General features: G+C 48.1%; 12 protein-coding genes, 2 long non-coding RNA genes, 1 other non-coding gene and 9 pseudogenes across 36 annotated transcripts; 7 read left to right on the top strand and 17 right to left on the bottom strand.

Annotated features, from left to right (window-relative positions):
- Nucleotides 1–14,895: 14,895 nt before the first annotated feature.
- On the bottom strand, nucleotides 14,896–17,281 carry LOC149352423 (uncharacterized). Its single transcript, XR_016289529.1, has 2 exons — nucleotides 15,748–17,281; nucleotides 14,896–15,021 (listed from the first exon to the last, which is right to left on the bottom strand). It is a non-coding gene; the product is annotated as an uncharacterized LOC149352423 (long non-coding RNA).
- An 11,024-nt stretch (nucleotides 17,282–28,305) lies between these two features.
- Nucleotides 28,306–101,719, top strand: Usp20-33 (Ubiquitin specific protease 20/33). 12 transcript variants are annotated; one of them, XM_089581582.1, is made up of 27 exons: nucleotides 28,306–28,488; nucleotides 28,956–29,011; nucleotides 30,975–31,028; nucleotides 31,478–31,687; nucleotides 37,449–37,586; nucleotides 37,782–37,901; nucleotides 38,444–38,663; nucleotides 40,443–40,512; nucleotides 41,713–41,826; nucleotides 42,084–42,162; nucleotides 42,878–43,114; nucleotides 45,780–45,971; nucleotides 49,537–49,727; nucleotides 53,385–53,420; nucleotides 59,207–59,230; nucleotides 60,959–61,109; nucleotides 64,320–64,434; nucleotides 68,066–68,131; nucleotides 73,803–73,929; nucleotides 77,463–77,532; nucleotides 79,880–79,985; nucleotides 84,032–84,113; nucleotides 87,978–88,086; nucleotides 90,295–90,400; nucleotides 93,483–93,563; nucleotides 97,518–97,649; nucleotides 101,589–101,719. In XM_089581582.1, the coding sequence occupies exons 5-27, from the start codon at nucleotides 37,506–37,508 to the stop codon at nucleotides 101,636–101,638; spliced, it is 2,559 nt and encodes an 852-aa protein (XP_089437708.1). In that variant the 5' UTR covers nucleotides 28,306–28,488; nucleotides 28,956–29,011; nucleotides 30,975–31,028; nucleotides 31,478–31,687; nucleotides 37,449–37,505; the 3' UTR covers nucleotides 101,639–101,719. The 12 variants fall into 12 exon arrangements, with proteins under 12 accessions (XP_089437708.1, XP_089437706.1, XP_089437707.1 ...); XM_089581580.1 differs by lacking the exon at nucleotides 30,975–31,028 and having other exon boundaries at nucleotides 31,551–31,687; XM_089581581.1 differs by lacking the exon at nucleotides 30,975–31,028 and having other exon boundaries at nucleotides 31,499–31,687.
- Nucleotides 101,720–110,121: 8,402 nt separating this feature from the next.
- On the bottom strand, nucleotides 110,122–111,148 carry LOC149352421 (uncharacterized; annotated as a pseudogene).
- Nucleotides 111,149–132,636: 21,488 nt separating this feature from the next.
- On the bottom strand, nucleotides 132,637–157,573 carry LOC149352419 (uncharacterized). Of its 2 annotated transcripts, none has more exons than XR_016290792.1 (2): nucleotides 157,357–157,573; nucleotides 132,637–132,836 (listed from the first exon to the last, which is right to left on the bottom strand). It is a non-coding gene; the product is annotated as an uncharacterized LOC149352419 (long non-coding RNA). The 2 variants fall into 2 exon arrangements; XR_016290793.1 differs by having other exon boundaries at nucleotides 132,637–132,819.
- LOC149352420 (uncharacterized) lies at nucleotides 135,273–157,164 on the top strand (annotated as a pseudogene).
- Nucleotides 157,574–174,060: 16,487 nt separating the features above from the next.
- On the bottom strand, nucleotides 174,061–185,931 carry LOC149352418 (uncharacterized). The gene is made up of 2 exons (XM_089581592.1): nucleotides 185,284–185,931; nucleotides 174,061–175,289 (listed from the first exon to the last, which is right to left on the bottom strand). The coding sequence occupies exons 1-2, from the start codon at nucleotides 185,645–185,647 to the stop codon at nucleotides 174,748–174,750; spliced, it is 906 nt and encodes a 301-aa protein (XP_089437718.1). The 5' UTR covers nucleotides 185,648–185,931; the 3' UTR covers nucleotides 174,061–174,747.
- Nucleotides 185,932–189,105: 3,174 nt separating this feature from the next.
- Nucleotides 189,106–236,264, bottom strand: LOC149352417 (uncharacterized). Its single transcript, XM_089581591.1, has 5 exons — nucleotides 235,980–236,264; nucleotides 227,521–227,582; nucleotides 196,644–196,887; nucleotides 196,419–196,557; nucleotides 189,106–190,778 (listed from the first exon to the last, which is right to left on the bottom strand). Exons 1-5 carry the CDS (start codon nucleotides 236,108–236,110, stop codon nucleotides 190,584–190,586), a joined length of 771 nt encoding a protein of 256 aa, XP_089437717.1. The 5' UTR covers nucleotides 236,111–236,264; the 3' UTR covers nucleotides 189,106–190,583.
- A 27,239-nt stretch (nucleotides 236,265–263,503) lies between these two features.
- Nucleotides 263,504–316,289, bottom strand: Sec24CD (COPII coat complex component secretory 24CD). 3 transcript variants are annotated; one of them, XM_089581576.1, is made up of 24 exons: nucleotides 316,130–316,289; nucleotides 311,225–311,409; nucleotides 309,914–310,404; nucleotides 309,581–309,745; nucleotides 307,961–308,116; nucleotides 301,217–301,325; nucleotides 298,119–298,246; nucleotides 296,943–297,081; nucleotides 295,547–295,662; nucleotides 288,748–288,872; nucleotides 288,531–288,609; nucleotides 286,893–287,005; nucleotides 284,823–284,916; nucleotides 283,590–283,706; nucleotides 280,951–281,121; nucleotides 279,478–279,531; nucleotides 274,056–274,250; nucleotides 273,319–273,505; nucleotides 272,390–272,584; nucleotides 271,388–271,491; nucleotides 271,174–271,261; nucleotides 269,525–269,628; nucleotides 267,701–267,790; nucleotides 263,504–264,712 (listed from the first exon to the last, which is right to left on the bottom strand). In XM_089581576.1, exons 2-24 carry the CDS (start codon nucleotides 311,406–311,408, stop codon nucleotides 264,572–264,574), a joined length of 3,345 nt encoding a protein of 1,114 aa, XP_089437702.1. In that variant the 5' UTR covers nucleotide 311,409; nucleotides 316,130–316,289; the 3' UTR covers nucleotides 263,504–264,571. The 3 variants fall into 3 exon arrangements, with proteins under 3 accessions (XP_089437702.1, XP_089437701.1, XP_089437703.1); XM_089581575.1 differs by lacking the exon at nucleotides 316,130–316,289 and having other exon boundaries at nucleotides 309,581–309,742; XM_089581577.1 differs by lacking the exons at nucleotides 279,478–279,531; nucleotides 316,130–316,289 and having other exon boundaries at nucleotides 274,056–274,257; nucleotides 280,958–281,121.
- Nucleotides 316,290–317,381: 1,092 nt separating this feature from the next.
- LOC149352415 (uncharacterized) lies at nucleotides 317,382–335,434 on the bottom strand. The gene is made up of 4 exons (XM_089581574.1): nucleotides 335,289–335,434; nucleotides 332,226–332,667; nucleotides 328,289–328,398; nucleotides 317,382–317,511 (listed from the first exon to the last, which is right to left on the bottom strand). The coding sequence occupies exons 2-4, from the start codon at nucleotides 332,612–332,614 to the stop codon at nucleotides 317,456–317,458; spliced, it is 555 nt and encodes a 184-aa protein (XP_089437700.1). The 5' UTR covers nucleotides 332,615–332,667; nucleotides 335,289–335,434; the 3' UTR covers nucleotides 317,382–317,455.
- A 55,226-nt stretch (nucleotides 335,435–390,660) lies between these two features.
- LOC149352414 (integrator complex subunit 14-like) lies at nucleotides 390,661–396,569 on the bottom strand. Of its 2 annotated transcripts, none has more exons than XM_089577160.1 (4): nucleotides 396,371–396,569; nucleotides 395,032–395,202; nucleotides 393,054–393,407; nucleotides 390,661–391,716 (listed from the first exon to the last, which is right to left on the bottom strand). In XM_089577160.1, exons 1-4 carry the CDS (start codon nucleotides 396,392–396,394, stop codon nucleotides 390,964–390,966), a joined length of 1,302 nt encoding a protein of 433 aa, XP_089433286.1. In that variant the 5' UTR covers nucleotides 396,395–396,569; the 3' UTR covers nucleotides 390,661–390,963. The 2 variants fall into 2 exon arrangements, with proteins under 2 accessions (XP_089433286.1, XP_089433285.1); XM_089577159.1 differs by having other exon boundaries at nucleotides 396,102–396,564.
- A 19,748-nt stretch (nucleotides 396,570–416,317) lies between these two features.
- LOC149352402 (uncharacterized) lies at nucleotides 416,318–977,855 on the top strand. Of its 6 annotated transcripts, none has more exons than XM_089581568.1 (30): nucleotides 416,318–416,618; nucleotides 546,991–547,308; nucleotides 569,280–569,460; nucleotides 570,567–570,639; nucleotides 573,798–573,887; nucleotides 574,131–574,263; nucleotides 576,355–576,682; nucleotides 582,546–582,722; nucleotides 589,072–589,167; nucleotides 591,374–591,508; nucleotides 593,107–593,256; nucleotides 594,175–594,307; nucleotides 598,125–598,195; nucleotides 600,788–600,977; nucleotides 604,390–604,542; nucleotides 605,351–605,440; nucleotides 605,995–606,119; nucleotides 611,458–611,668; nucleotides 952,994–953,173; nucleotides 955,044–955,184; nucleotides 958,099–958,165; nucleotides 959,124–959,215; nucleotides 960,391–960,488; nucleotides 961,507–961,624; nucleotides 964,944–965,077; nucleotides 966,722–966,920; nucleotides 967,962–968,147; nucleotides 968,492–969,729; nucleotides 969,844–969,931; nucleotides 971,526–977,855. In XM_089581568.1, exons 2-30 carry the CDS (start codon nucleotides 547,215–547,217, stop codon nucleotides 971,817–971,819), a joined length of 5,265 nt encoding a protein of 1,754 aa, XP_089437694.1. In that variant the 5' UTR covers nucleotides 416,318–416,618; nucleotides 546,991–547,214; the 3' UTR covers nucleotides 971,820–977,855. The 6 variants fall into 6 exon arrangements, with proteins under 6 accessions (XP_089437694.1, XP_089437697.1, XP_089437695.1 ...); XM_089581569.1 differs by lacking the exon at nucleotides 416,318–416,618 and adding an exon at nucleotides 433,631–434,248; XM_089581571.1 differs by lacking the exon at nucleotides 546,991–547,308 and having other exon boundaries at nucleotides 570,572–570,639.
- Nucleotides 459,132–460,369, top strand: LOC149352413 (uncharacterized; annotated as a pseudogene).
- Nucleotides 469,473–470,414, bottom strand: LOC149352412 (uncharacterized; annotated as a pseudogene).
- Nucleotides 470,533–472,176, bottom strand: LOC149352411 (uncharacterized; annotated as a pseudogene).
- LOC149352410 (uncharacterized) lies at nucleotides 472,192–478,799 on the bottom strand (annotated as a pseudogene).
- Nucleotides 487,458–489,042, bottom strand: LOC149352409 (uncharacterized; annotated as a pseudogene).
- Nucleotides 489,183–489,881, bottom strand: LOC149352408 (uncharacterized). The gene is made up of 2 exons (XM_089581564.1): nucleotides 489,528–489,881; nucleotides 489,183–489,480 (listed from the first exon to the last, which is right to left on the bottom strand). Exons 1-2 carry the CDS (start codon nucleotides 489,650–489,652, stop codon nucleotides 489,381–489,383), a joined length of 225 nt encoding a protein of 74 aa, XP_089437690.1. The 5' UTR covers nucleotides 489,653–489,881; the 3' UTR covers nucleotides 489,183–489,380.
- LOC149352407 (5S ribosomal RNA) lies at nucleotides 512,782–512,900 on the bottom strand (annotated as a pseudogene).
- Nucleotides 565,099–566,475, top strand: LOC149352406 (meiotic recombination protein DMC1 homolog). The gene has a single exon (XM_089581573.1). It carries the CDS (start codon nucleotides 565,310–565,312, stop codon nucleotides 566,330–566,332), a length of 1,023 nt encoding a protein of 340 aa, XP_089437699.1. The 5' UTR covers nucleotides 565,099–565,309; the 3' UTR covers nucleotides 566,333–566,475.
- Nucleotides 578,160–580,849, top strand: LOC149352405 (uncharacterized; annotated as a pseudogene).
- Nucleotides 617,321–666,359, bottom strand: LOC149352404 (uncharacterized). The gene is made up of 5 exons (XM_089581572.1): nucleotides 665,352–666,359; nucleotides 627,454–627,522; nucleotides 626,065–626,149; nucleotides 622,890–623,756; nucleotides 617,321–622,083 (listed from the first exon to the last, which is right to left on the bottom strand). Exons 1-5 carry the CDS (start codon nucleotides 666,171–666,173, stop codon nucleotides 621,425–621,427), a joined length of 2,502 nt encoding a protein of 833 aa, XP_089437698.1. The 5' UTR covers nucleotides 666,174–666,359; the 3' UTR covers nucleotides 617,321–621,424.
- Nucleotides 878,956–879,027, top strand: TRNAA-CGC (transfer RNA alanine (anticodon CGC)). The gene has a single exon. It is a non-coding gene; the product is annotated as a tRNA-Ala (tRNA).
- An 8,580-nt stretch (nucleotides 977,856–986,435) lies between the features above and the next one.
- Nucleotides 986,436–1,058,234, bottom strand: LOC149352401 (uncharacterized). Of its 2 annotated transcripts, none has more exons than XM_089577156.1 (8): nucleotides 1,058,101–1,058,234; nucleotides 995,556–995,721; nucleotides 994,819–994,910; nucleotides 994,178–994,247; nucleotides 992,248–992,323; nucleotides 991,218–991,571; nucleotides 990,621–991,092; nucleotides 986,436–987,452 (listed from the first exon to the last, which is right to left on the bottom strand). In XM_089577156.1, exons 2-8 carry the CDS (start codon nucleotides 995,713–995,715, stop codon nucleotides 987,426–987,428), a joined length of 1,251 nt encoding a protein of 416 aa, XP_089433282.1. In that variant the 5' UTR covers nucleotides 995,716–995,721; nucleotides 1,058,101–1,058,234; the 3' UTR covers nucleotides 986,436–987,425. The 2 variants fall into 2 exon arrangements, with proteins under 2 accessions (XP_089433282.1, XP_089433284.1); XM_089577158.1 differs by lacking the exon at nucleotides 1,058,101–1,058,234 and adding an exon at nucleotides 1,007,381–1,007,709.
- A 5,404-nt stretch (nucleotides 1,058,235–1,063,638) lies between these two features.
- On the bottom strand, nucleotides 1,063,639–1,081,104 carry LOC149352400 (pancreatic lipase-related protein 2-like). Its single transcript, XM_089577155.1, has 7 exons — nucleotides 1,080,940–1,081,104; nucleotides 1,078,867–1,078,904; nucleotides 1,075,111–1,075,223; nucleotides 1,073,361–1,073,687; nucleotides 1,071,422–1,071,674; nucleotides 1,066,917–1,067,114; nucleotides 1,063,639–1,063,985 (listed from the first exon to the last, which is right to left on the bottom strand). Exons 2-7 carry the CDS (start codon nucleotides 1,078,886–1,078,888, stop codon nucleotides 1,063,714–1,063,716), a joined length of 1,185 nt encoding a protein of 394 aa, XP_089433281.1. The 5' UTR covers nucleotides 1,078,889–1,078,904; nucleotides 1,080,940–1,081,104; the 3' UTR covers nucleotides 1,063,639–1,063,713.
- Between the last annotated feature and the right edge of the window lie 4,310 nt (nucleotides 1,081,105–1,085,414).

The following is a 1,085,414-nucleotide window of genomic DNA, read 5'->3' as shown; positions in this document are numbered from 1 at the left end:
TGCCTTCTTGTTGTTCTCTTATAGTTGGATTTGTTTGTTTTTGTATTGTCTGTCTCCTACTTGTCGCGTTTCGTGTTTTGTATAGTTTCTGCTACTCCTCTGTTCGTTTTTACCTGTTTTTGTGTTTCCCTGCATGCGAGTAAATATTTGTTTTAACCCATCAACCCCTTGAGTTCCTTTGGAGGACTGACGCACCGACACACGTGCACCGCGCACGGGCTGACCGACCTCAACAAATAATGTTGTACAACGCTCGCTTTTAGGCCACAGGGAAGCGTAAAGCGGCCCCTGTGCCTCAACAGCTTGCACCAGGCAGCCGGTTGATGGGCGATAGTTGTGACAAAACCAAATCCATGAAAACAAATGAAAACAAACATCGAGCTGCACCATGCTACCATGCAGCAACACTTTTATGAAAACTTGACATTGTAAATTCGTAATGTGCCGATTCGACATAGAATCTCAGAACAGGCTGTCGCGACTCAACAAGTCGCGACAGCCTGTTCGCGCGTGATATGCGTTATGCGCGTGATGCGCGTGCGTTATGCGCGTGATAAAAGCGTCTTACATCATACTGCCACAGATATGGCGTCTAACATAGCTGCACCGACAGCGCCAGCACATTTCTATAATTTAACCTGTATGTCTAACGAATTTTCTGTTTCAAAAGGAGCAAGACTAAGCGGGCATACTCCGCTATAATAATAGAGAGTTTTAGCAGAGCGGGTTTACTGTCCACTCGCAGTTCCCAGCGGAGCCACAGCGGAGCGTCGCGCAGGAGTAGACTTATAGCGCTGCGTCTCCTCACGGTCTTCCCCGTCCGCTCAAGCGAGGTAGAGCCTCCTAGTGGTGGTAACTGCACTTTCCAGAAAATGGTTATAAGTAAGCCTCTCTGATTTATGAGCGAATAAATAATTAATAGCTCTTTACGTTTGGCCGCCGCGGTGGCTCAGTGGTTATGGTGCTCGGCTGCTGACCCGAAAGACGCGGGTTCGATCCCGGCCGCGGTTTTTGAATTTCTTTGGAGGAGAAATTCTAGAGGCCCGTGTACTGTGCGATGTCAGTGCACGTGAAAGAATCCCAGGTGGTCGAAATTTCCGGAGCCCTCCACTACGGCGTCTCGCATAGCCTTAGTCGCTTTGGGACGTTAAACCCCATAAACCAAACCATCTTTACGTTTGCTGTATGCGTTTTGGTAACAGTGATGCTTTGGAGTGGTTTTCGTATTACGAAAAATATAAAAGCTTGCCACTGCTAGAGCCAAGTCAAGACCACGCAAGCCATCCCTCGCAGCGTGCGCGTGTACGCATGTGTAGCGTTGTCTAGCGTGTGTATTCATCCTCTTTGCGTGCGAGCGTCGATCGTGATCGAGTTGCGTTCGCAAGCCTGCAACTTGTTCGCCGTGCCGAAAAGTGTCCCGCAAGACCCGCTCGTATTGTCACAGAAGTAGCGCTGGCGGCTGCCATGTTGAATGTTTACGTTTGGTTCGGTTAGCACGAGCCCAGAAGGCTTTGTGCCAGGCCCGCTCATCTGGTTCCGCTCGGTTCGCGCGGGAGTTGGGCCGAGGAGCCTTTCCGCTCGCGCGCTCCCGCCTGAGCGTTTCGCGCCATGGGCGTCCGGAAGGGGGGGCAAGGGGGAGCGGTTGCACCCCCCTGGAATTGCATATATTATTTAAGCACTAGTAAAAACAAACTGCACAGCTTGATTAGCACATTTAGGTGATATTAACTTATCGGATTTTGCTTATTGAGTTCAATTCTTTGTACATTAATAAATTCTAATGTTTGTTCTCCAAGCCTAGCACTAATTTGCTGCTTCTAATTTTTGTTTCATGTGCGCAGTTTAGACGTGCTAACCTACCGCCTCCCCCATACCCGGTCATCGGGTGCCCCCCCCCCCTGGAAAAAGTTCTGCGGACGCCCCTGTTTCGCGCATGCACAGTAGCGCTCCCTATAGGAGGTATTCACTGAGGCCGCGCTACCAGACGGCGCGAGCGTCGTCGCGGCAGGCGCGCCATGTTTGCGGTCGTTTCAGGCCAGCTCGCGCAGTGTCACGGTGCGCCGTGAGGTACCCGGCCTGAACTGTTAGTGATCCGTAACATATTTGTACGCTGTTGAATACGTCAGCGACCACTTATCTTTGTGGAGCGCGTATTGTGCATGAAGTTTGCAGCAGAATTCTTCTGCGCCGTGATATAACCGAGCTGTCTCAGCTCGGCAGCAAAATTGGCTGGCTGCGCTGCACGCAAGAACGTACACGACTTGCAGCTTTTAATATCAGTTGATAACTGTCAGCTAGTCATGCAGGGCACATCGTGGATAAACAGCACGATTAATTACCGAAATTCCAGAACTGCCACCGCAGAAATTGATAATTCAAGCGCCTAGCTGTAGTCCGCGAACTGCTGACGCTTCTAAGACGTACGGTCTTTCAGCAGAAAGGCAAAGCGTCATAGCTGCCTTATTTACCCGACAGAACGGCCAAACAAATACTGCCATGCGCTCGCAGCACGAACGGCAGACACAGCGAGAATGTTTTGCAGTTTTGATTGTAGCTACGTAGCGCTGCTTTGTATGCACAAGACCGTTTTCGCAGCAACGCAGTGTGCAGCCATTCCGCTAGATTCAGTTGTAACACGTCACTTTCAGCAGATAGAGATGACAAGTTAAGCTACAGCTAAGTGAACAGACCCTTCGAATTACTCACCTCTTCAAAAACGGCACTTTGGCCGTCGGCACCGCGGACGTCGGCACCCACAGCACGGCTCTTGGACTCACCCGCTTGTCAAGTAATTGCACCCTCTCATAGGTTTATATCCTTTAATTCCTTGGCCTGCCAGCAAACTTAAGCCGTGCACAAGGTGGGCCTCGATACCGGTGAATTCAACGCGCGGCAGCAGTCTTGTATACGTCGCACACCATGCCGGCGCCTCCGCATTCCTACGGGGGGTCGACCTTAATTTTCACAAAGTAGAACCTTCTGAGCGTGCCCGCTCTTTTCTGCTTCGCACAGTTCACGGAATATTCACTCAGTCACGCGGCGGCACGGGTCGGACAGAAATTACGTGCGGCGAGACGCGAAATACACTCACATTTCACCCATCACCAGCTATTCAAACGCTGCGGCTGGCTGCGGCGGCCGCGCGCGCGACCACCAACATGGCGAATGCCGCGCCGGCCGCTAGCGCCCCTTGCGGATGACGTCATGTGAATACCTCCTATAGCTCGCTGAGCGCAGCGAGCGCGCAAACCCGCTCAGCTAAAACTCTCTAAAAATGTAAGCGTAGATAGAGCGATATATACCCGAATAAGCCCCCAAAAAGGCTGGAACTGTCCACGGAGGTTGACAAACGGCGCCGGCCTTCCTTGATCGCGGTGCAAGCTTCCGCCAAGCTCCGTAAAGGTCAACTCCCAAGGCCCTTCCCAAGCGCTTCTTTATATAGAGCCACTGGAATGGACCACTTTCCAAGTAACGTCCTGCGCATGCGCAAAGCCTCCTCGTCCGCCAATTTTAACGACTGAATTTTTTAATAGGAGAGGAGTTCGCTGAACGTGCTTTTCCACGACGTCCCCTCGACGCGACAAACTCCTGCACAATAATGGACCATTTGGAGAAATCTGTAAGTCAACTCTCCGCAAGGCTTGTTTTCCAACCAAAAGGTCTCGTTTCGAGACGACACTCTCGCATTTTTTGTGCAGTCGGGTTCCCCCTTCTGAGTAACTTCTGGAATATCGCCATTTGACTTCAAGATGGCCCTGAGAGAGGGGGACCACTGTAAACCTCCTGTAGCACCGCTGTAGAGGTTAGACAGGAAATGCAAGGAAACGGGCTTTGCTTCCGTGACGGCAGGAGTGGGCTACCTCATACAGGAACTCTGCTCAGAGCATACGAAACTTTCTTCGAATTTTCTGCTGAACAAATTGGACTGACCCATACCGTCGCGCCAATTTCCTCCCTTCACCCCTCTGTACCTGTAGCCCGAACAATGAACAGCCCTACAGCCCACCAACCACTTCGCGACGACAAAGACCGGTCTCGCCCCTTTTCGTGCGCCACGCTGAGCTATGACACATCCGACTAACAAAGACGACGGTGATTGGGACTCCGGGAAAACTTCCCTTCACATACTGCGAATTCCAGTCACTCCTGAAGAAGGGACGGAGTTGGTGCCGGAACCTTGGATTGAAAATAAAAGGTTTTCTACATGAAGGATGAGATATGCTTGGCTCGGTCATACTACTTACCTTATTTGCATTTCAGCGCAGCATGAAACTAGCGAGCAAGTGGCGCTCGGCATGGTACCTGCGCCAGAGTGTTTTTATTGTCAAAATTACCGTTCTATGAAAACCAAAATGAGGGCTAACGCTCTAATCGTGCCTGTTCCAGATACCTGGGGGTGTCTTCAACGTGTAGTTTCCTACTGGGACGTCATGGGAACGCGGAGGTCGTAAGTTAGGTTACAACAAAAAAAAATGTAAACAAGGCAGGAATTCAGGTGGGGAGGGGCTGAGCCCCCTCATGCGAATACTTGGGGGGGGGGGGGGGGGGGGGGACTCTGGTCCAGCTGCGTTAGGAGGGACTCCGCACCTTCCACTCAGCAAATAAAGTTTGTCTGTCTGTCATCAGTTGTTGAGAAGGCGATGGTGCCCCTGTCTACAAATTAAGGCAGTTATGCGCATTTCCTTCTCTCAAAACCAGCGGAAGGTTTAGATTGTTGATTTTGAGGAAAGGAAAGGCGCATATAACTGCCTCCCTGGGTCAGTGTACACCTCAGTCGCCTCCAAGAAGCCATCGGTTTCTTGGAGCAATCATCGACAGAAATCTATCGTAGAACCCCCATATTTCATACATAAAAAAGAGACTGACAGTGATTGCTCACGTTCTCGCCTTTCTTGGAGGAAAGTCCTGGGAAGCGTGCATGCAGTGGTGCAGCCCTACAACGCATTTTTCAAGGAATTTCTTCGGCAAAGCCTCCTTGCACTTGGAAGCATTAGAAAAACCAACATACGAAGTCTACAAAGCGTTCAAGTTCGAGTTCACCGGACCTGGCTCGAATTGCCGAAATGTGCCTCTGCGGCCGCAGCTGTACTAATCGCTCAGGAGGATCCAGCCACTGCCTACCTAACAGTTGGCGCACTGAGGACAAATTTTCGACATGTATTCCGGGTGCCCTCCCAACATCTTGCCAGTCTTCCTTTTACCAGGCCACGCACGTCGTTTACAAACTCCGTTGATGCACAACGCGCCATTCTGCCGTCCCAGTTTACGCCCGTCTCTAGACTGTCCCCTCCACTATGGAGCCTACACCAATCCCGAGTGCTTCTGTCAAAACTTGGCATCAGGAAGAAGGTCGATTTATCGCCTATAGAACTAAAACAAGTTACTCTTGTATATTTCCATGAGCACCATGTTAACCGGCTGCACGCCTACATCGACAGTTCAGTGAATTCCCCATCAGTTCTTCGTGCTCCGTGGTCATCCCCATGAACCAGAGTTAGAATGTGCAGAACTAACCGCTCTTCGTGCCACCGTCACCGTCAACAACCAGCACAGCCTCCATGGTAGTGGTCTATTTTCACCAATTCCAAAGCTGCCCTCCAAGGCTTACAAGCTGCTCTTCGCCGTGGAGCCCTAGAACAAAGGTCGCGGAAATCCGAGAACTACATCGCTGCCATCAGTAATGAGCACTAAATTATGCGCCAATGGCTGCCAGGACATAGCAGCATAGCAGGCAGTCACCGCGCGGACGAGATCGCACGATCTGCTCACCACGATGGCGATTGTGTGTCGATCCCATTTCGAGAGCAGACCGGGCAGGCTTCGCGCACTTGAGCGGGAGATCACGCTTGCCGGGCGGGATTCCGGCCAATTTTTGAATTCACGTTTAAAATCCCTGGACCCTGATCTCAAGCTCCAGCTTCCACTCGGCCTACCTCGACGTGAACCAATTTTGCTGAGTTGCCTGTGCCTTGGTGTCGCTTTCACTACCCCTTACTCCTTTGTAATCGGTATGGCTAATAGCCTTGCATGTATCATCTGCGGGTGCGACGAGACTATAGCCCACATTCTTTGTGAATGCCCAGCATACAGTGCCGAAACGCACCCTATCTGCCGTGCGCTCGAGCGTCTAGATCCACGCCCACTGGCGGTAATGATTCTCGGCTACTGGACGCTGCGATCATCGGCGGTGAAGGCCTTACACCCAGGCACAGCTCCGCTTCTTGAGAACTTCGGTCCTGCGGAGTAGACTGTGATTTCACCGCGCGCTTACTGACTTTGCACGCTGTCTTCATTTTCCTGCTACTCATCTTTATATCCCCTCCTCCCTTTCTCCCAATGCAGGGTAGCAAACTGGTTTATTCTTCCGGTTAACCTCCCTGCCTTTCCTCTTATTCCTCCTCCTCCTCCTCAATCACGCTTAGAGGTACGTTGCGGTGTTGTCCACCTGCAAAAAACCGTGCTTTCGGGCAATATTTCGTGCTTAGCAATGTTAAACCACACCCATTTCTTCGTTAATATACCGTTCCTGGCTCAGCAGTATATTTGAACCGGCTGTTCTCACTGCCTCTCGACTTATATTCCACCAATATCCCAGCCTTTTCCGTTTGGTAACGTCTACTACTGCTCAATTTACTTTCCCGTTCCTATGAAGGCTCCGTAGCGAACCTAGGGTTCATGTGAAGGCTCCCTAAGGGTCGCAGTCGTGTAGCGCCATCTGGCCGAGCGCCAAGAACTGCGAGGGGTTCTGTGCCGCCTGCGGAGCGCTCGTTCATACACCTTTCATATTCTTACACCATGGCTTGGACGATAGTTTGTGCGTGCTTGCTCAATGTACTATTTCTGAAATAGCTAGGGCGTAAAGCAGGCCTTTGTTTGTAGCTTTCTTGGACATCAGTGGTGCATATGACAATGTAAGGAGCCCTTATGGAATATACTCAAAGATGTAGGGATTATGGAGGAGAAAAAAGATGTACCGGGATAATATGGTTCAGGTAGCATGGTATGCAGTAAGCAAAAAAGCACGGTCAAAGTACCCAAGGGGTAAAGACAGAGTTGTCCGGTAACCATTGCTGTTCATGATTTACATTATAAAAATGGAAAGTAGGCTACACAGATGTAATTTAGGGTATAGTCTCTCTTAATCTAGGCACAGTGGTGGAGCAGCTGCTCCTGGGTTTGATGTACAAAGACGATATTGTACTTTTAGCTGACTGGGAAAGATATCTATACAGACCCTCGTAAATTTTTGTGGAAGCGAAGGCAAAGCGCTATGCTTTAAATTCGACCCAAATAAATCAGGCCTAACGATACTCAACGATAACACGAATGAGCCGCTGACAATACAAGGGTGTGGAATTCCCATAACTGGAGAGTACAGAAGCTCTGAGTAGTACAAGCGTGGCCACAAGTAAATCAAAGAATGGTTGGAAGATTATCATTAGGTGCGCACTGATGAGGCAGGGCAGTGGGATGGACACCGTTCCAAGCTCGGGGAGCTCAGAGTAAAATCTTGCACAAAGGTGTTTGTACAAAAAAGAGCATTGACTCGCAGTAGAGTAAGAGAACTAAAAACAAACAAGTAAGCACGCTTGTTACCAAAACGTGATAATAAAAACGCCAAAAGGATGATCAAAGAGTAGAGGAAAAGAACTGGGTAAACTATGGACGCATGTAGAAGGGGGAAAAGCGAAGTCAGAAAGACATCACTGTATGATAATTCAAAAGGCAGCGCCCTATTTAAAGCGAGATCGTGGTGCCTTAAAACGTGCAGACACAAGAAAAAATGTACTCGAGGGGATGATTCATGTAGAGAGTGCGATATATATCTGAAGAGGCAATTCTGCTGCAGTATCGTAGTATCAGTCCCTATGTCAGAACCAGCCAGGTCAGCATATCCGAGGCACTATAGGATTGAGAGATAACGAAGGTAACGTGAGTGTGTCAAGGCAAAGGTCAGTAAAAAAAAACGATTTGAAAATTGATGGTTTAAAAGAAGGACCGGGTTTTTAAGAATAGAAATCGGCGCATCCTGAAAGCAAGTGGAAGTTGTAGGTAAAAGAAGTGTTAATTTCATGATAATGATTGAGGTGAAGAAAAAAGTTCAAAAATTAATAAACCATAGCCTGGTGGCTGCCGCCACCGGCCCGTTTCAATAGGGAAGCTTATACCATTCCATTTGCCCACAAACCCGCTTGGTGCAGCACTATAGTGAAGACTTTCTGGACTTGTGCCAGAATTACCAATCATAAACTCACTTTATGTCCCCTTGGCCGCACAACTTATGTGCAGAGGTGGTTCTCACGCACCTATCAGTACCTAATTTAAAAGAAATCTGCAAAGCGTAATTTTGAACACCCTGTATATGTACTGGCCCAGTTTTGTGAATGGGGATTACTTTGCCAGTTTTTAAAACGCATGGTATGGTGCCAGCGTTCTATGATTGCAAAAAAATGCATTGTAGTATGATCAAACAGTATTCCACAGTATTTTGTAAGACTATGTTATTGATTCCGTCTGCCCCACATGATAATTTGGGTTTTAATTTTTTGATTACGGCTTTGATGCCAGTTGTATCGAATAGTATCGGATCCATGAAATGATAGTAGGACTTTTTGCAGGGATCTAAGCCGACGAGAATGATTGAGTGAATGTATTATTAAGCATAGTAGTGCACAAATGGACAGGTACCGAGTCCCCAGAACTTGGCAGCAATGATATTACTGGTCTATTAGTATTCCATTGTATGGTGTCTTAAAATCGCTTTGGGTTAGTTTTAATAGTATTGGAAGGGTACAATTCAGAAATGTGGATTTGACTGACCTCAAGGCACTCAGATGTGATTTCGCAGCTTCTTTATATGCTACCCAATATGTCAGTTTAGAAGAATGTTTCATACTCCGGTAAAAACGTTTCCTTGTTTGATAAACGAGTGAGATAAGTGTTATACCATGGTGATTTATTGCCAGTGCGAACAGTTCAAAGAAGAATGTGTTTGGTGATTAACTCAGCGATTTTGTTTTTGAAAATCGGCCAGTTAGTTTACACGCAGCGTTCCAGGTGAAGTGGTAAGAAAGTGCCAAGAAATGAGCAAAGTTCCCTATTGATAGAGGGGTAATCTTTTTTTTGGAATCTGGAAATTTTTTCTCTGTCGGCGTGTTTTTGGTACCTGAGCAACGCTGCATGCCTATTTTTGACGGTAGCATATACAGGCTCTTCCAGCGAAGTTGAACCAGAATTTTTAAAAATAGACCTTTTTAGTTATAGGGATGGCTTCTGCGGCGTTCTACGAGTAATGCCATGGCTGGCGGACGCCAGAAAACCGATGAATCATGTTAACTAGTAAACTGGTTGACTAATTTTTAATATTTACTATATAGCTACTACAACTAGGTACTTGGTCGCGACAGGAAATTTGCAGCCGGCCGTTCGAAAACGGAACTTCGGAAACGTGATTACCCTCAGCGCTATGGAGCTACAAGCTTTCGTCGTCGTGCGTCCCTTTCGAAAAGCGCGCGTCTTTGGCGTGCACGAAGCGACATGTATCACTACACGTCGGTGCAGTGATTTCGCAGTGAAGGCACATGCCCTTTTAATTCGTAACGATTGTTTGTTTGCCGCCGCGGTGGCTCAGTGGCTATGGTGCTCGGCTGCTGTCCCGAAAGACGCGGGTTCGATCCCGGCTGCGGCGGTTGAATTTTTTTGGCGGAGAAATTCGAGGCCCGTGTACTGTGCGATGTCAGTGCACGTTAAAGAACCCCAGGTGGTCGAAATTTCCGGAGCCCTCCACTACGGCGTCTCTCATAGCCTCAGTCGCTTTGGGACGTTAAACCCCATAAACCAACCAACCACCATTGTTTGTTTACACTCGACGGGGAATTTTTGTCATCCTTGTCACCAGTGCTGAAGTCATAAACGCTGTAGTCCTACACGACACATCGACACAAATAAAAAATTTAAAATGACTGCCGCTTCTTCTATACAATCCCCCCGCCCCTAGTTTCAATTCCTGACGAAACCGCTGCGTCAGCCAGTGCCTCAAGTGTCATATGAACGACTCTCTCCTGTGTGGTGTGAGCATCGGTATGGGCATCCAGCTTTCCTTTCCATGGTGGTAACATCTCCATTTTGGGGCACGGGCTCATTTGTTCACATAAAAATATTTTTGCGGAAATGAGCGTTCTCGCGTCTATGACCCATGAGGGAGTCCAATGCTGCTTTCAGACATCTAACTTCTACTTCGCATTAAAATTCAGAAGAAGGCATTTCTTGAATATTATCAGGCGCTGTTTGCAAAGCAAGAAGTGGATGTGAGCGCATTCAAGGAAAAGTTTCTTGGCGCTTTGCCGCGATTAGATGACGAACAGAAAGAAAGGCTGCAGCTGTCGATAACTGCGTCGGAGGTCGAGCAAGCGATAGAAAATTTGAACCTGGGAAAATCTCCTGGACCTGATGGGTTAAGCGCCGCTTTTTACAAAGCATATAAACGCGAAATAGTGCCAGTACTGACAGCAGTTTTTAACGAAGCCTACAAAGAAAATGAATTGCCCCCGTCTTATGGTAAATCCCATACAGTGTTAATCCCTAAATCCGATGACGCAGAAAAGTTAAAGCAGGTCACAGCATATCGTCCTATCGCCCTCACAAACGTGGATTATAAAGTTTTCATGAAGATTTTAGCCTGTAGACTACAGTCAGTAATTCAGGATATAGTCGGTCCCCACCAGACGTGTGGGATCAAGGGACGCTCTATTGTTTCCAATATTCATAAAGCGAGGTGTGTGCTGGAATGTTGTGATTACACAAATAGCTGTGTAGCCATCCTTCAGCTAGATCTTGAGAAGGCATTCGATTGTGTTTCGCACGATATCCTGTTCTGCATACTCGACCATGTGAATTTAGGGTCCATTATTTGTGAGGGAGTGGCCTTGGCGTACCGGAGCTGCACGACAAGATTAATTGTAAATAAGAGTTTGGGGGCCCCCATTAGCCTGCAGCGTTCGGTGCGCCAGGGTTGTCCCCTCAGCCCTCTTCTATTCTGCATTTACATTGAAGCGTTGTGTTTGAATATCATGGAAAGTGAAAAAATTCGAGGATTCCAGCTACAGGCAGCAGAAGTTAAGCTGCTGGCTTATGCGGATGATGTCGCGGTGTTCACAGTGAACCGGGAAGGTATAACCGAGGCCGTGGCATGCGTAAAAGAATTCACCAAGATCACCGGTAGTAAAGTGAATTGGTCAAAGTCCCTGGGGCTTTGGCACGGAGAATGGCCAACGAAGCCCGGCAATTTTGCAAACGTGTCCTGGGTGACGACCCCAGTAAAGTACTTAGGCGTTCCACTGGACGGTTATCGCGATAGCGATTCGTACTGGAAAGCACAGACGCAAGCTACGCGTGAAAAGGTGGAAAGGTGGAAAGGGCGACACCTTTCAATTTTCGCAAGGGCCACAGTGTGCAATCTGTTTTTTATGTCTAGGCTGTGGTACGTGATGCAAGTGTTGCATTGTGCAAGGATGAACGTACAGAGACTGCACCGGATCTTTGCCGTTTTTGTGTGGGCTGCGGACTGGGAACGCTGTAGCCGGACCAATTTGTTTAGGCGGGTGAAGGATGGCGGCCTGAGTCTGGGACACTTATTTCTGCGGCAGATTGTAAGCATATTTTGTTTTGTGCGCGATGTAAGCGATCCGTTTTTGCGCACTGTGTGCCAATTAAGGCTCGGAAATGCACTGCCGGACTTTGTTGTCACAACCGACAGTTTCTCGGGACGTATTTTTGGTTACTTTAGAGAGGTTGTCGCGAGTGTTCGATTCCTGTCTGTTCGATTTTCGTATGAATATTTATCTTCTGTTAGCAGGAAGAAGTTGTATAAAGATTTGTGCGATGTAGTTCTTCCACAACCTATGTACAGGGCCTTATACAATGGAGGCCAGGGACGCGACGTACTTAAGCGTGTGAAGGCGATGCAGGTGCCGCCAAGTGCAAAAACTTTTTTCTTTAAATTACATACCGGAACACTACCAGTAAAGGAATTCTTGGAAAGGAAGCAGTTATTTCTACCTTGGGGATCACATTGTTTAATTTGTAAACAACCAGAAATAATAGACCACGTTTTTTTGCACTGTTGGGAGGGGGTATACTTTTGGGACATCTTGCAACGGACTTTAAAAAAGGAATTTCCGCTCGACGCTCATGGTATTCGGTACTTGCCTGTAGAGAGTGAGGATGGGACACCATTCGACCTCATTATGCTAATGGGCCTCCATTGTATTTGGCGCTCCAGAATGGCAGGATATCATTGCGATCCTGATGCACGGCCAGCACGGATCTATTTTCGGGAGTGCATGCATAAGTATATTGAAGTTCAGAAACTTGCTCCTGAAGCTCCCGAGTGGCTCGAAAGAGTCGAGCCTTTGGTGACGCTTAAGGAGTTTTAATATGATGAAGCCACGCACCCCCGGGCGGATAGTGTTGTTAATTATTGCTCATTGCGCTCTGTAAGTGTATTTGTGTACTGTGGTTCTTGCCGAAGTCAGGCAATAAATAAAAAAAAAAAGCGGTGGCTCAGTGGCTATGGTGCTCGGCTGCTGTCCCGAAAGACGCGGGTTCGATCCCGGCTGCGGCGGCTGAATTTTTTTGGCGGAGAAATTCGAGGCCCGTGTACTGTGCGATGTCAGTGCACGTTAAAGAACCCCAGGTGGTCGAAATTTCCGGAGCCCTCCACTACGGCGTCTCTCATAGCCTCAGTCGCTTTGGGACGTTAAACCCCATAAACCAACCAACCACCATTGTTTGTTTACACTCGACGGGGAATTTTTGTCATCCTTGTCACCAGTGCTGAAGTCATAAACGCTGTAGTCCTACACGACACATCGACACAAATAAAAAATTTAAAATGACTGCCGCTTCTTCTATACAATCCCCCCGCCCCTAGTTTCAATTCCTGACGAAACCGCTGCGTCAGCCAGTGCCTCAAGTGTCATATGAACGACTCTCTCCTGTGTGGTGTGAGCATCGGTATGGGCATCCAGCTTTCCTTTCCATGGTGGTAACATCTCCATTTTGGGGCACGGGCTCATTTGTTCACATAAAAATATTTTTGCGGAAATGAGCGTTCTCGCGTCTATGACCCATGAGGGAGTCCAATGCTGCTTTCAGACATCTAACTTCTACTTCGCATTAAAATTCAGAAGAAGGCATTTCTTGAATATTATCAGGCGCTGTTTGCAAAGCAAGAAGTGGATGTGAGCGCATTCAAGGAAAAGTTTCTTGGCGCTTTGCCGCGATTAGATGACGAACAGAAAGAAAGGCTGCAGCTGTCGATAACTGCGTCGGAGGTCGAGCAAGCGATAGAAAATTTGAACCTGGGAAAATCTCCTGGACCTGATGGGTTAAGCGCCGCTTTTTACAAAGCATATAAACGCGAAATAGTGCCAGTACTGACAGCAGTTTTTAACGAAGCCTACAAAGAAAATGAATTGCCCCCGTCTTATGGTAAATCCCATACAGTGTTAATCCCTAAATCCGATGACGCAGAAAAGTTAAAGCAGGTCACAGCATATCGTCCTATCGCCCTCACAAACGTGGATTATAAAGTTTTCATGAAGATTTTAGCCTGTAGACTACAGTCAGTAATTCAGGATATAGTCGGTCCCCACCAGACGTGTGGGATCAAGGGACGCTCTATTGTTTCCAATATTCATAAAGCGAGGTGTGTGCTGGAATGTTGTGATTACACAAATAGCTGTGTAGCCATCCTTCAGCTAGATCTTGAGAAGGCATTCGATTGTGTTTCGCACGATATCCTGTTCTGCATACTCGACCATGTGAATTTAGGGTCCATTATTTGTGAGGGAGTGGCCTTGGCGTACCGGAGCTGCACGACAAGATTAATTGTAAATAAGAGTTTGGGGGCCCCCATTAGCCTGCAGCGTTCGGTGCGCCAGGGTTGTCCCCTCAGCCCTCTTCTATTCTGCATTTACATTGAAGCGTTGTGTTTGAATATCATGGAAAGTGAAAAAATTCGAGGATTCCAGCTACAGGCAGCAGAAGTTAAGCTGCTGGCTTATGCGGATGATGTCGCGGTGTTCACAGTGAACCGGGAAGGTATAACCGAGGCCGTGGCATGCGTAAAAGAATTCACCAAGATCACCGGTAGTAAAGTGAATTGGTCAAAGTCCCTGGGGCTTTGGCACGGAGAATGGCCAACGAAGCCCGGCAATTTTGCAAACGTGTCCTGGGTGACGACCCCAGTAAAGTACTTAGGCGTTCCACTGGACGGTTATCGCGATAGCGATTCGTACTGGAAAGCACAGACGCAAGCTACGCGTGAAAAGGTGGAAAGGTGGAAAGGGCGACACCTTTCAATTTTCGCAAGGGCCACAGTGTGCCCAGTAAACCATAAAACGTACCATAGACATCAGCAAGATATTTACGCTGGACATTAGACACCTCCATTAGACATCCATATTAGTACCGTTTACGAAAAATCTACGTACCTACAACATGAAAATTGGGGTCCAGTTCACGTTGCAGGTACGTACTGCAGACATCACGCTCTACATTTATCAGATATTTGTGAACATGTAAGTACGCCGTCTACGTAGCCTAGACGTCTATATAAAGAGAATATGACTATACACAGATCAATATCCAGGTGAAAATTTCTAACTGGTTCCAGTCCTACTGTTTTAAGAGACACATTTCCAGACTGGAACCAGCTGCAATACGAGATGCAGCTGACACCTGTTACAATTCCAGATGGAACGGAGACCTACTGCATCCCAGCCACAGACTTCCCTATGGAGTCGTCGGGACGTCCAAGCACTCCAGCTAGCTCAAATACAGTTGAGTAAGCGAGTACATGGCCATCATGGGAGCCCAAAACACTGCAATGACTTCCTAGTGCGTTAGTATTTTATTGCGCTCGGCGCTTTCACTGAATCTTCTCGTTGAGCATAATCGTCAGGTTAACAGCTGCGGTGGCATCAATACTCTTCTGCCGAGCCCAATAGGCCAGGGTTGCTGCAAAAGAAAGCATAATTGTTCACTTTTACAGGTGACAAGAGAATGGCACAGCAACCACAACAAACAAACCCAGTAATTTACGCCACTTTTACCGACGCAAGTCTATGAAGCGTGAAAGGTTGCCCTTGCAGCACTAAAAGGCAGTCGTGCTGAGCGGAGTGTGCTTAGATAGATAGATAGATAGATAGATAGATAGATACTTGAGGCCGTACCCTTTGTAACGGGCGGGCACCACTAAAGTGAGCACCCAAACCAAAAAAACAAAAAATCACAAAAAAAACGAGATGAAAGCGCACAAGAAAGGAGAGAAAAAATAAAAAAAAACGCAAAGTTCAAAGCAAGGAGTTCGCTCATCGACCGCGTTCACATCCGACTCTGCGGTTTCGCGCGGTTAGACACAGTGCGCCACCAAAGAGTCAGTCGACGCTTGGTTCGCAGCACACCCTCGCTCTTGTGCTTGGAGTTGTCTCCCTCGTCGTCCACCGCAGGGTCGTCCACACGCACTTCGGCACACCATCCGAACGCATGCCCACATTTCGGTAGTAGAGGCCAGTTGCATACATCACCAGCCTTTGTTCCAATACACAGCGAGTTTGGCGAAAACAGCCAAACGAATGAGCGTAAAAATATAACGTGCCGATAAATGCGTTAGAATTTTTTCATTACGAACGCAAAAATAGCATAAAATACACTTCAATGAGTAAACTGAGACTGAGTACGCACCAAGAAAGGTCACGATCCCAGCCGGTGAAAACGAGTTGTAGTCCTAATTCGTACTGACGGGTCCACTTCGCCGAGTAGTAAAAGCAAGCAAACTGTCTTCCTTCAGCTCCATCAAGGAAAGAACGGTTGAACAATCTCGCCAGCAATAATAAGAGAATAATTAATTCTGTGTCGAGGTTCTTCAAACACAATGTTCCCACGGAACACGACTGAAATCGCACACGCCCTGCGCTCTACCACTGCCACCATGGCTGAACCTAGCCTCGTGGGGATGTGCGAAACTGTCACATATTTTGTATCGTCTCTTTTTTGTACTTAGTAGCAGGCTTGGTGTGGCATGAAAAATAAGTTAATTATTTTTAAATTGTAGCATATTACTTTTTCACAGCTGCAATTGCCATGCGCAGTTTGCGCTATTATTGATAAAATACGATACGAACTACAACGCGATGGCGGCTTAGACAATTCACCGCAGTTTCCCCGCCGCCGCCTGTCCGCAGCATAGAACAGGCATATGGGCAGCGCATGTAGCATGAAGGCAAGATGACCAATTATCATTAGGGTAACGGGCTGGATTCAGAGAGAATGCAAGCACAGCAGAGAGGATCAGGGCAGGTGGGCAGATGAGGTTCGGAAGTTTGCTGGGATAAGGGGGCCGCCGCTGGCACAGGGTTAACTGGAGAAATTTTTGGCCTGCACTGGACATGATTACAGTGTTGACATGATGATAAAAAGCGGGACTCAAGAAGTTTATTCTCAAGAAATATGAGGTCACACATTCAGCAACACAAATGCCTAAGCTTTCCTCAGCTCAACATTCCAATAGTTATCATTGCTAGCGCGATTAGCAGATTTAAGACATTTTTGAAAAAAAAACATAACTCCCAAAAATTGCACTGAACCAATTCTTGTATTTTAAATAGTTGGATAAGTTGGATAAAACATGCTTAATCAGAAAAAATGGTTATTATATAGTCCTGGCTGCTAAATAACAAAAAGGTTTTAGTGTGTCCTCACTTTTCAGTGTGGTTGAGATAGCTTGCAGGCTGTAGCACAAGGTATAAATTGAATGTAAGAATAGTAATGAAATAACAATGCGAATCCTGACCAAAGTGACTGGCATTTCAAACACTCTAGTACAGTTGAGTCAGAAACCTGATGCGTGTGCATTCAGATTTGTCTTTACTACTTCCCGTATTTTTCATCTTTCTAGGCAGGATAATGTTGCCGTGAAGCGAGCACGAAAAAACGCAAAAACACAGGCAGCGCTGGTCATGCCTCCAATTTGTAGTCAATAGCGATTTCAAACTTTAAATGCAGTAAGGCAACACGAAATATCGAACGATTGAAAAATATGGAATTCTTAAATTATATATCTCGCTTACATACCCAGGACGTGACAAGTAATATCTACGAGAAGTCTAGGTTAAGGCAGATATGATGTCGTGGGTATGTTTGCAGCTTTTCCACGAAAAAAGGTTGGTAGATAAGACGTCTGAGAGATTTAGGTTTGGTACATAGACGTTAAGACTTAATCTGGACATCTATGGGAGGTTTGTGGTTTGCTGGGTGCAATCTGTTTTTTATGTCTAGGCTGTGGTACGTGATGCAAGTGTTGCATTGTGCAAGGATGAACGTACAGAGACTGCACCGGATCTTTGCCGTTTTTGTGTGGGCTGCGGACTGGGAACGCTGTAGCCGGACCAATTTGTTTAGGCGGGTGAAGGATGGCGGCCTGAGTCTGGGACACTTATTTCTGCGGCAGATTGTAAGCATATTTTGTTTTGTGCGCGATGTAAGCGATCCGTTTTTGCGCACTGTGTGCCAATTAAGGCTCGGAAATGCACTGCCGGACTTTGTTGTCACAACCGACAGTTTCTCGGGACGTATTTTTGGTTACTTTAGAGAGGTTGTCGCGAGTGTTCGATTCCTGTCTGTTCGATTTTCGTATGAATATTTATCTTCTGTTAGCAGGAAGAAGTTGTATAAAGATTTGTGCGATGTAGTTCTTCCACAACCTATGTACAGGGCCTTATACAATGGAGGCCAGGGACGCGACGTACTTAAGCGTGTGAAGGCGATGCAGGTGCCGCCAAGTGCAAAAACTTTTTTCTTTAAATTACATACCGGAACACTACCAGTAAAGGAATTCTTGGAAAGGAAGCAGTTATTTCTACCTTGGGGATCACATTGTTTAATTTGTAAACAACCAGAAATAATAGACCACGTTTTTTTGCACTGTTGGGAGGGGGTATACTTTTGGGACATCTTGCAACGGACTTTAAAAAAGGAATTTCCGCTCGACGCTCATGGTATTCGGTACTTGCCTGTAGAGAGTGAGGATGGGACACCATTCGACCTCATTATGCTAATGGGCCTCCATTGTATTTGGCGCTCCAGAATGGCAGGATATCATTGCGATCCTGATGCACGGCCAGCACGGATCTATTTTCGGGAGTGCATGCATAAGTATATTGAAGTTCAGAAACTTGCTCCTGAAGCTCCCGAGTGGCTCGAAAGAGTCGAGCCTTTGGTGACGCTTAAGGAGTTTTAATATGATGAAGCCACGCACCCCCGGGCGGATAGTGTTGTTAATTATTGCTCATTGCGCTCTGTAAGTGTATTTGTGTACTGTGGTTCTTGCCGAAGTCAGGCAGTAAATAAAAAAAAAAAGCGGTGGCTCAGTGGCTATGGTGCTCGGCTGCTGTCCCGAAAGACGCGGGTTCGATCCCGGCTGCGGCGGCTGAATTTTTTTGGCGGAGAAATTCGAGGCCCGTGTACTGTGCGATGTCAGTGCACGTTAAAGAACCCCAGGTGGTCGAAATTTCCGGAGCCCTCCACTACGGCGTCTCTCATAGCCTCAGTCGCTTTGGGACGTTAAACCCCATAAACCAACCAACCACCATTGTTTGTTTACACTCGACGGGGAATTTGTGTCATCCTTGTCACCAGTGCTGAAGTCATAAACGCTGTAGTCCTACACGACACATCGACACAAATAAAAAATTTAAAATGACTGCCGCTTCTTCTATACAATCCCCCCGCCCCTAGTTTCAATTCCTGACGAAACCGCTGCGTCAGCCAGTGCCTCAAGTGTCATATGAACGACTCTCTCCTGTGTGGTGTGAGCATCGGTATGGGCATCCAGCTTTCCTTTCCATGGTGGTAACATCTCCATTTTGGGGCACGGGCTCATTTGTTCACATAAAAATATTTTTGCGGAAATGAGCGTTCTCGCGTCTATGACCCATGAGGGAGTCCAATGCTGCTTTCAGACATCTAACTTCTACTTCGCATTAAAATTCAGAAGTCTTCTATGCATTTCAGGGGTCGGCGCAATCTTTGTAACCCAAACAGGAGAACCGCGTCGTCACCGTGCACACTGGAAAGGAACGGAGAATCGAGACAGGCTGGAGCAGCGAGCAACACTGCAGCGGTGATGGAACAGAGGAGGTCACGTGGCACTAGTACGGTGGCTCGATACAACTTCCTTTGAGGGGTGAAGACAACCACTGTCCGGTTGAGAGACGTCATTTTGAATCACAGGGTTTGTGCGCCGACCCCTATAACAAACAGAAAGGTGCTAAAATTTATTCTTGAATAAGACGTCGATGTGTTAATGCAGTATTGAACACCAAGGACGCATAAATGTTTCATTCAAGAAAAAAAATTGCAGGCGGAGATGCCCCCACCTTACCAAAAAAAAAACTGTATCGAGGCACTTGCGCAGTGGAGTGACGCGTAGTGGTGAGCGCGGTTTAGCGTGCGCCAAGCGTGCGCCAAAGAAGTTCTCTTTTCAAAAAGGGCGCGCGGCGGCCGAAATGCGTTTAGCGGCAGAGCTAAAGGCAGCCACGTTTTTGAAATTCCAAAAAAATGGTAACGCTATTACTAACGGCCGGCTACAAATTTCCTATCGCAGACAAACGCCTACCTGCGATAATCAAAAAAGTAAACTATTTGAAATTTGTTAACCATTTTACTAGTTAACATGATTCACCTGTTTTCGGAAGCCCGCCAACACAGATATCACAATGCGACAGAAGCCATCTGTATAGCTCAAAAAACCTATACAAACCATATTTAAGCTATCAGTCAGGTGATAGAGAAATGTGCTGAATATAACCAACCGCTGTATATCGCTTTTATAGATTACGAGAAAGCGTAGTCGAAACCAAGTTCAACAGTCATGCAGGCACCGCGAAATAAGGGTGTAGAAGAGCTTTATGTAAAAATACTAGGAGATATCTACAACTGCTGCACAGCTGCCATAGTCCTCCATAAAGTCAGCGACACATTTTAAATAAAGAAGGGTGTCAGGCAGGGAGACGCGATCTCCTATTCACCGCGTGTTTACAGGAACTATTCAGAGGCTTGGATTGGGAACAGTTGTAGGTAAGAGTTAATGGATAATACCTTAGTAGTCTGCGATTTGCTGATGACATTGCGTTGCTAAGTCACTCAGGATATAAGCTGCAAAATATGATCAGTGAGTTAGACAGGCAGATCAGAACGGCAGGTCTTAAAATTAACACGCAGAAAACCAAAGTAATGTTCAGCAGTCTAGGATGGGAGCAGTTAACAATTGGCATAGCGGGGTGCTGGAAGTGGTAAGGGAATACGTCTACTTAGGGCAGGTAGTGACCGCAGAGCCGGATCACGACAGGGAAAAAACGTTAGAGATCACTGAGGCGACCCGCATTGGGAGAATACGAAAGCACTGACGCCTCCACGGCACTCGTCGTCTCTCTTTGCTTCTCTTTGTTACTCTTTGCCCCTCTTTGATTCGTCACTGGGCACGTCAGCTAGCTTTCGGTCAGCACCGCCTCAAGGCTGTTCATGTTAATAACCTTAATTAATCACCTAATTCATTAATTTCACTCTGATTACATCCCTTCACCTCAATCACACATTTTGGTTTTCAAATTTGGCGCCAACGCTGCTTTTCCGTCACCCACTATATCCTCGTCCAGCCTATCCAACCGTTCAATGGTTTTTGCTCATAATTAATTCACTAATTAATCTGTCAACCAGACTTTTTATTCGATTAATTATCACTCATCAAGCACATTTCAATTCATTTCAAACTTTATTTTCACTCCTTTGCCCATTTTTTCACTCTTTTGCCGTCCGCGGTTGTTTTCCTGTCCGCTCACTATATCGACGTCCGCGCTATTTCGACGGCTTTTCGACATTTTTGGGTCTAGTTCATTACTAATCATCCTATTGACATCAAATTTGTTGTGCATTATCCTCACATCATCTTCTATCGATTACAACCATTTGTTTGATCCTACCTCTTCTGAAAACACCACAACTGCTGCCGACACGTTTTGATGACACGACCCCGCCGACATAGCCTTGTAATGCTTTCGCATTAAAGGGGCCCAGAAACAGAATATTAGTTAACTGTTTTGCCTGTTGATTGCATACGGTGAGTTATAATGGTGCTATTAGCGTCGGTAATGCCGCGTATATTCCGTTTTTTAATATTTTAATGTCCTCCCAAAAACAACTTCATGGCTCTGACGGTGTCGCCACAAAGTGGCGGGTTTTTAGCAGCGGATATGACATCACCTGGCGCGAGCTTGATGATCGGACAAACAGTAAATATACTGCAAATTGTGTGATAAATAGAGACACATTTTGTCACCTGTCTGCGTTTTATATTAGATCAACAAAAACAACTTGTTTGTCATAGATAAAAGCCCTGCAAAGCAAGTAAAATAAAAATACACCACCAGGGGCGCTCTGGCATGGAAACAACTGCCCGTCTCAGCAAGAACGAGTTACAGAGAGCAGGCAACCATGGAGTACAAACTTCCGCGACGTGCTCTGGCTGGCTGTTTTGATTGGTTGCGCCAGGTGCCGTCATTGGGAGAGCGAAATAGGAGTGGGAAGCCCCGCCAAAATCGAGTTGAGGGCAGCGTTTTGTTTGCTTGTATTTTGAAATTTCTTCACTGAATAACTCCCGTTCCTGTGCATCGATTCCTGTAATTCTTTTTAAGTCAGCATCTGTGTGACATAAAGAACCCACCTTAAGTATAGCCGGTATCCCCCCAAGCAGTGTTTCGCAGCCCCTTTAATAACTAGAAAAGTAAGAACGAGGTGGAGCGCATATGGCAGGTTCTCTCAGCTCATGAATGGCAGTTTACCAATATTCCTCAGGAGGAATGTATATACATCAGCTGTATCTTACGGTACTCACCTATGGGGCTGCAGAAACGTGGATGATAACGAAAAGGGTTCAGCGAGCTATGGAAAGGAAAATGATAGGTGTAACGATCCGAGACAGGAAGAGGGCAGAGTGGGTCAGTGATCAAATACGGGTTAATGACGTCCTAGTCGAAATCAAGAGGAAGAAGTGGGCTTGGGCAGGGCATGTAATTCGAAGGCAAGATAACCGATGATCCTTGACGGTAACGGAGTAGATTCCACTAGAAGGCAAGCGTAGAGAGGGCAGGCAGAAAGTTAGGTGGGTGGATTAGATTAATAAGTTTGCGGGGATAGGGGGCCGCAGCTGGCAAAGGACAGGATTAATTGGAGAGATGTGGGAGAGGCCTTTACTCTGCAGTGGACATAGCCAGGTTGATGATGATTGAAAAAATTCGCTCTGAAACAGCCTATGTATGAGATGACGCCGTACCTTCGCATGTACAAACTCCACGCGGTTAGTTCTTGCCGGCACTGTTTCCTCTTACGGCAATGAGTCAACAAGCTGCAGTGCTTAATGCTGCCCATCTCATCAGTCATTGCCAATCGGCAGCTTTTAATCTATGCCGCGCTACACGGAATAAAACGAGAGCGAGTGATTATCTTGCAATATGCATGCAACGTTATAATATCGCGCCATGGACAGAGATAACGCAGGAAGTGAGACAACCAGAAAGAAAGAAGCACAGAGATAGAGTAGCCCAAAAGGTCAGAGATTACGCGTTAATCGAGAAGCACAGGCCAGTGACACCGATTGCGTTGTCAGCGATTATCTCCGTTTCTATATTTTATTAAAAGCCAATGAGGGAACTGGGACACGACCAGATAATGTAATACTCTCTTGTAGATTACTGTACAGCCTTACTGTACAGATTACTGTACAGTACAGTAGTAGTAGTAGTAGAAGACGTTTATTCGGCCAAAATTTACAGGCCGAGCTTGTCGACCGCCTGGGCGACCAGAATTCGCTGTTCTTCCTCCCCTTCAGCGCCAAGCCAGTCGAGCCAGGTGGTGATGGATAAAGAAGGTGGGGGGTAGGAACCCGACTGCTGAGCATCCGGGCAATAGAAGAGGCAATGGGCAAGGTCCGCATAGATACAGGGGCAGTTGGGACAGGAAGGGTCCGATCGATAGCGATAGAGAAAGAGGCGAGACGGGGTGATGATTGCATTCATTTGAACGTGCCGAAGAAGGCGAGCCTCCGGCACTGTGAGTGATGGATGAGGGGGAGGGTAAAGGCTTTTGTCGAGGCGGAGCTCGAGGTAGACCTCTTTTATGGTGCGGCGAAGGGTGAGTCTCCCACCGTCCTCCGAGGGCTTGGGCCAGGGGATCAACGGTGCCCGGAAAAGTGTGTCACGGGCGAGCTGATGAGCCAGCTCATTGCCGTCAATCCCTGAATGCCCAGGGACCCAGCGGAGGAAAACGATGGAAGGCTGCAATGCGGAGACCGCTCGTTCGACCTCCTGTTGAAGAGAAGGGGTTAGGGTGCGTTTCTGTATGTAGTGTATAGCGGCTTGTGAGTCTGTAATGAAACTATGGTTCATTCCACTGTCCTGAATGGGCCTGTCGCTGCGTATGAACTTGTTGCGGCCACGGCACCTATACCAGCTAGCACAAACTGAGATATAAGGCGTCTTCAAAGCAAATATCCGAAACGAAACAAACGGCTAGGAAACGGCATGGAAAATCCGTTTTCTGCTGGTTAACGTTTTAAATCAGTCATATAGCTCGTCTAATGGCCGGGTCAAAAGGCGTTTCAAGATCCCTCTATTAGGCGTACTCAAGAAACATCTAAAAATGGTCTACAGAATACCTCATGCAAACGTCGTAAAAAAACGTCTGGAAATGAGCAACAGGAAGACCTTTTCTATACGAATGCATGTAGTTTAGAAGATGTGTGCATTACGATTTGTAGGCCGCATTTTGTTCCATCAAATTTTGTTCGTTTTGTTCTGCAGAAGAGGAGCTAAAACACTTTGGGCCCACATCAAGCTTGCACTGTACACTGCACAACACTATTTTGATTTGTAATGCAACAGCTCAACGACACGAGGCCACAGGAAAAGAAGACACGAGACACAGCGCTGTCTATCTGTTGTTAGTCAGCGCTGTGTCTCATACCTTCTCTTCCTGTGGCCTCGTGCCATTGCGCTGTTGCACTACAAATCATGTCCCAGCAAACCAAAAACCTCTCAGAGACGTCTAGCTAGACGTCTCTGAGAGGTTTTTGGTTTGCTGGGGTCTGACCAACGTGTCCATTAGTTCATGTTGTACAACAACACTGCTGCACGCTGCAAACTTAACGCTGGCGTCAACTGCTGCTATTCCGCGTAAATGAAGAGAAAAAGTATCACAGCAACGCGATCTTTATTACGATTAAGAAAAGATCTTATTCAAAACAAACGGCACAAGCTGCATCTGAGCAGGTAGCACTAAATGGGGTAGCGGAGGAAAAAAGAGCGTACCTGGAATAAGTCATATCACCAGCATCTGATGCAGACGAATGGTGCATTAGAAAAAAAGAAAGCATCTAAGATCCCATTCAGGATCTCGTCAGACGCGCTACTTTTCCTAGTCGCGGTGACATGCACATGTACGCCCGCGCTTGTTATGTGGCGAAACATTCGTTAAATGGTGGGCAGCCCACGAAAAAACAAAAATAAAAATGGCCCCCTTGCACTGACTGTGTGGTCCACCGATTGTTCTTTCATCCCGCAACCCATTCTATAAACCGTAAAGTTACTGTCAAATAGGCTACAACTCAAAAACAGAACAGTTCAGCGAAACTTGCGCAAGGAAATGCGTCGATATTGTTTTGACTCAGATGTTTAATGCGCCCTCTGCTTGGCATGCACATGGTGGCTTCGCCTCTGAGAAAAACAGTAATGGCGTTTTAAGTACAGCTCTGGTCCAGTGTAAATAAAATGTGCGCACATTCTGCGCCTGTACGGATACTGATTTGCCGTGCTTATGTAGTCTTCTCGCCCTCGTAGTCGAGGAGACTACATAAGTACGTCGAATCAATTATCTTAGCAAGAGCGACAGCAGAGTCTGTAATTTTCAAAGAAGCGAATCAAGCCATACACATGTTTGCGAACAAGATAAAAGTACTGTGACAATATTGGAACATAAAGACTCACAGTTCTGCTGCCCTTTAAAACGAGCACTGCTCGGAACTAAAGATTGGAGAACGGGATTGTGGGTGGATTGGGTGCGTAAAAGGCACAGAGGCAGACGGAGACGCGGAGCGAGTAGGAGGGGTTGAGGTTCCTGAGTGATAATCCAGGACACATGGGACAGTTGAGTCGAATGACAGAGTTAGCGGCGGGCACCCCAGCTGGTACATGACACTGAGAACGGGCGGGGGGACATGCGGTGGTAGTTAAGTCCATATCACACCCGCAAGAGCAGAGGGGCCTCCAGGCCCACATCCGTTGGTATCTGCTGCAGTTAGCTGGCGACCTCATCTGCTACAGCGGCACCAGCCCACGGAGGCGTTAGAGAGTTCTGCTGCCCTTTAAAACGAGCACTGCTCGGAACTCAAGATTGGATAACGGGATTGTGGGTGGATTGGGTGCGTAAAAGGCCAGACGGAGACGCGGAGGTTCCTGAGTGATAATCCAGGACACATGGGACAGTTGAGTCGAATGACAGAGTTAGCGGCGGGCACCCCAGCTGGCACAAGACACTGACAACGGGCGGGGGGACATGCGGTGGTAGTTAAGTCCATATCACACCCGCAAGAGCAGAGGGGCCTCCAGGCCCACATCCGTTGGTATCCGCTGCAGTTAGCTGGCGACCTCATCTGCTGCAGCGGCACCAGCCCACGGAGGCGTTAGAGAGTCGCTGCGGCATGCACGATGCACCATAGAGCCACCACCATCAGCTTCTCCCAGGTAGCAGCCGAGCACGGAGACACCTAAAGCCCAATGAGACGCTGCAGCTGCAACAGCTCCAGAGGACGGCATGTGAGCGAGGCGCACGTTGCGGTGGCCACAGTTCCCTGAGGTCGCACAGCAGCACTGGTAAGTGGTATGCACTCAGAGGCGCGCGGACGCAGCAAGATCGCCGAGGAACCACTACACAGCGATGGTGCAAAGAAATGTGAGCACTCGATGGTCGCTGCACGGCGGGAAGGTCGAACAGAGACAGAGTCAGTTGGACACCACCGCGCAGCGGAGGCGCGAAGGGATGAACGCGCCATATCCATCGTACAGCGCGGAAACTGCACGAAGGACAAAGGAACTACCGGTTTAGCCTTGCTATAGCAGCGACGTGGATAGGCCTGCAGGGACGCGAAGGTTCTCACGAAGACCACTGCAGGACGAGTACCGGGTGACGATGGGAGGTCCACAGGGTGCTCACGCATAGCGATGACGCGAAGAGCAGGGCGAGCGCACGAAGGCGCAAGCCACGGCCGCCGTGCAGCGGAAAAGCCAGACGAGCGACGAGGGATCCGCTGCTGAAACACGGCAGGGTTGCGGTAAGGGTTACGTGCGAACACAGGCACCCCCAAAGTTAGCACCGCGATGAGGAATCTGCACATCGTGAATCAGGCTTGGTGCAGGAATTCAGAAGAGAGCGCACGTCGTTTCAGGCGTGCGAATGCACCGTGGAGGCAGCAAAGATAGTGGGACCGTCGCCGCCTTCCAGCATCAAGACAGGAAGCTGCCCACTGAGAAAAACGCCTTAAAGAGGGCAGTACAAGAAGCCGTTCTCAAACCCGTACGTACACTACAAGAAGCCAACCAAACCTTGTGTCGTCTATAAGACGTCTAAGTAGGGCTAACATAGAACCGGTCTTCAGCCCCGTGTCCACAATGAGGCCAAAAAGCCCGCCAAAATAATATGCCTTTCCCGCCAAAACTTCAATCGGCTTTAAGACGCCTTTGAGAGGGCAGAGATACGACCCATCTTCTAAAGTCTTCGTTTAAGCGTATAGCTAGGACAGATCGAATCCCGACGGTAAAAGACGTCTTGAAAGCGTTTATTTCGGCCGAAAATCCTTTTCATCAGTTTTATCTCTGAAACAAACGCTTTGAAGACCTTGCGTGCTACCGGGGTTACGACGTCTCATCTCTCCTAGGTATATTTTCTAACGAAAATCCTCATAGCAGAACTAATAGCCTATTTGCTTACCGACGACTAATAAGCAAAAAGTTAATAAGAAATGCACCAATAAGAATATCTGATAGGCTAGTAGATTCTCTAGCTGACGCTGGGAAGCATGTGCAGGGCTTTCACAGTGGCAGAGGTCTACATTTGAAGCACGCGTAAAGTCTGTTGGGAAGACATGATCAGGAAAAACTGAGCACACATCCTTTAATACACTTACCGTATACAAATAGCGAGCCTTCACTGGCCTTCACAGACGCCGCATGAACGAGCGCAGTGACGCTGGGAAGCATGTGCAGGGCTTTCACAGTGGCAGAGGTCTACATTTGAAGCACGCGTAAAGTCTGTTGGGAAGACATGATCAGGAAAAGCTGAGCACACATCCTTTAATACACTTACCGTATACAAATAGCGAGCCTTCACTGGCCTTCACAGACGCCGCATGAACGAGCGCAGACTTAGAACTTTCAGAACGCCAGACAAGGAGAATTTTGAATCAACTGGGATGTATATTCCTTTTCGTCACGTGCGCAAACACTGCCAAGTACTATCGAAGTTACTCCAAGTAATATCCAAATACCATCGAAGCCGCCACTCTTTGAAGTTTTTCCTTGGCGCCGTCACTAAATGTTACTGTGGTCAAGAGTCTGTATGTCGTTCACTGTTTTTGGAAGCAAAAAGAGAAGGATGCATGGTGGAGGTTGGGAAAAAAAAGCATAGAATTTATTTGACAGCTCTGATCGCCTCATTTCAGCTCACCCAAAAGTGCCGGAAACGTAAAATTACAAGCAATATACAATTTTTAAAATTTGCTAAATTTTTCTGAAGCGTTTTTGTAAGTTTAGCATATTGCGCAGTTTTACAAATTTTGCAATTAAAACACAATCTTTAGTAACTGTACAAGCTGTTTTCTACATATTGGTTTTAATATAAACTGTAAAATGCTGTTTGATTTTACTTTATTGCAGAGTTAAGCCGTATCTTACATTCATAGCTGGCGCCTGCACTTGTTCTAAAAGTTTGGTCAGCCATTGTAGTTTTTTCGCGTAGAAACCAGAACCGAACCTGACCTCTGCAAAAGATTGCTTATGATTCTATCTTTCCTTCAGTGCTTTTTGTGTTTATTCAATATTTGAACGATTTTAAGGCAAAAAAAATTGTTCTTGCAAACGTCATTGGCTTTGCATTGAGTTGGCTACGGATAGCTGCAGGAAATGCGGCTTTGCCTTTATTTTCGACTGCCGAATGCAAGAGGATACGCTTGGCGGCTAGGCTGGCTAGTCTACTCAGCCTTAGAAACTGACTGTTCAGGAAGGCCAAAGCAACAAAAGTTTTCCTTTGACTTTGGGTGCTCGTGTGTTGCTTTTATGCGTTGCCAGTGGCATTTATTGCATGACTAGTCGCATCTACACCGAGGTAAGTGCAATCGATACGTCCCAAGTGCTGTTATCGAGCGAAGCAGCGGCGGCGCCCATTGCTTCGCTGACTGGAATGGAACACCAACCATTCAGGCCCTAGAAACGGTGTCGGGAAATATCGTAGCAACCCCACGAACGCGTCCTAAAAACATAGGGCCAGGGTATTTTCTCAGTGTAATGGTGCTTGTGGCTGTGTTCGTTCGCGCGAAGCGGCAAATTTAGTGGAATTTGGCTTTTCTTGTATAAACTTGCGATCTCGGGGCACAAGCCCATGTCAGTTCTAGCTTCGGTGATGTGCGAATTCTGAATGCCCTCTGTGCAGGTAAATACAAAGAGAATAGCTGTATTGTTACTTGCGTTTACTGACATGAAGGGAATTTTGCCGCAAATGCTTGTCTCAACGACGATAAAAAAAAAGAAAGAAAACAACGTGCAGCGTTCGGTTTTCCTTTCCTTGTTTTGCAGCGTCTGCCTGGTTGATCCTCGTTCCATAAAACCGAACAGGCCTTCGCAAAAACAAGGTAAGGGCTGCGTTCTTTTCATTTTTCACTTCCAGTGATGTAAAATTTCGCCATTCGTCCTGTTCTTCCGTTACCAGCGCGCGCGCCGCGGGCCTGACTATTAGCGGCGCTGTTCGAACCGCAGGGCACCTTCATTGAGCTTCGGCAGAACGGCCTCTCTCTGTCATGTTCCTCGATGGTGTGACTGCAATCGAAAAGTGATATGCTGCTGTTATGTCTGTTCTGCTTTGCAACTGCGGAGCGTTACCGTTATCTTGCCAGTGGGAAATTGGGAGCCTGAACATGTCTAAAACTAAAGAGAATAAATTTAGAGTTATACTTTATCTTGCCAAATTCGTAAGTTTATTGCGTATTCAACGCCTAATAATCTGTTGTCTTTTTGGTGTGTATCCAACTACAAAAATCCAACAAGTTTTAACTTGTTGGATTTTTTTTGTTTGTGTGTGTGTGTTCCGTGCTCTTGCATGAAATACACCTCTGCGAAAGTACACCATGTATGTACAGAGGCTTGAGTATATGTCATCACTGACGGCGTGCAAAGGCCTCGAGAAAGCAATTCGTGTGCATTTGCGTTTGTGGCAGGTTTCATGCCACATAGAGGGCAAATTGACCTCATGGTGGACCAGAGGGCTTGCATAGCACGTTTTTTTTTTCTGTCTTTTTTATTGTCGGCCTTATTGTCTTTTTTTCTTGTACCCATGGAAACATCAGATTCATGCATTGTCTGATGTGGCTGATTTGCCACAGGCCTCATATTTTTGGCTCAGCCTAGGTGCAGATATGAATGTTATTGATGGTACTTGATCACCTGTAGAAAACAGATTTAATTATTTGCATAGCATACTGCAGCAGTGGCACAGGTAAAGGAGAGCAACTGAAAGGAACACAGAAATGTTTGAATGAGATCATTTCATAGCTCCACCAAAGCCACACATTGCCATGTGCCATCTGTCATGAAAGTTTCCAGGTGAGCATATCCATGGCTGGGGTGCGATTGTATGCATCTTTTGCCAATGCAGAATTGTGAAATGTCATGCTCATTGTTCATGAAGTTATTCCCATTTCCTCCGGTTACATACTTATTAAATCATTTCAAATCGAGCATGCAAGTCTGAATTGCTTGCACCTCAAAAACTCCATGAACATCATGGTTTTATTTTCCTAATTTATCTAGTCTGTAGCATTTATTTTCTCTTTCCTGCAGAGTTGAGCATTGGTGCATTACTGATCTGGTTAGTTACATGTGCTCTGTTTGTTTAGTTGTTTGCAGAAGGGCTGATATGGGAAGTGTAAGTGTGTTCTGTACAGCTGTCAGTTTATATATTCATTTATCCCATCACACTTGGAGTGTAAGGGCATTGTTATACACTGATTGTGAATGAGGGTCATTCCTTAGCGAATGGAATTATTAAGGCGTATAATGACCTAGCATTCTGGGTTACAGACTGCCACGGTGGCTCAGTGTAAATTTATGGTGCTCGGCTGCTGACCTGAAAGATGCGGGTTTGATCCCGGCTGCGGTGGTCGCATTTCAATGAAGCCGAAATGCTGGAGACTTGTGTACTGTGCGATGTCAGTGCACGGTGGTCGAAATTTCCAAAGCCCTTCATTATGATGTCCCTCATAGCTTGGGTCACTTTGGGACGTTAAATCCTCATAAATCAAACCAAACCATTCTGGGCTACAAAAGTTTTTACACAGTCTACACAGAGTAGAACGTACTGCATTACTCATAGGGACATCTGTCCTTCACGTCTTCTAGTAGCCATTTCATGAGCATGTACCCTGAAAGTAGTCCAAAATTTTGTGAATAAATATTTCTCCATATAATGCTGTTGTCTACAGTCAGTTGAAAGTTATTCTTCAGGTCGTGAAACAAATCTAGCACTGGCCAGTTGACATTCCGCTCACAGTTGAACCATACATGGTCATGCTTCACTTATTTAATTTGTTTTACAAACAGATGTAGAGAAAATGCATGAGCTGCTGTTGCATGACTTCCATGATGGAATAATAGGTCACAGTGTTTTTCATGTTATCTTAACCAGTAGCCCATGTTAGCTAAGCCATTATGACTAAGTCAAGCCAAAAAAATGGCCTTTGTTACAGCAAACGACACCAAAACTCTCCTTTCAAGGTCTCTATAATGATATCGCCAATCACACCGAAGCTATCAGATGTGCAGGGGATCTGGGAGTCTGAACTTTCTAGAGGCGAACGAACGGATGGTTGTGGGAAATAGACTTAAGTTTTGGTTCTAGAAAATATAATGCTCTTTTGAAAAATTAGGCTTACTGTTTCTGGAGGTCATGACTTTGCAAGTAGGAGAATTTTTGCTTTCCAATTATTTAATCAGTGAACATCTTCACTCACTGAATATGCACAAAATGTTGCAGTTGGAAAGTTGTGGGGCATTAGATGAAGGCCCTGATGTTGCAGTTTCCAGAAATGCCCTGTTGTTTCCAGACTTTTTTCACACTTGGACAGAACACACAAAACACTGGAGAAGAAGCTGATTGCTGTCTCACACTGCACACAGCTGCAGATGTGCACACACTGCTACTCTATGGGGAATCTGCGCTGGCCACACGGTGCTGCAGTTGCTCAACTGTATCTCTAAAAGCTTCCAGCGGTGGCCACAAGGGTCTCAATGAAACGGAGACCACATTCACAATGGTGAGAGACACACATCTGATTCATAGCATTGCTTGTCTTGTTACGGTCAGTGCAGCTTACTCACGCAGATGTGCTCTACACATGGCCTCGGCAGAGCGAAGGTATTCATGCTTCAAGTGTGCCACTAAATGTGCTTCCTTCACTCACTGAGCTGCGTGTTGCAGCCCTGCGGTCAGCATGGAAACCTCCAGCGCAGGTTCCCTGTGGCAGGAACTAGTTGCAGGCTCTGTAAAGCATGCCATATTCAAGCGGTGTGCTCAGGCGACAAAATGCTTCACAGCAGTAGCTGTAGGAAGCGTTTACGCTGAGTGATGTTGTCTAGATGGGGACGGGGAGTTGGAGCATGTGTGAGTGGTGACGCACAACTATTACTGTCACTATAGGAAGGTGGCAAGTCTGAGAGTCTTTATTCATTTTATTTTTTTCTTGTATGCTTGAACAAAACTTGCAGATAAACATACTGTATTTTGGAAACTGGGACATAGTCTTTTCTTTGATGTTACAAAGCATTATAGTTGCAATTTGTTCCATATAAAGCGGCTAGAAAGTGCCATACAGTGACCGAGTTTGAGAACTGATTGCTGCATATAGTCTTTGTTAGTGGCAAGGGTTTAAGAGTGAGGAATAGCATAGAGCATCTTAGAACTTATTGCAGCTCTTATGCTAGCTCCCATTGTGAAAAGAGACGATAGATTTCTCTACTAGCTGGTTATTTATTACAGGATATCCTAGCATTACCACAGTTGAATTTGTAAAGGCCACATGTTTGTGGACAAAGTACAGGTCTTCAGTATGAAAAGGAACAGCCAGTTTGCACAAAAGGTGAATTTTTTTTGTTATTTCTCAGCTACAGGTGAAATGACTTTTGGATATTGTACTGCAAGAGGGAAACTAGTTAGGCAACATGAAAAAGTGTGCTTGTTACACTTAATTATGGAGTAATCATTAATTGAATTCTTAAACTTTCTCCTATTTCATATTGGAAGGGACGTGTACATTGCTTACAATTTGTTTGGTCAGTCTTTCTTTGGGCTGTGGAAGTGTAGGGAGAATATGTATTTCTGTAGTATTATTGGGCAATATATCAAAGTTACACAAAATCTTGAAGGTGGATCGAATAGTATAAGATAAGTCAGCATGAAGAAACTCAAAACTGTAAGTCCTGCCCCAAAATAGCTCAAGGTGATATGGGTTTCAGAGCACATAGCGTACATTAAGTTGGCAACAAAAAGCAATGCACTTAATTGGGATCTGGTTTTCATAATTTAAATCAGTGACATGTTCTGAATATTGTCACTGGTGTGGAAGGGATCCACTATGTGCTCAAGGTGTCCATAGATGACATGAACAGTTTGAATACATAGGACATGTCTGTGAAGAGAAGAGGTCAGACCCTTCTAGCATGTCTGAGCATAGTTCCACATCTTGTGCTAGGTTCAAATCAGCCATTGCACTGACTGCTATTGTACTGGTTTTGTAAGGTGCTTAACAAAGTCTAAAAGTTATAATGCTTCACATATTAACTCCTAATGGACAGTGACATGAGGAAACAGTAATTTTCGGCTTATGATGAGTCCAGTTCGTAGTGTTTTTGTTCCAAGTGACAGATGGCTGTACAGGTGCTGAAAGAACATTTTGGTGCGAAGTTTAAAAAAAAAGAAAAATGTCCATTGGGGGTTAAGGTTGCGCGATGAGAAAAAGAACTGAAATTGAGCCACTTTGAGTAATGAGCGATGACTGCCAGTTTTGCTTTATGCTTGCTGTTTATATATTGTACAAATTTTAATTTCTGTGGCAAGGTACGCTTTCTCAGTGCATTTGTCTAGGGCATCGAAAGTTCACGGGCTGTAGTTGAACATATAGCAGGAGAAGTGAAAGTCTTATGTGCGGTGAGGAGAAAGAGTGGCCCAGCACGTGCTATCCAGTAGCACTGCTGAACTGGTCTGTCTCTTCCTCGAAGGGGGTGCGCTGTTATTGGTGCGGTCAAACTAGACCTGACAATTTTATTATTGTCTTTGCATTTCATTTTGACTCAATTATTTTTTTTTTTTTAGATTAAATGAAATATACCGTATTTGTGCCAGGTACTGCCTACAATTATGCAGTAGGTGAAAGTTTGGATTTTTGTTGGTGTCTGTTTTGTGACAGTGGATATGCTGGATAGTGTATAGCAAGAATACACTACTGTCTTGATGTTATCTTTAAGGCATGCCTGTATAGCATGCCTTCCAGTGTCTTGCATAAGCATTGGTTGTATTGCAAAAGAAACAAAGCCACTTCCACCAGTTGTCAGGGTTGGCTTTCAGTTCGCATTATTGTGTGCAGTTTTTGCGCACAATCCCCATTTCTTTGCATTCACTTTTCCCACTAATTTCAAAATTTGAAAATAAATTATGACTGATAGCTTAAAAAGAAAAAGTTGGCGGAAAGGCAAGATACTTAGCTGACGGCAAAGTGGGCCCTACGGTCACACGTTGTTCAATGCTTCCCTAGATAGTGTTGCCTGGATTGCCTCTGGTGTCATAGCATTGTCCTGGTGTCTGGTTCTTTACATAACCAAACAGATGAAAGTTCAGATCAGGGCTGTAGGCCTGGTGGGGAAGAAGCTGTCGCTTCATTTGGTCCGTTTCCTTCTGTGTTATATAAGCGGTGGGAGGGTGTGCGTTATTGTGCTGCAAGTTGACTTTTTTTCTCATGTCACTCATTGCATGAGACTCAGCAGAGCTTGTGGAGTGTTCCAACATAATGATTTGTGTTTGATTTAGCCAGGAGCAAGGAGATAAATAAAAGTCAAATGCTTCACATTCTTTACGAATGTGCACATTTCTATGCCAACTGATGCCACCATATGTTTTTTAGTGATCATTTGATAATATTCATATATCAAGAGTCAGCTGTGGTATGTAGCACTTGGTACTTGTGTGACACAAGTGACCTCCACGTTGATTGCTTATGTATTTTCTGATCACCAACTTACCATATTTTTCTGTCTGTAAGTCGCACCCTCTTGTAAATGGCAGTTTCTCCGAAAAAAAAAGTCTCACAAGTTGCACCTGTGTAAAAGTCACACCCTCCTGCTAATGGCAGTTTTTCCAAAAAAAAATCAGGCATAAGTCACACTGTTGTATAAGACACACCTGTTCGTTTTGTAAGCACTGTAAAAACCTGCTGAGGATTCCTTCTTCAGAGAGTGCAACTAAAATACTCACTTGCAGCAGCGACAGTGTACCGAGGATTCTTGAGCTCTGGCGAGCGTGCCTTTGAGGACTCACTGGCTTCGCATTCTACCACTGGCGAGGAGCTGTTGTACACAGCAACCCTAGACACATGAGTTCTCATACTGTGCAGGGCTCCAACTGCCAAAGCATATAACCCAGCTTCTCTGGCTAGTCGGGTGCAGCAACAGGGCTTATTTTAAAAAAAAAATGTTTGTGAAAAATGCTCAAGTTGCTGGGGTCTAGGTAAAACACGTTGCGGGGCTAGTTGGTTATGCATTTCCTTCAAATTTAAGCAGTGCTAACTTTTAAGACGAATACACAGAGGACATGACAGGACGGGCGATGGGGTCTAGGCTTTCTTGCTTTTGTTTTTCATCATGGTGTTGCCCTTATTGTAAAACTCAATGCCACTGAGATCCATTATCTAAGATGTTGAGCACTGGAACTCTTGGACGATAGGTTCTGGATGTCTCTGGTTGGTTGCTGGGACAGAAAAGCAAGGCTCAGAGAATGAAATTGAGAACTACAATAGAGGCTAAGATTTAGTTTGACTGTCGTGAACTAATCAATGGGTGCAGCTTTGTTAAACTGTAATAAGCTATGAAAATGTTAATTTTGATCTTATGGCCTGATTTCTGGGCATTATTTGATAAAAGCCAAATGTCAGTTTGCTAAGAAGGAAGAGGTCTCATTCAGGCTGTGTGTACGTGGTGGAAAAAGAATTTGTTTCGGAGCAATGAGGCAAGCAGTGTCAGCAGTTGCTCAAGCCTCTTAGACTGTCGACTTCGCTCACTGACAGCAGCATAATAGCAAAACTCTTCCATAGTAGGTACAACCCATAAGGTTTTTTTCTGTAGTTTCTAGTTTTGAGATCTTTTGACTGTTCCTTAAACTTTAATGAAGCTGATGTAAAGCATCATTGCTTATTAAAATCTATAACATTAACCAGGCTTTCTAAATGTTTTTTTGCGGCAGGATAGTGAGGATCTAACTTCATCTGAATTGACAAAGAAGCATTTGACACTGTAGGCTGATACACACGATAGCCAGAGCTGCATATGTTATTTGAATAATTAGAATTATAGTGTATAAGTAATGGCTTGCTGTATCGGGGGTGAAAAGCGTCTTTAAGGCTATTATTTATTTTCATGCAGAAAGCTGAAGAAATTAAGAAAAAAGCTTTTCACAGTATTGTATTTTGTGACAAACTGCAACACTTTAAAATCTAGTAGTACGTCAACACAGTGAGGAAATCTTTACAACTCTATGTTGGAGCATGTTAGCTTGAGCTGCTTATGCATCATAAAATCCAACATCTCACCATCATTACTAATTATTGCTGTTTTGTTTGGAAATGAAATGCAAGGTTGCTAAAATGCTCACTCTATCAGCTATTCTTAGTGCAGTGACAGTATATGCGCTTGAATCATGTTTTTACAATGCTTTTCAAAATCTACATTAGCCAACAAATTCGGTGTTCTTGATGTGTGTCTCGTTTTTTGTGGAAATCTGCTTTATTTATTGTTATTTATAGAAAAACCATGGGTTGAAAGGGGCTCAGTGATATTCCATTCAGTGAATTTTTTTCCTTTTTCAGGGAATTTAAGAAGTAAAATTATTTCTAAAAAGAGAAGTTTGTTAAAAGTTTCAGAGAACTTTTGAGACCAAAATTGTCTCACTTTTTCCAAATTTTGTGGAGCTTTTAAGCTGCTGGAGGGAAAAAGTGCCTGAAATAGGAATTTTTGGGTCTGGTGTAGGGAAGTTTTGGCTACATCATACAGCATCACTGAAGAGGCTGAAAATACTATGCAAAAAGTACCTACTAGACCATAGGCATGCTCAGGTCTCTCCATAAGAAGGGACCAAAGTTCGCAGTAGTGCTTGTTTGTGTCTTGTGGATAGCAGGGAGCAATGCGGTACAAAATTTGCATCCCCTCCCCTGTCCCCATGTCTATTGGGGGGGGCGCCCCCCTTTCTTTCCCCTGTGCGCACACCTATGCCCCAGACTGCAATGGGTGTCTGCATATGTGCCATCATTGCTTGGCAGTGGAGCTAGCAACTTTCACGCGTTGTTGAGTGGTCAGTTGATGTTGTGAAGGAAAAGTTCATGTAGGTTTCTCTTGTTAGTATGTCGTTTCATTTAAACATTTCTTTGCAAAATGTCGAAGACTTCCGTACTAGTACTTAGTGATTTCTTGTTTGTGCACTATTAAACACAGGTCTGGTCTGCTTCTTGTAATTGCTAGAAACACAAGAAACAAGTGTCCCACTTTCCATATGTTCTAAGTTTCTGCGTTCTCAAGACTCGCATTTGTTGAGTCTTCGAGTGTATGAAATATGATGGTGTTTACCTTAGTTCTTGACAGATTTAGTAGCCTTTGGCTACGGTGAATTACTATTTTGCATGGACATCTTGCCTCAAATTCAGATTTTATTTGATCATTCGCCTCCGTTTTTCGTCCCAGATTTTTTTAGAAGCCAAAATGTGTTGGCACACTTGGCATAAAAATCTTTAAAAGTGTTCGTGGCTTCCCTTTGTTTAGTTTGCAGTGATGCAAGTAGGTGTGACACACTGGCCTTGAGGCTGCTGTGGAGACGCAATGGCAGGCCCTCTCAGCGCATGCCCTCATGTCACCACCGTTGGAGACTTCACCAAGGAGGATATTGCCCGCAAACAGGAGGCAAGTGGCCAGTGTGTTGCTTCCTGTTTAGAAATAAGCTGCTGGGATCCTGTGGCGAACCCTCCCTCTTCTGAGAATGGGCTGCTAAATTTACTGTTCCATGGACAGCCCAGTGCCGTGTCAGTAATTGCATCGGTTGTGCGTGGCAGAGAAAAGTGCATGGTCTGACGCAGCTTTGTCCTTGCATGTGTGCAGCAATGGCGCTGCGAATCATGTGGTGCAAGTGGGCCCAGCCTGTGGGCTTGCCTCTACCGTGACTGCTTATATGTGGGGTGTGGCGAGGCATTCAAAGACCACAGCACCCAACATTTCCAGGTAGGTTTTTACATATGTATGTAGAACAGTGCCGGTCGCTTGCTGTGCGCCTGTGCCTTCTTGTGTGTCAAGTGCAGTTTTCTGTAGGCTAGAGAGCAGCTATTGGCAGCACTCTTATACAGTGGTCAGCTGCTAATTCTAGGTGAAAACAGCGGTTCAAGCCTTCAAAGATGGTTTTCATCTAATTTCAGTCGAGCTGTTTTTTAGATTTATCGTTAAATCATTTATTTTTTTGGTTAGTCTAAATACTGCCTTTTACCATTTAATTAGCCTAGGTGTGCACATATTTCAGAAACAACAGTTTTCAAAAACTCAATTTTTTAAACCATTTTTTTGTGATGTCAAAGCTGCATCCCCCCTAGCCTTGTTCCAAATGTTTTATTCATTCTGTATTTCTTGTTCTCTGCAAATGGAATTCAAATGAAGCAGATCTCATAAGACATTATCAGCGAGCTGACTTACATTTGTTAAGGGCAAAACTGTAGATGTGTCATGACATGTCAGTGCATTGCGAAAAGAAATGTGTGCTTGTGCTTCCACAGGGCTGTTGTGAACATTCTGTGACTCTGAACCTGAGCACGCTGCGAGTCTGGTGCTATCTCTGTGAAAGTGAGGTGTTTCTGGAGAATAATCGACCCCCACTGCTGGGAGCATCGCCCCGCGTTAGTAGCCAGGCTGCCAGCCATACACGCCGAGCACCGGCTGCTGCTGCCCCTGACTCGGATGATGAAGCTGACAGGGAGAACAGCCTCAAGCCAAGAGGTGGGCCCCTTTGCCTGTTGTGCTTGCAACATTATCAAACTGAGTTTTTTTGTAGCTTTCTCTAATTGTTAATTGCTTCGGGGGAGAAATTCGTATGGCAATAACTATTTTTTGCAGTTCTGCCAAACAGTGCAATGCACGCATGCTGTCAGATGAACGAGCACATACGTTCTCTAGGACAATCGGGGCATGAAGTGCCTCCCCCTTGCCCCCTACACGTACACACCGGCAAAAAATAAAGCACACCCGGTGTACAAACACTACATGATGTAAAATGATTACAGGCTTCGTGATAGCACAAGCAATGCTGACAGCACGCTCCACGATGCTCACGTAATGAAAACAAAGGAAAAAATGGCAGAACAGAGCACAAAACATAAAAAAAGCTTCCCATCATGCCTTCTCAACTGATCATTGAAATGAATACTGTGCCTTGACATTTCGATTGCACACTAGTGCCACTCATACTATAGTGGCCAGACATCCGTGTCGCTCAAAGCATCATCACCACCCTGTGCGCGGCGCCCTGTGCATATGTGGGCCCTTCAACAGAAATGCTTCCAAATTCCTCAGATTAACTGGTTTCATGACATAGAATTGTACATTCTATGTTGTGAAACCGGATTAGTATCTCATTTTCCAAATTAATGGGGTCAAATTAACATGGTTTTACTGTAGGTACGTGAGTTGAGGGAACAAATTTGCATTTTTGCTTTTATCGTAAGGTTTTTGTTGCAAGGAGAATAAATTAACGAAGTGCTGTGAGCAGAATTGTACTCTTATGGAGATTTCAGTGCATAAATTTTTTCTTTGAGATATCTTATGAATTACCTCTGTACTGTGCACAGTTTTATGTCATTACAGATCATTTCCTGCCTAGAGTGCTATTGCTATTACTTTGCTTGTTACTGTGAGGGTGCAGAGATCAATCTTTTGCTGTAATGTGCAGTTGTCAGTGGAAGCTCCTCAGTATTAGTGACACTCGTGGAATGCACTTGCCCCTTAGTGAGTTAGGCGATCTCACTCCACTTGGTCCAGCAAGGCGAGTGTGTTGGCTCAACAGTAGCACTCTCACATAAAAAAAAAAATGAAAATGAAAATGAAAAATGAAAAACAAAATTTTTTGTTTTTTAAATGTGTCTTTCAGTGGGGACTTGTTTTAAGCCATTAGCAACTAAAAATAGTGAGCACGCTTGAACACTACTCTCGCTCTCATTGCTAGTGTGGTCAAGTTGTTTTGCTGTTTCACTCGATGGCTTGTGACTCGCTTGCTTGCAAATCAGTCTCAAGCCGCATCATTGCAGTGCGAGCCTGGGCTAGGATGCAACATTTTACTGCTGCAACACGCTTGCATTCTTCCATCGGCAATGAAGTTGCCCTGTCTCTGCATTCTGCCATGTTTACCCTGTGGGCGTATTGTGGATTGACCTCTTAATTGTTTTGGATTGTTGGTTTGGCTGGTTGGTAATACTTTTTGTTGTTAACATGTTATCAGATGCTCATACAAACTCTATAAAGCAACATGGAGTATTATATTTGCGATAAGATCGTATTCTTAAAGTATTTGCACAAAAACAAATTGATTTCCACGGAGTACTACAACATCCGTTGTCACTGACCATTTCCAAGTGGCACTTCTTTCTTCCATGTGACAGCGTGCACTGAAAGTGTCATTTTAATCAAGGGAAGTGCACTTCGTGAAAGTGTCTCTAAACTTGCTCATGTGACGGGGGTAATTGTCACTGGTGTTATTGACGGACAATAACATTCATGCTGCAGGACTTACTGGTCTGCAGAACCTGGGCAATACCTGTTACATGAATGCAGCTCTACAGGCTCTTTCTAACTGGTGAGTGATTTGATTTTTAAAAAAGTCTTAGAAAGCTTATGTCATTTGCTACTCACACACAATCAACACAGACACCCTTATGAAATTTTTTTTTGATATTTTTGCAGCTACCCACCACCTACTCACGTCATTTTTCCCGAAAATAATAAACGAATGGATTGAGTGGCCCCAAGAAGTTGTGTTCACAATGGCAAACGAATCTTTTGCCTCACTGCTATAATATTTAATGTTTTGTTTGTTGGTTTCAAATGATGCTTTATTGTATTTCCTGCATTGTGTTCTTTTTACATGCAACTTTGTTATTCTGCTTATGTAATAATTTCCCCCCACTGTAATGCCAAACCAAAATGGCACTGTGGGTAAAGTGATAAATCAAATAAATAAATAGAATCTAGTCAGTGCTAAATAGAACACTTACGTCATATTTTGATACTAATCTGCTTCATCATATTTTTTTTTTTTGGCCACCCAATCCTGAAGTTGGGGTTTGTAGCGATTTGCTCCATGTTTTTGAAGTAACAATAGCTTGGAACATTTAGGTCCTTGTAGGTATATGGTGAAGTGCATAACAACGGTGCCGCATAAAAAATCGGACGGCAGGGCAGAAGCTATCGTCGTTTTCACCACCTCCGCTTCGTGACAGTAGATGTGAGCTGAGGATGGCTGCTCAAAATCTACAAAAACCGACCGTGTCGCTGATTCTGGGGCACTATTGATGGGTACACGAAAGGCACAAACGAATGCTAACTACCTGGCTACTAACTGTTCTCGCCGCTATATCTTCTGAGGCGCTGCTGACAAATGCGAGATAAAGCGCGAACCGTGGCGCGAATGCTTGCCACATCACCACCAGTCACCTGTGTAGTGAGGCAAAGCCTACCACCTGCTTTCTGAGTGGGCACAGCTTGACGCTCGGCAGTTTGGTGTATCTGTTTTATGGCAAACCGGGTTTGATATGTAAAGTAGGAAATACATGTGTCTGTTAAAAATATTCATAAGCAGTTCGACATAGCCAATAATTCGTAATATCCGTTTTTGCTGTAACCAGGTTTGACTGTGGGTCACTGCTTCGCTTGTGTGTGTGTGTTAGTCTTGAAAGCAACTGTCTTGTGCCTTTGGCACATGTCTGAATAATTTTAGTGTGCGTACGAAAAACAGGATACCTGACTGTAAGCTGTTCTGGTTGTTTCTTGGCATTAGCCCCCAGCTGACCAACTTCTTCTTGGACTGTGGTGGATTCGTGCAATGTGACAAGAAACCGGGTCTTTCCAAAAGCTACATGCGCCTAGTGAGAGAAATGTGGCACAAGCGCAGGTAAGCTTTAACTAATTTCAGCAAATAAGTCTGCGGACCGGGCTTCAGATTCAACAGCAAGGTTCTCATTAATTTCATTTCGTGATTGATGCTTGGTCTTTAACAGACTGCATGGTTTAGAGTTGCTTGAAGTGAATGTGAATATTTTCATTGTGTACTTTATTCGTGGGCCACTTAAATAAGCAAAGTGACATAATGTGACTTTGGCACTGATGTGAAAAAAAAAGGGCATTCTAATTCTCAATTCTCTTGTCCAGGCCTAGCTATGTGGTTCCTTCTGGAATTGCATATGGAATAAAAATGGTCTACCCAGTGTTTCGTGGCTACAGCCAGCAGGTAAGTGTGTCTCATCATTGTGGGCCTCTTAAAAACCAGTTTTCTTTACTACTCTATCACATTCTATGTGAAGGCCTAGTGTGCCCTTTGCTGGTAACATGCAGGCCATTTTGCAAGGGGCCCTTGCAGTTTCTGGACCAACATTAGCACCGCTGGACAAGGCTGGGAAGCAGTTTTAACGGGTGGCCCGAAGTAGTTTGTGTGTTTAAAGTGACGGCCATTAGACTAAACAAGCACTAACGCCTTGCATTGCGTTAGTGTCTTGCCCCTCACACTTAGCACTCACTTTCGTGCTCTCTTTCGCTTTCGCTTTGCCAGTAGGTTGTTGCTTTGGTGTTCACATTCCATTGGCAAGCAGTAGACTATTTGGAGTCCTTGTGAGAAGAATAAACATAAGTGGTGACAAAAACCTACATTTATTTGTATGTGTTTAATGTTATGTACCTTATTAGGAGCATTGCGATAAGTGGCTCTTTGTTATGGCAAGTTTATCTGCAATCTACCGTCTACTGCAAGCTGACATCTCCTTGAATTCTCACTTCTCATTGGCTTTGCTTGAAACAAAGATCATGCATTAAGTGTAGGTGCTTTGTGAATTAAAAAAAGCATAAAAGTCTGGGATCATTTCTTTATTGGTGCAGGGGCACTCTCTATGCTTGGGCTAATTTCGTTGGCTGCCGTTTCTGGCCAGTTCTCATACAGCCTTGCCATGCAGGATGCTCAGGAATTCCTGCGCTGCTTCCTAGACCAGCTGCATGAGGAGTTGAAGGCACCCGTGGGGTCATTTGCACGGCTGCCTCTTGGACGGCCAAGGTCACCAACTGCAGAATCTTCAGAGTCCAGCCTTTCTGAGGATGAGGAGGACTTTGAGACATGCGACTCCGGCCTGAGCAGTGAGAAGAGCTCTTGTGGGGATGATCAGGACCTCCTGCTCAGGACCCATGGTGGACAGGTAGGGCTCATTGTTCTCTGGGTTCACAGGTAGTGGTCATTGCTCTTAGCTTCATGGTCATTGCTCTTAGCTTCACGTAGTGCTCATAGTTGGCAACACCGCAAAAGAGACGGGAAAAAAATAGACAGGACAAGCGCAAAAATATTACTGGTCCTTTGTCTACTTTTTACTGTCTTGTTGGCTACTGATAGAAATTTCTGTGATGCTTTACACATTGCTGGTATATCAAGATTGCCAATATGTGTTTGCTGTTGAGATACTAGAAAGAAACGTAAAGGTTTGGGCGAGTTGGTGACTCATGTTGAGGGGGTGACCCTGGTCTTTAAACAGATTTTTTGTCATTGTAGTCAGTTATGCAATTTGAAGACGTATTTTTTTTTTGTGCTGATTCTAAATATGTCATTTAAATTAATGTAAAAAAAAAGTCCTTATGCATTTGTTCATTATGCTGTATAATTTTTTGGAGAGAGCTTTTAAGAAATTTTGTTGCAAGAAGCTTGCTTAAATGCATGCCATTGGTTTGTCTCTCGACATCAAGGAATACTATAAGGGTAAAATTATCATCCTGCCTGTCATAGAACTTGAGTTATAGGTTTTTAAGTTACCACTCAAGAAACAGGGATTCAAACTTTTCTTTCCATTTCTGAAGTGGCAACTTCAAAACTCGAAAACTCAACTTCTGTTATAGGCAGGATATATTGTATTGTAATCCTTGATGTTGTGGGGTTGAAATCGGGGGATAAATACGTATTCCCCGTTTAAGCGCGGCTGAGCCAGTTCAAAACCGCGCTGACCCCACCCCGTGGTCGCGTACGCTACTGAGCGCACGCCGACCACGGCGGGCCGTGCTCTGCGGGAACAAAGGAACGACACACTGGCTGACACAAACAAGGCATTTATTGCTATAGCAACAATAACGCCAGCTAGCAACAAAATACACTGAGGAATCTAGGATGTCCGACTCACCAGCACGGCTACGAGCGAACGTCCGCCCACGGTAGGGCAAAGGGATAAACTCCGAGGCCCGACGGAACGAGCTGAGGGGAAGACGTTTCCACCACGAGGACGCCCGCGGCCAAGAGCGGAGCTTTGCGCGTGAACGTCCAACACGCTTCCCGATGCGGAGCCGAAGAGAGCTAGCCTTCCCCCGCGCGCGAGCGGCCAAACACGCCATCCGTGGCGCTGCTGTCGCTGCGACGCGAGCGCCCTCCCCTGTTAGCTAGAGTAACCAAACTAAAGGGAGTGCTTTTCGGGGGCAGCTAACAACAGTGGGGTGCAGTGCGGGAAAGTGAACGCAGGGGACGAAGGCGTCCCCACAATGTCAAGAGAAACCAATGGCATGCAGTTCAGCAACTTATCTGCACCAAACATTCTTCAATTTTCTCTCCAAAAGACTTGCATAACGTATTACATGAGTGCACAAGGACTTGTTTTACATGAAATTAAATGAGTTATTTAGAATCAGCACACAAAAATACATGTTCTCTGAAGATTGCATAATTGTGACTTCGTTAATAAAAATCTTCTTTCAGAGACCAAGGAAAGACGAGGACGAGAGGTGTATGGCGCTTGTGTGCTTGTGTGATACCTCTCATCCTCGTCTTTTTCTGCCACGCCATTTTTCGCTTAACATGTTTGAAGGCTTCAGCTATCTGGTTTCACCAGCTAGCGCATTAGTAGATAGGGAAACAGCTTTGTAGGCAGCCCGTGTCACACTGCAGGCATTAAAAGTGCACTAAAGAGGAATCTGAAATCGTCTTTTTACTGTGGGAACTCTATCTACTCTCCGAGCATTCTTAGAAACTTCAAATTACTGTCCTATGTGGTCGATTTCCGTATTAAATTAAATTGAACGTCCCGGCTCCCGACTTTTTTTTTTTCTACTTACCTCCTGAAAGAGGAGAAGTCAGCCAATGCTTGAAGTTCCTTTCAGCCAGTTGTGTGGTGGCTTCGCTTTCGCTTTTATTTTGTTTTTGTTTTTTTAGCTTTTCATAAATAAACAGCTTCAGTCACAGATTACAGAGCCACACGTTAGGTCTACGGAAATAAAAACACGCGTGGACTCCTTGCTTTCACTGATCACTGTGTATTGCTCCGCCGATGGCAGAGTGGCAAGCTGCCACGCGGCTGTCTGAAAGGCACTTCACACATTGGCTGACTCCTCCTCTTTTCGGAGGTGAGTTAAAAAAAAAAACGGGGAGCCGGGACCTTTAATTTGATTTAATAGGGAAATCGGTTGCACAGGACAATAATTCGAAGTTTCTTAGTATGCTCGGAGCATGCAGATCTAGTTACCACGGTAAAAAGACAGGGCTCAGAATCCTCTTTAGTGTACCTTTAAATGTTAAAGGCAGGGGAGCTATAAAAAGGCTGTAGTAATGTCTTGGTAGACCGTAGCTTGTCACGTTTATAAAAGCACTTGGGTGTTTTTTGTCTTTCCTACTAGAGTAAACAGCCATTAAGGTGGCATTGCTTCATTGGGAATACAACGTTGTTAGTTTTTTTTTGCGGTATGTGCGTGCTTTCACCTCATTTGTATTAGCTCCATTTTTGTTTAGCCATTTTTTTTTTTTGCCATTAGCTTTGTTGTAATGAGTATATATACTCCATATACTGAAAGCTGAGCAGTCGCAACTTCTGTTGCATTGTGCTTTACTACATCCAGCAGGAAGGTATCCGGTTGATGGTGGAAGAAAAGGCTGGTGGTGACTGGCCCACCCTGGATTCTTCTGCCCCTGGAGGGAGTAAGGGCCATCGGGCGCGCAAGATGGCTGCTGCTCATCGCCTCTGCAGTATTGTCTCCGACGTCTTCGATGGCCGCATCCTGAGCTCAGTACAGTGCCTCACATGCGACACTGTAAGTGTGGTGCTTGGCTTGTGCACCTGCCTTATATTACAGCTTATAAGCTGACCTTTGAAGGAGTTTCACCTATACCCAGAGCTGGCCTATTTGCAGTGCCTAAGGCAGTTTTGGCCGAGCTGTGGATAGTACAAGACCCACACCGGTACACGTTGTGGCCAGGGTGCATGGAGCTCCATGTCCCAAGAATAAAAGTCGTTAATATGTATGCGGATCGGTTTCGCTATTGAAATGCACAAGTGCATGCTGTTTGCCTGGCTCACTTATGCTGATATAGTAACTTTTGTGGCCGTGCGGTGGGTAGCATGAAAACAAACTACCGGCAGCCTTCAGAGCGTGCGTCACACCATAATCCCAGACTATAAGACTGTTGGCTGTGCTAGTCATCCAGGCTCGTACGCGACTGTGGCAGGCAGGAATGTGCACCATGGTCAACAGAGCATGCATACCATACCATATCATACTAGATTGTTAAAGGGACCCTGAATTGATTTTGATGGTCTTAATCTTGTGCAGCAGAACTGTACAGGGGGTGTTTGTTGTATTTGAGTCAAATTTAAAAGCTCTTCATGGACCTGTAGTTTACGAGTAGAGTAATTTAAAAAATTTTGAGAGGACACATTTAAGGGTATGACACGATAGCGGAGTGGGTTAGGCTTTCCATTCTGAGCAGTTTGACACCTTTGAATGCATTTTTCAATTGTTTTAATTGATTAATTGATCAATTACACTCTAAATTTTCTTAATCTCAGTCTTCATATATGGCGCCCCGGATCAACTCCACTACCAGAAGCAAAGATACAAAAGGCAAAAACTTTCAATGTCTCACCATGTGATTGCCGTGTGTCAGCATTGCTCTTCTCCGCGGTTGTCCCCTAGCAACCAGCGGATTCTACCTGGGAGTCCATGAAGCTGCATGTGCTTTTGCACTGGGTTGGCTACGCTCGCTCGGTAGTCTCTTATCATATTGTTTTGGCAGTGCCATAAACTAGAGGAGGCGCTGGTTTTGGATTTCAGCGTCTGTCCTTATAGACCAACCCTCCTTTAATAAGTTCAAAAGGGCGCATTGTTGCGGCAGCCAGAAGCAGAAGACACTGATGGCCAAGAATGGAAATAATACTATCGCCAAAAGTGTCATGGATGCCAAGCTCCACTGGCTGAGCGTGTGCGGAAAGTGGCTTGCTCGTTGGATGCTGTGGATGTGCAATGCAGTTCTTCGTGCACTAGCAGGCAACAGCCAATTGCAGCCAGCTGAAAAGCATGCCATGGAAGCAGAGGCCAAACACTGTTTAAAAGAGACGCTAAGGACTGCTACTGATGTGCCATCAGGAGAAATATATGTGGTGGTCAACTTTGAGTGCGTTTTTCTCGGTGTTGTTTTCCTCTCTTGTTCCTCATTTTGTGCATCAAATTTCTTTGCGACAATTTCGTTTATTTTGATGGCATTTGTTTATTGTAACTCCTACAACCATACTGCCAGTCGAGACAATCTTTGTTTTTCAATTCTGTGACTTGTGAATTTTTTGCACGAAATTTTCTTTGCAAGAATTGAAGACTGTAAATTTGTGTTCTGCTGAAAAAAAAAATGGTGGTTGATTTGCATAGTTAGGCCAAATGCGAATTAGGTGTTTTCCCTTCGCTTCCGGTGTTCAGATCCAGTGTTCAGGGATGGCAGTTGTTCGGAAAGTGATAAGAGGTTGATATTAATATATGCGAGATTGGTCATTCTCTACATGCATAGATCCCTGGGAGTCTTCCTATATCTCCTGGCACGGTGGTGCAGCGGTCAAGTGATGCGCCACTGCACTTCTGGGGCAGGTGCTGCCATAGGTGGGACTTGGGTTGTTTGGGTTGGGTTGCAACCCAGGTTGCTCTTCAGGAGCAGCCTGTCACGATTAAACTGAGCTGCCACCTGACACACTGGGAAGGCTGATCACCTGCCCACCACTTGGTGGACAAAAATTTTCAGTTTTCAGTTTGGAGAAGGAAACTTTATACAAGGAATTTATAGTTCACAGAACAGGAAAACCAAGATGTTTTGACCCGCAGTATGGTTTTAGGAGTGCAACAAAACAAATGCAGTCAAAATAAACGAAATAACTGCAAAGAAATTTGCACAAAATGAGCAGTAAGCGAGAAAAACAGTATTGAGAAAAAGGCATTCAAAGTTGACCACCACATTTATTTCTTCTCATGGCGCATCAGTTGCAGTTTTTAGTGTCTTTTTGATGCAGTGTTTTTTGGCTGCCTCTTTCTGTGCATGGCGTGCTTTTCAGCTGGTTGTAATTGGCTGTTGCATTCTAGCAGCAGTGCATGAAGAACTCTGTTGCAAATCCATAGCGTCCTACCGAGCAAGCCATTTTCTGCACATGCGTAGCTAGTGTAGTTTGAAGAGCTTGGATGCACATCCATGATGCCCTCCATGATAAATTCACTCGCAGCAGCCTGCAGAGAACTCTTCTTACCATTTTTGGCCATTGGTAACTTTTGCTTGCAGCTACTGTAACAGTGCATCATTTTCTATGATTGCTGAAGTCTAAACCCAAAACCAGCGCTTCCTCTCTTTTATGGTGCTGCCAAAACACTATAATCTGAGATGATTGAACAAATGCAGCTGACCGATCGCAAGAGCAGACGCTGCTTCATATATCCCCTCATAGAATTCACCGGTTGCTAGGGGCAACCACATAGAAGACCGATGCTAATGCATGACAGTCACATGTAAGACCTTGAAACTTTTGGTTTTTGTGTCATTGCATCTGGAGGTGGGGTCGATCTGGAGCACCAAATTTGAAGGCAAGGAAACAAGCTTTTCGCCGAGTTCAAGAAGTTGCTGATCGATTGCGGTGCCGCTAAGACACCAAGGTTAAAAAAAAAACTTTCTACCCGTTCAAGATATACAGCATGCATCACTGCGGTTGGTAAAGCAAATTTTTTTTTTTTTTGGTACTTCCAGATAGGTTTCCACTAAGAAACTTCGTGACAGCATAGAAGACAAGTCGTACAAATTTGTGGTCTTTTTTCGTGATTTTAAAGCCACATCTCCCTTCAACGGATTAATAGAGGAGAGGTGGTTAGCTTCTGCTCATAGTTTTACACTTCGGCTGTCAATCCTAAGGTCGCGGGATCAGATCCCAGCCTTGACGGCTGCATTTTGGTTGAGGTAAAATGCAATAACACCTGTGTGCTGCGTGATGCCAGTGAGCCTTAAAAGAACCTTAAGTGGTTGAATGTTAATCTGGATCCCTCGACTATGGCGTTCATCATAACTCATATGCAGCTGCTGCTACTACTACTTAGAAAGTTGCACTCTGTAGACTCTCTCCTTTTATTTTTTCCCTGATTTCAGCGTGTGCTTGGCCTGGGTTAGGACATTAGTGAAAGTCAGCTGTCCAGACCACATATTTGCACTTATTTCAGTTTTTATTTTCTGTTTTACTTTTGGGTCATAAATGTGTGGTAGCGTGTGCATTTTTGTGTGGTTGAGTGGGCACTTTGAAGTGAAGTCCATACAGCAGTGCGTCAAGAGTGGCTGGCGAGTGAGCAGTGACCCTGTCCACAGGTGTCAACGACGCGAGAGACATTCCAGGACCTGTCGCTGCCCATCCCAAGTCGGGACCATCTGGCCGTGCTGCACGCAGCGCAGGGCAGCAGCACCTCTGGTGTTCCAGGGACCCACACACGGGGCACCCTGGAGCCCCAGCAGGGCTGGCTGTCTTGGATTCTTGGGCGCATGTTTTCCTGGGTTTTTGGGCAAGTATTCTTACGTCTCTTGTAATGAACACACCCAGCTGCATGTCTGCTTAATGCCATGAATGGAGGGTTCCTTTGTTGAAACAGTGAAGGTCAGCTGAACATTGCTTTTATGAGGCTTATTGTGCAGATTTCTGAAATGGCACTGGAGCAAGGCTGTTAACAAACATGCAACATGGGCAGTGACTGACAACTGACAAGTTTGTTTGCGTAAAACAAAATGCGACATACAGAGAGGAAAACCCAAAACCACACCAGGCTCTTGAAAGTACTGGAATGTCTACTGCAGAGTGTTGTTCTAAAGATTATCCCAGCGCGAAAAAAAAAAAAAAAAGGTGGTAAATGGTGCAGCGGTCACCCTCTTAGTCTGTTCTTGTATTCTCTATTCTCTCTGCTGCATTTTGTGGCTTGTAAAGTAGAAATTGCCATACCACATCCTAGTACTTAACAGTATTACGGTGTTGAAACATGCATTGTCCTAGTATTTGGAGCATGACAGTGCAGAAGGTTGGGCGAGTTGGTGGCAGACCATCGTAAAACAGCGCAACCAAGACAAGGGCACAAGACCTGCATGCTGTACATATGACACCACACCAACTACAGTAGGCTACAACTCTTAAGAATGCAGCAGCAAATGCCCCTCAAAGGAGATCCTCCAGCCAATGGCATTGACCGATTGTCATGACAGTACTGTCAATCCTGTTAATCCATGGTTAATCTACTTGCACCTGCTAGCCCCCGTGGGATGTCACAGTAGCAATGCAACGGGATTAACTTTGGAGTCGTGGCATTGACAGTCAGCTGACAACATTGGTTCTCCAGGAGGGCTTCCTTTGACGGGCGTTTGCTGCTGCGTTCTTGAGTTGTATCAGGCAGCAGATGACTTTTGAAACAGCTTGATGAAGGGCAGATTGGAGGCGAACAAAGCAGGTTGGACATGTGCTCTCCCATCAGCTTTAATCCAAATAGCTGAACTTCAAACCCTTGTAACTTTCTTGTACATCATTTTTCTTCCTTCTGCTTCTCATAGCCCAGCTTTTTGCACCAGCCTTCTTGTCTCTGTGATGTGCCAAGCTTATCTTTTCATTTCGGTTTCCTTTCCTTTTTTCTTTTTTGCTGCCTCTGTTATCTGCGGGGCAACTGCTGTAGAGATGGTGTAGTATCATCCTTTCTTGCGTGCTTTTGGGTCTTCCTTTCCATCTGCTATATTTTTCAGCGCACAAAATAAACCTATTGGCACTTTTTAAGGGACCCCCTCGTTTTGAAGACTTGGCGTAGATGCTGTGCTTCTATGGCACATAGCTATGCTGAGAGCTCAAGTTCGTAAGGTTGAAGGCCATGGCGGCTGCATTTTGATAGAGGTGAAATACCATAACGTCCGTGTTCTGTGTGATTCCAGTTGACTTTTAAAGATCCTTGAGTGGAGCCCTCCACTACAGCATCTCTTACAGTCCATGTGGAGCTTTTGGATGTTAAACCTCACATACCTTACCGTATTATTTTTGAAGCCCGGCAATAGCAATGTTTTCTGAAAAGTTTTCTATACAACTTTTTTTACTGTAGACTCCTGTCAGACATCAGGGAACAGTTGGAGGGGCTGATGCTAAATGCGAAAAATGGCACGTTCTCTTGAATTCCTAGTGCAGTGCAAATGTGCTGTACTGTTTGAAGCAGTGAAAATACGATAAGAATAGGAGATTGCAGACCCTCGTTAAACATTGAAGGTTGGGGCATGGGCGTGTAGTCAAAAGAGGTGTGTACTTTTGGATTCTTGTGTTGTGCAATAAAATTAGCATGCTGTACTGAGCAGATCAAAGCAGCACACTGGCAGGACACCATAGGGTGACCAAAGGCATGCCAGGTGTGCCAGACTAGGGTTTGTGGTGCTTGCTTGCTGTAGGGCTGGGGAATAGAAAAGCCAAACGCAGTCAAAACTGGATATTGTCAAGTCAGGTGTTTTGATTGATTGGCATGTCCCTTTGAAAATTTTATGCAAGTGTGCAGGCGTCTTCGCGCCTGTAGCAAATTCCCAGTGGTGGTCAGTACATACAATATGCCGGACAACACGTCGTGCAGTGCTCCCAACTGAAACAGTTTTTCTCAGAACAATTACCTATTGCCTGTCACTGTCCCCTTTCATGAGGGAAGATTTGCTTGGAAGGGCGCCAGTCATATTGTTCACGTAACTTTGAGCTGATCTTTACCAAAATTTAGCCATTTGAAAGCATCAAAAGGAACTGACAAGAGGCTGCAGGAGTGCAAGGAACAGCTGGAAGACAGATCACAGGCAACCACAGGCAGAACAGTGATCACAGGCAGAACAGTGATCTGTGACCAACATACCCAGCAGGTTCATCTTGCTCTAGCTCGTGCGTGCTGAGGCCAGAAGCTTTCTAAACTCACCCCTTCATTGCTGGCTATCTAGGCAATTGCAGTATTAATGTGGTGATGAGTAATTGAAGACCTCTTTCAGCTGCACTAAGCCTGCTGACCACTGGTGCTGATTGCGCGCATGTACAGTAGAGTCCCTTTATAGTAAACTCGCTTGGACCATTAGCGATTTTTACTATATCGGTGCCTTTACTGTCACTTCTGAATGTGTTGTTAATGATGCAGTGGCTTCAAGGATGGGGTCTGGTAATTTGAACATTGTTTGGTTCAGGAAAGAAACACACGGAGGCGCTTTATTGCTTTAATTATTGCATAATTCTGTACTATAGTTCCATTCTGCCATCCTCAGGTGCAGGATGAACTGCTTCACACATTTCATCTGTCAGAGCTCCTGATGTTGTCATTGCACTATCAAACCACACCAGTTTCTGATTGATTCCTTCAGTTGAAGCCTTGAAGGCATGCATACTAAATAGATGTCCTTTAATAAGACAATTTTTAAGGGTAAACAGAAGGAAATGTATGGGAGTTCGGATAGGGTAGCAGTTTCACTTTACTGTACCGTTTTTTTTGTTTGTTTGTTTGTTTTTCATCTTACTGCATTTGGGTTTACTATAGTTGGGTTCTTCTGTAGTAGTAATCTACTTTCATTTTGTTAAGGTGCCCTCTTTTGGTGAGTAGGTAACCACGGGCTGAATTACGGAACGCTGTCAAACTGAAGGCAGTCTCAAAACAGTCTCAAAGCCTGAGTGTGGTCAGGACCGACGAATAAGAGCGTCCACCTTGTATGCGGGAGGTGCAAGGTGTGATCCCCAGTGTAAACGGGTACCCACTTGTTTGGAATGGGCACAAACTTTCCCCTGGCCTGCTGCTTGGCTTCTCTGGAGTGAAATGCTTGGAAAGGGGGTCGCACCTTGTGTAGTCAAACATCTTGCGCTATGGCACTCTTTGGCCAAGCTGCCCTTGCATCATTAAAATTTCGTTATCACCATTAGAAGTCGTGGGTAGCCGTGGTAGTGCCACAGCCGTTGGATGACCATCAAAGCATGCTGCACTACAGCATGCGGACGGTGTGCACAAAGTTGGTGCTTGCTGTTCGTGCCATATTCTTTCTTGCAGGGTTGTTAGTCTTTGCACCACAGGAATGCATTCTGTACGCATCTCTTTAGTCATACGTGCTCTGCTTTGTGTGTTCTTTGTTGGTGGGGCTGCCCTCCTTTCTTTGCTTGCAGTGTGCATGAAACTGTTAACTGTTGCTGTTAACAGGTTGCTTCCCCTCTGGCCTGCCCTCCACATTCCACGGTATTGACCTTACATTTATTTCATTTTGTTATTTTGCAAGACTTGCTTGCATTATATTTTGCTGAACAAAAAATATGCATAGGGTTTGAAAAATGTATTCTGTTCATGCATGGCTTGCTCGTGTGGGGCCAGTTCAGTTTAAATATAAATGGTTGCATTGATATGCAACATTTAGTAGTTTACTTTCATTCTGTCTGGAAACGTACCGTGTGTGTCATGTAAATATTGCTTGTTCTATTCATGCTTCTAAAGAACATCTTTTATGTTCCTTAAAGTAGAAGTGTGTTTAGTGTGCCTCTGCTGGTAACAGAAAAAAAAAAATTGCGCAATTCAGGACAGCTTTTAAGTAGGGGTGTGTAAATATTGAGATTTTCAAATACGATTATGAAGAAAGAGTGTAGTCATATATCGAATCTAATATCTGTTCTGCACGAAAAAAGAATATAAGAAAAAGATAAATAGCCAAATGCTGTTGTCCCCTTACTTGTTTCGAAATAGTGTGTGGTCTTTGCAACCAAAATAAATAAAACTAGGCTGAGTCAGCGCCATACTAAAAAAATGCAGCACGCACAGAAACACTGTGTGACTGGACAACATAACAGTATGCAGTCTGTAATGTGGTCATGCAAAGTAAATGACAAAGTGAAATGCATGAATGATTCTTGACTGGCAACTAAAAGGCACTGGAAGAAATGCCTGAAATATCCGAAGGTCAAACCCAAGCTACAAAATGCCCCACCCCCGGAAAAGAGAAAAAAGAAAACTGCTGAAAATGCAGAAGTGGGATGAAGCCCAGTGAGAAAGCGTAATCGCGAAAAGACAGCGACAAGCACGCAATTTTCGCATGCTGGAAGAACAGCATGGATGTCAGTGAGGGGAACGCACATTGAAAGCAAAAAAAAAATGACCCAGGACGTACCACTCTGTCATTTCTTTCAGTCACTAATGTGCAGTCCTTAGCTGCCGCTGGCTGGCGAGGGAGCACAGAAACTAACTGCATGCTCAGTCACAGCCTAGCATGGCCACACCTGCTGTTACAAACGCATCAGAGGTGCATGGGCTGCAGTGCACTATGCAATTCTGTCTGGAAACATTCCGTGTGTGTCATGTAAATATTGCTTGTTCTATTCATGCTTCTGAAGAACATATTTTATGTTCCTTAAAGTACAAGTGTGTTTAGTGTGCCTCTGCTGGTAACAGAAAAAAAAAAATTGCGCAATTCAGGACAGCTTTTAAGTAGGGGTGTGTAAATATTGAAATTTTCAAATACGATTGTGAAGAAAGAGTGCCGTCATATATCGAATCTAATATCTGTTCTGTACGAAAAAAGAATATAAGAAAAAGATAAATAGCCAAATGCTGTTGTCCTTACTTGTTTCAAAATAGTGCGTGGTCTTTGCAACCAAAATAAATGAAACTAGGCTGAGTCAGCGCCATACTAAAAAAATGCAGCATGCACAGAAACACTGTGTGACTGGACAACATAACAGTATGCAGTCTGTAATGTGGTCAAGGAAAATAAATGACAAAGTGAAATCCTTGAATGATTCTTGATTGGCAACTAAAAGTAACCTGATGGATAGCAAGACCTTATTAATTCAGACTTCAAGGTACTGGAAGAAATGCCTGAATTATCCGAAGGTCAAACCCAAGCTATAAAATGCCCCACCCCCGGAAAAGCGAAAAAAAAAAACTGCTGAAAATGCAGAAGTGGGTTGAAGCCCAGTGAGAAGGCTTAATCATGAAAAGACAGCGACAAGCACGCAATTTTCGCATGCTGAATGCTGGAGAACAGCGCATGCTGGAGAACAGCGTGGATGTCAGCGAGGGGAACGCACGTTGAAAGCAAAAAAAAAAAAAATGACTAAGGACGTACCACTCTGTCATTTCTTTCATTCACTAATGTGCAGTCCTTAGCTGCCATCACCGCTGGCTGGCGAGAGAGCACAGAAACTAACTGCATGGTCGGTCACAGCCAAGCATGGCCACATCTGCTGTTACAAATGCATCATAGGTGCATCGGCTGCAGTGCACAATCCAATACGCGGGATTTTGCTTGCTCTGCCTGTGACACCTCAACTCTGTCCCCTTTCGGGAGTCCATGCAAAATTTTGCAATTGGGCTTATGCACATATCGCAGTTGACCAAAACAAGTTGGCAGAGGTCATGTTAGAAGAGTTCTGAAGGCGTGGAAGAAGGAAAGCTTAGGAAATGCCCTCGCCATCCAAGCTGCATGACAAAGTGTGTGCCGGAAGTCATGTGTTGGCTAGGACTACTGGCAGTTTTTGTCCGATGGCGCGCAACCAGTAGTAACGTTGAGTGCGTTATCTGCGTCATCGGCGCGTCTTTCTGTTGCCGGTGGCCCGGCGCAATGGTAGAGTGCCATGCACAAGTGCACTGAGACAGCGTCCAACTAGCAAGGGGGAGCCCTCACATCTGGCTTCGAAAATGATATAACGGCCTCTCCTGAATTCTTTCCTTCCTCCATGTCTGGAGGCAACAGGGTGAGTGCCATGGGTGTGGGAGTTATGTAACGCATTATGGAAGGATCAAACAGAAAGCTGCGCACTTTCGCATTGTGACCGTTCGAAGCAAATGGTCGGCCATCTTGTTCTTCTCATGGGCAATGTAGGAAAGTCCACTTGAGGAATTTCGCACAAAGTCGAAGCCTGGCAGTGTCCAAATGTGACCGGTCCACACAATAAAGGATAGAGAAGTGAGCAGAAAGGACACCTTTCACGGTTTTCCTGGCACTTTAAAGTCAGTCTTCACATAATCTTCCCAGATATTGTGGTTTTGCTGCAGTCAGATTTGTGATAGTCAGAGAGATTCGACTGCTGTCAAAGATTCTGAGATTTTCGAATGTTAGGAAGTTAGCCCTCTTATAACGGCCGCAGTTATAGCGAACGCTCGCTTATTACAAACAAGGAAGGCGCTACCGTCAAAATATGCATTAGGGCTATGGCACTGTATCTCAGATAAAACGAACAACCATGACCACACCAACCGGTAAAAGAAACGAATAGGTGCCATAAACTTGCCCCCGCAGTTGAAAAAGCCGCACTTCCCACCAGTGCGATGGCGAAAGCACGTCTCCGAGTTCCCGTGTCAAATTAGGTGCGCCGACCCCCCTCCCCCCCAAAAAAAGAAAAAAAGCAGCGGAATTGAAACTGCAGTTGACCGCCGGCTACGCACACCCCTACAGGTTACAAGTTTCAGTGTGTGTGCTGGCTGGGCAAAGCCTATTAAATGGACGTTGAAGCATATTGTAATGAAGACTTGCCACAGTCGCACTGGCACAGCAGAGAAGACTGCACAAGATGGCTGACTCACCCACAGGCCAACTTTGTCCTCGTCATCTGCTCTCATTCATGAGCACGCGGCAGTATGGTAAGCATGAGAGCGGCAACTTCGAAACTGAAACTACTGCGCACGGCAGTGATCAGCCGATGACAGCGATGTGAGAAGTTTGAATACCTGTCAAGAGGCATGCCTTGCTGGTCCACTTGGACACACGTCGAGTGTGTCACCTGCCCAATCGTAACTCCGCCTTCGGCGCAGCTGCCGCATGCAGCAAAGTGTAGATGGCAGTCTGCGTCGCACTATTGTATAGCGGTGGGGCAGTGCGCACCAATCAATGAGAACTGAAGTCATACTGCAGTCGATGGTTTTCGAGTAAAGTGCTAGTTCCCACCTGACTTGTAGGTCTGTGCGGCTCTACTTCTGTGCGAAGGTTGCTTCAAGAACGGAGTAGCTGCGACAAGATATCACTTTACTTGGAGTCCAGTGCACTGCTCAAGCACAATTTACACAAGGGTAATGCATACTGTGTTTACATTCTGCGCACACATACGCTGCGGGAGGTTTACCACTGCATCCTTACAACGTTGTCTATTATCGAAGACTAGGATGTTTGCATAACACCAGCTGCCATGAATGCCTCAACTGCTGTTGGTATTATCACATCCCTGAAGAAGCTCATCCACAGCAGGGGTCTCAGCCAGGGGCACATGACTGCGCTGAAGAACTTGGAAAGAGGCTTAATTAAATCTTCTTTGAAGGAACAAACATGCACATTGGGCTTTTTTAAAGAATTAAACACCACTTTTGTTTATTTTTTGGCTGTAGTAGGGTGAGTCCATTTATTACGAACTTCAGATATAACGAACGGAATCCGCATAACCATCAGGTTCGTTATAAGTGGCCTCGACTGTATCAGTTCCTCAAATCAAATATGAACTGAATAAGAAACATATTGTATTCGTATTCGAAAATTCAAATATTCACACACCCTTATTTTTAAGGTAAGCCTTTAGGTTTTCATTGTTGTGACTACATTGCAACTACATCTTAGCTGCTGGTTGGTGACATTGTGGTTCTAACCCTTTCGCTGCCACCCCTGAGATAATGCAGGCGCATTCTTGCCTACCCCTTGCTGCTTCCATATAAATAGTTGTTGGAAAAATAGTTGTGGGCAAGTCATACCATCTGTACAGGAACCTTTAACAGAAAGGCTCGGCAGGTTTGTGGTCTGTTTAGTGCAGAATATAATTTATGAATTTGTGGCAAATTTGATGGAATGGCAAGATTTTGTTAATTGATGTGGCATGAAATGTCCACTGCAGCGTCACACAAAAAATGCAGCAATGTGTGTCCGGGTGTCTAAATTAATTCAGAATTGAAGGGGTTAAAGACTCGACTGCACATATCTGAAACTTGTGCTTATTTGCCCTATTTTTTTCTAGTTCTAGGCTACATGGCATTAATGCTTTACGTGACTACTGTATAAACGCATGTAAGGACTGCACCCTGCTTTCCCGAAGGAATATTTAAAAAAAGAAAAGATTCTTGTAAAGGCCACACCCAGCCTTTCCACAACCCGCGCGGGAATAGCCTTCCAAATGTGGTCACACGGGAGCTTCCAGGGGCCGCCCACGGAGTGTGCGAGGCCATGGTCATCATCATCATCATGAATTTTTTTCCTCCTCTGCGAACTTCTGTTATCCATTTTAGCGTGAGCACCACTAGCACCAGCTTTTTTTGGCTGTCACCCACACGTATTTTGTGGCTTTCGTTTGCCATTTGCCGGTTTTTTTTTTTTCATGAACTACCTCTGAGCATGGGAATTTTAGTATGACAGGCAAGCACCATAATAGTTATACGGCTGGCTTTAAATTGAAGTTCGCTCTCGAGAATGGCAAGTGTGCAGCGGCAGAAAATTCGATATGGATGAGAAGTGTGTTCGACAATGGTGCAACCAAAAGGATGCATTGAGGAACACAAGCTGCAGAAAGTTCGCTCTCTGAGGCAAGCTGTGCAAGCTTCCTGAATTGAAAGAAGAGCTGCTCTGCTATGTGATAGAAGTGCGGAACAACGGCTACGTATTAACAACAGATGTGCTGCACGTGAAGGCACAAGCCTTGTCATGTGCAAAAAGCTTACTGCACGAGAACTTCAAATTGCCAGCTGGGCACATTGGTGCATTGTTTTTACTTGAAAAGAAATTAAAAATTTCGCACATCACATACTTAGGCCGTACGCCGAAAATTGGCCTCAAATCAGGGAAAAAAAGAGTGCGGCTTTTACACGTGTTTATACGATATTTGTTAAACCCTGTCATCAATGGGTACCTGCCATTAGCACAAATATGTTCTTTTGCTGTTGTAAAAGTGACAACGCTTGCCAAGTTTGACAGTCTTGGTGTAGTCTGCCCAATGCTTAGCTTATCTCTTAAGCCTCTTTGGGAGAATATAATTTTGACATCTTTGATTTTTCTGTGTGTGCAGCATCAAGAAAGAAGTTGGAAAACTGTAAGTAGGGACCCTTTGCAAACCTTTCCAAGTTGGCTTTCCTGCACATTGGTTACCCCTTTGTTTGGGCAGTGTGCCTATGTTGTGATGGCAGTAGATGAAGTGCCACAAGCCACTGCACAGCTGGTGCATGCAGGGGCCACGCACAGTTCCGCTTTGGACTGAAATATACCTGGATTGCATATAATTTATGCCTAAAGAGTGGACTGCAACACCAAGACGAAGGGGTTGGTCTGTGCAGAACAGCTGGCTTAGGAGCGTTGCAAGAGGTCTATCACCATTGCAGCAACCGCATGTGATATGTGTGTTGTGCATTGCTGGGAGTTATCAACATGTTGATAACGCATCATTTATTAACCTCATATCTTTACTAACACGCATGTCATTGAGCACATTAGGCATGCCACTTTTATGGCAAGCATCCGAGTTTGAATGCTTTTTGAGTTTTTATTATGACCAGTTAGTTGAAGACTGCAGTCATTGACGATGCAAGAAGGAATCTGTTTTCTCCCATCTTATATTCCTCTTCTTGATTTTTCCTGTCATAATCAACTAAGCGCAACCTGTGCATGATTTTTAACTTTCTTGAATGCACTCCTAAAGCATTGAAGAGTTTATTATTGCAATTGTACTCATGTTTTGAACACAAAACTTCATTGAGAGAACTATTTACTTGAGCTATTTACTTCCGCTGTCTAGTCTGCTTTTGTTTCTTTTGTTGGTTTGTTTTTTCTCTCTTTGTGTAGCTGTCATTTTTATGCTCAGTATATTGAAATGTAATTGGGGTAGAAAGCAATGTTGCCCAAGCTTTGAAGTTCTATCCTGTACAGTCAGCCGCTGTCTTGCTTCTGGAATGCATGCGCCACCTGCATGCGTCAAGTTAAGGAAGGATCCCATGTGAACGACAAAGGCAGCAATGCGACCAACACTGTCATGTGCGTTAGTTAACCAGTGCAGCCCCAAATGAGCTATGGCTGTTGCCACACAGCACACTGTCAAAAGGTTTTATCAGAGGTTTCTTCAAAGGTTATGCATGTATTCGGTTGCGCCATTTTTGTACTTGAGTAATCCTCAATATCAGACAGTTTTGTGAAGGGCTTTCTCATAGATGCAGTGCTAATTTGATCACTCGCAAGCTTGCAGTAGTCAGCAGTTGTTTCAACATATTTAACATCAACTTCTCAAGTTTAATGGTTTCACAAGGATCAGGCGACAAATTGTTTGGCTCACCTAGTATTGTACATTTCCGTAGCCTATGTGTAATGTTGTCATGTGAAGTTATTGTAAGGAGCCAAGCAGAATTTTTTTTTTTCTTCAACTTGTCAAAGACACAAAGACAGAATAGTTTTCCTGGCTTTTAGTGAGCTTAGCACACCACTGCAAAGTGCATATTCAGACAGCCAGGATTTCATTCGCGTCACTTGGAACGTGCACTTTCGGCTTATAGGGGACTGAGTGTAAGGCAAGCAGTGACAGCTGATCTGCTTGCACAATGGGCCAGATTGTTGCTGTCCCTTGTTCTACTCCACATGAAATTGCTCACATGGGACGCGGGGCATAGTCATTACGGTTCAGCCATCAGCTTGCAAAAACAAGTGTCCTTGCACTCATTCTCACTTATGAGCCTGCGCTGCTGCTGCACGTAATCACCTCCAGATAAAGCCTTTGCGTAGCATCTAGATTTTGCACTGTATTGCTGAAGGCTTGTTTATTGTCTTGTGTTTGCAGGTGGTTGTGGGGTCCTGGTGTTGCTCTACAAGATTGCTTATCTGCGTTCTTTTCTGCGGATGAGCTGAAGGGTGACAACATGTACAGCTGTGACAAGTGCTGCAAGCTTCGTAATGGCATAAAGTATTCACGGGTACTTCAGCTACCAGAGGTAAGTATTTTTTTTTTGCAAGGGCTTTATTTTTTTTTTGTGACTCAAAAGCTAATGTGTGCATTTTGTGGTTTTTTGCCGTGCTTATCTTTCTGTATACAGTGTGTATTGGCAGTGTATATGTTACTTTACAGTGAGGTTTTAAAGTATTGAATAGAAATTAAATAATAAGCTCTTGAAAATTTGATAGCATTCACCCCATTAGCCAGTGGGTGACACCAAGGTGACTTTGGGCCACATGTTACTGCACATGCAAAACACATGCTTACAGCAGTGCACAAGCCTTCTATGACAAACAGGCCAGAACCATTACAGGGCTTGCATGGATGAGTGGAGCCGAACTGCATGATGCAGGGGTGGAACTGCTGCACCATTTGCACCATTCTGCACCATAAGGATTTCTTTGCACCATCCTGCTCCGCAGAGGGCAAATTGCACCTTAAATAATTAACAGGCGCACATAGAGTGTCACCCATAACTAGCCTTTATGTCAAAACTAATTAGCCTCCCCTTGAATATAGGACTGTGCTAGGATGCGCCACCTCTGCTACTGCGCCTCCAAAACAGTGTTCTGTAAAAAACCGTGAGCAGTCGGGCTGTTGAACTGGAATTACTGGAAACACCTCCAGGTATGATGCACAAGCCCAACCCACTTCCCCATGATTCAGCTTCCCCACAGTGTGCAATTTAACATACTTTATAAGAAACAAACCCCACAGGAACACATCATACAAGAATACCTTGCACTGGAAGAGAATTATAGGAAATACAGTGCAATCCGCTTATACCGATATTGAGAAAAACTAGGAAAGCCGAACATTATTACTGATTATCATTATATCTGGACTGGAAAAAAAGATTAAAAAAGCAAAAAGAATGCCCACTTATTCTCCCATGCATGTAGCCACTGCCCCTGGGGCTCCTGTCGAAGGCACACAGTGTCTTGGAGCTCTGCCAAGCTTGCCAAGGGAGCCCCACCAAAGCTCCCATCTAAAGATAAACACTCCGTGATATCATTGGCACACAGCATCATGGCGCACTGCCAAGGTCTGCGCTGTGGACAGCACAAAACAGGAACTCATTAAGAAAAGCTAATTCTCAAGGTCAAAAGTGGAGGGTGGGTTCAGAGATACCACCTTGCGCTTAGTCCCCTCCATTTTTACCCAGTTCTTGAACACACAAATAGGCGGAACCAGTGGAAACTTGGAAACTGCGTTTGTGTGATGAAGCGTTGTGCTGCAAAGAAAAAAAAAAGGAATATCTTCGTAGTCATGTGACAACAAGCAATTTTGATTTCGAACGCTGTGCAAACATGTCACCTGCATAGCTCCTGCCCGTTGACGATGGTATAAAAGCCTTTTGCCAAAGTGTAGACGACATATGTAATAGTCTGTCAAGCTTGATAGTATCTTTTGTCTCATGCAGCTATTGAGGAGATTGCTGGCATTATGGAATAGTTGCAGCGAGGGTTGTACCTGTGTGAACTTTGTGAGGGCACATATGTATTATGGTGCTCATGCTGTGAACTCACTTCAGTGGCTGTGCATGCTGTGAACATATGAGCTGACCTATACTATCTTCCAAAATGCAGTGTATACTATTTCAAAGATAAAAAACCGTGCTTCAGGGGCACCCAACTTGCTCCAAATTCTGTTTTCCTGCTCCCGTGGTTGCACCAAGCCACAGTTCACCAGCTCCACCCTTGATGATGTAGTTGTTGAGAACAGCTCCTACTGCAGCGTATTTGATCATAGAGTGGAAGTTTCTATTCGCTACTGAAATCGAAAGGCTAAGGGGGATGAGAAGCCATAGTATTGAGCAGCCATGCAAATCTTATCAAATCTGTGTGCACTCGCAGTGCAAGCAGTCTTGATCGGGATCACAACATGCGCATGTCACAAGTCACAACCATTTGCATGCAGTCGCAATGCATTTCTAACCCCTGCTCCCCCTTTTTTTTTATTCTTCCACATGTGCTTCATTGAGAATTGTCGTGCTATGCAGGGACACCAGTCTGTAAAGCACAGCTCATGAAGGTTGGCAGCCCTGAGGGTGCAGCTGAAAATAGAAAAAAAAAATGCCAATTTGCAAGTCAGTAGACGAGAACAGCTGATCTGGGCATGGCCAGATGGGCTGGATGCATTTGGCTATGCCTACATCAGCTGTTCTCGTTCACTGTTTTGCAGGCTGGGATTTTTTTTTTTTTTCTAATTTATTAATTGCATCATCAGGGCCGCTAGCCTCCATAAGCTTTGCTTTACAGAAAACAGCTTTTTTTTGGCTCAGTCAAATGTGTCTAGACCATTTGGCTGTGCCTGAAAAGGGGGAATTGAGAGTTCAGCAGCCCTCTGCATGTTTGTCTCACTCATCCAGCCTTCGGCATGAGTTAACTCTGCTTCTCACCACCGCTGCCTTGCCTAGCATTTTTCCTCCATTCATGGCTACGTTTTCATGACGCCCTGGGTGGATACACATCCGCATCACTCATGCTGCTTCAAGATCTTCTAGTCAGCCATGATTAGAGCACTTGCTCCAAATGCGAGCTTTCAAAAAACCGCATTTGCCCTACCTAAACATACCTAAAACTATAATAGATGCGCAGTCTTTGTCAAAAGTATACAGCTCAAGGGGTGTGCTTCTGAGCCCTTCAGTGCAGCTCCTCTTGCATTCTCAGGGGCCCTAATCTCCCGAAAGCTGGAAGAATTTAAGTCCTCAACCCTCCCAAGCTTAGAACTGTCAGATGTGTTTGAGAGCCCCGTTACATTGCTTGGAAGCGAACCACTTGGGCTGTATATTTTTCCGACAAAGACTGTGCGTACTGTCCACATCGGGATTTGGAAACAGGACTATATGAGTGGCAAATGAACTGCTTGACTGTGCATCAAAGTGGGGCCAGCTAAAACTGATAACTGTTAAGTATGTGCAGCTGTCATTTCCTGAATGGCATTTGGTAAACCTTTTAAGTTCCTGTAAATTTCTTGGTATTGAATATTTGATCTTCATTTTGAAAGCTCTTGTTCAGTATTAATGTACTCCTAATTTTAAATAAGTTTCAAAAGTTGTCTGGTCTTTGTAAATATGAAGTGCTGAATTGCCTTGAGACAAGTCTCCTTGCAAGCAGATCCATCATTCCCTTGCACTTTGCTGAGTAGTGAGCAATGCCCTGATATCCTTTCATGTGTACTGAGTGAGGCATGTATGATTATGCAGGTGCTGTGTATTCATCTAAAGCGATTTCGGCATGAGGTGATGTTCTCAAGCAAGATCAGCAGTTATGTCTCCTTTCCACTGGAGGGCCTTGACATGGCACCGTTCTTGCATACTGGTGAGTAACAGCTGGCCTCTTGAAGTGACAAGATTTTTACTCATTCCTCGCAGAATTCTCATGCATTTTTGCACTTTTACTGCTCTAGTTGAAAGGTTGACTTTGCCTTTCTATGCCAGGGGCTTGTCGCATGCCTTGTATATTTTTTCTGCTGTAAACGGTCAGTATACAGTAGACTCCCATAAGGACGAACTCAGTTAAAATGAATTCTTGTGTATTGTGGCCAATGAGACAAAATTTTATTGATTTCTCATGGACTCAGTGTAAAAAAAAAGTCAGCTTGAGACAAACCACGTTAGATGTTTCTAGGTCAAGGCAAGCTTTCGCACCAACAGCAGACAATGCTGACACTGTGCAGTGGTACTCGCAGAGCATCCACACAGTTCTCTCGAAGCAAGGAATAAAGAAAAAAAGATAAAAGAATACTTCCCTGCACCTTCATGACTGCCTGAATGGAGTGCAGCAGGTGATGTGCATGCTGGCCATATACCATATGTATTTACTCAAATATAATGTTCCCATGATTGTTACATGAGGGTCGACTTAGTGGGCACAAAACAGGGAGCAAAAAAGCGCACAAGTGTAATGCAAGGGTTGCTTTCACAGGTGTGAAACAGCAAAAGAATGTCCAGAAATGTAATGCGAGCAATGTGGCTGCAGTAAACGGAAAGTTTGGTAGAAGTTTATAAACAAAAAATTGCTTTCCTGTGGCTTGTCTTCAGAGGAAGGCTAGGCCTTTCTTTTCTTCTTTTTTTTTTGAGAATTGAGGTCATTCAACGGTTCAAATGAATGACGCTTCGAGGTGAAGCATGCCAAGCAGTTCTGTGCCAGCATATAAAATAGTGACATAATTGCCTATTAAAGCATCAAGGATGTTCAGGCTTCTCCTCACTGCATTGGTAGAGTGCGGAGAAACTTGTGGTGACGTCATGGTTGTCAAAATTTCAAATTTGCACTGCCTTCACCCACATGATCCTATGTGTCATCTGATGCCTCCAGACAACACTTCATGGGCTTTACTTTAAGTGGCGTTAGTTTCTTTCTTCATGGAATCGTTTCTTTGTTGTAAACTCTGCACCATCATACATGACGTCGTGATTGCGACCCCCAACCAGAGCTGTGTACTGCAGGGAAGCCTGAATGCTTGCACGGCTTGATTCAGCAGTTATGTCACCATTTCAAACGCTAGCGCAAAAAGACTTTGCATTCTTTACCTGCAAGTTTCAAACATTCGAACCCTTCTAAAATCTAATCTAAAATCTAAATTTTGAAATCTCTTCAGTTGCCTTTTATCTCTTTCCTTACCGTGAAAAAAATGACCAACTTTAACTGATTTAATTAAAAATTGTCTTAAAAAAGTGCAAAATGCACTGCACATTGTTAGGCATCAAACTGTAGCTTATTGTTTATACTTCCGAATGAAAAAAATGCCATTGCTGTGTGCGCAAAACCTTTTGAAGAATTATTGGTTAAATATGCTGGTAACACAAAATACATTATACAAGCAAAACAAAAATGAACCACTGCACTGAGCCAGAAGTTTATCGCAAGATTGAAATATGCAAAACTCTGCACATGTTTAGCTACCATCCTTGTCATTTTCAGCTGCATATGTAATACAGTGCACTTTCCGTGACCTTTCAAGTTGGGGAATATGACTTCTTTTTACCACTAGAGAAAGCAGTTGCTTGAGGACGTGAAGTGGAGAGAGATCTGTAATGTGCTGCAAATTACACTTGTTCTGACTTCTGTTCTTGCTTTTCCTTTTCTCCATTGTTCTTTTCTTTTCAGTTGGTAGCAGCTGGGTTTTATGGGTGAAAAGGGCCGTGGCCTTTTTTGACATCATCATAATGAAAATTCTGCTGGTGCATTTGGTAAAATATTGCGGCAGTATGTTGCGAAGACCCTAAAGCACCAGACAAACCACTCTTATCATTTACAAGTCAAGTGCACTACATAAACTGTAATGTGAATGGTAAAACGAAACAAGTGCGAGCACGCGCTGATGTCCCCGGGCCACTGACATGGTCTCGGTATCGGAACTGAAATCTGATCATTTCACATCATTGTCTAGCTCACCACTGCTGCTGTAAACAAAAAAGACTGCATCAGAACCAACTAAAGTACTCGGTGTAGTCTTTGGCCTTTGAAGAGTGCGCAGCGAAACGGATGCCACGATCCTGGATTGGCGGACTACATCCAGTCAAAGTTTCATATTTCACGGTGCCTCCTTGTGTTAGTAAATGAAAAAAACAAAACTGGAACAATGAGTTGGTGTTATAGAAGCAAACTAGATGACGCAGCTTGTCCAGGAGCGCAGGCTTGAATTCTTGGCGGCAGGTTTAAAATGTCAGTCATGTATGTTTGACCGAGCGCCTGTGGCACAGCAGCGAAAGAGTTAAGGTGGGGGAAGCTGGTTTTTAAAAAAAAAAAGCTTTAAGTCACCTCAAAGGGCATCAATGTAGAAGAAAGTGGAGAATGCCTTTTGGTGTGCATTGCCAAGCTTTCAGTGTACCCAGAGTGGATTAACTTCTGCTAACGTGCAACATCAGTGGCGCTGTCTGTGTTCAGGGTGTCTGCTGAACTTTAATAGAAAGAAGTGGAGGCCATTGCACCTCTCATGTGCTGTTGCGCTTTCCTTGTAACGAAGTGTCAAATTTGCGCTTGGTGCGCAAGCGCAGTCTCGAGTGACAAGTTTCTTGCTGCACCGCCACTGCTGTGATATGATGTGCCATGCTTAGTTGAATGTTTATGGCCTGGAGCTTCTGTTGGTCAACCTGTACAAAGTTCCAACTTCCTTTTTGTGTCTTCCTTCATTTCCTGAAGTTGGGGGCTGACTTATGCAACACATGAACAGAATACGATTATAACTTGAGGGATGACTTTTCACTTCTGTTTTTTAGGTAAAAAAGAACTCCTTATGTTCGAGTAAATATGGCATATCCTAGTACTGTACACGTGCACCTGTCTTAGTCAGTCTGCAACGAATGATAAGCCATGCAGGCACGCAACGTACCTACTTGTGGATTTTGGGCTTTCGAATTGCAGCATGGGGAAAGCAGAGTTTTCAGCTGGCATAGTGTTGCATTACGCGCTTTTGCACCACGCGTCTTCACGCCTCCCTTTCACGCCAGCAGGACACTTTCAGGAAAGGCAGAAAACAAATGAGAACAGAAAAGGGGTTGGTGGCGGAACAAACAGGGAGAAAGAAAAGGTGAAAAAGAAACTGGACAAATGCTATCTCAAAGCAGGATCACTTGAGCTTGTGTCCGCTTTCCATTGCCTTTGGTCATGCATAGGGCAGTAAGTGCTCTTTTTGCAGTTATCTGCAAAGCCATTTCATTCACTGTTTTCATGTAGCCGGTTTTTATACAAACCTGGCACAGACACTTTTTCGGAGAATTTCTGATAACGGTTCCTTGAAATTCGCTTCAGAGGGAGTCTACTGTATTTTGACTCAGTTTAGAGTTCCAGGCTCTTACTCAGTGCCTAACTAGTACATTGTTTATCCTCTAGAGGAGACAAATTCAAAGAGCACCATTTGGCAGCACATATTGTAGCGTCCCATAGCAGAACTGTGTTCCATTGTTTTTAATTATCTGTATGCTCTGGTCATTGTGCCATGTTCCAGAGTGTCCACGTACCGCCACGAGCTATGACCTAATGGCTGTCATCTGCCATCATGGAACTGCAGGCTGTAAGTATTCGTAATACTTCCCACATCTTGCATCCCGTGTTCAGATGGATTGTTTTAGAATGTTCACTGAACTCTATTGCAGGGGTGAATTTCTCTATTTGCTTTTATGTGGAATACCATGATTGGAATATTGATTGTGGAATATTGATTGTTAACAGCAATGGCCTAATCACACTAAGACTGTGTCAGGGAACGAAAAGCAGATTTCACAGTTAGGAACTTCTATTTTCATTGCACTCCTCTGGAAAGCAATCATACATTAGTTTTGCAAAGGAGTTCACAGGTAGCTTGTTGAAAAGAATGCGTATTTCAGCGTAGAAATTGTGATTTTGGTTGTGAGTTTGTGAATGGTTGAGAGCATTGTAGTATGAATTCATAATGAGAGCAACCCTTCCCATTCATTTTACATTAGTACCGTATTTACTCGCATAATAGGCGCACTCGCATAAAAGGCGCACCCCTAGTTTGGTCGCGAAATATCAGATTTTTTTATTTCCGCGCATAATAGGCGCACCCCGAACTTGACACTGTGATCAATACTGTATTTACACGATTGCAAGCCGACGCCTCGCTGCCCCCCACCCCCAATCTTTATTTTAACAAAGTTTTTGCTGAACTGACTACTGGTCCACACTAGTGCTGCTGACCCACAGCACGTACAACGACATCATGTAGAACAGCCGCACTCAGTTTTCAGGGATGCTCACTTTAAACGTCTGTTTGGAAAGTTTCATCTCCAGCCGGAAACGTTCCCGACTTAGGCCCGCGAAAACCTCGGCGCCTGGAGTCACGTACGAAAATTTAGGCACGCCGCAGACGCAACTGCCGCACTTCTCGGCCACGTCGAGTTTCCGACCTGCCGCACGCTTGCCGTGTTCGAGAGCAAACTCCCAGCCGTGTAGCTATTAAGGTGCTTGCCCGTCGAGCTAAAACAGCAATGCTCGGCAGCAAAGCCACAAACCACGATGAACTACGCGCTACCGCAGATCCCGGCACTTGATAGCAACAACAAAAAAAAAAAAACTTGGAGCTGGTGATGCTGATGGCGATATAGATAGTGAACGCTTGCAGCGGAAGAAAACATTGATGATGATGATAAGCTTGGCCTTGGGCGCACTTCGCGGGCGGCGGCGGCGTCTAGAAGCTCCTTTGCGCGTGTGTGGCCTCCGCGATGAAGCGCCCGTTGCGCGCAGCCGGAGCTGATCGCGGAGGCCTCGACGCGTGCATTTCAAAGGCTATTCCCGCGTGGGTCGTGGAAAGTTTCGGTGCGGCCCTTACACGTTTTTTTTTTTATATTTTCTTCGGGAAAACGGGGTGCGGCCCGTACACGAGTGTGTTTATGCGGTATGTTCAATTTTGCGAGTCGAAAAATTTCCGGAAATTTTACCCCGCGTAATAGGCGCACCCCGAACTTTGACCCGGATTTTCTGGAAAAAAAGTGCGCCTATTATGCGAGTAAATACGGTACTTCATCCTTGCCTTCCTTGTACAGCTGAAATTGACTATGGTGATACACTGAGGATAATTGTATTTTCATTGTGATAAGTTTTTGCGGCAGAAGTAGTCCAATACACAGGCTGACAGCACCTGTAATCGGATTTTATTACTTAATATTGTTGAAAGCTTGATGTAGGCTTGATTCACTGCGTGATTTCAGACAGCTGGACTTTACTGACAATTGGAACTCTTTTGCAAAATCTTTTTTTTTTTTTTCCCCCAAAGATTTGTTTGTCAAAATCATGCATGCAGTGAGGGAGCAGCTGTATGCACATGTTCATGCACACACGTACACACAAACACACAAAAGGTTGTCCAGTATAATTTAGCATATTGTAGGAGAACGAAAGCTGTGGAAAGTTCATTGCAGTCATCGTGCGCATGTGACACGCTGTGCATTCCAAGAGCAGTTACACACACTTGTGTTAAAAGTGTTTTGATCTTGGGCTGTGTTAAATGGACAGAATACAATATATTCTAATATCTGCACTGCTATAAGATATCAGAATAGTGATAACATGAGCAATCATTATCATTGTTACTGGAGGATAACAGTCCTTAGGGATTGGTTTACAAGTCACTTTTTTCTCAGCTGTCATAGGACAACACTCCGCATCAGAGCTGTTTTGTCGAGCTCTTCAAATTTGCATTTTTTAGTGCAGTAGCACTGCTACCTGCATTTTCGCAAAAACCCATGTCTGGAGCCTGCTTTGTGGCATGTGTTCCACCTCCCCACCGGTTTGTGGGCAATCTGCCAGGTGCATGTGTGCGTAAAATACAGGGCGTACTACGTCCGCCGTTATGGATGAGGGTGATGCCGGTGAACACACTCAAGGTTTAGTTGCATGCAATGTAAATATCCCAAAAAAGCAGAACATTGAACAGCCGTCGCCGTAGCTCAATTGGTAGATCATGGGATACAAAATTCGGAGGTTGGGGGTTCGGAACCCACCGGCAGCATGTGGTTGTTTTTCCTTCTGCTTCTAATCAATTGTTTTCATGCGATTAAATATTTACACTATTAATCTCCTTTTGATCAACATTACAAATTACGTTGTGTTTGGCGCATGATGGCCTTATACCCGTGCCACACGCGCACAAGAAATGGCAGTAAATGCTTAAGGCCTTAAGTTTGTTAATGCCATTATCGAAAGTGACGATGGCGATAACGCTTGCAAGGTAGTCAAAAGTTTCATCTTATTATAAACATTCCTAATGAGCAGAATATATCGGGAATGATGTTCAAATGTAATGGAAAAACGATTTTCCAGAAAATACGGCTGTTCCTGCTTTACAAGTCGAAAAAGTAGCCATAAACTCGCATGTCAGCACATAAGTCGAGAGTACCAGTCAATAAGGCTGGTTAAAATGGCGCTCTTCGCATCAAAAATGCGGTTTAGGTGCCTCATCTGGCTGAAAGTTAAGAATTAACCATTTTATAGTGGGCTAGGCAGTTGTAACTGACAAAGCTGCATGCTTTTCTGCGTGTGGAATGGGAACGAGAGTACACATTGCACGGGCGAATGAGTTGTGGCGAACTCAGTAGGTCGCGAATGGCAGTAAGGCTAATGCCATTAAATTTATGCATGTGGCACCGCACGAATGCCATTAAAACTTAAGGCAGTAAGCACTTAATGGCATTAAATCTGTCCGTGTGGCACGGGTATTAGTTGCCTATGTGCCATAAAACCCGACAGAACACAACAAGTTTTCTTTAAAAATCCCCTCTGCTCCTTGGTTTCAGTGACTGTTGGCTTCCTTCACGCGCACACACTCTGCCCGCCGTAGCAGGTGGCAGTTCAGCTAATTGGTCTTGGTCGCAAGAGGTTGCGTGGGGAGAGCAACCTGGGTCTCGCAAGCCCCACTGAGCGCAGGTGCTGCCTTAACAGGGCAGTGGCGCAACGCTTAACCGCTGCACCAGAATGCTATAAGGACTCCTTGCGACTCAGGAGTGTAAAGTAGAGAATGACTGTATATAGGCATTAATCCATTAACACTATCGCACCATGCCCTTCAGGCGGAGCTTAAGTCTAATAATTTTGCTGATCTTTGTCTGAAGCCTGCCTGACCTTGAAAAATGAGCCTCTAACTGAAACAGAGCGAAAACTAAAGTGCTAGTGCACCAAATTCGCATTTCACCTAACTACGCTAAATCAGTCTTTTTTTTTTTTTTTTTTTCTGCCTTGTGAACAGGACCTGTGCAGTTCACCATCATGTGGCACCGTTTCTGGAGTATATTGCAGAAGTAGACTGTAAAGAGAGCCCTTCTATTGAGTTCTCGCCCGTATATTAGGCTTGTCAATCTGTTCGTGAGGCTGTGGGCCCGATTTATCCAAAGGATGTCAAGCATTTTGGACTGTTATTTGCATCATGCCTTTCATATGCATGGCTGTGTATACTCATAGTTATGCTAGGAAAGGCTTTGTGTAAACTTACATGCAGTATTTCTGAACTTACTAGTTGAAATATGTGGCATGTTTATGGTAGCAGTGCTTTCAGCCTTTTTCTCTATACTTCCCACGTGTGATACTTGGTCCATCTCAAGCTTTTATTTTACAGTATGAATACAGCCCAGTGCAGTAGAACCTTGTTAATGCTTTTGCTAAAAATGCAGAGGGAAAGCATGTTAACCGAAAAAACTGAGCAGCCTCTAGGGTTTGAAAAATGGGAGTGAAGAATAAGCACACGTGCATTTATTGACACTTTCATGTAGTATAAAGGCCAGTCAGTGTTGGTGCAAGATCTGAAGAGCTTATCTGGTGTTTGTAGACTTCTGTTCTTATTTGCTTTGTCATTAGCAGTGTGAAACTTCGCAGCATATCCAGTCTGGCAACAGCAAAGGAAAAAGTAGCATGAATCTTAGTTGTCATCATTGTTTTGTTTTGTTTTGTTTTTTTTTGGGGGGGGGGGGGAAGCTTCGCCTCATTGCCCTGATGCATTGCAAAGAAGCTGCCCTGGTGGCTGTCTGCCACTGAACTGATGTTGCATGTAGCCAGGCTTGGCTGATTCCTATGTTAAAACCGCTACGGTTGGTCGCTAAATGTATCATATGGTCAGAATTTGGTGAAATATGTTATATTTGCTGGGAAATTGTATAATCCAGGAGCGTATTAACCAGAGCTAAAACAGCGTAACTCTGTTAGATAATTCTATTGCTCACAATTTTTAACGTATATACCAGAAAATACAGTAAAAACTCATTAATTCTAACTTCAGGGGACCAGAAAAATGTTCACATATTTTGAATGACCCTTAAAAAAGCCAAGAACTGCTTGCATCGCGGTAAATTTATTTTATGAAAGACTGGGCAAAGGTTGCCTTATTTTAAGATGAGAACGATTTTTCACTTTTTGATCAATGCTTTAGTGCTTACATAATTTTAGGAGAATCAAAACAGAAGTGTTCAAAGACTGTAAGGGCCTCCCGCAGTCTTTGTGGTGCAACACGGTGGAGCTCCACAGCTCCCATGTCACACCCATCATAAGCGGCACCATTGCTTGTGCAGGGACTTCGCCACACAAAGAACGAATGGCACATGACAAGCGCGCAGTTTCGGTGCACTGAAAGAATGGAACCACACGGACACAAGCAAAGAAAACTGTGCCGTAGCTGCGAGAGAAAAAAAAATGGGAAAGGAAACACAAGCAATATGGCAATCTGCATCCAAAATATTGCTTAGCTCAGTAAGGTTGGCTGGGTGATGCTGGCTAGTCGAGTCGTCATCCCTGTGGGCTGGCGCGAAGTTCGGAAAAGTGCTAAACAGAAACTAAGCTGTCAGACTGTTCTCGGAGATGGGGCTATCCATTTTTCGTCACACGCACATCAGAGGTGTGATAGAGACTCTGCGACTTCAAACTCGGGTTTTGATTAAGGGCTATTTCAAGGATCTCTTTGCCACACTGGTCGTACCTAGATGCAGCCTCGCTTTGGGAGCTCATTTGAATTAACCAGTGCGAGACCCATAGCGTCCAACGCCCTAGACTTGTAGGGGCATTGGGCGGGACCGAGCCAGCCGCTCGAATTATCTGGATTTTTCGAATTAATGGGGGTCGAATTAATGAGCTTTTACTGTAGTACCGACTGGGTATGTATCAACAAGGTTCTACTGTACTATGACCTCTTTCATGCAACATATGACATAGCTTGGAGCTTATTGGATACATGTTTCTTGTAGTTGGTCACTACACGACGTATGCCCTGAACCACCTCAACGACCAGTGGTACGAGTTTGATGACCAGTATGTTACCTCGGTCGAGCCTCAGGTGGTGCAGAACTGCGAAGCCTATGTCCTGTTCTACAGGTTTGCAACTTTCTATTTATTAGTTTTTTTTTCTTTACTTAATGCAGTCATCGTGAAAAATCTGTTTCTCAGTGTCGAAAACAGCATTAAATGTTGCTCTGTATGTGAGAGCACTCTGATGTTGCATTTAGACTATCGCAGCTTAACAGTGCTGTTTATTTGCTGAAATAATTTACTAATTAACTAGCAGTGCACTTTGTCATCTTATCCACTAACAGCTGGCTGTGTTTGTTGCCATTGTTGCTGTAATTATCCTCACTGCTCGAGAATTCATTGATAAACTCAGTACATATATTAATGCGGAATATTTCGTAAACGATCTTACAGTACACGTAGCAAAAGCAAAAGGTAACTACAATGGAATCTTGGCTATATGTAAAGGACCATGCAGATGCACTGCGCAATTAATATGTCATAATTTAGAAAAGCAATAACTTGCCGGCTTCACATGACAGAGGTACAGTTCCTACCGAAGCTAGTGGGACATAGAGGCCACAAGAAAGCCAAGTTTCTTGGCAGGCTACGCCAAGGGTGTGGTCTGCACTTCCTACATAGCCTGCACAGTGCACCTCTCAGTGTCAGACTGTGCCTCCAGGCAGCAAGGAAATTAGGTGTCTTCATGGCTTCGGTGTTCCGAAAATTTTTTCAGGCACCTGTACATGAAACATTTACAAACGACTACTCTTAAGATGAACCCTGTTCAGTCTTTCAGATGCTACTTTATCATTTCAGTTCAAAACAAATATTTATTAGCCTGATTAGCATATCCAGGCTTAAAGAAAACCAATTCATTAGTTTTGCAATGGAAAGCAACAGTAGTTAATTTTTTGACACGCTCATACAAAATTTCTTCAAAGCGTCAAGTAGTTAGACAATGTAATAGTAAAATGCCAGGATTTGTGAAATCAACATCTTAACGACCATGGAATTATTTTGTGTTGCAAAGAGATGCACGGGACAAGAAATACAGAAAAATAAGACATTTGCACTGGTGGCAAAATCTGTCGGCAAGAAAATGGCATAAGATGTGGCGCGCACAGCAAAATATATTTTGCTGCATTTGCTAGTTGGCATAAATAAGCATTCTGGAGTTGAGCCCACTTATAACAGCCCAAGCTATAATGAATACTCGCTTATTACGAATGAGAGCATTGTTGCCGTCAAAATATGTATTATGGCTATGGCACTGCGATAAAACGAACAACCGTGACAACACCACTCAGTTAAAACGAACATGGAGGGGCCGTAAACTCTCCTGCAAAGTTGAAAAATGTACACTCCCTGCCAGCGTGCAAAACGAAGAGCGCCTTCCAGCTCCCATGATCTCTCTCAAAGAAAGTGTCAACCCGCAAAAAATAATAGAAAAGAAGACATTGAAATTGCAGTTAACCATCGGCTGAATGCACCCAGACAGTCTACAAGGTCATTTAGTGCATTTGAAGTGGAAGCAGAAGTAAGGCAAGAGCGGGACAGGGGCAGCTTTGAAAGTGAAACATAAACGAATAGCATTAGTAGGCGATATTGGAGTACCTTTCATGTCTTCTGGCCCATCTGGTCAAGTGGTACACGTCGCCTACCCAGTGGGATCTCCGCCTTCTGTGCTGCTGCCGTGTGCAGGCAGCACACAGACGGCATGCAGACGGCAGCCAGGCTGTGTAATCATTGTGTAGAGCGGTCAAGCAGTGCACACCAATCAATAAACCTCAATTGGACAGTAGCCGGTGGTTTTCTTGTAAAGCGCTAGTTCTCACCTGGTTCGTAGGTTTGTGCGGCTCTACCTCCGCTTGCTTCAAGAACCTAGTAACTGTAGTGAGGTGTCACTTTATTTAGGGTCCAATGCACTGCTCGAGCGCTTCATAAACAAGGGCGGCACATACTGTATGTTCTGCATGCACGTGCACTGCTGTCGCTTTGTCGCTGGATCCTTGCAACTTTACCAAGGATTGAAGACAAGGATGCTGACTCACCACGGCTCAATCCATAAAGTGGCTCGTCCGCAACATGGTTCTCAGCCAGGAGCACATGACCGCATTGGAGAGCTTAGAAAGCAGCTTGATAGGGTCTGCGTTGAAGAAACAGACGTGCACAATGGACTTTAAATAAACGCCACTCTTGTCTGAATGTGTTTTGGCACTAACAGGGCAGGTCCACTTCAAACTTTGAATCAATAACGCAGTCCGAGTGACCGCCATGTTCATTATAAGTGGGCTCGACTTTACAGTTGACGACCGATTTTTCGGACACTCTAGGAACCGCAAAAACGTCCGGAAAATCACAGTCCAAAAAATGAAATTTCACTGAAAAAATTATTCTATTTATAGCCAGTGTGTCGGAATAAGGGGTCAGTTATGTTGTGCACATTCTGAAGGTCCTCATGACTATATCTTGTCACATGTCATGTACACAGACAATGAGCAGCGACCACTTTCACGAGCTCGGCCTACAATGGCTGTGCTGCCTTCGGCATGTCGCCGACAAATGCAAGGGTTGGGTCAAAGTCTATATGCGAAAGTGAACCTACCGCTGTGGGAACTGCATTATGCCTAATGTACGAAGGGTCTGGGACGAGAAGGCGAAGATGGAGAAACAATAAGAACTGACAAATGGCCAAAACAAGCGCTCCATCAGTGTTGCCCTTCGTAATTAGGTCTAGCAACTGGAGCCAAAATTGGCATCGTAGCCACTCTGCATTGACTTGCGTATAGTGAGAGGCATCTTGCCTGTCATTGAACCGCCAATTGTTGACAGTTTTATGATAGAAAAGTCAGAGTTGCGGTGCGTTTTGTTCGGGTATGTTGACCTCACTTTGAAATGCACCACCATTTTCTTTCGTGCTCACCGCCTCCACAAAGCTGTAAGCTTCTCATGCGCTTCGCAGCTGCCTCTTCCCGTATTCGGAAAGAAAGACGATGAGTTCCACAAACTGCGGCTACTGTTCAAGTTTGTGTGGCGGGCAACGTCCGAGAATGGAACGAATTCGAAACTGTGCATGCGCAATGTGCCGACTTGTATAAAATTTCACTCCGCAATTTGAGAGGCTCCCATTAAGCTTGAATTTTGTTTTGTTTGATCAAATTTTCGATCTCTCTTGCAGTTTTAATTAACGAGGTTCCACTGTATACATTATATGGCATCTTGAGTATTGACAGTGAGCATGAACAGTGAGCATGAATCGAGCACTCAGTTGCGATGAGTCCGAAATTTCAGGCACTCTTATACATTGGGTTCATGGGCCATGTCGCAGTGCCGTGAAAAAATCCAAATAGTCAAGCATGTCCAAAAAATAGGGGTTCCGAATTTTCAGTCGTTGAGTGTATATGCAAGGTGAGGGATGCTGAATTCACTAGCAGCAAAGGAATTAGTGCTAGCTAGAGCACACTGTGACAAAAAGCTGCAAAAATCTACAAAACTGTGCATGAAGCGCCTTAAAGGGTTAAGCTGAACAGTTCAAGGACCACTGTTTGGTTTTCCATAATTGAAGTTTTGTGCAGTGTTGTTTATTTGATGGGAAAATGTCTGTGGCTTACTTGCAGGAAGTCCTCGGAAGAAATGCTGAATCGGCGGACTAGAACTTATGAGCTCATGGAGCGCAGCCGCAGTGAGGTAACAATTTTTCCACTTACGTTTACGATGAACAGTTCACAGATTGTTCACTGTTTCGGATCCCAGATGATTTCGAGGTCATTCAGAGGGCCCTTGTTGACATAGAATCGGACTTTTCCCTCCACACTTTTGCAACACTTCAGAAATGCATTGACATTATCAAGTGCTGCAAAGAGCTTTCTTTCCACAAGAAGTGGCTGCCACTGGACTTTCATTAACAAATTCATTCTGATTATGAAGCTAATGCAATTTTATTTTAGCCCATTATCTGCAGGTGGCCATTTCATATGTTCTGAACCCCGTTCTATTGGCAGGCTGATTATATGGCCTATATGGATTTGAAATGCAGTTATCAAACACATGTAGCTTTCATTGACTGCACCAGTCTTTGGTACTTAGTGCAAAGAGCTGAAAAACTGAGCCCAAGTTCTTGGCCTGTTAATGACTACTAGTTTCCAGCATAATTTCTGACATCACAAATTTTGTGCCACACTGTTTGGCATGCAGTTTCTGTTACCATATTCTGCTGGATTTCTGATGACGTCCTTGTAGCATAAGGGTAGCAAGAGCAGTTAGCATGAAAATAGGTTGCCATCAGCTGGCTACGTCTGCTACAAGAACAACGCTGAAACGAGCAGTATAGTGGCAGATAAGACATGAAATGCAGTACTGTCATTGCGTGAAACTCAGTGACCACAGATTTTTGTTTGGATTATCAGAAGTGTACCTTAACATGATCACAGACCAAATGTGGTTTGCTTTATGGGTATCTATGCATACAAACAGCGTTTTAGACCCTTTTCTCTGTGCAGACTGTGCTGTAAGCATTACTACAACATAAAACACAAGTGAAAGGCACTGATTTGTTTATACACCCAGCAGTCACCAACTGATTTTGTGGTTGAAAAAAAAAAGTTATCAATGTGCTGGTTTCCCAGTAGAGTAAAACCATGTTAATTGGGACTATGGGAGTGGAAAAAAAACGCCCGAAGTATCTGAAAGTTCAGTTATGAAATGGCCCCTAAAAACATTGCCAAAAATTATCTTGCATCGTAGTAAATTTAATTGGCAAAAAATTGATGATAGTCGTCTGCTCCTGTGTGGAAACGCGTGTCAAGAACGATTTTTTCCTTCCCTTCAATGCCTCATCGCATGCACACAGTTGGGAGTGTCAGTGCAGAACTGCTCCAAAATGATAAGGGCCTCCACGGCCTCTTTCACAGTGCAGCGCATAGCGGTGTGGCCTTTCAGAGTGGCAGCATCTATGTGAGGAGGCTTCACCGCACACACATTGAATAGCTCGTGATAAGCCCGCATTTTTGGCACACTGGAAAATCCACACGGACAGAAGAAAAGTACAAAAAAAAAAAAGACAAGTGACATGCTTATCAGCATCCACAACTGCACACAGCTGGGTTTGGTTGACTGATGTGCGGCGATGAGGCCCTCCAATCATCGTCACGACTGCCGTGGTCAGCAGTGTGCAGTGCAGTTTAGGCTTGAGGCGGGACATTCGAACGATCGCTTGACATGTTGAGGTATGACCAGCTATTTTTCATCTGCAGCGATGCCACTAACCTGATATATCCAATCTCGGCCACCACTCTTTCCTGTGCCAAGAGAATTGGAGCCAGACAAAAAGTTTGAATTAAATGTAACCATGGTACAGATTAAGCGGCTTTAAAATGCATTGAAAATATAGCCGGCCAATCAAAATCTTGAAATTTTTTAATTAATCGAAAGTAATTATCCTAGCTTGAATTATCGCGAGTCTACTGTAGTGGAAGAAAAGTGTTGAAAGCTGTGGAAGGCAGACTTTTGCCTTAGCCAAGCAAGTTCCTTACGAAAATTCTTGCTGGGGAATGCTTCTTATGTTCAGTAAGCACTCCCACGCTCCGTTCGCAGTTTAATGAAAAGGAAAATGATTTAGGGCCTCATGAATGTAATCATGATATTGAGCTGAGTTGAGTGCACTCAGTGTTAAGTCTGGTTCTTTGGTTGACCTGAAACACAATACATGCAGCTCATTCTCGTGCCTAGCTCCGCCACGGTGGCTCAGGGGTTACGGCGGTCGGCTGCTGACCCAAAAGACGTGGGTTCGATCTCGGCCGCCGCGGCTGAATTTCGATGGAGGTGAAATTCTAGAGGCCCGTGTACTGTGCGGTGTCAGTGCACGTTAAAGAACCCCAGGTGGTCGAAATTTCCGGAGCCCTTCACTACGGCGTCCCTCATAGCCTGAGTTGCTTTGGGACGTTAAACCCCAGTAAACCAATCATTCTCATGCGATTGGTCCCCATCATGTGTACTTGATGGCTGAGTTGATTTTGATCACTGGTTTCTGTTGCAGCCCTGTCTGTTGAGCTTCTTCATATCCAAACAGTGGGTTAACCGGTTTAACACATTTGCGGATCCAGGCCCTATTGACAATGGTGACTTCCTCTGCATTCATGGAGGTAAGCTCCAGGTTCAGCATGTTTTTAAAAATACAAGAACTTCACTTTTGGTGAAATTTTGGTTCTTGTTCTCATAGCATCAATGTGTTTGTGGCATTGACTTTATTGTTACTTACGACTGATTATTGTTCTTACTCCAAATGCCCAAATATAGTATGACCAGAGCCCTTCAATACTCCTCATGGTCATAGAACTCCTGTTGAATCGCCGATGGCCAGGTAGTCAAGACACGGGTTATCCGAAGTGTCCACTGCTATGCAGGCATCCGATGCTATACGGCGTCGTTTTGTTAATGGCCGAGAACGTGGTTTGGGCTCGGTTATGTATTGTGGAGCCCTTCGAATATCCTAGGAACAGTGTCAGGCTTCAGCTTGGGCAGCTCACGTCGCAGCGACACAACGTCCCCATTCACTGCATAATCATCGTGCCGAACGATATCCATGGGATTGAAATGCTTCTCACAAACACTCGCATTCGTCCAATTCCACCAACTTCTTTTCGGGGGCTGGCGTGTCTCCACTTCTCTTGCAGCTATCGTCGGACAGGAAACAAAAAAGAGGGCACCTTTGCGTCATTGCTCCTGTAGCCAGAGCAGCAACCCATCACACAAGGTGAAGGCATCATTCACAGACAGTGGTCGCTTATTCATAGAAACACACGTATTCACACACTTTCACACAGTGCCTGATAAAATGCCAGAACAAGAAAAGAACACACCACACAAAACATCGCTTTCTACGCTGTTAGGCAGCCTCCCGCTCCACAAAACGGGCTCTGTGATTGACGCCAGCGCCGCTGTGCAGCTGCTTTAAAGGGCAACTGCAGCACTTTTTTGAGAATTTTGCGATATTCAAGGATTCAAATCTATGTAGGCTGTAGGTAAAGCATGCCGAGTGTTTTTGCACTAGCATTTAAAATAGTGACGTAATCAACGATTGAATTTTGCGCTTCTCCTCAATGTACCGAAGGAGTGCAGAGAAATTTAGCATGACGTCACGGAAGGTATGATTTCAAATTACCGCTGTCGTCAGCCGCACCCTGCCCTGACTCGTTAGACGCTGCCAAACAACTCCCGGCACGGTTTGCCTTCGGTGGTGTTGGTTTTTTTCTTTCAAAGAAGGCGTTTGTGCGTTAGCAATGTACCAATACCTTCGATGACGTCATCATGCGTCCCCCACTTGGCGGTGTGCGCTGCGGAGAAGCTTGAAGGGCGTCCGGATTTGAATCGACGATTACTTCACTATTTCAAGTGCTAGCCCAAAAAGACTTCGCATGCTTTGCCTGCAAGTTTCACACATTCGACCCTCCCAAGCTCTTTATTTCTAAAACCTATGCGGTTTCCCTTTAAGCAGTGCACCAAGCTCTTCCCATATAGTTAAAGAAGTTTCATGACCATAAAGCAGTATTGAAAGACTCTGGTATGACCGAGCTTTCTCTAAATATGGGATTGAGTTTCAAAGTCGCAGTTGTATTCTTCTCTTAGTTTGAAATCATTGGTGCAACTGAATTGTAGCAGTAACTCATGATTTAACTGCAAGATTTTTTTAAGTATGGTATTGCTCACTTATATAATTTACTTGTTTTACAGACTTGTAGCAATGTTGTTTTTACTTAACGAGCTGTGTGATAAAAATGCCATAAAATTGATGCCTATGCTGCAGTGGAATTTGAATGGGAGAAGAAATCGGGGACTTCATTTGCAATTTTCTTAGGAACGCTGTCATCCTTTCATGCAGTGAAAACACTGGTAGTGTTCCCAAATGGTAATCTATTAGTCTAGCATGGCTTTTTGTTTCTGTTAATATTATTATTTAGTGTCCCCATGCCAAGTTTTCAGGCAGTTGAATGGGGCATAATTACCCCACTTCATGGCCAGCTCAGCCATGAGCCTTGAAGTCCTTGTCTTCTTTTTTGGGGATTGTTTGAAGGATGTTATATTCAAAAAGAGACCGTTGGTTGCATGAAGTTCAAGTGAAACATTGGAGAGGCTGTGACAAACTGTAGGCATGAATATACAGCACCTGGACAGTTTATCATGAGCCTTAATCGTGCAGGGTACTGGGTAAAAACTGATTGAATGGATAACCTTGCTTGATGAATGCCTTTTTAGCTATTAATTATAATTACGTAAGTATCTACTCGATTCTAAGCACCCCTTTTTTTTTCACGGTCGCAATCCTCGAAGTGAGGGGAGGTAAAGAAAAACCTAAAATGGCCCTCTCCCCCACTCCCTTCTTGTTGGGTGATATCTCAACGAGACCGGCACGAGAAATAACATTTTACTTGGTAAACATTCAAAAGGAAAATAGGTGGAGACAGTAAACCCGCTGCTTGTGTCTGATATTCAGTCACTCTCACTGCCATTAGAGTCCGTCACACCACTTGAGCCGCTGCTCTCAGTATTCAACAGCAAGTCGTCTTCCATTCTGTTTAACTCTTTTAAAATGACTTGGCCACAACGTCAACTTGGACCCGCTTCCACGCGTCCGAAATCCACCTTGCGATGGTTGACAGAGATGCTTTCTGCAGCTTTCCCGTTGGCGTCTTCTTCTGGTCAGGGTTTCGCACCCACCCTTCGTACTCCTGTTGAAGATTAGCTTTGAAAGGTTTTTTGACATCGAGGGGTTGCAGCACTGGCGTCATGCCACCTGGAATCAAAACCTGGTCAGAAGTTTGGTCTCTACCTCCGGGGTAAGACGCAAAATGCGTCCAACAGAAGCATCGACCGCGTGCCTGCAGGTCTGTCGAGCAGTGCTCCCGGGCGCTGCTGCCACATGACTCGAATTCAGTCGGACACCAGCTCTGCTGCAATCCACCCTTTTTCCTGGACTCTTACGATGACACCTTTAGGAAAATATTTTTTGGCCTATTTTTTCTTTTGAGGATGATGTATAGCGGAAGCTTTTGGCCATCAGCTGTTATGCACAGCATCACTGTGACGCACTGCTTCTTGTACCTGTTGTCTTCACCTTCAATTCTTGGGCTCCTGCTCCTGCTTCAATAGCTGTGCATGCCCTCGACATGTCAAAATACACCGGCATCTCATCAACGTTGCCAACCTGGCTGAGCTCGTAATTGTGTTCCCTGCGGAGCTTCATCACATACCACTGAAAAGCGACAAGTTTTTCCTCGAAATCGGCTGGCAGGCTCTGGCATATTGTTGTCCGGTGTTTCAAAGAAAATTAATTTCTTCTCTTCATACACTCTACCCAGCCCTGGCTTGCATGAAACACCGTGCAGGGAATCTGCATTCTTTTGTGATCTTCATCACTTTCATCTGGATTGCACCGGCAGTGACAGCGAAGTGCCTGCATTGTTCACTGCAAAGAAATTGCGGATGTCGGCCCTTGTGCAGTCCCGTGAACTAATTTGGTCGCGCTGCTTCCTCCACCTGATAATGTAGGCTCGGTCCATGCCAAACTCCACAGTGACACTGTGGTTGCCATTATCTTCGGCAAATGTGATTGCAGTTCACTTGAACTTTAAGGTGTAGGCAGCCCTCTTCCAACTCATTCTGACTTCCATTCGGGCAGTCTGACACCAAACAAAGCAACGTGATCCTGCCATGCCACCGATACTAGGCCCACATGACAACACGCTGATAGTCATCGGGGTCGCTTTCGGCCGGTTTTTGGCATTCTGTGCTGCCATCTGTCTTGTAATGTCTGATTGCAGCAACACAAGAAGCTGGCTTGACGACAGAGTGAGCAAGCACACTTGGCAGCCTTGGTGACACCCTCTTCCTCGCAAAAAAAGGGGTGCTTAGATTCACATGCAAACTTCTTTTCCATTTTTTTTTCGCGAAAATGAAGGGGGGGGGGGGGGGGGGGTTGCTTAGAATCACAAAAATGCTGTACTTGTTTTTCCCAAATTGTTCCTGCAATAAGTCTTTGTAATTGACTACAGAGCGAATACTTGGCTGTTTCACTGTACTCATATGCATCATTGAGCCCACATCGTTGTATGAGGGTGCACATTTGGTCTCGAGGCCACTTTTGCTTCAGAATTACACGGTACTTTGAGCAGGTTGTTTTTTTGTTTTGCAGGTGTGCAACCAGCCAAAGCCCATATAGCAGAGGAACTCTGTGTGCGACTATCCCAGTCAGTCTGGGAATATCTGCATGACTCGTAAGTAGCCCCAGGGCACACGGACAAGCTTTCACATTATGGCTTAGACTCAGCATGGCATCTCAGGTCCACTTACTTATACTGACAGCAGCGGCACTGCTTTGCATCCTAGCATAGGTGTAAGTGAGGCAGTATGCCCACTCTTTCAGATGGCTGCTTGCATCACCATCACCAAAATTCTGTGCAGCTTGGAAAGGCTTCATTTGCATTTGTATCTTGTAGCATTTGCACAACTAAATTTTAGTGTGCTTTTAGCATGTCTGCGTTCATTATTTTACTCGAAAAAGTGCATACATTTTCAAAGTAAGGTAGTTCTGTTTATGTGAGCTAGGTCATGCAGGTTCAGTCTGTGCAGTGTCTTCATGTCTGGTTGAGTGTTAAAAAAAACCTTTGCACACCCCTTTAGACTTTGTCTTTGTTTACCTTACATACTGACCTTGCACACGTGACAGAAAATATTTCACTGTGTGGACAATATTCTTATGCCTTGATCAACACAGCACCTCTGTTGAACCAAACAAAACCTCCATCAACTTTTCATTGTACCTAGTTGACCAAATTAACTTGTGCTACATGTGGACAATAACTGCTAACAATAGCTGCTAAATTTTGATATGCTGTGCTGGTTTTTTGTGAGCACTGATAGACTCCCAATTGATTTCTATGCCATTACTTAGGTAGGTGCCTTCTCATTCTAGATAACTGCTGCACAGGAACAGCAGGTGCATTCCTGCATCCTTTAAATGTTGTAAAGGGCAGCACGTATTGTATTATGGGCATTGACAATGAATCCTGCAGTGAATCCGTGTCAAAGTTCTGCAAAAATATAACGTCGGCAACACTAAGCACAAATATTGATGGCAGGCAAAAACGAGCAACGCGAAGGGCCCGTGAAGGTGCTCGGGTGTATGAGCTCTTTTATTTGCGCCTTATGAATTTTTTAGTGCCATGCTAAACCATAGTGTGTGAATTGCACAGAAAGTACCGTCTTGCTTGCGTAATGAATGCAGTTGCTATATTTTGTTGATTAAAAAAATAAGTTCTTGCTGATATATTACCCCACATGATGAACGAAACCTCCTTTTCAAACTTCTCTGTTTTTGTTGTTTTGTTTTGTGAAAAAAATTTGCCAATGGTTACCACGCCTGTGTAACGCCACACTCTGCGCTAGCAGTTTGCGTTGGTGATTGTATCTTTATTAATTTCTATTTGCTCTAGAATATTCCTTTATACGTAATGTCAGTCTTGGCGCAACCAATCTAACTGCGCCATAGCGGAAGCAACAAACACTAGGTCGCGCCATTGCGCAAAGAGGACGCCACGAATCCGTGCAGCGGCAGTTTGCGCAAGCGCTACTTTGCTCTGCTGCGCACAGAGGGCACCACGGATCCTGACTTGGTGCTCGGCCAGCTCGGCGGCGCAGTGCCGCTCAGCTTTCCGCCTCTCCTTCTCTCGCTCTCCTTCGTTCTCTACGCCAATGCCGCCAACGCTGCAGAACCGGGAAACGTGCCCTTAAGTGCTGTCGCACTAAAAAATGCATTCATTGGGTAAATAAATATGGTAAGTACTAGCGCCAGCCTGATATGAAATTTGGTGCCCAAAGAAAGGAAGTTTGGGATAAGTTCATGTTTCAACACTTATCTATGAGCGCCTTTGGCTTGGCTGCAATTGGCTCAGGCTGTTCCTTTGTTCGAGAAGTATGGCAGAATTCCATGAGAAGTAGCTTCGGTGGCAGCAGGCATCTTTATGCACAGGGAACCTAGCTTGCTAAAAAATGAGCAGCTGCTCTCACATCTGCTGCAAGCGCTCTGCTACTGGAAAGAATTATAACAGGATCGCTGCTTTTGCTGGTGCAGAACAGGAAAGCGAAAGGGACGTTTGCTCTTGTGGTAATGTGAACTTCAATAACATCTGGAGTGGCGTGAAATGCTGATGCCAACGAGTTTTTAGTAACTATGGTATGGCAATAGGGGTGTAGGGTAAGTGTGCATCATGCACAATTGCTCATCTATCCATTTCAGGTAGGAATGCGATGTTACAGGCATAGTGAGGAAGGATGTGAGGCTGGGGTGGGGAGGGTGCAACATTGGCAGTGTTGGGAGTGGCTGGATGCAGTAAGCAGGCATGGGGTGTGGGTGTTGGAGGAAGGGGAATATGGGGTACTCTAATGACGCCAGCTAAAGTGCCACGATTGCATTGAAGGAAAGTAAGGAACTCAGCCACAATATACTGAAAGCTGGGCAAAAGTTTGGGCAGGAGTACCTAGAAAATTCACATTCTGTATTCACTGTCATCACAGACAGAGATTTCCTTGGTATTCTCTCATAATAATTTATGCTCGCATTTTTTAAGTGGATACAAAATCAGGCACTTCTTAAGCATACAGGCGACTGTTTCCTGAGGCACTCCGTGCCAGGTGGCACACGGTCACTCAGCAGCAGTGCATTTACATGGACATCGCAATCTTCCAGCAGGTGTTGAGATATGTCTTTTGTCCAGATGGGAACGTCAGAAGCATCCAGGAGCTCCTTTTGATCAGTTGATAGGAATGATTTCGTGGTGGTAAATTGCATCTATTTTTTTTTTTCCTGACATCCTGGTAAGCAATTTGCCTTCGTTACAGGCGTAGTGCTAATCCAACTCTCGGTTCCTAATTTAAGAGAGCACGTTGTTGGGCAAGTTGGTCATACATACTTAAACAAGGGAATTGCGCTAAAAAAGACATGCCCGTCCATGTCCTCTTCTCGTCCGTGTCTTTTTTACCGCAATTCCCTTGTTTTTCTCAGTTTCTAGATGGTGCAACTAGTCTCCTTATACTTCATCAACCAACCCACACTTCACACCTCTCTTGCAGGGCGCTTTCATTTGAATGTTACGAAGGAAGTTCATTTCTGAAGGTTGATTCCAGACGGGATATAAAAAATGAAGCACTGTTTTACAAAGTTGCGTGATTTTAGTTATTGTGCTTCGAACCTATTTTACCTAGTGTTTACAAATGCCTTTGTATATGATTCAGTTTCAACATAAAAGTGACTTTTCTCTTCCATTATGAATAAAGATAACTCATGTTACATAGGAATAACTATGGTATTTCATATTGTAGCTAGACTGTGAGCCACACAAAGGCATCAGTAATTTTATCTAGCCCAGCTTGCATTTTGGAAATGTGAAACAAGTAGTTGGCCTCTCTGGCTTCAACTGAAAAGCCACAGAAAATTGTCCTTGAGGGTCAGTTCTCGTTTTTCGGTGCGCATGGCAGTGACGTTTCAGTGGTGGTTAATAGATTCCAGAAAACACATCACAGATTGCCGAATTACTTCAGGTCAAGTGTTTTCTCGGTTTCCACTAGTGGTCCAATGCGCGTGTTGTCAGTTCCACCCCTGAGATGGCACGTGATGAGGCAGGTGGCATGGGAGAGGGGGTGGGAACATGCAGCAGCCTGCAGTTGATGCTAAATGATGTGATGTTCGTCGACCAAGAGCACTTCTAGCAGCTTTGGTTGAGTGTCTGTGTGCTCGGTACTGAGGCGGCTTGACACTTTCAAGTGCAGAGAGGAACGTCGGGCTGCAGAGTAGCTCAAGGTAGCAGTGATGTGGGCATCGCATACTCTGTTAAGCTTAAGTGGGACCTGTGCTGTCAAGAGTGCACGGTTAGAATGCCTGGTGTAGTTCAGAGGAATGCCATCTCATGCAAGCTTGTAGCTACTTAACGAAGCAGGCCCGGCAAGCGGAGTGCCTAAGTGTCCACTTAGAATTTGCGAAGGGGGGCTATAAAGGGTGTGGCGAGAGTCTTGTTATTTTCTGGTTTACCGTGTGAAGTATCTTTTCTGAGTTTCTAGAATCACTTGCATTTATGCCAATGCAGGTTTGGAGGAGGTCCTGCCTGCACACACCTCTACACCTGTCCCACGTGCACCAGTGAGCGCGAAGCCCTAGAGCGGAGACGCAAAGCTGAGCTCGACACTTTCATCGCGGTAAGCAAGGCTGCTTCCAGAAAAAGTATGTCCTTGACACTTCAAGTGTAGGTCAAAGCTTTTGCATTGATGCGATTTCCAAATTCAACATAACATTTCAAATTCAGTTATTCTATGCTGTATTTCACAGCTATTTGCTCCAAGTTCACCGACTTTAAAACATTTGACAAGTAGAGTAAAGAAAAAGGAAAGGGCATTGTTATATCGAGTAGTACAACCGTATTTACTTGTGTAATTTGCACATGCTTAATACATTACCCAGGTTTATAAAGAAGACCTTTGTTCGCATATTTTATTCGCCCTGCTGCAGCTGACCACCAGCATGCATGCCAGTGCATGCTAGATAGGCTTGGAAAGATCGGTGCGGCCACATTGCCATGTGCGGCTGCGAAAGGTGCAAGTGGTGAGGAGGGGAATTGTGCGCCATTCACTATGCTCGCTCACGCTGGCGGTCTCTTTCCCAGACGAACAGTTGCACCCGCGCCAAAATCCAAAACTGCCGAACCGTTTGCTGTTTGGTTTGCCGCTAGTCAGCTGAGCCGCACGTGAGGGCGCTATTTTATCGCCTGTTATTTGTTAGTTGTCCCAGTTCACTTTGGAGTCGTCGGACTTTTAACCTATTTGCTTCCACCGTCTGTCCGCTGGGGCACAGCATAACCTGGGTTGCTGACTGCTGGCTTCGTGGTTGTATTGCGCGTTTATTGCCTTGGGTTGTGCACACACCATCATGCCACCCCGCGGGGAGCTACATTAAGTAGGGCGGGACAGGAGAGAGTATGCATCTTATATTTAAAGTCAACTTTTTTTTGGCCCATTAGTACAAGTTGAGGGGTCGACGTATAGGTGGCAGTATGCAGTGCAGTCTAGCCCAGTTATAGTGAAGTTGGTGGAATCAGAAATCGCTTTGCTATATCCACTATTTTGTTATATCTGGACTATGAAAAAAAAATACAAATATCAGCAGATTGATTTATTGCCACTGGAAGAACTGGCCCAGCGTTCCCTGAACACGTTTCACGAGTGTGGACTTCTGGATTGCGGCCTCCTTGCCATCCAACTGCGAACCAAAGTTCTGGTCGAACTCTGAACTCCCGAGGAACATGCACAGAGTGTCAACGTCACTGGAATAGACAGCATCTTGGCGAAGCCGTGCGGTTTCTTGGATTTGCCAATGACCAAAAAGTCTCTCTTGTCCGAACCATCCATGTTTGCGTAGATCGGCACAGTGATCCGGTTCTTGCTGTCCTTTACGCCTTTGCTGTCCTTTTCTATCAAATTTTCTTATGGTATGGAGCCTAATAGGATGCCACTTGCAATTGCCATGGCGATACATAAGATGTGGTATGTTCAAACAGAATGGAAAGATATAAGGAGAGAAGGAAAGAGAAAACGTATTAATGACCGACGTCAGTGTGGCAGAAAATTTAAAGATGCCCTTGCAAGGAAAACTCAGCCGTGTAAAGCATGTCAGCTCATGTTGAATGAGTGGAGTTTATTACTCACTCACTTATTTATAGTCTTCTGTGCAAGGTAAAGTGAAGGGCTCATTGTGGACATTGAATGAAAATACGAGAAGCATGCGTTCGGGCACTTGTTGCTTCACTGTCTGTGGCCGTGTGTTTGTGCTTTTTGAAGACAAATTGCGCAGAGGTAAAAGGCGAACACAAGACGAGGCAGACAGGACAGGCATGTATGCATGGGCATCTGCATGTTTACATAACCAGAGAACACCGTTTTTGAAGAGTGATTGTTCGGGCTAGTGAGTAATTCACATCAGTTTGGGTTATCTGACCAGGTGAATACCTCACTGAAGCCGCCGCGGTGGCTCAGTGGTTATGGTGCTCGGCTGCTGACCCAAAAGATGCGGGTTCGATCCCGGCCGCGGCGGCTAGAATTTCTTTGGAAGAGAAATTCTAGAGGCCCGTGTACTGTGCGATTTCAGTGCACGTTAAAGAACCCCAGGTGGTCGAAATTTCCGGAGCCCTTCACTACGGCGTCTCTCATAGCCTGAGTTGCTTTGGGACGTTAAACCCCATAAACCAAACCAAACCGAATACCTCACTGAAGCATACTAATTACCTAGCACATTTAAATTTGATTTGCCTGTTCTAATGAATCTGGGTGAATAAAATGGAACACCCTATATAAGTGTGATGTTGCTGTGGGTGTGTGCATGTCTTGCTAACTTTGTGGTGCTTCGTGGTGCAGCTGAACCGAGAGTTTCAGCAAAGCCAGGACAGCCCAGGAGTTGTCTATGCAGTCAGCATGGCTTGGTTCAAGCAGTGGGAAGCCTTTGTGCGACGCAAGGACACAGGTGAGAACTAAATAGACATTTGCCACCATCGCCCACCGAAGGTAGCTCATAGCACATTCACCTCCTCGCTCAGAAATCTGTGCACTTTTTGCTGGGCTATCGTTGAAAGTGACATGCAATGAAAACCGGTTTCTAAATTTCCTTGTGTTGAGTAGCAGTAATACTTCCATTCTCTGGCATGGTCGAGTAGATACAGTCGAACCTCGTTATAACGAAACTGTTTCCAATGAAATAACGGATATAATGAAGGAATGACAATTCCTCTTGGAAGCTTGGTCTGCACAGGATATGACGAAGTAATTACCGGGCCCCTTCAACTTCGTTATAACTAGCTTTAACTGTAATTCATTGCTTTCTACTTTCCATGTAACCAAGGTAGATGCAGACAACATCTAAACTTTTCTGCTCGAGAAGAGCAACATACCTAGTACTTTTTTTCTGCCTTTCACAGGGCTGTGGTACATAAGTGACTAAAATTGCTGTTAAACATAACTACAGTAAAACCTTGTTAATACATACCCGCTTACCAAGTAGTTGCAGCTAAAATGTAGTTGTGAGAATTCCCCAGCTTAGCCACTATTGAAACCCATGTATTGGCGGCCCACTTAAGGCGTAGGGGCTCATGAAATACCTACCACTTAATGCATACTTGCTGTCGCAGTTTGGCAGGCTGTGAGGCAAAGCACTGCGTCTCCCTCCCCCTGACTTCTTGAGGGAACTCGAAGCATCTTAAACCATCTATCCACGCACCGCTTTGCCAAGGTCACGGGGAGAGGAGGACCAGGGCAGTGAGTTGAGACGCTCAAATGAGAGCCCGCACCTTCATGCGTTCTCCAGAACAACCTTTTTCTTCATTTTTGCTATGGGTCACCGTCGTGTGTCTACCTTCATGCTACTGCCGTACTCTCCTCAGCCGCTGTCCTCCTTGCGCTCTTTGCTATCTCAGTCATTCATCTTCCACTGCACTCAGAGCTCGGTTACACCAAGGCACGCCACTCAGCCTGGGAACAGGCACCTAAGAGCTGTGCTCCTCTAAAAAAATATTTACCGTATAGACGCGTGTAAGGGCCGCACCCGTGTATGGGCCGCACCCTGTTTTTCCGAAGGAAATATTTTTAATAAAATATTCATGTAAGGGTCGCACCCAAACTTTCCACAACCCATGCGGGAATAGCCTTTGAAATGCACGCACCATGGCTTTCGCGATCAGCTCCGGCTGCGAGCAACGGCGTACTTGATCGCAGAGACCACGCACATACACACAGGAGCTTCCAGGTGCCGCCAACGGATAGCGCCCGAGGCCACGGTTCATCATCATCATCGTCAACTTTTTCCTCCACCACGAGCTCCCGCTATCCTTATTGGCATCAGGTATCACCAGCTCCAGCTGCCAAAGGCACGGGAATTGGGGTAGCATGTTAATTCACCGTAGTTGTGACTTTCGCATGCTGGCACCGAGCGTTGCAGTTTTTGCATGATGGGCAAGCACTTAATAGCTACACGGCTGGGAGCTAGCTCTCGAACACGGCAAGTGTGCAGTGGGCAGGAAATTCGACTGGCTGAGAAATGCGTCCAACAATATTGCAACCAAAAGGATGCATTGAGAAACACAAGCTGCAAAAAGTGCGCTTTTTGAGGCAAGCTGTACAAGTTTCCCGAACTGGAAGAAGAGCTGCTCTGTTATGTGATGGAAGCGCGGAACAACGGCTACGCGTTGACAGCTGACATATTGCGTGCCTTCTTGTGGGATGAGCATGCACCAGAGCACAGCACCAGCTCGGGGAGAGTGACAACTGAACTTAGAATAAATGCCGCTCATTCCCTGATTGGTGTGTTTTTACTTGAAAAAAAAATATTGCACGTTGCTGCATATATGGGCCACGCCCCAAAAATTGGCCTTCGAATCTGGCAAAAAAAGTGCGGCCCTTACATGTGTTTATACAGTACTTATTGTATATACAAGGGGTGGTTAAACTGCGACTCCTCGCGGGTCCATGTGCAGCTCACGACTCTCAGGCATCTGTGTCCCCCATCCCTTTTCTGCCTATAATGACAGTTTCCCTTATGTTTTAAAAGAGGTGCTTGCTTCACCAATGGGGCATCGCAGTGCAGAGGCACAATGAGCAATCGCTGCATGAATGTGATTAACTGTTGCCACCAGCTTTGTTGCAAGGAAAAAAATTGCCATGCCCAGTTGATATTGCGACTCTTCACTGAAGAGACTATTTTTTTATGGCTCTTTGCATATGCCTGTCTGGGCACCCCTGGTATATACTGTTGCTGCCATACTGGCAGTGTGCTGCTGGCTGGGTGCCACTAGGCCTAGCTCGTTATTTCATTGAAGCTGCTCCTGAAAGTGCCTTGGAACCAGTCACTGTGTGTCATAAGATGCCCCATCTCATTCAAAATTAAGGTACAGTTGATTTCTGCATCACCTTTAACAGTGAAGCAGGCCATGCAAGAGCAAGCCTCCGGTTAGCTAGGTTGTCTTCGTCACATGACAACTGGTGCATCGAACGCCGGCTTCACCACATGGCAGCGGCGGTGCTTTGAAAATGGGCACGCCAGCCTGAAAGCTATCCACAACCCCACATTCCTTTCGTCATGTGTCATCGTCATCACGCAACACCGAAATAAAAATTTTTTCATTGCAGCATGAATTTTATCCATTAATATTTGTCACTGATTGCTTCATTGTAGCAGACATTGCATTATCTTCTTATCTTATGCTTATTTTATTCATTGCCATTTTTTTTTAATTATGCAACACAATCGTGTATAGCCAATTGTGGTTGCCTCTGTTTGGAGGTACGTTGTTTTATCAGCTATCACTTTTCATTGATCTTTATAAGTTACAAGTGTAATGTTTCATGAATGGTTTTGTTAATCACTGTACATACTGAAATGTAGCTCAAACACCTTTGGTGAGAAATACTGATTAGGGTGAAATTTTTTGTGGCCTCCCTCTTTGATTCTATTTAACTAGATTCTTCTGCGCCTTGGGGTGGTGCAGTAATTCATTGTTTAATTCCAATGAAAATCTCATTGTGTCTTACACGGGAGGGCACATTCTTTTCTTCAGAGGCGCCTGGTCCCATAGACAACTGGTGCATCTGTGCAGCTCCTAGAGGTTCGGGTTCCCTCCAGCAGAGCTTGCGTCCTGGTGAGAGTTTTCTTCGTTCTTTGCTTTCATTGGAACGAGGCTGGTGTTTTAAATGTCATCATCGAGTATGTGCCAAAATCAGATGTTCTTGCAGGGACACTAAAGTGAAATTCAGTTATGTCTGTATGTCGTAGCAGGTGTCTTGGGCATATTTAACCAGGTGTAAAGTATCCCCCTCATTTAATATTTATAGGCGTCACGAAGTGTCCTTGTGCACATTTATTTTCGCATCGTGGGGGTTCAGGCATTATTAAAATTTTCAAATTACATTGTAGCTTGTCCAGCATCAGTTCTGCAAGCAGCAAAAATCCTGGCCCTGTACATTGGACGCTGACGTCTTATGAACAGTACCTATTTTCTTATGTGTGTCACTTTTTTTTCTGAATTTCTTGGCGGTGCATCTTGCACAATGGTATGACTTATATATATGGTGAAAAACGATGCACCACCTTTTGTCGTACCCAGTAGATATTTTTGAAATAGAGGTACGAATATCAAATTTTTGATAGCGAAATGAATGTGAATAATTAAAATTGGTTGCGAATGAAATTGAGTAGCTTCAAATATTTTCAACTTATTTCGGTTGTCAGTACAGATAGCTCAAACTAAAGACAAATACTTTTTCACAGAGCGCAGCTATGAAGAGAAACATTGACATTGCAAACAAATATTGTTTTAACCCATCATCAGCTTAACTTGCTAGGCCTGTAAGGCCTACCAGGCATTAAATAGAGGAATCGTAGTAGTAATAGTAATAAACTTTATTTCATTGAGTAATGCCTTTTTACAATTGTTGAATAAAAAACTTCGTTCAGTGAAAAAAAAAAAGAAAGTCTAGTGTGGTAGTTTGGCTTAGTGCTCACATGACAAAGGAGCTTACTGGATGCTGTCACGAAGCATCGTAACATGACTGCATAACTTCTTACTGGAGGAGTGACATCAGCAGTCAGTTATCAGAGGGGGCAGGGTGCAAGGCACAGCTGGCAAAACGCAACAAGACTGCTGGTGAAACAGACACAAGAGCAGCAACTTGAGCTGCAACACAAGCGGGGCCATCCCTTCCATGCACACTCGCGACGCCTGAAGACAAAGCGCCGGTTGTTATATGCCGCCCGCACCAGACGCAGCATTCATGGCAAGGCATAGCCCGCTTATTCCTTGTGTATAGGTTTCTCCAGACTGCAAGCCCCATGATGGGCTCAAACACTGTCACGAACCAATGGTCCGAAAATGAAACCACGCCAGTACACCCTTCAGTGCGTGGGCCACCATGTACGTGTTGTGGTTGCACGGGCTGGCTTCAAGCCTTCTTGTCCACTTTGGACTGAAAAAAATTGGGAACAATCAAAGCAGTTGTCATGGAACAACCACAGCAGCGCATGCGGCCTGCAACTTCATCCCTTCCACTTCATTCACAAGCCAGGCCGCTTCCGTGCGCTCTACATTTCTAATCTTAGTGATCTAAAACCAGAGGATTGCTGCCTGTCAGGTTCACAGCCAGCTGTGGGCTGCGTTGGGGCACGACGCTAGGAAGTGCCGCATGGGGCTGTGCTTCATTTTTCAATGTGCAAGAGCGCAGCAGCCGCACCATGGTGGCTCTCGATGGTCATCAACGCATTGACTTTATGCAAGACCTAGCTTTTGCCGTGTGCTGGCAGTCGTGATGTCGTGATGTTTCGCTGCATGTTTAGCAAAGAAATCGTAAGTTCTGAATGTTTAGGAGGTTCAAATAGGGAAAGTGCAATGTGAATCAAATAGTAAATACTATTCTCCAACTATTCAAAGTTTTGAATGTTCACACACCCCTGGTTTCAAAGGAAATCAATGTGTAAAAGAGGAAAAAAATCTTTTTCTTTTTTTTTAATACTGCATCATATGGGTAGAATTGCATAATCTTTCCACTGTCCATAGCCGAAATGATTGCAGTACGAAGCACACGCCACTGCCACATCCAGCCTAGTCGGTCCAGCCATATTCTCGAAAGTTTCGATTTCGGCGTCACATTTGTTTGGCTTCGCACGTGTCATGCATTGTTCTTGCTCCACATGATTCTGCCTGCAAAGTGAAGGAGCTATGGTGCAGAACTCAAGTTGCATGCCACTGAATGTGTGCTGGAGAATGGACACCAGGCAGCAGGGAGAGCATTCGACTTAATGAAAAGATTTTCCGGGACTGGCGCAAAGGTGCAAGAGCACTCGTGTCACAGCACAGCAGCTGCTGCATACGTGTATTTTTGTCCCATTCTCTAACGAAAGGACCGTGAGCACGTTTTTATAACTCTTACTGAATGAGCACATGCTTCTTATAGTACATCAGTGCAACTTACGCTTTTTTTTTTCTTTTTCTTTTTTTGGACAGGCGTGCGACTTATAATCAGGAAATGTATTCTTTTAGTAGTCCCAGGTGCAAAGATCTAAAACGGACAGGGTTCATGTGCTGTAAAGCACTCGTAGTGATGGCCTTTTGCAGCTGCAGCATAAACAGTGGAAGCCACTTCATGCTGAAAATAACATCTGTCTGGGATCTGAGCTATATCATATTTTTGTGCCATGTCAGGATCAGCAGAAATAGGCTTTTAGGCAGAAATAGAGGAGCTTGTCTCATGTTGCCCTGTCAGTCCATTAACTTTCAGTCATACATTAAAGGTTTCTCCTTTGGGAATGCATGGCCAGTTGTGCGCTTCTTCAGCATCTGCTTTGCAGAAAGCCATCTTGCAGGGTGTAATTCTGGGTGTAGCTCTCGAACAGCTGGACTTTGCGGGCAGACTGCTATAGCTTCTTACGCAAAACTTCATAGACAATGAACTTTAGTATCCCAAGCTCTCAGTTTAAATAGAGAATCAACTTGTACAGACTGGTTTGGAGTGCTTGATTAATTGTGTCCACTGTAAAGCAAGTCAGCAATAGGCATTCCATCACATGTCTCCCCACCGCAAGGATTTTTGAGCCAGCTCCATTAAAACCGAAGGTATTGAGTTGTTGGCGATTAAAAATGACTCTCCTCTTCTCCCTCCTCAACTCATGCTTGCGGAGACACCAGACAAAAATAAACAAAACAGCTTGAGGGCTGCGCCCCGCCGGTCCCATCCATGAAAACGTCATTGGTTGATGCTTACCGACGTCCGGTTATCGCACCTGTTTTCCCCCTGTATGGGTATTCGTCTTCCTGGTCTTTCCGCACATACTTCGGTCATTGCTGCTTACCTCCTCTTTCTCTTGTATCCTTGTCTGCAAGACTCCGGAACCACCGACAGAGAGATGCGGCAGCAGCAAATTGGAACCATGCACACGCGAAAGCATTGACCTTGCTCGCACATGCCCGAGGTGTTCGCGCAGCAACACAAGCAGACGACTTTCACTGCTCATGCCATCAGCTGCCAAGAATTTTTACAGTCACATAAGTGATGTTAAAATGAAATTTGGAAATGTTGCCGCCAGTTTATCTGTGCGAAGTTTCGGGCTTTGTTGTGTACAAGGAGTTAAGAGAATTTTTAACAGGGTAGTTTTTTTTGCCTGCAGGAATAGTGAAAATCTAGCAGCATCGCCAGCACTAACAGGAACTACTTGCATGGAATAATATAGATTCCTTGTCATCGTCGTCATGCTGGCTCAACCGGTAGTCCGTGCAGTTAGCTAAGGAAACATGGCCGTGGCTGTTAAATGAGCACCACAGGTGACATCAACAGTGGTATTGAGAGTGCAGGCAGTATAAATGGCATCGTTGAAGGTGCATTTCATGCGAAAAAGTGCGTCTAAATATTCATGTAAAAAGTACACATAAAATGCAGTAAATATGGTCTGATATCCTGGACGGCACACTCTGGCAGCAGTGGAGGATGTATGAAATCATGTTTAGCATTTTTTTTTTTTAATGAGCAGTAGTCTTTTCATATCATATACATATATATCCTTTTCTTGTTCTGCACTTTTAACCAACGATCGTTCTTCCACCCAGGCAGTGATTATGGCTCCCTCTCGGAGGCCATGTGGCAGTTCCTGCAGGGCAGCTACGGAGGGGGACCGCAGGTAGTCTTGCACACACGCACTGCAAACCCTCCTAGTCAGCAGGCCGCACCAGGTGAGCAAGGTACTTGTCTTTTTCTGGCGTACAGGCAAGTGGTGAGAAGCCATTAGGGCCAACACCTCTATCTGCTTCTTTCGTGTCCTACTTTTTCTCATCTTGGCAAGACAGAATGTTGTGGCAGTCAGTGTCGCAGGCAGAAATTACCTCCATCAAGCGCTTTTGAGAGGGAAAAACTAGTGCTTCTTCAACTGTGTGAACTGAGTGGCTACAGAGAGAGCAGTGCAAGTGGGGGGGTAATGCATTAATGCACGAGGCTACAGTGTGCAGTTTCATTACAAATGCATCAGCAGCCAAGCATTCTGTGCAGTTTATAGTATGTGCTATGTTTGTGTGGGTGTGTCTACGTGCATGCGCACACACGCACACGCATACTCACAGGGCTCTGCTAGCAAGTTGTTTTAGTGTTCTGTCCATTTTCACTGTGGCTTTAGAATTTTTCACAATTTCTGCATTTTAATTGCATGATAACATGCAGGAACAGCTTGGGACAGCTACATTTTCAGTGAAAACTTGATGCACGGGAGTCTGCAGGCATTTTATCATGACAAGGTTTCTTCTATGTAAGGAACAGTAAAACACAGCAAGGAGCATATTGGTGGGTCTCTGCTTTGTTTAATCAAATCTGCGATTCTGCTGGAACTGGAGCAGTAAACGAGGAAATGAAATAAAGCATAGCGATGGGAACATTGCAGTGAGGGCCGGGGCTGTACTTTAGTAAAATGATCGTGATTCCACACAAACTGGAGCATACATGCCTAGCGTCCTACATGTAGGACACCGCTTTTTTGCGCAGTAACTCAGTTTATTGTGTAAAAGCTTGTGCCCACTAGCATAGGTTCAAGAGATTCTAAACAGTTTTGTGCAATATGTGCGTTAAGAATGATCCACCTGTCTTCTGTGGACACCATTTTTTTAATTCAACCTAATTGACTACATTTTAATTCTGCAATAAAAACAAATTTTTGCACATTGTCGGTAAGAAAACCATCGTGCGTGATGAGAAATGTAATTTTTGAAGTCAATTTCAAATGTTTGAAGCTTTGCTGTACATAACAAGTAGTGAATTTGCCTAGTGTCCCACATGTTAGGGCGGCAGAAGTCGCTGTTGAGAAAAATATTTCCAGCAATAAAAGGATGATTCCAAATTGTGGTGCGAAGTAAACATTTTATATCGAAAAATGTTTTAATTTCTTGAATCGGAGCTGTACATGCCATATGGATGTAGCATCCCTTGAGCCAGAGCTGAAGATTAACAAAAATTAAAATGGAATGGGATTGGAATGGAATATTTTTATTATCCCAGCCCACTTCTTTCAACCATGATATGTCCCAGTTCTACACTACATTGCTCTGACTGTGGGGGCACATTTTAAAGGGACACTGAGGAGAAATTGAAGTTGGCTTGTATCGACAGAATACCAGCTCCTGATTACAAAAACGCCACTCATACTGACAACAAAGCTCTTGTAACGTAGAAAAGAGCAAGAACCAAAATACAGGTATCGCCGCCACAGGCCAAACTCGCAAGTACAAGCGTCATGACGTCATATAACAAAACAGTGTTGCTAGAACCAATGGTTCTAGCACCGCTAGGGCACGAGAAGCACAAATCACTGAGGCGCAGCCAATGCATGCGCAAATCTCCTTGACGTCGCCAGATGGCGCCACGTGCCGGGAAGCTAAGCGCTCGCCTGAAGCATCGGGACCAATCAGCGCCTGCTCGCCGGCGTTAGGCGGGCTCCCGGTAGTCCGCTAGCGGTATCAAGGTACACGGTATGCTAAAGGTGTCTATTTGCGAGAACTTCGTTGACGACTTCGAGAACGAGATCCATCGTAACGCTCGCAAAACGCCGGTGCAAACGTAAGCGAAGCGACTGTAGCGACGGCCGCAATAGCCGATAGATGCCTTCAACGTGCGGCCGGCGGTAGCTTTCTTTTCGGCTGCTGCTAGGCCGCACTGCTGGCGCCAGAAATCACGGAGTCTGCATCATGTCATGTCACGTCATGTTTCACGTCACTTAGTCCTCTGTCGTCATAGCCGAATCCCAGGTTTGAATCACAGCGGCGGGAAAAACCTTTTCAACTTCGAATCCAAATTTCTTAGAAATAAATGCATTTTTCGCTGCCGGCCAAGTGGCAACAAAGCCATGACATGCCGAACTATCGGATTTTGCTATAAAAAATATATTAATAGTGCTCTCCTCAGTGTCCCTTTAAGAGATTTATCAAAAACAGAGATGTGCTGACTCAATAGGATGGTTTGTAATGCAGGCATGTGTACACTTCTTGAGTCTGTGCTTTCTATGTAGTGAGTGCTTATTTGGACCATTTTCAGCGCCTTATCACCGCACAGCTGCCACTCTACATTCTACCTTTCCGTGTAAACTGTAGAGCGTGGTTCAGGTGTACGTCCTTGCCACCGTGCACACTGCATGGTTGCTGCGCATACTGTTTTAAGCCAAAATTGGTGGGATGCCAGATCTGGAAGAAATGCAGATTGTCATGCATCCTGCGCAGACATCCTGGAATTGATGGATGTATTGCACAGTCTGCTTATCTTAGTGTGCAACTGACCATTTAATTCCATGTTACTCACTCGCAGCTCACGACAATGGATTTTTTGATGGATGTGGCATCCCACACTTTCAGCACCCAGCAGAAGCATTTCAGTAGGATTGGACTGAATTCAGTCAGTTCTGATTCTTGTAGAAAACAGTGGTGGGCAACTGTCTTAATTTCAGGCATTCATAGCATAACAGCCATAGTGTGGTGGTTGGTCTCAAGTAAAGCAGTAAAAGTTGTCATGCTGATGTTTCGTCCCTTCTGGGGAAACTTAATATTAAAGCTCTTATTTATTCTTATGCAACGCATTTTGGCAAACCCCTGCCCCATCCCCTTGTTTCTGGCATTTTTTTTTTTAATTTTAACTGATTTTGTGGCAGTTTTCACAACAGTGTGCTGCAAAAAGAGCATCGTTTTGAAAAAGCTGTCCCCTTAGGTGATGTTCTATTAGAGGTAACTATCTCGGTGCTTCACTGAGTGTGTTGCATTATTTAATAGTTATTGTGGCTTTATAAAGGCAGTGGTTTCTATTATGTGGGCTTCAGTGAGATAGGATTACGGTCCCGAAAACTTCTAGAACTCTCATTCTTATGCAGCAGCCTGCAGTTCTTAAACGCCTTTTCATAGTAACTACGCAGTGAAGTTGTGAAATTGTGTTAGAAACCATACTTGCTGCGAGCGCACTTTTCATGGTTGGGGCAGCGGATACAAGGAAGAGCTGTAAGAGGTCAGTTAGCAGCCTGATGATGATATGATACAAGTGTTTGATCCCAGTCAGAACTGTCTTCTACGTGTCACTGTAAGCTGATCAGTGAAGTGTCTTGGTGTGAGGAAGCAAAAGGTGAACACCTGGTGCCATGAATTCTGACGAGAAAGATTTTGTGCAGTCCATTTGTGTTTGCCTTGCAGTGTTTTCATGCACTCAGCATCTGAACAAACAGTCGTCATATGTAATTTCCTTCAGGGCAAAGCCAAGTGTGCAAAGCCAACAGGCTTTGCACACTTGAATATTTGTTCCCTATGGGGATCTTCTCGGAACTTTTTGTTCTTGTCGCAATGTTTGACTTGGTATAGCAGTTCAGAATTATATAGTTACGTAAACGGTTCCCTGAAGGCAGTGTACCTTCCCTCTACACAGCAGTGCATAATTGCAAATGTGTGCCTTTAGGGAAGTGGTGATTATAGTGTAAAGGTTGTCACCACCTTTCCACTTCTATTGAAATAGATACTTGCATATGGTGCATGATGCACATGCATCATGTGCAGAAACTTTTGGTGTAGGTACCAATAATGGTTTTCATTGTCTTTAGTAGCGCAAATGGCAGCAGGTCAAGTAAGCTTGCAAATAATAGTCATCTTGGATGTGGTCTTTTTCCTTAGGTGTTGTCCGGCAAACAAGCAATGAAGACACTCCTGAAGAGTCCTTGTAGGCAGCAAACCTCGGCAGAGCATTTTCTTTGTACATAGATGTCCACAATAAATCTACACAGACAGTTCCTCAGTACACAGCAGTTGGCCTGCTTAAAGTTCATTGCCCTCTTTAATTTTCCTTTTCACGTACTTGTTCTAGAATTATAGGTCTGAGTAACTGTTTACCTATTTTAGGTGGAGGCATTTCAGCAACCATTGAAGAGGAAGGGGAAAGGAACCGCCTGATGTATGTAACCCTAGTTATTACCATTGGTGAAGAACAAAAAATGGAATTCACTGCAGTTATAATTAGTATTGACTTCCTGCAGCAGATGGCAACAGTAGAAATGTGTGTTAAAGGGACGATCTACTGTTGGAAACAAGTATAAAAGTAATGGCATATTTGGTAGATCTTGTCACATGGTAGCAATAGCGAGGGCTGAACTCTCGGCATAGGGGAGGGAGAATTTTTATTTTAAATTGGCAAAGAAAGTCAGATCTGAGCGGATGGTAGTGCCACGCTGTGTTCTCTCATTTCAGCATACATGGAAGATGCCTGGAGTGAATATATACTGCATTTCATGACTATGCCCCAGCGTCATACAATTATTTTTGTTCATATTAACTTAAGGCAGCATACTTTCCATGCATGAGCATTACTACTGGCAATTCAAAATCTGTCCATCTAATGTAATGTTATGTGATGCCGCTAAGTGGAATTGGAAAGGGAGAGTGGAGAGGAGGAAAGCGTTGTTGGTGAGTAGTGTGTGGAGAGGGTAGATGTACCAAGTGGAAGGAACAGTGACACCCACCACCAGGTGCATGGGTTCTGCAAAGAATGTACAGCCACATCAATCTCATTGATCATCTGTGAATTTTTCAATAAATTGCACCTGCTTTTATTGTTTAACCTTGCATCTTTTAAAATGTTTTAGAAAAAGTCTCACAGCCGACACTGCCACCAAGCTTGCAGTGCTGTTTGCGGCAAAAGTAGTTATTAGCACCTGTGCTATATGTCACCTGTATTATTTTGTTAATGGTATTTTTAAACCACCTTAATGCTCTCAATTAGAGTTTCAACAAAACATATCCATATCGTTTAATGGAATGCTTATTGCCATCACATACCACCTTGGTAACGCAGTAGTCGCGTCCAAGGGGTTGCATAGTCTCTTCTCTGTACTTACTGTTTTGTGTCACTAGCCTTGCCTTCTACCATGAGAAAACAAGGCTACCATATGGAAAAAAATTAGGTTTTAAACGTGTAGTGAAGAGAAATCTGAACTCTTCTTTTTGCCGCGGGAACTCGGTCTACACGTTCTGAGCATTCTTAGAAACTTCGATTTATTGACCTGTGTGGCCGATTTCCCTAATTAAATCGAATTACTGTCCGGCTCCCGCTTTTCTTTTTTAATTCTCCCTCGTACGGTGGGCGGAGTCGACCAATGCGCGGAGTGCCTTTCACGCAGTCCCGTGGCGGCTTGCCGCTCTGCCATCGGCGGAGTAATACGTAGTAATCCACAGAAGCAAATAGTCCGCGCGTATTTTTATTTCTGCGGGCTTATTTTGCGGCTATATTATCTGCAAATGAAACTATTTATTCACGGAAACCTAAAAAACAACAAAGCGAAAGCAAAGCCTCCACGGAGCTGGCTGAAAGGCACTCCACGCGTTGGTCGACTCCGCCCACCGTATGAGGGAGAATTCAAAAATAAAGGCGGGAGCCGGACGTTAATTCGATTTAATTAGAGAAATCGGCCACACAGGGCAATAAATCGAAGTTCCTAAGAATGCTCGGAACGTGTAGATCGAGCTCCCGCGGCAAAAAGGCGAGTTCAGATTCCTCTTCAGTGCACCTTTAAGTTGTTCTGCAGCACTTCTCAGCGCCATAGCCAGGGTATTCATTTAATTGGGCGAGGAGCTTTTTTTTTTATTTCATCAACAAAAGTCAGTAGACTGTCCCTTTAAACAAGATAGAATGCTTTCTGACAAACAGCTAAGCCTGATTAGCTCTGGGTTAAATTTAAATTGGTGGCCTAGTATGCTTGCTCAGTATCAGCCTTTACCAAACAGTTTCTGTTCCAGGAAAGAAACTTAGCGCAGAAAAAAAGACAAGGACTGAGAAAAACGGACACACATACCAATTTCGGTTATGTGCTATGTTATGTTTACCCTTGTGATAGTGAAAATTTCAGTGACCGCTGGTGTGGTGTGAAATGGTAGTGTCAGTACTCCGAGTGTTCAGTAAGTCAGGTTAGTGGTGTGGAATGTCTGTTGCATTTGTGCTAATACACTTGCATAGCATCACGGGTAAGCTCTAATGCATGCCTTTTGCTTAGCATGTGCATCACAGACATTTCCTCATCTATCTAGGTATATACAGTCGTGCCTTCTTTATATGGACACTTTTGTTCCCAGGCAAAATTGTTCATAAAGCAAGTCGTACGTAATGGCAAATCTTAAAGAATTAAGATCTGCTTCTAACATGCATGATTAATAGTAAAGTTGAAATCTGACGAAATAATGTGAGCTAGAAGTGCATTAGCGTAGTCACCATTATCACTTACAACTGTTCACATCCCACGAACTGATAGTACATAGCTGCAGAAGTTTTTTTTTTTTTTTTCCACAGCCGTTGATGCTGTACAGAAATTCTTACGGTGCATCGACTGGGCCCCTTGGCACTGTACAGCTGGAAAAAAGCCATCATTCAGACATTTCCACTTTTGCACTGCCCTATGGTGATGTCTTGCATTCAAAGTACAGGGAAAGAAAGGTGTGATTGAGGCAGTCGAGGTTTTCTTTTCATCGCTGTCCATATATTAATTCGGCAAAAATACATGGGCCCCAATGGTCTCTGGTCATCTCCACCATGTCTATTTTCCGCGCACCGCGAGTGTCGAGTTTCCGTATTAACGAGGCATAAATACATTGAAAAAGATGTGCCCCCGGAAAAATTTTCTACAATTAGAATCGTCCATATTAGCGGGGGTCATATTGCCACGTGCGTGACCCGCGCCACCTCCGCGCTGAGCCGCGAGGACGATGAAGCGGACACAGTTGCGTGAGGAGCTCTTGGGCTGGGCTAGGTTTTTGAGCTTAAACTCGACTGCTCTGAGGCCCCATTCTACGTCTACGTCTGCAGCTGCCCTCCTCCTGGTTCGTGACAGTATAATCGGCAATCTGGAGCAAGTTTTCTTGCTCCGTGAAACCGAAGAGCGTGTTTCAATGGGCGATTTGGATTCACCTTGAGGTGTGATTGGACCGCAACGGTATGTTCCATGCACAGATCTTGCTCCTTCGGGGACTGTGAGAGCTGCTCCGGTTCGCCGATGTACTGGAAACATGTACTGGAAGGGATCAAGGATGGAAAACTGGGCAAGCGCCATGCATGTACAGTACGGTCCACTGTTAAAGGGAACATGCGATCGCGTGGCTTCCGCGCTTCGCGAAGCGCTGCCGCCTAGACCATACGAGAATTGACGGCACAAGTTGCATGCACAGTAAGCATGGCGGCTCGTCTTTCCGCGCATCCGCTTGATGCCGCCTATTCTCGCCGCATCTTGGCAACAGGGCTTCGCAAAGCGGGGAGGCCACGCGATCGCATGTTCCCTTTAACAATGGACCGTACTGTACTCCTTGAAGCGACTTATGATGGGATAGAAAACACTGAAATCGGGCCTGTACAGTACAGGATTATCTGGGTGCCCGGACATGCAGGGATGGTGGGGAAACAAGAGGCGGATCGGGTAGTTCGAGGATACGTATGGTACCGAGCACCCGGGACATGCCTCGAGGGACCTACGCCGGTGCCTGCGAGTACTCGGCAACCCTCGAACATAAAATGGGGCGAAGCAGAGATACGCACCGCGGCATAAAGAATTAAGCAAAGAAGAGGTTGGTATAAAACTCCAGACTGGGACATACCCGAATCTGTATGAACATCATTAACCCCACAGTATATCCAGGTGTATGCCCTTGGTGTGGGGGAAGACCCACGATAAATCATATAACATGGGCGTGCCAAAAGATTGACGTGGTACAAGTAATACACAACCCTCGTGAGAAACAATGGGGTGTAATGCTGGCCAGCGAGAGCTGTGCAGACCAACGAGGTCTGCACAGCGTGCTGTACGGGCGGCGGAAGCAAGTGGAGCCCTGGAATAGGGGCACCAACCAGCGCTCGAGGTTCCACGAAGGAGCTACCGCTAAGAAATACTTTCAGCAATAAACAATCACCCACGCTCGCTGCCTCACTCACTCACTCACTCACTCACTCACTCACTCACTCACTCACTCACTCACTCACTCACTCACTCACTCACATTCACTCACTCTCGCTGGCTGGCGCGTTTTCGCGAGTATTTTATTTTGGTTATGAAAAGTTGAGCATCGCGCGTATCGCGGTCAAAAGGGCGATCGACACGGTGCCTTTTAAGCCGAATGCATTAAGCGATAAAAGCCCGCTTTTGGTTATGCAAACAGGGCCGTTCGTGCGTCTACGGCGATTTATCTTCACCAGATTGTCATCTTTGCTGAGCGGCATGCAGTTTCTTTTGCTTCGTCGCTCACCAATATAACGGCCAAGTAGCTGGCGACCACTATCCTTTTCTTTGCACCACGCGACGCAAGAAAAAAGAATACACATGACGTGATACAGTGGCGCAGGCAGCTCGAACTCATGCGTTCGCCTCAGCGCCTCATGCGTTCAGTTTCGGTTGTGTGTAGATAATGCACTGGATTTCTTCGCGCTGCAGTGCTTAGAGAATGACTTTTTCTTTTTTTTTTTCAGAAACTGACTGGCATCGTCTTGTACGAGGCTACGAAGTGTGCACTGGTACTAACCACCTGTGTTCATTAAAAATTGATAAATCTTGGTTAATTATAGCAACACTTATAATTACTATGCCTTTTTAAGTTACGAGTCGACGTCCGCCGCGGCTGATAGTGCGTTCTAAAAACACTATTTTTATTTCAGACACCCTGTCACCGCTAATTGATTTAGAATTGAATTTATTTCATGTGTCGGTTTCAGTTCCAGCAACCGGACGGTGACTGTGGCGTGTGGTTGATAGGTTGATCTTTAGGTCACGTGAGGCACGCAAAAACCTGCAATATAGACGCTTACATGTATTTTCAATTCACTGCAAGCCTGCTGCAATTAAGAGCTGGAATAACAACAAACTACATATCAGTAGTTATATTGTTGCTTTCTTTGTGCCTCGCGTGACCTGCCGAGTTGAACTGTTCTAAAATGACAAAAGATAGGAAACTCAAACTGTGTTTCGTCCAAAAAACGACGGAGTTGCCCTTTAAAGGGGCACTGCAACGGTTTTTATTGAGGGCATGAAAAACCGAAATACTGATAGATATGAATCGCCTATCATCCTCCCGCAAACATTTTCAACTTATACTCCATCTTCAGTACCTTGCAGCACTACCAAAGCTGCGATGAGTGCAGAGACGACGTTCTGACGCTGCGGAAGTCGGTATAAAATAGGCATATGGGATAGCATGTCTTCAAATGCGCATGCTCCAAATGCTATTTCAAATCGAGCCTTAACGTACGTTCTCGTTACGCGCGCTATTTCCCGAGTTTAGTGTGCGCAAATCTTGAGTATGTTTCCAACATGACGGCGCTCTTCGAAACAGGACCCCTCGCTTTGGAGTGAACCCGTAATTACTAGGTTTTCGGTACGTTCACTGGTCATAAATTGGGCATCGGGCTTTCTTTTTGTCTCATCTCACCTACAGCAAAATGCATGAGCGATAAATCTTTTTCTTTACATTCCAAGTGACTATACTGCCGCTACTAGGCTTAAAGACGAATTTCGGTTTCGTGACATAAATTGTTTCCGGTCTAAAAACCAGGTTGCGCCCCTAGCTGAAGTTATGTAGAGTTACCTTTGGTAGCATATATACAGTAACTCTAAAGTTATGATTGCGTCTCCGTAAGCAGCGTAACGTCCCGCAAAATTCGCGCTCTCCTGATCGGCTGAGGTCTCTAGCTTATAGTGCTGCAAGGAACTTATGAGATGGAGTGGAGCAGATGATATCGGCGATTAAAAACGGTCCTCCACGTTTTCCCTCTCGACTCGTATATCGGACTGAGCAAGAGGAAAAAAGATTACAGACCGGAACAGCACTCCGCTAACGAAAGCGTCTCCCAGCCAACGCATCTCAGCTTTCTATAATACTTTTTTTTTTTGCCGCTCGCTCCTCCTTCACGGCTAGACAACCGAGGAGAGTGGTAGGGATGCACGTGCCGCAATATCCTACTGGCCGTGCACCCCGCCTTCTTCGCTGCTTCGTCTACCAGCGTCGATCGGCGCTGTTTTCGGCGAGCCATTGACAGCACCTTACTACTGACAGCGCGTGCATTACGATCAGTAAGGTATGCTGCCGGACTAGTTTAACTTGTGAAACAGTATACAATAACACACACAAAAAGACAGAGCCCTGTGATTGTCGTCCTGTCTTTTTGTGTCAGTAAATGTAGCGCCTTGTTTCACAAGTTAACGTGCATTACGATCTGACCTTCAAAGGCGCGAGAGGCCGGCACCGGACGGTGCCGCGAGGGGCGGGAATGAGAAATCTAATGCGCTAGCACTAGAACCCCCAATCTCAGATTTGTTCGTCTGTCCGAAGCCTCTCTCTATGACCTTGAGGTTGCTCTGGAAGAGCAACCTGGGTCTCACAAGCCACCTGCCATCACAGGGCAGTGGCGCATCGCTTAACCGCTGCACCACTGCGTCAGGATGGTATGAGGACTCCTAGCGATCTGTGAATGTCAAGTAGACAATGACCAATTCTGCATATCTGGGAATTTACCCATTAACGCATTAAAGCGGAGCGTAAGTCCGATTTCGCCGATCTGTGTCTGAAGCCTGCTTGACCTTGAAAACTGGGCTTCGAACCGAAACTGAAGTGAAAACGAAGTGAGTGTCAGTGCACCTAATTCACATTTGGCCTAACCACGAAAAATCGTTCGCCTTTTCTTTACTATTTGTAAATTATCGGCTTCATTTTGAGGACTTATACGCGGCATGAACGCTGAGTAGTCTTTATGTAATGCACGGATAAGGCGAAGACGGCCACCCTCGGGACTTTCTCGGATATAGCGTCGACAGTTTGGGCGGATCGTGTATCCTTCACATACTGAGAATCGGTGCGGCGACCGCCGGTCGCTGCAGCGCGCGCAATGTGTCGTCGCGCAGGGCATTTACGCTACCGCTCTGTTTTTACCTGGTCACGTGATTGATAACGTTACTTTGTGTGGACCAAAAAAAAAACCTGAAAAACACGTCTACCGCACTGAACACAGTAAGTCTCGGATAACTACAAAGAGCTAAAATAAACCTTTCTAAAGCGACTCAGGTCGTCGTGCATAAGAGATTTTTCAGCTGACAATAAGACATCTCTCCCTGACATTACACATTTTTATAAGACCTTTTGAGTGTACAATATGCGTCTGCTTTGCCCATACAAGAACACATTTCGCTTTTGAGTTAATTTTTGTGTGTGTGTGTTATGCAGGCAGGAACCAAGGATTTTAGTGAAGAGAACGTCGGATTCAATCTTACTAATTCTATCGCAATCAATAGTAAGTTCAGATACTATGATTGCCCAGGTGAAAATCTTTCCCAGCTCAACTGGTTTATGAAACAATTTCCAGTTGGTTCCAACTGGAACCATCTGGAAATTGTTCCATAAACCATTTGGGCTGGGAAAGATTTTCGCCAGGGTGCCGCAAGCAGTTGTATAACAAATCAATGATTCTTCCATTTGGTTTATTGCACCACTTAAAAATATTTATATGTGTTCACAAGATAGTAAGACACAACCGCCCCTTTCATGTATTAATATAATTCATCCCCCAGTTCGGTCTACTAGGAACATTTCCTTCACGGGAAGGCGAGCTTCCGTGCCGGCTACACGCTGGCGTTTACTCGTACGCGACTCGTTTCCCCAACCCGTGGCGAAGAGTCGCAGCCACGGCAGGTTCGGACGAAATAGGCAACGGCAGAGCACGCTAGGAAACAGTTTATTAACCTAGCGCAAGGCAAAGCACACACGGAAGAATGTTCTATCCGATAAAAATAGGGGGTCAGCGGCTCACCAAGTCGTCGGCGACCGGCGTTAGGTTATTAGGTCGTCCGGGAGGCGCAGGCAGGAAGTGGGTCCGTCGGCAAGAGTACCGCGGCGAGAAAGAGCGTTTCCGCCGCGAGCCCCTCCTTTTAACCCCTCTGGCATTCCTCTGTTGAGGCAACCGGTTGCACTCAAGGTAAGGCGTTCACCCCTTTCCCTACGGGGCCAGTACGTAGTCGTGCCGTCACGCCAGAGTTGGGAACGAGAAGAGTGGCCGAAGTGCCTTCTCTGCACATGCCCGGCGGCGCGCGCGCTCGTCTCGTGACTCTGGCGCGGGGGCGATGAAAGATACCCGTGTATCCCACATCCTACCCTTAAGAAGCCTCCCGAACGGAGAAGCAGACGCAACATGATTTTATTGAATCTCGGTGGACAAAATGTCTAGGTCCATCCCTAGACTGTCCTCGGCGGACGTGGCCTCCGCCGCTCCGTCGGTCGCCGGTGGATCCGCGGCGACCAGCACGGGGGCCGCCGACTCGGGGTCCGGGGCCGGCGTCGAGACGTCCAGGGCCGCAGGCGCAGCTGCCGTGGGCGAGGGAGCCGCCGCGGCCAAGGTTGGGGTGCCCGGGCGGGGAGCAGGGGTGGCGCTGGCGTGGCGGGCGGCGACGTTTAGGGGCCATTCAGCAAATTCAGCGTCCTGGCCCGCCCGCTCCACCATCTGACGGGGCGCTGCGCTAGGGGCTGCCACCGCCCGCCGTTCTTCTGCCGGAGCTGGAGCCCCCTGTGTCCTGCGATAGTGCAGGGCCCCTGCCTCGTGGGACCCATCATGTAACCGCAGCCCCGCTCGGGCACAGCTGAGAGTCCGGAGGCAGGGGCAGGGTCACGCCCTCGGCTCGCTGGTCCGCGTCCGCGACGGTGCGCCCTCGGAATAGATTGAAAAGCCTCCCCGGGGGCATGTTCTTGTTCGCCTACTTCTGCCACTTCCACGGCCGCCACGAGACATAGCCCACCGGTGCGTCCCGGCCCTCTTGGTAGGTCCAGGTCGCCACGTCCCAGGGCGGCAAACGCGGGACCGATGGCTGGACAGGTGCCGGTGGCTCCGAGCTTCGGGGTTGTCGACAGGCGGCGGCGGAGCGGCGAGAGAGCCGGCGGGGGGCCCATGGACCCTGGGCGGCCGGTCCCAGCCCAGGCGGGGTCAGCTGGCCGCGGCGCGGCGACGGCCAGAGGTGGGGGCCCAGGTGCCGCGGGGGAGTCCGTCCGGGTCCCGGTGGGGTGGCCGCCTGTTGGCGGCGATGCGGCGACTGACGTTGAGGGCCTTGGCCGCCGGTCGAGGGCGACCGGCGGCGCCTGCTTCTCTATCAGCGTCGAGGAAAAGGTCGACACAGATGTAACCAACTCCCGCAGCGCGTGCTACGTAGCTGTTCGGCCCTCACGAGAGTCATGAGGGTTAACGCAAGTGAGTCTTACGTAACACTGATCGGCATGAGCGGCCCGTACGTTCATGCATCTAACGAGACTGCGGGCCGGCCTGCGCCCTCGCTTAAGGCCGGAATACATGGAGCGTTTTTACCGCGGCGAGTCGTCGATTTTCGCCCGACGGTGCAGATTTGACGCCCGGCGTCGAAAAAACGCCCGCCGCCGCCGATCAGGACCAACACCACCTAGAGTCAGGACCGGCTAGATTTTGACGCGCGGCGTCCGATGAGACCGGAAGCGGCGGCTGAAGCGAGCCAATAGCAGCGCAGCAAGCCCGCTTTTCCGGTCCTCTGCCTGCCGCCGCCAACATGGCCGCCACGGCCATCGAGCTACGCAGTGTTTTTGGCACGGAAATGTTATTGTCGTGAAAATAAACGCTTCATCAGGCTTGAAATGTCGCTTTTTTTGGAGTACACGGCCGAATCTTGGATCGGAATGCCTGCGCTCCCTCCCTGAAGCGAATGTGTCGAAGAAAACCGCAGCCGCTGGTGTCCGCGGCTGAGCGGGCGTCCAAAGGTACGCGACGGCATGCATTCGAGCACGCAAATCTTTATAGATACTTAAGCGCGCGTGCTAAAATTTGTACAATGGTGTCGAAGTGAAACTTTCCTGATTTTAACAGAATGGTCAGCGTCGCTGTTCTCACAGACCTCCTTGCACAGTGGTGTTTGCCACTTGTTGATCACATTTGCTTTCGCGTCGAGGGATACGCGGCGGCGCGCCGCCGCTTCAACGCTCCATGTATCTCCAGCCGGGCGTCGCGCCGCCGCGTCGTTTTCTGCCGCGCGAATGTCGTCGAAAAAAACGTCGCATGTATCCCGGCCTTTAGTCTGCGCAGGCAGATTTTGTTTTTAAGCATGAAATGCTTTTAGCTCCCGTTGTCGGCAGTGTGGTGACGTCACGCCGAGACCGAGAGCCATCATCCGGGCACTGAAATCCACTCATCCGGGCACTGAAATCCACTCATCCGGGCACTGAATTCCAGTCATCCGGGCACTGAAATCCACTCATCCGGGCACTGAATTCCACTCATCCGGGCTCTAAAACGAGAACATCCGGGCACCGTACGAGACTTAACGAGATTTAACGAGACTCTCTAAGCCCTCCTACGCGACCGGCATGCAAGCGCCGGTTGGTCTCCAAACGAGACAAAAAATAACTGCTGCCAGTGCCTTCTCAATGTTTATCAAGATATCAGTGGAGCTGTGGGTTTGATAATGCACGGAATTATAATTTCCGATTTCTAATAACGCGTGCAAAAAGCACATAAATGCCATGTTACACTTCGTTGTCATACGTGATCCGGGGGAGAAGCGCTGCGTTCAAAGGGCAAGGCATCGCGCCGAACGGGTGGTGGCGTTCCTCCCTTCCTTTACGGTGCGGTTCGGGTGTCCACCGAGATGGCAGAGAATTACTGCGCCATTTCCTTTCCTCAAAAAACCTTGCGTTCAAATGGCAAGGCATCGCGCTGAACGGGTGGTGGCGTTCCTCCCTTCCTGTACGGTGCGGTTCGGGTGTCCACCGAGATGACATTAGGCCCGTAAACATTTCATGCTTACTCTACTCTCGTTTACGGGAGAGGCAGATATTTTTTGCCTACGGCGCAAGTTATAGCGGGACGCGGAGTTCGCCGGCTGATCGCAGCGCTCGTTTTCCGACTGCGCCACGGGTAGATGTGGGTTTTTAATTGGAGAGATATAAATACGTTCTCCCCGTTTAACCGCGGCTGACACAGTTCGAAACCGACGGACCCCACCCCGTGGTCCCGTACGCTACCGAGCGCACGCCGACCACGGCGGGCCTTGCTCTGATGGAACAAAGGAACGACACACTGGCTGACACAAACAAGGCATTTATTGCTATAACAACAATAACGCCAGCTAGCAACAAAATACGCTGAGGAATCGAGGACGTCCGACTCATCAGTACGGTTACGAGTGAATGCCTAGTGGCTCAGTGGTTAGGGCGCTCGCCTACTGAGCCGGAGGACCGGGATTCGATACTGGCCGCGCGGCGGCCGCGCTTTCATGAAAGCGAAACGCAAAAGGCGCCCATGTGCTGCGCGATGATGATGATGATGGTGAAGAAACTTTATTTCCGCCAAAAGAAGACCCGTGCACCTTCGGGTCCGCACGCAGGCGTCCGGGGAGGGGCAGCGTCGCAGCTGGAAGACTAGCAACGATATAGTCACGCAGCTTCTGCTGCCAGGCAAGTAGCGTATCGTTGTATGCTAAGGTCGGCACTTATGAGTATGGTCTCCCATTCCTCTGCATTATTAATTCTGCCATATCCTGGGGCACTGGGGCATCTCTATAGTATGTGTTCGAGTGTAGCGGTATGCCCGCAGAACTCGCACACCTCCGCATCCTCCCTCGTGTCACCTCCTGTCCAACTCCTCCAGAGCGGGGGTGCGAAGTTTCTAGCCCGGAGTCTTCTCCAGTCATAGGCCTCAGCCGAGCTAAGCGATCTATCCGGAGGAGGATAGATCATTTTGTTCTTGTCAGTGCACAGGTGGGCGAAATTATTCCAGAGCCTGCCATTATGACACCTCTTTCTGTCTTCATTCAATCCTTCCTTCACCTCTTCCCTCACGGCGTGGTTGAGGTGTCCACCGAGAAGTGAGAGTTACTGAACCCTCTCCTTTCCTCAAAACTCATTTTCACTTTTTCGTTTGAAGCTTTATGACCAGCTCCCGGCGCTCCGTAGAAGGGTTCAACGAAATGTGACGAATTTTTCATAATTGGCGAAGTTCAGAAACCGAAACTAAGTAAAATTATACTGTAATGGCCAGCAAATCCATACATCTTTCCATTGGAACAACTATGATAACGAAGAGGCCTCGTAACGCCTAGAAAACCTGCACGCAAATCCTATGTCAAATCGGAAATGAGCCAGATGCTGCTGATGAAAACGAGCCAAATCCACTCATGGGAGCCTTCTTTGTGAGCTTGCGCCTCAAGCTTGGACTGTTTCCGGAGTTCTTCTTATTTATTCCTTCTCCAGCGCTACTTTACAATCGAATGCATATACAGGGTATTCCACCTAAGACTTTGCACAATGTTTAAAAATAAGCTTTTGAGTTAGCAATGCTCTTTTTTCAGCATAACGTTGTCAGCGATGTAGTACGTCAGAATAGAGCTAAGATGTGTTAATTAGCAGACTGGTTGACTAATATCGAATAGTTAACTTTTTACTTGTTATCGTTAGGCTCCTTAATTATTGAGAGGCGTATCGCCCATCGTATGTAATATCCATATCAGTTTTTTTTAGAATTAACGCGATTGCCCTCGGCTCTGTGGCCAAACAAATTTTGGCTCTTTCGACGCGTCACGTGCTCTGGAGAGGTTGCTTTGTCTGAAAGCCTCTCGAAAGCGCTTTATTTTGGCGCGTTGTAGACAGAATTGGTTTGGTCCCAGCGTCGAGGGTAAACGCCTTTTCGAAATTCTAAAAAATGATATGGATATTGCTTATACGGTGGGCTACACGCATCTCAATAATTAAGGAGCTTAACTGTAATAGTTAAAAAGTTAACTACTCGATATTCGTTAACCATCCTGCTAGTTAGCACAATGCAAAAAAAAACAGAGCGAACAAACGGAGACGAGACGAAGAATGCACAGGAACAAGCGCTGACTCTCAACTAAAGTTTAATCACAGGAAACACGCTTATAAAAGAAAACAGAAAACAAAAAAAAAACACCAAAATCAGAACGCATGTGTTACTATGTGATGTCCAGATATGCAACCTCACAGTCACGCAGGAGCAGGGATGGTTTGCTGACACACAATCTTGCTTTCTTTGCCATGTTGTACGCCTCGATAATTTCCCTGGTCAACTGGTCGGGGTGTTTGTACAAAATGTCAGTAAAATGTAAGGACGGAAAACATGATTGACACTCTCGGCAATGATCAACTAGATTAGTGGAGCGATTAGATTCTAATGAATTGAGATGTTCACCGAGTCGTGTGTTGATACAACGTCCCGTTTGCCCAATGTATATCTGACCACAGGATAGGGGGATTTTATAAACTACCCCTTTGGAGCACGGCACAAAACTTTTAGCGTGCTTAACACCACAGGACGCTACAGATTTCTTGGGGTTGCGGGACTTATTTTCTACTGCTGAACAAATTTTACTGAGCTTATTCGGAACACGTCTTAGCTGCATTCTGATGTACTCCACGGCTGACAATGCTGTGCCATAAAAGGCGGTGTTCTAACTCAAAAAGCCTGTTTTTTTTTTAATTATGTAAAGTCTTAGTCTCCCCTGTCCTTTCTTGCTATCGCTCCCCTCTATACTTCTCCTCACTATCCTCTCCCTTTTCCCTTTCATTTCCTCCAGCTGCAGCTCGGGTGCTTAAGATATTAGACAGCAATTGCCGCGGCCGGCAACACTCTTTTTCTTCACCTTTTTTTTCTTTTTTTAAGAATGAACCGTTACCACCCACCAAGTCTTAGGTGAAACACTCTGTATATGAAGAGATCGGTGGAAGATCTGAACCCAGAAGACGACGATAAAGAAGGGATCGTTATCCTCTTCGCCGAGGAAGCAATGATGTGCCTCTGCTACATTGAATTTTAGAGTGTATAGCTGGGCTAATTGGTATCGGCTTCCTAAATTCGCTGACATACGCAGACAGGAAACAATAGGACGAGCGGTTGTCCTGTCGTTTTCCTTCCTGTCTGCGTCTGTAGTAGAATCTGGAGTAGAATAAATTCTTGACGCCATGCATTCTAGTTTTAGTTTACTTTCCCGCTGCCGAAGTGGGAACATACAAAAATAAGGCTAGTCACGTCTGCGCTTATGACAGAAGCTGCTATTCAGATTTACTTGCTTGTGTTGGCAATCACCACAGTACCCCTGATTGCAAACAAAGAATGGTCTAATTGTTTTTCTGCTCCATTCACAGCATAATGATTTTAAGCACTATTTTCATAAACCGAGTATGAATTAGGACTTTAGAAATAAGGCTTCTGGAACAAAACTGGTTCAGATATAGAGTTTCATATCGAAATAGATCCAAATTCAAAGTTTATATGCTGATACTGACCAAATTGTTTGCATGGTTTTGAGTGTAGAGTTGCTCGGATAGCGCTACGGTTTATGCGGATAAGAAAATTTCGCGTTTTTCCCAGTTCCTTTTTAGGTGGATTTGGCTCATTTCTAAAAAAAAAAAAAAGTCTCATATGCCCATTACCCCAAGGACCTAATACTTTGTAAAGCATGACAGGAGAGTGTCCGTAGTAATCTGACTTCATGCTGTGCGGCAAATTGGTGGCGAAAGCGGTGTCCTTGAACTTTTGCGAAAGCTGCATACGGTGCACATATACAGCTATGGCGCGACAACCAACGTGCGGTTGTGAGAAACTGAAGTAGCTTGCGGACGCTCTGTTTAAATTGAGCAAACAGTTTGTGCTCTTCAAGGCTGTTGGTCAGCGCCTGAAGTCTGGCTCCGTCGATAAGAGGTATTGCAGCATAGTTGGACTAAGAAAGAGCGCGTCTGAATTTTAGCCCACATACCTGGCGTTAAAAACTCAAAGTGATTGCGTAGACAAACTGAATTTTCATAAGTGCCGTAATTTCTTTTTCTACGTCGTCCATCAATGCTGCTGAAAGTGCACCCTCTTGCTTGTAGTCGGCCCGGATATTTGGAATTATTGATTATATCGAACCCACAGATTACCCGCTTGAAAATCCCGTGCAAATTTATAGGAAAGTCGCGCAGTTTATATATAGTTTCACCTGTCGTTCCATATATCAACTGCACGCGCGCCTCTGCAATTATCACTTTTCCTAACGGCGCTTTTCTATCACTGTTAGCGTGCGGTTATAGATTGGTTGCGCGGCCCCTCGGGCATCTGCTGCCAGTGCTAGCGCTGTGGACCGTATGAAGAGATGAATGTGGAGTGTGCTTGAGGGTGGTCGTCAGTCTCTTGTACTGATTTTTCCCGCCTCATCGCTGTCATGCGTTGAAGCCAAGCTAACAAAAGCCTAGCGGCGGCCCGCGCGTGGCAGTGCATCCCTCGTTTCGCTGCCGAAGGCGTTGCGGAAACCTGCTGTACCTTGATTTTAATGCGCGATGCTTGCTACGGGCGTGCACCACCCGGCTGGAGCAGCGAGGAGCGGCGAGAACCGCAACGCGGTCGGGACGCCATGGAGAGACGTGCGCGTCTCCTTGCCCGCACCACCGGCGCGAAATTTCGAGTCTAAAACTTTGTTCAGACCTATTTGGTGATAATCGCGCCTTCTAAAAACTGAAAAGGTTATTGCGAATCGCCAAATACAAGGAGGAGGAAGAGGAGGAGGAAAGGCTGGGGAGATTAACCGGTAGATGAAACCATTTTGCTACCCTGCACTGGGGCAAAGGGATGAGGGGATATAAAGGTGGAGATCTTGAACTCCGTTAGCGGGCGTGAAGCGGTGGGCTCCAGCGCAAAGCGGAGAGAATGTCTGGCAGAACTGGAGCAAAATCGTGGTTTGAGCTAGTTGGTACATCTCACGACCGGCAGTAATAAAGCCGGTCGTGGTACATCTTCACAACTTCACCAGCGCTGCGACGAGGAACAAAGACAAAGAAGGAAGTACAAGGACAAGCGCTACTAACAACTGAAAGTTTATTTGAAAAAACACAGATTATATGCACACAACTGCAGATTATATGCAGATTATATGCACACAACCCTTCTGACAACCTTATTGCCCTGACAACCTTATATTCACACAACTGACAAACTTTCAGTTGTTAGTATAGCGCTTGTCCTTGTACTTCCTTCTCTGTCTTTGTTCCTCGTCGCAGCGCTGGTGTGAAGTTGTCTAGCAGAACTGCACGCTGGACATTCACAAAGAATATGAGATATGGTCTCATCGCGGCCACAGATGCCACATGCAGGGTTATCAGCCATGCCGATCACAGTACAAATTTCTAATTGCGACAAGGTGCCTGTTTGAAAAAGTTTAAATGTTTCGTTAGCACGATTCACCAGTCATCTGGTGTCCGCCAACGTTGGCATTAATATATGCTGCAAAAGCCATCTTTTGATAAAACCTCTAAAAATAAACAAGCAAAAACGGATTTGTCACAGGATGGAACGTTTGAAGAAACTTAGGCAAAAGTGTCGTTCGAAATTCTCTCTACATTACAGCCGTTACATAAACTAACGAACGGGCGCTTGTCCAGTGGGGAGAGATTGCTGTCCAGCGTACATATTTCCCGCTCTCTCTCTCTTTCCTTTTTCCCGACAAGCGGTAAAAGAAGCGGACGCATGCATACTGACCAACATCAGTATGCATCATATGCATGGTACACATATAGCAACGTTGCCGTGTGCAGCTGTGTGTACCAACGTTTCATTAAACTGTCAACGGATGGCGCCACATATCTGGAAAACAATCCTGCCGCGATTTTCGAAATTGGTAAAATGTTTTCCTGCGGCCAAGGGTGGGGCTCTCGGTGTAAATACAGAACAAAATGCCCACATTGCCATAATACTGGTATGTGTGCTAGCTCGAATTGCTGCTGCCTACTGGGATCGAATCGGCGACAAAGCGGAAGACGCTTGTGTGCTGTCACTGCGTTGCGACCGCTTCGCCTGGCTCTTGCTCCTGCTACGCCTCTGGTGTCATGCCCTGGTGTCATGACGGCCTCAACAACCCGCGACAATACATCCCTTCATATCTTACAAGTGATCACTAGCGGGAAAACTCCCACAAACCACATCACAGGTTAATGGCCACCGTAACACCCGCCTTCCTTCTTTAGAAACTGGCCTATAAAACTGCACCTCTCCTAACAAAGAAGTCGTTGTGCATTGGCACGCTGAGTGCACGGAGAAAAGTTTTTCCACTGAAATAGGCGGGTAGACCAATTCCATTAACGTTCCAGAAAGAACACTTCGTAGCGCTTAAACAGTGCGATGAGAAAGAGGTCAAGAGCTTCGTAGGACCTGCCATTTACTCGTGCTCTAGTATAGTAAATATGACACACTATGATTTCGCTCCGTAGCAGGCACGTATAGCTAATATTTGATTGTCCAAATGCATTCTAATGTTGACGTCGGAACTTGCCCTCACGCCGTTAATGCATCGTCTGGTTGGCGCAATGGCTGTTTCATGGCATTTTGCCGTCCCGTGCAAAGACATATTACTGCGTCCCGTTTGATACAGAAGTTAAACCACATCGAAAAATTCCAGCGGTACTTTGTAAGATATGAATGATCCTAGTGGAAAAAACGACGTGAGTGATTAAATATACGGGAAGTGTATCAATTGAAGTACTCAAAACTGGCACTATAAAACAGTTAACACGAGAAGAATTACACATGCAGTCGAGGAAAGTATATGCGAATATTAGTACACATCCGGCAAAGAATTCAACACATATATAACACGGAAAGAGCGATGCATATGCTGAAAGTGGACCTATTTAGTATCGAAATACATGATTAAGCAAACCGACGAAACCGTAACAACCGTTTACGTCATGGTGATAAAACGGTGGTGTTGAGGCTTCTCGAATATATTCCACGAAACACAAACCGTCTTAAAAACGTCTTGAAACAATCCAAACGGCTACGGACGTTTTACGTTAGATCGAAACGTCTCATAGATGTCGGCAGCGAGAAACTTTCTCAAAAACTTTTTTAAAACGTCTGTAGAAAGACTTTTTTCTTGGAAACTTTTCTAAAATGTCTCACCAAAGACCACGTTAAAGAGATTCACCTATACGTTCAAGCAGTTAGCAGAGTTTGCCGCCGTGGATTAAAGATGTAGATTACGGCAAGCGTTTTTAACCTTCACGTGTTTGATTCCGTGTCACCGCTCTCTTAAGTGTACCAGACAAGCAGACTGGGCCAAAATATCGGGCAACGCATCCTGGATGCAAGTAAACTAAATTTATCTGCCAAAGTCGCGTTCCAGATACTTATGAAGGGAGGTATGTAAAATTGCTCTTAGTTGATGGCGCGCTGTTTGATGTAGAAAGGAGATATATCATCCAAATGATATAAGGGCATTTGAAAGACAGGTGCTCTGAGAAATTTACTTTTGTTATTGGTTAGGGGTTAGCGTTTGATTAGATGTCCTTGAGGGAAGGGAGTTTGTCACGAGGCCGACAGAAAATGCAAGAAATTGTAAACTCCTGCAATTGTTCTTTTTGTCGACGACTGCATTACCTGTTGCGAGGTAACCATTACTGACGGCAACCAACTCTCTTCAGTCTGATGCAAGTAGCGTTGTCCGCTTGTATAACACTGGCTAATGGAACCAAGTATAACAAATGTAAAGTCACATGCGTATTTAGAACCTCTGATAGCCCGCGTATACGCAATACCTAGACATTGATTGATTGATTGATTGATTGATTGATTGATTGATTGATTGATTGATTGATTGATTGATTGATTGATTGATTGATTGATAATCTCAGACGGCTCGATGGATCCGCCTCATGTAGTTTGGCTTTGTGGTTTTATGGGGTTTAACGTCCCAAAGCGACTGAGGCTATGAGGGACGGCGTAGTGAAGGGCTCCGGAAATTTCGACCACCTGGGATTCTTCAACGTGCACTGACGTCGCACAGTACACGGTCCTCTAGAATTTCGCCTCCATCGAAATTCGACCGCCGCGGCCGGGATCGAACCCGCGTCTTTAGGGTCAGCAGCCGAGCGCCATAACCGATGAGCCCCCGCGTCGGCGCCCGCCTCCGGTAGATCTGGTTGCGTCTCCCTCTCTTGAACAATGGGAAGCTGTTCTCGCCAGTTTGGACTCCGACATTCAGTCCAGGGCGACCACGAGAGCGCAAGAGGTCGCCGACAAACTACAACTGCCGGCTACCTGGAGCGGCTGAAGAGACCCAGTAGACCCGCCATTTGATTTGCTGACAAATAGTTGTTTCTCTCTCTCTCTCTCTAGCGACAGCCTGAACATCCTCTTGAATGTATTTTATATTATGTTGCATATTGAAATTTATTTTCATGGGAGGTCCCGCCCGCGGTCTTGTACCATGGGACCTCTCGCTGTATACAATTGTAACATTTATTGCATTACTCAATAAACTTTCAACTTCAACTTCAATTCAAAGTGAAGTATACGAGGTATTCACTCAAGCGATAGTGGTCGCCATTTTGACGTCGATGCAGCGAGGCGAAAAGCTGCAGTGCGTGTCTAATCGGGCTTATCCGCCTCTCCTCCAGCCTGTATACACCGCTGAAGCTGGGTGTTGAACACCAAAATGGCGCCCGTGACTCGGTGATGGTCGACCCGCGCCACTTTGCCCAACGTCACACAAAGGTGTATCGACTAGTTCCAAGGACGCTGCCAAGAAATACGCCATTTCGAACAAATGCACAGTGGTGAATAAAGCCAGCACCATCCGTGCATCTGTAAAAGCACGCGGATACACGTAGCCAAAATCAACACGCCGACCGCAGGAGACGAAGGCTAGCACGTTTCTCCGATTTTGCGCTCTATTTGGCCGCTGCACCGAAAGCGTTAGCGTAGGGCTACACTCGCACCTCAAAAACTGACGCTGTACTAGCACGGCATTTCGTGAACTGGTGAAGAAAGTGCAGCCAAATCGAGACCTAAAAAAGCGGCGACTGCGCACGCACACTTGCACACCCTCTGCAACCGTAGTGGCAGCCATTATGGTACGCGGCTCTAAGCCCCTCTCCCTGGCAGCGCCTGAGTGACGTCATGACCGGACAGCGCCGTCGTCTGCAACAAAACTGCAATGCGCACGGTTGGTACGGAGCAGAGCGAGGGCCTACTCGAGTCCGGCCACTCGGGCCGTGGAACACTGCGGTGAAGCCGCCGAGATCGGGCAGAAGCTAGACAGAAAGGGGAGGACACAGGCCTGTGCTCTCTTGGTACCCTATTCGTGCGGTGTGCATCGTCTCTCCAACTTCCCCCTTCACCCATCCGCACCCCTTGCCTGTACAACGAACAACAATGACAAATTACTCGCTTCACCGAATGAGCTACGAAACTTATCAATTGAGTATTGAAGAAGCGTAGCTTGTTGGGCCAGTTGGTGCATGGTATGTAGAAAACCAGCGAAAAGGACGCAATCACAAGGAGGAGAAGTACACAGGACAACGCTGGACAATGCTTCAGTTTTCACTGAAGCCTCTGAAGGGCGGTGCAAATGCATGCTTTCAGCCTCATTCTCGCCATATGTCCCAGGTGTTTTCGCCTCCACTGCACGGAAGGCACTGAACGGAAGTGGTTAAAGGTTGTTTTTACGCTCAGTCCATCAACTACTTTCAGCGTTCGTTAGAAACGCACTCGGACAGCGCGCCGTGCGTTCGTTGTTTCCAAAGCTTCTTGGAGGAATCGTACAGTCCGCGTAGCAGTTCGAAGATAACGGACCATCACCAGTCAATAATATACTACGAGTCTTTCCTTCATGCGACGATAACGCGTATGTTGGCTTCCACGTCCTCGCTCCTATACGTCGATAGCCGTCACAGCGGCATCGTCGAAGCGCCCGATCAGCATGCACGGTCCGCCACCTGCCTCGTCGCGGCGCCTTCGCGGTCTGCATACGTATTCGCTCGCCGTAGGGCGTCGCGCAGCAGCCTGCGGAGGCGTCCCAAGAATGCTGAAAAGTATTAAGTCAAGGCAGGGGATGGCTGTCGTGGCTTGAGTCGCCGAGAGAGAAGTTTTGCCGCAACGTTTTCTCGTTAAGCTGCAGGCAGAACTGAAACAGATTTAGGAGCTGAAGGAGCGAGTGAGCTCTCGTAACGTGTGTGCAAGATTAATGCGAACTTCGGCTGCGGAGATAAGCAAAGAAGGAGCGTTCTTACGTGTGCCACGTGTTCCCGTGACGCATCTTCAGCAAAATAAAATTCTCTATCAAATGTCCACACTGAGACTGCTGTCACCTTCAAGACGCAGAGAGCGTAACGAGTCATGCAGACAGCAGAGGGCGCAAGAGCGCTCAGATGACTCATCCTAGAACAAGCAAGAATACAGAAAACACTTACAGCTTTCCGATCAATTTTTTTTATTGCATATAGCCAGTTTCCTGCAGTACAGTAAACAATAACAAAAATTTGGGGACGCTTAAGCTTCGCCTTCCAGACTAGAACGTGGCAGCGTTATCGGGTCCCGTTCGCATCGCTATACTCAATTACCTAATTCCTAATCAGCGCAATAGGTTTGAACAGATTTGCTACGCTTCCTCCCCACTTTCCTAGTGCCTCGGAGACAGTAACTAATTGACCGCAATCCGTCGCGCGACGTTTGAGACTCTCCAGTGTGAATCGTTAGAATTGTAGCGAAAAGAAAAAGGCAGTTGGCATCAAAGGTTTTTTGTCCAGCTAAGCTGCCTCTCCAGACCACATGGGTTACCTTGGAACCTGACCCAAACACAAGGCAGCGTTTCTTTGGCGTCGCGTCTACTGGCGTTGTCGCTCGGCGCCCGCAGGCAAGGGCGACCAAACACATGAGGGCATATGAATTGGCATGTCCGGACGTGGGTGTGGAGACCTTGCACTGAACATACGAGTATCAGTAACATACTCTGTTCACATACATACTGCCAGGTGTTGGCATTTTACTGCGATACAACTTAAAAAAAAAGGATACAACTTAAAAAAAAACAGCAGTTGGTAACACTGGCCACAGCCCGCGGCGTCCTGTATTACTCCACTTGTCAGTTACAACAGTGAACAAAATCAGCTTTTTAATCTTGGACTGTATGAAACGAGCCAGTAGAATCAAAATTTTTGCGCTCATAATTTTGTCTCGTGATTAGCTTCTAACAGGAAGTGCTTTAACAATGGGCTACTTTCTGCAACGGACTATTTCTGTTAGGCGGTCCTGAATGTGGTTGGAGCTTCACTGCAGACTTGAGTCCGACTATAGTGCTCGACAACGTGGAAAATCCGACGTCTGTCTGTAGCGAAGCAGAGTGAAGCCTCCACCTTCCAGAAGCACCACCAACCTCTCCACCACACCACCGTTGCTTGGGCACTGCCCACCTATCCACTGCAACCCTCGATCCACCATCCCAGCCCTCCCCCACCCACCTTCACACTCCAGAAGTCCTATCTATCGCCCACCCAATCAACAATACCGTCCAGAAGGGCCGCCCACCATCAACCCACCTACCTCCACAAGTCCTCCGTCCACTTAAAGCCCACGCAGCTGCAAACAAAAAAACGACGGCGAAATCAAATTCAATGATGCAATGGGAAAGCCGCCTGCCCTCCAGAAGCACTACATCCACTTACCACCACCCACGACCCACCATTGCCCTCCAGAAGTTCCAACCAACACCCACCACTCACTTTTGCCCTCAAAAAGAAATTGTTGCGCGTGTGAAGCCTCAGCTAGAGTGAAAACATTCATAAGAGTAAAAACATCAAAGTAATCATCGAGGGTAAATCCAAATGCTATCGCAGATTTCTCGCGTCATGTTTAATGATCGCCCTGTCATTTTTTTATCTGCTGTAAACAGTCTACTTCAGTATGCGATGTACCATTGCTCTCTTCTTCCTTTCTGAGCATAAATCCTTCATCATTCCTGTGCAGAAAATATTATTTTACTGCGTATTTCGTGTCCTCTCATAACTACGTTTGTGTGCATATTGGCGTTGATATTTTGATAACTTATTTCCAAAATACTTTATTTAAAACCTTTAATATTATTTAGCCCCTCCTTTCTTTTGTCTAACTCCATCAAAAACTATTCCTTGCGCACAATACGAGTACAAGGTCTGTTGCCAAATGGTTCCTTACCAATGACCCCCCTCTTTCGAGTGAAACACAGCTCTCTTCGCAGACCATGCATGTGAAAGTTTTCATGGATGGCTCGGTGGACAGAAATTACGAAGTTAGTACGGCAACCTTTCATATTTTACTGCTTAATGCTGTCTGGGCTGTCCGCATTACTCGCCTGGTCTCCTCTTGTCTGCACACGGCACATCAACTACACAACGGGGATTTACTGTGCTTTTAGTGGACGACCTCGTGCCAGACCTGTAAAGCAGTGCCGTGGCTGACAGCACTGTACATGAAAAGCTGTCTGCAGAACCAAACAAAGTACCAAATGATGCCTCGAACTATTAAAAAAAAAGAAAATGACTAGCGATTCTAGATCACTGCAGTCTCCGTCCAATGAACAATGCATAACGGAGGGGGCAAAAAGGGCCAGACACCATGCTGCTATGCCGCACTCACATGGGTTCTGCTTGTTCTTCAGCGTGCATGCACAATACGGGCTGGCAACGCCGATACTTTTGTGTTTTTCGTGCAGGGCTTACGATGATCTACACCACCATGTTTCGTGTTCTGCAGAACATGACAGGGTGTTAGTTAAAATGTCTTCTCTACGGCTGCGCCAATTGAAATCCTCTCTTAAGATCTCGTAGAGGGAAATTACACAAAGGATGATTTTTGTAGGTTTCTTGACGTCTTGCAGATTCAAATTGCGCAATCACATTGCAAGAGGACACTTCTGGAGAGGTTAACCTTTTATAACAATTAAAAGCACAAGGGAAGATACAAGCAAGGAGAAAACATATTTACACTTGACTGACTCGATGTGACGAAACCAGCCCTCGGTCCTGCCGAAACAGCTGGTTTTAAACTCTATGTCCCCGCCCTCGGTGGGGAGAATAACCAATCAGGTACTGTACAAACATCCACCCAATAACTTATTGGGGAAAGGAAAACATCAACAATCAGCAATTGGGGAAAGAAGGTAACTCATAGCGATACTGTACACATATGTACAATTTCCACCATCACGATTTGAGAATTACGCTTTCCTGCTGCGAGCTTCGCGAACACTCTCACTTTCCCAATGTCGGGTTGACCCAAGTTCCAGGAAAGCCACTTCAACCCATCTGTTCCGCATCGTCGCTCCTCATGCCTGCAGCTAGCGTGGCAATATCCTGTTGACCGCGCTTCAAACTGTCAAAGCACACCGCTGCAGACATGGCACAAAAGCCGGGTCCGCCTCGCCGTAAACACATGCACATAGGATGCGACCTAACGACTCCGTCCATGAGGGGAGTTTGACCTTTCCCGTAACGGCGCCCCCCGTATCTCGCTGGGTTGAGCTCACCTCTTTCTCGGCGGTTGTGCGGAGGGCCCAAGAGAAAGAACGTAATGGGCATTCCACTAACGCGACCGGATGCGGCAAACAAAATACAGCACCGCGAACTTCACTGTGTTCTTCAATGGCTGCGAGGTGCGATCTTCGACAAACGCTGACCAGACAACGAGGGACTTGTGAACTGATAACAATGCCGTGAACCAACGCAGCGCATTGCAGATGCATTAGTACCAAGTGGACGCAACGAACGGAGCGTCTCTCGGAGAAATACGACGTGCAAGCTGCCCATACCTCGACACCATGAGAGGTGGCTCACTCATACGTCCGCACTCGCACCCACTCACTCAACCACTGACTCGCGCTCATGTCCGCTAACACTCACAACCACTCATTCACATTCATTCACACTCACGCTCACGCTCACTCGGACTTACAACCACTCACTCGCACCCATGTCCACTCACAGCCGCCGCAGCGGCTTAGTGATTATGGTTCTCGGGTGCTGATCCGAAAAACGTGGGTTCGATCCCGGGCGCGGCGGTCGCATTACGATGGCGGCGAAATCTGAAGTCTCGTGTACTGTGCGATGACAGTGCACGTAATACCCGTGCTATACGGGCACTTTCGAAATGGCATCTGAGTCGAATGGCGTTCGATGTTTGGATTGGCATTAGGACACGACGGAGTCCCGCTGTGCTTCACGACAATTTGCAAGCGCATTCGAAAGCTTCAGCATGCAGGCTGAAATTTGGTCGCGCGACGGCAGCACCGCATTTCTCCCCTGGCGACGTGCGCAAGCTGCCTGAGGACGTAGTGTCCATATCATCAAATGATTCATTTTCTTCCTAGCTTTGTCATTTTTTGATGTATAATAATTCCGTATTGTTTTTATCGCCATGTTATTTCTTCTTCCTCACCATCTGCACGCGGTAGTATTTGTATACATTTTCTTTTTCACCCCCCCCCCCCCCCCCCTGTAATGCTGGGCAGTGTAACTGTCGGTCTTCTGATAATAAATAAATGAACTGCGATCTGTGATATGACGGGGCGCCGCGAGAGCAGACACTCTGCTAGCTTCATGTGCATGTGGGACAGGCGAGCTGCGCGAGGCGATATTTCGCGATGACAGGAGCTGTCGTGACGGAGCAAAAGCGTAAGTATGAAGTCCTGTTATATAGTGGACTGCCACAGCAGTGCACGGAACACTGCAAAACAAGATGCACTTGTACAACTGCACCGATTCCCGGGCTAGTTGTGCGAGAAAGAACGGCGACAAGCGTGGGTCACCGCAGTAAGGAGAAGCAAATATTTCCCGACGGTTTTATCTCTCTTTCTGCGAGATAAATAAAGCCATCGCTACTACAGCCTATTCTAATTTCTCAGTGCACATGTGCCAAGGCGGTTTAATAATTAGGATGGCAGGTTGGTTGCGTGAGGTGACATTCGTTTTGTTTGTTTGTTTGTTTTTGTGGGGTTTAACGTCCCAAAGCGACTAAGGCTATGAGAGACGCCGTAGTGAAGGGCTCCGGAAATTTCGACCACCTGGGGTTCTTTAACGTGCACTGACATCGCACAGCACACGGGCCTCTAGAATTTCTCCTCCAAAGAAATTCTAGCCGCCGCGGCCGGGATCGAACCCGCGTCTTTTGGGCCAGCAGCCGAGCACCATAGCCACTGAGCCACCGCGGCGGCCATTCGTTTTGAAGGGACAACACAGCGCTTGTAGTGTGTGCCTGTTTACTATTCGACGTTCGTCGACTGTCCCCTTTCGCGCTGTGTTGTCCCTTCAAAATGAAGTTTAATAAGTGTGGCGCTGTTATTAGGCGTACGTTGTTAAATGCTCGGCCCCATGCAGTTTAGATGTCAAGAACGCTGTCCAATCACGTCGAAACAGACTGGCTTGTAATGAAAAAAGTTGCTGTTTTTTTTTCAACATTATTATGTCGGTATTAATTTGCGAATAGCGCTGATAAACTATTCGGTTCTTTCACAGTAGTTACTTTCCGATGTTGCATGCACGATACCACAGCGTACCTGGGGTTCGGCATCACTCACACGGAACACCACATTCGCGCCACAAGTTTTATGAGCGCAAAATATTCTCACATAAATGAAGTGCAAGTATCGCGTAAGAACCGAGATAAACGAAAGTAATACGCCTAAAGTTCATCTGCCTCACGACCTAGTTAGTGGATTATGTCCCAGTGCACGGAACTCGCATTTCCCATATTGCACCAAATTTTTCAGTCGCCTGCAGAATGCTCGCGGCCAACAAGCAGAAACATTTTTTTTTTTCTCAGCTGCGTATATTTCCCCAAATGTACGCAATTTCCTTTAGTAAGGTCGTAGTATATATACCAGGTGTCCCAGCTAAATGTAACCAAGCTTTTAAAAAACACGGGGTGTCCTAGGCGTCTGAAACAAAATGAGGGTTGTTTATAGTCGCGTGACCTAGTCTGCAGCATTTTTTTCGTTCTTTAAGGTTGACTAATTAGTTGAGCTTAATTAACTAACTTTTTAATTATTGACTTGAGGAACAAAGTGTCAATGGAAAAGTTGTAGATCGCTTTGAGAAACAGCTTACTGAGACATTTGCAGCCAAGTAGTTTTTTTACCGGCCTTTAACCATAACCCGCACAATAAGAAAACGCTTCCACATGACAGCTGTGCCACTTAAACGTCCCAAGACGCGCAAATCCATTTTTTCTGAAGTCCTCTCCTCTATGAGACTTTGGGTGCACATTAGGGCAGAGAAGTGAGTGAGCAGCTGGTCACGTGACAACTTTCTTTTAAGGCCAATAAATGAAGCTACGTAAGTCGTAACTTGACGGAAACAGCACTACTAGCGGTTTTTCGAGGTGATCTAAAACTTTTGCATTGACACTTTCTTCCTGAAGTTAATAATTAAAAAGTTAGCTAATTAAACTTAACTAATTAATTAACTTTGAAGACCGAAAAAAATACTCAAGACTAGGCCACGCGACTATAAACAACCCTGAGTTGGTTTCACAGGACTAGGACACTTCGCCTTTTTTAAAAGTTTTGTTACATTTAGCTGGGACACCCGGTGTACATATATATATATATATATATATATATATATATATATATATATATATATATATATATATATATATATATATATATATATATATACATAGATAGGCGGCAGCGTCTTCCCTTTTGTTGCGGGAGGGAAGAGGTCCTTCCCACCTTGCGTGACCGCCAGACAGCGCGAGGGGAAAACAATGGCCTTCATCTCTCTACTGGCAACAGCGACGGCAGGGGGAGGAAGCCATGGTGTCCCACGGCGACGCTGCAGACAGAAGAAGACGACCTCGTCGGAGGCAGGTAACCTCCCAAGAAATGACGATTTACATTGACCTTGGTCATCGCCGGGTTCCCGCGGGTCTGTTTGACGTGGTGGAGAACATCCGTCGCAGTCAGAAGTGCTGAGTAACCGTGGCCTCATCGCCAGCGCAACTGCTGCGAGAACCACCGGTTCCGCCTCCTGTTTTGACCGGTACCGGTGCGCCAGCTCAAAACTTGTGAAAGGAACTGCAGCCCCCTCTGGAGACCTAGATGTGCGGAAAGCTTTAAAAGGAGAAGTGGTGCGTGTGCTAAGCAGTCCCTCTCGAGGCTTTCTGCCTCCCTCTCCTCTCATTCTGACTTCAGACTGACCATCACGTAAATATTTTGTATAAAACTGTGTCGTTTCCTCATGGCGACCACGTATGCGGCTTCCTCGTCCCTTCTCCTGCCCGACCACACTACCCGAGTCCCAACAACGGAGAGGTAGCTTCTGCTCACACCTCTGGGAAAGAGAAGGGTACTACTTGAATCAGTAGACAATGATCGTCTTCCTGCGGGGGAACAGCTTGTTACGATCGGAAGCTTCCCGGCTTTTTACATCTTTTCGAGACGTGTGTACTGGACCAGAAGTGGTGGCGGTGAGAGCTCTAAACGTTTCTAGCTGCTTACGCGAGAAGCGAACAACATCTTTAGGACCGCGCTGTGCCACGAATTAATGGTGACGGCATTTATTTAACCTTTACCAGTGTCGCTGCGGCACAAGAACTGCCGGCAGACTATTACACACGCCTCGTGCGCTCGTAAGGCGCGCCACTGTTTTGGAACAACCAGAGCATCCTCTATAGGCCGTGCTGCGAAATTTCCCGTCGTTACGCATTGCCCGCGCCACTTGCCGGCTGCTGTGGCTGCCCAGCGACATGGCAACGCTGTGGATTTCGTCAAATTGAAAACGCTGAAGGATATTTTAAAAGGTACCTTGCGTGGTTGCTCCTCAAGTGCACTTTTTTTCTCTGAAGGACTTAAACCTTATTGATGCTGACCACGAAGTTAGCTATATATATTCGTTCACTATGTAAATGAAGAGGTTTTGGTTGCTTTATGGGGTATAACGCCACAAAGCGACCCAGGCTATAAGAGACGCCGTAGAGGAGGGCTGCGGATAATTTATACCACCTGGGGTTCTTTAACGAACAGTACACGGGTCCCTACCATTTCGCCTCCATCGAAATTCTACCTCCGCGGCCGCGATCGAACCCGCGTCTTTCGGGACAGCAGCCGAGCACCATATCCGCTGTGCCACCGCGGCGACTTAAATGGAAAGCTTACCCTAAGAAAAAGCCACCAATATTAAACACAGGTGATGATTATATTGTCTGTTTAAATATTTGATGGAGCGAATTTGTTTGTGTGCTCAAGGAAGCAGAGTGTGAGCATAACTGTTGAGAGGGATGAAAAAATTCCCTCCGCGTACATCCCTGACCTTGCAGGATACTATTTCAAGTATTTTTAAGAAGGCTGACAACTTGTCACGAGTAAATATTGGGGACTAATACCCTGTCCACCTAATTTCATGTCCCTTGTCTGAAAGTATTGTGTTCTTGCTGTATGGGCACAATTAAAAAGGCTGAGTTGACAATGGAAACAATGTTTATTGCAGTGAATGTATGCGTAATGTATACTTCGTGGTAACGGAACAAAAACTTTTCCAAGTCTCAGCGTGAGGTTTTGGAAATGTTCAGATGAACACTCAGTTCGGCTCATTTCTTCCAAACTATGACCGGCCTAGGATCTCGACTCTCCTCTACGTTGTCAGGCTTTTCGGCACTACTGATTGGTGGCTGCAGGTCGGTCAGAATACAACACATCCGTGTGATACTACTCATGTGAGGAATCAATTCAACGAGCACTCTTGCACTGAGGATTTTGAACATCTTCACACGCTGAATTACCCTTCGTACGTGTATGCGTACTTGGGTCGACGTTGTATGGATTGCCACAGTCCACTTTCCGCACTAACAGAGAAAGAAATGCGGTGTTATCTCCACTTGTGACCTGGGAGAACACCAAAAACAGCTCAAGACGAAATGGGCACCTGTTTACCTTGCTCGTAGCACCGCTCTGATCCATCGTTTCCGTCGCCCTTTTCCATAGGTTTCACACGAAAATCCGCAGATATTCATATTCGCAATCTTCCCTGCAACATTTCTACAGGCTCTGTGGCAACCGTAGACGCAACACAAAACGGTGCCACTTTTTCTTCTTCCGCGATTCGGTGCTGCCTGAGCGAGACGCCATGCTGACTGCACGGAGACTGGCCGGACTGGCTGATTCGGGACGACGGGAAAGTTCCGCCATGTTTTACAGGTGGCGCCACTTGTTGGGCTCAGAGCTGCACCTCAACCTCTCAAATGAGCCACCCCATGACAAATACTAATAGGCGTCCTATACGTACGGCACCGGACATGCGCTGGATGGTATTGCTTTCAAGGACGCACACTTGAATGCGAGTGATTAGGAGCGCGAAGTGACAAACCAAGTAAAAAAACTTACCCTCGCCGTGCTTTGTTTTCGGCCACAAGTGGGACAGCGGCGAAATTTATTTCACTACGCTCCCATTTCGAACACTTCTGAGGATTCATTCTTGAAGCATGCACCCTTACCTTTTCAGAGCTCTCTCAGACAGCAAATGCCAAAAACCATTTCTGAAAGAAAGAGAGAGAGAAAAAAAAGACGGAATGGATATCCCCTACTCTATATTTAAATTATATTGGGCTATGCGCCCTCTTCGTGTACTTTTTTATATTAACGACGCATGCATTCGTAATGGTTCAATGTTTTATTCGCACTGTATATTTAAAAAAGTCTGAGTCTATTCTGGAAAGGAGGATAAAAGGAGGCCAGTGTCACCGAAATGCTGTGGTAGTGCACTGCGCGCCTTCGGGGGGGGGGGGGGGGGGGAGGGCTATCTCCGACGACATCTTCACATTGCGGGACCTCGGAGGTGCTCGAACAAGAGACTGCACGGCGCCAGAAATTGTCGGGTCATTATTGTCAAGACTCATTATTGACCTAAAGGGTGACAGCCTGGCCGTCATCTTTATTCCCACACCAAAAAGCATTCAACTGGTCAAGCACACCCCGCTAGAGTGACAGCGGTGCCGGCCGGAGGAGAAAAGGCCCAAGCCGGTGGGAAGATACAGGGAAGACGGGGAATGCCGCAGGCGCCGGTGCTGAGAGGAGGGCGGGGGAGACGCTCCAGCCTGGAAAGAAGGGTAGCCTGAATGGACGGGAAAACGAGGAAAGCGAATCAATGGAGTGACGAGCAAAACCTGAGACGACACCGCTGGCAGTCGGTCCTCCGGCGCCAGAGGCGCCCAAGCCATCAGCCATAAGCTGATCCTCAGCGAACGGACAAGGTCCACTCCCCTGTCCTGCGCTGACGAAGACTTCGGCGCCAACGCAGCGGCATGTAAAGCTGGGCACCCCAGCCTCTGCATCGTGTACATGATAACATGCCATTCTTGAATATATCCGTTTTTTCAACTAATTCTTGTGATGTCTCTGCCTCTCCGTCCCGTGTGGACTCGCGCAGTATGTGGTGTCGTCACAATCTTCAGTTAAAGTACGAAAAAGCAAACCTGAAACAAAAGGCAGTAAGGAAGATACATTTACGCCATTGTCTTGGAAAGAAAACAAAAACAGGACAGCTAGCTATCCACCTCTTAGTTTCTTCAACATGATTAACAAAGTTACTGGATGGCGGACTCTGTTGTAATGAGGCACGCGTTCTGAACTGACAGCAGCCAAAGGCAGCGCGCCGCGCCGACAGGTAACTGGCCACGAGTAAAAGCGTGCACGGGCCGGTAACTACGACTGCGTTAATGGATAGGCAGCAGCAGCGCCTTGCTTGTTCGTGACTCTTTCTGGATGTGGGCAAACGGCCCTCAATGGAGGGTTAATAGAACGACCAAACAAACAAGCTAATAAATAAATAAGCGCACTTAAAACTCTTGACAATTGCGAACTGATAGAGGTACCTAATACGTGTACATGCACGACTTTGCATGTGCATAGGTATGAACATAAAAGCAGGCGCAAATACAATGCGCACCGAACTCACAAATAGCCTCACATTGCACTATTGGCTCGCGCTCAAAAGCGTTCTCAACTTCAGCAGTTGTTAGTAATGTCATCAGCGCCAGCAACTCGTCATTTCATAAAAGCGTATCCAGTATCCTTCTCACTCCCGTCTTTTTTACTCTTCGTCTGCAGGACTTATTGTCTCAGTAAAGCTGTTCCAACGAACCACGCGTTCGGTGTCCTTCGCAGAAGGACAAGACCTCTATCGAGACGGGCATCAAAGCGTTGGCGAGCGTGACGGCCGTCCGCGCGCTGCGGCCGCGCATCCTGGGCGCGCTGCCGGAGAACCTCGAGGCCACCACGCCGCCCCGTGCGCGCGAGGCAGCCATTTCGCGCCGGCCAACAGGCTGCGCAGCCGTCCCCCGCGGATGCCTGCACGCGCGGCCGAGGCGACCGCGGCGGCGTTGGTCCCGAGAGGGGCTCGGCGAGGCGGAAGAAGGGCCGACACGCGTGTCACCGCACGGGGCAGGCGGCCGCGCGAGTGCGCCGTCGCCAGACGGCCAGACCCAGCGCGTGTGGCAAGAGCGCAGCTCAGATACCTGCCAGTGAGCGGGAAAGATCGCCGCCCGCACCTTAGTGGGAAAATAAATGGCAGGGTTTTAACGTTGTTAAACTGAGTACACACGCGAAATCATGTATTCAGCCTGATTGGCTCAAGATTTTGCTTTGCTGGGTCGCCGGCACGTTTGATGACGATATTACACTCAGGTTAAGCTAATATCCAGGTTAAGCTGATCTGATCTGTTCGCGCCGCAGATGGAAATTGATGAATACTACGATGTGCAAATGCACAGTGCGTGATTGTGCTGCACTTTCATACGAGGCGTGATCGGCTGCGGCGATAGCATAGTGCTCCCGTGCAACGGCCAGAGAAGCTGATTTGTTCGCGCCGCCGCGGTTTCGAATCTCAATCGCGGCAATAGTTATTTATTTATTCAAGGTAAAGGTCAAGGCTTCAGCGATGGCCCGGCTTTTGCAGCTTTAGTCGTGAAGTACAGCTTTAGCTCTAAAAATCGGGATATTAAATAACTATTGAAACCAACATGCTGAGGCTGCAGACAGATGCAGAATTGTGAGAGAGAGAAAAATATATGCACTGCACATTTTGCAGACCGCAGCAATACTTAAGCCCCGCGAAAAAAAAAAAAAAAATCTTGCGTCACCGGTGAGCGCCCCGCTTCGACTTCGATTAATGTCCGTGGAGAAGATTTTCCAAGCATTTCGCAGTAGCGGTGCGTGAGCTATAAAATGACAGTTAGTGTGTTCATTGCCTATGCTGTCAACAAAGTATCAAAAGATGAAAAGATGATGCTAAAACATCTTTTCAGAGCATTAAGAATAGACATTTGAAGCTATTCAATATTTAGAGCATGCTTTTTAGAAAGGACTACCATCAAGATAATGCCGAATCAGCGCATGCAATATTCCTGAACAAGTTTGTATTTGTTCATCGAAGCCATCTCCAATACAAATAGAACCACCATCAGACTTTTCGAAAGCCTTTGATCACAACACAGTTTGGGGGAAAAAAATGTTAAAGCATAAGGTGAGGGAAGCAACGAAGAGCGCAAGAATGGGTGAGTGTGAAAAACGAAAAACCCGGTAGAATACTAAAACTACGGCATAAAACGGTTACAGACAAGAATGGTGAAAACAGCGCGTGAGAAGTTGAGAACAGTTATAAGTGGTCTTTCAGAAAAGCGAGTTAGTTCAGTAAAAGCAAATTAGACAGCGTGCCGACACACTTGTCGCTAGTTTTAATCATGTGAAATGCTTCCACGACCTCCCTTTCGGTCTCGCCTTTCGATCTGAACTAAAGGGCCGTGTTTTCGAAAGACTAGTTTGCAAGGAACCTTACTCTCGCTCTAGCCCTTGCCGTTACATCCATTAAGGCGCGGTTATACTCCGACGTAGCGCGCGCGCGCGTGCGCGCGCGGCACGGCGACGTCACGTCGGCGAAACGCGACCCTCTATACTCCAGCGGCGCCCGATCGCCGGCGTGTTCGGCGGCTTCCGGCGCGGTCTGACGGCGCCCGGCGCGGAATGCAACCGGCTGCATTTCGCGCGGGCCGCGCCGAGAACGCGCCGAAGCCGCCCACCCAGAATGCACCGCGCGCGCCTCCCACTCAACTCCTCCCCTCTACCCCCTTCGCCACTCGCCTCCTCTCCCAGCCGGTTTTCGAACGAAGAACGTTCTGCGCATGCGCTGCCTCGCGTCGGAGCGGCTTGAGTGTAGAGCTCCCGAACTGAGCCTGGCGTACCGTCGCCGATCTGACGTATCCGACCACAACCGGCTCTCGCCCGCGCGCGCGCTACGTCGGAGTATAACCGCGCCTTTACAATGCTGCGCTAAGTGGCCTCCTGAATTATTCTTTATTGCTAAACTATGTTCACGTGTCCTTTCATTAAAAAAAATATCTACTAGTTTGTCCAATGTAGTACCTTCCGCAAGTCTTTGAAAACACGACCTATTTGTTCACGTCGAAAGACAAGACCGAAAGGGAGGTCGTGGAAGCATCATCTGGAACTCCCCGACTCTCTTCAACGTGGCCATGGCCAAATTACCTCCGTTACTCGATCAAATTCCCTGAATAATCCACACCCTCTACGCGGAGGACATAACAACATGGACGACAAAAGGCTCCGACGGGCAGAGACAAGACGCGTTACAAGATGTCATAGACGTGGTCCAAGGCTATGCGAGAGCCTGCGGCTTCACGTGTGCAGCCGAAAAGTCGTAGCTACTCAACGTCCGGTCAAAACAACCGCTGAGAAGCGGTCCCACAACAGGAATCACACTGCACCTAGAAGGCGAACTCGTACCTCAGGTGGAAAGACTAAGGGTCCTGGGCCTTTACCTACAAGCCAATGGACGTGCATCCTACACGGTGCAATTACTGTAAAAGCATATCACGCAGATCACGCATTTGATACGATGCGTCTCTATCATGCGCGGAGGGCTCAAAGAAAATGATACTTTGCATATAGTCAGGCCCTAATAGTCGACCCAATAATATTTCTACTGGTCGAAATGCAGCGACGTAACGTTCTTTTGTTAAGGCTCGAAGGCTTTTCCAGCTGGGTGTACACAATTCGGTGGAGGAAATGATCGAAGCACAGAAAGTTGGACATTCGACTCGCCTCCGAAACACGGGGGCTGGACAAGCCCTCCTGAACAGACTACGCTACCTCGTGCCAAACACCCTCTTACCTCAAGAAGCAGTAGCATTGGCACCTCCAATCCGGGTCAAAATACACGTAGCTCCGACTGAAACAAAAAATTCACAAGGAACAAAACATGTCCAGGCGGCGTGCGCGAGCCCAAGCCCTCATTCAGGAATTCGGGGCGGACCCTCACGTGTTCTTATATACACGATGCAGCCATATACCCGGCACAAACAGACGCTATGAGCATCGTGGCCACGGACGAAACAGGCAGAATTCAAATCACCGGTTCCAGCATGGGTGTACTCGAGCAAGACGGCGGAAGAAGCCGCCATTGCACTCGCGACACAACACAGTACGCTACTGAAGCCGAGAGAGAAATACGCAATGAAATTGACGTCATATAAACTGTCATCACCGAGTCGCAGGCAGCATGCCGAGAGAGCATAGGAATGGGGCATCGTATCCGCACAGGTAGGGCACATTCTAGAGCACTGCCACGTCAGCAACCTTCCCCGTATTCGCATTGTTTGGGCACCTGGCTATGCCTCTCTCCCTGGCAATGAGTGCGCACACGCGCTCGCCCGAGTTCTGACTCTCCGGGCACCAGCGAAGGAAGACGCTAGAACACCGGAACAGCAGGCCTAGCCCGGACTGCAGACAAATAAAACGGTGAGGAAGCACAAGACATCCCCCCCCCCCCCCCCCCCCCCCCCCCCCGCTCAGAACCGCTCACTTGCACGAACATAACCGAGTACTACAAAATACAACGAAGAACGCCTCCACCACCCTACAAAACCCTCAACAGGACCAACGCCCGCCTGGACTGAGGTCGCCGCCCATCATTGACGGCTATAACTATCCTTAAATAAATGTTTTTACACCACCACTATTTCGCATTAATAAAACTAGCGCCAAGTGTGTCGGAACGCCGTCTATTTCACTTTTGCTAAACTAAATCGCTTTTGTAATATAAAGGCGCCAAAACCACATACACACACACACAAGACAAGAGAACGGGACAGAGCGCCACTTACAAAAAAAAAAATACCGAAACATATCAGATCCTGCCCTTCGCGCTCTTGTGAGCCATGCTTCTCAGCCGTGCGGATCCTTGCCAGAAGTAGCAGTATCAAAGCCAGAGAACTGATTTAAGCGTTCTATATTATTAAGGAAGGCAGTTTGTGTGTCAGCGAAACATCTGTATCTCTGCATCAGGCGGAAAAAAAGTTTTTTGAGCGATCTTTATCACGCAGAAACTTATGCGTAAATTTGTTCCTTACGCAGGCGCTGGCTGTGTATATATGCACGTGGGTTCTGCAAAATAAACCAGTTGTGAGTGGCGCTCTGTCCGGTTCTCTTGTCTTGTGTGTATGTGTGTGTGGTTTTGGCGCCTTTATATTACAATGAATTACCAACTAGCCCTGCAAGAAGTTCTCTTAAATCACTTTTCTGGAAGGATACTGATTAACTTTTCGCAACTTATCAAGCGCTGTTTTCCTCATGCTTGCCTGTAACTGTTTAAGGCCGTGGTTTTAATCGTTTGACGCGTTTTTCGTACTCTCCCGTATACTCACGCTTTTCATCGTATCCCTCCCCTCACGCTTGCTTCCATTTTCTAACGTATCGCGTTTTAGTCCGCCACTTTCGCCATTGTTTGCTCATGGAGAGGTTGTTTGTTCCTTTCCACCTATTGCCTCCGCTCATCTGTTGTATGTGTAAACCTTCTGGCTACAGCAACGTGTCGGGCACGTCTCCTCACGTGCTCGTTGAAGAATTCCTTTCTGCCTCCGGACGTTCTTCGTCTAATCGGGGGTCTCATTCCTTCGGAAGGCCATGCCAAGCGGACGTGCCGCATCTTGCGCTCCGAAACGTGGAGACAAGCGAGGTTTTACACGGAGTGCCTGAGCATTGCGTGCAGAAGCAACGTCCCCCCTGAACAAGGGGATAGAAGATTCAGTCAAGACCTGCGTGTAGCTTGGCAGACGGCGGACTTCATGTGGCGACAGGTTCTTCCTAGGCTCCCTCGCCGAAGAAGCCTCCTACCTCGCCCCAACAAGACGTCGTCGTGCTGGGGAACGCAAGTATCCCCCCGAAGGTGAATAACCTGCTCGTGCTGGGGCCAAAATACTGCGAGCATCCGCGACTCGACAAAACGAAGCTCCTCTCTCTTGTTAGGACTGCTGCCAGAAGAGTAAGAACGGATGAAGCTGGGAGATGCATCAAGGAAGGCGTGGATTCCCTCCCCCCGGAGATGAAGAAAGGAAGCACGCGCCGGCTCACTGCTGCAGTATCGGCCCTCAAAGACGCTTGCGTCTAGCTCCTGCAGTCGGACAAAGAGGGTGGTTCTGTCGTCGTGGCAAACGACCTCTACAAAGATAAGGCTCAAGCTGCAGTCGCTGCCAACTTCAGACAAGTGAAAACTGTCAAGCCGTCGAAAGTGCAAGAGCAGGCAGCACAGCTTTGTGAGCGTGCTGGCCTTTCAAGACTGGCCTCTTCTGTCAAGGCGTCGAAGGCATCCAGCCTCACCGTCTTCTTCAGCGCCAAGACGCACGAAGTAAGCTGCCCCTTCCGTGTCATTGTGTCTGAACGAGGAACGTGGCAGCGCGAGGTAGCGGTGTTCCTGCAGAAGTGCCTGTCGCACCTTGAGGTCGAAGATCCTTTCCTCATCAGAAAGCCTGAGACCGTGTCGAAATTCCTTCAAAACGAGTGTCCTGCCCACGTTAGCGCGTTTTCGGTGGATGTCAAGGACTTGTACTACTCCCTGCCGCAAAGCGCAGTGATCAAAGTTACAAAGTTCCAGAACTCTAGTGGTATGAACGTTAGCGTGTTTCTAGAAATGCTCCATTTTTATTTACAGTCCATGTTTGCTAGAGTTGACGATAGTTTTTTCATCCAAAAACAAGGTGTTTGTATTGGATCCAGCCTCGCTCCCGTTCTCAGCGATCTTCGTGCGATAGACAACTTCAAGCCAAGCTTGACGGCACCGTTGTTAAGGTTATGCGTTATGTAGATGACTTTTTAGTATTTTATCACAAAGGTGACGCCCAACAAACTGTTGCTCAGATTTTCGACGTGTTCAGTACTGAACTTAACAACCTACAATTGACCACAGAGCTACCTACTAACAACAAACTAAGGTTTTTAGATCTGGAACTTGAGCTATCGTGTGACCATGTCTGTTGGATGTACTCCCCGCGATCCCAGAAGAGTCTGCTCCCCTTCCGGTCGGCCCACTCTAAGATAGTTAAGCGCGGGATAGGGAAAACATGCATGAAAGCCGCTCTGTTTAGATCATGTGCCCATAAAACCCAAGCCAGCTTTGACGCGCAGGTTACTAGGCTTACCGCTGCAGGCTACCCGAAATATCAGCGCATGTGTTTGTCTCTTCTTCCGTCCCGTCCGTCAGTGCTGTTTTGCCGTACCATTCTTTGTTCATCTACATTTTTCCATCTACGTACCTTGTTCCTGTTTGTTTTTGTTTTTTTTGCCTATGAAGCGCTTGGCGGTGTGATATCTGGTTTCCCCTTTTGATTCATCCGGCTCGAGTGCGAGTGACAAAGGTGGCTGCACGTTTGGGCTCCCGCCTTATGTATATAGTCTTGTGCTTTCGCTCAGTTAGCAGTCTTTACCCGTGGTGTTGTATTCGTTTCTTAACCTTTTGTCCGCGTTCTATTCGCACAGTCTTAACTTTCCTCGCAATGAACCAACTAGCCCGCAAGAACGTTTGACTGTCCATCGGAATATTTGCGTTTTCTGTGTCGCATCCTAGGCCCGGAGGCATTTGCTACAGCCATAGCTATAATAATATAGTATGCAGTGCAAATTAACTCCTTGAAAAACGGTTTCTCATTATACAGCATCAGTTACATAAGGTTCCGGGAAACAACGCAAAACATATTATTATTACTGTAGTTACAACTTCTGCAGAAAGATGGCTCCGTCCATACCCAACAACTCTGGATAAAAGCATTTTTGAGCGGGAAACCGTGTATGAACGTAATTTTTTCATAAAATGTAAGATTTCACTACAACAAACACTATACCCGCAGATCACCCGACGGCAGTCTTCCATTTTTTTTCCTATTAACGTCTTTGCTGTCGTCAAAAGCGTTCCCCATTGGTTTTCTATGGCATCCTTAAAGGCCGTTGTACGATCGTTTTTGGGCGGATCCGCCAGCGAGCGAACCGCTCGCTTTCGGCCTTCGCTCGGGCGTTGGGCGGAATGGGTGTTGTACGATCATTTTGGAGCTGGCGGACGAGGCGGATGGTTTAAAGCGTTCCGATTGGCGCGCCCGGGATTGCCGTCTGTCCAATAGCATGCTCCTGTTGGCAACCTAGACGGCGCGAAAACGTGGTCTTTTTTTGCTCCTCGGCGACCGGCACCTAGGCTGAACTTCGGCATAGCCATGGCGTGCCGAAGTTCAGCCGGCAACAGGACGAAGAACTTTGCACACGCAAAGGTGACGCCACGCGGCGAACCGCGGAGATGCGAACCGGTTTCAAAGTGAATCGTCTCGTGGGTTGATGCCTTGATTCCCCGCTGTGCCCGCGCATTGAGCCGCTGCGAAAGAGCTTCCGTACTACTGGGGCACGTGATGGAGGGCGAAGAAACGGGCGCATGTACAGTATGGTAGCACTCGAAATTAAGGCAGGCTGTGACCTGTACATATCCGCGTGAGCGAATTCGGAAGCACATATTTGCGGAATCTGTAACGCGTACCAATCCCACGGATGCCGCGATGGATGCGCGCAATGTCAAGACCGCATACTAGGGGTATTTAAAATGAAGGATGTCAAATTTTCAGAAAGGAATGCTGCGACGGTCATACAATGACAAAGGATAACAATTTAACTGACAAAAGAGATTATGAAGTCTGCATTTATTGGGAGAAGCCCAAAAAACAACTAAGACAGGTGGAAAATGACATTATGGAGGAACATGTACCAGTGAACAGCCTCAAGAGGGAACAGTTATTGATGGATGAACAGAGGGGGCTAATTAGAAGCACTGTCCCCATAATGGGACAGAGGTGTGAAAAGGCCCAGGGAAAGTACCTGAAGGCATTCCTGAGGTTATAATTGAAAAGCAGGATTAATGATAGCCATCATGGGTGAACTGCTGACACTTACTGGGAATTCTTGTATGCAGTGCTGTACAGTTGGATACTAATTACCGCACATGCATTTGAGCATTGATCTTGCATAGTGATGGAAATGGGGCAATAGCTGCTGGGTGGTAACTGGCAAAGGCCAGCATTCTGAAGTAAGAAACAGTACGTGCAGCATGCACTCCATACATGCGTATACACAGTGGTTCCTGCACTCTGTCGTTTGTTGCCACAAAATTGTTGCATAGGGTTCTCTGTGCTGCTGAATGATAGCAGTGATGTCGGGTGAATATGACTGTTATTATTTTCAACTGGTAACCGTCTGTGCAATCAAACACATGCTTTTAGTGAGTTTCCATTGTTTGCAGAAACAAACCGACATCCTGAGTGGAGTACTTTAACACAGACGTTGGCTACCTACCTACAACATAACTGCAAGTAAAAAAATAATGGTGCATTTCATGACAATGGTTTGCTGGATTTGAGGATGGTGACCTTGTGGGACACACATCAAACATCTGAGCAAGATGAAATTGCTGTGACTGAAATTTTATGATTCTGGTTCACATACCGCGTACCTCATGTATAGTAGGATAAAACTTAAAAGAAACAGCAGTTGTTAGCACTCGGTCATGGCCCGAGGCATCCTGTATTACTCCACTAACCAATAACAGTAAACAAAATAAGTTGTTCGATGTTTGACACTTTATTAATCTATCCAGGTATCAGAATTCTAGAGCTTATCATTTTTTCTTGTAATAAGCTTCTTATGGTAGTATACAATAAAAGTTTTAACAGCGGACTACTTTTTTTGGCGCGGAAGAATTCTGTGCGGCGGTCCAGATGGCAGAGCTTCACTGCAGACTTAAATTGAATCTGACTATAGTGTTCGGTGATAACACGTTCTGACAGCCAAAAACCAAAACTGAACATTGGTTGTTGACTGAGCTTAGATGCCAATTCAATGCAAACAAAAATATTTGTTGTAGGAATAGATACGCATAGTTAACATGAAACAAAAAGAGACAACCCGCAACAAACACCTCACTGATACTGCCAACTGTCCAAAGCGATATCACGAACAGTGTATGCTGCACTGTCCTACACAAGAGGTGACGTAGAGCAGATACCTCTGTGTGCTCTTAGATAAAAGGGAATAGTACCGAGGCTTAGTCCATGCTACTGCTTCTGACGTCAAGGTGACCTTGACAAGATTGGTTGTTGCATCTGTAGAGAGGGCATCTGCTGCTGCTGATGTGGACTGCTTGTTCACAGCCTTTAACAATGCTCTGTCATAGCACGTTAAAGAACCCCAGGTGGTCGAAATTTCCGGAGCCCTCCACTACGGCGTCCCTCATAGCCTTAGTCGCTTTGGGACGTTAAACCCCATAAACCAAACCAAACCAGATCATTTTTGCCCAGCTTGGTTCTTCAGCTGTGGGAAATCCAGCATCACCTGTATATCATTCTTCTTGTGTCCCTGTTCACTCCCGCCGCACTTCAACTCTATCCACATCATAGTATGTGTGGTCAAATGACATCAAACACGCCACTGTCTCTCATTAAAGAAAAGGTGTATGTGTATGTGTGTATTATGCATGCATGAAAAAATCAGCATATTTTAGCATGTTACCATCAGATATGAATGCATCTATACATGAGGAAATTACAATGTTCCCAACCTTTACTAATATGGAAGATCAGTGTTAAGTGCAGGTGTTTACAATATCAGAGAAAAATGACGACGCAATAATACTGATTTCTTTTCTGATTTTTTTTCGTCATGTTTTTCACACCATTACGAAAATAGAAATAGAAATACCGCTCAGTGGCTTCAAAGCGGATATGGTGCGCATCACTGTACTAAAGTGCACGCTTTTGTTCTGCAGTGACAGTGGGCAGGCCGCTTCCTTTTACCAGTGCTTCCTGAGGTGACATTGCAGTGAACATTGTGCAAACCAGTATGCATCATAGTAAACAAGTGTGGAAAGTTCTGTTGAGAGCCAATCAATGTTGACATGCACAGAAACAAGGTGGCGTATTGTGCGTACGACCACAATGCATTCATAACTGTCCCATGAATTTAAAACAAAGTGGTTGCTCCGTATTTCAGAAAAGTATACATGTGCCACCCTCATTAATCCATACATAATTAGATAAGGGAGTAAGTATACTGGCCTAGAGGTTAAGGAAATGCAAGAACCGATTTGGAAAGTTTACATAGCAAATATTGGCGGAGACTAGGATAGAATGCTTTGTATAGTCAAGGGAACGGGAACTGCTTCATATTTTGCAGTTACCTCAAACAAACACAATCATATCAAGCAGAATGCGAAAAAGTTAATTTTCAGAAATAAGAGCTATGATGTCTCAGGACAGAATGAATTGAAAAATAAGCCATTGAAGTATGTGTGGGCCATAGATGCTTAAGTTCTCCAGTAAAGCTCTACAGCAATCTTGAAGGTACGTCCTTTCTGATCAGTAAAAAATAATGAGAAATTTTAAGGGCAACTCTGATTCCCAAAGCAGCAAGCAAAAGAGAGAATCTGTATTTGTTAATCGATATCCGCACCACTTGTTATATATAGAATAATGTCGTACTAGTTACTAATTACCAATTTCTTAGCAAAATATCCTTATTCCACTGCCAGTCTGGGTTGCAAGGAAACGAATTAACTGAGCCATCAGTAGTCATAAGGAAGTTGGAAAAAAACCAAGTTGAAGTCAGGCCGAAGGATGACGAAGAAAAACAGAAAGGCAGTGATGACTTTTGTCTTTTATTGCTATCTCTTTGCTGCAATCTGATGATGAGAGCTTTTAAGCTGAACCAATTGCCCAGTTAGTACTATCCTTAGTACATGTGACTATATACAAGTTACATGCATAAGCATACAGATGTAGAATTCTCACTGAGCCACATCATGAAGTCAGTGTGTTGCTCAGCTGAGCAGAACAGACGAGCACAAAGAGAAGCCTGGTCAACAACAGGTGGGTGCACTAATGCATGTTTAGCTTTGCAGTGAGCGAATGTAGGTAGCTAGAGCTAGCTTGCGCAAAGTTAGCCCAAATGCTACTATTGTGTAAATCTGGCCCGATATAGTTTGAAATAAATTATGAACAAAGTTCTAAATGAACACGTTATGCATAAGAGAGCATTGTACTGGTTTGCCGAGGTGACCGAGTGACTGAGCACTATATCAGATCTATTTGTTTTCATATTTATCACACCTCAGTGGTCCTAAATGACGTTACATTAGTAGCGAGCTTTAAAATGGTGTGCCAGGTAGGAGCTCAGTGAGTTCGTAATTTATAGCATGATTTCTGTAGTAACCACTTCGCAGGACAGTAAGATACACAGCCTTGTGGGATGCAAGACCGTTACAGCCTTCTGTGGCATGAACAAAAACGAATCTTGAAATTCAGTGGCATATGAGCTAAACGAGGCACAAGAGTGTTAGTGCACCTAGTGCACGAGAGACTACGACTGATTAGTTGGGGACGTGTTGGTAAGGAGCAAAAAAAACCTGCATAAGATGAAGACATTCAAATATGCACTTTTGGTGCTGTCACACTGGACCTTCAAAAATGGCCTGAGAAAATAAAACAAGCGGCTCAGGACTGAACTAATTCAAGGATTCTAGTTAAGTTAGATTTGTGCCATGTGCCATTAGAATACCCAAGTTGATGACACACAGGGGAATTGAATGCAAGTAACTTGGAAGACGGTGATACTAACAACACGTCATGGTGTAAATATCCTAGGTTGTGGGTGGGTGTATGAGGATTATTAGGTATTTGAACCAGTATACAGTGAATATACCTTTATCGGAAGGCCTTATAAGTTGGCAAAATGTAATGCTGACAATAAAAAACAATATTGCTGCATTCTTAGTAACATTAGCAAACAGGACAATCCAGGGCATGCTAATTGTTGTTTTGAACAACTGAAATGCTGGTATTGATTGCAATATGGCATACACCATATGGCTGTCAGTGAAGGCATATGACAAAACACTGAAGGGACGGTAATAATGCAAGTAATGAAAAGCTGAGGCCCAAAGGAGTGCCTTGGCAGACGTCCGAGATTGCAGGAAAAGGCAAGATACATAAGAATTGGCAAGGGAAATCTGCCGAAGGCTGGCTGTTTAAGCTTGGATCCAGTTTAGAGCTATTGGATGCAAGTTAAAGCACGAGAAAACCAGCCTCACATAAATAGGGGGAATGCATGCTTTTTCAAAGCAAAGAACAAAAGCATCATAGGGGGATGTTGCGGTCACGGTGCATGTCGTGAAGAACAAAAAAAAGTTGGCTATTGCAGAAATGTCTTCTAAAAGCTTGCCGATTTGAATCAAACAACTTAATGGGCCAAAACAATCTAGCAGGGTCAAGAGTATGAAATGTGTTTGGTGATTTGCAGCACATGCCAATAACACAAATAGGGCCATAGGTGCTGGGTGATGAAGGGTTAAAAACAGGGGCCAGGCTATAATAAGGCAGGAAGCTATCTGTACAGCATGCACTAGATATGCCTATACAACCTACTTCCTCTCCCGTTGTTGCTTTCTGTAAATTTCGCAGAACTTGATCATAGCGTACTGTGGGGTGCACTGGTGGCAAGTTGGCATGTCGAAACTGTGCTAAGGGACGACGACAGAGCAAGAATTGCTACCCTGTGCAGTGATGTTGTTACCATCGTCTTTGTTCCTAGCGTAGCTTTACCAGCTCCACAGGGCTTATTTTGCAGTCTGCAAGTAGTCATGTCTGTAGCAAGCAGTCACAGGCAAATGAAGGTGGTAGCAGACAGACATATGCAAGTGCATCGACGAGATCTTCTCAAAGCTTTGAGAATGGCTTGTTAAACAAAGTGCTGCGGCTGACCCAGGAAGCACCGCTGAACAACCACTTAACACCAATAAGGCCGATTTCACAAGCAGCTCTGCAACAATAGCATTGCGAACACATCCAGTTTCGTACCACTGATCCCCGGATCGAAAAGGACCATGAGCAAAATCAACAACAGACACTGTCATTGCCTATGAGGTGCTTCAAGACCACTGTATTTTTCTGATTGCAGTGGAAACCAACATCCCACTTAAACTGAATGCTGCCAAGCATTTGTCAATATTGACTTAACACTGCTATGCAAAAAGAGAAAAAAAGCAATGGCAAAGGTTTTCGCAATATTTTTTTCTTCTTTTTCATCAAGACTCGTTATGCTCAACTTGCTCTGTGGTCAGTTTTGATTGCATAAGCTGCTGCCACACATTTTTTTTCTGCGCTACATCAATTGAAATGCTCATGAAAAACAGACTTATGAGTTGGCACATATTAGAGATTTGTACACTGTCAATCAGTCGTGATTCAAAAGCGGCAATGATTCTTGTTTCCATGTTGTTACAACCTAAACCGAAATGGCTAGCGGAAGTGTTCAGTCACCCATTCATCACGCCGATATGTTTATTGCAGGCAAATGTGCGCACAGCCGGCAGGAAATAAAAAGAAATGACGCTCCCGAAGATACATTTGCACTGCACCGATGTTTTAACACAGGTTACACAGTTTCTCCGGCGAGTCGTAACCCGAGCACCCATCATCACAAAACGTACTGAATGGAGCACCAAAGCGCAGAGGATGGCGACATCGCTGTTGTCGCCGCAAAACAGTCCTACGGCCGTGCAGCCAAGCTCGCGTCGCGTCACGTCGCACACACGGCAATTCTCAAGCACAGTGCCAATACGAATCGCGAACAAAATGGTAACGAATGCGTAGCCAGCAACAACGTCGTGTGCACGCTTCGGTCGCGATCACTGCAACCATCGCAACGAATGCGACTAGCTGCACAACGCCACGTTCATTTCAGCATTCGGAAAGCACGGCGTGCGTAGTGAGCTCTCGAAGGTGCACATTTCACTGCCTTGACGTAAAAGCACTCGATTCGATCGCAATCACTTTCACTACGCGGACACTAGTCACTGTGCTAGGCAGCTCATGCACGCACAGAAGTTCACCGTGAGCAGCTTTTGCTCGCCGCTGTGCGTGATGATCCTCGCAGGAATTAGGAACGCTTGTAGCAACCACAAACAGCTCCATATAAACACTTCGTGACACCACCAACGCGTAGGTCTTGCGTCTGTTTGAAGAGGCGCTCTGTCAACTACATCAGCGTCGATTTCAACTCGGGAAACTGTCGCTGCTCGCCGCTGCTGCACGCGGAGAAGTTCGCAGTTGCTCTGAACACTCGTAATATCAACATGTGGTCAATATAGTATGCCTCGCAGCATAGGTGCCATCTCTACAGCCACGACCTATGCCTCGCTCCCCAGTTCAGTCGACGGACGGCCATCTTGCCCCGGCAGGAGCGGATGCCTACGTCACGTAAAAAGCAGCCAATCGCTGCAATTCGGTCGCCGGGCGGTTCGCTCGTCCGCCCCAAAGTTGAAATTCACCAACTTTCCTTTCGCCTGCCGAACGGGGCGAATGCCTATTGTCTGGTCGTTCGGTCCGCCAGTCCGCCTGCCTGGCGGATCCGCTTAAAAGCGATCGTACAACGGCCTTAAAGGCCGTTGTACGATCGCTTTTGAGCGGATCCGCCAGGCAGGCGGACTGGCGGACCGAACGACCAGACAATAGGCATTCGCCCCGTTCGGCAGGCGAAAGGAAAGTTGGTGAACTTCAACTTTGGGGCGGACGAGCGAACCGCCCGGCGACCGAATTGCAGCGATTGGCTGCTTTTTACGTGACGTAGGCATCCGCTCCTGCCGGGCAAGATGGCCGTCCGTCGACTGAACTGGGGAGCGAGGCATAGGTCGTGACTGTAGTGGTGGCACCTATGCCGCGAGGCATACTATATTGGCCACATGTTGATATTACGAGTGTGCAGAGCGACTGCGAACTTCTCCGCTTGCAGCAGCGGCGAGCAGCGACAGTTTCCCGAGTTGAAATCGACGCTGATGTAGTTGACAGAGCGCCTCTTCAAACCGTCGCAAGACCGCCTACGCGTTCGCGGTGTCACGAAGTGTTTATATGGAGCTGTTTGTGATTGCTGCAAGCGTTCCTAATTCCTGCGAGGATCATCACGCACAGCGGCGAACAACAGCTGCTCACGGTGAACTTTTGTGCGTGCATGAGCTGCGTAGCACAGTGACTAGTGTCCGCGTAGTGAAAGTGATTGCGATCGAAGCGAGTGCTTTTACGTCAAGGCAGTGAAATGTGCGCCTTCGAGAGCTCACTACGCACGCCGTGCTTTCCGAATGCTGAAATGAACGTGGCGTTGTGCAGCTAGTCGCATTCGTTTCGATGGTTGCAGTGATCGCGACCGAAGCGTGCACATGACGTTGTTGCTGGCCACGCATTCGTTACCATTTTGTTCGCGATTCGTGTTGGCACTGTGCTTGAGAATTGCAGTGTGTGCGACGTGACGCGACGCGAGCTTGGCTGCACGGCCGTAGGACTGTTTTGCGGCGACAACAGCGATGTCGCCATCCTTCTGCGCTTTGGTGCTCCATTCAGTACGTTTTGTGATGATGGGTGCTCGGTTTACGACTCGCCGGAGAAACTGTGTAACCTGTGTGAAAACATCGGTGCAGTGCAAATGTATCTTCGGGAGCGTCATTTATTTTTATTTCCTGCCGGCTGTGCGCACATTTGCCTGCAATAAACATATCGGCGTGATGATTGGGTGACTGAACAGTTCCGCTAGCCATTTCGGTTTAGGTTGTAACAACATGGTATTCCGCGATTACAAACAAGAATCATTGCCGCTTTTAAATCACGACTGATTGACAGTGTACAAATCTCTAATATGTGCCAACTCATAAGTCTGTTTTTCATTAGCATTTCAATTGATGTAGTGCAGAAAAAAAAAAGTGTGGCAGCAGCTTATGCAATCAAAACTGACCACAGAGCAAGTTGAGCATAACGAGTCTTGATGAAAAAGAAGAAAAAAATGTTGAGAAAACCTTTGCCATTGCTTTTTTTCTCTTTTTGCTCAGCAGTGTTAAGTCAATATTGACAAATGCTTGGCAGTATTCAGTTTAAGTGGGATGTTGGTTTCCACTGCAATCAGAAAAATACAGTGGTCTTGAAGCACCTCATAGGCAATGACAGTGTCTGTTGTTGATTTTGCTCATGGTCCTTTTCGATCCGGGGATCAGTGGTACGAAACTGGATGTGTTCGCAATTCTATTGTTGCAGAGCTGCTCGCGAAATCGGCCTTATTGGTGTTAAGCGGTTGTTCAGCGGCGCTTCCTGGGTCAGCCGCAGCACTTTGTTTAACAAGCCATTCTCGAAGCTTTGAGAAGATCTCGTCGATGCACTTGCATATGTCTGTCTGCTACCACCTTCATTTGCCTGTGACTGCTTGCTACAGACATGACTACTTGCAGACTGCAAAATAAGCCCTGTGGAGCTGGTAAAGCTACGCTAGGAACAAAGACGATGGTAACAACATCACTGTACAGGGTAGCAATTCTTGCTCTGTTGTCGTCCCTTAGCACAGTTTCGACATGCCAACTTGCCACCGGTGCACCCCACAGTACGCTATGATCAAGTTCTGTGAAATTTACAGAAAGCAACAACGGGAGAGGAAGTAGGTTGTATAGGCATATCTAGTGCATGCTGTACAGATAGCTTCCTGCCTTATTATAGCCTGGCCCCTCTGTTTTTAACCCTTCATCACCCAGCACCTGTGGCCCTATTTGTGTTATTGGCATGTGCTGCAAATCACCAAACACATTTCATACTCTTGACCCTGTTAGATTGTTTTGGCCCATTAAGTTGTTTGATTCAAATCGGCAAGCTTTTAGAAGACATTTCTGCAATAGCCAACTTTTTCTTGTTCTTCACGACATGCATCTTGACTGCAACATCCCCCTATGATGCTTTTGTTCTTTGCTTTGAAAAAGCATGCGATTCCCCTATTTATGTGAGGCTGGTTTTCTTGTGCTTTAACTTGCATCCAATAGCTCTAAACTGGATCCAAGCTTAAACAGCCAGCCTTCGGCAGATTTCCCTTGCCAATTCTTATGTATCTTGCCTTTTCCTGCAATCTCGGACGTCCGCCAAGGCACTCCTTTGGGCCTCAGCTTTTCATTACTTGCATTCTAACTGTCCCTTCAGTGTTTTGTCATATGCCTTCACTGACAGCCATATGGGGTGTGCCATATTGCAATCAATACCAGCATTTCAGTTGTTCAAAACAACAATTAGCATGCCCTGGATTGTCCTGTTTGCTAATGTTACTAAGAATGCAGTAATATTGTTTTTTATTGTCAGCATTACATTTTGCCAACTTATAAGGACTTCCGATAAAGGTATATTCACTGTATACTGGTTCAAATACCTAATAATCCTCATACACCCACCCACAACCTAGGATATTTACACCATGACGTGTTGTTAGTATCACCGTCTTCCAAGTTACTTGCATTCAATTCCCCTGTGTGTCATCAACTTGGGTATTGTAATGGCACATGGCACAAATCTAATTTAACTAGAATCCTTGAATTAGTTCAGTCCTGAGCCGCTTGTTTTATTTTCTCAGGCCATTTTTGAAGGTCCAGTGTGACAGCACTAAAAGTGCATATTTGAATGTCTTCATCTTATGCAGGTTTTTTTTGCTCCTTACCAACACGTCCCCAACTAATCAGTCCCAACTTGTAGTCTCTCGTGCACTAGGTGCACTAACACTCTTGTGCCTCATTTAGCTCATATGCCACTGAATTTCAAGATTCGTTTTTGTTCGTGCCACAGAAGGCTGTAACGGTCTTGCATCACACAAGGCTGTGTATCTTACTGTCCTTCGAAGTGGTTACTACAGAAGTCATGCTATAAATTACGAACTCACTGAGCTCCTACCTGGCACACCATTTTAAAGCTCGCTACTAAACTAACGTCATTTAGGACCACTGAGGTGTGATAAATATGAAAACAAATAGATCTGATATAGTGCTCAGTCACTCGGTCACCTCGGCAAACCAGTACAATGCTCTCTTATGCATAACGTGTTCATAGAGAACTTTGTTCATAATTTATTTCAAACTATATCGGGGCAGATTTACACAATAGTAGCATTTGGGCTAACTTTGCACAAGCTAGCTCTAGCTACCTACATTCGCTCACTGCAAAGCTAAACATGCATTAGTGCACCCACCTGTTGTTGACCAGGCTTCTCTTTGTGCTTGTCTGTTCTGCTCAGCTGAGCAACACACTGACTTCATGATGTGGCTCAGTGAGAATTCTACATGTGTATGCTTATGCATGTAACTTGTATATAGTCACATGTACTAAGGATAGTATTAACTGGGCAATTGGTTCAGCTTAAAAGCTCTCATCATCAGATTGCAGCAAAGAGATAGCAATAAAAGACAAAAGTCATCACTGCCTTTCTGTTTTTCTTCGTCATCCTTCGGCCTGACTTCAACTTGGTTTTTTTCCAACTTCCTTATGACTACTGATGGCTCAGTTAATTTGTTTCCTTGCAACCCAGACTGGCAGTGGAATAAGGATATTTTGCTAAGAAATTGGTAATTAGTAACTAGTACGACATTATTCTATAGATAACAAGTGGTGCGGATATCGATTAACAAATACAGATTCTCTCTCTTGCTTGCTGCTTTGGGAATCAGAGTAGCCCTTAAAATTTCTCATATTTTTTACTCATCAGAAAGGACGTACCTTCAAGATTTCTGTAGAGCTTTACTGGAGAACTTAAGCATCTATGGCCCACACATACTTCAATGGCTTATTTTTCAATTCATTCTGTCCTGAGACATCATAGCTCTTATTTCTGAAAAATAACTTTTTCGCATTCTGCTTCATATGATTGTGTTTGTTTGAGGCAACTGCAAAATATGAAGCAGTTCCCGTTCCCTTGACTATACAAAGCATTCTATCCTAGTCTCCGCCAATATTTGCTATGTAAACTTTCCAAATCGGTTCTTGCATTTCCTTAACCTCTAGGCCAGTGTACTTACTCCCTTATCTAATTATGTATGGATTAATGAGGATGGCACATGTATACTTTTCTGAAATACGGAGCAACCACTTTGTTTTAAATTCATGGGACAGTTAAGAATGCTTTGTGGTCATACGCACAATACGCCACCTTGTTTCTGTGCATGTCAACATTGATTGGCTCTCAACAGAACTTTCCACACTTGTTTACTATGCTGCATACTGGTTTGCACAATGTTCACTGCAATGTCACCTCAGGAAGCACTGGTAAAAGGAAGCGGCCTGCCGACTGTCACTGCAGAACAAAAGCGTGCACTTTAGTACAGTGATGCGCACCATATCTGAAGCCACTGAGTGGTATTTCTATTTAGATTTTCGTAATGGTGTGAAAAACATGACGAAAAAAAATCAGAAAAGAAATCAGTATTATTGCGTCGTCATTTTTCTGTGATATTGTAAACACCTGCAGTTAACACTGATATTCCATATTAGTAAAGGTTGGAAACATTGTAATTTCCTCATGTATAGATGCATTCATATCTGATGGTAACATGCTAAAATATGCTGATTTTTTCATGCATGCATAGTACACACATACACATACACCTTTTCTTTAATGAGAGACAGTGGCGTGTTTGATGTCATTTGACCACACATACTATGATGTGGATAGAGTTGAAGTGCGGCGGGAGTGAACAGGGACACAAGAAGAATGATATACAGGTGATGCTGGATTTCCCACAGCTGAAGAACCAAGCTGGGCAAAAATGATCTGGTCTGGTTTGGTTTGGTTTGGTTTATGGGGTTTAACGTCCCAAAGCGACTAAGCCTATGAGAGACGCCGTAGTGGAGGGCTCCGGAAATTTCGACCACCTGGGGTTCTTTAACGTGCTATGACAGAGCATTGTTAAAGGCTGTGAACAAGCAGTCCACATCAGCAGCAGCAGATGCCCTCTCTACAGATGCAACAACCAATCTTGTCAAGGTCACCTTGACGTCAGAAGCAGTAGCATGGACTAAGCCTCGGTACTATTCCCTTTTATCTAAGAGCACACAGAGGCATCTGCTCTACGTCATCTCTTGTGTAGGACAGTCCAGCATACACTGTTCGTGATATCGCTTTGGACAGTTGGCAGTATCAGTGAGGTGTTTGTTGCGGGTTGTCTCTTTTTGTTTCATGTTAACTATGCGTATCTATTCCTACAACAAATATTTTTGTTTGCATTGAATTGGCATCTAAGCTCAGCCAACAACCAATGTTCAGTTTTGGTTTTTGGCTGTCAGAACATGTTATCACCGAACACTACAGTCAGATTCAATTTAAGTCTGCAGTGAAGCTCTGCCATTTGCACCGCCGCACAGAATTCTTCCGCGCCAAAAAAAGTAGTCCGCTGTTAAAACTTTTATTGTATACTACCATAAGTAGCTTATTACAAGAAAAAATGATAAGCTCTAGAATTTTTATACCTGGATAGATTAATAAAGTCAAACATCGAACAACTTATTTTGTTTACTGTTATTGGTTAGTGGAGTAATACAGGATGCCTGGGGCCATGACCGAGTGCTAACAACTGCTGTTTCTTTTAAGTTTTATCCTACTATACATGAGGTACGCGGTATGTGAACCAGAGTCATAAAATTTCAGTCACAGCAATTTCATCTTATTCAGATGTTTGATGTGTGTTCCACAAGGTCACCATCCTCAAATCTAGCAAACCATTGTCATGAAATGCACCATTATTTTTTTACTTGCAGTTATGTTGTAGGTAGGCAGCCAACGTCTGTGTTAAAGTACTCCACTCAGGATGTCGGTTTGCTTCTGCAAACAATGGAAACTCACTAAATGCATGTGTTTGACTACACAGACGGTTACCAGTTGAAAATAATAACAGTCATATTCCCCCGACATCACTGCTATCATTCAGCAGCACAGAGAACCCTACGCTTACGCTGCTGCTGAATGACTGCGTCGGCAGCGACGAACTGCGCGACTAATGGCCAGTTCACCCTGTTTGTGTTGCCCATGTAAGCAGTCAAGACCTCTAAAGCCGAGCTACTCATCTGGTAGCTGACGAGAGCCGCGTACAAGAGCAAGAACTTCAAAAACCACGCCATGGCTATGCCGAAGTTCAGCCTAAGTGCCGGTCGCCGAGGAGCAAAAAAAGACCACGTTTTCGCGCCGTCTAGGTTGCCAACAGGAGCATGCTATTGGACAGACGGCAATCCCGGGCGCGCCAATCGGAACGCTTTAAACCATCCGCCTCGTCCGCCAGCTCCAAAATGATCGTACAACACCCATTCCGCCCCACGCCCGAGCGAAGGCCGAAAGCGAGAGGTTCGCTCGCTGGCGGATCCGCCCAAAAACGATCGTACAACGGCCTTAACTGTTCGATGCGGTCGATGGAAACGCTTTAAAAGAAAGGTTTTGCTACATATAAGAAGAATGGACCATTACCTTGAATATTTACATAACAGTATCGTACAATTTTCCCATTTTCACAATTTCTGTCCGAGAATGTTGCACATGAATACATGCGCGAGTGGACTGAAAAAAAAAAACGAACAAACTGCGCGATGTGATTCAGTCCTACTTTCATGACGATGATCGACACGATGATGTAGCGTCTTTGTCAAAAGTAAGCAGGCAACGGTGTTTGTTTCGTAGTCGTGTAGTGCAACACTTAATCCGTGTAAGGGAAGGAGAAACACTTGTCTTCACCTTTCGAGACCTGTCGCCACTTAACGGCGGAGAAGAAAACCGCGTCGCCTGGTTACATCTGGCAAATACGGCACGTGCTGGAGTCGAAGGATGAGGTCGTCACGCAAGCAGGGGTAGCGGTATATTTTATGAAGAACAGTCTGGCGACAAATTTTACGGCAGGACGACAAAAACTGACAACTTTAGTTCCCAAGTTTGGTCACGTTCCAGTCCTGTTATGATTGAAATAAATAAAACGAACAAAACTATCTTGAACAAATTCCGGCGATATAATGAGTTTGATATGCCCAGAGTCCTATCGATGCTAGCATATCCTAGTTTTCAATGTATTACTAAAAAAAATGTTTGAGGTGCACGTAGCAGACGAGCTCCTGTTCCACAAGCATTCAGACTGCTGCTTGGAATCAGAGATTCGGTCAGTACTCGCGTGGTGCGATAGCCGCACGCATCTACGCCGTAAATGAACGCCTCTTCGATTGGGCAGCTGGGCTTGTTAGAGCTGCTCGAGCCAGTCGAGAGAACGGTCTCAGCGACGAAAGTTGGTGGCGGATTTGGTTCCCCTCGATTCTGGGATCGAAGTTCAGGCAGCGGTCAATGACAGCAGCGCTTCCGTCAAATCGGAGAGCCACATGTAGTTCAGGCCCATTCATGTGGAAGAGATCGAAGAGAATTTCGTCAATATGGCGCACAGAGCAAAAGTGAACTACCTAGCCCAGTTTGCTGCCTTATGAGCGGCTGTTGTGACAATATGGGACCACCTTTGTGTACAATAACGACCGCTCCAATGTGGTAACAAGGCTTCCTAAGTTCGGTCATGTGTATGCGTTGTGTGTAAGGGTCTTCCACACAAGGCAGAATCGGTGCCCTCCGAGATTCACCTAGTGTGCCGCAGACGCCGTAGCTATAGTGGATCACGATCTCTTCCCGTGAATGTGCCCAAACTACATGCGGCCCTCCGGTTTGACGGAATCGCTGCTATCATTGACCACTGTCCCAGCTTCGATCCCAGAATCGAGGACAACCAAACCCGCGACCAACTTTCTTCGCTGCGCCCGTTTTCCCGACCGGCTCGAGCACCGCTAACAAGCGAAGCTGCCCAATCGAAGAGGTGTTCGTATAAGACGTAGTTAAATGCGGCTACCATCCCCGCTGACTGCCGTCCAAATCTCCGATATTCGCGGATTCCAAGCGGCAGTGCGACACGCGAAGAAAACGTGCTTTCGGAGCAGAAGTTCGTCTGCTATGTGCACCCCAAGCAAGGCGGCCAGTGGCTACCAAAGGCCTACAGCAACTACAGCAACTCTACAGGCATACAGCATACAGCAACTCTAGGTGGCGCTGCACCGCAGCGCCGCGGTGCGCCTGTGATGGCTAACCTCTGTCGTTGCGAGTAAATTACCATAACGTTGTGTAATGCGCACGGGTCAGCCCGTGTATCTGTATACATTCGATGTTTGTGTGATAGTAATCCAATGTTACGTGTGCATTTTTCTGCGTGGATCCCAGTTTCCAGCTAGCGATTCAGATGAGTTGTACATGTTTCTTATCTTGTTTCAAGATAAAAATTAATAAAACAAATACGCCTCTCGTCCCATTTCTTCCTTTGCATCTTCCGCTTTGTCAGGTATCTGTTCTCTTCGTTTCCTCTGTACTACAGCCCACCCGTTGTTGTATTCGCGTATCTTTGGCGCCGCGCAGCATACGCGTACCGTGGGGGCGACGTCGTCCGTCGCGCATTCCCCCTGCGGCAGGAAGGCTCGCTCGCGCGTCGGCGCGCGGGCCCGCGCCGGAGTCCGAAGTCCAGCCCAGTCGGGGGTCTGGCGTTCGGGGCGCGCCGGCAGACTCGCACCCGCCATGCCCGACGTCGCGGGCTGTTTCCGCCGCCCCGGGCTCCTCCTCCTCCTCCTCTCAAGCGCGCGAGGAAACCTGAGATCGAGCCAGAGGAGCAGCGAGTCAGCAGAGATGGCGGAAGAATGCGGGGCCGAAAACACGCTCTCAGTGGGCAGACAAGCAGGCTTTTTCCTCGCTATCGCTGCCACCGCTCCTATCCGGCTTTGTGGAGCCGAACGGTGTTCGATCGGAGATTACTGCCCGACACGCAGCCCGTTTCTTGATACCAAATTGCACTAATACGTACCGTATCGCAAATACTACAGCCATAGCTGTATATATGGAGCTTGATCCAGAATAAGCGTCGTCGTACTATTTCGTGACCCAGAGCTGCCGCTTTCACTTGCTGCTACCTCCGGGACACGCCACTTGGCCCGGAAAGCGAATGCTTTGGACAATGTTATGTATCTAGGGGTTGCACTTTTCGGTTTAAACCGAAAATAAGTGCGTCGAATTAAATTTCCGAAATTCGGCTTTAACCGAAAAAGGTCAGTATCCTTGATATGCACGCCGAAACTAGCTGGCTACTGAGTAGGACTTATACTCAGTCAAATGAGAAAATTGGTTTGGTTTGGTTTGATTTATGGGGTTTAACGTCCCAAAGAGACTCAGACTATGAGGGACGCCGTAGTGAAGGGCTCCGGAAATTTCGACCACCTGGGGTTCTTTAACGTGCACTGACAACGCACAGTACATGGGCCTCTAGAATTTCGCCTCCATCGTAATTCGACCGACACGGCCGGGATCGAACCCGCGTCTTTTGGGTCAGCAGCCGAGCACCATAACCACTGAGCCACCGCGGTGGCTAAATGAGAAAATTAATGAAACGCAGAAGCCACGGGAGTGGCGAGATGGTGTACCTTTTTGTTAATTAATGCAGCCGGGCGTTTTGAGGTATTGGTCCGCTATTTTAATCGCCTTTCCAAACTGAGGGGCTCCACCTCGTCGTCAAACGTCCTCGGCTAGCGTAGCGTTTTTCACTGTCATCACCCGCTCAGGGCGGTACCACTGCATGTAAGGACACTCGAAACCAAGCACAAGAGTCCTAAAGAAGGGACATGTTCTTGTTACCGCTGCGGTTAAGAGGCAGTTTCCTAGCTATTGTCAACACTCAGACCACATGATGCCGCGCCCTCTCGCTCAAAGGACCAAGCAATAACATGGCAATCCAGATTTTAAAAATCAACTTCCATTTGCGTTTGTCTAACAGTTCCTCAATTTAACTTCCGTTACTTTTTTTATTGGCGCTACTATTTCCTCCCGCAAGCGCTTTTATTGCGCTGCAATAAATTAACGATCATTTGTGTTTTAATCACTGGTAAATCAAATACTTAGGCCGACAAGAAAGCTAAGATAAAATCTATGTAACTTTTGACCACATAGGAATACCACAAAATGTCACCGAAAAAAAAAAACTGGTAATTCAACCTTCGGAAATAATATCTGCCACAAAAAAAAAAAATTGCACTGTGTAATAAACATAGAAAAAAGTCCGCAAAATTTTCAGGACATCACAAATCGAAAAGCCTAGCCCAAAGATATATACGAACTTGAGAGTGGACGTCCTCGCGGAATGTGCTGCTCAACTACTTCCGTCATCTCTTCGACGCAGGGGACGGTGAACAGCATGGCAGCCTTCCTCTTGAGATGCTGAAAAGTAATTTAATTATTTCTTTCAAAATAATCCCCTGCAAATATCCTCTGACGCGGGAAAGCGTGGTGCTGCTGTCTATACGGCACAAAAGAACCGAAAATACTGCCACTGCGTCACTTTGCAGTCAGAGCCAGCAATGCAGCGGACGTCCGCAAAGCCTTCATGTGGCCGCTGCCAGACACCATATATAATCAGTGGATGGATGGATGGATGGATGGATGGATGGATAGGAGCGCCCCCTTTGAAACGGGGTGGTGGCAATTGCCACCATGCTCAGCTTCAGCTGCATCAGCTGCAGGTATACAGCGCGATCTAGCGCACATCCCCTTTTATTTTCTTGTCGTCATGCCAACGACTTCTAGACTACAGAGCCCTAATCTGAACTGACAGAGGGAAGAAGGGGTCACTTCAAAGGTGCTGGCAGCGACAGAAGAAAGGCGGAATCAGTTCGAGTTCAGATACTGAGTCAAGGCTTATATACGCTGTGAAATACAACGCGAATTTCCAAGCAACCGCAGTGGCTTATAAAAAAAAAAAAAAGCTACTTGTTATGGTGCTCGGCTGCTGTCCCCAAAAGATGCGGGCTCCATCTCGGCCGCCGCGGACGCATTTTGAAGGGGGAGAAATACTATAGTACCGTGTACTTTGCGATGCTAATGCACATTAAAGAACCTCAGATGGTAGAAGTCATCCGGACCCTCCACTATGGCGTACTTCATAGCCCGAGTCGCTTTGGGACGTTAAAACCCCATAAACCATACACTAAGGAAAATGGCGTCTAAGGCTTTTCTTTTTTTCGTCAAGAAGAGAAAGAAAATGGTATAGAGAAAACCAGCCACAGGGCGCATTTTGTAACGTTTCGTTTTCCTTTTTTTTTTCTCTGGTCCTCCTCATCGGTCGCGGCTTCCCGAGGATGTAGGCCGTGGCAGACGACAGCAGTTACAGAGGAACAAAAGACGGACAAACTAAAGGAGACGTTACAACGTACGGCACCGGAACAGTGTTTGCTAGCACGCTTTGTAACAAACGTGGCACTACGTCGGTCACACCTCCGGCCGATAGGGTGGGTAGCGGACCCGATAACGGTGTCGCGATAAGGAAGGCTCGGCCTAAGGCGTAGTCGGTACGATGCAACAAAAAAGATAAAGGCCACGGGGACTGGCAGCAAGCGAAGACTATACGTCATCGTACCATATATGGTGGTGCCTGTGCCGGGAGAAGAGGGTTTCATTGCGCAAAAACAAGGCAGTGCGAATTTAGCCCAAGACAGGTCATGAAAAAAATAATGGCCGAAGAAAGGGGTGAGAAAGCACCCCTTGCTTGAAAGCTATACGAAAGCAAGGAACCTTGAGGGTGACCTCACCCTACCATTGGTGACAGCTGGGGCGACGCTCCTCCGAACTAACCTGAGCTTACCCTTTTTTTTTAGTTACATCGAGGCTTCACACAAGATTCTTGGTTGGGACCGTGTCAAGTAGTGCTTTTGCACGACAAAATAAATGTCTACTCAGGTCCATAATACCGTTGTGCGCTTCATTTCAGTACGGTACCTAAATCACGCTGCCTTATCTAACTAAGCAAACTAAGAAGTCTCGCACCCATCACCTCGCGTGGGCGCCACGGGCAGTGGCAGAGCGGAACAGCTAGAACAAAACTGAACTCTTGCAGCCTTCACTTCTCAATATTTGCTGTTGATCTCTCTGTTGGTCCACATGGCAGAAGAAAAGAGGGAGAGAGGCAGTGGCGGTCCCAGCGATTGGTTATAGGGGGGGCAATGGGCTTCCGTACATAAAAAAAGGGAAAAAAAATAGAAACAACGATTTTTATTTACACTTTATTTGTACAACAATTTTTGTGAACTTCGTTGCTGAAAAATCAATGGCGAACGATACGATGTTATACCGTAACTCATGCTTTGAATGCTAACGGTTACATGAACAATATTCATGTGTAATTCATATCTATTCATGATTTATATATAAATATTGATCACGTAACCATTAACTTACATAATTCATATATATTTACGCAGCGGTCCAATTTCGATCGAGGAAAAATTCTAGCGGCCCGTGTACTGTGCGATGTCAGTGCACGTTAAGGAACCCCAGGTGGTCGAAATTGCCGGAACCCTTCACTACGGCGTCCCTAATAGCTTGAGTCGCTTTGGGACATTAAACCCCCAAAAAACATACAAACAAAACAGGTATATTTATATCACAATATTTCAAATTGAATGATAGTGTCAGTCATGAAGCGCAAAAAGTAACTGTGAGGGCACGGCAGGACCAGGATACCTCGACAGTCACGTGCGAATTGCACTCGTATAACTGCCAACCTGTTGTATAACTAATACTGTTGTAAGACAGTATTAGCTTACAACGTGACTTGCTATAGCAGTAGGAAAATGGTGTGAAAAATGACAAATGTCTTTAAATAAAGTGTAAGGTCTCGCTTTTCTGTACACGCTCCAACTTAGTACCACATAGCTACTTTATCTGCGGTTCTCATTTACATGCTACTAAAGCATGCAAATATCTTGGATTACACCTGTGTGGGGATCTTAGGTGGTCAACGCTCATGAATAACATCACTGAAGGATCCAGCCGATCCGTTGGGTATCATCAACGCTCAATAAAGCTTGACCCAGCACATGTAAAATTACTAGCCTACACCACATTAATGCGCCGAAAATTACAGTATGCATCCGTCATTTCGAACCCACATGAGGAATACCTTTCTAAGAGCATAGAAACTATCAAAATCACGCCATTAGATTTGTTCATGCCGATTATTCATCCTACACAAGTGCAACCGATCTGAAGAACCGATCCAGCTTGCCATTATTAAAGGTTCAGTGAAGAGGAATCTGAACTCGTCTTTTTGCCGCGGGAACTCAATCCACACGTTCCGAGCATTCTTAGAAACGTCGGTTTATTGCCCTGTGTGGCCGATTTCCCTAATTAAATCGAATTAAAAGTCCGGCTCCCGCCGTTTTTTTTTTAATTCTCCCCGTACGGTGGGCGGAGTCGACCAACGCGTGGAGTGCCTTTCAGCCAGCTCCGTGGAGACTTCCCGCTCTGCAATCGGCGGAGTAATACGTAGTAACCCGTAGTAGCAAATAGTCAGTGCGTATTTTTATTTCTGCGGGCTTATTTTGCGGCTGCGAATGAAACTATTTATTCACGGAAACCTAAAAAACAAAATAAAGCGAAAGCAAAGCCTCCACGGAGCTGGCTGAAAGGCACTCCACGCGTTGGTCGACTCCGCCCACCGTACGGGGCGAATTCAAAAAATAAAGGCGGGAGCCGGACGTTAATTCGATTTAATTTGGGAAATCGGCCGCACAGGGCAATAAGTGGAGGTTTCTAAGAATGCTCGGAACGTGTAGATCGAGTTCCCGCAGCAAAAAGACGAGTTCAGATTCCTCTTCAGTGCACCTTTAAAGCACCGTAGGAAAACTAGCCAGTTCAGCCCTTTTTCATCGTTTCTACCATTCATTTCCGTTAAGCACCTACGTCACAAAACACTCCCTGTTTTCATCTCGTCAGAAGAACAGTCAACAGGTGTCATACCCTTGCCCAAAAACACAAACATTTAGGCAGTCTTTCTTCATCCGCACAGCGAAAGATTGGACCAGCCTTCCCAATGCCGCTGTAATAATAGAAGACACACTTGCATTCAAAGATAAGCTTAAATCTTTGGACACATTTTAGGTTTCTGTGTACCTTTCCCCTCTAACGTTGACCTATCGCACTTTGTTTTACTAAGTGGTTTTTATTGTTCTCTAATCTGTTATTGAATTCTCACCCAACGTTCAGCGCTTTTTCCTCTTTTATTCTTGTCTTGTTTTTTCTTTTCTATTCAAAAGCATTTGAGCGTTTTGCATTTTGATTTTCTCAGCCGTTTGCCTGTTTCATTTGTATTCTGAACCTTTATGTTGGCATTGTACAGTATGTTCGTTTTTTGTTGGTATTCCTGTAAAACCCAACCCTCACGTAATGCCACTTGTTTGCGGTCTTTGAGGTACTAAAATAAATAAATAAATAATCCTTTAGAACGCAGAATTGTGTGAAATAAGGCAGCGGCTAACACGGTGAACGTACAAAGTAGTGTACTGCTTGACGCATCACAGGAAAAAAGCGTTCCATTGCTACATCAAAAATCACATCTCGCCCTATGAGAGCCCGAAAACGGACGTTCGGGAAAATGTGCAAAGGCTTTTATTAGGGGGCGACCGCCCCCCCCCCCCCGTTAGGACTGCCACTGGAGAGAGGGGACAAACAATGTGCCGGGGCCGTAGATGCCAGCAGGCAACACAGCTGAGCATAAGCTGAAGAAAGTAAAGGGTGGATGAAAAAAAAATGGCTGAGGCTTAACTTGGTTAAGCCTGGAGAATGCGAAGCATCATCGTGTCGCGTAATTTGGAGGCGCACAACCACAGCGACGGCGCGAGGTGGGCCCCCGTTTCTCCACTGTCGTGACGTCATCGTGTCACGTGGTGTGACGTCATGCATCACGTGATTTGGAGGCGCACAACCACAGCGACGGCGCGAGGTGGGCCCTCGTTTCTCCACTGTCGTGACGTCATCGTGTCACGTGGTGTGACGTCATGTATCACGTGATTTGGAGGCGCACAGCGACGGCGCGAGGTGGGCCCCCGTTTCTCCACTGCCGTGACGTCATCGTGTCACGTGGTGTGGCATCATCGTGTCACGTGATTTGGAGGCGCACAACCACAGCGACGGCGCGAGGTGGGCCCCCGTTTCTCTACTGTCGTGACGTCATCGTGTCACGTGGTGTGACGTCATGTATCACGTGATTTGGAGGCGCATAACCACGGTGAAGGGCTGAAGTGGTAGCTAAAGTAGTATGCTTCGCATAAAATGAAAAATTAATAACGCGGATGAATGAATGATGTGACAGATTGCATGAAGTTGGCACGTGACAGATGGCGAAGTAATATCGTGCGACCTTCCCACTTCCTCCTCCAACTTTGAAAAATCATCTATTGTGTTCTAGGTGGGGGAGCTGGGTGTAGGGAGATTACGGGGAGCCCCCAAAAGTTAATTTCAAAAGAACAAATAATTATCAAAAGAAATAATTATTTATATGCAGTCAGTCACTATATGTAATTATTAACTCTTTTTAAATCTGTTCCCCCTTTAGGGGGATTGCCTAGACACCACACACCTGTTCCCCACCTCTAGCCGTTGACTGATTCTGTCTCACCTAGGCTACCTATTTTGAAAAAATTCTGTTTTGCTCTCATCACGCTAAACGGGCAGCCGAAACCGATGAAGAGCGGGAGCTTCGAAAGCAAAGGAAAGGCGCATAACTGGCCCCTGGAACAGTGGACACCTCACAGAGGTGCGCTGCATGCGCTGCCATTCACAGTTTTGCGGCAGAAACGCGGCACTGAAGCTATAGGCCGTCGGCGTTCATTGCGTTCATTGGCGTTGGCGTTGACAGCGTTCTAGACACCGATGATTTTGAGGAAAGGAAGGGCGCAGAACTGGCTCCCTCGGTCAATGGACGCCTCAATCGCGCTTTGAGGTTCGTGGCGGTGGTGAGAGAGAGAGAGTGGGCTGCATGCGTTAGCGCAGACAACGTTGTGGCAAACACGCGGCACTGCAGCAATAGGCCACAGCGTGACTTCACGCTGGTTATGCAAGCGTGACTTTCGCTTGCATAACCAGGGTTAGCTGAGCAAAGCCGCAGCCATTTTTTTTTAATTATAGTAGGGTGCAACTTAAAAAAAAAGCTGTTCATTGTTAACATTGGTCTGCGTCCCGCACGGTACTCTATTAATCGGCTGACCAATCACAACAGTCACAAAACCAGCATTTTCATTTTGCTCTACTGAACAAGTCAGCCACATAAAAAAATTTTGCGATTATGATTTCCTCTTGTGATCAACTTATTGTTCTGGTAAACAAGAAGTTATAACAACAGGCTATTTCCTTTTCGCGGAGGAACAGTGTGTGGCGGTCGCGAATGCGGGTGAAACTTCCCTACAGACCTAAGTTGTATCCGACTATATTCATTTTTCGGCCGACCCGCATCCCGTAAACTTTTGCTGACGACTGTCGCCTCAATCGAAATGCGCCCACCGCGATCGGAATTGAGCAACAGAAGAAGGCACTCATGATTGCTTTTCGTATCCGCATGACCGACACCGTAACTTCAGATAGTTATACACGATTAGTCTCAAATAACAGTCATCAACTCAATGTAAAGTAGCCATCATCATCATCATCAGCCTGACTACACCCACTGCGGGGCAAAGGCCTCTCCCATGTCTCTCCAATTAACCCTGTCCTTTGTCAGTTGCCGCCACTGTATCCCCGCAAGTAGCCATCACATGGGTCTTATTTTTTTTTTTTTTTCAAGATGCACGGAACTGAACGTGGGAGCATTTGGGACGTCCAGGTAAAAAAAAAAAAAAAAGATTGAAAGCTACTTTTTCAATGGCCTGAGGGCACGCAGGGACATCAGCAGCCACATCTGATTTCATTGTCTCTTCCTGGAAGACGCTACCTGGAAGACCGCCGTGTCCGAACAGGGTCCTTGCAACTCAAGCAGGACATCCTATGGGCAGGTAGAGAAACAACGGACAAAACACTTCGCAGTCGCGAAGGCGGCGGGTGTTTTCTCTTCCCGAGAAGGCAGGCGTCGGTGCCAAACTGAGGTAGGGTACCTCAATGCGCCCATTCCCCCAGAGGGCACGCGCATCGGGGCACCCTAAACTGAGCAGGCGCGTTCCTTGTGGTGCCCGACATTGGCACCCCCTCCCCACCGGACGCCTTCCGAGAAGCGCTCGTACGCTCGGCCACACCTCGCACCTCCTCGACCTCCCTGCCCGCCGGACAACCCGCGCCTTTCAAGTCTTTCGGCCGCCCATACATTCTAACAAGCTCAAGGCTGGAGCTTCACTCCTCGGACGGCGAACACATTCAGCGTAACTGTGAGCGTGCGGCGCTCTGTCTCACACGTGGAAAGTCTTGCGCGATTTGAAGGTCGCCGCGTTCGTTACGGCCAAAATGGGCTAATAATTTTTTCGTGGCGTGGCATTCGTGCAATCTGCAATATTCGGCTAGCTAAACTCAAGTACTCCTTTTAGCCTTTCTGCTAAATTAAACCGGGTAAGAGCTTTTATCCTGAGTAGATCAACCCTGAAATGCCCCCCCCCCCCCCTTCCCAACGAGTCAGGAGTTTAATCAGGGTCAAAGGACGGACAGCAAGAGCATGACACAGTCGCTAACTCCCACCACATACATTGCACAGTGCGCAGGCGTTTAACATGCGCAGTTTACATTACCATGAGTAGGGCCCGGAAATTTAGGCATTTGCCTAAACATGCCTATAAATGCCTAAACGGGGGATTTTCGCACTTGCCTGCCTTTTTGTCATTTTTAGTAAATACTACCTATTTAACCGCATTTTCTGCCTATAAATGCCTAAATCCGGCACTTTGGTCCTCGGTGCCGTTTTTCAATAGTGAGACATCTGTCTAATTGCGGTGAAAGGCGCGCGCCGATGCACGCACAAAGGGTGCGGGTCTCGCCGAACGTTTTTCTCGAATTGTAACTTGAACGCAGTGTAACGAACTGTTTATCTCGAAGCGTAGCAAGAGACGAGTTTGGAAAGAGACCTGACATACATTAGTGCAAACTTCTCAAAATTGTCGGAAAAGATGACAAAGTTGGAAAAGGCTGGACTCGCAATAGATGAATCGTTGAAGGTAGTGGCAGAAGTACCCGCAGCACTTCAGGGACTGGAAGGAAAGGTATCTACTGCTTCTACGAAGATGCAACAATTGGTAGAAAAAAATAGATGCCTAGAAACAATTTCCCAAATCAGAGACTTTCTACGCGGAGACGATACGGCCACATCACCTGCAGGCCTAAGCCTTTATCAACTCTCATGTTTTAGGATCGCGCCACTAACTTAATGTGATGTCAAAAGAAGCCTTTTAAAGTACATACAAAGCTATGCTTAGCGAAAACCGAAGGAGCTTCAAGTTCGAAAACCTGATAATGCGCTTTATTGCTTCAGTTGATCAGTTGAGGACTGCCTACGCTCCGTGCTTGATTTACAAATCTTGTACATATGAATAGAGAGTATTATTCAAAGCGCCTATTTTTGCTTTATAGCGCCTATTTCAATATTTTTTAGAGCCTAGATGCCTGCCTATTTCGGGGTTCTTTAGCGCCTAAATTTCCGGGCCCTAATCATGAGACAGCGGAGCTGCTTATTGTCCCCGTAGAGGCCTTGGACGAGCTCTGTTCATTCCCGACCAAAATAGTTACGTTGGCTTTTGACGCACCTGCCTGTGCAGTGTGTTTTGGAGCTGTTAGCATGGTTTCTGGCTGAGTGCATAGAACGGTTCTATAGATACCATTGGATGCAATAGACGGTGGTACGGGTTCTGGCGAGCACCTACAGCCGTCCAACTTAGGGCTACCCGCAGAGGAACAGTATGATTCACGCCGCGAAATGGCTGGAAGACAGCGTGATCCCGACACTCCGTGTGCAGTTACATGGTTTGAACGCTATCACGAAACTGAAGAGTTGGGTTGACAGGCAGAAAGTTGAATTTCTATGGTTGTGGCATGACTGAACCCCTAAGCATTTCCCTCAAAGTATTAGGGACCGTTCAGCAATATTCGCATAAAGTGGTCTGGTATTCGTAGTATGAACAAAAAAGCTCTTTACTCCGCTTACGCAGTCCGCGTCATGTTTTCCAATCTTCGAGAGGCATAGTTTGTAGCTTAAAGCTGTAAAATTTAGGGCCGTGTTAGCATCGTTTTGGTCCGAAACATTGGCCGTTAGAGGAGTACGGAGGGCGTACTCACACATGCGTCTCCAAACTTTGCAATCCTTCTTGCCTCAGTAGCATCAGGTGTAAGCCCATGTTGCTTTTTCTAACAAAAAGGCTCTTCGTAAAGAGTGACTCGCACCCATGCGATTGACAACGTTGCGCAAACAAGCCACCTCGTGCGTTTCTGACGTTGCATGTATGTTCACATGGACGATCATTTGCACGCCGGCAGCTCCGATGCGCGTAGTGGCACAACCGCGCTTTGTGACGTGGTCTGACTTGCTCGTTTCGCGGGTCTTTGGCAGATTACCGGCGGCCGAAAAAAGTGACACTTATACAGGTTCGCTGTGCGCTCAAATTTTTTCCAGATTATGTGATGTGACATGGAAGCAAGGAGTTGAGTGGCATAGGCTTGCATAGCTTCTTGAGGAGCCATTTGAGATCAGATATCAATATCAAATGATTTGCCACTTAATGTTTCTTCTCGCTTACGTATTTTCGCTGATGACTGCATTATTTACAGATCAATTAACAGTACTGACGACCACCTGGCCCTTCAAAATGACCTTAGCCTAATTCATAGTTGGTGTAACACCTGGTTAATGGCTTTAAATGTGTCAAAATGTCAGGTAATTTCTTTTAGTCGTAAGCGTGATAACTCACATTTTTTATACAACGTCAATAATAAAGAATTGTTACATACAGTATCGTATAAATATTTGGGTGTTCAACTAACCGAAAACCTCTCCTGGACAGACCATATTGCAGCCGTTTGCGCAAAAGCTTCAAGGACATTAGGTTACCTACGTCGTAATCTGGGTAATTCACCTTCCAACATCCGAAAATTGGCCTATCAGACATTTGTTCGTCCACAGCTCGAATATGCATCATCCATTTGGTCCCCACATCCTACATACTTAACCGACATGCTTGAATCAGTCCAGAACCGAGCTGCCCGTTTCATTTCACGTAATTATAGCCATCACTCCAGCGTAACGCAAATGAAACTCGATCATTCCATACAGCCTTTAGTTCTTCGCCGTTATATCGCTCTGTTATCCTTGTTTCACAAATATGTTTATAATGCCACACAATCCACACTTCATACCCAGACCGCCTCGAACACGTCTCGTCGATTAAATAACCACTTAAGTTTTGAGCGCATGTACGGTACGACACATGCTTTTAACTTTTCTGCACTCCCTACCGCCATTCGCTTGTGGAACAATCTGCCTGATCACATTGCTTCCGAGTCAGATCAAGAAAAATTTCGTCATCTCCTACACGAGCATTTTTCACAATAGCACTTACAAATCACTTTATCTTGTCTCTTACACTTGGCAATCTGCTTTGAACTTCTTGTGATTTTCTTTTTTCATTGCTACCTCGCTCTTGTGAATTGCTATTTTATGCTGCGTCGTGTGTTCACTTGTATGCCTTGTATATATTATTGCTTTTTTGCGTCTTTTTCCCTGAATATCACTTCACGAATTGTACTCTCTGATATGGTCATTTTTTGTGTTTTTTGCGTTTTTCTTTTTTTTTTTTACTTTCTAGTATTAATGCCTTACGTTAAGTTTTACTCATGTTATTTCCTTAAGTGTACCTTTGTGGCCTTTCATTACTACAGTTGTTCCTGTTTCATGTTTTGCTGCTTACTCTGTAACCCCCCTTACACAATGCCCCTATGGGGCCTGTAAGGTATTTTAAATAAATATGAAGGATAACCAGCGTCAGAAAGCATTTACGATTGCTGCTCAAAGCTGCTTGTCATAAGGTGTGAGCGGGATTTCGCAATGGTGCTGTTGAAATTAAGATTGGCACTCTCTCTTTAACTGGCCTCGTACCCAGAATGTTTGTATGCCAGTAAATGCTTGCTGCTTGACATCATGCCTCTCGAACAAAAGCAATCTGCAGAAAAGTAACAACTATGTCTAGAAATCTCATTTTATTACCCTGAGAAAGTTCACGTGTCAATGCATTTCCAGAACAAAGCTAGAACGTTGCATGTTTTAGGTCTGAAGCAGCTCAGGTTATCGACAGAGACAAAAAAAAATTCGACAAACCGAAAAATCCCCCCCTTTCCCCCTATCAGATCAATGTCAAACACGGATAAACGGAGGTAACATGAACAGGTACTATGCATTAGCCGATGCGTATTACATCGTAAAGCACAAGGTTTCTTTTTTTTTTTTTGCATTTCATCCCCAGGGAAATGCGGGTGCCGCGGCTGGGATGCGATTCCGAGACCTCGTGCTCAGCAGCCGAACGCCACAGCCATTGATCCATCGTGGCGGGTATGTGGGTGCAAATTCGCATTTAAGAAGTGCACTTTTGGTGAAAAAGCTGCCAAGTGTTTACGCTGTGCGCCGCAATGAGCTGAAAAGAGCTAAACTTCAAAGGCAATGCGCTGTTAGAGCGCCGCCTTGTGGTATGTGAAATGGTTTGGTTTGGTTTATTGGGGTTTAACGTCCCAAAGCAACTCAGGCTATGAGGGACGCCGTAGTGGAGGGCTCCGGAAATTTCAACCACCTGGGGTTCTTTAACGTGCACTGACATCGCACAGTACACGGGCCTCTAGAATTTCGCCTCCATCGAAATTCGACCGCCGCGGCCGGGGTCGACCCCGCGTCTTTTGGGTCAACAGCCGAGTGCCGTAACCACTGAGCCACCGCGGCGGGGCGTACGTGAAATGAGCGCTCATACTATCATACAACATTCGATGCAAACTCTCCAAATTCGAGCCAGTTTCGCAATGCCTACAGCTTTCGGCATCACATATACCTCGGAATTTCCACCGAGCCGTTAACTAAGCCATCTACGACCACATTCAGGTTATCATGCAAGGTTGTCGTATGCAGAGCTTATGGATACCCTGTTTGACCTCAGCTCTGAGGCGCAGAGAAGGTAAAGCGGCCACGGGCGCGTGCGGTGCGCTCAGCCTAGTCACGTAATCTTGCTGCAACACCAGCACCGACATCATCTGACAAACTGCCAAAAGCCTATGCTCACGCGACTTCCGTTCTGAGGCGCAAAGACGAAACGGCGCTAGAGCTACGGTGAGGCACCGCCGGGCTGGGCTACGTATAACGGCTTTCGCTGTAAAAGGCAGGGTAGCCTTACAAGGGCGACTATCGAGGCGGGACGAATTGAAAAGCTACGAGACGTGTTTTCGTATACGCTATGTGCTGCTCTCAGATAAGGTACTCAACTATAGGTCTCTTCGATGTGGCTGCACTTTTCGTGATAAGGAACTCAACTATAGGGTCTTGGATTTGGCTGCACTCGCTGCATGTTCCGTGAAGTTCCCGGACGGTGCCGCGAGCGTGCAGCGTCAGTTCAGGCTGTTCAAGTTTAACTTGGCACGAACTGCTTCCAAAACGAATGGTCGAGTCGGTCGACAGCAGGCCTAGCCGTGTATAAGACTTGGTGTCGCCCCCAAATTACAGACAGCTGCGTGCCGCCGACTCATAAACAGCCGCCTTTTCCCGAACCGTGTGAAAAATTGTCAAGCAGCAAATCGGAACGAAGTGTTGCCATGAACCAGCCCCAGGAAGTGGACGTTTCACTGAAAAAAAAAAAAGTATTTGCATGTCTACACACAGATGAGTTGCGAATATGCGCTGAAATGCTTCCTGTCATCATTTCATTACGACTGCGGTCATATCTTCTCCGACCTACACATGGGCGCCGCCTAATTGCTGCACTATACAGCTGCACTTCCAACTCTGAGGCTGCAAGCCAGCCAAGAACTCGTGCTGAACTAGGCTGACAGTTTTGCAAAACGAAGACGGAAGCGCAGCAGGCACGCGCTGCACTGGCAAAACGAATGCGAAAGGGCTGCACTCATTGAACTGGTGCAGCAAGTGTAGCCAAATCGAGACCTTATATCGCACACCAATCTCAATTTCACATGTTCAAAGTGGCCCACCTGCGCATATACGTACAAAGCTGCGCATTCTGCAATTCATTTTTGGATTTTAGGTGCTCTGTCATGCTCTTGCTGTCCATGCTTTGGTCCTGGTGCTGCGCTAAATTCCTCAAAGCTGTCCAACCTTACAACGGTCCGTTATTAGACGACGCTCTCGCTACCTTTTTTCTTGCATTTAACGAGCTACGTGCACAGCGAATTTTATGCGTTAGTTTGTCCCTGCCTTTGTTCCTTTTAGGTTGCAATGCATCTCCAACTCCATTTGACCTGCATGTACTGCAACTTGTTTGCAATTCACATCAGAAGCGTCAATTCTTTCTTGCATTACTAGCACCGTATTTAATTTGCCACCGCTGTGAAATGTGAAAATATTCGCTGCTACAACCGCCAAGTAAACGTGCGTAGTACCAGTTAAGCCTGTATTTTGGCGGCGTCTCCCTTCAGCAGGGTACTGATGTTAAAGATATTTAGTAAAGAACCGCACGCAGAGCTATCACTGATTCCGAAGTCACGGACGCGAGCAACTCAAGCACCGCTGTTACGTGCGACATGCTTTGACAGTTCGGCCCTCGATCTTCCCGCAGTAGCTGCGCCTTCAATTTGAGTACCGGCAGGCCGTGAGACGCCGTTCTGCCGCTCGGGATGCCCTGCGGCGAGACTCATGCAGCGTACATGTATGTGAGCCATGAAGACCGAGAAAAGGTAAACTTGAAGAGGAAAGCAAGTTTCAGAGAAAGTTTATTCCAGAAGTAAAATGCCTTTATAAACCGTTGTAAGAGATACACGGGGCTTCTGAAGAGGTCAAAACGAAGATATTTTACAATTCCAAAACACAAGTTCTTTACTTTGTGAACCTGTAGGGGTGGGTGCTTGAGGAAGAAACGCCCCAACAAAAAAAAAAAAAAAGAGGTACGAAGACCATAATACTCGTAGCAGCCACGTGCGAAACCATGGAGTATCCCAATTCTGAGTAAGGCCCTCAAACTCTGTATGGTCGAGGGAACGACTGAGATCAGGGAAAAGTTAGGACGTAGAGCCGACTTCATGAGAAAACAACTTGATGAAATGTTTGAAGTTTGTTTAGGAAGGCGAAAAAAAAAACGAAAAGCTAGAAAGTGGCTGCACATTTGGAAAAAGAACTGCCGTGGACTGAGGCAGCCAGCGCTCATTTGCCAGATGACAACCGTTCTCACCCTTTAAACTCATAGGCCACTATATTAACACCTGCAGACGCCACTTACCCGAGAGTTCAGCTGTTCTCTGGGCTAAGTTGCCGGACGCTTAGCTGGTACATACTTGCAGTTATCGCTAAGACTGACAACATGCATGAATTGACGAAGGAATAGTGCCACACCATCAGCTGAGTTCACTGGGGATAGAAGCCCTACCCTCCTCCTCGCTTATGAGAAATGCAAGCGCATCATACCGAAAAGACTGATTTGCGCTCCCGTGATAAAATGCAGAGAAACGTGCACCACGGCCACCACCCGCACAAGAATGTCTGTTCATGGCGCAACCATAGAAACACCTGCGTGGTCGGGTAGGTCGTCGATTGCCAGTACAATCAACCTAACTGCAAGAAGCGCTGTTGTGCGATCACGGAGAAAGGCGTGCGGCACTATTGTCTTTCATGTGCCCACTCCGGGGAAAGGCCATCTCTGGGAACATTTTTCCTTTACTTCCTCCGCGAAAAATCAAGTTTATATCTTTCAGTCTAACCAATGATGCGCGAAACACTCCCTATGTAAAAACCAGTCTCTAAACCAAGAATCAACAATAACAACCAGGCATTTTGACTTTAGCGTTATCACGTTAAAAATGAAAAAAAAAAAGAAACTATTTTGTACGTTATTACGGTAGATTGCAATTGCACCTTACCTTCGCGCACAAACACTCGGCGCTCTTCGAACCTGGAATCCATGAGGGAAGCAAAAGTCACTGGCAGTGAATCTTCAAGCGATAGCAGTCGCGGCTGCATCCACTTGTGGTACCTCGTTTCATGCAGGCACCGGGGACTAGACAGCACAGCCGCAATAAGGACCAAGGGCCCCAGCGCACCGTTTGGCCAGCCAGCAACGTCGTACTCGCTTAGCCGGCTCAAGCACAGTGCACGTACGTTGACTTGGAAAAATATGTTTTATAATACGCATAAACACACTTCAATGGAGTAGAGAAATGGACGGAATGCCTCTTCATTGTTTTATGCCGACGTTAGAAAGACGACATCACGGCGACAAATTAGTCGAAAATAACGTTACTACAGTGAGAAAGCACTTCACAACATCACGTGATACCCACGGTGGTATGACTCATGGCAAAAGCAGACACTACACCTTTAATGTGGAAGATGAGTTCAATAGCCGGTGCAAAATGCAACGGGCGAAAAGTGACTTCGCTCCATTTCATTAGCAAATGTCAATGACCGCGTCTGCTTTAGAGTTTCAAATGAGCTAAACAATCGTTGCTCTCCGAAACGAGTCCTCTGTGCCCTCATCGGCCATTACATTCTTTTATCGTGGCCGGTGAGCCTCGTCTTGACAGCGGCGGACAGTACCAAACACAAACTAGACAAAGCAAACACGGAGACAGGCGAAGGCAGCGTCCATGCCTCCCGCAACTTGTAGCGTCTGCCCGCGGCCGCTGTTGGCTCGACACGGGGCTGGAGTCTCTGCTGCCCGTGAGGCGGCGCCAGAGATCGCCTTTTATTGCGCGGTGAGGTGAGGTTAAAAGAGGGCCCCGAGTCACTGGGGTCGAGTCATCACAAGTGCAGCTGGAATGTTGACGTAGGCAGCGCGGGGCCCGCGTCACGAGCCCGCCGGCGGCTCGCTGCTGCTGCTGTTGAGGTTCACGCTGGAAGACGAGTTGTTGTTGTTGAAGAGCGACGCCAGCACGCTCATGAGGCGCAGCTCGTGGTCCATCTCCTCACGGCGCATGCGCTCGAGCCGCTCGAGTTCCTCGTGGCGCAGCCGCTCGAGCAGGTCCAGCTCGAGCCGCATGCGCTTGTGCTCCAACTCGACGAACTTGTCGATGCCGCGCGTGATGAGGTCGGTGAGCGTGGAGGCGGCCAGCGTGGGCGGCGAGGGCGCGTCGGGCAGCTTGCGTTTCAGCGCCGCCCGGGGGCCCCCCGCGCCGGCCGCCGGGAACCGCGCGCCGTCCCCCGGCTCGGCGGTGGTCGTTGTGATGGTGGGGAAGTTGTCGGCCGGGAACCGCAGCGCCGTGGCGCACTCGACGGGCGGCGAGCCCGGCGACCGGCTGTAGTCCAGCCCCTGGTTGCTTCCGCGGAAGAACCCCTGGGCGCGCTCGTCGTTGCCGTTGCCCTCGGCCGGCGGCGCCGAGCAGCCTGGTCCTGCGAGCGAGAGAGCCATTGTTGCGCTGCAGGGCCAACAACCTCCGCTGCCCTCGCGGGAGCGCCCGAGCGCGTCGCCCGAGCCCGCTCCGCTCGGCAGCCGCCCCCCGCGGAAGGCCTAATGGACGCCGCTCGGACGCGCGCCCCGGAGGGCCCCCCCGGGGGATCCCCCCCCCCTCCCGAAACTCGTATGCGGCCGCTGACTCAGGGACTTCCGAGAGACCGTGCGCGAGGAGACAGGCCCAAGGCTCGCCCCAATAAAACCTGTTTCCAGGCTGCAGCCACCGAGCCAAACTGCGGCGCTCGAACATTCTCGAAGCGCCGGCTTTTTTCCTCCCCGGGACACTCACGATGACGCTACTTGGCGACCCACAAGCTCGGTAACGCCACTGGGCAGAGGGGGAGCGCGCGCTGCCAGACCGACGCCTGCCAAACAGCACCGGGGCCCAGGAAGCGTTTCGAAGGGCACGCTATCGCAGCGCTCCCCCCCCGCCGCCACAAAACGGCAACCGTCTTTTCGCCACGGCAGATGCAACTGCTGCAGCCGCTCAAACTAGCGCCGGATCAGAGAAAAAAAAATCAGCACACGAATCAGCCTACACTCGAGAGCAGTCGAAACAATTAGCCTTCGAATTATCCTCGGCAAGCACACAAACGAAATGCGGACTAGTTCGAATAGTAGGGCCCCAAGTCAGCAAATCTACTCACTGAACATGCATAGGTGCGTACAACTAATATGACCGGAAATGATAACTTAAACCGCCGTGAACCTTAACTATATCCAGATTTAAATTTGAGTTGCGACCTACCGAGCAAAACCAAAGCAAGCCAGTGCGCATCAATTCATGTAGTGTACAGCTGACACTCGTCAAGATTCGAAACAGCGAGGCTCCATTCCCCTGTTTGGAATATGGACGTTTGTCAACGTAGTCGCACACGTCATGCCAGTCGTGTTCGCCTCAAGTTCTAATGCTGACGCGCCGGTTTATGCGGGCCGGAAACAACTAATCGCGAATATAACTCTGAATTTAACAAAAAGTTGAAACACACTGCTTTGCTCCTTAAATTTATGAAAAACTGCTAAGAAGACGCAAAATATGCGGAAAAGTTGACAGGACGCGCGCTGTCTTGTATTTTGCGTCCCCTTAGAACTGTTATCCATTCTAGAACTCTTCACACTGCAACTGTGAAATAGCCCAAGAGACTGTTTGGCTACGTCCACACGTGGGAAACTGTGCATGCACTCAGGGAAAATAAAGTAAAAGAAATGGGCCCATGACGTACTGTCAGGATGGAATCAAATGCGAACATCTTTTTTCATTTTTATGTTCCGCTATAGGAAGCTGGAAGCGCGATTCATGTTTTTATTTAAAAGGTCCCGCGAAGTATACTATAATCATGTGACTGCAAATCGACGCCGCGCTACACAGCTAGGGAATGAAGCATAGCAGCGTTCGCATTTGAATTCGGCCTCGTAGATCAAAGACATGACTGGCCTAGGTGTACCCTGCTAAAAGGCGCCGATGTTCAATATTTATCAGCAGGTTTTGACCCAACATTGATGTAAAAAAACTGCAAAGTGTTTAAGTACTGCTGCGTAACGCGCTGATGTCAACTAAAGCTGTCGCCGTGCTGATGGCTGTCTTTGATGCCTAAAACCTACAGTAAAGTTAAAACCTAAACTTTGTGCCAACCTGGGGTACCACAGCGATAGCAACGGGTGCACATTCATGTGCCTAACGGTGGCCATGTGATGACACGTGACAGTGACCATCAACATCCACTAATACCGGAAAGGACTTTCGCTGTAAAAACATTATCAAGCAGGCCAACCTTCATCTTCACAGCATGCAGTAAATCGTGTATGGCCCACAGAGATCAAGGAGACCACAAAGTGCTGCTGACTGCACCGTGGTACTGTGCAAAGTTGAACCTTAAAGAAAAGGCACAGAGGTGCCCTGCCAGACACGAAATGGTAGTCTAGCCTGCAGGCACAGAATGAACTACTAAGGCCATCAACAAGTCTATGCGAGATCAGATTTAACCAGGTGGCTTATAAAAGGACCACGCAAAACCCTATAAATATTTCCTGATACCATCCATTTTAGGAAGTCCCTCTGAGTATGGTGCATATGGCGCGGTGTTGCTTTCGCGAAAAAAGGGTAGCCGATGTGCCTTCAGCATTTCGTACTCTTTTTCTCCCGTTGCGCACAAATGTAACGCAGAATGCAGTCACCTGGGACGACGCCAGTCTTTCGAGTTCTTAGTAGTAGCCTGTGGACTTATTGTGAGCTATCAATACTGCCAAAAGAATTGACGTACTCAGCTGCTAACCGACCCGACGCACTCCAGCTTCGACTGAACAGAAAGCTGCTCTCGTGGAAACTGCTTGCGACTACTACAGCCGCTGAAAGTATGGTTGGCATGAGAACAAAGGTATAGTTTATTGGGGCTTAACGTCCCAAAGCGACTCAGGCTATGAGGGACGCCGTAGTGAAGGGCTCCGGAAATTTCTACCACCGGGGTTCTTTAACGTGCACTGACATCGCACAGTACACGGGCCTCTAGAATTTCGCCTCCATCGAAATTCGTCCGCGCGACCAGGATCGAACCCGCGTCTTTCGGGTCAGCAGCCGAGCGTCGTAACCACTAAGCCACCGTGGCGGAGTGCATGGGAACAAAGGGTCGCACATGAGCGAGAACAGCTCGTATTTGGTTCGTTCCTCTAGTGAATCCTAAACTCGCCTCGTGAAACTAGTTTACAAAAACGAAAAAGAAATCGAGAAAAACTGATGGACTTTCGCTGACAGATAGCAAGATGGCGCCACGCACGCTAAGTGGCGAATTAACACGCGGTGTGACAGCAAACGCACATTTTCATCAACGGCCCTCAGTAAGACTCCAAAAGGATCTATCTAAGCTACCACCACGTGTGCTTTCACGACTGCATTCGCGTCGACGGAATCCAGTTCAACAACTAGAAAAGGAGCCCGGCGAAGCAGACAAGGACCTAAGGATGACACGTGAAGAGCGCAACTCCTCGTGTTCACTTAATTTTTACTTCTTGCTTTTGCGTGCTCCGATTTATATTCCTTTCTTCGCCTCTGTTAACCACGCCTCACTTTTCATTCGTATCACGCCATACCCTCATGTCGCCACGTTCAATGCTCCCTCTAAGGTTGCGCTTGATATGTACAGATTCCCGCGCAAGTTTTCGGAACATGGACACCATCAAAAAGCTGAACTTCCTCTCTGACTAGAGGCGCGTCCTGGCATTGAGGGGTGCACGTGTAGAGGTCACAGCACGCACCCTTCACTTCGCTTGTGGCAAAAAATTTAGCCCTTTTGTGGATTGCGTGTTGCAAAAACTTCTCCAGGTACCTGTAAGTAGCGGTTGGCTTTCTCAAAGTTGGAGTCAGCGCTCTGTGCGCTGTCCATCGGTCCCCGTCTATTTCGTTGCGCTCCCTCTTTTTAGCTGAAACCCCTAAAGTGGCTGCGAATACGGAGGATCGCGACATTCAGACACTCATTAAACGATCGATTTATGTTTCTGCATCGTATAGCTTGCACGCGTCTTTAGGGGCATACACGATGGTGCACCGCGCATTAGCTTCCACGGGGCAGGTGGCTAGACGAACGAACAGGCTTTCGCCATGCCCCTGGTCGACATACGCAGCGGCCAGTATGATGTCGGTCCAAGTCATCTACGCTTAACGCAAAGGCATGCGCACAGAAAGGATAAGGTAGCGTGTCCCCGCGTATGGGATGCGAGATAAAGCTTATGTTCAAGCCTGGTTTAAGCATAGCCAGCTGCTCGCCGGGTATCTGAGGAGGCGTCACAGGTGACACTGGTAAGCTCGTACCTTAGGTAGCCAGACCGCAGTTCCAGACTAATGTGTAGGGCGGAACGACCTGGCCACGCCCACTTACTGAAAGCCAGCAAGTGCACATGCTTCGTAGCCGGGAGTGAAGCTGATAATGCTGTAAGCACGCCTTCCTAAATTCGCCACCCTCTCGGTTATATACACAGAACTGTGTCGACAACGCAGTCTCATCCTTTCGCGTAACTTCCACGCTATATTCGACGACAGTGAAGTGTTAACAGGAAGTCGCAACTTTTGTTTGTAGTGCTTTCGTCACGGCTATATAGTGTGCACGTAATAAAAAAAAATGCCGATGTCCCAGATTAACAGAAAAATATGCAGCATCGACGAGACAATGAGCGAGAAGACAGACACCCTGCACGCTGCGTGACGCACTATCGGACAAGGCATGAGAGGACACGTGAAATGGACATGCCTCGTCTGCTCAGCAGAAAAATTAGTGCGCGACTCATGGGCACCCTGCAAGATTCCATCCGCAAGGATGTTCTCCAACCTAAAGGTATCGTTCATAGGCGCCATTCTCGCATTCCTTTCCTGGAAGGTTGCCACGACCTGCTTTCAAGACCGCGCGTAGAGGGCAGCTGTCGAAACAGCACAACAGCACCTGCGCCACTTTACCAACATGCCTCACCAGCACCTGCCTCGACTTACCCTCAATAAAAAAAAAAAAAGTCAACTAGAGGCTACTTTAGCTACACGAGTTTCAGAAATGTTGCAATAGAGGGCGACTGGCACCTCGCGCTCTGCCCTTTTGTGCGCAGAGCGGTCTGAGAACGAGGCATTTTAGTTGGAAAACTCCGCGGCGAATCTTAATTGGTTTTTGTAAGTTGTCAACTGTCTTGCGCGACACGACCAGTTCGAAGCAACTGCGCCTGGCAACGCTGCGCAACAAACACTGCGCAGTACAGCTTAGTCGTACAGATAACCACATGTATCTCGGTTTCGGCGTTTTCATCCACTAAATGCCCCTGACACTTCTTCACAAGCTACGACTATACCTCACGTTTGCACGTCACTTATGTTTATGCAAAAAGAAAAAGGCCTTCACGAAATATGTGACGGACTTTCCAGGTAGCACAGCATTAATCGCCATTAAGAACGTTTCTCGTGTGTAACCCCTATCGCAAGGACACTGGAGCGGTAACAAGTGCCGGAGTCATGTTTGTTTCGCTGCGGGCATGCCATTATCCGTGGATATTGTCGTCACATTTGTCTTTAGTGCAGTTCTGATTTTTGTCAAGACTAAGGGCCAGACAATGCTTCGCACACTCAGTTTTTGTATCTCGTTAAACTTTTTTAGGTACGTTTACTGAAGACTGAAAGCTTCGGTTCGACGTTCCAACTTCCCAGTTAACTGATAAATCTGACCCAGGAAAGAGCCTTGTTGATAACAACGGCACCATTATCACTAGTTTCAACTCTGTATAAAGTTAAGCTTTAGAAAGACGACGTATTATCTAAACTTTAAACGCATATTTTTTCGTTATTTTTGCTGTGCTTGCGTCAATAGCTCGTGAAACGCCACCCAGAACTTAACCCGGATCGTACAGTAAAACCTCCGCCAAATAAATAGTTCGCTTGTTCTACTGCAGGCAGCATAAATAAAAGCTCTACGTTCTGAGAAACCGCCGGGATGGCTCAGTGGTTATGGCGCTCGGCTGCTGACCCGAAAGACGCGGGTTCGATCCCGGCCGCGGCGGTCGAATTTCTATGGAGGCGAAATTCTAGAGGCCCGTGTACTGTGCGATGTCAGTGCACGTTAAAGAACCCAGGTGGTCGAAATTTCCGGAGCCCTTCACTACGGCGTCCCTCATAGCCTGAGTCACTTTGGAACGTTAAACCCCAATAAACCAAACCAATAAACCATCTACGTTCTGAGAGGGAAGACATATCGCATGATGGAGCTAGAAGACCACGTTAACGTCAGCAGCACTCGTCGTCTGCTGCCGGGACGCAGGGGGCGTGGCCACAAAGCCAAGAGAGTCAGCTTGACGATGACCACGCCCATTTCCCTTTCACAGACTGCAGCAGCCACACATTTCACCTGCCCATGAAAGCGAAATTAGACAGCAAGTAGCAATAATAAAATAGAAGTATCTGCTTACAGCTGCACAGGTGAGCAGTGTGCATTTTACCACCTACGTGACCAAGGGTGCCAGCGTCAGTAACGTCCAGCATGACGTTAAAGGCCCTTTCTAGTGAGAACACTGAAGACCAACCAGTGCGGCAGACAAAATATGATGGGAAGTGCCCAGAAAAAACGCCAAATGCTCAGGCCGGGCTACTGTTCGTCCTATGCACCTCTTACTCGATATCCCGCACTTTGTGCCTGTTAAAACATTCAAGACAGCCCAAATATCCAGCTACTATACTTTTCAACGCTCACCGAAGTCTCGAGCCCCTGTCCCTGTCACGGTGAGTGTCGATAGGAAACTAATCAGCGAGCCAGCGCATTGTGCAATGAGGTCCATACCCCTGAGAGCAAACTTTCTGTACTCGGTTTTGTTTTCTGTACTGCAATTGTATCTGAATGTAAATCCGTGCTTAGGTATTACCTACGCCGTTGACAAAATAACATAAAAGCGTCCTTATTTTTTAAGCAAATGAAGCTCGCCACAGGAGGGGGGAGGACACTTGCTTTTGCTCACCGGGGTACAAAACAAGGCAGCAGTCAGTAGCATGGCAAACTTAATGTGGCCGAATAACGTGTTCGGCGACGACCGGCGCCTTCACGCGCCTAGTTCAATATACTGGTCTCAACATCGACAGAAAAATGAGGTAATGCTAGACACACATTACGTGTACGCAGTTGCGCGAACTGTACATAATAGCACGCCAATGTCTTATTTTCCATCTCACGACCGCACTCGCATCGCTGCGACCCGGAGTTTTAGAAACGAGGCGAGTTGTGGAGAATATCTTCGGAACAGCTACGAAGGGTTGCAAGTGTCACTGCAACGACGCACGACATTGATCACAAAGCAAGTGCGCGTGAGTTCGAGCAGCCTGTTCCCTCAAATGCGACGGCTCGTCCTGCTCTCTCCACGAGTAAGCGCGCTGGGAAACTGCAGCAGGCGAAGAAACTCGGTGGTGAGTGGGAGCGTAGCCCGTCGCGCAGCCATATGTTTTCAATGCGACGCTAATCAAGTCCAGACACCGCCAGCGAAAACGGCAAGTGTACGCAGATAGATTAGGGTTCGTAAAACCTCAGCAATGTAGGAAGCAGAGCTTAAGTTGCTTTTCTAGCTCATTACCGTCGATGCCGTAAAGCGTACAATCGAAAGTACGACCTTCAAGCTAAACTCCCTCGCCTGTCTCATACATTGCGAGTATTCGCAAGAAATGCCTCTTGAAATACTGCTCCAGGGATCTTCGAATAAAAAAAAATACACAAGCCGTTTGCTGGCGTTAATCATTTATTCAGGAGTCAAGTGGCGCCTATTTATACTTCCAGCCTTCGCTTAGGCGAGGACAAGCACGGCCATGGCTAGCAACGATCACTCCAGAGGACTTCGGAATGTTCAGCAGGCATCCTCGCGGCCTCGGATAATGGGCGGGACCAGGACGTACACTGCCTTCACTGAAGGGTTAGCACGGCGGCAGTTTTACAGAAGCAAATTCAGAGGGAGCAGGACTTACTCATAAAGGTCCAAACCGCGGACACTGCCATTAGTCGGGGCGAACGCGTTTCGCTAAATTCCTATGCACAGAACGCAGCCCCTGAATTAACCTCAGACGATTCCCAACGAAATGATGACGTATTTTAATGGCGCAGGGGAAGCTTTGGTTAACCAGCGTCATGGCACAAGATGTTTCACTCCACTCCAAGTGAGGGCAGGGCCCATTTCCCAAGAATTTCACTCGAGATAAGCAGAGCACCAGGCCAGGGTTAAGTTCGTACCCTCACAGTATCACCTAGCAGCACTAGGCATCGAGCCCCGCATGCGAGGCAGATGCACAAACCACTAGGCTACCGTCGCAGCGAAACCAAATGGGGATCGTTCTAATACAGGATCCTGTTTTCACAGTATGCGCTTGCGCAGTTCACGCTCAATCTGGACTGGCCATAATCTCCCGGTAAGCGCATCCAGCCTCCAGAGGCAAAACACCTCCACAGGGGCTAATTGTTTACTCCCTCATCAATTATGGCAAACAAACTTCTTACAGCTTAAAAAATTGGGTACTCCCTCCCAACTGAGGTGAAGTTTATCCTTGGGTGTTTTTTAAACACATACTTTTACCGGACTGTCAACCGCAACAAACTGTTCTATACTTAAAGCATCATTATTTATGGGCTTATTTTCCGGCCGCAGTCGACAGCTTTAAGATTATTTGATCTTTCACACTGAGCTGTTTTTGACGTGCTGTTTTGTTACAATGTTCTGCGTACACTTACTAACACGAGGTATTTCTACAGCCCATGTGCTTTTTTTTTTCTTCATCTGCATATTTACCGGTATCCTGACCAATAAAACAATCTTCGGATTCTGATTCCATTCGCTTTTATACCTCCTCAATCTCGGGAACTCAGCTGGTGCCAGTTGCTATGTTCGGTGCGCTATATTTTGCTGCGTGCCCATAATGGAACTGTATGCGTCATTCTGGCGCAGGAGCTTTGATACGTTTCGCATGATCGGAATGGCCCTAAACTTGTAAGGTTGAGGTAAGCGGTTCGAAATTCGTTCTAGAAAAAAAAATGTAACTACCATAATATCAGTCGTAAACAGCAAATTTCGTGAAATTCCGTCCTTTTTCGTATCGCCTTTCGTCAACACAGCGCACAGCACAAAAATGAACGAAAACTTGCCAGCCGAACTTTGTCCCTTCTGCTAAATGTTTTATTTTTGTGCTAAGCTTTATCATTACGCAGCTGCAGCACAGTGAACGATGGCACGTAATACTGCTACATACGATATACACTACGCAGGATACATCTATGCCAACGCTCTCCGCGTACAATCAGCATTGCCTGTTGCCTATTTGTCAAGCACATGCGGCACTGATCGCTGGCGATGGCAAAAGAAAAAAAAAGGCCGACCAGTTTGCGGCAAACCCAGAAAGGCTCTCGGTGATAACAAGCGACCCAGAACCCTGGGGCGAGCAGCCAAGGCGGCCGCCCGCTCGGCGCGCACCCTGGGATGCTGATACTATCGGCTGCGCGAGAGAAAGTGGCCCCTCACCGAACAAGCTGCTTTTTCCGCGCACTTCGAGCAGCCCCGGCTAGGCACAGGCCATCTCGAAGGCCAATTGTAGCGGCCAGGAATAATACGCCACAATGCGCGCGGCGAGCTCGACGGTTTTGGTTCATGGCATACACATTCGGTGCAAGCACAAACGTGACATTTTTCACGTTTGTGCTTATTATCACGCTTGCTTACACCCCGACACGAGGAACATGACACGCATCAACATAAACAGCACTGAACGGCAGCACGCTTTTAAACAGCTGATGTCAGCCATATGCACACACCGATAAGCTTCGTTTCACTGTCAAGCAACGAAACGTATTTACACATCGCTGCGTGCGAAACTGGCGTCAAGAGCAGCGCAGCGGCGGAAGTGACGTCGGCTACACAAAACAAAACGTCGTGCCGGCGATCTGCACGCGCGACAGCTTTCAAACTGATGTTTTGGAAAGCAGCCATGCGGCGACAAACAGCGTGGCGGGGCCGGGGAAAGCGTCCCGGGGCGCTTTCGCCAGCCCCGAGCCCCGCGGCGGCGGCTGGGAGCGGCCACGTGCGGAACCGAAACCTGCGGCGGAATGCGGGGGGAGGCGGTCCCACTCGATCGCGCGCTGGGCCCGGAGAGGGGGAGCTCTTTCTGCGAACGCGGGTCGGCAGGTGCCCGGGCCTGCGGGCACCTGTCGGCGGCGGCCGCCGCGCAGCGTGGGCCCGCGACCTGGCAGGTCGTCGCCACTCGCCGGAACCGGTTCTCGGGGCCGCGGCCCAGTTGCGGCCGCCCGAGGGGCCGCTCGGCCGGGGGGCCCGGACCCGCAACATGGCGCCTGGGAGCGAGTCCAAGGCCGCGCCCGGCAACCGGTTCCGTCGCGCCGCGGCCCGGGCGCGCCGCCCGTTTCCTGGTCGCGCCCCAAGGCCGCATTCCGCACTTACCGTCCTCCATGTAGTTTGTCTCGGAGTCCGTGCCGGCGAATTCCTCGGAGCCCAGGCTCTCGTCCACCTCGCTCTTGATGAACAGCGCGCCGCCCTTGGCCCCCTGGGCGAGCACAGTGGCTAGCGCTTCGTGGTAGGTGGCGATCTTCTTGCTCCGCTTGCCGTACTTGTACTCCTTGCGTAGTCGTTTCATCTTCTCCTTGACCTGGAGCGCGGTGCGCAGGTAGCCCAGGCTGCGCATCTGCGCCGCCATGCTCTCGTACACCTTGTTGTTTCGTGACGTGCCGTCCAGGAGGTCTCGGTCCGCAGCCCAGATGCGGATGAGCTCGTACGTCTCCTGGTCGCTCCACGTGAGTCCCGCCATGCCGTCTGCTGCCGCCAGCTCGCGGCCCGGCCCCGCCAACCTTGAGCGGGCAGGGTTCAAGGAACTCGGCCCGCCGCCGCCGCTGATAGCTGGGTCCGGACTTGTCGCTCCGACGCTCGGGCTCCGCGCCTCTGCTGCTGCGCCATACGCGGCCCAACCCGAGCCAACGGGGACACTGACGGCGGCGACCACGCGTCCGCCGGCCGCGAGCTCCGCGCTCGCCACCGCGAGAGAGGAGGTCTTCGCTGCTGGCCCGCCGCCGGAAGACACACGTGACGGCGGCCGGCTCCTTGCGCTGCGCCGACCACTTGCCAGGGGGCGCCGGCAACCTGTTGCCGCGGCGCGCGCTTCGAACGCGCACCTGCGCTGGTGTGGCCCCGTGGCCCGCCGCTCGCGCTCGAAAGAATCTTGGGCCCAGACGGGCCTTCTTTTTTCTCCGAGACCGCCTGGAGGTTCAAGAAAGTTGGAGTGTCCTCTAAACCCAACTCCCCTTAGTCCTTTATGTTTCTATTTGGGGAGGGGGTCCGGATCGCTTTGTATAGGTCACTCTTCAGTAAAGAATTCACATCTGTGAAATGCTTGAGAGGGGAGTGACGAATAAAATAAGCATAATAGCCATTTTAGGCGTACCGCGCAAGATACACAAAAGCGGAAACGTCTTCTGAGTAATGTATATCACGCTGCCTCGCGCAAAGTCAACCGAAACAGCTTTGCCTCAAGACGTCGCGATGAAGGGTCAGTAGTGTCTCAGTTGTGGCGTCCAAAGAAAGAGGCCAGTTGACGCATATTTCTGACACGTACTCATACTCAGCTGGAAGCAGCCGCAAAAGAGTGTTTCAGGCTACGGCAGGGTAGCCGGTAGAAAAAGAGAGGCAGGCATATGCAACTGCTGGCATAGAAGCCTCATAAAAAGCTTTAGAACTCGAGCTCTCAAGTGCAGCCAGACGAACACTGCCTATCAGGTAGTTAAAGCGCATGGAGAGCATTGACAAGACCGTAATATCGCGAAAAAAAACAGGTTAGCTTGTTAACAGAGCTCCGTGATAACAAAATAATTATTAGTGATGGGCCAGCGCAGAACAGGAGACAAGCGCTACAAATGAATAAGCAACATGCCCAAACTGCTGTCCTGGCAAAATAATCAGTATGTGCTGGCACTGTTCCGGCATGCAGAAACAGATGATGAAATTGTTGTTAAAAGTAATCAGAGCGCTATAGACCGAAAAAAAGCCGGCGGACAGCATAGGGAGTGACACTAAATTGGCAGTTTTCCGTCTCATGTTGAATACACAGAAAAAGCGGTAGACACGTGTTCGCTTGTGTGAACAAACGCCGGGGCTTGCTTGCGCGGTCACTTAAGGGGGGGGGGGGGGGGGGGGGGAGGTAACAGTTTGCGCTTGAAACGGGCACACTGATTAGATACTAAGCTGATTAAGCGTCGGTGCACCCAGTAATGTGGCATTTTTGTCACGTGCAAAATCTCGTGGAAGTTCCTGAAAGGCGTACCCATATATTGCCCAAAATCGGCCAGCGCAGTCTTAAAGGCAGTAAACAGCGAAAAGAATAAGCCAGACAAATAGTACAACCTCAGGGTAAATATGGCAGAGTGGTGCCAGCTTTTCTAAGCATTTCACCGCGTCACCGCACCGTTGAAGCACGTGGGTCTCTTCAGCGAAACACCTGGCGCAGAGCAACGCATATGAAAGCTGTCGGAATATGTCATTACGTGGCACTGAATAGACCGATTTCACAAGCAGTTGCGCTACGCCACCGCCGCCGCGATGCACTCTGGGAGTTGTGGTACTCCGGCCGTCGGCCGCGTCGGCGCGGTGCGTGGCGCACGTGAAAGCAGCAGCCCTGTTTGCGTCGCCACACGATGTTTCTCTGCATGAATGCTAGATTTGCGGCACTGTGGACACCTGAGGGGTGTCATGAGCTCCGACAACTGTGCGAAGCAGAGGGTCCCGGATTTTCCGTTTTATAGAAGAGAAAAAGTACCCAAGACATTGCGTAGAAGCTGTTCACGAAAGGCAGGTGAAGACGTCCTGTTCAGTGCATTTAGCCGTATTGTCCCTGTTGATCAGTGGACATTGAAAAATTTTCAAGTTCTGAAGCTGTATGAAATGTCTTTTACGCGCCGCTCAGCTTTGAGGCGGTCCCTTAAATTGTTGAAAAGAAGGCGATCGGATTTGCCTTCGTGCTGCGTCGTCAAGCCGTCCTTGCAGAGATCTCTGCCCGGCGCAAGGTTGTAAGGGAAGAAGTGTGCTCAGATTTATTGTCATATTCAGGAACCCACAATGTTCTTTTGATACACGTATTCACTCCTGATGTCTCGAGCTGCCATACTAGCGATAATGCTTTCTCTATTTCACGAAATGAGAAAGCGAAGCTATAAAACTGTAGAAATGTGGAATAATTCCAGCTCACTGGTCGTTGAGCATAAGTGGGATTGCAGTATCAGCCACATACCATTTATGCCGGGATATCATCCACATTTTGCCCGTTGTTTTCGAAAAAAAAGGCCATCTACTGTACTCGTACTGCGAAAATAGCGAGAGTGAGTCGTACGGGAGACGCCCTGGCAGAAGATTATATTAACCTAAATAAAAAAGTAATTAGTGTAGCAATAATCAAAATAAAACTATTGGTCACGAAATTAAAAACCCCTGAGCCCTAATTAAGCGTACTCAAAAGCTCCCCGATTGGCTTGTCTTTTTCTCATTCTGTACTGAACACAAGCATTTGTCACATCTTCATTTAGAAAAACGGCATAGCTCGCTCGAATGCTCATCTTTCCTGCTGGTGACCCGCCGAGCACGTCGTGATACACTTATGTGTTTATGTGAATAAAAAAAACTATCGCATGGCCAGTTTTCAGCAAGGGCTATGACGAAAAAATAAAGACAACAAACGCTGTGTGAGACGTCTATAGCGAATGCCTAGATGAATACAGCGAATGCCTAGATGAATACAGCGAATACTGGAACAGCTAAATGTGGTGGCAAGAAATGTAAATACTGTCCGAAGACGTTAATAAAATCGCGTGCATCGCTATGCGTTGAAATATTCTGCTGACAAAATTAACGAAAACGGCGGTCAAGCGCGTTTGCATCGTCACCTGCAGCATTTTCCAAAGCAAGGTTCTAGTAACAAGAGCAGCGTCGCCACCACGTTCACTCCACTTCAAGGGGCAACTGACCACCCTCTCTGCGCTGCTCCTACCGCGATCAACATTGCACCCCTCGAAACTCCGCCATGGAGCCTCTGTTTCCTTTATAGAGCTCAACACAATAAACGGAACTGCGGAAAGTGCGGCCGGGTATAATGCTTGTCAAGGCGCAAAGTAATGTGGGCTGTCGTGCAGACGACGCCACGAAGGACTACAACCAAGATGGCGGCTGGCTACTTCCGGTAAACGCGCGCATGCGCAGTAGGCTTTGTGAAATCGGTCTATTGCACGCCGTAATGTATGCGTAGTAGCCTGTTGGCCATGGCGTTCTGCAACTAAGTACGCGGTCGTTCATGCCATCCCGGCCGTGGCGGCCGCATTTAGGTGCAGGCAAAAGCCAAGCACGGTTGTGTGCCGAGATTTCTGTGCGCGATGAAGAACCCGACATAGAGAAGTTCATACGCAGCCCTCCATTATGCGGCGTGCATCGTAATCATCCGCTATGCATCTCGGCACGTAAAGCTTAATTAGTAGTTATGCGTGAACGGTGTAGGTGGCGGTGCTATTGCGGGATTTATCTAGGCTAAACCTTGCCGAGATTGAATACGACGTGCACGTAGTGTCGTTGCCACATAACCGTCAAGACGAGTGGTTTTTTAGCTGTTTTAAATGCTTTTTAAATGTTATTGTGCAACGCTTACATTGGGGGGCAAAACATTTATACCACAGAATGAGCAGAGGCCGACGCTTAGACAGCCATGCAAGTCGAACTGCCAGGGCAGTTATAGACTGCTGGATGCACTTTCCAGTCCAGACGGAAACTCATCTTTAACCATGACAGTGAGAGATCATCTCCCGCTAGACTTAAAAAGAAAAAAAAAAAAGAAGGACTTGTCCACTTAGTATTCACCTGGCGGTATTCGTGCGCCAAAATGACGCTAGCCCGGCTTTCGTGCATCATTCCCTGACGCATGCGTCCATTCAATAACGCCGCTGCGTTCTCTTCCTCTTTGGTGACGAGCAGGATGGAGAAAGGATAGAGGCCACTCTGTATTGCCACCGGTTTGCATTCACCGTGAAACTCCACTCTGTTTCGGTCCCTGTCACCTCAGGAGCAAAGTATTATTAGTGGTTCATTGTTCAAAAAATAAAATACAAAAGCAAGGAAACATTTTTTGTTGGCCGCGGCATCTGCCATCGTAGCTAGAAGCGCCTGAGCTGCAGTCAACGGAAATAAAAGGGACAGGAGGGGCAAAGAAGATGGCAGGAAGGAAGGACAGGGGACTGAGGGATAATATAGTACTGTAGGGTATATATAGCACCAACGAGTAAAACTACGCCTTTGGACGACCTCGTGCTTAATATTCCCCTCGTCGAAACAACGGTAACTGGCCTAGCACAATAGTGCTACAAGATCTCGCGAATTGGCGTACTTGTACTCGATCGTTCAGCCTCATTCGCGCGCAGAAATTGCGGATGAATGGAATTCAGACACAAACGATAAGAATGCGGTGTACCGGGTTGCGCAGTGAAGTTCGGTGCAGGCCCATTTCACCGTGAGAGTGACGGGGTGCGATTAAGCAAGAAAGTCACGAGATGCGTCAAGCACCGTTTGCTCGCCGCCAGAGGAGTGGGTCCCAGCAGCTCGCGTCCGCAAGCAGCGTAAGCCGTTGTCAAGAGAGAGCAGGTGAAATTCCGTGCACTGACCTTATATTAGCCATGCGGGAAGGTCATATCCAGACGGCCAGTGCACGGTCAATGCCAATTCTACGCACGGTTGCAGATTGCCAAAACAGACCCAGCACTGACGACTAGTAAACGCTTTCTTGCAGGTTCGTTCACGTGCTCAGTTTCCGTCTGGGGCGAGATCGCTGGTATCAGCAGCGTGCAATCTTCAGTGTCCGTGATAGATTGCAGGGTATGAGGGCGCGGCGTTGTCAATGCGGGGCTTGGACATGTGCGCTGCGAGTGAGTGCGGCCGCAGTTACTGCCCATTACAGGACATAAATGTCAAGGCGCCAATGATGTTCAGGCTGGCTCTGCTAACATCCAACACCTTAGTCAACCGGCATGCTTTTCCAAAGGTTAATGGGCGCCGCATTGTATCACTGTAGCAACCGTTTCGTAAGAACCTTGTACACTCTAGCTCGATTTGAAGGTTGTCACATTCATTCCGGCTGAAACGGACCAAGAAATTTCTCCTGGCGTGGCGGTCGCTCAGTGCGCTATAAACATGACAGTGCAAGATAAAGGACTCCTAACTAAGCTTTTGCATTCGTTGAAGCGTTCTTGCGAAAATTAACCGTGTTAGAGGAGTTTAATCGTCGAGTAGGTTAAGCCAGATGTGGTCACCTTCAAATCGAGTTAGACTGTACATTACTAAACCGCGTCACGTGTACCCTGATTCGATGGCATGTGCGCAGACAGCTGCAGGGCGTTGCCTCGCATGTGTCCTAGCAAAGCGCGTGTGGTGCGTGCACCGCATTTGAATAAACGCTCGAAAATGGAACCACCATGGCGCACGCAGTTTACGAATTGGATAAATGTTTTCTAAAGACACCAATGTCATTTGTACATGGCGTTCTTCCTTTGTGTTCTTCGACATAGTTTTCCAAAGGACTGGATAACTACAGACAAAACTTACGCACCAGGTATCTCAATAGCATAGTCTATCATAGTGAAATTGTCTCGCGTCTCTATTGTTGCGAAATTCCCCGAGGCTTCACATCGGAACACAGCCGGCCACCAGAGGAAGCGTCCACAGGGAAGGAAGCTTCCAGCCAGTCAGCAGCCCTAATGGCAGAACCTTCGCGTATGTTGAGGGGTTGCTGTGCTATTAGTGTTACAGAAAAAAATGGCTAGTTCAATAGCTTTAAAGCAGCCACGCTCACTGCAACTACCTACACGCGAGCAGGGCCAAACTATCTTCGAATATAGGACTTGGGATAATTGGTATATGCTTAGGAAGTCTACACATGCTTACACGCATGCTTTGTTCATCTGCCATGCACCACGGCGCGGTTACTTCGGGCGTCGTGCAAAGCACTCCCATAGTTCACTTTTGGCGTAAAGGCACCAAAATGGGACAGAACACGAAAGAAGACTATTATAGCGGTACATAGAAACGCCATGGACAGAAACCATCGTCATTGCAATCACAAACATTCGATGGTTCAAGCACTAACCTTTTGGAACGCGTTGTGCGCGTCCTGATTTCACTATTTATTATGCCACTGCCATGCAAGGCAGCGAAACATTGGTCGATGTCTTTTTTTTAGAGCTCCTCCCCACTTCTCCTGATGCCCATGGTTTGCCAACAGCGAGAGGTCCGTATCGCTTTTATTATTATTTTTTTTGCAAAAATAAACATTATATTAAACGGGTGCTGTGACACCTACGGGTGACCATTGCGTTCCAAAGGGTTTCTGGCGCACCGCAGACGAACAAAATGCAAGCTGAGTAAAGGGTCGCATTTTACTCGCGCATTTCACTTATTTAGTGGCGATACCGGCCGCTGCCCAATCAGTACGTCGCTTCCAACACACGTGGCGGGAGTTAGAATACTATGAGATATTTACCAGACCGAGCCGCTGCCCATGCCACCGCGTAGCGTTGTGCTGGCGTCTTTTTGTCCCAATGCTTAGGCGTACAGGCACCCCAGGCACGTGAGGTAGGGCTAGCTTGTTTTTTTCCTTTCGTGTTCGCGCTATCAGCAACTCCTGCACCATCGCTCACCCCCACGTTATTTATTACTTTGGATCAAAGTGGCAGACGCCGCCCTTGACGTTATTTCTATCTCATTCATTTCTTTGCAGCAAATCGTCAGACTTAGGTAAAAAAAAAAAGGCTACAAAGCGCACGCCTAACCAATTATCGCGGGAGCAGCCTATGACAGCGACGTCACATCAGCGTCAACAAATAGCCATTACGTGCTGACAAACGCCACTCCAATATGCGCATTCCTGGAGCAGGTTAAATATTTCAGCTATGTGGCTGATGTCGAGGCACGACATGCCCCTCACTGTGTAAAAAAAAAGAAAAAGCTCAGGCTGGATTTGCGTAGTAGTGCCTTTTACTGAAGCGATTTTTGTTGTTTATCACTCACCCCAAGTGAAGATGAAGAGAAATGACATTTTGGACGTGACGCATGCGAGCCTTTTTATGCCCAGAAAAATACTTTAACACAACTTGAGCATCAAACTGATATTGTCATGCGTCTGGGACAATATCATTGTGATGAACTGTCACTTCTTTCAAAAATCCGTCGTGGTTTGTGCCGGGGTGTTTTAGGGAGGCGACAGTCCCCACCCCCCGCCGCAGCCACGGCATGTGTACGCGCCACCAGGGTCACAAACTGCAGAGAAAAATGTTCTTCGCAGCGGCAGCGTCCAAGCGCTGTCCCCGAACGGAGCAGGGGAGAGCGAGCGCTGGTAGCGGGAAGGGGGGGGGGGAGTCGTTTCAGCGACGGTCGCCGCCACGTGCAGCGGGCGCTGGCGGCACGTAGGCCGGACCCCGGCCCCTCGCAGCGGGCGCGGAGACGCGGCGAAACAGGTCCTGGGAACAAAAGGACGCCCCGGGGGCGAGGAGGGCCGGCCGACCCCCTCCTCCTCCCAGCGTAGTGCTGCGGCGTGGCCTCGAGGCAAATTATCGCAGCCAGCCGGGACTTCGGCCGCGGGGGAGCGTGACACTGGCGGCGAGCGCGCACCTTCCGAGAACGCGGGGCCAGCACGAGAAGAATGGGAAGATGGCCACGGGGCTCCGGCGCGCGATGCGTCTTCCGCCCATTACCGCTGCGAACGCGTGTCCCAAACGCGCCGACAAAACTTTCCCGAAGCAGCGGAAGCCACGTAAACAGCGCCTCGCTTGCCGAGTGAATGTGCTGACGTGTTTGTTCTGTTTTTGCGTCGAGTGTGTTCGTACCTGCATCAAAGTGCGAATGCGGAAGGCGGAAAGAAATGGGAAATAGTAAAAGGAAGAAAAAGAAGACGAGACGAGAAATTCTGAGCGTGCTTTGTGCGACATGACGCTTTCGATCTTTAAGTCGGCAATTATTCGCTATCGTGGCTGTGATTCTACCCACGACCCAACTGCCGTGACAGCCCCCATCCATTACTAAGAATGAACTCGGTGTTGCGTTAGCTTCGCTTTGCGAAGCACGTGGTGTAGCTTATGCAAGCAAATGTTCATCAACAAGCCCGTTCATTTTTGGCGAGCTCGGGCGCGCACTTGGAGTGAGCCATGTGAATTTGCAAGGGCTGGGCTGTTGGTGTGCAAGTGCCAGAACTTTTAATATCGTGAGAAAGCTTTTGGACAGAAAGGTCAGCGCATGAGGGCTAGAAATCCAAGGCGAGAATCAGCGGCGGGAAGCGAGAGACACGATTTCACCAAGAGCAGTAATCTCGGAAAAAGGGGAAGGCAATCGCCGCAAGGACGTCGCTTGCTTAGTCGCGGGAGGATGGACGCTTCCCCTCTATCTCTGGCATATCCGGTGCCCTAGCCTCCATCCCCTCGGGTCGACTCAGCCCGTGACGAGGCAGCTGCAGCTGATATTCCAGTGCCGATGGCTTCAGGGTCACGCGTTTCTTGGGGTGGGGAAAAGGGCAAGCTGTTTTTTTTTTTTTTTTTGTGACGGGTCGCGGAAAAAAAAAAACGCATGGCATTCATTTTAGTTGCAGTGGCGCTTGTCAGCGGCAGAAGAAATCTGTACAGCCCACCAAGCTTTTTACTGCTAGACAGCGATGATTTTGCACGGACTCGGCTACGAATTCGTACGAAGTGGTTTTAGTAATTTTTTTTTCACTGAAACTGGTGCTTGCACTTTCCTTCAAAAAGCAACTATCTTGTTTATTCTTTGTAGAAGCCCAGGTCTGGTCCAGGCCCCAGGTCAAGTCGGAGAAATGGTTGAATGGAACGGACCAGGGGCGTAGCCAGGGGGGTGCTTACGGGGCTTCAGCAACCCCCGAAATTTTTTCGAACTGTCACCGACTGCAGCATGGCTCAAGTACATATCGCGACTTCTGCTGTCATAGTTTTGTCCTTGCCCAGATCATCTGTCTTTCCGTGTGTAAAGTTTACTGTCTGTGATTGTACAAGATGCATATTTGCCTTGTTTGACGCATTATATAGAGTGACTTTTGATTACGTAGATTTAAAGGGACATACGAGTGTTTAAATATCTTGTTGCGCGGTTTTTGTGTAAACATACAGTGACTTTGTTTCCAGTGACACTTTTTTGTACTTTATCCAGTTGTATCTTCGCATTCCTAATACTCCATTTTATCTTCTCACTTCTAATGTATATTTTGCAGAACTCCTCGTTTATACATGTGCTCGCTGTTGCGACTAAAATTGCGGTGCAATTACTCGCAATGCATGACCGGTGACAGCTGCTGCTGCGCAGTACACTGGAACGAAGGACAGCGCCATTGAGATTTTTCCCTCGCCGTTGCATATGTACAAAATGTAAAGGTTCTTAAACGACGAAGATTCCTTAAAATATTTGTCCTCTACTTGCTCATTCCATGGCATTTGCGTTTTTCATATCAGCGGCTTGCACTGTCTTGCTGGTTTCGAATTGATACGAGTATAGTTCTAGACTTCATGTGATATTTATTAAATACTCAAAAACATAGAAGCATTGGTATCAGTTATGTCTGCCACGATTTTTAAGGCATACGAATACATTCTTTTATTTAAAAAAAAAAGTACATATTTCACTTCTCTAGACAGTGCGTAGCATTATCTAATACACAATCGCATTGTCAATGTCAATTCAGTTATTATTCTTGCATTTGATTCCTCCACAAATTCTATGAGGAGGCCGCGCTGCAACATGAGCTCCCCCCGAACAAGGCACCCTGCGCATCTAACTCCCGCGCGACGCGCGCGCCACTGCGGCGGCGCGCGCCGTCGCGAAGCAGTTGTGCGCCTCCTTTCCGAGCACAAAATGACTAACAACAACAGCAGGACACATTGCTGTGTAGTAGGATGTAGTAGTAGGATGTAATTAAAATGTAGACGTTCCAATTGTCTGGCTTGAAACAGCAAAAGAAAATTAGAGCTTAGAATTAGAGCCAAAACGATATTTCTGCGCCAAGGGCAAGTTTACTCACATTATCACAATTTTGTTTGCTCACAGCGAACTGCTATTTCCAACCTTTTACTCTGGTATGCGAAAGTTCTTTTATTTGGTAGTGAGTCCTCCGAATCCCCTTTTTTTGGTGTTTTTTTTTTTCCACCATTGGTGGTCGGCGGGTTTTACTTGGAATTTGAGGCCCTCGGCGGAGCTCGTTCGGCTCCGCAGCTGCCATTCCAAGGACTGTGCAACTGCGGGGCCCACCCTTCGCGAGGGCCAACACGCGCGCGCGCGGTTTCTGGTCTAACAATGGTCAAACCCGTGCGGAAGGCGTTTGCTTGACTCTTGCATTACCTCCTAGACAGGTTTTTAACTCATGGCACATTCAACAGACGCCGAGGAATGCTAATGGATCTCTGGGAACCCTTCCCTCTTCTTGCACCTGCGATTTCCGGTCATTGACTTCGCAACTCGTCCGAGCTCACACCTGAGGAAGCCCAAATTTTGCACAGCAAAGAATCACTTACCTTTGTTCCGGTTATGCGCGGAATCCTAGCACGCTTCCACTGCGCCTTGTCGTCCAGCGTCTTTTTGGACAGTGAAGGCACGTTTTCAGGGGCAACAGCAACATGTTCCTCATAAATCTTTGCCTCCACATCTGAAAGACTGGGTGATAATTTAGTACAGTAATCACATATCCTAATGTCGAAGAATCAGGGCACTTGTCCTAACTGTGTAGAAATTAAACAAACCTTGCAGTGAAGTTCCGCTTTTTTAGCACAAGCTTTCCGCAAGAATCCTGCATGAAGTAGCTGGGGTACTCCTTTTCTGAACAATCCCAGTCAAACAGTTTTACGTTGCCGGCAGGAGTTTCAGTGCGCACAGGCGCTTCACCACAGCTTTCATCCTCTTCTGCTTGTAAAAGCTCGTTTATTGGACATTTGATATCCCCAAAATATTGGCGCACGTGTTCCAGCGATAACGACCTAGCAGTTGCTGAAAAAATGAAAAAAATATGAGTGGCAGATTACACAGCGGGTACATCATTTCAAGGGATAGTTTTAACAGGGAATTTCATATCGAAAACCGAAGGTGCTGCAAACGAGAATGTTATCAAGTCAGGTTTGCGCCGTTCGCTCAAAAACTGGAGTTTTCTAGTTACCTTCAATGTTATACCGCTTGGCCGTCTTCGAAAGTTTAGGGTAAACCTTCTTACATGTAGGAACACCCCAGGCTTGCGGTTGGCTCGTTTTAGAGAGCGTTTCACACTGCTCCAAATACACGGCAACGGCAGCAGCGTGTTTGCATTTGCCTGCGACGCCTGCCTTGCAACTGCAGCTCGCGGCAACAAGCTGTCTACTTGAAGATAGCTACATAAAAAAAAAAGTAAGATCGCAGCGCTAACAGACATTAGATAGAAATATTACCGTTAATTTGATGGTTTTCGGTGGCGCAGTGATGCTCGTCTGCGCAATGCACCGGGCTGCAACTTCGCTCCCGTCGCACGATACAACCTCTTTCACGTTGTGTACGTGTCCTGCTTCAAAAAGCTTCGTGCCTTTCTTGATGTTTGCTCCTCTAAAGAATTTTCCCGCATCGTGAATAGCGCGAAATCCCGCCTCTACAATAAGCGGCACGCCGCTGGCAGACGCCATCCCTTCGAAGACGCGAGGCGAGCCTTCCTGACAGGGACGAGGAACTGGCCGCGAGGGGCGCTGAACGCAGCGTCGACGGTGGCGGTGCCTGGCGGGTGCAGGGTGCCTTATACGCCACTGGAACGGACCATTTGCGGAAATCTGTAATTCAGCTTCTCCGCAAGGTTTTCTTTCCAACCAAAAGTTCTTGTCCCCAGACGAAACTCTCGCATCGTTTGTGGAAACGAAAAGAGACAACGTACAATAGGTGGGATCACGGTGAACCTTCTGTAGCACTGCAGTAGAGGCAAGGCAGGAAATGTAAGGAAACGGGCCTTTATTTCCCTGTAGGCAGGAGTGGGCTTACTCATACCATAGTCATCATACTAAACTTTCTGCTGCTCAAATTAGACCCATACCCCACATGTCGTGGGGTATGGGTTGGCTTTGTTGGGGCTACGGGTACGGCAGGATGAAAGGCCCGTTCACACTTGCGAGTCGCAGAGGTCGCGCGACTGTTTTGGTCGAAAAGCGACAGTCGCGGGCCAGTCGCTCGCTGCTCGATTTTTCAGCCTTGCGACTGCGAGTCGCAAACCGCTGAACCAATCAGCGAGCGAGCCAAGTTTCCGGCAACGACACCGCTCGCGGGTGCGCCGGGCGACGACCAGCGCTGCTCCCAGCTGGCTGCCCTAGTCGTCGCTAAGCCTAGCTGGTTTCATATCGATGTCGCAAATGAGGGCGCTTCGGATCCTGGCCAGCGGTAGTAATTAAGATGCTGCTTTCGTCACCGCTTTATTGTAGACCTTGTATCATAATAATATCAAGACATGCTCGACTTCCGCGACGCCTTCAGCAGCGGGGCAAGCAGACAACAGTCGAGCCGCATGGAGCAGCAGCAGCAAAGCGGCTCTGGGAAGAAATTTGCTTTTGTCGCTCTTATCCCTTCTACCAGCAACTCGGTACTGGCCAGCGATCTTCAAAAATGATTCATTTTTTACATTCATGTACCCAAGGGCTTGGTATGAACGCGAACAAGCAATATTGACGCATTTTTTTGACGCCGCGGCGGCCGGCATACTGCAGGCCGGTAGGCCGACCCTGCAGAGAAGCGCGCCTCTGTCATCATGACGCTTGTACGACCGCGGTGCGCATCAAAACCGTCACGACAACCTAATCTTCGTTCGGGTAGTTGCAGTACATTGCGAATAGCAGTTTAGACGACCGAGCGCGAGTACAGGAGGCGCGGCCAAAACAGACGAAACTCTCGAAAGCACGCGAACAACGTCATTCCCGAGAGTACCAGAAACGAGCTGTCCGCCTGGCGGCTGAAGCCGCGAAGAGCCAATGTATCTTCGCCAGTCTTTAGTCGCGGAGGTCCCGTCCCCCGTCCCCTAGGCCTGCGTGCCAGGGACGGGGAGTAGGGGGCCTCCTACATCGGTGGAAATAAAAGTTATCAATCAATCAATTTCGCTTCAAACGAGAATCTAACGAGAAAGCGACCCGCTGGTCGCGCTTGCAAGTGTGAACAACGGTGTTGTCGAGCTGCTGCTTGGTCGCAAGCTACTGCTGGTCGCGTGCCCTTTGCGACTCGCAAGTGTGAATGGGCCTGAAGGGGGAGATGGTGTGGAGTCGCTAGGGTGGAAATAGGCCACTCACCACGACAATGGGAAAAGCCCGGCCGTCTCATTCCCTTTCCTGCCCAGCCATAGTACCATCGCGCAGGCGCAGCTGGGTCTCCGCCGAAGCGGATCACTGGAGCGGCAAATAGTCGGATACAACTCAAGAAAGAAGTGGCAAATGCCACTCAAAAGAGGCCTTCCAGCCAATGGCGTCGACCGATTCTCATGAAGCCGCGCTAGCCTTGTGCTGTGCTGGACTACGCTGCGTGAGGCTGCATTAAAATGTTAAAATTAAAAAGCTCTAAACGCAGGCATCGTTGTGTGCTGTGGGGCGAAAATGTGCACTATATTATGCCGGATACAACTTAACAACGAAGCGGATTTACCCCGTCAAAGATCTCCCTCCCAGCCAATGGCGGGGGCTGATTCTCATGAAACTGCTAGCGTGGCAATGCAGGGAGCGGCGTAACAATTGAGCGGGGAGACCATCCCTGACTATGGAGGGAGCGGATTATGCCCTTTCATCTGCCACTCCTTGCACAGTTACCCTAGCAGGCTCATAACAATCGACCGACGCCATTGGCTGGAAGGGGGTCCCTTGATGGGGAAAAAGCTGCTTCGTTTTTGAGTTGTATCCGGCTAAATTATATAGGGTAGCGCGATCCGCTACCATGACCCGCTTCCATCATGGGGCGCCATTGCGCATGCGCAGATCGCCTTGAGGACGCCACATGACGCCATGGGCCGGGTCAGTGCACGCACGGCTGCCGCGTCAGGACCAGCTATTGAGTGCGCCCACTGGCAGTTCGAGGACTGCGGTATCATATAGCTCTCTACTGTCTGTCGCCGTACAAACCTCTGGGCTCAGGCATCGCAGATGTGGTTGGCCTGGTATGCAAAATATTCGGTCGCTGACGGTGTAGAGCAGCAGATGGGCACACACCAGAACGACTCTAATCGCGGAGAGAAAGAGCAAACACTGATATCAAGAAAATTTGCGGCTCTTATCAGACTCAAGGTTCTCGCAGACGCCCGCATTCATGCACGTAGTACGTATATATGCCAAGTTCGCAATCAGTTTTGCACTTGATTTGAACACATACACCGTCGCATCTGGCTGCCTAGTCATAAATAATACCCGTGCTCATACCTCGGCACCATGAGAGGTGGCTCACTCACACTCACACTCATGATCACTCGCACTCACTACCACTCACACTCATGTCCACTCACACTCACAACCACTCACTCACACTCGCACTCATGTCCACTCACACTCACACTCATCATCACTCACTCTCACAACCACTTACTCACATTCGCACTCACACTCATGACCACTCGCACTCACAACCACTCACTCACACTCATTTCCACTCACACATCATACTCATGTCCGCTCACTCTCATTCCCGTTCACTGTTTCCTTGTTTGCTGACAACGGAGTTGATGAGAGATTTACTGTCGCGGCCGACTGCCCTCGTGGCTCCCCTAGCATTAGCCTGAGTCGCAAAGATGTGGTGGTGAGCCGCCCAGGCTTTGTCGGGCTATTTGGCCAATTTACACAGTTTCGATGCTCGAAGAAAGTGGTCACTCATCACTCATATTCCATGCACCAAATGCTACGCACGTGTGCTCCTGCGCTTGCTGCTGAGACGATGGGTGTCTGTATAGCGTCAGCAGCTAAGACGCTTAGACAAGTTTTTGAACGGTGTCCATAGGCGTGCGCAGGGTTCTCCATGAGAATGAGCCAAGTTTCAGCGCAGTGCCCCCGCCCCCCACCCCAACCACCTCTCACCTCAGCCCCTACCGCCAAAACGGAGCGCAAAGATGAGGAATGATTATAAAACATTTATTTCCATGTGATGGAATTGCAAAGTATACAAGTTATTGTAGAGGTGTAGTTTTTATTATAATCTGTAACATCGGGAGAGGAATATAGGGTATAGAGAGGATAAGCAGCTGGTTTTATGATGCTCAAAATGTGATCAAGTGAGGGGAAAGATTCAGAGTATTGCCAGCGTTTCCACAAGAGGTCTTATCTCCACCCAGACGAAGACAGTCCTCTTGTTGAAACGTTCGCAAGCAACCTGAGGCTTTCCCCTCCCTTGTTCACCACGTGAGTACCGGCAGAGGAAGGCAGTCACTGCGTCGCTGAAGCATTAATGGTTGGTTGGTTGGTTTATAGGGTTTAACGTCCCAAAGCGACTAAGGCTATGAGAGACGCCGTAGTGGAGGGCTCCGGAAATTTCGACCACCTGGGGTTCTTTTACGTGCACTGACATCGCACAGTACACGGGCCTCGAATTTCTCCTCCAAAGAAATTCAGCCGCCACGGCCGGGATCGAACCCGCGTCTTTCGGGCCAGCAGCCGAGCACCATAGCCACTGAGCCACCGCGGCGGCGTCTGAAGCATTAATGTAGCATCGCACTTCCGGAGTCATTTCTATTCTCTCTAGACCACAGAAAATATGACAGATTTGTTTTTTGGTTACTGTCACAGCAAAAAAGAAACGGAAAAGATTGCCTCCAAATGACCCGGCCAGTAAACAGTTCTTAGAACGCAATATCACGGGTCTTTGGCCGTTATGAAACTAGCTTGGCCATAGCACTGCACTGTAAAGAATGACAGAAGAGGTCCGACAGATTAAATGTATGGGGCAGACTTGGCGATTAGGGAGGCGCACCCCCCTCCCTTGTGCGTGTGCCTATGAGGGTGTGCAAGTAATAATAATGAGTTTTCCTGGACAATAGCCTTGGATGGTGTCTAATTACCAAGATTTGGTCTTCCTTGAAAATGACGTGTCCGTGACTGTGCATGAACTCATTGGACTCAAGTGGCGACTATGAGTACTTTTCGCGGCATGGAAAATGGAGCGTGTTTTTCAAACGATCAAGTGATTTCCTTATGCAAAGAAAAATGGCTGGAATGGGTCACAAGTAAAGGATTATCCCGCGTAATAACGATGCAAGGGGAAGTTGCCATTATCAATCCATTTACAAAACCTACTAAGCTTACTATCTGTGACCGATCTGTGGATATGTCTACAGGGCAGTACATTTTCTGCATTGCGCATATTCCTTGCCTGAAGGAAGTTTTACAAACCAACGCAGTGTTTTTGAGGCCAGTGCATGCGGGGACCACGTGCGCATTCGCGTGGTAATAGGGGGTGCTTACATTGCACCAGATTATTCTCCAACGTCGTTCGCGGAAGAATGCGTATGCAGCTAACTTGTGAGCCAATTTGAGCTAATCTGTAACGATATGACTTTACTGGAAAAAAGCACTATCCAGAAGTTCTTGGAGGAAATCGTTATTTCTGGTTCAAAGGATACCTCATGCTGTCCAGATATCAGTGAGGGTAAGATTGCTGAAATCGGTGCTTGCGAACAGAAGTTATTCCCCTTACTGTACTAAAACACGAAAAATAAACAAAATCGCATTTCACAAGCTCATTTCGGTTTGACTCGCCAAATACCAAAGATTAGGCGGCACAAATCAGAACCACGCCTCGCATACATAGAGCGGGAGCTTGTATGCAGTTGCTGACTAGCCAGGGCAGCCTCCAGCCCCTCATATTGCCAACGGTGTAGTTCTGCTTACATGACGCTGACGGGAGCCTTTTCATGATAAAAAAAAAAAAGGTTTTTTTTTTTGGACTCCGGGGAGAGCGTGGGGGAGCTTAATTTTCAGCTCTTTCCTGTTCTACGAGCACAGTCCAGTGTCGAACATGTTGGCACCCTTCGACCTGTTTATGAAAAGCTCCTGGCCCCCCTTCCGCCCGCCGCCCTCAGTTTTCTGTTCTCATCTGGCCACATTTTTGGCTGTGGCGTCGTACGTTTTTTTCTTCAGTGCCTTCTCGGTATTGGCAGTTTGAACAGCAGCACTCACTTGCGCGATAATTTTAAGCGAAACGAAAACTGTCGTCCTAGCTTGATTCTTATTAACTTTCAATCGCATGTACTGCTTTTCTATTGTAGTTTTTTTCCTCGAGTGAAACGGTGACAACACTTAGAAACATTTCATTTTATATCCCCTTTCCCGAGTACATAAAAATTAAGTTCGAACTGTACGTCCAAACAATCAAAAAAGGTCCGGCAATTTAGTTGCCACCTCATATCCACTGCCGAAAATCACCGCAACGTTTCATCACAGTTGAGTTTCCCTCTCAACCTTGTAGAGGGAAATTGCACTGACGGTGATCATTGCAGGATGCTTCAAATCTTGAAGATTCGATATTGCTCGATCACGTTGCTAGAGGACACTTCTGGAGAGGTTAACTTTTTATTAACAATTAATAAAACAAAGAAGGATACAAGCAAAGAGAAAACTTATTTACACATTTGACTGACTAGTAGCTTTACGTGACGAAACCAGCCCTCGGTCCCGCCCAAACAGCTGATTTTAAATCTTATGACACCGCCCTCGGTGGAGACAGTAACCAATCAGGTAACTCCACAAACGTCAACCCAATAAATCATTGGGAAAAGGAAAACGTCACCAATCAACAAGTGGGAAAGTACAACACAGCCAATCAGCGATTTTAGAAAGAAGATAACTCACCTCCACAAACATTGCACAAATATGTATATTTTCCACCGTGAAGATTTCGGAGGATTCTCCCTTCCTCCCGCGAGCTTCGCGAACATTCTCGATTTCCCACAGTGCAGGTTGTTTCAACCTCTGGTAAACCCAGGTTCGGGGAAAGTCACCTCAAGGCCCAACTGTTCAGTACCATCACTTACAAACTGTCTTCATGCCTGCAGCTAGCGTGGCAATGTCCTGTTGACCGCGCCTCAAGCTGTCAACACGTGCTGCCATAGACATGGGACAAAAGCCACACGACGAGGACCTGCCTCTCCGCAAGAACGTGCACAGTGGGATGCGACCTGACGTATATGTTCCCGGAGGGTATTTGACCTTTCCCTTATACTCGGAATCCGCCACCATCCGGCTCCCCTTATACCGCTGGGTAGCCAGTGTGACTCACCCCCTTCTCTGAAGTTATGCGGAGGGCAGAAAAAAAAAACTTTATCGCGAACCCGGACGCGGCAAACAATGCACAGGACCGCGAACTTCACCATCACCATCAGCACGAAACAATAATTTCTGGCGCAAATTAAAACATAAAATATTAAGGCGGAAGCCTTTAATGCTCATCGTTGTAAGCAGCAGTTGTCGACAGAAAATGTCACGCTTTTCAATTGGTGGAAACGGTCGTGACGTCACAGTGCGCGAATTTCAAACGGGGCCAATTGTACTTTGGCTAGTAACCATGCGACCAATTGAAGGGATCGTATAGTGATGCTCCAAGTAAGTGGGACTGAGCTTAGTTAATTGCTTAATTACCCAATTAGCCTAATTAGCTTTACTAGTCAGGTCATATAAATAAATAAAACTGATTAAGAAATTGGTCGAGCTCAGGAATCGAACCCCGGTCTTCGGCGTGAGAGACGAGCATGCTATCCACTCCGCCATGCCAGCTCGATGGTTTGGAATGAACAAAGGCGCGTCTAGTGAATACGGTGTCTTCACTCACTCTCATCCTCCTCCATTCCCTTCCGGCGAGGTTTAGGTGTCCACCGACAAATGAGAGACAGATACATTTCCTTTCCTCAAAAACCAATTTACCGACGAGCGCCGCCGCGGTGGCTCAGCGGTTACGGTGCTCGGCTGCTGACCCGAAAGACGCGGGTTCGATCCCGGCCGCGGCGGCTAGAATTTCTTTGGAGGAGAAATTCTAGAGGCCCGTGTACTGTGCGATGTCAGTGCACGTTAAAGATCCCCAGGTGGTCGAAATTTCCGGAGCCCTCCACTACGGCGTCTCTCATAGCCTTAGTCGCTTTGGGACGTTAAACCCCATAAACCAAACCAAACCAAACCAATTTACCAACGAGCGAGGCGTACAACCGAATGGGCGATGGCGTTCTATGGACTCCTTGGCAGCGTTGCAAGACGCTGTCGCGTTCCACTCTTAGGGGCGAAGCTTAACATCTTAACCACACATCAGTGACCACACTTAAGGTCAAAAAAGTGCCTCCCTGAATTTTGTGAGGCAGTTACTGCGTAATTTCCTTTCTTCAAATACAATTTTCATTTTCTTCATTACGGCTCCTCTTTATCTATCTTCTTTCACTCCCACTTCCTCCCTTCCTCTACGGTGCGGTTCAGGTGTCCACCGAGATGACAGAGAATTACTGCGCCATTTCCTTTCCTCAAAAAGCGTTGCGTTCAAAGGGCAAGGCATCGCGCCGGACGGGTGGTGGCGTTCCGTGGACTCCCTGGCAGCGCTACAACGCGCTGTCGCGTTCCACTCCTAAAGGCGAAGCTTAAGCGTTGTTAATTAGCAGTTAATTAGTATTCAGACATTAATCAGTAATTAACCATTAATTAGTGATTTGTCATCACTTAATAATTAGTACTCAATTATATGTGACGCCACCAGTGCCCCAGAAACAGCGAAGGTGGTGCGGAAAACGCTTCCGCCTCTACCCACTTTAGACAGTCAAAGTGCCCCCTGAATTTTGCCGTTTCGGATATCTCGTTGGGCGTCAAAGGCATTACCTTGCCTGAAGCTATGCATACAAAAAATAAATCATAAAAACCACATGCTTGATTTGCGACGCTGGGCTCTTTCAGGTACATGACAGAAACAAGAATCCTCTGTCGTTACGAAAAGCGCACTTGGTTTACGCGTCATTTCCGGGCTTGAGCTGGGCTTGTGCAGTTCAACAGCTGGGCCAAGCAGGTCGGGTTACCGCGTGGGTCAGGGCCTATGAACAAAGTATGGCCAGAGGAGAGCTCTGCAATTTGCACACCTGGGCAAAGAAAAAAGAAAAGTCCACTGCAGCACTCGAGATCCCAACTTGCGGTAGTTATTGCCGAGAAGCGTACAGGCGTTGTTTCAGCAGTAAGCATTGTAACTCATGTGTATACGAGATAGAGCCATGCGGAGAGCGTGGCAAGACACATATATCTATATTTTCAAGACTGGCAATGCGAAATTCGCTAAAGTGTCGCACAAAACTCGTAGCGGCTCATTGCATCCGCGAAGGGCCTGCGCCCGTGCCAACGGTGAACTAAAAAAGCAACGAAAGATTGTCGTTCCCTTGCCAGCGGAATCCTTTCCTTCGGTTGTCCAAAGACACCGGCATGATGCCTTATGCTGCCTCGGGCGCCCTCAGTTGTGAAAGTTTGCTTCCCTCAGCTGTCAACATAAAAACAGCTAAGCGAGTATCGGCATCGCGAAACATAGGCGACCGACTTCGCTCTCGCGTCTACCCACCACTCACATCCACTCATTGCCACTCACAACCACTCATTGCCACTCATATCCACTCATATCCACTCACAACCACTCACTGCCACTCACGCCCACTCATATCCACTCATCAATCATGTCCCCTCAACTCTACTCACGCTCACATCCACTCAATCGCACTCGCACTCATGTCCACTCACACTCACAACCAGTCACTCACACTCATGACCACCCACACTCACATCCACTCACTCGCACTCACACTCACGTCCACTCGCACTCACAACCATTCACTCACACTCATACTCATGACAACCCACACTCATATCCACTCACCAGCACTCACACTCACGACCACTCACTCGCACTCACACTCATGACCACCCACACTCACATCCACTCACTCGCACTCACACTCACGTCCACTCGCACTCACGACCACTCACGCATACTCACACTCACAGACGTGAGTGTGAGTGAGGCGATATGAGTGCACTCATGAGTGAGTGTGCCGACCTATGCTGACTTGAATGGCATTCGGAATCGACGGGCTCCCGCGGTGCTTCACGGCACTTTCCAAACGAATTCGAATGCTTCAGCTCGTTTTCAGTGTACAACGACGTCGGCGGTCACCGCGGTTACACTAGTCCGAAAACTCCACTATCACGGTCAACAGCAGCATGCCTCTGTATTGTGACATATTTTTCGGGCCAACGACACTGACATATCCGATCGACGGACGCTCATCCTTCACGTCCTCGGCAGGTCGGAGGCTAAGTGAAAACTTCACGCTGACGCGGTGACATTGTGTAAATATATCCGCGCTTGTCTGTACTTTAGTCGTATTGAAAATAAGCTATACGGGCGGCTAAATTTCGCATGTGCACACTTCAACACTCATCGGTGAATGTCAGTGAGAGATGATTTCCAAATTTTTAAATTTTAATGGACGACGACCGCCCCAAGACGACTAGTCCTAGCGAGTTCGCAGGGTTCGGTGTGTCATTTCGGTGGCTGTGTAGAGCGAATTCACAAGCTTTAGTAAATGCAAATAGCCATCGAGTGTAGCCTTGACAACAGTGACCTGAAATCGACTATTGCTTACATCGCAAGACCCCCATACAATGAACGGGATGCGCCGGTGTGATCCAGACTGCCGTGAATGCTTTAGGTGGCCAGCTGTAGTCATCGGTTGTGGCTAACAACTTAGGCCGTTTCACTTAATGCGAATGGTCACCGAACATTCTTCTGGATAAATGGATTTAACATCTACTATTGGACACGTCGGAGAAAGCAGAAACAATTATCGAGAAGCGTCGGCCGTATACGCGATGTTAACAACCTGGCTATCAAATGTTTCCCATACAGGCGATCGCAATGGCGCTTCCCGCAAATTGTCGTACTGCGTAAACAAGCACGGGTGAAACCGGTACAAAAGAGAAAAGATTTTTTAATACAATTGAAGCGCAGATTGCGTTTTATGTCACGCAGACGTGCACTAGCTGTTCGTACGCAGCGATGTAAACAAGAGAATGAGTTCAGTGGCCCTCATCGGCGCTCTCCTGGGGAAATTTGCTTACGCGGGAAGTGTTCAGTGCTGTACTATTATCTTCAAGCACTTACTTAGCGAGCACACGATCTATTTTATTTTCTAACCAAACAGCACAATAAAGGGAACTGCGGATATCAGGATGAACAGTCACAGAACAGAAGCAGTCGCGCGGAGCGGCTGTGGGCGGTGCTATTGGTCGGTGCGGGCTGTGTTCGCATTTCGAAGGCATTCCAAAATCTCAAGTTCTGTTGACTCGCTTGCTATCTGGACCGAATGCTGCTGCAAAACTTCGTGTAGTCGCGTCAGTTCGGCAGTCGAGTGGAATAACATTCGGTTGGAAGGCATTCGAAATGCCCGTGTAGCGGGGATGCTGGTGTGGGCAGTTAAAAAAAAAAATTAACCAAGACACAAAGATTTGTGGTTCTGGGCGCAACAACAAAGGGAGCATACAAAGTGGCAAGGACGGTCTGTAGCGCGCATTTCAGCCCCCTGATTTATTCTGGCGCACCGCAGGTAGGCAACGAGCCTGACATAAATCATGAACAAGCTTCGATAAAAATGTAGATCACTGTTCACCAGTAGTGCTTTGAAAAAATCATTGGGGTAGAAAAGTTCACTGAAAATTATCACTCTCTTGGTCAAAAGTCTTCCAATGCAAACGTAGACTATTGCTTTAATTTTTCGTGAGTAACCAACATGCCTACACTAACATTTCAATTAATTTAAAACTTTTAATTATCCACTCCTTCCTGAGCTGAGAATCTAGAAAAAACGTATGCAGGTTTATTTCGCCTTTGACCCCACAGACAGAAAACACGATTGCTTTTATGTTTTCTGTCTATGTTGTGTGCTTTACACGCGCACTTGGATGTTTAATTAGCCTGTTGCCATGGTATTGCGTAAAGAGCAATTCGAAGTACAATGACTCGCTAAGAGCGTTGAGCGACAAAACAAATACAGAAGTTTGCGGAGCGACACTGGAATATATCCGGAAAAATGGCACCAGGGAAAACAGTGCGTGAATTAAAGCGACATGTAAAGGTAAAATTAATTCGTGCGACACAATTCAAGTTATAGAATGTATGAATAAAAGCGACATCAAAAGGTAAAGGTGATTCGTGCGACATTATTCAAGTCAGAGAAATAAAGGAAATCCAAATGAGATAACAGACAGGAGGGGCATTTCAACCTTCACGTTTCATTAGACAGCCTTATAGAATTACGAGTCTTTAAGTTGTTTAAGTTATTGTTCGGGTCGAGAATGAGGCAGAAACTTGGATGCTAACGAAGAGGCTTGTAATTAAATGACCGTTTTTCCAGTAGTGCACACCTCTAGCGGTGCTAGGCGAACCAAGCGACCTGCTGGGCCCGTCCCTGGCATTTTTTCTGGAAAAAAATCTTTTACAATGGTGGGTTGGGCCGACATTCGGGAAATAGTTAAGGGCAGCCATGGCCGCTTCCTGGAGGGCTTCCTTTGATGGGCATCCGATGCTTCGTTCTTGAGTTGTACAGCCTTTGTCAAAAGTTACGAGCCGGGCGGAATTTGCTTTTAAGGAGTGCAGTGGGAACTAGTAGCACCCGTGGGAGTCCTAACCATTGGAGCGGTGAGCATGAAAATATATCTAGCCTTCAAGAGGAACGCTGGGGATGTGCAACAAGCCACACAGCGTAGACCAGAAGCAAACTCCTCGGGCTCTCAACTTCTGACAAAGGATGTACGCGGCCCTTTGCAAAACTCTGGAATTTGGCTTTTCTGCACAAGAAAAAACCCTTCACCGTGGGCCCGACCGGTTTTCGAAAAGGGGGGGGGGGGGGGGGGGGGGGGTTGGAAAGCAGCGCACATTTTCTGCCTGCTTCTGCGGCTCTCTGCTTCGAAGGAATCACGAAGGAAGGGTGGAACGCAGCTGTACCTAGTTTGCGCTCGCCAGATGCGTGCACAACATAAGGCTGGAATGGAAGTCTCCTGCGCTGCACCCAACTCCTGACCCTGGGACGGGCCGCGCTGCCATAGTAAATGAGTCTTTGCTATGCAGTAAAGCTGACTTTCGGAGTTTCGCGGGACGGGGTTAATTGGAAATAAACGGGAGAAACTTTCGTCCTGCACTGCACGTAGCTGGGACGATGATAAGGAGGGTGATGTCGCGAATGTCATGTTAGTGTTGGGATGTCGCCATCCTTGGGTGCTCATTGGCATTTTATATCTGTATGCAGCCGTCCAGTGAATGCATGCTCTGATCAGCTACGTTGGCATGAAGATTGCTGACAAGTAGAATATGTTTAACTGTTCGTGCCTTATCCTGTAATATGATGAATTAAGTTGTGTGAGCATTGCCTTGTCGCTGCGTAACCGGCTTATGGAAAGGTGAGCCAAAGCTCGGCGCTCTGTATCTTTTCTGCCTAACTAGAACTGCGGCTCTGACGCCGGTGCAGTGGGTGAATTTTTCCTGAGCGAATGGTGATCGTGCTTGAGCATTCATTTTGCCCTGCTCGTAAATGTAATCTCCTTAATGTTATGCGGTGAGATTTAGTATTTGCCTTCATAAAAATGGCAAGGTTGTGTTCAGCTACATGATCCCTCTCAGCGAACCCGTTCAGTGCGACACACAAAACGTTACAGAAAAATATGTACGAGATGTGTGGCACGGCATTCTTTGAACGCGGGATATCATATAGCTCAATACCTCGCGCATCTAACCCTTTCGCTTTGCTTCTTTAGTTTTTAGTGCTTCTTAGTTGCACGAATACAATGAAATATTAATTGTTTTCGAGCATTCAGTCAACGAGGAAGATTTTAATGCAGTTCCGTGCATATAATTTAAAGCAAACTTGAGCAATATTTCAGTTAATATGGACACTCGTTAATATAGACACACTGGCTCCTGAGAAAGCCTGTCCCTAAAGCCAGTCGCCAGTAATAATGATGAGCACAGAAAAACAAATATTCAGAGCACATATTTCGCATTTAATGTATCTTTTGTGCAGATTAGTTTGCAGTAAAGTAGAAATTAAAAAAAAAACGTATTGGGAGATCCGAGTGCATTACACTGGTTGTCATTATCCTAAGATATGCACAGTTAGAAGCGCCTAACGGTCCATGAGATACATGGTGGTGTCTCGTGGCATGGTGATGTGTTCACATGTCTCCTAACACGACTGTTCACATCCCGCGAACCGTAGTACGCATCTGTACCCGGACGGCTGACCGCTGCTTAACGCATATTTCAACGTCGCAGTAGCTGTTGCACAGTCATTCATGTAATACGGCAAATGGGAAGATGCATCGACTAGGCACCTTACCACTTTAATTTGCAGTTTCGCGCTACTTTTTGCTGGTGTCCTGCATTCCGAAGCCCAGGAAAGGAACCAGCTGGTTGGCTAAGTCGAGCTTTGGTTCTGATCGTTGGCTCCAATGTGCTGTGTGCATTTTCACCCTGTCCTTTCTCCGAACGACAAATTTCCATATTAAAGAACCGAAAATTAATTTCAAAAGTTTCGTCCCCCAAGAACCGGTCCGCAACTCGAGTCATCCCTATTAACGGCAGCCATATATTACGGAGCACGATTATTTTATCTGACAATTACAGCGGTAAATACATCTTTGTTCATATTGAACTATGCGTGCAAGACCCAACCACATTCATGCGCCGTCATTCACAGTGACTTCAAAAAGAACACATCTTCACTGACTTCAAAAAAACTTCGCCGATGTGGTGCGACAGGGCGATGAACCACGCAGGCCTTCGGCACCTGCCCAGGTCACACGCAGTGTGAACCTGTGGCAGGGCTATCCACGAACCTGGCGGAAGTAGCTAATACTACTCCGCCACCTTCAAAGCTATGTGTCTTCCTTCAGTCCTCGTCCAAGTTCGCGCTGTTATTCAGGAAAATGTCGTACCAACTCGCCCAAGCATCTGCTTTAACGTCCTACTTTAACGTCCTGCTTTAACGCGGGCACGCCAGCCGGGGTGCCCGCGTAGCCTGCTTGGGCGTGCCAAAGGCCTTACGCACACTGCACTGCACAGGCGAGGTCAAACTCAGATCTGCACTTGATCTATGCGCGATTCTCCTGCGCTTCTGAAAAGGCGGTGAACATAAAGCAAGGTAACACCGTGCTGTCGACGTCGGAGAGACGGCGCAACTCTTCGGATCGTCCCAAAAAGGTAAGCCCAGAATCAAGGGGCCGAAAACAACAACCTAGTTGCCTACTTTACACCCATAGTATACGATGACAATCATAGTGCACTGAAATTGTAGGAGACTTTTAAATAAGTTCAGTGGCATGAAAGACATCTTAGCTACACTCTGCACCGTTGCTCTATGTTTACAGAAAACAATCCTAGGTCCTCAGCAAACGAATGCACTCAAGAAATACTATAGCGAATTCTGCCGCGACCGAGAGCAGGCAAGCAGGCTCTGATTGGCATTGCCATCATAGTAAAAAGTGGCGTTGCAACTCGTTAACACAAGCTTATAAAACCAGATTCGAAGACGTGACAGCCACCCTACTTAAAACAATTACAGTGTGCTGTGTATATATCGAGCAACAATTCAGAGTAACCCGTCATGAATTAGAAGTCATTTTATAGAAGCTACCAGAGCCGTATCTGGTAGCTGAGAATTTTGATGCTCACTCCAGTCTTCGGGGGTTCAAAAAACTGACACTAGAGCACACGTTACGGATAATTTTATTCTGTGTAATAATCTTTGTATGCTGAACACCTGTAAACCAACGTACTGCTCTCCGAATTCAGGGAAAATTTGTTGTATAGATTTAGCTTTTGGTTAACCCTCCATTTTTATTAGTTTTAAATTCGATGTCTTAGACAAGCCATGTGGAGGTCATCACTGCTTGTCGCAATCGGCTTGTTATCCTCACCGGAAGCAATCCCGACAAAGCCACGACGTCGGAAGCTGCATTTAGCTGACTGGGCCTTGTTTAGAGCAGATGCCAGTTTAGACAAACCATCTTGCGAAAATCTTAGCAAAGATGAACTCAGTGAAAGATTCACAGCATGTATCCTTGCTGCTGCACACTTAGCTATTCCTCGGTCATAGGGAGCAATATGACAGACCCACGAATTATGGCACACACGAAAATGCAAGAGCGAGCAAACAAACGAATAAAGCTTGAGGTATATTTCGTAGATACCCCACATAGGAGAATTAGCCTGCCTTCTACATTTTTAAAGGCAAGAGCTAAAACACAGTATGTTCGTCGCAATGCCGAAAAAGTACCATGGCAGAGGCATGTTTCATCCATTGAAGAGCTCAATCGCATCTAAAAACATCTGGGAGCAGGTTCGTAAACAAAGTGGCATATAATCCCGATTCACGGTTCCTTTTCTGACAGCACCTGGTATGCAAACAAGTATAGAAGAAAAGGCGAATAGTTTAGATGAACGTTTTTAAGGCGGAAGCCTTTAATGCCTCATCGTTGTAAGCAGGAGCTGTCGACAAGAAATGTCACGCTTTTCAGTTGGTCGAAACGGTCGTAACGTCACAGTGCGCGAATTTCAAACGGGGCCAATTGTACTTTGGCTACTAACCATGCAACCAATTAAAGGGATCATATAGTGATGCTCCAAGTAAGTTTGAGTTTAGTTAATTGCTTACTTAACCATTTAGTCAAATTAACCTTTCTAGTCAGACCAGATAAATAAATAAAACCGACTAAGAAATTGGCCGAGCTTGGGAATCGAACCCCGGTCTCCGGAGTGCGAGTCGAGCACGCTACCACTCCGCTATGCCAGCTCGATGGTTTGGAATGAACAAAGGTGCGTCTAGTGAATACGGTGTCTTCGTTCACTCCCATCTTCCTCCCTTCCCGTTACGGCGAGGTTCAGGTGTGCCCCGAGATATGCGAGACAGATACATTTCCTTTCCTCAAAAAACAATTTACTGACGAGCAAGGCGTATTTGTCCGCGTTTCAGATTGGTCCAAATTGTCGTGATGTCACCACGCGCGAATTTTGACGGGTGTCCACCGAAATATGTGAGACAGTTACTGCGCAACTTTCTTTCGTCAAATACAATTTTCGACTAGTGCTACTGAGATATGCGAGACAGTTAATGCGTAATTTCCTTTCCTCAAATACAATTTTCATTTTCTTCATTACGGCCCCTCTTTCTTCTTTCACTCTACTTCCTCCCTTCATGTACAGTGCGGCTCAGGTGTCCACCGAGACGACAGAGAATTACTGCGCCATTTACTTTCCTTAAAAAGCGTTGCGTTCAAAGGGCAAGGCATCGCGCCGAGCGGGTGGTGGCGTTCAATGGACTCCGTGGCAGCGCTACAACACGCTGTCGCGTTCCACTCCTAAAGGCGAAGCTTAAGCGTCATTAATTGGCAGTTAATTAATGCACCAACAAAATGTGAAGTGAACAATCGTGTAGCAGAATGCTGCACTCAGGCTTTCGCCTTTCAGCACTTTAGCAGCTAAAGTTCCTCGTAATTTTTTCAGAGCTTCTAGTTCTTCACACCCTGCAGAATCATTTTTAAAATACAATTCAGACGAAATGCTGACTTCAAGCAAATGGTGGCTCAATAGAACCGTCTAATAGTTTAATTGCTCTCCAAGAAATTAACATAGTTCTGTCTTCCGGTAAAGATAGGAGGCCCTGATGAAACACATTATAAAATGCTGCCCTTATTTCGAAACTCGCTGTCGAGGAACTTCTGAATTCCACGGAGTGAGTTGCTAGCCGCTGCGTTATCCTGCATTGAAAAGAATGATGCCATTTCTTTCCAGAACTCCGCCGGTATTTCTGTCGCCAATTTCATGGCGCTGTTAGAGTATTACCTATCCTCTACTGTTGTCATATCTCAAGGTCAGCTATTTGTTCAAAAACGGGTAATCTGTATTGGACCTTGCGTGGTTCCTGTGCTATGTAATATATTTCTTGCGGAACTAGACAGAGCTTTGACGAATGCTTTTGACGAGGCTGAAGTGATGAAGACTTTTAGATATTTTGACAATTTTTAAATTATTTTAAGGAAACAGGTACCCTCGTCTTACCCACAGAAAGCGGAAGAAGTTTTATCTAGTTTTAAAATACTTGGGAACTATTTGGACTTCACCCACGAGCTTGCCGAAGACAAATTTTGATCCCTGGCCAGTACCCATAGGGTTCATAGTTCTCATCAACCCGAAATAACTAAACAAACGAACGCCACACCCGATCTAACAAAGTTTATCCGGGAAGACATGAGTAAAACAACATCTCGCAGCTTGTTGGCAGTGGGCCAGCGGTAAAATCTAGGCGCCCAAGTTATGGTCCTAGTTTTGTTTTGCTGGGGCTGCACGCTGCGCCGCTGCTCGGACTCGGTTAACAACGGACTCTGAAGTCGGCGGCGCGGTTCCCCCCTTGGCTTCGAATCCGTTTTACCAGATGGCGCTTTCATGCACAAGTGATTCGGGACTCCTTCGAGGACTTCTTACAGGCGCAGGCGGGGGTTATCGGCAAATACGATGCCACGGTAGCTTTTTGGAGCCGCTACATTACGATTTTACATTTCGAAGGGCCGAAAAAGGCCTTTCCACTTTTACGAATTTCCCGATTTAAAGAGAAGCCGCATAGGTTTTAGAAATCAACGAGCTTAAGAGGGTCGAATGTGTGGAACTTGCAGGTAAAGCATGCGAAGTCTTTTGGGGCTAGCACTTGAAACAGTGAAGTAATCGCCGATTAAAATCCGGACGCCCTTCAAGCTCCTCCGCAGCGCACAACGCCAAGTGGGGAGGAGGGGGGGGGGGGGACGCATGATGACGTCATCGAAGGTATCAATACATTTCCAACGCACAAACGCCTGCTCTGAAGGAAAAATATTCGCTGTGGCTTAGCTTGGTTAAGCCCGGTAATTGCGAAAGCAATATCCGTACCTACGCCATGGTTCAGCTGGTAGTGTAGCTGGTGGTGGTGCTTGTGGTTAGACTTGTGGCGATGCATCTGTTATACAATCCAATCCAATCCAATGCAATCCATTGTAATTTAATGTAATATAATCTATTTTAATCCAATCCAATCCAGTCCAGTCAGGCCGCCGTTCATGTGCACCGCCTTCGCACACGGACGGCGCGAGATCGCGAAGCAATGTTAAGCCGCTGGTGGTTGGCACAGTGTCACAAAGTGCGCGCATGCTTTATTTTTCTTCTTTCTTCTCCGACCAAAGTGGCCACGGCTGGCCACGGCGCCGGTAGTATGCGGGCATGTCGCGACGCAGCGGCGATGACTTTGCCTCCCCCCGCGTGGGCGTTGACCCCTCGCGACGCTGGGGGGTCAAGACTACGCCGCCCCCCTCCTCAGGATTATCGCCGGGAAGCGAGTGCTTTCGCGAGGGGGGGACGGGAAGCGGCCGGTGAATGCCCTAGCACCCGTCCCAACCTTGGGAAGTTAACATCGCTCCTCGTTAGGACCATACCTTTCCTTCGCATCCCCTTCAGTTTCTTCATGTTTCTTCTCCCCCCTTCTCAACACCTGTAAATCGTTGGTGCACGGGGCCGAGAGGATTCGTTTGCTTTTATTTGTTTTTTTTTGTGGTTTGTCACGTGAACACGGTGGCGGGAAAATCACGACCGAGTTAGTTGGTTTAGAGATTTCGGTGCGTGCCGACGTGTGTAGGGTCAGCCAGGGCAGTGGTCGGCAAGCGAGCCTAGGCGGTGTCTGACGCGTAGAGCGCGGCGACGGCGGCCCCGAAAGACGCGTGGAAGACGCGTAACCCGTGGCCCAAGTTCGCCCGTATCCGCACCCCCCCATCAGCACCGCGCGCTTCCGCAGCCCGACGCTCCCTGCGACCGGACCTTGCCACTACGCAGCTAAGCCACCGATTCTCACCACTCGCTTAGCTCTTTTCTTTGTTCTGTCGCTGTTCTCGTCCTATTCTTTTGTATATTGCTTTAATCGTGTAACTTTGTTGCATAGTTCTCGCCCTGTTGTTTTCCTTCTTCTTGTTAATAGTTTGTGTTTGTGTTCTGATTTTGTGCTTGTTGTTCGCATCGCGCCTGTGCATTACCGCTATTTTGCTTGGCTTGTTTCGTAGCCGTTGTTCTTGTTCTTACCCGAGTAAAAGGGTTGCTGAGAAACTTGCCTATACGCCTCATGCCTCCGGTCAACGGCTAATCAGGCGTGGCCCCTATCGCCGGTCAGCAGTCTAACCTCATCTTCCGCACGCGGGGTGGAGAAATTTGTCGCTCCACCCCCTCCTAATTTACGGAGAGTGCAGTGGTGGGCAGGTTGGCCCGATTAATTATAACTTCGGCGCCAATCAAACATCGAGCCGCCCACCATATCGTGACACACAGCTACTGCTTTCTAGCGACGTGAGTCGAGCCTAATCTCTTCAGCGTAACGCCACAATCGCGCTCCTAGCGGAGAGCGCAGGAGTTAGGCGCCGGTGGTGGCACCGCCGCGGCTTGCGACGGCGCGAGTCGGTCGCCGTTCTCTTCGACGTGACGTCACAAAGCACCTGTTGCGCTCCTAGCGGAGAGCGCAGGAGTTAGGCGCCGGTGGTGGCACCGCCGCGGCTTGCGACTGCGGGAGTCGGTCGCCCTTCTCTTCGGCGTGATGTCACACATGACGTCTCACAGAGGTCAACTAAAGGTCAATGGTGGCACCGCCGCGCCACGGCAAAGGCTGAAAGTGCAAGTAGTAAAGCTTTCGCATTAAGGAGGAGGAGGAGGAGGATATAGAAGAGGAAAGGCAGGGAGGTTAACCGAAATAATAATCGGTTTGCTACCCTACACGGGGGGAAGGGGGTGAGGGGATAAAAAAAAAAGAAAGAGAAAGGAGAGTAACAGAAAATTGAAGTCACTATAAAACGTCACTGTTCGTTAAAGTCACAAAAACCAACGCCACCGAAGGCAAACCCTGCTGAGAGTTGTTTGGCAGCTTCTAACGAGTCAGGGCAGGGTGTGGCTGATGACAGCGGTAATTTGAAATCATACCTTCCGTGACGTAACGCTGAATTTCCCTGCACTCCTCCGGTGTATTGAGGAGAAGCGCAAAATTCATTCGGTGATTACGTCACTATTTTAAATGCTAGTGCAAAAACACTTGGCATGCTTTACCTACAGCCTATGTAGATTTGAATCCTTGGATATTACGAAATTCTCAAACAAGTGCTGCAGTTGCCCTTTAAAGGCCCCCTGCCCACCCGCGGCCAGCAGACACTCTCTACCTCACTTTGAGCGAGCCTCCTCTCCTTCCATTCCCTCCTCGAAATTTTTCTCTCCCGCTCCTCGTCGAGTAGGCTCGGCAAGGCAAAATCACCCCTTCCTTCTCCGGTGTAAGCCGGAGGCGTGGTGTCTGTGGAGTGCGTCACAGGGCGACGTCATGGCCCCGCCTTCAATAGAATTCTTTTCTTGGTTTTTGCATTTTCTCCGCACACTGAACGATCGAGAGGCGCGATCGGCTCGACCACCTAGACTTGTTAGCGAGCGCATCCTTTCATACATCTGTTTGTCATTCCCAGTTAACGAGCCACCTTATCATTTTCTTTTAGGCCTCCCCCACCGTTTCACGAGCGGAGGGGCGGAAGTCGGTTGTGTTCGAAACACACGGCGAAGCGCGGACCCGGCAACCGCCCGTTTGCTTTTCTCCATGCGTGTTTGTGTTCTGTGTGTTTGTGTCTTTTCTCGGCTCCAAAGCATATGTCATTCATTGGAGTCAAGGCGTACGCAAGATGCACGAAAGATAAGCGGTATGTGTGCGGAGCGGTCAAGTAGGCGAGCGAGGGAAAGGCTCTGCTGCACTACTAATTAAAACCTAGTTTTGGGGGGCTCGCATAGAAGAAAAGAAACTGAGAAGGGAGCGCGCACGCAGAGCGTCTCGTGACGGGATCACGGCGGCGGGGGGAGGGGGGGGGGGGGCAGCGAGCCAACTCCCTCAGTTTTACTGTTTTTTTACTTTTTATGGCTAGGGTTCAAGGCGGTCGCCGCACGCTCCCTCCGCAGTTTTTTTTTTTTTTGTTCCTTCATGCGGGTTTGTAGGCATGAGCCAGAACAGAAGGCGCTGCGGAAAGCGTTGTGCAGACGACGCGACGCCAAGGCTACGCCCAACCTTCTCCCGTCAGTCAGAACGATGCACCAATGGAGTGTCTTTAGCGAAGTAGCCCCCCTTGACGTCAGTGGGGTGCAGAGTAGTGGGCCGGGCCCGTTTTTGAAGGAAGGAAAGAACGAACGGGCTTTGATTTGAATTTTCGCAGCTTTTCGGGGCGCGCATGGCTCTAGTATTTTGCAGAGGTTATCTTCGATGCCTCATCTATGCAGTGGGCTTGTTTTTCAAAAATGTCCGGACCCTGGTCAGTGGCCCTTTAACGAAATAGTTCACGGCTGCTCTTCACTTCGTTAAATCGAGTTTTAACTGTATTGACATCACCATTAATGACGAAACCGTTTGTTAGATGTGTTGCCCTCGCGCGCAGATGGAATTATTTCCCTGTTATTCTGCCATCTGATGACTGTTACGGGCACGATTGCACAAATGTGCCTGGAAGCGTCACTGAAAAAAATCATGCTGCCATAAAGCGGAGGGCAACTTTCAGGCGCAGGTTCGGAAGTTGGAACAAGCTGGCTATCCGACTTCGGCCATAAGCGCAGTCGCAGAAGCCTTACTGAAAAAGTTGAAACAAGAAAGGAATGAAAAAAGCACTCCAAGCGAAGTTACCAAACAGAAAAAGTAGACCGGCCTTATACCCATAAGGTAGCGCATAATTTGAAGAAAGTTGCAGCGAAGTACAAAGTATACCTGTGACTTTTTCCGTCCCCAAAAAACTGGCCTCATTTTGCTGTAAACCTGACCCCAACAATACAAAGACCACAAAATGTAAAAGAAACATGCTGTTCTGTTTGCGAAGTGTGCTGTGGGCGTCGTGTATCAGATACCTCTTACGTACGGGAAAACGTACATCGGCTAAACCGCGGCCACTGTTTTAATGGTCGCCTAGTAGACCATAATCGCGATTTAAGGAATGGTACGGGATATCATTTACCACATCATTGTAAAGCCTGTGGTGAAGAAGATAACATGTGTGAAGCGAAATTGAAGGAAACCAGGGCTGCTCGAGGCATTCCACATCGAAGGAAACGGCAATGATCGTGTAAGCACCTCGTCGCTTATCATTTATAATATTGAAAGTGCGTTTTTAAACAGAATGCGGCGAGACACATGTCTGGCTACCATCTCTGCTCTGAGTTGCATACCCCCGGCGTGCATGAATGGTGCCGCCTTTCCCTCTTGATTCCGTGTCTTATATTTGCAAGCATACGCTGAGAATAAGCAAGTCGCGCTTGTACCGCCTCTTTTACTGTGTGCTGTCTGTTTTGGCGCTAAGCCCTCTTACGGAAAAAAAAGTTCTGAAAATAAAAAAAAATGCTGGTTTTAGGAATTTATTTCTTATTTATTTATTGCTACTCTCAGGGTAAAAACGCATTACAGAGAGGAGCGGGTTCGGTGCAAAAACACAAATATGCACAGAAAAACAAAAAAAATAAACAAACAAATAACATGTAAGCATAGGTGAGGTCCGCATTATAAAGTGCAATGCTTATTGTGCATGTAGGAATTCGTGTAACAAAATATAACATAACACAGGCCCTAAATTCGAAGCATTTCAGAACACAGAATGGCGTATCATCATGAAAAAACATGAGAGGCAGATTTTACACAATATTAAGGATTGTTTACATGCGCTATACTGCATACGGCAGAATGAATTAATAAAGATTGATGGATTGTTGTAATAGGAGAGGGAAGAAGATTTCAGTCTTTCGATGTGCGGGCGATGAATGAATCGGATAAAATTTTAGTATTGCATGGAGTGATGCCAACTTTGTGAATATGGTCTATGCGTGATGACACATATGCAGGCGGAAAGAGCAGCTCATCGTGTAAATTATCATGGTGAAAGATCTTTCGACGTGACGGGAGAGGAAACAGGCTGAGCAGTGCGATGATAATTAGAAATGATGAAACGAGTAGCATTGTTCTGAATAATTTCGAAGTTTCTGAGAAAGCTGTATAGCTTTCCTTTGTAGCCGTATGGCTGCGCTCAGGTGGACGTCAATGAGTAATTACTCCCTTATTACAAATCTACTCCACCTTGGGTGATTCCCCTAAACATTTTTCGTCAACACTGTTCCCACTTTGAGTTGTTGATCAATTCGCTCTCGCCCTACCATAAGCTTGCTGTGCCTTATGATCTGTTTGTGTTGATGGGACTATTCAGTCTTTGGAAAAGCCGTATGATGGACAGACATGCCGTGCCACCAAGATCGTCCAAATCTGTGTTTCGTGAACAGTGTGCTTTGGTGAGGAGTGTATATGCTGCACGCGAAGAACCTCCAAGCTGGCTGCCGTGCCTAGATGCATGTGTGTGCCTCCCTGAATTTTGATGTTTTGATGGGGATGCAGTGTTGAGTTACGGCTATGGCGGGCTCGTATTAAGCAGCCAGGTAACTTGAGACGCGAACCAGTTTGATTGAAGTTTTCCCCCTTTTTACGGAAGTTCTTCCATGCAATAAAGAAGAAAAAAAAACGTCCCGGTTAGCTCAATTGGTAGAGCGACTGCTCCGGTGAAGCGGTGGTCCCGGGTTCGACCCCCGGACCAGGACGAATTTTTCTATAACTACGAAGTTTCTGAGAAAGCTGTATAGCTTTCCTTTGTAGCCGTATGGGTGCGCTCAGGTGGACGTAAATGAGTAATTACTCCCTTATTGAATAATTCCTAGTTGGTTAATGAGATCGGTAGTGCTTGGGTCCCAAACTGACGATGCGTACTCAAGCTGCGAGCGAACTATTGTTTTGTGCCTGTAAAAGAGAAGCTTGGGGTTAACAAGGGCAGAGTGAAAGTTCCGTTTTAAGTAGCCTAGTATGCGGTTTGCTCAAATTCGACGTGAGTTTTCCAGCTAAGATTGGAAGTGATATGAATCCCTAGGTATACTTGTAAGATGCATCAGATTCGAGAGCGACGTTAAGATAATATACTAAGCGGCCAGAAGACCTTGATACGCGCAAGAATTTGCATTTGTTAACGTTTAGTGTCATTTGCCATGATTGGCACCGAGAGGAAATATTGCTAATATCGGGTTGGATTGCGTGAATGTCGTCGTAGGTTTTTATTTCGCGGAAAAGGACACAATCATCGGCAAATGAGCGAATTGATAAAGTAGTGCAATTAGGCAAGTTATTAATAAATATTAAGAAAAGTAATGGCCCAAGGACCGTACCTTGTAGAACACTGGAAAGAACGGGGTGTAAACGTGAGTTGGTACCATTAGCTGCTATGAACTGCTGATGACCTGTTAGAAAGCACTCAAGCCATTTTAGCATGTTAGTATCAAGCCCTATTATGCGCTGTTTTAGTAGCAAAATCTGCTGGCAAACCTCATCAAAAGCCTTGGCAAAGACTAAAAAAGTACAATCTGCAATAGAACGATGATCAAGAATAGCACGCCATCTACGAGTAAAAAGGAAAAGTTGTGTTTCGCACGAATACGAATTACGAAACCCATGTTGTGCATTATGAAAAAACGAGTTTGAGTCTAAGAAATTAACTATATGTGAAAAAAGGGCATGTTCCAGAATCTTAGAAGCGATGGTGGTGATTGAAATAAGGCTATAGTTATGAGGTGAGTGCTTGTTTCCAGATTTATGTACTGGAATCACCGTCCTTCTCTTCCAGCTTGTCTGTATATCGTACTATTTTCTGAATATTGTTCAAACATTCTAAGAAACGCTTTAGACACAATAATAGGTGAATAAACATGAGCGCATTTTAAAAACTTTGAGTTGATGCAGTCGATTCCGGCAGCTGAAAATGATTTCAAGCCACAGATAATTTTCGCGATTCCATCCGGGTTGATCTTAACAGGGTACATTGGTAAATAATTATGGGCGCTACAATCTGGAAAGTCGTTTGCCACGGTTGTGGTGAAATTACTGGAGAGAACATCACTTAATACCGATGAGCAATCATCATCAGCAATAGGCGTATCATTAGAGCTTGTTAGCCCAATTTTAGAGTTATCTGTAGCCCAATTTTAGAGTTATCTGTCGGAATAATAACTTTCCAAAATTTTCTAGGGTTTGCTAGCAACATATCTGGTAAAGTCTTTGCAAGAAACTTTTTTTAGCACCTAATAACAGCTGAAATATAGGCATCATTTGCATACCGATATGATGACCAGAGAAACTGGCTACGTGAGGTTTTAGCAAGTCGATATAAGCATTTCTTTGGGCTAGATAAGCGTCTTATGAATGAGTTAGACCATGGTGCCTTTGGATTGTACGAGATAGGTCGAATGGGAATAAAACGGTCTGTGAGCTCGGTAACCTTGTTCTTGAATATTGTCCAGTTAGTTTCAACGGAGCGTAGCTCGAAGCCATCTGAGAGCTCTGTTAGGAAGAGACCTAACTCGATGTTGATTTCGTTAAAATCTGCGCGACGATAATTGTGCACGATTTTAGTCTTCTTTACTGTTTTCTGTTTGGGTATGGCAATAGAAAAATTCAGTGCAAGGCGACCGCTCAGTCCTGGTAAGTATGTTATTTCTGATCATAATTCAGGGCTCGAGCAGATAACTATAGGTCCAGTATATTAGCGGTAATGTGTGTTATTCGTGTGGGCTGCGTGACAATTTGAGTGAGGTTAAAGCGCTAACATAAGTCTGTGAATTCTTTGCAAGTAGAGGAACTCGGAGCAGGGCCGGATTATCAAGGGTTCACAGGGTTCAAATGAACCGGGCCCTCCGTGCTTAGGAGGCCCCCCGAGGGTTGTACAAAATGGCGGATTTCATGCTTCGGCCCGGAAAGTCAAATCACTTTCCTGCTCGTTTCCCATGATTGAAACAAAGATTATCTATTGAAATATTGAATGTGTAGAGGGCGCGAAGAGGAATCCACGCGGCCGCACCGGCGCTGTTTTGGCTGCGGTATGTTCGGTCACTCGAGAACGACAAGCACCATTCCGAGCTGCGGCATCACTCTCTCTCCCTCTTTCTTCCTCACTCTCTACCTCCGCGCAAAAAAGCTTTTCATCGCATCATATGCCTAATGCCGAAGTCAGCTCATAGTTCCCCCAGTCGAAAGAAAAAATTTCACTAGGTCAAAAACCCATGCATCGCGCAGAGCGATGGAGCGGACGGGGCTGATCAAGCTGATCAACTCCCAGACTAGCTCCTAGGCGTTCTGGGCAGCAAAGGTTCAACAGTTTCGGAACACGCAATCCGAAGGCGCATAAAGAGCGGTTTCGGTTTGAAACCTCGTTTCATGTGCTGACAACAAAACAAAATCATCGGAACTATATAAGTGAACGTAGAGGTTTCTAAATTATATTGCCTTTTCATGATAACTCAAACTCCTATAAAAATTTAGGTGACAGCAATACGCTGGATACTCGATGAAAGATAACTGTTTATTAAAACTTAACGATGGTTCTATGAGGATCTGCCGGGCGGGAAGTACGTTGCATCTGTGTCGTCACTCGGCCGCGTCTCCCGTTCGCCTCTCCCTCCCAGCCCGCCTCGCACGGACCCTCGTGTTTGGGATGTGTTAAGGTAACCTTGGATCGGCAGCTCTTGTTCTCGTGCGTTTGGTTCTTCCTGCCGCTCACCTCGTGATCCGTGGAGAGCCGTAGATGCGGGGTGCACAGTCCGATGCTGGGCGACTCGCGATCGCCGCGCCAGAGCTTTAAGTGTTTTAGGCCCTTGACAGGTCCGTGTGACGTATAGCAAGAGCGTCAGGTATCCCGGACCGCAGTCCTTACAGAACCTTACAGAAAACTCAGCGTCGGCGGTGGCCCAGTCAATGTACTCGGTGGCCCAGTCAATGTACTCAGAGTGGCGGCGGCGCGAAGCTCGCATTTTGTCCGGAGGTTGACTCGTCGGTGTGCGCGAGCAGTGCAACCTTTGTGCTCTGCAGTCTTCCCTGTTCTTTGTATTCGTCATAACACGGTTGTCTAAGAGGGCAATCACACCATCTGCTGACCCAAAGGGTAAGAGATTCAAAAATTTCATCGAATATGTAGTTATCGGAAAGCGTTGGAAAAGCATTTATTATACTTGATACCTAGCTATTGACGCAGGAAGTTTAAGGTATCGTTAAAACACCGTATGCACTTTTTCTATAAATAGTTTTATACATAAGTATTGTTACGTTTCTCCACCGTGCCCCCGTCGTGTGGGAATGCTGCAGCGAACGCCGGGGCTTCATTCAAGCCGGCGGACATTTTGGGCCGGCTCCGCGCCAGGGACGCCGCCGGCTGGCGCTTCCCGCGACGGGCTTGCTTTCTTCAAATTCGGCAGAAGTTCTCGGCAGAAGTTCTCGGCAGAAGTTCAGTCGAGATTAGACTTAAATCAGAGAGCTGTTGGAAGATTAGCACTAGGTGCCCACGGCAAAACCACAAACGAGGCAGTACAAGGGGATATGGGCTGGGCATCGTTCGAAGCACGGGAAGCTAAGAGTAAAATACTATATGAAGAACGCCTGAGGAAATTGGACGATAACAGGTGGGCAGCTAAGGTATTTAAATATTTATACAGAAAGAGCGTTGACTCACAGTGGCGGAAAAGAACTAGAAAACTAACCAGTAAGTATGCAGGTCATGAGGACGGAGAAAGAAAGAGCATTAAACGACGGGTTAAAAACGCGGAAGTTAAAAATTGGATGAATTCAATGGAAAAGAAACATAGTGTAGAACTATATCGATACTGGAAAAGGCAGATCAGGAAAGAATTTTGCTATGATAACTCAAGAGGCAGTGCCCTACTTTTTGAAGCTAGGTCAGGGTGTCTTAGAACGCGCAGCTACAAAAAGAAATTTAACGAAGAAGATGACACATGTGCAGTGTGCGTTGTAGATCTGTGGAAACAATTGAACACCTCATAATCAAATGTGATGGTATCCATCCGGATGTCAATGCAGGCGCAGTCACTCTTCCTGAGGCCCTAGGGTTTAAAGATAACAATGGTCATGTAAATAAATCTGCAGTGGTAGTTAGCAAAAAGCGATTGGAGGATTGGTGGCTGAAAAGCAGAGATGTGGCATAAGGTTAGAATTGTAGGAAACCGTAGGTAAAGATGATGGCGATTCTTAATGAGAATTGCCAACACAGTAAACAAAAAAAATTAAAAAAAAGAAAAGCTGAGCATGGTGGCAATTGCCACCACCCCGTTTCAAAGGGGGCGCTCCCATCCATCCATCCATCCATCCATCCATCCATCCATCCATCCATCCATCCATCCATCCATCCATCCATCCATCCATCCATCCATCCATCCATCCATCCATCCATCCATCCATCCATCCATCCACCCACCCACCCACCCATCCACCCACCCACCCACCCATCCATCCATCCATCCATCCATCCATCCATCCATCCATCCATCCATCCATCCATCCATCCATCCATCCATCCATCCATCCATACATATCCATCCATCCATATCCATATCCATCCATCCATATCCATCCATCCATCCATCCATATCCATCCATCCATCCATCCATCCATCCATCCATCCATCCATCCATCCATCCATCCATCCATCCATCCATCCATCCATCCATCCATCCATCCGTCCGTCCGTCCGTCCGTCCGTCCGTCCGTCCGTCCGTCCATCCATCCATCCATCCATCCATCCATCCGTCCATCCATCCATCCATCCATCCATCCGTCCATCCATCCATCCATCCATCCGTCCATCCATCCGTCCATCCGTCCATCCATCCATCCGTCCATCCATCCGTCCATCCGTCCATCCATCCATCCATCCGTCCGTCCGTCCGTCCGTTGCCCGAGCGTGCTTCGCTGTCACGTGTGCTGATGAGCGTGCGTGTGTTCGTGCAAACGCTTGTGTAGGCACGGCTATGGAGCACGGACGGACGGACGGACGGATGGGAGCGCCCCCTTTGAAACGGGGTGGTGGCAATTTCCACCATGCTCAGCTTTTCTTTCTTTACTATTTTTTTTTGTTTACTGTGTTGGTTCACATGGCCCTGATTGGCACGGCGCCCGGGGAGAGACGCCCTCTGGCTGGTGCGAGGAGTATTCTGCGATGCCGTGTGGTGGCGACCGCGCGTCACGTTAAAGGGAGAGTGAGGAGAGCTCTATTAATATTTTTTTGATAGCAAAATCCGATAGTTCGGCATTTCATGGCTTTGTTGCCACTTGGCCGGCAGCGAAAGATGCATTTATTTCTAAGAAATTTGGATTCAAAGTTGAAAAAGTTTTTCCCGCCGCTGATGCCCAGAATACTACACACTAATCGTCGAAAATTCTGGGACACCATCAACCCAAAACACAAAGGCGATATCAGTGTCACAAATGAAGCGGGAGACTTGCTTAGTCATGCAGAGTGTGCTCACATGCTCAATGTTGCATTTCAGTCAGTGTTCACTAATGAATCCGATGCCCCATTTTCTGTGCCAAACACTTTTCTTTATAATGTTATGTCACCTGTTGAATTTAACGCGTCGGGAATTCCGTCACTCGTCGATAAAATGAAACTTTCATTTTCGGCCGGTTTCGATAATATCAACGCCAAATTTCTTAAGAATACGAAACTCACCAGTGCCAGTTACTTGTGTTTGCGATTCCAGAGTCACTCTCTTCTGGCCAACTTCCTCGTGACTGGAAAAATGGGAAGGTCATTCCAGTCTTCAAATCCGGTAACACAAATTCTCCATTAAATTATCGCCCCATTTCTTTAACAAGTGTGCCTTGCAAGCTAATGGAACACGTCATATTCTCCCATGTCATTGCCTTCTTGGATTCGAACAATTTTTTTCATCCTGCGCAGCACGGGTTCCGGGAAGGCTTTTCTTGCGACACTCAGCTAGCCCTTTTTATTCATGACTTGCATGCCTACCTAGATCTTAACCTGCAAACTGACGCTATATTTCTTGATTTTAAAAAAGCTTTCGATAAAGTTTCCCACAAACGCCTGTTGTACAAGTTATCTAACCTTAATATCGATCCTAATGTTGTTGCATGGATTAAAGAATTCCTAACTGGTTGGTTGGTTTATGGGGTTTAACGTCCCAAAGCGCCTAAGGCTATGAGGGACGCCGTAGTGAAGGGCTCCGGAAATTTCGACCACCTGGGGTTCTTTAACGTGCACTGACATCGCACAGTACACGGGCCTCTAGAATTTCTCCTCCAAAGAAATTCCAGCCGCCGCGGCCGGGATCGAACCCGCGTCTTTTGGGTCAGCAGCCGAGCACCATAACCGCTGAGCCACCGCGGCGGCAAAAGAATTCCTAACTAACCGCACTCAGTTCCTCTTTGTAAATGAACACACTTCCAGCTTCCTTCCTGTAACATCTGGCGTCCCTCAAGGTTCCGTACTAGGTCCCTTTTTGTTTTTAATATACATAAATGATTTGCCCTCGCAGTGTCCTGTAAAATTCGCATGTTTGCTGACGATTGTGTTATTTACGAAACAGTTAATAACAATTCTGATCAATTATCTCTCCAAAACAACCTTAACAAGATTCAGGATTGGTGTAAAATTTTGCTAATGGAGCTTAACCATCACAAATGCAACGTACTCTCTTTTCATCGCCGCCGTAACCCGCTCGCGGCCTTCTATCCCATAGACTCCGTTCCCATGCTGCCAGTAGAATCATACAAATATTTAGGCGTAACCTTGTGCGCTGACCTCTCCTGGAAAACGCATATAACTAACACCATTTCTTCAGCTAACAAATCCCTGTGTTTTCTAAAACGTCATCTCCGCGATGCGCCCATGCATGTTGTCCAGTGTTGCCAGAACCATTGGTTCTAGCAACACTGTTTTGTCCTATGACATCATCACGCTTGTACTTGCGAGTTTGGCCTGTGGCGGCGATACCTGTATTTTGGTTCTTGCTCTTTTCTACGTTACAATACCTTTGTTGTCAGTATGGGTGGCGTTTTTGTAATCAGGAGCGGGTAATTTATCGATACAAGCCAACTTCAATTTCTCCTCAGTGTTGCCCTCTGTCGGAGCGGACTGAGCGGTCTCGATCAGAGGATCGTCTGCTCTCCTCGAGAGGCGATGGGTGTTGACGCCTCTCTTTTCTGTGGGTCATGTGGCCTCTCTTACGCGATGCTAAATTAAACAAGTCGTTCTTGTTACTCGACGCCTCGTCTTTCGCCTGGACCCTCGATGCTTTCTGCTCGGCCTCGGGCCGCTCGGCTGACGCTACCCCTGTGGCCCCGGACCGTCTTGCAACAACTGATGCCAGCGGTCGGACGCCACATGTAACAACTGGTGGCAGTGGTCTGGGGTGCCACTTCTAACAGCATCAGACGTAATTAATAGGTACGAGCTTTTCTAACTACTGCTGCGAGTTTCGGCACGCTTAGACTTTTCTTCATCTATTTTTACCGTCTTAGAGTCTGTCGGGATTTGCCCATTAGAGTGAGTGAGCGCCGCCGCGAATAACTTGAATTAAGATGCTTGAAGGTGCATCCCGTTCTGAAGAGATGCGGACAGTAATAGCCTAGCGGTCAATATTGTAATCTGAATTACCGCTGTATTGTCTTATTCTGTGAACTTCTCTCAGGACACAGACCCAGGTCATGTCGTGACAACAGTTGGTAGACAGGAAGCAGCAGAACCTTGGATTCTCATTGCCCTGTTCAATTCCGGTAATATAACTCAAAAATATGTTTTCAAATTATTTGTCATTGTTGCGCTTAATTAATTCTTCGTAAATTTGGTTTGCAGGTTCTGTGGCTCTGTACCATGCCACAGAAAAAGGGCTCTCTGTCGCTCACAAGCGCCATTTGGCAACAGTGAAGGAAAAGCACCTTAGCGACACTTTAGAAAAAATGTCTAAGCTTTCTAGCTATTTTGCCTCCGACAAGAGCACGAACAGCGTTCCGTCGACCAGTGAGCTAGGCGAGTGAAGGTGCCCAAGCAGACCGTGCACTTAGCGTGACTGTTTGTGACGAAACAGACGCAAGAGAGGCACTCTCGTCAATGGCGTTGAAGTCAACTGCCTCAACGAGTACATTCGAACAACCAGCTTCGTCGGACACTGCGATGGAGCCTGTTCCTCGAGACACAAGCAGCTCGACCGAGAAATCAGCCAGTGCTTGTTGACAGTCCTTGCACGTCCATGGATCCCGCTGACTGGTTTCTCCTGCGCGCAGTTACTATCAACTTTTGGGTAGAAAAAAACCAGGATGTATGTGATAATGCTAGAAGCATGAAAGGTGATTACTCTCGCTCGAAGAGGTACTTTCAGCCAACAGACGCGACACCTAATGGCTACCACCGCTACTTCAAGCAAGAAATGTTCTATGTTCACCGTACCAACGGCGAAGTTGTCTTACGCGAATGGATGCTCTACAGTCCCTCCAAAGGATCCGTATACTGCTTTCCTTGTACCCTGATGTCGGCAGGAAAGGTCCAGTGTTCGAAGCCATATGGGTGCAGTTTATGGAACAAAGCATATGCGAACCTGAAGGCACATGAGGGAAGTCAATGTCACAGACAATGTGTGCTTGACCTGTGCAAGCGACGTTCTGCTGAAGCCTCAATCGTTCGATCCCTTGAAGAACACTGCTCGGAACGGGCAACTTACTGGAGAAATATCCTTCAGCGCGTGGTTGCTGTTGTAATGTTTCTGGGAGAACGATGGCTCTCTCTTAGGGGATCTAATGATTTAATCGAATCTTCCCAAAATGGCAACTTCCTAGGGTGTCTTGAACTAATCGCCAAGTTTGATCCTTTTCTCGCTGCCCATATAAAAAACTTTGGTAATGTTGGACGCGGCAAGACATCCTATCTTTCCTCAACCATTGTGGAAGAGGTTGTAGAAGCTCTGGGAACTGAAGTCCGAAAGAAAATCACTTGCGAGATTGCGAGTGCCAAGTACTTCTCTCTTTCGGATGATTCTACACCTTATTCGAGTCACAAGGACCAGCTTACAGTGGTCGTTCACTACGTCACTAAGGCTGAGCCTGAAGAACACTTTCTCGGGTTTTTACCCATTACCAGCCACAAAGGGGAACATCTCGCGAAGTCAACGCTTGACTTCCTAAAAAATCTTGGAGTTAACTTCCAAGACTGTCGTGGACAATCATACGACAACGCAAGCAACATGGCTGGCAAGTACTCCGGCATGCAGGCGCAATTGAAAAAAATCAACCCTCAAGCTAATTTTATCCCTTGCGCGCACTCACTGAACCTGGTCGGGGTACATATGCTGTAGATTCTTGTGTGCAAGCCGTTAGTTTTTTCGGGTTTGTACAGCGTGTATACGTTTTCTTTGCTGCACCTACTCATCGCTGGGCTGTACTCAAGACCCACGTGAGACAAAACGCGACAGCGGTAACCCCAAAGCAAGTCTCATACACTCGGTGGTCAGCTCGAGCGGATGCAACGAGGGCTGTCGTGGCCGGCTCTAAAGAAATCATAGCCGCCTTGATGCAACTATCCGAAGGTCAAGATGAGAGAGTAGAAACGAAGCACGAGGCAAAGTGTTTGCTGAAGAGAATGACAACGTTGGAAACTGCACTGATGTCCGAGTTTTGGGATAAAGTTTTGCAACGTTTCAACGCCACCAGCAAGGCACTTCAAAGCCCAACGCTCTCATTGAATGCTGCTGTCAGCCTGATGAAATCGGTGTGTGATTATGTATCCGGCTTAAGAGAGAGGTTCGATGAAATTGAAAAACTTGCGAAGGAAGCGTCGGACAATGCTTCATACAAGGCAAGCACTCAGAGAAAACCAAAACAGTCGACACGACATGACAGCGCTGAATGTACAAGCACACCAGAGACGCAAGATCCTTCAGCTAAATTTCGCTATGAGACCTTCTTCGTCATGATCGACAACCTCCTGCATGCGCTCACAGCTCGCTTGAGCGTTTAGACCGAAGTCTGCTCGCAATTTGGTGTTATTGCGGATTGGAAGAGCTTTTCCCCAGCACAGCGGCGGCTTAAGGCAATGGAACTCGTCACAAAGTATCCTTCTGATCTGGCCGGCACATTTCCTGATGAGCTTGAGGAATTTATTTCATTTGCGAGCAACGAAAGCTGTTCTTCTGCGACACACATGCTGAAACTTCTGATTCGAGAAAAGCTTGAAGGTTCATTTCCGGATGTTAATGTCGCTATTAGACTTTTCTTGTGCTTGATGGTTACGAATTGCACAGGCAAACGATCATTCAGCAAACTAAAACTCATCAAGAACAGGCTTCGATCAACGATGACTGACAGCCGCCTGAGCGATTTGTCGCTGCTAAGCGTGGAGATGGAGATTCTGAGGCGGGTCAATGCTGAACATCTGATCAACAAACTCTCCCTGCAAAAAGCCCGAAAACGCTTGTAGAAATGTGAATGCCTTTCTTCCTTTGCTTAGAAGAGGAATAGAAAGAGTAAACTTCTTATCAAAATTCTTATTACGTTTGCAAGTCCCAGTTAAGGGTTGAATTTCTGGGAAATGCGTAAAGTATTTTCTACATTATGTAAAAGTGTAAAATGTCTGCAAAAATAAATTTATTCTCTAAGTTCAAAGGAGAAAAGGGGGTGCGAAATACGAATGCGCTTCCTTCTATTCTAAAATTATATATTGTGTGTAAAAATGTGTATGTATTGCATATTTAAAAATGGACAAGATGTGTATAAATTTAAATGCGTACACTGTGTATTTCAGCGTGTTATTAAAACATTCTTGTGGAAGTTCAGTATCGATCTAATTTTCTGCAGGGGCCACCTTTTCGAATAGGTTCAGCCGTCCCGCATGAAGAAAGCATTTGTATAATAAACCATTTACAATACGTTTTGCTCTAAGTCGGCATATAGGATATGCATAATATCACAGCTCAACGAAACACTGCTTTGGAGAGCTTAAATTCGTGCTTCTGGATGAACTCAACAAGTAGCCAGACGATTCATAGTGAATTAGTTATACGAATTTGCAAACAGTTAATGAAACGATCCACCTCTCTACTTCAACAGTGCTCACACGCAGGTAATCAAAGCGCACACTACCGAATTGGCAAAGCAAATAACTACTCGAGAAATCGGTTTTTCAGTGTGCGTTCTGATTTTCGATGGAGGACGTTTTTAATGTCCCGTTATCACCTAGAATAGTTCAATCCCGATCACAGTCTGTCCACGTGCTCTACGGGAATGTAGACGTCCAGGCGATATGTTCATAAACATCGTGGAGATTCTTCGAGTAAATGCGGCATGTGTTCTCTGTACAGAATTATTAAAAGCGTCAAGTCTCAAGAACGACGAGAGGGGAGGGGGGGGGGGGGGGCTCTTTTGTTTCTTGAACCGGGCCCTCAGCACTGTTAATGCGGCCATGACTCGGAGCAATAAAATTAGCGCTCATCAACCAGTCAATTCCGGGAAAAGTAAAATCCCCCAGTAAAAATATAGATGTCTTCGGGAATCGTGTCGTTACGGTGTTGATGGTGTCATGAAGCTCAGAGACAAATTCCGATGATGCGTTTGGAGCAAGCCTCTGGTATCAACTGGCTGTGCGTTAGCTTCATGTATACCCATATGATTTCCAAACCGGACGTGATATTTAGGGCGAAAGATTCGAACTGTTTGTTAATGGCTATAAGGACACCACCGCTTTGCCTTGCGGTCCTATCACATCGATAAAATTGAAACTTGTTAGCTGAGTGAAGTATTTCACTGTCGCGAATATGGTCATGGAGCCAAGTTTCGGTTAGTAATAGAATGTCAGCAGAACATGTATCAACAAGAGATGAAAGTTCGGTGTACTTTTTGTTTACACTTCTCACATTCATGTACAAAATAGGCACATGTGTTGGGGAGGAATGATAGCCACTGCCCCTCTGTAATCGTTAATCAGATGATGACGTATCTTCTCGTTCAAAGGAGGCAGGCCGCGGCGACAGGCTAGAAAGCGGGCTATCAGCGACAGAAGACTTAGGGGCAGTGTAAGTTCACTCGTATTTATTCTCTGTTATATTATACATTATACATGAGGCTTGAAAAGAAACCATTATTGTATACTTTGTGAAACCTGGAAAGTCACCAACCTCTCCTAGCAGTTTTTTTTTTATAGACCGATAGCCCTTATCATTGTCTCGCCAAATCATTTGAAAGTGTTCTGAATAACAGATTAACCTTCATCCTTGAATCCTAGTGAACTTCTCGACGTTCATCAACGTATAGCTTTAAAAAAGCGGGCTCAACAACTGACCATCTAGTTCGCGTTGAAAATATTGTCCGAGAAGAGTTCATACACAGGCAACACTGTCTTGCTGTCTTCTTCGATCTGGAGAGAGCATACGACACAACCTGAAAGTCCGGAATCCGCGAAAGGATGAACTGTTTGAACGGCTTCTTGTGCTACCGCTCATTTCATGTCCGTCTAGGTACTACCTTTTCAAAGAACTTTATCCAGGAGAATGGAATACCGCAGGGGTGTATTCTAAGAACCGCTATTTTTAAGGTGGGTTCAGACGAGCGGACCGGATCGCGGACGATCCGCGCGGACCGCCTACCACGTGAAGCAATTGACGTCCCTCCGGTCCGCCCGTCTGAACCCACATTTAGAGTGAAAATGAGCCCAATAGCTGTATCGATCGCTTCAGGCAGAGACACGGCACATCAGTAGCTAGGCCAGGAAAGACGCCCGGTCCTTTATTGCGCAAAGATTTATAGCTGCGGCTGCAGCGAGGGAAAGGGAAAGGAAGAAGGGGCGTTGGCACGTTATCGGTCCGCTTGCCTGACAGCCACTCTGATACATCTGCTTTCCTCTGTGAAGAGATCAGTTTCGACAATGCTCTAAGAAATTTGCCGAAATTTGTGATCATAAGTCAGCCGTTTAGGTTCCGGGCGTGGCCGGGTTGTCCTGCGTGCAATAGTTGGCAAGCTTGATCCAGCAGCTGCACCTGATGCTGTGAGCTGAGAGCTTGTGGCAAGTCCATCACGTGGCTCACCCTGACCGTCGGCGGTACTAGGACTTGAAGGCCTGCCAGCTTCGGAGCGGTTGCCGGCGTCGTCGTCGCTGCCATCGATGATGTTGTAGTGTTCTTGGGTTCGCAGCAGATGTTGCCTATTTCGCCTTAGCAGACGATCGTTGTCCGTTCTCCCGATGTGCGATCGTGGAGCCACCTTCTGGAGAATCATCGCTTTGCGCGACCATTGGCGGCAGTAGTTTGCACTTGGAAGACTAGCGGTGCTTGACTACCGGGCGCTCCTTTTTCGATGCTGCATTCAGGCAGAGTAGTGCGCAGCCGACGACCCTGCAACAATTCTCCCGTTGATTGACCGTCCTCTAATGGGGACGCGCGATATGACAAAAGACCCATCTAGAAATCGTCACTAGACTCTGCAGTTTTCTTCATAATGCGCTTCACTATTTGTACTCCTTTCTCGGCCAAACCATTCGACCACGGAAATTCAGGGCTCGAAGTAATGGACAAAGTCATAGCGACGTGCAAACTTCGCGAACTCTTGGGAGGCAAACTGAGGTCCATTGTCGGTACACACTTGGGCAGAAATTCCGTACCACGCGAAAATAGTCGCAACCTTTGTAACGACTTCGCGCGCAGTGGTGACGGCGAGTTTCTCAACGTCTGGAAAGTTTGAATGCGCATCAAACACCACTACGTAGTACATGTCACCAGCGAAATGAGAGAGATCGATTCCCACCCGGTGCCATGGCACTCTGGGTAGTGGCCACAAAATAAAAGGCTCAGAAGCTTGCTTGTATGTATACTTTTGGCATGCGCTGCATTTGCGAATGAGCGTTTCAATGGCACTGCCCATTCCTGGCCAGACCAGGCCCCGAGCTCTAGCCTTACTTTTATTCAGTCCAAGATGCGCGTGGAACTTCTGCAGCATGTCTACTCTCATTGTCTTCGGTACGACAATTTTGCATCCTTTCAGCAGTACTCAATCAATTACCGATAGTTCTGCTGCAAATGGCTTTAACTCTGCTTCAATCTTAGCTCCTTGTGCCACCTGCTCTAAGACTTTGCTCAAGTATGGATCCGCTAAAGTCGCACTTTGCAGGCGCCGTTTTGTTGGTGTACTTACTATGCTTGAGAGGACTTGTACAGCATGAACGTCGACGTCTTCGGTTGACTCCAGGATGGCACGAAGGGCTGGAGCACGGGACAACATGTCCGCCAAAAGCAGGTCCTTGCCAGGAACAAACTGCAGTTCATAGTCGTAACGAAGAAGACGAATAAAGAAACGCTACAGCCTTGGTGGCATATCTCCAATGGCCTTTTTCGCGATTGGCTGCTCAGGTATGTGATCCGTTTCAATAGGCCATATACCAGCTGGTGAAACTTCTCGCATGCGAAAACAATTCCCAAAGATTTATAGCTGCGGCTGCAGCGAGGGAAAGGGAAAGGAAGAAGGGGCGTTGGCACGTTATCGGGCCGCTTGCCTGATAGCCACATCTGATACAATAGCCAAAACAATTGACAAGTCCATTATGTATTCAGTTTATGTTCACGACTTCCAGATAGCATAAACATCATCCAGCGTATCAACCCACGAGAAACAAGTGCAGTCGTCCACAAGAGCGCTCGAGCCCCGCCGCGGTGGCTCATTGGTTATGGCGCCGGGCTGCTGACCCAAAAGACGCGGGTTCGATCCCAGGCGCGGTGTTCGAACTTCGATGGAGGCGAAATTCTAGAGGCCCGTGTACTGTGCGACGTCAGTGCACGTTACAGAACCCCAGGTGGTCGAAATTCCCGGAACCCTTTACTACGGCGTATGGCATATGGAGTTGAAAAGGGTTCATGATAATGTGCATGCGTGATAAGGTCAGGTTTCAAGCCCTAGGTCACTCGTAAATGACACAAGTGTACCCCCCGGACTTTCGTCGAGCGACGCGTGCGCTGACTGCGGCGCAGTGGAGACATTGGAGCACATGCTCCTTCGCTGTACCGCTTCTGCAGTGCCGCGTCGCGAGATGCTCGCGGCCTACAGGGCGCTGGGAATCATCCCGGACAGTCTCGAAGCGCTCCTGTGGCCGCGCGGCAGTGCGCGCACCCGCGACAGAACAATGGTGAGCCTCTGTGTGTTCATCGAGCAGGCAGGCTTGACTTCCCGCTTGCTCTTCGCCAGGTAGTGCACGCGTGACAGGAACGCTCCGTTGGTGCTACCTCGGACGGTATACGCGGCCGGGCGCCCCACCCCGGCCGCTAGTGCAGTGTGTCGCGCGCGCGATTAGTCCGTGACAGGACGCTATGTGTGCGCGCGGCTATGTACATTGTGTTTACATCTTTTGTGATTGTGCGCAGTGGTCGCTCGCGCGCACTTATTTTCGGACAATGTTGGGACATTAGCGCGCGAGCGGCGCGAACTTGATTACTTTTGTATTTTGTAAATAGTGTACAAAGCTCTCCCCTATCCTTTCTTGCTGTCGCTCCCCTCTATACTTCTCCTCACTATCCTCTCCCTTTCCCTTTCATTTCCGCCGGCTGCAGCTCGGGTGCTTAAGATATTAGATAGCAATTGCCGCGGCCGGCAACACTCTTTTGCTTCACTTTTTATTTATTTATTTATTTATCTTTTTTTAAATAAACCACTACTACTACTACTACCCCCCGGTGGGCCGTCCGAGCGCTGTATAGACAGGTGTGTGGGTGACTGTACAGGTAACAATAAACTAGCGGCTTGAGCAGGTTGGAATGGATTTTAGTTTTTCTCACAAAAAAACAGTCGCTGCTGTTTTCACTCAAGCGAAGCCCACAGGCCAACCTCACCATACACCTAAATGAAACTGTATACCAGTAAAAAAGTGAACATAAATTTCTAGGCAAAAATTTTGACAAACAGATGATGAATTTTTATCCTCGTGGGCTGCTTTCCCACGAGGTATTCTTTTTCTACTCACGGTGAGGTCAAAGGCACATATCCAAAGCATCAAACCCCGGATAAGCCTAGCACCAGGTCAGGAGAAAGCTTGTACTGTTGTGTTTCTACCCCCCCCCCCCCCCCCCCCCCCCCCCCTTGTGCATTCCTGTCATGGTCGTCTTCACTTGGGCAATTTCCAAAAGCAGTGCTTGGTTGTGCTACAGCAGTGCGTTCTCCGAGTACGCGCTCCCATACAATGCTTGCAAAGAACAGTGGCGCCCGACACGACGGACGGAGACTGAGTTTAGACGACTGCTTTCTTCAAGTGCGGCGTCACTGCCACCCCGTTTTCTCGGCTTAAGCGGGTTTCCTCGAGCCGTACCCAACGACATGGCAATGAACCCCCAAGAATGCACCACCACCAGGGAGACACCACGACGCCTGCCGCCAACGCACCGTGACGAGGGGGCTGTCAATCTTCTGCGCCACTGCCTTTGTGGACGGCGCTCTGCCCGTATTCGTCTTCGGGCGCCCCCTTAGACCAAGACCTGGGACCCATGGCCGGCTTCTTGAAGGGTCATCGACTGCGCGTCCAACTGCGGGTGAGGAGGTGATCTGTGGAAAAGACACCTTCGGGAGTGACTCAGCCGAGGAAGACGCTGGAGAGGGGAGCCCCGTTAATGAGTGCCCGTTTTCGACGAAATGGATCCAAAGGCGGTGCCCAAGACGGAGTCCCAGTGATTGGACCAAAAAGGCGGGAAGTCAACTGGAGAGGCTATTAAAAGCGCTCGACATGTTCATCGAGCAGCGATTCCCTGAGCGATTCCCTCAGCGATTTTCTTGAGACTCTTCTCAGCTTTTACTCTGTTTGTAAATAATGTTGTAATTATGTTTGTCACGTATCTTGTAAATATGTGAATGCAGTTTTCCCCTTATTTTCCTTCTACTCCCCGTCTCCGGCCAAAGCCTCTCCGGCCCACGTTCCTTCCCTCATCGGCACAGCGGCGGTGTTCCTGGACCCGATGCCTGGTCAAACACACAACTAGCTCGGCAAAACATATCAGTACCCATTCTATCACCGGTGGGCACCCGGCGGCAGTGCGAATCGAACCCCGCACCTCGGCATTCGAGGCGAATGCTCAGCCGACTAAGCCACAGCTGCGGTGGCCTACCTGACATAAACATTCTCAAAAAGGTTTCCCGATCCCTGAACATGCTCATATAGGGCTCTCACGGAAACACTGTGGGTCCGATAAGATGTGCCTTTTACACATCTATCGCTCCGTAGTGCGCTCTTCTTTAGATTATGGGTGTGTAGAGTATGGGTCAGTGAGACCCATACTTAAAACGACTGGATCTAGTATAAATCCTTAGGTTTGCGTCTTTCAACTGGAACATGCAGAACGTCCCCCGTACGTAGAAACAAATGAACCGCAGACAGGAGAACAGTGCTTACACGTGCATGCGTACTGAAAATAAGGTCCGTACAAAAACATCTCTGTCACCCCATAGTTACAAGATGCCCATACAGAACAATGTTCAATAATGAATCCCACTCAATGAGGCCTTTACTAATACGCTTTGAGGATAAATGCTAAGAGTTAGGAATAATAGATGCCCTTCCCGATATACCGCCATGATCCGCTGCCACCATGGTACAGCCTTCCCTGCGTATGTGACTTCACATTAACTCACTTTCATAAAAAGCAAACACCACGCGAACACACTTTAGAAGAATACCTAGTACTAAAGGAAAAATTGTGTCAGCTACACAGAACTTTATACAGCCGGCTTAAACCCCTAACGTAATGTCTCGCAAGGGATCTTTCTATATAAAAAATAAAATTCAAAACAGCAAATTAAGGCAACTGATTGAAACAACTAGTACACGACATCAGTGAGGCATTGGACCGCCGAAGTCAAATGGGTATAATATTCCTTGAATTCAGAAATGCGCTTGATTCTGTTATTCACAAAAAATTACTGCTGAAACTAAGAAATATTCTGCGAAACAATAATATTGTGCTATGGATAGAAGCTTTTATTGATTACGGGCACCAGTTTGTCGGTATTGAGGGGTACAGGGTGGACACATGCAGCGTGAGGCAGTGGCGGTCCTAAGGGGGGGGGGGGGGGGGGGGGGGGGGGGGGCCCAAAGCCTTTGCATATTTTCCCGGACGTCCGTTTTCGGGCTCTCATAGGGCGAGACGTAATTTTTGACGTAGAACTCGAAAGCTTTTTCCTTCGTGATGCGTCAAGTAGTCCCCTACTTTGTACGTTCACCGTGTTAGCTGCTGTCTTATTTCACACAATTCCACGCTCTACACGTTGGTAGTTATACGAGCACTACTCGTAGTGATTGTCGAGGTATCGTGGTCCTGCCGTGCCCCCACTGTTGTTTTGCCATGCCGCCGGAGCGGCGACGACGGCGGTGCCATTAACCTGCGGTTGCGGTGGCCATCAACCTCGTTGGGGCGGCAAAGAGCCTCCCATTCATACCTTTATCCCACCATGGGACACAGCGACGCCAGCGAAGGGATCATCCCTTTTTGGCTTGACAAGGAGCGCCGACCAGCCGCCTCGAAGGAGGGGACTGAGGGCGGAACAAAGCCACTTCCCAGAACTGAGTAATGATGGCCGCTAATCCCACTGGTGAAATGTCCAGGCACGTGCTTTGACCTTCGCAGACATGCCGTGGCGGGATATCTCAGCCGTCGGCTTGTTTCCCCTGGTATCGACCATGAATACTGCTGGCGTAAACGTTAACATTCAAAGATTGAGTAATGGTATAACGTCTATAACGTTCGCCATTTATTTTTCAACAACAAAGCGCACAATTTTTTTTGTGTAAATGAAAGAAATAAAAAATCGTTTCTATTTTTTTTTTCTTTTTTGATATGCAGAGATCTGCCCCCCGCCTCCTCCGCCCCCCCTAAAACTACGCTCTGGGACCGCCACTGGCGTGAGGTCTGGTATTCCACAAGGCTCAGTCCCTGAGCCCTTGCCGTTTACTAGGGTATGTGAACGACCCGATTGAAAATTCATGTGTAAAAGCTAAACTTCTTGCAGACCACTGCGTTACTTACACTGAAGTGAAATCAGTAGCCGACCAGATTGAAGGTTCTGGATTCTGGTCCAATCTTGGTCAAGATTTAATCTTGACCAAGGTTTAACTCGAAAAAAAAAACTGTATGTATGACAATTTGCAATACGCATCAACCTCAACAATATACGTAAACATTAGAGAATACTCCTGTACACGGAATACACGGAATCCACAGCACGGGATAGTAGTGTAAGGGATTCAGCCAGTCCCAGACCTAAGATGGGCTGGCCCCGCTTCACAACGAAAAAGTCTGCTAGGCACCGACGATCGTTGATCGTGACTACTTGAGTTGTCACTCCGCAGTGCATGATTGCATTCCCGCTATAGGACCGCAAGACGGAATTGCTTGGCCTCAGGCGTGGCTTCGTTCGGAATCTGTTGTACACAGACAGTGGTAATAGATTGGCTTGGGAGCCAGTGTCCACTTTGAATGCAACCTGCTGTTCTACAACTTGGGCATTAACAATCCAGTCCATTTTCTGGATTCCGCATACGGTGACGTCCAGTATTTCGAAATCCTCATTTTCGTGTTGCACTCCGGCAACCTCATGCTTTCTGCAGCAAACCGCGAAATGATTTCTGCCTGCACAAGCGCGGCAGATTTTGCCAAAGGCGGGACATTTCCTTGGCTCGTGTCTTCTGTTACACTTGGAGCACTGGAACGCATTTTTCAGCCCTTGGCTGCGACGTGGATAGCCTTTTTCGGCAGCGTCCACTTTTGCCTCGTTACTTTGCCATGCTTCGTTTTGTTTGCTCGCCACTTCTGCGGCCTTGCATATTTGTTCTGCGTTTTGGAGCGTCAAATTCTTCTCTCTCAGCATTTTTTCCCTTAGTTTACTGCTGCAGGTACCAAACACGATTTGGTCGCGAATCATTGAATCGGGAAGCAGTCCGAAGTCACAGTACCTTGCTTGCTTGCGCAGGTCTCGTATGAAGTGCTCCACTGGTTCACCTTCATCTTGCGTCCTTGTTCTGAAGACGTATCTTTCGTAGACTTCGTTTTGCTGTTCTCCGCAGTACTCTTCAAATTTTTTTACCACAGTCTTGTAGTCTTGCTTGTTTTCACCTTCGGCGAACGTAAAGTTGTTGAAGACTTCCAGTGCGTCGTCCCCGGCAGCAGTCAGGAGCCTGGCGGTTTTAGCAGCTTCTGTCAGTGGCGTTGCTGACTGTGTTGCTTGTACGTACAGTTCGAACTTTTGCTTGAAAAGCTCCCAGTTCTTCTGAACATTTCCCGTGAGACGAAGATGGTCCGGTGGCTTCAGTAGTTCCATGCTTGCCGGGACGAACGAAGCGTCGTAGCTGCTTCCACCATGTATCCCACTTCTGACACCATGTATCAGCCCCAGACAGGCTGATAAGGGACTGACAATCGACTACGAATCATCCGGGAGCGGCAATGCTGCCGCTGGGTTTATTGTGAGCGCTTATATAGGCCGTTCTCGGTTGACGCGCAACACGGTGCGCATCACGTGCCATATGCCGGCATGACCCAGCACGATACAACTCCATCATGGATCAAAGACTATAGGTACATTGATATTACAGTTAATTCGAACCATTGTTAGACCACGCATACAGATAAGATAACAGTGAAAGCAAATAAAAAATTAGGATACTTAAGACGATCGCTTAGACTTGCCCCCTTAGAGACAAAATTATTACAAAATGATGGAACGGCTAATGCTGGAATATGCTTGTGAAGTCTGCGAGCAAAAGTTCAAAGGATTGTTTTAAGTATTTATTTTAATGTGAAATCATTGTCAGTCCCATAGCGAGAAAAGCCGGCGAAGTGTGTATGTGTGCTCGCAGATGGTACAGAAAATCCCATTGATGGCAAGAAATATGCCGTAGTAGAACGTTCTTGCGGGCTAGTTGGCACGACATGCGCGCGCGCGTGTGTGTGGGTGTCCCAACAACCAAACGTCTACGCCTTGCATCCACAACTTGCAAACTCGGTCAACCTCATCGCCCTGCAGCGAGAGGGTTCGAGCGTTTGCAGTCTGTTGCGCAACCAATACGCAAGCACAAAGTAGTAGAAAAGAACTTTAATGCATGTACAAACATTACTTGTAAACAATATACCCAGGGCCAGTAATGCTTTCAGATTTCCACACGTAAGCAGACTTAAGTGTCTCTGCCGAAATTTTTTTCTTTTAACATCGTGCGAGGAACACGCTCCCAGAACAACAGTAAGGACCTAGAGTCGTGAAGTGTTCTCATCACTGATCCTCGACCTTTTTAGAAAAGTGATGCTATTTGCGTGTTATTGAGGCATATTGCGCTGTGTTTTGCTGCATTTCTTTTCTTGTGTTATCTTACTAAGTTGTACGAAACCTCTCGACTTGAAGTAATTGCGCATTGTGTTTTGTTTGCACAGCTTGGCCCTATTTGGATTGATAGCATCCCTAAATAAATAAATAAATAAATAAAGTGCTGTAATACAAAGTAACTCCAAGAAAGATTAGGCTGCCGCACTGGGCACCAATTTTTATTGCCGAACGTTATGCTGTGTGTATAGCTGCAGGCGAAAGAATAAATGAGAACATCGAATAGAGCCTAATATATACCGATTCCCTGAGCCTACTCACACCTCTACGTTCCGGAAATGTGGTTTAACCCTTAGTAGGAAGCATCACAACAATATAGAAAAAGCCACAACATAAGGACACATGATGAGCTTCTGCTTTGTCCCGATCCACGTTGGGATACATAGTAACGAGAGAGCCGACTATGTGTTGCACGAGTTCGCAGTAGTCAAACGGAAAACGTAAACATGCCGTATAGAGACGGCATAAAATTAATACACACTAAATTTAAGGGTAAATGGCAGACTACTTGGGACAATGAAGTAGACAACAAACTGCACTTTCTACAGCCCATCTTGGGAGAATTTATTATTATCAAAATTTATCTACTTCAAAAGAAAGCGATAAGGTGCATATTCCAGCTTAGTTTCAACCAGCATACAAGCCAGTACTTTGAAGATGCATGTATTATGAAAATTTTTGACATCTATAGTTATCAACTGCTTTCTAGGTATAAGAAGGAGCTACTTCGTCATATTGATTATTTGGGGACACTGGCCTGCCTAACACCGAGCGAGAAGCTGTATAACATTAGACAACACTCCCCGTGGCAGACTAAAACTCCAAGAACAAACTACGGATTCCAAATGATTGCCTTCCAGCTGCCTAAACACCTAAACACGTTACATCATAAAAATATTGACATAATTAGTACGCCGATCCGTGACCTTTGTAAACATTTCCTGTGTTTCAAAAATTAGTCTGGTTTACAATCTTTTCATTTTTCCTTTTTATTCAATGTTTGCATCAAAACTTTGCAGTACTATTTTTGTTATTGTGGTAGTGTTGCACAATATGTATTCTTTGTTCCCCTGATGCCTTTGTATATGAAGGGGCCGAGGGCTCGTCAAGCCTTGCTGGCTTTTTTCCTCGGCCCTTTTCATCGTTGTGATGAATAAATCCCTCTTATTATTATAATGAAAGTCATGCAGGTATCAGGAACGTTTCATCGAAGTAACTTTATGCCGTCTTCGCACTGGACACACACCCCTTGCAAATAACTTTTCACTGACAAAGCAAGAAAGCCCGCTCTGTAAAAAAATGTGGAGACGACCTCACAGCAAACCACGTGTTATTCTCTTGCACAAAACTTTAAAAGCTGAGAAAAATATATTTTACTTTATTTTATAATGAACACATTCCTTTTCATCCAACATTGCTTTTAGGTTAGTGCACTAGTTGATCTGTGGTGTGTTTTTAGGCGTCTAGAGATAGCAAATGTCATAAACAAATTGTAGATTGAATAAAGTGTAGCCCATTAAAGATACCCAAGAGACATTTTAACCTAGTGTTCGGCGCATGATAGTAGCTGCTTATGTGCCATAAAACCCAACCAAACACAGCAGTAAATATTCGATGGCATGATCATTTGCGGAGCGTACGAAAAAAAAAAACTGCGCAGTAATGTAAACTTAATCCACAGCTGTCGAATAGCTGAAGACTACTATGCTTGAGCTTGTGGGGCAAATAGTCAATAAGAATGTTCCGCGAAGAATCCGAGAACCAACAGAAACCGCGCCTCGTCGTTAAGGGTTTCTTGTTTCGATCTGCCGTAGTAAGGATAGTAGCAACTTGTTGCAGTTGGGCTTCGCTATGTAAGCTGTGAGTTGTGCCAGAGAGAATTCCAATTGTGCTCTCTTTCGATATAAATATGGTCTGCTAAGCGAGGTGTTTGTGCGGTTTTCATATAAATGTTGTTGGCTATGCTCTCGAGCACGCAAATCGCGGTGATGAGTGCGTTTTGTTTTATTGAGAAGGTGAGTCGTACCACATGAAGTATTTGTTCCGTCAGCTAACTTTTTGTGGGGTTTTAGCATTTACATTTTTTTCTGAATATTTTACCCAGAATAATGAACGCACTACCAAAATTTTGAGAGATTTTTTGGGAAAGAAAGTGCGCTCATTTTGCGAGTAAATACGGTAAGTCTCCATTCAAAATATCCTTTTGTAGCGACCCTTGCATGATACATCTTATCACGCCAGAAAAAATACAGTAGACTCTATACTATGAGATTCCATGTTTTGGCATTATCAGGGCTTAAAATCAGGGGGCCTCAAACCCCCAACCTCTACTGACAAGGGATCTGAGACCCCCGTTATAGAATATTATGACTACATTAATCCAAAGAAGGCAACCATTTTTTGTTCTTGTCAGCGGTGGTCGGAACATTTGTTCTCTATCGTTTATAAAATTTCACTGTGATTTTTAGTAAGCATCACTAACATGTTTTATAAAACCGAGACAGAGACAAAAAATTCTGCAGACACACTTAAGACTGCTTACGCTTGCGAATGCGAAAGCATTACGTCCCTAGGTGCATTGACATCCACCCACACATGCACATTCCACCCGCACTCACACACGCGCATATAACGCCACCCGGAACGCTGTACGACTAACGGTTAAATCGCAATTTTCATACAAAAATTGGTTTTCGAGGAAAGAAAATGGCGCAATAGCTGTCTCACAGGTGCATATGTCGTCGGTTCGTATCCCGGTCTCAAGCTAGCCTTCAGCTTGACTAGCACATGTAAGCTATATGAACGAGAAATTGTATCCCAGAACGCTGTACGACAAGTGGTTGTGTCACAATTTTGGTACGAATGTTGTCGGGAAAACTGGCGCCACATTGAGATTGGCCAGTGAAGAGTGTATATAGATGGACGGCATGTATATGATTGCCTGAAGTGGCGGTGCTCGGCTTGCTGGGTGCGTGATACGGCTGCTTGATGACGTCACCCTATTTTTCTTTCCATCGCTGTAATTTTTTGTACCATGTACGTGTACACACACTAACAAACATGCTGCCGGCTTTTCTCGCAATGAGACTAGTAATCCTTTCGCATTAATAAAAAGTCGGCATTAATAAAAGCCAATCCGGAGCTGGGCACTCAGTTTCAAGGCTGCACAACAACGAGCACATTGGCAGAGCGTGGGGATCGCTTGTTCCAGGTCTGTGTCATAAATTGAGCGAACAATGGCCTTTAAAAATGATTTCCCCCTTCGTATAAAACGACGTGTAAAACAGGCCACCAACCGCTTTCTCTTTCACTCTTTATTTCCCTCTCCACCTGTGCTCGAATCACTAGAGACCCCCTTCAATGGAACCAGACTTTAGACACAGGACATTATTTAGTGTTTCGTTGAGTTTGTCGCAGGTACGATTTCGGTTCTGCGCGATTTCAGTTCTTTGGAGAGTTACGTTGGTAGTCAGTTTTTCGGCTATTTTTATCTATTGGCCCAAAATACGGGGAGGTGCGTGGCAACGTTTCGATAATCTTCTGTGTGGTTGAAGGTTTTGGTGTTTGTGCCTGTGCATGTTTTGATGGACTGGAACAAAAGGAGCTTGTTCCGTTGAACAGGAATTGAACTTTGCCACAATCTGTGAAATATTTCGACGGTTACCAATATGTTTTCCTTTTAAGCTTTTAGACGTGACTGAGTTCCATGGTCTTACGATAACTGCCTAGGGGTTCGTCAGTTTTCTGCCCGTCACAACGTCGTGGTCGTACCCCTATGTGGTGTGTGCGCATTTGGAGGCACGCAGCCTTGGATGGGGGTTGATTTGATTATTTGTTTGAGGTTTGGTTTGTTTGGTGCTCGGTAGGTATTCGTTATGCATAAGTTGGCTTCTCATGTGCTTGTGATAGTGTATACGCATCCATTAAGTTTATTGTTGATGTGGTTGGTGTCTTCTTATCCTGTTGGAAACTAAATTTTAATGTACGTGGCTGTTAGAGTTGGGACTTATTGTCTGAAGGAGGCAGGGACTATTTCTGGGATGCTGGTTCAAATATATAAATTTGTCCTTGATGGGCAGGTAGCCACTGAATTCTTATAGCACTGGGATGTTTGGTTTGATGTTTCTTACTTCGCTGAAAGTCCAATATGACTGCTCGAGAAATGATCCGGCCGCCGCGCTATAGCTTTCTGTTGTGCTGCGCTGCTCTGCTTGAAACTACATAAAAATTTTCGTGTGAGTGCGCTGTCTTGGGCGAAGGCGCTCACAGTACAAGACATGTTGTGTGCTCTTGCGCGAAGATATGCACGATATTGTATGTCACCGTAGAAGCCCTCTCTGAGCAAGCATTGCAGAAGGCGCTTCTATTTCTTGAGGCTTCTTTAGTTTCATTGCCAGATTGTTATTTTACTGTTCTTTTTGTTTTTGAGTGCAGCGTAGTTGATGGCTTTGCAACCAGGTGACCTTGTGCATATGCTGCCCGTTTGATGCTGCTCTGCGTTTTTGTGTCGCTGTGTTCGGTGGTAGCGGCCGGCGCTTCTCGCTCGACTTGGTTCTGTGTCGTGGTGTGTTGCTGGATTTCTGATCTTGCTGTGGCTGCGACTCCGACTTTTTGGCTATTCTTCGTCGCCGCTTTGTGAGAGGAGGCTGAAGTGATCTCTGGTTGTTAGGGTTCGCCAAGCATCGAATTTCACTGAACAGAAGAACAGATTTTTAACATCATAAATACGTATTGGCAAGATAACCGACACATCTTAGAGAATACAAGAACCTCTATTAATATCTTGAAAAATAGCAGAAGAAATTGCAAGAACCTCTTGAATATGTGTAGCAAAGAGGCTTAATAACGTATTGTACCCCTCCTGTACCACCGCTAACGCACCACTAATTTCTGGATATAAGATGTTGAGCAAGATCTCTACAAAGTGCCTGTAACGTGTGCTATTCTTCTCAAAATAAGGGTTATAACACATCTTGCAAATGTGATCTCAAAACGTTTGAGAGGCGTTTAATTTTAGCTCTTACTTATTTTAAAAAGATATAAGAACACTAAGTAAACCTAAGAGAGCATGTTTTTGGGCGAGTCGGTCGTACATACTTAAACAAGGGAATTGCGCTAAAATGACACGGACGAGAAGAGGACATGGACGGGCGCAAACTCGCGACTGATTTTATTCAGAAAGAACACAAGTATATATATACCTTGATGCTTATCCAATCATTGCCTAAGCGCACGTGCCAGGAAAGTTTTCTCTTTCTTATACAATTTGATAGTAGAATCGCTTACGCATTCAACACCTTGACTTATCAATGAAAAAAGCCTCTGCGAGTTCACGTGCTATCTGGTTACGACTGCGCCTTAAGATTTTTGTTCTAGCCAGCAAAGGCTGGCAGGCTTTATCAGGCGTAGCCAAAGGGCATGCGCCGCAATGTAAGGGCAAATTTGACCCTTTTTCGTTATTCATAGAAAGCTGACGTTCCCTTAGTAGTTCATTTATACAACGGCCCGTCTGGCCGACGTAAACTTTTCCCCATGTCAGGGGAATTTCATACACAGCCCCGACAGAACACCCGACAAACTGGGTGGCGTGACGCGTCGTGCAGTCTCGCACGCATTCCTCGTCGGAGACAGTCGGGGACACAAAGAGGCCATCTTGCGCGAGGCAAAACATACCACCGGCACACCGTAGCGATTGGCTACATTCTTTAGGTTGTGGGACACCCTATGAATATAGGGGACAACCGCCGGTCTGGTCTTCGGTTGACCGCCACCTTCTTGAGGTGTTATAGCTTTCAAACTTTGCAGAAGCTTCTCTGCCACAGCAGCCACCACTGAAACAGGAAAACCAGCTTTCTGTAACCTGCCAACCTGATTGTTGAGGCTGTCATTTACCAGGTGAACACATGATTTCTGCAAGGCTTCTTTCAGGCACAGCATAACAATGGCGCGTTTTACCGTCTTAGAATGAGCAGACTCAAACGGCAACAGGTCTTTTCGGGCTCACGGCGAGTACATCCAACACGTGAGATCTGGTGTTAAAGTGATGTTAATATCTAAAAACTGCAATCTATTTTGTTCAGGAAATTCGTGGGTGAAGGTTAGACCCCTCCCGTGTCGTTTAAAGACAGATAAAGTCTCTTGCATGGTCACCGTGTGTGTCTTAAAATCTTAAGGCGCAGTCGTAACCAGATAGCACGTGAACTCGCAGAGACTTTTTTCATTGATAAGTTAGGTGATGAATGCGTAAGCGATTCTACTATCAAATTGTATAAGAAAGAGAAAACTTTCCTGGCATGTGCGCTTAGGCAATGATTGGATAAGCATCTAGGTATATATATATTTGTGTTCTTTCTGAACAAAATCAGGGTTTGCGCCCGTCCATGTCCTCTTCTCGTCCGTGTCTTTTTTAGCGCGATTCCCTTGTTCAACTAGGTAAACCATTCCTGCGGCGCTATAGCAGGTGCTTCACCTAAGTTGTTCTGGAATTTATAAAAATTAGGCTTTTTGAATTAGAGTGCTTTTTCGGCATAGCGTTTTCAGCTGTGTAGCGTATGAGAATAAAGTCAAGGCGTACTAACTAGTCCGTCGGTTGACTAATTCTGAGTAATTAGGGTTAGTCTTCTAATTTATCGAGAGGCGCATAGCCTACCGTAATATCCGTGTAAGTTTTTAGAATTTAGAAAATGCAGTTATCCTCGACGCTGTAGCCCACGACGCTACGTCGCGCCAAAAGCTTGCAGGCAAAGAAAACCCTCCAGTGGATATAACTCGTCGAAATATCCAATTCGTTGGCCATAGTGCCGAAAGTCATGCATTTTCAAAATTAAAACAAAAAACTGAAATATATATTACTGACGATATGGGCTACACGCCTCTCGATAAATAAGGAGACTAGGTAATAGTTAAAAAGTTCTTATTCAGTATTAGTAATTCAGCCTAGTTAGCACGTCTTAGCTGTATTCTGCTGCTCTATCCCGCTGAAAATGCTAAACCAAAAAAAGCTCCTTCTACCTCAAAAAACCTATTTTTAAAAATTGCAGAACATCTTTGGTGAAACACTCGGTATAATCGTATATGCAGGGGCCTTGCAATGCGCGGCAACTGTCTCATTCTTAGTTGAGGGAACAAAGCTACAAAGGCGTGAATGCATCAACAGAAAGAGCGGCAGAGCGAGTATACTATGTATATATGCGTGCGGTGTATACCGTCTTTCTTGACGGCGGTGCCTGCGCAGACGGTCCTGCTGGCGATGTTCTAACGCATGCATTTCAGGCAGGTAACCCCAAGCTTATATACCGTTACATATGTGCTAGTAGCACGTGGGTAATCAATATAGCTAGCCGAAGGAAGTTGGCCGATATTTATTCATACTGTGTGCGGTTCATCCTATTCGCACGCCCGCGGTATGCTATTAGTTGAAGGCGGCGATTACCTCTTTACTGCAGAAAATCACGGAAGTATTCATTCGTTTGACAAACTTTGTCAAACGAACAAACTTTGACATATGGCACTGCAGTGTATATAGTGCACTACAATGTAGTGCCATGTGTAAAAAAGCAAGTTGTGAAGACGTCTGCACGTGAACAGCCTCCAGCCGGCAAGTAGATGAACGGATATCCTTAGACGTTTGAGGAGAGGGGATACAATGCGGCGAAACCAGCGGATTTGCGCCATTGCAGTGCAAAACGGTATTAGTATTGTCATTGAATGATTGATGTCCTGCCATTGCAGTCTGTATGTGATAATGGAGTGCATGTTGCAACCGCGCAAAACGACGCAGGACGAAGAGAGGAAAGCACAGGACAAGGCGCGGATCTTCGTCCTGCGTCGTTTTGCGCGGTTGCAACATGCACTCCATTGACAACCACCAACTAGCCCGCCTGGCACTTGTTACATGTATGTGATAACACGGCGCCGACGGCAGGTGACACCGAGCAACGTCATTCCTCAATGCTGGGCTCAGTTAACAACGCGATACTTTAAATTTGTGGGGCCCTGTTGCAGAACGACTCCACCTCCCATCATCCACACGCGCATCCGTGTCTTGATGAATAATAGGAGGGTGCTCAATGAAGTCGCGGCGATGTATTGGAAAACCAACGAAACGGCAGGCGACACAGCGGTACTTGGGGACGTTATATAATCGAAGCCGCGTAAACGTTTTGCCACATGCTTAAATTGATAAGAACTTGTGTCCTCCATTACTTAAACGTCTGTAAGGCGTCGAGAAAATACACCTTGCAGACATCTTTTCAAACTCCAGGCGTCCTAGCTTTTTCTAGATGTTTGAAGATGTCTGCAAAACGTTTCGTGTTCAATGGGGTATTGTTGCGCAAAATGACGCGCCTCTTAGTCACTGTAAAGCGATTTCATGCAGTGTTATTTCTCAATGTAAGTAATCCAACCACTGAAGCAATGCCAGAAAGTGGCGTTGGTCTAAACGCAGTCACGCGCATTGCAGCACGACATTCGTCTCCCTTATTTCATCACTGCCTTTACTATAGCGTTTGCTGTCGAAGTTGAGACCTTTCCGAGTCTGCTCCCAGCATGCGTTCAGAGCCGTCGTACAAGCGCTTTGAGTTCACAGTTCCAGACGCAGCGAAGGGGAAGCGGCGCGTTTTTGGCCGCCGTTTTGGTGTCCCAAAAGAGTCCCATGTAAAACAGCTTGAAGGCCATGAAACGCACAATTTAACTAAATAAGTTTGTGTCATCTTCAGCGCTGCAATGTGTGCAGTTAAGTTTGCTGGAGAAACTTGATCGCTTTGAATAATGGTTTGGTTTAAAGGGACACTGAGGAGAGCACTATTAATATTTTTTTTATAGTAAAATCCGATACTTCGGCATGTCATGGCTTTGTTGCCACTTGGCCGGCAGCGAAGGATGCATTTATTTCTAAGAAATTTGGATTCGAAGTTGAAAAAGTTTTTCCCGCCGCTCTGATTCAAACTTGGGATTCGTCTATGACGACAGAGGACTAAGAGACGTGAAACATGACGTGCACATGACGTAACGCAGACTCCGTGATTTCTGGCTGCCAGCAGTGCGGCCTAGCAGCAGCCGAAAAGAAAGCTACCGCCGGCCGCACGTTGAAGGCATCTATCGGCTATTGCGGCCGTCGCTACAGTCGCTTCGATTACGTTTGCACTGGCGTTTTGCCAGCGTTACGATGGATCTCGTTCTCGAAGTCGTCAACGAAGTTCTCGCAAACAGACACCTTTAGCATACCGTGTACCTTGTTACCGCTAGCGGAATACCGGGAGCCCGCCTACCGCCGGAAAACAGGCGCTGATTTGTCCCGATGCTTCAGGAGCGCGCGTAGCAGCCGGGCACGTGGCGCCATCTGGCGACGTCAAGGAGATTTGCGCATGCATTGGCTGCGCCTCAGTGATGCATGGTTTCTCGGTTCCTGGTGTTGCTAGAACCATTCGTTCTAGCAACACTGTTTTGTTCTATGATCTCATCACGCTTGTACTTGCGAGTTTGGCCTGTGGCGGCGATACATGTATTTTGGTTCTTGCTCTTTTCTACGTTACAAGAGCTTTGTTGTCAGTATGAGCGGCGTTTTTGTAATCAGGAGCTGGTATTCTGTCGATACAAGCCAACTTCAATTTCTCCTCAGTGTCCCTTTAAGGGGCTTGACATCCCAAAGCGACTCAGGCTGTGAGGGACGCCGTAGTGCAGGATTCCGAATAATTTCGACCTCCTAGGGTTTGTTAACGTGCACTGACATCGCACCGTGCACGGCTCTCTAGCAGTTAGCCTCCATAGAAATGCGACCGCTGGGGCCGGGATCGAACCCGCGTCTTTAAGGTCAGCAGCCGAGGGCTTAACCACTGAGCCACCGTGGCGGCCGCTTTGAATAATGCACATAAACGAATTGGTACCCTGTGACCTCAACGTTCTCTTCGGCGCAGTCCGGCCTTCTTTTGGCCACTTAAAGAGGATATGTAGAATTCTACGTTCAGAGCTGTGGAGGCAAGTGCGACTCTTTTATGACTGGTCGCATGTTCAGCGCTTTCCTGTCCCTTCTTCGTTTCGCCTTCGGGCTGCTTCTTTCGCGCTGTTTCACTTATGTCAGACTGGACCAACTAGCCCAGCAAAAAGTTCTGCTTGATTAGACGATAACATTGAGGGCCTAATCTCGCCTCAGATCTCCTGATTATCCAACTGTAACACCGGCCGTCGGGTTCTCGAACACCTCCGCACGAACACACTTGCAGAGGAGCGACATAGACCCAGATATCTTACAAACCATCTCAGTCCGGCCATACCTAGGAACATGCTCCCCGAGTTCCTCGGGAGCAGAATATTAGCCAGACAAAAAGCTGTCCCGGTAACGTGGGGCTCTCAAGAAGAAACAATATACGCATGTAAACGTATCCGGACTCATCGAATGGGGGTCACTCTGTCTGAATGGACCGAGAAGATGAACTCCTAATCGCAGCCTCCATCAAATGCACAAATATCAAACAAGCAGAAGAGGCAGCGGTGGCGCTCGCCATCTCCACGAGTAGCCCCTACGCAAACAAGTGTATAATCACAAACTCTCAAGAAATATTAAAAACTATAGGAGAGAACGCTGTTAGGTGTGGTCTCTTGGTTCGCATGCATCGTCTCGGCCAGGTCGAAGTCCAGTGGTTTAGTCTTGAAAGGATGCTGCTCTGATGTGGCGAAGAGGGACTGGCGTCGAGGAGAGGAACTTCCAATAGGGTTTATTTTATATATTTACAGCAGTGCGTACGCTTCCGGCTTCCAGCGGAGGCATCGTTTGGAAAGATTTTCAATAAATTTGCTTCCACAGGTTCTTTGGCGAAACTTTCAGTTCACCCTTACGTGCAGCGCTGCCGCCGGTGCAGCGCATGCGACAGCACCGTCTTCATGGTCCCGTGGTGGGCAAAACTAGTTCGCGGCGCGAAGGAGCCCAAGTTCTGCCCTGCAGCCCGAGAGGCGCACGCGCAGTCCTGGTGGCACTTGATAAGCGAGGAAATGGCGCCGCGTGAGTTGCCGTCATTACGTAATGCGCGAATCCTAGAGCACAGGTCTCATGGTACCATTCATTAATAGCTTTGCCAGTAACCAGCTCTAATTGTTGTTGTTCTTCGTGGTGGTCGGCAGAGGCGGCGACAGCGGCGTCCGGCAGAGGCAAAAGTCATGCGGGCACAATCCCCTCTTCTACGGCACGTGGCGAGCGCTGGTCGCGCGGGTCGCGGCAAAGAAAGCAGAGCACGCTGTCGCTCGCGAAGAAAATCAAACGAAAGAAAAGCGGCTGATAAGAGACGTTCCCTGAGACTAGTGTGAAGCTATCAGTACCTTATGAGCCGTCCTAGAAATTGGTACGCCTTTCCTGCAGCGCATTTCATGCTTACATCTACTCTCAACGACGAAGCCGTCTGTGAATTTTTTATTTTACTTGAATAGCTTGAAAGAATGTGTGAACTTGAACTTCACTGATTGAAAACGTTTATTCAGTATTTTGGTAAGCGCGACTGGTCAGTTCCTTAGTCCATGAACCCGTTGGCTTCGGCTGCCATCTTGGCTCCGCACACCAGCCGTATCTGGATCTTGGGTTCGAAGCTGGACAGCGCCGCCACCCAATCCTCCGTCATTGGTTTTGTTATCGTTTCTAGTTCTGGATTTTTCTGGCATTTCCATACCACGTGGTAAAGAAAGGCCATTCGTCCACAGAATATACGGCATAGGTGAATACACGTAGACTATAGTCGAACCCGGATATCTCGAACTCGAAGGCGGCCGCGAAGTAGTTCGATATATCGATAATTTGATATATTAAAAACAGCAATCGATGGGCTTATATGTCACCAAGAAGCAAGAATACACTGCACTCACGTCAGTGACGCTGTTCTCGCAGTGACGTACTGGTCGCCGAAGTGCCGGCAGCGCAATGGTCGCTGGGCGTTGCTACGTCTAACTTCATTTGCATCGAAACCGTAGCGGACTGTTCTTTGGAACTAGCTGCTACCTATTATAAGATGTATAATCCTGTTACCAGTACACTATAAATAGAATAACCGCTCATTCCACACTGCCTTGGAAGCGTAGCGAGCAAAACATCCTAGGTGAGGGTTGCTGGCTGCAAAGCTTTAGTTAGACTGGCTTCGCCGCATAACAGTGATTTGGTGCGGCAAATGAGTGCAAGAGATCGAAGACCACGTTCTAGTCCTCACGCGGTTTCACTAGTGCTAGCAGGGGCCCAAGGCCGCGCAGCCTACCTGTCTCCACGCGCGAAAAGTATCGAAAGGGCCGTTAGGAGAAGCGCCATTTGCAGGGACGCGGCGCGCAGTTGCATACGTGTATCGAAGGACGGGCGAAATTGGAGTTCAATATACTGCGCGACTTTCCTACACTTTTACAAAGGATTTTCAAGGGGATAATCTGTGTGTTCAATATAGCCCGTAATTCGAAATATCCAGGTTCGATATATCCGGGCGCGACTGTTAGCTGAGCTTAGGTATGTGTTCACTTGTAGGCGTCTTAACGTTATTGTTCCTGGAGAGGGAGGGGTCCGGTGGAGCGTACCCTCCGGTGGAGCGTACAGTCGTCCTCACACCTGTCGCTCTAACGGCGCACTCTGTTGTGCATTTATGAAAATCGCCGCTGCTTGGCGGGCCCGATACAGTTTTTAACGACATGAGGAGTTAAACACAGACCATGTGAATATGTATGCACGATAAGGTCAGGTTTCGAGCTCTATAGACGCTCGCAAATGACACAAGCGTACTCTCCGGTGTGCAGTTGGAGCGCTCCAGACATGCGTGTGGACGACTGTACTTAAACTGTGGTGTTGGAGAATGTTGCTGTACCCTGGGTCCAGTATAGTATCCCCAGTGCGGAGGGTGCCCGGGGGAGTAATGCACTGGCTGCAACGTGAGCGCCTTCGTTCCTCCAGCTGAGGAGTGCCAACGTCCGGCAGTCCATATGACGGTAGAGAGCGTGTCTGTACCCTGAGTTATTTGGAGGATTCGGAGCGCATGGCGTACAAGATGTGAAATACTAGGCAGTCGCGAGCACAGTGTAGTGAGAGGATTTCGGTTGAACGCTCAGTGCAGCAAAGGTGTCCATTGTCGCCATTGCTCTTATAGAAACATACATCGAACCCTTTCGTACGAATCTTCTCGCAAATATTTAAATTTGTCGGTTTCTGTTGCAGTCATGTGAAGTAAGAATGTTAACATATGCTGATGATGTAGCCATATTTTGTGTTGACAAGGAGAGTATTAGCCAAGCAGCAAATACGGTCAAGAATTTTTGCAGGTTGAGTGGAAGTGCTGTCAAGTGGCAAAAATGTTTAGGCTTGGGGACTGGAAGACTAAGCCTGGGGTATTTGAGAATGCCACTTGGTAAGACAGAGAGATCAGTTGAGGAACAAAGCGGAACAATGGGGGGCAAGACAAATGTCAGTGTTTGCTCGCGCAACCGCATATAATTTATTTTTACCAGCAAAGTGTGTTTTGCACCGTTCAAGGATTAATACACAAAAGCTACACAAGATATTTGCAGTGTTTATCGGGGCTTCATCTTATGAGAAAACAAGTCGAACGAACCTTTTACCGGTGGCCTTTCTTTGGGGCTCTTATTCTTGCGTCAAGTTGTTAACCGGTTCATTTTTTTTATAGATGTAGAGGACTTTCTCATTTGTCAGTAACCAGGGACTCCAGAACGTTTTTGGGAGTGGGGGGGGGGGGGGGGGCAAATATTGTCTTTGCTTCATCATCATCATCATCAGCCGGACTAGACCTACTGCAGGGCAAAGGCCGCTCCCATATTCCTCCAACTAAACCGGTCCTGTGCTAACTGAATCCACTTGACTCCTGCAAACTTCTTATTCTTATTAATTATTAATGTTTTAACTCATTGTAGCCTTTTCAATTTTACATAATTGCATCTTCGCTTATTCTACATTGGTGTATACACTTTAATAATGGTTGGAAATTTCATAATTACTGAAACCTGCGCAGACCGTGGATGTGAGTAAACGGATTCGAAAGCTGCGAAAAAAACTTTTAATATTTCTGAATTCGCGCTCGCACTGAATCAAATGTGAACTGATATATTCATGCAAGTAGACATGAAAGTAGGCACTAGGTACAAAGCCATAGTATCGCAGACTGACGAGCTTCAAGGCTCATGACAAGGGGACGTTGGGCAGGAGAGGTTTTCAAAGGAGGCCGAAGGTTGCTGTAACATTGCAAACATTGCAAAAACGTACAGTCAATATTTGCTGCTCCTGTCGCACGCTCATCTGGTTGACTTTCATGAGCGGTGCTTCCCGCTGCCAGCCAAAATATAAATACGAAGGGCCATTAGAAACACATCAATAATCAAAGTGGTGACAAAAAATGTGACGCAATATACCTTGTGCAACCTCGCTTCTATGGCCTAAACGTTTCGTCCCACGCACGAAGAAGCTGTTGATCTTCTTTTGAGACCCAGATATCTTCCGAGGCAACGACATTGCAAATTTGCAGTTATTAAAAAAATACACTCAAGGGATGAGAGACGTGCAAGTAGACCGCGTTACGTTTCGCCACCGCCGTGCGAGATCAACGCGGCTGCAATGGACGCAGGAGTATCATTCCGAGCAACGGACAATTCGCTTGGCCGACTGCCGCCCAGAGCCGCCTCAGGAATCGTGTCCAGACAGATCCACTTGCCACGTGTCGTCGTGTGCGTGCGTGCGTGTGTGCAAACGCTTGTGAGAGCACGGCGCTCGGGGAGAGAGTGTTCGCCCCGGGCCGGATGGATCCGGATCACGACGCCGCCGGGTCTGAGTCAGCGACGCTTGCCATGAACATGACCGCTGGTTCGACACGTGCGCGTCTTCGGATCCTTCCTCCTTTCCCTCTGAAGGACGCTCCCGCCGCTAGGTCGCCGTCGAGACACCTGCTGTGTGGGCGTGTCAGATTTTTCGCTCGGGCCAGCTTCTCTTGCCGTTCGTAGGAGATGCAGTATTAAACCTTGTTCTTGTTAGACGGTGCCATCGTCCTTTGCCGGAACCTGCCGATGCTCTCCGGGGGACACCGGACCGCCAGGTCAACGTTACCCTTGGGGCTAGCGTGCGACAGCGGTGGGATGTCGCAAGCGAGCCACATGTAACAACCTTTATAAGTCTACGTTTGGCATACGTCTATGTGCTTAGACCGAAGCGGCGAGCACCGCCGATCGGGCGAACCGCATCAGCTATCGGGTAAGATCCAAGGGGGGCGCTGCCCTGCCCCCCCTCCAGGAACGCCTGGACCGGAATGCTGTTTAGCTCCCTCGTCACGGCCTGTTGAACCACCTCTACCGATCCGTGATGTTTCCCTTTGAGCGTCGATTTTATTCTCGGGAATAGAAAAAAGTCTGGGGGGGGGGGCAAGTCGAGACTATAGGGGGGCTGAGGAAGCGTTGCCGCCTTGTGCTGGGCAAAAAATTGGGGTCCTCATTCACATGATGAAGAAGATCCACCGGTTGGCCTTTTCCTCCTCTGACAACACTCCCCGCACCAAACTCGCGCATGCTTTCCTCATGGATGGATAAGGGGATGGATAACCCCAGGATCTCAAAAACTTGGGTTTGAGGAATGCTCAAGTCATCAGCAATCATTCTGATACTCATTCTACGATCACTGTTAAGTAAATGTTTCACTCGCTACACATTTTCGTTGGTCTTGCTGGTCGAAGGGCGTCTGGAGCGGTCGTCTTCCTCCACTCTTTCCTTACCTTCTCGGAACAGCTTTTGCCACTCAAAAAAACATCTGATCTACCCATGGAAGCCTCACCGTTCTACCCATGGAAGCCTCACCGTAGGCCTCCTTAATCATTTTGTGAGTCTCTTTGCCCGTTTTACCAAGATTTACTCAAAATTTGATCGCGTATCCCTGATCCAGTAAACGCTCGATGATTCTGCGTGACGAGACGTTTCGACAGGGGTTCACAGTACAAGCGACCTCCTCTCTTCAACGGCCGAGAGCCGACTGCCGATTTTCCCCAGCATTCCCAATATCCCCCTTCAACGATCCTGCACGCGCAGACCACCTCTCGTCCGCCCGTTCGCCCAGGAAAAAAACAGTCCTACTACTTTCAGAACAGACCCTGTATGTATCCCGAAGATGATGAACGCATGCGCATTTCCGCTATGGCAAAAAACCAAATAGCATCAGACGAAAACATCTTTATAGATTAGAGAGAGCAGAGTACTCCTCATCGCTTATTCTTTAGCAATCTGTGTTCACTTGCTCGCAGGGAGATAGAAGTGATGCTGACGCAGATGTCATGTTAAAAAAGGTTTCTGACAGTTCACGAGCTATTCTATTTTTACTTTTGATCCCCCCGAAGTCGTGGTTCACAGTTTCTTCTTTTTTATCAATGCAGGAGCGGCAATGCACGGGTAGGTTTTCGAACGAATCTGATGCGTTTTGTAACGATCTTTTATGTTCCCTAGCACATTGGTTGACGCATTGACCAGTTAGACCGACGTATACCTTGCCACATGAAAGGGGTATCATGTAGACCACACCCATGGCACACCGTACGTAGGGCTTTGTGTGTGTCGTTTCACAGCCAGGTGTTGCACTGGCACCGCTGGTAACCTTGGGGCACATCTTGGCCAATTTGCAGGGGGCGGAGAAGACCATAGGGATGCCGTATTTGTTGGCAACTATTTTTAGATTGAGGGACACCTTGTGAATATACGGTATAACCACTGGTCTGGCTTCGCCGAAATCTTTTTTCTTTTCGGCGTTACCCCTTTGGCCAACCCTTGAGTTTCTGCAGCAGTGCCTTGGTCACGGCAGCCAAGACGTGGCCAGGGAACCCTGCCTTACGCAGTCTATTTACCTCACCCTGGAAGCTCGCCTGCATCATGAGAGAGCATGACTTCAGAAGTGCCGATTCCATGGGAAGGGTCGCAATAGCCCTTTTAACAGCTTGGGACTGGGCCGAATCAAACGGTAAACAAGAAAAAAAAACAAATATCGGCAGATTGATTTATTGCCGCTGGAAGAACTGGTCCAGTGTTCCCTGAACACGTTTCGCGAGTGCGGGCTTCAGGATCGCGGCCTCCATGACATCCAACTGCGAACCGATGTTCTGGTAGAACTCCCAACTCCCGAGGTACATGCGCAGAGTGCGGAGGTCACTGGAGTGCGGAGGTGCTGCGGAGGTCACTGTCTTAGGGGCAGAACCAGCGTCATCGCAATCGCTGTCGGAGGCGCTGTCCACCGTGGTCCAGTCCATGACACTCCCGCCAACTTCGTCAGTCGTCAAGCCCTCGGTAGCAACAAATTGTCGTCGGCGGCGGAAACGAAGTCCATGTGGCTCAGACCCCAAGGCACAAGGTCCAACCCACTACGCTCCAAGGAGGCGGCACCATCAGCAGTTGCAGCCATGTCAACCGCGGCAGCTTCTGCCCCGGCAGGCGCCGCACCCGCGCTGCTACTTCGGAAGAAGCCGGCTTTCTCGAAGCAGTGGGCGATGGTCAAATGCTTCACGTCCCTCCAGGATCCGCTTGCGAACAGAATCGTCTTCACCAAAGGGACTTTAAATTTAGCCACGTTGTGGGCAGTGCGAGCATCGATGAGGAGGCGCTCGATCACTCGGCGCGGGTATAGTGGGCCTTGGAAGTTGGAAATAACCCCCTGATCCGTGGGCTGTACTTTGGCGGTAGTATTTGGGGGAAGGAACAAAACCTCGACAGCGCTCAAGTGTGCGTTGACGTGATGCGCACTGCAGTTGTCAAGCAACATCAGCACGTTGCGCTTCCTTCGGACCAGCTCTTCGTCGAAGTCGGCGAGTCACTTGCCAAAAATGTCTCACTTCATCCATGAGAGAAGCCAACAGCCACAGAAACCAAGGGGCACAGGGGATTTTTATTTATTTATTTTATTTTGTGGTGTTGATCAATTTATAATATTACTGAATATTTTGTCGCCTAAAGCTAATTGATTAGAAAAGCAGAAGAAAAAACAACCACACGCCGCCGGTGGGATCCGAACCCACGACCTCCGAATTACGCGTCCGGTGCTCTACCTCTGAGCTACGGCGACGGCTGTCAAACCTTCTGCTTTCGGGGGTATTTATGTTTTACAAATAACCGAACCTTGGGAGTGTTCACCAGCGCCACCCACGTTCTTAAGCGGCGGACGTAGCACGTCCTGAGTTACCGCTGATGTGACGTAGAACGTCATCGAACGGCGAGGGTGGAAGCTGTTCTTCTGCTTTTCTAATCAATTAGCTTTAGGCGACAAAATATTCAGTAATATTATAAATTGATCAACACCACAAAATAAAATAAATAAATAAAAATCCCCTGTGTCCCTTGGTTTCTGTGGCTGTTGGCTTCTCTCATATTTATAACGAGCCCCTCATTCCCCTTTCCTTGTACTGCTTAATTGCTTAACGAGGGCCTCGGTTCTGGCAGCCTTGATGCCTTAGGAAGCATAAGAGGGTTCTCACACAGCTTCCACCCTCGCCGTTCGATGACGTTCTACGTCACATCAGCGGTAACTCAGGACGTGCTACGTCCGCCGCTTAAGAACGTGGGTGGCGCTGGTGAACACTCCCAAGGTTCGGTTATTTGTAAAACATAAATACCCCCGAAAGCAGAAGGTTTGACAGCCGTCGCCGTAGCTCAGAGGTAGAGCACCGGACGCGTAATTCGGAGGTCGTGGGTTCGGATCCCACCGGCGGCGTGTGGTTTTTTCTTCTGCTTTTCTAATCAATTAGCTTTAGGCGACAAAATATTCAGTAATATTATAAATTGATCAACACCACAAAATAAAATAAATAAATAGAAATCCCCTGTGTCCCTTGGTGTCTGTGGCTGTTGGCTTCTCTCATATTTATAACGAGCCCCTCATTCCCCTTTCCTTGTACTGCTTAATCACTTCATCCATGCCTTTTTATTGCTTATGTACGTCACTGGCATAGACAGCATCTGGGCGAAGCTGAGCGGTTTCTTGGATTTGCCAACGACCAACAAGTCTCCCTTGTCCGAGCCATCCATGTTTGCGCAGATCAGCAGTGATCCGGTTTTCGCTGTCTTTCCGCCCACGCATTTGTCCGTCTTCGCCGCGAGAGTCTTCGTTGGTAGCAGTTGGAAAAACAGACCGATTTCATCTGCGTTGTAGATATCCTTGTCGGAATACGCAAGAATCCGATCGCGGTGCTTAGCCATCCACTGCTTGAGCGAACCCTAGTCAGTGGACGCAGCCTCCCCGCAACGTTTTTACACGCGATGCCGTGCCTCTCCTTGAACCGCTGGAGCCACCCATTTCCTGTTTGGAAGCCTTGGTGACCGAGAGCGAATCCCAAGTCCTTGGCCTTGGCCAGCATGATCGGTCCACTTTTCCCGAGCTCCAAAGAAAGCCCGCGAAATACAAAAAAATATCACGTGACTAGCGCATTCGCGCGCCACGACTGTGCTGCTCTCAACCGTGACTTGAGTGAACTAAATCAGCTGCTGGCAAGGCGCGACGACCTCAGTGCGCCGGCAGGCCGATATGTCAAGTGTGGTTGCGGCGCCCGCGCGAGCCAGTCTGCAAGCGTGACGGTGCAAGTTGGAAGTTGCAGGCAAGTATTTTACTCAACGTCTTTTGCCTCTCAGTGGCGAATAAAACTCGTCAAATTGTGTTTGTCACCTTTGGTCATTTCATAGCTCACAATACCCGGCGCGTTCACTGCAACTTGCACCGTCACGCTTGGAGACTGGCTCTAGCGGCCCCGCAACCACCGTTGACATATCAGCCTGCCGGCGCATCGAGGTCGTCGCGCCTTGCCAGCAGCTGATTTCGTTCACTTAAGGCACGGTTGAGAGCAGCACAGTCGTGGCGCGCGGATGCGCTAGTCACGTGATTTTTTTTTTGTATTTCGCGTGCTTTCTTTGGAGCTCGGAAAAAAGGTACACGTGAGGTTTTCTTTATCGCGAATAAATGGAATGGGGGTTTCTGAACGTGCTCTCCAACTTTGCTATTCACATTTGCTGTCTAAAGTCAATATTTTCGCATTTAGAAAAATGATCTTAATTGCCAATTAATTAATTGCGAAACAAAAAATTGCCTATGATGCGCAAGCGGGTTGGTCGATGTATTTAAGTGGTTTCCCTGGCCTACCTCAAATACTTTAATTTTTAACCCTTGGCTAAAGTTAGCGTGGACACCCTGTATGCAACATGTGGCCTTCAATAAACACAGTTGGTGGTTTGTGTCAAATTAGCGCCGTTTTTACCTTTTGTTAGACACGTGGCAACTTCCATGTAGCTAAAGTCAGTAACACTGTCTGAAGCTGTAAAAGCAAGAAATAAAAAAATTCACACTCAAGAATAGATGAAAAATCTTTATTAGCTTTCTAATTCATTTGAACCTGTCATCTTACATGGCCATCTCCATCAAACCACAGACAGCATGCTAGGCCACGAGCAACTGGAATCATTATCTTACTGCAATCTTGTTTTGGTGGACCACACACAGCTGAGAGGAAATCAGTCTTGTTAAGCAATGTAAGCCAAGTGTGCTTAAAAACAGCTTTACTTCAGAAGTAATGCACTTTTCCCAACTTAAAAATGGCATACAGCAATGCGTGCAGACTGCTCTCAGAGCCACTGTACACAATTAACAAGAACAAAAAAGATAGCCGCAGAACACCTAGTGTAAAAACAAAGTGAGCATGCTTACACGAGGGCTTCTGGATGCTTTTACTGGTCATATTAAAACAGTTCTGTACTTCCTGACCTCACTACACAAAAGTGCCCTACTAAAGCTTTCAAAATGTTTAATTTGAGACCATGATTTAACTAACAATAATGCTTACAAGACACCTAAAAAAGAACAGCAACATGTCAATACAGCAGAGTAACAAAATGAAATATTAAAACAGGTTTATAAAAAAATTATCGCTGGCACCACTGGTCCACACCAACATTTTAAGCCTGTTAATTCTCTACCTTCTCAATCAACACGGAGAGAGTACCAAGTACTGGCACTTCTTTCAAACCTCAAGAGAGATTTTATAAAATAATTCACTGCAAAAAAAGAAACAAACAACTGAAGGGAGTCACGGGGAAGCAGCACAAGGGAAAGGGAAGCGCGCAGCCAAATTGTCATGCCAATGATTACAATGCAAACACGAGTGGGCAACACAGAAGACAACCCTCTCACTGCATTTCATCAACAACACCTGAAAGCAGCACACACATGTGAGACACTGTTTCCATCCCCTGGGTGGCCACTTCAGACAGAGGTGCAGTCAGCAGCAGCCAGGTGCTGCAGCTACCCAGCAATGCCCACGGAGTGGGCCCTGCCCTTCCAGGGCAGCCCATCTCGTGCGTTGAGGCGCTGTGGTGTTGCAAGAAAGCCGGCCAGTCGAGGCAGGAGGTATAGGCGCAGGGCCTCAGCTGAGCAGGTTGCGGATCTCCTTGTGCAGGTGGCAGAGGAAGTCCACGTATGAAGGACCCAAGTCCCCGTGCCGGTCCTCCACAAGGAATTGCCGGAACACCAACTCCATCTTGTCCCCTTGGCGCACCAGTGTCAGCTGCATGCACACACACACAACTAGCAAACCTCTCACAAGTGCAATGCACAGTTGTGCAGTGATAAAACACTTTTTAACAGAGTCGCAAAGTTTTTTTGTGTGATGGGGCACTGTCTGCGGAACCTCCTACCACAGGAATTCTTTTACATCGTCCTGTATCAGGTCAGTTATCAACAATCTAATGTTGCCCCTCATCACTCCTGAAGCTTTCCCTTTGCCAATCCTAACACTCTGGAAGCTGCATGCCAATGTAGGCACCACACAAAACTCCAACCAGTGACACCTGTTGACATTTTTTTTTTTTCCCACTCCGTCTCAGGCAAATAAACTGGCAGCTGCATATACATGTGGCTTGAGGTGCACTTGCTCAGTCCACTTTCTCTACTGCTCGGCTTGCTGTGGGGCCCACCATTCGTGATGGTGATAGAATGACCAAAGGTAGCCATTTATCCAACAAAAATGACACTCAGCAGCAAGCCACTAAGAGCGACACATATTTCAAGCAGACAGAAGAAAATGCCAAGTCATTTTCTAAGTGAGATTGTGGGTTCTCTACTGTTCATAATGCAGCTACATATATATCTAATACATTCCCCACAATTTGGCCTTATGGTTGGAGAGTTCATTTTTTGTCTCAAAAATGTGTTTTACGGCATCTTAAGATAAGTCCAGAAATTTAGTAGTAGTGGCTATTTAATATATTGTAACTACATAGCAACAAAAGTTTTCAAAGAAAAATAAGCTGGTTCATCAATCAGGTGACTTTGAATGGCTACTAATTTACACCTATTCCCAACAGTGAAAACGCATAAAGACACAAACATGCAGTGCATCACAAATGCTCAGGTCTCCCAGAACAGAGTTCCTGTTGTTGTTTCCGATCCTCAAGAAGCATTCAGGCTGCAAAAGAAACCACACTCAAACCTATAAATTAAGTAAGTAGAATTTCTTGAAACGTGCAACAATACCTTGCAGTACCAGTGCTTTTGCTTTCTGCCCTGCTGAATTGCTGCCCCCAAGGCTGGAACTAGACAAACACTAGAGCCCAGCACAAAACCTCAGCTACTGCATTACAATAGTGGATAGAGTTTGAGATAACAGAATACGATTGCTGCTGGCAGTGACAGCACGTGCAATCAAGAAGGAGTGCATTACAAATCAAGTGAAATGGAAGAAAAAAAATTTTGCATGAACCAATCTTGAGGGCACTCTTTGGTCACCCAGAAATATTCCTAATCTGATGTGTACCATACATGGGTTCCAACAAATGAATACAATGGACAGCTCTTGGGACACAAATCAAACTGATTAATGGCACAAAGGCAACCTGGTCAAACAGCCCTATGGCTAGCTTGTTTGGTCTGCACAAGACGGGATTTTATAGACCCATTTTCCCAAGCATTTCACATCAAAGAAGCCGAGCACGAGGGCAAGGAAAAGTTCGCACCCACTGAAAAACTTGTGGGTACCTGGCAGAACTGGGAATCAAAACCTGCACCTGCCACATATGAGGTGGACATTCAAACCTAGGCTACTGGTGCAGTCCTGACACAAACGAAGTTAGAGTTTCGCGAGTACAAAACTTGACTGGTAATGCCAAAGAGCATGGTGGCTGAAACATATACGACACGAGACAAAACTTCTGCAGATGGTGGCCAGAGCCAGCTGTAACATAGAAGGACTGGACAGTTGAATTCATGCAAATACAGACTAAAATAAGAATGCAACATTAGCATGGCAGAGAAGACATTCATTCTATTTTATGACGTCACATAAAGTGCCGAGGTCAAGCCTTTCAGTAAAGTACAACAGGATGACTCTTGTACAAAATAAACATTACCTGCCTGTCATCACATTATTTCTTTAAAATTAAGCACAAATTCTCAAATTTCTGTAATGCAATTGCTATGAAGAACTGAAGAACTGCAGAGACATGCTTTGTTAACTGGGTTATTAATGTCTCAATTACCTCCCTTGAGTAACCCGCTTAATGCAAAACAAAACAAGACAATCAACTCTATTATCATCAGCAATAAAGAACATCAGCATTTATGCAAAGAGATCAGCGGTGTGTGATATCAAATACAGCAGACTCTCATTACATGAACTTAAGGCAAACTTTCAGATAAGATGAATGACGTGAGACTATTTGGTTGGCTCGGTTTCCAATAGGACTCAGCATAAAAAAAAAAAACGCTTATTAAGACGAACTGTTTTGAGTGTTCTTAGGTTAAAACAAACTTTCCCAGCGACCCTGAATCACAGTGACCCTGCACAATGGCACTTACAGGGCGTCCACACGGCGCTTTCAAGGAAAAAAAAAATACAAAAATGATTCTATGAAAGGAAGCACACGCCCACAAGATGACTTCCCACACCTTCGCACAAAACTGCGGGGAAGTTGTCTTGTGGGAGCGTGCTTTCTGGAGGGGGGGACTTTCTTTCTGGTGTGGAAAAGGCAGGGTACTATATTGCATCCGCTCTGGCGCAGAGAACAGATGTGGTCATGTCATATCTCAACACTGCGCATGCACCATGTGCCACGCATTGCTTCCCTCAGACTAAAAGGCACGCAGGCATAAAGTGCACAAACTCGCTGACTTGCACCTTCAAAACTACAAGGTCGCATTTTCAACTGATGCAGCGTCGCTACACGCATTGTCATGGCAAACAGATGATCAGATATCAGTGCCATGTGCACTGCCTACGTCATACGGAAAGGCGTGTGGTGTGCCTGCTCGTGGAATTGGTAACAGCTATGCTGAAGAACGAGCGAGATAAGAGAGTATTGCACTGCTACCCTCCCTACTGTGCACCTTCGCAATGCTCATAGCAGAATGGAAAGGAAAAACCAGAAAGAAAAAGACAAACAAATAGCAGCTATAACAAATTGTGTCACTACTCCCTTAAAATGCAAACTTGTGCATTAGTAAACCATGCTTGTGAATGGCCACTCCAGTTTGCAAGGAAACAAGTCAGACAACTCACCCGCATGCAGCGTTGCCTCTCCATGCGTACTCTGGCTATGATGTCCCGCACACGCCTTGAGATGGGTGTGTTCAATTCCAGTAGAGATGTCTGTGCACAAAAAATCCCACATTAAAAAAACATTACACACAGCCATGTCAGCATTACAACATCAATTAAAATTTACCCATAAAGAGCATTCTCCGCATGAAGCAGAAGTTTGGATTTTAAAAGCAAGATCTAAGGGACAATGAAGTGAACTGCCTTTAGAGCAGTGTGTAGTATAATAAAGAACATCATGACACCCCTACCCCATTCGGCCATGTAACAGTAATCTCAGCTGATCACACACTGTAGAAATAAAGCTCCAGGCACGCCATTGGTGCCTGAGCAATCATTCATGTCATAATAATAAAACGAGTTTTTCTGGCTTGAATACACCTACTGGGTTAAACAATAGTCCACGCTATTAACTAAGCCAGCATGACTAGGTCAAGGCTAACAGTTGAGCTCAATCACAATGAAGACCATAAAAAACTCCAGAACGTTACTGCTGGTGTCTTAGAAATAAGTGTCACTTGCACTGAACTTTATTTTTTTTTGACAACTGACCATGAAGATGAACTGTGGTGGCATCTACTGTGAGTGCATCACTGACATGATAAGCAACACCATGTGACCTTTACTGGCACATCATCTGCTTTGGAGTTTCACATTAATATTGGATAAATTATGACGTTTGTTCCACAGCCATTTTCTGTATCAATAAGGGTAGTCTGCAATGAGTTTCATAATCACCAGTACCATGCTCCAAGTACTGGCTTGTCAAACTTTTAGGTTGCGCTGATGCTGTTTATAATACATGCAACAGTGTGCAAAGCTATGAAAGGCGATCCAAAAATATGGTTTAATGAAAAGGGTGAAGTGAATGATTGCAAGTATAGTTGCAAGTTTGTGCATGCAGTACTACAGATGTGGCAATTCGATTTTCAAGCCAGCAAGAAAGGAGAGGCGAATCTCTCTCTGGGCTATCAGAGTTTCAATTCCGGCTTTTCTGACAGGTATTAAGTGTATGCAGGCAGTATTATAATGTGCTGCTTTCTTCAGCCCAGTCACACTGTTTGCCACGGCTGTGCTATGAAATATGCGCTTAGTATTTGCATGACATCAATGTTCCTGTAAGAAAGCACCATTCTAGTTTTGCTCATGTCTGCAACAATCGGTCTTAAGATTTTCGTCTGAGGTATAAAGGTGATCCACTCTTAGGGTGAACACACAAGTATGCAACCGCGCTCTTCGGAGCACCCATGCATTCGACACGGCCACATATCCAAGCAAAGTGGTGTACACACGGGAGGATCTGGAGGTGGTGCTTCGAGTCGTCTGCCACTTCACTTTCATGCGCGGCTGGGACAGATGCACTGACACTCTGAAGAGCATACTCGCATGTTCACACTAACAGTGGATCACCCCATACATGCAGTTTTATCACTTTCAGAGCCCGCACAGTGGAGATCACCCAGCCTGCTCAGTGCCTCAGCGTCGTTTTGCAAACACGAACATACATTTGCCTCACTCTACTTTCCCTCGCTTTTGGGCCTACTTAAAACGAACCTGACCATCGCAAGAACATATTTTTCCCTTTTCGATCTTAATGATTAGCTGAAGCTTTATGAAGCTCGCAACAAAGTTAACAGATAGGCCTACATCCACAATGGGTGCCTCTACACTTCAGAGTGGACAATACACCATAGCTGCATTTTTAATTTCAAGCTAATTTTATTCTACCACAATCCCTTTGAGGCTAGAATAATGAATAAAAACAATGATAATTTTGTTCCATACCTTGTCAATGTCTATCCGGGCTGCGACAGGCTGTGCAAACACGTTTTGCAGGAAGTCTGGGTCTACAGCCATGCCGATCCAGAGGAACATGTGGATGCCATTCTCTGAAAGATTGAGGGTATGGGGCCTCTCATCATCATCATCATCTTCAGCTTAATACAATTTGCAATGACTAACAGTAAAAACGCATTAAGGACCTGTTAATTTCAACACACTGCACAAGAATGCTCATTTAGGTTAACTAGTGTACAACCCCAGAAGAACTTGGCAATGCAACGACAGGACTAGGTAAAGGGAAACGAGGTGCTGCCTCCAGGGTACCTAATGTGTGATGAAGCAGATGAAACACAAGGGTAATAAAAGTAGTTTTGGTCATAAAGGGAACAAAGTTTGAGCACTCAGTTAATGATCAATGACAAGCAGACTGTTTCCCCCTTTCTAACTAGTTTTACTCTTGGCGTATAACATCCAAAGATTTGCACCTTTAGTGAAGAAATTACCAAATTTGTCTTTTTGTGCAAACCGATTGTTCTCTTTCATTTTGGAGGGAACCGTAAACTGCTATACTGACTATAGTCGGATACAACTAAAGTCTGCAGTGAAGCTCTGCCCCCATTCAGGACCGGTGCACAGACTTCCTCCATGACAAATAAGTAGTCTGTTGTTAAAGCTTCTCTTGTCACCTAAACAAGAAGCCAATCACAAGAAAAAAGTTAGCTCTAGAATTTTGATACCTGCCTTGTTTAATAAAGTCAAACACTAAACCTGATTTTGTTCACTTTTGTGACTGGCTAGCGGAGTATAATACAGGATGCCACGGATCATGGCCCAGTGTTAACAACTGCTGTTTTTTTTTTTAAGTTGTATACTATATTATGCTTTTAGACATGGTCAGTTCCAAGGAAATAAACTGTGCACTCTGCTCCTTTTGCTCAAGCTCAGGAGGCAAAAGTTAAATATTAACTGTCCATATTAAACTTTGCTTTGCTTTATGGGGTTTAATATCCCAAAGCGACTCAGGCTATGAGAGACACTGTAATGGAGGAAGCCTAGCATTTCGCCCCTATCGAAATGCGATCACCGCGGCCGGGATCGAACCTATGTCTTTTGGGTTAGCAGCCAAGCACCATAACCACTGGGCCACTGCGGCGGTTTATAATAAACTCTGCTCCCACAAAACAACAACAAAATAAATAAATAAAAATGAGTCTGCAAACTCCCTAAGTGCATTTCAATTCAAACCAACCGCTAAAAGGCTTTCCTCCCCAAGTTGCAAAAAGAGCAATGACTAAGAGCGTCTAAGCAGACCACAGATTAAGACAGCACCTTCAGACTGAATATAAACAAAACAGAGGCTCAGCTGCTCCCGATAAGTGAGCAAGCAGCTCACAGATGCATTTACAACTGGGTGCGCTTATCCCACTCTAATGCATCTGACACGCACCATACACTTAAAGCCTATGCTCTAGATTCCCTACATGTCCACAACGTTTGTTACTATTTATTAGCTACTGGCATTCAGTGCATACTTCCCTGCGGAAAAATTGAAAGATATTTTAGTCGTTCTTTTTAATTCATCACTCAAACTGGACAGTGCATGATCCAGTGCAGCCGCATGCATAAGCGAGCAAGCAAGAGAGCGCGCTTACCCAAGAGGTAGCACCCATCCTCGCGGATCTTCTCAGCAGTACATCGTAATGCAGTGGGCAACTCCAAAGAGTCCACGTCTACATCATGCTGTGAGAAGTAATCGCAGAGTACCAGGATCAATAGCGAAAAAATATCTTAATGCTTCAGCATTCAACAGTGTGACAATAGCAGGGATTTAGCCCATGAACAGGAGTCGAAAGAAGGAAAACCCACCAGAGGTAGCAGCCTGGGGTAGAAGTAGGCCACCGTGCTAGCCACATCCATACTACACAGTGACAGCATAGCAAAGCTCCGGTCATCAGTGGTCAATTCAGGACCTGAGCACAAACCACAATGCAAGACTAGTGTCATACTACAACTACTACTGGCTTACTACTGTCATAACATTTTTCTAGGAACGCCAAGGATTTTCTCTAGCAGCCACATTGGTAAGAATTTTGTATAGGCAGTACAGTCACGAAAATTGAATAAACCTATGCATGCAGGGTTTTCTTCATCTCACAGAACACTCAGGGCATATGAACGCCACCAGGAATGTGAGCCACTACGTATTCAGCCTCATTGCAGTTGGCACTGAAACACTGCTGTCGACAAGGAATATCGATCCTGCAGATGTGCCTAGCAGTCTCCTTTAAACACTTTCATTGTGAACTAAACTGTGCCACTGTACACACTATCTATACAGTGTGCATCCAGACGGAGTAATGGCCCTTTTACCACTGGCAACTGGAGCCTGCCTGCACCATGCCAGTGACCTTGTGAACTATGCACAGTTTTTTTCTTCATGCTATGGTGGGTACTGAGCTGCGAACCTTTTTAACAGACCTTGGCTAGTCAGTTAAAGCTTTTACCCTCCCAACGAAAACTGTCACTGTAAGTTCGCAACAATAACAGCCCCAAACCTAGCTCTTCCGGTAGCCCTAATGTAACAAAAATAGGAAGAGGATATAGTCTTTTTTTGGTGAATAAATCTGATAAAACATCTGTTTAGCGGGGCAAGTTCAATCTTGCCAGCTACAGCACCTAAGAAGCTACACACCATGTTGTCTGTAAAAGCCAGGCTAAGAACAGGTATCTGAGTATCAAGGCAGAAGACAGTAGCAGAAAATTTCTTCTCTACATGTGCTAACTGCAGTTCACCAGCATATGCCCTCAAAAATATCATTCGTAACCAGCAAACAAAAGAAGACGCTCCAATGATCAGAGAAAGCTCACCTCCGGCAAGAGCGTCACTCTTGAGCATGCAGTTGAGGTAGAGGGGAAGCAGCTTCATGCATTCGGGGAGGATGAGCTGGCCAGATGAAGAGGGACTGGCACAGTGTTTCCGGTATGCAGCCAGCATCTGGGCACCTCGACCAATGCAGCCATCTCGTACCTGCCTTGGACTTTGCTCCAACAGTTGCCGCACAGCTGCATAAACACACAAAAAGGGAGGTCAGTGCACGGGAAAAGGATACTGACCATGGCTCTCAACATGTCTCCCATAGCCACACGTTCTGGCCACATAAAACAAGCACAACAGGCAACATGATTAGCGAATTGCCCCAAAACTTTTTTTTTTTACATGAATTCCAGCCATGATGGTGTTTCATTGGTTTCAGTGTTTATAGTGATACAATCGAGAATTTCATGAACATAAACTGTTGTTGACTGCCACAGCTAAGTCCCTAATGGAACGAGCTCAAGGTTGGCCCACATATTGTTAAATGCAAATTTGAATAAAGATACTTTTATTAATATGCAGACAGTAGCAACGGACAGAAAACTCATGATCTACTAACATTGGTAACCAACGCCACGAAGGACAAAGGCAACATACCAACACAGTCACCACAAAGAGAACTTGGGAACACCATTTACTAACTGTAAATAATGAATGCTGCTGATAAATGTCTCCACTTAATCGTGACTATGCTCAAGACAGCAAGAAAAAGGAGCAGTTGCTCCTTTCACTCCCTAACCACGTGCAGCACTTCCAAAGGTTGCCTATAGATCAACCACAGCATTGAATCACTTCTTAAGAAAAACATAACGACATAAGGCGGAGTGAGGTTTACAAAATTGACAATAATCAAGCTTTACAGGGCTAACATTTTTCATAAGGCTGTTTTTTCCTGATAGTCTGCTCAGAAGAGCATACCCACCTTGTTTCGACAAGAAGTTCACAATGGTGTCCAGGTCGCAGTTTCGATACATGTCAGCCATTTGGGAGCAAGTAGCCAGTGCAAGGTTATGAATACGAAGCCTTCGCTGGCCTCCACATGTTGTGTACAGTAGAGCCACTTGTACAAAGGCTCCCTCTTCTTCCGACAGCTTGTCATCATACTTTATCTGCAGCGAAAACAAGCAGATGATCAGTAAACAAACAAAAAAGGACACAGCCTTATAACATAAACAATAAGTAGTAGTAATAGTTAGGTTTTACGTGAAATGAGCACAGTGTCTCTAAAAATGGAACTAGCCTTGGCTGCCAGATGGCACCACATGCCAACCACAAGCTGAGACCCTGGGAGTCTAACAATCATGGGTTCCCACTCCCAACACCGTAACGCTGGGAGAAAGTGAGCGGGTGTATGCAATGTGTGTGTTGGAGAGGATAGTTGTGTGCAGGTAGCAACTGTTGGAGCCTGTATTCACTTCCTGCTAAAATCGTACTGCTCTAACAATAACTTCATGACAATGCAACCCCCCCCCCCCCCCCACCTTCCCCCAACCTGCTTTATTTAAAATAATTGCTTAAAGAGAACTTGTGTGTCAATGATAACTGGCCAGGTAGCTGAATATATTTACAGCAAATGAAGAAGACAAGCTTGAAACCTGGACAGCAGTGCCCACGTGAGCTAAAAAAGCAAAGGCCCCAAGAAGATGCACAGTTCAGTACCTCAACTGCGACGCATTTGTTGCAGTCTACAGCAGCCAGCTCGACATCTGTGGTGTTGGCCATGTAGTAGTTGCCATAAAAGTCAGTTGGCCGGATGCCTGTGCTGGTGCGCACCCGCATGACAGCATCGAACGCTGTGGGTTGGGAGATGTCCCGCCGCAGGTCCTCCAGAAACCTTGCCCCTTCGACATCCTCCTGGAAGGTAACCACGCGAGCCAATAGTATGGCATGCTTTTAAGCATACTTGCTATGAGGCTCAGCTGGCCACCTCTGTGGTGAGCAAGACTTTCTGCAGCATGCCGAGAAAGCTCGTAAAACTTACGACACCTTGACTAAGGCAGCCAATTCACCCGTTTACCCGTTTGTGTTGAAAACACACTAGCAATGCAAATGTAAAAGAAAACAGGATGCAGTGCACAGCACAAATTTTACACACTTGCCAAGAATGTGAATTTAGTCTCGATTTTTCATAAAAGTGATAAAATGTACATATAACAGATGTACATCTGATATAACAGATGTCAGGCACACTTCCTTGAACAATGTGGAAGCAATTTCCCTAAGAAGGAAGTTCATACCAGCCACGACAATTTTTCCTTGGAGAGGTAGTACGTCAAGAGTGCGCAGAAGAGTATTCAAGAACATACATACAATATCTCTTGAATGTTACCATTCCATGCAGCACCCGGCTGTGTAACAGCAAACTGTGTTTAAGTCAAGCAAACAGCGATGTTTTCCCTTTTCCAATAAGGACTAGACATGTGAACAGCAGAATCCAACAAAAAGAACTGAAGCCAAGATACACCCAGTACTATTTCCTGCAATGAAAGATGTCCATGAAACTAGACATGGCACAAGATGAATACCAAATCATTTTGTTCAATGATATACATTCTTTAAAGAGAGTAGGCTTGCAACTTCCACTTCCCAGCAATATTCTGCACAGTCAATTATGCAAGAAGGTCACAACTACCACAGTCAACGACTGATTTTCCGGACATTCTCGCAGTCCCCAGAGTCTGAAAAATCAAATTTCCCCCCCAAAAAATCATTAACTTATTGCCAATAGGCTGGAGGAAGGGATGAGTAGTTTTGTGCACATCCTGAAGCTCCTTATGACTAAATCTCACCCCGTGTCATGTACACAGACGACAGGCAAGCGACTGCTTTCATTAGCTGAGCATATGGTGGATGCACTGCATTTGACATGTCGCTGATGAATGCATGTGTTGGGACAAAGTGTAGACATGAAAATGAACCCGCCGCTGTGGCCACTACGCTGTGCCCACAGTACGAAGGGCCCTGAACAAGAAGGAGAAGATGGCAAAACGATAAGAACCAAAAAGCGGCCAAAGCAAGTGCTCCATCGGCATTGACCTTCGTAATTAGGCCTAGCAATTAGAGCCAAAAGTGACATGGCAGTGATATGCACTTTGCGGTGGCTTGGGTATAATGAGAGGAGCCTTGCCAGTAATTGAAATGCCAGTTGTTGACTTTTACGATATAAACCTCAAGGTTGCAGTGCATTTTGCCATGGGTACGCTCACCTCACTTTGAAATGCACCACGATTTTCTTCCATGCTTGCCTTCTCCGTAAAGCCACGTACTTCGCTACAACCTCATCCCTTATTCTGGACGAAAGATTCTGCATAGATGAGTTCCGCAAACTGTGGCTACTGCTCAAGTTTGTGTGGGGCACAGCATCCAAGAACGATACGTACTCAAAACCACACGACCAGTGTGCTGAATCATAGAGAATATTGGCCCCGCCATTTAACAAGCTCCCTTTTACCATGAATTTCATTTTGTTTTATCAAGTCTTTGATCTCCCTTGCAGTTTGAATGAACGAAGTTCAACTGTGCCCATTATATGGCAGCTAAGGTACTGGTGGCGAGTGTGAACGAAGTCCAAAAAAATTGAGCAGTCAGTTCCGAAAGGTGAAATTTCAGGCACTCTTATACATTGGCTCTACCGGACATGTCGCAGCACCGCAAAAAAGTTCAAAGAATCAAGCATATCAAAAAATTCAGGGGTCCGAATTTTCAGTTGGCAACTATACCCTGGTTGCTTCTAGGAGACTGGCAGTACGTTATGACAAGCAGTAAAGCGGGCAACATAGAAACATTTAAAAGAAAATGATTACAGCACAAAAAAAAAAAAAGGACAACAGGTGAAGATGGGATGAGGATAGGCACTGAAGCATAAACATGTCTGGCATTACAGAGTACTTCCGTAGTTATACAGTAGCATAACACAGTTACATCACGCAACAGCTGTAACCATTCGATCACCACCATATAAACTTATTTCTGATGATAGATATAGACAGTGAATAAGATGCCTGTGTCATGTATGACCGTATCAAGTTTTTTTTTTTTTATCACAAAATGCTCCGATTTATATATGGCCTAACATTAGTCTAAGAAGTTCATGCAAGACAGCATGTAAAATGTTACGGATGGTACAGGGTTACAATACTCAACGTAAAAATTTGAATCAAGATATTATTAATAAATAAGCTCAGAGTGCATAAAACTGTAATGGTCACCTCAGTGCCTGAATAGTAAAACATTCTCATAGGAAAGGCCAAAACAAAAAACGGTTAGTGACCTAAACCATTCAAGCATCATGTTCAATATTCCTTGGGTAAGTTGCTGAAGAGTGAGACTGAACATATGACCTCGCCAAACTTTATTTCATGTGAACCTCTCTACCCATTTGCCATGTTTTTGTTAAAAAAAAATTCCGTATTTTGGGGTTTGCGGCCCTTTTCTGTAGCATAAGTCAACTTACTATAACCACTTGTTCTTGTGTGGGTCATGAAACGCTTCATTTCAGGGCCATTATTTTCATAAACAATATGAAACACAGGTTGCACTAAAAAAACTACCCCAATAAAGAGGTCTTTTTTTTTCTCTCTCTCTCTCTCATTTAATGCATTTACTGTATATTGCCGCATGTTAAGTCAACCATTTTTTTTTTAAAATCACCATTGGAAATTGGGTGGTTGACTTATACATGGAGCCAACCTACACGGGGACCTAAGACAGTTTCGCCCGAGCCGCAGGTAAAATGCACCCCGCGCCGGTGCCTGTTCCCACTAGGATGCGTGGACTTCCATGTTCAACAAAAAATATTGCTAATTCACACGTGAATTGGTTCCGCCAATAAAAATTCCAACTGTGCACTGTTTAAACGGCTTGCTTTGCACCGAGTCCCTTTCCCGGATGAATGGTGGAAAGTGCGAGAGCAAGATCTGGTAAACTCCAAAATCCGAAACTACAAGGCTGTTTGGTTTGCAACCAGTCAGCCGGGCTGCACATGAGGGAGCCAATTCATTGCCTTTGATCCCCATTTGCCTTCGGCTGCTGGTTTTGCGATTGCACTGCTGAGTTTTATTGCTTTGAGCTGAGCACCTGCTGTGATGCCAACTCACAAGAAACTACAGAACGAAGAGTGCGATGGCAGGGCGGAGGGTACGCCTCGACTTATATCTGGAGTTAACTTCTTTTTTTTTTGGCCAGCAAGGGCTGCCGAGTTCGGGAGTCGATTTATGTTCAGAGCAGACTTGTAGACGGCAATATATGGTACTTTATTACGTGCTTTACCATGCCATGCACAGCGTTTTTACGGCCGTGCAATGCCTGCCTGCCATTGTACACAGTGAGAACATTCATTCAACACAACAGTGGCGATATTGAACACACAAGAAGCAGGACGTTGATAGCATGGGTACAATGATGCCAATAAGATGGACTCTCCCTTTTAAAATGCCCCTTGTGAATAAGCCCAAGATATCCATTCAATTCCATTCGGTGTCTTCTGCTTTGTGGACTGGAAAACTATATTGTTATCTGAACCGGGTTTTATCCTAAAACAAAGGGCTGGAAGTATACGTCCCTTTTCCCCGTTGATTGAAATGCATTCGAACTAAATGCTACAATTATGAAACCACAGATGAATCTGGTTGCAAATATGCCTTGACTGGGCCTGATATCAATTTAATAATTATGCTGCTGTCCACAAACTCACTTCTCATTCATATCTTGAACGTGTTCCACTTCTTTTTCACCCGTAACAACATGGAAGCACACACACAAACGTACATGCTGACAGCCATGCCTGTAGCCATGTAAAGGTACAAACTACACACTACAACTAGTAGCTGGAAGAGAGAGGCAGCGATAAGAGTGCAGTTGCACTTAAGGTTTCCGGTTCCCTGGTTGTAACCTGTTCATAAGGCTGAATAAATTCTCACATGGTAAATCTAACAACCACACAAAAGAGCCGACGTGTATGCTATTGAAAAATGCAACATGGGCAAAAGGAGACAGCACATATTCACAAATCCACATAAGCAGATAGGGCAATAAGGAATCCATGCTGCATTCAGATGTACAAGGGATTGTTTTCATGCAAGGAGCTTGTTATACCCTGTGCCACCTGGTAAAGACATATGAAACCCAGCTGTTCACAGAAGAATAACCAACAACATGGTCTAACAAAATGCAGCCTTTGTGAATGTAGCATGCTAGCCTAAAGATCCAAAAGTCTTTTCAAAGTGGTTTTTCCCATGCTGTAAACACTACATACATCAAGGGCCATTACTTACCACTGCTCAAAACTAACCCAAATGCAATTTTTCTTAATACACTGAGTACTGTCGGGAGCAAGATTGGTGTACATTATGTGAGCTGACTACAATGCATTGCACTGCCATGTCACTCGGGCTCATGGTATCGAGGCACATTGAGGGGAAGTGCCACAAGCTACTCCTGGCCCTGCCATCTCTACTATCGTTGTGTAGCCCACTGCATATGATAAGAAAAATTTGCTCCTTTTCTTTTCAAACAGAACACTAATAAACAATGGAAAGTGCACACAGTCCCGTGAGCTCTGACCTTAAGAGTTGGCCACACAATGAAAAGAAGCAATAGCATATATTTGTCAAACAACAACGGGAAACAATTCATGCAAGCCATTTTGTGTTAAGGTTAGTACTTGAAAGAAGCTGCGGTGAGGCTGCCTGCCTTTACAGCAAAAATAAAGAGGTAAGTTCCAAAAACACAACTGGTACAAAATGGAAACCAAGTGAACTAACTAAAGACCAATTTGTTCCAAATGTGTTTTAAAAACTCCCAAATGCTTATATTTTGACCGCACTGCTGTTTAAGAGGTATTGACATTTAAGAGTAGCAAAGATTGCTGAAGTCAAAAGAATTGCATGCTTCCACACCCCCACCCATGCAACCCCAAGCCGTTTCCATTCACATGCCCTAGGAAAAAGAAAGTAAAAAGAGCTGTGCCCAACCAGGATTACTGCCCAAGCTCATGGAAGCTCAGCACCAAGACCTGCCACCACTTAGTCCCCTCCGCACGAGCTGATGTAGTGTGTACGTCACCCAACAGTGAGCGGCCTACCTGCAGGCCCTGGACGTTACTTTCCCTTTGGACTAGCGCTTTGTCGGCTGTGCTCTGGAATAAAGTGTTCAATGCACTTGTAGCTGCTCCTCAAGAAAGAACATGTATCTTGGCTACACCGTGCTCCCGCTATGCCGGTTTACAACAGTTCCTTTGGATGCTGATGTGTGGCATAGGCAGATATCAACTTCCAGCTCAAAAGTGTTACTCTCTTTCCTGCTTTCGAAAAGCCAGCAGCAAACAAGTGACAGGTATTCGTGGTCCTATCTCAGTCACAAAACGGAGTAATAGACTTCTTCTATAAGCGCACACAGCAAAGAGTACAGCTACTGGTTCTGCACAGCTATCTTGCACAGTAGTCCTATTCAGCACAATCTAAAACACACTAACACAAAGAAGTTCTTCCATGCAAGGTGTTCCATCGAGTAAAACCTAGCTGATGAATAATGCACTGCATCCTGTAAGGGTGAAGCTGGCAGTGTGGTTGGAAGCCATCCTGTGCATCTATTTTGCAAATAAACAGGCATCATATATTTACGGCATACTTGGGAAAAAGTTAAATTATCAATTTGTGTAATGTTTACATTTTAAAACTTGGTAAAATGTATTACACTACGGCAGCTACCATGCATGTAGACTTGTTCCCCCAAACATAATGTTGGGTGGAACCTACCACAAAAATAATATCTTTCACTCTACTATTAGATTTAGAACACAGGTGAAGCCAGGTCAAACTGCTGGCACAGGAAACATATATTCTAATTATGCAATACTCATTCCGGAACACACACTGGAAAACTGCCTGGCAGCTCACTTTCTTTTTATTATGAAGGGCATCAGCTTAAAAAGAATTGATGCTGTTCCTTTTTACATTAACAGGAAGAGTCTTTACAATCTGCCAGTCTTTACAAAAAAAGATCTTCCGTCAGATGTGCATCGGTAACACCTACCGTGAAAATATACTCTGCAAATGTGAGCTGAGCGTGAAGATTCCATAAATAAATAGATAAATAAATAAGTAAATAAATGCAATGATGAGGTCTGTAGTAAATTAACACCGCAGCCCCGTTACGGTTACCGAAATGAAAAAATTGCACAGCCTGCCTTGGTTGAACAAATCAATAATCTTTCAAATAAAAGTCTTAAAAAAGACTGCATATGAATGGGCATAATCAACTTTAGATACACTTCAATACTAAATATCAGTTCTCTTTGGGCACCATGCAAAAAAGTACATCTGAAGAGAAAAATCTGACATTCTTCCCACGTTAAACTGTTGTGACCCAAGAAGCCAAGACAACTAGCTGAACAAGCAACACTGGGTAGTTTAAGATACAGTAACAAGCTTAGTATGGTAAGAAAAATGGCCCATCCTGATGTAAACGCGATGCAACCCACACAAAAAGGATGACTGGCTCAGCTGAGAATACCTTCCACTGTAACCTATGCTAAGTGCAACAGCTGGCTTCTCACCTGGAAGTAGGTGTACTTGTACACCTGGCCTCCGGTCATCTTGGCAACTTGGCCCACTGTTGCCACATCCACATAGGCATTGTGAAACAAAAACAGGTCCACACAGCAGCCAGCCGCCACACACTCCTGTCCCAGTTGGTTGTAGAAGGGCGACTGGGGCGTCAACACAGACTGGAACCACACAAGAGAGCATCAGAGACACTGGCATCTATTCAGCTGCAGCCAGTAAGGTACAAATCACACTAATAAACACTACTCATGAGATTCAGGAGACTGCTGCTTTCATCATTACAACCACAAGTAAAACGCTTATGTGAAGCAGGCTACCCTGTTTCACAACTGGTTTCGGTAGCAGAAGGCATTCTTAGGTGCCTCTGTGCTCATGAAGTTAAGGGTTCCTCAGGCATTCAATGATAAGAAAAGGATGGCTGTGATCCCTAATGTTCACACCATTTCACACAACCTAAAGAAAATTGCGGGAAAGGCAGACTTGAAAGTGGTCTTCCTTGTTCCCCACAAGCTTAAGGGGGGGGGCGATCAGAAGTGAAATTATTTCTTGGCGTAGAGCAACGAAATTTGACATGCCTACTGGGAAGAACGCTGAATGCTTAAATACAAATTTTACAGAACTACCACCTTAAGTAGTTTTGACATAAATTTTTACATGCTTCATAGCAACACCGAACTTGCATAAAGCCTGGCCTGACAACAAAACATAGTAGGAGCCTGTAGTCGCTCGAGTTTTATCCAAAGGAATGCTTGATGCGGTGACATTCTCCAAATATTTTTAGCAGCCCAATTTCTTTCGACACAGAATGTTATATCCACACATGCATAATGCACTCTCCAAATATTTTTAGCAGCCTGATTTTTTTCTACACGGAATGTTATACCCACGCATGCATAATGCACTCATTGTCATATCAAATTTGTGACGGAGTGAAAAAATGAGAAAGTAATTCAGAAATATAGGAACGTCAATGCATAAAGAATTATTCATGAAACACAATGCAACAAACAACATCAAAATCAGTGATGCCATTGTCATGAGACGCTTCCTGCAAGTAGGGAAGTCAGGTCAAAAAACACTTTTCAGAAAACTGGCACAGAAGTAAGAGCAGTTCATAGGCATAAAAATGCCGCATGACTTAATATTTAGTAACTTTGGCTGTAGGGGCCTTTGTATATCTCTGACCATCGTTTAAGCAGCCCTGCATGCTTTTTTTTCTAGTGGTCCCTTTTTGCTGAGTGAGTGCGAATTCGCGCTCAGTCACCGACACCGCGCAAAGAGAGTAGTGGATGCTGGATACTTCATTCTAAGCCGTTCCCAAGGTGACAATGCATAGTTACAAGTGTCCCTGAGAAGCAATTCATTTGCAGACAACTGGCGACGATCACTTCCTCTTCTTCGGGAGGACAGGCAAGGCTTGCGCTTTGGCCTTTTACATGCACGCTTCATTTGAAACGTGCGACGATCATCGCTGGCGCACAGAATCCCGCGCAACAAAGAAATATACCTCGCAGAATAGCACCCGCAGACTCGCGAACTGCCGATAAGTCAGCAAAAGCGTGCACGCATGCCACAGAAGCAGACTGCCCAAGAAACGGCGCCAACCAGCAGCCACACACAAGGCGCCTTGTGTGGGGCTGAGCGTCATGTGACAGGCCAGACCAATTGACGCTAAGCAGCAGCTTTCTGGAGGCCACCACATGTTAACTTTTTGTGCTTTTGTTTTTCATCGCGCAGACACACGAGCCGACAAGAGGAGAATCACGGTAAAATCAGCTTTCCGGCAAAGACAGTCTTGATGCGAGTGGCAGTGCAAAAGTGGAGCTATCGCGCCTAAAAATCTGCCATTTTCACAAAGATTTTAGTCAGCTTTTGCTGCCTAAGGTCACTAAAACACTGTTTAAAGTAAATTCTGGGCTGTTTTCGGGATATGATAAAAAGGCTATATAGACACCAAATCTGATGTTTTCTAAAATCCAATTTTTTTTTCTTCAAAATTTATTGCTTCCCGTTGCCTTGAGGCAAGATTTAAGTGGGACAGACCAGTTGTTGTATCAGTACCCAGCTGCGCGAGCAAAACAACGCGAGAAATTAGACCGGTGGGCTTCTTGCCATTCACTGCAAAAAGTGTCGGGACTGTGTTCTGTCCCTAAATAAAAATGCCGTATCACAGGAAAAAATAGTGACAAACTGGCACAAAAAAATCACTGAAGCACAAAACACAGCATGACTTGGGAGTAACTGCATCAGCTCACTGTCCATCTCATTACCAAGAAAAGGGCTCGTGCTCCTAAGTATGGCCTAGTAATTTGTGTCACTTGTTTCTTTGCTAATGATGTCATTCTAGTAGCTTGAGGGCACACAATAAAATGCATGTGGGTTTCCCTAAATAGATCAGTTGGAAGTAGCACTTGTCCATGTCAAATCTTACCACTTCCAAAATGGCATTTTAGCACAAACTAGCCTGATCCACCACCCCAGTGTTTATCAGCATTACTTTTAATTTCTCCACATTGCATTCTGTACTCTACAAAAGCCACACCAAGATCCACAACATCAGCCGAACTGTGGAACTTTGACACTCAGGTCTCTTGTGCTATAAAACCACAATACCCTCAATAGTACATACCTTTTCTTTATCAGTGCCGAGAAGCTTGCGGTCATCTCTGTTCTTCAGCTTTCCTGGAGCATCCGCAATAGGCAGGCTCGTATGCATCACGAACAGTTTACCTGAACACTCAGCCGCCTGCAAAGAACAACATACAATTTTCTTAAAACTAAGTTTAACTGGCAGGAATCAGCACTCCAGTAGCATGATACTAGATAGAGGCCATTGAAGATGAGAAGTCAGCACATAAAAACAGTTTTATTAAAATGATAAGCATGAACTTAGCAAAAAGAGCAACAAGTCAAAAAAGTATACTGCCAATGAGCTATGCCAGGATGTGGCTTCTATAACCCCTAATACATGGCTAATAAAATGTTCAGTAAGCCATAAAGTATTACTAGTGCTCACTGTGCAGCAAAGAAACCCCGGGCGGTAAGCGAACCTTCTTGCACGGCACAAACAGCCATAATGTTGTGTACCCAACTAGCAGAAAAAGAAAAATCAAAGAACTATGTAGCCATATGTGCCCCAGTCCAAGCCACATTTGTCAGCTCTTTGCTGCTTCTTTTCAGCTGTCGTCAACTTTCACGACAGCTGACAGCTAAGCATGACATTCATAACAAACAAAAGATGTGACACCCCAGGCCAACTTGTTCAAAGAGAGAGAAAAAGAAAAGAGAAAGAAAAATAAAAAAAAAAGGAAAAGGAAGAAAGTCAGCAGTTATGAGGTGAACTCTGATTGGTTAAACATGGAGTGCATAGCAAGTGCTGTGCTCAACATGCCCCTGCGCTTCCTCTCTAGCGAGGAGATAGTCTCAAAAACAAAAGTGGCAGCTCTGATGGGAGACTTCTTGGATATCCTTTAAAAACTGCTTGAACAATACACCATACCGGCCAGCAAAGTTGACAAAAATATATAGTAGAAAAAAACAGACAGCAATATATATAAAGGAAAGCAATGGAAAGTGATGAAATGCAGTTTGAAGCCATGCTGCCATGAAGCCTCTGTGCACTCCTTGTCTGATGCACACACCACGAGACATTTATCCCTGTGTGGCCTAGCGTACAGGTCTCCTTCCAGACTAGTGTAGCTTATACTACAAGCAGTGTGCATGATATGGTCCTAGCAAGCTTATAACAGTAGAAAGGCTGAAGGATAAGAAGACTTGTGATGGCACAGGATGCTTCTTTAAAACCGTTAAGCGAATGTTTTGCACTTTCCAAAGATTAAAGAGCAATTCAAATGACAATTACCTTGAGGGCTTCCAGACCAGCCTGAATAGCTGAACCAAGGACCGTCTCAGTCTCACGAGTCTCCCCAAACATTACAGGAATCTGCTCCAAAAGGCTGCGGAAGAAAAATGAACATACAAGTAGTACATCTGCCCCCTCAGATCAGGAGCTCAGATCAGGAGCAGGGGCAGGTCAGGTCAGGTCAGGAGCAGAATAATAAAAAAAAAGGAGGGGAGGGGGTGCCCCTTCCAAGTAAGAAAATTTACACAGGAAAACCATGCTGAAAGCCATTTTTTTTTTTTCAAGAAAAAATTCTAAGGCCGATTATGATACTCCCTAATACGAAATTTGAGTGCAGCTCTGTAGGTGTTTTGATTTTGCAATATACTGAGGTAAAGAATTTGAGAGATATGTGTATGTACGTACAGTTACAAAGCACTCTTCATTTTCCCCGGACACTCTTTCTTCAAGTAACACTCCTCTCCCAGTCTTTGAATGTCATACAGGTAGCTTTGTATTCAGAGAAATGGATGGAGATATATTCAACCCACTGCACCAATGCATGGTTCGTAAGCAGATGGTTTATACTAAGAAGACAAAGTTGTGAGTGGCATGGTCGATATGGACAATCACGTGCAGCACATTTCGCAGTACCGCCCACCAACAGAGTGAAGCGTGGTGTGGCTGCAAGGAGGCCACCGCAGACAAACCTCCCCTCCCCCTAGTGATGGACCTCTGCACATGCATTGGTGATGGACGACGGCAGTGTATGGCACGCACCACTCTGGCACCATCTATGAGAGAGTGGCGGTGCACTTCCGTTTGCTCAACACAACCGGCACAACCAGTCTTGAGGGAAGCATGCTTGTTCTCCTACCAGTACTCCCCTCTCTCCCCGTGCGCATGGTTACACCGACGCAGCTCCACCCACTAGCGGGTGCATAAAAGCTGCGCTCAAAAATTTTCACAAATGAAATACATGGTTCAAATAAGACTGCCCCACCCCCCGCTCAACCCCTCCAACCGCCCTATCTAAGAATGACCCATTAATCCACCCCAGCCATAGGTACATTTTGCCTGTGCCAGATTGGTTGGTTTATGGGGTTTAACGTCCCAAAGCGACAAAGGCTATGAGAGACGCCGTAGTGGAGGGCTCCGGGAATTTCGACCACCTGGGGTTCTTTAACGTGCACCGACATCGCACAGTACACGGGCCTCTAGAATTTCTCCTCCAAAGAAATTCTAGCCGCCGCGGCCGGGATCGAACCCGCGTCCTTTGGGTCAGCAGCCGAGCACCATAACCGCTGAGCCACCGCGGCGGCGCCTGTGCCAGAACATGCTTTCTAAAAGCATGTGCACATGAAACAATGAAAGCACAAGAAACGCCAATTACAACAACGTAAGGTTTAATGAAAAGAAGACTGGCTGCAGAATACAATCATTCATCGCCCCAAGGGAAGAAAACTAATGCACGAACAGAATGAGTTTGGTTTACTGATAGCTGATAGTTCTTATATGGTTTGCAGCATGACCTGCTAGAGCTTCTTTAAGTGCTTGTCCTATTTCATGCAATAAGAGGCCATTGACGACTACAGCTGAGCATGAGCCTTCCCAATTTTTTGGAGCTCTTCAAATTCGGGGCGATTCACCCGCAAGGAAAAAAAAGTAAGGCTTGACTGCCTGCCTCCTTACTAAGGAGTTGTACAATAAGACTCAACCTTAGGATCTGCTAACAGATTCACTACGTCACTTGAAAGTTCAAGATTTTGTTTCTGTATATTTTAATATTCCAGGCACAGTCCCACAACTTATCCTTGACAATGAGCAGCTTTTTATGAAGCTTGGACCGTGTCAAGCACTGTTTGCTGCTACTCCCATTCCTGCAGTCTATACAACATGGGTCAGGGGACATGCATGGTGACAGTTTTTTTCAAAATAGGCACAAAAGATTGAAAGTTTTTTTGTTTTTTTCCCCCAGGAAGAAAGAGGATAAGATGAAACTTGACATTATTGCCAGTCTACCACACAAGAGCTGAAAGTCCACTGAAAGCTTTTAGAATTGATGGCCACCAGCGAGTGAGGACAGCTTACCTATCGATGAGGCTAGAGGCCTCCTGAACAGAGACGAGGCAGCCATCCAACAAAGGCACAAACATGTCATGCACGTCTGGTACCACCAGCATCTGTGGCTGAGCCAGGCTGGCCTGCAAAAAAGCAAAAGATACTCAGCACCCTCTATGTGTTTTTCCCAAGGTCTACAAAACAAAACATGTCAACTTCATTCTGCCTCCATAAAAACAGGCCCAGTTAGGACTTGTGCTCTTTTCCACACAACGGTATTGACTAATTGGCGCGACACTACACTAGTCTGCTTTTATATCAGAGAACCTGATAATTAAAAAGAAAGAAACTAAAATCTGATGTCTTGAATTTGGAGTACCATGAGCAGGACTGCCAAATCAGCCAACTGCAAGTAGGCAGCTCATCTTATTATGAAGCTGCAAGCTCAGGCGGCATTGCAATACTTCCAAGATAGCACAATCTAGAGTGAAAAAGCAACCTGCAGTAGCAACGGAGTATAACACTTTTCTCTCTCTATAAACTGACTGAAGCAGCAATTGCCCTCATACTCCTCACAATATTCACACACCAGTTCAACTCCGCCATAACGCCATGGCAATAAAATTTGCAATCGAGAGAAACATTCGGTTCTAAATCAATGACTGAAGACAGTTAATGCATTAAAATTTGTTGCAGAGACTTCTTTGCATACAGTCTAGCTTCCAGAAGGCTACTACGAGTCAAAGCTAAATTTCCTGTTTACAAGTCAAAGATCACTGACATGTACTTTTGGTGAAATGCAAATATAAACAGCGTAGTAATATACTAGTAGTCCCTTGTTTTCACCAAAAGCCAAGCCAAAGGGTATGGACATTGCCACTCTTTCACGAGGATGCAGTTGTGTTGGTGGCGACGACAGCAGTCCTCCAAACTCTTCCAAAATGCTGAACTCATACAAACAAGTGCAATGAAGCAATGCTGAAAGCACCTGCAACGCAATCCTGAGACAAACATGACACACACAAGACTCAACTCCACTGGCCTTGCTACAGGTACAGAACACATCGCATTTGTGTAGAGTACTGCAGTGGAACACTGCCCTGCAAACAAAGTAACACCTTGCTGCAGCTGCTTGGTTTTGGAGGCACTGTTGACATGAAAGTAGAGCCACATAGGCCCACAAACTAGGTGGGCATGTGCATATTGCCCGAAAACCATCAGCTACTGTCTAATTTCACTTTTTAGTCTTTGCTGCACACCGTTTGAGTGCTCCCTCCAGACCAGTTAGACACTGGCTGCACCCGACATGTCTGTCATCTCAAGTTACCATCATACATGATGTGACAAAGTTTTATCGTTCAAGGCTGGCTTCTCTGCACAGCAAAAACCCCTTCACCATAAAAATGCGAGTGCAATGCTGGTGAGCCACTGTCTCAGCAAAAACGTGTGAAACGTGCAAGAGGAAACTACAACAAATTTCAGCTTCAACAATGTGCTGTAAGTACAGAGGTTTATTTTTGAAGTAAGGTTCACATTAAGTGTGGCACACCCCCACATAGCATTTACATGTGGCAGACCACTCAAACAGCACACTCAAACAGCAAACAGTGGTAGGCATTAGGATGGAAAAAAAACCCACCATAACACATGCCAGTAGGAAGGGCATACCTTGAGATTGTAGAAGTGCACAACACTGCTGTAGGTGATAAAACCCACACGCACTTTAGATTCAGGCTCTCCTTCAGACCTGCACAAAGAAATCACAAATAAATATAACACTTTAATTCAAGAAGGAACAATAGCAAAAGCAAAAGAATGGCAATTTTGACCTCATTTCATTTCCATGGGAGTCCACTAGACAGACTGCAATCACAAGCAGTCTTACCTGGGCAATTCTTGAAGGATAGTCTGAATGTGGCTGCAGAAGATATGCACCAAACCATTTCGGATACTGTTGTACGACACATCTAGCAGGAACAAGAAGGCTGGAGGCTGAGGAAACACGGAGTTCTGAAAAATAAAAATAAAAAGGAAATCAGAACTAAAGTAAGCACAAGTTCACTCACCTTGACCCATGATAGTAATAAGGCAGTAAATGTAAGTGAAGGGAGCTTTAACCTATGAAACAAACCCCTCAGCACTCACCGATTCATAGCAAACAAGCCTGCCCATTGGTACATTTTCCATAAGTTACAGAAATAGGTATTGCAAGCTTTCTTTATGTATCTGCCTATGTCTCTAATATGTGGTGAAGGCTTCCAAAAGGCCTTTAACACGTGTAGTGCTATGCCGTGGAGCTGCTATATGCCACTGTGTGGGACAAGTTCAAGGAACGATAAAGCCATCCATTACCACAAGTTTGTTTGACTACAGTGTCACATAAAATGGGCAAGAAACCTTCCTCAAGGGAAACCCGGTAGAAAAAAAAAAAAAAAGATAGAGAGGAAGGGTGGTGTGTAAGTTTTTGGTATAATTCCCTATATTTTACTGAAGAGTGCTAATAGCAAACCACTAAGATCAAGACTGTGCCTTTTTATTTCGCACACTTGCCATAAGGGCATAATTTGGGTTCACTTCCATCTTCAGTTCTTGCCATTTCCAAACAACCTGCAGTACTTGCAAAGAAAAAATGGGCAGATAAAAAGGAAACTGCCTTGAACCTATCGCACTGATGATGATATGGAAGAAAGAGCAGACGCTGAATGTAGAGAGTGGGGTGAAAGCCCAAAACTTTTCCCATGCATCACACTGTGCCCTGAAGTACCACACTTAAGGAACTTTGTAAAGTATTCATAAAATGCTGCAGTACTGGGAAATTGGGCTGGCAACACTAATTTGTCAGTGGGGCGAATGGCAGCGCATGTAAATACAACTTTTTATTTCTCTTGTACTTCATACGACCTCGGAAAAAAAAAAAAAACAGAGCTCTCGGTTGAATCAGCTCTTTTATGTTGCTTTTTAGGAGTAGTTGCTACATATGTGTTCACCAGTATGAAATGACTTCATGCAGCAAAGCAAATAAATATAGTTATGCTAAGTCCACTACCCTGATGATGGCTCAGTTATAATGATGAACTGTCCAATACATTCTGCAAGAGTTATGAAAGTATCCATGGGCGTCCGGAGGGGGGGGCAAGGGGGGGCGGCTGCACCCCCCTGGAAAATCACTCACTCGAACCGTGAGTGATGGCCGCACGTCAGGGGCGGCGGTGCGCTCAGCCAAAAGAGTAAAAGCGGCTCCGCTTCCACGCTTTGGGTCACATCTGCGAAGTGCCGCGTCCGGGGACGCGTCGTTGCAGACATACAGCGGCACCGGCGAGCATGTGTTTCGAGCTGTCTTGAGATGTGTGCCTGTTTCTTTGATCTCTAGAGAGATAGCGACACGGAGGCAGACAGTGCACACCCCGGCCACCGATGAATTCTTCAGGAGGGAGGGACAAATCAGCCGTGTCCATCCCCGCTTTGTCGGGCTGCTCAAGGGCAAGCGGGCGATGAGTTGGCGCCGCCGCCGCTCGCTGTCTCCTCCGATCCACGGGAGAGCGCAGTTCGGTACAAGCGCCGCTTTCAGAATCTTCGGCAAAGGGGATTAGCTGCTTTTGTTCACGGCGACGCAGTCTCCAGAGGCGCCCCCACACCAGCGTTCCTTGCGTCTTCTCCGGAAACCAGCGCCTTTGGTCAAGGCAGCCCGATGGCGCCTGCCTGGCTCGCCTGTCACCTCTGGCTGGGCCTCAAATCCCAACAGCGCCCATGTACTGTGCGATGTCAGTGCATGGTAAAGAGACCCAGGTGGTCGACATTATCCGGAACTCTGTACTAATCCGTCCCTCATAGCCTGAGTCGTTTTGGGGCTCTGAACCCCATAAAAACACACAAAACAAATTTTCCGACCGGAGTGGCGAGTGTCCCTTCCCCTCGGAAGTCGCGCGGCGTTCCTTGCGTGTGCGCGCCTCTGTGTTTGTGCTTCGGTGTTTTTAGTGGCCGGTTGTCAACGAAGCTGAGAACAACCAAGACAGCGGACGAGAAAACGACGAGCGGCGAGTAGTGTGTGTGCAAATACTCGACTGTGCGGTTGCGCGAGCAAGATGGAGCGAGGTGTATGAAGCTGCGAGCGTGCATTTATCTTGTAAATAAGTTTTCGTTGTATATATAGTCATTTTTTGTTTTCAACGTACGCATTCAACCGTTTTTCCAATCAATGTGTATATATTTTTAATACTACCAACCCCGAGGAACTCCATAGCCAGCTTTGTCTCGCGCGGTCCCGAATGATGGACATTCGACGCTTCTTCAAGCGTCAGCGGTTGTCTGACGAAGCATTATCCAAATGCGCCCCTCCAGATTCTGGTGTGACATGTGACAACGGTGTAGCATTTGAACAGAGTGATGCAAGCTTTTATCACCGCACAGTAGCTGATGTCGTCGACTCCATGGAAGGGACTCTGTCAACAGTGAGTTCAGGTGATGCAGCAGGCCGAGATGATTCCATTTCTCCTTTCTTGGGATTTAAGTCCGGATTTGACCAGAGCGATGCAACCTTTCATCACCGGACAGTAGCCGACGTCGTCGTCTCCATGGAAGTAACTCCACCAGCAAGCTCCGGTCACGCAGTAAGCCGAGACGATTCCCTTTCTCCTTGCTTGGGATTGAAGTCCGGAGACAACATCAAGAAAACAAATAACTTGCCTCAAGAATATGACTTAGGAGAGTTTCTAGGCAAAGCTAAACTCACTGGCATACCGGACTTTTTGAAGTTACGTCTTCTTACTAAGCCATGGTCGCCAAATGTCACATATGATTTTAAGACGGATGTAACACCTGGAAAGAGGCCTTTTCGACATCAATGGCTGGGAGATTACGCCCCCTGGCTTGCGTACTCAGCGACAGCGAAAGGCGCCTTTTGTCGTTTTTGCGTCATTTTTCCTCCGCGTGTTCACCGGGGTACTCAAGGTAGTTTTATCGTGCGCGCTTTCAGTAACTACAGAAAAATGCACGAGGCGTGCAGGGATCATGTAAAATCCCAATGGCACCAGGAGGCAATGACGGCCTCACAGAACTTTATGGATGTGATGAGAACCCGTATGCAGCAAGACTGAGCACTCTTCTCCACGAAGTGATAGTACCTTTTTGCATTTTTATTAATTTTAATTGTTTCTTCGTTGATAAACTCCAATGTATCTCTCCTAGCCTCGCTTTAATTTGCTGTTTGTATTTTTTCTTTCATGTGTGTATTTTACTTATTTATTTTATTTATATATAAATAAATAAATTTTCTCCGCAAATAGTGCCTTTTTGCTACGAACATACCCCCCCCCCCCCCCCTCCGGCGCCAGAACCAATGGGGCCCCCCCCTGCAAAAAATTCTGCGGACGCCCTTGAAAGTATCCAAAGAAGTATCTGATGCTGAGAATCACTTGTAAAACATTAACTTAAGTGTACATGATGGCACTGTGTTAATGACTGGTGTACACCACAGGAGTAATTGGCAAGGACAGTGTCATGCTCCTGAACAAACTCTCTCTGTGTATAGTTAAACCTGGATGTAACGAACTTCCATATAGTGAATTCCTTGATATTACGAAGTTTCTCAAGCCCTCACTGCCGGCCCTCCAGAAGCGTGCATATATTTGTGAACTCCATGCAACGAAGGTGTTGCGGCGGTTGACCCTGATATAATGAACTCGCTACGCTGACTATCTGTTAACTGGTGCTGCTTTAAATAAAATTTGGCTGAACACCATTAAAGTTTCATAATGATAAAACACGAACCACTATGACAGGAATGTCTACAACCGCAACGAGCAAACACAGTTGTCAAAAGTGCTGTGCTACACTCCGACTGGCACCTCTCCATTTAGAGTGCAGTAATCTCTGAAGCTTTCGCTTTTGTACTGTCTCACCAAATGACACCACCAACAGTTCATGTCCAAAAGGAGCACAAAATAGCAGGATGTAGCAAAGAAGATGGGGGTCAGAGCAGTGCATGCCCATCGCAGCCGCTCAGTGTACGGCGGAGGGCACTGATGATGTTTGTCGAAAACAAGAGCCTGTCTCCTAGGACAACGGTGGCCGGGCAGACCGAGAGAGGAGACACACAGCAAGAGGCCTTCTCCCCGCCTCACGCATAGAGTCGTCATGCAAGCCGAGGTAGCGATGATAGTGACTGTTGCCATTGTCGCATTACACATATATATAGTAGCGTTATAACGCGATTTCAATATGTTTCTCCATGTTTAAAACTCTGAGTTATTGGGATGCACTCTGTGTGTTTGCTGGGTGATTTATTCCCAATTTACTTTTCATTATTTTTCTTTTTTGCATTGTCCTTTTGAGTCTTCCAGCGAAAACTGCAAGTAACGAAAACCTGCATGTGTAATGAAAAATTGCGGACTTTTCTCAATTTCACTACCATGTTTAACTGTACTGAACTGGCATTGCCATTAAACAGCTTTGGTTGTTTCTTACACTGGAATGTGAAGCATGGCTGTTGGATGAAGCATTCATTGTAACTTTGAAGCCTGTGTGATGCAAATTACCATCACATTGGCCTTTTCTTTACTCTTTATTCAAGAGATTAGCCCACAGCGCTCAGATTGTGTTCTTCAATGCTTCATGTTCAATGTGCCATCGTCAAAGCACTTCTTGACCACGTCGAATTTCCTCCCCGCTGCACGCTTGCCGTGTTCGAGAGCAAACTTCCTGTCATGTAGCTATTAAGGTGCTTGCCCATTGTGCTAAAATTGCAACACTCAGTTGCAGCACACGAAAGCCGCAACTACGGTGAACTACCATGCTACCACAACTCCCGTGCCTTTGACAGCCACAAAAAGCTGGAGCTCGTGATACTGACGCCGATGTGGATAGCAGGAGCTCGCGGCCGGAAGAAAAGTTGACGATAATGATGATGACCCGCGGCCTCAGGCACCATCCGCGGGCGGCACCTGGCAGCTCCTGTGCATGTGCCGCGACCTCCGCGATCATGCGCATGCATTTCGAAGGAAATTCTTCAAGGGTCGTGGAAAGCTTGGGTGCGGCCCTTACACAAATTTTTTTCTAAAATATTTACATTGGGAAAACAGGGTGCAGCCCGTACATGGGTGCGGCTCTTACACGCATTTCTACGGTGTGCGGTATGTGTGCGGAATCCCAGTTCATAATCAACAGCCCATCTATTTTTGTCTCACTGTGAACACAGCACCTGTATCGATGCCAAAACATAAATGTTTTAAGGTTTTTCTTCATAATTCACCTCGGAGAGTGTTTGTTTCTTGAGACACAGAATTTTCCTCGCAAGACGGGTTTCTGTCGAACCCTGAACTATCTTATAACAAGATAGTTAATTCACCTTGGAGAGTGTTTCTTGAGACGCAGAATTTTCCTCGCATGACAGGTTTCTGTCGAACCCTGAACTATCTTATAATAAGATAGTTCAGATCTACTCCTCTTATTAGTACACTATAAACAGAATAATCGCTCTTTAAATTAAGGTACAGTTGGTTTCCGCAATGGCTTCGGCAGCGAAGCGAGCTAGGCACCCAGGCGATAGCCACTATCAGAGTTTGGTCTACTTGTAGGTCGCAGCAGGTCGTTCAATTGCTACTGAATGGCCAGCGAAATTTCAGTTCGACATACTGAAAGACTTTTGTATACTTTGCACAGAAATTTGAAGGGGATAAGCTGTGTGTTCGATAAAGCAAATAATTCAAAATATCCGGGTTCGAAATATCTGGGATTGACAGTACCAAAAACAAGCGTCGCCATGAACCGATCCTTACTGGACGCCTGACGTAACATCAATGTAGCCTGAACTTTTCCCATTTAATACAATGCACTCTCGCTGCTGAGAGAGGTAATTTTCTACACATTGGGTGAATATTTATTGCTCAAATTTTATTAACAAGCTGTGAATGTAACACCGCATCAAATGCGTTATGAAAGGCTAAAAAAAAACGCAGTCTATTTGCCCACCCTCATCGACGACTGAAGCTAAGCCATGGTCAAATTCAACGAGTTGAGTGGTGCAAGAGAGCCCCTTGCGAAACCCATGCTGCTCTGCAATAATCTGTTCAGTGTTAACTGGTTCACTAGTGCTGTGTATAAGATATGCTCAAGGATTTTACATGCTAATGATGTTAACGATGCATGTGCACAAAAAAGTAAAAAATAAAAATAGAAGACAATCAGAGAACATAAGATAGGGCTGCAAGGCAAGCGCAGCATTACCAATCAAGCTTAAAACTACATGTGGCTTTATCATTTTAATCAGTGTTCTCGAATTTTGCAAACTACAGCCCATTACATCCTAAAAATAGTAAGCACCACCAGTCATCTAGCTGCTGCTGCAAATGTACAACTTCTTGCTTGTAGCTTATCTATAGCTGTCTCAGACAAGCAGCATTTTAGAGCTGGATAGGGAACTAGGTGCCTCATGTTGCTTAAGAATGACGCAGAAGGCCGCACCTCGTGCGCATCCATCAAGCAACCGTGCCACTGCGCTCTTGGGTAAACTAGGAGTGCAATTATAAGCAAGCTTAACATACCGATGCTGATGCCTGAGGCGTGTAAGCGTAGAATGCAGAATCCCCAAATGGCACTGCACTTTACTATCAAAATGACATATCAGGAAAACCCATGCACTATTTGCAGACATGTCCATTAACATAACAGCCAGCCTGTGTTATAAATACCTTGCAGTACTCCTTGGTGGCAACAATTTCGTAAGAGCCAAGGCAAAGCTCAGGTCGCTGGAACTTGTCTGACCGCTGACCCAAGTGGTCCAAGTGGGCGAAGTATGAAGGAGGCACTGCATGTGACCAAAAATAAGCTCGGTATGATTGCAACGTCAGAAACACAACATGCAATATCAGAGACTGCAATAGCACAACCAGAAATATTTCCATATCAGATGGACCAGGTGTACTATCTTTGACGAATCTGTACCAAGAGTCAGCTGGTCACGTAGTGCCAATCATTTTACAAGTAAACAGATACCTCTCTAGTTTTCTGCCCATTTCAGATATCATCCTTTGTGGCCCTATGCCAGGCACCTTGGCTACCTTCTCATGGCTAGAGAGATGCAAGGATCCACTCAAGGTCATGTACACAATGCGGTTCCGAAGGATGTTTCCCTATGTGAAAAACAATGACAGCATACAGCACAAGTGCTCAAGAAAAGCCTGCTCTGCAGGGGCATGTTACACAGCCAGTTGTTCAGGTTATTTTACGTGCTCGCAAATGGTAGCACGACAAGGCAAAAAGCTCCTTCATGATTTGCATGAGATTTTCAAAGGAACGTTTTCGATGTTTGACGTATTAACACTTCGAAATATCTAAGTTCGGAATTCGCAGCTAGAACAGGATATTAAATGCATAAGTGCCTTTTTTTATTTCACTATGTCACGCAACAACTTTTACCCAGCTTGAGAAGCACAATAATAATTTCCAAAGAGTAATTCAATGATTTACCAGTAAATAGTGATTTTATAAATTGACTGAGGCGATTAGTGTGCGTGTGCATGTGTTGAAGGCATTCAAGTCATGACTAACACAATGGCAAAAGGGCTAAAACTTTTTCTGCTTTGCATGTCTATGCCAGCCTTAAAATACTGCTGCTGAAGGGAGCTACTGCTGAAGTGCAACTGGCCCAAATTCTACCCCAAAGTTACCATTCCTTTTTCATGCCTCACTTCACTACATAAATACTGCCACGGACAAGCGAAGACGAAGTAGTAGACGGACGGAGGGAGAAGGATGGAGGGTTCAGACACCGAGCACTTCAGTATTCTCGACTGCACAACGTTCCAAGGTTACATAACATCAATCTAATTGCATTTATCTTGCACAGGAGATCTTCAGAACTAATATACAATTCCAATGGTTCATAAACTTCCAATCTAGTGCTTTCAACACTCAATGCTACAAGCAACTTCATTTCCAACTGAACTGCATGTGCACAAAAGGTAAAAACAATAAAAAAATAAAAGAGAATCAGAGAACATAAAATAGGGGTGCCCATGTACAGGCCCATGGGACTTCAGTGAAATGGCAATAGGTGCTGAAAGTGATCATCAGTGATAGTCTTACCCTCAGTAGTAGCCTTGCAGAAGACGCACTGGAAACGGCGCCCGCCGTCAATGAACTGCATCAGCGGACACATGTAGGCCTTGCACCGATTGCACCGCACAGGGCCTTCTTCCCCGAAGTCGCTCAGTGGCAGGGCACTCTGCACATATGACATCGCCAAAGGGCTGCTGCTGAGGCAGGGCCCTTCTTTGCTAGCCTAGGCTACAAAACCAGCGCAACACACTGTTTGTTTTACTCTTGCATGCATGCCAAACCAGCCAACAATGAACTTCCATGCAACAAGGACAAGAAGAGACAAGAGCAGTAAAACTGCTTACCTTCAGAGGGAAACGTTCTTAGCCGAGCAAAATGTGACTACGCTGCTTTGTTCAACCCCAGCAGAAAATAAAAGGAAGTGTACCACACACAATACAACTTCAGCTCTATTGAGCAAAGACAAAGCTCCATTAACAGTTCAGAAATCACATCTGATTCTCTCGTAGGTGTCCTGACACCTTTTTTAAAGTCCAAACTATGCACCTCATGACAACAACTGCAACAAGATCCTCCTTCATCCTGTGCGCAAATCATCACAATGGCTATCAAGTTGGATATGCACATTTTCATGCTAATTCCAGAATAAGAACAAATTTTAAGGCAAGAAGTCAGCTTGCCAAAGCATTAGGACCTATTTGATTGCTCACACAATGAGCATAAAAACAATGCTCGAACTGCAACTGCCGAAGTTTGCAGACTACCTATGATACAGGCCTCAACAAAGCATTGCATGATTATTGTAATTGAACACTGAGGATTCTTAAAAATTGCAAATTATTGCAAATTACACATTCAAACATATACTGCTGCCGACCAATCTTTCGGACTCTGCAAGATCTGGGAAACGGCCCGAATAACCAAACAGTCCTAAAATTCCGTGAACTTCAAAAAAGCTAATTTTTTTTTTTTTTAAACTGGTCTTAAAAATCGCGAACTTCACTGCTCCCCACGCTCCTATTGCAAGCAATAATACCAGACGGTATCTGAGCCAAGGTTTACAGCGCAGAAAGGGGGTGTGCTTGACGACTAAAGGACAGAGCAACATCTAATGCTGTGTGCAAAAATCATTCTGCCAAGACTACACCTACGCTTCACACTCAGCACCAGTAACGGCAATCCCAAAAGGGCACCATATCCCACCTCTCCAGGGGCTTGGCGTGCGAAGGGGCTGATGCAAAGGGCAAATGGCAAAGCTGTCTGCCTCAGCATTTCTGGTGTGCAAGGTACACTGTAGATGGTAGAACGCATAAACCGTGGGCTGCAAATGCCTGCATGCAGAAATGATGGCCATGTTATTGTGTAAAACTATTATTTAAACATCAACATTGTGTGCAAGTACATCCTTGAAATCAAAAAATGTCAATTTCTATACATCAATACCAGTGAAACCCAAGACTATAAGAATAAGAAAACTAATTTACACACAGTCTTGGAAGAAAGCAATACACTTGATACCAGATATACTGAACCCGGATATATCGAATTATCGCTCATACTGAACAGTCTCAATATCCTCTCGAAAATTCCATACAAAAGTTTAGCACTATTGTTTGCGTTTATCAAACTCCCATTCACCGGAACGTTCAATATATTGAACGGAGTGCCAAGCCTCTGCAAATGGCACTTCACCTAAAGGCAATCACGTGATCACTTTCTGCCCATGGAGACGGGTCGGTTGCTTGGCCCTGGGGATCTGCAGGCGGAGTTAGCGTCGTAAAACTGCGTGACGAGGGGAATGTGACGTATGCATGAGGGTAGATTCAGCCTCTCCAACTTACTTTCCACACGACATTGCTATCCTGCTCAAGGAAGGCAGCCTTTGGTGCACAGCTTGTCGTGCGGTGAAGCCAACCTAGCTGCCCGAAGCCTAACGGTGGCTCTCACCTGATGTGCTTCACTGCTGAAGGCATTGCGGAAAGTCCTTAAACTAACCGCACCTTAATTTTAATGGCTTCATTTGGTTTATGGAGTTTAATGTCCCAAAGCGACTCTGGCTATACAAGACTCCGTGGTGGAGGGCTCAGATAATTTCAAGCACCTGCGGTTCTTTAACGTGCTTTGACATCACACAGTACACGGGCCTCTAGCATTTCTCCTTCATTGAAATGCAACTATCGTGATGCTCAGCATCGTAACCGCCGCGCAACCGCAGCAGCTCTTAATTTTAACAAGAGATTATACTATTCACAGTGTACTGGTAACAGAATTAGACCTCTTGTGATTGGCAGCGGCTAGTTTGAAAGCTCTGCCTGCAGTGGCTTCGATGCAAGGCAAACTAGGCCTAGCAACTCCTAGTGAGCCGTGTGATGCCAGCATGCCTGCGGGCAGCACATCGCTGCAAGAAGCATGCCACTAGTGCATGTGCACAGTATTCTTGCTTCTATGTTACAGATACACTTATCTTACTCCGCTATTACTATATTTAATATAAAAAATTTTCGACATATTGAACTATTTCGCAATCCTCTCCGAGTTCAATATATCCGGGATCATCTTTACCGCAAGACAGAAGGATGAAAACAAGCCAGGTGAGTTAACTAGACAATGCCCAGCTGACTGCCTTACATAAAGGGATAAAAGGAGTGAAGAAAAACTGAGTCCATCATGTCTAATCAAACATTTAAGTAGCCCTTTGGTGGGCTGCTATGCAATGAAAGAAGTAAGAATTAATGGCACCTTATTATGTTTCAGCACAGTTATACTGTAATCACAACTGACCTCAACTTAAGAACAACATAAGTTCTCAAAATGTTCCAGCCAAACTCTGTCTACAGCTGGTTACACTACGGGACAATGCAAAGAATTTCTTGGACAGCAATCAATGATGCAAACTGACAAGTTGCCAGGCAAGCTACAGCAACCAATTGAGGCCAGTCACAACAATGACAAGTGCACTCTCTCGCATACCGCCTTTTGCCTGTAGTAAAATCATGTAAACAGACCTGACCTACCACCTCAAACTGCTTCTACAAATGTGAGCATTTTAGTGTTCAGTTACAGAGTCTCCACAGAAAGGTTAGGCCTTGACCACAGTATCCTGAAAACAATATGGGACTGAAGCAAAGGCAGAGGAGTTTACTTTTGAGGTCATCATTTTTAGAAATAAATAGTTAGGATGTCCCACGGCATCAAAGAAATGAGAGGAACTGATCAAAATGGTGACAGATTCAGCAACTAAACCAACGCATACTCTCGGCGTTCTGCGGCATTAAGCGGGATCTGCACAATACGAGTGATGTCACTCACTTTCGAAAATGAGCATTCTGAACAGAACACCAACACAGACCACCCTTGTTCACACAGAAAAGACCAGCCTAAAATACATGTTTAAAACAGATTGTCACATATTCTAAAGAAGACTTTGCAATAGATATGGGGAGAAAATTCCCACAGACAAACATATTTGACTTCTGCACCTGAAATTGTACCAGACAAAGATGAACAAGAATGTACAATTTCCTTCCCTCCAGTATGCTTGAATTTCTTTGATCACGTAAAGACAGAATGAAACATATTTTCCAGGGTCCCTGGAATATCACTGTAACTTTATTGCATGTGGTAACACTTATTTTTTTTTTCTTACAGTTGCTTCACCCAAATTATATCTAACTCTTTAATGCCTAAATTATGAGGAATCAAAAAAAAAAATCATTACCTCCACACTAAGCTAGCTAATGTACCCACATTCAAAATCCAATATTAGTACCACTGAAGTTTGAGAAACCAGTATGTCACGATTTTGAAACAATGGGCACTTGGTCCAAATTATACAGCTACTCTGAGCTGTGCAAATGACCAACTCAAAAGCCTAGAACCCTCGAAGGCCAAGAGATAATAGACAATTTTTTTACCTAACAAACGTTTTCCTATTCTTCCCGCAAAAAACGCCCCAAAATGAAAGCCAAGGAGTTGTTGACTGCTGCCTGGATATCACATATTTGTGGCTCCTTTTGCTTCCCACAGATTTTTCACAGAGACACCAAACATTTTGATCGGGAAGTGATGGCTGCTAAGAACATGGTGACAACAAACATTGTATGTGAGCCCCTAACAGTAATGAGAGTAAATGGCATGCAAACAGTATGCACAAATTCACAACACTCTGCGTTAAAGGATTAAACACTACAGACAAGCTCACGCACACTTAATACTCTATGAAAAGAATAACTTCCAATACTCCTGAAATGCACTGACCAATATCATTTCAGCAACAATACACAGCTGACGGTACAGCTTACCTTCATCATGTACAATAAAGTCTGTAGTGACCAGTGGTGGAACTTGGCCCCTCTTGTTAGTGTAGAATGGGCCACCATGAGCTTTGCGGTCATCTTCAATCACCTGGATCTAGTAAAGGCAAGAATAGATTCCACAGAAAGATGTTTAATTTTTACGTGCCAAAGGAACATTGCACACCACAGTGGAAGGCTATGGATTAATCTGGACTTCTTGAGGTTCTTTACTGCATCCCAAAATCTCAATAGATGAGAATTTTTGCATTTTGTGTTCACTGAAGTTCAGCTGCCATGGCTGAGATCAAACCCATGGCCTTGAGCTCAGCAGCTGAACACCGAAGCCACTAAGTCAATGCGGGTGTACCACAAGATTTTTACACACCATTTTTGGAAGTCTGACCCCAAAGTCAGATCATGAACACTATAAACAAGCAGTTATCATATAATAGCCTGTTCAACAGAAAAAAGAATAAAATATATGTATGCAGCAGCAGAAAACCACATTAGGAAACAAATGATAATGTACCAACATTTACTGAAAGGCCATATCAGAGAATTTAAATACCGCATGAAAGGAAACTTGCTTCCGAACCATCTTCGAGAGATTATCAGCCTCCATACAGAAGATGTATTTAAAAAAAACTTGAACGTGACATTTGGAAGTGAGTAAATTGAGCTATCTATTTTGACCCTGGAAGGTTGGTTTAGATGAGATGCAACCCTGTCACCAACTGAACCCTCCATTTTGCCTAACTTAGCTACGCTTCCTGCATAACTCGAAACCAAATACCTCCTTCAAAATGACAGTCACAACATTGTAGAGGACTGCCATAGAGCTGCACCTGTTCTGTGAAGAGAAAAAAATGCTTTTATAGTATGCTAAATGATTACAAAAAAAAAAAAAGAAAGATTGTGAAGGTTAAGAATGGAAATTGAAGCTTTTCAGAAAGCAAAGCATTTTTGGAGCAGAAGCTGAGCAAAGCAATCCTATTCAATCACCCTATAACAGTAGCAACACAGCTAATACACTGCTAAAGAGGACACTTGAGAGGCCTGCACCTTCTTCGTGGAGAGGAGTTTGCCCTCACGTCAACTGTACGCCTGCAAGTGTCGCAGAAGTCTACAGGTTCTTACTGTCACAAAGTCAGACCTCCCTGCAGCCCAGGCACACAGCCTGAAACTGACATACTATCACGGACAAAAGTCTCCAGCACGCATAACCAGGAACTAAACCCGACAGCTCCCTTATTGGGCAGTTGATCAAAACCAAACTTGCGGAACTGATAATGGGACTCACAGGCTCCAATGTCAAGTGAAGGCAGATGTTCGTTGGCAGGCGTGACAGCTATGCGCCTAATCGCTTTTCCCACTTCCTGGAGACTTTTGTCCCCAATAGTACACACTGCAATGCCTGCATGTGCCTGTTAAGGCTACACTGCTCACTTTACAGCTACATGACAAGGCTATAAAGGCATTGACACATAGCTTGCATGTTTTCGTGTAGCTGTAGCCTGTAGACTTCTACTCCCAAATGTATGTAATGGTAGCCAACTAGTGTGAGCAGATGGACCTTGTGTAAACTGGCAGAAAAAAAAAATAAAAGAAGTGCTCCATTTTGACCAGAACAAAGAAAAAAAAAGTGGAACACTTACTAAAGGAGAAAATTTTTTTCTTTTTTTTTCTTTATTGCATAGACTACTATCAATTCTGTTCCTCCTATATACATTAGAACCCCGCTATAGCAAACTCGGATATAGTAAAGTGAAACTGCAGTCCCGTTTTGCCTCCTATACAGGCTATTGTACAATTTTTTTTTTTTTCGGCTATAGTAGAGATCTTTATATAAAAAAAAACGGCTATAGTAAAGAGCGTCTGGCCGTGGTGACGTACCTCTCGCGGAATGATGACTATGCGGCACGCGCGAGGCCGACATTCGAGGTAAATGCATACCAAAGGCTATAAAACGACGCTCTTTTAGATAGCTTCACCACCAAGCTCAGAAGCTGTGAGGGAAAGCCAACTTTTTAACTTCCTTGGGGCCGTGAGGCAAAGCGCGCGGTGCGAAGGAAAAAAAAAAAAAAAAAACGTAAAGCTGGCTTGGCTATGAACGCAGAAAGGAGGAGGCGCGAGTCACTGAGAAAAGAAAGACAGTAAAAATGCAGTGAAGAGTAGGGAAGTTAAGAAAAGGGCGCACATTCGCCGCATGACAGCGCGAAGCACAAGGAAGCGGCGGCAAGAAACAGAGGCGTGGAGGCACTGCATGAGTGGTACCGCTGCACCTTGAATGTGTCGCACATTTAACTAGTGCCTCTTAAACAGCGCTCAGACTGCAGAAAATGACGCCGTGTTCACGCAAAACTTTTGTTTTCACATGCAATCAAACTCGGGTTATATTTGTAGCCGCATTGTATTAGTGCAAATGTGGTACTTCAAGACGTAAATAAATTTGAAAACGTGATAAGATGAAATGTGATAACTGAAAATAAATAACTATCACATAAAGGGCCAATAAGAGCTGGATGGAAGGTATCGTGAGTGCTTCTTTTATAAACCAACGTAGTGTTTAGTAAGTGACTAATTAATTTTCAAAGAGCATCCTCAGAGCCATGCCATCACCAACAACTGATATAGTAAAGACCCTGTTATAGTAAAGATTTTTTCTAGTCTGAGTCAGTTTACTACAGAGGAGTTCTACTGTATCTGCATAAGACTTTTTCCCGTCAATATCCCATGTTTAAAAATTCATTATGATGGACTGCGAGACATATGTCAAACCTCATGACTTCAAAACACTTATGGAAGCAATTAAGAAGGGGTTATAAGGCGTAATTAAGAGTTTTCAAATTAACAGATTCAAGGTTCACCAGACGAACCGTTCCTCAAGCCCAGCTGCGTCACAGATGACCAATCTAAACAAACCGATTTTTTTGAAGAGTATCATTTCAAACAACTCTCATCGTTTTTTATTTTCATGCACATATAACAGATCCTTTTAATTAGTTTGGCTATAGCAGATCTTCACGGTACACATTTCTAAATGAACTGAACACTACTTGACAACCTCGCAGGTTCCTTCAGCTCACTAGTCACAGTCATGAAACTCAGCATGGGGAAGAACTGCTTCTGTTAATGATGCTTGTTAAATGCATCCTGAACAATAAGTGACGGCTATGCCATGAACTTCCAGGGTGAGAATGCTTGCTCTGTAGTAAAAAGCCACAACTGTACAATGCTATGGCAAACGACGGAGTCAACAATGGAATATCAATTTCAAACGCTTCATAAGCAACGCTAAAGCAAAGAATAATAGTGCAAACGACGCTAAGTCAACACTGGAATGTCAACGTTAATGTCGGACACTTCATAAGAATCAACAAACAATAAAAAAGGCGTGCAGTGAAGGTCTTCAAGAGACGACGGCTCTTACATAAAGTTTTCCTTTTGGAATTGACTTACGTGGTTGGGTACGGTGTTTAAGGGAGAACATTGCTGACCCTGCGGTAAAAGCAGGTGCCAGGTCTGCGAGTGTGCACTTGTGAGTCACAAACGACGTTAAGCAATTCACTGAAAATGGCCTCCTCCGTTATGTGCAGAGCTCTCATCACATACCACACATTAGGAATATGAAGCGTTATTTATCGGTAATTTTCAAGTGTCACTGGTCACACGCTAAGCATTCTTATCAAGTCACAACCATAATTGCACACTTTATATATACAGTCGCCGACCGATTTTTAGGACTCGGCGGGACCCGAAAAATGGTCCGAATAATCGAACAGTCCGAAAAATCCGTGAACTTAAAAAAATAAACTTATTCTGCAAAAAACCGGCTTTCAAAATCGCGAAAATCGCCGCTCCCCATATTCCGTTTGCAAGCTTTCCTCATGCCCGCACCCTATCACGTCATGATACCAGATAGTGCGACGCGGCCGCGGTCATGCTGCGAATGAATGTGCTCGCTGTGCGAAGCAAGAACAGTCAGTTTGCATGGGGCAATGACGTTCGCGAAGACCGAGAGGTAACCCACGGGAAGACGCGAGCGGAAGCGAGCGCCTCCGAATGCAGTCCCCCCTCCCCCCGCCTACTGCGGTTGCTGCCCCGCACCGTGGGGTGTGTCGTCCAAGCCGCAGCGGCCCGCTGTACAGTTTTCAATGCGATCACGCGCCATGGCGTGCCCTTTGTACATCGAGCTATTATACCAACTCCTTTGTAGGCCATCTCGATGGCAATGGAAAGCATCTCATTATCTCGAATGGCAACGATGGAGAACAAATAGCCAAGCCAGTCCGACTGCGCCCGCCGAGCCGATTCCGTTTAAATCCAAGATGGCGTCTTTCACGGTGGTGGCAAACGGGTTGGTAGTGACAGCGATGCCCGCTCGCGTCTATATTAGGCCGAAATAACAAACTTTTGGTTGAAAAACGATCACCACAATATTTTTGGCGTCTATTTTAGTCCGAAAATTCGAACTTTTAGACTCCGCAAAGTCCAAAATATTGGTCGTGAAAATGTACACGTTCCTATGAGGTGTGCGACGGTTCCTCAGCGAAGTCCGAAATATTGCACTAGTCCGAATTATAGGAGTCCGAAATATCGGTCGGCTACTGTATATTGAGCCAGTGGTTCCACAGGTTGGTTCTCTGCGCAAGAATTAGTATGAACATGAATCCCACTTCATTATTCAAGAAATTTAAAAATAGAATTAAAGGATGCCTCAAGCCCTGTCTACCATAAACAAAAGACATTTAACATTTCTACAATCCCACCCAGCCACAGTGACTTAAGTGCCCTTTCCATAATAGATGACCAAAATTATTTGCAAACCACCATGGGCATTCTACATGGTGTCAGCACGTTTTGACCAACCAGACTCGTTCCTTGGTGTCTGAACCAGCCTGCTGAGGAGCTGCCCTGCCAGAATATATTTCTTGTCTACTCCACACTTGTAAAAACTACTCCACACTGACAAAAATTTTCCTGTGACAAGCCAAATCTGTCAAATATGTGCGTTATTATAATGCAAGTGAATTAAGAGACAACTTCCGACACAACCTTAATATAGTTACGCTAAGTCATGTAGCCAAAGTAAAATTTTTCATCTGTTTAATTATTAAATGTAAAAGTGCCTTTAACAAGCCAAAACGTGCTCAGTCAAGCCACCAATGACCTTAAAAATGGGATGCTAAGGAAGCTGATGCTAATATTGCAACACTCTTACTTTCTTTGCTGTGTCTGTGTACATGCAATAGGGAAATAAAGCCCTTTATATATATATATATATATATACAGTGAAAGCTCGTTAATTCGACCCCCGTTAATTCGGCAAATCGGATAATTCGACGCGCGCGCGAGGTCCCTACAATTATACATAGGAGTCTATGGGGCGAAACTCTCGTTAATTCGAACAAATTCTGCCGTGCGTCGGTTAATTCGACTTCACTCCGCAGCACGCCAAGCCGGTGTGCCGAGAGCAAAAAGAAAAAAACACTGCCATGAGCGGCGCTACTGTACGGCTGATAGGCCATCCCTATGGTCATATCATCCATCCATCCGTCCATCCATCCATCCGAGGAAGCGAGTTAGCGGCGGCCGAAGCGGCTGGCGTCTTTTTTTTTTTTTTGTGCTTTGTTGTGTCGCAGCAGTCGCTATCACGGTTATTTACGGCGCCTTTTTTGGTAAATGCGCGCTTTGTCAGCGTGTTTACTGCGCTACTTGTTGTTGCTGTTTTGTTGCGACTGAGAGAAGGGTGAAAGGAAATCGCAAGGGATTGCCTACTGGCTCAGCCACCACCGCTGCCATGTGCAGATAGAGGAGAGTTAAAAGATCAGAGAAAAAGATAGAGAAAAGATAAGACACCCGTCCACAGTCCCCGTGCAGATAAGAGGAGAGTTAAAAGATCAGAGGAAAGATAAGACGTGTGTCCCAGCAACAACGCCGTCCCCGCGGACGCTGGTTGAAAAAACAGATAAGCGGGGAGGCGCTCCCTTCACCTCCTCCCCGCGCTGCTTTCCGGTGGGTAGCGCGCAGGGCCTGCGCGCCGCCTCGCCTTCGTGTCCTGTCAGCTCACCGAGGATGAAATAATTGAAGTGACAGGCGCTGACAACGACGACGATTTACGATTGTGAGCAGTTGCACCAAATGCCGAAGTGCACGGTGAAAGAAGCCGCAGAAGCCTTGTCCGTGCGGGAGGACTTCTGTGAAGAAATCCCTGACGGCGCGTGTGCCGCGGAGCACCTGGCAGCTGTTAGAGCTATCGTAGTCGCTCAAATTCGCTCGAAAAAGCGGACGGTGATTACAGATTTCCTTGCCAACTAAAGGTATACGTCCTGTTGCGGCAAACATTGTTTTTTGTTGTTCATTCGATAATTCGACATTCGGATAATTCGACAATTTTTCGCGGTCCCGTCAGTGTCGAATTAACGAGCTTTTACTGTATATATATATATATATATATATATATATATATATATATATATATATATATATATAAAAAAATATAGGAAACAGTGCATCAGCTTGCATCTTTATCGCAATAGCTGTGAATTCATGATGTGATGTTACTGGCATCTAGCAGAGAACCAAAGGTATGGGACTTCAGTTTTTTGTTCCCCAATCGGGGCAACCAGGCATGTCCATTTAGCAGTTTCAATATTACAAACAAGATAAACAGCATGCACAGACTTTTACTTCATTGTGGGCTACACTGACAGCGGCTCCCAGGCAAATAACAAGAAGTGGTTCACTCACTGGGCTGGGCATCTGGTCTGGATCGAGTTTCCGTTGCTGCTGCTGTGGAGGCGCCGGCATGGTCGGGTGAGAAGCAGGCATTGGAGGAGCTGCTGGGCCTCCGTAGCCAGGCCCCGGGGGAGGGCCTAGGCTACCCGGCCCATTGGCCTGTGTACCCTGCAAAGAGCCTCAGGTCAGGCGCCACCTTGTTTGCACGAGCAGGGCTTGCTACATGCGTGCTGCAAGCTACCACCTAAATTAACTTTCAGTCTTCCCTTAAAGAAGAAACCGACTGCAAGAGGCAAAAATCAAGACGCACGAGAAGCACAACGCATGTGCCACAGGTCCATGATCATTTTCAGTGCCAACAAATTTTTTTCCACATTAACAGTATACCTGGCCTCAAGAACGCCAATCTGCTAGTTTTCCAATGAAACACACCAATAGTTTTTTACCCGTTTGTACAAAATTTCTTACAAACTTTCGCAATAAATGGATATTGCAATATTACAATAGTAGCAAGATTTGTGAAACTGACTCCCTAAAGATCTTGAAATCATTTTTTTTTTTTTGAAGACAAAAATCACTTTAGTAATTCATAAGATCAAATAACTTTAGTACTGAAGGTGAAATCTGTCTATAAGAAAGTGGCGGACGTGTTAACATGCTCACTGCTTTCAGGAATTTTGTTTGCTGCGTTCACTAGATGGAATAAAAGAACCACCCTATGAGCAATATGAAGAACGCCAAATTTGTCTGAAGCAAAGAAACCAGCAGACTACATACTTAGAAAAAGCTGAGAGTTTTCAATGCACACAATCATGTACAAAGCGCCTAAAAGGGTAAACAAGTTCTACATTTATCTACCCACACCAATACAGTAAAACCTTACTAATTCGACCCTCATTAATTCGGACAACTGAATGACTTGGATAACACGGATAAAGGTATGCACTATTCTATGGCATAAAACTCTCGTTAATTTGAAAGAATTTGTGTGCGCTTTCATCAACTCTGACAGGTGGTGGCGGTTCAGCTCGAATGTGCAGGGGGCTCCGGAGATGGGGCGATGAGGAGGGAAAGTGAGTGGAGTCCGGACACAATAGCATGACTGGCACTTGTGTCCAACCAAAATTTAAAGGTGCCATACTCATCAACATGTCCAGGCAATAAGGAAGACAGGATGCTTTTCGTTTTTTGTGCTGCACTGAGCCATTTTGTTGTTTTCGTTACATGCGCGTCCCAAGCCATGCTGTCAGCATTCTTCGTGTTATTACGGAGCCTGCAATCATTTTACTGAATGTTGTGTGCACGCAGAGGGAGGCTGTCATGTCCAGAGTGTCCTTGAGGGCATATGCGATGGTTCATCTGACCATGTAGGCACACTGCACAATTTAGCGGGACTACGAAAAATAGTTCTTGCCACACAAATTTATCGCATGACGCAATCAATTACAGAATTTTTTTTCAAAAAGTAGAGGTATCCTTATGCCAGACACATTTTTATGGTTCTTTTTCGGTACCCCGATAATCCAGCATTCGGCTAATTCGGACATTTTCTCTGGTCCCGTGAAATCCAAATGAACAGGGTTCTACAGTGTACTTTACTGTAGCAAGAGCAGTGTCTTGGAGACAACTAACCTGAGGGGGAACACCACCAGGGCCGTAGAATTGTGTGGGTGGGGGTGCTGCACCAGGAGGTGCGGGGTAAGGATAGGGTGGCTGGGAAGTATAGGGCTGCCTTGGTCCCATGGGCTGTGGCGGCCTTCGAGACAGCTGCAAGTTCCCCATCTGGTTACTCAGCTGCTGCAAGAGAAGGCAGACATGCAAAGAAGAAGGCAACATTGTTCAGTGTGAAGGGCACATGACATTCACAAGTCCAAAGAGCCCATTGCAGGTCTGAAAGGGTAGTTCCTACCGAACGCTTGGTCTGCCAGTGCAACCCAACTAGCTGTCCTGTCAACAGTTGCCTACCTGGTCAGGTGTAGCAGTCATGGGAGGTCCATGCCCTGGAGGTGGCGGTGCTTGCCCAGGTGCCCTCGGAATGCCAGGAGGTGCACTTTCCTGAGGGGTGACCTGTCTTGGCACAAATTGGCCAGGCTGCAGGGGCATCCCCTTGGGAGGAGGACCAGGCTGATGCTGCTGAAATTGAGGCGGCTGCTGCTGATGCATTGGGGGCTGCTGTAGCTGGGGTGGCTGCTGCAGCTGGGGTGGCTGCTGCAGCTGGGGTGGCTGCTGTAGCTGGGGTGGCTGCTGTAGCTGGGGTGGCTGCTGCTGCAGGTGCTGTGCATGCTGATGCAAAGCCGGTGGCTGCTGCTGATGGTGGACAGGCAGCTGCTGTTGATGCGAGTGTTGCGGTGGTGGCTGTGGCATGTGAGGAGCCGGCTGCTGGGGCTGCGATGACCCCATGTAAGCTCCAGGCGGGGCTACCATTTTTGGAGGAGGCATCCCCAGTGGCATGCCACCTGCAGCATATACCAAGAGTCCTAAACCTCATGGCCAGCAAATAAGTCCTAACAAAAAAAATAAAAAAAGACCTTCTGGTCACACACAGACAATCGGAAGGAACATGAAATATAATCTTAAGCCAGATAAAAGACACTACTCTCACTCCAACATAAGTTATTCACCCCCCCCCCCCCCCCAAAAAAAAAAAAAAAAACATGCAAATAGGGAACAAATGCAACAAAAACTGTAGCCATACTGCTGTAAAATGAACTGCGCATTCAGAAGAAAATTCACGCGCCTTAAAAACAGTACCACCAAGTAGCACCCTATAAATAACATGGCAGAATTATCCAACTAACAGAATTTATTGGCCACTTGCTCAATAAGTCTTAAACTAGTAGTACAAATGTGTGCCAATACAATAATTTATAAGGAGCAGCAACGTAAAAATGAGAAATACACAGCAATGTGTGGTAATGTGCAGACACTAAGCAACTTGATGAGTCAGAAGAAACAGCTACAAGTCATTAAACAAGGCAGCCATCACATGCCAGCAGCTGACATGCCAAAGGCTTGCCAAGACGAAGTCAAAGGTGCAATACAACTGAGGTAGGTGCCTTGTAACGCCCTCACATTGGTGGCATGAAGAATTTTGGTTGACATACTTCATTTTCTTGCCTTGCCACCAGGCAAATTACAATGGAACCTCCTTTCATACTGGCCTAAGAAGTTGTGGTGTTCCCTTAAAAATGTAACTGCACAAAGTTTCAGCCAATCCTCAACTAGCCACTATAAAAACAACACTACATTGCCCTACCAATCCTTCACGATACCCACCAGGAACACAAGCTGCACCAGCAGCATAGCCGTCTACACCATTGTAGGCCTTGGAAGCTGGGGCCATGAAGGGAGCTTGTGACCCCTGGGGAAAACCATGGGGGCCGATTGGCTGTATGTGAGGTTCCCCAAAGGGATGCCCCCCATACACTGTTCCTCCTCCTCCCAGCTGAGGTGGGTTCATGCTGCACACAAAGGACAGTCAAAAGCATTAGCTGGCAGCAGGCTCATGCTGAATGCACCCAGAGGTTTTAGGTCACACTGGCAATATAAAAAGTATGCTCACAAAACTCTTACTGCCAATCAAAGACAACAGAAGTAGGCTATGTTTAGTGCTCTAGACAGGTGGTACAATTCAGTAAAGCATGCTGCTGGACGATTTGGTTGTGCATGATTAGAAAAACTAAGTGCAATAAAAAGATAGGACAAAGGAAGACAGTGCTTATGAATGTTCATGTTAGTCTTCCTTCATCGTTTTTATTGCACTAAGTTGTTCTAAGGTGATGCATAACCCATTTTTGACACTTTTTTTTTGTAAATATTGTAAATAGTGTACAAACCTCTCCCTTGTACAATCTCTCTATTGCTCCCTTTGTATTTCTCCTTGCTAACCTCTCACTGCGCCTTTATTTCCGCCAGCCATAGCTTGGGTGCTTAAGATATTAGACAGCAATTGCTGCTGCTTGCTGCTTGCAACATCTTTTCCTCCCTTTTTGTATTTTTGCTACAATAAACCCCTACTACTACTACTACTACTACTACTACTACTACTAATAGTGAAGCATTAAGTCTTGTATGCCTGTGTCATACAGGTCTGCCACCAAAGAATGCCACCATTATCTGAACCATAGCGCTGCAATTCTTACACTGTCCTGCAAGAAACCATTCATCTCAAGTAGGTTTGGTTTGGTTTATGGGGTTTAACGTCCCAAAGCGACTCAGGCTATGAGAGACGCCGTAGTGGAGGGCTCCGGAAATTTCGACCACCTGGGGTTCTTTAACGTGCACTGACATCGCACAGCACACGGGCCTCTATAATTTCTCCTCCAAAGAAATTCAACCGCCACGGCCGGGATCGAACCCGCGTCTTTCGGGTCAGCAGCCGAGCACCATAACCACTGAGCCACCGCGGCGGCCATCTCAAGTAGCTAGTTGTTTTTCGAGGTTACCATATTTTAACAAACCTTATACAGTGGGTTTTTCTCCTCTTTCTAATTACTTCCACCAAGTTTGGCAGCCATATGATATTTCATCCTGGCACAGATTTTAAAGTTTCCCATTTCCGTGGTTTCAGCTCAGATGATTTCTACTTGCAACACTGCATTTTTGACATTACAAACATTGCCCACAAGTTAGTACCCGCTTCTGGCTTCACTAACAAAATTTTGAGGCTCATATTAGGTCATCTGAGGCATTTTATGAAAGGACTGATCATTTTCAGTTACTACTTCAGTAATTCAATGAGCGTACGAATGTTTTTCTAGTAATGCTTATGACCTCATCACTGCGACGCACAAAGAACTTCCCTGGCCAGGGACTGAGTTTCAGCTTTGATTTACTGCTTTCACTGTTTTGAAATAGTTCTACTCAGTACTCTCAAAGGCGGTTTGCAGTGGTGGAAAGAGAATGCGATCTGACTGTCAACTCAAAATGTATGAAAAACTCCCAGAGTTGTCCTTTAAAAAAAAGAGAACTGACAGCCATATGAGAGACCAGAGTTTCATGGGATATACAGTTGAAAATGACCCACCCAAACTGCTGCAGAAGAGCCTGTGTGCCCAGCTGTATGGCACCACGCATTGCTGTGCAACAAAACAATGCCTGCACACAGGTTTCCAGGTTTCTTGCTGCTACCACAAGGTGTCACAGTACCAGTCTGCACTAATGCTGCACACCTAAAGTAGAAACTCCACACAAGTGTCTGTGGATCTGTCATCATCAGCTCCTTTGCATGCAAGGATCTGACAATGACACGTATGTTGCAGTTGGTAAGAATGTATGCGTGGCAATGTCTCCCTCAGCACCGCAATGCAGCAACTTCTACCCTCGACAGAGCAGCGTACCAGCACAAATTACAGACGCATATTCCTCGTTCACCTCACTAAAATCCCATCCCACACCAGCCACTATCGCTGAATTTCGCCTCTTTCACAGGTTGCGTAGCACATGTGCCTTGTACATTAACGTCCCAAATTGGTACCATAATATTTCACTCTATTGCTGGTTATACAGTATTTGCATTCTCAGCATTTAGAATGAAATTAAACCCGAAGTTGCAGTTACATTGCCGCAAGTACATGGATTCCACTTTACAGTATGTGGTTGAACCATACATGCCCTCAATTCACTCCCCATCTGAACCAGCTCATCCTAAAGTAATCCCAAAAGTAATACTAGTAGCCTTAACACATCTGAAAAGAAGGAACTTTATCTACAAAAAAAAAAAATGCCTGAAACATAGACCATGGTGAAGAGACATTCAGGCATCCAACTTGTCACTGATGTCTAAACCTAAGTTAATTATTCACAGAAACACTCAGGGCACAGCAAACACTGCATAGAAACTAACATACCTGACAACACTGACTGCTTTTTCTTGGCATATTTTAAGTGCAAGTGCCTTGTGCCTCAGTCCATTTGGCAGACATGCTCAAAGTTTGCACGACTCAAGAAAAAAAAAAATAAAGAGACTGCTATGCTGGCGCTATTTAGGTACAGTCTCCTGGGAACACCATGGAACCAAAAACCAAAACCAGTTATCTGTGACATACCAATGTTACGCACAACAAAAGAGAGCAGGTACCAATATTATTCCAAGCTGGAACAATGTTGGAACAAGCTGGCTGTTGCAATAACAAGCAATCGGTATCTTAAGGTAAACATATTCAAGTTGCACCATTTCCAGCACATTACACAGAGAGCCCAGAAGGCTCACAATAGTGTTTGTGCATGTTGCCACTAATGACATTCAAGAACAACTTGACGCAACCAGACAGCGGTTGTTTACATGGTCCATCCAAACCTTGGAAGTAAGCAACAGGCATTCAATTCCGAAATATATGACAGCAAGGCCTTGTCTGCATAAATTAGTCAACAAAATGCACCAAAAATAGTTCCAGATAAAGAAAATAGCCAAGGCTGCCTAAGTTTACGCAATACAATTCGGAGTCAGTTATATACAGTTGTTTACAAATGAAACACATAATTCGGTTCACGTGATTCAGGTTATTTTGCACTGGGTGCTGCCTGCTGGGTGAGTTCTCATTACATGGGACATTTGAAACGAAGGCTCTAAGAGCGCTTCATGTGTTTGAACAGCTCCCGAGTGATGTGCGCCTCATGATGATGCAGAATTTACTGAAGGCCACGTGCTACAAGTATTGCACTTTATTCATTGACAACGTTACACTTCAATAAGTGCCATTCCCAACCATAGATAGCAGAGCGAATGCAAACTAATTCGGGATCAACACAGTTCAACAACAGTTGTCACTACTAGGCTAACCTATTTTAGGGTTCGAATAAATTTCACACCACCTGCAGCCCAGACAAATGTAACGAGCACACATGAGAAACACTTCTGATGCACCAGGCACGTACAGACTAGAGCCTATTCCTATTAAATGCCCAAACTGGTTTTGTAGTATTCATGAAATCTGTAGGCTAGTTGTTTTCTCTTTTCAATGAAATAATTAGGATCGAGCCTGAGGCTGTCTATAAGGTTCAACACAACTCTATTCAAACAAGCAACTGCAGCAATAGCTACAGAGCACAATCACTCTGCTATCCACTGTCTGCTCACCCATTCCAGTGTCCCCTCAACACACTGCATTACTATGAAACTCCTCCTCATACCGATATTCCGTAAACGCAGGGCACATTAAGCTCGACAATTACACTGATTTGTAAAACACGCAACTAGGCACAAAACGTTTAATTGGAAGAAACTACACAGCATAGCAGGCCAGGGTGCATTGAGTCCGTTTCACTGCGTTGCACAAGAAAGCTTTCACGGAAGTGCTCCCTAAACGCAGGAAAATGGGCCGCACATACAGGCAACGCACTGGCCAATGACTTACGGCAAAGAATAATCCAAACGCTCAGCAGGCAGCCAATGTGAGTCTCGAATAACATCACAATGAGACAACGATCAGCTTCAGAAGACATAACATTTGCCAAAGTAGCAAGCAGAAAATAACTTGCGCTGTGATGACAAAGTGCAGTGAAATATGAAATTTTTTTTGTCTGCGGGCAGGGAGACCTGCCAGAATATGGTAACGACACATCGAAACGCAGGTTGAACACATTACATATCAGACATATCAACTTTCAAGTCCTCATTGGAAGCAAACATCACAAAATATTAAGACCATCTTAAGCAATCACAAAACTTGGAATTATGTCAGCGACGGCTAATGACGAGCACGACGACTCTGTCGGCGTACGTCGGCAACCAACCACCGCTGTCAACACTTAACACGGCAGGTGCGCACAAACACTGCGCACGTAGGCGCCTAAAGTGCTTTCGGAGCATCAGATAAAATAAAGCGAGAAGACCTACTTCCGACAGACTCAAAACGTGATAGACCAGGAAAAACGTACTCGATGCTACAAGCAGGCACGTCACCTGCTGCACAAGTTACACGTAATCAAGAGTTGACGGAGATCCAGCAGAACACACAAACCCCAGCAATGGCTTTGCGTACAACTCCAATTTCCCACTTTATACCAGCTGAAGAACAAGCTCACAAGCTCCAGACGGGAAATCAGCTGGAATGCCTCCGAGCCGAAGTCGCACTTACAGCACGCAGAATGCGCCCAACCGGTGGCGCTTATCATTTGCGGGATGGCTGGTGATCTTATGAGCTAATAGTAAACAAGAGGAGAAGAATAATGCCAACTCACTTGGTAAATCAGACGGACAGCTTTGTTCTTTACTACTTTAAACCACAGTCAATTACTGATATTTTCGCCGCTTCTGCGAGCAGAATCCTCGCAGCAGCGACATGCCACGTAAAAGCGCTAGAATATACGCATGCGCGAGACGCTGGCGCCGTCTCGCAAGTGCACGCTGTTGAAACGACGCAACTTTAGCAAAATATTACAATACAAAGAAATTTATCATATAAAACGCTAAAGTAAACTTTATAAATGTTCTGAGTAAGAGAATGCAAGTAACAAACACTTGCACACTACAATATGACGTCACAATACACGTCGCGTAGTTAATGTTCGGCTAGGGGAGGTATCGCTAGGGGCCGCCCTACCCTACCAAGGCGACCATGGCAACCAATATCTTTCTCTATGAGGGTACTGTAGCCAGGGTGTGGAGAAGTGCGCAGGGCTGCGGCTTGCGTTGTCGGCGGTAACTGACCTCATTACCTTCTGCTTTCAGTGGTCATACCGATATAATGTGCTCGCCGAAAGTAAAACCGTTATGCTTCCGGAGTTGTCTTTGTAGTTTGCATATGGCGGTAGTGTGCGCGATTAACCGTAGCAGTCGCGCCCGTATAATTTTGTTTCTACACCTCGGTCATACATTTAAAGAGCACTTCGTTCAGCTGTGAGTGTTGCGTTATATCAGCAGATGACTCAGATTGTAAACATAAACTGAGGCAGGTGGTGGGAGGTTACATTTGACGGATGTGCGAAGGTCGACATAGGGAGTGCCTCCGGTTTCACTGCAGAATTGCCCCACTGCGAGACGTCATACATAAATGGCGTTACGCGCCGTTTCAGGGCGTACCTTTCGTTTTTCGAAATATGGTTTCTTATCTGACATACAACACGCACTTCCATAAACTCGAGATATAATTCATTTAAACTACTGTAATCAGCAGCTCAGTTGCTTAATATTAACCGGTCTCTGCATCGTGATACGACAAGCGGGCAACGTAAACGCAGTTAAAAAAAAAAAAAGCCACTGCTGCTGAATTTACTAGCCCCATTCGTTTCGGTGCCCCTGCTCACTTATATAGGCTGCCTCTCCTCCGTCCGCCCCCCCCCCTCCCCCCCCCCCTCCCCAAGTCCATACCTACCACTTCCATCGGTTTTCTTTGTAGAAATGGAGATTCTTCACACAGAAAACAAAAAATATCTCATGTGCAGAAGTTGCCAGTAGGCTGCACAGCCTTATGGCTCCAACAAAAGCCCAGTGTCAATATGCCGCAATATTTTATTGAAAATTAATACACACGACAGACGCACCTCATCAGTGAAATCTTCAAGTTGCTACTTTTTGGTTCGCCTGACTGCTTTCTTCCTCTGTAGTCCAAGGAAGGCTGTAGCTGTTGGAGAAATTAATGCAGGCTTATATCAGTTATGGGTGGCAAGCATAAAATGTCTGCATATGGTGGCCTCACACTTTGTGCAATCAGTGACCCATTAAAATAACCACAAAAAGAGCCACCACTATGATCACAACAATGAAGTTTGAAGCAAAAACTCGACTGCAGCAGCGGACTAGTGACTGGAGCATCTGACACGTATGTGGAAGGGGCGGGGTTCGATTCCCACTGCCGCTGGTTAGCCGTGGATTAGCTGGTTTCCCTACGGGTGTAAGATTTACCACGGCCTGGTGCTCAATGTCTCTGAGGTGAAATGCTTGGAAAAAAAATAGGTCTTTGGCCCCATCTAGTGTAAACCAAAAACACAGCCATGTCACACCCTAGCCAAGGTGACCTTCAGCCAATAATAATAAAAGAAAAACATGGCAATAAGTTAGAATGAAAATCTCGTGCACCCTGTAATACTTTGGTCAAAGACAAGGCGGGACCTTTTGCAATCACTTTTCCCGTGAGAAACTGAGTACCTAGCTGGGCTACGCTGGTGCCCATTTGAAGAACAACCAGTGGGTTCCTTGCACGACTGGCATTTGACCTCATACCTCTAGCCTTGATTGCAACAAATGCTACGCAACAACTGTTATGCCTGTTGCCAGTCACACCTTATTTAGACTGTGATGTCCTGTTTTCCGGTGACAGTCAAAAAACCAAGATTGCAGACATGAACTTAATGCATTCAAGCTGAATTTTAATTCCATGATTAGTCTTCCCTGCTTGAAATACCAATTCCAATGCTGCACATTTGTAATGTTTACTGTGTCCTTTTTGCACACCTTTACATGAAACACTTCCCATTTATAAACAAACAGCAATCTAGAAAAATAAAAAGACCACTGATAACACTCTCCTGTCTCTATGATACAGTGATTGGGAGCACTTTATCATATGATAAATTTTTATGCTCATGCTGGCCTTCAGATTTGACGGTATTTAAAAATGCGAGAAACAAAATGAATTGCTAAAAAAGAAATATGACACTGCATTACAACAAAGCAAATAAATGGTGTGATACAGAAAAAGCGGCTCTCAAAAACTCGAGACTTGCTCACAAAAGGGCTTGCTAATCACTTCCACAATTAATCTGTAGATATTGTGGCATGAATCTTCAGTGGCAGGCTCTAAAGTGTTATCATCAGACAGTTTTCCTGTAGTCATATCGATAACTCAAGCTCAAAAGGGACCAAAAGTTTGAATCAAAGGGAGCCTGATTGGGCTTCCCTTAGAGGAGTGGAGACACCAAATTTTTCCAAGTGTGTTTTTGCTCTGGAATGATGCATATGATGCTAGTAAATATTGATCATTACATGCAGTTTGTCAGCGCTCAATAAATAATTTGTAATTTTTTTCCTCTGTAGGTTGTTTTTGTTACATGAGGTATACAAAAACTGCAATATAGTTGCTGCTTTGTCATTTTAATTCATTCAAACTCTTGCACTAAACTGCTTCAGAAGCTGGAATGGTAGCGAGTGAACAAAAAGCTATTATATTACAGTTCCTGTATGCCTCATGTGATCTGGTGCACACTTGTGATGTTGCAACTGTCTCTCAAGTGCCGAAACCGAAACTGTATGGAAGATTAAATTCAGTTACAAGTTATGAGCATAGGCGAACTTCATGTGATGATTCCTGTTTACTAATGTCTTGCGCATTATTCGAAAGCAAAAATATATTATGAAAATTTTGGTGTCCCTACCCCTTTAGTATGTGTCATGTTGATGAGAACAAAGCGTCAGTCTGAGTAAACGGGAAATTGGGGGTAAGTGAGTTCGAATTAACAAGATTCCACTGCAGTACCTTTTTGTTTGAGCCAAGAGATGAATTTAAAATCAGTAATGCCCACAAATCTAAAAAAATACTCAGTGCTTTCAAATTAAACCAGTGCAGTATGCACAGTATAGTGGCCCTCATTTTCAATCTGATCCAATCCTTTAGTCAGGAGTGCTTCCCCATGACATGAACAGAAGTAGGTGTTAGAATTTCAAAAGCAGTGGCAGGAATGAGGTTCCATATTACAAGCAAAAATCCATTATTCCTGCCTTCTACAAGAATTAGAAAAAATAATCTGCCTGTCTTTCACAACCCTGATACGAGCAGCATTACAATTTATTTTCAGTTTAGATGCAGGGGAGAAGTTCAATGGAATCAGTGTTAAGAAAAGTTGGTGTTCGAAGACAATTTAAAAAATACATAATAAAGAAGTCTTAGAAACTTGCTCACTCTCAGCCTTTTCACTCACTGAAGCAGACAGATTTTTCATCTCAAATTTTTAATTTGGGGGCTCTACATGCACGACACCCGTGGCAAACCAGTCAGTCTGCTTCAAATGTATCTGTAAAATGTGTTATGTATGTAGTGCGTAGAACGTTCCAATATCCCTGTGGGCTGTGAAAGACTACGTGGTAGTGGGCTCTGGACGAATTTAGAATATCTGAGCCTGCTTGCTGAAAGGAAATTGGACAGTCTAGTTCCCAGTCTAGAGTCATTCGCAGTCTATACTCTCCGCTAGTTTCGAGGAAAGGAAAAGCACAGAAACTGGCCCACTTTGCTGATGGACACCTCAACTGCACACGAGGAAAAAAGAAAGCATGAACGCTGATTAAATACTCCAGTTGCCAGCCAGTGTTTGCGTTTGTCCTTTATTCGTTTGCATTTCTGTACTGCTGCATGCTCCACAGAAACCCAAACAAGTAAAAGGACAAACGTGAATGCTCGCTGGCAACTGTTCAGTCAGCATTCGTTTTTTTTTTAACCTCAATGCGCTGATGAGGTGCCCACGAACAAAGTGAGCCAGTTACTCTGCCTTTCCTTTCCTCAAAACCAACAGACAGTCTAGACTGGAAACTAGACTGCCCAATCTGCTTCATGCAAGCGGATCCTGGGATCACGCAGAACATGGGCACTTTAGCATTTCACGCTTATCGAAACGCACCCTTCGCAGCATGGATTCAATCCCACGACCTTGGGACACAGCAGCCAAATGACAGCCACTGAGCCACCATGGTAGGTGTAATTACAAAAGACAGCAACATGTTTACATATATAACAAACACTCATTTTTATGGGTGTGTACAGTTCCTTACTGTTTGACATCTAAATTAATGATATTGTATGAACTATTTACAAATTTACGACACATGCAGACGACACCACCATGTTTTTCTCTCAAGTTCAGATCTCCATGGCTTTAATGTAGCGATAATGTTGGAAAGCCAATGATTTAGCCAAATGAAAATTTTATGTTATGCAAACAACATAAAAGCAGCTGTTTTTTGAGTCAAAATTAAATCCTATAGCTTACCATGAAGTCTTCAACATGCCAGCAAGGATATTCAGGTTGTTAACAGAAAATTCTTATAGTCTCCATTTCTTTACATCTAAGCTGAAATCACCACGTCATGAATACAAGGGGTGTTCAATAAGCTTTGCTTCCTTGGCTGTAACTTTTGAGCTGATGGAATTAAAAGGTGTTACATCCAAATGAGTTTAGAATGTCTTCTTTCCCAGGAGCACATCACATTCTGACACAGTCTGCTGCAGCATGTACCTCTGCCATCGATGCACTAGTCTATACATGCCATCTTAAAAGAATTTAGGGTAGCTTTTGATGACATCGATCGCTGTCAAGGGTCTGACAGAATCCTGTCTGGCGAGGGGGGAGCATAGCAGTTTAAAAAATAAAACACGCACTCGGCAAAGAGTGAAGAATGACATTTTAAACCAGTGACGTTTCAGGACCCACACTAGTCTCTTGTTCACAATGAACATGGATGGTATAGGGCCGCATTTTGTGTGTACAACAAAGCAGCAAGTGGGTGTCAATATCAGAGAGATTGTCCTTCGTCCTGTTAACTACTCTCTTGGTTGTCTCTGTAGAAAAAGGTTCCAAAAGCAAATGTGATAAAGATTCCTCACTGTCCAAGATAGTAGCGCCATTCCAATTACAGCCATGCCCCGTCACTTCAGCACATACTGCCAGAGCATTGATAGATGTGTGGCCTTTAGTGACGTCATTCTTGAGTTGGTTTATTCTTTTGAAATTGCCCAACTTGCCAACGCATGATGCAACAGTCCTTGCAAGGGATCTTGTACACAACTCCAGGGTAATGTGGCCATCTTAAAATCTTTATAAAACAAAGCTGTTGCTTTAGTTTGCTGGATGGTAGGTGTGCAATGTGCATGTCATACTAGGTATCAGGTGAAAATTCGTGACCGAGCCTCGCTTGTATTACAGGCATATGGAATACTTGCGCGCTTATGCTTTTTGACATATCGATTTTGCTGGTTGTAGAGAGCGGTGCCCTAGGTCTTGCAGTACTTGTCACGGGTACTTGTTGCTCAAGAGGTCATTGCACAGTTGTTTTTAAGCTTTGAAGAGTGCAGGCTGGGGCTGGAACACAGATGAGCTGCTTGATTGAAAAGAGAGGGCACCACGAACCATTTATGACCGACAGGTAAGTAGCAGTGAAAACCAGGTAGTTGCCCGTGTGTGTGAAGAACAAGAATGCCAAGCAAAGTAATCCTTCTAGCAACAACTTCTTTCATCGTAAACTGAACTGTGAGCTGAAATGAGTTAAGGTGGTCCAGAAACAGTCTGGCGTCCTTGCAGAAAATACGCTAGAGCAGTCGCCAATATACCATAGAAACAGCTTCAGACGAGTATGGAGTGATTCCAGGGCCACACTTTCAATGGATCCAAGTGCAAGGTTGGCACAGACGAAGGACACCAATGTATCTATAGCCATGTCAAAAACCTGCTTGTAGTAACTGCTGCTGAACAAAAAATATGTATTCTGAATACAGAAGCTCAGCAGATGACAGAGAATTGTTTCAAATGCTGCTGGTCTGTTTTGCAGCATTCAAAAGCGAACTCAGCTGGAATGCATGTGAATATAAATTTCACATTGAACGCGACCATGATGCATTCCTTGTCAATCACAACATCCCTGAGCTTTCCTACAAAATCAGCTGTGTCTTTCAAGTACATAGGCATTTGTCCAATAAAAGGTTGAAGCACCTCATGCAGATAGACAAATCATACAGGGAAGAATGCATGAAATCCACAAATGGCCCAGGTGGTCTGTCCACTTTGTGTAACTTACGCAAGCTGTATATTAGGGGTTCTCAATCGTTTAGCCTCATGGAACCCCAACAGCTTTCACAAGGTGCTGAGGAACCCCATGTATCTTGGCTTGCATCCCTTTCTACCTGACATGCATACAGACATTTGGCATGTCAAGAAATACCCAAATTTATAATGACCGGCTGTACAGTGAAACAGTCTGCAATGAGCAATTACAGTGTGATTAGTCCAAAAATAAAGTGGGTACATGAAAGGAGGGGAGGGGGGGGTTTAGGCATGCAGGATTTAGGTGCTAGGGGGAACACCGGTGTTCTGTGGAACCCAGGTTGACAACCCCCTGATGGAACCATTATAGCATGAAAGCCAGTAGTAAAGGTACTTGTTTGCCAGAAGAACAAAAACACATCTGTTAGGAGCCTTTGAAGTTCCACTTCTATTTTCCTTACGGGGTCTTGGGTCTGCTTGGTACAGATCACTTCATCTTGCAGCAGGAGGGACATCTCAGAGACGTACCCAATATGGCCTATGATCACAGTAACATTTCCTTTGTAGGCTGGAAGGATCACATTCTTTTCACTGCTCTAGAGTCCTTTTAAAAGGTGTGCTTCTCGGAAAATTCAGCGCATTTTTGAAAAAAAAAAAAAACAGCACCACATGGACGCAATCTCGCCAGCGCGCGTCGTAGAGTAGGGGAGAAGGAAACCCTGGAGAGAGCCTAGCCTTGTGTGTGTTGTGGCCCTCTCCACCATTGTTCGCCGGTGCGACGCCAAGGAATTACGTCAGCAGATGTCGCCGATCTTTCCAGAATGTTGGAGTAGTTTCTACTCAATGCTGACGGAGAGGGCGTAGCCTTGAGTGTGCTAAGTGATGCCCTCTCCCTCTTCACTCGCGAGCCAGCGGCAGCGCCACATAAGAAAGATCTCGAAGCATCTTGAAGCCAGCCTTCGCGCCTGACCAATGGGGACGCGTGCCCGGTGCGAGAGGGAGAAGGAAACAGCACAGTTGATACTGTGTGTATGTGCGCACCTGCCTTGGCATGAAGAACAAACAGGCGTGGAGCATGTCTATATATGAAGGGCGTTGACTGCTGCCTGTCAGCTCGAGCTGCCGTTTAAGCTTCAGTGAAGCGTGCCCGCTCGACTCTTGGGACAACACCACTCGCCCAGCCATGGGCCAAAGAGGCAGTGCGCGCCAGCCTGCGGGATGGCCTTGTCGTGAACCTCTGGTTGTCGGACTGTTGCAGTGCCCGATGAACAAATTGTGTTTTGTTTGTTCGCCTTTCTCTTGTGTTAGTGCCCTTTAGGTACAATAATTCATTTGTATTGTAATCTTTCTCGTGCGTAACTTTGCACAAGTTGCATTGTTTTGTTATTCACTTTGTATGTGCTCGTACGAGTGATTGTGAAATCCTCTGCATCGTCTCTTTGCTGTATAAAGTTTGTTTTGTTTGTGAATCTTTGGCTTCAACCCATTCTCTGGCTTGCGACCAGTGAAAGCTGGGCACCAAACGACCACCCCCCTTGTCACTTGGTAGCTGTTCTCTGGCTGAGCTTGCCACGCTGAGTCGAGGGCATCTCTTTTGTGACCGAGACAGCTACCACCACATGCTCTAAGGTGTCTGGGAATGCACGCTAAAGTGCATGAAGAGGTGACAGTGACACATGATGTGCCCAAGGTATGACAGGAGGACCTACTAATTAGGTGCATTATTTTCCAGTTTTTAATCTGCTCCCCTCAGTTTGTACTTCATATTTGTTGTGGAAGGCCAAAAAGAAAATGCTGTACTCTCACTTCACAGCTTTCCAATGCGTGATTATGGGTTCTCTGCTACGTGTAGAAGTGTATGTTTGGCTGAGGTGTTCACGACAATGCAGACATAGTGATTGAGCAAGTTTATGTATTGTCTGCAGAAGGTGTTTTACAGCCTCTTTAAAAAGAAAGTTGAAGACTACTATCGGGAACCACAACAGTGTAACTTGCAGTAAAAGTTAGTGCTTTTTTTCCTGAGGGCTTCTTTCGAAGAATGAAAGAAGGCACATAAAGCTCCCAAAGAGCACAACAGTACAGATGCTACATGGTGTGCTAACAGCTGCAGCCATACAGCTTATATGTGACTAGCCAACAGCCAAGAGGGGAGTGCTTCTAGGTGTGGGATGTTCAAGATGTGCAATGCTGCAGTGGAAATTTTGTACTCTGCTTTTCTTCTCAGGTTGGAGAACACCGCCATAAATAGAGGAAAATTACATTTTTGGTTGTTGCTTTTTGCCATACAATATTCTAAATGAAACTTTCCACATATCTTCGGCAACTGAAAAGTTAATTGCCTAGGTCAGTCTGAAGTAAAAAAAATATGCACCTGCTTGTTCTAGGTGACTCCCATACTGCAGCACCACAGCATGGCCCAGATTCTTTTTATAAATCCATAGCTCAAATTTGCATGAGGCGCCCTGTGTACCTTCATCTGAAATCTCATATTTAAAGATATTTGCACTCTAAGCAAATTTATGACCGAGCTGTGCAGTAAAAACTCCAGTTCACTGAAAAATCTTGTTCAGTAAAAACTCTGGTCAACATGTACACACACACATACACACACGCATGCCTGTCTAGAGCATTGAACGGCGCACCAAGGAGTATATTTGTGTCATTAACAAGTGGCCCAGGGCACTCGAAACCTGTCCTTATCATGCATGAACATTCCCATAGATCGTGTTTAACTCCTAATGACTTTAAATGCTGTATAGAGCCTGTCAAACAGTGGTGACTGTCATAAATGCACAACAGAGCATGGTGCTCAAGCGCTCTAAACAAGTGCATGGACGACTGTACAAATGGTTAGAATTTAGAATAACATTCCCTTATATTAATCCATTGCCTTTATTATTAATACTCCTCATGAGAAAAGTAAATGAGAACAGAAAACAGGCTCTAGAAAACCCCAATGTCTTAATACCAAAGTTTAGCTAGAAAAAATGTACCTGTTTCAAATTGTTTAGTGTACCGAAATCTTAAGCCTCAAAGAGGTGCTTTAACCAGCTGTAACGAGAGTAAGGCATGAACTGGTTAATATAAGAGAACATAAGAACCAAATCAATTTAATACCCACGACAAGCACACAAAAAGCCTGCAGCTCTTTCATGCTACTATCCACTACACAAGAAAGGCAAGAGTTGACTTTGCAAAACTGCGCACTTTGCAGCACCAGTAATGCAATGCCTTTCATAAACTGCAAAAGTAGCCTCCAGAGCTGCCTTTGGTCTGTCCTGGAGAATCTTCTTAGTATTACACTTGAGATGCCTGAGATTTCTCTGGCAACCTTTTGCTCTAATTCAGTCAGACTCAAGTGTGCAGTCCTTTCCACAAAAAGCTTATGGTACCTTCCCCACAGGCTGCATGGAGTGCCCTTTCCCTTCAAGGGCCTAGTCTGCTCATCATACTATGCATACATGAATGAACAGGCAGCTTTTAAGTCATGCAGAAGGTAACACACAGAAGCTATCACTGGCAAAAAATACTCAAAATTCTAAAAACTAACAAATATAAAAATTTTCTGCATGAAACACACACACACACACACACAAAAAAAACAACAAATATTCTGAAACTGCCACCTAGATTCCTGCACTTTTTCAATTCAGAATGTCTAACTTTGTCTTTTACTGCAAAAAAACTAACTGCGCAACCATTCGGCATTACACAACATCCTCAATCTCATGTAGAACTGGTGTAACACTTGATTCCTATCGTTAAATATCCCATCGTTCCTATCATTAAAACCATGCTCATGTCCATTAACCATCATCTAACTGCCAGACTGTAGCAACCGAATCATTCAAATATCTCGGTGTGCATATTTTGCATGACCTAACTTGAACATGACACGTTAACCACAATTAATTTTTCTAACCACGCTCTCAGTTATATATGCTGTAATCTTGCCCTAGCTCCTCCCCCAATTAAACGACTTGGTTTCCAAACGTTTGTGCGACCCAAACTCGAGTATGCTACCACTATTTTTGATCTGCATCATACTAACCTAATGCCCACAAGTCGGTCCAGAACCGTGCTACCGGATTTGTTCTGCTTATTCCTACAATTCAAGCATTTTGCATTAAAAGCTCAGCTAAACTTACGTGCCCTAGCTACTCACTGTGGGATAGCATATCCTTACCTTTTTCACAATTTTTTCCATTCTTAGCCCTCTGATAACTGGCACATTACAAGAGCCCATTGCATCACCTGCGCCAGCCACTCTAATACAGTGCAACCCTGACAAGCCCGTACCACTACCTTTCAGCAGTCATTTTCTTGTGCACAGCATGAGAATGGAAGGGCCTGCTCACAGAAGTTGCCACCATCATCCACCCACTAATGTTCAAGCGGGTCATAGAAAACCTTTAATCATACTTTTTTTTTACACAAAGATGCCCACCCCTCATTTAATGTTTCAGTTTGAGACCTTCGAGGATAAATAAAAAAAAATGTATATGAGCAAACGTGACAACTGTGGAAACAAGAGCAATAAGACACACAACCATGTGAGCACTGTCATTCCTATGAAACAAAGTTGGGAGAAAAAAAAAAGCCATCAGCAACAAGAAACAAATGTCACTTTTGTGCAAGCCACAAAATCATTCCAAAACTTTTGTGTCTGACAACTGCGACAAAAAAGCGACAATTTCACATCTGCACATGGTAGGGGGATAATTGTGAGGATGAATACACAATCAAACCACTACATAGCTGAACAATTTAGCATCTGAAGACTAGTGTTCAAAGGCCATCTTTCTCGCACATAAGTATTCATGATGTCCATGACACTTGTGACGGCTTTTGACCAGTTTTAAAGCAGCCATAACAGATTTACATGTTGAAATCAATATGCCCAATGCAGATAGAACATGACAGCAATCATTCTGGCAAACTATTACTGCTTTATGATGTACCATGAGAAGCTCAAAGATTACAATAAATGCTTACAGGCAGCCTACAACGGCATGGTACTCATCAACCTTGAACAGTGATGCCAGTGATGATGCAGAAATTACATTCTTTCTTCCATGATACTAAGACATGATCAGCAAAAGTGCTCCACAATGACAAAAGAAAACTGAACCGCTCAGAAACACCACTAAGAAGCTTCAAGGCAGTTGAAAATATCGGTGAACAGAGAATGCAAGGAACAATTGGAGCCATACAGAAATTTGATACAAAAAATATGAAATAAATCTGAAGACAATGTGCATCCACTATGTGGCACCTATGTGCTGACTCTAATACTTTTGAAAGCTTGCAGAGGCTGCTGGAGCGTGGTAATAATAAATGGAAAATACTGAATGGGACAGTAAGCAGGGATACAAAGCTGGATTGCACTCTATGCCAGCAAATCTGTTATTACTTTATTGTTAAAAAAAAAAATTGTTCCAGTGATGGCAAGCATAGTCATCACCATGTAATGGCATTGCAAGCGGGGCTGGTTGGAAGCAGTTCATGGTGAAATCTCATACAGCACAAAAAACAACTGACCATGGAAGAAACACTCACAAAGGTGATAGGTATGTGCTTCTTCTGTGGTCACTTTTTTTTCCTGCGGTACAAATTTTTTTCATCATGAAAGTGAACATGTTATGTTAGCCTCACCTGGCATTCTGTGAATCCGTCCTCCAAAGAGGCTCTCGTGACGAAACCGTCTTGCCTGTTCAGATACTGGAGCTGGCCGCTTTAGTTCCACAACTTGTAGGCACAGATTCCTGCATTTGTGTCAAGCCTGGTCAGCTACATCATTACTATACAAGTAGCCATAATGAACACTGATAAGAAATTCAAGCGTATTCAACAACAGCTTCAAAAATAATCTGTTCAATTTTTGCGAAAACAGGCAAACTACGAAAGATGTTTCACAGTGACCAAAGGTTCAGCACAACTCCAGCTGAACAGCAAACCTGACAGGAGAGAATAGCAATCGCAGCATGCCAGGATGAAATGGCAAAACATGCTACTAATATCACTCCCAATACAAACGTAGCTAGACAGGCCCCCGAGACCTACTTTACTATGCTGAAAACGAGAAATGTTCACACTGCCTGCTACACAACCTGTCCATCATGACAGCACTTGCACCAACTCCTTTACTTTACTCAAGTACTTTGCGTCACTTTGTTGCATATTCGTGGACAGCTTTTTTTTGGCAACGCAGCAGAGGCTAGGCAGGAAAGGGAAGAAGAAGGATTTTGTACCCCTGCTGTGCTGTTCATTATTCAGCTCCACAGATTCCCTCCTTTCACCTCCCTGCCTTCCTAGACAGAACAATGAAAAATCCACCACCACGGCGCGGGCACAAAAGGCCGTCTCTTTTCCTTTCCAGCCTAGCCTCCACTGCATTGCCAAAAAAAGTTGTCCGCAAGTACAGAACAGTGCCTAACTCTCAAACGCCTTCTTTTCACAATGTACCTCACTACATAAACAGACCATTAGCATATTTTACACAAAAAACAGCACAAAACATTTTCTCAAGCAATCCTAAATTTATCCACGTAACTTGTAACTATTGCTGCCACCTTTAGTCTTTTTATTGTCATCCCAACTGATACAGAGTGCACTACAGCACCCAGTTCCTGGTTTTGTCAGCCACCTGATTTGTCCAATTCCGCACTAGGGATTAGACACCAAGGAACATGCTCAACTCAGCACCTGCAAAAGCCACACATCAGATCATGGACAAAGTAATGTTTAAGGCAAGTCTGCAAGTATGCTGAAGCACAAATTTCATTTGCTTAGCCAAGCTTAGGAGGTAAATGTATAAGCCAAATATAGTCCAGTTAAGCTGTCCCAAAAAGAGTGATCTTTTACTAAATAATGAATGTAACAAAGAATTAGAATTAGGCTTACAACTAAGACATCAACAGTTTACTGGGTGTTTCACCTAAGATATTCTGCAATTTTTAAAAATAGGGTTCTTGAGTTAGAAGAGTGCTTTTTTCGTCACATTACGGTTAACAAATATTGAATATTTAATTTCTTGACTATCACTGTTAGTCTCATCATTCACTAAGCGGCGTGTAGTCCACCGTAAGTAATACCTACCACAGTTACCCTCGGCGCTGTGGCCCAACAAATCTTGGCTATTTTGATGAGTTACGCGCACTGGAGAGGTTTCTTCGCCTGCAAACTTTGCAAAAGTGCACATATTTTGGCGCGATGTAGACAAAATTTGTTGGGCCACAGCGCCGAGGGTAACTGCATTTTCTAAACTCTCAAAACTGATATGGATACTACTATAACTGAACTTCAACACCTGAACTTCAATAGCTGAACTTATAAGGAGCCATTGCAACATTTTTTTTTTTTTCACTGTCGATTATTCTGGTTTACAGGATTTCTTGTACATTCCAGACACCACTGCAAAAAGAATTAATGAAATCGGGGCATGCAAACAAAAGTTATTCCATTTATGAATTCAAAATAAAGAGATCACATGAAATCACGTTTCACTTGCCCATTATATTTGCCAAATGCCAAGACTAGGCACAACCAATCCGAACTGCACCTTGTACACATGCAGCTGAAGCTTGCACGCAATTGTTGTCATGCCAGAGCAGCCTACAGCTGTGCATTCTGACGGCACGGGTGGTCCGCATATATGCCACAGACAGGGCAGGAGCAACTAACGCAGCAGGAGGAATTCCCCGATGTTTCCTTGTAAACCCTTTGGCGTTGGTAGAATTGAAAAGCTTGCCCCCCTTCTCCCAAGACAGCAGCACCCGCCTCTACAACTGTTTGAAGCAAAATGAATAACGGTTGCCTCTAGCATTATACTTATTAGTTTTCATTCTCTTGTATCACTTTGTTTATTTTTTTTTTCCTTGCAAAAAACTTACAACACTCAAAAACAATACATTTTTCCTGATACTATCAGACCACCCTACCACTATTCCCACAATATTCACTCCAACACTGTGTGCCCCCCACACGTACACACAGTTACATACCAGAATTCATTTTTTGTGCGAACTTGCAGCGACTGGAATCACCTGCCTGAACGTATCACCACCATCAGTGACCTGTCAGGTTTAAAGTCTGCAATCGAAGCCCATCATTGAAGCCCATAATCAATCCCTTTTCACCTAGCACCTTTTGCCATGTTATGCCCACCCCTCATGTAATGTCCCGGCAAGGGACATTTGAGGTATGATAAATAAATTATAAATTTTGGATCCACTTCCTCAGTATAAAGCAATTTAAGTTCAAACTGGATGCATTCACTGTATTTTGGAGATGCAGCATGCAGAAAAAGGCCTAACTTTAGCAAATACCAGAACACTGTCCCACAACTATGCACTCATATATCATACACGGTCAGCATTCATCTAGAAAAAACATCCCATTCAAATGTATTGCCCCAACTCTGTTCTCTGGACTTCCACAAAAACTTGTTTCTCAACCAGGCCTGAGTTCTGCAGTAATCCAGTACAAGAGATTAAAACAAACATACTATGACACACCCTCAAAGAATGCGCACGTTACGGAAGCGCTCCTTAAAGAATGAAATCCTGCCAGTGGCAATCCACTAGTTCATAAGAGATTTTTTGTAAAACGAGAAATAATTTTTTTACATCAAAAACACACTTTATGAACACTTCTCATGGATTGTACAGAAAACTTGGGATGGTACACAGGTACCATTATAGTCAATGTAACCTCCAACAATTAAAAGCATGCTACTGGGTTAGATGGCAATATCAAGCAGCACTGTACTCCATTTGAAGTGCATGCTTTTTCTGACTTTCATTCCATTTTGCTGGCAGCATCATTTGCGGCACACCAATGTGCATGACTTTGTGCAAACCCAGGTTGTCGGGCAAACAGAAAACACAGCAAAGGCAGCAGATAAAAGTAAGGGGGTACTAAAAACACAAAAACAACATAATCCGCTCCACATCAGAGTGAACTGCAATGTTGATTGGTGCCTTCACCCAAATGGGGATCAAGCACTGACACACACTATACAGTACACTATAAGAGACACTGGGTTAACAGCAAGTTGGGCACTTTGCCAATGGGGGTCCTGAGGGGGCCCGGGCCCCACCCAGAAATCAAGTTTACCAACCTTCCCTCACTGCCCCACGAGACATTAAATTAACCCGAGCACCCTTCCTGAAAAAATATCCTGCCTATGTACCAGCAGCAGGTCACATCTTAATTCATTACAAAAAACTGCTACCCCCAACTGACAGCTTCAATGCGCCTGAGTGGAATACTGCACACTCTTAGAATTATTTATTTATTTATTTATTTATTTAAACATACTGCTACCCTCACATTTGAGGCCGTCACAGGAGAGGGACATCATATACACTAAAATAACACAGTTCAAGTATGTGTGAACACAAAGGCAATCGTAGTTCAGCAAGGCAATATGCATTATACAAATGCTAAATGAAAATGACAAAACAGGAGTAAGTCGCATATCTGACGACTTAGGCACGTGAAAGGAAAAAAAAAACAATCATAGTAACGAAAATGCTGACAAGTTTTAAAGTTAGGAAGCAAGAGATTTGACACTTCTGCTACTGCTCACCTTGAAGTCCATACTGCTGGTGCAGGCTTTTCAGATTTTCTCTTTCGCCTGCCTGCTCGCACCACTTTGTGAGCAACAGGCTCTTCAATTTGTGCAATCTGTGCCAACATGTCTCCAGACAGCCTTTCAGGCTGCCGCTCTGGTAAGCTGCCTTCTTCAGACATGCTTTCTTCCTGCTGCTCTGCTAGGTTATCTTCAACAAAAGGCACTGCCTTACTGGCAGCAGCCCCTTCACTTTGTGCGAGCTGTGCCAACACGTTTTGGAACAACCCTTCTGGCTGGTGCTTCACCGTGCTGCCTTCGCCTTCAGGTGAGCTTTCTGCCCGCCGCTTTCTCATGCTACGTGGAACGGCTCTAGCATCTTTGTCAGATGTTTTGGCCGATCCCATCTCACTTGCAAGTGCGTGGCAGTGAGGTCACTCGCTGGTCTCGTTGGAGTTTCCTACACAATATAAAATAATGCAGCAGATTGTGGGAAGGCACACATAACACAATGGACAGAAGTCAATTTTGTTTAACTTCTTCTCATTCTTTCACCTAGCAGAGCTGCCCTTCTGTATAATTTTACAACTATGCACTGGGTTCCAATTGCCACACTGAGCGATTTAATCATGCCATGCGGCCTACCAAACTGTTCACAGAACCCTACCCTGGGCAAGTGAAAAAAGTCCAGTGTGAACGCACAATGGATAAAACAGGCCCTGGCATGACAGCAGCTAGATTGCAGTTATGCGCTCAGTCTAAGAAATCCAATCCAATGTGAAAGAAAAGTAATTCAAATGCTACTTTACTTTGGTTTCTTATCCCTGACCTACACAATGCATCGCAGCAAACAATTCTGCTACCTGCTAATGTTGCCATGATATGTGACCAGCTCCTGAATAAATTATTCGTCAGTTAAATGTGGCCGGATCAAGGACAACCGCAGCGGTGGCCTAGTGGTTGTGCATCCGCCTCGCATGCGGGAGGTGCGGGGTTCGACCCCCGTGCCGCCGGGTACCCATCAGTGATACAATGGGTGCAAGCTACCCCTGGCCTAGTGCTCAGCTTATTCAGGGTGAAATACTTGGGAAATGGGTCTTTGACCCCACCTTGAGCAAACGAAAAAACCTTGTGCTATGGCACTCTTCAGCCACAGATGCCCTTGCACCATAAAAATTCATCATCATCATGAATCAAGGACAGGTAAGGTAGATATAACGCGTGTTGCGCAAATAAACACGCCATAGAATGCTTCTCCCAGTAAACGAGCGCATTGTTCGTGCTCAAATTAGCACAGAAATGGCATCTGGCCGGCACAATTGCTTCATGCTACATTTGTTTGGGTTAATTGCCTGAATCGCTGAAAAAAATTCAGGGGGGGCGCTTTGTTGACCTAAAGTGCGGTGAGGCGAAAGCCTTAAGCGCAGTGTTGCTGCTTGTGTCACTGGTGTGTGGTTAAGATGTTAAGCTACGCCTCTAAGAGTGGAATGCGACAGCGTCTTGCAACGCTGTCAGGGAGTCCACAGAACGCCATCGCCTGTTCGGCTCTGTGCCTTGCTCGTCGGTAAATTGGTTTTTGAGGAAAGGAAATGCATCTGTCTCGCATATCTCCGCGGACACCTAAACCTCGTCGTAAGGGAAGGGAGGAAGATGGGAGTGAACGAAGACACTGTATTCACTAGACGCACCCTTGTTCATTCCAAACCATCGAGCTAGCATGGCGGAGTGGGTAGCGTGCTCGTCTCGCACTCCGGAGACCCTGGTTCGATTCCCCAACTCGATCAATTTCCTACTCGGTTTTATTTATTTATTTAACTTGTAACATCACTATACCATCATGTATCCAACACAATACAACGCTACTTGCAAACAATGCGGCGAGATAGCCGGATATGACCACATTTTATGGAGCTGCAAAAAGGCGCCGCCACCGGCGGACCTACTACCAGTCCCTTCTCTAGAGCGGTGGGAGGCTATACTGGCCAGCTCAGACCCGTTGACGCAAGTCCGGGCCACTGAGTGGGCTCACAAGGTCGCCAAGAGCCATGGGCTCGAAGCCACCTAGTATAATGCCCACTAGGGCTCAGTGCTGACAATAAACGTTTTCCAATCAATCAATAATTGGTTGCATGGTTACTAGCCAAAGTACAAATGGGCCCGTTTGAAAATCGCGCACGGTGACGTCACAACCATTTCGACCAATTGAAAAGCGTGAAATTTATGTCGACAACTCCTGCTTACAACGATGAGGCATTAAAGGCTTCCGCCTTAAAAAAAAGTCGCATATTCGCTTCGTCTGCGGCGACGGCGAAGGAAATCACTCCGTTCTGTCAGCAATCACACCAGTGGCGCCATCTCGTTTGTTGGCTGTGAAGGGAGGGGGGTCGGGTTGTTTTGCAAATGTTTGAAGACGCTTTTTCAACGGCTTTATCGGTGATCAAAATAAACGTAATTTGGACAAAACTCTTATAAATTTCAATTCTTCGGCGAAGGAGAGTCTTCAAACATCCCGCAACCCCACTCCCGCCGAATCTCCACGGTCGACAAACGAGATGGCGTCACCGGTGCAATCGCTGACAGAACGACGCGATTTCCTTCGCCGTCACTGCAGACAATGCGAATATGACTTTTTTTGATCGATTCAGGCGAGTAACCCAAACAAATGTAGCATGAAACAATTCTGCCGACCAAATGTCACTTCTGTGCGAAATTTGAGCACGAACAACGCGCCCGTTTAGCTGGGAGAAGCATTGTACTGCGCGCGTTTATTTCTGCAATACGCGTTATATCAAAACAAAATGACCTCGCCACAGATGTTATGGTTCAGTTTTTAAGCGTAAAAACGGTAACTTTAAAGCTACCGGTCTAACTAACAAACCACGAACACGAGTACTGTCCGCAACCAACTGGCGAAACTAGGCAAGGTATCGTCCGCCAGATTATTTCGCCCGAGAAGAAAACTAACTTATTTAAGAAAAATAGCGTAAAAAACGAGGACGGAAAGAAAGGAAACAACAGGGACAGCGCTATTTAAGAAAAGTAAAGTAGCTTCGGCTTTAAGAAACAGCACAATGCACTTACCGTGTCCGTAATCGTACGTTTCACAAGCACGCGCGCGCGTAGCCGCGAGTAGGCCGCGTGCATGCCGCTGCAAACACGAGGGCCATGTGGCTGTGGCTGGCTGCCAGCTAGCTGCAGCGGTAGCCGAACATACCGAAACTGAAAGCCGTAATCACCATAACTGGGGTACAAATACCATAACGTTTTTACGGTACATACGGCACACACCGTGTCCGTATCGCATGTTTTACAAGCACGCGCGCGCGTGTAGACGCGTTCGCCCAGTTCGCCTCGTGCAAACGCGAGGGCCATGATGGCCATGTGGCTGTAGCAGGTTGACAGCTGGCTGCAGCGGTAGCCGAACACACGGAAGTGTCCGCGTTAGTAGTAGTAGTAGAAGAACTATTTTCCACCGATGTAGGAGCTAGGCCCCCTACTCCCCGCCCCTGGCACGCAGGCTCAAGGGGCGGGGGCCGGGGCTTCCGCGACTAAAGACAGGCGAAGTTGCAGTGTTTATTCGCGGCTTCCGTCGCCAGGCGGATGACTTGTTGCTGCTCGGCGGGGGACTCGCCTCGCAGCAAGGCCTCCCAGTCCTGACGCCTAGGGAGTCAGGACATTGCCAAATTATATGATCAAGAGTACCCCTATCTCCGCAGATTTTACACTTATCATCAGGTCTATCGTCTATTTGCGTGAGGAACAACCAGACTGGATTGGGGAAATTCCCAGCTTGCAGGCGTCGCCAAGCGACATCCTCTCTGTTGCTTAGTCCGGTGGTGGCAGAGACCTTCTTCTAACTCTATAGTGCTCGACGATTTCAGTGTAGGTTTGCGCGCGCTCATCCAGTCCCCGTCAGTCGCGCTCTCTCGTGTACTGCCTCAATGCCTGGGACTGATTCGTGTGCGGGGGTCCAGATTATCGTAATTTTACAGTTTAATTCGGAACTTGCTAAAATTTTGTTTGCCTCTTTCGAGACCCTTCCTTTGCCAAAATTCCAGACAGCCGTTTTGCTGTCGCTAATTATGATGTTTGCTTTCGTTCCAACGCATGCAGCTTAGGAAGTTGCAACGCATTGCAACTTCCTAAGCTGTATGTTTCGGCTTCTAATGCATGCGGCGGTGACTGGTGCGCCACGGCCGCTGGCCACCGTGGAGACTGCCGCCCCAGACTTTCCACTAGCCGCGTCTACATAGGCGACTTCCTCAGGTTTCTTATTTTCCATGCACTTGCTCTTCCGCCCTTTTTTGTCTCCGTTCCTAGGTCGGGTGCATGTTTTTTGGAAGAGGCGGCAAGGGCGTCCGCAGAATTTTTTGCAGGGGGGGGCCCCATTGGCTGTTGGCGCCGGAGGGGGGGGGGGGGTTATGTTCGTAGCAAAAAGGCACTATTTGCGGAGTAAATTTATTTATTTATAAATAAATAAAATAAATAAGTAAAATACACACATGAAAGAAAAATTACAAACAGCAAATTAAAGCGTGGCTAGGAGAGATACATTGGAGTTTATCAACGAAGAAACAATTAAAATTAATAAAAATGCAAAAAGATACTATCACTTCGTGGAGAAGAGTGCTCAGTCTTGCTGCATACGGGTTCTCGACACACCCGGATTGATGACCAGCACACAGCACAATATGTTCACAAATACGCAACGACAGTCAGTCAGCTAAACAGCAACTGTAGACGCCTCGGATTTTTCTGGGCGAATTGCGTGATGACACGGGTGATAAATTCATTCCTGTGCTTCATTACACGCTCTCGGTGCACACTCATCATACAAAGGCCGTCCAGTCTGTCGTTTGTCATCGTTGAGCGTAGCCACGTTTTCACTCTCCTCATTGTACTGAAGGAGCGTTCGACCGTACAGGTAGTAACTGGCAAAGCCAGAGCCACCTCAATGGCTTTTGCAACACCAGGGAAGAATGTCTTGGCCTGATGTAGAAGCTCGCAGTAAGTTATTTCTGATGGGTCCCCAGTTTTGTTGCACCACATCTCGTACCAAGAGATGGCCTCTTCCTTGAAGTTGTCGATGCCGTAAAAGCACTGGAGTTCTTCGGCGAGAACAGCGAACTCAACACGGCTCAAGTGCTTCATTTTTGATGGATGCAGCTGGAGAAGTTTGAAGCTCCTCTCATTGCTTTCAGAAAAGCGCCGAGCTAAAGAAGCAGTGAGGGAGTCCAAGTACGGCACATATATTGCCACACGGTAGTATTCCTCCGGCGACTGAATCCCGTAGTTGTCTCGGTGGGCCTGACGAGAGACTTGTCTTGGCACAGATATCACCACATTTAAGTGATTGGCTGCCTCCCTTGCTGCATTCATGATGTTAGAGAACTCCTCTACAGCGTTCGTCCGGTGGCCGCGAAAAATACGTTGCAGCTCAGTGATGTGGTCATGCACAGAATGGAAGTCCATGGATACACCTTGCAGAATGTTCGTAACTGGTTCGAGCCGAGCGCTGTACTTCGCTACAATATGCAAGCAGACGATGAAAGATGAGCTTGTTGTTGCGCAGTAGAGGATGTGAGCTCGTTGTCTAGTTGCAGCGTTCGAGCATGATTCCGTGGACGCGAGCTCCTCGAGTGCTTCGACTATGGCCACGTAATGCTGAGAGAAGATCCTAATAGACTTATATTTTGCAGACCATCTTGTCTCACACAGCATCGGAATGTTCGGCACCAATTTTCTCCGGAGTACGCTCTCGCGGAAGAAGTTTATGGTTTGTTTGATTATGCCAATTGTGTTTCGAATTTCAGAGACGTCGTTCAGATCGTTGATGACGAGATTTAGTTTGTGACTTGCACAGTGGAAAAATAGTGCCTTCGGGAACTGTTTTTGTATAATTTTGTTCACTCCAGCTTCTTTTCCAGCCATTGTAGAGCATCCATCGTACCCCTGTCCAACGAGGTTCGAAAGAATCAGCCCGACATTCGTCAAAAACTTCAAGATTGCCGCGGCGATGCAAGCGGAGTTTAATTGCTCCAGCTCTACAAATCCCAAAAACTGCTCTCGAACGCACACTTCGGCTCCCGCCTTGTCAATAAAGCGAACGCCTATAGACATCTGCTCTTTTCCTGAAATATCTGCAGTTTCGTCAGCAAGAACGGAAAAAGCAAACGCTTTGTTAGCTTCGGTAACTATCTGCTCTTTCAGGATGTCGCCACAGATTGTGATGATCTCGTTCTGGACGCGGACAGAAGTGTACTTGGCATTGCCAGCAGAAGAAGCGAAGTGCTCCTGAAGTAGAGTATCTCCAGCTTCTACACGAAAGTCAAGCAGATCATTGAAGACTCCACTATCGGACTGCTTGCCGCGAATTGGCAAGTCATGCGTCGCGCAAAAGACAATGGTGGAAACTATTGGAAATAGTTTCTCACGGTTCCTTTCAACTTGCGCGTGGAGTGCTCTGTTCAGCTGCTCTACAACGGGTAGCTGCTTGCCTTTCATCACATCCATAAAGTTCTGTGAGGCCGTCATTGCCTCCTGGTGCCATTGGGATTTTACGTGATCCCTGCACGCCTCGTGCATTTTTCTGTAGTTACTGAAAGCGCGCACGATAAAACTTCCTTGAGTACCCCGGTGAACACGTGGAGGAAAAATGACGCAAAAACGACAAATAGCGCCTTTCGCTGTCGCTGAGTACGCAAGCCAGGGGGCGTAATCTCCCAGCCATTGATGTCGAAAAGGCCTCTTTCCAGGTGTTACATCCTTCTTAAAATCGTATGTAACATTTGGTGACCATGGCTTAGTAAGAAGACGTAACTTCAAAAAGTCCGGTATGCCAGTGAGTTTAGCTTTGCCTAGAAACTCTCCTAAGTCATATTCTTGAGGCAAGTTATTTGTTTTCTTGATGTTGTCTCCGGACTTCGATCCCAAGCAAGGAGAAAGGGAATCGTCTCGGCTTACTGCGTGACCGGAGCTCGCTGGTGAAGTTCCTTCCATGGAGACGACGACGTCGGCTACTGTCCGGTGATGAAAGGTTGCATCGCTCTGGTCAAATCCGGACTTAAATCCCAAGAAAGGAGAAATGGAATCATCTCGGCCTGCTGCATTACCTGAACTCACTGTTGACAGAGTCCCTTCCATGGAGTCGACGACATCAGCTACTGTCCGGTGATAAAAGCTTGCATCACTCTGTTCAAATGCTACACCGTTGTCACATATCACACCAGAATCTGCAGGGGCGCATTTGGATAACGCTTCGTCAGACAACCGCTGACGCTTGAAGAAGCGCCGAATGTCCATCATTCGGAACCGCGCGAGACAAAGCTGGCTATGGAGTTCTTCGGGGTTGGTAGTGTTAAAAATATATACACATTGATTGAAAAAACGGTTGAATGCGTACGTTGAAAACAAAAAATGACTATATATACAACGAAAACTTATTTACAAGATAAATGCACGCTCGCAGCTTCATACACCTCGCTCCATCTTGCTCGCGCAACCGCACAGTCGAGTATTTGCACACACACTACTCGCCGCTCGTCGTTTTCTCGTCCGCTGTCTTGATTGTTCTCAGCTTCGTTGACAACCGGCCACTAAAAATACCGAAGCACAAACACAGAGGCGCGCACACATGCAAGGGCCTACTTGCCGCAGTATCCCCGAATACGCACTGTTGGAGTTGAGGGTTCAGGACAGGAGTGCCGCTGAGCGAAGAGGTAGATGGCGAAAGGAGAATAGGTTTATTTACATTTTACATTGGTGGTTAAAAGTGAGACGATTCTGCCGCATCCGTTGTCGAGTTTTATATCCTTCTTGTTCCCTAAAGTCCCTAGGTTGAGGACGCCCTTGCCGGAGTGGGAGGGGCCTAGAGCTTTCACCTGTGCGCACACACACGACACTGCACTCATGGTCACGCCCCCTTCACATGTGGAGTCTGAGGGAAAGAAGGTTGTCGTCGAGGTAGCGTTGACGGCGGTAGGTGATGGCCTCCGGCCAGCCGAAGGTTTCTGCGTGTCACCGACATCTGTTGATCATCAAATGCCACCCGCCGCTCGAGGCCAGACGCGAGGTCACGAAAACGCCGAAAGTGGTTCCTCGTGCTTGGGTCGGAGATGAGGCCCGCCAGCTTGTCGCGGTGCTTGGGCACGCCAAAGAGCAACCGGAGACGAGGCCCTTTGTTCCCTGGCACGGTCACGGCAAATGGGGAAGATAACGTTCGTCTCCCCGAGGCGGCGGCGGCGTTCTACACGTGCAGGCACTTTGTGAAGGGGGTCTGGTTTTGTTCCTGCACTCCAACCGGGCAAACTCCGTAATTGAAGTCAGCTGGCACCTGGGTCCTCTCGGTGCTTGTGGTCCATGGCGGCAGGCCCGAAAGCAATCACCCTCAAGTCGCTAGCAGCCATACACAGTAGAAACAGGCGTGCTGGCGGCCACCCGGCGAGACTTGTTGTCGTCGTTCCTAATAGCACTTTGGGGGTGAAAGGAACGCCTCGCGACTTCCGAGGGGAAGGGACACTCGCCACTCCGGTCGGAAAATTTGTTTTGTGTGTTTTTATGGGGTTCAGAGCCCCAAAACGACTCAGGCTATGAGGGACGGAGTAGTACAGAGTTCCGGATAATGTCGACCACCTGGGTCTCTTTACCATGCACTGACATCGCACAGTACATGGGCGCTGTTGGGATTTGAGGCCCAGCCAGAGGTGACAGGCGAGCCAGGCGAGCCAGGCAGGCGCCATCGGGCTGCCTTGACCAAAGGCGCTGGCTTCCGGAGAAGATGCAAGGAACGCTGGTGTGGGGGCGCCTCTGGAGACTGCGTCGCCGTGAACAAAAGCAACTGCTAATCCCCTTTGCCGAAGATTCTGAAAGCGGCGCTTCTACCGAACTGCGCTCTCCCGTGGATCGGAGGAGACAGCGAGCGGCGGCGGCGCCAACTCATCGCCTGCTTGCCCTTGAGCAGCCCGACAAAGCGGGGGTGGACACGGCTGATTTGTCCCTCCCTCCTGAAGAATTCATCGGTGGCCGGATTGTGCACTGTCTGCCTCCGTGTGGCTATCTCTCTAGAGATCAAAGAAACAGGCACCCATCTCAAGACGCCTCGAAACACATGCTCGCCGGTGCCGCTGTATGTCTGCAACGACGCGTCCCCGGACGCGGCACTTCGCAGATGTGACCCAAAGCTGGAAGCGGGGCCGCTTTTACTCTTTTTGCTGAGCGCACCGCCGCCCCTGGTGTGCGGCCATCACTCACGGTTAGAGTGAGTGATTTTCCAGGGGGGTGCAGCCGCCCCCCCTTGCCCCCCCCCCTCCGGACGCCCATGAGAGGCGGTACGAGTATGTTTTCACGACATTTTAGGGGAATATCTGTTTTGTCACTCGCACCCCTGTCTGATTGCAGCCCCACCCAGCCCAGGATGGTTCTGCCCTTGTTAGTTCGGCTCAGTCTTTTTCTATAGCTGCGCCATATGCACTGCTTCCGCCAATTCAGTCCGATTATTACGCACCCCCATTTCGAGGAGGCGGTCCGTTGAAGTCGTAATGGGAAGCTCCAGCGCCCTCTTCACGCATCGCCTGATAAGTGCGTCTATTCTGTGTTTTTCATCTTTCCTAAGGTTCAGATATGGAGTGGCATAGCATATGCGGCTGATAATGTTGGCCTGCATCAGTTTCAGGAGGCTACGCTCTTTTAGGCCCCGACCCTTGAGCGCGACTCTTCTGAATATCCCAGTTACCTGTGCGGTGTAATTGTCTAGCTTCTTAATTGTTGTATAATTGTACCGTCGGCTTGTAGGAAAAGCCCCAGGATTCTAATCTGTTCGACCCTTGGCACCATTTGGCCGTCGACTGTGATATGCTGAGATTTATTTCGCGCTTGCACCTGAGCGCTTTTCGATTGTATATAAGGAGTTCAGATTTCTGCGGAGAGCATGCATGAGAGGCCCCTCTCGGCCTCATTGGACACTACAATGTCCGCTGCTGCCTGCAAGCGGGCGTCACTGCCCTGGTTGATCCAGATTGACATCGTCTGCGTACATGCTGAATTTCAAATTTTCCACTTCCCTTAAGGCTGCCGGGAGGTCTCGCATCGCTACATTGAAAAGGAAGTGGGAAAGGACTGATCCCTGCGGCGTACCCCTGTTCCCCAGTCGGATGGTGGGGGATTCTATGTCCTGAAATTTCATTTTGATTGTTCTGTCTGATAGAAAGTCCTTTACGTAGTCATATGTTTTCTTACCAACCCAAATTTCTTGGAGGCCAGCGAGAGTCGCTGTTTCACATTATCGAAGGCTTTGGTCAGATCTAGGCCTAATATCACCTTTGCATCTTTGGTTCTAGATATGATGTCATGTTTTAGACGGAGCATCACGTCCTGTGTGCACAGGCCGGACCGAAACCCAACCATTTCGTGCGGCCACAAGTCGTTTTGCTCCATAAAGCGTGTTAGTCTAGTTTGGATTACGCGTTCCATTAGTTTCCCTATACATGATGTTAAGGAAATGAGTCTCAAATTTTCCAGTTTAGGGGGTTTGCCTGGCTTGGGGATGAGGACTATATTTGCCGTTTTCCACTGTTGCGGGAGGCAGCCTTTGTCCCATACTCCCTGCATATACTGTGTGCGAGCTTTTATAGATTCGTCGTCTAAGTTTCTCAGAATTTTGTTAGTAATCCCGTCCGGTCCCGGAGCTGATTTGGTTTTTAGACTTTTCGGCGCGCACCTCCGCTTCCGAGATCGGTGCGTCTATAGGACCTCGTTTGGAGGACCGTCGTAGCCCGGGACGGGGGAGGTCTGCGTGTTATCAATGTAAAGGTCCACTAACTTTGCCGTGAGTTCCGTGTCTGTGCCTTCGAACGCATGTCTGGCCTTCGCTTGTCTTATTCCTGCTTGGGTTTTCGAAGCGTTATTTCCACCCGTGACGTCGCATTCGGTTTAAAAAACGACGTTGTGAGAGCATATATAGAGTTAAAATAAAATGACTACCATTTTAAACTGAGGCGGAAAAGTGGGACAGTTCAGTTTAAAAGCTAGCTGGGACAGTTTGGAAAAATGTCTGGAATTGCATCCGATGCAAGAAGAAACAACACAACTTGTGCTGGCTAACACGATACCATCGCGCACTGCAGACGTCGTCTTGCTGACACAAGTAGTAGTAGTGGTTTTTATTTTGCATTGGATATGGAAGGTAAAAGAATTTTTGCTACCCTGGCATCTGCTATCGCTTCTGGAAGCACCTGAGCTGGGGCAGCGGAAATAAAGGATGGCAGGCAGTGTGTAGAAGTGAAAATAAAGAGGAGAGGGGATAGTGGAAAGGACAGGGGGAGTGACGTAACCGCTGCAGAAATTCTTTTCGCACACATGCTTTGCAACTAGGACTATTGCGACCGTAACACTTTATCCAGAAACTTTACATAGGGAACATCTGCAGAGATCGGTGACGCATAGGCTGCGAAAACGGGCGAGTCCTGTCAGTTACTCATACCGTCACCTCCATACCACAAACTCTGGAAACCAACTTTAGGATGCAGTGGATACGCGTGGTCGATTTAATAGAATGGACCGTGCTATATATACCAGGTAGTATCGATACGGCTATCGATAGTACTATCGATGGTTTTGTATCACTAAATCTAACCCTGGCCCGTTATGTTGTGTAGCCTATACCACCTACTGTCAGTACACGGTTTGTGTGCGACTCGCACATTTTCCTCGACTGTACTACCGGCATTGTCCGAAACCAGCACAAAGGAAGAAAATGGTTCTACTTAAAGAGACTTAAATAGTGCTAAATTTCGGTCCTCCTAAATAATACCAAGCTTTTTCTCAGCACTGCCACATGTACAGGTGCCGTAAAAAGTAAATGGAAGGCAATATTCACGAAAAAATTTAATTATTAGCCCCCCAATTCATGCATCCTTGAATACATATGTGCAGCCTAATTGGGATTTTGTGAATTGCACTGTGCACCAACAAGCATGTACTATTATGCTTTAGATTTAAAGAAATTAATTTTTTTTGACAAAGTCGCCTTCCATTTACTTTTGACGGCGAGTGTACCATATAGGGTCAAGCAATATTTCTGACACGTTACTCCTGATAGGTCAGTTCAAGGGACCACACCCCTAACCAAGCTTCCAGTTTGCTACTTGAATTCGAACTTTTGGGGTAGAAAATTGGTTTCGTTAAATCAGAGCGTTAAATAAATTAAGCCATTTCCAATGATGGAGTGGCATTCTGTGCGGATTAGCATGCACTGACCGCACTGTGCATGTGTGACCATGAGCTTATGTCGTTGGCGGATGTATTCCACCACGCAAGCTTGAATTATATTACAGTGCAAAAAAATCAGAACTCAGTCCCTTCGAGGGACTGTGTTCTGATTTCTGCATGGAAATGCCTGGACTATGAATGGAGGGAAATGGCAGTGCTCTTTGAGGCGAGGACAGCACATGTGCAGCCGAATGCTTCATCGCATGAGGCATGGCTGTGTTGGGCTGCAAAAAATTATCTCTGCTATATTGGGAAATGGCGACAGCGTGGTCGCACTCCTCCTGTAGCAGCGTAATCGGAATGAAGCTAAGTTCCTGCACTCTTCCCAGAACAACGGCTTTGTCGGTGGCCAGTGTTCTTTTTCTTTTTTCCCTATAACCGAGTTCATCCAATGGCAGCATGTTTGGAGGTGTTAATATTGCGACATGGAAACACGCAGTCACGTGAGGATTTCTCAATCTCACGGGCCTTAGTTTGAGCGTAGAAAAAAAAGAAACCACTCTAAAGTTAAAAAAAAAACGAAGACTAAAACGAGCATTTCTCAACATGCTGTATGTTTGCATGGAAAATTTTACTCTAAAGTTCAGGTAATGAAAATTTGGTAATTTATCTTTTCAAACAATTGCCAAACTAAGTGCATATAAAAATATGTGGATCTGCTCAAGACAGCTTACTAAAATGCTGCACTGTTGAAGTCTTTGTGCAGCCAGTAGTTTTTTAAACCTGGGCACAGTTAGCTTAACACACTGCACATTCCTATTTTTACCTTCTCTCAGTATTGGTCACCTGCTACAAGACTGTAAAACTGCTCCTGATGTAATTTTGGCTTGCTACAAAGACTGCTCCAAAAGGCGCTTAGCCATTCCCTCCACTGCACATGCTGTGTGGTGTACAGGGTGACGAACCGGAATTTTTCTGGTTCGGTTCGGGTTCACGCCTTTCGTGTTCAGTTCCGGGTTCGGCTCCAGAGCGACATTCCGTTCCGGTTCGAACCGGTTCGGACCGTATCGAACCGGTTCAAACGGGTTCAGGACAGAAATATAGTTATGCTGTTTACTTTTTTCTGGCAGTTCGGTATATCCCTACTGAAAAAAGTTCTATGATGCAATAACCTCATAGAGGCTTCATCATAGAATATCATACAATTTGTATGATATTCTATGACATCTCTATGATGACTGTATGATTTTACAGAAATGTATGACATTTGTATGATAATTTTCTATGATTTGTATGATAAGTCTATGATATTTGTATGACAAACTAATGAGTTTATTGCATCATACAACTTTTTTCAGCAGGGATAAAATAAAAAATGTTCAAATTCATTAGAGCGAGATGTTCTCACTTGGCCCACTTTATTTATTGCACGCGGCAAAAAAGACGAATGTACGGCAAGAGCCGCAAAATAAAATAAACTCGAAATTAATGTAAATCGGTTATGTATACGCTATAATCCATCTTATGAGGTATAAGGCGAAAAGCCGTTGAATTTGGATCTACAGAACCCTCCAGCTTGAGCAGCTTCGGAGACCCTGTCGCGCGAGTAATAGGTCTCCCCTGAAGTTTGAGTCAGTCGCGGGCATTTCCCGATCGCAGCGTACTTACGCGGGCGCCGACATGACCGCCGCACGCGACCTCTACGTTACCGCGCACTACTGAGAAACGAAGTGGTCATGATTTACCAGTATCCCCCTCCCCTTTACTACATGTAAGGTACGAAAATATGCGAAACCTTTCCACGACCTATCCACAACTCAACCAGAGTCTCGTGGGAGCACTGGCCCTCCCTAACATCTAGAGCTTATCAAACATATTTTATTAAAAGCACCTCTTCCACGCTGTATTTGTGGCTCACGTTATATATCTCGAGTTCCGGTAGCTCCGTATCTTCAAAAACACAGCTAATTGTGTCTTCTCGCTAGTACAGTGAAAAATTACGAGTTTGGCTTATTATAATGACGTCGACCTCTCTTGTTCTGCTAAATATAGTATGATAAAAAAAAACACCCTTGGATGGGTTTATAACGCTTCGTTTCTGCATGAACACAAATTGGCAACATCTTCGTTGCGACGTTGCGCTGCAACATTCTTGCAAGTGCAGCATTTTGCGAGGAAGAAGGTATACTTGCACTGCACAGAATTTTGTGACTTCTCCTGGGGTGCTATGAAAGGCAGCCTTTGCGTGAACAGTATTTTTTACGCCCTTGATAAAGTCTGGTGAATCTGGAGTGCACCATTTGTCCTCCAACTTGTTTCAGGCATTTGTTTTGAACATGGTAAGACAACTTTGCTCTGATACATTCGGTTTTCTCACTCTTCGCTTTTCCTTAGGATACCTGTACGGCCTCTCCATAAGGCAGATAACAAAGGTTGCGATCGGTCATAAGTTCTTCTACCCATTTATCTACAGCCTTACCTAGCATTTCTTGATACCAGTGTATTCAGTCGAATTCAGCGGATGTACAGTCGAGCCCATTTATAACGACCGCAGATGTAACGAACGGTCGCTTATTACGATCGGGTGCGGTGCTGCCGTCAAAATATGCATAAGGGCAATGCAATTAGTCGCAGATACAATGAACAACTTTCGCCACACCACTCGGTTATAGCGAACGAGGAGGCTCAGTAAACCACCCTCGCGGTTGAAGAGGTCGTGCTTCCAGTGAGCGCGGAGATGAAAGAGCGCCTCTCAACCTTCATGACACTTCCCCGGAAAGAACACGCCGACCAAAAAATGCAATAAAAAGGCAGCACTGCCGTGCGCAGCGCTAACCGGAAAGTTCAGCGTCCGGTAACACTGTAGACGACAAAGTAAACACGGTAACGTTATGCTACAACTCTACTGAAACAATAAGTAACCGCCGGCCAAGCCCTCGTCGATTCCTTACGAGGGCAATCATTGCCCGCATGTTCGCCGGCTGGACAAAGCATCTCAAATGGAAGAAGCGCGGTGCACGCGAGACAGGGGTATTGTCGAGGGCGAAGCTACTGACCATGGCCGTGGATAAACTAACAGCAGCGATTTGATAATTTTGAAATCCTTGTTGGCCATGCTGGTCACGTGGTTTACATAGCCTGCCCAGTCGGCTCCATCGTCCGCCTGCTACCACGTGCAGGCAGCGTCATACAGCGGACAGTGCAACTGATGCACTCTGTGCCACGGGCGCTGCTCTACTTTCGTCGCTGCATCAACCCAGGAACGACAGATTAAGCTCGAAACGACACGTGATCTGACGCATGTACATTTGTGGCAGCACTTCGTTGATGCATAGCTGGACAGATGTTTCCTCGCATAACTGCGTTCCTGCGAACCAGAAAATCGCAGAAGCGCGTGCTCTGACCAAGACGTTGAACACCACATAAGAACTCTCCCCCACTGCCAGGAATCTCATTCATGGGGTCGACCTGTCACCAGCTGTCGTGCACACGTGGACACTTCAATTGCGGTTAGTTATATCCCGTCCCTAAATTTGATAGCTGGCAGCAAGGGTCTCGACGAGGATTAAACGACCTAAGCTCTATAGACCTTAGGTTGGAAAGGTGTATAGGTTGGAAAGGCGCAGAAATCTGCTTAGAAGTGCCGGTTTCCAGTCCGTACACTACTTGGTCGACTACACTCGGATGTCACGTTAACGAGTAACTGCGCACAAGATAACCGCAGCACTGTCTGGAAGAGGGCAAATGTGAGTAGTGACGCACAGCACACACCCTCATACGTTAGCTGATGGAGCACAAAACGGCAGAAGCGAACACGTAAACACGCGTTCTATGCGCGGCGCCGGCGCGACCCGCAGTCCCTCGGGCCGCGCGCGCCGACAGATGGCGACTGGCGTCGAGAGTAGGCGCGCGTCCGCAGCCTGCGTGCGAGGGTAAAAAAATCTGGTCTATAGCCTCCTTTCCAAAAAGTAACCGCACTGCGTGCGTGCGTGCCTGTGCGTGTGTGTGTGTGGGGGGGGGGGGGGGGGGGCGCACATCCGGGCACTCATTGGTAAAAGTGCACCGTCACCAACTGTCACCCATCCCTCGATCACCGACCGGTACCCTACGCCACCGTGGTGGCTCAGTGGTTATGGCGCTCAGCTGTTGACCTGACAGACGCGGGTTCGATCCCGGCCGCGGCGGTCGAATTTCGGTGGAGGCGAAATTCTAGAGGCCCGTGTACTGTGCGATGTCAGTGCACGTTAAAGAACCCCAGGTGGTCGAAATTTCAGGAGCCCTTCACTACGGCGTCCCTCAGCCGGAGTCGCTTTGGGACTTTAAAATCAGGGCGTCGAACCGGAACCGAACCCGAACCCTAAACCGAAACCGAACCCGAATTTTCGCCCGGAACCGGAACCGAATCGAACCCATATTTTTTTCGCCATCTTGGAACTGAACCCGAACCGGAACGATTGAAAGGAACCGGTTCAGCCCCATGTTTTTTGCATCCCGGCATACTTCTTGTTTTCGGACAAAATGAGATGATTTGGCGCATAGATTTACCCACCCGTAGCTGTCTGTGCTTGGAAGTTCGAAAATGGTACACAGTATATGACAGCAAACTTGCAGGAAGTCTGGTGCCTGGGAAGAAGTCTAATTGACGCTTCTGTAATATACTACCGCCAATTTTAGAGACTTGTACATTAGGTTTATATGAAATCTTGAGTTATTACATATTACATATTTGCATATTTTACATATTTGCATAAATCTTTAACCAAATTGTTAGGACTGCTCTAACTCAATGAAGTACTACAGACACCAAATTTTTGCTTGCGTGCTTTCTTCTTTCAAACGACGCGTAAGACAGTTGTGTACATGGAGCACCGCGTGGTATTCACCAATACATAATAAATAATTTATATTTGAATTTCTCGTTGACAATGTTTCGGTTTCATCAACATAACGATGGCTGTGACGTGTAGTGGAAATTAGGTCGCGTGAGGTGCAATAAAACGACAATATAACTGCTGATAAGTCGTTCATTGTAATTATATTTCTTGAAGCCCGCTGATTTAAGTGCTACAGTGAGTCAAAGAACGTATCAGCGTTTGTATTAGTTTTCGCGTATCTCACGTGACGTAATGTTGAACTCACGTCACACCCATTATTCGGTTGATGAAAGCGAAAGAGCATGGGAGAAAAAATTATTTTGTAAATTATTTAGTGGCAGTACGCGAATGCCACACGGTGATCCATGTATTCTAATATCTATGGCGTCATTTGAAAGGAGAAAACACGCAATAAAACTGGGTGTCTATAGTCGTTTTAGGACGGATTGAGGATGCCTTTCTTTTCTTTGCGTCATTTCCCGCAAATAGATGAAATATTAGCGCGAGGACCCAAAAACGTTGTGATGTTGGTTTTTGAGGAAAAAAATAGCGCAGTAACTGTCTCACTTCTTGATAGACACCTCAACCGCGCCGTAAGAGAGGGAAGAAGGTGGGAGTGAAAAAGAGAAACAGGCACAGTGGGGGAGGGTTCCGGAATAATTTCTACCAGCTGAGGATCCTTAAAGGGCAACTGCATATGTTTTAGAAATCGACCAGCTTAAAAGGGCAGAATGTGTGAAACTTCCAGGTAAAGTATGCGAAGTCCTTTTGGCCTAGCATTTGAAACGGTGACGCAATCACCATTTAAAATTGCGACGTCCTTTAACCTTCTCCGCAGCGCACAACGCTAAGTGAGGGACGCATGATGACGTCATCGAAAGCATCTGTACATTTTCAACGCATAAACGCCTGCTTTGAAAGAAAAAAAAAACAACGCCACCGAAGGCAAAGCCCACCGAACGTTGTTCGGCAGCGTCCAACGAGTCAGGGCAGGGTGTGGCTGACGGCAGCGGTAATTTGAAATCATACCTTCCGTGACATCACACTGAACTTCCCCGCACTCCTCCGTTGCTTTGCGAAGTGCAAAATGTAATCGTCTATTACGGCACTATTTCAAATGGTAGTGAAACAAAACTTAGCATGCTTCACCTTCAGCCTATATAGATTTGTATCCTTGAGTATCGCGATATTCTCAAAAAGTGGCGCAGTTGCCCTTTAACGTGCACTGACATCGCGCAGCACACGGTGCCTTTTGCGTTTCGCCTCTATCGAAACGTGGCCCCAGGGGCTGGGTTCGAACCCGGGTACACCGAATAAGTCACCGAGCGCCCTAACCACTGAGCCACCGTAGCGGGTAGTGCAACATTTGCTTTTGTAGGTACTCGTTGTCTCAGACAGCAGGTTTTAAATAAAACCCCTCACGATGGGTCTCTAGGGCAATAAATAAAGAAAAAAAATGGCTCAATGGCTGTGGAGCTCGGCTGCTGATTCCAAAAATACAAAAACCAGCGTGCCCCGTCGCACGTCGAAAATCCCCCGCTGGTATCCGTTAATCTGGAGCCCTCCACTACACCGTCTACCTTATAGCCCCAATGTCTACTCGACACGTTAAATCCGAGATATTACTTCTAGTATTACCAGAAGAAGGATGTATAAATTGTTGCAGCTTCTTTTTCTATTTTTTTTCAGAATCTGCGTATTCTTGTCTGAGCGCGACGGAAATAAGCAACGAAAGGCGTGTTCTTGGCAACGGTGGAGATATACTAATAAGAACAAAATTAAATACCGATTACACAAAAGGGCAATGCAGAAATACATGCGCTCACTGGCATGCGATAGTGATTACGCCCAGAAAGATGCTACTGCGATGAAATGTAACTGCGATGAAGTGATTTCGTTATGCCGATTCACTGAAATCGTTCTGCTTCTCAGAGAAAAAATTGCTGCCAGTCGCCAGCGCGCGGCTCCATCCGCTGTTCTCGCACTGCTCGATCTTGAATTCTCTGTCTGGTTACTTATATCTACTTCTCATAGTCATACTTCCGGTTCTTAGTGTCTTACACAACAGGCTTATGATTGTTGGCGTTTTTTTTTTCGTAAAACGCTTGGGCGACTGAATACGTTGAGCCTTCACAACAACGTGCCTCGACTATATCGGGTAAAGGTGGGTGGGGGTTAAAGTTTTTGAAGGTGCTTTTTAAAGCGAAAGCTTTACTACTTGCACTTTCAGCCCTTGCCGTGGCGCGGCGGTGCCACCACCACCGGCGCCTAACGCCTGCGCTCTCCACTAGGAGCGCAACAGGTGCTTTGTGACGTCACGCCGAAGAGAAAGGCGACCGACTCGCGCCGTCGCAAGCCGCGGCAGTGCCACCACGGCGTGGCCTCCGCGATCGAAGCGCGCTTTTGAGCAACGGCGCGCGCCGCCGCCGGAGCAGATCGCGGCGGCCACGACCACGGGCGCCTGGAGCGCGATTGTGGCGTTACGCTGAAGAAATTTAGACTCGACTCACGTCGCTAGAAAGCAGTAGCTGTGCCAACCACCAGCGCCTTAACATTGCTTCGCGGCGATGCCGCCTACCACTAGGGAGGCTCGTCGTAATGCGCGTAAAAGAGAGCGGCGAGCTACAGAGACAGAGGAAGAGCGTGAAACAAGACTCGCTAAGCGACGTGCCCAGTATGCGGCTCGGCGAGAACGTGCGAGCTACATAGATTAGCCAAGTGATCACCGCAGCAGCACCAAGGTATACAACAAGTTTCACACAAGCACCACAACAGCACGACTATCATGTGAGCGAGGGCGTAGCCATGGGTATTGCTTTCGCGATTTCCCGGCTTAACCAAGTTGAGCCACAGCCATTTTTTACCAGTGAATGCCCGGATGTGCGCCCACTGGTGTGTTCACCAAGGATGTAGGCTGCACGCATGCACCCTCCCCCAGCACACACACACACCGCGGTTATTTTCGGGAAAGCAGGCTATGCTGCTAACGCAGTAAAAAGAACTTCCTTTCTCCGCCCGCACATGAAAATTCCAGACGGTGCACAGGTCAAGAAAGGGGAACCAGTCAGGAGGTTGAACTTGCGCAGCATATTCTTCCTGCGTTAAAGTGCACTGTTGTCTGAACAGTGATCTCGCGCTGAACGCGGCGGTTCTCGTGTTCATCCATCATGCGGGTTTTCCACATGCTAAACAGTCCTATGAACACGAAGAATTCGCACGGAATTCCGGAGGTTTTCATCGCAGACATAAATGTTATAATGGAATGTATGATTTCAATGGCTTTTTAAGAGACTGCTTAAGTATATGCCGAAAGAACACAGCATCACGACAAAAATGTCATTTTATTGCTCAAATTGTTTTTCGTTGCTCGCACAGGTAGAAATTCACTGACCACGGCACAACCGTCCCTTTGGCGCGAAGGTACATCTTAACACGTAAGGTTCCATGTCTGAAGCATGAAAAAGGTTTTTGTGGCCGACTGAAACTTGTGGGGATACACATGAATCCCCTGCCCCATTGTAACGGCCGCGCGTAATTATCACGCGATGCTATGCGCGCGCCGTTCGGGAGGTTTTGCGAGGGAGGGCACTCTCCCCACCTCCGCTTCCTTTCGCTCCCCGCCGCGACGCCGCGGCGGAGACTTTCCCTCTTTCCCCTCTTACAACGGAGAGACCTCCTCTCCACAGCCCGGGAGGAGACGCTTTTCTTTCGAGGCTCGCCTGTCTTCTGGCGGGAGCCGTGCACACGCACGGATCAGAGATCTGCCACGGAGACCGCTGCCCTTATCGCCCGGCCACCGTGTGTGACTTGACCGCCGCGGGCCGTGAGCGAGGAACCACGCGAGGTGAGCGGAACCCTCTTCCCCCACATTTTTGCGTGCGTTCTTTCCTTTGTGTTTTTCACCCCCGTACGCGAGCGGAACCCTCTCCATCGTTACGGCGGTTGTATTGTTGCTGCTGCATTGTATTGCTCGGGAGCAATAAACGCTCATCCGAGTAGCATACTCGTGTTTGTCCCCTCTGGCCCGAACCCGCCGTGGTTGCGACTCACCGCACCGCGGGTTGGGGGTCACAGCTCTGACTGCTAGGGCTGGCACGCTGCTGCTAGAGAGCGACAACTGCTTCTAGCCCTTTGAGCGTTACTACAAGAATAATCCCCATATTCTTGGCGCCCAACGTGGGGCCAGAGGTGTGACAAACAGAGTGTCTGTGTGAGCGACTGCCGACGCACAGACTAGCCATGGCGGCGAGCGGGATTGACCTCCAGTCCCTGCTGTGGTTGTCCAATACGGCTTCTCAGCAGCAACATCTTGGCACGGCAGTAACAACTACTGCAGGTGTATTCCCAGAGGCTGACGCTAGCCCCTGTGATCTTATATCGTTTATGGGGTTTAAATCGGGGAGATATAACTCCGTTCTCCCCGTTTAACCGCGGCTGAGCCAGTTCAAAGCCGCGCGGACCCCACCCCGTGGTCGCGTACGCTACTGAGCGCACGCCGACCACGGCGGGCCGTGCTCTGCGGGAACAAAGGAACGACACACTGGCTGACACAAACAAGGCATTTATTGCTATAGCAACAATAACGCCAGCTAGCAACAAAATACACTGAGGAATCTAGGATGTCCGACTCACCAGCACGGCTACGAGCGAACGTCCGCCCACGGTAGGGCAAAGGGAACTCCGAGGTCGAGCGGGACGGGTCGGCGGGAGTAAGTTCCGACCGAGGGGCGCCCGTCGACGAAGAGCGAAGCTGCGAGCGAAACGTCCGTTCGCTTCCCGTTGCCGAGGGAGAAGAGACCCCGTAGCTCCCCGCGAGCGCGCAGCAAAACGCCATCCGTGGCGCTGGTGTCGCTGCGACGCGAGCGCCCTCCCCTGTTAGTGGAAAGTCACCGAACCGAGAGGAGTGCTTTGCGGAGGAGCTAACCACAGGGAATTAGCGCGTTGAGGGAAAGCGAACGCAGGGGTCGAAGGCGTCCTCACATCCCCCCAACCTTAAATAGACCCACGCGCCTGCAAGTTACATGCTATGGAGGAGTCTCCTGGTCTTCATGCACTTGAGGCAGGTCGTGCAGCGGAGGTCACGCCGGCAGAGTGCACGCAGTCTTCCGCGGTATTCCGAAGGCGGCGTGAAGGTCTCCGCTGGGACGACTCGCATGGCCCGCGGACTACGTGCCCGCAGGCCCGCGAAGAGGAGGGCCGGTTGACCACTGCAGTCCAAGATTCCGCAGTAGTCGCCAGGGCAACAGCAGCCAGAGGTGGCTGCTGTCTGGTCTCGCCACAGCTGCCCCGGATGGATGCGGCGAACAGGATACAGGCCGCTCCGTCGCAGCAGGCGGCAGCGAGACGATGTGCACCGGACAGCAAGCCGCAGTGGCTCCGCTGGATCTGAAAGATTGCCAAAACACACTCCGCATGCCTTTAACGTAGGTCACGGGAGGGGAAACGGCGTACACAAAGGCCTGGTGGCTCAATGCTCAACTCGCTAGCAAAACGTGTCGGGCGGCTGTGCAACGCAAAGTTCGAGTGAACAAAGCCCTTTCTTGAGTTGAACGAGAATGCTCGGTTCATGCGAGGTTAAAAAAAAAACAGGCGGCCAGCAAAGTGCGCCCCCTCTCAACACCACGGTCCGGTGGTCGTGTCACTTTTGACATGGCGCAGGCAGCTATGAATAGCCTTAGGCCTCACTGCCACAGTGAAGGTCGACGACCCCAACAAAAGAAAGACCCGAAACGGGTTTCGTGCGCGCAGCCGCGAGGAGACATCAGCGTTGTGGTGTGGTCCTCCCCGCTCACTGCACGAAGCAGCTGCTGAGTGATCGGCGCCCACCGTATCGGACGGTGTCGGAACGCCCGGTGCCGAGCTGCAATACCAGCGAGCTCGTAACAGCACCCGTGGCCCCAGGCCACCCGGCTCCCAGAGCCGCGACTCCCAGAGTCGAAAAAGAGACAGCGAGAAAATATATACAGAAAACTCGGACCACCCACGCGGCTTCCGTACTCACTCGCTTCGGGCTCGGCAACTCCGCGGGCGCTAGGCCTCGCGCTCCCTCGATGCGGACCAAGTGGTTCTTGAAGAAACTCCAGGAAGAAAACTTCACAAAAAAAACATGCTGAGCATGTCGAAAAGTTCAAACATGCTGCAGCGCAATACACCTCGCACTCAAGAAAGCATGCCGCAGGTCCTAGCGATCAAAATTCACTCTAGGCCTAGCACTTGTCAAGTCCGGACAAAGAGCGTTCCTCGAACCGAACAGACTGTCGTCCAATGTTCCAAGAGCAGGCCCCACGTTGGGCGCCAGATATGGGGTTTAAATCGGGGAGATATAACTCCGTTCTCCCCGTTTAACCGCGGCTGAGCCAGTTCAAAGCCGCGCGGACCCCACCCCGTGGTCGCGTACGCTACTGAGCGCACGCCGACCACGGCGGGCCGTGCTCTGCGGGAACAAAGGAACGACACACTGGCTGACACAAACAAGGCATTTATTGCTATAGCAACAATAACGCCAGCTAGCAACAAAATACACTGAGGAATCTAGGATGTCCGACTCACCAGCACGGCTACGAGCGAACGTCCGCCCACGGTAGGGCAAAGGGAACTCCGAGGTCGAGCGGGACGGGTCGGCGGGAGTAAGTTCCGACCGAGGGGCGCCCGTCGACGAAGAGCGAAGCTGCGAGCGAAACGTCCGTTCGCTTCCCGTTGCCGAGGGAGAAGAGACCCCGTAGCTCCCCGCGAGCGCGCAGCAAAACGCCATCCGTGGCGCTGGTGTCGCTGCGACGCGAGCGCCCTCCCCTGTTAGTGGAAAGTCACCGAACCGAGAGGAGTGCTTTGCGGAGGAGCTAACCACAGGGAATTAGCGCGTTGAGGGAAAGCGAACGCAGGGGACGAAGGCGTCCCCACACGTTTGAGCCGAGCGGTGCTTCACACGACACACTGGCTCAGACGAGCGGCGACGCTAGGCACTTCTCGCCAAGCGGTATGCCTCCAGGTAGGGAGAGCATGGCGCGACACGTGCAATCTTGCTCATCCCACCTGGGCCCTCAGCCAGAACTACCTGGCCAGGCCCAAGAGGCTGTGTTGCGCAACGCCTTGCGCCTCATAGAGAGCCTCACGGGTATCGTGCAGAACAACCTGCAAACACCCGCTCCAGCGGCGAGTCCGAGGCTAAGGGTGGACCTTCCCAGCTACGGTGGCTACCATGATTTTGTCAGTGCCAACGAGTACCTTGAGCGCATGCTGACCTACCAGCAGGCGACAAGGCTTTCCGGTGGCGAGATTCTGGCGCGTGTCGTGCCAATCTCACTGACTGATCAGGCTGCCCGCTGGTTCCGCCTTACTGGCTATCGGTCTCGCACAATGGAGGAGTTCCGAGCGAGGTTTCGCGAGGAGTTCTTGCCCGCAGATTACGACCGTCGTCTGCGGCGCGAGTTGGAGCTGCGTACTCAGCATCCGGACGAATCGTTGCTTGAGTACGTGAGGGCGATGGACGAACTCTATCGTTTTGCAGACCCCTCAGCTTCAAACGGCGAGAAGGTAGAGCGTGTTACGCGACAAGCGCACCCTACCTTCGCAGCCTACCTACGAGGCGTACCGTTCAGGGACTTGGACGAACTCGCCTCGGCAGCCAAGCGCATACAGGCGGACATACTCGCCTCCCGCGCGTATCGGCCACCCCCGCCAGCGTCGCAGGCACTTGAGCCGCGATGCGCCTGGAACGGAGACACTTTTCGAAACCGTTCCCGGGGAGCCGAAATGGTTGCATTAAGTGACGGGCAAATGAGAAACGGTTGGGAACTATCAGACCGAGCTCTCGACCCGTACACGTATGCTATGCGGTCAGCACACGCTGCGCGTGGCCAAGGTACGCAGAATCGGGACCTACATACCGACCCGAGGACGCTAGACCAAAGGGCATCTGCGACGGTAGGCCCGGCAGGGAGGAACGGTCAGCCGGCGCGAGGCGACAACTGCCCCGCCCAGCAATAGCCGAATACCCTCTCCGGTGCAACCAACGAGGGCACTACGCCCGGGAGTGCAGACGCCTGCAGTGAACCGAGAGCACGCGCTTTCGGGAAACAAACGCAGCCGCCGGTGAGCAACGCTTCGCAACCGGCGGCAGCGTCAACAGCGGTGCTCAGTGAGTCACACGAACTCCTAGCCCCGCTGGCTTGTCGTTTGGAACCACCCAGCGACACGCCAGTACCGCTTATTGAGCTTACAGTGGCACAACGTAAGTTCATGGCATTGCTAGACACAGGAGCGAGCGCATCCCTGTTTGGCGACAAGGTATGTGAGCATCTCCGTCGGAACGGACTCCGACTGCGAGCGAGCAACCTCACGTTCCGATTAGCCAGCGGCACTGCGCACGCGAGCGGTGCCGCGCGGCTTGTGGTGCGGTGGGAGAAAAGAGTGAGGCGCCAGCGCTTCGCTCACCTCCCCGGCCTATCGGTTCCAATTATTCTTGGTAGAGACTTCCTCGCCAAGACGGGCATTGTTATTGACGTCTGCAACGGAGGATATAGGGAGCGAGCATGTGGCACCCTGAAACCTTTCGTTCAACCCCAAAAAGCGTCGAAAGCACATTCGCTTTCCGATGCTTCGCGCGCAGACGTACGCAACGATCGCCCGAAAAAGAGCCTCGAAACGCCTTCGGCCCGGCTGAACTACCCAACGTTTGCAAGCTCCCCCGCGCCGCGCCCGAGAAAGCGGCCCCCGTCCGCTTCCACTCACCACGCGGCGCTGCTGTCGCTGTCGGCCCGGAGGCGCCGGAGCGCTCGCGCTTGGCAGTTGCTGTGACAGCCTGTTCTCATCCGCGATAACATTGGGAGAGAACACGTCGAACTCAAATTTGCTGTACTTTTGGAGCTGTCACGTTGAAACTTCAGCCTCATGGTTAAAGAAATGTTTCACCTGGCTAGTAAGGGTGAGATAAAGAGCAGGCTGATGCCAGTTCGCAAAAAACCAATCGTTTGCATTGCGCTTTATCGCATCACGTTTGCGACGTTTAGCGCTGATGATATGCGTATGTTGGAGTAGAGCTATCAATATTTCTTCGGGAGAATGCACGAAACATTAATGAAAGGATAAAACTAGCGATGTTCCGCTACTAGATCAGTCACGAAATTCCGCGCTATATTATCAACGAAGCACCGCACATGCGAGCAGCATTTTGCACGTTCTTTAGAATTCCAATTTCAGAGAACACAAGTATAAATGCAGACACACTTAGCTGGATGCAGGGAGGGAATAACTATAGAAGAGCTTTTTATTTGCAATGATAGCACAGACAGGAGCACCGTACTGCACTTTCATTTTTAGAATGTTAATTTCATTGAACACAGACAAGCATTAAATGCAGACACACTAAGTCGGAAGCACGGAGGGAATGGCTACTTGAAGGCGAGCTTTTTTATTTGCAATGACAATATTTCTCTGTTCTCTAGCCGACGGTTCACGTCTCTCGCCTAGAAGTGGATGCGTGTCACTATGACAAAATGCAGCACTTGGCATGTAAAAGTGGCCATATGCTCTGCACATCCAAGCCGAACAAGGTTTTGCAATTCAAGCTCGTCTAGCAGCTCCCAAGAAACGTCCCTTTCAAAAACGGGACCTTCCTTCAAAGAAATCGGGATTGCTTTGTTTACAATGTTGGTAAACTATAGCATCTTTTTGGTGGGATGCTTTAAGCACCCTTGCTTGAAGCTTTTGTATACTGTAAGATAAGCGTCACTGCCAACAACTGGCACAGGACAGCTGATATCTTCCATGCTGATATCTGCTGGCTGCTCCAAATCAGGCGGCGGTGACCATGGCGTAGACGCGAAGGGCCACGCTGGTCGGGCAAACAGCGTGGCGAGCGCCACCGCACGGAAGGAAACGGAAAGGCGACAATCCGCGCACCGCAGCTTTCAAACTGAAAGGGATCTAAAAAATTACCGACGATTACGTTACTTCCTAATGCGAAATTTGAGCGCAGCAAATAAGCTGTTTCACCTTTTCGATAGATTGAGGCAAAGAAATCGAGCAACACATGTATGCGCTATCACAGAATTTTTTTTTATTTTTCGCAGGAAGAGGGGGGAGGGGGGCGGCGTGTACACCCAGCGGCAAACGATGGGGGCAGAAGCGCGCGCAGCAAGCGGACAACACGATAAAGGGAGGAGGGAAGAGATAGCAGCGACTGACTGATGCCGCTGACGCCGATAGTGAGTCAACCCCAGCTGCGGAGTTGGTTTCAGGGACAACGCCGCCGATGCCGACACAAACAATATGATACCCTCGCTTCCGCAGCGCTAAGAACCAGGTCTAGCCGTGGGAAGGTGGTCACGTATTCGTCGACGTGCCGGGGCCTACGTGAAATAACCGGCGCGTCGGCAACTGAAGAGCACCCTATCCGCCACACAAGAACAGGGGGGGGGGACTCTTTCCTCCTCTTTCTGCATGGCGGCGACGGTGTTCTATGCAGTCACGTTATCTTGACTCTCTAGCGGCGTCAGCGGCATCCAGTGGTATCAGTCGGTCGCTGCTAGCGCTGGGGGGATGAAAGGGGGGCGGAGCTGGTTACGAGGCCGACGACGACGCGAAACCCAGGAACGGACGCCAAAGAGCTGCGCTCTAAACCGTTGGAACTACCAGCCTGTCGACCGCGTCGAGAGGAAAAGCGCGGAAGGGAACCCCTCCCCTCCCGCGCGACCCCCTGTCCCCCCTGCGGTTGCACTCTGTGCCGCGGCGGCATGCAGGCCTCCCCACCCGCTGCTGGACAACTCAGACAGCTTGTCGGGGGAGGAAAAAGCGCGTTTGTCTCTGCTCCTAAACGAGTACGACGCCGTATTCACGGAGCGGCCTGGCTGCACTACGCTGGTTAGGCACAAAATTGAGACAGGCGACGCTGTTCCATGGAAGTGCAATCCTCGGCCAGTCAGCTTCGGCCAGTCACGTTCTGAGCGATGCCAGTAAGCGGTTTTCTGCTCCTCTGGCGCCGAAATGGACGGGACCATATGTAGTTCGGGAGAAACTTTCCTCTCTCGTCTACAGGCTGGCGGACTTGACGCTAAGACCGACCGGCGGGCCAGTGCATGTCTGTGATCTCAAACCCTACTTTGACAGAGGGAACGAGTGGCCTGTGGAGAACACCCTCCCCCACCAGCAGGCAGCCACACCGAGACGCAAGGCTCGGCAACAGAGCCCGGCGCCTCGTTACAACTTGCGCCCACGGCAGAACCAACTCTTGACCAACGCGCAGGGAGTAATTTCTCCTGCTTAATATGGACGGAACACCCCTTCCATATTTCGCAGCACGGCTTCCGGAGCAAGCACACGCTTTCTCTTCGGAAAAGACCGAGCGGGGTTAGACTAACTGAAAGAAAAAAAAATGTGTGTAAATCGTTAAAAGTAACTAAAAAGAAAAGACAGCTTTGCAGCCGCAGGCCAGCCTTCACAGCGTGCCCGGAGGAGAGCCAGCGGACGCCGCAACGACCGTTGCAGCTTCGAACACCGAGAGCCAGGCCGTTTGGAAGGCGGCCGCATTCCGGAGCCAAGAGCCCGCTGTCGCCATCAAGTTGCGCAGAAGAAGAACAGCTTCCGGTCGGCCGCGGGACGAGCGAACGAGAATTCGGAGAAACCGGGGCCTGTGTCTACCATGGCGAAAACTGCGGCAGAGAAGCCGCCTTGGAGTTCCCCGTGTCCCCGCGGCAGCGGCTTCGCCCACGACAGAAGCTTGGTCCCCCACTGGGCCCGCCTCACAAGTTCTCCGCGGCAGAGGGAAAATGGGTCGGCGCGCCTTTGTCACCCTCCAACGAAAGGAAAAGAGGGCCATCGAGCCAAGAGCGAGCGGTTCGACCAGCTGAGGGGAGGCCTGCCGTACGCTGTGCAAAGGGACGACACGCTATGCGTAATTGCCCCGAGCCTGCCTGCCGCCCGCGCGTCCCGGCAAAGCTGCCCTGGCCGACTCACGGGACCTGCTGTCATCGACCCCCTTCAACCCTGGGCTCCACAGTCGTCCATGGCGGTCGTCTACACTACCTTCCTGCCCTGGCGTCCACAGCCTTCGACGACGGCACTGCTGGCTGTGAGCTGAATCTTTTCTTTATTGGTTTTTAAAGTTAAACGGTGTTTCGCCGGCCCCACTCGGTACACCCTTCGGTGAACGCGGTCTCTTTTCGGCCGTAGGGCAGTTTTAAGGAGGGGGGGATGTGGGGATACACATGAATCCCCTGCCCCATTGTAACGGCCGCGCGTAATTATCACGCGATGCTAAGCGCGCGCCGTTCGGGAGGTTTTGCGAGGGAGGGTACTCTCGCCACCCCCGCTTCCTTTCGCTCCCGCGGCGGCCGCGGCGGAGACTTTCCCTCTTTCCCCTCTTACAACGGAGAGACCTCCTCTCCACAGCCCGGGAGGAGACGCGTTTCTCCCGAGGCTCGCCTGTCTTCTGGCGGGAGCCGTGCACACGCACGGATCAGAGATCTGCCACGGAGACCGCTGCCCTTATCGCCCGGCCACCGTGTGTGACTTGACCGCCGCGGGCCGTGAGCGAGGAACCACGCGAGGTGAGCGGAACCCTCTTCCCCCACATTTTTGCGTGCGTTCTTTCCTTTGTGTTTTTCACCCCCGTACGCGAGCGGAACCCTCTCCATCGTTACGGCGGTTGTATTGTTGCTGCTGCATTGTATTGCTCGGGAGCAATAAACGCTCATCCGAGTAGCATACTCGTGTTTGTCCCCTCTGGCCCGAACCCGCCGTTGTTGCGACTCACCGCACCGCGGGTTGGGGGTCACAGCTCTGACTGCTAGGGCTGGCACGCTGGTGCTAGAGAGCGACAACTGCTTCTAGCCCTTTGAGCGTTACTACAAGAATAATCCCCATAAACTACAGTCGAGCCCACTTATAACGAACCTGACGGTCACGCGAGTTCCGTTCATTATATCTGATGTTCGTAGCAAGTGGATTCTTCGTACAGCAGCCAATAGTACTAAGGCCGCTAAAAGTGGCGTTTATTTCTTACAAAATTGCGTTATGCATGCCTACTTGTGCAATGCAGAGCCTGTTGCGGCTCTATCCAGGCTATCTAGGGTGGTAATGAGAAGGCAAGATAAGCGCTAGTTTTTAGGTTGGTTGGTTTTTGGGGTTTAACGTCCCAAAGCGACTAAGGCTATGAGAGACGCCGTAGTGAAGGGCTCCGGAAATTTCGACCACCTGGGGTTCTTTAACGTGCACTGACATCGCACAGTACACGGGCCTCTAGAATTTCTCCTCCAAAGAAATTCTAGCCGCCGCGGCCGGGATCGAACCCGCGTCTTTTGGGTCAGCAGCCGAGCACCATAGCCACTGAGCCACCGCGGCGGCGCTAGTTTTTAAGGGTAACGGAGTGGATTCCAAGAGAAGGCAAGCGTAGCAGGGGGTGGCAGAAAATTAGATGGGCGGATAAGATGAAGAAATTTGCAGGAATACGGGGGCCACAACTGGCGAAGGACAGGGTTAATTGGAGAGACATGGGAGAGGCATTTGCCCTGCAGTGGGCGTATTCAGGATGGTGATGATGATGATAACTAATCATGGATGAAGTGTGCATGGCAACTGGTGGCAGGTCGGCCACATAAATGAGATTCTTGGCAGCAGGGAGAGCTCGCACTTGGTGTTCAACGTCTTCGTCAGAACAGGCGCTTCTGCGATTTTGTGGTCCGCAGGAACGTAGTTATCCGAAGAAACATCTAGTCGGTTATGGATCAACGAAGCGTTGCCAAAAATCTGCATGCGTCTGGCCAAGTGTGTTTGAGAGCTTCTTCTGTCGTTCCTGGGCTGATGCAGCGACGAAGTAGCGCAGCGCTTGTGGCGGAGTGCATCAGTTGTACTGTCCGCTGTATGACGATGCCTGCACGTGGTAGCGGCGCAAACGATGGAGACGACTGGGCAAGCTATGCATACCACGTGACCGGCATGGCCAGCAAGGATTTCAGAATTATCAAATCGCCGCTGCTAGTTGATCCGCGACCATGGACAGTAGCTTCGCTTTCGACCATGCCCCTTCCTCACGCGCACCGCGCTTCTTCCATTCGGGATGCTTTGCCGAGCTGGCGAACGCGTAGGCAATGATTGCCCTCGTAGGCCATCGACGCGGGTTTGGTCGGCGGTTACTTACTATTTTGATAGAGAGTTATAGCATATCGTTACTGTGTTTACTTTCCCGTTTACAGTGTTACCAGACGCCGGACTTTCTGGTTAGCACTGCGCACGGCAGTGCCGCCTTTTAATTCCATTTCTGGGTTGACATGTTCTTTCCGGGGTGGTGTCGTGAAGGTTGAGAGGCGCTATTTCATCTGCGTGCTTAGCGGAAGAACGACCTCAACCTCGGGGTAGTTCACCGCGCTACCTCGATCGCTATAACCGAGTGGTGTGGCCAGATTTGTTCGCTGTATCTGCGACGAATTACCGTTGTCCTTATGCATATTTTCACGGTGGCACCACACCCACTCGTGACAAGCGAGCGTTCGTTATATCTGCGGCCATTGAAGTGGGCTCCACTGTACATCCGGTGACTTCGCTTTAATACACTAGTATCAAGAAAGTCAAGGTAAGGCTGTAGATGTATGGGTAGAGGAAGTAATGACCGATCGCAACATTTGTCACCTGCCTTGTGGAGAGTCCGTACAGTTAAGTAAAAGCGAAGAGTGAGAAAACCGAATGAATCAGCGCAAAGTTTTCTCGCGAGCATGTCCAGAAAAGTTAGGCGAGCACTTAGTTGCCTATTAAGAACAGCTGCCAGAAAGGGGTTGTTCGCAGTTTTGAAAATAAATGCCTTGTTGCGTTGCACGACACTGCTGGCCTGTGGGCCCGCGAACTCCGGGAAACTGTTTGTGCCGCGAGCGTCCTGGTCTCCCCTCGGCGCCGCAGGGTGCCGGCCTCGTCGTGGACGCGGGGCTCATTTTCAGCCGAAGACGCACTCCTCTCGAACTTGACATGTTTAGGAGGGTCGCGAAGCGCGGCTGTCCCCTCTCCTCTCGCATCGGAACTCGGGGTGGTCTGCATTCGGCCCCCAAGGACGCTTCTTCCAAGAACCGCGGCTTGGTCACGTGACCACGGCGTTCGAAAACTCGACCGTCGGCGGACAAAGGGAGTCTTCCTCCAGCAGCGGAAGAGAGCAGCTGCTCGGGGAGCCAGTCTGTATTTTCCAAGGGCCTGGGGCCCTCTTTTCTTTTGGGTCAAATTCTTTAATAAAGACCCAATTCCTAGCCTTCACCGAGTCAACAGCCCGTACCTCGCAACAAACTGGTTGGCAGCGGCGGGATAAGGACAAGGCTGGTGGACAACTGCTGACGAGAGAGCGCCTTCGAGGATCCGGGATCATCGGAGCTCCGCTACGTGGCTCAGGGAGTCACCTTCGTCGCAGCGCAGCGTGAAGGCCAGGCGAGAAGACTACCAACGACGATCTGGGATCGCCGGACTTGGCAGTTCCTGACTTCGGAAGTCACGGTGGCCATCAAGGGCTCCTGGTTGGGTGAGTGCCGAAGCGACTACGTATTGCCAGATGACTTAGAACTGGGTTCTATCTGAGGAATCGACTGCATTTATTCACCACTGGGTGTGTGATTAGTTTGCAAATTTTGTAGTCGGCTCTCGCCAACCATGGACATAAAGAAACTGAGCAAAGACGAATTGCTGCTGTTGGCAGCTGAACTTGGTTTAGAGGTAAACCAAAGTATGAGGAAACCAGAGATTCGCCATGCAATTGAAGAGGTGGAGTTTGAAGAGGACGAGATAACGGATGCTTGGGAAAAGATACGCCGAGTGGAGAAAGAGAAGGCTGACGAGCGAGAAAGGCCGAAAGAGAAGGAAAAGAAACAGGCGGAGTTGGAAGCGGAGAGAGAGAACAAAAAGATTGAGCTCGAAATCGAGAAGGCAAGGCTCGAGCGGGCAAGGTTAGAACGGGGTGAAAGTGCCGTCACTCCTCAGGGAGGTAATGTTAAGATGACGAACTTGCTTCAGCCGTTCAAAGTAGGCGATGACATTGCTCTCTACCTCGTCAATTTCGAGAGGATGTGCGAGAGGCAGTCCATTAGCCGCGACATATGGCCAGAAAAGTTGATGGCGTTGCTCCCAGGAGAACCTTCACAGGTTGTGGCTCGCTTGAGTTCTAGTGAAGCGGGTAACTATGATCTGGTGAAATCAAGCCTGCTCTCGAAGTACATGATCTCAACAGAAGAGTTCAGGAGGAGATTTCGGACATCCAGAAAAAAGCAGAATGAAAGTTTTCTGGAATTTGTCTGCACTTTAAACGATAACCTGACGCAGTGGGTAAGAGGCTCAAAGGCAGGGGACGATTTCAAAAAGCTAAAGGATTTGGTTTGTCTGGAGCAGTTCTATGACACCTTGCCAGAAAACATCCGCTTGTGGGTCAGGGACCGGCAAGATGGACTGTCCGTGGAAAAAGCAGCGCAGCTTGCGGACGAGTACGTGGCAAGCCGCAGCTTTCGGCAGCCTAAGGTGGGTCAGGACTTCAGGAACGGGTACCAGGGCCAGAAAGTTTATTCCAGAGAGCAGCATAGAGCTTGCGGAGAAGCGGAGAACAAAAAACGAGATTCGCTGCGCCCTGATACCTTACGTAAGGATAAGGAGTTTGCGAGTAAACAGAGTGGTGCTAATTATTCAGAGCTAGAAAAAAGGATGCCTTTGACTTGCTTTATTTGTAAACAGCCAGGCCATTTTGCTCGAAACTGCCCGAAAGAAAGGCCAGTGTTGGCCTCGTTGAGTGACCACCCAAGAAACCATGACCTTTTGCAACCATACACTAGAGATTTCATCGTAAATGGGCAGAAATGCAGAGTACTGAGAGATTCGGCAGCCGCCATTGATGTTGTTAATCCTAAATATGTCACCAAGGAAGACTATGTGTCGGAGTGCGCATGGATTCGTCAGGCAGTCAGTGAAGACTCTGTGTGTCTGCCGATGGCTAAGGTAGAAATTGAAGGTCCATTTGGCACACTAAGCACGGTAGCAGCTGTATCGAAGGGTCTGCCCGAAGGCTACCCTTACCTCTTTTCGAACAGTTCGGAACAACTTCTGAATGAAAGGGGTCGTGCTTTCGCTGACGCCGAAGCCCAAGTAATGGCTCTAACTCGGGCTAAAGCGCGACAACTTTCGCAGAAGCTTATCTACCAAGATCAGGAGACAGCAGCTGATGCCAGTGAACTAATTAATGCCGAAGTTGGGGAGAAGGAGGAAAGGTGCCATGTTGAAATGGCTGCACCTAAGGAAAACGAGGCTGGCGTATCGCACAAGGCGCGGAGCAGCCAGCGCTCTAGAAAAATAGAAAGCGAGCTAAAGACTTCGTTTGTCGCTCCTACTTCGCACAGCCTTGATAAGCTGCTTGAGGTCAACAAAGATAGGCTGAGGTCGGAACAGAAAAGCGACCCGACTCTTCAGGTATTCAGAAATGACATGACAGAAGGCGTGTCATCACAGAACATTTCCTTCCGGGAGGAAAGCGGAGTTCTGTACCGTCACTACGAAGATAAGCGAGGAAAGAAATTTGACCAGCTATTAGTACCTGCTCGATATCGAAGGGAATTGCTACACCTCTGTCACGACAATTCATGGGCGGGACACCTTGGCGTAAACAAAACGAAAGCAAGGTTGCTTCAGGAATTTTACTGGCCAGGTTGTTTCAGGGATGTTCAGGATTTTGTCCGAACCTGTGAGATTTGTCAGAAAGTGGGAAAATCCACGGACAAGTGGAAGGCTCCAATGGTAAACGTACCTATAATTTCCGAGCCTTTCCACCGAGTTGTTGTTGACATTGTGGGGCCGTTACCAAAAACTAAATCAGGGCACAAGTATCTGTTGACGTTGTTGTGTCCCGCGACTAAATTCCCCGAGGCCATACCACTAAAGGAAGCAACTTCTGTTGAGGTGGTGGATGGTCTGTTAGCTGTATTTTCGCGTGTAGGATTCCCTGCGGAAATGCAAACTTACCAGGGAACGACTTTCACTAGTGCACTGACCACTACCTTTCTAGAAAAATGTGGGATACGAATCCTACACAGCTCTGTTTATCATCCACAGAGTAATAGTGTGGAAAGGTGGCATGCAGTGCTCAAGAAAGTATTGAGAGCTATGTGCTCAGGGATGAAATTGGACTGGGACTGCTGTATTCCGGGCGCGCTTTTCGCCTTGCGCACAGTGCCACATGAAGGGACTGGATTTGCTCCAGCAGAGCTGGTATACGGGAGGAATCTGCGCGGTCCGGTAAGACTAGTTCGTGAGCTCTGGGAGGACGAACGTGTGGACAGAAGCGTAGTCGAGTATGTGTTCGAAATACTGCAGAGGTTAAGTGAGACGAAAGAGATTGTTAGGTCAAACTTAGAGAGAGCACAGAAGGTGGCGAAACGCTACTATGACAGGAATGCCAGGAAGAGATCGTTCGAAGCTGGCGACAAAGTAAAGATACTGCGCCCTAACAGGCTGCATAAGTTGGAGGTGCAATGGGAGGGACCCGTTGAAGTACTGGAACGCATCTCTTGGTCAAACTGCCTGGTAGGAGACGCGAAGAACGGGTCTATCATGTTAACCTAATGAAGCCATTCCTACAAAGGAAGGAGATAGTCAGCATCGCCATAAACGTGCCGCAAGACGTTCCGGTAGAAATTCCTTCTCTTCAAGAGGAAGCAGCTTCCCGAATTGAGGAGATCCTCGCGTACACCGTCGACAAATCTGAGTTGAGTCGTGAGCAGGTGGAGGATATTAAGGGCCTGATTACCGAATTTTCGGACTGCTTCCAGAAAAGACCCGGAAAAACCCACTTAATAACCCATGACATTGAGCTGACATCAGAGGTCCCTTTCAAGTCTAAGCCATACCGAGCGTCTCCCAGACAAATGGAAATCATGAAGAAAGAGATAAACAGAATGCTGGAACTCGGAGTCGTTAAGGAGGGTAGCAGCGATTATTGCTCCCCGTGTTTGCTTGTCGAGGTTCCCGGAAAGGATCCACGACCATGTGTGGATTACCGGAGATTGAATGCTGTAACAAAAGACCAAATCTACCCGTTGCCCAATATTGAGGAAAGAGTGGAATTGGTAAGCGGGGCTACGTTTATTTCTACTTTTGATTTGGTGAGAGGTTACTGGCAGGTGCCATTAACTGAACGGGCCAGTCGCTATGCGGCGTTCATCACACCTTTCGGAGTTTTTCTGCCGATTACTATGAGTTTTGGCCTGAAAAACGCACCATTCTGTTTTTCTAGATTAATGGACCGGGTGCTTGAAGGTCTCAGTGACTTCGCATTGCCCTATCTGGATGATGTGGCTCTATTCTCGAAGGACTGGATGTCTCACGTAGAACACCTTAGAACAGTTTTCGAGAGGTTTAGGGCCGCAGGATTGACGCTAAAGGCGAAAAAGTGCCAGATAGGTAGAGCCAAAGTGACATACCTGGGGCACGAAATAGGGCGGGGAAAGCGTGAGCCCCTGAAAACTAAAGTGGCGGCTATCAGAGATTTCCCCATGCCGACAACCAAGAAGGACGTGCGGTCTTTTCTCGGTATGACTGGTTACTACCAGCACTACATTCCGAATTACTCGGAAGTGGCAAGTCCGCTCACCGACAGCCTACGGAAGCAGGAGGCTGATGTGGTCAGCTGGACACGCGCCAAGCAGGAGGCCTTCCAAAATTTGAAGGAAGCTCTGTCATCGCGACCTGTGCTAGTTTCACCAGATTTTTCACGAGAATTCGTTCTCCAGTGCGATGCTAGCAACCGTGGCCTAGGTGTCGTGCTTTCTCAGATAAATGAAAAGAAAGAAGAACATCCCGTGCTGTACCTCAGTCGTAAATTGACGCCGCGAGAGGAATCATACAGCACCTCTGAGAAAGAGTGCCTGTGCATAGTATGGGCAATTCAAAATCTGTCTTGCTACATCCAAGGTACAAAATTCTCGGTCGAGACCGACCATTGCCCTTTGTCATGGCTGAAGCAAATGTCGAGCAAGAATGGCAGACTCCTGAGATGGAGCCTCATCTTGCAAGAGTTCAACTTCGACGTAAAATACAAAAAGGGAAGTGAGAACCGAAATGCGGACGGTCTGAGTAGAGGGTTCTAAGCTACGGGAATATGAGACGGCGTTAAAGCATCGTCTTAGACCTCTGCGTTGCTTTTGTTGTTGTGTGCTTTGCCATGTGTTGTCGAGAGCCGAATACTTGTTCAGCAGGAACAGGCAGGGAGAGTTTTCTGGAAAACGGCGTCTGGCAGTCGTTCGTCGCTTGGGCACCGTCAGCCAGGGGTTTCCGTGAACGTATGTGAGTGTGTGTGTGTGTGTGTGTGCAAAGTGAGCGCATACATTTGCCCTGTTGCCGTCCGGAGCGCCTTCTCTCGACCCTGCATCTGGGGACGCAGCCTCGGCGAAGGACTTCATCGGGGGGAGGAGTTTGTTGCGTTGCACGACACTGCTGGCCTGTGGGCCCGCGAACTCCGGGAAACTGTTTGTGCCGCGAGCGTCCCGGTCTCCCCTCGGCGCCGCAGGGTGCCGGCCTCGTCGTGGACGCGGGGCTCATTTTCAGCCGAAGACGCACTCCTCTCGAACTTGACATGTTTAGGAGGGTCGCGAAGCGCGGCTGTCCCCTCTCCTCTCGCATCGGAACTCGGGGTGGTCTGCATTCGGCCCCCAAGGACGCTTCTTCCAAGAACCGCGGCTTGGTCACGTGACCACGGCGTTCGAAAACTCGACCGTCGGCGGACAAAGGGAGTCTTCCTCCAGCAGCGGAAGAGAGCAGCTGCTCGGGGAGCCAGTCTGTATTTTCCAAGGGCCTGGGGCCCTCTTTTCTTTTGGGTCAAATTCTTTAATAAAGACCCAATTCCTAGCCTTCACCGAGTCAACAGCCCGTACCTCGCAACAGCCTGAAACAAGTTGGTGGACAAATGCTGCATGCCACATTAACCACTCTTTTTCACTCTATGAGGGGCGCAAAAAATTCTGTTGACGCAAAGTTTGCCTTTGGATGGATGGATGGAAACAACTTTATTAAACACACACAAAAAAAATCTTCCAGGGTGGCCCCCTACTGGTCCAGGAGTCCACGGGCTTGTGCTTCACGTGAAGCCCGATCCACCAGCCATTTCTGGCCAGTGGGCTGAGCGGTCCGTAAAGCAGCCTCCCAGGAAGAATGAGTGGGATTGGGGACGGGGGGTACTGCCTTTGGGGAAGGACATTCCCAAATGTAGTGGAAAAGTGTGGATCTGGGCACTCCACAGGTGGTACATTCAGGAGGAAAGGTGGGGTGAAAGCATGAGAGACGGTGGGGGTAAATAAAACAGCCTGTCTGTAATTGTCGCCATGTGGCGCTGGATGAGGGCGACAAGGTACTGTGGGGTGGTGGCAGTGTCATGCGACTGAGTTTGATAGCGCCCCAGGAAAAGTCACAAACATTTTATGCAGTGCAAGTATATCTTCTTCCTCGCACAATGCTGCACTTGCAAGAATGTTGCACCTCAACCTCACAACGAAGATGTTGCCAATTTGTGTCCGCGCAAAAACGAAGCGTTCTCAACCCATCCAAACGTGTGTTTTTTTATCATACTCTTTTTATCAGAAGAAAGAGGTTGACGTCATCATAATAAGCCAATGTCGTGATTTCTTACTGTACTGTAGTGAGAAGCCACGATTGGCTGTGTTTTTGAAGATACATAGGGGCTCGGGATATATAACGTGAGTCACAAAAACGGTGTCGAATAAGTGATTTAAATAAAATATGTTTAGTATGTTCTGGATGTTAGGGAGAGCCAGTGCTCCCACGAGGTTCTCGTTGGGCGGCGGATGGGTGGTGTAGGGATTCTCGCACAATTTCTCACCATGTAGTAAAGGACGGAGAGGGGGGGGGGGGGGGTTCCCGGCTATGGAAAGGTGTCTGTCTTTATGTAGGTGCAGATACATGCCAGTTTCGTTCCTCAGTAGTGCTCAGGAACGTAGAGGGCGCGAGCGGCGGCAATTTTGGGGCACCGTAAGTACACTGCGTGCGAGAAAGTCCCAACTGACTCCAGCTTCAAGGAATACCTATTACTCGCGCGACGGGGTCTCCCAAACTGCTCAAGCAGGAAGGTCTTGTAATGCAAAATCCACCGGCTTTTCGCCTTACAGCTCATAAGTTGGATTATAGCGTATACCTAGCAGATTTTCATTTATTTCGACTTCATTTCATTATGCGGCTCTTGCCGTAAATTCGCCTTTTTGCTGCGGACAATAAATAAAATGGGTTAAGTGAGAACATCTCGCATTAAACAATTTTTTCATGCTTAAGTAACATAGTAAACACGACAAAAGGGAGACTGGAGACGACACGAGCTCTGACTAACAAATGGTTATTTTATCTTCTGGTGGGCTAGTTGGTCTGAATAGTTCATATGTAAAACTGCGCGAACAAAACAAGGACCGAGCAAGAACACAGAACAAGGGAAAAGCATATAAACATTGCAGGACACAGGGAACAACCCCAAAAAACAGAAGAACAAAGTTTAAAACTTAAAACCCATTCTGCGCATGCACATCACAGTCGAGTCATGACGTCTTTTTCAACGAAATTCAAGACTATATTCCATGGTAGACGGCACCCCCTATCTCCTGGACCTCAAGCAATTGTCAAGAAAGCCTGAATCCTTATCAACGAAATTGATGGATGGTGAACCAACACCCTCATCTGCTTCCTTCCTGATCCCATTGGCCTCGACCAACTCCCTACAAAGGCAAACAGTGTTACTAAACAGGACACTTGTCTTATCGACTGGGGAAAGCAATCGTTGCACTCGCTGCAATGCGCAGCCAAGTTATACGACACCGCTACTTTTTTCACCCATCTATGATGTTTGAACAAATGCTCATTGCTTACCCACTTAGAAAGACAAGTCTCCTGTTTAATCGCCGTGATCAAATTTGAAGGGAGATGGTGGAGGCCTTTATGATCAGGAAGGAAGTAGATGAGCGTGTTGCTTCACCATCCATAAGCTTCGTTGATAAGGAGTGAGGCTTTCTTGGCAACTGTGTGAGGTCCATGAGACAGGGGAGTGCCGTCTACCATGGAATATAGTCTTCGAATTTCGTTGGAAAAGAAGTCATGACTCGTTTACGATGTGCATGCACAGTATGGATTTTCAGTTTTGATCTTTCTTATTCTGTTTTTTTGGATTGTTCACTGTGTCCTGCGCCTTCATATACTTTCCGAGAATGTAATAACCAGTTGCTAGTCAGCGTCTGTGTCGTCTCCAGTCTTCCTTTTGTCCTGTTTACTGCGCTGCTTAAGCATGAACCCTTACCAACTAGCCCAGTTTTATATTCTCGTAAACAAATCTTTGCATTTTTTATTTTGTATAATGATGTGCAAGAAAAAAGAAACCGCAAAGCAAGGTTGACTGAAACCAATCTGCGTTCTATTTTTTCCTGAACCCGTTTGAACCCGTTTGAACCGGTTCGAGACGGTCCGAACCGGTTCGAACCGGAACGGAATGGCTCTCTAGAGCCGAACCCGGTACTGAACCCGAAAGGTGTGAACCCGAACCCGAACCGAACCCGAAAAAATGCCGGTTCGACACCCTGTTTAAAATCCATAACCCCTCCAACATATAAGTAGCAGAGGCGGATTCTTGTAAATGCTCAACATATTATACGAAAAAACGCTAGCAGTCATAAGCCTCCTCTCGTCTCAAACACCAAGCCCCGGAAGTATCACAGCGAGAAGTAGATATAAGCCGCCGGAAAAGATCTAGCAGTCCTCGAACCGAGTGATGAAACCGCCCACTAGCGATTGGCATCAATTTTTTTTATAAGCAATACAAGGTTGGTTTATGGTTATGGTTTATGGGGGTTTAACGTCCGAAAACGACTCAGGCTATGAAGGATGCCGTAGTGAAGGGGTCTGGAAATTTCGACCACCTGAGGTTCTTTAAAACGTGCACTTACATCGCACAGCACACACGCCTCTAGAATTTCGCCTCCATCGAAATTCGGCCGTCGTGGCCGGCATCGAAGAATTGCAACGAATCGGCATAACGAAATCATTTCATCGCAGTTACATTTCATTGCAGTAGCATCTTTCTAAGCGTAATCAGTATCGCACGCCAGTTACATTTCATTGCAGTAGCATCTTTCTAAGCGTAATCAGTACCGCACGCCAGCGAGCGCATGCGTTTCCGTATTGACCCTTTGTGTAATCGGTATTTATTTTTTTTTCTTATACCTCCATCGCTGCCAACAGCCTGCCTTTCCTTGCTTATTTCCGTCGCGTGCAAAAAGAATATTCCGATTCTAAAAAAAGCAGCTGCGCCAATTTATACATCCCTTATTTGTTAATAATATTATCTCAGATTTAACGTGTCGAAGAGACACGGGGGCTATAAGATGGACAGTCTAGGGGAGGACTCTAGATTAACGGAGACCAACTGGGGTTTTTCGACGTGCGACAGCGCATGCGCGTTTTTGCATTTCGCCTCCATCCAAATGCGGCCGTCGAGGCCAGGATCGAGCCCGCAACCTTGGAATCAGCAGCCGAGCTCCACAGCCACTGAGCCATTTTTTTTTATTGCACAACTGACCCATCGTGAGCGGTTCTATTTAGCTCCAGCAGTCTGAGGCAACGAACGTCTACAAAAGTAAATGGGCCACTATACCCACTACGATTTAAGGCACTCGGCTATTTATTCGGTGTACCAGGATTCAAACCCGGCCGCAGAGGCCCCGTTTCGATGAAGGCGAACGCAAAAGGCAGCTTTGTGCTGTGCGACGTCAGTGCACGTTAGTGCACTGCACGGGCTCGGGCCGGCCCGAAAGCCCGGGCCCGACCCGGCCCGCGGGCCGGGTCGGGCCGGGACATGATTTGTTTTGCCGGGCCTGGGCCGGGCCCGGGCCTGAAGTTGCGGGCCCGGGCCGGGCTCGGGCTTAAAGCTGCGGACCCGAGCCGGCCTTCGGTTTGTACAGAAACGGCTGATGTCCGACTATTCATTCACTATTGCAGAGTGAAGTACACAACTGCGGCATTGGTGCAGCGACACGGATGAGCTATGGGTTATAGTACGCGCTGAGAAAAAACTGAGCTTTATTCATTGACTTATTTATTTCCCTATTTCCGCGCCGCGGTGGCTTAGCGGTCAAGTTTTTTTACTACTGAGCCGGTGAACCAGGGTTTGCTCCTAGCGTCGGCGGCCGCATTTTTATTTCCGTGGCAAGCATGACAGCCATGTACTTTGTAGTATCATTGCTCGTTGAAGAAACCCAGGTGGTCGAAATGATCCGGAGTACTTTGCTTCGGTGTCTCTCGCAGCCCCCAAAACATAGCTTTTATTTTTAGCTATATCTTTCTCATGAGAGAAAATTCACAAACTAAAGCGCGTTTGGTTTTCTTTTTGATCAGCTGGGCGGAAGATCTCGTAAATTAGGTAGCCACAAAAGCTTGCGAGAGTTTGTAGATCTCATTTCATAACCACATCTATCCCTCCTCGCTTCTTCAAGAGCCTTGTTGTCATGGCTAGTGTTCTGCCCTATAAGTTATCACGTGGTTCGCGCGTTATCTTTTGGTCCACCAGTAAAAGTAAAATTCAACCTGCCTTAATTGGCCATTGATCGTTCGTCATCCCATAACATACCTATAAACTATTAGAAATGCATTCGGGAAGAACATATAAGTTTAGGATGCTTATAGTCTTCAAATACACACCGCGAAATACTCAAGCCTTTTAGCTTTTCGTTTCTGCTGAAAGGCGACCAGTTCGGCTATGAGTTCAACCTGAGAGATCGCGTTCACTAAAAAAATGTCATCCCACTGCTTGCTAGCCAGCTTTAATGTTTATACTTCGCTGGCGGCAAAATATAACTGATTAAAATCACGGGGGAATGAAAAGTAGTCTATTACGCTCGTATGCAGCCCTTTTTATTTGGCTCCCGGAACTTCCGAGTTTATCTTTGCGCACGTACACGAGATCACTGTCCAAAAGGCAGGCCTGGCGAGCGCTACTGTTAATCACTTCCTTCTGGGTTAAAAAGAACCAACTTTCTTCAACCCAAACTGTGGTTTCAGAACATTTGTGGGCGAGTTCCTTATCGATCTAGTCGCAGTCTGCTTGCCCAGAGTGATCAGTATACCTCAAGCGTTACTGTGATACGGGCCGGGCCCGGGCTGGGCCTCACTCCGGGCCTCACGGGCCGGGCCGGGCTCGCTACAGCGATAATTTAGCGGGCCTGGGCCGGGCCCGGGCTTGAAGCCGCGGGCCTGGGCCGGGCTCGGGCTTCAGGTCGCGGGCCCGGGCCGGGCTTGGGCCTCAGATTGTGGCCCGTGCAGTGCTCTAGTGCACGTTAAGTATCCCCAGCTGGTAGAAGTTATTATTGCGGAGCCCTCCACTGCGGCACCTGTTTCTCTCTTTCTTCTTTCACTCCAACATTCCTCCCTCTCTTACGGCGCGGTTGAGGTGTCCATCGAGAAGTGAGACAGTTCCTGCGCAATTTCCTTTCCTCAAAAACCACAACCACACCATTGTTGGGTCCTTGAACTAATATTTGATATAATTGTGGTAAATGATGCAAAGAAAGGGAAGCTATTCTCAATCGGTGCTTAAAAGACTATAGACACTTTTATTGCGTGTTTTCTTCTTTGAAATGACGCCCTAGATATTAGAATACATGGATAAACGTGTGGTACTCGCCTAATACCGCTAAATAATTTAGAAAAGAATTTATTCTCCCATGCTGTTTCGGTTTCATCAACCAAATGATAGCTGTGTCGTGTGGTTGGACATTAGGTCCCGTGAGGCGCGGAAAAACTTGAATACAAACGCTGATGCGTTGTTTTGACTCACTATAGCACCTACATCAGCCTTCTTCAAGATCTAGAATTGCAACGAACGACGTATCAATAGTTACATTGCCGTTTTTTTTTTCGTGCCTCACATGAACGAAATTCAACTACACGCCATAGCCATCGTCGTGTTGATTAAACAGAAAATTCACGGGGAGGGGGGGGGGGCAGGGCACTTTGTTGACCGAAAGTGCGGTGAGGCGAAAGCCTTAAGTGCGGTGTTGCTGCTTGTGTCACTGATGTGTGGCTAAGATGTTAAGCTTCGCCTGGAACGCGACAGCGTCTTGCAACGCTGCCAGGGAGTCCACAGAAGGCCATCGCCTGTTCGGCTGTACGCCTTGCTCGTCGGGAAATTGGTTTTTGAGGAAAGGAAATGTATCTGTCTCGCATATCTCGATGGACACCTGAACCTCGCCGTAACGGGAGGGGAGGAAGATGGGAGTAAACGGAGACACCGTATTCACTAGACGCGCCTTTGTTCATTCCAAACCATCAAGTTGGCATGGCGGAGTGGTTAGCGTGCTCGTCTCGCGCTCCGGAGAGCCTGGTTCGATTCCCCAAGTCGACCAATTTCCTACCCGGTTTTATTTATTTATTTATTTACTTGGAGCATCACTATACCATCCATTTAAATGGTTGCGTGGTTACTAGCCGAAGTGCAATTGGCCCCGTTTGAAATTCGCGCACTGTGGCGTCACGACCATTTCGACCAATTGAAAAGCGTGACATTTCTGTCGACAGCTCCTGCTTACAACGATGAGGCATTAAAGGCTTCCGTCTTAAAACAGCATCAAGAAGAAATTCGAATATAAACAATTATGTGTAGGCGAATACCACGGGGTGCTCCATGTATACCAATGTCTAACGCATCGTTTGAAAGAAGAAAGCACGCAAGCAAAAAATTGGTGTCTATAATCGTGTATTGAATTAAAGCAGTGTTAACAATTTGATTAAAACCTTACGCCAACATGTAAAAGGGGAGAAGTAATAACTCGAGATTTCACATAAGCCTGACGTGCAGTTCTTTAGAATTGGCGGTACTACATTATAGAGGCGTCAATTAGGTTTCTTCCCAGACACCAGACGTCCTATAATTTTGCTGTCCAATATATACACTTCTTTTTGTGTGGAGTTTTTCTGACACATCTTGAACAGTGTTGCTTTTATCCTTTTTTGAGGATCTTTCTAATGTCCATGCGCAAGGCCACTGCAGGAGTGTGTATACGCTGCTGCGATGGTCTGTTGAAAGATGTCCTTATCTTTTTGCTCTCTTGCGTGCATTCCATTTTCTTTTTTTGTGCATTTGTTTGTAAGTTTCTGTTAGTGGTTTATTAGTTGCATTTTACTTTTCTGTGCTTGCACGCTTTTGTTTTCTCTTTTCATGGCATCCAACCTTGCATATGGCTGACACTAGAGGAGGGACTGCAGCAACCGACCTTGCGTCATACTCTGGTTCAAGGCACCTATTCATCGTTCCAGGCTACTGGCTCAAGAACGTGCTCACAAGTCTCACCTTGGCCTACAAGCAGAGTGACAATAGACCCATGTCGGCCAGAACTTCTGTGCCAAATAAAGTATTCCTACCGACATGCCTTGTCAATAATCAATAAAGCGTATGAATAGATTATTAACAACTTCTTTGGCATAGAAAAACCATGTTAAAAAACTTCGGGTTTTTTGTGAGTGTACGCATCCACCACATTGTTTCCTCTGCAGAGCCGCATATATTGCCTTCCTGTTTATGCCCTTGCAGCAGAAAATGCTGCACAAAGTTAATGAGGAAAAGGAATTTCACCAACAAGCTGCTGAGAGACTACTGCTAAAAGGGTACTGAAGCCCAATGAAGATGTAAATCAGGTAATGAACAAAATGTTTGTGAGCACTGCATGTGTCTACTTTTATTGCACAGGAGGGGCCAATTTCAACTTTTTTACACGTAGGTAGTGCCTTTTCTTATTGCGCCATCCCTTGGTGTGGCGTGCTGCTACCTATACCGCCACCTCATTCAGCACTTACAGTGCTCGGGAAGCTCTTGCTGAATATTGTAATCTGGGCGCTTTGAATCGAGTGATTTTTGTAGGTATTTGAAAAAGGCAAGGCAACCATCCTAGCACTACTAGGATTCCAACCCACTGTAAACGAGGTGGATTCTTCAGCACTCAATTGGCTCTCGCTGGCAGTTTGTGAAATTGGCATCTCCCTAAATTGCACTAAAAGAGCGTAAAGAAAACTGTCTTCCGTGGTAATTCATGCCATGCAACATGACATGGAAGTCGTCACGTGGCTAGTTTATCAAGTCCCTTCAGGTTTAAGACATTGCTAATTTTTCTATGGTAGCTTCAGCCTATTGCACTGGTAACCTAAATTTCTTCTGAAAGCACTTTTGAAGCAAAAGGGGACCTCGGGCTTTCTTCGCGGCGCTTGCGGTTTTCACCTTCAAGCAATTTAGAGGTCAAACCACAGTAGAGCCATGGTGTGTTGCTTTGGTGCTACACCAAGGTGGCCCATAAGCAAAAAATTGCTATTGGTAATTAGCTCTGGTTAAACCAAGTGTGCACACGAAAGCTTCATTGCACATGGTTACACGTAGTAAATTACCTGCGGTTTAACTGCTGCTGAACCTGGTTAGCAAAAGCTGTGGTGTATCGAGCAACTAGACGTGACTTGGCATCTGTAACGCTGAGTGCATTGTGCACACTGGATAGGCAGCGCGCCCACCCTGCCAGGTGGGAGTTACAATCGTGAGAGGTTGGTCACCCAACCACCAAGTCTCACTACTTCACGAACCATTGCAGTGTCTTCAGAGGAATATCCAAAAGCAAAGAATAAATGTGTCTCCCCTAAGCCAAACTATGAGTCTCGTCATTGCTTCAACCACAAGCAGCACTCTTAGCGTAGCCAGGGGAATGAAGCTTTTGCTTACACACCACGATTAATTAACTGAAGATAAACCATCAGCAATTTTTTTAGCAGGAATTGGGTTTAACCCGGTTTTCATGATGTATGCTTCAGGTGCACAAACTGGGTAATGTCGAGCTTTACCTGTTAACAAACGGCCCTCATTGATGTTTGGTAAATTTGATTGACAGTCTTTTCTTACTGTTTCTGACCTATCTTTCCTCAAGCAGAACTGTGGCTGATTGAATTTTCATCACCTAATATTGCCAGATTAATTTTTTCCTTGTTCTGACGTTTCTCAGCTGTTAAGGTTCATTACTGCCAGAGAGGTATATATGTAGGGTGTGTACTGTACACACACGGAAATCACTTAATTCAAACCTGCAGTATTTACAAACTGGTACTTCGGTCCCGTCAAAATTGCGTATTTCAGTGCGACAAAACTGCCGGTAGTATAAGTAGTATAAGCATATGCAATGGCCGCACAGCTTATCTGTCCTGACTCCTGACCGATGATGAAGCATGGCAATACAGCTTGCTGCACGCGGCCATCGTGCTTTCGAAGGCCCCCGGGCCGATAATCTATGAAAGGTCATTACATGCGCTATGCGCGCGTTGCCTGGTGTGGGTTGTGGCTTATGTGGCTGCTTCACTGGAGTTTTTTTTTTCCCTGCGCTGCTGTCACGACGTGAGAGCAGTTTATTTTAGAACATGCGGGACCAGTCGAGTGGCATATGTGAGGCGCCGCCATTAATGCTGTCAGTGCTGATGAGCGGTCACATAAGAACGAAAACACCCGTGAAAGCATCAAACGTCTGGTCGGGCTCTCTTTATTCCGAACTCTGTGCCAAGAACTATTTTTCGGTCCCCTTACCCTTAATTTCAAATCGGCATAATTTGAACACATTTTCAGTCTCTTGACAGTTTGAAGTACAGAGACGTCGAGATATGACCGACCATTGGCGCTTTGCCTTGTAACGATACACTATATCCCTTCCATGGCGCGCACAATTTGGCCCTAAACGTAATGGCACTTGGATATATCGTCTTCATCTTCAAAAATCTTGTCGAAAATCTCAAAAGTTCAAACATAAATATAAGACTCCTCAAGGAGAGCACGCTGCTACAAAACCACCGTGCCGCGTGTGTCCTCAGTTCGAATAGAATTGGACCGAAAGTTTGAGCTAAAAAAAGCGAGCACGAAACAACGAGAGTTCACCGTGTGTGCGTGTGCTTGAGGAAGGGTCGTGCATAATAGGTTTTACCACTAAAAGCACTGATCGTGGTGCCTGCTTGCGGTACAGAGAAACGGTGATATCGATACGAGGTGGAAGTACGCATTATATGTTGTTCCGCAGCTCACGCTTCTGTAGCCCTCGCGATGAAGAGCGGAAGGATTGATTTTTCACTCTGCAAAACAATCATCGAGCAGAACCCCGGTGTTACGTTTCTCGGTTGCTGCGTTTTACCAGTGGTACGTTTTCATATGAGCCAGTCCAGCTGCCATAGATCGAAGCCCATGTAATTGAAAGTTGATCGCCTGTATCCATGGGCGTCCGGAAGAGGGGGGGGGGAGCGGTTGCCCCCCCCCCCCCCTCCCTGGAATTACGGATATTATTTATGCACTAGTTCCTTTTCGGTGCTAACCTACCGCCGCCTCCATCCCTGGACATCGCCCCCCCCCCCCCCCTAGAAAAAGCTCTGCGGACGCCCTTGCCTGTATCTGTTACATAATGCAGTTGTTGCGTCATTCCCGCATCGTACGCCGCGAAAGTCGCCTCGCGGTGATAGTTTACACCGTTCCGGCATTCGTTCAATGCGCGTACAATGTCGATGCCGGCCAGAAAAACAAGACTATATATACACTCTATCGGTGCTTGTATGCCGCTGTGTTCGGCGACTTCTGGCGGGAAGCGCCCATGCCAAAGCCAGCACGCTTACAGGCTACGTGATTTTTGGTGCGGTTGTTGGCACTGTTCGATCGCCGCTGCGACGCTCGCGCGAACGACCCTAAAGCGCGAAAACGAAACTATGCCGCGGGATACGGCACAAGCAGCACTCTACGAGATGCGGTTGAGCGGGTTGGCTCCAACGGTTTTGTTTCTGCCATCCGCTTTATTCTTGTAACCTGCACCTTAAAATACACAATTTCGAGATTCCAATAGCCGATGATTCTAGAGGATTAATGTGGCCACTGCGATAACAGCGAAGAAGAGCACGCGTACCGCAGCTTCGCACGCTCTACGCATGCTCCCTCTTCGCTGCTAAAACCCTTTCGCAGACAGCTACTCAGAAGTAGAATCGACATTTGAGCTAGTTGGTATAGCATCATAGAAAAAATAGCACACTCAGTAAGCGCTTGTGTTGTGTGGTCTTTCTTGTGCACTATTTTTTCCATGACAACTGCTCAGGCTAACCGGACTCATCGCAGAGCGTTTCTGAAGTTTTGCGCATGCAGAATGATCGTAAGAACCACACAGTCTTGCTAATTCCGGAGAAGGATATCGTGCACATGTCATAATAATAAAGAAAAAACTGCAGGCATCGATGCACAATTTTTTTTCACGCTAAACATTCAGCTACTACATTTCTTGGCTGTTACTTTTTTTTCTGTTCACAGTCCTATGAAAATCTCTGTAGCAATGTTCTGTTCCATTCGACGCTCTGCTTTTAGCAGCTATGTGGACACATATGAGTGCATACTCAACTCTCACTTTAGACTGTACATGCATATGTGTAGCCCAAAAATTGAACTTCATATTGTCTCTGGTACTTTAAATAAAATAAGTGAGGTTTTGCTGTATAATGAGATCAAATCATCTTTACAAAATTAAATCGCACCTTTATGATTCAGCACATTAGCATAAAAAAAAAATCATATATTTACATATATCAGACTTCACCCCCTTTCCTGTCAGCTAAGTGGCAACAGCAAATGCTGCGAAATGGAGGGAGAGGGAGGAGTACATGGCCCATATAGAGGCATTCTCTCCCAGATGCACACAAAGCTCATACATCACCACCTGGATGACATGACCACAGATGTCATGCATACTCAAGAATTCTGATTCTATGGCTGCAGCTAAGGTTTTCAGCCAGATGCATGTGTAACGGGGTGAGCTGGTACAGGTTGACCGCTTGCAACATAGAAGTAATCACTAGCAAAATGTGTCGCAGTATGCGCACTGACAATTGCAGCTGAACTGGCTTTTATTGCAGTGTGAAATGTGTAGTAGTCATTGAAAAAGAAAATAAGTGAAGCATGTATTGCACAAAACAACAAAAAAAAAATTCATTCAGCAGGTGAACATTATGAGAACAAAGAATAACTGCACAAAAAGGACGGGACAAGAGAGAAGAAGAACCACATGGGACAAGTACAGACTAACAACTGATTTATTCCACCAACACCTCCTTCCTTGGTGGTGTTGGTGGAATAAATCAGTTGTTAGTCTGCGTTTGTACTGTGTGGTTCTTCTTCTCTCTTGTCCCGTCCTATTTGCGCAGTTATTATTTGTTCTCATAATGTCGTACCAACTAGCCCCTCACCGCACTCTTCCAGCAGGTGAATGTGAGAGTTTTCAATTGCAAAGTGTATATATTTGCCGATCCTAATTTATCTTTAAGAAAGTACTCTACAAGCTATAATCACTCGAAAATTGATGGTCTACAGAATCTTTCACCGAAAATGTGGTAATTTCTTAAATAGATTTTTTTATATTAGAGTCCATCAATATAGAGCTAAAATGTTTTATTTAACGTAAACTAATATATAATATTTAACTTTTTACCAGTTACAGTAATGTGCCTTATTTATTGAGATGTAGATTAAAGCTGACCGTAATTTCCGCATCAGTTTCTAGATTTTTCAAAATGTGATTCTCATCGCGGCTGCAGCGCACTGAGTTTGGGGTGGCCAAATGGGCGAAACCACACGGGCCAGGAGCACTCGCAGCCACGTTCACGAGAGCCTACCCACCTCACTCCTCAAGCAGTTCCCACCATGGTCAATAAAGTATATTACACTTTATTCCCTACTACTGTTTTTCAAGCTCAGCCAGTGTAAAAGAGCTGTTCCTGATAAAAGAACTAATCCCAGCTAGGACATATCTCGCACAGAAAGATTACAGCAGAAGCCTTAACGCAGCTGCAATACCTGCAGGCTTTTGACTGGTATCAACTGAAAATGTAGACAGTTTAATCTGACATATCCCAACTGATCCCTCCTGAGACCACTCACGACCCTGTGGTTTCCATAGCTGGTGACCACTCGAAATCTGCCATGCTTGTGAAGTTGACCTGCTGTTGGTCCAAGACAAACATTTGGCTTTTATTATGTCATTAACTGGAACTATTTGCAACAATGTTTCAGGTGCACTTCAGTTTTGATTACAGTTTCACTTAGTTCCAGCTAGAACAATGAAGCTGCTTTGCAAGCGAAGGTGTGGCATCACATATTAGCAAACAGCTATGATTTTTTGTTTGGAACTGTTGCCAACAGATATCTGGTTGAGACCGGGTGATCTTAGTTCATATGAGCTACAAATATATGTCAAATTTCAGTTTATGATGTTTCCCTTGCAGATATGTAAGTCCATATGGCAATTACCCAGTGAAAGCGAATTATATTTCACATGAACTAGCTTATCAGCTAGTGCCTTCATGACCATATAAAAAAAATAGGTTTAAAGCTCCTTCAAGTAAGTGCTATAGTAATACAAGACCCACTTCATTTTCACTGAAAGATATGGCATCTTGATCAAGCAGAGAGATACAGTAGGGATTAGAACTGTAATGTGGGACATGGGTCATGTGATTACTTGGGCATCACAAAGCTGAACTTTTCTTATTAAATAGAAGTAGAAATAATTTGCTTATTGTTAAGATGTCAGGTTGAAAGCTCTTGACTTTAGTTGTTATCAAAGCTGCCGAGTCAAAAAACTATGTAAAGCACATATATTGTGCCCCATTAAAGGTGAGGCATTGAAAAATACACTATCAGATGAATCTGTGCTCACTGAAAAAATGATGCAGACAGCACAATAAGTGTCAACAGCCCCTGTAGAAGAATTTAAGTACCCAGATTGCAGTAGAAATCAATCATAAATCAATATGTTCAGAACAATGCTTGAAAAGTTTCAAATCAGGTCATTTATTGAGCAGAACATAAAATGTACTGTACTCGTTCTGTCTATACATTTTTGAAAAGGCATGAATGCCTGACAATGTACCAGGCCTCTTTCCTGTTCGTCTTCCATTCGCCCAATACTAAATTAAAGAATAAAAACAGTCTGACAATTAGATACATAAGGGCAAACTATATAATTACTCCTACAGGAAGCAAAAGAAGCAAAAGCTACAAGAAACAATTATTCCAGGCACAACAAATACAAATTAATTTTTCTTCTTTTTGAAATGTTACAGTCATACTGATCCTAGTGTACCGATAATGAGATTGTGATTTTGCAAGAAGTGTGCTATCAAGTAGAATTGCTTTTCATGACATGGATCCTATTTTGCCATGATTAAACATTTTCAGCCTTATCTTATTTATGTTCTTTCCCAAGATGCCATCTGGGAAAGGCTCTTTCATTCAACTTGCACGCACAAATGCACATACACACACATCTTTTTTCACTGCCAGAAGACTATGCGTGGTAATGCAACAAAACACTGAAGATTAATACTGCAATTTCAGCTGCCCCTTCAAGCCGTGCATTGATGGCACAGTAAAGAGCTCATTGTGTGATCCATCGAAGTTGGCAGGTACACATATGCCAGCGCGCTGTCATCCTGTACCTAGCTAAATTTTTTGGTTCAGTAACTTTTGATGGGAAGTAGATTTTGTTGAAAAGTTTGATTTCTATACGTTCTTTTGTGTAACTGTTTGTAAAAAAGACAATGGAAAGACCTAGAAACAGGAAAATGCAAGCACTTGATGATATAAGACAGCTATTAAAAACACATTTCAAACATTCTTCAAGCTATATTGGCCACATGGCAAACGTGAAGGAGTTGAAACAAATATTGTAATACCTTATCTAAGTGTATTATATTTGAGTTTTTATGTTGTTTTCGTTCATGGATACTAGAGCCAAGGATTTCATATTAAAGAGAAACCACGGAATCTTCAGTAATGTGACCCAAACATACCATAATTAGCTACTACTATAGTATCAGCGAATACGCGTGCTAGGATATTTGATTCAATTTACATATTCTCTTGGTTTACAGCTGCAGGAGAGAGAACTATGGTTAAGTAAAAATGCAACTCTATCTATTAGCCTCTGAAATATTTCTGAAACAGATCACTTTTTTGTGCGTCAGCTGAAATTCTATTGTCAGAAAACCATTTAATCTTATAATTTGTTTTCCTGCAACTAATGTATTGCTATCACAAAGTGTGCTTGATCTGTGAGCAAAACTGCTGTTCATGGACTGGAAGACCAAGCACCTGATGTTATCAAGCTGAAGCCATTCGCAATTAAATTTTTTTAAAGAGTATGGAAGATGAAATAGAATCCAGTGGCTTACCAGCCTCTATGTGTATTGAAAGTTTACCACCAGGTTCAGTTTGGTTATTTAATTTAATAATGAACGACCATGCAAAAAATTCTCAAGGATAGCGAAAAAGAGAGCTCAAAAGCCAAGTAGGTACAGTTTGCTTGGTAAAATTCCATGGTTCACCACATCAAAGGTTTTCAGAACACTGAGAAAGAAAGTGCAGTTAAACAATTTGTCAAATGACAAATGCGGCTCATCTGCAAATTTGTCAAGAATTAATGCCATGCTCCTTCATGTAATATAGCCTTATTCGAAAAAACAAAGAATGTTGAAAATTCTGTCATGCATTCAAATAGGAATTTTTCTGGTATTTGTGATGGAATCAATAACAGGTAAATTGTTCAGTATATCTTAATGCATTTTTTTCCTTCCCTTTAAAAGTGGCCTATACGAAAGCTTTTCAAATCATATTACAGCATTTTCCTGAAACCGATCAATCAAAAAGTGCCGAATGTTTGCAAGAGCACGATGATACCATAGTAACAGTGAAGTGGGCTTATTTCACCTGAAAGTGCACTAATCTGGCCAGATCCCCTTCGAGAGCCCCAGAAGATATGTTAAAGCAGGTAAAAGTTTTTTTTAGTGCACAAGTGGTGTTGTGTTGTGTTACTGCCATTCCTGTTGCAAGCCTGAAATATTGATTGAAATTATCAGCTTTTTATTGGTAATCGCAGTGACGAAGGCAAAAAAGTGGTTCTAATCGTTATTGGTGTGTGGAAAAAATGAATGTATGACATGAGAGAACACAGACTTTAAACATGTGGTCATTACGTGATGAAATGTAGGGCTCACTGTAGTGCTCATGAAAAGCTGAACATCAGTGCACCAGCAGAAATAAAAGTTGTAAAACAGAAAACAAAGACTGTCTGTAGTGTTGAAACTGAATGGTAAAAAAAAGACAAAAATTTATAGTAAAGCAAAAGAAATATCAACATTGAGTCATAACAAATTTAGCGTCAAACAAAGCGCATTTGAAATGGTAAAAACATCTTGGCATCCTAATAACACTCCCACATTTTAACAAGAATTGCAGAAAATTATAAATTGTGTGGTAAAATAATTATTTTGATCCACAATTTAATACTCTCCTTTGCTGCTCTGCCAATGCCAAAACTGATAAAATTTTTCTTAAAACTTGTAATACCTAGAAGCACAATTTGAAATACTTTTTGTAAAACGTGTCCATACCCCTGGATTGTAAAGTTGAGATTTCGGGGCATGGTCAAAGGTGTCTACAACTCATATTAATAAGACAGCAAGAGCTGCATTAACTCTGTCCAACATTAAAATGATCATTAAACTGCAAGTTTAAATGGCTCCAGTTGAAGGACTCATTGTGCTTCAGCAAGTTCCAGTGGTTCTCACTAAGCTTGTCCCAACAAGACATGATCCCAGCTCTTTGAATAGCACTTCAACAAATCCTGTTAACAGAAGAAAAAAGTTGGCAGTGTACAGTGTCATGAAATTGTGGCCGACCATGCGCGCGTCGAGGGCCTCATTCCAACAGCAAGCAACATACACAAATATCGACACAGCAGCAAGATTTATTAAATGAACAAAAGGTTTTCCTCGCTTCTAACCAACTTGCCAATTTCGAGTCTCTTTGTGACACTTACGGCCAAGTGAAACATGCTTTGAGAATTACTTCTGCTTGTACACATTGCTTACAAGGAGACTTATTATTGACAAAGTTGGCTTAGAACTGAAGAAAGCACATCAATTTGAGTAGTTTAGACACACAAACAAAAAATGAAACCATGGAAAATAAGCTGCAACCAATTTATTTCCTGGTTGAAGCACCGCACACAGGAAGAAATTAACCATTATTAAGATGGCTTCAATGCAAAGCAATACTGCAATTAAATTAAAAATTCAAAAGACAAGCCAGTTATGAAAGTTGTTCACGTGCCAGCATGGCTATGCTATTATAACCAGTACCCTAGTCTCTTAAAAGACGTTCAATCTCACAGGCAAGTGAATGTGTCTTAAAGGAGGGGGGGGTACACTCTATTGCCAGGCCATCTAGCATGACCTACCGACAGAATTAAGTATTCCCACAGAACACCACAGCAGTACGGCAATTCTCTAGAATGTCTTTTCTGCCACCCATGCTTTCTGCCAACACAGAAAGTGCGTGAATTCAGGCAAGACAGCTTGAGAGAAGTGGTACAAAACAATTAAGGATTCCGAACCTGCTGGCCACTTTTTTGACGTAAATTGTGGAATATATTGTGGGCTTAGGGCACAACTGCTCTTAGCTTCGGCGCGCAGGGCACACTTGGTTATGGAGTTTCCATTTTACATTAATAGTAGAATGAAACTTTGGTCACTGACCATGTCGAACATATTGATTGATATTTCAGAACCCTAACAGGTTCCTTGTTCACAATGAAGGACCAGTCATGAAAGGAGCAGCTCCTTCACTAATCATCGCAATGGCTGCATAGGCCTGGTGAAGGTTTCCGTCTGTTCTGTTGACTGTCTTCAGCATCATCTATATTATCAAGGATTCCTGGTGCAGCCACGCTTACAAATTACTTTCAGTGGCAAAGATTTCCACGTTCTCCCATGCAATTTCACGCCCTGTTTGTGCATGTTCTGCCACAGCACTTGAGGCTGTTTGACCCTTGCCGACATTGTTGCCTGGGTAGATTTCTAGCTGTCTCCTTGATGTAGACTGAATTAATCGTCGCAGGGTGAACAATTCCAGGAAACTTTGAACGAAGCAGAGCATCTTTAACTTTTGCAAGATCCCCACGCAATTTACTGGTTAGCACGTGGGCGATATTCACCTAGTGCGTTTTGAAAACTCCTGCCCTTCGTCTGGAATGCACAGGGTCATCCACTCTTAGTACGAATACGCGAGCGCAGGGTTGTGCTCTTTGGAGGGCCACTGCGTACAACATGGCCGTGCATCGAAGCGAAGTGGCAGATGACGCGAAGCACCACGTCCATGTCCAACTCCTCCTGTGCCACTTGGCTGCGATGAGCGGCCGTGTCGGGCGCAGTGGCCCTCCAAATAGTGTGGCCACGCACTCGCATGTTAAGGGTGGATGACCCTGCACATACGGAACCGCTGCTCGCTTCAACTGACGAATGCCTCAGGGACTGCAAAACCACCATGCCTGGATCGTATTTCTGACCCTGGGCACACGCTGCAATGAATTCACATTACTGACTTGCATATCCTCTGCACAAATAAGGATGAATGCTCGAAACGGATGAGTGCACAGATGCCTACTCGCCCAACCCATAAATTACGCGAGATGAAAACGTATTTTCATACGGTCGATTAATTATGACAAGGTTGTCCGGAGAAAGCTGGAGCGCCTTCGAAGGCACTGCACAAGCACGAGCACACTAGAGTCCTTTCACAACAAATCAAGCGATCACAACTTGCCACGCAAAAGCCAAGGACACATATACACGGTGAGAATGATGCAAAACGCCTGCATGACCATTGGAAACTTAACCACACCGCCTAAAACCGAAGCGCTACCCCGAAACCACTCGTCCAGGCATTGACAGAGGCCAAACAAACAAGCAAATGATGTGAAAACGGCGGCCCAAATCACATCCCACAATAAACGAAGCCAAGGCAATCCATGGGTGAAAATAACACTTTGGGCTGGCTTTTCGTTATCACGACTGTGTCGCAATAACCATTTGGCTTGGATTGCGACTGGGTCGCAATAACGCCAGCCAACTTCTGCCAATCGCTCAGCCATGCACCATGGTGGCTATACCCTTAACAAATGTTGCTGACTTGCATGCGCAGGCAAAGAAAAATTGCGTGGCAGCAGCAAAGAGGGTATAGTCAAGCTTTCCACTTACCCGCTGAGATCTATTGGCGACGCGCACGCTGAGGGTGTCTGCTGAACTTGAATAGAGTGAAATTAAGGCTTTCACACCTCGCTTATTCTATCATGTGTTCTTCGGGACACGAGTTGCTGAATTTACACCCAGTGCACGCAAGCACTCAGCACAAATTCTTGCGCAGGCACGCTGTCTCTGGAGCGAATTTCTCACAGCGCTGCCGCATTTGTGATCAGTTCAGGATGCACACTGTGGCGACTAACTGGTGTTGGCTCGTAGCTTCTATTGGCCGACCTAAACGACGTTATAACTTTTTGGTTTCGGTTCCAGAAGTTAAGGGGTCGACCTATACAACGTATCAACCAATGTGCAAGTAAATACATACAGTACTTTAATGAATGTGGGCTTAAAGAAAAACGCTGTGCACGCCTACGGAGCGGGCCTGGTATTCGCATTAAATGTCGCGCATCACAAAACTCACCTGCGACTCAGTTCACAACTCCGGGACACTTCTCTACCCACTAGAAATGCATGCAGGAGCCGAAGAAATAATAAACGATTAAGCAAAAGTAAAATCGAATTCAAAGGTGCAATGCAAAAGCCACCTGCCCACCAGAAGCACCACACACCCTCTCATACCTCCCCACTAGAAGACTGCCCACCCACACACCGTCCTCCTTGACCCACCCACCCACTTTTTTTTATCCTCCAGAAAAATTATTACATGTACGAAGCCTTAGATCTGAGTAAAATACCAATGTAATCATAGAGGGTATATACAACTGGTATCACAACTTTTTTGCATCATGTTACCTTGTTAATCTTTTGTTTTTTGCTTTTTATAGGCAGACCAGTCCTGGAGAAGGTAACAGAGCTCTATATAGCACATTCTACAACATGCAGTTGTGACTGGAAATCACTTTAGTGTCCAGCAGGCGTCATATGCTGGTGTTAAATTATTTATTTTAAATTACTGCTCTATCAACTACCATAACAGTGTGGAAATATTGCTTCGGAACTCATAACAATGTGAACACTAATGAAGAGCTTCTGCAAACAAAACTTCCACTTAGCATTGCACTTGTTCATCTTGTCCATATGTGCCCACAAGGTATCATGAATATGCAGTGGAGACTGTACGCTCTCGGAGAACATGCAAGCAGACTTTTGAAAAACAGCCCGAGCTTGGGAGCTACCAGCACATGCAAGTTTATGCTTGAAATACCTGCATAAACAGCTGGGCGCTTAATTAGCCGTCTAAATAAAGTATAACAGTACTACTATACTAGAGCTCTATAGGCATCTTTATTGCACTAAATGGTTATTTACAAGCTCTTATGAAGCACATAGCTGTAATCCAACATGAACTCTCTTTGGTGTGCTTGCTGTGAGGACAGCGAAAAGACAATGAAATTGTGGAATAGCATTCCACATTCAGAGGACACTTTATTTAAAAGTAGAAACTTCATAATGGCAGTGCTTTACCAATGCGGCCCCTTCTCCATACCTTTTTTTGCCTTGCTGCACTACTTGAGCGTGGAAAGTCTATCTATCCTACCTATACATTCTGTCACACAGCTTTCTGCCCATCAGTCTTGAGACGAAAACTTTGTGCGGAGTGGCGTCAGTGCAGCCGTGTAGTCCTTGCAGCTGGGGCCCCTCAGAAACGATGATGCATGGCTCAGCTGCAGGGCAGCATCTGGATGGGCTGAGCCTGGAAGCAGGGTGCACTCCCGCTCCAGGATTGTGGCCATGCCTTCCAAGAGCTCGTGAAACCCGAGCGACAGAGCAGCACGCCGCAGACGGTTCAACTCCTTGTAGAAGTTTGCTGTCTTCTCTGGCAGCTTCCTGGCATGCCTTAGAATCTTCTGGATGTCTGCCTGCAGGTCTGACTGGCGGATCCAGACAACTGAGTTGTGCGAATAGCTGTGCTTGTCGTTTGACTTAACAGGAAGTGCTTCGCTACCCAAAGGAGCCAGAGCTTGAGGTCCTAAGTGGTTGAGCTGCCCAAGCCATGGCACTGACTGGAGTCCTGGCTCAAAATAGGACAGCATGAGATTCGACTTCTTCTTGCTATCAGCCCAGGAATACAACATACCGTACCAGTCCTGTCCCAGTTGACAGAGGGCAGCCATACCCTCTACCTTGAGGCTGCCATGCAGCAGCACGCAGAAAGACGGCTGCTTGCCCTCATCGTTTTCCTCTTCCTCTTCGCCTGTGCGTCCTCCTGACTCCTTTGGTTCAGTGGTCCGTGCTTCTTCGGGACCAGGTACCGGGAGCACTAGGTGCCGAGATAAAGTGGGTGGATTGGCTATCTGCTGCAGCCCGAGAAAGCCACAAACCTGAAGGGTGACAACAGAAATGAGAACAGTACGTTAGCAGGAATACATAGAAAAGGAATGAGGCAACTTGCTTGAATCAAGGCACAAAGTTGGCTCCCAAGCTCACAGGGCACATAAATTTGCTATGTAAACAGCACTTTTCTGGTTACCAACTCATTCTTAAAGCTTAGAGATTTTTATGAAAAACATTTCATCCTTGCAACCATTTCTTAAACTGACACTAACACAAAATAGCAATGTATTCAGATCTGTTTTGAATATAGGTCTTTTCCTGCAAGATTAGGGCCCATAGAGATGTCATAGGCATAGACAAGCCCCACAATACTCATCCCATAGGAAAAACTGAGGAGTGCTGTAGTTTCTGTTCTTTATGAGGTGTGCCATGCAGAGCTGAAGCAAACGAGTCCCTTCCTTTTTTTCCAATGCACAAGGACTCAGCTTCATTAGCTGCATTTACCCTCTTTTCTCTGAAACTAGTCACAAGTGTAGCACCAGGCGGTCAGAGAAATCAGCACCAGCAGGCCAACTAGATGGTCAGTATGCATGCCGAGAAAAATGGGAACTGGCCTTCGCTGCAGAGAGACTTAGAGCTGCGACACTGAGATAAATTTTCTCCCCTTCCCTCGTTCGCCCTTGCCATATTTCCCTGTCAGCCACACAACTCAGGTCAAATAGTTGGAGCCTCCAATAGCCTTGACAACCACAGCAGCCATGAGAACACAATAAACGCCCGATTCTGGGCAAGGATCTATCTTCCTCAGTCATTGTGTTCTCTATGTCTGCACACCCCCTGCAGTACTAACTGCACATGCTCTTTGTGCATGGAAGCTAGGTAGTGTACATAGACTAGTAAGCCTCAGATGAGGCTCGGAAGCCCGGAAGGAACCCCTACAAAGAAAACGATACTGCATCCGAGGCAACTGCCTTTGAGTACAATGTGGGTCAAACCTCATGATGTGATATTGGTGAAATGCCACCAGTGGTACACAGCTAGACAAGGTACAAACCATCAAAACAACATAGGTAGAAGCAGAACGTTCAGTTTGGTGAGTTACATGAAAACATATGTAGAGGCTCACAAACTATAATGCCCTATCTTTTTTTTATCTTTTTTTTTCTCTAAGAACCACTTTCTACTGACAACTTACCACAACACATGAGAAGGCTTCATGTTGTTATTTTACTTACATAAAAATATAGCTGTGCCCATTGCACGCTACACACTCTTTGCCCTTTGGCTTCCCACTGCAATGCCCTCAGTTCTAGTCACAACATAAAGGATGCGGTGCGACAACAATGTTCAGCAACTCCGGCCATACATACTTTACACGCATTACCTGAATGGTGCTGGACGGGTGAACCCAGCCAAAGTCCTGCGACCTCTTCTGGGGCTCTGGCGGTGGGCAGAGACTGACAGTGGACCAGAGCTGGCCACAGCGCAGCATACCGTGAAATGGTGCATACTGTGCTTGTGCAAGGTTCAGGAAGGCTTGCTGCACACTACGGACAGACAGGCCACCTTCCGGCAGGAACAAGCGACCACCTGTTCGCTGAGCCAGGCGCCCCAAGGGACCCAGAGACGGAGGTGGGGCACCGGTGGCAGGGTGCAGGCAGACAGCATGCAACCGTCCTGGGCCCCCTTCCTCAGAGCCCCGCCAGCCGCCCAAGGCACCATCGGTAACGAGGATCACCTGTAGTTGCATTACAGCAACAAAACACTGAATAACAGTACACTGCAACCCATAGGGTTCATTTCTTTATTTCTCTGCGGAGCCGCAGGCCAGGACTGTTTGGATTTGCAATGGAAGCTCTAACCAGGTAGAGAACAAGTAACCGGTGACACACTGGTACACAAAATACAATGCTGCCAAATGAATGCGATGATAATTCTCTTTTCTGAAACTGCCAAAGCGTTTTGTAATTTGTCCATCACAGCATATGCACATACATAGCATTGTCATGCAAAAAGCGGATTATCAGTAAATAGCTGTATCCATTATCACTGCGGTCAAAAGTCTGTATGCTTACGGTGCCGATCTGCAGCAAGATGAAGAAATAATGCCAAACCTACAATTTCAAACCCTCCTAATGGCATATTATTCCTCCTCTTAGCCAAATGAAAACTTTTCAAGTACAGTTCAGATACCCTTGGAGCCCAGGCTTACGTATTTGCATTTGTACACTTGAACGTTGGCCACAAAGTCAGAAAACTGCCTCAGTTAGTACTACAAGTGCAGTCAATGAGCACTTCACATTGTTAAACTTGCTGTGTGCACTCGAAACTAATAATGTAGTCATGGACACATACAAAATAGCACTACTGCTAACAATACACAAAGCCACCAGGCAGCAACACTGGAGCACTTCACAAAGTAAATGAACTTTTTGCTTTTCAGAACAGTGCCTTTCAAGACAATGCCACTATCACTACTTCATTGCTTTCATTGTGCATCATTAGCATGGCACGGCATTGTTCCCTGTAGTGCCACTCTCACGCTGCACGCTGTAGACAAACATCTATGGGATACACTGTCACTGCATTGTTATCTTAATAATTATTTTGCCAATTCCTCATGGCATGGCATAAGGCTTCCACATAATTAATACACACTTTATTGTTTTGGTCCGGATTACTGGTAAAACGGGTATTTTTCCCAAAACTGGCATTCTGGGGTTTTTTTATGCAGACATCAATCAACGTTACATACAACCACAAAGGAAATTTCAAAGAGCACAAACACTGATGGCTTCAACCACAGATGCACGACTTGTTCCCATATATGTAAGTAAATCAAAGTTGCACCTTTCTTAATCGCCATTTTCGATATCCACATATCAGACCTCTCAATGGCAATGTCCACTATTAAAAGAGTCCCTGAAACGGTCTGTCCCGAGGGCAAGAAAAGCGAAAGACAGATTGATAGTGAATCACCCACCATCCCCTCACAAAAATTTTCAATCTAACTTACTCTAACTTATGTAGCGCTAGAAATATTGGATGGTGGTGGGCAGTACTTCTGGAGGGCAGTTGGCTTTCCCATGGCATCCTTGAATTCGATTTTGCAGTAGTTATTTGTTTCATTGCTGTGTGGGCTTCCAGTGGGGAAAGGCCTTGTGTAGGGTGGAGTTGGGGTGGGAAGGTGAGTGGCACTTATGGAGGGTGGAGACTTCACCTGCCGAGGCTTCACACAGGCGATGCCAGCATTTCTGCTACCACTGGTACTGCTATGGGAGTAAAACGGCACGCATGTGTCTAAAAGTGAGAGTAGCAGCAGCCTGTTGGAAACAACAAGGTTCATCAATTCTGAAACAAACCTGCGCTGGCATGGCAGAGCCCCACTCGTCAAGCAGCACTTGTCGTGCTCCCTGCAAGCCGAGGTTGAGATCAGTACGGTCACGGCATTCCATCTGCACTAGGGCTGATTTGAGGCTTTCGGTGTCACGTGTGAATGGAACCACCAGCTCCCACAGCGATGAGAACACCACCTGCACCATGGCAGTCAGAGGCATTTTGCATTGTAAAACGATGAAAGCATTTGTTTGCACATCGATTTCTCCACATGTGAAAACTGTCAGAACCCTTTGCACATGTTGGGTGCACTAGCTTTTGCAATGCGAAGGCTGCACATGTAATTCATTTTCGTGCACAGAACTATGATAATGTAATATGCGCATCTTTATGCTTCACATTAAGTGCTTACAATGCTCAACAGGTGTTTGACACTACTTCTAAACAGAACACAGTAGCTCATCGCAGAGTGGAAAACACCATCATCAGCTGCAGATGCTGGTCAGCGTCTCCAATGGACAATATTGCAGACATTGAGAATAACATGGATATAGACATCAACGAGCTTTGGGACCAATTGGCCAGCAAGCTTCCTACAAAGTAACTTTGGACGTGGGTGGCCATTTAATGACAGAGTACTACCAAGTGCTGCCACTTCTTGCATTGATAGCTACTAGCTATGGAGTGCCAACTCCTCTGTGTTGTTGTATCACAAGTATGATATGTATCAGATTTTCGTTGGACTGATTGTAGTCTGCCTGTTATACATATAATGAGTTTACTAGTGCAAAACAGCACCTATATTTCCTACACGCGGTGTTAATTCCGCATCCTCGATTATCACAATTTTCACGAGACTTTCACGAGGCAGCTATTACTAAAGTTTCCTACGCGTTCACTATTACGCTTATCCCACGCACTGACACAAGCAGTCGAATCATATCACAGCATTTTTTTTTTTGTTCCTTCAAAGAGCCACTGTGCACTACAAACAATCCGGCGCGGTGCGACGGGTGAGGAAAAGACAACATTGCCAGAAAACCGCAATCAGCCAAGCAACTCGGCAGCTTTATGGATGGAAAAAGAGCCCACATACCAGAGCGCAGAACTCCAGTTTACAGTGTTGTGCCATATGATCGAGGAAAGCATTGATGCCATGCACTGCGAGTTGGCGAAGCTGGAGCGATTCCGAGCTGTCAGCTGTCGTCACTGGCCGGCACATTGACAGCGAAACGTCAAGCAGGATAACAGTCGGCATGTTGCAGAACAGTGGCAGGCAGTTTTTTTTCAGACGCCACAAAATGTGTTGGAAAAATCCTAACCGGCGAGATACCGCACAAAAATTAAACGTAGCGCAGTAAACACCTGATGTTCCCGCGGAAAGCTCATTGGAGATAGCTTGGATGCATGCTTGGATCGACTACGAGCACCAAGTTTCTAAACTCTAGGCAGGGGAAATGTCTCCTGCGACGGTTACAGTGACCTAGAATTATAGTCCCTAGGGACCCTACTAGAATAGTTCACTGTAATCCGGGTCGCAATAACGATTTGGCTTGGATTTCCGTTATTGCGATCGGGTCGCAATAAAACCGGCCCCGAAAACACCGAAACTGAAAGCCGTAGTCATCATAACCGGGATACGGCCACCAGGCCGTGCTTACGGTGAAGTTACAGCATGGTCCTTCAATACTTTTGAAGGATTCTGATCTCTGATTCTAGTACGGATGTTAAAATCGCCGTGCGCTATTTTGTTCATAATCATTATCATCATTATCAGCCTAACTACACCCACTGCAGGGCAAAGGCCTCTCCCATGTCCATAGTGAACTATACCCATATGTGCCAGCTGCAGCCACCGTATCCCCGCAAAACCTAACTTTCTGCCGCACCCTGCTACGCTTGCCTTCTCTTGGAATCCACTCCGTTACCCTTGAGGACCAGCGGTTATCTTCCTTCGCATTACATGCCCTGCCCAAGCCCATTTCTTCCTCTTGAGTAGAATGAAAAGTTGGGCGAGTTCATTTTTCCACTGTTTTTCCACCCAAAATGATCTTCCTCTTTATTTCGACTAGGATGTCAATAACCCACGTTTTTTCTCTCACCCACTCCGCCCGCTTCCGATCTCGAGCGTTACATCTATCATTTTTCTTTCCATACCTCGCTGCGTTGTCCTTAAAGCCTCCGCGTTTCTGCCCCATAGGTGAATACCGGTAAGAACATGGAGGAAAAAAAACTCCATGGGTAAGAAGCTTTGGTATACTTTTCTCTTGAGAGATACCGGTAAACTGCCATTCATAATTGGAGAGAACTTATGCGCTCCACCCCATTTTTATTCTTTTAGTTCTTTTCGTTATATAGTGGTTCATTTTAACATGAAATAATAACAAAAGGAAGAAAAAGATTTTTGCTAGCCCCGGCATCTGCCATCGCTACGGGAAGCACCTGAGCTGGGGTAGCGGAAATAAAGGGATAACAGGCAGACTGGAGAAATGAAATGAAAGAGGTGATGGGACCGGTAGAAAGGATATGGGGAGAGAGGTACAATGTACAAGTAATCTATTTACACTATAAGATATATACAGGTCGGGCGCGTTTGATGTCCTTAGTGAAAGCGGAATAATAGCACGCGTGCACGACACAATGCGCACTACAGCTGGAGTGGGGCGTCCAGCTGATAATCGTCCAAGGTAGCACACGCGGAGCGTTCTGTCACTGCGGGTCACTACCTAGCGGAGAACAGCCGGGACGTCAAACCCGTCTGTTCGAGGAATGCACAGAGGCTCACCATTGTTCGCTCACGACGGGTGCGCTCACTGCCTTGCGGCCACATTAGCGTAGTGAGAGCGTATGGGAGTATGCCCTGCGCCCTGTAGGCCGCGAGCATATCACAACGAGCATCGGCGAACGCGGTACAGCGAAGGAGTAGGTGCTCCAGTTTCCACCGCAACGCATCTGTCACACACATCACCCGTCGCGTGTCCGTGGCGCACCCGTCATTCCCCAGGCCACACGCAGCCAAAGGGCACACGGAGAATCATCGCGCGTTGCGACCTTGTCAGTGAGCGGCAGCCGGTGACGCTATGGATGCGCTCACCTCCGTCGATGTGTGGGTCGGGGTGTTGCTTGCGGAGATGATCGTAATCACAACCTGCCCACCGTGGCAGGTGGCAGTTAAACTAATGATTGGTCACTCGGGAAGAGCAACCTGGGCCCCACAACGCCCACCGCTGGGTGCACCTGCCATCGCGCTTAACCGCTGCACCACTGCGCCAGGAGGAATATGAGGACCGTTAGGGATGAATGAATGTAAAGAAGAGAATGACCTTCTGCATATATGTGGGAATTAACCCATTACGCTATCGAGTAATACCCTTAAGGCGGAGCTTAAGTGTCTCCTCCAATTTTTTAGCAGGATCTTTGCAGCGCAACAGGACGACAAGGAGAGAGAATGCACAGGACAGCGCCACACTTTGAACAATATACTTTATTACAAGGAAACGCATAGAATATATGCTGCAGGTGACGGATGGTTTTCTTGCCACGTGCAACAATATTCCATATCTATTAATTAAAGCTCTCATTCTTGTGCGGCATCAGTGAAACTGAACTCACGCAGCCGGACCCAGTTTCTTCCATATAAGATTCGATCAGCTCACGGGCGATCACATCTTTGCATTTCTTCAAGATGGTTGTATAATACAGTAGCAAGGTTCTTAAATATGTTGTACAGTAGTGCCCGGCAACTCTTTTCTACAATCTGAGGGAAGGTTGGAGCCGGTGCCTGTTCCTAACGAAGTCTTGTGCTCCCGAAACCTTTCATTAATATATTGGCCTGTTAGGCCGATGTATTAATACTATTATTAATATTAATATTAATATTAATACATCGGCCTGTTAGGCCATTGTATACTTTCCCGCAAGTGAGTGGGATGTTATAGACCGCTCGTTCTGAGCGGATCTTTTTGCACCCAGAAGAGGCAGAGTTTTTGTTTTCAACCTCGGTTAAAACCTTTCCTGGTCCCTTTGAAAGGTGTAGCACAGTGCTCGAAGCTCCTAATGCACTGCGACTATCGTATAGTGTGATCTGTGGTTACGTGTGGACTTCATGTATTCCTCTCATGACGCTTCAGTGCATAGCAAGCTTCACACATTTGCTTCGGGGGCATCTGAGAGCCTATTTTCACGACCTCGAGCGAGCGCTTAAATTTATGCAATGACGGTGCTCCGAAGGACTGCTTTTGAGCGCAGCCTAGGTACAATCGTGGTTGTTTTAAAATTTATATATTTATTGAGGACATCCTTAAATGCCTTCTTTCGAGGGTATTGCATGGAGGAGGGGGTATATTACACAGTGCAATATAAAGTACTTCAAGAACTAGAAAAGGGTTAATCAGCAAGCTAATTATAGCATGGTAGTATAATTTAAACACCTGTAAATATACCTGTATCAAAGCATACGAGAGTGAGGTCATTATAATGCAAATCGTAGGCAGACAAAACAGTAATAAGGCATAACAACAAATGAAAAATCAAATTTCGATGCGGCCACCACGGTGGCTCAGTGGTTATGGCGCTCGGCTGCTGACCTGAAAGACGCGGGTTCGATCCCGGCCGCGGCGGTAGCATTTCTATGGAGGCGAAATTCTAGAGGCCCGTGTGCTGTGCGATGTCAGTGCACGGTAAAGAACCCCAGGTGGTCGAAATTTCCGGAGCCCTTCACTACGGCGTTCCTCATAGCCTGAATCGCTTTGGGACGTTGAACCCCAATAACCGAAACGAAATTTCGTTACGTCAGGCTCAATGGCTACGTGCACCGGTAAGTCCATAAACTCGCGCTTGTTTCTCGGTGGTTACCTCGTGTGAGTCAGTCTTCCGTTGCGATAGATGGTTTAAAAGGACTAAACGAGAGACAAGGAAGAAATAGCTGTCTGGCTTGTGAAAACGGCTGGTGTGAATGCGGAGCGGTGGACAGTGGACGGTAGACGCGCACTTTGGAGAGAATTTAAAATCAATTACATCGAAGTGAAGTTCGCGGTGCTGTACATTGCTTTGCCGCGTCCGGTTCTCGTTAGTGAAATGCCCATTACGTTCTTTCTCTTGTGCCCTCCGCACAACTGCAGAGAAGGGGGTGAGTCACACTCGCTACCCAGCGGTATAAGGGGGGCGCCGGATAGCGGAGGATTACGGGAAAGGTCAAACTCCCGCCAGGGACGGATTCATTAGGTCGCATCCTGGTGCACGTGCTTGCGGCGAGGCGGACCCGCGTCACAGTGCGTGGCTTTTATCCCATGTCTGCAGCGGCGTGCGTTGACAGCTTGAAGGGCGGTCAACAGGATATTGCCACGCTAGCTGCAAGCATGAGGAGCGACGATACTAAACAAATGGGTTGAAGTGACTCCTTGAACTGGGGTCAATCGGACGTTGGGAAAGTGAGTGTTCGCGAAGCTCGCAGCAGGAAAGCATAATTATCCGAAATCGGGATGGTAGAAAGTGTGCATATGTGTACGGTGTCGCGATGAGTTACCTTCTTTCCCCAATCATTGATTGGTTGTGTTGTCCTTTCCGAATTGTTGATTGGTGATGTTTTCCTTTCCCCAATAATTTATTGTGTGGATGTTTCTGCAGTTACCTGGTTGGTTATTCTCCCCACCGAGGGCGGAGACAGGGTTTAAAACCAGCTGTTTCGGCAGGACCGAAGGCTGGTTTCGTCACGTAGAACTACGAGCCAGTCAAGTGTAATTATGTTTTCTCCTTGCTTGTATCTTCCTTTGTGCTTTTAATTGTTATAAAAAGTTAACCTCTGCAGAAGTGTCCTCTTGCAATGTGATTGAGCAATTCGAACCTGCAAGACGTCAAGCATCCTACAACAATCTTCGTCAACCCAATTTCCCTGTACGAGATCTTTCAACTGGCGCAGCCGTAGAGGGGACATTTAACTATCGACGTTGAAGACTTGTACAACGGGTGAGCGACAGAGCTAGAAGAGCAGTTTTTTGCACTTAACACTACAGTTAACAAGACTCAGCGACTGTCATGGGTTTGCGGAGAAAACAAGATAAAAATGTTCTCACTGCCGCATGAATTTCAACTGCTAAAGCAGCCCCGTTTTGCGTTTCCTCGGGCTCATAAATTTTATTGATCACGTGCTATTTTAGATACGAATATATGTTATTAATCGTGCACACAGGTGGAAAGCGAAAACAATATGTGGTCGCCTTCCCTGCACACTATTTTCTTGGAACAATCGGGCCTTGCGCTCTCTGTGTCAGGGTAGTGTAGATGGAAGACAAGTAATAAATGTAATATCACTATGATGCAAACTTTTCGTCCAATTATATTCGGTTCTTAGCCGCAGAGATGGCATGGGGCAATAACGAAGTGCAAACAGAATTGGGGGAGGTGATACAATGATTTACTCCAGCTTCATTCCGTTATGATGCAAACAGAATTCTGTTTGCAAACAGAATTCTGTTTGCATCATAACGGAATGGAGCTCGAGTAAATCATTATATCACCTCGCCGCCCCTCTCCAGGGATGGCAAATCGCCATACACGTACGCCGTATATTGCTGCGACTCTTTTTAGTGATTGTTTTTTCATTCATCAAAGTTGCCGGCACGCCGCTTTATCGCTTTTTTTTGTGATGCAAGACGCGACCAGATTTATCTCGATTGATCGCATCCAGGCGGAGCCGATCCTACGTTGTTCCAGAATGTTCTAGTGACTTTCCACGCTTTATCTCGAATGTTCGCTATCAGCTTTAAAATGAGCACGGCCGAGAGCGGCAGGCATTCCGTTCGACGACCGCCGAGCACGCTTGTTGCTGCGCCACCGCCGAGTTATTCAGTCCGTTGTAGGCACAAGTCAGCCCCCCCCAAAAAAGAGAGTTTTGCTTAGGAGCCATTCTCGCTGTCTTGCTTCTCTCCGGACTGCCTTCACCACTACGTGACATCTGGTGGAGGGGCGAACGGATGTCCCTGTCGCCCTCCGCCCCCAGGAGCCGCCAAAGTAGCCCGAGCCGTCTCGAAGAAGCAGATCACGAGAAATCTCCAGAAGCTGTCCCAACCGAAGACGAAGTACGAAGCAGCCGCGTTCACGTAAATACGCGCTATTACCGGACCGCACGCGAGCTAAGAAGAACGCCTCAACGCTGACGTTAGCCATGGCTACGACACCAGCCGCCATTATTTTACACCAGCCCTGACTGCCGCCCACGCTAAACGGTTCACCGGGCGAGGATCCGGAAGAATGGCTGGAACAGTCTGACCGCGTGTCACCGTATTCAACAGCTGGGATGACCAGTTTAAAGTGTGCCATGCCCTGGAAGGACCAGCCAGATATTGGTTAGAAAAACACGAAGCTTCTCTAGCGGCGTGGGGACCATTCAAGCGGGAGTTCCTGAAGGCATTCACAAGCATCGTCACAAAAAAAAAAGAAAAGAGCTCAGCTGCTTCTATAGTCACACATCCAGCACGGCCGTAGAAGACATACGTAGAAGACATGAAGCGCCTTGTTCTAGTTAGAAAGAAAGACGGCGCACTTTGGTTCTGCGTTGATTACCGCTGCGCTTGAACAACATAACAGAGAAGGACGACACACTGAACCGGCTCTGCAACGCCAAATGTTTCTTCTCATCGATGGACCTCAAGAGTTGCTACTGGCAAATTGAGGTCGATGAAAGAGATCGCGAGAAGACCGCATTCATTACTCCGGATGACCTCTTCGAGTTCAAGGTGATGCCATTTGGTCTCTATTCCGCACCAGCGACGTTTCAGCGAGTAATGGATGCAGTGCTGGCAGGCCTGAAGTGGTAAATTTGTCTGGTGTATTTAGATGACGTCGTTGTCTTCGCCTGGAACATTGAGGAGCACATAAAAAGGCTCCGAACAGTACTAGACGCAATCAAGTCTTCCGGCATAACCTTGAAAGCAAAGAAGTGCCACTTTGCCCATGAAGAGCTGCTTTTCTAGGCCACATCGTTAGCAAGGAGGGAGTACGCCCAGACCCGCAGAAAACAGCCATTATCGCATTGTTTCCACCGACGGACGATAAAGCTGTGCGCAGATTCCTCGGGCTGTGCGCGCATTACCGACGATTTGTCAAGAACTTTTCGCGCATCGACGAGCCTCAGACCCACCTGACAAAGGCAGACGTGTCATTTAAATGGGAAGCGCCGCAAGCGGAAGCCTTCAAGGAGCTTCAGCGTCGTTTGCAGTCCCCGCCGATCATCGCGAAATTTGATGAAAACGCCGAGACTGAAATTCATACCGACGCAAACAGCGTTGGTCTAGACGCCGTCCTCGTTCAGAACACTGACGGACTGGAGAAAGTAATCGCATACGCTAGCCAATCCTTGTCCGAAGCTGAGGCTAACCACTCGACAACTGGGAAGGAGCGCCTTGCCATCATCAGGGCTACGTCGGAATTCCGCCCTACCTGTATACGGACGACTGTTTAAGGTGGACAGCGATCACCACGCACTGTACTGGCTTGCGAGTTTGAAGGACTTCTCCGTGTGCCTCGCTCGATGGAGCCTGGGCCTCCAGAAATTTGACGTGCCCGTCATTTACAAGTCCGGACGCAAGCACTCTGTCGCCGACTGCCTGTCATGAGCCCCTGTAGATGCACCGCCGCCAGACGACGATGAGGACGCCTTCCTGGGACCCATCAGCTCCAGCTCTTTTGCACAGCGGCAACGCTCGGACCCCGACCTAAAACTCCTCATCGAATACTTGTAAGACAAGGTTTTTTAACGTCGACGTCGCCGCCTAAACGCGCAGAAGAAGCCCGAAGACTTGCCCGATTACGGATCAAAGACCAGCAGCGGACCGACGCTAGACACTACAACCTACGAAGACGCAACGCGGAATACAAGCCAGGAGACCGAGTCTGGGTTTGGAAGCCCATTCGTCGCCGCGGATAGAGTGACAAGCTTTTGCGCCGCCATTTCGGTCCGTACAAGGTTCTTCGTCGGCTAGGTGAACTGGACTATGAAGTCGACCCTGACGAAATTACTGCATCCCAGCGGCGCCGCGTACGACCAGGAGTTGTCCATGTCGGCCGTCTAAAGCCTTATTATGCGCGCTAAAGGACGCTGGGTTTCCACACTCGGTGTTTATTTTTGCACAGTCCGTTTTATTTGTTTGTAGTCGCCTTTTGTTTTAAAATATCGGGTCGATGCTTCTTTGAGAGGGGAGCAACGCCGCGAATCTTTGTAGTGATTGTCGCGATTTACCTCTATTGATCGCATCCAGGCGGAGCCGATTCTACGTTGTTCTAGAATGTTCTAGTAACTTTGCACGCTTTATCTATAAAGTTCGCCATCAGCTTTAAAATGAGCACGGCCGAGAGTGGCGGGGATTCTGTACGACGACCGCCGAGCACGCTTGTTGCTACGACGTCGCCGAGTGATTCAGTTCGTTGTGGGCGCAAGTCAGCCCAAATAAAGAGTTTTGTTTAGAAGCCACTCTCGCTGTCTTGCTGCTCTCGGGACTTCCGTTCCCACTACATGACAATAAAATAATTAAGGCCTTCCATTACAAGGGCATTCATGCACAACACTCGTCTCGGAGATGGTTGTTAACAGATAACGCCTCATATTTACATAGGTTCACGCAAATCATCTCTTTATAAATAGAAGCTCGGTGCATCATAAGAACTGTGCTCTCATGGTCCTGCAATCGTTCCGCCACCCAGCGTGCGAACGTCCTGTCTCCGTGCTCTTTGTACTGCTGGCACCAGAAAACTCGCGCAATGACACTTACCACCTCTTCTATCTCAACAGCATGCAAACATCCACGTAACAGAGCTCCAAAGATATATTTTTCCAGCGAAACTCTGACAGCGTCTGAGTGTGCCAGCGAACCACTCAAGCCACGGAGCAAACGTCGTGGTTGGTTCTGGGCGCCGATCCTTCTTAGACTAGTTCGTGGCGGCGCCAATTTCGGGAAACCTGCCACATTTATGCAGCGAGAAGTTCTGCAGTGCTGAATCTTTAGCTGAAAAAAAAGTGACTTTTGAACTCAGGGGCCCGCTTAGTTCCGTCGCCGCTTCGTGCCAGTAGCCGACAGATGGCAGCCATAGGCCGAGATATCTTTATGGAAAAAAGAGGGCGACATGTATCAGCAACAACTACGGGGAAGCTTTTCTCCTGTTCATTCTGTGCTCTGTTACTGGCACAGCCAGCGATGCGGACGCCTGCTTCGGCGAAGTCTGTAGCTCAGCCACTTATACACTTTATATATATTTATGTAGGGCCCGCTTGCAAGAGGCAAACAGTCTAGACCCCGGCGTTGTCTTGTTCGCAGTCTAAACCGATCCGTAGGTTTTGAGGAAAGGAAAGGCGCATAACTGGCTCGAAGGGAACCGGGAACCACGGCCGCAACGGAACGGATTTGCGTTCTAATCGAAAGAGGCGCCGGACACCGGCAAACCAGTTCGGGCGGGCGCTCGCTGCTCCCACGTGACTCTACGTCTGTGCGTTTTTTTTTTCTTCCGCGCGAAAAAAAAAAAAACGCTGCTTGGTGGTGTCCGTAGGACATGCCGAAGTAGCGGTGAAAGTCGTCTGTCGTCTGCTTGCGCTTTGGTTCACTGGGCTCTTATCGGAGAAAAAAAAAACAAAAAACGATGCGATCTCGCAAGCGGTGGAAAAAGTTTGAAGTTGGTTTATTAACTCTACGCAACTCCCCTGTTTTCGCAGCGAAACACCACGCGTACAGCACCAAAACAAATATATATGAGTATAGCAAGCTACTTTTAAAGCCGCTGCAGAAATGAGTGCTGCAGTTACAGTATTCAGGCCAATATGCACGAAATTGAACATATGTATGGTATAATGAACTTTGTTATCAATGGCTTGAGAGATTGGTCTTTATACAACCAGTCAAGAATTAAGCTAGCAAAACAATTTAAACGGCTAATAAAAACAATAGGGCCTCAAGAGCTAGCAACGGGTGAACGAAATTTTGTTTTCCCTGCTCTTTTCGTTATCTCCGCAGTTACCTCTCTCGCTCCTTTCTTCACCTGGATGGCTACCCTTTTCATCAGCCATCGCCTTCATTTCGCTTTAAACCCGCCAGCAGTCTTTTCGTCCCCCACTTCGTTACCGTCCCGAAAAAAAAATAAAACAAATCCTTTATCGTATATCCCACGCCTAGTGCAAACACAATGCTCATTCGGAGACCCGTTTTGGTTCGAACACCTCGTATATTGCCATATGAAATAAAACTGTCATCCGCTCTCTGTTCCTCGACAGCGGGCGCTTTTTTTTTTTTTTTTTCTTTATTGTGTCACGGATTCTCTCCGTGTAGGGGGCAGAGGTAAAGGCAAAATGCCTGACAGAGCCTCTGCGCCCCCACAGTTCAAGGCAGCATAACGTGTCATTTACACACATATTTGCTAAACATTTTTAGCACACAACAGAAAGCAAAAAAAAAAAAAATCAGTTATTTTGATCACATGTCTTTACAGCATTAGTTTTTCTTGAACATAGTATATTTTAAAGAGGAAGAAAAGGCATGCAATACGTATTATGTAATAACAAAATTCGCTTGCATCAGAAGCCAATCAAAGAAAAGAAAAACCACAATTCATTGGTCCGAAAAATAAATCGCATTTGCAGTAAATAGATCAGTACACACAAGCATTTCAGAAAAAAAAAACAAGGTTTAGACTGATGTGTAGGGTACATGCTGAAACAATGGCAAATATATTGTACAACCGAACAGAGAAATAACATAACATAATATAACATAAATAATAGAAATAACATAACATAATGCAACATAGCTGAGGTTACATGTGTTATCAGGGATGAGCGGACTCGCAAGACGCGTGCATCTCCCGACGGAGAGTACAGAAATGAGCAGGCTTTCTTTATTTTCTCCCTGCCCGCGCACCCGCGCATCGCCGCCGACGCTAGCCGACGCTGCTCGCCAGCGCCATCTCTTGGTCGCAGCAAGCAAGCCGCGGGTGACGTGAGGCGAGCTCGCGCTATGACTGGTACGTTTTCAGTGGGGCGGGGCTCCGTCGCCGCCGCTCGACGGAAACGTAGAGCAGGACCCGGCGGCACCGGCCACCCGATTTGGGGGGGGGAAACGGTCCAAAACCAGCCCCCTCCGTCGGCTCCCGGCGTGACGGAGGCGACGGAGCAAGGGAAAAACCTGCTGTGAGAATGTACACGGCTGTGGTTGTAGCCCCTAAATTGCTTCTACTAAGTCGCTTGTACAACGCAATTACAACTTTCGCTGTAAAGATAAGATTTTTGGCCTACTAGTACAAATTTTTTTCGAACTTTTACAAAAATTTGGTAAACACGTGTGATAAGACAGGGAGCAAAAGAAAGCATAGACGTGAAAAGAAGTGATATGTAACAAGAAGAGCCGTTACTTCAGCCAGCAGTTATTGAGGGATCGACCATAAGTGGTTTTTGGTGTATTAGACGATCAACGTCTTACCAACGCCAGGAACTATGAGCTGTCGAAAAAAAAAATGTTCCTGCAAGATGACGCATCAGCGATGCCGCGCCGCATGAGCCGTCTGCAGGAACAGTACCGTGCATACGCATTCCGGAAGACATGCCGTCGAGAATGCAGCGCGCTCGGTCAGGTGTTTGCGAGCGCGCAGCTGCCGTACTACATGTGCATCACTTGCGCGCTGTACGCGGGGCGACGTATTCGCTTGCGCGCATGTACAGGGCGAACCGCCTTCCTTGTTTCCCGGAGAGCGAGTGCCATCCTTGGCGGAAAATTGGCGCCATCATTCCATATGTGCCGCTGAGCGCCGCAGCGCATTTTTTTCGTTCTACCTTTGGGGAGCGTCTGAGGCTCTTTATCCTTCTCTGACGCCCATGTATATATTGCATGCTCCGTAAAAGAGGAAGGGGAGATAAGAGTCCTGCGCCTTTTTACCGCTCTGCAGTGTTGTGGTAGAAGCAAATATGGCAGCAAACTTTGTCCGGTGTGTTACTCGAGGCGATGCTGTAGCGCAGTGGCGTACGGTGGCACACTATTCTCGGGGCGCGTACGGGCGCAGTTTTTTCCGTCATACTCTGAACCATCACGGCGGATGGAATCTCAGCTGCGCCGGCCGCACATTGGTGCAGGCAAAATGTAAAACTGCCCGCGTGCTGTGCGGTATCAGTGCACGGTTAAAGACCCCACTTCTCAAGGAAGATAGGGAGATTTATTTGTAGAAAGGAGACCGGAGCGGATTGTGGGTGGGGTCTTCAGTCCAAAACTCCAGTGGCTTCCCCCGGTTAGATTTCAAGAAGCCATGTCCCAGATTCCGCGTGGTGGAAAACACCTCCTTATGGCCCCGACCTAAAAGGGGCATCATTTGATAGCATCTCTCAAGAGGCCATCCTTTCCGGACTCAGTGCCCTCAGTTGCTGGGACGAACACTTGAGTATTTCAAGGGTTTCCTCTCTGGCAGAACCGTCACCATTGGAATAAGGACCACCCGCTCCAACCTCTTCAGCATCCACAACATTGCTATGCTCTCCCTGGCCCAGGAACATCACACCTTATCTGACACCAGTTGTACACTCTATGCCGACGGGGGGGCCCCATTGGTTGTTGGCGCCGGAGGGGGGGGGGGTATATTCGTAGCAAAAAGGCACTATTTGCGGTATGAATTTATTTATTTATATATAAATAAAAAACAAGTAAAATACACACATGAAAGAAAAATTACAAACAGCAAATTAAAGCGCGGCTAGGAGAGATACATTGGAGTTTATCAGCGAAGAAACAATTAAAATTAATAAAAAATGCAAAAAAGATACTATCACTTCGTGGAGAAGGGTGCTGTCTTGCTTCATAGGGGTTCTCGACTCACCCGGATTGATGACCAGCACACAGCACAACATGTTCACAAACACGCAACTACAGTCACTCAGTCATTCTTCCTTGAACAGCAACTGTAGGCGCCTCGGATTTTTCTGGGCGAATTGCGTAATTACACGGGTGATAAATTCATTTCTGTGCTTCATTACACACTCTCGGTGCACACTCATCATACATATTGATTAGAAAAACGGTTGAACGTGTACGTTGAAAACAAAAGATGACTATATATACAACTAAAACTTATTTACAAGATAAATGCAAGCTCGCAGCTTCATACACCTCGCTCCATCTTGCTCGCGCATCCGCACAGTCGAGCAACCGCACACGCACTGCTCGCCGCTCGTCGTTTTCTCGTCCGCTGTCTTAGTTGTTCTCAGCTTCGTTGACAACCGGCCACTAAAAACACCGAAGCACAAACACAGAGGCGCGCACACGTGCAAGGGCTTACTTGCCGCAATATCCCCGAATGCGCACTTTGGGGATGAAAGGAACGCCGCGCGACTTCCGAGGGGAAGGGGCATTCGCTATTCCGGTCGGAAAATTTGTTTTTGTGTTTTTATGGGGTTCAGAGACCCAAAACGACTCAGGCTATGAGGGACGGAGTAGTACAGAGTTCCGGATAATGTCGACCACCTGGGTCTCTTTACCATGCACTGACATCGCACAGTGGTGGTGGTGGTAAAACTTTATTTCCCATAGTAGGGGTCCTGAAGGACACTCGGCTAGGCGACGGGTGTAGAGGGCAGCTCCCACGTAGGCACAGACAGTACATGGGCGCTGTTATGATTTGAGGCCCAGCCAGAGGTGACAGGCGAGCCAGGCAGGCGCCATCGGGTTGCGTTGACCAAAGGCGCTGGTTTTCGGAGAAGACGCAAGGAACGCTGGTGTGGGGGCGCCTCTGAAGACTGCGTCGCCGTGAAAAAAAGCAGCTAATCCCCTTTGCCGAAGATTCCGAAAGCCGCGCTTCTACCGAACTGCGCTCTCCCGTGAATCGGAGGAGACAGCGAGCGGCGGCGGCGCCAATTGACTGATCGCCCGCTTGCTCCTGAGCAGCCCGACAAAGTGGGGGTGGACACGGCTGATTTGTCCTCCCCTCCTGAAGAATTCATCGGTGGCTGGCGTACGAACGTATCCTGATTATAGCGAGCGACGAAGGCGAAAACAAGATGCCCTGTGCACTGTCTGCCTCCGTGTCGCTATCTCTCTAGAGATCGAAACAGACACCCATCTCAAGACGGCTCGAAACACATGGTCGCCGGTGCCGTTGTATGTCTGCAATAGGTCGCCCTTTAGTAGAGCTAACGATGGCGTGGTTTGAAAACTGCGGAACGACGCGCGCCCGGACGCGTCATTTCGCAGATGTGACCCAAAGCGTGGAAGCGGGGCTGTTTTTACCCTTTTGGCTGAGCGCACCACCGCCCCTGGCGTGCGGCCATCACTCACGGTTCGAGTGAGGGATTTTCCAGGGGGGTGCAGCCACCCCCCCTTGCCCCCCCCCCCCCCCCCCCCCCCCCTCCGGACGCCCATGAACTCAGGGCTCTCTAGCCCCAGAAAGAAACCGTGCTCGGTAGCAGCGATAGTGGTTTAACATTTCGCATAGCGTAGCGGTATGCGTTGCACTCCAGACAAATCCGGAACCGTTCGGTTCTATGGAAGAGGTTACGCGTTGTCATGCTCGGTGGACATCTATATAGAAGGTCACAGAACCAAAGAGGCGAATACTGCCCGCATCTTGGCCCTGTGGATTCAATGCAACAGGAGGGAGCTTCTCACGCGATCAAAACTCTCAAAACAACAGGGAATCAAATAACCCGCATGACCTGACGCGTCACCAAACACCGCTAAGGGATGAGAGAAGAGGACACACTTCGGCTGGTGAATGCCTTCATAATCAGCCGGATCACCTACGGCCTCCACCATCAAACCCTAAACAAAAGTGAAAAGAAGCAGATTGATCCAATCGTTCGGACTGCGTACCGGACGGCCCTAGGCCTCCCCATCAATACTTCCTTTGAAAGGCTGTTAGACCTCGGATTGCATAATACTTCACCGAATTACGTGACGCAGTCCTCACATATCACACAAGACCAGGCTCCATACCACCGTGATGGGAAGAGAGATCCTCAAACAGGTAGGTACCCCAGAAGATCTGCGAGCTCTGGTATACAAACAATCACCCTCGCATGGGACCCAACACCGCATTCATATGTCCTCAATGGCAAAGTACATGCACCACGAGCTACACGCAGGCCGCCGCCTGGCCAGGGTTCGACACCAACGCGAAAAGCTTGAAAGAGACACCGAAGTAGTGTATATGGATGTGGAAGCCTACCCGGACGGTGGCGCTTTCGCAGAGCCCTGGACTACTCTTTCAACCTTGTTTTAACGGCCTCTTTACGACCCGAGAGCCCAGCCACAGCAGACGCCACTGCAGTGGCACTGGCTACCAAGCACTTTGGTAACATCAGGGCCCCTTCCCAAAACGCCACCGACTCTCAACAAGCGTGCCGCGATTACACGCAGGCCGATCACCCACTCAAGCAGCGATCATCTTGGGCTCCCGCCTCACTGAACGTCATCACATTATGCGGACCCCAGGCCACGAGGGGAACGAGAAGGTTAACGCTTTAGCTAGCGATCGTGCCAACCGAGCGGAGCCGCCAAGCACCCCCCCCCCTTCGTCCCCCCCCCCCCCCCCACATATTCAGAACGCCTTGAGACCCAGCGGCTCGACCACCGGATTTAACCACCACCGCATAGGCGCCTCCCCTCAGAGGACACGTACACGCCTGGCGTCAAATTCAAACGAATACCTTTCCAAACTTTTCAAGATTCCACTAAAACCGCCCCACCCAATACCAAAACGTTGCCCTTGGTGCAGCGCCAATCCGACACTCTTTTATGAGGGTTCCAGGCTAATTCGCATCGTTGACACTGGGCAGGTCACCCGATCAGTGAGGTAAATCTCGCCAGCGTCACTTTGGAGCGCCAACGAGCGCTCATTCAACTGTTGCGCTCGTCGGCCAAGGCCACTGGAGTCCTGGACTGAGGACCCCAGCCACCAACTCAGTCAACACCTTTCTTTGGTCATAAAACGTTTTTCCTCCTCCTCCGTCGCCGGACAGCATGCTGTCGCGATAGGTCTGTGTCCCGCGGCGTCCCGTTCACGGGGCGGCTTTCATATGACGCGACAGGGTTCAGCCAGGCTTAGCTAATATTGTCTTCATGCCAGATATCGGAGGCTATGTGTCAAACTCGTCCCTCTCATCAACTGAGATTTGGGGAACCTTAAGGCATTCCTTTGCATATGATATGATGGTCTTAGAGTGAATATACTCACTTCGTGTTGCGTGTCCTCTAGTGGAGACCGGTGTTACGTCTTTCGACTGATACAACTCTAATGGAAGGATGTTAGGAGCGTCTCCTTTGAAAGCGGGTGGAGGCAGGTGCCACCATGCTCGGTATTTCTTTTGATTTATTTTAAGTACTTTACAAAGCCCGTAGGACATTCAGCATGGGGGTCGTTAAATTTAAAACAGCACATTTTGGAATAAAACGAGCAATGACAAAGGGAAAAATGCAGCACACAGTAACAATATTTCAACCCATGATTACAGTACAGAACAGTAGACAAACAACGGGGTATGAAAAAAAAAAGAAATCTGTGACACAGGTTAAAGCACTGCAATAATATGCACATGGCGCGTGTTATTATCAGTGCGCAAGCAAACAAGTCTTGATATAGCATAATTCAGGATATGGTGAGAAAAATGCTACAAAGAAGAGAGAGCGAAGCAAAAAGCATAAAAGGAAACAGAAGTGCAAAATAGCATCAAAATAGAACTTATCAGCTGCACCAAAGAAAAAAAAGAGATGCGAATGAGGGCATGTTCAGCTACGGCTTTAGTAGAAGGTGTGAAACATTTTCTTTATATATTTTTAACCAATCCATCAAACTTAACGGTATCATTTTTCTTTAATTACACATTCTATGCACTTTTACGTTTCAGCAGTTTGTAATCCTGTAATTGTATACTTACGTCATTGCCCTTCTTTTGAGCCACAATCTTCCAATTGCGTTTTGCTGACGTATACCGCCGATTCATTCACATTATCCTTGTTGCCTCTAAACCCTAGGGCCTCAGGGGGAGTGACTGCGCCTGTCTCAACATCTGAATGGATTTTGCCACATTCTAGCAGAATACGTTCAATTGTTTCCACAGATCTACCACACACTGCACATGTTTCATCTTGGTTAAATTGATTTTTCTAGCTTCGCGTTCTAAGACACCTCTCGCTTCAAAGAGCAGGGCGCTGCCTCTTTAAGTGTCATAGAACTATCCCTTGCTCAGTTGCCTTTTACATTTTCTTTACAGGTCGAGAGTCTGCTTTTTTTTCCATTCAACTAATCCAGTTTTTACCCTCTACATTTTTGACCTTGCGTTCAAAGCTTTTTATTTCTCCGTTCTGGTTCCCTGCGTACTTACTAGTTAGTTTTCTAACCCTTTTCCGCCACTCAGAGTCAACGCTCTTTGTGGGCAAGTATTTAAATACCTTAGCTGCCCATCTTTTGTCGTCCCATTTCCTCAGGCGTTCTTCAAAAAATATTTTACTTCGTTCTTCCCGAGCTCAAACGACGTCCAGCCCATGTCCACCTTTACTGTCTCATTCGTGGTTTTGCCGTGGGGACTAGCTAGTGCTATAGTCTGTCCACAGTTCTCCGATTTATTTCTAGCCCCAACTGAACTTCTGCCTTTAGGCACACAACTGCATTCCCAGAAGTTAGGCCTGGCATCATTATCCCTTACCAAATACCAGTTAGCACTTCATATCTTTTGTACCCCCATAATACTCTATGCTTCATTATCGCGACATCTCTTCATCCTTTCGCCCTAGTAGTCTTTTCGTGCTTTTCCCTGTATATCTGTCCATCATTCACCCATATCCCTAGAAATTTGTATTCCGCCAACCTATATCGCATGGACTTGTATTTTAAGCACCTGGTCAGTGAAATCGTTAAATCGTTTTAGTACAAAAAGTCAAACTTGCCTTATAAAATTCTTTATTCTGCTCCCACCTAAATTACAGTACATTAGTGTGGGCAAAAACAACACATTCTAATCCACAAAAGATATTGGTGCTTCAAAAAAAAAAAAATCCTTCGTATAGTCTATGACTTACCCAGCCGACACACAACTAAGTATCTAATAACTGCCCTCGGCATCATTACCATACTAAATCTTTATGCTTATACACTGTTGCTCCTATATAAAGTCGAGCAAAAACGACGTATTGATACCATTTCTTCTCTGGCCCCTTTGCATCAGTCTGATTCGCCCTATTCGCACCGCCATAAACAACAGTGGGTTTTACCATTTACAAGAACCAACTATGGCCGTCAAATGGTTAATTATCAGTTACCGCTCGCACTAAATAAGCTAACTGAAGCTAACGTAGCTTATAATCTCTTGTATTGTGTTTGACTGCGCACACTATGATGTTTATTTTCTTGACTGCATACAGTTGTATATTGAACCTGACTGAAAAATTTCCTTAACAGTTATGTTTCTCGTCCATGTCACTAACAGGAGATGAGAACTCTGTCAAGCGGAATGCCGCTTTTTTTTCTCTCCTCCTCCTCCATCAAATTGTATTTGATCTGACGGAAATAAACTTATTATTATTATTATTATTATTATTATTATTATTATTATTATTATTATTATTATTATATTATCAAAGCAAACTCACTGGAGCTAAAAGTAAAGCCCGGAGCGTCTTCTTCGTCTCCAAAAGTATTACCAGTCTGTAAACCTTCCTCCCTATCAGCTAAATAACGCAATATCGTCAGTGTAGCTTTACCTTTTATTTCTCGTATAACTCATTTAATTATAGCGCCACCGCTTCGCTTTTTCTCACGAATATCTGTTTGTACGAATATTTGCACAACTGGCGAATAGTCAGACACATATTCGATTCGTGTTCGATTCGGTTTTAGCTACATTCTTCGAATTCGATTCGGTTTCGAAAAAGTACTGCTCGCACACCCCTTCATATGTCGGCGACACTCATTTCCCGTACCTCCCAAATAAGATGGCGTGCGATAGCATGACGCGACCTGTACTATGAAGCGTGTGTCGATTTGCTTTTATTGATTGAGTTCAGACTTTTCTTAATAACTGCAATTTGTGTGCAATGGTTGCGTGACTGCAGTGCGTAACTGCAGTGCGTAACTGCTGGCCATATTACCCCGTTTTTGAGGGTGGCACTAATCGAAGCCAGCTAGATGATAACATTGGAAAACGTGCATGCTCCTTTGCCTCGAAACGCATGGCGCAAGACCAGAATCCACTGCTCTTGAAAGCCACTCAAATACGGGCCGAAACCACATCAGATAACATAACAAATACTGCTCCTGTCTCACTGCGAGCATTGTTCATAGCACTCGGTGATGAGTTTGTCCGGGGCAGGGCGGAAAATTTAACCCTTTCCTTTTGGTTATTCCTGTCGTGAAACTTGATAGAGACGCCGCAGAGCTTCCGTCGAGTCGGCTGGCGGCGCTCTCCCCGTGCGTTCCAAAGGCTAATGGAAAGACCGAAGCAACTGTCGTAGTGCGTGGAAGTTACACGTCCCATCCTGTACCACCATGCATGTTCCGTGCACGTTTCAATGCGCAGGGCAGCAGCTTAGACTTTCAGCTGCATCAAACATAACAAGTAAGAGGCCTTTCAACCGCTGCGTTCATCCTGGGCAAGGAGCTGAAAAAAAAAAAAAGGCAATTTATTTTTTCTGTGCATGTGCGTGGTAACATGAAGTGTTCCAAAACCTAGCATTGCTCATTACAGGCACGAAGTGCGCTTTCTAAAAAGCTTTGACTTGTGCGATTTCCTTTGTAATTTTTTTTCTACGCCCGGGTATGCTGCTACAGATGTATCAGGCTGCTCATCTGGTAGAGGGTCATTCTAACTTTTTGTATCACTTTCGAAGGAGCTGATGTCCGAGGGTGGCTACTTGACCTATACTTCGCACACCACGATTCAAAGCTTTTCTGAGTGGCCAAGCCGTAGAATAGAAGATACAGGAAAGTCTTTTCATACTGAAGCCCCTATCCTTTCTATGCGTTCACCAGAGCATCCTCTTGAGAGCTGTCTGCCGCGCACGGAATGCTCCTGGCGGCAGCCGCGTGCACAGGTTCTGGTGGGACCGTCTAGAAGCCGGGTTGGACACCTTCACCGCGGCAGGCACCCCGCAGCCCCTCACCTGAGGGGGGCTGGCGGTCGCGCGATTGCGCGGCTCGCGGCGAGCAGCGCGCGAGCGACGAGCGACCTTTGGGAAGGTCCGCGTCGCGCCAGCCGCCGCCTGGGAAGCCGGCGTCGGCGGGCAGCTGTTGGAGCGAAGGCGGCGAAGTGAGCACGTGACCCAGCGCGACCAGCTTTCTTCGCTCTGACCCTTCGCGCAAGCAGCGCCCGGGCTCGGATCCGTGTGTCGCCTGCCACGAGCAGTGCAGCGGAAAAGTCCGCGCGGGTAAGCCTAACACAGCCCGGCTCCCCAGCGAAGCAGCAGCTGTGCCGACGGCGCAGTCAGGTGGCGTGCGCTCGTCGTCCGGCGCCGGTGCGTTTTGCGACTCGTCACAGTGAGCGGCGCACAGCCACGCGGCCCGCTTCCCCGACTCGCGTTGCGTGACAGCCCCTGGCCTGTCTTCGTGGAGGAGTGCGCCAACCGGGATTAGGCGGCGCACACGACGACCAGCGAGGGACGCCCTTCCGGTGAGCTCCGCCGTTTGCTCCAGCTTGTCGGCCGGCTTGCGCTTGAGAATGACTCGGTGAGCTCATCACTGCCTCATTCTCGCGAACCGCCGGCTCCACCGCTAGCGGCGCAGGGCCTTCTTGGAGGGCGCGCACCGTGGCCGTCCTCAGCGATGACTGTCACCACGAGTAGCTTTCGGTTCGGTTGAGGGCAGATAGGTAATTCCTTCTGAACGTGAATGACGACCTTAGACAATGAAAAAAAAAAAAACAGTGTCACGTTCAACTATCCCGTCACTGCGTAACAATTCTGCCGCAGGGCCACTGAGTACGACTGCACGGATTGTCAGCAATTCGGAATGACAGCCGACTAAAGGTGCCCGCCAATGTCTGCAAGCTCCGCCTGTAGAGTTCCTGATTGGGGGTGGGGTGAACAGGTCTTCATACAGGAACAGACTGGTACGAAAAGCGCTAAGAGTAGAATCAAGACGTTCTACAATTTTACTAAGACTGAGGGAAACCCGGTTCGAAGTTTCCGGTTTTCACCCGGTTTTCACTTTAATTCCCTCGTATGTCGTCGCGCTTACCGTTGGTTCCCTGATGCGATATCGGTACTGCTTGCGCGCGTACCGTCGCACTTGCCGTCATAGGCACGCACATTTCGTATGCACGAATAGCAGCCATATCAGCATCCGATGCGTTGAGAAGGGATATTCCGAAAATACTTCTGCATTCTTGCGCAGCATATAATCTCTTCGCCATTTCGCACTTTATCAAAAATAGTATATTTCCTAACATCAAAACACCGACAGCAACCATTGCTTGTTTTTCACTGTCGTCTCAATTGCCTTTCCGCTGTAGCGTTGAGCGCTTATTATCGGGGAGGCTAACTGTTGTGTCCCCTTATTGCTTTTGTGTGTGTGCGCCCCCTCCTAACGACCACTCGCATTCCCCTCCTAACGACAGTTCGCATCCTCCTCCTAACGACCACTCAATCCTCCTCCTAACGACCGCTTGCCCTTCGTCGCACGCTGTCGCCAGAGGCCCCCCCACGGTGCGCCCCCGCACCCTCCTCCTGTTCTGGGAAGCCACTCCCTCCCGTGGACGCTTCTCAGCTCCCTCCTTTCTTCGGGCGGCCAGTTCGGCTCCTGCCTCGGTCGACGCTGGTCGCACCCTCATCGGCTTTAAATAAACGAAGTCTTAAAGTACCGTGTTCGTCTTTCGCTGCATTCAACACAGCGACCGGACACGACAGTGGCGACGAGAAAGTGGATTCGACCCGCGCTACGCAACGCTATTGACAAGCCATGGCTACGCGAGGGTTTCCCAATCAGATACCAGAATTCAACGGCTCATCGTGGTCATCGTGGGTTGGACGCCTTCAGTTCTACTTTGAAGCTAACAACATCACAGACCCAGCCTTGAAGAGGGCCAACCTGCTGACGCTGTGCGGGGAGCAGACCTACGATACTGTCTGCGCCCTTATTCAGCCAAGCACACCAGCGGCAGTGTCTTACGACGACATCGTAAAAGCGCTGCAAAAGCACTACGACCCAAGGCCATCCGAGGTCTACAGCCGGGCTCGCTTCCAACGACGAGATCAACTGGGAGGAGAAACTGTGAGCGCCTACGTAGCCGCGCTCAAGAAGCTCGCTGCCGACTGCAATTTTGGAACGCTGTCGACAACAGCTACCGGGCAGGAGGGAGACGCAGCTTCTTCTGCTAACACCACCATGCTTCCCTTGGACGTGATGTTACGCGACAGATTTGTGTGCGGACTGAGTGACGAGTCACTGCAGCAGCGCCTGTTCGCTGAGAAGGACCTCACATTCAGCAAAGCTTACGACATCGCCGTTCGAGCGGAGAGCGCCGGTCACCAGCAGAGAGGGATTCGCCGGAACACCGAGCCGGTACACCAGACAAGCAACCAGGTGCGCAAGCCTTCTGTTGTTGTAAAATCGGTCAAAAAGGCACAACGCTGCTGGCGGTGTGACGACCAACACAACCCCCAGGGATGTCGATTCCAGTCAGCCACGTGTAATTTTTGCCACAAGCGAGGGCATATCGAAAGAGCATGCATTACGAAACGGAGACTTGCCAAGATAAAGTCACCTTCCCAGCCTAATCACAGCGTCAACGCCTCAGAGAATACGCCGCTATCTGATCTCCATGGAACAACATCAGCAACACCATCTGTGTTGTACGACCTGAACACCATGAATCTCGGCACGCGACCGAAGATTTTTACAGAAGTAAGCGTACATCACCAGCTGATTAAGTTCGAGGTGGACTCCGGCGCAGCCTGTACTCTGATCAGTGAGGACACGTTCCGAACTTCATGGCCATCTGACGCACCCGCCCTGCAACAAGACGACACGCACCTGCGAACGTGGTCAGGACAGAATCTGCCACTATTGGGCTCTGCCAACGTGCAGGTTAACTACAACGGCCAGACCCATACGCTACCTCTGCTTGTTGTGAAGGGCACAGGATCAAGCCTTCTAGGGAGAAATTGGTTTTCTCCACTAGGCGTGATGATATGCGGCATACACCAGACGCCGAGCCAGAACATGGTTGAGCAACTGCAAGAGAAATACGAGAGAGTATTCTCGGAAGAGATTCCAGGAAACGAAGGGCCCCCGGTCACACTGGAGTTGTTGGACAACGCGCAACCCAAATTTCTGAAGGCCAGGCCGGTGCCGTTTGCTCTCCGAGCTTCAGTTGAAAAAGAGTTGGACAAACTGGAGCAGCAAGGTGTCATCGAGCCGACGCAGCATTCAGAATGGGCCACACCACTTGTCGTAGTTCGCAAGAAGAACGGAACCATACGCCTCTGCGGAGACTACCGGAGCACCGTCAATCTTGCGACTAAAGCGTCCTCTTACCCGCTACCGACACCTGAAGAAGTATTCAGTGTACTACGTGGCGCAAGAGTCTTCAGCACATTGGACCTCACCCAGGCGTATCAGCAGCTGAAGGTGAGCGAGTCAACTGCTGAATTATTGGCAATTAACACACTGAAAGGCTTGTACAAAGTCAAGCGACTGCCTTTTGGCGTAGCTGCAGCCCCGGCCATATTTCAAAAATTCATGGAGACAGTGCTTCAGGGCATCCCAGGAGTTTGTGTCTACCTTGACGATGTCATCATCAGTGGCACTTCCACTGAAGAGCATGCAGTGCGCCTAGAGCTCGTTCTCGAAAGGCTAGCAAACGCTAATTTGTGCATAAGCAAATCGAAGTGCTGTTTTGCGGTGCCAGAGGTGCAATTTCTGGGACACCGAATTGATGCGGAAGGCATTCACCCTACCGAGGACAAAGTGCGAGCGATCACAGAAGCACGAGCTCCAACAAACAAGCAGGAGCTACAGGCTTTTCTCGGACTCTTGACGTTCTACGACCGGTTCTTGGAACAAAGAGCTACCGTGGCCAACGACTTATACCAACTCCTTCGGAAAGATGTGACATGGACATGGTCGCCACGCCATCAGCAGTCATTCGATGCCCTGAAAGACCTGATTCGAAGATGTACAGTCCTCCGCCACTACGACGAAAGGAAGCCTCTGCTTTTGGCTTGCGACGCATCACCGTACGGAGTCGGCGCCGTTCTATCGCAAACTGACGAGCAAGGAAGGGAAGCTCCCATCGCCTTCGCCTCACGTACGTTGTCGCAGGCAGAACGCAACTACGCGCAACTTGACAAAGAAGGGCTAGCCATCGTCTACGCGGCGACACATTTTCACCAGTACATTGCCGGCCGGAAGGTGACCTTTATAACCGATCACCGACCGCTATTGGGCATTCTGGGACCACAAAGGCCTATGCCACCAACTTTGTCTCCGCGAATGACACGTTGGTGCATCAAACTCTCAGCGTACGACTACGCTCTGGTCTACCGCAATGGGAGTAAACATCAAAACGCCGATGCGCTAAGCCGTCTGCCACTAGACGCAACTGTTGACGAACCATTTCCACCAGGAGACGTTCTGATGTTCGAAGCACTGCCAGAACCTCCGCTTACAGCAGGCACAGTTGCAGCATCTACGCAGAAGTGCGCAGCTCTCCGGCTAGTTTACACAGCTGTTCAACAAGGCAACGTGTATAAACTCAAAGGGGACAACTTCGACGCTTACCGCAGGCGAGCTACAGAGTTGAGCACCCATCGCGGCTGCATCATATTTGGGTCCCGAGTTGTGATGCCGAGAGAACTACGCGCACAAGCTATGTCTCTCATCCACGCCGGACATCGGGGCATCGTTGCAATGAAAAAGTGTGCCAGAAGCTACATGTGGTGGCCTGGCATTGACAACGACATCGAAACAGTGGTGCGAGAATGCAAGCCTTGCCAGAGCAGCCGGAGCGCCCCGCCGAAAGCTCCTGTCCCAGAATGGGAAAAGCCAGACACACCATGGCACACACTGCACATTGATTTTGCAGGACCAATTGAGGGCTGCACTTTCCTTGTGGTCGTAGATGCCTACACAAAGTGGCTTGAGATAAGGCAAATGGGACAGACGACTTCGGCAGCAGTCATTGACAACCTCCGATCACTTTTTGCAACGTTCGGCCTGCCGCGCAAGGTAGTGTCGGACAACGGAACACCGTTTGTGTCTGCGGAGATCCTCAAGTTTTATCGCGACAACGGGATCTCATCAGTTACATCGGCCCCCTACCACCCAGCGACAAACGGACAAGCCGAGCGCTACGTAGCCGAGCTAAAACGCGCCCTTGAAAGAGATCAGACAGGCTCGCTGCAGCGCCGCCTTGCGCGCTTTCTCTTCAAGCAGCACACGACGGTTCAGAGCACAACAGGCGAGACCCCCTCGAAAATGATGTTCGAGCGTGAAATGCGAACCCAGCTCACAGCCATCCTCCCCGAGCCAAAGGCAGGGACGTTCCGGGAAGAAAAAGCAATTCCGCGCTGCGGCACGCTTAATGAGGGGCAGCGCGTCCTCGCCCGACAGTTTCTGAAAAAGCCACGCTGGGAGGAAGCTACAATTGTCAGACGCATAGGCCTGCGCTCTTGGCTCGTCAACATACATGGCACAGTAGCACGCCGACATCTCAACCAGCTGCGTAGATTTACGACGCCGTCTGAGAGCTGTCCGCCAGCGGAGAGAACACGTGCACCATTTTCCCACATAGCCTGGCACCTCTTCCCGGAAGAAGAGACTTCGCCCAGGACAGACCTAGGAGACACAGCGAACAACAGCCAGCCTACAAGTGTTTCTCCCCCGAGCGCACAAAGCCAGCGCGCCTCCACACGTGAGCGCCGACCCCCTGCACGATACCAGGCAACTTTCTAAGGGGGAAGGAAGTGTTGTGTCCCCTTATTGCTTTTGTGTGTGTGCGCCCCCTCCTAACGACCACTCGCATTCCCCTCCTAACGACAGTTCGCATCCTCCTCCTAACGACCACTCAATCCTCCTCCTAACGACCGCTTGCCCTTCGTCGCACGCTGTCGCCAGAGGCCCCCCCACGGTGCGCCCCCGCACCCTCCTCCTGTTCTGGGAAGCCACTCCCTCCCGTGGACGCTTCTCAGCTCCCTCCTTTCTTCGGGCGGCCAGTTCGGCTCCTGCCTCGGTCGACGCTGGTCGCACCCTCATCGGCTTTAAATAAACGAAGTCTTAAAGTACCGTGTTCGTCTTTCGCTGCATTCAACACAGCGACCGGACACGACACTAACGTAATCCTTTCTTTCTTTTTTCTTTTTCTGTCGCAAGACAGTCATCTATTTGCAGCCTTGAGTTGGCGTGCAATCGAAATCGAAGAATGCTCCTGGTGCGCGCCATCCGCGCGCGCAACTTGCCATAGCGAAGGTTCTTCAGCAAAAATACAGCGCGCTTTCGGCCCCTCCCCCTCCGTATCTTTGTACTGGGAGTCCCTCTCTCGCTGTGCGTCGTCCAGGCTCCGCGCTATTGTTAGACGAGCACTTCTGTTTACTTTAGTTGACAGCGTACGCGTAGAGTGCATGTGCTCTCTTTTCGCGTTCCTGCTTGACATGTGTCGCGGCTTAGTGGCCTGTTGAACTGGTTAGCGGTCGCAGAACTTTTGCTCTGTTGAGTTTCAACGTGTTCTTTTATCTGGCGGAGCCAGTTCTGCTTTCGCAAATTTTCGCGTTAAAGCACAATCAGAACTACACCTAGACGCTAATGGACGTGTATAAAAAATAAAAAAAGAACGAACACACACTCGAAAACATCCATGAAACTCTGACGTACTGCTCCGCTGTATAAATTCAAACGCGAACAAGGTAACGGTAGTAATAAAAATGAACCAGTACAAGCCTTTTGCCTCTGTGTTTCTTCGCGTGTGATGACGATTTGATTGGGACCCTGGCTTTAGGTTTTGGGGTTGCCATATGTCAAGAAAAAAATCGATGACGCATTGTACCATGAAGTAATCACACGTTCTCGCATGAGTTTATGCGGATTGGACGTGTAGTGTTAGCATTGAAAAAGAGAGTCGAATGAGGACACGTTTTTTTTTAAGTACGTGAATTCTTGATGCCCCAGGGCCTCTACGTTATCTGCAAAATAATGAAGAGCTGTACGCATACTCATTGGGTGGCAGTGTCAAATGCAATTAGAGCACCTCGGGCTTGGAGGCACAATGCTATTGTATCTGTTTTGTGAGAGGTAAGCAGCACGTCGGTGTCTGATACAAACATCACATGAACATCGACACGGAAGGCTTGATAAATTCATGGCAAAACTATGAATTTCAGGAATATTACTTCACAAACTTTATCTCGTTTGCAGGGCAATAGCCTCACAGAATACAACCCGTGTTGGTGAAAAAGTGCTGAATGATTCGTGTCATGTGCCTTCATATACAAGTTGAATTAGAATTTCGCGTTATATTCACCTCCAAGTGTCGCCGTCTGCGCTTGCAAAAAGTGCCATGATCAAGGGCGTAAGTTTTAATTTCAGACCTATCGAAGCGTTGCGCTGTGTCTTGATATATTCTGCACCCAGAGACCTACTATAGGGTGTACAGCTGTTGTATGAGCCATTCCCAAGACATTTAGTTTTCCTTTTCCCACTCTGATGGCCGAAGTCACATCCGCAGCTGCTGTTCAGAGGCCGTACATGTATTGTGGCCTTCGTCACGAGAACACGTGCGTTACAGACCTGCATTGCAAGTCCCCGAGTAGTGCGTACCGTGTGCTCTCTTCAGCGACCGGTGCGCAGAAAAATTATCAGCACTTTAAGAAAGCATTTGCTGCAGGGCAGACGAAAAATCTTCGTACCAAAATGCAGTTTTGGTGCATCTCTAAACGGCTTCCGACGTTGAAGCCCTGACTGAGTAGGGAAGGCCCAAAGAATGCTGCGCGCTGCTGAGAAAAATGTAAAATAGGGTAGTGCACAACAGCCACCATTAAAGAGACCATGACGCGCTCTTATTATTCTCTCCGCTGCTGTGCCAGACACACAACACCACGTGTTCACTCCCTTCATCCTTCCCCTCACAACTCGATTCATGTGTCCACTCGTAGTAGGGTAGCTTTACCGGGCCCTTCCTTTTTTTTTTTTTTTTTACAACATCCTCCTACTAAACTGGCCGTAAACTCAAAAATTAAGTTCAACTGAAGATTCGCCTTAAGGGTATACGACAGGATAGTGTTAATGGGTGGGTCCCTTCAGTTAATTTCGGATAATTTCGACCACCTGGGGCTCTTTAAAGGTGCAGTGACGTCGCACAGTAGACGGGCCTCTAGCATTTCGCCTCCAACGAAATGCGACCACCGCGGCCGGGATCGAACCCGCGTCTTTCGGGTCAGCAGCCGAGCACCATTACCACTGAGCCACCGCGGGGCTCAATCCCGATTTTCTAGAAACGCCAACAACTACGGCGGTTTCTCGCTTGACGGGGCCCTTAACGCTGCTGCGCCAAAATTGATTTCCTTTCATGCAATCGGGTGATTTTTGTTGCGTTCGAACGCAATTATCTCCGTATTTATTCGACACGAAAAGCAGTGTTTTTTTCTTTCAATTTCTTTTAGCCGAGAAACCTGTAACTAAAATTACAAACAACAGAGGTTGAATTCGTCATGCCATGCTTCATGATTGAGCTTCTAAACTAGGTGGAGGAAAATAGGTGCGGTGTTAAGTCAGCGAGAATATTACGGAGAGAGATTACGCTGTTTTGGCTCTGTGGAGCCGTCAGAGCGCAGGCTTTTATAGGTTGCCCCTTAACGCGACCAAGTGCGCGAGAATTTCTCCAGCTAGCATAGCTATGCTTGCCCTTTACTTTTTTTTTTCTTGTGGGTTGGCTTGAAAGGCATCCGATGTGGTATTTCCTGCCTGAAGTAGTAGTGAGGTCTTCGAGGTGCGAAAGCTGCGATTTGCGGCGGCGTTCAGTGTCATGCAAGCCCGACCGTTAGCAATAGCAGCTGAAGCCTAGACAGGATGGGGCGTCTTGAATGCGCACGACAATACTTTTTTTTTGCTGGGCATCTTCCTTGCGCCTGTGCGTGTTTCCGTCAGTAACAACCACGTGAAACACATGCCTTAAGTGTAAACGCAAAGACCGTGTATTCACTTGATCGAAACAGAAACCTCGGGGGCCGCCTCTGGCGTTAGCAACTGAGGGTTCCTTCCTCGTCTTGCTCACGTGAGTGCGCGCGTATATGAGCTTGCGTGTTTTCTCTGCGTTCTTTATTCAATTTCCCCAGAGAAACAACACTATAAGACAGAATTATCTTGTTTTAAAATGGTACTTCCTCGTCGCAAAAGCGTCGCAAAAGTGCACTTGGCGCTCATACTCTCTTCCCCTTTATCACAGCTCTGGTTTTGATCGAATGCGCATATTGGTGTCCTAGAAAGTAAATCTGCTTTGCTTTGGACACGAAATAAGTTTCAGTTGTGGCTGCATGCTTTAGAGTTAGAGGCTACTTCTTCATTTGGCCGTTCTCCAGAGGCGTTGGTTGTTTACAAAGTATTGAAATAGACAAAACCCATGGTGTCGCCATTGGCGCGCGCGTGGGCGACCTCAGATGTATTATAACTGATTTATTATTTTCAATGCATCGGCGGTCGGGTGATGCAATAATAAATCACGCGTCGTTCTAATCATGTCGGCTTGAGCATATTAGCTTGACTACGTCGGTCTGTGCTGGTAGCTAAGGCAACATAACCGATTCGATTGATAACGAGAGTTTCTAGAGGACAGCAAACGCCACCAAACACTCGCCCACCAGGGTTTTTACAAGGACGCCGCGGATGACATCGCTAGTCGCGTAGAAAGCAAGGGGAAGTACATCCGGCTTCATTGAGAGCGCTTCATGCGCTGAAAATTAAGGGCCATTGACTGTACTTTGTGACAGGAAATGTATGTTTAATGCGATCGCCTTCATTGTCCATTCAAAACGTAAAAGTCATAGGAGTGAGGTAGCGCATTCTACACGCGCTGTGGTTACGCAAATACTGTTGGAGTAGAACTATAGGGCGTCATTGTTGTGGTGAAGTCGTTCCATACAACAGCTGGAAACAATATTCCCGCCTGGCAGGATCCGTCTGAACCTGTAGTCAGGCTTACTTCGCGCCTGGAGGGTTTTTAAATTACTCCGCTTCCATAGCCTTACCGTTCGTCTGGTATGAAAATATTCGTGTTGCAATACTGGGTCTACAATGTGGACTAGGAATGTGACGCGCGAATGTGGCTCAATCTTTTGAACATGTCGATTAAATGGAGCTCACTCTATGCAAGTGAATACATTAGTCAACCCCCAGCCCTCAGTCCCCAAGGAAAACTCTTGCTTGGGCTAGTTGGTCTATGGTTGAAGGTGTAAAGAAACCGGCGCTACGAACGAGGACAAAAGTAGAACACACAGGCACTGCTCTTGTCTGCGTGTTCTACGTTTGTGCTCGTTCGTCGCGTCGTTCTTCATTACATCTTCTCAGTCCCTAGCGGCTGCGCAGAACTGACCAAGGCGGTGGTCAGACCTTTGACGCTGTGGAGGGTGCTAAGAATCTCTGGCTCCTTAAAGGCCTGGCTGATACTCAGTGGGATGTTATAGGGCTTAGTAAGTTTAGGGTGATAGATGAAGCATCATAATCGTCATCGTCATAAGCCCAACTACGTCCACTGCAGCACAAATGCCTCTCCCATATCCCTTCAATTAACCCTGTCTTGCGCCAGCTGCGGTCATTTTATTCCTGCAAACTTCCTTATCTTATCCGCCCACCTGACTCTCGACACTTCCTGCTACAGCCGCCGCGGTGGCTCAGCGGTTATGGTGCTCGGCTGCTGACCCGAAAGACGCGGGTTCGATACCGGCCGCGGCGGCTAGAATTTCTTTGGAGGAGAAATTCTAGAGGCCCGTGTACTGTGCGATGTCAGTGCACGTTAAAGAACCCCAGGTGGTCGAAATTTCCGGAGCCCTCCACTACGGCGTCCCTCATAGCCTTAGTCGCTTTGGGACGTTAAACCCCATAAACCAAACCAAACCAAACCAAACTTCCTGCTACGCTTCCTTTTTTTTTTATTTTTGCTCCTTCGGGCAACATACAGGTATTGCACACGAGGCAAGAAAAAAAGGAGGTGCTCAACCTCCTGACTGGGTCTTGACCTCGCGGGGGTACAGCAGCAGGAGCTGTAGTTCAGTATACAAACGGCAAACGCTAAACTTCAAATATTTTTGCACAACAGTGACAAGCCATTGATCGACTCTGGTAAATAAATACAATTAACAGAAATATTTTACATTGAATTGTGCTGAAAGTTGTGTACAGAATGCAATAGAATGCAACACAGAATGAGTTATTCTTCTAACCAAAAACTTATCAGCGCATCAAACAGAATAAGAAATAGCGTTACACACACAGAAAAGATGGAACAGATGCGATTGAAACTGCTAGGCGTGAAAATATTTTTAGCAGCATCTATTACATATGGATGAGCATTACACACCAACATGATTTGATAGTGTATTGATTGTGGAATCTATAGTGGAATCCATGTGGAATCATCCTTGGAATCCGTTCCGTTAGCCTACCGACCCATCGGTTATCCTGCCTTCGCATTACATGCCCTGCCCAAGCCCATTTCTTCTTGATTTTGACTAGGATGTTATTAAATCGCGTTTGCTCCCTGACCCATTCTGCTCTCTTCCTTTCTGTTATTGTCACATCGATCATTTTCCTTTCCATAGCCCGCTGCACTGTCCTCAATTTAAGCGCAACCTCTTTCTTTAGCTTAAACGTATGAGCTCCATAGGCGACTGCCAGTAAGATAGAGCTATTACATACTTTCCTCTTGAGAGACCCGTGCACTGTGCGATGTCAGTGCACGTTAAAGAGCCCCAGGTGGTCGAAATTATCCGGAGCCGTTCATTACGGCGCCCCCTCATAGCCTGAGCTGCTTTAGGACGCTAAACCCCCTAAGACTGAACTAAACTTTTCTTTTTATGGGATACTGGTAAACTGCATTCATCACCTCAGAGCGCCTCCAAATACACTTCACCGTATTCTTATTCTTCTTGTTTGTTCACCCTCGTGTACCGGATCTGCAGTCACTACATGCACTAAGTATAGATTATTATCTTGCCACTTCCAATGCATATTGTCAACTGTAGTTCTCTTCCGAGCCTGTTGAAAAGTACTTCAGATTTATTCATATTATTTTTAGACCAACTGTTCTGCTTTCCCTGCCTAGGTCCTCAATCGTGCTTGGCACTTACGCCCCTGAGTTACTTTGCCAGGCAATGTCAACAGCAAATTTAAGATTGCTAAGGTATTCTTCATTAGCTTTTATCTCAAACTGTTCCCAATACATTTCTCTGAACACCCCCGGTAAACACGCGGTGAACACTACTAGACAGATTGTGTTCTCCCTGCCTGACACCCTTCCTGATTAGTATTTTATTACTTTGCCTGTGAAGGACTATGGTGACAGTGCAGACGCTTAGATATATGCTAGTATTTTTGCTGAGGCTCATCTACACCCTGATTCCATAATACCTGCTTGGATGCTGAGGTTTCGACTTAGTCAAATGCTTTCTCGTACTCTATGAAGGCTATCCCTAGAGGCTGGTTATATTATGCGCAATTTTCTATCACCTGACTGATGGTTCGAATGTGGCCTATTGTTGATTAGCCTTTACGAAAGCCAGCTTGTGCTGACCCGAAAGACGTGGGTTCGATCCCGGCCGCGGCGGTAGCATTTCGATGGAGGCAAAATTCTAGAGCCCCGTGTACTGTGTGATGTCAGTGCAAGTTAGAGCCCCAGGTGGTCAAAATTTCCGGAGCCCTTCACTACGGCATCCGTCATAGCCTGAGCCGTTTTGAGATGTTAAACCTCCATAAACCATAATCAAACCAAAGTCAGCTTGGTCCTTGGGATGACTTAGGTCTAAGTTTGCTCTAACTCTGTCATCGATTACCTTACTAGGAACCTTGTAAACCTTGTAAGCTGATCGGTCTGTAACTTTAAAGTCTTTGAAGTCCCCTTTCCTATGGATTAAGATGATGTTAGCGTTCTTCCAAGATTCCAGTACTCTCGAGGTGGTGAGGCACTGCATATACAGGATGGGAAGTTTTTCTGGCACAATGTTCCCACCGTCCTTTAACAAACCTGCATGCTGTTACATTTGCATTTCTCGCAGTGCTTTTTTCACTAACCCTATAATTACCTTGGGGATGTCGAATTCGTTCACACCGCTCACTTCATTATTCGAATCCTGATTCCGGGTTCTGTAGAGATCTGTGTGGACTTATTTGTTTACTTTAACTATCCGATCCATATGAGGGATCACATTGCCTTCCTTGTCTCCTTGTCCTTGTCAGGTGAAGCATATACAGTGTTAAAGAGCGGGCACGTACTATGCTATCGTGGCATAGCGGACAGATGAGAACTAGGTGTGGGATTCCTGTTCAATAAGCATATAGCTGGCGACATAGAGAATTCTATAGTATTAACGAGAGGGTCGCGGTATCGTACTAATGCTTATTAAGGGGTGCAAATTGAGGGTTTTACTGGCCCATGCACCTACAAGCAGTCATCGTGACAAGACAGCCGAAAAGTTCTATGAAGACGTGGAATCGGCAATGAGTACCGTAAAAACGCAGTACAGCGTCACAATATCATGGTAGGCAGTAGGCAGGCAGGCGATCAGGTAGAGAGGGGGGGGGGGGGGGGGGAGGGGGGGAGACTGCGGCATTGGTTCTGGGAATAGCAGGGTGAGTTGTCAGTACAGTTCGCAGACAGAAATAGTTTGAGGATCACGAATACCTTCTTCCGTAAAAAAGGAGAATCGGAAGTGCACTTAGAAGAGGCCAGGCAGCCAGACTAAAAATGAAATAGACTTCATATTGTGCGCTCATTCTGTCATAGTGCAGGCTGTGAAGGCGCTGGGCAAGGTGCGGTCTCGAATTAGCCTAGATTTGAACGGAAAACGGAAGAAGCTAGTAAATAAGAGGCACTTCAATGAGTCAGCGGTAAGAGGAAAAGTAGATGAATTCAGGATCTTTCTGGAGAACGGATATTCCGCTTCAACGGAGAACGATCAGCTTAAGGTTCATGAGATATATTACAATCTCGCTAATATAATTACGAAGTGCTCAGTAAGAGTATGGCTAGGGTAGCTGACAGGATACTGACAAGCTCTCTCAGATGATGAAAGACCTATGAAGAAACGCCAAACTATGCAGGGCTGCAACCCCATAGGTAGGATAGAGCTGGCAGGACTGTCAAAGTTAATTAAACAATAAGCGTAACGTAAATGACATACGAAAGTTCAGTATGGACAGGATTGAGCATACTCTGGGGAAGGGAAGCGGCCTAAAAGCCGTCAAGAGGAAATTAAGCATTGTCAAATATCATATATGTATGCCCTAATATAGAAGAAGGGCAATTTTAGTACCAGTATAGACAAGACAGTTAAAACAGCCAAACAATTCTACTCAGGTCTCTACAGTAACCCAAATAATAAAGATGCTAATGATGAAACCGGAGGCGAGGAGAGATTGGGCATCCCGTCGGTAACAAAAGAGGAAGTAAAGAAAGCCTTAATGTAATGCAAAAGGGGAAAGAGGCTGGTGAAGATCCGGTAACTGCAGATTTGGTGAAGGACGGTGGGAACATTGTGCTAGAAAGACTTGTCACCATGCATACGCAGTGCCTCACGACCCAGAGAGCACCGAAATCGCGGAAGAACGATATCGTCATCTTATTTCACGAGAAGGGGGACGTCAAGGACTCGGAAAATTACATACCGATCTGCTTACTGCCCGTTGTTTTTTGCTTTTGCTAAGGTAATCGCTAATAAAATTAACTACAGCAATATCAGAATTCTGTCGACCAAAGAACCAGGTTCGCTTTCGTAAAGGTTACTCTACAACAGACCATGTTCACATCATGAATCAAGCGATAGAGGAATGCGCATAATATAACCAACCTTTATACATATCTTTCTTAGGTTATGAGAAAACATTTGACTCAGTTGAAACCTCACCAGTCATGACAGTCATGCGGGAATTTTGGATCCAGGGTGTAGAAAAGGCATGCGCAAAGGTACTAAAAGATATCAATGTCGGCTGCGCAGCACTATATTCCTCCATAAAGAAAGTGATAAAATCTCAATCAGGAAGGGTGCCAGGCAGGAAGACATCGTCTTCCCGTTACTATTCACCGCGTGTTTACAGGAGGTATTCAGAGAACTGCATTGGGAAGAGTTGCGGATAAAAGCTAATGGAGAATACATTTTGCGCGGAGAGAGGTTGACAGGTCGTCGACCTTATGAATCAACAGACAGTTGGAGTCAGGCAGGTGGGCTAACAATTGGTTCGCAAGGCTGTGAAAAACGTGCTGCCATCATGTGCAGGTTGACAGAGGCAACAAGGTGCGCTGATGTTGTTTTTCTTTTCTCTTCATTTTTCGACTCGTTTGTATACCTGACACTGTCGGATGAAAATGCGTTTCACCGTAATAGCACCGGATTTGAGAGGGACCCGCCAGCAGTCATTGACTGTGTAGCTCGGATATGATTGGGGTATTTGCAATTTCGAGGATCACTGAGGTGCACATGCATTGAAAAAAAAAGCAGTGACAAAAGAACTCCCAGTCTTCTCACCCTCTCCTTGGCAAGAGAGGTGACAGGGAGAGTTGAACTGCACCCGACTTCATCCGCCAAGACTGCGCTCATTACCTAGGCTCACCTGTCCCATGTGACCGCGAATAGCGCATTCTCGGGAACACTCACTCTCCTGTCCATATGTCCCCTGTGGCTCAGGCTAACCTGTGCAACGTCCTTGGAGGGTAAACGCTTGGGCAGTTGGTGACGCATATTTTTGATGTGGACAGCGCAAAAGAGGCGACGGAAGCGAGAACACCGCTCTCTACCATCGTCTCTTTCGAGCAGTTCCCATGAAACCGACCTGCTGCCCACGTGCAAAAAAAAAAAAAATGCCTGGGGCCTTCTTAAAGTATTTAAACGCGAAAATGCGATAGCATTTGGAAGGTGGCGCTCCCCAAATAATCCAAAGGACCTCCCAAATATTGGAAGTAGGCCCACCCCAGAAAATGAATTAAGGTGGATTAGTTCGGATTAGTCGGTGGATAAAGGTAATTTTATGGCTTAGTGGAGCGATTAAGGTGGAGGAGTGGGTGGTATAAGTATAATCCCTTATGATAATCCAATGGAAGGTACTCGAACATTCGTCCTCAGATTTTCAAATTTGGCGGTGTTGATGACGTCACGACCTTCTCGACCAGTCAGGGAATATCGCAACGGAGAAACCGGGTGGTGTTTGCAAGAGAACCTAAATGCTATCACATTAAGAAAAAAATAATGTCGCCGTTCGACGCAGACCACAGCACAGGACGGTATAGGGGTCGATGGCCTCTCATTGCGTTCAGTCTGAGGGCAAGCTTTGAAACACAGTGTTTCAGACTTCAGGCGGCAGGCTGTCCCACGACGATTGCGTTCATTGTGACGTGGTCCATGGAAGAAAAAAATAACGCTCAATGCCAATGAACAAGCTGTAGCTAAATGGGCAGCAAAGGAAACCTTCCAGCCTGGAAGCGATTCCCTCCATGAACGAAAGTTTCCTCAATATAAAGAGGGTTGCAAGCAAGTACGCGGTCGCGGCGGTGTTAAGAGCTTCACGCTATAGTTCGTTGGTCTGTGGTCACGCATCCCCAGCCGTGGAAGCAAAATGGTGCAGGGGAGCGCAAAGAAACAAGATGCCCTGCGAGGAGTGGAAACCAGGAGCGGCTTGAGAAAGATTCCGCTCACATGCGGCCAAACTTATGTTGAGCATACTGACGAGTGTATTAATGTGCGCCTGAGCGAACACAAGCTGTCTTAAAGGAATAAAGAAGACGCGCGTTTTACAGCCCACTGTCAGGTACAAAATCCTTGCCTATCTAATGACAATGTTTTGCTCGAAACGGGAGATGAAATTGCACGCGATCTTGTGGAGGCGTTTCATATGTACAATGAAAAAAAAAATTACGGAGTGAACTTAAGACTACTTGCGTGCTTTGAATGCGAACGCATTGTTTTTAAAATTGTTATTTCCTTTTTATTTTTATTTATTTTAAATTTTTTATCTTCATTTCTAATGACACACCCACTCATTAGCATACAGTCGTATAAGGCAACACGTATGCTAGTTTCATCTTTGTTAGCCGAGAAGCAGCGCGGTTTTGTGGCGAATAGAGCGCATTCTCGCCCCGTTATCTAAAATTTCATGGTTCAGTTCCCCTCCCCTTCGAAAGAAAATTTTTTTTTTCTTTGATACCGCGGTGACGCCATCTGGGGTTTTTGGGACCACTGCTGCTGGTCAGCCATATAAGGCTTTCGCATTAAAAGTGCCATCATGTCGAGTGCTGCGCTGTACAAAATCTGCAGCAGACATGCGTTTGACTCTGATGCGCGCAATTGCTTCGACCGGTAGCCAGGCGACTACATTTGCGGTCCCCCTAAGCCTCATTTATTCGGTTGTCTCCGCGCACGGGCACAGATGCACTATGCATTATGTGTCCGTCGAATAAATCATTGTTGAAAGTCGACGCACGTTCTTTCTTCTACACACCGCTGCTTATTATATTTCTTGAACACTTACGTAGACACTGCCATGAAAAAACCACGCTCTCTTCGGCGTGCGGATCAGGAAACGTGTTTTGCGGGGATAAGAGACGACGATGCCTAGCATGACCCTGCCATCTTGCAGGCGTGAGTACAGTCGTGAACGCGGGGAGAAATCTCAGAGTGGCGCTTCGACGCATGCTGCGAGTAGCTGCAAGGAGTGCCGTCATTGACGTTAGCCCAACGCTCTTTCCGCGTTCCGTTTGCCGATAGCGAGCCACGCTGTCGCGATCTGTTCCCTGCAAACGACTTTTGTTACATCCGCCTGCTTCCCGTGCTGCTGCAAGATAACGGAATACCCGAAGCCGCGAGAGCTGCGTCTGTACTAGCCGCGCTCGTGTGTTCTTCACGCGAATGAGGGCGTGTGTAAAATGATGAACGCTCTCAAAAAGAGCAGTGGTTTGCTTCTAGAACCTGCACTGAAAAGGAGTTCCCAAGAATCGGACTTACGCGAACAACTTTAACGGAAAAAGGAAAATGGCAAGTCGCTGTAATGGGCAGAGAGGATCGCCATTGGTGCCGCACTGTTTACAGGCAGCCCGACATGCATGGTCGCGTCAAGGTGAGTAAACGAGTGACGCTGAGAATACATTCACCCCGCTGACTTCGGCTGCAGCTTTACTCTTTCTCGCCTTTTTCTCTCCCGAATACGAGCTTGCGGGGCAAAGTTGACTGTAGTTCAACGGTAATGGTGGAATATAAGCGGCTAGACAGCGTGTGCCGGGTCTGTAAAGGCGCACTTTTCTCGCTAAATATAAAAGATGGTACGAATTGTTATCGAAACGGGCGACATCTTTTCTAATGAGCTCGCGCCGAGAGCTGCTTTTAAATCAAAACAGGTCATAACTATGTTCTCCGACGAGAAAAAGGAAAGAGAATCGCCGGCATTTCGCCGTCTCCTGTAACGAAAGAGAGGAAGCGATAGATTTTATCCCCCCCCCCCCCCTTTTCCTTTCGTGGGCGCGCCCACTCATATGGCCACGTGTGCAATTGTGAGTGGGGCCCAGCTGGACAGTGCTTGCTTCGACCAGTGGGCGGACGCGAGACATTTCGCTTATGATGCACTACTACGCCGACGTGACAGTTTATCCGGAGAAGGTCCCTCGGGTATCTGCCCCTTCAGAAAGGAGCCTCTAATTTCGACCATAACTAAGATACTGTGTGCCACCTATTAACAAACACTGACTGGCGAACCAGTGAGTGTAGTGATTATTAGGTTTGCATAGGCGCCAGTGTGCAGTCGAGCAAGGAAGGATAGCATGCTTAGGACTATATAGGGTGTATGTACGTATACAGTGGTGAGCAGCCTTGTCTAGAGCGCTTGAGCAGTGCGCACTTGGTAACAAAAACCGAAATTAGAGAGCAGCCCCTCATTACAGGGCAAAGTTTTCGTGCCTGCTTTGTTTACGAGGCTATCTGGCGCTACTTCCGTGCAAGCGTTGCAGCTGGACCCTAGAGGCTGCCACAAAATCTGGATTTGTTTGCAAGGAAGTGCACCGCCCGAGCGCTCTAGACAAGGCTGCTCACCACTGTACATTAGTGCACATTAAAGGAAGGAGAGACCGACAGGGCGAAACAAAGGAAGGAAACAAGGGCGGACGGACGGACGTATCGGACGGACGGGAAGGAAGGAGTAGTTAAAGAAAACACTTATGACATTACACAATAATACGAAAATAAAATGCCAGTGGTACGGTATGTGAGATTAAAACTGCACATGGGCTATGAAGGACGCCGCAGTGGACATGTCCGGATTGATTTCGACCACATGGGGTTCTCTAACATGCAATGACATCGCACAGCACAGGGGAGCTAGTTTTCGTATTTCGCCTCCATCCAAATGCGGCCGGGATATGATCGCGTGTCCTTGTGTTCAAATCTCGGCCGCAGAGGCTGCATACCGATGGAGACGAAATGCATAAATAAAAGGACACTGAAAGCAAGGGAGAAGCTGCAGTAAGCACACCTAAATTTGCGCCACGTAAGTGAGATGTATGAATAAACCCGAAAGGCACACATCGTCTCTTTTGCCGCGCCATCACCTTTATGTTTTAATGGGTAGTTGTCATCTGAAGTGCATAGCTGTTTCGTTCGCACAGTGAATAAAGCGCAGTGCGCATTTGTACACAGTGGAGTGGCGCAACGTCAGAGAAAAATGTACTCAAAGCCACAACATTCTGTTTATATTAAGAATTATGTGAAAATTTTGAGATATGGGCAGTTTTCCTTACATACATGTTGGCATAAGACGATCAAATTAAACGTTGAATTTCAAATCCTGGGCTTCGAAGACTGAAAAACGACTGGAGAGCAGCTGAACTTCACGCTTCTCGACATACACCTGCGGTGGTGTTGACACGGGGACTTCGCTCAAAAGTCGGACGCGGCACCTATTGGAAATAGATATGCATACCGGACGTTACAGTTGTAAACCCTACTTGCTTTGAACAACATTTTCTGTCGTCATGATGCGCGAGGACGCCCCCGGCTCAGAACAGTGCCGACTTGAGACTTCTGTTTAACGCCGATGACCACGTACACTAAAATCATTGTGGCACTTGAGATGGACGTTTCGAAAAACATCCCTGAAATCGCCTTGATGTGGGACATGTTTTCATCAGCACCAACTCCTCACAGCGGGCTATTTCGAAATGGCGGGATTTTGCGTCCAATAGTGGCAGTGCGCATTATAAGAGACGCCGCAACAACACCTCTCCTGGTTAGTTCTGGCTAAAGCTAGGGCTCACGACATGGGCCCAATTCGAGGACGTGGACGCTGTCGCACTGCAGCCCGCAGCGAAACGCGGCTGTCACGGACGAGGAGGGAACCCGTGTTGTCGTGCTCAGCGGGCAGAGCGCCCCAGTCTGAGTCGCTGTTACCTTTTACAGCGACAACTGTTAAGCATTTGTTCCTGGGTTTTGCGTAGGTGTAGTAGTCGGCGTAACCGGAAGATGGTTGCCATCGGGATCATTCGGAGGGCGGTTACGGTTGAAGGAGGCGGAAGGTTATTTTTGAAGGAGGAGTGTAGGCGAGAGCGTAAGAATGCGCAACCGGAGAGGAGTTGCCACCAGAACCACCCGGAAGGTCTTTACCGTGGAATCAGGATATGAAGAGAGATATGACGACGATATGACGAGAAGGTGGTTACTGTGGGAACCATACATTCGGAGCGTGGTTACCGTGGAAGGAGGAGGGTATGGCGAGAGCGGAGGAATGGGCAACAAGATGATGTTTGCCACGGGAAGTACTCATCGAGCGAGTGGTTACCGTAGAATGAGGAGGGAGAGTCACTGAATCTCGGGTTACACTGTGGTAACCGTCCAGTGTTTTTTTTTTTTGTACAGGTCAGAACTGACGACTAGAATACAGTCTTGAAACTGAAGTATAATATGGTTGAATATATAGTAAATAGGAGGAGCAAGTAAATCAAATCGAATAAATTATCTCTCCCGAGATCGTCTCACCAGTAACTAGAAAGTATAGTAACAATTCCATTTTCGTTAGCGTGTTCAACAGTGTCAAAGCTTCTTGAAGGGACACTAAAGACAACTGCATCCAAATATCATTCTCAGTAAAAACTGGTTCTCTGGCTATATTGACGTTTGGCCAGCAGCGAAAGACGCATTTGCGAGAGAGAAAATTAGATTTAAAAATCTTTCCGTCAGTCGACTCAAGCTCGTGACGTCTTTACCGAAAAGGACGGGTCGCCATCGTTACGAAGTGAATGGCGGTGTAGCCAGGCCTCACGGATCCGGGCAAAAAACTGGTGTCGACGCACGCATTTTACTTGCGAAATCGGCCGGTGATGGCGACCTCTGTATTCCGTTTCGCCGTCTTTTCTAGCTTGTAAAGCTCCGTGTTCGGTGAGAGTGGTCTCGTTGTGGTTCGAGCGCGGTACCCTCTAGACACAGGCCATTTGCTATTTGTCCTCGGGCCCAATTAAATCACGTAACTCAGCGACGTTTACCGCAAACTAAGCGCAGACAAACCATACCTTAACGTCAGAAAGTGCCACCACTGAACCTTCAACACGGTCGCACCGAGTGACGTCAGGTTCAGCAGAAGCCATAATTTGCATGCAGTGTTAGTCTCTAAAGTAGATGCCAAACGGCCAGAAAAAAAAAGCAATATTTTTATTTCATTTACAGTTACTTAAATTTGCAGCAAAGGTTTGGCATCACATACAATATAGTATATTTAACAAACGCGTTACTCTAGGAGTCAGCGAGAGCAACCTTTTTAATCCTTAGTATATAACCGCTTAGAATAAAAATGCAGCGAAGTTCATCTGGCGGGCACTCACGTTTGCAGGAGCAACTTACCAACACTTATCATGCATAATGGTTGTATAATGACAATGGTCATGCACCTATGGCACTCGAACTTTCGGGATAACGAAAACGTATGAGATAAAGCCAGGGACCCCGGAACAGAGTGGGTCGCACCTTCCCAGTCTCCAAATGATTGCACTCACATCATATTTCTGACAAAAGCTGCAATTCTAGGACGTTATTAATGTAAAACACTGTGGGGATGAGGTAGTTGGCTTCCAGTCGTAAAGCATTTCGTTTGAGTAACCTAAACCTATCACGCCCCAACAGAAGTCGTTGATAGTCTGAGCCCTACTCGTGAACATGATTAGTAGAAGTGAAACAGACGGTGCGCAAACTCTGAATGCAGCCGATCACTCATTGTTTGTACATGTTTATAAAGCTGCCCATTTCATTTCTAGTTTTATATGCATTAGCAAATACACCTTTGATTGATGGAAAATACAAAAAATGTAAGCAAGAAATATAAAATTTATATTGAAATAAAACAGAATGAATAAATACATAAATGAATAACAAAAAAACTCAGTCTTGCCCCCCCCCCCCCCCCCCACACACACACACTATAAAAAGAAGTTCCGAAGTCCCTAGATAAAACAGCACAGCGCATTGAGCGACGGAAAGAAAATGGCTACGTGTAATATGAAGAGAAGAAAAAAGCACCTCGAGTTAGAGGACAAGCTCGAATTTGGATATGCCGGCTGAGGTCAAGAGAAGGGAATGAATTTGGCCGGAACATGCAATGCGGCGAACATAACTGAGCACTACAGCCGGATACATCTTAAGAAGGAAGCGGAAAATGAACCTCAAAGGGGGCCTTCCAGCCAATGGCGTCTACCGATTTTCATGGGGCCGCAGTTAATCCGTGGTTAATCTCTTGCCACACTAGCGCAGCAGGGGATTGACCAGGTCTGCGGATTAGCCACGGATTGAATGGGACAGGAGATTAGCCACGGTTTAAGGTGACAGAGGATTGACCACGAAATAACCGCGACGTCATGAAAATCGGTAGACGCCGTTGGCATTAGGGCCCCTTTGAGGGACAGTTGCCGCTTCGTTCTCGAGTTCTATCCGACTGTAGCACGGAGTCGAGTCAATCGAAGGATCAGAACAAAAAACTCGCGGTCCCCATTCCCCTCCCATGTCCCATTTCCCTTTCCGCTACGTCCCAGGGGAGTCTCCCCGGGCCCGTTCCCCTGGCTGTGGGTCGCTATAGTAGCATTCCCTTATTGATTTCTTTCCACCTTCGGGTGGTGAAATTACAATTGCCTACGGGCCAATTCGTTTATTTTGATTGGATTGAACCCGCGATACAGTAGTGGTGCGGGAGAGGCTCATTTTCTTATTCATTTATTATGCCTCGATCTATACTTTGTAGCATGGAGGGTTCAAGTCCAGTGGAGAGATGATATTAGCAAGTCTTCCGCGTCACGATGGCCACGGATGACTCAAAGTGGGTACAAGGAGAGCATTGGGAGACGCGTTTCTCCTGCAGGTGACAAAACGCATGGTGGCGATGACGATGACTGTGTGATCAGCAGTGGACCAGCAATATAAAATTGTAGAAACAGTGAAAAACAGTCACAGACACAAGACGCCGTATAACATTGCTATGCGTGGCGTGCCGCCTCTCTCTTGCTATAGTATCTTTTTGTGCTGTTTTTTGTTGATCGCGAACCACCGACGAAAATGAAAAAGAACAATTGGCGGTGGTTTCGCTCTGGTTAAACCTGGAGGATTGTGAAAGCAACGAGGAGAGAGACAAAGGCGATGGGGAGGTCGCGGCAGCGGCAGCTGCGGCGGCCCCGGCACGCTAGCTATGCGCCGCTACTGTGCATGCGCAACTGGCGAGGGCGGCGGCACCTCTGAGTCACCCGCGCAGCGACGGCGGCGGCGCGCCAGCTGTGCGCCGTGTGACGTAACTGCTCCTTGCGCATGCGCAGTATGGCCTTTCCACAGCTCCGCGAAATGGCTGGGCGACTCGCGTAGTGTTGCTCTCGCAACAAAAGTGTCGTAGGTTGTACTTCACTACTTACTAAGCGGTAACATATTTAAATATTTAATGGCGCAAAAAACAGCGAAACACATACGTACACGACAAGATGAAGCGCCAACTTCCAACTGGTTTTATTACATGCACGGAACGTACAACCCCCGTCAAAAGGGGTTGTACGTAGGGGTTGTACGGCCCAAGGGGTTTGCTTGGGAAACCTGCTGCATGCCTCGTTATGCATCCTCAGCGACCGTAACCTCTCGAATGGGGAATGACATCGCGTCTTCAATCCTGCCAAACTTTGGACTGCTAGATATGCTAGGAAGCCCCGCTAAACTCTTTAGAATCAAACACCTTGGGCTGTATACTTTTGACGGGGGCTGTACATATATTGCGTTTAACGTCACATGCGCAGACAGGTTACAGACATATCAAGAACGACATGATAAGGCACGCTCCAGGAATTTCTTTTCAGCTTTATACAGTGAATTTGATGTATCGCTTACGGACAAGTTTCTTTTCTTTTTGATAAAAAACGCTTCTATCAACTCCCTAGCTTTACTGTATTTGCTTTTGCCAGGCCCATTGTGAGCCATGCTTCACTGACGTACGCATTCTGGGCAAAAGCAAATACACTAAAGCTAGAAAGTTGATAGAAGCGTTTTCTGTCAAAAAGAAAGGAAACTTGGGCGTAAGCTATACATCAATTTCACTGTATAAAGCTGAAAAGAAATTCCTGGAGCGTGCCTTATCACGTCGTTGTTGATATGTCGGCGACCTGTCTGCTCATGTGACGATAAACGCTATATATGTACAGCCTTTGTCAAAAGTTTGGAGCCCAGGGAGTTTGCTTCTGAAGCACACTGTCTTGTTCGTAATGAATCTCCAGCGCTCCAAATTTGCTGATGGTACGAAGATTCCTGGTCCTGCCTCCTACAATGGGTAGGACGACTACGATTGTTACAGGAGTCCCACTGCGAGGCTTAGAAGCATTATTATTTCTTCTTATACATGCAGTATGTTTTTCTTTATGTGCCACATTATAAAATGTCTGACTTCGTATTGTAATTAGTATAATAATGAACTTTGAAAATGTTGTCTCTCCTGCATCTAGAATGTACACTGAACATCTAATGTAATGCGCTCATTGATGACTGACTGCACTATTGCAATACTAACTGCTTGTCTACCTACTTGATTTGTATTGCGTGTCCTCATGTATGAACATGTCAGCTTCGATTTTATATTTGTTTTGTCCCTTGGTGTTTGTATTGCCACGCTGGCCTGCCTTGTTGTGGTCTCTTGGGCCCTGTCAAGCTGCCTCGAGCAGCTTTTTGCCCAAGAGTTCCTACCATGCATATGGTGAAATAAACGAATTGAATTGAATTGAAAAAAAAAAACCCTGGGCTCTAAACTTTTGACAAAGACTGTACGTTCCGTGTATGTTACAAAGCCAGTTGGAAGTTGGCGCTTCGTCTTGTCGTGTACCTATGTGTTTCGTCTGTTTTTTGCGCCGTTAATTATTTAAATATGAACCAAAACCAACTAGCCCGACCGCAAGTGCTTTTACTAAGTAGTGAGCACATTTTTTTCTCGTATTCGGTGTCGATAAATCTGGCACCGTTTGATCTCCGCTTCGCTTTTCACATGATTAATGTCGAGTCATTTCGGTCCGCTTTAGTTCGCAGGTCCGTCCGTGAAATTAGTAGATGTGGGAAAGATAACGATGATGACAGTCGCGTTGTCTGATATCAAAGTCTGCGTTGCAGATGGAGGCGCTGACCAAACCCTAAGTAAGAAGCTTACTTATACAGCGTTCAAGTGTTGCGAAGTGTCGTCGTTGTCGAGTGTTCGTCTGTTTGCTCTAGCCTTGTCGCCGCGGCAGAATAAATCGCTTTTTCACGCTCACAAATCAGAGAAAAGATGGTGTGGTATGCTTTTGCTACCGAAGTCAAAAAAAGAGTGTCCTGCAATTGCTGCAGATTATGTGCGAATAGGCATATAACGTCGGTCATCTCACCATCCTTACACGCGAGTGCGGCATGTGGTCCTTGTTGACAGGATAACTTTTAAGAAGTGCTAAAATAGCGACTACAGGGGCTAGTGGGGAGTTCATCGTGTGGGAACCGCGCTGGATTTAAACAAGAGACTCTGCGAGGACGACGACAGACGAAGCGTGAAACTTTCAACTGAAATTTATTACCGGATGGGTTACGTTTTTTATGCGAAACAGAATTTCACGACAATTTTGGTTGGAAAGAAAAAATGAAAGCACCACAGACAAAAGAACAGCCATTAAACGTGCCCATTGCTCAACACAAAGAACTCAGCCACAAAAATGCACTATCTTCGAGGGTCAATGACTTAGGTAAATTGGTTTTTGATGAACGGAAATGGCGCAGCATCTGTCTCACATATCTCGGCGGACACCTGAACCGCGCCGTTAGGGAAGGGAGGAAGGTTGGAGTGAAAAACAAAGAGAGAAAGAGGTACCGTAGTGGAGGTCTCCGGAATAATTTTCTGACACAATGCTCTGTACCGGCGGTCCTAATCTTGAACGCTTCGATTATTTCTTTCTCTGTTTTTGTTTTTGCGTGGCCTAAGAGTGTTGTCATCAAAACGTGGCTTGCATTTCATCCAGTCTTTACAGTGGTGACAATAGGAAGCCAGGTTGCCTGGTTGAGTGATCTGTTCACACTTGGTGCCATGTTCCACGAGTCGTGTTTACGCTCCTTCCGGTTTGCGCGATGTATTGCTTCCCACATTTTAGCAGCACGTTGTACACTAACTACTTCCCTATCAGATTCGACAAATCTTGTCTCGTGGGCTATCCCACACTTCGTTGCTCGGTTGGTCTGTTGACTTTAGCACACAGGCTCGCTGAACAACCTCGCTGAAGAACTAAGCGAGCAACAGTGGAAACGTTCCTTTGCAATGCTTCCTCGGAAAAGACGTACGAGCAGAAGAGAGAACAGCCACATTAACTTCTCAGGTATCGAGTTGCCACCAAAGGTAGGATTCACCCTAGACAAGGGCCTCATGTTTGCTCTGCGCCCTACAGTGAAACCAGTGCAGCTACTTGGCATGGTTCCCGATGTGGCAAAAATACCGGAACGATTCAAGGCAGCCAGTATAGCTGGAGGTGCAGGCACTGCAAAGTAAATTTTTAAACCAAGAAACTGTAACTGTTCACCGAGCAGCACTGTTCGGTTTGCAGCTCTCAGACAAGACCGGCACGTTTTTTGGTGTTGAAGAGGGAAGCACAGGAACTAAAAGCTGAAGAAGCGATTCTGAAGAATTTTGGACAAGGGGCGTTAGGCGAAAACAGGTTGAAAAAAAGAAAGCAAGCTGACTGCAGCATAACTCTGTGAAAGGCTGAGCCTCGACGTGTTGGAGGAGGACATTAGGGCTTGCAAAAACTCCGGGCTCAGACCGTTTTGCGCCGTAAAAATCCATAAAGAGGAAAAACCATTCAGACTCATCATAGAAGATAAATGAGCGTGGCAGCATCATGTCGCTAGATATCTACAAGCTCACTTTTCAAAGCTGTCGGTAGTAGACCCCTCCAAAGTCCAAGGCTCGAATGAAATCACCTTATTGCAGAACGAATCGCCACTAACCTTCATGTCAGTTGATGTAAAAGACACGTATTATAGAATACCAATGCCCAGTGTTATGACGGCCGTAGAAGAGGCTATCGAAAACTTTGGTGCCACGAAGTTCCAGAATATGTTTGCCGCCAGCGTCGATGGTTTTCTGGATCTACTCTCAGCCTGCCTGGACTCCTTTTACATAATTTGGAATGAAAAATGCTATGCACAGCGTGGAGGGATTTCCATACGTTCTCGCCTTGCATCAGAGCTGTCGGACATTTACATGGCGAAAGGCAACCGAAGCTTAAAACCTGTTCTAGGCAATCTATGAGTGATTGCATGCTTCCGGTATGTGGATGATTTTTTGCTTTGCTTCGATGGTGAACGGGTGGGCAGGCTCGACACTACAGCAATAAACATGTTCGAAGGGCTGGGATCCACCTACGAACTACCCAACCGATCAACAATCGGGTTCCTGGACCTTGAAATCACGGAATGTGTTTGGCAACCCCTGATGGGAATACAAGACGCGATCCTGTAATACAGATCCTGTAATACAATTCTGGACACTCGAAGCTCGTAAAAATGTCAATCGCTTATGCTTTTATGGCCCAGCTCAGAACAAAGTACTGCAAACATAAGGTAAAAAAGATCCTCTACTCTCGGGAGAGCGGTTATCCAGACGCCGTGTTGGCTTCAGTAGCGGAAAAGGCGCTCAAAAAAGCACTTGGAACGAAGAAGCCGGAAAGATAACGAGCAGACACTGTATATCCCTGTCGTCTTTTCCGTCCCGATGAAACTCGTGAGCCTGTGTGCTAAAGTCAACAGAGAAACAAATCCCACAGTGTGGGATAGCCCACGACAATATGTATCGAGTGTGACAGGGGGGTAGTGTACAACGCGCCGCTAAAATGTGAGAAGCAATACATAGGGAAAATCGGAAGGCGCGTAAACACAAGACTCATAGAACATGCCAACGAGTGTGAACAGATCACTCACCCAGGCAACCTAGCGTCCCATTGTCACCATTGTAAAGAGTGCAAAAATTCAAGCCACGTTTTGATAAACAGAGAAATAATCGGAGCGTTCAAGAATAGAACCGCCGGTACAGAAAACTGTGTCAGAGCCAAGTCATTAACCCTGGAAGATAGCGAATTTTTGTAGCTGAGTTCCTCGTGTTGAACAGTGGGCACGTTTAATGGTTGTTCTTTTGTTTGAGGTGCTTTCATTTTTTTTGTAACCAAAATCGTCGCGTCATCGTGTTTCGCATAAAAACCGCAACCCATCCGGCAATAAATTTCAGTTGAAAGTTTCACGCTTAGTCTGTTGTCGTCCTTACAGTGTCTCTTGTCTAAGTCCAGCGCGGTTCCCACACGATTTTAAGAAGTGGAAAAGTCGCTTTCAAGACATGGAGAAGTTTCAGTGCGAAAGGACGTACCAGCCCCGAGCAGGAATCTTGTCTTGTGTTCTGAACTATCCCGAGCTTACTCGGGTAAGTTCGGAGGAGCGTCGCGCAAGCTGCAGCCAACGGGAGGAGAATCGGTTAAGTTCAGTAGAGCATCGCGCCAGGTGTAGCCAATGGGAGGAGGGAGACGCGCGACCTTGGTCACGTAGCCTTGAGGCATTATCACAACCTGCCCTGGCAGATGGCAGTTGAGTTAATGATAGGTGGCGAGAGGTTTCTTGGAAAGAGCAACAAGGGTCGCACAATGCCTACCGGTCGCTGTAATAGAAACAGCCACCTGCCAGCGCAGTGGCGACTCACTTAACCGCTGCGCCATTGTGCTGGTAGTGGTATGAGGACCCGCCGCGATCTCTGAATGTTAAGTAGAAATCCCGCATATATGGGGATTTCACCTCTCAAGACCTTAAGGCGAAGCTTATGTGTCGATTGTTAAACCCCTATCACTTTTTTCTTCTCTTTATTGACACAAAACGCGAAAATACATGAAAGAGAACACATAGAAAATAAGAAAAGTCAGTCCACCGCTTGTTGTTGCCCTTGTTGCTTTGCCCTGATGCATGAAGAATGAGGGTGAGAGGGGAAAAAAAAAGGGAAGAGTTTGTTGCTACGCCTGCTGTCTCAAGCGTAAGTGTCCATAAGCGCTTCAGACATAACGCGAGCGAAATTCCTGGAAAATCAGGAGGAAAAGCGCGACGAAAGGCTCGTGTGATGTAGCGCGGAAAGGGTACAGCGGTCGCCGAATACGGATACGAAAGCAAAGTAGAAAAAAGCGAACCGATGAAGGGTACACGGTGCCTCGCCGCACGTTTGACTTGCTTATAGATTCCGCTTTCACGACATTGTCTTTGCTGACACCAACTACCGGCCATCTTGAGCACACTCGCGCTAATCACAACAGTGCATTTGGGGATGCCTGATTACTGTTTCACATAATCTCACCTCGGCATCCATAGCGGGCAATGTCCGAGGAGAGAGAAAAAGTTCACACAAAATGTTTTGGTCTATGCAAAGCGCACAAGGCGCAGTTGAACACACACGCACTCTGAAACGGCGCGATTCCACTGGAACAGGGCTCACCGGAACAGGGCTCCGTAAGGCCTGCCCAGTTCCGTCGAAGATGCGTCGTCCTGCCCTCGTCCTGGCAGCCTCGCCGTAGACGTGCTCCGCGAAGCTTGAACTAGGATGGTGTTAGAGCACGATGTTTGAGCCTCGCAGCGCACTTAGCAGAAACGATAACCACAACGGCAGCATCGTAAATCGCTGTCAATACCTCAATAAGTGCTCACATGCAGTACACGCATGTCGTCGCTCAGTGTTTAACAAGTCTTGCCTGTCCAACCCAGATCACGCATGGTGGGAGGGAAAGCTGACGGTAGCGAAGCGTGTTTTCATACTCCGCAGTATCCATTCTCGCTCCACCAGTCTATCCGCAACCAGGCGCGCAGACAGAAGAATCCATGGCGAACAAGCGAGCGTTGGCATTCGCTGGAGGGAGGGCGCCGGGGCCGCTCTGGCACTGCGGCCTTTGTCCTCCGGGACGTGGTGTAGCCATGTTTTCCTCACTTCCCGTATCCATTTCCGTTCGCCACTCCGCTTTGTGATATGGGTACTGACGCCAGGACCTCTGTTGTGAGCTGGCATTGGCCTGCGCTTGAGGGGGGCGCCGCCGCTGCTCTGGTTGTCCACCACGGCCTTTGTCCTCCTGGACGCGATGTATCGGCCCTTGCATCACTTCCCGTATCTATTCCCGTCCGCCGCTCTACTTTGTAATAGGGGTAGTGACGCCAGGACCTCTGTAGTAAGTGAGCTGGCATTGGCCTGCGTTTGAGGGGGGCGCCGCCGCCGCTCTGGTTGTCCACCACGGCCTTTGTCCTCCGGGACGCGATGTATCGGCCCTTGCATCACTTCCCGTATCTAAGTTCGCCGCTCCACGTTGCGGCCAGGGGTAGCGACGCCAGGACCTCCGTCGTAAGCAAGCTGGCATTGGCCTGCGCTGGATGGAGGGCGCCGCCGCCACTTTATGTGCACCACGGCCTTTGTCCTCTGGGACGCGTTGTATCCAACTTTGCCTTACCTTCCGTATCCTTAGGAGGGTAGATGTGTAGGCCAGTTGGTGAGACATGAAGGAGCTAAACACCGCAGCGGACACGGGACAGAGAAAGAAGACGACACAGGGCGGTACTTGCAACTAAAATTTTATTTGAAACTTCATGGCTTTTTAAAGACAGAGGCACGTGTGATCTTACAATCAGGTAAAAAAGAATGAATGAAAAGCAACAGATAACAAGACCTAACTGGCAACAATGCACATGGATGTTATGCAATGCTCATCATGCGAGTCACAATCTACAGAAATCAGAAGTGTTTAAACTGCCGACCGCATATGGAAGCATGAAAACCACAAGACAAAAGAAGGAAAAGAACGTCAAAAGGAAGCAACCCAACCTGTTACCTGTCAAGGAAACCCAGTTCTTTTTGGAGGATGGAAACCGAAGGCGAACTAACGCATTCATCCGGTGGCGAGCGCAAGATGGCAATGGCCTCTACAATTTCTCTCTCAAGCTGCCCCTTCCTTCTTCCAACAATCTGGGTCTGGCTGAACTGAGGGCAGCAACCCCGACACCTGCGGCAATGAACAGGGAGATTCGAACCCCCCGCCTCCCCCAAGGAACCTAGGTCAAAGAAAGCATTGCTGCCTTTTGATTCCTCCCACTCCAAGGTGGTAAAGCGGGGTATTGCCTCCTCCTGTTTTAGATCCGCAGTTTTAAAATCATGCACTCATATGTTGAAGTCCAGTTTTTCCCTTCAAGTAGAGCGGCTGGAAAAGGCAGGGTACCCGAGGTTTTTGTTAACCGCGGTTGCTGAAACAGTGGCCAATAAGCTCCGCAAAAAGTAAAAAGAAGTTGCTTCCCAAGAACCAGCCGGGCAGAAAAAAGTGGAAGTCATTCCTTACCTGCAAAGGGTTTCACATAATCTTAAAAAGATTTCAGGCAAATATGGCATCGACATTGTATTTTCGGCACCCTGTAAGCTCTCTAGATTATGCAATCTAGTGGGAAAAGGGGACTCGATTCGAGGAACTTGCGCCAAGAAACACTTGGAAGAAAATAAGCGTGTCGCATGTGCAACAGGGGTAACCTACAAGATCCCCCTCAGTTGTGGGCGTTTTTATATTGGACAAACCGGTAGGTGCTTAAATGATCGCTTGATAGAACACGCGCGTTCCTTGGGGGAGGCGGGGGGTTCGAATCTACCTGTTCATTGTCGCAGGTGTCGGGGTTGTTGCCCTCAGTTCAGCCAGACCCAGATTGTTGGAAAGAGGAAGGGGCAGCTTGAGAGAGAGATTGTAGAGGCCATTGCCATCTTGCGCTCGCCACCGGATGAATGCGTTAGTTCGCCTTCGGTTTCCATCCCCTAAAAAGAACTGGGTTTCCTTGACAGGTAACAGGTTGGATTGCTTCCTTTTGACGGTCTTTTCCTTCTTTTGTCTTGTGGTTTTTATGCTTCCACATGCGGTCGACGGTTTTAACACTTCTGATTTCTGTAGATTGTGACTCGCACGATGAGCATTGCATAACTTCCATGTGCATTGTTGCCAGTTAGGTCTTGTTATCTGTTGCTTTTCATTCCTTCTTTTTTACCTGATTGTAAGATCACACGTGCCTCTGGCTTTAAAAAGCCATGAAGTTTCAAATGAAATTTTAGTTGCAAGTACCGCCCTGTGTCGTCTTCTTTCTCTGTCGCGTGTCCGCTGCGGTGTTTAGCTCCTTCCGTATCCGTTCTTGTTCGCCGCTCCACTTTGTGGCGACGGGTAGCGACGCCAGGACCTCCGTCGTAAGCAAGCCGTCATTGGCCTGCGCTGGAGAGAGGGCGCCGCCGCCACTCTTTGTGCACCACGGCCTTTGTCCTCCGGGACGCGATGTATCCACCTTTGCCTTACCTTCCATGTCCATTTTCGCTCGCCGCTCCACGTTGAGGCTAGGGGTAGCAACGCCAGGACCTCCGTCGTAAGCAAGCTGGCATTGGCCTGCGCACAAGGGAGGGAGCCGGGGCCGCTCTGGCTGTGCACCACGGCCTTTGTCCTCTGGGACGTGATGTATCCACCTTTGCCTTACCTTCCATATCCATTCTCGTTCGCTAGTCCACTCGGCGACCAAGGGTAGTAACACCAGGATCTCTGTCGCAAGCGAGCTGGTATGGCCTGCGGTGGCTGAAGGGAGGGCGCCGCCGCCGCTCTGGCTTTGCACCACGACCCTTGTCCTCTGGGACGCGATGTATCCATCTTTGCCTTACCTTCCGTATTTTCTCGTTCGCCAGTCCACTTTACGACCTGGGGTAGTGGCATTAGGACCTCCATCGTAAACGAGCTGCCATTGGCCTGCGGTGGAGGGAGGGCGCCGCCACCGCTCTGGCTGTCCACCACGGCCTTTGTCCTACGGTACGCCATATAGCCACGTTTGCCTCATCTCCCGTATCCATTCTCGTTCGCCGCTCCACTTGGCAACTAGGGGTAGTGACGCCAGGACCTCTGTCGTAAGCGAGCTGGCATTGGCCTGCGCTGGAGGGATGGCGCCGGGCTCGCTCTGGCTGTGCGCCACGACGTTTGTGCTCCGGGACGCGATGCATCCACCTTCTCTTTACCTTCCGTATCCATTTTCGTTCCCCAGTCCACTTGGCGACCAAGGGTAGTGACGCCAGGACCTCTGTCATAATCGAGCTGGCATTGGCCTGCGCTAGAGGGAGGGAGCCGACGCCGCTCTGTCTGTGCACGACGGCCTTTGTCCTCTGCGACGCGATGTATCCACCTTTGCCTTACCTTCCGTATCTGTTCTCGTTCGCCAGTCCACTTTACGACCAGGGGTAGTGACGCCAGGACCTCTGTCGTAAGCGAGCAGGCATTGACCCCCTTGTGCTCTGGGACGCGGTGTATGCACCTTAATTGTCTTACTTTCTGCATACATTCTCGTTCGCCAGTCCACGTTGCGACCAGGGTTGGTGACATTAGGACCTCTGTTGCAAGCGAGCTGGCATTGGCCTGCGCTGGCTGGAGAGGGGGCGCCGCCGCCGTTCTGGCTGTCTACCACGACCCCCTTGTGCTCTGGGACGCGATGTATTCACCTTAATTGTCTTACTTTCTGTATCCATTCTAGTTCGCCATCCCACGTTGCGACCAGGGTTGGTGACGCCAGGACCTCTGTCGTAAGCGAGCTGGCATTGGCCTGCGCTAGAGGGAGGGAGCCGACGTCGCTTTGGCTGTGCACGACGGCCTTTGTCCTCTGCGACGCGATGTATCCACCTTTGCCTTACCTTCCGTATCTGTTCTCGTTCGCCAGTCCACTTTACGACCAGGGGTAGTGACGCCAGGACCTCTGTCGTAAGCGAGCTGGCATTGACCCCCTTGTGCTCTGGGACGCGGTGTATTCACCTTAATTGTCTTACTTTCTGCATACATTCTCGTTCGCCAGTCCACGTTGCGACCAGGGTTGGTGACACCAGGACCTCTGTTGCAAGCGAGCTGGCATTGGCCTGCGCTGGCTGGAGAGGGGGCGCCGCCGCCGTTCTGGCTGTCTACCACGACCCCCTTGTGCTCTGGGACGCGATGTATTCACCTTAATTGTCTTACTTTCTGTATCCATTCTCGTTCGCCATCCCACGTTGCGACCAGGGTTGGTGACGCCAGGACCTCTGTCGTAAGCGAGCTGGCATTGGCCTGCGCTAGAGGGAGGGAGCCGACGCCGCTTTGGCTGTGCACGACGGCCTTTGTCCTGTGCGACGCGATGTATCCACCTTTGCCTTACCTTCCGTATCTGTTCTCGTTCACCAGTCCACTTTGCGAGCAGGGTTGGTGACGCCAGGACCTCTGTCGCAAGCGAGCTGGCATTGCATTGCGCTGGAAGGAGGGCGCCGCCGCCGCTCTGGCTTTCCACCACGATCCTTGTTCGTTGGGACGCAATGTATCCAACTTTGCCTTACCTTCTGTATCCATTCTCGTTCGCCAGTCCACTTTGTGACCAGGGGTAACGACGCCAGGACCTCTGTCATAAGCGAGCTGGCATCGGTCTGCGCTGGAGTGAGGGCGCGCCGCCGCTTTGGCTTTCCACCACGATCTTTTTCCGTTGGGACGCGATGTATCCAACTTTGCCTTACCTTCTGTATCCATTCTCGTTCACCAGTCCACTTTGTGACCAGGGGTAACGACGCCAGGACCTCTGTCATAAGCGAGCTGGCATCGGTCTGCGCTGGAGGGAGGGCGCCGTCGCCGCTCTGGCTTTCCACCACGATCCTTTTCCGTTGGGACGCGATGTATCCAACTTTGCCTTACCTTCTGTATCCATTCTCGTTCGCCAGTACACTTTGTGACCAGGGGTAACGACGCCTCTGTCATAAGCGAGCTGGCATCAGTCTGCGCTGGAGGGAGGGAGCCGTCGCCGCTCTGGATTTCCACCACGATCATTGTCCGTTGGGACGCGATGTATCCAACTTTGCCTTACCTTCCGTATCTGTTCTCGTTCACCAGTCCACTTTGTGACCAGGGGTAATGTTGCCAGGACCTCTGTCGTAAGCGAGCTGGCATCGGCCTGCGCTTGCTGGAGGGAGGGCGCCGCCGCCGCTCTGGCTGTCCGCCACGGCCTTTGCCCCGGGGCGCGAGATGGAACGATTGGGCGTGGACGGGCACGCGCAAGCTCGGATGGACCGCCGAGCTTCCCGATGGTCCACAGGAGGCTCCGGTTGCTCTTGAGGATGACCTGTACCAACACCGTTGCCCTCCCGACATGCAACGGAGGGAGCCAAGGCCCATCGCGGCGCCGCACCGAACAGCAGCGGCGGAGGTGGTGGGCGGCCACCACCTCCGCCGCTGCTGTTCGGTGCGGCGGCCACCACCACCGCCGGCCCGGATTCGTGTGCCGCGTCAGCGCTCCAGTGGGCCGGTGATGCGCGTGCCAGTGATCGCAATCATCTTCTTTGCTTGAACTGCCAGTGCCGCGGTGGCACAGTGTACCTGCAAAAGGCTCTCGATCGTGTGGCACCAAATCTGGCTGGATCGGATTAATTTTTACCAACTATTGCGAGCATATTGTTTATTTGGCAAGGAAGCTGTGCTGAATGATCTTGCAGTTTCTGTAGTGGGTTCCGCATTTTTCTTCTGCTCAAGGACATGTCGGCACCCTGTTTCGTTTTTGTTTCGAGTAGGTTGCAGACAAAAATGAAGGGTGGCACGTCTATGAGGCGATTAGTTGCAACTCATTTACCTTTTTCGTCGTCATTTTCTTGTTGTTTGCTCTTACAAGGGCCGTTATGGTAATAGTTGATCGGCGTAACAATTGAGGGATCAAATGACTGGAAACATTTCTCATACGACTATGCCGCACTTGGTCGGGAAAATAACAGCGAAAAATTTCTGTCATGGGAATAACTGCTAAATACGGTTAAGAGGAGCTCATTTGGAGAGAAAGGTGGAGAGGGCGTCCTAGAAGTACAGGCGCAACCTCACAAGGTGGACTGAGATTCTTTTAATGGAGGTGAGGTACACTTTTTAACCTTTGGACTGTATTTGAAGGCGCGTGGACTTAGTTATACTCTGATAGCATGTCGTGGGACGTTGCTACTCGTTCTTCGGATATGCGACAAGGGATGATTTAAATGATGTAGATCTTCGAAAAATGCAGCAACCGAACAACGGGAGCTCTAACGTGTCCGTAGTTGCGCGCAACACTCGGGTAATTCAGCGATGAGAAAATAGAGGTTATTAAAAATTTTATGACGATTACACGTTCGTGGTAATTCGGATGATGAACGCTAGTAGGTTTTTTCTTTTGCGCTAGCCGAATACAATTGAAGAACGAAGCGACCAACACCCCGCAAAGTATTCTGTCCAGCCAATGGCGTCGGCCGTTTGCCGTGACGTCGCGTTTGAGTAGGTTGCAGACAAAAATGAAGGGTGGCACGTCTATGAGGCGACCCCTAGCGACGTCATGAAAAATGTTCGACGGCAATGGTTGGAGGGCCTTCTTTGAAGGATGTTTGCGGCTTCGTTCTTGAGTCGTGTCCGACTATAGTCCGTCTGGAGTCGACTATTTTCTACTCTTTTCGTATTGCAACCTACCTCAAATTGTCGAATAGCTAATGAAATGCTTACGTAGTGAACACTTGGAGCATAACTAATTATTTAACTGCTTAATAATATAGCGCCTTCAGAACGAAATCTGTACTCTTTCTTTCTATAAATAAACCAGTCACCTGAAGCACTTTCCTTTGCGTTTGTTGCTCAGCCATTCATGCAGTTCCGCTCATCGCATATCTGAAGAATGCGTAGCAACGTCCCACGACATGCTGACAGTCTCCGTACCTTTGGTGTTCTCTGTCACAAAACATACAATGGAACGCACAAACTTGGATTAAACTTTCTCGAACAATTTTCATTTTAACATAATTCATTGCCTACTAGCACAGCACAATAGACTACTCTTATATGATTCCCCTTTCGCATTCAGATTAACGTATGGCTATTTGTCGTGACGATGCTAACTTGTTCACAATCTGTGCAGTACAAAAAAGTGCTCTGTGGGCTGTCGCTAACGCACCCTGTAACTCACAGACAAAGCCCGTCTTTTATGGCCTTAAATTAAAACCAGTGCCCTACTTATATAATTTGGTTTTGGTGAAACGTTTTCGTGCCTTTCGGAGACATGATGACCGGGTCTTACTGAAAAGCTGTCAGCATTAACTCCACTTATACGAATATTTAACACATGTAGCGAACAGATTCGGAAAACTCCTTACACTCGTAGTGATTAGGGACGACAAATTAGGTGGCGCTTACTCGCATAAGCTTTGAACTCCTCTGTTAACCTGATTAAATATTATATGCGCCATCCCATTATTAATTATTTCATTCATTAGTGCAATGTCTTTTGTTAACTTTAACATAATGACGTTCGTTACTTGATTGTATGAAGATGTATTTTATAAGGCTTGTGCAGAAGCACTTTTGTACCAGCTGCTGCTTTTGCCCGGTGTATGTTGTACCGGCTTTTGCCAAGTCGTTATTGGCTTTTTACTTTGTACCCCGCTGCATTGCGAGTATGGTTGACCCTGAAATAAAGTGATTTGATTTATTGAAGCAGCATGCACGTGAAGCTCTCAAGCCTAAAAAATCTTGACAAACCCTTGTAGTTTGCGTGGCTTCCACCACGTGCCTCATGGCTCTAAGCATCAAAAATTACCGCTGGTCTGTTCAATGTCTGGAACATCCCGCTGACTGCCTATAGATACCTTGCACCGACTTCACATCCGGTGGGCGCGGGATGCCAGTCGGCCATGCCGAACCACCGCCAGACCGCCTCTAGCTTACCGACGCCTGTGTTAGCTCGCATCGTGTTGGTTCACGTCCATCCGTAGCTTCTGTGCGGTTTGATATGCCACCCTTGACTGCTCTAACCGTAGCGGCAGCTCCAGGCGAAAAAAGAAGCCGATTAACACGAACTTCATCCGCATTCGTAAGATAATTGTAGGCATGCAAGTGCGAGCGCTCCAAGGTTCTCAGCACGAATCGGCGCGGGCCGTGACTAGCTCGCATCAAGCGCGACGATTTGCACCCCGACAACTCCAATTTATTTGTGTGCGGAACGCACTTTGTGACAGGTAAGAGGCTTGTGATGTGAATTAAATGTTTGCGAAAAGAAGGAAGCAAGAACTACGGCCTGAAGTGAATGTTGCTGCTTTGATTGACGCCATCCCATTTGTTCGACAATATAAATCCAGACTGGATCCCGCGTCGCTGCATCCTAGCTACAACACTAGGCAAGCCGGTTCGGAACGCCACGACCGCAGCGAGTAACGACGGCAGAGAAAGCGGCGTGGCCGATGTCGAGCTTTTCGTCTCGTAGGCGCATCGCGGACAGGCTTCTCACCCACCTACTGGAGAAAGCCTTGTGTCCTCCAATTATTTGAAGGCTTTTATTTCTTTCAACGTCACAAAGCTGGAAGAGTACACGATATCCCCGTGGGGCCCTTCAGGAAACACATCAACGCCTATCGTCGTGCCAACTCCCGGTCGCAGCGTGTACGGACCCTTATCGCCGCAAATTTTCACTTTGTCTGCGTAGCGTTAGGCGCGCCGATCGCATAATTTTATCATATCAGCCTGCCCTGAATGGCTCATTCCTCTGTGGAATAAGCGTCGCGCCCGAAAGGATAAGAAAATATTCCAAAGCGTCCCAGGAGCGGTCAGGCATCACAGGGCGGAGGGGTGGGACGGCCGGATGGCTCGGCAGCATGGCCGCCATCGCTTGATGGGGGCGGATGTGACGTCACGTGCAAGCTATGTATTGCCGCGGTGCTTGCCCGTACGAGCGCAGGAAGCGTTTTATGTCATCTGCAACGCGTAGGAAGAGTAGGCCATCAATATCAACTTCTTCCCGCACCATCTCGCTGGACTCTAGTTTTCTTTCAATTACAGATGAAAATATCTCCACTTAGCTTCGCAGTGTTCGCCATTGGCGGCCGACAGATAGCGCTAGTTGATTTTGTCCGGCATTGTCCGGAAAAGTGAGCCATGGTACCAGAAGTAAACAGAGCGCATTAATATTGCTGGGTGGTTGCAGGTTCCTGCATGTAAATTGGCTGAAAGGCGCTGAATTTCACATTACCCTAATTTCAAATCTACTGCCACTGTGCCATGTTTTGTTGAAAGCAGCAACAGCGCGGCGTTTCGTTCTTCGACAGAAAACTGTCATTGCGCAGAAGTCATTGCGTTTAACGTTTTCATCGCTACTAAATATGCGTGGTGTATGAAAAAGGGAAGAAAAAAAAGTCTTTTTTTACAAGTTTTTCAACTTTCACCGATCATATCATTCTTTTGCGGTCCTATTGACGACTTTGTTATCTTGTGTTCACCTGGGCCTCTCTGCTGTCTTTTTTTTTCTTTTACTTTGTAACTAGGTTATTATGTCTTTATCTGCCTTTTAATGTTACTAAGAGTGATGTTACCAATCGTATTATTAATTTTCTGCCCACTGTTACTACCAATAGAGTTCTTAATTTAATTGTCTTATCATATAACACTTTTTTTTTGTTCTGTGTTGAAGCTTTGAATCTGCGCGGAAGCTGCTACTGCCAATGACAACTTTACATTTATGCATGTTTCTACACATGTACATGAACTGTTAAAGGGGCAAAGACTCGGTCAGGCTGTGTCGTCTTCAGCTTTTTGTCTGTGCTGATGACCTCGGTAATGATGTCGAATAAACAGTGAATGAATGAACTATTGATTAACATATCGTTGATACTCTTCGGCGCCGACTGCGACCAACAACTTAATTTTACTTGATATGAATCCTGTAAGATGCTACGATGATGCATGGACATGGTCGACTGTTTTATCGACTTCTGGCCAAATAGATAAGCTTGAAAGTTACATACCTCTTTGAAATGATTTACTGCGCGTGATAGCAAAACACCACTAAACAATAAGTCTTTGCCAAGACAGTTAATATATTATTCACTTTGATAAAGCTTGATTGCTACACGCTTGTTGGAACTGACACAATACAGAAACGGTCATACACAGACGCGGCGCCTACGCGCTCCGCTGTGCGAATTTCATTTGATAGCGCTTTTGGTTTGGTTTATGGGGTTTAACGTCCCAAAGCGACTAAGGCTATGAGAGACGCCGTAGTGGTTGGTTGGTTTATGGGGTTTAACGTCCCAAAGCGACTAAGGCTATGAGAGACGCCGATAGTGGAGGGCTCCGAAATTTCGACCACCTGGGGTTCTTTAACGTGCACTGACATCGCGCAGAACACGGGCCTCTAGAATTTCTCCTCCAAAGAAATTCTAGCCGCCGCGGCCGGGATCGAACCCGCGTCTTTTGGGTCAGCAGCCGAGCACCATAACCGCTGAGCCACCGCGGCGGCTGATAGCGCTTTTACCTGGGTGGTAAGAAAAAGACGTTAGTGTCGTCCTAGAATGCATCAGGGACGACTCTAGCGTCTGTTTGCTGCCACCGAAGTAAAAGCGTGTTTAAAAGAAATGCGAACAGCGGAGCGCCTAGGCTCCGCTCTGTTCGTGTTTGTTTCCATCGTGATAGTATGTCCCTTTCTGTGTTTTGCCAGTTCTTAGGAGCGCGTATCAATTACGCGCGCACAATAGACTATAGCCCACTCTGACCAACCCGCAACGATCAATTTGATCGTGTAGGAGACGTTAGTGTGGAATCCCCTGCTGCATATCTTCTCACACTGCCCACGTGCTAATACGCCGTTCGCACTGCGGCGTGAACGCATGCGGTCGCCGGTAAACACGGATTCAGAGCGGTCGTTAATCAGCTGTGCCACTTGAAACTGTCAGTGGCAGAGTCGGTTTCGCTTGCTATGCATACATGAAACACCCGTTTTTAAATTTTATTCGCTTTTCCCTCTTAAATGCCTGCAATATTTCTCTAGCCATGTTTTGATGGCATTCGAGAGTGACTCACTGATGTACGGGCGTTTGGTTTTCGCTAATGCTTTTCGAAAGAAGGCGGAAAGCGTCGGAAATGTCGCGCTGGCACTGAAAAGTCTTTTCGGCTCGCATATGTCACCGATGCACAATACGTTTACTGCCATTGCAAAGGTGAAGGTCGTAGGAGTGGCGATAAGCGGATTAGACATGCAGGTCGCCTATTTACGTACGGGGGCAAGTCGCAGACCTCACAGAGCGAAAGTGAGAAGTCATGTGACGCCTGGTCCGAGGGCCAATCGTCCGTCGTATGTACCTGTGGCACGGCGGCCAAAGTTAGGACGGGAGGGAAGGAGACGAGTTTTGCCCTCCTGCAGTGTCACTGCACCATGTACACAGTCCGGCCTGTAAACAAGAGTTGCTTCTCTCTCGCCGGAAGCCGAAGGCCGTGGTTGTTATTGTTGAGCGCGAAAGAGGGATAGAGTCTTCTGTGTAAATATGTCATCGTCATTGTGCTGCGCTCATCCAAGTTTGACTTCAGTTCCACGTAAAGTTGTCAGCGAGTATAACAGTTTCTAGGGCACCTTTCAAGCGGTATCATGCCGCAATAATTTTTCCTAAGCGCCAAAAAGAGCGGAGAAATTAAGCTAAATATGAAGCCTTTTGCGTTTTCCTCTACCCGAATTTGACCATTACCGTCGTATGGTCGCGGGGGGGGGGGGGGGGGGGGGGGGACAACGCGGTAAACAACAGACGAGCGGACTGAGCTGGCACTGAAACGACCTCTTTACTGGGCTGACTTGCGCCCACAAGGAAGTGATCAACTAGGTGGCGGGGATAGCAACGAGCGTGCACGGCGTTCGTCGATGAACAGAATCACCGCCGCTTTCTGCCGCACCCAGTTTAAAGGCAGAATCGAACATTTGCGATAAGGGCATGACGGATATAGAGTCCTCTCGAATAACTTGGAAACAGGTCCGCCTGACTGTGATTCTTCGAGATTGCTCTAGTCCCCTCTTGTCCACCTATCACGGATGACAAACAGAGCGCAGAAGTAAAGGTCAGAGACAAAAACAAAACGCTTTGTGGTAGTATGGCGTCAGGTGCTATCCAGAGCTTTAGGATAATTGTGGTACTGTACAATTAGTCCGCACAAAATAATTCATGCTGCCTATTGATCACTACAGTGGATTGTAGTACAGTTCGTGGCTTGTTGTGAGCAACATCTCTCGCTTGCTGGCCTGCCTAGGGAGCGGGTTTCCTACTGCTCTTCTTGCTGCGAAAACAGTCTTTCAGAAAAAAAAAAAAATCAATCGAAGGCCTAAACCATAGCCTGTATGCGGATACATTACGCTGTGGGTCGCTCAAGGAAGCGACGGCCATCCAGTCAGTCGAAGACTACGTTAGAGACACGGGGCTGAAGTGCTTGCCACAAAAGTCAGAACTGCTGCTGTACCAACCGCACCGGAGGGGCACGAAGAACGAGAAACCGCAAATCTCCCTCACGGCCAGAGGACATCCATTTCCCACGGTAGACCATATCAGAGTGCTGGGATTACTTATCCAAGCAAATGGATGCAACGGGGAATTGATAAGGAAACTCGAAGGCTGTGCTCTGTAAACGATGAGGCTCTTCAAGAGGATCGCCAATAGATGATCGGGAATGAAAGAAGCCAACTGAGTCAAGCTAGTCCAGGCCTTCGTCATAAGTAGAATCACCTACGTCGTCCCTGTACCTCAGCCGCAAGCTCTGCGAGAGGCAGAAGATTGAAGGTATGATCCGAAAAAGTGTCAAGAAAGTTCTGGGTCTACCAATCCGCACGGTGAATGAAAAACTAATAGACCTAGGTCTTCACAATACGTTGGAGGAAATTGTAGAAGCCTGCCTGGTGTCGCAGTACGAAAAACTCGCGAGCAACCCCAACAGCATACACGTTCTAGTGAAGCTAGGGATCGGCTCAAGGGCAGCAAGGCGTCAAGGTCGACCTGCCACGGGAGGTGAGGCTCCGCCTTAAGATCCCCCCCCCCCCACCCCCCCTCCACTACCGAGTAACGTGCATCCGGAGCACCAAAAAGAGCGAAAAGAGAAGAGGGTCGAGTCTCTGGAGAAACCCTTCCAAATCTCGCAGGACGTGGTCTATGTGGACGCTGCCGACTACGGGGACGGCTGAAGGATGCTCGTAGCCGTGGTGAACGCGGATAAGAAACTTATAGTTAGCGGGTCGGTTGCAACAGAGAAGGCAGGAACGGCGGAAGAATTCGCGATAGCGCTTGCGATAGCGGGCAAAATAGCCAAAACCACAGTGTGCGGCTCAAAGTCGGCGGTGAAGAATTACACTAAAGAAGGATCTCTCCTGACGCAGTAGACCTGCCGAGACGACAGACCAATATAAATAATCTGTACTCCCGCGCACGCCTCCCTCTCTGGGAGCGGGGCGGCTCACGAATTGGTTCGAGATCTTACTTTCCAAGCCGGTGTGTCGTCCGGCCTTTTCACGGGACTCGACTACTTGGTTAGCTACTGGGAGATAACCCAACAATACAGATTGGGACGAGCCAAATACCCATCCGCAGACTCCTCGTTTGACAAAGGTCAGGCAGCAACATGGCGTCGCCTGCAAACAATCCCGTATTCTTTGCAGCCGGAGCGGCACAGTTGACAGGTGCAAGTCATGCAAGGACAGAGCTGATCTCAACCATATGAAATTGGGATGCCCACAGGCACCACCTGAAGGTTGTAATATTAGGACGTTAGAAGGATGGGATACCCTACTACTCAGATCTGACCCCCAGGCTCAACTACGGATCGGCCGACTGGCAGAAGACTCCACCGAGATCCAAGGGCTCCTAGCCGTCGTCTAGGAGGGAGTTCTAAAGTCCTCCCTGTATCTGTTGGACAATAGTAATTCCATCTATTCGCTCAGCCTTTAAAAAAATAGGAGTGGGGGGGGGGGGGCACCTATAAGCAATTTTTTTTATTTGTATATGCGAGAGCAAGTGTAACTGGCTCACTGGGTCAGTGGACACCTCAATCGCGCTTTGAGGTATGTGGCAGTGGAGACGCAGGTGACCTGTTGCCCCAGGAGGGGTGCTGACGTTATTTGCGTGCCACGTTTCAGGCACGGGATTCCGTTGACAGCGGGGTTTTCGCACACTGAGCCAGGTAATGCTCTCACATGAAAAGATGCGTTACGCTCTGCATAATTAGATAAGCGTAGATGTCCGCTCGCTTACATTGAAGGGATTGCTAGGACCGCATTCCACATGCAGGTTTCTATAGAGATCGTTTGAAGTAGATTCTTTAAATTATATTTCAAGTAAAAATTGAGTGTGTTATTTTGTGCGTATGTGTGCCCAGGGTGTTGTGTGGGAGCCCTGTGCATCGCTGAGCGGTGACTGTTAGAGCCTTTACCTGGTTACCGTGTTCGAAAATCTGTGCTGCGCAGCCGCGAACGGTTCCCAATTCCTTGTTTCTTTTTGTGCTGGTGACTAGAATGATGTAGCTCAGAGGTGCAGCAGTTTTGTTCTCAATACGCACGATTCGAGTCCTTTGAGCAGCGCGACAGCAGTGAGGAGAAATTAGTTGGCAGACGTCAAACAATCCGAGGAAATCAGGACGAACGCATAGTTTGCACAGCTGCTACCACGTGCCACGTGGCGCTGAGCACTCAAAACCCCCGCAGGAATTTCGAATGTTCGGTACATCCTATTGATTTCCTATGGCTGCAGGAACTAAATGAATACTAAATCAATCTCAGTTTCGATAATAGGATACGGCCTAAGGGAAGGCGCGGCAATTAAAACTATTTCCGCTATTTATCCCTCAGATGTAACCAAATTTGGCACAAGTATGCAGCTTTTCATGCTAATTTTAGAAATGCATTTTATTGAAGTTAGTACAGTTGCCGAGTAATTACATTTAACACCCTCGTACAGTCAACCCCGGAAAGTTGATTTATTAAAGAGAAAGAGCAACAATTTTTTTTTCTTATGTCAGCATAAACAAAGCTCTCTTCTGTGCAATAAAGCTATCAGTTCTTTTTTAAGACGCTCAGTGCTCATGCAATTATAGGTCAAACTTCAGCACGCGCATTTGCGTGAAAACGATTGTTAAAATAAAAGATGTTTAAAAAACTAGTGCACGTGCACATTGAAGAATCGAGGGCTTTATTGCACTCCTCGATGTTTCAGGATTCATTCGCAAAAATAAAAAAGACAATCATTCTGCTGCAATTCATGACGAATTGCTGAAGCGATGCGTGATACAATCGCAGAAAAAGCGAAAGTTGTGAAGATCAGCTTTATAGTTTATTCACTTCTTTGCCTCGTTTTTGGCCTCGTATGCTTTTGCTCCTGGTCAGAGGAATGCGGCATTGCAGTGCAACCAACGGAAGCCCTGATCTTCTGCTCTGTTCTGTTCATGGCGATACTAAGATGGTGGTGCTCCATCGTGGAGAAACCAGCGGAAATAGCGATACACCGGGGCCGTCACACGCGCAAGTCGCTCAATGTTTTCGACAGCTCGTCATAAAAACGCCATTTTCTCAGTTATGGACTCTATATATCGCTATAAATTTTCGCCACGAGACAGACGAAAACAAGAGCGTTACGAAAATAGAAAAAATAACTTGAGAAATAAAAGTTTTTACCAAATTGGCCATTTTATATGCTGCGTGTCCTCATAAAAAAGAAAACAGCAGTTTGTACCAATGGGCTATGCCTTTATCCCTCCACACCAGACGCTAAAGTAAACGAAATCGGCATTCTAACCTTTGACTATCAAACAAGCATGAGAGATCAAAATTCTTGAACCTATAATTTTATCTGTAGTTGGATACAACTCGTGAATGAAACAGCAAGTGCCTTTCAAAGGAGGCCCTCCAGCAAATGGCCTCGACCGATTTTAATGACGTCGCGGTATCCATGGTTAATCCCCTGTCGCACTAGGTTAACCCGTAGATAATCCACTGTCACGCTAACATCACAGGGGATCAACCACGGATTAACCGTAACATCATGAATACCGATGGATGCCACTGGCTGGAGGGCCTTCTTTCAAGGGCTCTTGCCGCCTCGTTTTTGAGTTGTATGCGACTATAATGATGAGCTTCTTGTTTAAGTTACGCGCAAAGCTTCATCAATGAACTACTTTTTTGTCAGGGAGGAATCCTGTCTGGTGGTCACTCCGGACTTAAGCTGCACGCGACGATAGTCGGTGTGAGCGCACGAACATTTCATAGGTCAGATTTTGCAGCGAGGAGGAAGAGTCGGCCATTACAACCTAAGGATATCTCCGCGGAGTAACGCGAGGTTCACTATTGGCGAGTAACAAACGACGCTATAGTTGCTGATGTCCAGGAAAGCTGGTCATGTTGTGATGACAAAATATATCGTCTCTACTGCTTCTCAGAGGATAACATTATAGCGCATTCAGTTACCGCCTCGTCCTCGGTCCTTTTCTCTTCCACATACCGCTCACATGGGTTAAAATTCCGGCCTACCTTCCATCGAGTTCCGCAAAAAAAAAAAACAATTCTTGATACATGACACACTATAGATTAGCATTAGAGTAACACAGTGTTAATTTTTTTGTGCCTTTTGCGTTCGTTGTCCTTCTACCGCGAGACGAATGTGATTCTAGGTGAAGAAAACTATTTTTTTTTTTTGCATGTCAGATCCGTTAACTTAAAAATAGCGCATTAGGAAAAACTTCAAACAAGTCTACCCGTTATATTCGTCACGTATGCTGTTTCCTTATATGGTCACTCATCCAAGTGCGTTTATCGTCACACAGACCGTTAGGCGGACTTGAAACTCAGATTATGACAGCAGAACGCTGTTATAGGGAACTCAACCGCTATGGCCTATAGTGGTTCGTTAAACGCAGTGCGAGCGTTCCTAATGCGTCTTCGCGTCTCAGAGAGGAGGTCGCAGGGACGTTTGCCGGTTAAGCGCCGGCGCTGGCGGTGTTGCTGCCGCGAGATCACATGTCGAGGACATGCGCACATCTCTCGCCGGTGGCCGCTTCGCCGGCCGCTCAGGGGCGTGGATACGATAAGGGGAAGCAGCGTCTTACACACTTTTAATTGGCTATACGCATGCAGCGAGCTTTCGTACGCAGCGACTCTGCTGGTAACGAATGTGCTTCCGCGGGCACGCTACGTATCTCACCGCATTTTGCGGGCGTACGCACGCTACAAACTATAGCCTGGGAACTTCCAGTTCAGCAGCCGAACGGGCTCACCACTGTGCGGCGGGCGGAGCCCAATTGTACTATGTTGCCTAACTGCCAAAAACCATCATCTGCAGGCACATTCCAAAGAGCGGCTGGCTTTAAAAGCGTCGGGGCTTTCCACTAGGACCGGCTACTTGCGCGAGATGTTGCCTAAATTAGTTAAAAAAAAAATGTTGCTTACCGTTTATTCTGAGTGTCCGTTCACGTTATCTCCGAAGTTAGCTTTGCCAAAGTTTAATGTCACTTATAGTAACGACATTGCGAAAGCGTATACACTGAGAACAACTTATGCGATGGCAGTGTTGAAAACTTCGGATTCAGCCCCGAAGCTTTCAAAAGACGCGGAACAGCGCCGCGAGGAAAAAGACAGAGGGAGTGAAAGAAGGACGGGAGAAAGAGGCACTGCAGTGGAGGGTTCCGCCGGAGCCTCGGCAAGCAGGGGCACCTCTTTCTTTCTTCTTTCACTCCCACCTTCCTGCCTGCCCCTCCCCCCCCCCCCCCCTCCTCCTCCTCCGCGGAGCTGTTTTTTGTTTTGTCTCTCGTTTCCTCCCTGTCCTCCTGCGCCAAGTCCTTTCCTCAAAACAAGCACCTGCGGAGTGCAATGCCTCTTGACGAGGTGCGAAGACGAGGAGTCCACGACGAATGTTCGCGAAAAGCGTGCGCCGTGGGATACTCCTAGATTCTCCATTCCGACGGAAAAGTAGAAATCGTTTTGATATCCGAGCTGAAAGTGCAGACCGCACCAATAGGGGTGGTTCTAACTCATAAAGCGGTGAAGCCCGGTGGCCAAACAGGTTCGAAACAGAGAGGCTAAGCCAAGTACCTAAGCATGATCGAAACAAACATACCAAGACCAAGAAGCTAAACATGCTCGAAAACAGAGGCGAATCCAAGCAGCTAAACGCAGGCGAAACAGAAAAACAAAGGCAAGCAGCTATTTGTGTGTCAGTCTGGCTCGTTCCGTGCATTAAGTTTCTGTAAATATGCTTGCGACAGCGCTACAGCCCTCGTTGTATGCATGCGCCAGACCAATCTTACTTGCCGGAAACGCCGGTAATTCCGACCAGCTTTCTCTAAATAATGCGCCAAGCCAGTAAGCTTAGTTCTACTAATTTTTTAGGTGGACGACGAGCAGCGATGATGACACAGTTCATTCTTATCTTGCACTTAGCTAGTGAGGTGCACCACACTTCCATGCCCAACGGTCAATGCCTGCAGGGCGGAACACTGATGTATTCACGCCCTGCGTGTGTGTCCATACCGCTTCGTCTTGATAGTTGCGTGCTGTGGCGCCGATCAGCCTGTGATTTTTCGACCGTATCTGAGGAAATTCTAGAAACATCCTTTTAATAAATATCTCTATGGGAACATATATTTCGCCATCGTCACCGGTGCTGGCCTCTCGGCTCCTTCAAGCGTTTTCCGAATTGATCGGGCGAGGAGCGTCACTCTTTGTTCCGACTATGCGACGACGCGGTTAGAAATGTAAACAAACGCCCAGGGTTAACCGGCGATAACTCCAACCGCGCTAAAAACAGGTAAACACGGCTTGTACATCCCGAAGGGGACGACACCGCACACTTGGGAGTTGCGGCTGAATCCACCTCTTCTCGGCGGATCGGGTGAAAGCGCTCCGCCGCGGAGCGATTCGCTGCGAAATGACCTGAGGAAAATGTGAACCCGATGCAGAACTACTAGTGGAACTCTCCACAAATGTGTTGTGTTTGCGCCGTTTACAGCGGACGCAACGCAGTGGACGACGCGCACTCAAGCTTGCTACCGATGGAGCTCCGCCACACCGTCGCCGTTTGCGGTACACTGTGGTTTAAAGGGACTTGGGGTCATACAGGCATGCCGCACACCCATGAAACTCAAACAATTTAGGCACAAGGATACACCCTACGCTGGCTACAGGCAGATGCTTTCATGGCGCCACTTAAGCTCCACCAATGGTACCCCTCGCTTTACAAACCCGAGTGCCCACACTGCGGCTTTTTACATGGTGTGGGCATGCACTCTGACAGACGCCCCACCCCCAACCTTAAAGGGAGACTGAAGCACTTTTTTTGAAAATCAGGTTGGCCGCGGCGTCCTATAGTTTTTCATGCTGTATACTGGAATATCGCATCCAAATAAGCCAAAAACAAGTGCGAATTGCCTTTTTTAGGAGAAATATGCGGCCTGTGCCGCGGGGCACACTGTGCGGCGCGCCGCCGCCCGTGATTGGTCAAGAGAGGTCGTGACGACACTTTGAGGACTTGAGAAGCTGCCGATGCAGATCCGGCGCTGCGTTGAGTGCAGATCGCAGCTTTCAGTGGTGTTGTAAAAGCGAATATGGCGACTATTTTTTTACTGACCTCCAAAGAAAACTATACTACAGTTTGTTCCTTCCACGTATCACCTGAAGCCAAAAAAAGACACAAGAAAAAAATTCTACGCCTAGCAAAAGCATACGCCAGCGGGAAAGACACGTTTGCAGACCATGCGTAAAAGATGCCAGTACAACCTCGGCTCGTAATCTCGGAAAGGAAGGGGTGTGAACAATACTGAAGTCAATTACCACCACCGGACGCCCCCTGGCTCGCCCGAAAGAGCGTCATACTAAAGAAAAGGCCCAAAGCGCTGTGTAGAAAAAATCCTGTTCTCAGTACCCGGCGTTGTAGGTTGGGGCAAGAAAGTATTTCAAGGAAGCAATGAAGCAGCACAAAGTTGATGTCAAAATGAGCGAAGCGCAGTGGACAAGCGCTGCGAGGCATGTGACCACAGGATAGTGACGCCATTATTGTATGCTCGAAACCAAGCCAAATACGCGCACAAGGCTGCTGCTTCACTCGTGGCGCGTTCAGCAGATGCCAGAAAATATTAATCGCTCCCTCGGAAACGTTCGCCCCTTCCTAGATTTGGAGTTTAGGTTCAGTGAAGTGGTGGCCAACTATATGTGTGTTTAAAAGCCAAGCTAGCTGCAACTCGCCCGCTGCCACAACTTGATGAAGATACCGAATGAGGTTGTGAAACCTGTTTTTTTTGCAAAAAATTGATTGGCATCTATTAAATTTGCATCCGAAATCAAAACGTCGAACGCTTTCATTTTAATCGCTTAGCTACGATCAAACGAGATGCCGCATATGAAGAGCTTCGATGCTTGCTTGCTTGCTTGGACACGTCGAACCGAGTATAAAATCACTAACCGAGCCTTGCTGAGCACGCCTTAGGTGGTCTGCCCATCACCTAAGCTGAGGAGAGCGACATATGCTTGAGCCACTATAAGGTTTCTGGAGGGGCTAAGTCAGCATGTTTCTACTTATAGAAGTGGCGCTTCTTCGGAATGGTGACACGCCTCTCATGCGCGACAAAATCGAAGGAACTGCGTCATGGTTCAGCCGCGCCTTTTCGGCAGAAATCTCCAGAGATCACATTAGGGACAAGCCATGTATGTAGCCGCACTTACGAAAGTGCTTCGAGCAGAGTACGCTTGGTTTGGTCGGCTTGAATTCTTCGTCACACCAGAGAGCGCTTGCGCTGCGAGCTTCAACATTAGAACCGCCGGTACTGAAAACTGTCACAGCAAAGTCATTGACCTTGGATGATAGCTAATTTTTGTGGCTGAGTTCTTCGTGTTGAGCAGTGGCCACGTTTAATGCTGGTAATTTTGGTCGTTCTTTTGTCTGCGGTGCTTTCATTTTTTCTTTGTAACCAAAATCGTCATGACTATGTGTTTCGCATAAAAAGCGCAACCCATCCGGCAATAAATTTTAGTTGAAAATTTCACGCTTCGTCTGTCGTCGTCCTTGCAGTGTCTCTTGTCTAAGCCCAGCGCGGTTCCCACACGATTTTAAGAAGCGGAGAAGTCACTTTTAAGACATGGACAAGTTTCACTGCGAAATGACGTACCAGCCCCGAGCAAGAATCTTGTCTTGTGCTCCGAAGTATCCCGAGCTTACCCGGGTAAGCTCGGAGGAGCGTCGCGCAAGCTGCTGCAACGGGAGGAGAATCGGTCAAGTTCGATGGAGTATCGCGCCAGGTGTAGCCAATGAGAGGAGGGCGTCGCGCGACCTTGGTCATGTAGCCTTGTGGCGTTATCACAACCTGCCCTGGCAGGTGGCAGTTGAGTTAATGATAGGTCGCGAGAGGTTTCTTGGAAAGAGCAACAAGGATCGAACAGTGCCTACCGGTGGCTGTGAGAGAAACAGCCGCCTGCCAGCGAAGTGGCGCATCGCTTAACCGCTGCGCCATTGTGCTGGTAGTGGTATGAGGACCCGCCGCGATCTCTGAATATTAAGTAGAATCCCGCATATATGGGGATTTCCCCTATCAAGACCTTAAGGCGGAGCTTATGTGTCGATTGCTTTCGCACGTCTACTCGGTCAACTACGTTTAACCCCTACCACTTTTTTGCTTCCGTTTATTGACACAAAACGCGAAAATACATGAAAGAGAACACAGAGAAAATATTCAAAGTCAGTCCACCGCTTGTTGTTGCCCTTGTTGCTTTGCCCTGATGCATGAAGAATGAGGGTGAGAGGGAAAAAATAAAGGGAAGAGCTTGTTGCTACGCCTGCTGTCTCAAGCGTAAGTGTCCATAAGCGCTTCAGTCATAACGCGAGCGAAATTCCTGGAAAATCAGGAGGAAAACCGCGACGAAAAGCTCGTGTGATGTAGCACGGAACTGGTGCAGCGGTCGCCAAACAATTGAACGAAAGCAAAAGTAGAAAAAAGCGAACCGATGAAGGGTACACGGTGCCTCGCCGCACGTTTGACTTGCTTATAGGTTCCGCTTTCACGGCATTGTCTTTGCTGGCACCAACTACCGGCCATCATGAGCAGGGTCGCGCTAATCACAACAGTGCATTTGAGGATGCCTGATTACTGTTTCACATAATCCCACCTCGGCATCCATAGCGGGCAATGTCCGAGGAGAGAGAAAAAGTTCACACAAAATATTTTGGTCAATGCAAAGCGCACAAGGCGCAGTTAAACACACACACACACACACACACACTCTGAATCGGCGCGATTCCACTGGAACAGGGCTCCGTAAGGCCTGCCCAGTTCCGTTGGAGATGCGTCGTCCTGCCGTCGTCCTGGCAGCCTCGCCGTAGACGTGCTCCGCAAAGCTTAAACTCGGATGGTGTTGGAGCACGATGTTTGAGCCTCGCAGCGCACTTCGCAGCAGCGGTGACCACAACGGCAGCATGGTAAATCGCTCTCAATACCTCAACAAGTGCTCGGATGCAGTACACGCATGTTGTACGCTCTGTGTTTAACAGGTCTTGCCGGTCCAACCCAGAGAACGCATGGTGGGAGGCGAAGCTGACGTTAGCGATGCGTGTATTCACACTTCACGGTATCCATTCTCGCTCCATCAGTTTATCCGACACCAGGGGCGCTGACAGAAGTGAATCCACGACGAACAAGCGAGCGTTGGCCTGCGCTGGAGGAAGGGCGCCGGGGCCGCCGTTCCTGGAGGGAGGGCGCCACCACCGCTCTGGCTGTCCACCACGGCCTTTGTCCTACGCTACGCCATGTAGGCACGTTTCCCTCACCTCCCGTATCCATTCTCCTTCGCCAGTCCACTCTGCGACCAGGGGTAGTGGCGCCAGGACCTGCGTCGTAAGTGAGCTGGCATTGGCTTCCACTGGAGGGAGGGTGCCGCCGCCGCTCTGGCTGTCCACCACGGTCTTTGTCCTCCGGGACGCGATGTATCCACCTTTTCCTTACCTTCCATATCCATTATCGTTCGCCAGTCCAGTTCACGACCAGGGGTCGCGGCACTAAGACCTGCGTAGTAAACGAGCTGGCATTGGCCTGTGGGGAGAGGGGCGCCGCGGCCGCTCTGGCTATCCACCACGGCCTTTGTCCTCCGAGACGCAATGTATCCACCTTTTGCTTACCTTCCACATCCATTCTCGTTCGCCAGTCCAGTTCGCCATCAGCGGTAGCGGCACTAGGACCTGCGTCGTAAACGAGCTGGCATTTGCCTGCAGTGGAAGGAGGGCGCCGCCGCCGCTCTGGCTGTCCACCACGGCCTTTGTCCTCTGGGACGCGATGTGTCCACTTTTTCCTTACCTTCCATATCCATTCTCCTTCGCCAGTCCAGTTCGCGACCAGGGGTAGCGGCACTAGGACCTGCGCCGTAAACAAGCGAGCGTTGGCCTGCGTTGGAGGAAGGGCGCCGGGGCCGCCGTTCCTGGAGGGAGGGCGCCACCACCGCTCTGGCTGTCCACCACGACCTTTGTCCTACGGTGCGCCATGTAGCCACGTTTCCTTCATCTCCCGTATCCATTCTCCTTCGCCAGTCCACTCTGCGACCAGGGGTAGTGGCGCCAGGACCTGCGTCGTAAGTGAGCTGGCATTGGCTTGCACTGGAGGGAGGGTGACGCCGCCGCTCTGGCTGTCCACCACGGTCTTTGTCCTCCGGGACGCGATGTATCACCTTTTCCTTACCTTCCATATCCATTCTCGTTCGCCAGTCCAGTTCGCCATCAGCGGTAGCGGCACTAGGACCTGCGTCGTAAACGAGCTGGCATTTGCCTGCAGTGGAGGGAGGGCGCCGCCGCCGCTCTGGCTGTCCACCACGGCCTTTGTCCTCTGGGACGCGATGTGTCCACTTTTTCCTTACCTTCCATATCCATTCTCCTTCGCCAGTCCAGTTCGCGACCAGGGGTAGCGGCACTAGGACCTGCGCCGTAAACAAGCGAGCGTTGGCCTGCGTTGGAGGAAGTGCGCCGGGGCCGCCGTTCCTGGAGGGAGGGCGCCACCACCGCTCTGGCTGTCCACCACGACCTTTGTCCTACGGTGCGCCATGTAGCCACGTTTCCTTCACCTCCCGTATCCATTCTCCTTCGCCAGTCCACTCTGCGACCAGGGGTAGTGGCGCCAGGACCTGCGTCGTAAGTGAGCTGGCATTGGCTTGCACTGGAGGGAGGGTGCCGCCGCCACTCTGGCTGTCCACCACGGTCTTTGTCCTCCGGGACGCGATGTATCACCTTTTCCTTACCTTCCATATCCATTCTCGTTCGCCAGTCCAGTTCGCGACCAGGGGTCGCGGCACTAAGACCTGCATCGTAAACGAGCTGGCATTGGCTTGTGGGGAGGGAGGGCGCCGCGGGCGCTCTGGCTGTCCACCACGGCCTTTTTCCTACGGTACGCCATGTAGCCACCTTTTCATTAGCTTCCATATCCATTCTCTTTCTCCAGTCCACTTTACGACCTGGGGTAGTGGCACTAGGACCTCCATCGTAAACGAGCTGCCATTGGCCTGCGGTGGAGGGAGGGCGCTGCCACCGCTCTGGCTGTCCACCACGGCCTTTGTCCTACGGTACGTCATGTAGCCACGTTTCCCTCACCTCCCGTATCCATTCTCCTTCGCCAGTCCACTCTGCGACCAGGGGTAGTGGCGCCAGGACCTGCGTCGTAAGTGAGCTGGCATTGGCTTGCACTGGAGGGAGGGTGCCGCCGCCGCTCTAGGTGTCCACTACGGCCTTTGCCCTCCAGGACGCGATGTATCCACCTTTTCCTTAGCTTCCATATCCGTTCTCGTTCGCGAGTCCAGTTCGCGACCGGGGGTAGCGGCACTAAGACCTGCGTCGTAAACGAGCTGGCATTTGCCTGCAGTGGAAGGAGGGCGCCGCCGCCGCTCTGGCTGTCCACCACGGCCTTTGTCCTCTGGGACGCGATGTGTCCACTTTTTCCTTACCTTCCATATCCATTCTCCTTCGCCAGTCCAGTTCGCGACCAGGGGTAGCGGCACTAGGACCAGCGCCGTAAAAAAGCGAGCGTTGACCTGCGTTGGAGGAAGGGCGCCGGGGCCGCCGTTCCTGGAGGGAGGGCGCCACCACCGCTCTGGCTGTCCACCACGACCTTTGTCCTACGGTGCGCCATGTAGCCACGTTTCCTTCACCTCCCGTATCCATTCTCCTTCGCCAGTCCACTCTGCGACCAGGGGTAGTGGCGCCAGGACCTGCGTCGTAAGTGAGCTGGCATTGGCTTGCACTGGAGGGAGGGTGACGCCGCCGCTCTGGCTGTCCACCACGGTCTTTGTCCTCCGGGACGCGATGTATCACCTTTTCCTTACCTTCCATATCCATTCTCGTTCGCCAGTCCAGTTCGCCATCAGCGGTAGCGGCACTAGGACCTGCGTCGTAAACGAGCTGGCATTTGCCTGCAGTGGAGGGAGGGCGCCGCCGCCGCTCTGGCTGTCCACCACGGCCTTTGTCCTCTGGGACGCGATGTGTCCACTTTTTCCTTAGCTTCCATATCCATTCTCCTTCGCCAGTCCAGTTCGCGACCAGGGGTAGCGGCACTAGGACCTGCACCGTAAACAAGCGAGCGTTGGCCTGCGTTGGAGGAAGGGCGCCGGGGCCGCCGTTCCTGGAGGGAGGGCGCCACCACCGCTCTGGCTGTCCACCACGACCTTTGTCCTATGGTGCGCCATGTAGCCACGTTTCCTTCACCTCCCGTATCCATTCTCCTTCGCCAGTCCACTCTGCGACCAGGGGTAGTGGCGCCAGGACCTGCGTCGTAAGTGAGCTGGCATTGGCTTGCACTGGAGGGAGGGTGCCGCCGCCGCTCTGGCTGTCCACCACGGTCTTTGTCCTCCGGGACGCGATGTATCACCTTTTCCTTACCTTCCATATCCATTCTCGTTCGCCAGTCCAGTTCGCGACCAGGGGTCGCGGCACTAAGACCTGCATCGTAAACGAGCTGGCATTGGCTTGTGGGGAGGGAGGGCGCCGCGGCCGCTCTGGCTGTCCACCACGGCCTTTGTCCTACGGTACGCCATGTAGCCACGTTTCCCTCACCTCCCGTCTCCATTCTCCTTCGCCAGTCCACTCTGCGACCGGGGGTAGCGGCACTAGGACCTGCGCCATAAACAAGCTGGCATTGGCCTGCGGTGGGGGGAGGGCGCCGCCGCCGCTCTGGCTGTCCACCATGGTCTTTGTCCTCCGGGACGCGATGTATCCACCTTTTCCTTACCTTCCATATCCATTCTCGTTCGCCAGTCCAGTTCGCGACCAGGGGTAGCGGCACTAAGACCTGCGTCGTAAACGAGCTGGCGTTGGCCTGTGTGGAGGGAGGGCGCCGCGGCCGCTCTGGCTGTCCACCACGGTCTTTGTCCTCCGGGACGCAATGTATCTGTTGTGTCCCCTTATTGCTTTTGTGTGTGTGCGCCCCCTCCTAACGACCACTCGCATTCCCCTCCTAACGACAGTTCGCATCCTCCTCCTAACGACCACTCAATCCTCCTCCTAACGACCGCTTGCCCCTCATCGCACGCTGTCGCCGGATGCCCCCCCACGGTGCGCCCCCGCACCCTCCTCCTGTTCTGGGAAGCCACTCCCTCCCGTGGACGCTTCTCAGCTCCCTCCTTTCTTCGGGCGGCCAGTTCGGCTCCTGCCTCGGTCGACGCTGGTCGCACCCTCTTCAGCTTTAAATAAACGAAGTCTAAAAGTACCGTGTGCGTCTTCGCTGCATTCAACACAGCGACCGGACACGACAGTGGCGACGAGAAAGTGGATTCGACCCGCGCTACGCAACGCTATTGACAAGCCATGGCTACGCGAGGGTTTCCCAGTCAGATACCAGAATTCAACGGCTCATCGTGGTCATCGTGGGTTGGACGTCTTCAGTTCTACTTTGAAGCTAACAACATCACAGACCCAGCCTTGAAGAGGGCAAACCTGCTGACGCTGTGCGGGGAGCAGACCTACGATACTGTCTGCGCCCTTATTCAGCCAAGCACACCAGCGGCAGTGTCTTACGACGACATCGTAAAAGCGCTGCAAAAGCACTACGACCCAAGGCCATCCGAGGTCTACAGCCGGGCTCGCTTCCAACGACGAGATCAACTGGGAGGAGAAACTGTGAGCGCCTACGTAGCCGCGCTCAAGAAGCTCGCTGCCGACTGCAATTTTGGAACGCTGTCGACAACAGCTACCGGGCAGGAGGGAGACGCAGCTTCTTCTGCTAACACCACCATGCTTCCCTTGGACGTGATGTTACGCGACAGATTTGTGTGCGGACTGAGTGACGAGTCACTGCAGCAGCGCCTGTTCGCTGAGAAGGACCTCACATTCAGCAAAGCTTACGACATCGCCGTTCGAGCGGAGAGCGCCGGTCACCAGCAGAGAGGGATTCGCCGGAACACCGAGCCGGTACACCAGACAAGCAACCAGGTGCGCAAGCCTTCTGTTGTTGTAAAATCGGTCAAAAAGGCACAACGCTGCTGGCGGTGTGACGACCAACACAACCCCCAGGGATGTCGATTCCAGTCAGCCACGTGTAATTTTTGCCACAAGCGAGGGCATATCGAAAGAGCATGCATTACGAAACGGAGACTTGCCAAAATAAAGTCACCTTCCCAGCCTAATCACAGCGTCAACGCCTCAGAGAATACGCCGCTATCTGATCTCCATGGAACAACATCAGCAACACCATCTGTGTTGTACGACCTGAACACCATGAATCTCGGCACGCGACCGAAGATTTTTACAGAAGTAAGCGTACATCACCAGCTGATTAAGTTCGAGGTGGACTCCGGCGCAGCCTGTACTCTGACCAGTGAGGACACGTTCCGAACTTCATGGCCATCTGACGCACCCGCCCTGCAACAAGACGACACGCACCTGCGAACGTGGTCAGGACAGAATCTGCCACTATTGGGCTCTGCCAACGTGCAGGTTAACTACAACGGCCAGACCCATACGCTACCTCTGCTTGTTGTGAAGGGCACAGGATCAAGCCTTCTAGGGAGAAACTGGTTTTCTCCACTAGGCGTGATGATATGCGGCATACACCAGACGCCGAGCCAGAACATGGTTGAGCAACTGCAAGAGAAATACGAAAGAGTATTCTCGGAAGAGATTCCAGGAAACGAAGGGCCCCCGGTCACACTGGAGTTGTTGGACAACGCGCAACCCAAATTTCTGAAGGCCAGGCCGGTGCCGTTTGCTCTCCGAGATTCAGTTGAAAAAGAGTTGGACAAACTGGAGCAGCAAGGTGTCATCGAGCCGACGCAGCATTCAGAATGGGCCACACCACTTGTCGTAGTTCGCAAGAAGAACGGAACCATACGCCTCTGCGGAGACTACCGGAGCACCGTCAATCTTGCGACTAAAGCGTCCTCTTACCCGCTACCGACACCTGAAGAAGTATTCAGTGTACTACGTGGCGCAAGAGTCTTCAGCACATTGGACCTCACCCAGGCGTATCAGCAGCTGAAGGTGAGCGAGTCAACTGCTGAATTATTGGCAATTAACACACTGAAAGGCTTGTACAAAGTCAAGCGACTGCCTTTTGGCGTAGCTGCAGCCCCGGCCATATTTCAAAAATTCATGGAGACAGTGCTTCAGGGCATCCCAGGAGTTTGTGTCTACCTTGACGATGTCATCATCAGTGGCACTTCCACTGAAGAGCATGCAGTGCGCCTAGAGCTCGTTCTCGAAAGGCTAGCAAACGCTAATTTGTGCATAAGCAAATCGAAGTGCTGTTTTGCGGTGCCAGAGGTGCAATTTCTGGGACACCGAATTGATGCGGAAGGCATTCACCCTACCGAGGACAAAGTGCGAGCGATCACAGAAGCACGAGCTCCAACAAACAAGCAGGAGCTACAGGCTTTTCTCGGACTCTTGACGTTCTACGACCGGTTCTTGGAACAAAGAGCTACCGTGGCCAACGACTTATACCAACTCCTTCGGAAAGATGTGACATGGACATGGTCGCCACGCCATCAGCAGTCATTCGATGCCCTGAAAGACCTGATTCGAAGATGTACAGTCCTCCGCCACTACGACGAAAGGAAGCCTCTGCTTTTGGCTTGCGACGCATCACCGTACGGAGTCGGCGCGGTTCTATCGCAAACTGACGAGCAAGGAAGGGAAGCTCCCATCGCCTTCGCCTCACGTACGTTGTCGCAAGCAGAACGCAACTACGCGCAACTTGACAAAGAAGGGCTAGCCATCGTCTACGCGGCGACACATTTTCACCAGTACATTGCCGGCCGGAAGGTGACCTTTATAACCGATCACCGACCGCTATTGGGCATTCTGGGACCACAAAGGCCTATGCCACCAACTTTGTCTCCGCGAATGACACGTTGGTGCATCAAACTCTCAGCGTACGACTACGCTCTGGTCTACCGCAATGGGAGTAAACATCAAAACGCCGATGCGCTAAGCCGTCTGCCACTAGACGCAACTGTTGACGAACCATTTCCACCAGGAGACGTTCTGATGTTCGAAGCACTGCCAGAACCTCCGCTTACAGCAGGCACAGTTGCAGCATCTACGCAGAAGTGCGCAGCTCTCCGGCTAGTTTACACAGCTGTTCAACAAGGCAACGTGCATAAACTCAAAGGGGACAACTTCGACGCTTACCGCAGGCGAGCTACAGAGTTGAGCACCCATCGCGGCTGCATCATATTTGGGTCCCGAGTTGTGATGCCGAGAGAACTACGCGCACAAGCTATGTCTCTCATCCACGCCGGACATCGGGGCATCGTTGCAATGAAAAAGTGTGCCAGAAGCTACATGTGGTGGCCTGGCATTGACAACGACATCGAAACAGTGGTGCGAGAATGCAAGCCTTGCCAGAGCAGCCGGAGCGCCCCGCCGAAAGCTCCTGTCCCAGAATGGGAAAAGCCAGACACACCATGGCACACACTGCACATTGATTTTGCAGGACCAATTGAGGGCTGCACTTTCCTTGTGGTCGTAGATGCCTACACAAAGTGGCTTGAGATAAAGCAAATGGGACAGACGACTTCGGCAGCAGTCATTGACAACCTCCGATCACTATTTGCAACGTTCGGCCTGCCGCGCAAGGTAGTGTCGGACAACGGAACACCGTTTGTGTCTGCGGAGATCCTCAAGTTTTATCGCGACAACGGGATCTCATCAGTTACATCGGCCCCCTACCACCCAGCGACAAACGGACAAGCCGAGCGCTACGTAGCCGAGCTAAAACGCGCCCTTGAAAGAGATCAGACAGGCTCGCTGCAGCGCCGCCTTGCGCGCTTTCTCTTCAAGCAGCACACGACGGTTCAGAGCACAACAGGCGAGACCCCCTCGAAAATGATGTTCGAGCGTGAAATGCGAACCCAGCTCACAGCCATCCTCCCCGAGCCAAAGGCAGAGACGTTCCGGGAAGAAAAAGCAATTCCGCGCTGCGGCACGCTTAATGAGGGGCAGCGCGTCCTCGCCCGACAGTTTCTGAAAAAGCCACGCTGGGAGGAAGCTACAATTGTCAGACGCATAGGCCTGCGCTCTTGGCTCGTCAACATACATGGCACAGTAGCACGCCGACATCTCAACCAGCTGCGTAGATTTACGACGCCGTCTGAGAGCTGTCCGCCAGCGGAGAGAACACGTGCACCATCTTCACACATAGCCTGGCACCTCTTCCCGGAAGAAGAGACTTCGCCCAGGACAGACCTAGGAGACACAGCGAACAACAGCCAGCCTACAAGTGTTTCTCCCCCGAGCGCACAAAGCCAGCGCGCCTCCACGCGTGAGCGCCGACCCCCTGCACGATACCAGGCAACTTTCTAAGGGGGAAGGAAGTGTTGTGTCCCCTTATTGCTTTTGTGTGTGTGCGCCCCCTCCTAACGACCACTCGCATTCCCCTCCTAACGACAGTTCGCATCCTCCTCCTAACGACCACTCAATCCTCCTCCTAACGACAGTTCGCATCCTCCTCCTAACGACCACTCAATCCTCCTCCTAACGACCGCTTGCCCCTCATCGCACGCTGTCGCCGGATGCCCCCCCACGGTGCGCCCCCGCACCCTCCTCCTGTTCTGGGAAGCCACTCCCTCCCGTGGACGCTTCTCAGCTCCCTCCTTTCTTCGGGCGGCCAGTTCGGCTCCTGCCTCGGTCGACGCTGGTCGCACCCTCTTCAGCTTTAAATAAACGAAGTCTAAAAGTACCGTGTGCGTCTTCGCTGCATTCAACACAGCGACCGGACACGACAGTATCCACCTTTTGCTTACCTTCCATATCCATTCTCGTTCGCGAGTCCAGTTCGCCATCAGGGGTAGCGGCACTAGGACCTGCGCTGTAAACAAGCTGGCATTGGCCTGCGTTGGAGGGAGGGCGCCGCCGCCGCTCTGGCTGTCCACCACGGCCTTTTTTCTCCGGGACGCGATGTATGCACCTTTTCCTTACCTTCCATATCCATACTCGTTAGCCAGTGCAGTTCGCGGCCAGGGGTAGCGGCACTGGGACCTGCGTCGTAAACGATCTGGCATTGGCCTGCGCTGGAGGGAGGGCGCTCCCGTGTCTCTGGCTGTCCACCACTGCCTTCGTCCTCTGGGACGCGATGTAGCTATGTTCGCCTCACCTCCCGTATTCATTCTCGCTCGCCGCTCCACTTGACAACCAGGGGTAGTGGCGCCAGGACCTCCGTCCTAAGCCAGCTGGCATTGGTCTGCGCTGGCTGGAGGGAGGGCGACGCCGCCGTTCTAGCTGTCCACCACGGCCTTTTTTCTCCGGGACGCGATGTATGCACCTTTTCCTTACCTTCCATATCCATACTCATTAGCCAGTGCAGTTCGCGGCCAGGGGTAGCGGCACTGGGACCTGCGTCGTAAACGATCTGGCATTGGCCTGCGCTGGAGGGAGGGCGCTCCCGTGTCTCTGGCTGTCCACCACTGCCTTCGTCCTCTGGGACGCGATGTAGCTATGTTCGCCTCACCTCCCGTATTCATTCTCGCTCGCCGCTCCACTTGACAACCAGGGGTTGCGGCGCCAGGACCTCCGTCGTAAGCGAGCTGGCATTGGTGTGCGCTGGCTGTAGGGAGAGCGCTGCCACCGTTCTAGCTGTCCACCACGGCCTTTGTTCTCTGGGACGCGATGTATCCACCTTTGTCTTACTTTCCGTATCCATTCTTGTTCGCCAGTCCACTTTGCGACCAGGGGTAGTGGCGCCAGGTCCTCCGTCGTAAGCGAGGTGGCATTGACCTGCGCTGGAAGGAGGCATCGCTGCAGCTCTGGCTTTCCACCATAGCTTTTGTCCTCCGAGGCGCGATGTATCAACCTCGGCCTTACCTTTCGTATCCATTTTGGTTCGCCAGTCCAGTTCGCGACCAGTGGTAGGGGCGCCAGGACCTCCGTCGTAAACGAGCTGGCATTGGCCTGCGCTGGAGGGAAGCTCCGCCGCATGTCTGGATGTCCTTAACGTTCTCTGCACCCGCGAAGCCATGCACCCACCTTATCTCGGTTCGCCAATCCATCCATGACCGGGGTCGCTGGCAGCAAGGTCTCCATGGCCACGGAGAGAAGGGCAGGGTGGTTCCGTCGCTCTGGCTGTCTACCACGGACTTTGCCGCGGTGCGGGATGTAGAACGATCGGGCGTGGATGGACCGCCGAGCTTCCCGATGGTCCACAGGAGGCTCCGGTTGCTCTCAAGGATGACCTCACACCATGGTCTCTGCACTGCCCTCCCGGGCAACGGCGGGCAGCCAAGGCCCATCGCGGCGCCGCCCAAACGGCAGCGGCGGAGGTGGTGGGCGACCACCACCTCCGCCGCCCCGGCTTCGAGTGCCGCGTGAGCGCCCCAGTGGCCCGGTGATGCGCGTGCCAGTGATGAGATTCATCTTCTTTGCTTGGACTGCCAGTGCCGACGTGCCGAAGTGTACTTGTAATAGGCTCTCGATTCGGTGGCACCGAGTGGCAGATCCAGTGGCACCAAGTGGTAGATCCAGTGGCAGATTTTGCAGCGAGGAGGAAGAGTCGGCCATTACAACCTACGAATATCCCCACAGAGTAACACGAGGTTCGCTATTGGCGAGTAACAAACGACGCTATAGTTGCTGGTGTCCAGGAAAGCTGGTTATGCTGGGATGACAAAATTCCGGGTGCTTTTTTTAGAAGGTCCAAAATTCTTGAAGAAAGGTGAATTCCTTTAGATTTATTTTAACCCTGGGGCTATACTGAGGGCTACGCCGGATGCCAGGTAAGAGGCAAACTACTTTAATTAGTTCGCTGATTAACTGAATAGGTTAATTATCTTTTATAATTTTTATTTTAGGGGATATGTTGTATTAGCAGAATTGGAGTCCAGCCAAGAAAAAAATTTCATGAAAAAATTTTTTGCGTGCGTTACGAAGCAAGAAAAAGTCACCCTGGTAGGCAGCTTCACACTGTAACACAGCGTCTGTGAGCGCCTGTGACGTAGTTCGCTCCGCCCTGCGCTTTGTGTCACTGCGTTTTTGTTTCAACGCGGCATTCCGTGGGGCCGCGGAGCGAAGCGAAATAAGCAGCGATAGCGCATGCCACCCGTCCGGGCTTCAGGTGACGTCAGCCGAGTGACGCAAAGCGTAGGGCGGAGCAAACTATGTCAGAGGCGCTCACCGCCGCTGAGTTACGGTGTGAAGATGCGTACCAGGGTGATTTTTTTGCGCCTCGTAACGTGTGTGAGAAATTTTTGGATTAAAGTTGTTTTTTCTCGGTTGGACTGTTTGGAGGACATCTCCAATTCTACGAATACAACATAAATAAAAATTAGAAATGGTCATTAGCATACTTAGTTAATCAACGAAGTCATTAAAGCAGTTTTTCTCTTGCCTGGCGCCCGCCGTAGCCTCCAGTGTAGCACGAGTGTTAAAATAAATGTAAAGCAATTTGCCTTTCTTTTTTAATTTTGGACCTTCTAAAAAAGCACTCGGTATATCGTCTCTACTACTACTCAGAGGATAGCATTCTGACGCATTCAGTTACCGCCTCATCCTCGGTCCTTTCCTCTTTGTGGGTTTCTGAGTGGACACAGGCGACCAATCACCGCGTGTTCGGCCTTCGCGCAATCCAAGGGACCCGATCAGCCGTCACCACACACACCCTGGGACACCGCTGCGGCGCACTCAACCTCCGCAGGGAGGAGAGCGATTCGCCGCAAAGAAATAGGCCTCCAAGTTCACAAAGGAGACGTTTATTCACGTCGTCCTTCAGCAGGTACACAAGCACTCAATAGTCACCCCGTCCCGGGGGCGCGCGAGGAGCAAGGCTCCGCTGCGCGCACGAAACAACTAGAGCAATGCGCGCCGCTAGCACGCCGCGGCAGGAGAATGTCCCCGCGGCAGTGCTGTGATCTCTCTCTCGTGTCGACCGTTGGGCCGGTTGCGAGAGAGAGTGGGCAATCAACGCAAGGTACGCCGGTCGGAGGTCGCTGGACCCCGCTGGACAGGGTCAAGCCGCTGCAGGTCAGAGGACACGTGCGGGCGAGCTCGAGTATGCATTGGTCCGAACAGCAAAGGCCGGCTCGGACAAACAGTAGCGTATGCACCTTACGCTGTCTCGGAGGGATCTCTCTCTGTCGGCTCCGCTCGGACGGTCGCGCGGCGTGCGGCCGCCCAAGCGGGTCCCCAATTCCCGCCAAAAGGTGTCAATGGCAAAGGCCCTTGGGGAGCCGGGGCGGAGCTGTGGCCAAATGACAGTGATTAGTCACTTAGCCGCCTCTCCACCGCCTGAGGCGGGAACAAGGAAAAGAGGAGAAACAACGCGGGAAGCCGGCAACAGCCGCGCAAAGGCAACGGCGGGAAGCCAGGATTCCCACATCTTCCACATACCACTCAGATGCGTTGAAGTTCCGACCTGCTTTCCATCGAATTCCGCAAAAAAAAAAAAAACGTTCTAGATGCATGACACACTATGGATGTAGCATTAGAGTACCACAGTGTCAATTTTGTTGTGCTTTTTACGTTCGTTGTCCTGCCGCGAGTCTAATGTGATTCTAGGCGAAGAATATTTTTTTTTTTGCATGTCAGTTCTGGGAACTTAAAAATGGCGCATTAGGAAAACTTCAAACAAGTCCACCCGTTATATTCGTCACGCATGCTGTTTCATTATATGGTCACTCATCGAAGTGCGTTTATCGTCACACAGACCGTTAGGCGGACTTGAAACTCAGATTATGACAGCGCAACGCTGTTATAGGGAAGTCAACCGCTATGGCCTATAGTGGTTCGTCAAACTCAGTGCGAGCGTTTGTAATGCGTCTTCGCGTCTCAGAGAGGAGGTCGCAGGGGCGTTTGCCGGCTAAGCGTCGGCGCTGGCGGTGTTGCTGCCGCGAGATCACATGTCGAGGACAAGCGCACATCTCTCGCCGGTGGCCGCTTCGCCGGCCGCTCAGGGGTGTGGATACGATAAGGGGAAGCAGCGTCTTACACACTTATAATTGGCCATACGCATGCACCGAGCTTGCGTACGCAGCGACTCTGCTGGTAACGAATGTGCTTCCGCGGGCACGCTACGTATCTCACCGCATTTTGCGGGCGTGCGCGTGCTACAAACTATAGCCTGGGAACTCCAGTTCAGCAGCAGAACGGGCTAACCACTGTGCGGCGGGCGGAGCCCAATGGTGTTATGTTGCCTAACTACCAAAAACCATCATTTACAGCTGCCTTCGAAAGAGCGGCGGGTTTCAGAAGCGTCGGGGCTTTCCACTAGGATCGGGTACTTGCGCGAGACGTTGCCTAAATTAGTTTTTAAAAAAATGTTGCTTACCGTTTATTCTGAGTGTCCGTTCACGTTACCTCCGAAGTTAGCTTTGCCAAAGTTTAATGTCACTTATAGTAACGACATTGCGAAAGCGTATACACTGAGAACAACTTATGCAATGGCAGTGTTGAAAACTTCGGATTCAGCCCCGAAGCTTTCAAAAGACGCGGAACAGCGCCGCGAGGAAAAAGACAGAGGGAGTGAAAGAAGGACGGGAGAAAGAGGCACCGCAGTGGAGGGTTCCGCCGGAGCCTCGGCAAGCAGGGGCACCTCTTTCTTTCTTCTTTCACTCCCACCTTCCTGCCTACCCCTCCCCCCCCCCCCTCCTCCTCCTCCGCGGAGCTGTTTTTTGTTTTGTCTCTCGTTTCCTCCCTGTCCTCCTGCGCCAATTCCTTTCCTCAAAACAAGAACCTGCGGAGTGCAATGCCTCTTGACGAGGTGCGAAGACGAGGAGTCCACGACGAATATTCGCTAAAAACGTGCGCCGTGGGATACTCCTAGATTCTCCATTCCGACGGAAAAGTCGAAAACGTTTTGATATCCGAGCTGGAAGTCCAGACCACACCGATAGGGCTGCTTCTAACTCATAAAGCGGTGAAGCCCGGTGGCCAAACGAGTTCGAAACAGAGAGGCTAAGCAAAGTACCTCAGCGTGCTCGGAACAAACATACCAAGACCAAGAAGCTAAACATGCTCGAAAACCGAGGCGAATCCAAGCATCTCAACGCAGACGAAACATAAAAACAAAGGCAAGCAGCTATTTGTGTGTCAGGTGCGCTCGTTCCGTGCATAAAGTGTCTGCAAATATGCTTGCGACAGCGCTACAGCCCTCGTTGTATGCATGCGCCAGACCAAACTTACTTGCCTGAAACGCCTTTAATTCCGACCAGCTTTCTCTCAATAATGCGCCAAGCCAGTAAGCTTAGCTCTACTAATCTTTCAGCTTGACGACGAGCAGCGATGATGACACAGTTCATTCTTATCTTGCACTTAGCTAGTGAAGAGCACCAGATTTCCATGTCCAACAGTGAATGGCTGAATGTATTCATGCCCTGCGTGTGTCTACATACCGCTTCGTCTTGATAGTAGCGTACTCTGGCGCCAATCAGCCGGTGATTTTCCGACCGTATCTGAGGAAATTCTGGAAACATTCTTTTAATAAATATCTCTAAGGGAACATATATGTCGCCATCGTCACTGGTGCTGGTCTCTCGGCTCCTTCTACCGTTTTCCGAATTGATCGGACGAGGAGCGTCACTCTTTGTTCCGACTATGCAATGACGCAGTAAGAAATGTCAACAAACGCCCAGGGTTAACCGGCGATAACTCAGACCACGCTAAAAACAGGTAAACACGGCTTGGCCATCCCGAAAGGTATGTTACCGCAGCGTTGGGGGATGTGGCTGAATCCACCTCTTCTCGGCGGATCTGCAGAGAGCGCTCCACCGCGTAGCGACTCGCTCCGAAATGACTAGTGGAACATGTGAACCCGATGCAGAACTACTAGTGGAACTCTCTATATATGTGTTGTGTTTGCGCCGTTTACAGCGGACGCAACGCAGTGGACGACGCGCACTCAAGCTTGCTGCCGATGGAGCTCCGCCACACCGTCGCCGTTTGCGGTACACTGTGGTTTAAAGGGACTTGGGGTCATACAGGCATGCCGCACACCCATGAAACTCAAACAATTTAGGCACAAGGATACACCCTACGCTGGCTACAGGCAGATGCTTTCATGGCGCCACTTAAGCTCCACCAATGGTACCCCTCGCTTTACAAACCTGAGTGCCCACACTCCGGATGGTGTGGGCATGCCAACTGACAGACTCCCCACCCCCAACCTTAAGCAGTGGCAGGCCATTGTGCACAGCACCCCGACCAGCAAAAACAAGAACAGAGAAATAATCGGCGCGTTCAACATTAGAACCGCCGGTACTTAAAATTGTGTCACAGCAAAGTCATTGACCTTGGATGATAGCTAATTTGTGTGGCTGAGTTCTTCATGCTGTGCAGTGGGCACGTTTAATGGTTGTTCTTTTGGTTGTTTTGTCTGTGGTGCTTTCATTTTTTCTTTGTAACGAAAATCGTCATGACGTTCTGTGTTTCGCGTGAAAACCGTAACCCATCCGGCAATAAATTTTAGTTGAAAATTTCACGCTTCGTCTGTCGTCGTCCTTGCAGTGTCTCTTGTCTAAGCCCAGTGCGGTTCCCACACGATTTTAAGAAGCGGAGAAGTCACTTTTAAGACATGGTTTCCAAGTTTCACTGCGAAATGACGTACCAGCCCCGAGCAAGAATCTTGTCTTGTGCTCCGAACTATCCCGACCTTACCTGGGTAAGTTCGGAGGAGCGTCGCGCAAGCTGCTGCAACGGGAGGAGAATCGGTCAAGTTCGATGGAGTATCGCGCCAGGTGTAGACAATGAGAGGAGGGCGTCGCGCGACCTTGGTCATGTAGCCTTGTGGCGTTATCACAACCTGCCCTGGCAGGTGGCAGTTGAGTTAATGATAGGTCGCGAGAGGTTTCTTGGAAAGAGCAACAAGGATCGAACAGTGCCTACCGGTGGCTGTGAGAGAAACAGCCGCCTGCCAGCGCAGTGGCGCATCGCTTAACCGCTGCGCCATTGTGCTGGTAGTGGTACGAGGACCCGCCGCGATCTCTGAATGTTAAGTAGAATCCCGCATATATGGGGATTTCCCCTCTCAAGACCTTAAGGCGGAGCTTTTGTGTCGATTGCTTTCGCACGTCTACTCGGTCAACTAGGTTTAACCCGTACCAATTTTTTGCTTGCTTTTTATTCACACAAAACGCGAAAATACATGAAAGAGAACACATAGAAAATAAGAAAAGTCAGTCCACCGCTTGTTGTTGCCCTTGTTGCTTTGCCCTGATGCATGAAGAATGAGGATGAGAGGGGGAAAAAAAAGGGAAGAGCTTGTTGCTACGCTTGCTGCCTCAAGCGTAAGTGTCCATAAGCGCTTCAGTCATAACGCGAGAGAAATTCCTGGAAAATCAGGAGGAAAAGCGCGACGAAAAACTCGTGTGATGCAGCGCGGAAGTGGTGCAGCGGTCGCCAAACCATTGAACGAAAGCAACAGTAGAAAAAAGCGAACCGATGAAGGGTACACGGTGCCTAGCCGAACGTTTGACTTGCTTATAGGTTCCGCTTTCACGGCATTGTCTTTGCTGGCACCAACTACCGGCCATCATGAGCAGGGTCGCGCTAATCACAACAGTGCATTTGGGGATGCCTGATTACTGTTTCACATAATCCCACCTCGGCATCCATAGCGGGCAATGTCCGAGGAGAGAGAAAAAGTTCACACAAAATGTTTTGGTCTAGGGAAAGCGCACAACGCGCAGTTAAACACACACACACACTTTGAAGCGGCGCGATTCCACTGGAACAGGGCTCCGTAAGGCCTGCCCAGTTCCGTTGGAGATGCGTCGTCCTGCCGTCGTCCTGGCAGCCTCGCCGTAGACGTGCTCCGCAAAGCTTAAACTCGGATGGTGTTGGAGCACGATGTTTGAGCCTCGCAGTGCACTTCGCCGCAGCGGTGACCACAACGGCAGCATGGTAAATCGCTCTCAATGCCTCAACAAGCGCTCAGATGCAGTACACGCATGTTGTACGCTCTGTGTTTAACAGGTCTTGCCGGTCCAACCCAGAGAACGCATGGTGGGAGGCGAAGCTGACGGTAGCGATGCGTGTATTCACACTTCACGGTATCCATTCTCGCTCCACCAGTTTATCCGCAACCAGGGGCGCTGACAGAAGTGAATCCACGACGAACGAGCGAGCGTTGGCCTGCGCTGGAGGGAGGGCGCCGGGGCCGCCGTTCCACTTGAAAACTAGGGGTAGTGACGCCAGGACCTCTGTGGTAAACGGGCTGGCATTGGCCTGCGCTTGACAGGGACGGGGGGGGGGGGGGGGGTGCCACCGCGGCTCTGGTTGTCCACCACGGCCTTTGTCCTCCGGGACGCGATGTAACCACCTTTGCCTCACCTCCCGTATCCATCCTCGTTCGCCAGTCCGCTTGGCAATAGGGGTAGTGACGTCAGGACCTCTGTCGTAAGCGAGCTGGCATTGGCCTGCGCTGGAGGGATGGCGCCGGGGTCGCTCTGGCTGTGCACCATGACGTTTGTGCTCCGGTAGGCGATGTATCCATTTTTGCCTTACCTTCTCTATCTCTTCTCGTTCACCAGTCCAGTTTGCGTTCAGGGGTAGTGGCGCCAAGACCTCCGTTGTGAACGAGCTGGCATTGGCCTGCGCTGGAAGGAGGCATTGCCGCAGCTCTAGCTTTCCACCACGGCTTTTGCTCTCCGGGACGCGATGTATCCACCTTTGCCTTACCTTCCGTATTTTCTCGTTCGCCAGTCCACTTTACGACCTGGGGAAGTGGCACTAAGACCTCCATCGTAAACGAGCTGCCATTGGCCTGCGGTGGAGGGTTGGCGCCGCCACCGCTCGGGCTGTCCACCACGGCCTTTGTCCTACGGTACGCCATGTAGCCACGTTTCCCTCACCTCCCGTATCCATCGTCCTTCGCCAGTCCGCTCTTTAACGAGGGCTAGTGGCGCCAGGACCTGCGTCGTAAGTGAGCTGGCATTGGCTTGCACTAGAGGGAGGGTGCCGCCGCCGCTCTGGCTGTCCACCACGGCCTTTGTCCTCCGGGACGCAGTGTATCCACCTTTTGCTTACCTTCCATATCCATTCTCGTTCGCCAGTCCAGCTCGATACCAGGGGTAGCGGAGCTAGGACCTGCGTCATAAACGAGCTGATATAGGCCTGCGGTGGGGGGAGGGCGCCGTCGCCGCACTGCCTGTCCGCCACGGTCTTTGTCCTCCGGGACGCTATGTATCCACCTTTTCCTTACAAGCTTCCATATCCATTCTCGTTCGCCAGTCCAGTTCGCGACCAGGGGTAGCGGCACTAACACCTGCGTCGTAAACGAGCTGGCATTGGCATGTGTGGAGAGAGGGCGCCGCTGCCTCTCTGGCTGTCCACCACGGCCTTTGTCCTCCAGGACGCAGTTTATCCACCTTTTCCTTACCTTCTATATCCATTCTCGTTCACCAGTCCAGCTCGATACCAGGGGTAGCGGAGCTAGGACCTGCGTTGTAAACGAGCTGATATCGGCCTGCGGTGGGGGGAGGGCGCCGTCGCCGCACTGCCTGTCCACCACGGTCTTTGTCCTCCGGGACGCGATGTATCCACCTTTTCCTTACCTTCCATATCCATTCTCGTTCGCCATGCCAGTTCGCGACCAGGGGTAGCGGCACTAAGACCTGCGTCGTAAACGAGCTGCCATTGGCCTGTGTGGAGAAAGGGCGCCGCTGCCGCTCTGGCTGTCCACCACGGCCTTTGTGCTCCAGGACGCAGTTTATCCACCTTTTCCTTACCTTCCATACCCATTCTCGTTCACCAGTCCAGCTCGATACCAGGGGTAGCGGAGCTAGGACCTGCGTTGTAAACGACCTGATATCGGCCTGCAGTGGGGGAGGGCGCCGTCGCGGCTCTGCCTGTCCACCACGGTCTTTGTCCTCCGGGACGCGATGTATCCACTTTTTCCTTACCTTCCATATCCATCCTCGTCGCCAGTCCAGTTCGCGACCAGGGGTAACGGCACTAAGACCTGCGTCGTAAACGAGCTGGCATTCGCCTGTGTGGAGTGAGGGCGCCGCTGCCGCTCTGGCTTTCCACCACGGCCTTTGTACTCCAGGACGCAGTGTATCCACCTTTTGCTTACCTTCCATATCCATTCTCGTTCACCAGTCCAGCTCGATACCAGGGGTAGCGGAGCTAGGACCTGCGTTGTAAACGAGCTGATATCGGCCTGAGGTGGGGGGAGGGCGCCGTCGCCGCACTGCCTGTCCACCACGGCCTTTGTCCTCCGGGACGCGATGTATCCACCTTTTCCTTACCTTCCATATCCATTCTCGTTCAACAGTCCAGTTCGCGACCAGGGGTAGCGGCACTAGGACCTGCGTCGTAAACGAGCTGGCATTGGCCTGCGGTGGAGGGAGGTCGCCGCCGCGGTCTGGCTGTCCACCACGGTCTTTGTCCTCCGGGACGCGATGTATCCACCTTTTCCTTACCTTCCATATCCATTCTCATTCGCCAGTCCAGTTCGCGACCAGGCGTAGCGGCACAAGGATCTGCGTTGTAAACGAGCTGGCATTGGCCTGTGTGGAGTGAGGGCGCCGCTGTCGCTCTGGCTGTCCACCACGGCCTTTGTCCTACGGTACGCCATGTATCCACCTTTTCCTTACCTTCCATATCCATTCTCGTTCAACAGTCCAGTTCGCGACCAGGGGTAGCGGCACTAGGACCTGCGTTGTAAACGAGCTGGCATTGGCCTTCGGTGGAGGGAGGGCGCCGTCGCCGCGTTCTGGCTGTCCACCACGGTCTTTGTCCTCCGGGACGCGATGTATCCATCTTTTCCTTACCTTCGATATCCATTCTCTTTCGCCAGTCGAGTTCGCGACCAGGGGTAGCGGCACTAGGACCTGCGTCATAAACGCGCTGGCATTGGCCTGCGGTGGAGGAAGGCGCCGCCGCGGTCTGGCTGTCCACCACGGCTTTTGTCCTCAGGGACGCGATGTATCCACCTTTTCCTTACCTACCATATCCATTCTCGTTCGCCAGTCCAGTTCGCGACCAGGGGTAGCGGCACTAGGACCTGCGTTGTAAACGAGCTGGCATTGGCCTGTGTGGTTGGAGGGCGCCGCCGCCGCTCTGGCTGTCCACCACGACCTTTGCCCTCCGGGACGTGATGTATCCACCTTTTCCTTACCTTCCATATCCATACTCGTTCGCCAGTCCAGTTCGCGGCCAGGGGTAGCGGCACTGAGACCTGCGTCGTAAACGATCTGGCATTGGCCTGCGCTGGAGGGAGGCCGTGGCCGCTGCGCTGGCTATCCACTACTGCCTTTGTCCTCTGGGACGCGATATATCCACGTTCGCCTTACCTCCCGTATCCATTCTTGTTCGCCGCTACGCTTGGCAATCAGGGGTTGCGGCGCCAGGACCTCCGTCGTAAGCGAGCTGGCATTGGTGTGCGCTGGCTGTAGGAAGAGCACCGCCACCGTTCTAGCTGTCCACCACGGCCTTTGTTATTCTGGGACGCGATGTATCCACCTTTGTCTTACTTTCCGTATCCATTCTTGTTCGCCAGTCCACTTTGCGACCAGGGGTAGTGGCGCCAGGTCCTCCGTCGTAAGCAAGGTGGCATCATCGCTGCAGCTCTGGCTTTCCACCACAGCTTTTGTCCTCCGAGGCGCGATGTATCCACCTCTGCCTCACCTTTCGTATCCATTTTGGTTCGCCAGTCCAGTTCGCGACCAGTGGTAGGGGCGCCAGGACCTCCGTCGTAAACGAGCTGGCATTGGCCTGCGCTGGAGGGAAGCTCCGCCGCATGTCTGGATGTCCTTAACGTTCTCTGCACCCGCGAAGCCATGCACCCACCTTATCTCGGTTCGCCAATCCATCCATGACCGGGGTCGCTGGCAGCAAGGTCTCCATGGCCACGGAGAGAAGGGCAGGGTGGTTCCGTCGCTCTGGCTGTCTACCACGGACTTTGCCGCGGTGCGGGGTGTAGAACAATCGGGCGTCGACGGGCACGCGCATGCCCGGATGGACCGCCGTGCTTCCCGATGGTCCACAGGAGGCTCCGGTTGCTCTCGAGGATGACCTCACACCATGGTCTCTGCACTGCCCTCCCGGGCAACGGCGGGCAGCCAAGGCCCATCGCGGCGCCGCCCGAACGGCAGCGGCGGAGGTGGTGGGCGACCACCACCTCCGCCGCCCCGGCTTCGAGTGCCGCGTCAGCGCTCCAGTGGCCCGGTGATGCGCGTGCCAGTGATCAGATTCATCTTCTTTGCTTGGACTGCCAGTGCCGCAGTGCCGAAGTGTACTTGCAAAAGGCTCTCGATCCAGTGGCACCGAGTGGCAGATCCAGTGGCACCAAGTGGTAGATGCAGTGGCAGATTTTGCAGCGAGGAGGAAGAGTCGGCCATTACAACCTACGAATATCCCCACTGAGTAGCGCGATATTCGCTATTGGCGAGTAAGAAACTACGCTATAGTTGCTGATGTCCAGGAAACCTGGTCATGCTGGGATGACAAAATTCCGGGTGCTTTTTTTAGAAGGTCCAAAATTCTTAAAGAAAGGTGAATTGCTTTAGATTTTTTTTTAGCCCTGGGGCTATACTGAGGGCTATGCCGGTTGCCAGGTAAGAGGCAAACTACTTTAATTAGTTCGCTGATTAACTGAATACGTTAATTAACTTTTATAATTTTTATTTTAGGGGATATTTTGTATTAGCAGAATTGGTATCCAGCCAAGAAAAAAAATTTCATGAAAAAATTTTTTTCGCGCGTTACGAAGTAAGAAAAAGTCACCCTGGTAGGCAGCTTCACACTTTAACACAGCGTCTGTGAGCGCCTGTGACGTAGTGCGCTCCGCCCTGCGCTTTGTGTCACTGCGTTTTTGTTCCAATGCGGCATTCCTTGAGGGCGCGGAGCGAAGCGAAATATGCAGCGATAGCGCACGCCACCCGTCCGGGCTTCAGGTGACGTCAGCCGTGTGACGCAAAGCGTAGGGCGGAGCGAACTACGTCAGAGGCGCTCACCGCCGCTGAGTTAAGGTGTGAAGATGCCTACCAGGGTGACTTTTTCGCGCCTCGTAAGGTGCGTGAAAAATTTTTGGATTAAAGTTTTTTCGCGGTTGGACTGTTTGGAGGACGATCTCGAATTCTACGAATACAACATACCCCCTAAAATAAAAATTAGAAAAGGTCATTAACATACTTAGTTAATCAACGAACTCATTAAAGCAGTTTTCCTCTCGCCTGGCGCCCGCTGTAGCCTCCAGTGTAGCCCGAGTGTTAAAATAAATCTAAAGCAATTTACCTTTTTTTTTAAATTTTGGACCTTCTAAAAAAAACACTCGGTATATCGTCTCTACTACAACTCAGAGGATAGCATTCTTACGCATTCAGTTACCACCTCATCCTCGGTCCTTTCCTCTTCCACATACCACTCAGATGGGTTAAAGTTCCGACCTGCCTTCCTTAGAATTCCGCAAAAAAAAAAAAAGTTCTAGATGCATGACACACTATAAATGTAGCATTAGAGTACCACAGTGTCAATTTTGTTGTGCTTTTTACGTTCGTTGTCCTACCACGAGTCTAATGTGATTCTAGGCGAAGAATTTTTTTTTTTTGCATGTGAGATCTGTTAACTTAAAAATGGCGCATTACAAAAACTTCAAACAAGTCCACCCGTTATATTCATCACGCATGCTGTTTTCTTATATGGTCACTCATCGAAGTGCGTTTATCGTCACACAAACCGTTAGGCGGACTTGAAACTCAGATTATGACAGTGGAACGCTGTTATAGGGAACTCAACCGCTATGGCCTATAGTGGTTCGTCAAACGCAGTGCGAGCGTTCCTAATGCGTCTTCGCGTCTCAGAGAGGAGGTCGCAGGGGCGTTTGCCGGTTAAGCGTCGGCGCTGGCGGTGTTGCTGCCGCGAGATCACATGTCGAGGACATGCGCACATATCTGGCCGGTGGCCGCTTCGCCGGCCGCTCAGGGGCGTGGGTACGATAAGGGGAAGCAGCGTTTTAGACATTTTTAATTGGCCATACGCATGCAGCGAGCTTGCGTACGCAGCGACTCTGCTGGTAACGAATGTGCTTCCGCGGGCACGCTACGTACGTATCTCACCGCATTTTGCGGGCGTATGCACGCTACAAATCATAGCGAGGGAACTCCAGCTCAGCAGCCGAACGCCTAACCACTGAGCGGCGGGCGGAGCCCAATGGTACTATGTTGCCTAACTGCCAAAAAACCACCATCTGCAGTCACCTTCCGAAGAGCGGCGGGCTTTAAAAGCGTCGGGGCTTTCCACTAGGACCGGCTACTTGCGCGAGACGTTGCCTAAATTAGTTTAAAAAAAAAAAATGTTGCTTACCGTTTATTCTGAGTGTCCGTTCACGTTATGTCCGAGGTTAGCTTTGCCAACTACGCATAAGTTTAATGTCACTTATAATAATGGCATTGCGAAAGCGGATGCACTGAGGACAGGTTATGCGATGGCAGTGCTTAAAACGTTGGAGTCAGCCCCGAAGCTTTCAAATGACGCGGAACAGCGCCGCGAGGAAAAAGACAAAGGCAGTGAAAGAAGGACGGGAGAATGAAGCTCCACCGCGTAGCGACTCGCTCCGAAATGACTAGTGGAACATGTGAACCCGATGCAGAACTACTAGTGGAACTCTCCAGAAATGTGTTGTGTTTGCGCCGCTTACAGCGGCCGCAACGCAGTGGGCGACGCGCACTCAAGCTTGCTGCCGATGGAGCGCCGCCACATGGTCGCCGTTTGCGGTACACTGTGGTTTAACGGGACTTGAAGTCATACAGGCATGCCGCACACCCATGAAACTCGAAACAAGGCACAAGAACACGCCATATGCTAGCTACATACAGATGCTTTCATGACCCCACTTAAGCTCCACCAATGGTACCCCTCGCTTTACAAACCTGAGTGCCCACACTGCGGCTTTTCACATGGAGTGCGCATGCCAACTGACAGACTCCCCACCCCCAACCTTGAGCTGTGGCAGGCCATTCTGCACAGCGAGGACCCCGACCAGCAACAAGTTGTGGTCCGCAGGTCCCACGCTGCGGAGCAATGTCACTGGCCTTCTAGACTAGAAGGACCTCCCGAATACTCCGAGAATATCCTGCGATTAATAAAGCTTCCAATCAACTGGTCAACTGCTGCTGCAGCCGCGTTACTACGAATGTCCGCGCCGGGACTTCTCAGCCGCGAACTTGATTTACACCAGACTGCCGTTTATATAGTGGCGTAGACTGGTTCACGGTGGCGCTCAGGACGACACCCGCTGACCGATGGTGATTGCAATGTGGCCAGCAGAAGCGTCGGAAGCCAAGTGCGAACGCAGCGTCGTCAAGCGAGCGTGTTAACGTTTGTGGAAACCCAGTGAAAGGAACGCGTTCTCTGTTCCTTAGCCACCTGACAAATGACGTCGGCAGGGGCCCTTTATAAGATAAGAGTGACTGCCGGTATGAGCGCTGCGAGAAGTCTTAGCATCCCACAAGGGCCCCGCGGCCTCTCCGCGCAACGAGATTCTGGCGGCGGCGCGCTCTCGAGGCCTTCGAGGCGGGGAATGCGCTACAACCCGCCTGCACATGGAAGCGTGCGCGCCTACTTTCATACAGAGGCAGCGCACTACGGCTGGCCGTGGCCCATAAAGGCGAGCGCACTTTACGACCGCTCAGCATTTAAACCGCAGTTGGCAGCCAGCGCCCCCGGACACAATAAGTTTCAGCTGTACTCGTGCAGTGGGTCTGGCAAAACGAAACGTAGCAAGAAAAGTATTTTATTGTCTTCTTTTAAGCGCGTTAATCAAAAATCTCCTCATGGAACCCTTTCCGGTAAAACCTCTGCATTTTTTCCTTGTTTTGAAACGTATTCATTCTGCCCTCTCTGTCAAATAAACAATTTTGCTTCACGGTTCGGATCTTTAAATGTCAGGCTGCGTAAGGCCTAAAGCGTGGCGTACAAGCCTTCGTGTGCGTCAGTCATGGATACGTGTTATGACTAGGCGTCCGCACAAGTGTCCTTAAGTCGCAGGTGCGTTGCATGGGGTTTATAAAAAAAGAGGTGAGAATTTGTCATGTGACGCTGTGGCGATAGAGAAGTGAATCAGGAACACAATAAACTAAGCTTCGTTAACGAGGCTGCTGAAAAGCGACGCAGATTTGCGCGCAGGTATCAGGGATTTCACGCCAATGCCACTCAAAAAGTTTTGGAGGCTGGGGCTTCGTTGTTCGTCACTTTTTCTTTTTTTTTTAATGAAGCGTGTACCTTGCAGGTAAACAAATCGAGCCGCCGGCGAGCGCTTGTTAGCAACATCGTCATGTAACGAGCCCGTTTAAGGTTGAACTTGAGGCATGACCGATGACTTTAATGGAGCGCTGTTGGGAACGAGGCGTTGAAACAGCAGCGACGAGAGCCGCCACAAAGTTTGCAGAGACCGGGGTGCCAGCGTGCTTTGCCCTATGGCCAATGCTATAGGCAGTTCCGCACGGTCCCATTGCGTAAGCTGGCCGGCCGGTTACCATAACCTTGTTTTCTTTTTCTTTTTGCATAGCAACAGCGGTTGTATATCTCTTCACTATTGGTTATTACTGGTTCCTTGCTTGTCAAGACCGTTCCTGTCCAACATTGTAGCAAAGCGAAGATTGAGCGTTGAAACGCGAACAAGACAACTGAAATGCCAACACAAAAACACAAACATATTAATTAGCACCTGGAGAGGAAAAAGAAGCGAGGTTGATTAAAACTGTTAAAGTACAGTCTTCGCGCCTGCCAACTGAAATTAGCCTGCTCCAGTGTTGAGCTTGCCCCAGTTAATATCTTCTCATTTTGCTATTCGTGTTTCAGTTGTCTTGTTCGCGTTTGATTTTTTGCTGATAGCAAATAAGTGTAAATTCGAGTACCACTATGGCGCTTTCTACGTGTGTTTTGGGTGCGCATTTTGCATGACGAGACAAAAAAAAAAATCATCTCCCTTTGCTGCCAGTGGCACGTGCTCTTCAAGCTCTCGTCAGCCTTTTCCGATATCTTCCAAGAGAGTTTTGTGCCGATTAGACGCGAGTACTGAAAAAAAAAAAAAGGAAAAGGGGGGGGGGGGGGGGGGCAAATGCGACCTCAGCCTACAGTTCCATCTCCATTCACGATAACATGCGTATACCCGAGGTGAACAGTCAGAGCGTTGTTTGGCCCATTACAGTTTCCCGGATGCACACACTCACGCACGCGCTTTGTAATCAACAGCATGATTCGTGCGCGGTGCGCATGCACGACAGACTGCGGGTTTGAGCTGTAGAGGCGCACAGTTTCCGGCCGTGCAAGCAGCCGCATTCCAAACGTTAAAATGTCGCGTAGCGTGTCTGGCGCCGTTAAAAAAAAAAAAAAAAGTCCGACGATGCCACGATGTCACGTGACCGCCGGGCGTCCGGCGCGCGCACTTGCTCTATTTTTGAATGGCACGCATCGTGCGCCGTTCGCCCGGCGCCTAGCATTTGAGGTCGAGGCGCGCGACGTTTAATGGCAGCCGAGGGCATTACACGCATGCGGAATTAGTCGCGCTTCGCTTGATTCCTGTATGCTCAAGATGCGAAGGGAAAGTGGGGGGACCTCTCCGCTGACACCGCTAATCCAGTGGCATATACAGAATAGCGGGCAGCTGGACTGTAAACTGGTGCCACGTATAACGATTCCGAGGCGCACTTGAAATCTTCAAGCTGCCGTGAATACATAACATGAAGACATGAACCTGTCTGTGCAGAGTAGATGAGCCCCGAGGAATATCGTTTTTTTTCCTTGTTATATATTTCTTTTTTCCTCAGGGAGCGGCAAAATTTCGTAATCCAGCCAATGTTAATTGAGTTATAACTGAATTATATATCACAAGCAGGTCAAGCGGAAGTTTGTGCGATGCCGGTGTGCGAGTTCCGCGTGCAGTTTATAGAAACGTTTTTGACGGACAATTTTGGATTGGAAAACGTTTATTTCGTCAAAATGCTCGCGGCCCACTCGATGGCCAAGGCTTGAATGCTCGGGTCCGAGCTGACCAGAACGGCCTCCCATTGCTCATGAGAAGAAATTTATACTAGGTACTCTGGTGGAGATTCTTCTTTACATTGCCATAGTATGTGTTCATATGTGGCCGTTTCTCCACAGAACCTGCACTCGGGGTTAAATTCATCCGGGTACATTTTAGCGGGGAAACTTTATCGGTGCGAAATTCCTAAAACCGAAAACGAACGCGAAATCAGCGTGTAGGATTGGTTTCTCGAGGCCTAATCTTCAAGTACATTGAGAGACAGAGCTCCCGACGCCCTTCAAGCCGAGTGATCAGTAATTTATATCCTACTGGGCACACGCGTTTCTCACAAGATGACGCTATGTGTTGCGTTGCCCTCGAAGGCGTGCCGCATTTTATTCCAATAAAGTCGAAGAATGCAACAAATATTGACCATTTCTATCTTTAGCTTTCTTTCTTTCTTAGTTTCGGGAGATGGTAGGAGATCCCGCCCGGAGCGGGTGGCTTTTTTGGAGGCATAACTGCGCATATCTATTCGGATGAACGATGAACCAGCTCCTACGGCGATGACCGCTAGTGAAGCATCGAGCGCTGCTAGGTGTTTGTCCCTGCAAAAATTTTCTCATCGAAGGTTCAGACTGTGGGCTGTATGTCCATACGGTCCAATTGTATAGGCACTGCCCCAGAATGAGAGTCATCAGGATGGCGTAGTTCTATATCTGTCCCTTGCCTCTACTGCGCCAGCCACGCAAGGCTGTGCGTGCTTACCTCCGGCAGGTGGGGACAAAGCGCAGGATGCTCGAGCCGAACGACGGAGAACCCTGTATGTGGGCCTTGGAACATTCTGTTCTTTTTTTTTTTTGCGCAGAATGAAGGTTTTGTTATCGTAAAAAGTTGTTCCCTCTTCCCCTCGTCCCATGGTGCAATTTTTGAAAGGGAAAAATATGCAACGTTCTGGCAGCAATGGAGAAAAGTAATTCATGTTACTCACGTGTCTACTGCCGCTCTTTCGTTTCAGTATGGAAATACATGTCTCGAAGTAGCGGTAAGAATTTTGTTTTGAAACGAAACTTCGTCTGAGGCGTCAAAAGGAGGCGGTTAGGTGGGGAAATTTTCGAAGCATCAGTTGGCAAGGCAGTGGTGCGCAAAGTGGTTCGCACACGTACCTTTGTGCACAGACGCAATATAACGTCTCCTCTTGGGATCCCTATGACCTCAGTGATCCGCAAATAAAGTTTCGTACAGTTACATTGAGAGAAAACAGGCGCTTCAACCGTTCATATGCAACGGAAGTGGAGGGCGGTGTCAACTTCGTAATCGGTTTGACTAAAGACTGGCGAAAAAGTAGATTACGGTTCGGAATGATGACGATTTTTCGAAGCAGATGTTTACTGCTGAATTGATGTAGCTGGAAACGTTTACTTACATAAAGTTTATTAATTAAATTTGAAACATACGACTTAAAAGTATTCAATCCGTGCACAGCGAGAGAACACCTTCGACCCTATCGAAAAAAACAACGCAAAATTATTTGTCGTCACAAGAGGTTTTTTGCAATATTTGTGGCCATGAACTTGTAGTAGCACCAGAATTTTCTGCTTTCCTGTGCTGTCTCTTGTCGTAGCAACAGAAGTACAGAAAATTACTGCAGGAAAGTACTGGAGTATTATAGAAAAACATCACAATACTATAGAAAAATTTCGTAGCGCCGGAACAACAAAACATTTATCGTATTTTGGGCACGATTCTTTCGTTTTTTTTTTCGACTATTTAACGGAATTTGCGACAGTTGCGATGCCAGTCTTACACAGGGTTGCCAGATTGGGCTATTAATAGCCAAATTGGGCTACTTGTTGTCCGAGTTGGCGTCAGAAATTTCGTTTTGGCTATGTGGCTACTTTTGGGCTACATCTTTTTCATGGGTGAAAAAAAATTAAAGTAGTTATAATGTGCTCTGTTACAAATATACAGTGACAGAAATAAAAGGCATGCTGGAATCAAAATGCACGCTATAGAAGGTTAAAGAAATTGAGCGCGTCTGCTACAAAATGACAATTTGTAAACCCTGTGTTCGAGAAAACTTGTATTTCAGGCGGTCAAGGATCATGGCCTTTCGATTTCTATTATAAAGAGTTGACACTACGTGAAAGTTGCCCCCGCGGAAACACTTCACGCCCTATAGATTCCACTTAATCCATGCCACCCGCGCGCGCGCGCGCCATTGAATATAGACTGTTGCCGTCTGCACATGTGAGCGTTCACCCATTGACGGTGCACCTCGGGTGGCCATGACAACCATGGTACCAGAATAGAGAGAAAACATTAAGAGAACTTAAGTCTCCCTACGTGGTTTTTTGTTTTGTTTATGGGGTTTAACGTCCCAAAGCGACTAAGGCTATGAGAGACGCCGTAGTGGAGGGCTCCGGAAATTTCGACCGCCTGGGGTTCTTTAACGTCGCTGACATCGCACAGTACACGGGCCTCTAGAATTTCTCCTCCAAAGAAATTCAACCGCCGCGACCGGGATCGAACCCGCGTCTTTCGGGTCAGCAGGCGAGCACCATAACCACTGAGCAACCGCGGCGCTCCCGACGTAGTGCGAATGCGTAAGCATTAAATGCTACTATTTCGCTTCTGTTGCCTGGTTTCGTGATCCTCACGCGTTAACCGTTAACCATAGACGTGGCCTAGTGGTTTGGGCGTCCGCTTCGGCTGCGGTAGGCGGCTGCTTGGAAACCCACCGCCAGGCATGTTTTTCTTGTATTGTTCATTCTGGTTCTGCCGACACATTCTGCTCAAGATTCGCGCATGAGGCAAGTAATGCTTACGCATTAATAAGGTCTTTTTCTGTTTCTCCCTATTCTCGTGCTGGACACGGCAAGCGCGCCACTCGCAAGAGCTTACGCTTTTTCTGCAGCCTCAAGCGGCACACGTGCAGCCCTCGAGATTCATTGGAAGCGACGCGAGAGCGCCGTGTCCGTGGCGTAATCTGCGTGCATTCATGCGGAGCCGTGGAGCCATCCTTCGGCGCGGCGCGGAACGCACTGTAACTATAGTGCCTAGAATATACTGGCCAGTATATTCTAGGCACAATTACTGTAACTAACGAAGGCGGCGGAAGTTAGTGGCATGACATGGCATTAGATCCGTCGCTACGAGAACTTTCAGAATGGGCAAGTGGGCGATGTACATCCGGAACTACAAAAAGAAATGGAAAAAGGAGCCGGAATTCAAGGGTAATTGTTTTTCTCATTATTGTGAAGGTGCTGTTAGACTGAATATAAAATCGACATAGATTATCATCGAATGGCATATATCCTTGATTTATTCTGAGCTCATGCATATCTAGAATGTAGCTTCCAGAAGGCGCATGCTCGATGCTATGAGGTGACGCTCTCAGTGAGAACCTTCCTATTAAAGCATGCAATTGAAAGTGAGGCTGCGTATGTATACAGTAAGGTATTTTCACTGTCAACGTGTCTAATCTGCGCGCGAACATTTAAAAGGTGAAATATTCCTAAACTAGATATAGCGCCGCCGTTCTTTTCCGCGTGCAGACTGGCTGGCGTCACCCGCCTCAGGTGATATGGCCTACTGCCGCGCCTGCAAAGTGGAACTGCAGCCCCATCTTTAGGACCTGGTTAGCGCACCTGTTAGCCGCACTGTTTAGCGCGCATGACGGATGCAAAACGTAACAACGGAAAGAACACGCCATGCGCACCCCCTCAGACATCATCTGCGGGAAAGAAATCTAATATGTAAATATTCTTGCCGAAAATTAATTCAATATGCTTATTAAGAAATGTCGTCAAAAAAGCAAATTTTTTTTGGCTACTTTTGGGCTACGCAAAAATTTCGCTGTTGGCTATGTTTGGGCTACTACGGAGGCCAATTTGGCTACCTGAGGTCGGAGCCATCTGGCAACCCTGGTCTTACACCTTAAAGAGACCATGAAATGATACTTACTGAGGTTAGGAAAAGCGCTCGAGTGATCGGTATTGCATCACTCGCCACCGCACCACGAGAAAGTTTACGTTAACTACCGAGGATATCTGAAATTAAAAATGATGCTCCTCCTTGCCCGCTCCCCCTCAACTCATACGCGCTGACACGCCAGCAAAAAAAAAAGAAAATATAGAAAACAGGTTGGGACTGCACCCCTCCGCGCCCCCTCTGGCCCCATTCCGCCCACGCCGCCTGGGCACGCCCGATGAGGAGGCTCGCCTGGATTGTTCGCTGGCGTCATAAGGGTAGGGGCGGCTAAGAACTCGCGGTCAGGGGTCGGACTAACGGGTTGCGAGCTACTGCGAGCAGCAATTTTTAAAAAAAAATTGTTTGTAAATCGTAGGTTTCACGCAGAGCTTTTAAATTTGACTCGAATACTCACAAAGACCATTTTTACAGATCGGTTGCGCTGGAATATGACCATCGAAATAATTTCAGAGTTCACCTTAATCAGCATTATTCTAGCTGTATAGTGACTAGAATCGTGGCGCAGGCTTTAATGTACAGCGAAATCCAGGCTTTTTGGTCGGACACTGGCCAAGCCGATATTCACAACACCTGGCATTCCCTCGGTGGCTGAAGCACTTTTCAAGGAGCTCGTATGAAGAAATGCCGAAGACCCCACTCGCTCCACCCGTCGGCATAAAAGATACCTTTCCAGGCGCTGCGTCCCGTGTTATGCTTTGCACACGATGAGAAGAAACCCAATACTCATGCGGAACGTACCGACAGAACGAGTGTAGCAGGTTTCAATCATTCGGCGGCAGCGCGTAGTCCTGGCCGCAAAACAGACGTTCTCTTTATTTGGGTCATTGTAGCACTTCGTAACGTGACTCAGTTCATGTATACACGATATGGCACGGACGTCTGGCATCGTTCAGCGCCGCGGACAGCTCGGTAGCGACTGCAATGGAAGGGGCACCATACACGTGGCTACCCGCGAAGTGTGATCAGTGAGAGCGTGTCATCTTCATACTGCAGGTGCACTCGAGCATACCGTATACAGCAAGAGACTGGACAGTAGACGTTCTTCGCAGCGTTGGATTGTGTCAAGCTCCGGCGCACAATCCAAATCTTCCTTCGCGTCGACTGTCACAACAATTATTGTTCGGATGAACCTGTGTGTGTGCCGTGAAGAAGGAAGTTTCCAAAAATGCGATATGGACGCTACGTGGGGGAACACGCTGTTTTCCTACACAACAAACAAACCCATCGGCGCCCGGGCTGTAACGAGTAGCAAATACTTAGCATATGAACTATGCACGCAAAAAAATATTGACCGATTGCATCACCTTCTCCGGCCTTGTTATGAGGCCGCCAGTCGGAGAGGTCAGAGTAAGCACACGCCGCAGCTGAGGTCTCGATGAGGAAGCGAACGAAAGAATAAGCGGCTGCGGTGTCATTTAGTTCCAGAAAGGAGACTGCACTGCGTGTTCGACGCTGCGACAAAGTTCTGAAGCTGCGAAGGGGCGCCGCAGTGGCGTCGCGTCGGCTGAATATTGATGTGGAAACGAGCCCGAGCGCAAATTTTGACAAGCGTAGATGCCACGGGACCAGAGTGACTCACTTTGTTATAAATAGACAGGGAAGTCGCTCGCAGGCACCTGAAATTCAGTGATGTCGAGATGACACTGCTCTGACAACCGTTAATCCGACGGTATCGGATAAGGCGACCGCCAATGAGTGAGAGAAGAGACTTGAATGGGGATAAGGATTAGTTCATTTCGAACTGCTCAGAGTTCCGGTGAGACGCAAGAAAACTGAGACGACACTGGTGTCTTGCACGCGTGCACTGAAGACCAGTCTTTCTTGTGTTACCGAGAGGGGGAAACTGACATCGCCGGAAACGAGGAAGAGAGAGACAAATAACTCGGCTCTTTAATCTCACTGCACGGCGAAAGATGCACAAGCGGATGTATAAAGTTTAAAACCTCTCAAAACGGTATGCTTCAACCAACACGAAAAAAAGTTAGCGAATGGGCTTTTTCGGTCTGTGTGTATAGAACGGATATGTAGTATCCCGCCATTTGCGTAGCGATTCTGGGAGTGTTTTTACTTTTAAATTAATGAACCTTTTTTCATTGCTGGAACGTGCTACTTGCGCTCGAAATTGAGCTACCGTCCCAAAAATTCCTCCGCTTGGGGCGCATGAGGCACTGCACAATTGTCTAGTTAAAAATTTTCGCGCATCTCAAAGCGGCTAAAACCTTAAAGGGGTACAGACAGAATATTCTGAACGCAAGCAAACAATATGATTTCTTTCGTGGGCGTAGGGAGATGCCGTCTAGCAAGTTTCAATCGCAGGCGTTGAGTCGAACGTAATTTAATTTGAATGTTGTCGGAGGAGTAGTTCGGCCTTTCCACCCGCATCGAGTGACGTCGAGATGAACTTGCCCCAATTACTGTGACCACACCGAACCCTCTGGCCGTTCTCAGGAACAACCAGTGCTTGCCGACGACGCCGACGTCATCAGGAATGTTGTTGTCCAGGTCAACCGTGGCGACAAGGAGCACTTTAGCGCTGGCGCCCACCGAGACCGAAACTTCCGGTACAAAATCTTTCGTAATAATTATTCACGCTGGCGCTCTGCTGTTTTGATCTTATTTCCATGACTGCTAAGCCTGTAAGCCTCTTTCAAGGAAAAAAAAAAAACGGACACCCAAAAACTTTGTGTCTGTACCCGTTTAATTATTCAATAAGTATTTTTTTTTTGGGGGGGGGGGTGTTGCTGGGCAAGTTGGTTTGACATTCTGAACATTGTAGCGCTGGCAGACGAGGGACGAAGGTCCGGTTGGTCCGATTGGCTCATCACTCCTAAAAAAGATCAGCGCTTGAGCTACGACGCATAGAAGAGAGCAGCTACATCACATCATTTCGGTTTCGTACTCGTGATCAGCACTGGAAAGCCTGCGATTAAGGTGGCATGCCGTTCCGAATTCGTATTCATAATGGTGGAGCAAAACTTGATGAGCACGTTTGCATCAGCATCAGGTGTTTATAAGTTTTAAAAATATTGAAATTGGCCGGATGGTTTTACAGTGCCACTTAGTTTAATTTATAAAATACGCAAATCCGTCTGAAAGTTTTAGTTCGTTGCGTGAAATAGCCTGCAAGGGGCCATATAAGCGTATGTAGCTAAAAGAGAAAAAAAAAAGAACTGTCACTTTACTGAACGGCTATAAACTTCAAAGTACAAATTGTGATTCACTGCCGGTTAGAGATGGGCCGCTGACTCCAATATACATATTTATTTGCGAGCGAAGGCCCGCTGGAGGATAATTCCCTCGGCAAAACCGAGGGGTTGTTCAGAATACATTAGTCTGACATTACTTGTTGACTGTTAAAATCTTGTTTTCCGTTTAAGACATTTAGCAAGACATATACATTTTTATTTTTCACATACCATTTTATATTTCGCACGCTGCTAAGTACTGCTGCTTAGTATGCACCTCCAACATGGGAAAGGCGAGAATTCACTGACGGATGTTCTAGTCCCACTTCTCCCCTGTTTTCTGAGTGAATTCAAATGAGAATTGTTTTTTTTTTCTGACAAAAACGATGACCGAGAAGAGCAAAGTATGCTAATTTTCATGGGATAGTGTCTACAAACTCAACGCATACAGCTATACACCCGCTCCGGCTTTAAGTATTCAAGGTATCCTGCCCACTAGCGATAAGATTTCTTTTAATAATAGGAAATTTTACGCTCTAAGCGAGCATTTTTAAAACATTTTTAATTTATTTATTTTATTTATTTATTGGTACATACTGTCAATCCCATATGGGATTATAACAGGAAGGGCACAAGTTGAACAGTCTGATAAATAAGCACAATAAGGCAAGCAAGCATAACACAATGGTTCTTGTTCTTCACAGGAACACGGAGGACAACTACATACCGTTATTTCTGGGAAAAATTGATCCTACGTCTCTCTCTGGGTATATATGTTGTTTGTCCGGGTGTAAAAGACGCATTTATTGATGACAAAATTGCACTTGACATTTTCCGTCGTTCCAGTGAAACTCATGACGTCTACGTCGAGGACTCCGTGATATCCGTCGTGAAGTGAATGGAGATTTATGCTAGCCTCTGGAATCCGCGTTGCAAGAACTGCGTCGACGCACCGCAGTCCTGGTAACTCAGCTGGTGGTAGCGACTCCTGTATTTCATTTTTTTTTTAATTTTGTCCGCTATAAAAACTCCGTTTTCAGCGAAAATAGCTTCTTTTTGGTTACAATACAGTAAGTGACTGATAAAAGCCAACTTCAATTTCTACTCAGTGTCCCTTTCAAGGCGTCAGGGTCAATAAATTAGACTGCGCGGACAAGGAGCGCGTTTACCGAAGAATGAGACATACTGACAGTGTCATATCATGATTGTGGTCAAGAAGTACTTTGATTTGGGCTAGTTGGTTCATATCTTGAAAGTGGTTCGGACGGCGCGAAAACAACAAAGACAAAGGAGACACGAAAACAAATTGATGACAATTTGTTTTGTTGTGTGATAGGCTTGCGAGATATGGCTGGGGTGATGCATAAAATGTAGGGATCTGGTGCAATAAACTACAGTTGCAAGTTGGCGCCCGTCCTGTTGTGTTCGTGTCTCCTTTGTCTTTGTTGTTTTCGCGCCGTCCGAACCACTTTCAACATGATTGTGGGATCGTGCGGTGGTCCAGGGACCCAAGGGGGGTCTAACACACTTGCCATAATAAAGTTTCTCTCTCTCTCTCTCTCTCTCTCTCGAGTAAGACGCTTGTATTTCTTAAGTATCCTGATGCTTGAACATCTCGTCAAAGAAGTGAACAATTCTTGTTCAACAACTCATCTTTTGGGCTTGGCCGCAAATTCGGTAAACACCTGGAAACGAAACAGCTTTACTTTGTCAGCAATGAGCATGGAATGCCAGCTGGAACACGCGAACGAGTTCCGCCTAGTGAGGCATGGCGTTGCGTTCTCTTTTTTGTCTTTTCGAGGGTGTTTTTCTGGAAGCGGATACGGTCTTTGTGGCACCACGCCTGAAACATTTCGGTGAGTAAAGCGCCAAACATCACAAGAAAAAAAAACACCGCATTATTAAGAGGTTCAGGCTGAACGTAGTGGGTTCCCTCCTGTATGCGAGTTGGTATTGGAGGTAGAGATGGTACGGGCATTTGAGTTTTAAAAATGCGCGCACTAAACAAGTCGAAATTAGGGGGACTCGTAAGCTCCGCCTTAAGGGTATGATGCAATAGCGTTAAAGGTTATTTGCTACTTTGTGAATAGACCTCTTTTAATTGTACGTACTAATTAGCATACATCAGTAGACATACTAGACCACGTGATACAGCACAAGACACACAAGTGCTTCCTTTAAAGAGGTCGAACGAACGCGACCTAATGAAAGAAAAAAAAAAGTGCCTCAATGACCTAGGGGCAACGTGTTTGGTTCGCAACTCAAAGATGGTGCGTTCTATTCCGAACTATAATTACCCTTATTTTCTTTTCAACAAAATTAATTTGTTTTACAATTAATTTGTTCTTAAAATTAATTTGTGTTACATGTCATAATGAGAATTTCAGCCATTCTGCGACCTTATAGCCACTGTCTAAATGGAGTTTTAATCATTCCACAGCTCAATATGTGACGTCACAATCCTCTCTACCAATCCTGAAATAGTGCGACAACGTGCGCGGCTTTTCCTCCGAACGTCCGCGGTAACGCTGTCACGTTAAGATCTCATTCACTATATGCTCCGCAATCTTGAATCCACCGGTATCATAAAATGAATAGCCTGCAGAGCCAATTTTGAGCGCGTCATGGCTGTGAAAACGCTGGGACACCGTGGCCGCACAGCTGGCCGCCTATAAATGCCGCACTGTCGTGACCGGTGTAGAGCAGCTCTTCAGCCACTGTATGATCTCAATACCCTTTTCTGTAGCGCAGACGCACAGGCCCCGAGTGGGTAGCTTGTAGCTTGTCGCAGCACTGCTATCGTTCTGACGCGCGGCGGCTTCGCGGCGACATCTACGCTTCAACATATTCGTTGTGTTGTTTGTTGCTGCCAATGGCCTCCACATAGTTAATCGCAGTTGTCAAGAGGTATCGCTTGCCATTTTGGAGACTTCCTATCATGTCTGCTCGGAAAGCGTCATTTTTTTTTTTCTAATGCTGAGCGGCGGTTTTGCTTTTTTGCAGCAGAAAACAAGTGTGCGATCTTTCCCTTCCCTCCCCCCTTCCACTGTCCGCCACATTCCGCTGAGGTGCACGATAACGTGTACCATTTTTGCAAACAAAGTATGATGCTGCGGTTGCTAGAGCTGCTGAGCGTATAAGACAAACGAGCAGCCGCGTGTACACTGTTCCCGATGATAATCTGTTGTTCTAACGCGGCAGCTTTAGTGCGGACATCAGGGTTAGGCAACTCTGATTAGTTTCGGTTCCAACTACTTCAGCGCACCCGGCGACTGGAGGTGTACTCAGGCTTAAAAGTGATTGACTCCTTCCGACGCACGTATCGCGTTAAGGCCGCAGCCGAATTGTCGTACTGACCGCGATATGAAGTTGCTGTTTTTTCGGCGGCGGCTGTTCGAATCCCGCTCGAGGATGAAGTTTTTTTCTGCTGGATGCCGTTGTCATGAGGACATTACGACGCTCTAGTTCGCTTCCCTCCGGCCGCTATGGGAGGAATTGGCGCTGACGTCTCTATTTGCTGGACAATGGTGTATACGGATGTTTCCTACCCCTGGCGGACGTCGGGAGAAAAAGTCGTGCGCATTGTCCCACTAATTCAGGGTTGGTCGAGAGGTTTGTGATGTCACACGTTGAGCTATGGGATGAAAACGATTAAAACTCGAGTCAAATTGTGCCTATGGGATCATATCATGACCCCAATGTCATTGCGGCATGTAAGAATGTAATGTAAATCAATTACGCTGTAAAGAAAATTGCGATGATTAGCTGGGAATCGAACCCATGCCCTCAGATTGCGAGTCAGAAAAGGTACCTCTTGGCCATTGGGGCACTTTTTTTTTCTTTATTGCATGGAAGTACACCCACCCTGACAGGCTTCAAGTCCGACTTAACCAGGTCGCGTCCCACAACCCGTCATGCACAACCACACAAGCATCCTGCTCTCACTTTGCTCGCACATAAAAATTGTAGGCGAGACACGCATGCATCGCGTAAAGGGAGGTCCATCCTGCCCAGCATGTAGCCCCCGCATCATAGCAAACTGCTCTCTGAACAGAGACCTCGATGAACGTGGCGGCAATGTGGGTTGATCTGTCATGCGGCTCTTCCAGAGGCTAAACAGTCCTATGAGCACTAAAAGATGACATGGAACCTTAGAACCTTCCATTGTGGGCAAAAATGTAATCGTATAGGGCGTAAAGTCAATGCCGTTTTTGACAGTCCATTCAAGAATGCCCCCAAAAAACACGGCATCACGACAAAACACAAAGCAATGATCAATAGTTTCTGGCTGCTGGCACAAGCGACAGTTCACAGACCACGAAGCCACATTTAGACAGGTAAAGTTGACGTGCGAAGTTTAAAAAAGAAAGTCTTTGCGGTCGCTTGAACGCACATCCGTTGCACCCGCTTTAATACACTGTTGCCTGGAAAGCAGAGGTAAGGCTGCCAATACATCGATACAGGAAACAACGCCTCAATCAGAATTTTTGTCATCTGTCTTCTGGGTAGACTGTACAGAAATTCTAAGGAAAACCATACAGTGAGGAAATGGAATGTATCGGCGACTTCTTTAAGAAAACCCCAGAAAGGCCCCTCACTCCTACGACCAGTGGGCGCAAACAGAGTAGGCAGACAGAATGGTTAGTTAAACACAGCCAGGAGGAAGGGATGGTTTGTTGTTTTAAAGAAGAAAAAGAAGGCCATTGGGTTACATTGGTATCGCACGGTCTAGTGTGGCTACTGATGTGTTTGTAACAATGATAATCGATCGGTGTATAAAGGACGTTATGACCCCGGTTCTGCTGTTCTCGCTGAAGTTTGTGAACACAACCTTGTTGACATCGCCCGACTAAAAATCGTATACATTTCACGCATTTCCAATCCTCTTCGAATGCTCGACTTGACAGGATTTACTTTTCTGCTGGCACATTACCTACTGTACATAACTACTGAGTGAGGAAAGCATTTTTCAGTGACCGCTGCATGGCGTCTGCTCAGATAGGGAGGTACAGTACACTCAGAGTCTACTCCAACCGCGATGGGCGCTATGAAAGCTAAATAATTCTCTCCTTTCAGATGAAAATTTTCAGCGCGCTGCAACTGCTTGCTTTAAAGATATGTGGGCACATGCCTGGGCACGTGCGAGTCTTTCAAAGGTGGGATATATTTAATCAAGGTGTTAAGGAATTTAACTATTGAAGCATCATCACGGATCTCATTCCTGAGGTTTTTTCACCTTCGTGAATTGGGGCGGACCCTAAATGAACTGCATGAGCTGGAAAAATTGGCCCCGGGATCCTATTTTGATGACATCTACATTAATAAAGCACAGTTACAACAGTTTAGCGCAGAAAAATATCCGGTAGCTTTAATTAGGTCGCGGACGCGGAGGTGCGTTATTGAACAACCATCTCGCCACGCTTTCAAAGATAAAAGGCGGGCTGCTCTTTGTAAAGAGGTTTTAGAAATTCGATACAGAAGCAGTACATATACTGACACGCCAGGTATTCTTGGAGCCTTTTTTTTTTACTGTTATATGCGTTTATTTGGGGCAGTAGTAAACAGATTAGCGGATCAGATTTTAGTCTCTTCAAAGAAGAGTTTCCTCGGCATGAGGATGTGCAGCGTGCAGTCATTTAGGGGCGTATTAGCTACTTTAGTTGAAGTCAAACTGGCCCTTTCTCCTCTGCAAGGTCAGAGGTCTCCTGGCCCAGATGGTCTAGCTAAGTAGTGAGTTCTGTAAAAAGTTTATGCCTTGCCTAGCACCTTCATTGCTGGGAGTTTTCAGTGCTGCTTATGACGGGGGCTTTTTACCTCCCACGTTCTATACTGGCCACACCATACTGATTCCGAAAAGCATAAATGGAGATCGGTTGAAAATTGCTGCCGGATATCGTCTGATATCCCTGAAGAGAAAAGTATACAACAGCTGTATCCTACCGGTACTCACCTATGGGGCAGAAACGTGGAGGCTAACAAAGAGAGTTCAGCTTAAGTTAAGGACAACGCAGCGGGCTATGGAAAGGAAAATGATAGGTGTAAAGTTAAGAGATCGGAAGCGGGCGGAGTGGATGAGGAAACAAACGCGGGTTAATGACATCTTAGTTGAAATCAAGAGGAAGACACGGGCTTGGGCAGGGCATGTAATGCGAAGGCAAGATAACCGCTGGTCCTTAAGGGTAACGGAGTGGATTCCAAGAGAAAGCAAACGTAGCAGGGGACGGCAGAAAGTTAGGTGGGCGGATGAGATTAAGGAGTTTGCGGGGATACAGTGGCGGCAACTGACAAAGGACAGGGTTAATTGGAGAGACATGGGAGAGGCCTTTGCCCTGCAGTGGGTGTAGTCAGGCTGACGATTATGATGATGATCGTCTGATATCCTTATGCAGCGTGGATTACAAGCTATTTGCGAAGGTTCTTCCTTCTCGACTGCAACTAGTGGCATTAGATTTATTAGGGCCGCACCGAGAGTGTGGAATCAAATGTCGTAGTATCCAAAACCATATCCATATCAGACGTTGGTTGGAGACAGTGTCAGATGAGGTTAGACAAGTGGCTCGTAATCAGATTGATATGGCAAAGGATTTTGATAACGTGCGTCGTTTTTTTTTCAGTTTTAGAGAGTAAAACATCGGTTAAAGGCATAGAATTATGTTATAAAGCGTCCACTACAAGAGTGATCGTTAGTCAAAAGCTCACCGAACGTATTCCACTTAAATCATCGGTTTGACTGGGCTGCCCGCTATCGCCTTTGTTATTCGCTTTATATCTTGAGCCGCTATGTCTTAGTATCATCAAAAATATAGCAATTCTAGGCTTCTCGCTATCGCAGTGCAAAATCAAAATTTTGGCTTATGCTGATGACGTTGCCGTTTTCTGTCCTCATAAAAAGAGTGTACTCGAGGTTCTACATGTAACCGAGCAGTTTTGTGAGAGTTCGGGTGTGGCTTTTGACCTCGATAAATATATAGTTTTGGCTAAGACACTCGAGTACAAATGGGCCTCACCGAGATTTTCAAATCTCGTCTGTTAGGTGACAAACCCAGGCTTGGATGGGTAGGGAGCTGTCTGTGTTTGCACGAGCACAAGATTGCAATATCTTCTTGGTTTCGAAGCTGATCTACGCAATGCAAGTGTGGCATTCCGCGAGGAAAAAGTACAGGCGATGCTCATAATTTTGGCGGCTTTTGTGTGGTGCTCTCACTGGGAGCCTATGTGTCGAGACAATTTTTTCCCTCTGAAGTTTGGCGAAGCTAATCCTCAGCACTTTCTTGTCCATCAGCTTGTTTCAAGCTTTTTATCTTTAAAACGGCAAACCATCCGTTCCTCGTAGCTTTGCTTAACAGACATTAAGTGCCCATTTGCGTATTATGTCTGCGCCCGCCAGTCATAGACGTTAGGGGCAATTGTGGGATTTCAGTGCGACAGCACTCATACGCTCAACAGCAACCGACCAATAATCTTGTCATCTTTGGATCTTGTGCCTTTGCCCAGCAACATCGACCTCCATGCTGTCGCCTGGCAACAGCGACTCCACGTCAAAAAAGAAATCAAATCACTATCCACGATTGGGAGTCGAACCCGCGGCGGCGGGAACAGATCACCTTCGCCGGCCGCTGAGCGATAGTACTAGGCTATTTTTTTCTTTATTGGAGGGTACTAGACTATCGCCGCATTTTTTTCTTTATTGCCTGTTGCGGCAAGTACAGAAACACCCCAACCACGGCGGTTAGTTTGAGGTCAAAATCGCCGCAGCTGTTCAACACGCCTCGTGTTGAACTGCAACCCACTCTTTCGCTGTGCATTGCACACCGTCGTCTTCGTCCACTAATACTGCCCGTTCTTTCGCACTATGGTCGGCTTAACCAAATTAAAACCCTGACACTTTTGGTGTGTCTCCTATGGGATAATACTCTTAAGGAAGTTGCCGACACATTCCATTTCCTCACTGTACGTTTTTCCTTAGAGTGCCTATATAGACTCCCCAGAAAACAGATGACAAAAGTTCTTATTGCGACGTTATTTCCTGCACCGATTCATTGGAAGCTTTTCCTCGCATTTCTAGACAAGAGCGTATTAAAGCGGGTGCAAAGGACGTGTGTTCAATCGGCAGCAAAGGCCTTGTTTTTTTAAACTTTACACGTCGAACTTACGTGCCAAACGTGGCTTCGTGCAAACAGGACGTTTGTGCCATGGTCAGTGAACTGTCGCCTATGTCAGCAGCCAAAGACTGAGTCATTGCTTTGTGTTTGTCGCGATGCCATGTTTTTTTGGGACATTTTTCGACGGACTCTGAAAAATTTCATTGAGATCACGGCCTATACTATACATTTTTGCCTACATTTGACGGTTCTAAGGTTCCATGTGTTCTTTTCGCGCTGATGGGCCTGTGTAAGAACCGCATTATAGATCTCCATGCAGAGGCGCCACGTTCATCGAAGTCTTCATTCAGAGAGCAGTGAGCTTTGGTATGGGGGGGCATATGCTTGGCAAGATCGACCTCCTGTCTGGATGACTTTACTCGATGCATGTGTGTGTCTCCCAGGAGGAGGATGCTGGTGCGACTATGTATGGCGGGTTCGCGGGATGCGGCCCAGTTTAGTAAGGCTGTTGTTCTACTTCCATGCAACAAAGAAAAAAAGTGTCTCAGTGGTCTAAGAGTAACGTGTCTGACTCGCAATCTGAGGGCATGGGTCCGATTCTCAAATAGTTGCCCCAATCTTCTTTTCAGCGAGATTAATGTACTTTACATCCTGATATGTCATAATGATATTTCAGTCATTATACACCTCGTGGTCACAATTTAACTCGAGTCTTAATCATTTTCATTCCGCAGCTAAACGTGTGACGTCATAATACCCTAGACCAATCCTGAATTACTGTGACAACGGGCACGGCTTTTCCTCCGAACATGCGTTATAACGCTGTCGCGTTGATAAGTGTTGTGCAAGATAACCTTATTCTTTCAACATGTATTCACTATGCATATACATCATTTTTTTTACACGACTGCAACGATGTGGCTGTACACGAAATTCATTTACTTTTTTCTCCTTCGAGAGCAGTTTAAGTTGCTGCTAGCTACCACTAGGACTAGCATCTCATCCTACTGCCGGCAATTGCTGCCCCCTACTGACACTTTTAATAATGAATTAACGTCGTCCATTTAGCATACTTCCAAGTTCCAACAGACCACTCTCATCAGTCGTATAAACGCTTAGAAAGGTCCCTTGCTGTCACCGTCATTATTTGTGGATCATTTAGGCATCGTGAAGACAAATAAAAAGAAGCCGGGAAATTACCTCCCTCCGAATTCTCTGGTTCCCTCGCGGGATAAAAAAAAATACCTTGCACGGAACCATGCGCCACCCCTGGCCTCTTAGATAAATTGGTTTTTGGTTTTTGAGGAAGGGAAATGGCGCAGTACCCGTCTCACATATCTCGGTAGACACCTGAACCGAGCCGTAAGGGAAGGGAGGAAGGTAGGAGTGAAAGAAGAAAGAGAGAAGGAGGTGCCGTAGTGGTGGTCTCCGGAATAATAGAGAACCGATCTGGACGCGCCTCTCCGCGTTGTAGTCTGTATGGCCCATGAAACAGGTAGTATGTGAGTCCTTTAGGAGAGGACTCCCCGCTCCACGTAAGTGCCGCGGGTGGACCATGAAACAGAAAGTAGATTGAGGTTGAAAGTAACCTCGCCCGCTCCACTAAAGTACAGCGGGTAAAAGAAGTGCCATCAGCACTCGGTGTTCCCAGGTGGTCTCCCTCCCAAGTACTGACCGAGCCCAATCCTGCTTAGCTTCGGTGATCGGACAAGAACCGGCGTATTCAGCATGGTATGGCCGATGGCGGCCCATGAAACAATGCAAATAACCGTCACCGCGGTCTAAAACATAAGCATCGACGCTCGAGTCCGAGCAGAACCCGCGTAATTGCTCCGCCTGATACGCTGTGGTACAGTAATAAGTAGCAATGTTCCGTTAAAGTGAATTCCTCCATCCTCCTTGAAGAGATTTAGTCGGGTACTAGTTTTCTAGCACTATGTCTACAAATTTTCTGCGCGAATATGATGGGAGAAAAATTCTGCAACCTTTTTTGCCTTTATAGACAAAAATTGATTTCAGTTTGTTGGCTGGTTTAATGTGGATAAAGTAAATGGGGCGAAGGAGCCGTAATTTTAACGCGCTATAGCTCACGCGAAACGGGATAGCATGAAAGTGCACGCTTCGTTCACTAAAAACGCGGAAGCGCGTAGTTTAAGTCAAACAGATTGCGCATAACAACAACAAAAAGAAATCAACAGCGAGAACGCTGTCGCTTAGCAGGCACGACAGCAGTAAAATCGCCACTTTCTGCCCGACAATGAGCAGCAAGCCGCCGCAGCGGCGCCATGTCGTCACAGCCGTGGATATACGCGTAGCGCGCCGCAGAAGCACTACGGCGCACTCGTGACGTATGAATTCATTTTTTCTCTATCGCCACGGGCGAGACCCCGTGGCTGCCTGTTCTGAAGTTTCCTCGAGGATACTGGGCCTCGTTGTAAGGAATGTGACAGCACGGGCTTTATTCGCTGCACCGATAGCGTTCAGCTTCAGCTGCGCCTCGGTCGCGTCGATTAACGCACGTGGCGACCGACTTTCCCCTGCAGAGCGAAATGCGCTGAGAAAGAGAGAGGGGAGTGAATAACAAAAAAAAAAAGAAATAAGGGAGAATGCGCGACACTCGCAGGTGCTACAGGACCTCGACGTTTGCTGTGGTATTGTCGCTGTGCAACGTGCGCGTGGGCCGTGCCAATTGAAAACGAAAGACAAAATTCCAGCGATGCGAAACTGCGTCACACGAGAGCAAGAGGAACGAAAGGTGGCGCGCGCGGACCACCTGCCGGACACGGCAATGACTCGTGTTCCTCGCTAGATGGCTTGCTTTTGAGCATGGTTACGCGGCTACGCGTAGTTAAGGTCGGTTCGCGATTGTAAGATTGTGATTGTAAAGTCGAGGATACTTGCGAACAGTATATAGTTAACACGACCCCTGCTCTTTTTGCGCCATATATGTGCTGAATTTTTCCTGAAGCATTTGGGCGGGCACAAGGCAGCGATTCCACTCCTTTCCCATCATACACCGCGCCGACTGCCGGGTCTCGGCGATAAAGGAGGCGTGGCGGCGATTTAGACATTGATGAAAGGGGGAGAACATGGGAGTGGAAATGAGAGGTATTAATATCGTTGCATAAATTCAGTCCAAAGTGTCTCTTCTGAGAACCGGTATTGCGTAAGACTGGAAAGTTATATGTGCCGTCGGGCGATCACAGCGTGGCGTCGGGGTGGAGTGTATGCAAGCGCTACCTGAAGTGTAGCGCTACCTGCGCTACCTGAAGTGTATGCAAGCGCTGTTGCTACACTTCATCCAGTGGACAAAAATAACGCATGGTATCGATACTGAAACTAACGATTCCGAGGAAAAAAATGAAACTAAAACGCTGCGAACGTTGCGAAAACATCTGAAGACCTAGTTAGCTGTATCAGTGCGTTATCGAGGGCCACTGAAGGCGAAAAACAAAACAATGAAAATACTTTCATGCTTCCGCCGTTGCGACGTTATCGAATGCTAGCTGCGCTTTCCGGAGGCTGCAACACCTGGCACCGAAGCTTGACCTCGCTGTCGAGTTGCCGTGCGCTTCAAGCGCGCTAGATGAATACTCGGCATTTGGGCTGGATACATGAACCATGTTCTTCGGTGTAGTCAGTTGAGATGTGCGTGCTGTGTTCCTGGCAGGTTATACTCCAGGCGCCAGTGATTATGAAATGCTTCCCCTAGTGTGGGGAAGCGCTTCTCTGACTAACGTGAACAAACTATTAGTGTTGCAGAAAAATGCTTCAAGAACAGCAGCAAATATTTCATATTTGTCGTTCTCAGCAGAGCTATTTTCTTGATACCACGTTATAAATGTTCTTGTGTTGCATGAATACAGATCAATAATACCAGTTTATATAACTCAAATTCTTCGCAACGATAGTTTTCTGACTCGCATTTAGTGGTTATGGCGCTCGACTGCTGGGCCCATGACGCGGGCTCGATCCCGCCGGCAGCGGTCGGATTTAGATAGAGGCGAAACGCAAGGCTCCCGTGCAGTGCGCGATGTCAGTTAACGTTCAAGAACCCCAGGTAGTCGAAATTAATCCAAAGCTCTCTACGACGGCGCCCCTCGTAACGCACGTGTCTATTTCGGATGTTAAACCCCACATGCCAAATACCACGTCTAACCTAGGGTGAAAGCCAGCGCCTCCACTAAGACACCATCATGACTATTGGTACCTACCATGACCACGCACGAATTATGGTCTCCAAACGTTTACGTATGCATTACCTTTTGCTTTAAGCAAGCTTGGCTTGACTAAAGAAATAATTTTTTCCTTATCCACTAAGACATTATTCGATATGCTTCAATAATGTCTGCCTCATTCTTAATTGTATCGTTAACCTGTACTTTAATGCGAAAACATTATATGTTCCATTAGAACAAAAGCCGGCGTCCGTCGCCGTCCACGGCACGAAATTCCTCAGTTACGTCACCATGCTCTCGCATGACATCAGCAGTAGACCACTAGATAATGACGTCTACAGCAAAGAAAAACAAAACTTCTTTCGAGGGTGCGGGGAATTGAACCAAGGACTGACAAACTGCGAGGCGAGCGCGCAATTGACCCATAGGCCACTAAACCGCGTTACTTCTTGGCGAATAAAGGTGAACCTAGTGTATGTGTTTCCCTATGTCTGTATGCTAATGAGTAAGTGGGTCACTAGAAAGGAATGACTCTTTAATGAACCTCGCAACAGAGCTCACGATGAGAGAATGCTTTCGCATTCGAAGCATGTAAGGAGTCGTAAGTGCCCTCCGTAATTTTTAAAGTTTTTTTATGCCCTTTCCCTGCGTTGTCGAAGTTTTCTGGAAATATGGAAAACTTCCGAGCCATGAGATCTTTTCTACAGTGCAACTCAACCTCGTGTCTCTCCTATCCATGTTTTTGCTCTATTTTTGTCACTGCTGTGCACCGTGCTGCCAAACACACCGCAGGTGAGGATGAGCGTCTTCAAGCCACAGTTATGCGGGTTTTTTCTCCCTTCGTCTCAAACATGTACTGTACGTCTGTATTTGAATAAAGATTGAGTTCGCTTGTGCCTGACACACACACACACACACACACACACACACACACACACACACACACACACACACACACACACACACACACACACACACACACACACACACGCACACGCACACGCACACGCACGCACGCACGCAGTCGTCCACAGACCTATCTAGAGCGCTCGAACTCCGTCAAATCGGCGCTCCACAGCGCGCACAGCGACGTCTAGCGGCAGCTCCTGGTTCAAGATAGCGCATCTCTGAGTGTGGTCTGAGCATCAGACATGCGCTATCTCGAAACATGCGCATCAGAGATGCGCTATCTTGAACCAGGCGCTGCCGCTAGATGTTGCTGTGCGCGCTGCGGCTCAGGAAATACCGTTGTGGTGCGTTCCGCTGTAGGAGGCATAGGTCTTCAAAAATGACTACATGCGGCGATAGTAAATGCCGTGAGCACAAGGTCTGTCACTACACCAGATTACATGCAATATTGAGAACCGTTCACAGCTGAAGGTCACGCGCCCGAATGGCTTTCACGAAACTTCGTGTGCTGAAGAGGTGACGTACTGCTATTTCGTAATGCGTAGTTGCCTCTGTCAGGTGCTCCGAAAGGACTGTAGGCAACGTTCGTCTTTCTTGCCATTTCTTGGGTTCCGACTAAACCTCGCTTTTTTGTATTTTTTCTTTTCCACAATCGCTCCTGCCACCGTCCGTTGCCGGCAAGAACGAAAGAACGCGCGCGTTTATTTCCAGCGTTTCTCCAATGTCACAGCGAGCGAAAAAAAAAGTAAAGAAAGGCAGGCAGGGATTCAAGGGCGGGGGAACGTGGAGGAGAGAGAGAAAGTCTATACAGTAATTGTGTTTTCGGAATCGTGCATGTTCCGATCCCACGTATGCCACTCGGCGCACAAAGAAAGAGCGGTTTCGGCTTTGCCCGCCAACGGAATCGAGATGGCTGTTTTGACGAGGAAAATGGTGAAGGAGAAAAAGAACCGAAATTGCAAAAAAAAAAAAAGATGAAGAAGTGAACTCGCGAGTGAGCTCGCGAACTAGCGTATAGACATCTAAACACATCTGGAACGAAAACACACGAACGGTCTCTGTATGCAGATAGTGATCCATGTCGCGGCTGCAGCACGTGCCGCTTCAGAATCACGGGCGCGTTGTGTGCCTTGACTTCGTGTTTTTGTTGTTTGTGTGTGGGTGTGTTTCTACGGCTGAGTGCGCACTTCATGCCGAGGTAGCGCTCACATTTCACATGGTGTTATTCAAATATACATTTCACTAGAGGTCTCGGTTTACCTTAGGGCTGTCGCTTTTTACTCACACTGCTGTTTCGAGTGGTGCACTCTGGTGTCCAAACTAACATACACAAAAGGTGAACAAAAGGAACAACGGCGAAGCGCGGCATAGAAGTGAAACCAAGTGAATTTTGTTAGCCGCTCTCTGCATAATAGTAACTATAGCACCTTCTTTCTTTTTCATTGTGCTTGCTCATTTAGTTAGTCGGCATTCTATAGCCACCGCTTTAATCTGCGCTCAGGTGTCCCTAAGGAAGTCTTAAAGTGTCGCGAAAAAATCCTATTCCGGCATCTTTAACGTGCTTTTCTTTCTCAACAAAGAAAAAAAGAGAAGGCAACAGGAGTTTGAAGCAGAAGTACACCCTCTCAAAAGCGCTTCCGCGTGCGCCGCGATTGCAGTACTATGGGATATGTGCCGTGTAATACGACGATCTTATTCCAATTCTATCTTGTCTCGATTCTCTGTTCCCTTTGTCGTTAGCTCGAAAGACGCCATGTCCTGCGAATGCCGGGAGCTGCCAGTCGGTGTGGCAGATGATAAAGACGTAATAGACAAGTACAAAAAAAAGAGCGTCATCAGTTCCGATGGAATTAAAAGTATGGCTGAGCCGGCAGTTTATGTATTCCGACTTTATCGTCCGCCATGACGATTCTATAGCAGATCCCAGCGACAGCGGGGGCATGGCGTGGTCTAAGCCAGCGGCAAAGGGCCGACAGAATAAAAATGGAATGAAATTAGAATAGAAACGTCCCGACCTTGGTTTGCGTTTTCTGTGGCGCCAGGCTTATATAAATTCTTTATTTCCATGTTATTCCATTTTATTTCTGTCCGCCTTTCATCTCTAGCTCATGCAATGCCGCACCCTCCGTCATCGCCATGATGTAGCGTGTCAGACTATAAGAAATGAACGGAATCGGAGGGGCAAACCGTCGTGTTTACCGGCTCCAGTTGGCCTTGGTCCAGAGATGACACGAAGGGCTGTGTTTTGGCAGCGCGCTCCGCTCCAGTGTGACACTGCTGCCCCTTATCTCTGCTCTCATCGGATCGTGCTCGCGGGCGCCTCGGTCCCGAAACGCTCGGACGCCTCGACCGCGATGCCACGTGGTGTTCCTCGTATTTCTCCTGTTTTCATTTTCTTCCCCCCTCCTTGTCGAGGGGAAATTACCCATCAAGGGTGTATGTTCAGACGTCTGAATCGGAGATTTTTCACGACGCGCTACAACTTGCCTATTGACACTCGAGCGATGCGGGTGCTTTCTGAAAATCACACATTTTGACGAAATATTTAACAAAGGTATTCCTTAGTGTCCTGATCTTTCGTGTCAAGTTTTTTGGCCGTGCGACATCTTGTGTAGTTGCGAATGGATTTTGAAGTTCCCTTTTTTGTACGGGCAACCCTGCGTTTGTGACGTCGCAAATATTGCATGATTCTTGGTGTTCCGGCTTGGCAATTCAGCCAATCTGGCGGGGGCCCGCTAAACCTATGTTCCGTCGCATTAAGTGCCAGAGCTTGTGCACCAAACGTTGACCATGCTGCGAGCGGTCTGGTTTGTTCCACTCATCAGACAATGTTGCACCGAATTTCGTCAACATACTCTTTACCAAGGTCACCTGAAATTATGTTTGTTTACCCCTCAGCCAAGTTACGAACTTTAACGCTCTGCGTGACTATATAGCGTTAAGGAAAGCAAAGCACTTCTAAGGGCGCTGAGGCTATAGAGAAGCGAGGCTGTGACGAAGCGTATTGGCAACACGTTCCCCACGAGCCACAGGCGACGTTTGCACGTGTGTATCTGGAGTTCCGTCATTTTTTTCCGCGAATTTGCGACCGAAAAATGTCACTAGGTTATTAATGTCGCGAACAGTGCTGTCGTAAGAGCGATAGGAGCGTACAAAATATGTCGCAATGGTATCTCGGGAATGTTGCTTTGCGCAGCAACGAGGCATCGATCCACACTGTGTCATTTTACTTTGTCAAAAATGTTAGCGTTGTGTCATCTTCATGACAATCAGTCTCCGAGCATGAACACGCGCACTGATGGCTCGCAGCTATGTCTAGGTTGACATCAGCGTCATTTGGCGTGCACCAATGCCGGCGGCTTTCACGCGGCTTCTCCAATGGCAGCGGACGGAGGGAGAGAGACAGCATTTTATTCAGTAACTCTCAGTGCACTTTAAGTGCACCGAGGAGGAAACGAGTTGGTTCCTGGGCCTTTATCTGGTCCTGGCTGGGTCAGTTAGGCAGTCAACGAGGGAGGGGCAGCAGAAGTTTAGGCCTAGGGCTGTTCGTTAGTTTTACCCGGTTCTTGCACCCCGAGCGGATTTCTTAAAAATCGGAGAAAACCTGATTTCTCTCCGCGAATGAGCCGTCGACGGTGTTGATTTTTCCGCTCACAAGGCAAAAGACACCACAAAAAATTTGGGGATATCTAGTGTTTATCTTAGAGGTGTGATTTCGGTGAACTAGGGATCTTAAACCTCTTTTAACCCTCGCTTTCTAGAGGCGGATGAACTTGAGGATACGTTCGAAAAGGGTGATTTAGAAGCGAGAGGCCAAAACGTGGCTACCGATAAGACGTCTTACCGCAGTCACTGTATGAAACGCTACCCCCCCCCCCCCCCCCCCCCCCCGAACGACACCCCGATACAAGGACCTTGCGCGTTTAATTCCGTCGCTGGGATGTTGAATGTTTTCGCACTATACAAATAAAGGCAGGCCTGTCTTGCTCAGACGCGGGAATTTCCCATAGGAGATTGGTAACGAACGCAACAAAATATTTGTAATAGGTTCTAAAGAAAACCGTAATTGGTAAACAATTTTTTAGTGGAACCCGCGAGCGCCATGTTGTTTGTGAAATACGAGCAAACAATAGGGCATTTTATGTCTAGCATAGAAAAAGAGCTGTTATTGGAAACTGTCTTGTGCTGCAAAGATTACCCAGGAAACCCCGAACTTCGGATTTTTTTTTTTCTGAATTACCCGATTTTAACCCGAATTCTAGCTCAAAAAATATCGTCCCATTTTTACCCGCTGAGGAAATAAAACCCGAAAACGAAGAGCTCTACATTATGCCCCAGTTCTGGTTGTCCAGCTATTCAGAGCGCTGGTACAGCCAACTGCTTAGTCCGTTGTATACCAGACTGAAATTCGAAGCTTACATGCTTGAAACGTCTTGCTCCGCGTGGTTTTAATGCATCGTTGATATTTATATTATACGGGAAATAGCTTTCGCAACATCGACAGGACACTGAGCAAGGCTGTATATAGAGCAGATGCCTAGAAAACACAGATTGAGTAAAGAGTGGAAGGGAAGCCTCAGTCCGCTAGCCAACGTTTGTTGCCTTCGTCTGAGCTGCAGGTCCTCTTTTCGAAACGTTGGGCTGAGCTTTAGCTCCCGCCCTTCGCTCGATTCGTGTTTTTTAAGTGCCCCATCTTCCGTGCCCTCGCAGGTTGACACAGCAGTACCTTGCCGGAACACGCGAGGAAAGAGGTCTGCAACTGCTGCTCACTGCTCCGCGCGTGTTTTACTGCATTGCCAAGAGCTGACGCTTAAGTGCGGATAAGACGGCTATGCGGATCTGTAAATGAGGGGCTGAGCTTTGGTGCGCATTCGACGCGCATGCAGTCTTTTGTACAGAGTTCACATCTGTTTACCACTTTCTAATGCATACTGGTGTTAGCCGCAACGGAAATTCCTTGATATAGCGACTTTGATTGGGAGCAGCACACGCATATGTAAGCATATATTTAAAGAAGCTTCCTTTACAGCATGCCGTGTTGGGCATGCAACCAGGGACAGGAAACCGAAAACCGCAATATGTTCACCCTTCAGTTTGAGTCGCAAAGGACTGTTTCGCAGTCGGCACAAAACGGCCTAGGTTTGGAACCTTTCACGAAAGCTAAATTTCATGAGCAGCGGAATGGCCCACAAGCGCAAATACGGCTCTAGGAGCTAAAATTACTTTCTTAATTAAGTGACCGTTCTATTGGGTCAAAATAATGGCGTCCAGTGGCTCCTTCTTTATTCAGATGAACTCGTAGGGCGAGGTCGGTGCCTACAGTGGCAATGGTTGCTCACTACACAGAAGGGAAAAATTTCCCAGGTACTGACAACATAATACACAAAAAAGCTGTGACCTGCAAAACACATTGCACTTCGCGAACCAACATGTCAGTAACATAAACAATGAATGGCAGAAGAAAAAAGAAAACGCCGCCTATTTCAAACAATGAACAATCATAGTCGCAGTCATATAAAAGCGATATGCAAGGAAAAATGGTACTCAGACAGCATCGTAATCTAGGAACGTTAGCAGCTAGGAATATGTAAAGCAAGCACTGTAAGGCAGGCATTCTTCGCTGCGATATCAACATAGGGCTCATGAATGAAGTGAAACTAGTAGCGAGCCTATTATCTAATTGTTGCAAAGTGTGTTACTCGTCTCAAGAAAAGCTTTCAGGGGAATAATTTTTGTTCTAGTAGTGCACACGTTGGCCATGGGCCTAAAAACTTTCAAGAATAAAAGCCTTTTAAGTAAAACTCTTGCTTGGGTTAGTTGGCCCATGGTTGAAGACGTAATGAAGAACGACGCGACCAACGAGCACAAAAGTTGAACACACAGGCACTGGTCCTGTCCTGTGTGTTCTACTTCTGTTCTCGTTCGTCGCGCCGTTTTCTTTACACATTCAGAAGCCTTTTATCAAGAGCAGTTAAATCACTCATCAGTCCTGTCCTAAAATAGTCATGTTGTCGGCGTTCTGACAAGAAACGATATACATCATCATCATCATCATGACTGCACACGCATCGCCTCCGCGGCTGACTCTGCGTAGAAAGGGATTCGCGCAGGCAGCTAGCCAACGCTGACTGATAGTTTGTAGACTTCTGTTTAGCGATAATGAGATAGCAAACTGAATAAAAGAATGAGTGCTTTACTGCACCAAGCCTAAGCTTCTTCCTTCCATGATGGTTGTTGATTGCCACTACAGGGAAGTGCAGGGTCATCTACTATTTTAGTGAACACGGGAGCTACACGCAGAAGTGCACTATGAGAAAAACGCAGGCGCAGAAAGCAGAGGAAGTGGTTGTGGTTACCCTTACTACCCTTAATCCTTCCCACCGTTCATACTGTTCAAAACTTCATGCGCAAGCTTACCCCGCATTACCGCCCTATAGAACCAACCACTTTGAAGAGGACCTACGATCTCTCATCCCTCCTCGAGGTCAAGAATTGCAAGTAACGATCTAACGCACAAGTAGGGGCTGGAGTTATCGGTTTAAACCGAAAAAAAGAAGAAAAAAACGATAAACGCACGCCGAATTATTATTTTTTTTTTAATTTCAGTTTTAACCGACAAAGGTCAGTATTCTTGAGATGTGCGCTACAATCGGTTACAGGAGAGAAATAGTGAAGTACGGAAGCCAGGAGCGCCGTGGGACAGCGTAATCGTAATATTGATTTGCGCAGTCGTACGCTTTGAGGTAGTGCTCCGCTGCTTAGGACACGATTGGTGCAGACCGAGAGGCTCCACCACCTCGTCAAGCTACGTCCACTAGCGTAGCGCCTTCTGCTCAGGCTAGTATCACCTTATTAGAACCGCTACTTGGTTAAGGAGTTTTTCCGCTGCATGTAAGGGCACTCACATCGTTGGTAACTCCACTGTCAACGCGAAACATGCGGAAGAGTCTCCGAAAAATGCTGGGTTCTGGCTTTCGTGAAGGTTCAGCGGCACTTTCATCGCTGACATCATCACGCGAATCTGAGTCGCTGTGGACCCTTCTATAGACCAGAATCCAGAGCCGCTCCTGGGCGCGGCCATTTTCCGCCGACTGGTGCGCCGCGGTGCGGGCGTTTCTTTGGGGACTGCGGGGCTGCGGCAGCTCCGCGGCCGCGCCTGCATATAGCCGCGCTTCGGGCGCTAAAAAAACATTGCCGAGCATACTTCCGCTGCGTGGCTGTGTTGCAGGAAGTATTCACGCTATTAAAGGGAGCACATTGATGCGTTTTAATGATATTTAGTTTGACATTCACGTGAATTGTGCTGACGCTTAGAACGCGAACGTGCTTATATCGCTGCCGTCTTGGTGCTCCACTGCAAAAAAAAAACTTTTTGTTCAATATCAAGTATTAGGTGTACGGCTAGCATGCAGTTCCAATTCCAATGAACTCTTAATCCTTCGGCCGTAAAGTACCACCCGCAAACAGGGCTTTCTTGTCGCATGCGTGGTGCGCCAGTTTATCAACAAATTACCGCTGTGACCTTAACTGAGTCGCAGCGCCAACAAAAAACAAAAATTTTCATGGTTTATGCAACCTGGTAAAAACGTACTTTCGCTCAAATTATCAAAGCTTGAATAGATATTAGCAGCAAATCCAGCTTTCACGAATTGTGAGGTCCGAAGTCGCGTTCATTTCATTCGGTAGCTCTCGGCGCGTGTGACAGCGTTGCGTAGGCGTTTGGCTAAGTAATGAATGTATTAAAATCGCGCATATTTTCCTATGATTAAGGTAGATAGCTAAAGCAGAAAGACACTACGGTAAACTCTTTACCCCCCCCCCCCCCCCCCCCTTGATCCCTATGACATGCGTGCGGAAAGAGCAATTGAAATCGGTAGCGGTCGTGCTTACAATCCTGTGCATGAAATGTGTTCAATGGGAACTAGAGCAAGCTCAGCGCAAGGAGGTGATCGAAAAGACGCGCTTCGTCGGTACAACCTTCAGTCTGTAGCTCGCCTATCCAGTTACTATACCACTGATTCAAATCAATAAATCCACATTCCTGCGCCTAAAATTATCATAGATGCTAGCGCACGTAAAAGACGGCAGCAAACGACACGCCAGCGCAGAAATCTGCTTAGAAGTGCCGGTTTCCAGTCCGTACGCTACCTGGCCGACTACTCCGCGAGAAAAATCCTTGCTGTTTACAATAATATTCCAGAATTTCCCTGAGCAGCGCCGTCGCACCAGCGGCTCGGTGGAGCAGCGTCGCCGCTGCGGTGCCAGCGTTTAGAATTCTGGGCCAGAAGAATATCATCATTGAAAAACGTAGCGCGAAACACTAGACACAGAAAAGGTGAAGACAGGACACGAGCGCTTATCATCAATATCAATATCATCATTGTGGGCACAAACAACGAGACAGACGCGCACTGCCTCGCCGCACTTACTCACATCCAATTGAACGGAAAAAAACTCGCAGATGTCACGTTAGCGACTAACTGCGCGCAAGATAACCGCAGTACTGTCTGGTAGAGGGAAAATGTGAGTAGTGAGGCACAGCACACACCCTCATACGTTAGATGATGGAGCACAACAACGGCAGAAGCGAACACGTAAACATGCATTCTACGCGCGGCGCCGGCGCGACCCGCAGTCCTTCGGTCCGCGCGCGCCGATAGATGGCGACTGGTGTCGAGAGTAGGGGCGCGCCAGCAGCCTGCGTGTGAGGGTAAAAGAATCTGGTCTATATTCCTACTGGGGTCACTTTTTCCTGGCCCAACTGCCCCCACTTTTACCCCAAACTGGAGCACCACCTATACGTATACGTCCTTCATTTGTGGCAACCCAGCCTCTCCTTTTCCATACTTTTCACATACCTGGGTGGCCTGGCTCGGATCTGATCGTTTGGAAGACCGAATGGGTCGTGTCTTTCACGCGAAGGATCTTCTAAGCGCTTAGTTTGCTGCTTAACATGTCTTTCACGGACACAGTAGCGGTGGGAAAGGTGACAGTGATAGCGGTCGCAGTGTCTCACAGCCTGCACTTCACCAAGGAGGTGCTGATTGAGCCAATAATGAGGCTAAGCTTATACAGTTGTTAAGCTCTTCCAACTGTTTTCGTTGTCGTGTGTTGCCGTATAGCCTTGCCGCCTACGCGAAACAATCACAGTCGAACTCCGCTAAATATACACTGTTTATGACGAAATAATGAATATAACGAGATGATATCCATTCCCTTTGGAAAACAAAAACGTTTAACAATTCCCATGCAGCCACATACGCACCCTGAACTCCACGCTATCCGCAGACGTGCGCGAGCGGGACTCCTGCAGCATTGGTGCGGAAACCTACCCAATGCCAAATATATCGAAGCGGCGCACCATGCATTGCGGTCGGCATCGACGGACAGTGTAGTTTTTCATACATTGCAGGAAATAACCACCGCCACCAAACGCACCACCATCCCTCTGGAGGCAGAAGAGGCAGCTATCGCGCTCGCAATAGTCTCCAGCCCGTAGGGACAAGCATCCTATATCCTGACCGACTCACATGTGGCCTGCCGCCATTACAGCAGGGGAAGACATCCGCCCCCGCACATCACATTCTTAAAAACACACGGCACCAATTACCGAATGTCGTTCCTGTTTGGACACCTGGTCACGACTCCCTCCGTTGAAGCCAGCGGACTCAAGCTATCGCCCAAGCTTACGCAAACCGGACCCCGCAGGACGGCTCGCGACCACCAGTATAGCGCTATTCTTCAACGCCATCAGCTCAACCGCCAGACCTATCTCCCGCCGCACAAACACCTCATGAGGAAGAAAGCGATAACATGAAGACCGCTCCAAACCAACACCTACCCACTTATCTTAGCCTTATTTGCATCATACATCCCACTCTCTACCTCGACAAATTTCACTTTACGATGCCTCTCCCACTCTACATCACACCACATGGGCTTGCCCAAAAGTGCAAGCAGCCACAGTACTCCCCAACCCTCAGCAATGGGAGGCCGCGCTGACCAGCTGTAGCCTGGAAGACCAGCGGCAGCTCGTGCACCGGGCACAGCTGGCAGCAAAAGTCAAAGTGGCCCTGGGCTAAGAATGACTGTTTTTCGCCACCTCGGCACTCGTTTCCAATCTCGGTTCAGCGGTCCATCCTGCAACCAAGGGCAGTGACAGAAGGGCCTCTGTTGTGCACGAGCCAGCGTCGGCCTGCGCTGGGGAGAGGGCGCGCCGCCGCCGCTGAGGCTGTCCACCACCGCCTTTGTATCCGGAACGCCTTGTAGCCCTTTACCTTTGTTTAGGCTCTCGTTTGCATTATTGGTTCAGCAGTAAACTCTGTAACCAGGGTCGGTGACAGCAGGGCCCCGTTGTGGACGAGCCGGCGTCGGCTTGCTCCTGGTGGGAGCGCGCCGCCGCCACCTTTGCAACCGGGACTTGATGTAGCCGCCTTTCCCACGGAATTCCGCATTAGACTGCTGGTGGCGGTGCATTACTGGGCATTGGGCGAGCACGAGCGTGCCCAGATGAGTAGGCGAGCTCCGCAATGATTCGCTGCAGGCTCTGGTTGCTGTTGAGGTTGACCTGTGCCCACACCGCGCACTCTGTGGACACACGTGCTTCCAAGTGATGGCGGCCTGCCAAGGCACGCCGTGCAGCCCCAGCGCCGCTAAGAACGGAGCGGCGGATTTTCCTTTCCATAGCTCACTACGTTGTTCTTAAATTAATTTTCCAGCCATTTCGTTAGCCTCCAAGTGTCCGCCTTTAATTGAGCACTGGCGAGGTGCACCTGTAATATACCCCTCTATATATAGAACCTGCCAAATGCGCTTTACCCTGTTCTTACTGTCCTAGTTATTTCACTCTAATTGTCCGGATGTGAGGTCACTACTTGGCCTATATCGACGTTTTCCTTGATCGCTTCGAAGAATTTGCTGTCTATCGTAAACGGCTGTTTCCTTCCTAGACTGTCTAAAGGTACCTAAGGTATATTTCATATTATCAGCCCCACAGTCCTGCTTTTAATTTTAGGTCCTCAACCATGCCGTGCAATTACTCCCTCGGGAATGTGCACACTGCTAAAAGGGCGCGGGGCGTCGTTATGTGTTCACCGGAAAGGTGACGGCGTGTAACGCTAATAGACGTGAAGCCTCCATAAACGATACAACCTAACGTAGAGAATATGGAAGGGAGAGGTTGGTAAGATGGTTCTTAATAATCACAAAATGAGCAAAGGAGGGAAAACCTCACGATGCTTGTTTCGTCTGAGCAAAGCGTTCATCACTGGCGGAGTTTAAATAGGGATATCCCTCCGAGGAGGATGGCCTGGAGAATGCACCCGGATCTGCCAGTGCAGTGGCGCATCGCTTAACCGTTGTGCCACTGCGCTGGTATTATTATGAGGGCTCGCCGCCATATAAGAATGTCAAGAATGACCAATTCTGCGCACATGGGCGATAATCCATGGAGCTGGTAGTAGTATGAGGACCCGCCGCAATCTATGAATCTCAAGTAGAGAGTGACCAATCCCGCATATATGGGGATTTCCCCTCAAAAGACCTTAAGGCGGAGCTTAAGTGTCTCCTGCTTTGGCACGTCTACTTGGTCAACTACGTTAAACCCCTATCACTTTTTGCCTCTCTTTATTGACACAAAACTCGAAAATACATGAAAGAGAACACAAAGAAAATAAGAAAACTCAGTCCACCGCTTGTTGTTGCCCTTGTTGCTTTGCCGTGTTGCTCGATGAGGGGGAGTGGGGGAAAAAAAGGGAAGAGCTTGTTTCTACGCCTGCTGTCTCAAGCGTAATTGTCCGTAAGCTCTTCAGTCATAACGCGAGTGAAATTCCTAGAAAATCAGGAGGAAAAGCGCGACGAAAAGCTCGTGCGATGCAGCGCGGAACTGGTGCAGCGGTCGCCGAATACGGGAACGAAAGCAAAAGTAGAGAAAAGCGAACCAATGAAGGGTACAGAGTGTTTCGCCTCACGTTTGACTTACTTATAGGTTACGATTTCACGGCATTGTCTTTGATGACACCAAGTACCGGCCATCTTGAGCACACTCGCGCTAATCAACAGTGCATTTGGTGATGCCTGATCTCTTTTCCACATAATCCCACCTCGGCATCCATAGCGGGCAATGTCCGAGGAGAGAGAAAAAGTTCACACAAAAGGTTTTTGGTCTATACACAGCGCACAAAGCGCAGTTCAACACACAAGAACACTGAAACAGTGCGGTTCAATTGGAACGGACTCCAAAAGTCCTGGAGAAGCGTTCTGTAGTGGGCACGACGTCCAACCCTCGTGCTGGCAGCCTCGTGGGAGCTGTAGAGGTGGTACCAGGGTCTCTGCGCTGGACGAACCGGCGTCGGCCTGCGCTGGGGGGAGGGCGCCGCCGTCACTCTGGCCGTCCACCACTTTAGTACCCTGCGCGTCATGAAGTCGTCTCTCTGTGCTGGACGAACCGGCGTCGGCCTGCGCTGGGGGGAGGGCGCCGCCGTCACTCTGGCCGTCCACCACTTTTGTACCCTAGGCGTTATGAAGTCGTCTCTCTGTGCTGGACGAACCGGCGTCGGCCTGCGCTGGGGGGAGGGCGCCGCCGTCACTCTGGCCGTCCACCACTTTTGTACCCTAGGCGTTATGAAGTCGTCTCTCTGTGCTGGACGAACCGGCGTCGGCCTGCGCTGGGGGGAGGGCGCCGCCGTCACTCTGGCCGTCCACCACTTTTGTACCCTAGGCGTTATGAAGTCGTCTCTCTGTGCTGGACGAACCGGCGTCGGCCTGCGCTGGGGGGGAGGCGCCGCCGCCGCTCTGGCTGTCCACCACTTTTGTACCCTGGGCTTCATGTAGTCATCTCTCTGTGCTGGACGAACCGGCGTCGGCCTGCGCTGGGGGGGAGGCGCCGCCGCCGCTCTGGCTGTCCACCACTTTTGTACCCTGGGCTTCATGTAGTCATCTCTCTGTGCTGGACGAACCGGCGTCGGCCTGCGCTGGGGGGGAGGCGCCGCCGCCACTCTGGCCGTCCACCACTTTTGTACCCTGGGCGTCATGTAGTCATCTTTCTGTGCTGGATGAACCGGTGTCGGCCTGCGCTGGGGGGGAGGCGCCGCCGCCACTCTGGCTGTCCACCACCGCCTTTGTACCCTGGGCGTCATGTAGTCATCTTCGCCTCGGCTCTCTCTTTCATTGTCGGTTTAGCAATCCGTGCCGTGACCAGTGGAGGTGATACCAGGGTCTCTGTGGTGGACGAACCGGCGTCGGCCTGCGCTGGGGGGAGGGCGCCGCCGCCACTCTGGCCGTCCACCACCGCCTTTGTACCCTGGACGCCATGTAGCCATCTTCGCCTCGGCTCTCGTTTCCATTCTTGGTTCAGCAGTCCGCGACACTACCAGCGGGGTGACAGCGGGGTCTATGTTTTGGACGAGCCGGTGTCGGCCTGCGCCGGAGGAGTGCGCCGCCGGTGTTCTGGCTGGCCACCATCGTCTCTGCACCCGTAAAGTGATGTAGCCGCATGTACCTCGGCATTCGGCATGAGGCTGCTGCTGGTAGTGCACGACTGGGTGTGGAATGGCATGCGCAGGCCCGTACCTGCTGGCGAATTCCGCGATGTTCCACTGCAGGCTCTTATTGGTTAAGGTTGACCGGCGCCCACGCTGCGCACACCGCGGACTCCACGGTGTCCCCCTGGTGACGGCGACCTGCGGTGAGGCGCCGAGGCGCCGTACCGAGCGCCAGGGGCTGCGAAGGTGTTGCTTCCCTCCGCCGCCCTGGCTTCGAGTGCTGACTCAGCACTGCTGTGGCTCGGCGACGGGCGTGCTCTCGCGATGGAACTTCTTTTTCAGCGCTGCCAGGGGCGATGGCGAAGAATATCAGTGATGTGCTCTCGGATTGGTATGGGCCAGGTAATGCAGGACTGGATTAATTTTCATAAGTCATTGCCAAGATAGCAGTGATCTGACAAAGTAGCCTCGCAGCGGGATCTTGATTTTTGAATAATGGATTGCATATTTTTATCTCGTGGAAAAGACGCCAGGGTTGCTGGCTGACAGGTGAAAAGCTTCTTTCGATGGGCAATTTGTTGTTTGTTTCGACTGCATTCCGTACAAAAACTAACGACTTCGCGTGTGTGCACGTGATTAGGTGGACAGGGACACTTGTTCCGGTGAGAGGATGTGGTAAATCATTTGCCATCTGTAGCGACGTTATGCATGGAGCTTTATAAATTGGTGGCCGTGTGGATTTGGTGATATCTCTTTGGTTATCATTTATCTGGAGATCGGGAGACGCGCAAGGCCTGAAAACTTTTCCATTCGAAGCATTTATAACCGTGTTCCTTGTAGAAAAGCTATAATGTCCCTCATACACTTCATGCGCACATGCATCTCAGACATATCCAGCCGTACCTCCCACGCTGTCCCTCTTCCCCCTATCGGGCGTAGTTTTAGAACGAACTGCTGGTCCTCCAACTGGCCTCAGCGCAGCAAGAGCTCCCTTTCCCGAAACCATAGTTCAGGCTCCTAGTGAAAGTTTTCTCCTCTTGCTCAGTATCATCATCATCACTGTCAACTCACCGTTAAAGTAAGCGAGTGAATTTAAACCCGAAATTAAAATAGCAGGTAACGGCAGAGTCAGGCAGGCAGATGTGATTAGAAAATTAGTAAGTATTTGGAGGCAGTGGCTGGCACAGCACAAGGATACTTGGGACACGCCTTTCTTCCATAGAGGACGAGCCCGGTTTTTGTTTTTTATGCTGCTGATGATTATGGCTGTTTTATCAGCAGCGACCTAGAAACGTAAAATCGTAAAACTTAAATTTTTAACGAGAAGGAACAAAAATAATTTTTGTTAAATGTACGAGGTTGCATTTGAAATCATGCTAAACGGTAAACACAGTTGGTTTTCGTAGCTACGTGTAGATACATGCAGAACCGTGAGGTGTCCGAATTTCGGGTAATTATCGTCGAGAAGGTTTGATCCACTTCCTAAATTTGTTTGTGCATTCAGTGCAATAGACGAAAATAATATGACGATCTGATATACCGGTGTTGTTATACAGGTGTGATCTCTCCGCATACTCTTAATACCTCCGCAGCACCCTCTGCGCACTTCCACATCACTCCGAGATGACCACCGCCCTGCTGAAGGCCCACACCTGCGCCAGTCTTTACCTCTGCTGCCTCCACTCTAATCCCACCTGCCCCGAATTCCCCGACCTTTAACCCCACTTGAAGCACTGCCTTCACCCTTGCTCTGTGGCCACCCCCGTTTTTCCCTACCGTTTTCCACACACCTTGTAGATCGTTTGGCAGGCCTAAGGCCCTCGCACTTCATCCGTAGGATCTTCTAGCTGCTGAATTAAAGTGTTTCACGCGCGCCGGCACACAAACGCACTTCACCTTCACGCGATGGAGTGCAGAGCTCTATTCAAACTCTTCTTCCACGCATGTCCATGTTCACCCTCAATGTGCAAGACGCTGTAAATATAGGACTTGCGCGTCTCTGCGAGTAACTTACAGAAAACGATACTAATTCATTGTCTCATGCATGTGAGTGTTGGTGCCTTATTGCTACGAAGACTTGGTTTTGGCTGACATTCTTTGTAACCAACCAGGTATTTATTCAGTGTTGTGAATGGACCAGAAACAGTCGTTCCGAACACTTCCGTTTGAATCACATGCCTGTTTCGAGGCGCTCTTTAGGGCAGATGTTTGGTATGAACGCTGACCTGAAATATTCCGGTATTTTAAATGTGCTCGGCAAACGTTATTCAAACCTGTCATTTAAAAGCTTCCGGGACGCTTTGTGCTAGCAACACAGCAGTGCAACGACCTATGTGTTTCCATTGTATATACGGTCTGTACACAGTAACGTAACGAACTGGAGCCGAAGCACGCGATGCCTTGGCGAACCGCCTGGTTATCTAACAGCCTTTCCTAGATGAGGAACTGGGGCATGTATACTCGTCATAGCTTCAGATGTATTCAGCGAGCGCATGTAGAGGCAACTTTTGCCCTACTTTCGTCGTGACGCAGACGACAGCGACGCAGCGATTGGAACAACGCTCCTCTGTTACTCTATGCAAACTGCGCCGTAGTCTTTCTATTCTAGGGACCACATCCATTCGCACGAACCGTCGCCTCTGCTCAGATTTTTACGCCGCTGAAAACCGCCGCCCGTCCCCTCTCCTGGCGACCCACCTGTGCGTGTCACGCAGCCAGCAGGTGTTGCGCGTTGCCGCACGTGGCCATTGAGCAAGACGCCGCTTTCATTTGGGGGCGGGTCAATGAACTGCGCGCTTTCCGCGTGCGCCGAGCGCCGCGCCACTGCCGTAGCTGCCGTTGAGAAGCCACTTGCCTATAGCCGCCCGTTAAAAAATATGCATTCGCCTCACACCTGGCGAAAACAGTGATATAACATCTGGCTTCGGAGTGCTTACTTTGTGTCCGAATGAACGGACGTGCTGAAAATGCTTTTCCTGCAAATACTGGTTTGCCGTTTATAGTTATTCCTGTATACCGCTAGATCCTGGCGCCGTATCCAGACGCCGCTTTCGGCCGAAGTAAGGAAGACCGGTATGCAAAAGCCTGGGTCACTTTTATTCCGAACAAAAAAGAAAGAGATTCAGTGGCTGCAAGTTTCCGCATTTACCGGTTCGTTTGCTGACACCACACATGTGGACGGCACGTTTAGGCGCCGTTATCTGTTCGCATCAGATGAGCGAAATGCTGTGCCGGATGTCGTAATGACCTGATGGGAGAACTGACGCAACTACCAGGACATTTTCAAATCTCCTTCATATCTTCTTGTGATATTCAAAATCAGCGTAGCCGTGAATAAGGGTGTATCTACGTACTCAGACATTCTCAACTACTATAAGGGGGTACGGATCCGCTATCCGCCGCCACATCCTGATCTAAATCAACTAGAGGCAGTGTATTGGCTAAGATTGCAGACAGGAACATTCCCAAACCTGCATATCCTTAGCAAGATTTACCCGACGCAATATCGGGACACTTGCCCGTGGTGTGGCAGCAAACCATCGCTGTACCACATCACGTGGGAATGCAGTAAAAACGACAACTTTCGCAAAGACCCGAGTGCAGAACAGTGGGAGAGCCGGCTCTCCAGCGGCGATCTGGGTTGCCAACAAGGTCTGATCCAGCACGCCCAACGAGCAGCGAAGCTCAGCGGAGCCCTGGAATAGGGGCACCGACCCTGTGAGAAGAAGGAAGATGGACCTCTTCTTTCTCGTCTGCTACTAGCACATTTCTAGAGCAATAAAAGTCTTTCCTACCTACCTTGTTTGAACAGCTTCCATCAGTTCGTCAGTCAGACATGTTCTGTCAGCAGCAAATGTCGACACCATTTTGAGTTATCGGTCACGTAGGGCAACAAAACATCACCGTGGTCTTCTGCCACTTCAGATGTCTCGGCCGCTAGTTCCAACCAGCTCTCGCTGATTACACCGCAAGACGCTAAGCTTAGCTGTACCAATTTTTTCCTGTGTTAATCATCGACTTGAAATGCAGAACAAATATTTCAAGTAGCTTGACTGCGAAGCGAAGACCAGACCTCAAATGCACCTGAATGTGCTTGACAATACTTCTGCAATTAACTATAAACGAGAATAGTAAGGTAAGTGGCGCCCGCTTAAACAACGAGTGTGAAGAGCGCCGTCTGCGATGCGCGCGGACGGCGCTACTGAGGAGTCCTCGATGGCCAGCTTCGCTCGAACAGCGACGCTAGTGCCCTGTAGGTTTAACCTTTCCTTTTGGTTGGACGTCTACTTTTACTTACTGAAATAAACACCACTTGCAAAGGAAAGCGGCGTACAAAAACATGCGCCCGAGCCCTACACATTTTGTCGAGCAAGTTCCTCACCTGGAGGACGCCGCCATGCCCATTTGCTATTCTCACTCAGCTTCATACTGGAAATGAGTTTGGGCACGATTTCAGTGCTGCCAGGCCAAAAAAATAATAGAGCTATAGCTTACCGGCTTAGCGCATTAATCGTCGAAAGCTGGTGTGAATTAGCGGCGTTCCTGGCAGGTCAGGTCGGTCTGGCTCATGCATGCAACGAGGACGGTAGCGCTGGCACAAACACATGTAGAGACGTTTTATGCACGCGACGAGCCAATCTGGCTCACAATCTTTGCTCTTCTGTTTCGCGCACGTTTGGCTACTTGGCTTCGCCCCCCTTTTAGAGCATGTTTACCCACTTGGCGTTTTCCTGTTTGTTTCGAGCAGGTTTAAGTGATTGGCCTAGCCTCTCTGTTTAGTACTCGTTTGGTCACTGGGCTTCGCCGCTTTATGAGCCAGCACCACCACTAGCGGGGCGGTCTTGCACGTCCAGCTCGGATATCAACACGATTTCGACTTTCCCGCCGGAATGGAAAATATCCACTCGCCGGCATGGCGAATCTACGAGCATCCCATGGCGCACACTTTTCGCGAACGCCCGTCGTGGTCATCTCTTCGCACCTCGTCAACGCGCCACAGGACTCCACAGCTGACTCCTTGCGACGTTCGCAAGCCTCCTGCGGCTGTTGCGGTTTCTATTACGTGATACGCTCCACCGCCGTGTCAGCGATCCTCCTCTTCACCACGTTCAACCGCTGCGCTGGCCTCTTTATCTCCTCTACCAGCCATCTCCTCTAGCGAGCCGCCGGAACCTCGGCAAGCCGCGGCACCGCTCTTTCCTCGACGGTGTGCTCCGCTCGGCCGGTTCCATAGCAACCGGCGGCGCTCGTTCCCGGCTTTCACTTTCTCCCGTCAACGGGAGAGAGTAACTGCGTTACTTGTCCCTAAATGGCATATACTGAATGGCTTATATAAAGCTACTACAGCTTTCGCTGTAGAAGCATTTGTCTGCTGGCAGACGGAAGGGGACATGCGCAATCGTGTCGTCGAAGCCCAGGCGTCGCAAGCACGGCTGCCGACCGTCGCATCGAGGAAAGAATATGCGTTCGTGGATTCCCACTGATTAACTGACGACTCACGATGGTCGCACCCAGTCCCGATGGGCTATTTGAAAGACGAAGCTGCGGAAAGACTCGTTAAGCTGAGTTCCGCAGATCACTCGCCAGCGTGCGAAACATAGTAGGGGTGCCGTTCTCGAAAGCTGGATGAAAACTTCGAACGCTGTTGTATAGGTGACTTCGTGCGCTCTAGTTTTTAATGTTGCCTGCATTAGAAATTCTTGTTAGAGTACCTGCACTAACGTGACGAGGCACAATGAGACACACCTTTCAAGAGGTGTGGGCGAGTGATCCATGTCGTTCACCCTAGCGATGGGGGTAGCTGATTATTTATAGTTGGCGCTGGAACATGTGCTGTTGGGAACCAACTGCAACTGCAGCCAACGTGGATCATACCCTCCTAAACTTCTTGTCCAGCAGTACCTTCAAACTAGACGAAATAACGCCATACAGGCATGCTTGTTTCATTTTCGATTTCTAGTTACTGAACAGTGGCACGATTCAGTGTCTATGATATTCGACAACTTTTCCCAGTTGAGAGAAAGAACTTTATTGCGACGCAGCATAAAACGTCGTGGACATCCTGTGCCAGGGTCACCCAAACCAGCTGGCTTCAGGCATCTTAGTCGTGAGCACGGTGTACGAATATATTCTTACACTGCGGTCGTGAGCCACGACCCGTTGTTGTTGTTTTTTTTGCGCTCTTCTTGCTTATATTTATAGACTTCAAATGGCCATTCTCAAAGTAGTGTTGAGCCGCCGCGGTGGCACAGTGGTTATGGCGCTTGGCTGCTGACCCGAAAGACGCGGGTTCGATCGGGGCCGCAGCGGCCAAATTTCGATAGAGGCGAAATTCTAGAGGCCCGTGTACTGTGCGATGTCAGTGCACGTTAGAGAACCCCAGGTGGTCGAAATTTCCGGAGCCCTTCACTACGGCGTCCCTCAGAGCCTGAGTCGCTTTGGGACGTTAAACCTTCCAAAAACCAAACCAAACCAAAGCAGTGTTGGCAGCTCATGCTATCTGCAACGCTCATTTCGACAGTGTTACGCGTGTGCTGAAAAAAAAACGAAAAAAAAAACTCTGTCGCGTTCTTAAACGGGCTTGAATTCCGCAACGGCATAACCGAGCTCGCGTGAGCTTCTTATAAGCGGTTGTGACGAAAAGAAAAGAGACTCTCTGTTAAGTAGCCGAACAATAGGCTATTAGAGATATGAGTGATAACTTCGGGAAGGAAAGTATAGTCATGCCGTTCTCCTAAAGTATCATTGCGCGTTTGTTCCCGTTGATTCGAGCTTTCAACTCTTACCGCAACTTAGGCATTGCGAGAAGTTAGTAGCTCCAAAAGGTATGGCAGCTAGCATGGACATTGCTTCAACAAAATCACCGCCGTATAACGTGAATCATAGCATAAGACTGTTGAAGGTCATCCGCAGCCTGACGCCACAACAAAGCAAACAAACGCATTCCGAAACCTTAAGAACATTTATCCAGCAGCACAGCTGTGCTGAACGGGCAAGTATCGTAAAAGCAAAAGCAAATACTAATACATAAAGATAGAAACTTAGTCATGAACGTTGGCAAACAACTTTGACAGAAAACAAGACGCGCTTTCTGTATTAAGCATGAAATGCTTTTAGCTCCTGTTGTCGGCAGTGTGGTGATGTCACGCCGAGACCGAGAACCAACATCCGGGCACTGAATTCCACACATCCGGGAGCTGAAACGAGAGCATCCGGGCACCGTACGAGATTTAACGAGACTCATACGTGATCTGTTAGGGGCTTTGAGAGAGGGCCGCTTGGAGCAAGAGGGGAGCGCCAGGGCGAGAATTGCTTTGGGCGGAAGAACTGCTTCCGCGCTGTCCCCAAGGATGGCGCGGCGGTGCCACACTCATGCATGTAAAAGACCGGCCGCTGGGCCTTCAGCTCATGACGTTTCCCCCTTTGGCAGGCAGATGTATACACGCTCGCAGAGTATTCGAACGCGCTGCATATACATTCTTGTCAGGCCTGCGCGTCTCGTCGTGTCCGCGTACGCTTCTGCATCGTCCAGCATTTCAATGCCGCCACCGTCACAGCTGATTAAGCCGAGCAATGGAGCCTGATGAAAGGAGAGGTAGGAAGCGTCTTGTGGAAAGCGATCGCTTTGCGAGTGATACGCCACAGCAGAAGACTGCTCGCCCCTGCCGACAATGCCATGATTATGCGGCCGCTTCCGAAAGCAACAAGGCCGCCACAGTTCGCGGCTGCCTACCTAAGCCCGCACTATTGCAGGCGATCGCTTCGACGCAACAAAAAGAGTTTGGTGTAGTGTGGTGTGGTGTGGTGTGTTGAACACTAGACCCATTTCAAGATTTTGACTAGTACCATCTACAACCAATGTGTTATGCCCGTGAACATTTCATGCTTACTCTACTCTCGGTTACGGGAGAGGCAGAGATTTTTTTTGCCTCGTTCCGTGCTCTGACGCAGCAGATATTCGTCGCTGATCTTTGGCCGTCCTTGGGCACGACGAAATGCGTCATCGTGGCTTTGGGTGCTGCAGGATGCTTGTACAGAATGCGTTGCATTTAACGCGAACATAGACAGCAGATCTCTTTTTTTTTTTCGGAAGATGTTGAAGGCGCATGCTGCTAAGGCGACATCGATGGCCACTTTTCGCTTTGCGTCTCAAGTGCAGACTGAAAAACTGTCAGAGATGTGAGAAAATGGCTTCGAAGGAGAGGCGGTCACAGGTAGGAGTCATTGTCATTGTCTTATAGCGCCGAGTGCACTGAATATTAGTGCCTGCTAGCATACATACACATCTTGACTGAAATTCACGCTGGGCTCATGGCTCCTGAAGAAGAGAAAAACGTCGTTGTGTGCTGGTGTCGAGAAATGCCTCATTGTGACAATACCCTAAACAGTTGTGCGTTAATTTCAAGTCGACATTGATAGCGACGAGTGCCTTGGCATGCATTCTGTCTATCTCCTGTGAACGCTGACGTCGATGTGCGGTTTAAAAAGGCATCCGATTCACTGCGATGTAAGCACCGCAGACAGTGCTGCTCGTTGGCTGCTCGTTGGCGGCGTTGAATGCCACGACTCGGGGTTGCGCGCCGTATAACTGGGAGGAAGAATTTTTCAGATAGGCACGCGTGCATCGTTCCGTTCCGAAGCTTGGTGAACACTTTGGAAGACTGTAAAGTGCGTGATTACAATGTTTCGAGAGCAAAGCCAGTCGCGTTCAGAAAACCGCGGGTAAATAGCTGCGTGCAGCAGAAAATATCAAGACCGTGCATCTGCGGCAGTAGACGAAAGACCGACTGAAAAAACAAACGCGGCAAAGCTCAGTTTGCTACGTCCTCGTTTGGATGATGAAAAGATGGATGAGATGGTAACTGTCGTCCCATAAGCTTTTGATACTAGCGGCATAAATAGACAGATGAAATAAGGGAGTAATTATTCAGTAGCATTTACCCAAGCACATCCATAAGGGCACAAAGGAAAAATATACTACTTCTACTCTGCCTTGGGGGATTCCCCTAAACAATCGAGAAATAGACAAATTCTTTAGGATATATTTTGACGGCAGCTGTAGCGGAACGCTGGAAAGGTTTCTCACTAAGACAAAACTACAAGCAACATGTCGACTTCAATATGGATTCGTTGCCCGAAGAATGATTTGCGCCTAAGAATCGCCTTCATGATCGCTGCCACATAAGGCGGTGTTTTCGCTTTCTGCAGCCAAGTGCGGGCCAGCGATAGCGGCAAGCGCAGTATACCAGCAAAAAATTCAATATTGCAAAGAAGAAAAACAACAAAGGTGAACAGTCCTAGGCGACTCACTAACTATTCCAAAAATCACCAGCTTGCCTGCTGACTGACTGCGCTGCAGCCCAGGGAATGAGTTACACTTTTGTTTCCTCTACATTTATGCGGTCAAAGAAGGGCGGAAATGGCCTGTCTTTTGTACACTAGACGAATGAACAAGGTCGCTCGCAAGTATCTGTTTGGGCTTGTCCGGTTAGGTCCGCCCTTATGGCTCATAGTAGCTGGTTGCGGGTTCAACTTCGGCCGCCGCTGCCGCATCACGATGCACGTGAAAAACAAAAAAAAAATGCTTGTTTGTATGCTGATATGTGATCGTGACTAACCCAGAGCTTGCTTGCTTGCTTGCTTCTTCTTCTTCTTCTTCTTCTTCTTCTTCTTCTTCTTCTTCTTCTTCTTCTTCTTCTTCTTCTTCTTCTTCTTCTTCTTCTTCTTCTTCTTCTTCTTCTTCTTCTTCTTCTTCTTCTTCTTCTCCTCCTCCTCCTCCTCCTCCTCCTCCTCCTCCTCCTCCTGAGTAAACATGGCACATACCCACGCGGGGGGATTGGCCAAGGTACGGTGGTCAATCCCCCGAGTGGGGAATTTCTACTACAGCGACTTCACATCGCCTTCTTCACTTAATGCAAGTTCGATCGTGCTGAGCTTGAGTGTACCTTCCAGATCACACATTTGACAAACTGCGAGATATTCGTGACTCGGCGCGTTCTCACACGGCAGACGCTTGCGATTTACGGCCGCATTACACCAAGCGCGATGAACAAATATTTCGCCCTTTGTTTATGCTTCCATTTATATCAGTGCCGCGGCTTGCAATTTTCTAGTGTGACATTCTTACGCTCCGGTATGGCTGGTTTTCAAATGCTGAGCATCTATGGATCTATATTGCCAAGGGCAGTTATTCTCTGTTGGACGTCTGTCATCCCATACCTGGTGTAGCCTCAGGAGAGAGGAGAGAGAGAGAGCTGGTCCATCAAAGGGGAGAATGTGCTTGAAGCTGCCAGTAGGCAGGCGAGGCGATTAGACTTCAGGAAGAGGAACGAGGCGATAGGGCGAGGCCGACGAAGCATATAGAGAGCAGAGAATGTTGACCTCTGTGAAGGAAAAATGAGCGGCGAGCGAGTTGACAGAATGCGTACGCGCTGCTGCTGCACGGACGCGACGTTCTAGGACACACTGGGCCGTTTCACATGCTGCGACTCGAACGAAAATATTCGGCCTGGTCGGTGACGCCGCAGTGCGATTTTCGGTCAGTGCTTTCACATGCAGCGCGGACCCAGAGAATTCGGTCGGAGAGACACGCAAGATTGCTCGATGTTGCCATAGGCAACCCACCATTCAACGCGACAGAAACGCTGCACGGAATGTGCTGATGGTGTTAAGACCAGCGTACTTTTAGATGCAAGGCAATATTTCGTATGTATTGGTTAGAATAAACAGTTTTGCTCACGCCGCGGCAACAGCTCCCACGTGACCCCACGTCACACGCCGTCGCGGCGCTCCCCATTGGTCAGTCGCAGAGCGAAAACATCGACACTGCGACTGAATTCCAACAGGACGGAACTCAACTGCAGGCCGTCTGCGGCTAGACCGACGGCCTTCTTTAGTCACAGGCCGAAAGAATTCGCAGCGTCGCAGGCGAAAATCGCATGCATGTGAAACGGCCCTTAGAAAGCAGACTTTGAATGCTGGAAAAGGTTATTTTTCGTTCCTTGTTGGTGAAAAATACGCTGACGTCATCGCAAGCATTGACAAATATACCTCTGTGTTCCGGTCTCTGATGATGCGTCGCACGGGTTTACTGACGTCAAAGGAGAGGTATTACAACAGCACGCATAGGCTCATGTACCTGCAGGCGTTATCTATTGTCATTGTGCTACGAAGCAGTCACTAACCTGAAAGAATTGCGCATTGCTTTGCAGTAAAGCCAGACAGCGTTCCGCGCTACACGTGCCTCTCAATTACGCTTTGCGGAGAAAATAGAAAGACCCCTGAACAAGTAAGAGTAATGCAGAAAAGAGGCAAAACGAGTGGTAACGTTTGAACCTCGGTGAAATGTGAGTGACTCGGCTTTTGATTTCGCTGTTGTTTCTCGCGTGCGCAAAGATAGCAAATCATGTACAAGCAACAAGAACGAAAATTACAGCCGCTGAATGAGAGGACAGCGCACCTCTCTTAAACACATTACATATGTGAGACAGTCGCGTCCAGGATAATAGGGGGCATTATTCAAACTCCTTTCACGGCTTAGTCAGCGAAAATGAGGAAATGCTTTATGCATACTATATATGGGGAATGCGGCTGATGTGCTCGCGTATAAGCCCCGGAAACGTGCATGCTCTTTTTACGGAACGCGTGACCAATGTTTACATGACAAAGCGTGCTCCGTATTATTTTGGCCCCACCTGTACATCTATATTTAACAAGATATTACAGCCGCTTTCATAATGTGAAGGCGAAATTCTCGAGGCCCGTGTACTGTGCGATGTCAGTGCACGTTAAAGAACCCCGGGTGGTCGAAATTTCCGGAGCCCTTCACTACGGCGTCCCTCATAGCCTGAGTTGCTTTGGGACGTTAAACCCGAATAAACCAATAAACCAAACCTTTCATAATGAACCCCATTGTATGCAATGCGGAAAAAGCACGAGACGAAAACGGCAGATGTCGGACGATTTTTTAAGCAACTGTGGCCTGTACAATCATATAAAACCTTTTGTTGCGAAGGTTAGTCTGTGGCCGCAGATGCAGATACTGATACCGTGACCATTCATTTTTCTAATTAATCTTTTTTTTCTCCTGCTATTCATGATTTTTAATTGAAAATTGAATTGGGCTCGAAATAATTTGGGAGGGGGGTTTCTCTTCTTTTCTAGAAATGCGTTTGTTATAGTAGAAGTGAAATATAATGATGCTAATTATATGCTAACTCTACTGTTCTAATGCTCGTAGTGCTCATCATCATCATCATCATCAGCCTGACTACGCCCACTGCAGGGCAAAGGACGTTAAACCCCAATAAACCAATAAACCAAACCTATTAAGCCACAGTATTAACCAAAGCATATTAAGCGTAGTGTTCATAATTTTATAACCCGTTCATATATTCAGCGTCCCTCTAGCCTGATTTCGTTTGGGACGTTAAACCCCCATAAACCATAAACCAAACCGTTCGTGTATTCAGTGTGCCCTTCAGGAGTCACTTTATTCTCAGCAGAGGTAAAAAAGCTGGTTCAGAAAGCTACATCCCTGCCTTCATAGCGATGTATGAGCCAGTTTTTATTAACTTTGTCTCAGTAAAAAAAAGAAAAAGAGAAAGCGTACTATCCGAGTGCATTGAAGCCAGTACCTTAACGGTGTAGGAAATCGTGATACTCTGCTGAAGAGCGATGCGGTTAGAGCTCTGGAGACACCAGCGGTGCCCACTCCTAACGTTACTCCATAAGGGGCAGCGGCCCCCCGGGGAGTCGCCAGCTACTTGCACTCAGATCAGGTTACTGACAAACACTTAAATTTTACGACGTTATTAATGTAAAGCACAGTGGGACTGAGTTAGTTGGCTTTGTAACCAGTAAAGCATTTAATTTCAGTAACTTAAACAATCGTGTACCAACAGAAGTCGTTGAATGACGGACCCCTGTTCACGATCATGATTAGTAGAATTGAAACAGAATATGCGCAAACTTTTTAAGGCGGTCGATCACTCCTCGTGGGTACACACCTTATATAGCTTCCCATTCCAATTTAACTTTTATATGCATTAACAAATACACTTTTTGAAAGTGAAATAAAAAAATAAATACAAAAAGTAAATAAAATGAATAACTATTCAAATAAAACGTGGAATAAATAAACTTAACTAAACAAACCGGACGTCCTGCCCCCACCCCAAAGCACCTGGACAGCAGCAACCCTGTGCCTGTCTTGTCTGTACTAGCTAGAAGCTGGAGTCTCGTGAACATACCGCGCATCATTTCCACAGCACCCTCTGCCCGGCCCACTTGGATAAAATCCTCACAGGTCATAAGGGGGACGCGAAAGTTTTCTGTTGTGACCGCTCACCTCGAAAAAAGTTAATTCAACAACTATACCTGTTTAAAAAAATGCTACTTTGCTACTTCCCACAAATCCGTGGTTCCTGACCTGGGCTGCGGTTCCCGCATTTCGATGGAGGGGAACTGCAAAAATGCCTGTGTACTCATACTTCTGTGAGCGTTACAGAGCCGCAGTTGGTTGAAATTAATGCAGGGTCCTCCGCTATACGGCGTGCCTTACAGCCCCTTAAGTATTTTTTTTTTTTCATAACAAGGCTGTGAAATAAGGCTTTTCTGTTTTAATCTAGGAGCTGTAGTTATTGCTGACGGATGCCTCGCTTCTTGATAGAGAAAGAAAAAGGCACTCCGACCAAAGGCGCGTGAGTGACCCGATGTTTAGGCGCTGACTCGGCACCTTCTTCAGAGTCGACTGGGTGGGACACGCTTTTTAACCTTATTTTGGCCTACTGCCACGGTTCTGGGAAAAGCTGTGGCCGCTGCGTGAGTCACAATGGGTCACAAGAGTCACACTGGGTGAACAGTGGGTAAGATAGAAATGTTCACGTTCCTAGCTTCTTGTTGAGCTTCATAAGGAACCAAGTAATTTTGTCATAATTCGGGGACAACGCATTAACGTTTACTTCTTATGTTTTTGGAAACTCTGAATACGCGGTATTCGAATTAATTAACCGTTTTCGTTTTCTTCTTATTTACCGAGTTTAATTTCCTGTCGCGTCGAACAGAATTTCGTAGTGCCACCGTCATCGTAGCATTCTTATCAGCCAGTAATCATTCGTCCTCCAAAAGAGGGTGGTACAAAACCAACATGTCGTTCTGTGTTATATATAGCCTTGTGGAACTCGGTCCGCTCGGATCAAAGTAAGTTAATTACTTTTTACTAGAGACCCGGGACACGAATAAGGCCGACCGTGATCATAAATAACAAGCAATGGTGCTTTTTAGCCTTATCAAGACTACCTTCTTTACTTTTTGTGTCTTCGCTTCTCTCATTTCCATTTTTCAAAGGTACGAGTGCAGATGCGTTCTAATCATAGTAGAATTCATTTTAGTGTCACTTTATTGCCTCTTCATATATTGTCTCCAAAAGTCCCGTCGCAGTTTGCAAACCTTAAGGCACCCTTCAACATTCAAAAAAATAATTACCGTCTGAACGTTTCGGTCATGAAAGAACGTGAGTATTTTGAAGCTAAGCGAGACTGCTTGAAACGTGCGCACATAAATGTCCCCGTAGAATTTAATGGAGTTTCACCGCAGATAGCACATAGTATTTCTGCTGCGGATGTTTTGGTACCCCAATGGACTCTTTATTAGCCGTGCAGTTACTGAACGCACCGCAGATACTCCCGTGTCGTGTGGACCTATAGCCTGAAGGACTTCTTTCAGAGCACCGACGGAATATCGACGGGAACGGCGAAATATTGTAGGAAGATGCCGACCATAATTCTGCCTCAGAGAAGCTTCCCTTTTTTAAACATCTGAATCAACCTGTTAGTTTTTTGGACATTTGTTTATTATTCGCCGCCGTGCTGGCTTAGCGGTTATGGTGCTCGACTGCTGACCCGAAAGACGCGGTTTCGATCCCGGCCGCGGCGGTCGCACTTCGATGGAGGCGAAATGCTAAAGGCCCGTGTGCTGTGCGACGTCAATGCTCTGGACAGGGCGCACGCGGTGAAGGCGACCGGCAGTTGCGAGGTGGAGCATGTTCTGTCAGCGCAGCAACTTTCTCCGGATATTTCAGAAAGTTGCGTGGCTTTTTAACGCGGTTACGCGGACGCCCCTGAGCACATGTATTCGTTCTTGCTTTCAGACTTCTTACTGGCTCATAAAGTTATGGTTCGGCTGGCCGCCGTATCTGTTCTAAAGATTGCTCTCTGCTGGGATCACAGAGCGTTGTGTCGAATTATGAAGTTATGTAGTCGACTGGCTTGCCAATTAGTCGGGCTAGTTCGACTGTTACTGCACTCTACCAGACTTTATATCGGGTGATCGAGCGACAGACTGCCTCGAAACTGAACATTCAGTCGTTAGCAGTTCGGCTTAATGTAAATACCGATTTCTTCTGTGCCGCGAGGGGCGACTGAATTGGGCGTGAAAGTGGAGTTTTTATACCGGAGCAACACTACACCACCTGCCATCGTTTGCGGACTTGTTTGGAAGACTGGTAGAACGCATGTAGGAGGTTTTCGCTACTGGTCTAATGGAATCTCTTGCGCAAAATGCTGCGGGGTAACGAATACTGCAGCTGAGCCTCGTTATAACGAAGTAAAAGGGGTCCGGCCATTGCTTCGTGATAGCCATAGGTGACTTTGGCCGCAACTATCGCATGCCAGCAGGCTTACGTGCCCCCGTGTAGACCGCGGACAACATAGCGGGTGTTTAGTAACTCGATGATGGATGCCAGCGCCGTTATGGCCCGCGTATTTGGCCCAAAACGAGTGCTGCAACGAATGCCAATCTGAAACGGGTGCTCTCGACGGAGTCGCTGCCGCGCGTCCGCCTTTACCCCGGCCCGAATCGATTTCACCGCCTAGACAGTTAGGCTGACATTTTCTGTCCTCTACAACATTATCCTTGCGAGGGAATTTTATTCGCGTGTAGCGAGCGCCCCTGATGCGCCCGATTATGGGCACTACTCCGAACAAATATGTCAGCCTCGCCAACAGGCACCTGTTCCTTCCAAGTTTCGCATAGACTTCAGAGTCTAGAAAACTGGCCTTGAGACTAATGTCGTAGAGGGCAGGGCGAGACCTGTTCCGAAAATTTATCCCCGTTTTCTTGGCTCCGAACCCAATACGGCTGCGGTAAAAGGGGGCTCGCGATAGCGATTCCGCCGCGACACCCATTTTGGTTGGCTTCCCCGCATGATGAAACGGCACGGTCGTCACAACAGCACCAATAAATGGCTTCAACGCATGACAGAAGTGCCTTGTGGAGAAGGGCACGCCAGATCGAAGGCTATGACTGATTTGATCGCGGCCGCCTTTTGGTCAACAGAAATTGTCTTGCGCTTTCGTTTTCCACCGCTGCCATTGGTTTTTGTCAAACCAGCGGGACGTCGATGCTGTCAAGCAGAATAAACGCGCTGTCAAACGTTCACGCCAAGCGACCACGCCGAGAAAACCGAAATTAAAGCGCCGCGTACTCACTCCTGGCGAAAATGGGCGCCTACAGCGCCAAATTTTTTTGGTGCCCAGTCTGCGCCGACGAATAATCCCAAGAAACGTCCCACGCGAGGAGAGGTTTGCGCATGCATTATGCGATTCTCGGCAGATCTCGAGCGAGCTATGCGCGGTAATTTATATTCGCTGTATCGAATGGGGACGGAACTGTTGCGCACCGTTACAAATCTATACAATCAGCGCCAAATGACCGGTGCGGTTTATTCGGGGTTAGTTATATTCCTTCGCAGCAAAAATTTTAATACATGATAAAGCGATTTCGCATACATGGTCATCTGGGTGTATTTTCCAATGGAAGTAGCTATTCCTTTGTTATATCCATTATTTCTTTATAACTCGTTTCATTATAACGAGGTTTGTCTGTATATTGCTGTTGAAAGCATGTCATGGATTTTTGTTTCTTTTTTAGTTATTTTCTGAGCAGAGAAGCTGTTTATGCTTGCAACTGGGCTAGTTGGTGGCCGGTCTCGATGCATTCTCTCTGGTTCTCATGAATCACAACGGACAAAGAAAAAGACAGACGCAACGTACGCTAGGTTAATAGCGCATGTTGCATCTGCCTGTTTCTTCGTCCGTTCTACTTGTTGAGCGCTAGAGAAAATTCGTTTCGAAACTGAGCACTGAGACCGCCAAAGGAAGCTGCTAGAGCATTCAAGTGCCTTGAGCGCATTTCAAACTTACGTGCCCACGGGGCTGTCGCGTTGAGTGAATGCAACTAACGGCCGTTCCTCGCTCTCTCCTTCCCAGCGCAAACCCTCCCGGCGGGTCGCCCCCGACCGAGCGGCGACGTCGGCGTGCCAGCAGCGCTCACGTGGCGTCGGCTGACGCGACGCTCGGCGAGCCCCTGCGAGTTGGGCTGCGCGCAGTGACAGAGTGCGCCACGCTCCCGCGGTGAAGCGCGCCTCCCGAGTCATGGGATCCGCGCCCGACGACGCACAGGGTCGCAGCGCCGGGCTCTGCGCACTCGACGCATGAGTGCGCTCGCTATGACGGCGGCCTGCGCCGGCAGCAACGGCAGCAGCGTTGGCCCACTCTCCGGTTACCTGGTGCAGCGGCCCGGAGGTGGTAAGCTCTCTGACTTCTCCTCCCGCGTACCTGGCGTCCCAGCTGGGCCTCTTGTGAAAGCCAAGCCCGCATTCTCCGATTTGGCATCATCTATGTCTTTTAAAGCTAGCCTTCAGCCGTTATTATTACGAACGGCCCTTTGGTTCATTTAAATTTTCAAAACGACTTCTCCTCCCAGCAAAAGTTAGAAAAACTGCTAGGGAGCTCAGACTTTTAGCAGCTTTCGTTGGTCATTTTGATACCGGGATAAAGACAATGTGCCAAAGAAGAACTTCTTACCTCTCTGTCTGGAAAGCATGTGTTAGTGAAAGTTTTCCGCAGTTCCACGGTGGAAGGGCGCCGTTCCGGTGAGCAGCTACTTGAGTCGTCCTTGAAACTTCTGTTATTGTCGGTTAAAGGGACCCTGAAATGATTTTGATGGTCATATTCTGGTGCAACGAATTTGTACAGCTGGCCTTTGTGAGTACTGGAGTCAAATTTAAAAGATCTGCGTGGAATATATAATTTAGCAATAATTCTTAAAAATTGCTGCTCGCAACCGATTAGGGCGACACCTTCCAGCGCGTTCTTAGCCGCCCCTACCTCGATTACAGTGCACTGTACCTCGATGACGTGAATGGGGAATCTGGGGTAGCTTCCTCATTGGATCTGCCCAATAGAAGTGGGCGGGATGGGGCGCGGCGGGGTGCAATCCCGACCTCCCGACCTGTTCTCTTTATTTTTTTTTTTTTCTGGCGCGTCGGCGTGTATGAGTTGAGGGGGCGAGGAGGATCATCATTTTTAATCGCCGATATTTTCGGCGTCAATGAAGCTAGCTTAATAATTTTTATGGTGCGGTGACGAGTGATGGAATGCCGATCGCTCGTGCGCTTTTCTTAATCTCCGTAAATACCATCTCATGGTTTCTTTAAACGTATTTGCGGCGCCAAAAAGACGGAACAGGATTGGCAAAACAACATGAACACACAGAACTGGTGCTGTCCTGTGTCTTTGTGTTTCTTGGACCTTCCTATCAATTTCTTTTTCGCGCTCCCAGGGCTCATGCATCACAAACTAACAAACACCAATTAAACCTTTGTTCGTTTAAATTTGCCACAAAAATACATTCGACCTCCTGCATGTTTGCAAACAAACGAGGTGCCACTGCAGTCGCCAGCGGGCTTGCGGTAGGCAAGAGGCCAGGAAGCGGGCGTCACGGGGAGGTCTTGAGCCCGGATTTTGAAGGCTTGTAGGCGCGTTTTCAGTTGCTTCGACTCACAAGAGTGGTTCATGCATTGAACTTGGTAAGTCTGCTCGAAGTACACCGGCTCGCGATAGTCACCTACGGCGTGTTCCGGGAAATAGCTCGGCACTGAGCATCGTGTATACGTCGTTGATGGTAAATAGAAAGAGTTGCTGCCGTTGATTTCTACTCTAGACATTGAATAACGTCGCCAATCTTTGTCACGCTGTACTGACCAGCATAGTCTCACTTCAGAACAGTAGTGAGAGGAAGCACTGGCATTGTCTCGGCCTAGCAGACGAGTGCTTGCGGTCAGTTAGCGGACCTGCCGTGCAGTGCGTTACCGGCTAGCGTTACACTTAAAGGTTCTCTGCTAAAGGGTGTTGGAGGTTGACTATAAAATGCTTGTAGTATGTAGAGTACAGGCCACCGAGCGTTCAAGCCGCGTACAAGACCTCAAAAGCGAGCCGATAATTTACAATACAATTTTAAGAACTTCCGCGCCTCGCAGTGACCAGCGGTGCCGAGCTTTCGCCTCAATCCGCGCGCATTGCGTCATGTAGCGCTCTTTACGTCAGCAGCGGTTTACGCTGCGTCCTTTAGCATCATAGGCATATCGCATCTTTGTTAAGACCTGCTTTCACAGCCCCTTTAATAGCTTAATCCCCAATATCCCTTTACTGTGTTTCACCCGACAGTTTGTTAGTTTTCACCCTTAACGAATCGGTTGGTGAGCAACTCAGGTATTTGAAAAACGCAGCGGGCTCAAATCTCAAGATATCACTCGCCAGCAAACTACGTGTATTGGACGCAGCTTGGCGTGCTCGCAATTGCTGCCGCGTGCTTTACGGTATCCCGGTGCCCGCCATTGCCATGCGATGACAAAAATGAAGACCAAAGAACACAACTCGGCCAATTCCCGTTCGTTGTTCTTTTCCTGCAAACATTGTTCGCGATCACGCACAACCTCGTTAACCAGCTTATGTCACATCATGCAATGAAACGAGGTAAAACTGCTTGCGCGGCTTTTCACAGACGTTAAAGTTCGCTGTTCTAAACGTACCAATGTGACCGTGCTAGAGTGGCACAATTTAGCAGACCTCTCTACATGAATCGAATATAATTATGTCGTTCGTATTAAGAAATAATCCCAAGTAAATATTTGGTGCAATGAATGCTCCTTTATATGTTCGTAGAACTTCCACACTCGTTAAAATATTCAGTGCTATTAACAAGAACGCATACCCTGGTCGCGAGTTAGCCGGCCGGCGCCCCGTGCGCACCGAAACGGTTTCGGGTGATAATTACTTGCGCAACTAAATCTGTTTTTTTTTTCGTTGAGCTGTTTTAAGTGTACTATGCTGATGTATAGGCGATCGAGCGTAACATCTTCTCCGCTACGAATCCTTTGCCGCATACATTTAGTGGCAGCGTCGATCGAGACCCAGACTGAGCTTTATACCGCGGCCTATTGCCGCATTAATTTGCGAGAGACCTATCGAGGCTGATTTGATTTTCGTTTTTAATGCTACCTACTACGCGGACCCCACAGTGACGCGGCTGGTCAATACATGCTGCTTCTCAGCTCAGGCGGGCTGTAGGGGGCCATTGCCCTCATTGTTTTTCCACCCACCTTGCCGACGGCTACACAAGTTTTCCAGCATTCAGTCATCGTCCACACTGTGTGCAGTCACCAGCAGGCCAGACACCTTTCGCCAGATGCCCCTCGACCACAAGAACGGGTAATTTCCAATTACCCCTTGCGGTCGCCAGCATTCCGAAGCTGCCGGCGCGGTCAAAGACCTAGAGCGCATGCTGTACACCTGCCAGAGGCGTCGGCCGCAGTCAGCAAGAGTATTTTCCTTCTTCAACGAGCGCCATTTGTTTTTTACGGGCTCACCACGGATTTTGGATACTCCTGCCCTACTCGCTTCATGCTCAAGCTGACAGAGGGGAACGAGAAAACTTCCCTGACGAACAGAGGTGGAATAAAACCTGATGTACGCAGCGCCCGTTCCAGGCACACTGGCACCTGCTGTATATACGCCGAGTAGAAAGCGGCGAGTAGAAAGCTGAGACCTACCAGAAAAGCAGGCGAGTCGGTTGTAGCGCTCGAGATCCGAAAGCCGCGCCTGAGGAAAGCTTTTCTGGACTGGAGCAAAACGGCAGGAATTAGCGGACGATTAAGACCGTGCGTGTTGTCTGCTAGTTGCCGTCCCCATAGGCTTGCGGAAAGACGGGGAGGGGAGGGGGTAAAGGAAGGAAATGACTCCACTAATGGGCATGGGGAAGGGGTGAGCAAATTTTGGTACCATGGTGTTCCCTGCCACCAGAAGACATGAACAGGCGCTGCCGTGAACTTTGACTCTTCCTTATGGAGAGACCTATGGCCATCCCCTATTCATCTGTATCATACCCACGGAGATCAATTCGCCATGCGCATAGTTGCAAATAAAACTATTCGGTTTCGAGCAGCCTTCATCTGGTCTCCTCGTCGTCGTGCCTATATCCTTCGGTCCCGAGCAACAGTACTCGGTCCTTTAACAGCCGCGGCCATACTGCCCCAGCAGACTTTCTTCCCCCGGCACGGCATCTAAGTTTAAGCGGCCTTTGGCCATGCTCCTCCTCCCCTATGTCTCTTCAACAGACCATAGGTTACCTGTTTGCGTATTACATGCCCTTCCCAGCTCCCATTTGCTTCTCTTAATCGCAGCTAGACAGCAACCACTTGCATTTGTTCTCTAACCCCCCTCTTCTCTTTCTCTCTTTTACCGTGCTTCCAGAATACTCAGACACCGGCAGAGTGTACACTCATTGCATGTTGGCATGCATGGATGTAAAATTTTGGAGAGAAATTCACGTGACGAATTCGTAGCCTAGAGTGATAAAAACTGAAGAGGAAAAAGCCAGGTCAACGCGTGGCCATGTCACGTCAAAGCGCATCGCGCAGTACGCCAGAAAAACAAGCGCTCGTCTGCTGGGATCTCGTTTGTGGGGAGCATGTTGGCCGGAGAGTTTTCATGGCGGCGCTTTGATTCCAGTTTGGCAGCCAGGGGAGAGAAATTACAAATGGGAAGACTTCAAGGTAGGTCGGTTTGCGAAGCTGGGCTGCCTGACGTCATGGTGTCTTTCTTTTTGTTTTTTTCCTCCACGTGCGTGCACAGCTGGAAGCCTGCCCATTGCTAGCCCCATAGAGTCACTGCCAGACGGGCTTTAGTTTCGTACCCGCTCCCACCACATGGAGACACCTAGTGGCGGCTCTTGCGCTACTCTATCAGAGCCTTCATTTGATATAGTGCATGACGCAAAACAGCTTTCATTAATCATACCTAGCAACTCTTGACAAAAGCATTGTTCAACGGGGAAGTTTATGAACGCAACTTTTTTCATATACCGTAAGGTTTCACTATAACAATCAATATACTTACTATTTCCCTTCGCAGGCTTGCATTTTTGTTTTGCTATTAGCGCTTCTGGTATCGTCAAAAACTCTCCCCATTGGTTTTCTACGGCAGTCTTAACTGCTCGATGCAAGCGATGGAAAAACTTTAAATTAAAGATTTTGCTACATATAAGAAGAATGGACCATTACCTTCAAAAATTGGCAGTGGCTTAGCTCAGCTAGGCCAGGATACACGTAGCGAAAGCAGTTTCGTCTACTGACATTTTGGTAGCCACAAGCCGTCGTTGTCGTTCAGCAGCTTGGCGGCGTCTCTTCGCGAGGCGTTCCTCTCGTTTCTCGGTTGTCTCGGCCGCCCGCTTAGCATTTCTCGTCCCGTTTTCACGCTGTCGGCCGGCCTTGAACCATGCGACGACTTCTGGATCGGAAGGCTCAATTTCACGCAGCCTGTACTGCTGCCGTGACGAGCACGCCCGCTCTCCTTTCCATGGTGCGCGTCTGAGAAGCGAGCGCATCGCTTCCGGCTTATATCCCAGCTGCGCGGTGTGACTCTGCGCATGCGCAGTGTGGTGCAGCGGCTGTGGCGCCATGGTTGTCATGGTACTGGTTGCCATTGTAACGGCGCATGCGCAGTAGTGGACTTTGGCAGGCACCGCGAAATACGCTTCTACTAGCCTAGTGTAGCTTTCGCTACAATATTTCTATAACAGTACCTTACAATATTCCACTATTCAAAATTTTTGCCTAAGAACGCTGGACATGTTATGATTCATGGTGGTGGTGCCAGCTTGGGTATAGCGACGTCTAGGATGCAGTAAATCATTTCATCCGAGACGTGCCGCTCTCGACCGTCTCGGGTTAGTCTGAAAAAAGTCATGCGCTTTCTCTCAAGAGAATAGCACACTTACAAAACATTTTTGATAATAAAAAATTTTAATCGCTTGAGCGCGCTCTAATGTTTGCGGCTTGCTGAAAAACAAGGCATTGGAAAATAAACGTAAAAATCGAATTTTTGGTGCGCCGGATCAAATATATTTTCCAATTTATACAAAAGTTGGGTAGTTGTGTGTGATAAGATACGGAGCAAATTTCTTTTTGTTTTATTTTATCGTTTATTCTAATGCCCTAAAAAATTAGCTAAATGGGGATTTATATGAAAGGATGCCTTTCATTTCCAACCCTCTGTGACTTAACTTTCCGGTGTTTTTAAGAGGTCGTACTGGTCCAGAAAAATAAATTTATGCGTGGTTATCCTTTCGTATTGCAGTGTAAGCGAGGGAGTTCGAATTGGCTAAGTTTTGTTTTTACGAAAATAAAAATTGACGGGTCGGTTGCCACTGGTTAACGCGAGATTCAGCGGCAGCTGTAATGATATTTATACTTCACGATATGTTGTGGTAAAGAATATGAGCCCGACCTCACAGCTGTATACCTTTAGGGCGCTCTTTTTAGTTTTCCACACGTATTCGTTTTCTGTCTAGGTCTCCTCTCCAGTCTGCCGTTCTAGAAGCGCAGCGCCGCTGATGATCCTCTCCTCGGGTGGCGCGTTTCGCAGCAGCTGCCGCAGATGGACCGTGCTACAGTCCTCCCGTCTCGTTGCACCCTTCCTCCTCCTTCTACAGTAACCACGTTCCAGATGGTTACCGTGGTAGGCCTTCCTACACTCTCGCCATACCGTCCTTGCGCCGTACCCTCCTCCTTCCACGTTACCCTCCTCCTCCTTCTATTGTAACTACCCTCCGGTTGGTCCCCATGGCAACCACGTACCATGTCCTCCTCCTTCCACAGGAACCATCCTCCAATTGGGGATTCCACCGCTCTCCCGATACCCTCCACCTTCCACGGTAACCACACTTCGGATGGTTCCTGTCGCAACCACCCACCGGTTACACATTTCTCCGCTCACGTCATACCTTCCTCCTTGCACGGTAACCACCCATCGAGTGGTTCCCATGGCAACTCACCCACTGGTCACGCCGACGACTACGACATACTACTACTACTATTAGAACTACAACGTGAAACCCACGAACGGGCGCTTGACAACTAACGCTGTGAAAAAATTGGCGAGGTTTAACTCTTCTAAACCTGGTTATACAGAGCGAAAACTCTGTTCCGTTGCTTCGCAAGTCTAGCTTCTCGTTGCTCCTCGGTTTCAGCGGCTCGTTCAGCTCGCGTCCTCTGCGGTTTCATCGACCGGATGATCGGACGCAGCTTGACGGCGACACCAAAGAGTTGGCACACTAGGCCGGGCGTGCGAAACTGAACGACAAACTGCCGACGTAGCAACTGTTACATCCTCTCCTAGTCACGTGGTATCACAAAGGCGAAGCTGGCTATCGCGCGCAACTGCGCCTCTCCCAGCCTGCCCTCTCCTAATCACGTGGTATCACGGCAGTGGAGCCGGCAAGTAATAGAGCTTTCGCTCTAAAAGTATTTTTGAAGTTGAGCAGTCGCTACGCGGTCCAAGGTTCCCCACATCAACTGCACGGAATAGCAAGTAGGCGCGATGAAGCCTCACTGCGTGAAGGCAGCGCTGCGACGAAGGAGGGAGGTTGTATAAAGACTCCTGGAGTGGCAGGTTCCCATAGACGCCTATGCAAGCTGCTGGCGTCAAGAGAACTGGTCGGCAGCCATATTTGGAGCGACAAAAGCAGGCCGCACTCGTTCGGCTGTGCGTAAAGCGCTAATGTTTTCGCTTCGCCACAAGTTAAAGCATCTGCATATGAATGTCCTACGCTGATATATATGCTATGTAGACGTCATATTATGTACTAAATGCAATAATTACTCCCCCCTCCCTCCCAGGAGATAGCAGAAGAACCAATTAAGGGACAGCCGCTTGTCCTCTCGTGTAATCTAGGTATACACGCGCTCTTTACATGACTCTGTAGTAATTGTGTCGATGAATAGCTGAAAACGTGTGAAGTTTTCCATATTTATGACTCGGAGGATAACTGCTAGATGCACTTCTCATTATCCATGCTCCTCATCGAAGCTGTTAGCATCAATACAAGTGAACTTGCATGGCATGAAGAACTCTGGTAAAGCGTTGCGCGTCCTCAGGAGTATCTAGGCTAAAATGTATTGAACTTGGAAAATTTGATACCTTGTCAAGCTTAACAGATCACGGCGCTACACAAAGAATTTGAGACAGGTTAACGGCCAAGAACTCTTTATTTGGCATATATTTTATGGCAAGCGCGTAAGCAGAAATTGATAGAATATAAAAAAATCAATGAAATACAAATCAATCACAAATAATTACAGAAAGAAGAAAGTAAGCAAAATGGGATTAGCAGAAAACACTAATAAAACTCTTGCAAGATGCCAGCATCAGACCAGAGAATTCAAGCAAGCTTTGGCGACATCATTTGGGTGGTGATGCTTCATTGCAATCACTGGTTTTTGAATATTATGAGTCTAGAAAGGAATGGTCGCACTCTCTATACAATTGCCCAGTTTGTTTCTTTGGTGGATTGTGGTGATACCCCGATTCTCAGATAGTACTCTGCAGTCATCTTAGAGAGTTTGTAGGATTAACCATGAGGTCACACTCTAAAAGGTGCGTCTCAAGCTGTAAAAAACAGGCTATCTCGAAGGCCATGGTCCCGAGCTCCCTGATTTCACATGTCGCACCTCGGCATTTTTACGCTCAGCGAAAGCCCTTCTCGGCAGCCTCACAGGTGAAAAGCACATGCTTAGAGGCAGCCACAAGTCCACCACGGCTCTGCTTGAATAAGCTCAAGTAGCTTACTGGGAAACCTGTACTTGGCAAAACATCGTACAGGTCGTTTCGCATGTGTACAGGCACACGATGCCACTCGAGTAATAAGTGTGATGTTGACAGCCTTGTGCTCGTTAACGTGCGTCCTATCTAGGGGCCTTTTTTTCGATTCTGTCTCGAGTGAATTGAACAGCGCGGCCGCTAAACTACATCGGCGAGCGCCTTTAGGCGTTTTGCATGCTGAAAGCGCCGGGTGAGGCGACATTTTATGCTAAGCAACGAGAACAGAAGCAGAGATGATAGAACAGGACCGACACAAAAATATCAGTACTTCACAGGTCAGCAAGCACGAAATGAATGCGGGACCGGCAAAGCGTGACCCACGTTAGCAAAACGATTATAATACCGGCGAAGTCGAAAGCTCTTGTTTAGCATCAGCTGGCGAAATTAATGGCCAACAAATGCTAAAACAAATATAACCCGCTAAGGTACCCACGTGCGTCAGCTAAAGCTAAGAAAGAAAAACTGTTAGCCCAGCCGAGTGCGATGCATGAAGCAACTATGGTTTGTCAGAACGCCTATAGTATGCTCGAACCATTCATGACAGCCAGCACAAATGTATATCCATGCCGTGTCATCATGCAGTACAGAAAAAAATCTGGTAAACACGCTACTGCCGTGACTGCGGCCGGATATGTTTTGCCCCCCTTGAGATGGCAGCATGTTGACGTCACTTTTGGGACGCCTCCTCCACTCCAGAAAGGAAACATTTTTATATGACTGGACGTTTCGATCTGAAAAAGGTCGGTCCTCCTATCGAAACGCCGAGTAAAATGAAAATGTTTCATTTAACGAAGCGTATACTTCGCTATATACTCTTTTAAAAAGTCAAGTACTTCATGCTTTCGCAACCTATATATATATATATATATATATATATATATATATATATGACCCAGCACATGTCTGACCCGGCAGGGCGATGAAATCGCTGGCACCCCTGCTTGTACACTCAGCGCAGTCAAGGGCTCCCCAACGAGGCCCACTCGCAGATTATGCGCTCTTAATGTTTGTGGGTGCAGTGTAGCAGCTAGTGCAAACGAAAGTACGAGACGTTTATCATTAAATAATGTTTTCGTCGACATGAAATGTACATTTTCTATAAACTGCGTTATAAGGCAGAAATTAAACCTAGTCGTGCCATCGCTTATTCGCCCAGCGTTTCGTGCATCCATAGAGTGTGCATCCTCCTCATTGCTCGTCGCGGTCCCCCTTTATGCTCCAATGGGTCCATGTGCTTCACTCGGGCGCTTCTTCTTGGGTGCACACTGAAAAGGCTTGGAGCACGACGAGTGTGGAATGGAGTGGGAAGCGGCTTGCTTGCATGCATTTCTTGTAAGCGTCGTGCATGTGAGTCTTGATGGTGTCGCTCAGGGTTGTTTTGGGGGATACGTGTCCCTGAGATGTCATTTTTCTAAACATTAGATCACTCACATGTGTGTTTGTTTCTTTGCGATCTCAGCGTGAAGTGTTAGAGTGAAGCATGGTTGAAATAAGAGACTTCCGGTAACCTTTCGCGAAGACTTCTTTGTTGAAGTTTTTAGTGTTTCATAACCCTTGTTTCTTCAACGACGTTACGCGGCACACAGGTGACGCTAGCACCTTTTATATTACTACTCGTCCACGCGAACAAACAGCTTAGTCTGGTGTCATTTAATGCTTTATTAAAGGTTGCCGAAGAACTGCCTTTGCAGCAAGACGCTGGCTTCAAAGGCGGCAGGGATGACATGGTATTATTTAGGACATTTTTTTTCATTCAGCGACATTTTCGTGGTATTGGAATAAACAAGAAATATTAAAAAGTCAATTTCTTCACCATGTCTTCACACATCACTGCCCAACTTTATTTAATATAAGGAAAAATAATTGCAGTGGTGCGCCGGTAGTCCCATATTATAAATAATTTTTTTTTCAATGCCATGTCTGCCGGTTAGCCGCAAATTTTAAGGTCAATTTTTTTTCCCCACTTGAAGTACTTTGGATGTGAAGTACTCGTCGCACAGCAAAGGCATAAATCTTTTCCCAAGCAATCCCGAGTTGTTCAAGCGCAGCATAGCACGTTTGAGATGGAACGACCTAGTGGCGTTGTGCTGAAGACGTTTCTTTCACGTGTACGTACTGTATTCATGTAAAAGAATTTTCAGCATGTGGAGGAGAGCTGATGACCTTGGCGAGCATTAATGCACACGCCACGTTCTGTAACGTGCAGTGGCTGCACCGTACGGTGACCCTCACCACGGTCGCCATACGAAGCTAACGAATAAACGGCTGCAGCGTTTTTGTCTGGATATAGGAGCGGCGCACTACTTTTTCCACGTGTACTGTTTTTAGAAGCGATTGAGACACGGTGCGGCTAAATGGCGGCATGAATCAGAAACAATGGGTCATGAAAACCTATGTGAAACCCGAGATAGGGCAAAAACTTTTTGCGTATAGTATCTCAGCCCAGCTCATATATGAGAAAAAAAAAATATATGCCTCATTGTGGGCGACATGCTCTGGGTTTAATGCAGAGCTATTTAAAAAGCTGCCGTAGCCTTGCATGCCCGGGCAGTGGCCATCGGTCTCCCTTTCACTCCAAAAGGATGAGAACATAAAAGCGTGTAAGGAGAGCGAATAATGTAGGGCCGCGTTGCCGCCGGCAGATTATGTGACTTAGCCAATAAATAATAAAAAAATTGGCGGTGGTTTAGTTCTGTTAAACCTGGAGCATTGCGAAAGCAACGAGGAGAGAGATGCGATGGAGAGCGCGCGGCAGCGGCGGCGGTCCCGCGGCACGCTAGCTATGCGCCGCTACTGTGCATGCGCAACTGGCGAGCGCAGCGGCGGCACCTCTGATATAAGGTCTGTTCGATTCAGAACTGGTTCTCTGCACCAATTCTGAAAAAGTTCCGTTGGTGCCCGCGCGGTGCAATTCCAGTTTTTTGGTGCAGGTGCAGCGCGTCAGCAGCGGCACAAATTACTGGTGCGGAGATTTTCAATCGAGCGCGTGCACGCACAGGCCTTGTCGTCTGCTATCCGGTTCTCGTGCAGGCGTGATCACGGCAGCGGTGCGTCGCGTCTGTTTTTCGTGCCTCGTGGAGTCGTGGACGACGACATCACCGAATCCATTTTTATGGAATTTTCGGAGTCGTCCGACAGCGAAGATGAGGAAGCCGACGCGGTGCTTTCTTTTGCAGCAGCACAGTTAGCAACAGCAACAGAATCCCCAACCAGTATACGAAAGCGTAGTAGCTAGGTATTTCAGCATCGAATTCAAGAGGCTGGTCAGGCTGTCGCGAGAAACGTCTGAAGAACTGCCGGCACGCTTCGAAGCATCAGTGCACTTTCCGACAGCTCGAGGAGGGCGCCCACAAATCCCCGCCGAGAAGACGTGCCTTATTGCCCTCAGCCACCTGGGCACGCAGACCAGTATGTACAGGATCGCCGACATATTCGATGTGTCCGAGTCTTCGGTTTCTCTATGTTTAAAAATAATTCTGGACTTCCTCTTTGACATCACTGGACATCGGATCCGTCGACCACGGGGAAAATTTCCTTTAGTTGTCCATTGATGTATACAAACATTTCGTCGGCTGCGCGCGTCGTCTGCTTACGCCGTCAAACACGTGCACCACTATCCTGCACCTCCGTCTCTGACGGTGCCGCGGTTCTTCGCACCGAAGCGGCACCACGACTGCACCAAAATCAATCGCGGACGGTGGTGCAGGGGGCGCTGTGAATCGACCGCATTGGTGCAGCGCACCGTGAACCGGTTCCGGCGGTACAGAGAACCATGGCTGCATCGAATGCAGCTATAGTGCCGAGAATATCCTCTGAGTCACCCGCGCAGCGACGGCGGCGGCGCGCCAACTGTGCACCGTGTGACGTCACTGCTTCTCGCGCATGCGCAGTAATGGCCTTTCCTCGGCTCCGCGAAATGGCTGGGCGACTCGCGTAGTGTTGCTTTCGCAACAAAAACTGGTTCGTGTCGAGAATACGGTGCCGAAGCAATCTATAATATAGGATACAACTTAAGAAGGCAGAGGCTTTTCCCTGTCAAAGGACCCTCTTCCAGCCAATGGCTGAAGCCGATTCTCATGACCATGCTAGTGTCACAAAGCAGCAGGGAGTGGTAGATAAAAGGTGATAGTCCCCTCCCTCCATAGTCTGGGATAGACCCCTCTCTCCATTGTGGCGCCGCTCCCTGCATTGTCACCCTAGCAGGGTCATGAGAATTGGCCGACGCCACTGGCTGGAGGGGGGTCCTTTGACGGGGAAAAGCCGCTGCTTTCTTAAGTTGTATCCAACTATAGTTGGTTTTTATGCGAAGAATGGTGCGGCAGAAACTGAAAAGGGCGAGAAGAGTACACCCACACACAAGCACCACCTCGTCCTCGTCAGTTTCTGCCGCACCATTCTTCGCATATGTCTCACCAACTCGCCGAAACTTTTACGCTTGTTGGTTGTGCTTGCAGCTTGTATTTCATAATTACGCGAGGTTTTCTTCAATATATATGCTGATGTGTCGGGTGTTCTAGCCTGAATTTTAGGCACGAAATGGTTTTAGCTCCCGTTCCGGGCGAACTTAGGTGAACACAGAGGCCAACCAGAAGAAAAACACACAGCGAACTTTCCGAAACTTCCCGTCCGAATGGTTATCAGCTTGGCGCGCCCTATAATGGCACCGGCGCGCTGAGGGCGGAAGCGCGCGGTGGGGGCTTTCGAGGGCGGTGCTCCCAATGCGAGGATTGGATTGCTGGTGGCTGCGCGTGCGTGCTACAGCGATTCCATCCCCTCATCGCTTGCAAGTGGTTCGTGCCAAGGTTGCGCTCCTGTGAGCCTCAGCTTGGGACTAAACAACAAACAGGCGCGGGGCGTCCTTAAAAAAAGAGAGAGGGTGGATGTGCGCAGCCCGAAGGAGGGGCGGGGGGGGTGGCTCTGTCGCGCCCGAGCGGCGCCCTCGGATGCTATGGTTGTGTTTGGCTACAGGCCTGAGTTGTCGGCTCGTGAGTGCGTGCGTCCCTGGCTCGTTGGGAGCTTCACTGAGGTCGGCGGCGGAAGTACTTCGTTGTGTGGTGTGAGGCACCATGAGGTGGACGCCGCCACTGAAAAGCTTTTCATGACCACGTCTACTCTCTACCACGAGAGAGACTGCAATTTTTTCCTCTCTGTCTTTCCAGCTCAGAATGTCTGAGCTAGCCTCCCAGGTGGCACCGAACATTAGGATAATGTTGCAAAATTGTTGTGTAATTTGGAGTAACGTTAAACGTTACACTAGAATGTTATGCTAGTATTAAAAGTAGCAATAACGTTCAAGCCCAGGCAACCTTTACAAGCGCAAAAATTAGCATTGACGTTAAAGCCCAGGATATCTGTACAAGCGCTTCTGATTTGTGCTGCTGCCCCCACTCTCGCTGAAGTCGCCGCGGTGGCTGAGTGGTTATGGCGCTCGGCTGCTAACCCGAAAGGCGCGGGTTCGATCCCGGCCGCGGCGGCTGAATTTCGATGGAGGCGAAATTCTCGAGGCCCGTGTACTGTTGTGGGATGTCAGTGCACGTTGAAGAACCCCAGATGGTCGAAATTTTCGAAGCCCTTCACCACGGCGTCCCTCATAGCCTGAGTCGCTTTGGGACGTTAAACGCCATAAACCAAACCAAACCACTATGCTACCAGGCCCTGAGCATCAAAAATTACCGCGGGAATTTTGAATGTTTTGAACGCTCCACTGATATCCTATGGCCGTCAAAACCGTTCGGTGTGAGCGCAGAAAGCATTTCACAAGTCAGACTGCAGCGCGCAGGAACATGAAACCAGCAGCATAAACATATTCGCGCACCATTTCACGGGAGTCTTTAGTTTTTCTCAGTTACAAATTAAAATATTTCCTTTCAGTTACACGCATTTGCTGCTGGCGACCGACAGATGACGCCAGTTGATGATGTCAAGAGTACAGCATTCATTTTCCCCGCGCAGCCGGGCTTGGAAGAAATAAGGCCGCCGTGGTCCAATGCTGCCAGAACAGAGAGCACAAAATTTTGCAGGGAATCGCATTGAGTAGCGATCTTACAAAGCCTCTGGGCTCACCTCTAGGACCTGCATACAAGCGCAAGGTGCTGCTTAAACGAGTTACAAAAATCATTGTTTCCAATTTATTTTGAGTGTTCGTTCACAGCATCATTAAAGCTGGGTCTGCCCGCTACGCAGAAGTTGTTTTATTTGTCGTTTTGATGAAGACTTTGCGAAGGCAGATACAGGGAACGACAGGCGTTATTTTCATACTGCGAGTGTCAGGCAGCGGCAGCCATATATACCTTACGAATCGTTTGGCGGGGAGAAGGGGATTGCGATCCTCTGAAAATTGCTGAGCATGTATACGTGCTGTGTGGTAAATATTAGCTTAACGCTCACACTCAACGTTGCACTAACGCTGTGTTCGAAATGTTATCTTAATGTTAAAATCGTAACTATAAAACAACTTTACGAATTCAAATATTATTATAGCATTCAAATCATGGTCATAAAACAACATTGCCAAAATTTTCAAGAACTGCGTCTCAGAACTTTTTCCATTTTTTTTTTTGCAGTAATAATGTTTTTCAACTAGCAGAACTTTGCCGTTAAACACCTGAGATGATGCCTGCCGTAGATTGCATGCACAGCCGAAACGTCTTTCTAGAAAACATTGCATGTTACCCACTTACCACTGTCTCTTAAGGCAGCCTTCATGGCTGGCTATATATAAGTTTGACGCCATGCTATCTTTTAGAAGTTGAATGTATGAGTTATGTGCTGTAGTGCGTGTCGCTCTCGTTGTCCAGTGCTCCTCGCAAAGTGTTAATTGAAGTGGCGGATCACAATTGGCGAGTCTCGCCCCGCAGGGTTTCTTTACCATTTTAGCGAAAGTTGCACTTATGCTATTTAAACGTTTCACTAAGGTTAGAAAAATGTCAGGTGGCATTGTTATTGCTTAAAACGTTTATTTGTAATGAACAGAGGAAAGAAATCAAGAAAATAAAGGGGGGAAGAAGGGAAGAAGTGCGCCTGCTAGTCTCAGCCCCTGCGAAATGCGTCGTGCCATGGTGTGCTTCGGCGTCAGGCATGCGTCGTAGTCATTTTCCATATCGATAGCATATTCGCGATGAGCCCCAGTCGAAGAACAGAAACACTCACACTCTTCTGGAAAGGCTAAAAGATAATTAACACTCTTTGGTTTCTTGGAGCTGGCATGTTCAAACTGCCCAGCAGGTATCAGTGGCAATCGCCACTATAGTTGCCCAGATGGCTCGTGAGGCTTTGGCGGAACGAGTTTATGCACCGCTCTGCAACTTCTGCAGGCGTCCACACACTTCTCTAGAGTGCTCGAGAGGCGCAGAACATCAGCGATACCCACCTTAGCTTTTAGCTGGCTCTGAGATGCGTAATTTGCTTCTGAGAGCGGTATTGTAAAGCAGCCCAACCTTTTGCAGCCTTTGGCAGTGGTTCTAGTAGCAAGAGAAAGTAGCGACGCGCAGTTCCTTTTGTGCCGCGACATGCGGAGCGGTCATGGTGCGTCGTCTTGTTGCCGCGGTCGCCAAAGCAGTCTGGACTGCCGCCGGAAGCTGCAGTGCCGTCAGTAGCTTCAAGTGAGTCGCTTTGACGAGATGTAATTCTAAAACCCTTGAAACAGAGATGCATAAAATAATGCGCGGACACATGCAAGGTGTTTCATCGAAGACTGTTGGAAACTTTTAAAGATAAGCTTTTTTTATTTAGAAGAGCGCTTTCTTCGGCATAGCGTTGTCAGCGGTGATGTGCATCCGAATACAGCTAAGACGTAATAAGCAGGCTGGTTAACTGATATTGAATAGTTAGCGTTTTAACTATGACAGTTGGGCCATATCCATATCAGTTTTTAGATTTTCGAAAGTGCCATTTTCGTTGCCGCTGCAGCGCAAGAAATTCGGGTGTCGCACAAAACGAAAATCGAAACCGCGCGGCGGGAGCGCTCGTCATACAGCGATGCTCCTGTCACGGGCTATCTGCCCGCTCGCCACTCCCGGAAACCCGGGCGCTGCGAAAAGAGCGCTTGACACCCGCCATGGAGGAAAAAAAAACTTTTTTTTTTTTCTCCATGACACCCGCTCTCTTGTGTGACGCACACTTGTTGGCATGGTGTTGGGTTAGCGCGCTAGCGCTCTCTCCGGCGACACGGTTTCGGTTTCCCCCTTGTGCGCAGCGGCGACGAAAATGTCACTTTCAACAATTTAAGAACTGATATGGATCTTCTTACGGTGGGCTACAAACCACTACATAAATGAGGAGCCTAACTGTAATAGTTAAAAGCTAACTATTCAATATTACAGTTAATCAGCCTGATAGTTAACACGTCTTAGCTGTTTTCTGGTGTAAACCACTGCTGACAATGCTGTACCGAAGACAGCACACTTACAAAAAAAAACTTTTTTAAAATTGCTAACAGTCTTAGGTGAGCAAGGCCTTGCTGATTCGCTCCACCAGACCAACTATGAGGAATCGCAACAGAAAGGCTGGTGAGTCAAGGTTTCTCACATAGAAGCAGTTTCGATCGCCGCTGAAACTGTATTCTGAGTCTTTTCTCTGGCTTGTGATTCGTGACCCCTATTCATTCCTCTTCTTTCCCCGCCGCCGCGGTGGCTCAGCGGTTATGGTGCTCGGCTGCTGACCCAAAAGACGCGGGTTCGATCCCGGCTGCGGCGGCTGGAATTTCTTTGGAGGAGAAATTCTAGAGGCCCGTGTACTGTGCGATGTCAGAGCACGTTAAAGAACCCCAGGTGGTCGAAATTTCCGGAGCCCTCCACTACGGCGTCTCTCATAGCCTTAGTCGCTTTGGGACGTTAAACCCCATAAACCAAACCAAACCAAACCAATCCTCTTTCCCCATCCTCCTCGAAGCCCACTGACCATATTTGCTTGTTTCCAAGTTCATAAAATGCAGTTTCCCTTTGCATGTATGATAAGGTCATCATTTGTTATATATCTCTTTATTTTTGTTTCCTTTTGCCGTATCGCCTACTTCTTCAAGGCTTTCAATTTTCAAAACTTTCACGGTTTCCATTCCGGTTGCGCTCCTGCTGTCCAGTACTGGTGTTCACCCCGAATGTTGCTGATAGCTGGAAGAGATCGATGCTGGCCTCGGTTGCTTTCGCAGCATAGCTACAGTGCTGTAGCACCTTTCTGCTTGGCTTGCATAGGGAACAGTTGTTGCTTTACATGGCTTAGCTCATTTTCAGGACGCACATGAGAATTTTGCCCGTTCCTAGCGCATTGCATTTTGCAGTCGGGCAACATGCACGCCCGCTTCCAGAGCTCTTTCGCGCCGCGTTTGCTTGTTTGAATGGTGGCCGGGGCTGTCGTCTGCGAAAAGGTAATTGGGATGCCCTATAATGTTGCATTTCCTAGATTTTCATAAGAACTCATAAAAATTTGGTTCAGGACAAAATATCTCACTGTTTTCGATAGTTATTCTTTTTATTTTAGATTTGTCTGTTCTATCGTCTGCAACCTGTGCTCTCGTTTCTTCCGTGGTTGGAGTTCCGTACTAGTGCCTGAAACGCGTCATATAAACGCAATTGTCTTGAGTCAGAGCGTTAAAATGGGTGATCAAGTTGTCGAGGAAGCCATAGGTCAAGTGATCGACGACGAGGAATTCTTCCAAGACATCGACGTCCTGCAAAACCATGGCATCAACGTGACTGACATCAAGAAGCTCAAGGCAGCTGGAATTTGCACCGTCAAAGGGGTACAAATGACCACTCGGAAGAGGTTGTGTGCAATTAAAGGCATCTCTGAAGCAAAAGTGGACAAGATCAAGGAGATAGTAGGCAAGATATCCGACTTCTCAAGTTTTCTGACGGCACTTGAAGTCTGTGAAAAACGGCGTTATGTGTTCAGAGTCACAACTGGCAGTAAAGAGCTCGACAACCTGATGGGTGGCGGAGTTGAAAGCATGGCGATCACAGAGGTGTTCGGCGAATTTCGCACTGGAAAAACGCAGCTCTCGCATACTCTCTGCGTCACGTGCCAGCTCCCCGGTGAGAACGGTTACAGCGGGGGTAAGGCAATTTTCATCGACACTGAGAACACTTTCCGCCCGGACCGACTGCGCAGTATCGCCGACCGATTCGACCTCGACCATTCAGCCGTGCTGGAAAACGTCCTCTACGCGCGAGCCTTCACGAGCGAACATCAAATGGAAATGCTGGATCAAGTGGCAGCCAAGTTTCACGAAGAGGCTGGTGTGTACAAGTTGCTCGTGGTCGACTCAGTTATGGCACTTTTTCGAGTCGATTTCAGTGGTCGTGGCGAGCTCGCTGACAGACAGCAGAAGCTGGCTCAGATGCTTTCCAAGCTTCAGAAGATCTCTGAGGAATACAACGTGGCAGTGTTTATCACTAATCAAATGACTGCTGACCCAGGAGCGGCCATGAGCTTCCAGGCGGATCCTAAGAAGCCGATTGGGGGACATATCTTGGCGCATGCTTCGACAACACGCATAGCGCTTCGCAAGGGCCGCGGAGAAGCGCGCATCGCCAAGATTTACGACAGCCCCGATCAGCCAGAGAATGAGGCAACATTCGCCATCACGCCTGGTGGCATTGCAGACATCACAGAGTAGAACACTGCATGCTCACTCGTTGCAGCAAGAGCTGGGTACTGAATTCTATGCTGAATTTCGTACTTTTTCTTTTTTGTTGCCATTTTGGCAAGTTATTCGTTTTTTTCCTTTTGCTTGTGACACAATAAACAAGTTGGCTTAATGCTGATGTGTTACTTGTGGTTGTTGGATTTAAAGTGTCAATTTTATACCATTAATTCTATCACCAGACTGATTCCCTGTTAATTCTGCAACAACTGTATGCACCAGTGTTGCACCAGTGAGCGCAAAAGTGATGTGACTAAGGAGGTGCACTTGTATATTAAGGCAATGAAATAATTTGAGCACGTGGCCTTTTATAAGTTCATCAGTGGGGTGGAGCATACCTGCTTTGGGTGACACTCAGAAATATGCAGGAAGCACAAGCAATTTCACGGTAGTTTATCTGTAGGCATGCTATCTGTAAAAACATTTCCAACCGGGATTCTGTGTGGCTAGAGCAACGCAATCAGTTTCGCTCTGTTGTACTCCCAAAACATTTGATAAAGCTATGCGTGCTATGGTTCGAGCTAAGTGCACAAAACTGACACTCGCAGGTGCTCGCACAGCACTGCCTCAAGTTAAGCAGTCATAAATAATCAGTTTTGACAAAAGCTTTTTACCAAGTACCTATGCAGCATGCCATAAAGAAGTAGTGCTATTGTAATTCTTGCCCAATCTTTGATTGAAGTCCACTTCATGGAATAAGATATGGTTTTGTATGTTGCTACAAATGCTGCAAGACATTATCCTGTAGAAATGTACTGACCAGTAAAGAGTTTGCCTTCGCAGCATTAGAACTAGCCCTCTCGTGCGTCTTTTTTGCTTCCCTATCTTATGTTTTCATAAGTTTATTGCAGAAGAAATACTGAGGTTGCAAGAAATGAAGAAATAAAAAAAAGGCAGCCTGCATTTTGATATTGGTTTTTATGTCTTTTGTTTTCTTTCCTGATTGCTTAATTGGAATTGCATGCTGAGGACTTCCTAGCCCTTCTTACAGTCTGTTGTAGGTCAGATGGGCTGTCCAAGGGATAGTTATGCTGAATCTAATATTTGCTCATAAGCATGTTTAAATATGTTCCTGCAAAGCGTACTGCTTGATTTTCAGTATTCCATCTTGATACTATTTCTGTGCTATTCTAAGTTTTCAGAATACTGTTGAATGCCATTCTAGGTTCTTAGCCTTGTTGACATGTTGCTTAAGGATGCTTGCTCATATACTGCCTACACAGAGGTTTCTGTTGTTTTACTATCGCCGTGGTGGCTCACTGGTTATGGTGCTCGACTGCTGACCTGAAGCATACAGGTTTGAACCCAGCCACGGCGGTCGCATTTTGATGGAGGCCTGTGCACTGTTCGATGTCAGTTCATGTTAAAGATCCCCAGGTGGTGAAAATTATCCAGAGCCCTCCACTATGCCGTTCTTCATAGCCTAAGTCGCTTTGGGACATCATACCCCCATAAATCATAAACCAGTTTTGTTGTTTTATTCATATTGATACCAAAAAGTATTTGCACTATGGTAGCTTTTATGGGGTGGTGTGTTTATTTTGTACTTCATTATCTTTCATCTGAAGAAGCATGTAGAAATTTTTTTTTATTGGTTAGAGCGGGAAATAGAGGACAGTTCTATAATCAAACTTTTTGCTGAGAGAAGACATTAAAATTTTGGCCCTGCAGCTTGCATGGAATAGAATCAATAACTGTTCAAATTTTTACTGATCCAGTTTTTGGCAATATGCTCGCTCAAAAGGAGTTTCTAAGTTTTAGTATTCAATAAAATTGCTTTCAGTTTGAAACAGAAATAAATATATAGTGAACAACTTTGGCTGTTTTAAGAGGACACTACAGACCAATTGAAGTTGGACTGTATCAACAGGCTACTGCTTTATAACGACAAACATGCTACTTTCACTGAAAACAGAACTTTTATAAGCTACAAAAGGTCAAGAAATGAAAAACCGATGTCACCATCACCTGCTGATTTCACAAGTAAACTGCAGTGTGTTTACTTCCATTCACTTCAATGCGGTAATTATAAAGTCCTTTCCAATGTAGATGTTACGAATTTGAATTGAGTGGCAGGGAAATTTTTAATTGTAATTTTCTCAGCAATATGTGCATTATTTGCTGGTGGGTAAACATCAGCATAGCCGGAACAGACCACAAAATCGAATTTTACTTGGAACAAAAATCGGATGGAGTTCTCCTCGGTGTCCCTTTAAAAGTGATGTAACATATTATGGCTTATCTGAGAGTGGATTATTTGCAAACATTTTGTATTGTATTCAAAAATACGCCTTTCTTCTTTACCGTGGTATCACTCTAACAACTAGTCTACTTTGAGCTCTTATTGCTAATCCCATGCGTGCTAGTGTTGTTTCATTTGTGGAATTTTTTTTTTTTTTCAGGGAATTTGAAGGGTAAAATTTAGTGAGAAGGGAATTTTTATGGAGCTTCAGAGAATTTTAAGAACTGAAATTGCCTCAATTTTTTTTCCAGATTGAAAGTGTTTTCAAAGTGTTATAGGGAAGAAGTGCTTAAAATAGAGGTTTTTGGCACTAATTAAGCTAATTTTTGGTTATGGCATGAAACATCACTGATGTGTGCATACCACTGAATTGCAAGTATTCCATGGAATATGTTACTGTGACTTATTGACTTGACATTGAGAGGTTAAATAATGTCTTGAAGTCTGGAGCTGTGAAGTCTTAAACAATCGGGATATGAGATGTCTTTACCGAACTTGAGTGAACAGAAGGAACAGAATCAATGCAATGAGTGTAGGCTTTCTGCATTGTGTGTAGGACTTGTTAGTTGCTATATTCAACCTTGATGCAAGCTTCTGAGTTATATTTGTTGCTGAAAAATCTTGCTTGTCTCATTTTTTTCTAATGTTTTTTTTTTTTTTTTTTTGATCACATTCAAGCCTTGGCTCGCCTGAAGGGCAGGCGAAAGCGTTGGTACGTCTTCGACCAACATGGCTGCTGTTTGCATTCTTACAAGAGTGACTTGGATGCTGCAGGAAGAAAGGCTCCATTATTCAGCATTGACCTCCGTAATGCTGCCATTTCTTTCTTGGTGGATGAGGAAAACTGCTTTGTCATCCAGTAAGTGATATTGGTTTCGACTTTTCCTCTAAGTCCATCTATGGTGTGAAGGGAGTTCTTTAGACTGAATATCTAGAATTTTTAACAAGCCTATAGTCGGGTACAAGTCAAGAAATAAGCCACTTTTCCCCATCAAACCCCCTTCCAGCCAGTGGCGTCGGCTGATTCTCATGAACCTGCTAGTGTGAGTAGCGTGACAATGCAGAGAGTGGCACGAGAATGCAAGGAGAATGCTTTGTCCCCGACAAAGCAGTAAACGGAACTGACCCCTTTTATCTGCTACTCCCTGCACTGTCACGCTAGTAGGTTCATGAGAATCGGCCAATTCCATTGGCTGGAACTTTGATGGGGAAAAGCCTCTTTTTTTCTTTACTTGTACCCAACTACAGTTAAGAAAATGTTAATTCAGGTCAGTGTGAAAAGCTGTGTTGTAAAGTTAGCACAAGGATAGAGGCCAAATGCTAGAAAGACTAGTACTTTGTTTGTCTATAACTTGCTTTTAAATAAAATTGATCTTATGGCTGTCATCTGATACTGGCACCTCGCTTATATTTTAAGCCTTAGTTCCCAGAATGCAAGGAGACTTGATTACTGTTCCTGCCAAATGTTTACATCCCCCTTTTAAATCACATGACTGCCCTGCCCAAGCTTAAAATTCGCTGTACTCTGACCTATGGACTGCACACCCAATTTGCAGTTCATATGCAAGCCGCACATTCCTCATGTGGCCACTGAAATGCATTCATCATTCATCAAATTTTTCCATCATTCGTCATCATGTGGGCATTCCTCAAATTTTTTCGGGAGTGATGGCCACTTACTCTCCAATAAAGTGATGGTGCAGGATAGAGGAACCAAGCAGCTAACAAAGCTTTTATTTCCTCAGCTGTCTTGCAAAATTAAACTGCATTAGAGCACTTTAATCCAAGTAAGTTAAGCCTAAAGTGATCACCTTCAAACTGTGACAGACTGTACTCTGTGCCCTCTGCTGCACACTTTGTGGTGAAGCAGGGGAATGTGACAAGATCTAGTGGTGTCTCTGTTGACCAGCACATTCATAATGACTGTTCTTTTTTTTTGTCTTTTCATGTTCTTCTTTTGTTTAGTTCAGGAGCCAAGGAATATGTCTTTGTGGCTGGAAGTCATGAATCGATGATGGCATGGGTCATGGCCTTACAGGTGATAAAACCAACTTACTTCTTGGTACATGAAAGCCTAAAATGGTGTATTTGCCTTAGTGTCAACATCGTATAAGATGTTGCTGTAGTCTGTAAAGGCATTGTGTTTTTTTATTACAATGGAAACGTTCCTCTAACTTGCTCCACGCAGACTAGTCAGTCTTTAGCATGCTGTGATGTAGGAAACTTTTACCCATTTATTTTGCAATCATTCTAGTGAGAAGCTATTTTTGGTGTAGAACTCTGCTGGAAAAATCACCATCCCTTGTTGAAGTTATTGCTCTGTACATGTATTTGTACATGTAAGACAGTGGAACCTATTTATTATGAAATACATGGTGCATGTAACTTGTTTGATATGTTCAGTAGTTAAGTGTGCCTACCCTGATCCATTTGCAGTAAATTTCTGTTAGTTGCTTGTACATGAATTTGTCGTGACCTTGGGTGTGAATGAATTTATATTGCAAGGCAGAAGAATCTCATGCTACGCGAAAACGTGGGAATGCATGCACTTACATATTTGTGTCAGCTGCTGTGCTTCAAAATAGAAAACAGAGTTTGATGCAAGATGCAAATGCCATTAACACCTCTTTTTGGGCTAGTTCGTGCATACTTGAATTGGGGAAAAAATAGCATGCCCCAAACCATGCAAAACACAAGAAAAAATGAAGACAAGACACAGGCACTGGGTCTGTGTCTCATCTTCGTTCTTTCTTGTGGTTTGCATGGTTTGGCGCTATTTTTTCACCATTTCAAGTATGCAAATGCCAGTGAGGAATTTTTGAAAAGAAATTACTTTCATTTCATTTCAGTTAAAAAGAGATATGCTTTCACACTTAGCGTCTGGTGTTCATTGAGTCTCATGAGCTACTTATAATGTAGATTTTTCTAAGCTTGTAGTGGTCAGGGCATTGCCATCTGGCAAATTACTAGTGCACTTGTGCATAATCATGTGACTTTTTGAAATGGGTACAGGGCCAGACGCTGTGTTGTTAGAGGCTGTAGTCAAGGCTAATGAAGGCTTCACCGTTGCTGAAGCATTTTGCGATCACTTTCAGCACTGCATCCACTCACTGAGCTTATATTTCAAGGCAGCCAGATGCAGTGAGGAAAGAAAAAGGCTGCATTTTTGAATGTCAAGCACATATACCTTAAATAATGAGGACAGAGTAGTAGCACCAAATAACAAAGATGAAGGGAGAGAAGACAACACAAATGCTAGACATCAACTGGTCAGTTGATGTGTAGCGTTTGTGTTGTTTTCTCTCTCTTCATCCTTGTTATTTAGCGCTACTATTATGTCTTCGCTATCTGAGCCCTAACTATCCCAGCTTTCTGCCTTAAATGCCTTATATACCTCAAGTTTAATGCATTTAATGTCAAGCTTGATACAAGTAAGGTCGGACTTTTCGGTTTAAACCGAAAAACACTCATAAACGTAAGCTGAATTTATTTCCTGAAATTCGGTTTTAACCAAATAAGGTCACTATTTCTGGCGTGCACGTCACAAATGACTGGCTATTCATTATCAGTTATAGTAGGTCACAGCAGAAAACTAAGAGAGCGCTGAAACCAAGAATGTGGTGAGACAAAGGTATCTTAGGAATTTAGTACAGTAACCAAGTCATGAGGCATTGATCCGTGAACTCAGACACGCCTTTTCAAATAGGAAAGCTCGACCACTTATCTATAAGCACTACTGGCTAGTGTAGTGCTGTCTGCTCAGACTTATCACCGACTTGGGGCCGTCAATGCGTTAATTTTTCCTCTGCATGTAAGGGCACTGAAAACCTTCGGAACCATAACAAGCAACCGTCAATGTGAAACTATGCATAAACGGTACAAAGGTGCTGTGTTCTGGATTCAGCGATGGTTAAGCAGCAGTTCCATTGTTGCGTCAGCACTCAGAGCATAGGTTGTGCGGTCCTCTCGTTTAGCCCAGAGTGCAACCAGAACCTGACAATCAAGTTTTTAGAACTGAACTTCCACTTGTGTTTTGGCTCACGGCCCAGTCATTTAACATTAGCATTTTTACCTTTTGTAACAACTGTATGACATTCTTCAGAAAGACAGCTCTTGAAACGGCCATTTATGTGGTGCATACTGCTACATGAGCGGCTGGTTTAAAAAACAGGTTGATGTAAACTGTACGTCATTTTTGACCACAAAGAGACATCATATATATATATATATATATATATCACTGAAAAAAAAAACGACAATTAATAGTAGAAAATAATATTTCCAAAAAAACCAACAAAAGTTACATTCTGAAATAAACATCGAAAAAAGTCCGCCGAATTTCTGAAAAATAAAAGCCAAAAAGTCCAACCGTACAGTGTACAGTGTTTCTCTTGGTTAAACCGTTCGCTTATTCGTGCTGGAATTTGATGCAGAGATGGCATACGACAGTCTTGTTTTTTCAATACCAAGTTTGGATGAAGTACTTTCCTGATTTGATCAGAATTAATTATAAATCCACATCATCTACAGCATTGGTGACCTCCCATAACAAGCAGCCTTCACATAGTACGTGTTTAGTGTTGCAACAGTCTGTAGGACAATGTCTCATTAATCTTCTTAATTTGGGCTTTTATTCTGGCTTGCATACTTTCCCTTACCCAAACAATGGCCACAGGCGTTCCTCTGCCTATAGAGGTTCATTCATTCATTCATTCATTCAATTTAGCTTGCATAAAAAAATCATTTCCTTCTGGCTACAAAATTATGCAGCTCAGTACATACAACAGCCAACTGTAATAGGCGGCAAAGAAAATGTGTGAAAATTCTGTGATGTTCTGGGGCAAAGTGTTTCCTTAGTTTTCAGTACAAGTTATTCAGTAGAAGTTACTTTGTGGGGTTGGAAAGTGGTGTGTTTATTCAAATATTTAAAACTACCAGCGCCAGTGTTAGGAGTTTGTTCACGTTAGCCTTTTTTGAGCGTGAAAAATTCTGATAGACTGAAGTTCTCAGAAAGAAAAGGATCAAGGCATGGTGTCTATAACTACACATATTGACCAGTTAAGGGTTTCACTGGTTAGACAAAGATAAGATACAAGCCAGTTCCTGTGGGGCAGTTTAGTGTGGCAAGGCAAATAGGATATGTGTCATGCATGCTGCTTCCTTTGTTTATTTATGAAAGAAACTTATTTGCTGCAGGCCTGCAGAGACCTCTGCCGAGAGCAAGAGCCAGTCGATGCTGCACACCTGGAGGAAGATGACATTGCGAAAAGAAAAATCTCCCTTCCGGTAAATAATGCTTGGTGCACTGAAACAGATGACAAGTTTAAATAAAATTTCAGTAAGAATAACTTCACATTTCTGAAGTTGCGTATGGGAGGCACTGGTCGTTGGAAATATGCTATAGTCCAGTTTTTTATAGATGAGCTAGTGTTTTCTTGCAGTGATTAGTGAAGATCGCAAACCAATTCCCCTGGATTCTAAATAATGAAAGTATTTGGTGATTTGCTTCTGGCATCTATTTGTATTCAGGCTGGCATGAGGATAAATGAGAGTGGAGCACCAAGACAGAGTGATGACAGCCAGTTGCAAGGAGCAGCTGGCCATACCTCGTCAGCTCATCATGAACAGTGCGACCGGAAGCTTTCTCTGCAACACTTGAAAGGTGATGTCTGTGAGGCTCACTGTTATTCAGGGCTGTAATGAACTAGCATTGAATGCTGTAACTAGCTATAGGCTCATTACTTTTCTCAGTAAGCTCTCTTTATTGCTTTTATTTAGTCATGGCAAGAAGAACCTAGGGAATGAAGTTTGTGCCTAGCATGCTTCCAAATGCGGCTGAATATTAAAAATGTCATCTTGCTTTTGACATTGTAATTAGATACTGTGACCTGTTTTGTTTGCTTTGTGACTAATGAAAATGTCTTATTCAACTGGGAAGGACATCTGTGTGGAGCTTGTGGAAGGGGTGAAACTGAAAGCTGTTTTTTGATGTTTCGTTGGTGTAGGTTGTTTACATGAGTGGAGCCTTTATGGTGGCTGACTTTAAGCTGAGGCTTATAGTCGCCACTGCATTTAAGTTATTTTCTGTGCCTTCATATAATTTTTTAGGTCTCTTTGAACAAGCTAGCTTTTGTGTGATGTAGCATTTTATACTGCACAAGCTAGTGATATATGCATGAAGGCTTGCAATTGGACTTTCGGTTGCTGTATTCCAAGACTGCTTAGCTTGAGTTTGTTTTGGCACATTTAAAACAGCAGGGTATACAGTGACTTGCATGAAATAACTTATCGGTTGTAACTCAATGAAAAAGTTATTTGATGATTACTATGAACACCGCCTCTTATGCGGATGGTGCAGGGTTTGATCCCCTGTGTCGCCTGGTGCCCACCGGTTTTCCAATGGTTACAAGCTCTCCCATCTTCTTCTCAGTTTCTTTCAAGACACTGAAGGCGACTATTGCGTTTGTGTGCGTGGCGGTATAATTCTGCTAGGTCACAGATCTGTGCCCAAAACTCTTGCATTTAGGTAATGTTTAAGTGCCGCTATGATGGAGCAATTGCCAGCAGAATAATTGTTAGGCACCCACCATTAGCAGTCACAGCTTTAGTTTCTAAAACAAAAATTTCAGAGAATGACACTGAAAACCAGTGAATTGTGTCCTTATGTTGAAGGCGTAACTTTATAACACTAAATTTTTTTTTCATTTTTTTAATTTTGTGCACAGATTTGATCTTGCAGTCATCAGCCATTGATTGAGATTTGCATGTTCATGAACTTGATCTTATGAAATAAACTTGACCGTCTAATCTGATAGAAAAATAATTTGCATAGAAATAGACAGCAGTGGCTAAGAAAACAGCATAGAGCATTAGCTTCTTGAGCATGGCTGTGTAGATATGTATCAGATCCCAAACATGTCCAAAAACCTCAGGCAGACAGAGTGATGAATAGAAAAAGGTTTGGATGCCAGCACAAAGAGTTCACTTCCAATTTCTGGGAGAAAGTTAGCACAAGTACTGCCAGTTTTTGTGACTGCAGTAAGCACTGAAGCCAGCTTTCACCAAGTGCGAAAATTCTTGACCACATGTGCATACATCGTGAAGATTAAAGCTATGAAAGAAGTGCTCAATTGCCCAATGATGTATGTGGATGTTTGTTAAAGTCCTGTGTTCAAACCGGACCTAGTGGTTGGTATGAATGATGGCAAGTTTTCTGGCTTTTCTAAGGCATGTGAAAGCTAAGTTCCCTTTAATGTATGAGAACTGCTTAATGCCGCATCTCTCTACTTCCTCTTATCCTTTTACACCACCTTAATCCCCCTCCCCTGGAACATCCTTCTGGTTAACTTCTCTGCTTTTCCTTTACCATTTTTTTCTCTCTCACTCTTAATACCGCTCTTGGAAAGCAAGAATGCAAGAGGAAATAACCCAGTACTTTTTTTTGTCCAGAGAAGAATTTTTTACATGTTTGTGCAGCATTGTATTTTTCGAGACTTCGAAGGATTTTGTACTCTCTGCAGTGTCAGTAAGATGCAGCTTCATATATACGTATTTGTTAATTTGTTTGCTATAATTTTTGCTTAGGCATTACGGAATGAAATCGGGTTTAGGAAACTGAAACAAATGCCAGCAAGAAAACTGGACGAGAAAACACAGATGCAACCTAAATCCCAAACAAGAATGATGTTGTATTGTTATTGAGCTTATAATTTGAAGCTGACCACACTTCAAATTTTGTTTTAATTTTTTACAGCGAAAGCTTGGCCAGTAACGCCTTTTTCACTCGTGAACCATCATCCTACAATAGAGGACGACTGTTCAGCACATCCTGTCACTGCCATGTGCACAACTGCTGAAGAAAACACTGCCGAACTGAAAAAAATGGACAGTAACATTCAGCCCCTTTCACAAAATAAGATGCCTCTTGTTTCAACATCGTCATCCGAATGTGTTTCCACAGTGCCTGGCTCCATTCCGTGTTGTGCTCAACACCAAAAAGAAGGTGGTGCTGTGATGAATACGCTTCGATGCAGGGATGCTAGTGGGGGAAGAAACCATTACAGGAGGGCACCGCTGCGAAGGTAGGTTTCTTTATTTTCTTTGAAGTTTCCTGTCTGATACTGCTGGATACAGCTTCACTAGTTATCCTTTCTGTTTCATGGTCTTGTGTAACATTGCCATTAATTTGAAGATTATTTCCAGATTTGTTGATTATGCTTTTTTTGTGAAAAAAAAACAACTACAACTCCCATTCTAATTACATGGTTGCTACTTCCAGTTAATTTCATTCTTAGCCGACCAGCCAGTCATGTTTGCAGTAAACATATGCAGGTTTGACCTCCATTTTGACACTTGCCTCAGAGGCATGGGTTGACTGGGATCACATTACTCCGCACTGCATGTGAACCTCTTGCACGTTACTCCTTCTAAATGTGCTTATTTAGTTTCATTTGACAAGCACTGCTGTCTGGAATGTCATGGCAGCCATGAAAGGTAATAAGTGAAATGAAATGAAGGGCAGTGTGTTTATGTTGAATTTTCATACCTTCTAACATTGCAATGTTTCATAACGTTGTAAAACTGATAAACTTATAAGCTTATATTACCCTATAAATCAGGCCTTCTCAAGCATTTCGGTGTCAAGAACCCTACGTGCGTTCAGTATGATGTAGTGTGGGTCCTCCAGCTGCTGTTGCCACATCCTCCCTTTGCCTTCCACATTAATGCAAGCATGGGCTTTAACAGCCTATGCTTGCATTAATGTGGCTGTCATAAGAAAGTACTAGCAGCATTCCCACTTGGCTAGGCCTTGAAGTAGTTGTGGCTGTGCTGATGACTTTGTGATTTCGTTTGAAACAAGCGCAGCCAGGAGACTGGTATTACAGGTGTGTATTTTCCTATGAGGCCAAAATAACTGGTACAGAATTGCTGAAGCTTTTTAAGTCCCTCGAGATCTTTTGGTATTAAGGCAGCAGATCTTGTTTAGCACTGCTTGCAGCTTTATGCTTGATGATATGTCGTAACAACTAATGGATGACATATGTTTTATGTGCAAGCTGTGTTCTGGCCAAAGTGATTCGGCAGCTTCATAAATTATTTAATTTTGAATGAATGTTTGTGCAAAGTGTCATCTTACTCACAATCGAAAAAGAATACTTAGACAAAGCCCCTTTTGTAAGGGCTCTCAAGCTTTAGTGCATATGAATTAAAGAATTTAATTGCTTCATATCTTTGCAATGAAATTATGCCAACGGCTTTATTACATACGGTTGGATGTCTGCCCACTGTTGGGAATTTCAGTTTTGCAGTTTATAGTTAATGAAGAAGAGGATAACAGTGTCCTAGCAGGAGTTCGCTTCTTTCGAATGCAGATAATTGATTATGTTGATGCCACTAATGAATTTCACTGAGCGCTTTATTTACCCCGCTTATTCCTTTCTTAGTTGTTCTCTTTTGTTTGTATATATATATATATAAGAAGGGGGTGAAGATCGGATGGATCCGGTAGAACATAAACGTAATTCGGTTGACACACGGTAGAAAAACAACAACTTTATTCTAACGTTTCGACCAGGGTCTGGCCTTTGTCAGAGTGGCCTTCGTCAGAGTATATATATATATATATATATATATATATATATATATATATATTGTGATGCTGAGACAGCAAAGACGAAGTCGTGATGAAAGAAGCAGGCGGAGGAAGACGAGGAAGTGGGATTAAAGAAAGGCTAGGCAATCGAGCGGACGCTCAGCTCAGCGCGTCTAGGTGTCAGTCATTACAATGGCGCAGTCGACCAACGTCGAGCCCGGCCCGGACCTCCACGACCCGTCGCTCCTCTTTCGAAGCGGCCGGGCAGTCCCACGGCCGGTTCCCTCGGCGCCTGGAACCCCTCTTCCGCCCGAGAACGGCGTCCATGCCTCCTCGGCGGATTCGGCCTTGGCCCTTCTTCCCGAAGCCCTCTCCATCATCCGGGAGTTATCTGCTTCTTTGACTGCAGCGCTTGGCCGCGCATCACTGTCCCCTGGATACCCAGTAACCCCGGTACAAATTCCGGAGTACCGTGGATTTTCTGACGACGCTGAAGCGTGGATTCAAGGGGTCGACGCTGCTGCCCGGCGTTTCGCCTGGTCTCCAGTCACCACGCTCGCCGTCGCGGAAGACCATCTCCGCGGTGCCGCCCACGCCTGGCACCAGTACGAAGGCCGCCGCTACACCACTTGGCCGGCCTGGACCTCTGCACTTCTTGCCGCGTTTCCACCCCTAGCCAATGCGCACGATGCCAAACTCACGACGATGAGAGCGCGGCGCCAGGCTCCAGACGAAGACATCGCCCTTTACAATCAAGATAAGGTACGCCTTCTTCAGGCCTGCAGGGGCCGCACGTGGCCGCAGCAGGCGTTGGGCTCTGAGGCGCCCATTGCCGCGGTGGAAGCATCCGAGCTCCTGCGGGTCGGCTCGAACACAATCGTCAGTCCGCCACCGCAGTCACCGCAGCCGACGAGCGGATACGCGTCCTCCGTGGTGCACCGCTCTCAGATGACCGCCTCGCTCGCCGAGGTGTCGGCAGTTCCCGGCCAAAATGCAACCAGCGCTCCTCCCAATTCCATCGGGAGCGCGGGCTCCGTCTCAGCAGTGCCACCGTCCCCGCTGATGTCTCGGGAACCGTCTCATGGACCGATGAGGCATCCCAACATTCCGGCATCGACGCATGATGGACACCGCATCGGTCGGCCCGCGGCGCAGCCGCCTCTTGCAGGCAGTGCTGGTTCCGTGACGCCACCTTCGCCACGGCACCCGTACTTCGCTAGCTCGGTGACGGAGGCTCCGGGCTCAGTGGCTATCAGCAGCGTCATCGGATGCTCAAGTCCGAACAGTAATAGCCTGGGTAGCATGCCGCCTGGAGTGCGGTCGCCTGGGTTGCCGCCTCAACGGATGACGGCCACTCCAGGACAACCGCGTCCCCTGCTGCCGGGACGTCAGTTTCATGAGCCAATTTTCCCAGACAACAAAATCCGGCGCCAGCCTGTTTCCAGCGTGGACTTCCGCGAAGAGGACCGCATCGACGAGGGTTACGAGGCCCTCAGCGGAAAGCGGACCCCTCCAGTGCCACCTGCTCGGCAGCCAGCAACTTCCGGGTCCCGCTCCGGACGCAGGCTACCAGTAGGCCGTTCGCGGCTGCCGCCTTCTACGGGTTCCAGGGTCGGCAGCGGGTCATCAGTATCGCGCCTCCTAATGTTCCAAATCGAACGAGGATTGGATGCTCCCACGTCCCCTCCCGTTAGAGAGAGGCTGCATCAGGGCAGGCAGCTTGATGAGAATCGAGAAGATAGTCCACCACCGGCGTCGCCCTTGATGCGTCGACGCAGCTTCGAACACACCACCTTGCATGACGACCTCGCAGGGACACGGTCGAGAGCCTGCAACTGTCCAGGTACTGTCCTGGTCTGCCGCGGCCCTCCACGCCGATCCACCAGCGGACGCCTTCGCGGCGCCTATGTCAGGGATGCCTACGATGATATGGACGGCCTGTTCATGATCAGAAAGGCCAAGAGGAAAAGAAGGAAGAGAAGAAAGAAGAGAAAGAAGAAGAAAAGAAAGTGGAGCAGAAAAGAACCAGATGAGAAGGCTGAGGAAGTTCCGCCTCCAGCCAGGTCTGCTCCCCTGCTCCTCCCCCTACTCCGACGCCAATGGACGGGCCTCTAAAACTCAAGCTCCCCATCGTGTTTGTCTTCAGCGGCCCCGGCTGCGGCAAGGGTACCCAATGCGAGTAGATAGCGGCCAACTACGGCTTCACGCACATCTCTTCCGGTGACCTGCAGCGGGCGGAGGTGCAGTCCGGCAGCGACCTGGGCAAGGAGATGAACGAGATCATGACGAAGGGTGAGCTCGTCCCACTGGTCACGGTCTTGCAGCTGCTGAAAGGAGCAATGAGGAAGAGCGTGGCGACAGCCAAAGGTTCCTGATTGACGGTTACCCCAGGAACACCGAGCAGGGTGACCGCTTCGAGGCTGAGGTGTGCAAGTGCACCAACCTGCTCTGCGTCGAAGTGAAGGACGAGACCATGAAGGAGCGGCTGCTGAAGCGGGGCGAGACGAGTGACCGTGTGTACGACAACGAGGTCTGGGTGCGACGCGGCCTACAATCAACAGGGCGTCCGCAGTCGTGGCCGAGTGTGATGCCGAGACAGCAAAGACGAAGTCGTGATGAAAGAAGCAGGCGGAGGAAGACTAGGAAGTGGGATTAAAGAAAGGCTAGGCAATCGAGCGGACGCTCAGCTCAGCGCGTCTCGGTGTCAGTCATTACAATATATATATATATATATATATATATATGAAAGATCATTTATTTATTTACAAACAAACATCAGAAGTTATTTAAAACCTCTTAAGATCACATGGACTTCTTACCACTTGCTTGTAACACCATGCACCATGGTTTCAGCTAGCCAGTCAGTAGGTTTGTGATACTATATTGTTCCCATAGCTGGGGCTATTGGGGATAGGAGGCTTGGATACGTGCTCTGTTCAAACGAAAAAAGAAGCAGGAACAAAATTAAACAAAGCAAGCTGATTTGCTTACTCATAATACTGAATGTTGCCCCACTAAAGGGAAATGAAGGAATGCAAGGATGAAAAAGCAAGAGTGCACAAGTGATCCAGGTAATGCCGCCAAAAAGGTGTAGTGTGGCAACAAAGTATCCAGGATTGTTAGGGCTTTATTTTCACTGACGTAGTTGTAAAGAAGTTGTGGTCTCTGGCTTAAGCTGTAATGCAGGCTCTGAAAGCTCACTGAAACATCTGTAGCTTTTCTTTTGCGGTGCTCATGACTGTAACTTTAGTACGTTCAGAGCTAAATTCCACTTTTGTGGCCCACTTTGCATGCCTAAAACACCTGTAGAGATATATACCGTATATACAATATGATGCTTTTATGTGGGGATGGTTTAAATGAAAATGTGTGTTCAGAAATTGAATAGACTTCCAAGACCTGCCATTTTTATGCAGGCTGTTTTTTTTTGTAATCACAGCTGTAGTGACTTTTTTTATTTAATTTGGTTATGCAGCACTTACGAGTATATGTGAATGTGCTTAGCTAGAAGAGTACCATTGTGAGCATCTTGGATGTAATAATGCTTAATGGTGCGAGAGTGGAAACACTTCAAAAGAATGACCATGTTTCTCACCTGTCCGTTTTGCTTTTTGTTTTGGTCAGACAAAAATTAAGTGGACTATTGTACTGAACGCTGTGCAAAAAATTTATTTGTTTCTCAAGGCTTGTTTGCTGGCAGTAGTGTCCTTTTATTCGCTTTAGTCGATATTTAGAGGCCACTAGATTTCAAGTACGTCTCAAAGTGCAAACAGCAGCGATGCTACTCCCTGCATCAATGTAGTCTGCTTGTCATCTTGCCCTGTGAAGCCAAGGTGGCTCTTTTTGAGCGATGAGTCTTCCCCACTGTAGAAGGCATGAAAACCCCCATTACATGACAGAAGCTAATTTCTCTTTGCTTAAATTGGTAATTGGGAATGTACACTCATGGACAAAATTTTATGGGATGGAGTTGTGCAAAGAAGAAAGAAAAAGTGTGTTGGCTTGCAACTGGATTCATGTTCGATTGGAAGTGATTGGACCGTTCATGTCCTCATGCTTTTCGGCTTACCAGTGTGAAGTGGTTTGCCTGATCGGGCAGAAATGAATGTTTTCCGTGAGCCTGCATCTCGTTAACTCTTGTCCACAACTGTACCATTTTTTTCCAAGGTCTTGTAATGAAAACGTGCTAAAAAAAAAAGCTGTCATATGCATTTCAGTCTGTGAACAACATGCACACTTTGTTTTGCTTGTTTCTGGCCTGTGCGAAGCAGGTGCATTTGTTTGGCAAGTCTGTTGCTGTTGCAGCATTCATTGTTTTCTGACCATGTGACTGTGTTGTGCTTGCCACACAGGGTGAGCCACCATGGCAGCACATCTGACTGTGAGTCTGATTCAGATGCTGTGGATCGCAATGGAGTCGGGCGTGATTGTGGAGGATTTTCTGCAGCTATGTGGGAGCGCATTCGTTTTTTGCGTATGGCCAGCTCTGAATCTGCCAAGGACAACAGCAGGAGCCAGGAGCGAGCAGGGTGGGTGGGCAGAATTGTCTGGTTGCTTTGGAATTTCCCGATCTGTTTCTCCATGTGAATTCATTGCAAAACATCGTTCAGTCAGCGCAGCAACCTCACGATTGCCTGTGATAATTACTGAAGGATTGTTTTACCACATTTATCATTGATGAATGATTATCCTTCTTCTTATGGTGCTCGGCTGCTGACATGAAAGACGCAGGTTCGATCCCGGTCGCAGCGGTCGCATTTGGATGGAGGCAAAGTGCAAGAGGCCCGTGTACTGTGCGATGTCACTGCATGTTAAAGAACCCCAGGTGGTGGAAATTATCCGGAGCCTTCCGCTACGGTGTCCCTCATAGCCTGAGTTGTTTTGGGACGTTAAACCCCAATAAACCAAACCAAACCAACTATCCTCCCTCACTTTTTGCTTTGATTGAGGACGCAGTGCTTGTGGCACTAAAACACATGATTGATATCTGATGTCTACTGAGAACATTTATTGTTTATTAGTGCGAAAGCACTGTTCCGATGGGTGAACCCTGAGCAAGTTCTTGCGATTTTTGTATGCCTGCAGTGTTTGTGGGTTTGTGCCAAATGAAATAAAGAAATAAAAATAAATCAAATAAATGTCCGCAGCTGGGATTCGAACCCGCGGCGGCGCAAACAGATCAGCTTCGCTGGCCACTGCACGAGAGCACTAGGCTATTGCTGCAGCCAAACATGCCTCATGTTAAACTGCAACACGGACTGACATTGTGCATTGCACATAGCCTTCTTCATCAACTAATACTACTATCAGACTAATATTTGTGCTCTGAGCTATGTGGTGGCAGTGACAGAGAGATGTGCGCTGCATGCATTAGTATGGAGAACGTTGTGGCAGGAACACGACCCTAGAACAATACGTGTTGGCGTTGACAACATTGCTGCAGAAATGTGGCACTAGAGCATAGGCCACTGGCGTACATTGGGTAAATTGACACTGACGATGAAAAAGTTGGAGACGTGCATAACTGGCTCCCTGGGTCAGTGGACACCTCAATCATGCTTTCAGGTACGTAGCGGTGGTGCTCACCTGCAAAAACTGTGCTTTTGCACAATATATCGTGCTCAGGAATTCTAAACCGGCAGCCATTTTTTTCGTTCGTCATATTCATGGCATATATTAATACACTAATATTAATATTAATACACTGCAGTAAAGGAGTGGTGCTAGCAGTATACTTCACGACAACAGATGTTTGGGTGCAGCTTGAACACATCATACATTAATGACTAAACCAACTGCTAATCACTGGTCAAAAGCATGTGGCAGTATGTAATTGTGGTTGTCATGAAATCATTAGGGTCGCCTATTTTATTTGGATTTTTTTTTTTCAAATAGATGGACACACTCAACAGCTAAATTTTACAGTTGATTTATTTTTTTCTTGTTATTCTAGCTGACACAGTCTGGGTTAAAAACACATTAGTGCAAGGTTATCCCAGTGTTGACTTGCAGTAGATTAAAAAATGTTGCGTCAGCTGGGTTGCTGGGAAGACTCCCAACATAAACAGTCTTTTGCTTTTACACATTCAAATGCCTCATGTAGCTCTGAAAGACAAATGCTGCAGCCAGGCTTTGTACTCTTCTTGTTTGTCTGTACCTCCCTTTATTCAAGGATCCAAAATTGTACATGTGTATTCAAGATATAACTTTAATATTTGCTTTATACAGCAGTTCTTTTGCACTTATGGGAAATTGTTCAGCATGTCAGTGCAGTTAACCTAGAACTTTGCATGCCTTTGAAGTGATATCATCAACACAATAACATCTGAACACTTCACGAGGCAAAATCCGACCGAGAAATCTGCATTCTAGAACTAGCAGCCTGCTCCCCTCTATACTTCTCCTGGCTATCCTCTCCCTTTCCCTTTCACCTCCGCTGGCTGCAGCTCGGGTGCTTAAGGTATTAGATAGCAATTGCCGTGGCCGGGAACATTCTTTTCCTTCACCTTTTTCTTTTTTTAAATAAACCACTGCCACCACCAGAACTAATAGGCCTGAGTTTGTTAGTAACCTGTCCAGATATTTTCAGTCTTCTTTTCCTCACAAGACAGTGCAAAATAGAGTGCAGCATGAAATGAAAAACTTCCAGCTTGCGCAAACATAATTATGCAGTGTTAAAGAAAAAGCAAAGTGCAAATTTCAGTCTTTGTGCTGCATGGCATAACCATAACGGGGTATTGATTGAACTACCAGGCTCCTCTGCTTATCAAGACTATGAATAAAATGGTTTATTCTCACTGACAAGATTGCGCAAGGTTATGGGAGAAAAGGGGGGTGGGAAGTCAGCTCAATTTACCTTGAAATCCCAGACAATAGCTGCAGCAGAGTGGAAAAACACAAAAAGCTAAAGGCAAGAGGCTTGAGGCTAGAAGAGCCATAACCTTTTGTCAGTGCACTGAATGGCTTAAAATTGTTCTGCTTGTGTTATTTAAAGTTTAGTATTATGCCGAAATTGAAAGCAAGACCTCGAAATATGTTCCGACATGCGTCATTGTTTTTGCATTTTTGTTTTGCATTTAGTTAGCAATTTTCATGTGACATTTGTTGGCAGATCATCTTGTTTGAAGTGCTCTGGACCAGTTGCATGAGAGCGGAATCTGGTACCTTGTAGGTTGCCTGTGCCTGATGTGTATCTGTGCTTCTGTGTCATTCAGTAACTTACAGCTTGTCGCTGCTTCCATCTCTGGACTCCTTTTATATTTTATTTATTTATTGGTATTTGTGTACATATGGCTTTGCAGGAGTAAAGCTGATGGGTAATTTATGCAATTTCTTCATTGCTATATATTCATACAAAAACCATTGTAAATTCAAATAAACTCGAAGCTGTGATGTTTTTACTGAGAAAAGATTTAATATTAAAGAAGGGTAGAAACTGTGCAAAAGGACGAAGACAGGAGGTAAAGAAATGAACACAACACCACGGACATTCATTTCTTTACCTCCTGTCTTCGCCCTTTTGCGCAGTTTTTAACCTCCCTCGATAATGAACCAACTAGCCCACAAGAACATCCTACTAAACTTTATTATTATGCTGCCTTTTTAGTTGTACTGTAATTTTGAAGGCTATAACGAATGTTCTTCCACTTACAAAAACTAAAAGCAATGTGAACATGCACTCCAATCACAGCTGTTCAACAGCTTTGAGTATAATTGAAACTTCCTTAAGTTTTGAATGAAAAGTTTGGCAAAACCCGATCATGTAAATTTTATTAGGTATTTCACATGTTGTGCATGGTTTATGGTTTATACTACTTTTTATGCATGTTTTTATGTTATGCATGTTCTTTACTATGTTTTTTCTATTTACTATTTACAAGTTTACTTTTTTTAGGCTTCTGTACTTGGCATGCTCATATATTGCCCGTATGGCGTAATGTTGAATTGCTGACCTCCTCTTTTCCTTAAAGGGACTATAAACTTAACTCCCGAGTATGTCATTTCTTTTATGGAGTGAAATTATCATGCTCCTCATACTTATTTACCTATTTGCTCAGGGAAGAAACTTTTGTATCGAAAGAATTTACAATTGAATGAATAAATTTGCATTTTCCACCATAGTGGTGGAACTTGTGCTAAACGTGATGAAGTTGTGCACCACGATTAAGGCACTGAGGCCTTTCTTTTTCTTTTTCTCGCCATTTTGATGCATTCTAGAGCTTTTCATCGTGTTTCTTAAATTGGCTCTGAAACAGCTTCCGAGGATGGCACATCAACTCGTTCAATCACTGCATTGTGTTGTTACGAACACCTGAGCCAAATAATACACTTTTACACGCAGAAGAGAACCCGCAATCATACGTGAAAGTTGGCGATCCCTTTCCGGCGGCTTTTCATGCTTGCACCTTCTTCCGTCTCTCGCACCTGCGTATACCAGTTCAGGGATGGCTATTGGTTAGATTCTTTCAGACGTCAGGCAGCTACCATGGCCGCGGCCAGTAGTCCGCGTAGTTCCGGCAGGTCAGGAAGCTTCGCCCCCGGAGGTGGGGCCGGCGGAGCAGCACCGGCCTTCCAGCGTAAAAAAAGTGGCGAGAGGAGAGGGAAAGGCTCGAACACGCTGAAATTCAAATTTTAACTACAGATAACTCAACTTCTGCGAAGTGCATTAACAATGTCCTTGGTGGACAATATTCGTGAAGCGGTGCCCTTCAACATCCCAGGCATACCGCAACTTTATTAGAGCTCCTTTCAGAGCCCCTTTAAATGCTACTCTAAGTAAACTACTCCAAGATGTAAAGTATGTTATTTTATCATGCTGTGAGTGCTGTTATTTCTCAGACACAGCTTGAGAGGAACAGCGGATAAACTTGCTTGTTTCAAAATACTCGTTACTAATATACTCCGTTTCGTACATAGCAGTCAATGCTGCCAAAGCTAGCACGCCTGTTCGCGCAGGTTAAGTCAACACCCAAAAAGCAGTTTGCCGTACAACCAAAGTGAACACAGGCATATTTCATTACAACATATCTGAAGTACCGTGACTGGCAACCACCTGCGCTTCGTTTTACCTCTTGCCACATTTTCGTCCTGTGACTCATTGATACATCGAGAAGTAAGAATGACATGTGGTGGTATGACATGCGGCTGGTGGGTTGAATCACTCTGACTCCATCTACACTTAAAAATTGGTTCACACTCAGTGAAAATTATAGCCAGAGGGCACGATCACTGAGTGCCTTGCATCTTCAGCCATGATTCCCAATGCTAGCACTTCATTTTATACCGCTCTTTGTTTTTGTCCAAACCTTCATTGAGGCTTCGAGAAGAATGAATGTTACCTGATGGAGTAATATGGTTTTGCGGGCACACTGCTTCCTCATCCTTCTCGGCACTGACTGCTATGTATCAAACATAGTATAGGGAAGAGAAATGTAGGATGAATGGCCACAGGGGCTTGATGTTTATGCTTTCTGTTAGCAAAGCTCCTCTTTTCAATGAAAACTGCTGACTTGACATCGTTGAGAGGGGATGCCAGATACGTTAAATAGAATTAAGGGTTGGACTTTTCAGGTTTTATTCTTTGAAAATTTGGCATACTTTTTTCAGCGTTTATCCAAAGATTCAGTTTTTGGTTTCTTTCAGCGAGTATTATTTCCCATGGAATAATTTTTTTTTTAGTGATATATATAGCAGCTTCAATGTGGTAAAATGTCATGGATAGTTCACCTTTGCTTGTTTTTTTTGCAAGAGCAATCGATGTACCAGTAATTAATGCACGTATGGCCATGTTTAGTGCAACGGTTGCAATATGTAATGCTATCACCGTAAGAAAAATTAAGTCTCGAAGTTAAGTGGCCTGACCTCGAGACAAACACATAAGTACAAGCGTATTTTTTAAAACTAGGTTGCACAAAAAGCAAATAAATTAGAAAGAAAAAACAAGCAAAAGCAACAGGTGAATAGTGCACACATACATTTGCCTCGGTATAAAAGTGGAACCAGGCCTTGCTGTCTAGTCGCCTTCATGTCGGAGTAACTTTATCTGGTTGCGGTAAACGCAAGTGTATTTCTTTCTTTCGACACACTGCTTATTCTTTCACTTATGGGATGAACTGTGAAAGCAGCAAATGCTTCACAAGAACAAAACTTCTAATTGGAAAGAAAGAAAATGTGACTGCCGCTGAAATTCAGAAAAAGCCAGAGGCAGAGGGCCTTGGATCACGCAGTCTGCATAATGATGGAAGCAGTGGAAGTGTCACCGAACTGTCATGGAAGCCAGAAGATGACACTTTTTGGAGGCGTGTGTGTACTGTTTCCCATTGAAGGCGGCTTGATACGGTTGCAGACGTTGCAAACTCCCTAACCAGGTAACGGATCTAATAAGGTGATGAAAGTCTGTGAGCAGAAAGTGCTATGCTAGTAGATGAAGTACGACAAGTTGATGGAGCTTCTCTGTGTGCATATGGTGTTTGAAGTAGCGGAGCAACGCTTCAAAAGTTACAACTATGCTACTTAATCCAATGATCCTATTATCTTACTATGCACGTCACCACTTTGTTAATTCTCCTTTGACCATTGTGACCAGCAAGGTGTGGTATGCATCTCAAGGGTACTGACCTTTTTTGGTTAAAACCGAATTTCAGAAAATGAATCCCACATGCATTGATCTTTTCTTTTTTGTTTAAACTGTAAACTCCAACTCATAAATATAATCCATTGATCAAGGCTCACTTTTTTATTTGGGTTTATAGTCCCTTTAATTTATTGTGAGTTGGCTTTGGGAACCTGCAGTGGTAACCTTTGTCATTTTTCTTGTGTGATGACACGCTTAGAGCTTAGGTTGTTCTACTTTTGTTAATATTTTTCTGAAATGTTTAGGTCACTGTCTGGGAATTCAGTATCAAGTGATTCAGCCATTGGCCATGGAGACTCTACCCTTTCACTTCGTCTGCACGAGCTAGAGGCTGAGCTGATGTGAGAAATTATTTGGTTTGCTCATTGTGAGATCAAAGAAAAGTTACTTAGTTCTTTATTATAGCATTGACATGGCTTAATGAAGGTGCAGCTAAGGAAGCTTTCTGATGCATAAATACAATTATTATTCATGCTGCCTTTACATTTAGGACAAAGACAAAGCGGAGAATTACCTCTTGGGTCTACAGCACATCATACACGTTTGTGGGCTCACAAGCTCATCATGTCGTTCGCGATTCAGTAATCGCTAGTGGTGGAGTGCCTTTTTTTTTTTCTGATTTCTGTCAAATAATTTTTGCTTTTATGCTTTCCTTTTATTCCTATGTAACTCCTTTCCGTTCTATAGAGAATGCCTAGAAATCAGAGGAAAGTCTGGAAAGAAGTTCAGATGAAAGAGTACTATAACAGAAGTCCATAGCAGACGGGCAGCCTGGTGGGGTGGATTTGGGGAGGCTCATGTAGATGATCAGCATCTCTAAAAATATTTTAAGAGCCAGCTGCTCAACCTTCATATGAAGAATGACTAGGCTTGAGTGAATATTGAGTAGCATTAAATATTCAAATGAATATTAAGACTATCAATATTTGATTTGATGTGAATGTTTGGTATTCAAAATACATAGCATTGAAGCATTTATCACACGCAAATAACATTTTGGAATGCTTGCTGTCAGTAGTTGTATTAATATTATATAGTGGTTTATTAAGCAAACAAGGGAAGGGGGATGAGGGGCTCGTTATAAATATGAGAGAACGTAATTCGGAGGTCATGGTTTCGGATCCCACCGGCGGCATGTGGTTGTTTTTTCTTCTGCTTTTCTAATCTATTAGCTTTAAATGACAACATATTCAGTAATATTCTTACTTGATCAACACCACAAAAAAAAATAATTAATTAAAAAAAATCCCCTGTGCTCCTTGGTTTCTGTGGCTGTTGGCTTCTCTCTTAGTGTATTTATTGGTATTTATTGGTATTGGTATTTATCATTAGTATTTAGTTGTTACCAAGCAGGTGGACACTACTTTCCACACGTCTGAGGTCCTCAGTTCGAATCGAAATGTATTTTGAAAGTTAAGTGCATTTTTTCTTTTTTGTAAGTTATCACCTTATTGTCCAAGCAAAATGAGTTCTTTTAAAAGTGCTTAACTGTGCCATTCAACCTTTTTTTTTTATGCGCCACAAGTATTCTGAGTATTGGCTTTGAAGTTATTGGAAAAAAAATTACTATTTGCTTTGAACTCACTCCAAACTGAAAAGCCACTACGGTATCTCTGGAAACTAAGGATGTGTGAACATTCAAAGTTTTCAAATAGCAAAAATCAAACACCCTGTTACTTGATTTGCTGAGTGAACCAAATAGTGCATGTTCAAAACTATTTGCGATTAATCGAATCTGTCCTTATGGTTTTGAATAGTTTTCGAACAATTTGTATGAGGTTTGAATAGACAGGCCATTGTTTTTTCGATGACTAATTTCAAAAACAGAGCCTACTCTGACACTGCACAGCATGCTGCTGTGACCTGTCTGTGTGGGAGTAAGGGTTCAGTACTATTACACGGTCCATTTGGGTGGTTGCAATCATAAGGGTCATGCATATGGCCTTCCAGATTGGGCAACACTATACAGGATTCAGCCAGGTGTCAAACCCTGCCTTCATTTCCTACACGGAAGGCCATGGCTCATAATCCCACCCCTGTCATCAGCTGATATTTGGCACGGCAGACACAGTTGGTTTCTGCAACAACAAAACTGCAAAGGACACCACTTCATGCAAAAAGAAAAAGCACCAGAGAAGAATAATGCAAATAAGAATGCAAAGTTGCTTCCATTCCTTGCATTCGGTCGGGCTGCCATCATGAGAGCAAGCTGGCAGATACCCAGACAGCATTAGTGTAGCTATTGTATAGACCTTTATCAATGCCTAGCAGTTTCTATTTTGTCAATTTCTGCAAAAAAGGCATCACGCTGTTGGGACTTATACATTGAGACCTGCTGCTACATTGAGACAGCACATCGCAGGACTTTTTGAATGATTGTTATTAGTTGAATGATTGCAAGGTTTAATTGACATATGTGTGAAGAAGTTACCATCTTTGAATGTTTGTGCACTACTGTTACAGTGTGTGTGTTTGTGCACTCTAGTTTATCCCACAAGCAGGAATTTCAAACAGTTCTCTTGTTTGTCTTTTGGTGGGTGTCATCAGGGCCACAAAATGTGAGCTGGCAAAAGCTTTGAACCGAGAGACTTCTCAGAAGAATACACTTATTGAACAAGAAAATCTCATATCTGAGTTACAGCACCAAATTCATTGCCTTGAAGCCGCTGGTGATGATTCCAGGTTAGTGGCTTTATTCAAGAGTTGCTGCTGCTCGAAAAATGTGACTGCAGCTTGAAAGACACTGCAGAATATTTTCACCCTTTATGTTATACTTATATCTGATGGAACACATAGTTGTGACCATAGGAGACAGATTTTTCTTCTCTATATACATTGCCCTGGGACTTGTAGGAGGACAAGCAGCGATTATTGATGCTCCTTCCCACCTCCTGATGCCAGTGCACTTTCTGTTTCATGTAACTTCCATTCACAGAGAAAAAGTGAAGGTAAAATAGCTTCTCTGTGGTGATGTTCCATGGCTTGCAAGATGCATGACAATTGAAGATGCCTCCTAGCTTTTTCAGTGCTGCATGCAGAGTTTTTAGCTTGATGGTCTGTGCAGGATAGTTGTCCTGATTAGCTGCAGTGGTCAGAGCTGAACCCTCTTCAACTTTTCGTGTTTAACTGCAGCCATGTCCTTTTGAAATACTAGGGACACATCGCTAACAAAAGTGATCTTACCTTAGTTATGGTGGCAAGAAAGAGTCTAGTCTTGAAGGGGCTGTTGTGTTTTAGCAGGGTATTGACTTGGAGTTGCCTCTTAAAGGGGCCCCAAAATACTGTCAGTAAAATTGCGAAGCCTGTTGAATATTAAGGAGCACTGCTTTTGAAATCACCAATAGCAAGAGGCTCTTTCAAAGCAAGTTTGTATTGATGGAGTTATAAACAAGCAAAGATTGCCACTCAGTGCCTTTAGGCCTCTTGTCTTACCTCCTGTGCTGGAAGTTGTGTCTTTACAGGAACTCGCAGATGTTTGTGATTTCCTGCTTAGTGGTGGTGCTTTTTATGTTATTTTTCTGCTCATGTGCTTGAGCCTGTTGTTGCTAGCTTAGAAGTTTGACATGTCATGTTTGCTTGGCCTGCTTTCTCTGCCACTGTGCCCCTTTGGAATCTGCCATTTCTGCCACCGAAGGAATAGCTGCCTTCTACCTACGGGGATGTCATGGAAGTAGAAATAATGTCATAAAAGTCAAAGTAAGGACAAGGATTTATGCAAGGTCAGGAAATGAAAAGCATATTCAGATCAGTATGTCCTCTGCCATGCACAGAGCATTTATAGTAGGTTAATATATGCATCTTATCATAACTTAGGAGAGTAAAGTTGTAGGCCAGTTGGTGAGACATAACGATTAAAAACTGCAACAGACACAGGACGGAGGCAGGCGACAACACCTTATCATATGTCATCCAGTGTCTGCGTTGGTTTCTTTCTCATGCTCAAAAAGCATTTCAGTGCTCCTTTAATAACATCCTGCTGACCTACTTCCAAAAACAAAATCAAGGTTTTTGGTTTTCGCTTCCAGCATGTGTTCTGCACATGTCAAAGCCGCACCACATTTCCAAAGGGCTGTCAGAACTTCATACTGCTACCTTTGTGTGGGAAATTTTCTGGTTGTAGAGGATGTTAGTTAAAGCATATGAAAGCATTTTTTTTTTTTATACTAAAAGGTATTTGAACAATAGTTTCATGAGTTGTACCTTTAAGTAACATTATTCTAATTTGGAATAGCACAGCAACTGCACATGTGTTCATTTATGTTTTTAACCATAATTGCCAGGCCGAACACAAGAGGGAGCAACCTGAACTTGCAACGGATCAGTGATAAATGCTGCATGCTTCAGAGCCATAACCGATTTCTTAATGAGGAAGTTCAGAATTTGTCAAGGTTACTGCAGCAGCAACAGTGTCATGCCATCACTTACCAAAAGTAAGTCTACGGTAGTTATTCTTTATGGTTCCATAAAACAGTGACTATGTGTGCATAATGAAATTCCCCCATTTGTAACATCTAATAGTATCGCCAGCACCTGTTCCTAAAGTTGCCGTCGGCCTAAAGCTGCCCTCTAAAAAATTTGGGGGAACCTCAGATACATTTGACTTTTAACAAAACCTTTGAATATAAGATTCAAACTCAGCCTGAACATTTCTTGGTGTATCTCTGCTCCATGTTCAAATGCGTGTCCATTTACTTGAATGGTATGAACAGCATAGCTGTGATACAATGTCCAAATTTCGTTCTAAATGTAGGGTTATCAATATCTTATTGTACAGTTGATTTGAATGCAACATTAAACATCTCTATTTTATATGGCTGGGGTGGCACATATCTTACAAACAGTGTGTGCCACACCTTTTAAACACCTAATTACACCTCAGAAACTTCCCAAAGAAATCACATTTATGTTGTAACTTCCATCTGGAAATCTGGAAAGCCCCACTCTTCTCTGTGTCTCATAATTTTGTCTAGCTATTTCTTATGTGCATTTTACTTGCTAGGTGGATCGGCAACTATGGCTGAATAAGCACATTTATCTTTATTTATAATATTCACCTTTGGTTTTATAAAACCAGCTAAGTTACTTGTTACCTTCATGAAATTTGATGCTATGCATAAACAGAATCAGTTGTGTTTGTGCAAAGTAAGTTTTTTAGAGGCATTATCACCTTTTTGTTTTGCTTATTTGAGATGCTTTAGAGAAGTGATGGTAATTACAAAGCACTACAAAGCGCTTGCATGGTAACTTTGTTTTACATGTGTTTATTCAAGGGACATTCACTGGCATGCCTGTGAGTTTTAAAAGATATCCTCATTGGCAAGGCTTTTAATGTTCCTCATTCATTTCAGCTGCCTACAAGACCAAGAGAAAGAGATTGACCAATTGAAGAGGGACTATGTTTTCCTTATGCAGTCCGCCATTAGGATGCGCTCTATGGAAGGACCTGAGGTCATGGAAGTGTACTTTTATGGTGGGCAAAGGGTGAGCAACTGGCTACTAGACCTTCTGCCTGGTTAAGTTAATGGTTCTTTACATATAGCACCACTGTTCACATTGACACATGCGTTAGAATAAATTCGATCACCTGGGGTTCTTTAATGTGCGCCAGAATCTCGGTGCATGGGTGTTTTTACGTTTTTGCCTTCATCGAAATGTTGCTGTGATGGCTGAGGTTGGACCAATCAACTTGTGCTCAGTACCTGAATGTCATGGCCACTGAGCAGTCATGATGGGTCTGCTTGTACAGAAATAATTGCTAGTGCATATGGTAAGAATTAATTCTTTTTCAGTGTAATTCGAAGAAAAGTACATGGAAAAGACAGGCTAAAATCTTTTCCTAAAAATACCAGAGTTGTATTTTGGAGACATGAGAACTGCATGATCATAATATGATAGGCATGATTCGGTGATGTGGAGAACTGCATGAATGAATGCATCGGCAGCAGACTTGTTTACAAATAACTAAATATTTCTTTTTTTCTTTTGCGGACTTCGTTTTGGTGTCCTAAGCTGCGAAGAAATGTTAGGAATGCTTGACTAACCATTGGGCAGACTTTTCCTTTTGAAATAGCAAGCTTGCACTGACAATCAGCTACTACATGACATGAACCATGGTGCTGTGGTGGCTCAATGGTTATGATGCTCGGCTGCTGACCTGAAAGACATGGGTTTGATTTCGTTTGTGGCGGTCACATTTTGGTGGAGTTGAAATGCTATAGACTCATATACTATGCAATGTCAGTGCATGTTAAAGAACCCCATATGCTCAAAATTATCCAGAGCCCTCCACTATGGCATCCCTCATAGCCTTAGTTGCTTTGGGATGTTAAATCCCATAAACCAAACCATTTGTTCGTTCATAAAGTAGATAACTGTGTATTAAGGGAAAATATTCATCCATAAAGTGTACAAACGAGGGTCCCAGGGTCGAAAAAGGGGACCCCTGATTAATAGTTACAAAACAAACACAACATTTGAAGGGAAGTGGCAAAAGAAATAAATGGTAATACAGTAAAACCTTGTTGATATGTTTTCTTAAAAATGCAGGGGGGGACATACCATGCGGGAAAACATACCACCCAACCGTCTCACTTTAAAAAAATATATTGAATGAGGTACACTTTTGAACTGATGCTTTTACTTCAGAAAATGTTGATTATGATTTCTTGGTGCAAGGTCTGAGCAGCAGCTTTTCTAGTGAGTCCGCATTTGCGTTGTCCTTAACCCAGCAGAAACTTGGCAACACATCCAATCAGCCAGTCACCGGAAGCTCTTCCATGTTGTTTTTCAATGCTTCGGTGGCTGACTATCGCAGCGTTTTATCTTTTCGTGCTGCGTTCCCTAGATCCAGCCCACTCGTATATAAGTGCACCATTGTAGTTCTCAGATACTTCATTCCCTAGCCCTTAGACGCTAAAAAGAAGCAGTTGCATTTTTCCTTTCTTTGTCACATCCCCACTGGAACGGTCCGCTCGTATGTTAGCACAGTTTTCTTCTTTTTTTCGGTTGCTTCTTCCCTTAGCAGCTATGTATTGCAAAGAAGCCACCATGGTGGGAACCTGCAGGTGCATTTCAGCTCCCCTTGTCGCGTGCCCCCAGGTTCGGCCCATTCGTATGTTTGCACGTGCGCCATGTCAAACTTTGAACTCTAGCTGGGAGTGTATTAGCCAGAAGAAAATAGTGTAACTATGGGACAATTTTATTGAACACAATTTTGCGTGTATAAACTGGTAAATCGTATAAACTGGGAAAGCATCTGTCAGGTTTAAGCAATAATTGTACATGAAATTTTTGCATAAAAATTGAGAGTACAAAAAGGCTGATTATATATTAAAGGTGAAACCGCATAAAAAATGTGTAAAAGCAGAATGAAGAAATGACAGTAGGAGTTACAGGGAAAAGCTCAGTTTGTTTGCAAAGAATTCAAAACACTTAATAATTGAAATAGCCTTGAAAAGGAGCTATGAAGTGTCTGAAATTAGATAAGAGAAAACATTTGAGGTCACGTTTCGATGTGTATAAGGGTAATGATATTACTTTTAGTATGCAAAGTAATTCATTTCATAATTTTATAGCATGGTTTTCTTGGCATTTAAGAAATGCAGACTTCATTTTAGCAGCAAGTATGATGCATTTAACATTGTTGAGTGAATTTGTGGAATTGAATTCATGAAAAAGTTGTTTAGTAACTAATCTGTGAAACAAAACAATGGGAATATATTATTTGAACAAAGTGGTGATAAAAATAATGTAATGGTCAAAAAGTAAGAGGCTGGCATGGAAATGACGATTGTACTGTCAGCAGTAATTCGGATTGCCTAGTTATATACGTGTTGAACAGGTAAAAGGTGAGAGTAGCATGCGCTATCTCATGTAACAACGCCTTAAGTGATGTCACCATAATTGAAGGCAAAATAAATTAATAATGATACATCCCTAAAAAAAGAAAAGGCCATGTTTTGATCAGTGCTCTTGTGCCAAAAGCTGTCTTCTGCTTGAGGAATGTGATGAAAGATTGTCAGCTGAGGGTCTACTTTTATGCCTATAGATAATGGATCTGATACACCAATCTGGTGATCATCAAGAGTTAATTTAGGTAAAATGAGCAGTTGCCGTGGAGTAGTCCAAACAATCATAAAGTGAGTTTTTTAAGGGTTGAGAATTGAATGATTATAGTTATATCGTTCAATAAGTTTTGCAAGCTAATTGCTTAGTTTTGTAATTAGCCCATGTATGCTTTGCGTCTTGCATGTAGGACACCGCTTTTTTGCACAGTAAGTCTAAAAGTTTGTTGTGTAAAAGTTTGCTCCCACTAGCGTAAGTTCAAGAGGGTCTTAACTTTTCCTGTGCAAGGATTGTGTTGTGTGCATTCAGAAAGATTCACCAGCCTTCTTTGGACACCATTTTTTTTAAATTCGGCTCCATCGACTACATTGTAATTCTGCAAGAAAACCAAATAATTTTTGTACATTTTCATGAGGAAACCACCACACGTGACGAGAAATGTGATTTTAAAGTCGATGTTAAATGTTTGAAGCTTTACCACACGTAACAGGTAGTGAATTTGAAACTCAAAAGTCGGTGTTGAGAAAAAACATTTGCACCAATAAAAGGATGATTCGGAATTTCGAAGTGTAATAAACATTTTATACCAAAAAATATTTAAATTTTTTCAAGTTTCTGAACTTCCAGTATATATGGGTTATGCCAATTTGAGAGAATCTGCAGTGTCATACATGTATGAGATGTGCTATCAGAAAGGTTTTTATAAATGCAGAAAAGCAAGGGGCCCAATATTGAGCCCCGGGGTGCACCTTGCTGCTTTCAAAAACTTCTTATGCATTGTTGTCGCAGGTATAGTGTTACTTTAAGGCTCATATTCTGTACAGTTAAATACATTCTGTGCACTGCTTTATGCAAGAGTAGTAAATTAGTTGCCTTTGAGTGTTTCACTTGTCACTGGCACTGTGATGCAGCATTCAACGCATGGGCACTAAATAACTGTATCAGCCGCATAAATAAGCATGGCTGTGCACAACTGCATCTAGTTCATTTAAAGTCATTGTTCCTATTTGGTGTAGCAGCTGATTTAACAACCTCGGCTCTGCACAACATGAACTGATGGGCACGTTGGTCAGACATGGTTTGTAGTGCAACAGCGCAACGGCACAAAGCCACAGGTAGAGAAGGAACGAAACACAAGGCCACACAAGGTCCTGTGGCCTTGTGCCAGTGTGCTGTTGCTCTGCAAACCTGCACTGCAGTACTTACATATAACATTGTTCATTGTTCTTGCTAGCATGCAGCTCGTGTGCTTCAACTTCTCCGGGAAGCTCGTATGTCCAATCCAGGCCTTCCAACCTATGACAGGTGAGCTTATTTTTTATCAGCATTCAACTTTTAGCTGTTCTGTTTTGAGTAAATAGAAGGAAGGGAATTAAGTAACTGCTGAGGTTTTGTGGTAATAGTAGTGGGACAAGCTTGTATTTGTTTGATCTAGTTGTTGTTTATTATAGTTTCTAAGCAAAGCACACTTTTTTTTTTTTTCAGTGCATGTTTAACTGTCGATTTCATGCTGCTTTATTATGGAAACATCATTCTGTCATATTGATGTTGTTAGAAAAATTTAACAAACTGATCTTAACAAGCACTGTGCTCACAGGTTCATCTTAACATTGTAATGTGTTCTCAAGCAGTAAGCTGACAATGAAAAGATTGTTTCACTACTCAATGCGGTGGCACCAACTTCACCGGCTCATGCACCTGTAAGGAGTCTGTATTATTGTTATGCTCTCTGCATTATGGCTATAGCATATATTAGAGCAGTACTGTGAGAAAGCTTCTTTACAGCCATCTGAGGATGGCAGTGCCTGAAAATGTTTAATTCAAATTGTACAGTCTTTGTCAAAAGTAACCGGGCTGCATGGTTTGCTTTTAGCTCGTACAGTGGAGCCCTTACAGCATCCCTTAAGCTGAAATGGTCGTTAGAGGTAAGGACTGGCGGTTCTCTTACCTTCCAACACTTTTTGGTTGGTTTATTGGTTTATTGGGGTTTAACGTCCCAAAGCGACTAAGGCTATGAGAGACGCCGTAGTGGAGGGCTCCGGAAATTTCGACCACCTGGGGTTCTTTAACGTGCACTGACATCGCACAGTACACGGGCCTCTAGAATTTCTCCTCCAAAGAAATTCCAGCCGCCGCGGCCGGGATCGAACCCGCGTCTTTCGGGTCAGCAGCCGAGCACCATAACCCCTGAGCCACCGCGGCGGCTCCAACACTTTTTGATCTCTAGGAAAGCCACAAGGGCTCCACTATACAAGCTAGAAGCAAACCCTGCAGCCTGGTTACTTTTGACAAAGACTGTACATGGCTTTCATTCACAGTCATCAGTATGGTTCAAGTTCAACTCCAAAGCAAAAAAGAATAACGGTTCATGATCCTTTAATCTGATTCATGTCTTTGTGGTTAGGTGCAACATAGTGAAGACAGCAGAATCAAATGTGTGAAAAAAAAAAAGGTTAATAAATGGCACAAATGTGTTAACAGCTTTAATCTCTATAGAAAAACTATGTCTTCCTATACACATCATGGTGGACCTCTGCATAAGAGTGCAGTGTGGCAGCTCACCCAAGTAGAAGACACATTGTCTACTGTAAGTGCGGAAAGCATGAAAAATCTATCTCAGCATGCCAGTACACATAATTCTCGCTTTACACTAATCTGTGCAACAGGCATACAATGAGCAGTTTATGATAGTTTAAAGCACTCAGGATGACACAGTCATGCTTCTTAAATTCGGTTATCTGTTATTTTGCCTAGTATCTGCACAGGTCCATGTGAGAATGGCTAAATGAAAACAAAAACTTCAATGATGTTAGGTTATGTTATGTTATTTTATGTTGGTTTTAACATCTGAAAGCTGCACATGGGTTATGAGGAATGGATTTATTTATTTTGACTACCTGGAGTTTTTTTTGGGATGCACTGACCTTGCATAGCACACAGGTGATTTTCCATTTTGCCTCTATCAAAATGTGGTTGTGGAAGCTGGGATTCAATCCTGCAACATTAGGCTTAGCAGCCAAATGCCATAGCCACCGACCCGCTACAGTGGGTAGAAGCACAAATAATTCTTGTCTGATGTCCTCAGTGTACAGTACAGGGCCATACCAAAGGGATATGTGCAACTCTTGCTTTGAACGCAGCAAGACATCTACGAGTGCTTGAACGAAACAAGGCTTTAGCGTCATGGTCTTCCCCTGGAAACTCGGCATGCCGTTTACACTGTCTTGACCCTTAACTTCAACTCAATCCACCGTCCGGCCTCTCCCACTGTGATGCTACGCTCTTGTGCTGCCTGTGGCTGAGAGTGGCATTTACAAATGCCGACTCCCACTTAGTCGCTGTGGCAGACTCTCCTGCATGTGAGAACTGTGGGTGCGAAGAGACAATTAAGCACTTACTTTGTGATTGCCCTCGGTTTTAGCGTGAGTGTGTCCTCCTGGCAGCAACGCTTCGCCACTAGTTAACCTGCCTGCCTTTCCGTTCATCATTCTCTCTCTTGCTTTGAATTGTTTGGCGTTAATGTCATCACTGGCGTCGATTGTCCTCTGCACTTACATCTCGACACAAAGGTGCTGTAAGGTGATGTGACGCTTCTTGTTTGGTAGGACGTGGTTAAAAGTGTCCATACACCTAGAGAATTAACTTTTTATTCAGCAACCTTACAGTCTTCTGAATGTTGCTAAAGGCTTTCATGCTTACATAATTGTAAAACACACCTGTAATATATACTGACTGCCACTGCAGCTTTGAGATAAGTAAAGATAGTTACGTTTCTCCATATCTGGCTTTGCATATGTACCTGCACATCTTGTTCATTTCCAACCTTTCTTACCTACCTGGCATGTAAGTTAAGTACTTCAAGACAAATGGTCTAATGTGGGGTGTATGCAACTGCAGCCAGAGCAAGGTGCTTCAGCACACGGATGCCCTTGGCTTCCGGCACCACTACACTGAGGAAAGCTTAGCCCTGCACTACATATGTCGTCAGCTGCATCTTCACTACCAGGAGCGCTTGCCCTCTGCCGCCCACCACTTATGGCGCTGGCGCCAGTACCTTCTGCTTTGTGGCGACAACCTCATCAGCACAGTAAGAATGCTTGCTCCATTTGTTCATGTCTGTATTTGCATTAAGGAGCCTGGGTGTAAGTCCCAGTTACAGACAGAATTTTTAATGCAAAAGCACTACTCCAGATGTACCAACCCTAAGCAAGAATCTTGTCATCTTGTATTGTCTTGTGCTCCGAACTAACCCAAGCTTACCCGAGTTAGCTCGGGTAAGCTCGGGTAAGTTCGGAGGAGCGTCGCACCAGCTGTAGCCAATGGGAGGCAGGTGGCAGTTAAACTAATGATTGGTCGTGAAAGGTTGCTCGTGAAGAGCAACACTGGTCACACAATCCCTTCCGGTGGCTGTGAGAGAAACAGCCACCTGCCAATGCAGTGGCACATTGCTTAACCGCTGCGCCACTGCGCTGGAAGTGGTACGAGGGCTCGCCACGATCTATGAATGTTAAGTAGAGAATGACCAAGTCTGCATATATGGGCATTAACCCACTTAAGCTACTGCATCATATCCTTAAGGCGGAGCTTAAGTGTCCCCTCCATTTGAAGAATGAGCACCTGCTTTCGCACATCTACTCAGTTTAACTATATTAAACCCCTACCACTTTTTAATAGTAGCTGAGCACATGTGTCAGGTTTCAATGTTATGAGTGATCAGCAGAGTGCATATTGAGTTCATTGACTGATAGCGGTATCAGGTGGCTGCTTTTCACCTGCACAGTACTCAGCTCTGTGATATCATAGTTTCATAGCTTTCACACTAGCCACCACTGCCTACCTTCACGTTCCAGAAGCACCATCCTTCACCCATCCACTCAACTCTACCATCCAGAAGTGCACCCACCAACAACCCACCAACCTGCACTCTCCACAAGGCCTACACCCACTATATAGAAGTCCGCGCAGCAGAGAACGAACTATATATTGCGAGGCATTGCCGCAATAGTTAAGTGCTTACACTTCCCATTTCCTCCCTGTTTGTTCCTCCCTGGCAGCTTTATTTGAGGCTTCTTGAGAAGGGCACATTAAATTATGGAGATGCTTAAGTCACCTTAAGAGTGCAGTGTGATAGCACAGTGTTCTGGATTCATTGCAAGCACTTGTGGCTGGAGCTCTCGGACGCACATTCGTATTCAACCAGGAGCAGGCACCAGCTGACGTTGGGGCTGCCGCGTCTCGATTTCCCCTTCGCTACTGTACTGTTCAAAGTGGCCACGTGTTCAAATTGGGGCTTGCTCGTGTAGGTGTTCACATGTTCTTGGTTTTGGACTAAATTGCGGAGTCATGGAAGTTCATGAAGATGATCCAAATCACAATGCGAGAGGCTGGCAGTTAAACTTGTGAGATGTTCGACTACGGCTATGACACAATGGTCTAATGCAGTGGCCAGCGAAGCTGATCTGTTCGGACCGCCACAGGTTCGAATCCTGCTCGCGGCTATAAAGTATTTTATTATTTACTGCGTCATCCACCCACCTTACACTCTGAAGCCCCCTACTGCGCTTGCCCTCTCTGTTATGTCGCAGCCTCCCAGGTCCTCCGGCGGTGATGGATTTTCAGATTTGGCAGCACACTGTGATTGTTCCTTGGTGGTCACATGACACAAGTGATATCATCACTGTCTCAACCAATCAGGGAATTTTGTCTCAGACATTGGCGGGTTCTTAGTGGGACAACAACTGTGATGCTCTCACATTAAAAGCGATGGCCAAATTGAATTCAAAGATGCAGTGGCCTTCCAGGAGCACCAGCCACTATACTCCGTTTAAATAGCAGGCAACGCTGCGAAGGCTGTGGAAGTAGTGCATCTGTGAAACCATATTACTTCGCCACGTATCATTTGACCTTCTCGATGCCTCGGTGAGTGTTTGGATAAAAACAAAGAGCGATATAAAACGAAATGGTAGCACTGAAAATTATGGTCGAAGCTGTGGGGCGCTCAGTACTCGGGCTCTCTGGCTATTAATTTGAGTTAGTGTGAACTACTTTTTAGGTGCAGATGGAGCAAAGGCGATTCATCCTGCCAGCTGCATATGAGACTGCCAAAGTCATTCTTACTTCTCGAAGTTTCGATGAATTGAGGGACTAAAATGTGTTAAGAGGTAAAACAAGGTCCAGGAGATTGCTACTGATGGCACTTAAGATCTGTCGCAGTGAAATATGCTTGTGCTCACTTTGGTTGTAGGGTGAATTACTTTTTGGGCACGGACTTAGCCTGCGCAAACAGGTGTGCTAGCTTTGGCAGCATTTCCTGCTATGTATGAAACGGAGTATAGCTAAGAGGCTGCCCACCTGCCCACCCATCGCCACCCTTAGCCTCAGCCCAGTGGAGGTCCTAGGGAAGGGGGGGGGGGGGGGGGGGGCTGTCTCCCCCTCTCCCTCAAAAGCCTTTGCACATCTTCTCAAATGGCCGTTTTTGGGTTCTCATAGGGCTAAATGTTATTTTTGACCTAGAACTGGAAAGCTTTTTTTGTCTGTGATGCGTCAAGTAGTCCCCTACTTTGTACGTTCAGCATGTTATCGGCTGTCTTATTTCACAAAATTTTGCGTTCTACAGGTTGATAGCTGTACGAGTACAATTCGTAGTGATTGTTGAGGTATTGCAGTCCTGCCGTGCCCCCACCATTGTCTTGCCTTGGCACCGGCGCGGCGATGATGGTGGCGGCGGTGCCATTCACCTGTGGTTGCGGTGGCCAGCAACCTAGTCGGGGCGGCAAGGAGCCACCCATTCATGTCTTTATCCCACCATGAGACACAGCGACGCCAGCGAAGGGATCATCCCTTCTGTTGGCTTGACAAGGAGCGCCGACCAGCCGCCTTGTCAGAGAGGACCGAGGACGGAACAAAGCCCTTTCCCCGAACTAAGTAATGAAGGCCACTAATCCCGCTCGTGAAATGCCCAGACAGGTGCTTTGAACTTCCTGGACATGACGCGGTGGGATATCTCAGCCGACGACCTGTTTTCCCCTAGTATCAAAATCAATATTGCTCACGTAACCGTTAACATTCAAAGCATGAGTTATGGTATAACGTCTATATCATTCGTCATCTATTTTTCAACAACAAAGTGCACAAAAATTGTTGTAGAAATAAAGTGTAAATAAAAAATCATTGTTTCTATATTTTTTTCTTTTTTTGGCCTACAGAAGACCGTCCGCTCCCCCCCTAGAACCAATCTCTGGGACCACCACTACCTCAGCCTAGAGTAAAAGCATTTAACTAATCATCGAGGTTAAATTCAACTGGTTTCGCAAAATTGTGGCATCGGTTGGCTGATTATCCTGTAATTTTTTCTTGTTTAAGGACACACGAACCACAAGCATGCAATTGACATGCATCAAGTTCTTTGTTGTGCAATGTGACGACGTATTGCTGACATGTTTGTCTTGTTTTATTGTTTGACGTGCCTGAACTCATTTGTGGTTGGCTTTGCCATCCAGAAGGAGCTGAAGAGCCTGGTGCGACAAGGTGTCCCAGCTGCATTCCGAAGCCAAGTCTGGAAGGCACTATACACCTGCAGAGTGGCGGATATCATGGAAGACAAGGGCAGAAACTACTACAGCAACCTGTGCTGTCAAGCATCTGAATCTGAGGTCAGCAGGCATTAGAAGCGACTATCTACTGGTGGGCAGTTCTGATTTCAGTAATGAATACCATTTCTGTGCATTGTGTGGAACTTCTGAGTGAATTGTGCACGTAATGCAGGTATTGAGGGGGAGCCTTTCACTTCTTGCTGGCATTTAGCACTGTTGGCTGACACAAAGTTATTGGAAGCAATTGCATCTAACCGCATCAGATTAAATGAATACAGTGAATCCACTTCTGTGCTAGACCCAGTCTTTTCAGCTGCTTTTACCCAAGTCAGTTTTTGCACAAAGCATGATCTACTTTCTTTGAACTGTTGACTGATCTCTTTAAAATTTAGAATGTACAATGTAATGCATGCATAATGTTAAAGAATTTTTGGGCTTCGTACCCTCCACCGTGGCAAGCAAGTAACAGAGATAGCTGTACTACCCTGCCTAAATTTGTGCCTGCCTATATTCAAGTAAATGCACTAAGATTTCTTTGTGCAGCCATTTTCTTTAGTTTAAACAAGGAACTGCCAAACTTCTTTTTATTTGCTGCATTTTGTAACATATTTAATGACATCTTTTATCTCACTTTATTGATTATTATTTAGAAATTCAGAGTAGCATATGAGGCTATCTGTTATCACTGCACCAAACATGATAGTGTGTTGCAGCTGCCTGAAGTGTCTTATGAAAACCACAGAATCATCGAAGCTATTCTCAGATGCAGTTTGATTAGCTTGTGTGTCACTTTATGAGGTTGACTTTTTCTTCATACTTTTGTCTGCTCTGTGTCATGCTTTCATGACTGTCATATATTTGCATCCAGGTGGTGTCTCAGAACAAGCGGCAGATATCCCTAGACCTGCTGCGAACATTGCCAAATAATGTTCGATTCAGCAGCCCTGATGCTGATGGGGTAAGTTGCGTGCTTTTTAGCAACACCTAGTACTTGACCTACATGTCATTATCACCTATAAGTCTTCCATTTCATCTGAGCCTCACCATTCTGTTCTGTGTACACTTGGTGCGATCAGCGTGCCTCTTTAAAATGCACAAACATTCTTTATAAGCACTTCCGTCTGGGTCAAGTGTTCAATATGGCAAATGCATTTTTAGGGGAAGAGTGACATGGATTCACAGTTCCTGCTTTTTGATAGAGGGTTTAAGGCAATGCCCTTAACTTCCGTTGGTTAAGGCAATGTCCTTAACCCCTGTTTCAAAAAATTTGTGCAGCCTACTAAATTTGTGTTCACATTTTTAAACATATTCTCTTGAACAGTTAGCTAGATTCACCACATGTTTACCAGTGAAGTTTAGTACTCATAGTGAAACTAAAACATTGCGTTAGAATATACTGCTTGCATAATGTAACGGAGGCAAATAAAGTTTGTCTAGTTTAGCTGTGACATTCACTTTAAAACCGATTACATATGTGCTGTCAGTGCATATTTTTTTCTCTTGTTTTTCTAGATCCGCAAGTTGCAAGAAGTGCTGCAAGCAATTTGTTTGCATAACCCCAGCCTTGGATATTGCCAGGGCATGAACTTCTTGGTTGGAATGTGTCTTCTGTTCATGGAGCCTGAAGATGCCTTTTGGTATGTTCCACTGCACGGTCTAGGTGTACCTTGCTTAAAAATTTGCTAGACCCATATAGGACTGTTACAAGTCAGTTACTAGTGAGCAGCGTTGTGGAGCTAATAGAAGACTAGTAAAAAGAAATTTAAAAAAAAAAAATTGGCATTTTAGGACTCGGAGGTGTCTCTCACTTGCAAAAAGGGCAAAAATACAGGGCCGCTGCTCACCAATAGTGAGCATTGTTAATCAACCATTTGTAAAACACTGGAATGCATGGTACGCTGATCTTTTTTTGGACCAGCGTTCTGTTGATTGGGTTGAAACAAGTTAGAAATACAGTCGAACCTGCTTATAATGGCTACAGTTTTAATGAATGCTCGCTTATTACAAACAAGGGTGGTGCTACCGTCAAAATATGTATTAGAGCATCGGCAGTACTTCTCAGTTACAATGAACAACCGTGACAGCACCATTCGGCTGAGTGAACGAGGAGGGGTTGTAAATTCGGTGCCAGCTTGGAGTCCAAAAAGTGTTTCTTGGCTTGCTGACTGCATCAGTGGCCTAGTGGTGACACTCAAAAAGCAGTAAAAAGTTGGCAGAGAAACCACCTGTGAAGCATGCACAAATGAGCTGCAATGTCAGTCGGTGCATCCGCATGTGCTGATTGGTCTAAAGTGGAAGCAGAAGCGTGGTTGGCGCAAAAGAGGGGCAGCATTGAGAGTGAAACAAGTGCTTGTTGTGATCAACCAATGGGAGCTGTTTGAGAACTTTGACTGGCAGTCACTTGGCGTGCCTCGCTGTCCCAGCCAGTTACATATAGTAGTGTGCATTCTCCAATCGTTTCTCCAACTTCTGCGCTACAGTTGATACATTCTGCTTGGATGTACGCTGCACTAGCTTTTTCACTGCATCTATACAATTTTGTCGAGGATCGGAGACGCAGAGGCCGACCTACCACCGCTTGGCATGAATGTTCATATCATCATCATCATCAGCCTAACTATGCCCACTGTAGGGCAAAGGCCTCTTCCACGTCTCTCCAATTAACCCTGTCCTTTGCCAGCTGCAGCCACCGTATCCCTTCAAACTTCTTACTCTCATCCGCCCACCTAACTTTCTGCCACCCCCTGCTACGCTTGCCTTTTCTTGGAATCCACTCCATCACCCTTAAAGGGATACTGAGGCCGTTTTCGAATCAGCTAACCTTCTAGGGTTTTGAAGTAGTGTCATTGCTGATCACGTCTGTGAAATTATTTTTTCGATTTTGGCTAAAACAGTGGCGCAATCACCAATTAAAAACGCGATGTTCAAATTTCCCGCGCCCCGCGCGAGCGCAGGAGAGGGGAACAGCGGAGAGGGAAACCTCGTCCATGTCGGCCAGCGTGACGTCATGTTGAGGAGCCGGGGATGCTTCGGCGCACCCGAGCGCGCTTTCAGCGCGCGTTGTTTCTCGTGCTGCATGCGTTGTTCCTCGTACTGCGTGCGTTGCGACGTACAAAACGTGTCAGCCGATCTTGAGAATCAGATTCAACAGGTACTACTCTGCGTTCGTGTCCACGAACAACTACGGCCGCGACTGTGTCGTCTTCCACTGTTTTCCGCAATACCACAAGCTCGCAGCACAACCGCTCGCTGCTGTGGCGAAGAATTCAAGCCGACTAAAGCAAGCTTACTCTGCTCGAAACACTTTCGTAAGAGCGGCTACAGGCAGAGCTTGTCCTAGTGTGATCTCTGGAGATTTCTGTCGAAAAGGCGTGGCTGAACCATGACACAGTTCCATTGATTTCCTCGCGCATAAGAGGCATGTCACCATTCCGAAGAAGCGCCTCTTTTAAAAGTAGAAACATGCTCACTTAGCCCCTGAAGAAACCTGATAGAGGCTTAAGCATGTGTCGCTCTCCTCAGCTTAGGTGCGGCCAGACCACCTGAGACGTGCTCAGCAAGGCTCGGTTAGTGATTTTATACTCGGTTCGACGTGTCCAAGCAAGCAAGCAAGCAAGCAGAGCAAAACACAATAAAGCAAAGCAAGCAAGCATCGAAGCTCTTAGTATGCGGCATCTCGTTTAATCCTAGCTAAGCAATTAATATGAAAGCGTTCGACGTTGATTTCGGATGCAAATTTATGAGAGAAATGAATGCCATCCGAGTTTTTGCAAAAAAAAACACCGCAACCTTACTCGGTTTCTTCATCAAGTTGTGCCGCCGCGGTGGCTCAGTGGCTATGGTGCTCGGCTGCTGGCCCGAAAGACGCGGGTTCGATCCCGGCCGCGGCGGCTGAATTTCTTTGGAGGAGAAATTCGAGGCCCATGTACTGTGCGACGTCAGTGCACGTTAAAGAACCCCAGGTGGTCGAAATATCCGGAGCCCTCCACTACGGCGTCTCTCATAGCCTTAGTCGCTTTGGGACGTTAAACCCTATAAACCAAACCAAACCATCAAGTTGTGGCAGCGGGCGAGTTGCAGCTAGCTTGGCTTTTAAACACACATATAGTTGGCAACTACTCCACTGAACCTAAACTGCAAATCTAGGAAGGGCAAACATTTCCGAGGCAGCGATTAATATTTTCTGGCATCTGCTGAACGCGCCAGGAGTGAAGCGTATTTGTGCGCGTATTTGGCTTGGTTTCCAGCGCACCATGATTGCGTCACTATCTTGTGATCACATGCCTCGCAGTGCTTGGCCACTGCGCTTCGCTAATTTTGACACCAACTTTGTGCTCCTTCATTGTTCACTTGAAATACTTTCTTGCCCCAATCTGCAACGCCGGGTACTGAGAACAGGATTTACACAGTGCTTTGGGCCTTTTCTTTAGGATGACGCTCTTCCGGGCGAGCCAGGAGGCGTCCGGTGGTGGTAATTGACTTGAGTATTGTTCGCACCCCTTCCTTTCCGAGAATACGAGCCGATGTTGTGCTGGCACCTTTTACGCATGATCTGTATCGCGTCTTTGACGCTGGCGTATGCTTGTGCTAGGCATAGAATTTTTTGCTTGTGTTTTTTGGTTTCAGGCGATACGTGGAATGAGCAAACTGTAGTATCCTTTACTTCGGTGGTCAGTAAAAAAAAAATAGTCGCCGTATTCGCTTTTACAACGACACGGAAAGCTGCGATCTGCCCTCAACGCAGCGCCCGATCCGCATCGGCAGCTTCTCCAGTCCTCAAAGTGACGTCACGACCTCTCTTGACCAATCACGGGCGGCGGCGCGCCGCGCGGCGTGCCCCGCGGCACAGGCCGCATATTTCGGCTAAAAAAGGCAATTCGCGCTTGTTTTTGCCTTATTTGGATGCAATATTCCAGCATACAGCATGAAAAACTATAGGATGCCGCTGCCAGCCCGATTTTCAGAAAAAGTGCTTCAGTCTCCCTTTAAGGACCAGCGGTTATCTTGCCTTCGCATTACATTCCCTGCCCAAGCCCATTTCTTCCTCTTGATTTTGACTAGGATGTCATTAACCCACGTTTGTTCCCTCACCCACTCTGCCCGCTCCCGGTTCCTTAACGTTAAGCCTATCATTTTTCTTTCCATAGTTCGCTGCGTTGTCCTTAACTTAAGCTGAACCCTTTTCGCTAGCCTCCACATTTCTGCCCCGTAGGTTAGTACCAGTAAGATACAGCTGTTGTATACTTTTCTCTTGAGGGATACTGGTAAACTGCCATTCCATATGTGCTCCACCCCATTCTTATTCTTCTGATTTCCCTCTCATGATCCGGATCAGCGCTCACTACCTGCCCTAAGTAGACATATTTCCTTACTACTCCAGTGCCTCGCTACCAAGTGCAAACTGCTGTTCTCATGCTAGACTGTTGAACATTACTTTGGTTTTCTGCATGTTAATTTTTAGGCCCACCGTTCTGCTCTGCCTGTCTAACTCATTGATCATGCTTTGCAGTTCATGTCATGAGTGGCTTAGCAAGGCAATGTCATCAGTGAATCGCAGATTAAGGTATCCTCCATTAACTCTTCTCCCCTATACGGTTCCCAGTTCAGGCTTCGGAATACCTCCTGTAAACAGGCGGTGAATAGCATTGGCGAGATCGTGTCTCCCTGCCTGACACCCTTCCTTATTAGAATTTTATTGCTGACTTTATGGAGGGCTATGGTAGCTGTGCAGTTGTTACAGATACATATCATTATATTATCATATCATTATTAGTAATATTATGTTCCTAAAGCAGCTAGTTGGCAGAAATGATTTCATCAAGAAGTACATGACCACTCTGGAGAGCTTGGAAAGCACTGTTATAGGGACTGCATGAAGATCCAGACTTGCATAATGGACCTTTTGATTAAATAAAGACCACTTTTGCCTGCCTTTGCATTTTTTGCTGTAAATAGAAGAAGTACACTTACTACGAACGCGATCCCCGTGGCCATCAGGCTCATTATAAGTGGGCTCTACTGTAGTAGCATTTATCTCTGCTACAGTTGCTGCAGTCATATTACACTGTTTACAGTCATCTGATTCATGCTACTTAAGAGATCTGTAACATGCAACTTTCACCGCAGTGGTAGCTAAGTGGTTATGGTGCTCGCTTTTTGACCCGAGAGACATGAGTTCGATCCTGGCCACGGCGGTCACATTTTGATGGAGGAAAAATGCTAGAGGCCCCGTGTACTGCCTGATGTTAGAGCATGTTAAAGAACCCCTGGTGGTTGAAATTATCCGGAGCCATCCACTACAGCGTCCCTCATTGTCTGAGTCACTTTGGGGCGTTAAACCCCACAAACCAAACCAAACCAAACGTGCAACTTTCATATCAACAAGATTGCATATTTTTGCTTGAACTTAGTTGTGTATATCGTAATGGCTGTTTTTTTCAGGACTGATAGTATGAAGCTTCTGCAGTCAACAGTAGAGGACTAGTTGTCGCAGACTGTAAACAGGACTCATGGATACATGAGCAAATTTTTGAGTCTGGTGTAAAATTTTACATATTAGGTAAACTGTCCTTGAAAATTTCTGTGGAAAATTTAAGAGCAGTGTTTACAAGACAACAAAACAACTCTGCATGGGCTCTATTCCAGCCACTGCTTTTCATACTTTTGTGACAAATGAACAAACTCTTCCAGTATTTCCCAAAATTAGTTATCTTTTCTTTGGCTATTTCTTTCGAGTAGTCAAAACGTGCTTTGCAACATTACAAACACAAGTATTATTCTTTACTGCCACTTCTGCCTGCAGCTCCTCGTTGCAGTCAGTCGCTGCACTATAAAATGTTAGTGGAGACAACTGTGAAGCTCAGTGCTATTCATATAACCCAAAATACCTTTAATACTACACCTGAATCAAAGCACTGCATACTTGTGCCAGCCACTGAGGGGCAGCCTAGCAATCGAGAAGGCTTCGTGTCACAGGTGCCTTGTGGGCATCACGGAGCGCTACTTCACGGCCCACTACTTTGACCACAGCCTGGTGGGAGCTCAGGCAGATCAGGAGGTTCTCAAGACCCTGCTTCGTGACAAGCTGCCTAGGCTGCACCGACACCTGGCGCAGCTTGACATTGAGCTCTGCACTGTCACCCTGAACTGGTTCCTTGCCATCTTCTTCGACTCTGTGCCTTTTGAGGTAGGTACCTCTTCTCACACCACATAGCGGTTGGTGCACATCTTTGTTTCCTCAGGGCACCACTTTAGGTGCATTTAGCTCCTGCTCTTTTTCCCCTTGCTGCACATTCATCTCTTGAAGTGGCACTGCATGCCCTGATGAAAGACATCTGGCTAGTTCTGTGCAGTCGTGAACTAGAAAAATGTGCTTTTTGTGGTAGTTCTTTGCTTGAGGACAATGCCCTGTCATAAGAAATCTCGTTTCTTGACAGTCTTGCTGCCTTTGTACATAATCGGTTTTGTATTTAGGCAAGCAGGAAATAAAGCCAAGTTTTCAAATATAGCTGCGTCTGTCTGAAATTTGCTATTGTACATATGCACTCTTTAAGCATATGTGAAGTGTGGGGTGGAGTTGTGCAACACCTCTAGGGTTTAAACCCCTACTTTGTACAATAAGTACTTGAAGATGTTTGCTACTTCTTTTCACAAGCACTTATTTCCAAGCATGCAAAATTTGCATGAGTGGTCATCAATGAAAGTTCAGCCTCACTTTTTTTTTTTTTTTTCAGAAGACATATTACACCCCTTCATCTTGTGCACAGAGAAATGTGCATTTTGTAAAGTGTGTAGGGCACATTTATAGTGTTCATTTAGGGAGTTAGAGTCCGTAAATTAATTAAATGCTTATGTTTTATTATAAAACTTTCACTTATCAGAGCAGGCTTCTTCAACTCTCCATTTGGCATCTTTGTAAAACTTCCTTAATTGCTCTTGCGTTTAGTGGTTAAACTTTCGGTTTAACCATGTTGCAGTGGCCATATGACGATAGCCAGGCAGCACAGAAAGGATGTGGAAACACATGTTAGCTTCGATGAAATGCTTTTTTGTTTATTCTGCCTCATGATGCTGATGGCACTCCAATCAAAGGCTCATGAAAGTGATACCAAAACATATTGCAACTTACACTCTGGTCTGTGTGCAGTCTTGGCATCACAAATTTTACAACTTATTTCATTTGATATTATTCTATACTTAGATATGTGTTGACTTTGTGGACTCAGCAATGAGGTAGTGGCAAAGTTGGAGTCACTGCAAAGGGTGAAAGGAATCCAAACAGGATAGAGTTTAATCTAAATTCTTTAGTGCTAGCCCTGGTTGTAATCCTATGACGTACAGCCTGTCCCCAATTTTTTTTTTGTCCTCGGATCATTATTGTACTGCACCTTATGTTGGGGTAAATAGCTGTTTGTTCCGAAGAACACAACTCTAAAGGCCCTTAGGCGGTTTAGGCATTTTGAATGAACATGCATTGTATAGAGCTGTTGATGTTCTAGTCTTGATCAAATATTTCTGCTTTTTATATGAGGGCATAGCGACAGTGTGGCTGACTTGTTTGGAGCTTCGTTCCCACAAAAGGGGGTTAATCTAGTAAAAACTGGCTGATTTCCTCCTCACTTCATGCTCTGCACCATTTGAAGGCCGAGACAAAGTCTACTTCCCAGAAAAATTGCTCGCTATGTCGCTCAGGTTTACAGGCTCCTTGCAAACCAGGTGGATTACTGTGACCTCTCTTTGGTGGTCGTGCTGATCTTTGCTATCAGTTTCAAGGTTGTTAGAAGTGAGTGCTGCTATGACACTGGAATTGAAGCATGGTGCAGTAGTCTCAAAAACTCCACAGGACCTGACAATGCTCCTGTGGAGTCTGTATGAAATTATCACATCTAGAAGTGAAGACTTGCTGTATAAGTAAAAGAAAAAAAAAGAGCACTGCTGTTATTTTCATTGGCTCTCATCTCCTAAGACCCTGCAGAGGCTAGGCAATGCAGTGCAGTAGTCATTGACTCAATAGGAGGGTATGCCAGTATAAGTAGCCAGCCAACTTGTGTTGCTGCAAGTGCTCTTCAGAAGAATTACTTCACTTCTTTAGAAATATTAGAAATGTCTGTGGAAGGGCATTCTTTATACAAATAAGGGTGACTGCTTCCAAAATCTTTCACTGAATCAAATTTAGGGGCCATTTAATGGGTCGAAAAAGGTTTGACTTGCAAGAGCAGCCTACTGGCTTCTGAATGGTTGCAGTCAACTTAGAACACTTTGAGAAAGTGCTACACCTAGCCAGCTGAGAAAACTCAAGAGCCCTTCAGTTTCCAAACGCACATCTATTCACAGTCCATTGACTATGGGAGCAAGTTCTGTATGTGTAGCCCAGGTCCCTGGATGCATTTCAGGCAGATGGGACATAATGGCTTGCAATGGAGAGGATTGTTGGGCCAGTTGGTGTATGATTAGTGTCGAAAACAGCTCAAAACACGGGAGAGAGAAAAGAAATAACACACAGCGCTGTGTGTTATAAATGAGCTCATTTATTATTGTCAAAAGGCATGTTTTAATGTTCGCACGCACTGGCTACTCCTCCAAGTTTAATTATATATTACTATATTATGTATTACTGGCTTGAAACAGAATGGCCATAATATGTGCAAAGTTTTGAAGAAGTAGTTTGAAGGGAGGAATGTTCAGCTGGTACGGGACCTAGGAGTCACCACAACTGGCCAGAGGCATGCAGAGGCACCTGCCAGTGCCATCCCGGTCACTGGCATGTATGGAGCATGTGTGCTGCCATCTCTGGACCACAGTGAATGCCAGCATGGACTTACAAGCCTTGTTGAAGCAGGCTATGGCATACCAACCAGATGATGCCAATGTCATGGTTACCAATTTCCACAACTATCCTTTGCTTACTGCCCCTCTGATAGGTAATGATTTACTGAAATTGGGCCAGCGGAACCATTGCAGAATGGAATGCCCTGAGCATTCTACCATGGATTCATAGTGCGCTTGAACCACTTGATGAACATCATCAATGAAGACTGGTTGCAAAGTCTTGTACCCAAGTGCAGGTGGGAATGTTGAACTTTGAAAAAATGGATGCGAGACTCTTGACTGATGTTATTATGGAAAGCTTGAGTGGTGCCAGGCATCAAGGCACCCTATCCTGTATGCTTCCCCAAAGCTTTAGGCTCACTACATTCATCATTACAATGGTCAGTGGTGTATTCGTAGCAGTAGCTGACTTCTCCAGCTTTGACAGACTTCTGTTGGTGCTGCACAGGGTGTGCAGCTTTATGTTAGTCTCAGCCAGCTGCTTTATTGCAGCATAGTTTACATTCTTGGTATGGTTTGCCACCTGCTTAGGCTCCTTGCATTACTGTGCAAGTAAAATGGAGCACAAAGGATTGAAATTTGTTCACAGGTCCAGTCTAGCTGCTGCCGTATGCACATGCCCAGCTACTGGCAGATTCAAATCAGTACTAGTTTGATGAAGTTTTTTTAGGTTGTCCCTTCGTGCAGACTAGTTCAGGTTGAGCAGTATCTGTACACGTGCTCAGCATTGATGACTTGAAGGAGTGATAATTACAGAATTTTCAAATTCTATGAGGCTTACCATGGCATTGTTCTCAAGGACTAGCAGAAGCAGGTCATGTGAAGTCTTTGTCAAAAATCCTTTGGTCACTCAGTTTGCTACTAAACCATGTAGCCTACAACTTGTGGCACACCTAAAGCTCCAGACCTCCAGAGAGTACAGGGGACCTTCTTCCTCATCCCTCTGTAGCTTTGAAGGATCAAAGGTGCCACCAGGCCCTGTCTAGAGGACTCAGCAGCCTTTTGACTTAGGAACTTTCGACCAAGGCTTTACTTTGCTTAAGGGCTGCATATTGGCCTGTTGATAATGTGAATTCTTGTGCACACTGATTGATGGATTGATGTTACTGACTGGGCCCTGAATATGTTGACAAATCCCGTGACCATGTCGTGCAGTTGGCGATTTCCTACGTGTGCTTGTTGGCCAAGTTTTTCTTGGACGGCCATTCTTTGAAAATTTTGCATTCTTCCAGGGTAATGAACACCGAATGCATGAAGTTGATAGCCGACATGCAGGGCAGGTCTGGATCAGAGGGTTTATCATAGCTGTTAAAGGAGGAGCCCTTCAGTGATGTACTCAGCCTTATATAGTATGATATATGGGGTTTAATGTCCCAAAGTGGCACATGGGCAAAGCACTGATGCCCTCAACCTTGTACTTGTGTGGGTGAAGAAGGCGAATCAATTTGAGCCTTTTGAGCTTGTTGAGCCTACCTTTCTGGAAGTCCTGTAGGTCTTGAAATTCTGCATAGGTCATTTTGCAACAACTTTTGTCAATGAGCTGGAGAATGAATATCATGACAAGCAGCGACTTACAAGATAATGCTGTGAGTGTACAAGTTTTGAACATTGGCTTCTGTTGTATGGACTGAAGGCTAATGTAGCTGCCATGTCAAACTTTGGCACCTTCTCCAAGGTTTTTATTCAGTGATGGCAATTTGAAGATCGTCCACCCCTTGGACATGAGGTGGATGGAGGAGCCATGCTGTAATGCCACAAGCATGGTTTAGAGAACCGTTTGAAGAATGATGATAGTGTAGTTCACAGAAGCAGTGTGCCGAGTCTTGTCAATGAACTTCTAGATCCTCTGATCTTCCTGGCATCGACTCCGACTGTATATTCATGATACTTGTTGTGTTGGGTTTAATGGCGCATAAGCGGCTAAGGCTATCATGCACCAAGAACATATTCATGATACTTAGTTTACTGAAATGTTCTGAAGTGGCGTACTGATGTTGACTCATTATTCAGTGGCCTCAGTGGCAATTGGTCCTTGCACACATTAGTTTCCCAGCATATCCTCTAAGCCAAAATATTGCGATATTAAAAGGAAGCACTTGTCTTAAAAGAACAGTCTGCTATCAGAGATGAGTATGAAAATATTGGCATATTCTTGCAGACTTTTTCTTTTCCCCGTGGTGACAACAATGAGAGCAGAACTCATTATGGCAGGAGCTTATATTTTAAATTGGCTAAGAAAGTTGGACTGGAACCAGCGGTAGTGCCGGGCTGTGTTCAAACTTCGCAGCTCTTCGTGCAGTCTGGCTGTGTCACCTGGAGTGGACTTACTGTACTCTGTGAATAGGAGTGAGCAATATATGGTGGATTATTAGTGCTGGAACATACTCCAGACATCATATTCTCTTTTCCTTTGCCATTTCTTGCGTGGTTTAACCCTGCTTTTTCATCACCTCTTGAAATGTTTTGAAAAAGCAGGCTGTCATTATGCCGACAGAGGCGCTGCCATTGACGGCGCTGCTAACGCAAAACATTGGTTGCCGACACTTGTGATACACATCACCAGTCTCTTTCTGTTGAAATTTTTTTCTAAAAATGGCTTAACATTTTAAACTTCAGTTTTAATAAAACCTGTGTACCTCAGTTAATGTCAGACTCATTGCTGTGCTAACTGCCACTGCCCGCTGCCTAGGTGACGGGGTTGTCACGTCTGTAATATTAGGGTTGCAGATCCTGACTGTCGTGGGAAAGCAGCTTTTTCATATTGAAAAACTACGTTTTAAATTGTCCTGCCACATTTCTCAGCCCACAGCCAGGTGTATATTTATTTGTGCAAGGAGCTTTCAATTGCTGCAGACAAAATACAGTTCATAAAAGTCATTAGAATGTCCCTTCAAGTATGTTTGTACTTTGACGATTGACTGCACTTGCAACATGTGTCATAGGTACCACAGTTTGCAGAATTCACTGTTATAGAATAAACTAGCTAGAGACATGCATGGTGACACTGTAATCAGCTGTTTAAATTCATTTTTATTGTATCTATGTACAAGACAAAACATAATTGAAGCAGCATACTTAGGCCCATCTTGTCTACACCAGTTGTCTAAGACAATTGCGCAAGCACGACTGCACCTGTACAAAAGCCTTATGAGAAAAAATACCTTCAAGGCTTTCTTGTTTTTATATAATCTACTAAAGCTAGGCCTCACTTATATTAATTAAAACATCTTGCACCCAGCAATACACTTTCTTCATCTCAAACATGACGACTTAAATGTCAAGTGTATATATATTGTACACTACTTACAGCAAAACCTCTGCCAGGAAATGCAATTGCAACAAATATAAAGGATAACAAAGGCCTAAATAAATAAGCAACACATAACAAATTCCTCTACAGTGTGTTGAGGAAAGGATGCATTTGTATGAGATCTGAAATAACAAAAAAGTGCCACAGGATGAACTGTTATCAAAATCTATGTGCCGTTACCAACAGTGCACTGCTAAGACTGACACTTTTGACGTCTATCTATGAACCGCTTCCCAACGTAGCCAACACTGTAATCATCACCACATGATTCATTGTGAAAATTGTGCACCATTTCCCGAATTCATTCTACTTCTGCTTTTTTTGGTTGAGTTAGTGTCTCTGTAATGTGAGGCATTCTCCGAAAGTAACATAAACAGCTGCAATCAATGGATTATACTGAACATGGGTATAAGTCCCGCAGTGTACGGTTTCTGTGTGTACTCGTTTTGACATCTATTTCAGCTCATATTTGCAGCCTTATTGAATAAAAAAAAAAGCACTTCGAAAACACATAAGGAGGTTTTGCCGTGTCGGCACATCACACAGCTTGCTTTCTTGACTAGCTGATGGCTTGTCAGGGACGTGTGAGGAACATGTGTTGTGTTATGCAATGACTCAAGCCTTAGATGTGACTGTAAATGTGACTTGCACTGTGAATGCTGAGCAGGCCTGCACTTGCACCTGCGAACATCAAGGGCAGTGGCTGAGAGTTTAGGTGCTCATGTTGTTAGATACTTGGCTTTTCTTTTTGTCTACTGGTTTTTTTGCTTATGAAGCTGATTAATGAACACAAAACATTTGCAAGCATGTATGAAGAATAAATGGGAGTGAGCACAGGCAGCCTGTAAAAGTCTGCCATTTACTGTTGAAACATTCCCTCAGCTACTAATTCTCTTCTTCGTTTGCCCTTGCTGCCAATGGAGGCACAAGGCACAGTTACTACGACAGCATTTGGAGTCCTTCCACATTCCTTCCATGGATTGGATTTTAGCAGATGTGTTCTTGCTTGGTGTCTTGCTTGGTGTTCTGCACAATGTACTAAGCTGACATTCTTTTCTCCATCTTTGTGACTAGGCTTTGAAACTGTCACGTAACGCTCGCCCATTTTTTCTGTCCTCCATGGTTGCAAGTTTGCAGTTAGGCTTCTGCATAGGTTTTGTATATTTGTTGAAATCCTGATGCCTTTCATTGCAAGCATTTTCTCTTTTTCAAGATTGCTCCCAGTTAACAGTTTTTTCCTGTACATGCAGGTGCTTGCCCTTTAAACGAAGAAGCAAAAGGGCTCAAAATGGAGACATGCTTTGTTCTTATTCAAAATTTCGTTGATGCAAAAACTAAATATATTTGCTATACTACTTTTTTTTTTCTGTTTGCAGACTCCTTTGTGGTTAACCATTATAAGTATACAGCCTTGGGGTATAGACCCTTATCCTCTTTTTTTTTTGTTCTCTTTTTGATCCATTTATTTTTTTTCTTCATTAATGTCCTCTTCTCATTATTCTCTCTGGAAGAGCATACCTTAATATGCATTACATTATTAGAAACATATTCTCTATTAGTATCCATGCAATGATCTTGCAGATCGCCGACCACCGTTTTACTGGGTTCTTTGCAGTTGATGTGTGCAGGGCAGTAATTGACAGTGTAATGATCAAGGCGAATGACTGCTACTAAAGACCCCCAAAAAGCAGTAGAATCAGGGGTAAATCATTCTTCAACAACAATTATTGTCCAGTTTAACTGTTTCAAGTATATCTGAAATACTGTCATATGTGATGCTTAGTGAATGTAACAGGAACATAAAGTAGTGGTTTTTCTACCATAAGTGCAAAACACTGGAAAGCTTAAAGTACTTTGATTGTGTGAGTGCACAGTGAATTATTAGCAGCTGGTTCAACTAAATGTAGGTACTCTTGGCTTTTAATTTGAGTGTTATGAATAATGACAAACTTATTATAACCATGTCATTTCTCACTAGGAGGCAGGAAGTGTCTTCTAGGTCTACACTGAAATATTAACACACTTCTACTTTTATGGTGGTGATTGTTGTTCACCTTCTACAGTAAAAGCCATAGCACAGTTCTCTCGCTGAGAGAAACACAGGAAAGGGCATTTGATTGTGCTGTTGCTTGAATGCTTAATGGGTGTTTCATAGAGTCATCAAGGTTAGCCTTTGTTTTCTTTTGCTATTCGTAGAGATGATAAGAGGCTTGCCTAATCTCAAAATAATCAAATATTGTTTTGTTAGGATGAAAATTATCAATAGCGCAGTTGCTTTTTATGCTTAGTTTAGCTTATTTTATGTTCTGTGCTGAGGTAATTGAAGTTCATGGCTGTTTGCTGTTTCATATTGTGTGAACAGCTGTTATTTGCAAATACTGCCAGGGACTGCGCTAGGATATTCTTAGTGGGGTGGTGATGAGAATAAGGGAGGTGGCAATTCAAATTTTGAGTAGGAATGCTGTCTGCATTGCAATGCTCCTCATGAGCATAAAATAAATAAAATCAACAGATTGTAGCGGCGAGAGTTTCACACGCTCGCTTACCAGCAAGAGGGCCTAATACGAGCTGCATTATCAGGCAGTGTCCTCCTTGCAAGGGTCTAAAGGAAATACTTAAGAAGGAAAACAGCACAAAAACCCGGGACAAGAACAAGCACGACGGCACAATGCGCTGTGCTGTCGTGTTCTTTCTCGCCCCTTGCTTATGCGCTGGCTTTCCTTCATAAGTATGAGGTGCCAACATGCCCAAGTCTCTGCCTTAACACTCTGCCTTAACACTCAAGAAAATGCTTGGTAAAATAAATTTTTGACAAGCAAATTACTGGGGTGGTGGCTTCCACCCCTCGCCTCCCTTGGCACCGCCACTGAATACTGCTGTCTCATACATGAGACGTAGCATTAAGATGTTGGTATTAAGAGGTTGGCATTACAGCACCTTCAAATGCCCTTAAATGCCCACATCAACATCTCTCACAACAAGAAATGCAAACAAACAGCACACTGGCAGGATTGCCCTCTTCGCAGGCATGTCGTGTGGACATGCTGCTAATATCACGGGCACTGTCAAACACTGGGAGGTGGGTGTAGTGGCAGACTGTGCTGCACATGCTGTGACTGGCATGCAGCACTTTTGGTCTGTCCATTGCAGCTGACATTGACCAGAAGCACAGAAAAAGCTTAGGCTGCATTCCAGAAAGGCTGACGTCACACGCTGAAGCTCACTTTGAAATAAGAAAGGAAGGTGTAGGCAAACACAGCACTAGTTACACATGAAACTCTCGTTATGGGCTAGCTGGCAGAAAGTTTAACAACCGCTGTCAGAACTCCTTTGTCCTTGCGTTCGTGATGAAATGCCTGCAGATGTGCTGATTCAAGTTCTGGCCATGCACTGATGATGTGTGCCTTCATTGAATAGTGGCTGGAGGCCCTCAGACAGGCCTGACATTCTAGAAGGCAGTCCCTAAGTGCCAGGAAAGCCATTCCCAGCTTACGTGGTGTCCGTGATGCAAACAGTGTACCTTCACGTCACTCATCTATTGGTCCCTTGAGTGTCGTCACGCTGTTAGGTAGGCAGGCTTTGTGATGCTACAGCTTGTGTTGCCCACAGGAACAACTTGTCCTTTATGGCACTGACGAATTGCTGGCTCATCTCTTGCTGTGCACTGCATGCGTAGTTCTTCTGCACACAATCACACAGCTAGCATCGCAGCACATGTACAACACACTTGTTTTTATAAATTAACTAAAGAGCCTTTTTGTGGCCGAGTCCGAAGATGATGCTCGAGTGCCAGTCGTCACTCATTCAGGCAGCTCTGGCCTTTGTCCACCTTCGCTTCTTCCTTCTTGTGGCAGGTCTCAGTTTCATCTCCACCCTGGAAAGTTGCACCCATTCAAGGGCATCCATGTCGTACCAAGTTAAGCCAACATTGTATTTTCCATTGATGTTTACATACTGGCAGTGGTTGTACCACCAGCCTGAAGAGTAGTACACAGCGCAGTGGGTGCTGCTGAAATCGTTATCTCTGTCGGCTGTGCTGAATGCCATACCTGAATGGTACTCAAGGGCATTGCTGGCATTTCCGTGGTAACCCAGTACTTCAAGTCGGTATCTCTGAGCTTCTGAACCAACTGCAACATGATCATATTCAACAAACTTGTAATTTCCAGACACATCCCAGAGGTCAATACGAAGTGAGTAGTTTCCAGAAGAGGTGATTTCATGTAGTGCATCATTGCCTAGCCAGTGCTCTCCGGACACATCCCCAAAACCTTGCTTATAGTCATCCCAGTTGCGATAGAAGTCCTCAGAGCCGTCACGTCGGCGCTGTACTACTGTCCAGCCACCACCGTCTGTCTCCATGTCGCAAAAGACCTGGCGGGCTTTCTTGGCATTGCGGGGGTGGATAAGTCGCACTCCACTGCGTTGGCTGCTTGTAGTGTGACTGATGTTGGACGAACAGTCTGCAAAAAAAAAAATAAAAGACAAACTTGTTTAGAATTAGTAAGAATTCAGCCTAATTTTTCTAGCTTTTGTACACTAAGCTAACATAAGTTCAGTGGACACCCTTTCAGGCAAAATCTGTTAATTTTAATATCGCCAATCAGCCAAACAGTTTGGCAACCAGTGTTTAGTTTGCTGCACATGCAGCAGAAAAAAAATATGTTTGAGATGAACCATTTAACTTGTGTATAGACTAACATGAGCTCTTGCTGTGCTGTAAAAGCATAATTAAACGGGCTGGCACATGAAGATGCTACTCCCACCTGGCAACAGCAGTGGGGTATATTGTGAGAGGCCTTATATGTAACATGTAATTAGGCACATTCTCTTCTTTATGGACATTAAAAATGTTTTCAGGATTACAAAAGTTATGAGCAATCTTCAGGAAGCATCAGACAGATGTCTCTGCAAGTGGCAATAGAGCACTTATCACAGTATCACAGCACAATTTAGTATTGACAGCAGGTGAGAATATTTGGCTAAGTAGATTAAGCAGATTCATTCACCTATATTCACTAAATAGAACATGAGCACCTACACATTTTTATACGCACCTCTAGTAAATCACAAAAGCATATTATCTGAATAGGTAGCAGCTGTGGGAAGTAACAGCGGTGCACACATAGTGATAGCCACACATAATTGGCAGCGCTAAGGTTACAGGTGCCTTCAAGAATCTTAATATGTGCCAAACTAAATAAGTGCATGAAACTGTCTATGAACACTATGTTGCTTATGAACATACACATTGTTTATGAGCACTTGCCTTGGGGCAAATTGTCCTCTATCTTTTCCACTTCTCCTTCAAGACGTGTGATGTTCTTTCTTATCTTGGGCACTTCTTCAGTCATGTTGCGTAGGATGTTGGCCAAGTCTTCTTGCCTTCTCTTCCACTCGTCAAGAACCTCACGGTTAACTGCCTTGTCCAGCGACCTTGCAAGCTGTGCCAGTTTATGACTGTTGCGGTCAACCATCTTGGAAAGCCGCGTACTTCCAACTTCAAGGTTTGCAATCTTCACCTCTTGAGAAACCCAATCACTACCTGCTTTGCGACGTGACACTGTTGTGTTGAGGACCACTCCTTCCAAGCTGAGGATCTTGTAGCGAGTTTTTTCAAGTTCAGTCTTTGCCTGCAGCATGTCATTTTTAAGGCCAGCAAGGGAGGCTCGTCTGGTGAGCTCGTCCTGTCGGACAGCCTTGGCTAGTGACAAAGCAGTGGCCACGTCAAAGTCGCACTTTGAGACTTCCTTGCGCAGATCAGTCAGACCCCTATCCACTTTCTTCTCAAGCGAGCGCAGGTCCCTGAAGAGCTCTACAGTTGAAGCATGAACCTTGTCAACACTCTGGAAGCAGCTGGAAATGTTCCGCACCCTTTCACTTTGTGCCAAAACTCGGTCTTCTAGCTGACGCAGCTGGCTATCAATCTGAGTAGAGTAGGCAGTGCTGGAAGCCGCTTGCAGTGAAGCCATTGCTGCAGAGAGCTCAGTGCTATTTCGACGTATTCGACTGATGTCCTTGGCCAGTTTGGACTGATCATGGGAGAGTAGCTGGACTTTTTTCTGCAAACTGTGCACCAACTGCCAAAGGTCCCGGTGGTGTCGAACTTCATGCTTTGGGGCTTCTGCATCTGCATCTGTTGAGGAACACAAAAAATATGTTTGAAAAAAGTGAATTCATTCACAATGCAATAATCCAGCAGTATTGGGTGCCCTGTGTAACTTAAAATTTGTAATTTAAAGGAATTTAAAAACAAAAAGAGTGGCACGCCTTGCAAATTAGCAGTCACATAGCACAAACACAGGTGTTTTCTACTTAAAATAACTTTACTGATTAGTTAATAACTAACTTTCGGAATGCTGGATATATGTGATAAGTTTATGTTAGGAAATTTTAAAATGCCAAAAGAAACCCCAAAGAGCAAAGTTTTGGAAAGGTATCTTTCTTTGGTTTGTACTCAATAGTGCTGATTTTTGAACCAAACTTGCTATATCTGTGAAACATTGTGTTGTCCAGTGCATGGTATATGCACTGCTTCTTACGGCTCACACACAAGCACTGAAGTGCTTAGGTGTGGCAGGAAAAATATGTGTAAAGACAACTAATAATAAAGTTATTATTATTATTATTATTATTATTATTATTATTATTATTATTATTATTATTATTATTATTATTATTATTATTTCTTTCCTTTCACAGCCTCAACAAAGCTTGCAAAAATATAAATGCCCTCAGAAGAGCACCTGTCTTGAGCATCCTGTGCCCAACGGTGCTCTGCTGTGGTGCTTCCAGGTTAGCGCAGCCAGATTCGCTATAAAGGCAAGCGAGCTACCAAAGGGCTTTAGCCATCACAGTTTAGTGCACGTGCGGATTCAGTGTTTCACATGCTTTCTTCAGAATGTGGAAAAAGCATTCAAAATGCAGCTTTCTAAAATAGCTCATTTGAGGTTTGTTTTGGCACCCTACTGCTTTCTGATCAAAACTGTTCAGTACCCCTTGCAGTTAGTAAGCTAATTATATTTACAAGTGATTACTTTGGCTAATGATAATTAAAAAACCACTTCGCTTCCACTAGGTGACTGCCAGAAGTATTGCCTCAGTTTCACAGCTGCAGTGTGTACCAGTACTTATTTTTTCTTTATTGTTACTTCAGTTACAGGCACGTGCTATACGTATAGGCAAAATTCTGGAATCTATTGAATGGCATAAAAATGATGCCAACCCTTTTGTACAGTTGAAGTGTCATTCAGTATTTAATTTTACTAACTGACATGGCAAGTAAAACAAAAGCTTCCAGTGAAATTCATGTACTGGAAGAAATAACTTTTATGAGCTATGGTTAGGTAATTGTGAAAAAAAAAAAACCTGTTTTGCTTAGAGCAACACTTCTTAAGATAAGATCCTCCAGGTAGCTATGAAGTGCCCTGTACTGTACTGTAGTGTACTGTAGGTGAAACTTTGTCTGTTAGCCCTCTCCTTAGTCTATTGAGAAAGAGGCAAGAAAGGTGTGTTAGACCGTTGACAGCCCAGCAAACCAAAAACCTCTCAGAGACGTCTAGCTAGACGTCTCAGAGGTTTTTGGTTTGCTGGGAGGAGGCATGAAAGGCAGTGAATTAAATAAAAGACAAGTTTGTCCCTTATTCGTTCATACTGTGATGGAAACACTGTTCTTGCCATGGAAGCTTTGGTAAAGAAAATTTTGGTGCAGTTTCCTTTAGGAATATATGCTACTAATGTTCAGCAAAAGTCATTACACAGCACTCTACCCATTAGGTAACAAGTAGTAGCTTCAAGCATTAGGTGGCCAATTTTTAACTAGACCTAATAATCACCCCATGGGCAAGATGTGACGATGAAACTGAGTGCATTGAATGTCAGCTCTCTGTGATAGCTCATGCTGCCTTTTATCAAGTTATTACTGTTTCTGTATGTAGACTGGGTAATCTGCACATTGTAAGTGCACAATGAAAGTAATATAAGGCATATATTACTGCAGTATGCTACCTGGTGGTAGCAGAGACATTACTGAGAAATCAGTTCTATTTGACATGAACCCCGTTAAACTCAGTTGACTATATATGTGTATAAGCCAGACTGCTGCCAGTACTGATTTCCCTACTTTCTTACCTACTTCATTCTGAATAGAATTTTGCTATGGCCAGTCTCCAAGCCATTTTAAGCTGCCATTGTATCATAACTGAAAGACTGCTGTCAGATTTTAGTTATGGAATAGCAAGTCAAATTAAGCACATCTCAAAGATATAAAACTGCTAAACATTTTTTTTTGTTTTGTTTTGCAAACAAGTGGCTCTTCAGTTTTGGGGGCTTTTTGTGTTGGTCAGTTGATTATATGTCTTAAGCAGCAAAATGGCCTTGCAAAGGGCAGTGCAGTAGGGTAGTCTAACTTCTTTCCTAACAGGCTTTGGCTTAGAATAACTTACCAGTAGGATATGGAGCACCATCTTCAGCAGGCTCCATCCCTGAGCCCTCGAAGTATTCCAGTGCATCCACTTGCTGATGCTTTGTCTGTAAGAGGCACATAGTAAGCATTTGGTTAGCCCTGAATCCTGTGTATACATAACTTGATGGTTAGGCACCGAACAGCAAACTCTAACCACAATCATGAACAATGTGCCTATTTCTTTAACTTCAGCTCTCTTTTCTAGTCAGCTGGAATTTTTGTTTTTTTTTTATTCGAGAAGTGTGCCATGAGACATAATTGAGAAAGGCGGAATGGGATGCAGGAGATAGAAAGTTAAAAGAAGGAGTGAAGACCAGTTTTGCAGAGGTAGTTGAAAAGCACAAAATCATGTATAGAACACATCACTAATTTTCTTCATTGTAAGCTTTTGGTTGCCTTTCTTCTTGCAGCTTCTGACGTTAGCAATTTACTGCTGCTTGCTGTGTGTACGATGTTACCCAGCGCACAAGCATGCTTCTCACTAAGTTTAACTTTCATAGTTATTTCATGGGTCTTGCTTGCAATGGTACAGTTCTTCTACTTTGACAATTATTTCAGGTTTGAACATACTTCTCTTTTTAAACCACTGCGCTGGTACACTGGTTACACAACTATGCACACTTTCCAGTGCTAGATCTTCACAGCTTTCTCTTCCTGCACCTACACTCCCCCTCCTTGATTAGTGTTAGCAATGCAGAGTGATTAGTATGGCAGTTCTGGCATGCATGCACGACACACCTGTTCCTCAACATTGCAACATGGATGAAAGCAAGCTGGGGACTGCATCAGAAGCCCAGGCTCTGCAGATGAAGTAAGCCTAGTGAGGCTAGCTGTCAGTGCCCCAGCTGGCATGTTGTGTCTAAGGCCTCAATTGTGAAAAGTATGGGGACAAAGCACTCTCATGTTGTGTGCATTTTCTGGTCTTGAGTCAAAGGGGTGCACCTTCATTAGATTTTGGGGTAGCCGGGTTCCCGAGCTATATGTTTAAGCTCTGAACACGGAGCTCTAACACAAGGCTCACTTCTGAGTAAGCCACCTGCCCTGCATCATTGAAATGCAGAGCGCTTCATTCTCGGGCTGTGAGGGGTTCCCTAGGTAGTGTAGGTGATTGCACGAGAATGCAGTGCATCTTGTGCTACGAAGTTGTGAGGCGTCAATGTTGCCGTCTCTGTCACAGTGGCGAGGACGCTAGCGTAATTACATAGTACATCATCCGATTATTGTTTCGGGCCTTGTTTAAAAATATCTCACTCTACCTGTGCATCCTGCACGTCTGAACACTTTTTAGTCAGCTTTGCCCCTGTTGGTGGAGCTCTCGTCGAGCCGCCTAATTGGTTAACTCGTCGCGACAAGCAGCTGGCGGCCTTACCTCGTCGTCGTTTCGCTTCTTGCTCCCGCCCAGCCGCTGGTTCCGGAAATCCTCGGCAAGTTCCGAGACCTGTGCGGGCAAAGAGAAAAACAGAGATAATGCGCTTTATTATATAACGCTCCTGCAGTGCCGCCTCGTCCGCCGTGTCTGTGTGCACGGCGCGGCAGTCTATGTGCTCGGAGCTCGGGGCTTAGGCTCCGCGTCGGCCGCGCTGATGAATGCAGATCCACGCGCCGCCATCGGCGGCCGCACCCTAACGACCAGCGGCGCGTAATCCCTAATTAATGAAGTGCCCCCTTTGGCCGTTGTAATCTTCAAGCGCCGTTATGACGACGAAAAATCAAAGATTTACACTGCAAAGCGCGCACGCCGCTGCCCGAGCGGCAACGTCTACTGAATCGCCAACGGGCGCCCTGCAACGCAACGCAACCTGGGCGAAGCTGCAGGTTGCGTGCGCAGGCTGCGCCTCGGACAGCAGCGTGGCCCGTTCTGCTCGGCAGCTCGCTCCCGGCCGGATTTGCGTATGGCAGCTGGAAGCCGGCCGGTGTGTGGCACAAACTTCGGGGAGAGTTTCTCCGCCTATCTTGGTTGCCTTTGAAGAAGGCGCGTAGCGTTTTTCACGCGACACGACGGGCGCGCCCCCATCGCCATGAGAACTTCGGAATAAATTTCTGTACGTGAGCATCTGGCGGTTCGTGGTTCCCAAGTTGTTGAAATTAAATTAAGGTACATAAAATTCATTGAGGGATCAAATGTACTGGGTAATCAGAAAAGCTAGCAAAATAAGCTATAATCTCTGAGTGCTTCAAGAAAACTGTGCGTGTATATACTCCGATAAATGCAAGAAGTTGGTACTGACAGTCAGAATCGTTCACGCAGCTACTGATGTGCTGATTTAGCAGTGTGCAGCATACTTTCTTTATCCGTTGCAGCTGACGCTGCTGACACGTGTTGAGACATGACAATAAAAGCACTGGAACAATGGCAAGGACGGCGCAGGTTCTGGCAACGGTTAAGCGTTGATTAATAAAGCCATGGCGTTCTCTGTCACGAAATTCGCTGATTGGTAGAGAGTTGTGAAGTCATTACACCACTGCGCCATCGCCGCAGTCGAACATCTCGCGTGTTTAACTGCCAGTGTCGCGCTGTGCGTTGGGTGTCGCCGTCTCCATGAACTTCCATCCGTGCGCAATGGACGCCCAGAACACACCGCAATCGCCTTGCCGTCTTAAGGTGCGGTAAGCGGCCGCATGATTTTTTTTTTTTTCATGCGGCGCAAAATAAGCATGAAGAGCTAGGCGAGAAAAAGAAGCCCTGGAAAGATGGCTTTTTAAAGCACTGACACGCGACTGTTCCGAGGCTGAGCGCGCATTCCATTTTTCCGCCGCGCAGATTAAACTCTCAGTTGTTAGTCGGCGCCTCCGTCGTGCATTTTTCCTTGCGTGTACCGTTTCAGCCTTGCTCTGTTGCTTTATCTAACAGCTCGCTCATTTTTCTGTGCTGCACATAAGTGGAAAGTTTTTGGCAGCAAAAAAAAAAAAAAGAACAGTACAGAACGAGTACCGAGTGTAGAACATGAGATAATGAACTGCACAGGTAACCACGACGCTATGGTGGCTCCATAACGGCGCGATGATTATTGCGTATTAAAGGGACCCGAGGACCGATTGAATTTGGCCTATGTGTCGATAGATTACCGCGTTCTAGTGACAACCAAGCAAACCGAAAACCTCTCAGAGACGTCTAGCTAGACGTCTCTGAGAGGTTTTTGGTTTGCTGGGAAGGAGGCCACTTTCGCTGAAAATGGGGCTTCTATGAGCAGGAAAAGACCAGAAAAATAAAAAAAAAAGATATCACAGCACCATCCGCATCCAATCAGCGATGACAGAGTCCATAAATCTCTCGACATCATCATCAATATCACAAGTTTTAATCGAGTGGCGGGAGAAAAATATTGCATTTTTCAACAACGCGTGGCCGCCGCGCTCCGGCCGCATGCGCGGAGAGGGCAGCTGGTCGTGCTTAGTGCGCATGCGCCTTTGCTGCCGATTTTCGCCGGCTGTCGGCGGCAGCCACGCAGCGGCCACGCGTTACCGTGTTTCCTCTAAGTATGACACATACTGCACTTTGCTGCCGAACGAACAGCAACAGAGCTAGAGCCACCAAAGTCAACGACCGAATTTTACTCAGAGCTAAGTTTGCATGGAGTAATTTTTTGAGTGTCTCTTTAATGCAGGAAAACATTCATCAGTTGTGTCAAGAGTTCTGCGAGCCTGTCTTCACTCCGGTTCTTTGGCCGAATCTAGCGCCACGGGTTTCGTGAATATCGTGCAGCATGTTTAGGGCACTATCATGTGCTCGTGGAATGATCCACTCATTCTTTCTGTTCTTTTTCTTTACTTACAACTCTAAACAGCTGCATGCTGCGAGTTAGGTGACAAACGCTGTCGGACGGGAAACAACCCGCTAGCTCATTGATGGCTGTTGGGTATGGCTCCCACCACATATATAGGGTTACTTTTCATGGCCCCTAACCAGGTTGGTTACCCACTCCGTCTTGCGGATTGGTGCGTTTAATGGATAGAATGGATAGGGTAAGGTCCTCCTTTGTGCCTTCGCCCCATTGCCGACAAATTTTCTGGCCGGAAAGATCCGCAGACACGCTCTTTTTTCAGCGAAGAATAGCTTTGTGCGTATATAATGGTACCACCCCTCCTAGTGTTGCTCATAAATCCGTCCCTGATGCGCATGTGTCTTGAAAACGAGCAACACCGATCAGCTGGACATGTGGGAAGTCGTCGTCGTGGCGCACAATGAGGCACCTGTTTGCGGCGCGTTTTTCCAAGCTTATGTTTGCTACCAAAGCGTGCGCCGGTAGCTACAAAATGCGGCGCGCTGAGAACTTTTGCGCATCTTATGTGAGAAGCATACGAATGCACCGTACGAATGCATCAGTGGTGGTGGTGAAAAACATTTATCGTCTATTGATTTTTTTTTTATTATCGGCGAATCTAGCGAAGCGGCTGACCTGATAAAACATTTTCCCAGCTCATGCAGGGGCTCACAGGTTGCGCACGTAATGCTCCACCTAGGAGTTCTGCTGATTTTTTTTTTTTCCCAGTGTAGGCCAGAGTACTGTCCTATTCTTATAAAAGATTTCTCTATTTCCCTCTGATTTCGCAAGACGCAAGTACGTTCACGCGGCGAACTGGCTTTTATGACGGCACGATGAAGGCAACGAATGTTGGTGACGGAAATCTGACTGGCACCCCACTCCGATAGCGCGCAAAAAGCAAAGCGAAAAACGCCTCGGGTGACCTCAGCAACGCGGTAACTAGCCGATGCAGCTTGTCCAGGGTGAGGATGTACGCTCCACGGTACAGTGGATAAGAGCGGATGACAGCCGCCGCGTAACGCCGATGGCGCGTGTTCCACAACTGCCGCGCGTTGCTGCCTTCTCTAAAGCGCGAGAATCTTTAGCTTTGCGTGCGTCTTGTGCGCTCTTTTCTTTGCTTGTGGTCCGCAACTACAAGCGATTGTGCTTTGTCGGCGAAGTTCGGCCTAGTTTTGTGGCAGCATACACTGTACAGGGCGACTTTCGTGTCTGACTTGACGGGAATCGCGCTAATGTGTCTAGTTATTTCTGCTGATGAAGCAAAGATAACATTACAATGGCACGCGCAAGCGATGGGAGAGGTGACCACGAGAGTGCATCGCGTGTGCAAATGTCCACTGTAGGAAAAAGAAGGGGCCGCTGGGGGTTTTCAGAACACGTAGTGGGTCCCCACCCTCCTCTTTTTTTAAGTACACCAGAACTCTCCTTTCACGTCTTACACACCTTGCACTAAACTAGCGAACAGTGCGGAATCGGCACTGCCCCGAAGATGTTGCCTTGGTGCCGCGAAGCTCTCACGCAAGCTTGGCGGATCGTCCCTGCTGGTCGTCGCGCAATCGCGCCAACTTCTAATGGCGCGTGGCCTTCTCCCTCCTTTCGCGTCTCCGACAGAGCGTCAGCTTGCATGAGCGCATCGACTGCACGATAGCCAATTTGCATGCAGTGGCTTCCGATTTTCGGCGGCGTTCGTGTCTCTTCCCGTCCCACGCACACGCGCACAGTTGCGGGCACAGTTGCGGGCGGGGGTGATGTGACGTGCGCCCCTTTTGCGGGCAGCGCACTGCCTGGCACTGCGCGTGGACGGACTTCGAGGCGACGGATGTCACGGCCATCTGCGCTGTTCGTTGGGCAGACTTTATATTCCGAACCCCCGTCCCCTCCCCTCCCGATCCTTCTCCGGCGGCGGCACCCCGCCCGCCGCGATGCGGATGAATGGGGCGGGCCGGCGGCAACGGCAGCAACAGCAAAAGCGGGGTCGGGGCGCGCACACCCGCCGCATGCGCGACCTTTGACGAGGCATCGGGGGCGAGCCGCGACTTTTTTTTTGCTCTGCTCTCGCTTTGGAAGACGTCTCGTTTTACTCTGGTTAGAACGTTTCCTGTTCTGCACTGCGGCCGCGACTGGAGGCTCACACAGCTACGCTCCGGTGCGGGAGTGCTTCGCCCCCCACCCCTCTTCTGCCCCAGCCTGTTCCTCCCCCGTCGGGATTTGTCGGGAGCTCACGCGAAAGGCCCAGTGTGCGGCGGCTGCGCACCCCCCCCCCCCCCTCCTCCCCCCCTCCCCCCCCCCCCTCCTCCCCGCCGGAGACACGATCGGCGCTGGATGGATTAACGAGAGCGCACCGCGCGCGCGGATGCGTGTGAGCGAGCGCGGACTTCGGCGACAGCTGCGCGCGCCAAAAGAAAGTACACAAGATATGTGCGGCGTTCTCTCTCACCGCGTTATCCCGCTGCCGATTTCATTTTTCGCTGCGTCCGTCTTTGCGGCCTTCCGCGCTTTGCTTTGACGGCGTAGCTTCCTGCGTGCCTCTTTTTTTTGCCGGCAGCAGGATGCGCGAGACACACAGCGGAGCAGTAATCGAATGAGGAGTGCGCCCGAATAATTGTTTTATAAGCGCGGGCGCGAACGAAGACAAGTTCGGAGCGCAATATCGCCGCGCGGATGTTTGAGGTATCATGCTAACGCGATTAGCCGTCTATTGAATCGCGCAGCGGAGATAATTAGTGTCGGCGATGTGATCAAACTGTCTCTGGCGAAACAAACGGAAAAAGAAAGTGCGGAGCCCAGCCCATCTGGAGTGCCCCTCGAATTTCGATTTTATGTTTTTGTTTTGTTCTGCTTTGCCAACAGTATCGATTCTTTGATATTTTTCTTTTTAGGACCGTGCTCCTGCTTCACCTCTCATAATCCTCTCTAAGTTCTTGCTAGCGCACGAAACAAGATCGCGAACCTGTCCCTGTTAGCCCAGCGTGCTTGCACGAAAAACAAAAAAAAAAAAAAACCAAAAAGACAACAAAGTGGGCGGAAGGAGCTAGCCTCTCATGGTGTAATTAAGGCGGCTTTTTTCTCCCTCCCTCTTTTTCTCGTGTTCATCGTGAGGAACGGAATTTTCCAGGGATTTTGTATTGGTATGGTACGATTGAGAGCTCTGGTACAACTCTGTCGCTTAGAAACTGGCGGAACGGAGAACAGAAACATGCGAGCGGACAGAAGATTTTCCTCACTGCTTTTTCTTGCTTTCTTTTTCGTCGTCTTCCTCATTATTCTTTCGTTTTTTTTTTTTTGTGCTGTTCTTACTACAGCGCTGCTGCCTTTCAGTGTCGGGGCACGAACGCGTAGCGTTAAATCCTCGAACACAGGTACGCTTCAGAGCATGGTTTTGCTCCGTTATTACCAGAATGACAAGTGGTGACTATCCTGACCTCGTGCACCAGGTGTAGTATACATTTTGGAAAAACTTGACAGAAGAGCAAGAAGCAGACTGACGTCCGCCAGGCGCGTAGAGAAGATTTACAAAAAAAAAAGGGGGATCAGCACTTAAATGCAAACATCTCACTGCCACACGGGTAGCATAAGAAAGAGATTGAGCTGCCATTCGATGCTGCTGTGCACTACAGAATGAATGTGCTGCTGCAGTCGGGGGCGGAAATGTATAGCTCGCTTGGCAATTAGCTTGCACTTTGCACCGCTGCTGTAGTTGTAGCTCGTAGGCGTACACGCGCTGGAGCTAACGCGAGCATGAATGACCTGCCCGACAGTTACTTCGTTAAGTTACTGCGACATTTCCAGGATCTTTCCTTAATGAACACGTCCAATCTAACGATGGCTGCGTGCCGCTACGGCACGCAGCGCTGTCGTTGTCCGCAGTAAGAGCGAGTGAAATGATAGCGATGGTTCGCTGTTCCGCCCGCAGTGAATGCATATAATGTCATGGCTTCAACTCAGGGCCGTTGAAGCCCATCCTCCAATGGTGGATGAGGCGTCAACACGATGTGCAGCCCCTTTGAGAGACCGCCGCTCTGCATGGCAGATGTGCTCGCGTGTTTTGTTGCACCGGCAGGCAATGCTTCCTCACCCGCGGGTGAACAAAGGAGGAGCGCGCGCCTCCGCTTGCAACCCGACGAAGGCCTTGTGTCGCTTACTTCCGCGTTCGCAGCGGAACACAGTTCCGCATTCAGGAAGCAGCTTCCGTTTGCACACCGGCTAAGCTGCCCTTGGACGGGCGCAGTGCCGCGGCGTCCAGAAGGCGCCCTTGAAGGGGAATCCCGGCGGAAGCGGGAATGTGCCGAGCCTCTTCTCCCGACCGGAAGCGCCCAGGGATGGTCGAGAGCGCGGCTGTCGCCCGCCGATGCTGCGCCCTGTCCATTTCCGGCTTCTCCCGAATCCCCGGATTGTTTTCGAACCGTGGACTGCTGCCAGCGCGTCGCCCCCTCTTCAGCCACTCCTTTCTTTCTTTCACTCCGCGTCCGAGCTCTTCTCGCGGCCTGGAAGCGCTGTCAGCGATTCACACGCGGAGCGTGTGCTCCTCGTGCCGCGGTTCTCCTCCCGTGCGCGTGCCGGACGCGCTGCCACTTCCTGCCGGACGAGCGCCTCTCGCGGGCCTGTCGCGACGTGCTCCGCGTCCGGTCGTCCGGCGCATGCTGTGGACACCGGGCACGCACGCGGAATCGCTGGGACGCCCGGTGGCAGTCCGATAGGCCTTCGCGGCTATCGGGCGTTGCACCGGCCCGCGCGACGGGCTCATGGGGGTGCAGCGCAGAGCCAACCGGTTCCCCACACTGGCCGAAGGCTCGCGTTTGAACAGGTACCCCCCCTCCCATTGCTGGAGTCCGTGCGTGTCGCGTGGGTCATCGAATGGACCTTATAACGTCCGGGCCTGCGAGATGCGATGGCTATTTGCAGGGTCTTGCACTTGGTAGGTGGCGCGTGCGGCTACGTCGTCTGTTGATAGGCTCCTGCATCCTGCGGTCGCCTGCCTTCAGTGATTTTTGCTTTGTTTTAGGCGCATGCCTGAAGCCACGCGTGCCGAAGGAGGCGAGCGGGGTGGAGGCGACGCAGCGTATTTCCCGCTGGAGCACTTGATTGTGAAGAGGGAATTTTCGGATTCACTATAGTACGCGGACGCTGGTTCTTGCTCGTAGCCGCATCACTCTCTACGCGTGTTGTGTACCTGGAGCCGAAAGAGCGTCAGTGTTTCTCTTAGATCAGTCGCACGTGCCGCAAGCCACTGTCAAATTAAATTAAACTGCTCTGGAATTAAACTACGCTCAGTCAAATATAGCGTCAAATGTGACGATATGCGACACCTAGAAGCGCTATGCCTCTCTGTGCGGTCTAAAGCTTTCAGCTTACTTGGAACACGTACCGCCGCACTACTCTTGAAAATTACTCCCCCCAGTCCGTTTCACACGATCCATGCTGGCAGTTCACTCTCCGAATGCTTTTATCTGAAGGGCGCCTTTCTATCTTTTTTTTTTCTTTCATCCGTAGCCATCTGCGTGCGTCTGCGACTACCCGCACAAAGGGACTGAATGTTGCGCAGCTTCCCCCTGGCTGCATTTCTGGCCTGGTCTCGAACAGTGCCCGTTGACGGTTAGCCATGACAGTTGTCTCCAGTGTCCTTCACGCAGGCACGCTTCCCTTCTCCGCCCCGCGGTGTCTCCCAACAGCGCACGGTTCAGGGTAGCCGCTGTGTTCCAGGGCGTACCGCCGCGCCTGCGTTGCTAGCACCAGGCGGCGCAGCAGTGGGCCCGTAGCCGGTGCTTGTCTTCGGGTCGATCATGGAGTACGTGCGCGCACTTGCATGCACCCCCGCTGCACGCCCGTCGACGTTCTACGCGCGGGGTTCGATAGCCACCACCGCGGTTGGCTCGCCTGTTGTGGAGCCTTCTCTGCTGGGTGGTGATGCTGCCGCCGCCGCCGCCGCCCGCGGCTGCATAGACGCGTGGAAACGCATTATAGATTACGCGCCGCCGCTTCGTTTTATGTCTTGTTGTGGCTGCTCTCTCAACACCCCCCTCTCCCTTCTTTTTTTTTTCTCCTTCGCCGCGCCTTTGTTTCCTGTGACTTGTTCTTTCCCTCTACTACCCGCCTCGAGCGTCGAATGTTTCTTGTTTCAACCAGTACCTTTTCTTTTTGCTTTCTGGCCCCAATTGCTTTCAACTTTGCGTTGGCGAAATGTATTCGTAGTTTTTTGTTTGTTTGTTTCCCAGGCAACGTACGCCGCTTCGTGCGAAGACTACGCGTGGAGGCTGGCGCTAGCTTGTCCCGGGGCAGTCTCTCGAACGCCGGGCTCAGGTCGTGCGCTGTGGCAAAAATAAACGGCACGCGCGGCATATTGCCCCTGCCGCGCCGCTCGCTATCTTGCGTTCCTTCAGCCTCCACCGAGTGAGTGTCAAATGTGGCAAAATTTAAACGCGAGTGCGCGCTGACATCGATTTAGAAGGGTGGGGGCATCGCTGCGCTTTTGAGAGGTAGCCGCTCGTTTCCTTTTTTTTTTTTTCCTTCTTTTATTTCGGTGCCAGAGCGGATCCAGACAGCGGTTCGGGTTGAGACTGCGTGATTTGCGCAACTCCGTTTCGGGTCGAGTTATAAAACGGGAGCCGCTGCTGCTGCGCTGTCGTTTCGCGACCGTTATTGAGAATTCCTCTTCCAGAGCCCAGCCGCGCGGAGAGCGCCTGTGCAGTGTAAATGAAGTGTCGGAGCTTTCGCCACTCGGTGCGCCGCTGTCGCCAGAGCGAAAGCAACAGAAGGGAGATTATACGAAGCGCGTGTGCGGGAGGGTGCGCACAGCGCGGGGCTGCTTGGGGGGCCGAGTGCCGGCCATCCTCCGGGCAGCGGGAGCGGCGGTGTGCGCGGCGGCCGCCGGACGGCCGGCTTGACACGCGCCGACGTCCGGCGGCGACTTGTCAGCGGCGGCCAGGACACGTCCGGGGTCTTTCCGGCGGCGGGCGACGCCGCCGGAGACAGGCAGCTCCCCCCCCCTTCACGGCGGATCGATGCCTGTCGCGTCTCCGAAGGGGGCCGCCCAGATGGCCCTTGGCCAGCTGTGTTTTTCCCCCGCAGCACGCGAGCCGCGCCGGAAAGCAAGCTTGCCGGCCAGCTCGTCGCCTCCGCTCCCCCATTTCCCCTCTCCGCGCACCCCCCGTCGTCTTCGTGATGCGGCCGGGGGGCGGTCTTGGCGATCGGCGACGGCCCGCAGAGCTCGCCCCGGGGCCGCTCACGCCACGGTGCGGGCCCTCGACTTGTGTGTTCCGCTCGCGCCGCGGTCTTGTTTTGCCGCCGCCGCTTTCTTGAAGCAACGGTGGAAGCGTTCCACTCCCGAGTGCCGGCGTGCTGGATCCACTCCTAGAGGCTGCTTATTTTTTGACCGCTGGTAACTGGGATCACTTGCTATTTGCGAATCTTTCGCTGTTCTCTGAGAACTTGGATAGTCCTGAAACTACCGCGTCGCGTGAATCTGAAGCGTTTCTTTCTGTCAACTTGCGGATTTGGCCCTTTCTGGCTGAGTTATGAGTAAGGCGATGGCCCTAACGCTCTTTGGCTGTTGCGTATCATGTAAGCGTAGCACTATGCATTGTTGAAAGTTCCCATTTATTTTTGTATGTTGCGGCCATGCAGTTCTGTTCTTGTTTTGACCTTCAGATTAATGGTTTGTAAGAGTTCATGAACATTTGTACACTGTGTGGCTCGACTAAAGTCTGTAAGGCGTTCGACATTTTTTTTTTTTTTACGCGCTACCCACTACTGTAACGCATAGTCCTCTTTTGTTTGTCATAGTGATGCGTGCGTCACGGATCTCCACGTGCAAAAGTTCAGCGTCGTCTTGTAATTGCGAGCGTACTTCTCACTAGTTGATCGCATTACGACCTCCCTGAAACCTGGACGCATGATAGACAGCTTAATTCACGAGCCAGACGAGTTATAAGGAGATCACCGACAAACTCACGCCGCGACCCGTCCTGCTTTTAAATCTTTCTCGGGGCCGCGAGTCACCTGTCAGGCGGTGTTTGCCGATCGAACGCCCATCTCGGCGTCTGGCGCCGAGTGGTGGCGGAGGCCGTGGGTGGAAGAGGCGTAGGAGGCTGTCGCCTAGGCGAGCGAGTTTGCTCGCCAAGGGCAAACACGCGGGAGGCTTGATGGAGGAGCGAATGCGATCCAGCATGCGGATGTCGCGTTCGTTCGGCGCAGACGCGAACAAGATAAAGCGCGCGCGCGACGGGAGTGGAATGTTTGGCCACGATGCATATGCAAGTTCGCGCGGGGATCTAAGGATTTGCGCGGCGGGCGTGCGGCGGCGCAGGCAATAATACAACGCCGACGCGTGGGGATCCGAGGGAGGCGGTGGCGAAGGGATCAGAGGAGCGGGGACGAACGGGACACGTTATGTGGGTCGACAGCTCCGGGGAAAGGAGCGCGATAGTAATAACAAGGGGCCGTCCCTCGGCGCATCCACGCAAGAACAGAGGAGGGGGCGCACAAGATCAACACGCCGGCGGGACGAGCAAACGCCGGAGGCGTGTCAACGTAATACTCTCCAGTTGGATCCTCCACGTGGCTTGTCTGGAACTTCTTTGAGGTGCACGAGCCGGCTCGTCTTCGTGCCAGCCGCTCGGGGGCGCTCTCCTTGGCGCCCCGCTTAACGGTGAGCGCGCGTCGCATCCGATGGGTGAACCCTTCCGGTGTGTTCTGTCTTCGGGTCGTACAGCAGCGTGATTGCTAACGCTCAAGGGACGCTCCTCGTCTGGACGCCTGCCTTTTGGAGCGCGTGGAAGTCGCGAGCGCGCAAGATGCTCGTCATCCTTATTCCCGCGCTAGAGGAACGATCAGAGACGGTGTTATATGAAAAATCGATGTCGGCGAGGCGCAGAACGCTATTTAGAAGACGGCCTCCTGCGATCTCATACCCAGAAAATCTGGACAAGCACAATTTTACAACGGGAAGTTGTTTATGAACGCATTTTTTTTTTTCGCATATTGTAAGATTGCACCATAACATTATATATACCCGCAGATCCCTCCTCGGGACGCTTGTAGTTTTTTTTTTTATAGATTGCAAAAAACGCACCTCTTTGGTTTTATGTGGCAGTCTTAACTACTCGGCGAAAGCGCAGGACAAACTTTAAAAGCAAGATATTGCTCCGCATCGGAAGGTTTGAGCATTCCTATTAGTGTGTTCATAACAGTAGACACGGGTTCGATCCCGGCCGCGGCGGCCGAATTTCGATGAAGGAGAAATTCTAGAGGCCCGTGTACTGTGCGATGTCAGTGCACGTTAAAGAACCCCAGGTGGTCGAAATTTCCGGAGCCCTTCACTACGGCGTCCCTCATAACCTGAGTTGCTTCGGGACGTTAAACCCCAATAAACCAAATCATAACAGTATCTTACAATATTGCACAGTCGCCCCAGGTGATGTCCAAGAAAGTTGGACTGAGTCAACGGTCGCGTGTCATCGCAATAGATTTTCCCGATTTTTAAAAACTTGTTATTATGGGGGGGTTATGATGATGCAAGAAGGCTGGCTGCTGTCAGTGGAGCTATACTTTTCTTCACTCAATGCTATGAAAATGTTTTATTATTTGTTTTTTTTTCGCTTCGTGCAGCGCCGCCTTACGTTAGGCTGTTGATAAACCTTGCCCTTGTGCACCCAATTTCGTCGACCCACAAATTTCTTGCTGCGTTCTGTTCAAAAAAGAGAAGCGAAAATTTCGGCGTCTTTTTCCTTGCGATCAGCTGTGGCCTTCATCTTGAATTACAGCTCTGTCTATTTGGCCGTGGGACATGTTAATTTTCTGGCAGTATTGTATTAAATTAATACCCCAGTAACTACATGTCCAGTTTACAAAACAGCGCAAGTTGTTCTTCGTTTCGCACTAAGTCGGGCGTGAGAGATGATGTGTTTAACAGAGCACTTTCAAGCACCTCTTCGCGGAACCTGGATTCTAACATTTTCTGAACAAAAAATAAAAATACTTTTCTCGTGTTGCGGCGTGTGTAAGAGATAGTTTTACACATTTTCGACTACGAGATCATCTGAGAATGCTTAAAAGCGAGCATAAGAAAAATACATGGACAATAGCATCAGCCGCACAGCTCCAGACACATTTGTATTATAGACTCATCGTGATAATTTGGATAGTCGCATTAAATATATTTCTGTGCAATCGCAGAGGTCTTCAGGAATAAATGTGCGAAAAACCTCACCAAGCAGCACTTGTTAGGAGTGAGGTGATTGATGCTGAGCACTTTCACGACGTCCCCGTCGGTACCGCGACGCTCTAGCGGAAAAGGCGCCAGCGGGCCTTAAAAGGCCGCCACCGCGGCCTCTTGGCGCCGGTTTTAGCTTACACCCCGGCGCGCGCCGGGGTGCCATCAACGGTGTCAGTCTCGCACAGCGAGCGTTTGCCGAACACTAGTATAACATGCAGTTATCAAGAGGCGGATGAATTCGTCTACTGCAAACGCTCTCCCTGCGCCTCGTAAATAAGAATGTTATTGTTGCTGTTTCTGTTGCTTAGCTTTTCTCCGAGACCGTATTTGGCGACTGCCCCGGGAGTATTCGCCTTCCTGACTTGGCCCTCGTGGTCGTATCAGTACTGCTCAGCCTTTTGCAAATACGTGCTCGCGAGAACTAAAAACGAAGTAGCGGTGAAGCACAACTAGAGGCGGCCGCGAGTGCCCCAGTGCAATTGATCGCCGTGGACAGGATGTGCCCGGTAATCGCGCGCTTTGTCATGCGTTTGCGGTACAAGTCCATACGAGCCCCGTAACAAGCGGCGGGGGCCAGGACCTCGTCGCCGTTTGGCGCCGGGCCGGTACAACGGGCGTCTTGGCGGCCTCCTCCAGAAAGGGTCGCCCGCGCAACGGCCCGCCGGGGACCGATCCGTCCCACTTAGTCGGTGCGATCCGAACGGCAACGAGCGTCGCGCCGATAGGCCGCTACTTCCGCGCGCTCGATACGGGCGCCCCCACGTAAGCGCTGCCCGAAAAGACATCGCCTTTAAAAGCGGCTCTAGCTACAGCGTGCGGCCGAGTTTTCGTATCCCCCCCCCCCCCCCCCTTTTCCCGCTCGCCTTTCTCCCCCTTTGCCCTGGCGGCCGTTTCCCTCGTTCTTCAACGCTTTTTTCCGAACCCGTGCGGGTGTGCGCGCAAGAGCGAGTCGCGTCATTTCTCAACCGTCCCCTGCACGGCGGACCATTGCATCCAGTGTTCGGACGGCGGCGCCGAGGGTTCTCGCAGGCCCCGATCCTGTTTTCTGTGAGCGCTGAAATATATGGCCGATCGGGCGGCGCACTTGCTGGCGACACCATTTACAAGCTGCAAGCGCGAGGCTGCAAAGTGGTCCCCCTTATACACGTCCCCTGTTTCCTGTCGGCGCTGCTCTGGTGTGGAAAAAGAAATCTTGAAAACATAGCTGTTTCTTTTTAAATCGCGGAGTTCTGTTACCCGGGCGCAAACTTTCAGTTCTTTTCTTCCCCGTTTAGGGTTATCTGTTTCACGTGCATATGTGCCGTATGCATGCGAGCAACTACGGCAAGCCACATGCGTACGCTTTGGTTGGGCGCACGCAGTTATGCGGAGGACGTGCACAGGTTGCTTTGCGAAAAAAAAAAAAAGGGTTTTCAGCCATCACCGGTGGTACAAGAGTACTCATTTATGATTGAATGGCGCACAGATACCAGGAGCTCAAACGGTAAACTCACCATAACTGTTGTTGAGTCGCATAACACAGCCGCGTTTTGGCCGCTTCCGCCGTCTGGTTTCCCGGAAACCATACACCCCCGTAATAGAACGTACACTGATGTTAGATGCATCGTGAAATGTTTAATTAATAACAGAAATTATAATTTCCTTAATAAATATGCGTGGACTTGGGCGCTGCGCATGTTTTTTTGCTAAGCGGTTCCCTCTCTTGGAGCAGTCGGCACTGCGCGCGGCCGTTCTTGGAGCTCTGGAGCTCGCTTTCGCGTAGGGTTAATATAATTATTAATGAAAAGGAAACGACGCAGAAAGAATTCGCGGGCGCGTGTTATGGCGCCGGTAGACATCATAAAACGGATTCACCGCGCTAATTTGGTTTGCAAGTTAATCAACTTAGCAATAAACTTTTGTTCATTAATTATTGGTCGCGCACCCTGCACGCTGTGGAGCTGTTCAGTCTCACTTTAGAGCAGAACATGTGCCTGAGTTGCACAGCTGATTTCTCACAACAGATGTCCTTCTTTATTGTTTTCCTGCTAACAACTAATGTTATTAGCTGAGAAGGCTTCTTCGCTTGGGGATAGGAGCTTCGTTTCTGCGTCTGGTATCGTGCATGCAATCAAACTCATCAAGAAGCTGGCCGGCGACCTGCAATTACTTATTCAGTTATCTCACATAGACTCGCCAATGCGACGCACCAACGCTTGCTTTTATTTTTTTTTCGCTGAGTCTTACGCACCCACCATGGAGAACAGCGTGTAGCTGAAACGCAGTGGCTGTCATAATAGAACAAACGCACGAATGAAAAAATTCACCGGGCAGCTGCCACTGCGTGTAAGGCAAGATTCAGGGACAGCTGTTCGCGGTGGTGAATATGACACTGAATTTATTCATTATTTGTCTTCTTGCCTGGTAGAGCGCGCGTGACGTCATTATACTGCCACTCACAACGTCACTGTGTTCAGGCCACTAAGCGTGGTGCGTTACAGTGACGTCATGCTGATCAGTCAGCTTGGCGCGGTGTTACGCCAACGCCGCTGACCCTGAAAACGTGCCCTTAAAGAGCAGCTCCGGGGCTTTTTCGAGGTTAACATATTCCAATGAAACTTACAACGTAGGTTTTTCTTTCGTTCCTGATTGCTTCCACCAAGTATGGCAATAATGCGACGTTTCATTCCGGCGCAAATTTGGTTTAAAATTTGCCGTTTCCGTGCTCTCAGTTCAGGTAATTTCTACGGGCAACACTGTATTTTCGACGACACGAACATTACGCGCACGTTAATACCTGCTCCCCGCTTCACTAACAAAATTTTGAGGCTTGTTTAGGTCGTCTCAGGCAATTTATGAAAGGACTCATCATTTTCGCTTGCTACGTCAGCCATTTCACGCGCGCACAGGTGTTTTTTGCAGTACTATTTGTGAAGTGAATGTTTGTCATAATGTTTACAGCAATGACCTTAACAACCATTGCTCTAAACATTTCCAATTCAAAATCTTAATAGCCGCGCAGTGGATTATGAAGCTCGCCGGTGGACCTTAATTGCGGCTTCGGTCGAATGCAGTACAAACATATTCCGCACGCGAAATGCCCCTGCTCGGAGTGTGTGACCGCGTGCTTCATTCTCATACACAGCACAATTTTTTCTCCCATGCCTAAACAAGACAACCGCGTTCAGTGTACGCTCTGCACTATCGCTGACTAACGGCGCTCAGATGCGGTGGTGTAAATGCGAACTTGACCACTTGGGCGGGCATTGGCTCTACAGCACTGTGTGTTGGGTCTATAGGCCCAATGCAGAATACCGTGGGACCACTGCCTGCCCAAATGTTCAAGTTCGTGTTATAACGGGGAAGAGCAGCAGGCGCCATTATTTAGCGAAAACGAAGCGAGCCGGTGACGTATCTGTCATGCGGATCGAAACCTACCCGTGTTTCGAGTCCTTACTACTGCAGCGTTCGCATATTTCATTCGTCCACGCAGCGTCGCATGGGAGGGCCTCGAAGCGGCCGCCTAACAAGTGTCGCCCCAGCGCGTGCGAGTGGCAGCGCCGCCGGGCAGCGGAGCGGCGGTGATCATTCATTCCCGAGCATCTTGGAGCTGTCGTTTGCACCAGTTGCGTTTGGAGCCGCGTCGAAACGAGGGATGTCTACACACTCGTGCAAGAAAAGACGCGCGGCCGGAAGTGGCTGGCTCGTCGTTAGGGGCGGGCCGTGCGCGCGCGCTCCTCGGCTCGCTCTTGCGCCGCGCGGTCGACCCGAGCTCGTTACTTATGCAGGCTGCTGGTGCGGCCGCCGTTTCCTCCGCGATGTCGGCCCGGGGCCGCCCTGTTCCGGACTCTGTCTCTGTGCGTCTGTGCTTCCATGCGTGCGTGCGCTCTCTCGCTGCAGCAGCAGCAGCAGCCCCGCGAAGCTTGCTCCAAAAGTCAGCGAGCTCCCGAGAGAAGAGTGCGGAGTCAACATGATTGGTCGGTCCCACCGGTAGTGAGTGGAACTCTCGTCTGCGGTGCCAAACTCGGAAGAGGGTGCGGGACTTCTTCGTTCCGCCAACAGGGGGCGCATACTTGAGTTCTTCGGCGAGCGCAGTCATCGCGATGCGATCCGTGGCGCCATCTTTATACGATGTCATGTGAAGGGTTCCTTTCGCATGACGATCCTTTTCCCCTGGTTCTGATCTTCTCATGTGTAGTGTGAACAGCGCGGGACGCTGCATCACGCACGTAGCAGGGGACGAACGAGACATGTACAACAGCGCTACAACAATGCGTGCAATGATATATTTCGTTCCACTTGTACGTGTGTGTGGGACAAAGCGCTTTCTTTTCCTTTTTGTTTTAGATGTTGTTCGTAGTAGCCACATACAGTCCACGAGCAGTCCCGAGTGATGCACAGTTGGGTTCCGTATAAATTGCAATACTGTCATTATTTTCCACGGCGCATTCAACTCCCATGAAGCGCACTACAGTCGGCACCGGTGTGTTGCAGGTCATACTGAGCGCGGCTGTACGTGCGGTTGTATTGACGTCCTTTCAAGTGGTGCTAACCTTTTCTTTCTTTGCTTTGCAGGTAAGTCTCTGCACGGCCATTTCCGCATCAACCTTGTTTGCAACAGACGGTGAGTGCTGCAAACCCATCCTTGAAACATGACCGTGAACAAATGCGCGCTTTCCCAAGGGCTCCGGTCGCGATCCGTTGCCTGTTCCTATTGGTGTGCTATATGTGCACATGCGGGCACGATTTAGCACTGAGTTGTCGCGTCTACGCGTTTTATTATTATTATTTTTTATCTCTGCAACGCATGCAACGTATTTTACGCTAACCGTGTGCGCAACTCCGCCCATGCGTTGCAAGCGCATCGAAAGCGCACGAAGCGAGCATGGCGTTTCCTGTGTCTTCACACGTCGCCGTGTGCATCCAAGCGCCGTCTGGGCATATCGTATCGCGCAAGCCAAGATTCGCGTGGCGGGCAAACCCTCTCTTTGTTTTATATTTTGCCGGTCTACTCAAAAGAGGCGTACCCCGAGACGAAGTCGGGCACTGATAAAAATGTACGCGCATATTTGTTTTCGCGTTTAGTCTATTACGTTTTCAGGCCGCGACATTTGCTTTATCACGCTTTATCATTATTATTTGAAAATGTTCATGAGCCAGGCAGCTTATTATTCAGAGAGCCCCGCAATTCCAAGTGGCGGTCACTGAGTCGTCACCAGTCAGGTCAAACGAACTACCGTCCCTCTTGTTTTCAGCGTGCCTCGCGGCTAATGCCTGCCTCGATGCCAGCCATCTGGTACTGACAGTTCACGCGGCAGCCGCAATGGCGTGCATCGGTGGACTTGAATTGCCTGAAGCTGTAGAGAGATGGCAGGAGCTGTAACCTACAGGAGCTGTAGTCTCTCCCTATTGTCACTCTATACTTGTCGTTCTGTGGTGACTTTGTGTACAGCCCCCGATGATGAGGATACGTAAAATAGAGGGTGATGCAAAGCCCGATTTGCGACGTACCGCGAGCACGGCTCAGCGGTGAATGACCCTCGGATTTCAGCTAGCAGTAAGGCGTGAATAAAAAGGTTCTTGCAGCAGATATGCATTGTCTCTCAGGCTCATTCCCTCAGTACATTAGTCGAGCGAAAAAAAGTTTCTGCCGTAACAGTGCTGTGGCCTGACGCTGTTGTCGTCGCGTGTAGCTTCTTCCGTTCGTTTTGGAAGGACACACGACTCAGTATCGGGCCCTGCAATGGCCTCGACTGCGCTATTACGAGAGCTTGCCAGGTGGCGATCATTCGTGGGCGGCCTTCTCATCTCTCACTCCACTGGTCGAGGCCGTTGGTGCGCGTGCAGCTGCGGCAGATGGCGCTTCAGAGCCGCCCGTCCGGTCTCTCCACGAACTGTTCCCCCATCTCTCGAGCGATTCATGTGTGCACGCGCCCGTGCGCGATACCTGCGGCCGCGCACCTAAGACGGAATCCGAAAATTTCTTCGCCGCCATTTTCACCTTTCTTCTCGGGATCCTCATTTTCTTTTTCCTCTTCCACGGCTCCTTTGGCGGCGGTCGTTTCCAATCCTGCACGGCTCCTTGCGGACGCCTGATGACTGCGCTCGTAGATCTGTCTGCCGGGTTTAGCGAGCAGCGCGCGCCACGAGTGTTTGGGGACGGGCGAGAGACGAACGGAAAAGACATTTGTGCGCGGCGGGGCCGCGGTGATTGTCTGTATTCCCAGCGCCGTCTTCTTTATTTCTTTCTTGCTCATTGTTTTCGTCCATGCTTCAAAAGAAGTCTTGCCCCATTTACGTTTCCTCGTGCCTCTGCTTGCGCAAAGTGGCGTCTTCCCGCGCGCGCTCGTTCGGCTGCTGCCTGTTTGCTGCGCCCCGAAATCTGTGTTTTTGCTATCGCCGCCGCGATTGGTTGCGCTTTTCTCCTTTCGAATAGGGCGAGAGCGTCGTTTTCTTTGCCTTCTTTCGCGGTCGTTCTGTGTTTCGCTCTCGGGGAGAGGATATGGATTCGCTCTGGCGTAAAAGCGATGCGTTGTCCCGGTCTTGCTTTGGTCGGCGCGCGCTCTTTCTGCCTTTTTCTTCCTCTCTCTCTTGCCGCGTGTATGCGTGTCCGATTGCTGCATTGTGAGACAAGCGGCTGCAGTTTTATCTCTCCCCCAGGGACGATATGGGCCGGCCGATTGCCGCCAGGCGCGCTGCGTCGTCGGCCGCGCGCGTCGTTTGCGTCCCCCCGCGCCTCGGCGGGCATTTCGCCGGGCGCAGCCCATCTACGCTGCCGTCGAGTTCGGCGGAGAAGCCCCTTTCTCGGCCGTTTCCACGGCCGACACACTGCTGCTGCGGGCGCATCTGGCTTGAGGCGCCTGCATGCTACTGCCGCCGCTTTGGTCGCCGAATCGGTTTTCTTTTCTTTACGTTTCACAGCCATATAGCATGTTTCAATTTTCTTTACGAGAGTGAGTCTTGAAAAGTTCTCCTGTGCTAAGTGAAAGCGAGACTTTGGCGCAAGTTGAAGGATATGCGTCCATCTATGTCTCTTTGAGAACTCCTGTGAATTCTTAGGGTATAAGCGAGAGCACCGCTGTGCTGGAGCCTGTGACCCGCGCAGCTGCTCTTGACGGCCGAAGTGCATCACCGTCGTTGCAAAGGAGGACCTTTCTAAAAAAATGCCCTAACTTGTTTGCCCTTCTCTGTTGTTCATTCTGCGCGAAGATAGCTGCTGAAGAGCAGCTTCATCCCTGCTGCCGAATCCATAATAGGCGGAAGAGCATGGGTGGATGTGAAAGGCATGTGGGCACTTGGGAATCCAGGATGGGCACCTTTGGATGGGAGTCAGAACAGAAGCACTGTCCAAGCCGTTTGCGAGCAGGTGGTTGTGGGACGCGTTGCCTGTTTTACGCCCCGTCGTGTTTCTTAATACCCGTGGTGTCAAAAGAAGCGATAAAAGCTGTAGTGAGTGACTCCGCCGGCGCCGGGTTTGACCTCTAGAAGCTTTCTTGCGTTAAAAAAGTCGCTTTTACTATTTCAACGGTTTCATCTCCCCCCCCCCCCCCCCCCCTCCTCTCTTTCATTACATGGATAGCAAGCGGTTGGTTGGTTTATGGGGTTTAGCGTCCCAAAGCGCCTCAGGCTTTGAGAGACGCCGTAGTGAAGGGCTCCGGAAATTTCGACCACCTGGGGTTCTTTAACGTGCACTGACATCGCACAGTATGGATAGCAAGCACTCGAGTGTTTCGTTTCGGTTTGTGTATGACATTCCAAGTACAGAACGCTGTTTCACTTTCGGCGTATGAATGATGTTAACTTCCTAAACCCTTGCCGATTGTTCCAAAAACACAGTCTTCCTCCCTGTGGTTTTTGTCGCGGTTCCATTGCGTTGTGTTTTGTGGCGTAAATGTACCGAATTTTCCCGCTCAAGTTTGCCGTTGGAAGTCTCGAGCGCCACAGCCACACCCGGCGTGGCGTCTTGTGAGCGCTGCGCTCTTCCGTGCATAGAGTTGGCGTGTTCGCGTCGGCCTAGCGTGCACACGCCCCTGCCGCCACGAGCGCTGGCGTTGTGCGCCGATCGCGGCGGTGAAAGAGTGTTTCTCGCCGCCAGTGCAGGGACAAAAGTTATAAACGCTGGCCTGCAGAATTGCTGGTTCCCGACACCGACGACCGAGGAGGCAGGTGTTGTAACCGTACTTCGGACCACGTGGGCCCGATCAAGCCGCTACCGTGAACATTCATCGAGGCCTGCTGTTGTAACCGTAATTCGGACCACGTGGGCCCGATCAAGCCGCTATCGTGAACATTCATCGAGGCCTGCTGTTGTAGCCGTACTTCGGACCACGTGGCCCGATCAAACAGCTACCGTGAACAATCACCAAGGTCGACAACCCCGCGACGACCATGGGAAGTGGGATGTTTGGAATGCCCCTCCGAGCCTCAGCGGATTAGTGTAGCAAGAATGTCGAGGGCCATTGTCAGCAGAAACCCCAGCGACCACAGCGGAGATGACCACTATAGCGGCGACGAAGGCAGGCGAGGCCCAGGAGCTTTTGTCCGAGCAACCACCGTGAATGCGGAGGCGACTTGGCGGCGCCGGTCACGCTGGCGGATAATTGAAGAATTCTGTGTCCCCGACTCGCGTTCTGGGAAATCGGCGGGGAGGCAAGTTCATTCCCCTGCTGGAAGACTTCGGGAGGTTCCTTTCCCGCTGGGCTGGTTGAGTCAGCATTCTCCCCCTCTCATCGACCCAGCTGCGTTAGAGTGGAAAAGCTCGCACCTGCCCAGCCGTGGGTGGTGACAAGAACGTCCCCTTCGGTCCATCGGATTGGACAGTGCTCGTCGACCATTATTCCCCAGCCAGGGATCTGGGGAAACCGGACGATATTTAACTCGGCCGTGAGTGTGGCCGAGGAGCCTGCTAGCTCCAGTCGACTACGGTTGACGAAGACGTTCCCCTTCCACTGAGAGCCATTCTCAGTCCCGCTCTTTGTAATTAATGTAAATATGTGAATACAGTTTTTCCTTCACTTCCCCTACTCCCCGTCTCCGGCCCACGTTTCCTTCCTCCTTCGGCACTGCGGCGGTGCTCCTGGACACGATGCCTGGTGGGACACGCTTCTAGCATCGACAAATATATCAACTGGTGGCAGCGGTGGGATCTTCCACGCTTGGTCCTGGCTTCAGCAGTGGTGAGCGCTTGACTTTCTTTAAGAATCTGCCAGGCTTGATAACTCTGGAAATTTATCACTACCTGTAGATTGTTTTTCTGCACGTGCTCGCTTAAGCATTTCACGTAGCAGCTTATTTTTGAAAGTCCTCGTTCGGGAATTGCCATGGATTTGAGCAGGCTAAAGAAGCCAGAGTTGATGTTGCTGTGTGAAAAGCTGGGTATTGAGGCCAGGAAGAGTCACAGAAAGCCGCAGCTGATTGAGGCTATTAAGGAATGTGGTGCTAAGGAGGGTGACAAAATTTGGGAGACCTGGGAAGTCATTCAGGAAGGAATCAGGAACGCTAAGGAGGAGGCCGACAGGGTTGAAAAGGAACGCAAAGAGAAGGCCGACAGGGTTGAAAAAGAATGGCAGGAGCAATGCCGTAAGAGACGCGCTGAGCTCGAGGAACTACGTAAACGAGAGCAGCAGGAGCTCATACGTACGACTCAATTTCTCAGACGGAAAAGGGCCCGAGATCGGTTGAGGACTTTTCAGAGAGGCGAGAGCTTCAGAACGTTCCTCGCGAATTTTGAACAGGTATGTGCGGAGGAGGAACTAGATCAGGGCGAATGGTCAATGATGTTGCTGGCTATCCTCCCTTGTGATGTCGCTGCCGTATTAGCGCGACTGTCCGATGAGGATGCCCGCAACTACGACAAAGCCAAAAGTGCCCTCTTCCGATACTTCGGAATTCGTGTACAGACCGTATCTAAAAGCCGAAGTGATAGCAGCGGGCAGCGCTCCCATCAGTGCGTCAGTGACCAGCCAAAGAGCCTCGCTTGGTCAGCTACGCACAATTTAACTGCTCAGAAGAACAGTGGCAGTCGGGAAGTTGAAGCGATAATCTGCAGCACAGAGCGTCGTTGTCAGTCACCTGACAGCGACTGTGGCGCTCCAAGCCAGAGCGCAGCGTTGGCTGAAAAGCGGGATGCCGCAGAGATTGTCCTTGCAACCCAGATAGGCGTAGGCGCAGCGCAAAAAGGTAGTCCTCCAGAAAGCAGTCGCGCGCTGAACGCGACAGATGAAAGTTCTACTGTAAGCGAGGAATGCGCCTCATCGCTGCTTGGAAACAAAGATCAGTTCAGCGATAAGGGAACGACAGCCGCTCGCGACCGAACACCCGAAAACGAGTTATGCGTCAATGAAAACTGCGTGTCTTTGCCAATTGCCTGCGTCGCGATCGAGAGCCCGCTCGGGGTGCGTCTGACCGAGGCAGCCATCTCCCAAAACCTGCCTAAGCAGCATCCCTCGATTTTCCCTAATCGCTTGGATATGCTGCCCCAAGAAAAAGGCCTTTGTTTTGGAGATAACGCTGCGAAGGTCCTTACCATTTCGAAGGCTCGTGAGGTCGCGGCGCCAGCAGAGCACGTGGTTGAAAAGGGCAAACCTGAACCTGTAAGCCCGAAGCCTATAAATTCTCACAGTGGTGAGCCAGAGCCGGCTCTAGTAAAGACTGGCGATGAAACGGACGCCGGCGACTTAAACTGTGACGGCTCCGCGTTACCTAAGGGCGAGCCAGCCCAGGACTTACTCACTTCTAGCACAGGGCTAAAGAGCACCGATAGTAGTGCAAGCTATAGTGAGTCTTCCGAATCAGGCGCAAGTGATGAGCTGGGACTAGGTGAGGAATTGAATACCAATCTAGTGTTGCCCCACTCAGATGGCTTTCTCGAACTCCTTCGTGTGGACAGGGAAACGTTCGCCGCTGAGCAAGAGAAAGACCAAACCGTACAAAACTTGAGTCACCAAAGTGGCATAGGTGTGTCACGGAAGAACATACCTTTCCAGCTCCGTTCTGGCCTGCTGTACCGCCAGTATAAGGATAGGAAAGGTATCCAACACGACCAACTTACTGCCCGCGTCGCGAACGAGAGCCCGCTCGAGCTGCGTCTGACCAAGGCAGCCGTCTCCCAAAACCTGCCTATGCGGCATCCCTCGATTTTCCCAAATCGCTTGGATAGGCTGCCCAAAGAAAAGGGCCTTAGTCTTGGAGATAACGCTGCGCAGGTCCTCACCAGTTCGAAGGCTCCAGAACTCGCAGCGCCAGCAGAGCACGCGGGTGAAGAGGGCAAACGTGACCCTGTAACCCCTATAAACTCTCACGGTAGTGAGCCAGAGCAGGCTGGATCACAAACTGACCATGAGGCGAATGCCGATGACTTAACCTGTGACGGTTCCGCAATGGCTAGTGACGCGCCCCGCAAACCAACAGCGAGGGTTTCCACAGAGCGGCAGCGTATAGAGGTGGCCAAACGGGGAATGTTAATGAAGGGGAAAGTGCGCCTCATGTTGACTGCTGCACAGAAAACCGGACAACCGGTTACCCGCCCCAATTTGGCACCTCAGTGCTCAAGAGTTCTCACGCGCCGCTTGAAGGGAACACAAGCTAAGGGGACGCAACGCGCGAACCCAATCCGAGGGAGGCAGATTCGCTGGCACGGCATTCGCACTCGTTCGCTCCCTTCTCGCATTCTGCTTTCTGAGCGTCAGCTAAGCTTCAGAACCGCGAGACTTGGACGAACAGTGCAGGGTCCCAAGCGGAAGTTCCTAGCCTTGTGTAATTTTGCACCTGCTAGAGTAGCTATCGGACAGCGGCCGCGCAGAGGGCGGCTGAAGAATAGGAACCAGTAAATTCCTCTAATCGTAACGCTGTTTCTGGACGGTTTCGAGGAATAATCCGGTTCAGTTTATTGCTTGTTTCTTTTTGTTCGTTTGACTCTCCTGTACAGAAATGCAAGCTGAAATTCCTAGCTTTATGTAATGTCTTATCTGCTAAAGCAGCTGTCGGACCACGGCCGCGCAAGGGGCGGATATGACGCATAATCTCATATTGAGTTTAATGCTTGTTTTTTGTATTTTGTTCATTACACTCTCCTATGCGAAATGAGAGCGAAATTTCGGAGCTTGGCATTGCGGGACTCAGTTCACATGCGTTGCGGTAAAGTGCGAGGTAATGGAAACGCGGATGGCCTCAGCCGAAGCTTTCCCGTGTAATGCCCTTTCCTGACTCCACGGACGTTAATCCACTATGCAAATTTGTATTTTGTTTTTTTGCTTTAGCGGGAATCATTTTTGTCTGTTTTGTATGTGTGTTCAGCAGCTCCACCTTCCCTTCGTGCTCTCACGGGCGGTGGCTTTCTGTGACATAAACCGTGCTACGGCACCCCCCCCCCCAAAATTTTAGAAAATTTTCCTCCCTTTTGGCTAAACAAGCTCTGTGTATTCTGGTTTGGTCAAACTTGGAAACTTTCGGAGGAGGACGTAAATTTCACGCGACAGCTCATTTTTTCTAAACAGACTTTGTCGACCGAAAACAGCTTGGCAGTTCTTAAAGTCGGTTTGGCGCTTTCTGCTGGTTGGGCTGTGTACCTTGCTGGTTGAGCTCGTTACAGCTGTCAACGAAGCAGGAAGAACCTTTGGGCCCAGCTGTGACCAAAAGCCGAACGGACACAACTCCAGGTCTCTGCGCGCAGCAGCGTTGGCTGCAACCACTACGAGACCTCTTCGGGCGGCGGACGTGCTGTTGTAACCGTACTTCGGACCACGTGGGCCCGATCAAGCCGCTACCGTGAACATTCATCGAGGCCTGCTGTTGTAACCGTAATTCGGACCACGTGGGCCCGATCAAGCCGCTATCGTGAACATTCATCGAGGCCTGCTGTTGTAGCCGTACTTCGGACCACGTGGCCCGATCAAACAGCTACCGTGAACAATCACCAAGGTCGACAACCCCGCGACGACCATGGGAAGTGGGATGTTTGGAATGCCCCTCCGAGCCTCAGCGGATTAGTGTAGCAAGAATGTCGAGGGCCATTGTCAGCAGAAACCCCAGCGACCACAGCGGAGATGACCACTATAGCGGCGACGAAGGCAGGCGAGGCCCAGGAGCTTTTGTCCGAGCAACCACCGTGAATGCGGAGGCGACTTGGCGGCGCCGGTCACGCTGGCGGATAATTGAAGAATTCTGTGTCCCCGACTCGCGTTCTGGGAAATCGGCGGGGAGGCAAGTTCATTCCCCTGCTGGAAGACTTCGGGAGGTTCCTTTCCCGCTGGGCTGGTTGAGTCAGCATTCTCCCCCTCTCATCGACCCAGCTGCGTTAGAGTGGAAAAGCTCGCACCTGCCCAGCCGTGGGTGGTGACAAGAACGTCCCCTTCGGTCCATCGGATTGGACAGTGCTCGTCGACCATTATTCCCCAGCCAGGGATCTGGGGAAACCGGACGATATTTAACTCGGCCGTGAGTGTGGCCGAGGAGCCTGCTAGCTCCAGTCGACTACGGTTGACGAAGACGTTCCCCTTCCACTGAGAGCCATTCTCAGTCCCGCTCTTTGTAATTAATGTAAATATGTGAATACAGTTTTTCCTTCACTTCCCCTACTCCCCGTCTCCGGCCCACGTTTCCTTCCTCCTTCGGCACTGCGGCGGTGCTCCTGGACACGATGCCTGGTGGGACACGCTTCTAGCATCGACAAATATATCACAGGGGAAAGCGAGGGGGGCACTGCTCGACCGCCCTCCTTCGCTTGTACGCACTTGCAGGCGCGGTGAATATATGCGCATGAAAAGGTGCTCGGCGCCAAGAGCGGCAGCAGAGAAACGCGGTAGCGGCAGGCGCGCGCGTTTCGCGTAGAGAGTAGGCGGGAATCTATTTTGTGTAACCTGCAATCACTGCACTCACCGCGCGCCGTCGTCCATCGAGAGCGCTTTGTTCCGCGATCGAACTGGGCGCCACGCGGTCCGCACCACGGGCCGCGCTCGCGACTCTCCTTCGATTCGAGTCCTGGCTGGCTGGTGCTGTTCAGTGCCGAGAGCAGGCGTCAAAGTTTCCGGCGGCCGACCTCTTTCGCGTGCTGCTATACGCGTGCCTGCCTCGGAGCTGTCCTCGCGCTCTTCCCCGCATCCCCCGACTCACGCGCAATCGCCCCCGCGCGCAATCATCGAGATTTTTAAAGCCGGCGTTCGCGTGCGCCCTCCCCCCATTCCTCCCGGAAATTCGTTTTTCAACCCCTGAGTTTTTGTTGCTTTTTGCTCGCCCCACGGCTGCGTGGCGCGCGTAACACACCAAAACACGCAGCGCGCGCGCTGACGAGGTATTCGCGGGCATAAACGACTTGCCGTGCCGACGCGTCTTCCCGCTCGCCGCGTTTTCTTTACCCTTTAGGCTGCAGTCCTTTCCCGCACCAGCCTCTTATGGCGCGTCATTAATCAGGTGCGGCCGAGCGTCGGACTTGTTATTAATCAGTGGAGACCTGTCGTGCGAAGCAGACAGCGAAAGCGTCGCGCGCTCTATTTTTTTTATTTTCTTGGGCTTAGAAAAGGTGTAACGCAGGAGAAACGTGCTGAGAGTATGTGGCGCGGGGTTCTGTAAGCGCTGTAGCAGGATAGCCGTCGCTCGTCTTTTCTTTGTACTTAATTGATTCGTGTGCTTCTGCTGTGGTATGCGTGTCTTAATATTAGCCCCTGAGTTTAGCGCTGTCTGAGTCTATGGACAGCCATTCGCAACGCCATACCTCGGCATGTCGATGGGAAGCGAAGGGTCGGGCGTCCGTACTGTGAGGTCATGGTGCGTGCGGCCAGTTCTCTGTGCGAGGCTAAGGTTACGATCTTCTGCTTGTCGGGCGTCGCGAAAAAAAAAAGAAGGTGCTACGGCAACAATTACGTCATTGTATATAGTCCTACATTCTTTCAAGTCGAAGGGAGATGCGCCGCATCACATCGAGCGCTAGCGTTTATAGCTTTGCCGTCCGCGCGGTGCAAATTCAACGCTTCACCAGCCGTAAACCGTTACTGGTGTGTTACTGGCGCGCCGAGCTCGGAGCCGAGAACAGCGGGCGCCAATCAAACGGTTATTTGTCGGCATCAGTGGGGCACCGGAGTCTTTTTCTTCCCCCTCCTTTCTCTTTCCGAAGGTGACGTAAGCGCGCAGCCCGTGGTGCGATCCCTTGTCGGCATCCCGGCGCCACATCGGCAGCAGGCTCGCATATCGCAGCCCCGTGCGTGGTCCCATCGATCCCCTAATGGGGCGCGCGTTCAGCCGCCCCGGGAATTCATCTCTGCTTTAAAAGTAATGTTCCCGTTTCTCGTTTCGTACTGCGGCCTCTCGCGACGCGCCGTGAAATCGGATTAATATTGCTGCCAGGGGGAACAGATGTGGCGCCTTTTCCCGTAATTGAGCTCAGTGCGGCTCTTAACCCTCCCTTTCTTTTCTTCCTCCGCCCCCGAAGCGTCGTTAATGCGCGCCTTGAAGCTCTGCGTGTGTTACGGGCGTTTACGCAATCAGCCCCTTCTTTGTTTGTGCACTGAAAAGAAACGTGTTTGTCAGAAAGGAAACTCGTTCCTCGCAGGTTTCTCTCAGTCACAAAGCGATTCTCCCTGTAACGGCCTTGTGCGCATACATGGAGAGACAATGTAGCGGAGTGAAAGGTCGCTTTGAACTGCGACAGCTGAAGTGTGCTTTCTTCGCGCGCCGCTAAGTTTGTTTCAGTGCTTCAACGGGCCATGTGACGAAGCTTTGAGTGATGCTGAATTGACAGGCTACGCTATAAATGACCGACGCAGTATAATATGTGTACGCTCTGCCACACTGCACAGTCGCGATGCGGCGAAGCGAGCCGTGACTGACCGTGCGCGCACTGCTGGTGCGTTATTATGTCTGCGAACAAGGCCCGTTAGGTACTTGCGCGTCGAAGGTTGATATGTCTCCGCCGCGAAGTGGCTTTTTACAACTGTATATTGGCGGCGAAAACCGTTTTTGATGGTGCTTTTTTTATATCAGGCGTCGCGGCCTTCTGCGCCTCACCACTGACATGCTAAAACACTGGTTTTAAAACGAGAGCAACTCAGGTGCGGAGCCCCAATTTACGGCGCCTCTTCCTCCTTCATTCCTCACGGCGCGGTTCGGGTGGCCACTACTGCCCGTGTACTTTTCTGGCAAAACATTTCAATTTGCATTTCCACGACGGGGAAATTCTTTCAGAGATGCCAGCTGTTGATCGCTATACGACTGATCAGTCCGACGGTTCCAGCAACTTCCCTGGCAGCACATGTCCAAATCTACTTACGCAGTTCTTAATGATCCTGCGAATGTTCACCGAAGTGTGCGCTAATGCGTCCGGTTAGACGGCTCCCGGCAAACGGCAGCCAGTGTTATTTCGACGCCAGCAGCACGGTGAATGGAGCCACTTAAAAGACACGCAGCCGCGCCCCTGCGGGGCCGACGAATGCCTCCGCAGGGGCCGCTCCGTTAAAACTACTCTTTATCGTGCCCGAATTCGCGCTTCTTAATGTGGATGCGCTGAGGGGCGATTGCGGGGCATTCCTCGGCTTTGGCCCGGTTAGCCGCAGTCACTTGGCGCCTCCTCCCTGCAGCCAGCTCCCGTCGGAAGCCGGGAGAGCTCCGCCTGCTCGTTCGTCTCGTTACTTTTGCGCGCCTATTTCCTTTCATTCCCGGCCTCTTTGAGGCAGGATCCGGCGGGCGCACGGCGCCCTTACTTTCCTTCGTTTTTTGTTTTCGCTTCGTTCCTTTCGGTGCTATCGTCTTAATGGCCTTGAGACGGCGGTCAGAAATGGGGCGCATAATGTCTGGGATGGAGAACTCACGGCAGGCGGCAAGGCGACATCCAAGTGCGTCTCGGTAAAGACAGTAAACGTCGATCTGCTTTGTGACGCTCTCTGGCCGCTTTCATTTGCCGGCGCGGCCCCTGGTGAATGCGTACCACGATACGCGACTTTTTATGGATTCCCGAGGCGCGCGTTCGGTGCATCCATGCGTGTGAGTGTAAACCAAAGTTCGTATAGTTGACCGTTCGTGAGTGCAGCAAACGAGGACGCGCTGTCTCTGTGTACACGCTTCTCATTCTTAGTAACCGAGAAGAAAGAAAAAAAAGGAAAGCTTTAGAGCTTGACGAGCGCACTTTGGAGACGACCGCACAGGCCGGCCCGGTGTAAGATAAAGCGCGCACGCAAGCCGGACACGTGCGAGTATACGCGCGGCTACTCGGGGAGAAGGTCGTGGCCGCTACCTCCCCCCATTGCACGGACATTGGGTGGCCGGGGAGTAACAGTGGCCGGCCGCTGTCAGAAAGAACTGGACCCACGCATACTGATCCACCGAGCGGCAATTCGGAGCTCCCGGCTGGCCGGCAGCCCGTCGGCTGATTGTATATAAACGTGCGAATTATACGTCGTCGCGTCTTCTAATGGGGCTCAAGCGATCGAAACACTGCGCCCGAAGCTGGGCGCTGCTTCTTTGCGCTCTAATGCGGAGGTTGTTTGCGGGAGGGGCACGAGATCGGGGCACACCCCGACGCGTCCCGCTTTGCTCCTTTATTTGGTCGCCGCCGCTTGACACCAGCGCCGCCGTGTATACACACAGCGCCGGCGACGCGCGATGCGAATCTGTCGTGATGGAGTATTCGGCGGCAGTGGAAACGTCACGCCGCGTTTATCGCGCATTCTATCAACCGTGCTTTGAACTAACTGGCGCGCGCTGCTCCGCTTATTAATGGACGGCCTGCGTCCGTCGCTGCTCGGAGGAGCCGTTTGTGTTCTGCGGCGCCACTCGCAACCCGGCTGGGAGCCAACGGCGAAAGTCACTGCGCGGGTGGTTGCCACAGCGCTTAGATCCCCCAACGTTGTCGCCGAGGGGGAGGAGGATGACAGAAAGGAGGGAATAATCTCTCGCTCTTAGTAGGTGCCTGTCGGCGAACCTATACGGAGTGGGGATTCTACAAGAAGTATTTCATCCATTGCCGCCAGCGTTCAACTGGCGCCTGGCCGCTCGTGTTTCAGTAAAATCCAGCAAGAAAAGATAAGAAAGTGGCGGTCTCTAAATTGCCTCCGAATGCTCGCTTCCTGGTGGACAGCTGCGCCCTGCTCCGAAGTCCGCCTGGGACATGCAGGCGCGGAGTGATTGGTTGCCGTATACGCGGGGCGCGTTCGAGCGAGCAGCGCCCGTATTTGCCTTCGGAGGAGCCAGAGGAACGCGGATCTACCCAGATCAACCAACAAGCGCTCGACTCGTCCCCAGGAAGAGAAAGAAATCGGAACTCAAGACGAGTTTCATGTTATGGCTTGCTTGATGGGAAAGGAGAAATGCAACTGTGGGAGCGCGGGTCCTGCCGTTCGCGCTGGCCGCGGAGACGGGAACAACCTGTCATGCCAGGCAGCGCGGCGGCAATTGGCTTCCAAGACTGCCTGCAGCCAAAGGCCGGCGACGGTGAAAACAGATCCCTCTTTGCCCGCGGACGGTAGCCAGAGAGGGCGGTACTTTGGGCTTCGTTTCACAGCGCGAAAGAGGCGCTTCGTAGATAATGGCGTACAGAATCTGCGACTGATTGATTAGCCCCCGGATCGCGCCTGGGCCTTACATCCGGCGCGGTGGAAGTCGCAGACGGATCCATCTGCGTGACTGGGACACGCGGCGCCCCGTCGGGGCTAGCATTCCATCGCGCCGCTGTAAATAATCCACGCTCTGGCTGTGTTCCACAGAGACCACACTCGCTCCCCGTAGCGTTTTCCTTTTCTGACTGACGTGGTGGCGTGTCCCGGCACGCTGGCGAAAAAGTATCACAGCGCGGGGCGGCCGCCGCTCGCGAGGCTGTTTTACGATCGTCGCTTTCATTTCGTGCGAGAGCTGCGATAGTGGGCGACCATCTCGAACACGCGCGGGGCGGCGGATGCTGCCGTGTCGGGGGGCCCGGCAGGAGCCATCAGTCGATAAAAAGTCGGCTTTTTTTTGCACGTGCGGCCAAGGTCACTCGCCGTGTGTGTTTTAAGCCTGATCTGGGCGTGCGGGTCTTTGCGCGGCCACCCTTCCAGTCCCTCTGCGAGGTTCCAACAGGAACGCGCCGCTTTCTGCTCTGGCTGGTGCACGTGCGTTCCTCCTGGCACCTTCGCTGACGCAGGAAACGGCCTCGCTGAAGACAAGGGCAGCTCCGAGGGGTCGGCTTCGTTGGCGGGCCCAGTTGAGCGGCTGCCGTCAGGGCCAGAGACGAATGCAGGGCGCGCCGTTGCAGAATGAATGGCTGCGGAGGTTTATGCTTGCTGCCTGCCGGGGAAGATAGGACGTACGGCGCCGCGCGCGTCTCCGTGCAAATGCAATTAGCATCGATTTTTGTCTCGAGGTCCCGCGCATGCACTCTCGGCGGCTTGCTCTGCGCTTTCCGGCCGCCGTCTTGCGCGGCGTCCCGCGCAGCCGCCTGCACCTGGATGCGTTGCCGCCTCCTCCTCCCCGCTCTCGGCTGCTGTCGCCGGCCGCTCGACGACGACCTGCCATCCGTCAGGCGCTCGCGTGTCCGGAGAAGGGGCCAGCGCTACTGTGTACGGATCTCGCGACTGCTGGTGTCAGCCCGAACGGTCAGGGGACCGTATAGGTTGTGAACAGAAGTTGGTTCATCCAAACCCTCTCGCTTTGTGGGTTCTTCGTAGACCCCTGACGAAGGGACGTGTTTCATAACAGCACTGAGTCGAAATTCTCATTCTAAAAGGCGCATTCTTGTCCATCTTATATAGCCTGTGCCTGAGTAGGTCTCGGTGGGCCACCGGCCGGCCTCGTTACGGGAAAGCATCGAACGGACGGCGTTTTGAAGTCGACTACTGCAGGACGCGACTATGTTTGTTGCTTGCAGCTTTGATCCTTGTCGCAGTCCGGGTATGTAGATGTCTGGCCGCTTGATGACATAAACGCTTGAACGCAATCTAATTGCGCGGCGACCGAATTTCGATGAAGGCGAAATTCTAGAGGCCCGTGTACTGTGCGATGTCAGTGCATGTTGAAGAACCTCAGGTGGTCGAAATTTCCGGAGCCCTTCACTACGGCGTCCCTCATAGCCTCAGTCGCTTTGGGACGTTAAACCCCAATAAACCAAACCAATCAGCTTCCAAGAAATCACCTACCCACGGATATACCATATCACCATTCACTGATGTATATAATGTAGCGGCAGACGACGACGAAGCTCTCTCTCGGTCCGCTCGGCACTGCTCTCAGCTATCCCTGCTGCGTTATCTTTCTCTCCAAGAAATACCTTTCATGCGATAATCAATAAACTTAATGAAATCATCCTGCGGCGGACATCGTTCTTGCAGCCACGAAGCGGCAGCCCAAAGCAGTCCTGCTAGAGAGGGGGCGGGCATTGCTTTAATTCGCCATGGAAGCCCTCGCAAGGTTACTTTTCTGGGGGAATCGAATCAGCTACGCCTTTTATTCTTCTTTATGAATTTCTGGGCGCCTAGTCAAGAGCGTCGTCCGAGTAACGCCGACCGAGGACTTCGTTTACGGCACACCAAATGAACAAGGAGCGCGTCCCACACTGACACATACGCGCTCCTCAAAGGCGGTCTCAAATGGAGTGGTGTGCAAAACGATGCCGCCCGCTCCGGGCGGGCCAGCAGCAGCAACAGCAGTGAGGAATTGAAATTCAAGCCGCGATTTTTTTTTCCCTTCGGCCGCCGCTCTGTGTTGTTTAGCGTGCCTTAATGCCGTCCACACAAAAGCGTCCCCGCAGCCGGTGCTTTTCGTTTGTCTGCGTGCCCTGCCGCCGCTACGCGTGTGTGTCTGTGCGTTGCGCGCAGCGTTCGGTTCGCCGACTCCAGCTCCTGCGCTGTCTTTCGTCTGGCTCCCGAATTTGCGGCGAAGCGGTGGCCAGTTTGGCGGTGGGTTGCCTGCGCGACCCCTGCTTGGATATTCCGAGCGTATAGAGGGGGGTGGGGGGTAGTAGAGGCTGTTTTCTTGTTGCGTATAGCATTTGACCGCGGTTCGCGAGGCTGGCTCCCAGGCGGCGTCTCGAGGAGGCTGGTCGCCGCAGACCCCACCGGGCTATCGTCGCGTGCCCGGTGTTCCGAGCGGCCCTTAAACCGACCGGCAACGAGTGCCGCTGCAGCGAGCGGGGGTTGCCGGCGAAATCCAGACTATAGAGCGGCGCCTATTGGCATTCCGGCGGCGGGGAGGACCACTCCGCCGAGTCCGCGGAAAAAATGAAATTTAAGAACTTTCACAACTCCCACGTTTTTTTTTTCTTTACTGCTGGCGAGTTTCTGCACTTTGTGTATGCCGCTAACCTTGATCGCGGATCACTGGCCGGGCAAACGGCGTGTTATAGAAGTCCGAAGCAGAGCTCTCAAGAGCTTTTCGTATATGGACAGCAGAGGTGTTGCTTTTAATGCAAGAATGATCTCTGTGTAGTGCGTGTAATAAGCTCTAGACACGAATGTGAAAAGTGCGAAAAGTAAGAGGATGTGGTATCGTGTCCGCGCAGCGCTTCGTACGCAATGCGTATCGTGCGCGCATGATTATAATACCAAAACGGCTAGACTATATATGGAGTTCGCGAGATGCTGTTCTAGCACAGTTGCTCGTTACACGCCGCTCGTATCATTCTGCACAGGTGGTGCATATTTTATCGCTGAGTTTTAAAGGGACCCTGAAACACTTCTCAAGTATGATTCTTTCGACGCCCATTATCGTTCTTCATTGAGCAGCCCCTTGGTAACGTCACTGGTATAGCGAGAACTAAGATATTGGTAGCATTCTATCCCGCTCTACACAGCACGAAAGGTTTTAAGTCTGACATCTTCGCTGAAGCGATCGCACTTTTATTAGGGTGTAGCGAGAACGTCGAACTTTGCGAGGCTTGCAACGCATGAAGGTGCTAAAACCTTACACAGGTCAGTGTCGTTCAGCTATCCGAACAGAGAGAAGTTCGTCTCGCTGTATCCGAAGCTCTCATGCTGTCTGAAGAGTTTGTTCATGAAAGCAGTGTAGGCTGTTTTTGTTGTGAAATGCTACGCTGACGTTTTTCTTTTGTGACTCATCAGTGTTACGCAGCCCCCTCCGTTTCGAGCCAAATATTTTGACGGCATTGTCTGTTCTTGCCAGCGGCGTTCTTGTTAAGCAAGAACTTTGGAAAGGACGGATTTGTCTTCAACGCGGTATCTGCCGTTCGAAGCGAAGCAAACAATTTACGCGCACCGCTGAGTGCTTGGGAAGACGTGACCTGGGGACACACAAACACCGCTCCTTTATCGAAGTTTTCGCTGTGCTAGTATTTACTGAAATCTCCACACACGTTTGTCTGCTTCAAAGGTTCTTTTGGCCCAGAACATAGTGCCGTGAATTTCTCTGTGTGAACTGGTTCTTTTAGTGGTGTATCTCGTCCTTCGCTCTTGCCCTCTGTATCTGATTAAGGCAGCCAGATGTCGCACGTTCTGCGTTTGGTTTCTTCCTTTTCGTCGGATCCGGCCTCAGCGTGGCCAACTCGGCGGAGCGGCTTCTGTCCGTCACCGTGCACGGCTATTCGCTGCGGCGAGACACTGCGCTCAGTCGCGGGCGTTGCCAGCTAGCCCAGCCCTGCGATGGACCTTCGGTGCTCGCGAGTGTACGCGCTCGGTTGCCGGCGGCCCGAAAGTACCGCGGGCCAGGAGTAGAGGGGGCATGTGCGAAGGCTGTGGACACCCTCCACCATGCCCGATGACCCCTGGCCGACGGGCAGGAAGCGCGCCCGCTGGGTGATACTATGGCGCTTCCCTCGCTGACTGGCCCCAATTAGGGCGCGGGGCGGAGGAGCCGCCGCAGCTGCCGGGCGCTCGGCGGCCAGCTGCCGCTCGGAAGCGCGGGGGGTGCCAGTTGGCTCATAGCGGGCCCTCCGCCGGGGGCCGGGCTTCGGACGGCCGAGAAGCGCGCGCTGGCTCCGGGCCCGAGCGGCGGTAATGGCTGGCACCGGTGCCCCCTCAAGAGTGGCCGAATGCCGCTCGCATGCATCGCTTCCTCGAGGAAGCGCCACTGCGCGTGCGTGCCTACGTCATCAGATGCTGCTGATTTCTAACACTAAGCAGCACCGCACGGTTACTTTGCATCTGGCAAGTTGTGGTCCGGTCGCAAGAAAAAAAAAAAAAGCAAATGGTACTGACTACACGCGCCACTGACATCTGTTCTGTTTTCTCCCCGATTCGTTAGCGGCTGCAAAAGGCGCTTGCAATATGAACGAGACCCATTTGCTTCTGCAGCAGCGCCATGTCGAGACATCACGACGCTTGCCCTGAACTTTCCGTTTTTCCCTAGTTTTCTTGTATCTTTTTTCCCCTGCTGGACTGACATGACTCGCGATTTCTTTGGATAAAGAGCGGATGTGATGGCCTCTTCTTTATGCGGACGTAGTAAGGAACTCCCGGCGCTTTTCATCAGTTGTGTCTTTCTGTTCTTGCGCGAGACGTTAAAAATGGAGAACGTTTCGCTTCAAAGCGGACAAGAACCCACGGCACGCTCGTAAAACGGTGAGGCTCCGTTTTTTGAGACGACACCATGGGGGTCTTTCTTTTTTTTTTCGGAATTCCTTGCCGGGCACTGTCGGTGCTCGAGCTGTTGCCACGTATAAAGCTCCCCTGCGAGCGTTTCTCTGCGTGCCATCATGGATGTATATGGCTCATATATGTCTTGCTTGCTTCGTTGTCCCTACCTGCCAACGTGGGTTTTGGCGCTTTTTTGCCAGGGACGAAAAAGTGGTGATTCGCGATGAAAGAAAAGTCAGCTTTTCTTGTCAGACATTTGTATATCAAGCGAAACTTTCAGTCCTTGTATGGGTCATTTCTACGGGGATTCGCGAGTCAAGGATAAATGAATACCTGGCCTCCGTCTTACTGGCGCCCTTTGACCAATTGGGACGGTGGCAGTTCAAAACAACCTCTATAAACAGTTTGAAAAAGAAGTCTGAGTGCAGTTGCCAAGCCATTCACGGGGATTTCTAAGTTCCTCGCGGATCGCTCGGCGCTCTTCCTTGGCAGCGCTGCAGAAGCTACAGCTGACGTCAGAAAACGAGGGACCAAACTGCTCAATACGCCGTCCAACCGAGACGCGCTCTAATATGCAAACAGCTTGCCCCCACCGATTTGCTAACACGAGCAGTGACTACCCAAAGTGTCCCCGTTCCAGTTAAACCATTCCACGGTGCAGCTGTGGAGATACGCGTTAAGTAACACGTACGGCTTTTGCAGCCGGGTGGGCAGCGGTAGAAAAGCACGTTGCATATGCCGGCACCGGCGTGTGTACGCAAATCTGATGAAGAGGATGAGAATAATGGGCTCTTTTTATGCTCTTAGCCGGCGTCCGTTGTGAGACATCGGCGTACGAGAGCACCCGCGTTCGTCATAATTAGATACCACAATTCTGGAGCTCCGCGAAGCGTGATTTCAGGGTTCGTGAGTGACCGGTGTCTTTTCCACCGTCTCGCTGGCTGTAACCGTCATCGGGCAACGCACCGAAATCGGCGACGATCAGAAGCCAGTCAAATCTGCCATTTCGTTACTGGTGGTTATCTTAAATCCCTGTGTCCCGTCCCTTGTGCAGTTTTTAGGTTTTAGCTCACAGCAGCCCGAGTGTCGCAGCGGATTCCACTGCCGTGACACAGCAGGGGGCCAAGCCTTTTTCAGTTCGTGAGCTCGATTGAGGAGCTCCACTTTGACGCGCCGTATTTTCATTGACTTTGGCTAGCGCACGTTCATTGTTGATCTTTCCGTGCAGGTCATCGCACACTGATAGCTCAGCTGGCATTATTTGATCAGGATGTGTTATATCACACAATTGTTATTCGCTGCAGTTTCGCTACCACTGTGGTCATTTATGCAGCTGTGCCTGGGGGCACAGTTAAGTGAAGATCTTCGCCGTCATTTCCACTCATTGAGACTTCGTCTTCACGCCCTTAGGATTTACATTACCTAACGCCTGCCGCATAGGAAAATGTCAGCGGTAAAGCATTTATGTTTACTTAAGGGAAAACATACAAACAAATACGAACGAGCCCTCCAGCGTTGTGATTAGTTGTGTCGTTATTAAGGAGCTTTAAGGTAGCAAACCGTTGGAGGTGTTTTTACAAAGGCGATGAATCATTCGTTGCCTCGGGTTGAATTCATTGGCCTCCTTTGAATGTCGCAATAGATGAATAGATGGTGCGCTGGTTGAAATGACACAGGACTGTGTGCGCGCTTTTGGGCCGCAAACGCGAGGTGCCCCGGCGTCCCACCGACATGTCAGCGGCTGCGCCTGGAGGGAGGGCCCTGACTCAAGTCACGCCGGCCGGTGACGGCCCGGTGATTTGAGCCAGCGCGCTAGTAGCGAATGACCCACCTGCTGTGCCAGGAGTCGCTGCTGGACCGCCTGCCTCTGGAGCAGTGCCCGGAGCTCGGCGCGCTCTCCGGCGGCTTGCGCGGCGCCGGCCTCGCGTCGTTGCTGAGCGGCCCGCAGAGCCTGCAGCTGGTCTCGCAGATCCGCCAGGTCTGCCCTGAGCCGCGCTGCCTCGCCTTCGAAGCCCCGGCTCAGGCCCAGCGCCACGGTCACGTTGTCCTGTCGCGACAGCTCCGCGAGCTCCGCCTTGAGCTGCTCGACGGTGCCGCGCAGCCAGTCGACGGATGCGCGGTGCGCCCGGTCGCGCGCTTCGCCCCGCGACGCCTCGTCCCGCTGTCCCGAGCGCAGGGCGTCCAGCTGCAGCTGCAGCCTGTCCAGGTCGGCCCTGAGCAGCGCCTGCGCGTCAGCCGGCCGCTCGCGCGCCACCTCCTGCAGGTCGCTCCGCACGCGCTTGAGTTGGTTCTCCAGCTGATCCAGGGACTGGCGCTCTTGCTCCAGCACGCGCAGGGACCGCGCGAAGGCCCGCTGCTCCTCGTGCTGCCGTCGCGGCCGGTGGTGACGGGGCGGTCGCGCCGTGGTCGCGGGCGCGGCGCTCGTTGTCCAGGGCGTAGTGGCCGCAAGTCGTTCCTCGAGCCTCCGCAGCGCCGCGCGGTCCTGGTCGCGGCCTCGCTGCAGGGCCTGCAATTCAGCGCGGAGTTCGCGCACCACGTGGCCCAGCGCGACGTCGCTATCCGAAGCGCTGGCGTCTCCCAGTCTCCATAGGCACATGGCCAACGTCAGCGCGAGGCTGCACTGTGTCATCGTGAGCGCACACTGCAGCCGCATCGCGCAGGGGGATCAGTGCCACAGTGTCCGGCACGAGCGTCAAATGCACAGTCCGCGTGGCCACGCGCGTTGCCTAGGCCGCCCGTCGGCACAGCTGGGGGTCGCCGTGAAGCGCGCGCCGAGGCACGCCGAGGCTGAAGTGATGTTATCCGAACGCGACGTCCTTGCCGACCTGATTCGGTCCGCGGCTGCGGCGATTCTGGCTTCGGCATCCCCGCCTCGCGGCATGTCTCTCCGTCGAGCGCCCTCCTCCAGTCGCCCTCCTCCTCGCCGCTGTCCTCCTCTCTGCAGCGCTCTCCCTCGTTCGATTTCTTTCGGATCGAGCGCTTTCGTTCGCTCTGCGCTTCGCCTCTTGTTCCCGTCCTTTTCTGCCGTTCGTTTACTTCCTTTTTTCTCTTCGTCTTTCTTCCCCCGCCGAGGCTCCCCTCCCGCTGGCGTCGGGATCTGCACCTGGTGGCTGCCGAGCCCTGCCTTCTCTCGCGTTTCTCTTTTATACATCTCATCCGATGCCTCCGCCGGGCTCCTTGCAGACACACTCTGTTCCCGCTTTGTGCGTTCGTATCTTGGTCTGCGCCGTGCGTGCTTCTGTTTTTACTATATGCGCGTCTGGGGCGCCTTGTTTTCTTTTCTTGGCGCTTTACGGGAAATAAGACAAGTTGAATGTTGCCGTCTGGGCCCGTATGTTGGTCACATATATTATCTCTGTTGAAGTGGAGGCGCGCAAGTACTACCGAATTGTCCCACAGAGTTGCGGCCCACAGTGCTCTCCTGAGGTGCGAGTCCTCTGAGAAGTTCTGCTTGTGAAAGAGGCTAAAAGACAGAGGAGTTCCAAAGTGCTTACCTATGAGGCAGCTATGGTGTATCCTAGTGTCTTGTTGGGTTTTGGGGGGCGGGGGGGGGGGGGGGGGGGGGTTGTGGCGGCATAGGCAGTGTTGGGGGTGGGGGGAGTGAGTGATACAGTCAGGAATAGTGGTATGGGGGTGAGACCAAGAAGTTTAAGTGAGGCAAACATCGCGGAACTGCAGGTCTTCAGTGTTTCCCGGTGGTGGTCGCCCGACATCTGCGGGCCGAGCGTTGTCGTGGTGGGTGATTAAATCTTTCTGGGAACTAACTCTACGCACATAAGCACGCAGTGTAGTGTCGGCACGTATCGCGTCGGCACTTAGCGTAGAGTTGACAGCTGCGCCACGTTGCAGAAGCACGACACCACCACAGCCCTGGAAAATGGTGACTGTCACCTTGCCAGCTGATGGTTGTGTCTCGAACTTTTTGGGACGACGGGCGCTAGTCTGCCTATACTCTGTGGAATGTCGTTTAGTCGCTCGGCCCTTACGATGCACCCATGACTGATGTTGAAAGTTACCTCCCTTCGCTTCGTAACGGGCCAAGTTTCTCTGGCACATGCGCAGTCGTTCCCGTTTCCCGTCGTTCTTCAGGTGACGTGGACCCACCTTGAACACTATTCTTTGAGCCCAAGGGCCAAATTTTGGAGCGCTTCTTACATCAGAGAGGATGCCTTAAAAACGAATGGTCTTCCTTCGGTCAGTTTTTAAATCCGCCTTACTAAGGGCTTTCCTTGGAGCGCCCTGTTCTTGAGACAGGCACAACAATACCTTCTCGCTTCCTCACCTCGCTCCTTGACCTGACCGCATGCTTCACCGCACAACAACTTGTTCAGTGCTTGCGTAGTAAGGCGACTTCGACAGCTGCGGCGGCGCCGAATTCAAAATGGCGGCTTCGTCCTTGCTAGACCTCGTATCCGCTGCTTGCACTTTCGACGACTTCGCCAGATTTGTTTTCTGTGCAGCTGAGTTTGCGTGTGGTGATGTGCACGCGAAGATGCGGCGATGGCGTAGAGGTAGAGCATCCGCCTCGCGTGCAAGAGGACCGGGGTTCGAATCCCGGTGCCACGCAATTCTCCACCGGATTAAAAAAAAAAAAAGAAACTCCGCGTGTCGATGGAATTGCATAACCAGGCTTGGAGTGCGGCCTGATTTCGGTGACCAGAACCGACAACGCACTTCCTCACCAGAACAGGATTTGACCACCCTGGTGTAGTACTTGGCCACAACCTTCTATGAACAAACCAATTAACCCTCGGCCCTCAGTCCCCAGCGGCTGCGGAGCAACTGACCAAGGCGGCGGTCAGATCTGTGACGCAGCGGAGGGTGCTAAGAATCTCTGGCTCCGGACAGGCCGCCATTGGAAACTGAACCTGGCAACGTTTAACGCAAGAACCTTATCAAGTGAGGCTAGCTTAGCAGTGCTATTGGAGGAATTAGCCGGCATTAAATGGGATGTCATAGGGCTTAGTGAGGTTAGGAGGACAGATGAGGCGTATACAGTATTAAAGGGCGGGCATGTACTGTGCTATCGTGGATTAGTAGATAGGCGAGAACTAGGTGTGGGATTCCTCATTAATCAGGATATATCTGGCAACATCGAGAAGTTTTACAGTATTAACGAGAGAGTGGCAGCTATCGTAATTAGGCTTAATAAGAGGTACAAGCTGAAGGTGGTGCAGGCCTACGCGCCTACATCAAGCCATGATGACCAGATAGTTGAAAGCTTCTATGAGGATGTGGAATCGGCAATGACCAAAGTAAAATCACAGTACACTGTACTGATGGGCGACTTTAATGCAAAGATAGGTAAAAAGCAGGCTGGTGACAAGGCGGTAGGTGACTATGGCATAGGTTCTAGGAACAGTAGGGGAGAGTTATTAGTAGAGTTCGCAGATAGAAATAATTTACGGATTATGAATACCTTCTTCCGCAAACGAGCAAACAGGAAGTGGACTTGGAAGAGCCCCAATGGTGAGACTAAAAATGAAATAGATTTCATATTGTGCGCACACCCTGGCATCGTAGAGGATGTGGAGGTCCTCGGTAAGGTCCGTTGTAGCGACCACAGAATGGTAAGGTCTCGTGTTAGCTTAGATTTGAAGAGGGAGCGGAGGAAACTGGTGAAGCGAAAGGCTATTAACGAGTTAGCATTAAGAGGGAAGGTAGAGGAATTCAGAATGTCGCTGCAAAACAGATTTTCCGCTTTAACTGATGAAGACGACCGCAGTGTTGAAACAATGAATGATAATCTTACAGCTATCGTTACAGAGTGCGCCGCAGAAGTAGGTGGTAGGATGGTTCGACAGGATACCAGCAAGCTATCTCAGGAGACCAAAGATCTGATTAAGAAACGCCAAAGCATGAGGACGTCTAACTCCACAGACAGGATAGAACTAGCAGAGCTATCGAAGTTAATAAATAAGCGCAAGGTAGCCGACATAAGAAAGTTTAACATGGAGAAAATTGAGCATGCTCTAAGGAACGGCGGTAGCCTAAAATCAGTGAGGAGAAAACTGGGCATAGGTAAAAACCAGATGTATGCGCTAAAAGACAAACAGGGCAATGTCATCAGCAATATGGATAAGATAGTTGAATTAGCCGAAGAGTTCTACACAAATCTATACAGTAGCGAATGTAATCATCAAGTTACTGAGGGAGGCAGTCAAGCACAGCAATGGGACATCTTGCCAGTAACGAAGGAGGAAGTAAAGAAAGCCTTAGGAGCAATGCAAAGAGGGAAAGCAGCTGGTGAGGATCAGGTAACAGCAGATTTGTTGAAGGACGGAGGAGAGATTGTGCTACAAAAACTAGCCACCCTCTATACGCAATGCCTTGTGACCTCGAGAGTACCAGAAGCTTGGAAGAACGCTAACATTATCTTAATTCATAAGAAAGGAGATGTGAAGGACTTGAAGAATTACAGACCAATCAGCTTATTGTCTGTTGCCTACAAGGTATTTACGAAGGTAATCGCTAATAGAGTCAGGACAACCTTGGACTTTAGTCAACCAAATGATCAGGCAGGCTTTCGTAAAGGATACTCGACAATAGACCACATTCACACTATCAATCAGGTGATAGAGAAATGCGCAGAATATAACCAACCCTTATATATAGCCTTCATTGATTACGAGAAAGCATTTGACTCGGTGGAAACCTCAGCTGTCATGCAGGCATTGCGGAATCAGGGTGTAGAAGAGTGTTATGTGAAAATATTGGAAGATATTTATAACGACTGCACAGCTACTATAGTTCTCCATAAAATCAGCAATAAAATTCCAATACGGAAAGGGGTCAGGCAGGGAGACACGATCTCGCCAATGCTCTTCACTGCCTGCTTACAGGAGGTATTCCGGGGACTGGAATGGGAACAGTTGGGGATAAGAGTTAATGGAGAATACCTGAGTAATTTGCGATTCGCTGATGACATTGCCTTGCTAAGCCACTCAGGACAAGAACTGCAAAGCATGATCAATCAGTTAGACAGGCAGAGCAGAACGGTGGGGCTAAGAATTAACATGCAGAAAACCAAAGTAATGTTCAACAGCCTAGCAAGGGAACAGCAGTTCGCAATTGGTAGCGAGGTGCTGGAAGTAGTAAGAGAATATGTCTACTTAGGGCAGGTAGTGACCGCAGATCCGGATCATGAGAGGGAAATAACTAGAAGAATACGAATGGGGTGGAGCGCATATGGTAGGTTCTCTCAGATCATGAATGGTAGCTTACCAATATCCCTGAAGAGAAAAGTATACAACAGCTGTATCCTACCGGTACTCACCTATGGGGCAGAAACGTGGAGGCTAACAAAGAGGGTTCAGCTTAAGTTAAGAACAACGCAGCGAGCTATGGAAAGGAAAATGATAGGTGTAACGTTAAGAGATCGGAAGAGGGCGGAGTGGGTGAGGGAACAAACGCGGGTTAATGACATCTTAGTTGAAATCAAGAGGAAGAAATGGGCTTGGGCAGGGCATGTAATGCGAAGGCAAGATAACCGCTGGTCCTTAAGGGTAACGGAGTGGATTCCAAGAGAAAGCAAACGTAGCAGGGGACGGCAGAAAGTTAGGTGGGCGGATGAGATTAAGAAGTTTGCAGGGATACAGTGGCGGCAACTGACAAAGGACAGGGTTAATTGGAGAGACATGGGAGAGGCCTTTGCCCTGCAGTGGGTGTAGTCAGGCTGATGATGATGATGATGATGATGATGATGTGCACGCGTACCTGTCTCCGACAGTTATGTGCGACCATTCACTGCTGCCGTTGCATTGTAAACTATTCGACGTTTCGAGACCAACTGTATACGTTTTTCTGTCAAGCGATCTAATGCATTTAAAATGCACGTAAAATGCATAACGAGCGCACGTAGGCGTGCGTGCCTCAAAATAAAGGGAGCCCTTCACTACGGCACCTCTTTCTTCCTTTATCTTTTCACTCCCTCCTTTATATTTTCCCTTGCGCCGCGGTTCGGGTGTCCACCGAGATAGTGAGACAGTTACTGCATCATTTCCTTTCATCAAAACCAATTTTCAATTTAAAATTTTTGAAAATAGATCTAGTAAAGGTTATAGATTTATGCTTGATTTTTTTTTTACGATTTAGACCAATATATATCTATTATTATACACATGTTCTCGACACCAGAAGCATATATAAGCGTCTCCTCGCCGCTCTGAGCGCGTCCTTACCCAAGGAGCACCTAAGGACGCTCCTAAAATTGGATGGCTCCCTTCAGTTCTTCCTTGAGTCAAGGAAGCATGGAAGGCTCCTTATTTGAGGCAGGAAAATTTATAAGCTAAGGAGCCTTTTAAAATATTTTGGCCCGAAGTCCGTCGCTGATAATCTGTTTTACGGTTCCAAGTGATGATATCTGCTTTCACTATCTTCTTATTGCGGCAATCCCTACAAATTAGTTTATCAGCCTCTGTCACCGGCTCAAGAGCAGAGGCAGGACGTCCACTTTGGGGCTTGTCTCTCAGACTGGACTTGGCCTGGGTGTTACAGTCCACGGCCCCCCCTTTCCCGCTTTAAAGTCAACGCGGGCTTTCCCATTAACGGAATCTATCCGACGGCGGATATCTATCGCTAGGTGGAACACCTTCCCCTCCCAGAAACTCGACCACGGCACGTTGTTTTAACCTTGCATTCAGGTAGTCCACCATTTTGTAGGCTACTGTGGCCACTGATTCGAATGGCGGCACCTGCGCATGAACACGTCGCCCGGTAGGAAAAGTTCTAAACTTTCGTGTGAGATTTGCTTATTTCAAATCAACCCAATATTAAAAGCGTTACAGACGAGGCAAAAAAGCTTATTGAGCATCTCTCGTGTGTATGTGCGCTTTTGTGTGGTATCTGTCTTGCTGCTTGCACGTACTGTAGGTTAGTTTTTTTTTTTTTTCTAGAGGCTTTGTGTTGTTTGGGGGATTGTTTACTTCTGCTTCCCGGCTGTCATCACGGCTACATGGCAATTATAAAAAGTGCTTTGATTGCGCCCCGAAGTGAAGGTAGTTCGAAGAGAAGGTGATTTTGGCTGCTGAGGATTAAACAGCGTCGCCGAATGAACAAGCCTAGCGTGTGCTAAGTTGTCTCGGGGTCATTGATCAATGAGAGCACTTGTACTCACTTGCAGCAATACGCGCACCGTGTGGTGCGCATGCGCCCAACGCAATTCGCGTCCGAGTCGTTGCGTACGTTGTGACTACGAAAATCAATTTTTCTAGCTTTGCGTATACGCACCGCACACGCGCGCGATGTTAACTATTTGCATGGCGACACCTAATTTATAGAATGAGCGTTGCTTCGGAGCGAACTTGCCTTGTTCGCTGCGCTGATCTTTGTGTGCACTTCAGAAAAAACGGTGTGCCCGGCTCTCCCTTCGTCTAACCTCGCCTGATACCAATGAGCAATACTCATCTGTACGACTTTCGATTGTTCACCTCTTCAGCCGTTCAGCCCTTCGAGATACGTTTTCTTTGCAAGCCAGATTGCCTTGCCTCGAACATCGGGACGCGTGTGATTGTGCCTCAAAAGGCAAGTTTTGTAACGTGACATGCATGCGTCATAAAATGAAATTAAAACCATATTCTGAGAAAAAGGCTGCTTTCCACGAGGTGTTGCGGACGGCGTCACACTGTCGGCGCTGCACGCTGGAAACGCGTAGCAGAGAACTGCTACACCGAGACTCGCGGCATCTGTGTACACACTGCACAGCGTCTGGTGCGTAAATTGTTTTTGCGTTCGTCGTTGTAAAACTCTCCAGCGCCTCTGTAACTAGTGTACCAGCAACGACAGTGATTGGGGAGGGGGGCTGGCGGAGGCTGTAGCGAGTTTTCAGATGCTCACCAATGTATGTATTTGAGCTCAGTAGTTCCTTGCGGCGCTACCAAAGATACTAGCTAAGCGTACAGAGGCGGAGTACAGGGCCAATATAAAAGTCTCCTTTTTGATTACGGCGTCATGATGTGCGCAGTAAGAATTTATTGCGGCGCTGGCAGGGTTTTATGTTGTCAATAAGAAAAGAAGAAAATGAGCTTTAATCGTTTCGGTCCGAATAATTGAAATTTATTTCTGGCCACTAGCGATAACGTAAAAAAATTGTTCCCTATTTCTTCACTCAAATCTCTGTGAATAACTTCATTAATGATGCACTGTTTAGTGCATGTTCCATCCTATAGAGTTTAGGCATCATTGGAACGTCGCGCGTACTTCAATTTGAATGAGCAGTAAATAGCCGAAGAACAGTGGAGGACTGCGGGAGGCCAGTGCGAGGCCAGGATGAGGATGGGGGAGACAGCCGAAGGAGCGGACCGAGTTGCTGAGCTGTTCTCTCCTGCGCGAGCGTTCGCACTCGCTTTCATCTTTGGTCTTGTCGTCGGCGGCACCAGCGCTGTGGCCTCACCCTTTTTCACTTTTTGACTGGCACTGGTTTCCGACTTTCTTCGTGTTTCGTTTTCTTGCTAGGGCAGCTTAACAATGGCATTTGGCAAAAATGCCGTCATTATCTTTGTGAAGCCTCCACCCTCCAGATGCCGGTGAGTGGGTGGGCCTAGCTAGAGAGGGGTCCACCCACTCACCGGCACCCTCGATCCACATCCCCATCCCACCTCCACTGTCCAGAAGCGCCACTTCCGGTCACTTCCACGCCCAGTAAAAGCATTCATTACAGTAAAATCATCAAAGTAATCATAGAGGGCAAATCTAACAGCTGTCGCAGCCTTTTCGCGTCAGGTTTCATGATCGCCGTGTCATTTTTTTCCCTTCTTTTTCTACACAAGCATTCGGTTGCTACTGACTGTGTGAAGACCGTACTGGGAAAGAAAAAGCGGAAGCAAAGCTGGTCACTGCGTGCAACGGTGCTGCGCAGGGACGAGGCTGTATCCAGTTTCTCGTAAGCCGACTCTTGTATGCGCAGTATTGTATAAGCCAGCACCGTCTTGTTCTTGCCGGGGAAAACAAATGCGTCGCGCCTCCGCTGCTCCGTGTCGGAACGCGCGGGACGATGAAGCCATTGGCCTCTTCCCCCGGTCGAAGACCGTGACACCCGACCTGGCGGCGGCGCGGGCCCCTCCGCTGTCTCGCTCGTTTCGGTGCGCCGCTCCTTCCGCGACGAGTCGGCTTCACCGCGAGGCGGTTGCGTAATGGAGTTCCCGTTACCTGCTGCTTTCTCACGATTACGGCGCCATCTAATACCGGCCCCGGAGCGGGACCCGCGGCGGGAGCGCGCGCCTAAGAGAAGAGCCGCCGCCGTAGCAAGAGTAAGGAGTTCTATTATGCCGAAATTTGATATCCGAAGAAGAGGAGAATATCGCGGTGGCACTCTTCTTTTCCTTTGGCGCCTTGCACGGATGCCTTCATCTACCTCTTCTCTTCTTTCTCCCTCTCCTAACCTCGCTTTCCGCGTGTTTTGTTTCATCCCTTGGACTGTCTTCTCCCGCAGGTGAGCCCGTCGGAGCGCGAGATAAAGTGGTTTCGGCGTCTCTGGCGGGAGGATTTTCGGGACATTGACACTTTAAAAATGGAGCTGTGCCGAGATGGCCCTAAAGAAATTACGTTCGCATTTGCTGGCGCGCGCGCGCGCTTCGAGTCACCGCCCGGAACCGTTCGCTGTCTTGTGATGGGCGCTCTCTTTATTATTCTGTCGCGGCATCCTTCTTCGCTCTTTGCTTCAGTTTTTTTAGGAAGCAAGGCTGCGTCAGGTAGCCTCCCTATTTGCTCTTTTTAGAAAGCGAGGCTGCGTTAGGTAGCCTCCCTATTTGCTCTCTTTAGGAAGCGAGGCTGCGTTAGGTAGCCTCCCTATTTGCTCTTTTTAGGAAGCGAGGCTGCGTTAGGTAGCCTCCCTATTTGCTCTTTTTAGGAAGCGAGGCTGCGTTAGGTAGCCTCCGTATTTGCTCAGCCTCGCTGGCAGCTGCGGTCGTCGGAAGAAGAGACAGGCGATGTCAGTTTGTTGTATTTTGAAGTTAAAGTGTTAATGACATTCTTTCTGTTCTGAATGCCGCGGTGCAAGGACATGAAAGCAGGGCCTGTTAAAAAAAAAACGGTGGTGTGCAGGCTATACGCTTTCTTCTCAGCCCGGTGGTAATTTTCTTTAAATTTACGGCAGCAAATGTCAAGTTGCCCTACTGCATCGTCTGCTTCTTTCTTTCTTGTGTGTGGAGAAAAAAAAAGTAGTTCTGCACTTGGTGAAAGGATCATAACTGTAGGTCGACAAGCTTGACCTGTGCAGTCGAATAACGACTAATTCAGATAGGGCCTCTGTTTCACTGTCTTTTCTCGTCCACGTCCATGGGCCATTAGCGCAGTGCAGGAGGAAAGGAGCCTGCAGTGAGTCAGCTGCCAGCTATGTCTGGCAGCTATGTCAGCTGCCAGAGCTGCTAGTTACTCCACGGGCAGCCCTTTGAGATGTGGTTGCATGGTGTTGCAGACAGTGTACGCGCGATTGCGTAGGCTGTGGGGGGGGAGGAGTACGGTGTGCCGAGATTGGGGCCTAAGCAGACGCCAACGCCATGCATGTCTCGACAGATATAAGGTTAGGCGAGCGCAGAGAGAGACTAGCTCGCACGCACTGGCGCTATACGGAGAGCTGTGGCATCGTCTAACGCCGGCGCTGTGAGAGTGGACCGAATCCCGGTCGGAGGTAGCCGGGAAGAAAACTTCGCGTCGAGCTCAGATAGTGCCCCTCCGGGGCTCCGATGCGATCATGCAGACGAATCAACTGCGGTGCACAGAGCACGGCAAATGGATGTCCGCACGGCGCTTTAGCCGCACGCAGGGATCGCGGTCAGCCTGTGTGTTAGCTGAAATTTCCCAGTGGGAAGAGAATAAGCGCATGTACCTCTCCATTTCGTAACTTTGGTCTCCGCCGGTGCTTAGGATATGTATCGAGAACCGGTGACCGGAACCCTGTGTACTTTCTTTCCGGCGTCATTGCGTATCACCTTCAAATTCAAAGTGCGACCTGAGGTTGGATGCAAGTCAAGAGTGCAGCGGGAATTAACCACCATAAAATGCGCTAAAATCATTGTCATCGAGCGGTTGTCATGACGTCGCCGTTAATTCCATTTCACGGAGGCCCTTGCCAGCCACCTGCGGTTTCATTAGAACATTAACCGCGACGTTATGAGAACGGGTCGAAGCCATTGGCTGGAGGGCCTCCTCTGAGGGGCATTCGCCGCCGCGTTCTTGAGTCGTATCCTACTACATAGAGAAGTGTGTGTGATCGAGACGTATATTTTGCAGTGCAGGATGGCCACACTGCGTCGCATCTTCTGCGGTGTTTCTGCTCGGCCCGTATTACAGGTTGGCGGGGTCGGCACTGCGCGCAGGTTATCCGCAGTGCAGCGGCAGCCGCCCCGAGGGATGAGCTCCTTGCCGCGTTCGCTTTCGCTGGGGCGAGCGGCTCCTCATGATGAGTGCCGCGCTTCTATGCACGCGCGCTCGCTCGCTCGCGGCATTTCTGCCGAGAATTAATCGTGCTCGGGTTGAGGCGGCGGAGTGCTCGCCTTTATTCATTGCCCCGGGCGGTCGAAATGCGCTCCTCCTCGGCGGTTCTGTCGACGCTTCCTCTGCGCCGACTCGATCATGGGCCGCCGTGGTTGAGGAGGCGCCTTTCTCCGCACGCGCCGGTTTGTTGTTGCCTGCTGCCCCGATACGCGTTGCACCTCTTCTCCCGCTCTTCGTTATCGCTTCTTTTCTTTTTTTTCATTGCTCCGCTCCGGTAGCTGTCTTCGTCCACTATTTGTTATTCTTCTTTTTTTCTATACTTTCTATTTCTGCGGTCTTCATGCTTGCACGTTTTGTTTCACATGCGGCGGACGTTATTTTTGCCCAGCATTATTATTTCCATTTTTGGTGGTGGTGGTGGTGGGGGGGGGGGGGGGGGGGGGGCTCTCGAGCATTATTTTTCATGACTTCTGTGTCCCCAGACGAAATGATATCCTGCTTCCTTCATCTCATTACTCATGGTCTTGCTTCTCATTCATTCTGAAGTTTCAGTCGGAAACTTTTGAGAGCGGCCGTGTACGAGAGAAGAAAAAAAAGGCACAGAACATAAAGGAAGGCAGGCGAATGAAAGAGAGAGTCAGAATGAAAAGAGCAAGCCGGCAGCGTGCGTGCGTTCCGGAGGGGAAAGTTTGTGAAGCCGAGCGTGAGATGGCGCCCCGCAGCTTTCCCCTCCTTCGTCATCCCCCTTGTTTAGTCCCCCTTCTGTCTTATATAACCCTATTGGGCCCGTAGAGGTGGTGACAGCGCGACGCTGCGCTTGAGAGGAGGAATATATGGCGCTGCTCTGGCACAAGAAGCGCACGCGGGTGGTGGTGCTCTTTTCGCGGCAGCGCCGTCCTCTGCCTGGCCACTTATCCTCTCCTCCCGAAGAGAAGAGTAATTCTTTGTTTCCCGCGGTGCGCTCTCGCATACGGAAACTGGGCCATTATTCTTGCACGCGCCAGAGGACCGCTATGTGCGCTGCGCGCATTCCCCCTCCGCCCGGCCGAGGGCGCCGTCGTCGGGACGCCGGTTCACACCGCTGCTGCCATTGGACGCTGGTCCAGTGACGCGACTCGGCCCGGACGCGTTCATTGGCTGCGCGTGTGTCGAGTACTGTGAGAAAAAAAGAAAAAAAAAACATTTTTTTTTCGGGCCCCTTGACCATAATGCCATAATCGTGTCGAGCTTGCCCGCACTTCTGCTATGCACGTGTTCGAAGCGGCGTATACCGTTTTGCCTTTGGTGCATACTATGCCACTGGTGCAGAAATAACGTTTCTCATTTGAATAGCCATGCTGGGCGCAGCGCGCGCGTCCGCGGCACGAACTAAACTGGGTCTTCCGAAACTGTTTCACTTAATAGGGTGTAATTATTCAGGAAGCGTGTGCGCGCCCGGGCGAAGATAGTAATGGTTTCGCTGCTTTCGGCGTTCTATGTCTCTCAAGTATACTAACGCGTATACCCTTCGTGCATGTTGTAGTTGTACGTCACAGCTACCGCTTCGTGCGGATTTTTGTGTTATTCCAAGCTTCCGACGCCATTATAATGTCGCTGTTTTAAAAGATAGGAGGCATTCAAAGAAAAAAAAAAAGGTCAACTATATCCTTCCTTTGAATATCGGCTTATTCATACAGGTGGACTTCTTGGCGCACCATCGCCTGCATAAAAAATGTATCGTGTATAAAAAAAATGTGTCAGGAACAGTAAATTCAGGCTGTGCAATTACTGCTTTGAACACGAGAAGGAGTGCACGTGTTTAGAATTATTATTACCGATATCGTTGTAGCAGAAGTTATAGTAATTTAGTAGTAGTAATGACACTCGTTTATTTTTCGTATTCGTTGCAATCTTCTGGCTACATGTAAATCGCGGAGCAACGCAATGACGCGATAGCGCCGATGAGTTCATCCTTTACGCAGCAAGGTTTACTGGATAAACTGGGGACTACAGGCTTATGGTTGGTATGTGAAATGTCAGCGCAGGGCAAGTACTGTATTTTGCAACGTGGTAGGCACGGATTAACGCAAATCTTTATCAGCCTGAGAGGTCCCGCGTGCCGAGTCAAACTGTCTCGAAGCTGAGCGAACTTAGCCATTTCGTGGGCGACCACGTTGCTCATCGGTTTCGAAGGCGCAGATATTTACGGGGATTTATATTTCGTGACTGCGCTTGTTAACTTGTGTGTGCGTGCGTGTGCGGGAGAAAAAAAAAAGAAATAAAGCAGGAAAGAAAGGAAAAAAGAGAAAGAAAGAAAGAAAAGAAGAATGAAAGAAAGAAGGAAAGAAAGAAAGAAAGAAAGAAAGAAAGAAAGGAAGAAAGGAAGAAAGAAAGAAAGAAAGCACGTTGTTGGGCAAGTCGGTCGTACGTACTTGAACAAGGGAATTGCGCAAAAAATACACGGACGAGAAAAGGACATGGACGGGCGCAAACTCGCGACTGATTTTATTCAGAAAGAACACAAATATATATATATATATATATATATATATATATATATATATATATATATATATATATATATATATATATATATACCTTGATGCTTATCCAATCATTGCCTAAACTTTCTTGGCATGTGCGCTTAAGGGAATGATTGGATAAGCATCAAGGTATATATATATATATATATATATATATATATATATATATATATATATATATATATATATATATATATATATATATATATATATATATATATATATATATATATATATATTTGTGTTCTTTCTGAATAAAATCAGTCGCGAGTTTGCGCCCGTCCATGTCCTTTTCTCGTCCGTCTTTTTAGCGCAATTCCCTTGTTTAAGTAAAAGAAAGAAAGGAAGAAACAGAGAGAGAGAGAGAGAGAGAGAAACAAACAAACTAAGAAAGAAAGAAAGAAAGAAAGAAAGAAAGAAAGAAAGAAAGAAAGGAAGAAAGAAATAGAAAGGGACACAAATGATGCTTTGGCAGTGCATCGGCAGTATTGTCGGCAGGGCGTATCTATAGACATGAAAACCATGGGGTAGCTCTTGGGAAATGAGAGAATGGTATGGAGGGTGCATATTATGCGTGACGCATCCAAGAAGTTGGATCGTCTAAATTATGCGCACAGCCGTGGCGTGCGCATCAATACGTCGTGTTTTGTACGGAATGAGCCCGGTCCGCGTCGGCCGACTGTTTCCAGGTTTATCGAAGTGTCCGCGAGCAACGTCGACAGATAGGGGTTTAGCGCTGGGTACACGCGCAGTTTTTGTCGTAGGTCATTTTATAGCCACTTCAGTGTACGCTTCGCGAATTAGGAGGCTGCCCTCGATGACGATGCCATAGCCTGTACAGCCTGTCGCTGCAAGAAAAAAGAAACGGATACACTCGGTCCGGACAAAACGAAGATAAGACCACCGGTCGCCTTGCAGACTGGAGACGACGTGGCGCTCCAAATCATAGCGAGTGGCATAGAGCTACGTGCGATAGGTGGCGCTCTGCACGCGGGGCTGTGGGCCGTCGCCGGCTCTCTTTTATCGCGCAGCTCGGGGACTGGGACGCTTCATTGATTGACGCTATCCCTAGTCGATACAGGCGCACGCAATCAATCCACATAGAAGCAAGCCGTGCTCTGTGTCTACACAATTTGCGTGGCATGTGCTCTCTATTGACTCGAGTGCTCGTGCCGCGACCTTTGGGGTTCCTTCGCGGATAGCGTCCGGGCACGCCACCGCCGCATACGCGCGCTTGTCACGCACGCACGGCACACCACGATGGAGCGGGCCGCGACACAAACCAAGAAATGTCGACCGCTCGCGTGACTCGCCCCATGCGCGCCTCTGCGCTCTTTCTTTGTGTGTCCCGTGTCGGGGCGTTCGTCATCCCTCTGAGCTTTTGTGCGGCGGGCACGGCTCAAAGCCTGCCGTCCGTTACGTCCTGTACACGGCAGCACTCCGCCCTCCTCCACTCCAGTCTTTCGACGTGTCTTGTTCCTTTCCATATTTGCTTCTTCGTGGTGGCCTCCTGCTTGCGCTGTCTCTTGCGTTTGTAGCGTTCGTGTACTCGTGCGGATGAACCGCGAACTATACCCTAACTTTGATTCGCCGCGATACCGGTGCTTTGATTTCATTCTGTGGGAAAAGCGGAAGGCTGCCTACTTTGGTGGCGTAGCGGTCATTCGTCGCGTGAGCATGATGTGCACGATGAAATTCGCTCAAGATGGGCGCGCAACACCCATCCCAGGAAACTCTGAGCGCATACGTATGACGTACGCATCGTCATAGACGGTCAAAGTGCGCATGTCTGACGGTACGTCATGGGGTGAAGTGTTGGCCATACTGCGCAAACTGTACTGGTCATTCATTCCTCGTCTGGTTCGCTCCCTCGTTCTCCCTCCCAACGCCTAGGGTAGCCAAGGAGGCATTACCTAGTTAACCTTGCCGCCTTCCTCCCCCCCCCCCCCCCCCCCCTTTTTTTTTCCTTTCTTCTGTCTGTCTCTCGCTCTTTTTCTTGGAGTAGGCGCTAGCATCATTTCTGAGCGTCACAATGTGCGATTTCAGCTGGTGAAGTTGCGTGTGGCCCACTGGTTGGCCAGTAGTAGGCTACAGTTGATCGACACTCGCATGCAAAACTCAAGGTAAAGGTTAGCAATCCTGCGCGGCGTCAACACACGGTCTGTCGCAGTTGGCAAAAGCATTCCAGCCACATTCACCATATAGCTCCTCGGATTCACATGAGACACCAGAGGAGCGTAAACACGTACGTCCTCCTTAGTCATTGCACTAATCAATCTCGGAGAGGAGGGTGGTTTGCGTCATGCGTCAGGCGGAAAAGTAGCCACCGATCCTTTTGTGTGCACTAGTAAACCACTGTTTTTTTCGTGTATGTGCAGGCTCCCGCGTCGATCGATTCGAGGGGTGACAGGCTCTCTGCATTAGCATTTCAGCACTTTGAGTGGCTTTAGAAATGCTGTCCTTTAATAAGTACGCAAGTCGTTCACGTGGTAAGAAATGTCTGGGAGAGGAAGATGAAGAAAAATGAGCAGCAGACGACCGCCGGATCATCGTGGCCGCGTATGGAAGCGGGTGGAAGTTGTAAATGGTTTGCCGACGAAATGAAGGACAAGGTGTCATGCGTTTGAAATGTGAGAGGACAACTTTGCGACCGTCGATAAAACGCTGTACCTCCACTGACTTCTCGCCGACGCGGTTGTCAGCTAACAGTCGGTGCACTGACTCCAACGCGGAGTGTCGGCGGACTGTTGCCTTAATCCGACCGAACTTTTCGATACATCATCATCAGCCTGACTACGCCCACTGCAGGGCAAAGGCCTCTCCCATGTCTCCCCAATTAAACCTGTCCTTTGCTACTGCAGCCACCGTATCCCCGCAAACTTGTTAATCTCGATACCGCCATGTTCTAAATCATTGATTGCTTCAAATGTATATAAATATAAGCCGTATCCGGACAACTTTACTCCCGTCCTAACCGTTTTTAGCCCGCAATGGGCGCATTCGTCTAGTAGACTGAGCACTCCAGTCTGAGTATGTACTGTCCTGCTTAAACTGAACCGCATTTGTCACAACGATTTAAAGAGTTGCCCAAAATGGCAGAGATAATTTTTTGTTAATGCAACATCAAGACGGGGTCGATGGTATAGTTTCTAAGATACGAGGAAGTAGGTGGCGGAAGCCTTGGTTTCCGATGCAAAACGGTGCCACTTACTTTCACTGACTCTGACAAGCATGTAGGGTCCCTTGCCTTAACTGCCCTTCGCAGCAGCGTCAATTTTGAGTTTGGTATTTATCCATCAGCGGGACAATGGCATACTTGAGAGTCTTTGTGCGTACCATCCCAGATAATGTCTCAATTCTAAATTTCGTGATTGTCATTTAAATTTTTTTACTTATGTGCTATTTCTACCGTCTCGCTTCCCGAGTAGAGTTGCTCGTCGGCTGGTTTTACTTTCCCCCTCACTCTAATGGAGTCATTGAGTCTAACAACCACCTGCACTCTGCGGGGGATTGAAAAAAAGAGGCAAGGAAAGGGGGAGATCTCCCTGCTTCCAGGCGAGAAGTTTTGTGGGAAAACTGCGCTGCCCCTACTTTTTGGACTTAGCGAGTTCAAAACTTGCATTGTTTGCAAAAAAAAATCAACCCCACCCGCCTCCCTAGCCTCAACTGCATTCTGGGAGAATAACCTACAAATCCTCCCCTGCTACTCCGTTGATTTGCAGTGTTTATAAATGTAAACGAGGTTTTTGCTCGAAAAATCTTTCACAAAATTTCAGCAGGAACGTCCCGCTTACGTCGCAGCACATATCAACGGGAAAGTCCGGCGCCCCCTTATCCTTACATTTATTTACTCCTGTAGCAATATATTACTACAGGAGTGGATGCAAGTATAATGATACATTATTATTTAGTGTAATGGAAAGTGTTGTGCCAACCAAAGCGTAAACCAGCTCGCTACTGCATTTCAACGATTTTCTATGGGAACGAGAAGCTGTCGACAGCCCTCCCTTGCCCTCTATATGTTCTGTTTGGAGGCGCTAAACGCTTCTTTGAGCATTTTTGTTGCGGCTCATTATATGGCTTCCAGCTAGACAGCGTTTGGGCCTGCTGTTTCTACACGCTGGCTGAATGGAGAATAATGTGGTAATTTGCCCTGCTGCCTCCTAATAAGCACTTTTCGTCTTCGGTGAACTCCGGCCATGACAGAGAGCGTTATACGAGAGACAAACGTTGCTTTTCTTCCTTTGCTCTCGGCTACCGTCCTTCTCTTTAGAAAAAAAAAAAAAATTAAAATCTAGCGAAGAAGAGACAGGAGCGTGTCTGCTAAGCCGACTTCCTCTGTTAATTTTTGGCCCGATGTAACTTGCTCCGCGCAGTTCGCTGAAGACCCTCAAGGAAAACAGGGCGGTGGAGTGCCCATTCCGGGAACGGCGTGGGCAGGCGGCGGTGGGAGTGCGTTTAATTAACGTTGGGACGGGGGTTGCGGGGGTTCCTCCGAAGGAAGCAGCAGCAGCAGCAGCGAGAGGCATCGATGGGGAAGAAGGGATGCGCCCAAGGAATACGAGCCGGCCGCGGAAGCAAAAGAGAATCCCGCGGTGGGAAAGCGGCGCAGGTGACGGTTGTTTAGGGAATCAAGAGCGCGCCGCGACTCAACTGAGCGCACTCCGCTGAAATTGGGGCGCTCGTATGCTTGAACGAAGAAGCCAAGACAACGAACGACGCTGAGGGACGGGCCTGGGAAGCGCGCGCGCACATAGCGCCGCAGGGTTGCCTCGGCCGCCACCACCGCCGCTTCGGGGCGGACAAAAGCCTTGACTTTCTCTCGAAAGGACGCTGCTTTTCGCGTTCCCGTCTTCCTTCCCCCCGTCTTCCATACCCTCCGCGCTTCCTTTGTTTACGCCGGAATACATTTTTGCTCCCTTATTATTTTTTGGTTCCATTTGCCTTCTCATCTTGCATTCTCGTGTTCCGCGTCGTTCCGAAGCGGTGTTCGCCCCGTTGTTTTTCAGCCGCATTTCCCGGCTGACTTCGGAGCGTGTTTGTTTATTCCCCGCCCGTTGTCCTGCGCGTGCGCCCGCGGAAGAAATTATAAAGGGAAGCCGGAGGAGGGGAGGGAGTCGTCTTCCCGCGGAAGAAGGGGGGGGGGATCGGGCGAAAGGCGCGCGAGGAAAAGGAGCGTGCGATATCTGCGAGAAACCGCTTTTGGTTCCAATGTGTGGGGTCCTTTTGCAATTACCCTCAAATCGAGGGTCGCGGAAAGAGGAAAACTGACAAATATAAAACAGCAACAGAAAGTTGTTTGGTTTTCTGCCCGTGTTTTCGTTGCGCGAGGTGATGGTCCGTGCGCGATTTAAATGGGGGAGTATTAATAAAGCGCCGGCCACGGAATGGTCGCGGCGATCGGCGCTTTGCGCCGCTCGTGTACTTACATGTGCGGTTTGCAGAGAAAAACGGGGGGGGGGGGGGGGGGGGAGAAAGAGAGAGAGAAAGCGGCATATATGGTAATGCACCGGCCGAGAGTAAGCGGGGACGCGGACATCGCAGACTTCTGCTCTCTGTTTAGAAGCAGCGACTAAATGGGGAATGTATACCGGCCGCACTGGCACGGCTGCAAGTGCACTGCAGTGCCCTTTCCATTTCCAGTCCGCGCGTATACCTTCGGACATTTGGCTGCGCATCATGCTCGCTGCTTTCTTGTATTCACTCTAGCTGCGCTCAGAAAATAAAGTTCAGTTGCGTTGTGTTGCGCCTGCTTTTTTTCTTTCCTTTTTGCCCGCCTCGCGCGGTCATATGTTTGATTATTTATTAACGGAACAGTGTTTAGGCTCCTCATTCAGAGGAAAACCCGGCGTCGTCCTGGTGTTGTCGAGAAACGCACGTCACGCGTGGATATTTGGAATGAAAATAATTAAAATGAGGACTTTGTAACGTGACTTAAATGCCAGCGTAGGTCTCAAACGGCACCACTTCATAAACTAATTGATTTTACGCAAAGAAAGATTTTTAATAAATTTTAGTCGCGATCCGAACCCACGACCCTTCGGTCGCCAGCCAGGCACACTACCGACGAAGCCACTTTGGGACGTTGGCTTGGCTGAGGTATGCAGGAGGGGTGGAAGGTATGTGTGTGTGCTGTTGGCTTAATTTGAAGATTAGTAATGTGGTAATTAGTGGAGTGAACAAGAAACGTGCTAATTACGTAGATACTACTTAGAGCAACATTATGTGTGTAAACTGCAGTCTGAAAGAGTTCAAAGACAGGACTGTAGAAACTGTGTTGTGATAATTGTGATACATGTGTGAATATGAACCAAAAAAACAATGGCTTTGTATGAAGAGAAACCGCTGAAGGGAGCCATTAAGGCTATCGCGCCATGCTCTTAAAGGCGGAGCTCCTGTATTCCCCTAATTTTTTACAAATGCTGGAGCCCCTAAGGTGCTACTGCAGGAGTTGGAAAAAAAGTTTAAAATCGGAAACTGAACCAGTACAACAAATACAAATACCCGAAAGACGAAAGACGCGGGTTCGGCCCCGGCCGCGGTGGCCGAATTTCGATGGAGGCGGAATGCTAGAGGCCCGTGTACTGTGCGATGTCAGTGCACGTTAAAGAACCCCAGGTGGTCGAAATTTCCGGAGCCCTTCACTACGGCGTCCCTCATAGCTTGAGTTGCTTCGGGACGTTGAACCCGAATAACCCATAAATACAAATACATTATAATAGCAAAGGAAACCTAGGATCGACATCATAATGTTACGTAGTGATAAGAGCATCATAGAAAATAGCCGAAGTGATTGACATGGCACTGGAATGAACTCTTTAATGGGCCAACCGGCGTCCGTAAAGCACTGAACTCGGCGGCGTCGGCGATAGCAACGACCGTGTTCGGCCGTCGTCGGAGAACAGAATGTGCGCCGTTCTCGGCCTTGCTGAATTTAAAGCTGACAACGAACTTTCGAGATACGGCGTGCAATATAGCCCCAACAATCTCGAACAACGCAGAATTAGTTTCGCTTGGCTGCGATAATTCAAGACAAATCTGATCGTACCTTGCGTCACAAACAAAGTGATAAAGCCGCGTTTCGGTGGCTTTGACCATGAATAAATAAACGTAACGGAGCTTTGCGGCATTACCCCTCACTTATAGAAGCATCGATCCGATGCTTTGAAATTAAAAGAAATGTGAGCAAAACAAACACTCTGAATGCAAAGAAAAACAGTCCCTGATAATGCGCACAGCCCTGTAGCGCGCATAATAAGGCTTTAAGCGCTCAACATGTACAACGGGGCGTGTGCGGTGGCGCTGTGGTGCTGTCACTTCGTCGAGGTACACTTCATAGTCCTCTCCAAGTCGGCGAATGATCTTGTAATGGACGAAGTAGCGGCGAAGAAGCTTTTCACCCAGTCCGCGGCGGCGAATGGCCGTCTACACCCATACACGGTCACCTGCTTGTATTCTGAGTGGGGTCGGGGAGCTGCGCTGCCTGGCCAGGCGTCGTGCTTCTTCCGCGCACTGTAGGTAGGCGGCGTCTTCTTCGGTAACCTTGGGCAGCATGGCTTCGAGTGTGGTCGTGTCCTCCCTGACATGGACGAGCCTAAAAACGCGTCTCTTGCATTGCGATGTTGGAGGCGAATACGATCTTGGTCTTAATTGCCGAAGTGCCCCGTAAGACCGTTGGTCTGCGGATGGTACGCAGTCGTCCTCCGGTGGCTTGTTTGATTTTAGCGCAGGATGGCTTGCCTCAGCGCCGCCGTGAACGCTGTTGCTCTGCGCGTGATAACCACTTCGGGGGCGCCGTGTCCCCGAAAGATGCACTCCGTGAAAAATATGGTGTATTCCGCTGCTGTTCCGTCCGGCAGGGCTTTTGCCTCGGTGTACAGTGGGCCAGGTAGTCGATCGCTACGATGATCGACTTGTTTCCAGATGTCGACTTCGGGAAAGGGCCAAGCAGGTCCATGCCGATCTGCTGGAAGGGCCTTAATTGGCGGGGTTTCGGTAGGTTTCAGGAATCCTGCGGCAAGACGCTGGAATTCAAATTTTGACTATAGAGAACTCAGCTTGAAACAAAAGCACTGAAAAAAAAAAATCTTGTTTGGAGGATATTCGTGAAGAGGCGTCCTCTAACATCCCAGGCATACCGCAACTTTTTTTATAGCACTTTTCAGAGCCTGTTTAAGTGTGTGATTGCCTGTTTTTGGAGTCGGCTTTGCTTATGTTACGCAGATGTATGAAAGACGGTTCGATATTTGTGAATCGGGAGGTAAAATAAACGTCTATTTTTGTTTTGTCTTCCTTTTTTCACCGTTCAGAAACATCGGCAGCTTAAACATGGAGTGCTTCTTGTCGCACACATCATGCCACGGGCCTCCTATAATGAATATAGTATACACTATACTACGGATGAGCGCCGCGCTTTTTCCTCCGTACGTATACCATCTGTGCACACCGCGTACTTCAAAGAATTGTAAAGGCCATTTTGTTGCACTCACATAACTGTCGAGACTCCATTCCGGCTTTGGCCTCTTCAGAGAGCGGTATGTTTTGTTCCCCAAAATGACAGCTGCAGCGAAGTGATGGGAACGCGAACGCAGATGCCATAAACCGTGTGGTACGCGGCTGCGGCAACCATCGAAGGTGCAGTGTGCCTCTGCAGAAAGGTGATTTGAAGCCGGATAAGTGCGTTAATAGTGAGCATACAATTTTTAATTTCTTCTAAGCGTGTTTCATCCGAAACGAAGTTCTGAAAACGTTTTGAGGAAGTTTCCAAGAGAATTTTGCCTGGGCCGGCGTCGCTTTAGACGTGCCTGTGGGCGCCTTCATTGCTGCACAGTGATAGCACGGACGGTCTACTCGTAGCTGGACCAGACGTGGCTAAAAACGTGGTGGCAGCCAGCCGTGCAAGGCAGGTGGGCGAGTTTCGTTTTGAAACCGCCATCGGGAAAGTACTTGTCAAGCAAAACAAGCTCTTGGTTCGCCTCCCTGCAGTCTTTTTTATGCTTTTGTACGCTGTTTCCGATGAATGTGACACACTCACGATGCAGAACAGGGAGGTGAGATGCAGTTCATGGATCGGTCTGGTTTGAATGCTTTGCTACAACCCGCTAGGAGGTGTGGTAAACGTGCAGTCTTCCGAACTGAGAGGTTGTCCACCAAGAGCACGTTCATCATGCTTTTATATGCCCATAACAGTCACAGACAATGACCGATGCAGTGGGTTTTCGCTTATATAAGCTGTGCGAGTTGCCGTGATAAAAGTGCGAAGACTGGCGTGCCGTTCGTTCTATATGCTCCCCTTAGCGTTAAGGTACTTTAAGGCTGAGGGACCAATGGCGATAGCAGCACCGTAAGCGGAAGTCTTCGCCGCGCTTCCTGCGCCTCCTCATTATACCTCCTTCCCATCCAGTCGCAGCAACGGCCAGCTTAGCACGTTCACGTGAAGAGCTCGGGTAGAATTCGGCTACCTGCCTACGAGCCCGGTGTTCCACGCCACCCGACCACGTCTGGTTCGTGCTGTACCTGCCTCGCAACGAACTGCGCCGAGCAGCAGCGGCCGCGCAACCCTGCGTCCCGTGCTGCTGTCCCGGGCCCGTCTAAGCCGGGCGCGCAATGAAGTTCTGCGAGATTTACAGTCCTCACTTGAGAGGAGCCGGGCGCATTGTTAGCCCTTCCGGCCTTTCCTTGCTCGCTGCCTGCAGCTGGCTCCCTTCGCAGCGGCGGACCGTCGTTGGCGGTCCAAATTAGGGACTCCTTACGGGCCCCGTGTTGGTTGAAGCGAGATCGATGATTCGGGGAAAGAAAGGGGTGAGGGCGCACGGAAACAGAGGGGAACGAGATTGGCGCCGAGTAAGCAGCCAATTTCTTTCCCTCGCTTCGTGTCTTATTTATACGCGCCCGGTGTTTCATTTTCTCGCGCTCTGCTGGTTCTTGCGTTGCGCCGGGCGATAGTGTTTTTTGCCCTTCCACCGTCCATAAGCCAGGCATTTCCGGCCGGGGCCTTTTTGTTGCCCCTCCCTTTCAGCCCCCTTCCCTTCCTCGCTTGTTCCTGAGCGCATCTGTCAACGCTGGGGCTACCTTTCCTGCTCGGCCGCGTTTTTGCCCCTTTTGTGCGCCGCCGCGTGTGTGCGTGTGTGCAGCGTGCCCAAGGGAAGAGGCTGCAGGCGCTGTGATTGCTTCCCAGCCTTCATCTACTTCTCTCGCCACTCACTTTTTTTCCCTCTCTCACCACACGTGGCGGCGCGTGTTTGTTTGTGCTCTTGGGGCCACGTTGCTCCGTCATTCGACGTTTCCTTCCTTATATGCTACCGCCCGCCCACGCTCCACACGGCGTGGTCCTGCACTGTTGTTTCGGCCAAGCGCGCTCTCCTTCCCTGTTTCCCTTCGAAAAAGTTGGCTCCTGTAAGCCTCCAACGACAAATGAGGAGGGAAAAAACCTTTTCTTCGCCCCCCCCCCCCCCCCCCCGCCATTGTTGTTCCCTTTTTTCTGGCCCTTTGTTTTCGCCTTTCTTCCAGCATGTGGCTGTTTGCCCTCTTCTCGCGGGCGCGCGCGCGCACGCATGTGCTTTTTGTCGTCCGCGTCTTGCGGGTGGGAAGGAAAGCAGAAAAGCGGCGAACTCCCGGGCGGCAGGCCTTCGCGGAAACGCGGCGGTTGCCAGGTCGCACGCAGGGACGCGACCTTTTCTTTTTCTCGCGCGCAACAGCGCCGGGGAAACGGGAATTAAGGCAGCGCCGCGACAGCGGAGGGCCGGCAGGCAAAAACAAGGTAACCGTGGGCGGCCGCGGATGGGTGATGCATGCGCCACGCCGCGCGCTGGGCACGGTAGGGGGATTAACGCACGCGCCGGGCAACTCAATTAAAAGTAGTCTCGTCGGCTTTGCACGGCCGCTCGCTCCCTTCTTGCTACTCGCGCGCTCCTGCGCACCGTAGGGAGGGGAGCTGCACGTGCACGCGCGCGCACGGTGTACCCAGTTAACCCGAAAAGACTTCGTCTCTCCTTTCGCTACCCCGCTGCTTCGCGTCATTCCTACGTAGTACGCGTCCCCTCGTGCAATTTCGTCGTTGTCTGTCTCCGAACAGTCAGCGGGTTTTATTCCGCACTTTGCTTTTCTTGCCCGTCGTTTTGATTCCCAAGCGCTGTCTGCAAATTGCCCCCCCCCCCGGTATTTGCTTCTTTCCTTGCCCCCTCGTTTCGCTCATCCGGTCTCGCGAGACGCGGCTGCGCATTTTGGGTGCGCAACTTCGTGTAATGGAAGCCCGGCAGTTCAGTCTGGTGCGCGCGCGTTCTTGGCAGCGCATGGTTCGTTAATCCCTCGCGCAACGCAGCTCGCTTTTCTCCATACACTGCCTCTCTGAGCGGGCCGTGGTGGTCGGCGCTTACTCGAGTTTTTTTTTTTTTCTGCGGTTGAGGAAACCTCTTTTATCCGTCTCGCTCCCCACCTCTGTTTGCCCAGCGTCGCCGCGGATGTTCGTTTGTGCGCGTGCTTGTCGAGCTACGCGTGTTCCGGGCTTGCGTTCCATTCGTCTAGCGCCCGTATTCTGCGTTGCGCCGCGTGCTGACAGCGGCAGCGCTCAGCGTCTTATCGACGTCGTCCTCAGTGAGCAGAGCGCACCGGAACGTTTCAGCCGACACTCTCGTCGTAACCTGGCTGCGTGTGAGGACGACTACAGGAGCTTACGGCTGAAAGCAACTTTCGGGCTTTGTGTGACTCGGGATGTACAGGGTTGAGAGGTGGTTGGCTTCACCCAAGCTTAATGTGAGCCTTGCGTTTGGTATGCAAATACTTTAACGTCTGGGGACGCCTCCTGTGGGCAAAGGTGAAGTCTTGAGCCCGCTTGATCGGACTCAGTACCAGTACGCTTTAGACTTACTTAGTGGTTCTGTGGCGGCTGTGCGAGACTGTACTTCGTGTTTCTGAATATCAAATAGAGGGAAAGCTGGCGGCCCTGCACTTTATTTACCCAGGCTGACCGGGAAGACGTTACTTCGGATTGACATCTGGTGGCTTGTTGACTGTTCTGCGGATTGGATTTTTTGGTTGTCTAATTTCGTTTCCATTGTTGTTTTGTGCACTCTGAGGTAGTGTAGTTATCCAGCTACGCACGCAGCTAATTTGACATGCGAAGCATCCGCAAGCGCCTCACTCGAAGTGAGCTGAGCACAGTGTCTCGTGCCTGCTTGGCCTGAAGTCCGTTTGCCCCATCGCTTGGAGCCATTTGTGCAGCAGGTTGGGCTTGTCCAGCGGGACCCTGTATTGACAGTGCATGAAAGAAGGAATAAATATTTTTTGTCAATTTAAAGCTCAGCAGCCCTGCTACTGTGACCACTCCGCACATTTCTTGTACGAGTATCGGAGACACTTATCTTTTAGATGCGCATAGTATTTCGACAAGCGCCACTATGTTAACCGTACTCGTAGAGGGCTGCATTTGCTTAAATATCTAAGTCTGGCGGTGGCCGCGCATTGTGCTCAGAAGCGACTTCCACTTCATGAATTAATTAGCGGATATGTCCGCATGTTGCACTTCTCGGAATGAACATGGTCGTCACTTACTTGTAGGATAGGCTTCCACTTTCTAGTTCATGTTTTCCTTTGCAAAATGCATAAGCGCAGTGCCAGGACATGGTGAGAGGCCGCACTAATTGCGCGCGCAAGCAACTTTATCATAGAAGGGTGAGGGTGAGGGCAAGTTTCTCATGGAACGAACATAGGACGCGAACTTTCAATAGTAGACGACACCAATGAAACGTTTCTATTTTGCACAATGTCAAAACGGAAGTTCCTAAAGGGTACTATTTTAAGCGTCGAAAACTTTTTCGAAATGATATTGGCTGTGAAAAATGTCTATTTTACTCAAAAACAAGTTTCCAAGATTAGCTACATTTGAAGACATGAAGAGGAAGCCCTCTCTCACCGTGGGCAAATTCGGTACTTGTTTGTATCTCTCTGCTTTTCTGCTCATTTATTGCAATTTCCTGTATGCAGGTTTTATTACGGGATATTCTGATTCTAAAACAGCGTTTCCTTGCACTTTTTTGTTTCTAAAATGAGTATTTCACCAGTCGTAGTTATGTTAGCACTAACTCTAGCCAATCCAAGTAAGAAACCTCGTCTTCTCGGCATTAAATTCCCATAGACGGTGACGGCAGCTTTTCCTCTAGGCAAAATTTAGAAACTCTATGACCTCAGCGGGTGCCTGAGTGAAATGGCGTTAGGGAAATGCGGAGGGCGCAGGTGGGCGGAGACTTGGCAACAAGGCTGAAGCGAATCCTGCCCACCTTATGGTATGAAATGACATCGACAGTTTTCATCTCACGCTATTAGCTCCTCCGAAAGTTCCACGCTCTTCAGGGTCCCTCTTTGCCCTTCACGACACACACACAAAAAAAGGAACTCGCGACACTATCTGTTATGGGGTCGTGTTACATTCGTTAGGGTGGGCTCTAAAGTAAATAAAAATAGTGTCCTGCCCGCGGGGCCGTGTACAGTCGCTTCTCCCAAGTTTAAGAACCAATAGACCGAGTTTATCTGACGCACTTAGCGCGAAACCACATATGACGTTACGTGCAATAGCCGCTGTCGCAAGCAGGCGGGCCTGACGGCTTTCGCCCGCGAATCAGCGGTATAGAAGATCCGGTCTTCGTCCCTGGCTCTCGCGCGAGCGCAAAATGTGTGCTACATACCCTTGCGTCTGAGCGCGCGCTAAGTGAGCGTCATATTCACTGCTGGCGTTAAGCCGTCGCTCCATACTAGCGTATACCGCTCCCTGGGGAGTCTGGTGGCAGTACACAGTGCTTCGCTCTGTAATGCAAGACATGCCCTGTACGTTTTGTCAGTTCGATAATCTCATGCTGCGGGAACCATGAAAGCTATTGGATTTCTTGAGGCCAACGCTATGTGGTATAGCAAGCCGTTGTCGCAATTGCAAGTGCTGTTCTTCTCAAGAAGCTCCCAGAAACGTCACAGAAGAATAGGGAGTGCGCGTTTGGTCGTGTGTAGACAATTTCGTTTCATGGACTGATGGACGCATGCGGTTTCGAACACAGCAGGGTCTATATAAGGAGAGGGCTGAGTCGGGCTGGTTTGTTCATGTTGAATGGTACGGCAAATGGTACGGTCTATATACAACGCGCAAAAATTTGCGCACTGCCGCGCGAACTGGCGCGAACTGTCTTTACGCGGTCTTTCAACAACGCCACGTCTATCGAGTTATCGTTGCATCAGCTTATGCACTTATTCCTTGCTCTTTCTGTCCTTCGTGCTTTCGCTGTAGAGTTCGCTGTTGTCTTGTTTTAGACTCGAGTGCGTTGATCGCTGTTGGATTTTCAATCACAGAATTCCGTCGTGAGAAGGGAGCCCGGATGAACAGGAATAACACCGGTGACAAGAACTTTTTTACCATGGCATATGGTGGACCGCGTTGGAAGTTCTTAAAGGTGCACTGAAGAGGAATCTGTACTTGTCTTTTTGCCGCGGGAGCTCGATGTACACGTTCCAAGCATTCTTAGGAACTTCCACTCATTGCCCTGTGTGGCCGATTTTCCTAATTAAATCGAATTAACGTCCGGCTCCCGCCTTTATTTTTTGAATTCTCCCCGTACGGTGGGCCGAGTCGACCAACGCGTGAAGTACCTTTCAGGCAGCTCCGTGGAGGCTTTGCTTTCGCTTTATTTTTTTTTTTTTTTAGGTTTCCATGAATAAATAGTTTCATTCGCAGATAATACAGCCGCAAAATAAGCCCGCAGAAATAAAAATACGCGCGGACTATTTGCTACTACGGACTACTACGTATTACTCCGCCGATGGCAGAGCGGCAAGCCGCCTCGGGACTGGGTCAAAGGCACTCCACGCGTTGGTCGACTCCGCCCACCGTACGGGGAAGAATTAAAAAAAAAAAGGCGGGAGCCGGGCGTTAATTCGATTTAATTAGGGAAATCACCCACACAGGGCAATAAATCGAAGTTTCTAAGAATGATCGGAACGTGTAGATCGAGTTCCCGCGGCAAAAAGACAAGTTCAGATTTCTCTTCAGTGCACCTTTAAGGTATCAGGACCATGCAAGCGTGGGTTGCGTTTGCGAAATGAGATTACTAGCTGCGATTTATACCTACGTTCGTAACGTCGAAAGCATGTGCGATGGTGGAAGGGGGGTTATGTTAATCGGTGGCTACTTCAGTACTGACTTTGCATAATAAACGACGCTCAAGAAGTCTATGATTGACTCGCCATTACAGCACAGTATCGCTTTGCCGCGTCCTTCAGCGCGAGTATACCGTTCGGAAGTGCGGATAAGCTGCCGTCAGCGGAGAAATGCTTCCTCGGATGTCGTAGCGCGCTCTGCGGCGCCTCGAAAGAGCGCTTAGTGTCGTATATTGGGGCAGCAGAATGGCGCCGGATTTCACCGGGCGTCAATACCCATCCTGGTATGCAAATCGGCGCGCCGTGCAAATAAAAGCTGCAGCGATTTCCAATTCTTTCCTCGCGCAGGTCGGGGAAGCTGATCTCCAGCGTCTCTTTCGATTCTGCCGGGCGATTGTACTCCCCCGCTAGCGAATCGGATTTCTCTTTATTTCTTTTTCGACGGTGGTCGCAGTGCTGATGGACTTAGACCCCCCCCATGGCTTCCTTCGACGGCCGGAGTGGTGTATCATTGACGCGCTGGTGTTTTTCTTGGGCCGCGATGTCTCAGTTTTGCTGTGGGTGGGTGGGTGGGTGGGGGGGGGGGGGGGGGGGGGGGGGAGACACCCCTTTTCTCTCTTCCGCTTTAAACGGGCCCGTTCAGAAGCGTCTCGCCCTGGCGGTTGTGCGGCGGCGGCGGCTCTCCTCGGAGCAGGGGAAGGGCTTCCTCGTTGGCGCCCGCCGGAACGGTAAGGAAATGGCCGCGAATTCGCGTTGTGCATTGGACCGGGTAATGGGTGCGCAATAATAACGTGCCTTTCATTCCTGCGCTTCCCCCCTCCCCCTACTCTTCTCTCTCTTCCTCCTCGTTCCGCAGCGGCGGCGGCAGACTCCGGCATTTGCGGGTGTCGCTCATTTTCGGCTCCCTTTCTCATTCATTGCGTGTCGCGGTCGGCGTGATTCGTATGGCGCGCGCGCCGCCCGCACTGCTTGCTCGCACGCACGCGCACCCGCTTTCGCTGGCGCGCATTTATTCCAGCCGCTCGTTTCGGCACGCACCTCACGCGGCGTCGCGCTTCTTTCTCTCTCTCTCTTTTTATTTTCTGCATCCTTTCTCTGCTCCCTCTTTGTTCGCTCCGGACGGACGTGGAGTCTTTTCTCTTTGTTTCTATTTTCTTTTCTTCCACTTAGGTGTTTGTTTAGCGCGCGTAATGTCATTCGTGTCTTTCGTGTAGGCGTTGTTGTAGCCGCGTAACATGGGGCGCGTATGAAAGCGTGCGCCAGAATTCGGCCTTCCGCGCGTGTTGCATTCCTGCCGTCCGTCCCAGGCCTTCCCGGTGTAGGCCCGGCGCCTCTCCCCTTTTCTGTGCGTCCTCGCTCCGATGGAAACTCGTTTAGTTGTGCCTTGTTTTTCTTTTTCGATGGGCCTCTATACACATTTGGGCGGCCTTATAGGCTAAAAAGGAAACTGAAGCAGGAAGGGAAGGATTCTCGCGAACGCGTGCTGCATACTTTCTTCTCGCCGTAGGCAACTGCAAAAAGTAAGGAGCGATGTTGTTAGATTCGCCTTTAGATCGCTTCTTCCTTTTTTTTATGGCTTTGGGGAGGAAAGGGAGTGCCGTGCCGGGGCGTGTAAAATGATGTGTCTATTTTGGGCGCTGCGGGAAAGCTGTCAGAGCTATTCTTTTGGAATTCATGCGCGCGCAAATATAAACGAAATTCACTGCTGTGGAAGACAGTTCAGTGTTGGTTATATGGGTGCTCAAGCTTTGCATTTGTAGATCAACGCTGCTAAATTGTGCGTCGAGTTCGGAATAACGCCGTTTTTACGGCGAGGGATGTGCAGGCGTAACGCTTTTGCGTTATTATTTTTGTGTGAACCAGGACTTCGCGCTTTTTTTTTTCGTTTTTAATTGATCGAGGGAGCTCAGGGTTACCACTGAAAGAGTAAGTAGCATGTGTTATTTGAAGCATTGTATCATCGTTTTATTTTTTTTTTCATATTTTTTTGGGGGGGATGTTGGCTTGCTCATTCTCTGTACCTATTCAATGCAACCTTTTAAAAGCTCCTTTCCCAGAAGCCTAAAGGCAGCCCTTCATTGGATATACCCCGTCAAAGCGTTTGGCTATGTTGGTTTCAAAATTTGCCTCATAAGAACGAGGCAAAACGGCAAGTTGTGGATGGCGTGCGCATGAGTCCAAAAAGAAAGTACAAGTTCACGCTGACCATCAAATAGCACGAGAAACAACGCGATACGACATTCTGAACTATGGTAGTTGAATATAACTGAAGAAAGAAGTGGGAAATGCCTCTCGAAGCAGCAAATGGCGTCAGCCTATTGTCTTGACGTCGCGGTCATTCACCTTTCATATGCTATCCACCTGCGATGCCCCGCTAACGGGTTCAAGGCGTTTTACAATAGCGTGGCGGCAGTATGACGACTGCCTTGGTCGGAGGGCCCCCTCTGAGGCTCATTTAGAGCTTCGTTCTTGAATTCCATCTCACTGAGAAACGCCGTTGCTTGCACTACCTTGCTATTTATGCGCGCGTTGCGGTCCTTTGTGTCTTTTTTCTTCTGTCGGGCAAAAACTGGTCATGTCGCAAACATATTTGCGATTCAGCGTCACACGGAACTCCCGCGGTGAACGGATGTTATTGCCGCCGAGTGCTACCATTTAGCGCCAGGCAGAGGCTATGAACACACGACACGGCATGCTTTTCCGAAACGCATCTGGGTGATTCCAGGTGATTCTCTCTCTTTAGCTGGCGACTTTCCGCATCTTCCGAGAACTGCGGTTGGGTGTCCGGCTACTCGTTCTCGAGAGCCCCGCGCGTTACCGCCAGCGGAGTCAGCATGCCAACGCAACGTCGATTAGCCGTCGCATCGGGGCTCGACTCCGACCTTGGCGGCTCCAGTGTTCTCTGCTGCCTGGACGCGCGATGATAGACGGGCAGACACGCGCGACGCGACTCCATTCGTCACATTGGTGCCCCGGGGCGCGTACCGGCGACGCGTCCGTGGCCCGAGCTCTTTCCCTCCGGGAATGTTCCCGCCAAGGCGTCGGACGAGTGTCGGACTGTCTTGTCTCGCTGGCTCGGCCACGGACGGCGGTGCTGGGCGTTTCTTCTCTAGCCGGCACGTAGCAGCCTCAGAATATTCGATTACTCTTGGCACCGTGATGCACTGCCCTTGCTCGAGGCGGATACGGACCTAACCTATCAGCGCGTGATCTCTATTTCGGTATTGGGTGTGTGTGTGCCCCGAACGACTCCGTGTGTTTGCCCATTTGCCGCGCCGAGAAAACGAAAGGGCAGTCGCGAAGACTGCTGAATTACGGCGCTGCATGTGTCTCAAAGCATCGCTATTTTTTCGGTTTTAAGTCTGACAAAGCATTGCTAGCACAGACTCTCTCTCACCTCTATTTCATTTTTATTTACTCTCCGAGAGGAGCGCTACACGAAGGGGCGTGCGAGAGCTGCGTTCCTCAACTCTTGGCGAAGCCCAGGGAACGCTTATGGGACAGGCTTGTAGAGCGCTGCTACGCGCGAGCATGCATGTGGAGGAGTGGCAGTTTACTATTTATGCTTAAACTTCCCTCTGAGGCTTTCGTCCATGGGTCCGTGCTTGTACGCAGTCGCAACGTTGTCCTCGTCCCTCGCGTTTTCCTCCTCTGCGAAAAACCGAATGCGCAAGTGTCAGTTTGAACTGGCAGTATGTTCGGTTCCCGCGGGCGTGTTCTTCCAACTCGGCAGGCTGGCTTCATCTTCTTCGAGTGAGCGACGCACGGACGCGACGCATGCCACTTGCGTTCACCCATCTTCTGCCACCAGTTGCAGCGTTCCGTAACCGTTATTTTCTCGTGTGCACACAAAAGAGAGAAAGAGTGACGTATATCGTGCATCGCAACGTGTCGCTCGCCTCCTCGTTACGGCTCGTGCATTCGGCAAAAACACAAATCCGCGACTGGTTTGTGTAGCGTTGTCAAAACCCGGCAGGCGGTCTTCTTTGATGCCTCGCGGATCCGGGCGCATCGCCTTCGAACGATGTGCTCTTTGCCGCGCGGCCCATTTGAGCGCGCCCCGGAGCCGAAGGCGGCCCGCATGCGTCACATCATGTCGTGCCCGGGCGAGGCATCGCGCGCCCCTCTTTTGACTGCGTCCGCCCTTGAACGGCCGTTAACGACGTGCTTCGCTAATTAACGAGCCGAGCACTCGCTCGCCCGTGAAAGAACGAGGCTGTCCGGGGCCTGCTCTCTGCTGCGCTGCTGTCTTTCGTCCGCATTTTGAAAGGCTGTCTTCCGCGTGTCCCGGCTTTGGTTGAATTCCCGAAAACACGGAGAGAAAAACGAAAAATAAATAAAAAATAGCGGACGAGCGACGACGGCGTATTTGCGCCGTGACACTGGCGAGCCTCCGGACGGTCGCGTTTTGTCGTTCCCCGATGTTTCCGCGTTGCTGCTGGAATTATCTGAAATTATAATCTGCCCGCGTGAAGAGGGTATGGGACACGCCGGAAGACACTCACGTGCCGCCTTTGTGCGCCGCGCGGTGAACACCGAAGAGACAGGGGCACGACGGTGCTGCCTCTCTCCAGAGGCTGTCGCCGTTCTGTCTGGAGAGTGCATGTTCCTTTGTAATTCGAATGCTCCGTATTTCGGGTCTGTTTCTTTCACTTGTTCTTCCAGACATCTAGCACGTCTGGCATTGAGGAGGTACGGAGTTGAGGAGCTTATCCTCGGCAGGCGACCCCGTGCGTCTTGTCTTCCTGTGTTTGTAGCGGCTGAGACGAACTGCTGCTTCTCGATGGGTACCTCCTCTTCGTTCCGTCACATCATTTTAATGCGAAATCACTATTTCACCAGCAATCCTGAAAGAGGTGAGGAGTGTCTGAAAGCCTGTCAGATACGTGCACAAATATAATAAATATTTCCGCGACTGAGTTTCGAACCCGCGGCGGTGCGAACAGATCAGCTTCGCTGGCCACTGCGCGAGAGCCATCGCCGCAGCCAATCACGCCACGTGTTAAACTGCAACACCCACTCTCGCTGTGCATCGCACATCGTCGTCTTCATCAACTTCCATCTGTGCGCAAAGGTCACGAAAGGAAAGGAAACGCGCATAAGTGGTTTTTGGGTGAGTGGACACCTCAACTGCGCTTTGAGCTACGTGCACGGCGGCAGTGACAGAAGGATGTGCGGGGCTTGCGTTTGCTTTGACAGCGCTTTGTCAGAAGCGCGGCACTGCGGCAGTAGGTCGCCGGCCTTAATTGCGTTCATTGGCGTTGGCGACGTTGTAGAATCTCTTGATCTTGAGTAAAGGAAGGGCGCATAACTGGCTCCCTGGGTCAGTGGACACCTCAATCGTGCTTTCAGGTACGTGGCGATTGTGTTCACCTGCAAAAACTTGCTTGCGCACAATATTTCGTGCTTAGCAATGCTAAACCACCAGCATTCTTTTTCGCGCTGTTCGTGCATTGCGATCAGCGAGACTAAAGAAATGTCAACGCAACATGTTAGCGAACACCTCGTTTTTTTGTGTGTGGCATGCACTTGAACTAAGGGACGTGGGTGAGTAGCTCTAGGGATGAATACTACGATCCCTATTCTCTACACCTTGCTCATTTCCTGAGTTGAAAACGTCATTGGGCTTCGGTCATTTCTCGGCGTGCTGTTCTTGAAGCGGAATGCACTTGCCCTATTGGTGCTGGTTCTTGGAATAAGGTTTGTCTTCCATTTGCAAACCGCGCACCAGGCGCCATCTATCATCTTATCGTCCGACAAATATTTCCTCCTATGTGGGCGTTTTTGGCTATACTGTGTAGTTTCAGCTTCGGTGAGTATGCAACAGTTTGAAGCGTTCCTGGTGAATGGCAGTCGCTTCACTGCAAAACCTATTGCTGAGAGTGTTGTCGTGATGGGCGCGCGCTCCCTGTCTCGGCTTTCCCCGACGTTTCTCTTCCCCACAAACACCCTTTGGTCTTCACGAAATGGGCCGAATTTAGACGGAAATGAAGCAGTGCTCTTCTATTCTAACCAGGGATTTTCATTATGATCTCAAATAATTATTTTAAACTGCTGAAAGCACATAAACTTGAAAGTTTCGGAACAGCGATTTGACTATTTCAAGTACTTTTTTTTTCGAAGAAAAAGACCGAATGAAGGTTACTTTTTTTTTTTTGCGTCACTCAGCGGCAGGCAGGTATGCTCAGTTCTCTCACATCGTTTTTATGCTTTGTTTAGTAAAATTGATATCACTCTGATTTTAGCTGGCCAGTCGAACGACTGTTTGTTACAAAATCGTGGCATTTAAAATACGCAATGCTGACACACCACTGGCGTCTCAAGCACATCGAAGTGTTTCAACTCCTGCAGTGTGTGTCTTAATTTGAGACTTACAAAGAGGACTCGAAAGGTTGGCTTGGAATGGTTGCGTTCCGGACAGTCAGCACTTTGCTTCTTTAAATCGAATATATTTCGATCGTTTGATCCAGGCGTCGTCAAGGTCAAGGTTTTTGCTTATCTTCTGTTTATTTGCGTAGGAGTGGGTCCTTCCCATAGAGTACATTCGGCAGCAAATGTTTGCGGGATGCGCGTGCTGGGGAACCAATTTATTGTAGCGACGGCTTTGGAGCTAATTGACTGTCAGTCATACCAGCGGATGGAGCGCGCACGTTCCGGGATACTTTCAGGCATTTCAGGCGATTGTCTTGCGTGAAATCGCCGGATTAAAACTTTTTTTTTCTCCAGCATGCCAGCTTCCTGTAAACTTTTGCTGCCGACTGCCCATACGTAAAAGCTTCGTTCATAAAGCAAAACACTTCGGAAGGCTCTATCCAGTATACATTTAGACTCATTTTGTCGTAAATTTCGGAATGAATAGCAACAAAAAAGGTGCAATAACCGGTACAGGGAATTTCCTCTGAGTGTGTTGGCGAGATGGGTGACGTGCCGACGCAGCATTCGGAGGGACAAAAAGGGAAAGGGCAACCACTTACACGGTTCATTTGTTCATTTATTTCGATTTCCTTTAGGAGAGGCTCTTGGGCTCGGCGTACAAGGCTCGATGGTTGTGTAGGGAGAGAGGCAGAAGGAAAAGAAGGAGCGTGCGTTAAATCCGTGGTGAAGTACTGCAAATTGTGCGAACGGGGGATATATACCCGTATATAAGTGAGAACAAACAACCGGTATGGTGGAGAACTAATAGCGGTCTGAAGGAAGATACGGTGGAAGAATGGTCTGTTACGCAGCTATATATAGCTGCCGTTTCTGCTTTGCGCCATTCGAATCGAGACGGGAAGCGTTGTGTTTCAAAAACCTGAGGATGAATTCACGTTCGGCACACGCTTCTCTGTTGAACGTATTGCCTGTTTACACTCATGTGATGTTCCTCTGCTGCTCCGCATCCCCCCTCCTACCTCTCCGCCTGTATCTTCCCTTCTTCTGCCCTTTTGAGAAAGCGCGCGTGTGCGCGGGCTGCGCTGTGTAGAAGAGAAGAGTGAAAGAAGTGCGTGGGCGCGTGTTTTTCTTAAAATATCCTCCTCGCAAATTCCTTTATCCTAGCCGTCACTTTGCGCGGTAATGCTGGCCCAGCGGCGTCTTCGGTGAGCGAGGCTTAGCGTTCTGTGTGGACGAGGCCGGAGGAGCCAGCGCTTCTCGCTGTCGTCCATTTCTGGCGCACTGGCGTAGGCGGCAACTGCTGCGCGTGTGCTTCGCCCCCCTGTTTCGCTCGCTTCTTTTGGGTGGCCCGTCATATGGCGTCCTCCTAACTGAGATCGGTTTCTGGTTCGTTTCCACGTTCGATTGTCATTCGATCGAATAAGGATGCAGCGAATGCTTGTCGATCGTTGCACGTTCTCGGGCTCCTACACGGCTTTCAAAGAGAAGAAATTATGTTTTTCGATCACTTGTTCTGGGAATGTTAAAAGAGAGAGAAAAAAAAAAGTCACGGTGGTACATGCGAGGCGAGGGATAGAAAGTTGTTTGCTCGTCTCTGGCTGTGATTATAACTTCTTCTTAGAGTTCATGGGGAGTAATTTTTTGTTTTTCTTACCCATTTCGCTTTTTTTATTACGATCCAACGTCAGCGGAAATGGAGCAGCCTGAGCGCCGGCTTAAAAAGGAGAGAAATCATGCTCTCGCCGGCTGGCCCGCTGATTCAGTGGCTGCTCGCGGAGATATGCCGGGGCGTTTGGTCCAGGCGGCCGCGTTTCTTGAGTCGCATGGGGCATAATTTATGGCGTTGCGACCTTGCCGACGGCGCTGTATTCGCTGCTGCGCCCAACGCTGGTGCGCCGCGCTTCCAAAAGAGACAGTGGCCGCCGCGGCACGGAAGCGCGTCGAGCCACTTCTTCCTTTGTTTCCTTGGTCGCTTCGTTTTTTTTTTTTTTTCGCCTATACTGACGTCGTCTTGTGCGCGGATTTGTTGCGTGCGTGCCACACTGCCGCGCGCGGATGAGCGGCGGAAGAAAGATGGGCGGAAATTAAGTCTCGTTATTTAGCCAGCCACGGTGACGCTTTTACAGCCCTGCGCCCCGAGAGAAGTGGCCGTGGCAGGCGTCTCCTGCGCCGAAGACCACTCTCCGAGCTCGTTGAGCCTTCGCGTTTTTTTCTTTCTTTTTTTTTGTTTGCGGGGTCCCGGGGAGTGTGCGTGTGTGAGGGGGTCTTCCTCCTGCTTGACGCGCTGCAACTCGTAATGCGCGCGCTCTGCACCGCGCGCAGCAAACACCCCTTCTCTCCTGTGATGGCTGCACGCACGACCCTCCTCCTCCTCCTCCTCGTCCGCTTCCCCCCTTTCATCCTTCTCTGTCCCCTGAGTTGTGCCTCCATTCGTCTTTTGCGCTGACTTGATTCCACCGGTTGTTTTGCTTTCGTTGTTTCCACAAGAGCGGCCGCGGCCGGAGCGGCTGGCGAGGCAGCGCGCGTATTCCTGGGGATAACGTCTGATTTGTTTCGATGGCTCTCCCAATTCCCGCTCGGCGGCCTTTTATTCAGCTGCGATGAGATCGTCGCGCCGTAAATCCCCGCTGCTCATTCGCAGCCCAGCGCTTGCTTATCGCGCGCGCCTCCTCCTTCCGGGTGTCCGCATAATCCGCTCTCTTCCCCGTTTCTCTGGAAAATTTGACTGGCGCGCGTGAGTTTTTTGTTCCGGGACTGCCTGGCTCTGCGCCCGCCAGTACGCCAGTGAACTCGCACCGATGTGTCAGTCCGTAATGGGGAGCGCCGCGACACGCGCACGGTTCGAAGTTTGTGTCTGTTTGTGGAGGCCCGGAGTTATCACGTTCGCGTCGCATCACATTCCACCACGTTGAGTACGAGTTGCAATGCGAATGGATGTGCATTTTGTACATTTAGTTGCATTCATAAGGGTGCTAAATGCTCTTAGCGCACATTGGCGCGCCGAAGTGTCGCGTGTTGCTGCTTCTAACCGCGACGAGTGCGTTGGAGGCAAGCCTTTTGCGCAACCGACCGCCATGGATTTTCATTTCTTTTTTTCTTTTAATTTCGCGGCCGTCTCGCGAGACGTGGAAATCGATCGAAGTAAGCCGGCGCTAATTGTCTGCTGGACGTTTGTGCAATGCCGCAATTAATCGCCAGACGGTACAGCTGTGGCCGTGACTGGACGAAAAAGAAGCTAATCCGCGCGGTGATCAAACTGATCAATCAGAATAAAAAAATATCAGCATTCGTTTAAGCAAGGACGCAGTATGGTCACGCGTGCGCCGCTCCTTGGCTCATTTTCCGTCCTCTATTTGGGTCCACATTGCGTAAAAAAATCGCTCTCCAAGCAACTAGAGGAGCCTTTCTAAGCCGTTCGCAGATGGCGCAAGTAGCGATATCTAATAGATGCGATAGCATTACTCTGCATCGTTGACCGAGTCTCACGTGCTTAATAAACTCGGGAGCGCCTGCGAGAAACGGCTCCGTGTAAGGAAGCCCTTTGCGCATGAAAGGACCGATTCCTTAGCCCAAGGCCCAGTTGGACAACGTTCTAATTGACCAGCGGGGAACGCGAGAGTTTTTATTTACTTTGTCACACAGCACGGCTCACCTCCTTTCAACTCCCTTCGACCGAGGTAGTATTTGTCTCGAGGGCGATGCTCACCGAGGGACTACTCTCGTTTCTAATGTGCTTTACTTTTCAAGTACGCAAATAACGTTTTTCTTCAATAATTTTATCTTTATTAGTAGTTATATTAGTTTTTATCGCACAAACTAAGTATCCCAGCTCGGTTAGTGACTGCACTAAACTCTCATACTAGGCGCTTGACGGCTTGCCTTGACTGCGCCACGTTATTTGTTTTGATCTGTCGCACGCATGCTCTCATCTCGCACGTGTAACCGCGTAGCACTCCTCATTACCATGCAGCGCTACACGACGGACGACGCATTCGCGCAACCTGCACAACCTCCGCTATCGAGGCGTCAGAGCGAAAAATTCGCAGAGCCGCAGTGGTCGCAATCCGTTGCACAGGAATAGCACAATGCCGCACATGGCGTCCGGCAAAGCAGACAGAAGCGTTGTGCTGAGAACATATGCGTTGTTTTTAGCAAATATGTTGTTGTGTGTGTGTTTTTATGTAACAGTTGCATTTTGTGAGGAAAAAAAAAATGGCTGAGGCTTAACTTTGTTAAGCCTGGAGAATGCGAAGCATCATCGTGTCGCGTAATTTGGAGGCGCACAACCACAGCGACGGCGCGAGGTGGCCCCCCGTTTCTCCACTGTCGTGACGTCATCGTGTCACGTGGTGGGACGTCATGTATCACGTGATTTGGAGGCGCATAACCACAGCGACGGCGCGAGGTGGGCCCTTGTTTCTCCACTGTCATGACGTCATCGTGTCACGTGGTGTGACGTCATGTATCACGTGATTTGGAGGCGTATAACCACAGCGACGGCGCGAGGTGGGCCCCCGTTTCTCCACTGTCGTGACGTCATCGTGTCACGTGGTGTGACGTCATGTATCACGTGATTTGGAGGCGCACAACCACAGCGACGGCGCGAGGTGGGCCCCCGTTTCTCCACTGTCGTGACGTCATCGTGTCACGTGGTGTGACGTCATGTATCACGTGATTTGGAGGCGCACAACCACAGCGACGGCGTGAGGTGGGCCCCCGTTTCTCCACTGTCGTGACGTCATCGTATCACGTGGTGTGACGTCATGTATCACGTGATTTGGAGGCGCACAACCACAGCGACGGCGCGAAGTGGGACCCCGTTTCTCTACTGTCGTGACGTCATCGTGTCACGTGGTGTGACGTCATGTATCACGTGATTTGGAGGCGCATAACCACGGTGAAGGGCTGAAGTGGTAGCTAAAGTAGTATGCTTCGCATAAAAAGAGGTATGAAAAATTTCAGTTGTTTTGAACGTCATTCTTTTGTGTGTTTGTACTGAATGAACAGAGCCTAATGGGACCATAGCGGATTCTCTGAGAAACTCGTTAAAGGCCGTGTGGCATGGCGACAACTGCTTTGAAGCGAAACGTCTTTGCACTCCTTTAGGTCAAGGAAGTTCAACGGGAGTTCCGAGTTGGCCGTGGGACAGGGGTATAAGGCAGAGGAGGGGTTCGCTAGGGTGTAGGAATATTTAAAGCTATAGGAAAATGGCGTAGAAGCTGGTCGGTGGGTTCCTCAAGGGCGGCAAATTCTGTGAGGAGCTAGCGGTGCTGTGCGCTCCTGCACACGTACGAAAGCAGCGGAAAGGCCAAGTGGACAAGAAACCCAGTCTGTCCGCCTTTCCTTTGCGACTTCCGGAAGTGAGGCGCAGGCTCCGGAACGCTGCTCCAGCCACTGAGTCGTGAACCGCTTCCCTGGTGAGGCACCCCGGGCTTTCCAATCGTGTTTCGACTTTGCTGCGGCCGCGGGCAGGGTGCTGGTTGAAGCACGGCACATTTCGCCCTCGCGATTGCCGTCTCTCAAATGTCTTAAACGGCGCCCTGGAAGAATACTGCAGGCCTTATTCCCGCTTATATAGCTGTCACCGTAGATTGAGAGTCTTCAACGGCGCCTCGGGTAGCGGTTTGGGCCGTGCTTAGCTGCACTTGTCGAAGAGGCTTGTATATTCGCACTGGACGTCCCAAGTGCTTTCGCATGTTACTCGCGTTTGAAGATGTCTAAGGGTATTCTGTAATTGTGTTCTTGCAGCGACTCACCAACCGGGAAGCTCAGCATTCAGTGTATAATCTCGCATCTCGCGTTCGTCTTATTACTGTTGCCGCGCTATTTCTCTGAGGATAGTCACTTTGCTTGTGCGGCCCCTCTGCTGTTTTGCTGGCAGTGTCTGGTAGGTTCTTGCAATGTGGGCAGAAAGGTTCTTAATCGCCTTTCGTCCCTTTCTCAGCACCGGTGAGACCATAGCGCGAAATTGAACGACATATAGCAGTTGTGCGCATATCGTACTTATAATGGGGTCGTGCGGACGGTAAACGCCACGGGTATCCAGAGACTTCGGGGAGTTGCTTTTCTTTAGATAAGCCGATCTCCGTTCGCGGCCCATTTACTAGGAAGTTTTGGAACAGCGGAACCTCATAGATTAGGGGAATAGGGGAATAGCTGAACGCCAGTATGCATGCGCACGACAGTAATGCCCCTCGGGTTATTGTCCTGCGCATGCATACTGGCGTTCAGCTATTCCTCTATTCCCCTAATCTACGAGGCTCCGCTGTTCCAAAACTCCCTACTACCTCGTAGCGTTCGATCGAGCACGGGTGAGTGGCAGCAGAAGGAGTGCGGACCATTGTCCCTCTTTTTGTGAGCTTCCCGGGTTGCGTACCAGGAAAATTTTTGGCACAAAATACTGAAGTATGTCTTGCCTTTCACGCCTGTTCATCATCCGGGTAGGAAGCTTGGAAACTGTTTTCGAAAATTTTAAGCTATACGTTGTTAATTTGTATCCTCGTAAAAATAAATTAAGAAGGAATAATTGCATTCCAAAGCTGCTGCGTCGTTGTATTGAAATTACTGCGGGAACAACACAACTTGAGTGTCCAATAGAGCATGTGACGCAGCATTAAGGTGGGGTACCTTCTGGATGGCGCCAATTCTTTTTTCACTTCATTTTCCCTTATTCGGCTGTGTAGTACATTGAGCTATAGCAGTTTTTTTTTTCTGGCGATCGTTTCCACATGTGTACGTCCCCAGCCGGTATGAAATCACGTCATGTAGCATAATCGGCCAGGCATCTTCGCATGGTGGCTAGTGAAGTTTCGCACTGGAGAGAGAGAATAAACATTTATTGTGTAAGACCGAAGCGGATCGTTGGTGGGGTTCTCAGTGCAGGACTCCAGTATTTTCTGCCGATGCTTTGGTGATGGCGACTAGCACCTCCTGGTCTCCCATGGTGCCGCTGGCCAGTATCACCTCCCACTACTCCAGAGCCGCGTTGTGCCGGTTTACGTTTTAGGGTTTCGAAGAAATCATGATCAAAAACAACGTTCCCCTGGCTTTCCGCTTTTCGTGGCGCGAGGATATAACATATGCGAAAACTTGACATATTGGTGGATGGCCGGGCATTAATGCTCATCGCGCACGCTCGTGTTACACGTGCGCAGTGCTAACAGCATCCGCTTCGGCGGCCGTCCACTGCAGCAGTCAGGGTACGTTATTGTGTTCATTTGTGATGCGGTTCCGTTTCTTGCTCAAGGTGGCTGTATAGATTTCATCCAGGTTCTGGAAAACGGCCCCGTGTTCTGCCGTGCCTCTGGGCTGTTGTCGCTCGAAACCTTCATTTTTGTCTTTACATGACGGACCGAAACACAAACGAAGATTTAGGTTTAGGATTTATAGTGTTTAAGGTCCCAAAGCGACTCAGGCTATGGAGGGACGCCGTAGTATAGAAGACTACGGATAATTTCGACTCGACAACCTGGGGTTCTTTAACGTGTACTTACATCGCACAGAACGCGGGCCTGTAGGATTTCGCCTCCATAGAAATGCGACCGCCGCGGCCGGGATCGACCCCGCGTCTTTCGGGTCAGCAGCCGAGCGACATAACCACTGAGCTACCGCGGCGGCGCCAACACAAACGAAGAAAAAAATGATCGGTGGCACTTAAGGAACATACGTGCGAGCAATGCGAAAGCTTTGCAATTCTATCCCAATTTTATTCAATTCTACTCCAATTTAAGAGCACTTGCTGCTGGGCTAGTCGGTTTTGGTTCATATTGAATTAGGTTTTAGGCGCAAAAAACAGACGAGACACATAGGAAGGTAACAGGACGAAGCGCTAGACGATGGCGCTTCGTCCTGCTACCTTCCTATGTGTCTCGTCTGTTTTTTGCGCCTAAAACCTAATTCTACTCCAATTGTATATCAATTATATTCCACTTATATTTTAATTCTACTCCAATTCTATTCTAGTCGTAGTTGTAAGTACTAGTACTTAGTATTACTGGTTAAGATTTCGTATTTTTCCGCGTTTTATGACGTCACACCGTTTCGACCAATCGCGAGTTTTGTAACGCGCCACTTTTTGGCCGACACAGGGTTTTCGTGTGGATGAGCCATGTAAGCCTTTCCCATTACATAACCAAAATAAAAAAATTAAGCAAACAAGGGAAGGGGATGAGGGGCTCGTTATAAATATGACAGAAGCCAACAGCCGCAGAAACCAAGGGGCACAGGGGATTTTTTTAATTAATTTATTTAATTTGTGGTGTTGATCAATTTAGAATATTACTGAATATGTTATCGCTTAATGCTAATTGATTAGAAAAGCGGAAGAAAAAACAACCACATGCCGCCGGTGGGATCCGAACCCACGACCTCCGAATTACGCGTCCGGTGCTCTACCTCTGAGCTACGGCGACGGGTGTCAAATCTTCTGCTTTCGGGGGTATTTATGTTTACAAGTAACCTAACCTTGAGAGTCTTCATCAGCGCCACCCACGTTGCCACCACCGGCGGCATGTGGTTGTTTTTTCTTCTGCTTTTCTAATCAATTAGCATTAGCGATAACATATTCAGTAATATTCTAAATTGATCAGCATCACAAATTAAATAAATACATTTAAAAAATCCCCTGTGCCCCTTGGTTTCTGCGGCTGTTGGCTTCTGTCATATTTATAACGAGCCCCTCATTCCCCTTCCCTTGTTTGCTTAATTGCTTAGCGGGGACCTCGATTCTGGCAGCCTTGACGCCACAGGTAGCATAAGAGGGTTCTCACGCAGCTTCCACCCTCTTCGTTCGATGACGTTCTACGTCACACCTGCGGTAACTCAGGACGTTCCACGTCCGCTGCTTATGAACGTGGGTGGCGCTGATGAAAACTCTCAAGGTTAGGTTACTTGTAAACATAAATACCCCCGAAAGCAGAAGATTTGACACCCGTCGCCGTAGCTCAGAGGTAGAGCACCGGACGCGTAATTCGGAGGTCGTGGGTTCGGATCCCACCGGCGGCATGTGGTTGTCTTTTCTTCTGCTTTTCTAATCAATTAGCATTAAGCGATAACATATTCAGTAATATTCTAAATTGATCAACACCACAAATTAAATAAATAAATTTAAAAAAATCCCCTGTGCCCCTTGGTTTCTGCGGCTGTTGGCTTCTGTCAAAATAAAAAAAGGAAATCAACCGGATGTCATCCCTTGTGGCGGCGGGGCATCAGATTAGATGACCTCTTCGTGCTCTCGTGAGGAACTGGGGCCATAAAAGCACCCTGAGTCATAAAAGCACCGCAGTTTTTGTAGTGATCCTGCAGGGTTAAGCTATCGAATGCGGCCGTGGTATTTTTGCAGTGCACCGAGACAGAGTACTAGCAGAAGGCGACACATAGACACAACGCTATAGAGCGAAGCGCTGCATCTGTCTCTTGCCTGCTACTCGTGCTCTGTCTAAGTGGGCTGCAGAAATACTTCATGTACTATGGTATACACGAAAGGGCATTGATCGGGCTGACGAACTGCATGAGCAAAACCCGTGCACGATGGCGTCAGAGGGCGGTGCGCCCCAGATGTGCAAAGAATTCATCCCTTTACAGGCGCTCCAAGCAAACGCAGATCGATATTATAATCAGTAGTCATTTCACTCGTGCTCATACAGCCACAAAGCGGCTGGAAACCGTCGTCGTTGAGTCTATTCATGCATGTGAACGTGTATGTGTGTGTATGTGCGTGGGGTGGAGGAGGGGATATATACAGATGACCTCCTATTTCATGCCAGCGCATGGAGTCAGCCAGAGGCTTTCTGAAAAAGGTCTCCTGACCTGACCAGTGTCATAACCCAGGGGGTAGCTGAGGATAAAGGTTTCGCAAGACGACTCGCATTCAGAATACCGCCTGCGAGTGTCAGCTCGTTCGCCGCTGTGTTGTTTGAATATTCCTTTTTTATATTGCCACGTTCCAGCGCTGAATGCCAGGGCACTCCACGTCGGATTATGGTCGGCGAAAAAGTTTTCCGAACTTTGCGCCGCAGGTATGAAAAAAAAAAAGCAGAAGGATTATGCAAATGCTCGGGCCATTCGTTTATAAACAAATGTATAAATGGTCCACCGCGAGCATTTCTAGATGTCGTACTGTGAAGAAACGTTCAGAAATATTCATGGCTGGTTTGACTACGCAATGGCTGCGTACCCGAACGTAGGCTGTTGCGTTTTGCGCTAGATAGAAGGTTTAAAAAAAATAAAGAAAGCTGTGTTTCACAAACTGGCACTCTGAGCGCCTGCGAAAGACGGACTGGGTTCGCGGACACTGCTGTTGCGTAAATATGCGGTTGTATGTGTTTGCTACTGCGTCACTCTGCGACTGCTTGCTTGGCGTCCTGTTTTGCAAATTACTTTTTGAGGCACTTTGTCTACTTCTAGATTACATGAGTGGATATACCACTGGTACTCTTTCGCGCACATATGCAAAGGGTATAATCTAACTTGCTCTGACGTTTTGTAAAGGAGTGCTGTGTATTCCAAGGATTAAAGGGCAGTGTTAGCGATGGTTGCTTGGAGACCTTAGGAGCGTTTTATTCTTGGAATAAACTGTGATTAGTCAGGCCTCGTCGGATTTAAACCGTGACAGATACGCAAAGTAGTGTGGGATTTGTTATGCGGCACAAGACAGTCCAATTGGCGTCAGTTTTGCTTTCACGCCCCAGCACTCACAAAGAGAAGAGTTGGACAAAAATGCCCGTGAAAATCAAAATATACCTACTGCATGGCCGCTGCTGTAGCACTCCCAAGGTGACCCAGTCGCACTTACTAACAGCTTATGGGCCCCTTGGAGGTTTCGCGCTGGGTTCATTGCGTCGAGCTAGTTGCACGGTCTTTCTTTTGATGCTCCACAATGTTTCAGTCGACGCTTTTCGCGCTTGTCGTTCCCAAATGGAAAGGAAATTAGTTGTTCTTAAATAAATTATTCGTACATCTGGTGACCGACAGTAGCCGGCACGCTGTGGCTCAGCGGTTATGGTGCTCGGCTGCTGACCCGAAAGATGCGGGTTCGATCTCGGCGGCTGTGGTCGCATTTCGATGGAGGTGAAATGTTAGAGGCCCAACTACTGTGCGATGTCAGTGCACGTTGGAGAACCCCAGGGGGTCGGAATTTCCGGAGCCCTTCACTTCGGCGTCGCTGAGTCGCTTTAGGAAGTTAAACCCTCATGAACCATAAACAAAACCGACCGTAGTACCAGCTGATTGTTATTCTGGGAAATGAAATGATATATATTTAATAAGTGTTCTCGGCTCGTGTTGCGCGAATAACCCTGTGCTCGAGCCCCCCCCCCAAACACTCTCGTAATGCAAACTTACAAACACATGCAATACGTACACACATATTATGATACACATATGTCCATAACAGTTGCTTCGAATCCACCGAGAAAACAGAGAGAGGATGTCGAATTTCTCATTCTTTTTAATTCTGTTCGTGAACTTTGGTCTTCGATACTCCATTTTGCCAGAGGGATGTCGGCATGCCTAAAGCCCATTTATTTTATCAGCCCCCCCCCCCCCCCCCCCCCCTTTCGCATTTCTCCTTGCTAAAAGGCCCACACTATAGGCCAGTCTTACGAGGAAACCTTTCTTTTCTTCCTTTCTTCAACATTTCAGCCACGGAGTGAGACTTGAGCGTCCGTGAAGATTGAGCTTTGCCTCACAGTTCCGCAAGACCTGTCGTAATCAGTTGTGCCGTGCTGCTTTTTCCTTGACTGTTATTCGAAGCGAGCGCTGCGCTGAGAACAACGAGCCTGCACACGTGCGATCATCAGAAGAAACGCGATGCGCTGCTGGACTGGTGATACCGCTGGTTCGGCCCAGCGGCGACCGCGGCCGGGAACAAGCGCCTGAGAATGCTCCCACGCAGTGTGATCGACCACGGGACGGGCGTCGGGTGTTTTCGTCGCGCAGTGGTGTTTTTCACCGATCGCATAGCTTTGCCGCGTGGATGGAACGTAAGCCCGCACCGGCCGATGAAGCGCACGCCAGACCCGCCTCGGTGTCGAGTGGAGTTTTGGTCGGTGTGCGTGTTAACCGCCTCTGCGAGACCTACTCGCGCGTGTGGGAACGAGGGACGTTTCTCGGCTTTCTCGACTGTGGACATGCGCTTCGACACGCCGAGAGCGAGAGTGTGCGTCGCCTCCGCCAAAGCAAGCACACGCATGAGATGCCGATCGAATTTCGTTCATCGCAGGCTTGTAATGTAGGAGCAAGGCGGGAGCAGGGTTGACGAATACACGTCACTCTGCCACGAGGCTACGTCATGCTGCATTGCGCGGCGTTCATCACTGATTCATAAATCAGCCGCTGTTTACTGATCCTGTTTCAATCAGGATCCTCAATCACGTCCTCAATCACACGACGACATTCTCCCAAGTCCCTGTGGGAGAGTAGCACACTCATCTCTCATGCATCAGACCGGTACACTCACTCTACAGACTGGTACACTCAGTATCATGTGTAATGTTTGTGGCCTCTTAGTGGTTGCTGCTGGTGTCATTCGACCATGCTTCTCCATTCTATAGAGATATTTACAGCTCTACACAGATTCGGCAGCGTTTCTCACTGTTACTTACAATAACTGAAATAACAGGCAGTCCTAAGAGCTTAATACAAATGAGGGCAACAGTATACTGTTAGCACGTGAAATCCCGAGGACGTTAATTTTGTCGTTGATGGCGGTTGCGAGCTATAGGTTTGGTGATGTCGCCCATGTACGTACATACACGTTGCAGAAGTCAAGAACGCGTTTCCGAGGCAAACATTAAACTAGTTTCCTCAAGACTCGGTATCACTCAGGCGGCCGATGCTGTAAGCCGGCTGAGAGGTTGGCATTTCCGTACCGAGAAATGATCATTACCATGATGATGTTCCGAGTGAACTGCGATCACCTGAGGCCTGCGGTGCAGGCACGCGGGCACTTTGATTTCAAACGGCGAGAAGGGTTCCAGGCGCTTAGCTTCGCACGCCAGTGCCGGGCCACGAATGGGAAGGGGACAGGGAAACGGGGAGAGGGAGACAGATAACAGCGAGGGATTGGAGAATTAAGAAGAATTCCTGGGGCAGGCGGGAGCAGCGCAGTGCTCCTGTCTTCCGGACCAAGTGGATCGAGAAATTCAATCAAATGCCGCCATTTCTCCCTCCTCGGCAGTTTTACTCCCATTTCTGTCTGGCCATTGCTTTCCTCGTCGCTGCTTTTCATATGCTTGCGCTCATCCTTCGTGCGCTTCTTTCTGCTTCCCACTTATTTCTTCTCTTTTTTTCCCTTTTCAGCAATTTTAGTTTATTTTACGCGGAACAAGGGAGTTTATTGGTTGTTCGAAGGCCGCGCGTTTCTGGCTCCCTCGTTTCTCGTTTATTATTTTTTTTCCCCCTCTATCGTTCTCTCATTATTCGACCTAAAGTTAAGTGCGCCGAGGGGCCCTTTCTATTTCCCGCTATTCTTTATGTACTAGTTACGTTTGATGCTTTTTGCAGCTCGGGGCAACATTTCTCGTTAAATTTCTCTCTCTCTCTCTTTGGAAATTTCTCCCCGGTGCCTGTCAGCCCTGGCTCCTCCTCCATTCTTTCCCGGCTAACCCTGTTTCCTCGTTTCTCTCCGTTCTTTCTTTCCTTTTTCGCTGCGATGCTCGCGTTCTCGTTTCCGCCTCCCGCGGTTGAGATGACATCTTTTCGGCGTGCGGGCCGTTCGCCGCGCAACGGAAGCATCCGATCCTGTTATATATCAGTCGGTGGACGCTGGAGGCGCGCTCTGCGGGCCCTGCCGCTCCCCTTTTTCGTCCGGGGGGATAAAGACTGCTGCTGCTGGCGCCGCCGGCGCGCCGCGAATTGCAGCATCCTGGGAGGGGCTCGATCAAAAAGTACGGGCCCTATATCGGGGGGCGGACGTGGAACGCTTGACCTGCCATAATTCCTTCGCTGGGCCCAGCGTCGCTCCTGTGCGGCTCTCCCCATTTGTAACGCTTCGAGTGTCCTGCTGCACAAGCGCCGGCAGCGCCGCCGTACGTGAACGTGCGCCGACGCTGCGTGCGTGCGCGCTCGCCGCTATCTCTCGCGTACTCTTTTTTTTCTCTCTCTCTTATTTCTTGGTGCCTTTTTTGCTTATTTTTTTTTTTGCCCGATGCGCCGAGACGGGAAGCGAGACGAAGGTAAAAGAACCGCGAAAAGGGGCGGAACGAGAAAGCACCGAAAATGCGGCAGGTCAGATTCCGGAATAAAGCGGTAAATATCGCTTCCAGAGTGCGAACGCTCCGCCGGCTGCGATTTTCATTCGCCCCTCCCCCGCCGCCCTGTCGACCCCAGGGAGATTAGATTCCCGGCTTGCCCGGTTTCGGAATCGCTGCCTGTGCGCATTTTGGCTGGATCTTTTTTTTATTATTATTGCTGCTGTTTCGTCGTGCGCCTGCGTGCGTATGTTTTCCCGGTTAATTTGCTCCGTCTTTACTGAGTCGATGCGCGTTCGGCGAAAGCTGCTTCGCTCGCGTGTACAGCTGTGGTTCCGCTTGTTCGGCGGAGATTGATGCGGTGCTGGCGGCTCTCATCGGCGCTGACGGCTCGCGCCCACCAATTTGGAGGCTGCTCTAGATTTCGTGCCGGACTCGAGCTCAGTTTGCACTCGCGATACTAGCACATCGGAGGCAATAGCTCATCCAGCCGGCTCTTGGCGCCTTATTCGATCGCCGTTGTTCGACCAATGCGCGCGCCGGTGGCCCGATTCGGAAGAATGTGTACTACGTGTCTGGAAGTTCGTTTCACACGGCGCATGTAGTCACCGCTGGCCGAACGCACTAAGCAAAGGTGGGGAATGGCCTGAAGCGCCGGCTGGCCACGAGGCCGAACTTGCGTATACACGAATCGAGGTTCGCTCAGTTCGACCCTATGCTCCTTAAACAGAAAGGAGTGAAAAGGGAGTAAAGCTGTTCTCTAACGCACTTCCTTTTATAAAAGGGAGTGCGCTAGAGCACAGTTTTCTCCCTTTCTACCCCCATATAGGTCTATTAATGTTTAGAGTGTAGTTCAAGTCTTGTCCTCCGAATGTAAAAAGGTGGAGAGCGTGTTTGAGAGAGAAAGAGGGAAAAATAAATGCGGGCAATCAAATGAAAGCATAAATTATGGATTAACCTAGATGGAATGATTGGCCCACCAGTGCTCGTGGATGGCAGAGGGTGCTCCGGGCCTCTGCGTGGGCTTCACTGTAAAGCAAGCCACCGCAACCAGTGCCGTCGCAGGGAAGAGTCCTTACGAGACTAATCCGCAGGGCTCCTCGATCCCCTATGCGAACCATCTTCGTCAGAACAGCGCTGCTCATCGTTTTGCCGTAATAAGTACATCGCTGAAACGAGGCTCCGAAAAGGATATATTCTCGTGGCGTGGGACGCGATAGTAATAAATTCGGGTGCTCGTCTTCGGGTTGACTTCGTGCTTTCGTAAACACGCGCAGATTGGGTCTTATTTTTGCCGAAGCTTTCCCCCTAGCGGGATTCCTGCACTGTTCCGTCTATTGCTCTCCCGAGGTGAGGCAACCGTGGCTATTTCGCCACAAACACCACGCGCGTCTGTCGCAAGCGAACGAACTGCCGCTCATATGGAAACGACTTTCCATTTCCTACACTGTTAGACTGAGCGCCAGAAGACAGCGGTCGCGATCTTGATGTATTTTGTTCACTATCTTCAAGCTGTGCTTTAGCTGTTTCGATTTAGCTGTTACATGCACAGGTTGATATTGGCCAGCCTGACGTGAAGCTGTTGAATCAGGATTATGAAATGCAGAAAGAGTTACACCAACGACCTACCCTTTCATATTCTTTATTTCTTTGCATGTCCAAAGAAAGTACAGTGGTTTTAGTCAGAGTTTAATAGTCGTTAGCAACTACATCATCGTTGGTGGCGGATGTTACTAATGCGCGCTGAGCGCCACAGTTAAAGTTGCAAGATCCCCTGATTATAGCTTCAGTTTATTACCTTGAAATTCCAGCGGAAGACGTGTCTGCAACGATGAGCTAACTCGTAAAAAGCGGGTGCTAATTTGATGTTGGTTAGTCTGCGTCGATTGAAAACGACTAACGGGTACGTAAAACGATCCGAATCATTTAAGCGTCTACGTACACAACTGGACTCATGCATTCGACGCTGCACCGCCGAGGTCGTATGGCTTTAATGACCGTATACCCTAAGACTGGCTGTAGTATCGTCCTCTCAAGTCCCTGGCTGCTGCTCGCCTTTTTCCAGCATCAGTCTCACATCATGTATAGAGGGTGCTTCATGTTATTCGGTACATATTTTTTATTAAATACTCATAATGGCGTATGTGCGTAGCTAATGGCCTGCGTCCCGTTGGTTTAGCTCCTGGGGAGAACATGTCCCGGCCTAGGTTACTCGCCTTGCAGTCCAAATTCTATTTCCGAAAGTAGAAAACTGTATTCCCTCGCCGTTGGGACGAGCTTGACGTGGTAATTGGACACTTTCATTCAATTATCGGCTCATTTAGCATACATGCTAATCCCGCTCCTTCACGTCCATCAGCATTAACAGAGTAACAGCGCGGTCAGTGTTCACTTCTAGAACAGTAGTTTTATTATGGGGACCGCATGTATATAAAACCTTCTAGTAAGAAAAAAAAAGATGACTGGAAGTCATATAAAAGAAAAACGTGGAACGGAAAACCATTCGCTCAACCATCACTTCCATTTACCTCCGTGTGTGAACAGCCTCATCAGTAGTCAGATTTGTCGCTGTCTCCTTATTACTCTTCGAGAGTAAAAATCACGTGGCAATGTGCCGGCCAATCACGCGCCGTTTCAACGGACGAATAGATTTTGAAAATTCTGCTCCTGACTCGCTGTAGTAATTCACTTAAGTGGCTGCAAAGTTGGGAGGCAGACGGAAGCAAGAATTTAAATCCGTATATTCTCTACAAGGACTCCGGCTCGACCTCGGGCTGGTAGGAGTATAGCCAGTTAAATTTGAAGCAACTTAGCTGGAGAAATGGAGGCTCGTTATTGCGTATGTGTGTAGCTAATGGCTTGCGTCCCGTTGGTTTAGCTCCTGGGGAGAACATAGGGTGGCCTAAGTTACGCGCTTTACGCTCATCGGCAGCTAGACCTGCTCCTCATGCTCCTTGGAAGAGCCTCATCAGTAGTCAGGAGATTTGTTTCTGTGTCCTTATTCGACACCACGCATGACCGTGGCATGCATGAGGAAGGACCAAGTCCACAGACTTGCCGCTTTGTCTTCTGCGTGCCTTGGCTGTATTTTAGTCATTGCAACGGCGCCTGCTAGTCGCTTTGAGAATTTTTGAAAAACAAAGGCACTCTGCGCTCTCGCATTAAGTTTGTTGCACGGCTGAAGGAAGCTGCGTTTCTTTTCCCTATCCAATCTTTTGTCCCTTTGGCATTGACCGCTATGGGCTGTTGTGGGAAAAAGAATCCTTACTAAATACGCGGCCCTCGGTGTAATCTCGCGAAAAAAGCCCACTGTCCTGAACAGCTGCGCTGGAGAGATGTACGCGTCCGTCGACGGACGACGAGCCGCGCTTTTATCGCAGCCTCTCTCCGGTCCCCACCCCGCGGTCCTCGTGCTGCTACGCGCTGCTGAAAACGTAGCCTCGAGCGCTTACTTCTGAGCGCTGACGCGTTTTGTCAACGCAGCTGCGTCTCTGACGCGCCGCGTCCGATTGGGTTTCGCCGCTCGGGGCGCGCGCGATGGGGTGTTAGCGAGCGTTTGCCTAATGGGTCGCCATTCTGGGCGCTGCTGGATCGTCCGGCTGGGAGAACTCTGCGGAACGCCCGGTCTGTGTACACAGGGCTTTGAGCGGCGGTGGCTCGGCCGGAGCTGCGTTCCTTGCCTTGTATAGCCTCGCTTACTCGCTGGCCGCGAGAGCTGGCTAAGTGGGCCACTGGTCTTGCGTTTAGTTATGGGCTCGAAGTGCATGCTTCCATACTGGACAGGTGAGGAGGGCGGCTCTATTATGTACGCGTGGGGCGCGGTGTGTGCCCATCGTGCGTGGAAAGACGAGTCACTACAGCCGTTCTTGTATTTCGTTGACGGCGTATTCACTGCTACTTGGCTTAAATAAGGCGCGTCCAGTTACAGCATTTATTTATGCAGCTCACTGGGCTGTCATGCAGCTCTTGCTGTCCGCACAGTTTTTCTGTATCTTGTGTTCCGCGCGGCGTTTCATCGAATGTGTACTGTAGACTGCACACACCTCTTCCGCACTGGCTTTAATAACAAACATTGCACAACGATGGCACTCTTGTTTAAACCATGTTTTTGGATATACGCTCTGTACTAATCAACTTCATTCCCTTCTTATCACAGTGAAGCCACGTACGAGTGCGTCGTCTCTTAGATCATTTCGTTGCGTACAGACTTTAGTCGTGTTATACGCGGCTGCTGCAGCAAAAGCAGATTCGCGCGCTCCTGTTTTCCGTCGCTCATGCTGGCGACGCTTGTTGGCGAAGGTAGGAGAGGTATGCCCCGGGAAGAGCTTAACTTCACACGTTCAGGGGAGACGTAAATGTAATCCTCACGGCTGCAACTGGCGTGCCGGTGCCATGTGCGATGCGAGAGGCTTGTACAACTGCGACGAGCTTCTGACATCCGATAAATGTCGAATGCATTATATGCAAAGTGTTGTTGGAAATAGCTCATTCTGCCGCTTTCGACTGTAACATTTTGCATGCATGCGCTAAGCCGCTCGCGCACCGTGCGCCGAGAAGGGAAAAAGAAAAGGTAGTCTGGATATCTGCGTCTGTCACGCCGCCTGTTCATCTTTCCGGTCAGTGCTGTAGAGCGGCATATTTGTTTGCGATTTTAGGCGGCGCCTGGGCCTCGTTGTGCGCGTTATATCTGTCAGGCTTCCTGTCGCTGCCACAGAACGTCCACACGCCTCGAGAACATTCAAGGGTATGTAGACGCGCGATTAGATATTGATTGGATTTGACGCTTCGTGAGGATATTGGCTGTCTTGAGTTCGGCTTTCTCCTCATTCTGTATTCAAGGCAGCACCAGGATCGCTTAAATCGAACGTGAATTACCCAGCACGGCGTCCGTTGGCTGCTGTCTTTCGATTAAGGTGCCTTCCTTCCTTCCTAGCATGTCATTTTTCATTACTTTACCTTCTTGTCTCGGTCGGGCTACGAGCTTTTTGCTTTTTTTTTACTTTTATGTTCATGGACGTTCTTGCGTAGTCGTTTCGCCCCATCTTCCGCTTTCCTTTCCTTTTTCCCTCGCGAATCTGATGCCTCGCCGTGTCCGCCCATGACCGCTTGCGCGACGACAATTTCCCTCTGCACTTGCATTTCGAGGTATGATTTTCCTTCTTTTTTTGGACACCGTGCGCAATGCGTGGTGTTTAACAGCGACCGCATTTAGAAAGTACGGGCTAGAGAGCACGCGCAGACCTGTACTGGCGTAGCTCATTTATACGCTGACATCATTCACCTCATTTCTACGCGTACTTCGGGCTTTGTTCCCGTCGATGTTTCCTTGTGATTGGTTCCTCTCTTCCCCCGCGTGCGCTGCGGGCTTCCTATATAGAGCGCATCCGTTGCCTTAAAGCCCGGATGCACTGCTGTTTTCTGGAATGGCCTTTCTTCCCCAGAAAGTGCGGATCTATACAGACTAACTTTGTGGGCTGTCGGGATGGCCGGGTTGAGGATAAAAAAAAGGAGACACTTCGGTATCGATTTTCGCTTGCTCATCCTTGAAAGAAAGCAAAAAAAAAAAGAAAACGAATTAAGCCCTGATCGCCGTTAAATTTTTTTCGTGAGTGTCTCAGAGGAAAGTTCTTTTTCCGAGGACTCAAGTTTTCGCCCGCCTTGTAGAGGAGAGGCGGCCGTGAGGTCACTCCCGGCAGTGCCGCTTTTTCATTAAGCGTCACGGCCACCAAGTTCGCGATTATATCGAGGTGAAATCTTATCGCTCTTCCGGGATAGCAACTTTTTGTTCTCCATTCTGTTTTTGTTTACTTCATTATCTGTGTTTTTGTGCCTTTCTTGTCATGGTCATGGCAATGATTTTCGGTTGCTTTATTTTTCACCTCTTTTCTCGTAGGCGCGTGTCTCCAATATCCCGCATCAATGAATGAATGTCGCCGGACAGAAACAGTCAAGCTTTACCGTGATGGCCGGGCTCTTAATGAATTTTGTGAAGCTGTATAAAAAAAATGTGGACACATGAGATAAAAAAGAGAGCCTACTGTCTAAGAACCACTTCTTTGTCCCATTCGTAAATTCTTGCTCACTATTGTCCAATAACGTGTCGTTAGTATATATGTCGTGCGGCTGCCGAATAGTGACATAATTGCTTTGCCTGCCGTGTGATAGCGTATTTAGTGGGAGAAACTCGGCGCATGTCCAATCGACTTCTTCTGTCATGGAATTTTAGTTCAAAGGCAAAAAAAGAAGAAGAAACGAGAGAGAAATGCATTTTTTTTATTTGCATGGACATAAAAGGAGATTTCGGTGCCTGATTGTTGCGCCAGCTGTTCTTTTTTTACATGATCGAAGAAAAACAATGTAGCTTACGACATAACGCTGAAGAGAGCACAACTAAAACACGCACATTTCACAATACAAGTAATAAATACGTATTATTCACAGTATGAGTATGTATACCGTTGTTGGCAGCTTGAATTTTTTCTTGCACGCAACATAGAGGAACCTCCTGTGTTTTCATGCAGTCGCATACGCACACACACAAAAAAAGAAGACATGCCTGGCTTTCCATAATGCGCTTGGATTCTGCGTAGTAGGCTGTAACGACTCATTTTACTGGTAGATGTAGCTATACTGTCCCATTTGGTGAATCGTTAGAACCTCTGGAGCTTTGTGCTTGTTATGCAATTTTTGTTTTTTTTTTTCTTAACTTACAGTGCTGGGCGCGAGGGGGTTGATCGATTTGAGAGAAAATATTTCGGGATTATGACCGCCTAGTTTGAAAGTTATGTTTGAACGAAACTCTAAAGCAATGTGGCCTTGTATAAATTTAGAAAACTGCGGGCTTCCTCTGAAAGACACTGAAGATGGGCGTTTCTTTGAAAGTGATCCCTCCTTCCGTACATGAGGCTCTCGCTGTTCGGCCTCGGCCGTTGATTGCATCATGAACTAAGAAGGTGCGGCGCCCTACATTACGCGCTGTCGTCTGCGGTGAAGGTGAAGGCAACTTCATATTCTTATTGAAGGAGATTGTCTTAGAAGGATATAGTTTAGGGCTCTACGATGACGATGTGGGATTAATATTATTTTTTTATGTACGGTTTATGGTGGCCGTATTTGGAAGGATTTCGTGCTCCCAAGTGTACGTTACGCTTGCGGTTGTATTTCCAGTGGCGGAAACCACCCCGTCGAAAATGTTTGTTGTTTTTGAGCTGATCGCATTACATTCCCATGGGGTCTCCTCTCTTCGTTACAACAAATCATTTTTCGAAATATCGAGTGCAACCATTTCAAAGCACCAAAAAAGGCAAAACGAAACCGAAACTTTGTTGCGTGGCCAAGAGCTGCGTTTCGCTTGACGTGCAATGACGTCACAAACGTTGCTAGGTGTAAACCCTCTGTACGCGCTTCGAATTTACGCGATAGCGACTGGAAACGCTGACTGCGTTCTCGAAATATGCGTGCAGTAACCTAATACAAGCATGAAAATTTTGCTCAGCGAACAGGGAGAGGGTATCAACGTGCAGGTAATGTCTGTGGCGTCGCAACGAGGAGCATATGCTGCTTGTGGAAATCGCCTGAAGCGCGGGCACAAAAACGGCGAGGCGACTAATGAAATAGATTATTGCAGGAATGAAACGCGATGTCGCCGCCGAACTTTCTAGGAATGAGTGGGTCAGACAGGAAAACCTTTTGCGAAAATTTCACTAAGTGCATAAATCTCGAAAAAAAAAACTGTGTAGTTGCCCTTTAGGGAATCGCTATATATATATATATATATATATATATATATATATATATATATATATATATGCCATAGTTTTGCACACGTCATAAATACATAATTCGATTACATTTTCACATTCTCCTTACCGCTTTCCCCTTCTTTGCTTTTCCTGTGTCTGCTTTTTCCTCATAAACGGACCCGCATAACAACATATTGTCATCCCGCACATCTCTATAAGCTCGCAGTGCATACATGAACGCTAGATATTAGGCTAGGTTATCCATGTTAGGTAGGGGACGGGCTTTGAAGAGTAAGGAGAAGTAGAAGAGAGAGAAGTGGTCGACGAAGAAGAAGAAAATAGTCTCCGTAGAATACAACAACAACGTGGACTCTTGTAGGAGCCCATTTCACCTGGGTAATGGAGGAGCACCCAGGTGTTTACAATAACCGGGCCACGTATAGCGTACACTGCATACATGGCAGCTATATTGTCCACGTACCCAGGTGCAGTTGGAAGAAGTAGAGGAAGGAATAGTAGCCGGAGACTGTAGCCTCGTAAAATCCATGGACCTCTATTGGAGCTCCCCTGAAAGGAGCGCGAACAAAAGGGGGCCTATTGCGAAGAAGAACGCATTACTGCATTTCGTGTTTGCGTTTTGGTCAGGGGTTTGTCTTTCGAAAATATTTTTCTGTTCCTGCGTTGCTTACATTGCACATTACGACTGTTTGGGGTTGAAACGAGCTCTCGTAGGACTGTAAGAAGTAAGAACCGTGGCATGACCCTTTGTCACCGAGCACTGTCATTAGGATTTTCTTTTCTACTTTCGGCTGCCATTCCCGAGCAAACGTCGTCAGTCTGTACATTCTCGCAAAAGTGCAGTTTTGTAAGGCGTGCGCGAGAGCTTGCAGCGTGGTTTCGTATAGTCCCTCGGCGATGGCCATGACAGTGCTGCGTGCCCTGGGTCCTGATCTCACTCACCGTGGCCAGACTGCATTCGTCGTTTGGCAATGGCGTCCTTAACGCGAACCCTAACAGGCACCAAGAGCGCACGGAGAGAAGGACAGACGCAGTTGGAAGAAGAAGAACGCGCATTCATAGAGCGTTCGTGACTAAGAAGGTGCGCTCTCAGTTTCCTCCCTTTTTATTTCCAGCTCAGGGTCGCGCCGCCAAGTCGGGGAGAGGGGAGCGTATCCGAGAAGAGCGCGGGAGAAGTCCTCCCTAAACATGCATGGCTTTGGCGCCGTGCAGATCTCTCTCTTTTTCTTTGGCGTTTCTCTGTGGGCCGCCTCGGGGGCCTATTTTCCTTGCGGGCCTCCCCCGCTTAATTGCGCACCATAAATCAGGCCGCTGACACACCCCTCGCGGCCCGCTTCGCCAGGCGTGGTCGTCGTCGTTATCGAGGACGTCTGCGACGTCGGCCGCGCCGCCGAGCCCCGCGCGGCGCCCATCATCTCGCTCGGCCTGTCGCCGGGCAGCGCCAAGCCACGCCGCTCCTCGGAGGGTCGCCGCCGCGTCCGCAGCTCAGCGGCGTCACCGTCCCGGTCTCCTGGCGCTCGGACTGCGCCCCGAGCCCCAGTGCATTTCTGAAGTCAATTCCAGTTGTATCTTGTTTCCCGAGACATATATGGAACTCTGAACGCATTCCGAACAATAGATGACATATCTGAAAAACCTAAAATGTGTGACATGATGTAAGACAGCGGTTCGGGCTAGTTGGTAAGGCTGCATGGTGAAGTTAACTGCGCAAACATACAGATTACAAGAAGAGTAGAAACACAGGTCGAACGTCTTCTTTTCTTGTAGTACGCTTATTCGCACCCTTGCCTTTACAACGCATTTTATGACATTTAGCATGACACATTAGATAAGAGTATGTAGTATTCGGTCTGAGATTGGGTCACAGTTTCTCGAGAACATGAGAATTTGTACCAGATGAAGAGCGTGATTGGACAGTAAATGTTAAAGTTTATCTCAAATGAAAGTGTATTGCGTCGGACATAGTAAGCAGGCAGATTCGAACACCGGTAGATGTATAGATAGGCTGCGAACAGCTGTTTTTTCTGGTACCAGGTGTTGAGTGAATGTCACCGATCGAGGTGTGCCAGTTGTTGAAGGTTATGATTTTGGTCAAGTTTGTAAAAACTTCGTCCCGGTAGCGTGGTCGCCTCATTTAAAAGTCTCCTGAGCGGGCTCGAGTTTCCGGTACCGCGGTTGCGGTGTCAGAGGTGACGGTATACCGGTAACACTGTACACGATATGCTAAACGTCTGGACTCTCGGGCGCACACGCGTGCACTGGACTATGTATAATCTGTGTATTGAAAAGCCGCGCCCTAAACGGGCACGTGTGCATTCGTAGTGAAAGAGAAAAGTGTTATGAATGACACTGTCTCTGGCACCCTGGCCAATCCCCCGCCGTGGGTATGTGCCATTCAGCCCGAGGACATCATCATCATCATCTCTGGCACCCTGTGCGGACAGTCTCTTCGATTTTTTTAAACGTTAGCTCCTCGGCAGTTTTGAGGCAAAGCCATATGCTGCTTACACACTGAAATTCTTGAATGAGGGCGAAAAAAAAAAAGCACGCTTACCGCATTCGCGCGATGTCTTGCTCACAGGAGCAGGTCGCTGGATCGAAACGCGAAGGGAGATGCCGAAGACTTCATGGTTAATTCCAAACAAGCTCACTGTTTTCGTTCGCAACTACTCTACGAGGAAGCCTATACTCCCTAGAGGCTGCGCTGGAAATATGATGGAAGCCAAGAAAAAAAAAACAGAGAGAGAGAGAGATGACAAGAAAAGGAAGCATAAGGCCACGTGTGGCTTGGAGAGAGTGCACTTTTCATGCGATTACTTATGCCCCGGCGAATAGACGTATATTGTGTTGCTTTTAAGAGGCGCGTGGAGAGTGGCGCGCGGAAGCTTTGTTCCTTTTTTTGTGTGTGTGGCTGATTGGACGTAGCTTCGCTTCGGGCGTTTTTGTTTTTTGTTTTGTCATTCTTATTTTTCTGGCTGTGTCACTTTGCTTTGCATTTGGAGAGGGGCCCAATACAATGTGTTTTCATGCCGTTTGAATAAGCCTCACTCTAATCGGCTGTTTCGGACAACGCTGTCGTGAAGCGCGCATTGAAATTGGGACCTGTACTGCGGTGCCGCCGGCTGAAGACGACTGTCGCAAAAGGACAGCCTCAGCATTTTTAACGCACATCTTTCTGGCTCTTTTTTTTTTTCTTTTATGATCCACTCCTGGATTCTAGACGGGGTCGATAGCAGCGCCGGTACGTAATATAAGAGAGTGCGAAATGCGTGTTGTCGTGCGCGATCATTCATACGGCGTCATTTTGTTCGTCGTTCGCACGTTTCAAGAGAATGGAGAAGGGAGCGAGTTGGAAGGCATTGATGTTTTTCCAACGTAAAGAGGACGATGAGAGAAAGCCGGGAAATGGAATAATGCGCCGGAAACATGCACGTGAGCCATGCGTTTCTGGCTGTTTTTGTTTCACACTGAATGAGAATAATGCATGTAGACTGAAAGGGTTATTTTCCATGTGTATGCGCTTCCGCGTCGCGAAGTACTTGCTTGCCATGGTACGTTCTTGAATACGAAGTCAGGCTCGCGCTTTTAGACACGGCAGTAAAATATTTTCTTGATGGTAATGTAACTATCAATCGAGATTTCATTTCAGTTCATGCCCCTCAGGGCCAGCGGCATTACAGAGGGGGAGTGGTAAAAAATACAAAAAAAATACAGCAGTTACATAAATAATTCAACAGCGTGGTTAAAATGAAGCGGTTATGTCTCTTTGTGGGGCGCATTGAACTCTACGTCTGCTATAACGACGCTTGCGCGTGTATAATGGTAGTACACTTAGAGCCGAAAACCCGGAAGGAGCCTTGTAATGGCTTAACTTATTCAGATTGTTTAGCCGATCATTCAGTGGCACGTAACATGCAATATGTTCGAAAGCTGGATGGATTTTAAAATAGCGCGGTGTTAAATCGGCACATTACAAACCGTACTTTCGCATATATTTTGACCGACTGCACACCGCTGAGCTGTATTGGTTGGTTTGGTTGGTTTATTGGGGTTTAACGTCCCAAAGCGACTGAGGCTATGAGAGACGCCGTAGTGAAGGGCTCCGGAAATTTCGACCACCTGGGGTTCTTTAACGTGCACTGACATCGCACAGCACACGGGCCTCTAGAATTTCGCCTTCAAGAAATTCAGCCGCCGCGGCCAGGATCGAACCCGTGTATTTTGGGTCAGCAGCCGAGCGCCGTAACCACTGAGCCACCGCGGCGAGTGACTGAGCTGTATTGTACAATTTTCTGCCGTTAGGCATGTATACGTTCATTATTGACACAGTCGAAGCGTTTCCTTGAACGACGGCTCCATACCCTACGCGTACTTTTCGTTTGGATGCGAGTTATAAGGTATCTGGTGGCAACAGGGTTCTGCAAGGTAGCACAGTTGCACGCGGATGGGGCCGGCATATCATCCCTATTCCTTTCTGCGATTCTGTTCCATTTCTGTCACTCTCAGCACCGACTGGTGTAGGTCTCACTGATAGCGTGGGAGGGGCGTCGCTTGAGCCAGCGACGAAGGCCGAAATGCGAATGAAATACAGATGGCCAGCAGAACTCTTATCTTATCCCTGCCCAAGAAGCCACAGTGCGCTCACTCTCCTTCACCGTCGTGACCGTCATCATCAGAGAAAGAAGGTGCACATGCGGATAGCGGGAGGTCAACGCGAGCAATAGCCGTGCTACGCGGATATACGTTCGAATGGCATCCGGGTCGAATGGCATTCGGATTCGACGGACTCCCGCGGTGCTACACGACAATTTGCACTCGCTGTATTGCAGTGGCGCTGCTACCGACTAGTTTCGCTTTTTTCCGTTCGCTCGTTTTTAGAGTGTACAACGCCGCGTTCGACGACGTCGGCGGTCACCGCGGTCACACTATAGACCGACAACGACACTAGCTCAACCAAGAACAAATATGACATGTTTTTCAGGCCAATGGCGCCGACAAATCCGATCGGCGGGCGGTCGCCGGTCATGTCCTCGGCAGATCGGCGGCTGAGCGACTACCTCACGCAGATGAGGCGACGGTGTTAGTATGTCCGCGCCTGTCGCTGCCTTGTCCGTATTTGAAATAACTGAAACGAGCGGCTACATTTCACACATAGGCGTGCGCAGGGTTCTTCATTAAGAGGAGCCAAGTTTCACCGCATTATTGCTTACATCGCAATACGCGCATAAAACGAACGGGAAGCGCCTGTGTAAACCTGACTACCGAGCAATGCTTTAGGCGGCCAGCAGCAGTCGTCGCCGTCACTTAAATAATTTGGCCGTTTCAGTTGATGCGAGCGGTTGCCGAACATATTTCTGGATGAAGTGATTTAAAATCAAGTATTCTTCAGACCAGAGAAAGCAGGGACAGTAGCGAGAAGCGCCGATCCTACGCGATGACAGCAACCCGGCTATCAAGTGTTTCCCAGGTGGGCGATAGCATTGGGTCTTCCTACAGAGTTTTCGCATTGCGCAAACAAGCAGAGGTGCAACCGGTACGAACAAAAAAGAGGTTATTAGAGATTATTTAATAGAACCAAAGCGCCGATTGCGTTTCATGTCATGCAAACAGACACTAGCTGTTTGTACACAGCGATGTAAGCAAGACTACTGGAGTGCAGTCGTCCTCATCGGCGCGCTCCTGGGGAAGTTTCACGCTACGCGGTAAATGCTCATTGGTGTACTATTATCTTCAAGCACTCACTTAGCGAGTATACGAGCTATTTTCTAAACAAACAGAAGAAAAAGTGAGCAGCAGATATTGGAACCACAGCCGCAGAGCCGTGGCAGAGCCGTGGCGTGGCTATTGGTCGGTGCGGGCTGTGTTCGCGTTTGGAAGGCATTCCAAACTCTCGAATGTCTCCGCAGAGCTCCGTCGACTCAAATGTCATCTGAATCGAATGCCGTTGAAAAACTTCATGTAGCACCATATTACCCCTTCCCCGCGGGCACAATAAATGATATTAGCACCTATTGTCTTAAGTTGCCATCATTTCTGTAGCCGGTGCTACATGCCGAGATTTAATGTCATTTCACTTTGTGATCACGGTTATGTTCTAAAACCTTTATATAAACGTTGTCGAGATATAACACTTGTTTAAGTTGTTGTCACTGTTAGAAAAATGTAGCGATAAATGTATTTTTCAGCAAATAGAGTTAATTTGGCCGTGTCATCTGGCTAGCTTCGTAGGTTGTCTGTCGGCCGCATTTGGTCACGTTTATTTACAGTAGTAGAATTTTGCTGCAGTGTTAAGAGCAGTTAGCTCTATAGACACTTATACTAGGTGTTTTGAATATGTTCTTTGTTACTTAATAGAGAATCTCTTTATATGCAAAATATATGCTAGTTGCCATAAGCGCTGGGCACGATAGTACCCACTCCATCGGTAAATGCAAGTCGAATGAGTTGCGGCAAAGTCATTAGACTGCGTATGGCATTAGGACGAATGCCATTACGCAGCGAAGTTGTGCAGCACCGCGCGAATGGCATTAAAACTTAAGGCACTGGGTGCTGAATGCCATTTTTTGTGACCGTCTGGCAGGAGTATAAAAATAAGTTGGGCAGTCGAGTTGAAGGACATTCGGTTGGAGCGCGCATTCGAAACGCCCGCGTAGCAGGGATATAGCAAACAGCAGCCGTGTCTGCTGCTGTTGGCGAATTGCGTCGCGGCGATTGCGTAGCCCGCACAAGCCCCACGGCGGTGAGCAACGGGGGCATTGTGTTAAGGGATGGCTTTGCCAGAAGTGCGCGCCACACGCAAGAAAGAAATCTTCGCCCCTCTCGGTGGGCAGAATTAGGCCGGCATCGAGGCCGAACGAAGCGGTCCGACGTTCGTGTCACCTAATGGTCGCCGAGCCGTCTCTGCAGCGTTATTGGGCGACACCATATTGGTGCAAGCGGGCCCGCACTCGAGCGCGCAGCGGAATTGGAAGGAATCGAGCCGCCGAAGGGGGTGAGACCGGCAAGGGAGGGGGTGGTGGCGCTCCAAGAAGCCGTTCATTTTCGCGGGCCAATTCATCACGCGTTTTGTTTGGCTGTTTGGAGGTGTTACACGGCGGCAGCCGGGAGTGCTGCAACAATGGGGCGGCCCGCGAATCGAAAAGGTGCCGAGCGATGCGAGGGCCCCGAAGGCCGTTAATGGTCCCGCTTGATGGACGTCTCCTGGGAAACTTTTATACGGGCTCGATAGACGCCCGCGAGAACGCATTTGGCGCCCGGTAACACCTGCTACAACAGGAATTGACTTGCACATCGACCAGCGGCTGCGTCGCGCCGCGGCTGGGCGATAGGGAGAGCGCGCCCGTCGTCGGCGCTTGTGAGCCAGCCGCCAGTCTGCCAACCCGCTTTACCCGTGGTACTACACGGCTGGACAGCGCGCCGCTTCGACACCGCGCAGGCGGCGACCGCCGAGGCCTTCGCGTTGAAACAGAGTGTCTACAGAAGCGGGATCGCGAGATTCGATTCACACGACTGTGCCATTAGCGTTCATCCGCCTGCGTGTCGGTTCCGAGCGGAGTGGTTCCCGTCGCGACAGCTTTGGAAAAGTCGGATGAAAGTGAAAGAGGCGGCGAAACGAATATGTTCTTGTCGAGCAATGATTTCTTCTTCCTACCTTTCTTTTCTTTTTTGAGATCTTCGTCTTCCCTATTGATATATTTCTAGCTGCTTGTTGTACAGCAAGGTCTTTAGCGGCGTTTTGCAAACCTGCTGTGAGCGTGACCGCTTTGGTCCGCTCCGGCTTCTTGTGAACTGAAATAAATTCATTACACTCTGCGAATGTAAGACTAGAGTAAGTTGGAGCATGTGCTCTATATTACATGTTTCTTCTGAGACATGTTGCTTTCCTGAGCGCCAGTTGTACCCGGAATCGAACGCAGTCTTTAGAAAGAACAAATGCGATGCTTTCTCGTGAAACATGCGCGTATTGACTTGGTGTACATGAAGCGTTCTTTTTTTATTGCCGTTGATGGTGCAGTCGTGAACAAAAGTAAAAATCGTGCGAGATCGCAGAAAACTATCTCGGCGCGGTCGGGAAAGCCACTTTGTTGAAAAGCCATGGAGGAAGCGTGAGGGGACATGCACAATGCACGAGTTGTAACGTATACCAGCGACACTAGCTGACTACGTAGCGAGGCAAAGCTTAAGTAAATGTGCGATTCCATCTCGTAAACTTGTGTCTATGACTGCGCTTGCTGTATCTTCGAGCTAAAGACTCTTGTTAAAAGAGGCACACTATATGCACATGCAGGTGCAACTTCATATTTCCCCTCCTCCCTTCATGCAGACACAAGCAGTGTGAAAGTGAAGAGCTCACTGCCTTTCAACCATGATGTAATGTTTGAAAGACGGGTGTTTTTTTTTTTTTTTTTTTTTTACTTACTGAGCGTACCTTCCCTGAAGGGGATTTATGCCTACGGTACTTTCTCAAGTTCGATGCACAAGTAAGGGCCCGTTTTGTTTTTAAATGAGAATTGAGCGTACCCTGTCGTTGTACTTTAAGTTTATATGAATATACAAGGGTTTTAATTTTATTCCATACATATCTGTATTTTCTTTCATAAAATAAAATTGCTAACAGCCACAGCATCGCTTTACGGGTGTGGTTATCTGGCAAGGCGGCTATAACTCGGTCAAGTGTATCTGCGGATAATTAGTTCATCAGCTGCCTAACGTGATTTCATTAACGTTGTTTTTAGAAGGTACCGAGTAAAATTAAGCGTCCTGTACTCATCCCAGGTCACGATGCAGAAGTGTAGACGAATCCAGCCTTTCCGGTTGCTGACACGAATCTGAAGCAAATGACATCCTACCGATGGTTGCGACGATGAAGAAGAGCTTCGAGTGTTACGAGTGTGACCGCGCAATGAATTGCGGAGGCGCCGATGCTGAAACGGCCTTTGCATGCGGTCTGCCTTCAGGAGTGTGCTTGAGGAGGAAAGGCGTGCTCGGATCTGTGGTCCAGCTTACGGCCGTCTCACGAAATGCCTGTCTCGCATCGTTCTGGCTTACCGGCCGTGCTCGCAACCGTTGGAGCTGCGTTGTCGCTTCTGTTCTCTCGACTCCGGTCGCTGCGTTGGCGAGAAACAGCGGGGCGGCCGGAGCCGTGCGGGGTGGGGGGCTTCGCTCCCCTGCCAATATCGGTTTACCCTTTCGATCGAGCCGCTGCGCGGGTGTTGACGTTCTTAGCGCGGGCCGCCAGCTGCTGCTTGCCGCACCAGCACTATACCGAGACATGCACCTCGGGCAGACTCCGGCGGGCGCAGTCTCTGCAGCAGCAGCAGTAGCAGCCGCCGCTTGCAGGGTGATTTCTCGTTCGGTCGGCCTGATAAGTGGCTCGCGGCAGCGGCTGGCGCCACTTTGTTCCGACGGCCCCTTCCGAAGCCCGCGTGCACCAGATGTGCGGGAGTTCTGCCCTGGCGCCCTTCCTCGCGTGCTACCGCCGCTCTCCCGCTGATCAACTCCCTGAGCGCTGTGATGAGTGTTCCCGCCCTGCGCAACGCGGTTGCGCAGTAGGTGAGGTTGCATGCACATCGTTGGTGTTGAGGGCGGCCTGTGAGCGACTTACTGTTTCACTTGCACGGGCCAGTTTTAGGGTGGGGTACTTACTACTTCGCAAGTACGCCTTCAATGGAATCTGGTTAATTCAGACTCGCTTGATTCGAACTTCGAGTTTATTCGAACTGAAGCTTTAGCCCCGTCAGCTTCACGCGTGTCGAGGGGAGCAGGATTGGGCTCCTCTTAATTCCAGCTCTCCAAAATTCGATAAATTTTGGGTACCCTGAGGGTTTGAATTATTGAGCTTCGATTGTACTAAATTTGCAGCGATACAGAGAAGAATATGAGGGTGAAGCGACGATCTTGTGTGGCGGCTCTTCACTCTGTAAAGTCAGTCACTCCCCTAAATTTATTCAGGAATGAAAACTGGGGATTGATCCAGTCGCTACCGTCGACGAGACCGACCTGTCATGGCGAGTTGTACCAATATATTCGATGGCGATCTCAGTTCATAATTCGAAGATGGATTTGTTCGAATTCACAATCTGTCAGTCACCCGGTGATGAGCTGGTGTTGTCACTTCGCTTCTAGTGGCTATTCCTGGCACTAAATGGAGGCGGGTATTTCTTCCTACGGTGTTTGCTCGAATTTCTGTTGCTGGGCCACAACAGCAGTGGCGCAAAAAAAAAAAAAAAATATGCTTGCCTGCGTGCTCGCAGCGAGTGAGGGCAAATGCGCGCAAACTAAATTTTTAACTTCGTCTTTCTCATCAGAAGTAAGTGATGTGGAGCTGTATAAAAAAAAAAATAGTTCTTACCAGAAAGTGAGCGGGGCATTGTTCCAAGCGAAGACTGGGCACAGTGAATGTAGAGGTGCAGCATTTTTAGATGCTAACCATTAACAGTAACGCACCGATGTGTGTTTATTTCCAGTTTGCTAAACCTCCAAGAACATGAAAAGCACCAACCAACTAGTGTTCACAGTTTAGTCCAGCGTTTGGAAGTGGTTTGGCTACATCGCTCCAAAATAAATGCGCTTTCGAGAAGACTACAGGCAAAGCAACCCCTCCAGGGCATGTACCTCGTCGAAAAAGCCAATTTTTTTTGGGCCACAGCGCCGAGGGTAACTACGTTTTCGAAGTCCTAAAAACATATATGGATATTGCTTACGGTGGGCTACATGCTCCTCAACAATTAAGTAGCCTAAGATGATAATTAAAAAGTTAACTGTTCAATAATAGGTAACCATCCTGCTAGTCAGCACGTCTTAGCTGTATTCTGATGTACTACACCGCTGACAATGTTATGCCAAAAAATCACTCTTCTAACTCAAAAAGCCTGTTTTTGAAAATTGTATAAAGTCTTAGGTGAAACACCCTGTATAATTCTCAAGATAGCTGTTCTGTCGTGCAAGCATGCCCATGCCAGGATTTTTGCTTCTAATTCTCACCAATAAAAAGGTCTTCAGAATTTTTTGGAAATCGTTATTTCCACTGAAAGTGCTTCTGTACATGCTGGTGCAAAAAAAAGAAAGAAAAGTAAGCTCCGCTAATATTCCTACTGTCTTGGTCACCTATGGCACCCAGCAAACAGTCAAAATTGGCATGTTATCTGGCGTCAGGCTCAGCCTCGGCAAAAGCGAGGTTTAAAAAAATAATAGCAAATGTGCATGATAGCCAGCTCTCATGAAGCACCAGTGCCACTCGTCGGTCTTCATGCGCAAGAACAGTGCGAGATTGGTCGACGCATTAGCCAACGCCTTGTTCCCTATCGGGATGGATAATTTCTCCTCTCCTGTCGGCGGTTTGCTTCTCTGCGAAAAGCTTTTCTGCAGATTCCCCTTGCTTCCTCTGTCAGTTCCCGCTCTTCTCTCATTGGGGCAAGCGCCAGGGGATATGTCCTAAAAGCAGTGTGCGATTATTCACATAATTTCATCATTGCGTCAGGGCGACTGCTTTGTTAGTTATGATTTTCAAAATGATTTTTTAGCTCAAAATTCAACCTCGAATACATTAAGTGAGTCGATGTCTCACAACTGTCTCACTGCACAAGGCACCCTGGCCATTCACCGCTGTGAGTATGTGCCACTCCAATAGAGGACAAAAACAACTACAGTGGCGTAGTGAAGAGCTCCGGCTTTCCGAGGAAATTGCTACCACCTGGAGTTCTTAACGTTAGTGCCCTGCCATCGCACACCACACGGGCTTTGCATTTTGCCTCTGTCGAAATGTGACCGTCGCTGACGGGACTCGGTCCCGCAACCTTGGGCTCAGTAGCAGAACGCCATTGTGGCGGAGATGCTGTGAAGAGTTAGGGTACAGCTGCAGGTCCTTCACGAAACGATAACTCGCGATTAACCTTATGCGCGCAGAAACGACTTCTCTCTGCCTACGGAAAGAATGCTCCTTTGGCGCAGAATACCGTCGCCATCTCTTTAGGGACGCTACACGGCTCACGACCGGCTCACTTTTTTTTTTCTTGGGGGGGGGAGGGGGGGGGGTCACGTTTCGTGCTCTGTACAACTTTGCGAACGAGCTCCCTGCCGCCTAGACCCTTATTCGGGTCCGTGTGCGGCGTGACTGTCTAGCTTCGGGGTTCAGCTCGCACACACGCCAAAGCAGTTGAAACACTCTTGGGTGTCGGCGGCGACTGGAAACGATGTGCGCGCTTCGTTCCGTCAAGTCTTGCACTTTCGTCGAGAGAACTCTCATCGCGCGCCATTCCCCTTTGTGTTCGCGCCGCCCTGGAGTAGGGTTACCTAACAAAGCACCCCTCCCGTGCGACGCAATTTCCGGTCGGCAAGGATTGTTATCGGTTTTGATAGCCGGTCCGCGTGGAGGGGCTGCATCGTGAAGCGCGCTCCCCAGTATAATGTTGGGGCGCGCTCGGGGAAGGCGGCCCATTTGGCGACTGCAGCCGCGGTGCCCGATAAGGAAGTTTTCGGCCGGGGACCGAGGGTGGAGAGCGCACGCGGACGAACAATGCCACGTGCGGGAGTTTTTGGGGAGAATCGGGGAAAGCGGGAACGATAAAAAGCAACGATCGGGGCGCCCCGATCGGTTTATGCCCGGAGACCGGAAGTTTGCGGGTCCTGCAGTTCTTTTCATCCGCCAGGTGAAGTAACTACACTCGGCACGCATCGGGAAAGCGAGAGCCTCTAGGTCGAAGCGCTCTGCGTGTGGCTTGCTTTTACCTGCAAGCTTTCGCACAGCGCGCTTGTCGCCTCGGTCGGAGGTTTTTTTCTGTGCGCCGCGTCGGTGGTCGACGTTGTTCATACTGGTGCGCCTGTTCGCGGTGGAAACTCTCGTCGTATTGTTAACCACGGTTAACTTCACGTTCTGTCAGTTTCTGGCAGAATTCGCAAGAAGCTTTTTAAGATGTGCTTATGTCCTTGTTTTTATTTTTCGGTGATGCCGCACTTCTCCTTTTGCGCAAAGGGAGCAAAAAAATGCAGGGGGCACATTGACTGTCTAAAGTGGGTAGAGGCGGAAGCGTTTTCCGCACCACCTTCGCTGTTTCTGTGGCACTGGTGGCGTCACATATAATGGAGTACTAATTACTAAGTGATGACAAATCACTAATTAATGGTTAATTACTGATTAATGCCTGAATACTAATTAACTGCTAATTAATGACGCTTAAGCTTCGCCTTTAGGAGTGGAACGCGACAGCGCGTTGTAGCGCTGCCAGGGAGTCCGCGGAACGCCACCACCCGTTCGGCCCGATGCCTTGCCCTTTGAACGCAACGCTTTTTGAGGAAAGGAAATGGCGCAGTAATTCTCTGTCATCTCGGTGGACACCTGAACCGCACCATAGAGGAAGGGAGGAAGTGGGAGTGAAAGAAAATAGATAAAGAGGAGCCGTAATGAAGAAAATGAAAATTGTATTTGAGGAAAGGAAATTACGCAGTAACTGTCTCACAAAATTCAGAGGGGCACTTTTTTGACCTAAAGTGTGGTCACTGATGTGTGGTTAAGATGTTAAGCTTCGCCCCTAAGAGTGGAACGCGACAGCGTCTTGCAACGCTGCCAAGGAGTCCATAGAACGCCATCGCCCATTCGGTTCTACGCCTCGCTCGTCGGTAAATTGTTTTTTGAGGAAAGGAAATGTATCTGTCTCTCATTTGTCGGTGGGAATTCCACACCGGAAGGGAATTGAGGAGGATGAGAGTGAGTGAAGACACCGTATTCACTAGACGCGCCTTTGTTCATTCCAAACCATCGAGCTGGCATGGCGGAGTGGATAGCATGCTCGTCTCTTACGCCGAAGACCGGGGTTCGATTCCTGAGCTCGACCAATTTCTTAATCGGTTTTATTTATTTATATGGCCTGACTAGTAAAGCTAATTAGGCTAATTGGGTAATTAAGCAATAACTAAGCTCAGTCCCACTTACTTGGAGCATCACTATACGACCCCTTCAATTGGTTGCATGGTTACTAGCCAAAGTACAATTGGCCCCGTTTGAAATTCGCGCACTGTGTCGTCACGACCGTTTCCACCAATTGAAAAGCGTGACATTTTCTGTCGACAACTGCTGCTTACAACGATGAGACATTAAAGGCTTCCGCCTTAAAACATGAAGCGAAGTTCACTTCTCACAGTTGGGTCTCGCGCATCACTCGCGATCACTGAGTACATAATGGACCGAAGGGGCGCCTTATTGCAAACAGCGATTAAGCAAGCTCACAGTAGTTCCACCAGATCATGGCCGGTGAGTGACTCGCTTTGCCCACTGCACGAGGCCGGCAGAAAAGGTCGCGAGGAAAGAACGACCCGCGGGGGGAGAAAGGACGCGCCAGTCGATCAGCCTGCCGTGCCTGCAGGAACGAGCGTCTTTGCAGAAGCAATTCCAGGTCTGCGCGAGGCTCTTTGGTAGTCTCGGGAGCCGCCGTGTGTTCTTTCGCCCGAGGCGCATCCCGGCGGACGTGAGAGCCAGCTGTTCCGATCGAAAGGCAGCATCCCAGCTCGCCTTCGCACCTCGTTCGTTGGCCGGCCACACTCCATCCCTGGGCGGCAGCAGCAGAGCCGGGTGCGTCCGTTGCATTCCGAGAATACGAGCCGCGGCCGCGACGGCCACCGCCGGCGCGATATTGTTGGGCCTCTTGCGTATCGTTGGTCTGTTTGTTTGGCGAGTAGCGGCGCTGCTGCTCGCTGGTGGGGGCCGCGGCCAGCGCAGATGGCAGCAGGGACATTTGATGGGCTGCATTGTCCGAGGAATGCGCGGCGTAATTCGCGCTGGCCGCGCGCGCAGAGTGCGAGAGGAAAGAAAACACCGCAGTCGTGGACGGTCTCCGAATAGCGGCGCTGACAACTAATGCCCACTGGCGTGAAAGTGGGAGCCCGAACGTCGCGCAGAATAGGGCTGCGGTGCGCCTCGTAAGCGCGGCTTCATGAGGGTCCGTCCCGCCGCGGCGGGCGCAGCTTTACGTGGCGTTCGTGGCACGTGGAACGAAGAAAGACGCGCTCTTGCCGTTTCATTCCTGCGCTCAATGGAATGCCACGCGTTCCTACGCCTGTCCGCGCCTCTCGGCAGCTGGACGCTGTCGCGACGTTGTGTAACCCGGTGCCGTCCTGACTCGTAGCAGTGCTTGCAGATGCATCGGCCATTGTGCGAGTTTGCGTGGCTTTGCGAACTCTCCGAGTCCACACGCCGCTCAGCTGTAGCAGCAGCTGGAGAATACGAACAGCGACGCAACGGCTAGGGGGATTACGAGGACGAAGGGTATTGAAAAGAGAAGCCCGGTGCGGGGGGAACGATGGTAGCCGAGGCTTTTCACCTTTCACCCCGTCTCCTTCGCGCCCCCTCGTCCTCTAGCGCGGTTCCGTTAGCGGTTCGAATGCAGCCCCCGACTTCGCGCGGTGATCTCGGCGGCGGGTTTTCCACCGGAGCGCGCGCCCAGGCACGTGCACAAAGAAGTGAAAATGAGGGACCTCTCGCCAATCAACAGCCCAACGGCTGCTGCTGGCGCCTTTTTTTTTTATTATTTACTTTGGCGTTTTCTCCGTTGGCACTTAGGCCGCCTCTGCCTCTATCGGCCTCCCCACTGGTGTTGATGGGGAAGCCGAGCAAGCAGCGACCGCGCGATGCGGATGATGGCGAGAAGGAACGGGACGCAGCTCACATGGGCTCCGCTTGGTCTGAGAGTAGCCTTAGAATGGTGTGCCGGAAAGTAAAAACAGCTCAACGCCTCGAGTGCGGGAGCGTACGTTGAGTTCAGCTGGCGTCTGGGTCACGGTCAGAAGGCTCTTTCGATCTGTTTCGCTGCTATTAAAGCACGAAAAAAAAAAGGATGAAAGAAAGCTATTAAATGGCTGTAGGAAACACAGTAGGAAATGGTGTTTCGATTTTTACTGATATGTGTGGGACAGGTCACTATGTGCCAATTCTGCTAGGTGGTCTCAGCATGTATTAAACTCAGTGTCTAACGGATACGAATGGTGGGAATGACGAGAGCTTTTTTTTTTCAGTCCATGACGGAAGCAACGCGACTCCCGTAAGTTTCACTCTTAACGGCATTTGGTTTTCGTTGCTTGCTAGGACGACGGGCTTTCTTTTTAAAAAAAAAAAAAAAAAAAAGCAGGCAGCTGCGGTCAGAGAAGATATGCTGCTGCTCTTAGCGGGCGGGTAGGTAGATAGGTGAAACTTTATACAATACAATTCGGTCTGTGATCTGGTTTCTTCTTAACTGAGATGCATGGACGAAAAATTTTCAAGTGAGCTCACATCGCTCTCTCCTGTCAACCTGGGCACATTCACATACTTTAGAAACTCTTCTTATAACTTAGCACATGTGCTGCTCGTGGAAACGCGGTCGTCTCGAATTGGCCTCTTCTGGGGCGCCGGCGCTGCGCGAACTAATATCGAGCAGACAAGGCGGAAGCGACAGACGGGAGAGAGCTCCAGGAGGGAATTTCACGCTCGTGTTTTATCCCGACGGGCGCTGCTGTGGTTCCGTACGAGCGCGTGGCGAGGCGGCGGCGACGCAGGGAACGGGGGCGCCCGCAAAGAGCCCCGAGGCAATCAAGAAAGCGCGCTCTCGGAGAGTTTGCCGACGCGAGCGCTTCCCACAAGAAGGATTGGCCGCGATGTACCTCCATTCCGTGATTGGCTACGTCGGCATCGGCCCGGCTGCGCCCGCCTTTTGCATGGGGCCGCATTGTTTCTGCTGTCTGTGCGCCGCCGGGCGAACTTGTTCGTCTCCGAACGCCGTGATGTTCTCTCTTTAAAATTAATGGCGTGTTCCGGGGGCTCAATTTGCCGAGTTTATTTCGAGCGGGGCGGCCTCCTGCCGATCTGTGCCTGGCCGAGCGATCTCCGCTGCTCGCGTTTCGATTGCGCCTGTCACTGCGCGCTGCAGCCTAATGATTCTCCTGCAGAACGAGGTTGGCGAGCTGCGCCCTGTGCACGCTCTGCCAGCTAAGCGTTGTTTCGGATTCGCCGCCCCTCGGAGCCGTCGAGGAAACCCTTTGACGCGAACGATGCTGTCGCATATGAAGGCGGCTGGGTAGTGCAGCTCGTCGACAGCCGCCCTTGCGGTCGTATATACAACGCGAAGCTGGCGCGAAAACTCGTCAGGCGGCCATGTGTACGTTGGTTTCCTAAGCTTCGCTGACAAACTGTGATTTCTTAAGCGCGTTTCGCTCCCTCCTCTTGCTTGCCTGTGTTACCAGAGTACCGATAATTCAGTTTCGCAGCCCGAAACACTTGTGTAGATGTGTCTGAAGTTCATACAGGATTAGCCGTAGACACCTGACGGTTTTAAAGCTTTGTCAAGGATGACTGGCAAACATGTGCTGTCGTGAATGCGTGCTAAGTGCTACGAGTGGCGAGGGTGAGAGATAAATACTCTAGTCAAACGGCTGTAGTCCGAGGTTTACGTTGGCTCATACTAACACTGTCCAAAAGGCTGCTTTATTGCATATGGTAAGTGCTACACATCCGCAGAGTCTATTGGGAAGTGATGCCATGAGTCGCTGCAGTATGTCTGCGGGAATCTCCAAAGTGTATTCTCGCGAATTCGATTTTTCAACTCGTTCAGTTCCTGAAGTACTTCTTATTTCAAGACAAGCATAACCTTGTACCGCCAGCTCAAAGAGCGGGGAAAATACGTGTTATTTCCGGACCGTACGGGAACCGACGAGTGGTAGTGGGCGGTTGCACCATGAGGCTGAAACGATAGGCGGTGACGACGATGGTAGCTATGTAGCCCTTCGCAGTGACCGCGGCAGTGGGACCGCCACATTGGAAAAGAACAATAAAGAAAGGAGCGGTAATACCACCTGCACAAATCCCGCAGCATACAGTCACTTTTTCACTGTGCATACATATTTGCGGTGCTTTACGAGGGGTATTTGAGTCCGAAAATTGAAGTTCCTTCACACGTCGTGGTGCATGAAACTTATCTTCATCTGACGTCAGTAACAGGAAAGAAACGTCCTGGATTTGAGGAACTCATCACGATTCCTCTTGTCATGTTTCGCAAGCTCTTGGACAGCTTAGATCTTGCGCATTTGGAACCCAGAAGAACCTGCATTTGGAACGATGCAGGAGACGGTGTTTCAACAGGCATAGTGCAGTAGTGTGCACTAGCATGTGTTGCGCCAACTAGGATCGGAAGGCACGCGTTGTTAAGTGGTTGCAATCTCAGACCTCGAAAACACGCCCCTGCTGGCGCAGTACAATACTATTCGATAAGCACGGAATAGAATTAACCAGTGCTACCACGACCCTTCCCAGCGGATGACGTCAGAATGGCGTTTCCAGAGCAGTGGAGTGTCAATGGCTCACCCCAAATCTCACCGTTGAAAAGCAGAAATACTTATTCAGCCCATGTTCTCCCAAATGTAGTGCGCAGAACAGGGCATTGAGAAATGGATAATATGACGCCTTTGCTTTCTTTTATTTTGAAATAGAGCGCGAATAGCATGACCTTGGAAAAAGTTGTCCGCAGGAGCGCCCACGTCGAATTAACAGGATTCATCGCTCGTCGCCAGGCGCAGTCGTTCGCCCTGGTTGTCTGGGGCAGCCCGAGGTTGCTCAGAATGCGCCGTTTGCGCCTCCTCAGCCGCGCTGAAACGCAGCCTTCGTCGGAGCGGCCGACCGATGCAGGCACCGCCTGGTATACGCTGCTAGGGCGGCACCGGATTCCGCGCGTTCGTGCGTGCGCGCTCCAGGCCGAGTCCTGGCCGCTCTGGGCCCGACGTATCGGAGCGGTCAGCGAACAACCTGCTTGGACCGAGCGTCCATTAGCCTCGAACCTGATTAGGGAGCTCGGCTGCCGGCGCGCTTGGCCTGCGCTGCGCCGCGCGAGCGGAAATTGTCTGCCCTGGGCTCGAGCCAGGGGGCGCTGATCCCGGACGCACCTGGGCTCGCGTGTCTCGCGACCGCCCCGCGCTGTCCCCCCGGAACGCGGAGCGGGCCCAAGCGAACGCAGCTGCACGTGGCCCGATCGCCGGGGCCGCTGCCGACCATGGGTTCTCTCCCGGGTCCCCCGCATTGTTCATCCTGCCGGGCGAAATGAAATTGAAAAGCGCGCTCACAGAGTGGGAATGCATCGGCACGACTGTTCTGGCGTGCGCCCCTGGTGCTAGGCGTGCGGAATCGGAGATACCGGCGGGAGCCTTCCTTTCTAGGCTGCTGGCTTTTGCTTTCTTCTTTTTCATGCTGGCGGCGTTCCTTTCACTCTCGCGCCCTGCTGGGGCGCTGCCTTTGAGATGTCACAGTTCTTCAGTGCGGATGTTCGCGCAGTCTTGCATCTATACTTGCCTCTTCTCCGTGATTAATTTGATGTCGCGTCCGGAGCTAGTCCTGCTCGCCTGCGCTGTTGGCGCCTATTTTAATGCGATAGCACTTAGGTTTGTTGATGCAGTTTCCGATTTCTCTGTAACGAAATTCCCTGATTGGTAGAGAGGTCACATGCCCTTGTGACGTCATCACAACCTGTCCTGAGATACCACCATGATTGGTCGAGAGAGGTAACGTGACTTTGTGACGTCATCACAACCTGCCCACCGTGGCAGGTGGTCGATGGACTCCCAAAATTTGCTAGTTGGCCCACCCCCCAAAATTGCAAAGTGATCTCGAAAATTTGGAAGTCGACCCACCCCGGGAAATGGAATTAGGTGGATTAGTGGAGGTTATTGGTTGGATGATGGCGATGTATTTGACCTCTAGTCGTGTCATGTCCTGCACTGTATAACTATTGCACACTTTCTTTTGTCTGTATATCCTTGCAGTTGTTTTTGTTTTTATTTTTTGTGTGCGTAAATATAACTGTGTGTGTTCGTGTGTGTTTAATAGCGTAGCCAAGAACGATATGCCTGCGCGTAGTTCCTGTCGTGCTGTTGCCGCTTTGTAAGGGGGGCTGTGAACCTTTGTCCAGCTGGCGTTTCTCGAGCAGCTTTTATCCACAGCCTCCTGCATCAGTCTGATGGAAATAAAAATGTTATTACTATTATAAGGTGGATTAGTGTTTCGGATAAGTATAACCCACATGATAATCCAATGGAATGCACTGGAACATTCTAGAAAGTGATGACTCATTTATACCATATAAGGGCAATAGAACCGGTTTCTACCGTAGTTTTCCCGGGAAAATTGCAAGAAGAACATTCGACACTCATTGTGGACACTATAGCAGGCAACCCTATAGGCTATCGCAGTTCCTTTTTTTAAAAATGTGGTTAAGAAGGCCCCGAAGTTTTTAGAGCTCATTCTGGCACTCTCCCTCAACGTCATATGTTGAACCGGAACGAGGCGAAAAACTCAACCAAAAATAACGCGTAATTCTGCCTTAATGGAACGTATCGTTCAGGTATTTCAAAGGATGGAAATTATGTTCAGAAATTGAATGCGAAACGTTCCTTTCGGCCACAGTGCGGGCGACGGGGTTCCTATCCGTCACTGTACGAATATCGCATCTCATCTGCTTACTTAATGGAAATGCTGAAATGCATGGGGCATCTGCATCTCCTTTCTTCCCTGGAAGAATATGGAAGGGCTGGCTTCCGTAATACTGGCGACAGTTGGAGATCTCCGTCTTGTTTAATATCTGGAACAAATGAAATAGAAATGCTGCTCTACAAAACACGGACACGAAAACAAGAATGTTCTTTCTGATTACTGTTACGTGGCGACTCTGCTTGCTTTTAATCGCGGTGTGCGACGAGCGTGTTTTGTTGCTGAACTTTAACCAGGCGGTTAATCATGAAGGTTCTCTTTTTGCGTTCGCTTTGCGAGGTGTCTGTTTCTTTCATCGGAACCTGTGCGGTACACAAGGCGACACTCGCGATAGGCGGGCCTTTTTTCTTTTTTTTTTTAGCAACAGCAGCTGCTATAATTAACAGCGGGAGATTACACGTGACGTTTCACTGAAATACAGGCCGCGTGTTTGTCTTTTTATTGGATCGCAGCGTGTGGACAGGATATATAGGTTGCATATATTAACCTATAGAGTTAGACTGTTAGAAAATAGCTGGGAACTTATATGTTTTTTTTTTTGTTTTTTTGTGAGTAAAACGGCCGAAATCATTTCGATTCGCTGGCTTGCAGTGAGCCAAGCTGAAGCTTAGCTCACTGCGTCACGACTGCAACTTGGCCGTGTGTTCAATCTTTATGACAAAGATTCCGGAGACAACCACACGATCGCCAGGGTGCACAGAGCACACCGGTCACGCTCTATACCAAAGGTGTAAAGCGTACGGTTTTTGTCAGTTGGAGAAGAGCGTAAGCCGTGGAACACCGTTTCTTCTTCGCTGTCTGTGTTACGTGCGTGTGCGTCGGAGCGCGTGGCTCTGTCTCTCAGGTTCGTCGGCTGGCGTACAGGCCAGGCATACTGTACACTTGGACGGGAGGATGCCCACCCTCTTTTGTCGTGCCGTTAGCCCGAGCGAAGCGCGTTACACAGAATTTATTTCCGCTGATTTTTTTTGCGTTCAGCGGCGATCATTCCAGCACGTCAGCTTATGGAAGCCCCACTTGGAGTTCTTCCAGCTATTCAGAGGAGTCACGACGGGAGAAGCGCTGCGGCTTCGGAAACCTCTCTAGTGAACGTGCCGACGTGTGTGTACGTCATGGGAACCACGGTCCAGACGTTATGGAGTCGCGCTTTTAGTACTGAGACTTTTCGGCTGTAGTGCGCAAAAAAAAAAAAAAAAAAGGCTCCGGCCGTCGGACGAATGCAGTAAGAGCCACGCGGAAGGGGGGGGGGGGGGGGGGGGGGGGAGACGAAAGACATCATTCTTTTCGGGTGCTGCGCAGGCAAGCTGTATTGGGCGGGCGTTCTCAGGTGACAGAAGTATTCGTTGAAGTTATCAACATAGCCGCGCCTGTTGTCTGACCGTACCACTTTTGCCGAGTTCAACGCTTTGCCCGCGAAGATCTGCGAAGGGAATGTTCTGCGCACTATAGTGAAGTAATGGAGCCAGTACAACTTGATAACTGAAACACGTGGAATCAGTAAGGCAAGGCTGTTAATCACGTTTTTCTATGCCCTCCTGTAGGTCGCTACAAACTGAGTAGTTATAGTTATTGGGAACATGTATATGTACTATCAACGTCAAATGAAACCCGAAGAAGAGGACTGAAGCGCGAACTGCAAAAACTAGAAGATATTTCAGTAACTAGGGAGGCAAATACTTGGGCAGTTGATTTTCGCATTGAAGGCTTAAAGACCTCTCTTTATACGCTTCTATAGAAGTGTTAATAGGTCACGCCTGTATTTCCTCTCCAGACGCTAATATTTCAGTGCGCTTTCGCTCGCATTTTAGTTGTTTAGTTCGCGTTTCGCTTCCCTCCGATGGTACGTGCTTGTGTGTGTGCGTGTGAGAGAGAAATCGGTGTGATTTCATTCGAGCTATATGTGGGTCTTTGTAGTACGCGCTGCCATGTGCGTAGGCGGGAGAGTGGAAGTCAGTCTTGTCGCGGTTACGACGTAGAGGAAAATCGTTAAATACCTCATCGCTCGGCACCCAAGACTCGGCATGTTTTTGCATTTACTGCCCTTGGCGTCCATCTGGTACGGCGAATGGCCAGGGTTCCGTATAATCACAGGTACGCTCCACGCCTTGGCTGGTGACGCAAGGCGTAGGTGTAATGACAGTTTTACGCCTGTAGGCACATCGTCACCTCGCCTCCCCAGCCTGCCCCCTTTCATTCCGGGCGCACTTTAGGGCTCAACCCCCTCGGCGTACTCTTGCGACGCGCGTATTTTTGCCCTTCCCGCAGCTGCGGTTTTCATTAGATGGCTGTTATGGACGCATGTCGTGCCTTGTAAGCCGGCCGTTGGTTCGTGGTTAACGACCGATATCGTCCGAGTGGCACCGCACAGTCCTAATGACGCGAACCTCGAGCCATTAATCGCTGCCGCTCGCGTAATGGCCGCCATTGGTTTAATGGTCGCTCCCAGGCCGAGATTCCCTTCCGAGGGAAGGAGGCGGAGGGCGCCGCGCATTTGGACCACGCCATGGCAGCTGATGGGCCGGGCGGTGTTTGGCGGGATATACGCCCGGATCAGGTAGGCGCGGGTGGCGATTAGGCGCCGCCGACGAGGAATCAGCGGCCGATACGTCACCTGGCGCTCACTGCTTCGCCGCTCTCCGGGCGGAGGCGGAAGGAGGCGCGCGATTAAAAGGCTCGCCGAGACGACAGCAAGCCAGGAAGCTCAGCCTTTGGCGAATCGGCACTCGGTCCCTGGTGTCCCTTCTTTTTTGCTCGGCGCGCTTTTTTTTTTCAATTTTGTTTTCTCGATTTTGCTTCGCTCCGAGGAATATGCGTTCTTCCCCTGATGCGGCTTCGCCTGAGGCGTTCGGGCTGATACGGTGACCGACGACCTACGGGGCTAATTGATGCTCGTTCCAGCACTCTCTGCGTTATCCGTGCTGCGGTAATGGTTGCGATGGAGGTATGCACAGTTCGCGGGGCGTGCGATTTTGTCTTCGTCTTCTTGCGGGCAGTCGACGTTCTAATCTCAGACCAGTGCACAGCCAGTTGTGATCCAGTGCTACCTCATGCTGATTGAAGCAGTGTGGTTCTTGCGCGCAGACACGGGCTTGGGCGTCTCTCTCTCTTTTTTTATTTTTTGACCAGTACGAACTGCATATAAGAACCCACGCGAGGAGCGATGATCTTGGCCGCTTTTCACCGACCGTCGGATTGGAGGGCGGGGAGAGATAGTGGGGATGTCGAGGCAGATCGACGTCACCGTTGCTCATTACATAATTTGTTCATGAGAGTGTATGGCCTAGCAACACAGACTCGATGAGGTGTACGGTTGCGAAAGGGTTATAGCGCGCACTCCGTATGGAAAACAAATATCGGTAAAAAAAAAAAAAAGAGCCGATGACTGCGTCAGGCTGGCCGTCTATTTATTGGCCCGTGGCGGATAGCCTGCCTAGAACTGAGCGAACTGGTGTTAGACGACGCCGGTCAGCCAGACATCCAACGTATACCGCGTGGTTTGTCCGCGATTTCGCGACTGCATTTTTCGAAACCACGGCGTAGCACCCGGTTGCGCCACCGATTGTCGTCTTTTTTTTATTTCCCTGCGCGCAAAAATACTCGGCGGCGCATTTGTACGAGCATCAGTAACACGAAAACCGTTTTGCAGAAGCGGGCGCCGTTTCGTAGCTGTGACCCGGACACGTCGGCCACTTCTGCGGTCGAGTGCGGAATGATGAATTGCCGCAGCGGTCGTTCTTCAAGTTGCGCTCCAACAAAAGAAAAACAGCAAAAACTAGGGGGGGCGAGCGTAGTATAAAGAATGCAAGAAGTTTCCATAGGCGGCGCGAAATTCGTTCGTGCGCGCCTGCATTGCGGCGTGTATCTGTGGCGCCACGAATTCTCGCTGTGTGTTCGCGAGCGCTCCCCCCCCCCCCCCCCCCCCCCCCTCCCTAGCACCACCATTTTCTCCGAGAGCGGTTCTTGCTGCGCGCGGAGGCGCGTGCTGTGTTTGTCCGTGCGCGGAGCGTTTCTTTTCCCACTGCGTGCTTCGCTCCCTCTGCGTTGCCTGTTTATTCGGGGAGAAGGATAGCGAGAAAGAGAAGCGAAATGGAAACAGCGGCTCTTTAAGAAGAAGGATCGATCGTTCCGAATTGGACAGGATTGATTATTTTGAGGGAACGGCACGGGCTGTCGTCTGGTGTACGCGTACGTTTCGATTGAGCGATGATTGTCTGCTGCGAGAGAGAGAGGGGGGAACCCGGGAGGAGGACACGCGGAGGCGCACACTTTCTGCGCCTGCTAGCGGAATTTTTCTTATTACCGAGCTTTCCCGTTGTTTTGTTCCAATCAGGTACTCCAGTATTTTCCTTTTCCCTTTTACATTTTTGTTTCTTTCATCCTTCAGTAGTTGCTACTCGGCGGAAAGTCTCGAATTGAAGACACTTATTATCTTTTGCTGCGTCTGTTTCGCGCGCCTGCGAGGAAACGTTTGCGTATTGGCTTTCGCGCCGGTTTCCGTTCTGTGCGCGTGTTAAGGGCAAGTGATGAATTGGTTCAATACGGTCGCGTGTTGCACCAATGCGACGCGGGCCGCCTGGCGTTGTTCGCGACACATTTTTTTTTCTTTGCTAGGGTTCATTCGACGCTTTGGCTCATGCCAGAACGCTGCCCGGTGCCACCCGGCTCGACACCGGGCGGCGTCTCGCTTAGGCAGCGCACATGGGGTAACAGGGTCTTACTCCGATGTTTCGCTGACCTGGACGGGAAGATTTTGTCGTTTTTTTTTTTTGGCTCTGTGTCACTCTTACTAGCCGCGCTTTTTTCTTTCTGTCTGCGTGCTCTTGCAGCCTTTCCGTGTAGCAGCAGTGTCTAGTGAAGTATAATTCGTTTGTGTTTCAATCCACGTTGCGCCCATTCCTTCAGCAGAACTGGTTCCTTGTTGTGCTTGCGTAAAAGAGAGAGAAACAACTTTATTGCGACACAGCATCATCGAGAATATCTTGCTTCAGGGTCTCCGAAGCCAGCTGCTCCATCAGCTGGTCCGAGGTCAACCTTTCCAGATCTACTCTTTTTTTTAAATATTTATTTATCTCTCTCTCTCTCAACGTACGAACACTGTTGATTAAAAGTGGCCTTGCTTTTTGTTTTTGCATCCACTGTCATGAAATAAGTTGCGGTGCAATTTGCATTTTATACACATGCAAATACAATAAAGGTGAAGCTTGGTAAGATCATCTGTCCCTTAGGCTGAAAATATTGCATGCCCATCTTCGTGTTTGGTACCGGTACTTGCGCCTCACCGAAGGGACCACAACTTGTATTTTGCGCTATCATTTGCCCGCGAGTGGACGGTCTGCTTTTGCTACCCAATCTACTGCGGAATTTTATGTGAAGCCAGGCTCAAATTCTGCCATATTTCCTCTCTGCCATATTTCCGCCCACTTTTCTTTCCAGGGCCAAAGTGAAGTTTGTGCAGGGAGATGGGACTTAAGACACGTTATGAGAACGTGCTTGCTTTCAGCGAGGTTTGCCGATCTCTACGCCATGGGTCGCATGCACAACTGGTTGCAGAGAGGTGTACCACTTTGCCATATCTAAAGGCCATGACATCATTTTCAATGGCTTCCGGGACACTGCGGTATCAAAGGGGGCAACTTGCGGAGAAGGCTGCCCGATCTTCCCACAATGACGGACTTCAAGTCAGTATTCCTCTGTCAAGAGGTGACGTAGCGTGTCGGCTACTCAGGTTGGCGCTGGAGCTCACACTGTCTGCGTGGAACACTGACCAGTCTTTCGACAGTCGCCTCAAGACATTGGATCACGGACTGCATCTTCATCTTCTCCACAATATACCGTGTCGTGAGGCAACATTGCTTTGCTGCCTTTGTCTCGGTGTTGCATTTACAAAGGAATACCGGTTCCGGATGGGGATGGCCGACAGCCCTGCTCGTGAAAGATGTGGCTGCGAAGAGACAATTGCACATCTGCTGTGTGAGTGCCACGCTTTGGCGACCAAAAGACTTACGCTGCGTGGTATCCTGGACCGCCTCGATCCTCGCCCTTTAACAAAGGATAAGATCCTGGGGCGGTGGCCATAGCAATGGACTGACCTGAAGGACTGCAAGGCTCTGTTCAGCTTCTTGAGAGCGACTGGCTCGAGGGACCAGTTGTGAGAGTGCCCCTGGCACCCTTCTCTCTTTCCCTTTTCGACCTCCCCAACCCTCTTCTCCTGTGCAAGGTAGCCAACCAGAATACTCTTGTGGTTAACATCACTGCCTTCCCTCTTTCACTTTATCTCCGTTCTCAAGGAAGAGTCTGACCTCACACATGGCTGTTACACTGCCTTGTTTCTTCGAAACAGACTATAGCGTCTTCCCTGTCGCCTTATTCCAGACAGTCAAAGGATTTCGAACGAAACAGACCAACACTGGGTGCGTCTCGCTGTGCTCAAAGCGAACGCGAACAACTCGGAGGTTCGGGAGGGGCGAGCCTTAAAAATATTTTGCATAAAGCCGTGCTTGATCACGCCGTGTAATGAGCTCTCTGGCACATGAATCTCGGCAACATCCGAAACCAATATACCAGACGACGAAGGTCGTTTTTTTCGTTTGTTTGTTCGCCAACAAGAACCGTACACGACACAAGCCCGCTGGTTCAACTTGTCTTCCTTCTCTTTTCCCGAATCTGCCACTTGCGACCCTGCGCTCCCGTTCGGCGCCATCAGGGCAGAGGGAAACCTCAAGCTCTGCCGCTGCTTTTCATTAGGACGAGCATCCGGATGTTAAGTAGCTTGCGCTCGGAGAAGTGCTTCTCTCTGCCGCTTCGTTTATCTGCCCGCTGACGGGAGAAGGGGAGCAGTGTCGCGGGCCGCGCGCGGATGCGGTCCTCGTGTCTGTCTGTGCGGCGCGCGCGCGCGCGCGTTTTGTATTTTTCGCCCGCGCCTTTCTTCGTCGCCGGCCTCTTGTCTGGTTCTCGCGGGCCGAATCTGGATTTCGCGGGGCCGTTTCTCCGTCCTCCCCGGCGCCATCGACCGCGTCCCCCTCGTGCGGTTGTGGTTCGCGCTGCCTCGTGTAATGGCCTTCGCATTAGAGGCTCGTTTTCTGATCAGCAGGGCGCGCGCTGTAAAGGATTCGCGCGCGGCACGCGAGGCGGCCCTAGACGCTCGCGACGACGGCACGCTAAATTGCTGGACCGCGGCGGCGGCGGCTCTGCGTCGTCGGCCCTTCATCCATCCCGCTCTCTTTCAGGCTGATGGGCGCGCCCCTCAGAGGTCTGCACTCCGCTCGCGGCCTGCCTCGGTGACATGGATGAGACCGCAGTGTCCGACATCTCGGCTGCGTGGTTCTGTGGGTATTGATGGCGCAGTCGTGGGCTGCTATTTTTAGCAAGCAGATACACCCGCGCCATCCGAATGCCGTAAATACGCTGTGCGCAAACGTTTGTGGCGAAAATAGTTAGCGTTTCTTCGGTTTTTCTTTGTGCATGATGGGTATAGTGCTTCTTGCCTCCGTAAGCTTACTTCGCTTGAACATCCGAGGAGGCAAAACCGAATATATTAAGCCGACATGGTTGGCAGCTTTGGCGAGAGGCGGTGTAGGTTTACTTCGTTTGACGGAAACGCAAGGAGAGCTGCACGTTCACCGAGAATTCTGGCTTTTATGCCTGTTTTCTTTACAAGATCTCCCGTATATGTGTAATGGTTGTCCTCATTTGCAGCCGTTATAGGCGCGAAGGCATTAATCGTGGCGCCGTAGGATAAAATAGTTTTCGAGTCTCGCGCATGCGTATCTGTGTGCTCATGGTGGGCAAGTGGCCGAGTTGGTTGATGGTCTTTCTGGGGACAGTCCAGAAATAAGAAAGGAGAGAAATATCCACGTAGACTGGAATAAGACAGCCACAGGACAGACGCCAGCTACTAGCTAGGGGCTGGTTCAGAGAAGCGATAGCTGCGTCGCAATTCCCAGTCCCTCCTGGTCTTTTCTCTGCGTTCACGGCTAATCGCAAGCTATAACGCGCTCGCCTGGCCATCTCGCTCGGCTGGCGCCGGATGGTGGGCCTACAAATGACGAAGTCGGACGCGTCTGTCTGCGCGTCCCTCTTTTCCCGTCGCCTGGCGGCATTGTTCTCGCGTCTTTTGTTTAGCAGTCACCGGGGAAAAGAAACATAGGGCGCGGGCCGCCGACGGCCGTGGCCGCATTTAGTTCCATAGAGCCACTTGGCGTTTGTGCCTGGCCTCCGTTGATAAGGAGGGACCGGAGAAAGCTCGCTACGGGCGCCGGGGACAACTGGGAGCGAGCTGGTCCTGCGAGGGTGCGTTGCGATCCGAGCTGCGCGCAGACGTCCTCTGTGAGCGCCGGGGTCCCCAGCCCGCGCTCCCCCGACGCCGCGCTGTGCGAGGGATGCGCCCGCGGGCTGCGGCGCGTGGTCGCCCAGATAGGCGCTCTCGCGTCTGTCTTGCCTCCTCGGCAGTGGCAGCCGGGGCATGGTCGGGGCCGAGCGGCAGGAACGCGCGGAGCTGCGTCCGAGCGTGATGGGGAGCCCACGACTGGAGCGGGCGGAAGCGAGCGCCTCCGAAACGGATTGGTAGGGCGTATAGCTTTATGAGGGCGTTGGCAGCTGCGGCCAGTGTGGTTGAACAGCGCGTAATTTCCTTGCGAAATCAACTTGGCGCTTTCGAAATGTTCTTTGTGCACCAGCAGGAGAAGCTGTGCGTGTGCAGCCCCCTGCATTAAAGTCGCGAGAGAGGCTATACAGTATATAGCTAGCCGTTTCCCAGTACTCAAGAATTTTTTTTTCTTCATAACCGTATATATGGGGAAAGCGTCATTATCAGCGACTGCGATGATTATAGTGTCCGGTTCTTCATGCTTACCCTCCTTAGTCGAGTGTGTGGACGTTACTGCTGGGAATCAACAGCTTGTGTCCAAAAGCAGAGAAGCCCACGGACCTAATTTCGAGCGCGAAATGGAGTCGCGCGCTTTGAACCACGTGCGCTCCGCTGCTGCGTCCGTATTGGGTGCACAACCCCCTACGCATGCTTGCTGCCCCGTTTTCTTGTAACGTTTGTTGCTACGTCAATGCCTTGCGCATGTCTCACTCAGGCTGAAATTGGCTGAGCTGCGAAAAGCATGCACTACGACGGTCCGTTTGAATCCTTGGGTTTAATAGGCTTCCCCCGACTACCATCGAGCACTGGGCGGCTACGAGGCGTTAGCAACCTTTTGTCCAGCGATACTGCAGTTTCTGTTGTTTTTTTTTGTGTAGCCTGCGTTAATTAGACTGTGGAAGGCGTAATCACGAGCCGCCGACGCCAGGCGCCGAGTAATGCGGGGCTTGCTCATGAAATGTGTTATCTTCCGTTCAAGAGATGATGAAAGCAGTGTTGGCTCCGCCACTTTAAACAGAGGAGCGTGCCTGACGGGCCATGTGTTGTTTCGACGTTCACGTTCATGTAGCTATGCCAGCAAAAAAAAAAACAACAAAAAAAAACGAGTAAATTACGGCGGCTAGCTCGAATAGATTGACGAGTTACCAGCGCGAACTGGTTGGAGAAATGGTTAACACAGTGATGACGCCATCGCATGGCGGTACGGCGTTTATGGTTTTCTTAAGGGAGGCTTACCATGCGTGCTTTAAATGGTGCGAGAAATGTGTGGGCACGGACTTGGGGCGTAGTTGCGCCGCGCGTCTGAGGGCACCGTCTCGATATGTAGTGTTCGTTCTCTGTCCGACCCATCGAACGTTCGTGGCTGCGGCTCTGGCCTGTGTGGTTAGGCGTTCGGCTGTTGAGCCCGAGGACGCTGGATCGAATCCTGGCTGCAGTGGTCGCGTTTCAAAGGAGACGAGCTGCAAAGGACGCCCTTGTGCTCCGCGATGTCAGTGCCGTTTAAAGAACGTCGAGTGGTCGAAATTATTTCGGAGCCACCTACTGAGGCGCCTCTTTCTTCCTTTCTTCACTTGATCCTTCATCCTTGCCCTCGCGGTGTGGTCGTGGTGTCCACCGAGACTCATACCCAACAGTTCTGAAAAAAAAAAAAAAAACATTTTTGAGTGGGAAACCGTTTATGAAAGCAATTTTTTGATATATAGTGAGATGCCACTTTAAAAATCAGTATATGCGCAGATCCTCCATCGGCAGGCTTACATTTTTTTTGCTATTCACTTTCATGCTGTAGTGAAAAGTGTTTCCCCTTGGTTTTCTATGGCAGTCTTACCTGCTCGATGCGAACGATGGAAACCCTGTGAAATAAAGATTTCGCTACACATCGAAAAAATGGACCATTGCCTACAATATTTCAATAACAGGACCTGGCAATTTTCCAATATTCAAAATTTTTGTCCGAGAGTGTTGGACATGGTGAAACAGTTCCTTCTCCTTACCATTCTTCGTGACCAGTTGTTATTCCTGCATACGTGCAGCGTACGGATCGGAGACGGTCCAGGGCCAGTTGACGGATCGATCGAGAGGCTGTTCATCGCGTTCCGCGTTTTTTCTGACTGTTCCGGTTATTGGAAGTCTGTGCTGTAATTGATTGCATGTCGTAGTTAATAAACCCAAGCAGTCAGTTCGCACCGGAATATTGGCTTCATTGACAGCGTTGTGTAGTTTGGGTGCGCTTATGATTTGGCACACTCTTCGATGTTTGTTTGCGGCTCGTTAGTTCCGCGCGTCTTATTACATCAGTCTTGTTCAGTCTCTCTGTGTAGTGGCTTCGCCAATATTTCTGCTGGCCCGATTTTTCTCTTTTTTTTTTTTTTTCAACCCTCGTCCATTGACCTCTGTCGTGAGAAAAGCGAATGCCGGGCTCTCGAAAGCGTACACAGTAAAACAGGCTTACAACACCGCCGCCCAGCTCTGTGGATTTGTGGTCGCTATGATTGGGGCTTCTTTCACGAATGTGGGCGAGGTTAAAGAAAGGGAGGCGGCGGAATTGAGCCGGCCATGCCGTACGAAGCTGCGTCCGTCCAGGCGGTGTTTGTCTTCTGCCGCCCCGAGGGAAGTTGAGCGATCCTCGCCGTGGCACCGACCACGGCCTCAATAATTGAAGAGCGCTTTATACGTATTTGCCCGCTGGCCACCGTATTCCTCCTGAAAGTTTCATGAAAGAGACGCTGAGCGGAAGCGTCCGCGACGGCCTCCAGTTTGCTCTTGATCGGAGTGAGGAGAAGAGAAAAAAAAAAGTTTTGTGGACGAATTGAAATTTTTTTGGTTTGCTTTACCGTACCCGGCAGGCCGACGGGAATGATGAGCTGGAAGTGAGGGAGGCGTATTTTTCTTTGTATAGATGACGAAGCGGCCGGAATGTGCCTCGTGCGCAGGTACTGAAAACTAAGACTTTCTTACTCCAACCAACGGCTGAGGCTGGGGGCATTAGATTGGATTGTTTTGTTACTTCGCAGTGGGAAGGAATTAGGGAAATGAGAAGCGTTGGCGCAGTGACGAGCTTACCGAAGGAGGTGATCGGTCATTAGAGAGATGCAGATTATGGACGTAGGCTGTTAGTGAATTTAGGGGCGCATTGAGGCGAGAGCTATAGCGCCTTGTCCCTGAAAGTACAGGCGTAAGCATCAAATGCCTCGTAGGGCGTTACTTGTGCACTGCCTAGCGTATTTTCCTCATTTGCATACACGAAGCAAACCCCCCCCCCCCCCCCCCCCCCCCCCGCTTTTTTTTTTCTTCTCTCTTTCTGTGTATTTTTCTGCGCAAGCGAAGGTCGCATGTGTCGCGCTCGATCGCCAGGTGTTGCCTTCTTGGCGCCAGGTGAGCTGCTGCACTTCTGCGGTGATCATCGCCATCTGTTTGGAGCACTTACGGTCCAGCTCTTTCGAACGCGATTTAAAAGACATTGCTCGTCGCAGCTGGATTAAATTTTTATATACATATATGGCTGTGCTCCGCGCAAAAAACAAGACAACTACCGCGGGGCAAGGCCCCGGGGGCAACCCTTTGATGCATTCGCACGAACACCGGCTAGTGGGCGACACGTGGCGGCGACAAGCATCGCCACGGTGTTCCCTTGCTCACCAGCGAATTCCGCTTGGTGCTGAATGCCTGGAGTTCTTCGTGTGTTCCCTACAAAAGTTGAGAGCAACATTGCTTGCCTCTAATGGCGCAGAGGGTAATGTTTAGGACGCGCGCCCTACCTCGTTGCTCTTTTTTTATTTTTTGTCTTATGGAGGACAGAAAAGTCTCTGAACACACTCTTTTTTTTTAGTTTTCATTAGAGTCCGTTCTTTATAGGCGGTAGTTATTGAAATTGTAATGAGGATTGAAATGTGATCGCTAGTAATAAACAATTTAAAGGCCATAAAGGAGTGAAAACCTCGCTGCTCTTCGCAACCGTTCAATTTCCGATCTTCTCAAGATATGAGTGGCACTTAGGGCGGCGCTTTGTACTCGCACGCTGCGCACGTTCCCCTGGCTGACTATTTCTGTCCCTCTCGCTGCCTTTTTTTCTTCTTTTTTTTCCCCCAGGCCGCGCGAAACGGCAAAGGTTCCTTTTTGAAGTGTACCTCGGCTTGCTTTCCGGATCGCTTTAGCTGGAGCGAACTCATTAATTATCTGGGAGGCGCGCTGCCGCCTTGAATCTCTCACTCGTCCTTCTTTCGAGGCTACGGTGTATCCGTTTCGAGTGGGGTATAGAAAAAAGGAAGGAGAAGCGAGATCCAGAAGGGAGAAATATTAACGAGTCTTGTTTCTCCAGAGGCTCCCTCTGTCTCGGGCTTGTCGTCTTTGAAGCGGACGGCTAAATTAGCGCCCGAGTCGGAAACGCACTTGCGCGCTGGCGCAGGCAATTTTAACTGCGCGTACACGCGGCGTCCGTGCGCTGTAGCTGCCACTCGACAAATGTGTTAAGCACGTCGAGAAGAAAACGAGCGCCGGCAAGGAGTGACGAATGCGCGTGCCGTCTGCAGGGACATTAGCCGAGGATTAAGCGGCAGGAGGATTAAAACGCGTCGCCCGGCTGAGATTGTTTTGATGGAGAGCCCTGGGCGCCTTTCGTTATGCGCGCTGCTTGCTCGAGCTGCACATTCTATTTTTTTTTTCTTCGTCTTCTTTTCCGTCTGTTTCGTTCATTTTCTTTCCCCAGCGCTCCCTTGCTGCTTCAGGGAAGGCACTTTCAACTCCCGCGGTTATTTCTTTTCGCTCCAAGGCGAGGTTCCCCTCCCTCCCCATCTCCCCCATTTATTTTTGGAACTTTGTTTCGAGTGCTGCGCTTTCGTGGGGCTCCGGGAATTCCCGCCGCGTTAAGCGTTTGCGCGGCGGTTACTTTTCTTCTTTTTGTTTTTTGTCCTTTGTTCCGCCCGCACTTGCTATCTTTGTTTCGGCGGCGCTTTCAATTAAGCCGACTTTGGCGTTCATTAAGAAAAGCCGCCGCCTGGGTGCGCAACCCTGCCTCCGCCGGAGGCCCGGTTAAACGAAGCCGAGCGGAGATCGCGGCCGCCTCGTTGCGGTGCCGCTGCGCCCCTTTCGCCCCCTGTGTCACTTGCTCTCCCGCCGCCCCGTGCCCCCAGCCCGGGAAGCCGTCGTCGCGTGGAAGCGCAGGGGCCGCCGCCATTCCGGCAGCGTCTTTTTCGTGACCCAATCTTTTAGCCTCTTTACCATTCGTTAGTCGGTCCTGCCTTTAATGCCGAAGCCGGCGATTGGCGCTGCTGATAAGCTATTATCAGCAATTACGTCACAGCCTGCAGCGACCAGCGGCAGGTGGGCGAAGTAACCAGTTGAAAAAATAATCGCCACAAAATACGGCCCCTGCTTTCGCCCGTGTCTGAGGCCGGCCGTGGAGCTTTGTGCGAGCAGCTTACGGGTACATGTGCTCACGGTTCGATAACTTTATTAGTCTGTAATGAGTATTCTTCGAGGAGACAAACGCACTGCGGCGCTGTTGGAGTTGCGGCGTCGGTATGGCGTTCTTGCCTGAATGTATCTACATTTGCGGCGCTTTGACTGCGAGCACTAGATTGGTGTTTCATTGATGATGGGCTGCGTCCTGTCTGTGGGTGTGTCGACCGGTCTTGCGCTCTTGGTGCATGTCTGCCGATTCGCGCATTGTTTGTTCCTGCGTGCTTGAGCTTTAGGGTGTGTGTCTTATGCTGACCTTTGATGAGCTGCTTGGCTGTGCCTCTGCAGCTGTTTGCCTGTGACCTTAGCAGATTGTAATGTTGCGGATTTTATATTGATCTTGTGCGAAAAGTAATAACCGGCGACCCATAAATGTCCCGCCTCCTTTATATAGCCGTGTAACTGAAAAGCACTGCTGCATGATGTGTACCAAATGAACGAGAAAGCGCCGAGTGATCGATGGGTGGCTGCTGTGGCTGCACGATTGCGTTGCTCAGGCGCTTATTCTGCTTGTGATTGGTAAACGAGCAACCGTTACGTAAATGCCTGGATTATTACACTTCAATACAGGCTTTGCCTCTCCCAAGATCAAACGCATGCAAGGAGGAACCAAATTCTCCCTTTTCTTGTCCACTGTAGTGATTAACTCACCGTCGATCAGGTTCCGGTTGTGTACGCGGACGCGCGCTTTTGATGATATAGTATCCGAGGTCCTGGTTCAAACTATATATGTCTCACGATTAATCGGATTTGAAGTGGTTTGTGGCAGGTTTACTCCTCCCGGCATTCGTCGTGGCACGAAAAGTATAGGTCGATTACTCAATGTAGCGCGTCTGCAGGTTTCAGGGTTCAATTTCTAATTGCCGTTGATATGGCTGTGAAAAGGCGCTTGGTCGTATGAATGCTAAGCAGTTAGAGTGAAACTAAATTGATACGCGTCATCGTCTTGGGTTATTAGGGGCCTCTGCTACCCACGAGTTTTAAATGCGACGACTGATTAGCTATGACGCGATTATTTCTCCGCATATTTTCTCCGCAGGTGAGCGCGCGTTCTTTCTTCTCTTTCCTCTGGTTTCACGGGATAGCCTTTGCCACGTTGACTACGCACTGTGCGCGAAAGTGCGCGCTGCTCAGCGAGAAACTAATTACGCGCGTGAACGGCTTCGTTAATTGGTTACCGGAGCATTTAGCGCGATATAGCCTAATATGCGGCGGGAGAGTATTTGGAAACGCTCGAGTGACGGGTCCGCTTTCACGCTGCAGATCTCGATATCGAAAACGAAGCCGTTTCAGTTGTATACGGGTGAAAGAACCACCCCCACCATCATTCGCCGATTTACGAACGCCTAAAAGCACCAGGCATGCGGCGGATCAGCTTTAAGGAGACCCGACGAACGACCTCCGCGTAGAACAGAACCTTCTTATTGTTTCCTTTATCCGTTCTCTTTTTTTTTTTTTCCTTATTTGGAACTGTGTACAAGCGTAGGTGCGTATTTTGTGACGCACGTGATGCGTGCAACGGTATGAGCATGAGATGCACGGCGATTACCGTGCGGGATTTGCTGCGTTGGGCCGAGATCATTCCGCGAATATGTTCGTCTCTTGCGGTCTTTCATATCAGAGACTGCTCTGCGCCGAATTTTTTTTTTTTTCCTTTCCTTTCCTTTCCGCGCTCGTCTGTCGGGATTCTCGTCGTCTGGTTGCCTGCCTCGACGACTGCTAAGGAGGCGCAATTAATTTCCTTTTCCGTTCCGTCGCTGCGTGGTAACCGGCCGCTCTTCCGTCCCACGCACCCGTGTAGCGGCATCATCGCGTCCCGTGCACGTGCGCGGCCGTGCGAACTAAACAAAGCGAGGAGCTCCGTGAGCCTTCCGCCCGGGGCTCCGGATGGGAGGTATTTTCGTTAAGACGCTTTCGACCGAGATAATCCGTCCCGTTTATTTATTTTCTCCAACTGAGATTAATTACCGGGAGTAATTAGCCGAGGATTTTGCCTCTACTGCTAAGCCTTCTTCGTCCGCTCCCTCCGGCACCGGAGGCCGAGCACTCCCTGCGGCAACCAGATTGGCTCTCCCCGGTGTAAATCATATACACTTCTTGCTTCCTTTCGGTCAGTTTTATTTCTCTTCTCGCAACGGTGATCATTTGCGCGCGTTTCGACAGTATAGACGGATTCCTCTGTCATTCTCCATCTACGCTTCGCTACTTCTTCCAACTAACGATGCTAAATGGAGACGCGTCGAAGGGTTGGCTCAACTGATTTCGTCTCTGAGCACTTGCATGCGGGTGAGCGATCGGAGTTGTTGCTGCGGGATGTGAAGCAATAGTAGGCACGCTTTCGTTCGTACGTCGGTGAGGAATGCGTATTTTTGAATTTTTTTTTTTTGTAGCGTGCCCCTAAATCCAGTGCTCGAGATTTTTACTATGTTGCAGAGGCACCGTTTTGATTAAAACCAGTTGACTTTGGCGCTGCCGTTCGCGGTGCAACGTTGTTTTGTCTCTCACTGCGTCTTGTCGTGTGCTCTGCCTAATGTGTTTGTGCCGCATAACCGGTCGTGCCGTGTTGTGCTGATGGCTGAAAATGATATGTATGCTGCGAAGTGGGCGCTCACTGGCACGCTTCTGTATTGAGCCGCGCTTCTGCATTGAAAAATCGAAATATGTATTTAAAAATCAGCTGGTCGCTTATAAGCCGGTAAACACTTTTCATTTTTTTTTATAGAAAACTTTGAGCAGCTACTCTCTCAGCGAATCAGGATTACAGAGAAGAGTGGGGAAAAATCTTGAATAAAAAGATGAAACGCAGCAGAAACGCTAGGTACGATTTTTTTAGGCTCCTAATTATGTAATGTGATAGATAACGCGTTTTGAAAATGCTGGTGGCCCTCAATGGTGGCCGATGAGTTCAGGAAGGCGGTCGCTCTCCCGTGATGCACGTGTACCAAAACATTCGGAATAGCAATCAGTGCGGCGAGAACTTTAATATAACGAAGGCCAGTGATTCGGTTGCGTTGTCCGAGCGATGTTTATTCCCCTGTTTGCTTGCTTGTTTGTTTGTTTGCTCGTTTGTGTTGCATTTTGCGGGCTCTCAGCCGCTAACCATGCGAGATATACCGGGTGTTTTTTTTAGAAGGTCCAAAATTTTTAAAGAAAGGTAAATTCCTTTAGATTTATTTTAACCCTGGGGCTATACTGAGGGCTACGGCGGACACCAGGTAAGAGGCAAACTACTTTAATTAGTTCTCTGATTAACTAAATCCGTTAATTAACTTTTATAATTTTTATTTTAGGGGATATGGTGTATTCGCAGAATTGGAGACCGTCTTCCAAGCAGTCCAGTCAAGAAAAAAGATTTTCATGAAAATTTTTTTTGCGCGCGTAATGAAGCGAGAAAAAGTCACCCTGGTAGGCAGCTTCACACTGTAACACAGCGTCTGTGAGCGCCTGTGACGTACTCGCTCCGCCCTGCACTTTGTGTCAATGCGTTTTTGTTCCAGCGCGGCATTCCGTGAGGCCGCGGAGCGAAGCGAGATAAGCAGCGATAGCGCAGGCCGCCAGTCCGGGGCGCGTGACGCAAAGCGCAGGGTGGAGTGAACTACGTCAGAGGCGCTCCCGCCGCTGCGTTACGGTGTGAAGATGCCTACCAGGGTGACTTTTTCGCACCTCGTAACGCGCGTGAAAAATGTTTAATTAAAATTGTTTTTTCTCGGTTGGACTGTTTAGAGGACGATCTCCAATTCTGCGAATACAACATATCCCCTAAAACAAAAATTAGAAAAGTTAATTAACATATTTAGTTAATCAGCCAACTAATTAAAGCAGTTTTCCTCTTGCCTGGCGCCCGCCGTAGCCTCCAGTATAGCCCCAGTGCTAAAATAAACCTAAAGCAATTTACCTTTTTTTTAAATTTTGGACCTTCTAAAAAAAAACACCCGGTATACTCTCCGTCGTTCAGGTTAGATGAAATGTTCTCGCGTTGCGGTCTTTTCGACGATTACAGAACAGTGTTCGCATAACATGCTTGGCGTGGTTGTGCTCATACAGGTGCACAACTGGGAGCGCATCGGGGAAAGTTTTCAGCCTGCGTTGCGTTGTAAGGCGCGCTTCCCGCAAATTATGAGCCGCCGTTCAGGGGAAAGTGCTGCGTGCGCACACGGTCTTCACTCAAAGCCTTTCGGGAGGATCCGCCGCAGTCGCGTGCTCGGCGGCGGGTTCGTTTAGTGCCACGGGCTTCCACGAGCGCGGACGTCGGGCCGCGTGATTAGGAGCAGGTGCCTGCGGAGCTGGAGCGGGTGAAACGGAGTCACCGCGCCCGGAGCCCAACCGCCGCCTCCTTGGCCGAGGGCGTTGTCGCTCTTGGCGCCGGAAGGAATCCTTAATTCCTGCGCGCGGTGCAAAACTGCGCCGCCGTCGCCGCGTGAAGCACCTGTGCGAGGCCCGCGAGTTGTTTTGCGCGGAGCCAGCGAAGCTTGTCAGTGCAGCTGCTGCTGGTGGTGGCCTCGGCTGCCGTTGGCCGGCTTTTCCGGCCGCCCTGGGCGACGAACTGGTGGGGGGCGCTGCTCTTTATCCTCCTCCTCTTCCATTTTGGCTGGCGAGCAAGTGTCCCCCCCCACCCCCCTTCCCCCTGCCGTTGAGAGTGTCTTTGTCTTTTGGTTACTCGTCCCCGTCGTTGCAGGTGGCCCGCGCTCTAGTTTCTCTCCAAGTGCGCCCCTCAAACGGAGCCTTCCTGAGCAGAGTATGGGGGCCGTATGAATAATATTTATTATACCCGTGCCACGCGTGCACAAAAAGTGAGGTTTAGCGCTTTATGCTCCGAGTTTGTAACGTAATTCGTGCGGTGACGCTCGAGCAATCTTGTTGCTCTTTGCCCTAATGTCACTATAGCATTTTGACGAGATCGGCACAGTTCATTCGCCGCTGAAGTTTCTACGTTGTCCTTATTGCTCACGTATAGAACATGTACGGTGTATCGTCAGAAGGAGCACCCTTCTGGACCCGCCGCGGTGGCTCAACGGTTTTGGCGTCCGGCTGCTGATTCCAAGGTCGCGGGTTCGCCCCCGGCCGCGACGGCAGTATTTCGATCCATGGAGGCGAAATGCAAAAACGCCTGTTTGCTGTGCGAGGTATGGGAACTTCGAAGTAGTGCCCAAGGTGGCCGAAATTAATAGGGAGCCCTCCACAGCGGCGTCCTTCATAATCCTTGAACCGGTTCGGAGCGTTAAACCCCTCACGTTGCGCTCTTTGAAATTTGCATCCTTCCAAGTCACTCATAGCTTGCCAAGGATGCCATGTTTATCGATACTGAAGATTGGAGCTCTAATGTGTGCTGACGTGTGCCTTTTTGACTACTTTTTAGATTTACTAAGGACAAATGGCAACATTCACAGAAAGAAACTGGAGATTTAAAATTTTGGGGTTTAACGTCCCGAAGCGGCACATAGGCAATGAGAGACACCGCAGGGCTCCGGGCTAATTTAAACTACCTGTTAATTTTCAACGTGCTCTAACATCGATTAGCACACGGGTGTTTTTTCATTTCGCCTCCAGCGAAAAACGGCGGCCGCGGCCGGGATCGCACCCGCTACACTGGGATCAGCAGCCTAACGCGCATTTACATAAAGATAAAATTTATTAATTCGCATGAATGCTGAACGCGCAATTATTTTTTTATTTATTTCCCGATGTTATAGTTATCATATTGCCTACTAAAATTCAATCTGGTTGTGTGGCATTGCACTCCGTGCGGTCGTGTGGCACTCTGAAATGAATGGCATTAACAACCCTAAGGCATTAAACGCTTGATTTCATTTATTGCGGCCGTGTTGCACGGTTATTAATCGCTCTCTTCTGCATCTACATCGCTAATACTGATACCGTTGGCTGAGAACATTGGGCCGAAGTTAATGTAGCGCGTGGCTCCTGACGCTCGCCCCAGCCTAACGCCTGGGATGCAACTCATGGCACGTTGATGCAGCGGACAGTCCATGTGCAGCATGAAGAACTCAATCTTCTTTTCGTACTGTCAGATGCACAACCGTGACATGGTTGAAATCGTTGTTGCTACTCCGCGGATGCTGTTGATTATTCATCGGTTCAAAACTGTATTTCGGGTTCTGCCTATGCTCTCAAAGCGAACAAAAAGAGAATGGCAAAATGAGAGAAAGCGTTCACAGTTATTTCAAACTGATAGAAGATTCTCCATATCTTCTGCAGTATTTGTTTTAAATTTTGCGTAAAACTGCGCAAATCTTCTGTATTTCTTTTTATGCCTACATTTTTTGGGGAAAGTGGGGGTGGGTGGGTGGGGGGGGGGGGGCAGTGGTTACGTGCCATTTCAGAAGAGGCCAACAATAGCAACGACAGAATGCAAGGCAAACACTCGAAGGCAATTTACTACGCGTGTGGCTTGTAAACGTCAATCACAATATCCGTGTCTGCTGTAGAAATCGTCCACGGTGGTTAGCATGGTACCCCTGTACTCTTAAAAAAAGATCCTTGACTAGTCATTTCTGTTTTGAGTGTGCGCACGCCTAATTCTTCATCGTCCATCTTACTTGGTTTTCGTTATATCGTTCTTTATGCATTATGTCACATTATTAATGGCACGCCATTATTTGCGTACGCATTTAAGCAGCACCAGCAAAAAAATTCGTGGCTAACGCCGCTGATTCGTGCACTCCGCGTCGTGAATTTCGCTTGATTCCTCGGTGAGTCTCGGTGAGCAGCACCTTCCGCCATCAACTTGCGGGAGACCTGTACGGAAGAAGTCGGCTGTATTTGATGCCATCCTACGTACAGACCGCACTGGTTGCTTCGTTCCGCGCTCAGATTAACCAGCGGACACGGCCAGTCGGGGCACCGTTTCCCTCAATCACATCACGATGTGGTTCGGAACTCGGGACGTGCTGAACGGAGCTAAAAAGTAGCGGTCGCACGCGATTGTTGCGTCATTTAGCCAGCGTGTTGTGCTTCGAGGGGGCCCCGTGTGTGCAGGTATGCAGTACACTGTATTATTGCTTCACCTCCTATTTTTCCTCTTTTTCTTTCATTCCCAGCTCCTATAGTAAGGCGGCCAAATACATGTTTTTCCTCCCTATATTTCTCTGCCTTCCTTACGTTGAGGTTCAGTTTTCTCTTTTTCAGATCTTATTTATAGCGTACGAATGACTTTGTACAGAGCTGAAGACCTTAGGAAACCGAATATTGTTACTGAAATGGCTTGTCACGACGCTTTAGAGAAAACAAGACAAACATGACCCAGAAAGGCAGAGTGTAAGTAAAAAAAAAAAATGCTTATTGTAGTCTCAAAGAAGCAGAAAGTCTTTGCTGGCTACCTTCGGCCGTCAAGATGTCCCTGCGCTTATTTGCTTTCTTTTTAGCAATGTTCAGAAGAGCATGTTCGGCCGTTACGGAGCCTCTGCTCAGCAACGCCATCGCTGGCTCAAGTTACGCGCATAGCCCGTATAGTATATAGCGGATTGCTGCGGCTTCACGCGCGCGGTTTTGCAACGCTTTGCCCAGCCCAACCTAACGACGCGGTAAATAGCGCCTTTAGTGCGCGCTCTCCCAAATTTCCCGTATTCTGTGGCGCGACCGCCCCTGGGCTTCCTCTTTCCGCGTCTTCTCGGCTCGCGTTCGCCATAGCCCGCCGCCGCGCCCAGTGCGCGCGGACGTGGCTTGTTAGGCCGACCAGCGGAGCGTCTCCGCCAGGTCGGCAAATTGACGCACCTCGCCGCCGCGCCGTGAATGAAACGCAGGTGCTCCACATTGCCCAAAGCGCGAGGATTCCACGCACGGCGAGTGCACGCTCCAGCGCCCCCCGTCGGCGCGCGCGCGCTGCCTGCGCCTGAATGAAAAGCGGCCCCGACGCGAGGAATGTCCACCTGCTCTCTCGTTGCCTTATCGTCGCAGACGCGGCGACAGGATGTACGGTCAAGGGTGCGCTCTGTTTTAGCTGCGCCCGGAGCGCTTTCGGACGCGGTGGTGCGCCCGCGGCGTCCTTTTTGTCCTGACACGTTTCCTTGGAAAATGCAGCTGCCTCCAAGGGCAGCTTTTCTTGCCTTGTTCTTCTCTCGTGGAAGCAGTATTTTCGCGGTCGTTCGCGTTATACGACTTGGCGTACTGGGACGCCAGGTGTAGCGTTTCTGTCTTCTTCCTTATAGGAGACGTGATCTTGGCTCCGCTCTCACTGAGTGGACTTACATCACGGCAGCTCATGCAGTCAAGTTGGAGTGCCTCTCTACGGTAGAAGCAGTTTCAGGTTGATGAAGTGCTCCTCCTCGTGAGCCGCACGGAAGACTATTGAAAAAAAAAAATGCCAATGTGATGCTCACACAAACGTCGCAGATCAAAGGAAGTGTGTGCATTTAAGCTGTTCTCGTGCCTACTGGACGTGATTGATTTGGTTTACCTTCAGGGCTTTTTTTGTGCGCAGTGAAATTGTGACGGCGTCGGCAGAAGAAGGGACCGTATTTTGCACTCCTCGGTTTATCATTTGCCTCTTGGGCGCGTTAGCTCCGCCTCTGGTAGCGGAGCTGGCCAATGGCACTGCTTGCGGGCTCTTTTGTTACCGGTGGTTGCTAACACGGGTATCCTCTTCAGACCTGAGCAGAAGTGCGGGTTGTCAGCGGTAATCGAAATATGTTTGTCCAGTCTTGCTGTTCCCATGAACGAACGCAAAACCTTTTTGCGGCCGCAGATCCAGGAGCTCTTTCTCTAAGGCCATTATAGAGCTCCTTGCTCTACGCTACGGGTCTCTATGCATTCAGAAACGTGCAGCAACGTTTTATGACCATTATACGAGGGGGTACCCAAAAGAAACCGGACTAAATTTTTTGGTCGGCAAGGGTTCTGTGGAACCGCGTTTTGACACTAGGATCGCATAGAACGAACATTCCAGAGTCAGTAAGCCGAGTGCCGTCGTTGAAGGAGGTCAGACTAGTTTAGGCAGAGTCTTAGAGTGACGAGTGTTTTGTGTGAATGTCGTTTTTGCAATGGCTGATTTTCGTGAACAGCGTGCGCCGGGGAAATTCTGATTTTTGCTCGGAAAAAGTTGAATGGAAACTCTTGAAATATTAAGAAAGACGTAGAAGGATGATGCTATGGGGACAACTCAAGTGTTCCTGAATCGAATCCTGAATCAAAGCAACAATCATGCCAATGGAAAACTTCAAATTCACCTCGCCTTAAGAAAGCTCGTCGGGTGAAACCAAACCTCAAAACAATACTGATTTGTTTTTCGACGTGAGAGGAGTCGTCCATTGAGAATTTGTTCCGCAGGGTCAGACAGTTAGCCAGGCTTTCTACTTGGATGTTTTGAAAGGTTGGGCAACAGTGTGCGGTGGAAGCGGCCAGATGTGTGGCGGTCGGGTGACTGGTTTTTCCATCATGGCAATGCCCCTGCTCACACAGCCCTGTCTCTACGACAGTTCTGGACCAAAAATGGCATGACCCCTATTCCTCAACCCTCATACTCACCCGACCTTGCCCCGTGCTACTTTCTTTGTTTCCTAGAATGAAAAAATAGGTGAATGGAAAGCGTTTCGCCGATGTTGCTGAGGTGAAGAAAAAAACGACGGAGGCACTGTCAGGCATCACCAAAGATGAATTTAAACAATGTTTTGAAAAATGGAATGAAAGATTCGACAAGCGTATCATTGCAAGTGGGGAATACTTTGAAGGAGTTTGAAGGTCTGCGCTTAAAATGTGAACAAGTAAGTTCAAAGAAAAATAAGTCCGGTTACTTTTGGGTACCCCCTCGTATAGTTGAATACATACGTGGCAGAGTAAATTACTGAATAAGTAAATTAAGTAAGGTCCTGTCCTGTGCATCTTCTCTCTGTGTCGTCCTGTTGCGCTGCAAACATCCTGCTAACACCCAAAAGAATCTTATAAAAGGGTATGCTTCCATATTTGGTTGTCATGGTGAGGAAATATGGACCCCATTATTCTTCTTCGTTCCCGCTTCTTTTTTGCTTGTTTCTGGTGGGCATATTCTCATTTGTCGCTTGCCCCTCTCGCCCCGGCTTAGAACTCGTTTCGCCAGTGCGTGTCTCATGTCATGCAGCAGTGGTTCTGCATAGTCAATCGGCGCAAACAGTGCCCCGGCAAGCTTAGCGGAGACGTAGTTTAATGCGCAATTGTACTGGGGAGGTTCCGACTTGAAGTGAACGTCGAGTGTCTCGAATGATGGATTTTACGCAGTGTGTGGGCGAGAGCGTAAGTCACCGGAGCAAGTTATTCTGTTTAAAGTGCAATTAGGCTTGTCCGAACAGAAATAATCAATAATTTTGTGCGCGCAAGGCATTGATCGCCCCATATATCACATTCGCCCAGCACCTGCCACACCTTCCGGCATTCATTATAGGTAATGTGTTTATAGGGTTTAAAGGCCGTAAACTCAGTTCGCTTATGTCCGTACTTGAACATTCCTCGACCGTTTTGGTGCACGAATGGCTGGGGAGACGTCTGCCGAAAGACACCCGTGATTTCTGTGCGTGTCATGAAAAAATTTCAGTTAATTGCTGTGTCGATACAGAATATAGCTGTCTGCAGGAGCTGTGGAAGAGCAGTTCGGTCACTTCGTTTTGACCGTTTCGAAAGAACCCGTTGGAACTGCTAGAGCAGGCCAAGTAACAGCATGAACTGGTGGGCGAGTTGGTCTGACATATCTAGTGAAGCAGCGCTACGGCACAGGGCCAAAGGTTTGAAGAAAGGGACGAACACAGCGCTGATCATCAGCGCTGTGTTCGTCCCTTTCTTCAAACCTTTGGCCCTGTGCCGTAGCGCTGCTTCACTAGATAGACCAAGTAAATGCAGTGTTCCAAGACGTCCGTTAATCACCTGACTAATTGAACTGAAAATTGTAACCCTAACTAGTTTCATAGTCCCGCTGAAGTGATCATAAAGCACAATCCGCTTTCGTTGATAACCTCCGAGTATAGCAAAACGATCATGTTCCGCAGAAAAGTGAGCGAGCTGTTTACTTTCGGAATCGGAAAAGTAACACCTTGTTCTCATAGCACTGGATACGCATACAAGCTCACTGCCGCGGGCGCGCAGACACCGGCACGCACGCGCAGACGTACGCGCTCAGACGGGTAGTAACTGAACAGCATATATAGAGATTCCGCACACTATTCACAGCTGTGTCGTGTTCAAAACGCTTTTCTAAAGCGGAGTGGTTCATATATGGTGACAAATGCAGAACTGGTGTTTCTTGCTATTAGCTCTACTAAATTATTAACGCGATGAAATGTAGATTGAGGTATCTTTGGACGCGGTCTGGCGTTCTCCATTTCTGTGTGCGGTATCTAATACTTATAATACCTGAACATCGGGGGTATAAGCTACATGAAGGCTATTTTAAAACAAATTTCTCTTCGCGAAGTACCAATTTTTGCTGTATATATATAGGTATCCGCTACGCATCAGTGTGTATCGTAACTCTGTCGCAGCACTTCAAATATCAGTAAAGCAAGTTAAAATAAGAGCTTCTCTAGATTTTTCTCTTCTCATTGCCTAATCTCACAGAAAGGGAGCTACTCCTGAAATAAAAGAAAACATTTATTAAACCAAGGCAGAGCATCAGCAACTTACTACAAAACGTTGTTTGGGCAGCGTTTGTTCCGCCACTTGTTAGTAATTGGGCCTGCAGCCTCTATTTTGCACGAGTGCTGCCATTCATTCGTTTCGAAACGAACTGCAGAAGGCCAACCCGCTAGGGGGTTGGCTACAGAGTTCATGTATCGCTATGTGGCTTCCTGCTGGGGCGCCGTTTCGCCGAAACTCCGTGTGGAAACGACGTGGTGACGCTCAGCGCTTGCTAGTGGAAAAATAAGCAACAGCGTGTGGGCATTCCTTCAGTCGGCGTGCGCCCTCAGAGCAGACAGGTGCGGGTTGTGCGCCAAGATGCTTCGGGCGCAGGTGGTCATGCGCGCAAACAAGGACGGTGAGGTTGTAGCCACCGTGCTAACGAAAAAGCCGCCGAGGCGGAGACCGGTTTTACTGCGGTAAGAAAGGTGAAAGGCATTTTATGTATTGCAGGCGCTCGCTAATTCTATTATCTCACAAAAAAATACGCAAGGTAAATGAGCTAGGACAGGTGCACGATGCAGAGAATCTGCGCTACTGATCTCAGGAAAATGCCTTATGTCGACGGAATACTTGTAGCTGCCATTCTCGCCGAATAATTTTCGCATCTGAACTTCGAGACCCACGTCCAATTCCATCGCTCTCCGGGCTTCGTTTAGCAGCTGCCTTCTTCGAGGTTCACTGTTTGTGCGTTTTTTTTTCTTTCTTTGTTTTTTACGAGCGCACTGCATAACGGCTTGTGCACAAACGCTCGGCAATGGCCGGACTCGCCGAGGCCGAGTTCTTAAAGGATGTTTTCATTTTGTCCCCATACTCTTCCGGTTTCCGATGTTTAGGTATTACAATACTTTTCGCGGTATTTTTAATCATGGTGGTTGTCGCGCCATGCTGGCCGGGCTGCTGTCCTTTGCTTGTTGCGCCATCTGCGATCATTTCTCATTGAAATCGGCCCCGTACTACTTAGATGCGTCTTTCTTAGCGTCTCAGCTGACCTTATTTTCATCTCTCCAGCAGACAAGGGACGGGAAAAGAGGGGCTCGTTATCACATATACATGACGGAAGCCGACATTCCGGGGAGCATATATGGCGATGTTTTTCTTTTTTTTTTAAATATAAGTTTGATGTGTTCATCAATGGGAGGTTAACAGGGTAGTAATTTCTAAAGATAACTGATAACAAAGAACAACCACATGCCTCCTGTGGGAACCGAACCCATAACCTCAGAATTACGCGTCCGGTGCTCTACCAACTGAGCTACGGCGACGGCTGTCCAATCTTCTGCTTTCGGGGGTATTTATGTGTAGTGTAACTGAACCGTGAGGGTGTTCAGCAGCGCCACCCTCGTCCACGGCGGCGGAAGTAGTACGTCCTGAGTTACCACCAGTGTGACGTGGAACGTCATCGAACGGTGAGGCGAAAGCTGTGCGAGAACCTTTCTGTGTGCTTCCTATGTCATCTAGACTTCCAGAATCGAGGCCCTCGTTTGCTATTGAAACCGTGGAGCTTATGGAATGTTTTTACCATATATATATATATGTATATATATATTTCACGAAGTGCATAAATCTCGAAAAAAAACTGTGTAGTTGCCCTTTAGGGAATCGCTATATATATATAGATATATTATATTGAAATGAATTCAAGCGCACAGGAACATGCACACAAGAAGAGGAACACACAGGACAGGCGCTGTGTTCCTCTTCTTGTGTGCGTGTTCCTGTGCGCTTGAATTCATTTCAATATAAGCTATGCACCATCTAGCCCAAACAGAAGTCTTGTTAAATATATATATATATATATATATATATATATATATATATATATATATTAACAGGAGGTGTGATATATATATATATATATATATATATATATATATATATTAACAGGATAGCCATTTTTAAAGATAATTGATTAGAAAGCAGAAGAGAAAGCAACCACATGCCGTATCTGTTCGTTTGAACGTCGAGTGAAGGGTTTTAACGTGTGCCCAGGCTGTCGTGCCGAAGTGTTCGTCAACAATGTTCAGGAGTGGAAACAGACGGTGCGAACTTCGCTCGCTCGAGTCGCTCGCTGCGAAGAAGGGCTTGGCCACTCCGAGCGAGCGACAAGTGCCCGCGGTCTAGACGAGTAGTAGTGCCCTGCGCGGCGGCCGTCGCCGTCCCGCGGGGCGCCACGTCACCGCCCTTCGCCGAAAGCAGTGAACTCGGCCTCGAACAAGGAGCTGGCAGTAGCTGGGCGCCCCAAGGGCGTCCGGGGGCAGGCGGGGGGAGGGGCAGGTGTTCTTGGCCGTCACCTGCCCGGGCGCCCCGCAGGTTGAGCAGCAGCAGCAGCAGCCGCGGCGGGCGACAAACACGCGCCTCGCAGCAGCTGCCGCTTTCGAGGCGAGAGTGCGGTGGTGGCGGCTCGCTTCCAGAGCGCCCCATTCCCTTCGCGCGCGCGATTAGCGCTCGCGTGCGCGTTGCTGCCCCCGCCGTGGATCGGAGGCCTCCTCTGCCTCGCTGAGGCGGCCGCTGCATCGGCATTGCCGGTATTGCCTTGCTCGCTTTCGCCCTTCCCCATTTCTTCTAACCGGGCGTGCGTGCGTGGTCAGATATATCTGCCTTGGCAGTAAACTCGCCACTGACGCGCGATCGGCACGCGTGCTCCGTGTCCCACGTGCACAAGCGCAGCTGCCCGGTTCGCGTTGAACTTGCCGTTTCTCGTCGTAGATTTTCGGCGGGATGATAATTATACGGCAGCCGGCGCTTGAGCGCTATCAGACCGCGAGCACTGCAGTTGTTCGACTGCCGTCAGCCGAGTCCGTAATTGCGAGGTTAGCTGCTCGAAAAGTCTCATTGCGTCATTCTTAAACTCGCATCTATCCTGAATTGTAGCCATTAGTCGCGTGCTGGGCGCGCAGCGGTAATTAAATGAGCGTACACGTAATGCGCAGTGCACTGAATACACTGTTGCTCTCGGGCCGATGCCTAATTACAGACCGTCCCTTCTTAAATTGAAGGATTGTTATTGCGGCATTTTAAATATTCACGAAGGCACATAAGTAAGTTGAAGCCGGTTCTATTAGTAGCTGTTTGTCCAGCATGACAAACCCAGCTGTGAAAAGACTGCTCACGCAAGTGCATCAGTAGACGCGACTCTCTTCTGAGACGCTCGAAAAAAAAAAAGTTAGTCAGTCGGCTCCCTGAAGACGTTGCTAGAACACTGCGACCTTCGCAGCGACCTGACCGTGTTCTCGAGTGTATGGTCGAGTTGAGGTCGCTTGTCGAGTTGATGAATGAGTCAGTCATCTTTAAACTTTCGCAAGTACTATGCATGTGTGCTAGAACGAAATAAAAGCGAACTAGCTGCGAGACGGGGCTGCTCCGGCAAAGTGGCTTTCAAAGGAGCGCAAACAAAAGCGATGGGAGCGGATGCCTCCGGCGCACCGTCATCCTTATCGGTATCGTTTGCGTAACGGCAGCGTTTCATCCAAGTTGTGTGCACGTTACATCACACTGGAATATCCTCAAGAACCTTGGTTAGGTCGATAACGATAGGCAAAAGTAAAATTATTGGAGAAAGTACGAAACAGCCCGCGCATTCGAGGGTCATTAATTTGATGCGCTGCCGCAATTTGCTAACGAGGCGTAAGTTTTTCCTTAAATGTTTGGATAGCGACGCTACTCACGGCGCTGCGATTTTATTCACTATGTGAACCCAGCGCGCAGGCACAAAGTCTGAAGCGGAGAGGACAGTCGCCGTAGGAAAATGGCAAACAGACAGCGTATATTGAAGATATGAATGAAATAGCTTTGTAAATAAGTTTTTAAAGAATAGTTATAGCCAAATAGGTTTTTTGTTTGCTGAATAAAATGCTGCTTGTACAGCTGTAGCCGTAGCGTTTTGCCCCCCCCCCCCCCCCACACACACACACACGCGCACACGCACACGCACACGCACGCACGGCACAGACAGACAGACAGACAGACAGACAGACAGACAGACAGACAGACAGACAGACAGACAGACAGACAGAGACAGACAGACAGACAGACAGAGAGACAGACGCACGCACGGTAGCGAAAGAGATACGTAAGGAGGCAGTGTGTACCAAATCGCGAGTGGTCCGCGCCACTAGGACGATTCAGTAGTCGGAGATCTAAACAAGAATGGTGATCTCACTGAAGCTTTGGGACCCCTGGTGGAATCCACTGCACTACCGTAGCCATTATTACTGGTGCACTTGCAAAAGAAACGCCACGGGCCTCTTCATCGTGCAGCGAAATCTCAGTAGTACATGGGCTTGTACGACCACTCCTCGAAGCGCGTCTTGGTATCGTCGAGCTGGGGGCGAAAGGTTATTTTGGCGTCAAGGCCGAGCCGTGTGGGGCTCTCTGTGAGGTGGCCCGAAGGCGTAACTTGGGGTGCGCGCTTTCATTACGACGTTCTGTGCACAAGAGAGAAGCAAACGGGCCTCATTAAACTTTCATTGCCGGACCGCGTTTGCCAGACTCGCGGTGATCCGACTGACGCATCGCTCGGGTCAGTGTCCAGATGGGTATCTTGGCCGCCAGCCGTGCGCGAGCGAAGACCTTGCGTGACGACTGCTCACACGCGTCCGCGACAGAATTGTGGCATTGCAGGCCGCACGCGAGCGTTCGTGTTGGGGTCTCTGTGAACAGCGGGTGCTCTTACACCACTCCACCACGCGATTATGGACCCGCTGCTGTCCGGGCGGCACGTTCCAGCCTGTCCAGTCGCTGTGGCACGCGCATAAGCATTGATGAAGCAGTTGTGACGCGCGTTCCACTGCAGCTCCTGCCGGCTGTTGAAGGCAGTACACGTTTTCGGCTTGTGCAGGTGCGATCCCCGCCATTTTCCTGTCTCTGCTGGCTTCTCACAGCGTGGTACTATGTACCGCCTTTGTTAGTAAGGTGGATTGTAGAGGAATATCTCTTTGTCTCCGTTATGATAATGAGCACGTTGTCCTAGTTGCGGCGCCGCTTAGGAGCCGTTCCCATGATGCCAAGCGACACCGTGCCTCCCGTGCTCGTGGGTGATAGGCGACCCAAGATGTCGTCTGCTCCGGGCAAGCGTAGAAGGAAGGCTCAAATTTGGCTCCACCAGGTATAGATAATACTCGGACTATAAAAGACCACGTGACCCATGCTGCTGCCGATCGGCTTGTGCCCATCGCGGCACGGCACGCAGCGCGCATGAAGGGGCTCCCAGCGCACGCGTTTCCGTGCGGACGCAGCACGAAACTCGTAAATTTGTTGACTTTAATGTAAAATTTTATAGTGGCTCAGTGGTTACGGGCTCGGCTGCTGACCCGAAAGAGGCGGGCTCGATCCCAGCCGTGGCAGTCGCATTTCGATGGAGGCGAAATTCTAGAGGCCCGTGTACTGTGTGATGTCACTGCATGTTAAGGAACCCCAGGTGGTCGAAATTATCCGGAGCCCTCTCCTACGGCGTCCCTCATATCCTGAGTCGCTTTGGGACGTTAAACCCCCATAAACCAAACCATATATATCTCGAGGTGGACGCGCGCACAGCGGTGGGATGGCGCAAGCGCAGGAGCGGCACATATCATGCACCGACTCACCCACCGTTGTGCGCGCGTCCACCTCGAGATTTACAGCTTCAGTGAGTGAGTCTCCTAGCAACAGTGAATGTGAAGCTCATGCTCATTCTGCACGCGGGAACCTCAGCGAACTGCTGCATGCGCGTGAGTCGGTTGCGCGATGTCCGGCGCTCATAAAAGTAGCGTCATGAATCGCGTAGCCTTCAGGATGGCTGGAATTCAGTGCAAATGCAGAGCATCTGTCTCGGATACTGGTGCTGCGTTTTACGAAAACGCACCGGTGGAGAGAAGGTGGTCCCCCTTGCTCACATGCGATCTCCTGATTTAGCTCCACAACAGCTAATACCCCCCCCCCCCCCCCCGTTCTGCCACGGCTAGCCACTCGAGCGGAGGGGGGCCGCAGCCGCATCGTTACATCGTATCGCATCGCATCGTTACACAGTCGCTCGGGGAAATTCGAGTGACTGTGTAACCCAAATCGGATCATTGTGTTGAGGGATTTGATTGCAGACATCGCCAGGCATAAGGAGTAGCTCAAGGATCTAACCAAGCAGTAATTCATCTTGGCAACAAATCCGTCAAATCCCGTCACAAGCCCCATCCGCAGTATCCTTGGTGTTTACCTGAGAATATTTTCGCAAGTATTCATTAAACAAAAAACGTGTTGTTGTGGTTGCGCACCGGTTTCACTAGTATTATTTTGGCGCAAGCTGTAGCTTAGGCGAGGGATTGAAGCGATGCGTCATACCTATCGTAATCATCATAGGCAGCATCAGCGTCGCCCGGGTTAAGTTCACTGCGGAGGAAGGATTTTTAATTACCGGGTCCACCCCAGTCACCGTCGTCCTGCGTATTTTGATCTCAACGTTTACACTCGAACCAGTTGATCCTCTATCGTCGCCAACTTCGCTTCCCTCTCCTATGCATCCATTTGGTCGCCCTAATGGACCTGCAGTTATCGGTTCTGCGCATCACCAAGTTCGCGCTTGTTGTTTATTTCAACCGGCTTTCGAAGTGCTGTCCTAATATAATATGCGTACATTACAGGACACATTTAAGTGGTTATGGCACTGCTTTAGAATGTATTGCTATAACGATTATCTTCTTCACGACTTCTGGTGTTTGATCCGTCTCGAAAAAGAACACCCTTTCAACTGACTTGTAGACACATGACCGAGGTGCTATCTTTGTTATTACAGTCTGCCAGGTTCCTTCTTTAATGTGTGTTTTTTTCAATCACGTGCACTGTGGTGGGTTATTTTTGGAACGCTCGAAGAACTGCAGCCCACCTAACCGAGCCTAATACTTTTGTCACAAGTTAAGGTTTAGTGACACTTTCGTAAAGTGCACTTACCTTGAACAAGTTGCGCTTTCAGTGCCGCTTTCACTGGGCACAAAGTGTATTTGGAAATACATTTCCAAATGTATTTAGAAATGTATTTGGAAACGATGGCAGTGGCGATGGATGTTGCAGCACCTTGGGGAAATTAATTTGTTGTCGCGTATTTTTCTAGACTACACTAGGTACATTTTGTACGGCGATGGCTACACTAGGTAGGCCGGTTGCTGACATCGCGTATGACCGGCGCTTATCGCTAATTGTCCCTGGTTTCTCCGATGTGAAGAATACTCACTAGAATCACTTTATCCTGAAGTATGTTCGGTGAATGTTCGCATTAATTGAAACGGCCTTATTTGCTATCCACAAGCGACGGCGACGACTGCTGCTGGCGACGACCGCCTAAAGCACTGCGCGGCAGTCTGTGTCCCACCGGCGCTTCCCTTCATTGTATGCGCGCCCAGTGATGTAAGCAATGGTTGATTTCAGGTCACTGTTGTCAACACTGCATTCGTTGGCCATTTGCTTTCGCTGAAACTTTTGAGTTCGTTCTCCACAATCGCCGAAATTGCGCACACGAACCCTGCGGACTCGTTAGGCCTACCTTCTTGGGAGGGCGTCGTCATCACTTGGAAGGATGAAGTTGTCAATCACCTAGCTCTGAAAGCGAGGGCAGCTGTTCAAGTGTGCGTATTATTTTTAATTGCTGCTGACTGAAAACAAGTTCCCGTTTAAAGGCACAATATAGAAAATGGGATGGAGATTTTAACACATTTTAGTTCGCGAAGCGAAATTTTTTTGTGCCGGTGCACTGCTGTTGAGACTACACACTCGCCTTGCCGGACCCCAAGTGGCGTGAGTTCATCAAACTCACTGCAGGGCAAGTGCGTTCTTCAACGAGTGTCACCAAAGCTAATCGCGTGGCATTGCGCGACTGACGCTTTAGGCGACTGTCACTCGTTGAAAGTGACACTAAATGAGCCCGTGTGACAAGGGTATAAGGCATGTCAGCTGCAGAAGCTGTAAGCGGTAAAAACAATGACCAAAAAGCCCAGTCTACATGTAGCCTGTTCTGAATGAGAATATTTGATTGGGGCTTCGATTGGGGCTTGCGTCAAAGAGTGAGACAATTTCTTATCATACCTTCCATGAAAGAAACAGCATATGTGTAGCTTTACTAGAAATACTGGTGTTTTTCTTAATTTTTTCTTCAACTTTCATTGTAGAATTCTTTAAATAGGTGTTATTAAATAATTCAGTTTTCCCTTTTCTTGTTCTGTTGTGTCTTATGAGCTTACGTTTAGCTTTCGTTCCTTGGAGGCAGAGAAAAGGGTAAATACCTGCGTCGCCTCGTTAGGTGTGCGCGAAGCCAAGTAACCACACGAATACAGACGCACTATTGCGGACTTGCGACACGGGCCCTGTGGCTTGCGGAAACAGTTGCGTACCTTCCAAGGCCGCGCATTCTTGCTTTTTGTCATTCAAGTCGAGGCGCTGTTCGCTTAGTCTAGGTTTTAATTGCGCCGTATTTGCGCGAAAAGCCGCTGCTTAGTAACCGATTCACACAGGCGCCGTGTGCCCGCCTGTCGTTTAGCGCCATGTGCGGGCGCTTGCGACAGACACTGTCTGGCAATGGACGAGTGTGTGTTCCGAGCCAAAAGCTTCTGGGACGCTGGCGGTCCGCAAACACGTCTTGCATTTGTTGGCCTTTCTCTGGGCGCGCACTTTTCCAACACCTGTCGGGCCACGTGGCGTCGGCTTTGCGGCCGCACTCCCGGGTGCGCGCGCGCGCCTCTATCTTTCATGGCTCGTCCGCCCTCTGTCGATTAGCGCTGCGTCTTTGTATTTCCCGGTAGGTCGCCGTCTCCATCCCCGGCGGCCGTCGCGTGCGTCGCGGGGGGCTCTTGGAAATGCGAATGGTGCCCGTCTCCCGCTCGGTAGGCGCCCGATATCGGAGCCGCGATCTTCTTCGCTCGGCCGTTTCGCTTTCAGCGCTTTGGATGGCCTCTTTCTCGTTTTTGCTTTTGTGCCTGCTGCTGCGGCGGGAACAAGGTCGCCTCCGGGCGCGCGCGTCCGGGCGCGCGCCATCCAAACAGGCTGCTGCTGCTGCTGCGCGCTAACGCCAGGTGCAAAGACGCAGAAACGCGACGCCCCATCCCTTCTCCCTCTCGCAGAGACGCAAACCGCTTTCTGGGCCTTTTCTCATCCCCTGCTGCGGCCTCCCTGTCTTCCAAGGGGGGACCTTCTGTGAAGGCGTTGGTTTTTGCTTGCGGTCGAGCTGCTCGGCTTCATTCGCCGCGTCCTAGAGGCGCTCTCCGCTGCTTGCTTCTTTTGGCGCCTTTGTTTGTATGTCTCTGCTATTATTTCCAGCGTGCGCCCGAATCGTTTTCTGGAGCCAGGCTGTACGTAGCCGCCGAACGATGCGCTCCTCGCTATAACACTACCGCGTCATTCTGCAGCACTCTACGCGGCTTACGCAATTCCCTGAATCACCGCTCTGTCGTAGCCCTTGTAAGGGTGGCATAGTGGCGGAGTCATTGAAAAGATGAAAGCGCTGAGACTTGAAATATGGCAGACTGGGAAGAAGTAGGAGCCCGTGTCGTCATTCCGCGCTTTCTTTACTGGAGGCGGCGTCCTGCCGCGCATGTTTGTTGTTTGCGTCGAGAACCCGCCACAGCGCCAGCTATAGACCAGATTTTTGAGCCTCTCCTGGGCGCGGCCATTTTGCACCGACTGGCGCGCCGCGGTGCGGGCGTTTCGTTGGGGACTGCGGGGCTGCGGCAGTTCTGCGGCCGCGCCTGCATATAGCCGCGCTGCGTGGCTGTGTTGCAGGAAGTATTTACGTTATCAAAGCGATAACATTGACGCGTTTTAATGACATTTAGTTTGAGATTCAAGTTAATTGTGCCGGCGCTTAGAACGCGCTCGTGCTTAATCGAATTCCGTCTTGGTGCTCCACCGCAAAGAAACTTTTTATTCAATATCAAGAATTAGGTGTGCGGCTAGTATGCAGTTCCAATTCCCATGCACTCTTATTCCTTCCTGCCGGCCATATAAAGCCCCCCCCCCCCCCCCTTCCACAAACGGCTTTCTTGTCGCCGCGCCAGTTTATCAACAAATTACCGCTGTGAGCTCAACTGAGTCGCAGCGCCAACAGAAAACAAATTTTGTCATGGTTTATGCAACCTGATGCATAAAAACGTACTTCCGCTTAATTTATAAAAGCTTGGATAGATATGAGCAGCTAATCCAGCTTTCACTAATTCTGAGGTCCGAAGTCGCGTTATTTTATTCAGGAGCTCTCGCCGCGTGTGAGAGCGTTGCGTAGGCGTTTGGCTAAGTGTGGAAAATGTAATGAAATCGCGCATATTTTCCTATGAATAATGTAGATACCGCACCGCTGCGGTGGCTCAGTGGTTACGGCTCTCTGCTCTGGCCCAAAAGACGCGGGTTCGATCCCGGCCGCGGCGGCCGAATTTCGAAGGAGGCGAAATTCTAGAGGCCCGTGTACTGTGCGATGTACTGTGTACTGTGCGACCCCAGGTGGTCGAAATTTCCGGAGCCCTTCACTACGGCGTCCCTCATAGCCTGAGTCGCTTTGGGACGTAAAACCTTAATAAACCAAATCAAGCTAAGGTAGATACCAACAGCAGAAAGATACTATAGATAAACCTTTCCCCAGATACCTCTAACATGCGTGCGGAAAAAGCAGCTGAAATCGGTAGCGGTCGTGCTTACAATCCTCTGCATGAAATGTGTTTAATGGGAACAAGAGCAAGCTCAGCGCAAGGGTGCCGAACACGTACTACATGGTGATCGAAAACACGCGCTCCGTCGGGACAACCTTCAGTCTGCAGCTCGCCTATCCAGTTACTACTCCACTGAGTCAAATCAATAGATCTACATTCTGATGCATAAAATTATCATAGATGATATCGCACGTAAAAGGCGACGACAAACGACACGACAGCGCAGAAATCTGCTTAGAAGTGCCGGTTTCCAGTCCGTACACTACTTGGTCGACTACACTCGGATGTCACGTTAACGAGTAACTGCGCACAAGATAACCGCAGCACTGTCTGGAAGAGGGCAAATGTGAGTAGTGACGCACAGCACACACCCTCATACGTTAGCTGATGGAGCACAAAACGGCAGAAGCGAACACGTAAACTTGCGTTCTATGCGCGGCGCCGGCGCGACCCGCAGTCCCTCGGGCCGCGCGCGCCGACAGATGGCGACTGGCGTCGAGAATAGGCGCGCGTCCGCAGCCTGCGTGCGAGGGTAAAAAAATCTGGTCTATAGGGTCGGCGCGAGTGCTGACGTCAGCAGTGCGTGTAGTGATTTTGGCCATGCACGGTGCTTCATCGTTGGGTTCCGGGGCATTTCTGAGTCCTGTAGCGCACTTGTATTTCTGGTGCTCACTCGTAGGCTACTCGGGCTCATCTAGTTGCAGAGCCGCCGACAGGCGTGTCATCGAACAGTCTACGTGTTTTTTATTATTATTATTTTTTGGGACGGGGGGGGGAGGGGGGAGGGGATGGGGATTGTGGAGCCCCTGCGCCTGTTCAAACAGAAATGCTTCGCCTTGAGGAGTAAGCGAAAAATGCCGCGAGTGGTGTCCAGTCAGTGTCATGCTTATTTCTGAAGGCTCTTCTTTCAACGAAACACGATCATCAGTGCACCAGGAAGAGGACGAACACGAGCAGCACTTGGTGGGCTGCATGAACTACAAGGATAAATGTCCAGCTGGCCCAGCAAAGTACGACTGCTCGTGAGGTCTCTTAATCAAAGAGTGATTTGTTACTGGCCCGCTTGGAGAATTAAGTGGCACACTTTTAATGCACGCTTCTTCCGATACGCCCAGCGGCTTGTCTAAACACGATAGGATTTGCCACTGGAGCAGTTGGCAGAATTATTTTTCAGTGCAGATGCCAGAATATCAGTTATCAACCGCTGCGCTACTTTTGCCTTTTGACCGCCTTTTCACGCAGCGAAGAGTGCTCAGATGGCAACGTGCACAGTGCTAATTTCTGCTTCTCATTCAAGCTTAAGTGAAGAGAAGAGGAATGCATTGCCAGCACAGAGAGGAGTGGAGACAATGCACGAGGTCAGAACTCTGTGCAGCTTAAGCCGGGCCTTGCAACGCTGCTCCGATGGAACGGAAGTGATTTGGGTCAGTGCCATGTGCAGTAAGGTGGCTGAGTGCGTCTCAGCGGCATCGAAGCGCCTTAACGGCCTCAGCCCCGCCCCGCTTAAGCCGTCGTTATCCTGAGTAGCGGACATTCGCTGCTCTTCAGCCTCTGCTCTCTGAATTAGAGCTGCGAGGCACGTACGCAGTGTCATATAGGCTATTCCTTTTCCCGGCGCTTTGATTCGGGTAATCCGCCATTGTGCGCGGCTAAACAGCCCGACTGACTCTTTTCTTCTTCCGTCAGATTGATGAGCGCGGCGAGCTGCCTTCCAGAATGAGCCTATTTATCGCTGCTGCGGCAGGAAGTACGTGACTTAAAAGCAAGAGAAACCGCTTCTACAACCTACTGTAGCAAGTTTTGATGGCTTGAAAGCGTTCTACTTTCAAAATCGTCTTCCAGAGGCCTCACGGTGAATATATAGCTTGCTCTTATGACGTCATTTTGGATAGTTCGCAGCTATCACGTTTTAAGTTTTCGCCTCGGCACTTGGTGTCGAGTCCCTCGAGGGAACTGCCGCACGATCTTTCTTTCTGACTGCAAGCGTCGGCTCTGTGTTTTGGGTATGACAGTGTTTCTGTGGGGAAGATTGTCTTGAGAGCTTGGCGATAATTCTGCTGAATAGAAAACATGTCAAAACAGTTTTTATAGAGCCATATATGTCAGAAGTTTCCTTTGCTGCTCTTATTGCTGATTTGCGCGAAATGACGCCGCGCGGCGGCACCTCCGTGAACTATAGTCTGAGAAGGATCGGGGCGCGCGGAACCGCGTCGTTTGCTCTGTTGTCCGAGTTGTTAGCCTGCACATTCAGGCATTGCGAGAGTTTTGCTGTAAATATTAGGAGCGCTCTTATATGGATGTGTGCACGTTATCGAGACAGAAGTGCCGCTAAGTTTCACTGCGTGGTCTTTCTGGTGCCAGCACTACAGAGAGAGCATCCATGGGAACACGAAGTTTCCAGGTTGCTACGGAACGCTTGCAGGACCATGACAATGCTATTCTTACCAAGCACCCAGCATATATATCTCTGAAAAGGTGATTTGCATGGACTAGAACGGTCTAACAAGGCATTTTGCTAAGTAACATGGCTGGGCAAACGTGGCTAACGGGCACTTTATAGGCTTGAAGAGTTTTGTGCGCGGCTGTCTCTGTAATTGCAGGCCTTATTACTGCATGCGTGTATTGTTCTTTGCTATCTACGGAGAAGGAGCGGTGGGAGATATAATAATCTCATTCGGATTTCATTTCATTCTGATTCCTTTTCGTACTTCGGATGACCCTGTCGCTGGAATCAGTCAGACAGACGGCGGATGGCAAGGAGCGAATAGAATGGGGTGAAAAAAAAAAATATTATAGCGGGCTTACATTCAGGACATGCCTTCCATTCGCTACTTACGAACAAATTGAGAGCACAAGACGCGGTTAATTGTTCCGAGAAGACAGTGCGCGGCAAAAGACGACTTTGTTGTTCTCGTTTTGCACATGTACACGCTATTAAGTACATATATTCATTTCTGAATGTTGGTCTCTAATTTACGAGGTCGAAAATTAGCGCGCATTTTTCAGCCAGCGTTCGAGAGATGGGAGGCGGCTCTGACCAGCTCGCAGCTGGAGGGCCAAGCCCGACTCCTCGACGGAGTAGGGGCGCCAGCATCGGCCAACAGACTCCCGAACTAAGGCCCCCAAACACGGAAACTCCTCGCTCCTAAACGTGGCTATAAAATATTTTCACACCACCACTCGAAGAAAACACAGGACGTACCTTTATCAGTTAAAAGTCACGCGACAGGGATTGTCAAACTTTGCCAACTTGTTTTTTCCCAAGGATCATCACAATGTCTGGGTCTAACATTCCAGTACAGTTCTAAATGGGACAAATTGTGCTTCTAATTGTGTCGTTCACTTGCTATACAAGAGCCTTAATCGGCGATGTGATTGATATTAAATTCTTTCCAAAGCTCGCGTCGGCTGTCTACTGCTCTGCTTTCACGCCATCTGTTTTCATACACCAGACAGCGATTTCTTCCTTTTCTTTGTTTTACTCCTTAAGGCTTTCGAGAAAAGAGATTGTTTGGCGCACGCAGGTTTGCCAGTATCGAGAAACAAGCGCTATAGGCCGCTCACAGAAGCAATCCACCATAACTCCGCTGTATTGGATCAATTGAGGCGCCCCCTCTAGGTCGCAAAAATCACGAATAAATGCTTGATTCATTTCTCGTACTGATCGGACGTAGAATGCTCGGCAGCAATGATAAAAAGCAGCACACTGTCAGTCCAAAAGGAGACAAAAGCGTGGTTTGCACCGTACCAGCTTTGACAGCATATCCAAAAAGCGAACGTGGGTGAAGCGCATGACAGGAGGGCAACGAAAGGGACTTGCTTTGCCAGCAGAAATCGATGGCAGCGCGTCTTCAAACTGGTCTGTAAACCACTTTGGAAAATAGCGCTTCCATCCCAGGGAAAAAATTTTCCGGATTAACGAGACATATAGAGTTTTACGTAGTCTTGCATGTTGACATTGATCGTCAATGTTATTATGAGCACAACAGGAACATTTCTGCCCTGGCATGTTCTTTTGAACTTCCAATGTGAGAATTTTGTTGTCAAGTGTTACATTGAACGGATAATCGGTCGATTGGTATTTCTAAAAGATAAAACGAATGGCGCACTTTGTACCATTTCTAATTTGCGTTTGCCGTCCATATAAGCGAATTCTGGTATAGGGACATTCAAGTTTTTGTAGAACAGGTGTTTGAATTAACTGTCAAATCTCTAACACCACTCGACAACTTTTTAAGCTTATGCCTTGGAGCAACGGGCCTTAAACGTTGCAGATGCAGAAATAGTGCAAATATGCTTTGATCGGGAGAGAATATTGCTGATGTATTGTGATAATCGGTCCTGTACTGTACACCCACTTCTGTTAAAACAAAATGAACAAACAAACAATTGCCCTTAAATACTTATGATTATTCGCTTCAGTGACCGCGGCATCGTTTATGGAGGTTATGAACCGCAATGGCTGTCTTGTTTGCGACGCGTAGCAGTGCTGTTTTTCCTGTTAGTGTTCTTCGACCATAATTCTTATTAGTTAGCGATTTCTGCTGCACTGGTGTTTTGGCTCAGCGAGGTTATCGTACGTTACAAGCTTCTTTTGTACTAGATAGTCGTCAGCAAAAAGTTGAATAATAACATCGCGGTCACTAGCGGTCGTTTTGTCGTCCATATTTACAAAAAATAAAGAAAAAATAGTAACAATAAAGGCACAAGAGCCAGAACACTTTCCTGTGGAACTCCAGATGTCGCAGCAAGCTGTCTTCAGCACAACCTGCACGACATTTTCTGATTGGTTTCGATTAGCCGCATCGGTTTCAAGAAAGCCTATAGTGTCTAAGTTCAACCAGCAGTTTGTATGTGCGTGTTTGGGGGAAGCTCGGTGAAACTGCTTATTTGAATCTGGCAAGGTAGGGTCAACTTGGCGATCAGTATCTAAAGTTTGCGCAGTTTAACAGACTGTTGCTACAGTTTGGATAGTTGTTTGCAATGCCTTTCAAAAGTTGTGTGGAGAATCCAAAGTTTTTCGACGCAAGAAAATCAATTAAATGGGCCATTACGTGTTCTGTTAGTTAGGAACAAGTGGACGTCAGGGAAATAGGGCGTCAATTTTTTTTTTATAGAGAAAATGTAAGGGAACTGCTCTTACGCCTTTTGAAATACAGAATTTTCACCACTGCGCTGAAGTGGTCACTTAAAATTTTCGGGGCAAGTGTTGAAATTCTCGTTTGAAACGTACGTCGGACGCAAACAACGCAGAACTTTTCGGTGATTCCTTGCATGAGGTAGATTTAAGAGTTTCGCTTGCTGGTTGTGACGTCACCGCATGAGTTGTGGTGCCATCATAAAACGTACCAGACTTATCAAACGTCCCTCGTAACCAACGTCTTCCTCGAAAGTGAAGTCCACACGAGATGAAACCGTGCAAGTGTTGTCGAGCTAATAACGGATCTAGCATAAGCGAAAGACTATGGAACAACGCAATGGAGATATGGTGAAGAAATATCAGGAGAATACGGGGAAAAGCTTAAAAAGAAAAGAGAAAGGAGGAAGAGAGGGGGCAATAAAAGCCACCGTAAAGCCGACTGGCACAAGGTTAAACTCTGTTAGTGTGGCTGTTCGAACAGCAATCAACCGGAACTGGTCTCGCGGCTGGGGTTAATTTAAAGGAGAAAAAGAATAGCCGAGACGACCGGCCTCTTCATCAAAAGCAGTTTTTTGGAGGGTCGGCCTCGGAACGAAAAGAAAAGAAGTGGAACGCTGGGCAACAATGGGAATAAAAATTGCACACGATCGCGAGCGATTGTAATTTGGGTCCGGCGGGGCCAATTTCCCGCGTCGAAATTTAGAGGCGTTCGACCGGAGACAGTTTGTGGTGATTTATATTGTCCGCTTAGTCTTTCAGCAGTTGGAGATATATTTCCCCCCCATCTTTCCTGTTCCACCTCGCTGTCTCATTTCTGTCTCTCCTCTGTGTGTGTCCGTAATGCCCTGGCCTTATTTGGTCTACATGTTTATATTCTCTGTGGCATTTTTTTTTTTTTGCTCTTTTCCTCGAAATTGTTCGGTGCTTTTATTTTTGCCTCTTTATTTGTCAGCGCTCGTTCTAGCGGGACCACTCCGTCGTTCTTCTCGGAGCGGAAGGACCGTGCTTGTCCGTACAAAATAAAAACTTGCTGGCGAGACGGAAAAGACGGCCACGTAATGGTATTATACGGTCTTCCTATTAGCTGGCGCTGCATTGCCGGCGTCGTTGCCTCGTGTGCTCCGCATTTCTTGCTTTTCTCTTTGCCGGAACAGCCGTGCTTCGATGGGCCAATTTAGCTTTTTAAGCAGAGTAGGATGAACGCGAAGCGGCTGTACCAACTAGGAGAACAAAAGGATAGGGCGCCTTTTATCCGTGGCGGGCGGGCGTCTGTGGCGCTGCTATTTGTGCGCATGCAGCGAACTTCGAGGGGACTAGCTTGGCAGGCGCGCTGGAGCTCTGGCAGCATCAGTGCCTTGGCAGCCCTAACGGTTCTGTACAGCGCTGAACTCGGGAAATTTCTCAGCGCTCACTGTCAAGTGCTGGAACGCCCACCGCTTTCAAGACGAAAGAAAGCAAAAAAAAAAAAAGGAACATAGCATTCGTTTTCTTGTGAGCTGAATAGTATCGATGCTCTACGTCTTCAACCGGCTGTATCGGAGACACGTGGCCTGCACAGGGCCAATGGAAGAAAAGCGAGACGACAAGGGGCGATACTGCGCGGTAGAAAATCTCCTGCTTTGGGGACTTAATTGAAGGTACGATTAAGGAGCCCGGTGCAGTCTTCTTTGCGGGAGGGAGCCGGCAGGAGGCGGTAGCGATAACGTGCAGTCGGAATGACATATCGATTTTGAGCGGGGGTTTCGGTAATAATATGACTAGTTCTTTGGTCAAAGGAAGTCGAACCACTTAGAAAAAATATCTTGGCTTCAGAAAGCGACCCGTGTACGCGTCTGTACTCATGCTAAAGAGGAAAAATACTTGGAGAAGGTTAAAACTCGTGAAACATTTCCCGCTGAAAATAAAAAGAAACGTGACGGCGAGTTCGGTTGGCTCTATACTTCCCGTTATACGGGCTTCCGTTTGCTGCAAGGGAGGATTACAGGCTTTACAGCTTCGAGCCCTAATGCCTCTTTGTAATTAAGGCGGTTAACCTACTTCCTTCCGCAAATCGTAGACGGGCCTGTTGCAACAGCGCACTGACTTCAGTTCATTGTCCTCGGAGCCACAAGTTGTTTGGGTTACCACAATTTCTATGATAGGGAAGATGGTGAGATGTGCAGTAGGAGAAAAAAGTTCACGGGATGAGTGGGCTTGGGAACAAATGTATTGTAGCGCAGTGTGCGTGACGGCGCCGAAATAATTTTTTCCCCTACAGACCTGCATCCGGTGAACTTTCACTGCTGACTGTACTGTAAGAGAAGGTTATTTATATTGTGAACTAGTCGATGCACAAAATCGAGGCCACGGCGGCCGCATATCGATGGAGACGAAATGCAAAACCGCCTGTGTGCTGTGGGATGCCGAGGTGCGTTTAAGAACTGGAGGGGTCGAAACTGTTCCCGAGGCTTCCACTACAGTGTATCTCATGTCGATGTGACGCTTTGGGACGTTAAACCCATCATCGTGTACCAGAATGTATGTTGAGGTTGCAGACCCGCATATTTTGTTGTCAAGCTTGTAGATAGCTCAAACATCTGTGGTTGGCATCATTTTTCAAAACCGCAGTCGTCTAATGCACACCTGATGTAGGCTGCTCTATGGCAAGTGGCATCTTTTCATCGAGAGAGCCTTGTGCCTTTCTCGACAGCACAAGCGCGCACGAGCCAGAAAGGAACGTACTCTAGCGACGTATATAGTGCTGTCACACGGGCGCTTTCGATCCCAATTGACGTTTCGATCGCTCGGCATTCAATGCTGCAACGCGTTCCCACGCGATCCTCACAGTGGAGTTGGCCTGCTACCCATCAGGGAGCGCTGCATGCAGCCGCAATTTAGGGTGCTTTAATGCAGAGCTACTTTGGTGGGCTGCCGACACTCATTATTCGATCGGAAGACAGCATTTTGAATCACGAAGATCGCGCCGACCCTGACGGTGGAGAGAAAGTTTCAAAAACTTAATCTGAAATAAGGTTTCAAAGTCTGCAAGCAATCTTGGACGCTCTCGTGTGTCAAAGACTCGAAAATGCTTATTTCCTGAAAAATATTTTAATGCGGCTAAATGAGCCCGTGCTGCAGAGATGTCACCGCCCTCCTATATAAGGAACGCTGCATCGAGGCACCCTGACGTAATTGTGCGATTTGTGGCGAACAAATGTGTTTGTAACAAAACACGACTAAAAAAAAAAACTCATTTTTGATCTAATGGTTAATTAGAGTATAATTCCATAATCATGCGCGAGCAAGTGGTTTTGCAACTTATTAGCTAGCTAGGGGAGAGATGGGTAAAACGCGACACGGGACAAAACGCGGCATTTTGTTACTTAGCGCCCCCTAACTTTTAAATGAGCAACAGATTTTAAGGTCGACCAGCTAGGTGGAGAAAAAAATTGCGAAGTGAGCCTTGGTGAATGAGAAAGCAGTCGAAAAGGCGCGAAACTATGCAAGCTGCATTTTTCAAAACTGTCCGGCGCAATCAAACTCGCGTCCTAGGCTAACACAATTGTTTAGTTATTATAATTCGATAATTGTCTTATTATATGCAAAGTTTAGGAATTTTTGCTTCATGCGCTTTTAAGAGAGAATTACTTTAGCAGGAGGCTACGTGGGGGGCAAAACGCGACGTTGCGATGTTCTGGGGGGACTAAAGTAAATGAAATGGTTTCATTGCTTGCTTTAAGGCTCTGCCCATGTTTTCCCGCTTTATAGGATAGTCCGAAGCAGCGCTGGTGCCATCACATGTTTTGGTGGTCCCGAAGGCGCCCGCCACAGAACAGTAAATAAGAATATGAAAGACAGACTGTATAAAAGAATCTTGCGAACGTGAGTGTCGCAATATGCACGGCGGGCATAAACAGATACTGTATTTGTACAACACACATTTTGAAAATGGTAGAAGCTCTGTTCGGTCTGGCCCAGAACCACATTCAAAACCCCGTGTTCTCTCGTCGAATCGAACCAAACTGCATGTCTGTTCAAGAGGGCAGAGCGAAAGAGTAACAACTGTGACAGTAAAAAGAAAAAGAATTGCGATGAAGGCAGGAAATTCAAAAACATCGCGTAGCCAGGCTACACGCAGATCTCGGCGGTAGGACGTCTGCGTAGGTTATAGTGGGCCATGGAAATAAAACAGTGCCGGGTTCGGTCTGACCACAGAGACTGTCATTCTAATCGTCTCGCAAAGATTGTCTAGAGCTCAGTGGACCCAATTTGTGTCCAATTCATTTTGCCCCGTGGGGTGGGGCAAAGTGCGACATTTTCAAGTTTCAGATTTCATTAAGTTTTAATGTGATCCTATTCAGCTGTTCTTTTCATATTTGATTATTGCGAGGCCAGGAAGGTAAGGACAATTCGGCAGTATTTACTTTTTGATTTTCTCGCGTTGTGCCCCGCTCTCCCCTACTTTGCATTTGAATGCCCCTGAATACGCGGGCAGCAGCGGCAACTCCTCAAGCAGGATGGGCTGGATCGCGTTTAATACTGGCCGGGTAGCAACGTCGAATCAGCATTCAGGTCGACGCTAATTGACTCTATTAGTATCGGATGTGCCCGTGAGACAGCGTTGTTGCAGTGTGGTCTTTAAACGGGACTGATGAGTGTCGCCCGCTGCAGGCACTGTGGCCAAACTGACGCCGAGCATGCCAGCTATGTAGCCTTTCTTTTTTGTTTATGCGCACGCAGTAAACCCTCAGTGCACAACACCCTGGGGCGATTTTTTGTTATTGTCCTTAAAGCGATTTTTTTTTGGAGGGGGAGGGGGGGAGGAATAATGCTAATATTTCTTTCATATGCCAGAACAAATCAGAGAGCTTAAGAAGAACGAGCAGACACACTCTTTTTTTTCTTTCTTTTCTCTCCATGTCGAGGCTTTGCACACGTAAATCATTCGCTGATCGTGCGACCATCAAGAGCGCACGCAGCGTTTTCAGCGGCTCGGCTTTTCACGTCTGGAAAGATTCATTGTCGGGCGCCTCCCGACCACGCCCACTTCATTACGATGGTGTTGGCGCCCGTGACTGGTACCCCTGTCGTGCACCCACTGCGGAATGTCGTTGCCGGCTGCATCCGGGCAAAAGCGCCAGTCCAAGAGCTCGCCATTTTCTAATCGATTCGTGGTTTCTTTTTTTTTTTTTAATGCGCACGCGCTTCTTGCTTAGTGCTTGAGAAGGCATAGCTGATACGTGTCACCTGGCTATTTTTAATGTTTATGTGCTGTTCTCAATTTATTGTCATCCCTGAGCGTGAGAGACAAAAAAAAAAGCTTTATCTCATTCATCAGAGGAACTCTGAAACGACCCTTTGTTGCCGCAGCAGTTCCTTTGCCATGAGCCTTGCCGTGTCCTCACGACACCGTTAGCGGGACAGAAGGTGCAGTGGCGTTATCCGGAGCAGGACAGGCAGTGCACGCTATTCTGAGCGGAGTGTACTTTATGTTCGATTTTTTTTTTAAATACAATGCAGTCATGAGCGTGCTTTTCTTCTGTGTTTTCGGTCAGCGAAGTTGGTCGGTTGTGGCAATTCAGTTCCTGTGGCGGGCCGTAACTCTCTCTGACGCAGTATAAGCCACAGGTCATGCCGATCTATTGAAACGCAGCTACGGGATTTGGCAGAGCGCTCCAGGCGCTCTTCATTCATCGCTTGACTTACCGCAAGCAAGTACTGTTCTTGCGAACGAACCTCTAACAAGTCTTCTTGCACTCACTTGATCGTTCTGTATAAATGCGAGTATTGCGAGCTTGATTCACTTACTGCTTGAACCGTGGTTTGTACAATACATAACGGTCCGATTGCGAGAAAACCCGAAGTTCTTACTCCGACGTGGAACCTTGAAGCCCGTATTCAGCAGTACATAGAGGTGTACTTTTTTTAGGGACTTGATTATGCCGGCCATTCATGATTGCTCACGTATCCGGAGGTGTTCCGAAAGAAGAGTAGTCCCTGTGCGCTCAGGACTGCGCAGAAATGTCGCATTGCCCGCTTCCTTGAGCGGCATGAACGCCTTACAGTCAGCGCAGGGTTCAGCGCCCAGGGCAGCGCGTGGCACTTCAGGCAGCAGCCTTTGGAACATGACGCGCCGAAAAGGAGCCTGCGCTGACTAATTGCCCGCCGAAACACGCCCTGACGTCGTGTAGCGCTGGTTTAAAAAAAAAGAGAGAGAGAGAGAACGTTGAAGCTGCTTCGCTGGCAGTGCTGGCAGCCGCCGTGCCGGACTGGCCGGGAGCAGAGGCGCCAGATGAACGCGCCGCCCGTCAATCATAGGGAAACAACCTCGTTAAGCGTGATGGCGGCGCCACGTGTCGTTAATGGTGCAGCGTGTCACGTGGCTGCTGAAGACGCTGTCCAGTCAACACTGCCGGTCGATACCGCCGGAGAGGGGTGCGTAATACGGCCGCGTCTTCCTTCTGCTCCCCACACATCCTCGGTCGCTTAACGACTTTTTTGGAGCTTCCTGTGATGCTCGTCCCCGGGGGCGAGGCTATAACGGAAGCTGGGGGGCTCTGGAGCGGGAGAGGTCACTGAGGGTTAGTAGCGGGCTTGTCTTTCTGCGAGTGGCACGGCTGCACTGAGAGCAAGCGGCGCGATGCACCCTTTTGAAAAAGTTAACTCGTTTTGTGGAGACTTTGAGGAAAGAGCCGGCTGTTGTTGGTCGTGCTGATGAAGGGTGCTTTTGCGAAAGAGCATGTTTTACTGCCTGGCAGTTGCCTGTACGTTTGAGTGTCGTTATTTATTCAGCGACCAGCACAAGAATTCTTGTCTAGCCCTTTTAATAGTACATGCAAGTGCGTGTAGGTTTTACTGAAAACTAACATTACCGAGAATCATTTATTCAGGTTACCCCCGAGGCTGTCATCAAACTGAGAGGGGGGGGGGGGGGGGGGGGGCACGCAGACACTGGTCATATATGAAAAAAGTACGACTCGAAAACATCTGGTTATAGTAGGTCAGTTAAAACCTAACAGCAGCTTGCAGCGCCATAGGCTGGATCAGGAAAGGGGCATAAACATACACAATGCAAACAAGCAATAAAGCACAACAATGCAGAAAAGGCATTAAAAAGCACGCATAAATATAGCAAAAAGAAAGCCGACTATGCAGATGAATGAAACTGTTGGGCAAAACTCTTCGGCGCGTATCTCTCATCCTTGTGTACAAAAAGAAAAGAAGCGATGACGAGCAGTTTGTGTGTGCGTGTGCCGGGAGAAGGCGGGTGGTGGTGGTGGGGGGGGGGGGGGGGGGTGCTGTTTCCGTGCGTGCGTGCGTGGGTGCTGCTGTTGTTCGGCGTAGATCACAATTGAGTTTGACGCACCGGTTTACTTGCACTATGTGGCATTTGTCAGGTTAATTGTTTGCGAGAGTTTGGTAATGCCGGTAAATTTTATGCTCTTTAAAGTACATTTTAAGCAACAGAGTGTCGCAACGAATTTGCCGTCCGTCTGTCCGCAGGTCGTTATTCCGCTGCTACAACATCGACCAAGTGTCGGCCCCGGCTCCCCATTGCTATTCTCTCTGCGCTTGCCTCATCAATTGCACCGCGGGCACGAAAACTACTCCACCGAGCCCAGTGCTTCGTTCTTGCTCTTCCCGGAGGCTTCATTCGCCGTTGTTGGGACTTTTGATTCTCGCGATCCCCATAACGACGTTCCTATGGCCGTCTCACTGTTGCCCCCTTTCTTTCCCGCGAAGCGTGCTTTGCCGCATTTCTCTTTCTTTTCGCTGTAAAGCCGACTTTACGGAGCCTTTGTCTTAGCCGGTGCGCGCCGGCCATCAAGCAGGCATCGTAAATCTTCGGGCGGAACGAAGAAGCACGCCGCAGGCTTCGGGCAGGCACCGCGTTCTTGTTATTTCCGTTCCGTAAGATAGCGTGAGCTCGGGTACGTTTCTTTACAGACGCCTCGATACTTTTGTTTGAGAAATGCCGCCGTATGTGGCTGTCCGTCGGTTTCTCCCTGTGCACCTCGCTTAGCCTATCCTAGCAGTGGGGCTGAGGAGAATGCAAACGAATGTGACGCTCTGAATGGACTAATTTTGTTGTCCTTACATTAACGATATGCCGTGTGCACCACTGTCGGTGTTGCGGAACACCGATGCTGTTTCTTTTATGTGCTGCGTTCGCAGGATCTCTTTTAGGCGACTCTAGAAAAGAACTGACGCTAGCTGCCATCGTTTCCTTGTTATTATGCACGGAGACAAAGTGTCTGCATAAAAGCTTACATTCGGGGAGCCACTCGTACGTACGCCATTCAATGATTTGATCAACTCAAGAACGGACGATACATCCAATATGAATTGACGTTTTTGGAATAAAGTTGCGCGAACGAAACCAGCTTTCTTAAAGTTGTGAGGATGATGTGAAAATACTGTATCAAAAAAGACCGATTCTGACGCCTCGACACTGACCACTTCAATATTTTTCCATAGTGTCACGCGGGGTTGACGGCAGGCAAAAATGTAGGCATTGACGACATACACGTAAGCTGGCGTAGAACTTCGACGACCTATTTATTTAGCAAACTTTTCCCCATTTCGTCTGACTGTACAGTCAGATTTTTGCTATTACTGCAGTGAAAATTCTTCTATTTATGGTTTTCTGCCCGTAGTTTCGCAAGCGAAGAAAGAAATAAAGAATGTCGAAGGGTATTTCTCCAGTGAAACCGCTTAGTACATATATTGCAAAGGCAAACGGGAGCAGAGTCACGGTGCTACTCTGGTTAGGGTTACAGACGGAATCTGGAGATTGGCTGCAAGAAACTGTTTGCAGCTGCTCTTTTTTCTCGTAAGGGTGAAAACGAAGCCAGAACAGCGGGAAAATAAAGCAACGCGAAGCCGGTCGAAAACGGACGCTGCGCTAAAGATGCGCTACAAGTCAAGCACAAAAAAAAAAAAAAATGATGGGAAAAGCACTGCCCTTTGGAGCCAGAGATGGCCCCTTGAGATATGGAGCCTGTCTTGGTTTCTGTTTTTTCTCGTTGCATCTGCGGCAACACGCGGTGCGGCGTGTTCTCGTGTTGCTGCCCTGCAGGACGATGACCACCCGTTGTTTCGAACATAGGCTGCCACTTAGGCTGCTGAGGGAAGCGGACAGCCGTCGTCGTGGAATCGGCGGCAGAGGGGACGATGTTTTCCCGAACAGTTCCTTGCGCGGGAGCCGACCGCGACAGTGGCCTGTCAGTGCACCTGAGCCATTGAAATACGATGCCTTAATCATTTCGTCCACCCTGTTTAGTGCCGCATCGACTTTCTCCTAACCGCAGATGGGGAAAAGTGGCATTGTTCCCGTATCCAGCGGCTAAATTTCATCCGAAAGCGCAGGAGGTCGCTGCCGAAATTCGAGAACGTAAAGGGCGTCGTCGCTTCTTTTAGTCCGCGCGGGAGGGCCACGAGCGGCACAACTCTTTGCTGGGGTATGATAACGGAACGGCATGCTGACAGTCGTTAGTGTCCTGAGCCAACGGTGATTGGCGTCATCGGTATTCAGAGTTTTATGTGTCGCTCATTTTATGGGTTTTCTTAATTTTTTCTTTCATATGTATATTTGCATTTTTTTTTTGTCTCCGGGGTTTGGTGAAAGGCCTATCTTTTAAGCTGGAAGTGGAAGTGGCGAAATTCGCCTGTTTCTGTTTTTTTCGTTGTTTCTTTCAGGTCAGTGTTTCTTATTTTCCTTTCTTCTTTTGTCTCGATTGTAATTGAAATGAGCAAATATTTAGTGATCGCTGGCCACTCCTGTCAAATAAACTGAGCTGTCAACGCTATGGACTTGGCTAGACGGCATATTGATGAATGCTTCGGACCAACGCTCAGGATGCAGCTAAAATAATGCACCTTTTTCACACGGTCCGGCGATAAAATATACAAGTTCATTCGGTTCATATGGAAGCGCATCAGCAGCATTATCCGGCACCAGTACAGTGTACTGATGTAGAGTGCAAATTTGGGCTAGTTGGTTCATTGATTAGGGAGAGAAGTCAGCACATGTGTTGTCATTCTCTCTACCGTCCTTGTTCGTTGCGCTGCTTTGCTCTCTTCTTAGTATAAAATACCGTCTTTTCGTCAAGCAACCATGGCTGCATGGTTTTCTTCTCACTCGATTAGATTCTCACTCGATTAGATTCTCACTCGATTGCTTCTCACTCTCAGATTAGAAGGTCTTGAAATGTGACGAAAACGGTTTTTCTTACCTTACAGAGGTTTAGAGATTGAGAGGTGGTATAAGTGCTCCACTGTGCGACTGAGAAGCAAACCATGCAGCTTTGTTACTGTTGGAAAAGACGGCGCTTCCTAATCTTTGGTAGTTAGGGCATGAAAGGAGTTTGACCGCCGAAGCGTGCTCCGTAATATTACGGCCACGACTCTACATTGAAACTTTCTGGACCACAAACTTCCGTGGTGCGCTATCCGCTTCCTGAAGGCCGACTCGAGCTTTCGCTGTTCGACAGCGTAAGCTTATACTAATCCCCTACTCTTGCGTTGAGGTATTTTATGGCGAGGCTGGGGAGCTTCAGTTACCGGAAGGGTCCCGCACGCTCGACAATAATCGGCAAAGAAAAAAAAATAGAAATCTTTATTTTCCCGGATAAGCTTACTTCGATCGGTGGAGAAGGGTCGCTTCCACGCTTTGATACCCCTGCAGTGCACCAGACGCCGCGCATAGCACGAGCATGATGGACGTGGAAGAAGTTACAGTGCTTGCCAACTAGAGCGTGCAGCGTGAGAGGCCTCAGGCGTGCCTTAACTTTTCATTGATAAGCTGGGAGGGGCATCGCTTGGCTCGGTCCAATATTTAGGTCGCTTTTCTGGTAGCGCAGTTAATGTCAAGCGTCTCTGTGCACGTGGATAGCAGAATACCGAGGCCCGCGCGCTACTGCAGCGCTCCGCTGCCTTTGCGCTCCAGTATAGGCGTCAGGCCGATTGCCGTCCACTTCGTTCGTCGCGCAGCTCCCGCGGAGCCCCGGCTGCCGCCTCTGTCGTGCGCGCTGGGAGCGGACCTCATCCTGGCTGCTGCTGCTGCCGGCCGCGCGCGAACGTTTTCTTCACGTAATATACAATGGGCCGGTGGAGGCTGACGTACGCTATCGGGGAACGGCGGGGAGAGGCGGGGGCTGTTGCGCAGGGGCCGGGCACAAACGACGGTGTATGGGGAGGAGGGGCAAAGGACGTGTCGGGAGGGGCTGGGGAATTAGAGGAAAGGTCTTCCAGTCGAACGTGCTATGATTTACGAGATGATTGGAGCCTGCCTCTGTGTTCTGGACCTCTGGCTTCCCTCTTTTGTTGACTCGTGTTTTTCTCCTGCCCTCACGTTGGCCGGGACTGCTTTCGATCGGACAGAATGGGCGATAGGGAGACAAAAATATGGCAGGCGTTTTTATTCTCTATTGCCGTGGGGATTCGGAGTGCGCCGCGCTGCTCTTTTTTGATCTTGGATCACGGTCGGCTTGCTTTTTATTTATTTATTTATTTATTTATTTGCTTTCGCGCTCTCGTTGCCGGTTGTTGGTTCAGATGGGAGCGAGCGCTGTTGCGTTGTTCGCGACACTTTTTGCGCCCAGCGTTGGCGAACGGCCAGTAGCGCCTAATCATGGCGCCCGTTCGAGCGAGCTGTCAGGGAGGAAGAGTTTGCATGGACAGGCGATGCCATGGAGCAGGCCTGTGCAGGAAAACCACGTTCCAGCGTGCATCGTGCACCTCAGCCAACATTGAATTCCACCAACATTTTGCTTCGGTTTAATTGTGACACAACGGGTTGGCATGTGTCGACACAGGGAATGTAATACGTTAAAACTGTTTCCTTTAAAAACCTCCCAAAACGTGCGTAATTAATTCCTCATTTTAGCGAAGCAGAATGAAAGCATGGGGCTGTTTTAACGTTTATTTTCTCTTTGAGAGCGATGACAGTCAAGTCCGCAGCGTTCTTTTGTACCGATATATAAGGGGAAAGAGGTTGAGGGGGCCGCAAAAAAAAAAAAATTAAGACGCAGCAACTTAATCATAAGTGCACCGCTCCGGTGGCAGAAAAAATTTTTATTTAACGTTTCATATTTTCCTCGGCTGCCATCATGCTTTCTAAAAAAACTTCAAACGCATTTCGAAGCAGGCACTGTACAAGTTTCACATGCAGCTTGCGGGGTTTGCTGCTTCAGGTCTTGGTGATGAGGGTTATGTGCTCAAGAAGGCGAAGGGAAAAGGTGTCGAAGAAGAGGAACACCAGAAATATACGTGCGCAGTGACAGCAGTCAGAAGGCGTCCGTAACAACTCAAAGGGAAGAAGCAGGGCCTAAATGGCAAAATCGGCCACGTCATGCCTGGCGCAGGTGGCTTGTGGTGTGTACAGAACGCGTGCTATGACGCAAGCACAGCGCGTGCTCAGTGTACTGAGACATCCCTAAAATGGGTGCAACTGCGAGTACAGCTGCTTGATTTTGTATTGGTAGAAACCGCAAGAAGTGTATGCCTTGCGGATATGCAGCCGTTTGAGAAGGACCTTGGTTTGTTCGTGCTGGTACTCGTCTTTATTCCGCTAGTCATCTCAAGAAATGAAATACCAACTAGCGTGAATTGGAGCCACGCTGTTGTACGGGGTCAAACTTCTTTTTGTGTGCATTACAATTGCAGTCGGTCTAGCATCTGGCACTCTAGTGAATTTTGTTAAGGCGCTTGTAATACCTGTTGGCCCACCTCAGTGGTAAGTGGCATGGAAATAGGCAGATACGTAGCCAGGCGTTTCTGCCTTTTTGTCAGCCTCCTAAAGGGACATTTCTTTTCTTTTTGAAGTTTTATGAATTAATGAGGAAATGAATGACCGAGGACATGCTTGCTTGTGTGTGCGGGTGTGTACAAGTGCGCATCTCTCGCCCTCTGTGTGAAGATGGCGTTCTAGCGGCGAGGGTGCATTCAAGTGACAAATTGTATTCGTCATCTGCTTAGGAGATGAAGGATAGCGCTGTACATTCGACAAAATGGAATTCAAGGCGTTGACTTCACAAAACCGGTCTCTTTCGCAGGCGTATTAATCTGTCTTGGTGTTGTCTGTATGTCGCCACATTGACCGAACACCCCATACAACGAAATTTCGCTTTCTTCCGTTACTGCCCACGTATGCAAAATATTCACCTATACCGTAGACGAGCTTGTACTGCTAATTGGAATCCTGCTTTCTAGTGTGCAGAACTCAGCGCGATCCCGAAAAAAAAAAAAAGAATGTATTCAATTCTGGAACAATAAATGCAGCTTGTGCGTAATCAGGGAATGCTTGCCTTTCTTGACTCGTGTGCCTTTAATATCTGGAGTTTCGAAGTTTCTTTCCTTTTTTTTAAATTTTAATAGAAGGATTCGCTGTGCGTGCATCACCAAATGTGGTAACCATCCTTAAGGCTGGCTTTCCCTCACTAGGACTCTTCTTGAGGAAAAGCTCTCGATTGTTAACACTGAACTCGCAACTATAATTTTGAAGGCATCGTTGTTCTGATTTCGTGGGGAGCAACTATAGTGTCGCGAAGTCACGGTGTATCTTCCAGTGCTAGCTACTTGAGTGCATCTGTTGTGCTTTTTATTTAAAATAAAAATAAAAAAGTTGAGTTCCAAAAATGAGTAGCGGGGGAGTCCGGCCTTACGAGCACGTCATCGTAGAAAGCTGCTTCGCGATTAAGTGAGGCACTCCCGAAAGCCAAAGTATGAAATACAACAAAAACGAGAGTCACAAAAATTGTGTGTATGAAGTGGCAGCAGTGTGCGCTTCCACTCGGACCTGTCACCGGCATGTGTAGCCGTTCACCCGGTTTACGAGCGGGCAGAGAGGGAAAGCCATCGCTGGCGCGTCGCTAAAACCTTAGCAGCCGCCGAAACGACAGCGCGCAGATACTGTGTAGGTGCATTCTGCTGGTACATTACTCGTCATTCACATACTCTACGAGAGCAGGCGTCTCGCGGAGCTTGCCCGAGTTGTCTGCAAGTTGGGCGCCGTGTTATCAGATGAAAGCTCGCTCGTTGGGCAGTCGGAGGAGCACTGCGCAGAGCAGTGTATAGCGTTTACGAAGCACCCCCCCCCCCCCCCCCCCCCCCCCTTCACCTCAGGCTTCACGAGTGTCGCAGGGAGCGTTGCATCCGCACAGGCTCCCTGCGTTTCGTCCGTTTGCCGGGCACAAGTGCTGCTGACGTAGGCGGAACCGGCACGCGAGCGCGGCTCTCAAGCCGGAAATCCTTTTCACGCAGTGCTCTTCTCCGCGTACGGGCTCGCCCTCCCTTTTCCTTCCTTTTCCGTGCCGCGTTGAGGGAATCGAGGGAGGCACTCTTCGTGCGGAATCCTTTTAGCGGAAGCGAAATGTGCAGGAAAGAAAAAATATCAAGGTTCTTCGGGAAATGTACCGGTCCAGTTATTTATATACCTTGGCGCAGAGAGGCGAAGGGCAGATGAAAAAAAAATGGGAGGAGTGTTGCTCGGCCTTGTGAGCGTGTAAATCGCAGTCAAGCGCGCGGACGCTTCTCACTCCCCCCCTTGCCCCCTTTCCTATCCCGGTCCACCAGCGAGTGCTGGGGAGAGGAAAAGTCTGACAAGCGGATTGAGTCCCGTAAGTGGCGCGGGGGAGCCGCCGCCACTGCAGCTGGTTGAAGTGTCGCCAACTGGAGCGACTCGTACACGGGCGCAGATATAGAAGTATAGAGGCGCGCGGCCAACGCAGCGGCAACCGGCGAGGGAGCAGCCAAGCAGGGATAATAAACTGGGAGCTCGGCAACAATGAAAACTGATGTTTTTTCACGGAAGCGTCGGATTTAATCTATTCGCCGACGACGTCGCTGTCGCTCCTGAGCGCCGCCCGCGGGAGCTCCAAGAGGGAGGCGCGCTCTACACCTCGGCGCGGTGCGTCGCCGGCGAAAGAGGATATATAGACCGCGGGCGCTACGTCGGAAGGAGCTGAGTGCAGATTGATGTTTGGCGCTGTCGACACGTTAAGTGCGGTCAACGTGGAACGCTGCGCTCAAGCGCAACGTTGAAAATATATATATATATATATATATATATATATATATATATACAGCGATGTTAAGAAAGGCGGAAGCTAGAAATCCGCGAAGAGATACCTATTGTCGGGTTCTTCCTCGCTATCTCTCCGCCCGCCGCCGTCGGGCTGTATTTTATTTTTCTCGCAGTGTGTTTATTTTGTAAACAGCATTAAGCGCTTTTTTCTGGTTGGCTGGAGGCTTACGTTCATTTTGCCGGTAGCGGTGGTTGTTGGCGCTCCGTGACACGCGTCGACGCTTTATTTGCTTTTGCGAACAAGTAGGAAAAATGATGCCTTCTCCTGGAGATCGATGCTTGGATAGAATCGTTCTGGCACATTTGTCCTGGGTACTGCAATTTTGAAGATCGCTTTCAGGACCGAATGCAGTGCAAGTATAGCGCGATGAGTTGGCCGGGAAGCGCCAGGCTTGTTGCGGTGTAGTATACCACTGTGTTCTTCAAGATTCTTCTCGCGTGACGGAGTACCTTTCTTTCTGCACATTGAGCGGGGCGCGGCTGAAGCGAGTTTCCAAAACGGCCTGTCCCCGACTATGTTTTTAGAGCCTTTCTTTTTTGTGTGTGTTAGCGATAGTGCTTTAGCCTATCAGGTGGCAGTCAGTGTCTTTTCGCTTCCGCCAATATTGACTGCATGCAGCGATCGTCCTCGCTCATGCACTCCGAAGGTGATTGAAGAAATGGGAAGGGAGGTAGGCAAGACGCATCTTTTCTCCTGCCAGGGAATCTGCTTGCTGCTTAGTAGAGGCCAGCCTGCATGCTTGCCCGAACATTGAGTCTACTGTTGCCGATCTTCATCGCCAAATGCCAACTTCTCGCCTACTGGCAAGTACAGGGGGCAAAACGCTTGTCTAAAACACGTTCTGGGCGTGTTTCGGGCTGAACACGCGATATATATAGCCATAACATTTGGTTAAAAATCATCGGGATGCAAGTTTAACTTATAGGATTTCATCGTCAGTTTTTTTCATTCCTGGTTGCAGCAGCTTTGGGAGCAGCGGAATGTACATTTCGGTCGTTCTAAACAATTGTTTTGCACTCTGTGCGATTATTTGTTTCACTGGGCATCGAAACGTCAATTTTCGCGTGGCGTATGTCTCAAGTACACGCGCGTTCTCACTCCATGTTCTCACACATTCTCACTCGATGAGAATCGATGTTTGTTTAAAACACATGGTGCATGCGAAACTACACATCGCGTACGCTACAGCTGCTTCACAACGGGAAAGGGGGGGTGGGGGAGAGGAGAAAATTGCTCTTAATTTTACGGCTGACACCGACCGAACTTAGATGCGGACAATGGCCACCGCGGTGGCTCGGTGGCTTTGGCGTTCGGCTGTTGAGCCCAAGGTCGCGTACTAGAATCCCGGCCGCGGTGGCCGCACATCGATGTAGGTGAAATGCAAAAACGTCTGTGCGCTGTTCGTAGTCAGGGCGCGTTAAAGGACCCCAGGGAGTGAAAATTAACCCGGAGCCCTCCACTACGGCATCCTTTCCTTATAGTTCATCTGCCTCTTTGGGACGCTAAACCATATAGTATATGATCCATAAGCGCGGACAAACTTTGGAATCCGGGTTTAGCTTTGAGAGCAGCGCTGCTTAGCCATTAGGAGATCCTTCTGGTGGCACGGGAACTCTACTCGGTTCAAATCCCAGTGACTCCGGGACTCGCTGCTTGATTGCGCACGCGTTGGTCGGTTTGTTGCTCGACCGCTGGTTTGTTTCTGGAACAACATGTAATCAAACGTGTCACCTGGAGTTCAAATAACCAAGCCGGAAAATCGTAAGCCTCCGGTATAAACGTGTCCTTTTCTCGCTCAAAACCTTTGCTTCTTACCTGGAAGTATAACTTTCTGCAATTAAATTGCTGTAAATTTTTGCAGTTTTCATGTGTTCATTTACTGCGGTACCACGAACTTTTTTTTTTTTGGCATCAATTTATTTGCAGTACAGATTTAGTTTTTTGTCTCTTGCTCTATTCTTGGTATTACCAGCAGTGTTTATGCATTTTCAGGAATTAAAAGGGACTAGACTGGCATAATGAAGTACCGCCATACTGCCCCCGGCCCCCCTCTTTATATGGTCACTAAGACAGCATTTACATACTGAGGGGCTCGAAACGAAGCTTACATGCCTCAGAGCCTTGCATACCTCGGTGCAAGTCTCTGCAGGGCGTGTGTACGAAAGCTGTATAAAGGGACGCCTGTTCAGGCGTTATGGCCGATCAAACGCATTGCTTGTGTTTACTGCGAGTTATGTGTAGATTTGGTGGCTGGAGAACCACACTGAACATGCGCGTGAAACCATATTTCTTGACAAAACCGAGGCGTGCGCTGTATTGGACTTCGAGCAAAGTATACGGAAGCGTTGCCCTTACAAGTGCGGGCTCCTTGGTCACTCGGTTAGTGATGCGATGTGTGCAGCGAACGCCTTCTCTCTGACGCTATTTCTTTGTGTCTTTGGTGCGTTTGCAGTATGGTCACTTGCTTTCATATTTCCGCTGTGTGACCGACTGATATAGTGCGCCTGGTGCGGCATCGTATGCGGGCTTCGTCTTAAAAAAAACTAAAGGAATGAATACCCAGTCATTAGCGCTGCCTCGCTAGCCGGGATTATTTACCCTGCGCATTGCGAGGGCTACTTGAGTGTCTGTACATTTTTACACTGCCCTGATATTTTGACGTATTTAGCTATTTGAGAATTCTCTTCGCCACTGGGAATACGTCGACACTGTTAGAAGCTAACAGGCTAAATCACCCGAGTTCACCAGCGTCAACATGGGATAATGTTTGCCCCAGCACTAGCCTGTCATGGGTGTGTGCGAATCGCTTGCAATAACGACACTCAGTAACGTTTGTTCGGAAGTTAATTTCTTTGAGATTCCTCTTTGCTTATCCTGTAATATCCTTGTTTATTCTCACGAAGATGTTTCTAGGGTAAAAATTTCACCCCGTGATTCCTTGAACACACTTTTTTCCCCAGTTTTCTTGTTTCTAAGGTTTCCTTTAATCGCTTCCCGCCGAACACATGTTTCGTCACTCAAAATAAAATGCCAACATTAGCGACCTTCACTGCACGACGGCAAGGGAGGGCATATACGTTCTTGGAGGTACCAGAGGAACGACGGAGAGCTCTGGTACATGACTGACCGTTGACTGCGTGCGTTGCCCGCGCTGTGCTGGGCCTTCTCCTGCGTGTAGCCGGCAGAACGCTCACAGTGCCGAAGACATAGGGGGAAAAGTATTCCTAAACCAAAAAAACCGCGCCGGCATCCGAAAGATGCTTCGATACACTTTGGATGGGCGTTAAAACCGGCTTCACGGCTGTCTTACTTTTCTAGACTATAGGTGGTTTCACATTATTATAGTTCTTGCGCTGTACTAATACATGGACCGACAGAAAAAATTGAGGCGAACACAGTGATGTTAGTCTCCTTTTCTCGTGCCTGTCCGTGTCTTAGTGTGCGGAAAGAACTTCAAGGGACGGGGCTGTCGATGCGTTTTCTAGATATTTACAGTATTCATGTGGAGCGGAACTGATGACGAGGTCTTACTTCTCATTTTCGTTTACGTGGAGGCGCACGCGACGACGCGTGGTCTCTGGGGCGACTGCTATTTGTAAATCTCGAAGGCGTTTTCACTTCCTTCTTTTTTTTTCCCTCCTGATAAGAAGTACGGCGCACTGCCTTAAAACAGCCGCGCGCTGCCCATACGTACGGCCGGCTCGCTCTGGTATACAGACTGTGCGGGTGGCAGCTCGTGGGCGTTGTTTGCACTTCTGGCATCGGGGGGGAGTTTGGGCGGACGCGGCGTGAATCAAAGGAACGCGTTGTCGCAGATTCCCGGTCCCTTGCCACCTTTATCTCCCGCTCCCCTCCGGCCGCCTTTGTTTCTTCTCCTCCGTTGTTTTTCACTTCGCGCGCTTCGCTGCAGCCGCCGTTGTGCGACGAGTCGCTGTGGGGATCAAAGCGGGAATTCATGCCTACTCGAGCTTGCTTCGCGACCGCTGACTCGGCCGGCCGCTCAAAGTGAGAAAAATGGCTCCTCCATGACAGTCAGGTTGTACATCTTGTTCGCCTCCCCTTTTATTGCACCCCGGGCTTTGTGATGCGTCCGCGTTCGTTTTATTTTTTTTTTTTTTGTTATCCGCCAGACTTACGTGTCTCGGACGCAGCTTTCTTTCTTCCCTTGTCTGTAGCTCTGTCAGCTCCTTTTCGCTGCGCTTCGAGCGCATGTCTTAATATATATCCTCCTACGACATTCTTCGAGTTTACAGTCTTTTGTTCGCGCGAGTTTTAGGAGTGCCGTAGGCGTGCTTCTGTGTTTTTCCGCCATCCGACTGCAGCAGCGATAGGCGTAGAGAGTTCGTACACTTTCTTACTCGCGGCTCGTCTGTTTCTGTGAGTCATAATTTTTCGTGCCCCGTGCAGAACGTGGCGTAAATTTACGTTCAACGGAGTGCCCAGCTCTCCCTCTCTCTCTTTCGTTTTCTTGTCTTGTTTCGTCGCGGCGAATCGTCGTTGCGTTTAAGAAAACGGAGCTCCATATACTAACGTGAGCTCGCCAAAAAAAAAAAAAAACGCGTTCTTTTGAGTTTCGACCCGTTCTGTGACGAGTTTTAGTAGAGAGGATGCGTTCTATTATAGTGCTCTTCCCACGGTACCTTCTCAGCTTTGCCCTGGCTGTCGCACGTACGATCGAATGCGCGCTTCAGGGGCAGCAAGTTTTTGCCAAGGCATTGGGCGTTTTTAGTGGCGAATCCGATGATGACCAACGCTGAGTAATCGCATGTGCAGTGACGTTGCCACTTGCTAGTAAATATATTCAAGAGTGGCACAAGCATCCCTGGGCTTTGGTGGTGGTGAGGGGAAACGGGAGATGCAGAGTGCGTGCTGTGTTCATGCTGGGCCAGACTCAAGCGATCAAGAAATATGCGTGAGCCTCTCTCAGGCCTCAGATATATAGCACGTGTCGTGATCTAAGCATCTTGCGGGCTCCCATGTGACAGAGCCGACTAGGTGTGCATAATGGAGTGAAAGGTGATGTGAACTGTTCATGGCGTTGCGTGAAAGTCGGTGGGTATAATACATGCGTTAGATTGTTTCCAGGTTGTCGCGGTTTCGCGCACCGATGTATGTTTCCTGACGTGTCAATATTTGAAAACGCTCACTGGTGGCCAATGTATGCGCCAGGGCATCTGCGTACTTGTTTCTGACGTGTGCCTAACTAGGAGCCTTTGTTAGAAATGCATACGTGCGTGTATTTTTTTGTGTGTTTTGTAGCTGTTTCTTGGCTGAATTTACTGCTTCCCTTAATTATACGTGGATATGGCGAAAAGGGGAATTGTTATGTCGCCGCAATTCCTTTACGCCGCATCAGCTAAACTGCGTAGAAAGCTTTCTCTCGTAGTTATTGGGAACTATGTCGTCCTCACGCGTGACTCTTTTCAAGCAAATACCTGTGCGCGCATTCGCGAACGGTGTTGGTGCGACTTTTCTTCGCTGTGACCTGTGCTGTGCGCCGTCATTAAGCGGCTCGTGCTCTCTCTCTCTCTCTCTCTCTCTCGTTCTTTGCAGGTAAGTCGTTCACCTGGCTCCCTCGGGCCGTGCGAGCCGCCGCCTGCTGCCCGCGACGGACACGTCGAGCTCCACGCTCGCGCACGCCAGCCTAATTGGATTCGCGCGCGCTGCACACGATGCCGGCGTGCGCCTGGCTCCGCGAGCTTGGCGTCAACAACTTAATTAAGCGCTCACTGAAGTCAGCCGGGAGGAGGGGGGACGCGGGGAGGCAGGAGCGCTTGCCTTCTCGTCGGCTGTCCCCCCGTGAATGTTATACGGGCCTGAACACGGGTTCGCACCGCGGGCCTTTCGCACCTCGCGCGACAGCCGTAATGCCCGCCGCCTCGCCCCGCTCGGCTATGCACGCGTTGTATAGTCGGCACCCGCTCTCGTGTTCTCGGCCGGGATAAATTGCTCCGCGGACCCTGCTGATGGAACCCTCAATTCACGCCCAGGATCCGTGGCTGCAAGAGGGGGCGGGGTGCGTGTGCTTCGCCCACGAAACCCGGCGGCTCCCGTTCCCCTGATGTGTCATCAGAGGCTGCTCGCTTCTCCCGCTGCAATTCACTCTCGACGTGAATAAATTCTGCGTCAGTATTGCGGGCGAGCGCTCGGCTTCGGTAGCTTCAGGATTCACTTCAGCGTGACCTCTTGATTACCTTTAACCTGCCTCGCTTCTCCGATCCTCGTGTGTAGTTTGACGCGCAGACGCCCTCATTTGTGGCATCCTTGGCGAATTCGCGCCATGTTTGGCGGAAGGGTAGATTTCTGTTTCCGATAGGCGGCAGCGAGCGACCGTTGCGAGAACGGCGGCAGCCGGCGGGATGCGCGACACTTGCAGACGAGACGCTGAGGGTACGTTCTGCTTCCGTGCTGGTTCTTGAGGGTGCATGCCCCTCGAGCACACTGTCCGCTCCTGCGAGTCGCGCCTTTTTGTTTGCACCTTCGGGCGCACCTCGGCTTCTTCCGGCCGTTTCGAGATTTATTTTTCTTGCGTCGAGCTGTGCCTTTTCTCGTGTCCGCGAGCCAGAGTGCGACGACGTGTCTTGTCTCTCCTTATCCCGTCGTTTATTTAGTGTTTATTTTTTTCCCCTTGCCCTCCCGCGGCACCCGAGCGCAGTGACTGCACCGTCGCTGACTCGGCGCTCTGTGGTTCGCGGGTAAGTGAGCTTCGATCGGTTTTCCCTGCTTCCTCCTCTCAAAGGACGATGAGTATACAAATAGAGCTAAAGGACTCCCTCGCGACATTGATGAAGGCTTTCGGGAAGCCTCCTCCCTCCACTTCGCCCCTTTGCTGTTCTTATTCATTTCGACAGGGGCTTTTCATAGCGCCGTCGGGGCATCGTGTTGTCGCGCCGCCACCGAGCGCTGTCTCCCGCGAGCGTCGAGTTTGTGAAAAAGCCTTGCTTTGTGTAAACAGCTGCGTGCAAGCTCGCCTCGGCGCCGCGCTCGAGCCGCCGGTTATTTGCGCTTGCTTTTTACCCGCTAGTTTCAGTCGCCTTTGGTGCTCAGTTTTTATATTTGTGCGCGGGTGATTAATAACGCGTTGTGCGCTCGCTGGCGAGACCTCGGACGTGCTGACGTGGGGTGCTTTGTCCTAGAATTAGCGCGAGGCGTCGTTTCAGTGCATCTGGAGCGCTCATTGCTCGAGCGTCGCTGGCGATAAATGTCGGTGCGCGCAAAACGCTCGCATGGCCGCGGCTCGGAGCGCCGTCTCGAGCTCGTGAACGTAATATTGCAGTCGCATTACACGCGTGGTGGGCTTCTGTAGCGTCCGACGTTAGCCTCGCATAGAAATGAAGAAACAAGCGTTGTGACACATTTCAAATAAGACATCTGTCACGCTGGGCAACACAGAGAGAAAGCGTTTTTATTTTGTGCCGTGTCTTTCGACGTTCAGTCGGTCGTCAGTTCTGAGATTATGAATTTGAAGCAACAACTCGGGTGTAGTGCTCTGCAGAGCTAGCGAACACCCGTTCCAGAGGCACATTTCTTCGTCCTTGTCGTTTCTACTCAGCTGTCTTCTCTTCCGGCCACACTTCTTTTTAATCTCCCAGCAGCGCTGGACCTGCTTCTCTGTCTTTGTCCTAGTTTTATGCGCTAGTCTTTTAATTAACAGTCGACAATGTGAAAAAACGGGCGGCCAACAATTTCGGGATGGGCCTTTGGCGATCCAGCCCGCTATCTCTCCACACTAGCCACTACTACCGCTATCTTTTCGATATTGGGCTGGTATTAAATTGATTAGATCTATTCAGAACAGGTCGCAACACCATGGCAGCTAAAAGTATGTTAAATATTTTATGTTTTACGGTGTGTCGGAGAGCGGTGTTTTGCTTTGAAAACAAATGATCTTCACAGAAATGAGCTCCTTAGAACAGTCACAAGTTTTGTGTAAAAGAAAGGCTATGAGCAAAACACATTGCGACCCTTGGAGCCGTTGTCGTATAATGTATATATGCTTGTCTATCACTGCCGAGGTTGCGCTGTGGCTGAAGGGTACAACCTGCCATTTTTCGCCAGTGCAGTCAGTGAGGAACTGCTGCTATTCAACGCTGTTCGAGTAATGCAATGCACGTTGTTGGTGCGGTTGCGCCGATGATTAAATTAGCCGATGCTCAGAAGGCGTTGATAAGGTCGTGAGTATGCGTGCCAGGTAGTAGCAGAGACCATCCGTAATCTCCTTGGCCAAAAACGTAAGCGCCGCTGGGATCCCGGGGACTGAAACGTGCAAGACGTGCAGTCTTTGCCAAAAGTAACCAGGCTGCATGATTTCCTTCTCATTCGTATAGTAGCGCCCTTACGGCCCCCCTAAATATCAAAAAAGATCTTTGAAGGTGAGGACAGGGGTTCTGCTTACCCTACAGAGATTTAGAGCTTGAGGGTTTGCATAATAGCTTTAATATACGACTGAGAAGCAAACCGTGCAACCTGGTTACTTTTGGCAAATACTGTACTTGTGAATAACTGCGCATGTCGACCCGTTAGCGGCAGCAGGTACAAACCACTTTGCTTATGGATGTGCCATCTGCAAGGAAATGCACCAGACAGTGGCTATGTGCGGCGCCTCTGTATTGCACCTATATATGCGTGCCGCTTACAGCCCACTACACTGTAAACACAAATAAGCCCAAATAGGAATATAAATGGCTAGTGTCCGCTTTTAAACTCCTTATTGAAAATTGCGCAATCGACTTTAAGTAGTAAAAAAGAGGAAATCCTCCTTTTTTACTGCCGTCACGAAATCGAGGAGTAAAATAAAGCATTTACATGATTTTACTACTTTTCCAAGAAGGAGTATGTCGGCTTCAATACTCCTTCAGGCCCTTTATGCACTCCTTAGTGTCTGCCCGCCGCCTAGTGGCAGCTGCCGGTTCGCTGCACTTGCAGGTGACGACGCCGGCTCTGTCGTCGCTGCCTGCTCGCCTGTGCTTTTGCTGCTTCACGCACGTTTGTCATGTTACAAGACACCGGATCGCCGCAACCTCGCGCACCAAGGTGCGCCACAGACAGTGCCTGTGAAGCCCCCAGTGTATTCGGAGAACGCTTGGTGTTGCATCGCCTGCGACGGCAGTCTGCGAGAGGCTTAGCCAGCCGAGCTCAGCCGAGCCAACATGGCGGTGTGTGACGCGTCGACCTCCCCGAAGCCGCCAGTTTGCCACCCGCTCCTTTGCGCGCTCTTGTCGTGACGTAAGACTGGACATCATCGACCTTAGCAGCAACGTGCTGCAATGAACGTCTCACTCAAGCCAGCAATATGTGCAGAAGCAGCGGCTAGTCATTCATTGTCTACGCAGCGTACAAGTGTTGGCTGCTGCCGTTTCGCCGCGCCGACATGGCGATGTGTGTGTGACGCACCAGTTTTCTCGACATCGTCGGCCCCTCGTTCTTTCGCTGTATTGCAAGAATACTAAAGACCGGATTATCATCGTCGTGTGTTCTGGTAAGCAGTATTAAACTCTCCTTTGATGCCATAGACGCGCATGCACTTAACGCCGCTCCCTTTTCAGTGTGCGTAGACTTGCTGTGAACCACGGGTGCGCCGAGATGAAAGGCTTAACGAGAACAGCAAAACAGCAAAGGCTTCATTGTGGTCCGGTGGAGCCAACTCACACAGCAGGCATGAAGTAAGTATCTGAGAAATTTGTTGTTGCATGCGGCTGAAAAAAAGAGTGTGGCACTGCAGTCGTGGCTGTTACGCTAACATGTACAGCTGGAAGTACGGTCAGTTCTTCTAGGGACCAAATTTTCTTCATGCGTTCACGCCCCATGAATGTGGAAAAGCTGTACAGGCAATGACAGGTGAAAATGCACAGCCTTGGGGTCTGTGAATTTTTGTCACGTTATTACGAACAGTGCTGAGAACCGTGCCCTAATCGGTTGCTTCCTTTCCTGTGTTTTAAGAGGGCCGTGTTATGCAAACAATGCAAGCGATTTTATTCTTTTCAGTCATAGCACAGGACATGGCGACGCCTTAGCGCTCACGGAGATTAGCTAAACTGTTACATTTTCCGAGTTGGTGGCATCTTAACGTTGCAGCGATTTTCGGCAGCGGACATGAGGTTTCAACCATACTGAACGCTGCCTTTTCTGGATGGTTAGGCGTCTAGTTCCAAAATGTGGTATCTTGTAAGCTCTTCGCATTTGAAAAATGTTAAAAGAAGTTTCCACTTCGCGTGCAGTTTCCGAACACATTCCATTATGTGAAACTCGTGGAGGCAAGCGTTCCGGTTCAGACTGCTGATCCCAGGAAGGCAGCGAAAGAAAAAGAATAAAGCTTACGCCAGTGTACGAGATCCCCTGCTCGTGCTGGACGTAGTACATTGGCGAAAGCAAGCATTTCCCAGAAAAACTGAAGCAGCACAAAGCGGATGCTAAACAAATGAACAAGGAAGGAAGCGCGGGTTGACAAGACTGACTTCGAGGGAACTATCCTTGCATCAACTGTCTGCGATCAGTGACCCGGCGGATGACTAACCGAAGGCTTAAAAAAGGCAAGCTGTGACTCACTCGCAGTCACACCTGCTGAAAGAACAAAGAAGATTCCCAAACATGTTTTTTTTTTCTGGTTGGCGTTCTTTCCCGAAAGTATATTCCTTACCCAGCCAGATAGACCTGTCTAGAATGTTTTCTTTTGAACCCTGGCCACGAATGTGAGGGCAAAGCTTAACAGAAGACAGGTGGCGGCGGGAGGGTGGGTCTGGTGGTAGCTTTCTATTCCTAACAATGCCTGCTATGTCAGTCACCCTTGCCCTGCCTTTGGCCTATACACAGAATGAGGACGTCCTGAAAATGCGTAGCTGCGGGCTCTCCCATCAAGGAAATTGCATGTAAGCTTCCGCTGCGTGTATGCAAAGCGCTGTCTTTTGTTTGCATGTTTTGATTTCAGTAATTGGTTCTGATATGGTGCCTGAAAAGCATGAGGAACCTCTGACAAGTAAAAAAAAAATATATCTCGAGGCCTCTTTCAGTGCAGGAACGCAGCCAAATGCAGCGCGAATGCGCAAGTGCCTCAGTAAGACCATTTTATTTTTTTTTCAGTTTTATGCTTTGCGGAAAAAATGTTCCCTATCGATGCTGCTTCCCATTCGCCGTATTGCCTTAACGTTTACGAAAGCTGCTCTCTGGAATTTGTGATTCCCTGAAAACCGCGTTTAGCCGCTGTCATCCGACAGGGTACAGGTATGTATTAGCTAGTTGATTACCTACTGTGTTCTGCTAGCTAACCTTTTGTCATGAAAAACGTTTAAACTTCAATAATACCTACTTTATTGAAAAGTGCACTCTGAACGGTTGACTTCTACACTTGAAGCACGTCATACTTCAAGCTTAGAGGTGCAATTCCACTGATGCATTTGTTTTTCTAATCTTTCTTTCAGAAGGAGCCTGTATGTTGACAGCGAAGCATTTCAAGGTTCCCTCTGTTGATTATTATCAACTCTGTTTCTTTGACACTTAGGTCACTGTCTCACAAATGCAGTTAGCGCCACAAAGTTAAAAACGACTGAGCTGCACTAGTGTTCTTATACTGCGCGTACACTCGATCGGGCGGCGGGGGGCCGCGCACGCAGGAGCCTCCAAAGAAACGATGCTCACTCGTTGGGTTCCGTTTTGAGACTAGGAGTTTATTTGCAATAGAGTCAGAGCACTTGAAGGAAGAAAACAAAACACACACAGAGGGAAAAGAGGGTGAAGGAAAGCGGGGGGGGGGCACTGAAAAGAGGCCACCTGCAGTTTCGGCCCGACCAGGCCCATGACCTTGAGGCGCAGTGTCGTCTTGCGGCTCCGATGCGCGGACCTCGTAGTTTCCTGGAAGCCGGCATGCTCCCCTGTTTTCTGCCCTCCGCGCTCCGGAACTCGGGGACCATCTCCTATTTTCTTCATCCTCCCCCGCAATGAGCTTCAGCTCATTTGTGCTGTATGTGGGACATCTTCGCTTAGGAGTTCGAGAGGGAAAAGGACCTGCACTGGTCGCCGAAGCTCCCTTTTGTTTGGGAGGGCAATTTTGCAGGCGCGTACATTGCCATCTCTTCCTGGGAAGATCTCCCTGACTCGCGCCATCGGCCACATTTGGCGGGGCGTCCGCTCGTCGCCGAGCAGCACAATGTCGTCTTTCTTGACGCTTCGCTGCTGGGTGGGTCTTATTAGGTGCGCGGACCTGAGTTCTAGAAGATACTCGCGCCTCCATCGTTTCCAGAAGGAATCCACCAGCGCGACGCGGTACTTCCATTTCCCTTGCAGTATTTCACTTGTTGACCCCGCAGAAGTGGCCGCCGCTGCGGATGGCAAAGCTGTGAGCCGACGTCCGACGAGGAAATGAGCCGGTGTTAGGGGCGCTGGCTCCCCCGCATCCGAGTGGACGTATGTCAGGGGACGGGAATTTACAACCGCCTCGACTTCTGTGAGAACTGTGCGGAGGCTGTCAAAATCGAGGCAGCTTCTTCCAAGTGTTTTGCGGAGGCAGGTTTTCACAGTGCGCACCATCCTTTCCCAAAAACCGCCCCACCACGCCGCTCTCTCGACAATGAATTTCCACGATATCCCCGTTTCTCCGATGTATGCCTGGACTTCTGCTCCCCGCGCCACTTGAAACATCTTTGCGAGGTCCTTAGACGTTCTTTTAAAGGTTAGAGCGTTATCCGAATACATGACTTTGATTATTCCTCGGCGGGAGACAAATCTTCTGAGTGCCATGAGAAATGAGTTGGATGTCAGGTCACCGACAAGCTCTAGATGGATAGCTCTGGTTACTGCACATGTAAAAAGAGCTACGTAACATTTGCGTGCCGTCCCTTTGTCACTGTAAAATAGTGGGCCCGCAAAATCGACACCTGTGATCTGGAATGGGTCAGCCTTTGTGACACGTTCTGATGGAAGCGGGGCCACGGGCTCTGCAGCTGGGCGGCAACTTTGCTTCTGACACTGTAGGCAGCGCCGAATTATTGATTTTACAGTTTGTCTCGCTCTAAGCACCCAGTAGCGCTCACGAAGATGGCATAGCATGTCTCGCACTCCCGCATGTAGCAACCTCTTGTGCTCCCGAGCTATGAGCAACTGTGCGAACTGGTGGGCCGAAGAGAGAATAGCGGGGTGTTTTGTGTCCTCCTCTTCGGCGCTATGCTGGAGTCTGCCGCCAACTCTCAGTATGCCATCAGCGTCGAGGAAAGGGTTGAGAGTTAGAATTTGGGATTTCTTGTCCAATGTAGCTGATGACTTGAGGGCGCTTATTTCTTCCGGGAAGCTTGTGGTTTGTGAAATTCGAAGCCAATACTTCTCGGCCTGTGCTAGCTCTGTTGCTGTTAACTCTCCCTCTCTTTTCTGGGAATGGTTCCGAGAGTTATGCAGGAAGCGCTGAACCCACGCTGTTACGCGAAGCACTCTGGATAAGGAGCTGCTGTTCCCAATATCCAACAGTGGCTCCGGTGCACTGCAGGTCACTGTATTGAGCACCTGCACGACCCTTTCCTCCTCGGCGCAAGAGTTGTAGTCAATGTTTGGGACAACCGTAGGGTGCTCGATGGTCGCCTTCAGCCAATCAGGCCCATTCCACCACGCTTCGCTCGCAATCAAAGCGGAAGGCATAATACCCCTTGTTAAAAGATCTGCGGGGTTAGTCTTTCCCGGGCAATGCTTCCAAACTGCGGGATCAGTCAGAGACTGAATCTCCTGCACTCTGTTGGCAACGAAAGGTTTCCACCTCAAAGCAGAGCTTTTTATCCAGCTCAGGGCAACGGTCGAGTCACTCCAGCAGTGCACTGAAATAGCGGTCACATTCAGCTGTTGAAGAAGCGTTTTGGCCAACCGAGCTCCTATTAGGGCCCCCATCAGCTCCAACCGCGGTAATGACAAGCGCTTTAATGGCGCCACCCTTGTTTTAGCCATCAGAAGGGATACAGTGAAGTTCCCGTCTTCATTTGTTGTCTTCGTGTAAGCAACGGCACCGTAAGCTTTCGGGCTGGCATCACAGAAAATGTGAAGCTCCGGCTGGGTATGCTCTTCTTTCAAGGCGACTTTACGAGGTACGGAAATGTGGCGAAGCTCAGGGAGCTGTTGGCACCAAATGTCCCATCGGTCAAGTACATCTGGAGGCAGTTTCTCATCCCAATCTGTACCTCGCTCCCAAAGGGTCTGAAACAAGATCTTCGTTGTAGTAGAAATTGGTGCGAGGAAACCGAAGGGGTCGAAAATACGCGCAGACGCTTGCAGCAAAAACCTCTTTGTATCTTGCCGCGATCTCAAAAATTCTATTAGGGTGTTCATCTCAAACACGAAATCGTCTGGGTGAGGCCTCCATTCGACACCCAGGATCTTGGTCATTGTGAGCTCCGGCAAGCTGCCTCGTCCATTCTCATTTTCGGATAACATCGTCGAAAGTTCAATCGAATTCGATCGCCACTTGCGTAGATGCATGCCTGCCTTGTGTACAATGTGCTGCGATTCTTGGCAGATGCGCTCCGCCTCCTCAACTGAGTCAGCGCCTGTTACCAAATCGTCCACATATAGGTTGTTCTTGAGTATATTCGCTGTGCTCGGATAAACGTCTTGCACTGACTCAATGTGATACCTCAGAGTTGCCGCGAGCAAAAAGGGGCTTGATGTTGCCCCGAAGGGCACTCGTGTCATTCGATACTCCTTTATAGGAGGAAGAGCTTCTGACTGCTTGGGAGGTCGCTCGTACCAGAGAAAGCGCAAGGCGTCGCGGTCACTTTGGACCAGCTGCACTTGGAGGAAAGCCTTTTCTATATCGGCCATGACAGCTATTCTGTTGGTTCGAAACCTGATTAGGATGTCTGAGAGATTTGGGTTCAAATTTGGTCCCGCAGAGAGAACATCATTTAGCGAAAGCTCGCCTCGTGCGCTCGAGGAGGCATCGAAGACCACCCTCAGCTTAGTTGTTTCGCTTGTCGGTCTGACAACGCCTCGATGCGGGAGGTAATAAATAGGTCCCTTTGGGGACTCACCATTTTCGTCGACCTCCTCAGCGTGCCCAGCAATCAGGTATTCTCTCAGCGCTCGGTCGTAAGCTTGCATGTCGCCGTCGTTTCTTATCAACTTTGTTGTCAACGACCGAAGTCTCTGCGCAGCTATGGCCTTGTTATCCGCCAAATCTGAGGCATTTTCTTTCCAGGGCAGAGAGACCTGATAACGGCCATTTCTGTAGGTGACGCTTTCTTGAAAGCTTCGAAGAACTTCGTCTCCCTTCTCCGTGGTTTCTGTGTCAACGATTCCAAGATGTTCCAATTCCCAAAATGACTTCAGCTGCTTGGAGAGGTCGTCGTTTTCTTGCTCAGTGGTCACCAACACGCGCATGACTCCGGTGGTTGTCAAACAGGTCGTCGCTGTATTTCTTGCCACTCTACCCTGCAGCGTCCACCCAAAGATGGTCTCCACGGCGACAAGCTTGTCGTTGACCCGCTTGACACTTCCAGTGGCGACGTCCCAGTAACGGTCAGCTCCAATCAGGAGAGAGACTCCGGTGCTATGTGGCTGGTCGTCCGGGGCCAGGTCAGCGAGTTGGAGCCCTTGGTCTGCAGCCAGGCTGGTAGCGGAGGCGTCAGGTGGTGGCAGGAAGTCCCCGGAAATCTCTGGAACCTCGAGGGCCTCGATTCTTATTACGTGGTCGTCATGTCGGCTTCGTAGACACAACTCGACTCTGTTACATGTTGTGATGTTTGGCGTAGTGGTCCCAAAGGTGTGAATGGCGAGACGTTCTTCTCCCACCACTTGAAGTTTGAGACGCCGGGATACCTCTCGCTTTACGAAAGTTCTCTGGCTGCCACCGTCGAGCAGAATCCTCACCAAGGCGCGCTTCTGTTTCGATTCCGCCCATGCTTGTGCTGTCTGTAGGAGCACGCTGGGCGTGCAGCCTGTCTGTGCCACCTGTAACGATGACTGCACGACAACCTCGTGAGGTGCAGAACCGTTTCTTGAAAGGGGTGGTGTCGACTTGCTGAGATCGCAGACGCCAGTAGCGTGCCGGGCGGAGCATTTCGCGCACTTGAGCCACTTTGCTGTTCGGCAATCTGCTGCTCGATGATTCATTTTCGTGCATTTAAAGCATCGTCTTTCTTTGGCCAGGATCTCTCTCTTGGCTTCTGGCGCAACGGAGGCCACGCAGTCTGCCGTAACGTGGTCTTCTGCCCCACAAAATGAGCATTGTGACTCGCTGCCCTTTACAGCGAAGACGGCTGCAGATGGTGGCTTCCCCTTAATGCTCGGCTCCCTCGGTTTAACATCCCTGTTGAGTGACTGTCGGCTGCTGCACTGTGCTCGTTCTCTGCTCTCCACTTCCGTTCTCAAGAAATCGAGGAAGTCTTGGAGCTCGTCTTGCGGAACGGTTGAAGTGGCAGCCTTCCTTCGGTAGTATTCGAGGCTGAGTTGATCTGGGATGCTCTTTCGAAGGACAGTCAGCAACAACACGCCGTACGTGCTTGATATCACGCCCAGTGCCTCGAGGCTTCGGACTCCCGACTGTACCTCATCATAAAGGGTCCTTAGCCTTTCTGTGTCATGGAGGTTGTTTACCGGGCGAACACCGAGCAAGCGAGACATGTGTTCTTCGATAATGACGTCTTCTCTCCCAAATCTTTCTGTGAGGGTCCTGATGGCAATTCCGTAATTTTCATTGCTTAGGGATAACCCTTCGATAGCCGCTGCCGCCTTCCCTGTTAGATAACTTGTCAGGTACTGAAATTTATCGATTGATGAAAGAGAGCCATTTTTGTGGATTGTTGAGTCGAATTGATTCCAAAATTTCTGCCATGATCTCAAGTCTCCATTAAACTTGGCGATTTCCAACTTCGGAAGTTTGGTTGTTGCCGACGGAAGCTGGCTCGTGGTAACGCTGGCGTGAACTAGGCTCGGAAGGGTTCCCCGTTAGTGATGGAGTTCTTGACCGATCTTCGTAAGAAGTTTGGTTTCGTAGGGCTCTTTTTATTCTAGTTTTCACGATGCTAATCTTCTCGCTGTAAGCAGATACGGCGGCCAATTCTGCGTCGAGTTCCTGTAGGTCAATTTTCTTCTCAATGCTGTCATTAACCGACTTTAGCTCTTCTGCTTGCTCGATAAGAAGGTCGAATTGTTCTTCAAGCTCACCGCTTTGTGCTGCAGGCTCTTGTAGGAGGGCGGTGGCTGCTGCGATGATCTTTTCGATGGCTTGACGTAGCGCGGCTTGCTTCTTTTGGAGTCGTTCCATGGCGTCTTTGATGGCAGTTGACTAAGTTCCCGGGTTCCGGCACCAAATGTTGATTATTATCAACTCTGTTTCTTTGACACTTAGGTCACTGTCTCACAAATGCAGTTAGCGCCACAAAGTTAAAAACGACTGAGCTGCACTAGTGTTCTTATACTGCGCGTACACTCGATCGGGCGGCGGGGGGCCGCGCACGCAGGAGCCTCCAAAGAAACGATGCTCACTCGTTGGGTTCCGTTTTGAGACTAGGAGTTTATTTGCAATAGAGTCAGAGCACTTGAAGGAAGAAAACAAAACACACACAGAGGGAAAAGAGGGTGAAGGAAAGCGGGGGGGGGGCACTGAAAAGAGGCCACCTGCAGTTTCGGCCCGACCAGGCCCATGACCTTGAGGCGCAGTGTCGTCTTGCGGCTCCGATGCGCGGACCTCGTAGTTTCCTGGAAGCCGGCATGCTCCCCTGTTTTCTGCCCTCCGCGCTCCGGAACTCGGGGACCATCTCCTATTTTCTTCACCCTCCTTGCTTTCAAGTGTGGCATCTCTATTTTTATTCCTTTGGGTATTTAAATTATGTACCCAAAGACAGCGTGGGTTAAGGCACTCTTCTTTTCTACAGGGGCCAAGACGTTGGTTCTCTGTAACCGTCGAAAGCAAGCTGCCGAACACATGTCTCAAATGTTTTGTACCCAATAAAATATTGTTTGAAATAAATCACTGTAAGTTCATCGACGCATTTATCCTGGAATATCAAGCTCTAAAATGAGCCTTCCATACGAATACTTTATTTCAAATCGGCTTCCGCATCAAGTGAAGTAATATACTCATCTGGGAATCATAAATGTAACCCTATAGTAAGAAAAATTTCTCCAAAAATTTCCTGTCAAAACTACATAAAAGGAACAGGCACGTACTCCTGAAATGTACTATAAAAGTAGCTTCAAAGGAGTATATAATACTTCTATTAATTGCCATGCTAACTCCTTTGTGATCACAACTTTACTCCTAAATAAACTCCCGTCTGCAGAGCGGTAACACTTTACTCCTTCTAGCACTCCGAAAGTATCCCTTCAAGCAGAGGAGTAGACGATATACTCCTATTCTGAGGAGTATAAAAACCCCTTTTCGGGAGTGCGCTACGCGATGAGCCATTTACTCCTATCCGGGTGTTTTTCGGTTTGCAGTGTACGAACGGCGGAACGTCTGTGGGGCTATACTCGCACTTTACAGATACTGACTAGAAACCTATAGGTGCCCCCTGATTGGTGGCCTAAAAACCAGACTATTGGCTTTAACGTCCTTCCCATAACACGGAAAAGTTGACATCAGCGTCTGTTATGTGCCAAAAGTTCAGCATAGCCAGAACGCTTTCTGACAACCGCCTCCTGATATTCATGGGTGGCCGCCTGCAACCGTGCCTCTCGACTTATACCGTTATACGACAGTGATAGTCTTTTCGCTCGGCTACCCGACGAGTATATCATGGGTTACAGCCTTTGGCCGTAAGGTGACATGTTTCATGTTATTACGTACTGCTCACCGAACTGGAAAATGGCTTCAAAAGAATGTTACCTTGTTTGCCGTCTTGGCTGCACCAGCCCCCCCCCCCCCCCCCCCCCCTCCCTCCTTTACACACATTACCGGAGCTCTCCACTACAGCGTCCGTCATAGCCTGAGTAGCTTTGGGACGTTAAACCGCATAAACCTAAACCACACGCACGCACGCACGCACGCACGCACAGACACGCACACGCGCGCGCGCACGATTCTCGAAAGCGTTTTGTTTTACTTGCGCGTAACAGTCGTACCGTGTTCCTGCCTACAGACCATTACGATGAATGTTGCAATGGTGTCCTTGTTGCAATGCTTGCCTTATTCGAGCGTGCGGTAATTGCACGGCCGCGTTGAAAGTGCTTGGCGTCCTGCGACTAATAGTGTCGTCACTCACGCGGGAGTGTTCTCAGGCTAGACGTCGTTGTAATCAGCACTTCGCTCCAGGCACCACCGCGCGAACTGTTGCGCGTGTCAGGGCCGAGAACTCCTAGTCGCGTAGTGCTCTGGAGCCAGTGGAGCACTAATCAGAATGGCCCCTGGGCTGAGGACGCTTTCACGCGAATAATCACGTCTCCATCTGCCAGGCCTCTGCATGGCGTCGTTACACCGACGCTGAGACGTAGCAGGGCGGTGGCTATGCGATTGCAATGAAGCGCGCTTTTTATCACCTCTTAAGAAACTGCAGTCGAAGCTGTAGTGTAATGTGATAGATTATCTTTCGAGGATCTCATATTTGCAGTTGCACCAAAAACAGGGCTTCGTGAAGAGAGCAAATGGCGCATAACGGCAAGCACCGCGGCGTCTCAGCATTCGCTTTTCTGCACTAAAACTAGCGATGGTGATCCTGAGACGAGCAAATTCCTTAGCTGCGTTCTGTAAATTCTTTCTGTGAAGTTACAACTTTGAGAGCGCGACGAAGATAGGTACTTTGTGCCTTGTGCCAGACATGATAGAGTGCGCGAGGCACAATAAAACATCAAAATGGCGAGGAAGGAAAAAAAAGAAAAAGAAATGGCCGCATTGGTTCTCACTTGTTGCTTGCCCACTCATGGCACGCAGGTTTGCGTCGCCATGCTTGACGTCAGCAGCAGTTCAAATACCATGGCGCAAAATACGAATTCATTCGTTCAATCGCGAGTTTCTCGACTTGAAAAAGAAATAACTTTTTGCGCCGGAACAACGGGGAGACATTTGCGACGTTTACCATTGTTCGACTGCATTAAAGAAGTGAAATGTTGGAGAGATGAATTTTAGTGTTTTTCATAAGCGCATAGACGTGCGTTGTTTTCTTTTTTATTCCGTACGCTGGGCATTGCAAGGCGTTGACCTCTAGTATAAGACCGATTTATTTCTATTCGCAAGTTTTCACAGCGTTTCTTTCGTGTTATTTGCGTTTATAGTCTTCCTCCTTATGTATCTGTGTAGTCTTTCTTGTCAGCGCGGTTAGTGGCTTCAAAAAGACAGCGACCCGCTGTGAGTTGCCCGCCGTGCCCTTCCTCTTTGTTTTCTCCGTTGAGAAGCAAGGAAACAGCCCGTGAAGCATGTCCTCCTGTTACTTCAGCTGCCTCCATATCCATATGTAGTGATTTGCGCTTGTTTTCGTTCCTTTTCCCGCTCCGATATCGTCCTCTCTGCCTTTATCCTGCAAGTTTCCATGGCCCCGAGGAATACTTTCCAATCTACACTCGTCCTGCTCTGGCGCTTAGAACAGTACTCTTGAAGCCGTGTGGGCCGTAGCCGTGGCCGTAGCCGTCGCCGCGGGGCCGCTGCGCGTCATTCAGCGGAGTTTTGGAAGGAGCTTTCTGCGCGGTTCGGACCGACTGTCTGACATATTTCAACACATAGCGTCGATCCGGCAGGCTATATCGATGTCAGGATCGTGCGTGGTGTCATCCTGCGGCCCTGCGTGAGGCCGTTGCTGGGCTATGGAACCTCCCACACCGCGCGGGACGGGAAGAAAACTAGAGGGGGCGTATCTGTTCTTTTACATCACATTGATAGGAAAGCACGAGATCGCATAACAAAAGCTGCGATAAATTCACCTTCGGTGCCGTCGTAATCGGACTACTACTGTTCGCAACAGTGGCCGGCGCACGAAAAGTGATAGGGCTCTCTTATCTTGGCTTTAGTATCGCATACATTTGAAAACTAAATCTATGCACCTGCCGTTATAGGTAAGGAAGCCTTTTGTGTGCTTGAAATACGCTTCCTTTTGCTGTGGCCCGTGTAATGGGGACGGCAGCTTCATTACGTTCATTACGTTATCCTCCTGTAATGCAGCACTCTTTGTCATCTGCTGTCTCCAGGTGTGGCGTACCTATAAACAAAGCTTACTGCCGTTTCTCGCATCGAGCGTCTAGGGACAAGCAGCAGACACCAGCAGCAAACCGCGTCCACATAAAAAAAGACCAAGTAAAAAGTGCACAGGCACATTAACCGCCCAGACGCACACACGGGTGTGTGCGTGCGTGCGTGCGTGCATGCGTGGGGTAAGGGGCGCTTAAGAGATTTGCAATTAAAACTTGAGCCTAGTTAGCAAAGCTTAAGAGATTAGTTACCAATGTAGACCAAGCAGTTAGGACATATTGAACAGCAAGAGAGGCAAGAAGGGGGCAAGGGGGAGGGTGTGAGGTTAACCGGCGTTTCAGAAACATTTGCTGGGCGTTAGGCTGCTCTTGCGGGAGGCGGGTTATTGGTTGCGTTAACGGTAAGGTGCGTCCTCACGAAGTTCAAGTGCAAAAAACGATGGCTGTGTATGCAGAATGAAACTAGAACGAAGGAAATGCAACGCGAAACATAGCGCTGCACGCTAATTCCTGTGCTTCTGGTTTGCGCTTGTATAATGCACTGCTCTTGATCGCATGCGACAAACACCGTGTCTACCGTTATGGCTGGTGCAATGAACGGGTGGGAAGCATTGATCATGAAGAAATGTTTGCTAAAATGCGATGCATTTCACCGGATCATTCACCGGCAGAAATTGGGTTTGCTGCTTCTAGTGCACCGAGAAGGCGTTGGCGCAGCTCAGGCGTAAAATATAGTCACTATACCCGAGCGCGGTTAACAAATGCGCAGCCACCAAGCTTTTCTCAAAAGCCGCGACTGTGAGATGAAGGAAACAGGGCAATACCTATTTGGAACACTAGTTATTGCACTGAGACGTTGTAGTGTGTATTGTCAGAGCTAAACTGCGACTTGTTATTGCGCTAACTTGGCGCTGCATTTTGCATGTGGCGCCTCGTGACGTAATGTCTGCGCATTCATCTCGTTGGGAGGAGACTCCCCATAGTCTGCCGAACGCGTCCGATACGGCCATCACCGTCTTTCACCCGCACTGCTGTCCTCCTCGCCGTGTAGGTTTCAACGGTCATGTCGAAGGAGGTTGCAACGCTTGGTCTACTCCTTCGTTGAGCGAAATCTTGGGAGCCATTTTTGACGAGCGTATCGAGTTGTAAAAAGCTTGTGGCCGAGACTGCTTTTCCGAACAAAATTGCACCATAACTTCGTGCGTTATACCAGCAGCCGGCCCTACAAACGAGCGGCGGCGGGCGTCGTATTGCAATTTCACCAGTGGTATTTCGTTGTCGGTGAGGGAGATGGGGTTGCTGTTGCAGCCACCGATTTTGCGATAAGAGATGGACGTCTGAGGCGACGGAGGTTCAGAAGTAATTTGAACGCCCTAGACGCATTACTTAGTACAGAACAAGCGCCTATTACTGCGACCACGAAGCTCCTCTGTCCAGTCACCTCCCATACCATTTACGTGAGTGCGAGAGCGTGATGTATTATTTACGGAACTGCTAAGCACCGGATGTCAACCAACCATGTCATCGTTCCTTTAAGCGGCAACCAGACGCGCTCACATGTGCCACCATTACTTTCCCGCATTCACTGTGCGTGCTCACTATCAGAAAGAGGTGCGCAGGATGATAAAGCAAAAAAAAAAAACGATAAGATGGAATACGCTGTCGAGTGGCCATCCTTGTGCTTGCTGCGCCAGCGGCTTTGGAAAACTCATCGCCTCAAGTAGGGCTCCTAATTTTTTTTTCCTTTCCTCTTTCTTGCGCAGCCGAGGGCGAACCGTCTCCCAGTGGGCAGGTGTCTGCAGCCCAATTCCCCTTCGTGCCATTTCGGCTGATCCGGTCGTCCTCGGCGCACCGCGCTCCTTTCTCTCTTTCTCTGCCAGGGAACGGAGGCAACGCAAATGTCCTTTCGAGTTCGGCTTGCGTTTGGAAGACTTCACTCCGTTTGTGTTTCCTGGGAATAGGCCTCGCTTCGGCAGCTGCCCACTATTGGGCTCTGCTAGTTTGGTTCCTTTTGTGTACTATCGGGTACTCGTCAGTGTCAAGGGAAGCCACCTGCTCTCGCGGCTACGTCGTCGTTTCGAAACCAAAATAGATTGTTACTGCTAGAGCACTATAGTTAGTGACTGCTAGCCTGATAGCGGTTTTTTAATAAAAAAAAAAAAGAAGTACGTACGGCGATAGTTTACCAGGAGAATTTCCTTACACATGCTCTCTTGCGTTGTCTTGCGTGATGAAATCAAGAGACGCTTAGCTATCGTTTCTTACTCTTACATAACCCCAACCACGTGCAGTGCTGTGGGGTTTCTTCTTTCGTCGTGGCCATAATCACTACTGCTATTATTATCACCTTTGGCACTTTTGTGAACATCAAGATTATTACATTATTACTGCTACTTCTGCTGACACGAACGAGGATGCAGTTACACTGCGTAATGAAGCACGTTGCTCCTCGTTCCGGCGGGTCTATTTGGAAAACGTTGCGAACCGTCGCGAGCATCACGGCGGACCATCGAAGAGCGAGCTGGTTACACCGACAGCGGCGGGGAACCGAGCGAGAGTCTGGCCCGAACGCGCGCGTGCCTCGGTGTGTTTTTGTCACGCTTCGAAACGGCCGCGCTCGCGGGTTTTAATTACCGACAGTTTGGCGACCAGCGGCGGCCGCCGCTCCGACACCCCCTACGGCGCGCGCGTGCCGACGGGCCCGAGCGTCGCGAGGCCCCCGTAATAGATGCACATTTATTAGCGGCTCAAATCTGTTCGCTCCCCATCGCCCTCGGCCCGCCCTGCTCCGCGCGCGCGCGCGACCGGACGGGCGGCTGTTTCCGCGTTTTATGCCGAGTTCAAACGCCCGCCGTTTCAAAGTTGAGCCAGAGAATGCGCGGTGAATTCTGGCGTCCGCAGAAGCGCGCCCCAGCCGTCGCTGGAATTATTCAGCAGGTGGCGGCGGTGGTGGGCGGCAGCTCGGCGAGCGCGCGCCTTATCGCCGCCCGTATTTGCTGGTCACCCATACTGACGCCCTGTCGCACTGAAAGGTCAGGCCATTCTGCGCCCCCCCCCCACCCACCTCGCTGCCTAGTTTGTTGGATGCTCCAAAGTTTTTTTGTCTTTTTTGTCCCAATATGTTTCCCGTTTTTGCCTTGAATGCTGGCAGGGAGAAATGCTTTCCCGAAAGTTCGGAGCGCGCCATGTGTGTACGCAGAGCGATTATCTTGTCGCACGAGCCTCGTACACACATGTTGCAGCATCCGAGGGTGAACTGCGGTTTGTTTCTTTCTTATTCCGTGTTCGTTATTTTGTTTTTTCTTTGCCGTGGAGGTCCTCCCGCTTGCCGTTGATAATTGAAGCTGGGGCATTAAACAAACTGCTGTTGTATACGCGTGGCCCTCCACACAAGTGACTCGTAAATCAAATTAGTAACTTTTCTGGACAGCCACGACTCGTAAAAGGCTTACACCGAAGAGGGGGTAAGAAGGAAGTGGTTTATGGAAGAGCATGAACGCTCACTTAAGAGCAAAAAAAAAAAAATAAATAATAATAAATGTCTTCATTCTGCACCACTGAAGTCCAGCGTGTAGTACGGGTTGAGAAACGTATAGTTTTACGGCGAAGCTATCTTCTGCGTTTCCATGATAGCAGCAAATACTTTATGTACTGACACCAAGCGTCTTGGCGTGCCAGTGTAGAGCGGGTGAAGAAAGTAGCGAGTTTAACAGTCTGAGAACTCAGTGCTGCAGTTCAGACAGTTCAGATGCCCTGTCCGGGCGTCTTCGATTGCTGGTTTTCATCGTGTGTGCCTCACCGTTTCTCGGGCCATTTCCCCAGCGTAGTATCGTAGTGAGCCGGATGCGGATCTGGTTAACCTCCCGGCCTTTTAATCACTTCATTCTTCCTGCCTATCTAAAGAAAGGGGCGGCCATTTACAGCGCTGTCGCTTCAGCATGTATGATGTTTTCACGTCATCGCATATCCCTTAGAAACTGCAAACGCTGTGCCAAACACGTGTTACGTCGTTCGATCTAATGTGGGCTAGGCAATGCTCTGTGGGCCTGTTTCTGTACGATGAAGACCCTTGTGTAATTGAATCCCTCATCTGAAAGAAGCGCGCGAAGAACTGTTTCTTTTTTTTTTCTTCTAGAAATCAGTCGTAGAAACTGCTTAAGCACTCTTTATATGCGCATACAATCAATCACTGTATGGCGCCTGGTGAACATATTTGCTTCATTCAGGCTATATTCGTGCAGCATCGCTTTTGGGAAAGATCTTGGTGGGGAAGGTCGGTGCAGACGGAGTTCGGGCTTATTTACAGCACGCATTGAACAAGGATTTCCTTCACGCATGTTCTGAGATTCACCGTCGTGCAATCGTCGAGCAGCAGAGTCGCTGCCGTGACCGTCCGCCGTCGTTTCCACCATCTGCTCTCGAAGTTGAGCGGCGGTAAGGCGCTGCCGCAGATGGCCATCCCGGTGCTCTTCGTTGGCGACAAATTTTCTCCGGCCATATCCACTCCGGTATATCCGTGGTGTGCTCGGTAGAACTTAGGCCACGTGTTGGATAAAATTTTATTCTCTTTCTCAGTGCCGCCGCGGTGGCATGAGCGGGCGTAGAAAAATAGGTCTGCAGGCTTTGCCACTACTAGCGCAACAATCTCGACACCTTCGCTCAGCTGCCGCGATTCCTATAGATGCGCCTACCTTGGCTTATCGAGAGTTCGATTTCACAAGCTCTGCTTACTCCGGTGTCGAGGAATGCGCGCACGACAGTTTCCTTCGACTCGGTTGCGAGAGATCGGGGGGTACGTCTTGCGTCAGTCCTTTCGCTATTTCGCAACGCGCGACGTACCGTGATTGCGTATGGATGGTTGCGCTTAAACAATCTCCGCGGTGTAGCCTCTACCCTCTGCGGTTTGCCGAGGCTTTTCTGCCGCAAGGAGGCGGCTCTGAATCCACGCGTTTGTCCACGGGTCGGCTGAGCCGCATGCTAGCAGTGACGGTGGCGCCGCAGTGCGCAAGCCAAGGGGATCGTGGGCCCGCGCCGGTGGGAAGGTCCCATCCGCTGCGTCCTCGCAAAGTAAAGCGCGATCCTCGCATGAGCGCGCCGGAAACCAGGTGTCTCTCCCTTTTGCTCGCGGTTGCTTCCCGACGGCCCCGTTGCAGTTTGGCTGCGCATTGCTCTTCATTCGAGGGAAACTGGACGAAGGCAAGCAAAGGAGACGTAGCAAAGAAATAATAGTCATAATCAACGGAGAGGCCGCGCGTGCATTCGGCCTGCTTGAGGGGCGGCCGCTTCATTTGTCGCGGCCGCCGCAGCTCGCATCTATACGCCGCCTGCGGCGAATCGACCGGGGAACAATTGGCATCGGCTCCGCTCGTCTGTGAAAGCAGCACACTGGTGAAATTTCGTTAGCTATCCTCTCCCTTCGCTTATCGCGCTGGTTATGGCTTCTGTACGCGATCATTTCCAGCGTGTCGCTCTCCTCGACGCCCATCGAGAAGAAGTTGGAAGGGGGGGGGGGGGGGGGGGGGGGGTGAGCGCGTTGTCGTGTTTTCGCTTTAAACGTCATCGAGAATCATTTCTCAAATTAGAGGCACCAGTGCATAGATATTGGGAACCCAAGCTGGAGTTTGCTCCGCGACGCTAGCGCTGGATTTCTCCCCTGGTGTAGAGATGCGACCCCACGAGAGAGCGACGGCTGCCGGCGCAACGCGTGCGGGCAAGGAGAGATAAAGGCGCGTGCAAAATGGGTGCTGTTCACCAGAGAAGTGTGTTTTCACATTCTCTGTTTCTAGCTCCTGGGCTTACAAAGAATCTAATAGGAAACTAGCTTTCATCGTCAGAGGGCGAGAAATAATGATTAATCTACATTTCGTAATCAATGTGTGCTGATTCAATTCCTGGAAAACGAATTGCGAATACCGTTTTCAAGGTGCGCGTCCAGGCCGAGGAACGCAGCTAACCTGGCGTGCTGTATTCCCTCGTTTTAGTGGTCGTTCTGTGCTCTTTCTAATAAACATGCTCTCTTTTGTCTAGAATACTGCAAGGCACTTGCAGCATCAAAAGGGCTAAAGTGAAATTTTAGAAGTAGCAAGACCTCACTGGCTAGAAAGACGAAACCCGAGACGGTGCGAGCGCAAACTTCAACACGCGACCAACGAAGCATTTTTCCCTGCCACCACTTTCGTTCGTCATCCTCCTTGGAAGTGTCTGGATAGCCTTGCAGGTTTGAATGGTACATATTTTCACCCGGAAAGTGTTCTCTACGGAGAATACTCCTCAGGCATTCGGAAAACTGGAACACGGCATCGCTTCCACCGAGGTGAGAGGCAAACGCATTAGCGGATGCGGTTCTGCTGGTGCTATTTCATTGTTTGGCTATTCCTTTCCCAGCAGTAATGGCAAAACTGAGATGTATCTCTAACTTTGAGGGACTAGTTTTCTTATTTCTTGCTTTTCTAGGAAGTTGTGACCTTTGGAAAAGAGTCATTTGACGTCCATCTAGAAATGTGCCCTCAATGGGTCTCTTCTGATTTTAAATTTTGTGTAGTAGGGGGTGTGAGTTTGTTTTATTTTTATTTTTATCATAGTTCACAACGAAAACTTCAAAATTTCAGAGTCCATTGTGAACAAGGAAACAAGGGAAGCAACACCCATCAGCGTTCTTTTTGCAGAAAGTCTGGAAAGTGGGAAGGTGACTGCGCAGCCCATTTGGTGCCGGTATTTCTAGTATGATATCGCACAGAATAGAACACATTTATCTGTTCTTACAGAGCGATACATTTCTTAAGTAACCACACTCCGCTTCATCTCTGAAGGCGCATAACTTCTTCCAGAATGAACGCGTAGTTGTAAAATTTAGCGAAAGTGCTGACAAATTAAATTAATTATGTGCCCAATGTTTGTGCAAAAGTGAGTGATCACCTCAAAAGTAGTTTTTTGTTTGATGTAGTATTCCGCTGAAGTCTGCACAGTTAGAGGCACTGTAGAGTAGAGTGCTGGGTGAGTTGGTGCGTTATTGTAGGAATAAAGCCTGCGGAATGAACGCAGACAGATTGAAGAACACAGGTAAAAGTTTAGAGTAGTGATGCAAAACTATCGATAGTACTATCGATACTATTGATAGTTGAGTCACTATCGAACTATCGATGACAAAAAAGACTATCGATAGTTATTACTTTCGATAGTTCTATTGATAGTACTATCAATAGCAGTATCGATACTTGCTATATATAGCACTATCGATTCCATAAAATCAACCACGCGTACCCACTGCATCCTAAGCTTAGTTTCCCGAGTGTGTGTTATGGAGGTGATGGTGTGAGTAACTGACAGGACTCGCCCCTTTTCGCGGCCTACGCGTCACCGAGCTCTGCAGACGTTCCCTACGTAAAGTTGTTGGATAAAATGTTAGCGTGCGAATGTCCTAGTTGCGAAGTATGTGTGCGAAAAGCATTTCTGCAGCGGTTACGTCAGCAAGACGACGTCTGCAGTGGACGGTAGTGTCGTGTAAGCCAGCAGAACTTGTGCTGTTTGTTCTTTCATCGGATGCAGTTCTAGGTATTTTTCCGAACTGTCCCAGTGCACGTTAATGAACCACAGCAGGTCGGAATTTACTTACCCAGAGACCTCCACTACGGCATCCCTTATAGCTTGAGTCTCGTTGGGACGTTAAGCTAATGAGACCGTGAAACCAATCAGGTATCGCAAATGTTTTGGTTATATCGCTGGCCAACAAATGCATAATATCAATGTTGTTACTATCAATACGAGGTCTGTTAGAAAAGTATCCGACCTTTGGCCGTAGAAAAAAAACTTTCATAACTGGAGCGTTCCAAACCTAGTCACCTTCAAAGTAGTCTACTTGGGACTCCACACACTTCTCCCAGCGGTGCTGCCATTTTGGGAAGTATTTCGAAAAGGCCCCTTTCGGAATGGAGTTTAGCTCAGCTGTCGTTGCAGCCATAATGTTCTTCCTTGTCTGAAATCGCGCTCCTTTCAATGGCCTTTTGATTTTGGGAACCAGCCAGAAATCGCAGGGGCCATATCAGGAGAGTAAGGAGTGTGTTGAACTACAGGAGTCTGGTTTTTCGCCAAAAAAGTCTGAATCAAGTGCGAGGAATGTGCGGGAGCATTGTCGTGATGGATGCGCCACTTTCCTGTTGACCTCAACTCCGGGTTCTTGGGCCGCACAGCATCACGTAGGCAACAAAGGACATCCCTGTAGCACTCTTTGGTCATTGTTTGACCCTGTGGAGTGCGTACTCGTGGTCTGCCACACAGAGGGTGCCAAAGAATGCAGTCAGCATCACTTTCACATTGCTGCGCACTTGGCGGGCCTTCTGAAGTCTTGGTGACGTGGAATGCTTTCACTGTGACGACTGGGATCTGGTTTCCGGGTCGTACCTGTACACCCAAGACTCGTCACCAGTTATTATGATGTTGAATAAGTCGGGGTCACTGTTTGCGGAATCCAGCATGTCCTGTGAGACTTCAACACGAAGCTGCTTTTGCTCCACCGTGAGCAGCTTCGGCACGAATTTCGCCGCAACTCTCTCCATGGCCAAATCTTCGGTGATAATGGAATGTGCGGAAAAATTGCTCATGTCCACCTCTTCCTCAATTTCTCGGATAGTCACGCGACGGTCCCGCATCACCACAGCGTTCAGTACGGCAATGACCTGGTCATTTCGGCATGTTGATGGCCGACCGGAGTGTGGCTCGCTCTCCACCGATGTGCGGCCATCTTTAAATCAATTGCACCACTGCTTAATCTGTGTGCTACTCATAGCATCTTCACCGAAAGCCGTCTGAATATTCCGAATGGTTTCCACTTGGCTGTCGCTCAGTTCATGGCAAAATTTGATGGAGTAGCGCTGCTCCTGTCACTCCGCCATTTTCCTTGCAATAAAAAACCGACGAGAGCACTGCGCACCGCCTCACTCAAATGCTGCTTCCCAGCGACTGACGCTATCGGCAGGCGGGAAAAAATTCGTGCATGCGCACGAAGGTTCAAGGTCACGTGATGCAAGCGCGCTTGTTTCATATCCATCAGGTGTTCGCAAAAAAAAAAAAAATAGTCAGATACTTTTCTAACAGACCTCGTAGTCTTACGATCGATAGTTTCACTATAGATAGTCTTGCTATCGATAACGGTACTATCGATAGTAATACTATCGATGCTACTATCGATAGTTTCAAAAAACTATCGATATTAACTATAGTCAATTTTTCGATAGTTTTGCATCGCTAGTTTAGACACCTTTTGGCTACTTCGGGAATTCGAGGTTAGATTTGGTGTTATCAAGGTGGAGGCCGATCAAAAATTATGGCCGCCGCGGTGGCTCAGTGGTTATGGTGCTCGGCTGCTGACCCGAAAGACGCGGGTTGGATCCCGGCCGCGGCGGCTAGAATTTCTATGGAGGAGAAATTCTAGAGGCCCGTGTACTGTGCGATGTCAGTGCACGTTAAAGAACCCCAGGTGGTCGATATTTCCGGAGCCCTTCACTACGGCGTCCCTCATAGCCTGAGTCGCTTTGGGACGTTAAACCCCATAAACCAAACCAAAAATTATGCGAGCATTCGAAAACCGCGCTCCTACGGAGAGCGCAAAAGCGACGTCCATCAAATCGCGTCACTCCCTGACGCAAGTACCACGTGGTATTCTCTGCCCCGCCCTCGAAGCGATGCTCCTCGCCACTTCGCTGCTTCAGCGCGGGTGCGGTAGAGAATATCACGTGGTACCTGCGGCAGGGAGTGACGCGTTTTGATGGGCGTCGCTTTGCGCTCCCCGCAGGAGCGCGGTTTTCTAATCACGCGAGAAATGGACCAAACATGTTGAGCTACAGCGGCGAGGGTAATCGCGCTTTCGAAATTCTGAAAATATATATGGCTATTACGAACGGCCAGCTACACATCTCTAACAGCAATAAGGCGCCTATCTGTAATAGTTTAAAAGGTTAAGTATTAGAATTTAGTACACCACTTTACAGTTAACATGATTCGCCTTTTTTCTGACGTCCGCCAACACTGGTAATGCTGTGCCGAAAAAAAAAAAAAAACTACTTTTAAGTTTAGTGGCGGCGTTCTCTGAAACACCTGATATATATTCACATTTTTCCGTTTACTGCTATGAGTGCCTTATGGAAGGGGAAAAAAAAATCTCCCGTGATTCGGCGCTCTTGCTCTGCGCGTCTTGGCGTTCGTCTATAGCGTTAAAAGTAGGCACGAAGCACCTTCTTTTTTTCGCGTTGCAGTCCTGCTTTAAAGGCGAGTTTTTTCTGCCTCCAGGCGTTTGCGTTTCTGATGATTTATTATACATCTGTTACGGCTGTAACAGAAAATCAGCGTACTATTGTCTTAAACGGCGACTGTCGGAAAGCCCAGCAGCCGTTTCATTTTCCTGATGATTATATGCTATAGACTTAGTTCTCGAGGCCGAAATGGCTGCCAAAGTAGAGATCCAGGAATGGAATTTCGTTGCGCCGTTGGTGAATGAATTGAATTAATCGGGTGATGCTGCGTGAAGCGTTCTCAGGAGCAAAACGTCGGCTGTTATGACATTCACTTCACAGAACTTTATTTCTGTCGAGTGCGGGTCTCAACGAATGTCTATTTCTCTGAAGGCTGTCTTATGTAGCGTTTTTTTTTTTTAAAGGAACTTTTCTGCGTAGAGACAGCCTGATTGGTATGGCTGTCATTAGATTTGTAGGGAATCTCCTTTTTTATATATATTTCCGAATAGTCTCTGCAATTCCACGCTACTGCAGCAGTGAATTACTGCCCATAAGCTGTGTTGGAGCGTGCGCAAAACCATTTACTAATTTTCGCAAGGATGCCAGAGCTCGACGAGAGGAACCCGCGCGGCTCTGCTCAATTGCGTGAACACACTCGCCTTTCATATAGGGAACGTTGTGTCTTGATAAATTAGAACGCGCACTAGTGTAGGGGAATGAAACGAGAACGCACGCCATCGCGTTTCAGCATTTGCAGGTGTGATGCTGTGGCATGATTCATGGTAAGACGCGTTTTTTTCTGGCCTATGCGCCATTGCGGCAGGCTGTTGCGTGGCAGTGGGGCATCGCGAACTCGCGCACTGCCGCGTAAGGCATGCGGTTGTTTCATTCCATCCCCAGAGCACGTTACTGCCGCATGGAGCTGTGCACAACCTACATGGTTAATGACATGTGTCGGTGTTTGTATTGCTGACACCAGTTTTATGAGTTTTATGTGCGTCTACTCACCGCGATGCGAGTGCCAGCCAGTGTGGTGTGTGTGGTGTGTGTGTGTGTGTAGACATCACCCGAGAAACTCATTGTATTATGCCATCATCAGCCTTCATTCGCACTTTCCTTTTCCTCCTCTTCCCTTTCCCCTGTGTGGAGTAGCAGGCCAGGGCCATGTTACCACCGGCCGACCTCTCCACCTTTCCCTCATTAAAATTCCTTTCTCTCTCTCTCTGGCGCACAGCATGCTGCAGCTAGGTCGGTGGATGTTTTGCTCTCCTTTTCGTTTATTTTTGCGTTCACGTCATCAGTTGAACGAGAACTTCGTGCTTGCGGCGGAGCCGCAGCCTGTTTAGTGGTTTGTTTTTACCGAAGGATATGGGACACGCCGTTCCGGAACTGGGTCTTCGGATTAACCTCGACCATTTCGAGTCCGTTATGGTACGCTGACGCCGCACAGCACAGATAAAGGCCACAGAGAAGGAGTTGTGTGAAATGCGAAAATGACCGTGTGGCGTGCGATGTCAGTGAACTTTAAGAAACCCCAGCCGGTCTGAATTAGTCCGAAGCCCTCCACTATACGGCGTCGCTCATCGTCCACGCCCTGCTTTCAGACGTGAAACCTCGCGGAGCAACATTGGTGTTGCGGCTTTAAGGAACTGGGCTTCCCGTAGAATCGCGGCAATCGAAAATCATGAAGAGTGGTCTGAATGTTCCCTGGTTGGCTTTTTCGCTCCATTCACTTCTGTCTGTATTTTGAGGCGACGTCAAATAAGTCCATATGCAACTTTTTTTTTTCTCTTCCGAATGTACTTTCTATGGAAAGAGCAGCCTTTATCCCGTTCTGCGGCGCAAATTCATACTTGGCTGTTCTCTGTACAGCCGTTCACTGAGGATACGGCGTAGAAACAAAGGGCCGTGTTTTTTCTGGCAGCGAGGAACACAACACAGCGCATTTTGACGCAGACAAAGAGAAGACGGACACCACCTTGCGGTGGTGACTGTCCTTTCTTTGTTCGTGTTGTGTTCGTCGCTGCCGTGAATTACCAACTAGCCCGATCAGCCGCGGCCGCATTTTTCTGGCATCATATATAAAGTGCATGAGGACGTTGAGGGGGGAATGAACAGTGTGATTTTTCGGGCAGCGCAGAGTTTCCTACGGTGATGCCATTTGGCAAACTGTTTGACCAATTATTACCTTCCTGTCGAATGTGTTTGATCGATGCCCTAAGAAGGTGCTTCAGGCCGGTTGGTGTGGTTGCACTGTAGGCTTCAGGGAATGTTGTAAAAGCAGGTTTATATTGGTTGCGGAAAAACTTCAGGAAATAACCGACGTGGATGCACGCCATGGGAGATCTCAATGGAAAGGGAGCCGGGAACGGTCGGGCAACCACCTGGCCCAGTGAGAATTTTTACAGGGGAAAACCACGCTGGCGCCAATTTAATCGGCAAAGAAATTCCGAGAAATGCACTACAGTAATAGGACAGCCCCAGTCCATCCAACCGCGACCCCAAAAGTCGCTCATACATCCTCTTTCCTTCGGGTAGACACGTATATACATGCGGCTTACATCTCAGGTTGTATAAGGAGTATAGCAGTCAGTTTGCAGCGTCGACCGTCTGCTTAGTTATGGTCGTCTTGACAGTTGCATTGGTATTTAAGTACGCGCGACTTGCAGGTCCTTGATTTTGACTTCATTTGCTATTTTTCGGACTCTCTACGTCGTCGTTTTCGCGAAAGTTCGGAGCGGCTGGAAGGGGAGTAAAGCCAGCGCTGACGCAGCAGCGTCTCCGCGGCGGCCGCGTGGGAGCGCCTTACGATCTATACATTTTCGTTCCTTCGACTGCGCCATCTGACGGCGCAAAGCGGCGCGCAGTGCGAACGACTAAGCGCCTCTTTGTCCAGCCTTCGGGAATCCCCCGTCCCGAGACGTCATGCAAGCTCGTCATCGGGCGGCTCAAGGTGGCGTCGCGTCAACGGGGGTCGCCTTCCTCGCGTGGGCGGCTGATGCACGGCCCGTATTAATCAGCGCCGATGGATCGGGATCGTATGCGATTCGGGAGGACAGAAATGCCGAGCAGGCGAGAAGCGGCGGCGCGAGCGAGGCCGCGTAATAAGGGGGCCCCCCCTCCACGCGGCTGGCCCGGTTCGGCGGCCCCTGGTAGTCCCGCGGGGGAAGCCATTACTCTAATTGGATCGGACAAGGAGGCACCGGCGGCTCAGCACACGCCACTCGCCGCTTGGGAAAGGTTCTCCCACCTGGGGCTCGCGCGTTTCGCATGCTCCCGCACGCGGCTCGTGTGCGTATATGGGGACGTTCAGCGGGGAGAGGTGGGAGGGATTGGTGGGAGGGGGGAGGGGGAGCGCCTGCCCCGTCCCTCCACAACCACGCAATTCTGGACCGTGTTATGTTTAGTTACAAAAATAAAATAAAGAAACAATGTGCAGCTCTGGCAGAGTTGGGAAAGAAATTATCGAATGTCGCCTCGCGTTCATGGTGTTAGGCTGCCGCGCCGCAGTGACTCTACTTTGAGGATGTATGCCGTGCCATCATCGTAATTTAATTTTCTTCTTGAAACTTGCTGATGGCGCTTGTCTTGCTTGCGGGGGCACGGACGCAGCACAATCGCGGCTTGCTCCTGTCCGTGATTTGCCATTTTGCATTTGTATTTTGTCGTTATTATCGCTTCAGGCTCAAAGTTTATTCACGAATTATGCACACGCAGTCATAAGTTTGATCTGCACAAGCACATCGTGCTTATTGAGAACTCAACAAACGCCATACGAGCAAAAGCAGTGATCAGTGGGGAAGGTCGGTTTGTCGCCTGTAGGCGGAAGCAATCTACCGCAACTAAACTGATGAGATAGTTCCTAAAAAAGTCAGTGCAAAATGTGTTACTTGCCTCTGTGCGGCGAACCGCTGCGGGGAAAGGCGACAGTTGCATTAACCCTTTGCCTCCCAAACCTTTTGCCAAAAAATTATCAAGAAATATCAATTTTTTGCTTCATTTGATATTGCAGGGAATCTTAAGGACATAAACAACGAGAAACTGAACTTTACTTACTCATAAAATACCATTATAAATAATTGAAAATGCAACAAAAAGTTCGGCTTCACTCCAGAACATTTTTGGAAGTTCGGCTTCACCGCAAATGTATTTCGGGAGTTTGTGGTTGTGCCTAAAGTTTTCGCCCGGAAAGTTCTCTTTCACGCGTCGTTAGCGTCAATAAAAGTGGTTGGAAGTAATGACTTTTTTGTGTGATGACTTCTGTGCTTTGATATCATCAAAGCAGGGTGCCGCGCACAGCCCCACACCGCTGACTTCGCATCATGAACGGACTTCTTTTAGGGTGCTTTTCGTTTAGTCGCCCCCTGACCGGTCGAAGCAAGTGAGCCAGTGACGGTAGCTTACCGCGGAGAGTGAAGCCCAAAGACATGGCGCCAAATCGTCGGACACACTTCCTTTCTTGTTCGTGAGGCTTGGTCGTGAGGCTGAACGTTTTCAGCCATCCAAATCTCCACTACGTTCAGCCTGAAGTCCAGGTGCGTCTCCTCCACACCTCTAAATGCAAAACGTGGAGGTGAAGGCGGGGGAAGGTCGACGTTGACCCTCGTCTACTGTCCGCTCGCCGAAAAGTCGTCGTCTTCATAATCCGTCGACTCTGAAGTGAAGCACATCTCAGTAGCATCACTGTTACGATAAGAAGAGATATTGATTTTGGCTTCTAAATCTGAGGAAACATCTACACAACTTCGTTTTCCTCTTATCTGTCCCCACTGCAGGCCGCCATATCTACTTGCGTGTTGTTAGTGTTTACATTATTTTTTTGCCGGAGCGTTATATGTTGGTGGCAGCTTATACTGGAAGCATATGGACCACCAAGCTCGTCTTCTCTACGTGGTGGGAACCTGTGCGAGCGGAGACGAACCTAGCTCGTCCTTGGGGGAGCGCTACAAACTGTGTATACAGACCCATTTCATTTTCGGTAGCGAAGGGGTTCCAGAAACTTTGGGATTTCATTTAAATATTCCGTTCCCTTGTACTACTGAAGGATGAACGCAGTGTTATTTGCTTAATTTGCTAAATTAGTACTATTATTCTTTTCAGTTTTTAAAGGCTGATAACTATATATATATATATAATAGTCCGATACATTTTGGAAGCGTATTACTCTATGTGTGGAGCTATTTGTACGCCTATACATGAGGCTAGGTGTAAATGTGATGCGCGCTCATATATCCGGATATATCCATATGTGCTAACGTTTTCACGTATGTATGCGTTTGTGTGTTTGAATTAGGGAACTGAAGTGTGTTTGTGGCACATTTGGGTCTCGAGGATACCTTCGGGAATGTCAGCTCCAGTGTTCATGACATGCCTTATTCCTGCTACTTTTTTGTCCCTCACATGCTTCTTTAAATCCTCGCAGCAGCCAGCGTTCATCGGTGATGTGAACCTCGTTTTTTTTTTTTTTTGCTTTCGAGGCAGTCCGTTCAGTATCTACTTGCTCCTGGGGGAAACTCCATTCTTTTGTTATTCGAAGGATGAGCCATAGATAGTGATGGCACTGTCTTGGTCTGGAGTTGTCTTGAGGTCGCGATCTGAGTATGAGGTACCTTACTGAGGCAGTCTAATTTCGACGGAAATATAAAATCGAGACCTGAAATATTCCGTCGCAAGGATCACTTTCGTGCCCTGTAAAACTTGACGTTATTTCAAGTCTTGGTTTGATTTCTTGCATCTGATGCATAAACCGTTACACGTAAGAGAATGTCTGCTCCGCCAGACTATGTCCCAATGGATGAACTTGAGAGCGGGTCGGACGCTCCTAGCTGACTGGCTCTCAGCTCCGAGATATTTTTGCCGCGTATTGCCCACGAAGCAAATGCGTTCGTATTGCTGGTAGATCGCCGGGCTTTAGAGGGCCATGAACTCAAACCTGTCGCGTCTCCTCTCTGTGTCGTTTCATGTTGGCCGTTCCTATGTTTGCGTTGTGAGCTCAAACTGCCACACAACTGAGATCTCGCTAAGAAGGAGCCGTTGGCATTGGTTAGTTCTGCTGCCAGTGCGGACGCTTATAGTTATCATTGTACTTTTCTCCGATCTGATAAAACACTGAATGCCCAGACACAGAAAGCTTCCTTTGATACAACCTACTGGGCGTCATTCTGCACAGCGTAAGCTAAGGTCGTTCTTCATTGAGAAGGGTCCCTCACATCTGAGCTTTATTTCGAGCTATACTTGTCTTCCACAAACGTTTGAACGAAAATAACACTTTATTCGCGACTTTCTGTCATATTTATAACTTAGTTTATTGCTCACTGTTGTGTCCCCTTATTGCTTTTGTGTGTGTGCGCCCCCGCATCCTCCTCCTAACGACCACTCGCATCCTCCTCCTAACGACCACTCGCATCCTCCTCCTAACGACCACTTGCCCCTCGTCGCACGCTGTCGCCAGATGCCCCCCCATGGTGCGCCCCCGCATCCTCCTCCTGTTTTGGGAAGCCACTCCCTCCCGTGGACGCTTCTCCGCTCCCTCCTTTCTTCGGGCGGCCAGTTCGGCTCCTGCCTCGGTCGACGCTGGTCGCACCCTCATCAGCTTTAAATAGACGAAGTCTTAAAGTACCGTGTGCGTCTTTCGCTGCATTCAACACAGCGACCGGACACGACAGTGGCGACGAGAAAGTGGATTCGACCCGCGCTACGCAACGCTATTGACAAGCCATGGCTACGCGAGGGTTTCCCAATCAGATACCAGAGTTCAACGGCTCATCGTGGTCATCGTGGGTTGGACGCCTTCAGTTCTACTTTGAAGCTAACAACATCACAGACCCAGCCTTGAAGAGGGCCAACCTGCTGACGCTGTGCGGGGAGCAGACCTACGATACTGTCTGCGCCCTTATTCAGCCAAGCACACCAGCGGCAGTGTCTTACGACGACATCGTAAAAGCGCTGCAAAAGCACTACGACCCAAGGCCATCCGAGGTCTACAGCCGGGCTCGCTTCCAACGACGAGATCAACTGGGAGGAGAAACTGTGAGCGCCTACGTAGCCGCGCTCAAGAAGCTCGCTGCCGACGGCAATTTTGGAACGCTGTCGACAACAGCTACCGGGCAGGAGGGAGACGCAGCTTCTTCTGCTAACACCACCATGCTTCCCTTGGACGTGATGTTACGCGACAGATTTGTGTGTGGACTGAGTGACGAGTCACTGCAGCAGCGCCTGTTCGCTGAGAAGGACCTCACATTCAGCAAAGCTTACGACATCGCCGTTCGAGCGGAGAGCGCCGGTCACCAGCAGAGAGGGATTCGCCGGAACACCGAGCCGGTACACCAGACAAGCAACCAGGTGCGCAAGCCTTCTGTTGTTGTAAAATCGGTCAAAAAGGCACAACGCTGCTGGCGGTGTGACGACCAACACAACCCCCAGGGATGTCGATTCCAGTCAGCCACGTGTAATTTTTGCCACAAGCGAGGGCATATCGAAAGAGCATGCATTACGAAACGGAGACTTGCCAAGATAAAGTCACCTTCCCAGCCTAATCACAGCGTCAACGCCTCAGAGAATACGCCGCTATCTGATCTCCATGGAACAACATCAGCAACACCATCTGTGTTGTACGACCTGAACACCATGAATCTCGGCACGCGACCGAAGATTTTTACAGAAGTAAGCGTACATCACCAGCTGATTAAGTTCGAGGTGGACTCCGGCGCAGCCTGTACTCTGATCAGTGAGGACACGTTCCGAACTTCATGGCCATCTGACGCACCAGCCCTGCAACAAGACGACACGCACCTGCGAACGTGGTCAGGACAGAATCTGCCACTATTGGGCTCTGCCAACGTGCAGGTTAACTACAACGGCCAGACCCATACGCTACCTCTGCTTGTTGTGAAGGGCACAGGATCAAGCCTTCTAGGGAGAAACTGGTTTTCTCCACTAGGCGTGATGATATGCGGCATACACCAGACGCCGAGCCAGAACATGGTTGAGCAACTGCAAGAGAAATACGAAAGAGTATTCTCGGAAGAGATTCCAGGAAACGAAGGGCCCCCGGTCACACTGGAGTTGTTGGACAACGCGCAACCCAAATTTCTGAAGGCCAGGCCGGTGCCGTTTGCTCTCCGAGATTCAGTTGAAAAAGAGTTGGACAAACTGGAGCAGCAAGGTGTCATCGAGCCGACGCAGCATTCAGAATGGGCCACACCACTTGTCGTAGTTCGCAAGAAGAACGGAACCATACGCCTCTGCGGAGACTACCGGAGCACCGTCAATCTTGCGACTAAAGCGTCCTCTTACCCGCTACCGACACCTGAAGAAGTATTCAGTGTACTACGTGGCGCAAGAGTCTTCAGCACATTGGACCTCACCCAGGCGTATCAGCAGCTGAAGGTGAGCGAATCAACTGCTGAATTATTGGCAATTAACACACTGAAAGGCTTGTACAAAGTCAAGCGACTGCCTTTTGGCGTAGCTGCAGCCCCGGCCATATTTCAAAAATTCATGGAGACAGTGCTTCAGGGCATCCCAGGAGTTTGTGTCTACCTTGACGATGTCATCATCAGTGGCACTTCCACTGAAGAGCATGCAGTGCGCCTAGAGCTCGTTCTCGAAAGGCTAGCAAACGCTAATTTGTGCATAAGCAAATCGAAGTGCTGTTTTGCGGTGCCAGAGGTGCAATTTCTGGGACACCGAATTGATGCGGAAGGCATTCACCCTACCGAGGACAAAGTGCGAGCGATCACAGAAGCACGAGCTCCAACAAACAAGCAGGAGCTACAGGCTTTTCTCGGACTCTTGACGTTCTACGACCGGTTCTTGGAACAAAGAGCTACCGTGGCCAACGACTTATACCAACTCCTTCGGAAAGATGTGACATGGACATGGTCGCCACGCCATCAGCAGTCATTCGATGCCCTGAAAGACCTGATTCGAAGATGTACAGTCCTCCGCCACTACGACGAAAGGAAGCCTCTGCTTTTGGCTTGCGACGCATCACCGTACGGAGTCGGCGCGGTTCTATCGCAAACTGACGAGCAAGGAAGGGAAGCTCCCATCGCCTTCGCCTCACGTACGTTGTCGCAAGCAGAACGCAACTACGCGCAACTTGACAAAGAAGGGCTAGCCATCGTCTACGCGGCGACACATTTTCACCAGTACATTGCCGGCCGGAAGGTGACCTTTATAACCGATCACCGACCGCTATTGGGCATTCTGGGACCACAAAGGCCTATGCCACCAACTTTGTCTCCGCGAATGACACGTTGGTGCATCAAACTCTCAGCGTACGACTACGCTCTGGTCTACCGCAATGGGAGTAAACATCAAAACGCCGATGCGCTAAGCCGTCTGCCACTAGACGCAACTGTTGACGAACCATTTCCACCAGGAGACGTTCTGATGTTCGAAGCACTGCCAGAACCTCCGCTTACAGCAGGCACAGTTGCAGCATCTACGCAGAAGTGCGCAGCTCTCCGGCTAGTTTACACAGCTGTTCAACAAGGCAACGTGCATAAACTCAAAGGGGACAACTTCGACGCTTACCGCAGGCGAGCTACAGAGTTGAGCACCCATCGCGGCTGCATCATATTTGGGTCCCGAGTTGTGATGCCGAGAGAACTACGCGCACAAGCTATGTCTCTCATCCACGCCGGACATCGGGGCATCGTTGCAATGAAAAAGTGTGCCAGAAGCTACATGTGGTGGCCTGGCATTGACAACGACATCGAAACAGTGGTGCGAGAATGCAAGCCTTGCCAGAGCAGCCGGAGCGCCCCGCCGAAAGCTCCTGTCCCAGAATGGGAAAAGCCAGACACACCATGGCACACACTGCACATTGATTTTGCAGGACCAATTGAGGGCTGCACTTTCCTTGTGGTCGTAGATGCCTACACAAAGTGGCTTGAGATAAGGCAAATGGGACAGACGACTTCGGCAGCAGTCATTGACAACCTCCGATCACTATTTACAACGTTCGGCCTGCCGCGCAAGGTAGTGTCGGACAACGGAACACCGTTTGTGTCTGCGGAGATCCTCAAGTTTTATCGCGACAACGGGATCTCATCAGTTACATCGGCCCCCTACCACCCAGCGACAAACGGACAAGCCGAGCGCTACGTAGCCGAGCTAAAACGCGCCCTTGAAAGAGATCAGACAGGCTCGCTGCAGCGCCGCCTTGCGCGCTTTCTCTTCAAGCAGCACACGACGGTTCAGAGCACAACAGGCGAGACCCCCTCGGAAATGATGTTCGAGCGTGAAATGCGAACCCAGCTCACAGCCATCCTCCCCGAGCCAAAGGCAGAGACGTTCCGGGAAGAAAAAGCAATTCCGCGCTGCGGCACGCTTAATGAGGGGCAGCGCGTCCTCGCCCGACAGTTTCTGAAAAAGCCACGCTGGGAGGAAGCTACAATTGTCAGACGCATAGGCCTGCGCTCTTGGCTCGTCAACATACATGGCACAGTAGCACGCCGACATCTCAACCAGCTGCGTAGATTTACGACGCCGTCTGAGAGCTGTCCGCCAGCGGAGAGAACACGTGCACCATCTTCCCACATAGCCTGGCACCTCTTCCCGGAAGAAGAGACTTCGCCCAGGACAGACCTAGGAGACACAGCGAACAACAGCCAGCCTACAAGTGTTTCTCCCCCGAGCGCACAAAGCCAGCGCGCCTCCACGCGTGAGCGCCGACCCCCTGCACGATACCAGGCAACTTTCTAAGGGGGAAGGAAGTGTTGTGTCCCCTTATTGCTTTTGTGTGTGTGCGCCCCCGCATCCTCCTCCTAACGACCACTCGCATCCTCCTCCTAACGACCACCCGCATCCTCCTCCTAACGACCACTTGCCCCTCGTCGCACGCTGTCGCCAGATGCCCCCCCATGGTGCGCCCCCGCATCCTCCTCCTGTTTTGGGAAGCCACTCCCTCCCGTGGACGCTTCTCCGCTCCCTCCTTTCTTCGGGCGGCCAGTTCGGCTCCTGCCTCGGTCGACGCTGGTCGCACCCTCATCAGCTTTAAATAAACGAAGTCTTAAAGTACCGTGTGCGTCCTTCGCTGCATTCGGACACGACACTCACTATCGCGTTTTACTGGATAGTAGTGAACTACATCATAGGCCTGTCCAAACCGTTCCGCTATGTCAGAATGATGTCGCCGAGTTTGTCACATGTGCGCTTTATTCACGGCGATGCATGTATCTTGTTCATCGATTTTGTTAAAACGGGGATTCACTGTAAATCTATAGGTTTCCTTCTTGAGACGTCGTAAGGTAGGAACATGTAAAAAGCAGCCGGCCGTCTCGGTCGCGAAGTCATTCTGAATGTAAATTAGCCTTCTTTAAAATCTGCGGTGGAGGGCTGCTCATTTTTTTTTTTTTTTTGCCGGGCTCTCTCGCAACAAAGCAAAGGGACTGCACCAGTCGGACCGAATGAGTACCCTTGTGCTAGTGCTATTCTAATCAAAGGCGTTGTCCTCTCATCCGGTTGCGCTTTTATGTTTCCCCCCTTTTTTTTAGACATCGATTACCATACAGTCTTCCTATCAAGTCTTTCTTTAGGACGGGGGCGGGGAGGAACGAGGAATGGAAGAAACGAACGGCTCTAATGAGCAGGAAAAGTCATCGGACTAATTATTCGATTCTTTGTCTCGACTGCGCAGTATAAAGGATCAAAGAATCACAAAACTGAATTAAAGCGTTGTTACGCGTCTACGCAGTCACGTACGCTGACTGTGAGAGACTGAATGACGGGCAGTTTGAAGAGCTTCTGGACCATCGTGGCTTAACAAAGTCGGTGAAAAATATTAATTGGCTCGAATGCGCGCAATGACATATCTAGGCGAAGCAATCCACCAGCACAAGGACGAGGGAATAACAGTGGAAACTCGACCTTGCGCCGGTGCACTATTTCGCATAGATATGTCCAACCAACGCGCCCATCACTTCGAGTCGCTCAAAATGTTGTTTCCTTATATTCCGCGTTTCCTAGCAGGCTTCTTTGATTAGAGCCATCGGAGCTGGCAGTGTTTTGCCTGACGAGAGCCCACACGATTGCTTTTCAGTGGGCAGGCCACGTTCTCGACGGCATAAGGCCACTTTTCTTAAAGCGCGTAGCGTCGTGACCGGGACCAATAAATGCGCGCCTTCCTGTCCTGCTGTTTGCACCTCAATGGTACCGAATTTCCTTTTAATCATAGTGTGAAGCCTTCATGTTCTGCCAGGCGCACAAACAGAGAATGTTTGTCGGTGCGTGACTGCGTGCTCGAAACGTGTCAGCTAAAGGGCGGCCTGTAATCCTTCTTGCCCTCGCGTTGCGTTCCCATGAACACTTTCTCGCATTAGTGGCAACAAATACCTCTGAGAAGGGCCGAAAATCTTCCCGTCGAGCCGTTCGGCGCAACTCTGAGGGACTCTTTATATAGAAAACGCGATGCTGGACAGTCATGATCAGGAGTTGACTACTCAGTCCCGGCTGAATGCCATATGTAAAAAAAAAAAAAAGTACGAAATGTACATGCTAGAAATATTTAGTTATTGTCCGTATAGAGTTGGCTACTCTCTGCTTGTTTCGGGGACCACACACGCTTGTATTTCTTGAGGGCATCGTCCTGTGGGTCCCTCTTACGTCGTCAGTGCTGGGCTTTCTACAGGCAATGAATGCTCTCTCCGCTCAACGGACAAGGCACGTTTTCGCTTTTGTGCAGCCCTCTCGTGGCCCTGGCCTTGTGGAGCGGTTCTTTGACCCCTGGCAGGGAGGTGCTCCTCTTCGGGAGTCAGGGCAACCTCTAAACTGACTGACCGACAAACTCGGAAGAGAGAGTAGTTCTCTCTCTCTCTCTCTCTCTCTCACTGGGGAGGGAAATACTTTCACCGGCTGGCGTGTGAGCTCTGGACAGGCGCCGGAGGAGGTCGGGGGAGCAGCGGAAGCGCGCGCGTCCCAGTGACGTGACATCAGCCGCCGTTCAGCTGCCAGCTTTCGGCCAACGGCCTCCCGCACAGTCGCACTGCGTGGCGGCCGAGGTCTGTGGCCTCAGCCGCGGACCGCGAGCGTCTCGGAGCAAGGTCGCCGGCCGAAGGGAAGGCGCCTCACCCGCGGGCCGCGTCCTGTTTCCGCTGCATGGCATCGCGAACGGATAAAGAACGTCGTGATATAGCGAGGCCCACCACTGAAGGGCGGGTCTAAGCGACGACGGCCTTTGAAGCTGTCTAGTAGTGGCCGGAAGCCCTGTTGGTTTTCCTCAAGCGTGTCGAGGGATTACGATTGGGCGTGTGGACATTTTTTCATGTAATATTATTTTTATTGTTGATAGGTTTGACGAAATCTCTAAAGAGACGAAAATGTCGCGTACCGTTTTATTTTGCATTGTTTGCCGTAGAGAAATTTAGTTAATGTGTACCTTCCTAAGCTCTAGTTCTACTCAAGCTCGGACAGTATGCTTACTTGCCAGTACAGAACATCGCGCATTCTCAGACCTGTTGAAGCGCCTGGGTCACAGTTTTAGACAAACGAATTCCCCTTTGTTATCAGGTCTTAAGTTTGCTTGCCTGCTGTCAGCGTACGAATGAAGTTTGCCCCGCCGCAGTGGCTCAGTGGTTACGGCGCTCGGCTGCTGGCCCGAAAGACGCGGGTTCGATCCCGGCCGCGGCGGACGAATTTCGACGGAGGCGAAATTCTGGAGGCCCGTGTGCTGTGCGGTGTCAGTGCACGTTAAAGATCCCCAGGTAGTCGAAATTGCCGGAGCCCTTCACTACGGCGTCCATCATAACCTGAGTCGCTTTGGGACGTTAAACCCCGTTAAACCAAACCGAAACAATCTTTTTGTTATTCGGTGATGTATGTGGTGCGCGTTTACGCACAACACACACAACACACGCATATAGTAAACTAGTTAGCGTGAACAACCTGCCGACTTGTTGTCCGCGGAGAGCACGCACGTGCATCACACCCAAACTTTGCGCGGTTTCGGTATTTATTTATTTTATTTATTTATTTGAACATACTGCAGGCCCTTTTCGGGCCCATGCAGGAGTGTTTACAATGCATCATTGATCAAACAGAGTAAAAACAAAAATTCAAAAATACAGAGATGTTCTCTGACCCAAACACAAAAAGATTAGGAGAGAATTAAACAGAAAAGTCAATTTTTTCGATATAATTAAGAAATGGTTCCACGGACGTACACTTCACCGCATCTTCAGGCAATTTATTCCAATATGATATAGCATCTGGAAACAGGGAGTACCTGTGGATATTTACACGGCTGACTGGTTGACGAAGTGTTTTACTATGGTTTGTTCTAGACGAGTGTTTGAATGGCGGGTGTAAGTATTGTGAATTGGCTATTTTGAAGTGACCGTGAAGAAGTTGGAACAAAAACTTTAATCTTGAAATGATTCTTCTCTGTGACAGGCTTTGTAAATTTGACTGAACTATTAGTCTGGTAGCGCTAGTTTGACGTGAATACTTTGAATAGACAAACCTCACTGCTAGTATTTGGATGCGCTCTAATTTGTTGATTAAACTTTTTTGACGTTGAGAGCCAGAATTTGATGTGCAGCGGCGACGAGGAGAATCGCGTTTTCGAAATTCCGAATCTTATACGGATGTTACTGCAAAATTTATAAATACAATTATGCCGCTAAGTTGCAATAGCTAAACATTCTACTTTTAGAATTTAGTTGCCCAGCTTACTGGTTAACGCGATTAACTCGTTTTCTGGCGTCCGCCCCTACTGGCAAACCTATGGCGCAAAATGCAGTCTTTATACCTCAAAGAGCATATTTTCAAGCACTGCTGGCGGGCTTCACTGAGATATGCTGTATATATCAGCACAGCAACTTCCATAGTCTCGCCAAGCTTGTATCTAGCGGCCGTGGTCTCGCACATCTTCGACAAGCTCTGCCAACGGCAGTCCCCCAAAGAAAGCCGAGACACATTTTCGCTCCAGACGGCTCACTTGCTCTCATTTCTCGCTTATGATCAGCACTGAGAGCGAACTTCGGACTTTAAAACGCATTGCCCCTCTTCCTGTCCTGAAAATAAAGCACGTTTAACGTCATTCTTTTCGTTAAAATTGTAATGTGAACAAGAGGAAGCATATCGAGGCGTCGCGAGCTCTGAAATACGCCTCAATTATAACCGTCGCTGACTTTGAATTAGTCCCGCATGGCTGCATACGCCGGAGAGAAATCAGTGGGCGGCCGGCGACGTTTCCGTTCAAGAACGTATTTCCAGCGCACATACAGTCGTCCATAGTTTCTGGGCACGCTTTTTTATCTGGGTGACGACGCCTCACTGAATTCCAGTGCGGCCGGCGCCGCTAAATTTAGCGCGTGGTGTGCGATAAAGAGGAAACTTGTATGGCTGAGATAGATTTCGCGATTTCTCGAGAATAGAAAACATAAAAAGTTTGCAGCCGTGTCCACGAATGTTGGAGGAGACTACTGCAAGAATGAATACGCCTTTCCTCTCCCAATAACCTATTCCTCGCAAAGTTCAGCGTGACCGTGCACATATGTCCTGATGCTCCGCGTCTTTCCTCTCGTCACAGCACCTGCGATTGTCAAATGGACTGTTATCCTGCGTTAGTAAAGCCGTATATCTCTATTGGAACGGAAGCTCCGATAGTAACCGATATTTTCTTCTTATTTCTCTTCTTCTCCCAAGCCCAGCTCGGCCTAGCATTTTCTTTTGGGGAGGAGGGGGCTTGGAAAGAAAACCGTGGACTTCACGGACGGTGAAGTCCGCGAATTTTGACCTTAAGTGCATTTCTGCATTAAAATGCTTTCCTTAGAGGCGCCTGTGCTAAGCGTATCTCACACCGTTTATTGAAGTCACCGCAGTAAGTGCGTTTATACGTAAATATCGTGTCCTTGTTTGTGAAGCTGAGCCGACTGGCGCGCCAGTTACATTGCGCACCGGTTACGTGCGTGGACTGCGCGCACCACAGCGGCCGCTGACCTGTGACACGAGCGCGTGTCCGACCTGCCGGACGCGCCTTGGCAAGCGCTTCCTTATCTTTTGGCTGCGCTTCAGCAGCGGCTTCCTTATCTTTTGGCTTGTGCTGCAAGCGCTCTTGCACGGGCGCGCGTATCTTGCATTTATTATTCGGCTTTTTCCGGTTCAAATCCCTGTTGCAGCGGACAGGGTGTACCGATGCTCCACTTGGGCAATGAGTCGCTCGTAGACTTCTCCGGGAACGTCGCTGACCAGCTGCTGAGCGTCAGCAGGGACTGTTCCTCCCTTGTACTTGTAGCGGGGACAGAAAACACAGCGCTAGCACACAGGCGGATAGGGGACTGAAAGAACAAAACGTTGGTGTCCTGGCAGACCTTATGTCCAAGTTCTTTGACCCATTGTTTTTAGTCGTCTTATTAGTCTCTGTGCGCTAGCTGTAGTAAATGTCTCGTGTTAAGCACCCTGTTATCTATAGTGAGACGAGTCGAGGGGGAAATGCAACTCTAGACATCAGCCTGACGTTTGTATGAAAGAATTTCGCACCGTAAGAAAGCAACTTTGAGACCTATCGCTCGGCCGCTAAGTGTTTAGGCGCTGCTTTTGGCGGGTCGAACAAAACACTACAGTGTTCTTGAAATCGGAAAGGAATGAAGGTTCGGAAAGCTGTAAGTATTTTTCTTTCAACCTGAAAGCACCATCTTCTGTGTCATTTACTCCTAGATATATATGTAGCCCTTGGAAAATAGACCTTCCGGTGTCCACTATGGCATGTTGTTGTAGGTGGTGAAGGTTTCAAAGGAATGGAAACGATGCAGTGTGATGAGCGGCGTATGGATGCCACGTGCCCTGTATCTGGGTTAACTATTGAGGTCGACCGGCACGCTTCCAGAAGCGCTGTGACCTAGATATTAAGCTCCCTGGCTGTCCTCGCATTTAGCTGCAGTATAGGTAGGGAAGTACATATATAAAGGGGAAGTTCGGGGTCACCCATTTTTTGCTGCTATGGGGCTTGATGGAGGGAAGGCTGGGAAAAGTCTGCGAACGTACGTCGGAAAAGCGAGGAGCGCAACGTGCTAACGGAACAGCTGCCGGCTCGGAGAAGATTCTACAAAGGGAACTGAATTGTCCCCTCATAGCTCCGCAGAAAGTATTGTGCGCGTGCGAATGGACGCTCGCGTTACGGCTGCGATGGTGTTGGGGGGGGGGGGGGGGGGGGGGGAGATAGTTCAGTACAGCTTACAGCAGGGTGAAGTCAGCTCGTCTCGATGCTCGCCGGCGAATAAATGTTGCGGTACACGACGTGCTTTCACAGAGCTGCGTGGCTGCTCTTTCTTTGGTTTTTGTTTGGCGGCCGTCAAGGTGCCGCGGCAGCGTGCCACGCGCAGCTGATGCTCGAGACACACAATGGGGGTCGAGGCCCGCCGCGGCAGAAGCGGACAGAGGGAGAGAGTGTGCTCCTTTGAGGCCCCGCGCGAAATCCAACCTCCGGGCGGGGGAGAATCCCTCGCGATTCCCGGTGGCTTCGTTTGTCGCCGCTCATTTGCGATTCATCTGCTCGCGCGTGGCGCAACGGACGACGAAAGGTGCGCACGTCTTCGGGCGGAGAGCGAATCCATATCGCGCGCAAAGACTGAATACGAGCTCGTATGTGGACCGTTGGTTCGCCGGCTGTTCTCGGCGGCGTGCGCACAGATGCCTGACGGCAGTCGCTTTTCACTTTCGTGGCACCGGTTGCTCCTGGGGTGCTTCAACTGCCGCCCTCCTCGCGTTGCTTTGTTGCCGTATTCGTTCCTTCCTGCCCACCAAGAGAACGGCGTTAGCGGTATCGAATAGAATTTTAGGGGCACCCTGAAAGCTATCTCAATGGGCTGTCGTTCATTTGAGCTGCAGCAGGCTGTGAGGTAATGGCAGGGCGACGGCAGTATATTTTCCCTTGAGTGGAACGTACGGAAGAAACACGGTAAGCGGGAAAACATGCGTGCTACGTAACGTGCAGGTTGTACAGACAGTTGTGCAGTTGCTTCTTGTGCGCGGGCGCAGGGGGCGTCCCGTTAGGGCTCGGAGCGACGCACTGCTGCCGCGCCCACCCTCCTTTTCTTTCGCCTCTCTACCGCTGCACGTCTCGGTATGCGAGAGTGCGCTTCAAGATTCGCTCTCAAGCATCTCCGGTGCAGGAGCGTCGGTCAGATTCGAATGGCCGAGACACTCCCCCCATTGAGTCCCGTCCTTTCTCCTTCCGAAAGCTGGGGTATGCGAAGGAGTCAAGAGCAGAGCAAACACGATGGGAACTCAATGTCTCAAGCGAGTCACGTCGCTGCGGAAACTCGTTTCGTTTCGTAGTCAAATGCAAATCGCTGCTTGAACAACCAGATCGTGAAAATTGGTTTCACATCTTAATGCATGCGAAGGCACGGTGGCGCTCTTTGCACGGGCTTTGTCTGTTGTTTCTTAAACTCCCGGAATGGCAGGCAGACAGTGAAAGCGAACGCTCTTTGCGCTTGCTATGCGTGTTTCGTGACAGTCTTGCCCGCCGCCATTCATAGTTTATGAGGAAAGTATTGCCTCTGCTTTGTGCGCTAGACAAGTAGTTTGGTCAAGCATGGGCTTAATGGTCAAACGCAGCAGATTTATCGCTATTTCGTGCGAACCAGAGACGTTGTTACTATGCTGATTTTTTTTTCTGCATCTGGTTCGATCACTGCAGGCACTAAAGCTTTATTCTTGTGGCAGATACATTGCTGAAAATCCTCATCAGGCATTAAAACCTTATTCTGATGATGGCAGAAAATGGTAGACTTTTGCACCAGGTGAAAGCAGTAACGTTTCTGAGAGCTCTGCTAAATGGATTCGATGTGGCGCCATTCTTTACGCTTCCTGCGTGTCGCAGTATTTGCGGCTGAAATCGTGTGTGGTCGGCTTGTTGGAAGCAATAAACTTGGCTTTTATTTTTACTCGTCGACAAAACTGCACAGAACAGTGTATACCTAAATTAAATGTCGCCTAGAGAGAACACTCAAATAGCTTTATTGTTTACCGCCACCAGCTCACAAAAGGGTATCTTTTATCTTAAGTCAATAATTAACCCAATTAAGTTGCATTTGTTGCAGTGAAGGCTGTCTTCGGAAGGCACCGAACGCACTCAGTTATCTCGCTGCGTTTGGCGATGACGTTAATTACTTCATCTAATTCTAAATTATGGTCGTAAATAAAAAAATAATCCGGTTCTTTCTTTTTAACTTTCAGCTTTGAACAGCTTTGCCGTGATTTGACCCGCTTTTGGTGCGTCGCTATATAGTGGCTTTACTTTTTTAACGAGAAACACGATGAACGAAAAGTGAAAAAAAGCTAATTAGACTACGGCTACCTTGTTGGTGGATTTCTCATTTTTTTTCTACTGCTCGCCAGTTTATATGCATCAAACTCAACTGAGCAGTTCTGTAGGTGTGTCCCCTTTCTTTATCACGTGTGTCCTGGTTCACGGATATGGCCAGCCGACTGCGCGAAGTCGGGCATTGTAACGCGTTCTTCGAACCCCATTCCGCGTTCACCTGGGAAGTTTCCCTAGTGGCGCTTAGAGTATAGACACCCGAGGGAGCTTCCTCCGGGAGAGAAAAAAAAAGACAAAAAAAAAACAGAAACAAAACAGGAAGCTGTTGTGAAAGCTCGATGCATTAGGCGACTGTGCCGCGCTCCTTGCGTGGCCTTTCTGTAATGAAAACGCCGGTGGCTTAGCCTGAGCTCATCCACGTCTCGCTGCACATATGCGCCGAAGAGGAAGCCAACGCGATGCAGCAGGCGCCTCCGTGCTTTGGGCCATTTTCCGGGGCATTCCCCACGTGGCTCGTTACGGCGGCAGACGCGAACGGGTGGCGCGGCGCTTGCTGGCTCCGCAACGTGTCGGGGTCGTCGGGCGGCCAGTTGTCTCGCAAATATTGGCTCGGCCCCTCTGGGGTTCGCGTGCCAGACCCGCGGCCAGGACTGATTGGTTGCCTAATGAACGGGATGCGCGGGGAAGGAGTTTGCCGAAGTGGCGGCTTGGGGAAGCGACCGGTTTTCGAGAGCGTTCCCGGGTATTTAATGGGAAGCCTTGTAAGGAATTGTTCGGGGTAAATTGGAGCGCGCTGCTAAGTTCAGGCGGCTCGCGCAGCCGCCATTCGCGCGGGTCAGGGACCGCGGTGCGACGACGGTTCCTCTATTAATCGCTTGAGTCCGCAGCTTGAAGCGGTGCACATTCTGGCGTGTGTGAAGCGATCTTCTTCGGACTTTATGGTGTTGGTGCTGCGTGCGTGCTGTACAGTGGTGGTGGTGGTGGAAGACGGTGTATCTTCTCGTCATATATGGTCTGAATCTCAGACAGACACCGCGGTCGTCCTTGACGGGCCAGAAAATCTTGCCAGAAAGCCTGAGCCCCTTGAGCCTCGAGCGTGGCAGTTTCGTAACGGATGTTAATTACACGTTCTTCAGCCACGTGTCTCGAGGAAGCGATGGCGCTGAAAGGCTCCCTTTGATGTTCTCGTGATGCCTATATTAAAGCGCCCAAGGAGAGTGACGAACATCTCGTGCGATGCTTTCTCTTACGGCGATAAGCATGCGGGCTACTTCTCCAGGGCTGATTAGTTGACGCCGGCTATATTGTGTGGACAAAATTCCTGTCTTCGCCCGCTGTTCTTTGATAATGTAGGCTGTGGAGAATGTTCAATGTGTTGTCATGAGGGTGAACTGTGTGGAACTTTTATCCTCTGCCAGTCTTCTAACGAGAGTGGTCAGGTGTGCAGACTCTATTCGTTACTGCTTGTCTCTTTGTTCTCATCTCAACCTAACACAGTGGCAATTGCAACAAAGAACTCTGTAATTAACTGAAATATTCCACTTGGTTGTTACATGATTTGTACAGCCCGCGCAACTTAATTTCTTTTTCTTTTGCCTAGGCCCTCAGTTAGTGGAGCTATCCTGTTTTCGAAAAATGCCGCGAATATGTCCAGGTTTTCGAATAATTTTCATCAGTCCTCCCGTTTCTGCTGGGACCTGACGACGCAGCGACAACTTAAGCTATAATTCGCTAGGTTGCATCTTGCGTCAAGCTCCTTATGTCATGGTAATTACACTCATGGTAATTACAACTCTTGCAATCGCGCTGTCCCGTCCGACCTGTGGTCACGCTTAAATAGTGCTTTGTGCCTTCTGTTCAGTTCCTTCAGTCGAGGAAACCTGCTATATACTTACTGAAGTGACCCGTCACAATAATTGATTGCCGCCAGATATTGCATAACTGTAGCGCCCTTCGTTTTCGGGTTTTATTTTTTTTTCCGGAATTGAGACGGTAAAAATTGGGCGATATTTTTCGAGCTCGAATTCGGGTAAAAATCGTGTTAGAGAAAAATGTTCGTACATCGGTTTTTTTCTCGGGCCATTTTTTACAGTAGACGACAGTTTACTATAACAGTTCGTTTTTCTACTAGACGTAAAATGCCGTATTTTTTGCTCATCATTTAATAAACAACGCGAAAATCGTGGGCTCCACTTAAAAAATGTTTACCAATTAAGATTTTTTTCCTGATCTATTGCAAATATTTCAACATGTATTATGCCAGTCTCCTACGAAGCACTCCCGCTTCTCAGCAATACCGCGACCTTCCGTTGTTTGTACGATGCGAAAACATTTAACATGGTATAGCGACGATTTCAAACGTGGAAGATCGTTCAATCAGGGTGTCGTTAGCGTGTGCAGCGCTTCATACAATGACCCCGATAAGGCATCTTGTGGGTAGCCAAAATTTGGCCTTTGACTTAATCACCCTTTCCGAACGTATCCCCAAATTCACCCGCCTTATGAAAACTAGGGCTGTTAGAGGTTTGAGATCCCTAATTGACCGAAGACACCCGTCTAGAATAAGAATTAAATGTCTACATATTTTCTTGCGGCGTCTTCAGGTTTTTGGGAGATGGAAAACGAACATCATCTCACTTTCGTCAACAAGACTCAATTTCGATTAGAAATCGGGTTCAACCCGACTTCCAAGTAATATGTTCTGGCTCTAAAAATCGGGTAAAATTTGGCTTTGCCGGCACTCTAAGGGCCCTGTGTGTAAACCATTGCGGCAGGAAGCTGAGCACTCTGTTTTCTCCGCATGCTTCAGGTGGAGAGCAGTGAAGCTATTCTAAACATCCTGTTTGGCGCGTTGTCGTTGTGGGTTTCACCACGTCATCGTCCCGTCGCGTTCTTTAAGTAATTATCGGTGTTGTTTCTTCCCGCGTATTTCGCGCCCTTGGTTTGAAACTTATGAGGATTATTGCGGCGAAACTGATGGCGTCTAAGTCTAAGCTTTCTCGTCGCTTGAGCGAAGATGTTTTGGTGTTTCGAACGAACTTTTGTAGTCCTCTAAAGCCCGACGTGAAGTCAGCCTAGATCGTTAAATTACCCTTTAATGATGTAAGCTAAGCAGATTTCGCCGAAAGAGGGTTTTGTTCATCAAGAAAACAGCGTGAGCAGCAATCGCCGTGGCAGTTCACTGAACACTTTTTCTCACTAAGGGTAACTGCGCCGCGCAAGAGCGAGTGCAAAACAACGCGCCCGCCAAGTGCGGTCCGCTCTGTACACGCCATCGTCTCCTCTCGCGTGAAAACTGAGCAGACCACGGTTATGTGATGTGATCGTGCTGCCTTTCGTGGCTCACCGGAATATGGTGGGCGTAAAAATTCAGGGGGCACTTTGACTGTCTAAAGTGGGTAGAGGCGGAAGCGTGTTCCGCACCACCTTCGCTGTTTCTGTGGCACTGGTGGCGTCACATATAATTGAGTACTAATTACCAAGTGATGACAAATCACTAATTAATGGTTAATTACTGATTAATGCCTGAATACTAATTAACTGATAATTAATGACGCTTAAGCTTCGCCTTTAGGAGTGGAACGCGACAGCGCGTTGTAGCGCTGCCAGAGAGTCCACGGAACGCCACCACCCGTTCGGCGCGATGCCTTGCCCTTTGAACGCAGCGCTTTTTGAGGAAAGGAAATGGCGCAGTAATTCTCTGTCATCTCGGTGGACACCTGAACCGCACCGTAGAGGAAGGGAGGAGTGGGAGTGAAAGAAGATAGATAAAGAGGAACCGTAATGAAGAAAATGAAAATTGTATTTGAGGAAAGGAAATTACGCAGTAACTGTCTCACAAAATTCAGGGGGGGGGGGGGGGGGCCTTTTTTGACCTAAAGTGTGGTCACTGATGTGTGGTTAAGATGATAAGCTTCGTCCCTAAGAGTGGAACGCGACAGCGTCTTGCAACGCTGCCAAGGAGTCCATAGAACGCCATCGCCCATTCGGTTCTACGCCTCGCTCGTCGGTAAATTGGTTTTTGAGGAAAGGAAATGCATCTGTCTCTCATTTGTCGGTGGACACCTAAACCTCGCCGGAAGGGAATGGAGGAGGATGAGAGTGAGTGAAGACACCGTATTCACTAGACGCGCCTTTGTTCATTCCAAACCGTCGAGTTGGCATGGCGGAGTGGATAGCATGCTCGAATCTCACGCCAAAGACCGGGGTTCGATTCCTGAGCGCGACCAATTTTCTTAATCGGTTTTATTTATTTATATGACCTGACTAGTAAAGCTAATTAGGCTAATTGGGTAATTAAGCAATTAACTAAGCTCAGTCCCACTTACTTGGAGCATCACTATACGATCCCTTCCATTGGTTGCATGGTTACTAGCCAAAGTACAATTGGCCCCGTTTGAAATTCGCGCACTGTGACGTCACGACCGTTTCCACCAATTGAAAAGCGTGACATTTTCTGTCGACAACTGCTGCTTACAACGATGAGACATTAAAGTCTTCCGCCTTAATATGTCAACGCAGGAATAAGGCGTTTAAAACAGTCGCATATCTCTGCCACAAGATCACGCGTTAGCGCAGCTTCAACTCAAAATCCTGTTTCATTTCCTTATGACGTTGGTTTGTACACAGGTATGGCACTAAGACATGACGGAAGAGTAATGTGGTTCAACCAGTTGGTTTACCTAATGTTACGTTTATTCCCGTATTACGCGGCTGCATGGTGAAGTAACGCGTCAGTTAATGCACCTCGAGAATACTCGTAGCTCTCACATATCTTTTGGCCCGTTCATAACGAACAAAACAGCAGCGTCGTCCGTACAGTGTACTTCATGGTGAAGGGAACTGCATACGAGCGCTGACAGCCGAGTTTCCTGTTAACTATACCGCTGCGTGCATTATACCGCTGCTCCTATAGGGCTCCGACAGTGGAGAAGCCCGACCAAAGTTTGCTTTTTCTGCCCCCTTCATATGCTTCATTTCGGTACATGCGCACCCGAAACTTCGAATGCTTCAGGTAAAGTACGTACGTAGTACGCGTCGTTGTACCGTTGACTCATCCGCTAGCCCCGGTGCGCGCTGCTCGTCGCGACCACTTTAATTCCGGGGAGGTTGGTGCGCCTCCAGCCCCAGATAAGAGCCCGTCAGGAGGAAGGGAAGGCTGCTGCAGCTGCCACTCCCAGCCGCGCCGGCAACTTGACTCGGCTGCCTGCTTGTAACGGCGGCCCCGGGCTCACGGAGCGACACCAGACGCGCTTTCAGCAGGAACGCTCGCGACGCGGTGGCAGCAAAAAGGGCCGCGTCAAGCATAAACAGCCAAGACAGCCGGCTTTTGCGCTCCCGCGTCTGCATGTATATATATACCATATAGACGACGCGGCTCGGAGACAGCGTATAAACTTGTAGGGCGGCTCGTTACCGTAATGCTCGTTCCGTGTCGACCCGTTATCGCGGCCCGGCCGCCTGGTAAATAAATAAAGCGATATGGCGCTGACAGCTCCGGCGAGGAGGAAGCGGGCGCCGCGCGGCTCTTGGCGGCGATGGCGATCGTCGCTCGACCCCGGGTCGCCATGTCGGCCGCGGTATCGTGCGCGCGCGCGCCGCCGCGCCTGTGCCGCCGACCTGCTGATGGAGCATTTGTACGCATCGAGCGACGGCTGTTCGCCGAGCTTGGCTGCGCTCTTGATAGGAGCGCGGCGCGCGGCACTGTGTCTTGCGCGCGCAACGGGCAGGCAGCGTTCGCCGGCCGTGTCGATCGCTGTGCGTTTTATCTTCTGCGGGTTGCCCTTGGCAGGCAGCTTCTCCTTCCCCACCGGCGTGCACTGCTTTCGTGTTGTGCTGTCATCGTAACGATCGCTGACGTTCTATGTCGAGGCATGGATGCGTGCATGTATTGTCGCGCTACGGCGCACGCATCTTCATTGGCGCGAGCGCTTTCGCTGTCACTACGAGTCCAAGATGTGCGCGCTTTCTGTCGTATTGTACCTTTCATATTCATTAAAAAACAATTGTAGTTATTGTTCCTTAGTGTTTAATCTGCTCCAAGGTCAATTTGTTCGTTTCCTTTGCTCGTTTCATACTATGGAGGACTGGGAGTGACAAGTTACGCTTGGGGTGTTAAGAAAGCCTAAACGGCATGAGAAGTTGCCCAGCGGCCCGGATGAAGATCCAGTGGCTGTGAGGACATAACAAATCTCTGATTAACTTCCGCACATTCTGCATTATATGGTGACAGCCGGGAATTCGCGCTCTTGTATTGGTGTCTGCCGTTGTGGGGGACCCATCCGGCTCTGCTTTTAATTAAAATCCGCACGTCAAAAGTAGAATTTCCGTTTATATTATCAGCACTTTCTACGTCTTGGAATACTGCACTGAAAATAATTCGTTTCGGAGCTGTTATTAAGCGCTGCACCGTCCTCCACCTCGCCCTGTGGAGGTTTTGGTGAGGTATCCACCTCTACATACATGTGAAGGAAGCGCGAATAAGGCACCACACACTGTAAATACGTCATGGGCCCCTATGGCAAATTTTCAAAGGCTTTCTTAATACATTTATCATCTTGTTAAAGCTTCGGTCCGGTTTAATCACGCAACGTTCCAACTCTTCGCACCCGGTCGGTCGGCTGTCCCAAACATTGTGACCTTATCAACGTAATCAAGACTTCCGGTCCTTCGAGCCACACCTGAGCACACTTATACTTTGAAGGCAGATGAGGTCCGCTCAATTCGTATGGGCTTCCTCATGCGTGATCCATTTCCTTTGCTCTCGGAGCTAACTGATTAATTGCATTTTGGTGGCGTCAGTTCCGAGAGCTTCGTTGTTAATTTGCTTGCTTCTTGTGGGTGTAAAGCTGCCCGCGTGTGTGACGAGTCGGAGGATTGCACAAAGCACCGTTCTATAGCCCGCGCTTTAATCATCTGGGCTAACGAACTTAATTGGTTTTTTTTGTGAATGCGGTATTGTGGGCAGTGTCTGCAACAATAAGTTTTAGATGCACAGTGGTGGACTATATATGATCAAACATGAAGAACCAGGTAAAAACGTAAATGCAACCAAAGCGTTAAAGGACGTATGTACGTATAGGCACATGTGATTTTTTTTTTTTTTTGCAAATTTTCAGCAGAGTGGTATGGAAGGCTGTGATCGCATTATGGAAGACTGCTAGTGCAACGTGACAGACTTGTTCCACCTGTGCGAGAGAGGAAGCTGCCGGAGTACGCTAGATCAGTATGTTCGTGTGAGGGTATAAGGCAGCGGCCGTTCCTTGCACGGGCAATGTCCGCGACCCTTCCTTCCGGTCGCGGCACGTACAGCGGCTCGTTTGCGCCGTCGTCCTCCCTCTTTCTCTCTGCGTGTTCGATCGGAGCTATCTGTAGCGCCGTTGCTGATGCAATCAAGCTCAGTCTCCTGTTGTGGTCAATTTGCCCCGGCCCGTGCCCATGCTCTGCCCCGTGCCTTCCACGTTTCCCTGGGTCTCCCGTCGGCTGATTCGCTTCTGTTCCCGCTGCCGGAAGTGCGGGTTCCCCAGCGCATGCTCCTGCACATCCAGCCTCACGCGCGGCTTGCTGTCATGTCTGCCCGCCTTCGCTCGCCACCGCTTTACCCATGTTCCTCCTGTTTTGTTCTTATCGCGCCTCGCACACCTTTTCCACGCGCTGGGCGAGCAACCTTTATTTCACCCTGACTCACAAGCAAGCGGGGAGCTCTTGGAGGACCTGATTGGAAACGTCGGAAAATAACCGACTACTAGTGCATGTTCTAGGACTACCTGCTCACCGAAGTTACCTTTCAGTTAAAAAGAAAAAAAAAACAAGTGCTCTCGGTAGGAACTTTAGCGGAACGGACTGATGATCGGTATTTTTCTCATCTTTGTACAGAGGATTCTTAGTCGACGTCAGAAATCCTGACGTCAAGCTCGGCAATCTCTGTCCCTTCTCAGTTCGCGGAAATCCGGCATCGCCGCGAAATCAATGCCTTAACCGTCGTCAACAGAGTGGTTATAGCGGTCCGCTTGTATGTCAGAAAACGCATGCTCGCGTGTCCGCGGCGTTCCGAAAAGAAGCATATCGGGTTCGTTGATTTCCGATGGCGCTGCGAACGGCGCTGTCCTCTCGTGTGCCATTGCGAAAGCTGCAGTGGGCTCTGACGACAGACAATCTTTGGGGCCGCCGGCATTGTTCACGTATAGCAAACATCTTTCCTCAGCTGTTGAGTGGGCGAACTTGTTTGAACTCCGGTTGCTGTGAGGATGGCCGTTGTATGCCAACCCGGGAACAAACAGTGCGGTGCGCTATCGCGTATGTGTCCTCCAGCTCTGTTTCGCAATGTGAAAAACTGTCGGCGCTTAGAGGCTTTTTTCGTAACGACGCAGCGTTCGAGCGGTTACTGTAATCTTGAAAATGTGTCGCAAGTTTTTGGCTTCCTTTGTGGAAATGGACGTCATGGCTTTGTATATAGACCGTTCGTATGCTCTTCTCTATACGTTTTTACATGTTTTGCAGTGTTTTACGTTAGGAACCTCCGCATGTTTTCAAAATCACGGTACACCACAGAACCGTTTTGACCATGCACACAACGTCAAGTATAGGTTGCATGACTTTTTCTCGGCGGCAAGAAGCCGTTGAACTTTGCAGAGACGCCTCTCGGAAATTGTTACTGCGCCGCGTGGAACTCGAAAACCTATTTTGAAACGAAACATGATAATTCATGCAGTCATAATAGACCGCTGGAATGATAATACCTTGAGTGTTTAGTGCAGATGTGTAATCGACTGTTCTTTAATGGTTTCACATCCATTTATGCGTAATCGCTGAACAAGTGTTGAATTCGTAAAATCTTTCGTCCCTTCCAAAGTGCGCCCGTTTTAGTGCATACCAGGAGCATTGCTGGCTCACTGTACGCGTATTTACTGATTTTTTTGGGGGGGGGGTCTCTGTCCTTTCTTGCATTTCTACCGCTGCCGCATTTTACGACCGTCGCGCTCTCAAGGTGCGGCTCGGAGGCCGCACTTCCCGTCGTGCATGGAGCAATGCAGCTCCGCATAGTGTCCAAGCGAGCGCTGCGCCGTGTTCGTGTTTTGCGAAATCCCGAGGTTCACTATAACGAGCGGGTCCCGTAAAATTGCGTAACATGCCTTGCTCAGGTTTTTTTTTTCGTTGTTGTGTTTGTTGCGCTGTCAGATATCGCGTAATGCCGTCATGCACGGGGATCCCCAGCGGCCGTGACTGGAATACCCGAAAATTCACACCACCTGCGCAGCCTGAAAAAGCGAAATGAAACGCGAAATGTCGACTCCACGTGAACTTACGCCAGATTACAACTCGCGGAAATCACGATGCGGAACAAGTGAGCTCTCGCGAAGTCCGACCTGCGCAACTTTCCGTTCACGCTTGAATGCGGTGGGCTTGTATACCTCTGCACTGCATGTAGGCGTACTGCGCAGTCGTGGACCGCCGTTCCCCTTGGAAGTGCGCACCGGTGTGACACTAGTGGTAGTGGCGGGCGTGTTACTAGCGCAGTAAACTTTCCATTCTCGTGCCCAGCTTGCGCTTCTTGTGTGCGCCAGCAAACAAAAGTTTACAGAGAGCGACATTGGTCAATAAGCCTAATTTATTCACATCCGAGGAGCGTTGCTTGAGGCTCAATGGTGAACTGTGTATTCCGCGTGCCGGACCAAGAAGCATGCTTCTAATTCCGCAGCCTGCTTGCGAAGACGGTGGTGTAATGATTATTTACCGCTGATTTCGTTTTTCTAAATTTTTGACTGCAGGTATTTGTTTTGTACGCTAATCTGTGAGCTCCTCCTACACGTGTTTTTCTTTTTCTTTTCCTGTACGTCTCATGCAGTGCAACATTGTGCTTGTTAAAGGGTGTCGGTCCAACCTGTTCTTTCGGTTCTGCGCATTCTCAGCTATAGAACAAGGAAAACATTCTGAGGCTAAAAACAGCGCTAACGGGGACGAAGCAGAGAGAGGGACACGACGCTGACTATCAACCAAGTTTTATTCCACGTTCACCGGTTAAATACATCTCGTTCGTTCAAAAAAAGAAGAAAAAAGAAGAAAAAGAGAAAGAGGGAAGGCGGGATAGACAAGAAACCACGTGGCATGAGATTATGCATTCATACACAGATAATTAATTTCGCTGTCGCGAAGTGAAATGGAAGGGATGCTGACGCACTCTTCACCATTTTGCCGAATGTTGATGGCTTCTTCAATTTCTCTCGTCCGTTGGTCTGGGTAGGTAGATATGAATGTGGTGTTGCCAAGTCGGGGAGCACATTCATGCTCTCGGCAATGTCTTGCCAGTTCACTGCTGATGGCGCCTTTCAAAGATCTTTTATGCTCTTGCAGCCGTTCATTTAAACAGCGCCCTGTTTGGCCGATATAGGTGTGCCCGCATGACAGTGGTATTTGATAGACGACGTTTTTAGTACATTTCACGTGCATGTTCTTGTGCTTCTTTTGACACTGCTTCCTTCCCGTTCGCTCACTGTTTACCTTGGCACACATGCTGTGTGCCATGCTGTGTGTATGAATGCATAATCTCATGCCACGTGGTTTCTTGTCTATCCCGCCTTCCCTCTTTCTCTTTTTCTTCTTTTTTGTTCCTTTTTTTGCACGAACGAGAGGTATTTAACCGGTGAACGTGCAATAAAACTTGGTTGATAGTTAGCGTCGTGTCCCTCTCTCTGCTTCGTCCCCGCTAGCGCTGTTTTTAGCCTCAGATCATGCACCAACCAGCCCAAATTTCCACCCTTTTGAAAACATTCCTTTGCAGTTCTCTGCAAACCTCTTTCGTCGTCCCTCAGGTTGGCTTCCTCGCGCTGCACGTTGCCGTAAATATGGTGTTACTGGCTATCAGCGAAACGAGGATAATGTGCTGAACACGCTTGCTTTTGCTTCATGGGTGCACGTGATGTTGTTCTGTTAACCACGCTGATATATTACGCATTACATAACACACGAACGACGGGTATTATGCTTTAAAAAATTGCTGCTCTGCCATTAGTAGGGCTTGCAACATTGGGATGAAGCCGGCATAGCATTTATGAAAGGGGCCCATTTTGTGGGGGTCCTATGATTCAGCATATAGTATCTATGTTGCTGACTAAGGGCACGAATGATACTTTCGCATGCTGCACTCCTGACACACCTATATAGTACGTATGTCGTAGTAGGGGTACTTCGCTGTCACCAAAGTTCCGAAATTGTTGTGACTTCAATGCTTGCTTACATACTTTACTCGCAGCGAGTATGTACAGCAGGGACGAGCCGCACACGAGAAGCTGATGAAGCGTGCACAGTCCTCATCTTGTATAACCTGACGCCGCCATGGTATCGGTGGAAGGCGCTTTCCCGCGTCGGCTGCGTTCGTTCGCACGCGGGCCTTTCGGGGCTTCGGCGGCTGTAAAGGTTCGCCACTGTTTTCGCGCGTGCCGACTTAGTCTGTAAGTTCCACCGTGGTGCTTTCATGTGCGCGCCGTGGCCGGTCTCGTGCGAGCCGGCTGCTTCAGCTCCGATCGATGCAATTGGTCTGCGGCAACGCGCGAACAACGAGGGACCGCCTGCGCGCGTATACTGGCGCGCTGCGGCGTGGAGCAGCGTCGGAGTTTAACGCTAGTTGCACGGCGCGTAGCACGCCCGGCTGTGAATGCGCCCTGACAAGAGCGCTTTAACGGCTTCTCTAATAAACGAACCGTGAGTGCGGCGCCCGGGAAGGAAGAAAGGCAGCTCGCGTAGGGTGTGGGGGGAGCCGGGGTGAAGTGCGCTCGTAAATGGACCTGCCGACTTGGCTTAATTACGACGCTAATGGAAAGCCCCTTTTCTGTCCTCCCTTATGTACGCGTCGCTTTTTGCCTCCGGTCCCGGCTGGGTGCAGCTTCAAAAGCCCGCTGCAACCTCCGGCCCTTGTGGGAGGCGCCCGGTGGCGCGACTTTTACACACTTCGCCTAAGACGACCCGAGTGCGCGAGACCGGTGCAGGGGAAAGAATAGCGCTGTCGGGAACGAACTGCCCCGCGCCGTTAAGCAGGGACAAGTGACCCGAACTGTGCCGCCGGTGTTCGCTGTGTCATAACTTTTCGCTATCTGCTCGTGAGCGGGAGGCGTGCCTAGGACGCTTCGCTTTTGTTGCAACAACTTTCTTGCTTTTTTTTTTTACGAAGGCGAACTGACAGAGAGAAGTTTCGTTTTGCTGGCATCATCTAGTTGCCATTTCATTTACAGTTAATACCGGTCTCAGGAGACGTTCGCACAGTTTTTGTTCAATCGACATTTTTTTCGCCTGTGAGGGGACAGGGGTGGACAGGAGGATGGTCTTGAGGAAAGGAAAGGCGTACAGATTGCCTACTCGGGGCGGGCACCTGAACCCGCTGTGAGCGAAGGTATTAATGGTAGAGTTATGCGGAAGAGAGAAGAAATACAGCTAATACCATGGATTACCCTCGAAGGAAAACAAAAAGGAAACGTATAACACAACGTCATATTTACTGATTCTTAAGAGGTCCTGACAGCCAACCCGCTCGGTAATAAGTCTCGTTACGATACATCCATGTACATATCTGAATGCCGGCTCATTGTACGCCAGCATGTCGTATTGCGAGAATGGTCCAGAAGGACTCAGCGTTGTGCATGGCTGTTTTCACAGGTGATAAAAAAAAATAGGAAGTTTAATTCTGAAAGCGTTCCTTCGAACTCTCCTGGTACCAAGGGATGCTTATCTTATTGCAAGCTCCGCCCTTTGGTATATGTGTTTGTTTCGCATGCCGGACGTCTTCACGTGTGTCTTGAATATGCTTCCTTGATTCTGCGCAACACTCTGCCTGTAGCTAGTGTTTGTTTATGGGGGTTTAACGTACCAAAGCGACTCAGGCTATGAGGGACGCGGTAGTGAAGGGCTCCGGAAATTTCGACCATCTGGGGTTCTTTAACGTGCACTCACATCGCACATGTACACGGACCTCTAGAATTTCACCTCCATCGAAATTCGACTGCCGCGGCCAGGATCGAACCCGCGTTTTTCGGGTCAGCAGCCGAGCGCCGTAACCACTGAGCCACCGCGGCGGCTGGCATGCGTTTGATATAAGGAATGCTCTATTGAGCGCGAGTTCGATAAACGCGAACAGTTGTGCTATATTCTTGCACGGTATTTTCAAGGGGACGTTTTCTGATTGATAAACAATAGTTATATATATCCGGTTTCGGTATGTCCTTGGGTGGACTGTAGTAAGTACCAGGTGTATCACGTACGGTACAGACTATTGTAAGTTCAGTAACATTCATTTACGCTCACAAGAAGGTGTCAAATCTTGGCAGTATCACAAAAACCGTATTTCCAAAGGCGTTGCGCTAATGAAATAGCGTCGGATGCCAGAGATGCTGTAGGCATGTGATGAAGTCACTCTCCCAGAAATAAAGCGTGAAACCTAATCTGGCATACTGCTGCATCAGGACGTGAGCGAACAACCCGCCGCGGTGGATCAGTATAGCTTTAGGGTTCAGCTGCTGCTGCAAAGGTCGCGAGTTCGATCCCAGCCGCGGCGGCAGTGTTTCGTTGGAGGCGAAATAGAAATACGCCTGTATGCTGTGCGATGTCATCATCATCATCAGCATCAGCAGCCTGACTACGCCCATACAAGGCAAATGCCTTGCCATATATCTCTTAAACTAACCCTGTCCTCACGTGCGATGTCAGCGCGCGCTAAAGCACTCGAAGTGGTCGAAATCAATCCGGAGCCCTCCAATACGGCGTCCCTCATAGCTGGGGGTAGGACGTTTCGGTTTGAACCGAAAAAAAAATAAAAGAAAAAGCTATAAAAGTACGCCAAATTCAATTTTCTAGATTTCGTTTTCACCTAAGCAGGCCAGTATTCAGGGCATGCACGCAACAGCTAGCAAGCTGTCCAGTGGGAGAAAATTAAAGTACGCAAGACGGGTACGCAAGAGGCGCCTGTGTGGACCGGGAAGCTCAAAATCCTCGCCAAACGTCTGCTGGCGTATTGCTGTTTACTGTCGTCACCCGCGTAGGGGCAGTTGATTGGCTGAGCTGATTTCTCCATCGCGTAAAAGGACGCTGACGCGAAACCATCCGTAAGCGCCAGAAAAAATGTCCTGTTTTTGCTCCCAGGATGGTTGTGAGGAAGTTCCATCGCTGCCGTCAGCACGCCCTGTGGTGCCCTGTCCTGTCACTCAACTGAGCACAAAAACCCAGCGACAACATGACAACCGACTACCGACATGACAACCGTATTTATTTACTTATTTGCATATACCTTACAGGCCCCCAGACAGGCATTGTGTAAGGCGAGACCACATAAAATAGTTTGTGTAAAGTAGGTTTTCTTCGCAATGCAAGCTGCTATCTGTGTATTTTAGTTTAAAACAAGATGTTGCACTAATGGAACAGTATTGCAAAACTCTAGTTGAACAACGCTCGAACTTACCACATCAAAACAAAATATTGTACATGACGACAGCAGCAGTGAGGCAATCTTTTTGTGATTATAATTACCTCGGGCCGCCGCGGTGGCTCAGTGGTTATGGTGCTCGGCTGCTGACCCGAAAGACGCGGGTTCGATCCCGGCCGCGGCGGTTGAATTTCTTTGGAGGAGAAATTCGAGGCCTGTGTACTGTGCGATGTTAGTGCACGTTAAAGAACCCCAGGTGGTCGAAATTTCCGGAGCCCTCCACTACGGCGTCTCTCATAGCCTTAGTCGCTTTGGGACGTTAAACCCCATAAACCAAACCAAACCATAATTACCTCGGAATGATTTCATTAATTGGTTGTCATTAATAAAATCGCTGTTGTTGTAGGAATGGGGCTGACTGCCTAGTAGACATATATATATATATATAATAGGTGGAATTCTCTTCAGTTTAATCGCCGCCGCGGTGGCTCAGCGGTTATGGTGCTCGGCTGCTGACCCAAAAGACGCGGGTTCGATCCCGGCCGCGGCGGCTATAATTTCTTTGGAGGAGAAATTCTAGAGGCCCGTGTACTGTGCGATGTCAGTGCACGTTAAAGAACCCCAGGTGGTCGAAATTTCCGGAGCCCTCCACTACGGCGTCTCTCATAGCCTTAGTCGCTTTGGGACGTTAAACCCCATAAACCAAACCAAACCAAACCAAATCCCTTCAGTTTATGTTTCAACTCGGCATGAAGAAAGTCTCTTTACAACTTACAATAATTGTTTCATCATTTTAATTGGCGCTGAATTAATAATTGATTAATAATTATGTGAAGAAAGCTATAGTGTTATCGCATAAAACCGTAAAGTTAAAATAACAGTTGAATATAGGATTTTGCTACAAACGTAGACAAAGCAGCAGTATTAGCGCAATGAAGATTGGAGGTTGTATCTAAGGTTGGCGAACTTGGAGCTATATGGTAGATACATGTATATGTGCTGCATGTCAGGATCGATCGTTGGTAGTACGTTTTCTCCTTTAGCTTGTTTGTAGGAACTTCGCCCTCGCACTGGTATTCAGTGTGCATACAGTACTTCGTCATCTATACAGTCATTCTATTGACGAAAGTCGCAATATCGTTAGGTAGCTTAATCTCACAGATAACCATTATTACCTTGCATTCCGTCGCATCCCAGCCGCCATTTCTGACTGCTCGCTCGAACCCCGACCACGCTGCCGAAGGTCAAAACAAATTCTGGCCGAATTAGTTCAACACAATGGTTTCCCTCCCAGGCGCGCCACTCACGTCGCATATATGAAATTGATCCATCTCTTTGACGTGTCGGTCAAAGTAAAAAAAAAAAGGAAAGCGAGAAAGAAAGTAACAAGATACAAAACGCGCCGGCAAGCACGGAGGCGTGGCGCTGCGGAGAGGGCGAGCGGATGCAGTGGCTGCACACTGTCTAGACAAACAACGCTGGAGCATTTCTTGGCCGCATTTCTCCCGCAGGGCGCGGGGACAAAGACGCCCGTCGCGAGGCGTGTGCCGCGCGCAACGGTCTCCGACTTGGTCTCTCGAGCCGCACGTGACAGAGCTTGTTCATTTTTTTCGATCTATAACCTGATCCTGCCGGCCATCCATCATCGTGTATAGAAATGAAGCAGCGGGCTCAGATGCCGCCCGCCTTCTCCGTCGGCGCTCTGCTCTCGCTCTGCGCTCTCTCTGTCCGGCCGGACACGCCGAAGTGCGCGCCTCGACCGACAGCCGTGGCCGCGCCGCCCGGGAGTCCCGGGGACGCGCGCGCGTTGCAGGCGTCCCTAGCGGGGATGGCCTTTGCGCTGCCCGATGGGGTTGCTCGAAGGTTGTAAGGGCCTGCGCGAAGAGAAAAACGAAGCGAAAAAAGTGTCGGCAGAAAAGAATGTTCTAGTCGTGATGGAAGAAGCTGGGTTGCGAAAGCAGGCACTCCTAACCACGTGGAAAAGAAATACCGCGACCTTTCTGATGGTCTCCGCGTTGCCTGGGATTGAAGCAACCTTCAGAGCGACTGTAGCTTCTGCTTTCAAATACATCTTCGTGCTGGTTACCGTCTTTAATGTACTGACCTTCAAGGCTAGTCTCAACGTACGCTCCCGCTAGAGTACTTTTACGGAGCCTCAGCATCTCTATTGAGATCAAACGGTTTCCTTTTCACAAGGTAGTTATAGATGGCTAAGAAAAAAAAAAAAGCTGTTCGGCTGCTTCTCATACTGAGTGCCAACGTAATAAGGCTCAAAAGGGTTGAGAATTGGGCGAGTTGGAACTTTGTCAGTTGTTAGTGAGCACTTGTGTTGTTGTCACTCTGTCTCTGTCCCTGTCCCTGTGGTGCCACACCAGTATGTAATAAGGCTGCGTCCTGTCGCAGCACTACCTTACAGTGCCTGCGATAGCACACAGAGTCTGCGTACAAACGTCTTTGACATACCTTCGAAGACCTCTGCAGTGTTTTTCGTATGCCTGAGGTACCTTTACACCTTCTACAACCTTCGCCTACTTTGATTCAACGTTGGACACAACTTTCGTTCAAGTCCACCCGCAGGTGGAGACGAACTTCCACTCAACGGGACTCGTACTTTCTCCTCGGAGAGCTTCCCCTCTCCGCCAGTTCTCTGCACACGTGCACAGTCACGTGACAGATGGTCCTTTGTACTCTTCCTTCACACGGCCGTCTGTAGGGTTCTCGGTGCTACGCATGCACGCACGTGCGACCGGGCGGTCTGCTTTCGAGTTGGGTCGAAGGAACCACATGCGAGCTGTTGCTTTCAGAGACTGCATGCAGCAAGTCGCTCGGTTACCCGGGATGTTATGCTTGACCGCGCCACTCGTTCTGCTGCAATATGGAAAACATTGCTCATTCCAAAAGGGCTCTGTGGGGAAACGTGGGATGTCCTTTCGAAGACCGCGGAGTGCCCTTTAAGACACACGGACGACAAGAGATGCCATGTTTCTGTCGCTGGACAGCGACGGTGCTCTAGGTAAACAAATTCTCCCGAAAATCTGGATGCTACTGCGGAGACGAGAGACGCCTCTTGCCCTTGCTTTTGGTAATTAACTCTGCAGTGTGATCGGTTGAAGGAAAAAGATTATATTTTAAAATGCGCCACTTACCTAGCTTCTATTAGCCTCAGTGTTCCAGGCTCCACGTGCGCTGGGAGCCAGCGGCGCCTGCGCATCGGCATGTGGGTGCTTGCACCTGTCGCTTCAATGCAGCGGATCGCTGAAAGGCATCGCTTATCGCGCTGTGGTAAAACTCTCAACCGGAGCCTTTTTCTTCCTGTCATCGCATACCACAACCCTTAGGGCTGCCTTTGGACGCTAGCTACGTACCCGCAGCGCGAACATGCCCTGTCTTGCCCGCGGTACATGCGCATTATAGCTTGCCACTGTCGCTTAGTGGGAGATTTTAGCTGACTGCTAGAGCACTGCTTCTAGCGTTACCGGGCTTCCAATGATTAGGACATGCGCATTATGCACGTACCCAGCTGGCGCCCGCCGGTGGCGGTAGCGGTGTGCGGAAACGTTAAACTTTACCACTGTATACTGCCGCCTGCGTTGCCTGGCGGGTTTACCTTTGCCCTTCAAGGTTGCTCCGAGCTGTTTCGGAAAGGGATCGGTTTTGAGTCAAGTTAACCCTCGGTTAATTTTAGCCAGACTGAGGCTCTATATGGAGAGACATGATTGAAGCTAGCTTCCAAGTAACAGTATAATCTGGGCGTCCTTTATTTCTTTCCCCAGCCGACGTTAGCCCCTAACTACGCACTTGTTTCCTCTTTTTAATGTCTGCTTGGGTGGCAACGCCAGCGCAGCTTACACGCACATGCTTCCAGTGACAGCAGCCATACAATTATTTCGTGTGTTCCGTGGCGTCTGGGCGTGTGCTGTGTGTGTATGCGCGTGCAATTTGTTAAACTGAGTAACGATTCCGCACGTCCGTGTATGAGCAGTGTTGAGGGAAGAAACGCCGTTATAAGTTGACGAAAGAACGAGGGATTCGTTTCCCGCCATTTCCCGTCCAAAGAAATGAGTTTTAAGCGTGAGGCCGAAACGAAAGAAAAGAAAAAAAAAACGCGCACGCAAACACTCACACAGCGGGAAAGCCTGCAACGCTTCGTTAAACGGGCCTGCGCGTGCAAGAAAGCGAAAAATTAGTTCCGCGCGCAGTGGCCATTTATGAGCGTAAAATAGCGGGCCCCCTGCACACTAGACATGTTTGCGTGGCCGGGACGAGCGAAATAATAACGTGTCCCTGCCCCCTGGCTCCCTGTGCCCCCGCTCGCGGGGTTCTTCCTTGTGCATAAACCAAAGCCTTTCCTTTTATTTATTCCTTTCGCCCGGTGGAAAACACAAAGAGGTGGGAGCCCGCGGCGGTGTACGGCCTCCCGGTTTATTACACGTCGGTCGCGATGTGACGTCGCGCTGTCAGCGGCCGCTGCGCCGACCGGGGTCGGCATCATCCTGGCCATATCCACGCTCTGTTTTCTGTCCGCGCGCCTCGTCTCTCGGCGCAGCAGCGCTTTTGTGGCCCGGGGCTTCGCCTCTTGATGTCCCCCCCCCCCCCCCCCCCGTCATCCTCCGGCGGCGCGCACGCTGCATGCCGGATCAGTGATTGAGAGACCTCGCGACCTCATTCATATATGGATACGCTCGCGCACGGGGAGATGATTACGGCGGCACCAAGGCGGGCGCGTCACTGGGCGTAGCGCTGTCGTGTCACCAATAATATATATGGGGAAAAAAATAGGATAGAGAGGATATCCGTATCTTGCCAAAATTTACAGAAGAAAAAAGAAAACAAGCAATATGTTTACGCTTTTTTTTTTGTCGCTCCGGTGACGAAGAGCCAGCGACTGCCGCTGCACTGTTTGTTTACTTTGTTCCCTTGCAGTGTTTGCGTGTACTTGTGAGATTTTTTTTTTTTTTTTTAAAGCGAGAGGCTTGGACTTTCAATCGAGGAGGTGCCTCTTTAAAAGTCAAGAGCGGGGAAGGTCGATGAGAAAGTCGCGCGCTGTTCGCCTGCGCGTTTCATCGGGGTTTGACGTTGTGTTCTATCACCGTCACCGAGCGAATGGGCGCCAAGACGCTGAGAAATTGTTGTTTCCTTGGCGAGGAAGCAAAGTTGCGCTAGCGGCTTTGTTGTTGTAAGCGAAACACGCGCCCGCTTTATTTACTGCGGGCTTTTGTCCGCACCGTGCCTGGGCTTTTCGTGGGAGATGCGAGCTGTCCTCCTTCAGCATTAACACGCTGCGTTCCTTTTAATTGGTTTTAGACGGCTGCGCTGCGTTGAACTGTCTTATTTTCTACCTGTTTTGTTTTTATGTACTGAAATGGAGGAGAGATAAGAGTTGTAGGAAACGCCAGAAACTGAAACATTGCGCCTTTTAATTTTTCGCCTCTTATTCCGCGCATAAGAGCGATCCTTTTGGGGATACATGCGTTGAAGTAGGTGTTGCAGGGTCCCATTAAAAATTCATAACGTTTCCTGTGACCACTCTTAAGTAAGACAAGAATTTGATTTACATGTGGCTGCTGCGAACTATAAAGCCCTGCTTAATGTGAGGAATAATGGGAAGTGGTTTTTCGAATTGCCAGTAGCGGCGACGAATGGTTGCCCCTTTGAGACATCGCACACATATTACCGGGAGCGCGAAGGGAACGTGGAGCAGAGGGTTCGAATCCCGGTGCGAGAGGTATCTCGCCGCTTTTGTAATGGAATGGATGTACAGGCGTCCCCGACCGGTTTCACGGCTTTCCTGAAAAAAAAAAAAAAGAAAGTGCTCGAGAATGGTTCCGCCTGGTCTCTGCATTCAGTGCAAAATTTTAGTCATGGTCATGAAGTTCAAGCACGCTTTTAGTTAGTCGGACATTACAGAATAAGGAAACCTTAGATCTCACCCTGCTTTGTAGTTGTACTGCGATGAATATCCTTTCTTGTTCTCAGGGATAAATTTTTGAGATCATCTCTCATGATGATGCTGAGCAAGGCGCCATTTGAAGTTTGAAGTTTATTTCCTTTCTTACAAAGGAGGAGCCGTGACTATAAGCTGTGGCAACAGCTTGACAAAAGGTCTCGGCTCCTTTAAATTACTGACAGCACACGAGGAATACTACGCTTACATAGTATTACATGATATTACAAAATAAGGGGGTGTTACTTTTGGTGACGTTATGCCGTCCACTCAAACGGCCAAGGCAGCCGCCGCGGTGGCTCAGTGGTTACGGCACTCGGCTGCTGACCCGACAGATACGGATTCGATCCCGGCCGCGGCGGTCGCATTTCGGTGGAGGCGATATGCTACAGGCCCGCGTACTGTGCGACGTCAGTGCACGTTGAAGGACCCCAGGGGGCCGAAATTAACGGAGACCTCCACTACGGCGTCCCTCGTAGCCTGAGTCGCTTTGGGACGTTAAACCCCATAAACCATCAAACGGCTAAGGATGTGCAAAGTTGTGGTGAAAGTTAATAACTGCTCACTTCTGTTGTTTTACTCAAAGTAAGTTTAGCGCGGTTTTTTCTTTTTTTCGAGCTCAAAATGAAGCCCGAAGATTTAAAAATTGTCACTTGACTACGTGCTCACGCTGTTAGCACCCTGAAACTCGCCTGGAGAGAACATCAATTACTCAAAGCCATAATGAATAAACTGGTCTCTATATAATCACAGCGCTGGTTCTATGATGATCGCGGACGCTTCGGTTCGCTAAAATCATGATTCTGCAGCATCAGGGCGAGCACGTTGGAATGAAGAAATCTGTGCTCTGCGGTAAAACGGTGACGTCATGGTCGCGCTCGTGCTAGAGCATCCTGATTCTAACAAAATGACGTCCCCGCAATTGTTCGCGGAACCCTCCCGGCGGCCTGTGTCCTCTTCATTCAAATTGCGGCTTTAGGGAACCGCGTTCCTTCAGTCCGGGCGCGTTTGAGGCTGTGCCAACACCGCGACGCGCCGGCGCATAGCCACCTGACAATTTTTAAAACTGAGGAGCTTTATTTTAAACCTGAAAAAAAAAAAGCAAGCTAAACTTATCTCGAAAAAAAAAACTACGGAATTCGGCGGTGTTTCGGCGTGCTGTTAGACTTTCATATTAAAACGTTTGCGCTAAATTAATTATTAAAACTTAATTATTATTAAAGCCGATTGTTCTGCGTGAGGTAGTAGATTAGGAGCATTTAAAGTATACAGAGACCTGATCAAGGCGACTGCCTATAACCTCGCAATGGTCGAGACTTCGCAGAGCCTGCATGTTGCCATTTTTTAAAGCTTTACTCAAGTTAGCTGAGATGCTTGAAATCGATCGCGGTATTCAACGACTGCCGACCGCCACAGATCAGGGGAACATGGAGACGTGTGCGAGAATTTACAACACGCATCCAGGGTTGCTGCCGAACACAGCACCGTGAGATAGGAGCGGTGAACAGGGGGGTGGGGTGGCGTTATTCACGGCGCCGGATTGCTCTGAACGAATCCTTGCAAGCACTCTCGTCGAGATGGTCATTTTGGGTTCACAGAGCTTGGACCATGAGCCCCATCCTTTCAGGTTTGCCCTCCGTCGACCGCTGCATGGCTTCTCGCACGCAGCGGCTTCATCGCAATTTCTATGGCCCGCTGGGGAATTCGCTCCGCAAACGTTCGCGTCGCTTCGTGCCCCCGACAGGAGTTCGTTCACGGCGCGGTGCCGGCTCTTCGGACTTCCCTGAACTGGGCCTCTGCGAATGCATTCGTTCTTGCGACAGTCGCCGTGTTTCGAAACTTTTGGGGAAATGACGCAGTGGCGCAACAGCGAGCGCATCACGAACGGGGGCGCCTGGCACCGATAGCTGTAAAAACGCGCGGCTTCACCTCGCCAGAAACGAACGGTTCATCTTAGTCTGCCGGCTAGGGAAATCCACGAATGTTCTGAGAACGAAAGTGCACGATTAGTCGGCGCTCTTTGATCGGTTAATTAAGCTTTCATTCGCCCTAATGAAGAGAGCACCAGATTCGCCGAACCGTTCTGAAATGCGGCGCGCGAACTTTGTAAGTTACGAGGAACACTGGATTCAATAATCTTTGAAGCCTTAGCGGCAAGACGACAAAATATTTCAGTGACGCCGTTTCTTTTAATTTCTTTTATTGATTTCTTTCTTTGGCATGCAAACGGCGGTTTAAATATGCAACACCAGCTGTTCTGTGCTTCCTTGATTAGTACAGTAAATGGTTAACTGCCAAGTGCTGTTAGATAAGTACTGTTGTGCAAGACTCTTCCTACGTCACTGCTGTGATGTGGTTGTCATGGTAACGTCGAATGGGAAGGATCGAGACTGCGCGAGCCTACACGTGTGCAGCGCCGTGAACGGCGCGCAGGCCGTCTCGTATTCGGCCCTTCTCTGGCAGGTGCGTGTGGTGTTGACGTCGCTGTGGCGGAGATCTTACCATGTGAGCCGCTAACTGTGTGTTCGTAGGCGGCATTCGCGTTTTCACTCTATCCTGACAATATACACCTTCGTAGCGTAGGTCATCAGGAAAGACCCGGTGCTTCGAGGGGTCGTGATTAAAGCCCTGGTGGCCTAGAATATTTTGCTTAAAGGTCATTGGCCTATCATCAAAAGGAGGCAGCCCGCGCCCGCCCTTTGAGCATATGCTAGGGGCAAAATGAAAAATAGCTGAGCCCTCTGTATTTGACTCGAATAGCAGTCCAAAGATTGTGCGTAAATAGTGCGTTGTGTACCGTCATGCGAAAGTTTCACCTAATCTTAGTCTATGCAGTGTGCTGTCGTGAACGCGCTCGAGATCACGGCCTGAAAGTCATGTTCGGATCCATCCATTTGAACAAGCACTGTTATATAATGACCGTCCGGCTAAGCCTAGTGCTGTGCCGCCGTCGCGTTGCTCGTAAAGTCGTGGATCATGAACGGTTGTCATTAGATTGCTAGGAAGAAAGTAGTGCCCGTGCGTACTGTCTCACAAAGTGGCGGCCTTTGTCTTACGCAACTGTTTCTTTTGCAGATGATGCTCAATTTGTGTCGTTTATTCATTTATTTATTTCTTTAAAGCGAAAGCTTTACTAGCCTAGCAGCGCCGATTTCGCTGTCTCCATGAATGACCTTGAACAGGAGGATCGGAGCTGCGTAAGTAACCACGTGGCGTACCACGTGACTGGCAGCAGCTGCAGCCGCGCGCTCCGCCGTCGCCGCGGCCGCTGCGCGCTGCCTATCCAGTGTCTGGTTATGGACGAAGCAAATCAGCCGGAACCGACGTCCTCGAGAGTGGGTACTCGCGGACGCCGGGCCGAGTCTGACCATCCGGTCGGCATTACCAACCGTGCGAGGGATTTAGCAGTCGATAGGGAGCATAAATGCATTAAACGGCCAGCCGAAACAGATGAAGGGCGGGAGCTTCGAAAGCAAAGGAAAGGCGCATAACTAGCCCCCTAGGACAGTGGACACCTTAGTCGCGCTTTAAGCTACGTGGCCGTATTGACAGATGTGCGCTGCATGCATTGGCACTCACAACGTTGTGGCAGAAACGCTGCACTGAAGCTATAGGCCATCGGCGTTCATTATGTTCATTGGCGTTGGCGTTGACAACGTTCTAGATTCCGATGATTTTGAGGAGAGGAAGGGCGTGTAATTGGCTGCCTGAGTCAATGGACGCCTCAATCGCGCTTTGAGGTACGTGGGGCGGTGAGAGAGAGAGAGATGTGGGCTGCATGCGTTAGCGCTGACAGCGTTGTGGCAGATAGGCGGCACTGCAGCAATAGGCCGCAGCGTGACTTCACGCTGGTTATGCAAGCGTGAGTTTCGTTTGCATAACCAGGGTCTTAGCTAAGCCGCAGTCATTCTTTTTTGTTACGAATGAACAGTTCAACGACGCCGATTATTCAGCGACGGATTAGAATATTTGTAGCGCTGGTACTGCATCTCAGGACAGATATACTGCATAGATGCGCCGCATGCCCTGTGGAATTGCTACGTGCTGAGCAGTCGATATTATCGTCTCGTTTCCCAGATTATGTGATGATCCACTATATCAGCCTTCATCACAGCGGGAGACGCTGCAGAGCCGCACGTATGACTCTCCGGGGAGTTTCCATATCCTATTCCAGTGTACGCTGTGGAGGTTTTACTTGGGGAGATAAATCCGTTTTCCCCGCTTAACCGCGGCTGACACAGTTCAAAACCGCCGGACCCAACCCCGTGGTCGCGAGCGCTACCGAGCGCACGGCGACCACGGCGGGCCTTGCTTTACGGGAACAAAGGAACGACACACTGGCTGACACAAACAAAGCATTTATTGCTATAACAACAATAACGCCAGCTAGCAACAAAATACACTGAGGAATCGAGGACGTCCGACTCACCAGCACGGTTACGAGCGAACGTTCGCTCACGCTAGGGCAAGAGGGAAGCTCCGAGGCCGGACTGGACGGGTTAACGGGAACATGTTTCCACACGAGGTCGCCCGCCGGCGAAGAGCGGAGCCTTGCGCGTGAACGTCCACGCGCTTCCCCGATGCCGAGCAGAAGAGAGCCGTCACTCCTCCGCGCGCGTGCGCAGCAAAACGCCATCCGTGGCTCTGGTGTCGCTGCGACGCGAGCGCCCTCCCGTTAGTTAAAGTAACACAACTGAGAAGAGTGCCTTGCGGGGAAGCTAACCACAGTTGGGGTGCATTGCGGGAAAGCGAACCACAGGGGACGAACGAGTGCGTCCCCACAACGCAAGCGAGAGTTATTGTGTCAGGAGACTTGTACTGCCAATTTCATTAACATGCATACATTTTACAGCCCCGCCAATAGTTTGGCCATCATCCACGGGTAGGAATGTAGGCGAAAGCAAAACGTCTCCTGCTCGATGTCACGGTGCTGTGTGGAGTTGACCAATTTCATAAACTACTCTATGCCACCACGGAATTGTTTTGTTGAGTTATCCGCAATGGTTATCCTAGGCTGGCCATCAGGCATTTCATTACCTCACCTCTTAGTTGCTCGAAGCCAGTTCCGCTTAGTCGTGAAAATGCTGTACGAATTATCGTCTCATCGTGTCTGAAACGCGCCGTGATATGCAGCCATTCTCACAAAGCTCTCCAGCGCCAACACGGCTTCTACATGAGCCGGTGGCTGAATTTTTGCTGCTATTCTCACCTAAATTAATTATTGTTTCCATTACCATTTTGCACTCACCGAGGGCCTAATACAATGGAAGGCTGGTGCAAACCGGCAGCTTTGTGCCGTAATGTTCTCTGCCCGGACATCTTCTTGATGGCAGGTCGTTGACAAATCCGCGCTGAGCTGCGCATCCAGTTATTAATTCGAAGTGCAGAATATTTAGCAGCTTGCATTCGCAATTGAAACGTCGAAAGCCCCGTCTGCTATGCTAGACTTTGAAGCTGCTTGGTTCTACGTATTATTTTTAACGACCAACCGTAAATTATGCCCTGCAGCTGCTGTTTGCGACTTCCGCACAATGTTCGCAGCAACAGTCGACGCGTGGGCTGTGGAACTTCATTCGTTATTTCCTAGACAAAGACTGCCAGCTTAGATGTCAGAGGCATTTGCTTAAATGGAATTCCCGCGTCGTGTGATTATGAACTCGACAGGGGCCTATAAACAGCTTCCGCCTCGCAGACGCCCCTCCAAGTGCTCGGCGTTATGGAAGAAGATCAAAGAGGCTCGTTGCTCGCGAACAGACGCGTGCCTGACCTCGTGCACCCGCCGTCCACGCGGATTGCGAATAGAAATTGCCCCTGGTTGGCGCCAGGGCTCGCAAACGCATACCGAATGGATTATTGAAGCTCGCGCACAGCAGCAGCCCCCCCCCTCCCCCCCCCCCCCCCCCCCCCCCCCCTGGGCGCCGCTGGTTTTATAAGCGTGCAGCCCGCTTTGTGTAGGGCTCTGCGAGACGAGATGAGCCGAAGTGCATCTCGTTATCGTTTCCGAAAAAATTCGCACCATTGTTGACTCCAGCACGGTTTCGCGCCTCTCTGATCGTTCGCCGCTGAATCGCTTTAAAAGAGGAAAGCTCGCCGTTTCTGCTTTGGCGTGTAATCCCGTCTCACTTTTCGTTGTTGCTGTCTTTTCGTTTCCGTGGTGTATGAAAATTGAGGTCGTTACTCAAGGCAGCTGTGCTTCAAAGCTCTCTCTATATCAAATATCAGCGAGCACTTGCGTCTCTGTTGCGAGCCGAGGCGTTAATTTTTTTTTTTCTCGGTCGATTGCAATTCGCTCTGACCGCATGAAAGGTCCTGTTGAGAAAGGGGCCATTCTGTCCTTTAGTTACATTTATTTAGTAGCTTTGCTGAAGAAGTCCTGCTCATTACGTGGCGGAGGTGTATATCTCTTCTTGAAGAAAATGTATTCTGTCTGTAAAAAAAGCGAGAGGTTTCATTGGATGAAAGGTACGATATGTAGGCAGTAGGTATGGAAACTGCAATCCTGTAAACATGCTGCTCGACGAAATGGGCAGATGCATGCGAGATCCAGTAAGATTTAAGCGGAGTACGAAGATATATATATATATGGGGGGGTTGGACTTTTCGCTTTTTGTTTGAAATATCGGCGGAATTTTTTCGTTTTTTATTTCAGAATGCTATATTTGGCTTTTTCGGCGAATATTGTTTTCGACGAATGAAATATTGACTTTTTGGTACCGATTCTGCGTGGTCAAATTCATTTAAAGTCTATGTCGGCGTCGTTGTCATGCTGAATAATTTTTTTTTTAACCAGTAAATAAAGTGCAGCTTGTATTATTTCGTGCTGTGCTTGTAGAAGAAATTGCTATCATCATTAAAAGAGTAACTCAAGATAAAGCTGACAGACAAAAACGGAAGTGCAAGTTTAGTTCTGAAAACTATAGGCTGACATGTTATCGTTGAGGTGCGCTAGGTTGAGGGCGGGGCGTCACATTAACTGCGTGTTGGTGGCAGCGATGGAACTGCCGCTCAATCGTTGCGGTAGCCAGAACGTACTTTTCGGCACGGCCGTGGCCGGTTTCGTGTTAGTGTCCTACATGCAATTGATTAACCAACTTAACCGACTAACTGCGCTACGCAGGTGATGATAACAAACGATCAGTGCTTTAATATAAGGTGATTTATTTATTTATTTATTTATTTATTTATTTATTTATTTATTTATTTATTTATTTATTTATTGCAATACCTTCAGGGCCCCAGTGGGGCGTTACAGAAGGGAGTGGATAAAAAGTAAAGACGATGCAGCAAAATGAAAACAAAAAGTAAATGCAAAATGTAATGCAATACAGCAAAAGAAGAAAAAAATGTAAGCTTGAACAAAATACAAATCAGATTAGATAACAAAACAGCCTAGTCAAACACATAGTTTTCCGCGTCATTTTTAAATAAACAGGTGTCAGAAATATCGGCAACCATAGTGGGCAGGCGGTTCCAATCGCTCGCCGTCTTGGGTATAAACGAGTTAAAGTATGCATTGCTTCGGCAGTATGGAATGCGCACCTTGTGGCGATGATCCGTGCGAGGTGATATGAATGATGGTTCAGATAGAAGATCCCGTTTTAGCTGGTGTTTGTGCTAGTAAATCTTGTGAAAAGTTCGTATTCGCGCAGGTTTTCTGCGAAGGGAAAGGCTAGGAAGGTTCAAAGTAGTTTTCATTGCAGTTACACTAGCAGTGCGGGAAAAGTTAGACAAAATAAATCGGGCGCTACGATTCTGTACTGACTCTAACTGATTTGTAAGAGTTTCGGGTCCCGGGTCCCACTCAGAGCACGTGTATTCTACTTTCGATCTAACTAAGGTCTTATAGAGTAGCAGCTTAAAAGAAGATGGAGCCATAGAAAAATTACGACGCAAGTAGCCAGGCATGCGGTTAGCATTGTTATCAAAATAATCGGCATGTGCGTGCCATGAAAGGGTAGCAGTTATATGAACCCCTAAATATTTATCTGTGGTTACTTGCTCAAGGAGAGAACCTGAAATATGGTTGGGAATAAGATTTTTGTTAGTAGACCGGTGTGAAATACGCATGACCTTACACTTGTTAGTATTCAATATCATGAGCCAAATATTACATCAATCGTTGCGGTAGCCAGAACGGTAGCCATAGGAAGCATAAGAGGGTTCTCACACAGCTTCCACCCTCGCCGTTCGATGACGTTCTACGTCACACCTGCGGTAACTCAGGACGTTCTACGTCCGCCGCTTATGAACGTGGGTGGCGCTGATGAACACTCTCAAGGTTAGGTTACTTGTAAACATAAATACCCCCGAAAGCAGAAGGTTTGACAGCCGTCGCCGTAGCTCAGAGGTAGAGCACCGGACGCGCAATTCGGAGGTCGTGGGTTCGGATCCCACCGGCGGCATGTGGTTGTTTTTTCTTCTGCTTTTCTAATCAATTAGCTTTAAGCGATGACATATTCAGTAATATTCTAAATTGATCAACACAACCAAATAAATAAATAAATAAATAAATAAAATCCCCTGTGCCCTTTGGTTTCTGTGGCTGTTGGCTTCTGTCATATCAACTAGATACCTTATTTAGGTCACTTTGAAGTATGTATGAGAATTAAACGGATTTTATTACTCGATAAATAACGCAATCATCTGCGAAAAGCCTGATTGTGGAGTTAATAGAAATTGGCAGGTCTCGTTAATGTATATTACAAAGAACAGCGGCCCGAGTATGGAACCTTGAGGCACGCCGGAGGTAACAGAGCACGGTGAGGAATCAGCGTTATTTGCAGTGACGAATTGAGTTCTGTTACGCGAAAAACTCTCGATCCATGAAAGAATATTCGGGTCAATATTCAGTTTACCGAGCTTAAAACAAAGTAGTTGGTGATTAACAAGATCAAATGCTTTCTGAAAATCTGAAAATACGCAGTCAATGAAAAGTTTCTTGTCTAATGCATCAACTAAATCATTGGTGAAGGAAATGAGTTGCGTTTCACAAGAAAATGATTGAAGAAAGCCATGCTGATGAGGGAAGAAGAACGAATGATTTTCTAGAAATTTAACCAGATTAGAATAAATGACATGTTCAAACAGTTTACATGGGACACTTGTTAATGATATGGGTCTGTAATTAAGGGCACAATGAGCATCACCAGACTTGGATATTAGTACCACCTTACCCACCTTCCAGTCCCCGGGCAGCTGTCCTGAATTCAAAGTTTGCGAAAACAGCGCACACAACTAAATGGAAGAATAAACACTTGTATTCTTTAAAAATTTAGAATTTATGTCGTCGATTTCCGAAAACGAAGAAACTTTGAGGTTATTAGTTATTAATGCTTCCCAGCCTGCAGAGGCGTGTGCTGAGAGTTTCCCAGCGTGCGGAGAGCTAATCAATCCTTTAATGATTATTTTTTTCTAAATGACCTCGGAGAGAGCGCAGGGCTTGCAGTTATATCTGATCCCTTTGCTTTTTGCTTTGCACTCGCCCTCCGTGTCGGGAATCACAGCTCTCGATCGTCTTTCTGGCCTTTTCCCGTTGACTGTATCAACGGCAGACAAAAGCGGACATATAAACGGCCTGAGAGAACCGAACGGTTTTCGCCCACAAGTATTTTTTCCCCTTTGTCTTCAATTTTGCCATCTAGCCTCTGCAGTCGGCTCCGGTTTTTCACCAAGACCGGAATGCGCGCCGGCGTTTGCTGGAGAAGGAGCCTGTGTCAAATCAGACAGCTTTGATGCTCCGAATTCGGGCCGATCACGCGCTGTAGTCATTGTACGGCACGAATCGAATGTCGAGAAGCCGTACGGAGGCAGGTTGAACCTTCGTCATGTCGTTATGCAAATAGTTTGCCCTGGTAATACGTCCTTTTTAACTGCTGTGGTTTTCTCATAATGGTGGGAGCTTCTGGAAACCGCCCTTGTTAGGGGGCTTTCATTAACCCGTGTCTGGTTCTCTTTCGTTTTTTTTTTTATTCCGCCCGCATTAATGCGCGCACTCAAAGCGGGGAATATAAGGAAACTTGTTTGCCGAATAGCGACCGCACGTGGCATCTACCTTGAAGCGAGGTTAATTTCCACGGCGGTCCATTACTTTTACTGGCGAGCAACGATTAGCCTGATGGGCTTTCCTTTTCATTTTTGCCTTAACGATCGCGATTACATCTCGTGCCCGCGGCCCGGTCAATCAGCGTTAGGTGGGCGTTGCTCATTGATTCTGAGGGGTCGTCAAGGCTCGACTCCCCGCCGCTGTGAGCTATTTCGAGCTCCGTCTTTCACGAACGGGGGCGCCGCGCCTGCAAACCATTTTGAACCGGCGTTTATCCAGCTTCAGGCATCGCTCGGTGCCATGCTGTGCCGAGCCCTTTAAACACCGTGTGGGGAAGCTACCGTGTTGAAAAATATGCGTCCAATACACACACATGACTATGAACACGGAACCGTACAACAGTCGACGAAACATTTGGTATCGATCGTGTGTGTTCAGCTTATCAATTTATGAAAGCCCTGAAAAACCATTTGCTTTAAGCAGGCCGAGAGCGCGTTGATTCAGCATTAATCATTGAGTGTTTTAGCCCGCTTTCCAGTTAGAATGAGACATTGAAATGTTTTGCTGGCTCATGATTGTAGATTCCATTTCAAGTTGCTCCCTCCATTTCAAGTTGCTAGTCTGTGAAGCTGTCTGGTTTTGCACTCTGAACACGAATACGCCTACATGGGAGTATAACGAGAGTAAGCTGTCATTTAGCGCGCTTTCTTTTATAGAAGAGAGTGCGCTAGAAGACAACTTACTCGCGTTTTACTCATTTTTGTTTAGAGTGCAGGCGATGCAAAGGTAGTTCTTTTCGTTCGTTCATTTGTTTTATATAGTAAATAATTTTGTTCTCCTTTCACTCATTGCAGATTTGGTCTTTCTTTGCCTGATACGACTTCCGCGGAGTGTTTTATCGCTCAGGAATGTTTGGAAGGTAACTGCTACAGTAATTTGCGCCAATTGCACACCGTGATTTTACTTAGTAGTTCTCTGTCCATCACGTAAATTATGAAACGACGTGTAATACAAGGGGGACCCCAAAATAAAACCCAAAAATACATTCGTAGACGTAGTACAACGTTCTACCGGTAGATGGGGTTAGTAGAGACCTTTACGAAACAGCTGTGCAGACGGCGCCAGTTTGTAGGTTAACGTTTGAGCGTAGCGTTGTGTTTATTTTCTCCCGCCTGCGAAGTCGTTATGGCAGATTCAAAAGAGCAAAGAGTGTGTTTGAAATTTTGTTTCCTGCTTGAAAAATTGGCAATGGAAGTTTACGAAGTGTTGCGACAGGCTTTTAAAGAGGATGCTGTGAGCCGCACACAAGTTTTCGAGTGGTTTGGGCGCTTTGAATGGGGTGAGACGAGTGTTGAAGACCATGCTCGTTCTGGGCATCCTTCAACGTCTCGAAGCGATGAAAACGCTGAAAAAATCCGCCAAAAATCAACGAAGATCGTCGTTTCACGATCGACCAAATTTCAGAAGAGGCAGGCGTTGGAGCTCGTGCCAGCGCAATTCGTCTGAGCAGTTGCAAATGAGACGTGTTTCCGCTAAATTTGTTCCTCGGCTTTTCACGCACGATCAAAAAAAAAAACATTCCATTGAATTGGAGCCGGGACTTAAAAAAAAAAAAAGTGGTTGAAAGTGATTCAAACTTTTAAACCAAAGTCAGTACAGGTGGTGAGAGCTGGTGTTGCGGGTATGACCCAGATAGTAAGCAAGCGTCAAGCCAGTGGAAGACTCCCAACTCTCCCAGATGCAAAAAAGAAAGCAATACAATTGAAGTCTAATGTGAAGACGATGGTCAGTGTTTTTTTTTTTTTATGTTCGTGTAATTGTGCATCGGGAACTTGTTGCCCCTGGTCAGGCTGTTAACCAGCGCTTTTATTTGGAAATTTTAAGACGTCTGCGAGAGGATGTGCGGAGGAAACGCCCTGAACTTTGGCGATCAGGTGATTCCTTCATCACGACAACGCCTCCGCACACACGACCTTACAAATGACCCGCTAACTGGCCTCTCGGGGATGGACTGTCGTTCCCCACCCTCCGTATTCACCAGACCTAGCCCCGTGCCACTTTTTTCTCTTTCCGAGAATGAAGAAATATCTAAAAGGGAAGCGTTTTGGTGATGTGGAGGCGGTAAAAACAGCTTCGCAAAGGGTACTGGACGATATCAAAGTTGAATAGTTCCAGATATGCTTAAAACAGGAGAAAAAAAAAAACTTGACAAGTGCATTGAGTTTAATGGAGAATACTTTGAGAGTGACTGAAGGAGTTTTGTACAAAAGTTAACGAACAAAAAATTAGTTTTGTTTTGGGGGAAGGTTCTCCCTCGTTCTGCTCCTCAGCCTTTACAAATATTTTCTGAGGCTCACGTTTATTTACATTTGTTACTACTTATTTACGCCGTTGCGCCCTCTGTGTCCACTGGTCCGAACGACATACTGGGGTCGCAAAAGCCGAAGTCACAGAACTAAGTTCGTAGCGACATCTCAACTGCAGGCACTGTCATTTTCATGGAGCTTTGAACGTGCGTGTTACTCCCGACGCCCTTTTCTGCCGCCGTGCGTCGCAGACACCCCGTTGTATTTTGCTAGCGCTGGATTGAATGCAGTGTTGCCTGGTCCGTCGTGCGCCGCCACGGAATTCTCGCCTTAAATTCCGGGTTCAACGGAAGCATTCCTGGGGTGGCTGGTGGTTGCCACAAAGATCCCTGTCTGCCCGATGCTCCCTTCCTGCTGCTCTGTCCTTGTTGTTTCGCTCCCTCGAATATAGAATGGCAGATCACTGGGTGCATATCTTTCCTCACTGCGATTTTCCTCTTTCTTATTTGTGCAATAGCGCGCAGCGTATTCTCACTGTCCGGGGCCTCTACTGTTTCTTTTTTTCCTCCATGCACGTTCACCCTCGGGCGAGGAACTTGGGTGCATCTGTCGTTTTTCCGAGGGCCGGTTTTTTTTTGTTTGATTTTATTACCTCTCTTTCGCACGGGCCCACCGTATGCGCTCTCTTCTGGCCGCTGCTTCCACGAGAGCAACAAGACTGTCCCGTCCGCTTTTGTTTTCTTTTGCGCGGCCGCCTTTGTTGGGCCGTTGTTTGCGTCGGCGTCGCCTTTGTCGCCGGCGCGAGGCTCGCTTCGTTCGGGAGCGCGCTGCGGCGTCCGCGCGCCGGCCATGCAAATGACGCGGGCCCCGCTACGCATGAAGCAGTCTTCATTAAGCCGCGCTTTCTGCGTCAATCGCCGTTCGGTCAGCGAGTCGCTCTGCACCGCGCGCTCGCCGCATTGCTGCTGAGTCCGCGGCGCGTGCCCCATTCTTCACCGCCGGCGTAAGGCTCGTTTCCCAATCGGCCCGAAATCCGCGCGCGCGATTAATCCCCGACGCCGCGCCCCCGGGTTAATTTTCTTCCGCGCCCTTCCTTCGTGACCCGGCGGCCGGCGTGCGTCGTCGACTTCGTCTTTTTTCAGTGAGGCGCAGCGGTGCCCCTCCGCGGTATGTTCGTCTGTGTGTTGAGCCTTGCGTAAATCTTCACACAGCAGCCATGTGAGTAAGGTGTTAAAGTTAAGGGTAGTTTTTTTTTTTATTCATCGATTCACTGGAAGGTTGCAACATGAATCTTTCGACATGCCCATTCAGTCCTTCTGTGGTGGCCCCGTGTTAACAAAGAAGCAGCCGTACGCAGCAGCTGCCTTGTCACCTCCCTTCACCATCACTAAGGAGGGCGCAATATTGACGTGCCGTAAGGTCCTTAACTGGCCTCCCGTTCTTTATCGCAGCATGCGGTAAAGTGCCTTTTTGGACAAAGAAGGACATTCTCGACATGTCTCGCGACTGCGCCTTAGGGCGCTGCCTCGTATAGCAGTGCGGGTGATGGAAAACGAAGCGCACTGCTAGCAGTATATCTATGGGCAAGGAGCTATGCCGTGTTTCCACACATACCCGCGTTGTTTCCTGTGCGGTACTGAAGGCTGTTGCCACTTATGAGGAGTAGCTGCATATATTTGGCCTGCTTGTATTTATATTCATTGCCATTGCCTGCTGGTGTTCATTCTGCTGTTCAGATTGGTGCTCCTGAACAACTTGTTGTTTTACTCGCTCGTACTTTGTTTTGTACTGCATCGCATGCTCTCTATCTATTCTTTTGCTGTTTTTTTTTTTCAGACCCGATATGACAATCCTGGGCCTCTATCTTGTATCAGTTTCCGATTTATTCTTCTGCGCTGTGTTATGGACAGCGGCCGCCTGTCACATCACGGCTGATAGCTTCCCAGCAATCCCATTCGTCGGCTTTGGTATCAAAGGCGGGGCTGGCCAGTGCCCAGGAGGCAAAAAAAAAAAACGCAGCGACGAAGGAATCCTTGCAGAGCAAAGTCCCTGGTGTATTGACCTACCGCCCTTGCGATGAGGAGTTGGCGTTGCCTGTGTGTAGAAGATGCCTGAATGACAAAAAAAAAAAAGAAGAAAAAATCGGAAGACGTTTAAGTCGCTTTTCTATGCGAGAAGCGGTGTGCTATACGCATTCACACTACTGGGTGCTCTTAATGCACCGCTTTCAGCGTCAGGCGCCTTGGTTTCTCTTGGGAGTAATCAGCGCTCGCATTCTGATTTTACTCGGTGAATAAGGAGGTAATTATACTTCGCAAAATTAAGTTGTCGTTCTTAACCCGTTGTCGCGCATAATTTTCTATTCCAAAAGGACGCCTTACGAATTCCGTTGCAAGAAGCGTCTACCTTCCGCGGAACGCGTCGCAACGGTGGTCCTCCTGGGCGATGGCTGCGCGCGCGTGCAACACGTCTCGCCCGGTCGCGCCCTCGTCCGTCCGGCGCCGCAGTGGAGCCGCGCCTTGCCCCGCCGTGTCTCGCTGCACTGTTTCAATCTCAATAATGAGTCCTGGGGAATTAATATTCAGGGCGGGTGTGCGCGTTGGCCCGGACGCTGAGCTCGCGGCTGCCCGTGGGCCGGAACCCGGCCCCGATGCTCCGCAGCGCGCTTGTTCACGCGGGGCCCACCCGCGAGCGTCGCTGCGGCCACTATAAAATATGTATAAAACGAGCACCCCTGCTCGCCGGTATACATAGTAAGCGGGCGACGCGCCTTTTGCCGAGGAGCCGTACGCCGCGGCTAACGATCACCGGAATGTTGGAGCGCGCCGTGCACTTTGGGTAATCAGTCTACGCAAACCGCGGCGCTGCCTTGGCAGGCGACGCCTGTCGCGCCTTGTGCCTCGCGGGCAGCGGCCCGACGGCCTTCCTAACGAGGCTCTTCTTTCTCCGCTCCGGCACTCGTCTCCGGCGTGGCGGCGACGACGAGTACGGATCACTCGGCCCGGATTGTTCCACTGTTGCTCTTCCGGAAACGCTGCCGGCTCTGTAGGCTTCGCGTGGAATGCTGGTGACGAGCTGTTTTAAAGTACGCGCGTGTGCTTCTACAAGCTGTTCGTCTCTTTTACCGGGATGGCGGACTTTACACTTTACAAGCGGTTTGCGTGCGCTCTGGAAGTTTAGACTCTTCGGAGCGCATGCATGAATGTTCGTGTCTTCTGCTAACCCTCTCTTTATTCTTTGGCCTTTGCGGCGGTTCGACGTCGTTTAGGTAGGCACCGACGCGTTGTTTACTTGAGCGGTCGGCGGTGACGGCAAAGGAATTGGCGAGGATGGGGCCGAGGACCACTTAGAAGATGGCTAGACGCCTGGCCACTAGGCGCATGGCGCAGTTGGCGGCGGCCGCTGGAAGCCAACAAAGCGTCGCGGAGACGCGCCGCCGCCGCGTTACAGGGTAATGGACGAGGTCCCCCGAGATGGGGCGGGCCTTGTCGCTGGCGTACGGCTCCGTAATGGCTCTCCGGCTGATCACGGCCCGATGCGCGGCTGCCGCTCTTCGGCGGGATTGCCCGCGGCGCCCCTGGCCCCTGGCCTGAGATCTGTGCAAATGCCGAGCTATTCTCCAAATTGGGTTTCCGCCTCGCGATATGCTGCTACCTCGAAGGCCTCTTCCCTCCTGCGAGCCGCCTGCTGCCCGCCCGCGATGGATGGTGGCCGGTGGGGATTTTATGGATGCGATCATTTCCACCGCTGTTTCCGGGCAAAGAGCGCGGCGTGTTGCACTTGAAAAATGCCGCGCTCTCTTTGACCTGTCACGTTGAGCCCTTCAGAATGGAACTCTCCCGGGTGCGTTTTGTGCGTGGCCAGGAGCGTGGCGAGGTCTGTCTGTGCCGGTAGTGGCCGCGAGCAGTGGGAGCAAAGGCACATTGCGGCCAGCCGGGGGCTCGCTGCAGCCTCGCGTTGTGGCAATGGACGACGTGGACAAGACGATCTTACTGATGGGCTGGCTGGTCCGTTGTGTGGGCAGCTTTGGTGGCATGAGTCGCTGCAGGAAATCACGAGGTGTTTGCTGTCCTTTTTTGAGCATGCGACGAGTTTATGATTGAAACGTCTCCGGCACGCTGGTGAAAATACTTGAGCTATTAACAGTACTGCAGACTTGTTCGCTATTGCTGAAGGTAGCCGATTGAAAAGCTGGTCGATATGTCGAAAAGCCCGTCGTACTTGACCGCCGTTCCGCTGAGACTCTTTCGTTCAATATTACGCCCTTAATCGGCAGCGCTTAATGTGAGCAAGTGCATAGGCTGTACTGCCAATCTTTGTGATATCTTGTGTTCAGAAATTTATAGCCGACACCCGTACACTTGACGAGTTCGTGTAGCGGGTGTTTCATAACGCCCTCACTTACAGGGGACTGGGTTCTGATATCGATCCCGTGATGACTCTGTAACATCAGCATAAGCACAGAGGGGAACATGCTGGAAGAGATCCCGCTTGGTACAAAGTCAGGCCAATTTCTGAGCGAGGGGCAGAGATCTCGCGCTTGGTTATGGCTGACGCGTGTCTGCTGCTATCGGCGATCTTGCGAGTCTAACTCTTCTAACCTGTTTCTATTTTTGTGTTTTGTTTATCCTATTTGCGCGTCTGTACTGCAAATATTGATTTGTAAATAAATGCACACATTGGGAACAGAAGTCGCTGCGTCGCAGTGTGTCGCTGTGTCATCGATCCCCTTTGGAATCGCCATCATCGTCACCGGTACGAAGGGAAACTTAACTATAGCGGTATCGGGTTTAACGTGATGGCATACCATTACCACAGTGGCTGCGGCTGGCGGCAACGTTGTGCGCGCGGTCGGCAAGCCTCCACAGAGTTCATCCATTGGGAGCGAACCCGAAGCAGACTGCCGCCGCGGTGGCTCAGTGGCTATGGTGCTCGGCTGCTGTCCCAAAAGACGCGGGTTCGATCCCGGCCGCGGCGGCTGGAATTTCTTTGGAGGAGAAATTCTAGAGGCCCGTGTACTGTGCGATGTCAGTGCACGTTAAAGAACCCCAGGTGGTCGAAATTTCCGGAGCCCTTCACTACGGCGTCTCTCATAGCCTCAGTCGCTTTGGGACGTTAAACCCCATAAACCAAACCAAACCGAAGCAGACTCGCGAAATTATTGAGGCTGCGTCGCTCCGCATGCTTTGGCGTGCTAAATCAGCTACAATCGCGTTGGATATTCAGTACGCCTCGGGACAGTTCTGCGCATATTCCTACGTTCTTTTGTGTGTATTGCCCATTTCAGACGAGCATCGAGGTGACTTTTCGATCCAGCATGTGTGAAGCGGTGCCGCTTACGAAGTGCGGTTAATTTTGTCACTCCACGACTCTACGTGTATACTTGACTTTGTAAGCGAGATGTAGTTCTTCACCTACTTGACAGTGTATACCACCATAAAACAAAAGCTTCCGCGCACTGCACGTCAGGCGTCGCGAGGCTGAGAGCCGGCCGTTTCTAGGTCGCGAGACAATTCGGCCTTCAAGCCACTATTATCTTCATCCTTTGCGGCGCGGTCATTGGTGGTATATCCTTGAAGATGAGATCCGCGTTCCCAGAGCCTGTACGAGCGACTAAGAGCCAGGTGGCGTGACCGAGAAGCCGCTGGATGGGTCGGCTCGCTATATTGCCCGCGTCACACCATGAACCAGTGCCGCGGCACCCGTGCCATCAATTCACATCATCGTCCTAACGGCGCGCGCCCAGGCTACTCTTGATCTCGGCGGTATTGAACTGTTCTGGCGAGACGACTCGAGGAGGCAGACAGCAGCGCGTGCGTGCAGTGTTGACAATCGCCGGAGGAGGTCTTTGTGTGCCCCCGCGCGGAGAGAGCGGGCGGGCGCCACTTGATTCGAGGTGCGGCCAAAGGATTAGGGTGCTTGAAGGGAAAGCCCTCGGCGGCGCTCCGAGTTTCTGCGCCTGGCGGCGGCTCGATATAGGATTGTCTCGGCCGGCTGCCGAACCAAAGTGTGGGGGAAGGGTGACGCGCAAGACAAAGCGTCCGCCACGACCGCGGCTGTCTCGGGGGCGTCCGCGGTAATTACGATGGGTCGTTACGGCCCTGTGGTCAGCGCCTGGGCTCCCTCGGCCGAGCGCATCCGAACCGCGCCGTGTCGCCCTCTGTCGTCGGGGCAATAACTCCGCTTCAGCGGGCCGTTGATGCGATCCGAAGGCTCATTCCGGAGCTTAGACACTGTCGTCCGTTATGATGGCGCCGTTCGAGCACCGCGCCGAGAGCTTTGTCTCACGGGCCTCGTGCGTCGGCGCAAGTGGAGGGGCCACCTTTGGAACAGCGGAGCAACAGAAATTTCTCTGCGCGTTCCAACTCGGCGAGTTGTCGGTGAACGTCTTTGTCGTGTCCAGCGCTGAACGATGCTTGTCTTAGAATGAAAAGCTGTTTACGCGCGCTACTTTCTCTCGGGCACTGACACCACAAATAGCGCGCGCACTGACTCGAAGCCAGAGCAAGAAGTGCATGGACGAGGGAAGTGTTACGAAAATTCGGCAGAGACACTTGATACTGCTTACGTGGGAGAATGAGACAGCATTACGGTGCTGAGAAATGCTACATTGCAGAATGACCATGAGTCATGGCTGTGACTACGAGGCACGACTCATGCCTCGTGACTCATGACTCATGCATACTTTCTACAAACTTTGTACGCTTTACGTTACGTTTCTTGTAAAGTGCTATGTTGCACATTGACAATGAGTCATGACTATGAACTGCGAGTCACGACTTTCATAGATCATAGTACGTTACGTTTCATCATTAATGAGTATATATGTTCGCTTACGTATGTTGTGACATCGTACACCGGCGTTCTGCCATCCTCCGAATTTCGTTCCATAGGCGGCGGACGGCGGACGCCGGCTTTTGTGCTAATGGGACATATAATGCTTTCGCATTAATAAGCGTGCCCGAATAATCTTTCGGTCGATCGCCGTGCTTTTACAGCCAGTAAGAGCGGCAGCATATTGAAATGAGTCGAGTTATGCGACCCTAAAAAAAAAATGGAATGCAATGTGCGTTTTGTTTTTTAGTCGGAGCCGTGTAGTGATGCTGCTAGGTGAATCTTATTCTTGTACTGTTACACTTTCCTTAATCTCATTGTAAAGATGCACCAAAAACGATTCCATACGTTTTTCGTTTACATGCCGACATTCCAGTTCGAAGTCGCTAGACTGCGTTCACTTGTTTATGAACGTGTTGGGGCATGCTACTTTCGCACGAAAACCGCCTTCAGCATGGGCGTCTATTTCTCCCACGCTCTAAAGCGATGCGTGACATCATCTGTGGTACCTTCATGAAATCCTTATAGACGTGATTTGGGTAATTAACATAGTGAGAGAAGCCGTCTCTTTGATGCGGGTTGGTTATGTTGGCTTGACTATCTGGTTTAAACCAGAGTACCGACGTCAGCGTGAGCTACATCACGTACACGGTATCATTACGTTACGCCCACGAGATCCGATGGCGTTCACACGAGCCCTAATAAAGTCGCCGCCAGAAGATTTTTTACAGCGCTGGCTGTTAATGGCAAGCTCCCACGGATTCGCGATGCCCGCGTCCACGATCACATGACCACCATCAAAGATGCTGAGGAGAGCGGGAGCAGGGAAGGAGGGGCAGAGGAGAATAGTGGGGGAGAAAGCTGAGTGCGCACATGAACGGTGCAGGAACAGGGTGGGACGTCATCGCGCGTCATATGCACACCATAGGTGTCAACGGCCAGTCACTGACGGGCAGCGTTGGCGAAGTTAGAAAATTGGTTTTGAAGAAAGGAAAGGCGCAGTCACGGTCTCACTACTAGGCACACACCTTAATCTCGCCGCGAGGGAAGCGATGAAGAAGAGAGAGAAAGAAGGAAGAGAAGACGAGAAACCGTCGCCGCGCTGCTGCGCGACGCGCCGGCGAGACAGGATAGTCGAAAACAATGCAGGAACCCAGTCCGCCTAGGTGGCAGGTCAGCCGCGGTGAATGAAATGCCACGGATAGGCGGATCAACGTTGTGCTGAAGCCTTTGCTTGGAACGCAGCACGTAAGCGATACGAACACACCACGATAATATGCCAAGGAGTGTTTTTGCTGATGGAATTTGCTCGCCCTACTTGCTTTCCTTAATTGCCTTATTCATGAGTCACGACAGAACCACCACTACCAGGGAATCTTAAGTTCGCATGAAATGCAAGCTTTATACCGAAGTAGACCGGTATATCAGTATGGTATATCAGTGTGCGCAAAAAAGTACAACATAATGAAAATATAGCTGCGCTAAGCGAGAAAGCTAAGTAGCAATGATTAAAATGAAAGACGGGCACAAATTAACTGCTGAAACCCGGAACCAGTCCCTTCTGGCTTTCGAGAAAAGTTCCCGGGCCACAGGATTTGTTTTCGAGGCATGTATGTAGTGAGACATCTGGGTTACCCTCCGCACTTCAAAAGGTTCGAGAGGATGAGGGCGAGGGTTCTTACTCTCCAGAGGCTAGAGCCAAGGTACAATACCAGCCGGTCCAGCAGTAGGCATATTTGTCTTCGAACTAAGAAATGAGTACATCCACCGCCGGATACGATTCGCTGAAAGTTCTGTTTCGTGACTGGATCCCGTCCGTCATTATGGCAGTCGTGATGGTCCTCGGTGCACTAGCCGATGCCCTGATCCACTTAGGGCCATTGTAACATGTTAACAGTTTCGAGAATTGTTCTGGTGTTGTGCTGACGCCAGGTGCACACCTGGCATCAGGAAACCGACATATGTCAATTTGACGGCACTTCACCGGCAGCAAGTTGCGAGGTCATAGAGTCGCTATGTGCCTGAACTTCCCACCAATTATGTTGCTCTGTGTTCGGTGCATATTGTACCAACGAAAATTCCTCACTGTGCAGCAGTGTTTAGTGGAATAAATACTCTCTCTTCCAATTATTTCGAAGTGAATGTAAAAGTGAAACCACCATGCAGTGTTTCTTGGAAAGCGCGCCATAAAAGCGGAGCAGCAGCAGTTTCGTTTCGCGATCTTCGCTCGCTCCTTGCCGGCGGCTGGCCATTCGGTGACCGTCGCGGAAGTGCGAGTCTCTTGTAAAGAGGGGCCCGCGCGAAAGTAAAAGCGCAGCGGCGGTGCCAGATCGCGTCATAGCCGAAGGGAGATGACGGGGCCCGCGTCGACGCCGCCGAGGCTGTGGGGGAAGACGCGGCCTTAATGACACGGGCCCCAAGGCAGCCCGGGGCTTTGCTTGTTGTCCCGGCCGTAGCTGAGGCGCCGAACGGAGACGTCGTTACGCCGCATTACACCGACGGCGCGTTTCAGCCGAGCTCCCCGCTGAGCCACGCTCCGATAGCTCTGCCCGTCGGTCTTGGGAGTCCCCCGGACGCGGCACGCAGACCATTAGGGCAGCGCCGCGAGGCGGGCCATGGATCATCGCGAGAGCGTGGGGCCGGAGCCCCGGACACCTGTGCAGTGCGCGCGCTGCAGCGCGGTCATGTGCCGGCCATTGAGACGCACTGTCAGCGCATGTGGAATCCTCGCATTAGCTGCAGCTTTTACCCCGAGCCCGCAGTAGCTTGGACGAACAGTTCTTCTGGCAGTTCCTTTTAAGACGCTAGGTCACGCTGAGCTTTTTTTTTTTTGTTGGGTGCATTTCACGCTACTGTCATGACAAAGGCGAGTTCGCTTTGTCTGACAGGCTTAAAGCACTCTGAGGCCAGTCACTCGTTGCAGCAGTTATCCGCGCCACGGCACCTATCTGAGTATTGTCCCAACAGCTGTATGCTCTCTACCCTCTCAACACAAATACGCCTATGTGGGAGTAAAACAAGAGTAAGCGCACTCCTTTTTGTAAAAGGGAGTGCTCTAGAGGACTGCTTACTCCCCTTTTAATCCTTTCTGTTTAGAGTGCACCCAAATGCAACCAAAATCATCACTCGGCGGGCTCCGCATGAAGACAAAATGTCTTGAAAGGCGCAGTGCGAAGGAAAAGCGCTCTCCTTTCTTTCTTTCTTTCTTTCTTTCTTTCTTTCTTTCTTTCTTTCTTTCTTTCTTTCTTTCTTTCTTTCTTTCTTTCTTTCTTTCTTTCTTTCTTTCTTTCTTTCTTTCTTTCTTTCTTTCTTTCTTTCTTTCTTTCTTTCTTTCTTTCTTTCTTTCTTTCTTTCTTTCTTTCTTTCTTTCTTTCTTTCTTTCTTTCTTTATTTTCTTTTTTGGTGTGTGCTGGTGAAAAAACAGGACTCGCTGCTACAACTCTGTATATTTGTAATCGGTCTTCAGTTGTTTGGAATGTCTGTCGGTTTGCAAGTTTCACTTCGCTCGTAAGTTTTCATTCAGCGTAGTTACAAGATACGTCACAATAACTTATTTGACTCACGTTTTATGAATCTTGCCTCCCAGTTACTCCGGCTTTGTGCCATCGCTTTCGAAAGTTACTAGGCCTCGGAATTTGCTGCTAGGCTATGTGGCGGAAGCGATTTTCTATAGCACTTGAAAGCGTTCAGGGGCGACGAGCTGAGTTGTCCTCACCATCTGCAGATTTCGAGTGGTTAGGACGTTCTGCTCAGGATCAAACTCAGTGACTTCGGAACTTTAGAAAAAGGGCAGTATACAGTCGAGCCCACTTATAACGACCTTGATGGTCACTCGGATTGCGTTCGTTGTAGACGAGGTTCGTAGTAAGTGGACTTCCCATGTTACAGCCAAAAATACGAAGTCAGATAGTGGAAGTCCGTTATGCGCGCTTGTTTATTCAAATTAAAGCCAATTACGGCGCTTTCCAAGCTTTCCAGAGTAGTCACATGCCCCTCGCCAATAGTGTTGCTGCCCACAGCCTGCTTTAGTGGCGCGATATCACAATCGCGGCAGAAGCCTCCACGGCAGGCAGTGTTAAGTCGGCCTCCTCGTCATGGCCTTCATTACATTCCTGACAATGTGGAAGTGTTCTTACTTCGCGTAGTAATATTTTCTTCAGTGTATGGCTCTCTAAAGTCGGCATCATCATCTGCACCAACGAAGTCATCCCAATCGACATGAGCCTCGACGACGTGTTGCCACAAGTCTAATTGCGTCCGATGACGACAGCGTCTTCCATCGTTCCTGCGATCGTTAAATATGCCTTACGGAAGCAATTCTTGATGCACCCAGCAGACAGTTCGATCCAAGCGAACTCTCTCAGTCAATTGCTCTCAGTATGCACTGCTGCTACGGCATCGAGAAGAGTGCACGTGAATTATGCCGATGTCAAGTGGCAGGGCTGGTTCGTTGAGTTCGGTGGCAGAAGATTGTGGTCGCCGCATTCAGAGCAGTGGTGCGCCTCACGGCTGTCTAGCACGAACAGGGCCTTCCTATTTTTTTTTTCTTGAAGCCACTCGGCGAACACGTCGCCTCCATGTCCCCATGTCTCCCTCTAAATTTATGTCTAGTGGAACATTCGTCGAGAAAAAAAAAAAAAAAAAAACGTCGCGCATCGCCCAGGACTTTGTGTCGTGTCTGTAGCGCACCAGAGTATAGCTTCCGAAGCGCTGCGCCTTTCGAGTCTTCCCGATGACACACGGCGGCCACCGATCGCTGCCGTCCATGCTCGTGCACAGGACGGTAAAACGAAGCTTACTGCGCTTTTCTTCAGCGCTAGGCACCGCCTTTCAAGGCATGCGTTTTTGATGGCCGCGTCTGGTAAAACATTCCGTCGGCGTTGCAAACATCCTTTATTATTAATTTATTGTCTTTGGGTGATGACATTCTTTCCTTAGAAAGGGAGGAAGGAGGTGTCATGGAGGCTTGGAGACGATCGTCGCTCTCCGCTCCTACAAGAAACGGCGGTTTTCGCCCCCGGGGCCGAGTTTACAGCGCTTCCTCGTTCGCTGTAACCGAGTTGGGTGGCCGCACTTGTTCGTTGTATCTGAGATGCTGTGTCATTGCCCTTATACGTATTATGACGGTAGCACCACCTTCATGCGTAATAAGCGAGTGTTCGTTCTAGCTGCAGCCGTTATAAGTTGCCTCGACTGTATATATAATATATGTATCAATAAGGGACGTGGTAAATATTGATGATTCTCCCATTCGTTATTGCTCTGTGATGTGGATGTCCTCTCACTGTCTGCTTTTCTATGATCCTCCATCACTCGCGTCACTCATTGTGCACGGGAGAGGGGGAAAAGGAAATAAAGAGAACCCTTTAATGCTAGGGAGTGTCCCAACCTGTCCACATCTTCCAACATCAAAGCTTTATCCGCTCGCCATTGTAGCCGCTAGCAGTTGTCCGTTCGCTGCTGAGCACACGGCCATGAGAGAGTGCACGGCACCCACATCCTGCGCCACATATCCTCGTTCTATCCACCGCTTCGGCGCGCGAATGAATTTCCCCCGCTTGGCTCACAACCTCCTCGGCATGCGGGGCGGCCCCGTGCTTGGTGAGCGTCGCGCCGTCGGCGGGTTCGCGCGCGCGCATACGAACGCGTCCTCCTCCTTGGCCTTAGCGGCCGCGTTAGGGGATACGACGACGTTGTTCTTGGGTTTTTGCGGCGTCGGCTATATTCGGCCATCCCGCGGGTTTTGAACCCTCCAAGGCCCTAATCTGATTTGGAGAGCGGCGCGAGTGACCGAGTGCGTGCATAATTTAGGCGAACAACGAGGAGGAGACGGGGAGCGCCTTCGTTTACTCTGCCAACGCGCCCGCCAGTACGCCCAGCGTCTTCTTGGGCGGACGCCGGCCCCCTGAGGTGCTCGGAGTTTGGACAGCGCGCGCCCCGAAGAGGAGGAGAAGGACGCTGCTTTGCGAATCGCGACCCCGGCCGCTTCGATGAAGGCGAAATTCAAAAACTCCACTCGTGCTCCGAGATTTCTCCAGGAACTGCAGCTGCTTTCGGGATTAACACGGAGTGCGGCTTCGCTGCTTTGGGGCTGCTAAACGGCGCTCGTTGTTGCTGCTGGCTCCTGAGGCGCAATGTGTTCTTTGGTGCACCTTCGCTTCGAAAGATAACTGAGGAACGCGAATAATGCTGTTGTGTTTTCCTGTACAACGCACCGCATGCCGGTGCCTCTTTCTTGAATCAACAAGAGGATGGCTGGATGGGTCGAGGGTGTTTTGCTTTCTCTTCCTTTTGTTCCTCTTATCCTGCTTGAACGGGTTTAGTCGTTCATATTACTTCTTGACGGCGGCGTCCGTACGGTATATATAGGCTCCCTTTCAGAGCAAGCATTGATTCTGGCGAATTCATAAATCGTATAGTAAACATGGGATTCAATACACGTGCAGTGCACTTGAGGTACCGTGCAGTAGAATATGAAGAATGCAGATATAGTCTTCCCGGCAGGAAACCGGGGTACTGACATGCTCGACGTTCGTTTTCAGTGTCTTCATTTTCTGTCTGCCGTGTATAGCGTATGGGCAGTGTTTCTTGCACTCTTTTTTAAGTATTCTCTGTGTTGTCTTTTTGAATACCTCTCTTTCTTTTTCTTTGGCTGTGCGGGAACTTTCCACTGTACGCTTCCCGTGGATCTGAAAGGGGAACCGTGGTCCATAGCGCAGATAACTGATCATACTTCTTCCGTGCCACCGCCACAGAAGGGAGTGGTCTAGTTCCCTCTCCTCGTGCACAATTCTAATAATCGAGATCGCCAGGGATGAGGTTAGGAAACACGATCTTTCTCGCGCCACAATCTCTACTCGCTCGGGGTCGCGGACTGTAGTAGAATTCGCTTTTCACGTCAGTGTGCAGAAGCCGGCTTGCTCCAGACGGTCCGACGAGTGCACGCTGGGAAGAAAGTACTGTATGTCAGAAGAAGAGCCACCGAGCTGTGCGCGGGGCACCTACCAGAGTGCCCTGCTGGCCCCTATGGCGTTTGCCGGCCCCTTCTTTCGGGGACAGGACGCAATTTGGCCCTATGGCGTCGGCGGTCCCGGTCGCCTCGTTTGAAAGCGGCCGCGCCGACGACGTCTCGGGAAGGGCCGAACGTGCCCGGCTGCCCCGTCGCCTTGCATCCTACTGCTTGGGACGGCGCCGCTTGGCCGTGATTCAGACCGGCGCGTCGGCGGGCTTCGAATGATTTGTGGCGCATTAAAAGGGGCCTCTTTTGGGAGGCGGCAGCCCCGCGCTGCTCTTTGCACTCCCTGGTGTCGCCAGCCAACTCTTATTGTGTCTTTTGGCCGAGTTCTCGAGTCTGCTCTCGGTCCTCTAGTTGCTTTATTTGTGTTTTATTTCCGTCGAGAGGGAATGCGTCGTTTTGTTGTTGTTGTCGTTGTTGTTGCTGCGTTTGCTGAAATTCGGGGAAAAACGTCGCCTCTGCATGATTCGCTCTCCGGGGAAGCTTCCGCCCTAAAATTGGTTCTCCTTATCTTTCTCTTTCCGCGAGGGGTTATTTTGCTGCAACTGCCTTATTTTTTTTTTTTTTTGTATTCGTAGTTGCTGCAAAGCCTAGCTTACTTTTGCACTGTGGGGACGAGGCAGTGAAGTTGGTGGCTTCCACGCTCGTGGCTTGTGCACTGCAGTGAAGTGGTCTCTTGAGTAGCGAGGGGAAAGGCTAAGCGGGAGGGGCTGGCGAAAAGCGACTGGCATGGGTGGGTCTCGTACGTTTTCTCAACGGGACCCAAGTTGAAGACGGCGATGCGTCTTCTTTGCTCGTGCGATGAGAACAGTGCCTTTTAGCTTACTGTTATTTTCCGTTCCGCTGCCGTACTGACCGCTTTTAAATTATGGTCTTGCTTTTTAAAACGTTGCTTCTTCTTGCGCAGTCTTTCAAAGCGGGTACGACATTAAGTCGCGCTTGATGTTTGTCTCTGGAGTTCGCTTAGTCGTACGCGCGGTGTTACGCAAATTCATTTCAGCACAGAGCCGTTCGTGGCACTCTGTTCTTCATTTTGCGATATTATCGCATATTTGAAACGTGAGAACTGCACTGGGCTCACTGAAATTGTGCACTGACGAGCAGGCAACTACTGGCGTGTACGACTCACGGGTCCAAGTGACGAACTCTTTCGCGCCTTTAGAAACGGTCCGTTTCTAGCCCGCATCTTGGATCTCTCACCTCTTTAGCTACGCTGGCGGATCATGAAACGTCCTTGTGAATGAATCGTTTTCGTAAATCGAGCTGCTGGTTATCTGTCGCCGGTCCCGGCGATATGCAACGCTGCGCGAATATTGTGAGATGAAGCATGGAACCTGAAAAGCGTTCATCGATAACCGCTGTCGGCCAGACGCCGCGGCGTACACTTTGACGACCTCCGAACGTCCCTTTCAGCCGCCGAATTCCTTGGTTGTGAGTTCGGGAACGAGTTCTTCCAATAATCTTTAGTTTGCGTGCTGTCTTTTCTAGCGTCGGGGACCGGGAAGCTATCCTTGGCCGAGCATTTAATTTCATGGTGAGCGAACAAACTGGGACCAACTATGGCAAGTCTAAATATATAATTTATTGTTATCGCGAATGACTGTCGTTTTCATATGAGGCGCTTGTCTTTTCTTCTTTCTCCTGTTTTCTCTCTCATTCCCTGGTGAGTTTATTTATGCGAGGTGCATTTTGAGTTGGCCGCGCATTCATGAACAATGCCGTGGACACATGCCTGCCCATTCGATTTAAAAATGAATGCCAAGACTTCGTTTGAAAAGTACGTTTAAAGAGTAAAACGTAGTTGTAGAATTCTTGCCGAATGACTGTTCGGAGAACACAGTTCGCGGTATGCTAGATGCTCTTTTACGGCGGTTTCGTACAGCACACTTCGCCAGAATCTGCCGAACAGTTTCAGGGAGCTATAGTGTTCCTTGCCCATGGAGGGACCAAGAGAGCGCGATACTTTAGCCCCAAAGTTGAGCCGGCGCCCAGCGTGCGCATGTGCACTTCAGGGATAGTACTGGCGACGGTATTAAAGGGACGGTGCAATTAGTTGCAGTTGCGCGCACTCCGCGCCGTCTAATAAGAATTGCCGCTCGACGAAGCCCTCTCTCCTTTCTTCGAGTCTTGTTTGATTCCCATTTAATATATCACAGTGCCGCCTCCACGGCCCAGAGCACACACACCCTCCCGTCCCGATCCTCCCTCGCGGCGCAGGTCCCGCGCGCTCTCTCTGTTGCTTATATATAGCCTTCTTTCGTAACCGCGTGCTTTTCCTGCTGGGTGCCTGTGCTCGGCGCCTTGTGTGTATTATACGTATTCTTGCGAGATTTCGCGCGCGCGCGCTCTTTTGTGCCCGCCTATATATCGCGCGCCTCCTCCCCTTCGCCTCGCGCGTCTATGAGCCGCGCGCTCGCGGTCGGGATCTCTCTCGCTCCAGTTCGCGGCTGCTTTCTGTTGCCTCCTCTGTGCGCTATACACACACATGCCTCCTGCGGTTTCGCCTCGTCTCGGCTCGGCTCGGTGGCGCAGGAGTCGGCTCCGCGGCGGTTCTGTTTTCACGTGTGGCTGGCCAAGCCTGAAAACCGTTTGGTCTCCTGCACATTTTCCCGTCCGCGCAGCCCCTCGCTCTCTTTCTTCTTCTCGCGGCTTCTATTCTCGCGGCTCGCTGTAGCGCGAGCCTCGGGCCCTGGTTTGAAGCCGCTCGAGTGAGTGGAATTATCGCCAACCACCAGAAATCGGTCTTCCGAAAGCACTCCTCGCGGTTCCCGGTCTTCGTCGCGCTCTCGCCCCTTGCGCCTTTGTTCTTGCCCACTTTGTTGTTTTGCACTTTCTTTTCACCTTCGCGTCGTCTTATTTATTCCGGTATTATTAAGCTTCATTTTCTATTTCCTTTTCAGCTTCCCGCAGCTGTCTCCCGCCCCTTTCTTTAGAGAATGCAGTCGCCCTCTCTCTCTCTCTCTCTCTCTCTCGCTTTCTCTATCCTCTTTTTGTCCTTTTGTTTCCGAAGGAAAAACGTTATGTGTTTATATGTTCCTGAGCATAAGTATGACATGGAGAGTGCTATTCGTTAACTTTTATTGCATGAAAATTTTTACTGTTGTTAGTTCGTAGTTCGTTGCTCTGCCTCGGGGAAAGACGGAACGAGCGCGCCGGTCAGAGCCGAGGGAAAACTTGCGCATGAGTGGGCTGCAGCTTATGGGACCGAGTTACTGATAGAAGTGCTGTAGATCGGCGCCGTTGCTCGGGAACTCTGTACGGTCCTTTCCCGATGCTGGGGGGCCAACCCTGACGCGTACGCGGGTTATTTGTTGTTTGATGTCTCTTGTATGGGTTCTGTCGCTTGCTTCCCGCGGCTTTTTCGCCGAGGTTCACTAAAAAGATTTTTTTCTTTGCGTAAGTATGAACTTTTGTAGAGAGAGGACGAAACAAAAAAGGCAGTCATACAAAACAAGAAAATTAACTCAATGGTCTACTTTCTGGAACTCGATTCGCCGCATTTGTGAGTACTCGCGTGCTTAATCATAACAGGCTACTAGACACGTGAGCAATGCTGGTTCGTAATCAGTTTGTGTAGTTCAAATACATGCTTTAGTTGTGGTTTTTTTCTTTCAATGCCACGTCGTTTGTTAAGGGAAGGTATGAGGGGGAGGCTGGCTACAGGATAACTCACCAGCCGAAAATTTTATTTAAGAAGCGAACACTTCACTGCAAGAATCGAATGGCGGAAATGAAAAAGAAGTGCGAACGAACATGCATGTCGTTGCTTTTTGTTGCAACTTTTACCTTCCTTCTCGCGTATTTTGATTCGTGGAATGCTTCTAGCCCTACATCTCGCGGAACTACTTCGAAGCCTGCTCAGAACTCTGCCTCGAAGCCAGCTAAAAAGCGTTTTTTTTTTTTAAAGCCCGCTCTTGAAATCCTCTCTAATATGTATACTTCAAATTCTACATCGCAGCTGTGTGTCTGCCAATGAAGCTTGCAACTTGCTATCAGAGAAATATTTATGGTTCCTTCCTTGAGAAGGCACGCAGTCTAGGAGCTAGAATCGTAAAAAAGAAAGAAAACATTGAACACCGTAAATGAAAGGTAATGCTCAGTTTGTTACTGTCAAGAATGACACCTGTTCCGGTGAAGTAGCGTGGAAAGTAACGGGAAAGGAAAAGGAAAGAGAAAGGAAAAGGAAAAAGAAATGAAAGGAAGGCGGACTGAAGTCCGCTTTGCCACACGGCGCTTGAGGAAGGCGGTGAAGAGACGGAAATATTGAGGAGAGAGAGCAGGGTTCGGAAAAAGCATGCACATGCTCTAAGGACTCCCCGAGGCCGGTCGAGCTTAAGTATAGCATCAGAAGTGCGGTGGCTTGAAAGAAAAAAACGGCACAAACCGAAAATGTGTTTACTCTGCTCCGGGGAAATAAAAGTGGATGCATACGCATGCATTTTCTCTCGTATGTATTTGGAGCTCCTTGCTGAGTTCGATGGAAATCGTTGTGAAGTTAGCACCAGTGCTGCTGGCGAGATTAGCAGGGTGCGTGGCGAAATGTCATGTCGAAAGTTATTTGTACACAGCTTAACTTCGAGAACTTTGCGAAGGTCATTTAATGAACGTTAAAGTTTTGTCTTTTAAACTTCCATGGTTTTGTCTGGATGAGTTCGCAGAGCACGGATAGGACTTTTCTGTTGAATGCGCCGAAAGAGGTTGAGTAGCCCGGTGCAAACCGTTTCATGGCGACTGCTGTTTTCGGGGATGACAGATGCCAAAATTGTTTTTTTCTTCACTCCGGTCACACAAGCTCACGATACAGTCATTCATGCGAAGAGCCGGCAAACTTTTCGAGCGTCATCTATGACGCCTGACTCAGTCGTGATTGAACTGAGGCTCAGTCAAGAGACTTAACGGCGTAGCTGAAAAATGGGCTGCCCATAGAGCTGTGCAAACAGGGGTCGGTTTTCTGCCATTAATATAGTTTCGGTTTAGATCAGTCGGCAACAAGTAGCTTCAATTCCTTTGAATACTTGATGTACCGAAGGCTGAATTAACTTGGTCATGTTCTCATCCTCAGGCGGGCCGCCGCGGTGGCCCAGTGGTTATGGTGCTCGGCTGCTGACCCGAAAGACGCGGGTTCGATCCCGGCCGCGGCGGTTGAATTTCTTTGGAGGAGAAATTCTACAAGCCCGTGTACTGTGCGATGTCAGTGCACGTTAAAGAACCCCAGGTGGTCCAAATTTCCGGAGCCCTCCTCTACGGCGTCTCTCATAGCCTTAGTCGCTTTGGGACGTTAAACCACATAAACCAACCAATCATCCTCAGTCGCAAAGGAAAAAGAAGAAAATTCAAGGTGCTTCATCGTGTTACGTAACAAGATTTTAAGTCTTTACACCGGCAAAAGCAGCTTTCAGTGACGCTGAATTTTTTCGTGACGTGTGACCAACCTCCCATTTGTCTAGATGGTGTTTTACAATCCTGCATGAACTGAGTTGGCGGCCGTCAAGGTAGTAAAAAGAAAGCCGCAGTGGCGTACTCAGATTCAATCGTAAGAGGTTCAACAACAATTCAGTGTGCCCGAGCTTATGCTTTGGACTCACCGCACGCACTGTGCGTGCTGTGTGTGCGCGGGCACTGGTCACTCATGCGCATACGTCAACGTTGATTTGATGCACGGAGAAAGGTCAAAATCGGCGTGTCGTACCTTCAGTGGTCAAGTACTTCACTGTCTGCTTGTCTGTTATCTTTTTTTTTTTTTGGAATATAATAAAAAAAGGAGCCAGCAGCTAAATTCGTTTTCTTTTTTTTTTCAACTTGCGGGATCGTACTTACTCTGTATGAAAGAAGAACATATGCCATCCGCATTGCATACCTGACCGTCTGGGCTGGACTAGGCTGCCTGAATGCGCGACTGTGCAGAAAGCTGAGTGTTATGGCTGGATGCGGGGCGCCTCATTCACGCTTATTGTTCCGGGATGTAAACCATATGTTTCTGTCGGGGCGTGCTGTCGACGCGCTCCTTCCTTTTTCCATTTCTTCCTGCTGGTGCCTGCGGCGCGGGAGGGGCACGCCCTTGCTCACCTCCGCTGCCGCCCTGTTTTTCCTAGGGCCGCTTCGCTTGAATGCTGTTCGGAGCGACTTCTTGCCTCCCCGCGCTCTGTTTCTACCGGCCGCCCGTTCAAGCGCGCCGAGTCTTTCCGGGCTGTCGCCACGGCTGTTCTGCGCGGTCGTGCTGCTGCTATTTCGACAGCACGGCACGCGTCGACGCGGACGCCATATGGCGGGCGATTCTGCGACGCCACTCTGGCTAGCATCCTTTGCTTTTTCCTCTCTTTTCTTATTTCTTCTTCACTGGTGACGCCCCTGCTATGACGTTCAAAAGCTTTTTGCGCTGAATGCCCCCCCCCCCCCCCCCCCCCCCTCACCTGGGCGCCATCAGCAGCGAAGAGTGCGTGCACATCGCCTTTCTCATCGTCTCGAAGCGTTCAGCTTGAGGCATCGACTTTTCGGCTCATGCAGCCCGTGTGTGTCGTGTCAGAAACGGCGAAGCGTGCTGGCCTTTTTCTCCCGGTTTCCCCGCGCAAAGAAGCTCGCTCGCAGTGGGGTGCGTCCGGCAAGCCTCTCGTGTGGCGCTGCGGGTTTGTTGAGCTGCGCACCGTTCGCACGCGGAAATTCGACAGGTCTGAGCGCGCCATTTGATCGCTTCTTGCTCGTAGAGACCTGCGCTCGTTGCGCCGCGCCGTATGTCGCGTTTGAATGGGCCCCATCGCAATAATGTGGAAAAAGGAGCGGGTTTACTTTGAAACTCAGCCAGTGACAGCGCATAACCGAAAGGTGACGAAGTTGCATTAGTTTTGAGCTCACAAGAAAGAAATCGGCAGCCAAAAAATGCTGCATGTCCCGTTCGTGTCTTTGTCGACAAACTGAAATGGGAAGTTTGCGGTTTACACGTGAGCTGGAAACACCGTGTCGGAGGCTTGGCAGTTGCAAGTTAGCAAACCATGCGGTGATTTGCCAGTCATAGCTTATGCTTTTTTTTTCTTATTCTTGCTTTACTTAATTTTGTTAGCACCTTGCGACTTCGAAAACGCGATGCTCTTGACACCACCAGTGAGTTAGCCAGCTGAGAAACTCTCGCATTGTATGTTTTAGACGACACCAAAGTGCTTCTACATGCGGGCGCCAAGGCAAATGCCTGAAAAGCGCTTCGCCAAATATATTCGAGAGTGGACGCTTGTCGCCACTGGCTTGCGTTTCGTGGGCAACTAGGAACTTTTGGTGATCATGGTAAGCGAACTTTAAAGGTTCGGTTCTCTTAGGTCAGGGTAGGTTGTCAAAGTTAGCAGCCATCGTTGTATTTTAGCTTCTGTTGGAGTCCTTTAGGTTTAGCAGCGGCTTTGCTTAACATAACGCGACACCTTTGCAACTGGCGACCCACCTTGCCTTTGCTGCCACAAGGACATCTGCGGTTTTTTTTTAACGCCGTTTCTCGATGATGACGTGGTGCTTGATGTTGTTGTATCTGCCGCGTGCGCGTCGAGCTCACCTGGCTGTGAAGGTGGAATGAAGCTTAATTATGGTGGGAAGAAATGGTATGCGCATCAGGTAGTGTATTGTTGCAAAAACACTATTCCGATGGGTACACCTTGAGCAAGATCTCGCGATGTTTGTGGATATGTGCCATGTGAAATGTAGAAATAAAAATAACTCAAATAAATATACGCGACTAGGATTCTAACCCGCGGCGGCGCGAACAGATCAGCTTCGCTGGCCACTGCGCAAGAACTCTAGGCTATTGCCGCGGGTTTTTTTTTTTTTTATTGCATGGAAGTGCACCCACCCACACAGCCTTCAAGTCCGACTTAACCAGGTCGCATCACGCAACCCGTCATATACAATCACACCAGCATCCTGCTCTCACTTTGTCGCACATCGAAATTCCGGGAGACACACGCATGCATCGAGGAAAGGGAGCCAGACAGGATGTCGATGTTGACCAGTATATACCTCCTGCATCGTAGCACACTGCTCTCTGAACAGACTTCGGTGAACGTGGCGGCTTTGAGTGGCGATCTGTCGTGCGGCTCTTCCACAGGCTGAACAGTCCTATGAGCACTAAAAGATCACATTGCCGCAGGCTATTGCAGGCTATTGCCGCAGCCGAACATGCCTCGTGTTAAACTGCAACACACTCTCGCGCTGTGCGTTGCACATCTTCGTCTTCATCAACTAATACTACTGTCAAACTAATATTCGCGTTTTGAGCTATGTGGGGGTAGCGACAGATATGCGCTTCATGCGTTGGCGTGGACAACATTGTGGCAGAAACACGGCACTGGAGCATAGGCCGCTGGCGTACTTTGGGTAAATTGGCATTAACGATGAAAAAGTTGGAAGACGAACATAACTGGCTCCCTGGGTCGGTGGACACCTCAGTCGCGTTTTTAGGTACGTGACGGTGGTGTCCACCTGCAACAAACTGTGCTTTCCCACAACACTTTGTGCTTGGCAGTGTTAAACCGCCAGCCATTTTCTCTCGCCATTGGTAGGCCTTTGGTAAGCTGTTAACAGTGGTTACCGACAGACAGCGCCTGCATATATGCTCCTAGTTTCTGGCGTCGCGTCTTCACTATGAAGGCTGTAGCGCTGAAGACTATAGACAAAAATGAGGGCGCAGGACAGCGTTTGTCCTCTTCCAACTGGTCCGAATGCGAGTCGCAGCCTTCAACGTGGAGTTTGTGTTCAGGCTCATGTGGTTCGACGTGATCTGCTGCAAGAGGAAGTTTCTAGTATTCACTGCTCACCGTAGCTCTGCCTGCGCGAAGACCATTGATGTCTCGAAGATGAGCTTTGACTCGCTTTGCTGCCTAACAGTCGTAAGCATTCATTCTGGACCGGCTTCTTTGGTCACCTCAGACTCAAGAGGGGGCCGAATCCTGGGCCACGGGTCGCAATCCCTAAATATTTAGGGATTTTCCCTCTTCTCCTCCGGGAAGGGGGTGATGGGCATGCGCGGGGAGAACCCCCGGCGCCACCGGCCGACCGCGGGGAGCGGGGGCACTTGTGCAGGAGCAGGGCTAACGACGCGCCAGCCGAGTGGCGCCCAGGATGAGCCGCGGGCTCTGCTACAAGCCGGTCGCCTCTCGGCGCGGCCGCCTTTTGTTTGGGGGCAGCCCGGCGAAAAGACAATGGGCACCGGGGTGTAGCTGGCCAAGACAATGCGGCCCCTCTCCCCTCGGGTTTTCTTTTGGAGCCCGCGGCCGCCATGCCGGCGCCGGCTCGTCCCGACGAGGGCACTGCGCGCGCGGGAAGACGGGAGTAGGAGGGGGCCTCTCGGTGCGGGGGGAGTTCATGCGCGTATAGGGGGGCATAAAGAGATAGATACATGGCGGAAAGAATGGGCCGGCGGAAGCGAAGGGGCCCTAATGTCGATGGCGCGAAGCGGCGGCGGAGGAAGGCTCGCTCAAGAATCGGCCCAGAGATGGCCCGCCCTAACAAAAGGCGCTCCGGGGGAAAAAGCACGTTCGCGGCGCGCAGTGGCAGCAAGTCGGCCGCGCGGAGCGGGGGTTTCTTTTATCGGGAGCTTCCTCGCTCTTCGCTGCCCGCCTAGATTGCTTCAAAGGCGCCCGGCTTCGGCTTTTTGGCGCTCTTTTCCTGCTTTTCGATAATCGAAACAGAAGCGCTGGCCTCGCCGCCACCCCCTCGTCCACCCACCCGACCCGCCCCCTTCGGCCCCCTGAAATTCTTTTTTTTTTTTGCTTTCCGCACTTGGGGTGGATGACCAAATAGGAGCTATGCAAAACAAAAAATAATAATAATCCTGGCATTTGAAGCGAGAAGAGCCCTGTTGTTGCGTGGAGATTCGCAAGGAGCGAGCTGCTCTTGCGAAAAGACAACGCGAGAGCCGTGATAGGAAACGGGATCATTTGCGAGCTCGCCTTCGCAAAACCAGGGTTGCCAGATTGGGCTATTAATAGCCAAATTGGGCTACTTTTTGTCCGAGTTGGCGTTAGAAATTTCGTTTTGGCTATGTGGCTACTTTTGGGCTACATCTTTTTCATGCGTGAAAAAAAGTTAAAGTAGTTATAATGTGCTCTGTTACAATTACAGAGTGACCGAAGTAAAAGGAATGCTGGAATCAAAATGCAGGCTATAGCAGGTTAAAGAAATTGAGCGCGTCTGCTACAAAATGACAATTTGTAAACGCTGTGTTCGAGGAAACTTATGTGTTTCAGGCGGTCAAGGATCATGGCCTTTCGATTTCTTTTATAAAGAGTGGACACTACGTGAAAGTTGCCCCCCGGAAACATGTCACGGCCTATAAATTCCACTTAATGCGCGAACTAACGCCACCCGCGCGCGCGCGCCACCGAACAAAAACTGTTGCTGTCTTCACATGTGAGCGTTCTCCCATCGACGGTGCACCACGGGTGACCATGGTACCAGAATAGAGGGAAAACACTAAGAGAACTTAAGTCTTCTAACGTGGTGCGAATGCGTAAGCATTAAATGCTACTGTTTCATTTCTGTTGCCTGGTTTCGTGATCCTCACATGTTAACCGTTAATCGTAGACGTGGCCTAGTGGTTTGGGGCATCCGCTTCGGCTGCGGTAGGTGGCTGGTTGGAAACCCACCGCCAGGCATGTTCTTTTCTTGTATTGTTTATTCTGGTTCTGCGGACACATTCTGCTCAAGATACGCATGAGGCAAGTAATGCTTACGCATTGATAAGGTCTTTCTGTTTCTTCCTATTCTCGTGGTGGACACAGCAAGCGCGCCACTCGCAAGAGCCTATGCTTTTTCTGCAGCCTCAAGCGGCACACGTGCAGCCCTCGAGATTCATTGCGAGCGACGCGAGAGCGCCGTGTCCATTGCGTAATCTGCGTGCACTCATGCGGAGCCATGGAGCCATCCTTCGGCGCTGCGCGGAATCCACTGTAACTATCGAAGGCGGCGGAAGTTAGTGGCATGACATGGCATTAGATCCGTCGCTACGAGAACTTTAATCAGAATGGGCGTGGGCGATGTACATCCGGAACTCCAAAAGGAATGGAAAAAAGAGCCGGAATTCAAGGGCAATATGTTTTTCTCATTATTGTGAACGTGCTGTTAGACTGAAGATAAAATCGACACAGATTACCATCTAATGGCATATATCCTTGATTTATTCTGAGCTCATGCATATCGTAGAATGTAGCTTCAAGAAGGCGCATGCTAGATGCTTTGAGGTGACGCTCTCAGTGTGAACCTTTCTCTTAAAGCATAAAATTGAAATGTGAGGCTGCGTAATTATACAGTAAAGTATTTTCACTGTCGATGTGTCTAATCTGCGCGCGAACATTTAAAAGGTGAAATATTCCTAAACTAGAGCTGTGATTACGTTATATAGCGCCGCCGTTCTTTTCCGCGTGCAGACTGGCTGTCGTCACCTGCCTCAGGTGATATGGCCTACTGCCGCACCTGCAAAGTGGAACTGCGGCCCCATCTTTAGAACCTGGTTAGCGCACCTGGTTAGCAGCACTGGTTAGCGCGCATGACGGATGGGAAATGTAACAACGGAAAGAACACGCCGTGCGCACCCCCTCAGACATCATGTGCGGGAAAGAAATCTAATATGTAAATATTGTAGCCGAAAATTAATTCAATATGCTTAAGAAATGTCGTCACAAAGACAAATATTTTTGGCTACCTTTGGGCTGCGCAAAAATTTCGCTTTTGGCTACGTTTGGGCTACAGCGGAGGCCAATTTGGCTACCTGAGGTCGGAGACATCTGGCAACCCTGCGCAAAACCCCGACTGGGCAGGATGGCACGAGCGCCGAAACGTTGACGGGAGTAAAACACAAAAAGGCAGATGAACGCGGGCAACTGTTGAACCGGCAAAAGGTTCCGTGCGATAGTCGAATTTCCCTGCCTCTTATATCTCGGTATACTTGTTTCAGCGGCTTGCTGCCAAGGGAATGCATGCATGCAATGCGGCGTCCCTTATGCTTTATCTGCGTCATGCACGCTCGGGAACTCATGAACCGCGAGCTGTATTATAAACCCTCCATCAGCGGCGCGCTTTGCGGCTCTTTATCTGGCTGACTTGCGCACACGGGCGGCATTTCCATAACATTTTGTGAATGAAATGCAGATAAGGGTGTGTGCGTGTGGCCGAATGCATGCGGAATTTGCAGCAACGAGAGAGTCGCCGACGCGAAAGCGTCGCGCGCCGGGCTCTAGGCACGGGTCGATGCTTTCCCGAGACGACATTATGCGGGCACCTAGCCGTGCGGTCTCCCGGGCTGACACCCGTGAGGAATTTATTGTTTTCGCGAAGAAGACACTGTTGCCCGGAAGCTTACCTGCGGTCTCTACCTGAAGCGCCGAGCGCTCATATGTTATTCAGTCATAGGTACGCTTCGATACAGGCGGGGTAAATGACAATGCATGGCTAGCTCTCCGCGCGCCCGAAACATCGTACGATTTCCGTGTTTGCTTTGCTGGTAAAAAAAAAATGAACGTTTAGCACTCGCATATTTGATTTGACTCTGTTGTGCAGCCCTGGCTTTTAACGGGCCGGGAAAATCGGGACTCTATAAACTTCGATGATGATGATTTTTTATCGCGCAAGGGCATCTTCTACTCAAGGTGGGGTCAAAAGACTTATTTCCCAAGCACTTCACCCTTAATAAGCCGAGCACCAGACCAGAGAAAAGCTTGTACCCATTGTATCACCAGTGGGTACCCCGGGGGCACTTGGGATCGAATCCCACATCTTCCGCATGCAAGGCGGCTGCTCAGACCACTAGGCCACCGCTACGGATGCTCTAAACTTCGGTTTCCTTATTACTTTTCGAATTTACAGCTTGAAAGCGTGTTATTTGCGCAGACGTTGCTTTTATTTGCCATCGCGAACTGGTTAAATATAGCAAGCAAGATGCGGGACGGCGTAATGGAGTCTTCATTTATGCTTCACAGGATTTGGCAGTCGTGAAGAGAGTGGTGAACGCACTATATATGTCGTCTGTAGAACTACGGTGGCGTTATTACGTTTCTAAATTCCTGAATAGTGCTGTATTGTATAGTGGCATGACTGGAAGTAGCCTAGTGCTTCAAGATGATCTGCTAGATTTGAAGACCGCACTGATGGGCTCAATACCTACAGCGCCTTCAGCCAGCCGCTGACTGTCCTTGTGCTGAGATGTCAGAATTAGGACAACAGTAGTTTTTATTCGGTTGACAAAAAATACTGCTTGCGTGAATTTACAGGAGTCACCAGAGCACAAGGATGTTGCGGATTTCTTGTTAGGTAGTTGTAAGGATAAAAAAAATGCATGATGCAACAACAGTTCGTCACGCTGCTAACAACTGGCAAACGCGGAAACAGCACTGCTAACCAATGTTTTAGTGTGCCGCATGTAAAAGATTATAAAGCGGATAAGAATGGCTAGAATTTCTTGTTGAACATAGAAACTGAAGAAGAGATTTAATGCGTTGTTGGAGGCGACTGATATGTGAAGTCGAAACGTGAGCAATATACTTCACACAGGTAGAAAAATTCTCCACGAATCCTGTTAACAAATATTATTAAAAGTAACAGAAAAACAATTGTTTGTCACAAATGTCGTTGGGTTGGAGCGCACGAGAAAAACTTCTATAATACGCATGCTTAAGTGAGGTTATTGTCTTCTAGACAATTTTAGGCAGAAATGACGAGAAATAAATGTTACTAGTCTTTTTCCAAAAGTATTTGATGATTGCCTAGCAGTGCAAAGGGCGCTCGACTGCTTAGCCCCGGGACGCATGATCCGTGCGGGCCGCGTCGGCCGCGTTTCGATGCGACACGCGAGGAACCTGTGTACTATGCAACGTCGGTGCACGTTGAAGAACCCCAGGTGGTCGAAATTGATCCGGAGCGCTCTGCTACGGCGACCCTCATAGCTCGTGTCGCTTTGGGACGTTAACCTTATATACCATGCCATACCACTACGCCGCGGTACGGGCAGCAGGGTGGTATTCGATGCCTTTACTCTTTTAGTAATGTGACTTAGACTTCGTGTGTAGTGAAATCACATGAGTATATTTAGTATTGCATCACGTCTCAAGCTTTTAATACGTTCTAAATTTATTCCTCAATACTGCTGGCTGCGCCGCTGACCAGGCAGAGGAAGTTGCATGAGATACGTCATTACTTAGGCTTCAAACATACAGACATTAGCGCATTTAACGGCAGATGCAGGCAGACGGTTCCTTTGTTCGATGGTGGGAAGAAAAAAAGATTTTTGGTCCTTGCAAGGTACGGGAGCACTGATTTGAGATGGTTGCGACGCGTCAATCTTTTCAGTGGGGGAAACAAATATTTGCCTCTTTATAAACTTGTTTTGTGATGTAGGTTAAATATAGGCTAAGTAAACAAAATTTGACGATAGTTGAGGGAAAAATAGACTTGAAGTAAAGTCTGTCTGTATGGAAACAGTTGTGATTTCAACAGTATTATCATATACCGGCTGGAAACAGGGGATATCTTTTGAGCATTTCACGATAATCTCACGACACTCCGAAAGACGTGCACCCTTCGTCAAAAGTTTAAGCACAGGCAGGTTTGCTTTACGGGCCACGCCGTGTGACTTATTCTGCATCCCCAGCGTTCTAAATCGCTTGAAGGTAAAAGGAACTCTGGCCCTCCTCCCTCCTCCGAAAGTTGGGACTTCCACGGACAAGTGCCCCCCACTACACGCCTTGGGAGCAAACTGCCTTCCGCTCTAAACTTTTGACAAAGGCTATACATGTGCGCACTCACGTTTTCGAAACAGGCATAAGAAAACAGCTTAATTTCCTGGCAGTCAAGTATGCGCTTCCAGTCTGAAAGGTGCGCTCTGTACTTCCGTTCGCGACCTGCACAGTGCACCTCTCAATTTTAAGACCACGCTTCCAAGCAATGAGGAAATTCAGCTTAGGAGGGGTTTCCGTGTTGTGAAAGGTTTTGTGGGCACTTGTGAGTGAGTTTCGCTGCGTGGATACGTTATCAGTACTGGTACTCGTATCGTAAATGAAATGAAATATCATGATTTAGTTTTCAGGGATTTGCGTCCTTTGAAAATTGCAACCACACCTTCTCGGAGCTTGCTCTCCGTAGTTTTTGTGAAGGCGGCTAAGTCAGTTTTCGAAGGATGTGTGGGCTGACTGTAGGCGTGCTTTGAAAAGGCCCCTGCGGTTGCGCACGCGAGCTGGGAGCCGTGAATCGCTATAGAGTTCAGGTTCGGTACTTGAAAAAGACATTTAAATAAGTGGCACTGATGAATTCATGGCACTGCAAGTATTTTTCCTTAGTTTACATTGTTTCATCTCACGGTCGGCCAGCTGAGTGCCGAAATCGGCTGACTTTCGAGAATTTGAAACATTAAATATGGTTTCCGTTATATTCTTCACTTTTCTGCTACACATGATGAAAAATTTTTGTATCAACTGCTGAAGGCTCTGAAGGCTGCACTTGATGATTTGTCGCCAGGCATTTTCGACATTCATTTCATCTCGCGCATAATTTCTGCAAAAGAGAGCGACTTGAAAGGTGCTGCCTATATGAGTGCAATTGCATCGATCATGGTGAATAGGACCAACCTAAGCGTATTGAAAGCATGTATTGAATATGATTTCGCGATACCAGCGTTATCATTTCTGCCGTTAGCGGACCTTCTGACAGGGAGTTTATATTCACTACGAGCAGCTAAACTAGGGAGAGGCGGAGCCAGTTTTGATTATCTCTTGCTAACGTTGTTCTCGGTTAGGTACTCTCATGGATTTGTCCCCCGGTTAGCACATCGTTGCAGGGGCACGGGTTTTCAGCAGGCTTCATACGTGCGCCGTCTGAATGGCGTTCGTATGGCGCGTGAAACCTGCGCTTACCGGTTAAACGATCAGTCACGCTTGGGAACAGGACAGTTCAGTCATGCATCAGCGAAAAGTTATGGCTACACTTCATCTTTTTCGCTTTTGTGTCCTGTCAGGATGCAATCAAGCACCTGTTCTGGCGTTTCCAGTTATAGTTACGGTACGTTCGGGTGAACGATGCGCGCGAGGTGGGCACGTTATACCAACACCAGGCCCAGGTTGACAACGCGCCCCGCCAAAGGAAAAATCGCTGCGTCGCCTGCGCACAGCAGAGCGTGAAAGAATAATGAGCGGGCCATTTTTTACGCACCGTTGGTGCCAGGCGTGGCACCTCATTTTCTGGGTTTTGGTTAATTACGTTGTCTACACTGCCTGGGCCTTGTCCGCGACGAGCGCGGCAGCGGCGCATGCCGTGAAATGCGCAACAGTAGACGTAGCTTGTGCTGCTCGGTCGCGGGCCAAATGAGCTGGCAAAATGATCAGCGACAATGCAGCGGGATGATTATGACAATGATGATAATGATGTTCGTGTATTGAGCATGTATGCGGGAGGTGTTTGTTCCGCGCGAGTGATGCCATGTCAGGCGCATCGACCCGAAGCGTGGACTGTATTTCTGAGCAGATTGCAATAGAAAGAAAAAAAAAACTGACGACGGGGGCGCAAGATTTAGAGCAACGGATTTTCGGAGGAGCTCAAGCGTGAACCACAGCGCGATTAGACTGAAATTTCCGGGCACTTTGTGCTTTCTGGTTTTAGTAGCTTTCCCAGACATCTGCGACGCTAAATGACATAACAAGATGGAAAGCTGACTGAGTTGGCTTTCGTTCATTCTACTTTTGATAAACTGCGAAGAGTACGAGACGCTGAAAAGAAGGTAGGTGCGAGTATGAACAGTCTCTTTTTCCTTGTGTGTTAAAGCAATGTGCACTAGTTTTCGATTTTTATGGCGCTTACTCATAGCTTCTAGAGATCGGTACCTGGACTTTCCTTTGCTACAATAACGCCAGATCGGCTAAACAGGAATTATTCTGAAACATGTTCGTTCTACACCCAACGGCGTAGTGGTGGTATACACGGCTTGCATAGCAACATCCGTGAACATTTTCCTGTGGCTACACAGTAGAAGTTACGAGCGCGAGGCGACAGCTCTCACAAACGGCCGCCGCGGTGGCACAGCGGTTATGGTGCTCGGCTGCTGTCCCGAAAGACGCGGGTTCGATCCCGGCCGCGGCGGCTAGAATTTCTTTGGAGGAGAAATTCTAGAGGCCCGTGTACTGTGCGATGTCAGTGCACGTTAAAGAACCCCAAATGGTCGAAATTTCCGGAGCCCTCCACTACGGCGTCTCTCATAGCCTCAGTCGCTTTGGGATGTTAAACCCCACAAACCAAACCAAACCAAACCAAACCAAGCTCTCACAAACGCGCGGTTCTCAAGTGCGCTCCGGCCGACTTCTAAGCTGGAAACCGAGGAGTCTTAGCTTCTACCGCGTAGCCACGCAAAGCTGTCCCTTAGTCGCAGCTTCGACGACGCCTACGGCGCATGCCGAGCACGCTGCAGTCCGGTCGCGTTCAGGCAACGGCGTGTGCCACGCGCCGCTTAACTGGGCTCAGGGAGGCGAACGTGGCTGGCGTGAGTTGGCAGCTGCCCAGTGCGTCCCGATGTCACGCGTGTAATTGCGCAAGAGTGCGGTGTCGTCGCGAGCAGCGCATCCGCAGCTGTCGTCGCCGCTATCGCAACGAGCGCGCATCTGGCGGCAACTGCTCACGCCCACTGCATGGGCCCTGCCGCCGGCAGTTCGGCCAGCACGCGGAAGTTGTCTGCCTCTGCCGTTATTCCTTCAGCGCGCTGCCCGAGCAGTTGGTACGCGTGTCACTGGCAATTGCCGGCGGAGGGTCCCGCGGTGAGCGCTTGGTCGGCAGATGGCGCGCTGTATTCTTGCTTCGAAAATGCCTCCAGGGGAGGACCCTATATGTCGTCAAGTTTGGCAGTTTGCCCACATCCCAATAGAGTTATTTTGGCGAGATGAAATGCTCACTGCGTGACTTAGCTCTACTTTCATGTATTGCTTGGAGAAGGGTACTCACGAATTAAAGAAATAAAAGTCGTTCAAACCTCGGCGTGTCTAGCAGGTGCCATTAATTGGCCGCCTCCTATGTCAAGTCATCAACGGCTTATCGCGCCTTCACGTAGCCATTGGGCTGTTCGACAGGGCAGGATTGAATGTGCAAGCGCACTTTAGGTGCCGAAAGTGCGGTGTTGGGCTGGGGCTGAAGTGTGCGCAAGAGAGGGAGCCGTATTGTCCATCGTTGCGCGAATACATATTTGCGAGCACGATGCTTCTCTATACGGGTTTTCGCTATAGTAAGAACTAAGGGCCGCGCCGCCATTGTCCGTGACGAAATTATTCTCTAGCTGTTCCAATAACCAGGAAGGAGCCCCTGCGCATGACATTCTGCTCTAGTCTCAGTGGTTCAAACCATCTGTTCGCCGTTCGGAGAAGAGGGGACATAAAAGAGCGCTCTTTGATTTCGGGCCAGTCCTGGTAGCTTAGAGCACGTCTACAGAGCAGATCAAAACCACAAAAACCGCGTTTACATACCCCGGCCGCGGCTGGCCGTGGTTACTGATGTGCTTTACTTGGCGGCCGACAAAGCGCAGCAGTCAAACAGCGATGGTAAATCCGAATACCGCAGGAGGTGATTCAATCGCTCCCGTCCCTCAGTGGCACACAGACTTCTTTCGCTGGCGGTCTCGAGCCCGTCGATGCCACCGACAGTGGCCGTTGTCGCGACGACGAGTGGCCTGATCGATAGGAGCGCGCCGGCTGCTTGGGCCGGCGTTTGCTTGGACTACAGAGACAATATACGGACTCTCGAGAGCTAGCTTTGCACTCTCCTCTTCGTTGTCCTGCTCCTCTAGTGGCGGCCTGTGTGTCACCGTGGGCTCTCCTGTGGATTATGTTACTTCGAAAAACAATAATATTGTGGTTCCCGATCGAATAGCCGATCACGGAAGCTTGATGCTATCTTCGGAGGAACGTGTGAGCAGTGGCCGCAGTTGCAAAAAGAGCACATGTAGGCTTCGTGGTATCGCTTGCCGCATTGTTGTTTATTCTCGTTCTTTGTGCCGATGGGGGATCGTAGATAGCTTCGTTTAATGGCTCTGTTTTGTTTGCCCTGCTGGTTTTTATGTGTGTAATTATCTCATGGCCTTAGCTGAGGTATCGTGTGAAAGGGCTACACAAAAAATTCACCATCAAGAGAAAATTGGACGTCGTTATGCAGTACTTCAGCAAGTAATCTGAAAAAAAAAAAAGTGAAACAATGGAACGATTATTTCAGAATAATATGCCGCGGACTTTTTTTTATAAATGTGACGTGGTCACGGATGTCAACGATATTTTCAGGAAGATCATTCCAATGAATGGTTGCAGGTGGCAGGGGCTGATAATTTCAAAGGCGTGGCAGTGATCGCCTAATGTTGTTAACGATGAAATATTGTTTATAGAATTGTAACCTCTGGTGATAAAAGGACGGTTAGGCTTTCGTATACACTTAAGAGATTGGATTAGATAGTCTAGATGAGGTGGCCATGTGTAGGAGGCGTATTCTAGCTGAGGGCGAGCAGATGTACGGCAGGCGAGCTGCCGAGGGGAAGTGGGTCTGCAACTGAGAATATGTTTTGCGTAGCGTAATACCCCAATCAGCACAGGTAATTGTCCCAGTATTGGAAACGTATTGGCAAAGGACTGCCCTACAATTGGCCGCAGTGAAAGCATACATTTGCAGTATTGGGACGGTTAACTGTGCTGCTTGGGACGAGAAGCTTTGGCCGTAACTATTTTTATTTGTGTTGCCCTTGACGTATATTAGTCCAAAAATGAACGCCTGGTTACTTAAATGAAGCCGCGAAGGCGATTGTTATCATGGAAACATGTATATTGAGAATTGGATTGTCTACGGCTAGAGGCCATAAGTCGACATGCATTGGTGCTAAATAACATTCGCCATGCTGAGCAGCAGTTACTGATAACCTGACTGAGGTGTTCCTGAAGTATAGTGGGATCGTCAAAGGGCAAGTGCGAGGCGTTTTTTGAAGTCCACACATTTTACTGCAACGTTTGCGGTCGATTTATTCTCCCGTATTCTTATCATTTTTTTAAACAAATTTCGCAGATAGGCGCGTTTTGTTTTCCCGCAAATTAATTTTAAAATTTCTTTTTCCATGGCCTCATTCGGGGCGATTTCTATTGGCAACTCTGCTTGTGTAACGTCGCGAGCTGCATGCCCATCGGCGTTCGCTCGGCTTTTGCTGAAGGAAAAAAAAAACGATCTTGTTATTGTTCAGTTCAGAAAATAATGATTCTTAAAGTTATCACTCGCAGTCGCCAGTTTAGCCATTCTATGCGCACGCGGGGTGTTTCGTGACAGCTTCCGTCACGTTATATGGTGACGTTATATGTTCGTCGAAACCCAATTTCGGATTCCTGTTTTATGCTGTTTTATAATAGTTTTGTTCATTATTTTGAAAATCCTTTCGTCTCAACGTAGTTAGTGAGGTTTAAGAAATTTGCCATTGTCAACTCAAAATGTTTGCAAATTCTCCGGAACTGCCGTTGAATTGGACTGATTTCGCGATATAGGTATAAGCAAGCAGTCTGGTGGTCGAGGTAGTGTATTATGGCAAGCCATTGATGTTGCTTAGAAACAGTAATGGGTACGCCAGATGTTACTCCAATCAGAGGGATAAATAATTATCGACAAACGTAAGCAGCTTGCGGAATGATAAAAAGTGTCTAATCAAATTTGTTTAGGAGCCTAGATGCAAAGAAGATAGTTCTGGTATTGGACGACACTGTGGAGCCTGATCACAGGCCTTTGTAAAGTCCATGGTAAGCAGTCGCACTGCGGATTTTCATTTGTGACTAAAAACAATTCGCTAAGACCTTAAACCCGTTCTGGTTCCGAAAGAAAGAAACCGTTAGTTTCCAAATATAGTGCTATCAGGAACGCAAGGGCGTCTTCGAAAAGTTTGCTGGGGATATGTAAACGATATTAAACGGTAGCAGAGTTAACTCTGTCATAGAATTTGTAGATTGGAAGTGACTGTTTTTCCAACTCTTGTAGGATCTCACCTGTACAATGTGATCACTGTACAGTATGACAGACGGCGAAGCTGAAGTTAACCGGGATATGTTTTATAATTCTTGAGTTAATACCGCCGACACTGGACGAAGTGTTTACTTCAATTCAATTCAATTATTCACCACACATTTCTGGATGGTTTCCTGAATAAAAGCAGCTAACGCAGCTTGGCGAGGTCCAGAAAACCAATACAAGGGAAAGCGTACAGCATGCGACAATGAATTTGAAACCATCGGTAACTATAAAGCATATTATAACAATAAATGGTAAAAACACAAAGCACAAAACAGAGGCTATGATATAGTGCAAAAGTCATGAAATCTCTAGCTGTACAGAGGAAAAAAAAGTAAGAATGAGCAGACAACTAAAGATGACACGCTTTCAAACAACGAAGTAAACACAAGTAGGACGCCGATCTAAACAACACAGCAAATAATAATAACAATGATGTTAAGAGTACACAGGTATTCACAATGTTACAAAGTAGTTCCGTAGTTCCTTTCTTTTATAGCCAGTAGTGTTCTGAAATGCGTTTAAGGTACGTGGAAGGTTATGAGATAACGAGTGTAACTTATAGTTACTCCGAAAAAAAAATTGGTTACATCATTTAATTGACTTTAATATCTCTGTGGCTCATGTGAGCGACAAAATATAGTGCCGATCGAATATTGTATTGGTTTTCCCTCGTGCACATATTGGTGAAAAGGTTATTGAAAACCGAGGGCATTCATCATGAGTGACAAGAACACTAGCCTCATCATGCAGGGACACACTTGCAAATGCAATGATGAGAGGGTGGAATAGTTTCGCAGAAGCTCTGTCTAGGCAAGACTGCGCGAAGATGCATGTGAAGTACATAAGTGTTCGTTAATGAAACTAATTTATATTTTTAGTCAAAACTCAAGAAAGAATCCGTAGTCTTTGCAATGACAGCGCGGGTTAAGGAACCCAGACGGTCTAAATTAACCCGGATCCCTCCAGTACAGTGTCTATCATAGCCCATGGGCAGCTTCAGTACGTTAAACTCCACACACCACTACCGCTCCGCAGCGCAACGCAACGCAACGCACCGCACCGCACCGCACCGCACCGCACCGCACCGCACCGCACCGCAACGTAACGCAACGTAACGCACCGCAACGTAACACAACGCAACGAACCGCAACAAACCGCAAGACAACAAACCGCAAGACAACAAACCGCAAGACAACAAACCGCAAGACAACAAACCGCAAGACAACAAACCGCAAGGCAACAAACCGCAAGGCAACAAACCGCAACGCAACAAACTGCAACGCAACAAACTGCAACGCAACAAACTGCAACGCAACAAACTGCAACGCAACAAACTGCAACGCAACAAACTGCACCGCACCCCACTGATGCAGTTTACGCAGATTGAAGATTGATTCTACTGTCCTCTGCTCTTATCGTTTTTTTTTTTTTCATAAAACTTTAATTGGTGTCCTGCATAACGGACATAGTCACAGTCCGTTGTAGCTGCCCACCAGTGCCTCACACTATCTATGCCTCCGGATTAGTGCTATGCCTAATTGTCTCCTCGTATTTCACATATTATGCTAGTAACGTGTGGGTGCAAGTTGCTTTCGGTTTGCGTCGTTTTGAATGCCTTTACTGTCTAGAATATTTTTTTTTAATTGTACCAGAATCGGCTCAGCTCATTTGCTCGCCTGAAATTTGTGTGTGTGTTCAGCCCACACAAATGCTTTATCTGCTACGCGACTGTACTTTTCCTTTAAGCTTGCTCAAGTTTATCCCAAATTCACTTTTCAGGGGCCACGCGTGGAGCCTCAGTTTGATAGCGTGCAGAGCGAGCTTAATAGCCTTGGAGCTGCAATGAGGGAGCAGTTGGGATCAATACTTGGCTTTGTCTCCTTTAGACATTAAGCCCATTCTCGCTCTATCTTAACCTGTGGGGCATTGGATCTTTTGCCTTGCTTTGTCTGGAGTCCTAATGAATGCAGCCGTTGATTTTTCTTCCCATTTAGTTGCGCGTTCCAGCCCATTAAACAACCGTATTCTAATCTCTCCTTGCTTCGTTCCAATGTGTTTAGAAATTTTATCGTCCACCCTCCTACTCAAGTTGAGGTTTTCTAGAGCCCAACATTCTTTCCGTGGTCCTCGGAGTTGCCGTGACTTTTGTATTAGAGACTACATTTAAATGTCTTTGAACGGCGCTTTAATGACTTCTCGAATGCAACGTAATTTCGTATTTGAGTCGCTGTTTTTTTTTTTTTAGTCGTTATCCGCTCTTATGCAATCACAATATTTCTTCCTATAGCTTTTGTGGTCTTCAGTAGCGTTTCTTTTATCTTGTCCTGCGTTGCCCTGACAGCCAGCGTTAGCTTTCACTATTAATTTTCTCTTCGGGAAGTTTGTGAGCCTCGAATTGCATTTTTTTTTCATGTATCTGTACCTGAGTCACTCTCAATTCTGTCCTGCAGCAGTATTGTTCTGAGGTTTGCATCCGCTCTTTCCACGCTCATGAATGTTGCTCGATATATTCTTTTCCTTTTTTTTTACACCCTCCCACCGGCTTTTAAGGTTGTCTCTTTCCTTTTCAGCAGTTCTTATTGACTTCGTCCTCTTGGTGCATGTTTCAATGTCTTGGAGTGACCTGTAATACCGCTCTTCTGTTTATTACCTTACAGCCTCGTTCACGGTTATATGTGCATTGCTGGCTGACAGCTGAGATTCGTGCTGTGGAACCGTGTCCTTACTTCGTTCGGCTATCTTCACCACGAGCAGGTTCAGCTCTGCTTCCTGAAGTTGACGCACCTTTATCAACTTTTTTTTTGTTTAATTTCTGCGGTATATATTTTTTTCTCTGTGTCGACAATAGTCTTTGCTAATATTCTTAGAATCATTCCTGCAGGCTAGTCGGTGCATAGTTTTGCCGGACTGACTGTTAGCGCAGAATGACAGAGACAACAGAAACGAAGTGGACGGGACACAGCTCTAGTATTATAAGTTTTTAAGAAACTGTTCTTTCCAACAACTTTCCTTCAACATGCTTTTTACACCTTGTTTTCTGTGGCTTCGTTTCCCCGAACCACTCGTAAACGTGCTTCTATTACGTATTATGCGTATTATTCTATTACGCCTGCCAGGAAATACTGTTCTTGGCTTTATGTACCTTGTGACAGTGGGAAAATAAATCCTTTTGCGACTATTTTTATGTATTCACTTTTTTTTTCCGGAACACTTGCGACACTCCTTTCACCCAATTTCGTACACGTTTCTTCAATGCCCTGGGTTGTTCCTGCGCGTTGGGCGCTCTTGCTTCGTCTTGCCGTTTTAATGACCTTCTGATAGAAGCGAATGCCACCTCTCATCATCAGTTTTCTCTGCAATGTGTGACGCGCACTGGGCTGCTTACGGCCGCTTACTCTAACCCTTTCATGCCGGGCGGATCGTGTGAGATGCAGACTGTACCAATAGGAATTCTTTTCGTTTATGTGCGCAGAAAATGATTGCATATCATTACAGTAATATAATCCACAAGCTACATTTAGTAAAACCCATCCTAGGCGAATGGAAATCATGCTCACACCAAAAACGATCCATCGAAGTTATTTTATGCCGTCTCCGTATTGGACACACACATCTCACACACAACTTCCTGCTAACAAAGAAAGACAAACCTGTTTGCGAGCAATGCGGACATGAACTTACCGTAAACCAAATACTACTATCATGCACAAAACTTGAATCAGTAAGGAAAAAATATTTTGCTACATTTTACAAAGAACATATTCCATTTCATCCAGCGTTGATTTTAGCTGAACATGCACCCGTTAGTATGCTTGATGTTTTTAGCTTTTTAAAGGAAGCCGGTGTTCTTCAAAAACTGTAATGTTCTTACCCTGTGCTTCTCTACTTAAAACGATACACCTCAGCCACTTTCTCAGTCCTGAGAAGGAGGCTGAGGTTTTTATCTGAGTAGTTGGGGGCCTCGAGATCCTTAAGGATGTCCACAGAGGTTAACCAACTTTTAAAAGCTTCTGCAAACAGCCATTTCTAAAGTGTTTGTATTTAATCAGCCAGGTAATAAAAATAACTTTTAGGCCCTTTACACCACCGTTTTTATACACTTTGTCTTCAAACTTTGCTCGAGCCAATTTTACTAAACCTTGTTCTTGGCGCATGATAGCCTTAGCCGCTTATGCGCCATTAAACACAACACAACACAACACATAGTCCACAAGGAAGTAATATTTGTCAGAGGGGTGTCACGATGTCAGTTGCCCAGAGTGCACAAGGCCTGCTGTAATGTCCGTCTCTGCAAAAGCTAACTCGTCTTGCTGAGCAACCTAGGACTGCAACGGGCGTATTGCCATATTAGTAAATTATGGTTTTATTTAGAATTATTTTATTAATTTATTCTACATGCACGAGTATTGGTTCGCAGTTCCATTGCTTTTTGACGTCCGGGAATTACCCCAGTTTCCTCTTTCATTAAACACAAGTAATTTTTTCTCGATAAGTCTACAAATTTCTGTACACTTATGCAATGCAGGGCCATTAAAATTCAGTGCGAGATGGTCAGAACTTCATTCCCGTGTTTTCATTGTCGTGGGCGTCGTGTCGTGGGCATCGTGGATTGCTGGTTATTTTTTCTCCTCTCACCTGACATCGCGATTAGCGGCTGCTCTTTTTTCCTTTGGAGGTCTGAAGATATTAGGCACTAATTATAAATCCCAATTAAAAAAATTGGGATGTACGATCTGGCCGTCTTGCGAGGAAAGCCTGGGAGAAATGAATTTGCCTCGTGTGTTACCTTCGGCAACGAACCCCGAGAGATGCCTGTTTTTGTGGAACGGCAGCGCAAAAGACGAAACATAGAGAAGTACATGAACACATGCATCTACTTCTTTGTGTTTGGTATTTTGCGCTGTCGTTCCACGATGCATTACCAGCTTACCCGGCCTTCTATCATTTTGAGATGCCTGTCCGTGCAAAGTCTAGGATTAAGAATAACAGGTCTTCGGTGTCTCTGTCTTGAACAGGGTTCGTAGCGGTCCTTGAAACCCTTGAAAACCCTTGATTTCTAAAGCTCCATATTCAAGGCCCTGAAAACCCTTGAATCTTGTAAAGGTGCTGGAAAGTCCTTGAACTTTGGGCTGGACTAGGCTTAGCGGATTCGAGTAAACGTCTGGCCACATCTGGCAAGTCCTAATCCAAGTCAATCCAATGTCGCGTTAGCCACTGTAGTCAGAGAGAAAGATATTGCTGTAGTCGCGTGTATTGCTTGTGTCCGCTCTCTAGCCCAGACCATGCCCTGATTGTGCAGCACGCCGCTCAGCCTCCTGGCGACGTCACTTTGCTAAGTGTTCCTCTCGTTGCTCTGGCGTCTCCGCTGCGCGCTTGGCCCTTAGCCTGTTCGTTCTTCCTCTGGTTAACCGCTAACCGCCAGGCTACCACTTCGGGATCCGGCGAATTCAACTTTTCCGCTCTTCTGCGCTGCTCAGCAGCGGCTTTGCTTTCCTTCTCCATGGCTGTAGCCTGGCTGTCGTTCCTCATCATCCTCTCCTTCTTCTTGTCGGCTCCGGCGCACCAGCTGCGCAGCTGTGTTGTCACTCGCTCCTCGCGCATGCGCAGCTTGGCTCATCCTAGCTCACGCGAAACTGCTCATCCACGGCCAGTGTAGCTCACGCTACAAAAACTGTTGCGGACTTGTTGGCAGCTGCAGGCAGTTATGCCGTAAAAGCTGGGGCGGCTAATGACATCACATATACTGTGAAATCAAACAGTCTTAGAAAAACTGCAAAAGAAAAGATTCAGGAGGTTCAAGCAATTTATTGTGCAATCGCTGAAAAACTTAAGTGCATTCTTGTTAATCTTAACCAGTGTGCACTTCAAGGCAGTTTATGTGTTTATTAATGTGTGTTTCAAGGCAGTGTATGCCTATTTTTTTCTTTTTCAATAGAATGAATGATTTTGTTCTTAAATTTATTTTCTGTCCAAGCAACTAAACATTGCTTTGGGTCCTTGAAATTGCTATGCCAGGGCCTTTAAAGTCCTTGAAAACCCTTGAATTTTTTCCTCAAAAACTGCTACGAACGCTGCTTGAAGCAGAAAAAAAAGGACTGCTGAAAATGAGGTACTGTGTAAACTTGCATTATTTTAAGTGGATCGGTGAGAGGGATTCAGACATTGCTCAAGTGATTCGCACTCAGAGCAGAATTCGGCATGCAGAGAAGTCGCCATACGCGGGCTGAACGGAACGATACCACCCGAGAGACGAGAGACGGACGCTTACAGCGGAAGAGAAAGCCACTTCCACCATGGCCTTAAACATCTACAGTCCACGCAGCGGGAGCTGGAGCTCATTAATTTTATCTCACAGTCTGGCACCGGATTAACAGGGCTGCTCGCACGTGGACGCTTATAGGAGTTCATAACCGCCATGAGTGCGCCCCGTTATTCCCGGGAGCTGGTAAGGGAGCTGGTTTAGGCGAACAGAACGCATCTATAAACCGCCCATGCCGTTCGTGCCATAAGTGAGACTGAGGTTGACTTCTGATGTTCGATAATTTTTAATTCGTCGCCTTGTTGCTTAGTCTGGTTCATAAATGGCTAGTGTTCGTGATCGGGGCTTCAGTGTGCCACCAGTGGACGTGTGAAGCCCGGCATGGATTTTTGTAACAAAAATGACCTCCTTTTTCAAAATAATGGAGATCGTCACCTTTTTTCGTTGTGCCTGCTGCGTGAGGGCTGGCCACAACAGCGGGGTAGCGTGGGCACGATACGCCAGGAATAAAGCCAATCGCAAGTCTATCTTAGGCACAAGAAGCTTCTGAAATTATCCGGCCCAGAAATTTCAAGGCTTGCGAGCCGGATTAGCTGCTTTTCTCTCAAGTGAAAGAAAAAGAACCGTCTTTCTGTGGGTTCAGAGCGAAGAGCGTGCACAACGTGTTAGAGAAGTGAAAATAAATGCCTTGCGCAGTGAGTTCAACTGCTCTGCCGTGCAGATGGGGATAGAGGTGGTACGCAACGGATTTATCGAAGAAAATGGTTGCACAATGCCATGTTATGGGTGCTTTGAAGACTGCCTCACGTGTTATCCGTTTACTTTTTAGAAGCGGAGTCAGGGTTTAACGATAGCGTTCTATGCGTTTCGTGCACGCTTAAGCGCACTTTTTTTTTCTCGCGCTCTGAACGCGACGTTCTACCGACGTCATTCGTAGCGTTGTGATGAAACACCCGATGGAAAAGTTTTGGGTGGAACTTATGGTGACGGAAGCCGTCTATTTTGCTCGGCGCTGTCATGTCGGTGTGGGCTGTTGGTTAAGGCGACATGCTGGAGCCTTTACGACGAAGTTTACACGTGGTCTATTGTTATGAGATTGTAGCACTCCATTATAGTGACGATGGCGTCGCCACTACTTCTCTGTTTCTGCATCTTCTAAAGAAACGTTAGTTCTGAAGCATGGTTGAAATGTCTGATAGTGCTTGCAAAATACAACCACGATTGAACTTTTTCTTGGTGTCCTTTTAAACTTTGGGCTGGCTCAGTCCGTAAATATGTATTTCCTTTTTACATACTATGTTATTGATGCCCTTTCAGAATGTTGCGAGACTGGTATACAAGGCAAGAATATACGTATCGTTTATTGCAAGCCGTCACTTCCCCCTGCCTCCTTCGCCATGTGGCTGTGTACTTCTCCTCACTAGTATGCGCCGCCGCAGTGGCTCAGTGGATATATGGCGTCCGGCTGCTGACCCGAAAGACGCGGGTTCGATCCCGGCCACAGCGGTCGCATTTCGATGGAGACGAAATGCTAGAGGCCCGTGGGTTGTGCGATGTCAGTGCATGGTAAAGAACCCCAGGTGGTCGAAATTATCCGGAGCCCTCCACTACGGCGTCCCTCATAGCCTGAGTCGATTTGGGACGTTAAACGGCATAGAACTAAACCAAACACTATTATTCTAGCGTATGGGCTGCACTGTCTTTCTCCTTCCCGCCGCTTGTGCGTCCTTCGCTTATTGGTTGTTGAAAATTTGCTGTTTTCACGTGCGTGACTGTTGTTCAGAACGCCCAAGGAGCGCCGATCCTGATGAATTGTTCATTCAGAAGTTCACTGTCGTAGGAGCTATGTCGAGCAGATGGCCCTCCACGCGCCGTTTGTGTGCTGTATTATGAGCGTCTGTTGATCTTCGAGCGCCACAGGACGTCGATCAGGGGCACTCTTCCGAAGCGCTTCTCGCAAGCTGAAATTAAGCGTCGCGCGACTCTCTTAAAGCCGCAGACGCCGAGTCTTCGTTTCCCCGTGTTTGTATGTCCGCCGGTGCTGGAGACGTGATCGATACGCACCTCCGTCTCGGCGAGTCGGCGGCGATCGCATCGGACCTTTATTCTCTGCATCTCCCTGAACTGTCTTGTTTCGTCATTTCACTGCGCGGCCAGTTTTGTGTTTGCTCAGGTTTCCCGGGCAACGATCTCTTTTTCCGCGCAAGTGCTCGAGCGAGACCGTTCTGGCTCTTCTGTTTTTGCACCCACCAAATTTCTCCTCCCGCTCTTTACCGACGCGTCTCGGCAGAAGTGGAGAAGGAGGGGGGGGGGGGGGGGGGGGAGGAAAGGACTGCCACGATATGGCAAATGTTTGTTTCTGGGGAAAGTTTAATGGCCTTGCCTTAATTAACTTCATTGATTTTGCGAACGACGGCTGATCGACCTGCCTTTTTAGGCTTTGTTTTATTGCCCCTTCCGCCTCTCGATCGTGATTGATAATGAGAATTGAGGGACATTTCTTGACCAAGCGGTTGATTACTTGCTCATTTTCAGACACCGGCCGCTTCTATACTTTTTCCTTTTTTGTCGTAAAGCCCTCAGCCTTAATTTCCCCCCCGTATTTGCATATCGTCTCATTTTGGGAGCAACGCCGAGGATTGAGGGACCGAGTAAGGGTGGCCGCCGTTCCTCTCCTTCGCGCGGCGCCTTGTTCTCACTTCTGAAATTTGCTTTTCGCTATCGGGCTCAATATGCCGTACAACTCGCAGTATTCGGTCGACCCCAGCGGCGCTGAGGAGCTATCCGTCTATATTCTAGCCGAAAGAGCATTGTCTGCTGTGTCCCCGTATGTTTCGTGTTGCGCAACATGGCTCAGTCATTGGCTGTAAACCCTTGACCACCGGTGTGTTAGCGCGATAGTATACACATACGGGAGCGACATCTCTCTCTCTCTCTCTATCTCCCATCTATATATATATATATATATCATACGGGTCAGTAAACATAATGGTTTACCGACGTTTCGATTGGGCGCCAGTCTTCTTCCAAGGTCAGAAGACTGGTTCGCAGTCGAAACGTCAGTAAACCCTTGTTATGTTTTTGAGCGTGTGTCAGTGTACTTCATAAGAGTGTATATATATAACGACTTTTTGATATATTCGTGCTGCTTCAGGCCCCCTTATAGACCACTCGTGAGTGGCCGACGCCTCGGCTGTCGTATCGCAGACTGGCGTGATCGGCCAGCTAGCTCACGTACGCCGACTAAACACCGCGCCTCCCGGCTTTGTCGAGAGAGATTAGGAATGCGGCGTCGTGCGTAGTAATAACACAGCTTGCTGCTAAACACTCCTTGCGCACAACCGGCAGATGTGCCTTTTCAGGAACAGCCCACCTTTTCTCTTCCTACGCCGACGTCGCCGATTGTACGAGCCGTTGGGACTGTGATGCACGTTACTAAAGGCTTGCGCAATATTTCTTTGGACTGGATGGAAGCGCACTTGCGTCACTCGTGGTTTACCGCTGGCCTGTCAGGGAAGACCCTCGTTAGTACCGCTGCCAGATGCTTCTGAGCGACGTGTGTATTACGCGACCATTTCACCCGGGAGCAGCGACCACGGCCATGTTGCAGCCGAATTAATGCGCGAGACACTTTTCTCGGCCCGTGAATGTACTACGCTAACCATGCAGGACGCGAGCCGCCATCTTTCCGGATCACGCTGAGCCACGGTTCATTCTAATGCCGTGATTAGCTTCCTCCGGAGGCGGACCTTTGAATCGGAGGGTTTCTGAACGAACCGTGCTTAGTCAGCGCTTCGCGGCTGCGCGCGCCCGCGTACGGTGATGGGCGGTTATCCTTGGCTTGAACTTGGAATACGGGAAGCCCATCGGATCACTGCCGGCACCCAAGCTATCTGGCCGTGGCGTCTGGCTCTCTTCCATATGCGCGGCGTGGCGTTTCATTATCGGCGCCTCGCTCCCAGGCTGCTGATTTGCATTTTAATGCGCGCTTGCCGGCCGACCGGCATTGCGGACGCTCTTACGGAATGGATTGTCCTGAGCGCAGTGTTGTGAATTCCTCCCCATCTCAGCGGCGGTGAATTCGCGGGGTTGACCGGAGAAGGGCGTTTCTTTTTTTTTTTTTTTTTTTTGCGAGTGCTTACTTCATTCTCTGCGGTATCAAACGACACGCCGTATTACCTCAGAATCGAATTTAGTAGGCGGGGTTTTGGCGGCACAGATTCGAACGAACACTTAAATAGGTATTGGCGACTTTCATGAACTAGAGCGGGCGCCCCAATTGATCCAATATGGCGGTGTTTGAAGAGGACTCCACCTGTGAGCGGCCTAGGTAGAATCGCGATTTTCTTTTTTTCAAATTTCACGATATACTCGCGCTCGTTTCTCAATGGTAGCAAACTCGTGCGAGGCAATCCCTTTTCTCGTGGATATGAAAGAAATAAACAAGAGACAAAAAAAATCGCTCTCTGGCGTTTGGAAGCGGCCGGCGGAAAAGCGGAGTGGTTGTGTGGTCGACGCGCGCTTTAGAGAGAATTTAAAATCCATGACATCGACAGTGAAGGCTTCTGCAACAGGTTACTGACAAAACCAGAAGGTCAGGTAAGCTATGCTCAACGACTGTAAACTTTTTATGCTGCTTCGCAGAAAATAAGATAGAAATGCTCATCAGGCACTCTCGTTTGAGTGAGTTTTAACTTATAAAGCTGCACCCTTTTGCCCTTTTCCATGCTCAGAAATTTCATCAACCATGTACTACTTTATATATGAATTTAGATTGATTCTCGCGTGTACAGGTATAAAACCGAAAACAATGAGGTCGCTTTTTGCCGCGCTCTCTGTTCTATGAGCAATTAACCGTGCCTTGTGGACTCAGTTTGTCCGTAAGCAGTGGATTTAAAGCATCCAGTGGATCTAAGGTCGCTATGATGCAGTTCTATTCGCTCTACAGTCGAACCCGGATATATCGAACTAGAAGGGGATCGCGAAATAGCTCGATATATCGAAAATTCAATATATGAAAAATGGCAGCAGATAGCCTTATCTGTATCCTAGAATCAAAAATACATTGCATCCGCGTTAGTGACGCGCTAGTGCCGCCTGCTAGCGTACTGGAATCCCATCGCTCGCTAGGCGTTCCCAGGCTTAACGTGCTTCTCATCGAAGCTGCAGCGCACGTTGCTTCGGAACTAGCCAAGACCTGTCATGAAATATCTAATACTGTTACCAGTACACTGTAAATAGAATAGTCTCATTTAAATTAAGGCACGGTTGATATCCGAAACACCTTTGGCAGCGAAGCGAGCGAAGCCCGCCAGACAGGGGCCGCCGCTAGGCTTTAGCTAAGTTGGCTTCACCGCGTGACGAGAGTGTGGTGTGGAAAATGGGCACAAGAAGGCCACCGTCTAGCACACCCCACGTTCACCTCGTCACGCGGTTTCACAGCGCTAGCACTGACAGGAGGTACCCAATGCCGCGCAGCTGACCCCCTGCGCGCGCGAAAAGTGATGGAAGAGCGCCGTTTGGAGAAGTGCCTCTTGCAGGGGCGCGATCTGCTGTCCGATATATCGAACACTGCGCTGAACGCGAGTTCGGTAAACACGAGTTCAGTAAACGCGAACAATACCGCTATACTTTTGCGTGGGATTTCTAAGGAGATGTTCTGACTGTTCGATATAAACAATAATTCGATATATTAGGATTCGACATATCCAGACTCAACTGTATTCTAATCGATTCTTGTCATCTGACCGTCTGTATGAGTTCCAGCGGCAGCGAGGGCATTGTGCATTGAAAGTGCCGAGGTGATCAGAATGAAATGGAATTTGAACGAATTCAGTATGCCACCCTCCCCCACCGCTCCGTGGATAACAAATCACCATATTACTGTACACGCATGTCGCAGTCCCGCAATTAATGAGACAGTCAAGCGCAAAAATCTTTGCGCTTGCCAATCTTTGCCATTTTTCTGTAGTGCGCTAGGACCACTTTCTATACTGAGCCGAAGTATAGGTTCCCGCAGTGTCGAAATTTTTTAATTCGTTGGACAGCAGGACCACGAGTAACTCCGTGCTCATAATTAGCTAATAGCTAGCGCACTGGCCTGTTTTTGCCTCGCTTAGCCTAGTTAACGAGCTACACATCACGATGCGACTGAGCGTTATGTATGCTTTCTTTTTTTATTTTCGCGTAGCCTGAGTCGCATTAGATTACCTCATAGTGTTTCCACTGCGAGTGCATGGCGGGCGAACAATTGAGCGAGCCGTTTTCTTGCTGTCTTGCACCGGGTGCTGGCAGAGTGCCTTCATATTTGACGCTAGAAGCCTCTTTGGTACCTCGCGATAAATTCATAATCGCATTGTATTCCGAGATCAGAGTGAGGGCATCAAATGCTCCCACTTCCCCCGTGAGGCTCCGTTATTCCAAAATAGAAAGCGGAACTTTCTCATCCTCCATTGGCAGCCAGTGACCGGAGATGGAGTGAATTTAGAAAGTTCAGCATCTACTCACTTTCTTCGATATTGCGCACGAGATGGCCGCTTGCACCTCGCCGCGTGGGTGAGGCGCTGGCCGGCCGCTGTGCGGCCGCTGAGCGTGTTTGTTGAGGCGGCGAATGCAAATGAGCCTTGCGCTGCGAAGGATACCGCTGGTGCTCTGCTGCGCGTCGAGCCTACGTGTAGGCGAGCCTCCTTTTATCCACCATTTCTGCTCGGGCCCCGCTGTGTGCCCAAAAACGCGGTAGGTGCGAGGATTAGCATCTCCCCAGCGGCAGCCTTGTACTACGAGCTGGTACTGCTCTTATGGGTTTACCCCACTTCTGCAATAGTAGATTAGTTGTTTTTACGCACCAGGACAGAACTCGGATTATATGTGAGAGTGCTAGAATTAAAAGCTATTGTTATATCTTACAACGCTGCTTCGATCACCACAACCCGGCGGCGTGTCGAGAAAATCCGGATTGGTCGAAAAGGTTTGACACCGCATGTGGAGGAGCGGGATTTAAAAGGGATTGTATAAATTGTGATTTCAAGATCTCAGCATGACTTAAACGTCATTAGGACATGCAGCTGTATACAGCCACTGAATTGGCCTGAATATAGAATTTGGGTAATAACTCGGGAATCCAACCCTTGACCCTTGGGTTGCGAGTCAGACACTCTACTCCTGGGCCATGCAGGTGCCTTTGCTTTTTTTCTTTATTGCATGGAAGTACTTCCACCCTGACAGGCTTGAAGCCCGCCTTAACCAGGTCGCATCCCGCAATCCGTCATACACAGTCACGCCAGCATCCTGCTCTCACTTCGTCCGTGCATCAAAAGAGACACACGCATGCATCGAGTAAAGGCAGTGGATCCTGCGCAGCACATACCCCCCGCACCAAGCCACACTGCTCTCTGAACAGAGACTTCGATGAACGTGGCGGCTGTGCGTGGCGATCTGTCAGGCGGCTCTTCCTCAGGCTAAACAGTCCGTGAGCTCTAAAGCTCACATGGAACCTTACACCTTCTATTGTAGGCCAAAACCTTATAGTACAGGATGTAATCTCAATGTCTTTTTGAGAGTCTGTTGAAGCGGGTCCCAAGAAAACGTGACATCACAACAAAATATGAAGCAATGATCAATAGTTACTGGCTGCTGACACAAGCGACAGTTCACAGACCATGGCACAAAAGTGCCGTTTTCACGAAGCCACGTTTTGGCACGTAAGGCCGACGTGTGGAGGTTAAAAAAGAAAGCCTTTGCGGCCGATTGAGCACACATCCGTTGCACCCGTTTTAAAACACTGTTTTCTAGAAAGGCTAGGTACGACTGTATGGGCCACGCGGCACGTTCGGGCGTCTTGGCTAAAGCGGGGCTTTATATGCATGTCGTGTGGTCTTTCACGTTATATGGAAACAGTGTCTGCTTGTGCGTGGACAAGAGGAGCTGCTGACGCGACCCATTAATGCTATCGCATCATACCCTTAAAGGCGGAGCTTAAGTGTCCCCTTCAATTTTTTATTGGTGTATAAATTGTGGGGTATAACCCGAGCTGCCTGTGAGATATGTATCGCTGTTATTTGTCATCTTAACGACGCACTGCTTGCGCATGCAGCGTCGCTCTTTGGACGTCATAAATGGAGAAATAAGCCGCGCCGTAAGCTTTTCGGCTGTTTTTCCCTCAAAGCGCCCAAGTGCCGAGAGCCGCCATCGAAAGCTTGCGGCTCCCAAAGACAAACAAAAGGACTATCGTCCTCCCGTGCTTGAGGCAGCATGTGGCCTTCCCTAAGATCTGCTTAGGGAATGAATGGGGCCGTCGTTGTTTCAAGCGCTTCTTGTTTATTTCGCTTTTCCTCTCTTGTTTTTACTGGCTGCGGCGCACCGTATTGGACAGCGCAGATGTTTACCATAGTGGAACTTTCTCGATGAAAGCGGGAAGCTTTTTTATTTTCTTTGTCCCTGCAGTCTGCTGCTTTTCCTTAAGGCCGCAACGCGGTCATTGTCGGAAGCCAGTGGACCCTTCTAAGCAAGCCAGGGCGAGGCTCCGTCGCGTGCCGCGGTGCTTCTGCTCCTTCTTTCCTGCTCCTGAGGCACCCGTGGGGCATGGACGGCCGGCAGCTGCCGCTTTCTGACGTGCCGCTGTTTCTTAAGATGCGAGCAGCAACAGCCGAAATGCAGGCAGCCTGGCGCGCCAAGAAAAGTAAAATAAAGTATACGCGGCTGCTAAGTCGTACTCTTCACCTGCTGTTGTTGTCCTGGGCGCCGTTTCCCCCAGTCTTGGGCCATCGCGTCTCTCTCTCTTTTTTTTTTTGTTTTGTTTTGGTGGCTGCCCAGGCAGACGGTAAACAGCCCGCAAATCGTGCTCTCTCGGGATTGAGTGTTGAGGCGGCTCGTGCGCCCCGGTGCTTCTGGTCGGGGGAGGGGGACCTCAACGAGGAGCGGTTCCAGCAGGAGAAAGGGCGGCGGGGGGAGAGAGGGTGGTGAACTTAGAGCGCCGGTTTCCGCGCCGGGAGAGGCAGGGGCATTCATTGGAAGCCGATCGGAGGAAGCACGCGCTCTGTCCGTGTCAGGAGCAGATGGCTGTCGGAAGTCTTCGCCGGCGAGCGAGCGTGCACCTGAATGGCCGCGTGCCGCATGTTTAAAGGGCCTTCGCCCGGGGCGAGCGGGTGCGGCCGGGACGCGGGCTGTTGTCGCAGGCACCGCGCCGCACCTCCGGCGGTAGGCTCGTCTTTCACGCGCCGTCTTTGCCGAGACGCCTCCTGAGAAAGGCGTGGCCGGTGCGGAAGACGCTCCTCGGGTTTCCTCGGCGGAGCTCTGTCGCGGCAGCAGCGTCCACGTGCGCGAAGCGTGCCGGTGACATCTGCGAGCGGCGCGTGGCGGGCGCGTGCCCCGTGTCCGCAGGTGTGCGCCTTCGAATGGACCTCTCGAGGCCGCACCTCGACCCCTGGCTTCGGCCACGCCGTTCTTGAGAAAGCCCGCTCCCCCTGCTGTCACGGGGGAAGAAACACGGGGCAAATATGTGGTCAGGGACGACGATCTCGTTTCGCTGCAGAATGCAAACGTCTGAGACATGTCTTGGGAAACAATATGGCTATCGCACCTATCGAAGACGCATTTGTGGATGCCTTTCGCTATGCATTTTATGAGATTTTTTTTTTTATACCGCTGTATTCTCGGCATGTCAGGACGGCGCCTGCTATTCACTGCACTTATTTGCTAGCGTTTCGAAGTTTCGCTCTCATTTATTTCCACTAATCGCGTCCAATTTAGTTCTTTGGCAAGGAAATGGGTCTTCTCCCCATTTGCAGATTAGTGCGCGTTTAGGTACTCGTTCAGGATATTTTGCACCATCCTCACACGAGCTGATGGGCCGTCTTCTTTTTCATGCAGCACACCACTCATTGGCGAAAGAGAGCGCCACGAAAGTCGCTGTTCTGAAAACAAGTCCAAGAGTGCCTCGGAAACAAGGATATTTCATTCGCTCACCTTGAACCTGGAGAAGTAGCTGATTATGGGCCTCAGTTTTGTCGACCGGCTGTTGATTCCACGTGCCTGTGCCTGAGGTTGGGTTCAGTTGCTGTCGACTACTACAACATCCAATAGACCCGTCGGTTCCTCCCGGGAGATATACAGTTGTACCTCGTTATAACGAAGTTGAAGGGGTCCGGTGATTATTCCGTTATAGCCGTAGCTTGGTTATAGCCCGTGTTGACCGAGCTTCCAAGGGTAATCGTCATTCTTTCGTTATGTCCATTGTTCGTTATAGAGTTTTGTTATAGCGCGGTTTGACTGTATTTTAAAACCGCGCACAAAATGTACGTCTTTTACATTTCGCTTCCATGTAAATCCAAAACATGCCTGTGCTGTGTGCTATTCCAGTGCAAGTTAAAGAACCCCAGGTAGTCGAAAATCATCTGGAATCGTCTACTATTGGGCTATTTCCCTCTTTTCACTTCCTTCTTCATTCCTAGCCATACAGCGCGTTTCTTGGCCACCGAGTTTGAGACAGCTACTGAGTCTTTCGTTTCATTTTCGGTTATTATTATTGTTGCTATTATTACTATATTTATTGTATACTGACGACATGCCATTTGAAGCTTCTTGTTGTGGTCACTTTAGAAGGTGCGCAGTCCCTCAGTATAGTTGTAACAAGTGGTGCCGCGGCATTGTTTATAGCAGATGTGAGGTCAGTCTACAGCGTTTTCAAGAGCGCAGTTCTTCGAGAGGGGTGATGATGCGTGTACAGGCCTCGACCGCAAACCTTCTGCTGCACGCCACTGCCGCACTGCGTTAGCGGCGGCAGCTGCAGCCATGCGGCGGTCACGAGCGCTCCACGCGACAGATGGCGCTTCCACGGAAAGCGGGGGGGGGGGGGGGGGGCGGCATCGCGGCCGACGGTCGGTGGGCTCGTGCTCAGAGGGTCAGGGGGAGCAGTTTGAGATAATTCGGCAGACCCCAAAGCGAAAGAAAACGGCAGCGTGCAGGGGGGGAAGTCCCGCCCGGGTTCGCCCCCTGGGGACCCCCATTGCGCTTGTTCTTGTTGTCCCCCAGCGCCGAACAAAGCGCTCTTTCCCTGCTACCGCGTGCGCTGTCGAAGCTGGGGAGCGAAACGCATCCCTCCACTGCTGGTCCCCTGGCGTCAAAGAACTGCTGGCAGAGGGGCGTGCTAGCCGTCGCAACACCTGTTCTCCCTTGACCCCGTGTTCCCTTCTTTGGCCCTGTCCGCTCTGCATCAACCCCTGTACGAGGCCTGCCATTCACGCATGCGCTGCCTCGCAGGCACAATGTAGTGGTCCTCGGTTCATGCCTTCGCTTTTCGCTTCGGTTTTAATTTTTCTTCGCGCTCTTTTAAGTTAGTTTACTTTTCTTTGCGGCTTCGCTGTTATCGCTAAAGCGCAGGTCTGGAGATTTAGGCCCAGTTTCTGGGAGTGATGACGGAAAAGAAGTTACAGCGCTTTTTCAACACGGTACAGAGAACGAGACAGACACCTCTGCTGTCTCGTTCTCGGTCCCGTCTTCAAATAGCTCTGTTACTTCTTCTTTTCCGCAAACGTGTACCGACGAGCCCGTGTTATCCTTCTTATGGAATTCTGGGAGCGACTCCGCTTCAGAAGCAATGTCACAACAATCTGGCCGTTCCACAGCTCGTCCGTGTGAGAGCTGCAAACACTGCGTCTTGCAAAGCATCTATGAGATACTGCTTGAAACACCGCTGTCCCAGGTAGCCTACTTAAACAACACCGTGAATCAGGTTGATCTGCAGGAGCGGCGGATATTTTCGGGAGAGCGGCGATCAACACCACAGCACTTCTCCATGAAGGGCGAAACCACATTCTTTTAGTCCCGAGTATCTTTGAGGCCGTGACCGAGCTGCAGCAGGGCTGTAGTGAACGCCGTCTCCCGCTGCCCGGCGACCCTCCGATGACGCCAGGCCGTGCATCATAACTGCAACAAAAAGCAGCGGACTCGCTGGAGACCACTGTGCGAAGACCGGCTCGTGGGTCATAAAACCTACAAAGCTCCCTGACAGGGTTCCAGGCCAAACCGTCAGCGCGTGTTAGTTGTCCACAGCAACGGATAGCACGGCACGAAGAAAAATGGCGCGGAAAAACCGTTCGGTCAAATTTTTCCCGTTTAGTTTGCGGTTTTTGGTGCAGTAGCTCACAGTGCAGCTGTTCACGATGACGAGCTTAGAATGAGTGCTCGTTACGTTTCTTTCGAAAGTAATCTGTGATGTGTATCGCGTTCGCAGATATACCAGCTTAACATTTTTTTTTTCCCTTCGAACTGTCTTTTGTTTACCGACTCATCGGCTTTTCCAGCGCAGCTTGAAAGCAAGCACTTGCTACTCAACTCGGCCTATTCATATTTTTTCCCCTATTTCCTCTTTTGCGTGTATGCTTGCTCTTACGGAAGCGGAAAAGGAGGAGGCACACGTATCCTGATTATCCTTTTGTTTTATTTTACGCCCGCATATCGACTCGCGCAGCTGCCCTTTCTCTGCGCCGATCCGCCTCCTCCGCAGCCAGCCGGTGCGGGCTCTTGGGCATGGCTCCAAGTCTGGAGAACTTCTCCCGGAGTCGCGACAGAAGTTCGCACTCCGTCCATTTTGTCGTCGAGCCTACGACAGCCGCGCCGGCGGCGTGGCGGCGCCGCGGGCTTTCCACCTCTGTTTTCCAGCGCTGCCTACCTTTTGCGCCCTTTTGGTTGTCGCTTTCTCCGGCGCAAGAGCTGGCCCGCACGTCACATTTCATTCGAGGCTGCGTTTAAGCTCTTTCCTTTCTCTTCTCTCTTTTTGACAGCGCAGATGCACAGTTGCACCGAGGAGCGCGCGAACGCCTTCTCTGCGAGAGTGGCGCCAAACTTTTCCGGCTTTTGCTCGACTTGTTTCGTTTTCTCCCCGTCGGCCGATCTTCGAAGCCAAAGTGCTTCGTGGCCTAAAAGACAATCCCCAAAAGTAGAGCGCGCTGGGAAGCGAGGAAAACAGCAGGCAGCCAGGAGATGGCGCGCAGTAACAGAGAGGAGGCCATTTTATTGCGCCCGCCTCCGGAGGCACTTTTGGCACTGCGAGGGCTCCTTTCCTTCCCTGGCGGCCCCTCGGGTGGAAAGGCCCGAAACAAGCAGGCGCCTCCGCCGCGAGGAGTGGCCCGGGGCTTGAACCGGGGAAGCGGGACGGCAGCCCGTCCCGTGGCCCCCGGCTGTGTTCCACGTTTGAGCGGGATCTGCGCTGCCGCTCGTACGGCGTTCCCGTTACGGCGGTCTGTCGCTGCATGCGTCCCGCGCTGCATGGCCGCGTCAGCTGCACGCATCCGCACCCGTTCTTGTGCAGTGGCGAAAATTCGTCGCATATGCGTTGGGGGCAACGTCCCGAGAGAATGGCCTCTTCACTTTGCACCGTGGTCTTCCACATAACGGCACCGCTGCGTGAGTGGCGTGATACACCAGTCTCACGACATGTCACTGGCATTGAATTTTGATTGCATCTTCTGCAGTATTTCGCGACCAGTATTGTACTCCTCCCCACTACCTACTTCTTTATGGTCCTTGTTTCGCTCCTATGAAACAGCACCTGAGGGCGACGCAAGATTTGGTGCGTTCAAGAAATGTCTCCTTCAAGCAGAGGACACAATTTAGGGGGCAGTATGTCTCTTTTTCATCGGGACTAGGTTTTATCTTCGTGAAATTACCGTGAGGTGCACCACATAGCCAGAGCCGTTGCAGTTGCACATTGATGTTGTGTCGTTCTGGTTTTCTCCGCTTTTCTTGTGTTTGTGCGCAGTGAGTTTTCTGATCACACATTAGCTCTGAAACTGCAGCCTTAACGTGGGGCGCAGTTCGCATGTGCGTCCAAAATGTCGCCAGCTTGGCGTAGTAATTTTTCTTATCTTGCTGTTCTCATTCGAGCTGGATTCGTTTATTTCGTAAGGAACCTCAGAATTACTTGCGACCTCTCATCTTATAGTTTCCGCGTGGTTCATGTTTGGGGGATATAGATGTTTGTAGTTATAAGTAGAGCTTGGAATTTCCGGCTTAAACTGAAAAAAAAAAAAGCCGATAAACATGTGAATTCACTTTTTGAAATTCAGCTTCAACAAAGGAAGGTTTATCCTCCCTTCTACTTGCGTAGCGTCTTCTGTCCAGTGACTTCTCCTTGAGAGAGCCGTTAGCTGGTTACGGAGGTTTTTGCCCAGGGCACGTAAGGGCAGTGACAATGTTTGTGCTCCCCTAAGAAGCCACCGCCGACGCGAAACCATGCACAAGCGTCTCCATAAAGGGCCTCTTTCTGGCTTCCACGATGCTTCGCCGGCACTCTCATCACTGCCGTCATCGTGCGGACTGAGTGATCCCAATCCCTCTGGCTGCTTCTGGATTTTGTGCTGCGGTCTCTTTTTCTTCATTTCCAGTCTGGAGCTTTGTTCTTGTCAAGTGTTTGCTTTCACAGTTAGTTCCGGGACTGAAGGAATTCTAGCAAGCAAGAAATACAGTTGCATTTATCCCCACCCACTACCAAATAAAGTTGTTCCGGCTATAAGGCGATTAGACACAAAGGCCTGGTTCCAATTTTCCTAAGCGAAGCAACTGTATGTATGTGTTGCTCTACCTGTTGCTTTCACTTGCTCTTTTTGTTTTTATTCTGAGCAACCTAGTTTTTAAAAAATTAACTTCTATTTACATTTTTGCCCCATGATGCGATCACTTAACTTTGGCACCGTTGCTTCTTCTTACGGTGAGAGCGTTCCATATTACAGCCATTGTTCTATACAGAACTATTTTCGCGTTAACTACTGGTGCATCAACTGCTCTTGCTAGAAAACAAGCCAAGATAAACTATACGTGACTTTTGACTGTGCAGGTGTGTTAAGTGGTAATTCTTGCATGTGAAATAATATTAGCTGAAAAAAACAACCAGAAATTGCGTTTTGAAATGAACGCACGAAAAATTCCGCCGAATTTTCGAGAAATGAAATCGAAAAGGCCAACCCTAAATTATAATTGAACCGTGTTGTGCCAGCCCTTCCTCACTTGTTCTGTCGCATCGCTTAAAGGTGCACTGAAGAGGAATCTGAACTCGTCTTTTTGCCGCGGGAACTCGATCTACACGTTCTTAGCATTCTCAGAAACTGCGACTTATTGCCCTGTGTGGCCGATTTCCGTAATTAAATCGAATTAACGCACGGCTCCCGCCTCTCTTTTTGAATTCTGCCTCGTACGGTGGGCGGAGTCGACCAACGTGGGGAGTGCCTTTCAGCCAGCTCCGTGGAGGCTTTGCTTTCGCTTCATTTTGCTTTTTAGGTTTCCGTGAATAAATAGTTTCATTTGCAGATAATATAACCGCAAAATAAGCCCGCAGAAATAAAAATACGCGCGGACTATTTGCTTCTACGGACTACTACGTATTACTCCGCCGATGGCAGAGCGGCAAGCCGCCACGGGGCTGGGTGAAAGGCACTCCCCGCGTTGGTCGACTCCGCCCACCGTACGAGGCAGAATTGAAAAAAAAAGGCGGGAGCCGGGCGTTAATTCGATTTAATTAGGGAAATCGGCCACACAGGGCAGTAAATCGAAGTTTCTAAGAATGCTCGGAACGTGCAGATCGAGTTCCCGCGACAAAAAGACGAGTTGAGATTCCTCTTCAGTGCACCTTTAAGCGAAAGAAACCTGTAATGGAGAAGCGGATATTTACGTTCTCATTGCGCAATCCGTACATTGTTTTTTTTTTCTCTATAAAATCCCGGAGTAAGTCGAAGGATTCGCGAAAGCTAGTGCATTGTCCCAGTGAGAAACGCGTTCTTTCACTATGGCTCACTCAGAACTAGAACTTGCGGCTTTCATTCAGGCTGACTTCTTTTAAAAACCGTAGCAGACAACGTCAGGGCGTCGTAACTTTTGACATTGCACTCGTTCTGCTTTAGCGAGTCTGCGCCGCCATTTATGACACGAACAGCTGGTGCGAATGACCCACCACCAGGCGGTGCGAGGGTGACACACAGCGTTACGAACAGCCAACGAATGGGATGAACTGCCTTCCCTGTCTTCGATTGTTTCGTGGATGATTGTGAAAACATATCACTGGGCAACTTGGGTTCAAGAAACTTTCCTTTCTATTTATTCAAGTGAACCTGATAATCGTTTTGGCTGCGCAAGAATATAAAACTATCTGATGCGTCGTATATACGCGCATTGCAGCCTTTACTACAGTTTTACTTTTTGGCCACAGTGTAGGTGCCTTTCGTTGGCGGCCTTTTGGGGCTATATTTATTTATTTATTTATTTATTGTACCCTCAGGGCCAAAGGCACTACAGAGGGGAGTGGGTTAATTAGGATAAAGAACAATGAATATAATACAGTGAAAACAGGTAGTACAAAATAAATTTTCTCCAGATTAAAACAAACAACATTCACAAAGCGTAAATAACATAAAATCAATGTACATAACAGAGTGGAAACAGATATAACACATGATCAACTTCTTTCAGAATAAACAATGTTAGCTATTGCGTCGTGAAAGGTTTTGTTATCTGCAATGGCTGCAATATCGGGGGGAAGGCGGTTCCATTCCACAGATGTGCGAGGAAGATATGACTGAAAAGAAGATTTGGTGTGGCATGTTGGGATGCCAACCTTGTGGCGGTGATCGATGCGACGTGAAATGTATTCTGGGGGTGATATGAAATAGTCGGGAAGCGTAACGTGATGATAAAGCTTGTCAAATAGTGTTAGGCGACCAACTTTACGGCGAGATTGTAACGGTGGGAGTGACACGTTAGATTTCATGGCTGTGATGCTTGCCGTACGGTTGTAATTTGAAAGAATGAAGCGAACGGAATTATTTTGTACTAGTTCCAAGGAATATACAAGGTTATCATGTGTAGGGTCCCATATTGATGCTGCGTATTCTAGTTTAGGACGTATAAGTGTTTTATAGAGTATAAGCTTAAGAGATGAGGGAGCGGCTGAGAAATTGCGACGTAAGTACCCTAACATGCGCTAACATATGCTTCCTTTGGTAGCTTTGGCGCCTTCATCATGGCTTGCCACCAAAGCTGTGTTGGCCAGTACTCAGCAACTGATTGTGTACGTTATTTGCGTGCGCTAAAAGCTTGCACAGGACTTCACAGCCATGGCAAACTTTGAAGGGCGTACATTGGAAGGCTACAGGTCTATTCTAGGCTGATTGTATCTCTTTGTCGTATATATACATGCGTAGCTTGAGCAAAAATTTGTTTTATGAAGATGTTGCTTGCAACTTGCTCACAGTTCGCGAGTCATGTGGCCGGCTTTCCGCTTCACGCATTTGAATCAATATTTGTGCCTTCCGTACCGAATAAATGTAGCGATGCCGCCTGTTCCTTTTCTGTTTGGCCTGACTGACAGCATTTGTTGACATAATAGCCCTAACGACGAAAAAAACACCACTTCATCCAAGGACCTCAATCTAATTTTGGGGAGCCGTTCGCCTTTACGAAATTCAGCCCCGCTGGAGTCGTAATGTCCGAGGATGAAAGAGGATAGAAGGATTGAGAAACCGCAGTCGCGGTCATTTGAAAGGAGGGCCTTGCCCGTGTCTTGGTCATTTCTGTAAGTGCCGACGTTATTTTGTCCAAGTACCCGAATGGCTGCGGCGTGTTTGTGGGTATCATTTACCGCGGAACCGCGCCTTCAATGGCGGTGTGTGCAGCAGGAGAGGGCCTCCGGGAATGAAATGTTGAAAGGCGAGCGAGTCCTAAGTAAACGGCTCGGGTCTGCGTGTTTGAGGTTCCTCGTTTAAATGGAGTCCATCAGGTCGGTATACTTTACGTTCTGACATTTCCAAAGAGCGTGCTAATTGAAAAACTCGGGCTGATATCACGAACCGAGTTCGGCAACTGCACATGTAAAGCCTGGATTAAGACCTGCAGCGTGTGGAAAGTTGGAACCTATCTTAGCAACAGAGGCATACCCGTGCGCGACGAAAAGGGTTGTATTCCCTTGGCTCACATGTGAAGAAGGTTGTAATATAGCCCGAACTCTTATTTTTTAATGTGTGAAGAAATGTTTAAGAAGCCTCTGTAAGTTGGCTTCGTTGACACCACAGCCTGTACCCCACGTTTCATCAGAAAGCAATCTCAGCAGCATCGACGTGGGTGTTCGGGTGATGCCGGCATCCGCGCACCGTGGCTTGTTTGCCGGCGACTGTTGCACGCAGCCCGTCTGTTTGTCGCCGGCCTGTCGTCGCCGGAAGTAGAAAGGCGTGCGTGACCTGCCCTCGGGAAGCGGGCCTTCTCTCCAAACAGAGAGGACGGCTGGGCCCGGCTAGCTGCTGCGAGCACGCTCCCGGTTTCTCGGCGGCCATTAACTTGATGGAGCCCAGGGAAGACTTCATTATTTCCCCACTGGTTCCGACCTTCCCGTTGGCCGCTCCTTGCGAGGTAGCTTCACTTTGTGTGCCGTCGCGCCCGTGTAGAGGCGATGTTTTGTGCCGGCCGGTCTCTCCGGGACGATTGGTTTTAGGGCTAACTCGAGAGTATGCGCGAAGATGGATCCCCCTCCACTGACACGCATCTGGCGGCAGCGCACGAGCCCGCCACCGGCCACCGCTGCACTGGCCCTCTCATTAACGGCCATTTGTCCCGAGTGGCAGTCAGGCACCGCCGTCACGCCTGTGTTTGCCCAGCTTTCGTCGCCCCGTTTGCTTTGCTCGGCGCCTGACTGGGAGTGCGTTACACCGCACTACTCCATCCTGATATATCAGGATGGAGTCCTGATATATATATATATATATATATATATATATATATATATATATATATATATATATATATATATATATATATATATATATATATATATATATATACGCAGAAAAAATTCTTAGGACGAGGTTGGTGATACACAAAAGAAAACAGAACAGACGTGGTGAACGAACACTATACTTCTTGACATTTCGGCCGGGTACTGGCCTTCGTCGGCAGAACTTGAGCTGCGGGCAGTCTCTTAAGTTTATATGCTGATGTTATCATTATCGGCGCTAATGACGGTAAATATGTAAGAAAAAACAGCAAGCTAAAATGGGGTCCAATCATGCAATCGCAAAGGCGCTAAAGTTGCGCATTAGAGGTAATCTAAAATACCAAGGGAACATAGACACGTGGTAAACTTACAAGGTGCAGAATATTGCGGAGCACACACGTGCGTAACAGGAAGTAGTACAAAAAAAGAAAAAGTACACGAAGCGAAGCTACATTCTGGGTGATAATGCGCAGACTGCGATATTTAGGCATCCAGTAAAATGCATAAAACCACGCGAAAGGGCAGTGAATCACAGTGGCACGCAGTCACAATACACAAACCTTGTCTGGTCGCGTATAATGCGTTTTATAAACGCAATAAAAGACGCCAGTCGCGTCGCCGCTTTTCTCAAGAAGCTAGTCACAAAAAATGGGGCGATTAAGATAGGGAAGTTCGATTACCTACGCTTATACCTCACCAAACGGCTTCAAACTTGTACATTTAAAATTGTTCTCTGACTTGTCGGTTGCTTTTAATGGCGGCTTGTAATTTATCAAATCAGATACCCGAAACATTTACATACATTAAAAGCCACCATCTAAGAATCTGGATTTCGATCACACTACGACTGAGAAGTCAGCGATTCATTTTTAATTCACAAGTCTAAAGCCCTTTCGTCAGGTATAAACCAAAGCATAGGTAAACTGTCTTGCGCCTATCTGAATCGCCCTATTTTTTGTGACCAACTTATTGATGGCAGCGCGGGGACGTGAATGGTATGTTTAATTCCGTTTGTAAAATTCGTTTACGTGATCAGACAAAACTTCGGTATTGCGATTGCTTGCCACGGTGATTCATTGCCGTTTTGCATGGTTTTATTCAATTTATTGGATGTGCACACATCGCAGGCTACGCATTATCATTCATCATGTAGCTTCGCCTCGTGTCCTTTTTCTTTTTTTTTTACCGCACCCGGTACGCATGTGTGTGCTCCGCATTATTATTCTGCCACCTTGTAAGTTTGCCACGTGCCTATGTTCTCTTGGCATTTTAGATGATCTCTAATATGCAACTTCGGCGCCTTTGGGATTGCATGATTTGGGCCCCATTTTAACTTGGTGTTTTTGCTCACATATTTACTGTTATCGGTGCAGATAGTAATAACGTCAGCATATAAATTTAAGAGACTGCCTGTAGCTCAAGTTCTGCAGACGAGGACCAGTACCCGGCCGAAACGTCAAGTGCAGCGTTCGTTCACCACGTCTGTTTTCTTTGTGTATATATATATATATATATATATATATATATATATATATATATATATATATATATATATATATATATATATATATATATATATATATATATATATATATATATATATATATATATATATATATATATATATATATCAATTAGCTTTAAGGGATAACATATTCAGTAATATTCTAAATCGAACAACAGCACAAAATAAATAAATTAATTAATTAAAAAATCCCCTGTGTGCCCCTTGGTTTCTGTGGTTGTTGGCTTCTCTCACATATATATATATATATATATATATATATATATATATATATATATATATATATATATATATATATATATATATATATATATATATATATATATACTGCCACTGGTTAGCATCGGTAGCGGGCTTTGGCTGCTTTGCGAGAGTAGAAAGGAAAACGTTTTATGTTTCAGGGGGTTTAACGTCCCAAAGCGACTCAGGCTACGATGGACGCCGTAGTCAAGGGCTCCTGAAATTTCGACCACCTGGGGTTCATTAACGTGCACTGACATCGCACAACAGTACACTGGCCTCTAGAATTTCGCCTCCATCGAAATTCGACCTCCGCGGCTGGTACCGAGCCAGCGCCTTTCGAGTAAGCAGCCGAGAGCCATAACCACTGAGCCACCGCGGCGGCATTAGAAAGGAAACGAAAACTGGGTGTCGGCATGGTGCACCTTTTGTTAGATCTCTTGAGCCATTAGCAGAGAGCGAAAAAAAAAAAAACTTACCAGACGTTTACGGCAAATGCAGTCAATTAAGTGGTTTTCAGAATAGTGGTAAAGAGGGCTAATTTGGCGAAAAGTTCGCACTGGTGGTCGCGACTGGTTTTTACTTAGCGGCTCTGGTGTATTACAAACTTGATTTGCCTGGCACTTTCGGCTGTGGATTCCTTGTAGCGACCGCCGCATACGTCCTGTACAGCACGCGAGCTGAAGCAGACTTTTGCGTAAGGCTCTTTACACGCGACTTCGTCAATTAATGGCACAGCCATTTCAGCGTGCGTGGCACTTCAGCTAACCCATTACCGCCGTTCAATCTCTGACTGAAAATAACTTGGACATAGGCCCTATTTCACAGTCGACTTCAGCGGACATGTATGGCCTTTGTCAGAAGTTTAAAGCCTAGGGGATTTGCTTATCAGCCGTGTAGTGGGGCTCCTGTAACATTCGTGGAAGTCCTACCCGCTGGAGGGGGCAGGACAAAAAATACCCTTACCTGCAGGAGATTTCGTCACTAAGGGTTCATTGCACGCCACACGGTGTGGCTCGGAAGCAAACCCCTTGGGCTCTGAGCTTTTGACCAAGGGGTTACATGTACGCGTATGTACTACATGCATCTACTGTGTGGAACATACGTGTATCTCGCACAAAGGTCGCACAGCGCATGGGTTCCATTCGCCTTCTGGTTGCAGTGCACATTTCTTAGTCTACGACCTCCACAGGAAGGGTGTCGGAGAACGCTGCGCCTTTTCAGTGAAAGCCAGTGCAAAAACTCTCCTTCAGCGGCCAGCCCCGACATCATCGCGAGGAACAAACAATGGCGTCTTTCTTTCCCTGCTCTCGGCCGACGTTTATTGCCCCCGGCGTCGCGACGGAGCAGTCTTTCACCTCGCTCCGGAGCAGCGGGCGGTCGTCTGCGGCCCAAGGACCGCGCGAAAGGAGTTACGCCAGGGCAGTCAGTCTCCGGCGCAGTAATTACGAGACAAGATGGAACCGTTACTCGCCCTGACATCGGGGCTAAGAACCCCTCTGCTACATAAGGTGTGGCAAGACCCAATTTTAGGAGGCGCGCCGGCCGTCCCGGAGCTTTTGGCGCCGTGTCACTCATCGGCTGTCTCGCTCTCGACCGAGCCCTCGGCTGACTCACAGCGGCGCCTCCCCGCCGGCGCCGTCGAAGGGCACGCTGTGCATCTTCGTGCGGTTCGTGTACCGCGGCCATTGACCACGCAGTGCGTTCCTGGCGCTTTCGTCGAATCAAACTGAGCGCCGTGGACACGTTTCGTTTTCTTTGTGCCGCTTCTTCCATTTTCTTTCTCATTCTCAGATTTGCAATGTTTGCAAGCATTCTCTGATTTGCACGCCTCCTCCATCTGAGGTCCGGTAGTGGACGTAAATGCGTGATCTAATTAAAAGAAAAAACGGATAGGTGCAAGCAAGCTGTAAGCCATTTCTGCATCTCATAGCGCTCCGGGATAGGCCTGCTGGGCGATGTTTGAAGCAAAAATTTCTACCGCGAGATTTATATGCAGTGAGCGATCTTATTTGATAGATGTGCAATGCGCTCTTCATAGCTAGAACACTGAGTGGCCGTTAATTCTTTTGGCATCCGAAGTAACGCCGTGAATTTTCAGTGTGAAGGTGTCTTTTTTTTCTCTGCATGTTGTCTTTGTCAACCGTTTTAAAGTTGGTCTTTTTTCTTTTCTCGTTGCAGTTGATGCATTGCATTTTAGGCTCAGTGTTACGTAATTTATCATTTAGAACAGCGTGAAGAAACGAGAACTAAGCGAGAAACACGCACATAAACGAAGTGCTGACTATAAATTGAATTTTCATTAGGAAAGACTCGTGGGTATAGTTCGGTTTGGTTTATGGGCGTTTGAGTCCCAAAGTGACTCATGCTATGAGGGACGCCGTAGTTCAGGGCTTAGGAAATTTCGACCACCTGGGGTTCTTTAACGTGCACTGACATCGCGCAGTACATGGGCCTTTAGAATTTCGCCTCCATCGAAATTCGCCGTCGTGGCCTGGAGCGAACACCCGTCTTTCGGGTGAGCAGCCGAGCGCCATAACCACAAGGCCACCGCGGTATTGGGACTCATGGTTATAAAGCCTTCAAACCCAGCCTTCAAAACCCGTTTCAAAATGCTAAACGTTCACCAACTCGCCAAGTTTTCGATTCTGTTGTGTAACTCACGTTTGCTCATTCCATCAAGCACGGGTTCGATCCCGGCCTCGGTGGTCGAATTTCGATGGAGGCGGAATTCTAGAGGCCCGTGTACTGTGCGATGTCAGTGCACGTTAAAGAACCCCAGGTGATCGAAATTTCCGGAGCCCTTCACTACGGCGTCATTCATAGCCTGAGTCGCTTTGGGACGTTAAACTCCATAAAACCAAACCAAACGAAACCGTTCCATCAAGACAGTTTTCGACTCTGTTGTGTAACTGTCACGTTTGCTCGTTCCATCAAGCACGGGTTCGATCCCGGCCTCGGTGGTCGAATTTCGGTGGCGGCGAAATTCAAGAGGTTCGTGTACTGTGCGATGCACGTTGAAGAACCCTATAGGAGGTCGAAATTTCCAGAGCCCTTCACTACGGCGTCTCTCATAGCCTGAGTCGCTTTGTGACGTTAAATCCTATAAAACCAAACCAAACCAGACCGTTCCATCAAGGCAGCGGCTTCAAAACTGTCGAGTCAAGCCAACTTACGCCTTCAAGCAGATCCTCACAATTCACTCTTTGATGTCGCCCTTCTCAGGGGCGACATCAAACAACAAAATGGCAGGAGAGGGCCGTTCAATTTTACGCTGCAGTTACCCTCGTTATTGTACGGCGCGTCCTGCCTTTGGTGCATGGGCAAAGTTGCTTGTGGTTGCGGTACCTTCTAGGCTACCACCGACGATCGTAGATGTTTCGTGGCCAGTGGCATTTAGGGCTTCCTTATACGTAGAGGGTCGTGAAACGTGCATGAGACCCACGGCGGCTTGTCACGTTCGCAGACCAGGGAATCGTTCGTAGCTTTCATTGTTGCGACACAAGCTCGCGCTCGGCTCCCCGTTTTAGGCACGAGCAGCGGAGATCACTGGGTCGTATACGTCTTGCCGCGCAAGCAACCAGTCGGCTCAGTTCGAAAGGGGTGCATTCGCATAACACTATAGGACACTCCGTTCTCTTTCCCAGTCGCGGCGCCCTGTCACCTCATTCGCGAGATTTCGCTTCCAGTTCGCGCTTTGCACGAACTTTATAGCAAGACTGAACAAGAATAATTTGTCTCTAACTGTAGCTCATACATGGTTTCTCTCTCTCTCTCTTCGTGCTCCTGAATTATGGGACATGACGGGAAGAATATCTGCCATGTCAGAGGCTAGCTTGGTGTACAGTAGACTGCTAAAGTTTGCGGGGAAGAGACCTGCACTTGCACTGAATTTTCCGGCAGCCCTAGCGTACGGCCTGCAGTCAAGAGATGCAGTCTGAACTTGTTTGCGCACACTTTGTACGTCTCAATACCAGGTTGCGCGTCATATACTGGTGTAGTTTTATCAGGGGGAGGGAGGGAGGAGTCCTATTTGTCCAATGCATTTCTTAAACTTTCCTTGGCGAAAAAAAAATGTTTTTTTTTTCATGGTTTTTCGAAAGAAGTTTCTTGCTGAAGAAGGAGTGGGGGTTCCATACTTGCATGACGTCATGGTGGGGTGGGGTGAGGTGTGGGGTCCTATCATTCTTGAACACATTGACGCTTTTGATAGCACCGAAACGTTACAACACTGTTGCCTTATTGTGTTCGTTAAATTTTAACTCAGTGTTCTTGGTGTCCTTTCCTTTTTCTAACCTTTCTGTAATGTTTCAAATGAACGTTGGAATAATCTTTCCCGAACATAATTAAACATGTGAAAAGCATAAATAGAAGAAATCTCGAAAATGGTAAAGCGACCCTACACGAGCATGCAGGCCCGCCTTTTGGTAAGGTACTAAACTTCATCAACGTTTTTAAGGACCAACAACGAGTGCGACGTTTTAGCGCACAACACAGCACAACATGAACACATACGCTCACCCTCGAACGGATACCTTGGATTCAAGCTTATGTAGCAATTACTGAGGGGTGTGCCATAAACGATAGTGGCGAAATGATAATAAGCAATGCTTTCTAACATAATAATGTCGTTGTGTATGCAGTCTGTGGCAGGCACAAGTGAAGATCTTGATTTGATTTAATGGGGTTTAACGTCCCAAGGCGACTCGGGCTATGAGGGACGTTGTATTGGAGAACTCGGGATGACTTCGACCACCTAGGGTTCTTTAACGTGCACTGACATCGCACAGCACACGGGCCTCTAACATTCCGCCTCCATCGAAATGCTACCGCCGTGGCCGGGTTCGAACCCGCATCTTTCGGGTCAGCAGCCGAGCATCTTAACCACTCAGCCACCGCAGCGGCTTGCAGTTGAAGAGGTTTAGTTGCAAAGCACTGCTGTATGAAAAACTCCTATACTCTAAGAACAGTGGAAAAAGTTCTGGGACCCAGTGCTTGAAATATATTTGTCATGCTCTTTTATAGTTCTGATCCAGACCTTATAATAGCGGTTAGAAGTCTATTAAAAAGAGTTTATCTGGAACGTTAAAGTTATGTTAATGATACAACATATAACATTCTTCGTAAATTTTAAACATTATTATAACATTTAGAAGTCAGCATTAAAATAACATTTACTTTGAATTTTTAACATGTTTCGATATGACATATAACTTTATTTGTGAATATTTAACATTCATGTAACCTTCCATGTAACATAGAGCGTTACTGCAACTTACGTAACATTTTATAGCATTATTCTAATGGTCGGTGCTACCCGGAATGAACATTTGATGTGCACTTTTATTTGTGGATTTTAAAAGAGGAGGCGGTGGAGTGCGGTTTTTGGATTTAGAGGTTCTCATCGTCTATCGGTGCTAACGCTAGAGAACAGTATGGACAGGCAAATAATATTAAATACAACTGCAACACTATAAGTGATCAGCCTTCAGGCAACTAAAGCTGTACTACACGCTTCGTTTTTCCTGCGCTCTCTCATAAGTAAATGCTCAGTGAGTGCTGAAGTAGTGCAACGCCACCTACATTCTAAAAATTGAAAGAATCATGTATTCTCGCCCCTCGAGCCTTTTTCGCTCACATTATTGGACTAGAGTTCCTAGGAACTCTATATTGGACAGGTCTTTGGCGCCCTCTCTGGAACATTGCGAATACTACGTGCACGCGTGCTCTTCAAGTCTGGCCGCGGAGCGGCGACCGTGGCCATCATATCAGTCGGCCGGGAAACTTGCACCGCTGGCGTTTTTGCTGTATTAATGAGCCTCACAAGGCAGGTCGATACCTGACAGTCTCGTGCACGTTACAGTTATTTAAGTTCTTCCATGATTACGCAGCGGCTAAGCATTAAGTCTAAAGGAGTTTATTCGCACGTGTCGCTGCTTTCACGCTATTCGCACCCGTGTGTAAAGAGTCCAGTAAAAATAAACACTAACAATGAGTCGGTTGTCTCCAAGTCTCTTTGGATGTCTGGCCGCCATCTCTAAAATGCGAACACCTATTCAGTAGTGCCAAGCTGCTGAAAAGACGAAGGGACAGAATTAATTCGCATAATTAAAATTTCATCATCATTTGGTGAAACGAACTTGTTTACATTTCTTTTTATCCGCTACTGTCGTGTTGCTGGTTCGAGCAGATGTATTTCTTCTTTTGTCGCCACATCGGGGCTGCCATTTTAAAGCCATATCTGTAGCCTCGCCAGAGGGTACGTCATTAGGGATGGGGCGCACAGATACGAAAAAAAAAAAATCGAAATAAGCACTGAGTCAGTTTGAAGTGCATTAAACATACAAAGATTTTCATTATGAAAGCGCACCTGTCATGCGGTGAAGAAACATTGGTGGGCAGGTGATAGCAGCGGGTTCTTGGGAAGGCCGTTCCTGTCTGTAGCAGTTTAGGGTAAGAATGAGGAAGAATATATTATCGTGCGGTCGCATGGTCGTGATACTTGCTGCTGCTGGCCGGTGCTAAAACAGATGCGTGGCGGGGATGCGCAAATGTAAGGTTCTTGTCGTAGCTCAGAATAAAATAACTTAAGAAGCGAGCATAAACTAGCAATGCGGCGGAGATGTGCAAGAATTGGTGCGTTCGTCTGCGATTTTAAAAACGATATGCTGATATCGAAAGAGTCATGAGGGATGAATGATTGAATGTAGGTGCTCTCTTTTGAACTGCTCCAAGTCTGTTAGCGATGTATGCTTGTTTCAGAGACCAGATGGGTGATGCATATTCTAACTTTGACCTGACTGGTGATTTGTATGTAAGTGGCTTCACATGCTGAGATGCAGAGTGAAGATGACGCTTTAAAGCGTTTTGCTCGCGGATGATATTATGTTCGAATGTACAGTCTTTGCCAAAGCTATACAATCCAAGGGGTCTGCTTCTGAGCCCTACAGCGCGGCTCCTCTTGCATGCTCAGGGACACTAACCTAACGAAGGCAGGAGAAACTTAAGTCCTCAACCCTACCAAGATTAGGACTGTGAAATGTGATAAAGAGCCCGGCTACTTGGCTTAGAAGCAAACACCTTGGGTTGTATATTTTTGACAATGACTGTACGTATTCCATATAATGTCATTACAAAGGTGAACACCATAATACTTATACGGTTGGTCCGGGTCGATAGGAACGTTGTAGTTGGTGCAGGGCAACAAGAGAGGAGCATGACAACGGTGGAAAGACATGCATTTGTATTTTATATTGAGTGCCATTGGCTAGTCGTTGCACCAGTGTACTACCTGATTTATGTTATCTTATAGGGATTGTAGGCCAAGGTGGTAACTGACTGCTTTGTAAATAACACAGTCGTCGGCAAAAAAAACCGAATATGGCAATTTAATTTCTGAGGTAGGTAGTGGATATAAATTAAAAGCAAGAACTGCTGAGGGACCGATTCTTGAGGCACGCCTTTTTTTTTTCATTTCCATATGCTAAGCTTTAACATTGTAGATTGATGCTTGCTCCTGGTGTTCCTTTCAGCGTGGTTCATTGTAGTGTAAAACAACTATTTTCAAAGAGAACTGAAAAACTAATGAAGTTGGCAATGAGTCGACTGAACCACACCAGTAGTGCATAGTTATATGGAGCAACAAGGTGTGACCTATAATGGAGAAAAACAAAAAGGGGCGTCTATTTCGTGATTGGAAAACTTTTAGATATCCACGCACCCTTGTATAGTCGTCCCTTAGGCGCAGAGCGTCGGCCGTACTGACTATACCATTACAAATATAAACAATCTGTTCCTATTCTTACGACGGCCCCTTCGGACAGTCGTTGAAGTGCACCCTACACGTAAATGATGCCGTGCGTATTACGCTAATTTTAAGCCCATTTTATGCGTTTCTGAGTGCACGGTTCAAAGAAGTGCAAGATGGCCAGCGAAACTTTTTCAACTTAAGTGGCCGAACACATCTGTGAAAAGGAGACGGAGCGTGTTATTTTCTTTCGGAACTTTCAGCAAAGTTTCGAAACAGCACTGTGTTGTCTCTGCTGCAGTTTTATTCCCAACTGAGACCGCACAACAGACGGGCATAGGCCTAGTTTGGGCTTGGCTTGGGGCAGAGAATTTGTTTATCGCCGCGGTATTCACATTTTAACTTGTATTTTAAGGTTTAAACTTACCTTTTAGGTTTATAATTTATGTTATATATCTCTGCCTTTAATTGGGTGCCTTACCTACATACTCCATTTCTGTTCTACGGCTAAGCAGGATGATCAACGAAATTCGGCACTATAGCTGTTTACCGCTGCTTTAGAGTATTGGTGAATGCGCGTGCCCTTGAGAGGTGATCCGCTCTGTGGTCACTCTGGGCGGCTCTCACTGTGCAGACGCTGCTGCGCATCTGGGACTGCTTCCTGCTGGAGGGCCCCAAGGTCTTGTTCCGGTTCTCGCTGGCCATCCTCAAGATGCACGAGGAAGTGCTGCTCACCAAGCAGGACACGGTGTCCATCATGCGCCAGCTGAAGGCCATCGCCCGGCTCTGCTACGACGTGGACACGCTCATCAAGGTGACCGCCATTCCCTCGCAGCTCGTTGTAGTTGAAAAGACGCTGCACCCGCGTATCCCACGGACGAAAATAGCGGAACGCGTGCACGCTCGCGAGATCGAAAGATACTGATCTTAATTGTATGAAACGACAGCTTTTATATTCACGCCGCGCTTCGCTGTTCTGGCTTCTGACTGTAGTCGCTTCCAAATTAAGGGAGGAAGCAGTGAATTCCCAGTCTTATTCCGCAGCCTGCAGCGCAGGTTAACATACCGTGGACGTATAGGCTGCACCGCTCCTTAAAATACGCGATGGTTCTATGTCTGATGTGACTTCGGAATATTCATCGTCTCAAGTTTACAGTGCTTTGTGCGTTTATAGCCGCAGATGAATGGTTCGTGAATCTGAAAACAAAGGTGCAAACACACACCTAGACGCTCACGCACAACTTCCCAGACGTATATCGCCCTTCTCCAAGCCCCGGTTTGAAATCACAGCGATAGCTACGCACCGGTTTTCCCTCCCGTCCGTCCAAGCATTCCCCCTTTATGTGAGTGCTCACCGGAAGGCATTACTTAATCACGTTACCATACAAGTCACACTCGAGAGCGCCTTATTGCGGCCCAAGTGAGTAACACTCTCTCTCATTGGCCAGCTGGTGAATGCAGAAGTTTTCTATCACGACACACAACACCGAAGCCGCCGTTTACTACAAAAAAGTTTTCTTGTAAAAGGATCGCTGAGGAACATACAGTGTAAGGTCTAGGGGATGGGGCTAAGCGGGACCCTGAAACGCTCTTGTTGGCCCCATTCCTACGTTTCTTTCAATCGCTTGTGTTGCGCCGGGTTAGCGTTAAACTGAAACCAAAACGTCATCGATAATAGCTTACTTCGCACTTTTGGAGAGGCGAACGCGTTCACGAGCGCATCATGGAGGAGGAAGATGGGGAATACACAAACGCGATGGCGTGCACGGTCGGCCGAGAGCTGCGCGCGTTGGGCTGGCGCAAGCAGTGTTAAACGGGACGCTTTGCTTGTGTTGAAGAACGAAGTTTATATTACCTCTGCATTTGAAAAATAAAAAAAAAGATATTCCCGAGGTTATTATTCCGGAGCAAAACTACTTGGAAAAGGGAATGTATGGATGTCAGTCGTACATGGAGAGTAATCGTTGGCTGGATGCCAATCCTGTCATATTGTCTGCATGTTGCGCCGATATTTCCCACGCTTTCTCGGCAGCAAGCAGCAACGTCAAGAGGAAAAGGGACGGCTTTGGAACAGAGCGGCGGCAGCTTTACCGAATGTGGTTTATGGCTCCTTGGGAGGAGTAGAGACACCAAATTTAATTGTGTGTTGTGTCATTGAAATGATGCGCATCGGATTACAAAACGCGTACAGCCACGTGGATTCCGCCAAAAAGCGGTAAATAACTATAATTGTTTTTATTTCTCTGATGTTGCATCGGTTTCCGTTTCAGCGGCCCAATGACGGCTGTGACGTAATAGATGATTTGAGGTCACGTGAGGCATAAAAAACTGCTGTATAATCGCTGTTTTTTTTCCCCCGTTTTTATTGGCACCAACTCTTACGCAAGCCTGGCCAAAAGTTGGAATCGCAAAAAAAATTTACAAGCAGCAATTATATGTTTTTGTGTGATTTACGTTACCTCGAATAGTCTGTTGCGTCACAGCCGTCGTTCGGCTGTTCAAACTGAAACCGAAGCGGTACGTGAAAAAGAATTAAAATATAAATTATTCAGCTGGCGTAGGTGAATTATCCGTTGTGACTCATGTGCATTATTTTCTTGGGCACTATTCCAAAGAAGAAACACTAATGCAAACATTTTTGTGTCCCTATTCCTGTAATGCGTTTATTTTTTCTTTTGTCACAGGTAGCCTTTGAAGATTTGGAGCCTTTTCCGCGGCGGCAGGACATCGCCGCAAAGCAGGCCTGCTTTCAGAAGATTCTCAGGGAACAGTCCAAGAAACGGGAGCAAGAGAAGCACAGTGTTTTGTCCAGAGACAGCACATCGGTGAGAGGCTGGCGTTTTTTTTCCTTTTCTTTTTTTTTTCCTTATAGCCGACAACACTCAAAGTGCGAACTTGTAGCGTTCAGAGTATTGCAGAGTAGCCGTTATAAATATTACAAATATTGCGCTGACAGGTTTCTTTTGGAAAAGGATGGCCTTTCCACTTGCAGCCACTCTGCAAACCAGCGATGCCCTCGGCTGAAACGAGAAGCTCAGGCGAACTCCGACTCATATCCCAGGCCCACTCACCCCGAAGTTTATTCACGCATGCAGTCGTTTAGTTGTTTCTCCGTTCCCGGAATAGGTGTACAGAGGTTCGTTTTGTACACGTGATTGACGAGTTTAACGCACTTAGTAAAGTCTTCTTCCGAGTCGGGTGCGGCGTTGCTCAGAGGCGCATCAGGTACTACCATCGACTGCACCCAGGCTCCGCGTGTGCAGGATTTGAAGTATTTTTAGCGGGGGCTGCTGCGCTGGAAATGGGAACAGGTATCTCACCTTTGGCGTTCTTTGAAATTGGCCGCATTCGAGGTTACGGATGACGGTCGCCTTTTCTAGACCGGGTTGATAACATCAGGGGCGCTGCGTGCGCCTTAGCTGCTCTCGTGTGGGGTGAAAATAATGGTCAACGTCCTTCTTGGTTGCGTCATGACCGTTGTTTGAATAGGCTATACAAAGTCTGTTAGAAAAGTATCCGACTTTATTTTTTTTTTGCGAACACCTGTTGGATATGAAACAAGCGCGCTTACAGCAGCCGACCTTGAACCTTCGTGCGCATGCACGAATTTTTTCCCGCCTGCCGATAGCGTCAGTCGCTGGGAAGCAGCGTTTGAGTGAGGCAGTGCGCAGTGCTCTCGTCGGTTTTTTGTTGCAAGGAAAATGGCGGAGCGAGAGGAGCAGCGCTACTACCTCAAATTTTGCCAGAAACTTGGCGATAGCCAAGTGGAAACCATTCGAAATGTTCACACGGCTTTCGGTGATGATGCTGTGAGCAGCACACAGATTAAGCAGTGGTGCAACTGGTTTAAAGACGGCCGCACATCTGTGGAGAGAGAGCCACGCTCCGGTCGGCCATCAACATGCCGAAAGGACCAGGTCATTGCCGAAGTGAACGCTGTGGTGATGCGGGGCTGCTGTGTGACTATGCGAGAAATTGCGGAAGAGGTGGACACCAGCAATTTTTCTGCACATTCCATTATCACCGAAGATTTGGCCATGGAGAGAGTTGCGGCGAAATTCGTGCCGAAGCTGCTGACGGTGGACAAAAAGCAGCTTCATGTTGAAGTCTCACAGGAGATGCTGGATTTCACAAACAGTTACCCTGACTTCACCGACGCCGTAATCACTAGTGACGAGTCTTGGGTGTATGGGTACGACCCGGAAACCAAATCCCAGTCGTCACAGAGGACGCATTCCACGTCACCAAGACCAAAGAAGGCCCACCAAGTGCGCAGCAATGTCAAAGTGATGCTGACTGCTTTTTTGACTCCCTCTGTGTGGCACACCACGAATACGCACCCCACAGGATCAAAGAATGACTAAAGAGTACTACAGGGATGTCCTCCATCGCCTACGTGGTGCTGTGCGGCGCAAGAGACCGGAATTGAGGTCAACAAGAAATTGGCGCATCCATCGCGGCACTGCTCCTGCACATTCCTCGCATTTGATTCAGACTTTTCTGGCGAAAAACCAGACTACTGTAGTTCAACAGGCTCCTTACTTTCCTGATATGTCCCCCTACGACTTCTGGCTGTTTCCTAAAATCAAGAGGCCATTGAAAGGAGCGCGATTTCAGAAAAGAAAGGACATTATGGCTGTAACGACAGCAGAGCTAAATTCCATTCCGAAAAGGGCCTTTTCGGAATACTTCCAACAATGGCAGCACCGCTGGGAGATGTATATGGAGTCCCAAGCAGACTACTTTGAAGGTGATTAGGTTTCTAACGCTTCAGTTATGCCAGTTTTTTTTCTTCGGTCAAAGGTCGGATACTTTTCTAACAGACCTCGTATATGTTATTTTGGTGAGCAAGGAAGACGTGGACTGTATGTGTTGCAAGAAGTTTGCTGAATAATTATTTTAAAAGAAGAATACGCCTTCCATTGCTACGAATGAATTTACGTGCGCTCAGCGCTTCCTTCATTCTGGGTTTCAGTGTTCTGGTTAGTTTTCTCACTAGGTTAGCAGCCAGGTGTACCTAATCTTGCGTTGAATGTGCATGGTAATGGGGCAAATTGCCAGATGAAAGGGGGGATGTGGTGTCCAAGCACTACTTCAGGGTGGTCAACGCATGTTCTGATGAGGGTCATTCTGCTAGTAGTCATCAATGAGACCCAACCATGGAGGGTAGGCGAAGAAAATGCTTGAAATTAGACTGACACGCACATGGAGCCGCCAAAGGGTAATAGTAGCCTAAAGACACAAAGAGAGCAGCGAGAATTAAAATATGGATTCGAGTTATGTGTGTCCCAGCAGAAATTAAGTCCAGGAAATGAATTTGGGCGGGGCATGTCATGCGAAGAACAGATTACCTGTCGTCGGTCAGAGTAACGGAATGGATTGCAGGGGAAGGAAAACGTGTTTCGACAGAGGGTCAGCAGTGTTTGCAGGTGTGATTAGGAACTTGCTGGCGTAAGGGCGTAAGGCGGCCGCAGTTGGCGCGGTACAGGCCTGATAGGACATCAGTTTGAGAGACCTTTGTCCTGCAGTGGGCGTAATTTTTCTGATCGCGGTGGGGATGACGCGCCCAATAACTATGTGCAAAAGACACGTTTAAACAGAAACTATAGACTAGTTAGTGTCAACTTGATATGTGGCGAAATGTCGTTTGGTTGATTGTCGCTTTCTTCCTCTGCACTATAAATCGGGTCAGTCGCTGTTGTTTTATTCACTAATTCAGCGTTTCTTCTCTATCGATAGGCTACTGATGGAAGCTGCTACGGCGATAATGCACTTATTATCGAATGCGCAGCAGCTTGCGACTCAGGTAAGTGTTTATAAGACATGTTTTTAACCCGTGTTTACTCAACAGATGACTCTGCGCGCAGCCTTTTACTGAAAATATGGCTGAACACTTTCGAGGTATGCATCATAAGTGGGACCGTGAAATTCCTCACCTTTGGGCCCATTTTGGTTGGGCAGGGTGAGGGCAGCAGTAAAGAAAGACGTGCGCAATTTTCGGTTCGCTGACAGGAACTGACGTTTGGATATATCAATGATGCAAACTTGAATTTTTCACCCCCTAGCTTTCTCTAACGAGGATTAGACAGCGACTTGGACTTGTATTGGCAGTAGAGTTTACTTTATTTCTCTCATTGTTTCCGCGTTTGTGCATGATCATTTCATGTTCATGCGTACGAACTAACAGTAGAAAGTAGCAGCCGTTCAATGTGTGCGACATTACATGCTCCTGCGGCTTGGATTGGCTAAGCTGAAACTGAGATGAATGTGAGAATATGACCGGTCGTCAGCGAAATTACTCGTCCTCTGTCGTCTAGTTTTTACAGCGTCCGCTGTTATAGCCAGAGCCCCGAGATCTTGTCGTCCACATGAAATGACATCACAGAGCAGGGTCACATGATCCGTTCAACTCCTTGCACATGGCCATGACCACCTTAACGGCTGATGGCGCCTTGCTTCCGCAACAGATTGTGACTTTGAAGCATGCACGTCCCCACCTGATGTCCCTGCTTATTACATCTTTGCTGTCTTTCCCTTTTACGTCCCATATTTCCGCTCTCCCAGTGTAGGGTAGCCAACTGGAACACCCTTCTGGATAACCCTCCCTGCCTTTCCTCCTCTCTCTCTTAATAGCTGTCGCTGAAGCTCTTGTCACATTACGTGAACGCCCTTTCAAACTTTTCTTGACTTCGCTAGGGTATGCGCTAGGCGTATTTTCATTGAACTACTTTTTTTTTAATAGTGTGACTGTGTCGCTATTGCAGAAACGATATGGGTGTGTCATGCCAGTTCGAACTTGACACGACTGTCCCGCGTGAACTGCGAAGACAGCGTGATGTACCGGTTGAAGATTGAGGTAAGGACACGTGCTCGCTTGATAAGACTGATTATCTCCTAAATGTGCCATTCGTTGCTAGTACGTTAGTTCCCTGCTTTTTGCTCACCGCTGTACTGCGAATGCAATGTTGCGCAGCTTTTGCAGCACGAATTAAAGGTGCACTGAAGAGGAATCTGAACTCATCTTTTTGCCGCGGGAACTCGATCTACACGTTCCGAGCATTCTTAGAAACTTCGAATTATGTCCTCTGCGGCCGGTTTCCCTAATTTAAATCGGATTAACGTCCGGCTCCCGCCTTTTTTTTTAATTCCCCGCAGACGGTGGGAGGAGTCAACCAACGCATGGAGTGCATTTCAAGCAGTCGCGTGGCGGCTTTGCTTTCGCTTTTATTTTTTTTTTTGAGGTTTCCTTGAATAAATAGGTCTAGTCAGAGACTAGATAGCTGCAAATTAGGCCCACGGAAATAAAAATACGCGTGGACTCTTTGTTTTCGCCGATCACTACGTATCACTCCGCCGATGGCAGAGCGGCAAGCCGCCACGGGACTGGTTGAAAGGTTGGTTGACTCCTCCCACCGTCTGCGGGAAATTAAAAAAAAAGCAGATGGGAGCCGGGGCGTTTAATCGGATTTAAATTAGGGAAATCGGCCGCACAGGGCAATAATTTGAATTTTCTAAGAACGCTCGGAACGTGTAGATAGAGATCCCGCGGCAAAAATACGAGTTCACATTCTTCTTCAGTGCACCTTCAATGTCGTCTAAGTGGTGCACGACCCAGCAAAATTGATATTCAGACATGGAACGTCATATTCCAATTGGTGAACACGGCATTAGCTTCTAGGTATTGCACGTTTCATTTGGCAACATAGAGTAATCGTGTTCTCGCGCAGGCATCTTGGAGCTGATAGTGCTGACACGTTTCCGGGTGTTAATCGTGTTCACTGTGGAGCTGGTAACTCAGAAGCATGCCTATGCTATAGTTTTTGGTGAGAGAGAGAAAAACTTTTTTATGGCAAGTGTGTTTAGACCCCCCCCCCCCCCCCCCCCCCCCCCCCCTTAGGTCCCTGGACCACCGCACGGTCCCACTCTACGTCGGAAATTTCATGTGGTTTGGTGAATGACCGTACCGCGATGACACTTCTCGTCTCAATAGGCGTACTTTGCTCGTGTGCAGTGAACTCACTGTTCTCGCAGATCGAGGCCCGTGTGATCTGCATGCATGCCCTGGGCTACGACGTGATGCTGCTGGGCACCCTGTCCCACTTTGTGTACGCCTACAGCACACGCACCAGGTAGGCACTCGGGCCGCGTCCGCCACGCGGATCGCCCCCATGGGGGCGCCACAGTGCACAGACCAGAGCTAAGGAAACGGAGGTAGATTTATCGGTGTGTATACTGTTGGCAATGTGGCCGGGACTGTGAATAAGGCTATGGAAGCGTTAAAAAAAATGTGGGAGTGGCCAGAAAGAAAGAGGGAATATGCGCACAAAGGTACTGCCGTGCCACCTGCTGCAGGACAGCGGGAGCGTCTATGTTCAAAGTGGATTTAGCAAATAGAAGCGAAGCTATTCCCAGCAAACACATGAGCATCTCGTACGGATGCATGCGAGCTGCACTTTTGCTGCAGTTTTGCATCATTGTGCCTATTCTTTTAGGTTATCAATGCACCTTTTTATGTATTAACTTTGTCGCTGTACTGTGTTCGTTTAACGAACAGGTAATGTAAAGTCGGAACTATAAACAGATTGCAAAGGGGAGAGGTTTCTTCCTGCTTTCTTTTTTTTTTTTGGGGGGGGGGGGGGGGGGGGGTCAGAGTAATCTGAAGCGCACCCATCAGCGTCTTATGTAAAGGGCGCATTCTCTGTCAGGGTAATTTTCAGCGTTTTCTGCCTGTTTGAATAGGTTTTAGGCGCAAAAAACAGACGAGACACAAAGGAAGGTAACAGGACGAAGCGCCATCCTGTTACCTTCCTATGTGTCTCTGGCTCTTCGTCCTGTTACCTTCCTATGTGTCTCGTCTGTTTTTTTGCGCCTAAAACCTATTCAAATATGAACTAAAACCAACTAGCCCAGCAGCAAGTGCTCTTAGACTACTTTTCTGCCTGTGTAGCTTCACCGTACTCGGTGCTATCTATTGTCTGAACATAGCCTCTTAGAGGAGACCACTACACGTCATGTGCAGGCTAGCACGAAAAGATACCTGTGCGCGTGATACGACTGCGCTGCGGCAGCATCGGGCGGCGGGCAACTTCCCCATATCTGCGCTTTTCAGTACCTGACACTTTTCCATGCATTGTTCCTACGCGTTAGGGAGATGAAATGGGAAGCCCAGCTGAACGAGTCGGTCCTGAGTCTCTGTTCCTATGAAGAAGACGACCAGTGTCAGGTGTTCGCAGGCCTCGCAGACGGCACCATGGCCGTTATCGAGGTACGTCTCTCCCACATCCTCACTTTGCACTACTCGCACCCACGTGGCAGGGCATTTTCCTTCTCCGCCATTCTCTCCGGGTACAGATATCGCATGAAGCGGCCGTGCCTTAGCGAGGGGTCGCTGTCGTACACGGTGCTCTCGTGTCACATCGTTCCTTGGTCACCAGATTCATGCTGTGCCGCCGCGGTGGCTCAGTGGTTATGGTGCTCGGCTGCTGACCCGAAAGACGCGGGTTCGATCCCGGCCGCGGCGGCTGGAATTTCTTTGGAGGAGAAATTCTAGAGGCCCGTGTACTGTGCGATGTCAGTGCACGTTAAAGAAACCCAGGTGGTCGAAATTTCCGGAGCCCTCCACTACGGCGTCTCTCATAGCCTCAGTCGCTTTGGGACGTTAAACCCCATAAACCAAACCAAACCAGATTCATGTTGTCCTTGATGAGGAAATTATATATATATATATATATATACAGGGTGTCCCAGCTAACTTGGACCAAGATTTATGAAAAAAACTGAGCATTCTTCAGAACTGAAATCGCGTGGATGTTGTTAAGGTTTATCTAACGTTACAGTAGCATTTTTTCGCTCCTCCTGTTTGAATAATTAGCCGAGATAAATAAATTAACTTTTTAAATACACCTTGAAACGTTGAGGCATCAATAGGAAAGTTGTGGAAACATCACCAGCTTTGGGCCTTTCGTGCTGCCCAAGACAGGGCTTCGCGATATGCTTGGTTCCAAGATAAGCGCTAGTGGGTACGGGCGGCAATAGAAAGAAAGCGCGGCTCCTGTTTTTCATGGTGTCTTCGACTGGTCGTTTCAGATAGCTCTAGAGCGCTCTGAGATGCAGCCGCACGTTCGGCTGGTCGAAATCAAGCGCTCTGACTACATTCGGCTGGTTCTTTCAGAGCGCCCGCCTCCAGCTCAGAGTGCTCTGAGGCGCTCCGAGAAAAAAGTCGGAGCGGCCCCGAGATGTGTTCACGTGACAGAGCCACTTCCGCCGTTTCGCGGAGACGGATGCGAAGCCAGGGTAGCCACACGACCGGTCTGGCGAGGCATTCTTACGCATCCGTAGAAGCAAGTTTTGGCGCTTTAAACGTCCCTGCTGTGTGGCTCTGTGAGGGGAAATGTCGAAAAGCAGACGAATCATTAAGCTGGGTACGCCGTCTGTGTTGCTGTCACATCTGGGGGCTGCCGCGGCATATCCAGAGTGGTACAACGGGACACTATTTTTTTTTTTTTTTCGACGCGAGCCGGAGACGAAGAACTGCTGGGGCAGCGATACAGGTTCAGCGGCGACGGCGGCGTGGGCGATGCAGACTGTGTGATTGCTGTCGTTGACACCAGCCGCAGCGCCACTGCGGTGTGGCGATTCCGGAAGTTAGGTCCTTTCCCTCCTTCTTGCGCTTTCGCTCTGAAAACTTGCTGACCATTCGGCTTGACCGGTCTCGCTGTGCGCTCGGAGCTAGAGCGGCTCTCACCTTGCCAAATCCGAACCGGATCGTGGGAGCGACCAGTCGAAGACACCATCAGTGTAATTCACACGACCTTATCAGGCTTGTTATATGCCTCTTTGCTTGTTGGGATCTTGCTCCCAACTTCAAACTGATGAGATTGTCATCGTTCCTCCGCATGCATTCTGCTAACGTGAGTGTGCAGTTATTGCCGCAGAAACGAGAGCCGCGCTTTCTTCCAACTGCCGGCCGTACCCACAGGCGCTTATCTTGGAACCAAGCACATCGCGAAGCCCTGTCTTGGGCAGCACGAAAGGCCCGAAGCGGGTGATGTTTCTTACAAAGCACGGATGAGAGCGCTGTAAGCGCGGCGCATCTCACGTGGTATTTTTAAAACTCCGCGGGCTTTCGTTTTTCCCGGATAAAGACGGCCACGCTAAGTCTATCTCGTTGGAAATGCCTGGGTTGGACGATATTTGTGGAGCTCGACAACTTTCCTACTGATGCCGAAACGTTTCAAGCTATATTTAAAAAGTTAATTTATTTATCTCGACTAATTATTCAAATAGGAGGAGCAAAAAATGGTACTGTAACTTTAGATAAACCTTAACAACATCCACGTGATTTCAGTTCTGAACAATGCTTAGTTTTTTTATTAACCTTGCTCCAAGTTAGCTGGGACACCCTGTATATATAGAGCCGTGATACCACCTTCACGCAGGCTGTGATTATCATGAAATACTTTGCGCGGAAGCGTTTTTCCTTAGATTGTGAGGATGCTCTTCAGTGCTCGATCGGACCGTCGCTTGGAGTATGGTAAACTTAGTGTGCGCTACTCATTTAGCTTCTTGGGTGGCTGATCGTCCTTGTCTGCAACTTCAAGTCCAGCATTCTTGGACATCCCTTTTAATTGGTAGGCAGCTGTGGAATATTGTGAAAAACTGTTATGAACATATTGATGTTAAGAGTCCAGCCTTCCAATACGTTGCAAACTTTTGCTTTTAAAGTTTTTCCTGCGCTTGCACCAAATAGTTAAGACTGCCATAGAAAACCAAGTGGGGTACGTTTTGACAATAAATTACAGAAAACCGCACTCGTCCCGAGGGGGGGTCCGCTGATATATTGGTTGTTATGACGCAATCCTACTATGTGGGAAAAAAATTGCGTTAATAAACAACTGCCCGTTGAAAAACTGCGCTGTCAAGAATTTCTGGGTATGTATGCTGAGGAATGTGTGTGAGCTGAAAGAGATGTCTTAGACAAGCAGTTCAGGTTTTCTCCCTGAGATATTCAATATGCGCAGAAACTAAATCCAACAGGATACTTTGCTTCTTGCCTTTATACCTATTCGCACTGCTTGCGCAACTTGGTCCTTTCACAGGATGCTGACCTGCAAGACAAAAGGCGGTTCTAGGGCGATTTGTTTGTAAAGTCAATGGCGTGTTGACCAAACTGCAGTGGATGTCGCTGCTTTACTTCATGAATATTAACTGACTAGAAGAAAGTATATGGTTACTCACGTGACGTCACGGGCGCCGTTTTCCGATACAACGCGCAGCTTCAGATTTGCAAGCTGGAGCAGGTTGCGATAAGCCGATTAGCCATGCACGCGGCACTCTACTTTGCTCTCTCTCCATTTACCACAAAATGGAGGCCACTGTGCAAGCTCGTATGATATACGTTCTGGCTGTACGCTTCTGAGCGTTGCAGCTGCTCTACTAATAAGGAGCCATAAAAGCTACTGATTACGACCATTGTAAACATGTCTTCCCATCCAGCCACGTGTCTTGTCCATTCGCTGTGCGTGCATACATAGCAGCTTGCATCGAAGGATGCGCGCGCTAAAGCGGCTTGTTATCGCCTACAGAACTTCTCCGTGCACGTGGACAAGCCAGACGTGCTCTACATCCACATCGGCAGCAGTCCTGTTACGTGCCTGAAGCTAGTCGACAAAAGGCTCTGGTGCGCCACGGGTAACAGGATCATCATTCTCAGTGCGAGGTGGGTGCCACACTACTGGCTTGGTTGCAATAACGCTCATCTGTTTCAGTGCCAGCCACACTGCTCGCTTCGTAATGGGACCTGTGTGGTCGCCTCGGTTCATTTACTCGTCGCGAGGTGACGCCATGTATGCGGAATGGTGGCTTACGTCATAGCGCGAGCTGCTGGAATGAGTGCCGAATGATTCTTTTCGCGCAGAAAACAGAGCAAAAATTTGTTCGTCCATTTACGGTGGGGTGTCGCTAGCTATTGGGCGCTCTCTCCCACTCACTGCACGCGCACAGATGCTAGCGATTGGGAGAGCGGAAAAAAATGGTAGCAAGAGAGGGCTTGATTTCTCCAAACCGGTTGATTTGGCTGGCGTTAAAAACCAGGAGCCCTGGTTGCAACGTGGTCAACGTGCTGCGTTTCCAGACCAGTCATGAGCTGGAGTTTAAGCATGCGTTGTACCCTGGACAGGAGTTGTTTTGTATGCTAGCTTACTTTTGCGTGTTTTGGTTTTTAACCAAAACCGCAGTTCTAACCAAAAACTGTGTGAAGTACAGAAAAGGAATAAATATGGAGCAGCTTAATTCACCTTAAGAGGGAAATGCGATAGCGGTGTGTTCTGGATCCATTGCGCACGTATGAAAATTGATTAAGATAACGACATCCACAGCACAGCGCGAGAGATTGGTGGTCACATGTTCGGCTTCGGCATCGGCTTAGTGGAATGCAGTGACCAGATAACCTAATTTGTTCGCGCCGCCCTGGTTTCGAATCTCGCTTGCAGCTATTAAGTGTTTTATTTGTTTATTTATTTATTACGCCGTCCGCCCTCCTGATGCCTCCTTCTACGCTTGCCCTCTTCGGTCGATCTGGATACTGTCGCAGCCTGCGAGCTCCTCCGGTGTTGATGGATTTTTTCAAATTTGGCGGCGCGCTTTGATTTTTCCTTGGTGGTCACGTGACCCATGTGACATCATCTATGTCTGGACCAATCGGGGAATTTCATCATAACCGGAGAGGTTTGGTGTAACGTCAGCTCTAGTGCTATAGCATTAATAATGCAGTCCCACCTGCCGTTCCCATCGCCCGCATCGTCAGTGTGAATTTGTTTATTACTCTTATGTCTCGTTTATTGTTATTATGGACGGAAAAGCGGGATTTCAATATATAATTACTGTTTGGGTACTCATTTAACCAATAGGACCCTGCCTCCACAACTAAGGTATACAGGGAGTTTCAAATTATTGAATACAGATTTTTCTTTCAAAAAGCCATGAAAGATACGTTACTGCGGTTTGTGCAGGTGGATTGTACAGCATGGTGGACATTATGTACCTAATATAGCTCTATAATTAAGCGATTAATTAACTAAATTTAACTAGTCAATTTTTTATTATAGATTTTAGGGTGCAACGTTCAGTTGCTCAACTGAAGGTAGTCAACATCGAAGGTTAGGTAAGTTTTTAAAATTTATTAATCGCCAATATAGTTCGAAATATCGCACGTCAAAAATACGCATGGGAAAACTAGCTGAGTTGGCTCTTCCGCATTGCACATTTATAAGTACCGCCAGTTTGTTGTCAAGGCCTGCTTGTTCTTCGTCACCGGCGAAGCTGAAAGGGATGCCCCCGCGTGTCTTCCCGTGGTGTGGCGCAGGACGCTGGACACGGTGGACCAGTTCCAGGTGTCCCCCAGCAGTCTGGACTACATCTCGCTCCTGCAGCCGTGCTCCTCCGAGGACGGCGTCTGGATGGCGCTGCGCGGCTCCTCGGTGCTGCAGCTCTGGGACGCCCAGGCGCTCACCTGCAAGATGCTGTACGACGTCCGCGACGACCGCTACCCGCGCTCGCCAAGGGTGAGCGGAAGCGCATGCGTATATTGAGAAATACACTGCGAGTTTTTGTGTTCTAGCTGGTGACACGATTCTGCTCCTTTCCATCTGCCCCCTTCATGAACCCCGGGAAAATATCGGGGTGCCAGCCGAGAGGCGACTTAGTAGCGTTGTAAAGACTTCGCTTTCCAGTTGGCCTCTTTTTCTCACGCAAGCACTATACAGTTAGGAGGGACGTGGCAATTAAAACTATTTTAGTTATTTTTTGCATGAGATGCAACTAAATTCGACCCAGTTATCTAATGATTTATGCAAATTTCAGAAGTGCATTTTATTTTATGTTAATTACTATAGCTGATGAGTAATTACATTTAACACCCTCATAAAGTCACCTCTGGAGCGCTAGAATTTTAAAAAAGAAAGTGCACTACTTTTGAAGGTAAGCTTGTTTGCAAACGTTTCTGTGTGAAATAAAGCTATTAGTTTTTTTTTTTAAACGCCTAGTAACTTTAAAAACAAAAGTTAAAGTTTACGAGGCATATTTACATGACAACTGTTCCTTTAAACAAATAAATTTCAAAAAACACTACAGGCGCATGAGGAGACACGAAGAGCTTTATTGGCTGAGTGGTTATGGCGCCCGGCTGCTGACCCAAAAGACGCGGGTTCGATTCCTGCCGCGGCGGTCGAATTTCGATGGAGGCGAAATTCTAGAGGTCTGTGTACTGTGCGATGTAAGTGAACGCTGAAAAATCGCAGGTGGTCCAAATTTCCGGAGCCCTCCACTACGGCGTCCCTCATAGCCTGAGTCGCTTTGAAACGTTAAACTCCCCAAACCATAAACCAAACCTTTTCGTTGGTAGGAAAAGCAAGGCTTTAGATGAGCAACACAGACATTCCTGTAGCTCGTAGATTTTTAGTATATCATGGCCGTCTAATAAGGACAGGAAATTCAGTACTGTTGGTGCCCTCAGCTGCGGCTTCTATATCGCGTGAGTGGAATGTGGGTTGTGAGCGGGAAGATAGTGTGCGTGATGTTGAGCCGCGTTCCTCTTCGTCCTGCAGCAACAGGAGGAAGACAACGAGCTCAACCCGGCTCGCATCACGGCCCTGCTTTCTCTGCCTGGAAGCGTGCTGGTGGGCACCGCGCAGGGCATCCTCATCATCTACCACCTGCTTCCACGCTGCTCGGCCACCAACGACTGCAGGACTGACTCGAGCACGGAGGGCGTGCCGCCTGTTAAGTTCGGGGTGAGTTCCACTTCATGAGGGTGCCTTTGGCTGCTGGAAATGCCATCGATGTTATGTTGCTGAAAAACCATGCCATTTGCGAAGTGCTGATGATGATGACGATGATGACGGTGGCGATTTGATTTTAGCGGTGCAAGAATGCATTGGCCAAAGACAGCCATGGCTAAAATTCTTGGCCTGCACAGGGTCGGGTTAGAGACCCCAATTTTTCAGTCATTTCATCCCAAAGAATCCGACCACAGGCCAGGGGGACAGTAAGGAGTTGCAACAGCGCCTTCAGCATTTTTTGGGTATTGCGTGCCGATCCACCAGGCTGAGGCGTACTGTCTGCTTTTTGTTTGCAGGGGGCTGCGTCACCTACGACAGGTGACCGAAGCCCAGCCCCGGAATCCGAAGCGAGAACTCGCAATGACAGCGGCTACGTCACATCTACACAGAAGTATGCCGCTAAATCCCCAGGCTTGACGCTGGCCGCCTACAAGAGTGACGACGGGGTGAACGACACGAGTGGCAGTCAACACTCCTTCCGGACGGTTATCAGCAAATCCACCAGCTGCCTCTCTTCGTCGCCGAGGAACACGTCGGAGGACGACTCCTCGCCGGATTCCAAAAGGCACGATGGGAAAAAACTGAATGGTCTCAAGGCAGATGGCGATGCAACACAAGAAGAAGAAGAAGCAGGTATTCAAACGGGCGATGTCAGACGTGATCGTGCCAAAGACAAAGAAATCACGCGAGACAGCTGGCAGGCCAAAGGCAAGTCTTCTGGCTCATCAGCAAGCCTGAGGAAAGAGGTCGAGTCGTCGGGCGAGATCCACATGAACGGTTCAGAAGGCAAGAAGAAGAACCGGAGCACTGTCGAAGATCATGCACGTCTCCCCTCGTCGCCGGGTCGAAAGATTGGCCGACACATAATGGACCCGTCCGAGATCAGCATTTGCCCCGTGACAGAGGTGTGCGCAGAAGACACGCGTAAGTGGAGCCTGCGTACGGCAGACAGCTGCGTGTCCATGATCGAACTGACAGCACCGCTCCGGAAGCAGTCTTCGTGGAGTTCCACCACCGCCACTACGCTGAGCCATGTGCTGAAGCGGCACAATGCCAGCGTCGACTGTCTCCCAGCGTGGCTGAGCCGGGACACCCTAAGTTCTTCCCTGACCAGCGACAGCTACGACTTCGACGACTTCTTCGTGCAGTACGCAGATGACGGAATGCAGTCACTCACGGCACAGGACTCGCGCGTGATCCCTGCCCCAGCTTGCTTTGCGAGTGAGGAGGCGCAGAGGCTGCTCGAGCGGCTCACCGTCCCTACTGTGTATCTGACTCTAGGGAGCCACGAGGAGCGCTCCAGCACGGGCTCCTTCTGGACTGAGAATGACGACGGCGCCGAGACGTCCACCACACACGAAGCGACCACGAGCGAGTGGCCCGAGGGGCCCTCTTACGACGGAAACCAGCCGAGCAGCGACTTAGGCAGCAACATTTCCTTCAGCAGCATGGACCCGCAGTACGCATACGAAATGCTCGTCCAGGAGAAAATCAAGATCTCGGACAAGGCCATCCGCTGCCTCGTAGAACTAAGGTACATGCCTTGTTCTTCGCTGCACTTTGCTGATTATTAATTCCTAATGTATATCCTTCCGTATGCTCATTGTGGTTCTGCCGAGTAACCTTATTTGAGGCTCTTCTTTTTTAGGCGTAAAGGAGGTTCTATTGTTATCAGCGGAGCGGGCTGCTATGGAGACGACGAGTCGGTGTTGAAGTGGACCGAGGAAGGCGAAGAGGTGAGGTCAAAACGGAGTATATATCCGTTTCAGTGCTAAATCCACTGCTGGGCTGTGTCTTTGAAGCAGTTAGTTTTATTAACTGGATCGTGGCAACAGAGCGAATTGCGTCGGCGGCTAATGCATGCCAGCATGCCAGTACTGACTATAGGCATAATAGGCGTACCCATGCACGTATTCGGGGATCTCTACCTGCAGACGTAGATTAGGCGGCTGTTGGTTCATGTCAGTATTTTGGCCAGGCAACGTGTATTCATGATGAATTGGGTTCTGCGGCTATTCTTGTCAGTGAAAGTTTCACTGGAAAAAGCGTTAGCGCCGAAAATAGGCGCAGCGACGGTAGTTATTGATTTCAGTGCTCTTACCTAGTACATATGTGAGCTGTTGCGCTGTCTCACGTGTTCTTTAGGAACAACACCACATCATTACCAACGAGATGAAACAACAGCGGTAACAAGTGCCGCAACAGAGCGCTCCCAGACGCGATGAAGCCTGGCATGTTTTCTGAACATACGACTTTCTGTGCAAAGAGTGGTTTCAGTTAATATTGCGTCGGTCAACATCCGTCGCTTGCCGGTGAGAAGGCGAACCATGATAATATTTCATACCGCGGAAGCTACCTGTACACGCGCGAATAACGATGCCTCAATGGGCTCGCTTATTTGAGGTGGTTCGGATGCCTGAACCGTCTAGTCAGTGCTTAAAAACGTAGTACCACGTGCTAAACTTCACCACTTGAGTTCTGCTTCTATTCCTGAAAATATTCATTTCGCCTTCCGAGCGCAAGGTTCACTGTGTGCGGCTTTGTGAGTTCGGAATCTTGCAAAAGCATAAACCGCTTCTGATTGCCGCTTCCTGACACATAGTTCTTTGGGCTGCACTCTAATTTATAGATTAAAAAAATCGGAAAGCACACATAAGCTACGCCTTATGGATACGACGCGATAGCGTAGTGGGTCAGGCTTTCCATTCTGAGCAGTTTGACACCTCTTAACGCATTTTCATTTTCTCAATTGTCTCAATTAATTAATTGGTCAATTACACACTCTAAATTTTCTTAATTATCATCATGAAGCATTGGCTTTTCATTCTCAACAAATCGAAACCTTTGAACACCCGTTTTCATTTTTTCGTTTCTTTAATTATCAATTCATTAGAATGATTTCGTTAACTCGTCATCGCTTATCACGCACCAATCAGTCATGAATCACTAGAAGCACAAATTACCATGATACGATTTTTTTACGTAGCCCCTGATTATAGGTCGCCGGTTCGAGTCCCTGCCGCGACCTAGGCTTTAACTTAACTAGGCAGTTTATGCTGCACGAAACGCTGAATCGTGTTACACCATCCGGAACATTCTGCGGCAAACGGTTGGCATGGTACGATTTGTTTTTACGCAGCCCCCGATTATTTGCGACACGTGGTGCCGACTACGCCGACGGCTTTTCGACATAACCAGATGTATACGCACTCGCGAAAAAAACATTTTCAACCGATTGTGTATTATTCAGGCGTGAAGAGGCCGCATTGGGTGTGGGCGGTGGTTGTGGAACATGCCCGACTTACCTTCTGTTTGGCGTTCACGCTGCAGAAACTGTGGACGAACGATCCGGTGATCGAGGTGTGTCCGTACACCAACACGATCAAGCCGTCTCCGTACACACGGTCGCGGTTGCCGCGCAAGGTGTCGGCGGCGCAGACCAATGGCCAGGCGCGGACCCTGGAGGCGGGAGCAGCGGCGATGACCAACGGCCCTGCCGGCGGCGGCCTGATGCAGCGCAGCCGTGGACGCTCGCTCCTTGATGCACCCAAGGCGGCCACTTCGATGGGCGCCCGGCTGGCGCGCATGCAGAGCATGTTCGTCAAGAGCACCGAGAAGAGCTAGGCGAGCTGCTCCGTGGATGGGCCCCAGCCTCGGGCTTGGCGCCAGTGAATGGACGGAGGATGGCTCTCTGATATGCTTGGCTCTCTGAACGCTGCGTGCGCAAGTGGACGCTGTCGGATCGAGCATTCTGATGACTTGTTTAGCACCGAATAACCGTTTGGATTTGAGATTGCGTGGATCAGTAACCTAAATTCATATCTGGTGGAAGATTTTCCGGATGAAGGATAGAAGTTTTGCTGGTGAATACTGTCTTTCATGACAACAGCTTTGTTGTGAGGGAAGACGCGTACAGGCTGAATGATTTGCTTCACTCCAGCCATTTTAATCTTGACAGTGCCCTAGTGCATGGGAGAACATGTTAAAGATGAGTGGAGATAAACTACTAAGTATGAGGAACATGACGTACGAAGAATAAATGAGTGTTTTTATGTGTTACCACGTGGCGTTGAATATCGTTTTCGAGTTACCTCCTCAGTGGTTATTGTTCACGTCACATTTGAATCGCAGTGGTTTACCTTGTATCTCAGAGGTGAGCGAGTTGTAATTGTTCTCACAGACCCTTTCTGTTCACGGACCTAATTTTCACCGCAATTTAACAGCAGTGGAGAGTGACGCTCTCTGCGCGTGCTCGTTGCAATATCATTACTCGGGCTGTAAATAAGCGTGCATTGCTGGAGAAAGGCGATCATGCCTCAACGAAAGGGGCTTGACAATTCGGCACGGCTGGCGACACGGGCCGCCGTCACAAGGGTGAAAATACTCATCTCATATAAAGTTCGCCTAGAGGTCAGTTTTTAGGCAGCAAACGCAAATTTCTGGCATTTGAGTTCTTCAAACTTCTACGTCTGACAGCTGCAGCGAAATCTAAAAAATCTTTCCTGGTGTGGCAGTTTTAAAGGTTTTATTTTACTGTTTTTTAGAGTGCGCCGCAAGTAGCGCCATGGCTTAAAACATCTTGCTTTTTTAACTGCAGTTTTTTTTTCTGGGATGATTCTCTTCTTTGAAACTGAAACGCCCTCTACAGAAGTTTCATGCAAGGTTGTGACGGGCCGTCCTCTCATCTTGTCTAAAAGAAAAAATAGAATTCATGTGTGACTTAGTTGATTTATGTGAATTAAGTGTTTCACAAGACGCTAGAGGGCTTTTTTTTTCATAGCTGTTAAAATAAAAGGAGAGGTATGCGACGGCAAAATTTTTGTTTGCGAAGCCAATACGAATAATAAAAATTGGGCGCGAATCGAATGAAATATTTTCGAATAATTTGGAATACCAGTGCAAGTATTTTAAACTAAAGATCAACGATACACAGATATTACAAATTTTGCTTTCATCCGCCATCAGCATAATTCACTATAGCTTTAAAGCCCACCAAGCATTACACAAGGGAACGGGGATCGTATAGTAATAGTAATAACTTTTATTTTGTAGACTAATGCCTCGTTTACAATTCTCGGGATAGCAATTGCATTCAGGGATAAAAAAAAAGGTCCGGTATCACAGTTTGACCTAAAGATAGCATGATAAAGGAGCTTACTGAATGCTGCCATGACGCATTGCAAGGTGACCTGATACCTCCTTACTGTAGGAATGACGTCAGCGAGTGGTCGATTATAGGAGGGGGGGCAAGGCGCAACGCACTGCTGGCAAAAGCAAAAATACGGTTCGCGAAACGGACACAAGAGCAGCAACATGAGCTGCAACGTGAGCGGGATCATTCCTACCGCTCTCCCTCGCGATGCTTATAAAGACAAAGCGACGGTTGTGGAATGCCGCCACAAACGCTGCGTTCCCGAAGACGCGTAGCCCGCTTAGCCCTCGCGTATGGGTTTCGCCGAACTGCAAGCCCCGTGATGAGCCCAAACGCTGTCGCGAACTGAAGGCGCGAAAACGAAACCACGCTGTTGATGGTCCAGCGCGGGGTCCCCGTTGTACACTGTGCGGTTGTGCGGGCTGGTTTCGAGCTCGATGTTTCTCTCGAACGCTTTTTCTTCGCCTCGGTGACCTACGATACGCAGTTTCCAGACTCAAAAACTGATAGTGATCGCCCGGAGCAATGCACGCGGGCCAGATCTTCGCCCTTTCCTCCACAAGCCAGGCCGCTTCCGCGCGCACCGTGTCTCTTATCGGCAGTGCTCTAAAACGAGATTATCGCTGCCAGTCGGGTTCACAGCCAGCATTCGACTGCATAATTGCACGACGCAGTGTCGTGCCGCGTAATGCTGCACTTCGTTTTCTGACCCCCGAGCCCTCTCGATGGCCGTCAGCTCATTCATTTTATGCACGACCTAGCTAGCGTTACCGTGCTTGGGCTCTTGCCGTGGGCTGGTAGTCAATTCTCTGAAGAAAAAGCAAGCAAACTCGTGTGACAAATGCCCGATAGGCTGTTTTGAAATGTAGCGATCGTTCGCCGCGAGTTTAGATGAACAGTAAATAAACTCGTAACTTCTGATTGTTTAGAAGGTTCGAATAGGGATAGGGCGGTGCGATGTGAATCGAATGGCAAATACTATTTGCAAACTATTCGAAGTTTTGAATGCTATTCGCGCACCCCTAATTAAAAGATGTACCTGCTTTCTTGCTGGTTTAAAGATGTCTTAATGGTGTTACCAAACGAACGTGGTTCTAAGCATTAGAGGTGTGCTACTGTCGAGCGCTTCCTGCATACCCCACTTTTGACGCCATTGATCGTTAAATGTACTTGTGCCTTGCATGCCGAAGTACCTATCCACAGTTAACTTATTGGTATTGGTTTTGTGAAAAGCGATTTCTGATTATGCGTCATTTTCTTGAAGAAAAACCAGTTGGAAACATGCCGCGCCATATGAGCGAGCGGCGGAGGAAAGGTCGACGATTGGCCACATATTATGACTATGATGTAGCCACTGTGACAGTATGCAGGGATCGTCTTTCTGCTCTGCGCAGAAGTTACGTTTATTCACTGTTCTGTCGCCTCCTTTCGCAACCGTGTCTGCTTGGCTGCGGGTTTCCAGGCACAGGGTGCAACGACATCTGAGTATGCGGTATCCTTGGATAAGGTGCCAAAGAAATCGTGGATTGTTATTAAGAAAACTATTTTTTCGATTAACTTTGTTTATTTTTGGGCGATAACATAAAAATGTGTGGCAAAAAGTGCTGCTCTCTTTAAGCCCCAGTGCTCTACTGTTGCATGTTTTGCTAATGCACAAATGTCCGCGTCTTCAGCAGTATGCTCTTACTAATGATCGCTGTGCTTGATGGTGATTTGCAAATTTATTGACTTCGTGATATAAAACGATTTCAGAATATCGGCGAAAATCTTTATTGCCTAAAAATCACCGCAAAGAATAACTTAACTGTAAGACTTACGCTAGCACCCCTCCGATATCTGTGTAGAAGATGTTGGCAGATGCACATGCTAGCAAGGAAATTTGGTTTGCAGAGGCTGCCTTAGGCCTCATATCACAATGGCCACGATTGGAAAACTAATTTATGATTCGGCTCATCCTTCACCAACGCTGCAACACAAATTACTGCACGGGCAGTGCTCCTAATAATATCACTCATATCCCCTGAGAGAGTCGAGAAAACACACCGTTCAAAACTTTCCCACGTTTAGTTCTATTTTTTTATCGCTCCCTGTCTGGCAATGCACTACGTGTACTGTCATGAGTATAATTGAAGTGAACACATGAGCGCGCAACAGGCAACCTCGTTTGGCACTGGCGACAGTGCCATGGGGCCGAAATTGAATGCTGCGGGACAGGCCGTATTTTTTGCCTGGCTGTGTTTTCTTTAGTTGCATAAAACGCATATCCAGAAAGGAACGGCTGTTGAAACGAAAGTCTTGTTACATAAATGGCGGCGTGCCGTGTGCGCCTCATGTTGCAACCGGTGGTCATTCGTTTTAACCGTCCAAAAGACTGACCGAAATGACGTCATTCTCACATCATACTGCGCCCCTTCCTGGCTGGCCGACTGGGAGAGGCGCGCGCTGTATGTGCGGCGGCGTCCAACGGAATGACGCGATTCACTCCCTTTGCCGCGAAGTTGCAGCCGCAGTGTGCCGCCTCAGGAGTCCAATGAGGCTGCCTGCCGTGTGCTAACGTGTGTTCTCTTCCACACTGCTCACATTAGGAGAGCGTATTATATTCATGATTCTTGTGGCCAGTGAAAACTCGTCAGACGTTTTAGGGGCCGGGATTGAGCCTGGGTCTTCGTAGTTACTGAACCGGAGGACCCGGGCTCAATCCTGGTCATGGCGGCCGCTTTTCGATGAAGGCGAAACGCGAAAGACGCCCGTGTGCTATGCGATGTCAACGCACGACTCCTAACACCATGTAGTCCAAATTAATCGGAGTCCTCCACTACAGCGTCCCTTATATTCCATGTGTCGATACAGGAGGATGACATTAGCAAGTTTTATGCAGGACTCTTAGTAATGTTGCGCTATTTTCCCATATTTCAACAGTAATGTGCGAAAACTGCGCAAGTAATAGAACACAGTGAAAGAACTATGATGAAGTGTCAGTTTGACGGCTGAAGTGCGGCTATAGGCATTGCTTCAGTGCGATTGCTTGTTCATCCTTCAGTTTGGATAGTTCTGTTCTGAAACGCTTGCAGATATTCTGCAGTCGTTATGGAACACGCATACATAGTATGGACTTTGATTTCTATTGAGAGTTTAGTACAGTACTGGCTGCGGCTACGTGCGTGAAGGGAGCACGAAAATAATGTCTCATGAAATAAAAATGAATGTGTCAGCTGTGCATGTTATGAAACGTCGCGTTTCTTAGATGTGTTTCGCTGTATAGTAGTGCGTCGCCAACTTACCATAGCATTTGAAAATTGCTTCAAAAGACATTAAAAGTATTGTACCATTTTTACTTTGTACTTTGATTCACCCATAGCGAACCCCCGTTCCCGCAATTTCTGTTTCTGCTAAATTTGGCGTTTAATATGTAATTGCCCTTGCATCGATGCAACAGAAATTTTACCGGTAAAAACGCACTGCTTACAGGAGTGGGAAAAGCCAGGTATATAAAGACGAAACAGATGCAGTCGGGCTTAATGATGGAGTGCTACACCTCCCATTGTCTGTTACTGTGGGCTTTTTATACTGTTGCGGTAATCCACGATTGTTCTTGTAGTGAGTTTGCTTAATATGTTTCCGCAGTCTGCTCGTAGACCCAAGAGACCAAAAGTATGGGCCGGAAAGAGGATTTAGTCAGTCTTTCGGTCGGTCAATTATTGTTACGCTTCCTAGAGCATGTAACAATAGCGGTTCGTGCTTGTAACTTGTGTTGTTCACGCTGGCTCATTTTTTTTTACAAGATCTGCAGAGGTGCGCCCTGTACCTCAGCTCATGTTTCTGTCTTTATCCTTTGCTAAAACAGTCGGGAAGCGCTCTCATATAGTGCCAGTGTAGGCAGGAAGTAGTTGAGTTAAGCAGAGTGTTGGAGTGTTCCAGAGTTACTTCTTGTCCTTTGCCGTGTTGTTGGCTGATATTTGATGCAATTAAACTGTTATTGACTTTTTTGTTTATTTTTATCGCTTTTGAGTTTATTAATTACTTCACCATGAGTACCTATAGCGCACGGACATTACGAATTGTTGCACTTATGTGCTGCGATCTACTGGAAGCTTCGCGCATAGAACTCATCTTTTATCCTGGCTTCCGTTGTCCCAGAAGTCGATTGTGGCACCGACCTCTGCGCTAACAGTAATCTTCAGACCAACTTTATGTTAACTTGTGTGCTTTGATTTGCCACGCAAGAGTGCAATGTTTTTTTCCAGGTTTCACTTACACTTTGCAGTAATCAAACACGCACGCTACGGAATGCTCATGACGACAAGATCTCTAGTGCGCCCAGAGTTTTCATTGTGTGTATGTGCATATCTGCTGTGTAACTTTTTGAATTTTTTTTTTTCACCGATGTTTGCTTTTGGTAAAAAGGTGATCTCTGTTGCTTTTATAAACTATATAGTGTGATGAGTGATGTATAGAGCCCTTTTTCCTTCTTTCAAATAACGTTGTAAATAAAGATATATCTGCGTTTTTCCCCTGCAGTTTTCATGGTGTGTCTGGTGTCGACCCCTGCTGGCGCCATGTTAAACTTAAAGCTGTTGTGGCCAGGACCATGGCGTATCGTCAGGTGACAGCAGGGTTCAACCATCAATTAGCTTGCCGCGCTAATGTCTGCCACAGTGGAAACGGGTCTCTTGCCAAGCAGAACGCTTTAGCAGATCCTGGAAAAAAATTTTATTTTTCATTTGGCGCCACGAATCATTGGTGGGCCAACTCGACACTGCGGTGCGGCCCAGCTTTTAACGCCGAGGACTAAGAGTACAAGAAGCCCCAGGTATGAGTTCGTGGCCAGAACACTACCTAAATGTACAGACAGCGATGCTGCCTCATTGTGAATCTTATTTCCTACTCGCTGTTTACCTTCAAGGTTTCTTTAAAAGGGCCAAAAAAACTACCTTTTCGTCCGGCAACCAAAGCTTGCAGACAAACTTGGGCGAGTGCTGAAGACTTGCCGCGATCACTGTTTCTATTATGTCAAGCTTTAGACACGCGGTCACCGCCGCTTTTCGCTTCCGTTTCGTTGTTGGTGTGCAACATCGAATTACCAGTTTGCTTAAGGGGACGACAGAGGAACCTCTTGATTTTCTTACCTTGACAAGCATTGCAAGTTGAGTGTTGAAACGCTGAGTCTTTTTGAATAATAAGGACGAAACATATACCTGAAGGACAGAAGAGCTGGCATCATTTATTGACCGATGTAAGGCCATGAAGGCTCCAAAACCGTCACTCAAGAACACCAGTATTGCTTTCCGATATAAATAGCAGCGCAAATGGTACCACAATAACGCTCACACCGCGCCTGCATGACGGGAACAGTAGTGCTCGGACGTGTCAACTATAATCGCCACAACAATGCCGACGATTCCACCTGAACTCGTGTATCTGCAAGGGTTCGGCAAGTCTGCGTACTCTGACGTTAAGTTGCAGGGAAATACAAATGACGCTGCCTATCCACGGCTGCAGCTCTGGTACCCACACATGATCGTTGCGCATCGTACGCTTCATGGTGTGCTTGCAGACAAGTTATTCCTAGGTACTCGTAGGTGAATTTCTGCTCAGGCTCAGGCCACATTCGCTCGCTCCCACGCGCAATCTCCACCTGCGGTTGATATTGAGTGGTACCGAGGTGCGCAGGCAAAGAGCAGTGGTTTATTGGGTCGAGCGGCTGAGGGCGTAAGGTGGCGACAACGGAGAGAGGAATATTTACCTGAGGTCCTATCGCTGTGGCGACAGTCTGCTGTTGATACTGCCTCGGTTGCCTACTGTCCGGTTCGGCGAAATCGGCGTGAATCGGAGAAGTGCCAATGTCGTTCCGATTCATAAGTGTGGTGACAAAACTAAAACATGTAACTATAGGCCCATATCGCTGACGAGCGTGTCGTGCAAAACACTGGAACATGTCATTTATACTCAGTTAATTAGCCATCTACAAAACAATACTTTTTTCTGTTCGACACAACATGGATTTAGGTCCGGCTTCTCATGTGAAACACAGCTCGTGGAATTCACACATGACATTTCTGTTTCCTTAAACTCTGCCGGTCAGGTAGATTGTATATTTTTAGATTTTCGAAAAGCGTTCGATTTAGTTGCTCACAACCTATTGCTACAGAAGCTTTCAGAATTAAATATTCCTACCTCACTCTTATCCTGGATTGAAGCGTATCTTGCGGAAAGGAAACAGTGCGTGGTTATCGACGGTGTCAGCTCGGAAAGTGTGGGTGTAACTTCAGGTGTACCGCAGGGGTCGGTTTTGGGCCCTCTTCTTTTTCTCATTTTTATAAATGACCTAACTAGTAACATTTCAGGTATAATCAGACTTTATGCTGATGACTGTTGTATCTACCGCAACATTTCTTCTGAAGCAGATGCAATTTCACTACAGCATGACCTCAACTCTGTATTCTCTTGGTGCACCAACTGGAATATGGCGCTAAATATCTCCAAATGTAATCTGGTCCGGTTTACAAACAAGAAACAATTCTTCCAAACAGACTATTTCCTTGTTAGCACTGAATTATCCACAGTTTCAACTTATAAGTACTTGGGAGTCTTTTTTTCTACTGACCTATCATGGAACACACACGTAAATTACATATCTGCTAAAGCCAGCCGCACATTAAACTTTCTCAGACGTAACTTTAAGGACGCTCCCCTTACGCTGAAGGAGACATTATACATGTCTACTGTACGTCCGATACTTGAGTATGCTTGCGCGGTTTGGGACCCGCATACAAAACTGAATATTGAGGAGCTGGAGCGCGTCCAGAAACGGGCTGCTAGGTTTGTGTCTGCCGATTACAATTTCCAAAAAAGTTCTTCTGGTTTGCGCGAGAAGTTGGGATGGCCGTTACTTGAAAACAGGCGCAAATATTTGAGACTCTCTTTCTTTTATAATGTGCTTAATAATAAAACTGGAATTCCAAAAGAGAAATACATTAATGAACCCAGCTACATTTCCGCCCGCACTGACCACCCACTTAAGGTGCGCGAGTGCAATAGCCGTATAAACGTATTCAAATATAGTTTTTTCCCACGAACAGTGCATGACTGGAACTGTCTCCCTTCTCGGGTCGCTACCGCTCCTCCTACATCGTTTCTGGCCGATTTGCAAAGCCACCTGTCAATATAAGTGCAATAATTCTTGTCCGAGTGTATCATGTTGCTTTTTGAAATTTTTACAAAGTTGATTATTCCTAAAGCTTTATTCTTTAAGCAGTGCTGTATTTTAAAATGTATCTTTTGTGTGTGTGTGTGTGTGTGCGTGTGTGTGTGTGTGTGTGTGTGTGTGTGTGTGTGTGTGTGTGTGTGTGTGTGTGTGTGTGTGTGTGTGTGTGTGTGTGTGCGTGTGTGTGTGTGTGTGTGTGTGTGTTTAGGGTATGTTTGCCTTTCTACAATGGTTTTCTGTATTTTCTCTGTAGACCGCATCATTTGCCTAATTTATTGTGTACTAGATGTTTGTTCTTATTTATGATGTTTCCCCCCTACAATAATTCCCCAGTGAGGGCGCTGTAGGTACTGTGTATAAATAAATAAATAAATAAAAATAACTACCGCGGAGGTCTGGCGGTCAGCATTCCTGACCGATTTTTGCGAAGGGGGGCAACGCCGCCGACGGGGAAGCCGTTTGGCTCCCAGCTCGCTAGGGAAGAAGGAAAACGTCTGCTCTCATCGTTTTCCGCGGTGTGCGTACGCTGGAGAAAAAACGCCATTCCGCAATTCATACATTCTTGCTTTGAAGGACCGAACGCCACCTGAATTCAAATGGCGGTTAGCAGCAACGATTTTTAGCAGCCTTTGCTTTTCACAGCTGAGGCGGCCAGGAGGTCGATCTTGAGGGGTCGTCGTCCGGCTCAGTTCTGCCGAACCTGCGACTCGCGCCGTGTTTTTGTCCGTCGCGTCGTGTCAACACGCAGCGCGATGAATGAACCGTTCGTTCACCCTATCCCCCCCCCCCAAAAAAAAAAAAAAAAATTTAAGAACGTTCCTTTTCGGTTAGATTTTCAACACTTTAGATGTTTTATAAACTTCTGATGCACCGACTACTTTAAATCCCCCCCACCCCCCCCGTTCCCCTCTAGGGAACAGGATGGCGTCGCGCTCTGATGTCGGATGCTTCTACGGGTGGTACGTCTTCTCGCTTTTCATCATCCCCATACAGGAATGGGCAATATCAAGATACATGTACCTTCGACACTATCTTTCGATAGGTTTAATGTATCGGTATTAGGTATCGCGTGCCAAAAACCAAAATATTGGTAACGAAAATGCATTTTTTTTAGTGTCTCGTGTATTTAACGGTAATCGATACTAAAAAAATGGCTGGCGGTTTAGCAGTGCTAAGCACAGTGTTTTGTAGCTGGACACTACCGCCATGTACCTGAAAGCGCGATTGAGGTGTCCACTAACCCAGTGAGCCGGTTACACTTGCCACTAAGAGGCTTCATCCCGACGGACACACAGCATTGAAACCCGATGAGTGCGGCTTGAAGTGATTTCGTACTAAAAAAAAATTGACAGACGATTACGATAGTCGGTAATGCAAAATTTGCTCGCAGCTCTTTAGCCGCGTCAGTTACCTGCCACGGCTAGCAGGTGGCGTGTTACGCTGCTAGCCACCCTCGGGGACCATTCCGTGGCAGCCACCTTACGGTTGTCCATTCCTCCTCATTCGCCGTGGCAGGTGGCGTTTCCCGCTGCTCTACCTGCTACGGTCGCCAGGTGGCGTGTCGCCGACTACGCCGACGACTACGACGCGGAATCTAGAGGCGGGCGACTAAGAGCTGCGCTCTGAAAAAAATCCGAGGGGACACTTAAGCTCTGCCTTAAGGGTATGACGCGATAACGTAAGGGGTTAATGCCTATATATGCAGAAGGTTATTCTCTGGTTTACACTCATAGATCACTGGGAGTCCTCATAACACTCCTGGCGCAGTGGTGTGCAGCGGTTAAGCGATGCGCCACTGCCCTGGTACAGCAGGTGCTCCCAGTGGTGGGTGCGACCCAGGTTGCTCTTCCCCAGCAACCAATCATTAATTTTACCGCCACCTGCGCGGTAGGCAGTTTTCTCGTTATCCGGTGGTTATGTTGTGATGTCACCGCAACGTCACGTGACCTAGGTCGCCCAGTTGCTTCCAAGTTGCTCTCGGACCAACTGCCAGAGCCATGCCCGTGATTTTTTGCTCACACCGCCGAATCCGGAGTTTCTGGTAAACGGCGCACTCAACGCTATCGCGTTAAAATGTGCCGCAGATTTTTAGCCAGCTATGCGCCCTACTTTGGGCCGGCGCCGGGCGCTCGGGTGGTAGCACACTGAACAAAAGGGACGGAGTCGAATTGGGCAGAGACGGTGCCAATTCCATTGGTCGGGTCAGTCTGCTCCCTAGTTGTTTCGTTGTTCTGCAAAAAGACGACGTAGTTGTTGCGCTTCTGTACACATACTGACAGAAGGGACCAGGAGACAGGCTGACCATTGTGGTCGAAATAACGCCCTTATTTCTAGTTACGATTGTTGCTAACAGAAATTAGACTTTCGCAGTCATGCTCAGGATCTTACAAAACATTTGTTGTCGTCTCTTTCATCACGACAAAGGCACGCACTCTTTCACACGCGGGCCAATAGTGGCTTCAGTGCCGGCATCTTCAAATGCATGAGCTGACATGCTCCTTTCGTTTAGAGAAGCAAGCGTTGCATCAAGCCGTATAGTTCTCACGATCGAGGCGCTTGCGAAGCTTGATTTGTTTTCGTTTTTACGTGGTTTAACGTCCCAAAGCGACTCAGGCTATGAGGGACGCCGTAGTGAAAGGGCTCTTGAAATTTCGACCACCTGGAGTTCTTTAACGTGCACTGACACACACATGCGTCTAAAATTTCGCCTCCACTGAAATTGGACCGCCAAGGCAGGGATAGAGCCCGCGTCTTTCGGGTCAGCAGCCGAGCGCCATAACCACTGAGCCACCGCGACAGCGCTTGAGAAACTTGAGTTTAACTATGACTCTAGGATACTCGAGTCGATATGGCTATGCTTCACTGTTATCAGTTGAAAAAACACAGCTTCCTGTTATAACACGTGAACATGCTCGTGTTTTCCAGTGGAGAGGCTTTTTCATACGGTTCGCTTGACCGGCAGTTTGAACAAATGGCGTTACTGAAAACCGTTAACTAAATGCAACATCTGTATAACAATGGTCAGCAGTGCGTACTTTGCCTAATAAAGACTTTCAGCCCTTTTATGTCTCTTGTTTTTCTTCTAGCTTTTAACGCATGCAGAATGTTCAGCGCCGAACGTCTGTTAAACACAATGCTGAGAAAATAACTGCTAGACTTTCCCAAGCGGACGGAGCTTGCACCTTTTATCGCAGCTGGGCAAAGACAAAGGTCACTCGGTAAACACTGCAGTAATAAACAAAAAAAAAGATCAGAAAAAGTTTCAAGCTCATTCGTACGTTGTCAGTGCTCACAGACCGGTTCGCATGAAGAACATCAGCTTGAGAGAAAAAAAAAAGAAAGACTGCTGCGCTTTATGGAAGTGATCGGTCCAATGCCACTATGGCTTCAGTCCAATGCTGAAGTTCTTGCGAAACTAGCTGCGCTGATAGTGGAGCTTAAAGAAATCCATGTGACCGGATTCGTTTAAATACTTTCAGAGACAATGCGCTGTAATGCATAGAAAGGTTTAGGCTAAACTGAAAGTTTGTTAGGGTGTATCTATATGTGCCACTTAGTGTTGTCAATGCTTATTTGTTTTTCGTTTACTATGTTCTGTTTTTTCGTGTTTATGAAGAATTGATGTGCTTTTCATGTACTTAACCCCCTCCCCTACAATAATGCATTCGGGCGATGTAGGTACATTGAATAAATAAATAGATAAATGAATCGAATACACTAAACATTCCTCAAATCACGGAGAAATTCTGAACTTAGCTAATCACATTACCAGACTTGTTAATATGGGCGATATCAGTGTTGTATCGACGATAGAGTATCGAGTATCTGTACCGGAAATCGATCTCAGTCCTGTATCTTGCATTAATATCGGAAATGCAATTTTTTGAAGGTATCGGATATCGCTATCAGACACTTTTTTTAAGTATCGTGCCCAGCCCTGCCCCATATCCTCCCACTCTTATATAGCCCACACCTTATTTATTTACTCATAAGCAGACCTAAATTAGCAACTATTTCAGTTTCGACTTTCCCGAAGCATTGACGTTGAGACTATTGAATTCTGGTGTGCTTTAATCCATCTGACAAGGCTACAGTTAACGCCACAGGCAGCAGCGGTTTTTGTTTGAATGTAGGAAGAATCGAGGAAAACAAATATCAGGGGTTGAATGAGAAGTACTTTATTTTCACGTGTGACAAAAACAAAACTCGCGTGTTGACGTGTTGGCACTCTCAAAGGCGAGGAAAAAGTAGGGGCATAAGACAAAAGAAAAGTGATACTTCAGTTCTGCCTTCGTGAAGTGAGTTACAAGAATGAAAAATAAATTACACACTCATATATATCTTATGTACAGTCATTGCTACAACAATGTCAACAATTTACCCGCCCAGCTGCGTGGTCCGCAAAATTTCACAATGGATGTCAAGCCATTCTTTTCCACCGAACATTTCGTGTCAGCAGCAAACGCGTTGGTAAAAACTCTATAAGATTGCTGGCAGACACCTGTGGTAAAATGTTCGCGTCGTCTTGGGACATTACTGTTTGCTTTGTTTTATACAAAGGTTGATGTTTTCTGTTCCCTCAAAAACACAGCCTTCGCGTAGGTTAAATTATTTGGCTAAGCAAACAGGTGTCAGATCAGTGATATTACTTTCTGCCAGAAGTGTGAATAAATTGAACTTAAGAGTGAGGTATCCACTCGTCTTGATTATTGAAGGTGAAATCCCGGTGGTGCTTCGACGGTTTCGTTCAACCATTGCGCGGTAACGCGATAAACTCTCAGCTTATCGAAAAATACAAAACGCCGCGTCAGTTACCACGTCACCTATGTGGAATGTTTCAATTGACTTCGTTATGCTTTACCGCGCGCTCGCCTGTGTGGGCAGGCATGAAATGGCGACATGAAGTTGAAAGGCAACCATGGCACTACCTGCGCAGCAAGTGCGGAAAAGGAAACGCCGATGCCACCCTCCACTTGCTGCTCAGGTAGTGCAAGAATATCCACCCAGCTCTGCGGGGAAGGCATGAGCGTTCTCGAAATGAACAGTTACCAAGGGATATCTGCTGCATCCTTGTGTGGCTAGCATTTATTTATGTCCCCTGGTGATTTCACCATGCTTCCTGCATAACAGGTTTTTCAGGCGGGGGCTTATTTTTATATCTTTTTGGTCAGCCCCAAACTAACAATTGTTTAACAGATTTTGTGTATAGCCGTGCGCATCCCAGAAACTCCCGTTATTCCACGACTTATTAAGCATGAAATGCTTTTAGCCCCCGTTGTCGGCAGTGTGGTGACGTCACGCCGAGACCGAGAGCCATCATCCGGGCACTGAATTCCAGTCATCCGGGCTCTGAAACGAGAACATCCGGGCACCGTACGAGACTTAACGAGATTTAACGAGACTCTCTAAGCCCTCCTACGCGACCGGCATGCAAGCGCCGGTTGGTCTCCAAATGAGACAAAAAATAACTGCTGCCAGTGCCTTCTCAATGTTTATCAAGATATCAGTCGCTGTGCGTTTGATAATGCACGGACTTATAATTTCCGATTTCTAATAACGCGTGCAAAAAGCACATAAATGCCACGATACACTTCGTTGTCATACGTGATCTCTTATAGGCTTCGCGCATCGAAGCAAAGCCGCGCAGGCGCACAGGGGCCCGGGGGAGAAGCGCTGCGTTCAAAGGGAAAGGCATCGCGCCGAACGGGTGATGTCGTTCCTCCCTTCCATTAGGGTGCGGTTCGGGTGTCCACCGAGATGGCAGAGAATTACTGCGCCATTTCCTTTCCTCAAAAAACCTTGCGTTCAAATGGCAAGGCAACGCGCTGAACGGGTGGTGGCGTTCCTCCCTTCCTGTACGGTGCGGTTCGGGTGTCCACCGAGATGACATTAGGCCCGTAAACATTTCATGCTTACTCTACTCTCGGTTACGGGAGAGGCAGAGATTTTTAGTTCCAGCAACATGCCAGGTGTTGAGGTATTTAGTTGGCGTTCAGAAATTTGTAATAGTGGACCATGGCGAATATTTGCTATGGATCTCATTCAGTACCTAATTGCGTGTAAGCAAGATGCTATAACAACGTTAACTAACCACTTGGCTTCAGCTGTTAGAAGGACCCGCGGTTACATCTCCGACAGGCGCTTCGCATCTTCGTTTGCGGACTTCGTTTACCGGTGTCAACAATATTTTCGGGCTGTAAAACGCAAGGGACTATCCGCCCTGTCCACTATTTTCTTTCTATGTCTGCTTTGTAATTTATCATAGTGACGAAGCTAGAAATTTCCTGGTACTAAAGAAACTGCTAGAAGGGAAATTGCCATGCTCTCAAACTATACAGTTTGTTAACGGTTTTAGATTACCAACTAACTTTCCTTTTGAGTATGATAATTGACGATGACATTTTCTAGCTCACAACGGCTGGCACCATGCCCATGGTCACGTACTGGCATTGTATCGGGCAGGTAAGTACTGAGTAGCTTCGCGACTTTTCGCTTGAGAAAAATGGTAGATATGTGAGTAGCCTCCCCGCTTCTAAGTATACTGACGCACCCAAATGCCTCTGCACATCGTATGCTTCCTTGTGGAAGCAGACCACTTGCTGCATGCTTGGCATGTACAGCTACCCAGTCGCTGACACATCGATGCTGCAAGATGTCACTTGTGCTGGCGTTCGCAGCATGGCATTCACTGGCGATGGAGTGTTTGTTGAGCGAAACGCTCCGCCCGTTCTCCGCGCGCACTGTGTGCTGCCTCCAAGTGAGAGTTCAATGGGCTTGTTGCATGACTTTGTCGGTCGGGTGATTCCCTGGGTTGTACGAGTCAATAGCTGCGTTGAACAGGACTTGACTGGGTTGTACTGAGCCAGACGTGCTGTCATGTCTTGCCCTTGTTCTTGAAACTCTGCAGAGATAAAAAAAATTCACAGACGATCAGTGCGTACGTAGCCTTGTCAGACGAGCAGCCGCTGCCGCTCAGCGTGCGAGCGGGTGGCGTCATCCACTCCGTCAATCATTGTGGAACACGTCGTACCCCAGGTCTAGCATCCTGATCCAATGCGGCAGAGTGTGACACGCCGTACCCGCTCTCCACTTTCGCCACCCCTCGACTCTGACTGGCAACCAAGGTGTCACTGCCACCACCTATCGCTTTTCCACCTTCTATAATCCTCTCCTACCGTCCCTCTCCCTACTCTCACCTGAAAGAAGGGAGAGAACTTTTCTTCTGTCCACTTTGTCTCCCGCTAACCAAGGCTTCACACGCCTACGCTGGACACTCTTTGCGATAATAGGTGTTCTAATGCTAGCTCATAAAAGCGACGCCACTGAAGGATGGATGCGGTGTGCTCCCCACGCTACTCGGCCAGTATTTCAACTTTCGTCGACATACGTCAAAACATGGAATGAGAGGCGCCGTGGCGAGGGGGCTTCCGGTGGGTATTACCAAAGACGTTCGCTTTCCCACGGCAGACGCGCACACACCTTTGCGTGATCCACGGCGCTAAGGTGATGACGCTTGTAACCCAATGTCAATTTACATAGGTAGCGAAGGCGGAGTTCGAATGCGGTCTAGGACCAAGTGCCAGCGACATCAGTCAGGCTGCGGAACTTAAGCGCCAAAATGAAGAGTGCGGTTAAACACAAATAAGAAAAAATAATTGGCTGCATATTTCTTTTTTATAACCATTTAAAACACGATTATAATTGCTGTTTTAAAAATTTTTTAGTTCTATACATTTTATTGGAAAGTACAACGCTCTTTTACAAAAAAAAAATAAATATTTCAGTTCCCGTTTCCTCACAGCCATAGAGTTTCTATACATTATCTAGAGCAAAAGCTGGCGCTACCATCTATGCGAGTTTCTTAAAGAGCCCATCATCCACCGCGCGAATGCCGGGAAAACGAGGTTTCGTATTTGGCTTGGCTAACGTTAGGCCGAAAGCGTGGATTGTACCTCGAAATTGGTAGTTGCTCCGCGATGCTCTCCTCGGTACGAAGAATAAGTCATTCCGGTACCGCGTTTTTCACCTCAATGGATTGAACCCAAGAGAAAGCTCGGTGTTAGGCTGGTATCAAAACTCTCACAGCATTTCTTAGAGGTTTGCCTCGAGAATAGTGGTATTTTCACGGCTGAATCCACGTTTTATGCGGAACAATAGTCAAGTAAAAAACCTCGTATTCCCGGCATTCCTGCGGCTCTCCATGGAGGATGAAGTGTAGCGCCGCCAGATTTCCCTCTAGTTATATTAAGAAACTCTATGCTCATAGCAGCGGGCAGCGGCTGTTATGCTGTCCACGCTGACTATTCTGCGGCTTGCTTGCCGTCAGCTGCCGGCCTCGGCCGACGTAGTACCTAGTCATCTCGCGACTTTATCGCGTGCGGCTTCTCGCCTTTTATCAGCGTGAATTTCAAGTGCTTGGTTACTTTTTGTCCTCGTGCTCCGTTTTCCTCGGCTACGTGTGCACTCGTGTTTTGTGCCACAGTTCCAGTCGTACGGTTTTGACGCCGCTGGCTTCGGAAAGACGGTGTGGTTGAAACGAAGAGCGCACAGCACGCGAACAACTGGCGCTCCGTAGCAAAGTGTCGAAGTGAGAACTGCTCCGCTGGCGTTACATTGCAACGGTAGGTGGTTAGAGTCGCTTTGATACTGTGGCATGCCGTTGCCACTGGGTGCCTATACCAGCCAGAAGGGTGTCTTATAACGTCTGTGTGGGAGGTGTCGGACGTGACTTTCGGATGATCGCTTGGTAGTTTGTACGAAAGCGCGTGTTCCGTAGTAAATTCTGTTAAATTTTCTGGAACCTGCAGTGGGACCGAATGATTGTACTGAGTGCAATATTGCATAAGAACTATTTGTGTTCGTAGTGAAGAAACGCAATCATCAGCGTGCGTTTGGCAGTGATCTGAAATATACAGATGATTCATATCCCTCGAACTGTTGGGCACTACTTTCAGAATGGAGAAATCTATCCCTATCTCTTGAAAATACGAGATTGATTCCTGCCTGGAACGCTCGCGCTTTTTACACGTGTTCTAAAGGCAGCCCTATTCTTACTGGGAAAGAGCAGAGCAATTTACTTCAGTCTTATACCATTATGCACAGCAGACAGCTAACACGTTCTCTGTTCTTGCAAAGTTTAAACTCTTCTCGTGGGTTAGTTCAGCAACTTCTTGCTATGTCACTATTTCGAGCCGTGTGTGTTGTGGTTTTCAACTAATAAATAATGACTTTGGTTAAAGAGCTTTTTATGTGTGCTAAGCTCAATCGGCATAATTTTGTCACAGCTTTCCAACTCAGGTGCTTAAGAACGGCTGTCAAACAATGAGCTATAATTATACTTATAAATGTACCTCTTCAACAGAGAGAACTCGGGTGCTCAAGAACGGCTGTCAGACAAAGAGCTATAATTATACTTATAACTGCACCTCTTCAACGCGTAGTTACCCTTGTTGGTACGTTAACACCTTGAATTTCAGCACGACACACGAGGCAAAGACGAAGGAAGAAGGCACAATGAGTGCGGACTACTGAAAATAGCATCGGTAGTCTGCACTCGTCGCGTCCTCTTTCTTCGGCTTTGCCTCGTGTGTCGCGCTAAACCTCGAGACGGTCGAGGATTTATTTCTTCCGTCAAAAATCAGGGGGCTATGACGTCATGTTTTTATTTTTAATTACGACGTCATTATTTAGTTGTCCGCACACTTCGAAGAGGGCGCTGGCTCCGCACGATTAGCCGCCAGACTTGGAACGTATGGGCTTCTATGCAAGATACGCTACCGCTCTACATCTACCTTGTGTAACCCACAGTTATCTGCGACTCCGCGTTCCAGAAGCGTCTGATGCGTGATACGCTGCTTTCACACTTAGACCGTAATTTTCAGGCGCCCATTCCTTCTGCACGAAGGCGCATTACAGTGTTTACATTTATTTCTTTTTTTTTTTGGTTACGTGGCAAGGATTATGGACAACATCTCGCGCCGTGCATGTCGACCTCTCTGTTATTTTTCGCGTGACATAGGGACGAACACAAGTAGGCTACGGTGGCCTCTGCGCCAGCCTGTATACGCACCCTAGACGACCTGGCGAAGCCCAGGAAAGGCCGCAGCCGGAGTCCGCCAGGAAGACGGCGCGTCTTAGTGCGCTTGAAGACGACTTGCTGTTGCTGCGGCGGCGGAGGCACGTGGATGGGTATGGGCAGCGGCGGCGGGCCTCGGCGCAGACCGAACATAGCTAACCCTTGCGGAGGCACTGCCAGAAGATGATGCGGCGGCGGCGGTGGGTGTGGGTGTGGGTGGTGCGCCCCCGGTAACGTGGGCGCGAAGGGTGGAGGCACGCCGAAGACTGCGTGCCCCACAGACTCCTGTGGCACAAGCAGGCCTCCGACTGTTTTAGGTGGCAGCGGTGCTCGCGTGAGAGAAGGCCTTGCCAGCGCTGGGAACCTCGGCCCCTGCGGCCGGGAAGGCCTAGCAGCGGCGACCGGGACGATGCGTGGTGGCTTTGGCGGAGGTGGTGCTGGAACACGCTTCATGGGGGGCGGTTGCCTGCGCATTTACAGACGACATCCGTCAAACATTCACCCATATACGGTCAGCAGTTACAAGTCAAGACACGATCTCGTTGCAGTTTACGAGAGAATGCGTGTGGAGGGTGCGTGACGGTCCCGTACCTCTGGGGCAAAAGTGCATTGGTCTCCTTCTTGGGCGGTGGTTGCGGCCTGGGCGGTCGTACAGCGACAGGCCGCAGCTTCTGCGGCATGTTGACCTTTGGTGCCCAGCGCGGAGGCGGAGGTCCCACGCTGGGCCCTGTGGATGGATCCGGTGCGCGGCGTGTTGGCACCGGATGACTGCCAGCCTGGTAGATGCCCTTGCTCAGCTGGCTCAGCTTCTCTAGTATGGGCGGCGGCTCGATCGTGATGTGTAGCCCCGTTGGAGAGTTGGTCATGTCGCCGCGCCGGATGCGGAAGTCGCAGCCATTAAAGAACTCCAGCGTGTTTCCCGAACACTTGTGACTGAACATCATCCTGCGATTATGCACGACGACGAAGATGCTGCAACACTGCGCGAGGGTTATGTCGATGGCACGCCGATGCCTGCCGCGAGAAGTGCAGGCTTATTACTATTGCTGCCATCCACTTCTCTAAATAGTAAATACAATTTGAACACGGTGCCTATGCGGCTACGGGGGTTCAAACGGCCGCATATGTGCTGACATCGCAAACGTCACTGGTTCGTCTTTCGTACAACAATTTAAGCACTTTATAACATGATCTAAAAGGACGAAAAAGTACTTCACAGATTAGCTTTCTGCAGTGCCTGTCAGGACCCCAGTATCCAGTTTTGCCCTTTTCCTTACGCTTGCGACATTACAGTCGACGCTTTTTTGAGCGCGCTGTGGCAGCTCTTCGTACTTCGTCATCTCTAAATATGAGGCATAAGAGGACCGCGTGAAAATTGGTGCGTCGTCACGCATCGGGGCAGTAACTTAATTGTCGATGTGCCTGTGTAAAGCTACAAGTCCGCCTGCGGTCGGGAACGTCCTGATTAATGCCATAACATTTGATGTCTTTTAGGGAAACTGTGGCGCTGGACAGTTGCCTTTCATTTGCCAACACAAATTATGAATTTGGCTAAAGATAACGAAATTCAACTCACTCGTAAGACCTATGGATTATAGAGGGCATTTCTGACGTTACTCACCACGCATGGAACCCATGTCGCCGAAAGATTTTGTTCACGCATTCGATGTCGTCATATAGGTTGTCATCCCGTAACACTGCGAAAGCAAAGAAGCATTCAAGCTCACCTGTAATCTGGATTACTTAGATGAAATTTCATTAAAGATTTTTCTGAATTAAGTGAGCAAATGAGTCGTCTAATGTGGGTGTCAGGTGCTAGACATATGAAGTACTATTTTTATTAAAAGCGATAGGGTATCTCGTCCTCATTAACTGCATGAAAATCAAAGCGGGTCGGTAAGTTATACTCAACACTAAATGCAGAAAACGCATATGATTAGCAGTATTCACAGGCCGATCAGGCTTGCTCGTAGTAGTGGATTTCAAATTGGTTCAGCATCTTGGAACACTTCTGTACAGGGCAGCTTTCTGTGGCTAAGCAGTGTAGAAGATATCGACGCGGCAGTCGGCTTGCAGACTTCTGTTATCTTGTACAGAACGTGAGAACAACAGATTTGTGGAAATTTGTACAGAGTCACTAAAGAGGCCAGTTGGTATCAAATTTTGGATGCGCCATGTTTTGAACGGGGGTGCGACAAAAATAAAAGGAACGTTTATTTCATAAAGTCTTGTGAAGTTGTTGTCAATTGTATTTATTGCGTGCCTTCGAGAAGGCAAAAAAAAAAGGCGCATCCAGACGTAGTATTCAGCAGAAGGTTGTCCCCGAGGGTACGTTTACATGGCTATAATACGAGCAGGAATGCGAGAGTTTGCATGTCTCTTTATTCACATGCCCGCGGCAATGTGAACACGAACACGCTTACGGCGCTTTTCCGTTTCGACTGCTACCAAAGTTCGAATATTTATACGCCCGCATGACACATGCATCGCAAAAAAAGTTTAGACAGTCTGCAAGAACGTTATTGTTTTCCTTCAACAAGATGCGTTTACAGTAACGACTCTCTGCTGTCGTTGCATTTAGGTTACTCTGCCGGCACTTCAGCTGAATAAATGCATACTCTTGTTAAAAAAGAACGGCTTTGAGTACCCACTTGCCATAGGCGTGAAAAGCTCGAGAACGTCAAAAGTTTATGAACCACAGAAATAGCTTAAACGACAAAGAAAACATCTGAAAAATCACCAGACAGTGACCCTTGCGGTAATGAGAATTCCGGCCATAGCTGGGGTGATGCCGATGCCAGTCAGAGTATATAGCAACTCTGGGTGTGGGTGTAGAATGCCTAGTGCGGTTATGCCTCCACGGGTAAGCTCTGTAGCCTTTGCGTAGTGTTTTTTTTTATTTGAAATTTATTCATGGGTGGTTACAAAGAAAGCAAAATACAGAAGGAGGTCCCAGAGCCAGTGACTGTATCAGGAGGTGGGCACAGTAACCAGCCGTGGATTGTGTGGTTAGGGGTGTATAGGCTATGCGTGACGCTTAGTCACGCACAGTCACGCTTGCTCACGGCTCGCTGCGCTTGTCGCGCCGGACGCCCGCCTTATCCAGCAGCAGACGAGTGTTCCGACCAGTCATCGTGGCGCGTCGCACCTGTCTCCCTCTTCCCTTTCGTTCTCTCATTTCTTCGTGCTACGACGCCGCGTAAGCGGGAAGTGTGGCGTTAACAGCTATTGCTGTAAAAGTGAAATTTTCTCGTGGCAGTGGCATGCATCATGGCGATACACAACGGAAACAATGCATTTCGCCTGACAATTTAGGCTGCGTGCGCCAACCGGAAGGCGATATAAAATTTTTCCTCGCTCCCTTTGTTCATGAACTTTCAACTCCGCGTTTATATATTCATGCTAAGGCAATCACAATTGCAAACGCAAGTGCATGTGCTGTCTTTTCTCTTGTTACTGGGCTCTTAACGTAGGCCACTACATGCTTCTAAGCTTTCTTTTGAAGAGGTATTTTACCGTGTACAATAGAGTCGCACTGGTTGCTTACTCACAGTAACATGGCATCCGGCAGACGTTCTCACTGTGTCCTTGGTGCGGTTGACACCAGTGCTTGTCGTTGATCTGTAATTTCAACACACAGTCGTCGTTATTCGTAGCGCGCACCTCATGCGTTCTTGGTCTCAGAACCTCAGTATGTATAGTCTCTGTAACACAAGTCTGTATAGCGTTATGTCTGACGACCAACTGTGCTGGATGCCAGCGCTTAGCCAATAGATTTGTCGTCTGAATAAGAACTGAAATTTTAAATTTTCCTTGCCAATAATGCATGAACGGTCTTGCGTCGCACATTCATCGCGCGGTTAGCTGGGCAGTGTACACCTAGCCAATTCTCTAACAGTATCACCCGAGTGTCGAACAAACCGCAGCAGAGCGGCAAAACAGGGCGAAAACGGCAAGCACTTTGCACGCATGTGTGTATTCTCAGCTTTTTCGTTGCCTTGCTTCATCACGGGCCGCTGTACAGCCGTTTGTTCGACACTCGAGTGATACTGTTAAAGATGTGGTCGGGTAGCACCCCATAAAAGTGAACCTCTCAAGAGCAATCATAAATTTCAGTGAAGAGAGACAGTGGTGCTCAGCAGTAAAATGAACGCATTTTAACTGTTCCGCAAAATTATACGCTCGAACTTACCTGAAAAATGCCATGATCACCGCTTCCGTCGTATTTGCCCTTGTGGTATGCTCTGGTATCATACCTGCTTTCCCAATACGCGAGGCACAGCCCTGCGAAGACAAATTGCACAGCAGCTGAAGCAGAAACACCTCCACCCCTTTCGCAGGCATTGTACGAGTTTCACAGCGCGGACCAAGTTACGAACGCCATAAGCTACATCTAAGCTGAATACGACCTAGCTATGGGACATACTGAAAGAAAAAAGGGCCCAATAAACACTGTTCTTTTTATCGGAATGACGTTACATCTTCGCACGCTACGTAAATTTCGAAAAGTTCTAGTAAATTCTATGGAGAAAACCAGCTGTCAGGACAAAAAAAAAATAGACAGCGAAAAGGGAGAGAGGAAAGGCACTAATTTAACTCAAGTTCGAGTGGCAAGCAAGTGCGAAAGTGGAAAAGGGAGCGCAGGGCGAAATGACAGTCAAGAGCGCACAGCATGGGTAACATGGGCCGCTGTTTTGTCTAGGTGAACAAAGGAAAATAAAAAGAAAGACACAAACAAAAGGAAATCAAATCGTGCAGTGGGGTATAGCAGCGAAAATGTTTTGATGTGCGAGTTCACTGTCGATATAGTTCAATGTCGATCGAATTTCTTGCTTTCATCAACCTGATACACTCACTCATTTTGAGCCTTGTAAAAACCACCACTGGCGAGCATGGCGCCAAGAAATCAGTGGCTGTAAGGAGGCTTACACTTGTCGAGGTCCCTCTTGGGGAACTTGAACCGGTCGTGCAGCTCCAAGGCAAGTTCGCAGCGGTCGTAGATGCGCGCCCAGGTGACCGCGTAGCCCACGCTAGCCAGAACCAAGCCCGTCAACGCGTAGCCCGCCGGCCTCCGCCTGTGCCGCTCCATCGGCTGCTGGAATGAGAAAGGACAGAAAGAGTGAGACGCCACGTAAAAGCCGGGTACTATAGGGTGCACTTGCTTTCTATTTGCGCCCAGTGTCGCTGTCACACAGACGATATACAGAGATGTCATCATTCGCGATCGTGACAATAAATACAACTTCACCTCTGGAGCATCTACATGGCATGCACAGATGCATGTACTGATGAAATTTATCAGTGCAGTCAAGGGTTTCACAAAGCTCGTTTTTTTTTTAAATTACAGTAATGTAATTACGAAGCCAAAAGCAAACTCCAGATAAGAGCACACGTCGTAAGTGACAGAAGCGTTGTAGGAATTATGAAGAGAAAAAACAATAAACAATGCTCATATTTCATGGACATCAGCAAGCAGCGTCAAATGTTGGCCTTCAGTAGCGAACGACGCGTAACTCAATGGGGATATTTTAAACTTAGTTGAAACTTCAGTATCATCCTGCGCGATCATGGTGGGTATCATGGATATCTCTTTCTCCTCGTTGAAAAATATGGCCCATAAAATGCTTCCTACGCTCACACCGACTATATCTGACGCCCATATAAACTCAGTGAGACGTACTAAACGTTTCAAATTCCCGTGATGATTCTGCGTGTTCAGCGCCACGCGGCTCGTGGTGACAGCCGTGCAAACTAGAAGCTTTTTTCCAGATCCACTGGGCTTGGGCTTGCATGCAGAGCAGATTTCCACTCATTCTATAGGCTATTCACTTCATCAGAGAAACCGGAATAATATCAGGCATTTTATGTTTAATAGACCGTGTGTGCTGACAATCCACGCGTCATGTTTTTGCAGCATGAGCTCAAAGCAGATCCATCTAATTCACTCGGCATACAAACTGACATTGGTACCTGAAAATATCTGTGCTTGTGATGAGCTGCGGAGTAAAAGCGGGCCCTTTGTTACTGGTCGTGAAACCTCCGCGTAAGCCTATGGGTCAACTTTGCTCACAGCCTTTAGTGACCGCACCACGGTGCCGCGTCGAGAGCAGGGCATACTCTTCAGTACTGGGAAGGTTCGCCATCGTTGCTGGTTCAGTTTAAGACGAATTCAGGAAGCGGTTGTTTAAACGACAATTTTAGCACCGCGCCGCACGGCAAGCCAAGGAGACAGCGCCTCATTTCATGCACAGATGACTATGGAACTTTTCGGAAAATTGAAGTTGTGAAAATGCTTAATTTTCTTGCGGCGTGGCAGCGCGACCTGACGGAGGATGCAGTGAGCTGGCAACGCAGGGACGTGCAGAGCACGCCTCCACTTCATGGTTGCATGACTGGACTGTCAGGAAATTAAGCTTCTTCGAGTATTTCATGTTCCAAATATTTTTGCGGGCACCTTGACATCCAGCATCATTCATAACCCAGAGGCTGAACACATGCGATTCCTTCGTCGTATTGGCTCGCGCGAGCTGGTCGCTGACACCTCACACGTTGACACGGAAGATACTGCACAAGGGGCGAGGGCAGGGAAGACAACCGCCATTACCAACAAACGCCCACTCCGGGAGCGTCAAAGACCTCATCTTTTTGTCTCCGCTTACTGTAATGGTGATGCCATTGCAACAGGCGACAAAAACGCACGAATAAATCATAACAATTAGCAGGATATGGCATACTAAAAATACCAGGAAACGCAAATTAAGAACACGTATAAAAATTATTTCATACGCCGCGCACGATGAGGGCCACAAGGGGCTTGCAAATATTTATATAGCACGTTGAAAAAAAAAAACTGTATTTCGACAAATGAGTACAGCGATTGAAAGGCAGAATGTTTAGTTCATGATAGCTTCTTAACATGATGTCATAGAAAACTCTAAATTACATTAAAGTAACTGAAATAGAGGAGAGTTAATTAATATGTGCAGGAACCTGTACCATCGATTGCTCTTGGCGTCATGTCGCAACACCCGAATTGTTTGCACTGCAATATCCTAAAAACAATTAACCACAGTTTTGCGAGGGCCCTCATTACAGTGATGAGAGTAGAGCGTTTGAAGCTACCGTCGTACAGTTGAACTCTCGTCCTCTCTCTCAGGAAAATTTCTTGGGCGCCCGGGCGAAAGTTACTGATGGCTGGTGCGCAACGAAGGCTGTACTCCAGTTTTTATGTGAAAGAGGCCTAGATACCAGTTTATGAGACATGCGTAACCGCTGTGCATAGCTTACACTATTAATACTGCAGGCCATGCATGCGCATGTGTGCCAGAACGTACGTACGTACGCGAGAGTATGCGTGTTTGGGCCGGGGGGCTGAAGCCTGTCTCTGAAGGTGTAAAGTCGGGGACAGAATAATATTGAGCACGCTTTGGCTGCCAAACTCGTCCGATGCACCACGTAGCAAAATGTTGCGGGTATTTGATAGTTATGCAGGTATAAATGACACCTGTGTGCTTGCACAGAATGCAGCAAACATTTCCATTGACATTATGCCATGCCAGGGAAGAGCTGGAACTCTGAAGTGGTCCATATTACTCGATCCCCAACTGTACGTAGGCTGCACCATAAACGCTGCAAATGCTGCATGTGGATACGTCAGCGTGCTAAAACGTGTGTGCATAAAAGTCCATCTATGAATCATGTATACAGGTTAGTGATGTAAATAGTTGTGTGGGCAGGACATGGTCAGCATGCGCTACTCAGCAGAGTCTCCGCCAGAGACGAGTGCGCGCCGATGTGCATGCGGACATCTGATTGTATTATGACATCACCACCTTCCATTTGTGCTTTGCCTCTTTCTTTCCTTCCATTTCCCCCACTGCGGAGTAACTGCATAGTGTCACCTGTACGCCGGCCCACCTCTCCGCCTTACCTGTCATTAGTTTTCTATCACTCATCATGGCTATGTTGACAACGTGACTATGCTCGCTAGTATCATCGTCTTGTCATTGGAGTACTCAGTCGTATTCTGGTAATAATATATCAGCTAGAGCATTACCTAATTCGACATGATTTGCCTGTTTCACTACTTTACTACTTTTAAGGCAGACAAGCCTTCTTGGCATGGTCGCATGCGTGTAAGGCTGCTTGACTACTTTCACTAGGAATATTTAATCAGCTCGGATTAGTTATATAACGAGTGCTATGTTTTACGTATACATGTGAATGATCACCCAGATGCGAGAATTCTATAGCAGAGATGTAGATTCAAGGTGCGATACATTCAAATTAAAAGCGTTCTTTGGTTACGTTATGCGGAATGGTGTCTCAGTGCTAACAAAATAAATACATATGGACATTTCATATGTCATATAATTATTCCTTAATACATGCCCATCAGGTTGAAGCCCCCATAAAAAAATAGAGAGCAGCAAACTAGCTCATTCCGTAAAAAAATTCAGTCATGTCCGTGATTGTTCGACGACACTTTTGCAGGAATGTAATGCAGTGCTACACTAAAGCATTGTGTGCCGCGATTAACGCGTGCTACCACGGGCGCGCTCTCTCCTTTGGATTCCCCAGTCACATCCTGAACACGTGCTCTGTGATCCTCGCTTCCTCCGGCGTGTACATATAGAATGGCATAGGCAAGTACCGGCATGTGGAAGAAATCTCGGTTTCAAACAGGGCCTACTTTCACAAATGTGGCATAATCGAATAGGGCGACCAGACATAACATGTAGTTAAGATGGTTGCCAATGTCTACTGCGTCATGCGAACGGAAACTTGCGCTTTTCCTCGTCAAGCAAAGCATGCACTGCCTTTGCAGCCTACTTACTTTACCACTTACAGATTACCGAGCACTTTCCGTATTATTTAGTCTCTGGCTACTGCAAATCACTTGACGATGATAAATGCTCGTTTATCCCCGGCAAAAGTTTCGCGCTGACAATTCACTCATCAATGCAAGCACCGCCCCGTCTCCAAAAACGCACTGCTCGCATTCTCATTTTCGCCGTGCAACGAGTTTTCACCGTAAGTTTCGACACCTCGCCGCGGGATCGCTCTCATGCTGTCTCAGGGACCCCACCCTGCGGGCGGAATGTGACGTGTCATTATGCTGTTAAAAAGGCTGATTAACTTGTTCCCTATTAAACACCTCGTTGTCCTGAATTCTCTGCTCACACTTTTCTCCTCACGGACAAATACATAACTTTTTCGTAATTCAGGGAACTTACCAGGATCCTACGAGTAAGCTCAGGTAGCAAAAGATGACAGCTGCTAACCGAATAAACTAATTAACAGCACTATTTTATCGACATTAGCGCGTCAGTAATACTATTGAAACGGAGCAGAACGGTGGCAGCATACGCGGCAAAGTAAAAAAAGGAAGACGGAAGCCAGCTTGGGGCACGAGTGACATCTAAACGCAGACCCATCATTGCGACGTTCCACTACGAGCCCTCGGAATAAACACAACTTATATCTTTAGGTGGATACCGTACACTGGTGACCGCGTAGTATAATACAGCGAATACAATGCAATGTAACGTTTCTAGTTGGCCAACTTTTTCTGCTTCTCCAAATATCCGTAACGTGTAATTTTTTGGGATGTCGAAGCATAAAGCAAATACCTCCGATGTGAACAACTTCGGATAAGCCTTTCCAAACAGCAGTAATAATGGCAGGCTAAGAGAGTGACAGGAACTTCGTGCATATAGCGGCGACCAAATCGAGCAAGCAAGATACGCGACACGCGCAAATCTGCATGAACGCTATGAAGCACAAAAGGGCACGTGACAGCAATCCGCTCAGGATACATGCACACGTCATACACTTCGCACTCCCAGATCAAGCCAGTGACGCTTACTGGTTGAGCGTGGTATTTAAATGTTTCATTCAATGAAGAACATGTTAAGGCATGAGCGGCGCATGGAACTGGGCTCACCAAGGTGCAGATAATTTATTGGGAATACAGTATCATTTCGCACAGCACAGCAACAGTTACAAATTTGAGCAAGAAGTCTTAGCTTTTAATTTTAGCAACTGCAGCTGCTTGCTAAAATTCTTCAGGAGTGTGCAGAAGCTATGCAGATTTCATCAATACATTAGGGCATAATCCAGTAGGCATGCGCAAAAAAGAACCTAATTTCAAGGGCAACGAGGCATCTCCATTTGCAAGGGCCAACGCTTTCGAAGTAACTCGCTTAATGGTGCGGCTAAAGGGACTGAGTCGCATGTAGTGCAGACTGCTGATCTCGTTTTTTGCTGCAGCCTAGAAACGGCAGCACGCGAGTCAATTGCAAGCAAAATCAGTCGGTGGACGCGTTGACGACGAATCAGGCTGTCGCTCAGGAGCACGCCGGATTGACGGAGTGATACACATCGTAGCTCGATTGCGACGCACTCAGCCGCTACGCGGCGTGATAAACGCCCGGGCGGCTCATTAACATTCTCGCCGTCGGTCGATAACCAGGAAAGCCGGCCCGCGGCGAGATGGGCCGTGCACTAAAATTTCGGGGCCCCGTGCACGCGACCGCCGCGCCTCGGAAGCATCTTGCCTGCCGCGGAGGGAAGGAGGGCAGCGCCCACGAGGACAACTTCCTCTGCCGCCAGGAAAACTTGCTCGCCTGAGACGTGTTCCAGTCTGCTTATCTGGCCCAATCGCGCTTTTTGGCTCCTTATTCCCGCGGTGCGCTTTTGGGGTCCCCATCTCTTTGGCTTTATTTCGCTGCCGTCGTCGAGCGCGGATTGTTCCGGTGGCTCATACGCACCACGTGTGCCCCTCGTCTCGCCCGGCAGCAAACGGCGTGAGCCAGGCACGAATAACGGCGCCGATGGTTAGGTCGGCTATATTTACGCACAGGCGCGCCGGCCACGGTTTGTGCGCAGCGAAGATCTTCGCTGAGTTAACACGCGGCCTCCGGTCCACATCGTTTTCATGTATAAACACACCAGAGCTTCGCTGCACGAGTGGAGTGCGCTTCTCCGGGAAATCTGGGTCACCGATGGGCGTCATTGTCTGAGAATATCGGAACGGTGGAAGCGTCGGCTCAAGCAGTATACGCGTGCGGCGCAAGGCGCGGATGGAAATGAGACCGTTACGAGGTATCGAACGCCTATTGTTTGAGAATCTGCTGGCCAGCACAGGTTGACGGATACTTTTCAAGAACAGAGAGAAAAAAAAAGTGATCAGGGGTTTAGAAAGCCGCTGTAGCAGAGAATCCGTCGTCAATTGAAATTTGCAGAAAAGTTACGCAATGCTCTCATAGATTTTGCAGACTGCGTCACACATCAGATTAGCCTCGTGCGGTTACAGAGCGCTTGGGATGTGCATAGCGCGCCAAAGGATTTCTCTTCTGCTTGAAAATAAAGTTGAAGAAATTGATTGTGCATATGGGACCCCCAACCACTGCCTCCGAGAGTTGTCCATAAATCTGCCCCTGAAGCCAGTTCCACTGAATTTGCATAACCAATTATAAACACGAACGCAAACCGAATTTTGCGATCATTAATGCTGCTGAAGAATTTTGTTGGCGCAAGGGGAGCACGACCAAAGAGTTCCATGGCAGAAGGAGTTTTGGTTTGCACAAAGCGGGTTCAAAGACGCTTCTTTCCGAGCCTAGTATTTCGCCTGACAGAAAGCCGAGCACAAAACCAGGGAAAAGCTTGCACCCACGGGAAACCGGTGGGTACCCGACGGCACTGGGGATCGAACCTCAGCACCTCCCGCATACGTAGCAAGGATGCTCAAACCATTAATGCTGAACTCCAATGGCAGATCACGAGCGCTGCGCGGGATCACCGGCGGAGATCGCATTCTGCGAATAGGATGTGTGCTCTCCCGCGGAGGCACTTGGTGCAAGAAAAGCTCCACGTTCAGGCAACAAGGCGGTGCCCGTAGAAGCGGAGCCGCTCGCTTCACCACCGGTTCGTCCTTGCCGCCACTCTGTCTCTCACGTCTACGGCAAACGAAAGACGCACGAAGCTTTGGCTTGTTCAGAAGATGACCGCAGCACAATATTTTAGCGAGCGCCCCAAATTTTCACATTGCTTCCGTATTTGCCGAGCTGCTAGGCTTAGCGAGTAGTGTCGTCTGACATTAGAAATGGCGGGAGGTTCAAACAGGTTAACGATTTTGGTCTAAAAAGTGGTCACAAGGTATTGGCATTCAGTTAACACAGTTTTTTTTCTTATTTATGCAGTAATTTTTATTTGTGCAGACGCGAACAAAACGAAAAATAATTACATTTGGGAGAGTTATCATTGCGCGTTCAGGCTGAGATGGCGCTGCACGTGGCTAACATTCCAAAGAAAAGGTCAAAAGCGTTCCTTGTACGTTGCCCGGATCATTGCGTAGCGACGACCGGAAGGAAGGAAGCAGCCGCAGCCGGTCGTCACAGGAAACAGATGCGGGGGAAAGGAACACCTCACGTGGGGTTCCGGTCAAATCTGCCCATTTCGGCGGGTAAAATATCGCTGCTCCACGGAGCGATCCGGAATCGACGCCTGATCCCGTTCTTCCATGGGAACAGACAACTCGCGCTCCCAATCTGCCAGTTAAATACGATTGCTCCAAACAGAGCAGAAAACTTGATCCGAATCTGCAATTGGAATTCAACATAAGCCAAGACTACGGTAGCGACCGTTGATGCCTATCATAAGATATTTGCACTGAAATACGAAAAAAGCCAGCAAAGATATGATTTTTCGTGCCATAGAGGAAATTTAGACATGCCCTAGAGAAAGACCCTTCTCCTGGGGCTCTTTAAAGTGCACTGAAATCTGTGTAGATGAAATTTTTGCTTTTCGCCTTTGGAAAAGCGCGGCCGCCACTGCCGGTATCGAAACCGTGAGCTCGTGCTCTGCGGCTGAGCTTATAGTAGCCACTGGGCGACCATGACGAACGCCTCCTCTAAAAGTTAGCCGATTGTAGCTGCGGAAACACACTGGAGTGGCTTTTGTGTGATAATGCCTGTCTTGCTGCTCGCTTATTAACCACTGCAGTGACCTACCAACACGTCTTTGCGAGTGTTCTCCCTTGACCTTGAGTGACGCTATTTGTTTTAACAGCAGTACTCTCTATTGCTACAGGGCTACAGGAACTAACGGCCGACACAGGCTAAAGGTGTCGTTCAGGACGACCAAATGCCTTTCCAAAGCCCAGTCTACTTGAAGCTAATAGCACTCACCTCTTCCTCTTCTGACATGGCAATTAGAAATTTGGAAGTTATGGGCCAGTGCAACTTAGCGTACCTACCAACGGCTGATCCGCCTATGGACGCGTATCATACCCTGCTCCGCCGTGACGAGCCGCGGCAACCCAAATAAAAACTGTCGCTTCCGTCCTCTTTTAGGGTAGCCGCTTCTTTTCAATGGATTCAATGTCTCCATCTTTAAACACTTTTACTTCCTTCGAGCGCAAGCCATCGACTCCCGTGGAGTACGCGCCAATTTTAAAGAGAGTTTCGTCTCACCGGAAGGCGTTCTCCTTCGCTGTAGTTGCCGCTCATTCACCTGAGTGACAGAAGACAATCTGCAGGGAGCTCGAGTGACAGACGCAAGGCGCAGTAACTGAGAGCGCAGCTCGCCGCTGCGGAGCGGAAAAAGAGTGGCCCGCTGAGCGAGCGCGCTCATCCAAGCGCGCCGGCTGGCTGGCCACGTCGGGCGCTGCTTGCGAGACGTAATCATCGACTTGTCACCACCGCGACCGCGATGCGTGCTCGCCGACCAGTGAACGGGGACGGAGTCCCTTTCGCGCCGCGTGACGGCTTTCGCGGTCACGGTCAAGCCCGCAACGGCCGCTGGGTGCCTGGGAAGTTGATCGGGGCCGTCAGCATGCAACCGCGTGATGAATCGCTGCGCTGCCGAGACGGGGGGTTGTCACCTGCCTGCCGGCGTCGTGCCGGAGTCTAGGCCTGCGGATGTGCATGTGCGCGCAGGGGATGTAGGACATTCCGCATCGCCTTTGAATCGCGAGGCTTCAGCTACTCCTCCCCACGTAGACCCACAAACGTTCGTTACATCTGGCCTTGTCAGGAGGAGATCACGAGTAGCTGTCGGCAGCTGCGCATCTTTCCGCTGTTTACAAATCGGCCGTACGCGTGAGCTAGTACGACGAAATAGGCCCGTGGCTAGGCCTCTGTAGTTGCCCGACTTCGAAAGTGGTGTCTGTCAAGATCCGAAGTTTAAATTATATATACAATGATCACCTTTGCTCTTGAACCGAGAACAGATAGCGGCACGTAGAGTGTTCCCGTTTCACTATGTAATTTCGCCGACGGCTGCTTTCGCAGCACGCTCGGCTCTTCCCTCTAGCCTAAGGGCACATTTCTTCGGCTTCATTCAGCAGTGCTGCTTGCTTCTTTTGATGCGGGAATGTGTGTGGAATCGCTATCCATTTATATTTCCCCTTCCGGCTAGTGGCTGTCAGGGCGACCAGTCTTAAATCAAAAGCATTTAAAAATAACACAGAATAGACAAAAGAAACCAGCTGGCTGGCCGTAAGGCGTCTCTTTTAAAGGGATACTCCAGCCACGCGTTGAATAAGCGCTACGCATAGGGCATACGAACAGAAAACGAGCCCTATTGGCGGCGGTCAAGATCCTCTGGCACTAAGCGTTCTGATGTTATTTGGTTCTTACAATGACATTACGGCCGCCCGCCTAGAAATGACAGAGCGAAAACCTCGGCACACAAAGCCGACGAAACTCGTTCATCAGTAGAGAGTGAGGACTGTTCAATGATTGGAGTTGTAAAAGCAAGCATTCTAAGCCTCTCGCAGATTCCACGCGCAGTGCAGGAACCCAGCGGGCTTGTTCTGGCCTGTGAAGCCATATTGACGCATTGAAGCTCCCAACCCATGAAGTGAACGGAAAGGCTTAAGGACGTCATCGTTATGACCTGAAACGCGTCATCTGCTTCGCTTCCTAAGACGCCGCGACAGGTGCTAGAACACACTGACGCATAAATTATTTGCGTGCCTTTCAACCTTATGAGCTTCCTTCGTGATTTCGCACACAAGAGTTGCATCAGCGTCGGTAGTGTATAAGAGGCTAAGCGCAGCGTCAATATTGGCTGGACACTGCAACTTCCCCAACGAAGGTTGCTGACAAACGTACTTCGACGCCATATAAATACCCAGTAACTCCGCCGACAGTGACGACGTTGCATAGGATTTTAGGAATGTCGAATACTGTGCCCTACTACAAGCTACGAGCTTAAAAAAAGAAAAATCAGAACCTCTGAAATGTGATGCGGAGTATCACACAGGATGCACGCTATACCCCAACCAGTCTTTCATGACAACACCAAGGCACTGTTTTTTTAATCCGGCAAGCTACTTGGCGTTTGCATTTTTTTCAGGTGGCAATACACTATCTCAAAGGGCAGCCATAGGTGCGTTCACTAAACTGCCATTGTCCCAAGTACTTCCACCGTGCCGCCAATGAGGTGCGTTTAAGTCTCCCGTCTGCTTCCTCATCAGTACAAAACAGACACAGAACGTTACCCACAAGACCATTTTTTCTCGCTATATTGAAGCTAACTATCACAAATATCACAAACGGAACAGTTGTTTTGAAATGGCAGGAAGAAAACCTATTAGTTGTAGATGAATGGAAAAGGTCTGATGAAGAGTGGAAGTATAAAATAGCACAAATGGTATATCTCAAATGAATTCTCCTTTGCACTAGTCAGCATATCGGACGACAGTAGGGTCACGCTTAACTGAAAGTAGAGCTCCTCCTCCCAAACATATCGAGCGCTGTACGTGTTTTTTTTTTCTGCACTTTAGCGTTTATGGGGAAATGTACCCAACGACTGAGTAGCCGGTGATTAAAAGTTCGCATTTTCTGAAGCCTCTTACAGAAGCCACACATTTGTGAAAATAAAGCAGCATTTCGGAAATGGAGCTGTAGCGCTTCCAGACTTTCAATTCAATAGTATTTTTGTATAATATACATTAGGTCACATGAGAAATAAACGGATTAAACAACGTATTGGAACGTAATCATCTGTTTTGTTTTTGCAGGAAAGGAAGTGAAAAAAAAAAACTGCTTGCAGGGCAGAACTAGTACACAATAGCCGAAACGGTAGCACAGAGACCGACTTGCTGCAGATGAGATTGCTGTATTTAGTGAGTGGTTTAACACAATCTGAAACAGCGTGAAGATTTGGACCAGTTCACTTACATGACACTTTAAATGAACCAGCAGAAACAGACGAATACTCCAATAAAATAGGGTAGACAGGAGGACTGGTCAAAGAAAACCCGAGTGAAAGCGTATACAGTACTACTGGCTCCCAGTAGTCCTCATGTATACGTTCTCTGACTAGTGTTTTCGTCTTTGCTGCTGGTTCATTTCGAACGGATCACACAAAGCGTGCTGAAACATCACCACGATGACTGTCTTGAGAGACGTTTCCTTTCTGATACTTTTAAAGCCAGCAGGCTTGTAACAGGAACCGTTCTTCATCTGTAAGCATCCAGGTAATTTTCACCTGAGCATGCGAATCACGTAGCTGCTATGCGGGCAGCTTTCTATGGTGTGCGATGTCCGAAGTCCAGAAAGCTCTGAGTCTTTTTGAACTTTGGACCTCGCCCAGACGCGGATGCCCAGAGTTAATTTTAGAAAAGCGAGACGATGTTTTTTTCTGGCGCACTGCTATTTATGATACCGATTCTTACCACGTTGCCAACGACTTCAGGCTGCCGTTACGGCGACCGGCATTGAGAGTGGACAAAGAACACTGACCTTGGTGCACAAGGCTGCAGCTGTTTATCCTTGGTAGCGTCGTCAGTGACTTCGTTGCCCAAAATACCTCGGCGTTTCAAAAACTTCCGGAGCGCGATGTCGCCGACCTCTCCCAGGTGGTATTAGGCGGTATTGGAGAGATAGCGGGGACCCGATGGTGGCCCCGAAATCTCGAGTGCCATGCAGCACGTGCGGGAACTCGGTGAAGAGGCCGCCGAGCGAAGTCGCAACCGATGCCACCGCAGAAGCCGCCGGGCGTAGCCGTGGGCGCCCAACAAAGGCAGCGGCGGCCGCGGTGCCGTAAACGCTGCGAGCAGACCGGAGCACGTCCCGACGGAACGTGAGCTGCAGACGAGATTGTCGCCAAAACTCGTCCGCATTTCGTGTCGGGACGTATATATAGGCTCCTTCGATTGGGAATGACGGTCATCGTGACTGTGCAGCGCCTTCGTCACTTCCTCCTGGTCGACGCACTTTTAGGGCGCATTTTGCAACACCGCCGCCGGACCGGTCACGACGTGATGAGCGTGAGCAACTTCGATTGCCGTCTTTTAATCGCGTTGACAGCTTAGCCTCACAGCAGTGGTGTAAGCTAGCGACGTCGCTTGTGTCAACAAACGGCGGCCCTCGATGCCAGCTTCGTATTTTTTTTTCTTCTAGATCCGTGAAGAGACGATAACGGTCGACGTCCTCTTCATGCGGTGGCCACTTACCGGTACCAGAGAACGCTGGAGACAGAACGTTGACACTTGGTCGATTCGGGCCGAACTCGCTTCCTCGTTTCTCGCTGGTTTGATTTCGTGTCTGTCGAACACTTCGCAGCGTGAAACACACGAACATACGCGCACGCCCACTGAAGCCAGCAACTTCTGCAAGGCGACGCTCCCTGAAGCAGATTCCAAGATTTCTCGCTATTGCACAAGCCACGACCAGCTTGTTCTATCAGTCCTGCCTGTGATGTCTGCCGTTTGTTCCTCTGATCGCATTTATTACTTCAAGGCTGATTGCGCAGCCGCCCTGGATCCAGTCACTTGCTGTAGGACACACGTTTCGATTAAAGAAAATACCCAGCGTCCACTAGCGGCCGCCCCCGTTCAAGCAGCAATACAGTAAAATAGAAACACGCTGTTCTGAACGTTGTACGAGCATTGGGGCGGACGATTTTGATAGATGGTCTTACCGAAGAGGATACTTTTCTCGTTTATTTTTCTTCTCACTACGCCTGGTACATTATCGGCAGCACGATGAGTTCCAAGGGCTTTCCACCAGACGTGAGCGAATGGTGCTGTCTGAAGTGAGATTGAAAAAGAGCCCGAAGCTCGGCCGAGAAAATCATCTTCGGGGAGAGGATGGGCGATGTGTCCTGCCAACGCTTCATCTCGTTCGCTGAGCTTTTGCGCCGAGCTGAACCAAGTTGACGGAAGAATCGTTTTGGCTTTCAGCTAATTAAACTAGCACATTTCCACTGCAATGAGTGCTAAGAAAATCCGAAGAAGCGGTGACAACCGACGGAAGGTAAAAACAGACTCAGACGTTTGGCGTCTTCTTGTGGACAACTATTTCAGTATGCGTTTTATGAAGTTGTCGATTTCAGTATGCTTCGGCAACATACCAGCTTGACCACGCCTCAACCTTAGCGCCTACGTTGCCTTATCGCACCCGAATTTTGCTCCAAAAACGTTGTGAACATAAACAACTCGCCCTCTGACCACTTTTTCGTCGCAAATACATGACTCTTAGAGCACAAGATTGGTTCGATGTTTTTCGGCCGCCTGCACCGAAAAGGTATCCGTACATCATGGAAGCTAGAAGCCTAAAGAGAATTAAAGGCTGGTGGCTTCTTCCATTTCGGATTTTCGCAATTTCATACCTGACAAACCGAACACTCAGTCAGGGAGGCTGCGCTGTTTTCTTTACTGAACTGTAAACAGAACTACGCAAAACACATGACAAAAGAAGGAAGCGATAAACACGATCTCTAACTTGAGAATTAACCTTTATTTGAAACCTGAAAGAGCTTACGGGCTTGAGACTTTCCTGGATTTCTTAAAATGTATATCTTAAACGAGTACATCACGATCCGAAGTCCAGCAACAGCTATATTGAATATAACTTCAAGCATTCCTACAGTTCCATACCACGACCGAAGAAATTACGACAGCTACGTTGGTTGCGCTTCATAGAGGCTGAGGTTCTGGCTCGCATTTTAACAAACGGGGTTTCAATCGACCTGCATCTGGGCGCCAGAAGGAATGTCATGGCAACCACGGAATGAGCACCAGCGTGGGGGCATACAATTGAAGCGTGGCAAGCGCACACAGAGAGGAGAAGGCACGGTTCTCGGTGACGATGACAGAAAGTAATTAAAGCTTAATGAGGGTTGCTCTTGGCATCATGCTCTCTCTTTCCTCTCTGACTGCCCTCGCAGCATCTTAAAATAAAGTGTGCGTTTTCTAACGTATTCAGTTATATGCGCCGTTGGTGCTTTGAATTTCTGCAAACAGGTTTAAAAAAACCGAGATCAGTAACAACAAAGAAACGTATGGGACTGGTGCGCCATATCTTGCCAAAGAGTCTCGCTGCTTATTTTCAGAGCACGCGAGATGGTTGGCTGGTGGCCGAAGGGGGGGGGGGGGGGGGGGGGGGCAGGAGCTATGAATACGTGAAAAACATGCCTCTGTAGTAACCTATTGTAACCTATACGTGAAGTAACCTACCGTAACCTTTCAGCTAATTCAGCTAAACACCCGCATATTCGAACTGTCCTCACGTCCCCAGTGCTATCTCTTCGTCCACTCGCCAGCGGAGGCGCATTTTGAGAAGGTTCTGCCAGGAACTTGCCGCGGGCTAAACGTACATCGCCCTGGCCGTTTCTTTGTAATCTCAAGGCGCATTTCTAACGTTCATTATTGGGCTCTTTTGTACATAGAGCGGTTTTAAGCAAGAGAGCGAAGGCACTTTTAAGTTTCTAAAGCCTTTTAGGAAACATATGAGCCTTTCTTCACAACAGGACTAAACAATCTCAGCCTATGAGCTAGTGGTAAGGTAAGGATAATGACAACTTTTGATAAGTTTAAGAATAGCCAACTATAACCCAGTTTGAGACGCGAAGACACGGTTCTGTTGTCAACTATACTCGCGCACGCAGGAGTCAGCTGAGATTTCTGGCAGACTGCTGGTGCGCACTTGGTTGTTAAGGGTCTTGCCTAGTTTCTAGTTCGTTGAAATTCTTCGATTCCAGCAAGCAGGTAGTTATGCGATCGTTCATTGAAGTTATTTTTAAAATGTCGTTCGTTTTCTTCCCTTTCCAGTTTTTGGTTCCTTAATCTTTTCTATAATATCACGTTTCTTGTTTGTCCCGATGTCTTCCCCTTCAAATCACCTACCAGCCACCATTCCGTATAGTTATGTTTGCCATTTCAAAATGGGAAATATTGTAATTATATAAATCTTCAATTTTATCTCCACCCCTTAACTCCGTGCTGTCAACATTCCTATTTTCATTCCTGCGGGGAAGCAAGCGTGAGATCATGGATCACGACACCAGGTTGGCAGCGGCGAGATGGTCGGCGTGATGTCCTGGCTCCAATTTGTTGAGTGCATCGTTTTCTCTAAAACAAACCCTATTTTAACATGAGGATCGATTGTAGAAAAACAGTGGGGAAACAGAAGATTATCGACGTGGTTCGGGACGGCTGCTCTGAGGGATGAGGAGATCGGGAAATGTTCAGAAGCGATAGAGATGAAATCTGAGGGAGCTAAGGAGAAGGAAAGCCTTAGGAAACCAGCTTTGGAGAACGTAGAAGAACGGAGGAGATGGAGCTAGACTCGAAGTTGAGCTGTGAGAAGTCGCAGCCCAGAAGGTAGGAGGCGGAACAGCGGAAGAAGAGAAGAGCCAGAAAGAGGAGCGCAAAGAACAAAGGGGACAGGCAGACACGAATTCATACTGGTGCAAGCTAACCATCATTCATGAAGGAAAATGGGATGCGACCCTCTTGCGGCTCCGAGTGTTCCAAAGAGGCGAAAACATTGCAAAAATTTTAGATCATTCTGAAAGGACCTGTGAGGATATCAATTTCGACAGACACTTGGGGCTACTAATAGCGGAAGTTTTGCTAAACTGAGACTGCTTGGGTCCGACTGCGTCTGTGAAATTAGGAGTATCAGCGTATCTGGAAATCTTGACGGTCTACTGATGCCTCGAAAGACGAGAAAAAAAAAAGTGTGCTGCCAAAAGAGCAAAAGCAAGAAAAAGCAAGAGTAAGGAGAAGCTCAGCTAAAGATATGGTGGACTTAACCATTCTGGACATTGCTTTATAACATCCGTAGTCATTCCGAATCTTTGTAATTTTTCTCCAAACTCAGTTTTCTGCAATGCCGTCTTGGGCGAACAATGCTAACTTTATTCCCGTACAATATTTTTTACTGAAACTTTATAGTGTTATTTATATATATGCATAGCTGTGCCATAAACCCGAATAAATAAAATCCTGCGAATTTGTTTGTTATTGCTGCCTTTTTTTCTCAAAAAGGTGCCAATATGAAAACCACTGTTTTTGGTTGTTCCGTTACTGTACGACAATTGATGGTATCATGATAATTTTAGTTAATTGCACATCTTTTGTCTTTGTATATAATTGCAAAAACAATTTCCTTGCGATGAAAGAAATTAAAGTTATGACTGCTGGCGTCAGGTACATATTTACTACATTTCTAAAAATAAAAATATTGATTTTTTATTTGTTTTAACACTTGGATGAGGAAAAAACAATTTGGTTTTTAAGATAGACCACTGATTTCCAGCTTGTATCTGTTATTAAATTTTTGCCTACAAAAATGTCCTCATCCCTTAAAGTCAGAGTGTACGATAAAGCAAGAGGCCAGCCTAGTGTTGCTCAGCTGGAACCCGCAAATTTTGAGGGCGAGACCGAGGTTAAATATAGGGAAGCAGTGAGAGAGACGTCAGTGCGGACGTCCAACCAGCACGATGGTAAAGGGAAGGAGCTAGCTGACCCCAGAATGATAAGCCGAAACAGAGTTGGAAAATCGATACGCTGGGAAGGTGGCATCAAAGAAAGCGTCCAACCAGCCCAAAAAAGGAGGGGATGACCCTATAGAGAGATGCCAAAAGAGCGAGAGAGAGGGTCGATGGGTTGGTCACTCGCGATGGCGTGGGTTAGGCTTTTCAGGTATCCAGCCGGCGCAGATGGAAAAGGAGGGATGTTCCCAAAGGTACAGATTGCGAAAAGGAAAGGAAGTTGCTGCCTTCTAGTGTGTGTGGCCAAAACAGCGTATGGCAGTGCCACAACAGTGGAAATGGCAGAGAAGGTACTGGGCTTGCGGAGGTCGCAAATGGTCAGTCTGAGACTTTCGAGGGGATAGACACTAACCTCTACTTGCTTCTAATCCGCATGAACACAGAGAGCGTGAAACCACCGGTTATAGGTCAACGCAGACAAGAGCAGTTTATTGTGGAGGAATGGGACCAAACAAGAAAGCTGAGAGAACAGGCCCCAAACTCTTAATTTAATTCAGTCAGGAGACAACTAAGTGTAGTCTATCGGTGATGAGGAGCTGACGTTCTACGGAATGGCCAATGAAAGGTGAATTGTGCACCCGAAGAAGAGTGTCCCTGGGGTAAACAACAAAATCTGGAGCAGCCTTCTTGTGTTCGTCCGACGTGCACAAAACGATCTAAGCGTAAAAGAAAAAAAAAGGGCGCAGACTAAATGGACACGGATTAGCTGTCGGGCCATGAATTCGGTTGCGCTGAGTGCTACTTCTGATAGAAAAGGCAGGAATGCTGTCGAACTAAAAGAAAAATTTTCTCGCGGTGCGCGCCGAAAACGCGCAGACGCAGTTTCTGAGCAGGGGACGCATGTAGATAATTCGACCAGAAGGAGGAAAAGAGTATTTGTTTTCGCAGAATAGGCGCGAAGTTTTTGAAAGGCCATCGGCCTTCGGTAGATAAAACGCTACTGCGTTCTCCTGACAGTGGCGGAAAGAAAGCGGGCAAAACGTCCGAAGAAATCAGGAGGCGCTAGGTCGCACGATACACTGCGTATGCTTGCGTGGGGCTCCAGCAGAAAAAAAAAAAAAAAAAACCGCGCACTTACGCGGATTTGTCGCAGGCAGTGGAGAAAAAAAAAAGGTACGTCCCGCGCTATCCGAGCTATCCATTCTGGGAAACGTCCGGTTCGGAAGGATAACAAAGATCGGGGCTAAGGCGAGAGCGAAGAACAGATTGCCGCTTTAGTCACGGCTCGTTGTCCAGTGGTAGATGCTGTCGACATCTGTCTTACCAAGGATGTGCAGAGTTTCGACGCGGCGCGGAGACGCTCCAGAGAGCCGAGACAGTATTGACCCCGCCGTATTTTTTCACGCTCGGTTTGCAGTGGAAGTCAGACCGCTAACCCGACGTGTGCGGCTGATAGTTTGTTTCCTTTAACGCGTCGCGGGTGTACAGACATCTAAGTAGCTGGTTTAGTTATTTTGCGATATCTTGTGAGGAAACCGGCAAAATGTAAGTTAGACTGAGCTACTAAGTCTTTGTGGCGCGATGTTGTATCTTTTTAAGTTTATTGTTTTGCTGAGAGCAACTATGCACAACGGAGGGGAAAGCCTCAGGGGGCTCGCCAACGTTTCGACAAGAGGACTTGTCGAAACGTTGGTAAGTACCGTGAGGCTTTCCCCTTCCTTGTCCATTTCGTGTGTGTCAAGAAACCATCTGCTTGCCCTCTCTCTACCGTATACTGTCTACTTGTATTTTTTGTGGCCATGCAAAGTGTAGCTTCTTCAGTAGAGTTAGCTGTTGGGCTAGCTGCTATTGTTGATTTAAGTTCATTGCAGATTTAAGGATATTGTAGTTTAACTCTTGTATCGGCCGTTTGTCTGTTGATCTCGACAGAAGTTGCAGTTTTCCATTGTTGCAGACAAATGTGATTCAAAATTATGACGTGGTGCTAAAAATTCCGGGGGCACTTTGACTGTCTAAAGTGCGTAGAGGCGAAAGCGTTTTCCGCACCACTTTGACTGCTTCTGTGGCACTGGTGGCGTCACATGTAATTGAGTACTAATTACTAAGTGACGACAAATCACTAATTAATGGTTAATTACTGATTTGTGCCTGACTACTAATTAACTGCTAATTAATGACGTTTAAGCTTCGCCTTTAGGAGTGGAACGCGACAGCGTGTTGTAGCGCTGCCAGGGAGTCCACGGAACGCCACCACCCGTTCGGCGCGATGCCTTGCCCTTTGAACGCTTTTTGAGGAAAGGAAAGGACGAAGTAATTCTCTGTGATCTCGGTGGACACCTGAATCGCACCGTAGAGGAAGGGAGGAATTGGGGGTGGAAGAAGAAAGACAAAGATGGCCCGTAATGAAGAAAATGAAAATTGTATTTGAGGAAAGGAAATTACGCAGTAACTATCTCACATATCTGCTGATCAATAACTGCTGATAAGTGGTGCCTATATCGTGCTGTCGCGTCACAGTACAAGCAGGCGCTGCAGAGCGCTAAGCATGTCTTTTATCATGACACACTGCCTCATTTGCTCGTTTCCAACCCACAAAAATTTTGGAACGTCGTTAATATGCGCAAAACAAAAGAGGTCCGACTTCGCTCCATAAATAATATCCCGGTTCCCCCTCACAAGTGCTGCATTGCTTTGAACAATACATTTTTCTCATCCTTTAGTAATTCTGTTGTGTCCACCTTACCCGATATTGCGGTTTCAGAATCTGTTCAGATGGAGCCTATAACTATCAATGATGAAGGTGTTGCCAGGCTTATTCAGAAAGGAAAGTTTGCTTCAGCTGCAGGGGTCGACGGTATTAGTTATAAGTTCTTGAAAAGTACATGTTTATATTCATCCATGATGTTGTCCGAAATTTTTACGCAGTCCATCCGCAGCGCATCACTGCCTGACGACTGGAGGATCGCCAAGGTGGTTCCAGTCCACAAGTCTGGTGACATTCATAATCCTAATAACTACAGGCCTATTTCCTTAACATCTATTCCATGCAAACTCCTTGAACATATTATCTATTCACACCTTGTTGACTATCTGGAAGCTAATTCGTTTTTTACAGATTCACAGCATGGTTTTCGTAAGCATCATTCATGTGAAACTCAATTAATTGCATTTACTAATGACTTGATTTTCGCTCTGGACCACTCTTCTCTCATTGATTGTATATATATCGACTTTGCAAAGGCTTTTGACACCGTGTCACATCAACTGTTACTTTATAAGTTAAGTCAATTAAATATTGATAATGGTATTTTAAAGTGGATTGAGTGTTTTTTAAGTAATCGAAGTCAGTATATAAATGCTAACGATCATGACTCCCCCATTTCCCCCGTAACCTCTGGCGTTCCGCAAGGATCAGTTCTAGGACCTCTTCTTTTCCTTATCTATATTAATGATCTTCCTTCCTCAGTTACTTCCAAAATAAGACTTTTCGCTGATGACTGTGTTTTATACAGAGAAGTCACTAACCAAGATGATGCATGCGCTCTTCAAAATGATCTGAACATAATTGGAACTTGGTGTAATACCTGGCTTATGAAACTAAACGTTAACAAATGTAAATTAATGAGAATTACGCGCACGACTAATCACAACATTCCGTGCTCATACTCTCTCGACGACACCCCACTGACCCAAGTTAACAAGTATAAGTACCTTGGAGTTCAAATAACAGATGATCTGTCCTGGAAGGCTCACATTGAACATATTACTAACGAGGCCAACCGCATGCTTGGCTTCATCCGTCGTAACTTTTCCCTTGCCCCTATCCCTGTGAAACTACTGCTCTACAAAACACTCGTCCGTTCAAAAATTGAGTACGCTGCTCCAGTGTGGGACCCATACACTAACTCTCTCATTGGGCTGCTTGAATCCATCCAAAATCGCTCTGCAAGGTTCATAATGTCAAATTACTCCCGCCATGAAAGTGTTTCAGAAATGAAAAGAACGCTTAATCTTCCGGATCTTGCCATACGGCGCCGCATTTCGCGCCTCTGCACATTTCATAAAATATATTACGGCAACGAAACCTTAAAGCAGTCCTTGTTTAATCCTCCGGTGCACATATCGTCCCGCAGAGATCATCAACTAAAGGTGCACATTCCACAGTGCAGGACAGTCCAATATCTAAATTCCTTCGTCCCCAGAACAGCCTCGGACTGGAATCACCTGCCCTCCACCGTCGTCGTCATCAATGATTCTCAGAAATTCAAGGATACTGTTAATGCTTATGAATTGTAACAGTTTATTTGTTTGTTTCTTTGTATTTATTTTTTTTTGCCTACTCCTCTCTGTAACGCCTGACCGGCCTTGAGAGTAATAAAATGAAATGAAATGAAATGAAATCTCGGTGGACACCCGTCAAAATTCAGGGGGGCACTTTTTTGACCTAAAGTGTGGTCACTGATGTGTGGTTAAGATGTTAAGCTTCGCCTCTAAGAGTGGAACGCGACAGCGTCGTGCAACGCTTCCAGGAGTCCATAGAACGCCATCGCCCATTCGGTTCTATGCCTCGCTCGTCGGTAAATTGGTTTTTGAGGAAAGGAAATGTATCTGTCTCTCATATCTCGGTGGACACCTTAACCTCGCCGGAAGGGAAGGGAGGAGGATGGGAGTGAGCGAAGACACCGTATTCACTAGACGCACCTTTGTTCTTCCCAAACCATCGAGCTGGCATGGCGGAGTGGATAGCACGCTCGTCTCACACTCCGGAGACCGGGGTTCGATTCCCGAGCTCGACGAATTTCTTACTCGGTTTGATTTATTTATATGGCCTGACTAGAAAAGTTAATTAGGCTAATTGAGTAATTAAGCAATTAACTAAGCTCAGTCCCACTTACTTGGAGCATCACTATACGATCCCTTCAATTGGTTGCCTGGTTACTAGCCAAAGTACAATGGCCCCGTTTGAAATTCGCGCACTGTGACGTCACGACCGTTTCGACCAAATGAAAAGCGTGACATTTCTGTCGACAACTGCTGCTTACAACGATGAGACATTAAAGGCTTTCGCCTTAATAAATCGCACCGTATAGGTCTAGGGTGCATCGATTCATACGTATACGTGCTACTAGTATCCTCATGAATCGTGGCGGTGGTGAGTGCCACCTTGCTAGTAAATTCAAGTGGCTGTTTTATTTATTTCGTACAATTTAGTTACAATGCGAAATCGGTCCAGATCCTCACTGCTCTTCCCAGAAGAAACCGGCCCCCTCGCAACGTCGCGGCCGCGTCCGGCTGTCGGCGGGCACGTAAAGTGCTGCGGTCTGCCTGTCGGCGGAGGCAGGAAGGTCCGCACTGTTATTCCCAGCAGAAGCTACCTGCCGACAGCTCTTCATGTGTGCGTTGGAAAGACACGCCACGAGGTCAACCAGGCGGTGACTCGGTGAAAACAGTTGGGAAGGCACGTCTAAACAGCGAACATTAGGGGAGCCAGCATGGTTTATTTATTTGTGATTCGCTCCAGTTATGTTGTTCATTATAGGGAGAAGGGGCAAAAGGAGAAAAGTGGTAATAAAAAACGCTTTTATCAGTGCCAAGGACAACAAAAAAAGAAGGCAGCTTAAAAAAAAGACAAAAAGAAAAAAAAAATTAAAGTACAGGTACTGATATAAATCTAAATATAAGCACATCACAATACATTGACGCGACTGATCTGTTAAGGCATAATCGCTGTATTATGTTTTGTATTGCACCCTTGAATAAGACGAGATCTGTTATAACCACTAATAAGTCATTCCAATCTTTACATCTGTTTGAAGGAAATGAATGCGAGTACGTGACTGTTAAAGCGAGGTACGATGACTTTCCGGAGATGATTCAAGCGTCCCGGCATTCTGAGAGGAATGGCGTAGCGAACTAAAACATTGAGATTATTGCGGATTGAGAGATTATATGCTCTATCACTGGTTCAATCGATAGTTCAAAGGACAGCTGGCGCGGTGTCAACGCTAAAAGCGAGAGCAGCACTGTTACATCAAATAGAGGCTAATTTCAGACGGTTATTTTGAGCTTCTGAAATAATAGAAACATGCGAACGGGCCTGACTATTGACGATGAATGCAGACAGATCATTACTCCGAGGTATGAATTTGTTTGCAAAAGCCGGATTCTTCATGTAACCAAATTGTTGTCAAGAAAGCTTTTTCTTCATCCATTTTAAATTCTCTGAATATTTAGTATATTCTTAAGAGAATTAAACAAACAGTTATCCTATCTGCTGGAATGACGATTCTTGCGAAGTCACCTGATACGACGAATGACCTGAATTACTACCTAGGCGTACTAGGCGTGCTTGGAATTTCACGCTGTATGTACACCTGAAAGGATGAAGTGCCAAATTCACTACTAAAAAGTAGTATCGCGCCGGCCTAGCAACATGTGGACAGTACAGGAGATAAAAAGGATAAACAAATGCCGAAAGATGATTCCAACATGCCAGTAGCAGAGTTCTTCAATTTGAAGAACACGTGACACGTGCTTTTAGCTGCATTATGGCCACGTTCTTTTTAAATATATGCAGGCATAGCCATTTTGTACGAGTTGTTCACTAATGAACACCGCAGTAAAGATTGAAGCTAATCTGTAACTGCGGTGACGGCTTGTATGAACTCAAAAGAAAGATGTGCTCATTGCCCACTCGCTAAATACCTTATCACGCCAGGTTGAAGATTGTTAAAGCCGTATTGTACCAGTAGCAATAAAGTAGCCCGAAATTAATCCTTTTACGAGGTCTGTTAGAAAAGTATCCGACCTTTGGCCGTTGAAAAAAAAACTTGCATAACTGGAGCGTTGCAAACCTAGTCATCTTTAAAGTAGTCTACTTGGGACTCCACACACTTCTCCCAGCGGTGCTGCCATTGTGGGAAGTATTCCGAAAAGGCCCTTTTCGGAATGGAGTTTAGCTCAGCTGTCGTTGCAGCCATAATGTTCTTCCTTGTCTGAAATCGCGCTCCTTTCAATTGCCTTTTGATTTTGGGAACCAGCCAGAAATCGCAGGGGCCATATCAGGACAGTAAGGAGTCTGTTGAACTACAGGAGTCTGGTTTTTCACCAAAAAATCTGATTCGAGTGCGAGGAATGTGCAGGAGCATTGGCGCGATGGGTGCGCCAATTTCCTGTTGACCTCAGCTCCGGGTTCTTGCGCCGCACAGCATCACGTAGCCAACGGAGGACATCCCTGTAGTACTCTTTGGTCATTGTTTGACCCTGTAGAGTGCGTACTCGTGGTCTGCCACATAGAGGGTGTCAAAGAAAGCAGTCAGCATCCCTTTCACATTGCTGCGCAATTGGCGGGCCTTCTTAAGTCTTGGTGACGTGGAATGCTTCCACTCTGACGACTGGGATCTGGTTTCCGGGTCGTACCTGTACACCCAAGACTCGTCACTAGTGATTATGATGTTGATGAAGTCGGGGTCACTGTTTGCGGAATCCAGCATGTCCTGTGAGACTTCAACACGAAGCTGCTTTTGCTCCACCGTGAGCAGCTTCGGCACGAATTTCGCCGCAACTCTCTCCATGGCCAAATCTTCGGTGATAATGGAATGTGCGAAGAAATTGCTCATGTACACCTCTTCCTCAATTTCTCGGATAGTCACGCGACAGTCCCGCATCACCATAGCTTTCAGTTCGGCAATGACCTGGTCATTTTGGCATGTTGATGGCCGATTGGAGCGTGGCTCGTTCTCCACCGATGTGCGGCCATCTTTAAAACAATTGTAACACTGCTTAAACTGTGTGCTGCTCATAGCATCTTCACCGAAAGCCGTCTGAATATTTCGAATGGTTTCCACTCGGCTGTCGCCAAGTTTATGGCAAAATTTGTTGCAGTAGCGCTGCTCCTTTCATTCCGCCATTTTCCTTGCAATAAAAAACCGACGAGAGCACTGCACACTGCCTCATTCAAACGCTGCTTCCCAGCGACTGACGCTATCGGCAGGCGGGAAAAAATTCATGCATGCGCATGAAGGTTCAAGGTCGCCTGATGCAAGCGCGCTTGTCTCATATCCATCAGGTGTTCGCAAAAAAAAAAAAAATAAAGTGGGATACTTTTCTAACAGACCTCGTATATTGGTTAAGTCTATGATTAATCTTGTAATTGCTCATTGGTGCTTTGGTAATATTGTCGATATTAGGAGCGTGGCAAAAATCAATTAAAACAAGTACAAATCTATGAAGCTTCTTTTCGCACTCCGAGCGTTCTGTAAACAAGGGCCATTTCCGCCAGTATGGTGTACCCGGGTTACTAAAATTCACGGTCTAGAAATGACTTATTTATAGTTCCCTTTGAAGTGATTCGTTTTATGAGGTCGCTGTATGCTATTATGACATACTTTTGGATCTGATAGCGATCTTCAAATACTGCAGTCGTCAATGTATTTTGGTGACTGTTACGTGACTGATGACGTGGTGCCACGCGAACGGTAGAGTGAAATTATATGAAGAACGCTGCAAAAGCCAGCAGGAACAGAAGAAACACAAGCTACTCGCATTCCATAATTACATTGTCCTGGGCAAATACTGCCCTTCTAATCTAGGTTTCGAAGCTCGTGCCCGTTTTCTTATTTTATTAGCACGCTAGATGCTGTAAATTGGAATGCGCTATAGCCTTTACAACTACGCCGCTCACGGAGTGAATTGGTGCCACAATTAAGAGATTGACTCGCGTGTATGACTATTTACTTTCTTGCAGAACCGCACACATCGACCGCGGAATTTGGGGCTGTAAAAGTAAGTCTCACGCGAACCACCACTTATTCGTCCACGCGACATTGACAACGCGAGTATAGTCTTTTAATTTCAAGTACGATGCCACTTCGTCGTGTTACTTTTCCTCTTTCACAATGTTGCTACCTCCGGCCGCACTAAAGGCTGAAACGGGGCGGTCGCCGGCATTAACAGCTTGCACCGGGAAGGTTACGACCCGGCCCTCTTCGTTGAGAACACTCAGGAATACGGAAATGCTGATCAAGTAGAGCACTCGCCCGAACGAGATTCTTTGCAGGGCAATCAATGGAGGTCAAGGGAACGGGTGCCCCCTTGTAGGCGCCGCCAAAGAAGAAACCGCCTGATTCTCCGATAAACGCTGGGTGCTCGACTTCGGTATTCCGAGCATGTTCCTCCATAAATAAGGCTCTTGCATATTTTTTTTTCCTTTGCCATTAATTTCTAGCTAGAAAAGTTGTTGCATGCTGAAGTGCAGAAGTTTGAAGTGGAGGGCTGCATTGCTTAGGCTCCTACTTGGACACGCAGAGTCTGCCTTCTTTCAGTATTTTGAGTCAAAAAGTCGTGGTACGCTTCTGGACTTGCCTTATCGTGCTCAAATGGCGTTAAAGTCACGGAATCAAATTTTTTGTCCACATATTGTGGATGTGAACTAAGTTGTAACAGCTAAGTTCAGTGCTAGTTTCAGCAAGTGTGTACACTTACTACATGTTTTTCCTCAAGGGAATCACCGCATTTTTTGTCCTGGCAACTCAGTCGCTGTTTAGTGCAGTTGGCGGTTACGTTACATCCCTGCGTTGGTTAGCAGGTGGGTCAAACAGTCGCCTCCAAACCGGCCCTGCCTGGCGCAACCGACATCCTGCCGTGCGCTCCGCTTCACCCGCGTTCTTGGAAGCGACGCTGGGGTCTTCCGCTCTTGCTCTGATTGCGCCCGGAGGTATTTGCGTTGCGCAATTAACGAACAGCGTTGCGTCCCGTCCCGGTCATCACCGCCGAAACGCACGCTGTGCAGAGAGATTCATGATGGAAATATCCTTTTTTTTTTTAAGTACCTCCTGGGCGGTGATAAAGAAGTATACCGCTTACGCCTGAGTATGTTGAAGTCGTCGAACAGAAACAGAACCCGCTTGATGCCTGAGCCAATACTTTGGACGTTGGATGTCCATGATGTCGAGCTCGGTTCACTGCTGTTTAGTTTAGAAATTTATGCTAGCGTTGTCACCCCCGTATGTCCCTGAATGAGTATCACGAGACGCGTGCCCGAAGTATGAATCGAAACAGCCGGATTACAGAGCCGAAAGCCGATACGCAACAGGCTTTCGTAGGCGTGAATAACAGGTATGCAGCCGTAATTTTGCTCTTGCGCCGCTCTGTGGAGGCAGTTTCGACAACACAGTCCTGGGAGGAAGATGGTCGCTCTCATTAAGCCTCCCAGTGACTGCGATATTCCTGTCGGAACCAGGATTTAGCCTGATAAAAAGCTGACTCATTCGAATGTCCTCCTGCGCTTGCATGAAACGTGTTCAAAGGACTATAGGCTCTTCATTTTAGCTGCATGTTTTCTTCTCTGTAAGAATGCATAAGTCATTAGAAGTAGAATATATGGAAGACCGCATGGTATTCGCTTACGAACGCTAAATAATTTATAATTTAATTTCTTCTCCAACGAAGTTTTGAATTCATCTACCTAACAATGGCTGTAACGTGTAAAATGTGTTTAGGTCACCTGAGACATGAAAAGAATCGTCTATATAACCGGTGATATGTTGTTTGTTGTCATTCCAGCTATTGAAGCTGGCTGGCTTAAGCGTTGTAGTGAATGAAAACTATTTATCAGCGATTATATTTCAGTTTTGTTTTATGCCTCACGTGACCTCCTGAACACACCTTACACGTCACAGCCATCGTTGGGTTCTTGAAACTGAAACCGAGACAACATCAAGAAGTTCATTTATAACTGTCCTTGCCTGGTCATGAGCAGCACTTGTAGTTTTTTTTTTTTGACAACGTTACATATCCAACTCATTAGGCGCAGCTTCGCGCGGTATAGCATTGGAGAAATGGCACACGTTTTTAATAGGCGCGTCAACAAAATCACCAAGTCGTGGCACCGATCAAAGGCATAATATGGTCACATGACGTGACTGTGACTCTTATGCATAAAAATATATTGCAAGCATTCGAAATAGCTTTTCTTAAGATGTGAATCATTGTTGTCAACAGAGACCTGGGTGGTAACCGAGCGAAATGCACTGACAGTAATTTCTTTCTTTTACAAGCTTTCTTGTCTATGCTTCTTGTACTTATCTGTGCGCGAATTCAGAGATAAAGATGGGTTGAAAAGCAAAATGGGGGCAATTAGCCTCGTTACACCTCATGACTGGCGTAAATAACAGGGCAGTGCCATTTTGCTTCTCAGTGCGCAAGACGCTCAACGGAAAGCGGAGCTCAGCTTGAAATGAAAAAAAAAAATTGTTTTGCGTGGAAGAGAAAAAAAATAATTTATTGCTAATCTTGCAATGGTGCGCCTAGCAGTATTTCTTTGTGTTTTAATCAAACAGCAAGTTACATAAAAATAGCTGTCGAACTTTTATTTAAAGTCACAACGAAGGGTACTAATCTTTGAGCTGAACGTTGGGGGGATCCAAACTACAAAAAGATATACATTGCATACTTGTTTCTGTGTATATGTAGCTGGAATGAATATATTAGACGGAATAGACAGCTTTCTCCCGCCACTACACTTTTTCTTTTTCTGGCACACTCACAGTACATGTGTGCGAATCGGAGAAGTGGTGACGAATGAGCGATATGAATAAAGCATCTAAAATATTACCAGAGGGAGAGACTTTATTTAAATTGCTGGGTGGATAATTTATAACCAAATGATAGTGTTCTTTCTTAACTGCAGGTCAAGAATTACACTGGATGCTACAACTCACAAAAGGACGCATGTGCGCAGCGCAAGAAAAAACTTGACACCCACAATGCGCTCTCTCTCCTGCATGGCTTTCGGAAGACTTCGCATCAGTGAAATCAGTCGGCATTTACAGCTGAAATAGCCCCTCACTTGCTGCAACTAGCTATCACAAGAATTTTGGTTTGGATTTTTTTTTACAACGCAGCAAATGAGACCCGGAGCTGAATTCATTTGTATAAACAAACGATTACCGATTCTAGTGTTCTTTCAAGCATTGATTGTGCTTAATATGCACTATGTGTTACTTCATCACACTCTCTAAACAGAAAGCAGCTAAAAGGGAGTAACCCGTCCTTTAGAGCGCTCCCTTGCATAAAAGGGAGTTTCCCGAATAGGCGCGTCAACAAAATCACCAAGTCGTGGCACCGATCAAAGGCATAATATGGTCACATGACGTGACTGTGACTCTTATGCATAAAAATATATTGCAAGCATTCGAAATAGCTTTTCTTAAGATGTGAATCATTGTTGTCAACAGAGACCTGGGTGGTAACCGAGCGAAATGCACTGACAGTAATTTCTTTCTTTTACAAGCTTTCTTGTCTATGCTTCTTGTACTTATCTGTGCGCGAATTCAGAGATAAAGATGGGTTGAAAAGCAAAATGGGGGCAATTAGCCTCGTTACACCTCATGACTGGCGTAAATAACAGGGCAGTGCCATTTTGCTTCTCAGTGCGCAAGACGCTCAACGGAAAGCGGAGCTCAGCTTGAAATGAAAAAAAAAAAATTGTTTTGCGTGGAAGAGAAAAAAAATAATTTATTGCTAATCTTGCAATGGTGCGCCTAGCAGTATTTCTTTGTGTTTTAATCAAACAGCAAGTTACATAAAAATAGCTGTCGAACTTTTATTTAAAGTCACAACGAAGGGTACTAATCTTTGAGCTGAACGTTGGGGGGATCCAAACTACAAAAAGATATACATTGCATACTTGTTTCTGTGTATATGTAGCTGGAATGAATATATTAGACGGAATAGACAGCTTTCTCCCGCCACTACACTTTTTCTTTTTCTGGCACACTCACAGTACATGTGTGCGAATCGGAGAAGTGGTGACGAATGAGCGATATGAATAAAGCATCTAAAATATTACCAGAGGGAGAGACTTTATTTAGATTGCTGGGTGGATAATTTATAACCAAATGATAGTGTTCTTTCTTAACTGCAGGTCAAGAATTACACTGGATGCTACAACTCACAAAAGGACGCATGTGCGCAGCGCAAGAAAAAACTTGACACCCACAATGCGCTCTCTCTCCTGCATGGCTTTCGGAAGACTTCGCATCAGTGAAATCAGTCGGCATTTACAGCTGAAATAGCCCCTCACTTGCTGCAACTAGCTATCACAAGAATTTTGGTTTGGATTTTTTTTTACAACGCAGCAAATGAGACCCGGAGCTGAATTCATTTGTATAAACAAACGATTACCGATTCTAGTGTTCTTTCAAGCATTGATTGTGCTTAATATGCACTATGTGTTACTTCATCACACTCTCTAAACAGAAAGCAGCTAAAAGGGAGTAACCCGTCCTTTAGAGCGCTCCCTTGCATAAAAGGGAGTAACCCGTCCTTTAGAGCGCTCCCTTGCATAAAAGGGAGTTTCCCGAATAGGCGCGTCAACAAAATCACCAAGTCGTGGCACCGATCAAAGGCATAATATGGTCACATGACGTGACTGTGACTCTTATGCATAAAAATATATTGCAAGCATTCGAAATAGCTTTTCTTAAGATGTGAATCATTGTTGTCAACAGAGACCTGGGTGGTAACCGAGCGAAATGCACTGACAGTAATTTCTTTCTTTTACAAGCTTTCTTGTCTATGCTTCTTGTACTTATCTGTGCGCGAATTCAGAGATAAAGATGGGTTGAAAAGCAAAATGGGGGCAATTAGCCTCGTTACACCTCATGACTGGCGTAAATAACAGGGCAGTGCCATTTTGCTTCTCAGTGCGCAAGACGCTCAACGGAAAGCGGAGCTCAGCTTGAAATGAAAAAAAAAATTGTTTTGCGTGGAAGAGAAAAAAAATAATTTATTGCTAATCTTGCAATGGTGCGCCTAGCAGTATTTCTTTGTGTTTTAATCAAACAGCAAGTTACATAAAAATAGCTGTCGAACTTTTATTTAAAGTCACAACGAAGGGTACTAATCTTTGAGCTGAACGTTGGGGGGATCCAAACTACAAAAAGATATACATTGCATACTTGTTTCTGTGTATATGTAGCTGGAATGAATATATTAGACGGAATAGACAGCTTTCTCCCGCCACTACACTTTTTCTTTTTCTGGCACACTCACAGTACATGTGTGCGAATCGGAGAAGTGGTGACGAATGAGCGATATGAATAAAGCATCTAAAATATTACCAGAGGGAGAGACTTTATTTAGATTGCTGGGTGGATAATTTATAACCAAATGATAGTGTTCTTTCTTAACTGCAGGTCAAGAATTACACTGGATGCTACAACTCACAAAAGGACGCATGTGCGCAGCGCAAGAAAAAACTTGACACCCACAATGCGCTCTCTCTCCTGCATGGCTTTCGGAAGACTTCGCATCAGTGAAATCAGTCGGCATTTACAGCTGAAATAGCCCCTCACTTGCTGCAACTAGCTATCACAAGAATTTTGGTTTGGATTTTTTTTTTACAACGCAGCAAATGAGACCCGGAGCTGAATTCATTTGTATAAACAAACGATTACCGATTCTAGTGTTCTTTCAAGCATTGATTGTGCTTAATATGCACTATGTGTTACTTCATCACACTCTCTAAACAGAAAGCAGCTAAAAGGGAGTAACCCGTCCTTTAGAGCGCTCCCTTGCATAAAAGGGAGTTTCCCGCCGCGGTGGCTCAGTGGTTACGGCGCTCGGCTGCTGACCCGAAAGACGCGGGTTCGATCCCGGCCGCGGCGGCCGAATTTCGATGAAGGCGAATTTCTAGAGGCCCGTGTGCTGTGCGATGTCAGTGCACGTTAAAGAACCCCAGGTGGTCGAAATTTCCGGAGCCCTTCACTGCGGCGGCCCTCATAGCATCAGTCGCTTTGCGACGTTAAACCCCAATAAACCGATAAACCAACTATAAAAGGGAGTTTCGACAGTTTACTTCCTTTTTACTACCATATAAGCGCATTAGTGTTTCTAGATATGCATCTTCACCATACTGAAAAACGCGGTGTGAAGACGGGCCATTTTTTCACGTGCATCGCGCACATTGTTACACCTCGCGCCTAAATATTTTATTTTTTAATTGTTTTCTGCTTGACCTGATGTACTGGTATATAGGCATGAACGAAACAAAGCGTAATCATGCCAGCAGTGAGGGGAAGCACAGCAAGATAGACTGAGCGGCTTTCAACACCAGTACGTTAGCAATAGACGAACAGTCACAAAAGATAAAATAGTGGTTAAGGCGCTCGGCTACTGAGCCGGAGTACCCCGGTTCGAACCTGACCTCGGCGTCCGCGTTTCTATGGAGGCGAAACGCAAAGGCGCCCGAGTGCTGTGCGATGTCATTTTTCTGATTTTCAACCTCTACGCGCCGTTAATCTCACTTTCATAGTGTGAAAAAGAGAACCTACTTTTTAGCAGAACTGTACACACACAGCCGCCGCGGTGGCTAAGTGGTTATGGTGCTCGGCTGCTGACCCGAAAGACGCGGGTTGGATCCCGGCCGCGGCGGCTAGAATTTCTATGGAGGAGAAATTCTAGAGGCCCGTGTACTGTGCGATGTCAGTGCACGTTAAAGAACCCCAGGTGGTCGAAATTTCCGGAGCCCTCCACTACGGCGTCTCTCATAGCCTTAGTGGCTTTGGGACGTTAAACCCCGTAAACTAAACTAACTGTACACACACACACACACACACACACATGCACACACACGCACACACACATGCACACACACACGCACGCACACGCACACGCACGCACGCACGCGCACACGCACACACACACACACCAAAAATGTATGGAACTGGCGGCCAGCCATGAAAAGGCCCACAGAGACAAAATTGCCCATAAACTTGGTCCTACGAACAACTCCAACGCTCGCGTCAACGTTGCTCTTGTCAGCAACTGCGGGACTGAACATTTTGCGTGTCAAATCGCACACAGTGTGTTTACACACAGACGACCAGAGCCGCGCCGCTCACCGCTTGAGACGGCGAGTCGCGTACCAGGGGCGTCGCTGGCCGCCCGGTGCCGAACACAGCGGCTGCCCATGACCGCGAGGACGCCATTAGAACGAGGTCAGCAAGGACGCGTCTTACACTCCTGCCTTTCTTCGGCTGCGTCGCACTTTTCCTGCGGGCTTCCAGCGGCAGTCGGGCGAAAAAAAAACGCTTGGACTCCGTGTAGTGCCAGTTCGGTGAATGTGGTCGGTGTTTCGTGTTTTTATTTCTTCTTTTCACGCGGTTCCCGGACAAGAGCCTCGCACGACCCGATTTCCATTTCGACCGCTCGTTGCGTGCACCTTTAACGCTGTCTCCACGCTTTCCCGCTGGCCGTTCTTGAATTCGAGGGACGTGCCGAGCCTCTTCTCTTGGCCACAGAAATAGACCCCTGCTGAGTCCCGCCGATACCATCGCATCGCAGGGTGCGAGGCCTGGGGAGGAAACTTTCGGCTTCTTCGATCTTCGTTGCTGCTTTAACGAAGAAACGGGCTTTGTTCTTTTTTATCCGCGTCGCCTTCGGAACGGTGCAGAGCGGAGTTTCTGAGCGCTGGATTTTTGAAAGTCGCACATGTAATCCAGGGTGATCGCTGCAACTGATCCCGTTAATCTTGAGGAAAGTCGGCGAATCTTTACTTTCGATAGCGGCCTTATAACCCACGCGCTAAGGTGCTGGTGTCTGCAGGGAAGTCGCGAAGCGAACCCCTCTCTTGCAACGGGAGAGTGCGTGTAGTGTTTTTTTTTTTTTCGTTTATCGCCAGGACAAATCACCTTGTTCTTCTTGGGCTTGCGTTTTGGTGTATTGTGGAGGCGCCAGTACAATGGTCCCAATAATGTAACGAGCGCGTCGACAAGTTTTGCCGCCGTGGTGGCTCAGTGGTTGTGGTGCTCGGCTCTTGACCCGAAAGACTCGGGTTCGATCCCGGCCGCGGTGGTCGTATTTCGAGGAGGCGAAATGCTAGAGGCCCGTGTACTGTGAAATATCAGAACACGTTAAAGAACCTCAGGCGGTCGAAATTATTTGCCCCCCCCCTACGGCATCCTCATAGCCTCAGCCGCTTTGGGACGTTAAACCTCTTAAAAGGAAACATAAAACCAAACAATTAGTCTTAAGCTTACCACTTGTATGATTTACCGGAAAGGGTACAGACTTTATCACACTGACTTGTCTAGAGCGCTCGCGCGGCGCTGTGCCGAGGAGTTAAGGCAAAATTCTAAAGCAGGTACCGAATTTAAATGATCATACTTGTACTTCAGAGCAGCCGAACGAACACGCGAACAGCACAGGCACAAACGCCTTGTCCTTAGCAAAGAAGCTGCCATAAGATTTGACTTCATTTCCACCGCAGCTCGAGCGCTCCAGGCGAGTGTAATCTGGAGGCACTATTTCGCAAGTGATTTCAAAGTACCTGTACACTAAGAAGTCTCTCTCAGGAAAATAGAAAGATACATTAAGCCAAGAGTTTGCACAAACTACGGAAAAAAAACAACTAGAAACTATAATGTCCCCGCGCAGTTTAACGAACTTAATGACGACCTGTACAATATTGAACAAAGGAAAACAATGGTGAAGAGCATTAGGAAGTGGCGCTTAGCAACAATGCAAGAATGACATTTTTTATGTATTTGCAGTTGTGAACGGTTCCTATTTGCATACCTCATGTGTCTTGCCTTATTATATGAACTTATCATGTATTACTGGGCTTTTCCCTTTTGTTCTAATTTTCTCTTTTTTTTTTCGAGACGAGCAGGACAGAATCCTGCTATCTGATCACTGCTTTGAATAGCAAATTTACTGAAGGTGTATCCACCAACTGCCAGGTCAGCCATCAAGCGCTTTGTGCTTAGGCTGACCAGCAGACTTATGTGCATGAAAAAGTGGCGAATAGATCGTATTGTATTGGTATGCACATCAAATCTACCACCTTCATTTCATGCTCTTGTTTAGTTCTCGATATGAACGCTGATTGATCACATACACTCGGAACAAATCTAGCGCAAAAAATGCCCTTGAAACGCAAGTCTCAGAACTTGCATGAAAACATGTGTAGTCAGTGAGTTCGCCTCGGACGACAGAAGGCGCAAGCTGAAGTCACATGTAGGAGCAGCGAGAGAGACCCTCCTCACTGGTGCGTTTTTTCTTTTGAGATATTTTTTTCTTGTACTCGCCAAAGGTCCCAAGAATATTAAGTGGGAGTTCTTTTTATGAGGATACTCAACAGAAGAAAATGACTGCTGTAGTGTAAAAGCCACCATGTAGGTTTCCGGATGCTTCGGCGTACAAATAGCCAGTTTTAGATATTTTTACTTTGATTTTTCTCGTCGAAAGAGCCGTTCACCTGTGCTCCTGCGTATAGGAGCACTTCTTAGGTTATCGCCTTTTATTGCCTCGCAGCCCACCGCTGTATCCTCGGAAGCTGGTGCGCTTTCCGTGTAGGCTGGGTTTATTCCGTCTACTGTGCGCACATTGTTTCACGCACTGCCCTGGAATGGCTTTTCTTCGTGTAATGGCGAACGCAACCGTACCCCAGCAGGAAGATGCCGCTGTAATGGTTGGTTACTGCGCGCCGTTTGTTTCTAAATATACCATCATGTGGAACCTCAGCTAGGCGCATTTTCTTTTCCTGTTGGAAGATGCGCCTAGGTCGCCAAAACCATGTTCCGTCGATGTTTCCACAGCCCCGAAGGCCTCACTTTCCGACAGTTTACTGCTGGTAGCTGTGGTCTTGCGCTGACCCGGCTTCCTCAGCACGCATGTGTCCGCCCAGGATTTTCCTTTCTCGCTCTTGTCCTTCTGTCCGCAGATGCCCCCATCCTCCCATCGTATACCGGGTGTTTCAGGGAAAACTTTCAAAAATTTTCAAATATAGATTTTTTTGAGTTAGAAGTATGGTTTTTCAACATAGTCTTGCCAGTGTTGGCGTACGCCTGAAAACTAGTGAATCGTCTTAAGTAGTAAGCTGGTTAAGTCATTTTTAATAATTAACCTTTTAACTGTTAGAGTTGGGCGCCTAGTTGCGATTAGAGATGTGTAGCTGGTCGTTAGTAACAGCCACATCAATTTTTCGAATTTCGAAAACGCAATTATTCTCGGCGCTGTGGCTTGACAAAACTTAGCTACATCGTGCCAAAGTACTACATGCGCTTTCGAAAAGCATGCTGGCAAAGCAACCTTTCCGGTGCATGTAACTAGTCAAAAAAGCCATATTTCTCAAGCCACAGCGCCAAGAGAAATCGCGTTTTGGAAATTCTAAAAACTGATATGGCTATTACTAACAACCGGCTACAAATCTCTAATTCCAACGAGTTGCCTAGCTGTGTTAGTTGAAAAGTTAATTATCAGAAATCAGTTAGAAAGCTTACTACTTAAGGCAATTCACCGGCTTTCCGATGTCCAGCAACACTGGTAATACTATGCCGCAAAAGCTATATTTTTACCCAAAAAAACCTATGTTTGAAAATTGTTGCGTCTTCTCTGAAACACCTGGTGTATGATAAGGCAGCAAACCTACCGCCACGGTGTAGTCGCAGTAGCTGGCCACGAAGTTCAACTGCATTACGATGAGGCATTACTCCCCCTTGCCCGACCATGCCCTGTGCCTGATGCAGCAGCTGCAGAGTCGTCGCAGTTAGTTGCAGCTTAGTTCGTAGCCGTACAGGAATGGCCGCTATTCGGCGACACAGAGGCATTCGTTACGCTGGCTCCCGCCCATCGCGTGCCATACCGCTGCCGGTACTTCGGTGTCACGTGTACACACTGTCGCACCCTGAGAACTAGCTTGCGACCAGTGACGAAGATAGCTTCATGTGCCATTGGTCAGTTCGATGGCTGTTGCTGCTGCTGCGCCGTCGAAAAATGGCACGTACGCACGGGAAGGATGGGCCACAGGGAAAAATTAAACCTTCGGTTTGGTTTTAAGGGCCTTGCAGAAGCCTTGCAACACCTCTTATTTAGGCTACTGCATTTGAGGTGTATGGGAACAGGAGATATTTTAGCGCCTTCACTTCTCTCACGCTTTCTCCTTATGTTCGGAAGCTTGAAACGCTGCACGAAATATCTGACCGAGTGCTTTCCTCCATGTTATCCAGAGCATACTAACATATTCCTGACCTGAAGCTGCGGCTTCCATCCGGCTTACCACGACGTGAATCAACTTTGCTATGCCGTCTGTGGCTTGGTGCCGCATTCAGAAACCATTACGCTACTGTGATCGGCATGGCTGATAACCCTGCATGTGACATCTGTGGCCGCGATGATACCATACCTCATATTCTTTGTGAATGCCCAGCGTACAGTTCTGCAAGGCATTCTCTACATCGCGCGCTCGAACACATTGATTCGCGCCCGCTAACGGAGTTCCAAATTCTTGGACACTGGCCGTGGCGATCAACGGCGATGAGGGCCTGCTGCAGGCCCTCCCTACGGTTCTTGAGAGTGTCGGTGCTGCACGACAGGCTCTGATTTTGCCGAAGCCTTTTTGCCTTATGCTTTTTCTTGTTTCTCCCTTTTATCCTTCACCTGTATATCCCCTCATCCCTTGCCCCAGTGCAGGGTAGCAAATTGGTTTCATCTACCGGTTAACCATCCCGCCTTTCCTCCTCCTCCTCTTCCTTCCTCCTCCTAAGACGTACTGAATTAAAACGAGAGAGAAAAAAAAAAGAATGCTTTGGCTCTCGCATATTTTGTCACCGGTTTCCCAATTTCCCATAGTCGTCTGCACTGATTGTACCGCAGTGCCAAGACTTTGTATTTATGTTGGCCGATCAGGTGCGACCGCACTGAGTAGCTACTCCGGACGTTCCCTGACTGGCTGCTGCTGCGAGTGTTCAATTTTTTGTTAATGTGTCGGACGCAGTCTACAGTTCATTATGCAAATAGAACTATATGTGGGTGCAAAAGAAGCCCTTTCGCATCGCGTTCGCTTGATGTCGATAAGTACATGTAACGTTGTTTGAAACCAGCTCCTCTAAATCCGATCCGAGAAAGATGCTGGGCCCTACTCTTTCATATTTTTGGAAATTATTCCAAGAGTAGTGCACGGAATTGCTCAAACCAAATAATAAGTTGACATTACCGGCACTAAACTTACGTTTCAGCGTATGTCTGAGCATTCGCTTATCTGGAGGGCGGGATAATTTGCGTACAGCAGCGTTCCGACTGCTAAGTGCCAACAGTTCTCACAGGACGCTGCTGATTCGTGGATAATTAGTGCTAGCATTTGAATAAGGAAACGTTCGTGGGAACACAACAAGTTTTTGTCATGAGGTGAGAAGTTGAAGTGAACCGTGTAATCAAAGCCGACTGCAAGCCTGTGGCGGAGAGTTTTTTAATCATATAAGGTTGGTCACCCGGAAGAGGGTGTTGAACATATCAGCGCAAGATATTTTACACAGAGTGGCCTAGCACGGAAACACAGGACGAAATAAGAAAAACAGGACGAGCGCACACGCTTGACGCGCATACAATAGTACACAGTGCGAACTATTTATTTATTTATTTATTTATTTATTTATTTATTTATTTAATAATTCCAAGAATGCCATGCACCAGCTAAGTCATGCGCAATGTGTTGTCTCGAGCGACGCCAGTGATAAACAACGGCAGATATTTGGACCATATAGAGGCGATATGATAGAAGCAGACGTTACCAACCAATTAAAAATAAACAAATGGTCTCATTATGCATATCCGTGCACAAAATTGCCGATTCTCAAAATTCATAATACACCGTGCTGATGTAGCGTACATTATAGAAAGCTAGCAGTATATTTGAAAAAAGTGTAAAGAACAGGACAGAAAGAAGCATTCACCACGAGCGCTGTTCTGTCCTTTCGCTGTATTAAGGCGGAAGCCTTTAATGCCTCATCGTTGTAAGCAGGAGCTGTCGACAGAAATGTCACGCTTTTCAATTGGTCGAAACGGTCGTGACGTCACAGTGCGCGAGTTTCAAACGGAGCCAATTGTACTTCGGCTACTAACCATGCAACCAATTAAAGAGATCGCATAGTGATGCTCCAGGTAAGTTTGACTGAGTTTAGTTAATTGCTTATAACCAATTAACTAATTAAACGTTCTAGTCAGACCAGATAAATAAATAAAACCGAGTAAGAAATTGGCCGAGCTTGGGAATCGAACACCCGGTCTGTGGAGTGCGAGTCGAGCACGCTACCACTCCGCCATGCCAGCTCAATGGTTGCGAGTGAACAAAGGCGCGTCTAGTGAATACGGTGTCTTCGTTCACTCCCATCTTCCTCCCTTCCCGTTACGGCGAGGTTTAGGTGTCCACCGAGATATGAGAGACAGATACATTTCCTTTCCTCAAAAACCAATTTACCGACGAGCAAGGCGTATTTGTCCGCGTTTAAGATTGGTCCAAGTTGTCGTGACGTCGCCGCGCGCGAATTTTGACGGGTGTCCACCGAAATATGTGAGACAGTTACTGCGCAACTTCCTTTCCTCAAATACAATTTTCATTTTCTTCATTACGGCCGCTCTTTCTTCTTTCACTCACACTTCCTCCCTTCCTGTACGGTGCGGCTCAGGTGTCCACCGAGATGACAGAGAATTACAGCCCCATTTCCTTTCCTCAAAAAGCGTTGCGTTCAAAGGGCAACGCATCGCGCCGAACGGGTGGTGGCGTTCCTTGGACTCCTTGGCAGCGCTACAACACGCTGTCGCGTTCCACTCCTAAAGGCAAAGCTTAAGCGTCATTAATTGGCAGTTAATTAATGCACCAACAAAATGTGCAGTGAACAATCGCGTAGTAGAATGCATCACTCAGGCTTTCGCCTTTCACCACTTTACCGCTAAAGTTCCTCGTAATTTTTATGTATGAACGTTGACCAACAAGGCCAATTCGCTACACTTGTGTAACATTATATCTACGTGCACAAAAGAATCGAACTAACGAAACATTTTATTACCTCCCGAAAATCTAAATGAAATGTATGCCCGAACCAGACACTTTGAGCATGAAAATCCAGGGCTGCATCCATTGTATATAGTCAAATGAAAAATCTACCTTGGAGACTGGAGCAGTTGGGACGAATTTTTTATTTTCCTAAAAAAAAGGTACATTAGGCTTTGTATAAGCCGCGCAATGTGCTATGCGTTATATAAGAATTTCGGTACGTATATGCCCATATCAAGACCTGATTTCATATAACGATCAAGCCGTGCGCGTAGGTGGACGGGTCTACAACAGTCAGCCGTAGCTCGTGAACTCAGCAAATTGAATGGCACACGATATGGTTCCACATTAACTGCTTGTCAGATGACGATAGTGAATTTTTGTGGCGCAAGGGCATCTGCGGCCAAAGAGCACCATGGCACAAGGTATTTTCGTTTGCCGAAGATGAGGTCAAAGACCAATTTTCCAAGCATTTCACCCTGTTTAAGCCGAGCGCCAGGCCAGGGATAGTTTGCACCCATTGTAACACTGGTGGGTACCCGGCGGCATTGGGGATCGAACCCAGCACCTACCGGGTGCGTGGCGGATGCTCAACCACTAGCCACCGCTGCGGTCAGGCCAGGAGCTCCTGACCTCTGGATAAAGAGACTTCGCGGCCAGTCACAAATACGACGTCCTCAGCTTACGTGCCTGCCTTTGTGAAGATGTCATTTGCAACTGCAGTCAATCCCACGAAGGAACGCTTACTACATAACGGGGCAGGTGCTCCGGTGCTTGACATACTTGTGCAACGAATGTTATAGCTTAATGGACGCGTACCAGGTCAAATGGAAAACTAATTTCCTGTCTTCCGTCCGGTGCATTGAAGAAGGCATGGTGCTTCTAATAACCGCCGAGCTTCGATGCGTGTCAGACGACGCAAGTTACGTGCAACTGCGTGTAACGTGGAGCACTTCGCTAGCTCATTCACCTGCATCCGCTGAGCGCGACCAGTGTTATATATGCACACAGGAGCGCCATGCGCGACTGACCCGCTGCGTTTGGCGAGCACTGCGGTCGCTGCTGCCGCTGCTATCAGCGCCCCATGCCATTCAAGCGCGCAAAGCGCCCGTCATCTTGAACAGTGCCCCTCCCCCCTCCCGATTCCGAAGCCGACGACGCAGCCCCGCGCACTCTCTCCAACGCGCTGCTCCCGCGATCCAAGCACAGCGACAGGCGCCGTCAGCGACCGTGCGTGTCCGCACAACGACGACGCAGAGGGCAGCTGGAAGTGGAGAACGGTGATTCTGGGACGTCGCAGCGTCTGCCCAGCGCACTCTCCGAGAGAGAGGGAGGGAAAAGAAGAAAACGAAAACAAAGCCGGCCCGTTTATCCGGAGGAGAGAAAATGGCCCACCGCTCCGAGCGGTCCTCGCCTCGGGCTGTGCTTTGTTTCTGGTGGACGAGAGCCCGCGCGCAGCTTCTTCGTCGTGCGAATACGGCACGCGAATCGGCGGCGCGGCTTTTTTTAACGAACTCAGGCGCAACTGTATCTGCGCCGTCCGATCTCTCTCGAGGCATAACGATGGCATTGTTTGGAAAACTGGACACGGTCTCGGTGCCTCGGCCTGGCGTGACGTTCATGCTTCGATCGCCGCGGGCAGAGTACGCGGCCGTCGCTGCCAGCGGAACGGCACATATTTGAATCACGCGTGGTCCATTTCACGAAATTGGTGGCGCCGGGGAAAGGAAGGCCGCTCGCTGTCGGTATCTTTCTTCTCTTTTCTTCTTATTTTTACGCTTCGCATGCACTCTGTAGGAAACGCCGACGTCCCATCGCAAAATCCGTCCGTGATGGAAAGAGAGTAGATGCTCGCCGAAGCTATACAATGCCTGCCCATCGGTGAAGACCTCATCTTCAGAGGCGTACCAGTGCTGTCATTGTGCCATTCAGACGCAAGGAAGCACCTACGCAGATAGACGAATTGAGTAAGGAAGGTCAAAGCAGCAGTGACTAAGGCTTTGAGGAACTTTTCAACGCTGGTAAAAAATAAAACTGATTTGACCGGTATTGCTCGTATCGTCGTGGACAGCCTATTGGACATCCACTGCACGAACCTGCAAGCAAATATAAAACAGCCCAAAACGATGAGTAGTTTGTCGTAGTCAGAGTTTCTATATATGTTGAGTGTGAAGAGCAACCATCCCGTTTTCCTCGTGCTTTGTCTGGTTGCGCTTCATACTGAGCGTGGAAGTACTTGGATCTGTCGATATTTATTTTTTCTTACTTTGCTTGTTCACGAAACTATGTATATAGTTGGGTGAACTATACATACTATGTATAGTATGTGTGTGTACATTATATACGTGTGCGCGTGCGCATGTGCGCGCATGTGTATGTGTGTAATCGTAGCATGCAAATCAAAAGCAATCAAAGGTGTGTTTTGCAGTCATACATAGGCAATAATCATTGCGCGCCAATAAGATGTTCCTTTTCATACTGCTTGTGTCTGCGCATTTCACAGAGTAGGCAGCAGCAGACCTTCCAAATCTCAAAATGAGTTGACTGAGAAGCCGGGGTCATTAAAGTTTTCCAAGGTGTCGTCTGTCGCTCTGGGCGTATGCTGGACCACCGTTCGTCTCGTTTGAAGCCGTTACTTTCGGACCGGGAGAAGAAAGAGCGGCGGGCCGTTCCTTTTGCCTCCTCCAGCCGTCCGAGCGCACTGGTAGTGCACGTTCCAAGTACTAAGATTCATCGGTAGCCGAAACTTCGAACAGAGCAGGAAGGTAAGCAGGACTCACGTACAGCAGCCGACGAGCGCTCGCGTATCACGGTGCCCTTGCATCCACTGTACGTGAGGTCAGCCAGCGCCGTTCACTCGTGGTCAAATGCAGCGCTCGGAAAAAAAACAAAACAAAAAAACTCGCACGCAGTGCCACAGACGTAGATGCAGAATCGCTGCGCGGACTTGGATTGCGAAACAGTTCTGCAGCTGCCAACGCCTATGAAGCAAATGCGTCAAGCGTCACAGAGTATATTGTGGAGGATTTACGTCAGGTCCTTCGACGGGTGGTTTGTCCTGAGAGTGGCCACACTCAAAGTACTCGCATTGTAATAATGAGATATGAAACCGACATGTAAAGACGCTTGTAATTTGCGCATGAGAAAGTGGCGCCTAATACCAAAGTTGAAATCAGCCGTGTGACGGTTTCGTGTCGCTACACTACGAACAGAGGCTTGAAAATTCTTGGTGTTCGTAGTATATTGTGCACATAATAGAAATCAGAACCATGTCGCTCTTTGTGCTCCGGTAGCGATTCATAAAAAGTTGTGGTTAAACCTGGGAAATGCTGCTTTTTTTTTTTTTGTTCGCCTTAATTTTTGCACCGCTCTCTTGCGCATGCAACACCTTACCAAAGTTCGGAAGTCGAAGCGTGTAACTTCTCTCAGTTCTCAAGCTTTTTTCCTCGTTCATTTAGAATTTGAAGACGGCCAGTAAGGATCTATACCTTACAACAATATCTGTAGAGGGGCTTTTTCATCGTTTATCAGCATCGGCATATCACTTTTAAAAGAAACCCGCTTTGTCCTTGATGACAAATAGAATGTTATCTAGATGGACGTCATCCGCAAGCAACATGCAAGTTATAACAGCGGACACTCTGGAGACTGTGTCATCAGTGACCACGTGATACAGACAGAGCATGGTGGGGGCGCACTATGGGGAGAGGGATCGGGGAGGGCGAGCAGGTGGAATGTGGTGCAGCTCTCGCTGCCAGCTAAAAGCCTACGAGTGTTTCTTTTGTTGGTCAAGAATGTTTAGCAGTATAGCTCGGTTATCATGTAAATGTTCGCAATTTAGGCAGCTGCTGAAAGGACATCTTAACACAAACATTTGACTAATTAATGCCCAGGCAGCAAAATAAGCAAAGGGAAATTCAGTGGAGCTCTCTCTTAGGCACGATGTCCTCTGAATGTTGACTGCTTCCTCGGCAAGAGCAGCAATACATCAGTACTGCTCTAAACGTTCGGTACGCGTTATTGTTATGGATGCTTCTGTGCCCGCTCCTGGTAGCCCGTGATGGCAAAAATGTCCGTTAGCTGGCAGGGCGAGAGAGAGATGGAAAGAAGAAAGGAAAAGGTAGAGAAGTTAATAAGGCTCAATGCCTGGTCGGCTAAATGCAAACTTTTGTGGAACGGATCGAAACTTGCCACCGCGTTCTCTTCTCACCACGTTAACAGTAAAAAATATTATGCTTTGCCGGCAGAATGAAAGGCACTTTCAGCACGCACGGAAGAAACTGAAATGATGATAAAGCTCTGAGTGAACGCAGATGTGTTTGGACGCTCTTTACCAGTGCTTTAACGCGTTCTAAGAAGGCGTAGCTGCATAGTTGAGGACAGCAGAGCTGTAGCATTTGCAAGAAACTGAGGCATGCACAAAGGTGCATTGTTTTCTGTCTCATACTTGGAATTGCGGTCGGCTTTGGAGCGTATATGTCCGCACGTGAAGGCCGGAGAATACCTTAGCGGGATAGCTCTTAGAGGCCACCTTTGTTTGAGGACATCGTTGCAGAGCTTCAGATGCGGCTACAGGCCGAGAGGAGTTACGCTGTTATATATATTTACCTTGCAGACGCATTTGTTTAGCCTAGAAGCTTGACTTTCTCATATCCTTCTAGCTCAAGCACAAACGTTGACCCAAGAATGCTGTGTTCTTCATTCGATATTTATCTTGTTAACTTTGAATAAAAAACAGATGACACTTAAAAGACTTTTATGCAGAAAGCTTCTGCCGTTTATACAGAAAGTCTGTCGTGCATGCCTACTAAAATACCTGAATTAAAACATGATGTCCCCAAAAGTATATAAAGCCTTACTAGGGACTTAGGACAAGCGCTTCTAGTTCTCTTGGCTGACACCACGTGGCGCGTGGCTTTGAACATTGAAAAATAGCGCGCTGACGTCATACGTGGCGTAAGAAAGAAAAATAATGATCGGGTGTCCGCCACTAAAGCGCTCTAAGCCGCTAGTCTCAGCTGCCCTGGCTCGGCGTCGTCCAAAATTCCTGCTAATGATTGAGCTGCAGATATCAAGTATTAGCGAAGCAAGACTTTCGTTGCAGACGGGTACATCAGTACGTCAAGCGCAGCTCTGCTTGTCGAGAAAAGAAAGACCCGCTGTAGCTTAGCCACACGAGTTGGTAACAAATACCTGTGGTAAGGTTTCTATTTAAGCGCGAATTTCATTCAGCGCACCTAAATAGCGCCCGTCAAACTCCCACGACAACGCACCCACATGGACGCATTCACTTCTTTTTCATCACGAAACGCTCAGACACGCCTACGGAACGTGCGCCTTAAGCGCCCGAAATAAACAAAAATGAATAAATAAACAAAGCAAAGACGACTTCGAGAGCCTAGTCTTATAGATCGTCGGATGGCGCTTTAGTATATAGCAAAGCTATCAAATAAGCAACAGATACTGCGTTGTGGAGGAAGCCGAGCTGTGCACCGAAGCGCGCATTTCCTGCCGGGCTCTTCGCAAGGCTCCACGCCAGAATAGGAGTTCATGCTCGCTTACCGCGGGATAATGTTCTTCGTTCTTTTGACTTTTGTTACTGCTGCTGTTGGCCTGCTTCGTTTCCAGTTGGGTGCTTGGGACGCATACGCCAGTACTTTATTATGAGCGAACCATGAAGTCACGCTGAGATGCAGCGACATGGAATCCCTATTAGTGGGACGTCATCGAGCACGTAATACTATGGGTTGGAAACTGAGCTCAGCCGCTTCAGTTTTTGCGGCATAAGGTGTCTTCGCGTCTTTGAGAACATCTCATGTGATGCAAAAGGCTACATGTCATCGCCTCAAACTCTTCTTGGTAGGACGGTGATTTGAAACGATTGGCCGGTTCAAGGCCTGCTTTTTAATTACCTGCGGAAGGGGTATTGCATCAGACGATAGTTTTATATGCACTGCGTTACATAGAAGAAGTGTGAAGTGTTTAGAGTGCGTGCGCTCCTCGTCACAGCTGTACTCCCGGTCGGCGGGAAATGGCTTCTTAACTATATAGAAGAGTGATTTTTTGAGTAGCTATATAGCTACCCGCCTGGGAAAAATGTTTCAGAGGATGTCTTGCGCCGTCGCCTGCAACAGCAGCTGATCTATAAATGGGTTGTTTCCACTGCACACTGTAAACAATGGAGCAGCAATCCCTATGTTCGCGCCTCTAGTCAATCAGATAAATATGCACGAATCTCTTTGGGGTTGATGCCATTTCGTTTAAAATGCAGAAGCATGTGTATTAACATGTTCTCGCTATACGCTCAGAAATTACCTGAGAAGGTTGAGTTAAGAATTGCCCAGCTTCGCAAGCTGACTGACGACCACTATCAAATTGCTTACTTTTAATTGCTTTAATCGCAACAGTGTGGCTCGCACTCGTTTTATTTGTTTTGCTTTCGCTTGCGGCTATCGTCTTTGAGTCCGTTCGCTGCTCTGGCCGTGTGCTGGGCTATATGTAGACAGTACACACATGCTTGCTCGCACCTGGCACATCTCCAACAGTGTCGGTAATAAATATCATTCGACGCAGAGATTTCAAGTCTGTCTCAGCACCTTCCCATGTTACGCAAACATTCACAACCAGTGACCGCACTTTGGAACCGCTCTTTCCTCGATTCGTTATTTGGCCCTTCTACGATTGGTACTGCCACCAACGGTAATGTCACCGCTTGTAATGTCAGCCGCCGGATCAGGCTAGCTAAGACGATGCTCACCAATACCAGAGGGTCAAAAGAATAGGAATCAGGATAACCATGATTACAAGTTCCACTCCCTGCTCTTCGTTATTGCTGCTTATACTCACAACGTGTAGACGTTCTGTCAGCTTGCGACAATAAATGGTATCAGTCGCAGTTCTGTTCGTCTCTTTGAGGCGTGTCGTAACCCTGTAGCTTACCGCCGGCCCTGTTAAGCACCAAGTGGAAGCTGTTATGCACTTTGAGCAACGAGGGCGCGATGCGCGCTGTCAAGCGCGGTTACGCATCTTGACGCGTCCCGTCTGCATCTAGCGTTGCAATTGGCGGGACGACGCCCTTGGATGGAGCGGTTGAAAAGCGGCGGCTACCTGTCGGCAGCGGTTACGCGTGCTACGCGGGCTTGAGGAAACCTTGTGGGCGCGCAAATCCACGCACACTCGCTTTGCATGTCTGCACTCTCCTTGGCTGAGCTGCTTGGAGCGTTCGTTGCCGCCCAACGCGGTGCAGAAGGGACCTCGTGCACCGAGAGCGACATCACGTGCGGCGGCGGTTCACAGGGAATGAGCTGACCCCGCGCGTACACGCCTCGACCTCCAAAGCGTGTGCAGTGAATGCGGCACGGTCTCATTTTTACGCGCCTCTTCGCCGTGAAAACCGGATTTGTGTGCGGCCTGGGCCGCTGTAGATTCGCCTCTCGCTTTGCCTTCTTATGCAGCACTGCGCGGGAAGCGGCTGCGGTCTGTGTGATGTGGTACGTTCCCCGTGATCCCTGTTTACTCAATCGTGGCACCGCGTGCTCCTGGCTCTGCGTTCCCTACTCTGTTACAGGGTGTTCTTGCTGCTCATTGACTCTCGAATAAGCATATCGCTCTTTTTGTTCGGCACGCTGACTGTTTAGCCCATGCCAGGAATAAATTGAAGCCCTCTTATTTTCTCCTTTTTTTTTTTGGCAGAAGCCGTCGCAAAGCACCAATCCTTCGTCCTGCTATGCCTCAGGATTTCGGGTAGAGTATTTTTTTCTTTGTTAGTTTAAGGGAGGCATTTTGGCATTGAATTATATTATGCATGCGGCATGCGCTACATAGTTTGTATAAGTACTGCATATGCGAAAAGCAAAACCTTAGAGAAAACCACAAAGTTTTATCAAAATCAATTACTGATGAGATCGGTCTAAAAGGAAAGAGGGAAAGAAAAACGCAAAAGGCACACCAGGCGAGTTCGTCTCGCAACTGCTCAGGGAAACTAAGAAGCACAAGCGACAGTCCTCTCGCTCATGAACTGCGCCATCTGACAAAAATCTCATTAGCATTTTAGCTTAATTTCCGGCGTTTCTTTTATGGTTGTTCCCATGCAGCATGGACGCAGTAGTCGATTAAAGGTTTCCCTAAAACCCTGCGCACCAAAATTTACTACACGCGCTCCGATTGCTCTACCTTTGGAGCGTCTCTTCCCTGTACGGTTCCAGGAAAACTATGTGGCTTGGAGTACCATGTCGAAAGAGAAAGAAGGCGAGGGACGCGCGAATAGCTTGCATCTGTGAATAGCAATATTTCTCGAGATGGCAGTGATTCTATGCCCCGAAAGTTGCACAACCATACGATATGCACATCCATACGTGCCCAGGTACACATCACCGGCCTGCACTATCGCTCTCCATCAGTTCGGGATCGTGTTTTACGCAATCATTGACGAAGATTCTTTACTAAACTGCGCCGCCAGCACACACCCGCTGGTAGCGAGTGCTGACAACGGTGCGCATTTTCGTAGGGTACAGGGTGTTAAAATGCTGTAGTATTTAATGACAACACGATGCCCGCTGATGTTTTCGAATGTAATTGCTACTTAGTCTGCTGGTCACGAATGCGTGGCACTTGTGCAATTCGTCTTAAAGTTATTTTTACATACATTGCTTAGATCGCTGCGCCACTAGCTTAGACATTGGTATACCCAACTGTATGACCCTACCTTGGCACGTAGAGCACTTAGCGCATGCAGAAAAGGGCCTTGTGCAGACCTGCAAGGGAAGTTTTACGTTCATTCCCGAGGTATTTGACTCGGCACAAATATTTCACCATGTTTAGTACCTCACCCATTTTTCGCCTGTGCTTGCTGCTGTGGAAGCAATTGCCGCGATGCACGGGCATCAAACGGCTGATACAGAGTAAACGCTGGGAATAGCGAATCGCTAGTGTTGCTCCCTCTTTTACTGCGACACTTTTGAAGCTTAGGAGTTGCATTAAGACCAGATATATGAAACTTTCGTGAATTCCGAATGCATTCGAAAGTATTCTTGCGCTCTTGACAACAAAGAAGCGAAACATTTTTTGAAGTGGTAAAGGTTGGCTGAGTTGCCATGAACAGTTTTTAGCTCAAGAGCGGTAATCGGAAGAGCCATATCGGAAAAAATTGTCCGTCGTCGGCGGCACTGGCGACCGTTTGAAGCCTCGTAGTCGGAGCGGCCAGAGCAACCGTCCTCTCCGGCAACAGGTGGGCACCTAGGTCGCATGACCTTGTGGCATCATCACAACCTGCCCAGAGGATTGTGAGCAAACTGACCACCGTGGCAGGTGGCAGTTAAATTAATTGTTGGTCGTTCGAGAAGCTGCTTGGGAAGAGCAACCTGGTTGTCACAAGCCCCTCCGGCGGTAGCACCTGCCATCGCACAGCAATGGCGCATCGCTTAACCGCTGCGCCACTGTGCCAAGAGTGGTATCAGGACTCCCAGTGATCGATGAATATAAAGTCGAGAATTACCAATTCCGCATATATGATCATTTACCTATTAACTCTATTCTACTTTGGTTACATTATGTATTATGTCTTCTATTATGGGTCGAACCTAGTTTCTGGAGTGCAGTGTTGTGATTACACTCAGGGAGTCAGTGCAGATGATACTGTTTTCTATGTTTTGCTGTCAACATTCCGCGGACAGGTATAGTGCGCCGCGTAAATTATTTCACAAAATTATATGCAACTCGATGCGCTGGTGTATTCAACCATCACCCCCGACACACGCACGGCGTCACTGCAGTTTCCTGCGGCCATTGACATCCTCTTTTACGCTTATGAAACTGCTAGCCACTGTTCAATTTTTCATTATTTTTGCCCTCCCCGGCTTTCTATGTACCTGACCTACCACTTTGTCGAACTTTGCTCTCCGACGGAAAACCATTTCAGCGTGAAGGATCGAACGCGCTTTGCCCGGTAAGCGGCACATTTAAAGCGACAACGGCTTCATTCCACTCGGTCGCTTTCGAAAGGGGCTCCAGGTAGGCATCGGTGCGTGGAAACGGCGACGAACAAACGGTAACAAAAATGTCGCCGGGCGGGAAGGAAGCCTGACGGCGGCCCGAAAGGGGACAGAGGCTCCGACGAAGACGGAGCGAGTAAACGAGCCGCGCCAAGGGGAAGGGTGGCCTCTTACGGCTGCTCGCTGTGTCCACGACGAGACCTCGCGGGGGCACGCCGTGACTAACAAGCTCGGCCACAGCGACGGCGGCCCGGACGCCTCGAAGCGTGAAAATGTCTCGCGAGTCAAGTGCACACTCGGGGGTCTCGCGGAAGTGGCTTCCTGGGCCGCGATACGCGCACTCGAAGCGCTTCTGGCTCGCACGCGAATCCGTGCGTGCGACCGCCGTTTGCGCGAGCTCATGCGGTGCGCCAACTGGTCGCCGCGCCGACTGCTCTCCGTCGCGTGAGCGCAGGAAGCGGAAGGCCTGGTCGCGTGCGAGTGTGAACCCCGCCATCAAAGAGGTGGGCGCATATATGTGTACGATTGAGCCTGTACGTGCAAGCGGCGGCAGACCTGCGACGTGACAGCCGGCATACGTGGGAAATCTATAATTCGTAGAAACTCTAACCAGCTTCAAGGTTTCGGCATTGGCCATGCAGGCTAAATATGGTCTTCATAAGAAATGCCTCGTTTTGCAATTGTCATCATCAACAACAGCAGGTGCTTGTTACATCCAGTGTGTACGGCTAAGGCCTATCAATTGTTCTCCGATTCCGTCATGTATTCAATTGCCACTTCCAATACCTCGCTTCCTGCAGTGAACTGTTGTTCCCTTCCCATACAGCTGAACATTCCTCTAGTTTTTTTTTTTTCATATTACTTTTAAGTCTCACTGTTCGTCTTCAGCGCTTCGATCCTGAATCATGATCGCAAGACCCAACCCCCTATTTCTTATTAAGACAGTGCCATCAACAAATCGGTTTAGTTTGGTTTATTGTCGTTTAACGTCACTTAAATCGAAAATCACTAAGTTATTCTCCACTTACCTTTACCACCAGCTCTTCTATGTCCAAACTTCCGAATGCCTCTAGTAAACACGCAGTGAACAGTAATGGAGAGATTATGTCACCTGATCGCATATTTCCGGAAATGTATGCTTCACTAAAAGATTTCCCTCGGCTTTCATTAGAGGCTCTAGTGGTGCGTCTTGCGCAAAGTTGTCTCTTGGAATACTTGGCTCTTTCTAAAATATGCATTAAACTATGCACATCAATGTAAAGAACTAACAAAAATAAATAAATAAATAAGTGAATTACGTAATGACCAATCACTCAGTGAGCAAGTTACCTTTTTCCCCAGAAGAGCGCCGTGCTATTTCCGTTGGTCACCACAGCGATGGTCTAGCGGTTCGAGCAACCACTTCATACGCGGGAGATGCGGGGCTCGATACCCACTGCCGGCAGGTACAGACTTTCGCTTGGCGTGCTGCTTAGCTTCTTCGGAGTGTGAAATGCACGAGAAAGTGAGTATTTAACCTCAGCTAGCGGAGGCAAATAGACGCTACCCGTGACGCTCCTTGTCCAAGCTGCGCTTGCGAAAATGAAATAAGGTCATCGTCATCAGCATTAACTCCCTGCTCAAGACCGTAACTTGAAGGTGTGCGCTTCACCGTTGGACCCACGCTGTAGTATTTCCTCAAAAAATATGATTTCCGCTTCTCGTAAGCATGCGCGTCAATTTCTTCCTGTCTGCCTTCGGTTTATTATTTGATACACTTTATATTGGGTGCATTTATTACTTTTGCTATTTTGTTCCGCCTCATTCGTGCCTTGTAACGTCAACATTTATGCCTTTGCATTGCCTACCTAAGGTTATAAACAGTGCCAGTCTCTCCTCTCTTCGTGTGCCTCGCGTTGTCCCTCTACATTAACCCACTTTTCACTGCCAGCTGGTCTTGAGCATACACTCGCGCGTCTGAGCTCTAAAGATGCTCATATTATGGCATGGACTAATACCCGTTCACTTAGCCATCTCTGGCTACTTCAGAATACCTAAAAACTCCGTACCAATAGTGTTAGAACGGCTACTTGGGCTAGTTGGTAGAAATTCATTGCTACGAGGCAGCGCGCAGAGACGACGGACAAGAAAAGACACACGGCAAGGCGCTAACTAACAACTGAATTTTATTCGAAAAAAAAAAAATCTCTTAAATATCGCTGTTCTGCACGTCAAGCGGTTGCACATCACGTGGGATGTTTTTTCCCAGTAAAATTCAGTTGATAGTTAGCGCCTTGCTGTGTGTCTTTTCTTGTCCATCGTCTCTGCGCGCTGCCTCGTAGCAAAGAATCCATACCAATAGCGCTCAATCCGGTTCAATATCTTAAAACAAGTAAAGGTAGCGCAGAAAAAATAAAAACAGATGATAGGAAAGCGCGTGCACGTGTTCACTTTTTTACGAGCTGGTTCCGTATTGTTTTTTTTTTTCTCCTGTTGTGGAGCTTTCTGCACCTGCAGCAAACTATTAGAACACACTGGCGTGTTTACTTCCTTGTCCTACAACTACGCGTGCCCAGGTTCGATGTCTGTGTTTTAACGCGCTTTTCATTTCCGCATTACACTGACTTCTGCGTAGGAACCGTCTCGCATCATTTGAGCGTGCCCTGCACGCAGCAATGATCCCTTTGCTTTCCGACGCGCGTTGCTCCAGAAGGTCTTGCATGGGGCAGCATAGATGACTATTTCTCCCTCGTATGTGTTTTTTTTTTTTTTGTCACTGGAGGCGTCGTTTCTCTGCGCTCGACACCAGACCACAGCTTAGAGCTAAATGCCTCCTAATACCTCTCAACAACGGGTCACTGGTTCTTTGTTCTCGCGTTGATGCTCGGCGCACAGTGCGTGGAATTCGCTGGCAGGAAACGTCTGAAAGAGCGCGACGCAGAATGGGCAGTGTGCCTACGGGCTTGCACCGTGCACGTTCCCGACAAAGTTTATCAGCGACGCGGCCGTGGCTAAAGGGAACCGTTCTGCCACCAGCCAAGGAAAGAACTGCGCTGCCTCATTACATGCCCTTGCTCTAGTACTATACACCCCCATTAAAATAAAAAATTGCCGCTGTTCAACACTGTGCCGCGCATTACAGCACCCACCATCCATACTCTTGCCACGCAGGAAGCCGTGCCCGAGGAGGGTCCCAAACAATGGCGTACGCGCACGCACTTGCTTGTGCTTCACCTTTCGTCATTTCGCTTGATCGAGGGCATTTCAGTTTGCTCGGTTGTTTTTTCTGCCTTTGCTTCTTTACACTTTTGTGCTTTTTGTCAATTTGTTTTTCTTATTATTTTTGCCTTCTTTTCGTAGTGCTATATGAGATAGTAGTCTCAAAAAATGCTAAAAAAGATCAGCGTTTCATTAACAACCACCGCTTCCAGAAATGTGCCTTCTCCTCCTTTTTTTTTCTTTTGTTTCCGTAGTCTATAGTAATATACAGGATGGCTGCCACAAAGGCATCATACATGCCCTAAATTGTCCTCCCCCAACTCCTGCGCTCCGCGCCACCCCTCTACGGATACACTGGCATCGTCCCTGAACAATAAAAAAAGAAATCTAGCTCCCACCACATTACAATAGTTCTTTTTTTCCTTTTCTCGCAGTAAAGAAAAGCTGTAAGCGTCAACCAAGAACGAAAAGACAGGAAAAGTGAAGGAATGACTTCTTTAGACTCTCAAACGCTTGGCACTTCCCTGTTGGCGTACGCACTAGCTTCGCGCAGTCATGTTTGTGTTTTCGCTGGCCACGTGGGAACCGGGAAGAGGTTTTGCCATTTATTGTATGCTGATTGCGACACCTTGACGGCCGTTATTTGCGCAGTTCTCCCAGCCGAGTCGACATCCAAGATTGTACAGTGGGTGGGTTCATGCTTAACAAGGATAAAACCGTGACTCATCTATATAAAACTTTACCTGCTACTTTGTCGTTACGGACTTCGTGGACCCGATGCCTAATACAGCTTGTGACTCGTGCGCTACTGATAGTATTTCACGCGCTTGGCAACAACTGCGCGAGCCATACACTGAGGCAATCTGCGCCAACTCTTACTCGCCTTCTGAGGTCGTATCAAGCGAACGGGTGCACGAGCGTGGCCGGGATCCTCATACTGGCTGCTTCGCCCTGCCAATTGGGTCACCCCGCGCGCGCAGATATGCAGCGAGCCAGCGAACTGCGACGCGAGGACGGAACGCCCGCGAATGCTCACGCGACTTGCGCATATATGCACGACGGAAGCGCCTTAATTCCGCGTTTCCCGCCCGAAACCGCTCCAGTGCGTTCCGGTCGCCTCGTCTGGGTCGTCGCGGGCTTCCCCTGCGGGCTGCGCGTGTCTTACCTCTGTCATCGCTCCCTTCCCCGCTTACGCGAAGCAGCATCGCTCGCCCATCGGCGGCGGCCCCTCTCAGCAGGAAATGCGCCGGCCAGCCGACTGGCCTGTCTGTCAGGGAGGCGTGAAGGTTAAGAGCGGTGGCGTTTGCGGGCTCCTGTTTGCTCTGCCGCCCCCTCGCCCCGGGGCGCACGCAAGCATGCACGGGCGTCGACGGGGTGACCTCTGCAACCCATCGGAAGAGCGGCGGCAGCGCTCTGCAAATTGGCAGCCCCAGCGAGTTGACGCACCGTGAAAAAGAAGACGTCATTGTTCCTACAGCGGCACTGGTTGAGGGATTGCTGGCAGGGAATATGTCGACACGCGGAGCAGCGGTGGCTGGCGGGCGTGCCCTTTGACGGACTGATGAGTTGCGGTCGTGAGCGGGCGCCTCCTCAGACGGACGCTGCCCCAGAGTGAAGCTCCTCTGACGCAGTGGCGCGCAAGGTTTTGACTTTTATGCCCTTTGGCTCAGGGACGCTCACTGCTACAAAAAATAGGCAGGTGACGAGCCGTAACCACGTATCTGAAATGTACTGCCGAAAATGGAAAAGGTACAAGCACTTTCCACTTCATTACCTAAAATCCTCAACTTGGGGTAGTGATTTTAATGCGGACTTGATATGCCTAGTAGGGGTGCCTTAATCTGTTCGTGCAGTTGCTACTGCAGTGGCGTTCAAACTTCAAGTCGCACGCGAAACGCCGCCTCAGTGAAACATAGAACAGACGTCGTAGCTCGCGGCTGCTTGATTACGCAAGATCACTTCCGCATAAATCGGCAAGTTCTCCTCTCTGTCAAGACTGCTTTTCTGTTTTTGGTTCGCAATGGAATTTTTTTTATTTTTTGTCAGTGACCGCTACGTGTCTGTACTTTTCAACACTCTTCGTTAACTTCTCCTGAACATTATTACTTATGCTAAGTGCTTAAACTGGTATTAAATGTTCGCGTACCGCCGGGAAACATGTAACGCTCATGAAATGAGTCCAAATCAGTGGAAGACATGGCGTCGCACGTTTCTATAATATAGTGCAATGCGAAAGCGTGGCTAGACATTTTAAGCGACTTAAATAAATCAGTCTCATTGCATAAAAAGTGTTCAAAATAGTGTTTTGCTGCTTCGTGGCGCATTTACATATGAAGTTCGAATCAATTAGACGCCCGCCATATCGGTGCGTTTCCGACCTGCCTTTAGACACTGTGGTCGGGGACCTGTGTCTCGTATTGTACTTCTGCTCCAGAAAATTAGAGGCGATGCTAGCTGTCACTTTTGGGCAGTGTATAGCTTTTGTATAATGCATATTGCCTTGTTGGACTACGACCGCTTTGTGTTTACACTTACTTGAACTGTGTTATTTTAGTGTATATGATGTCCCTCTCCTGCGACGGCCTCAAATGTGAGGCTGGCAGTATGTTCAAATAAATAAATAAATAAATAAATAAATAAATAAATAAATAAATAAATAAATAAATAAATATCCTACCTAATAATAAATGTTATTTGTAAGTGCTCGTAATAGATTGGTGGGCTTCTCACTCAGCAAATCAGTTTATTTTAGTATGCTATGCAGAATTTCATTATTGAGGCTAAACTTAAAAATTCTCGAATTGAACAGGCTGCCGAGAGGGTGAGTTCACGGGAACTTATTGGTTGACAGATAAAAATTTCACGTGCTACACCCGCATTTCTCGAAAATTATTTTCGTCTATTAAATATGAATTCTGCAACAAGGCGCTTCCTAGGAAGATAAAAGTTTTGTGCATTGCTTAGTGACCCAGGGCAACCGCCGTGACTGACGCCTTATGTTTGTAAAGAGGCATGCTTCTTAACCGCAGGCATCATTCAGGGCACTATAACCTCAATTCAAGACAAATATTAGTTTTTTTTTGTTCATACCTATCATGCCTTCGACACTTTCCTCCCTTTGGTTCCAGGCCACCAAAACACTTAAAGTAAAAAAAAAACGTTGTCAGTACCAGTTGTGACACCTATGCAGCAGTGGAAAATGATGCATATTTAGCACCACCACGCCCACCTAAATGGAGGCCTTTTGCACGCTTTATCGCCAAACACCCAACAGACTGAACATAATAAATTTGAAGACAACGGCCGGGTGTTGATACGAGAAACCGACATAGATGAAACCGCGCTCATGCAAATGCCCTAACAGGAAGGTGTACAAATGTGATAAAAGCAATATTTGAAGGCGTCAAGCCCCCTAGTAGCTGTTCCACAATTCTCAAATATAATCATGTTTTCTTTGTTCCCGACAAATCTCCGGGCCAAAAAAGAAAATAGAAAAGGCGGCTACCGCTGATTGCAGCCAAAAGTTACACACGAGAACGTGCACGGCAAGCGGTGCACATCTGCGGAAGGTTTCTACCGCAGACGCGTAAGGTTTCTACGTCAGTCGCTTCGTAAATGTCGACGAAAAATACCCCTCAATCGACGGCCCGCATTTGCAATGACGTACGCGCTGTATCCAGGTGCTGCAAATGCAGAAACACCGCGAGAAGCCAACAAGGCGCTTGATGTCTGTGTACTATTCAGTGTATAAAAAAAAGCTGAAAAATTCCATTTTGAGCAAAATAGTAACTAAGTAAGTTCCTCCTGCTTGTTTCATAGAAAAAGCTGGAGCAACGCACCAGCAATTTCCACGACCTTTAAACAAAGTATTCGAGCACGCCACCGCTGTTGAAGGAGTGACCGTGTGACCTCAGACCACTGGCAGCCCTTGCTGAGTCTGGAAGCACAAATGGTGCGTGTGTATCTAAAAAAATTCTCACAATTATATCTTCAGTACAAATAGTGCACCTGTAGGCACTGCTTGCAAATATAGCCTTTGCAATAGAATGTTTAAGTTGGGCGCCTTCTAGATGCTAGTAGCGTTCGGAAACTGGGCATGTCGCGCAAAAGATCCTCGTCAAATCGTTTCTTTCACTGTTTCTAACCAATTGGAACATTCGCATTAGTTGAGAGCTGCATACATGGGTAAAAAATATACAAAATATGTAAAAATAGCGGTCACGGGGTATATGATAGATTACTGTATCGTCTCTTTTTTCCCACGCTCATTTTTTGAGAAGCACTGAGTACAGCATTGATTTGAATTTCTTCATTCGCGTTTCTGCATTCGTATTGTTCACTCTTCTTATTTGATCGAGATAAAAATAAATTCTGCGACAGCACTACAGCGCGCTCATTTCTCTAGCTCAGGGCTACCAAACTTGACACTTCACGAACCTTCTCTGTCGATCAGTCGTGTGCTCAGTAGTTGTCCGATTCGCAGTTTCCCAGGGATATGAATTCGCAGGCAGCTTATTTGGGTGTGAACGGCGTCACAGTAGTCGTCGTATTAATTATGCAGTAACCAAAAACTCCCGCGTTTACCTGCTGTCTACTAAGAACGTTATCCAGGCGGCCTAAAGAAAAATGGGGTTAGAGTTGGCGCAGCAACAGCTCTCACTTTGCTTCAGAAGAGGGTGACGTTTCCAAGTTTACTTACACTGTTATATTTGTCATCCGGGCTTTTTTAAACTCTCGCCATCCTCCATGTCGCGCATCTGCGAATGCCGGTTAAAAGTGGTTATTGGTTAGATTCTTTCAGATGTTATGCCGCTACCATGGCTGCAGCCAGCCAGCCGCTTTGCTCCGGTGGATCAAGAAGCTCCCCCCCCCCCCCCCCCCTCTTTCTGGGGAATTCCCGCGCGCTTCGGCAGCTGGCAATGGTACGGTGCCTAGAGGGGGGGAAGCGGGGGGCCGAGTGTGCGAGGTCGAAGGAGGAGCGCCGACCTTTGCGCGTGAAAAAGGGGGCGAGAGGAGAGGAAAAGCGCGAATACGCTGAAATTCTAATTTTGACTGCAGGTAACTCCGATTGTACGAAACGCATTAAAATAAAATTATCGCTGGATGATATTCGTAAAGCGGTGTCCTTTAACATCCCAGACATATCGCAACTTTATTGAGATCTTCTTTAACAAAAAAAAAATGCGGCCAAGCGGAATCGAACTTTGGTCCTTTGGGTCGCGAGCCGGGCACGCTAATTTTACACTACTGAGTAGCTTTTAGTTTTTTAAACATCGTATTTATTACACTGAAATTATGTTCCATTCACATGAACTATTTACAAAGATATTTGGAAACAGCATAACAGACATCTAAAAAAATGTAGCGCAGTAGAGCCCTAGACGGGAGGTAAGGCTGAGCACGCCACCAAAAGGGAGCGCCACTCCAATTTAAAGTCGGTCTGTTCATATACTTCCTCCGATCCTAGATGAACACTCATTTAGCGGAAATGAGATTTCATCGAAACGACTGATTTACAGAGCCGATCCATCAAACTAGTTTTCTATAAGTTGTATAGTCAAATGATTAAAAACATATCAAGATGTTTAGTGTTCGATACGATGCTGTTGCATTGTACTCTTAACAGTATGTTAAGCGTCGTCCAATTTTTGTTATATCTTGGTGGGAAAACAGGCTACAAAACAAATGCTGCAATATTTTTCAAGCGGAGATACGTAATCCTCTAAGTTGTGTAGCCTCTAGCTACCCATTCGTAAGTGCTAATAAAACTAAACGGATGAAAGTTAGAAATCACCACAAGGGACTATGACTGCGTCGCAAGCATACGTTCTGTCGGGAGCAAGAGTGCTGTATACCTCCCAAATTTTTGTTAGTCTTCACTAACAGGCTACTTTCGGGGAGCGCCTGTTGTGAAGACAGCCGACGAAGCGACAGTTTCTATCTATATGTAGCAGGCATGATAGCTGGCTCGTTTCAATCCGTGGCTCTCCTGCTCAGCGAAAGCGATGAAAGACATTGCAAGAGCAGCCTTTTCCCGCCGCCGCGCGCGGCAAACACCATTCTTGCTTTTCACAGTACATTTAATTGCTTGGAAAGATTTCAGTACTCGGCCGCCGCGGTGGCTCAGTGGTTATGGTGCTCGGCTGCTGACCCGAAAGACGCGGGTTCGATCCTGGCCGCGGCGGTTGAATTTCTTTGGAGGAGAAATTCTAGAGGCCCGTGTACTGTGCGATGTCAGTGCACGTTAAAGAACCCCAGGTGGTCGAAATTTCCGGAGCCCTCCACTACGGCGTCTCTCATAGCCTTAGTCGCTTTGGGACGTTAAACCCGATAAACCAAACCAAATTTCAGTACTCTCTCTTAGGATACAGCTCGTATAAAAATATCTCGGTTTGTACGAATTTTTAATGGAGGCGAGTGCATTCCCCAAATTTCTGGAAAGTTGCCGAAATGTATACACACTTATTGGCTGCGTGACGGTGCTATGTTCAAAGAAGATAATAAATATATGAATCGCTCGGCGGATGCATCCTCTGCTACGATGTGACAATATGGGACAGTTGTTGGCTCATCAGGCGAGGAAGGACCAACACACTTCTTCGCAGAATCGCTGCAAACATTTTAAGGAGATTGATTACGAAAACGGGAGAAATATTGTATGGAAATGCACGTATTAAATGCACATCGGATGCATTGTAAAGTTGTCCTCTATTGAAGGCGCTGCAGCATCAAGTACAAAACGCCAGTAAAAAAGACAGAAAAACGACTCATACCGCGAATTTGCACAAATTAAGAAGGTATCACCAAGGGCCAACTGCATATGTGTTTAATTTCGTACGGAACAAACTAATCAATATAAAGAGCTTAAAGAAAGCGAAGGAAAAAAACGGTTCGCGCTGGTGCCTTTCTTGTGCACTGAATTGTCAGCCGATTGTTATCTCAAACTGTGCGCGGTGCCACATGCGTGCATTATTGCCTTAACTTTTCTTGCATAGCACCATTTTTTACAGACTTCACATACTTCCTCTGTGAGCGTTTTGGACAATTATTGCAAATGTCTGCCACTGTGCTGCAAACACAATTATTTGTCTTCTATTCTCTACCACTTACTTCTCTAGACGCCGATTGATAATGTGCACACAGTTATTGATACTGCATTTCCTCACTTTTCTACCCTTTGTGTAAATTTTTGAGTGGATGTGTCCCCCATCTTTGAAGTTTGATCCTGTATGCCGCTGCTCTGATCTGCGTGCCTGACTTCCCATGCCCACATCGTGCCTGAGCGGGCGCTGAATCTATCAGAAACATTAAGGAGGAAAATAACCTATTTTTTATTATTATTATTATTATTATTATTATTATTATTATTATTATTATTATTATTATTATTATTATTATTATTATTATTATTATTATTAATGGACGCCTACATTCCTATGGACTGGAAGCTTTTGTTTCAGTTTCTTTGCGACATAGCAGTGAAGAGATCCTTTGATGATCAGCGTGAGTTTTGGCGAAGTTCGCATCTCCATAAACACGAGCGAAGATGTAAACATACCTGGTCGAGTCTCATTTCTGATCACTGCTTGCGATGTGAGCATGTACGGAACATGGTTAATAACAGAGCAAAGAAAAACTCCTGGCAGGACCTCCAGATAGCCGTGCCTAAGTTTAACGCGTTATAAACTACCGTTCCCGACTACACACCTGACAGGCTCCCATAACAGAAAAAAGGTACGCGGAGGAGCGGAACGACTCTCAAAGCGTAGGCTCAAAGCTCACGTTGCTGCTTTTCAATGGGCGTTTCGACATGAAATACATCGTAAATGAACTTGGGGTACGTACAAATTGTTACAAGCGAGTTATGTTTCGGTCGACTCGCACACTTATGTCTGATATATACGAACCATGCACAGACGAAGTGCTGTTCAGCACCGTGACCGCGCGTAAACGTCCTTAGCCACGGGCTTGTGGACCAAAGAACGGAAGATCAAATTTTTACTCACACAGTTGTGATCACGTGCGTCAGGTCCATATAGGGTCACTGCTTCGAAGCTGGAAGTGTCTGCCGGCAAATAGCTGAACACGCTCGAGGAAGCTGGCTGCCCGTTTTGAAGCGCAGCTTATTGCAAACCTCCGCTGCTTTAATGTGAAAACTTGGCCGCATCACGGTATCAAAGTGCACACTTCATGCGTGCCGTTCTTCCCACTCCCGCGCAGAAGCTTGAAAATGTGGAGCTAATGAAACGCAATTTCGAGTACTAAGTCACCCCCGGCACTACTCCCACCATGGCTGCCTGCTGCACGAAAAACGACAGCAACAAAACGACGGCTCTGCAAGAGGTCCATCCGGCGGTCGTGGAGTTTCAATGATGAGCCGTAAAATAGGAGACGATGAACTAGGTTGTTTCCATGGCGCCCCCTAAATAGCAGCCAAGCCCATTTCGGCCAGCTTCAGTCGCCACTGTCGCCTGGCGCTTGTCCCGGGGCAAGATTCCTCACTAATGCCTTTCGCGGTTCCATTCGATCGCCAAAGGTGCCGCATCCGCACGCAACGCAAACACATCGCATCGGAATCAGTCACGGTCATGGGCGGTCGAACACGCAGAGCAAGGCCTCCAAGGGAAGAATCTGTGCGGAATAGAGCGCCTGGTATGGTGTGCCGTTGCTCAACCGTGAGCGTGACCGCCTGATATATGACGGCCAAAAGAACGAAGAACAGTGCTTCCGCGAGTTGTGCGATGTTTCTGGGGGAGTGGGAAATATCAGCAGGCGGCGCTGTTCGTCATCAGGAAGCTACACTGATGCGTTGTTTGGTCCGATCGCCCGAAAACAAAATACGCAATGGCCAGTTATCTTTACCAGTTTTTACCAGGTAGCATCGCCGGCATACCGGTTTAGAAAACTAGTGTAGCAGTTAAAGTGTCGACCCGTGCGTTCCCGGCATGGTATCCGCGTGCACGTGGCCCGATTAACCTCGGCTAGGAGAGCCTCAGGTTCTCTAAAAAGGAAGGTAGTGGTGGCACAGAAGGCATGCTCTGCGAGAGGAAATGATTCTAAGCTAAATCCCACATGGTTCAATGCTGGCTCATAGTGAGATTTTACGTGCTTAGAGACAAACTTTCGACGTACTAGCGAAACGGGGCCGATGAAGAGATTGTAGGTTGCAGGCTATATTTTCGTTTTGTGAGCGCGGTAGTGCGGTGCATGTGGCAGTGACATGAGATGTGTGCTGATAAGCCTAGACTGACGTAATTAGCCTGCTGCAGAACGTCACACTGAACTGTCTGTTGCAAATAATGTCGCATATAGACTAGCACTTCCACGGAAAGGAAAACGCACGGTAAAGTCTATATATCCACTTTGATAGCGCGTAAAAGGCACATCGCACAGTTGGTATCGCTGCACGCGCGGTTGCCAAAACTCAGTGCAGTGCCAGCACCCTGGATTGTGCGGTATCCACAGTCCAAAGTGCCCGCTGTGCACTGAAGCGACACGCATGACTGTACGCAGGGATTGTTCGCACAAATAGCACGCGCGGTATGGCTACGTTCCCACATCAGGGAGCTCGGAGCAGGATCGGGGGCTGTACGCCACGTGCGCGCTTATTTATTTGTTTTTCTCCGCTCCACGCACTCGGTTGTTTACGCGTCGGCAGAGCCAGTCGCGGCCGAGAGCCTCTCACAACGCCGTCGGCAGGAGGCGCGCGTCCACAGCTCACCTTCGGAACGGGGTCCGGGCAGTGTCGTAATCCACAGTGGGTTCTACGGGACCCGCGGCGGTGACAGGGCAGGCGAGCCTCCTCTTCGCCGCTCGGCGTGCAGCTGCAGGCGGCCGGCGCGGAGCAGAGTGCGCGCTTCGCTGGTCGCCCAGTGTGCCGCCGAAGCCGTTGTCCGACAAGGGGAGCCGTTCCACTTTGCGCCGATGCGCCGCCGCCGCCGAGGGGAGGCGAGCAACCGCGAGAAGGACCGGTATAAAACGGCCGGCGGGCGAGAGGCGCCCGCCGGCGGAGGCTCGTGGGGCGAGGGGGGCCCGCCAGTTCTCGTTCCGGACCTCCGGAGCCACTTTTGGGCCAGAGAGGGCGCGAGCTTTTGGAAAGCAAGATGCCCAGGTGATCGCCGTTTCTGGAGCAGGCATGCGGAGGAGGCCTTTGCATATTGCCGGCCGGCTGCGCACACGCGCGCCAGCCGTCGCACCGCACAGCGCGAGAGCGTGCTCGCAGAATGTCCGGGTGTCGTCACCACTGGGGCTTCTTCCCCGTCGGGCCGCTCAAGACAGCCACGCGCAGGAATGGTGCTTTGTATCCTCTCCTTACTGTGTGGTTGTCGAGAGGTGCGTTTTCAATCGGTTGCCTGTTACTGGCTCTCAGCAAGGTGCAGAATCGTCCCGCAGGTCGAATTCACGTGCGCAAACTAGCATGTTTCGTGCAACGTCTCCTCTGGAGCTTTGTAGCGGTGTTTATGTTCGGTGAATTCACTTTCGAGGTCAAATATAGAGCAGTGTTGAGCTTGCTGACCATGGTCAGAACCGCGGTGTGTGCAGCATATAGTGAGGTAAAGAGGGTATTTGGTCAACAATACTAGACCGACAGTTTCGGGGCGTGAATCTAAGTTGTTAGGCGGCTACCCTCACTTCTGATATGCCGTCGTTTCGAGTAAAATCGCTTCCAACACAGCTTTCGTCACAATAAGAGATACACTGGCAACCACATGAGGCACTCTGAAACAGTGCTTGTCATATTTTTCTGTAGCAATTGGTGGCGAGAGCAAATGAAGAAATAACCACTAGGATCACAGGCTACCGCACAAAGTATACCTTGCAAACTTCAGTATCACAAGCAGGTTCAAGCAATAACTTTAAATGCCCAGCAAAAAAATTGCACTCATTTACAATATACGCTGCCCGTTACCCATCAAAACCCTTCTTACCGTCTATTATAGCTTCATTCATCCATGCAATACGGGTTTACGGTTTAACATGTCGCCGTACTCTTCTCCTTATAGAAGTCGCTCAAAACACGGCTCTAAGGACAATCTTCATTAACATGCCAGGATGAGTGAAATTCGCTTATCAATTACTTAATATACTACCTTTGAACATCTGTATTGAATACCATGTACTGATAATACTTCATCAGCTGACTCACAATGCCATCGCTTGTCATTCAGTAATAATAACAAACAGCACCAGCAAGTACTTAATGCGAACATCTACCAAAATTTTCAATGCAGCAAAAGTAAAAACAAAGTACGGACCATTTTTATTTTCTTTTCTGGCGACAAATTCTGGAAAAAGTTTTCTGGAACAAGTCGCCAAATAGCATTGCGTCATCAACACCTTTCCGCTGATATGAAACCACCTTGCGAAGCAGGCCTTCATCCTACTTCAGGACCATAGTAACTAACAATCAGCATATCACCCGTTTTTTACCAATCACCCAATTTTTACCAATCAACAATCACCCGTTTTTTACCAAGAATTCTGAAGATGTTTATGATTTCCTGAAATCTCAGACTGGGATTGGGCGTGCCTTTTCAGTCGATGTTGTTGATTTATTTTATTCCGTGCCCCATGATGCCCTATTTACTTCTGTTCGGGACTGTATTGAAAGAAATGATCCTGTTTCCTTTCAAAACTCAGCCGGTATTTCTACTGATAATTTTTTAAGTATGTTAAAGTTTTATTTAGAGTCTACTTTTATTTCTTTTGACCAAGACTTCTTTCTGCAGAAGGCCGGTATCTGCATTGGTTCGTGTGTCGCCCCGGTTTTATGCAACATTTTTCACTCACAAATTGACGAAAAGCTTCTGCAGGTTTTGCCAACTAACCATGTTTTTAAAGTTTTTATATACATTGACGATTTCTTGATTGTTTTAACTAAGGACGGCAGCTCTAACTTCGCTGGTACAGTAAACAGTGTTTTATCCCTTTTTAGACAACATGGAAAAGGCTTGGATTTTACTTATGAACTGCCTGAAAACAATCTTTTACAGTTTTTAGATTTAAACATTGAGTTCTGTATGGATCAGTTGTGTTGGGCATATGCTCCACGTGCAAAAAAGGGGCTTCTGCCATTCGACTCTTCGCATTCAAAACTAGTTAAAAGAGGAATTGCTTCACTTTGCCTTGAGTCTGCTCTAGGGAAGTCATGTGTTCACAAGATGCGACAGAGTTTTGATAATCAATTGGTTAGGCTGGCTTCAGCCGGGTTCCCTGGTTCGGTCGTGACACAGGTTGCCGAAAGCCTCCTACGGAAGTTGAAGAAGAAGGTAGTAGGAGTAGGGGAGGAGGTCCCTCGAGAAGAGGTGAGACCGGTGGCTGTGCCGTATGTGCACAAGTTGGCCCACAACCTGAAGAAGGTTGCGAGTAGGCATGGGGTGCCACTCGTTTTTACCGCCCCCCAAAAAGCTCGGAAGCCTTTGCTCTCGAATAGCCAAAAGAAAAGAAAAAGTAAAAGAAAGTGGCTGCGGTACCAGGCATGGGCGACCGTTCACGAAATGTGCGGTAGGGGTTGTGTACGAAGTTCCCCTCTCCTGCGGCAGTTCCTACATCGGACAAACCGGGAGATGTGTCAATGAGCGGGTCAGAGAACACCAAAGAAATGTAGAACAGAATAAAGATGGCCCCCATTTACCCATGCACATCAGAACCTGCCCTTCGCGCACTTGTGAACCATGCTTTTCTGATGTGCGGATTTTGGCAGAGTAGTGTGACAAAAGCCAGAGAACTGATAGAAGCATTCCATATCGAAAAGAGGGGCAACTTGTGCGTCAGCGAAACGTCGATAAACCTGTATAAGGCTGAAAAAGCGTTTTTTGATCGTTGCTTATCCGCACGAAGCTGAATGTCTTCCTTGCGCATGCGCCGACAGTGACATATATGTACGTGTCTTTCTGCACATTAAATCAGTTGTGAGTGGCGCTCTGTCTCGTCTTTCTTTCTTTTCCTGTGTGTGTGTGTGCGTATGGTTTGGCGCCTTTGAATTTAATTATGAATAACTACAAACTAGCCCAACAACAAGTTCTTCTATGACTACCCTTTATGCTTGCACTGTAGCATCAAGTGAAACGTTTTCGTAACTGATGATGACTGCATATCTGGCCACATGGGACACTGCAACAAAATCACACGCATGTTTCTTTCCTCTTAACAATACTGTCTAAAGCGCTTAGCAGGTGGTGTGAAATGCCTCTGATTCCAGCAAATATTCCGTAGCGAGCTGCTTTACTCTATAACTTGCAAGAGTTGTGCACGTAGCTACTGAAATCACAGACCAAAACGGCGTACTGAGAGTTTTGCTGTGTTAGCAAGACAATGAAGCGCCAATTTTTTATTGTAGTCAGAGCTGCGTGGAAAAAGACAGTAAAAGTCCTTATGTTATGCGTAAGGTGTAAGTGCCGACGGCTGTCCGTTAGATTCAGTTTATAGCGGGGAAAAATGTGGCTTATACGTGCCCAAGCAAGTCTGTACATTTCAAACTTTCTAGACCCGTAAGAGTTTTGAAGCGCAGCTTTATAGATGCATCTCTAGTGTGGCATGCATATAGCACAGGCGACTAATTAAATCATTCTCCTCAGTTTTGAAACAAACAAAATAAAATACAGCCACTCTCATACACTATGCGTAATGTAGTACATATGCTCCCCTGCAGCACGCTGCCAGAAATTGTTTTCAGGGGGCCTCGAGGTGATTTCTTCTTTAGGTGGAAGAGGGGAGTTAGCTGATGCATGGTCAAAAGAGCACTGCCAAGAGAAAAGGAGGAGGAGGGCTGAGCACGATTTCAGGAAATGGGCCGCTGGAACAGACGCTGGAGCCTGTGTACTACTCATGCGGTCGCGCCTCGCAGGGCGGGCCGCGAGAGTTGACTCGTTCGAACCGAATTCGTGTAAACAGACAGCCGTCGAGTTGGACTGACGTCGAGTTGGACTGACCCTGACTTGACCCGCCGCTGGTGGGCTCATTTAAAGGAGGCTAAAAAGTAATTATTATAGCTGGATGAGTGTTACGTCAGCATCCGCGACATTTTTTGGGCTGGTGGACAAAATCAGTGGAGTTAACTTTATGAAAACAATCGCTTGCAAATGTCTTGTATATGGATTCCTCATTATAAATCCCGACGTTCATGTTTTGACTGATTGAATGGGCCGCTCCATGTACGTATTCCCTAGTCCGCTGAGGTATCTTTTAATCGCTGTATCGTATCGCTCTAACAGTTCTGCATGCAGCAAAAATTTGAACAGAACTACTCCTTAGGTATTCAATCTTTCACGTGCAGTACTTAAGGCGTAGTTCTGTTCAAAATATCTAGTCAGATTACGGCGATGCAATAGCAGAAGAAGCTGTATATGTATAAACCAGTACCGGGTTCTATTGTTTTTCTAAACACATGGTAATTCATATTGCGCCCGTGCTCGTGTGCCATGGATCCGAACAAGCAAACATGAAAATTCCTAAGCCTTTGGATTTACGTGCCGAGGCAGATAGTGTTTGCTAATTGTTGCTTGCGGATATGGGCTGCTAATTCTCATCAAGCGCAACCGGAACCTCAAGCGTCGCCGGAGGCCAACAAGAAAGGCTTATTATGAACCGGGAAAATATCCTCACGAGACATGCACACGCTCAAGAGAGCAGCCACCTGTCGTGTGGTCCGCGAATTCGTTGTTTTCGGAAGGAGCCAAGCACGTGTGTGCCCCACAAGAATAAATCGCCTGGTTAAAGTTGAAGCGCACGCGAAAAAGTCGGCGGAAGTTCCTTGCGTCACGTTCAAGCTCCTCAACTGCTCCGCAGCAGCTGAGGGCGTTCCAGTTATGCATATGCGCGCAGTGTAGCGTGAAGAAATGACCGCAAATGGAAGCGCGATTCCAGAGATGTAAAAGGGCATTAGCGTTTCCGGTTTCTGGCACATTCTATTCTGCTTGTATGTTCGCGTGAAAGGAAGAAGAAAAGAAAACGCGCGCTTGTACAAACACACACAAGAAAACGATTTGCTCAGGCAAACGTTTGTCCAGTTTTCAGCAAATTAGCGGGACAAATAATACGCAGGATTTAATTAGGCGCCGTTAACTTCTGCCTTCATTTGATTACACCGCTGCGGCGGTGAAAATGTAGTTGCTGCCCGAATGTGCTTGGAAAACAAAAGAGCGCAGAGGACTGCTTTGCTAGCTTGCGAAATTCGACCAGGATGTCATTTAGTGGCCTCGGTTATGCCGGTGCACTTACGGGTCCGTCGGACGCGGGCCCTACAATGTATGGCACAAGGTTCCAGTGGAAAGCGAACTTGTATTTCTTTAAAATCGAGCCGGAGCAACCGTCCGCGAAGCAGTGGCGCTATTTTCTATTGTTTTGTATGCATCGGCTCCGTCTGCTCCTGTTCCAGCAGCTGGCAGAAGGGAGACTTCTCGTTTGTCGTGAGGAACTGCAGGCCCCTTCCGCGCGCCTGGAGGCTGTAGTATCCCATCTCGCCATCTGGGGCGCTCGGCTTGCAGCGGCCGCTGCGGAAGGCCTCTTTTCCACCCTTGCACTTGTACGACAGGAAGCGGCACTGGTGGCGGTACTTGATCGACTCGATGTAGTAGATGGGGGCTCGGCCATGGTCGCAGTCTATTTCTGCAGTGCAAGAAGGTGGTGCGCACGTATACAACAATGCAGTTTTCGATACTGTGCTCGAGAATTTGGAAGGCCGCCGGTGCTGGAAGCGATTGTGCCATTTCAGTGAAGCCTTCGTGATCACGGCAGCTCCTTGAACGTTTTTAATCGCGGCCATTTTTTTTTACTGAATTTGTCTGGAGATCAACTACACCGCTGAAACGAAAATTACCCGTCACGATGGCTCAGCTTAGTGGCTTTGGCGTTCGGCTGTTGATCCCAAGGAGGCGGTATCGATTCCCTGGTGCGGCGGCCGCAATTCGATGCAAGCAAAATACAAAAACTTGGGGGCGTTCTTAACCATTTTCCCAAAGAAAATGCGGTAGCATTTACGTGGTGTCTATACTTCTGTGGTATCTACAATGATTGATTGGTTGAAAGCTTCATTCTGTCTAATGTTCTTCTTGCGATTTTACAGCCAGAACGCCGGTTGGAAGTGGTTCCATTGCCCTTATAAGGCGTGCATGAGTAATCACCTTCTAGAATATTCGAATACCTTCGATTGGATTATCGTATGGGATTATACTAATCCAACCCACTAATCCATATTGATCCATTCTCTGGAGTCGACCTACTTCCAAAAAGTTGGAGGTCCTTAGGAATTTTGGGGGTGGGCCAATTTCTAAATTTTTAGGGTCCTCACATTTTGAACTTTCGCGGTGCCCTATGATTGGTCCATTGGTGGTCACGCGGTGTTGATGAGGTCACAGCCCTCTCAGTCGCATTCATAAATAGAGGGGAGTCCTCATACCCCTACTGGTGCAGTGGTGCAGCGGTTAAGCGATGCGTCACTGCCACGGCAGGTGCCTGTTTCAAATACAACCACTGGTGGGTCTTGTGAAGCTCAGTTCTTCCCTAGGGCCCATGAGGCTCATGACCGGTGCCACGGTTGGCAGGTGGCAATTGCAATGGGTTTGGTAACGGTGCGCAGTTTGCTCACAATCCGAAGGTTAGGCTGTGATGACGTCACAAGGTCACGTGACGTCTCTCGACGAATCAGATAATTTCGGTGGGAATTTGAAATTCGCGGTCTCTGATTGGTCAGTTGGGATCACCTACTCTGATGACGTCATCAATGAATTGGCCAATCAGGGAATTTTGCAACGGAGAAGCAGGAAACCACATGACGACAGCCCAAATGTTATCGGATTAAACACAACCGCCTCCTCTGCGATGTCAGCGCAGGTTAAGTTACCCCAGGTATTCTAAATTAATCCGAAGCTCTCCACTACGGCGTAGTCCACGCGCCACCACGACTTAGCCCACATACCCCACCACACAAAACAAAAATGGATGAGCTTATTCTCCCATTATAACGTGTGCAGCGTGCTCTCTCTAATTGCCAGCAGGTAATGCTTACTTGCCGCCTGGAATGGGATTCATCAAGTGAAGAAATTATAAGGGGATGATAACTTTTTACTTTCTATAGGGACTACCACGTCAGGGCTGCACTATCGCGCTCAGGACCAGCAGTGTCATGCATTTGCATCAATGATAGAGACTCTGTAGTATTGAAGAAGCGTAGCGTAGCTTGCCCGAGTAACGCGGGTAAGCTCGGGTTAGTTCGGAGCCCAAGACAAAACAAGATGGCAAGATTCTTCCTCGGGGTTGGTACGTCTGGGTAGTGCTTTCGCATTTAAAGAGAAAGAACATGCGGGTTGAACACAAGCATGGTGTGGAGTGTCCACAGCTGCTACACGCCACAAGTGCTCGGGTGCGCGGTGTCGTAGCGATACAAACGCCTGCAGCCTGCAGAAGCCTTTTCGGCAAAGGGAGCAAATCAAGAGGGAGGCTGAGGCTATAGAAAAAGTGGCTTAGCGGCTACTAGCATGGCTAAAAGCAAGGTGCTTGTTTTTAACAGCACTATTATGAGGAATCAGACAGTTTATGCCCAAAAATGCAGACGCTTATTGGTAGTGTTATACACAAAACTAACCATCAGTCTGATTTACCATTCGGTTTCTAATTTCTCACTAAAAGCAACATTGACACATCAGAAAGAATCCAGCGTCCAGTCGTTCGCTTCATATATTCTATATACGATCGCACAGTTCCCATTTCAGCCGTAATGGCATCCAACCGAATTCATCCAGTCGAGACGCAAGTCCTTACGACAAAAATTCCTCTACCATTTATTGAAACGTAAACTAGCTCTGGCCAACCTTCCTATACACCTATATTTAACTCTGCTTTCTGCAAGGCAGACATGACATACTCATTCACTTCCTTTAACGCTTTACTTCGCAAGGGCAATCGCATTCCGATATTGCCTTTTCTCTCGAACTGTATCCGATTGGAACAGTTTACCCAATAACTGACTTCTATCTTTGAGTATGGTCGAGGCACATATGCTAGCTACATAGACTAGCGGCCAGATCATGTTTTCCATTCTTTTTATTTTCGCTTGCATTTCATGCTTGTACCTCTGTACTTGGAGACATTCCTTCATCGTTGCAAAGTATCCCAGTATATTTTCTACGGTATAAATTTTACGTCTTCTATATTACATTTCCTGTGCAACGGTGTTTGTGTTTTTTGATATGTTTGCTGTAAACCTTCGCCCTTTTTTATTTGCCATGTACGCTCCTCCTGCTTGATCTTCGGCCTTCGATTTTCCGTAAAGAAATAAATATGATAATGCCGAGGAAATTGCTGTACAATCAGACAAATCAAGAAATTAAGTTCAACAATAAAATTTGCTAGAAGCATTTTTTAAAATTTTGTTATTTATCTTAAACGAGTGCCCTCATCTGCACTGAAAGATGTTTTGACCTTTAAAACATGCGCCAAAGAAAGTCAAAGGGTACTCGCAGATGTGGTTCGCATAAAACTACAGGAAGGTTCCCAGCGTGCCTTGGGTAAAGGAGCAATGGTATGACGAAGAGCACTAACCGAGCAGGCCTCCGCACCCAGGCTGATTCCTGCCGCCGTTGGGGAAGAAGTCCACATGGCCGTATGGCTTGCTCATGCCAAGGGCCTTCTGGAGCACCGTCCAGCCGGAGCTTGTGTGAATGGCGTCCACGAAGGCTGCGTCCTTGCGTGACACGTACACGTCCGACTGCTCGAACAACGGCCGCGCCGCGTCCAGGGCTGCGCCCCAACCATGAACACCGCATGCACCAAGAAACTCATGAGCGGCACTGCGGGTATTTCAAATCTCGTCTACTACAGTGCCACCCCGGGCTGAGAATGTCCATTACAAGGTCACGAGCTCTGCAATCCTGCCATATCCTGGAATCAGCAGCTGCATTTCTCAAGGGCTAAAAGGAGGGATCCGAGGAACTTTAGCGCCGTTATAAATGACGACGAGTGGTCCCAATAATTGAAAAGGCGCCCTTGACGGCGTCCAAAGAAGCTTCCTTTTACTTTATTTCATGTCCGATACTACATATACATTAGTATTTCAGCGTTGCAACCCAAAGCATTACTGTTTGCGACTGTTTGTTCCTGCATAGTGTAGGCTTAGACCATGGTTCGCTGCTCTTGGCATGATCAGAAATCGAGGCACGCTTGCGCTTTCGTGTTTCGCCTCATAGCGATTCGGATCTTTCCTAGCAGGAAAACAAAGATGCGTTTTCGGAATCCCTCGTAGTGTTGCTGGTAGCCGAATTTAGCCCGCAACCACCCGACGGTAGGGACGGCAGAGCGCAGGTGTGCTGTACGCGTCGGCGCGTATTCTTTGCTCCGGCAAGCACCTAATGCCTACAGGCTAGAGAGTATACGATCGAATTGCCCGACCGAACTGCGGCAAATTTAGAACGGAATGCACTCTGAATGAATCGATTACTAACCTCCGATATATTTTCAACATAATTATGTCTTCGTAAATAAGCAATAATCTAATGGGTAAGGCTTGCTCTATGTGCCTCTTTGTCCCATATTACTACGCTGCTGCGGCCTTCCTTCACAACGCGCGTTCCAGATGCTGTCACCAAAGTGGTACGAACGCGCGATAAAAAAAGACGAGAGACAAAGGCAGCAGATCATTTCTTAACCACACAGAATATAATCTACAGCTAGACTCTTATTAAATGCTTGTAAATTGTTCCTAATCGTTCAATAATTTGTAATCTAGAGGAAACCGTTTCCACGTCGCGAAAGGCTAATAAACTCCTTTTCATGACCATGCTGATATGGGCTTCTCCTCGTTGTCTTGTGCCGAATTTTTCTATGAGCAGATTTATTGCTTCTGTAATATAGCGTCGACGGACAGGTTGCACGTACTGCAATAGCCTACTTCTGATGGTATAAAGTGCTAGCTGGCACCGCCAACGTCCTGTTTCAAGGGCTGGTGAATTATCGTTCGCTCGGCCTAACTCACCATAATGCACAGACGAATGCAGCCCTGTCTAGAGCACTGGAGCGAAGCGCTGCGAAACAAAGAAACCGAAATCTTAGCGCAGCTGCTGTGTAAGGAGCGCGGTACTCGTGTCTTTTACGCTTGTATGTACATATGGCTGCACTCGAGAGCGAGCATTGCCAGTGAAACGCACTACCTCTTTTAAAATTTTGCTGCGTTTGCTCCGCAGAGCCTTTAAAGTGTTCTAGACAAGCATGGCAAGCACAGGCCCCTTCCAATATGAAAGGGAACAAAATTTTTGCATATAATGATGATCTTTTTGCCTATATCTCTTTTAAAGTTGAGCTTCGCTTTTGGATATTATACGTCAAAACTAGTTAGAAACAAAGAAAACTCTTGCTTGCCACATATATGCAATCTTGGAATAATAATTAATTGAGTCGTTAAACTTTGTTTCCTTTCTATTAGTGGGAGCTGCACATTGGACGCACAAAATACCACACACATCATTGAACGGTAAAACTAAGATGTACAGGGTGCACCAAATGTTCCCAGGCTACAGGGTCTGCTTTTCAGCAGTGTATTCTGGCACTTCAGGAGCCTATTATTCTATCACGGTTCTGAGAAGTGATAACGATATATCTCCTACATCCTACAGAGATATCGAAGTTCGGGAATGCCGAAATGCCTCACTACATGGCTGAAAGGCACACCCTGTGACCTGCGGACTTATGACGGACCCAAAGATTAAACAAAGCATGCCGACATTTGAGATGTTCATTTCCTATCCAGCTTGTGCCTCTTCGCAGGGGGTTGTCGCGCCTTGGTAGTGGGGACATCCTGCAGTCGGCATTCAGCCTACGCTTGTGCCCCATCGTTGCACGCGTTGCGTCTGGTGTGCATTGGTAATTTGGGAGGGCATTCCGAAAAGAAAAGTACCTATTCACCTGGCCCCATACACCTCCTTGGCTGTTATCATTGCACGTTCTGCAGTGGCTTAGGTCCTGGTTGCGTGGGGCTTACGTTACCACCCCATCACACGGGTTAGCGCGTCACGATTCCAAGAGCTCTCAGGATATCTTCTGGGGCGGTGTATTCGCGGAATGACAGGGCCGGTTTTAAGTGGCTCTTCATTTTTTCCCCATCATCTTGGCCTGTGCTACTCGCGGTATCGCTGCTGTTACATCACTGCGTTCATCCACCAAGAGTAGATTAAGACAGCCTTCCGGGTTCTATCTCATTCCAAGTTCGGAATGGAACACCTTCACCATTCATAGCACGACAGTAAGCGATGATCATCCATGAAGGCTTCATCATCCTCAGCCTTACTATACCTACTGCAGGACAAGGGGCTCTCCCATGTCTCTCCAATTAACCCCATCCTGTGCCAGCTGCGGCCACCTATCCTCTAAAACTTCTTAAATCTCATCCGCACACCCAACTTTCTGCGACCGTTTGCTACGCTTGCCTTCTCATGGAATTCAGTCTGCTACCTTTAACGACCATCGGTTATCTTGCCTTCGCATTGCTTGCCCTGGCCAAGCCTATTTCTTCCTATGGGTTTCGACTAGCATGTCATTAACCCGCGTTGTTCTCTGCACCCCCCCACCCCCCTCCCATCCACCCTCTTCCTGTCTCTTTACGCTACACATACCATTTTTCTTTTCATAGCTCGCTGCGTTGTCCTCAGTTCAAGTTGAAAACTTTTCGTTAGCCTTCACGTTTTTGCCTGTAGGTGAGTGGCGGTAAGATACCGCTGTTGTATACCTTTCTCTTGAAGGATATATTGAAAGCTGGAATGTTTTGCCTGGTGATGTTGCCGATTTAACAGACATGCAGAAATTTGAATGTTCTCTTGATAATTTGTGTCGCGGGCGTCTCACTTGTCGTTATGAAGTGCCAAACTTGATTGCATTGTGTTATGTTCTCTCCCTGAAACGAACCTCAAGCGAGGGTTAACAGTATCAATAAATAAATATTGGTAGACTGGCATTCATGATCTAAGAGAACCTGCCTATCGCTGCACCCCATACTTAATCTTCCAGTTACTTTACTCTCTTGACTGAGATCTGCGGTCACTGCCTGTCCTAAGTAGGCGTGTTCTCTTGCCTTTTCCAGCATTTCGCTAAAAATTGTAACTGCTGTTTCGTTCCGAGACTGTTGAACATTACTTTAGTTTTCTGCATATTAATCTTAAGGCCCACCTTTCTGCGTTGTCTAAGTCACTGAACATGTTTTGCAGTCCATTCCCTGAGTGAACTAGCAAGACGATGTCATCAGCTAACAGCAGTTACTAAAGTGTTCTCCATTTACTCATGTCCCCAGCTGGTCCCAATCCAGGTCTCTGTATATACCTCTTGTAACTGAGGTTATGAGGGACGCCGTAGTAGAGCGCTCCGGAGAGTTCCGATCACCTGGGGTTCTTCAACGTGCACTGACATTGCACAGAACACGGGCCTCTAGCTTATCGCCCCCACCGAAATGGGACCGTCACGGCCGGGATTCGAACCCGTGTCTTTTGGGTGAGCAGCCGAGCACCACAAACACGGAGCCACCATGGCGGCTTGTTAAGAATGAACGAACTAGCCCAGCAACAGTTTTTTTCTTCAACTACATCTCTTCTTCTGTGGGCCCTTATCGCTGTCTTCCAGCGACAAGTTGTCATCCTTCATGGATTGTCTGCACCACTGCCCTCGCTTCCTGCCGCGCAAGATTCTTCGGCTTTTGCGTCAAGCATGCACGTATACCTCCGAATGGGAGGGCTCTGTTTGGTGTTTAAAAAGCCTGCCATTGAATATGTCAAATCCATACGCAAAGTTCTCAGGTACAGCACCACACCAGTCCATCGTCTCTTTCTTTAGCGCTGTGAAACTTTTCCTTTATTACAAAAAAGGATGCCTGCAATCTTTACCAGAGAGTGAAAATATAGTAGCAGTGCGCACTACCTCTTGTTCAGCTTATTCACACGGTTTACAATTATTTAGTGAGGCTTTTTCTTTTCGTAGCAAACATTTTCTTTCGCAGAGTTCAGATCATGCACTCCCGTCGCGCGGTAGGAACATTATGATGCGCAGTAGCGTTGTTGTGCTCGCCTCACCCGAGATCCTGGCCAGCATTTTTCCCGTCTGCTTCTTGAAGTGGCGCCCGCAGAAGCCGGACACCTGGGCGCCCAGACTGAAGCCGACGATATGCACTCGGTCGGCAGTCACAGCTCCACGGAAGAGCTTGGCCAGCCTCTGCACTAACAGCGATATCTGGCGACCGACCAGGGCCGTGTTGCCCACGGCCGTCAGGTACTTGGGCGACCGGCAGCCCCGACCCCAGTCCACGATGATCACGTTGCAGTCTTTCTGTGGGAGGAGAGCCGAAATCTGTCGCCTTGCAGAGCCTGCGGGCCTGTTACTGTTCATTTCGGGCTAGCCGCAATCAGATCAATTCCTGTTTCTTGGGGAGGATGATTTTTTCGAGAGGTTACGGTCTCATGACGAGGTCATTAGGCTGACCGAGTGTGACAGCTCAGTTAAGACGACAGCAAAAAAAAAATCCTGTGCGCGATTCTGCAGAAAACATTGTGGTCCACTGATTCATAACAGCATCAAGCCGACTACAATACGGAACCACTAGTAAATGAAACTTTTTTTTTTCTGTACCCTTCAGCACATTTACACTAACACAAATTCTAGCATGATGCGTGGAAAACAGGCTAGCAGCAGCGCTCTTTTTCATGAGCTGCTCCTCCCACTGCTCCTCCCACTTCACTCCTCTAACGTTATTGCCCATTTCGCGTTAATAGTGCAAGCAATTTTTCTTGGTCCACACGTGACTGGGGACTCTCTGGAGACTCTCTAATGAGCAAAAATAATTTTTCTAATGCAGCTTGTTTGGTACGCACAAAAGAGCTCCTGAGGAAAATAAAATAGGTGCAGGGGCTCAGGAACCCGGAAGCGTTGGAGGGCGTACTACACGCTGTGCGCCACTGCGCCTTCGCAGATTCACAAAAATATCTTGGAACCAGTTGGGCGCGGTTTTTATTCCCGGTTGCTTATATATATATATATATATATATATATATACGGGAACTGTAAAAGTTCCTGCTGGACCGCCTCTCTTCATCGCGTTCACTCGCGCAAGTAGGACTTTCTACACGTTCAATCTGATCAATGACTAACATGAATTCCAACACCCTTTTCCCAACACCCAACACCCTGAAAATGTTGAAATGTGGTGCCAGCATATCCTGGCTATGTTAGGTGAAGTCGGGAACCGTCAATTTCTTCCTGCACATTTCTTTGCTCGGAGATGACAGGTTTTGCCACACCGACGAACCACCGCTAATTCGAGGAGCCTAAAGCATGTGGTATTTTGACAACTCCGATAGTCAGCCGAATGGCAATGCGTAGTCTAGCCGCCACTCGACCAGCGGCGTCCATCAACACGACCTTAGACTTTGTGTTCCTGACGCGAATACATTGTTACGTTCATCTGTACGCCAATTTCGACAACTCTCAGGTTTTATTTCTTCTTTAATTGGGGAGTGGGTGGGGCGGGAAATGAATCTTCCCGGCCACAATACTGAAAGTGAGCTCGCCTCCACTGATGAAAAAATTTTTTGACATGCGCGCAGTTATTAATCGGTCGAACCACAGAGCCTTTGTTTGTCCTTGGTTCATATTTGTTCCGTTTGATTTTTATTCCGTTCTATAAATTTTTGTTGCCTGTCTGCATTCATCCCGCTTGCTTCAATAAATCTGAGATTTGAAGTCAACGTCTCGTTTGTGCTGTCTCTCTTTGTGTCTCGTCCTTCGAGCGGTATGCTGCTTCACAAAATGAAACGCCAACTCGTCCACACTTACACTGTCTCATATTTTTCATATTGTTCGCTATGAATCATCGGTCATTATAAACACTCCCGCGAAAACAAGAAGCCACATGCACACAAGGATTGCAGGAATGTGAAGAATTCCAGTGAGCAAGCATACGAGCACATAAAAAGGAGAAAGCTTGTGGCACCCCGAATCATGCGTCTTTCGGCGTACCTCGTTAAGCAGAGCATCCTTGAGTTCATGCAGCCAGGTGCTGTTGACATTCTGTGTGTAGCCGTGCACGAGGATTACGAGGTCCTTGGGTCTGCTGAAGAATAGAGCCGCATCTCGCCGCATAGTCCTCTTGCGCAATCTCCGCCCGTTCTTGTTTTCCCGGCAGTACGCGTAGAACTTGGTCCTCACGTACCTGGGCCTCTTAGGCAGCACGAGCGGATGCGTTAGCCTGTATTTGTCGTTCTTGCGGAAGCAGCCCACATTCCTGTAGCAGCGCGTGTCTTTAATCAGCGAGAACGCGTTGAGTGGAAACTTCAAGTTCCATTTCTGTCGAAAGATGAAGAAAATTCCGCTGAGGTTACGGGAAGCATAGAGAAAAATAGTACTGTTCGAGTGCGCGTTAAATTTTTTTAGCTACCATACGCGTCTGTATATGATCACCAGAAACAACAAGCGGAATTATTCCTAGAACACACGACAGCACCACTTGGATCCAACCTATTTGTTGTGTTCTAGACGCTGCACAATTCCTAAAACAACAAAAAAGCTATGGAAATTTGGTCCGGTATTTGCTGATACTAGCTGTAGCTTCCACAACGCTTGCAGAATTTAGCAAGACGATTTTAGGCTTTTTATGCAGTTGTGCACCTTTTAACGATCGTGCTGTGTCTATAGGAATTAATTCTCGATTTCCTTTGGACCCTTCTGCAGCGTCGCCCCGATCACAAGGAGTCTATTTTTGCTTTAAGCTGCTAATTGATGTTATAAATCGACAGACTAGTATAGGTCTCCGTAATTAAGTTGCCGTATCCTAAATGCTCCAAGCGGCTGAAGTGTATGTATAAAAAAATTGTGCGTCTGGTGCCATATTGCAGATCATTGTCATAATATGCTCGACTCTCCTGGGTTTTGCGCATTTAGAGATTTGCGCAAATGGTGAGGCACCAGTGATTGCTGTGTGCACGAGCACAGCTGTTGTTAACAGACAGCTGCGTAACGAGATTCGCGCTAATGTGCTAGGCGCAGTCTAGCTGTATGCATAGTATTTGAGTGAAAAAAAAAAGACTCTCAGGGATTCAAGTCGTTACAACATCTACAGGTATTCATCATGCGCCCTTGAAACAACAGTACAGCAGAAAGCTGCTGTCTGAAAGAGCAGCCAATGAAGAGGCTGCGAAAGTGGCTCTAATCAAACATGCCCAACGGCTGCTATAGGCTGACATCCAGGGTAACGTTTTGCTTTGGCAAACGCCAGGTCTCGCTCCCAAAATTCTCTCCTCATCGGCGGCCACTTGTCATCTATTTGCAAAGTACTCCGTGGCTTCAATATCTTGTGCTTTCTAGTAACCAAGCTTTGCGACGTCACGAGCCAGCGAGGTGAGTATAAGTAACCGGAGCACATGCGCGGATTCTGAGAAGAACGGAGGGGAGACAGGTCGATTGGCTTGCAAACAGCAAACTAAAGAAAAAAAAGCAAACATGCACTGCGATGAAACGTCCACCTTGGGCGGCCCATTAGGTGCTGCACATTGAGCGGCCTTAAAGTTTTCTATTTTTTTTTCGTCATAGGTGAAAATTCCCCGGGAGGCATCTACTGATGCATCTTGCAGATTTGACAAGAGCTCTTTTAAGCCTCTTTGAGCTGAAGTTTTCTTACAGAGTTCATGACAGTGTCCATTGTGGCTGCGGCAAGACGAAATGAAGAGTGAAGTCAGTTTTTTTTTCGTTTTTACAGAACAAACTGGCTTACGCCCTCGTTCCTTAGGTCCTCCTCGTCAATTGCGTTGGTTAACATGCTGAGCAGACCTCCGGTCCTCTGTACCATGCTCGCGGACACTGCGAAAATGATGACGACCACGGTGGCTTGCAAGAAAAGGGGAGAAAACGAAGGTATGGCAAATTAAAAAAGCTGCGGTTGTAAAAAAAAAAAAAGCTTGAGCACAAAAAGTCGCAGAAAACCACTCACTAGCTGCTCGAAAGAGTAACGCTTATGTAAAAAATTCACCATCATTCTCATTAGCGTCCTCAGTCTAACTACGTCCACTCTAGTACTGAGGCCTCTCCCACTGACCTCTAATAAACACCGTCCTGTGTCAGCTGCGGCCACCTAATCTCTGCAGACTTTCACATATATATACGCCCGCCTAACTATCTGCCTACACCTGCTGCGTTCGCCTTCTCTTGGAATTCAATTTGTTACGCTAAAATACCATCGGTTATCTTCCCATCACGTTACATGCCCTTGCCTATGCCCATTTCTTCTTTACTTCAGCTAGGATATCGTTAACTCGCGTTGGCTGCCTTACCGTTAAATCGGTTCTCTTCTTGTCTCTTAATCTTACACCTATCAGTTCTCCTTTCCATAGATCCCTGCGTTGTCTTCAACTCAGCTCAAATCCTTTTCCTTAGCCTCCAAGTCTCTGCCGTAAACGTCATGTGCTGCACTATGCAACTCTCATATACCTTCTTCTTGAGGAATACTGATAAGTTGGGATTCATGACTGACAGTTCCTGTCAAATGCATTCCACCCATTCTTATTCTTCAAGGTTTTTCAATCTGATTCTCTGGATTTACGGCCTCTGAGTTCCCTACGTAGAAGTATACCTTACCGTTTCCAATGCTTCGCTGCCTACCGTAAATACTGCTGCCTGCCTAGACTGCTGAACATTGCTTTAATTTTCTTCATTTTAATGTTGAGTTCCACCGTTCGGTTCTGCCTGTCTAGGCTTCTGATCAAGCTTTGCAATTCGTCTACGGGTAATATCATCAGAAAATAAAAAAAAATACTTAGGTATTCTTCTTTAACTGTTCTCCAAGCTCTTCTCAACACAGTTCTTTAAATGTCTCCTGTAAACACGCGGTGAATAGCAGCAGCGAGATCATGTCTCCCTGCCTGAAACCCTTCCAGATGCGTTTTATTCCATTAACTGTGGATGAATTAGGTCGCGGTGCAGTCCCTACAGATATTTTTCACCGTATTTACGTATGCCTTTTTCCCGTCCTATAGTTATGAAATGCCTTCCTGGCTGCTAATAATGATAAAAATATTACCGGCGTTAAAATCTTCATAAAATCTCAGTGTTTGCTACCAGTCTTCAAGAGCGTTTTTTTTTCGCTGGATGGCGTAGGCGGAAAAAGACGAATTTTAATATGCAAATTTGCATACATTACAGAATTAGCGAAGGTTGAGAGTTAGTAGAAACATTGACACTCGAAAATGTGGGTAGATAGTCTTGATCTAGCGGGTTACGTCTACTCACTTTCTGTGTGATTTAGTCGCACTGGAATCACTGCAACGCAGGAGTGTTAATGCCGAAGTCGCCAAATGTTATTACAAAAAGAAAACATGGTAAACTCATCAAACATTTTTAAAAAGACAAGGGAGTGAAATTTGTGCCCAAGGTTTTGTTAGACGCGTAAATATGCATAAATGTTTCTTCGAAGTTCTTAATGTTGCTGAAAAGAACATCGGCTTAGTGGAAATCATTACCAACTATGAATGCACAGTCAGATTCTGGAATTATTTCTTGGGGCTGTGCTTGTAAATGACGTTCGTTAACTTGCACGTCTTAGCTTTTTGTAAATCAAGGCTAGGGGAATGAGAAATCATACAGGCCTTTCAAAATAAACAGCCCCGTTACAATATGACATCTTGGCTAAAGAGACTTGCTAGGTTTGGTTACGTAATTCAATACGACGGTAGATACCCTGATTCTTCGGTCAGATTAGAACCAAATGCAATGAAAATGGTCGTCAACACTAATCTCTCGTTTCGCGCCCCAACAGCTCACTTTGCAATGGCGCACTGCGAAGCTGGGAACCTGTTGCCCATTAGCCCAAGCTTTCGCGGGGAATTACATGCGCTGTAAACATGTGACCAAACGATGTCGTAAGGCAGGGCACAATGTGTGCTTGCATCTATTTTATGTCCGTCATTTTGTTTTGCTACCGTCAGTCACTTCTCCCGTATTTTTTCTACTTTTAGACACTAGCTCTGCCTTGAGGCGAATCACGGGAGGACAGCAGTTTTTGCCAAAATGGCCGTAAAAACGAATCCTTTCTTTTTCCTCCACGTTTTTAGGACGATACTGCAACATTCATGATCCTCTTATGGGCTGTAAATTACGGCAGTTGGTATTGTATCAGAAGTACCTGACTGCTTTACTAGCAGTACTTCGCTCTACTCTGTGTCACAGAATGCTGGTAGCGTTGTAGAAGTTCCGTCTGGAATAAGTAAATATAAAACTCAGTTCAAAAACCTGACCGCGAGTGAGGTGAATTCATTACTCGCTTGCGCCCATGATGTGGGCAGTCACGACCGCCGAACGCGCGACTGGACTTTTAAGGTACCGACCAATCATCGCGATGAGAATTTTATTTAAGAGCTCTGATGCCAGCTGGCAGCCTCACCAACGCTGCCATGCTTAGTGAGACAGAGCATACTCAGGCATGTGCTCGACCGGTATACGTTGATGGCCCACCACAAGTTTGCTGCCAGAAGCGCGGCGTAGCATTAAGAGCCTTCACTAAGCGCTCGCACTTAAGATACGGGCAGGTACTCGGGTGCAGACACTCTGTGCTGGCTTCCTTGAGCCGAATCTTACGCCGTCTTTTTCCTTGTCGTTTTCACCCAAACACGGCAGCGGCCGGTTCGCTCTAGTGACAGCGACAACAGCCAGCCACGGCCGCTGCCGCTGAAAGACGCTGCAGAAGACGGCGTACGAATTAAGGCGCACCCCTAAGGCCCGTTCAGCGACTCGTGCCTTGCGCAGTAGCCCTGATCGTCCCCCAGATTGGCGACCCCAAGCTCATCTCGCCGAGCGAGCGTGCGAAGAGACACACGCCGTTTCGTGATTGCGTTGCCGCTGCCGAGCCACTGCTCCAGGCGATCGTATATGCTGGGCAAGACGCCGCCTCCCTGCAACACCCGCTGAACGGCGTCGCTATCGGGCACATAAGCGAACGGGTTCTCGGTCCCGTGCGCTCGAATTACGCTAACTACACGGTCGTATTAGAGTCGCAGTGGTTCATTACTGCGCTCATGGTCCTCCCGTCGCCAATTCAGCGGAGTCGTAAGGACGACGTCCAAAAGTGTCTGGTCTGCAATTTAAACAACGTAACGGCGTAAAATGACGAACAGGTTTCAGCCACGTCCGTGGTTCGATTTTTTTCTCATACGCTTGGCATATTTGTGAGAGCCGCTCTTTGTGTGCAGGCGCCATTACCTGCAGTACTAATAAAACGGCGTGTGCACCAAGCAAAGGAACCTGAGGAACACTGTGATCGTTCAAGCTGGAATGACTTCACGCTTTGAGGAAAATTTACAAACTAGCAAGTTATTGATCTCCCAGCTTTTTTTTTCACTTTAATGACAATAACGAGCTTCACAGAAGGATGTGTTCTTCTCGCCCAGTCCTTGTTTTTTGGGTGTTTAAGTGCAAAAACAGAGCAAAAATCGAAACGGAGACAACAAAAATAGTTAAAAAGTAAGTGGGAAAAACTCACGTCTTGGTAGTCTCAGGAGCATTATTGGCGCTTTAGACCTGTGAGCGCATGTACATTAAATATTTATGGATTTGAAATACCATACAGGCCCTTAGGGTATTGTGTATGGTGGGCGTCAAGTTTCTAAAAGTGCATTTGTGAAAGAACAAGCAATACAGAATGAAAAAAAAATTCAGAGGCAGTAAAAATATTTTAACACATGAATAGAGAACACATGATATTGATGCTTCAGAAGAAGCGGAACTGAATATCGGTAATAAAACTAGTCCACAAAGTACATGAGTAGTTATCTTAAATCCATATTACTCGTTGAAAAGAAAGTAAAGGCTTGATGTTTCGTAATCGTTCAAGGACTTTCGAACTCGTACAGTATTCTTTTGCGCGAACTTTCACGTGAGAAGAGGAAAGCGTGTTCAGTAGTGCATTATCAAAAAATGCGATGGTCCACCAATCATACGTCATCATGTTGAGATATGACTGGCTGACCGTCTGCAGAATCGTGGACCCTACAGCAGGCCCGCAACTGTAGCTTGTAGTACTTTAACGCTGAGCAGAGGAGAAGAAAGTCGGAGCAAAAAAGAAATGGCACATAGGAAAGGAAAAAAAAGTTGTGGCTCATTTGAAGTCATATTTAGATAAGTTAGGCTCTTTGAAAAACTAACACCAGACTGACATCATCGAATAACACAAACATCCGCGGCATATGAAGTTGCAAGAAAAGAAAGCTACATCCTTGGAGGTGTTGTTAATAGACAGGTTAACACCAGCTAACAGACGAACTTGCGAAGGGGCAAACAGTTTTCAGATTAGTGTGGTCAGAAAGTGCGAAACGTAGTGAAAGACTCAGATGAATGGTTTATCAGTGCGGAGTTGCTTGCATTATTTATTTACTTATTTATTACAGCTACCTACAGCGCCCATTGGGAATTAGCATAAAGGGGGGGGGGGGGTAATTGCAAGCATAAAGATGACAAAAAACATTACAGAAAAGTGGAAGGGAAAGCATACAATCAGTTCTAAATTCAAACGGTCATTTTAACCAACACGACGGAAACACATTCAATGCCAAGTGTACAAGACATACAGAACAAAAAAATTGCTACTCAGTTTCACAACGAAGTACACTGCATGTGAGGTAAAACAGGTTCAAATAATGTTCTCGATGGCAGGTGAAAAATTAGGCACAGATACTACCTCATCCGGGAGTAAATTACAATCTGAAATTGAGCGCAGAAAGAAAAAAACCTCAAATGCGTTTATGCGACTTTGATAAGGACTGATTTTTTGGGGATTGTCCCGTCTCTTACACTGATAATGCGGTTGTTTGACATATGTGTTCCTATCGATTCGTGTGTTACTGTTATTAATGTTGTTCAAAAGCCTTAAGATATCGTTACAAATGGCGCTCACTAATATAAAATGTAGTCCACATCTTTAGGTAAACAAACTATACAAAATAACCAGAAGGTAGCAATGCCGAAAAGCAAATAATCAAGGAAAAAATAGAGCAAACTAAAATGCGAAGTGTGAAGCAAACAAGAAAAGAACATGCCCGGAACGAAAACTATTAAAGTAACAAACCGACCAGGCGACCACTTAAGGAGTCAGATGAGTAGCTAAACGACACACCGTTAAGTATAAACAGGCATTCTGATAGTTAAATAAATATATGTACAAAGAATAGCAAATAATCAAGCTAGTGTTCGTGCAAATGCCTACTATGACGACAAGCACGCTGCGAACTAAATCGAAATCGAGGAATTGAAGCAGCAATGAGAGAAACGACAAGGAAGAAAAAGGAAGAAAAGGAGAAAAGTAGCAATAAAGCATGAAGATGGATGTATAAATAGAAAATGAATCAGCACACAAGCAAAAGGGAAGGAAGCAAAATGAATGCGCTGTCGTCAAATAGAGAATAAATAAAAAAAGGCTCAAACAGTCTTTAGGCATAGTATCTATTCTCTTGTATCACTACACATTTCTGGTTTTCGCTGCGACGCGTCTGCATATCTATACATTTACAATGCATCACTACATTTGCGCGAAAACATAAAGACGTCTGCGTTCGCTTACCAACTGCTACGGTAAAACGTTGCAGACAAGCAGCACAATTAAACCTGGTGCAATTTCGTGTGCTTGAAGCTTCCTAGCGGGGGAGTATCACATTATTTCCAGCTAAAGCAGCGGTACCTCGTCCGGTTCCTGGCACAACACTGTGACGACAGGCGCAGGCAAGTGGCTGCCCCTTAGCCGCTTTCCATAGGGACAGAGTCCACCTGTCTCCTTCTGCGGAGTCTCGCGGCAGATGGGCCGCTGCGCGATTGTTTCTCGTCCTAAAATTAGGCGCATTGTTGAGTGCACGTCGGGAACCTTTCAGTCGGCCAGAGAATCGCTTGCGCCTCCACAAGAAATATACCTTCTGTGACCTGCGCTCAACTTGAACCGGCGCTCTACTACACAGACGATGGCTATTTTTGCTGTATGCGCGCATGATGACGTCAGGCAAGCTGGCACTGTTGGATATGTTGGGTTCGATGCTACCTGTTGGCCCCTGCTTGGCTGTCGCCTGTCATTCACGTCTGAGCGGTCCGAGGGTATCGAGGCAGCCTTCGGCGACAAAGCGAGTGCGAGAAGTTTAGAATAACGTGAGAAATCCGGATTAAAAATGTAACATAGCGCGCGAACACCGAAAGAGAGACAATTCTCTGCGACTATGAAACAGTTAGGCCTATATGCAGCAGCACAACTGGAAGGAAGAAAACAAATTACTTGAAAAAGAGAAAGGTACGCCCACTGTGTTTACTCTTGTCTGGGAAGCTGCAATAATAATTTACATGTCCAGCTTTCGTGGAGAAAAATTTTGAATATTGGAATATTGTGAGGCACTGTTTTGGAAATATTGAAGGTAATGGTCCAATCTTCCGATGGGTAGAAAAATCTTTCTTTTCAAGCTTTTCCATCGCTCGCATCGAGTAGTTAAGACTGCTATAGAAAACCAGTGGGGAATGTTTTTGACGATAGCAAAAACTGCAATAGCAAAACAATAAAGGCCTGCCGAAGGATGACCTGCGGACATATCGACTGTTATAGTGAGATCTTTCAGTATATGAAAAAAATTGCTTTCATAAACTCTTTCCTGTTGAAAAATGTCTTTTTGTTCAGAATTTATGGGTATGGGCCCGTCAGCTGGGCCCAGCCAAGACCGTCAGCTAGGCCCGGGCTGCCGCTCAGGTAGAGGAACTCCTTTAATCTCACACCACCGTAATTACCAATAAGAGTTTTCACAACTGCCACCCACACCGAAGCAAGACCATGGACTTGCAGCTTGGCTGCATTAGAGAGGCACTGATGAGAACTCCGTTCAGTTATTCTTCCCGGTAAAAATTGACCGGCTGGCTCTTTATGTGTACGTTGACGTTTGTCCGACAGTAAAGATGCTTCTTTTCTGGCTGAGAAAATTGCGTTCAACAATATTCCCGTAACACGAATCAAACTCGCGGCGTCCTCCCAGAAAAGTAGTGGTTGCCACCATTTCGAAGCGAATGGGGATGCAGCATAGCCTGTGGGATCCGCGAGAAAAAAAAACATCGCTGTCGACGCATGTATTTTACTTGCGAAATCAGCCGGTGAAGGCGACACCTGTATTCTAGCTTATGAGAAGACCGTTATCGGTGAGGGTAGTATTTTTGGTTAGAACACGGTGCCCTATCAATGCAGACCAATTTCAATTAGCCCTCGGCGTCCCACTCAATGGCTTCAAATTAGGTAGTGTCTAGGCAGCAAGCAAGTTAAAAAAGAAAAAAAAGGCGACTTCACGACAAGCGTAGTTACTACGTGTGGCTCAGAGCTGATACTCAAACCGTACGAACATAAAATATTCAAAGCACGCACTCTGAGCTAGCGCTAATACTGAAACACAATCTCTTTTCAGAAAGCGAAAACACCTCTGCTCAATCAAACGGTGAAAACACATAATATCCGCTGCTAGGACCTTTTTAGCATTGTTTTTTTTTAGTATGTGAGGTGAAATACGTCACACTCTCTTCGCGCTTTCGGCTGACCGCACCAGTGCCATCGATTACTTTTCACCACACACAAACCGGTTAGATACTCCATAAGCCGGCGTCGACACTGTACAACACCCCGTCCGAATTCTTTGTCTAATTAGAGGTGGCTAAGTGAACATGCTCCGAAATGATTTATAGAGGTTATAGGGCGGAGAAAGCTATATGTACAGTGATGGGCAAACGCTTGCAGGATGCGGAATCGCGGCAAAAAAATTATATCTGCGTTGTCCAGTGAGCTCGTATTCGTTCTAGTAGATGAGAACGCATCTCTTGCTTGTATGCTTTTAATTGACAGGTTTTGCTTGATCACGCAGAAACAGCATTTTTTTTCCCGCGAATACGCAGCCCGCAAACTTTTCTCCATGTCTGTGCTTTGTATTTTTTAAGTGTTACAATAAAACTTGGCCTTTGAACCACTGTCATCAAAAACTAGAGAGAACAGATGCCCTGCCTTGACAAGTGTGCCTTGAGAGAGTGAGTCGCAACTCGGTGCAGCTTCCGCATTGTTCTCTTTATGCAGGTACAGTCATTTCTTTTACTGCTTCGTCCTACATTCGGGCAAATTACTTAGGAACCGAGGCTCGCACTCTATGGGGACATGGACGTAATAGCTTGAGAAGTAAACTTAAGAGCGCCTGCCACTGACAAGCTAGGGTTTTATTACTGTACAAGGGGCAGCCAAGAAGGCGCCATAAAGTGAATCGACACTGCGGTTCATTGAACGAATGGAGAATTCTTACCAAAGCTCAACAAAACCCCCGCGCTCTTCGAACTGCCAATGCCAGTGAAAAGCCATCTGATGTGTGCAAGAAGCAAAGAAACCTTTCCTGAGCCTGCAGTGCACGGCAGCCTGAATCGACATTATCGGGTTTGAACCTTTGGTCCGAAAAGAGTATGTGATGAATTTAAAATGACTAATTTTCTGCTTTGCGGAATTTGGTGGTAGCGGTTCGACCTCTCGCAGCTGCACGTCATGGTAGCATTTGGAGGGCGCTTGCTCCCAACATCAGCCACAAGAAATCTTGACGGATCTTGACAAGTTTCAAGGAGTCTACGTGCACAAAATACACTAATCCGGGCTACTCAGCGTTCCTGAAACGCTGAATTCACACGCCCTCTTCCCGACAACAAAAGAAAAAAAAAGAAACAAAAAGCAACACTCCTAGACTTTTTTTCACCTTAGCGGGACGGAGGAAGAAGTGACGACAGAAGCTGTACCACAACTACCCTTACCGTGACAGCGTCCACTTCGAGGCCAACTTCGCTGAGACCACGTCCAATGTAATCACATGACTACACAGTGCACATATTCAAGATCACGCCTGTTTTAAAAGCTCAAAAATTCTAACATCACCAGGATAATGTTTTGCAACACGATAATGCTCACGAACAGCTGTAATTCTGATGAAATATCCTCTCATTTGGAGTGTACTGCATGGAAATTTCAGGAGCTCCAGCATGAACAGAACGAAGAGACTATTAATTAACTTCGTGGTGTGACTAATCACTGAGCGCCTATAGGCCCACTGGCAGCGCGTACTGCATTTTCCTGCTCTAACTTCGCGGCCAGCACTCTCCACTATGAAAAAAAGCCCACTGGCTGTTTGTGCTAAGCGTCTCTCGGAGGCGAAAAACCAGAAGCAAAGCAACCGTGACTCAAGTGCACGCGTTATTTACGTTCTGTTTGTTTGGTAGACAGTAGGAGCCGGCATCCTCTCAGCCTTCACATTCATGACATCCCTCTTACCTCTGTTTCTGTGGCATTTTTCTAGCGTCTGTAGTTTTCCTTGGTAAACCTAGAGGTATTTGAACTGCTCTGAAGGTTCTGCACCATAACTGCTTCCGGATATTTCATTTCTATTTATTTTGTGGCCCCTGTACCTCAAGAATACAGAGCCTAACGAAGAACAAAAATGTAGCGAGAAATACCGAAAAGGTAGTCAAAATGTATGGGAATCTCAACACTTTTGTTCTGATCTGAAAGAGACATAGCGATCACATTTTCATAAAGGCTAGAATATATTCGTTGTCTACAGTTAACCGCCTACATTTGTGCAATGTTTCGACAGTTTGTTTCAATATATTCAGATACCGTGGAAGAGAGTGCGCAAAATGCAACAATGCGACATATGTCGTATATCAGCGATTATTAGTGTTCATGTCTGCAACGGCGCTTTCGCTCAATGCCTGGGGTGTTATGACGCTCTCTGCCCACCACGTGCTTCAGCTACTCAATGCGAAGTGTGGCGGGTCGGGTTGGTTGGTGCACGTATGACATTTCTCACAGCGTTCAAACAACACGGACGAAGAAAGAGCAGACAGGGAAGAGCGCTCGTCCCTCTCTGTTCTTGCTTCGTCCGTGTTGTTTTAGCGTTTACAGAAATGTCATACTCAATGCGAGTTTTATTCTTTTTCGTAATTTTTATTTATCGCTTTGTCAATTTGCTTATTTATAGTTCCTTTACAATAAAGGTGTACTAC

This window comes from Amblyomma mixtum, chromosome 3, assembly GCF_055824585.1.
Source record: "Amblyomma mixtum isolate Tamu chromosome 3, ASM5582458v1, whole genome shotgun sequence".
Lineage (NCBI taxonomy): Eukaryota > Metazoa > Arthropoda > Arachnida > Ixodida > Ixodidae > Amblyomma > Amblyomma mixtum.
The sequence above is the reverse complement of the archived record's forward strand: the minus strand, read 5'-3'. Positions and strand labels throughout refer to the sequence as shown.

Bases quoted from the DNA above. Each gene is read 5' to 3' on its own strand.
- Usp20-33 (XM_089581583.1), top strand. From the start codon at position 37,506: ATGGCAGGCCCTCTCAGCGCATGCCCTCATGTCACCACCGTTGGAGAC. The intron at 37,587-37,781 runs GCAAGTGGCCAG...GCATGTGTGCAG, and splicing joins ATATTGCCCGCAAACAGGAG to CAATGGCGCTGCGAATCATG. The intron at 79,986-84,031 runs GTAAGCTCCAGG...TTTGTTTTGCAG, and splicing joins CTTCCTCTGCATTCATGGAG to GTGTGCAACCAGCCAAAGCC.
- LOC149352418 (XM_089581592.1), bottom strand. From the start codon at position 185,647: ATGGCGGGACTCACGTGGAGCGACCAGGAGACGTACGAGCTCATCCGC. The intron at 175,290-185,283 runs GTAAGTGCGGAA...TCTCGCTCGCAG, and splicing joins GACAAACTACATGGAGGACG to GACCAGGCTGCTCGGCGCCG.
- LOC149352417 (XM_089581591.1), bottom strand. From the start codon at position 236,110: ATGAACTGCAGTTTGTTCCTGGCAAGGACCTGCTTTTGGCGGACATGT. The intron at 196,558-196,643 runs GTTTGTTTAATT...ATTATCACCCAG, and splicing joins AAGCGGAACTTCACTGCAAG to TCTTTCAGATGTGGAGGCAA. The intron at 190,779-196,418 runs GTAAGTGATTCT...ACTCACTCGCAG, and splicing joins CGCGCATAACCGGAACAAAG to CGCACATGTCCAAGCCCCGC.
- Sec24CD (XM_089581576.1), bottom strand. From the start codon at position 311,408: ATGAACCCACCTCAGCTGGGAGGAGGAGGAACAGTGTATGGGGGGCAT. The intron at 295,663-296,942 runs GTAAGACTATCA...GGTCACATGCAG, and splicing joins CTGCAAGGCTACTACTGAGG to TGCCTCCTTCATACTTCGCC. The intron at 283,707-284,822 runs GTAATTGTCATT...TGTTCTTTGCAG, and splicing joins CTGGTCTGGAAGCCCTCAAG to GCGGCTGAGTGTTCAGGTAA.
- LOC149352415 (XM_089581574.1), bottom strand. From the start codon at position 332,614: ATGGGATCGGCCAAAACATCTGACAAAGATGCTAGAGCCGTTCCACGT. The intron at 328,399-332,225 runs GTGAGCAGTAGC...ACACAAATGCAG, and splicing joins CCAGCAGTATGGACTTCAAG to GAATCTGTGCCTACAAGTTG. The intron at 317,512-328,288 runs GTGAGGCTAACA...TTTCTCCAACAG, and splicing joins ACGGATTCACAGAATGCCAG to CTACAGCCTTCCTTGGACTA.
- LOC149352414 (XM_089577159.1), bottom strand. From the start codon at position 396,263: ATGCCGACTGTTATCCTGCTTGACGTTTCGCTGTCAATGTGCCGGCCA. The intron at 393,408-395,031 runs GTTTGTTTCAGA...ATGCAACTACAG, and splicing joins GCTCTGCCATGCCAGCGCAG to GTGATCCTCGTTACCGATGG. The intron at 391,717-393,053 runs GTAATGCGTGTA...GTCACCCTTCAG, and splicing joins ACCCGTCCAGCACCATTCAG to GTTTGTGGCTTTCTCGGGCT.
- LOC149352408 (XM_089581564.1), bottom strand. From the start codon at position 489,652: ATGCGGCGGAGCTTCCCTCCAGCGCAGGCCAATGCCAGCTCGTTTACG. The intron at 489,481-489,527 runs GTGGATACATCG...GTGGAAAGCCAG, and splicing joins ATACGAAAGGTGAGGCAGAG to AGCTGCAGCGATGATGCCAC.
- LOC149352402 (XM_089581566.1), top strand. From the start codon at position 564,955: ATGAGAATTTTGCCCGTTCCTAGCGCATTGCATTTTGCAGTCGGGCAA. The intron at 959,216-960,390 runs GTAAGGACACGT...CTGTTCTCGCAG, and splicing joins TGTACCGGTTGAAGATTGAG to ATCGAGGCCCGTGTGATCTG. The intron at 969,730-969,843 runs GTACATGCCTTG...CTTCTTTTTTAG, and splicing joins CGCTGCCTCGTAGAACTAAG to GCGTAAAGGAGGTTCTATTG.
- LOC149352406 (XM_089581573.1), top strand. From the start codon at position 565,310: ATGGGTGATCAAGTTGTCGAGGAAGCCATAGGTCAAGTGATCGACGAC.
- LOC149352404 (XM_089581572.1), bottom strand. From the start codon at position 666,173: ATGCGGCTGCAGTGTGCGCTCACGATGACACAGTGCAGCCTCGCGCTG. The intron at 623,757-626,064 runs GTAAGTTATTCT...GTTCCTCAACAG, and splicing joins TGGTGCTCCATATCCTACTG to ATGCAGATGCAGAAGCCCCA. The intron at 622,084-622,889 runs GCAAGTGCTCAT...TTTTTTTTGCAG, and splicing joins AGAGGACAATTTGCCCCAAG to ACTGTTCGTCCAACATCAGT.
- LOC149352401 (XM_089577156.1), bottom strand. From the start codon at position 995,715: ATGGAGCGGCACAGGCGGAGGCCGGCGGGCTACGCGTTGACGGGCTTG. The intron at 994,248-994,818 runs GTAAGTTCGAGC...TTGAAATTACAG, and splicing joins GTGATCATGGCATTTTTCAG to ATCAACGACAAGCACTGGTG. The intron at 991,572-992,247 runs GTGAGTAACGTC...GCATAATCGCAG, and splicing joins CGACATGGGTTCCATGCGTG to GATGATGTTCAGTCACAAGT.
- LOC149352400 (XM_089577155.1), bottom strand. From the start codon at position 1,078,888: ATGCTCCTGAGACTACCAAGAC. The intron at 1,075,224-1,078,866 runs GTGAGTTTTTCC...TTTTCTTGCAAG, and splicing joins GCTCCTGAGACTACCAAGAC to CCACCGTGGTCGTCATCATT. The intron at 1,063,986-1,066,916 runs GTTAGTGCTCTT...CTTGCACTGCAG, and splicing joins TGGGTGCGGAGGCCTGCTCG to AAATAGACTGCGACCATGGC.